Source organism: Ochotona curzoniae, unplaced genomic scaffold, assembly GCF_017591425.1.
Source record: "Ochotona curzoniae isolate NIBS_2020 unplaced genomic scaffold, NIBS_Ocur_1.0 contig_908, whole genome shotgun sequence".
Lineage (NCBI taxonomy): Eukaryota > Metazoa > Chordata > Mammalia > Lagomorpha > Ochotonidae > Ochotona > Ochotona curzoniae.
Genome location: NW_024466607.1, coordinates 19614562 through 20656173, shown reverse-complemented (window position 1 = coordinate 20656173; position 1041612 = coordinate 19614562). Strand labels below are relative to the sequence as shown.

At 43.2% G+C, this 1041612-nt stretch overlaps 4 protein-coding genes, 1 long non-coding RNA gene and 3 other non-coding genes across 32 annotated transcripts; 6 read left to right on the top strand and 2 right to left on the bottom strand.

Moving 5' to 3' along the window:
• The first annotated feature begins 24048 nt into the window (after nt 1-24048).
• On the top strand, nt 24049-70666 carry TASOR (transcription activation suppressor). Of its 8 annotated transcripts, none has more exons than XM_040994654.1 (25): nt 24049-24527; nt 33043-33188; nt 34613-34705; nt 35851-35923; nt 36343-36434; nt 37185-37346; nt 38760-38881; nt 41209-41240; nt 42409-42514; nt 43242-43345; nt 43423-43526; nt 47577-47649; nt 47735-47806; nt 49886-50584; nt 53730-54085; nt 54669-54683; nt 55196-55340; nt 57749-57808; nt 60479-61398; nt 65078-65200; nt 65897-66056; nt 66755-66863; nt 68334-68512; nt 68679-68843; nt 69695-70666. In XM_040994654.1, exons 1-25 carry the CDS (start codon nt 24191-24193, stop codon nt 70222-70224), a joined length of 4977 nt encoding a protein of 1658 aa, XP_040850588.1. In that variant the 5' UTR covers nt 24049-24190; the 3' UTR covers nt 70225-70666. The 8 variants fall into 8 exon arrangements, with proteins under 8 accessions (XP_040850588.1, XP_040850592.1, XP_040850589.1 ...); XM_040994658.1 differs by having other exon boundaries at nt 69418-69787; XM_040994655.1 differs by lacking the exon at nt 54669-54683 and having other exon boundaries at nt 53730-54133; nt 60587-61398.
• CCDC66 (coiled-coil domain containing 66) lies at nt 70109-105919 on the bottom strand. Of its 15 annotated transcripts, none has more exons than XM_040994663.1 (19): nt 105851-105919; nt 104312-104376; nt 103609-103634; nt 95433-95880; nt 93706-93856; nt 93454-93557; nt 88657-88778; nt 87936-88037; nt 83400-83528; nt 82899-83149; nt 82609-82693; nt 80216-80377; nt 77030-77174; nt 76236-76376; nt 73721-74199; nt 73419-73459; nt 72491-72744; nt 72231-72355; nt 70109-70178 (listed from the first exon to the last, which is right to left on the bottom strand). In XM_040994663.1, the coding sequence occupies exons 1-19, from the start codon at nt 105859-105861 to the stop codon at nt 70140-70142; spliced, it is 2880 nt and encodes a 959-aa protein (XP_040850597.1). In that variant the 5' UTR covers nt 105862-105919; the 3' UTR covers nt 70109-70139. The 15 variants fall into 15 exon arrangements, 13 of the variants coding, with proteins under 13 accessions (XP_040850597.1, XP_040850596.1, XP_040850602.1 ...); XM_040994662.1 differs by lacking the exon at nt 70109-70178 and adding an exon at nt 70893-71282; XM_040994668.1 differs by lacking the exons at nt 70109-70178; nt 87936-88037 and adding exons at nt 70893-71282; nt 82015 and having other exon boundaries at nt 80216-80358.
• Nucleotides 105920-193355: 87436 nt separating this feature from the next.
• On the top strand, nt 193356-821685 carry ERC2 (ELKS/RAB6-interacting/CAST family member 2). Of its 3 annotated transcripts, XM_040994650.1 has the most exons (17): nt 193356-194012; nt 307779-308195; nt 402638-402712; nt 422770-422925; nt 431428-431595; nt 481586-481753; nt 526927-527064; nt 534694-534834; nt 538051-538191; nt 541859-541894; nt 549896-550089; nt 555828-555839; nt 584985-585120; nt 647031-647191; nt 772048-772195; nt 806510-806641; nt 821659-821685. In XM_040994650.1, the coding sequence occupies exons 1-17, from the start codon at nt 193356-193358 to the stop codon at nt 821683-821685; spliced, it is 2907 nt and encodes a 968-aa protein (XP_040850584.1). The 3 variants fall into 3 exon arrangements, with proteins under 3 accessions (XP_040850584.1, XP_040850585.1, XP_040850586.1); XM_040994651.1 differs by lacking the exon at nt 541859-541894; XM_040994652.1 differs by lacking the exons at nt 541859-541894; nt 555828-555839.
• On the top strand, nt 406675-406783 carry LOC121166196. Its single transcript, XR_005885359.1, has one exon. It is a non-coding gene; the product is annotated as a U6 spliceosomal RNA (small nuclear RNA).
• LOC121166187 lies at nt 441371-441477 on the top strand. The gene has a single exon (XR_005885351.1). It is a non-coding gene; the product is annotated as a U6 spliceosomal RNA (small nuclear RNA).
• A 150596-nt stretch (nt 821686-972281) lies between the features above and the next one.
• LOC121165792 lies at nt 972282-995399 on the top strand. The gene is made up of 4 exons (XR_005885312.1): nt 972282-972292; nt 975282-975285; nt 979840-979847; nt 995105-995399. It is a non-coding gene; the product is annotated as an uncharacterized LOC121165792 (long non-coding RNA).
• On the bottom strand, nt 994632-994738 carry LOC121166198. The gene has a single exon (XR_005885360.1). It is a non-coding gene; the product is annotated as a U6 spliceosomal RNA (small nuclear RNA).
• An 18389-nt stretch (nt 995400-1013788) lies between the features above and the next one.
• On the top strand, nt 1013789-1030839 carry WNT5A (Wnt family member 5A). Of its 2 annotated transcripts, none has more exons than XM_040995050.1 (5): nt 1013789-1014346; nt 1020214-1020347; nt 1021602-1021852; nt 1026127-1026419; nt 1029844-1030839. In XM_040995050.1, the coding sequence occupies exons 1-5, from the start codon at nt 1014341-1014343 to the stop codon at nt 1030300-1030302; spliced, it is 1143 nt and encodes a 380-aa protein (XP_040850984.1). In that variant the 5' UTR covers nt 1013789-1014340; the 3' UTR covers nt 1030303-1030839. The 2 variants fall into 2 exon arrangements, with proteins under 2 accessions (XP_040850984.1, XP_040850983.1); XM_040995049.1 differs by lacking the exon at nt 1013789-1014346 and adding an exon at nt 1019813-1019851.
• Nucleotides 1030840-1041612: the final 10773 nt, after the last annotated feature.

The window sequence follows — 1041612 nt, the reverse complement described above, 5'->3', positions numbered from 1 at the left end:
AGCTGAGCTGATCCAAAGCTAGGAGCCAGGAGCTTTCTCCAGGTCTCTCATGCGAGTGCAAGGTTCCGAGTGTTTGGGGTATCCTCTGTTGCTTTCCAGACCACAAGCAGGGAGCTCAAAAGGAAGTGGAACAGCCAGGACACGAGCCAGCACCCATATTGGATGTCAAAGCTGCAGGTGGAAGACGAAAGCACAATGAATAGTTCTGGCTCTTTTTCTTGCCCATGACTTTTCATTTAGATTGCAAGGCTTATATCATACTATGTGTAAAAATAAGATTTTGGAAATAGATTGAAGGGCAGCCTAAACAATAGCTCAATTGGCTCTTCCTCTGCCTGAAACACACACACACACAAACCGACTATAGTACCTAATAAAACGTAAGAACACCAAATTAACCAATTGTGCTGTCACCTGGCCCCTCTTCAGTCTATTTTCGAGATGTTACTTAAAAAAAAAAAAAAAACATGGCATTTTGCACACAGTACAATATAACCCTGCAATCTAAATGAAAAGTCATAAGCAACAGAAAGAGCCGGAACTAGCCATTGTGTTCATAATTAGAGATGCAGAGTGTGGTTTCAGCTTCTGGGTTGTGGTCATCACCACCAACTGCCTTAGTTTCCATCCCCAGCCTGGTCTCCAGGACTCTCACAACCTCAGTTATATTTGACAGTGACCATGACTTAGAAGAAAGTACAGTCCATCCCCGTCTTGCCAAAGTTCAACTTGGCATTGACATTCTGGTTACATTCATGATTGACTAATTCTTCAAAAGCCTGAGGGCCACCTGGAGACCTTGATGAAGAGACTGACCACTCCTTTGCACCCAAGTTAGTTTGCCTGTCTGGCTCTTCTGGCCTTGTGAAAATGGATACTGAACACACAGCTCATAGATGTGTCTCATGGATGCAATTTAACTCACACCATCTTGTTTTTTGACAGAACTCTAAAATCACCGAATTACAAGGCAGTTGGAAGTGTGTTTCCCAAGCCCAGATCTATCAGGGGCAATTGGAAGATCATGAAGATTGGAAACCTTGCCCACAGGAGCGTAGAATGAGAGAAACTCAGCCACCATTATGACACAGCAGGTTAAGATGCTGTTTGAGATGACTTAATCCCATATGGGAGGGCTGGTTTGAGTCATGTTGTTGTTGTTCTGATCCAGCTCCCTATAAATGTGCTTGGGAAAGCAGCTTATGATGGCCCAAGTACTTGGGTTCCTGCCACCCATGTGGGAGACCAGGATTATATTCCAAATTTCAGCCTGGCCTAAGCCTGACTGTTGCTTTTATTGGGATAGTTAACCTGCAGCTGGAAAATATCTCTGTCTCTCCTCTCTCCTCGTGTCTCCTTTTTTTAAAAAGAAACTTGTTTTTTTTCTTTTCTTTTTTTTAGAAAGAACAGAGAAAGAGATGAGAGATCTATCCATTGGTTCTCCAGTGACTAGCAGTATCCAGGGCTAGGTCAGTTGAAAGCCAGGAGCCAGGCACCTAAATCATCATGTGGTGCCTTGCAGGGTGCACACTGGCAGACAGCTGGCGTTGAAAGTAGAGCAGGGCCCGGCCTAGCAGCTAAAGTCCTCACCTTGAACGCGCCGGGATCCCATATGGGCACCGGTTCTAATCCCGGCAGCTCCGCTTCCCATCCAGCTCCCTGCCTGTGGCCTGGGAAAGCAGTCGAGGACGGCCCAAAGCCTTGGGACCCTGTACCCATGTGGGAGACCTGGAGGAGGTTCCTGGCTCCTGGCTTCGGATCGGCATAGCATCAGCCATTGCGCATACCTGGGGAGTGAATCATTGGACAGAAGATCTTCCTCTCTGTCTCTCCTCCTCTCTGTATATCTGACTTTGTAATAAAAATGAATAAATCTTAAAAAAAAAAAAAAGTAGAGCAGAGATTTAAACCCAGACACTGTGCTAGGGGTGCTGGTGTTCCAAGCAGTGCCTTACCCACTGTGCCTAACACCCAGCTCTTTATTTTCCCTTTCATTTTCTTCCCTTTTCAGGAAGGTTTCCTCCTCTTTGTAACTTGCCTGTTAATTTGAAGAGCAGTTGCCATTCCAGTTTTACTGCTGAAAGTTTTCTCTTCCTCCATCTCTTTCCTGTACTTAAAGAATATCCTTATGCTTAATAAGTGAAGACACTGTCTTCTCTCAGTTCTCCCCGGGTGGTTTGCTGCTTCCTCCTCTGACCCTGTTTTTTCGGGGAGCCATCACAGTCACTGGTAAGACTGTTAAGGAGATTCAGTGTACATGAATCTAAAGGACGTACAGGACGCTGTGCCAGTTGTTGTCATTGCCTCTCCAAGGTCACCGTCCAGTCACCTGTCCATCCGAGTGTGATCTCCTGATGCTTCCTGCAGGGGCTGTCTCGCCTGTGGCTGCTGGCTGCACGTAACAGCAGGAGTCCCCCAGTGGGATCCCTGGGAGAGAGAAGAGCGTGCTTGGAACCCCCTGCTGAAGGACTGCTGGGCCACAGCTCCTCTCAAGGAGCATTCTCTATGTTCCTGCAACCGCTGCACTCCCAGTCATTCACCTCGACACTGCATGGCGCTTCCCCTACCTCCTGCCCAGAGCGCTGCGAACGGTTCCTTTCCTAGATTCTCCTGATCCGAATGTCTTTTGCTGTTTGCATATGCTGTTGACTCTGCCGAATGCCTGATGGGCCCCAGGACCTGGCATTGCAGTATCTGTAGGCTATCATCATGAATGCTCTCAGTCCACCATGTGCTTGTAGTTTCATGAGTGTGGTTCAAGGACACCAAGGTTATGGGAATCATCAAAGACGGATTTTGTGATTCTGGTTCGCGTTATTGTTGCGATGGATTATTTTGTTGAGAAGACAAATGGAAGCATCTCTGAAAAACAAAGGCAATACTTCCTCTTCAAGCATATGGAAGTTAAAAGAGTCTATCACTAACCCAGCCCCCCTGGAAGAAATGTGAAAAGAACTCCCTGCCTTTTTTTATATGTATATACGGAAAGAAAAGAATGCCCTTTGTAAAGATAGGTGCCCCCATTAGATTAGAGAGTACTCAAAATGCAGCTGTGTGGGAGACTAGGAAAGATTGTACTTATTACTTACATCTATGTCCGAGTAATTGGTTCCAGTCGTATGCATTGGATTTACCTTTTCTACAAGAAGAAGAGATGGAATATGTAAAACCACGGCTTTGGAGGGCATTGGACGTGGACAGGAGGTCAGAGACGAATCAGCCTGAAGCAGGGACACACGTGCGGCGAGTTCTGCCGCTGGAGACAGCTCAGGGAGGAGAACCCAGGCTGAGGTACCACAGGGCAACAGTCAGCCCTGGGAGTTCACAGAGACCAAAGCAGCTACAGGTCATTATGATTTTAGCTCTTAAAAAAATCTGCTGGTTCACTCCCCAGGTGGCCACAACTGCCAGAGCTGAGCTGATCAGAAGTCAGGACCCAGAAACTTCTTCCAGGTCTCCCAGGCTGGTGCAGGGTCCCAAGGCTTTGGGCCGTCTTCCGCTGCTTTCTCAGGCCACAAGTAAGGAGCTGGATGGGCAGCAGGGCCACCGGGATTAGAACCTGCGCCCATATGGAATCCCAGCGCATGCAAGGCGAGGACTTTAGCCACTAGGTCACCACACAGGGCCTGAGAAATAAGATTTTTAAAAGTGCCAAGGGGACAAGCATTCAGCACAGCTATTAAATGCCATTAACAATGCCACAATCCTTATCAGAGTGCCTAGGTTTGAGTTCTGATGCTACTTCTAATCCCAACTTTCTTTAACCCACACTCTGGAAAGTAGCAGGTGATGGCTTAAGTGCCTGACCCTTCCTACCCTCTTGGGAATTTCAGATTGAGTTTCAAGCTGCTGACTTCAGCCTGGCCCAGCTCCAGCTATTGCAGAACTGAACCATACAAATGCATACAAATTAATAAAAGGTTTTTAAAAATGAAGAGCATCAGTAAACCTCTGAACAACTTCATGCACTCTAATTTACACATATTTGGAGTCTTTAAAAGAATGAAGTAGGGGAGTGAAACAAAGTATTTGAAATAAACACAAAATTTTCCAAACTTAAACGCTTTCAAATCAAGAAGCCCAGTAAGCTCCAAACTAAATAAAATTCATCAAGGTGTATCGTAACCAAACTGCTCAAAACAGGAGATAAAGAGGAGAATCTTAGCAGCCAAAGGAAAAAGACGTGCTACATTCAGAGGAACAAAGATCAGGATAACAAATTAATTCTCACTGGCAACAAGACCAACAAGAAAATGATGAGTAGCATTTTTACTGAATAACTGAACCTGAGATTCTAGATTCAGTGAAAATATAAAGACAGCGGCAAAATAAAGACTCCACACATTTGAAAGAAAGGAAGGAACGGTGGGAGGGATGGAGAGAAGAAAAGAAAGAATTTACTTCCAGGAAACCATGAGAAATATTAGGCAAAGTCTCTGAAGCAAAATGAAAGTTATGTCAAATGCTTAACATTAGAAATTTTATTGTTATTCACCAAGGTAAGGAAACAGAAAGAATCTATGATTATCTCAACAAATGGAGAAAAAGCATTGATAAAGTGTAGTAGACTCCCCTGATAAAACACTTCCAGCTAGTTAGGAATCCAAAGAAACATTACCAACGTGGTAAAGGCTACCCATAGCAGATTATGACCTGCACCATCTGCTCTCCCTCAGGATCAGGAACAATACAGTGTTCCCCTTACAGCACTTCTCTTTGACATTCTGCTGGAGGTCATGTCCACTGTGGCCGGTGAGACAAGGAAGACACACTGAGGGCATCCCCCTTGGAAAAGTCAAACTGTCCTAGCACAGCATGACCATTTACTGTAGAGCATTTCATGGACTATGCAAAGAGCTTTCAAAATTAATAAGTTTAGTTAAATTCATAAAATACCAATAAATTCTTATCCTCGTCATAAACAATGAGACATTAGAACTTGAAACACAATGCCATTGATACCAAATGTAAAAATAGGAATAGCATAGAGAGTAAGATGTGCAGAACCTGTATACTGAAAACTTTAAAACAGTGATGAAAATTGTTAACATCCAAGGAAAAGGAAAAACGGAATGTACTTGGATTGGAATAAGCAGTGTTGGGAAGTTGTCAGCTCTTCCCTAAAATAATGCATGATCAAAATGGACTGTTTTATAGAAACTGACAGCCTGTCCTAAAACATCTGTGGAAACCTAAGAGACATGAGACATGGAGTAAAGTAAAAACTACTGAAAAGAAATAGCAAAATTGAAAGATTTACCCAAAACTCTCTACAATAATCAAGATAGTATAGTACTGGTACGGAGACAGCCATTGACCCAAAAAGTGCACGTTTAGCATCCCTACGTGCTAAGTGTATATGCTCAACTGATTTTCTGTAAAGACAAAGTGATCTGTAATTTGGTGAAAGAGGATAATACATTTTTTGAAGAGCAGTTTTATTTTTTTAAGATTATTTATTGGAAAAGCATATTTATAGAAAGAGAGACAGAGAGAGAGAACTCTTCCACCCACTGGGGAGCCAACTGGCTGCAGTAGCTGAGCCAATCTGGAACCAGGAGCCCGAAGCCTCCTCCCTGTGGACGCAGGAGCTCAAGGACTTGTGTCATCCTCTGCTACTTTCTCAGAGCACAAGCAGAGAGCTGAATTGGAAGGGGAGAAGCTGGAACACGAACCAGTGCCCATATGGGATGCCGGTGTATTAGCCTGTTGGACCACCATGCCAGCCCTGAGGATAGTATTTTCAGTACATATTGCTTGAATGACAGAATATCAATACACAACAAAAACAGCAGCAAAGGACTCTTACATGTTAAGCAAAAATTAAATATGTTATACATATAAACACTAAACTAGCGGCTGGTGTTGTGATGCAGTAGGCTAAGTAGCCACCTGTGAAGCTGGCATCCCGTTCGGTCATTGGTTCAAGTCCCATTTGTTCCACTTTCCCTCCAGTTCTTTGCTAATGTGCCTCAGAAGGCAGAAGAACATGGCACAAGTAGTTGGGACCCTGCCACTCCCATGAGATACCTGCAAGAAACTCTTGGCTCCTGCCTGTGGCCTGACTCAGATCTAACTGTGTGGCCATCTGGGGAGTGAATCAGCTGATAAAAGATCTGTCTCTCCCTCTTTTTTTTTTTTACATTGACTTTTTAAAAATATTTATTTTTATTGCAAACTTAGATATACAGAGAGGAGGAGAGACAGAGAAGAAGATCTTCTGTCTGATGACTTACTCCCTAGGTAGCCATAATGGCTGGAACCAAGCCAATCCAAAGCCAGGAACCTGGAAACTCCTCCATGTCTCCCACATGGGTGCAGAGTCCCAAGGCTTTGGGCCGTCCTCAACTGCTTTCCCAGGCCACAAGCTGGGAGCTGAATGGGGAAACTGGGCTGCCAGGATTAGAACCAGTGCCCATATGGGATCCCGGCTTGTACAAGGCAAGGACTTTATCCACTAGGCTACTGTGCTGGGGCCCTCTCTCTTTATAACCCTGCATTTCAAAACAATATGTTTAAAATACAGATCTTACATTTAAAGGTACTCGGTAAAAATAGAACTTAAAAATATAGTCATTAAAAAACCCTCTTTGGACTAAGTAATAAAGTGAGAGAACTTGACAGCCTAGCAGTAGAATTTATCTGAACCACAAAGATGAAATCTGCAGATTAAAAAGGTGGTGGGGGAATAAATGAACAGAAATTCCAGGGAAACTGTATAGCAATTTTTGAAGAGATCCACCATCAGTATCTCAACACAGAAATGTGTGCAGGGTAAGATTGAAAAATCTGGGCCCAGCGCAGTGCCCTAGCAGCTAAAGTCCTCACCTTGAATGCACCGGGATCCCCTGTGGTCACTGGTTCTAATCCTGGCGGCCCCGCTTCCCATCCAGCTCCCTGCTTGTGGCCTGGGAAAGCAGTCGAGGACGGCCCAAAGCCTTGGGACCCTGCACCCTTGTGAGAGTCCTGGAACCAGTTCCTGGCTCCTGGCTTCAGAATGGCTCAGCTCAAGCCATTACGGTCACTTGGAGAGTGAATCAATGGATAGAAGATCTTCCTGTTTTTCCTTCTCTCTGTATATCTGACCTTGCAATAAAAATAAATCTTTTGTAAAAAAAAAAAAAAAAGATTGATAAATATGAATAAGATGGACAGACTAAATTAATGGCAATGTGCTGATGGTGATACGCTATAATTTTACAAACTGTCTCCCTGGCAGGGGAGGGGAGCAGGTGAAGAGTTAATAGGATCTTTTCATCATATTTATGTTTGTGAGCCTACAGTGGTCTCAATAAAATTCCAATTAAAAGTTGGCCAGGTGCAGTTACAGAGGCATAGCAGGTTGACCCCCTGCTCTATGCTTCCCAACCAGCTTCGTACTAATGTGACTGGGAGGCAGTGGATGATGGCCCAAGTACCTGTGTCCCTTTAACGAGGTGGGAGATGGGAGTGGACTTCCTGGACCTTGGCCTGGCCTAGCCCCAGGCACTTGGGGAGTAAACCAATGGGAAAAAGATTTTCTCTTTCCCCGCCACTTCCTCTCTCCTTCCGTCCCTCTGCTTTTCGTGTGTGTGTGTGTGACTCTGCATTTCTAATAAATGAGTAAATGTTGAAAAGATCCAGCTGCAACAAGAACAAGTAGCATGTGCTGGAGTCCAGCAGGTGTGGGGAAGCTGGCACATGCCAAGCTGTGGACTCCCACAAGACACACATGCCAATTCTGACTTCAGGATGTCCATATTTGGTGTGTAATGCACTAGAGCAAAGGAAGATTTTTCGGTTAAAAAATGTTTTGAAATTTATTTGAAATGCAAAGAGACTGGGCTTTCCTATTGATTGCTTCACTCCTCAAAATGTCCACAACAACCAAGGCTGGGCTAGGTCAAAGTCGGCTCCCATGGGGATGGCACAGAGCCATGATGATTCTGGTTAAGTGTTTAGACTCAGGAAACTAGAGCCACTGTAAAGATACTGTTCCACCAACATTTCAAAAGGTTCTTTTCTGTCTCTTCTAGTCAATGACCCCACGTACTCTCCACTTCTGTCCTTGGCACCAGGCGACTATGAGGAGTCTTCTGCTAGGCTATGTTTTACTTTCCTGGAGTTTCCTGTAACTGAAGCAATGTGGTATGCATTTGTTGGTGTTTGGCTTCTTTCCCTATCACAATATTTTTAATATCCATCCAGGTGGTTATATGTATCAGTAGTACCTCCTTTTTTTTTTTATCTCAAGAAGAGTCTGTTGCAGGAATATACAGTTTATTTTTCTGTTTACCATTGATGAACGTAAAGCTAACACAGCATTAAACAGTGATGTATAAGTCTTACTGTAAAAATATATTTTTTTCATTTCTCTAGGGTAAATACTTAGGAATCATGTTGACTGGTTATGTATTAAGTGTATGCTTAGCTTTATAGGGAATGTCTAAACCATTTTCCATATGTTTGTATCATTTTACAGTCCTGGCAGGAAGTCTCAGCTACTTCACATCCTTCAGATGCTCACAACTGCATATTCTCATTCGTCCACTCCCTCTCTCCCCGCTTTTCCTTTCCCAATTGTGGCATGTGTGAAATATCTCATTGTGGTTTGAACTGCTTCCCCAGTTATAATAATACTGAGTACGTCTGTGTGTCTTACTGGCCGTTCCTGCAGCTACTTTTCTGCAGTGTGTTTTCAGATATTTGACTCATTTTTGCAGGATGATGAAGTTCTGAGATGTCACTACACATTCTGGAGGCAAGTCCTCTATCCAGTGTTGGCTTGGCAGGAAACTCATTTTTCCCGTTGTGTAACTGGTCTTGTTACTCACTTCACAATGCTTCCAAATAGTCGAATCTTTGATATTGATAATATCCAACCCTTAAGGATGTTTTTTTATGTTCCATCCTTTGGCATACTGTGTCAGGAATTTTTAACTACCCCCAGGTGATGAAAATTCCTGTGAATGGTGTGTGTTAAAAGCCAAAGTTCATTTTTTTTTTCCATATGGAATTTTTGCAAGACCATTCATTATAACAAATACTCCACTCCTCAAAGAATTACTGTCAGATCAGGTGACCATCCACCCATCCATCCATCCGTCCAGGTATTTCTCATCTATTTTGTTTCCTTGATCTGCATGTCCGTTGTTACACCAATACTCGACAATCTTGGTTACTATAGCTTTATAGCACTTTTTCTTTCAAATTCAAGGACATATTGCTTTTAAATTTTCATTGTTATTAAGAAATAAAAGAAGATACATGGTTACAAATATGTAGCATAACTGAAATTCTAAAAAATATGGAATGCATAATGAAATATTATCACCTTAGTGATACTAGTCTATATTGTTCCAATTTTAGTACCTTTGTGCTGCCAAAGCAAATACTTCATGAATTTAGCTAATGTAAACATTACTTTTCTTGTTTTTTTATATAGCTTTGGCTACTTTTATGTCATTTGATTCCTCCAAATGAATTTTTTAAAGATTTATTTTTACTGTAAAGAGCCATATGGGATGCGTAAGCACTTGCAAGGGCAAGGTTAGCAAATTGAACCTTCATGCTGGGGACTCTCCAAATGAATTTTTAAATAAGTTATGTAAATTTTTATCCAGAAAAGTCAGCCATAATTTTGAGCAGTATTGCATTGATTATATGAATCAATTTGGAAAAAAACTTAGTATTTTTATGTCTTTCAAACCACAGACCTGCTATTTCTCATTACACAGTTAGATCTTTGTAAAGGCCCTTATTGAAAGTTATTTTTATTTTTATTCTTTTAAATATTTGTCTTTTTTTTTCTTGGAAAGGCAGATTTACAGAGAAGCAGAGAAAGCTCTTCTGTCCACTGGTTCACTTCACAAACGGTCACAATGGTGGGAGCTAAGCCAATCCGAAACCAGGAACCAGGAACCAAGAGCTTCTTCCAGGGCTCCCATATAGGTGCAGGGGCCCAGGCACTTGCTTTCCTAGGTCTTAATGCAGCAGTAGTCATTGCATTGATTTGGGGAGTAAACCAACAGATAAAAGATCTCTCTCTCTCTGGCTTTCCCCCTCTAACTCTTTTTTAAGTAAACAAAATTAAGCTTTATACAAAATAAAATCATTCTCTGATATTAACAAAATATTTCAGCTATTATTTATTTATTTACTGTTGAAAGGCAGAGTTAGAGAAAGAAAGAGACAGAAATATCTTCCAGTCACTGATTTACTCCCAAATGGGATGCAATGGTCAGAACTGGGCCAGTCTGAAGCCAGGAGCCAGGAACCTCTTTTGGGTCTCTCCTGAGTGCAGGAGCCCGAAGACCTGGGCCATCTTGTGCTGCTTTCCCAGGCCACTAGCAGGGAGCTGGAATGGAAACAGAGCTCCTGGGGCTCAAAACAGTGCCCGTATGCGATGCTGGTGCCACAGGCGGAAGTTTAGCCAGCTGTGCCATGGCACCAGCTCCTCAGGCTTTCCTTTGATTGGTAGCATATTGGCATGTCTTATCATCATGTATCTTTTCTAAGTGTCATGATGTTTTTTTGAAAGCAAGATACTACCATATTTTAATTTTTTAAAAAAAAAAAAAACATGTTTGTTTAAAAAGCAGAAAAACAGAATGTACTTACATTCACTAGTTCGCCTCCCTACCCCCAAATGCCCACAGCAGTCAGGGCTGGGCCAAGCCAAGGCTGCATCCTTGTTCTCCAGCTGGGCCACCTACGTTGTGAGAGACGGAAGTACTGAAGACATCATGACATGCTGCCTCCCACAGGTGCACAGCGAAAGGTAGGTAGGACTGGAGGTGAGCATCCTTCAAGCCTAGGCACTTGGATGAGGCACGTGGGCAGACTTGGGTGTCATCTTAATCATTGCACCAAGTGCCCACCTCTCCCTGTGCCTTTGTATTTAAATAGGCTTCTTATCAGTCACGTATCTGTGTATACTCGCACACAGCGCTCACTGCTACCACCACCATTTTTTTTAAGTGAAACACTCACATAACATTGCAGTCACTTTATAGTTCACCTATCCAACCATTCCTGGCGATATCAGTGCTATTATTACCTTAATCTTACAGACAAGGAAATACAGGCTTATAATAACAACAAAAAAAGTATTTTTCTTTTTAAAAAAGATCACTGACAAAGATCAACCTGGTTCTTTGTCAAAGAGTTGGCAAACCAAGGGTTGGTTTGGACATTGTGGCTTTGTTTCCTTTTGTAGCGGTCCCAGGTCCCATCCATCCCAAAGCCTTCAGCCCTCTCACAGCTCTGTGAAGAACTCTGCCTCATCCACATGGAGCTGTCGTTCAGCTCCTGTCTGAACACATTAGTTTAGTGAAGGTTTGCTGCCCTCTGCTGGCTAGTTTGTATATATGCTCCTGAGAGTCTGTTTTCAGCCTAAGATTACAAAGCTTTATTTTAAATATATATAACGTATGTATATACTAATTATATTCATATATATACAATATAGTTTGCAAAGCTGAGAAGAATGCACACAATGTGGGCCTCTGATTAGGATGGGGAGGATCAGAGTGAATGGGACAAATGTTTCAATTCTTTTTTTCTCCTGTGTCTGCAGCAGGGTAAGATAAAGGGCTACTTCTTGCTGCCAGATAATATCAGCACCTGAGGATGAGGACAGTCATTCGATGACACCTTAGAGACTGCGACTTGGGGAACAGTGTTCCGAAGGTGTTAAGGTGAGGAGTTTTGATAGTTCTGGGACACGGTCAGCTTCATTTCCTCAGGTTGAGGAAATCTTTCCAAGGACAAAGTCTTGGGTGTATTTCCACAGGCCCAGGAACATGTGGCAAAGCTTGACCAGGAGAGTGGTCTAACCTCTTACACTTTGCATCCTCTGATGAGGCACTTGACATCCTTTGCTGGCCTGGACGGGCTGGCTGTCATGTCCCCCGTCTACCTCTGGGCATGTTGTTCCACTGCACAGTCCTGACACATACACTCAAGCGTTGGACCACATAGATTGTAATTTTCCCTGTGGCTGGGGTTTGAGTCCAGCCATCTAGTTGGGGAATCCCCCAAAAAACCTTGACTTGGCCATTGTGTGCGCCAGCCAGTGCAGGGTCAGGTTCAGTCTGTCACCCTCACCAGCCAATGCGCACACCGGTAGATGCAGCTGCCCGGTCAGTTCCAGTGGTGCAGCCTAGCCCAGCCCAGCCTACCACAGGCCTGGTCCTTACATGCATCAACAGGTGCTGCAGCCTAGTTAGGGCAACCCCCAATTACTCTCACCAGGCCTGCCCCCAGCCCTGGTTTTTGCACATGTCGTCATCATGTGCTGTAGCCTGGCCCACGCTGTCCAGCATCCCATCTGGCTCTTGTGGATACCATGGGTGCTGCAGTTTAGCTCAGCCCACATGTATGCCAATCAGTGCTGCCGCCTTGTCTGGTTCTCATACTCACTAGCAGGAGCTGCTACCCAGCAGAGTGCCCACAGTTCCCCCTAACAGGCCCACTCCCAGCCCCAGATCTTGCACCTGCCAGTGGGTAGTGTGGTCCAGCCTCACATGACTCACACCTAGTCCCAGCACTTGCCAGTAGGTGCTGGGGCCTGGCCTGGCCGCCCGTGTTCATCCTGGCTCTTGTGCATGCCCGCAGAAGTCACTCCACCCCTGTGAGACATGCCCTTAGCCTCTCCCACTCCAGCACATCTCCAGATCCCATTTCCCAGGCAATCTACAGCACGTGCACCCCAGCCTACCCCACCAGTCCCCTCCTGGGAGCCAGGGTGGTATGTTCCAGCCCAGCATTCTCCACCTTTCCCACCTTTGGTTTGTTTGTTTGTTTTTCCTCATCCTTGGATCTTCCTGTCCATTTGAACAGAACCTGCAGGGCATGCTCCACATCAGAGACCTTGGGGTGACATTGGGCGGCTGTTCTGCATCCCTGGGTACTGAAACAGTTGGGAAGCTGGTTGTGGCTTCTCCCCTTGTCTCTTCCCTCCCCCCAGATATGAGAAGATAAGGAAGGTGCAGAAATTCTGCTCCAGCCATTTCTCCCTAGTCCTCGATCCTTCCTACCCTAATCAACCGTGTAAACATCATCAAAAAGAAAATGAAAAACATAAAATAATTGTAACTTAAAAAAGATTTTTCTTGGAAAGGCAGTTTTACAGATAGAAGGAGAGACAGAGAGAAAAATGTCAGTCCACTGGCTTACTCCTCAAGTGGTTGCGATGGCCAGAGCTGAGCTGATCTGAAGTCAGGAGCCTCCTCTAGGTCTCTCCTTCACTCTGTAAATCTGATTTTCCAATAAAAATAAAGAAAAAGAAAACAAAAAGACAATTATAAACTATTACAAAATCTCCCTCATCCAAGCTGTGACTTGAAAGTGGTTTTCTCCTTTGGCTCGTCTTAAAACGCGAGGCAACAGCACTTGTGGTTGACTCTTGGTCATCTCAACAAGTTTCTACGTCAAACAGAGGAGTGCGGTGGAGGGAGCACGATGGCTTCCTGCAGGAACTGACACGGAGTCTCCCACCTGCCGACTTCTTCCTGCCCACTGTGAAAGGTGATGAGGTGCTAAGCCTCCCCACCCCGACTTTTGCAACAGTCTCCTCGGTCTCTTAACCATTGCAAAAGACTGCCTAACTGGTCACCTCTAGTCCACCCCTGCGACAAGAACCAGAATGACCTGTCCACATGCCAGTCTCTGGGGTGGATACTCAGCCACTTGGAATGCCCGCTTGGAGACAGGTTCCCGCTTTCTTTCTGTTGCAGAACCTGGCAGGCGGCTGGTGCTGATGTGGCAGACCCAGATGGAGATTCAGGCTTCTGGCTTCCGCCTAGTGCAGCCCTGGCTGGTGGGGGCATTTGAGGCGTGAACCAGAGATAAAAGGTCTCTCTGTTTCTCTGCCTTTCAAATCAATGAAAATGTGCCAGCCTCCAGCTAAAATGCTTAAGCTCTTACTGTTTGCTAGGGAAATTGAGCCAGGAGAAGGCAGTCAGCTCACTTCCTGCCTCCCTGAGTCCCCAGAACAAGGCTGACTATGCTTCCCTGAGGCAGAACTGTTTTTTGTTTCTCACAGTTGCACCTTTGTTCCCTTCCACACACACACACACACACACATCCCAACTGTCCTTGCTATCTGGAATTCCCTCCACAGCTCTGGGCAGCCTCACTTCCCCCGCATCCCTGCTGTGTGCTGCTGTCCCAGCTCTGCGCACACCACAGCCCTTGGGGCTTCCTTTGGTCTGCAGGTTTCATGTGACTTAACAGGGACCAGGTGCCTGGGCGGGGAGGCAGGGCCAGGGAAGGGAGGCGCTCTGCCCTAAGACTGTTTAGGTTTGGGAGGCTGCCAAGTCCCCAGATCGACATGGCGGCAGACTCGGACGTCGAGGGAGGGCCTGGTTTCTGATCCAGAAAGAAATGGACATTTCTGACATTTTCACATGGCGAGGTGGACGACGGCGATCTGTGGGGTCTCTCCTGTAAGGGCTTGGACCCCACTCATGAAGGTTCCATCCATCACTCCTAGAGTTCCTGCTTCCTAACACCATTGCTGTGGGGATTAAGTACCAACACGGGAATTTGGGACAGACACATTTGATCTACAGCAATACGGAAAGCTATTTTTGTTTTATTTTGTTAGAAGAGGATTTGGGATATAGATGGGTTTTTTAAAAAATGATTTTGAGGGCCCAGGGGCGTGGCCTAGCAGCTAAAGTCCTCGCCTTGAACACACCGGTTCTAATCCCGGCAGCTCCACTTACCAGCCAGCTCCCTACTTGTGGCCTGGGAAAGCAGTCAAGGATGCCCCAAGGCTTTGGGACCCTGCACCCATGTGGGAGACCTGGAGGAAGTTCCTGGCTCCTGGCTTCGGACCGGCATAGCACAGGCCGTTGTGATCACTTGGGAAGTGAATCAGCGAATGGAGGATCTTCCTCTCTGTCTTTCCTCCTCTATATCTGACTTCCCAATAAAAATAAATAAATCTTAACAAAAAAAATTGACTAACTTGAAGATGCAGAATTTTACTAAAGTATTTCTAAAGATGAAATGTTTAAATTATCTTATGTACAATTTTGCAAGAATCTCGGGGTTGTCTAACATACTTAATGGACGTAGCATCTGCAGGAGCTGATGTGGTGACTCAACAGGTTCAGTTACCAGGCACTCCATATCAAAGGGCCAGTTTGAGTCCCACCTGCTCTGTTTCTAGTGTAACTCCCAGCTAACGTGACTGGAAGGCAGCAGAAGCTGGTCCAAGTGCTCGGGGCTCTGCACCCTGTAGGACAGGAGCCAGGAGTTTCATCAAGTCTCCTACATGGGTACAAGGGCTCAAATATTTGGCACATCTTCTGATGCTTTCTCAGGACGTTCGCAGGAAGCTGGAAGTAAGGCACCAGTCCCTGGTTTCAGTTCCGATTTAGCTTCCTGCTAACGCACACTCTTGGAAACAGCAGGTGATTGACTTTAGTACCTCCCACCCCTGCGGGAGACCTGGGCCGAGTCTCTGGCTCCTGGTTTCAGATTTGCGCAGGCCCTACTGTTGTGGGCATTCTGGAAACAATGAACTAGTAGGTGGAACATCTCACTTGTCTATCTTTATTCCTTCCTCCCTCCTCTTCTGTGTTTCCATCTTCCAAGTAAATAAAAAAAAAAAGAATGGATTTTTAAAATTTTTATTTTTAGATTTATTTATTTTTCCTGGAAAGTCAGATTTACAGAGAGAAGAGACAGGTTCACTTCCCAAGTGGCCGCAATGGCCAAAGCCAGGAGTTTATTCCTGGTCTCCATGCAGTTGCACGGTCCCAAGGCGTTAGGCCATCCTCTCCTGCTTTCCCAGGCCAAAAGCAGAGAGCTGGATGGGATGCGGAGCAGCTGGGACTTAAACCAGTGCCCATATGGGATCCTGGTGCCCATACGGGATCCCGGTTCATGCAAGGACTTCAGCCCCAGGCTATTGTCTGGGCCACTGTTTTTGTTTTTGTTTTTAAGAAAGGCAGAGCATCCTAGTGTTACTAATAACAGCTTTAACAGGAATGCAGAAAAATGCCTTCTAAAGGAAATTATTTTAATATTTTTAATTAAAGAAATGGATACAAATAGTACCTTGTATTTAATATATATTTTGAGTTTGTGTTAAGTAAAGCAAAACTGATGTTTGAAGCATTCTTATCCAATATTTTGTCTCCAAGGAAACTTGGTCTCAGGAGAACAGACCAATCACCAAATGGTCCAAAACCACAAGCAGAATTCTTGTGGATAAGTAACCAAACACCACATTCTCTTCAATTAGATAAATGTCTGAGGTTATGTTTCTATAATGTACATAAATTGCAACCTAGCAATTATCCCATTTGGATTTGGTCAGTTCCCCAAAGACTTCTTAAAAAAAAAAAAAAAAAACTTAGAATAATTGGTTGCCTATCATGACGGAGTCACTGGAGAGTACTAAAGTGAGGTTGTTTTGTTTGTCTCGGTAAAGCTTTATTTTTCTTTAAAGCTCTATTTTTTCAAATCTCTTTTAACCAGTATTTTTGTTTGCTTTTCAAATAATTAAATCACCTTAAACAGAGTTACAGAGAGGAAAGGAGATTTCTATCCACTGGTTCACTCCCCAGATGGCCACATTGGCCAGCACTGGACCAAGCCAAAGCCAGGAGCCAGGGGCTTCTTCCAAGTCTCCTATGTGGGTGCAGGGGCCCGGTTGTGCGCCATCCTCGATTGCTTTCCCAAGTGCGTTAGGAGGGAACTGGTTTAGAAGTAGAGCAGCTGGGATAGCCAGGATTTGAACTGGTGCCCACAGTTAATACAAACTTACAATTACAGTTCAAATAACTTACATGTCAAATACTTGAAAAATATTTCCTGGAAGTTATTATTGGAACATGGTTGCACTGATCTTTGTTTTTTGTTTTGTTTTGTTTTTGTTTTTTAAGATTTTGTTTTTATTGGAAAGTCAGATTTACAGAGAGGAGAGACTGTCCAATGACTTATTCCCCAAGTGGCCGCAAAGGCTGGAGCTGAGCTGATCTGAAGCCAGGAGCCAGAGCTTCCTCCAGGTCTCCCACGCGGGTGCAGGGTGCAGGGCTTTGGGCTGTCCCCCACTGCTTTCCCAGACCACAAGCAGGGAGCTGGATGGTAAATGGAGCAGCAAAGATATGAACCAGCGCCCATATGGGATTCCAGAGGATGCAAGGTGAGGATGTAGCCACTAGGCTATTACGCCGGGCCCTGATGTTTGTGGAGTTTGTTTTGTTTTTGTTTTGCTTTACTTTTAAATAGTTTTACTGTGGCATAGCAAATTAAGCTACTGCCGGAACAGTGACATCCCATATGGGTGCAGATTCATGTCCTTGCTGCTCCGCTGCTTACCCAGCTCCCTGCTAATGCGCCTAGGAAAGCATGGGGATAGCTCAGTGCTTGGGGCCCTGTCACCCATGTGGGAGAGGAGACATTTCCTGGTTCTTCCCTTTCGCTTGGCCCTGCCCAGGATGTGGTGGCCATTTGGATGGAAGATTTTTCATTTCTCTCCTTCTGTTTCTGTGACTACATTTCAAGTAAATAAATCCTTGAAAAAGGGGTGAGGAAAACATAAATTGGGAAGTTACTGAAACTCAGATGATTCTAACTTCATAATTTTCTTTTTGTTTCCTTGTCTCACCTGGAGAGCTGGGAGGCCTGGGAATGCGGTGTAGTTGTAACAGCCTGCCACTGGAGGGCGCGGAGATGCAGGCGTAGTCCTGCTTCATCGCCCTTTGGGGGTGGTACCAGCCCTGCAAGGCTGTGAAGTCCCTGCATCCTTGTCTTCTCAGGGTTCGCTGGCATCTGGTATGAAGATTCAACGAGGTACTGGGCATGGAAGCACCAGACAAGAAACCCAGGCTCAGTACCCATCAGCTCCACTCCCAGCTGTGTCCACAGAAGCCCAGTGAGAACCTGGCACCAAGATGGGGTGCCAAGATGTAGGCCGAGCAGGATGAGCCAAATATTCAGTAAGTTGTAAAGCCCTGTTCAAATATTACTTCTATGTAATTATCTCTTCTCCTCCAACATAATCACATTTAAAAAAAATGTTTATTTGAAAGGCAGAATTATTAGAGAGCGAGATAATTTACCATCAACTGGTGTTTCAGGGTGGCTTGGTGATAACAGGGCCCACTAGAAATAGCAGATCACAAGTCCATGTAGCAATCCGGTCAGTTGAAACCCCAAGGGGAACAAATGGTCAATACTCTTAAGTCCCCCATCTGTTAAGCTAAAGACCTAGTCCCAGCTTCCCCAATAATGCAAGTTATCCTGAGACACGCAACAAATAACCTGGGCACACTTACAAAGCTGCAGACACTCACCTTTCCTGACTTCTCTGCCCACATTCCACTCTTGCTAGGCCTCACCTCTCCTGGAACTCTTTGAAAGTTCACACATTAGAAATACAAAGCATTGGGCCCGGCGCAGTGGCCTAGCAGCTAAAGTCCTCACCTTGAACGCACCGGGATCCCATATGGGCGCTGGTTCTAATCCCGGCAGCTCCACTTCCACTTCCCATCCAGCTCCCTGCTTGTGGCCTGGGAAAGCAGTGGAGAACGGTCCAATACTTTGGGACCCTGCACCCGTGGTGGGAGACCCGGAAGAGGTTCCTGACTCCTGGCTTCAGATAGGCACAGCACTGGCCGTTGTGCTCACTTGGGGAGTGAATCATTGGACAGAAGATCTTCCTCTCTGTCTATCCTCCTCTCTATATATCTGACTTTGCAATAAATGAATAAATCTTAAAAAAAAAAAAAAGAAATACAAAGCATCTTAGCATTGCTATATTCATTGTCCCGCCCAAGCAGTGAACAGAGAGTGAGGAATGCAGACACACAGGGCCATGCTCAGGGGACACCTGTCCTCATAGATCCTGGGGAGGCCAAATGTCAGAGTGCCAGAACAACGGAAACAGACAACCAAGAGAGCGAGCCCCTCCCTGTCATGAGCCTTTATGGGGGCTTGTGAGGAGAGTGGCTACACAACAATGCAGGACCGCCCCCTGTCAGGTGACAGGTGAGTCACAGGTGGGCAGGAGGGATCCCCTAGGTGGTGGTAGGGGTGTGGCTTCCAAGCTCGTGACCCTGAACTAGCTGCCTACCTCACCACACTGGTTCACTTTCAAATGGCTGTTATGAACCAAAACCGAGAGCCAGGACTTTCATCCGGTGGTCTCTTGGGCCATTTTTCTCTGCTTTCCCAGGTGCATTAGCAGCGAACTAGATCAGAAGTAGAGCAGCCACATCTAGAAACAGTGCTCATGTCGAAGCGAACCCCACACACTAGCTTTTAAGCTGAGCACAGAGACCCAGACAACTTTCTTTTGCCCTTTTAAATTACAAAAGCGTAAAATCAGAGGTTATTAATTTGTATAACTAACACCTGCCACAAAAGTTTGCACTTTTGCAGAGTATTGCTTCATAACTCTTCTTTATATGTTTTTTTTGTAAAGGTAGATATGTTTATTTGAAAGGAGGAAGGGGAGCCCCCCAGCACGATAGTCTAGTGGCTAAAGTCCTTGCCTTGCATGCACCAGGATCCCATATGGAAAAGTTCGTATCCTGGCCGCACCAATTCCCTTCTAACTCCCTGCTTGTGGCCTGGGAAAGCAGTCTAGGATGCCCCAAAGCCTTGGGACTCTGCACCCACATGGGAAACCTGGAGGAATCTCCTGGCTCCTGGTTTCAAATCAGCTCAGATCTGACAATTATAGCCACCCAGATGGAAGACCTTTTTCTGTAAGTTTGACTTTGTAATAAAAATAAATAAATCTTTAAAAAAAAAAAGAAAGAAAAGATAAAGAGGGAGGGGATGGTAGATAGGGGGAAGGGAGAGAAATCTTGCATCTGGTAATCCACTCCCCAGATGGCTCCAACTGCTAAGGTTGGGCCAAGCCAAAGCCGGTGGCCAGGAACCCTGTCCAAGTTCCCCATGTTTGCAGGGGCCAAGTGCTTGGGTTGTGAGTTACTGCTTCCCTAAGTGCAATAGCAGGGAGCCCAAAGGGAAGTGGAGCAAGCAGGACGTGACCTGGTGCTCCGACACAGTGCCACAAGCAGTGGCTCAATCCTGCTGCCCGAAGGCCAGTACCTATACCACTCCTCCTGAACTTGTTGTTCCTGTTCGTGTAACTTGTGCCTTTGGCACCAGCCTCCATTTTCAAACTCAAACCAACAGGAGTGGTGCGAAAAACTTTATACCTGTGGCAGCCTAGACAATAGAAAATAGCAACGGTAAAGTCTTGTGAAACGCCTCTGGGACATGTCCATAACCTGACCTTTGCCCATGACCTTGGGTTCTTGGAATGAAGAACCCAAGAAGAGCATGCTTATCTCATTCCAGGATGGGATCTTGCTTTTTCTTTTATAGCGCAGTCAGCTGAGCTATGAAACAATTGAAAACAATTGTCCCAAATTGCTTTCTTTAAATGGAGAACCTGTTTGCTGGGTTCTGTTATTCACTGATAGGTGGGTTGTGACTCTTACTGATTGGATAGTTTAAAGTGCAGTTTAAAAGGCTTAAATTGGGTATTTGTGTTCCGTGCCACTACGGTTGATTGGATAATTTGTGTTGTGCATTGATGTAAGCTTGGTCAAATGAATGATTTGCATTATGTGCCAGTGATGTCTTAGTTGTTTGGATGACTATCGTTTAAGACCCCCTGGACGCTGCTGACCGGGGCTGCTCCCCTTCCACGTGCGGTGGAATAAATGTGACGTCACACTGGTCAGTGCCAGCTGGTAAATAAAGACTCATGAGCTTCTAAAAGTCAGCTTCCAACTCATATCTGGGATATATTTGGTCAACTCGGAAATTTACTGGTCAGTCGGCTGGTACTGCACACCAGTCACTCCCCATGATTAAATTCTGTTGGTTTCCATAGGCCTTAGTTTTGGCAAACAAAAGTTCATCTATCTTCTCAATTTTATAAGTCACAGAAAGAACATGTGAATTGACACACCCTAATTTATATTTTGGTAAATACGGGGGATGAACCCAATCGTGGTGAGGTGAGATCATCACACATTTCCTGCCAGAGAAGGGCAGATAGCCACACTGGCCTCACGAATCAAAACATTTATGCACCACCTACTATGCCCAGGTTCATCCCCCAAATGACTCCACGGCTGGAAACGGGCCCGTTGGAAGCCAGGAGCATGCAGCGTCTCCCGGGTCTCCTATGTGGGTGAAGGGGTTCAAGAACTTGAGTCTTTTTTTTTTTTTTTTTTTGCTGTTTTCTCGGGCACATCAGCAGGGAGATGAATCAGCTGAGATTCAGACCGCACCCTTACGGGACGCTGGCACTGCACTATGCGGTGGCGCAGGCCCCATGCCCAGCTCCTGTCTCCAGCATCCTGTTAACGCACACTCGGGGATACAGCAGTGGTGGTTCAGGTCATGGACTTCCTGCCACCTGGACTGCGTTCCCAGCACAGTCACAGCTGTTGAGGGCATTTGGGGAATGACGCTGTGGATGAGAACACATGCTCTCTCTCTTCCTGCCTCTCAGATAAATTATTAATTTTATTAACTAATTAATTAAAAATCTTTAATCTGAAAAGGGCACATGAAATTGCTACAAAAATAACAAAGGATTGCTATTACACTCCAGTCTTAGTAGTGATTTCACTTCCTTAAATGGATCTGTAGTTGGCTCCAGTCTGGGTGAATCCTAAAACTCTGACTCTATATTTAAGTTTTGCTTTGATCAGCACGTACAAATCTGTAATTTCCTTTGCATCTGAACAAAGGAAGTCTTTTAAAAGTTCTTCCCTGGCCTTTTGCAGGATTAAGATACTTTGTTTCATGCAGCCATGTAGGACGAGATCATGATAAGACCCTCTCAGCACGCCCCCATTTCCTGTGGCTGCACCTTGAGTAATTTTCCAGTGAGTGGCTGGAGCTTCTAGGCAGGCACTGGCTCCCGGTTCACGCAGGGCTGAGGCCTGGGTCCAGCTGGGTTCCGCACTGAAGTCATGGCATCAGCTGGTTTGAGTTCTTACCTGGAGACAAAACTAAGTTTTTGGCAGCTGTCGAAGCCAGGGCAGGTGTTCCATTAAGGCCTCTGCTATTTGGAGTCTCTGTTTTCAGGGAACACCAAGCCCTTTCCCCCGCTCTGGAACATGATTTATAGCTCATGCAATTCATGGTCCTGAAGTGTGTAACACAAATTTATTTTGGTGTATTCATAGTTTTAACTAACACCACCAATTCTGGAGTATTTTCATTATCCAAAGGAAAAACCCTTTATTCATGAGTCATCTCCCATTCTCTCTAACCCTAAACCCTGATAGCTGCCAATTTTCTATGAGTGTTTCTTTTGCATTTGCCTGCTTTGGACTTGAGTATGAAAAAAGTTGTGCAATATATTGACATTTGTATCTGGCATCTTTCAGTTAGCACCGTTTCTGAGGTTCACCCATATAGCATATGCCAGTCCTTCACTCCCCTTAGTGCTTGCGTGGTATTCCATTGTATGGCTAGCTATAACCTAGTGAGAGCTCTCGCGACTGCTGACCCTTTGCTGTTGCAGACAGTATTGTAATTGATATCCCGAATGTGAATGAGTATCTGAACTAGCAGTTTCTGGCACTGGAGTTGCTAGGGCACGTGTGTATGCTTCAGTAATGATGACAGATGTGACCAACTTACAGCATTCACATTCTGCTTTTTCAAGTGTGAGGGGCTGTGTGTTGTGGCTAAGTGAAATAAGCAGCCACCTGGGATGCCCCCATCACATAATGGAGTGCTTGGGAGGAAGTCGGCTTCCGTGTCTGACCCTGGGAGGCAGCAGATGTTGGCTCCGAGTACCTGCATCCTTGCCTCCTGTGTGGGAGGCCTGGCTGGAGTTCCTGGCTCCCACTTGGCCCAGCCCCAGGGATGCAGGCATTTGGGGAAGTGAATCAGAGGTTGGAACGTCTCCGTCTTTTCAACACGTAAAAAGGAATAAACATTTTTTTAAAAAAATCTTCAAATAACTTAAACACTGTTATGGGGGCTGGTGCCCACCTGTGAATACAGGCAACGGTTCAAGTTCTGGCTGCTTCACTTAGGGTCCTGCACCCACGTGGAAGACCGGGAAGAAATTCATGGCTCCTGGCTTCAGATTGGCCTAGTTTCTACCTAGTGTTGTAGTCATTTGGGGAGTGAACCAGCAGATGGAAGAGCTCTCTGCTCTTTGCAGCTTAAAAAAAAGTGAATCTTTAAAAAAAAAAAAGACCACAAAATTTTCTTTTTTTTCTGTAATATACATTTAAGAAAAACTGGGGAAGTAAATTTCTAAAAGCCAGTATTAGCTTGCCTCTCAATCTCTCCAGGGCCAGTCCAGCTGATATTAGCTCATGAGGCTCCTTGAAAAGCTTCTGAATGCTTGATGGAATTTTAACAGCGGGGCAGGTGGGGGGTATTCTATTGTAAAAAGGCAAAAGCTGGTGAGAATGATAGGCAGTGCAACTCGCCTTGGCTCTCAGGTTCTAACCACTAACACCCCGCCCTCGCTCCATCTGCATGTCAACAGAGCACAAAACCATCATCATCATCATCATCATCCAGCATGCGCGGCTCCGAAGCTTCTTGCTCCATGGGAGGAGGGGAAGGTCTTGTGCACCTTCCAGCTTTCCCTGAGGACCGGGCCGCGGGCCAGCCTTCTCCTGGATGGCCCGCCTTCTCCAGGGGGGCCGGCCCGGTGGCTCGCCCAGCGCCGCGGGGGCAGCTGCAGCCTCGCAGGCCCCGGCGGGCGTCGAGGCAGCGGCCGGGCGTTGCCTTCACCCCTTTTGGCGGGCTCGGGCGCCTCGAGGTTCCGCCCCCCGGCACGGCGTCTCCGCACCGGCGGAGGCGGGCCCCGCGGTCCCATTGGCCCAGCCAGGCCGCGAACGGATCCGCCCCTCCTCGGGCCCGACGCGAGCACGTTGAGTGGCGGGGGGCCTGCAGAAGAACCGCCCGAGCGAGCGAGCGAGCGAGCGAGCAGCGGCTCCTGGGGCCGGCCAGCACGTTCGGGGGCGCCCCCCGGAAAGCTGCTGGGTTTTTTTTGTTGTTGTTTTTTTGGGGGGGGTGGCGGAGGGAGGGGCGGGGAACACGGCCCCAGGGAGGAAGAGGGTGGGTGGGCTGAGAGCAACTACGGCGGCGAGGCCGGCCTTTCCCCACAACACCCTCCACCACACGCGCCCGACGACCTTGTGTGTGGGTTAGAAGCTTCCCCGGAGCTCCTCGGACCGGCGCCATGGCGACTGCTGCGGAGATGGAGTCTCCTACGCCGACGGACACAAGCAGGGAAAGCGGCGGCGGAGACGAAGAGATGAAGCAGGCGCTTCCGGAGCTGGAGTCTGCCCCACAAAATGGCGGCGCTGACGACCTCCTCATCGCCGAGCCCGGCGGCGGAGGCGGCGGCCTCGGGCCTGAAGAGACGGCGGGCACCGAAGGCCCCCAGAGCGTCGGCCACGAGCGGCCTCAGGACTCCTCAGAGACGGGCGCGGCCGCTCTACCCAAAGGCCCCGGAGAGCCCGAAAGGCCAAGTAGGAGGAGTTTTCAGATCCCCAGGAAGAGCAGAGAAAAGAAAGGTGGTGCCTCCCCTTCTCCCCGACCCTCCTTTTTTTTTTTTTTTTTAAAAAACCTCCCCATCTCTCTCTCTTTTTCTCCCTTCCATCTTTTTCATTTGAATCTCTGTCTCCCTCTTCTCACACCCATCCGAGACACGCAAAGGCGCCCGCAGCGCCCGCTGCCACGGCGGTCCAGCTGCTGCTGCGCTCCGGGCGAGCGGGAAGCGGGGCAAGCACGCTCTGCTGCTCACCGTGTCCCCGTGCAAGTTTGCAAGTAGCTCAGGTTGGAAAAACCTGAGCCTCAGGAAAGACGGGGCGCGGCGCCCCTCCCCTCCCGGTCCCCGAAGGCAGAGAAGCTGACGGGCTAGTCTCCTAAGGATGTTTCTGAGAAGTTCTCCCGGTGGAAATGTAGCCCCGTGGCCATGGATTCTGGGGCTTTCTCCAAGCTCATGGCGTTCTGAGGATCACAAGTGCCGCTGCTCCCCGTGGAAAATTCTTCGGCTCTCTGTTGTCTACTTGATGTCAGCGTCTGCCCCCTTTAGTGCTCCCCATCAGTAGATGTGATCCATGCACACTGCTGGCTTTTTTTTCCCCCCCATCACACTCCATTTCCATGTAGACCTTTTCTGGTTGTGTTTGAAGACTTAGATTAAATAGGTCTCTCTTTTTAAATCCATACTTTTAGTGTGTGTTTTCTTGTATTTCAAGAGACCGGAAAGGTAGGTTCTTGGCGCAGTAATTTCCCTACTGGGGGGCAAAAAAGACGCTAGCTCATGCCCAAGAACCTCCAGCCTGGTCTCGCAGATGGCAGGACTCCAAATGGAAAAATTCAGTCTTAAGTGTTTGGAACCCATGAGAAACACATTAACTGTGTTTACCTGTCTCAACCTTGATGCCAATAAGTAGTCCATCGGCTGTCTTCTCTTGGGACAGTTTTGTTTATTCTGAATTTAGACAACTTTTTTTGCCCCACTGCATAGCTCGGTTTCTTTCGGCCTATGTTGGAAACTTGATTTGCAGATATTTTTGCTTGCTTGTTTACTGAGCAGCTCCTTTTTTACGCAGCTGTAGCCCTTAATGCCTTTTTATCAGCAATACAGAAGTGAAGTTTTTATTTGAATGACAAAGCAAAGGAAATACTTGCTTGGAGGAAACCCCCTTGACAGAACCTTTGTCCATGAACATAAGCAATGTTTGTAGAAATAAAGGAGTTAAATGTAAAGTCTTTCTGAACCCTCAGAAAGTTAGTTTTCAAAGGATTGTCAGTTGCTAAAGTATGAGGGAAATCCGACCTAAATTACTGAATACGCTGGAAGCAAGTTCAAATGGACTCGTAGGAGATTGAACACTTCTTTTAACTAGATCCAAAGCTTTGAAGTATTTTCAGGATTTCAGTGCCTAGGAATATGAGCAAGCCACAGTATACCTAAACTTTTTATTAGGAAGACAATTTTGCCTAAAAATCTTTTGGTTTGAGATGTGGGGCACCAGTAGGGCATGATTGCTGTTTCAGGTGAACCTAATTCCGAAAGTTGCCGTAACATAGGAATCAGATGAAAACACTGAATGGAGAAATGGTTGAGGATTTAGAAAATATAAGCACTAATCTCCCCGTAAAACCAATAATCCTTGGGAAAAAGTTGTTTTCAATTTTCACTTAGAAGGAAAAGATTGTAAACAGTAGAACAGTGGACACCCCCGTTTAAATTTTTTTTTTTTGGCTATATCCCTGGAGTTTATCCTCTCCAAATTACGAGAAGTTAGTCACTAAGTAGGATTTCAAGTCTTCCTTTCAAAAGGTGCTTCATCAGAAGCTGTTTTGCATTGCATTCCAACATCTTTAAGAAGGTCCAAAAGGTTATGGTATTCCTTTATGTATAGTATTTAACTGCATGTTACTGGTTTAGTCATGAGTCTCTTGCTGAAATGAGCACATGATTTTCAGCAGATTTTGCTCCAACGTTTTCATGTATCGTTGCTTCTTCAGTGAAATTTAAGAAAAGGATTTAATGTTAACGCTTTAAATTTAATGTTAACGCTTTAAAGAGTTACTTGAGCCACAAGATCCTTTTCTTGGTCTTGACAGTAGTGGAACATATCAGTACCGCTCTTCTAATTGAGTAGAGATGTTGACAAACTCCCAGTGAGATAGTAGGTATGTTGTTCTAAGAATTTTACGTATGTTAACTGAAATCTTAAAATTCTGTGTAATGGATACCGTTTCCATTTTATAGATGAGGAAACTGCAGTTCTGAGGAGTAACTACTTGGTCAGAAATCAGACAGGTAGTAAATGATAGAGATAGCATTTAAACTTTGGTGTAGAGTACTTTTATCCCTACTTGATTGTGTAGAAATTTATTTGGTAAGGATTTAGTTTTATCTTTTTGGTTGAAAAAGGAAAAACATTTGGGATTTTGTCTTTGGAGAATCTTAAGATGGGTTGTGTTCAGTATATCTGCATTTAATCATTATTGAAAGATTAAGTGACGTAATGCCTGGCAGGGTATACCTTTCACTGGTGTGATTATGATGTGTTACTCATTGGTTGGGCTATTTTCTGTCGTGTGAAGAGGCTCTCACAATTACCTAGATCAGTTGTGTCTTATGTTATTGTCATTACTATAAATCTAGCAAATGTCAGATATAGTCATCAGTCATAATTTTGAATTTTCCCTCCAGAGTTCTCTAGAAATGGAGTAATGATGATGATTTGTCTCCTGGGGAACGTTTATTGGTTAATGTTTTCTCTAGAGCACAAGGGAGTGTGAAAAATGAACTGCTCTTACACATGGATTCCATACTGGTTTAATCCATGAGAATGGCTAATTATCTTCCTCAAGCTCCATCTTTTTTCATTTTTTTTTCCTCCTGTGGAAGGCAGAGTTAGATTTATTGAGCGATCTTCCATCTTCTGGTTCACTCCCCAAATGGCTATGGTGACAGGGGTGTGGCCAGGCCTCAGCCTGGAGCCAGGAGCTCCCACGGGGTTGTAAGGACCCAAATATTGGGCCATATTCTGCTGCTTTCCTAGGCACATCCGCCAGGAGCTGGATCAGAAGTGGAGGAGCTAGGACTTGAATTGAGGCAGGGATGCTGCTCTGTCACAACACCACCCATAACCTTTTCCCACAAAATTTTCAGTTGCTTTTTTAAAAATCCAGTTGGATCAAGTCTCATTGTGAAGGAAGTGTTCATGATCTTTGGATAGTTGTGGATGGATGTCTGATCTTCCCACATAGAAGTGAATTCAGGAAGAACTTAGTGATACACATGAAACATTTAATGGTGCTTGTAAATTCTGAGAAATGAAGTAGAATTTTCTTTGACCTGTCCTTGGTCTGAAAAGTCAGGTTTCGTATTTCTCCTGCTTTCCTCTTGATTTGGTTCTTTCCTCTCAGGCCTGTTGATAGGGAAATCCTGATTCCCAAAATGTAAGACCTGAACATTTTCTTACATTGAAGAAAGTTTCTTTTCATATCTTATTTTAAACATGTGGATAGTGGTTATATTATAATAATTGTTAACCAGTAGCCATCAGTTTTGGTTTCAGACTTGTATAAATTACTTTAAATCAGAAAACCATTTATGCTTCATAGTACCAACTTCATATATATATATATATATGTATTTGATAGAAATGGCTTTTTAGTTTTAAAGATCTGAGTCTTTATTTTAAAGCCAGAGTTAGCTCTTCCATCTGCTGTTTCACTCCCCAAATGGCTGCTGTGGCCAGGGCTTAGCTAGGCTGAAGCCAAGAGCCAGAGCTTCTAGCTAGGTCTTCCTCTTGGGGTGTAGCGGCCCAAGCACGTAGGTTATTTTGCTGACTGCCTAGGCACATTGACAGAGGGCTAGATTGGAAATGGAGCAGCCAGGACTTGAACTGAATCTAGTCACTGCTCAGGCCCCCATCTTTTCAAATTTAGTATAGGTGTGTATGTGACAACTTTTTCACATATATGCATACTATACAAAGGTCTGTATTTACACTAAATTTGTAAAACGAATTGAGAGAACTGCTTTGATGAAAAACAATTTGCTGACCGGTTAGATCTGTTCCAACTGCTTAAATGTGACCTTCAGTTCTTGAGTTTCAGTGCTACCAACAATTTTAAAAGAATTCATAATATAGTTGGAAATCGGGAGATTTGAATTCTGTTTCCTATGCTATGAAACTATTGGTTTCCTTACCTGAATTAGATATTCCTAAGTACCCTTCTAGTTCTGTGTATTTAAGTCTCATAAATACTTCTGTAATCGCTTTGTCATTAGGAAAACGTTCGTTGATCAGAAATCAGCTATCTCTGACATGCATTTAATGGAAATCCTTCAGATAAGCAGCACTAGATTCCTTAATGTGTGAAGAGAACTTATGTTGCTATTGCTGCTAACATCTGTAAACCAAAATAAGGTGAAGGATTATGTGCAGGAAAATTAATTAAAAGCTTTGGTACTTTAAAGAAAGTTATTTCCCATGTCTTTTTAAAAAAGATTTATTATTGGAGAGGCAAATTTATATAAAGAAGGTGAAAGATCTTCCATCCACTGGTTCACTCCTCAAATGGCCACTCCGGCTGGAGCTGAGGTGATCCAAAACCAGGAGCCAGCTGCTTCCTCTGGGTCTCCCGTGTGGTCCCAAGGCTTTGAGCAATCCTCTCTTGTTTTCCCAGGGCACAAGTAGAAAGCTGAATGGGAAGTGGAGCAGCTGGGACATGAACCAAGACCCATGTGGGATGCTGGTGCTTAAAGGGGGAGAATTAGTCAATTGGGCCATCACACCAGACCCCTGAAGGCTGAATCTTAAGAGGATGTTGAAGAAATTAAAATCTAAAAATACTAAGGATCCGAACATGTTGGTTTTTGTATCTTTGAGATTTGAAAATTTTTTAATACTAGTTTTATGCAGTGTAACCTTACCAAACAGCTTACTACAGTTGTAAGTCCTACAACTCAGTGGTTTTAAATATATCTGTTAATCAATTTTGGAATTTTTTTTAAGCTGGGAAAGAATCTCATACCCATTTTTATTTAAACCCCTTGCTCCTAAATCCTCTTGTTTGTTCCTATTATCTCTGTAGAAAAATGATTAAAAGATTTGATGGTTGAAAGAGCATAGGCTGAGGAGTCAAAGCGTTTGTGTTTCACAGAAAATAGTTTCCCTATTTTTTTTTTAAAGATTTATTTATTGTTTTTTGGAAAGACAGATTCACAGAAAGGAGGAGAAATAGAAGTTCTTCTATCTGCTGGTTCACTCTCCACTTGGCCGTAATGGCCAAAGCTGTACCAATCCAAAGGTGGGAGCTGGGAACTTCTGGATCACCCATGCTGGTGCAGGGTTCCAAGGCTATGGGCCATTCTCTACTGGTTTCTTAGGGCATAGGCAGGGAGCTAGATGGGAAGTGGAGCAGTTGGGACATGAACCGGCACCTAAATGGGACCCTAGGAGTGCAAAGTGAAGATTTAGCCAATTGAGCCATTGCACCGGCCCCTCCTATGTCTTAAATTGTGTAAATGACTTTCTGACCTACAGAATACCCACATTTTCCCATCTGTTTGCATGGCTGGGGATTCCAACTCCATTTTACTTGAAGAGATTTGGAGCCAAACTCCCTGAACTTGAGTCTCAGTTGCCTTCTCATTTAGTAGTGGTATAGCCTTAGAATAGGGTGTTTAACCTGTCAATTTTGAGAAGTGAGCGTACTGAACTTGACAGTATGGTTTTGATGATCAGCTGAGGTAGTTCATAGAAAGTTCTGGGCATCTGTGGTGACTCACTGGTAGTTAGATGTAATGATTCCAGAGTAGAGAAAGTTGCATGATACATATGTGAAATGATTCATGTATAAAATCATCTTCCCATTTAGAGAACTTTGGTTTTTACTGTCTCAAATAATTGAGAATGTGGTATAGATATGTGTTCTTTAATAGGAGTGACAGATGTACTGATTAGCATATGTTCAGTATTGAGGCAGACCTCACATGAAAGATCACCAAGGAATATCTACTCAGAATGTGAACTTCATTTCTAACAGTGTGTTGACATGAAATCCTAAAAAAGTAGCTGTATACTTTTATTTTTGTAGAAAAGCTCATTGAAAGAAGATGAGAAATTCTAACTGGATTAGTAAAGGCACTGAAACATAGGAAACACAAAATACCTAGGGTGCAGGTATTTATTGTTAGACTAAAAGCTTCTTTCTCTGTCTTTTTTTTTTTTTTAAAGATTTATTTTTATTGGAAAGCCAGATATACAGAGAGAAAGATCTTCAATCTGCTGGTTCACTCCCCAGATGGCACAATGGCCAGAGTTGAACCAATTCAAAGCCAGGAGTCGAGTTTCTGGGTCTGCCACGTGGGTGCAGGGTCCCAAGGTTTTGAGCTGTCCTCGATGCTTTCCCAGGCCACAAGCAGGGAGCTGGGGGGTATACGGGGCCCGTATGGGATCCCCGCGTGTGCAAGGTGAGGATTTGTACCACTAGCCTACCATGCCGGGTCCTGTATTTTCATCCTGATGACAGTTTTTTGGGTACATTGACATGACTATAGGACATGGCTTTGCAATGAGATGAAAATATTATGTGCTGTTTTGGGAATAGCTAAACTTACCGTTCATAAAAATTTGTTTGACCAATTTTACGATTATCTTGATGGATGTGGTGTGGAGACAGCTTAACAATGTATGTAGACTAGTAAATTTTCATAGCAGTTTGAAGTTATGTGCTTGGTACATTTTAGATACCTGAGGATGGAACATTTTATTAACGTCTTGATATTTGAGTGTTGTTCCCCCTCCCCCGCCCAGCCGACTTGAAATCTTCCGATATCTTAATTGCATTACTATTATTGGCTTTTTAGAAAATTTGCAATCTGATCAATTATGTTTTACACAGTTTGTAACAGAAGACATGTTTTACTGACATTTCTGCAATGTTTGATTTTATCAGTGAATGGATCTCATTTGATGTTGTATCCTGTAAAGTCTACTATCGAAAATATAGGAAAAATAAGTTGCTAGCTGCTATATATTCCCTTTAAGAGTGTGTAAGAGTAGACTACCATTGCTTTAGTGGCTCCAGAGCATTTTGACCATGATATTTGTTGATTGTATATGTGACAGTGTTTAAAGCCATTAAGGTAATGAGTGCAATATGAACAGTTTCTATCTCCAGTGAACCAGAGCAACTTCTTTTTGATTTTGAGGAAATTTGTATGCCTATGGAGTTACGTTTGGAGTAAATTATTTTTATGCGTGAAGTGGAAAGTTGAAGTTACTGATGAGTTGTCTCAAAGAGCAAATTGGATTGACAGTTTTTAATTTGAAGCCCAAGAGAAACACGGAGCGATCAGGAATGTTTTACACTAGCTCCCTCCCCGAACACCTGCCACAGCGTCAGAAACCTAAGTACCCGAGTCAGCACTCCGTGATCCATTAGCTGGAAGCTGGGATCGGGAACAGAGCTGGGAGTCACACCCAGGCCTTCTGACAGGGCATGCAGGCACTTAACTGGCAGGCCGATGCCTGTCCCCTGTTGGATATTTGACTTAGCATCTTTTAAAAATAAATAGTATAGAAAATGAATGCGGCCATGGGGAGTAAAAGCTGCTAGTGACTCTGCCAGATGTGCTTGGAGCTTTTCCCCACTTTTTGTCATGGATGGCGTGGGGCGTGTAGTGGTAACCAGAATAGTGGGAGTTGTGCATTGTACACTCCAGAGAACTGAACTGTTTGGCTATGCAACCTGTGCGGCAATTTCCACAGTTAGTAAATGCTAGGCTTAGTATTTGTATTCAGATTTAACCCCAGAGCCCCACATAATTTACATTTTAGTGAGTTGTCATAATTATTTTGGCAATAAAGAAACAATTTGAGTATACTGCATTTTATTATTTCCAACTTTAGTAGCAAAAGTTTTGTACACAGTTGTCTAAAGTTTTTCTACTTTCATTTACGATGTAAGCATTTGGTGGAAATACCCGATCCTAGGTGTACTTTGCAAGTGTTAACAAAATGGCAGCTGAGATAAACCTAGTATTCAACCTAAGCCTTTTGGGTTGCCTAATGTAGTGTCCAAAAGGTTTTGCAAAATTTCAGCTACCTTGTATTTGTGTCATGTTCTCATGGTTGATGGAACTGGTCCATGTAGACAGCTGGTCTTGAATTTGTAAAAGGTTGATCTATTTATTTTAACGACAGAGTAACAAGGACAAATAATTCCCATCTGCCTGTTCACTCGAAAATGGCCACAACAGCCGGGCTTGCCCATCATGTCTGCGTGTGAGTGGCAGAGGCACAAGTGGGCCGTCTCTCTGGGTCAGATGGGGAACCTGTGCCCATGAGGAATGTGGTGACTTATGGGTTGTGCCACAAGGCTTGCCGCTTAATTTTCTTCAGTGAATTGATTAGTAGTTCTTTGTATGCCACCAAAGATATACTTGATGTCTTAATTTTCACTTACCGTTAGATTAGCCCACAAAAATAAGAAAGGCTGCCTTTATGATGGAATAATCCTAAAATTACTAATGTTTTTTTATTTTAGCACTTTTCCAGCCATTAACTCCAGGTTCTCGAGAATTTGAAGATGTTTTAAATATTCTCCATTCATCTTACCTTGAACCAGCTTCAGTGGCAAATTTTACCTACAAACGTGCTTGCTTGATACATAATGAGCTCTTGGAAAAGGAGGTATGTTTTTAATTCTATTTATTGTAAGATAACAGCAGAGGACTAAAACTTTAGTAAAGCCAATTTAGGAATGGGAAAACATTTTTGGAGGGCATCTTTTTTCTTTTTTTTATTTTTTATTGTAAAGTCAGATATACAGAGAGGAGGGGAGGCGAAGATTTTCTGTCTGTAGATCCACTCCCCAAGTGGCCGCAAGGGCCAGAGCTGTACTCATCCAAACCCAGGAGCCAGGAGCTCCTTTCTGTCTCCCACACCTGTGCAGGATCCCAAGGCTTTGGGCTGTCTACTGCTTTTTCAGGCCACAAGCAAGGAGCTGGATGGGAAGGTGGGGTGGCCAGGATTAGAACTGTCGCCCACTTGGGATCCTGGCGTATGCAACGTGAGGACTTTAGCCGCAAGGCTGTTGTGCTGGGCCCCCTGAAAGTAAATCTTAAGCTAAAAATACTTTAGTACATAAGTTTAATTGCAAGTTCAAAATTAAGCTTTTTATTCTTTGGTTTATTTTGAGCAAGTAGTAATCTGTTTGAAGGTGGTTGACGAAATCAAATGTGTGTGTGTTTGGGGTGTCCTTATGTTTTCTATAGTTATTTCTTAATGACTGGAATATGTTAATATAATTAATGGAAATCTTAAAAACTAGAAAGGGGAATAGTTGAACATGTTAGCTTAGCTTTTCATGTATTAATTAGAATATTCTCTGAGCTTTGAATGAATAAGAGCCATCCTGTGTAATTTGAAGTCATACAATTGAAATACTTAGAAATAATGTGTGTGTGTAGTGGATGTGAAATACTATTAAATTTGTACTTTTACAAGTTGAACCAGTTAGTAAAAAAGTTAATTTTGAAAAGATTCTTCAAGGGCATTAATGTTATTCCCACACAACATTAAAACCTTGATAAAACATTAAAATCCTGATAAAAATGATATTTTATATTTGATTTGTATTTATTTGTATCTGAAAGTGAAAACCAGCATTTTAGAGGGTGATTGACAGGTAATAAGTCGCTCTTCAGTATTATTTATATGTGTGGAGGACGTTTACATGCTTGGCATGGAGATGCCAGTTCAACGAAAGTTTTCCTGTTCCTGATTGAGTTTGTAATCTAGAAGCTGGTGGTTTAATTCAGAGTCATCAAACCCCGTGCTGTAGGCTGTACATGACATGAAGGAAAATGGGGGATACAGAGATAAGTAATTCTTGATTTGTGGCATAATTGAGTGATACTTTTTTAGTCAGAAATTAAAATCCAGAAACATGAAGTGCTCACTGAGCCCCGGGCTTGTACAGGGAAGAGCCGTTGGAAATGGAGAAGAGGGATAACTTGTTCTTGAGTAGCAGGAACTGTCCTCGAATACTCTTTTAGCCCTTAGATTTAAAATGTAATTAACAATTAAGTTGTTATAGATCGAGTTTTCTTTAGTTTACAGAAAAGCGAAAAGAATTGAAGTCTGATGGTCGTGTAGATAAGGAACTTTCCGAATCCTACGCGTTTCTCATGGTTGATCGATACCAGGTGAGTTAACTCTGCAGAGTCGCTTGAGAATGCTTCCAGTGTAAGGTACTAATTATGCATTCATTCAGCAATATATTTGTCATAGTATAAATTAATATTGCTTGGCTATGTAAGTGGAAAAATTTAGTTGATTGTTTCATAGTTTTAGATATACTAATTCTTTTTTTTTTTTACTAATCCTGTTTTCATTCTCTAGAATTGGGCTGATAATTAATTCATCTCTGTTTATTAAAAAAAAATTGTTTTCTGGTGGGTGTTTGGCCTGGTTGGTGACACCAGTTTACTTACTTTGCTGGAGTGCCTGATTTGAATCTTGGCTTTGGCTCTGGATTCCGGCTTCTTGCTGGGTGCAGACCCTGGTAGGCTCAGGCGATGGGTCAGCCACACAGACTTAGGTCAAATTGGGCTGTTGATGGCATTTGGGGGTAAGCTAGCCAAGGGGGGCTGTTTGCATCCCTCCCCACAATTCCCCAGTCTGTTTCATGATGTAAAAAAATTATACCTGCTTATAATCGTTCAACTGAAAGGTTGCAGATTTTCAGTGAACTTTAGAACAAAATAATGCAGATTCTTGATCTCTTTGAAAGAGAATGAGTGTGTGTGAGTGGCTGGAATTCCCAGAGTGTCACAGCTTGCATCAATATAAGTGAAATCCACAGATGGTTTTCACATTGATTTTTTTTTTTTTTAAGATTTATTTTCCTTGCAAAGTTAGATATACAGAGAGGAAGATCTTCTGTCCAATGATTCACTCCCCAAGTGACCACAATGGCCCCTGCTGAGGCGATCTAAAGCCAAGAGCCAGGAGCTTCCTCCAGCTCTTCCACACGGGTGCAGGGTCCCAACATACCGGGCCATCCTCGACTGCTTTCCCAGGCCACAAGCAGGGAGCTGGATGGGAAGTGGAGCTGCCGGGATTAGAACCAGCGTCCATATGGGATCCTGGGGTGTTTAAGGCGAGGACTTTAGCCACTAGGCTATGGTGTCGGGCCCTTCACATTTATTTTTTTTAAACTTAAACTGGTATATAACATTTCAGTAATGTAGAAAATACACACACATAATTGAGAATCTTAGGTTTTATTTAGAACATAAGTTCATAAATTTTCATCATGTCAGTGTTATGACCTCCTTTGTTTATTTAGGTTCAAGGCATTTGTGAAAAAGGATTGGAGGTTGGACAGTCCAAAATAACAATTCTTGGCAGTCCTTCCATGGGTAATGATTCTTTTTTATTTATATTTACTTAATGTTAAGTCGATGATTAATGTATTATATTGGGTAATTATTCTGCAGTCCTTATAATTCATGCTTATTTTGTCATTTTCTCAGAAAAAGACTTGGGTTCTGAAAGCTAAAACCGGTTTTCATATTTCTGATTTTTCATTCTTCTGATAAAAGGTCATTACACTTAATAATTTTTTTAATGCCTAATTCTAGCCCTAGTGGGTTTGAAAAACATAATTTCATGTTTTTTCTGGCTTTACTATTGCATTTATTTGATACCTGCTATATTTACTAGCCTTACTTTTTTTTTTTTTGAAAAGGTGTTATAGCTTTTATCTCTTATTTGGGTAAATATAATTTTTTTAATGTTCGGTCTTATTAAAATTCTTTAATTTTCCCCTCTTTATTAGGTATCTATCTTTGTAGGTATGCTGATTTATTGCAAGCTAATCCTTTGGAAGCTGGGGCAGTGGGTGATGTTGTTATTTTTAAAATAATGAAGGTAATGTTAAATTTTATGTTCTATATAGAAAAGATAGCATTTAATTGGATTTTAGTTTTCACTTAATTGTTACAGATTTCTTGTTTCTTTAAGATTTATTTTATTTTTATTGGAAAGTCAGATTTAAGGAAAGGAGAGACAGAAAGATCTTCCATCTGCTGGTTCATCTCCAAGTGGCCACAAGGGCCGGAGCTGAGCTGATCCAAAGCCAGGATCTGGATCTCCCATGTGGGCACAGGGTCCCAAGGCGTTAGGCTGTCCTTGACTGCTTTCCCAGGCCACAGGGAAGGGAAGTGGATCAGTCAGGATGCCAACTGGCACCTATGTGAGATCCTGGCACATGCAAAGCGAGGACTTTAGCCACTAGGCTAACACGCCTGGCCCAAGTTTTAGAGTTCATGTTTTCTGGTGTTAAGTGTTTGAAGATACTTTTGAGAGATAATTTGTTTGCTGTCTTTGATCAATGCTAATTATGTTAAGTTTTCTTTCTTTCATAAGAAAGAATGAGAAAGAGGAGGATAAATTGTTAACTGTAGTTTATGGTAGTGAAGAATGTCTCTTGCGGAAATTCTGTTGTTGTTAAATAACCCCATACAACTCTTATGGTTTTTTCCTTATATCTTCAGTATGTAATAAGTGTTTGATACTGATCAGGGATTCAAGGGGAAGGATGTAAAACAGTATTCTATCATGTAAATACAATATATTTAATATGGCTAGGTGAATACTTAACAGGTTTGTCTATTTTAGGGCAAAATCAAGAGTATATTTGATCCCATGGCTGTTAAAAGTTTGGAATCCATGTTGAATAAAAGTGCCTTGGATCCAACACCAAAGCATGAATGTCATGTGTCTAAGAATGCTTGTAGAATTACGTCACTTTTGGCATACAGAGCCTATGAGCTTACTCAGGTAGGTTCCTGGATCTCTTGTTGTTAAAACCTCGTATTTGTTTATCACAAGATCCTTAAATGCTTCCTTTTCCATTCCCTCTGCTACCACACTGCGGTTTCTATAGATTAGCCTCCAGTGTCTCTTACTACTGCTTCATGAGTTTTTCCAAATCAGCTGAGTGGCTGGTCCTCAGACCTACAGGCTCGTTTCCAGTCCCTGGATCTAACTTGAAAAACCCTGCCTATATTCTGTGGTCTTTGGCTAGACATTCGTCTGACCACTGATCCCAAAACTTCTCATTTCATTCCATTTTGAAACCTTGACTTTTCTGAGCCTGTAAAATCTGCTTTGTAAGATAGTACTTCTTGTTCAAGATAAAGTTGATACCTCTTGAAACAGTACATACACTGTACTATTGTGTTGACATTTTATTTTTGTTAGCTCCTTTCAGATGCAAAGTTAGAATTAATTGATGTAAAGTTTTATTTACACTGTAAAGAACTCATTTAAAGATGTCACATTTAATGCATTTTACTCAAAGCTTATGAGGTTTGTCTTGTAGTGTTAGTGTTTTTAAAAACATAAGAATGTGTGTACTCAAATGGATTTTGGGTGGAAAATAGTGATGTTAACCTTTCTGGAAATGTTCTTTAATTTTTACTTTGTGTAAAATAAAATGTATTCCTGTCCTGTCTCAAAGAATCTTAGTAGTAACCACCTACTATTGATTATTATCAGTCATCTGGAGTTGACTCATTGATAAGCTTCTGGGCAGTAGTAGTTCTATAAATATAACAAAAGCATTACTATTTTCATAGTCAACAAAACCATTGTTGGGAGTCATTTCCTAGGAGAATGGACTTAGTAGGATAATACTGTATTGTTTATAAATTCAAGTAGTTTTTTTAAAAGTGAAATTTAATAGCTTGAAAGTTACAGAAACTCTTACATAATAAATTTGGTGAGAAGGTGAAGGATTATGGGAAGAGGATCTGTTTCCTTTGTCACTGATGTTTTTATTGTTTTCCATTTTGCCTGTGCTGCTTTACTTGCAGTTGGAGCTTCATACATTTTTCTTTTGAAGTAATAAAAATGGTGGTAGTATGTAATGGGGATTGTGTGTTTAGTATTTTGCTTTTTGTGTCAAGTTGACTTCTAGCTTTACGTGGGAGTTTACGCTCCACTTGTACTGTTTTTATTTGGAAAGAAGTTGGCATATTGCAGGGGGAAATTCTTGAGAAATAAACGCTCGGATAGTTTGGAGTACCCTGGGATCTGACACATAGGAGCAGAATAGTTTATACCTTCTTTCAAGTGACAAAACTTAAACATACTTGTCAGAAGTGCCTAATGATCTTAAATTTCTCAAAAATCAGAGGTAAATACATGAATTGAGTCTAATTCTCACTTTCTGCATTTTTAAATTTTTAGTATTATTTTTATGAGTATGGCTTTGATGAGCTAAGGCGAAGACCAAGACATGTATGTCCGTATGCGGTGGTGTCCTTTACGTACAAGGATGAAATACCGCCTCCCAAGTTTGCAACTTCACGGTAAGACGTTTTAGATATGATGAATGGTATAGTACAGATCCTGTGTTGCTGAGTTACAATCGCTTTCTTTCCTTCTCTCTTTTTTTTTTTATTTCTCTTTAGAAATTAGATACCCAAGAGTTTATGGTGACTTTAGGGTGAAAATGCAAACTGAAATGTGTTCAAACCTCAGTTTATTAACCTCTTTTTTTGTTTTTTAAAAGACACAGTTAGAGGGACAGATGCCTGCAATGGTAGGGCTGGCCATCATCTGAGTCTACTGTGTGCATTTGGGTCATCTTCCTCTGCATTTTCAGACCATTGGCAGGGAGCTGGATCAGAAGTAGAACAATTGGGACTTGAACCAGCACCCACGTGGAATTCTGGCATCGCAGGCAGTAGCTTAACCTACCACATCACCCTGCTACCGTTAACCACCTTTTTTTTTTTTAACGCGGAATGAATTTATTTTTTTCTTAAGATTTTAGGATCAAACTTTTTTTGTTTTAAAGATTTATTTCTGTTTTAAAGATTTAGAGAGGAGAGAGACAGAGAGATCTTCCCATCCGCTAGTTTACTCCCCAAATGGCTGGAACTGACTGGGCTGGTCCAAAGCCTGGAGCTGGTGCTTTTTCCGGATCTCGCACATGAGTGCAGGGACCCAAGCACTGAGGCCACCTTCTGCACATTGGCAGGGAGCTGAGTTGGACATGGAACAGCCAGAACTCCCAACCAGCAGATATATAGGATGCTGGCACTCCAGATGGAGGCTTAGCAGGCTATGCCGTGGTGCTGGTCCCAATAATCTCTTGATATTGAAGGTTTGTGTAGTAGCATAAATGGCACAGTTACTTTTTTCTCATTTGAACATTCATTTCATCAGGAAGGCAAATTTAGACAGGGAAGGAGAAAAAGATCTTTTATCCCTACTTCACTTCTCAAATGATCTGAAATGGTCAGCTGAGCTGATTCAAAGCCGGGAGCTGGGAGCCTCTTCTGAGGTGTCTCACAAGGGTGCCGGGTCCCAAGACTTTGGCCATCCTCTACTGTCTTCCCGTTCAACAGCAGCGAGTTGGATGGGATGTGCTAAATGGCAGGGTTTTTTTTTTAAGATTTATTTATTTTTATTGGAAAGTCAGATATACAGAGAGGAGAGACGGAGAGAAAGATCTTCCATCTGATGGTTCACTCCCCAAGCTGCCGCAATGGCTGAAGCTGAGACAATCCGGAAACAGGAGCTCTTCCGGGTCTCTCATGCGAGTGCAGGGTCCCAAGGCTTTGAGCCTACCTTGACTGCTTTCCCAGGCCACAAGCAGGGAGCTTGATGGGCAGCAGGTTATAATCCAAATCATTGATATATAATTTTTTTTTATTGGAAAGTCAGATATACAGAGAGGAGGAGAGGCAGAGAGGAAGCTCTTTTGTCCAGTGATTCATTTCCCAAGGGCTGCAACAGCTGGTACTGCATCAATCTGAAGCTAGGAGCCTCCTTCAGGTCTCCCACATGGGTGCAGGATCTCAAGGCTTTCGGCCATCCTCATTTGCTTTCCCAGTGCACAAGCAGGGAGCTGGATTTGAAGCGGTGCTGCCAGGGTTAGAACCGGGGCCCTTATGGGATCCCTGTGTGTTTAAGGTGAGGACTCGTAGCCACTAGGCCACCACGTTGGGCCCTATAATTACTATTTTTCATAAGTAATCTTTGAAAGATGCATAGCACATATGTGATTACACCCCTATGACGTAGCAGGTGAAGCTGTGGCTGTAATGCAGTCTCCCATGTGAGCACCAGTTTGAGTCCCACCTGCTCCACCTCAGTTGTCACTACTGATGTGGCTGGGAAAGCAGTGGAGAATGCGTCAAGTACTCAGGTGTCTGCTTCTGCATAGGAGATCCAGAAGAAGCTCCTGGCTCGTGCCTTTGGCCTGGCTTAGCCCTGGCTGTTGTGGCCATCTGGGGAATGAACCAGCAGATGAAGGATCTCTTGTTTTTCCCTGCCCCTCTCTGTGTAATGTTACTTTTGAAGTAAATCATTAAAAATTCCATGTTTACCTACATACCATTTCAGGCAAGCACTGAATAGAGGCATTAAGGCCATGCCTCTAGTGCACTACTGCATTTGCTGTTTCCTCTCTGCTTGTATCTGCATGGTTCACTCCTACACTCCTTTCATTAAGCTTTCCTTAATTTTTTTTAAATCCCTATGCAAATTACAGTGACGTTTATTTTCCTATTTGAAAGAAGAGTTTAATTATGCAGTGTGCTTTTTTAAGTGGTAATTATATCAAGATCCTAAATGTTAACTTTCATGTTTTCAATCAGTAATGATTTCTCTTTTTAAAAATTTATAGATCTAACAGCTTTAATGCGGACAGAAACGTAGGTAAGATTTTTATGTTTCTTTGATTTTTTTTTTATTGAAAGATGAGTAAATGTAAAAAAAAAAGTGATTAATGTGAGGTGGTTCCTTTTTGTATTTCTTAGAGAAGAAGATTCCTTCTCGCTTCCTTTCCCCCTGTTAAGAGAAGCAGAGCTCAGGTCATACGTGAGAGTGACAGGGCTGGGTCAGGAAGCTTGGAGGTAGACACAGTATAGGTCTCCCACGCGGGTGGCAGGGATCCAGTTACCTGAGCCGGCCACTGCTGCCTCCCAGGGCCTGCGTCAGCAGGAGGCTGGAGTTGGGAGTATGAGCCAGGGCTTGCATCCATGTGACAAGGCATCTAATCAGTAGGTCACGTGCCTGTCACTGACAGATAAGTTTATTGATTTAAAGATTTATTTATTTATTTATTTATTTTTAAAGATTTATTTATTTTTATTACAAAGTCAGATACACAGAGAGGAGGAGAGAGAGAGAGGAAGATCTTCCGTCCCATGATTCACTTCCCAAGTGAGTGCAATGGCCAGTACTGTGCCTATCCGAAGCCGGGAACCGGGAACCTCTTCCAGGTCTCCCACATGGGTGCAGGGTCCAAAGACTTTGGGCCATCCTCAACTGCTTTCCCAGGCCACAAGCAGGGAGCTGGATGGGAAGTGGGGCTGCCAGGATTAGAACTGGCGCTCATGTGGGATCCTGGGCGCATTCAAGGCGAGGACTTTTAGCCGCTAGGCCACGCTGCCAGGCCCAAATTGATTTATTTTTATTGGAAAGGCAGATTTACAGAGAGAAGGGGAGACGGAAAGCAATAGTTTTCATCGTCTGGTTCTCTCCCCAGAGCTAAGCTGATTGGAAACCCAGGAGCCAGCAGCCTCCATGTGGGTGCAGGGGCCGAAGGTTTTGGGCCATCCTCTACTGCTTTTCAAGGCCACAAGCAGGGAGCTAGATGGGAAATGGGAGCAAGCGAGACACAAACTGGCACCCTGTGCTTGCAGACAGAGGATAAGTCAGTTTAGCCTCACACCAGCTACTTTGTTTGAATTTCCTTATGAATAAACATATATCCTTTTATACTTGAAAACCTTGTTTTTAAATACTTTCCCTCATTTCTAGTCAACCTGAATTTACTTCTCTGGCTTGTCAAGAGACTGAGTTATGTCATTTTTTTATTTAGATAAATTTAACTACACTCTGTGGAAAGGACAACTTTTAAATAAAGGAAAACTTCTGTGTTACATTTCTTTGAGATCACCTACTCGAGCTTTTTTGCCTGTCAAGCTGTAAGTATGTTATATTTTAAGAGAATAGTAGTTGGTAGTTGCTAATTATTTGTTTTTTCGGTTCTTATTTTATATTTAAATTTCGCTTTGGTTCTTAAGAACCTTGATATATTTGTTATTAACAAGAACTTTGGAGTTGATTGGCACAATGAGCCTTTGTCATAAATTTTGTCATGCATTCATGTGTATGATGTACAACTTTAGTGATTTTAAATCTGGAAAATAATTTCTCTAAAGTTTCATCCTAGCTGGATGCGTTTCTTATTTAAAATTCGACTGTAAGAGTTAAACATGAACAGTTTCTTTTTGGAAAGCACTTTTAAGTGGTGAATTTGGTTAAAACATAGATAGTTCTCAGTTTTATGCAATATGTATTAAAATAAATTTTTTTGTGTGACTGCCACTCTAAACTCCTTCCTATATGTTCAGAGACCAACAGGTCATATTTTTACTTATCTTTAATGAACTGATAAGCTTTTAATACTTGGCTGGTAAAATTGGTACACAGGATTAACTTCTGGCTGATGCTGCTAGACTTGTCTTTCTGTGTGGGTATTGACTTAATATACCAAATGTATCAAACTCCCGTGTAAAATAAAACAGGATGTTAATTCTTATATCTTGTTTTCCATTTTGTGTGTGTGTGTGTGTGTAAGAGAAAGAAAAGGACAACATTGCTAGAGATAAAAGTAGGAACGGCAAACATGCTCTTCTGATTTTCTTTCAGTCCTGAGAAGTTAGATGTTGAAACAGTTATGAGTATTGATCATCTGAAACAGAAAATCCCTCCAGCACTGTTTTATAAGGAAACATACTTAGGCCCGAGTGAAGGTAATGTAATTTGCTTCTATTAAAAGATTTAAAAAGCAGACTTCAGTTGGATATTTATTCTTTTTTTCTCCTATCAGTTTTGAAGAATGGGATGTACTGCAGCGTTTATGAAGTTGTAGAGAAGACAAGGATTGGCAGTAACATGGAGAGTTTACTGCAAAAACTGGAGAAAGAAAAACTGGTGAGTAAAAGGCTTTAAAGTCTTCTTCGTTTTCTTTCCAGAATGTGCCTATTAGTAAGTGGCCATATTAATATTTTTATTTTGCTTCTCAGAGTAGCAGGGAGTCTCTTTGTTGCTAATCAGTTAACAGTGTTTTACTATGGCTTCTAGGACTCTTTTTGCCCGTGTCCAAGACCTATAGACTAATTTTCTCTGTTAAAGTGTCTGCTTTGTTGATGATAAAATTCATAGTAATAAATACATTCACTATCACTTTCTTAAGCAGGGAATATCATTTGGTAATGAATAAGGGAAAGATACTCTGTCCCCTGGTTTGTGTTAAGATTGCAAAACAGGGCCTAGCAGTAGCCTAGTGGCTAAATCCTTACCTTCCATGCGCTGGGATACCATATGGGTGTCAGACAGTTCATATCCCAGCTGCTCCACTTCCCATCCAGCCCTCTGCTTGTGGCCTGGGAAAGCAGTCAAGGGCAGCTCAAGGCCTTGGACCCTGTATACCCTCATGCGACACCCTGAAGAGGCTTTTGGCTCCTGCCTTTGGTTCAGCTTAGCTCCAGCCATTGCAGCCACTTGGGGAGTGAACCAGTGTTTGAAAGATCTTTCCCTATCTCCTCCTCTCTCTATATCTGGCTTTCCAGTAAAAATAAAATAAATCTTTAAAAATAAAAGTGAGAAACAGTTCAGGTAGATAGCGTTTTGTTCCAGTATAGACAGCAGCTAGTATGATTTCCAAAAGCAAAAGAAACCTGGAGAATTTGAAGAGGGAAAAGTACACTAGAGTAGTTGAAGGGAGTCGAAGATGAGGTGACCATGTTAACACAGCCTCCTTCAGGCCGTGTTCAGATGTGTGGGGGTTTGGAGTTGTTTGTATGAGCATCGGATTTGAAGAGTCCAAAGGAGTGGAATGGGATAGATATGCAGCTAAATCAGATTTGTGTTTTGACATCTTGCTCTAGTTACTGTAGAAAATAAATTCAGCTGGGTAGATGAGGTGAAATACTTATTAGTGTGTCACATTGGGGTGATGAGAAAGGCAAGAATAATAATAAGAGTCTGATTTAAGGGATATTTACTAAGTAGAATCCAGTTTAGTAGGTATTGAGTATAACTTGTTCAGGGAGAGTGATTGAGTGAGATACCAGATTGTGATGGGCTGGAGTGAATGGAAAATGAATATATGATACCAGTTATCTATGGTTTAATTGAAGGAGAGATGGTTGCTGGGAAGGGAAGTAGCTATACCAAGTTTTACATTTTGAAAAATCACAATATATTTAATATATTTAAATTCAGAGTTCAAAGGGTTTAGATTTGGAGAGAGATTGAATTAGCTCTAAATCTGGTTCTTGTGTTTCAGAGAATGGTATTGAAAATGTAGGAAGTAGGGAATCCCCTATTGTCAGAAAAATTCCATGTCTTCAGTTCCTTGAGTTGGTGTAGTGATATTTCTGGCTAAGCCTCAGCCTGCAGTGCTGACATCCTGTAAGGGCACTGGTTCAGTTCCTGGATGCTCCACTTCTAATCCAGCTCCATACAGGATTGCAGCAGAGGATGACCCAAATCCTTGGGCCCCTGCACCCACGTGGGAGACCCAGACAAAGTATATGGGTTTGGGCTGGCCCATTTTCAGGTATTGCAGCCATTTGGAAGTGAACCAGTGGATCTTTTCTTGTCTTTGCTTTCTGTAATACTGCCTCTCTGAGAAACAGAAAAATATTTATTTAGTTGAAAGATTTACAGAGAGACGGGGGAACAGATCTTCCAACTGCTGATCCTCTCCCTCAAATGGCTGCTGGAGTTGCTCCAGGGTGAAGCCAGGGGTCCAGCCTATCCTCTTGGCTGATTTCTGCTGCTGTGCCAGGGCACTGTTAGGCAGCTGGATCAAAGTGCAGCAGCCGGGAATTAAACCTTGTGTTGATGTTGGCGTCGCGGGAGCAGTTTTGTATGCTGTGCCACGACAGCAGCTCATGAAGTGGAATCATTAAATCATACGTATACTTGACTGGCATTTCAAATAATGCCTCTTTTTTTTTTTAAAAAAAAAAGATTTATTTATTTTTATTGGAAAGTCAGATATATAGAGAGGAGGAGAGACAGGATCTTCCTTCCACTGGTTCACTCCCCAAACAGCCGCAACAGTTGGAGCTAGGCTGATCCGAAGCCAGGACGCAGGGAGCTGGATGGGATGTGGCGCAGCCGGGATTAGAACTGACACTCATATGGGATCCTGGTGCGTGCAAGGCAAAGAGTTCAGCCATTAGGAACCGTGCTGGGCCCAATGACAATCTTTTAAAAGTTAATTATACTAGATTATATTCCTATCCTTCAGCAGCAGATTAATTTGTGTACTCAAAAGTAGTTTTGTGTATATAAGACTTTGGCAAAAACTTACAAATCTAGTAAGTATAAAGAGCTGTCTGAAGTGTAATTAGCTTACATTTTTTCAGATTTGCTTTATTTGAAAGAGTTGCAGAGGAGGAGAGAGAGAGGCAGTTCATCCACTTCCAGAACGGCTGCAGTGGCTTGGGCTAGGCTAGCCAGGCGCTTCTTCCTGGGTCTGGTCTTTTATGTAATCATGAGACTGGCTAGTTGTGCAAATACTTCATTCTAGTGGATCCAGCATTATCTTGAAATGTGGCAAATGCATTTTGCTATTTGAAATTTTTTAGGTGTTTTTGCTAAAATTTTCACTCTAGGTTGAATGAAGTTGTGACTACGGAACTTGGATACAGAGGGAAGAAAGCTTAATTGCAAAGCTTTTGTTTGCAAGTGTTTTAAGTATATTAATTTCATTAATAGTTAAAGTTTTCTTTTTTCCTCTTGAGTCAGTTTATATTATGATTTTGCTCATATCTTTGAAACTCATTTACTGGGATAAAATATTTTTTACAGTTTATTTAATACCTACAGCTACACTGTTTCTCGTTTTGTTTTGCCTTGTCTCACCAGTCACTTTAACCAGGAGTTTGTCAATGGTATTAGTGTTGTAAGCCAGATTCTTACTTTTATTCTGCTGTATGTGTTACTGTTTGGTAGTTTTATTCTACTTTATTTTGTTGTTTAAAAATATTTTCAAGTTGGAAAAAAGGTCAGTGAGTATTCAACTTAAATATTGTGCTAGTAGCATTCTGCATCTCATTATGTATTTTTCTTATTATTCAGTTGTTAGTAGTTTTTCCACATAGTTTCTACTTTGACATGTGATTAGAAATCGGTACCTGAGATGTTGTTTTTGGGTTTCTCTGTTACGTTTATCCTCATCTCTTGCTCTTTTGCCAGTCATACAAATACTGTGATGCCTGTAAACTCTTCATTGTAACTGCCCGATGTAATTTGCCTTTGCTCATGACGCTCTCTCTTTTGAAATGGTCTTGCCGTAACTTCAGACTGTCTGGTCAGCGTGTCAGAAGCTACCTTCAAGTACCCTCTCATGAAATCCTTTACCTGTTGTACTGCCATAAACATTCGTGTGTCTTCTTTCAATGTCTTAGGGTAATATTTTCAATCTTGGTATTACTTGTGTTATAAACTTCCCATGGTTAGACCTTGTCCTGTTTGTCTTTAAAGTTATCTCTGGCAGGGACACTCGTCTGCCCTGTGAGAGGTGTTCCTTTAATATGTGTGGAATTAGAGCATGGCAACACATTTCATTCTAAATCGGCCTCCACTCTACAAAGGTAGAATTACAAAGCGTGTTTTGTTTGTAGCACTTCGTACGCTGCTTTGGCATTAATAACATCCTTTGAATTGATGAGAGAAATGTTTGACGTTTCAGATTGGTTGTCTTGTTGTAACCTCAGAGTAAGCTGAACACACAGGCTTTATAGTTCATTAGGGTCATTGCTTCAGTGACGTTTTTTAACTCTATTATGAAAACAGGGAGTTTTCGATTGAAAAATAGGTAAAAATTTTTTTTAAGTAGGTAACATTTTCCTCTAAAAAAGATGAACAAATTTTTTTCCTTTTGTAGGAAGTACTTTTTTTTTTTTTTTACCATATGTGTATTCATAATAAAGCAGATAAAACTTCTTCCTTCTCCCCAAAACACAGGTTCTTGTTAAACCTTTGCAAGACCGTGGATTTCTTTTCTTACTTTCTTCACATCAGATGGTTTCTCCCTACGGTAGGTGATCTCAGTTGACCTTTAACAGTTCTGTAACTTTTTCATTAAAAACACATTACTAATGAGTTTGACTTCTGTTTTGTAGAACATCAAACTGTCAAGTCTCGATGTCTGCATGCTTTGTTTCTATTTCAAGAACCTAGAGGCATACTTACCTGTAAGTTCTTTAAATATGCAGTTCTAATTATTCATGGATATCTACATTTTACTGAAAATGTTTAGATACTGCATTAAGCATTTTATCCAGTAATAGTAATATAAAGCACTAGTATGTGACTTAATTTTGTATTTTTTGTAAATAATTTTTTTTTTTAGATTTATTTATCTTTTATTACAAAGTCAGATATACAGAGAGGAGAGACAGAGAGGAAGATCTTCAGTCCGATGATTCACTCCCCAAGTGACCGCAACGGCTGGTGCTGTGCCGATCCGAAGCCGGGAACCAGGAACTTCTTTCAGGTCTCCCACGCGGGTGCAGGGTCCCAAAGCTTTGGACTGTCCTCGACTGCTTTCCCAGGCCACAGCTGGATGGGAAGTGGAGCTGCTGGGATTAGAACTGGCGCCCATATGGGATCCTGGTGCATTCAAGGCGAGGACTTTTAGCCGCTAGGCCATGGTGCCGGGCCCAATTTTGTCTTTCAGTTATGAAAATTATTTTTATTATGTCAGTGGTGCTTCTAGTAAGTTTTTTTTAAAAAAGGTTTATTTGAAAGAGCAAGAGGGAGATTGATGAGTTGATCGATCCTATTTGCTAATTGACTTCCCAAATGGCTATGATACCTGGAACTGGATTGGGTGGAAGCCAAGAACTGGAATTTGAATCCAGGTCTCCCACATAGGTGATATGAACTCAATTTCTTGAGCCATCACTATTGTCTCCTGGGGTTTATATTAACAATAAATTGTGGTCAGGAAACAAATCAGGGTGTTGAACCCAGGTACTCTGAAATGGGATCATGGACATTTTAACCACTAGGCTATATGTGCATATCTTTGCTAATAAAATTTGATTGTAGGGCCTGGCATGGTAGCCTAGCAGCTCAAGTCTGTGCCTTGCATGCACTGGGATCCCATATGGGCGCCATTTCTAATCCTGGCAGCCCTGCTTCCCATCTAGCTCCCTGCTTGTGGCCTGGGAAACCAGTTGAGGACGGCCCAAAAACTTGCCCGCGTGGGAGACCCGAAGAGGCTCTGGGCTCCTGGCTTCAGTTCAGCACAGCTCAAGCCATTGTGGCTGCTTGGAGAGTGAACCAGCGGAAGGAAGATCCTTTCTGTGTTTCCTCCTCTTTGTATATCTGCCTTTCCAAGAGAGGTAAATCTTTAAAAAAAAAATACTATACTGTACTTTAGTGTTAGTGAGTTTTATATGATTATTATTGTAGGTCAGGTCATTTTTCATTCAGATTTTATTGATAACCAGATCTGGTGTTGTGAATGACAGCTGATATTTGAGATGCCTGTATTGTGTATTATGCCTCATTCTGTGCTGGATGTTTGAGTCCTGGCTCTGCTCTTCTGGTCAGATTTCTGTGAATGCGTACTTCATGGGAGATGCAGGTGACAGCTCAAGTTGAGAGCCTGTCACTCAGTGGGAGACCCGGAGCCCAGCTCTGTGTGTTGTGGGCACCTGGGGTGTGAGCCAAAGGATCAGAGCTCGTTTTACGTCTCTGCATTTCAAATCAGTTAAAAATTATTTTTGATGACCATGATGCATCATATGGTAAGCAAAATATTAGGGCTTGTGATGGTGATATTAGGGAAAAATTGCTATCTTGAATATTACAAATGTATTAAGTTTCCTCTGTTGAATTTCACTCCTTGGCTAAGTGTGAGTTTTATAGCGGTTGCCTTTCACATGCTTGCATATTTGCTAAAGAAGAGAGTTCACGTGAAGTTAGTAACTGCTTTATATGAAGCGGCAGCATTTCCATTTTCAGGATTGTGTTGTAGGAGGCCTTAGATCTTGCCTTGTCTATTTTTCTTTTCCATTTTCTTTGCCATCATTTGAAAGAAGTGAAAATCTTTCCAGCCTCTCCCCCAACACTTCCTGTGTCAAATGTTGGTAGTTTCTCATGAGCCTCTCTTCAGGTGATAGACTTGACGAAGGTGCTGTTCATATCTGTGCTGTGTACGCAGTTGTTAGTATTAATGGGTAAAATGTCACACTTGGGCAATGTGTAGATCTATAGTTGATTAGTCTGATTGCTAACATGGTTTGCTTTTCTTTTACTCACAGCACAAAAGATTTCAACCAGTGCTCCACCACAAGAGAAGCATGAGAACATGCCAGCTGTATTAAAAATAACTCAGTTTTTACAGTTTTCTTTGATTCAGTGTCGAAAGGAATTCAAAAGTATAAATACTATAAATTTTCATTCTGTTGTTGAGAAGTATGTAAGTGAATTTTTTAAGCGAGGTTTTGGTTCAGGTAAACGACAGTTTATCATGTTTTCGTATGATTCAAAATTAGATAGTAGAAAGTTCTTATTCTCAGCTCCAAAAAATAAAGCCCATATCGATACTTGCTTGCATACTTACATTTATCAACCTGAAATGTATCAGTTACCCATTTGTAAATTAAAAGACTTATTTGAAGAAAATAGGAAACTTCAACAGTTCAGTCCACTTTCAGATTATGAAGGTCAAGAAGAAATGAACGGTACAAGAATGAAATTTAGGAAACGAAATAACTCAAGAGGTGAAACTGTTGTACCTGGGAAGCAAAAGTCATCTCATTCTTTGGATTATGATAAAGATAAAGTCAAAGAACTAATTGATCTGATTCAGTGCACGAAAAAAAATGTGGGTGGGGACTCAGACATAGAAGATAACAGGAGCAAAGCTGTCTTGAAGAGGAAGCATGAAGATCTGCCTGAACACAAGAGGAAACTTTCCAAAACCAGTAATTTATCTGAGAATTACCATCTGTATGAAGGTAAAATATCAAGATTGATTTTAATACAGCCACCAGAAATACAGTAAGATACGTGTTAGCTTTTCTCGTGGTGCAGGAGTTTGCAGATAGAAGTGCGTTGAGCCAAATGTGCAAGGCAGACACGCACTTGATGTGTGTATTCTCACATAGCAACAGCTGGCCTGGGACCAAGGCTGGGCGGCTCACAAAAGGCTGGAGGTACCATGTGACTCAGTTACAGAAAACATTGGCCAGCTCCTGCCCTGATACGTCAGATTCCAAAATTTCTTTGGGTGTAAATTTGACGGAGGGCCCACACAGTCACTGTTCTGTGTTTTCCTTTATGTAACCATAATATGACAGATGTACCAGTAGAGTTCTTTGAGACTGTTGTTGAATGAAAAGAACCTGAGCCTTGAAGTTCATGTCTCAGAGACATACACATAATCTTTATCCTAGGAATCTGGTACTGCCGTTCCTTGTTCTGTTTTACTCAACAAGAAGGCAAAAATGGGAGATGTCAGTTTTAAGTGTTTGCTTGTGTTTTTGAGCGATTTGTATGTCAGTCCATAGGTTCTTTTGCATTCAAGGAGTGTTGCTAGGAGATTTACTCATTTGGAAGTCAGGGAACAAGAGAGAGCACGAGGGAGCAAGTGTGCTTCCATTCACTAGTTCACTCGTGAAATGACTTCAGTAGCCAGGGGTGGCTAGAAGCCTCGCTCGGATCTCCCAGTAGGTCGCAGGACCCCATAATCTTAGGCCGTTCTCTGCTGGTTTCCCAGGCACATTGGCATGGTGCTGGATCAGAAGCCGAGCAGCCAGGCCTTTGATGCTGACATCCCAGGGAGTGACTTAACCTGTTGCGCTCCAGTGCTGGCTCCTGCTGCCGCGATTGATCGATTATGGCCGATCTGAGTGTTTTATTTCTTACTGAAATTTTACTTGCCTTTTCAAATTCATCGTCTCTGACTAGCTTAGATCTATGTCCTTACCACAGTTTTGTTAGAAGAAATCCGTATCCTTGCTGCTGCTTTTCTGCTCTTCACCACACCCAGCTGTGGATTGTTACTTAAATAAAAGATATTTTTCAACAGCCACATGACTGTGTTGGACAGAACAAGTATTGCTTACATGGAAGCAAGTTTTTGTAACAGTGCTGGCTGTTCTCTGCAGTGATTTCTGGATTTTGTTTTCAATGTTACTGTCTTCATCTATGTTCTTTTAGTGACCTTGGTGGCTTACTGAATTTCACACATTTCAGTATTGTGTTAATCTCAGAGTCAGTTTGCTAATGTTCTACCAATTTCATCTTCTGAATTTGGCATTTTAAAGGTTTTGTTACAGACTGTCCAGCTGTGCTTTCCACAATTTTTTTTTGAAGATTTATTTATTTTTATTGGAAAGGCAGATATACAGAGAGGAGGAGAGTCAGAGAAGAGGATCCTCCTTCCGATGGTTCACTCCCCAAGTAGCCACAATGGCCAGAGCTGCACCAATCTGAAGCCAGGAGCCTCTTCCAGGTCTCCCACACGGGTGCAGGGTCTCAAGACTTTGGGCCGTTCTCCACTGCTTTCCTAGGCCACAAGAAGGGAGCTGGATGGGAAGTGGGGCACCCAGTGGGATTAGAACCGGTGCCCATATGGATCCCAGCATGTTCAAGCCTAGGGCTTTAGCCTCTAGACCACCATGCCAGGCCCCACAATTCTTTTACATGCTCTTTAACTAAGGCTCATGTTTCCCTCTAGCATATATTGTGGTCAGTTCCTTTCTTCATTTTTCTCTCAAATTAGATTTTCGTAGGTCATATTCGTCAGCTTTCTGACTGTTGTGTTTCTCAGTGGTCTTGTCTCTTTCCACACATGCTAGAGCTAGATTGAAGTTACTAAATGTTTACTTTGTTTTAGAGTTCTAGCATACTGGAAGGAGACACAAACTAGTGCCCATATGTGATGCTTGCAGAAGGAAGATCAGCCTGTTGAGCCACCATGCCAGTCTCATCACTACTGTCTTTTGTAGCTTTGTATTTATTTATTTCTATTGCCTTTTAAAATTGGTAACCTTAGTTGCTCAGAGTTCGGCCTAGTTCAGTTTTTTCCTGAGCTTTAAGGACCAAGACTTGCCTGAATGCTTACTTCTTATAAGACAAAGCGTATGGATTATACAAGCTATCCAGATTTAAAGCTGCTTGGAGCCATATCTTAATGTGTTTTCTGTTTCAGTTTCTTGGCGTAATGGGAGAGGCAGGTAGATTTTCATTGACTTTTGCTCTCAGATAGTCCTGTGTTTAATATTGTGTAGCAAGCTCAGGGGAGATGTCTCCAATATCCCTATCATGCCAGGTTCTTTATGAATTAAACAAAATAGAATCATTCAAGATAAGAATTAAATTTTAAGAATAACCTTAAGGACAAAATGTAAGTGTGGAAATGACAGAGATCAAATTAAATTATACTGTTTTAGTGAATTAAGTGTAATTTGCAAACATTCCTAAAAATTGGCAGACAGCAAATACAAATCTTTCATTTGTTGGAAGACTTCTGGTTGATGTTGCATTGTGGCAGTACAATTTCCAGTAACTATAGCATGGTTATTAATGTGTGTTATGTGTTTTTACATATTCACAAATTCGTTTGTCTATTAATAAGATGCTCCAGTTGTGCAAAAATTAACTTTAGAAATTTCAGCCTGGGTGCAGAATTTTATATCTTTTGATTGAAAAGCATAGAGAGAAACAGGGATATCCCATCCCTTCCTTGGTTCATTCCCAAGCAGCCACAGCTTGGCGTGGCCAGGGTGACGTCAGAAGCCAGAAACTCAGTCTGATTCTCCCACGTGGGTGTTAGCTGGGACCTAAGTACTCAAGACATCACCTGCCTCCCACCGTATAGGTGAGCCGGAAGCTGGAATGGAGAGCAGAACCAGGACTCAAGCCCAGGCACTTCAGTGTGGCATAGCACTCCAAGTACCTGCACCGTGTGCGGAATTGTCTAACAGGTTACACTTGTGCAGGAAGGGGAGTGTTTATTTGTAAAATGTAAGCCCGCTGCTGGAGTTCCTGTCTGTGCGTGTTACAGTAATTAAGCTCTAAGGTATATCTAGTAACTTTTTATGTTGGCCTTCACATTTAACTCCAAGAGATGACTTTTCTCTGGTTTTTTTTCCTCAGAGTCTTCACAGCCTGTTGGTTCCCTTGGACATGATGCTGACTTGAGACAGCAGCAGCAAGACACCCGGAACTGTGGCACTGACGTCCACAGGCTGTTCACTTGGCTGTCAGAAACATTAGCAAATGCGCGGCACTCGGATGCCTCCTTGACGGACACGGTTAACAAGGCCTTAGGACTGAGCACTGATGTCTCCTATGAAGAGCCGAGGCAGAAGCCGGAGTATGAGGTAAACACTACCCCAGATAAGAAAGAGCACGAGCAGCTTCCATGCCCCAAGATGGAAAACACCCATTTTAAGGGCACTCGGAGTTCTGTGCTGGAAGTTGATACAGCATCTTTAAAGTATCCCCGTGCCGCTGTTTGTTCCAGTGAAGACACGGAGCATAAGCTACGTGTGAAAGAAGTAAGCTTCTGTCTCTTGCTTTTCTTTCTTCTTTCGAATGTGTGTGAAAGAGAGGATGTGGGAGTAGTTTTTCTTTTCCAGAAACAAACAAAACTTGAGTTAAAGATGTCTGCCTGAAAAGGTACTTTTATGTTATACATTTATTACAAAGAGAAAAAAAAAATTAGCCAAGTTTTATCAGTTGGAGTAATGTCAAGGCTGGGCAATTTATTTATTTTTTTTGTCAAGGATTATTGGGAGACTTAGGGTTTGAAAAAGGGGAGGAAATAGCCATTTAAAAGCAGAAATGACAGTAAAGATTGAACAGTGTGGTGGTTGCAAAAACTGGAAACCTTCATATTTCCCAGTGTATTTAATACCCTTAAATTGGGTTTTTAGATGTGAGGGCCAAATCCATCCTGCTGCCTGTTTTTTGTTTGTTTTTGTTTGTTTGTTCTCTTCATGTTTATTAATTTTTATTTGAAAGGGAGATTTACAATGACAGATGAAAACAGAGATCTTTCCATGCACTGGTCCACTGCAACAGGGGCTCAAGCTCAACCAGTCCGAAGTTGGGAGCCCAGAACTACTACTTCTCTGTCTTTCATGTGGGAATAGTGGTCCAAAGGCGTGAGCCATCCTTTGCTCTTTTCCCTGTCATGTCAGCATGGAGCTCGATCACAAATGAGACAGACAGATTTTGCCCGTTATAGATACAAGGTATAGGGACCACAGGAGAAGGCTTAACCAACTATGCGATGGTGCTGGTCCTCGCCTATTTTTATGACCAGAGTTTCATCGGAACACAGCTCTTCCAATTCTTTAGATATTGCCTAGGCCCTGCAATGGCAGAGTGGTACTGACTAAGTGTTTACTGATACTTGCTGTAAATCAACATTACATTATGTTTTCAAGGGCGACATTGCATTTAAATTGATGCTTTTAATGTTACTGTACTGGTTTTACTCATTTGAAATGCTTAAGAGAGAAATGTGTACATTTGCTGTGAAAAAATAATTGTTTCTTCTTGGTGCTGAAATTAATTGGAAATAAAATCATTAAATGGTGTGCTTTAATTTTTAGGATCCTAACTTTATTAACGTGAATAATTTTGAAGATTGCAGTTTGTGTCCCACTGTTTCTTTTGAACATGGATTCTGCAAACACCAATCAAAGTCAAATGATGTTGAAGAGACTGAAATACATTGGAAACTGATCCCAATTACAGGTAAGAATCAGTACACCAGGCCTTAGGCTTACTGTATTTTACTTGGGGAATAGGTTCCTTCAGATTTCATCTTTTCTAGATTCTGTGCATGGATCAGTAGATCTGAGCTGGTTTTAGTATCTTCATTACCTTATTTGCAGTGATAGGATCTTCATCGCTGAATGTTGCTTTTTTTTTTTTTAAAGATTTATTTATTTATTGGAAAGTCAGATATACAGAGAGGAGGAGAGACAGAGAGGAAGATCTTCTGTCCAATGATTCACTTCCCAAGTGAGCGCAACGGCCGATGCTATGCCGATCCAAAGCCAGGATCCAGGAACTTCTGGGTCTCCCGCGCGGGTGCAGGGTCCCAAAGCTTTGGGCCGTCCTCGACTGCTTTCCCAGGCCTCAAGCAGGGAGCTGGATGGGAAGTGGAGTTGCCGGGATTAAAACTGGCGCCCATCTGGGATCCTGGTATATTCAAGGCGAGGAATTTAGCTGCTTGGCCATGCTGCCAGGCCCTGAATGTTGCTTTTTAAAAAAAAAAAATTTTATTAGAAAGTGAGATATAGCAAGAAGGAGAGCCAGGGAGGAAGACCCTCCTTCCAATGGTTCACTCCCCAGGCACCTGCAACAGCTGGAGCTGAACCAATCTGAAGCCAGGAGCCCGGAGCCTCTTCCAGGTCTCCCATACGAGTGCAGGGTCCCAAGGCTTTGGGCCATCCTCATCTGGCTTCCCAGGCCATAGGCAGGGAGCTGGATGGGAAATGGAGCAGCTGGGATTAGAACTGGCACCCATATGGGATCCCGGCGTGTTCAAGGCAAGGACTTTAGCTGCTAAGCTAGCACTCCAGGCCCTGAATGTTGCTGTTATTAGTGTCAGTGAGAATCGGCTTGTGTGGACCTGCTTGTACAGATGCTCAAGATGTACCTATTCTACATATGGAACTTAGCGTTCACGTGGCCAGAAATTTGTTAGAACAGAGTTTCCAATGGAAGGGGAGGTGGCTGCAGAGAAGTGTTGCTGTCTGAACAGCCAGTTAAATATTATCTTTTCAGCTTGATAAATTTCATGGTAATAAGCAATCATCTATTAAGTAGCTATGTCAAAGTCATCTGTTTGAAAGAAATTGAGTTGCTGAATTGGCTTATCTGTAAAGGATCATCTGAGAGCGTGTCCTGAAGTTACAAAATACTACTATCCCAAAAATAGTTGTATAGATGCTGAGAGAGATCATTCTGGGATATTCTCATTTCCTGTGAAAACACATGGACATATGCTCTTAATATTCTAAGTTCTGGGCCTGAAACAGTAGCCTAGTGGCTAAAGTCCTCACCCTGCACACACCAGGATCCCACATGTACGCTGGGATTAATCCTGGCAGCACCACTTCCCATCCAGCTCCCTACTTGTGGCGTGGGAAAGCCATTGAGGATGGCCCAAAGCCTTGGGACCCTGCACCTTCGTGGCAGACCTGAAGGAGGCTCCTGGTTCCTGGCTTCGGATCTGCACAGCTCCTGCTGTTGCAGCCTCTAGGGGAGTGAAGCATCAAATGGAAGATCTACCTCCCTGTCTCTCCTTCTCTTTGTATATCTGACTTTGCAATTAAAAAAAAAATTCTAAGTTGTTAAGCATCTTTGTTTATCAGCTAACCATTTTTGGGGATATTTCTAGAACAAATCCTTGGCATTTCTAGATATTTTTCTAATTTTTGAAAAGGAAAGATACTCTGCTGTTATTCTTGTTGAGAAGTAGACTGAGGCTACCAAAGACCGAGAAGAATTTCTAAGCTTTCATGAGTTTCCGCGGGATTTGAGCAGGAGACCCCGAGGGAGCAGGTGCTTTCTGAGAATCTGCCTTCAGCGGAACAGGGTAGGGAAGTGCTGCTGAGAAGGCTCGTCTCCCTTCCTCGTCCAGACGCCTTCCTAGTTGGCTTTGAAGAGATATCTAGTGTATGATGCTCCATCTTCACCTGCGTTAGAGAAGCCAGCTTTGCACTTTTTAATTTTTATTGGAAAGTCAAATTTACAGAGAAGGAGAGACAGAAAGATAGATCTTCCGTCCATTGATTCATTCTCGAAAAGGCTGCAATGGCCAGAGCTGCGCCAATGCAAAGCCAGGAGCAAGGAGCCTTTTCCAGGTCTCCCACGTGGGTATGGGGTCCCAAGGCTTTGGGCCGTCCTCGACGGCTTTCCCAGGCCACAGGCCAGGAGCTGGATGGGAAGTGGAGCAGCCAGCATATAAAGCGGCGCTCATGGTATCCTGGCACTAGCTGCCTGACGGACCCCAGCATTTCAATTTGGAATGACCTTTTTGAATTACTCCAGGGAAGAGGAGGGATGTTTGCATTTGTTAGCATTTGAGGTTGCTTAATATCTGTCACTGCTGTCTGGGGAGAATCTACAAATCTAATGGTACTTTCCCTCAGGAGGGGACGCAAGAAGCCCTGAAGACCAGCTAGGGAAGCAGTGTGAGAAACCAGCATCAGGTGAGAAGGCTCCCTTTGCTCATCTCCCAATGCGCGTTGCAAAACTACTACTGGAATTTCTTTTTCTTTCTTTTCTTTTCTTTTTTTTTTTATATGAGGCTAATATTTTTTGAATATTTCTTTTTATTGATGAAAATCATATTTACAGAGAGAAGGAGAGACAAAGAGAAAGATCTTCCATGCATTGGTTACTTCCCAAGTGGCCGCAATGGCCAGAGCCAACCTGAAGCCAGGTTTCTTGGTTTCCCACCAGGTGCTGAGTCCCAAGGCTTTGGGCCAGCCTCTGCTGCTTTCCCCTGTGCATTAGCAGGGACCTGGATGGGAAGTGGAACAGCCGAGACAAGGACCAGCGCCCATATGGGATCCTGGTGCATGCAAGGCGAGGAGTTGTACTGATAAGCTACTGTACTGGGCCCCTACTTGAATTTTGTTGTTCTGTATCAATAGGGCATTGACTTAATTTGTGTTAATTTCACAGAATTTACTTATTTATTTTTAATTTCACAGAATTTTGAAAATACCATTTTTATATTGAAATCTTGTATCAAATATTCTTACCACAGGAGTCATGAGGTGTTCATAAAGATTAAGTGTTCTTTACCGATAGCAGACTATCAGCAGAGATGATTTGAAAACCTAGAAAGATTATACTGATGCTTTTTGCAGGCTGTCCTAGCAGAAATAGTCTTCAACTTTTTTTTTGTTTTAAAATTTATTTGCTTTTATTGAAAAGTCAGATATACAGAGAGGAGGAGAGACAAAGAGGAAGATCTTCCGTCTGATGATTCACTCCCCTAGCGGCTGCAATGGCCGCTACTACGCTGATCTGAAGCCAGGAGCCAGGAACTTCCTCCAGGTTTCCCTTGTGGGTGCAGCGTCCCAAGGCTTTGGGCTGTCCTCCACTGCTTTCCCAGGCCACAAGCAGGGAGCTGGATGGGAAGCAGAATTGTTTAATAAGTCAGACATTTGGCATGACACATGACTCAAGATTGTAAACGTACTGTGGAAGCTCAGCTGTCTGCCCCTGTACTGCAGATGTTCAGTTGCACCCTCACCCTAGAGATGGCAGTTACCAATCCACCGGAATCTAACACTGTTGTATTGGACCTAACCCCATTTTATAAAAGCATTATTTGTTTATGGGACATAGTTTTCATTTGCTGGTTCAGTCTTCAAATGGACCTGGGAGCCAGGATCCTAATCCAGGTTCCCACATGGCTGGCAGGGATTCAGTGCCTCAGGCGTCACCTGCTGCCTCCCAGGGCGTGCCTTGTCAGGAAGCTGGAATAGGAAACAAAGCCCAGGCGGCCACCCAGGAACTTCAGTCTGGGATGTAGGCATTCTTAAGAGGTATTGTGCCACATGGGTTAAAATCCCAACTTCCCAATTTGGTGTCAACCACTAGGCCAAGATGTCCACTCCTAAATTTCATGTTAGTCTTGCTGGCTTAAAACAGGCATTCAGGGTATTATGTGCCTCTGTCCTTGTACGGAGCCCAGAATTTTGGGGTTGTCATTTGTCATTGCTTTCTCCTTGCTCACTTCCCCTCACCAACTTAACTATGGCCTTTTAAATGTACTCACAAGCTCCTTGGCAGCAGTTAGTTAATGCAGTAACTGCTGTGATTGGAAGATAATGTCCTAGGCTAACTGCTGCTAGGCAGTTTATAACTGCACAAATGTGAGTGTGGGGAAGCCAAACTGGGTATCACATAGAGAGGGCAAGTACATGTACTCAGAACGAGTAGAGAGTCCACCATACTGTTCCCAGACTTTTGCTTTGCAAGCACCGCTTTCTCCGCTGTAGCAGCAGCTTGTTCAGTGAGTTAGTGATTTGAATCTCTGTTGGGGAAAAAACAGATGAAAGGTCATTGCAGGGTGGGTGAGTATTAGGCACAGCAATGAAGTGATTCTTTGGGATGCCTACATTGTAGCTCAAGGTGCTTGGTTTGCATCCCAGTTCATTTTACTGTTAATGCGCACCGTGGTAGGCAGCATCCGAGGTCCTCGCCAACCACATGGGACACTCAGATACGTATCTGGCCTCCTAACTTCATCTTGGCCTAGCGCTCACTGTCATGGGCATTTGGTGCATTCGCCACAGCTGGAAGATATCTGCATCTGTCTGCTTGTCAAATAACAGTGAATTTAAGAAACATTTTTAAAAATTCAGTTACTCTCACCTATGGAACTCTGAACACCAATCCGAGAGCAGGGCACTTTTAGAAGTAGAAATTGGGCCCAGCAAGGTGGCCTAGGGGCTTAAGTCCTCACCTTGAATGCACTAGGATACTGTATGGGTGCCGGTTCTGATCCTGGCAGCCCCACTTCCCATCCAGCTCCCTGCTTGTGACCTGGGAAAGCAGTTGAGGACGGCCCAGTAGCTTGGAAATCTGCACCTGTGTGGGAGACCTGGAGGAGGCTCCTGGCCTCAGATTGGCTCAGCTCCAGCCATTGCGGCCACCCGGGGAGTGAACCATCGGACAGAAGATCTTCCTCTCTGTATATCTGATTTTGCAATAAAAATACCAAATAGCAGTTGAGATTTATCTTCCTTGTGTAATTTGTTGTAAGTACATTTTTTATCAGACTTTTGAGTGGTTTAAGGGTGTGTGTTTTTAGATGGTATCTTTTTGTATTGTTCTTACTCTGTTGAACTCTCCTTGCGTAGGTATGAAATCACCAGAACAACCAGCGCAGGAGACCTTTCCTGATGACCCTCGGGTAGTAAGCAGACAGAGAAGTTCTGATGACCAGTTTTCATCCTCTGCATTCACAGACACGCGTAAGAGTACCACTGAGGATGACCCCCTGACAGGGCAGGTGCCGCCCATGGAGGAGCAGTGTGTGCCAGCAGCAGAGCTGCCTAATGTGAGCGAACCCACAGAAAGAACAGTGTTAGGAGAGTACAGTGTCTTTTCTAGGAAGATAGAAGAGATTTTGAAGCAAAAGAACGTTTCGTATGTTAGTAAAGGTTCCACACCAATGTTTTCAACGCAAGAGAAGATGAAACGGCTTTCTGAGTTCATATATTCTAAGACTTCCAAAGCCGGTGTGCAGGAGTTTGTAGATGGCTTGCATGAGAAGCTAAATACTGTTATTATTAAAGCATCAGGCAAAGGAGGGAGTCGGCCACCAGTCAGTCCTCATGATTCTGGTGCTAAGGTCGCACTGACTCCTCTGGGAAGGCCTGGCGTACCAGGACCCTCGGGTGACTGCCACAGCACACAGCCTCTCGACCCACTTCCTAGTGACGCCTCGAAAGACACCAGCTCTGGTGAGCAGCATTCCTCTTTGACTTTGGGTCAGCCTGAAGCACAAGTGAACCAGCCACTCCACGCCACAGAATCAGCGGTGACTTCTGACCATAATGTACTTGGTGATCCTGCCCAGGAACCAGTAGAAAAAGAAACCGTAAAGTCTCCTGATGATGTTAACATTTCTGCCCAACCATCTCTTTCAAATTTTATAAGCCAGTTAGAACCTGAAGTATTTAATAGTTTGGTTAAGATCATGAAAGATGTCCAGAAAAATACTGTGAAATTTTATATTCATCAAGAAGAAAACAGTGTGCTCTGTAAAGAAATAAAGGTAATTGAGAATGTTATAACAGTGCACTATAATCTTGTTGGTCTGGCCTGCATAAAGTTTTGTTTTCTGATACTGATAATGTATTTTCATAATTCAGTCTTAGAGAATAGAAGTCTAGTCAAATTAGAACCTGTGATATAGATATTTCAGCCCACTAAGTCCCAAGTTTAATTTGTGAATATTTCAACAACAATATTTATTTCAAAGTTACTGTAAGAGGCTTTGTGTTACGTATATAGATACCCGTGTGTAGGATGAGACATTTATGTACATACTACAAATTAGTTTAAACTGTTGAACACAGGTTTTATTCATTTTTGTAAGATTTATTTTTATTGGAAAGGCAGATACAGAGAAGGAGATACAGAAAAAAAGATCTTCCGTCGCTGGTTTGCTTCCCTAGCTCATGCAGTGGCTTGAGCTGAGCCGATCTGAAGCCAGGAGCCAGGAGCGGCTTCTGGGTCTCCCATGCGGTTGCAGGGTCCCAAGGCTTTGGACTGTCCTCCACTGCTTTTCCCAGGCCACAAGCAGGGAGCTGGATAGGAAGTGGAGCAGCCAGGATTAGAACTAGCATCCATATGGGATTCCAGCATGTGCAAGGCGAGGACTTCAGCCATTAGGCTATCGCATTGGACCTGATTATAATTTTTAAATTTTACCTCCCCCCAATTTGCCCTGTGACCTAACTTGTGGCAGAGACCCAGGTATTCAGCTAAACTACCAGGGAGTGAATCGGCAAGAAGCTGGGTGGAATGTAGAGCTGGGACTCAGCCAAGTACTTCAATTGAAAAGCAGGTGTCAGGCCCGGCGCGGTGGTGTAAGTGGTTAAAGATCCTCGCCTTGCACGCCTGGGATCCCATATGGGCACCGGTTCTAATCCCGGCAGCCCCGCTTCCCTTCCAGCTCCCTGCCTGTGGCCCGGGAAAGCAGGCGAGGACGGCCCAAAGCTTTGGGACCCTGCACCCGCGTGGGAGACCCGGAAGAGGCTCCTGGCTTCGGATCGGCATAGCATTGACCGTTGCGCTCACTTGGGGAGTGAATCATCGGACGGAAGATCTTGCTCTCTGTCTCTCCTCCTCTCTGTATATCTGCCTTTCCAATAGATAAATAATAAATCTTTAAAAAAAAAAAAAAAAGGTGTCCTGAGCAGTCGCCTACCTGCTGTCCCAAACTACACCCCCTCCCTGTCCTCACCCCATAGTGGGAAAGGAAAAAAAAGCAGAGGAATAAATTAAGTTGCTAGTATTTATCTTAGAAGAAATTTTGTCAAATAGAAGTGGTTCACAGATAATCTAATCGTACCCTTGACATTTCTTGATACCTAAATTCCTTGATACCTAAATTCCTTGATACCTAATTCCTAAAGCCTTTATTGATCAATAATCTGTAGTGTTTCCAATCATGAAAAATTCTCTTGCTGTAAAGATGTAATTTTTAAAAAAAGAGTTGTTTGTTTCCTTCAAAGGCAGAATTACAGAGAGGAATGCACAGGTTTCCATCCGCTAGTCTGTTCCTCAGATCGCTGCAATAGCCAGAGCTGGGCTGGTCGCGAGCCAGGAGCTTCCGGGTTCCAACATGGGTGTAGGAGCCCAGGCACTCGGACCATCCTCCGCTGTCTTCCCAGGCGTATGGGCATGGGCTGGATCAGAAGAGGAGAGCCAGGACTTGAACCAGTCACCACATGGGATGCCAGTGGGACCCACTGTGTACAGTGTATGGGACAAGATGTATTTTAAAAATTGAAGCCATACACTGATATATTAGGTATTTGTTCTGTGAAACAAATATGCTTGTGTGTGCTTATAAATGTGTAAATTTAAAAAAGCTTATAAATGATAATATTCCAGCAATTTTATTAGCGATTTAATAGTAGTGGTCATTAAACTGCTGGACTTTAGTTTCTTAAAGGAATGCCTAATTGTGAAGTAAATACCTGCTCTCATTTACAGAATTTACTGACAGTGACTCAGTTTCTGCCTGTTACTGTTTGATGAAGCAGGCCCCTCGTGACGTTGCACCGTGAGCCGAGGGCGGCCCAGAGCCGCGGGCTCCCGGACATGCTCTTAAGGCTTCTCGATATGGGCGTGTTTAATGTGATGTGTCCGTGAAGAGCAGGAAAATGAAAGAATATGAGGACTCTGTTTTTTTTCTCCGTGATTGCTTACTGGTTTCTGTGGTTGCATGTTTGTGCTGTGTGACCGACTGTAGAGCCTCTCCCGTTGCGCTGCAGTCCCAGTGACGCGTCCCCATGCACCTGCCTGTCAGTGCATAGCTGCCTGTGGCGTGTGCTAGGTGGGAGTAAGTGGGGCAGATTGCCCAGGCTACTCACCTTCCTGTCTGGGTTTTTTTTTTTTTTCTTAGCAAATTTATGTCACAATCATATTAAGGGAACAGTAAATGTATTTTATTTTTATTGGAAAGTCAGATATACAGAGAGGAAGATCCTCCATCTGATGATTCACTCCCCAGGCAGCTGCTATGGCTGGAGCTAAGTCAATCTGAAGCCAGGAGCCCGGTACCTCCTCCGAGTCTCCCACACGGGTACAGGGTTCCAAGGCTTTGCGCCGTCCTCGACGGCTTTCCCAGGCCACAAGCAGGGAGCTGGATGGGAAGCGGGGCTGCCGGGATTAGAACCAGTCCATGTAAGGGGAGGACTTTAGCCACTAGGCTACCACGCTGGATCCTGTTAACCTACTTTTGTGTTGGCTAGACTGTTTATTTTCTTACATATCTGATAGGAAATTGGTTTTAAACATGGGACTATAAATAAAAGCATGAACTTTCTAAGTATTTCTGAAGAGAAATTGATGTATTAGGTGAGGTGGTTATTTAAAAGTTGCATTTAAAGCTGCTTAATACAGCAAGCTTGTTAGTAACTGAACATTTTGATTAATTCTGAGTCAGGCGCAGAAATTCCAGAGCTTAGAGTGTCAGTGTGGAAGATCTTGAGTGCCTTTTCTCCAGGCCTCACAGCACTGCCTTGGCTGTGGCATACCAGGTGGCCCTGGGAGGTATTGTAGGCTGTGGCCAGGCAAGCTAAGTTTTGATTAATGCTGATGACTTTCATTGAGCCTGAAAAATAATCTGTGAAATGAGTGTGACTTTTTGCTTCAGGGTTCTGAATTCTGTTGACAAGCAAAGGCAGCTGGGGTAACTATTACCATGCCAGCACAAAAGGAACTATTAAGATGCAAGAACCTACTTAGCATAGAGTTGTAAACTTGGCAGAAAAATGGCTAGTGTGCAAATACCATTGTGCGTAGTTAAGTTGTGTATGATTGCTTCTTTGAGATATTGTGCGTTAAATGAGCTCACAGTGGTTTTCCAGTGCTTTGTAACTCTGGCTAAGCATCGCAGTGATCTGCCCCAGGTAGCCAAGGACACACTTCAGAAGGAGAGTCTGGGTAATGACTGCGCTTTGGCTTTCCCATAGGGACTCCTGTACGAAACCATCGTCACGGTTTTATCCTGGCATGGAGTTGGTATTCAACGCTGTGCTTTTGTAACTGGTTTCTAGACAATTCTTCTGTAAGAGTAGGTGTGTTGATCCCCAGTCTTCTAGAATGCTGAGTTCATTGTGAACAATGTCGTAGAAGCAGTTTAGCCTGTATTTCTGGGGTTAGATTCATGCTTGCCAAGAAAATTTTTTTGTGCTGATTTAGCTATTTTTGTTCAACAGGAATATCTTACCAAATTAGGCAACACTGAATGTCATCCGGAACAGTTTTTGGAAAAAAGATCACAGTTAGATAAACTGTTGATTATTATTCAAAATGAAGATATCGCAGACTTCATTCATAAGGTGAGTCTTAAAAGTCACATTTTGGCTCTTTAAAATGCTTAAGATAAGCTTAAAGAGGATAAAGTGGCAGGAAGCTTTGCATGAATCAGCTATGTTGGCTAAATTTATTTTTATTTTTTAAGATTTTATTTATTGGAAAGTCAGATATACAGAGAGGAAGATCTTCCATCCTATGATTCACTCCCCAAGTGAACGCAACGGCCGATGCTATGCCGATCCAAAGCCAGAATCTAGGAACTTCTTCTGGGTCTCCCACACGGGTGCAGGGTCCCTGCTTGTGGCCTGGGAAGGCAGTTGCGGACAGCCCAAAGCCTTGGGTCCCTGCACCCACGTGGGAGACCTTGAAGCAGCTCCTGGCTCCTGGCTTCAGATTGGCTCAGCCCTTGGCATTGTAGCCACTTGGGGAATGAACCACTGGATGGAAGGTCTTTCTGTCTATTCTTCTCTCTAAATCTGCCTTTCCGGTGAAAATCTTTTAAAAACAAATTGTCCATTTTGTATTTTAATGTCTGTTGAAGGGTCCTTTTATTGTGTGTGGAAGGTGCCAATGAATGGATGTTGTCTGTGTTGTGGGAAATGTTGGGAATGTTTTTGTGTTTGGCTTTCCAGATGTAATGGCCAAACATAAATGAGCCATGTTTGTTTAGTTAGGCTTTTTTTGTTTTTTTTTTTTTTTTTTTTTTGTCGTTCCCACAGGTACCTGGCCTGGTGACTTTAAAGAAGCTGCCCTGTGTTAGTTTTGCTGGTGTTGACAGCCTAGACGATGTAAAGAATCACACGTACAATGAACTATTTGTATCTGGAGGTTTTATTGTGTCTGATGACTCAATTCTAAATCCAGAAGCTGTCACAATTGGTAAGGTTTATGCATTGTTGGGAACATATAACTTCCATTCTGCACTCCCACCCCAGGTTTTTAGGAAAAAGCTAGAAAAATGTCAGTAACTCACTTATTTGGATGTATTATCCTGGTTTTTTTTCTGCGACTTGTAGGTAACAGTTCATTCCCATCTTCTCCTGAGTTTTTATTAATCTTACATTTCTTTCCCATTTCTTACATTGTACAAATAATTCCCACGGAGTCTCTGCCTGCTACACGTTGGGCATTTCATTGTTTCAAAATGCTTGCTTGTTTCTTTCCATCAACTTGAAAGGCAAAAAGATAGAGATCGCAATTGCTTGTAAGAGTCTAGTATTGGGCTAAGCGCAAGCCCAGAATCCAGAGCTTCATCTGGGCCTACCGTGTGGGTATCAAAGGCCCAAGCATTTGAGCTCTGATCTGCTTCAAAGGTGCTAGCCCGGAGCTGGACATCAAGTGGAACAGGTGGGATGTGATTCTCACTGTCGTGGGACGCAGGTGTCTCCAGCAGTGGTTTAACTAGCTGCCGCACAGCGCCCGCTCCTCAAATGTGCTGTGATGTGTACTCTGTCCTTCAGGAGAAGGAAGTAGTATACGGCAGTCTGTGTTTATACTGAGTATGGGAAAAATGTGCTCCCTCCATTTTCAAGAGTGCCTGGGTTTACTGTGTTAAAATGAACTTTTTTGTCTAACAGAGAGCCTTAAGAATTTCCTGACATTCCTTGAAGAACTTAGTACTCCAGAAGGAAAATGGCAATGGAAAATCCACTGTAAATTTCAGAAAAAACTAAAGGAACTGGGCAGGTAAAATTTGGAAAAGAGGTATATCATGATTATTTATTTCAAGTTTTGCTATGGAAAAATTTTTCTCCATATCCGACAGATCTTGTTCAGTTCTCATCTAGGCCTATAAATACTGTGCAGCTGTCTAGATACTGACGTATTCTAGCCTTTTGAGGAGGAAAGTGGTTTTCTTGCTTAAGTGGAAGCTTGCTGATGTTCTGATTCAATATGCTGTTTGAATGAATTAATCTTTGAAAGGCAGTTTTGTCTCCCCCTTTCACTGGCTTGCTTCCCAAATGGCCAGCGTCGCCAGGGTGGGAGTCCAAGACTCCAGCACGAATGCAGGGTTACCACCTGCCAGGTGCCTCCCAGGGCGCGCCGCAGGAGAGCGGAGGGACAGTGGAGCTGGGATTAGAACTCAGGGACTTCGAGGTACAAGTGTTAGGGCCAGATTTGCTGTGACACAGACAGCCACTGTGACAGTGACTGATAGCTGTTGACAGCCGCCATAACAGCTGCTGCTGTTCAGGTCCCCACTTCCCCAAATGAGTCACTGGGAGTCTGGCACCGATGCACGCTCACAAGGGCAGTTCTTTCAAGCCTGAGCTCAGGTCTCAAGTGTCAGTGTCGCAGCAGCTCCAGGTTGAGACCCTGAGACTGGGTGGCATGGGCTACTTATCACAGTCTAGGGGATTTCACATGGTTACACTCATGGTTGGTTAACTTAAAACTATACACAGTTGTACTCATGATTTCCTAATCATTCAAAAAAATGCAAGTTGGCAGGTTTCTGTTAGTGAAGCAGACAAGTTTCAAATAGCGCGAAGTGGCGGGCTGTGGAGCCAAAGCCTTCTCTCTCTGAGGCTCACTAGGGGACCTTGCCACATTTGCTAGAAACCCATTTCCCAGAAACAAAACTTGTGCAACTTCAGATTAGGCTAAGGCGTGAGTCATCTAGGCAACTTCAGATTAGGCCGAAGCTGATCGTTGGAATTCTGAGGGCCCTCATAAGTTCTCAGAGGCTTAATGTGGTGTGGGGCAAGCACTGTAGTACAGACCCAAAGGTGAGTCTGGAGTTCCTGGTGCTTTTAGAATAACCACTGTTGGTTTATACCTTGACATAAAGTAAGTAGCTGAGAGCCATGCATTGTTTTTTAAAGATTCTGTGTGTGTGTGTGTGTGTGTGTGTGTGTGTGTGTGTGTGTGTGTGTGTGTGTGTGTGTGTGTGTGCGCGCAAAATCCTAGGTCCCTCACTGAAATTTGAGCAGTAGTAAAGGTAGTAATTATAACTGGTTGAAATTTTAGCCTGCTGTGAAACTGGCCTGTCAGGCAGTGTACCAAGAAACTTCTGGACTTGTAAGTGGATCTCAGAATTCCTGCTCTCCATGACAGCACTGCTGCATCAAGCTGAGAAACTGTGGTTTTAATGTAAAGCCAAAACTTCCATACTAATAAGTATGCATCCAGATACTAAACTGCTTAATTTCACAGATTGAATACTAAAGCTCTGAGTCTGCTGACGCTTCTGAATGTCTATCAGAAGAGACATCTGGTTGAAATTTTGTCCTACCATAATTGTGATTCACAAACTCGAAATGCTCCAGAACTGGACTGCCTTATCAGACTTCAGGCTCAAAACATCCAGCAGCGACACGTCATCTTTTTAACAGGTGAAGAGACCACTTAGAACTTTCCAGTTACGTATGGGAATGTGGTATAAGGACCTCTGTAGTACTGTGGTGGATGTTGAAAATGAGGAAGGACTTTGAGGGCTCAACGGGCATCACTTGTCGATGCTGCTTTTAACAGTTCTGTATGTGAAACTCTTTTCCTTAGATAAGCACATCAAGATGCCTTCAAGTTACACAGATAATGGAATAGTGGTTGCATCTACTGAAGTGTTTATGCAAAACTTTAAAAATCTTGTGGGCTATCATAACTCAGTCACAGAAGAAAACTTCCCACTGCTTGGTGCTAATGAAAACCTTGAGTCACAGTCAGGTAACTTTTCATCAGTTTTCATTTTCTTTCAGGCAGACAGGAAAAGAGGAATGACTTTGCTGGGATTGTAGTCAGCTGAAACAACTCACCTCTAAGTAATCTCAGGGGGAGCGTTTCAAGACGTGTATCTGTAACACACAGCATGAACAAAATCTCATTTAACGGTTGTGGCCAGCATGAGTTCTTGAGTTTTATCATAGCCTTGCCTGTGATGGCTTATGCAGTCGTCTCTGAGGGTATATAAACTGTACTTAGACTGCTGTTGTCAGGAAAGGGGATGGATTAGGAAAACAGATCCGGGAATTTAGTATTGGGCCACAAAATCTCCCCAGAGGTAAGAGGCAATTTAATTACAAGATAGTAGGAATTCTCACAGCTTTAGTCTTTTGTGAGATGGCCTCTGCTTTGATTTCAGTTCTGTGAAAAGCGAAAGATATATTTTTGTTCTTAATGAAAAGCAGAGATGATGAAGCATTTGATTGAGCTAGCCAGTGTAGTAATCCAGTGAAGCTAGATGTCAAAAATTTTATTTTGTATTTGTCTTGTCAAATACTGAATTACCGTATAACTTTAGATGCTGTTTTGACATTAACCCCTTTGGAGCTTGGAGTTGGGATTTCCCAACATTAAACGTGAACACATTTCGCAGAAGCTTTTAGCATCGGATTATCTGGACATTCACACCTAGTGTGAGTGTTGTGAATAAATGAACTTGTGGCAGAAGACCAAGCTTTAAGGGATTGTGGACTTGCAGACCCTGACGCATTATATTGTGTGAGTAATGTATAATTTTAAAACTTAAACAAATTGTGTATTTCAATAGAGGAGGACTTTTTGTTTTTTAAATGTAGCTCTTTTAGAAAACGATGAAAAGGATGAAGAGGATATGTCTCTGGATTCAGGGGATGAAATCTCACAAATAGAAGTATGCAGCAATTTTCATTCAGAAATATTGACAGAAGAAACCAAAGGATCATGTGGAACAAATCAAAAACAGAACTTTCAAGCTGAATTGCAGTTGTCTCTTGACATGCAAAAGAGGTCACCAGAAGATAAGCCCTGTCACACTGACTCTGAAGATGCAGCGTCTGTTGATATGGCATGCTCAGAAGACGGGGACGGGGACTCAGCAGGGCAGGACTCATCCAGCAACGTTCAGGTCTATGACAGTCAATTCAGTATGTGCCATCAGGTTAGCCATTTTAATGTTGTCACTCATCAAACATTTCTGGGCATACCGTATGTCCTTTCGTCAACCCAGTCTCCAGAAACTGATCACTCTTTATCTGCTTATGCTCAAAGCGTGGAGGGAGACAAAGCTGAGTCTCCACTGAGCTGGGGGAAAAATGATTTTTCCCAGCCGTACTCAAAAGAGAAATAATTATAGTAACTTTTTTTATATATACAAAGTAGGTTGTTTTGGATTTTTTTCTGTTTCTTAAAGGTGATTAACAATTTATATTTCATTCTCAACACATTTCCTGTCCTTTTTCAATTTTTTTGGTCTTATTTAAATCATGAATGCCCTGTAACAGTTGTGAAAATTTAAATAAATCTATTTTTTAAAGTTTACTGTACTTGAATTATCTCATGTTGGCACTTTTAAGTTTTACATTTGTATGTCATGAATATTTGGGCTTCAAATTGAAGCATATTTTGTATGTAAAATTAGATGTCCTTTAGGATGGTAAACAGGAGTGGCTTTACTTTTCATGTCAAATGATAAAAAGTATGTTTTTGCTGAAATGATCAACTATTTTGATTTGAGCTTTTGTACAGTGCTTTTATACAGTTGTAAGGCAGTGACAGACGATTTTGACTGATACCTCAACAAGATGTATCTGGCAATGTAGTTTCATTTAGATGATTAACTTTGGGCTTAAGCTAACTTTCTCAGATTTTGTTACTTAGAGAAATGCAAGTATTTCTGAAGTAGTCTTGATTTCAAACCTGTTGTCTGTTGCTAACAACTGCCTCTGTTACGCCTCCCAAGAGTTTTGCAGACTGCAGTAAGTCACAGTGCTGAGCATACAAAGCCTGCGCTAAATCTGGGTTGTGTTAATGAGCTGGTACACCTTAGGCAAATCCAAGCTAGAGTGCAGAGTGGTCAGGAATTCCCAACTAAGGTAAGTGGTTTGGCAACATTTTAGGATCTGAATGCCCAGATTATGATAGAAGAAAAACTAGGTTTTTAGTACCTTTTATGAAGTGTCTGTTTTATTGTTTTATACAAAAAGACATTTTGCTACATAATGTACAAATTTTTAACAGCTTAGAGTTTTCAAATGTTTATCTGAGAAGTACAGTTAAGCACTGAGCATATTTTCTAAATCCAAGACATTAGTTTTCTATATTTAAACTGAAGAATTAAAATTCTTCTGGATTTGAAGCTGAAGGCAGGAGATTACTTTCCAACTCCTTTTGTTTTTGCAGAAGGCCCTGAAATCGAGGCATACAGGCAACTTAACAACTTCATCTCTTTCATTTCCATTAGTTTTTCAGAAAACATTTATGCATTAACACCTCAGGATAGAATCAGGTTACTTGGCCATAGCTTATGGTTTATCAGTCTAGTTATTGTTATAATAATGGCAAAATCTTTCTTCTTCCCCAAAGTGCGCTAAAGATGGTATGGCATCTAGTGCTTGTCCTAAACAGAGTAATCTTAGTGGATACCAGGACTCACTAAACCAGGAGTCATTGAACACTAAACCCTTAGCAATGCCGGGGGTTTCTCCTGGGGCTTACAGCCGCATGCGAGCCTATGATACAGTGCACAAAGTCACTGGTGCTAATTGGTTAAAAAGTAAGATACCTTTTACCTTGTCCAAATATAAAAACTGGGCAATAGTCAGTACCAGTTATAGAACCAATTTTCTACAACCATTTCCAAAAAGAGCTCAGAATAAATACATTCAGAGAAGTCAGACCCAGTTTCATTTGCATTGGTTTAATGAGAAGTCAGTATAATTGGTCTGGGAGAAACAATGCTGTGGTAAGTTTACCAGTGTAATTTTGTGCTGAATTATGTTCTTTGGGATAACGTTCTAAACACTGCCAACACGTATGTAAGAAGTATGGGGTTGCACTGTTAAGATTACTAAAGCTTAACTGTGTGTTTGTCTTTAGGGCCTTATTTGTCTTACAGTTAATGTATCCATTTTTTATTCAATAAAAGTCACTCAGATTACAATAGTCTCATGATTTTATACTGGGGAAAAATAACAATTACAGATGGTAGTGAAATTCAAGGGAAGCCCTAATTTCATTTCCATTGAAAATTTTTTTTACCTTCAAGATTGGGCTGCAGAGAGGGCATAGGAATCAACTACACCTTTATACCAGCTCAGTTCCCTTAACCCCACAGCAGAATCACATTAGCCTTACCTGTCTTAGTTCTGAAAGTCCCTTAAGGATTGCTTGTTGTCGATCTCTGTGTTTTACCAAGTTAGGATTGAGAAGTGGATCTCTAACGTCACAGTCAAATAGCTGCTGCTGATCTTGATCAGAGCCTGGAGCCAGAACAAATTCACACATCAAAAAGGATTCATTTAATTGTATCCTAGGAAAGCATCCTCAAATCTTTCTAATATACTGTGAAATTCTTTCCACCTCTCTTGGGTAAGATGTCAACAATACGTACGTACTTTTTGCACTTTCGTACTGAAGGTCCTGAGTTGAGGGCCTAGACAGTGGTGCATCTGGATCAAGGTAATAGACTTCATTTGTTCGAACATAAGGAATAAAATGGGATGGCTCAGAAACTCGAGATGAGGCTCCTGTTTGACTTCCTGAGATGACATTCTCTCTCTCATAGCTGCTGCTGCTCGCTAAGTGCAAGGTGCCAGTCTGAGTGTGCTGGGATCCGTCTCTCACTGCTGGAACTGGTGATGGCACAGATCTGTTCATGACAAAAGAAGCAGTTACAGGCTCCAAAATATAGGATACAAAATTATGTATTTTATGGAAGTCTGAGTTCTGTCCTAATTTTTCATGAAACTGGGAATGCAACAGAATGGGATAATTTGAGCTTTTACTGCTTGGAGTTATTGCAGCTTCATTTCTGTAAAGTAACCACAAAATGGTGTACACTCACCCTCTGACCCACCCTTCCCTTTAAGAGACAACTCTCAAACCAAACGGTCTGTGCACAGTGGCAATAAGAATATTCAAGGTTTCAGGGTGTGCAGTTGGTCTGACAAAGATGCATGCTGTGTTGGATTATGTTGGCTGGAGTCCCCACGATGCTCAGTCACAAATTGTTTCCTGGTAATGCACACACTGGAGGCAGCAAGGAAGGGTTCTAGTGCTTGGGTTTCCCTGCCACCCACGATTCCCAGTCTGACCTGGCTCTTAGGGCATCTGGGATTAGCAGATGAATGTGCTCTCTGCTGTTTGCTATAACAACTATAGCCACCTTGCCTAGCTAGCCCCAGTTCAGTCCAACTTGGGCCTTCAACTCCAGCTAAAATGAAAACCTTTTTGTTTCTTCCTATGCATTTGCATCTTACCCAGATTTTGAGTAAATGCTTTCTACCACACAGGAAACATGGAATTAATGTATATATAACAAACCTTTCTTTGATGAACGCATCCATATTCAGAGGCTCTGCTTCCTACAAGATGGAGAAAATGTACAAATAAATATACAGAGCATTTCCACAAATTCTAGGGTTTAGTCGTAGAATTACTAGGATCTGATGCCAGGGACACCAATCGTGTAGTTTTCTGGAGTATAATAAGCATTTTTGCTCTGGAAGCAGTGTGATTCTCTGGTGTAACTCCTGAGCCAGCTCTGCCACAGTGTAGACGGCCATGGACAATCTGACCTGTCTCTGCACAGGCGCGCATCACTGCTGCACTACCAGGACACTCACCTTTCTGCCTAGATGCCGCCTGCTCCTCGGCTGTCTCTCTCGATGAAGTTCATGAGCTGGGGAGCCGCCCTGACTTTGAGAGAGGTGTCCAGGATTATTTCTTTCTACCAAATGAAGTAGTTCCATCTGTCGTCTTACTTTTTTTTCTTCTCTCTGCTTTTGAAGCTGTTTGGGGTACTTTTCTGATGCTGGAATATATCTTCTGAGTGGTTTATTAATATTCCATTCAGGCCTCTTGGCGCATTTGTTCGTGTATTTTAGCTTCTCTGTTCTTGTCAACTGATTACACTCGTCCTTATGCCAACTGTTTTCTTTTTCTAAATTAGGTCCTTTATGCTGACTTAATTCTTGCTTGTTTTTCTTCAACTGTCCGTTAAATCCTGTAGAAATTTCGGGCGATAAACAAATACTAACTTCCCTCTCTGTTACCGATTCGCAATATGATTCTGCTTTGGTGAATATTCTTGTAGTTAAGTCCTCTGCAAAAAAATTCAAGATTAACAAGTTGATGTATCATTTTAATTAAAAACTAATTTTCCTCAGATACTAAATAGTTTTGTTACTGTCCTCTAAGATTTTTAGCTTTCAAAATAGAAAACTCTGTATGAACAGCTAACTCTCCATTCCCCCTCTACCTTTTTTTTTTTATTGCTTTTTTTTTTTTTTTTTTTAAAGATTTATTTTATTATTTTTTCATTGGAAAGGCAGATATACAGAGAGGAGAGACAGAGAGGAAGATCTTCCGTCCGATGATTCACTCCCCAAGTGAGCGCAACGGGCCGATACTATGCCGATCCGAAGCCAGGAGCCTCTTCCGGGTCTCCCACGCGGGTGCAGGTTCCCAAAGCCTTGGGCCGTCCTCGACTGCTTTCCCAGGCCACAGGCAGGGAGCTGGAAGGGAAGCGGGGCCGCCGGGATTAGAACCGGTGCCCATTTGGGATCCCGGGCGTGCAAGGCGAGGACCTTTAACCACTTGCGCCACCGCGCCGGGCCCGGTGATTTCCCCCTCTACCTTAACCACCAACGTGCCATCATTTCCTCAGATCTCATCTGTGCTGTGGCTTATGTCAGAATCTGCTGTTTCCACATGGAATCATAATTCTGTTGCATATATCATCTACCACTTTGTTTATCCATGTCTATAGAGCTGCTTCCACTTTTCACCTATTAGAAATACCGTTGTCAACACAAGTACACAAGTATACATCTGAGACTTGCTAGATTCACTAATTCTAATTTCTGAAAATGGGTACAACCTCTGCCTATGGCTAGTCTCCCACGTGGGCACGGATTGGAGTCCCTGCTGGTTCCACTTGCCAGTTCCGCTCCATGCTAGCGGCCTAGGAAAGCAGTAAAAGATGACCCACGTGGTGCTTGGGCCCCCTGCACCCATGTGGAGAACCAGAAGATGACCCAACTCCTGGACATCAGCAGAGTGACCCAGCAGAGGTGAGAATTACTCTGTCCTTCCCTTCCTCTCCAACTGTGGCTTTAGTCATGTAGGTTCCTAACTGCACAATGGTTCCAGTCTCCAAAGCTGTCTCTCTATGCTAGTGGGCAGGCTGTCCACCCACTGGTTTACTCGCCCAGATGGCCTCAATGGCCAGGGCTGAATCGGGCCAACACCAAGAAGTTCCTGCAGGTCTTTCCATAACACATCACTGCTTTCCCAGGCACATTAGCAGAGTACTGGGGACTTGAATGGGAACCCATATGGGTTGCTGACAAGGACAGAGAAATCAGAACGCTCACGCTGGTGACAGGAGTATGAAACAATACAGCTGTTGTGGAAATGTTAGCCGTGGAGCTAGCATATGACTCGAGTCTACTTCTCTCTCCCAAGAGAACTTATGAGTATACGTACACAGACTTTAAAGTATAAGCAACACAAATGTCCGTCTACTCAGAACAACAGCATTTCTACATAAGTCTTTCACATAACAATAGGGACGAAGCAGACCCTAAAATAACACAACCTTCCAGCGCATTAGTAAGAAGCCAGGCATAAAAGCCTACAGAAATGGGCCCGACGGCGTGGCCTAGCAGCTAAACTGCTCACCTTGAACGCCCCGCGATCCCATATGGGGGCCAGTTCTAATCCCGGCAGTTCTACTTCCCATCCAGCTCCCTGCTCGTGGCCTGGGAAAGCAGTCAAGGACAGCCCAAAGCTTTGGGACCCTGCACCCGCGTGGGAGACCTGGAAGAGGCTCCTGGCTTCGGACCGACATAGCATCGGCCGTTGCAGCTCACTTGGGGAGTGAATCATCGGACAGAAGATCTTCCTCTCTGTCTCTCCTCCTCTCTGTATATCTGCCTTTCCAATAGATAAATAAATCTTTAAAAAAAAAAACAATACATAAAAGTTATATAACTACTAACAACACTTATGTATTAAACCTTATGTAATAACCCAGATGCTTCAACCCCTATTTTTAAACTTTGGATATAATTTTAATTGCTTTCATTGTGAATGCGACTTTACTTTTGAACAAACATGAAATCAAATCACAGATACCCGTCTGCACTGCAGTATCCTTCTTGGGAGAAGTGGCAGGACTGACGCCAGTGTTCGCTGTTGCACCGACTCCATCCAGGTTATGTCTTAAATTTGAAATGCTGCTAGTGGCCGTATTACATTCCAACTGTTTTGTATCAACTGGCAATGAGAAAAATTCCATGTAATATAGAAATGCTAAAGGGAATATCAACAATTGAAGCTGTACAGCAGTAGTGTAAGATCATGGGCTTGATTAAACAAGCTTGCCTGGTATTTCCTTTAACAATTACCTTAATCCTTATCTGTTGAATTCAGTGAAATTATTTTTTTCTTATAGAAGTGAGTTTAAAAAGCATATAAAAGTAATGTAATTAATGTGATCAACACTTGGACAAATTTATGTGAAAAATAATACACAAGGCAATTTCTAAAACATGTAAAATAAGCATTATTTTAAGCTCTACGCTTTATTTTAAAGTATTTTATGTATTTACTCAAGATTTTTAGGGGCTAACACCATAGCAGGGTAGGTAAAACTTCCTGAGGCAAGAAAATTCCACATGGGCACCAGGTTTGAGCCTTGGCTGTTCCAGCTGTAATCCAGCACCATGCTCATGTGCCAGGGAAAGCAGCAGAGGACAGCGCCAGCAACAACCTGGGAGAGCCAGAGTTCCTGGCCCCTGAGCAGCCCAGCTCTGCTTTTCCAGCCACTGAATGCAGCAGGGTGTGGAGATTTCTGCCTTTAAGATGACCAAAACAGGAATTACTTAAAATTTTAAAAACAAAAAACATTACTCTGGTTCAGCTCTTACCACCAAGATTTTTAGTCAATCTAGATGTGTCATGTCCTTTTTGAGCCAATTCCCGGATTTTCTGTTCTTGCTTCAGTCTCTGTGCCAGCTCCTGTGCTCTCTGCATTGTCTGGAATAATGCATTTGTCTTGAGAGTCATTATTTCCTGTTAAGATTGAAAAGTACAACGTTGTTAAGCCATCGGACATGTACATGCTTCCCTGTGTCGGCGGATGGCCTGGTCACAGGGATGGAACGCGTCCAGGAGCTCTAAGTGTCTGAGCTTCTACAGTCTACATTTACTGTCTTTCTCTACCAACTGCATTAAAAATTACAAATTTTAGAAACACTTACCCATTTGAAGGTGCTTAAAAATTTTTTTAATTCAGATCACTCATTAAAGATAAACATTACAGGGTGAAACAAAGCTTACGGACACATGCGCTGAGGATACCTGGCTTGTGTTTACGGCACACACCAACGGCAGGCTCAACGCGTCGTATTTTGGGGAAAGAGGGAAAGCTGCTAAATGGGAAGAGGCCTTGAAACCTCTAATCAGCAGACGGAAGATCTTCCTCTCCATCTCTCTTCCTCTCTGTATAACTGACTTCGCAATTAAAAACAAAAAAAGTATCCTGATCTCATTTTCAGTTTGTCTTTTCTCTTAAAAATTTGAAAGGCGGAATTAGAAGATGCAACAGAAATCTCCCATGCACTGGTTCACACCGCAGCTGGCTGTGACCGGTCTCAGCTACACAGAGGTCAGAAGCCAACATCTCTGACCTGGGTCTCCATGTGGGTGGCAGGGCCCAGGAACTGGGCTGTCTTCCTTTGCTCTCAGGCCCCATTAGTATGGAGCCGGATTGGCAGGAGAGCAACCAAGGCCAGAGCTCTGATGAGGGAACTGGCATCACAGACAGTAACTTAACCTATTTCACATATGCCAGCCCTCTCCTCCTTTCCTTCAAAATATTTATTAATGCCCAGAACATCTCTAATAAATTATTTGCCGACGAAGTTCAAGACATGCTGATCAGCTATGGCTACCTATGTCTTTTTTTTTTTTTTTTTAAAGATTTATTTTTATTATTTTTTCATTGGAAAGGCGGATATACAGAGAGGAGAGACAGAGAGGAAGATCTTCCGTCCGATGATTCACTCCCCAAGTGAGCGCAACGGGCCGATACTATGCCGATCCGAAGCCAGGAGCCTCTTCCGGGTCTCTCACGCGGGTGCAGGTTCCCAAAGGTTTGGGCCGTCCTCGACTGCTTTCCCAGGCCACAGGCAGGGAGCTGGAAGGGAAGCGGGGCTGCCGGGATTAGAACCGGCGCCCATATGGGATCCCGGGCGTGCTAGGCGAGGACTTAACCACTTGCGCCACCGCTCCGGGCCCCTACCTATGTCTTTTAAAATCCTCTGTCTCCACCTGGTACTGTAGCGATAGACTCATGTCAACAGAGACCATCATTCTATTAAGTCCTTAATATTCACCTTCTGTATTTGGTAGTTCTCAAACACTGGCTTATTATTTATTTATTTATTTATTTTCAGAGCAACTGGTGGAACAACAAGGTGACTTAGGAACAGATCCAAGAGAAGATAACAGCCGTGAGGAAATGACAGGCTGGCCGTCTACCTCCATGTAGGCAGAGATGGCCAGATGTGAGACCCTGGGCTCAGTGTATGAGAACTAGCGTGTCCTACCAGACAGCTGGGTTTTGTGCAATGTGCTACCTTAGTGGGATGGCTGGTGAGGCTGCTGAGGTGGCCACCAATACACAGATGATGCAACAGCTAAAAGGGAAAGACGATGTCAGGTGACTGCAAGAGATGACCTTCCAGTCTATGAATGACCACGTGGACACCGACAGGCTGGCTGGAGCACCCCGTGCATGACCATGGAAGCCCGATTCTCTGGAAATGAGGCAACTGTGTTCAGAGTTCTGAGGACTCAGTAAGGCAGGCTTTTTTTTAACCACTAATTTATATTTTAAAAGTCATTAATCAATCTAATAACAACATGGCCTACTTCTCAAATATGATATATGATGTTGCAGAAGCTACTGCCAATTTGAGAAATTGAATGCTGCCATGACAGAGTTTGTGTGGTTGTCCTTGAATAGGGTAAGAAAGGAGAACAACAAACTGCGCCTGGTGCAGCAGCCTAGTTGGCTAATCTTTGCCTTGCATACACTGGGATCCAACATGGGTGGTGGTTCTAATCCTGGCGACCCTGCTTCCTTCCAGCTCCCTGTTGTGGCCTGGGAAAGCAGTCAAGGATGGCCCAAAGCCTTGGAACCCTGCACCCGCATGGGAGACCCAGAGGAAGCTAATGACTTTGGATTGGCTCAGATCTGACCATTGCAGCCACTTGCGAAGTGACATAGTGGTTGGAAGATCTTTCTGTCTCTCCTCCCTCTATCTGCATTTCCAACAAAAATAAGTATTTAAAAATAAAACAAACAAAAAACAGAAATGTTAATATTTTCTGGAGCAGTCCAGGTAAGTCTTTATATCCTAGGGCTCCTGGCTTCGGATCGGCTCAGCTCCAGCCACTGCGGTCACTTGGGGAGTGAATCAGTAGAAGATCTTCCTCTGTCTTTCCTACTCTGTATATTTGACTTTCTAATAATAAATAAATAAATACACAAATCTTAAAAAAAACAAACAAACCCTCTTTATCTCCTCCTTGTGGTGTGGCAACATCTTTGTCTCTCATCCAATGCAAAACCACAATTCTGTCCCTTAATTCCTCCAAATAAATCACAACTTGAGTTATTCCTGAATTCCCACCTCCCTTTTGGGTCTCGCATCTTCTGTCCTTAGCAGACAGTTCTTGTATAGCATTTTTCAAAAACACATGCAAATGTTCAACTTCTTGTCATTTTTGTTTTAAAGATGCACACTTATTTTACAATGATGCAGTTTAAATACCTACTTTTGAGTCCACTGGTGTAGCCATCACCTGTGATGCTGGCATATTGGACACTGTATCAAATCTCAGCCCCTCCACTTTGGAGCTAAGGTACCTGAAAGGCACTGGGATGGCTTGTATCCCTACCATGTGGGAAGCTCTGAGTTCTAGCCTCCTGCTTTGGTCCGGCCCGGGTCTGGCTGTTGAGATCATTCAAGGAGTTCACCAGTTGATGGAAGATCTGCCTCTCCTCCTCTCTTTCTTCAAAATAAATAATAAATGTGAGTACCTACTTCCTTTTGTTTCTGTCTCAGTACATCTTCTTCATACTGTTTCTGCATCTCTTCCCGCTCCCGTGCTAGGCGAAGCTCCTCTAGCAGTTCTTCCTTCTTTCTCTGCTCTTCTTCGAGCTGCTTTTTCCGACGCCTTTCTTCTACTTGAGCAGTGATGGCTTTCTAGTCACAGGCAATCACATGGATCATTGTTGATCAAATTGAGCAAGATAAACATTAAACATATCAAGCACTTCACATATCACAGAGCTTAAACAACTGTATTTGGGGCCTAGCACAACAGTTCAATTGGATAATCCTTCTCTTGCAAGCACTGGGATCCCACATGGGTGTCAGTTTGTATCCTGGCTGCTCTGCTTCCCACCCAGCTCCCTGCTGTGGCCTAAGAAGGCAGTTGAGGATGGCCCAAATCCTTGGGACTCTGCACCCCCGAAAGACAGTGAAAGAAGCACCAGGTTTTTGGCTTCAGATCAGCTCAGCTCTGGCTGTTGTGGCCACTTGGGCAATGAACTACCAGACAGAGGATCTTTCTGTCTGTCCTTCTTTCTTGTAAATCTGCCTTTTCAATAAAAATAAATCTTGGGGAAAAAAAGAGGGGGGGCGGGCTCAATGGAGTAGCCTATCAGTTAAAGTCCTCTCCTTCACATATGAGTGCAATCCCAGCAGCCCCACTTCCCATCCAGCTCCCTGCCTGTGGCCCGGGAAAGCAGTCGAGGACGGCCCAAAGCTTAGGGACCCTGCACCCGTGTGGGAGACCCGGAAGAGGCTCCTGGCTTTCGGATCGGCATAGCATCGGCCGTTGCAGCTCACTTGGGGAGTGAATCATCGGACGGAAGATCTTCCTCTCTGTCTCTCCTCTCTGTATATCCGCCTTTCCAATAAAAATAAAAATCTTAAATAAAATAAATCTTTAAAAACAAAAATAAAAAATTATACTGAATACCAGAAAGGATCACCAATCTGTCCACAGCCACTTGTCTTCCAACAGAGAAATAAGTTGTACATACCAATTTGAATTCTCTTAAGTTAATGTTAAGAGTCTCATCAGTTTTTCTTCTGAGTTTTGTTCAAAATGAAAATCAGTTCTCTGAAGGGAAATACATTGGGGAGAGATCTTCCATCCACTGGTTCAACCTTAAATGAGCAGTGTGCAGAGCTGGGCTGGCCGGAAGCTGCTGCTTCTTCCAGGTCTCCCACAGATTAAGGGACCTAAACACTTGCACCATCCTCTACTACTTTCCAAGGCACTCTGACAGGGAGCCGGCTCAAGCAAGCACTGCCGCACACAGCTGGGTGGATGGAGACTCTAAGGTGGACTGTGTCAGCCCAAGGACCTTGCGGGGAGGTCCTCTTCCTTGGCTTGGCAACACTGACAACGCTTCAGAACTTGCAGAACCTTCCACACATGTTCCGCATCGGAGAGCTGAGCTGATATTGGGTGGCCGTTCCCCATCCCCAGGTGCTGAGGTGGTAGGGAGGCTGGGTGTTGCTTCTCTCCTTATCTCCCCTCTCCCCCCAGATACAGGAGAAAGAAAAAGACAATTTGAAAATAATTTCCCACTTTTCCCTAATCCCTGATTCTTGCCACCCTGATTAACTATGTAAACATCATCAAAAATAAAAACTAAAAAAAAAAGCAAAACAGGGCCTGGAGCAGTAGCTTAGCAGCTAAAGTCTTTGTCTTGCACATACTAGAATTCAATTTGGGTGCCAATTCTAATCCCGGCAGCTCCATTTCCCATCCAGCTCCCTGCTTGTGGCCTGGGAAAGCAGTTGAGGATGGCCCAGAGCCTCAGGACCCTGCACACATGTGGGAGACTCGGAAGAAGTTCCTGGCTCCTGGCTTCGGATTGGCTTATTTATTTATTTATTTATTTATTTATTTATTTCCATTTGAAAGGGACCATCACAGAGAGGAGAGAAAGATCATCCATCCACTGGCTCACTCCCCAAGTGGATGCAACAGCCAGAGCTGAGTCAATCCGGAGCCAGGAGCCAGGAGCCCCCTTGGGGTCTCCCACATGGGTGCAGGGGCCTAAGGCTTTGGGCTGTCCTCGACTGCTTTCCCAGGCCACAAGCAGGGAGCTGGATGGGAATTGGGAGCACCTGGGACACGAACTGACACCCACATGGGATCCTGGATCTTACAAGCTGAGGATTCAGCCACTGAGCCATCACACCAGGCCCACAAAATTCTTATATTATGCCACAGGGATTAGTTTCAACACTGGATAGGATTAAAATTTCCTACCGGGTTTTTAATTTCCATTTACTCTATGGAAATATTAGCAAGGATTATTATCCAATAATACAAATAAAAATATTTCTCAATACTACACCTGATAAAAAATAATAGCAATAAAAAAATAAACTAAAGGAAGAAAATACTACACCTGATGTTCTAACTGCTTCTGTCGTCGCCGGTCTCGTTCCTCAATCTCAGCTGGGTCCAGGAGCGCAGTCATAGAACGGAGAAAGCTGCAAGAGACACACACACCAGTTCTTCAAACCCCAGCAAGGCAGGTTCAACAGACTTAGTAATATCTGCCTGGGATCCAACTGCTAAGTTTTCTATTTCAAAAAACAATGCCGATATGAAACCAGCTAGATATAGTACAGTCCTACTAAAAAATAGATTCTCTTAAAAAAAAAAAAAAAAACAAGCAATAAGTAACAAACTTACTTTGTTTTTTGTGTGTTTCTCATAGCCACATCCCTATGAGGCTTTTCTACATGTGCCTCCTTGGAAGGGTCAGCCTGACTCCCCGTCACAGGGGTACACACACTGTTGACATCGGCCAGCTCCGGAGTGCCAGGCGAGACGCTCAAGTACTCAGGTGGTCTGTGTGTTGACCGAGAGGACAGGCGAGACTGAGAACCAGGGTAACTCTTTAACGAATCAAAATGCATTGCCCATCTGTCATGCTCCTCACCCTAATCATAACAAATAAGAACTGCTAAGAATTTCTCCAATTATTCCCACAGAAAATCCAAAATGACAAACATGATTTCTCAAAGTGATAACCATGCAGAGTAAGCATCATAAAAAATTAAACATTAAAATTTTGTTTTCATCACATTTAGTTAGCTGAGAAATAAACAGAACTGAAAATGCTTCCAAGTTTATGATTAAAGATTTTGAAGGTAGTTTTTCTTTATAACTATAAAACCTCTATGATTTTACCTTTGAGGATATCATCTTTTCCTCTATTTTTCTTTGCTGATCACCTTCTATTTGCTTATTCAATTCCTCAAGCCATTTTTTCTGCTGTTGTTGCATAGCACAGAAAGGGTGTTTGGGCAGTGCTGCTTCCTAAAGAACAGTCACCAAAACCAGCTGAGACACAGTTCGTTTGGTAACTAGTTTATTAGAGCATCTGCAAATCTTCCCAAAGAAACAAAAACTCAGACCAGGAAGGCACTTAGGAGCATTAACTTCAAACCAAGAATGTGAAAATGCAAGAATTAAACACACATTTGACTCTAAGGATTATATTTTAAACATGTTAGCAGTGGGACATAATAAGCTGTCAGGAGGAGGACAAGAAGAGTTTAATTATCTCCTTGAAGCAGTCTACAGACAACACAGTTGGGGGAAAGCATGCGGTGGGGACTCTGCCGTCCAGGAAGGCCCTACTTGTCACTTCCTCACTCCCAGGCTGAAACCCCGACAGCCTTCTTGTGCGTCGCCCACCCTTGCACAAGCACACAAGGCATTCATGTGTATGCTGCAGCTGTCAGGACACATGCATCACAAAGGACAGGCTCTCAACAACTGCAAAACCAAGTGCGGAAATCACCATTTCAAAAGAATATAGTAATTTATTTGCAAGAGGTACAGATAGACAAAGACACTCTTCCATCCATTGGTTCACTCCATAGATGGTTGCCAATAGCCAGGGCTGGGCCAGGCTGAAGCCAGGAGCTTCATTCAGCTCACCCACATGAGTGGCAAGGACCCAAATATTTGAGCCATCTTCCACTGTTTTTCAGAGACCATTTGCAGACAGCTGTGTTGGAAGTGGGGTGACTGGGACTTGAATCAGTGCCCATATGGGATGACAGTGTCACAGGAGGCAGCTACACCCATTATGCCACAACACTGACACCCTCAGTAACTTTTTAAATATTTGAATGAAGACTTCTGCTATTTCAAACTCAAAAAGCCACCAACAGCCCCGGCTGGGCCAGGCTGAAGCCAGAAGCTTGGAACCTACATCTGAGTCTCCCACTTGAGGGACATGGTCGCACGCCCTTGGGACATCTGCTGTCTCCAGGAACAATAACCTACTGTACCACAATGCCAGTGCCCTTTCTTTCCTCACGATTTACTTATTGATTTGAAAGAGTCAGATCTTATACCTACTGAGTCAGTCTGCAAACAGCTACAATGGTCAAAGCTGAGCTAGGCCAAGGCCAGTTGCCTGGAACTTCATCTAGGTTTCCCATGTGGATGGCAGGGGCCCAAGTAGCTGGCACTTACTCTGCTGCCTTCCAAAGCATAGAGACCCGGATCAGAAACAGAACTGGTTCAAATCCCAGCTGTGGACCTACCACCATTCTCCCTCGTGGTGGGTAGCTCATGGGGGCCTGAGGATGCAGGTGTGGGTGGTGGGAGGGCTAGGGGCATAGCACTGGTGGGCATGTGTGGATCTGGGAGCTCCCTCTAGGCAGTTGGAGCAAACCTAGTTATTTCCCCATGTGCTTGGTCCTGGGCGAGGTGAGGAGAGGGGAGGGGAAGAGTCCCAGGTCGGCACGCTGCTCTGGTGTGCTGGTGGACTAGAACAAGAGAACTTCAATAGGCCTTGATATGGGATGTGTAGAGGGGTAAGGCACCAGGCCAGCACATGTTCCAGGAGCTAAGGATGCTGGTGGTCAGGCAGAGCTCCAGATCAGAACACTACCCACTGGAATTCCGAAAGCTGGGCTGGAGAACCCATGCACTCCTGTGGATTGATTAGGGAAAGGAGCAAGGGGAGATGGGGTAGGAAGGACCACCATGGGAGTATCTAGCAGGTTAGGAATGACTCCTGAGGGATTCCCAATGACAAGGCCACTGTACTTGGCAGGTAAATGAGGGGACTGAGACATGGTTTGGAGGGGAGACACCGGAAGACCTTTATGGGTTAAACCAACACATCAGCACACATGGGAGACCTGAGCTGGGCTTGTTGGCATGAAACATTGCTGACCGCCACACATCAGCCCACAGGGCTAGATACCAGTACCTAACTGTGTGTCAGAGAAGGGGATGGGTCACATTAGGCTGGGCCATGACACTAACCAGCATGCAAGAGAACCAGGTACAGAGGTAGACTCTGTGGGGGATATGTGGGCCTGACCCTGTGGAATTACAAGTCCCACTCATTAGCTTAAGAGTTGGGGTGGGGATGGGCTGAGCTAGGGTGTGACCATGGAACCCGCTAACACTCACAGGTACTGGGACTTGGGAACAGGCTGGCCAGGTCCAGGCTGCAGCAACCACATCAGCAAGCCAAAACAAGGTGTGGAGCAGGCCAGGCCATAACATCCAACAGCTTATACAAAGATCGGGAATGAATGGGGCAGGTTATGCTGGGTAACGGCCTAGCACCCACTGGCATGCGTGAAATCTGAGTCTGAGAGTGGGTCAAGTGGGGGAACTTGGAAAACTCCCCTAGTGAGTCATAGCTACCACTAGTGAGCATGTGGTCCAGGCCTGGGTGTTGGGCAGGCTGAACAAAGTAGTTCCAACTGTTGGCAAATGTGCGGGTTGGTTTTGGAACGGGGCAGACTGGGCAGGGCCAAGCAAACCTTAGCCCACTAGCAAGTCCAGAAAACAGGATGGAATACAAGTTATTCCGGGCTAAACTTTCATGCCTACTACTTTGTATGAGCCAGGGATAGGAGTAGACTGAGCACCTGCCAGCAAGAGTTGAGACCCTGCAATCATATGGGAGATCAGAAAGCAAAAGCTCATGGCCTAAGTTTGGGGCCGCTCTGTCCACCATAGCCACTTTGAGTGAGCCAGCAGATGGAAGGTCTTCTCTTTTTGTCTCTCCTTTTCTCTGTAAATCTATCTTTCAAATAAAAATAAGTAAATGTTTGAAATAACAAGCAGTGGTATGACTGGGATTTACTTTGGTGCCCTGCTACAGCATGCCAGCCTCTGAGGGAAAGGAGAGATTGTTCATCTGGTGTTACTGTCCCCAAATGGCTGCACTGGCTAGAGTTGGGCCATCTGAAGCAAGCACCCAAGAGGTTCTTCTGAGTCTCTCTTGTGGGTACAGCTTGTGCCATCTTTTGTTGCCTTCCCAGGAACACCAGCAAAGCACTGGAATACTAATGGAGCAGTTGGGCCCGGTGCAGTATCCTGCTGCTAAAGCCTTTGCCTTGCATGCACTGGATTCCATATGGGGACCGGTTCTAATCCCGGTAGCCCTGCTTCCCATCCAGCTCCCTGTTTGTGACCTGGGAAAGCAGTCGAGGATGGCCCAAAGCTTTGGGACCCTGCAACCGCGTGGGAGACCAGAAAGAATTCTAGGCTCCTGGTTCAGATCAGATCAGCTCAGCTCCAGCTGTAGCGGCCACTTGGGGAGTGAACCAGCAGATGGAGATTCTTTGTGTGTATCAGCCTTTCCAATAAAAATAAATAAGAAAGACAGGAAGGAAGAAAGTAAGGAAGGGACGGAGGTAGGGGGGGAGAGAGAGCGAGCGAGAGAGAGAAGAAGAGAAAGGGAGGGAGGGAAGGAGGGAGGGAGGGAGGGAAAGAGAGAAAGAAAAAGAGAGAAAGGAAGGAAGGAAGGAAGGGAAAAAAGAAGAGAAAAGAAAAGAAAAGAAGAGAAAAGAGAAGAAAAGAAAAGGGAGGGAGGGAAGGAAGGAAGGGAGTCGCAACTTGAATGGGCACACATGAGGAAGATGATGGTGCTCCAGGAAGCCGCCTTCTTTGCTACACCACATCATGGGCACTTTATACACATAGCTTAAACTTAAGTTCCTACAATATTCATTATTAATTCTATTACTTATTTTGAGAGACAGGTAGGAGACAAAAGCCTCCCATCTGTGAGTTCATTCTGCATATACCTTCAGTAGACAGGTCCAGGAAGGAGCCAGATGCAAGGAACTCTAATCACATGTGACTGGCTGAGACCCAGGCACTTGAGCCATCCCAGGGTATGCAATGGCAGGACTCTGGATCAGAAGCGAAGCTGGGATTCCACCACAGCATATGGGAATCCCCAAAAAAGATTTTAACCACTGGACCAAGTGCCTCTGAAGGTAGTTTTATATGGAATTTAGTGGATCCAGAAGTATAGATTCTTCTAAAATGAGCTGTCGGGTCTACTTTCTTGCCTTTCAATAAAGTGCTTTTTAGATCATAGAGAAATATAATTCAGATTTAATTCTTTTATTCATGGAAAATTAGCAATAGACAACAAATTAATGTAGCACAGTCAGTTCTACATGGAACACAGCAGACAGCTATACAGTGTACCTCAGACATTAGGACAGAGTGCTGAAAACTTCTATTTTCATAATCAGCTCTTCAGGTTTAATGTACTATTTTCAGAATATATTTGTTCACAAGAAAAGCATTACACAGTAAAAAAGTAAACAGATTTTTTTTAAAGCAATGAAACACTCAAGAAAGTTAACTAGTAATTTTAAAAATAAAGACTTACATTCATTCTTACAAGGAACATAAGAATATACATAAACGTTCTTAAGTGTAACTTACCTCTACATTCTGACCATCTCTAAGCAGCGAGTGCGTGTCAGCTTGGACCACTGTCACCTGATTAGGAGATGGTGACAGAATATTGGAAGAGTCCGCAGACACCTAAAACCAAACAGGAAGACAAGAGTACATTTTCTTTATCTACAACTAAATACTGAGAAAAAGCACTACATGACAGATACCTGGTCCTATATTTATACTTATATCAATTTTCATTTGCTTTAACAATCTTGTTACATCATTTGGTTAGTGGTAGCATTTTATGGTCTTTTGAAAAATTGCAGTTCCTTTATAAGAGAGGTCCTTAACCGCTCCGGAACGGCTCACTAAGCCGCAGCTCACTGCTGCTGTCCCAGGGAGGCCAGTTCCTGGATCCCCTGCTCCCCACACGGGAGATGTAGAGAACTCCCTGGCCTTGGCCTAGCCCAGCCACAGCCATTGCAGGGATTTGGGGACTGACGAGCAGATAGGAAATACCTGTCTACACCTCTGCTTTCACACAAATCCATATTCTTTAAAAGGCTGTGCCTGAGGTGTCCATCACTCACTAAGTGAGCAAGACAACAGAGACTAGTTGAGATCATAACTGTGCAAAATAATATTTTAAATGCCTATGAAAACAAGATCTAAATATAAATTTAATATAAACACTGGTTATCATTTTTAAAATTGTAATTAACAAGCCCCAAATTCTGCAAATGTTTGATTTTGTTACTCTTACCCTAGATTTGTCAAAATCTTGACATTTTTCCCACAGTGCTTCATTACTATCAGATTTTTTCCACTGATTATTCCATTTTTCAGAAGCTTCTTTTTCTTTCTTCTTTAAAGCAACCTGTTCATCTGCAAATAATGTCCTTTTTAAAAAAATGTACAAAAATTGTAAAGAAAGAATCATGTAAACAAATCATCACCTTCTTAAAGAATGCACATTCTGAAACAATCAGTGTATTTTAATAGGGAGAAAATTAACTCACAAGGCAGAAAGGAATATTGGGGAACATAAAACAAAAGGCTTAACAGGACCCAACTTAAGAATGGCATAGAAGGATGTGAAAATGTCTGCTTTAAATAAAAAAAAAAAAAAAAAGAAAGAAAATGTCTGCTTTACGATAATTATCAATAAGGAACAATTTTATTAGAATAACTTATGCTAATTATTTCAAGTCTCTACTCCAATATAATACTCATTCAGTTTCTACAAAAAGAATTAAATGGTAGAACACTATGAAGTCAGAAATCTAGCATCAAGTTCAACCACTTTCCAGCTGCCATTAACCTTTCTATGCCTTGATTACTTTTGTAACACATTTAATAAGTGATTTTTTTTTTCAAAATAGGTCCCAACACAAAGAAAATATTCAATAAATGCTAAATACCTTATAACAACTTATGAAAATTTAAAAAAACAAAATCCTGTATCTAACAGATAGCTATAGTCAAGACTAAGCCTGAAACTGCTAACTGTTCTTTAATTCCAAGGAAACAGATATCCTATTTCCACTGTTGCTGGGCATGTAGACCACAGCACCACTGTATAAGTCAGTACACAGAGTGTGCTCAGACAATGCAAACTTGATCGATCGTATGACCCTGCTATCCCACTCCTTGGAATGTGTCAAGGAAGTGAAGTCTGCGTATGAGAAAGCACCCTGCAACCCTACATTTATAGTGGCACAATCCTACACTAGCAAAAACATGAAAATAATTCAGATATTTATCCAAAGACGAATGAGTATGAAGCTGTGGTACATCTATTCCATAGAATACCATTAAAAAGAATGAAAATCTACCATTTGCAACAAAATGGTCCCAATTACAGACCATTATTGCTCAGCAAAATAAGCTAATCCCAAAAGGACAGATTTCATTATGTTCTTATAAAAATACAGAATAAACAGATATACAGGTGAACAAGCCTATGCAAACAGTGCCATAGATGAACTGTATGATGGAGACTAACATACCGGGAAGTGAAGACACACTGCAGCAGGCAACTCGACTCTTAAAAACTCTCCCAGTGAAACAGTTAAATACACCTCGCCAATGTGATATTAGATTTTCTACCTTTGTCTATGTCTACAATGCCATGACACACTTAGATAGCAGAATAGCAAACTTATAACTATTACTAAAGGACTATACTACCATAATAATATGGGATGGGGAGAGCAGGAGGGGAAAATGAAGAGGGAGAAGGAATTCCTACAAAACTGTGCCATGAAAAATAAAAAAATGTAAGAATGAAACACAAAGACATGCTTTGCTAACAGTATCAAGTTTTGAAAAGTAAATTAAAACAAAAATTTACTTGACAGGCAGTGAGAATAAGCCAAAAAAAATCTCCCAATCTCTGCTTCACTTCACAAATGGCTGCTTAAATCGCTGGGGTGGGGCTGAGCAGGCTAAGTAGAAGATGGGAGCTGGGTTACCAATCTGGGTCTCCACAGTAGATGTGAGCAATCTAATCACACTGGAGCAGTCACTGCTGCCTCCTAAGTCTATATTAGCAGGAAGCTAGAGTCAGGAAAACAGTCAGGTAGGGAACCCACTTACTCTGATATGAGCTATGAGTAACTTAACTGCCAGGCCAAATGCCTATTTCAGGAAACTGTTTATTAAAACTGCAAATAAAGAATGAAATATTTTAGTTTTTCCAAGAAATTCCACTGAAAATGTGGAAATCTGGTATTTTATTTGTAATGTACATTAAAAGAAAAACTGTTATTTAAACATACAACAGAGCTCCAAGCTTTCTAATACTACAATGAATTTAATTTCTTCATTCTTCTGCAACCTGGACTTCCAACATCACTCATGCCCTATTTCTTTTTCAAAATTACACATCCTAACAAGGTTACTGATCGTCTTATACGGTTTTCTGCTAGACTGGAGGGTAAAGCCAATCCTAATGCCTTTACTAAACATTACACAGAAGTACAAGAATTAAGCTGTTCATGCTCCCCGGTATCTAAGGCATAATGGAGAAAGACCAGTGTTAAACCGCCAAGTTGCAATGCTACTATCCCATGTTGGAGTGCTAGTTTAAGTTCCTGTTGCTCTACTGATGCCAATAATGTGCCTGGGGAAGCAGCGGAAACTCCAAGCACCTAATGCCTGCCACTCTTACAGGAGAGGCAGATGGAAGCTCCACCCCCTTCACTTCAGCCTGGCACAGCCCTGGACACTGCACCTATTTGGAAAACAAACTAGTGAATTGTTCTCTATTTTCCCCATGTCCCAACTCCAGCACCTTGCTTTTCAAAAAAAATAAATTAAAAAAATTGGGGGAGTTGTGGAAGAAATCAGTGTTTTATTTGTTATTAATGAAATTTCAAGACTAACAGAAATCACAAACTTTTCTGCGTTAGGTCCCTCCCTAGGTGACAGAAAGCAATAACTTGTTTCTGTCTATAAATATCAACTGATATTGTAAATAGCATATTCAGTGATTATTCTTGATTAGAATTTTTTTAAAAAGTTATTTTTGTTGGAAAGTCAGATATTCATAGAGAAGGAGACAAAGAGGAAGATTCACTCAAGTGGCTGCAACAGCCAGAGCTGGGCTGATCTGAACCCAGGAGCCTGGAGGCTCTTCCAGGTCTCCCATGCAGGTGTAGGGTCCCAAGGCTTCAGGCCATCCTCAACTGCTTTCCCAGGCTATAAGCAGGGAGCAGGATGGAAACTGGGGCAGCTGGGATCAGAACCGGCGCCCATGTAGAATCCTGGTGCATGCAAAGTGAGGATTTTAGCTGCTAGGCTACTGTGCCAGGCCCAAACTTATTGCTCAGATGAAAGCTTTACTGAGTTAGTGACAAGGGAAGGAATAGAATATTTTAATAAGGAATACATCAATTTTTAGCAATATCATTCTTAAATTCATAGGATTTCTGTAACAAAAATATGAAAATGCATTCGATAAAAGACCTAAACCTACATCCAGAAACCTTCAAACTCTTGCAAGAAAATGTAGGAAATACCCTGCAAGACCTAGGAGTAGGTCCTGACTTTCTAAGGACACCAAAAGCAATAGCAGTTGAGAACAGAATAAACAAATGGGACCTCATCAAACTAAGAAGCTTCTGTACAGCAAGGGAAACAATCAGCAAAGTAAAAAAGCAACCCAAAGAGTGGGAGATCTTTGAACACTACATAGGTGATAGGGGGCTAATCTCCAGGATATACAAAGAACTTCAAAACAACCAAAACACCAAAACAAACAAACCACTCAAGAAATGGGCACGGGAAATGGGCAAACATTTCACAAAGGAACAAGCCCAAATGGCAAACAAACATATGAAAAAATGCTCCAGTTCCCTGGCAATAAGGGAAATCCAAATTAAGACATCGATGAGGTACCACCTAACACCACTAAGATTGTCCCACCTAAAAAAGAACACCAACGACACTTGTTGGCAAGGCTGTGGGGAAAAGGGAACCCTACTCCACTGCTGGTAGGGCTGCAGGTTAGTACAGCCTTTATGGAAATCAGTATGGAGAACACTTAAACAACTCAAAATCTGCATACCATATGATCCAGCAATAGCACTCCTAGGAATATATCCAAAACACCTGTTTCATGACAAACCAACACGTTTGTTCACGACAAGCCAACATAGGTGTTTGTCAACAAACCCCTATGTTCATAGCAGCACAATCAGTAATTGCAAAAACATGGAAGCAAATGAAATGCCCATCAGCAGAAGATTGGATAAGAACGCTTTGGTTCATCTACTCCATGGAATACTACTCAGCTATTAAAAAAAACAAAATGCAGTTCTTTGTGGCTAAATGGGCCCAACTGGAAACTATAATGCTAAGGGAAATGAGCGAATCCCAAAAGGTTAGATACCACATGTTTGCCTTAATTTAACTTGTATTTTTTTGATCCTGTCATTGACACTGTCTCAACACATGTGTTTTGAAAAACTGAACTTGCATTATTTTTAACATATTATTTACTCAATACTATGTCAATCAATTCCATAACACTATATATTGTTGCTGATGTTTTGTTGGGGCTTTTAACTGACCAGGATTTTACTCTGTTAGCTTTGCCTTCAAACCAGGGAAGGCCTCCCCAAGAAGCCGTTAAAGTTATCAGGACAATAAGATGCTGGACTCAATGCTGGGTATGTGCTTGCAATGAAAGAATCTCAACTGAATTTGAACTGTGGTTATGCAGCATGGGGAGAGGGCTGTGGGAGGAGCGGGGGAAGTCCAAGCACCTATAAAACTGTATCACATAATACAATGTTATTAACAATAATAAAAAAAAAAAAGAAAAGCTTAAGAATCTGAACTACAGAGGCTTCAGAATACCAGTGCATACCACAGAGTATCAAATAAAGACACAACCTACAGCAATGTGGAACCACAATGTTTCTTATGCATTCAAAGACTGCTCTGGTTGTCAAACAATACAAGACTTTGGAAATAATCACACTGAAAGACATAATTCCTCAATACATATTTCACAAACCAAAAAAACTTAGTAGTGGAAATAAAATTTACCCACCCAGTTCTTTCCTCCATTGGGCTTTTTTTGCCTCCAACAAACTTCTATCACGTTCCCTTTCCCCCAGAGTACTGAATATGCCAGCTGGTTTCCATTCATTCTCTCTGAATAAAACACACAAAAAAACTTTATTATGCATGAGCATTAACAAACCTTAAAAGCACCAAGTCGTCAACAACTTTCACATGAAGTAAACGTAAAGCAAAATACATTCCCAAGATGATTTCCCAACAGCAAGTGTGAGCTACATACACGTCAAGTTTCTGCTCAGACTGCTTGCAGGCCTCCTGGTTTCCATTCCCGTGCAGAATGGCTGACACCCCCTCAACCTTTTGGAGTAATCCTACAGTGTTTTCGTCCTTTGCCTCATTAGGAATATTGCTTATGTTAAGACTATATTGATCTAGGAGATAAAACACAGGTTTTACAATTACTGCTGAATTATACTTTTTATCAACAACTTATGGTCTATTGCTATCCAATTTTTAAAGTGTTACACATTGCTCAACTTTCACAATAATCCTAGAGGTAGGTATCTGTCACGCAACACAAACTGAGTCCCAGAGACCAAAAGAACTGCTCATGATCATAGCCATGTAGCTTCTTCTACCAAACAAAAATAAGTAAACAGGAAAAAGCCTTCTATTAGTTCTGGCTGACATATTTTTACAATTAACACAAAACACAACAAAGGGAAATGAAAATAACTCATCAACTTGTAAAATCATTGAAAAACTTTTTTTTTTGGACAAACTGCATGTTCTAGTTATAGTCGCATGTTGTTTATGAGAAGGTACATATATGTTGCCCCAAAAACTTGTAATTCCTCCAAAGTGCCAGATCTCCCAATGAAGATAAAGCACATCTAACGTGTACCTTAGTACATGATTGTGATATTATTTCTCATCATGCCTAATAAGTTGTTACTTACTGTTCTCTGAACTAGAATTTCAGACTCAAGAGAAATTCTAGTTTCCTCATTTTACAAAGAATAATATGGACCAAAAGAGTAATGGCTCCATCTTGAGCATCTTTGGAGAATGAGTTATCTAATCACCATTATCAACTGTGAGGCCTCTCCATGGGAATGTCAATTTCATTTTATTTCACTATTCTATAATTTTAATGCTTCCATTATCATCATATTCATAATTCTTTGGCTCAAAGTTGCAACGAGAAAACCTTTAAAACATAATAAAATGCTCTAACTTGTGAAACAGCACAGATTTTTATACTCCCCTACTCCTGAGTCTGAGGGATAGGAAGAGCAAATGCAAGCAGCAAGAAACCAATGCTTTATCGCAATTCCAAAGTTTCATGCTGAAGTTCCTTATCCTCGGCCTTAAAAAACACAGGCAATTTTCCAGATAAAGCTTAACTAGCATGATTTTTACACTATCATCTTTTGAGAGTCCACAGATTTTAATTCCTTAAGGCTATGATATGTAAGAATTATGTCCTGAGCACTGACATTAAAATATAGCATATTAAAACTGTAAAAGAAGAGGCCAATAAATGAATATTTTAAAAGATATTTACAATGTTAAACTAGAACTTATGAGGTTTACATAAAATCCAACAGATCTGAAATTCTGCAGCATGTTGAAAAAACAAACGTATTAAAACTTGAGGGGCCCGGCGCGGTGGCACAGTGGTTAAGGTCCTCGCCTTGCATGCCCGGGATCCCATATGGCTGCCGGTTCTAATCCTGGCAGCCCCACTTCCCATCCAGCTCCCTGCCTGTGGCCTGGGAAAGCAGTCGAGGATGGCCCAAAGCTTTGGGGCCCTGCACCTGTGTGGGGGACCTGGAAGAGGCTCCTGGCTTCGGATCGGCATAGCATCGGCCGTTGCGCTCACTTGGGGAATGAATCATTGGACGAAAGATCTTCCTCTCTGTCTCTCCTCTCTGTATATCCGCCTTTCCAATGAAAATAAAAAATAAATCTTTAAAAAAAAAAAAAACTTGAGCAATACCTTACCTGTTTCCTCCTCTCTCACATCCCCAGGCTGGGAAACAGGCCGGTTTCCTTGGGTAACCGACATCAAAATCTGTTGCAGCTGGTCTTGTGTCAGACACACCAAGCCACCCTTCATATTTTCAGCTGTCATGGGCTTCTTGCAAGACTGCGGTTTAGCCACTAGAGATGTATTTGCAGTATTTCTAGTCCTTTGTATGTTAAGGGTGGCAGGTGAAATCTTATCCTGGATATGAAGATAGTCTTTATCTAAATACAGCTTACATAAATCCTTAGCAGGTGAAAAAGTCAGTCTATGTTTTTCACCTTTTGCCTGTGATGTTTCTGGGTCAATTGTCTTATTTTGTGCAAGTTTTCCACTCCTGATGTAAGAATTTTGTGTTGATTTTATAAAGTGTCCACTTTGTTTTGTTCTTAAAGCACATTTTACAATCTTGGTCTTACTTCCCATCTGTTAAAACATGAGAAACTTATTTTTAACAGTTCAAGAAAAATCTAGCTAAATTTATATAATCTGTGTTGAATCAGTCCTATAAACTTTTCTACACTTTGGCATTTAGATATTACAGCTATGACAATCTAATACTTCATCTTTGCAAATCTTCAAAACTTCGTCAACAACCACAAATCATTTTACTTAAGGACAACAAGGAACACAGAAGAATTTTTATTCTAGTCATTAAAGGACATCCGTATTTCACTTCACTCTCATCTTATTATTATACTACTGACACTACTTCTTTTCTTTACACACATTTACAGAATCACACCAGTGCTGATTGCTTGAACATCTTTTGTGTATTACCCTTAAACATGACTCCTGTCTTAATTTCTGGTGCTTTGACATCCACATACTCATTACTCATTCATCCAACACTGTGGCTTCTTATGCCCTACAATTCTACTCCTGTGCTTCCATGTTGTCTTATGTACTTTTGCCAGAGTAGTAGCTTAACTGTATAACAGTGTAACACTCATAACTGCAATCTCTCTATAACCTCATTTTTTAAGGTTTATTTTTTATTGGAATGGCAGATTTACAGAGAGAAAAGCAAGAAAGATTTTCCATCAGCTGGTTTACTCCCCAAGTGGCCGCAAAGGTTGGCACTTGGCCCATCTGAAGCCAGGACCCTTCCTCAGATCTCTGGTGCAGGTGCAGGGTCCCACATCTTTGGGCCACCTTCTGCTAATTTTCCTGGCATAAGCAGGGAACTGAATGGGAAATGGAGACAGAAAGAGCTTCCATCTGCTGGTTCACTCCCCAAATGGCTGCAACAACTTAACTGAGCTTATGTGCCGAGCCAGGAGTCTCTTCCAGGTCTCCCATGAGGGTACTTGCAGGCTCAGGATTAGCCATTCAAGTCATCCTGCAGGCACCATCCCTTAAGAATCTTAAACTCTAGGGCCCGGCGCGATGGCACAGTGGTTAAGGTCCTCGCCTTGCACGCTCGAGATCCCATATGGGTGCCGGTTCTAATCCTGGTGGCCCCGCTTCCCATCCAGCTCCCTGCTTGTGGCCTGGGAAAGCAGTGGAAGATGGCCCAAAGCTTTGGGGACCTGCACCCGCGTGGGATACCCGGAGGAAGTTCCTGGATCCTGGCTTCAGATTGGCTCAGCTCCAGCCGTTGTGGCCACCTGGGGAGTGAATCATAGGACGGAAGATCTTCCTCTCTGTATATCCGCCTTTCCAATAAAAATAAAATATATCTTAAAAAGAAAAAAAGAATCTTAAACTCTATAGTTAACCAGATTCCTTTTTCCCTCTGCTGTTTGCTCTGCTCTTGGTCATGCAGATTTGACAAATCCCAAATCCAAAGAGAAAACAAAACACAACCACGTGCACTGGTTTCACCTTGAACTTAAAACCAAGGTCATCAAATGGGCTGCTAATGCTATTTTCTAGTTGTACACTGCCCAGTTCAGTCAGGGCTGAGCCAGGACAAAGCTGAGAGCTTAGAATTCTTTCTGGGGATTTAACATGAGTGGTAGGGCCTACTTGAGCTAACACATTACCACCTTTTGACTGTGTGAATTAATTAGCAGGACACTGGATCACAAGCAGAGTTTGGGACTTTAAACTAGGTACTGTGCAAGGCAACAAGGCCTCCTAAGCAGTATCTTAACCGTTCCATCAAATATTCATCTCTAGGTTTTGGGTAACACCAGTAATTCAATTTTAAAATGGCCTTTTTTAGGGTAGGCATTTAGTGAGACACTGAAGACACCACCTCCCATACAGGAGTTCAGTTCGTGGTTCTGCTCCAATTCCACCTTTCTACTAATACATGTCCTGAAAGACAACTGGTGTGTCTCCAGTAACTGTGTCCCTGCCACCGAAGTGCAAGACTAGGATTGCGTTCCTGTTTTCTGGGCATTTGAGGCATTTCAGCCTACAGGCAGGAGCTCTTACTACCCATCAAATAAATGAAATAAAATGTCTCCTTATCTTTTAACCTTTCAACTATTTGAATTTAATCAGCTGAAGAATGGAAAACTCCAATACCCACCATGATCTAGCTGGTTAATGGCATAAGATGAAGAACTCACTTTCCAACTAAAGAAATCAGAACAAGCCTAACCTGATTGACAAGCAGAAAGCCAAGCCCAGCTGCTAAAATACCCACTATGTTAGACTGCTAGAGTTTACATTTTTAAATTATTTTAAGCATCAGTAAAAACTTATTCAACATTTTGAATGTTTTGTGGATTATCAGCCTCTACACATGGCTTACACAGCTGACCCCAACCACAGCTTCCATTGGACTTGCCTGCTCTGATTCCTGTAGTCCTTTTCTGGGTAGTATGTTAAGTACCACCCTCAAATTGCTAAGAAGTACACTGCACTCCCTTAAGCTGTCTTGAAAATATCTCCATTTCTATTCCTCTAGCTACCATAAATTCAAAGCTTTCTAAGACCCCTTACACTTCTGCAATCACAACTTCTCTGGCCATCCTGTCACAACTGTCTGTCCTTCACACAACTATCCTGAAGCCCTTTTCCCAAAAACATAAGATTACGTCAGTTTCCAAGTCCTCATGCACAGATCCCTCCCAACAGTTAACTCTCCGACATTCTATGTTCCACTCCTTCCCCCGAGGCACACACTACTGCCTATATTCAGTTCATGCTATATATCTTATTAATTTGCTCATTGTTTTCTTAATGTACTCCCTTGACCACAAATTATCTCAAGCTCTAGTAAAATCCCACCTTACTCATGAAGCTAGTACAGCATTCACTATTTGTGCCACAGTTATGTACCTGACATCCAGCTTTTAGAATATAAGGACTGGGATTTACTCTACTCACTCTCTACCCTCACAACCCAAATTGGAGATGGAATAAAACCAAGAATGCAGCCTTATACACATACCAAAATTATATAACCAAAATAAATTTTTGTTAAACAAATCTAATAACTGGAGTTCTAATTTACCTGAGTTATTACATCAGAAATAATACACAGAAACCCAAGTAATTTTTGAAGAGTAATGAACTGGGCCCAGCGCAGTAGTCTTTGCCTTGCATGCATTGAGATCCCACTTGGGCACTAGTTCGTATCCCAGTTGCTCCACTTCCAACCAGCTCCCGGCTTGTGCCCTGGCAAAGCAGTTGAGGAATGCCCAAAGTCTTGGGACTCTGCACCCCTGTGGGAGACCCGGAAGAAGCTCCTAGCTTTGGATCAACTCAGCTCTGGCTGTTGCAGCCACTTGGAAAGTAAACCAGAGGACGAATCTTTCTGTTTCTCCATCTCTTTGTAAATCTAACTTTTCAATAAAAAGAAATTAACCTTAAAAAAAAGTAATGAACTGACATGAAGTCAGTACACATCCATTCAAACACAAACACAAGTACTTGTATTATAAAACCAGAACGGAAAATTAAATGAAGGCAGCAAAAATAATAAATTATCAGAGTCAATCAAGTTCAGGTTACTAAATTACAAAGAGCACAACTGGGGTCAACTTTGTGACACAGATTATTAAAATTCATGCACTACTGGGCCCGGCGCGGTGGTGCAAGTGGTTAAGGTCCTCGCCTTGCACGCCCGGGATCCCATATGGCTGCCGGTTCTAATCCCGGCAGCCCCACTTCCCATCCAGCTCCCTGCCTGTGGCCTGGGAAAGCAGGCGAGGACGGCCCAAAGCTTTGGGACCCTGCACCCGCGTGGGAGACCCGGAAGAGGCTCCTGGCTTCGGATCGGCATAGCATCGGCTGTTGCAGCTCACTTGGGGAGTGAATCATCGGACGGAAGATCTTCCTCTCTGTCTCTCCTCTCTGTATATCTGCCTCTCCAATAAAAAAAATAATAAAAATAAATCTTTTAAAAAAAAATTCATGCACTATTAGCAAACCACGTCAGTGCATGGTTTGAGTCCCAGCTGCTCCTAAATCTAGTTCCCTGACTAACTTACCTGGGAAAGCAGTGGAAGATGGCCTGAATCCCTGGGTTTTTACCACCCACACAGGACACCTGGAGGGCGTTTTTGGCTTAGTTTTAGCCTAGCCCAATCCCACCTGTCTGTCATGTGGGGAATGCACCAGCAGATGGAAGCTGTCTCTCCCCTCCATGCCTTCTAGATAAATTCATCTTTACACACACATACACGTACGTTTCCCAAATGTTTTCTGGATTAGATGACTTCTTATAAGACAAGGCTTTCATGTAATAAAACCAGTAATATTCCAAAATACTATACAGCCAATGTTTAATGTATTTACTTAATACTGGCTAACTCAACAATTTATGTAGTGCCAGGATCCCAAGGCCAAACGAATCAAAGAAGCATTTTAAAATACAAATGTGGAGCCCGGTGCGATAGTCTAGCACCTAAAGTCCTCGCCTTGCAAACACCGGGATCCCATATGGTCGCCGGTTCCCACCCAGCTCCTTGCTTGTGGCCTCAGAAAGCAATGGAGGAAGGCCCAAGGCCTCGGGACCCTGCACCTGCATGGGAGACTCGGAGGCGGCTCCTGGCTTCGGATCGGATCGACTCAGCTCCAGCCACTGCCAGCTCCTGACTTCTGATCAGCTCGGTTCCAGCTGTTGCGGCCACTTGGGAAATGAACCAGGGAATGGAAGCTCTTTCTCTCTTTATTTCTTCTCTGTGTATCTGACTTTCCAATAAAAATAAATGAATCTTTAAAAAAAAATACAAAATGTGTGATTCTGCCTTTCAAATAAGTAAAATAACTATTAAAAAAGAAAAAGTTTGACAGAAACACAGCCAGGTTACACCTATGTTAACCTGATGATCTATGGGGTTCAGCTGTGTTTAAAATAACACTGGGGGAACTCGTCAATCTATGAAAAATGGGAGGCCAGTCTGTAGATGGCACAGTCATTCAGCTCCCCCCAGGACGAGGTAAAAAGCAAAACGAGAAAAAATTCATTACGTCTTACAGAAAAGAGATTTTAACACAACTATGAAAATAGGAGATTAAAGAAAAAAAGACTAAAACCGATTTGTTATTTATCTTCTATAAAGAAAAAAATTATGGAATGAGGTCTCTAACTTCTTTTTTTTTTTTTTAAAAAAAGATTTATCTATTGGAAAGTCAGATATACAGAGGAGGAGAGACAGAGAGGAAGGTCTTCCGTCTGATGATTCACTCCCCAAGTGAGCGCAATGGCCAATGCTATGCTGATCCGAAGCCAAGATCCAGGAACTTCCTCGGGGTAATCCACACAGGTGCAAGGTCCCAAAGCTTTGGGCCGTCCTCGACTGCTTTCCCAGGCCACGAGCAGGAAGCTGGATGGGAAGTAGAGCTGCCGGGATTAGAACCGGCGCCCAAATGGGATCGCGGGGCATGCAAGGTGAGGACTAGGCCGCTAGGCCACCGCGCCAGGCCCTCTAACTTCTATAATTACGAGAAAAGGAAGTTTCTTACTAAGAATACAGAATTCCTTATAAGAACATAAAATTCCTGATAAGAATACAGCCTTAGGTTACATCAGTATTTCTGAGTTCCAAATCCAATAGATGAACTTCAATGATCTGCTTTAAGGCAGTACATAAGATTACCATCTTCTAAGAACACTCTAATTCCTCAGGAGGGGGGAAATTCTAAAACACTCTTAGGCAGCTGGTAGAATTTTCTAATAGTTACAACGAAAGTGCGATGCCATTAACTTTATTGAGAACGGCTCTGAATTCATGAACAAACCAATCAAATGGGGACTGGGGTGTAGCACAGCCATTAAACTCCTCTGGGAACAAGTGCATCTCATTAGAGTGACTGAGTTTGTGCCTGGCTTCTTTTTAGATTCCAGCTTCCTGTTAATACCAACTTGGAAGGCAGCAAGCAAAGGCTTGCTGAAAAAGGGCACCAGATTAACGTGACCCAAATAAAAGTATTTATTTTAAATACATGAATAGGAAAAGGACAGAAATAATACACAATGTTATTTTTTGATTAAGGACACACATACCAGCTTTTTAACTCTGTACTATAGAGTATAGAATACTACACAGTAAAAAATACTAATGGGAGAAATATTCCAAAATCTCCAGTGGATATCCAAAATGATGGAGAGTACTGAACCCTCTAAACAAGTACTGCAATATCACAATGGACAGCCAAGCAACCACTATGGCTACCAGGTGAAAAGGCAAGCAGGGTAATATTCAGCTTGGATTGCTGCATCAAAGAGGGATGCACATTCCAGGCAGAGTGGAACAAGACTTTATCACGCTAGTAAGAATGATGCACAATCTAGACACATCAATCTTAAGCATACGAAGTGTTGAATTCTGGAATTCTCCATTTAACATTTTCAGAACAAAGTTGACGCTGGGTTACCTTAAACCTTGAAAATCAAACCATAGATGGGTAGGGGGTAACTACTGTACAGAAATACAGAGAGGGGCCCGGCGCGGTGGCGCAAGTGGTTAAAGGTCCTCGCCTTTCACGCCCGGGATCCCATATGGGCGCCGGTTCTAATCCCGGCAGCCCCGCTTCCCTTCCAGCTCCCTGCCTGTGGCCTGGGAAAGCAGTCGAGGACGGCCCAAAGCTTTGGGACCCTGCACCCGCGTGGGAGACCCGGAAGAGGCTCCTGGCTTCAGATCGGCATAGTATCGGCCCGTTGCGCTCACTTGGGGAGTGAATCATCGGATGGAAGATCTTCCTCTCCGTCTCTTCTCCTCTCCGTATATCCGCCTTTCCAATGAAAAAATAATAAAAATAAATCTTTTAAAAAAAAAAAGAAATACAGAGAGGAGTAAATATAGGGATCTCGTGGAAGTGCTCTAACCACCATCACCCATTTACTAAGTGCTTACTCGTCCAATTTCACCACCTTGATTAAACCTGGAAGAAATAACAAAGCCTTCACGGCTCACAGCTGAAGGGGAAAGCGCCCTATCACCCAAATTGGGTTCCATCTGCAAAGATTTTAAGATACTATAAAGATGAGAATTAAAGTAACTTACAGAAAAGGAGAAATTTCTGCAAATGTTAATTGAAAGTAGAAAAAATAGGGAACAAATAGCTAAAACAAACAAGCAAAATGGTAGAAACAGGAATGGGTTAAGCCACCATCTGTGATAACATCCCAAGTTCAAATGCTCACAACGGCCCAGCAGGGTCAGGCCAAATCCAAGCAGTCCATCCAGGTCTCCCACCTTGGTTGAGGAACCCAAGCACATCAGCAATCTCTGCTGTTTAGCAGGAGCATGAACAGGAAACTGGATCCAAAGTGGAGCTGAGACTCAAACCAAGGTGCTCTGACACAAGAGGCAGGTGTTCCAAGCTACAGCATAACCTGCCGTGTAACAACACTCGCTCCCTGAACATCTGCTTGCAAAGATCTCTGGATCCACCCTGTCCAAGATGGAGATACTAAGCTTAAATCAGTTAAAATTCAACGAAAAGGGGAATTCAGTACATTAGTCACACCAGCCACACTGAAGTGCTCAGTAACTACACACGGCTACCATAGCAGACAGCACTGACATTAGAACACTGCCCTCACACAGACTCACTAGGACTGAGTAAGAGAAAGGGACTCCACAGAGCTTCTTAAACTGAACAATTATGTCTCCATTTCTGTGAGGCAGCGCTAACTTCTCATTACTCCAAACCCCTTAGAATAACTGTACACTTCCCCGAAATCATATTAAAGCACTGCAAGAAAAACTGCACAAAACAGGTCAGGTTGAAAATCAATTGGCTTACCTTCTGAGAAATTTTTGATTTACGTTCTACAAAAGAAACAAAAATTACTAAACTATCAACCAAAAACATAAGGCAGTTATGAAAGAAAATTTTAGTACCAGTTAAGATGTGAAACAGAAATATTATTTATGAAAGCATTAACTTTAGACGCTGAGTCCTCTTTCACTAAGAGCTTCCAGGATTTATTTCTGTTTGGTTTATTTTGGCTATCTTTTTAAGGCAACACTATAAAAAGATATATGGGGGACAATAAGCTGAATGATGAAACTACCAAAGGATAAAACAATTACTACACTGAATTTTAAAACAAACATTAAAAATGTCTTGAGCAACTGTGGTCTTACTGTTGATTTAACTTTCTCAAGCACTACAGTATTTACATGGAAAAAAATTACATAAATTTCAGCTGTACTGCTTACTAGGCAAGAAGAACACCTGTCTTACAAATATAACATATTACACAAAATATACTGCGATGTTCAATTTTATGATTCTGGATACTGAAAATAAAGTATCTGTATATTGAAAATAAAAAAAGTAAAGCAGTGACATAATCTAACTTTACCTAAAAGTAAATTTTAAAACAATTGGGGAAGCAGTTTCCAAAATATCACTTGGATGTAATTTTTACATGTAAAACATATTAAATTAACAATCTTATATAGGAATGTTAACATTCTAGAGTTCCAGTAATACAACATACCAAATGGAGACAATATTAGCTTGGTTTTTCCATCCAGTAGCTCAGTTTCAAGCTTTAAACCATCTCTGTAACACAAAGAAAGGCATTTGTCATTGTAAGGAAAAAGCAACATTTCAATTACTCAAAAATGTTCGTTTAAACCTTAGGTATAAATGTTTAGTTTATACATCAATTTAGAAAAAAATAACAACCAAATCTTTTAATCAAAAATGGTTTCCAACCCAAGGTAAAAAAGTTAAGAGGTACAGTGTGAAAATTCTTGAAAGTTTCATGTATTTATCCCTAACCTGAAAACATTTGTGTTGTTAATAAGCAGTAGTGAATTCAGCTGCTATTGCACTTTAATTTTTTTTTAACTCTAGGAAAAACCACACTGTTACCAAAGACCTCAGCGGAGAAGCAAGACATCTACAACTCTAGTTTGAGGATCTGCTCAGAACTAACGCACAGCACGCAAGAGCCGGCACATCTGGCCAGAGCTCCAGTTACTTTGAATATTTCCAATAAAAACATATTCACACTGAATGACTCCTGTCACTACCATGATGCTCCATTTAGCATATGTCAAAAGTATGGGCATGAAGTCACAGCAGACTTAATTAGGACTTAGGTCCTAATTAAAAAACCCCAGATAACAAAAAGGATGGCCCCTACCATACCGTAAATCATCATCTAAGATGGAAGGAGTGTCTGAGAGACAAAATTAACTCAAGCCGTCAAGGGGGGAGAAACGTAAAAACCTGTGGACTGGCTCAGGTGGAGGGGAAAAAGCAAATTACCTCACTTTGTTTATTAAAGGTAAAACGCCACAAGGCTAGGGTTTGGAAGCTTTCTCTTCTGCACGGTCCTCAATAGTTCATCGCCTCTGCTGATGAAACACCACCCAACTTTACCCATCCCACCCACTCACCTCCCCAAAATAAAAATAAAACACCCGGCAACCGTAAACAACCTGAGTTTTTTCCCTCAGCCCCACCTTGCGGAACGTTTCCTTCATTTGCTGCACGACGTGCAATTAAGCCTGCGCTCCGTGACTTTGCCCGTTTTCCTATCGTGAATAAACCTCGGTGGGATGAAAATCCACCCAGCAGCCCTCATTATTTATTCACAACACTACTTGGCGAGTCGCCGAGGACACCGCTTCCTCGCCTCCCCCAAGAAGCCCCCCGTTCCCGGCCGGGTTCGCTGGCGGCCCAGGTGGGCGCGCCGACATTTCCCAAGACCCCAAGGCTGGATACGCGGACCCCGCGCCCCAGCACGCCAAGCCGCCAAGCTTTTGCTCGCCAAGCCTTTTCTCCCTCCCCATCCTAAACTCGGGAGATGGAAAAGAGGTCGAGTGGTTTTAAGCGAGTTAGGAAATCACTGAGTTGTTGGCGGGGTCCGCCAAGGCCGCTCCCAGCCCCGAATCTATCTCGGGGAGCTAAGCTCCGCCACCTCACGCGGCGACCGTCTGGAAGGTTCTCCGACAGACTCCGCGGGGAAGCCCAGCCGCTCTGCCCTCTCGGCTGATGACTATCTCCCTTAACCGCGCCGGCTTACCCCAGGTTCATGGCCTGCCGTCCTCCACCTTCCACAAGCCGCTCAGTCTTCTAGAGTACGCCGGTTACTACGGCCGCTCAATAAGCTCTACGTCCATTGGATACCATGAGACCGGCGAGCCGCAGGCTGAACCAATCGTAGCGGGCTGTGTTGGAGCCTGCTGGGGTTACCGGGGCAACCGGCCTCGCCGACCCAGCCGGGACTCGAGCGCCGGACGCTGCGTTCCTCGCTGTGGTAAACCGCAACGTTCCCAGAACTATGTCTCGCTTCAGTTGGAGGAGGCAAAACAGGAACAAAACATGTAAATATTTTCAGGAAATTCGTGTTTTCCATACTGTTTATACCTGGAGAGAAGGTTGGTCTCGCTACACTAATGGGAAAACCAGGGACCGATATCCAGTTTCTTACCCAGGCTCCTCATGTGAAACCAAGAACATTGTAGTTCTAAGTGGCAAAAATAAGTGTCCGGTACACTCAGCTATCACGTGCCAGGCAGGGATTTAAGCCCCAGTGTTCTAATTCAAGACTTGAGTCCTGAGAGGATAAGAGGTTGGCTTAAAGGTGACTAACCAATGTAATGCCCACCTCGTGCTGCAGGAGCATCCCGCACGCCTCGGTTTAAACCTCACTTGCTCCGCCAAGCCTTCCCGGCATGCAGCGGGCAGGTGGCCAGGGCACCTGAGGCAAGAAAATTATCGCGCCAAAAGTGAGCGTCGGAGAGGAGGACGCCCAGCACCCAACCGCACAGTGTAGACAAGGAATATTTGGAAAATGACTTAACAGCCAAGTTTCTCGATACCCACAACTTAAATGTGACTGATTAATGTAACGAGGTCCTTAAAAGATAGGACAATTGGCAACATGCTTATAAACTTCTTGATCTGCTCCTACCTGATTTTTGCGGATTAAAGTTAACTTACAAAATGAGATGCATGAAGTAGCATGGCACAATTAGGAAAAATGCGAATAAATCGTTTTAGTTTTAACTTTTTGATTTTGGTTTGGTCGGGATATGCTTAAACATTTGTGGACTTCCTCAACTGAGTGAATGAGGATACCTCTATACATTTGATTAGGGATTATTTTTAAATGAACTTTTTTTGTGTGTTGTTAGAGTCCGGGCTAAAGCCCCCCGGACGTCAGGGTGCGAGCTAGTCAACCCAGAGAACGACGAAGAGTCTCCCTGGTAATGCAAACAGCAAACAGAGTTTATTGGGCCAGCATGCTGGGGCCAGACCGCACTTGGGGCACACAGGCCAGCCAAGCAGGGCGGTCGGACCCTGAACAGCCCAAGACAGAAGCTTATATAGGCCCTTTTGGGCTGGGAAATACATCAGAAGTAACAACCTCAGACATGTTCATTTTTATGGCCTTCAGGCACAGGCAGCCTGTTCTGTTCCCATACCCATTATCTGTATGGCTCATCCCATTCTCACACCCTTACCTTCCTCCTGTTCCTGGGACCGGAGAAGAATTGTGCCCTTGCCCCCCTGCACCTGGGCTCACAAAGTTGCAGGTCAGCAAAGAACAGATTTATCACTAAAGCAGAGTCCTCCCAAGCCCCAGGCGCCTCCTGGCCTAGCAAAGTAGCAGTTTTCTCTACACAAAGGAGCTTCACACTGCCCAACAATAGCATTTTACCCACACTCTAACAGTGCATATAAAAAAATGTCCAAAGAGTTGATGCCAACATGTTGCAGGGAATTTTTTCACCTGTAGGTAGAGTGATGTAGCTTTAAAAATACAACTTATCTCACTTTTATGAAAAGAGAAATCCTAATAATAGTTGTCCTTTTGTTGGTCTGGCTTCTCGGCAGGTTTTCAAGGTTCACTTATGTGGTAGTATGTAGAATTCAGTTTCTTATGACTGAATAATATTCCACGGAATGCACATACTACAACTTACGTATCCTTCAATCGTTCATGTGCATTATCGCTGTGTATCATTTGTTGTGGCTGCACGGTTGGCTGCCTCCGTCTTTGGATTATTGTGGATAATGTTACAGCACACATTGGTGTTTAAGTAGCTGGTTGAATCCCTGCTTGTTTGCTAGATGCCTGGGAGTGAAATTGTTGGCTCATAGGACAATTCTGTGGTTAGCTTCTTCAGAAACAGACAGAATGCAGCTACGTCATTTTCTGTTCCCACCAGCAGTACACAAGTGTTTCATTTGTCTACATCTTCACCAATATTGTTTTGCCTTAAAAAAAATCATGGGGCCCAGCGCTGTGGCGCAGTGGTTAAGGTCCTAGCCTTGCACGCCCGGGATCCCATATGGGCACCGGTTCTATCCTGGTAGCCCCACTTCCCATCCAGCTCCAGCCTGTGGCCTGGGAAAGCAGTCAAGGACGGCCCAAAGCTTTGGGACCCTGCACCCATGTGGGAGACCCGGAAGAGGCTCCTGGCTTCGGATCGGCATAGTATCGACCCGTTGTGCTCACTTGGGGAGTGAATCATTGGACGGAAGATCTTGCTCTCTGTCTTTCCTCTCTGTATATCCGCCTTTCCGATAAAAAAAAAAAAAAATAAATCTTAAAAACAAAAGAAAAAAAAATCATGGATGTCTGTTTCCATGGAGCCTCTTCCGGGTCTCCCACGCGGGTGCAGGTTCCCAAAGCTTTGGGCTGTCCTCGACTGCTTTCCCAGGCCACAAGCAGGGAGCTGGAAGGGAAGCGGGGCTGCCGGGATTAGAACCGGCGCCCATATGGGATCCCGGGTGTGCAAGGCGAGGACCTTAACCATTGCACCACCGCGCCGGGCCCCCCCTTTTTTTTTTTAGGATTTATTTATTTTATTGGAAAGGCAGATTTACAGAGAGGTAAGAGAGAGAATGATCTTCCATCTGCTGGTTCACTCCCCAAGGGGCCATAAAGGCCATTCCCCAAGTGGCCATAAAGGCTGCATGGAGCCAGAAGTCAGGAGCCAGGGACTTCCTCTAGGTCTCCCACATTGGTACAGGGTACCAAGGGTCTGGGCCATCCTCAACTGCTTTCCTAGGCCACAGGCAGGGAGCTGGATAGAAAGTGGAGCAGCCAGGACACGGTGCCCATGTGGGATGTTCATGCCTGCAAGCCAAGGACTTTAGCCACTAGGCTGCTGCACAGGGCCCCTCTTTTTCTTTTTTCAGTGTATCCTAGATGGGGAACTAAAGGTTAGAGAGACCCCTCTATCATTTTTGTTGATATTGTCCCTCTTTACTCTCTCTTTTTTTTTCTTAAGATTTATTTATTTATTGGAAAGTCAGATATACAGAGAGGAGAGACAGAAAGGAAGATCTTCCGTCTGATGATTCGCTCCCCAAGTGAGCGCAACGGCCGATGCTATGCCGATCCGAAGCCAGGAGCCTCTTCCAGGTCTCCCACGCGGGTGCAGGGTCCCAAAGCCTTGGGCCGTCCTCGACTGCTTTCCCGGGCCACAGGCAGGGAGCTGGATGGGAAGTGGGGCTGCCGGGATTAGAACTGGCGCCCGTAGGGGGTCCTGGGGCGTTCAAGGCGAGGACTTTTAGCTGCTAGGCCATGCTGCCGGGCCCAACACTAAACATATTCTTACTGTATGACCTAGTGATGCAATCCTTGGTATTTACCCAAAAGAGTTGCAAAATTACTTCGACACATAATGGATGTTTACTTTATCCGTAATTGTCAAAACTTGGATGCAGTCAAGATGCCCTTCAGGAGGTGAACAAATAAACTGATTTGCTGAGACAATGAAATGTTACTCAGAGCTAACAACAAAAAAAAAATAATGAAAGATATGAAAAGATATGGAGAAAATGTAAATGCATATTACTAAGTGAAAGAAACCAATCTGAAGAGCCTAAGAACTGGATGATTCCAGCCACAGCTATATGACAATCTGCAAAAGGCAAAACTATGGAGACAGCGGAAAGATCACTGGTTGCCAGGTGATGGCAGGGACAGGGGTCAGAAGATAGAATATGAGGTATTTACGACAGTGAGACCATTCTGTATGTTACTATACTGGAGGATCATGTCCTTGTACCTCTGTCTAATCCCATCAAATGTAAAGCATCAAGCTAGTTAAGGGGTGTTATGGTCTCTGGGTGATAATAATATATCAAAGCATATTCAGTAATTTTAATAAATGTTACCAGTCTGTTGGCACATATTGATAACGGAGAAGGCTTTGCCTGTGTGGGTAGTAGAGTTTATGTTACCTTGCCGTACTTACCAGTTTGGCTGTGAACCTAAAACTGCTTTAAAGATTATCTATTATAAGAAAAACTCAAAACCCTATTGCCTCAATATAAAGCCCAAAAGACTTCATGTGCTCATGAGCTCAGCTCTGTCTTTAAGATGTATTTATTTTCTATATTTTCTTACTGGAAAGCCAGATATACAGAGAGGAGAAGAGACAGAGAAGAAGATCTTCTGTCCGATGATTCACCCCGTAAGTGGCCACAATGGCCAGAGCTGAGCTGATCTGAAGCTAGGAGCCAGGAGCCTCTTCCAGGTCTCCCATGTGGTTGCAGAGTCCCAAGGCATTGGGCTGTGTTCAACTGCTTTCCCATGCTGCAAGCAGGGAGCTGCATGGGAAGCAGGTTGGCCAGGATTAGAACCAGCACCCATATGGGATCCCAGTGCGTGCAAGGTAGAACTTTAGCTGTTAGGCTACCATGCCAGGCCTCCACCTTCACCTTTTAAATGTCACCTATAGCTGCTGCTGTCACAACACACTAATCTCCTCAACTACAGTCTCCTTTGCTTCAGCTGTGCAGTTTTTCAGCCTACAGATTTCCATTAAGTGCTTATTGTAAGAATTATTTTAGCATAAGGGAGAAAGCAATAAGTAAAATGAACAAAATGCCCGGCCCCCTGGAGCTATTTGTACTTGTTGGAAGACTATCATGACACACCGTTATCAGCATGACTCGTCCTTCAGGTCCTGGCTGGGATGTCACATCCTCCTGGGAGCCTCTTTTGGCTGCTGCATCTCTTGCTTTGCTACATTAAACCCTCTAGCATATATATACTCTGTACCTCAACCCGGAAAGCGTTCGTTGCATGGTATGATTGTCCCTGAAACCCCAGTGAAGTATGAATGAATTGCTGGAAAGAAGATACATTAAAACCACCATAGACTAATGACTGCTTGCTAGAAAAAGCAATCATATAAAATGAAAAAGCATTACTTCTGAACTGGTAACAGGGCAACAGAGGCCTAAAATTTACAAAGAAAAATGAATGCAATGATATAAGATTTAGTAGCAAGAGAAATTAGCTGAGCAGCTATATGATTCTAAAATTGTGGGAAAGTCCTCACCGAAACAACGGTTACTAAATAGCACTCTCTCAGTTAACTCCCCAGAGTAAATTTTTTTTCCATGGAAAAAATTATTTAAATTACTTAAATTATTAAATTAAATTAAATTTATTAAATTAAATTATTAAAATTATTTAAATTATTTCACATGGAAATTTCTTCACTCATCAACCTTAATCAATCCTATGGAAATAAAACCCTATTGAGGGCCCTTGAGGGCCCTGCGCGGTGGCGCAAGTGGTTAAGGTCCTCGCCTTGCACACCCGGGATCCCATATGGGCGCCGGTTCTAATCCCGGCAGCCCCGCTTCCCTTCCAGCTCCCTGCCTGTGGCCCGGGAAAGCAGTCAAGGACGGCCCAAAGCTTTGGGAACCTGCACCCGTGTGGGAGACCCGGAAGAGGCTCCTGGCTTCAGATCGGCATAGTATCGGCCGTTGCGCTCACTTGGGGAGTGAATCATCGGACGGAAGATCTTCCTCTCTGTATCTCCTCTCTGTATATCTGCCTTTCCAATAAAAATAAAATAAATCTTTAAAAAAAAAAACCCTATTGAACTATGTGCCATTTGTATTTATGTGCCATTTGTATTTATGACAGTTGATACGTAGGAACACATCGCAATAGGCTGGATAACGGTTCCCTCAAAGATGCGCACACTGGAATCCTTAGATCTCATGAATTTGCTACATTACAAAGGCCAAGGAGGAGTCACATTTCAGAAGAGTGAAAAATTGCTAATCAATTCGCCTCAAACTAAGAGATTATCACAGAAAGTCTGGGTGAGCCCAACGTGAACAAGACAGAAGAAATTCAACGAAGATGTGACCATAGAGGGCCAAGGAACATGCTTTGCAAGCAGAGAAGGGATCTCTAAGATAAAGAATATGGGTGGTAGTTGGGAGTTGGAAAAAGCAAGGACATGGATTCTCTCCTGGGCTCCCCAGAAGAATTACAGCACCTCAGTTTTGACATCAGACTTGAGAGCTCTGGAGCCATCAGTTTGTATCATTTGTCAATAACTCTTTGGTCATTTATTAAAGCAATAATAAAACTAATACACATACGTGTTCCAAAAAGAACCCCTTCTGTCCAGGACAACGCTTTTTTTTTTTTTTTTTTTTAGGAGATGGGGAAGAGGATTGGAGATGTTGTAATGTCTTTCCTCAGGGGAGTGTCTGTGTTCAGGTTCATTTCTAGAAGGTCACTTAGAAGATGAGACTGAAAGAGGCAGAAGTTACCTTCAGAAAGAGCGGCCATGTGCTGGGCAGAGCTGCACTAAGGTACTGTTACTGCTATCATTTGTAGAGTGGTGTACTGACACGTCTCCTGTTTGACTCTCCAGGTTTGTTTTCTGGCCCCCGTGGCCCCTGGTTCTTTGCTGGATTCTTCTAACTGTTCAGCCTTTCTTCTCCCTCTTGAACTCTTAACCTCTGCACAGAGTTGCTCTGAAACACTCTGATTCTACTTCTGCCCTTCAAAAAAAAAGAAAAAATTACAAAATCTCCAGGTGTGGGCTCTTGTCCTCTTTTGCCTGCGTGCTTACACCTCAAATGCAGCAGAGGAAATGCCAAATGTATCAATTTTACCAGTGTGACTCTAAAGGTCTGGGTCTGCATGCTGCTGGCGCAGTGGCTTTTCCAGCCCCTGGTGGTGGGTGTGCCAGTGTAGGACATGTCTATCTTATTTCCCCCCTCCCAGCAGTGTATCCCTGCTGTGGCAGGCTGCTTAATTTTCCTCCAAATGTCTTTTTGTTGTTGTTGTTCTCTCATTTCTCTCTTCTTTCACTCTCCCTCTATCTCTAGAATGTCCTTCACCCACATGAACCTGTAATGGGACAACAGGGCCTCATAATTTACAACATTATCTTAGGCATGCCAAAGAAAGGAACACCGTGATTGATAGAAGGCTTAGCTGCAACCAAGGAGAGATTAGCAGGGCAGATCTGAATGTTCCGTTTGGGGAAAATTCGCTTGGGGAAAAAGGGCACAGGAACAGAGCTGTCATCACTAACTCCCCTCAGATAAGGTGGTGGCATGGAGACTTCTTCTCTGGTCAGTTCTCACAAAACACACAGAAGTAAAAGGGGAAAAGGCCTATCATCTCTATTTTGTGTGCACATGTGTCATATTAAAACCCTTTCCAGCGCCAAACATGACATTTAGGAGGGTAGTCTCCTTGAGGTAGGTACAGGGGTAGCAGGGATGGGACCCAGGAGATAAACTCAGACAATCTCAATGCCATTGGTAATATTATTTTTAAAATAAAGGGGGGAAAAGGAAGGAGGTATACATTTTGTTTTGCTGTTCTTTCTGTGTTTTTGCAATATGTAATATTAAAAAAATTTCCTCCCCATCCTTCTAATGCAAACTGAAATGCATAACTTCAAATGTTTGTTTTTTTTCTGCCTGCATTTTTTTTTTACAAAATGCGAAGCAACACTAGCATTATTTATTGCCTATGTATATTATATGGTATATATTTTGCATTAATCAAGCCAAGTTTATTTAGCTGATTTTAACCTAATATTGGCACAGCAGATGGCAGTGTAGAATTAGCTTCATATATGGTAATAGCATATGCATATGTTCACAGATGACAAAATTGTGATTTTTAAAAAATATTCCTTTATTTTTATTGGAAAGGTGGATATACAGAGAGAAGGAGAGACAGAGAGGAAGGTCTCCCGTCCTCTGATTCACTCCCCAAGTGGCCAGAACAGCCAGAGCTGAGCTAATCCAAAGCTAGAAACCCAGAGCTTTTTCCGGGTTTCCAATGCAAGTGCAGAGTCCCAAGTCTTTGGGCCATCCTGTACTGCTAGGCTATCACACTGGGGCCCAAAATTGTGATTTTAAATGGTTGACAGGAAACCATAAAATTGAAGAAAACCACAACTCTTGGGGACTTAAAAATATGTATTTTCAGGTGTGGCGTGGTAGCCTAGTGTTAAAGTCCTCACCTTGTATCCCATATGGCTGCCGGTTCATATACCAGCTATTCCACTTCTCTTCCAGTTCCCTGCTTGTGACCTGGGAAATCAGTAGAGGACAGCTTAAAGCCTTGGGACCCTGCACCCACATGGGAGACCCGGAAGAGGCTCCTGGCTCCTGGTTTCAGATCAGCTCAGCTCTGGCTATTGTGGCCACTTGGGGAGTAAAGCAGTGGATGGAAGATCTTTCTCTCTATATCTCCTTTCTGTAAATCTTACTTTCCAATAAAAGTAAATAAATCTTTCAAAAAGATATATATTTTAAAATTATATTATGCTCATTTAAAAAATCATTAATAAAATAAAAGGTGAATCTGAAGCAGAAATGGAACTCATTAGCTTCAAAATATTGATAAGTAACCCCCATTATCACAAAACTTGAGCAATTGAACTAGAACTTGGAACCTCTTATGTAAAAATATTTTAAGTGTCTTCATCTTTTGTTATGATGGTATAAGATCATTTTTGGCAAGACATTAAAAAAATCAAACAGACAAATTTAAAACAATATTTTACCTAAGGACTTAGTGTTTGAGAGTTTGCTTCTTTCTTTGTGCTAACAAGAACTAGAAAGAGAGCTGGGCCCGGCGTGATAGCGTAAATGGCTAAGGTCCTCACCTTGAACACGCCTTGGGATTGCATATGGGTGCCGGTTCTAATCCCGGCAGCCCCACTTCCCATCCAGCTCCCTGCTTGTGGCCCGGGAAAGCAGTCGAGGACGGTCCAAAGCGTTGGGACCCTGCACCCATGTGGGAGACCTGAAAGAAGTTCCTGGCTCCTGGCTTCGGATTGGTACAGCAACGGCCGTTGCACTCAGTTGAGGAGTGAATCATCAGACGGAAGATCTTCCTCTCTACCTCTCATCCTCTGTGTATATCTGACTTTCCAATAAAAATGAATAAATCTTTTTAAAAAAATAACAATACTTAGTGCGTAGGGTTTGGAAGGTTTCCATTGTCCTCTTAGTTGTATTTTCTCTCTTGCCCTGCCCTTCCACAGAATGTAGAACTACCTCAGCTGACAACTTAGAACTGGCACCCGTATGGGATGCTGGCGAAAACAAGGCACGACTTTAGCCACTAGGCTACCACACAGGGCCCACTGCTCTGATTCTTATGCAGTTTCCTGAGATATTCTCTATGTCTTGTAAAAATATCTATTGCTATATTTGAGAGGTGGGAAAAGAGAGAGAGCGATTGTGCTTCACTGGTTCACTCCTCACATGCTTGCAGTGGCTGGCAGGAATGCCCACTGAAGCTGGGCACTGAGAACTCAGTCCTGGTCTGCCTCTTCCATGTGAGCTGAGTCATCGTCACTGCCTCCCTGGATCCGCATTACAGGAATTAGAATCAGGAGCTGCAGCCAGCAGTCAAAGACAGGCATTCTGAAAAGGAACATGGGTATCCTAACCCAACTTGTAGGCCAAATTCACTTTGATGCTTGATAAGATAACAATTTGATACATTAATTTATCAAATACTTTTTAAAAATTTACTGGATCTATTATTATTTTTTTACTTTCTTAGTCTTTAAATGTCATAACTGACTAATATTTTTAATGCTAAGCTGATATTACATTTCTTGGATAAGCTTACTTTGGTCATGATATATAGTATATGATATGATTTATCAATGTTTGTGATTATTGTTTTGGTCTACATAAGAGTAATTGACATAACATTTTCTTTTTTTGTATATTCCTTTTCTTTTTTTTTTTTTTAAGATTTATTTTACTTTTATTGGAAAGCCAGATATACAGAGAGAAGGAGAGACAGAGAGGAAGATCTTCCATCTGATGATTCATTCCCCAAGTGGCCGCAATGGCCAGAGCTGAGCTGATCTGAAGCTAGGTGCAGGGTCCCAAGGCTTTGGGCCGTCCTTGACTGCTCCTCCCAGACCACAAGCAAGGAGCTGGGTAGAACCAGTGCCCACATGGGATTCTGGCATATGCAAAGCGAGGACTTTAGCCGTTACGCTACTGTGCTGGACCCCCTTCTCTTGTTTTGATAGCAAGATTATGTTGAATTTATAAAATGATTGGAAACATTCCTCCTTTGAAAAATTTATCTGTACAAGTTGGAATTATTATTTTGCCAAACATGTCTATCTATCTGTCTGGATAGATATCTTATCTGCAACATTTTCTTTTTAAGACTTAATGTATTTTTATTGGAAAAGCAGATTTACAGAGAGAAAAGAGAGAAAGATTTTCCATCCACTGGTTTTTGTCCCCAAATGGTCACAATGGCTGGAGCTGAGCTGATTCAGAGCCAGGAGTCTGGAGTTTTTTCTGGGTCTCTCATACAGGGGTAGGTTTCAAGGATTTGGGACATCATCTACTGCTTTTCCAGGCCACAAGCAGGGAGCTGGAGGGGAAGTGGAGCAGCCAGGACACAAACTGGCACTCTTTTGGGAGGCCACACTTGCAGGCGGAGGATTAGTCACCTGAGCCATTGCACCTCTTACCTATAACCTTTAAAGTGAAGTGTAGGAGCATACACACATGGGAATTGACATTTGCAAAGCTGAATAATAAATCAGAACCACAATAATGAGTGTTAACCACTCTGTCTTCCTACAGTCCTCGCATCACGTAGCTAACAGCAGAGAGAAGAGAAAGCAATTACGGATTGTGAGAATCCTCTTAGTCAAATGCTTCCTCATGAGCATTTATGCAGATAGGGAAGACAAAAATGAAAAGCTTTAAACTTCCATTGAAAGAAGCAGAATCCTCATTTGCAGAAGACAAAGCACAGCTGATGGCCACCTTGCTGCAGCACGCCTCGAGCTCCTCTCATTGGCTGTCAGACCAATGCCGGGCGCTGTCCTTCTCACAACCTTGTGTTGCTATAGATATTTGCCCCATTCTCAAATCCTCTTCCTTTCACACAGTTCCTTCACAAAATGAGTGCTGATGAATTCAAATAAATTCATGCAAATTTTTTTTTACACAAAAGGGAAAACAAAATTAGCATATGACTGCATGTCTCTGCTTCCTCAACTGCCACCTCCAGATTCTTTTCTTAGCTAATAAAGAGCAACTTGCTTAATGGCATATATACATTTCACTACTCCTAAACTCATTCAGTAACCCCAGAAATAAAACCAAGCTGAAAAATCAAAAGCTTCATAAAAATAGAAACATTTTCTATTGCAAATTTTTTCTTACATAGTTATATCATTCTCCATTTGTTGATTGGCAATATTAATCATTTTTGGTTTATAATGTTGCACATTACATAGCTTAGAATCACTGTTATTATATATTATTCCTGTTTCCCAGTGACAGACAATGGTTATAATTTCTATCTCATAAATGAGAATCACTTCAAAACAGTCATGGATTTCCTACTGTGAATAAGAGCCATGTCTTCTAATACTCATGTGGTTAAATTTATAACAACACGCCATGCTTTTTTAAAAGAATATTGAAGTTATTGAGAAGTTGATTAACATTCTTTCATAGCTAGGTCTTTGATAGCTAGATCTTGCTTAGGAAAAATGACAAATTAGACCCTTGGAAAGCATCTTTATCCAATTTAAAATCTCCTTTCCTCTGGGTTATAGAAGGAAAATGAAAAAATTACGTGAAACCATCCGTTTTTGTCAATGATGAGGGTTAATCTAATATTGCACTATTATTTGAAATGTTTGTAGTATTTGGATCAATTTTTTAAAAAAAAATTTTATTTATTTTATTTGAAAGACAAAGAGACAGAGTTCCCAGCTGCTGATTCACACCACAAATGAGTGAAATGGCAGGAGCCCCAAACCAGGAGTTTAGCGGTCAGTCCAGGTCTTCCACCTGGGTGTCAAGGACCCGTTAGGTGATCAGCGGCTGCTTCTCATCAGCTGAGAGCTGGATTTGGAAGAGGAGCCATGACTCAGTGGAGGCACTCCTGTATGGAATGTAGTCCTCTCAGGAAATGTCTTAAAGGCTCAAACAACCATCCTCTTAGGTCACTTTGACTTCTGCTTCATGAGCTGTGTTGTATTCCTTCAGAATCTGTGTGTGAGACTCTAACATCCAGTATTTCAAAATGTGACCATGTTTGGAGTTAAGACCTTGAAAGTGGCGATGAAGTGTTGGGTGTTATCCTAGCAATTAAGGTTCCACTTGGGATGCCTGCATCCCATACTGGAATGCCCACGTTGAGTACTGGCTTCACTCCTGATTCCAACTTCTGCTAATATACACCCTGGGAGGCAGCAAGGGATGCTTCCTGCTGCCCAGGTATCAGGCCTGCCACCCAAATGGGTGCTCTTCCCACCCATGAGGGTTACCTGAACGAAGTTCCTGGCCTCACCCTAACGCAGCCCTAGCTGAAGCAGGCAGTAACAGAGTGAACCACCGGTGACCCTTAAGGGAGAGCCTTCACTAATGTGCCCAGTGGTCTGGTAAGGAGGTTAGGACAGGAGGACAGATACTGGGAGTGAACAGAGACAGTCATATGAGGACACAGAGAGATGGCAGTCACCCTGCAAGTCCAGGACTTCCATTTTTCAGAACTGTGGGAAAATAAATTCCTGATGTTTAACTTCTCTGGTCTGTGGCAAAGTATTACATTGTTGTAAAAACACTGCATTTGAGGAGGAAGAGTGATGAGCCGTCAATGAGAAGTGTCCTTGGACTTCTAAAGTTTCTTGAGTCATAAACTGGGGCTTTCAGAAAGGGATCTGTTCATAAACTAAAAACAAAGACTGGCATTTAACTGCAAGTACTCAAAGAATCACTGCATGAATAGCAACTTCTATTTTAGAAAAATGGCTCCAAATGAACTGCTCATTACCAAACACTTGATTGAACTACATTATACGGAAGCATGGCAAGGATCCAGCAACATTTGCAAGTTAACAATGAGTTACAAACAGCTCCATATTCTTTTCCTGGGCCTTTCTCCAGAAGGAATTATTTAATTTAGAATTCATTTTTGTATTCAAATAAATGTTTAATAAAGTGGGGTGTTTTTTATTGAAGCAGCAAATTCACAGGAAAATATATTTTATGGACAGTTTTTTATTTTTAATAATTTATTGAGGTGAAGTTCATATAACATAAAATTAACCAGTTTAAAGTGAATGTTTAGTGGCATTAATTATATTCACAGTGTTGTGCAACTAATGCCTGTGTCTATGTATAAAATATATTTCTGCTACTGCAAAGTAAAACCTCTTAACCTTTAGACAGTTTCTCCCTACTACCCCCAGCGCCTGCAACAATGGGTGTTCTGCCTGTGGATTTATCTGTTCTGGACACTGTTTATAAATGAAATCATATGATTTATGTCCTTTGGTATCTGGCTTTTTTATTTAACATTACATTTTCTGCATTAGCCCACATTGCAACAGGTTACCAGTACATCATTCCTTTTATGGTTGAATAATATTCCATTTTCTGTGCATACCACATTATGTGTTTCCATTTATTTGTTCATGAACATGTGTACCAATTTCATTTCTTAGCTACTATTAAGAATGCTACTGAGAACATGTTTTTACATGTGCTTATTTGAGTCTCTATCTTAAATTCTTTTGGTATATGCTAGGAGTGGCATTTTGGGGTTATATGGTAATTCTATCCATTTTTTTTAAAAGATTTATTATTTCTTATTGGAAAGGCAGAGAGAAGGAGACATAGAAAGATCTCCTGGCCACTTGGTTCACTCCCCAAGTGGGCGCAATGGCTAGAGTTGTACCAATCTGAAGCTAGGAGTCAAGACCCTCCTCCGGGTCTCCCACTCAAGTGCAGGATCCCAAGGCTCTGGGCCAGCCTCGACTGCTTTCCCAGGCCACAAGTAGGAAGCTGGATGGGAAGCAGAGTGGCCAGGATTAGAACCAGTGGCCATACGAGGACTTTAGCACTAGGCTACCATGCTGCCCTGGTAATCCTATCCTTAGTTGTGCTTTACATTTGAGAGGGAGAGAGAGACAGAGTTTCCATTTTCTGGCCGACTCCCCAGATGCACAACAGTAGTGGTTGAGACGGGTTGAAGCCAGGAGCTGTGAGCTCAGCCCAGGTCTCACCTGAATGTCATGAATCCAAGGATGTGAACCTTCACTGCCTGCTGCCCAGGGCAGGCAATAGGAGAAGCAGGTACTGGGAGCAGGCCCAGAACTTGGATGCAGACTCTCTGACATGGGGGTGTGGGTCTCCCAAACAGTATCTTAAACACTAACTGAACACCATCCCTAAGTTTTACTTAGTAAGGAACCATAAAACTGTTTTCTGTAGCAGCCGCAATATTTTATATTCCGCCAACAATCTGTAACAATTTTAGTTTATCCACATCTTTTACAACCAAGATTGATTCTTTTCTGTTTTTATTATTACCTTAACTGTCTTGGTGTGCAGGGATGTGTCATTGTGCTTTTGAGTTTTATTTTTCTAACGAACCGATTCTTGTGCTTATTGGCCATTTGTGTGTTTTCTTTGGAAATATGTTTACTTAAGCCTCATTTTAAAAGATTTATTTTATGTATTTTAAAGGCAAAGTTGCAGAGAGAGGGAAACACACAGAGATTTTCCATGTGTTGGTTTACTCCCCAAACAACCTCAGTGGCTATGGCTGGGCCAAGCTGAGGCCAGAGGTCAGGAGCTTCATCCGGGTCTCTCCCATGTAACAGTGGGTCAGACACTTAGACCATCTTCCACTGCTCTGCGCGGCACCTTGGCTGGGGACTTGTTAGGAAATAGAACACTTGAAACACAAATCTACTCCTGTATGGTCTGACTTCTTGCAGGCAGTGGCTTAACCTTAACAAAACACTGGCCCTTGCTCATTTTTAATTGGGTTTTATTTATTTGTTGCTGTAAGAATTCTTCATATATAGAGCTGCGGTACAGTGGCTCAGTAGGCTAATCCTGCACCTGCAAGCACCAGCATCCCAGATGGGCACGAGTTAGTGTCCTGGCTGCTCCACACTTTATCTGTTTTTGGCTAGGACAAAGAAAAAGAGGAAGAAGAAGAAGGTGAAAGAAGAGGAGCCAGGACTCGAATCAATGCTCTGATATGGATGACAGTGTCTTTTTTTTTTTTTAAGATTTCTTTTTTTTTTTTTTTTAATTGGAAAGTCAGATTCACAGAGAGAGAGAGACAAAGTGAAAGATCTCTGTCTGCTGGTTCACTCCCTAAGTGGCCACAATCTGAGACCAAGAGCCAGGAGCTTCTTCCAGGTCTCCCACATGGGTGCAGGGTCCCAAGTCTCTGCGCCATCCTCGACTGCTTTCCCAGGCTACAAGCAGGAAGCTGGAAGGGAAGTAGAGCAACCAGGACATGGACCAGCACTGATATGGGATCCCTGTAGATGCAAAGCGAGGAGTTTAGCAACTAGGCTAGCACGCCAGGCCTCTGCTGGCAGTATCTTAAGTGATGACTGCCTCAGTGTACCACAGTTCTGGATCCTGATCAGTTTCTTTGTCTGCTACATGGGTCTCCTGTGTAGAATTGCCTAAGGGTCCTCTTTCTTCTGATGAATCTTTCTGGAATATGCCATGATTTCAACTCATATTTTGACTCAGGTCTGTAGCTCTGACCTTCCTTTTGAATATCAACTGATTATACAAATGCAAAATAGATATTTCTTTTTCTATATCCTACAGACACAGCAAACTGAACAGTGTACAAAGCTGATCGTTTTCTCACATATATTTTCTTTTTTGTAGAGTTTTATCTGTCTATCTTTATCTATCTATTCGCCTATCTACCCATTTATCTGTCATTCTGACGGAGACTTTCTGCAAGGTAAAAACAGAGAGAGAGAGAGAGCCAGGGTTCCCATCTGCTGGGCTTACTCCCCAAAGGCCCACAATGGCTTGAGCTGGCAAAGACAAAACTGGGGGTTGGAATCCAGGTGTTTCATATGGGTTCCAAGGACCCAACCACTTCAGCCATCACTGCTACCTCACAGGGTCTGTATTTGGAAACCGAAGTCAGGAAATGGAGTCAGGGATCCAATGTCCAATTCTCTGCTCTAGGATGCCAGGTCACACATCTGCCCCTAGACTTTCTCTCCCTGGTGTTTCCAGCATCTCCAAAGTTGATTCTTAGAGCTCTGACCTCATATTTGGAATTCAATTGTGTGCCTCTTGGAGCTTAAGGATCCCCAAGCCGCTGCTTATGATGCTGTCTGCTTCAGAATTTGCTCCTTCTGTCAGAGCCACAGACATGGACAGCATCAGCTAATGAATCCTGACAATGAAAAACAAACATCTGAGTGCTCTGTGTATTGGTCTCTTCGATGCTGCTGCTGCTGCTGCTGCTGTGCCAGACTGTTTATGCTTCTCTGTAGTTGGAAGAGATGTGGCATGGGTTGAGATCTGTGTTTGGTAGTTATTGTTGTTGCTCTAGATTCCAACTCAAGCCTCATTGATTCCTAAGGGGGAAAGTGTCCCTTCTCTGAGTTACGCTTAGGGAAGGATGTTCTTTGCAGGGCCGTTTGATTGGCTCTATCTTTCTATGTTCTCTTATACTGCTGGTTGCCATGGCTGAAGCCCTCGGTGGGAAGCATGAGATATCTCCTGGACCTAAAGTGAAGGTTTCCTAACAACTGACTCCTGGTGCAGAGGCCAGCACTCATGGCTCTACCCATTTGCAGGATAGTCCTTCAGGGCACCTCATTTTCCTTTCTTCCTGTCTCTGTGACTTCGACCCGAATTGAGTCAGCACACCAAAATGCAGACTGAACTTGGATCCCAGAGAAAAGAAGGACTTCAATTTGGTTTAAAATTGTCTCCTATTAAGGCTAAAATCTACATCATAGAGAGTAACAAATGTTGGTGAGGAATTGTTTTATTTCTTATTGTGACATTGGGTGCAAAGTCAGTCTATAAACATACTCTGAAACTGAACTTAAAAAGCATAGTGACTTTAGGGTTCGTTTGAGCATGAGTTTTTAGCTGCAAGCAGCAAATAGAGAGGCACTCGGACTAATCTAATCAAAACACAGAAACGATGCCAGGATCTAATGGAAAGATAGGGATGAAGGATTTAAATCCAGACAGGTCCTGCAAACCAGGACCAGCAACCAATAGTACCCCCTGATGTCTGAATGATTATTTTTTAACTTCCTTTGTGCTTTGTATTTTATTATTCAGTTTCTGAGGCAATAATATTCATTGGGTCTTGTTTACTGCATGTGACCAGCACGGGGTAAGGTGAGACTATGATTGACCTTATTTGAATGTGAGCACATTCAAAGGCTAATTGGAGTGCCTTTTTTTTTTCTTGTGTATAAACTGTTTATTAATTTTAAGGACCTGCAGATTCATAGTAAGGCCCAGGGGCCGGTGGTCTTGGTGTGCTGACCTCAGAAATGGCGCAGTGCTCCATGATCCTGGATCCTCAGTCACTCCGAGTCCTCACGGAGCTTGTTATCCAGCCTGTTGGGCAGAAACTGACTGCATTTCCCATCCTCTACATGGTTCTCTCTGTGCAAGAACCAGCCGGAGGTCTTGTACTGTTGCATAACGGTGATCACCCAGCCCACCTTATCCTCAGTGAAGTCTCCTGCCCTGTTGGTGAAGACAGCACCTGCTTTCCTCAGCACCACATGGGCGTATCTTCCCCTCACACTTCCCATGGCAATAATGGTGAAGGCTAATTGGCCACTGCCTGTTGTTGCTGCTGTTGAGTACCCACAAACTGCTGGAACTTCTGAGGGATAGTAGAAACATGGCATTGGCAAAAGCAGCGGCGTATAGGTCTCTTGTGGAAGAGAAATTTGGGTGCTTTCACCCGGCGAAGCAAGAATGTAGGGAGCAAGAGCAGGTGTTTATTTACTCTCTGTCTAAGGCAGTTAAGGATGCAGTGACGAAGTACCATAGATTATGCAGCTTAGAAACAACAGATGTTTACTTTTCATAATTTTGGAGGTTGAAAGTTCAAGATCAGTTTGTCTTCAAGATCAGAGACTGGTAAGGGCTCCTGTTCGGATTGTGGGTTGTAGATTTCTCACTGTAGTCTCATAGTGTAGATAGAGATCTAGCAAACTCTGCTCTCTTTTAATACAGGTACAAATCACATCCAAAAATCTCCACCTCCAAATGCATCACTTTGTGAGTAAGAATTTCAGCTTACACATTCCAGCAGAACACTATCATTCTGTCCAGTTTCTGTTCTTCTCATGCGATTGTGGATTCTAATGGGTGGCCAGGCCAAGGAGCTTGTTGTAATTCTTTCCCCAACAGCACTTTGCTCTGAAAAAACAATACATTAGGAGAGTTGTGGATGGAATTCTTCTGTTTCTAGACCTGGAACCTCGCTTTAGTCAAAACATCTTCTTCCATTATATTCTTCTAGAATAGGAGATTGTATTTTGAAAATTTGTTATAGGCCTGACATATGAAGCCAATATGTTCCAGTAAGTTTTTAGGATTTCAGCATCTGTCAAAGATTCAGATAAGCTTTTTTCTTTTCTTTTTTTCCAAATCTGAGCACCAGAATGTCAAGGGGGAAATCACCGAAGCTTAGTAATGCCCAGGGAAATAATTCTGCACATTGAAGTTGCTAGAGAAAGCACTGGAGCAAATCAGATGCAAAGGTGGAATGGAAATGATCAATATAGAAAAGCAGATTTAGTAATCACAGTTCCATAGTCTTCTGATCAGTTGTTTGCTTATTCATTTATTTATTCCTTAGATATTTATTAAGTGCCCATTTTGTGTCAGGAATTATGCTGGGTGTGAGGTAGAAGTTGGGGTTCGGGGAATGGACAGAATCCCTACCCATATGTAGTTTGGTAGGGGTTGCATTCTAACGTTATTTTCACTTGGAATGTAGCTTGTAGCTGGGATATTCAGATGCTTCCAATACCCATATCGTAATGATGTCAGAGTCCACTGGAGAACCCATTTAAAAAATTCACTCTATACATTTAGTAATGAAAACAGAGCGTTTCTCTAACTTCTTCCCACACTTTAACACATACTTCCATATCCTTTAATTTGTTTCTTTTTCTTTTAAATTAAAGAGACAGAATTTTTCTGAACATTTGGGATGGTTCTGTTACCCTCAACTTGTAGTATATTTAATGCTCTCAAGGAATTGCCATGGGGTTTTCCATGAAACAATGCAGCTATTCCTAAAGCGTGAAGGGTCATATTTATGCAGAGGTTGTTGTTTGTCCTTAGATATGTCAGATTAGCTTGTAAATGCCCCATATGGTTCAAACAGAGGCAGCAGGAAGCTTCTGGAGTAATAAATATAACACATCAGATGAAAAGTTGGTAGGCCTGCTTCCTTCACCCCTGGCTGAACTGCCCTACAGATGGCTGCTGGGCAGGGGACCACAAGTGAGTAGCAAGTGCTGAACCGAGTGCTCTGTGAGGATGGAGATCGTCCTTGCCATGGTCACTGTGGCCAGCAGAAAATTGGCTCTCTGTAAGAATTTGTTACTTGAATGAGTAGACACAAAAGAGATCTTTTGAATAAGAGGAGTTGTGAACTTCTGCATTGGTTTATTAATTTAATATATTTTTGTTTTAAAAACTTAAACAGACATATAAGATTATATTTATTTCTGGAGTACTATGTAAGATATTCTTTTTTGCTTAATGATACATTTATTTTGTCTTATGATTTTTTTTAAGATTTATTTTTATTGGAAAGTCAGATATACAGAGAGGAGGAGAGACAGAGAGGAAGATCTTCCATCTGATGATTCACTCCCCAAGTGGCCACATGGCCAGAGCTGAGCTGATCTGAAGCTAGGAGCTCAGGGCCTCCTTCAGGTCTCCCATGTGGGTGCAGAGTCCCAAGGCTTTGGGCCATCCTCGACTGCTTTTCCAGGCCACAAGCAGGGAGCTGGATGGAGGCGGGGCCTGGATTAGAACTGGCGACCATATGGGATCACAGCACATTCAAGGCGAGGACTTGAGCCACTAGGCTACTGTGCTGGGCATAAGTTTATTTTATTTTTGATGATGTCTACATAGTTTAGAAGGCTACATGGCCATGTGGACCACTCATTAAGGTGCAGAGGGTAGAGGAATTGGGGAAAGTGGATGAAACAATTGTTTCCAATCTTCTTTTTTCTTCCTGCCAGTGCAGTAGCCTGGTTGGTGGAAGTCCCCCAGAAGTTATTCCTCATCTGTTGCATTCTCCTTCAGCAGTCCTCCTTTCTACGCATCCCAGATCCCCTCCCCTGAGCAATCCATAGTCCCTCAAGCCTGTGAGCATGCACATCCCCACATGGCCACAATGGCCAAAGCTGAGCTGACTTGATCTGGAGGAAGGAGCCAGGAGCTTCCACCAGGTTTCCCACAGAACTACAGGGTCCCAAGGCTTTGGGCCATCTTCTTTTTTTGTTTTTTAGCCTTTGGCCAGTCCAGTGACTTAAAGAAAGTTCACTAGATTGCAATAAGATAATGTTTGATCAATTTGTGGGTTCTGAACTGTATTTGATATACTCAAAACCCAAGTTCCAATAAAAGTAGATCAAGAATTTCTCAGAGGTAGCACTGGATATATATAATGCTCTCATATTCAAAAAAGAGTCGATGCCTACTTAATCAGCGCTCTGATAATTAAACATTATAGCTGATAATGTGTTAAATTTTTACTTACATAAGATTATTTAAGCTTCATTTATATATAGTTAGACCTTATTATTTTTGGATAACTTTTGATATTTCATCATTTTTCTGCAGTGGTAAGCTTTAAGTAGTTTTTCTAGTCAGTAATGGTTGGGTTTCATGTCACTTGTCAACTTTAGTTGATTGGTTTGCCTGCAATGCCAGGCTAAAACAGATTCTGAGGACCTGCCTGAACTTGAGACAGTGAAGGTTACCACATGTGATAGCTTATTGGTTTCTTTTGCCTGGTAGATGTGAAGGATAGCACTTGTCTTATAATTTTTATTTCTGCATTACACACACAGAGCAATGTCCACACTCCTTACTCGAGTGTCTGGGTTTGGTATATGTGCCACCGAAGCGAGCACTCGAGTGTCTGGGTTTGAATGCTGGCTCTGCTGATTCCATGAAAGACAGTGGTGGTGCCTCAAGAGGCTGAGTATCTGGTCCCTTACACTGGAGACCTGGATGAAATTCCCCACTGCTGGCTTCCACTTGGCTCAGGCCCTGCTGAGCACTCGAATTTCTTACTCAAACGAGTAAGAAATCAATAAAAATCAGGAATAATTCCGAAGATGAAAAGATGATTATCAAAATACTATGTCTCCCCAGAGATTTTAATTTTCTTTACTTGAGTGTGGGAAAGCAACCCAAATATGTACATTGGCTGCACACTGGGGAGAGAGTTGGGCAGCAGGTGAAGCTATCATTATGGTTTTTTTTTTAAAGATTTATTTTTATTATTTTTTATTGGAAAGGCGGATATACAGAGAGGAGAGACAGAGAGGAAGATCTTCTGTCCGATGATTCATTCCCCAAATGAGCGCAACGGCCGATGCTATGCCGATCTGAAGCCAGGAGCCTCTTCCGGGTCTCCCACGCGGGTGCAGGGTCCCAAAGCTTTGGGCCGTCCTCGACTGCTTTCCCGGATCATTATGGTTTTAATACATGAAAAGATTTCCCACTGAGCTAGAGTAAAGGCTGATTATTTTTTAAAATCCATTTGGACACAGGAAAATCTTTTCAAAAGATATGACACTCATTGCTTGAATTATTTGGACAACCTGAAAAGATTGATTATGGAGAAAGTAAAAGGATGAGGCTATGGACACACACACACACACACACACACACTGCTGATTTTAAGGAGAAATGGCATACATGAACACCTGGGAAATGAAAATTACCTAGAAATGTGATATTTAAAATTTTTGAGAAATATTGTGTAACATTCACATGCTTGGGAGGCAGTCATTGGAGTTTGCAGAACAAGGGACCTTGATATAAATCCTAGGAATATGAATTGTATCTTATTACGGTGACAATTATAGAGGGACACTTCAAAAAGTTCGTGGAAGATGCACGCAATGAAAAAAAAAACTATGCATGGATGTCATCATTTTCTGCTCCTAAACCAATATCTTTTCGTCAAATATCCCATGAACCTTTGCAAGTGCCTCATATACACCCCAGGTGTATAGTGCATTTCATAACTTCTTCTGTTAGGTTTTTTTTTCTGCTTTTAATTTTTTCTAACTTGTTTTGCTTTTTAAAATGTTTAAAAAGTTGTTTACATAGTTGAGAGGAATGCATGCCCAGGAGGGTCTCCTGTTAGGTTGGGCAGGATCAGGAGTGGAGGAAGGTGAATGGGACATATGTTTTAATTTCATTTTTTCCCTGTGTCCACAGAGAAGGAAGGGCAGGGTGTCACTCTTTGCTGGCAGGTGCTACAGCTCAGCCTGCCCCTAGCCCTGGCTCTTGCACTCACCAGCAGGAGCTACAAGCTAGTAGGGAAGCTCCCCAAGTTCCCCTATTAGTCCTGCTCCAAGCCCCAGATCTCATGTGTACTGGTGGATGCTGTAGTCCAGCCTGACAAGACCATCACCCAGTCCTGGCACTCACCAGTAGGTACTGTAGTCTAGCCCAACTGGCCTGCACCCATCTGGCTCTTCCTGGTGGGTGCTATAGCCTAGTCCAGCCTCACCCACCCTCTCACCCAGTTCTCATGTGAACCAGCAGTGCCACAGCCTCGCCCAGTCTGTTCTACACTCCTACTGGCTCTCGTGAACACCAGTAGGTGCTGGGGCCTAGCCCAGTCTGGTCCACCTCTAAACCTAACCCACACACATGCCGATGGGTGTCGCAGCCTTTCCCAGCCCAGTCTGCCCCCAGCTCTGGCTCTTGCACTTTTCGTTGTGAGCTGCAGCCTAGCAGGGGAGTCCCCACAGTTTTCCTGTCAGCGCTGTTCCTAGCCCTGGATCTTGCATTTGCTGGCAGGTACTTCCAGCCTGGCATGGCCTTCCTGCAGTCTCAGTTCTCACTGGCAGGTGTTGCACAGGGCCCAGGTGTGCATTGTGCACAACCTGTGCTGGATCTTGTGCACTCATGGTCTTCTCCTAGAACCAGTCCATACAAATGCTGAGCCAGTGCTGCGGCCTTTTTGGGGCCTGACCTGCCCCCAGCCCCAGCTGTTGTGCTCCCCAGCAGGAGGTGCAGCTTAGCAGGGGGCATGCCCCAAGTCCCTGTCCCAGTCTTGCTCCCAGCATGCCTCAACCTTGCTTGGCATGGTCTACGCTTAGTCTTGGTCTTTGTGCCAGAAGGTGCTACAACCTGGCCTCTCTGGCCTCTAGCCAGCCGCAGCTCCTCAAGTGTCAGGTGGGTTCCTATCAAGTGATTTTTGTGATCCAGGCTGGCAGGAGCTGCAGTCCTACAAAGACGAGCTCACACGTCTCCTGCGGAATCTTACCCCAGATCTGGTTCTGTTTTTTTCTGGTGGGTGCTGTGGCCCAGCCTGATGTGGCTCACCCCCTGCTCTCACACGTGTGGGTGGGTCCTGCAGCCTAGCTCCATCAGGCATGCCCCCCCAACCCCAGCTTTTGTGTGTGCTAGCATGTGTCAGGCTATGCTATTTGCCCTAGTTCAGGTCTCCCATGAGGGTGACTGCCTTGGCTTGACCCAGACATGTCCCTCAGTTCCCTCCTGTAAACCACTCAGCCTAAGCTCTCTTGGCTACTTGCGAGGGCAGTGGGTAGATCTGTAGAAGCCCCCGGAAGTCACTCGTCCCCTGTCAAATATGCCCTCAGCTTCTCCCACTCTATTACATCCCCAGATGCTCTTCCCTGGGCAATTGGCAATCTCCCATCCAGCCTAGTGGGTAGGGTGACAAGTCTCTAACCCTGGCATTCCCTGCCTTCCTCACATATCTTTTATTTTTGTTTTTATGAATAGACCAGACTAGACTAGAATATAATGGAATAGAATAGGCAACTGTTCTGGCACACTGGTGTAGTTAATACAAATTTGGCTTTAGCCAGGCCCAGAATGTCTGTCAGCTACTGACTGGTTTTCTCCCAGCAATGTAACGCTTGCCTAGGTTCAAGGCAACCTAGGCAGTTTATACATGGGATTAAAATTTTTTTTCTTAAGATTTATGTTTGGTTATTTTGAGAGTCAGCGTTATACATAGAAAGGGAGAGACAGACAAGGAGTACCTATCATCTGGTTCACTCCCTAAATGATTGCCATGTCCAGCGGGGTCAGGCTGAAACTAGGAGGCAGGAGACTAATCTGGGTCTCTTGCAAGGGTGTCAGGGACCCCGAATGGGTCATCAGAACCAGAGTGGCTGGGACACAGATCCATGCCCATATGGGATGCCATTATTGCAGGTGGTAGCTTTTCCTGGTATCCCACAATACTAATTCTAAGCAAAATGGGTATCTTAACTGTGTAACTTAACCTCTAGGCTAAACACTTGGTCTTAATTGTATTTTTGGTTTAATTTTGGAATCTTTTTACCATCAGCACATGTTCACATGTGACTTTTCCAATTTTAAGAAGTGACATTTGTAAATCCCAATAAAATCCTGATTTTTGTTAATAATGAAAAAATTCCAAGTATATATAAAGTACAGAAAGTAATGTAATAGACACTTGTGTGCCCACCATCCAAACTTAACAGATGTTAACATTTTGCCAAATTTATTTCCCATTCTGTTTTTAGAAAGAGGAAAGCAAATGTTACTGCTGTAATTTAAAACTTTGTGTCCTATACCCTCAAGGTGGCAGTTTTCGTGGAGTTATGTATTATTTAAACTTTTTTAGATCACAAAGTAAGAAAGCTCTTAGATTATTTAAAAGAAAACAGTTTAGCTTTTCCACATGTTACAGAAAATGTCCTGTGAAAGGTTTATAACTTGCTTGCACATCTTTTTAAGAAGTCCTAGGATGGTTTTTCATTTCCTATTCATTAATTGTTTTCTGAACACTCTTCTCATTCCTGTCTCCCTAAATGAGTGTTTCCCCTGGGATTCTGTTCCCATCCTTTCTTTATCCCATTTGACAATCACTGCCAGACACTCTTCTTACATTGAGTTTCCCACACTGTCACTACTCTTGCCGGTGCTTCTGGGTATTGTTTGATGTTTAGCAGCCTCCCGCACCTCTAACCACTAGATGCCAGTGTCATCTTCCCTGAGTGACAACCAAATGTCACAACCAAACATGTTTCCAGATGGTGCTACACATCCCTTGGGAGGTAAAAATCCCTATTTGAGAACTGTTCTCTTCAACCTGAGCTTTCAACATCCCTTCCATGCTCGCAAGCCTCCCAGAGCTCCCTGCTGCCTAGCACTTCATGTTCAAGCTTTTCCTGTCTTCCATTTGATTTCAAGGCCGTCACTAGCCTCCATTTCTCCCCTCATTTCTCACTTCTTCCTGTCTTCACTCCCCCAATGTGTTAGGCTAATTCTTACGCTTGGGTCTTTGTGCCTGCCGTCATGGGTCTTACGAGTATTATTTGCTCCTTTCTGTCTGTCCATCTTCTGTTTGCTCTTCAATCAGGCTCAAGTCACAGTTTTTCTGTCCCTTGTTTCCTGATTGTCTTTAGCTGATTATTCCTGATCTGGAAGCAGCCAAATCTGATCATTTGGTGAATGGGTATTAGAGTTAGATGAATATAGGCAAAGCTATGACACTCCTACATATGAGCCATGGGACATGGGCACATAGTTTAGGACTTTTGTGCTTAGTCTCCTCAAGGGTGTAATAGGAACAACAGTCTTGACATCAATTAAGAGAATTAAATCATATTGTGTGGACTTCACCTAGCGCCTGGATGTATATATTGTTTTATAACTTTGAGGTTTTTTTTCATATATTTAACTCTTCAAGCAGAATGAAGTTCTTTGAAGGAGATGGTGTGTTAAACTTCTGTTTCTTTGCCTATGACTAATCTTTTGTAAATATCCAGTAGACACAGCTGATTGAATAGAAAAACAAATGTGACTGTGCATATCTACAAAACGGTATACTGACACTGAACTGACTTACAGCTTTTCTTTCCTAAATTTTCCAAAGGCAATCAGAGGGTTAGGCTTCCTTCTGGATTACTTTTAAAGGAATGTCCAGTGCCAATCAATTGATGTGACAGAAAGAATGAATCGTTCCACTGATCAGTGAGAACAATTATTCCACCTGGAAATAAAGATGGAAATCATGGCACAAGACAACATGGAGTACATTGGGCTAGAAGCAACTGGGGATCCCAAATGAAGAGACAGATGGAAGATTGCTCACTCTTCAGAAATTTAGCGAGTTCCTTAGAGCAGTGGAGGGAGGGCTCCTTGGATTTTTTTTTTTTACCTGCCTTCCTTTCCTTAACTTCCTTTAAAATTAATTGGATTCATTTGAATGGGAGAGAGATAGAGATAGATAGATAGAGAGAGAGAGAGAGAGAGAGAGAGAGAGAGAGAGAATGTCCTATCTGCTGTTTGACTTCCCAGATGCCTGCAACAGTCAAGACTAAGGTAGGTTGAAGCCAGGAGATAGGAACTCAGTCTGACCCTCCCTTGTGGGTGCAGAGACCCACCGAGTTGAGCCCACGAGGTTTGCCATTAGCAGGAATCTGGACTCAAGAACAGAGCTGTGACTTTAACCCAGGCTTACAGACTTCTGAAGAGAATTCTTAACTCTTGGTGCTCCAAACCCACTCCTGTGAGCTGTCTTTCTATTCCATGACAAGTTGACTTGTGGTGACAGTCCTGGGTTTCCTGACTTAGCATTTTAGAAAAGCTGAGAAATTCCATCTTTAAGAATTGATTATATAGGAGTGATCCTGACAACCTCTTAACAGAAGGTCATATGCATAGAGCAGGGGGGACCCCAGAGTGGAGCAGGCAGACAGGAGGAGGCTTGTAACCCAACTCTGAAGACTCCCAGATCCTCATCAAGGATTATCAGTACGAGCACTGAGGACTACATCCCAACTGCCAAGGAGACTATGGGGAAATGGAGTGCCTTCAGAGGCCAAGAACTCTGAGGTCACCCACCCCCATTTGGATCTACCATATGGGATGGAAGAAGCCCAAATCCTGCCTTGCAGGATCCAAGGTCATCGGAACGACAGCCAGAAGCACTGAGCGGTTCGCAGAAACAGAACAGTAAACTTCCTTCAGAACTAGGGAGAGGAGTTTTCTCTGGTCCTTGCCTGGTTCTGACTTTGGGTCCCCACCCTCACTGGCAATGACCATCAGGATCGCTCCGGAAGCCCCTCAAAACAAGCAAACAAACAAACAAACAAACTAGAATGGATAGACAGAGAACAATAAGGAAAGCTTAGACAGGAAATGGTCAGTGGGGATGCACTTATAACTCACTGGGTGAGACACAAAGATTAGTTACTCCTAACAAGATTTCTGTGCACACCCCTCCTAAAACTGTTCACCTAAACTGTTGACATATGTCTTGTTAGAGTTATAGAGTTAGACTACTCGAAAAACAGCCAGGTTCAGCAAAATCATGCTTCAAGGCTATAAACTGCTAAATACTAAAATTAAAATAAACATGAGACAGCTGAATAGTAATCTGTAGCCATTTTAAGGTGTATAGAAACAAGTTGTATATAAACTAATAATTGAAATGTCAATGTAGAAGTCACAGGATGTGGTTCAGAACTTGCATTCTTTTTTTTTTTTCTCTCTTTTAACATATTGGTTACTCAATACCATGTCAACTAATTCCATAACATTATAAACTGTTACTGATGTAATGTCGGGGCTTTTAATTGATCGGGATGATACTCTGCCGGCTCTATCTTCAGACCAGAGATGGTCTCCCCAAGAAACCGTTGAACTTATCTGAACAATAAGACGCTGGACTTTATACTTGGTAGATGCTTGCAATGAAAGAATCTCAACTGAATTTGAACTGTGGTGATGCAACAAGGTGGAGGAATCCACCATGGGGGGTGGTTTGGGGAGGGGGAGAATCCCAGTGCCTATAAAACTGTCACATAATGCAATGTAATCAATAAAAAAAGAATTGATTATAAAGACATAACTTTAGAGATGCAAAGTGAATTAGCTGTAGGAATATTCGTTGTAGTGTGAATTCCATTAACAAGGAGAAACTCCCTCAGTAACTAAAAATACAAAATTAGCAAAGAAAACAACAGTGAATCCATATGGCATAATATTCTGCAGCTGTTCTGAGATAGAACTGAAACAGAGAAAGGAATGTATGAAGCATCCATGCTGTGTGTAGTGGCTATGTTACAGATATAGCGGCCTAAAAGACATTGATTTTTCATAGTTCTGGAAGCTGAGATGTTAAAGAGGAAAGGCTCAGCAGACTGATGGCTGGTGGAGGTTCAGATAACCACCGATTACCATCTTCTTGTTTCATGCTTGGTTTTCTCATCCAAGAGAACTAAGCCCATTCATAAGAGTTCCATCCTCATGATCTAATCACATACCTAAATCCTCGCCTAATAAAACCCTCACCTTGGAGCATTGGATTTCAGCATAAGGATTTAGGGGAAGGGAAACACAAAATAGAGATCTGTGCACTGTGAAATGCTGCAGATAACGTGTAACTAATAGTAATGATAATGATATCATAATCTAAGAAATACTACTTTCCTGTATTTTATCATTCCTTTTTAAAAGATTTATTTATTTTTATTGGAAAGTCAGATATATCAGAGAGGAGGAGAGACAATGAGGGGAATCTTCCATCCACTGATTCATTCCCCAAGTGGCCATAACAGCCGGAGCTGAGCCGATCCGAAGGCAGGGGCCCAGAGCCTCTTTTAGGTCTCCCACACGGGTGCAGGGTCCCAAGGCTTTGGGCCGTCCTTAGCTGCTTTTTCAGACCACAGGCAGGGAGCTGGCTGGGAAGTCGGGCCACCAGGATTAGAACCAGCATCCATATGGGATCCTGGCGCATGCAAGGGAAGGAGTTGAGCCACTAGGTTACCGCACTGAGCCCTTATTCCTTTTTGCTCAGAGCCAGAGATATTGTTAAGTAAATATATGTACGTGTTATATATAATCAGTACTTTTGTCTGAGGATGGGAGTAGGTGTAGAGGGTAATGAGAGCTTGCACATTTACTGTCTATATTCTTAGGTTTCTTGTATTTCTAACGTTTTTATGTATTATCTGAATAATCCAAAAGCAGTTGTGCAACAACTAGAGCTACCACTAGAGGGCTCAACTAGCTGCTCATGCCAATGGCCCTACAGTCAGTGGGAAGAGAGCTGTCCAAGTGCTGAAATAGGAAGGCTGGGAAGCTCACCAGAGTGACATTGGGGGAATGGAAAAAGTCTGATGGAGCTTGCAATGGTGAGCTCTGTGGTCCGGAATCAGCCAGTATTAGTTGTTAGCCTGAAGTGTGGGACTGAAGCCTTTGGTCCTCTCTTATCCCAGCCTGTGTCAGCTGTCTCATGCCAGGGAGAGATAGGGAAAGTGATAGCATTTCACCCGAGAAAAGATAGGACATTGTGCCACAAAACTTCTGGTGGGATTAGCAATCCAGAAACATTGGTGAAAACTCCAGCTATTGATAGAGACCAGAAATTTCTACTTCATTCTCAAACACTTTGGAAAGCATCTGTCTTAGGAAAAGAAAAGAAAGATGCTTTTTGTTTGCTTGTTTGTTTTAAATATATTGGTATTTGAATTAACCTTAGAGAACATACACTCTGAAATCTATGGTCACACATCTTGTAAACAATATCCATACCTTTTATTTTGCTATTTTATGAGATTGTAAATGCAAGTGTGAAAAGTAAGAAACTTGTAAAAATGAGAACTGTTGACAATGCTCAAAGCTGGTGAATGATTGAGCAAATAAGCATGGGTACACCTGGCTCCTGAGAGTTTAAATACTGCTTATTTGCAGTATTTTACAGGGAAGTTTGAAAGAATCTACGAAAGTATCAATGAGCATTCTTTTGGACCCAGCAATAGTGTATTAGGAAACCAACCTGGAGAAATATCAACTAGTAGGTGTTAACTTTGTATTGTAATCATGCAAACATTAAACCATTAATGTTGTGGTTAGAAAAAATTGGGGCCAACCTAAAGGTAAGAGATAAGTTAAATTATGATTCGGTGATTTCTACCTAGTCATCAAGAAGATTGATTCATGTGAATCAATCTGTCTGTGCTCATCCACTGAATTGAAAAGTTTGAAGCAGCATGGGTTTGTGCTAATCTGAAAGAGCCATCTTTAGATCATTTTATAAAGCACTCAAGTAGTACTAATTCTCTTTATAAATGTATTTATTTATTTTAAAAGTGAAATTAGAAAGAGAGAGTTCTTTCATCCGTTCATTCCTCAAAGAATCACAACAGATGGGCCTAGGTCAGGCCAGACCAAGAGCCTGGAATTCCATCCGGGTCTTCTGTCAGTGCGGGAGGGGCCCAAGCACTGGGGTTTTCTGCCACTGCTCTCCTGGGCACATTAGCAGGGAAACAGATTGGAAGAGAAGCAGCTGGGACTCAAACTGGCACTCTTATGGGATGTCAGTGTTATAGGTAGCAGTTTAATCTGTGGTGCTGCAATGCCATGTCCTGATTAAATCCTTGACTTTGCAAGGAGCCATGAAGTTTTGGGAAATGGGAAAACTGTTTAGTACTGGAAAGATTTCTGGACAAATTGCAAAAGCAATCCACTGTGAAGAGTTTAAATTAAAGGATGGATGTCATAATGGGTTCTTCCTAAAGATGATATGAGCTAAGCCACTAGATTTATCAATGTTTGCAAATTGAACCATCAGTAGATAATGCCCTTGGCTTATGTCAGAAGGAATGACTCACCACAAAGGCTGAAAATCTGTAACACTTTCCACACACGCCTCCATCTTCATGTGGGTAATTGGAGGTTTTCTAACAAGTTGTTAACACGATTGTCTCTCCGTACAGTCTGTCCAGAATCAGGTTTGGCCCATAGGTGGTTTCTTTGTAAGGTAGAACAAAGAAAAAGCGATCAGGGCCTTCACATCCTGGAATTGGCAAGTATGTCCTTTACCCTGTCTTCATCCTACATTGAATGTGCTCAGAATACTGTGTTGTGGTTGATGTTTTATATACATCAACTTAACGTAACAGCTAATGAGACTAGAAAACATGACTGAGGCGAGGAGCTTTCTGTTCTGGGTGCCAGTGACCGGGGGTGGGGAACCAGAACTCTTATGTCTTCTAGCTGTTCTGGTTCTGTTTGGCTCATCTCAAAACAGAAGAAAAGGCATGAGACGTAAAGGCTTTGTCTGCTGAAGAATACACCCTGCAGGGATTCTTTGGCTCATCTGTGGGATCGTTCCCCCTTTTGCAGATATGGCTTTAGAACCAACGTAATGATGACAGTAATTCTCTTTTAATGGAAGCCTAACTATGTGTGAGGCAGCTTTTATCTCATTTACTACTCGCTATCGCCTTATCACATACATTCTGCTCAGGAGACAGATTTTTTTCCTCATTCACAGATGTGCAAGGTGAGGTTTAATCTAATGAATGGTTACACAACTGGTAATTAGCAGTAGTGGTTTTGTTAGCCCAGGATCTAACCTCTTCCTAGGTATTTTAGAATAAACCAGGTTTACATGACCTTGTTTTCGCTGTAACTTTGAAGCAATGTGTGAACCAGGGATCATTAAATAGAATAGACTTAAAGCTGATATAAAGGCTAAAAACAGAATTTTGTAAATATTAAATAAAAATGTATTTATTATTAAATAATAAAACAGGAGTTTGTAAATCATTAAATAGAATAGACTTAAAGCTGATGTAAAGACTAAAACCAAAAATTTTGTAAAAAAAAAAAAAATAAAGAAGCAGGCTGGGCAGATTTATATAAATTCTAGAAGGAGGCATGTTGGCTAACTTGAGCTGCTACCATAAAATCTCAAAGTTGGATGGCTTAGCCAACAGGGAAACCTATTTTCTTACAATAGCGGGGTTGGAAATCCAGCATGAAAGTATTAGTGGATTTGATTTCTCCTAAATGTTTCGTAGATGGTGACCTTGTCCTTGTGTCCTTACATGACCTCTCTTCTGTGCACATCTCTGCGTTCCTTCCTTTGCCTACGGGGACATCAGTCAGACGGAATAGCGGGCCCCACATTACGAACACACTTAAACGTATCCACCTCTCTGAAGGGCCTATGTGCAGATGCAGTCACATTACGAGTGAGGGTTTCAGCATGTGAATTTGCAAGGCTCATGATTCAGTACGTGTTACAGACTTGGTGAGGTGGCATGAATTCTGGTCAGGGTCAGGGAGATGGTACCGGCGTAGTGGCTAAATGTGCAAACCATCTGTCAGAACATCAGGGAGGGAACCCTGAAGCGGGAAAGTGTTTGAGGAGATGACCTCAATAAGCCTGCTCAAGTACAAGATTCCAGGAATTATAGGTCACAGAATTCTCCAGCTGGCAAAGACTTTTTTTTTTCCTGATAAACCTTCAAACAATGTGGAATGAATTGTTGATGATCAATGAATTCTCAGAGTGCATAAGCAATTCCTTTTCTCTCTTTTATGTGTGTAGTGTAAGCTTTGATCACTTTCTAGGATTTCTATTATGCAGAAGGCTAAGGGTTTGTTTTCTTGGATTAGCACATTTTTACCTTCTTCGAAAGGGCAGCTATTTTCAAGTGGCTCTGATTTTAAAAATTTATTTACTTTTATTGGGAAGTCAAGAGAAGGGGAGACACTGGTTCACTCCCCAAGTTGCTGCAACAGCTGGAGCTGAGCTGGTCCAAAGCCAGGAGTTAGGAGCTTCTTCTGGGTCTCCCATGCAGGTGCAGGATCCCAAGACTTTGGGACATCTTTGACTGCTTTCCCGGGTTACAAGCAGGGAGCAGGAAAGGAAATGGAGCAGCTGGGGTAAGAACCAGAGCCCATATTTGATCCCGGAGCATGCAAGGCGAGGAATTTAGCTACTAGACTATTGCACTGGGTCCAACTGGCTGTGATTTTAAAAGACTGGAAACTTTGGAACACAAGGCAAACGCTGAGTGTGTAGCCATCTCATATGGGCTTGTAATGAATGCTAAGAACCTGTAGTAAGACGGGTGACTCATCCTCCCAAGCGGCCTCTTGTTTCATTAAATATACAGAACAAAAATGTGTACTGCACCCTCTTAGTGGTAATCATTGTATTTTGAAAGTAAAGCAGCCAGCTGTTTTGGGTCATGCTGAGTCTCTTCATTTCAAGAGTAAGGAAGCTGGATTCATGGGGACAAATGTAGCCCTCATTTAACTTTTTCTATTTCTCCGTCTATCCCAGTTCCTATAAACCCGTGGAATGTTTTTCTTTAGCTTTGAATTTCTTGAGATAGTGTGCAGTAAAGTGAAAAGTCAATATCTGTAGTTCAAGGGCAAAAGAGACCATAAGGTATTGAAAAAAAAAATGAGAGTCTTGCAACCCAAGAAGACTGCCCTGTTGTGCTGGCATATCAGGCCAGGGCAGTGGAGTAAGCCAATTCTTGTGGTGAAAGCCACAGGGAGGGAATTAAAGCAACTCCAGACCTCTTACTCAGCACCTGCTGTTATTCATGCAGAAGTGGGGATACCAGTAAAGACTCAAAGTGCTGACTCAGTGTCAGCCTATAATTCAGATTATTAATAGAGAAATCCTTGAAAGGACTAAGTCCTAAGGGTTGAAACACTTGTAATGCGTTTGAGCGAGCACACCTAGATGCAATTTTTGCTGTGGGCAATGAAAAAGTGATTTATCCTATTAAGCACGCAAACCGTGTGTGCACTGTGAAGCTCTTGCCTTTCACCTGTGCTCCGGGGGAAAGTGCTGATTTTCACGCTTAGCCGCCCTAAGTTTCCTTATTTATAAAGTGGGAAATAATTGGATGGATGAAGGATGCTTGCTCTGTAGGTGGCCTGGAGGATCCGTGTCTTGACATGTATGATTGCTTGCCCCAGAGCCATACTCAGTAAATGTTAATAGCAAGTAATGTAGTAATTACTCTAGAAATTATCCTTCACATTTCAACGTATGCCCATATAGATGACAAAAAACAAAGTAGAAATGTAGAGAGAAACAGAAATTAAAAAAAATTGTTTAAGAAATAGAATAGGAAGTTCTGCCTTGTAGTCTCGAAAAAATCAATATTAGGGCTAAACCAAAATGCTTGTGACCAAGAGTTCTCTGAAGCAGAAAGTGTCTGCTGATCAAGAAAAGGACCTGGTCCTGGGGTAAGTTTCTGCAACGGTGAGCAATAAAGCCGGATAGCAGTTGGGAAAATGTCCACTAGGGGACAGGTAATTAACCCAGTGACTAAGAGACCCCTCGGAACAACCCATTTCTTTGTCAGAGTGCCTGGTTTTCAGACCTGGCTCTGCTCCCGACTCCAGCCTTCTGCTTGCAATGTAAATCCTGGGAGGCAGCAATGAAGACACAAGTATTTGGGCTCCTGCCACCCCTGTGGGAAATGTGGATAAGGTTCCCAGGCTCCTAGCTTCAGCCTGGCTCAGATCCATCTTTTGTGAGCCTTTGGAGAAGGAAACAGTAGATGAGAAAGCTCTGTCGGTCTGTCTTTCTCTAGATCTCAAAATATATATTTTTAAATGTCTGCTGCACTTAGAACTAAAAGTATTTTTAGTAAGGAAAATCTGGGGAAGGAAAGCATGCATTCTTTGTACTGAGTCTGCAATGGCTATAGATAACAGGGGAAGGAGAGTATCAAGGGCATGGAGAAGCTTGGGAGTGGAGATCTCCCCGTCAGAAGCTGTCAGTAGTAGATAGACTGGAGCTAACATCCCATGAAGTTCATATGTAAATATGGCTTGGGGGCACTGGTGGTCAGCTGTGATGGGATATATCAAGGTTTCCATCTACACTCTGGAATGTTAGTTTTTTTTTTTTGTTGTTTTGCTGGTTGTATGCATGACTCTTAATTGGTTGGCTTCTTTTATTTTTTTATCCTTCCATTTCTGGCCCCTATAATTACATTGAAGGTATCTCAGAATTTATATATGTAGCAAACTATCCCAACACTTAATGTCTTAAAACAATGATTTTTTTTCAGAGCCAGAACTAGGGATGAGACAAGTGATCAGATATAAGCCTCCAGTGAAAGTTTAAGGGGATGCCTAAGAATAAAGCAATGGAGATAAACATTTTAGAAACTCAAGCATAGTGCAAAAACATGGTGAATAAAGTGCTAATATTTTAAATAAAGATGTGATCAGTATTGCTGATTTTTCCTTTTGCCTTTGGCTCTAGCAGATGGCTTGGCACAGCACTGGTAGCTGTCCTAGTCTGCTTCTTATTTTCCCATATTTTAATTAACCATATATTCTGTAAACTCTACTTCCTAATCTGGAATTTAGCAGTTTTCCCCCCACCAAACTACTCTGCTAGTCTGAATTATCTTCTTTCACTTGTGCTGCTGGAATATCCCTCCCAATGTCTTCCTCGCATATATTCTGGCTTCCCCAGGGAGCAGACAGAAAAGGAAATTTACATGGAGGAAAGAAAGCTGGAAGTGCAGAGAATCCATTTAGAAGGGGAGTGAGGAACACAGGACTGGGCAGATGGAGAAGTAGAGTTTGGATGAAATCACAGCAAATGCTGATCTTAGTGGAAACTCGAGTTCTCTCCCCACGAGGCAGCAGCCAGAGGTTTTGTTTGTTTGTTTGTTTGTTTGACCAACACCTTTCTCCTTTCCTTCTTTCCTCATTCCCTCCCTTCCTTCCCTCCTAAAGTAGACCTGTCATTGGATGGCACTGGCCCAAGGACGGCCCTATACCCTGAGGCTAGGCAGCTGTCTTTGGGCAAAGTGAATTCCCAGAGAGGGATCAGCTAGTACTGTCAATCATCCTTGCCAGGAGAGGCCATGGGATCAGAAGCTTGGTCTTGAAGGTGGTGATAGTGGGTGGGTGGGTGGGTGGGTGGGGTGTATGGATGGCTGATCACAGTGTCCACTACCATCTTCAATCTGTTGGGCAAGCTGGGAGCTGCTCATTCCTGAGCCATCACACAACTCTGTCATTTTCAGTCTAGAATGTTCTTCCACTCTGTTCTTTGCCTTCTCAGTGTTGTTCAGTCTTCAGCCTAGATAACCTAATGTTAATAGAGACCTTGGGAGGCAGCTTGATGGCTTAAGTGATCCATGTGCGAGACCTGGCTTGAGTTCCCACCCCCTGGCTCCACCTCTGCAGCCCCAGCTGTTACATGCATTTTGGGGGAGAGAACCATTAGATGGGAGTGAGTTCTCCTTCTCTCCTTCTGCCTTTCATATTAATATATGTGTTTTTGTGTCTATATATACTTACTTTTGGAAATGTTCATTTTCTGTTATTATCCCCAATTTGATAGACTAGGAAACCAAGGCTCAAAGGGGCCAGGAACTTGCCCCAGCACACAGAGATAATGGATGTGAAAATGGAATCTCAAGCCTACTTAAACTATGAGGCTTATGTGTGACTACAGATGAGTCACCACTGACAGTGCATCTGTGTGGGCCTGGAGGGCTTTTCTGTCTGGCTTCCCAATGGGTTTCAGTAAGCCCTGGAGAACCAGGACATTTTCAGCTCTGACTGTACAGTAGGGGTTCTGAGAAAGTCAGGGTCCTCCTGGGTCTGCCTGTTATTGTCATTCCTTACCTTAAGCAAGAAAGGTCATTGCTTAGGAGTACTTGAAGGCCATTTGGTGGATGCTAATTTTCTGGAAGGAAGAAAAGCTGGCATCTCCTACCCAGTGTATTTGATTCCCCAGGCTCATTTTGCAATTGGAAAAGAGCTAATAAATCCTATCTTCCTGCTTCACTGTTGATGCTATTCTGGCTTTCTGTTTATCAAGCAGAAGCAACCATTCCTTTGTAGCAACTCCACAACCTTCTCGACCAAGCAGTTATGAATCTAAGCCTTTAAGAAAAATCACCGGGCCCGGCGCGGTGGCGCAGTGGTTAAGGTCCTCGCCTTGCACGCCCGGGATCCCATATGGGTGCCGGTTCTATCCCGGCAGCCCCGCTTCCCTTCCAGCTCCCTGCGTGTGGTCCGAGAAAGCAGTCGAGGATGGCCCAGAGCTTTGGGACCCTGCACCTGCGTGAGAGACCCGGAAGAGGCTCCTGGCTTCGGATCGGCATAGCATCGGCCGTTGCACTCACTTGGGGAGTGAATCATCGGACGGAAGATCTTCCTCTCTGTCTCTCCTCTCTGTATATCCGCCTTTCCAATAAAAACATAATAAAATAAATCTTTTTTTAAAAAAAAGAAAAATCACCAACAAAATACCCATCAATGGGAAATGTTACTAGTGCAGCAAAGACCAAAAAGTTATAATTTAAATATAGAAAACGTTGCTTCTTATAGTGTCTTTCCTATTTATTATCAGTAATATCTTTGTTACTATGATATGTCACTAGCTATCTTTCATTGAAGTAACAAGAAATGTGTTAAATGCTTTATATAATTGCATTCATATAGCACAGAATGTAATACACTGTACCCATTTTGCTGATGAGGAAGCTGAGGTTTAGAAGTACTTTTTTTTTTTTTTTTTTTTTTTTTTTTAGAAGTACTCTTGCTGGGCTTGGTGCAATGGTCAATTAGCTAGTCCTCCACCTCTAAGATCCACCTCCTCGGATCCCACATGGGAGCTGAATTGGTTGTTCCATTTCCCATCCAGCTCTCTGTTTATGGCCTGGGAAAGCAGTGGAGGATGGCCCAAAGCCTTGGGACCTTGCACCCATGAGGGAGACCCCAAAGAAGTTCCTGGATTGGCTTACTCTGACCATTGCAATCATTTGAGGAATAAACCAGCAAATGAAAGATCTTTCTTTCTGTAAATCTGGCTTTCTGTAAATAAAAATGAATAAAATTTTGAAAGAAGTATTCTTGCTTTAAAACCAGACAGTTTGTTGAACCACTCCATAATGCCATATATTCAAATAAGGATAGGAAATGCAAAAAATTCAGATGTTCTTTAACATAACTTGCTTGATTTTTATTTTTAATATGGACATCTTGAAACAATGCATTTCAAAAGGACTTATTTATGAATTTGAAAGGCAGAGTTATGGGGTTGGGGGAGATCTTCCCCAAATAGCCCCCAACAGCTGGGATGGGACCAGGAACCTTGCACTCCTGGAACTCCATTCAGGTTTCCCATTTAGATGACAGAGACCTTAGAACTTGGTTCACTTGCATTCTGCTTTTGCTGGCATATTATCAGGGAGTTTGGAAGGAAATGGAACAACTGGGACCCTTGACAGGCACCTATGTGAGATGTTGGAGTTACATGTGGCAGCTTAACTCACTGTGCCACCATGCTCCTCCCTATAACTTACTTATAAGGTTCAGACTTTGAATTACTTTCTTATTTGTTTGAAAAGGAGACAGAGAGAGAGAGAGAAAGAGAGAGAGATTTCTTCCATCCACTGGTTCACTCCCCAAGTGCCCGCAGTCACCAAGGTTGGATCAGCTAAAAGCAGGTGCATGGAGCTCCATCCAGCCTTCCCACAGGTTGGACAGTGATCCAAGTACCTGGGACACCATCTCTTACCTTTTCAGGTACATTATCAGGGAATTGTCAGAAATGAAATAGCTGGAACTTGAAAGGTTACTCTTATATGGGATGCAGGCATCCCAAGCAGCAGTCTAAGCCACCATGTCTCAACACCCACTTGTGAATTCCCTTTTAGAAATGTTTTTTTCCTTTCCCTAGGAGGTATCATGGTGTTCTGTTGAGTCAAAAACAGATTGATTGGGGGAAATTACTTAGAAGAATATAGTTCTGCATCTTGAGAATTGCAAATTTCACATCTCAGAATTTTAGTTTCCATTAATCTGTTATTATGGAAATCATCCATATCCAACTCAGTTCTTTTGTGTTGAGTCTTTGCTGTCTGGGACTCCATGGTTTTCATATGGAACTTTCATTTATTTATGGCTTATGACACATATACTTCTAAAAAGGGTTTCAGGATAGGAACCCTAAGTCAATCTCTGTACCAGCTTGATTAAGTATGCATTTGTTGAAGAGTTTAGAGGTCAAAAATTCTAGTTCCGACCATATAAACTTGGGAAGTCCCGAGCTCCAGTTTCCTTATTTGTTAGTTGAGGATAAACCCAGTACTCAGTTTCTCAGGTGATTGTCAGGAGGATGAAATTCATTAAAGGACCCGCACTGTTTAATGTCAGTCTACAGTGGGCTTGTCAATGCTACAAGGATGTGTTCTAAACTGGAAACAGTTTCAGAGCACGATGAAATCCAGTAACAGAAGAAGATCTGTTTGCTTTTGGATCTTCTCATGTGGACTGCCAATGTGAAAGGGTCAGCCATTCTGTTTTCTGCTTGCTCCGATGAACTCCCTGTGGTATAATTACTTCTCTCAGGTCAAAAGGCAAGTCTTAAAGGCAGAGACCAACAAGAATTCCCAGTGTCCCCTCTGGCTTACTTATGACATGGAAGCACTTCCGCCTCTTTGGGTAACACTACAAATAGGGCTACTTTCAATTATGTACTTTTTCAAATTAATTGAGGCAAGGAAGAAGCATGTAGTCATGTACTCCAAAAAAAGTTGGCGGGAAATGGAACGAATAGATAAGTTTATTTGGATGTACAAGAAATTTGGAATGCATGCATAGCTTTTCCCTAGCACACATCTTCCACAAACTTTTCTGAAGCACCCTCACATCGATACTGAAAAGCATATTAAATATATTGCAATTATTGCTGATAACCTGGATAAAGTTTCCACTATTCAAAAGCTGAGGTTTGTTTCTCATTTTAGTTTTCAAAGCTGGTCTCGTGGAAGAAGTGTGTACTTTAACCTTTATCACCAGCAGAGATTACATCTGCTCCCCATTCCCTGCCTTTATGCTTTCTGCAGAATTTGTTTTGACCGACTGCCAGCTGCCTTTTCTCCAACAAAATGGATTGAATGGCCAGGACTACTTGGGCGCTGCTGTTGACAATTAAAATTGGAACACCCAACCACAGCCCACTCTGAGTAGGTTGGTACAAATTTCTATCCTGTGGCTATGTGGGCAGCACCTTCTGAAGAGACAGCTGGCTTTTTTGAAAGCTGGAGTGGGTATTTTGGAGGTGCCTCGAATGTGTCAGATAGTGGGAGGCTCAGCCGTCTAGCAGTTGGTCAAGAGCTTGGATTTCGGATGCAGAGGACCCAGTGAGAATCTGAGTTTAGCAGCTGTGTGGGCTTGGGCAAGTTGCCTCAGGTCTCTAAGCATGGTTTTTCTCTTAGAAATTGACTAGATGGTGGCTGTTTCAGAGGGTTGCTCTGAAGATACAGTGAGATACAAACCTATTGAGCATGTAGTGTCTGATAGGTAGTAGACGCTCAGCAAATAGCAACTCTTGCTGTTGTTGTTTTTACTATTATCTTAGCATTTATTTATTTGAAAGGTAGAGTGACAGGGGGAAGGGAAAGAGCTTCTATCTGCTAATGGCCACAACTGCCAGGGTTGATTCAGGTTAAAGCCAGGAATCTGAAGCTCTGTCCATGTCTCCCATGTGGCAGGAGCCCAAGCAGTTGGGCTATCCTCTACTGCCTTCCCGGGCACATTAGCAAGATCAGAAGTAGAGTAGTTGGGCCTTGGATCCAGACGCTAGAACAGAAGCAGAACGGTTGGACTTTGAGTGGGTGCTCTGACATGGGATGCCAGCGTTGCAAACAGTGGCTTACCTTGCTGGACCAAAACACTTGTTTCAGCTCTCGTTAATATTGTTGCATGTGCAGTGCTAGGTACAACTATGAATATGCCTCTCTGTGTGCATGTGTAAAGGGCCTCCAGGCACCCTGATATTAATGGGTGCCTGATTTCAGCCATCAGGTCAGAGGTGGTGGTAGTGTTGAGACGATATCCACCATTTTCACACCTTCGCCCACGCATCATTTGCAGTCATCCTGAGGTGAGGCAAGTGTTAGTCATGTTCCCGGAGACCCAGGATACAGTGGGCATTTATTCCAATTAGAAGCAATTAAAGAATGACTCCTTATGGTGTGAGTATTTCCTTTTCCAAATAAGAAGGGTTTTACTTTTTGGCAAAACAGACAAAACATTTGACTTTTTTGTCTCTCATATTAAAAAACAAGGTGGTTTTGCGAGTGCAGTCCATTATTAAGTTGATTTTATGTAAATGTTTTTCTTTTTAAAAATTATTTATCCGTTTATTTGAAAGGCAGGATGACAGAGACATAAAGGAGAGGGAGAGGGAATGGGGAGAGAGGAAGGGAGGGAAGAAGACAGGGAGAAACGGAAGGAGAGAGAAAGATATCTTTCATTCTCTGGTTTACTCCTACACTAGCCAGAGCAAGGACAAACCAAAGTCAGGACCCTGGAACTCCTTTCGGGTCTCCCACAAGGGCGGCATGGAGCCCAGCACTTGAGCCATCGTCTGCTGCCTCCCAAGATGCATATCTGCAGGAAACTGAATCAGAAGTAGAGTAGGGACTCAAAGCTCCCGTGTGGAATATAGCCCTAGTTGTTGGGTCTCTGCATCCACATGGGAGATGCAGATGAGCTTCCATCTGTTGGTTCATTCCCCAAATGGCTGCGATAGTTATTTGCAGTCGTTCCAGGTCAAAGCTATAATCTTGGAACGCCATTTGAGATGCCCACGTGAGTGATAGCTTCCCAAGCACTTGGGCCATCATTGGGCGCTTTCCCAGGCACATTAACAGGGAGCTGGATTGAAAGAAACTATATTCCACAGCTTTCCTTGCTGCTGGAGATGACATTAGTGAGCCAGTCAGATGCAAATGGAAGGTGTTAGAGGTCAACCTGGTTATATATTAAAAATGTAAGGAAACACACAAAGACCCGTGGTGATTTTTCTCTGGATGGTAGGATAAAGAAAAAATTTCTGCTTTTTAAAGATTTATTTATTTATTGGAAAGTCAGATATACAGAGAGGAGGAGAGACAGAGAGGAAGATCTTCCGTCCGATGATTCACTCCCCAAGTGAGTGCAACGGCCGCTACTATGCCGATCCGAAGCCAGGATCCAGGAACTTCTTCCAGGTCTCCCACATGGGTGCAGGGTGCTAAAGCCTTGGGCCATCCTCGACTGCTTTCCCAGGCCATAAGCAGGGAGCTGGATGGGAAGTAGAGCCACCAGGATTAGAACCGGCACCCATATGGGATCCCGGCGCGTTCAAGGCGAGGACTTTAGCTGCTAGACCACGCCGCCGGGCCCCCAAATTTCTGCTTTTCAAGATTTTGCAAATTTCTTTATGATTTCTTTCTGCTTTTCAAGATTTTACAAATTTCCTGTATTGGAAAAATACTACTTTTAGAACTAGAACACAAGAACAATAGAAACTATCATTACAAGTAACAATTTCAGTCGAACTTCGTTTCTAACATAGATGAAACTGTTCACTTGTATATGTGTAATTTTAGGGAGAATATATGATAAAGTTAGGCGTCTTGAGTACCTGCACAGAATGAGATGCTTTTCCTGTGATGCCCATGATAGCTCCCCAAGTAGCTCAGTGAGAATTATCATCTCATGCAGAACCTGAATCAACTCTGGCATTCCCTTGTGACATTGACAAGTCACAATGAGTCAGATGCCACAGGAATGTCAAGTCTTTCTTGTAGAATAAATGGCTGAGGAGTCTGGGGTCCTGTTCAAGAAAGGCCAAATGGGGTGATTGCCTTCTGATTGTCTTCACGTCCCAGCTGCTCCACTTCCCTTCCTGCTCGCTGCTTGTGGCCTGGGAAGGCAGTACAGGATGGCCCAAAGCCATCTGTAACGTGGGAGACCTGGAAGACGCTCCTGACTCCTGGTTTCAGATTGGCTCAGCTCCAGCCATTGCAGCCACTTGGGAGTGAATCAGCACATGGAAGGTCTTTATCTCTTCTTTTCTCTGTAAATCTTTCAATAAAAATAAATCTTTGAAGAAAAAAAAGAAAGAAGGAATAAGAAGAGTTCATGTCCATTTATTTTTAGGAGTCAGATGTGGAGGTTGAGCATTTGACATGCTTGAACAAGTCTTTAAATCTTAGAAACAAGTTAAAATTAAGTGTTCAGCTGAGGAACTGAGACCCAAAGGGGTGAAGCAATTTGCCCAAGATCACACAACTAATCAAATATGGGTTTTTCTTACCCCAAAACTCAAACTGATGACCTTGGTGTAGCCATCAGGGAACAAGAAGGTTTTCATGGGTGGAATGAGTCATACATCATTTGGTTTTCATATAGGAAGCAGTACCTGATCTCTAGAACCATTCAATATAGAATATATTACCTTGTGGTGTGAGTTGAGTTGTCTTCTGCAGAAGGGATACAAGCAGAGGCTAGCTGGCTCTGAAGGGGGTTGTCTCAGAAATTCCTGCCTGCTGTCATTGTGCTGAAATCTAATGTTGTAACTGCTACAGGAAGGCAAACTGCATCTCCAGCAGCCCTCTGGTATACTCCAGCCTCTGCCTGGAATTCTTACTCTCAGGGACGACTGTGGAGGTAGACAAGGTACAGCTCTCAACCTCTCTCCTCCTTTAAAAAATTATTTATCTTTATTGTGAAGGAAGAGTTGCAAAGAGAGGAGAGACAGAGAGGATCTTCCATCCTCTGGTTTACTCCCCAAATGGCTGCAACACCTGGAGCTGGGCCAATCTGTACCCAGGACCCAGGAGCTTCTTCTTCTCCTGCGTGAGTATAGGGACCCAAGGATTTGAGCCAGCATCTGCTGCTTTCCCAGGCCACAAGCAGGGGTTGGAAGTGGAGCAGCCTGGACTAGAACCAGTGCCCATATGGGATGCCAGCACGTTAGTGGGGAAGCTAAGGATTCTAGGCTACCATGCCAGCCCCATCAAGCCCCTTTTACCTTCATCTCTTTCAATTCCTTTGTGGGTCTAAGCAGTTACACATCCAATGAGTGATAATTATAATACTTATCACTTTCTTTCCTGAACCCGATAGCCAATTAATTTCATGAAATGTAGGTGAAATGACATCAAATACAGGAAATAAAGACATTATTATGATGCTCATAAGAAAAGCTCCTTAAAAAATTGACTTCTTGTTAAATTTGCAATGCTCATACTAAAAATGAGTTGATTAAGACAGACTTGTTTTCAAATTCTCCAGCTATTTGTTCTCGAATTCTGCCAGATCCAGTGGATTTGGCACTGGGACCAGCATGAGTCTATTTGTTCAACAGTCATTCCTGTATGGTCTCCATAAGAGCTGTGAAAGAGAAGTGCAGTGAGCAGTGAGATATGATAGCCTTGGACACATTGCAGAGGGCTCAGCACAAGCTTCTGGAAACAGTACCCGAGACTAGGCTGAAGGGTGAGTAGAAGTCAGCTAGCCAAGTAGAGGGATAAGAGGTTACTGAGCCAGGGAGAAGAAAAGAAGGAGCTTATTTCTTGGAAGGTGGTAAGCCAGATCCAAAGCCAGGTTGCATTCCCCTGGTGGATTTTCCAGGAATAATTAGCCTGATTTCCTGAGGCCTCAACATCAGTAGGAGAAGGGCCTTGGAATTTTAACTTACCCTACTTGTCTAAGGAGCTAGAACACTTTCCTTACTGTACCTGTTTTGTCTTTGTAGAACATCATGTAGGGGTGAGCTGAGCGATGTGTTTCTAGTCTATTGTAGAATCCATGTTCCCATTTCAACCCTGAAATACTGGCTAGGAAACCTCTAGATGTGTACCGTATGTTCAACGTGTCCTGAGAAGGGCATATGCCTAGCAAAACAGCATCTGACATGCCTCATGCTCCAATAAGCTCCACTGTGGAACGAGGTCATATTAAGTATGAAATATTGGTCTTTACTAACAGTGTAATTTTTGCTCTAAAAGTGAAACTCAACATTTAAAAAGTCAGGCATCCTTTCCTTATTTTTAGGAGTGTTTAGCTTTCCAAATGTTTCCTGGCTAGCACCCAGCACTTTGTGCGTGTTCCTGAAACTTTAGAAAGAACAGTTTCTGAAAGTCACATTGGCAGTTGAGAAGCCTGGAAAATGAAAGAAGAACATAGCCCTGAAAAGTGAATTTGCTGTATATTATGAATAAGTTGATTTATTGAGCATTTAATATGGGCTCAGCACAGTTATAGGAACTTTCTGTTATAATTATTTCTTCTTTAATCCTCTTATAATATCTTGAGGGCAAGTACTATTATCTTCTCTCGTTTTGGTTTTTAATGAGGAAACAGGCCTAGAGGTGTTAAGTAAATCACCCAAGATCATATAGCTAATTAGGAGAGGAACTAGAACCTGACCCCACTCAGTAGTGACCATGAAGACCAAGACTAATCTTTCATTATAATAGCTGTGCTATGTTTTGATATCTGCATGGTGAAAACATTGAGTATCAGATCTTGAGGCAGATTTGAACTTGGTACCCATTGTGCCTATGGTTCTAATAGCAATATGTATGATGTAGCTTCCTCTCCACTTTACTCAGAACATCCAAAAGCACTGAAAGATCATTCCAAAGACAGATGAGGAATCAATGTTGTGTCAAAGCAGACGAAATGGATGCCTGTGACTCTGGCCAGTTCTAATCTTTCCAACTCCACTTCTGATCCAGCTCCCTGCCAAAGTGCCTTGTGAAGGTAGCAGAAGGTGGCCCAAAAATACTGGGGGCCCTGCCACTGATGTGGGAGACCATGATGGAGTTTCTGCCTCCTAGTTTCAGCCTGGTCCAGAATTCACTGTTGGTGGTCATTTGGGGGGTGAACCAGAAAAACTTGGCTTTCTATCTCTCCCTCTCTGTCACACTACCTTTTAAACAAATAAATAAATCTTCCCCAAAAATCCACAAAGATGTGGATGGGTCCAAAGTTACCTCTGTGTGGAAGGGAAGCTGGTGATGTAAAAGGCCTAGTCATGTGCACTGGGGATATGATGATGAATCCTGAAAATTACTCTTGCAAGACTTGATGAGTACTGCCTGGGTAATTGGGAAATAAGTGCTACTTGAACTTCATCAATACTGGCCTCTCATTTACATAACAATCATCTCTGCTAGTGTGGCAGCAGCTCTTCAGGCTGAATTTAATTTTCTGTATTTAGCACTTTTAAAACCTTGTATTGCTGGTTCTAAGAAAAGTTTATCATTTTCATCCACATCATGGACTAGTATTCAATCATTAAGGGAAGTAGGTGACATGCACTCACATGCAAATTATCCACGACATACAGGGAGATTTTAACAGAGGAAAAGCAAATCATGGTAGAGTCTGTGAGTTAGGTCTTATTGCTTGATTGCAAGGTGATGGACAATCTGAGAAACAGCTTGAGTGAGAAGTGGACTTACTAAGGCTCTAGTGTAGTTGTGAGAGCTGCGACGGTACCAGAGTACCCCCAGAGAACTGAAGAAGAGATATATGAAAGAGCTTTGGCAGTGACAGGAAGCTTTAGGGTCCTCAGCAATGAAATAAGGGTCGTGAAGGCTCTTAGGGACAAGACTTTCTGCCTCTTCTCTATTTCTCACTGTTTGCAGCTTTTCCATAAGTATAGAGTCATGGATGCTGGCAGCCCTCTGATCATATTCCTTGACCTCCATCACTAGGGAGAGGACAGAGCTCTATTAGCTGAGAAATCCCCAGGAAGGATTCTGGTGGGCCTTGCTGGGTGGGGACATGTGTCTGTCCTTGGGGCTATTGTTATGGTGAAAGAGGAGAAGGATGTGACAACTTGTGAAGCCAGATGGGCAAGTTCTAAGGCAAGAAGAAGATAAAGAATATTGACAGGCAAAACCTCGAATTGGATCAAGTTGAAAGGACTTGTACACTCCACCAGTGGACCCAGCATTGCTTATGGCTGCTGGTTTCCTGCCAGGTGGCTCCACTTCTGATTCTGCTAATGGCCTGGAAAGGCAGTGGAGGATGGCCCAAGTCCCTGGGCCCCTGCATCCGTGTGGTAGACCTGGAAGAAGCTCCAGGCTTCTGGCTTTGGACTGGCACAACTCTGGCCTTGTGGTCATTTGGGGAGTGAATCAGTGGATGAAAGATCTCTCTCTGCCTCTCTTCTCTGTGTAACTGCCTTTCATAAAAATAAAATAAACATGTAAAGAAAAAGATGACACTTAACCATGTAAAGGTTAAGATGACACTTGGGATGGTCCCATCCCAGAACAAGAGAGCCTGGATTTGATATCCAGCTCCAACTCCTGACTCCAATTTTCTGCTAATGCAGAGCCTGGAAAATAAAGATGGCTCTTGTCATTGGTTCCTGTCACCCACAAGACTCAGACTGAGTTCCAATCTCCCTGCCTTGATCTGGCACTGTCCTGGCTGTTGTGGGCATCGGGGGAGTGAATTAGGGTATGGGAGCTCTCTTTCTTTCTCTCTGTGTGCTCTTCTTCCATATACATGTTTAAAAAATCCAAGGAAGTATACACTAGGCTATTAAAAATGGTCAGTAATCTCAGAGGATAGATTTTTACTTTTTCTTGGAACACAGTCCTCCTATTTTTGTAAGCTGAAAGAAATGTTGAGATTTTTATTAAAAGGTTAGGTAAAAAAAAATGTCCTAAATTGATAGTTCTTTGTTTGTTCAGCTGATAATGTATCTCATTAATCAAATCCAGGAGCAATCATTCTAAAGCTACTGCCAGTGTGGTACATATTTTTATCATTTAAAATAACTTGTTTTCTTCCATTATTCTCCTCCAAGCAAATGAGTTTCCTTTCATTTAATTGTGTAGTTAAGGCTATTGTTTAGAAAAGAACTGCTTCTCAGAAACTGATCCAAAATCTGTTTCTAGAAATGGATAAATTTTTGGCAACATAAGTTATAAAGCCTTCTACTGTCTATAACAATTGCTTAGTGCTAGAACATTCAGTAATCTGAGTCACTCTTGGAGAGGGAAAACTATACATCTAGTGCTTACAAGCAAAACCAGCATCTGATCCTGTTTTCTGGGTCCATGCACCATCTACCCTTCTCTGGCACTGGCCCCTGTCCTGAGGCAGGCTGACTAATGGGCCCATCACTTCTATCTTTGCAGTACAACTGCGGATTCCTACTCTTTAAAATCTATTAACAGGGCTCCCATTTCTAAAAAAAAAGAACTTATATTTGTCAAGTATTCAGAGTGTTTATTCATACATTTATCTCATTTACTTTTTAAATATACAGATTAAATCAGTATCTTATGGACCTTAGGTCTGTGCTTTCCTGGGGGTTAAACATGCCTGTTTGGGTACCAAGCAACATTTCTAGGTAGTTCATTGCCCTTTTCTGCATAACAAGAATTGGGCAGGTATTTTCTCCCACCCAGAGAGATTCCAGCTGTAAATATAGTAGAGGAACGCAGGCATTCTAAGCAACACTGGAGCGCTAGCACCAGGAATCTGCCTGTTGGTTAAAAGACCTCAAGTATAAAAATCTTTGTTGGAACACCAGGCTTGTAAAATTCATATAATGGAAACTCCAGTCTTTCCCCACCCCTCTTATTATTTCCTTTGTTTCTCAGAATTTCCAATAAAACCTTGTTTACCAAAACAAGCTCATGGAAGTCAGCATTCTACCTAGTGGTAAGACCCCAGTTAGGTTGCGCACATCCTGTAACAGAGCAGCTAGGTCCTGTTCCTGGCCCTGGCTTCTGACTCCAGCTTTCTGCTAATGCAGACCATGAGAGGCAGTGGTTATGCTTCAAGTACCGGGGCTTCTACCACTCATGTGACAGATCTGAGGTCCTGTCTTTAGTCTTGGACTACTCCTGGCCCTTGTGGGCAACTGAGGCATGAACCAGCCTGTTTGTCTCTTACTATGTTTGTCTCTCAAATTAATAATAATAATAAAAAAGCCGTTTAGTAATTAGTAAAAAAAAAAAAAAACCATTGCTCTTGCTAGGACAGGAGATGAACTGAGTGGTGCTGGCCCATGGACCCACTGGTATGCGTGAAACCTGGCACCAGGAGGGGTTCTGAGGGAGGAGTCTGAACAACTCCTCTGACAGGACACAGATCCTTCAAATAAGCCAGGAAGCACGGAAGGAAACAGCCCGGAAAAAGTGCATCACTGGAATACATTTGGCATGGGTTGGGGGAGGACCAGGCTGAGTCAGTTCGCGTCGTCCCCTGGCAAATCCAAACGCCAGAACAGAGTGGGTCGAGCCAGGTTCGGTCGTGACAAAAGCAGGATACAACACAGAATACAAAGGTGAGGCTGCCTGTGCCAGATGAGACCGCAGCACCCAACCAACACACATGAGAATCAGGAAGGGGGAGCAGAGCCAACAGGGGAATAAAGGGTGGTTCCCGTGTTGGATAGCTACTCCCACTGGAAAGCATGAGCTGGGACCAGACTAGGCAGGACGGCAGCACCTGTGCGCCTCATATGGACCAGATCAGGGAAGAGCCAGGACTGGCAGACTATTCCTACTAGTGTTAACCAAACGGGAGGGGGTGAGAGCTGTCAGGGCTTAGCCGTAGCAGAAACTGGCACTGGGGGCCATTACTGTCAAGTCCAACCACAGGGCCACCTGGAGAGAGCACAACCGAGAGTGAGAGTGACCTGGGAGGGAAATAGTGGGCTCTCTCCTCTTGAGTTAACACTCCCATGGGAGGGCACAACAACAACTAGGACAGGGGCTGGGTTGGCTAGACAGAGAGGCACTCAACAACATCTGTGAGGGCTGGACAGTTGAGCTGGTTAGATGGAACTAAGCTCCAATACCCTTTGACATTTACGAGAGCCCAATGGGATATGGGGCAGACTGAACTAGGCTGCTACACATGCTGGCAAATCAGGGCAGGGGCTGGCCAGGTGGGAGTTATGGGGGATCGCTCCCACTAGGCTGCAGCTCCCAGTGGTTGGTGTGATGGCTGAGTACGTGACGAACAGAACCAGGACGGACTACAACACCCATTGATTCCAGTGGAATATTGTGTTATAAATATTGTGTTATATATAACCCAATAGTGTTTATATATGTTTATATATTTAATATGTTAAAATATATAAATAAAACACTATAATATATAATATGTATTTTATGTTTATGTATATAAACATATTAAATAAATAAAAATAAATAAATATAAATAAAACACTATTTATTGTAATAACAGTTAGAGAAAGCGGGATGGTGATCTTCCATCCCCTCATTCACTTCCTAAATGTCTGTGATGGCCAAGGTTGGTCCAGGCCGAAGTTAGCAGATCAGAACTCCATCTGGGTCTCCTATGTGGGTGGCAGGGTGGGTGGCCAAACACTCGGGCCATCTTCTGCTTCTTTCTCAACTAATTACCATGCATTAGAGAAGGAGCTGCTAGGATGAGAGCTGATGTTCTGAAATGGGATGCCAGTGCAGCAAGTGGTGGGTTCACCCATTGGGCCACAGTGCCAGCCCACACAGTGCCAGCCCTCCCTGTCTATACAGAGGTCCGCAGCTTCCCTGTTGCTTCTGGCTCTGATGTGGCTTGTTTCAGTCCTCTTTGGAGCTGTCAGAACTGGCTGATGGTATGGGATGCAGAGTAAACAAAAAAAGAGGAAATCAGTGAGGCTCGTAGGCTTGGACCTGTGCTAGTGGATGAATGGTGATCTCAGGGGCGAAGGGGATTGTTTAGGGCTCACCAAACTTGAGAAGCTAGTTTGAGAGCCATGTTTTGGATGCCATGGTACCAATTGGATCACCGAAACTTGTTAGGCCTTTGGGATTCTGGTTTCTGCCTATAGTGTCATCATCTGTTCTCTCTGCAGACCAGTTTCCTTGGCAAGTGTCAGAGTTACCGCTCAGTGATGTAGCTAGGATGGTTTTGGATCCCAGAGTTCTGATTCGAACCACGTGTAGAAGCACCCCAGTCAGTGCCAGCTGGGTGGCTCTTTCTAAGCTCAGTTTCAAACACTTGGAAAAGAGCTTGCTAAGCCCACCCAAGAGTACGAGTGTGCCACTGATCCCATCTTCCATGCCTGGTTTGCAGAGCACACAGCCTGCCACTCCAGGCCGAGCATAGGGTGAGGCAACAAAGATGGTTATAACAGGCAAATGGACATTTCCTTGGAAAATCTTTTGCTAAACCCTGGCCTGTCTTTCCTGCAGGCTCCCGCAGTTCCCAGAACATTCCATCTTTAAAGGTGGTGGTGTAATTCTTCGCTGCTTTGCTTGTTGGTCTCCCTGCCTCCATTGCGCAGTCCTTATGGGCAGTGGCTTTACAACCTCTGGACCTGGGAGAAAGCAGACAATCAGTAAATATATGTTGAATAGTTACTTGTTGAATAAATATGTGTTATCGGAATATTGGCAGTGAAAATGTGTTCTTGCTGGAGAAGGGATTGGTGTAAGAGGGAATGATAAGAAAAACCACTAATGCAAAACAAAAGAAAAAAAAAAAAACAGACCTGGAGCAACAGACCATTTTTATATAATACAGCATGTCTTGCATGTTTCTTCCCTGAGAGTTAAGCTCTCACAGCGGCTACTTGTTAGCATTTTGAAAGATGTGCATGTACAAGTACACATATGCACATAGTTGCACATTTCAACATAAAAGTCTGAGCATGTTGTAGTTGGGAGGCACTCTAACATCTTTCAGGTCAGGGCTAATGTTCCAGCAAGCAAGCCCCTGCTTGTGATGCTAGCGTCCTGTATGGGAGCACCGGTTCAAGTCCTGGCTGTTGACTTTTGATCCAATTTCCTGCTAATGTCCCTGGAAAAGCAGTGGGGGGTGGCTCAAGGACTTGGACCCCTGACATGCATGTGGAAGACCTGAATGGAGTTCCGGTTTCCTGGCTTTGTCTAGGCCCAGCCCTGGCTGTTGCAACCAACTAGGGAGTAAACTAGTAGATGAAGGTTTCTCTCCCTATTTTCCAATTCCGTCCCTCTCTGTCACTCTCTGCCTTTCAGATGAATAAAATGACTTCACTTTCCCCAAACAGCCATTTGTTGTCATACCACATAAAGGAACTTTCTATTTAGTGATTTACCCTGAACATTTCCTGGGTCAAGGGCTGGATATGAAACAAAGGTATGGAGAACTGTCAGTCTCCCTATAGTCAGTTGTCCCGCTCAAACCCAAGGACTCCTATCCAGATCATCAGTTCAAAGGCTAAGAGGGTAGGTGGCCAACAGCGAGCCCTGAGCATTAATGCAGTCACTGTGGCTAAGTCACCTGATGTTTCTGAAGACTGGGACGCATCTTCAGGGAGTTCTTGTGTGAGTGGCTGAGGAAGTCCAAGCGATGGCACAGAACAGACCCTCAAGAACGTGGCTCACATTTCAAAAGGCAGGAGGTTTTAGGGATTGTCAGAGGATTCCCAACAAGGCTCTCCAAGCAGCCTTCGGGGCCCTGAGGCTGTCAAGGATTTACGGGGGGGAATGAAAACACAGCAGGTGTAGCTGCGGTTTCCTTCAGAAGTGTCCATGTCAGGAGAACAAATGCTGACTTCCTGGTGATGGGTTAAAAGTACAGAGACCTCAGGAACCACTAATCTGAACACCAGAGATGTAAAAGGAAGGTGCTAAAATAAACAACAACAAAAACAAACAAAAGCAATGAGCACTTAGGCAGGAATAGGCAGGTATTTTTGTCTTTCGGAGTCCAATTTCCTAAGCAGGAACCATTTACTACTTGAATTCCCACCAGGACTAATTCCACACCTGAGCTCACTCTGCCTGCGTCCCATGGCTAGATTTGCTCCGTTTATTTGAGTTCCCCAGGAGGAGACCTTTGGCTGTAAGCACGGGACGCAGACTCATCAGGGCAGGAAAGCCACTGGCTCTTCTACCGGGCACTCGGGGAGAGCGCCCAAGTCTGGAGGTGCCCATGACATTTCCCAGTTTCCTCTCCAATGTGAAGTGGCAGCAGCTGGCATTTCTGACTTGTTGAGTGGAAGCGTTTTTTTTTTTTTTTCTAAAGAAAAGCTTGTCCAAACCGTCCTCCGCACTACCTGGAGGTGTGTGTGTGTGTGAGAGAGAATAAATTCAGACATCATTTTCTTGAATAAATGGGACAATCGCAGGGGCCAGAAAGAGGCACCCAGTGGATATGATGAATACAATCTTTTTCACTTGTTACACCTTTCATCTTCCATCCTCGCCTTCTTGGAGGAACAAGAAAGCCAAAAAAAAAAAAGAAAAAGAAAAAAAAATCTTTTGAAACCCATTCTACCTGCTTAACGAATCCTGAGCTGACAGGAGGGTGTCGGGATCCGGGGAGTCCCGCCCCCCCCAAAAGCTTAACTTGAAAGAGAAGTGTCACTCTTGCCCGCGCCTCTGTCACCCCAAAAAGCCACCCTTGGAGAAGTGGGGGTGTGCGGTCCCCAGGGAAAAGGACGTCCGGGGGCCAGACGCTTCGCGTCGGCAGCCAGCCAGGAGGAGGCGCTGCCCGGCCGACCTGGGGCGCTCTCTGCTGCCCCCCGCCGAGCGCCCGGCCCCGGCCCCCGGCAGCGGCTCCTCGGGAATGCTGGGAATGTGAGTCAGGGCCTGGGCGAGCGGCGAGCGAGGGCGCGAGGGAGCGAGGAGGGCGCGAGGAGCGGCGAGGGCGCGAGCGCGCCGGCCGGCCGGGTGGGGGCCCCAGCGGCGCAGCGCCCGGCAGCGAGGCGCGAGCGCGCGTCTGGAGACTGCGGCGGGTGCCGCCCCCTCGGCCGCCGGCCCCGCCCGGCCCCGGCCCTCCGCGCGGTGTCGTCCTCCGTCGCTCTCCCGTTCGCTCGTTCGTTCGCTCGCTTGGCTCGCTCCCTCCCTCCCTCACCCCCGACTTCCCCGCCCCGCTCCTCCTCCGCCTCCCGCTCCGGAACGCTCGGGCTCCGGCGCCGGCGCCGGCTCCGGCTCCTCCCGGCCGGCCGCCCGCCCGGGGCTGAGGCGACGTGAGGTTGTAAAAATCCATGTGGGACGGCCCCGGGGCGAGCGAGCTTCGCGGAAAGGTGAGACGCCGACGCCCGGGCCGCCGGGTGCTTGTCTCCCTCAGGGACGCCGGGGCGCGGGCATCCCTCCGTGCCGGGTGCCCCCTCGCTCGTGGGGGAGCTGCAATGCGTTATCGGGGAGCCGAGGGGGTGAGCCATCCGCCCCCACCTGGGCAGTCTCGGGCGGGGCGGCCTCGGGCGGATTTGCATGGGATGTGTAAAGCCCCCGGAGCAAGTGCACGACATTCTCCGGCGTGCCAGCCACCTCCTGCAGCCCCTCTCCCGCAGCCACCCTCACTGCCATCGCCTTTCTTCTCTCCGGATGCACCCTTGCGCCTGGCTTGCCCCTTAGCCTCGAGGGGTGGGGTGTCCACCGGGGCCGGGGGTCTTGAGGAAGCCTACTGTCCTTCCCTCCGCGGGAACGAGTAGAGAAAGGTGGCGGGGCCCAGCCCAGAGGGTGGGGGTGCCAGGCTGCCTTGGGTGGGCCAACGAGGGGAGCGTGTTTTTTTTTTTTTTTTAAATCCGTGTCAGTGAAAATGCAGCCGGATTTATCAGGGAGGGGGAGTGGGCTGGTGTGAGGAAACGGAGACGGTGTGCAACTGAAGGCACCGCTGCCCTCCCTCTGCACAGCTAATTTTACAAGAAAAGGGGGGGGGGTACTCACGAAGGTGCACCTGATTTTTCCTTAGAAAAATTCTATTCCGAGCCTTTGAAAGATCATCTCAGGACAGTGGGATTAAGGGCTGCCTCGGTGCGCGATCATAAAATTGCGCTTGTAAACTCTGGCCCTGTCTTATTTATTTCGCACTTAAGGGTCTCTGTTCTTGCCGGAGAGGGAGGGTCCGTGCGTTTCGGAGAGGATCGATTTTAGGCGGCTACCTGCTTTGGCTGGATGAAAGGCAATTTACTCCCTGAGCGGTGAATTGTCAGTTGCCTGTGTGATTGACAGCCACACCTGCCACTTATGTAGGTGGAACGGGGACCGGTGGAACCCCAAGAGCCAATCATTGCTTGGGAGAGGAGGGCAGCTCCCACTTGTCATGGTTAGTTTCCTGGTTGGCTCTTTACATCAGTGATTTTACTTAACCATTGGTTTCCACCAGGTATGGAGTTCCAGCTGTGAGAGACAGACAAGCGGGAAGAAAACTCTTGAAAATGGGCTTAGAAACAAGTATGTTTGATATGTTTCCTTGTCCTAATCCTTGTCCCCTGCCACGCTTTTTATTTCATTATCGCTTGTTGTAGGAGTTGGGGCCACTAAGGCTGTTGGCTTACAAGATGAAAACGATAGGTGTCTGGGTGGAGAATGAGATGGGAGGTGGTGGTAGCGGCAGTGATTTTGAGGGGAGAGAATTGAGGGCCACCCGTTCCTCCAGGCTTGCTGTCTTTCAGGGAGTCACCGTTTACTACTGAGCTGTCCGAGGGAAAAGGGTGTGGCAGTTTTTCTCCCACGGTCACTCTTGTCCTTGTCCTCACACTGCTTCTCTGGAAACCGACCTTGGCTCCTGGACTCTATGGGATGGATTGATGCGATATTTTTGAAGCAGGCAGGAATGCTGTGTACAGATTAATACGACTAGAAGGGATTCTTTGCCTTCTGACAGTGGAACTCAACTTCTGGAGGTGCAGCTGCCTCGTTCTCTTTTGCTGGATGTCAGATTGGAGGTGACGGCTGAGGTTAAGCCATATTCTTCCTTGAGGGAGTATGTGTGCCTTTTTCTAATGTGAGCCATCATGTTGGCTTGCTTCTTTTATAAAAGCTTCTGTCTGTCTCTCTCTGAGGAGAGAGGATGTGAATGGTGATGGAATGGTGACTTTCCCCAGGACTTCCACGAGTAGGTGCTTCAGGGATATAGGTCCAGCACCTTCTCCACTCTTCACTAGTGGAGGCAGGCTGCCTTTTTTTTTTCTAACACCCTCTCTGAATTCATTAGAAAAATTGCTGGTTGATCTAGAGAGTTTTTGCCTGAAAGAAGCTGTAGCTGGGTGGGGAGCCTTTACACGTCTCAGTGTTTCAGAAACAGCTTGTGAGCCAGAATACGCTCACATGAGGATGGTCTTCATGTAGAGGCCAGGTGTGTCAAGGTTGTTTTGTAGCGTTTGTCCTTAGTCTGCTGGTTATGTGTGCTAGCACTTTGCCAAGTATTTTACCTGCATCTTAGAACAAAGAAACAAAACCTTGTAGAATGCCTAGGAGGTATGTATACTACTGTCATCCCCAAATTATAGATGAGAGGACTAAAAGGAATCAAGAACCTTCTGTAGCTTAGGGTTGCAGCAAGCACTTTGGTTTGGATTTGTCTGACTCCGAGTCTGTGACCTTGGCCACGGGTTTGAATTCACATGTTGGTGGTGTGGTAGGGATATGCCCAGTCTGTGGTGGGTGGGTGCCAGCCTGGGCTGAGCTTGGAAGAATTTGTTCTTGTGGTAGTGGTGCTTACAGCAGCCTCTTTGGTTTTCTTTTTGGTGAGTCTGTTACATCTGCCACCAGGCAGACACGGTGACTTTGTGTATCATATACGCTTCTAGAAGATCACTTTTGGCCCAATGCCTAATGGCAGCGTAGTTGCAAACTTAATGCTAGTGACTTAAAATAAGATAAAAAAAAAAACCACCCAAATCCCAAATCTACACTCTTCCATTTTTCTTGATACCTTAAATTTTCATGTGGGTTTTTGATTATGTCTGGGTTAAGCGCTTTTAACATTATTGGATTATCTCTTTCCCTTGATAAGAGGAGTTGTATCTTCTCTTTCATTTCTAAAGACATAATTTCTCATTAGAGATGAAATATAATTATATTTAGAGTTATTTCTGTAAGAGCATGATCCTCTTATTTTATTTTGGAAAAACTACAAGAATTAAAGCTCGTCAGTACCTTCCCATTGCTGAAATAAATTTGTCAAAATAACGTAGATGCATTGTATTGGAATCCAGAAGTTCACCTGAACAGATTTTTAAAAATTTGGTTAACATTTGTACAATCTGTATTTTTGTTTGTTTTACTATGAGATCATTTATCCTTTATAATTTTTAAAAAGTTACTTGCTTTTTTAATATTGATTTATTTTCATTGGAAAGGAAGATATACAGAGAAAAGAGGTACAGAGAGAAAGATCTTCTGTCTGCTGGCTCACTCCCCAAGTGGCTGCAATGGCCAGAGGTGAACTGATCTGAAACCAGGAGCCAGGAGCTTCTCCTGGGCCTCCCACATGGATACAGGATCCCAAGGCTTTGGGCTGTTCTCTACTGCTTTCCCAGGCCACAAGTAGGTAGCTGTATGGGAGTGGTATACCCAAGATTAGAACCAGTGGCCTTTTGGGATCCTGGGTGTGCAAGAGAATTAGCTACTAGACTACTGCACCAGACCTAGGTTATTTGCTTTTTTTGAGAGGCACACACACACACACTCTCTCTCTCTCTCTCTCTCACTCTCACACACACAGATTGGGGAAGAGAGAGAGAAAGAGAACAATCTTGCCTCCATTTCAGTCTATAGGAAGGATTGGGCCAGGGCCAAGGTAGTTACACAATTGGGGTCTCTTACATGGGCGGCAGGGACCTCAAGTACTTGAGCCGTCACTTGCTGCCTTCCAAGTTGTGCATTAGCAGAAAGCTGGAATTGGTGGAGCTGTATGGGATGTGGGCATCTCAAGGTTGTCCATATACCTGCCCTGCCCCCTCACCCCAGCCTTTTAGAAAATATCAGCTAATAAGTTAGCATTTTGGCTGTTTTATGTGAGGTGTTTGTCAGCCAGAAATTCAGTTTCAGCCATGTTTGTAGAATTCCTTGAATTTTTTTTTTAATTTTAGTAAGACAAATGGAAATCAAAAACAAACAAAACCTCCAAAATATTGATACTGATAATGTGGATCTTATGAGTTTAAAACAGTTAATCCAAAGGCAGAAACCCCTGGGTGAAGCGAGAGAGGAGAGTCTGCTGCGTGTTCTTATGTGAAGAAAAACAGGAAAAAAAAAAACCCCGAATGAACATGTAAGAAATACTAGCATATATCAAGTGGTAAGGTTATGGTAATCAACTTGGGCAGGGAAACAACTCTCTGACTAATGTACCCAGCAGGTATTAATTTTTACCACCCAGGGTCCTTTGTTTTGACTGATTTAGCTGAGCTAGCGGGGCTTCTTGGGCTTGCTACAGTGGAAGCTCCATATTGGGTTCCGTTTCACTCATCTTCTGGGGCACAGGCTGAAGCGACAGCGTATTCTTTTGAACCCCAGAGTCAAGATAAACTGCACAAATGTCACTTCGCTGATAATTTTTTTGGGACCAAACAAGAGAGAGAGAGAGAAATAGATGAAAGAGTTGCCATCTGCTGGTTTACGGTTTACTCCTCCAGTGCACACAATGGCTGGAGCTAAGATGGGAGCAAGGTTGGGAGCCAGGAGCTTAACGAGGTGTCACCCTTGGGTGGCAAGAACCCAGCTACTTGGGTTCTTGGGTTCTTGCTACCTCCCAGAGTCTCCACTAGCAGGAAGTTGTAGTAAAAAACCAGAACCCCGAATCAAAGCTAGGCATTCTGATATGCAACTTGAGCACCTTAATTGGAGTCTTAATCATTAGGCTAAGCACTAGCCTCTAAATCTGGTGTTCAGTTTTTGCATTTCGGGTATATACTGTGTTTAATTCTTGAGGTCTGAGAGTAAAAGCAAGTATGTGAATATACGTGAGTTACTTAAGTTCTCAAAACTATTTAGTAGAAAGCATTCAGTTCCAGTAGACAACGTTCAATGCAGTGGTTAGCAGTTTTTACTGAATTTGCGTCCTGTGCCATGGTGCTTGCCAGCAGGAGGAAGGGAAGAAATTGGAAAATTCAAGGAGAGTAGTGAATACAATGACTATAAATTGTGAGGAGCACTTGTGAATGTAATGCATTGCTCTAGTTGGCTGGAGGGTCAGACAGGTCGATAATAACAATAATAATCATAATTCTAATAGTATGATAGGTCTGTGTAGTTTTCATAGAAAATACATATTGGGGAAAAACTATACAAGGAATTGAAATTTTTAGAAGATTTATTTATTTTTATTGGAAAGTCAGATTTACAGAGAGAAGGAGAGACAAAGATTTTCCATCTGCTGGCTCACTCCCCAAATGACCACAATGGCCAGAGCTCAGCCTGTTTGAAGCAAGGATCCAGGAACTTCTTCCAGGTGTCTCACATGGGTGCAGGATTCCAAGACTTTGGTCTGTCCTCGACTGCTTTCCCAGGTGCTAGGCAGGGAGATGGATGGGGAGTGGAGCAGCGGCGACATGAACTGGCATCCATATGTTATACTGGCTTTTGCAGGGTGAGGATTAGCTAGTTAAGCCACTGTACCAGGCCAGGATTTGAAAATTTTTTTAAAGTCAAAATAAGCTAATCTCATTTTTCATGAACTTTAAAACTATTCATTTGAAAGTACAATGAAAAGAGTGAGAGAGAGAGAGAGAAATCTTCCATTTGTTGGTCTATATTTCTTTTACTAAAATTAAAAATTTTTTTTTTTTTTACTGGAAAGGCATATTACAAAGAGAAAGAGAGACAGTGAGAAAGATCTTCCATCTGTTGGTTCACTCCCTAAATGGTCACAATTAGCTGAGCTAATCCAAAGCCAGGATCCAGGAGCTTCTTCCAGGTCTCCCACACGGGTGCAGGGTCCCAAGGCTTTGGGCCGTCCTCGACTGCTTTCCCAGGCCACAAGCAGGAAGCTGGATGGGAAGTGGAGCAGCCGGGACACACTGGGCCTTGTTTGTGTATTTTGAAAATGGCTGCAACATGGGCCTGACTCCATGACTCAGTGTCTAAATCTTGGTCTTGCAGTTGCAGGCATCCTGTATGGGATCCAGTTTGTGCATCAATGTCTGTACCTGTTGTAAGATTCACGGGGCTTCTGGATTCCAGGTAGAAGTTTAAGTTTGATTTCTTGGGCTAATGAGTAGACAGTGATTTGAAAACATCATGTATTGTAGGTTTGAAGATCTTTGATGCTTAAGGACCTGGTGTTAGTGTGAGTTATGGCGGAAGAAATCTGGATCTGAAACGGAGTGGATACCACGAGAAGGGAGCAGATCATAGTTAATTGTTAACCTGTAATATCCCTGAGAACCAAGTTTCCTCAAGGTCGGTATTAACTTCTACCGAGGCCTTTGCTTTTGTTGGGCAGTAGGGAATGAGTAATGTAGAGAATTGCTGATAGGATATGAATCATTGTTAGTGCTGTAGAGTAGGGGCCTCTGCTTGTTGTTGGTATCATTTGCTAAGCCCTCCAGGACCTTGATGGCATGTTTTTGGTCTGGGTCTGGCTTTGTTACTGTCGGTTAAAGGCAGCAGAGAGGTAGGATGAGGTCAGAGGGCACTCCAGTAATAATCAGTTAATGTACTTATTTGTAAAATATTCTGGAGCTTCCTTGATGGAATAACTTCAACTCACTGAGTCTTTTATTTTTCTTTCTAAATCTTAAAATAAAGGATTTGATTTTCAGACATGTTTATTAGTGTTTTTTTTTCACTTTAGTAAATAAAAATTTAATCATGATCCTCTGTGTCCCGACTGAAACCCTCAAGATCTTTCTGGAAATTCAGGATACTTGGTTTACGTAGTCTGTCCTTTTCATTGAGGCCACTGCTCTGAAGTGATCCCTACAAAGCCTTCCAGAGCCAAGATTGTGTGAACCTTCCAGCTGTCTGGGTGTTTTATCTGAGCATCCTCTTTGCTAAATCCCTTTGTTACTCCCCAGTTTGGTATGTTTTGATATAATCTGCAGCAGAGGGGTTCAGTGTTCCCCCACAGCCACTCTTTCTCTGGCCCCAGACCCGTGTTGGAAGTGACTGGTCTCACTTCCCCATCCCAGAGTTGAGTCTCCAGTGTGAGACCATCAGTGCTGCTGTCTGCTGCTGCTGTGATGATAACAGAAGCCCATTGAAACTGAGCCTCTATCTGCCTGGGTTGTTCAGGCCCTAAGTGAACAAGGCTTTTAGTCAGCTGGAGTTGGGCATACTATGTGATCCAGTGATAGATGGTCACTGTTTTAAGCCGTAAAGGTTTGTGATGGCCTCCTCAGCACTTTTTAGCTTATCCTTATTGCTGCATCATGTTTTACACATCTGCTGAACATTATTTAGTTTACTTTTTGGATGTCTTCTGGTCTAGTTGCCTTTATCTGGCATTTAGGAAAGCAGTTGAAAGGCCTCTACAACAGTTCTTCCCGCGGATCTCTGTACTCACAGTTTATTTTCTTGGAAACATGTGAACATAATTACATTGATGTTCCTTTTAAAAAAATATGAAGTACATCTTACTTACATTTTAGAAAATTCTTTAGTACCATTTTTAAGTGTTTTTTGAAAGATTTATTTTATTTATTGGAAAGTCAGAGATACAGAGAGGAGGAGAGACAGAGAGGAAGGTCTTCCTTCCGATGATTCACTCCCCAAGTGAGCGTAACGGCCGGTACTATGCTGATCTGAAGCCGGGATCCAGGAACTTCTTCCAGGTCTCCCACAGGGGTGCAGGGTCCCAAGGCTTTGGGCTGTCCTCAACTGCTTTCCCAGGCCACAAGCAGGGAGCTGGATGGGAAGTGGAGCCACCAGGATTAGAACCGGCACCCATATGGGATCCTGGCGTGTTCAAGGTGAGGACTTTCAGCCGCTAGGCCACGCCGCCGGGCCCTAGTGTTTTTTTTTTTTTCCTTCTTGACAACAGAGGTAGAGCTGCCTCCCATCTATTGGTTGATTCTTTGAATGTTTGCAACACAAGTCTGACAGGCTAAAGCTGGGAGCTGGGAGCTCCATGCAGCTCTTCCACACCAGTGGGAGAAACATTACTTGAGACATGACCACTGTCTCCAAGGACCTAAGTTAGCAGAAGGCTCCACTCAGGAGCCAGAGTTTGAAGTTGAACCCAGTATGATATCAGATGTAGAAAGTCTTAATTCCTAAATTAAAGGCCTGTCCTACTGCAGTTTTAAGTAATAGAATCCCTTAGGCTTGGAGAGGACTATTGATCACCAGTTACCATGATGATGATTGCCATTGCTAAGGTGCTTATTTATTGATTTGTGAAATATTTATTAGGTTTCTACTTTGTGGTAGATACAGACATGAAATCTAGACGATTCCTCACTTGGAACTTATACACCAGTTGGGAGTTGAGGATAAGCTTGTTGTTTTCTAGGAAGAACACCCTTTATTGAGCCTTTTACTATGTTCTAGGTGCTCTCTTTTGATCATTTTTTAAGATTTATTTATTTATTTTTTTCATTGGAAAGTCAGATTTACAGAGAGGATCTTCCATTTGGTTATTTACTCCCCAAGCGGCTGCTGTGGCCAGAGCTGAGCCACTTTGAAGCCAGGAGCCAGGGGCTTCTTCCAGGTCTCCCATGCAGGTGCAGGGACCCAAAGCTTTGGGCCGTCCTTGACTGTTTTTCCAGGCCACAAGCAGGGAGTTGGATGGGACGTGGGGCTGCCGGAATTATAACTAGCACCCATATGGGATCCCGGTGCGCGCAAAGTGAGAATTTGAGCTGCTAGGCCACTGCGCTGGGCCCTCTTTTGCTCATTTCATACTACTCTAAAGGTATCTTCATTTTACAGACGAGAAAGGCTCAAGGAATTTGATCTGCTCCATGGAAGCCATGGGCTTTTGCTTTTTGCTGTATCCATTGTCCCTAGAAAAATGTTTGACACATGATAGGTGGTCAAAAAATGTGTGTTGAATGGATGAAGGAAGAAGAGAAGAACTCCCTGAACATTGATGCTGAGAAAGACAGTTTGAACTTTTGTCTGCCTGACTCTCAAGGCTGCTGAATGATCATTGAGAAAAGTAGAAGCAGTGTGGAGCCTCATGGTTTTGGTTCTGCAACCACTGAGCCCCACCAATGTCAACATGAAAAACACCAGAAAGAGCCAGACCATTTCATTTTTAGGTTCAATAGCTCCTCTCTGGTTGTAGTTCAGCTTCTGTCCCATCCCTGGGCTGGTGGATTCCCTGAGCTGTGCCTCAAGTTCTGCTCTTAACCTCTCGGTTATTCCTTCGCCATGGTAGATCGTTCAGACTTGCTGTTTTGAAGTTCTATATCCTCTGTTCTTGGACTCATACTGACTCTGCCAAGCACAGTTCATATTGGTCAGAGCCCAGGAAATCTCAAGTTGTTGGCATCTATTGGGCACTCAACAAAATTAAAAAGAGAGTGTGAAAGGGTGAAAGGCAGTCTTCATTTTCAGGAAGCCAACACTGCTTCCTGGAAGTCGTTGGTCAGATTGCAGCTCCATTGAATGAGGAGTCTGGGTCAGAGGGCATCTCTGGAGACAACTGTAGGCAGAGACTGGTGATTATCCATCTTCATTGAGACGTGTTACTGGTGGGCTTATTTTGCCACAGTTTGTTGCTTGCAGTCTTCATTTTGCCCTTGTAATTCGTGCATGAGCGTGCGCGTGCATGTGTATATGGATGGTGTTCTGGTATCACCATCCTTTTTCCTGTCCTTTTGTTTCCCCACCTCTGAATGTAGTTGCCATTCTGTGACTTGAGGATGTGAATGAATTACAAGTTCCCTAAATGCATTAGAAGCCGACCACCAGTATTAATTTAAAGCAACTTCTGAGTCAGAAGATGAGGGCTTGAATGGGAATCGAGCAGCATGAATTTTTTTTAAGAATGCTCTCACTTCCTTATGCAAACCGTGAGAGACATTTCTGCTAAAAGATTATGACTAATGATAACAGGAAGCAACGGGGTTCCCTATAAGAACTCAAATGTTGTTACCAGTTCTTACACAGTATATTTCTCTAATCCATAAGGAGGTGGGTGCAGTCTGGGAGGATAGTTTAAAGGCCAGTTTAGGGGATTGGAGTTTGCTTGGAGGTGGAGAGTTGTGCAGCTCTGTTAGTGGTGAGGTTGGGTTGTTCCTGGGATCCCTGCTTATTTTCTTGAGGACACTGATGGGCGTTAGACTTCTATCAAGTGAACTTTGTTACGTCTGGTTTAAGGCAGGTTGGCCAGGCTGCTTTCCTGCTGGCCAGCCCCAGGCAACTGCCATCACCTCACAGGGAATGACTGTGGATCAAGGAGGATAGCTGTTGACGCATCTTTGCTTCTTAGGGGTGGATTTTGGTATCTTTTCTTTCCTTCTGGAATGTGTGTGTTTTTCCCCTTACAGGCTAAAATGTTCCCTCCTGCCTTTTGTCTTTCCCGTTTTGTCTCTTTATCTATCCTGAAGACTCTAATGTAGACGTGGGGCTGGTAATGGGAGGATGGCGACCTTCTCCTGGGCTCAGTGGAAATGGATCCTGTTTGATGTTAGGTGGTCCACAGACCACTGATTTCCAACAGTTGCTATTTGTCAGCCTGATGAGCATGGAACAGTTAACAAGGGAATTCTTTACCTTTTTTTTGGTGGTGGTGGGGAAGCTACCTTTTTATATATAGACTTCAAACATGTTGATGATGAACAACTGTGAATTCACAACCTGGATGGTTGCTTAGAATAACTTCAGAGCAGTTTCTGTTGCATGCAGAGATGGAGCACTGGCCTGGGGCCAGAAGCCTTGGTTGCCTTTCTCGGCTTTGCCAAAAGCTTTCTCCGTATTTGGAATCTTGGTGTCCCCCATTATATTAACAAAAGGCCCTTGTTCAGCTCTAGAATGATAGTTTTCACACCAGTTTCTTCATGCAGAGTTTTAATTAAATAATGTCATATTTGCACATTTTTAAATGGAATTTATTAACCAAGAGTTAGGTCAAAATGTTATATATTCATTGTATTTGTTTATGTTTGTTTGTGTTAGTTCTTGTCTGGCCACAAGGAAGGACTGCTGACTAAATAAGTAACTTGAGGGTTTAGGGATAATAGTGCCTGGTGGGACATAAGACAAAGTAGTAGACATTACTAACAGTTTTTTAAAAAATATTTATTTTGTTTTTGTTTGAAAGGCAGAGTTAAAGAGCAGAGAGACAGAGAGAGAGAGAGGGGTCTTCCATCTGCTGGTTCACTTCTCAAATGGCTGCAATGGCTGGAGTGGAGCTGATCCAAAGCCAGAAGGTCTCTCATGGGATTACAGGGGCCCAAGGACCTGAACCATCCTGCCCTGCTTTCCTAGGCCATAAGCAGGGAACTGAATTGGAAGTGGAGCAGCTGGGACATGAATTGTTACCCATATGGGATGCTGGTGTCACAGGCAGAGACTTAGCCAACTGTGTCATGGTGCTGGCCACAAACAGGTGCTCTTACAGGGTGGCATACAGACGATCTTGGAGGATTTTGGAGATTTGTAAGTGGGGGAAGTACTTATACAAACAGGGAGCAGCAGGTGCACAGTTAGCAAGGTGAGCAAGACAATGGAGGTTCAGAATCAGAAGAGATGACAGCAGAGTGACCTGTAGATCTGGGGTTTAGCTTTGTCCAAGGGAGGTGAATGATGAGGGAGACTGGAGAGAGTGACAGGGCTATTAAGGAAATGAGTGACCAAGTTTGACCTTGAAGAGGTTTCAAGTAGGGAACCGATGCAATCAGAGACTAAACTCTCCCATATCCTTTAGTTACATTTTTTTATGGCAATAATTACCTGCATTTGTTGCTTATGGGGCTTAAAATTGTGGTGGCAAGATGGCCTTGAGAGTAATAGAACAATTGAGTTGGACCTTGGAAATCCTAGCAGTAGCTATTCTGATTTCATTGTTCAAATGCAATTTATGTAGCTTTAATAACTTTCAAAGACCAATTTGCATCTTTATCTTTTAAGTATTTATTTGGCAGCAGGGAGAAGAGAGAAAGCAAGCAAGCTCCCATCGCTTCATTCACTCCCTAGATGCCTACAAAAGACAGGTTGATTCAAGTAAAATTGAGGAGCCAGGAATTCAATCCAGTTCTCCCACGTGGGTAGCCAGGGCTCATCTGCATGAACCACCACCTTCTGCCTTCCGGGGTCTGCATCAGCAGGAAACTGGAGTGGCAAGTGGAGTCAGGAGTCAGCCTCAGTTACTCTGATAAGGGATGCAGCAGCTTAAGCACTAGGGTGAACACCTACCCCTCAAAGACCATCTTCTAGATGAGGGTGTTCCTGATGAGGGGTGTGGCATGAGATTCCATACCACTTACAGGACTTGAGCAACTCTCCAAATGCCAACCAGGATGAAGCTCTTTTTAATGACTTTAGAGCACTGTGAATATGGATCTTAGTTAAAAATGTTGGCACATGGGTGCAGTTAGCAGACAGAATGAAGCTGACTTTGTTAAAATAATAGGGGGAAGTACTTGGAGTAATTCGTAGTGTACTGCTTTAGAAACCAGTATGAGAAAGTTCATGAATGGAAATGGTCTAATTATTCCCTGAAATGTACAAGATTGAGAGTTATGGGCCTAGAACACAAATCAATGAACCAAGCACACTGGCCGTGTCTGACTTCACTTTTGTATAATTTAAACTGTTGTGCCCTGGATGGCAACACTGCCAGATAACTTTTTTGTATGTTTGTCTTCACTTCTGTGCCTCAGTTTATGAACTGATATTTTCAGGTTTTGGGTTATGATCTTTGCCCATGAGTATTTTTATTACAATAGCATGCCACGTTTGTCTTGCAGAGTTTGTACAGTCACCTGATTATTTATTGAATTTTATCACTGTTTTATAAGTGGAAAACTAGGAAATTATAGACACTATTATAAAGTATAATTCTCATAATGTAATCGAGGCAAAGCTGAAAACCATTAGACATGATAGCTTTAGTCAAATGTTTGACTTCAAGTTGCCCGATTATATATAGTCACGAGGAATAAGAATTGAGTTAAAGGCTATGTGTATTTGAAATGTTGGAAATAAAGCTTTGGGGGTTAGGTTGAATGGCAAGTTATAATTTGGGTTTTTATCTGCTATTTGTTCTTGGGATCAGAGTTTCCCTTTTTAACATTTAAGTCTAATCAGCTTCTGTATGTTCAGCTTTTTTATGCATATTTTCTGGAAGGCTTTTTTTTTTTAATATAAAAATAAGGGGCAGGAATTGGCTTTCTCTCTAGTGTAATTTAAGGGAGTAGACCAGAGCTAATAACCTTTTCTGTTCATTTTTTTAGTTGACATTGGTCATCGTATGTGTATATGAGCAAACAAGAGAAAGCAAAGCAAGTAAAATAGCACTTGGCAAAGGATTCACCTCAAAGGAGTGTCATGATTCTGTGGTTCACTTGCTCAAATGGTGCCATGTTGGACTAATAAAAAGCCAGAAGATTCTAGTCTTCACGATTAAGCCTCGATAATGCTAGGATGGTATATTTGGAGCCAAAGACAGAAAGGCGTAAGAATTAAGGTTTGTGTGTAGTTAACCTCCCAACGCTCTGGGTCCCTGTGTCAGGAGGGTAGGGTGGCGATCTCTGTGCCCTGGAGGATCTGATCGATATTTGAGGAGCTTCTCTTATTTTCTTTGTGGACTTTGCCTACGTCTAGGCAAAGGATTCCAGTTGGGCACAAAATTCCAGTTTCTTTTGATACTTCTTGTTGTCAAAATCATGGATGCTAAATCTGGGAGATAGTAATCAGAAGCTGGGAAAAAAATTGGCTCTTGGATTTATAGTTCCTTCCTCAAATGGGGACACATAGATCAGCTTCTGTCAAAAATACACGTAACTATGAGGTCAGGAGTTCAAAAAGCTCAGACGGAGAACCTCCTGTGATCCGGGGACTGGGCTATGCACTTCCAAGTGATATTTCATTTGATCTTTACCACGCTTCCATGATCTAAGTATTGATGTGGAAATTAATGTTTAGGGAAGTTTGGAAACTTGCCTAGATGTCTGAGTTTCCTGCAGACACACTCCCTGAGATAAGTGTAAATAGTCGTTTGGGATTTACAGGGAACACTGGTAGGTGAATGAGGACAGGAGACAGGGAAGAGAAGGTAACCTATAGATGGGGCATTATTCGATCAGTAATTACCGTGGCAACTGGAGTTTAGTTGCTTAGGGATATAATGGGTCAGGATATAGGGATATGCAAACATCAGCTCATATCAGTTGTTTTTCTTTTATTTTTTAATGCGTAAAAATATATGTAACAAGATTTACTATTTTAACCATTATATAGCACAAACCATTCTATAGCATGCGGTTCTGAGACATTAAACACATTCAGTGGTATACAACCCTCACCATCATCACCTCCTGAAGTTTGTCACTGTTTCAAAATGAAACTCTATATTTGACACAAACTCCTATTCTCTTTCCCCCAACTGCTGGAACTCTAACTTCTGCTTCCTGTATCTAGGAATTTATTCCAAATACTTTGTAGATGAGGAATTACACAATATTAGTCCTTTTAGCACTCATCTATGTTGTTGTATGTATTAGAATCTTATTCCCTTTTAAAGCTGATGTGCCATTGGATGGAAATCATGTGTTTGGCCATTCAATGTCGGCAGATGTTTGAATCGCTTCTGCGTTTTGGTGCATGAAGTTTCTGTGATCATTGTTGTAAGTATCTGTTGCCTGTTCTCTGGTGAGATTAAATCACTTGCACTTTTGCACTCCCCAAGACTCAGGAGAAACCCCCAGGCTGCTTTTGGTAGTGGGAAATCCTTCGGGGGCACTAAAATATTTAAGTCAGATGCACGTGGCTTGCAAGGTCTTAACCCAAGTGGAGAAACTGAGGCTTAAGTCTCGGCTTCAAAGCTCATGCTCTCGGTTGCTTTCCACCGAGCTGCCTCTCTTTACAAGCGTCATAGTGCTGAGGTCTGAAGGTGAGTGAGACCTGACTTGCTTGCAGGAAGCAGTGCGGGTTGAATTCTGTGTGTTCCCAAAGGCTCAAGTGAAGACTAGCCATCTGGGACTCAGATAGTCACTGTAAGAAGGAATCACAGCTAGTGGGTATGAGGGTTCCCCGTTTTTTAGCCTACAAGATTGATGCCTGCTTGGACAGACACAGCTGCGTTCTTCCTGGGTCTGTACTGACTGTTGAAGTCTGGAGTTCCAGTCAACACCCATTGTTACTCACTGGCATTCATGATTTGTACTGTTATACAACTAGATCATCTCAGAGCAGGATTCATCTTCTCTGAACCCTGCCTTCGTCTTGATGTGTATGTGTGTTTTAAACATTTATTTTTATTGGAAAGTGAGATTTACAGAGAGAAGGAGAGACAGAGAGAAAGACCTTCCATCCACTGGTTCATTCCCCAAGTAGCCACAACAGGAGCCAGGAGCATCTTCTGGGTCTCCCACATGGGTGCAGGATCCCAAGGCTTTGGGCCATCTTCTAACACTTTCCCAGGCCACCACCAGGGAACTGGATGGGAAGTAGAATAGTTAGGATATGAACTGGTGCCCATATTGGATCCCAGTGTGTGCAAGGCGAGGACTAGAGACGCTAGGCTACCACACTGGGCCCTGTCTTGATGTCTTGACTCAGGAGCAGCTATTCCTCAGGAAAGAAATTGCAGTTCAGGAATGATACAGAGAAAGACACACACACACACACACACACACACACACACACACACACACCCTGGGAGGAAGGTGAAATGGTTCTGTGTATGAAAAGACATCATTTACAAGTGATTTGCATCTGTTTAGGGAGTTAACATTAACTATTCTGTCACTGGAAAAATGTTACCAACAATAGTAATGCGGTGGAAGGAGGAAGTCACAGAGGGATCAGTAGGAACACTCTTCTGTGCTTTAACCTGAATGTTAGCTTTTTGTTTGGCATCAATAAGATCTTGTTAGGATTTTGCTGACCTGAGCACCTGACACCTCATCTCAGGGGTCTGTTTATCTGTCACGGGTTGTGTCCAATTCTGCTCCATGTTGCCTTGATTCTGGGCCCTTCTGCTCTTGTGATAGGAAAGAGAGAACGAGGGTGAAGCCAGAGGTGGCCATAATAGTTTTTACTTGGATATGACACGTAGCACTTCTGACATTTTCTTGGCTAAAAGAAATGACATGGCCTAGTCAGAATCAGTGGGTTGGCAGTGATTCTCCTGACACAGGAGAGAGATGGTTAGGGTGGTCCAATTAGAGAAGGTGAGTATTATGAGCATGGTGCAATTTACTGCACTGGTTGAAATTTTACTTTCAAGTATATAGCTTTTTTTTTTTTTGGCAACTTTTATTTTGACAGGTTTATTTAGTTATTTGAAAGGCAAAGATTTTCAGTGAAGGGAAGATGCACAAAGACAGAGACAAGGAGAGAGAGTTTGTATGCACTGGTTCACTCTCCACGTGGCCAGGTTTCCCCAGTGGCTGGGAGAGGCCTGTCGTTGCGCCATTTTCTGCTGTTTTGCCAGGCACATTTAGTAGTGGAGTAGCTGGCACTCAAACCAGTGTTCTTGGGATGTTGCCTCACTGGCAGCAGCTTAACCTACCTTAGTAGCTATTTAGCCAGTTTTTCTTTTTAGATACGTTGTAGTGTGTTTAATATTGAAATTCTTACTTTACGGGGCCATGTGTGGTAGCCTAGTGGCTAAAGTCTTTGCCTTGTGTGTGCTGGAATCCTATATGGGCTCCAGTTCATATCCTGGGTGTTCCACTTCCCATCCGGCTCCCTGCTTGTGGCTTGGGAAAGCAGCAGAGCACAGTCCATGTGGGAGAACCATAAGAAGCTTCTGGCTCCCGACTTCGGATCGGCTCAGCTTCAGCCATTGTGGCCACTTTGGGAGTCAATCATCAGCCAGAAGATCTTCCTCTTTGTCTCTCCTCTCTATATATTTGACTTTCCAATAAAAATGTAATACATCTTTAAAAAAAATTTCTTATTTTACTTGTAAGGAGGAAATATATTCAAAGGTCTATTGAAGAAGACAGTCTGGTGTGCCTGTGGTCAGTGTTGATGAGTTACACCGAGTGCTGACCAAGCCCCAGGCACTGTGCTCAGCATTTCTGTTTTCTCCGATTTAGTCACTGCTTATCTTGTTCTTGTAAAACAGCCATTGTTGGACCTGAGGCTGTTGTTACAGAGATGCTGAGGCTCAGAGAGTTCATTGGCTTGCTCAAGGTGAGGAGGAAGATAAACGCGAGGGCCAGGTCAAATCCCATGTACACGTTACTGAACCAAAGTTTCTAAAACTTGGGAAAGAAGGAATTGGGTCCAAGGGTCAGCAGAAAATATTTTAAAGATACGTTTAATCATATATAAACATAAAGCTAGTGAAGTTATTTTTTTTAAATATACACCATTATAGAATGTAAATCAATTTAGAAATTGAGTACACTTCCTATTACTAATTCAAATGAACAGCATTAATTTAACTGCATTAGCTAAATTGCTGCTTGCAACTAGAATATGATACTGATTATTAGGGCAGGTTCTTGGCAGTCAGCTGGTTTACCCTGCTGTGTGCGTGCTGATTACCCAATTTTCCCACCATATCTGCAAGTTTGACTTCTGTGAAACTGATTCATGCCCAGGGACCTGACTTCCCTTGCCTCTCACTCGGGAGGGAGATGTTATTTAGATCCCAGATCTGATTTCTCACCCTTTTTATTGACCCACAGTAATTCATTAGCACAGGGCTTGCGACTCAGGCTCAGAGGTTATGACAGCCTTGAGGTTCAAGAATATTCTTATGTTGTTTTCATTTACCCAGATGTGAAACACCGTTATCGTAAGATTCGCAAATTGTTTTAATGCACATGACTTTCGATCTCACTCCTCCTACCCCTCTGTTCTCACGTGAGTTAAGAAACTAGATTTTGCCTCTCTAGTGTGATACTGTGTTAGGACTGCCTTGGTCCGAGACCACAGTTTATCACTCACAGAAGGGCCCTTCGTCTATTTCCAAGAGTCACAGCATCTGGCAACCTTGCACAATGAGGGTGTTTGATATCAACCAACCAGAATGCTGTGACCGCTTAGAAATGAAAGGGTTTGGATCTCTGATTTGTCAGAAACCAGAGGTAGATTTGTTCTTTAAAAATATCTGTTGGGGCCTGGCAAGGTAGCCTAATAGCTAAAGTTCTTGGCTTGAACCCGTTGGGAGTTGGTTCATGCCCTGCCTGCCCTCCTTTCCATCCAGCTCCCTGCTTGTGCCCTGGGAAAGCAGTGGTGGATGACCAAAAGCCTTGGGACCCTGCACCCATAGGAAGCCGGAGGAAGCTCCTGGCTTCATATTGTCTCAGCTTCAAGTATTACAGCCACTTGGGGAGTGAACCAGTGGATAGAATATCTTTGTCTCTCCTTCTTTCTATAAATCTCACTTTCCAATATAATAAATAAATCTTTAAAAAAATTGAAATATCTGTTGGGACCCAGTGTGATTGCCTGGTGGCTAAAGTCCTTACCTTACATGTGCCAGAATCCCATATGGGTGCCAGTTGTGTCCCGGCTGCTCTACTTCCCTTCTGGTTCCTGCCTGTGACCTGGGAAAGCGGTAGGGGATGGCCCAGAGCCTTGGGATCCTGCACCTGTGTGGGAGACCCTGAAGAGGCTTCTGGCTCCTGGCTTTGGCTCAGCTTGGGCTCTGGCCATTGTGGCCAACTGGGGAGTGAACCAGCAGACAGAGGATCTTTCTGTCTCTTCTCTCTGCAGATCTGACTTTCCAATATTAAAAAAAATCTTTTTTTAAAGATTTATTTTTAAATTTTCATTACAAAGTCAGATATACAGAGAGGCAGATATTCCATCCGATAATTTACTCCCCAAGTGAGCTCAACTGCCCATGCTGTGTTGATCCTGAGCCAGGAGCCAGGAACCTCCTCCAGGTCTCCCACATGGGTGCAGGGTCCCAACGCTTTGGGCTGTCCTCGACTGCCCTCCCAGGCCACAAGCAGGGAGCTGGATGGGAAGCAGGGCTGCTGGGATTAGAACCGGCGCCTATCTGGGATCCAGGCACGCTCAAGGCGAGGTCTTTAGCTGCTAGGCCATGGCGCCGGGCCCAAGGAAAAAAAATCTTAAAAAACGAAAAGAAATATCTGTTGAATAGGGTTGTAGCATGTTCTGTAATTTCCTTCTTTGTTTATTTCTGTGTTAGATAAACCTACCCTTGTGTATTCATGGATGAGAACACAGACTCAGTTTTCCATGAGTGAATGCTCTGAATGACTCTTCACTCACTATAATTTTAGCTTTTAGCGGCGGGGGAGTTTCTTTGTGTCTGTTAGCGACCTGAACTTGATCTTTGTCAGAGGTGCCAGTGTGTCTCCTCTATAGTTGTCATTCATGATTTTGAGAGAGTGCAGAGTTACAGCACAGCTACAGCATTTATTCTTATTCTCCAGATAATACAGGTGAATGCCTGCTTCTTAATTGGATACGTGGAAGCCGTTCTCCACCCCCTGTGTGCTTTTGTTATTTTTTTTTTAGTTTGCAGGATTTGCTAGTTTTCTTTTGTGTCTGTGATTATATGTGTGTTGTTTTCTACCTGAACACTATTTAGACAGAATTCTTATGTATTACTGAAAAAGTAGACAAATTCGGTGTGATTGGACTTTTACAGGCAAAGAAGTGGGGCTGCTATTCTTCTACCTGCATGTCATTTTCTCTGAAACATCTGTTAGCTGACAGATTGCAGGGGTTTTTTTTTAGCATGAGATTGAATAATTCCAGAAAGTTCTTTCTTTTTTTTTGTTTGTATACTAAGCTAAAACTTTGCAAATTGACATTTACGCTTGCAGATTAACGGACAAGCACAGATGTTTTTAAAAAAACTAATCTAAAAATGCAGCTAGTCATTGTAATTTGTTGCATTTAGAAGACTTTATGAGATAATAATATTGTAATCAGCATATTATATTAATACACTGTTATTTTAATGTTATCTAGCATCTAAATTTTGCTGTTAATTGGAGTTGTGCTATGCTTTCTTTTTAAAGATTTATTTATTTTTATTTATTTATTTTTATTTGAAAGGCAAAATTACAGAGAAGGATTGATAAAAATCTCCCGTACCCTGGTTCACTCCCCAAGTGGCTGCAGTGGCTGGAGCTAAGCCAAATCTGAAGCCAGGAGTCAGGAGCTTTCTCTGTGCCTTCCACGTGGGTGCAGGCTTTGGGCCATCTTTGACTACTTTCCCAGGCCACAGGAAGGGAGCTAGAAGGGAAATGGAGCATCTGGGACATGAACCGGCACCTATATGGGAATCCGGTGTGTGCAAGGCAAGGACTTTAGCCACTAGGCAACCGCACCAGGCCCAGATTAGAAGCCTTGTGGCTAGGACTCAAACCGGCACCCATCTGGGATGCCAGCATTGCAGGCAGTGGCTTTACCTGTTAACACTACTATGCTGGCCCTCCAGTCTGCTCAATTTTAACATCAACATTTATTGTTTGTGTGCTCTGCTTTGGTGAAAAGGCTACAAAATTAAACCCAATCCCTGGTGCCTATTTTGGTTTGTCCAAATTAAGTCCAAGATGCTGGAGCCCGTCTGCCAGGTAAGTTGGAATTTGTGGGATTGTCTATTGCCTCGATGTTCCTTGCCTTTCTTGCCTCTCCCTGTTAGCCTCACCTTTTTACGTTTCTGTGAAGTAAAGGAGTATTAAGTACCCCATTGAAGCCAGGAGCTGTGTCTGTCTGTGCTTCCGGTTCAGCCCATCATCGCATCTTTCTGCCACAAGGTGTCACTATGGAGGCCAATCGCCCTCAGGAAGAAAGTGATGGGAATGCCTTCTGGGGTGCCCACCCAAGCCCAGACTTGCTAGTGCCCAAGGCAGAGGCTGTCAGTGCCCAGTCCACGCCCTCTCAGCTCGCATGCCCTGTGTGCGGTGTTAGAGTTTTCTCCTGGTTTTCCTGTTAGCGTGGGTTGGAAGAATCAGGACAACCGTCGGAGTTCTTTGCTTTGCTGGCAGGTAAAACTGTCTAGGTCCATTCTATACCATCAGGACTGAGCGTGGGGACTGCACAGCGGAATCCTGGAAGATGCACCCTAGAGGCAGGAATTCAGGGTGGCTGCAGTTAAACTGCTGCTTGGGATACCTACACTGCATCGTGGAGTGCCTGGGTTTGAACCTCTGCTTCACTCCTGATTCTAGCTTCCTGCTGATGTGTCCCTCGGTGGGCAGAAGGTGATAGTTTAAGTGCCTGGACTCCTGTCTAGGCTCCTGACTTTGGACTGACTCAGTTCAGGCTGTTGTGTTTTTTTGGGGGTGGGGGGAGATTGGGGTGGGGTGGGGCATGAATCAGTGGTTGGAAGAGCTCTCTATTTCTCAGCCTTTCAAAACAAATAACAAATCATTCTTTTAAAAAATTCACCCTAAGTAGGCTGCTTTCTTTCGTCTCAGCACTTGTTGAGATTACCTTCTAAACCACCTGCCTCGGAACCCCTGCTGCCCTCGTGGGGAGCCCTGGTTAGGGTGCAGGACTTGCGCATGCGTTCCAGTCCCATGCGCAGTGCTATGGCGTAGCCCCGTACAGTATGGGCAGCCTTCCCCACGTGCTCCATTGTATGAACTTCACAGTGGCTCTTGAGTGCCTTGAGTTGCAGCCACCAGCATCATCTCCCTCTTTTTTTTTTTAAACTTTTGAAATGAATACTTATGTATATATACATGTATTGCATATGCATGCATGTGTTGATTGAGTGGTAGGCAAGGTAAGCGCAGTTTAATGAACAGCAATAATGAAGGAGGTACACCTGATAGACCAGGCTGGCATGTTGGGAAATGGGAAAGGTTGAGAGTTTGACCTGCACTCAGATCTTTTTTTATTTGAAAAGCAGAGAGATGGAGAGAGGAAGAGAAAGTGAAGAATCTTAGTATACGTGCTGCCGAAGCGAGCACGAGAAAGTGAAATCTTGTACATGGGTTTATTTCCTATATGCCTAAATAGCTAGGACTGGGCCAGGCGGAAGCTGGGAGCTGAGGACTCCATCTGGATTTCCTAAATGGGTGGGAGGGACCCGCGTACTTGCCATCACCTGCTACCTCCTGGGGTGTGCCTTAGCGGGAAGCCCAGTCACTCTGCCATGGAGGAGACATCCCAAGGCACATCTTAACTGTCGCATCCCTAATTGTTTCCTTTCTGAGGTCTCTAGGCCCTGCTTGCAACCGTCCTTCTTCCTTCTCCATAGATCTCACTCCCTGTAACCCCTGGGCAGCAGGGGCTTCCCTGCCAGAAAGCTCCAGGATCCCGTGCTTGTGGATTCCTACCCCTTCAGGGCTTCCCCAGGAGGGCTGGCTGACATCTTCACTGGACCCGGGCTGAACAGCAGATGACAGATGTCTATCAGGGCAGAGAAAGTCAGATTGTCTTAGGTAAAAATAAAACAGTATTATATCTTTCCTACCATGATTAAAAAAAATTTTTTTTTGAGAGAATTTGAGGGCATTTTAAAAAGTGTGTGGAAAAGCAGAGTTACAGTTATTTTGGTGTGAAAAATTTTTTGACATCTATGTGTGGCTTCTTCATAATATGCATTTTCATGAACTTTTTTGCAGACTATTCCTATGCACGAACTTCAGTTTTTTTGCACTAAAATAAATTGACTGCTTATCTTTTAATTCTGTTGTGCCCAAACTGTTGGGAGTTGATGGCGTGGCTGAGGGCTGTGATTCCGGTGGAATAGACCTGCTGGAGGATCTGCTGTCAGGTGCTGTGACCTAAGTGAGGAGTAGAAATGAGCTCCGCCTGTCACCTGTGATGGAGATGCCAAGACAGGAAGAGATGTGATTGAGCCACAGGAAGAAGATACAGTCAGAGTCGATGAAGGACAGAATGGTAGGGAAAGAGGCTGAGCATTTCCATAGCCGGCGATGTTCTGTAGGGCCTCTTGCCAATTACAATTGCATCTTTTTTTTTCTGACAAGAAGCAATACCAGACACTAATATTTACAAGGATTTACAGAGATAATTTAGAATTGAAAGTTAGTCTGGGCCAGGGGTTATTTTTCAAATAAAGAGGCCAGCATTGTGACATAGCTAGCTAAGCCTACAGTGATGGCATCCCACGTGGGCACTGGTTTAAACCCCAGTGGTTCCACTTCCAATCCAGCTGTCTGCTGATGTGCCTGAGAAAGCAACAGAGAATGGCCCAAGTCCTTGGGTCCTGCACCCATATGGGAGATCCAGAAGAAGCTCCTGGCTCTTGGCTACTGGCTTTGGCTTGTCCCAGCTGCGGCCATTGCAGCGATTTGGGGAGTGAACCAGAGGATGGAAGACGTCTGTTTCCCTGTCTCTAACTTTGCCTTTCAAATGGATAAAATAAATCTTTTAAAAAAAATTACTAATAAAGGAAAACTTAAAACGTTTGGAATTATTAATCACTGTTATGGGAGGGCCTCATTTGGATTGCCCAGATCGTAATGGAGTTGAAAGGGACAATTTTCAAAAACAGTACGCCAAAATTCACAGCAAGCAAGCAAACAAGCAGAGGACATTGTTGGCTAGAGTAAGAGTAAGCCCGTAGCATTAACTCTATAAGAAAATTAACTTCTGAAATCATTCTGGAGAAAGTTAGATCTTTGATCTTTTTGGCTGTTTTCTCTTTCAGAGACTTCCAAGTGACCCGTTAAATATGGAAATGTATATAGACCAGTGCCATTCAATCCTTACACTAAGGTGACTGTTTCAGGGTTAACTACTCTTGATCCCTTCCAGAAAAAGTTTAGATTTCATAGAAACAATGAGCCCTGCACAAATGGCTACATAAACTAGCATCATGCGAATTTGATGAAAGCTGCGGAGTGTGTCAGTCGGAAACATGATGGTGGTCAGCATCCCAGGCTGTTTTTCTCAGATAGAGCACAGTTGTGTGTTAAAACAGTTTGACCTCACAGAAATAGAGTAGAATGTGCTAAGAAAGCAGGTAAGATGCAAGGTTGATGTCGGTGCGATAGGGTGGTGCTAGTAGGAGTGGCTGGAAGATCCAGAGAGCGGTTGGAGTTATACTTGATAGGATTTAGTAAAGGTCTTGAAGTAGGTGATGAAGGAGAATGAATTCCTGCTTAAGATCTTTGGGGTTGGTGGAAGTGGATTTAAATACTCGGGGCCTGCACTAAAAGGAGAGGGGGTCATACCGAATGGAAGGTAGTAGAGAGTGCAGGAAACTGTGGCAAACTGACGGGCTCCTGCTGTTTCTGGAAGGGGCAGCTAGCTGCTGCTTGACTCCAAGTGAGCGTTGCCTCTCTCTCACCTGGAATCTGCTTCTGACCACACCTTCCTCGGCAAGGCTTTTATAGAATGGAATGTGGTCTGTAACACCATTTTTTGTTTTGTTTTAAAGCTAGAGGTGTTGATTAGAAAAAAGGTATTTTAAGTCAGCTAAATTTTGGGAGATACTGATGATCTCAGTTCACATGGTCTATCAGCAAGGCTCAGGTGATGGGCTGAGGTTCAGACCTGTGGAAATAAACATAACCTCATTTAGAGCAGATAGCAGGAAGTGCTTCAGTCTTAAAATAGACCGTTCCAGACCAAGATAGTCTGAGACACTTGAGGCAGGCAGAAATAAAGGCCCTCCCCAACTTTTCTCCCTCGAGCTTACAGTTCAAGAGTCCTGAAACCTTTTAAGACAGTGAGTGGATGAGTTATATTTTATTTATGAATCCATAGGCAATTAGGGAAAGCCTTCTTATACAGTCATAAAACCATCTCGTACACTGTTTTGCTTAGACCTTAAATGGAACTTCTTCTCACACTCTTGAGTTGGATGGCAATGCTTTTTAAGTGAAAGGTGTTTGACTAATTTCTTTGGTGTCAGCAACATTTACATGTTTATGTGCACAGTTTGATTAAAACCATGATTTAGCCTTCTTAAGATCATACATCCAGTGTATAAGATAAATTTTTTTGAAGAGTTTTACAAAAACAGCCCAATGACTGAACTTATCCTGACTTTTTAACAGTGTTTAAAACAATAATGGCTTAACTGCTGCCTTGTTGTCTAGAACACACATCTTTAGGTAAGTGTGAAAGCTTAAGTGGAATGGTATTTTAAAGTCAATAATGGAACATAGAAAGTGTTACTGTATTTACTAAGTGCTGAATAAAATTGATCTTTTTGATTTTTCTCAGAGACTCATGATCTAGAATTTAAAAAAAAAAATCAGGGCAGATGAGGAATTAGGAGACAACAACCAGAAATAGCCTGAGTGTCAAAACAAGTACCTTAAAATACATCAGGGAAGTTAAACACAGCTGGAGGCGGGGAGGAAGGAGAGACTGGGAGTGACTCAGTAGAGAAAGTAGGAGTCAGGAGTCTGGGGGAGACATGACGATGTGGGAACCTGCTTTGGGCTGAACTTTGTCAACCAAGTTGTGGCCTCTTTTGTGCCACCAACATCACTCTATGGCCTGCAACCTTAAGAGTGAAATGGCCCAGGAAGCCATCCTGCTTTTTGTATGCTTGGTAGAAGATACTCATTTGCAAGTAATTGTTATACCTGGGTTGCTAATTCAAATTAATCGTTAAGGTGCGACTGTATATGTAGAGGTCTTCAACAAGTTCATGGAATTGAGTATTATTACAAAAAAAAAAAAAAGAACAAAAACTATACATCGAGTCCAGAAAGTTTGTGCATACAAATAAACATCTTTTCATTCTATTTCCTGTGAATTTTGGAAGTATCCTTCTTACAGAGATTAAAAATCATTCCCATATTATTTTCACGGTCTCTGAATTCCCTATTCAACTTGCGAAGTTCTAAGCACGTCTCTGTAGCATCTCTTGTCTGATGTGATATCGGTGGTGGACACGTTCACTTGTGTCCTCTGCTGCTTAACGCAGACTGCCAAGGGCTGGCTAGTATTCCCTCTGACGTTCTGACCTGTTTACTGAAGCTTGAAAAATATGTTCAGATTATGTTCATTTCTTGGAGGGACAAACTCCAAACAGTCATTATTTTGATCTGTATTTCCGTAGTGAAGGTCAATTCAGATTCTTAAAAAAAAAAAAAAAGTAATGAAAAGCTTCTATTGAGAGACAAGAAGCAGAAAGAGAAGGAAGGAGAGAGAGTGAAAGGAAAGAGAGAGGCAGAAAATTATTTAGGTAGGTAGGTAGAGAGATAGGCAGTTATAACATCCACTGATGCATGCATGCATGCTATGGCAACTCATCCGGTTCTTCCAGGTAACAGGAAATCCTCCCAGGGTCTATACTAGCAAGGAGCTAAACCATGAGCAGAACCAGGATTCAAATCCAGGTGTTTTGATCTAGGACATAGGCACCTCCAACCAGGCGCCTGATCTCTAGCCTATATGCCTGAAGCAGTGTGTAGTTGCTGTAACCATCTTTTCTGCAAACTCTGCTAAATCAGAAATGAAGACAGTCTGTCTGTTCCGACATCTGTGTCTGTCTCGATAACTGTTTCCTCCCTCCAGTATCCAGCACTGGGAATTCAGCTGATGCTTAAAAAATATGAATAGATCTGAATGTGCAGTGAAATGTTTGCCAGGTCCTTTGAAGGGAAGAGTGTTCTTTTACCAAATACATTCAGAAGATTTATGTTCTATACTTGATTTTGGGATAGGCATACTACTCGTATGTACGAGTGTCTAAAAGTCCCCGAAACACCTTGATGTACAATTAAAACCCAATTAGTCTTGTTGCCAAACCTTGCCAAACTGTTCGGGGAGTGCTGGCCTAAAACAGAACTGGAGTAGTTCAATATTGAAAGTTAATCTTTTTAAACATTTAGTTGAAAAGCAGAGAGAGAGAGAGAGAGAGAGAAAGAGGAGAGAAAGACAGAGGGGGGATTGGCTGGTAGACAGATCTTCCATCTACTAATTCCTTAATTCACTCCCAAAGTGCCCACAACAGCTTAGGGCGGGGCCAGGTTGAAACCAGATGCTAGGGAGCTCAGTCTGAATTTCCCACAGAGTGGTAGGGACCTCACTGCGTGAGCCATCACAACTGCCTTCCAGGGTGCATTTGTTAGCAGGTAGCTGGAAGGGAGAGCAAAGCCAGGACTGGAACTCAGGCACTCAGTGTGGGTTGTGTTATTCTAAATGAGTCCCCAATTACTGCACCAGATGCTCACCCCAGTAATTGGGTTTTAAGAAAACAAAACCAGAAACTGCCAAGTCTCTGTAGGGATTTATCCAGAGCTGGAATGGTGTCACTCTGTATTGACTGGTCCAGCAGGTCACAAGGCCATTTCAGAATAAAGGAGATGAGAAATAGAATCCATTTTTTTTTTTTAATGGAAAGAGAGGAACATGTAAAGACAAGACACAAATTTAAGCAGGTAAATTTTGAGATCAGGGGCCATTCAACGTCATATTTTATGGAAATGTGGCATTTATATCACATGGAAAAGGGATAATATTGAGAAGAAAACATTGGTGACAGGTGCCATGGCATAGCATGCTAAGCTGCCTTTTGGAGACCCTCCATCCCATTCCTGCCCCTGCTTCCGATCCAACTTGCTGGAGGCAGCAATTGATGGCTCAAGTACTTTGATCTCTACAATGTATGTGAGAGGTCTGGATGCAGTTCCTAGCTCCAGCCTTTGAGCAGGCCTAATGCTGGCTGTGGAGGGCATTTAGCGGGTAAACCAATTGGTGGCAGCTTTGTCTCTCTGTATCTCTGTTGATCTTCTTTTCAAATAAAAATAGACTTAAAAAAAACATAAAAGATTGAGGAAAAAGGCAAAGATAAGGCATAGAGTGCTAGGCTAACTGTGTGTAAAATGATACATCTACACATGCATACTTACTAGGGGTCTTCAAAAAGCTCATGTGAAATAGGTTTTAAAATTTGATTGCACCAAAATAAACTTACTTTTTAATTTCATTTTTTCCATGAGCTCTTTGAAGTACCCTTGTTAAGGAATTGGAAGTAACAACAGCTACTTGTTACAGAAGTTGGCTGTGAGCTGTAGGATTACCAGTGCTTTTATTTTTTTTTCTTTATGTGTATCTGTATTTTACAGGTTTTCTGCAACTATCTATTAGTTGTTTTGATTAAGGAAGTTATTTGGTCAATTATGAAGATTTTATAGATTAGAAAAACCTACTCTGCTCATTTCAAGTTTTGAATTACAAAACTGTACCCCAGAATTTTTGATCGCCTTGATGTTTAAATATATCCTTCTAAATAATTCTGGGAAAAGAAAAAGCTCAAAAGAAAGCAGCAAGCTAGTTTTTGGTGACAATAAGAATATTATACAAGAAATCTTAGAAATGCAGCCATGTGTATAATCTTATATACATTTGTTAGAAAATGGGATTGAAGATGAACATTCAATGCAGAAAGGCAAAAAAATAACAAGCACAAAGGAAGTAGAAATGATCATTAAGGATAAAGAGATACCAATGAGATGGAAAACATAACATAGTGGAATATGACAGTTTATGAATGCTAAGAAAATAGACAAATATTTGCCATATCACCAGCAAGAGAAAAAGGAAAATAGAAACAACACTGCAATGAGATGGAGATGTTCCTAATCTTTTTTAAAAAAATGGTGTATTTATTTACCTGAAAGGCAGAGTTACAGAAATAGAGAGTTAATTTCCAAATGGCTGCAGTGGCTAGGGTTGGGTCGGGCTGAAATTGAAAGGCTGGAACTCCATCTGAGTCTGCCATGTTGGGTACAGGGGCCCAGGCAGTTGGGCCATCCTCTGCTGCTTTCCCAGGCACATTAGCCGGGAGCTGGATTGGGAATGGAACAGTTGGGATTCTATTGGTTATGGAATGCTTGTGTTGTAGGCAGTAGCTTTACTTGCTATGTCCAGAGCTGAACCCTAGATGGAATCTGAAGAAACCATTTAATGATAATCGACACAGAAAATTTAATAAGCCCAAACAGATCAGTTATCGATGGTAAAAAAAAATGCAAAGATAACAACCAAACCCATTCATGTTCTGTCAGACATGTCAGAACAGAGAGGACATGTATGTGCTAATTGTTCAGCGCCTGGGAAGAGGCCCTCATATCTTGCCAGAGACTTCAAAAGTGTCTAGATACCAAAGGAGAAGACAGGGAGGGAAAGTTGGATTTTATTATTCCTTCTCGGAAGACAAGTCTGTGTGTTGTCCTCACTGGGACATAGATTTCTAGATTCCAAGCATAGCAAAAGCAACAAATTCATTTACCTGTTGGAACTATAGTGAACAAACAAAGAAAAAAAAATCAGTTTATAGCAGTATATCTTGGAGCAGGGAAGTTTAATCAAATGGCTCCTGACTCCAGCTTTCTGTCACTGTGGATGCTGGGGGTCAGCATGGACTGTTGAAGTAACTGGGGTCTTGATCCCTGACTGGGAAACCTCAGCTGGGTTCCCGTCTTCTGACTCCAGCGTGAATTAGCCTCAGTCATGACCAGCATTTGGGGGAATGAACAAGCAGATAAGTACGATCCCTCTCATTCCCTCTCACATTAGTATATATGTGAAGCTTTATATATATATATATACACACACACATATATATAATTTGAACACTTTAAAATGAAACCAAACATTATTGGTTCTATTTATTTACTTATTTGAGACGTAGAGATCTCTCTTCTGGTAATTCAGTCCTTGAATGCCTGCAGTGTCTGGGGCTGGAACAGAATCCTAGGAGACGAGAACCCACTCACTTGATCTGTCTCCATTGCCTCCAAGGATCTGCATTGGCAGGAGTTTGGAGTCAAGAGCTGAACCCAGGAATTGAGCTCAGGTGTTCCAGTGTGAGATGAGGGTACTTCAGTAGTTCAGGTAAATGAAAACTTAGGGGATGAAAATAAAAGGGAAAAAATGAAAACCTCTTGGAATCCCACTGCTGGTCCCATTCTGCTGGTAACATTGAATGTTTTCTGAGAGTGACTGTGTGGTGTATGTATTTTTCCAAATCTGTGACTAAATCACAAACATGTTTGTAGCCTGTTTTCCGCTTCACTACCGAGATGCCTGAACGGCTTTGCATCTTGTTAGGTATTCATGAAGCCATCACATTTTTTCTGTCTCGTCATTTATGTAACTGAATTCTTTTTGTTAGAACTGTTGATTCCACTTTTTTAATAGAATGAATTATTCATGAAAAAAATCTGCAATACAAAGCGATTTATTATATATTTCCAAAGAAAATAAAATTAAACTGTGATTTCAAAGTTGTTTAGTCAGAATAAGTATATGATGCTTTTTTCAGGTCTTTTTAGGGAAAGGGGAAGATTTCCTAGCAAATATTTCTTCAAGGTTTATCTAAGGATTCTTTAGGATATATGTTGCAGAAACCCCAACAGAATGGAATGTAGCACAAAGGGAATCTATGGATAAATGTTTGAGTTTCCTGTTGCCCAAGGAAAAACATCAGTGACACACTAAGAAGTATCTGCCTAGTTCATGACTGTGTGGTCCTCAGCTAGGCTCATGGCTCTGTCCATACCAGCTGGTTGACTGGAAGATTTTGCTAATCTTGGCTGGACTTGCTCACCTGTCTTGGGATTTGTTGGTTATTGGCTGAAATGACTTAGATTGATTTTTAATTTTCCTTTTTATTATTTTTTTGTCTGTTTTCCAATGGGATAGGCTGGTCATGCTCTAAATGACTACAAAGGAGGAAAATGAGTAATAGAATAAATGCAGGTGCACTCCAGACCTCTGCTTTCTGCACATTTTGTGGCACTTGTTGGCTAGAGTTGGTCATATGACTCAACCTGGAATTGTGTTGGGAGAGCACTGCCATTAAAGCAGTGCACGTGCCTGGAATTAGGTGACCTGGGATTAGAGTGATTGCTGGATCCAGAGAATCCACTTGGTTTCAGAATTTAGCTCTGCTTCCCTTTGCCCCAGATTCACTCTTAAGGGGAGCCTGTCTTACATGGTAGTTCTCAGAACTGCATCTTCAAAGCAAGTAATTCCTGCTGCAATGGAGTTTAATATTTTATTATTTTTAATTTTTATAAAATTAGTAGATTCCATATTGTTCACAAAACAGATTTAGAAGCATGGGAGTTCTTCCCCTACCCCTTTCCTTATCTTCCCCTCTTATTTTTCCCCCAAATTATTATGATAGCATATTCATTCATTTCACTGTAACAAGCTTAACTTTCCCCTATGTAGAGGTATCATGACATAGCATGGAGAAGAGAAAGAAAGAAAAATTAAAATAACATAAAAATAAATAAAAATATAAATCTTACTGTTACTCGGGAGTACAGATAGATGCATGCTGTGGATAGCAATTAATTCCCAGGATGCTAATCTCACATTATAGACAGATTATATTTTTTGTGTTCTATGTGTTAATTGTCACAGATCAGAAAGAACAGTGCTTCTTTTTTTTTTTTTTTTTGGATGGGGGAACTGGCTTATTTCACTAAGCATAACAGTTTGAGCTGGATCCATTCTGTTGCAAATGATAATATTTCATTCTTATGACTGTATAGTATATATGTACCATATTTTTTTATGCAATCATCTTTTGATGGGCGTCTGGGTTGGTTCCATATCTTTCAGTCGTGAATTGTGCTGATGTAAACATGGGGTTACAGGTAACCCTTTCATATATAGATTTCATTTCTTTTGGATATATTCCCAGGACTGGGATGGCTAGATTGTATGATAGATCATTCAGATATCTGAGGAATCTCCATACTGTATCCCATAAGGAGTTTATCTTTCTTAGTGGCTCCAGCTAAAGTCATGGTGTGGAGTTAAGTCACATGCCAGCCCTAAAGCAGCCTCTGTATCTGGAGAATGGAGTGTGATGCCTGGAGGCATATTCTTGCTAACTGGCAGTATCCAGGATGGAGCCACAGGAATGACACTTCGTTAAAGCTTTTGAATTGCTAGGAAAGACTTGGGAGCAATTTCTCCAAGGAAAATAGAGATAATATTACCAGAAAGTGTGTGTGTGTGTGTGTGTGTGTGTGTGTGTGTGTGTGTGTGTGTGTGTGTGTGTGTGAGTATGTGAGTGAGTATGTGTCAGTGGCATGGGTGTTTGAGTGAGAGGAAGGATTAATGATAGGCAAGTCAAAATAAAAGGTGCCCGGTACTTTGATGTTAATGTATTTACATCATTGAGACGCTATCAGTGAAAACTAGTTTTTTTTGACTATTCTGTGCTAGATACCAAGCTCTATGTTTTATAGACATATCTTAGAATACTGTGGATTGGGTGGTATTGCTTCGCATTTTAACAATTTGGGAGCGGAATTTCCTGACACCTAAAGAATTATCTGAGATTGCTCAGCTTGTTAGTGGTAAGAGTGGATGCTTCAACTCCAGTTGTCCCTCTCAGTTTATTCTTTCATGGTCACAAAGATGAAGAGAATATACTAGAAACTCCAGAAGGAAAAGAACAGTAGGCAATATACAGCCAACTAAAGTCATTCAGATCCCAATATTTAAGGACTAATCCCAACCCTATAGCCCCAGATACACAAAATTCCCACTAATAAACTTGAATGATCATAAAAAGGACCTACTACTTTTCTGTGAGGGTTATGGGACAAGGAACTCTAAAATGGTATACTTTCCTTTATGCCATTTCTGTATAAATGTGAAGTGGTTAATATGAATATGTGTGTGTGTGTGTGTGTGTGTATATATATATATATATAAAGATTTTTTTATTTTTATTGGGAAGTCAGATATACAGAGAGTAGGAGAGACAGAGAGGAAATCTTTCATCTGCTGATTCACTCACTAAGTGGCTGCAATGACTAGAGCTGAGCCAATCCAAAGCCAGGAGCCAGGAGCTTCTTCCTGGTCTCCCACGTGGGCTCAGGCTCCCAAGTTTTTGGGCTGTCATTGACTGCTTTCCCAGGCCAAAGCAGGGAGCTGGATGGGAAGTGGGGTGACTGGGACATGAACTGCACCCATGTGAGATCCCAGTGCCTACAAGGTGAGGACTTTAGCCGCTGGGCTACTGTGCTAGGCCCAGCAAAAACATTCTTAAAAGTCCTGGAAAATGCGTGTGAATGTGAACGAAGACAAGGCTATTGTTTTCTCTAGTGACAGTATTGAGGATATGGCTGTATATGTTAGTGTCTCATTGACTGAGCCACCTCCTGTAGCTTCAACATAGCTAATAGGTTTCAACTCAAGTGACAGTGACAATTGATTAGCAGTAAAGCAGTTGTAGTGTTATTTGTACAACAGTTCTGTACCTACTGGGAAAGAACATTATGGTAGATTAGGGATGTTTATTACGGGTACTGGAGGGGAAGGTAATACAAGCTTTCCAAATACTTACATTCTACATCCTGGGAACAGCAACTTCTCAGAGTATCTGTCAGGCTATGTGTGTATGGGTTCATATACCTGATGATGGATTATTCTATTAAGATGTCCATGATGGGGAATCAGTGGTGAATTTTTTGGTGATCCAAACTGTAGCTTAGCACAATTCAAAATCAATAACTTTATTTTCCTGAAAGAAGAGCCTCTTTTTGTTCAGAAATTTTGACCTTGCTTAGGAGAACAGTGGAGGAATTTATAAAATTGTGCAAGTGGTAGGTAGAGTTTTGGGGTTATTTTTCCTTTTATGTGAATGTCATAGGTGGAACTATCCTTTGTCTATCATTATAATCATACATATATATCAGTTTTAAAATGTTATGCAATTGTAGTCAGAATTCTAAAGAAATTCATTTTTACTTACTTTTCTCGTTTGCAGATCTCTGATTGGAGTCACGTTCTGGTACAGACTACAAAAACGATGCATTGAAAATTCTGGCCAACAGTGAAAATATTGACTTAAACTCCAACTCAGTATAGCATTTCTTCTCTTGAGTAGTAACTTAAAATACAAGAAAAATGTATGGGAGTGCAAGAACAATCACCAACCTGGACGGTAGTCCTGCCAGGTCTCCTCGTTTGCCAAGGTCACCTCGTTTGGGTCATCGAAGAACAAGTAGTGGAGGAGGTGGAGGAACAGGCAAGACCCTGTCAATGGAAAACATCCAGTCACTTAACGCAGCCTATGCTACATCTGGACCGATGTATCTGAGCGATCATGAGGGAGTGGCGTCAACAACTTACCCAAAGGGCACCATGACTCTGGGCAGGGCCACCAATCGAGCTGTATATGGAGGTCGAGTCACAGCCATGGGGAGTAGCCCCAATATTGCTTCTGCGGGACTCTCCCACACTGATGTGCTTTCGTACACAGATCAACACGGTGGTCTGACCAGCTCATCCCATCATCACCACCACCAGGTCCCCTCTATGTTAAGGCAGGTAAGAGATAGCACAATGTTAGATCTTCAAGCCCAACTCAAGGAGCTCCAGAGAGAAAATGACCTCCTCCGGAAAGAGCTGGACATCAAGGACAGCAAGTTGGGATCATCCATGAACAGCATCAAGACTTTCTGGAGCCCTGAGCTGAAGAAAGAGCGAGTCTTGAGGAAAGAAGAGGCAGCTCGGATGTCTGTCCTCAAGGAGCAGATGAGGGTTTCCCATGAGGAAAATCAGGTAGGTTATGACTCACTCTCCATTTTTCAGCCTTGACTTCTGAGTAGTTGATGCCTTGCAGATGGTACTACGACCTGTGCGGAGAGAAAAAACAAACAAAACCAAAAAAAGCAACTTCGGCATCATCAAGAAGCTTAAGGTTTAGAATGTGGTTAACAAGAGAGCGTAAGAAATACAAGGTCACAGCTGATGATTTCCTCATTTTGTAATTGCAGAATTTGGGGAGGGTCACTCACTGTCTAACTTTTGAACTTGGTTAATCTTGTTTTCTTTTTCAGCAGTTGGAACAGCTCAGATGTACTTCCCTCTGAATAGAAGATGAAAATGTTAATCTCTGCAAGCATAAACCCTTTAGAGGGCCAACTTTGACTGCTGAGTTGATTTTTAAGAAAACACCAGTAGAATTCTTTCTTTCTGGAATGAGTAGGGTTTGTTCTTCAAGTACCAAATGAAATAATATGGAGTGGGACTAGGTACAGTGAATTTGATCTCATGCTGGTGACACACACTGCATATTAACTTTGTCTTTCTGCCTTTATCCGTTCAATATTAATTACCTATTTTGGATGCATGTTGCTTTCTTTCTTCCTGCTGACCCATCCTTCGTGTCACAGCAAGGTTAGTTTCTCGGTGTTCACCTGCAGTTATGCCATCACCACGCCTCAATGTCCTCTGCAATGACTCCTTACTTGCTTGACTGAGCCTGTGATACCTTCTGCTGGAAGGCCTGGGCTAACCTTTCCAGCCTTAGGTTGTACCACCTCTCTTCATGCCTGTGCTAACTGCACCAATACTTGGTACTTGCTGTACCTACTGCAGGTGTCCCACCTCAACACCTTTGCTTTTGCTGTTCCAGTGTCCAGGTCGGCTTTTTTGCATTTCCTCCTCTTGCCTCTCCCTGTCCTTCTACTCATTCTCAAGTTTTAAAGCCCATGTATCCTGGCAGGCCCTCTTATATGCTGCTGATTTCATAAAGACTTGGAAGTTTAAATCCAAGTCTCCCTTCTTAGTGATGCTGAGAGAGGAGCTAAGAGATGTAAAGGAGAGGAAGCAGTGTCATTTGGCTTATGAACCCCCAGATATCATTGGACTTTATGTGGAAATGTGACATGAACTCTACTTGGCTTAACTCACGATTCTGCAGTAATTGGCCTTGATGTTGGCTTAATGAGGAGACTTGAGCTTTCTTGGGGTCATGTGCTGACCCTCCTACGTGTTTCCCTGCCTAGGAAACGCCTTTGAGGACTTCTTTAGAGCCTGAGCACCATGGAAGCATTTTGTGATCTGAAAGAAAATCTGCCCCTTGTTCTCCTTTTATGTGCAGAAAGCAATCGCCTTATCCCTTTGCTTGTCTTTTAGAGCCATTGCTGATTTTTAGATGTGGAAATGAGATTTTTTTTTTTCTAAGTTGGAACAGAAAGCTTTGTTTTTCACTCATATATCCAATTTGTGCTCTTCCCAATTATTTCTACCTTTCTCTCTCTTTGCTGATTCATGAAGTCGGTTTGAAGCTTTTACTGCAATGTGCATTTACCTCCTGTTCTGTACTGATTCTTCCTCGTATTCTTTTTTCATGGGGCAGAGATGGTTAAAAACACTTTAGAAATGATGTCACACAAAATTTGGAAGCCAATCTCTATAAACTGTCAGCTCCAAAATGACTTTATCTTAGGCTTCTATTGTATTTATTGCTAAGCATGGACTCTTAATTGTGCATGTCTCTGTATTTATAAATGACACCAGATGCTACAGTGCTAATCTATGATGTGTCTTCTAGGATTTCATGAAGACTTAAATATGGATGGGGTACAGCAAAATGAATCATATCTAGGCAAATTTTAACGATTAAAAAAATCCATGTTTACTTTTACAAAAAAACCACTTTTCCATTTTGTCAGGGTTAGTTTGGTTTACTCTGGATAGTTTCTGTAATTCCACTTGACATTCCCATGTTGCCAGGAGGCAGGAGTGAGTGAATGCGTGTGGAGCTCCTGTTTCCTTCTCAGGTCGGATTCCTACTGTAATCAGGGATGCCTTGGGTATTATCAATGATGCGTGACTGTGTGATATGTGAAAACCTCAACTTTAATCTGTATATTGAATGTTATTAAATGTAATCATTTTTTCTTTTAGGAGAAAGCTGGTAAAAAGAGGAAGAAGCATAGCAAGTTTGTAAAGTTGATTTACTTTTTTTTAAAAAAATATTTTATTATTATTATTTTTTTATCAGAAAGTTAGATATACAGAGAAGAGAGACAGAGAGAAAGATCTTCTGTCTGCTGAATCACTCTCACAATGGCTGGAGCTGAGCTGATCTGAAGTCAGGAACCTGGAACTTCTTCTGAGTCTCCCATGGAGGTGCAGGGTCCCACAGCATTGGGCCTTCCCTAATTGCCTTCCCAGGCCACAAGCAGAGAGCTGGATGGGAAGCAGGGCACTGGGATTAGAACCAGTGTCCATAAGGGATACTGGCACATGCAAGGCAAGAACTTAGCCACTACACTACTGCGCCGGGCCCAAGTCAATTTATTTTTCATATGATATAATATTGTAAAGGATATAAAGATTCACAAGAGCCAAATTATTTTTAAAGAAAATTGATTCACTCTTTCTTCCCCTCTTGCTTTATATTAGGATCCTATTTAGAGATATCTGAATATCTAATGGTCAGAATAGGGTAAATTCTGATTCAGCAAACAACAGATCTCCATGGTCTAACATACCAGAGAGATATTTCTCTCCTTTCATTTTTAATTAAAGATGTCATTATTATTAATTTGAAAGGCAGAGAGGTCAGGACACACAGAGAGATCTGCCTTCTCCTGGTTCACTTTCCAAATGGCTGTACTGACAAGAGCTAGGTTAAGCTCAAGCCAGGAGCCTGGAGTTTCAACAGGTCTTTTGAATGAGCAGCAGAAGCCTAAGCACTTGGGCCCTCTTCTGCTGCTTTCCCAGGAGAGTGGAGTAACTGGTACTGAAGCTGGAACCCAGAAGGGATGGCAATACTGCGGGACTTCACCTGCTATGGTAAAGGGTGGGGCCCATGGATTTTTATTCCCTGGTAGCAGTTTATTTCTTTTCTCTAGATATGTCTCCTGTGCTCTGCGGAAATTCTACCACTTACCATAACTTGTTTTACCTTTAGGGAAAAAAAATCATGGAAAATGTCTCTGTAGAGAAGAGAGGAACACAAAAAAACTCAAAGAGATATTTGATTGTATTTCCTCTGCTACAGCAACCAAAGACCGCATCTACAATTGTAATTTTTCCATGATTGCTAGATAGATAGGCTTTTACCAACATAAATCCAGATGATTTTAAATAATGCAGAATATAAGGGGAGCAGGCCCGTTACAGGGTAGAGGTGAAGAAACTGTAGAGTTTATATTTGGGACTGGCTTTTGGTCTGGTGGATCAGAGCTCTCTATTTGTTTCTCTGTTTCTCAAATAAAGAGACAGAAGGAAAAACATCTTTCATCTGCTGGTTCACTCCCCAAATGGCCACAGTGGCTCGAGCTGGGCCAGTTCGGAATGAGGAGGCAGAATCTTCTTCTGGGTCTCACATATAGGTTCAGGAACCCAAGTACTTGAGCCTTTTTCTGTTGCTTTCCCAGACAGATTGGAAATGATGCAACTGGAACTCCAGTTTGTGCCCATATATGGCATGCTGGATGCCACAGCTTTTCTCACCAGTGTGATGGTCCCAGTAGTTCTATAAATTTAGTGCAAACTAGTGCACCCCTCTTTCCTTAGGCCCAGTGTTGTGGGGGTCCCTCGTTTGTCAGTTTCTTTGCAGTAGACTTTGAAGTCCTCATGGTTTTGAGGGAACTGAATCTAACTGCATGCCTAAGGCAGTGTACTCCACTCTTTTCATGTGTTACAGCTCTGTTAACAACCTTAGGGCCAGTAGGTATATTTTGTGTGTGTGTGAACAGTTGATGCTTGGGTCTTTCGGTAAAAATCTCTCTGCCTTTCCTTCATACACTCCCCAGCCCGCAGCCCAGCTGTCATCAAGACCATGCACCTCAGTGAATACATTGGATGTGAATACATTTGCAGCAGCTAAGGGTTGCAGTCCTGAAACTTGGAGTAATTGGCTTGCATTATGAACCAGAGTGCATGGACACAGACTTATGTTTGTGCCATCCCTTGTGCTTTTGCTTCATGGTATGCTTTTTAGAGGCAATAGAGCAAGGCCCAGTATTTTGGGAGTAACCTTCTGGAATGTCCTGGACTGTTCTATGTTCTCAGTGGCACACCTGTGACAGATGAGGGCTGTTGAGAAAATATTGAGAGAACCTATTTTGCAGCTACTTGAAGCTTCCTTGTTATTTTTAGCAGCCTGGAAGGTAGGGATAGATGTGGCAGAGGGCAGGATGGATGCAACTACAAGGAAATAAAGTGGCCTGATTCTCTGAAAGGATATTGCCGTGTCTTTTTCATTACAACTGCATTCTGTTTGCCTTTGTGATGGAGATCAGACAGATATGACATTTTTTTGAAAAAAATTTTGATCTGTCTTGCATTCTGATGCGTATTCCTAGATATTTTATACAATGATTAACTTTGTGTGGTTTTTTTTTTATGGATTCTTTCCCCCACCCCCAAATTAAGTATAGACAGAGCGATTTTCAGACATTTTTCCTGGGTTGTACATGGCTAGCCAAAGCTCCACATGAGTATAAATAGCATCACACACTAGGAGATTGTACTAGATCTAATATTTACCTGCCCTGTGTATGCAGAAGTGGGACAAGGTCATTGGGAAATGCAACACAAAAGTGTAAGTAAACTTGTCTGGGGGAATGTTATAACTTTTAAATCATGGCTATGTGATAATTTCTATTTCTGGCTTAACCCAATATGAAAGAGTCTGCCCCGACCAGCAGAGCCAGTAACGTGGACACGGAGAGGGTCTGGGGTTGAAGCACCGACAGGAGACCAGTGATGGGGGAAGTCTCTGCAAAGTCTCTCTCTATTGCCCCTTCACCTCTCCTTATATACTCTTCCCTCCCCCATCCTTATTTAGCAGCATATTGGCTACAGATGAGTCCAATTAGTTCCAGGTGTTTTTAGCCACAAGTCCCGTTCCTGTTCTTGCCCGGGCTAACGAGCACTAATCAACTCCTTAGCCCACAACAGGTCCCCCTTTTTTGTTTTAAAGCAGACTTGAATGCACCCGTCTTAGGTTGTGGACTGTCAGGTTATCAGCCTTGCCTATCATTGGGAATCTCCATAGCATGGCGGAGCCCCTGTCTTAGGTTCAATGCCTGGTCCATCTTATCCGTCACTGGCTGCCATTCAATGTGTTGCCTGCTGCAGCTTCACAAACCATTCTTGGGGAGGCTGGTAACCCTGTTCCATGGCTAGGAGTATCTTTAGCTCGGTAGCAATGAGCAGACAGCTGTTCCTGGGCTTGGGAAACAGTTTGCACTTGCATAGGTGTTACATACATAAAGACATATGATGGGGAACAAGAGGCCCTGACCATATCCCACAGCATCTGCTGCTCCTCTGCCAACAAATCAACCTGCTGTTACAACATAAGCATGCCCACCCACACGTGTTCATCTATACAGTTCTGTTGTTCCATAGCTCAGGCAGTCCCACAAGCTTATTCATGGGCTCAGCGGTATCTGTAGGGTGTCCTAGGGTCACTGCTGCTGTGGTGGTGGCTGCCGACGTACTGGCTACAATGGTCACTGTTATGCCAAAATCTCTTTTGTGCTTTATCAGGTCAACAGGGGCCTCTCCGTTAGCCCCGACAGGCACAGGCAGGATTCTGGGCAGCCGCATGACAACAGCGGTATCACCATTGCCATTTCAACATGCTTTTAGGGTGCCGCTGACCTCAGTGCAGTTCACCTCAGAGATGTTTTCTGTATGTAAGAGAAAAATGGGGATAACACAGGCAGACACGGGTTTAAAATTCAGGGAGCTAAGGTTCACCCATGAGAGCAAGTCCTCAAATCCAGAGGAATGATTGAACTAATAATTTCCATAGTAATAATTACCTCCCTTAATTTAAAAAAAGGGGGGGCATGCAGTGCATGCCCATACCCCACAAAGCTGCCACTTAGAAAAGGCGGGAAATATCGGGACCTCAGCGCTCACAGGAGAAAGAAAAGAGCGGGGTGCTTAACATACTAGTATATTTATATAATATATAAAGGCCTAATATACTTGCTTTTCCTGTCAATTTTCCGACTCAAATGCCATCAACCTGGCCAGTATCCAAGCTTTCACAAGACTCCGCAGCAGGAGCTTGCCGGACAAGGCTCTCAGGAATCCACTGTGGGCCATTTTCATTTTCTGTGAAAACAAACCGATCCTTGCCCCCATATGAGAATGGGATCCGGGCCTTCCCACTGACCACTCAAGGGATCCTCTCACATCATGTAACCATTCTGCTTCTGAGACGGATTCCAGTGATGATCTGCAGCAGACCATCCTTCAGCATCCAATGTTAGAAAATATAAGATAAATAATACAAGGTTCAAATGATCCCAGGGAGTGCTATACTCCCCCTTTTTTGTTTTAATAAGATAATCCTTAATAGTATGGTTGGCATGTTCCACAATACCTGGTCCTTGAGGATTATAAGGAATACCTGTAATTAATTGTATATGGTGGGAGGCAGCAAAATCACAAAACTTATTGCTAATATAGCAAGGGCCATTATCAGTTCTGATAACTTTGTTTTTCCATCTTGGGAACTCCCATAGTAATGGGCTAGAGCATGCCTGGCTTGTTCCCCTGTCTATCTGAAGAGTCTAGAATAAATCCAGAGCAAGTATTGACAGTAACATGTACATACTTTAGTGTCCCAAACTCTGGGATATGTGTCACGTCCATTTACAAATAATCTTAAATAATTAAATCAACCTGATTAACTGTCTCCAGAAAATGGGAGATTAAATCGTTGTCATTCTTGAGGCCTTGTAAGAATACCAAGGGAAGCCCTAGAATTTGAAACTTTTGAATTCTTGGATGCCTTTTTAAAGATGGCTAAAAACATCTGGGCTGTGGAAAATTTGGGAGGTTTAATACAATTCTGAAAAAGTTGAAATTCCAAATAATTAAATGGAGAAACAAGTTGTATTTTGTCTGGGGCTATAGCTAATCTTGCCTCAGCTGAAGAGAGAGACGCTGAAGTTGCTCCTGTAAATCTTTCACAGCTGTGCCCAGATTTAATGGCCCCAATGGCACAGGCAGCGCAGAGGGCTCCATGCCTGGCCAAAAGATTTTTGCTCAGGACATGCTCTATGGGCACATGCTCTACTGGTGGAGGATCCTTGGAAGACTCACTTCCATCCTCTTCCCCTTTCTGCTCCTCAAAAGAGAACCACGAATCTTCTTCACGTAGTTTCTCCAGACTTAGTCTGGTCTGGGGTTCCTTTCTTACCCTGGTTTGCAATTCCCTTCCCCTTCTTACGGATAATTTTTCAAGGAATGGTTGCTCCTCCTCTTGAGGGGATGACAAAGTATTTTTTACTAAGTACCAGAGGAAAAAGGAGGCTACTAGGAGAGCAAACCATGGGGATATGTCGCAGACAGCTTCAACGAACTTCTGCGAGGCCTTAAGCTTAGTGTTGGTGCCTTGTGACTGGAGCAGATCTCAGATTCCCTTGATCATCTGCACTTTCATGAGTTCTTGCCCCATGATAAATTTTACTTATGCCCCTGCAAAATTTTTAAACTTGCCTCCGAATTTCTAGGGTCCCTCAGATTGTCCCTCGTGCCCCAGGACGGGGAGTGGGTCTGGGGATGAAATCAGTTATGCCCCTTCAGAGTTTTTAAATTCTAAACTTGCCTCTGGATTTCCAGGGTCCCTCTGATTATCCCTCGTGCCCCAGGATGGGGAGAAGGTCTGGGGATGAAATTAATTAGGCCCCTCCAGAGTTCCAGGGGTCCCTCAGATTGTCCCTCATGCCCTAGGACAGGGAGAGGGTCTGGGGATGAAATCAATTAAGCCCCTGCAAAATTTTTAAGTTCTAAACTTACCTTCATTGGTCCAGGGTTCCCTCAGATTATCCCTCATGCCGTGCCCCACAGTGAGTGCCATTTTCCCTGACCAGCAGAGCCAGTAACGTGGACACAGAGAGGGTCTGGGGTTGAAGCACCGACAGGAGACCAGTGATGGGGGAAGTCTCTGCAAAGTCTCTCTATTGCCCCTTCACCTCTCCTTATATACTCTTCCCGCCCTCCATCCTTATTTAGCAGCATATTGGCTACAGATGAGTCCAATTAGTTCAGGTGTTTTTAGCCACAAGCCCGGTTCCTGTTCTTGCCCAGGTAAGAGTCTACTTTAAATCAATATTAATATGAGTTTTTGATCCAGATTCAAATGTAAGATTTGTTGATTCTTATTTTGAGTTTGGAATTTAAAAAGATTGAGAGGGAGCACATTTCTTTTCTTTTCTTTTCTTTTCTTTTCTTTTTTTTTCTTTTCTTTTCTTTTCTTTTCTTTTCTTTTCTTTTCTTTTCTTTTCTTTTCTCTTCTTTTCTTCATTGTATAACTGCAAAGCTATTTAAATAGGATTTATTTTATTCTGTTCCAAGATGGGAGTGTCATTGTGAGTATCCAGATATGATGAGTTATCCAATTGGAAGTGAATGCTAAGATTTTTTTTATCCCTGCTTGAGAAGGTGGGAGGCTTAACTGGCTGATAGTTCAATGACAACTGCAGCCATCTTCAGTCCTCAGAGATTGTGGAATCAAGAGTGGACTCAGGGGCCTGGTGCGGTGGCCTAGTGCCTAAAGTCCTCGCCTTGAACATGCTGGAATCCCATATGGATGCTAGTTCTAATCCCGGCTGCTCCACTTCCCATCCAGCTCCCTGCTTGTGGCCTGGGAAAGCAGTTGAGAATGGTCCAAAGCCTTGGGACCCTGCACCCGTGTGGGAGAGCTGCAGGAAGTTCCTTTGAATCAGCACAGCATCGGCCATTGCGCTCACTTGGGGAGTGAATCATCAGACGGAAGATCTTCCTCTCTGTCTCTCCTCTCTGTATATCTGACTTTTTAATAAAGGTAAATCCTTTTTTTTTTTTTTTTAAAAAGAGTAGACTCAGGAGTATTGTATCCCTTCAGGTTTCTGGGTAGGACTGAGGTATATTCACTACCCAGAGAGACTTGTCTTGCCTCCTGTGCCTTTTTGATTTTTTTTCCATGTTCCTTTATTTCTGCTCCTATAAATCTGAGAAAAGCTTGGATCCCTTTAAGACAATATTTCCAGAGTGTGACCAAGGCAATGACACCCTCCAAAAGGGAATTTTCTTGTCAAAGAAACTTAAAATACAGCATCCTGGAGATATCTATGCTGGAAATTCATTCTGCATAGGTTCTGAGTGGAAATTATATCTCTCCAAAAGGGTATATCAGAGTTCAAATTCTAGTGCATCAGAATGTGACTTTATTAGGAGATGGGTTTTGTCTAGAGGTAATAAATTTAGAATGAGGTCATTAGGGTTGGACCTAGTCTGATATGACTGATGTCCCTACAGGAAAAGAGAGACTCTGATACAGACACAAGCACCCATTGGAGGGAAGGTGATGTAATGACAGGCAGGGGGGAGGGTATCCTTGTGGTACAGCCAAGAAAAGATGCCTGGGATAGATTTTTCCCTCATGTCTGTCAGAAAGAGCCAGCTTTGCTGACGCCTAAATCTTGGCCTTTTAGACTCAGGCTGTGACACAATAAATGCCTGTAGTACTTTGTTATGATAGCTATAACACATGGACCCCCCCATATAATCACATGAAATGCTCTCACTCTTGGCAGCTAAAAAGCATTTATTGAATTTGCCTACCATAGCAGTTTCCCAATCTTAATTGACCATGAGATTTTATCTTAAACTAAGCGACAAGTGCATGTATTAGGCAACTATTGCTGCAATAATGTTAAGCAATGAGTCGTCTCCAAACTTTGAAAGGCAAGTATTCTCTCTCATATCTGTCAGTTAGCTACAGCTTCTTTCAACTGGGCAAGAGTCCTGGATAGCAGGCTCCCCCTGGCATGTTGGCTTTTAGCTATTATTTTCCTTGTCTCCACATTCACTTAGGAAGAGCAGGTGCTCAGGGCTTCATGGTGAATCTTGGAGGATAGATGTCCCGCCAGACCACACAAGCACCTTTAAAACCTGAGCTGTGTCATGACCACAAGTGTTCTCTTAGCCAAAGCATACCACATGCCCATGCCCAAAGTCAGATGTGGAGGAAATCTCCCTGTCAAGGCACAAGGGAGTTGAATGAATCTTTGTGTGTGTGTTTTAGAAACTTCTAATCAACGTTCTGAGAACTCTAGGTGGAAGGTGACCTCATGGGAGAGGCTGCTCTGCTTCAGTGGCAAAGGTATATGAGCACATTCAATGTAGTCAGTGTTTCCATCAGCAGCCTGGCCTTCCACAAAGTCTTGACGATGCCCAATGAGGCCAATGAAACCCAAGTGGAAATCTGGGATATTCTCTGATAGTTTTTGCTTTCCTGATGGAAGGATGTCATCAGCAATGCTTTTGACACATGGCTTCCTGTCTCAGATGTTGACGTGATATCTGGAGCAATGTCATTAATTTTATAACCATGAAAGAAAGGCTGAGTAAGGTACCAAGACATATGTCCTTGCTTCTCTGAGCAGTGGTACCAGCACCAGCAGATTGTGTGAGAAAATACATCTCTAGTAGTTTCATTCATTGTTGGTTGTCTGTTCTGTTAGTTGCAGCTCAACATCTTTCAAACTGATGGATTATAGGAAACTGTTCATTGATAACCATTATTCATAATAATTACCAATTTGATAGCCCCTCCAAAAAAGGTGTATTTTTATGAGTTTAAATGAGATTCCTAGGACCTTACACTAGAACCTACGTACTAATTAATTTGGCCAAGATTCCAAAGTGATAAAATAAATTCTGCTCAAAAACCAGGAGGAGTTAAAAAAAAAAAAGAATTAGTTTCTACAAAATTGCAAAAAAGGCTTCAGCAGTAGAGCTTTGGGGTTTGACTGAATCTAGGACCTCAGATTGCATAGGACTTTTTTTCCTCATTGCTTCATCTCCGATCCTCAATTTCTGCCTCTTTCTATCTGATCGGGTGGATAAATTTTGTGGACAATAGAATTAAAAAATAACTTTAAAAATTTTCATGAATTTTTAAAGTACTGTCATATACTTGCTCTTGTATTTTTTTTATTTTTATTTTTAATGTGGTCAGCAGTCCGGGTTGCAAGTACATTAGGGTCAAAGTGCAAGGGTAAGGAGAGCTGATTGTCTTCACCTGCTGCTTGGGAAATTCATAGAGGGACTTTCATTGTGATCTGGTCTTATCCTACCTCCAGGATTTGATATATGTGTGTGTTGGAGAAAGGATAGGTGTGAGACAAGGGGTAGCTTTGACTGCTCTATTAACAATTGCAGGCATTGGGAAAGAAACAGTTGCCTTAAAGGAACTGGAAAGGAGAATGAAAAGATGTGCTAGGATAGGAAAACACATCCATGGCATTGACTTGAGCTGTCCTTGGTCTCCTTTCCAAATGTTACAAAGCTTCTCAGGACTGGAGAATGAAGAATCCAGTCATATGGCTTCTGTGTGTACGTTTACTGAGGTGTGAATGTTTTCCCCAATGCTACATAGACACAAGCACTTAGAATTGGTTAGTATGCATAAAATAGTTTAGCAGCAGAATAGAGCTTGGAAGACTGAGTCTTAGTAGGACAACAAAAACAAAAATCCATCTTCATCTTAAATGTCTCCCTTAGCTCTTGGGAGAACTGTGGCATAATGTTGGGAAAATTTTGGTTCAATATTTAGGCGACGGCCAACTCAGACCAAAACTACAATTTTTATGGCTTTCTTAGATATGGACCTTGTTTGGTTCTGAAGTGAGGTGAGATGGCACAGAGCCACCAGTAACCGAGTGATATTATCAGCCAATGCAGATGGGGTGGATTCTGATCTTGGTCTCTGTTGGCTGGAGCCCAGTTTCAGTTTTATAATTAGTTGCAGCTGCAGCTCTTGTGCTGTTTTGGAGTTTGCTGACATCTGTGTGCAAATTCCCACTACTCCCTGTTGGCAGTTGGACCCAATAATGGTTTGGCCTTGTGGGAATATAGAATATGGTAAATCTGTTTCACACACACAGAGAGAAAGCTGCTCTAAAGGTCAGATTCTGAAAGCCATGGAAAGCATTTTCAAGAGTTTGGGAAGTGGTTTTGAGGCAGAGCGTGGGCATCTAGCCAAGAGCTGAGGCGGACTGACAAACAGAATTCTGACACGTGCAATTTCTTCTGTTTCTCTGGGAAGCCAGTTTTTGACTGCACTTAGAGGAAACATATGGCTATTTTGTTTTCCAGTAGGAAAGATCTGGAAACAAGAATAAAGATGAGGCAGCTACTTTCTATCCTATAAACCCATGGTTGGGCTTAACTTGTCTGGTAGGCTCATGTATATCAATCCAGTTAACTTAGTGGTTCTCAATTTGGGGTGATTTGGGCAGTGTCCACAGACATTTTTAGTTGTTTCAGCATGGGAGAAAGGTTCAATTTGCTACAAGATTCTGGTGCATAGAGACCACAAAATCTGCTAAAAACCCTGCAGTACCCCCAAACAACCTGCTACATTAACTGGCTGAGAATGTAAATTGATATGAGATTGAATTAACCATGTGGTTACTCTAAGCTCATTTTTTTTTTCACCAAATTTTGCCTTCATTCAATGCTTTGGCTTCATGTTGTATAATTGGTGATCAAAATGTGTGCATTTTTCTGTGAAGAGGATGATATGAAAGGCAACACTAAATTCATCATAGTGTTGGGAAGAATTGTCTTTTGATAATTTCTAGTCTTGTCCTGGAGTAGTAATTATGAATCTTCAAATATCCTTTTAGAAGTAGATTTTTGGCAAATTGTATCACTCTTGTTAAGGAAATGGTACCCTCCCTCCCTTCCTTCCTTCCTTCCTTCCTTCCTTCCTCCCTCCCTCCCTTCCTCCCTCCCTTCCTCCCTCCCTCCCTTCCTTCCTTCTTTCCTTCCTTCCTTCCTCCCTCCCTCCCTTCCTTCCTTCCTTCCTCCCTCCCTCCCTACCTTCCTTCCTTCCTCCCTCCCTCCCTCCCTTCCTTCCTTCCTTCCTTCCTCCCTCAGAGATAGAGTCTGAGAATCTAGTTGCTGCTTCACTGCTCAAATGTCCAAAATGGCCAGCAGCTGTGCCAGGCTAGAGTTGGGAGCTGGGAATGCAATGCAGGTTTCTCATGACACTGCTGCCTCCCAAGACCTGCATTAGCAGGGAGCCAGAGCCAGCAGCTGGGGCTGGATATTGAACCCAGGTTCTGGATTGTGGAGTGTGTCATTTTAACCGCTATAGCAAATGCCTGTCCAAATGACCTCTTTTAAAACTGTAATTTCTGGGGCCACTGCAGTGGTGTAGCAAGTTAACCTCCACCTGCAGCACTGGCATCCCAGTGTTGGTCCATGTAGTGGCTGCTCCTCTACTTATCCAGCTCCCTGCGTATGGCCTAGGAAAGTAGCAGAGGATGGCTCAAGTGTTTGGGCCCCTTTCCCCACATGGGAGACCTGGAAGAAACTCCTGTTGCTGGATTTGGATTGGCTCGGTTCTGGTATTGCTCCGTTTGGGGAATGAACCGGTAGATAGAAGATCTATTTGTCTTTCTGTCTCTGTAAAATCTTCCTTTAAATAACAATAAATAAATCTTAAAAAACCCTACTACAATTTCTATATATTTTGGTGTTTTGTGGTAGTCTGTGTTCAGACCTGATATCTGTAGAGAGATACGAGCATTTTGAACACTTTCTTGTGCTAGGAATGTACTAGTTCCCTGCCCCTGACCCCCCATGTGTGTGAGCTCTATGGACCTACAAGACATCTTTGTAGATAAGATGAAAGGCACAGAGGGATTAAGTCATCAGCCTGGAGCCTCACCATTAGGTAGAACTGGAATTTGATATCAAGTGTTTAACTGGCATTGTTTCCACTATTATGAAGGCAAAAACAGGAGTCATTTGAAATCAGGGAACTTGGTCCTGGAATTAAAGTTCTAATGTAGGGTGACAGTATTAATGTGCTGCTTAACAGCATACTTTTTAGATTTATTTATTATTGTTTTAAGATTTGTTTGAAAGGTAGAGTGATGGAGTTAAGGGTAGAAGAGAGAGGAAAAGAGAGAGAGCTCTTTCTTCCATTCACTGGTTTATTTGCCAAATAACCACAACAGCCAGGTCTGGGCCAGGCTGAAGCTCAGGGCCATCAGGATTTCCCATATGGGTTGCAGGTCTCCCACCTGCTGAATTAGCAGGAATCAGGCTGGATTGGGAATACAGAGTAGGTAGGACATGAATCAGCTACTTTCATATGGAGTACAGGCATCCTCACTGTCAGCTTAACTCTTCTGTTGCAATGCCAGCCTTCCATGTTTTAAGAGTTCTGATAAGGAAGGGCTCAGAAAGAGCAGCAGGCAGGAAGGACAGGCAGCTGGGATAGCATATGTGTTCTTGTCAGATGAGCAGAGAGCAGCACCAAAGGAGCGTCCCTCCCTGGAAAACCCATCCAGAGAGGTGGGAGGAAGCATCTCCAGGACTGGCTGGAAAATTAAAACCACAGGTGGCAGAGGAATAAGAGAGATTATCTCGCAGGTTTCTCATTAAATGTCTGGCAGATGCATTCAACTATTTATGACTTTGACAAATTTCTGGGATGCAGGAAGAGCAGAACTTCAGGTATGGAGGCCATTCTGTTTTGTATTGCTGAACTCCGAAGGTCCCTTTAACCCAGCTGGAATTCTTCCTGACCTGGCCCTCCCTCTGCAGGAGGTTGAAGGTTCCTTGCTGTCCTCATTCCACTGGCACCTCTGAGTTTCTTGTTTAGTTGATATGTGACCTCCCCTGGTGTGATCAATACATATTTAGGCTTTGCTTTTTAGATTGTGTTTTAAAATAAGATGGGACCCCTTTGGGTTCCAGCCTTCTTGGTTTCTGCCTTTCCTGGAAACTTTTTCCTGTAGACCTTCCTCCATTTTTGGTTCTCTTTCAGAACCCAGACCATTCATTTACTCAGTAAGTCACTTATTTATGGGGTAATGTGGTTGCAAGTAGCAGAACCCCATTCATGTTTCAGCAAAAATAGGGAGTTAACTGGGGATTTCTAGTAATTCCTCCCAGACCCTAAGGATAGATACGGAAGTAAAGCTATTGGGAGCTGGAATCAGGTAATTGAAAGATCAGGAATATGGACAACTAACTCTCAAGCTCCCCTGCCGCCACATCTGCACCCCAGCTCTCTCTTATCTTCTCTCTTGATATTTCTTGTCTACCACCTGTGAAAAAGTAACCAATACAGTTAACTGAAGTGTCCGTATGTATCTTCTCTATAGAGGTGCTCAAGACAAAGCATGCGGAGTTGCTCTATTGCAGTTTCAACTTCAGAGAATCAAAAGTCTGATTGGCTCCAGTTTGGGACTTCTTTAGGTCCAGTTAACTGTGGCCAAGTATGTGAGATCCTTACACCCTTTATTGGGGCTATGAAAATAGTATAAGGACTTGGTGTGATGGGTAGAGTGTGTGGATAAGATGGTAAGAAGCACTAGATAGTCATTGCTCAGAAACAATTAGCCTGTTAAATTATTGGAAGCTTTTTCCCCCTGTTATTAGGGAGCCAAGATCTATCAAGTAGGACTTTTATGGTCTGGAAAGGTGACTTCTGTTGCCTCTCTCAGTAAGTAGGTCTTTTAACAGCAAGCTCCTGAATTCTCTTGACCTTCTCATTTACCTTTTTCATTCCCTACCTCTCCTGTGTTCTCTAGAGGAATTATACAGGTTGTATTGCTAGATGCCAAGATCAATTCATGCTGCTTTGCCATAGTGAAGCCACATGGTTCTTTTTATGTGATGTCAGATTGCATTCTTAATGGAACTTGGAAAAATTACCTACTTTTCTCTAAGCTCGAATTTCAGTGGAGATTTGGCTCTCCAAAGGGAAAGAGACTATGATACTCCTTAGGATCTTCAAACCTTCTGAACTATGTAGATTCTAAGTTAATGTCATCTATTTTAAGATGTAAATGCTTGATTTCACAAACTGTTGGCTCCTGAGCACATGTTATTTGGGAAAGTATGCAAAAATTAAGTTCAGTGCTCTATTTTTAAAAAAAATATTGAAATATGCATGCAAATAACAAAAGTTTTCAGGGAATCCAAAGATCAGTAGAAACACAGAAGTATGTGAGATGGAAAGTTGGATAGTGCACATGGTAAGCAGATACAGAAATAGTTCAAATTTAGAAATAATAATGATAAAAAATTTGCCCTTTCAAGTAAAGAAATCCTATTATCCCCTGTGGCTTTTGATTTTGTTGAAAACTTAGATAAATGGACATACCCTGATCATGCATATTTCACTTCCTTATCCCTGTGCCAAACTCCCGAGGCATCTAACAATATGAAGGTCAAAAACTTCTGTCTAGATACTGCTATTTAATATTTTGTTCCTGTGTCAGAAGTAGGTAGGTCCTAGACATTCATGAAACGAATGAGCTTTTGGCAATGTGAGACTTGCCTTTAGCTCTCTGCTAATTCAATTTGTGCTTAGAAGTAGGGAACATGTGCCAAGATATTTGTGAAGATTGAATAGTGTGTACATTGGTAAGGTGGAAACTTATTGATGAGCTTCATTCTGTAAATGTATTTCGATGCATTATACTGGAGATAGTAGGTTTTAGCCCATCAGTAACGATAAATTATCTTGAAAGAATTTGTGTAGCATTTGATGTCATTGCAAAGTACGAGATAATTGCATTAAGGGCATTTGCTTCATTATATTTGTCTGGGGGGGGTGGATGTATGCTAAAATACCCAGTTCACCTCAGATCATGCTATTTCATTTCTTTGTAATTGCAAATCAAATCTGACACTGCAAATTCAATTATACTGCAGATGTTTGTTATAGAACCTGGGCAAGCAACTTGGGTGAATTATCAGGTAAGGGTTAATTGGGTCCCTACCATGTTCCCAGTTATAGGTTTTGGGCAAAGAAGGCTATAAAGATGTGTAAGAAGCTTTTGCTATAACCTTTATCTAATGAAAGTTACTTGAGATCCATTTCTTTTTTTTTCTGTATTATGAACCAAATACAGAGTACAGCAGTGATACACCTTGCTTTTGATGGATGGTTGACACTATCTTGGAACTTGACGTGAGCATGAAGATTAGTCTTGGGAAGGAAGCTTCTTGCTCAGTCTATTTATACTTCTGGAAGAACTGTTGATGTGACCTTTATTTTCTGTAGAATCCTAACCAGCATCCAAGAGAGTGGGTGCAGACTCCTTTCAAACACCCAGCTGGTGTAAGGCTTTTGGAAGGGTGGGGGTGTTGTATAAAGTCTGGGATCCTTCCTTTGTTGACCAAGAATGTAGCATCTGTGAAATACTTGCCTATTTAGCACACCTATTTAGCTACCAAAATGTCCGCTTCATGTGGAAGAATACAAGTGATCAGTATAGCTCACGTAAGTCCTTACATGTACCTTAAATGAAATAGTTAATAGCGTTTTTTTCTTTTTGGGTGGTGGGGAGGGGTATCATCCCAGGCTCAGGCATGAGGGTCCTTTGTCCAAAGTTACAGTTAACAAGAGACAAAGAAAAGATTGAATCCAGTAGACTAACTCCAGTTCCCAAAGTTAGGGTTGATTGTAATGTGCAGACTCCAGCCCTGTGTATGCATGGACTTTCAGGACAGGCGTCGGCTCTGCATGAAACAATTTCAAAGCCCGTGAATGAGGAAGCCATTTTCTTTGCTCAATCTCGTTCCATATTTCTGATGAACGTTAATGAAAATAAATGTCAACTTGGGGCAGATCTTGAACACTTCTTTAGCGCTTAGTCATCTCCTGCCCTCGTTGTGGGGTGTGCAGTGATAGTCCTATATGATGCTTACATTATAATTCTGATGGTCCTGGATTTTTCCTTTGCATCTGAAGTGCTGCCTGTTCAAAGAATTTCTCTGAGCTGAACAGACTGTGGTGTTAGGGAGGCTTGCCTTTTCAGTTACTGCTTGCTTGTCTGTTTCAAAGTTTATCTAAGAGACATAGAGAAAGAGCTGTCATCTATTGACTCATTTCCCAGATGCCTGAACCTATGGGGCTTGGCTGAGACCCAAGCCATGAGCCAGGAACTCAATCTAGGTATCTTATATGAATGGCCGGGACCCAGCTATTTGATCTGTCATCCACTGTCTCCCACATCTGCATGGGTAGAAGCTGAAATATGGAACTATACCTGGGAATAGATCCCAGCTGTTGCAATGTAGCATGTAGGCATTAACCATTAGAGAAAATGCCGCCCCCTTTTGGTTCTCTTCGGTAGTGGTTGAAAGTACCAGTATTGGAAATGGATTTCCTGGCTTCCATTTCCACCTGTGCATCCTTGGCCAACTTAATTTTTTTTTTTTTTTCTCAGAACCTATTTCTTTACCTGAAGGGGTGGCTAGTAGGGAGTCCAGGTACACAACAGAAGGAAAAGCTGTGGGCAAATTGATGGCTAAAAATTCCTTTTATGAAATATGGGGATGAAGGCAGTGCCAAATTAATGCCGCATTAAAGAGGAGAAATAGAAATAGGTGCCCAGAGTTTTCGTATTCTTAGAATTTCTCTGCCCACCCCTTTCTTTTTAAAAATGTGAATCAGGAAAAGTTAATATGGCTCTAAAGATTATGTCAGGGCAAATTGGGTTTTGTTTCCATGACTTTCTGTATGTGTTCCTAGCTCTGTGAACTTCTCTGAGCCAGCAGAAGGATGAGTGTAAAGAGCTTCTTGTCAATATGTTCATGGTCAAAAGTGAAAGCTGTTTGCAGATCCAACTGAACAGAAACTACATCTGTTGAATTTTTCTCGACTTAATTCTTTAATGTTCCTTTTCTGTTATTAGAAAAAGAGGGGTAGAGAAATCTTCAAAATGTCATTTTCAGATATACAGTTGTTACAGGCAAGAAGGTGCCTCCCCACAATCTTTTTTTTTAAATATTTATTTATTTTTTATTGGAAAGGCAGATATACAGAGAGGAGGAGAGACAAAGGAAGATCTTCCATCTGTCGATTCACTCCCCAAGTGGTTGCACTGGCCAGAGCTGAGCCAATCCAAAGCCAAGAGCTTCTTCTGGGTCTCCTTTGCAAGTGCAAGGTCTCAAGGCTTTAGGCTGTCCTCGACTGCTTTTCCAATCTCCCAGAAGCAGGGAGCTGGATGGGAAACGGGGCTATGGCCACATGGGATCCTGGCACATGTAAGATGAGGACTTTAGTTGCTAGGCTATCATGCCAGGCCCTATATAAGCTTGAGACCTTTTTTCCCCCCTTGCTGTCTTGTTCTCTTACATGGAGTTTGTAGAATTAAAACATCCTTCTGCTGAGATCAAGTTCAGATGAGTTGCTTAGGGATGACTGTGAGAGGAACAAAACCTGATTAGGTATTGACTCCCAAGTCTGAACCCAAGCCAGTTCGTGTTGATTTGCAGATGGCTACCCTGGACAGTTTTGGGCTGCAGCCAGACCTTTCTCATTCTGAAAATTAAAATGGGAGGGGAGATTCATATTGCTTTTTTTCTGGTAGGCCTCACTGAAATATTTCTTTCAGTGGGAAATAAAAATTGCAGATTTCTGTATCATTATTGAGAATTTTTTTAAAAAAGGAGAAAATGACTTCCAAGTGAACACTATTGACTGTATCTGTTACAATGGCAGCTCTTCCTTAAAGAAAGAACACGTGGCTTCAAGCCTCTTACTGATCCAACCAGCTAGCATGGTGAAAGCTCAGAGAGCATAGTTGGTTTGGTTTTGTAAACTATCACTTATGTTTCACATCTTTGTCCACTAAGCCCATCTATTGCATAATATCTGCCCATGTTGTTTGCTTCTCATGACGTTAATTGTTTTTACCAAAGAGCTCAAGTGAAGCTTTCTACTGGCCTTTGGATGTGTCTACTCATGTTCCAGTAGAGAATAGTTGTTCCCTAACTTCCCTTAAAAAAAAAAGCTCATAAAAGATGATGAATGATCAAACTGGTATAAATGAGCAAATTTGGAACTTCCACCACATACACGACAGTATAGTAACATATGAAACTTTCATTGTAGTTGGGATTGCAAAGTGAGTAGAAGTGGCTTTGCCACTGAAGAAGAACAAAGAAATTTTCGGGTAATGTTTTGTTGGCAAAGCCTCATTCATTCAAGTGGTGAGTAGGGAGACAAGCTTAGTGAAGTTTGTTTTCTTGTGGCCTCTGCCTAAATGTTGTAGAGATGGTTAGGGTGGTAGTTTGGACAGTAGTGGGTTGGACACAGTGATTTTTATTTTTGCATTCTTCTTGCATGGAGCTAGGCTTAGAAGGGTGGTGATGCAGAGGAGGCAGAGTTTAGGTACCATATCCCCTGATTTATATGTGTAACATACTTTACCGTATTTTTTTTTTTACCGTATTTTCTGCTTGTAGGAAATGAGTCAATTGAGAGGTTATTGGGGAGAACAAAGTCTGGAGTAAGAAGCAGAAAGAGATTTGCTTTGAGCAGGAGGTGAGGTTTTTTTTTTTTTTGTTTGTTTGTTTTTGTTTTTTCCTCAAACCCAGGGAAGTGGTCCAGTAAATTCACAACAAGGAGGTATTAGTAGGTTTAACCTAGAATTACCTTTTAATCTAAGGAGACAGCGTGGTTGAACAAAATGAGAAAGCCCCATGTTTCTAGGAATTAATGTAGATGTAGATTTGATGCCATACAGGATGCATATTGGCTAAATCCCCACTTTCTAGGACTCAGTTTCCAATGCTGTATTATCATATTGAATAGAATTGTCTCAGAGGCTCTTGCTGGTTGAGACAGGACTCTAAGCTACCACATTTTGTGTGTGTGTGTTGGGGGGGTGAATTCAACAGTGATTTGGAAGTGAAAATAAGGTCACTGCTGTTACAGCATGACTTGGGTAGTTTTATTGGAGCATGGGCGCTAGTGAGGTAGACTTTTTTACAGTCCTGTATTACATGCTGTGGTCTCATCTGGGTGCTGCTGATGGGACCGTTCTCTTAGGATGGGATGACACAGCAAGTTCATTAGCATGTTTGCTGGAGATAGGAGTCACTATCATTTCCCAGGAGAAATTTTACACGTAAAGGTTCATTTTATTTTTGCTGTTGGTGGCATTTCTCACCTGTACTAATTACCATCCCATTTGGAACATTGAAGAAATATACCCCCTGCTCTTTCTTATTTTAAAGATTTATTGTATTTTTATTGAAAGTCAGATATACAGAGAGGAGGAGAGACAGAGAGGAAGATCTTCGTCTGCTGATTCACTCCCCAAGTAGCCGTAACGGCCGGAGCTGAGCTTATCCAAAGCCAGGAGCCTGGAGTCTCTTCTGGGTCTCCCACGTGGGTGCAGGGTCCCAAGGCCTTGGGCCATCCTGGACTGCTTTCCCAGGCTATAAGAAGGGAGCTGGATGGGAAGCAGGGCTGCCAGGATTAGAATCGGCACCCATATGGGATCCCAGTGCCTGCAGGGCGAGGACTTTAGCTGCTAACCTACCGAGCTAGGCTCTATGTCCCCTGCTCTTAAGATTGCAGAGGGGAAAAGAGATTATTTTTTTTTTTAAGTTTTATCTGTTAATTCTAAAATCACGGTGCTTCCTTGGCTTTCTTAAGTGGCAGACACTTGGCTTAAATAGAATTTCTGTTTGTCTTACTCCCAATTTTCATCAGACTATGAATCTATTGCCTATTCAGTGTCAGTTGCAAATAACTTCATTTCAGGAAGGAAAATGAGAGTCATGGATGGAAGTTTGTGCTTTAATTTTTAAAAAAGATTTAATAATTTATTTTTGTTTGAAAGGCAGAGTTATAGAAAGAGATAGAGAAAGAGTTATAGAAAGAGAGAGAGACTGATCTTTCATCTGGTGATTCACTCCTGAAATGGCCACAATGGCTGGAGCTGGGTAGATCTGAAGCCAGAAGCTTCTTCTGGATTTCCCATGTGGGTGCAGGGGCCCAAGCAGTTGAGCCACCTTCTGCTACTTTCCAAGGTTTATTAACAGAGCTGGATTGGAAGTGGAACAGACAGGACTGGAACCAGTACCCATATGGGATGCCAGCACTGGAGGCAGAGGCTTAATTGATTATGCCATGACACTGGCTCCATAATTTAAAAAATCTTGACATATAAATTTCACACATAAATGGGCTACTATGTGATGTGTTGATTCTTGGTATATATTGTGTAATGTCCATTTAGGGTGCATTTATCGAATATCCTTAAGCATTTCTTTATGGTGATAATATCTATCTTTTAGTTTGTTTTTTAATAAATAGGTATATATGTTATATATTGTATCTATTAAAATCTTATTTAGTGTAGAAGATCAACATTATCTGTAGCCATCCTACTGTGAAATAAAATTCATAACTTCTTATTCCAGTCTAACTATAACTTAGTACCTGTCATTCAACATTGCCTTCCTTCTTTTTCCTCATTCCCCTCTCCAGCCTGTGGTAACCACTAGTATACTTTTAACTTCTATGAAACCACCCCCTGCCTTTCCTCCATGCTCCCCCTATAAGTGAGATCATGTAACATTTGTGTATTTTTCTTAAGGCAGTGGCCTCCAGTTCCATCCATGTTGTTGCAAATGAAGAGATGTGATCCTTCCTATGGTTTAGTAGTCTTTGCCATTTATCATTCTTTATCCATTCAACAACTAAAGTTGTTTTCATTTCTTGGCTATTGTGAGCAACACTGCAAATGCACACAGTAGTGCAACTGGCTCCTCGACAGCCTTTCATTCCCCTTGGATATATACTTGATAGTGAGATTACTGGATCATCTTTTGGTTATATTTTTATGTTTCCTTGGTGTTAAAAAAGTTATTTTTTTAAACTGGCGAAATAGATAGAAGGACACACAGGCAGACGAGAGAGCTGCCATCCAATGTTTTACCCCACAAATACCCTGCGTTGCCAGGACTAGCCCAGGGTCAGAGCCAGGAGCCAGGAACTCAGTCCAGGTCCCCATGTGGATGGTTGGAATCCATCTGCTCAAACTATTATGAGCATCTCCTAGAGTTTATACTGTAAGTAAGTTGGAATTGGGAACTGAAATGAGGAATTAAACCCAGGGATTCCAGTGTGGAACATGGGTATTTATACCACCAGGCCCAATGCCCACTCTTAAAAAACTGCATTTTGTAAATTTTAAGATTCGTGTTTTGCCTCTTCCTCAGTTCCTTAATAAATATTTGGATATCTACCCATCTGCCTATCTATCTATCCACCCATCTATTTATTAAAATAACATCCCTGACTATATCAGTTGGTTAGTAAATAACTGTCACATAAATCCACAACTGAATTCAGAGCCAAGGCCCTTTGAGTTTCATGAGGCCAGGAAGCCTGTATCTAATTTTGGTTCTGCTAGTAGTTGATGATATTGGAAAACTGAGACTTTATGTTCATGCCTTTATTTCTGGATTTTCTTGAATATGGGACAGTCCTGGCAATTGAGAAGTCAGGCAGCTGGAGCAAAACAGACATTGCTCCTGGGCAGGCAGTTGTCTGTCTAGATCCCTCTAATCCACCCTTTGGTGGACCGATGTACTCAGTGTAAAGGTGAAATAGAACATATTTTCATATTTAAGAAGTTGGTAAACTATGAGTGTCGTTGGGTCTTACAGTTCTGAGAACTCTGACTATGAAAAAACATCTTTATAACCTGGTATCAGAGTTTAAGAGCCACTGTGGAGGACTGGGAAGTGGGCAAGGGCATTTTGAGTTTTTGGGAAAGGAAGGTATGTCAAATATTGGTGAATTCTCAAGATTTAGAGGTGATTTCTCTGAGTATGGATGGTGAAGATCGGGTATACATCCTGGACTAAGTGGGCTAACTCTTCCCAAGTGAATGGAGTGAAGAGTAAAGGAGAACGGCTGAAAGTTCACCACGGGTGAAGGAGCTACCCACTTAGACTAAGAAGGCAGGTGCACAGACCCTTCTAGGGAATTCACTTTGCAGGCAAAGAGCTGCCTTTGCTTGCTTTTCTGATGACTTAGATTTCTACAGCTGCTCATGGTTCTTGAACTTCCTCGAAAAAGTATAGGCAGATAGAATTGTGATGAAATCAGCATTGCAGCCCTGCCTTTCCTAAGGACACTTGTTAAGTTAGCTTCATTCCAGCAGCTGCCTTGGATTTTCTATTGGGGTTGATGTGATCAGACAAGGGATGGTGTGTGTGTGTGTGTGTGTGTGTGTGTGTGTGTGTGTGTGTGTGTGTGTAGACTCAGGGCTATAATTAGAGCAGGGTAACCACTACAATAGATTATTTGGACTGGGGAGAACTTTCCCCAGGTGTTTTCATTTTCTTGGTATTCTTCAAGTCTGCAATATGATTCAGAGTCTGTTAGGAATCTCAGTACATCAGAGAACACTTTATAATGAGCATTGTGCTTTGAGAAAAAGGATAGTTTATTGTACATATTGCCTGATAGGCAGTAGTATGGACCCTTTAAAAGTTTAGATGGGATTTTGGTGTCTGAATGGTATTGTTCTGTCTTTCTTTCCTCGGGGTCTGTCTGACAAAGGTAGCTGTCCCCTGAGCATCAGCAGTCAAAAGAAAGGTGAAGTATGGACTTTTTGGTTGCTAAGATAGGTGCAGTATCCTCCAGGCAGGGCTTTGCTAATGATTAGCAGAATAAGTTGGTTCTGATGTCTTACCACAAGAAGGTCAGAAGATGAAGAGTTAAGGAGTATAGGATACTGGAAAGTTGAGTGGGGGTATTGTGGGGAGAGTGAGTGATGCCAGAGCAGGAAGAAGATGTGGGCTGAAGGCTGTCTTGCCTGGTTGGGGCTCCACAGAAAGAAGTGAAGCTGTGGAGCGGAACTGTAGACCCTTCTCATTACAGTTACCCTGGTCCTGCTACAACATGCCTCAGTGTCCGGATCCCTGGTGATGTTAGATACTCATTTTGGGTGCAGTTAAGACTGGCTAAGAGATAGACGTTGAATATGATGTGTTTTATCACTTAGTAATATTCAACTCTCTCAAAAGAAATTGGGAGGTGGAGGGATGGTTTTGACATTTGACATTTGACACTGGAATCCCATATTGAAGGGCCCATGTTTGTGTCTCAGTGCTGACTGTAATTTCAGCTCCCTGTTAATGTACTCTGCGAGGCAGCAGCTGATGGCTCAAGTACTTAGATCCCTACAACCCACGTGGGAGACTTGAATAAAGTTGCTGGTTCCTGGCTTCCACCTGGTTTACCTCCAGCTGCTGCAGGCATCTAAGGGAATAAACCACCAAAGGATAACTCTCTCTCTGCCATTTAAATAAAAGGAAAGAAAATGAATTTTAAACTGAGAAAAGAATTTGTCATAAATTTTATGCCATACAAATGTAAGTCCCTGTCAGTGTGTCTATCAGTGTTTTTCTAGGCATTGCCAACAGTTTATAAAGTACTCTCATAACAGACATTGGAAGGTAATGGCAATAGATAGCATTTACTGAGACTTTATACCAGGCACATTTCTCATAAGAACACTATCAGACAGGTGTCATATTTATTCCTATTTCACAGATGCGACAAGTTGGAGCCAGAGCCCTTAGTCTAGTGATGGGGTTCTAAAGTGCTTTTCTTTGCAAACACTTTTAGCTTCCCAAAGAAGTAAATGTAAGAACTCCTCACCCCGTGCCCAAATGAGCCAACCTAGAAGTCTGGAATCCAGTTATGGAGCTGAGATCCGCACTCGGCTCTGTCACAAACCTGTTGTGGGACCGACAGTGTGCTGTTGAAGTTCTCACTAACAGCCTCAGTCTCCTGGTTTATAAAGCTAGGATATGAATTTCAGGTCACAGGTTTTGGAGTCCTTGACTCACTGTGTCCAGTATAAATCTGGGGAAATCTTGGGATTTTTAAACTTAAGGTATATTGCAAAGATCTTTTTTTTTTTTCAAATAATATCACAATCAATGACTCAATGAGTTACAATTTGGACATATCTTTTTGGGGAGCAGTATTCAATCAACTGTGCTTACCCTACAATTTTTTTAAGCTTCAATATGCCAAAGACCATATATCTTGGGGAAGAAACAATTAAAAATAAATAGTGGTAGAAGCTTCTTGGACAATTTGGTATTGTGGTTAAATACACAAACTTTTGAGGAGAGGGTTTGGCGTAGTGGGTTAAACACTGCTTGGGGTGTCCAAGTCCTATATTGGATTGCTTAGATTTGAGTCCTGGTTCTTCTGCCCATCACAACTGCCTGCTCATGAACATCCTCAGAGGCAGGAGGGGATGGCTTAAGCAGTTGGATCCCTATCATGCATGTGGGAGACCTGGGTTGGTTTCCCAGTTCTTGAGAATTTAGAGAGTGAACGGATGACTGGTAAGTCTCTGTCTGCCTCTCAAACAAAAATAGACACAAATTTAAAAACAGCAGCAAAACAGAGCCTGGGTTTCAAAAACCCTAGTTTGGTGACTTTGGAAAAGTCTAAACTCTTTCAAATCTCAGTTTCCTAGCCTGTAAAATAGGCCTAATAATAATAATAATACCATCGGGTTATTGCATGAGCCGTTGTCCGTGTGTTGCTTAGAGCAGGGCTATGCATGTATGCGTGAGTTGCTATTATTGTTACTTCCATTTAGGAGCAAAATTCGTGCTTAGGATTTCAGTGGAGAAATAAGCTTTGTGAGGGCTGCATTTATAAAATGGCAAGGAACAGCCTACAAATGTTCTATTTCCCACCATATTTTAAATTAAGATGTCCAAGTACGTCTGAAATGTGAGGATTACACTTCCCAGCATGCTGCGGCATTTTTTCCCCACTCAGTCTTTTCAGACATCAGGAGGAGTGAAGAGCAGAGCGGGCTGTGCTCACGCTGGAAGAGGCGGGCAAGCAGATGGGAGGTGGCTGGGCCAGCCTTTTGGTGTGCTCGCAGAGGAGGCGTTAATATTTCAACATCTCTCTTGTTATTTACAGATAATTTTTATGAGAGATTTTCAGAGCTGCTCAATTATTTTTTTTTCCATTTCCTTTGAGTGGCACAGAATTGCCATAAATCAATCTGTTAATGAAAAACTAAAAAAAATTTTTTTTAGAAATCTGGTTGGGGATTGACTGTAGTTTGAGTTTTGGAACTGGCTTTCTGGATTCTGATTTTTTTTTTTTTGGATGAGATATTTCATCCTCTCACAAAATTCACTCAGTCACTAAGATTCAGCAAGAATTGATTACTGGGCTAGCTCAGGAAATAAACTGGGTGACTGATTTCTGCTACTATGGTGTTTCTATCATGTTCCGGGAAAGGAGACAGAGGTGAGTAGGAAGGGGTGTAAATTTTTTAAAGCAAGAACAGAGTTCAAGATAAACCCTCAAATAAGCCATCATAAGGCAGTATGATTGTCTTAACTGGGATGTTTGGAACACTGAAGTCAAACAAACCTGTATTTAAAAGGGGCCCAGCGCGATAGTGTAGCAGTTGAGGTCCTCCCCTTGAACGCACCTGGATCCCATATGGGTGCCAGTTCTAATACCAGCAGTCCCGCTTCCCATCCAACTCCCTGCTTGTGACCTGGGAAAGCAGTTGAGGACAGCCCAAAGCTTTGGGATCCTGTGCCTGCATGGGAAACCCAGAAGAAGCTCCTGGCTCTTGGCTTCGGATCAGCTCAGCTGCTCTCCAGCCATTGTGACCGCTTGGGGAGTGAATCATCAGATGGAAGATCTTCCTCTCTCTCTCTCCTCTCTGTATATCTGACTTTCTGTCTCTCCTCCTCTCTGTATATCTGACTTTCCAAAAAAATAAATATATCTTTTTAAAAAGAGAGATTTACTTGTTTGATTATTTATTTGAAAGGCAGGGTGATAGAGGGAGAGACATAGCAAATCTTCTGTTTGCTGATTCGTTCTCTGAATGGCCTCAACAGCCTGAGTTGAGCTAGCCTGAAGCTAGGAGAAAGGAGCCCCATCCAGGTCTCACATGTGCACGGCAGGGGCTCAAGGCGTTGGTTCATCATCTACTGCTTTCACTTGCACATTAGCAGTGAGCTGGATCCAAAGTTAGAGCAGACAAGTCTTGAACCAGAGTTCCAATATGGGATACTGGCTTTGTATGTGGTGGCTTAGCTTGCTCTGCCACAATGCCAGCTCCACATACTTGTGTTTAAACCGCTCCCCGAAAAACAAAGAAAAAACAAAACCCCAAATCCAAAGTACCTTCACATCCCTCCCTTCAGACCCTGTGTTTCTCTCCTCTCCTTGTCCTTTCCCTCCCTCTCCTCTTCTTGTCTCTCCTCTCCTCTTTTTTTTTTTCTGAAATATTAAATTATTTTTCTTGGAAAGGAAGAATCCTTCATCTGCTCATTCAGTGTGATGCCTAGCAGATAGTAAGTGCTCAATAGTGTTAGTCATTATTATTGCAGGAATAAAGTTTCATGGGAAGAGCTCTCTTTAGAGTAATTTTGTTAATTTATTCACATGGCTTGATATTTATGTATCCTACTGCGTGGAATGTGTAATGAGTACATGCTTTGTTACTTGCCTTAACGTCTTTCATCAAAGTTCACTTGCTAAATTTATATCCTGTATCACAGGGACATAAATTATGATCAGTTAGCTCTCTCTGTATATACCCTGAAATTTGACATTTTGGATCCAGCTTTGCATGTAATGTTTTTAAAAATCCATCACTCTGTAATTACAGGCTCTAATACTTAGAATTCCAAGTCTCAGGTTATGCAGGCTAATTCCAGCCAATAGGCTTCATCTCAAGGAAAGAATAAGCAGCTGATGGTGATGGCTGAAAGCACACCCCAGAGGAGCTCCCAGCACTTCCCAGTGGAGCTTGTATTAGTTTGGGTACCCCTGGTTTTAGAGATGCTTCTTCAAGATGTCAAAATGGGCAGAGTGATTCTTGCCTCAGTGCTTTCTGCACAAAACCATATGAGGTAACAGGTAATACCCATGCACAGCATGCCGAGTGAGCGTTCTGTAATTGCCATTATTACAGATGGTAGTGAGAGGACTGGAATCCTCCAGAAATCTGGTTTTGGAAACACAATATATAGGTGGAGCTCAAGCAGATGAGCATATGGGCTTCAAAAATTTTGTCAAAAGATTACATTAAAAGAGAAGGCAGATTCTTCATGAACTGTATAAAAAGTGTTAATGTTTTAAAATTGGTATTTTTTCTAAAGTGAGAAAAAGAGGAGAGGATAGAGGGGATGGAAAAGAGAGAGAGAGAACGCGAGAGAGAGAGAGAGAGAGAGAGAAAGAGAATGAATCTTATCTGCTAGTTCACCTGCTACATGCCAACAGGCAGGACTGGGTCAGGCTGAAGTCAGGAGGCAGAAATTCACTTCAAGCTTCCCGCGTGGGTGGCAGAGACCAACTGCCTCACAGAGTGCACCTTAGCAGGAAGCTGGAACAGAGAGCGGAGGCAATTAGAACCCAGCCCTTTCACATGGGATGCTGTGGTCTCAAGCAGAGGCCCAAGCCACTGCACTGGACCCAGTGCCTCTGCAAACTTTTTAAAGCCCCCAATGCATGGTATCCCTGGGCCCTGAGGTGGTAGGTTTGCTTATTTTCTCAAGTCCTGTTTATAACATGCCCTAGCTAGTATCCAGTGTACAGGCTTGGTACCAGTCGAAGTACCTGGCTGGCAGGTTAGGGGCGGGCCCCTGTGGGGTCAGTGTGCTTCTTCATGTTAAATGAGCGAGACGGATGGGGTCATGACGGATGGGGTCGTGCTTGTCCCTGCCTGCCTTCCCAGCAGGAGCTCCAGAAAGAGCAAGCAAGTCCTCTGCAAGGTATTTTGGTAATTGGGTTGGTGACAGCATGGAGAAAATTTGTTTCAATATGGAGGTGTTATTTGGGTCCTCATGGTTCGCAGCCACTGTAGCAGCCCCAGCCACTTGACTCACATCTCCCCTATACTCAGGCATGTGGGTGCAGTTGGGTTTTAGGGCCCTTGCATGGGAAGGATCCCAGCACTTCCAGTGCAGCAGACAACTGTCTAACCTTTCAGAAGATGGGAGGGAACTGAAGGAGCCAGCAGCCTAACCTTACCGTCCCAACCCATGTAGTTCTTTCATGTACTGATTGCAGTATCTTTGCTTACTCTTCTGTTACCTGCTGATAGATAAGCAAATGGCTATTACACAGGTATTTCTAGGGTGTTCCCATTAGGACAAAGACAAATACATTTTCAGTGAGTGAGCTGTGGCTCCTTTTAGCATTGTGACCATTATAGTGTGTGTGTGCACACGTGTGCGCGTGCGCCAGGAAATTAAGTCCCCAGGAAACCTCTGGGGACTGTTGTGTTTCTTTCCTTTTCTTTTCCTAGATGTGATGTACAGATCCTGATTCCTTTGCGAGCGATCTTCAGCTGTGTGTCTTTGGGCAGGCAGCTTAACCTCTCTGTTTTGATTCTTCTTCCATAAATTAGGAATAATAATTGTACCTACCTTCTAGGATTGTGTGAGAATTCAGTTAACCAAACCTTATAAGGTACTGATGGCAGAGCCTAGTGGCATCATTTAAGGCCACTGAACACATCCAGGTATATATTCCTACAAGGTGCTGGGAAGCTGCTAGGCCTGCAGTGGTGAACTGCGGACCGTCCCCTGCAGAGTGGTGGGAAAAGTGAATTTCGTTTGCTCACCCAAGAACACGTTATGAAATGCATGACTCTTGGAATGACATTCAGGATGCTATGAACAGTTTAGCCGCAGGGACCTTTGTTTGGATTTACACTGATCAGAAAAAGTTTCCCGTAGAGGTGGAGCAGTGGTGTGAAGATGGTAGGACTTGATATGACCCATAGTGAAGGAGAGGGTGGCTGCTGATGGAGAATGGTGAGGGCAGTCTGTTGGGCATACAGTGGAACTGGGGCTCCGGATCTGGCTTCCCACAACGGCATTCCAGCTGGTGCGTGGGCCCCCTCGCCAGTTCGATTCAGTTGTTGGGAAATGGCACAGGCATCAGGGTTTTCTAAAAGCTTCCCATGTGATTCTAATGTGCAGCCAGGCTGGAAACTACTGCTCTTGGCTTGTTAGAAAAGCAGATTCTCACTGCCCACACCCAGGGAACCCAAACTTGCATTTTTACAATATCCCCAGATGATCTGTGTGCACAGTAAAAATGAGAAGTTCTGCTTTGTGTCTAGACTCCTCCCCAGTTGCTCATGAGTAGAGTATTGAATCTTTTTCCTAGGAATGCTGATTGAAAAGATCCAGCCCAGTGGGACCCAGGAGTCAGAATTCTTACTCCTGTGGTTCTGAGGCAGTTGGTTGGAGATTAGGTTTAGAAATACGCGCACAAAGATTTCAGGAAGAAATGGTTTTGTCCTAATGAGGACTGAGGCCTCCGTTCCTAGGATCTATCTGTGGAATTCAAATACATTCTGCTATCCTAAGCTTTTAATAAAACTTGGAAAAGCACTGGTTTGCACTAGGAATGCTCATAGTCTGATATGTCTTGGGGTGTGTGGAAGTTGTTGGGGGTAGCAAGATGAGCGATGTGGGTTCCTCTGGAGCAATCTTTGTCAGCTCCTGATGCCAGTTGTTTTATGCAGCTCAGAATAATGAAAAGACGCTTACCCCGTCTGTCTGAGTTTTCCAGATGGCTTCCAGGAACATTTCCAAGCAGAAATCACATTTATTCAGTTCAAGAACCTACTGGGAAGATGAAACCTTCTTAGAAAAAAAGCCAAGTTCTTGTTGACTTTGAGCTTGGTGTTTTCTGAATTGCTGTCCCTCTAGGTTTTTAAAACTGTTTCCTTTTCTCTTTTTCATGACTTCTCTGCACCTCTGTGACTACCTTTTAATTTCATTGCCTCCAGTAAGTGGTAATTTGATAATGGCCTCTTTTTTTTTTTTTAAGAATGCATCCTCTTTAAACATGCATTTCTTAAGGAGTTAATGTAATTTTCCTCCTCCACTTTTCCTATAAACACTGTGATGCTGCTCTTGTTTGGGGGAAGTTGTAAGGATCTCTTATGTGCATGCTATTGGCCTAGCCACTGTGAGGTGTGAGCAGGACTAGCTACTCACTTTGCAGGTCTCAGTGCCAAATGAAAGTGCACGCTGTCATTCCAAAATGATTAAACATTTCAACATGGTGACTGCAGAGCGTTAACTGAAGCACCAGGCACTTCCAGGACTGGGCCTGTGCATCTCTCATGAAACCATGGGTAAGAGGTCTTGGGATGCTTAGTGAAGAATCATAGTAAAAGTAAGAGTGGGAAGTTTACTTTCACCTTCTGTGACACTTCTTTGGGGGCAATAGTTTCTTTCCTCTTTAGTCTGGCTGCTCACACCGTTGGGTGCCCGGAAGCCCATACAGATTCTTTTCATGAGGTAAACCCACTGAGTGCTGCTGGAGGTGTTTGTGGATACCTTCTTTTTGGAATGAAATTGGCAAATATATATTACGGCTCTTCAAAATGTTCATGTTCTCTAACCAATAATTACTCCTATAGAAAAATATATGCACACAAAGAAGAGAGATATAATCACAGTTGTTCTACATTAAATATTGATGAGCCATACTTTGTCATATTCATCCAGTAGTGGAGAATATCCATATTATCGTATTATGAAATACTTCTAAACACTTCAATTGAAGACTGTTTAATAGCATGGGAATTGTTTCTGAGTTACCCATGAATCTTTCAGTCTAGATGTCTAATGTTGGTTATTATTGATAAGCTATCATTGACTTTTTTCACTGAATCCCATTGATAGATTTCAGTATTGTGTGGACATTGATGTTGTTCATGGCCTCTGTCCTATTGAACCATCTGTTCTGGTCTTACTATTGTCAAACATGTCCTGCAATGCTCTGGACTTTACTTCTTGTTTTCCAACCATGCGTCTTTTGGCCAAAGTAAGTCTGTTTTGTTTGAACCTCCCTTGCTCTGCGTTTTTACCTGATGTGTCAGAATTAGTTTTCAAATCTTTTCCTATCCTTATATTGAAATCCTATCCAACTATTACTCAAATACAAAGGCTACCTCCTCTGGGAAAGTTTCCCCCACCCCACTTTCAGATTATCCCAATTAGAAATTAAGTGCTTCGAATTTTTTTATAGCATGTTGTTTGTAATACATACATAGTATGCTTTGCATATTGCTCTCAGTTGTAATTATTTGTGTGCAGCTCTTCTCTTTCCTACTGGATTATTAGCTCCTCAAGCAGGAGAAGTTATCTTGCGTATCATTGAATTACCTAAATTGCCTCTGTAGTAAGAGTCATTTGCTATGTGTTTACTTAGTTCATTCATGTACATAGTACAATAAGGGAATTTCCAAGGAAGAGAGAGAAAAGATAACACAAAATGATACAGGGATATGTGACTGTAAAATTTTGAATCTCTAGAATTAATTTACTGGAAAAATAACTTTAATATCAGCTATGAGACCATCTCGCAGGTGTTGTATCAGATAATTTTCTTCATTGTGTACATGTTATTCTTTAGTCTATGTGAAATGTATTTGGAAAATAATGAGAATGTGATGAGAAAGCAAGTTGTTGAATGTAAATTCTGTGGGTAAGCTGCCTTTCTTCATGAGAAAATTGATTCCCTTGCATATGTAGACACTGGTGGCATTGATGTAGACCACTTAATGTAGTTTGTTTCAATGTAGTTGAACATGTATTAGCACTCTGATTGATGCAGCTTAGATCCTGAATATAAATGAAAGAGTATTGTGCTTTTGTTACTATTGGTGGTGAGACAGGGTGTGGAAAAATTAGTTGGTTTTCAACGTTTGTGTCAATCAAGTTAGTCCCCAGATTTCTGCTAGAAAAATAACTGGCTTCCACTATTAATAGTGCATTTTGGATTTAGAAAGTGGTTTCAGATAGCATATCAGATAGCTCAGTGGTTGAGTTTTAAGTAAGTTGATTCATGTCATACAGGAGGAGGTGGACTGTGCATGGTTATAGGTCTCTCTCTCCAATTTTGTTGTGTTTGGAAGAAGACATAAGTAGGCTTGTCAAGGTTTCACACAGAGTTGGATGAGAGAAAGGATGCATCATGACCTCTATAGGTGAAATCACAAGAAAGAAGCTAAAAAGGTTAGATTTAATATAAACTAACCACACATAGGTTTAATTATCAACGAAGGTCTGAGGTACATACTGCTTAACTGCAGTGCCATCAAGAAGGCCCAAGCAACGTGTTAATCCTGTGTACTACATGCCTCTGAGGTGATGTGGCAGATGGAAAATGACTGAAGGAGGCAGAAGAACTGTAAGTAAAGGCTGCATTAAAAAGAACATGATAGGTAGCTCCAAGAAGATGATGGTCTTATTTTCAGACCTCTCCTGAAGCGTGGCCTGCCTTCTGTTCTTTACAGTGCAGGAGGTGAGAGGGGGCTGTGGTGAGCTTTGGAAGCTGTGTGGAAGGCTGTTCATTCAGTCTCAGTTTCTTCATTTCTACAGGGAGGGCAATTCTCGTGCAATCCACACATTGAGCAAGATGTCTAGAGCAAGCAATGGCTTGTCCGCCAAAAGCTACTGTAGTGTTAAAAAGAGTGGGACTCTTTAGTGTATGGGTTCAAATGGAACTAGAAATATTCACAGGCTGTTTCCTGAGGTATTGTTGCACTTGTATGATCTTGGACTTACCTTTTCATGTAGGTGTTAGAAGGTGAAAATAAACCACAAGAGAGTGTAAGATATTAATTGGGCTTTTTAGAGGGACAAAATTGTGCCTAATGTCAGATTACAGTTGTTTCTTAGTATGATTGTTGCAATTTCTCACTAGCAGTTTGTGAAAGAGATTTGTCTGGAAGGCAAAGAGAGAGCCAGAGCAAGCAGAAAAGCTGGAGCTGCCATGTGCTGGTTGGCTCAGTGAATGGCTGCAGCAACCTGGAATGCCGTCCTGGTCTCTCACTTTGTGGCAGGTACCCGGGTACTTGGACCTTCTGTTGTCTTCTCAGGCACAATACGAGGAATGCTGGGAAGTAGGGTAGCCAGGATTTGAACTGGCACTCTGATATGAGATGCTCATAGTATAAGTGGTAGTTCAACATGATGTGCAATGATGTGGGCTCCCCAAAAGATGGAAGCATAGTGGTCTTAGCTTCTATTTAAGCAGGACCACATTTAGATCTAGAGTATGTTATCTCGGAAGTTATTAAAGGGGACTGGGTAGGAAGAAGGTAGGCGGATGGGAGGGAAGAGGGGAATGTCATTGTGTTCTTAGAATTGAATCTCATCTGCTAAATATTAATTTAAAATTAAAATAAGAGCACAGTCATCTTCTCTTTTGACATTTGATTGATGTTCTAGTTATCAGACTGCAGGCTGGGCCACAGAGATTATAATAGTAAAATAGTAAAAGCAGGTTTTTCCTAAGTCTTTCATTAGAATTTTTGTCTGTAATTTATTGGTAGAAAAATAACTGTTGGTTTTTTTGAACTGAGGTCTTTTTTTTTTGTGATAGAAATGTTTTAATTGGATGGTGGTTATTAAGAGATAACACATGTAATAAGTCAGTGAGCTGCGTTTTTCACATTTTATCCTTCTTCAGACATAATTTAAAATGTTAAACTTGGGGGCTGGTGCAGTGGCATAGCAGTCTGATCCTCTGCCTGTGGTGCCAACATCCCATATGGGTGCTCATTTATGTTCTGGCAGCTCTACTACTACCACTACTGTTTCTTCTTCTTTTAAAGATTTACTTATCTTTATTGGAAAATCAGCTATATAAAGAGGAGAGACAGAGAGGAAGATGTTTTCTATAGAATCTGCACTTGAATTCCCAGCAGCAATTCTATGCAGAATTTTGAATATGCCAAAACATAAGCAGAATAGTCTATGATCTTCCCGCTCTACATAATCTTTGTGTTTCCCTAATCTATCAAATATGGTCACCTTAATTTATATCACCTTCTCCGTCTTTATTATTTTGAAGCAGACCCTATATATCCTATCTGGTCACCTGTAAGTATTTCACTCTATCTGTGAAAAATAAAACCTTTAAGAAAAGTTCTAAATGTAATACAATTACCAACTGTACTAGAAAATTAGCAATACTTCTTTAATACCATCATACATTCAGGTAGTATTCAACTGTCCAAAGTCTCCTAAAGGCCAGGTTTGTAAACAGTTTATTTGAATCAGAATTCAACCAAGTATTCTGCATTGCCTTTTCTTGCTGGTTTTAAAGTTTCATGTATTTTGACCCCCCGCTTCCTGCTTGGCTGATTGAAAAGACCAGGTTATTTGTTCTGGAGAGCTTACTGCTTCTTGAATATTGTTGATTTCTTTCCTGCAGAGACTAAAAGGTTGCTTAGTCCTTAGTGTTGCCACAAAGTGGTACCTGAATCTAGAGACTAGCAAGGAATTTTGTTGCTTAGTTTTCTGGAGGAAAGGCATTAGTGCTGAATTCTGGGAAGGTCATTCTTCAGGTAGTTGTTTTTCAGAGAAATAATGTGCATTACTTTGAAATAAATAGATGCATAGTGCTAAGTTTTTTTATTTGTTATAAAATGTGTAAATTCTGCAGCACTTCCTACCTAATTGGGAGTATATGTATAATCAGGAGGAAAGGATATGAAAAGATCCTAAATTGTTAGTAAGAATTTAATTTTTTGGGCCCGGCGCGGTGGCGCAAGTGGATAAGGTCCTCGCCTTGCACGCCCGGGATCCCATATGGGCGCCGGTTCTATCCTGGCAGCCCCGCTTCCCTTCCAGCTCCCTGTTTGGGGACTGGGAAAGCAGTCGAGGACAGCCCAAAGCCTTGGGACCCTGCACCCGTGTGGGAGACCCGGAAGAGGCTCCTGGCTTCGGATCGGCATAGCATCGGCCGTTGCGCTCACTTGGGGAGTGAGTCATTGGACGGAAGATCTTCCTCTCTGTCTCTCCTTTCTGTATATCCGCCTTTCCAATACAAAAAAAAAATAATAATAAAAATAAATCTTAAAAAAAAAGAATTTAATTTTTTGAAGTGGTGTGTAGGGAATGTAATGAGATAACTTGCTGTCATGATGGGGATTTTTCTGTTTGTTTCTGCATCCCCAGACACTACGGCTGCTGTGAACGCCTGCGAATCTCAGAGGGGTTCTGAATGCATGGAGAGTGTACCAGAGGGCTGGTAGGATTCACCTACCTTCCGCCTTTGTAACTTTGAGCTAATGCTGTTTTTGAATAGGACACATCCTCTATTGGCTTTGGATTTGAGCACTTGCTGCAGCCTCTTTGGTGTGGTTGATTGGTCACCCGTGCACCTGTGCCATACAACAGTTCAGTTGATTTAAGTGTGGCACGTGAGTGGTGTGGTGTCTGAGCCTTTGTAAAAACTGATCTGTGAGGGGAAGGTATTTGTTTGCCCATGGATCATGCTTTTGACTCTGCCTCGTTTATTAACGCAAATGCCATGTTCGTACGTTGCAAAAACCGGGCATCAAAAGTTGAGAGGTATAAATAAACTTGTGAGCCAGACTCAGCAAATGAAAATGCAGGACTGGAGCAGCAGGTGTTCAGCCTAGTGGTGAAGACACTAGTTAGCCTGATTTCATCCTGTGTCAGAGTACCCAAGTTTGATAGCCAGCTGTGGCCCTGGTTTCCACCTTGCGGCTTGTCATGACCTTGGCAAGCAGCAGCGAAGTCTTCAGAGATTCCTGCCACTCATGTGGGAGTTCTGGAATGAGTTCCAGGCTCGCAACCTTGGCCCCACCCAGTGTTGGCTCTTACTGGCATTTGGTGAGAGAACCTGTTGATGGGATCTCTCTATGATTACCCATCTGTCTTCCCCCATCCCCACCCACTGTTCTCCTTTAAAAACCATACAGCACATTTGAATTTGAATTTCCAATACATAAAGGGATAGTTTTTAAAAGTAAGCACAGTAGTCTCCCCTTATCCACAAACATTTTCTGCAGGTACAGAGATCAACTGTGGTCTGAAAATGTTATATGCAAAGTTCCAGAAATAATTGCTAAGTTGTAAATTGTGTACCATTCTGATGATCATGATAGATTCTTACCCTGTTTTGTCCATGCCACCTGGGACATGAATCTGACCCATTTTCAGCATACCCATCCTGTACATGCTACCTGCCTGTTAGTCACTTAGCAGGGGGATGCCAATCATGAGTATAATGCACAAGATCCAGTATTGTTTGTATTTCATGCATTCTCTAGGCAGTAATGAGGGGACTACTGTATGTCTCAGGTGTTACACATGGCACTTATATTAAAAGCTATCTGTTGCTTATGTGAAAATCAAAGTTTATTGGGTGTTTTGTGTTTTGTTTGGTAGCTATATTCTGCTGGGAGCTGTGACTTTTGACAAGTTAATTTCACCTGTTTGGATTTCAATTCTCAGATATAAGATGGGAAAATTGGAACAGGCTTTCTATCTAATGTTTTTCATATTCCTCTTGTAATTTATCTAAAGATACTGTCATGGTAGTGTACAATGGCAGGCACATAAATATGTTCTTTCTTTTCACAAGCAGTAGTTAGTAGAGACTGTTATTACTAACTCTGTTTTCTCCCTTATACTTCAGTAACACACATGTACTCTTAACTTATGGTGGGTATATAACAGTCTAGCATAGAGACTACATTTCCTAGTGTTCTTTGAGATAAAGTTTGGCTATACTACTTGGGTATGACAAATCGGATATGAGGCTAAGTAGTATGTCCCAACTTCTGGAAAATACACTTGAAGGAAAGGGCGGATCTTGGTTTCCTGCCCTGCTTCTGTTGTATGGAGTGTGGACACTGTGGCTTGGAGTTGAACTGTCTCACATCATGAGGGGAATTTGAGCTGAAAGCCATGCATTGTGGTACCGAAGAGGGCAGGACATGGCTGTCTGATGCCACAGAGTAACAGAACAACCTTGTCCCAGTAGGGGTGGGGAACGTCTGATAGGCAGGGCCTATAAAGCTTACGAAATCAGTTGGTATAGTTCTGCCAGCACAACCAGAGGCAGGATTTGAAATTCAATACATCTATAGCACGCAGATTTTGTTTTTAAAGATTTATTTTTAAAATTTTTATTGGAAAGGCGGATATACAGAGAGGAGAGACAGAGAGGAAGGTCTTCCGTCCGATGATTCACTCCCCAGGCGGCCGCAACGGCTGGAGCTGAGCCATTCCGAAGCCAGGAGCCTCTTCTGGGTCTTGCACTCGGGTGCAGGGTCCCAAAGCTTTGGGCTGTCCTCGACTGCTTTCCCAGGCCACAGGCAGGGAGCTGGAAGGGAAGCGGGGCTGCCGGGATAGAACCGGCGCCCATATGGGATCCCGGGCGTGCAAGGCGAGGACTTTAACCACTTGTGCCATGGCGCCAGGTCCTAGCACGCCGATTTTTAAACCTTGTTTATTTTGTGTGGCCTGTGAATGATGCTTTAAATATCCAAATGGGTCCCTAGGACAAAAAAAGTTCCCCACTTCTAATACTTGCACAGGTTTTTGTGACAAAAAGGGGCAATTGAACACTGTTTTAGTCTTGTTCTCCTGAGTACAGCTAGACCTTATCTGAAATAATATATAAACCAGGAACATATAGGGAACGACCAGCTAAGTAAATTTTGGTGCAACCATAAAATGTGATATCAGGAGGCCTTTGATGAATTAGTAAGATGTTGTTAATAAGTAGGTACACATATGAAATGATTACATAATTATCTGAATGAAAAGGCAAGAGAAAGAACTTTGCTACCAATTTTATAAGGAAAATGGGCTGTAGGAATATTTGTATATGAGTAAACTTACTTCTGGAAAGACCCAGTCATTGCAGGGCACTTTGAAACTGAGAATCCCAGTGATTTTCTTAAAACTATGTTTTCTAAAAATCAAAACCATTTTTAAAAATCTGGAAATAAATAAAAGCCCTGGCATGCTGCTGAAGCTGCGTAGCACATTGTGTGCCTACTGCACTGCCTTGTGCTGCAGAGATAAGCTGGATTGAGTCTTTAGTCATCCCAGAGCTCATGTCTCAAACAGGAGGGTCATACGAGGGGAACAGATCACCTGCAGCTGCAGCTGTGTGTGTGTGCGCACGCGCTTTGTAGATAATGCATTTTTAACAAATTGAAGATTTGTGACTGTCCTGCTTTGAGAAAGTCTGCTGTCAAACTTGACCCATCACTCAAATGATAGAGTTTTTAGCAATAAAGTACTTTTACGTTAAGGTATCTGTTCACTTTTTTAAACACATAGTGCTGGCACACTTAGTAGCATAATATAAACATACTTTCATATGCACTGGGGAGTCCAAGCATTTGTGATTTGCAGAATTGCAGTATTCATTTTTGTTGCAGAGTTCTAAAATTCAGCCTGTACGATCTGTGAGGTGTGCCTGTCACCTGAGGTAGGAAGTGGTTAAGTTTGAGGATGGGAGATGAGGGGTGAACTCTAACATCCTCTTCTGTCTCTGTGTCCTCCCTATTCTCTAGTGAGCCAAAGGGAAGGCACGGTTTTTCTTTCCTTTTTCTACTTGCCAAAGTGAACCATTCTGTTGTAAACAGTTGAACCTTGAAAGAAATGCTACTCATAGGAAATGGAAGTCTCTTAACTCAGAGGACTGCCGTTGAATTTGAAGTATGCTCTTCCTATTTTTCCTGTGAATGTTTCAAATGCATGGGTTATAAATGCATATTAAACCAATCTTGATTTTTTTTTTAACATCTTGGATATCTCTTTGAGAAAGTACATTATCAAAGCACTTCATTTTTTTAAACAGCTCTCAGTTTAACCAATCTTCCATCATAGACATCTGCTTTATTTCTGGTTTTTCAGTATTACAAATAATTACTCAATTGAGCAAGGGTTTTGGAAGAATAAATTCTTAGGAGATAATTGCTGTGTAAATGGTTGTGAATATGTAAGATTTTATTAGCTGTTTCCAAATTGCCCTCCAAATGGCTGTATAGATTTCTACTTCTACTAACAGTTAGTATGAACTCAACCTTAGCTACACATTTTTGAAACCTGGGCTTTTTATCAGGATTCTAAGAAGAAAAAAAAATAAATCTTATTTTGTATTTTCTTTGATTCATTAAGTTAGCATTCACTTGGACTTCCTCCAGGGTGAACTCTGTTTAAGGGACAGGAGAGATGCTGATTTGTTGGTGAAAAGTGTTTGCTTAAACATCTCATTCAAGGAACAGGAATCTCCAGTCAGATAATTAATTGAGCTGCAGAAGTTCCAATTTCCCCTTTAGCAATTGAAGGCTGCTTTTTTTTCAAAGATTATTCTTATCGGAAAGGAAGATTTACAGAGAGTGAGGGGAGAGAGAGAAAGATATTCTGGTTCACTTCTCAAATGGCCACAATGACTGGAGCTGAGATGATCTGAAGCCAGGAGCCAGAAGTTTCCTCCAGGTCTCCTTTTGCAGGTGCAGGGTCCCAAGGCTTTGGGCTGCCCTGGGATGCTTTCCCAGGCCACAAGCAGGGAGCTGGGTTGGAAGTGGCGTAGTTGGGACATGAACTGACACCCTTATGGAATGCTAGTGCTGCTGACTTTGGCCCTACCCTGTATGCCACAGTGCCAGCCCCGTACATGATGATTTTCACTTTAGTTTTGGTAAATAAGAAATCTTGCCCTGGGCATAGTGATGACTCGGAAAAGCAACTACACACCGTGAGAAATCCTCACCTATATTCTTTGACTCGTAGAAAGAAATTCTCTTCCTATCCAAGGCATTGTAGTACAGTACAGGTCAGAGGCCTGGATTGATGGAAATTGCAGGGGCACAAATGACAGTTGCTGAATTTTTTCCCCTTGTTATATCTAGTCTCTAAGAGACTTTTAGAAGCTCATGTCAGGAAATCTGGGGGTTGAGTGATTGTTGTCTAAGCTTTTTGCTGCTATGCATTTTTGGTCTTCATTGAAGCCTATAGTGGTGTTTTACTGATTATGGCTTTCAGACAAGTGGGTCATGTTTAATTTGGAAAAAAAGATGAGAAAAGTTCTTATTTGGCTAACTTTAGAGTTATGCAGATTATTCATTTCGTACATTAATTAAGTTTTCAGGTGTGCCAGAAACTTTCTTACTACAGTGATGTAGGGTGAACGTGATAGATTTAATCTTTAGTTTTAAGAGCAATAGTCTTGCTCAGTGTTAGTTCCTAAATAGTTGTGAATTCCTTGCAGTGCAAAAGTGTTGTTTGGGAATCTAGGATAGACCCTAACTGGGGAGCCTAAGTGGCGTCATGTGTATAGGATGCAGGGAACACTTCCCTAGCGGATTGCTCTAGCAGTGACACAAGAGGGGTGGTGATAAAGCATTCCAGGCCAGGGAAATAGCAGGAGTGAAGACACTAAGGGAGGCGGTGACAGGTGAGGGACCTTGGAAAGGAATTGTGAACACAAGAGCTGGAGGCAGGTCGATTTCAGGTGAGATCATGAATGGTGCTGGTGGCTCTTTCAGATCAAATTTCCTAGATTTTAGCAATGAGACTGGATTTTATTGCCCTGCTGGAGCCTTTTTAACAGAGCATGGAGGAAGGGATTAGAATTAGGAGGGCCCTGTTCACTGTCTTCCTTTGTTATTGTTCCTGTGTTACTGTTCAGGGAATCAATCTCTCTCCCTCTCTCTTAGAGCCATACTTCTTCTCTCTCTTGGTCCCTGCCTCTATCCTCATCCACCCTCCCTCCCCTTTTTTCATTCTGAAGATCACTTCCTATTGAACTTGGTACAAAGTGAAGACTCCAACTGACACTTTAAAAGATTCAGTGATATTTTTATTTACTTATCCCTGTGCAAAACTAGTTAATACTGGGGAAGGACCTGAGGTCACATTGTACTGTGAATTCAATACAATGATCAAAGGAGGCAACAGGCAGAAGTTGATGAATCTCAGTGCCTTTAAACCAAGGTGCATTTCCATCCAGGAGTCCATGTGCTTCCTCATGTCCCAGTAAAAGCAGAAATGTTTGCATCACTTGCAAGTGTCCTCCATGGCCTTTCTAAATTACCTTGCACAAAACCCCCAGAAGATAGAGGATGCTTTTATTGGTGTCAGATGTCAGAAGGAAATAAACATTGCATGAAGCTCACTTCATTCAGGGAACAGAGCTAAAGATATAAGTGAGCTATTTCTATTGCCACGGGCCAGAAAACATTACAAAGGAAACAAAACTGTTGTGTTGGCTTTGAATGTTCAAGGCCATTCATGAATAAAAATGTTTCCCTGCATAGACTCCCCTTACATTTTGATAATTTTGATATATGAAATATTTTATTAAAACTATGTAAAGTCACTTATTAGAGCAAACATTTGGCCAAGCAGTGAAGCCACACGCATTCCAAGTCCAAGTGCCTGGTCCGATACCAGTCTCCAGCTCCCGTCTCCAGCTTCTTGCTCATGCACGCTCTGGGAGGCAGCCAAGGTGGTGATGGCTTAAACAGTGGCATTCTTGCCACCCACACTGGAAACCTGCATTGAGCTCACAATGGCACATTTCAGTTCGAAGTGGAGAGGGAGGGCACTGTGGACTTTGGAAGAGTGAGCCAGCAGGCTAGAGCTTGTTCATTCTGTTTCACTCTCTCACACTTAGAAGTGTTCTTCACCTTTACCTAGCAGAGGTTAACACCTGCTGTTATTTATACTGCGGGAGTCTAATGTGTTTATGCTACCTTCTGAATTATGGTTTATATACAGTAGATGCATGGGAAGTATTTGATTTGATTGAAAGTGGAGTAGTGTCTGGAATGGAAAAGTTAATCTCTCAGATTTTATCTCGGATGTGCAGGAACAGAGAAGTTTATCTTCAAGTTTTCATTATAGCTCATAGTATTTTTGATTTGTTAAACAAACCTTTACCTGATTACAGGCACATATTTCTCCCCTTCCTGCCTGAAACATTGTGGATAATCTCATAAGCAACCCATTCCTGTGCATGGTGGTCTTATCAGTACATTCTTCCTTGTATGAAACCTTTTAAAAATTATTTATTTTTATTGGAAAGGCAGATTTACAAAGAGAAGGAGATACAGAAAGAGATCTTCTGCTGATTGGTTCATTTCCTAAATGGCTGCAATGGCTAGAACTGAGCTGATTCAAAGCCCGGAGCCAGGAGCCTCAAGCCTCCTCTGGGTCTCCCATGCAGGTGCAGTGTTCCAAGACTTTGGGCCATCTTCCACTGCTTTCCCAGACCTTAAACAGAGAGCTGAGTGTGAAGTGGAACAACTGGGACACAAACTTGTGCCCATCTGGGTTCCTGTTGCTTAGAGGTAGAGGAATATTCAATTGAACTATCATGCTGGGCCCTATGAAATCTTCATTTCTACCTTTGAAACTGCTTTTCTCTCTCTCCTTCCTAATGACAGAAAGCAAGGACCGTCATTCTGTTGTCATAGTTTACCTGCTCGCTGGAATAACAAATAGCTTAAACAGTAGATGTGACATTTCTTAGAATGAAGACTGCAACCTTTCTCCTGTCCCCCTACTTTCAATTCTTTTTATTCTCCCTTTCAGTGTTACATAGCTGATGTGAGGGTCTTCTCTCAGCGCAGTCCTAAACAGAAGTTAATCACCGCTGTCATTTTGTTCTTATCTCTTCACTGATGGGGGCTGGGTTGAAAACAGAGGTAGGTGATGAAGGTGGAGTGACACTGGCTGCCACCCAGGACACAGCAGGAAACAGCCTCCTTTGCCTTCTAACACTTAAAAATTATTTAATTTGAAAGGCAGAAAATAGAGATATCTCCTGTTCACCAATTCATTCCCCCAGATACGTGGAAAGGCTGTGGCTGGTCCAGGTTGAGGAGCCTGGGACTCCTGTCTGGGTGGCAGGGACCCTATTAGCTGAGTTGTCACCTGCTACCTATCAGAATGCACATTAGGAGGAAGTTAGGTTGAGACTGGAACCTGGACTTCCAAGACAGGTGTGCTGATACGGGATGCGGGCATCCCATGTGGCACCATAACCAATATGTTCAGTGTCTGCACAGTGGCAAGTTTTTAATGGAGAAGAATCTGCTCTGTTGGTATGAGGAGTTCAACTCGGAATTTCTAATTGGAACATTTCCCACGTGTAAGATTAAAGTTGTTCAAGAAACATACTAGTCTGAATGCTTCACTTAAGTTTTCATTGTGATCCCCAAAGCATGCTTTCAGAGCTGTGTAAAAGTCACTGTCCTCATTTCAGTGATGAGGAAACTAAAGCTCAGGGGTCAGACTGACGTGTGAGTCATACTTGGAAATGGAAGCAGGTGCTTTCGGTGCAGCTTCCCCCAGCTCATTACAGCTCCCGGAGGCTGTCAGAGCCCAGTCTCAAGTGAGTAGTCTCCTCCAGCTGGAAGGGGTGTTCTTCCTGCTAATCCTGGCTGTCTCCCAGGCCCAGAGTGTTAGTTAACATCCCCACGTCATAAGACCTCAGTCCTTTCATTAGGCCAGGTGGGTGAGTTCTTGATTATGTCACTGCAAGTGACTTGTGAAATTTAAATAAGAGTCTTCTTGCTAGTACAAAGGCATGTCACTTCTTTCCTCTTATTTCTAAATAGTGTGCTGATGGCCTTGGTGACATAAAGCAATGCTCTCTGTTTCGGCTCTGATGATAGATATAGCTCTTCTATCACCAGGCTTTCCCACACAACTTAGTTTTGGTCTTAGAATTTGTCCAAACCCTATGTGCCAGGCAGCCAGCTATCCTTTGTTGTTCTCCACTGTCAGAATATCCTTATCATCCTGCACTTAGAACATCATCATCACTCAATCACATAGATGGAAGGCAGGGGAGAATGTTCTAGAGTTAGTGTAGTGTAAAAAGCAAGCCATTTTTGGTATGTAAATAAGAACAGTATTAGAAATCGAATGTTGAGTTGGTTGTAATCTTTTTCCCTCAAACTTTAGTGGGAGGATTTCCAAGAAGTTGAGTGGCAGCTCTTTTGTGCAGGGGGAAAGTGTGCTTGATGGAAGGGCTAATTAACAAATGGTTACTAATCAGAGCACTTTAGCCTGTTGAGAGAGGTTTTGAGGAAAGGATTATTTTTTTCTTGCTAAGAACACATCATTCTATTCTCAAGTTCAACATGGTCATTTATTTTGTTGGCTGTCACTGGGTTAGCATGAAAAAGTAATTATGAACTGAGATAATTTTTCATTATGAAAACCTTAGCTTATTGTAGGCTCCCTTTGAGAGTCCGATGTGGAGTTAACCAGCAAACTTGAGCAGCCTTGGTGAAATGGCTTGTTTCTTGTCGGCCATCGGCCCTTGTCTGGGTGAGTCTGGCTTCTCAGGTCAAGGGGAGGTCAATTCCGGAAGGTGTCTTGAAAGCTGTGAACCTTTCTTAGCCTGGAGAAAGCCATGTGTGGGTCTTCAGTCTGGCTGCCTGACTTCTAGAAGGTTCTCCAAAGCAGCAGGCAGGTCCAACGGTGAGATCTTGAGACTAGGCAGGGACATGATTTCTTGTCTCTGCTGACTGCAGCTGGATCAGCCTGGGAAGCAACAGGCTAGCTCCCTCGACAACACAGCCCTGATCTGCCGTCTAGCCTTCTTCCCAGAACATTGTCCCCTCTGTGGCATTATCCCAGGCATGGCACTGACATGGCTTGTGGACCTTACATTGCTGCTGTGAGTGAACTGGTCTCATTTCATTGGCAGGTGGCTTTTCTCCATCTCATGTCATTGCCTTGAATTGGGGTACTGCTGCTGGGCACCTGGGTATTTTGTGTGTGGCTCTGGAGGTCAGGGTAACTACACAGTCCAGTCTGTCTGAGCCTTTGGTGTGTGTGGTTAAAAGGATACAGATCATGGTACAACGAGACCTGTTTTGTTTTTTGTTTTTCCCGCGTTTTGCTGTGCGTCTGAAGTCTGAGCTTTGCCTCCAGGTCTTGCTGACTAAAACTGTTTTCTGCTGCTTATATTGACTAAACTTGATGTCTCTCCTCCTTATGTAGGAGCTTCTCCCTGGGATCAATATGGTCCACCCAACACCAATTGCTTAACTGACTGAATAGGTTTTTTTGCCTTTTTAGATTTTTTTATGATGTGTTTTGGCCAGAAAGTGAGCTTTACTCCTTGTTCATCCTGACAAGAATTCTATAACATATATGTTGCACTTTTTTTCATTCTTTTGTCTCCTAAAATCCTAATGTTCCACTGTACCATAATTTTTAAAATTTATCTTCCTATCTATTATTTTAGATTTTGAAAATTTATTTAGTTTTAATTTTTAAGGTTAACCTGTTTCTGTTCCCCTGTTTTGTGTTTTTACTCATTTGATCTTTTTTTTTTCAGCAGTACCATCTGTAACCAAGGTATTAATTGCATAAGGTGATATTGGAATTCATAAATGAATTTTAAAGTTCCATATGTTTGTAAAAGGGAGAGTATATAAATACATGATTGACATGCAAACTATAAAATAATATAGGGATTGAGAACTGTGAAGGTGATTGTGGAAGGCTTCTGGGAAGAGGTGGCACTTGAAAAAGCCATGGAAAGTTGAGATTTGAAACTTTGTGTATGCAGCACCTGTGGGCTTCGTTGGACCACACTGTATGCTCAGTCTGCATGGTCCTCAGCCCACACTGATGCTCTAACGTATCTGTTATGAAAATGACACATTGGAATTTGGATGTGAGAAAAAGTCTTGCTTGAAGGGAATGGCATGAACCTGGAGACCATTACACTAGAAGGTGAAAACAGGAAGGCTTTGTGAGCATTTGTCTCTCTTCCAATTCTGGGTAGAGGATACTCACCTGTTAATTCCAACTTTCTCTACACAGCAAGTGATTTTAGTCCCAGGCGTTAAGGCTTTGTTGAAAATAAGAGTTGAAGATATTAACATGGGACTTGCTCTGTCCTCTTATCCAGTCATGTCTCTTCAGTGTTGAAGGCTAGGTTACTCTTGGAAAATAAAGAGGTGACAGAGGGCAATGATATTCTTTTTTTGAGATAGAATTTGATTACCCTCGCCACTGTTCAACCAGAGAGGTTATAAAATATCCTTGTCATTTTCAAAGACAGTCCAAGGGCTGGGATGTATTAGCAAAGGCGACAGTGTTGTCATGGTGAAATAGTATTATCTTGCACCTGCCTGACCTAATCGCAGGTTTCACAGACACAAACAGCACAGAATAGTCAAATAAACAAGGGAGGTTCCGCAGGGGGGGTCATCTTTATTATGGCCCATTGCCCATTTTATTGGCCTTAATTTTATATGCCTTGATTCTTGTTGTCTGTGGCCACATCTTATCTCCTTTGCTTGATGGTAACTTTTAGTTGGATAGAACCATTGTCCATTCCTGCTGTAGCCCCTGGTGTGTCTAGCATAATGCTTGGCTTGTCATTGGTCTTTGTAATGGAATTAAAGCAAAGAGCATCACCTCCTTTGTTGCTGTGAAGTATGTTTGTAGTCAAGGCAGGAACGTTGTGGGAAATGCTATTTTTTACTTAATGCTGGTACCAGTTCTTTGTTGATAGCTAGCTTTTACTTGGATCAGCAATATATCCAGGCCTGGGAGGTAAATCGAATCAATATTAGGTAGTCAGGACAATCCTATTTTCTTTGATAGTGTTTTAATTTCTCAGCAGCTCCTGTGGTAAGGGGCAGGCACATAACCCATTTACTATTGAGAAAAATTGACTGCAGGGCAAATTCTCAGAAAGCTTAGGATTCCTGCTTTCTGCTTCCTTTGTTTTAAATATGGACCTGATGCCTGGAACTGCAATGACCATTTTGCTATGGTGATAAATGTATGAAGATTAAAACTGAGAGGAGGCTGATTGTATCTTGGATGGAATCATTAAGCAACACAGCTAATGCCAGGAACCACCCACCCCCAGACTTCTCCTTTTGTGAAGAAAAACAAAGCCCTGTTGGTTGTAGCCTCTGTGGTCTCTGTTGCTCTTGAATTTAATAGAGAAGGCACAATGAGCATGGGAGAATGCCTGCGGGAGGTTTTTGTTTTTGTCTAAAGGACGCAAGAGAACAATCAGAAAGCCAGTTGAGTCTCTCACAGATAGTTCCAGGCCTTTAAGTTCTGTTGCAGCCACTTTTATACATTTGCTCATGGTTGAAGAAAGAGCTTCTGTTGTTCCTCTTATTAAACCTTTCCAATATCTTACCTGCAGTGGCATATTTGGCTTTATAATTAGCGTGATATTGTATATACTTACCCATGTTTCTGTGTGATCTGGCAGTTCATCATTTTTAAGTGTGTGTAGCTTTGTATCCTGTTCATTTGCATGCTGTCTCTCCAACATGCAAAAACCAGTAAAGGGCTGGTGGAAGCTGGGATGGGGTGGAGGGTAGGTTAAGCCTGGGGAATTCAGAAAACAGAAAAACCCCACCATACAAGGAAACAACCTCAAAACAAAACAAAGCCCCATAACCCACAATGCAATGTCTAGGGTGGAATGTGTATTTGCAGATATACTGCAGAGGGCCTGGAGAATCGCCAGGGTGGGGAAGCTCTGGGGATATTTCCATGATCCAGTTCTTTCTATCAGAATAAACTTAAGGAGAGGCATAATCAGAGTTGATTTCTGTAACCATCCTATTCGGAAATAAAAAATTCGAAGAAGTCGGGGATGCTTAAGGTGTGAAACTCTTGACTTCAATGTTATAAATGTTTAGTTTCATCTATAATATACTGAGTCAGCACCTGAATTTTTGTTGTTATTGGGCTTTGAGATTGTCTTGCCTTTTTTCCTGCCAAGTGGTCTATGGTTTCACAGTATGAATACAAACCTTTAAGTGTTTTCCTAATGATTTACACTGGCTCTCTCTCTTTTTTTTTTTTTTTTTATGGAGCTGAGTTCATTCTTGAGGGGTAGTGTCATCTGTGATATTCTTAAAAACGAATCTTTTCCATTCATTCTTTGCATCTCCAAAGCTTAGACACTTTTGAAGCTCTATATCTATTGTCGTTCATAATCCTTCACCCTTTGGGAGATATCCAAGTTTACGATGGATGCCCCAGGAACCGAGTTATATAGTTCAGGTTGATGAACTGCAGGGTTTAATTTGTTCTGCAGCTGTCTCTGGCATGCTAATTCCCTAGCCTTTGGGCCTTTGGACAGCCTTTCTAAAGATACCCAAATGAATATTAGTACACAAAGCCTAAGGTAGTAAACTATGCAAAAATATGACACATTTGTGAGTCATCCTAGCATCCAAAACCTTGAAAACATGAAATGCTGAAATTTCAATAATTATGTAAATGATTAGGCTATACAATCTTTCAAAGCTGTAAAAAGAGCACAGGTTGTGTTAAATTTTCAACCACTTGTTTTTCAAATATGTTGCATTTAGGTAGATGTGATGGTTCATTGCTTATGCTTAGGGTGATATACAGAAGCAAATCAGCTGTGTTTTTCTACCATAAATGGGCGAGTGGAATAGTGTTCAGCCCTAAAAGCATATTCTGACATGTGCTATTACATGGATGATTCTTGAAAACATGCTAAGGGCAATAGGCCAGTCACAGAAGGACAGACATTGTGTGATTTCATTTAAATGAAATCCTTACATTAGTCAACTTCACAAGGACAGAATGTGGAATGGGGGCTGCCAGGGCAGGGACTGGCGGGCAGGGAAGAATTGACAGTTGTTGTTTAATGGGTGTGGAGTTTCAGTTTGGGAAGATGAAAAATATTCTGGAAAGGGACAGTGATCATAGCTACATAATAATGTGAAATACTTAATACTAGTGAGCTATTCATGTTTAAGTGTATTACCCTTTTAAGGATAAATTTTATGTTGTACATTTTCTCATAGATTTCAAGTGATATTTTTATATTCAGAAAGTAATATGCAATTATATTTTTTAAAAAAAGATTTATTTATTTTTATTGCAAAGGCAGATTTATAGAGAGAAGAGACAGAGAGAAACATCTTCTATCTGCTGGTTCATGTCCTAGATGGCCACAATAAGCGGAGCCAATCCAAAGCCAGGAGCCAGGAGATTGCTCTGGGTCCACCCACGTGGGTACAGGGTGCCAAGGAGTTGGGCCATCCTCTACTACTCTCCCAGGCCACAGGCAGGGAGCTGAATGGAAAGGGGAGCATCCTGGACATGAACTGGTTCCCATAGGCTGTTCCAGCATTTACAAGGTGAGGATTTAACCACTGAACCATCATGCTAGGCCCTGCAATTAGATCTTTTATTCCTTTAATTTCTGAGCATAAAAGTTGGATATTTTATAAATATACTGTGTATGTTAAAGAAATAGGAGGAGGCATGTAATGAGATTAAATCTCTAGGCCTTTGATGTGATTTGATTCTTTTTTTACTTGCACACTTCCATACATTCATTTATATACATTCATTTATTTATTCATTACTTTGTGTTGAGAATTGACCATGTGCCAAGCACTTCAGTAAATGCTGGCAATATAGAGAGAAGATGCTTGCCTGTATGCTAGTGGAGCGGACAAGAAACAGCAAAATGAAGTGCAATATTTGGGCTATGTTGTTGGTGAGTAGTATGAAAGGAATAGATTAGAAGGAAAGGTCCTGGACCATTGAGGCTGTTTTGTTTGCACTATGTGACATGAAGAGAGATGGGAATTTTTTAAATAAAGATTTATTTATTTTTACAGAAACATCAGATACACAGAGAGGAGAGGCAGAGGGAATGATTTTCCATCCCCTGATTTACTCCCCAAGTGGCCACAATGGCCGGAGCTGAGCCAATCCAAAGCCAGGAGCTAGGAGCTTCCTCTTGGCCTTCCTCATGGGTACGAGGTCCCAAGGCTTTGGGCCGTCCTTGACTGCTTTCCCAGGCCATAAGCAGGGAGCTGAATGGGAAGTGGGTGGCTGGAATTAGAACCAGCACCCATATGGGATCCTGGTGTGTGCAAGGCAAGGACTTTAGCCACTAGGCTACTGCTCTGGGTCTAAGATGGTAACTAAAAAAAAAAGATTTATTTTTTTTGAAAGGCAAAGTTACAAAGTAGGAATGTGAATGAGACCCAGAGAGATCTTCCATGTGCTGGTTCACTCCCAAAATAACCACAGCAGCCAAGACTGGGCCAGACTGAAGCCAGGAGCCAGGAGCTTCATCTGGGTTTCCCAGGTAGGTGTGGGAGTCCAAGCTCTTGGGCCATGTTCTGCTGCTTCCCCAGCAGGGAGTTGGTTTGAAAGTGGAGCAGCTGGGACTTGAACTGGTACCCATACGGAATGCTGGCGCTGTATGCGGTAGTCTTAATGCATTGCACCATTGCATTGACCCTAGGGTTGGATATTTTATCAAGATTCTTCTGCCTGCTATGTTGAGTACAAACCACAGGTGAGTAAGGGCCAAAGAAGAAGAGGTAGCAGGTTGAGGACGTTTTGTTTAGTGACATCTTATTCTGGGTGAGGTGGCAAAGAAGCCTATGCTCACAGTGCGATGGGGAGCAGGAGATGCTAGAGCTTTGAAAAAGATGCAAAGGGTATGCCAATGAGGGTGGGAAGATGAGTAGATTAAATCAGTAAAGGGAAGCTTTACTCTTTCTCTCTCTCTCTTTTTTTTAAAGATTTATTTTTTATTACAAAGTCAGATGTATAGAGAGGAGGAGAGACAGAGAGGAAGATCTTCCATCCAATGATTCACTCCCCAAGTGAGCGCAACGACCGGTGCTGTGCTGATCCAAAGATGGAAACCAGGAACTTCTTCTGGGTCTGCCACACGGGTGCAGGATCCCAAAGCCTTGGGCCGTCCTCGACTGCTTTCCCAGGCCACAAGCAGGGAGCTGGATGGGAAGTGGAGCAGCTGGGATTAGAACCGCCGTCCGTAGGGGATCCCGGGGCGTTCAAGGTGAGGATTTTAGCCGCTAGGCCACAGGCTGCCGGGCTCTACTCTTTCTCTTTTATAAAGATTTATTTATTGGAAAGGCAGATCAGATTTATGGAAGAGAGAGACAGAAAGATCTTTCATCTGCTGGTTTACTCCCCAGTTGGCCACAGGAAGCGAAGCTGAGCTGAATCAAAGCCAGGAGTCAGGAGCCAGGAATGTGTTCTGGGTCCTCCCACACAGATGCAGGATTCCAAAGCATTGGGCCAACCTTCAGTGCTATCTCAGGCCATAAGCAGGGAGCTGGGTGGGAATTAGAGCAGCCAGGACATGAACTGGTGCCTATTGGGGACCCTTGCACTTGCAAGGTGAGGATTTAGCCATCGAAAAATTGTGCCAGACCTAGGAAGCTATTGCTCTTAAAGAAGTTGACTTTGTAGAGGCTCTATTTTCTTGAGGACCCTGACTTCCAAAATGCACAGTGAAAAGATTTTGGGGAGTGCAGGGAAGTAGGTTCAGACTAGGGGCATTGCCATGTTTTAGATGTAGTTTGTTCCCAAAGGATTCATGTATTAGAAGCTTGGTTCATGCGGCAGTGATGTGCAGAGGTGTTGGGATCATTAAGGCAGAGTCTGGGACCAGCACTGAGATTTAATGGGTAAAGCCATGGCCTGCAATGCCTGTATCACATATGGGCACTGATATGAGTCCTGGCTGCTTCAGTTCTGATCCAGCTCCTTGCTTATGGCTGGAAAATTAGCAGAAGATGGCTTAAGCTCTCGGGTACTCTGTTCCCACATAGGATACCCAAAAGAAGATCCTGAATCCTGGCTTCAGACTGGTTCAGCTCCGGCCCTTAAACTAATTTGGGGAGTGAACCAGAGGATGAAAGATATGCTCTCTCTCTCTGTCTCTCTGTCTGTCTCTCTTTATAACTTTGGCTTTCAGATGACTAAATACATTTTTTTCTTCTTTAAACAGTGGGGGCATCTTCATTGGTTTCCATTGTGTAATGGTGAACAATTTGGACTCTGTCATTAGTGGGGTCCTCCTGGTGGGTCAGTAGTGGTACTGCCCTCAGGACCTGCTGTTACTCTTTTGGGTTCCAGAGGTGAGCTGGTTCATTTCCAGGAGAGGTAGTCCTGACCACTCAGTTTCTTTGGCTTCCTAACAAACATTAAAGAACTTTCACCAGGATAAACTAATGCTGATGCCATGTCCTTAAATCTCCATCACTGAGATCTGAGTAAACCTCTTTTCTTTATGAAGTTAGGAATGCTTGGATATTTTGTTACTGTAACAGAAATCAGATCCATGCTGGGATGCACTGATATGTAGGGAGTTCAGAGTTCTACATAAGCCAACAGAGAGCATTTGGGGAGTGTTTTCTCTTCTCTATAATCTTTCCCTCATGTCCCCCCCCCCCCCGCCCATTTTACATTTTTCCCTTACCTTCTCTTGCATCGACCCCTGCCCTCTAGGCTCTTCCTCCGAATCCTGCTCATCTTGGTCCCTCCTTCACACTGTCTTCTGTTTTCCTTCTACTTCCATCCTTTACCTCTACCTTTCCTTTATTTTCTTCCTCTCTGTCCACTCTCTTCCTGTCTTTATTCCCTCCTAACTTTGTCACTGAGACACTAACAAGAATCTGTAATCAAATCTGTTCCCTGAAGTTCTCTGCAAAAACAAATTGTTTTTTGAGCAAGTAATTGTGATAGCCCATGTTCTTTCCTTGATTGGGGTGGGCTAAAGGAATTAAACAAATCATATGATATGTGAAGAATTTGGTAATGAAGTGGTTAGAAGAAACTCTCTCATCCTTTTTTCCTTAAAAAAAGAAAAAAATAACCATAAAATTTCCTTGAACAGGATTGGAATCATGATTCATTTTCAGTGTAAGAGTCATAGGGTTTTCCTTGGCATGAGTTATGAATACAATGCAAAACTTTCAGTGTTTGAAAAGTGTGTCTTTATTCATCACTGTGCCTTGACTTGACTGAGTTTCCCTGGTTTTGACCCTGGGAATTGAAAGCTGAGAAACAAAGACACTGACATGCGTGAAAGTGTTTTTCTTTTCTTCTGTGGTTGTCCCAGTTCCTAGGCAATTTTAATAGGATGGTAGGTGTAAATTGGCCTAGTTTGATAGTCAATTATCATTTAAGATAATTCTGAGTTGTTTAACAGGCAGATTATATGTAATTGTCACAGACTAAAATAGAACAAAATAATTAGCTTCTGTTTCCCCTGTGTTTAATATTTTAAGAAGAAAGTTATAACTTGTAGCAATTTCAACTCTTAGTTCCATTTGGGAAGTTTACATTTTTAGTCAGCTCATTTTATATCAAAGTGTTATATTGAGTGTTAATTTCCTTTCAAAAGCAATTTGTGGCTTTTGATTGCAGTACTTGGACACCTGTATTAAGATAATGAAAGCTTATTCTCTATGTATTCAGACTTTACGTGTATATTTCTTGTTTTATTATCTGTCCAGGTTCTAAAAATGATTAACTGAAAATCTGAGTACATATAGGGCCAAGTGAGGGCAACCGAGGAAGCAAAGCAGAAGGTGATTTTGGCAGAAGAACTGTTCTCAAGGCTCAACCCAGGGGTAGAAAAGCCTGCAGATCCCTGTAGGAATTGGAGATGAGATGGGGCCAGCAGTGAAAATGTGCTTTAGAATCACACCGACCTGGGTTCCAGTCCTACGTGACCTCGAGTCAGTTGCCTGACCAGATTTCCCATGTTCTCATCTGTAGAGTGAGGGTGGAGGCAGGGTCTCCTTGTATGGCTGCTTAGGTATGTCAAATACTCAGGGCACTGGTTGTCAATGGGCAGACATTTTACCTCTCAGGTACACTTATTTGAGAGAGAAATATAGAGAAAGAGAGAGAGAGAGAGAGAGAGAGAGAGAGAGAGAGAGAAACATTAAATATGTGCTCCTCTCTGCTGCCTTACTCCCTCAATGCCTCCAATAGCTGGGACTGGACCAGGCTGAAGCTAGGAGCCTGGAATGCATCATGGTCCTTCTGTGTGGGTGACAGGGACCCAGTTACTAGAGCCACAACTGCTTCCTCTTAGGGTGTACATGAGCAGAAACCTGGGGTCAGGAGCTGGACCTGAAAATTAAACTCATATACTCTCATGCGAGGCACAAGTGTTCTAAACAGCAAAATGTGTCAACGCCCACCACTGGGATAGACAGAGAGTTGGAGGGAGAGGGGGAAAACGTCATCTGTTTGCTCACTCCCTTGATGCCCACAGTAGCTGGGGTGGGTTCAGGCCAAGGCCAGGAGGCAGGAACTCCATCTCAGTCTCTCACATGTGTGATTTTGTCCTAAGCACGTAAATCATCATCTGCTGCCTCCTAGGCATGTTAGTAGGAAGCCAGATTAAATTCTGCTTGAAACATAGAATAATGAATCCTGGCCTTTTGTGTTTGGCATTCTATCACTCTCACTTTTGAAACTTCCCCTTTTAAAAAAATTGGTCTGGGTAAAATATGTTTTTGGTTTACTCTGTTTTAAATTCAGTGTTATAAATATTGATGATCCAAAGGTGTTGCTTCTCTTGTGGGCCTCGTTAGATCTCTTTCAGCAAGCAGCATCTTCTATGAGTTTCCTGTCAGCCTTTGACCTCCTGTCTCCCAGGACGTCCATACTCCATACATGTGTCTTTAGTTCATTTCTTTAACCGTTTACTTTATCCTCTTCAGTCTGGTGCGGTACACTCACTACTCACCAGTCTCTTTCCACCTATGGCTTATCCACAACATGACCAACAAGAGTTTTGCACACAGTCAGCTCCCACTCTTTGTCTGCAGCTCTGTTCCGTTTCTATCACAACTTCATCATACACTCTTCTTAACCATCTCTGATAGGCAGGGATCTTTACCATCTGTGTGCTTCTGTTTGCACAATCATCTCAGGCCTGGATTCCCATGTTTCTCTTTTCTATCTGGCAAAATCTTACTCATCCTTTAATATGCAACTCTTACATTGCCTCTGGTGTGAAACTTTTGTCACTCTCGGTTGAGTTCCTTATCCTTGGAGCTCCCATACACATTGTTTTTATTTACTTATTTTTTTAATCCTGAGAAAGCATCTTTTCACACCGTGTCACCCACATCTGTATTTCCTTCTCCTTAGATGTGTGTTCCTTGAGAGCGAGAACCAACCTTATTGTTCATATACTAGGTCCTGCACCTCTCATAGAGCCTATAGAAGTGGCAGGGACTATTAGAGTTTGTAAAAAAAAAAATGAATTTATTTGAAAGACAAAGTGACATAGGGATGGAAGAGAGAGAAAGGGGCAAGAGAAAGAAATGGAGGGAGAGAGCAAGAGAAAGCACAAGAGAGAAAGCAAAAGAGAGAATGGAGAGAGGAAGATGAAAGAGGAAGGGAGAGGAGAGAAGGGGAGAAGAGGAGAGGAGAGAGGAGGAGAGAAGACTGACATCTTTCATCTGCTAGCTCATTCTCCACATCCTGAAGTTGGGCTAGGCTTAAGCAAGGAGCCAAGACTCTATTTGAGCCTCCCATCTAAGTGACAGGGGCCCAAGTACCTGAGCCATTATCTGTTGCCATCAAGGCTCTTTAGCCAGGAGCTGGATCAGAAGTAGAGATGAAACTTCTCCCTAGGCTTTCCATCTTAGGTTAGAGTCCTGATTTACCATTGCACTTAGGTGGCCTTACATAAATCACTTTATCTGCAAAACTTTTTGTTTTCTGATCTGTAGTCTGAGAATAAGGGCATACTGGAATTTAATTGTGCTGTCTTTACAGGAAATTGGTTCCAATATCCCCCAGATCCCCAGATGCTCAAATCATTTACATGAAATGGCAGAGCATTTGCGTTTAACATATACACATCATCCTGTATAGTGGAAATAATATCTGGGTTACTTACAATACTGCAAACAATTGAAACCATTGTTACACTGTACTGTTTAGGGAACAAAGGCAAGAAAACAGTCTGTATGTGTTTAGTATAGATGCAACTTATGCTTTCAAATGTTTTGATCCATAATTGGGATCTGTAGATGGGAGACCGTAAGTACAGAGGGCCGACTTTCCTTGTCGTTTGCAGATTAGGGAGAATGCCTAGTGACATTAGAGTTAACGAAGTGTCTGATGGGAAACATCCCACAGAATTTGTTGTGTGAATTTCTGTCTGGCAAGTGGTGCTTTTCTTTGGTTATTTTCTCTGAAATCTCATTCTTCTATGTCTTTTTCGTTTTTCACTTTTTTTTTTTCCCAGAACTCTTTTCTGAGCTATATTTTCTTGGCATGTGTAAGCAAGTTCACTTGTGGGATGGTGACAAGAAAAAGGAAATTGAGAGAAAGCAGCTTCATTAGGCAGCAGAAATCCAATTTTAACCTGTCAGTTGTTCAGTGATAGACTCTGCTGTTGGCTATAAACGCACGAGGCATGGTGATCATGTGGTGGCATTTCCAGCAAGTGGGCCAGATTTTGCACATGTGTGCACCTTTGCAAATTCATGCACACATCTGGAAATAGATTTCTATCACCTAAGTTGCCTCTTATCACGGTGTCACCTTAGACAACACACCCTTCCTTGTAATTTTACAGCTCATTCATTTGTTCACCTCTTATTTTAGAACTGGCTGTTCTTCAGCATCATGTCAGTGATAAAAAGCCCACGTTAATAATAGCACAGTAGTAACTGATAGGCATGGAATCCTTACAAGGATTTAGGTAGCATGTTGAATGCTTTATGTGGATTATCTCACCTTGTTCTCAGAACAAATTCAATAGACAAATGCCAGCAACCCCATTATAGATGAGAATAGCAAAGCTTGGATCCACTGTTACTGAATAGCAGAGTTGAGATGTGAACCAACTTGAGTCCAAGGGCCTAAGCCATTAGACTCAACTGACATGTATTGTGCATTTTCATATATAGCTACCTTTTGAAAAGTGAATAATATGTGGTCACTTAGGTGATAGTTGTATTTGTTACACTGAATAAGTAAACTGTATTTTTAATGAATTAGCTAGTTTATATACTGGATTGTGATCCTTAATAAGCAAGGAAAATTATAACTTCAGATAATCCCAATATAATTGTATCCAGGTGTCTGTTTTAATTTCTGCTGGTAACTATTCAGAAATTTTGTGTAGTTTCAGTTTTTTGAAATTTTATTTTAAAATGGAAGAAGAGAGTGAGAGAGAGACAAATATTCCATCTGAAAATGCATTCCCCAAATATCTGTAGTGACTAAAGCTTGGCTTAGGCTGAAACTAGAAACCCAGAACTCAGTCCATGTCCCCTGTGTGTGTGAAAAGGGACAGAAGGATTTGAACCATCATCTGATTGGTAGGAAGCTAAAATCAAGTGTGGAGCCAGGACTTGATCCCAGGTTCTGATAGGAAATATAGGCATCACAAGAGGGCATGTGCCCTCTTTACCACTGGGCCATGTGCCCTCCCGCAGGCAGAAGTTGGAAGGAATGTGTGTGAAAAAATAAAACACCAGGCATTGTGACTGATTTTATTTGAAATAGTATTATTGTTATATTAAAAAAATACATATGAGGAAATAGAGGAAGATGAGGACTTGTGTTTATTTGAGCTGGTCACTTTAGAAATATTTTTCATTGAATCAAGAATGTGTGGTGGGGCTTGGTGTGATAGCTTGGTAGTTTAGTACCTAAAGTCCTCACATTGCACATGCCAGGATCCCACATAGGCACCGGTTCTATCCCGGTTGCTCCATTTCCCATCCAGCTCCCTGCTTGTGGCATAGGAAAGCAGTCGAGGATGGCCCAAAGCCTTGGGACCCTGCACCCACGTGGGAGATCTGAAAGAAGCTTCTGGCTCCTGGCTTCAGATTGCCTCAGCTCTGGCCCTAGCAGCGCTTAGGGAGTGAACCAGCAGATGGGAGATCTTTCTCTCTGTATATCTGTCTTTCCAATAAAAAATAGTCTTTTTAAAAAAAGAATATTTGTCATAGCCATTTTGATGCTTAGATTCTAGATGGTGAAGTTCACTTCAACCCTAAACTAATTATCTGGCTCTAAAACTCATGTGTGCTTTATTGGACAATTTATCTACCCATGAGGAGAACAAGGGTTTGTTTCTTTATTATCAGGACTGTTTTTTCTCCTGCCTGAAAGACAAGCTCGGCATACCTGGAGAGAAGGCCATCAATGGAAGAGGGCCCTATTAAGTGATTTTCTTGATGTTTGTAGTATTTATTTAGATTAAAAAAAATTCTTCATACTATACAATGCAATTTACCCCTTAGACTATTCATTGCATTGAATGTAGTAGCTCATTAAAGTTGTCATGATGGTCTATAAAATCAGGACTTCTGAAATCACCTTTGATCCACAGTTAGCTGACATGTGTTTATAGTGGTAGAAGGCATTGTCCATGTGGATGAGGTTTGGCTGTCAGCCCGTGAATCTGCCTTGGAATATCACCAACAACAGTGGGCAGTGAATACCTCCTATATACACATGGCTATAAGACCAGGGCTGCCTCCATTCTGGTTGCTGCTACTGAATAGATGCTGGGCCCACTTAAATCCACCTGCAGATATCCAGCCTGTGGAGGTCATAAATACAGATCTTAAGTCAGATTACTTGCGTTCAAGTTCCAACTCACACGTGACTGTTGAGGTAGTCTTGGGAAGTTCTTCATCTCTCTAAATGTGTCCACAGACTGGAGAATAAATGTGGCTTCTGTCTCAGGGGAGGGTTGTTGGGAAGTTGTTGGGAAACAGAGTCTGGTTTCTCTTTATTTAAAAAAAAATTTTTTTCCCCAAGGATTTATTCTTATTGGAAAGACAGAATTATAGGGAGAGAAGAAACAAAAAGGGAGTCAGATCTTCCATTGACTGGTTCACTTCTCAAATGGCTGCCCCTGCCAGAGCTGGACAGGTCCAAAGCTGGGAACCAGGAGCTTCTTCTGGGTCTCCCATGTGTGTGCAGGGATCCAAGGGTTTGGACCGTTCTCTGCTGTTTTCCCAGGCAATAAGCAGGGAGCTAATCGGAAATGGAACAGTCAGGATTTGAACTGGGCACTTATATAGAGTGCCAACACCACAGGTGGAAGCTTAGTGTGCCATGCCACCACATCATTACTGTGAGTGAGGCTAGAGCTGCATGAGCTGTGGTAGGAAATTCATGGCTAAGGGCTTTAGAGCCCATTGATTATTTACTACAGGACACGGATTTCCTTTTATCAAATGTGTCATCATGGCTACTTCCAATATTGCAATGATGAGCAGAATGAAGAGGCTGCAAGACAGAAGGAATGTGAAACCTGCAAAAAACCAACCAAACAAAAAACAAACCATTTGTTCTGTCTTCATTTATGTAAGTGTGCTGACACTGGTTTTATGTCCAAACTACTGGTAGCCACGTATGAATTTGAGTTCCAGCTCCACTATTTACTAGTGTGACCTCTCTGAGCCTGTCTTCCTTACCAATAAAATCAAGCTAATGTTATCTGCCCCCAGCATAAGAAAATCAAATCAGGTCAGTTACATAAAATTGTGGGTATGGTGTCGGGAACATGATAAGAGTTCAGTAAGGAGCTGGCCTGATGGTTGATATTCAGAGAATAATGTGAGATTTGTCAGCTGGCGTGGTTCAGAATTGGCTTCTTGGAAGAGGGGGCTTGGTTTGGGCAACTGAGTTGCAAAGAATATGTAGAAGCTGGGGAACAGACACCCATAAGTCAGGAAAGGTGAGTACACAGGCTCCCTGGTGAGAAGAATGAATGAATAGAAGGCTAGATCTTGGTAGGTATAGAGATCTGGGCTCAGTGTCAGGTGTGAATGAATGAATGAATGAGTGGAAAAATATACCAGCAGAAACCTGTGCTAGTGCTGTGGTTCTGCAGGTTAAACTGATGTGCCAGCATCCCAGATGGGTGCTTATTCCACGCCCAGCTGCTCCACTCTTGATCCAGCTCTCTGCTAATGCACTTGGGAAAGCAGCAGATGAGGGTACAAGTGCTTTGATCCCTGCCATCCATGTGGCAGACCAGGATGGAATTCCTGGTTCCTGGTTTTGACCTGGAGCAGACTGGGCTGTTGTGACCATTTGGGGAGTGAACCAACAGATGAGAGATCTCTCTCTGTGTCTCTGTCTCTCTGTTTTAGGTCAGTAAATCAATGTTACATGAGCTCACCAAGCCCTGTAGAACCAAGCTAATGCTCTAGTGAACTCTCTCCGGGCCCTGATCAAGACTTGCATTGTTATTTCCTGATGCTTTTTGTAATATACTCGGGCATCCCAGAAGAAATGTTCAAAATAATTCAGGAAAGTTGTATAGGAAAAGTTAGGTCTATTGTTTCAAGAAAAAAAAAAACCAACTTTCAGTGAGTTGTAAATGTGATTATGAGTGACTTTAGGGTTCCCTGCTGCTTTGAATCTCTCATACTCTTCTTTAAAAATAATCTGTGGCTGATTGTACAAAGAGGCCATTGTCTATCACAACCAGCTTGGATCCAACTCTCTGAGAGGTGGGAAACAGCAGGAGATAATGGCCTTGGCTTTCCAGCTCCTGCTGACTTGTGCTAGATTGTGAGACTGTCTGATTCACAGGGTTTCTGTGTGGGGCCTCACTAATTGGACATAATCAAGATGCTCCCGAGAAGTTTCAGGGACCATGTGGTTCTGTCCAGTCTGATTCATCAGCTCCCTGTGGAAAGTACTGCGCTGGAGCAGACAGAACCAATTTGGAGCTTTCTTGGCAGTGTGGGTGGAGACCCAAAGGTTTTAAGTTATTTTGGGATTCAATGGACTTTGTTTTGTTTTGTTTCATTTTATCTGAGGGTGGAGAGAGGACATAGATGATACCCTGAGATTGCATAACAGGAATGTGGAAATACATAAGATGTTTCCCTGCCGGACTTGGTACATAGATCATTAGAATTAGAGACTCATTTGACTCATTGGTTGGAATGTGCGTTTATATTTCTGTGGATCAAACAATGAAATAGTGCCTCCTTCTCTTCCCAACAGTATGATGTGTTCTTATCCTAACCTATACAGAGTTCTTACTTGTGCTGACGACAGAGACATCATCACGTGTATTTTTGATGAGCTTTGGAACAGTGTTCTCTTTTGTCACGGTGATTTGCAGTTATAAAAAAGGAAAAATAACTTTTGGTTCCTAGTCCATTTGCAGGTTCTTGCTTTTTCTGTGTCGAAAGGTGAGTGATTGCCTGAGGACACAGAAGCTTTCTCGTCCTCAGCATTTCCTGATGGATCTCTGCCTCTGTGTTGCCTGTTCTTTTTTTAATCTGATTTTCCTAAACCAGAGATGTATTTGATAACTCAGATACATAGGTGCTTTACAGCTCTAGAAGTAAATTAAGCTTTAAGTAGAAGGTCTTGGCAGGAAGGTGTTAATCATTTAGCGTGTGACCCTTGTGGAAGTCAAACTTACTCTGTCTTTGAAATCAGCCAAAAATATCTCTCAGTTCTTCAGCATGTCTGGGATCTAGGCTGTAGGTTGAGAAAGCCGAGATGATGATGATTATATGTGTCCCCTGTTCTCCAGGCATGTAGGTTTATCCTGGTGAGTTAGGACATGTATGGATGAAACAAGTTGAAAATTCTACAGTGTCATGAATCAGAATTTCTGAAGCTCAGCATTGATGATGTTTTGGTCCAGATTCTTGTGTGTTGTGGGGTTGGGGCTGATGCAGCTTCAGGAGCATCCCTGGCCTCTACTGATTGGATGCCTATCCAGCTTCCACTAGCCAAAATGTTGAGTTATTGCCAGATGTCCCCTCAGGAGTTAAAACACCTTTGGAGAAGAGCTTCTGCTGCAGATTATAATCTTAGTATCAAGACAGTGTGCTCACCAGGGAGCCTTGGAGACAGAGAGGCTGGGAGGATCTGAAAACAGTGGCCATCCTCATTGTCCATGGAGATAATACAGGTTTTGCCATTACTTATTCTTGCTAGTGTTGGTAGATGATAGTGTGATGAAAGAGCTAAAAATACAATCTGTAATGTTTCCAGAATAGGGGGCTGTATATAGTTAGCATTTAGTAAATGATAACTATCTTTCTTTCCTATGGGAGGGTGTAATTTTTGGGACTTTGAAATCCAGAAACCATTACTTTTTATTTTAAGTGCTATGAGATCAGAAAGATGTAATCCTCTTTGGGAGATTTCTCTTTCTCTCTTTTGAAAAGTGTGTTTCAGAGCTACAGAGAAAGAGAGAGAGATGAAGAGATTGTCCACCTTCTGGTTTGCTCCCCAAATGATCGCCGTAGGTAGGGTTGGAGCAGGCCAAAGCCAGATGGCAGGAGCTTCTTTAAGGACTCCCACGTTGGTGTCAGGGTGCAAGCACCTTGAACATCTTCTGCTCCTTTTCTAGGTGCATTAACATGGAGTTGGACTGAAAATGGGGCAGCTAGGAATTTAACTGGCCCTCATATGGATACCAGCAACACAGGTATCAGCTTAGCTTACTATGCCACAGTACTGGCCCAGGGAGATTTCAAAAAGAGAGACTGATTTGAGGGGGATGAATGGGTTGTGGACATTTATATCTGTGTTTATATACCGTTAAGTGTCTTGCTGGTTAAGTTATGGGATCACAGGATAAAAGAAAGCAGGTCTAACGATTTTTTACCTTGACTTCATGGGGGATGCTGGTTTAAGGCCTGGCTGCTCCACTTCCAATCCAGCTTCTTATCAGTGCATCCTGGGAAGTAGCAGATGATGGTTCAAATACCTGTGCCCTTGCCACCATTGTGGGAGACCTGGGGGTTACAGGCTCCTGCCATCAGTCAGGCCCAACACTACCTGTTGCAGGCATTTGGGAGGAAAGCTGACAAATGGGATGTCTGTCTCTCTACTTTGCAGATAGATGTAAAGTTCAAAATAAAATTAGATGCGTGTTGTTTTAAATTTGCTAAATTTGTGGTGTTCTCTAAAATGTGGTAGTATGTGACGTAGTGAGTATGGTGCAATGACTCAGAGAGGACGGTCCTGAATTTGTTACCTTCTCCCTATGGCCCCTCCATCCCCTTGTCATGTGCCTGCTTCCTAAAGAATGTTTCCAACATCTCAACCCTACCACTACCCAGATACATGCTTTTGAGGCCATCTTTGGTGCCTTTCTGATCTCAGATTTCATTTTATTCTCCTCTCAAGTTGTCTCTTTATTTTCTCCTTTTCACCCTTATTTTAATTTATGTGTTGATGTTTCTAGCTCAAACAGTTGGCAGTCGTTTCTTAACCTACCTCCTTGTTTCCAGGCCAAGCTTCTTTCCAATCTGTTCTTCACATTGTCTCCAGATTTCCATTTTTAAGTTCCAGTTTGGACATACAATCTTCCTAATAATGAGCCTTGCAGGGCTTTTTAATCCATTCCTTTCAAGATAAAATAGGAGGATTGCAAGCCAGGCCTTACCCCTAATAACTTCTCCAACCCCCTTTCCACTTCTTTCCTCCTAGTTAGCCTCTAGTTTATGACTCACGCACCACTTCCCAGAGTCCTTCCTCTACTCTGTGTCCTCCAGGATGAGCTCCCACGTTCCCCGAGGTAGATCGCATAATGAAGGGCATTGACCGACAGTTTCCCAGCATACTGTGGGTTTCCCAAAGGCAGGGTTTGTGAACGGCTCCCAATGGCTTCTCTACCTTCTGTGGATCTGTCCTGGCATGCATGTGTGCATGAATTAATGAATGGGTGAATGAGTGAATGGACGTACATGCTAGAACTACATCTCTGCACCAGTTTTCCAGGCCCTTTGCTGCATTCTCTAACAAATTCCCCCAAAATAGTTCTCTTGCTTTCCTGGGTGAGAACCTCCTTCCTCTTCACATCTGTCACTTTGGGTGTGATTCTGCAGCATTTGGAATAGAACCGGTAATGAACTGCCTAGCTTTCTGGGTTGTTCGTTTCTTTTTTTGTTTTTCTTTGTCTGTCACCAACACACATGCACACACACTGTGACACTGTCCAGGCATATCCTCTGTGAATGAAATTTTGTTGCAGAGAGCACTTTCCCCTTTTCTGATCTTAGGTTATCTCAAATGTTAAGGAAAGGAAAGTGGAATAGTGCAAATTGTTAGTTATTCTGGATCCATCCCCTGGTTGTTCTGCTTTATTCCTTCCTGGTTTTCTGTTAATTGACTCACCAAGTGCAGTCGTTTGGCCCATCACAATAATCCCTGATTTTATCTTTCACCAGGAAAGCTTTGTCCTGTAGCACAAGTCTTTAAACACTTCCCTATTTCTTCATTGGTTAAGTAGGGTAGGCTGGTTTGCTGAGCTTGCTGTCCCTGGTGGCAGGTTTGGATTCTGAAAAGGGCCATCTTGGAGAGGGCTGCCTTCTCACTTGGGAGGAAGGGTGGAAGGGAAAAAGAGAGAAAGAAGAGAGAAGAAAGGAGAGGAAGGGACAAAGAGAGAGATCTGAATGACTTCCTAAATCCTGACCTCCAAGTACTGTAACTTTGGGGATTCACGTTTCATTATGTGAATCTGGGGGAGGATACATCTACATTTAGTTCACAACACCAGAATAACACTACCTACAACGTATGCTTGTCTAAAGGAGGCAGTCATGGACTCTTCATCAGGCCATGTGCTAAATGCCATGCTGGAGAGATGCGGTCCCTGCCCACATGAAGTAACGATGGATTCAGAGTTCAGAGAGCCAGAAACATGATGGGTACCCTGTAACATTCAGCAGTTTGTTTCTTTTCTCCCTCTGCTGCTCACTGTCTGTCTTTCCAGGGTAGGGTGTGAAACTAGGTAAACTTGGAATTTAATTCTGGGGATGCCTCTTCCGGTCCAGGTGACCTTGGACTTGAACGCTATAAGCTTGTGTAGCCTTACCTGTAAAACTGACATAATTCCCACTGCACACCAATCCTGAGAGGGTTCAATAAAAGAAATCAGGCAAAGCACTGCTAAGTCCATATTAAACATCAGCAGCTGCTCTGACAGCTGTGAGGATCATATCTGTGGCACTGAGAGCTATTCCAATTGACCCAAGCATGATGCTGTTCCTGCCTTCTCTTTTACTGATGCAAGTCTCTTCTGGTCTGCCAGTAATTAGCATCATCTTCTATGGCTAGCTTTGAGCAGTGGACTCATGGACAATTCATTTCCTTCTTTTCTTGATAGATTGTTTGATTGATTGCAAGAGCTATAGCAAGAGAGGAGGGAGAGAGATCTTACATCTGCCAGTTTGTTCCCGAGATGGCCATAATGGCTTCACATAAACCAGGCCAAAGCCAGGGATTTCAATCAGGTTCCTTACCTGGATGCAGGGGCCCAAGCAGTTGGCTTATCATGTGCTGCGTTTCTCAGGTGCATTAGCAGGGAGCTGGATTGGAAGTGGATACCAGCTCTCTCCCAGATGGGATGCCGGTATTGCAGATAGCAGCTCAACTTGCCACACCACAGTGCTGGCCCAAACCCTTTATTTATTTAACATCTCCTTTTACTCTTCAGCATTCATGTTCCCATCATGGACTCTAACATTTGACCATATGAAGATAACTGAAAAAGTTTGTGGCAAGATGCGATTAAAGAGAAATTTGTTTTGGTGCAAAAAATTTTTTAAAATCAATGCAAACACAGGAACTTCAGTTAGTTCATGGAGAAAAATATATGAAATATTTTTTTCTTTTGCAAGTGTCTTTGATTTGTTGTACTCTGAAATTTCCAGAATTTGATCTGTGAACTTTAAGAATCAACCAAATTGATTGGAATTGATGTCAGGTTGGAGTCAAGAGATTGGAGCCAAAATAGGTCTCCAAGGAGCCTTTAGGATGTGGCCTTTGTAGCAATCATGTGAACTCTGCAGGGTGTTTTATTTTTTTTCCTCTTTTTTTACTATTCCTTTCTGGCTGTTGGAGAGTGAGGCTGTGGATCTTAGAGTCGTTCTTTCCACAGTTGACAATAAGCCTTTGTTGATATGAAGAAAAACATTTGATTGTGGGAATTTTTAATTTTTTTCCTTCTGTAGGAGTAATGGCACACAGGGGCTAGTTGAAATAAGAAAGTACATGACCTGTCCCGTCAAGACGCTAGTAGCACTGTGATGCTGCTTCGTGCCCCCAGCAGGCAGAGTCCGTGTGTTTTGGGCTGCGAGACATTCAATAAGGTCGGCTTCCTGCTGCTCTGGAGTTTCTTCCCAGGCTGAGAAAGTGTAGTTGGGAAATGTAGCTAAGCTTTTATAGGGCATGATTTTTCCAGCTCATGTCATATAATTACACAGCCAGTGTGTCTTTCTCTTGCAGACTGGATAATTTTATAGGGGGGAACTTGAGGGGTAAGTGGGTGTGTACCCTTCTACCTAAGGGTAGACTTGATCAAATGACGCCTTCCTCATTTCATAGCCTTAGGTGTTCGTGAGATGAGCAGAGGGTAATTTACCACTGGATCAAGCCTTAATTTCACTGTCACCATTTTGGAATGTGTGTACCGGGCCTACTCTATTTGTGTCATTTAGAACCCCAGAACAAACTGTTCTGTAAATATTGCCTAAAAAATAATGTAGTGCTACCACATTCTTCTAAAATAAACTTCCCAAAAGCTTTCTCTAGAGAGCTATTTTCATTTGTTAATTAAAAAAAAAAAACTTGAATTCTAAATTTTGAGTGTTTTAAAACAATTTTCAAGATTTATTTGAAATGAAAAGAGGCTTGCATAGACTGACACAGACAGAGCTTCTATCTTCCATTTTGTTTATACCTCAAATGCCTGTGGCTAAGGGACTAAGCCAGGTTGAAGCCAGGAACCCAGGATCTTAATGCAGGTCTCTCCTGTGAATGGCAGGCACTCAGTTGTTTGATCTGTCATCATCCTTGCCTGAATGTACATTAGTAAGAAGCTGGAATTGGAAGTGGAGCTGGAACTTGAAACCAGGTACTCTGATACTAGATGGCTGTTGTGCCAAACTGAGTCTGGGTTACTGTATCTCCTCACATTAAGGTCTCCCTTTCCTCTCGTTTTCCCTTTTGCTGTGTCTTGAAAAAGGAGTAGGGAAAACGGTCCTGTGTGCTTTGGGTGTGCTGTATTGCCCAGAGCTCTGTAGGTAAACACTTACAGTCCCAAACATCAAATCTTCCTAAGGAAAATGGACAGTTAATGGAGCCATTTGGGGTTGGGAGAGGGCAGTAGCAGCACATGGCGGTATATAGATAAGAGTGGCAAGTTTCATTTAGACCTGAACAAATTGTTAAGCTGAACAAAAGTGTAAAATCTTTGATTTCATATGAAATTTTGATTTTTTTTTCTTGTTTCTCTTAAACCGTCTGTGGCTTCTAGACAGACTGCAGTGCCTTTCAGCCACACCGTTCTTTCTCCACAACTCCCAAGCTGAATGAGGTTTACAGTCCTGCAGCCTGAACATGATGTTGTTGCAGTCCCAGAGTTCTTAGCCAGGCTTGGTTCTCTCCTGTGCTGCCTGCCTTTTCCTGCTGTGTCTTATAGTTCATAACCTCCAGCCCCGGCAGGAGGAAAGGAATTGAGGCTCTCCCAACACTCTTCCTTCTTGGCAGCCTGGTTGTTAGGCTACTGTGATGGAGAAATCTGAGCAAAGGAAGACAGCAGGAAGGCAGAAGAGACTGGAGGGACTCCTTGAGGATTCAGGCCTGGAAACAGTTGAAGTGTTTGTGAGCAGCAGATGGAATTTTAAGTCAAGTCGAGAATACTGTGTCCACTGTGTGATGTTTAGGAAACACAGATGAGGATCTGATTCATTTTGAAATTGCCAAGCTGTGTTTATATCAGATAGGGTTAAGTCAGGAGGCAGAAACAATCCTAGTTATTTCAAGAGAGAACTATTAATATTTAAAAATTATTAGCCCAAAGTGTTAAGTCAGCTTTTCATTCCCTTAGCTAGAGTACCTTTGAGGAGCTTCCTAAGAAGGGAAAGTTTTCTTTTGGCTTAGAATTTGGAGTTCATGGTTCAAGATTAGGTGATCCATTAGTTTAGCATCTGGCAGAGGTTGGGGATGAGGGAGTGTTGGTGCAGGACAACCAAGAGGTGAGCCAAGAAGCAGAGACAGTAGCTCAGCATCCCTCAGCTTGAATAGCCAACACTTTCCGAAGAGCCACCTTCTGAGAACAAGCCCCCAGTGACCCAAAGACCTCCCACTGGGCCCTCCTCTTGGATGCCACAATTAGGTTAAGTCTCCATCCAGTTCCATTAACTGTTAGCTTCAATCAGTTAACTATTAACATCAGACTTTGGGGTTTAAACATATGCAGGCTGTGGGAGTCAACTGTGTTCAATCATTAGCACCCAGTATTAAAGAACTGAGAAGGCAACACGAGAATACTGAAGTATGATGAAAATAACATTTGTAGGAGCCATTTGCCACCCCTGGGAGTAGGATATTAACGATTAGATGCTTGTAGGAGCGGCCACATGGAACTGAGCTCGTAGTGCATGTGGGGCTGAACTCTTGTGCACACGGTGGTGGCTGGGACTAAACCTCTAAGCTCAGTGGAGGAAACTGGAGGTCTTGTATCTAGACCTCTGGCTGCCTGTCTGGTGCTGGAGTCTCTGAAGTCAGATAAGTCCAAACCCGAGGACGAGGGATACAGGGGTCTCTGATGGGAGATGAAGTTGTTTCTGAATCCCTAATGTATTCAAGTAGTATTCAGTGGAAGGAAGTGGCGCTGCTGAATCATGGAAGCCTGGCTAAGTCATGTCTAAGGGCTCAGGAAGCCAATAGGAAGGAAGAAATGAGTCACACCTCTCTTCTGCAACCTAAAGCTCTTCAGATCTTCCTAAAATGCCCTCTATAACCAGAACTTATGGGAGCTGCCAATAAAGCAGAAATGGGAGTTAGAGGTGGAATGGAAGTGTGTTTTTGGAGTTGGGGGACTAGTTCAGTTACAGGCTTGGTGTCTTTGCAACTGTGGTGTTACTCTGATGCTGAGCTGTGGAAGACTTACAAACTCTAGATAGACATATCTGGTTCCAAACTCATTTATTTGTTTGGAAGGCAGAGACAGAGCGAGCATAATCTTTGATCCTCTGGTTCATTGCCCACATGGTTGCAGTAGCCAAAGCCAGGAACTTCATCTAGGCTTCCCAAGTTGAGTGGAGGGACCCAAGCACTTGGGACCAACTTGTTCTGCTTTTTCAGGTGTATTAGCAAGGAATGGGATGGGGAAAAATCAATCAGGACTCAAACCAGTGCTCCAATATGGGATGTCAGCATTATAGCTAATAGCTTAGCTTGCTGCAGTGCAACACTGGCTCCTGTGGTTTCAAGTTTATAAGTGTGTGTTATAGGAGTTGGCTATTTGTGTTGTCTCTAGGTTCCCATCATGTGCAGCACCGGTTTCCAACTGAAGATTCGATTTTTTATCTGTTCATAATATACCCAGTGGTATACTACTACTCTGAACTGATTTTGTCCTTTCCTGCAGGGACTGACAAACTATAGTCTGTGAACCAGCTAGTGGGCCACTGCCTATTTTTGTAAATAAAGTTTTGTTGAGATATAGCCACACTCATTCATTTACCAAGAAATGCTTACAGATTCTTTCAGTAGTATAAAATTTAGCTTGTTTTTTCTTTTGAAGTTCTGAGTTTAAACAGAGGACTGTGACATAAATTTAGAAAAGTAATTCTTATAACTGGAAAACCCAGACACGCTGGATCGGTGTTTATCTCTAAGAAAAAAAAAAAGCATTTTCCTTGTCTTTTCTTATGAGTACCATGGTTTTCTTTGAGAGAATAGAAGAATATGGAGAAATTCCTGGGCTTTCTGATCACACCAAGCTAAAGCTATCTTTCTTGAGGCCTGGTCCTGCCATACACATGCTGCTCTGTGATCATGGGCAGATCGGCTAGCTCCTGACAGCAGCTCTTCATTGCAGACACAGCAAGGGCGAGGACATCTACATTTTCCCTGGTAGCTTCTCTGTGTGTGTATGTCTCCCACTCTGGTACATTTTCCAGGGTCTGAGCCAGCACAAAGGATGATGATCTTCGAGAGATCATGCCTTGCTTGTCCTACAGGTACCGATGTGGGCAGAAGTTTCCTATTCAGGTTCCTATTTCTCACAGAGATGAAAATTCTAAGTGGAGACTGGTAACATGCACAAATAGGAACAGGATCAATCAAACAGTAAGGGAATGAACACTGACACATTTACATATGAGTGTGGGTGATCACCCCACATGGAGAATTATCCATATGGTTGCCCATAAAAGAGAGAAAATGGGAACAGAATTGCTAAACCTGGTCCATGGCTAAAAAAGATAGTTCCCCTGCTCTTTGCCTACTTTATGAGTAGGAAGTGATACCTTAAGACATATAAATGTGGTGGGGTCTTAGCATGACCTTGGTCCCAGATGAGACAAGGGCATCCTGAGAAGCTGGCCGGATCATACCAACAGGTGACGAGACATCAACTAACTGGCTGGTTACATCATATCAGTATCTTAGCCTTGCTGAGCCTCTGGTGGATAGTGCTGCTGACTGTTGGCTTCTAGTCCTCTCCTTCTGAGCTCCTGCTTCTAGAACTGAAGCTGCCTGTGTCCCTTTAACTTTTGTACAGTTGTCTGTGAATTCCTGGCCAGTGGATTGTGAGAGAAGCGTTAGGTGCTGCCTCTAGGTCAAAGAATTTCATGTGACTCCTTAGCAGTTCCGTCTGCTCTTGCCACCAGAGTGTATTGCGAATGAGAATCTATTCTGACTTGTTTAAATCACTGAGACTGGCAGTCAATCCTAAGTAGCCTGCCCAGTACAGTGTCCTTGCAGAATTTATTATTTCCTCCCATGTCTGTTTCCTCTTTGTTCGTAGGCCCACTGAATGGCACTGCTGTACATGGACTGGGCTCAAACCTGGGAATGATTGTCTTCCCTTGCTCTCAATGTCCTGTCAGTTCTTCTCTCAGCTTCTGCTTCCTTCATCCCATTTGGATTATGCTGTTCTGTTGTCGCCCGCTACTACTGACTTATCTGAGGATGTCTGCTGACCGACCTGCACTATTGTTTTCTAACTACTTGCTCTTTTGGTAATATTAACCCACTCCACACCATCCCCTATAGGACACCTAAACTGGATTGTGTCTCTTTGCTCACCAGTATTCTTGTGTTCTCTGCTTATCCCAGTGTGAACAGGAACTCTGCAGCATGGAAGTAAACCTTCCTCTGGCAGCTGAGGTTCAACAGGAGGTCTTCTGAGTCTTGGTTGCTTAAAGCACTATTATCTTACTGGGTTTCCCTAACCCAGCCTGACCAATAAGGTGTTCAGGCAGCATTGATTATCTTGTCTCTCACCATCACTCTCCCCAGTACAGCCTCTGGGTAAGCTCTCTGTACTGGTTGACCTGTAATACCCTCTGCTCAGAGGACCTTTTCTGTCTGCCTGTCAATCTGTCTTTGGGTCTAAGTTTTACATTCAGAGCACTCTCTTCTAGGAATTCATGCTCAGTTTCCCAGATGCATTCACTTGGGCCTTTTTGTTTCTCAGTATTCTCTTGGTCTGTTGGACAAACTCTTTTATTCACCTGTTAGAATCGCTTCTGGGCCAGATTCTTTTACTAGAATGTCATCTTCCAGAGGACAGTGTCTGAATTTTTTTTCTTTTTCCTCAAACTAATTCAGAGAACGGTAAGCACATAGGTCATTGGAACTGTTGAATGAATGATTTATATTGGTTCTAAATAAGGAGCAATTATTAAAATAATATTTGTTTTTATTTCCTTATTTGAAACATAGTAGAGCTGGGGTGAGATGAGAGAACATTTCCATCTGTTGTTTTACCCCTCAGATGTCCTCAGTCTTGGCCAGGCTGAAGCTAGGAATCAGAAACTCCCTTTTGGTCTCCCACATGAGTGGCAAGGGCTCAACCGCTTGGGCCATCCTCTGCTGCTTTCCCATGTGCATTGGCAGGGAGCTGGTTCAGAGGCAGAGAAGCTGAGACTTGAATTTGTGCTCTAGTATGGGATCCTGGCATTGCAAACAGCAGCTCCATCTACTGTGCCATGATGCAGACTCCACAAATGTTTTTATAAGCTGAAAATATATTAAGGATAGTTTTGTGTGAAAGAAGGGTACGATCTAGTGTGAGAATCAAAGGAATGTCTATTTCAGCATAACCATAGGGTGACTAAAATAATCAGTAGTTAAAGCTTTTTTTTTTGTTATCATGGTCTTATTTTGATTATCACATCACATTGACCAATATCACATTTTAAAATGTTAGCATTTGGCAAGTAGGATCTTCAAAAACACCATGTTTTTGTCATTTTAGTCTCAAAAAATACATTAGCAAATTCAAAGACCAGTGTGTTTAATATACAGAATGTGTCTTTTTTTTTTTCAATGATTGCACTGGATTCTGTTTCGTAGAGCTTTTTTTTTTTTTTTTTTTAACAATATAAGACTAAACAAGTAGATAAAATGTATCCAAAACTTAAAAATAAGCATATGACTTAGTGATTCCTTTTTTTTGGGGGGGGGATGGTGTCCATTTGAATGATTCTGACACCCCTGGGTAGGCCAAGCAGTGGATCTCCAATGCAGTAAATACAGTGAGATATTACAGTCATTGCTAGGTCACTTTCTTCTCCCCATGGCATGACACAGCCAAGAGGAGGCGTGGAAAGCAGTGCAGGTTGCTCAGGGCTCTTGAGCTATTAAATCCTCCACACTCTGTGATATCTGTGTATCAGTCATATCGCTGTGTTTGCTGAGAGGTGCAGTTCCTGTGAAGGTGTGTGTAGCAGGATGTCTACAAGACAATACTGTGCTGATGTCCTGTCTGTGACTCACACAAAAGCCCACTGCGGAACCTTGCAGCTGAGTGCTGCTGTGCACACACACACACACACACACACACACACACACACACACACACACACACACACACATGCACACACGCACACACACATACATACACACATGCACGCACACACAGACACACACAGACAGACACACACAGACACACACATATACACACACAGACACACATACACACACAGACACACACATATACACACACAGACACACACACACATATACACACACACACATACACACACAGACACACACAGACACACACATATACACACACAGACACACACACACACACTTTTATTTTTGTTACTGCTAGCATCACCCTCTCTCATTCTTTACCCCTCAGCCTGTAGTCTCTAGTTTTTGAACTAGGCGTCCTCATTTCACCTCTGAAGTCCCCCAGATCTGTGTTCTCTTGCACTATCAAATTATGGTCTTCATAAACCAACCATTTTCCAGTCTCAATTGTCCCAAGGGACAAATAGAACCATAGCATCGATGTTTTACTTTCATAGCCTCCACAACTTTGCTGGGTAATGTTTCACCAAATGCTTACCCTTCCGGGAATATCTGCACTCCTACATTTGTTGCAAGATTATTTACACTAGCTGAGATGTGGAACTAATCTAAGTATTCATGTACAAGTAGCTGGGCAAAGAAAATGTGGCATGCTCACACACAGACACACAGATACTATCCAGTTTTAAAACAGTGAAATTCTGTCATCTGAGACAGTGTCTGGGACAAATCAGACATACAGATAATGCATAGTCTCACATGTGGAATCCAACACAAGTCAGAGGCATGGAAGCAGAGTAGAGTAACAATTGCCAGGGTTTGGAAGGGAGGATGAAGGGGCAAGAAAATAGGAGTTACTGGGCAGACGGTACAACATTGTCAGGCATACAGGAGGAGTAAGTTTTGAGATCCATTACACAGCACATAAGTGGAACCAATAAGAATGCAGTGTATATTTCAGAATAACTATCAGACTGAATTCTAAGTGTTTTTCTAGAAAAAGAATCAAGTAAATGAGGTGATGACTATGCAAATTAGTTTGATGTGATCATTCCACAAGGAATACATGTATAAAAGCATCAGATTGTATCTCACCAATATAGTACAAATTATGGTTTGTGAATTGAAAATAATACAAATAAAGGCATGTTAATTGATTGAATACTTGTTGTTCTAGCTAGGCTGTAGAGCTGTAACTCTTTTTTGTGTGATTTTGTATCCAGCAGCTGACATTGGTTAGATATTCAGCAAAAGCTGTTGAATAAAGGATTGCTGAAAACATATTAAAGGTAGTCATCCTGTATTCTAGGAAAGTAAACTGGGTTTTTGCAGTGTGCCTTGGTGCTTCATGAATGTGAAAAAGCAAATTGGCAACTGGTTCATTTGCTTTTTGTCAACATACCCGACAAAGATTTGTTGCACATCTCTTGCACTTCTTAGTGGAGCTGGATGTGGAATTGGGAAACCTTATCCTTGTCCTCAAGACACCTGATGGATGAGTGGAGGCTTAAGTGGCATGACTTAATAACAGTGACCAAGTACCTGGTCATTGTTGAGTGGATGACAGACCATCACCAGGCACAGTGGAATCAGCTATTGTTCCATTGGAGGAAATGCTCCATTTTCTGCTTCTTAGTTGTTGGGGCTAATGGTGTGGAGGGTGTCTTGCTAAGAAAAGGTAATGGAGAGAGTACCTATATCTGTTGCTGTAGTCGATATGTTAAATACAGGGGGCAGGGCCTATCTTTTATTAAAGGAGGTGTGCTCCATGCTCTCCTCATCACTGCTTGAGGCTTTATAGTTGGGTGGGAGTGAGGTGTGGACGGCAAGGAGGGGAGCACCCTCAGCCACAGTGCAGGCATTTATTGGAGATGGATGTTAGGACATTCACTTATAGTAAGCTTTGGAATCAACCTGTCACACAAAGGTGTGTGGCTATCAAGCTTCCTCAGAGGGCTAATCAGGACAGTGGGGGCCTGATTGTGCTGCAGGGCAAGGGGTCTCAAGTAGGTTACTAGATGTGCTGGGAGGTCTCCAGTCTGTTTCTCACACTGTTTTCTTTGCTTTTCTTCTTCCCATTCTATCCAGGAAATATGAACAGTGAAATCTGATTTTTTTTTTACAAAGATAAAAGGCTATTTTATTAAGTGTGATATTTAAAGTATCCATCTGCTTCTCTCTGTTTGCTCTGGTAAGTCCAAGCAACACAGGTAGAGTAAGGTGGTGTGCTCTCTGGGGCAAAACAGATGCAAAATTTCAACGGCAAGGATTATTGAAACAAGTCAGCTTTTCTTTGTTGTTATTGAATTCTTTAGTCTGGTGTTATACTGGGTCTTCTGAATGCAAGCAGTAGAATTAGGAAGCAGATGAGGATAAGACTTTGTGAAGGGTGGAAATTCGTGATTAGGAAAACCCAACTGCACAGTAAGGACTAATTATTTCATGTGGACAACATACCTGTTTTGTCGCCCTATGAGTTTGCTTCTTGTTTACTCCCTCAATATTTCTGGTACACTTTCTGGAAGTCAGATGCATTTGGCCTCCTGTGAGTTTATGATCATTTGGAGGAGGAAGCTAAGTTATCCAAAAATGGAAATTCTGCAATTTTATAATTATTAAAGTGCTTATTATGTTGCAGGCCTGGGGGATAGAATGATTACCAGAACAAAGTCTCTGCCCTGTGGAGTGGGGAAGTGTTAGCTGTAGAGCTTTTAAAAGAGCCTGATTGTGTGTGTATGAGAGGGGGGTGGTGTTTTAGAAGGCTGCCTATATTAGTCCAATTTATCTTATTAGTCCATTTCATCTCCTGATATGCTAGTCTTCATTATATGGTTACCTGTGTATCTATTTATTCTGTATTTTGAACGAAGGTTGTTCTCTTGTAGCAGAGAACATATGATATTTGTCCTTTGGGGACTGGCTTATTTCACTGAGTATAATGGTCTCCAGTTGGGACCATTTTGTGCCAAGTAGTAGAATTTCAGTTGCAGTATGCACCTCTACCCTGAATAAAAGGAGGACTCACAGTGAAACAGTTAAATATACTTGGCCAGTATGACACTAAATTTTACACCTTTGGCTATACCTACAATGCCATTACACACTTAAATAGCAGGATGTTAAACTAGTAATTGTTACTAAAGGACTATACTACTGTAATAATATGAGAGAAAATGTTGGGAGGGGAAAGTAGGGAGGGGAAGAAAGGACTCTCTGTACTTACAAAACTGTATGATGGAAATAATAATAATAATAACAACAACAACAACAACAATAATTACCCAAGTGTTAACTTCTACATTAAAAAGGTCTACTTGGCTCATTATTATGATGGCTGGAATAACAGCATGGCTCTCATGGTTAGTGTGGGTCTCGCTGGCTTTGTCAGAACATGCCAGTTTGCATCTTGGTAGGAGTGCATCTGAAAGCCAACTTCACCAGGTCCACTCCTTGTGTAACTAAGTGGGGGAACTAACTAAGGTGCTGGAAAAATGACAGTAACCACCTCTGAGGGTGATGCCTCACCCTAGGCACTCAGCCTTCTTTGGATAGATTCCACAACCTGTCAGCATTGGTACCCTGGGGATTAAGGAGCTGACACAGGACCCTGCCAATGTCTCAAACCATTGTATAACCCAAAGGAGATGGTTCGTTAAGGACGAATCCAGATGGACGTGGTAGAGTGAGGCTGGACAGTTAGGGTGAAGGTGGGGGAGCTTGAGATGATCTGTTAATTCCTTAGATGTGTTCAAGTTCAAAAGGCAGGGCTGCGGTCAGCCATGGTTTGCATGAGAGTGGAGGAAAGATCATGCAGAGATAGGCCAAGGGGCTTGTGTTTCAGCAGAGTAAATGCTAGTTTCCTGGAGAACTTACTTTTCCTCCATGAGCTAGAATATAATCCTTGTCTGAAACATCAGTTTCTCAGCCCACAGATCATTTCCCAGATATGTTTAATGACTCCTGCTCTATTCAATTTTATATTTCATTGTACTCCTCTTTCTTCAATGAAAGGTTGATCTGCAGAGGGGGAGGCCTAGTTGCATGGGTGAATAATTCCTCCCTCCTGAGCTGTATGTGACACACACCTGGCGAAAGCCTGGGACAGTTCTCTGCTGTTCAAGTTGCAAATCTTCTGAGATCAGAGCCAAACTGTTGGACGTCCATCTTCATCCTGGTGTCATCTCAGTGTGGAGATAAATGAGGCCCCCTCAAGGATTTGCCCATTGGTTGTTTGGAAGTTCACAGTTATGGAATGATGATATGAGATGGGAGGGGAAACGGAATTCTTTACTGGTCTTCCAAGCGAATGAAAGGAACCCAATTATCCACTCTCCCAGGATCTACATTTGCAGGAAGCTGGAGCTGGGATTGAATCTAGTATGTGGGTATTCTGACTGCCAGTCCAAAGCCCACTCCATGGGAAAAAAAAGTTTTTTTTTTTTAAAGATCCATTTAATTTTTATTGGGAAGTCAGATATACAGAGAGGAGGAGAGGAAGAGAGGAAGATCTGTCTGATGATTCACTCCCCAAGTGGCTGCAATGGCTGGAGCTGCACTGATGTGAAGCCAGGACCCGGGAGTTCTTTCCTGGTCTCCCACATGGGTACAGGGTCCCAAGGTTTTGGGCTGTCCTTGACTGCTTTCCCAGGCTATAAGAAGGGAGCTGGATGGGAAGCAAGGCTGCCAGGATTAGAACTAGCACCATATGGAATCCCGGTGCCTACAAAGTGAGGACTTTTAGCTGCTAGGCCACCGCACTTGACCCCCTTTGTAGCTTCTTAAGAATGGTGTGGGACATCTGAGCTGAAATGTCAGCAGGGTTGCTCTGAGCTTTACTCTACTTGCAAGAGAATAGCGACTCCTCCTTGACTCGTCGCAGCTGGGTTCCTTGTTCTTTGCCTGGTGTGGCAGGAGAGACGAAGCGGCAGGGTCAGCTTTGCGGAGTGCAGAGTGACAAATGTGTGAATGTGACTGTATCGTGCCTGTGCAGCCAACCTGCTGTGGTGGGCAGATATAATCTCTGCCCTCCTCCCACCTTGCCCTCCCTGGTCACCCTGCACCCCCGAGCATCTTGTCCCTGAGATCATGAGCATCTGCATGTGTTTTATGGGTAAGTGATGACCTGCTTATGAAACAGGAATAGGTAAACTGGAACTTGACCCTGTGCTTTGGGAAATCACAAATAATGAGGAGCCGAGGGTCACCATCCGGGGGGTCTTCCTTAGTGCAATCATCTTCTGGAAACTGAACAAGGAAGTCAGGGCTGGCTAACAGAATTTGAGAACCTTCTTAGGTATGGTGAAGATGATGCTTGGTGAGAGATAGTTTGATGATCTCAGAATGGGACTCATTTTTTCCCCCCCGCCTGTATAAATGACTGGTGAGCCTAGGACACCAGCGCTTCACAGGCAATCATGCTGAGCTGGGTTTTGTGTTGCCAGTGGGCCAGCGTCCCATCCTAGCGAGTAATCCTCTCGTGCTAACAGGAAATTGGACCCTTAGAGGAAGGCTATTGCTCTGCATAGAAACCTTAGCTTTTTCACAATGAAAGGCCCGGTTCTCAGGGGGCTTGGGCTCAGTGCTCTCCGTTTTTAATTGGCAGAAACCTCACCTAAGCCTACAGCGAGGCATTGTGTCTGCTACCAGAATGTGACTGCCATTGTACGTTCCCAGCGCTCTGGGCCAACCTCGGGCTGCCTCGCCTGCTCACAGCCTTTGTGAAGTATAAGGCAGTGGAAGCGGGCAGGAAGGAGGAGGTCTCCAATAATAGATCTCATCCTTTTAAAATAACCATGACCTGTTCCCATTAAGTATTAATTGCAAATCTGTCTCAGTTCTTAAATAACATTCTGTTCTTTAAAGATTTACACCTGTTCATTTAAACTCAATCAAGCAAAAATGTAAAACCAAAGAAGAAATGATCAACTTCTGGGTGTGCTAAATTAGTCCCAGGACTTTTATTTTAAATTTTATGCCCCAAGAAGTGGGACATTTATTTTTAGGACTTCTATACTTTATTCTTTTAAAAACTGCGCTAAGAAGTAGCACAGGTCTATGTTGAGAGGAAGTCTCTCTTCTCTCGCAAGTGGCATTAAGTTTTCACTTTTGTATCAGAGTGAAGGAGATGGAGATGTATAAATCTGGCTCGTCGTTGGGGATAAGCCATAAAGAAAGCTGAAGCTGTCAGATTATTTGGAACCGCTGTTTTATGGTTTGAAAAAAAAAAAAAAGAAAATCCACCCTTGGTTGTCTTCGGGATATGAGTTTGGTGCCACCTTGTGGGCAATTGTCAGACTTATCCATGCCATTGGAAGAAAAACTTGCCCCAAAAGGCAATTAATAATGTTAAAAAATATGCTCTGTAAATTAGTTAGATAAAAAAAAATAATAATGCCCCAGTGGCTATTCCAGGGGTTTCATCTTCAAAATAACATTACTGCCTAATTTCCTGAAACTTCTGTGGTACCTTATGGGAATTTGAAGCCCTATTAAAGTGCCAACTGCTTTATTACCTGTGGATACCCCTGTTTCCAGGACCACCCTCACCCCTCCCTTTTCTCTGGATGAGTACAAAGAATAATAGGAAGTTCAGCTCACAGAAAACCTCTGAACCTCTTTGCTGCCCTTCTCTCTCCTCTAGTTTGGTTAAGGTATGACACCCCTGTATGCTCCCATAGTGCCATGCCACACCCTGTGGATGCTTGTTTTCCTGATTAAATCAACGTTGTCCTGAAAAGGGAGACCTGCACTGTATTTACCCTTCCATTACCAAAACTGAGGATATGACTTGACCCACATGTCTTGTTGCGGCCCAGCGGGACAGATTGGGGCTGAGCTGCAGAAATCGGGGTATCAGGGGTGAGCCCCCCGCTCTCTGCCTTCCCTGGCCTCTACTTCTATTGGTGTACAGCGCTGTCTCCAGGCCCTTGCCTGATCTCTCTCTGTGGCTTTCAGCCATCCTGCCCTTTCTGCCAGCCTTCTTTTATCTCTCTGAAGACTACAGGCTTCCTCCACGAGGCAGTGAACGTGGCTTCCTGAAGTCCCTAAGTCATTCTTGCAGCTTGGCAGACATTAGGGACAAAAATGCTTCTCCAACCCAATATCCCAGTGTGGATTTTAGGGCTTTGGCTCAAGCTTCTTGGCTTGCTGCCGGAGAAATCACTGTCTCCTGACACTTTGTAGTGAAGGTATGATCCATGTGGCATTCTCTTGCTGTCCTTCATTACTTGCTTGTGCTAGTACACGTCTTCTTCACTGCCTCTTCGTTTTCAACCCTCAAAAGTGACACAAAAGGAAGTGTCTCCTGAGGCAGCAATGGAGAATTTAGTCATTGGTAGCAGATCCACCTCTCCCTGCCTCTCAGTCCCTGCCAGAGTTGTGGCCCAAGCAGACCGTGCAGTACAGCAAAGCAGGTCTGTCTGCACAGAACACAGTCCTCTGGTTTTCCTGAGAAGGCTGAATTAGATGGTGCAGGCAATGAGTCCTTCTTCAGCAAGTTTATTGTGAAATCTCAAACAGGTGCAGGAAATGTTATAAAGCACAAATGTACAGCCAAATAATTCAGTGTAATGCACAGGCCATCTTCACCCACATCAGGAGACTGCCCTGGAAACCCCAAGTCTCCCTCTCAGTTACAGCCTCCTGGGTCCCACATAGGCAGCCATGACCCTGGCCTCCCGGAGGTCTGCATTGCTGTTCTCTTACCATCTGAGACTGCATTCTTAAACACTGGAGTAAATTTGCTTCTTTTTGGACCTCGTAAGATGGAATCATATAATCTTATTGTTTTGCATCTGGCAGGTTTTATTTATCACTGGGTTTCTGAAATCCATCCCTTTTGTTGATTTATCCATGATTTGCTCATTTTGGCCCCATGCTGTTTGTAACATCCTTGTATTTACAGAATAGAATACAAACAGTTTCTGAAAATTCGAATTAAAAGATGGGTTAATTTTTTTAATACGTGCATTGTTTTTTCTAAATATGTATTTTTCATGAACTTTTGGACGATCCCAGCATCCACATGTATTTCAAGTTTTTCTGCACCAAAACTTATTGTTATTTTCATTTTCCACAAACTTTTTGAAGTACCTTTGTATACTGTCGTTTCAGTGTTTGCTTTTCCATTCCAATGTTGATGGGCATTTGGGTAATTTCCAGGTTTGGGCTCCAATGAAAACTGTTCCCATGAGTTTTCCAGGTATTGTTTCTTGGTGCACATGGGATATACATTGGGTGTTCTACACTATATGGTGAAACTATTAGGAAACTGGGTAGGTTTATCTTCGTCATTTGTTACTATACTTCAAAATGTCCAAAACGGAAGACCAATTTATCAGCAGTGTGTTTTTTTTAAACACCTGTGTAATCTAATCTCCAATTCTTGGGGGCATCACACACAGGAACCACAGATGGATCATGATCAATGTCTGCCTGTCGCTTGTTAAATGCCTACTCTGTGAGTTGCTGTGCTAAGAGCTTTATAAATAGCACAGCAGGTTATCCTCAGAGCCACCCAGGAGACGGTGTAATCACTGCCCCTTCTGCAGATGAGAACCCCCAGAACTAAGGAGAGGTGAAGGAACTGACATGGGGTCACGTACCCAGGATGCATCAGGGCCAAGATCTAGATTTAGTTATGATCTCTTTGGCTCCAAAACCTGACTTTCTCATCTTTGTGCTGGAGGGGCAGGGTTTCTCACCTGGTGGTCAGACTGTGGGAAATCGTGCTTGCAAGGCAGACATCTTGCGTGCCTTCATATCCGCAAATGTGGGTCAAGCCTCTTGGCAGTCCTACCTTTAAAGAAACATCTTCGTCTCCAGAGGGGAAGAATCTGGATGAAAATGGAGTAGGAAAGCGGAATATCTTAGAGATTGCAATGTCTCTTAAGTCTCCTCTGGTGTGTGTGCCACTAGGACCCCAGCTCAGCTGATCCTATTTCCGAGACTCTGCCTGAAGTGCCGGTCCACGCAAAGCTGGCGTTTTCTGTGTCACAGACTATGCTTTGACCATACATCTTAAGCCCCTATTAAAATTCCGACTTTATAAGATAGCCCTCTGTTTTTCTAATAGGATGTAAGGGAGTAATTAATTGATGATTCAGAATTTGGGTTTTCTGTGGAGTTTTTAACATTCATGATAAGACCGGTATCTTAAACTTACAAAGGCATAAGTCCGTATCAACATTTCCCAAGGCCTTAGCATGAACTACATTGATCTCTTCCTTTTCAGCCAATCAGCATAGAAATGTTCCCACAACTGATCTGTCTGCATTCATCACCATACCCCCACCATTACACCTGCTCACACTACCAATAGGGCCTTTTTTTAAAAAAAGGATTTTATTTATTTTTATTTCAAAGGCAGATTTATAGAGAGAAAATGACACAGAGATATTCCTGATTCAGAGTAATCTGTTGACTCTCTCCCTTGATGGCCACAATGTCTAGAGCTGGGCCAGTTTAATTTGGAGCTGCTTCTTCCTGTTTTCCCATGTGAGTGCAGGTGCCCAGAATCTTCTACTGCTTTCCTAAGTACATCAGCAGGGAACTGGATCAGAAGTGGAGTAGCTAGGACTTGAACCATGCAGTATCCATGCAGGATGCTGGCACTGCAGGAGGAGGCTTAACCTACTGTGCCAGGCCACTGGTTCCTGAAGAGGTCCTTTATAAAGACTCAATCTATTCTGATATCTTTTCACTAAGGCCCTGCGGAATTTGACCATTGTAACCTTAGGTTACTCTCACTGGCATTTGTGCATTTTAACCATAATAGAAAATAAGCACTTTTCTACGTGCCAGACGCATTGTATGCAATGCTGATAATCCATTACCTAGAAAGGATTATACTGGAAGCACAGAGAGGTTTAGTAACCTGCTCAGGTTCCCATAGCTAATAAATGTCTAAAAGAACTGGAATTCAAACCCAGGTCACGGACACCGGCGTCCATGCTCCGCCTGTTTCCTTCCTAGACCTAACTATCTGTATTCCACTCCACTCCTTGCTCAGCAGTTTTGCACATGGTGTTCATTTTGTCTGGGTTGGTCTTTACCTCTCCCCATCCCCATCTAATTAGCATCTGCTTCCCTTAGGAGCTCAGCTTCCGGTGCACTTGAGCTGTTTGTGAGCAGAGACTTCTGTTCATTCTGTGCTATTAGAATTACTCACTGAACTCCTTTGCTCTCCCTTTTCTAGTAAGTTCCCTAAGGGCTGTGGCCCGCCTACCTGCTTTAGTCCTGAGTCCCCCATGCTCAGCACCTGAGTGCATACTTGTGGTATGTTTGTTCATCCAGAGAATGAGTAAATGGAAGGACAGCTAACACCAGAGTAGAAAGACTGTAGTTTTTCCATGTCCAGACAGTGTTCAAATAAACCCTAACTTAAGTGAACTCGCCTTCTGATCATTATTTTTAAATGGCTTTTTGGTCTGCTGCCTGATTGATTTGGATTTTTTCTATGTATTTTTAGTTCTCGGTTTATTTTCTGCTAGACTCTGCCTTGTAATGTACAAGGCTCCATTAACTGGACGTGTTCTGCCCATGGAATGGCATTTCATCTTATGGGTTAGGGTCACTGATAGCGCTCAGGCAGATTGTTTCAATCTGGAGATACTGCTCCTAAGAACAGCGCTCCCACTATTCTTTAAGAAATCATGGCTTTTGGAATTGGTGCCATGGTGTAGGCTACACCCATGCTTGTAGTGCTGGCATCTCACATGAGCACTGGCTCGTGTCCCAGCTGCTCCACTTCTGCTCAAGAGCCCTACTTATGGCCAGCAGATGGAATAGCCCTCTGTAACTCCTTCAAATAAAAATAAAGTAAATCTAAAAAAAAAAATCATACATTTTCTGCTAACTCCAAGAGATTCTTAGTCACATTTCTATGAAATTCATGATCTCTTTTTGGTTGAAATCATGGAAAAATAGCTGCTGATATCTGTGTTCCAGTATGGACCGTTAATGTGCTAAGAGAAGATGAGAAAGATGAAGTAAGTTTCTAGTTCATTCTTTAATTGTGCAGATGTTAAGTAGTTTGCTTATATTATCTGAAAAGCACAGAGAATTGGCCAATTTTCTGTAAGTCACATCTTAACATAATGCGCTAGTATAAATAGCACCCTTCAATAAATATGTTGATTTTTGTATTCCAGTATTAAAAGCTTTGCCTCATATTCATATTTTTATGAGAAATTTTGCTATCATTGACCTCATCATCAGTATCAATCATCCTAGCAACTTTTTTTTTAAAAAAAAGATTTATTTATTTATTATTGGAAAGGCAGATATACAGAGAGGAAAGACAGCGAGGAAGATCTTCCATTGGATGGTTCACTCCCCAAGCTGCTGCAATGGCTGGAGCTGAGGCAATCCAAAGCCAGGAGCCTCTTACGAGAGTCTCCCCTGCGGTGCAGGGTCCCGAAGTTTTGGACCATCCTGGACTGCTTTCCCAGGCCACAGGCAGGGAGCTGGATGGGAAGCAGGGCTGCCGGGATTAGAACTGGTGACCATATGGGATCCAGGCGCGTTCAACGGGAGGACCTTAACTGCTACGCTATCACGCTGAGCTCTTCTTAGCAACTTTTAAAACATCTTCTTCTGTTGTCTTCTTTGAAGGTAGAGTTAGGAGCTGGAATGGAGATTGGAGCCCAGGTACTCTGATATTGGAGGGAGAGGGAGATGAAGAAGGAGAGAGAGAGAGAGAGATTAATGTGTTGCAGCGAAAGGGGCTGAGCCAGGTTGAAGCCTGGAACTGTCCAGGTCTCCCACGTGAATGTCAGAGACTCAAGTATCTGCAGCCCCCCAAGCATGTGAGCAGAGAGCTGCCTGGGAAGTGGCATGGGGCTTCTTGCCAGGCACTCCCATCTAGGATGTGGACATCCCAAGCAGATGTGTCACTCCTTGAGTTGGAACACTTGTCCCTGCTTTTCTCGTCAGTTTATCAGTGCGGTTTTTCCCTAGTCTGTTGGAGCGGGGCGGTGTGTGGAGCAATGTTGTTTATCCCTTGTGACTTGTTTCTTAATGGTTCTAACTCGGTATTGTATGTTTATAGCTATTAGAAACACAAAGAGAATGTGTGTCAGGGTAGTTTTAGTTGCAAATGTAGATACTCAAATCAAATCAGCCGAAGCAAAATGGGAATTTAATGTCTCTCCCTAGCTGAAAAGGACAGATTTGAGGATCTGATGTTGGAATTAGGCCCTTAGGGCTGGATCCAAGGACTCAAAGCTGCAGAGCTCTGTCTTCATGGCTGATCTCTGTTGGTTGGGCCCTTGTCTGTCTGTGTCTTGCTGCTTTCCCGGCCTCTGGCAGTCAGCCCTGCCCATCCTTCTGCTGCAGTTACCTTGTTGCATCTTAGCACCTGAAGGAGCAGGGGCAGTGCTTCTCTGTCCCAAGAGTAATGGCGGATTCTTGCTAGGAAAGAGGGGCAGGATCATGACACCAAGGCTTCCGCAGTTCTTTGGGCATTTGCTCTTGAGATTCAACAAGCATCTGTTGAAAAATTACTCTGCATTACACACCATGCTAAGCCCTCTGGCTTCAAAGACTAGTAATGGGAATACATACCAACTTAAATGGGCATCTGTCGCAGTGGGAAGGGATAGGTTGAAAGTAAGGAAAAGCCTCCAGAGTGTGACTAAAGTTGCATTTTAGAGTGTGTGTCATCTGATTCTTTAGAATTTTCTGAGGTTGTGCTTTAATGATGGGACACTTTTCTGGGTTCGTTTGACTACTGTTATAGATACTGCAAATCAGTTTCCTGAAAAGTGAATCTGGATTTGCCAATCATTCATTGAAAAATTACCTTTTCTTTTGAGGGTGATAACGAGTGTGTGTTCATCTAGAAAAGATAGAGCGTATGAAGAAGAAAATGAAAAACAATTCAAGTAGAGAACATATCTTTAGTTGGTTAGTCTTTTGGAGTGATTCATTATAGTATTTTTTAAATCCATGCACCTAAAAGTAAAATAACTTATCTAATTTTTACTTTCCTAGACAAATTGGTTTAGTACTGTTTGTAAAATTTTGACTCCTGCTTTTCCAATGGAATGTTTCATTTTGAGCGTTTTCCCCTTGGTGTGAATATGTTAGAGACAAGAGTCATTGTTCTTCCAGCTTCACAGTTCACAAAACGGCAGAACTACAAATTCTAGAGTCATTGTTCCAGCATAGCACATTGAGGTTATCTGCTACATTTTTTTTTTCCAGCAGGAGAAACAAAAAGTGATCTGGCACTCAAATTCCCGCCTGCCTTTTCAATGATTTCCTTGGGTTTCCTTCCTCGGAGTGAACTTGCAAGATCAAAGGGAAGGCACAGGTGTAAGGCTCTTGCTCCAGATGGCTGCCCTGCTCTTTCAAGGGTTGTTTGGGTTTAAATTTCTACCAGCTGTAGTTGGGGGAGAGGAGAAGTGGGAGGAGCCTCAGGACCATCTCTGATGCTAGCCTGAGTGTCCACTGCGCTGACTTTATCCTGTCTGTGAGAAGCTGTTCTGTTAGAACCCAGTGTCACCTTGCATTGCATTCTAGAAAAGGCTCTGGCAGAATGTACTGAAAATTTCATTTTGAAGGCCAAATAAATGGAAAATACAGCATCCATGTTTTTAATCTTTCACCTCCCTCCTCCTCTCCTTTCTCCTCCTTCCTTCTCCCTCCTTTAGCCCTCCCACCTAGTCTATGTCTTTCTCTAAGAACTGAAATAACATAGATAATCTCCTTGAGTGTGACTGCCAGAAGTATAAAACAGGATCAAAGGGACACAACAGTTTTATTGTTTTCACTAAAGCAGGAAAGTCTGACTGGAAGGCTGTCCATGGGGATTGTCCCTGAAGCCTGGGACTCCAGCTTCCCCGTCTGAGTGCCTGTTCAAGTCAGCCTGCTCTACTTGTGTTCCTGCAAATGTTCCTGGGAAGGTAGCAGAAGAAGGCCCTACACTGTCCTACACTGACGGAGTTCTAGCCTCCTGCCTTTGGCCTGGCCCAGCCCCAGCCATTGTGGCCATTTTGGTTGTGAATCCACAGACAGAAGAGCCCTTTTTCTTGGTCTCTCCCCCTTCCATCTTCCTCCCCTTCTTCTTCCTCCCCTGTACCTCAGTCCCTCCTTTTCTCCCTTTCTGTAACTTTGCCTTTCAAATAAATACATAAAAATTTAAGGACCCTCAAGTGAAAGTTAAAGCTCTTGGTACACTAGAAATTTGGTTTAACAGCCTAAACAGATTAATTTATTCAGCAAATATTTCTTGTATACCTATTATGTGGCTGTAGGTTGTTATCATGGGAAACTAATTGATCCAGAAAGGGGTTTGAGATACATACACACACACGCACACACATACACACACATATTTATATATATATATATAGAGAGAGAGTCAAGGTCTGTAAGAGGACTTAGAGAAAGCTTGCTGAAATTTGGCCATGGAACATTCTTATTGCCTGCCACAAATAGAATGAAAAGAGCAAGTGGTTAAGGATTCGCCTGTAAAGTCACACTTGGTTTGATGTGAGACCTTGAGTGAGTTACCTGGGCTCTAGGATTCTGAGTCTTGCACCAGAAAATGGACCCAGTGGCAACTCGCTTGAACATCACAGTGAGCATCAAATGATATAATGTTCTGGAAGGACTTGTCGCAGTGTCTGTCCCATACTAAGAACCCTGGGGACTGCTATGCGCTTTATTGGCTGAGTGCTGCAACTGAGTGATGATCCTCTTGATTTGATTTTTAATCTAAAAGTAATATAGGAGAAGTGGTGGTTTAGGGAAAGCTGTTCTGGACTGTTTAAATAGCTGTATTTGAAATCTGGCCCCGTCAGTGTTTAGCATTCACCTGGAGCCTTAGTAGCTAATATACAAATAGGGATACATCATCTTTTCAGCCTGTCTCACAGGTTAGTGTGAAAATACATGTGGAAGTGCTTGGAACACTACAGAAGACTGTCATTAGCACCTAATCAAAACATGTCTAAAGTTGTTTCTTAATGGTTTCTATGAGGAGATCTGCGCTGTGACCTTCACAAGTGGTTCATAAGTGTTTTGTTTTTCCCACCTTAGGAGAGACAGAGAGGCTAATGGGACTCTGCAAGTGATTTTTTCTCCTCTCCCAAGTGATTAGGCTCTTTGAAGGTAGGCTTTGTTAAGATCAGTAGGTAGAAAATTAAAAAAAATAAAAAAAACTCATAATGGAGAATTTGGAACACAGAAAATAATAGTGTCTAGCATTCGAATAGGATTTGCTGAAATCATGTTACCGAAATTACTTGTAAGTAGGAGATCCAAGAAACTAGTAAGGTTTTGATTGCTGTCCTCCCTAACTTGGTTTTAGTCGTTTACAGATCCTGGGTGGTGGTGATGGGTCAAGTAATTGGCTTCATGTCACCCCTGTGAGAGATTGCTATTGCACACTTAGCTCCCTGGTTTCGGTTTGGTGCAGCCCTGGCCATTAACAGGCATTTGTGGGGTGAACTAGTAGTGAACTATCTCTCTAACTCTACCTCTGTCTCTATGTATCTATTTTTCAAACAAATGAAAACCTAAATAAACAAAAAACAACAACAAAAACTCAAGCCCTGCCCTCCAAATCCCAAAGAAGTCAATGTCCCACATTGTGATTTCAAAATTACTTTGTTCCTATTTGAGAATCCATAACATTACCTTTTATTTGGAAATAGACAAGGTGATGAGGAATAGTGGTGGGATGAAGTTTGAAGAAATGGCAAAGTATCTCAGCTTCGAATCCGTGTACCTGACACTTGTTCTGGTGATCGAACGCTTCTCCTTGAATTCTCTGTGGGTTGCCAGTGTTTGGGGCTGCATTCTCCCAGAAGCTGGCTCTCAGAGAATAGTCCTGTACTTTTCCAAACTCCAATATGTAGGCTTCTTTCTGTTCTTACCACTTAGTGTCAGGTGGTGGAGAAGAGCTCAGCTGAGGTCTGGCTCCCTGCGTTTCAGTCTGGCTCTTTGGTGTTTGACCTTGGGTGGCTCTCTGACCCCTTGGTACTGCAGTTTTCTTATCTATAGAGCAGCAGCACTGATGATGGTGTTGTGATGACGCCTCCATTTTATTGGTTGTGTGGATTAAATGGGAAAACCCATGCATTCACACCACTTCTTTTTAAAAAAGATTTCTTACTTATTTTTATCAGAAAGGCGGATTCACAGAAACACAGATCTTCCGTCTGCTGGGTCACTTTGCAAGTGGTCGCAACAGTTGGAGTTGAGCCAATTTGAAGCCAGGAACCAGGAGCTTCCTCCGGGTTTCCCACGTGACTGCAAGGTTCCAAGGCTGTTGGCCATCTTCTTAACTGCTTTTCAGGCCACAAGCAGGGAGCTGGATAGGAAGTGGAGCAGCCGGGAAGCAAATTGGCACCCTTATGGGATCCTGGTGTGTGCAAGGCAAAGATTTAGCTGCTGAGCCATTGTTCAGCAGCTTTTAAGAGAAATATGTTTGATTTATAAGAAGTGTTTTATTTGTTTGAAAGATAGGGTGACAAACAGAAGGGAGGTGGGAGAAAAGGAGGGAGAAGATATCTTCTCTCCACTGGTTTACTTCCCTAATGGCTGCATTGCTGCAAACCAAGGATGAAATCAGAGCCTGAAACTCCATCTAGGTCTCCTGTGTGAGAGGTACGGACCCAAGGACTTGGTCCATCCTTTGCTGCTTTCTCAGGTGCATTAGCAGGAGTTTGATCAGGTGCTGGGCAGCCTGAACTCAAACTGGCAGTCTGCAATGGGATGCTCGAATCCTAAGAGGCAACTTAACCTATTATGCCTCTCTCTTTCTCTCTATCTATCTGTCTAGGACCAGCTGCTGATTCAATCCCCATAGGCTTGCAACAGCTGGGGCTGGACGAGGCTCAAGTCAAGAGTCAGGAACTCAGTGTGAGTCTCCAACAGGCATAGTAAGAACCCAGATATTTGAGTCATCACCTACTATTTTCTGGAGTTTGCATTAGCAGTAAGTTGGATCGGAAGCAGAACTGAAACTCAAAGGTCAGCATTCCAACAGGAGAGGCTAGTGCCTGGTAGCATTTAACCGCGGCACCAAACATTCCTCTCCTTTCTCATTTTTCTATCTCTGCAATGACCATCCTAAAATCTCCATTTGCGTTTTATCCTTTTTCTAACTTAAATGTGGACTGTCCTCTTCATGTTTAGTATAATTCCCTTTAATGTACACATGCATTTCTTTCCTGAGCACCTGTAGTGTACGAAGCACGCTGGTAGATACTGAGAATACAAATCCTGGGCTTACAGAGTTTGCATCTAGTGAGAAAAACGTGGAAGACAATGAGTTAGATATGACTGTGCAAGAAAGGTCAGGGTGCTGTGGGTTACACAGCCAGGGACACACTCAGGCTGTGAGGTCACAGAAGCCTCCAGGAGGGCACACTCAACCTGAGACTGGAAGCATAAGTAGAACCTTCAAGAATGAACCATAGTTCTATATTTTCCACAGATACCTTTCTGGTTGTACTCTTTCTCTTCTACCCCATCTTGGGCTATGTTAGCAGTTTATTGCTGCTTCAGGGGTGGCATGTGTAGATGCTGTTCTTGTCTTGGAAATATGTGGATCTTTTTCTCTCCCACTGAGTTACAATGTCTCAAAGAAGAAACCTGGACCTTATCTCCCTTTGTATGGTCAAGCTTCCTGAATAACTGTGAAAATTGGCCCCGAGTTGGTGTTTTCTGAAAGGAACCACATGTGCTTTGCAGGGAGTAAATCTTACAAAGGCATTCTCTTACTCATGCTTGACTCATTTGGCCCTAGATTCCTCCTTGTTTTAAAATGACTCAGTTGCATTATATATGAATCGCAAGGGTTGAATTAGGGTCACTCTGGTAGGGTTTCTGTGTTTCCTTCCAGTTTGAATTATGTGGTTGCTTGTTGCAGCACCTGTTTTGTAATGGGGTTGCACATTTGTGTAAATCTGGGCTCATTATACTTCAGCAGGTTTCTAAGGGGATATTTTGGTGGGACTACGTTAAAACTGATCAACAGGTGGGGTCAGACAGCAGCTCCACCTTTGTGTGCTCCTTGGGTTCCTAGACAGGTGTCATGGATCATCTGTGGAAAATAACTTAATATATGTGAAATCTAAATATATGGTCTCAGTTTGATGGACCACAGAATGTGAAATTTCAGAGAAAGAGATCATGGGACCTTCAGAGCAGACATCATCACATGTAGAGGAGTTCATGGACAATAAAGAGGTAGCCCAGTGGTAGCAGCTGCCCGGCATGGCCTGATACAATGCCGTGATATGTAGCATCATGATACATGACACATGGCATGATACAATGCCTAGCCTATATAGCTTTATGATAGAATTTCTAAAAAAGTATTGTAATTGAAACTAACATTATTGGTTCTGATTTTAAAAATGCATTTGACTTGGGAGAGGGAGAGAGAAGGAGAAGGAGACATAGAGGAGCAGGGAGAGAGGTACAGGGTTAGGACAGGGCCTTCGAGTCAACCCAGTCACCATTGTCACAAGCATTTATTTGGGAAAGTGAACTAGCAGATGGGAGTTCTGTCTGTCCATTTCTTTCGGATGGGGATATTCAAATCATAGCAACCATCTGTTAAATGTCAGTACTGTTGTGAGTCCTAGGTATATAGTATATAAAAAGTAGTCAAATCCTTGCCTTCATGGAGCCTATGCTATAGCAGGAAGATAGGCACCTGATTTATAGAAAGATATAGTATCTTCATATGTTATGAACAGGGTACAGGAATAGAGAATTATAGGGTGTATGTGGGGTACCAATTTAGATGGAATGATTCCGGAAGAGTTCCCAGGGAGGGGACAAATGAGGAAAAGAGGAAAGGATGTACTAAAAACATTGGAGGGAGAAAATTCCAGGCAGGGAGTAGAGGCAACAGCAGCAATGTGCTAGAAATACTGGGAACAGCAAGGGAGCTGGGGCCCGGTGAGGAAAAGTAAGAGTCATGTGAAATGAGGACTCAGAGATAACCAGGGCCAGGGATAATTTTAACTTTTACCTTCCTACAGGTTCAGTTACATCTGGTGTCTATAGCTCATCTTGGCTTTTCCGTTTGGCACAGAATGATGGTTTGTCAGTTTCCACTGCGACCAAGGGCAGTGGACAGATGAGTGTTGTGAAGCAGCCTGGCTTCCAGAGATATAATGGCTTATTAGAGTTTTGGATTATATTGTTGTCTCCTGCCTCTTGAGACTTCACACAGTGTTTCTCCCCACAATCATAGGGTGAGTCATTGTAGGGGGGGGGGATGTTCTGATAAATTTAAAGCCAGCTCCCTCCATCAGCATTACCACAGAGCTGCTTTCTTAGTCATCCTTTAATCTTGTCTCTGTTTTATGACCTCTTTCTCCAGGATTAAAATAGCCCAGCATGCTGCTTCCAGTGTAGATACTGGTTAAGGACAGAAACTGTGCTAAGTGACTCACCACACTGAGGAGTGAAATGCATAGTCCTGTCTTGGATGGGCTGCTTCTGAAGACAGGAGACCCACAGAACACAATGTCCTTGGGGGGGCCAGGGTAATTAAAGCGATGCTCAGTGTTCCAAGAAGCCAAGAGGAATAAATGGTTCTTTCTGTCAGAAGCTTAGCAATGATTCCCAGCGGAGAGGATGTGCGAATCTTGACATAATAGAATTTTGTTATTCAAAACAACTGCCTCCCAGATCCTGTCATAATGGTTTTGACCTCTTACAAGTGAATAAGTCTCTGACTCTTGTTGCAGTTGAAGATAGCTGCCACTAGATATTGGCAGAAATCTGAGTGGCAGACATAAGTTGTTTGCCAGATGTTAAATGGCTTATTTTTCATGTATACAAAATTGCTTTAAACATCTGAGGTATCAGTTATCTATTGCAGTATAATAAAATAACTCAACAAATAAATAAAATGACCCCAAAACTTGATAAACTAAAAGAAAACAGTTGATTCATTGACTCATGATTCTGAGAAATTAGTTGTTAAGGCTGGGCTCGGCTAAGCTCAGTTGGATGGTTCTTCTGCTCATTTGTCCTAGGTCTCTCATGAGGCTCCAGTTACCTGGTGGCTTGTTAGGGGCTAGGTTTAAAGTAGCCTCCATCACTTGCCTGGTAGTTGGTATGGTTTTATTGTGGGATCCTTTTCCTCATGACTTCTTATTCTCCAAAAGGGTAGTGAGTGAGAGGGAGAGTGAGAGGGAGATGGAGAGAGAGAGAGAGAGAGAAAGAGAGAGAGAGGATGCCTTGATGGGAGTGGCGACAAAGTCACACTACCAAGGAGTGCTTGGGTAGGGAGAGTTTTTCAGCCCTGCTTTGTAAACATTCCATTGCATTGTATGAGATTAGGTAGGGTTAATTATAACTTGATTGGCGTATGCTCTTCACTCTGCCTGACATACCTTTCTCTTTGCCTCTGGAAGGATTCATCTTTGTGCAAGGCCCACAGAAAGTTGGATCCTCTCTGAAATCCTCCGTGGTGCCCAGGCCGGATGGCTAAATTCCCTCTCCTGTGCTACTTCAGCACTGTGCCTGTGTTCCTTTGTGCTCACAGGCTCTTCTGTTGTGAGTTTTGATATCCTCACTTGTCACTTCTTAGGAGTGTCTCAAGGCCAAGGACAATGTCTCGTGCTTTCTTTATAGTTGTATCTCCAGTGCCTTTAGCAGAGAGGTTAGCGCTATCAAATAAATCACTCAGCAGAAGTAAGTGAATGTCACCCATGAAGTCACAAGGCAGAAATGAATGAGCAGTTTACGCTTGGATATCCAAGTACTCTGAGTTGACTCCAACAAGGGAATAAGCTTGGTAGTATAGTGGCAGTTAACTACTAGTGGGTATGAAAAGAGATTGTGCCATATTCCTAAAATTGTTTCCTGGAAATGAACAGCGGGTAGCCTTCTGGCTAGGACAGAAGTCAATGTTACGTATTTTTGGAGTCATTGAACAAGTTGCTGAATGGCCTTGATAAGTATTTTCCAGTATAAGGATTGTTTTTTGTTACGAATTGTAATTATGATACTAAAGTTATTTACTGAACTGATAGATTGTGCTAACCTGTGTGTAAATTTATGTATCATTACACTTATTTTGCACTGAAAGAAACTGAGGGCAAGCAACTTTCCAAAGATTAAGCAGCACAAAGATAAATAGTGTTGGAACTCTGATTTCTAACTAGCGTTCCACATTGTAGCTCAGTAACTCCTACAACAGTGTTTTCTCTGCATCTCTTGAAACTTGATTAGAAGCATAGAGCAGGTGCTGTGGTAGAGTGAGCGAGCTTCTGCCTGTGCTGCTAGCATCCCATTTGGGCACTGGTTTGTGTCCCAGCTGCTTCTCTTCTGACCCAGCCCCCTGCTTGTGACTGTGAAAGCAGCAGAGGATGGCCCAAATCCAAGTCAACTGGGAGACTCTTCTAAATTCTTCACTCCTGGCTTTGGATCGGCTCAATTCTGGCCATTGCAGCCATTTGGGGAGCAAGCCAGCAGATAGAAGATCTGTCTCCCTCTCAGTCTCACCTTTTCTCTGTAAATCTGACTTCAAATAAAAATAAATAAATCTTAAAAAATAAGAAATAAATGTAGAGTCTTTTCGCAAACATTGTGAAATGTATGCTTATCTTCTATTTACTTTTTCTTTAAAGATTCATTTATTTTTATTGTAAAGGCAGATTTATAGAGAGAAAGAGAGACAGAAAGACCCCCTATTCTCTGATTTGCTCCCCAAGTGGTTGCAGTGGCCAGAGATGAGATGAGCTGATCTAAGGCCAGGAGCCAGGAACTTTTTCCTGGTCTCCATTCAGGTGCAGGGTTATGAACTGGCACCCATTTGGGATCTTGGTACATGCAAGGCAAGGACTTCAGCCACTGGGCTACTGCCTGGGCCTTGTTTACTTTCTTTGTAAAAGGCCTGTGCTTGTTGGGATTTTTTTTTTTCCTTAAGGTGTATTTGAGAAAGAGAACTTCTATCTGCTTGTTCACTTCCTAAATGACTGAAACAGCCAGGGTTGGGTCAAGGCGGAAAACAGGAGCCAGGAACTTCTTCCAAGTCTCCCATGTAGTTGCAGGGTCCCAAGTCCTTGGCCATGCTCTGCTGTTTTCCCAGGTGCATTATCAGGCAGCAGGTTTGGAAGTGGAGTGTCTGGGAATTGAACTGGTAGGATAAATGCATAATATATTTCATGTATTTTAATGTATTATATATTACTTAATATGTAATATATATTATAACTTTTGTGAAAAGAGAAAGAAGAATTTACCACTAGTTAACTGCCCAAAGACCTCCCACAGCCAGAGTCGGGTCAGGCCAAAGCCAGGAGCTTGGAGTTTGATCGACATCTCCATGTCTTTGTCAGGGACCTGAAAACCTGAGCCTTCCCTGTAACTCAGGCATTTTGTGTGAGTTCATAAGTTCGTCTGGCCGTCTTGTACCCTGATCTATTCTCCAATGTTCTTAAGTTCTTGTAGCTCATCAGAAAAAGACATGCCCTTAAGACCTAGAGTTAGCAAAGACTTGCTTCGATTTGAATCTCTCTTCCATTCGCTAATGCTTTTGTTCCAACCCCAGCAACGTCTGCACTGTTAGACACTTTCTTTATATCCCCGCTGGACTGGATAGGTAAGCCCGGCTCCGGAGTCAGACTTTAAAACCATTTTTTAAAAAACTTTTCTTACTTTCCAAGTCTCAAATGAATTGTAAAACAAAATAAATATGCCAGGATGAAAGAAGCACTTTGCAAGTTCTTTTTACTATGCTTTTGGGTAAGTGGGTGGGGTGGAGGGGGTGGAGAAAGTTACCTCTATTCTTTTGCAGTGATTTAAAGATTTGAAAAGAATCATATGGGATGGATCTCTCTGCTCCTGATTGCCTACATGGGTTTTGGAGTTTTCGCTAAGGAAAACTTTTGTTCATTATAAAAGAGAATGACCCAGATAAAATAAAAATAACCTCAAGTTGACAGTATTCAAGATTGGGATGGAGGGATTTTTACTTCCTAGAGATTTATCAGAGACCTTTAATGATGATATTTGCCAAAGCAGCATGACCTTTTCCTGATTTTTGTTTGGATTACCTGTGTGACTTCTACGACTTACCATTATCTCTTCCAGATTCCTGCATGGTCATTTATTCTTGACATTTATCTCATGTACGTTTGGGGTGGAAATTTCTCTAAATCATATTTAAAGTCCTTACGCTCCCACATGGGAGACGTTGAATCAGAAGAAGTTCCCTGAAGGTGTTCTGTAGGAAGTCGTTTCAGAGAGGAGAGTGGCTTCATTGTATTTGGAATGAATTTTCTGTTCCAATTCCCACAATCCTGGTGCGACTGGGATGTGGAGTGCGATTTTAGCAGCCGTCCCTTTGGTGAGATGAAGGAACGGACGCATTTAGGTCAAAGATGTCAGAATCAGAATGGAAATCTGCTTTGTGGCAGCTGTTGTTTGTCACCAGATGCTAATTAGGTGATTACAGGATCCCTGTGGAGTTCAGGGACCAAGTAAGAGTGGTGCTTGGGGTTGAGAGGAAGAGAGAGATGCCTCTGTGCCCTGGCACCTGCAATGCTCACATTCTTTACAGGTAGGAAGTGTTGCATGTCTTTCTACTGTTATTTCCATTTGGAATTTTCAGCTAAAGAAATAAATGTTCAAAAACACAGCACACACACACACACACACACACACACACACACACAAACAAACAACAACAAAAAACACAGATCCAAACAACAAGAGTCCGTTCATTTTATCGGCAATGGTTAACCTCACTGAACTTCAGTTCATCCTTCTGTGAAAAGGAGCAAAGGTCATCTTTCTGCTCAGTGCTGTCACTCATCAGTGATTGGCTCTGCCATTTTGTAGCGGAAACTAGGATTAGTATTCTTTCAAAATATTTTCTTTATTTGTTTCACCTTAGTATCTGAAGTGGTCAAGCTAAAAAATTAAGCTGGTTGAAAAATTGTAATTTGTATGTGACACAGTCAAGCAGGCATTATTTTGCTGCTCATACTTTTACCTCTTTCCATTCTGGGAAGGATTGAAAATTCAGTTGCCAAGCTCCTAATAATAGAAACTTAAAATGATGACTTCCTGGGGTTGGCGTGGTATTAGTTGAGATACATGCATCCCATATGTACCTGGGTTGTGCTAGTAGCTGGCTTTGATTCCTGAATATAATTTCCTGCAAATCCAGACTTTGGTCATGACTCAAGTAATTGGGTTTGTGCTGCCCATGTGGAAGACCTGGATTGAGTTCATGACTCTGGGTTTTGGCCTAGCCCAGCTCTGGCCATTGTACTCATCTTGGAAGTAAATCAAAGAATTAGAGTTCTGACTCTCTGCCTTCCAAATAAAGAAATAAAAATTTAAAAAGTAATAAATTCGTGGTTTCATGTGAGCTGGGGTGGGACTTATTAAGTATTTGACCTGTTAGCCATTTAACCTTAGATGTTTGCAAAGGGTTTCATATTAATGGTATATATTTTTTTAAGATTTATTTATTTTTATTTGAAAGGCAGATTTTATACACAGAGGAGAGATAGAGAGATCTTCCATCTGGTTCACTCACCAAATGGTTACGATGAGCAGAGCTGAACTGATCTGGAGCTGGGAGCCAGGAGCGTCTTCCCAATCTCCCATTCGAGTGCAGGGGCCCTGGGACTTGGGTCATCCTTCACCGCCTTCCAAGGCTATAATAAGCAGGGAGCTGTATCAGAAATGGAGCAGCCCATTTGGGATGGTGGTGATAGCAGGCAGAGGATTAGCTTCCTATGCCACCACACTGGCCCTTAGTGGCAGTTCTTAAGAGAGTTGAAAACTGACTTCTGGTGAAAAACAATGGGCCACAGTTCCACAGCTTCCCAAAAACCAACAAGTGTTGGAGTCCCAGCCAAGACTGTGTGACCCCCCACAGTGCTGGTGAGTGAATGGGCTTGTAGCTCTACTCAAGGCTATTTTATGTCAAAGTCAGAGTTCTTAATTTGGAATACTATTTCCAGACAGTTCTTTAAAAAGGTTCACTTTTGAATTATTTCTTCTATTTCTTCCCACAAGTCTGCAATTCTTTGGAAGTTTTTAGTCTCTTAAAGCTTATCATAGCCTATGCTAGATGTCAGAGGTTGAACTGAGATAATTACATCTTTATGAAAAATCGCTTGAGTTTTGTATGTATCACCCTTTAGCAATCTCCTGCCCCAAATCAACAATAATAACACTATTCATATTGGAAGGAAAAGTGACAGGAAGAGAGGGAAAGGAAGAAGAAGATGATGTTGGAGAGAGGGAGGGAGAGAAAGATAGGTGGAAATGGAGGGAGAGAGAATATGCTACATCTGTTAGTTCACGCCCCAAATGACCACCACAGTGAAATCCAGTGGCCAGCAACCCCATGCAGATCTCTCACCTGACTGCTAGGGGTCCAAGCATCTGAGCCATCTTCCCTAGCTTTTCTAGGTGCATTAATAGGGACCTGAGTCATAAGTGGAACAGCTAGGACTTGAACTGGTACTCTGATATGGAATGCTGGCATTGCAAGCAGCAATTGTATCTGCTGCTCCACATTGCTATCCCCATGTTGCTTCTCTTTCATCTTTAATTATAACACCAATTGTGATACATTCCTCTTTAGATATTTGCAAACATTTGTACAAATCTCTTCTAAGACTGATTGATTCATGGTGAACATCTGGCCCAAAGGAGACCCATTTTATTCTCTGTCTGTCCTAGAAATTTTCCATTTGGCTTATTGGAGCCAAGCAACATCTTTCTCATAGAAATACTCTCGGGTCATGAGTCTTTCTCTTATGAAGTCTTGTTTTTTATTTATTTATTTATTTTTATTTTATTATTGCTGTTTTGATTCAGAGAGATGCTTTCTCTTGCATTTCCTCCTTCATCTTAAGATAAACCAGATCAGTTTCTGTTGCTTGGAACAGAGAATATCAACTAACCTGGTACTAATGAGTTCCTGTGTTGTCCTTAGAAAAATATTTGCTTAATGGTAATGGGAAGTGGAAGACCTCCATGCTACTCTTACCTTCCCTGATTTTTAACAGGGTTATTGAGATATAGTTCATGTACTGTAAAGTTCATCCTTTTAAAGTGATACAATTCAGCACATGTTTACTCTGAAATTGTACACTTCACATTATGAAGGGATCTTGAGCTTACAATTTTCTTTTTATTAATAACATTGTATTATGTGACACAGTTCCATAGGTACTGGGATTCCTCCCACCCCTCCCATAACCCTTCCCCCAGTGGTGGGTTCCTCCACCTTGTTGCATAACCACAGTTTAAGTTCAGTTGAGATTCCTTCATTGTAAGCATATACCAAGCATAGAGTCTAACATCTTATCATCTCGATAAGTTGAACGGCTTCTTGAGGAGACCTTCTCTGGTCTGAAGGCAGAGCCAACAGAGTAAAATCCCGTTGATCATACAATTTTAACACATTTCATCGCCTCCTCCAATACCCCATACGCTTTGGTAGACATCAGATTCTTCTCATTCTGAATCAGGATGATTTTGGTGTCTGTTCTTCCATTTTCTGCCCCCTGCCATTTCTATTACGTTCCTATGGTATGTATCAACCACATTTTAAAAAATGTGGTTCAGGGCCCGGCGCGGTGGCACAAGTGGTTAAAGGTCCTTGCCTTGCATGCCCGGGATCCCATATGGGCGCCGGTTCTAATCCCGGCAGCCCCGCTTCCCTTCCAGCTCCCTGCCTGTGGCCTGGGAAAGCAGCCGAGGACGGCCCAAAGCTTTGGGAACCTGCACCCGCGTGGGAGACCCGGAAGAGGCTCCTGGCTTTGGATTGGCATAGTATTGGCCCATTGCGCTCACTTGGGGAGTGAATCATCGGACGGAAGATCTTCCTCTCTGTCTCTCCTCTCTGTATATCCGCCTTTCCAATGAAAAAATAATGAAAATAAATCTTTAAAAAAAAATGTGGTTCAGTGATACAAAAAGTTCACAGAAAACTGAAATGAAAAGACAAGTCATTTCTGAAGTAAAAACTTAAATTCACATGTGGTCTCTTCCCAACACGTTCTGTGAAGTTTTTGAGAACTTGTACATACACAAGTATGTGTCATGTATGAAATCCCCTCAAATATACGGAGACACAAGTACATAAACATGTATCTATATTCACCGAATGTTAAAGACCATGTGCATATGGAAATGCTGTTTAGAAGTGGAAATGAAAAAGCAATAGTTGACTGTAGAACCTAGTGGGTTTTTTTTTTTCCGTATGATTTTGTAAAGATCCCTTTGAATTGTGTTTTGAAAATACTGTAAAGGATCAAAATTCAGGTTTTTACATATCTCTAAAAAACAAGAAGAGAACATGTATACTTAAAAGTTCACAGGACATGTGTAGCATGGAAAAAACTCATGGATTTCAATATTTTGTGGCACCCACTATTATCTTTAAATCCCATCCCTATAAGCTTAAAATTGTTTATTTGTTTTTATTAATTTTAGAGGCAGACAGAGAGAGAGGAGAGGCAAAGGGATAGAGTTGGTGCTGGGCGGGGGAAAGACAGGTAAGTGAGTAAGTGAATGAACAAGCTTACATCTGCCGGTCTACTCCTCCCCAGGAGCCTTCACTGAATGTGGCTCGTGGCTGAGAACTCAGTTTGGGACCCCATTGCATGAGATAACACCTGTTGCCCTGCTGGGACGCGTTAAAAGGAAGCTGAATCTAAGAGCTCCGTTGTGGGGTGTGGGTGTCCTCCGCTGTATCTGCATTGCTCTGCCTTATGGTCTGCCCCGCACAAACATACGTAGTCTTTCCTGGCAGGATTTCTCTTTTCGGACTTAGGAATCTCTCAGATAGCTCTAACTCCTTGCTGACTGAATGAATGACACCACTGGATATGTAGTGTACTGTGTTGGGGGGGCCCTATTCATAGCTTATGCACACTTTATGAATGACACAAACTGGCTTTTCAGTCTGCTCCTTAGGACGAGGTGAATATTTGGTGCAAAGTGCTTGCTTTTTACCACCTTTCCATTGCCAGGTTGTTTTTCTTAAAGGACTACAAGGCTGACACCTTTTAAAATAAAGTAGGGAGGTCATTTCTCCAACCTCCATAAGGTCTAATTTCTTGGGGGAAGGTGTTAAGATGCATATGGTCAGAGCAGCTGAGGGAGACCTCAAGACCAACAGCCCACCCCTCCCAACCTTTCTAATGGATCCTGGATGATATTGCTGCTGTAAGACATGGGGTTTGTCAGCCCCTTTCCTGGAGGTGGGGTGACTCTGGAAATAGGAAGGTAAAAGTTTTCTTTCTAACTTGAGAGTTTGGCAGGGGAACTCATGCAGGTCAGAGTCAGGTGAAATGAGTAGTTGAGTGCCTGCCACTTAGCTATCTGAAAGGTCATTTGGTAAAATCTTGTTCTAAAAACAAATTAGATGACTAGTAATTGTATTAAATGAATGTGTTGGGGGAGGAGGGTAAAGATGAGGTAACAGAGTAAGAAACTGCAATAAAGATTTTTAGTGTCATTTACCCCAAAGATTTACTAAGTAATTAAAAGAGTGGTTTGAACCTGTGACAGTTAATATTGGAAAAACGTTTGAATTACAGCTGTTGTTTCAATGATTGTGTGTTTTGAATTCTTTAAACATGTGTTCAAAAAAGCAGTATTCCTTAAATTTTTAAAAAAGAGTTTGATACACAAAGTGACACAGAGAGAGAGAGAGGTCATCTAACTGCTGGTTTACTCCCCAAATGGCTGCAACAGAAAGCTGTGGGCCAGACTGAAGCCAGGAGCCTGGGACCCTATCCAGGTCTCCCATGTGGGTGGCAGAGTCCTATGCACTTAGGTTATCCTCCATGGCTTTCCCAGATGCAATAGCAGAGAGCTCAATTGGAAATGGAACAGGAGGCGCTCTGGCACTCTGCTATGCTATGCCAATGTCAGAAGTGGCTTTATCCATTGGCCCCAGATTTGTTTTTTTTTTTTAAACCTGTGTCAGGCAGACAAATATTGATAGAAGGGATCCCACTGCCCTTTAGTTGTTTGTTATGATCTAATAATAGAAATGGAACACTGACATTTTAAACAGAAATGATTGGTTTTCCCAACAAGAGCCCCTTTTAGAGTTATTTGTAGGTCGGTTAATGGAAAATCAATTAAGGCCTATCTTTGAGTTGTTCTGAAGACCACTGTTTCCTTTCCTATACACTTAAAACCATGCCAAAGTTCTCAGTGTTTTGTTTCCTGGTGATGTATTTGATGACAAATTTTATATTCACTATGCTTGCTTCTTTTCCTTGCCCACATGAGAGAAAGGAGAAGAAAAGCTTAAATTCTATGTTTGTCTCACAGTTATGGTAACAGCAGACAGAGCATCTTTTATGCTGCTGTGCCTCCTGAGAACTTGTTCACGGACTCCCATGAGCATACCGTGGAGGTGTTGGTATGAATTCCGAAAATTAGGTGCAAGCACGATTTTTCTGTTTGCAGTTAAATAGTTTTCCGCTCAGAGCGCTTCAGTAATATGTGTAAGGCAAAAGAGGCTGCTCTAGGTAGGTCCAGGATCCAAAACCCGGCTCTGCATCACAGTTCTTGGGATCCCAAACAAGGTTAGTGGTTTTTCCCCAGATCGTATAGCTAGCCAGTTGCAAAGCTAGAATTGGAACTGAAGTCCTTAAGTCTGAGCTCATGCAATATTCCAGTACGGTGCCACCTTGGAGTATTGGTCTATAATGAAAACCAGAACTCCTCCTTCCTGCTTAACAAAATAACTGCCTGGAGGGCTTTCCCACATCCACATTTACTCACATGTCTGGTCTATGTGAGAAAGACCTGGTGTTTTCATGCTTGAACAAATTTTTCCTTCTAATATTATCTACTGAGCCACGTGCACTTTTCTGATATTTTACCCTAAAGGAGGATGTCTTGGGACCGAATGTCTAAATTTTAATTTTCTTATACCTTTCTCCGCAGACACACTCTTCTGCCCTCACATCAGGGCTACATATTTCCACCTGGCCTGCTGTTTATCTTTTATACACGTAACATTGGCTCAACGAAGATTTGGAGCTGGAAGAGTGTTGTACATCCTGTACAGGCCTATGGAGAAAGGGATTAGAGAACCTGCCCTTAACATCTGATTAGAGACAAAGTGGAAAATGATTAATAAGAAAACAAAGTCACAGAAGAAGCAGAGCAGCCAAGTTGTCTGCAGAGAGATGCTGTTTTCTTTGAAAGAGTTATGTTAAGCTCTTGCTTGTGGAGGAGTCTGGATTTACTAAAAAAAAAAAAAAACAACTTCAAGGCTTTTGGGTATAAGCCAATTCATATTTTTATATAGCTTGGAGGCAGTTTTCATAGCAATGAAACCTTAAACTGCTCTACAGCGCAAAACTTTATCATTTTGTTTTTTCCCCATAGTGTGGTAAAGAGCTTAAGGTCACAATTTTTTTTTCAAACCTGCCAGGAACTCATATTTTCCATGTTTGGGGATAAAGACATAGTGGATTCTAAACATCTGGCTAGTCCCTATTTAAATAATTTTGTATTCCATGAATATTATACATAGATAATTACATTTTCACTTTACTTACCTTTTTTGTGTTTCAGACATTCTGAAATCCAGGTTGGATTCTGACTCCAGTAGCTCTTGAAAGTCATTTTTCTAAACGTTGGCTGAGGCAAAGTATATTTGCTTCTTTCCCATATAAATTCAAGCATGGCTTAGTTTTGTGTATTCTCATTGTTCTTCCTTTTTTTTCCCTCCCCAAATCGAGTGAATGTGGGATTTCACAGGAGTCATGGCAAACGAGATTGTGCAGTATTTTTAGAATAGGGGAGACTTTAGATTTGGCTGGAGGAAACCTCGGTTTTCCACACTGGCCAGTATCTACTCATGATGTGATTGCAGTCAAATCCTTTAAGCCACCCCAACTCATCCGCCTGTGAAGCGGACACAGTGCTGGCAGCTCCGGAGGCATGTTGTCAGATGGTGAGCTGTTGAGCGTGAGGTGTTTTGAATTCTAGGGGAGAGAAGTGGACAGAGTAACTTGAGGTCAAGGACAATCCCTTGCACGCAACCCCCACCTAACTACAGCCCAGCAGAGGGTAACGAAATCCTGTCCTCTGTTATATCATTCCTCTGTGCCGGCCAGCTGGTGAGACAATTTGCCTTCTGGTTTTCTCATCTTTTGTTATATTTTTCATTCACTGAGTATGTATGATGGCTATCTTTGGTATATAATGGCGATTCGAAGCTGTTCCTGAAAAAGTCATGTGTGTATGTGTGCATGCAAGTATGTGTAAAGCAAATAGATGGCAACCTGAACCCCCAGCAGAACACAGATTCACATCCTGTAGAATGTTTTTTAGGGAAAAATGACCACAAAACAATCTGGTAGGTATGAGGATGCTCAGAGTCCTGACTGGGTAAAGAAGACACTAGGTTTTTGCATTTTGGCCCAGATGTCACCTGAATCAGAAAGTGGAACTTGCTTTTAGAGAGGGTCTGTCTGAAGGAAAATGCAGCAGTTTTCTGAATCCTTTGACTAACAGCAGGAGGTGTATACTATTTTCCTCGTTTGATGGATGATCATGCTATGGTTTGGGGAAGTTCAATCACCGAGCCATAATAGCACTTGGCCACTTTCCCCTCAAAACCTGTATGTTCCTTCCTACGCTAGCTGTATGCAGTACATGAGAAAGTTATTGAGAGAAAAGAGAAGAGGTAAGGATTGAAGTTGCTTCTCTATGTTGAAAGTTCAAAAATGGATGCAGATTTCAGTTTGACCTGAAAGCTGATGATTTCAGGTGCTGCTTATGTGGAACCTGGTCTCCAGTTCTGGGTGAATTTCCTTCAAGAACAGTGTGCAGAGATTTGCTGGGGAAACATCATGACCACAACACCACATCCCATATCTCCATGTACTTTGTAGACCTGACTGATATCTGGGGTCTGTGATAAAGCCTCAGTGTGCTTTTACCGAAGGATCAAGATGTACGAGAGTGCCCTGGTTCTGCTCTGACTCAGTCGCAACAGGGGATGGCAAGGGATGGCTGTGGCCACAGCACTGCTTACACTTGGATGTAATGTCTAGCATATTCTGAAACCATGCTTGCCACTGAAGGGACGTTTTATGTGTCCTTAGTGCTATAGGGTAGTTCTCTTATTGCTACTTTACAGATGAGAACTCTGCAGTTCAAGAGGCTAAGAACTTTGGTGAAGACTATACAGTAAAAAAATGATAGGGCTGGGATTGGGACCATACAAGCAGGCTATAGTCTGGGCTGTTATATGTAATACAAGTATTTCTCCAGAGACTACCTAAGAGATTATTATATGCTGTTGGGCAGTTAAAAAAACATATAAATTATGAAGTATAATGCTAATGTGAACATCCAGGAAACTAACCTTGCTTTCCCAACCTGAGATCATTGTCAATCCTATTGATGTTACATCTTATATTAGCTCCTGTTACTTCTCTTCCAACAGTGACACCTTGAACCTTGTCTACCTCAGTGGAATGGTGTGTTGCACAGATGATATTTTGATGTTTTAGATCCAGTTTTTTTTTTATGATTAATCCCTGTTGCATGTAGCTGTCGTTTTTCTTTTGCACATTGTTATAATCTTTTATTACATACATGTATGTCCTTGTGTCTGTTGTGTTCAGGTACAATGATTTCTTCAGGCATTCTTTTTTCCATGAGATGCTAGATAAGTATTTTAGACTTTGTGGATTATGTAGTGCCTATTACTCTATTCTGCAACTGTATAAAAAAGTAGTTGTAGACCATAAATAAATGAATGAGCATTACCATGTTCCAGTAAAACTTTGTGTAAAAATATAGTCAGTAGACTAGCTTTGACTTACTGGCCGTAGTCATCCAGCCCCCTGGAATGCACTTAGGGTTAAGATCCTGCATGAGTATATGCATGGTAATTTCTTGCTAAATTATTTTTCCTAAGTGACTGTACTAATTTCTCCTCAAAGTCGCAATATTAGGAGTACCTGTTGATCCATTTCTTTGTCAACACTTGGTATTGTCAGATTTAGTGTTGTTACTGCCATTATTATAATGGTTATTACAATGTGTGTAAGACAGTAGGGTAAAAATACTTGTTATTTTCAAAAGTAGTTTTCTGGCTACTGATAGGGTTGAACCTCTTTCCACATGCTGTTTGGGTGATCATATTTCTTCTTTCATAAAATTCCTGTTCATTTCTTTTGTGCATTTCTCTATTAACTATTGATCCTGTCCATATGATTTGAAGGAACTGCATATATTCTGAATAACAATCATTTACCATTTTAGTGCATTTCAGATATTATTTCCCATTTATGGCTTGCTTTTTTTCTTCTTCATAGTGTCTTTTTTGAGCAGAAATTCTAATTTTCACATTGTTAGATATGTCACTCTTTATAGCGACTCTGTTAACAAGAAAATAACTTTCTTGTTATTCATAACAAGCAGCTTCATTTGGATTTTCTAAGTAGATACCACACAATGTGACTGATTAGAGTTTTTAAAATTATTTTTCTTCTTTGCTGTTATTTTTTGATCTTTGTGTTCTCAGGCCTCCAAGTAGATGGTGATTTTGGGCGTAATTATATACTTCATTTTAAAGGGAGTGCTTCTAACATGTGCCATTAAGAATGGTATTTCCTGTTAATTTCAGTGAATGTACTCTAAAAAAAGTTAGTTACTTCTCGAAAGGCAAGGGCAACTTCATATGTTAGCGCATCATGCAATTTTTCTTCTTCATTCATGTTTGTCTAATGCTGAGTTGTTCTTTAATTACTAGAGGAAACCGATTTAGCCATAATGTATTATCTTTATACTCACACATACACACTTCTGGATTCCATTTACTAATAACGCTGAGTGTCTGAGTGTGAAGTCTGGCCTGTAAGTTACCTTTCTCGTGCAGTTCATGTCTCACTCTGATGTCAAGATGATCATGGTTCCCAGCATGAACCGGGGGAGAGTTTCCTCTTCTCTCTGGAAGATTTTGTGTAAATTGAAAGCATCTGGGCTTTCTTTGCCAGAAGAAATCTAAACTATAAACTCAAGTTATTTCATAGCTGCAACACTCTCGGGCTTCCTATTTCTTCTAAAATCATACCATGAAAGATGGTCTTAAAATATTTTTCTAAAAGCTTATCTCTTGAAAAGTGCTGCTATTGCATTCTAAAACTGAAATTATGTAAGATATCTAACAGGAGGTGGAAATGTAAGAGTGATGTTTGGAACTTGGTTGATTTGGATCTAGTAAGAGAATAATGAGAGAGAAGGAGAGAGGGAGGGGAAAAGTGTGTGTGTGTGTGTGTGTGAGAGAGAGAGAGGTGAGAGAGAGAGAATGAGACAGGTATCAGTTTGTCTCAAATCCTCTCCCATCCTCAAGGATATGAAGCTGAAACATGATCACAATTTTTTTTTGTATAGTACACATATTTTGCTCAAGAATCCATTTTGTAGGAAAAGTATTTCCTGCTTAATTGATTAAAATTTAAAAGAATCAAAACCTGTAGAGCTTAGACTGATGATCAGATTGAATGTGATTATGTTGAAGTCATATAGTGAGTAGTAAATTGACTATGTGAAATAGTATTTGCTTCTTAATAAAAGTTAAATTTGGAGGCGTCTATCATAACTACTTCCGCAAGAAGCAATGATCTGGTTGGAATGGTAAATTCTCAATTTTGGGACTTGAGAGCACTGTTATCAACAGCCACCTGCCTTTATCCACCCCTTGTTCTTTGGCCATCCTGAGGTGTTTGAGTCAGTTCTAAGGCCAAATGGCACAGTGATCCAGGCAGAAACTCTCAAGTCACACTGCTTGGGTGAAGACCTGGTTGTGCCACTCACACAGGTGGGTCTTCATTTCCCTAATCTGTTAAGTAGAAACCAGAACAGTAGCAACCATTCAGGGCAAGTGTGAGGATTAAAAGAGCTTGAGAACATGGTTGGGGTGTGGGGGCTGTCATAGGAATGTTTGCCATTACCGATGGACTTTCACACTTTCACTTGTTTTTGGCTCATTCTCCAAGATGCTGACTCTCCTTTACCCTTCAAGACATAACTCAATAGTGGCCCTTTGGTCCAAGTCATACTCTTGCTGCTTTTCTAGCCACTTGGCTGTGACTTTTGTAGTAGCCTTTGTAACGTAATATTGCTGCTATTGATTTACTTGGCTGTGAAATTGTGGGCATGAATCTCTTCCCTTTCCACTGAGTAAATGTGTATTGAATGGAATAGTGGACCAGTTTTCCCTCATTCCTCTCTCCTTCTCTTCCTTCTTCCACACTTCCTTTGTATCTTTTATACTGACCTTCCTCCTTCCCTAACTTCCTGGTTTCTCTCGCTATAACTGATACACATTCCCATTTATTCCTCATAGGACCCCTGTGATGTACACAACAGGAGGTTCCTAATTTGTAGTGTGGGGACAGAGGGTCAGGGAAGTAGACAAGTTGCTGAGCCAAAGAAGCAGTCTCATTACAGAAGTGTTCTAGTGTTACTGCCTTTGTTCAACACACTTTGGTAATTTTTCTTTGGATTCCCTTCTGGCCAATCCATTAACCACATTGGAAAAAAAAATAATAAAGCAGTCTTACTTTTGATTATTCTCAGAAATGTTAATTTCCCTTCTGACTTTCTAATTGTCCTAATTCATCACATTTGTTTTCAAAGAGGCTTGGATGATCCCAGAAATACAAACCACTGTTCAGGACAAAAACCTACCACTATTAACGATGTTTAAGTGACTTGAAATCAGTTGCTAAAGAACACCCCTAGAAACCTCCATGGGAGACGTATTGCTGAACTGCAACCTGCGTTTGCTCCTGTAGACTTTGTTTCAAAGTGCTGTAGAGAAAGGCATTGGTGGAACATTATATTAATTTCTAATCCCATGTCATGCTTTTCAGTGACACCTTTATGGAGATATAATTTATATACTAAACAGTTCACTTAGAGTGTAAAATTCATTGTCTTTGGTGTATTCATCAAATTGTTCAAAGAATACCCCCATTTAATTTGAGAATATTTGCATCAGTCCCTCCCTCTAACCCCCGCCCCTACTTCCTCCCCGCCCACTTGGAAAGCCTTAAGTTATTTTTGTCTATGGATGTTCTTATTCTAGTCATTCTGTCAGTTTTATCATATACTATGTGATCTTTTGTGATTTATTTCATTCTTCTAGATCAATATTTTATGTATTTTTATTAAAAGTATTTAAAAATATTTATTTTATTTGAAAGATTTATGGGGGAGGGAGGGAGGAAAAGAGTGAGAGAGAGAAGAGGATTCAAAGATTGAGAAAGATATTGTCCATCTGCTGGTTTACTCCCCAAATGGCTGCAATGGCCAGGGCAGGATTATGCTGAAACCAGGTGCCAGGAGCTTAGTTTAGGTCTCCTGTATGGTTGCGGGGACCTAAGCACTTGCTCATTTTGGGCTGCTTTTCCAGGGGCGTTAGCAAGGAGATAGATGGGAAATGGAGCACCTGGAACTCAAAATAGTGTCCAAAATGGGATTCTGGTTCTGTGGACAGTGGCTTAACCAGCTGTGTTACCAACCACCCACAACATCATATTCTCAATACCCATCCGTATTGTGTAATGGGTGATGAATACCACAATAATTTTCATGGCAACAATGCATTTAGTGGATATACCACGTTTTATTGAACTATTCCTTGGTTGGTTGGCAAATTGGTAATTTCCACTATTTTGTTAATATAGATATTGTTGCTTTGAATATTTGTGTATAATTCAATGGCTGAATGGATGTACAATGTGGGGATAGATATTGTGATACAGTGCATTAAGCTGCTGCAAGCCATTCATAGTTCCTGAGTTTGAGCCTAGACTCTGCTTTAGATATAGCTTCATGCTAATGTGCACCCTGGGAGGCAGCGAATGATGGCTCAAAATGTTTGGGTCCCTATTGCTCATGTGGGAGACCCAGATGGAGTTCCAGGCTTCTGGCTTTGGCCTGGTCCCACCCTGGCTGATGTAGACATTTGAGGAATAAACCAGTAGATCAAAGTTCTCTCACTGTGGCTCTATCTTTCAAATAATAAACCTGAAACTCAACTATATCTCTATGATGGGATAATATGCAAGTATAAAACGAATGAAATACTGATATTTGCTCCTAGAAGTATAAACTTTGAAATATGGGCGAGATCTTTCATTGCATGAATCTGTTATGAAATGCTCAGAATAAGCATTTCCATACAAACAGGGAATAGATTAGTACTTAGCAATGCCTGGGGTTAAGGGATGGGAAATGACTGCTGAAGTGTGCACAGTTTCACTTTTTAAAAAATTAAGAGAAGAAGAGAGGAGAGGAGTTGGGAGGGGAGAGCAGAGGCAGGGAGAGTATAACGAAGAGGAAAGAGAAGAGAGCTGCCATCTGCTGGTGTACTCCTCAAATGCCTACAACAGTTAACGCAAAAACCAGGAACTTCAGCCATTACCGGTTGCTTCCCACGGTGTGAATTAGCAGGAAGCTGGGGTCAGGAGACAGAAACAGGCGCTGCAGTGTGAGACATGGACGTTAGGCTAAACGTTTGCCACTGGAGTTACTTTTTGAGGTAATTAAAATATGGAAACACTTACTATGTTGATGGCTGTACAGCTTTATGCTTTTATTGAAATTAGTGAGGTTTACATTTTACATGGGTGCACTGCATTACTAAAATTATTGATACTTTCCATCATTAACTATGCAACAGTGTCTTACCTGGTGAGACTGTTGCACACACATGCAAAGGACCTTCTGATTTCCCATGCTCTGGAATTTCTTAACGTAACGCACATACTAGAATGGATACCCATAAGGAATACAGTCAGGACGATCTATCACACAGTGCTTTCTGGGTATAGACCGCATTGAGAAATAGCTCAGCCCTCCTGAGTGTCAGCTGCGGCAATTCAGAAAGATTTCACAATGTTACACTCCAACCTCAGACGTTGTATTAGGCATGCTTTACAGCACCATAAGTTCCCTGTGTGCAGGAGCTGGGCCTTCTGTCTATGTAGATTCTTGTGCATAGGTGGGATTAGCTGCCTGGTCAATGAATGAGTTACTGATATCTTGGAAGCCACATGGTTGACAACAAAGATGAAATGCTTTGGTTACCTCCTGTGACCAGTTTGGGAGTGGTCTTGTGGGGAAGGTGTTGCTGCATCCATCAAGGGTGATGACTTCTTGATTTCTCTAATGCTTTTGCTCTGATTAAATGGTGACCTGAAAAGAAATAACAATTGGGTGCTTTTATAGAGCACAACACTTTTTTGTCTGGTAATGCATCTGAGACTTCGAGTTGCTGGAACACTAAGATTTCAGAAAAATCTAGAATAAATCTCATGTTAGTTTTTTTTTTTTTTTCCCTCTCTTTCCTTTTTGGTTTCCCAACCGTGTTTATAAAGCATCAATGCTATGCATTCTGTGTAGCTAACTGGGTCTTTGCTGTAATGAGAAATTGTTATTTTTTATTTTTTGTTTTTCTTCTGTGAAGGTACTTTATGTTGATTAAGTTCTTTCTGTTATATATCCTTGGCTTGCACTGGATTTTTCTTTGTGTTGATTTTTGCTTCATTTTTTTTTTTCATTTTCCATGCTGTGCAGTCACTGGATGCCAGAAGGACCAAGGTTTGTCTGCTCTCCGCGGCTTGTTTGTTTTGCCCGGCACAGCCTCACGTCCTCGTGTGTCTAAACGTGTCTGTGTCTGCATTTGTTCCCTTTTGCTTGCAGAGACAGTAATCCTGTTTACTAAACCCGTTCACAGCTTTATTTGTTAAAAAAAAAATTAAGTCCTTGTTTGTGTCTACATGTAATGGATGCTGTTATTTTCATTTTTTTAAAAATGGAAAATGCATTCATCATGGAAAATAATGGATTCTAGAGAAGTGCTTAGGAAACAAGGAATACTGAGTCTGGAGCACTGTGGGCGCACTGAAGGCGTGTTTGTGAGAGTTTCCCTCTAACCCTTTCCACTTCCTAAATGAAAAGTCTGTAGATGCGTAGCTTCCCTTGTGATTAATACTAATATGCCGTTCCTGTGTTTGTGTACATTTCTCTTCTCTTGAGACATTCAGAAAACATCACTGAATTAATATCCCCCTCTCCATGTGCTGTGCCATGCTTCTGAAGTCACCGTGGAGGACTTCATGGCTGGCCCTCGGGACTTCATGATTAGCATTTCATCTTCATGTGGGAGCCGCAAAATCATGCCTGGTGTTGCCATTAACTTTGTTCTCTTCTTTGTCCTCTCCTGTGCCCCTTTTCTCATTGCAGCACCTGCAGTTGACAATCCAGGCCCTCCAGGATGAGTTACGAACCCAGAGGGACCTCAATCACCTCCTGCAGCAAGAGAGCGGCAACCGGGGAGCCGAGCACTTCACCATTGAGCTGACCGAGGAGAACTTCAGGCGTCTGCAAGCAGAGCATGACCGACAGGCGAAGGAGCTGTTCCTTTTGAGGAAGACGTTAGAGGAGATGGAGCTGAGAATCGAAACACAGAAACAGACCTTAAATGCAAGAGATGAGTCCATTAAAAAGCTCCTGGAGATGCTGCAAAGCAAAGGTTTGCCATCCAAAAGCCTCGAGGATGACAATGAGCGAACGCGGAGGATGGCAGAGGCGGAATCTCAGGTCAGCCACTTGGAAGTGATTTTAGACCAGAAGGAGAAGGAGAACATACATCTGAGAGAGGTAAGAATATCCTCCTTGATATTCCTAGAGTGTTATTTTTACAAACTAAAGATGTGTCTTATCATGTTACTTTCCTAGGTAAGCCTTAACACAATGGCCTTTGCCACCTGCCCTCTAACTTCCTGTCTGCTTCTGATTGTTAGCTTGGAGTTCTGCGTTGGCTTTCTGCTTAGACCCGTATGTTCTGTTGCCCTTCAGCATGTCTTCAGCACATTTGAATTTGAAGGCGGTTTACAGTTGCTTTTCCTCAGATGGCCATGGGTTCAGGGTCTTTAAGTTTCACTGCTTATCAAGTGTCTCTGAAGGTAAAAACAGATTACAAGCAACACAAGAACCCAAGTATTTTTACAACTGGATTAGGGATTGGCCTGGAAATAAAAAGCAAAACCTATAGGTATCTTTGGCAAGCACAGTAAAAAGGTACAGTTTTGAATCTGTAGGTTGTTTTTTAAAGGATTCATTTATTTTTATTGGAAAGACAGTCACAGAGAGACAGAAAGCTCTTCTGTCCGCTGGTCTATTCCCCAAGTTACTACAATGGCCGGAGCTGTGCTGATCTGAAGCCAGGAGCTTCTTCTGTGTCTCCCATGTGGGCCCAGGGTCCAAAGGCTTTGGGCCATCCTCTAATTCTTATCCCAGGCCACAGGCAGGGAACCAGAGGGGAGCAACCAGAATATGAACTGGCACCTAGATGAGAGCCCAGCAGTTGATGGTGAGGATTTGGCCACTAGGCTATTGCACTGGGCCTGAATCTATAGGTTTAAGATAAGCCTTGTCTGCATACATTCATCTCAAAATATTCCAGGTTTTCTGAGTCCATGTTTTGCCCTTAGTGAATTGAATCCCTGGAAGTTCATCATAGATAACCACTCCTACATGCCACTATAGTTGGATGTTGGAATACTTAAATTTCTGAGGCCATGTGGTTGGGAGAGTTAGGAAAAATGTGTGTGATAGCCAGGGTGTGAGAGGTTTCCAGCTAAGGGTTTTTCTTGCCACTGTGGTGGATGCAGATCTTACAAGTATGATGCAGGCAAAACTGTTGTTCATACAGAAAGTAGCAGGCATCAAAATGGCATGCAATGTATTTTTAAAATATTCTGGAATCATTAACAAAATTTTTCAAGGATTATTTGATTTCCGACCAAACAATATTTCTTGGTTTTCAAGTCTGGACTGGCCTTCTTATGAATTTACTGATTAGGTTGTTTAGAAAACATGGCTTCCATGCTAGGACTTGCTAAAATTCAGATACTGCTGGGAGCTTTTCCTGATGTGGATGGTACTCATTTAGAACATTTGAGTAGGCTTTTGTGTCTTTAAGTTTGATTTCTTCTATTGTAGTCTCTGATTTTGTTTTCATGAAACCTTAGCAATTATGACTGGAGAATTCTATGTTGTGGTTGCATATGGAGGTGCTTAGGGGGATACTTGGTTGGGCATAGTCTTCCCATTCATACTTTAAGAGATTGAGTGTGATAGGCAGACTTGTGGGATGGTGGTCAGTGATTCCTACTCTTGGAATCCTCATCCTTCTATAGTCATTTTTCCTCGAGTCTCAGACAATCCTAGAGATTTACATCTAAATAATAGAATATGGGATAGGTAAAGGAATGTCAACATCATGTCCATGACTTGGTTATATATGACTGTGAGTTCCGTCTTGTTGGCTCTTTCCCTCTTACCTTTCATGTTATGATGGAACAAGCTACTTTATGGAGGACTCAAGTGGTTCAATACTGAGTAAAGCCAACAGTAAGGAACAGTAGCTCCCAGACCAGCAACCATATAGAACTGGTAAGTTGTAGCAACTACTTAGTAAGCCTGGAAGTGGATCCTTCCCCAGTTGAGCCTTCAGAGGAGATGACAGGGCCTGGAATGACACATGGAATGCAGCTTTGTGAAATCTTATGAGTGAGAGGACCCAACTAAAATATAATTGGCTTCCTGTCTCACGGATATCATGTGGCATAATCATGTACCATAGCATTAATGTGTTGTTTCACACTGCTAAGTTTTGGGGATAATTTGCTATGTGGAGATAGATAACTGATATGCTAGCCAAAAAAAATTAGCCTCCCTACTTTCCCTCCATTGACATCCTGCCTAATTTATGGAAGATGAACAGTTTCTGCCATGTTCTTACCTGCATGTAGACTGTGAATTGTGAAAATTTCCCTGTATTATCTTCAAATTTGGTTGGTAGAAAAATCACTGGAGGTAGACAAAACTACCATTTTACTCAGGGTACCAAGTGATGGTGTTGCCACTGTAGCAACTCTGGGATGCCATGTATACCTCCACCTGTAGCACCTTTTCTCACTCTGTATTGGGATCTTGTGCTCAGAGAGGGGCCACTCTCTGAGTGTACCATTAGATTCTGCTCCTTTGTAGGACAAATGGTGCCTTGATTTTGTTGTGTGACTGCCTTCATTTAAATGCATCAGTTGAGCTTTGTGAGATGTGTTAGTTCTTACAGTGATCTGGTGTGGAAAGAGATCATGTTTAGAGTCATGTACGTCAGTTTGAGAGTACACTGATAGTGGAACACAAAGCACACCCTAATACATCTGGCTAGTTTGCCAGAGTGTTGAACTGCAGTCAGTGCATAGCCTTTACCTGGCTCATCAAAAGGGAGAATATGGATGATGTATTTCTATTTTTAAAAGCCATTAAAAATTGAACATACAACAAGACTTGGTGGCCTAAAAGGACTCTGCTTCCCATGGAAAGGTTGTATTAACAAGTGAGAGCCACTCAAGATATCTTTTTAAAGATGTATTTTATTTATTTAAAAGGCAGAATTGGCTCGGTACGCTGGCCTAGCAATTAAAGTCCTTGCCTTGAATGCGCCTTGATCCCATACAGCTAATCCCAACAGCTACACTTTCCATCCAGCTCCCTGCTTGTGGCCTGGGAAAGCAGTCAAGCGTGGCCCAAAGCCTTGGAACCTTGCACTTGTGTGGGAAACCCAGAGGAAGTTCCTGGCTCCTGGCTTCAGATTGGTGCAGCACCAGCTGTTGTGGTCACTTGGGGAGTGAATTACTGATGGAAGATCTTCCTCTCTGTCTCTCCTTCTCTCTGTATATCTGATTTTGCAATAAAAATAAATCTTAAAAAAATATGGCAGAGGGCCCGGTGGCATGGCCTAGTCCTCGCCTTGAACATGCCGGGATCCCCTAAGGGCTCTGGTTCTAATCCCAACTGCTCTACTTCCCATCCAGCTCCCTGCTTGTGGCCTGGGAAAATAGTCGAGGATAGTCCAAAGTCTTGGGACCCTACACTCGTGTGGGAGACTCGGAAAAAGTTCCTGGATCCTGGCTTCAGATCGGCAAAGCATCGGTGCTCACTTGGGGAGTGAATCATTGGACGGAAGATCTTCCTCTCTGTCTCTCCTCCTCTCTGTATATCTGACTTTCCAATAAATAAATAAATCTTTAAAAAAATATGTGGCAGAATTGCAAAAAGAGAGAAAGAGAGGTAGTGAGAGAGAGTTTTCATCGGATGGTTCACTCCCAAATGACCACAATGATCCAACAGGGCCAGGCTAAAGCCGGGAACCAGTAGCTTCTGAGTGTCCCACATGGGTGCAGGGACCCAAGGATTTGGGTCATTTTGTACTGTTGCTCAGGTGCATTGGCAGGGAGCTGAATTGGAAGTGGAGCTGCTGGGACTTGAACCAACATCTGTATGGGATGGCAGCACTGCCGGTCATGTCTTAATCTGATATGCCACAGCACTGCCCTACCCCTCCCCCATCTCTGCGGTCATTACAGTTTTTAAGAATCTTGTGTGCCTATTGTTAAACTATTGAAAGACTGAAATTAGGTATGATTTGGAATATTGATACCATGGGAATGACAAATACTACTCTCAGGGCCTATTTTCACCTCTGCATTGCTTGATACTTGAAAGATTGTTACCTAAATAAATATGTGCCCATAGTGCAGCAAAAAGAAGCATTGTGGAGTCAAAAACTTAAATATTGGAAAACTTATAAAAGTATAAACCAATGATGGTTCATTGAAAGATTTTTTTTAAAGATTTATTTATTTTACTTGGGAAATCAGAGATACAGATAGAGATGGAGAAACAGAGAGAAATGCCTTCCATCCACTGGTTCACTCTCTAAATGACCACAATGGCCGGAGCTGACCTGATCCGAAGCTTGGAGGCAGGAGCTTCTTTTGGGTCTTCCACATGTGTGCAGTGGCCCAAGGACCTGGGCCATCATCTGCTACTTTCTCAAACCATAAGCAGGGAGCCTGGATCAGGAAGTGGAGCAGCTGGGATACAAACTGGTACCTCTAGGGGATACCAGTGCCAGCAGGTGGAGGATTAGCGTGTTATGTCACCGTGCTGGCCCCCATTAAAAGAGTTTTTAGTCAACAATGTATTGATGCTTCTATGTCTGGCTCTATGAAGAGTTCTTTACCTCGTTGATTCATTAATTCTTTTATTTATTGGATGGCTACTTACTGAAATTCTGCATTGTATTGTAGCAATGATTACCAAGTATAGCTTGACTTCTTGATAGTTAACATCCTGTTGTGGAGAAATACCTAACATTTTCACAGTTAAATAGAGAGGTATCATGAAGAAAAGCAGCAGCAGCAGCACTAGTGATGTGGGTGATTCCAGTTTCATGTTGAATGGTCACTGAAGGTGACGTGGAAGGGGATGATGATGGTAAGAATTGAGACTTGAGTGACCCTAAGGAGTCAGAAGATCTGAAATGAAAGTTCTGGTCAGATGCAGTGGTCCTCCTCGCCTTGGATGTAGGTGATATTTTGCCCATTTAACAAGGAAGAATGGAGGGGGAAATGGCATTAAGAAGCCTGCCCCATGTCACATGGCTAGCAACTGGTGACAGTAGCATTTGAATCAGTCTGATTCTAGAGTCTCAGCTCTTGAACCATTTCATCATATACCTTGCTTGGAAGCATCTGTCCCCATGTGCTGGGGAGAATGGTCCTTTTATGAGCTGAAGGGGCCACATGAACTTGGGGAAATTCTGGGTTCCATAATTTTCCTTCAGGATGCCCCAGACTCTTCAAGTGTGCAGATATATCACCCATCATTTCCTTGAAGAGGGCTTCTCACCCCTGTTTGACTTACTTTTCTCTTATTGCATTGGTGTTCTTTGTAAGACATTTTTGAAAAATGCGAGGCTTACCTTGTGACCTGCAAAGTATGTAATAATATATAAGTTGTTTCCCACTGCCAAAAAGCTAGGTAGTTTCTTTTATTACTTTTCTGTAAGGCAAAGTTTATTTTAACTTATTTTCCTGTTCTTTGCTCAGTTTTAGAGTGTACTTCTGTCCAGGCATTTAAAAATTGTTTAATAGAAAAATAGGTCTGGCTGTTTTAGTTATTATGCCAGTCAGAATAGTTCAGTTTAAATGAAGTTGGTTTGAACTCTGTTAATTTAAATGAATCCAAGCATTAAAATGTACTTGAGGTTTTTCATTCAGGGTGTTCCTGATTTCTTTTTCATTATGTATGGTTCAACTAGGTTGGCACTAAATGAAGTCAGGTCAGGGATTGGAGCGCTAGTGGTTTTATGATTCATTCCCAGGCAGAGGTGTTGGGCTTCCTATAAACCCCATCTCCTGCTATTGCTTAGCCTATTGTTTCAGTGGATTGGAGTTAGCAGGAGTTGCAGATGGTACAGGTTGGGTTGTTTTAGTGTCTCCTTGTCCTTCATTGGTCTGGGCCAGGCTGAAGGTGAAACCACTTCATTGTCTGGCAGGAAACAAAAAATTATTATGTCAACTTCTTTAGAAGACTCAAACCATTGCATTGGGACTATCAGTGACTGTTAATGCGAACCAAAATGTTGGTTATAACAGCATTCCTCACTGGTGTTGCCTCATGCCTTTGCCTGCAGGTTCATTTGATAAGACTGTATTTGACATAATGGTTTACTCTGTTTTGTAGTCTTTTCTTCAGGGAAAATACTGTTCTGTATAAAGGATTTAGTTTGATCAAGTATCTAAAATACTTGAAAATATTAAAAAAAAAAAGAAGAAGTGTATGTATCAGGAGGTTCTTGTGCTTACACTGCTTAATGTTTTCTTGACTGGCTCTTAGAAGAGTCAGGAGTTTTTGTTTTTATTGCTTATGAGGCTGAAGGGATGTAAGTTCTCCAGCTGTGCCTATGATCACCTCAATCCATGCTTTTGGGAGCTTGCCTTTCTTTTGTAGTAGGCTTAGAAGTGCGGCTGTAACTGGGGACCACGGTTGCTGATAACCCAGTCCAAGCAAAATCTCTGAGACCTGAGAACTCTGAGCCTCCCCCTTGCTGCGACTAGACAAAGAAGAGAAGCAGTGACACGAATTCTTATCCTTTGCTTACTTGTCTCAAGGCCTAGAAGTTCTTGAGATTTTAGATCTTTTCCTGTTAGCTCAAACCACTCCCCGTATAATCTTTGACCACATTTCTAAAAGCCACTCCTGTCCCCCCTCTCTCCAAGCCATATTTCCTCGCTCTCTTTGCCACATGCTTGTCAGCAGTTCTGTTGAGTCCTGGTTTTGCTGAGGCAGACCTTTCTAATTCTGACTCTATAGAATCACTACATTCTGTTTCTGCCAGCAAAGTTTATCGCAGAAAATGTTCTGAACACACAAACATAGCATTTTGTATACCAGAGCTCAGGATTGCTTCCAGTACTTATTAAAGAACTGAAAAATTGCTCCCTATTTTAATAGAGTAAATTTCTTACCAGATCAGTATATTTTATCATTATTCCCAGGCCTAGAATATTTTTAAAATTCAATCAGTAGGGACAAAAATTGTGACACAGCAGGTTAAGCTGTTGCCTGAGATGTTGGCTTCCCATATTGGAGTGCTAGTTTGAGTCTGGTTGCCCTATATTCAATCCCGATCCCTGCCAATGTATGTGGGAAAGCAGTGGAAGATGGCTAAAGTGTTCGGGTCCCAGCCATTCACATGAGGACCTAGTGGAGTTTGTGGCTCCTTTTTTTGGTCTGGCCCATACATGGCTGTTGCCCCCATTTGGGGAATGAACCAGAGGATGGTAGTTCCCATTCCTTGTTTCACTCTGCCTTTCAAAGAAATAAACAAATATGGGATTTAATCAACATATGCTTTATTTTTATTCCTACTCTATTTGGAAGGCAGAGAGAGAAAGAGAGGGAGAGACGAGGTCTTCTATTTGCTGGCTCACTTCCTGAATATTCAAAATATCCAGGACTGGACCAGGCTAATGCCAGGAGCTCAGAACCAAGCCAGGTCTTCCATCTGGGTATCGGGGACCCAAGTGCCCGAGCCATCACCTGCTATGTCCCAGGAGGTGCATTATCAGGGAGTTGGAATCGGAAGCAGAGCCAGAGCTCTAGTTCAGGCATTCTGTCTGGTATGGGATACAGACACCTTGGGCTGTGTGCTAAGAGCTTCTCCAAATGTCTGACTTCCAGGTCTCAGATACTGCCTGTGGATGTTTGGTAAATATTTCAATGAGTGAAAAGAAGGTAAAACTATCTAGAGAGCCACTGTCTGGGTTATTTTGTCAACCCAGTCTCCATGTTCTTCTGTGTTTTCTTTATCATTTGCTTCATGTTTGGAGTGGAGAGGGAGCTTTGACAGTGACTTCGAAAGTCCCTTTCATTGTGTATCAGAACTCACTAGGTATATGTCATACATTCATGTCCTAAGTGCTGTGGGATCATTTGTGACAATGTGGTACTCTTGCTCAGAGATTTAGGTGGGCAGTTGGAGAAAATGATATACCAAGTAAATATTGTTGCCATCATCCTCATTATACAAATGAAGAAACCAAGACACGAAGAGGTAAATAATTGTCTTCACACAGAACCAGTGCTGGAGCCAGCACTGGAACCCAAGCAGTCTGGCTGTAGAGTCTGTAACTCTGCTTCTTGAGACACACCAAGAGGCCCTTCAATGATACTTAATGCTTAGCAGCTTTAAGGTCAGAGAGTTGATGATTGGCTTCATTTATGACAAAGCTGGTCTTCAAGGGCAGGAAGTGCTGCAACGTAGAAGGGTGGTAGAGTCAGGAGAAAAGGTAATTGAGCCAAGCCACTGCAATGGTAACTAGTGGGTTTGGTGCACCATAAGTTTGGAGCATCTGAAACTCTGCTTATCAGGAGAGGAAGGAAATAAAACCAGACAGATGTTTTGGGTCCAGATCACTGAGGGTGAGCCGACATGGCATGAAGGACAATTCGCAGGACCAGAGATGGCGAGTTGACAGTGGGTTGGATGAGAAGAGATCAAAGGCATGGTGACATTAGGATACCGTGTTTGTCATATGGCAGAGTTTGATCTAAGTGTGGCTGTGGTGGTTATGAAACAAAGTGAAAGACCATCTCTGCCTATAGGCAGGACCTTAGAACTTAGGAACTTTGAGTGTTGGGGACTTTGCAGAAGCAGAGGCAAGCAAGGTGGGTCTGTGAGTGGATGGATAGTGTGACAGAGATCTGATGGGAGTTGGAGTTGGGGTTGAGGACTTCAGCTATACTAAGTTTAATGAAATCCTGGTGGAGCTTTCCAACCAAGACTGAGATGTGAATAAGGAAGTGATTGTAAAGTTCTTCCCAAGTGCATTAAGTATTTCTTAATCTATCTTCTATCCATTAGTTTAATCCCCAAGTGCCCACAATAGCCAGAAGCCAGGAGCCAGTAATTGTAACCTGATACCCCACATAGTGGCAGAGGCTCAAGAACGTAGGTCATCTTCCACTGTTTTTCCCAGTGCGTTTCCAAGGCACAGGGTCAGATTTAAAGAAGCCAGAACAGAACTCCGTGTGGAATGTCCATGTGGGAAGCAGAGGCTTAACCTTCTGTGTTAGAATGCTAGCCTCTGTAAGACATTGACTCTGACAATTGATCACTGTCTTTACTATTGTGTGTGACTTCTTGGATTGTTTGTGACCATCGGGCCTCTAGTTTGTGCAATTGCTATAATGCTGCCTTTTCATGTTCTCTTACCAGTCATTAACTGCTCTAACTGAATGCTTTCCTTCATTCTGATTTTCAAAATAGTGTTTAATATAAAGATATAATGATATATCTTTTGAGATTATGTAGAATTTTCTTTGATGCCAACAGGCTACAGATTTCTTTTGTTTTTACTGAGTTCATTTTTCACAAGCTCTTCATAAGGCATGGATGCCATTGAAGCATCTATAAAGAAATGCATTCTCTCTGCACCCTGATTGACAACACAGTCAGGAAGCAGGATTGCAGGGGTTGACATAGCATTTCAGTAGTCCATGCTACTCTGCGTCTGATCCAGCTCCTGGCTAATGCACCTGGGAAAGCAGTAAAAAATGACCCAAATACCTGTGCATTGGCACCCACATGGGAGATCCAGATGGTGTTCCAGGCTCTTGACTTTAGCTTGGCCCAGTCCTGGCTATTCCACTTATTAGGGATTAGGGGAGTGAGCCAGCAAATAGAAGATCTCTCTTTCTCTGTGTGTCATGCTGCCTTTAAAATGAATGAATAAATTAATGAATAAATAAGTACATTTTTTTAAAAGTTAGGATTTCATCAGTTCTACCCTGCCACTTGTGATAACATAGGGCACAAATTCTTTTGCATTTGGCTGATCTTTAAATTCTCATACTTTTTCTAAAAAAATGAAGAGTTTGAACACTGTGTACTGACTGAAAATAGTTCAGGTTTTACCCCATATTGATTTTAATGACTGCTTTTGTCTGCTTTTTAAAATAATAGAGACTGGTGAAACCCCGGGGAACCATGGGTTAAGAGGCATTCTGCAGCCTGCTGAGAAAAGACAGTGGCAGGTTTGGAGAGGGAGGCCCGTGGCAGATAGTAACAGTGAACCTCAGGAAGTTTTGCCAGGAGAGGCCATGATGACCAGACCCATCGCTTTCTTCTTCCTGCCCTGTCCTAGGTGTGGCATCTCTCCGCTGGATGTTCCTTTGGGAGCTGGCACCATTTATTACCATCATCATTTGATAAAGCAGTGCATCACAAATCAAACTTCAGTGGTGAAAAACGACTGCTAGCACTTGTGCTGTGGGCCCATTCATGTGCTTGACAGATTGCAGCAAAGGGAAGCTGATTCAGGATCAGCCCTGCTGGGTCCTGCCTGTGTTTAACATATATCTAATGTTCTGTTCTCATGCTTTCCTTGGATGCTCCTGGCAACCCTGTGGGACACTTGTGACTGGGAGGCATTAAGCAGTGATGACATGTGGCGTTTTAGAACACTCAGAGTAGCCCACGTCTTCCACGTTCCAGGGAGTGTAGCATTTAATCCTCCCTGGGGTGCCCTGAGGTTCATGCCTCCGTCAGCAGGATGATGCATCCTTCAGCAGGATGATGTGCCTGTGATACCAACATCCCAGTCTGAGTCCCGGCTGCTCCCCTTCCCATCCAGCTCCCTGCTAATGGCTTGGGAAGATGGTGGAGAGGCCGAGTTGTACCCACTTGGGAGACCAGAAGAAGCTCAGGCTCCTGGTTTCAGACTGGCTTGGCTCTAGCCATCGTGACCATTGGGAAGTGAACTAGTGGGAGAGTTTGTCATACAGGTTGAAGGTCCTCTGAAGTGTTTAGGATAGAGTGTCCAGTAAGACAGTGTCAACTGCTGCATGTTTCCCAGGAGTGAATGTGGTTACAGTAGCTGTAACTTATGTAAGGAGTTAACTCCTAATCCTGTTATGGAAAAATAGTTATATATGTGTAGCCTGAAAAAAGAAGGAAAATGAGAGAAGGGTGGATTGTAGTGACAGAGAAAACATGATAAAAATCATTCATTTAGATCCAAGGTTGGCAGGCTGTGGCGTATGGGCCACATGTGGCTGCCTGTTTTTAATGGCCTGGGACAGCTGAGAATGGTTTTCGCTTTTGTAATGGTTACATTTGGAATGATTAGATAACTACCTGTAAAATTCTCTGTTACCTCTGTCTATACGTGTATTTTGCCTCTTGGCCCATAGAATCTGCAATATTTACAACCAGACCATTTGAGAAGTGTGCTGATTCCTAAATAAGTAGGTTTCTGGACCAACATTTAGTAAAAAGTCCATCTGCTTTTAAAATTTTGCTTACTTTTGAATATTGCTTTTGAGATCTGTTATGAAACAGTATAGAAGACAGTACGTTTTTCTGTCATTACTGGTTTTTCTTAACATTTAAAAATTTGTTTTTTTTTTATTTATTTGAAAGCCAGGGCGGTATATAGAGTAGGAGAGACAGAGAGAGAAAAGGAGAGACAGAGAAAAGGATACACACACACACACAGCTCTTCCTTCCATGTGCTACTTCACTCTGCAAGTAGCCACAATGAACAGGGGGCCAGGTCAAAACCAGAAACCTGTTACTCCAGACGGGTCTCCCCCGTGGGTGGCAGGGACCTGAAAACTTGGGCCATCTTCTGCAGTTTTTCCAGGTCCATTAGCCAGGAGCTGGATGAGCTGTAGAGCAGCCAGGACTTGAGCTGGCACTCTGAGACGAGAAGCTAGCGATGGCAAGTGTTGGTTTTACCCTCAATGCTATAGCTTTAGCCCTTGGCTCTGTTTTTATTTCAAAATGGTGAAACCTGTGATTAGATTCTCAGCACAGTAGATATTGTCAGTGACCACAAAAGTCTGCCCTCCTAGGAGTTAGAAAAGTAACCCGTGTGGGATTCCATAGGGACTGTGTGGGAAGCAGTCTAGCTTTTCATAATACCTGAAAAATGGAAATTCTATCCCCCCCAGAATGAAGTCTTTTTGACTTAATAAAAAGAGAAGCTTCCTTTTCTTCCTCCCCCTGAATTTGCTGATGGTTTTTAGGCCTGTAATAAATACTGTAATAACCTGTGGCTGCTTTGCAGGAACTGATCAGACGCGCTATTTGTATATGAGCAGGTCATTTAAAAAGTAGCGGCACTGTGGATTGGGTAGCATGCCACAGAACTGCTATATTTTCTCATGGACAGTACGCTTAATTAGATAAGGCCAGAACCTACCTGGTCAGTTTGACGGCTGGAATTTCCCTCAGCACCTTGTTCCCGTCCTCTGCCACCACCCAATCTGTCAGATCTCACCCTGATGCTCTTGGGGGTGGTTTGCCAAGCATTTGAGCATGGTTAGTGGTAGGGAAGCCTCTGCCTCTTCCTAGGAATTTGCATCCTTGGTGTAGCCCAAGGTTTTTAGTGTGATCACTGTTGGCACCAGGGATAAGAGCACTCTTTGTTGTGGGACTGTGCTTTGTGCAATGTTTAGCAGCATGCCAGGGTTTTGCTTAACAGGGTTGGGTAGCACATTTCCCTGAATTGTGCCAAAAAAAACCATCTCCAGACCTTGCAAAATTGCTCCAGTTGTAGCTCGCTGGTACAGAGTGAGTGACATATGCTTTTGGAGGCTTGCCTGAGGCTGGCAAGTCTAGAAACTCTTAACTCACCTGCCTGAAACTCTTACTGAGGAGGGGCAGCTAGTTCACCTTTTCCTTCACTCAAAGACATTCTGCAGGGCAATGGACTGGAAAACAGATGTGGTCAGGGGAGATGGAGGAGGGAGTTTGATTCTGAAAAGAAGCAGAAGTGTGAGTGAGTGTGTGTGTGTATGTGAGAGAAAGAGAGAGAGAGACGGAGAGAGAGAGACGGAGAGAGAGAGGGAGAGAAAGAGAGAGAGAGCGAGCGAGTGAGCTAGCTCTTTTCTTTTCCCTTCCCTCCTTTTCTGTCAGGAAAAGTAAGGTTAGGAATGAGGCAAATCCTGGAGAATGAGTTCAAGGCTGGAATTGAGGCCTATTGTTCTCATTGAGCTACCGTGCTAGGAAGCTGAGACTTCACAAATAAAAGACATTTTCTTTTCAGGAGAAGTTGCAGAGTTAATAATTAGGGATCTGAGATGTTACAGACACCTCACTTGGAGACTACCGGGTTCTTCCTGTTAACTGGTGCTTCTTTTTACAGCCAAAATGGCGTTTGAGTGTCTCTTTCTGCTTTCCAAATAAACTGTTTTCTGTATGAACTGCTGCTCTACCCTCAGCACTAGCAAACTTCAGAATAATCATGGTGCACAGTGGTTTTATCAGGTGGAAATGTAGTACAGATGTTCAGAATTACCTTTGTTTCCCCTCTTTTAAACCTTGTGACTACACATACTTTGCACTAAGTACCATTAAGTATTTTTATTCTTGCCATTAAAAAATCTTGCCTTGGGCAGAGCCCTGCTGCATCTCAAGAAAAGGTAAATATTAAAATAGCAGCGAGTACTTATGCATATCACATTAAAAATATGAACTCATGGTTGGCTTTTTTTTTTTTGGCAATAGAAATCATTTTTTTGACCCACTTAACCAAACCCTCCAGTTTTAAACTCCCTTCCTGACTGTAAAACTTTCAGGGTTTTGTTCCACAACCTTCCCTCCCACCCTTTCGTCTTTACGCTTGAGTTTTGCTGTTTACCTTGCAGCTATCTTTGAAATCAACCTGATCACTTAACATAGTTAAATGGGAGGACTTGAATTGCCAGCATGAGTTAGTACACATCTTAAGAAGTTATTAATGGAGCAATGTGCTTTTTTTGGCGAAGAAACTCATGTCACGGCAGACTTTGTGTGTTCTTTCGATACTGCATCTTGGGCCAGTGGTCAATGACCATGGAAATGCTTTATCAACACCAAACATATTCCCGGGTCAGAAACCTGTTTGGGGAGATTAGTTGCCACTGGAAGCTTAACTTCTTTTAGGCTTTCTTTTCATCTCTCTTGGTCCACCTTAACATATTCCTCATAAAAAGCTGCATGAATAATAAAAGCATACACACATACCAGCAACTTTCTCTGATTTAATTACTTGCACTCTTGAGTGGTCCAGGCAGTGCACTGTTACTAGAATAAAGTAGCAACATCGTGCCTACCGTTGTTAAATGAGAAAATTCTCTAGGTGCAGCCATGGAGCTCAGGTCATGGTCCCAAATGTACTTGTTTGCTCATAAAACAGCTCAGGTGTAGATGCTGACATTGCCCCAAGATGTAACCTCATAAATGAACCTGTTACACATCTCCTGCTATGTAGAAAGCCAGGATAACTTTTAGTCATTTCTTCACACCTGCCTTCTTGTTTTCCCTGGTTTCTTTTCTTTGAAACTTTGCTATTTAGGTTTCTCATCTGGTTTCTATTATGATTTCATTTAAACATTCTCTTACTATGTTGATTTCTCTCTCATTTTAACTTCAGTCGTTTTCTTCCCTTTGTGCTTTCATCTGCCTTGTTTTATGGGGTTATTTGACTTTCTTGTCATTGTCCTGGTTGCTGTTCTGTACCCTTGCAAGAGATCTGGGAATGCTAGGGAAATTTACAGGACACTTCTGGTCTTTTGGAACTTTAATCAGCAGATCTCTCTACCTCCTCCAAAACCTTTGCATCCACCTGCACAAGTTTGCTCGCTGGTCCCAAGTGAGATGACCTATGCGTAACACTTTGCACAGAGTTTGGCTCCACAAATGTCATTTATGTTTCCTTGAAGAAGGGTGAGGAGCAGGTGAGCAACAGATGAGTGACCTTTTCACCAGCTGATCCTGTAAATTAGTAAGCCAATGGCTTCTCTCGTCAATGTTTCCTGGTAGCATTTTATAGGTCACTTGTTAGAGTACAGGTGTTTATGCTGAGCAGTACGAATGCAAGAGCAACCTCCTCTCTTAACATTGTAATTTCTTCAGACTATTATAGATCATATTATATTGTAAAAAACTTGATTCATGGAGCTTGAATAAGGTTACTTAGGTGCAGTACGAATTAAATACATATAAAACTAGGTATATAGTATATGATCAATGATGTTGGTGTACCATTACATTTATGTATGTATGTATACTCCCTTTCACAATTGTGTATCTCCTGAGAGTAAAGATGTTTTACTCATCTTTAATACACTAACACCTTGGACATTCTTGATCTGAATTGACTTGCAACTTCCAACCAAGACTGCACAATTTGTTAGTTGATGTTATCTCTTGTATATCTTTAATAAACGCCATATAGAAAGTGGACTAAGTATTTTGAATGTGTATACAAGATGACTGGGTAAAGAAGGCATGAAGCTGACTTTGGTATGGGATGTGGGTATCCCAAAAGTGGAAGCTTAAGCTATTGTGCCTCAATGCCCAACCCTGTAGTAGTTCCTTACTGCTGTTGTAACAAGTTATCTCAAACTTAGTGATTTAAGTAACATAACTGCATGCTTTTCTTACAGTTCTCTGTGTGTGTGTGTGTGTGTGTGTGTGTGTGTGTGTGTGTGTGTGAGTGTGTGTGTTGGGAATGGGGTTATAGATAAGAAGTCCTAGAATGGAGGCGGGTCTGCAGCCATCCTAATGGAGGCTTTCAAGGAGGATTTATTTCCTTGCTTTTCCTTTTTTCTAGAGAACAGATGGAATCATTGACTCATAGCTCCCTCTCCTGTCTTCAAACACTGAATTGTTTCCCCATCTTTTCCCATGTCCCTGCTTCTGTAGTTAAATTTCCTTCTCTCTTACACTGACCCTCCTGCTTCTCTCTTAGAAAAGCCCCTGTGATTGTGTTGGGTCCACCTTGGTCACCTAGGATGGTCTCCTCATTGCTTTATTTTTAGCTAAATCACTTTTGCAAAGTTCCTGAGTCATACAAGGTAACATATGTACAGGTTTTGGGGATTAGGATGTGGATCTCTTTAGGAGGGGTATTATTCAGTGTAGTACACCTTCCAGATTTTTGGGTCTGCCCATGGTTTTCATTCCATTGCTGTGACATCTAAGCTGAACCTTTTGGTTGATCTCCTGGCTTGGTACCTCCTGTAGTTCCTTCTTTAAGCCCTTGTGAGGATTGTCTTAGAAGAATATCTGTCTGCTCTTTCAGAACCATCATGGTCTGGAGGACAAGAAACCAACTCCTGAGCATGAACTCAAGGGCCCACCCACCCTGTCTCTCAACCCCATCTTCTATTTGCCCTTCAGCCTTTTCCCAGATTCCTCACTTTAATTTCCTTCTGACTTAGCTAGATTAGGGTCCCTGCCTGTGCATAAAATTTTTCCCCAAAAAAGTTCTTGGAAAATGCATAATATGTAAAGACTGTGGATTTCAAACATTTGGGAAGTACCAAATTAAACTTCTCTTTAAGTTGAATTTTTCCATAAACCATTGAAAGTACCTTTGTATATTGACCATAGCAATGAATAAATATCCGCTTTCTTGCTTTGCTGCCTTTTTCATTAGACTGTGAAATAGTCACAGGATGTTCGTTTCAAAGGTACTTCCATGGAACCTAGCACTGGTGTTGGCACGTGATAAGAACCCCATAAATATTTGTGGAATGATTCTGTAATGATTGATGTTGTTTTGTGGAGGATATTTTTTCTTTTGAACTATTTTTAGAATTACAGAAAATTTGCAGAAATAATGCAGAAGGTTTCCATATGTCCCTCCCCTAGGCTTCTCTAACAGTGTATCTTACATTATCTGAAAACCATTCTTAGAACGAAGAAATGGCCATTGCCAACTGATATGGTACAATACCCTTAACCAAATTAAGGGCACCGTTCAAACCTCACTAGTTTCTCTACCAATATCCTTTTTGTTGTTGTTCTAGGATCTTTTGTTACATTTGGTTGCTGTTTCTCCCCCAGTGCCCTGCCGTTTACAATAACTCCACAATAATTCCTTCTGTTTAATGACCTGGGAATCTTTGAACCAATTCTTTTACTGAATTTCCCTCATTTGAGACCTATTAGCTGTGTTTTTATGGTTGGACCAAGGTTGTGCATTCTTGGCAAGGGCTCTATAGGAAAACAACCCTGTCCCTCTCATAGAACCAGGCCATGACATCTATGATGTTGTTCTGTCTTCTTATTTTTTAAAAAAGAGTTACTTACTTATTTGAAAGTCTGTGTTATGCTGAGAGAGAGAGAAAAGGGGAGAGGGAGACAGGTAAAAGCAGAAAGATCATTTATCCTCTGGCTCATTCCCCAAAGGGCCACTTTGGCCAGAGCAGGGTTCGTCCAAAGCCAGGAGCTAAGATCTTTTTCCAGCTTTCCCACATGGGTTCAGGGGCTCAAGGACTTGGGTGAGGTTCCATTGCTTTCTCAGGTGCATCAACAGGGAGATGGGTTGGAAGTGTAGCAGTCAGGACTTGAACTGGCACCTCTATGGGATGCCGGCATTGCAGATAGTGGCTTTAACTATGTCATGGGACTAGCCCCTCTGTCTTCTTGTTGATGATGATCCCACCTGTCTGCACTGTGCTTTGGGACATTAGCTGTGAAGTGAATTGTCAACACCATCATCACCATGGCTAAAACTGGTCATTTATCTGTGGTGAATTCTTGTTGCAACAACCCTAATCAATTTGAACGTTCTCATCTCCCTGTATTACATGTGAAGCAATGAATCACAGAAAAGGGATTGATCCTGCCTAGAGCAATACAGGGAGTCACAGTAAGGCAAACCTGTGTTCTTAAATGTTAGGCCACACTACTTCTTTGTGTGAGGGGAGAGGGTCAGGAGCAGGCTAGTACAGCATTCTGGGTCACTAGCCTTTCTCATGAGACAGTCACAACACTGGTCTCTCCACAGCTGGCTTTTACATCAGTCCCTTTAATCCAGGACCTACTAGTTAGAAGTTTGCTTTGAGTCTAGGAAATGTTCACAAAGTATAATTAAAATGATGATAGTGCAAGCAATCAGGAGAAGGAACATCTTGCAGTAGGGACTACAGCTAGAAATGTAATGAATGAGGAGTGCAGAGATGGCAGAGAGAAGCTGGGATTTTCCATCTTGGTGACCGGGTCAGTATGAATATCTGTGACAGTCATGGAGGAAGCAAGGTTTGAGGAGGGGAAGATGAACTTGGTATTTTAAGTAGGTTTTTGTATTTTGAAGTAGAAACCTAGGCCAGGGATTTAGGTCTGGGCCCCATTTGTGAGAGGTAGGATTTAGTACCCACCTCATCTTCCAAAGAAAATGGATCCAAAGATAGATTGGGGTCATGGCAGTATTTAGGGCAAAGGAGAAGGAATGGAGGGAGCAAAACACACACACACACACACACACACACACACACACACACACTGAGAAGGACATGCTTAGCCGTGAGGGAGACTCTAGGAAGTGGATTAATAAAGGACAGCAGAGTTTAATTTATGTATTCACTCTTCGTTGCACTGGTTTATGGAGAGAGCCTTTACGTCTAAGTTGTGTCTCAAGGGGGTACTGAGATGACCGAGACTCTGTCATGGGTTGTTTTCAGATGGGATCTAGTGGTGGTTCCATAGGGATGAGAAGTTTGTTGATAAGTTGGAACGATCAAGGCATATCTGAAGCCTCAGAACTTGGTACACGGGTATACATGAGATTCTTAGAGTCCTCCTCCTACCGTCATGGGTTTTGATATTTTTGTTTTTATTTTCATCTCTTCAAAATAGTTTTTTTTCTCTTATTAATTTCTTCACTGACTCAGATCATACAGTAACATCATTTTCTTCAAGAACATTTTTTTTTCTTTTTCATTTCTTCATTGGCACATTGGTCATTCAGCAACATATTATTTAACTTCATGTTGTTGTAAATTTTCTATTTTTCTTCCTGTTGTTGATTTTTTTTTGGCTTTTCATTTAAGGGGATGTATAATAACTGTAGTAACTATCATGTCCAGATGTCAGGATATGGATGTATCCATGTATATATGTGGATATATATATATTATATATGTGTATGATATATTTGTTATATATATATAATAGTAACTATCATATCCAGATGTCAAAGATGGATTCCCAATGAAACTGTTAGATATATATTGATAGTAGTTTGTTGGACTCTGTAATTGTTCATACCCACAATGTCAGTATACTCTTAAATAGCGGAATGATGGGCTTATGACTATTTATGAAGGACTGTACTATTGTAATAATATAGGGGAAATCAGTGAGTAGGAGGGGTCTTAAAGAGGGAGCAAGGGAAATCTCAAAGCCTATGGAACTGTGTCATAAAATAAAATTTAAAAATTAAAGAAGAAAAAGGCAGGATTTGTTCACAAAGTCTGATATAGTAGGGAGTAAATTATAAAATATAACCTCAGGGTCTCTGGAGGAAAATTATAGCTGATAAGATTTTGTAGGATTGAGTCTATTAAAATATTTGTATTTAAAACATATCAGGTAATTTGATGGAAAAATATTCCAATTCTAAAAAAAAGGCAATAAAAGAAACTCTGTCCAGATCTTCCATATGAGTGCAGGGCTCAAAGAACTTCCACTGCTTTCCTGGGTGTATTAGGAGGGAACTAGGTCAAAAGTGGGGTAGCTGGATATGTAATTAGTACCCTGATATGGGCTCTGATGCAGCAGGCTAAGGGTTAACTCCACGCACCCACAACACTGGGCTCCAATGGCATTTAAAAATTCTCTTAGCACCACCATAAAGCCTGATTGTGTTGGTCAAAAATATTAAATGTGAACGAATTTTTTTGTGAGTATAACTGTTAGTATGATAGTTTAATGATAATCTCATCATTTAATTAGATAGAAAACACTGCCAGTATCATAGTGTAATGCTGATGGTGGGTGGCAGGCAGGAAGGCTGAATAATAAAGGATAGTTTCACGTGGTTCTTTAAACGGGATGATGCTTGGGCTACTAAACAGGAAATTGTAAAACTTGCATCTAAAAACAATCTTCTTTCTTTTCAACTGTGTATGAGCTCTAGTGATAAGAAGCAAAGACCTTTCAGGAACTCTGGCCTGTCCCTGGAATCCTTATATTGGCGGCCGCTTTGATTTTCTTCCATACGGCGAAACAATATGTGTGAGGAAATTAAACTTCATTGCATTTTCACCATTGGTTATAGGGACATCCACATTCTTATCAGGCTTGAAGGGGACATTTAGAAGGAAGCGAGTTACTTTAGATTCCAGTGCAACTTTAGAACACTTCAGCAGTTTTGGAAGAAGCTAAATCAAATTTGGAAGATCTCATGCAAGGCTTCTCAGCTACAGTGCTGTGGATATTCTGAATTGGATAGGTTTTCTTTTTAAGATTTATTATTTGAGAGACAGAAGTACAGAGTGTGATGGAGAGAGAGAGATTTTCCTTCTGCTATTTCCCAAACTACCACAACAGTGTAAGCTGGCCCAAGCCAAAGCAAGAGCCTGCAACTTTATCTGCATCTTTCACATGGGTAGCAGGGACCCAAGTACTTGAGCCATCACCTGATGGTCTTCCAAGCACATTAGCAGGGAGCAAGATGGGAAGAAGAGCAGCTGGGGTTCCAACCCTGGTTCCAAAATGGGATGCCAACCATGCAAGTGGTAACTTAAGATGCTGCACCACAATGTCAGTCCTAGAATACTTCTATGCTGGTGATGAGAGCTGTTCTGTACAAGTTAGGATGCTTAGCAAGATTCTTCCCTCACACCTCTCCTTGGAAGATATCTAGAGACCAACTCCCCTCCCACGCAGCTCTAATTGTATCAAACAAAAATGTCTCCAGATATTATCTGATGTCTTCTGGGATCCCAAATCATTTCCCACTGAGAAATTATGACTTATCACCTTGTTTCTCCAAGTGTGGGCCAGCAACCAGCAGATGGTCAGCATCTCCTGAGCACCTGGCAAGGAATGCATCAGCTCAGGCTGTGTCCGGACCCATGGAATCACAGGCTGTGCTGTAACCATGTCTATGTAGACCTGTGGACACTTGAAGGTTCGAGATGCGCTGACTCAAGCTGTTGGGGGCAGTGTGGCATAGCAGAAGGGTGAGAGTTTTGGAGCTAGATGTGAACTTATTAATAACTGATTATGAGGAACTTATTTAACCTCTTTGAGACTCGGGTTTTTTTTTTCTCTGAAAAATGGTATTGAAAGAAACATGTGTTGTGACAATCCAAGGAGTGCATCCAGCTGTTACAATGGAGCATGCATCTCACTCAGAATCTCAACTGGACTTGCTTCCTTCCTTCCCTTTATCAAACTGCTTTCTTTGGTCATGCTGCATTCAGTGTTAGTTGTGGTGATAATAGGAAGGACTGAGGAGAGAAGGAGCATGTCTGGGTTAGTGCTTTCCCAAGAAGAGCAAGTGGTTAAGAATCTGCTTATTTACAGGTTTCTATTTTTTGCATTATCTGTTTTCTTTTCATGTTGTCTGGCCCTCCTGTTGCTTGGGAAGCTGGGATTTTGTTTCTGGAAAATGCATTGTGCTGGGCTTTGTGAACTCTTAATGGTCTCATTTAAAGGCCAGATTGTAAAGGTGGGAAAGGTGGAGCTGATGGCAGCTGAATGTGAAACCATTTAAGGAAGAAACTCATGAGGTAAACTTTATTCTTGTGCTATAGCAACTGGATTTGAAAGGGGGCAATTATTTTTATGACTGATAATAAAGTTTTTGGTCATGTAAGATACAGATAAATGTTTTTGCTTTGGGAATGAAATGATTGCTCCAAAGCTGCAGATTCCCTTACCCCTGGGCCCCTTTCTTCTCCTTCTTGCCATGTCATTGCCTTAGTGTAGCATGTCTTTAAATTTCTCTTCCTGCTGACCTAAGAATGGCTGTTCTTAGAGCTTTGGGCCAGTAATCAAATCCAACACTGACAATTCATTCTGGGAAAATTCATTTAAAAGCTAATGTGTAATGTGTATACACACACACACATGTAATCACATACCTATAGAAAATGGTGTTTGAATCTGTCTTTTCAGGACAATTTGTAGGAAAACCTTGGATCCTGAGTTAACACGATGGGCTGTGACGCAACAAAAATGAAGGGCTGCCATTGAGAGCTGGTGTGCAGAGTTTGGTAGCTTGGGCCATATATGACTCCGAGGAGTGCTTTTTATATCATGGACATCATGATCCATATACACATATAAATTTTAAATAATGCCAACACAGTCTCTTATTCTCACAAAATCATTGTATGTACTGCAGCAGTAGCCTGGCAGGTTGAGATGAAGCATCTTGAGGAAGGGATTTCCTTTTTCATTTTGCATAAAGGGACCACATGAGCTAGCACCGTATCTGCTGTGCTGCCTTTCCTGGGGAGTTTCTGTTCTGGTGTGCAAAATAATACAAATCATTATCCCAGAAGAAAGAACATGGTCTAGAGGTATAAGAGCAAATTTTGCACATTTAATGAATGTGAGAAAAATATTTTTTGTAATGCTAGAAATTTGCACTGGAGCAGTTAGGCAAGAGAAGGAAATAAAAGGCACACAGATAGGAAAGGAGGAAGTCTACTGTCCTCTATTTGCAGGTCATGTGAGTCTGTATTTTCAGAAAAATAAAGACTCCTCCAAGAGACTATTAGAACCTATAAACAAATTCAGCCTAGTAACAGGATACAAAATCAACCAGTGGCAAACTTGCTGAGAAATAAATGATAGGAGCAGTCTCCTTCACAATTGCTACCAGAGGAAAAAGACAATAAAAACCTTAGAATAAATTTAACCAACAATATGACATACCTTTGCAGTGAAAACTGAGGAAAAAGGGGGGTGGGGAGGATGGAAGAAGACACGCACAAGAAGAGAAAGATCTTGCATGTTCATACCTGGATGTATCAATACTGTTAATATTTACATGTTATGTGAAGTGGTTTATAATTTCAATGTAAAATACCAATGACAGGGACTGGCATTATGGCAGAGCAGCACTAACAATCCCTCATGGGCACCAGTTTGTGTCCTTGCTGCTTTCCTTCCAATAAAGCTCTCAACTAATGGCCTGGGAAAAGCAGTAGAAGATTGCTCAAGTGTTTGGGCTCCTACCATTTACATGGAGACCTGGGTGAAAATCCTGGCTCCTGGTGTTGACATGGTCAGGCACTGGCCACAGCAGCTATCAGGGAGTCAATCGGTGGATTTAAGATTCTCTCTCTCTTCTATTGCCCTTTCCTGCTCTGTCTCTTTGTCTCTCCATCTTTCTGTCACTCTGACTTTCAAAATAAATCTTTAAAAAATAATCAGTGACTTTCCTCACTGATTGTTAAAAAGCAACTCCAAAATTCGCAGGGAATATAGCATATCTTAGGTAGCAAAGGCCGTCTTGACCAAAGAGAACAAAGCTAAAAGCATTGCAATACCAGATTTGAAGATAATCTACAGAGCTATTTTAAATAAAGCAGTATAGTACTAGTATAACAAGGGATGCATTGGAGCAGAGAGACCCCAGAAATAAAGCCATGTATCAACAGTCAACTAATCTTGAATAAGGTACCAAAAACATACATCAGAGAAAAAAAATATTATCTTCAATAGTAGTACTTGGAAGACTGAATATCCATATGTAGAGAATAAAAACTTGATCCACACCATCTAAAAAAAACAACTCAAAATTACTTGAAGACCTGAAACTACCAAATGACTAGCTAGAGAAAATGTAGAGGACACTCTCCAGGGGAATGGCATAGGCTGTGATTTTTTACATAAGGCCTCTAAAGCAAAACCATACAAATGATATTATAACGAGCTAAGAAGCTTTTGCACAGCAGATGAAATCATCAACCGAGTGAAGAGATAGCCCAGAGAGCAGGAGAAAATGTTGGTGAACTCCTCGTCTGACAAAGTGTTAATGTTCAGAATATAGAAGAAATTCCGAACATTCCACAAAACAAAATTCAGTGAAGAACTTTGCGACAGATGTGAGTGAGCATTTATCAAAAAAGAAATATAGATAACAAGTAATTATGTGAAAAATATTTAATATTACTAGCCATAGGGAATGTGCCAAAGAGAGCAGCAATAGGGTGTTGTCTCACCCAGGATGGAATGCTAGTATCAAAAAAAGGAACAAAATGACAACTACTGGGTGTGTTTGAAGAAATGCACATTAATATACCCATTATAGACATCATTGTGGATGTTTCTCAAAAACTAAAAACAGATGTACTGTGGGAACTAGTTACCAAGAAATCGTAGGGAAATGGCAAGGTGTAGTGAAAGTGCATGGTTGGATGGTTTATCCTGTATATATGTGTTAAAATATTACACTTTACTTCATCTATAAGTGTTACATGGTAATCAAAAATAAAAAAAAATACATATTCTTTAAAGAATCCACAAGAATCCTTCATCAAAGAGACATCTTTGAGAGTCACTTTCATCTCAAATATCCCTAATGTGTGTGTATCTATTGCCATGCTTCACAAGTGAAGGAGGGACACTTGTAAGGAGACTTGCTGCCTCAAGTCTAGTATGCAGTATCAAGGATAAACCAGAGTGGCATCAGCTCAGACTGTCTGCAGGACAGCTGGGGTTGTGAAAGGGCCTGGTGCTGGGCTGTTCACATCACTTAGTGCTCACTACACAAGTGTTTTTTGGTTAGGTGTCAGGCTGACACAGTTGATACACATTCTTGCAGTTCTTCCCTTTCAGAAGGATTGCCTCTTTCCCTTTCATGTCCTTTCTTTTTCTAGAAGGATTCTGCAGTCTCAAAAGGAATTATAGCTACACAGTCACAGAAGACAGGAAAAATGGTGATTCCCGTTTGGCCTATTGATCTGCAGCAGGATTGGTGATGTGTTCTTTTAGATGGGCAGAGTAAGAAAAAGACGGTTTGCTTACTGATGAAAAGGAGGCAGAGAGCAGTTTCCTTTTGTTTAAGTGCAAACTTTTGTGATTTCTTTGATGGGCTGCGGGGGAAACCAGGTGTTCCTAAACTAGTTATTTTGATTGGAGTGAAAATAATTATCTCTGTCAGGTTTTTTTGTGTGTGGTTATGTCATTAAAGAAGATTTATTTGTTTATGTATCTGAAAGGCAGAGTCACAGAGAGAGAGAGTTGGAGAGATAGAAAGTTTCCATTTGCTACTTCACTCCCCAAATGGCTACAACAGCCAATCTTGTGCCAGACTGATGCCCGGAGCCTGGAACCCTAGCCTAGTCTTCCACATGGATGCCTGAGGCCCTAATACTTGGGCTGTCTTCCATGTTTTTCCAAGCTCATTAGCAGGGATCTGCATAGAAAGTGGGGCAGCCAGAACTCAAAGCACAAATGATCACATAAGGCGCTGCACTATAATATGGGCCCTGGTGATGTCATTTTTATGGCTGTTAACTAATAGCAGACGTCTCAGCTCTAAGTGCAAGGTCTGAGGTGTGGGAAAAAACAGTTCATTCTGAGTAATAGTGAAGATCATGAAATTTGTAAATAAATTATAATATAGAATAATTACAATGGAAATAGCAGGTTAGGTACGATGTTATCTTACATACTGGAAGATAAGTTTGGGCCCATGATCACATTAATTCTCATAGGAAGTTTCTATTGTCATGTCTGTTGTACACACGGGGTCCTCATAAAGTACATGGAAAATTCACATGGTATTTTAATTCTGTTTTTTTTTAATGAATTTTTTTCAAGCCTTCTTATAGATACAGAAGCTGTGGTTAGAGAGGTTGAATGCACGCTGCTGGGAAGCAGAAGGGATGGGATTAAAACCCAGATCAGACCAACAAGTTCTCCCTTGAATCCAGTTATGCTTCCTGAGAAGGAACCACATGTCCATGTGCTGACCTGGGGGATGTGTGAACGTCATTTGCTCTGAGTAAGCCAGCCAGCCAGTCAGGTTTAATCCCTGCAAGTGGTGGGTTTCCTATGACATGGGACTATTCTTAAAACCGGGGCAATCCTAGGGAAATAGAGAGGAGTTAGTCACCCTGCATTTTGTAATAGGGACATGGCTTAGATGGAAGCCTCTGGATTGCTCCCATGCCTTGGTCATTGTTGTGTGTACTCTGCACAGGTGAGATGAGAGTGTTGAACTTTCCCAGAATGTCAAAGAACATGTGGGGAGCCAGTACCTTCCTCAGTCAGTCATGGGCCTTCCTCAGAATCTTTCCCGAAGAAGTGAAGAAGAAATTAAAAAGCAATACCCAGATAAGTTGCTGGCCATGCTGGTGGGAAACGTACCCTCCACAGCTCAAGTTTGGTTGCCGTAGTTGCATTTTGGCCTGATGTCTCCATTGTCACCTTTGCCGAGTTGACAGTTTTGAATAATTGGGGAGAGTTCATGCTTCCCATGACTAGCCCTGAAATGGCCTATGCTTCCATCATTACAGTTTAGAAATTTAGAATTGAATGGTTACTAACTATTCACAATTCTCAACATGGAAAAAAATAGGAATAAGTGTGTTTATTTTAAAATTTGAAATTTGCTACTTGGAAGTATCTGCTCCTTGGGGGGAATTCTTCAGGTCTGATTTTTCTCATGTTGGAAAATCTGCCTGTGTGCCTGGCAGTTGTTCAAGGGGAAACATACTTGATTCCTTTTTTTGTTTTTTCTTCCAAAATTAGATTAATTTGTATTTCTTTTTAATTCGTATTTTGTTTTAATTTTTTTAATGTGCTCTTTGCTGTCATTGAGCACTTGGAAATTTGGTTTTCAATAAATTGATGATCTTTATCTGGACACTCTTTGTGGTTGCTCATTCCTCCCCTCCTTGGGGCGCAGGGAGGGGTTAGCTGTGTCTCTTTGGGACATCTGCTGTTTGTTGTTGTAGCGGACACTGGAATGCTGTCCTTGGAGCGGCTTCCAAAGTGGACAGTCCACATGCAGCACTTCATTAACTGATGGACTGAGCCAAAGGAGCTTTTCTTGTAAGGCAAGGCCCCAAGTGGCCGGCGCCTCGCCCTTTCACTGTTAACACTTTCAAAAATGATTAGCCCCTCTGAGGGAAATCTTTATAAATTACAGCAATTTGAATTCTTTCTGGCTTTCCTACACAGAGAATATCGTGAGCAGATTAGGACCTTTTCGTCATAGCTTGGGGTCAAGATAAGCAGTGTCTAAATTAGTCTTTCCATGAAGGGCTGGGTGCCTTCTAGAGGGTCTTGGGAATACAGTTATTTGCCTCTCTCCCAAGTAGCTTCAGATTATCTCCATTTGCTGTCTTTTCCCCCTCTTAGTTCCTCCTTTGCGGCTAGGGTTCACCCTTCACTGATGACAGTATCTGTATCTTTAGCACTTCTCTCACAGTTCGACTTTTGACTGTTAACCTGCTATAAGCTAAGGAACAGATGGCCCAGCTTGCTAAAATTGGATTTAGTCACAAGGGTCTTGGCGGACTCACCCCTGAATAAATCTTCACATGTTGAACTTGAATCAGCTAAGGTAGAACCTCAAGATATTTGTGGTGCCAGTGTGTTGCGCTAGCTCCTTGAGAATTACAGCAGTGATGAGATAAACCCTGTGAGAAGTTGAATTCGAGATCAGAACCAGGAAGGATCCAGTTCCACAGAATGTTAACCTGACCTCACTTCTTGTTAGCCAAGCTGGTTCTTGGAACTCTAGATTCTTTCCACATACACTTTGTTATATCTGGGTGTGTAACAGAATTTTATTCAAGCTGTATAACTATTGCATCTTTGTAGTGTTAGCCAAAGTACTAGTGCTCACAAAATTTCTTTTATTGGACCCGCGTGGTGGCCTAGCGGCTAAAGTCCTCTCAAAGAATGAGAACGTTGGAAGCAACGTCACTCATTTCACCATTTCTGTTAGGTTGGAGAGTAAACTTCACCAAATTGCCAGCCACAGTCGCTTCTTCTGGTGTCAGTATTGGAAATGTAAAAAATCACTAGGTTCCTTTAAATAATAATGGGATGGTCACATACTTAGGCTGGTTAGAGAGAGACCATGAGAATGAACAAGTTCCCATCTGCTGGTTCATTCTTCAGGGTTAGGCCAAGCCAAAGCCAGAAGCTGGGAACTCTGGAAGTTGGCAGGGACCCAGGTATTTGAGTCATCACTGCTCCTTCCTTGGGTGTCCATTAGCAGCACACAGGGAGAGGGAAGCTGAGTCTGAACTTGAACCAGCCCTGTCAAAATGGGATAGGGCATCCCAAGTGTGTGTTAACTGCCGTGTCCAATTCAAATTTGACACCTCTATTCTAATTCTTAAAGCATCAACGCATTTATTTGGCCTTGAACTAGATGCCTTAGAAAATGATATTTTTCTTGTTTAATTTCCTTGAGCATCTCTATTTTGTAATGTAAATGAAAATGTAATTGCAAACTTCAGGAGTTACTCAGGGTTATTCCCTGGGGATTTCAGACATATGAATGTGGCTGGATGGTTTAGTTTAGGTTAAGTTAGCTAAACTATAGGTGGTTGTCAATTTTCTCATTTATTTTTGCAGATTAAAAAAAAAAGATTTATTTGAGAGGCAGAGATAGAGATAGAGAGAGAGAGAGAAAGCAAATGTGAGTTTCTTTCCATTGGTTCCCTCCCAAAATGGCTACAATGGCTAGAGTTGGGGCTGTGGAAGCCAGGAGTTTCTTCTGGTTCTCCCACATGGACTCCCACACGACTCCAAGCACTGACACCAATTTCCTCTGCCTTCACAGACCCATGACCAGGATGCTGGAGCACAAATGGAGCAGCCAGGTCTCAAACCATTCCTCATGTAGGATGCCAGCAGCACTGGCCCCAAAGATTACTAGCCATAATATAATGTATGTTATTGTTAAAAGAGTTAGAAGATTTTAGCAGTTTATGTGGGTAGAAATTTGAGCATGTCTGGGAATGCATTTTTCAGACGTTATACCAGGAAGGATGGAATTTATTATTGGACCAGGCACAAATGATGCTTGTGGATACAATGTCCAGAAGGTCATCTAGAAGAAAAAATCTATAAGTGTGTTAGGGGTGGGTAGTGCTTGCTTCATTTCCAGATGTGTCACATATGTTATCTCACTTACTTGTCATAGTGACTCCCTGGAGTGGCCGTCATTATCCCCATTTTGCAGCTTTGGAAACTGCTTAAAAACTTGTCAAGGTCAAACAACAACTAAGTACTTAGACATATGATCCAGTGTTTTCTATGATGTTAAGTTGTGTCCCTTTAAAAGTAATTTCCTAGAAATTAAGTTCCTAGCTACAATAAGCAACAGCAAAAGAAGATAAAAGTAGGAAATTTTCCTGGATATGAAGAGCAATCTTTCCACATATGAAGAGCAGGCTTTCCACATTTCTAAAAAGATGTATTTATTTGAAAGGCAGATGAGAGAGAGAAACAGAGAGAGAGAGGGCAATCTTTTGTTCACTGGTTCACTCCACATGTCCTCAGTGGTCAGAGCCAGGAACTTCGTTCATGTATCACACATTTGGTGCAGGGGCCCGAGGACTTGGGCCATCTTTCTCTGGGTTCCCCCAGTGCACTAGTAGGGAGCTCGATTGTTAGTGGAACAGTGGGGTCTAGAACCAATGCCTGTATTACAGTGCCAGTGTCCTAGGTAGAGGCTTTTACCCACTATGCCAAAATGCTGACACAAGCTTCCTACATTTTAGTGGGAGAAAATACATTGGTCTCCATGATCAGGGTTATTGGGATCCTCTTTAGGAGTTATTAACCTCAAAGCTGCAGTCAGCTTGTATTAATTTAATTTTGTGTTCGATTCTCTGTTACGCAGCATCGACTTAATATCCAGTTGATGTAATCACCCAGTGGGACTCAGCATGCAGCAGCCTGTTTCTGATTGTAAGCAGTATGATTTCCATTCATGGTGAATGTTACTTGCTCTGTACTTTCATCCAGGCAATTTGCAGAGCATCCCATTCTCTTCGTGGAAGGGGACCATGGCCTACTCTTGAACTGTCTCAGAGTTTATAAGAGGCAGGGGTGTAAAGTTACAATGCAGGGCTACCTAGTCAATGTGACCCAGACAACATTTGCTTCCAGCTTTTTTATTGCTCCCTAACCTCCTGCCTAGTCCCCCTCCCCCCCAACAAGGTGAAGAAATCAAGCTGAGTCAGAGGTGGAATCCTCATCTCATTGACTCAATCTCCGAAAGCAAGTGGGCATTGGAGCTGAGCCTTGGAAATACCGCTAGGTTCTGTTGGACGATAACATGAAAAGCAGAGCATAAGAATTCCTGAGGAAGGTTGTTAAGCTTGGCGTGGAGAGGGGTATGAGCTATGGCACGAGGGAAGGTCACTTCATGTTCTCAGGAGTCACTTTAGAACACTCCGCGGTGCTCCTGTACACCATGTGCAGAAGAAAAGAGGGTGTCTTCCTCGGGCAGGGCATCAGGAATTACAACCAGTCTTCTTGGGGGGAAAGTTGTGCCCATTTCAAAACTATGTGCCAAGCTTCTCTTGTCTTGGCTAACCAGTCAGTACCTTTTTTTTTTTTTTCCTGGTTACCGCTTTGCCATTTGAGTCCCTCTTAATCCGATTAAAACACAAATCTTATACATAGGCACTTAATCTCTTGTTAAGACCTTGAAGTTGCATTCCTAATTAGGCGCATTTCTTCGCCTCCCTGAGTACAAGTCCTATTGAAAACTTAGGGTTTTAGAACTACGGTAATCTTTAGAATCTATCTCAAACACAAATTCTTTACATTAAGTCTTAAGTTTGTATATACATAAGTAAGTGTTTCCAGAGCTTTCCAGTTGCTGAGTGTGTTTGACCAGAACTGAACATCTGTGGTTGGCGCTTATCTCCCAAGCCATCTATTAACACTAGGGGTCTACGAGATCCTAAGTGTTGGGAAAAGCTTGCCCATATGAATAGTCTATTATCTATCTTCTGATTCTGTCACTCTATTTTGGGGAAAAAATTATTTATGTATTTGAAAGGCAGATTTATAAGGAGAGAGGGAGACAGACAGACAGACACACACACACCTCTATCCTTTGCTTCTCTCACTTCACTGAGTGACTGCATGGCAGGGGCTGGGCCAGGATGAAAGTCTACAGTCTGAAACTCAGTCCAGTCCCCCACGTGGGCGCCAGAGGCCCAGGCATTTGGGTTACCTTACACTGCTTTGCCAGGTGCGTTAGCAGAGAGGTGGATCGGAAGTGGAACAGCTGACGCTTGAATCGATTCTCATGTGGGGCACTGGCTTAAGCCACTGTTCCATAATCCTAGTTCCATTTCCCTGCAAGAGAAAAAGTAATCTTCTTATTTTCTTTTTCAATGAGAAGAGGCTTAAAATGGAACAATTAGGATCCTAGCAGTGACAGCATATTATAGAGCTATCAAAACGGTTAAAACAGTACCAGGTAAGATACTTTATTCCTTGCATTTATTTTGGAATCTTCAGTCCAGTTTTTATTATCCAGTGTTCCAGTCTTGAGACCTCCAAGTGGACTTTGGAGCCAGAATTCTTAGGACAACCAGCTTGTCATACCATTTTACCGTCAGGTAAGATGAAACATGTGTCAGACTTGGACACTACACTGTGCCTAGGTGATGGGAACCCCTCTGCTAACGCCACCTGAATAAAAGATTTCTATGTGATTGACGTCTTTGGATGCCCGTGTATACAATGTCCAGAATTGTTTCTTCTTATTCCGTTTTAAACATTTTACACTTATTTCCAAACGCAAATGCATTTTAACCTTTAAGGGTAGTTTGTAATGATAGTGTTGGAGGATCATTTTGTAGTCTCAGTGTTATCATCCTGTGTAATGTTTGTCTTTCTTGGGATAATGTAAGGCCTGCCCCTCCGAGAGCACATCATTTTAGGTTATAATGTTTTGGTTTTGTGTCCACAGCAACGATAAGGTATTATGGTTGTCTTTCGGGGGTCTGCTCTAAGGGAACATGCGTGGGAGATGTCGGATAACTTTTACATACTCTTAAATTTGTCTCTGTAAAAATATACTGACAAAAATAACAGTTGCTAGAGATACATTGCCACTAGAGATGTTGATATATGACACTAATGCCATGTTTTAAAGACAGATTAAAGATATAAAAACCGTCAGAACTTGGAAGGAAAGTCTTCAGTTTTAAAAATAAGCATTTGAAGTAACCGCATCAGGAGATCCTTTTAACCTAACAATAAATAAATATTCATCTATTATATATTTGAAAGAATAGCCCTGGGCAGGGGGAAGATCGTCCGTCTGTTCCTTTACTCTCCTGATGGCCACAGCAGCCAAACCAGGCCCAAGGCAGGAACCAGGAGCTTTGTCCAGATCTCCCACGTGGGTGGCAGGGGCCCAAACCACCGCCATCTCCTGCTGTTTTTGCCGGGCCAACAGGCATGCAACGTGAAACCACATTAGAATTTTAGTGGTGGAGGAGAGGAGTGATGAGCAGTGTCTCCTAACCCCCCTTCCACTTCCACCTACCCCTGGCTGGGCAGAAACACAGTCAGGGCCGTAGGGTCTGCCAGGCCACAGGGCATCCCCACAACAGGCTGCAGCCCCGGCCTGTGTAAGTAGGAGACAGGGCTGGATCAGGTCAGCATTCCTCTGGACACGGTGTAGAAGAGCTGTTGTGGCTCTTTGAGGAGTTCATAGGCGTCTGCCAAGGAAAGCGCTTCCATGATCAAGTGCAAGTGTGAAGTGCCTCCTCTGCCTTTAGAGATTGCCGGTGTTCGTGTGTGTGTGTGTGTGTGTGTGTGTGTGTGTGTGTGTGTGTGTAGGCATGCTAGGGCTGTGAGATATCCTGCTGTCAGGACATCTTCTCCACAGGATTTAACCCAGCGTGTCTGAAATGTGTTTGACGACAGAATCCTGTTATCAAGGAGCGTGTTTGGGGAAACACCGAACAGAGTTTCTTTCCAAGATTTCTGGGGATTTTAAACGGGGCCATCAAGAGTGCTGCTTAGCAACAGGCAAGCTCCTACTTTTGGCCACTAGATGGCACCCTTGAATGAGCTTTCTTTTCTCTTTGTCACTGATTTCTCCATGGATATGGCCTTTCCCACGGACCCGGATAATGTTGGAGATCAGTTATTAAACTGATGGTAAGGTCATTCTGGTAACATTCTAGAAGCCGTTTAAACGGTTGTGTCAACTGTAGGTATAAACACTAACCACAACAGGAAATAGCGTATGAGATTTTTTTTTTTTTTGCCCTGGAATGCACATTTTTGAAACATTATTTGAAAAACACCCGTATGTTTTTCTAATTAAAGTGTATTTATGGAAAGGGACACGAGGAGAAGATGGGAGGGAAGAAGAGAGCGAGCGAGCATGATGCAGAGCGAACACATGTCCCTATCCTCAGTCACCGCAGGCATTAGACCAGAAGGTGGGAGCTGGGAAATCAATCGCACGTGGGAGCCAGGGACCTGACTGCTGGAGCTCTCACCTGCTGGCTCCTGGGGTCTGCATCAGCAGCCCTGCATCCAGCTCCAGGGCTTGAACTCAGGCCCTGTGATGTGTAGACCCAATACCACTCGTGTTTGCACGTTCAGACATAAACCAGGCAAAATTTAATTGAACGTTGGGGTCCCTATATCGATCAGCTACAAACCCTGACTTGTAAGTTGGGGGAATGTTGTTGACTTTCTGTGCTGGAGGAGAAGTCTCTTTAGCCATCCCTCTGTGTACCTTTGTTTAGTTAGGATCACTGAAATATTTTACCCTGTTACTCTGGCAGCGCGCTTTCAGGTCTCACTGTCCAAGCAGCTTGTGTTAAGTGGTCTCTTAAAATCTCCTTCATGTTCTAGTAAATGTTTAATTAGCTCTTTATTAAACCTAATTTGCTATTAGACATTGAGATTTGGCCAGTCTGCGGTCCTTCACTGGGTCTTACTGTTGTGAGTTTAAGCACTTCAGCAACCCGCCTGCCACTACCGCCCCCTCAATGCCAGCTCTCACCCCCTGCTTGGAGTTCATGGAATTTCACACGTTGGTTTAAGTGTGCCCAGGAGTTTTGGAAAAAGAAGCCAACTTCACTTAGAAATAGTCATGCTTGAAGTTTGTTCAACTGAAGGATGTTTACCTATTAGAAAAAGTGTGCCTTTTTAATGATGGAAAGGGAGTTTTAAAAAATATAATGAGAAGGCTTCCTGCACTGCTTCCTGAACTACCTGAACTACATGTACAGTGAGTGGGGGTGCTGAGAAGCCAAACTCCATTAAAGAGCCTCACCTTGTTCTTTCTCTGCTATCTTCTGAGGGAGAGATCGCTCAAAGGGCTGTTAGAGCCCTTCCAGTTCTCCCTGAACCACAAAGGGCATCCCAGGACCAAGTTACCACGTATACGCAAGGTAAGTGTTCTGCCCTGCTCTTCTCCTGGCTGTCAGGTCCCTTGCTTCACACTGTAGTTTTGCTCTGAGCTTTTTTCCCTCCAGTAGGTGTTCAGCGTGGCACATGCTTGTGGCTCATCTCTGAGATTTAGATTTGTGGGTGATCGCATGCACAACCATTTTGTATTGCGTGCTTATTTAGTGAGACTGTGCATTTGAGGAGTTTGATACAGTTTTTTTGTTTTTTTTTTTGGGGGGGGGCATTTGGTTTCTAATTGCCATGTTGGGCTCAATGACAAATCATCTTAGTTCCTACATATTGAGCACTTGTTGTTCCAGGTAATATGCCAAGCACTTCCTGAGTACTGGTTTGTTTAGTCCTCACAGCAGCCCCGCAGCAGATGCTGTTTCTGTGGCATTTGTTGATGAAAAGACTGAGGGTGAGAAAAGTGCAGTGCCTTGCAGCAGGTCACAGTGCTTGTGAGAGGCCCTGCACGGACGGCAGAGCCGGTCCTCCGCGCCTGGGGCTTTGCCTGCCTGGTCAGTGCTAGGATAGGCATGTGTCCTGTTAGATGAAACCTGCATATGGATCTGCATAAGGTTGAGGTAGGCTAGACCGACTGACCACAAGGTAGCCAGAAATCTCCTGATCATGAGAACCCAGCTGCCAATTTTGCCTTCAGCACTAGACATTAAGATTTCTTGGCCTGATGGTTTCATATCCAAATCTGTTTGGCCGCATTTCCCAAAACACTGAGTTACTATACTTTGCATTAACAGTGCTTAGCTTTGTCTTTTATGCAGAAAGCCCCTCCAGGCCTCTGTAATGTGCTAAAAAAGATCTTGTCTCAAACTCATGAAAATAAATAACATAAAACTGTTCTGAATAAATTTGAGTTAAGTGAACAGAACCCTTTTCTGTGTACGTGGATCACATGCATACACTGCTGTGCGCCCATGAACACGTGTTCTGTCGCTGGGCTTAGGACCAATATCCTCTGTTGTGAAGGATCTCAGAATTTCCATTATAAATTATTTTAGGAGGTTATAACTAATGCCATAAAAAAAAAAAAAGAAATTCAGCCCCGCCTGGAATTTACCTCATTGTATTGACAGGATTCCTTGTGGCAGGGAAGTCTGGATGGAAATGCTTCTTTGCCTGTGCTCTGGAAGGGGGTGAATGCATTTGCATCATTGTTGGCAGGAGGGCCAGAGCTGTGGGAAGCAGGGAGGAGAGAGGGGGACCTGAAAGATTCAGGTGGCAAAGAGGAACGCATCTGTTGGATGTGCGATGATTCCTAGGGGGCAAGTGCAAAGTTTAAACTAGCGTGTGGCTGGTAAAGAGGAAGTTCACAAGCAGACCTGTGAACTTGGCATTCCTTGGGACGGTCCCTCCATTGCATCCCAATCTCTCCCCTCTTTTATTTAGAAATATACATAGGAATGGAAAAAAATTCTTTTGAATTACTAGAAACATTTTTACCATCAAAGACTCAAGTCACCTCATCTGGAAAGCCTGCTATGACTGCTAAAATGCATTGAGCATGTGCTGGATGGCAGACAGCACGCTAAGGTCTTCCCAGGAGATTTCTCATTTGTTCCGCTGAACACTTCCATTTTACAGATGAAGAATCCAGAGAGCTGAGGCAGGAAGTAGGCTTCCCCAGGTCACCCCGGGAGAGGAGGGTGGCGTGGGGAGTGGGAATGGAGGTAGGGGGAGGGGCAGGGAGAAGTGCTAGAAAGAACTGATTTACCCCCTAGGATGCAAGAGCTGCTGTTGGAAATGTTGCCAGGTCTAGCTGTTCCTGACTGTTCCCGTGCACGGATGTGCCTGCAGCCCAGTGCTCCTCAGTTCTGGGGCCTTTAGAAGGCACCGCAGGGGCTTCCCAGCCTGCACTTGATTCCCAGCCAGCCCTGACAGATAGGAGACTGCTTCTATGTCCCTCATGAAAGCCTAATTCATCACCCACTCAGCTAAAATTTACATCAGTTTGTATGGACTGAATGAAAGTTTGTTTTTAAAGAAAAATAGTAGACAATTTAACTTCTGATGTCATTAAATTAGGTTCTCTGCACTTTTAATTGGAATGGTTTGCTGTGTGTATCTGCCCATTTTTTGATTGTTAGTAATACAATACTAAAGTCTGTGTAATATATCCTGGAAAGAGGGTGAGAGTACGAGGGATCCAGGCCCCATCAGGTCTGCTGACACAGTCTGAAAAGGTGCGGAACCTCACATGGCAAGAAGCAGCATGCTTGTGTTTGTGGGAGTGTGTGTGTATGTGTGCATATGTGAGTGTGCTCTGGTCTCTTCCTCTTCTTATTTAGCTGCCGGAAGTCAGTCGTGGGGCTCCATCCTCATACTCTTATCTGATGCTAGTCACTTTCCAAAGGCCACCCCTCTAAACACAACATGCGGATTAATCCATCCTCTTCATACCTCCCAGTGGCATGTAAGTGTCAACACGTGCAGCCTTGTGGGATACTCAAACCACATCCGAACCACAGCACTGTGCAATGCACTGCTAAGTCTTCTTAATGTCATTTTGTAGCAGGATGGCTTGTCCTACCCTTGGAATATCAGATTTTATAAAAGCCAAAGTATATCACTTCTTACCTTTTTTTTTCTGTTTATGTCCATCCATGATTTTAGTTCTTTGTACTCTGAAGATGCTCTATGAATGCATACTTTTGGCCAAGTCAGTGTCTGCTTGGACAAAATAAAATTTCATTCGAGAAATGCAGAGCTCCATTTCGCCAGAAAGGCACCAGGTGGCTAGTCATACTCCTGTGGGTTGCTGATGGTCCACATTTGTGGGATCCATCCATGTAGAGCTGTGCTAGTTGTTAAGTGTGTGTACTTGAATGTTTCCCTAGGGGAGATTCAAGAGTTCCTGCTGTATAAATGATATATTGTTGAGTCTCCAGGATGGATCCCAGTCACAAAGTTGGAAAGACCAGAGGAAACACTGAAACTGTTCTACTGTTGTCAGTTTTGTACATTTCTAGGAAAGATGAAATAGTTGGGGAGTTAAGACCTAATAATTTGATAACAGGGGAATCCTGTTATCTAAGTTGTTTTGTCACTGAGCTGCAGGTAGGCCAAAGACAGGGTGCTCATCTTCTTTGTATTGCCTCAGCTTTAAAATGGAAGAATGAGAGAAGTGAATTAGCATGTAAGCATGGCTAGAGAAGTGGATGACTAATTACACACCTAAACACATGTGACATGATGTTGGAGCACTGGTTATCAAGAGGAAGAGGGAAATGCTGCCTGTTAGGGGATATTTGGCAATGGCAACAGATACATTTGAATGGGCACACATTTTAGCGTATTGGGGGAATGTTGCAGGGCTAGGGGTAGGGAGTAGGGTGGGATGGGGAGGCACCAAGGTGCTGGTAAGCATTTTGCAGAGAACAAGATGTCTCCACAATGAGAAACTACATGGCCTCCAGTGCCCATGGCCTACGACAGGCCCTTACTTAGACATGAATAAATACAGGCAAGTGTAGATTAGCCAAGAAAAAACTGAAATGATGACATACCTTAGTTTAATGCAGAAAGAGAATCCATCAAGTTAATATGGGGGGTAGGTAGGGTAGGAGAGATGTGGAATAATAGATCATTATGCTATTTAGTATGCCTACACCTGCCTGGTTGGAGTTCTGGCTAGTCCACTTCTGGTTCACCTTCCTGCTAGTGCACCCTGGAGGCAGCCTGGCTCAAGTGCTTGAGTCTCAGCCACCCACATAGGAGATGTGGATGGAATTCCTGGTTCCTGGCTTTAGTCTGGCCCAGTTCAGTTGCTGTCATCGGGGGAAGAGAACCAGCAAATGAAAGCTATGTCTGTCTCTCCTCTCACTCTGCCTTTCAAACAAATAAATAAATCTTAAAGAGAAAAGAACATGTGGAAAAGATAGTGGAAATTAGGTAATAACCCACATCAGAGCATAGGAGTTGGTTCAACCAACTGGAAAAAACCATGGGCTGCTACTTAGGAATTATGGTGCTAAGAAACATAAGTTACTCTTGCAAAAACATTCAGGTAATAGAGGAACTCTGGCCTCATCTTAAATACAGTCAAAGGTATGTGTTCACTAATACCCAGACTTAGATACCCATCCCCCAAAATAAGTTTGGGAAATTGTGTAGAGTTTTTAGGTTTGGGTCATTTGTAAATAATCTTTAGTCCATTCCATTTCTGTAGTTTTCAAAATGATCAAGTTTGTAGATTTGAGAACGAGTAGTGTATTTTCATGCCGAGTTGAATGATGTCTTGCTCTGTAGTTAGCTGAAAATGCTGCTGGTTCTGATGGCAGTGTTAGAATAATCTCTTCAATAATTTAAGCAGAAGTTGTGCTATTGTGTGTTAAATGTCTGTTCATTTAGTATGTAATATATAAAAATATCATGTGTATTTTTAGAGGAGCATTCAATCTCTTTGGCCCAGCATCTCAGGCGTTTCACAGTTGGGTGCTCAGCTGCCTGTCAAGCCTTGTCTCCCACTGCATTCCTCATTTCCACCAGATTGAGAATAGTACAAAGTCAGCGTCAGCAGTCGCTTTTCTGCCTGGAAAGGAGATTTGTCTTCTGCACAGATATGTCACGTGGCATGGAATAGGCACTCCGTGGCCATTGAGTGAATGCATTCTAATAGCACCATTCAAAGAGCTCATACAGATAGACCAAGCTCTGGGGGCCCCCAGTCTTTGCATCTTTGTTACTAACTTGCTCCAAAAGATTTTCCTATTGAAGTTTTTTTTTTTTTTAATTTAAAGAATCAACCTGAAGTTAGATCTTTCTTTATTTGCTTTTCAACCCCCTAGTCCAGTCAAAATGAGTCAGTCCCCTCTTTTTCAAGAGCTAAAAGGACTGCATTATTCTTCCCAAGTAATACCAAAATCTTTGTTTTGTGTATGGATCCAAGTAAGAAGGATGTGTACCCTTCAATTGCCCCAGGACCTTTGCAGATAGGAAGTGTTTAGGGTCAGATGAAATCATTCACAATCCTCATTTCATCAGGCTGATATCTAGTCATGGATATTTGCTGTTGTGTTATCTGCTGTGTGTTCACTTTGGAATGAGTCTCCAGAGATTAGACCCAACAGACTCAGCTCCTTGAGGATGCAAACTGTTTCTAATTGTGTTTGTGAGGATGTTGAGAAAGAATGCTTAACCTGAAATTGCTGTTAGTTGGTAAATGCTTCTTGCTTTATGTTACCTGGATGTTAAAGGCTTTCAGTGGCCCTCAAAGTGTTTATCCAATGAACTTGACCAGGAAGCTAGCTGTGCTGGCCATACAGTCAGTGTGAGTAGTATTTATATAACAAATCCTGTGAAAATAATAGTAAAATGGAGGATGAAGAACTCTTCTTTAGAATTTGAAATTTATCCAGATAAGAACAAGTGTGAAAAGGTACATGACATGTATCTGAAGCTTTTTCAGCTTGGTTGAGAATGTATTACTCTTCAGTGGATAAAAATCTACCACTAAGCATGCAATAGCTGCTTTCTGCTTGGTATCACATGTGTCTGATATGGCCTCTGCCATCTAGAGCTCAGCAACAGTTTTCTTAAAGGGTCAGATGGCAGACATTTCAGGTTTTTCTGGCCATTTGGTGTCTTGTAATTATTTACCTCTGCCATTATAGCATGGAAGCAGCAGCCACAGATAATGCACAGACCAACGAATGTGGCTGTGTCCAAATAAAGCTTTATATGTACAACTAGGAGCTAGGGTCTAACCCACATGCTATCATATATTGATTTGGTTATATAGTGTGGATAAGTGTGCTTGTGTGTATGTGTGCATATGCACATAAAGCTAATGTCGACGTGTGTTTGAAGAAATTCTCAGGTGGCAAAGAAAAGTGACTCAGAGTACTAAGGAAGACACTTGGTACTTGTATTTGTAGTTGTATTATTTGTCTTTGTGACCATGTATAGAGCTATTTTCTTTGTTCCATTTTCCCATCAAGAGAATTATTTGAAAAATCATTTTTTGTTTATTCTATAGTTATTTGCTAACTGGTCGCTATATGAAATGTGTATTCTAGCTATTTGATGTTTAATAGCTGGTTGCATTTTCCATATGCTAATGATTCATTTTACACATTTGAGTATTTCTGAAATTAGACTGCATCTGAGAGTTGATAGTGGCATTGCAAGCTTTTTCTTAATCTATGGATGTAAATTAAATTGTTTCTTAGGATTGCTAGTGAATTCAGCAGAAATGTGGTAGATGTTTTAGCACTGCCTTAAGTAATTCTAAACAGGGTCATTAACTTTAGATTTTTAGTTGTTACATTTACATTTATTCAGCAACTTAATGTGAGAATTGTGAGAACATTTCATGCAAAGATTAAAAATTCCTTATTAAAAAAAAATCAACACCTTCGGTCTTAACAGAGATTAGTTTCTTTGTACATCTCAGTTAATGTGTGAAATCAGCTGCTCACATTAAGCATTGCCTTTCCTATACTCCTTTGATGATTTTGGCTGGTTACACAGATTTTCTTTAGAAAAGTAAAATATGGGCTGAAATTTCAGAGATAGGCTTGTGTGGCCCACTGAAGACCTTGGTCCCAATCTTTATCCCGTGTATATGCCCTTCCCTTTGCTGGGAGCACAGGATCTGAGAATAGTGTTGGCATATGTATGCTTCATACCATTTATCTCGTTTTTATTTCATGGCTCTCAGATCTTCTAAAACTCTGAAGTTCTTGAAGCAGGACTGACCTAATTAGGTGAGCTTGGGGAAGTTGGTATAAGGTCTGTTATTCCTCCCCTTTTCCTGTCTGTGCAAGTCAGTTAAAATGGATGATAAAGAAACTCTCATTCAAAAACGGTGTGACCCCTAGATTTCATAGCTCTGCATTTGTTTTCTTCATTCCGAGGGGAGGGTCTGATGAGCTGTTTTTATGATTTACAGTAGCCAGAGATACATTCCACCCTGTTCTGTGATATATGGGAAAAAGACATCATATATAAACATTATTTATGCCTCCTATCTGAGGGGAAGGCTGTGCCTTACATTGTACTTACCGTTGTAGAGCAGCTTGCTTACTAAGCACATCTGTCTTTGTAATTAGTATAGAAAAAGAATCAGAGAAATTAGAACGCAGATGAGTATCTCACAAGTGGCATCTCAGAGGTTGTTTTCTGCAGATGCCCTTAATAATAGTATATACGCCTCAGCGTTCACAGTCGTTGGCACAACTTTCCCTTACTCTTGTTTGAGTTATTGTTTGGATCCTGTGTTTTGAAGTCATTTCTCTCCCTTATCCCTCCACATGCCCCCCCAACCCCCCACACTTTGTATGTTTTAGTAAAGGTCTAAAGTACAAGAAGATGGTTTGATATTAGTTGCCAGCCAATCATTAGAGAGCAGGAAACTGACCATCATATCACATGCAGAATTTTAGAGTGTGGTGTCTGTGTGGTTCCATGCATGTGGATCGTAAGTATTTTAAGCCATGATTTTATGTTGAGGCAATCTTGTCCTAGCCCTTGCAACTGGCCAGCTAGGAAAGGGTAAGTCAGAAGCAACAATTCCTTTAAGCTTCCTTCTTGAAATAGCTTTGGAAAAGTACCTTTTTGGAGGCTGGCATTGTGGCACAGAAGATGAAGCTAGCACTTGTGACACTGGCATCTCATATTGGAGTGCTGATTTGCATCCCAGCTGCTCCATTTCTCAGCAAGCTGATAATGCACGTGAGTAGGCCATGGATAATGGCCCGAGTACTTGGGCCCTTACACACACATGGGAAAGCTAGTTGGAATTCTAGCCTCCTGACTTCAGCCTGGCCCAAGGCTGCCTGTTGCAGCCATCGTGGAATGAGCCAGCAGAAGAACAGCCTCTCCCTCTCTCTCTTTCTACCTACCTTTCAAATAAATGAATAATTTTAAAAATGATTTTTTTATGTCTTACATTGTTATGTTTATGTTACTTTGTTTTAAGACGTGTAAGTGAAAACATAATGATTATTTTTAGAGCAGGTACAAATTGCAAAGCAATTAAATTCTCCTGTTTTTAGACAAGGAACTAGAGGCAGACCACCTCTTACATGGATGGAGCTCTAGCAAGTTCTAATGGAGCGCCACAGAACAACCATCTCTATACATTTGGTTTAACCTCTCCTGAGCCTGCAGGAGCTTCAGTTTCTCTCCACATTTGGCCCTGTGGCTCCTGGTCTGTGTGGTAGCAAGGGTTTGCTGCATCCAGGTGCCCCAAATCCCTTCTTCCTTAGGCCCTGAGTGGGAAAGAGCTGCTCAGACTCCCCAGGGAGGCAGGCCAGGCAAGTTCTTCACCTCCAGGCTCCTCTTGTCTGAATCCTGTCTCCAGGAGGGCGGGGAGATCCTAGGTGTCTCTGAAACCACTTCTCCTGAACCAAAAGGGGAGGGAGGCAGCTGGCTTGTCTATAGAATCCCCGTTTCTTAGACACCCGTCTGTCTTTGACTTTCAAGAGGGAAATTTGAGTGCCTTCTCTTCTAGGGTCTCTGTTTAGCATCCTCAGGCCTGCGGTCCAAGTTCAGCTTCCTTGTTGTTTACTCAGTCTGTTCCCCAATTAAGAGAAACTTCCTTACATGAATGAAAAAAAATTTTTTTTAAAGAATACATTTTGGAACTTGACCTAAGGACCTCTAGAATGTATGACCCAGGTCTTTTGTCCTTCCAGCTTAGGTCTGAGAGAATGGGACTTGAGTAGTTTACACAGATTCGTAGTGGTGCAGGCCAAACCCTCTTTGGAAACCACTTTGTCATTTATAAACATACTTGCTCCTGATAATGTACCAAAAAATAAACCTCTGAAAAGCAGAAATCACTTCAATTGTGTATTAATCACATTGTCATCATCTTCTCTTAGGCTGTACCTTTCCCTGCTGGATAAGGAGTCCTTAAAACTCACATGTACATCCTAACTTCCAAAAAAAAAAAAGGAAAAAGAAAGGAAGAGAAAATAAAAGCTATCAAAACACCCTCCTGGGTGAAATTTTCCATTTCTCAGGAAATTCAGGTGTGTGGATCGCTTCTTTTTGTCCTGTCATAGAAAAAAGAGAGAGAGAGAGATGGACGTGACTTTATAGTTCAGCCGTCTCGTGCAAGAAAACTATGTTCTTCAACAGGTTTCTGCGTAGAACTTTACAGGAACAGTTTACAGATGTGAACAGAATTCCCTGGGAGAGATTGTTACAGTGACTGACATCTCCAAAACCTTCCCAGAAAGAGGAAAACGTTCCTTGCTCAATTTCACATATGTTTTCTCCCTGATCAAAAGATGTGTTTATCCGTGGTGGCACCTGAAAAATAAAATTTTTGAGCAGAGTTGCTTCACAGTAGAGATGAAAGTACGTGCAAGTATTTAGATGGGCCAACTGGAAGGGCTCGATGGTGGAGAATTTTATGTTTCTTGTTGCGATCAGCACATGTGAAGTCCAGGAAGGGTTGATGCTGTCATCCAGGGATGTGATAGGGATCCCCATTGACACTGGAAAAACAACAGGTTAATGAAGTATAAAATGCCTCCTCAGGTACAAATTGGGGAGTCTGATGATGGAAATAGGGTCTTAAATCTTGTTGGTCTCAAGGATCTGAAAGAAGTGGGTGGACAGAAGGGCTTAGGGCTGAAAGTGAGAAGTTGACTTTGTTTTTGCTTCAGATATCACACCTGGATGTCCTGTGCAAGGTCCAAGGGAGGAGTAGGTGAGAGATGGTCCCCCGTAGGTTTCGTATGACTGGCCCTGATGTTTTACCAACATGTGTGCTGGTTGTTCACTTAACACTTGTCCCATATGTCTATTTTACATTGATTGGAGGAGCTATGCTTGTTTTTGTTGGCTTTGGCTTTAGGCTATGAACTGTTTAGGATGATGTTCAGGCATCTATTTCTGTTTGCATTCCCAATAGAAGCAACAAAACTTCGGAAATAGTTGTCCCTTAGTAGAGATGTTGGTTACATGAAACAGAAAGCTGAGATGCCCCTCAGTGGAAAGATAAGACCTGCTTTCATGGACCTTCCAGATGTCCAGAAATACTTCAAATGAGAAATATACCTGAGCAGGTGGGGAGCTATTAACAAACACTCTGCTGTAGCAGCTCCCAACCCAACTCCCAAATTATACCATTTTCACTGAAAGTACACATTCTTAGAGAAAACAATCACCAAGGAAGCCTTCCTTCACTGAGATGTTATTGTCCTTTAAAAAGGAAGAAGTTGATAGTGACAGCCACCCCAGAAGAGCCTTGGCTGTTCCCAGGAGATAGTCTGTTGTGCATATGGTCTTCACATTCAGGGCCTCAATAGGCTCAGTGATCTATTGTCTTCAAGTGCACAGAGGAAAAATTGATTCTCTGAGTCTGCATTCTTCAAAATAGAGATGGCTTGTCAATTGATACCTGAATCCAAAGATGCATGGGAGTATTATTCGATGCTGCAATTTTTTATGTAGCTTTTTCCTGGTTGGCTATGTTATTAATCAAGGTTTTTATTTTATTTATTTTTCAGTGAGGAGACATGATGTGAGCTAAAATTATCAGGAGAGAGTTCTGTCAGCAAAATTCTCACTTTGAATTTCCTAACACATTGTTCTCTTTAGTTTATTTTTCCTACAACTATTTTCAGTCAAAGATGTTGGCACATCTTCCAGATCCCAGATTCAGGGTTACTTCCACCAGGGGTCTTCTCTGGATTCACAGACCTACATTTAAAATTTTTTTGCATTGTTCCTACCAGTGCTTACACACCTGTACCTCTACAGGAGCAAAATGGATGAGATAAGCAGTGAACTACTGAGGTTAGAACCTTTAGAACCTTTTGAATCATAGAAATGTTAAGTATCTGCCTGATCCTTTATGGGAACCATTGGCCTATGCAGCTGTTGAGCACTTGACATGTGATCAGTGCAACTAAGGACCACATTTTTCATCTGTATTTTACTTTTTATCTATTTGGGAGGCATTGATACTGAGAGATACAGATACTCAAAGAGAGGCAGAATTCCCATGCTTGGGTTCACTTTCCAGATGCTTGCAACAGGAGCGGGTTTCATCCCAGGTCTCCCATGTGAATCTCTCAATTAGCTGTACCACCTGTCGCCTCCCAGGAATGAGGAGCCAAAGATGGGTATGAACCCTGAGACTCACATATAGGTTGTGGATCTTGGCCACACCTTCTAATTTTTAACTGATTAAATAACCACATGTGACTGGTACCTACTGAATTGGACTTTACAGTTCTATAGGAAAAAAAATAAACATCAGCAGCACCAGTGTAATGATGGATGATGACTAGAATTTGAACTGACAGGGAGATAGAAGAGAGCGGTAAGGACTGTGGAAAATTTTAAACCAATGTCTTGTCAAAAGGGGCGACTGCTACTCAATTTTTGCCAGAATGTGAAGAGATTTATTGTGTAGTATTCTTGTTTTTTAAAGTCTTGGTGCTCATACAGGATTCTAGGCTGGATATTGCTCTTGGGTAGCCAGTTTTTTTCCCCACTTTGGCCATGAGTGGGAATAAAAATCCTTCTGGATATAACTCAGTACACAGCAGTGGGTTCAAGATTGTGCTTTTTTAGTAGAACTCAGTTTGTGCAGGAACTTGGTCATAAAGTTAGGGCCTTGGATTCAGTACTATTCAGTCTCAGGGGACTGCATTGCAAAACTTAGGAAACGTAATAGGACTAGATTCCTCACTCTCCGAACAAGCCCACTCCAAGGAGGAGGTCTCCTTTGCTGCTGGGTGTGCCTTTTCACTTGCTTCCACGGACTGAAGAGCAGTGGCCTTGAGCTGAACAAATCATCTGAGTTGGTGAAATTCATGAGAAGCTGTTTGGAGAGAATAGTGAATTGCATTTAGTTTACATTCATGGTGTTGCTGTCTGCCTTGCCTTTAGTTGAGTTTTCACCTGTTCCTGTTATTGTGGTGGTTGGTAGCATTCTTGAAAGGAAAAGGGTACACTACAAACATTTAATGCGTGATACTGGTCCCCAGAGATGAAGATAATGTAGAAACCAGTGATTACACCACCTGACCTGGCAAAAGGCTCTTGAGATGGGAATGTTATCAACCTGAGCTTGGTTGACTTACTCGCAATAGAAATTGACAAGAGGCCAAATAAGTTTATTAGGGGCTGATTATCAAGCCCTTAGGAGAGTCAGTGGGAAGAGGTTCTTCTGCTTGGCTTTCAGAAAAGAGCTGAGCAGGGAATGTTGCTGTGTTGGGGATGCATGGCTGTGCCTTGTTGGTCCCTGGTTCATTCTTCTCAGCATACAGCATTTGGTTTGTACCTGGTTGGTGTTCTGCACAGATGGTGTTGCTCTTTTTGCACACAGTACACTCACGGTGGCAGCATTGCTTACTACTGCCTTTCCAGTGGTGCTGGCATATTTTGGGTTTGAGCATGGCTTGGACAATTATTTGACAGTGCTGCAGGAGACATTTTGCAGTGGGAGTTTAGAAACGTCTTGCTCTCATGGCTGGAAATTGAGAAGGACATCAAGTGCTTGGAGTAAAACAAATGGATATTTGCCCTGGAATGAGGTGGGAGTTGGATTATAATCAGGTTATAAGATAGATACGTGGTCAGTGTGGTAAATTGAGCCCTGTTTCTATTGTGTCTCAAGAAGACTGTTCCACTTGATCCAGATGAATGCACTGTAGTCACAAGGATCCTTGGTTGTGAAAAAGGGAGCCAAGAGCATCAGAGACAGGAAAGGAGGTGTGATGATGGAGGCAAAAATTGGAGTGACGTGATTGTTACCTTGGAAGATGGAAGGTCGTCCGTAAGCCAAGGAGCGCAGGCTGCTCAAAACTGGAGGAGTTGGGGGGGCGGTGTTCATCCTTAGAGCCTCTACCAGGAGTACTGCCCTGCTCACACCTGGCGCAGTACTCAAGAGATCTCATTTTGTACTTCCTGACCCCGGAACTGAACTCAACAGTAACATTATTTGAGCAGCTCCTGTTGCCGGTTGTGTTCTAGGCATTGGGTGTTCAGTGGTGCTCAGTCCCCACTGTAGTCTATACCATTAGAGAGCTCTACTCCATGGAGTTTTACACAGCTGGACAAATGAGGATTCAGTTACATCCGTGGCGTTACAAGTAGAAGTAAAAATGCATAGTCTGCAGGAGAGGTCAGGGAGGGCTCTCTGGAGAAAGTGATTTTTGTGCTGACCTCTGAATGCCAAGGAAGAGCATTCCAGGCAGCAGGAACAGCGTGTGTGAGGGGCAGAGGCAAAACAGCTGCTGCTCCTAAGCACCTAAACAATTGTAGGGTGGGTAGAAGGAGAGGTTCAGGAAGGGATCTGGCAAAGTGGGCCTTAGGTGCCAGTGCCATGGGAGGTCGTGGGCAGATGGAAATATTTTAAGTTGGGAGGGAAATCAAGACTGCAGTATTGGTTCAGCTGTGCCGCAGAGAAAGGCTTGAAGTAGAGCAAGAGTAAATGTAGGTGGTAATGTATTATCCAAACTGGGACATTTCTGCTCATTCATTCATTTGCTAATTTATTTATTCACTTATTTGAAAGCCTGAGTTAGGGAGGGCGAGGTATCTTCCATTTGCTCATTTCCTCCCCAGATGGCTGGGTCTGGTCCAAGACTCCATCAGCATCTCCTATGTGGGTAGTAGGGCCCCAAGAACTTGGGCCTTCTTCTCGTGCTTTCCCAGCTGTGATAGCAGGAAACTGAATGGGAAGTGGAACAGCTAGGACTTCACTAGAGCTCATATGGGATGCTGATGTCATAGGTAACGGCTTAATATTTCATGCCACTGTGTTGGCCCTAACTGGGACATATCTGAGAGCAAGAGGAGGTTCTGCCAATACTTGTAGAGGGAACATTTCCTCTGACTACTTTGGTCAAGCTGGATACGAGGAGGCCTTTGTAGTTCCAAGGAGATGAAGGGAGGTGGTAGCCTGGACCATGAAGATGCTCCTTTAAAAATCTCTTTAGAATACACTGCTTCCTTTGGCCTCATTTTACACTAAGAAAAAAAAGGGGGGGGGAAATTATTCATTTCATACGGGTCCAGTTACTTCATAGTTTGGCATTTATAAATGGCTCTGTGGTTTCCACCATGTCTTCATACTTTGTCTTGCTGGCTTAGAATCCTCGAGTCTTAGGCTTGAAGAGGTACATTGTGTAAGTAGACTACACTCATGACAACAAAGGCACAGGCCTTGCAGCTGACACTCTGGTTTGCCTGGTATTGAACTGTGGTTTTGTCAGTGTTTTCATTGCCATGCCTACCGAAATGCTCCCCTCTCAGGGTCCTGGTATGGTGATATCTACTGTGATTTCCACTCAGGGGCATGTGTTAGAGCCCTCCACCCAGGATCTTTCCTCTCTCATCACCTGGCCTTTAGTAATACTGTTTTTACTCCATTTATGCCCTGAATCTACAGTATGCAGATTTATTTCTATATAGATAAAGCTTTACCCGTTTAATTTAAAAAAATCTAAACAAATTATGTGGTCTCTAAGATGTGACATGAGCTAGATATAGATAACAAAATGTTAATGAAACAGATGAATGTTTCTTTCAGCTCACAGTTACTCCTTTTTTTTGTGACAAAGAGTAGCTAAAATCTTATTTATCAGAATTCCCTAATGTGATTTTATTGAAGTTAACCTTCATGATGTTTATTCTATATATAAACGTGCTCATCCTTCATATCTATTTTGTATCCTTTGAGCTCCATCTCCCGTTTTCTTCTCAACTCCCACCCTTGTTGATCAGTTTGATTTTCTATCTCTGTGTTTCTTCGAATCTTAACATGATGCAAAAGGCCAAACTCTTTATTTCTTTTTGTTCGTGTGTGTGTGTGTGTGTGTGTGTGTGTGTGTGTGTGTGTGACACCACCTCTCACTTCCAGAGCCTCCTGCTTCCCTGTCCTCCTAAGGACAGCATCTTCTTCTGCTGCACTCCACAGCCTGTTCCCAGGATGCTCTGGGCTGCATCCTTCTCTAGCCCTCGTGGTTTCCTGTGCTCCCACCTGGCATGCCCTTGCATCCTTGAAGGCCTGTCTCAGGACTGATTTCCCAGCGGGGGTGCTCTGTTTTTCCTCTGTGTCTGAACCTCTGTTTGGTTTCCTATTGAGTCACTCATCAGCTCCTGCCTCTGAGGAGTTGTTGGCTCCATAGCTGTACATCTAAAAAATCCATGAGGTAGAGAAGGATAAAAAAAAAACAAAAAAAAAACAAAAAAAACCCTATGTTCCAGTGTCTGGCACAGGGCTTTATTTTCAATCAGTATTTACTTTGCTGAATTGTGAATGTAAATCTTATTGAGTAGTCTGAATTTCTTTTGTATTTTATTACATAGATCTTAAATGAGTTTCTCTCATTTTTCTTAGTAGACTTCAATTGTGTTATAATAAAAAAAAACAATTAAAATACTAATCTTCCATGGACTGGCTTTTCTTCTGAGTTTTGTAGGTTTCACTGTGTGGTCAACTTCCAGTATTTTTCATAAGGCCTTTGGTTATGCTGGAGCTTGACAATGCCTCTATGAAGTAATTATTGCATTTATTTATGAATGCTTTTACTTCATATCCTCTGGGCTTCTCTTAAGCTTTCCTTATAGGGATGGTTTTCAAAACTGTGTGGTTTGGTGTCCCCGAATTCCTGGAACTTTGGATGGTTGCAAAATGTTTCATGCAGCAAACATCTGACATGGCATTTGCAAATCCAATGGTAAAATCTTGCTGGCATCATTTGCTCATCAATCACTACCTTGCTGTAAATAAACGAAAGGGATTAGTGTCCCCGAGAATCTTCTTAACTTGGATTTAACACAAGAAACACCTTTTACAGCAGTGGTTATCAAAGTGTGGCCCTTTAGACAAACAAGATTAGCATTGCTGGGAGACTTGTCAGAAACCCAGGGTCTCAGAGTCCACCCCAGATCTATTGAGTCAGAAACTTTGCAACTGTGACCAGCAGTCTCTGTTGAAGAAAATCCTGCAGGTGATTGTGACACATGTTCATTTGATCATTACTGCCTAAAAAGATAGGGAAGTAACCAAGAGTGACTATTGCCTTGTCTTTTGTGTGTGCTTGACATGCAAGACATGAAATAAGCCATTTTGTTTTCTCCCTAGAAGGTCATCATCTTGGGATTTAATTAATTAACTAGTTGGTTTTGAAACCGAGAATTGCAAGCTTCAGTTCTCTATCTGTAGGAAAGATCTTCTCCCTTATTAGGAAGGCAGCTCAGAGAAACATGGGCTTGGATAAATTGCTATAAATTGTTTCTTCTGCGTGACATTAATTAGTTCTCCCCTGCCTCCTTCCCTAATTGAAAAGAGATTTTTTTTTTTGCTTGTAGGCAGATTTATTTCTGTTTTGTCTTGGACTGCATTGTACCAGAACTGCCAGCTGACCAAGAATTTTGGGGCACGGCACCATGCTTCGAGCTTTAGCACAGAAGAATCCCGTTTAGCTAAGATGCAAGCAGAGGCACAGGGAGAAAACAGCCCTCATTTGAAGTCCTGCAGCTAGTAAGTGGCCCAGCTGCCACTAACCCTCATGCTGTATTAAGTCTCTGCTCTTGAGCACACCTATTCGGCCTTGCCAGTGCCCTGGGGCTTGGAGACAGCATCCTAAAGTTGCCACTCTGGATTTCTCCACTCTCAGAGGATCCATGTCCTGGAGACCCTTCAAATCATGCCTCTTGGGATTGGCTTATTTCACTGAGCATAATGGTCTCCAGTTGAAAGTTAGTCTTCTTTTCAGTGGCTGATAAGTATTCCAGCCATTTGTTAATCCACTCCTCTTTTGATGGGCATCTGGGTTGTTTCCTTGACTTTGCTCTTGTAGATTTTGCTGCTGTAAATATAGGATTACAGGTCACTTTTTCTTATGCAGATTTCATTTCCTTTGGATATATTTCCAAAAGATATGGACGGGGCTTCCTTGACAATCCCTTCACCTACTCTGTATTGCCTTACCCTGTTTTACTTCTATCTGAAGATAAATGACTGGCTGACTCTGTGTGTATGTGTGTGTTTCTTTATTGTCTTTGTCTCTCCCCTAAAATGTAAGCTGTATGAAGCAAAGCTTTGTTTATTCTATATCTGTATGGTAATTCCTGCCATGTGAGAATAGAGGGGTCTTCCAATAAACATTGAATGAATGACTAGATTTCATACAAATTTGGAATGACTATATAGTCTCATAGGAGTATTAGTCATTTAAAATGGAAGGCATTTAATTTTATGAAAAATTCATGAGATTAAACTTTGTTATAGTCTAGTGAAAACTTGATAGCAGATTGGTACCGGCCTACCAACTGGGATTTTATAGATATTATGTTCAATCATTCTCCTTTTAAGGAAAAGTGGCATTTTGCTTTTCTTAAACCCGTGCTATCTAATATGGTAGTCTTGAACTCTTCAGAACCATCCACATTTAAATTAATGAAAGTAGACTTAAAAATCTATTTCTTCCACCACACTAGCCATTTTTATTTTCTTTTTAGCCAGAGCTCCCATCTACTGGTTTACTCCCCTGATGCCTACAGTGATTGGGATTGTACAGGCATAAATTCCAGAACTGGACATTCAGTTCAGATCTTCCATCGACTGCCTTTTCGGGTCTGTGTCAGCAGAAGCTGCAGTCAGGAGCTGGAGTCTGATGTCAGACCCAGGAACTTGGTTAGGGGATGCAGGTGTCTTAATCGGGGTCTTAGCCACTAGAGCAAGTAACTGCCCTGAGCTAGTTACATTGCAGGTGTTCAATTAGTCATGTATGGGACTGGTGCTATGGTGCATTGCGTTAAGCTGCTGCATTGATGCCAGTATCCCATATTAAAGTGCCCGTTTGAGTCCTGGCTGCTGTGCTTCCAATCCAGCTCCCTGCTAATGGCATCTAGAGAGGCAGCAGAAGATGGCCCCAGTACTTAGGAGACCAGGATAGTATTCTTAGCTTTGTCTGGCCCAGGCATGGGTGTTGCACTGGGGAGTGAACCAGCAGTTGGGAGATAGCCCCTTCTCTCTCTTTCCCCACCACCTACCACTTACTCTCTCTCTTACTCTTTCAAATACATAAATATAAAATCTGAAAATTGACATTTAGTTAATGACTACCAAGCCAGAGAGAACATATATAGAACATTTCCATTGTTGCAAAAATATTCTTTTGGCACCATCATGTTAGACATGCATTAACTTCTTAATGCCCTCAGTGAATAAAAACCAGTATAGCATCATAGCTATAATTTATTATTATGCTGAGTGTGACACTGTGGTGTCTGCTTTGCAAGGATTTTGCCAATCTCCAGATCATCCAGAGAAGAATTATTTTGTTTTTCAGGTGAAGAAACTGAAGGTCAAGCAGAGTAAGTTTCCCAAGGCTACATAACTGATTAGAAGGGTTTCAAATTCTTAGACTCCATCAGCGTCAGATCTGTAAGCACCGTGTTTCTCAATAGCAGGATTCATAGCCTTGAGTTACTACTGGGTTTGGTGTATTATTGGATCACTAGCTTTCACATTAAGTAGCAGGATACATGTTTCTCTTCTTTAGAGTTATACCAGTAAATCCCAGATTTATCCTCTGATGTAAGTTTTACACTTAAATGATGTATCACCGTTCTTATTTGGCAAGTGTCTATTTAAGCGTGAATACCAATGTAGTATATGTGTATGTACATATACAGTTATATATATTCAAAAGAGCTGATGGTGATGTTTGGTTTTGAAATTTCAGTCTGTTGAGCATGATCTTGTTCCTTGTGACTGAAACAAGATAGAGGGTTATGCTTAATGGAGGAAAATGCATCATACTTTAATTCCTATATTGTTTTTCTCAGGTTATACTGCTATACTTCGTAATACATTGCACATGTTTATAGTACATATATGATTAGAATGTTCAAATTTAAGGGAGCTGATTATGCTATACTGTATGATTATTTGGTTGAGAAAATATTGTGGCTTTTGATCTTGGATAATGGATTTAGGTTTGCCTGGAAGAGGTAAATCGTTATGGCGTTCCTGAGAGATGAATGAATACACAGGTGAAGGGCTCTCGAGGTGTATTAAATCTTGAGGGAAGAATGCTCACTTTGGTGGTTAAAGTATGAGAAAGCAGTCTTAAAAAGACATATTTGGGTTCAGGGCAGGGAGAGCTTGAATGCCCAGTAGACTATATCTTTTGTCTAATATGAAATAAATCTTTCAGAGTATTGGAGCACCACTTCATGGTCAATATTTCTTATGTTACATGAGCAATGATGTAAGGTCTGTCAGTTGTGATAATTGAGTAAATTGATGCTACATTGGCATGAGGTACTTGTTCTGATTTTTATAAATGTTTGTGTTAGTGGAGGCAGCTTGTTATACCTGAGGAAGGAAAGTTTTAGCCAGAGCTCTGTGAGTTGGGGGGTCAAAGTGGATATCTGCCATGTCATTGAGGGCCTGGAATAATTCATAGAATAACATTCTTGTTTTAGATCATGTGGCTTCCATTCCCTTGGTCAGTGCCATTCATTCAGGGACGTATTGGGTTTATTCCTTGTTGCAGTGGGAAGAACATGCACGTTGGGATATCGTGAATTGTTTCAACAAGAAGGTGTTAGGAAAAAAAGCTTCTGAAAATTTGGGCTTGAGTGAAGTGTTAAAGGCAAGAGGAGAAGTGGTTTTTCTATGTCTGGGATACCATCAGAATGTGGGTGCAATATGACTGAGTGTCTCAATAGATCTTACCTAGGAAGTACAAATTAAAGCAAAGATCAAATTATCATTGGTTAGTAAATAATAGTTACTCTTTTTAGCCAACTAAAGAGGATGTTTGATGTTCTGTGGTGGCACAGTGATCTTATTGCTGTCTTTGCTTGAAGAAAACCATGTGGTGGCCTGATTCTGCCTTATGTTATCATGGTCTAAATGTAGAGCCCTTTTCTGAAGTCATTGTTGTATGGAATCACTCATATCTGACTGTAGAGTAACGTGGTCTGATGAGAGTGTCCAGTCTGTGCTTCTTTTTTCTTAGACATGTGCTGACAGGTTCAAGGTCACACTCGGGGCAGTCAACACACGCGTCAAAAGGAGGGCATGCAGAAGGAGGAAACCAAACTTTGAGGGCCAGATTTCAATGATTAAAAACTCAAGGAAGAGATGGAAGACTGGAGGGAGGGCAGAGGAATGGGAAGAGAGCTGGTGTTCATGGGAAAAGACTTGTGTTGGACAGAGGGGGATAGACAGGGCCTGTCAATGTGAGGGAGCAGCTGTCCTCCTACCTGAGAAAAGAGGCAATAGGAAATACAGGCCGTGTGGGACTTTGTTCCCTGCCATTGTGTTTGTAGCTATGTAAATAAACCCCTCATCATGTGTCTGTGTTACAGTGGCTGTTCAATTCCGATACTTCTGATTTTTATTATTAACTGTAAGAGTCTTCTTGAAAGTAGAAAATAGTATGTGATATGCAATGGGGTGTTCATGATTGCATGTAGAATACAAGCACGTGTGTGTTTGGGGAGGAAGAATGTGTAACTGTGAGTATACTTGCATATTAAATCAGGTGGGTGTTTGTATCTTTTTTTTTTTTTTTGGTAAGAAAGCCTTGATTCAATCATTGTGTGGGGTTTCCCAATGACAACAATATTTTCAAAATAGCTCTTAGACTATAGCACTGCTTCCTCACAAAAATAAATATACTGCTGGCCTGTTCTGTTTTTCAGTCTACCATCCCTATTCCCATTACCACGGAAAACCCCTCATCTCCACTGAAGCTGGATATAGGTATAGCTATAGCTGTAGACATATTTATTTATTAAAGAGTTATTTATTATTTTTATTGGAAAGTCAGATTTACAGAGAGAAGATAAGACAGAGAAAATAATCTTCCATCTGCTGGTTTACTCTCAAAGGGGTCACAATTGCCAGAACGGAGTCAATCTGAAGCAGGATCCAGGAGCCTCCTCCAGGTCTTCCGTGCAGGTATTGGGTCCCAAGGCTTTGGGCTGTTCTCTATTGCTTTTCCAGGCCATAAGCAAGGAGCTGAAAGGGAAATGGAGCAGCCAGGACATGAGCTGGCACCCATATGGGATCCTGACAAATGCAAGGTGAGGATTTTGGCCACTAGGCTACTGTGCCAGGCCCCTATATGTATTTTTTAATTGGAAAGTAAAATTTTACAGAGAGAAGGAGAGACAGAAAGGAAAATCTATCTGTTGATTACTTTCCATGCAGCTGCGATGGCTGTAGCTGAGCTGAGCTGAAGCCAGGAACCAGGAGCTTCTTCCAGGTCTCCCAGACAAGTGCAGGGTCCCAAGGCTTTGGACCACCCTCCACTGACTTCCTAGGCCACAACCAGGGAGCTGCAAGGGAAGCAGAGTAGCCAGGACATGAACAAGTGCCCATATGGAACCCATTGCGTGTAGGATAAGGATTTAGCCATTAGGCTATCGTGCTAGGCCCCGTATATAGATTTAAAAACCATTCTCCTTCCACCCCAACTCCCATCCTGGCTCCTTTATTCTGGATGTGGACATTTGATGGGATTGTTGGTGGTGGTGACGGTGGTTGTGATAAGTAATGTTACTGTAGACATTCTTTTACATAAACCATGAAGTTCTTGTCTTACTAAATCGATTAGAAAATACTCACTGAGCAATGGGAGTGATACAACAGTCAGTCAAGGTGTTGCCAGTACAGGCTTTGGGTTAAAAACTGGTTGTGCTAGCGTAGATGTGCACCATCTACATAGATTTGTTGGAGATTTGTTCTGCCACACTGTGGCCGGGCTTGGCTGTGATGAACTTGAGTATTCTGCTGAACTGAATCTAAAACCATCATTGTGCATGAACTCTTAGTGTGCACATGTACTTATCAATAAATTTATTGGGCACATGGTAATATAGCAAAAATCTTTAATTTTCTTTTCCCCCCATTTTCCATATCCTAAACTGCTGTAGATACATCTTATATACTACAGTTTTCTGAGAATATATTATAGAAGGGAAGATATATACATTTGGGGAACTTTTAGTCTGTAGAGGTATTTTGTAACATTTTTAAAAATGTGTTTTGTGGAACAAGAATGTGGCAAATAATGCTTATCAGAGAATGGTGTCTAGGGGGTAAGAATCTTTCAGTGAGGGGTGACCTTTGCTTGCCACTGGGGCTGGGATATAGCTAGTTTCTACAGAGAGATGGCTCAGGCAATACCACTAGCTCAGGTAGAGTGAATGAAAGGGGAGTCAGGTCTTTGGCAGCAGTAGTGTGGCTTTCCTGCCCCATCAACTGTTGGTTATCAGGTTTGCCACTCTTTTCCTTTGATAGTGCTTGAGTTTTTTTGTCATTTTATTGATTTGTCCCTCTCCATTTTACCAACATTCTAGCATGCTACATTCTAGCATGCATTGCATTCAGTCTACTGCCATCTGGCTTTGGACATGCTGCTGGTTTCTTTCCAGCTAAGAGGCGTAAGCATGGTGTGAGATGGGGACAGTGCTTACCAAGGGGTCCCACCACAGTGCCACCATCCCTGCCCTCCCAGTAGAGGAATCTCCTCAAATAGGAGCATTCATCCTAACCCACTTGGATGCTCTATTTCTGGCCTTCAAAAATGTTCATTTTAGGTACAAAGATGCCTTTGAAAAATGAAATGTAAAGAGGTGAGAACAGTCCACACTCCACAGAGCTCCATTTATCAACAGACACGGTTGGCTGCCTTGTGTGTGGGAGGGAACCAGTTAAATTCCTCTTTCTGAGCTTGCTTGGTCTGTGGTAGCGCAGTATGTGTCTTCATTCCTGGCATGGCAGGAGGCACCCAGGTGGGAGCTAGTTGCTCCCTGGGAAGATATGTAGGAGATTAGAAGGGTGATGGGCCAGTCAGACACCAGTGTGTTCTGGGAACTGACTATTTGCAGAATGAAGGGAGGATACAGGCATTGCCTTAAGCTTGACAAGACTATCCAGATGGTTCCTTTTTCTTCCCCCATCTGACATTTTGTGGCTTTTGGGTGGTTGTGTGAACCATAGAAACAACGTGGCTGTCATGTGTTCAGTGTCCAGCTATAGCAGCCACATAACATTCATTTGGCATTCAGTGTGTGTTAAGCATTTACTAAGAAGTGGAGAACATTTATTGCTGAATGTCAATGTAGTGACTGTTCCCTGACTTTCTTTTCCAGAGGTACCCAAAAAGCTAGAGAAGGAGTCTAAGATTTGGTGATGTTTCAGAAAAGGGATGGACAGCACATAATGGGAGAAGTTCTGCAAAGGCACCTGGGCTTGTGTTAAATGATCAAGCAAGGCCTCCCCTAGCGAAGGATGTTGCAGATAAGAACTGGAAGAAGAATACCAATTGGATAGCGGAAGAGGAAGAGGGGGAAGGTGCTGGTGAAGTGTGTGTGTGCGTGTTTGTGTGTATGGTGTTTGATACAGAAAAGCATCATTTTAAAAAACTCAGAGCAATACAAGGAAATAATTTATGTGGCCAGCCTAGACGGATGTGGTAAGACTTGAGCTGAGAGAACTCTAGTGCTTGACTTCCTACTATATTCTGTGCACACTTCCTAAAGGATGTAACCTGTGACCAGTCAGCATACCTTTTGTGTTATGTGCTGTTCTCAGAACCAAGATTTTCCGTATTGGATCCCGGTACCTTCAGTAATTTTTATTATTCAAATCCAGTGGCGGCTTACGAGTGACATTGTCTTTGATTACTCAATGCATTTTAATAGACTTTTGACAGTGAAGGAGAGTGAGATAGGATTTCTCCTTATAGTAGTAAGTGCATAATCTGATTTTTCAACCTTGTATGTCCTGAATTTTTATTCTTTAAGCAGAAGATAACAGAGTTTTTCATTGTATTGTTGTAGATTGTTTCAGAAATTTTAATGCCTCTTAGATTTTGTACAGAAATGATAGGATATTCCTGTGGAGGTGAATAGTATGCCTTGAAATTGAGTGTGGCTGTGAGTGAATCTGTAACTTGTTTGACTTTCAGTTTTCTTTTACATGGGTGATTGCAAAGCAGCTTTTCAGAACTCTGTAAAGCACCTACTATTACTATAAATGATCTGCTACTTAAACTCTGAAAATAGAAAATTGGTTTTTAATATGGTGATAATATTTTTTAAGTTACTGGAGAGAGGGAAAAGAGAGAGAGAAACAAGTAGACAGAAGAGACTATCCATCCACTGCCAGATGCCCACAGCAGCCAGGAGTGGGTCATACACATACCCAGATGTGAGGTAGGGACCTAACTATGTGAATCCTCATCTACTGACTTGTAGAGTACACATTACTAACAGGATGCTGGAATAGGGACCAGAGCCAGGCACTCTAATGTGTGACGCAGGTGTCCCAAGGGGGATCTGAACTACTAGGCCAAACATCCATCCCAGTTAAAAAATTGATAATTTTTGGAGACTCTGAAATAACAGTCTCACTTGCGCACTTTCTTTCTCTCTTCTCTCTTTTAAGATTTATTTATTTTTATTGGAAAGGCAGATACACAGAGAGGAGAGACAGAGAAAGATCTTCCATCCACTGATTCACTCCTCAAGTTGCTGCAGTGCCTGGAGATGAGCCAGTCCAAAATCAGCAGCCAGGAGCTTCTTCTGGGTCTCCCACATGGGTGCAGGATCCCAAGGCTTTGGGTCGTCCTCTACTGCTTTCCCAGACCACAAGAAGAGAATTGGATGGAAAATGGAGTATTTGGGACAAGAACTGGCACATATGGGGTCCCTGCATATGCAAGGAGAGAATTTAGCCACTAGGCTATCATGCCAAGCCCTGAAATAACATCTCTTGACTTCTGTAAGCAAAGCCAGCAGGGTAACATTATTTAAATTCAGTTTCTGGCTTTGCAGTAGATAACTTTTGTGTTACCGAGAATTGCTTGCTAATGCTTTAGTCAGTGCCTAATGTCAACCTGACAAAAATAAAAAATAGAGAATCTTAATAGCAGCTGCCAAATTTTCAAATTAAATTATGTATCTTTGAAGTTCCTGAACTTGTTTTGTGTCTCTAACACATATTTGTTATTATGTGTGATTTCTAACAGGTTGCTCTGCCTAACATAGTATTAAGCTATTATATGTATTTAATTTATATATACATGTATGTGTATTAAGACTAAATGCCTTATTATTTGTATTGATGAGAATATCTAGTTAAAACATAGGAAACTCTGGCCCGGCGTGGTAGCCTAGCAGCTAATGTCCTCACCTTGAACACGCTGGGATCCCATATGGGCGCTGGTTCTAATCCTGGCGGCGCTGCTTCCCATCCAGCTCCCTGCCTAGTGGCCTGGGAAAGCAGTCGAGGACAGCCCAAAGCCTTGGGACCCTGCACTCACGTGGGAGACCAGGAAGAAGCTCCTGCCTCCCCATGACTGTCATCTGAGCAGGTGACCTTGGCTCTGCCAGTCAGAGGCATTTGTCTCGGAACTTGGACAGCAGCTGGTGGTAGAGTCCTAAGCACAGAGGCTTGCTACAGTAGAGTCATGTGTGGTGATGGTTAGGCCAGGTGTGCTGAATGCAACAGTGTGGGGTGATAATTCAGTTCTGTAGCTGGGATTCCTTAATACTATGTTAGGCAGGCATCTCATCCTAGGTCACCGTCCTGCCAACTGAGTGTGTGAGCTCTCCCATGACCTTCTAATACATTTATGCATAAGTCAATCTGTTTTTGGCTTGTACTGAAGATGCTGTGTGATATGATTCATATAATAACTAGTGTTTCTGAAAACACTGAGTGTTCCTGCTGTTCATGGAGCACTTTATGTTGGGGAACCTGTTGGGAAGTACAGAAGATCATGAAGTAACAGAACCTGTGGGTAATGCTGAATTACAGTACATGGAAATGACTATGATTTGAGAGTGTCTGTGTATGGCTGCTGATCTGATCGCCATAAAGCCTCATAATCGCAGTCTAAGACATTGTGAAGAATAACAGGCAAGCAGTTGCTGTACTGGTTTAAGTCCAGACCCAGCTTTGTTCTTTGTGTCATTCAGAGGAGTCTGTTTTTGTGTGCTATATTTATCTACTTACACTAATGATAAACAGTCACTCTAAACCACTGATTTTTGTTATGTTCTTGCCATTGACGAGGCACTTCTGTAATTTTCATTTTATGTTTGAAAACTGTCCTATGCTGGCAGGTTATTTTTATTTTGAAATTGTCACACTGGAGGCTCAGCAAGATGAAATAAGTTGCCTAAGATGACTTCCCAGGAGCCCTGGTGTCAGTAGTCTGTGGCCTAAGCCAGGGAAGCAATGGTGTCGTTGAAATCAGGAAGCAGCAATGTTCTTTGTCTCCTGATTTTCAGGCATCTTGGACTTTCCTGATTCTGTGCAACCAACACTCTTCCTTGTGACTTGTCTGATTTGAGTCTTCCTATCCTGTAGATCTCAACCCAGAGGCACTTTCAGAAGTCTGTGACTCTCAGCACCCTATTTTTCGATCTAAGCACTCATTGTGATTTGCATTGATAGCTTTACTGATGTGCTGGTTTAGGTTACACTCATATCTTCCTGGGAGCTATACACTGAGGAAGCTGCGGTGTCTCCTACAATGCACAGGGCTCAGCTTACAGGCATTCCTTCAATATTTAGGTGTTTATTAAACAGATGAATGACTTCATCATTACTAAACATTTAATGACAGAATTCTCGTACCCAGGGAAGAACAATTCAGTTCTCCCCGAGAGAAGTTAAATACTAAGGGATTATGTCTTAGGAACTTGTGTTTAGCTTCAGAAGACCATTAGCCACTGTACTGTATGATTTTGTCACCTCTTTTGGATGACCACCTTGGTGGTGACGTCACCTCTGTTGAGAAACGCATGGAGTAAGTTTTCAGTTTCTCTTTGTCAACTTTGGTAAGAGAGAGGAACGTCTAATTTGGAGGGCTGCTGTGAAGATCAAAGTGTCAGTACATGTAGCCACCTTTTCATGTTGTAGATGCTTAAATATGGGTGCAGGGTGTTCTCTCTTAAGTGTTAATCGAACATCAGGTTCACTTCAGCTGGCCCAATAGTGTTCATGTTGTTGTTACTGTTTTTATAACATGCAAATCCGAAAGAGGAGACGTAAACAAAATAACGCTGACTGAAAAGGCACAGAGGTTTTTTTCAAGAGTTCTGCATTTAACAGAAAATTTTGGTTTTGACAGTTTATTTAGCTTAATTTAATTTTGAGCATTCCGTCTTGGAATTTCCTAAGGAATGCCCGATAGTGTAACATAAGCACAAAATAAAGCCCACACCTACAGTGTGGATGCATTATACATTTTTTAACACAAAATATAATCTTAGGACAAAGTACACCTAGATAGATTCTCCCAAGAATATGCCACCAGGCAGTAATTAAGTTATGTAAGAATAGCTCATTCCTATTATATATGCATTTCCCAGGTTTTGAAACAGATTATGAGTCATAAATCTGAAAATGTGTCATTTTTTGCTTGTTCCCTTCTTTTCAATTAGGCTCAACAAATTGTTTTTCCTGTGGACAATAATTTTTATTAAGGGAAACACCACAAATGCACATTTCCATAGCAACTGACTAGAATCCCTCACCAAGTCCTCTTCTTCTGTGTCTGATTTATCAGCACCCAGTTAGTTCACTCTTGCAGAAAAGAGACCTATTGTCAATTAATTAGAAGGGAGAAATAAGATCAGACCTTTAGCTTGCGGTTCAGTGTACTCTTGTGTGTGCACATATGTTCCATTGATGAGATTCGTGAAATGCCTTTTGGTCATCACAGTGCTCTTTAGGTTTGTGTTTAAGAATGGTTTGTGTCTAAAGGAAGCATTTTCCTGCAGATTTTAGCAGAAATAACTGCCCTGTTTGACTCCCCAAAGCAGTGCTCCTCAACCCACTGGACTGAATTTCATACCTTTATGAAAGTTTGAGTTGTATTTTTGCTAGAAAACTTGCTTGAGAATTCTCTGAAGTCTGGAATGGGTGCTTGTCTGGTGATCAAAAAAGAATGATGGTATTCAGTCTCACTGATACACACACCTGGGGGAGGCTTAGCAGCAAAGGTTAGCTTGAACACACCTTTCTTTTAACTACCTACAAAAAGACTTGACATGACCCAGAAGTGTTTTTCCCAATCCCAAGTAAAAGAGGAACAAGGAAGCTTATTTGCTCACTTATTTAGGACATATTTACTGAGCATCAACTATATGCTCCAGAACCTGCAACACACTGAAAATAAAGCAATGAATTGAGAGAAATGGTCATATATAACTCAGTCTTGCTAGGTCAAGCAAAGTGTTTTGGAGACCCGAATAGATATCAGAAGAAGACCTTGTAGAGAGGCAAGCAGGTAGAAGATGTATCAAGGACAAAGACTCTGGACAGGGTGGAGACCAGAGAAGCTGAAGTCAGTGGAAATTTGCAGTGAGTGAGATGAAGGGAAGGGTATGAAAGTGGGGTGGGCAGGATGGAAAAATGTCTCCAGTGTTGCCTTGACATCCTTGAACTTGATCTGTTGGGTAGAAGCCCTCCTAAGGGTTTAAGCACAGGAAGGTATATTGACTGCCTGCTACACTATGAAAATGACTTGAGGACAGGTGGGGGAATGGACTCAGCAGTCCTACTTATTCACAGAAACCTCCCTTGGTCTTGGTGTTGCTCCTTTCACCCTCTGAACATTGGAGATTTACAGCATCTTGGCACAGTATTTGCTGTTAGATCTTCAGAATGATAAACTGCAAAAAAGCAGGGCTCTCAAATGATCCTTCCAGACAAGTACAGATAAAATAAAGCAGGTGTCCTAAATTCCTCACTTGTTGACTAAAGCAAAACTTAACTGAAAACAAAGCTATGACAAAGCTAGAACAATCTTTGTCTAAATGAAAGGGTATAAGCTTATCTTTAAATATTTATTCAGAATCTCTTTCGTGAATTCTGGCATACTCTTTTTTGTTAGTCAGAGAGAACGAACTTAATATTCCTGGCAACAATTAATGGTTCATTTGTGGCAGTCCCTGTGACATCTTTATGATTCGATAGGATGAATCATGGAAATTCCACCCTGCCCAAGCTTATATCCCAGCAGAGATTGAATGGAAAATCTGCTAGATGATGCGTCAGTTTATTCCCACATTGTCTGGATCTGATAAACCCTGCATGCATTTTGTGGATCAAATTACCACAATTGACTTTGCTGTGTTGCCAGCTAGTTTGTTTGCTACAAAATGGAAGCAGTTTGCACTTGGTAAAAATGCCTTCTATGAAGCAGTAAAACATAATCATTGTATGCAAGCCTTTGTTTCTTCATCTTCATCTCATCTAGTGGTAGCTCCTAAAATGCAGCTCTCTAAAAATAACCTCCAGAGTCCGATGTATAACTACCTGCTCTTTCCTCCCTTTAAATTGTTGGTAGTGGGCCTAGCTTGATGGCACAGAGGCTAAATTCTCACCTTGCACATGCCAGGATACCATGTGTGCACCAGTTTATGTCCTAGTTGCTCTACTTCCTATCCATCTCCAGCTTGTGGCCTGGAAAAGCAGTTGAGGATGGTCCAAAGCCTTGGAATCCTGCACCCGTGTGGGAGGCCTGGAAGAAGCTCCTGGCTCCTGGCTTTGGAGCAGCTTGGTTCTGGCCTTTGCAGCAATTTGGTGATTGAACCAGTGGACAGAAGAACTTTCCTTTCTTCTTCTCTGTAAATGTACCTTTCCAATAAAAATAAATAAATCTTAAAAAAACTATTGGTAATATCATAGACTTTTGTAGTCTCCTAAGAAGAGGTGGTGGTAGGTAAGGCAGAAGTGGTCCCTAGATGTCAGAAAGTATCCTTTTGTTTGATGCTTAATGGAGGATGTTTGATGTTTAATGTTTCACACCATAAAATCATTTTTCACACCATGAAATTATTTTTCACACCATAAAATTATTTTTAAAAAGATATTCTTTTCCTCTCTAGAAAGGTTATCTTCTCCCTACCCTACATTCATGTTTTCAAATGGTAATAGAAGGTAATTGCATTAAGTGCCTTAATTTTTAAAATTTTCGTTTAGTCCAAAAGGCAGAGAGAGAGAGAGAGAGAGAGAGAGAGAGAGAGACAGACAGACAGACAGACAGAGACAGAGACAGAGACAGAGACAGACAGACAGACAGAGGGAGAGAGCTGTCCCATCCTCTGGTTTGCTCTCCAGATGTCTGTAACAGCCTGGACCAGGCCAGGCCGAAGCAGAGCTGGGGACTCAGTTTGAGTCTGTCAGGTCTGCCTCCCAGGAAGCAAGTTAGCAGGAAGCTGAATCTGAGGTGGATTAGCAGAGATTTGAAACACACACTGATTTGTTTTTGTTTATTTGTTTGTTTGTTATTTTTCGTGTTTTTTTTAACTTTCTTTTTTAAATATATATATATTTTATTAATTACATTGCATTATGTGACACAGTTTCATAGGCTCTGGGAATCCCCAACCCCTCCCTGTTCCCTCCCCCCATGGTGGATTCCTCCACCTTGTTGCTGTTTTACATTTCAAATTCAGTCAAGATTCTTTCATTGCAAGAGTATACCAAGTATAGATAGAGTCCAGCATCTCATTGTCTAGGTAAATTCAACAGCTTCATTGGGAGACCAACTCTGGTCTGAAGGGAGAGCTGGCAGAATATCATCCCAATCAATTTAAAGCCACAACATAACATCAACGACAATTTACAACATTATGGAATTAATTGACATGGTATTGAGTAACCAATATGTTAAAAAAAAAATGCAAGTTCTTAACTATATCCTGTGACTACTTCATTAACATTTCAATTTTTATACACAGAACCGGTTGCTATACACCTTAAAATAGCTATAGGGTACTATTCAGCTATCTTATGTCTATTTTCATTTTAGTATTTAGCAGTTTATAGTGTTGAAGCATAATTTTGCTGAACCTGGCAGATTTTAGGATAGTCTAAACTGGGTTATAACTCTAACAAGGCATATGTCAATAAGTGAGGTGCAGAACAGTTTTAGGCAGGGTGTGCAGAGAAATCTTCAATACCTTAGTGAGGAGTAATTAATCTTTGTTTCCTACCTAGTAAGGTATGTGTGAGTCCATGCTGACCACTTCCTGTCTGGTTCTAAGCTTTCCTTGTTGTTCTCTGCTTATCTATTCTAATTTGGAAACACTCTGATTTGTGATGCAGACATCCCAAGCTGTGGCTTCAGTTGTAGCACTGAATGCTTAACCCCCTTTGTTTCCTAAAATGTACATGAGATAGAATATTTTCAAACTATTCCACAGTAATATCTTTAAAGAATAGTTGAAAAGCTGGGCATGGCGCAGTAGCCTAGCAGCTAAAGTCCTTGCCTTGCATGTGCCGGGAACCCATATGGGCACTGGTTCTACTCCCAATGGCCCTGCTTCCCATCCAGCTCCCTGCTTGTGGCCTGGGAAAGCAATAGAGGCCAGCCCAGAGACTTGGGACCCTGCACCCACATGGGAGATCTAGAAGCTCCTAGCTCCTGGCTCCTGACTTTGGATCAGCTCAACTCTGGCCATCGTGGCCACTTAGGGAGTTAGTCATTGGGTGGAAGATCTTCCTCTCTGTCTTTCCTCCTCTCTGTATATCTGACTTTCCAATAATAAAAAAAATCTTAAAAAGAATGTTTACAAGGAAAATCTGTAGTAAATTATATTAAACGGGAAAGGAAGAATACCAATTTGATATATCATATGATCTTAGTTTTAATTTGTCAGTACTACAGAAATATGAAAAGATCATTTTAAACTTTTTAAAATGAATAAATATATAAATAGAAAAGTAAGCAAGTAAAGGCTCAGTGGATGGACTTGAAAATACTGATAGTAATGATGCATTGAGTCTTGTGGTGATGTTTTTCCATATTTGGCTCATTTTAACAAGTAGCCATTTATTGCCTTAAAAGCATCTGAAAATGTTGTTAAAATAATCCTTAGTATTGAATTGAATTAAATCACATTATCATAAAGGTTCCCAGAGAGGCCAGTGTTGAAGCAAAATAGGTTTAGTTGTCACCTGCCACACTGACATATCATACAAGCACTGGGATACTCTGCTTTCCTTCCAGTTGCTTGCCGATACACCTGGTAAATTAGTCAGAGGATGGTACAAGTGCCTGGACCATGACAGCCACATGGGAAACTCAAATGGAGCTTGTGCCCCCAGGCTTTGCTTCTACCTGGCCTGCCCTGGCCATTGTAGTTACTTGGGGAGTGGATCAGCAGATGAAAGATCTCTCTCTCTCTCCTGCATTCCTTCTTCTCTTTTATCTCTCCCTCTCCATCTTTCAAATAAATAAGTGTTAGAAACAAGGCACCCACACAGATATTTTGGGGTGTTTTATAACAGGAGGGGTAGCTACTAAGGACCATGTTCTTGTCTCCTACTTAGTAAATTTCAGATGTGTACCTCCCTCCAGGAGGTCATTCTTTGTTTTGCTTATATCCATCCTATTCTGATGAATCTTTTGGAGGCCTGAGCATCTTACTGAGTATTATTGTAGACTTCTCCACTCTCCAGCAACCCCAATCTGTATGTGTGTGTGTGTGTGTGTTGTGTGATGGGGCCTGCAATATGTACTTTTTGTACTTAATAGTTCATTTCTATTTATGTAGTACTATTGGATAGATTTATACAGTTCTTTTTCTTCAGGTCACACTTAAAAGTTCTAAACCCTCTCCAATATAAAGGTAAGTTTTAGGAAAAGAAATAAAATTAAGAATATGGGTAAGGAGTATGGGTGCTGCTGTTTATTGAGGTGCCAAGATACTGTAGATTTGAGGGTAACACTGTCTGTTTGGAGTGCTGTGGTAACTCTCGAATCTGCCTGGTAGGCTGCTATGGGAACATGGACCATGAGTCTTCTGACTTGGGTGTTTCATCTGCCTTTAAGTCTTATGCCTGGTGTCTGTATATCTTGCCTTGTGACCTGGTGGTAGTTTGTGTGGCTGTGACTACTGTTGTTGTCCAGGCAGTTGCTATTGTAACATCTTTAAGTGGTCTGTCTGAACCACAGCCCTCACAAACCATGAATCATCGTTGCAAAGGATATCATGTCTCCTAATGATGAAGGTTGAGAGGAGGTGAGCTGAGTTGCAGAGCATCTTGTTGGGGGCATTGCTTAGATGCTGGCATGATTCCCACCTGGTTAAAATGCAGTGTATCTCAGATTGTTGAAAGAAAGCACCTGGGACTGCTGGATGAAAATTTGCACACAGACTTAATGAGGAAACTTTCCATAGCAGTTGTTAGTATTGTCATACCCAGTTATCAGACAGGCACCGAGAGTTTGCTTGTCTGTGATAAAATCCAATGACAGATGAAAGCTGGTTACCGCATTCCTTGCTAATTTATTTGATGAAGTAGATGCGATGCCTGGGTGACAGATATTGAGGCCAGGCACTGCCTTTTGTCCTGAGAAGTGGAGTTTTGACATGAGGTGGGCTCTTGGGGGGGGGCAGAGTTTTATGGAGTGTTAAAAAAATGTTTGTATGAAAATATTCAAACTTTTGGAAGAAACAGAATTCAAAGATAGCTTGAGTCCAGCCTGTGACATCATAATCACACATACACACAGAAGCAGACAAACACACACAGACACACACACCAGCATTTTTCAAGAAAAATTCCTTTTTGCTGAGTCCAAGTGGCTCTGTTGGGGGCACTGCTATGTCTTATGGATCTGACTGATGATAATATGTAATCTAATTATATGTCACATTAAAAACTTCAGAGAGTCCAGTTACCAATGTTTGCGTGTCTGTTGGTTAAAAAAAGGAGAGAGAACGAGAGCTCATTTATAGAGCTAACAGTGCAAAAGTAAAACTAAGTCAGGTGTGCAGTGTGTGCACATGTTTTTGGACTGCTTACATGGGCCCAGAAGCGATGTTGGTAGATAGGTGAAGGTTTTCTGGGGTGAATGGACACACAGAAAATTCTTTCATGGACCTCAGAGCAACCTAAGATACAATTGTTCTGTGCATGCTTCCTCAAAGCTCCAAGAATTGTCTTCTGTCAGGAAGTCTGCATCACATTGTTCTTTGGACTGGTTCATAAACTTTTAAAAAAGTTTTGTTTACATCTGATGGTTCACACCCCACGTTTACTGTGATACCTGGGACTGGCCAAAGTCTGGAGACTGAAACTCCATCTGGGTTTCCCACTTGAGTGCTAGGAACCCAAGCACCCAGTCCATTAACTGCTGCCTTCTAGGCGTATCTGCGGGAGGCTGAATCACAAATTACTGTAGAACTGGGTCCAGGTACTCTGGGCGGGGATGCACACATTCCAAGTGAACGCTTCATCTTGTCCTTAAGTATATTTTGAAATAACATGTAGTTAACATTTTAAAAATACTTTCCTTCTTGACTCATAGAATTCCTCACCATTTTCCACTGTAAATAAGTATTACAATTTCTGTCCCCAGAGTTTCAATTTGACTGTCTTCCATTTCTAGTATGTATTTCCCCCCTGAAGAATAGTCATGAAATAATTGTGATAGCTCAGGGTGTATTTAATCCCTGATCAATCATAAAAAAAATAATATAGGTAAGAGAACATGTGCTTTCATCATATCTGGAACATTTCACTTGGATTGTTACTAAATTAATAAAAAATTAAGGGGAAGATATAAGATATTTGGCTAAATGATAGTGCTAAATTAGTGCTCTGCATTGCACTGCTTGGATTTGAGTTCTGGTTCTGGCTCTGAATCCTGCGTCCTGCTAATGTAGACCGGAGGTGATGGCTCAAGGACTTGGTTTCCTGTCACCCCTGAGGGAGAGCTGGGTTGAATTCTCCCAGTTTCTTTGTTGCCTCGTCACAGTTTTTGAGGTATTTATTGAGCACATCATTAGATGAAAACTTTCTGAGGCTATTTGCCTGTTTCTCTGTCTTTTTGTTGCCTGTCAAATTAAAAAAAAAATACATTGGAAGATTTTAATACAGATTTTGATGAAATTGCTATCAAATCAAATACAATTTAAGAGTATAACAAAGGTGCAAAATTGACTTATTTTCAAGTAAGAAATAATGCTTTTAGCCTTAATTAGGTAAGATTCAGTTAAACCCTTAGAACTAAAGGTCAGGAGCTACAAATGTGGTCAAAAGAATTCAGCTACTTCCAATGTGCACAAACAACTCTTAGAACTTCTGTAAGGCCAGAAGAGTGTCAGACCACTGTCTCTCTCAGGCACTAAAATGGTAGTTTAATCCAATTAAGATGGAACTATGTGATCTCTCTCTCTCTTTCTCTCTCTCTCTTTTTAAGATTTACTTATTTTTGTTGTAAAGTCAGATATACAGAGAGTAAAAGAGACAGAGAGGAACATCTTCCGTCCGATGATTCACTCCCCAAGTAGCTGCAATGGCTGGAGCTGCACTGATCCGAAGCCAGGAGTCTAGGAGCCAGAAACTTCCTCCACGTCTCCCATGTGGGTGCAGGGCCCCAAAACTTTGGGCCATGCAGTACTGTTTTCCCAGGCCACAAGCAGGACGCTGGATAGGAAGTGGGGCTGCCGGGATTAGAACCGGAGCCCGTGTGGGATTCTAGTGCAGTACAAGGCGAGGACTTTTAGCTGCTAGGTTACTGCACTGGGCCTGAGATCTCATTCTTGATGAGCTCAGGTAAGTTAGAGAGCAGCAGGCAATGTTTCCTGAAGAGGTTTCCGTTTCAGCTACTCAAAGAAGCTTATACGTTGTCTTTCAGGAAACACAAGCCCAGGTCCAGAGCCAATTTGACTTTTGCCTCAGCTCAATTTCATCTTGAAGGCCCACAGTTCTTTGGAGCTAAGACTTGTCTTATTTTACTGTCAGTGCTTGTGGATTGCATTAGTTTTTTCTTTTTTTCCCAAAGCAATGAGAGCATAGAACGTCTCTTAAAAGCTTATTCTTACTGTATCTACTCAGGCTTTCATGGTGTGTGTGTGTTAAGAACACTTAAGATCTACTAGCAGTAGATTTCAAGCAGACAATGTTACTATTAACTCTATTAGGATGTGGTTATAAGATCCCCAGAACATACTCATCTTATAGCTGAAAGTTGTAACTCTTTGGCAGAAATCCCCTATTCCCTCTTCCTGCTCCTAGCATTTGGCAACCGCTATTCTATTTTCTGCTTCAATGAATTTGGCTTCTTTGATTCTACGTATGAGGGATTGCACAGTATTTGTTGTCCTGTGTCTGGCTTGTTTTACTTACTATAATGTCTTCTAGGTTTATCTGTATTGTTTCCAGTGACATAATTTCCTTGATTGTGGTAATGCATAATTATCATGTTATATACCTTAAATATATACAATTTTGTCAACTGTACTGCAGTAAAGCTAGTAATTGATACATTCATAAACAAATAAGCAAAAATTTTATTTAGAAATACAAAGGATTTTTTATTATGGTTGTCAGGTGCCTGTTGCTATAACATTAAAATATAAATGCATATGAATGCCTCATTTAAGATGTATCCAGAGACTTTTTTAAAAAGAATATTTTATTTTTATTGAAAAGTCAGATCTATAGAAGAGAGACAGAAAGATCTTCCATTTGCTAGTTCACTCCACAAATGGCCACAATGGCCAGAGCTGAGCTGACCTGAAGTCGGAGCCAGGATCTGCTTCCAGGTCTCCCACATGGGTGCAGGGTCCCAAGGCTTTGGGCCATGCGGTACTGTTATCCCAGGGAGGTGAATGGGAAGTAGAGCAGCCAGGACACGTACCAATGCCCATATGAAATCCGAGTGCATAGAAGGTGAGGATTTAGCCACTTAGCCGTCACACTGGGTCCTCCAGAGACTTTTTACAGGCATAAATCACAATCACCTTTTAGAATTTTAATTTATTCTTACAGCTCCTTTTAAGCGTATGTAATATGTTTTGGGTAATTGAGAAAAACTAGTTTTTCATTCTTAATGTGAAATATTTTTATGTCCTGCTAGGATGAGTTGTAAATAAGACTGCTTAGAACTTTCAAAGCTCAAAAGGAGGGCTTTGTCTGAAGATATTCTTGGTTACAGGTAATTTTTAGGGGAAATGATTGCAGGCTTTGAAGGTTCCAGTTAAGCTGAACCTTCCTATTCCTTTTCAGTGGCCCATGATAACCTTCCTGAGGGTGGGATGCAACGATAGCAAAGCTGGCAATGGGTGGCAAAGTGATGGAGGCACTGAAAGAAGTTATGACTTTGATATTTGACTCAGTGAATGGCAGTATTTGTTCTCTGTGACCAAGCATTCTAATGAAGGATCCCTCCTGAAAGGGATCCAGAAAACAGGATTTGGGAAGCAAGAAAGAATTCTCTAGAACGTTAGTAAGACTTGGCGTTCCTACCATTGTAATGGAGACATTATTCCATGGGAGCAAATTTGCTGTAAATAAGAGCAGTTTCTTAATGATTTTTTTTTTTCTGATGATAGAATATGTGTGTGTCTGATAGTCATGTGTTATTCTCAGTGGTATTTTTTTTTAAGAAGCCAGTTAGGAAACTGAATTTTGCTGAGAGCATGGCCTGTTGCTCTGTGAAGGAGATCATCAGTGACTGGGATGTATATACTTAGACAATTATAGGGAATTGGAACGGATACTTCACTATCTTCTTTTTATCTTTGCTATATGTATTTTAATGAGATTCTTGATATCACTTCAACTATCTTTGGCTAATTATACTCCTAGTTCCTTAGAAAAGAAAATGAAGGGAAGATGACTTGGCTGGTGTTGATTTCTCATGCTCCTGGTTTCAATACAGTTTTCCCCAGAAGAGTTTACTGACCTCATAGTGTCTGCATCTCATGTGTTAGAAGTAGGAGCAAAAGGGAAATGAACATTTTCATAGGGTGGAAACCAACTAAGAGGCTTCTCAGTGAGCGACGCTGCCATCACAGAAGGGAGTCAGAGGAAATGGGGGTTTCATGTTCTGAGGACACAGCAGATGGTTTGACAGATGTCATTCTGGAGGAATCTCAAAGAAGGTTTCGTACGGAGAACTGGGTCAGATGTGAGGGTAGATGTTAGGGAAAGGGAAGGGTGGGAAGAGAGAGAAAAGCCAGGCAGAGAGTAAGGGGTAGGGCTCACTGGTGAGGAGGAATGAAACGGCAAGATCACTGATAAGGAGCTTTCACCAGTTCAGTGTCCTGTCTGGGCATTCAGCATAGCACCCGGTGCACAGTTAAGTGTCCGTCAGATGAAAGCTTATAAATAAAAGTTGCTTGTTTGTACATGTTTGTATGATCCTGGGTGCATTAGCCTCTGTTGCCAGGTTCTTGCCCCAACCCCATAGAGTTAAGAATTTAAAGCAGAGGCAGGGTTTACTGCACACCTGACAAACAGGATTTATTTAGGAGAAAGCAAAACTAAGTGAACATATATTCATGTGTGAGTATGGCTGCCCCACATGGAAGGCTACCTGTGTTGTGTGGGCCAGAGGATCACCTATGAAGAGAGACAAAGGTACACTAAATGAGAACAAGGGTAAAAGAGGGCTATGTAACTTTCCATCCTGTATTCTCTTCCTCTTTTATGAGGTAGGAATATAGCTTCATGGAATAAACAAATGGGTTGGGATCCTAGGAGGTGTGAAGACGTCTGGGCTTTTTATGGCCCCCTCATGTGGAGTTGATTATCCATATGGCCAACATGATATCTCCTTTTTCCTGGGCTTGGATGAGACGCAGGTACGTAATGGGAATATGGGCATTTTAGACTCTCAGGGGAAGAGAGAAAATGACCGTACAGGGCTGGCAGGAATTCCAGCTCACCTAGCCCTAACTCACTCCCTGCCAGTTTCCTTCATGTCAGCGTACTGGCCAGTGTTCACCAACTGGCTCATAGGAGGAGGGGAGTGGGAAATGGTTTGACTGATGCAGTTGCAGATTTCTCAGCTGTCATGACTTCCACCCTTGTTGATTTCATGCCACCTCCGTGATGTGTTGGAACACGGTTGTCTATACGCCCTGGTCCCAGCAATTACAGACCTGCTTTTCTCTTGTGTGTAATGCTGGAGTCTCTGCCATCCCTCTGTTAGATCTGCCATGTGCTTTCAAGGTCCCTTGGCAAAGGAATATTCTTGGGAATAATTGCCAGGCTCTGGGATATGAATTTTGCTTGGAGAATTTCTAGACTCACTTCCTTAGCAAGAGCCATTTGAAAGTACAGGCATGTGAATAGGGATGCATTTTGGATTCACGGCTGGGTGGGAGGAACTGACTAATGTGAGTACCATGGTAGAACGTGGAGGAACAATGTTTTTGTTAGTAAAATAGTGCTAGGTTCCCTCCCCCACCCCCCTGAGGTTTTCAGTAGGTAATGTGTGTTGGGGATTTAAAAAAAAAAAAACATAACGAGAATAGTCCTGGCTTTTGTGACGTGGAAGAGAGTTGAAAATGAGGCCAGAGCAATGATTGAACCTGCCCTGTGTGTGTGGGTTTTGTGGGAGAAGAGTAATAATGATGAAGCAGCATCCTCTCTGCAGCCACGGACTCAGTGTTCCGGACTCAGTGTTCCGCCCTCAGTGCTGGGCTGTGGGCACACACTGTCACCTTCATCCCTTCCAGTAACCTCGGATTGTATGTGTTCAATCCACTTGGCCTCTCAAGCTGGAAATGTAGCATTCATTCTTGATTGCTCACCTGCATTACATTCTGTATACAATCATTTCTAATGATGTTGTCTGCAGTCATCTTTCAAAACCATTGGGCTCCTCTGCACCTCCCCAGAAACCCCCTTCTGTAGACCAGTCATCATTTCTTTTGTAACTTATGGCCCCAAGTTCACAGTTCTTTCATCCATCTTTAGGAGGCACTCCAAGTCATACTCATTTTAAAAATATGTATTTGAAAGTCAGAGATAAATTGTTTGCACATAGAAGAGGGAGACAGAGAGAGAGAGAGAGAGACTGGGATTGATTTCTCTTCATTGGTTCACTTCCCTAATGACTTGAATGGCCATGTCTGGGCCTGACCTAAGCCAGGGGCCTGCAACTCTTTCCAGTCCTCCTGTGGGTGGCAGGGGACCAAGCTTTGGTCCATTTGCTGCAGCTTTCCCAGGTAACAGCATCCAAAAGTGCAGCATCTGGATCTCAAATTGGTATACATATAGGCTGCTTAACGTGCTGTGCCATGAGGCTCACCTCCAGAGTGATGCTCTTTCAATGTGTTTGACTGAGAAGTGAATATATTTTGCAGTTGCATATTTACTCCTGAATAAAAGGGGGACTCTCAAGAAAACTGTTAAATATGTCTTGCCAATAGAATGCTGGACTTTCTACCTGTGTCTATATTTACACTGTCATGATAAACTTAAATAGCAGAATAATGGATTTGGGACTGTTGCCGAAGCATTATGGTATTATAATAAAATGGATGAAATAAGTAAGGGAGATGGGGAAGTGCAAGGGGAAATCCCCCAGCCTGTGGACCCACATCATGCAGACAAACAAACAAGAGGTGTATATGGCCTAGAGGTGGAGATACTGCTTGGGACAGCCTCATTCCAGACATGAATGCCTGGATTCAGATGATGACTGGATTCTAACTGCCTGACTGAGGTCCCTTCTTCTCATCTTGCCATCTCTGCCTTAGCGCAGGCCTTCTGAACTGAAACACCCTGCAGCAGCTTTCTCACCTGTCTGTCTTCTTTAGGTCAAGTTAGCTCAAGCAATGTGCTGCTGCCCTTCCTGTCTTCAGCCCTTACACACCCTTGCCATGACGATGCAGAAGTTCAGGGAAGAAAGGGGAGCTCACCTGTGCATAGATTGTGAGGAACTCTTTTTTTTTTTTAAAGATCTATTTTACTTGACATTCAGTTAGAGAGAGAGGGAAAGCTGGAGAAAGATTTCCCATCCACTGGTTCACTCCCCACATGGCTGCAAAGATCAGAGCTAGGCTGCTCTGAAGCTGGGAGCCAGGGTGCAAGGACCTAAGGCCCTGGACCATCCTTTGTGTTTTTCTCAGGCCATTGACAGGGAGCTGGATTAGCAGTAAGCTAGTTGGGGGCCTGGCGTGGTAGCCTTGCGGCTTAAGTCCTCACCTTGCACAAACTGGAATTCTATATGGGTGCTGGTTCTAATCCCTGCAGCCCCACTTCTCATCCAGCTCCCTGCTTGTGTCCTGGGAAAACAGTGGAGGACAGCCCAAAGCTTTGGGACCCTGAACCCACGTGGGAGACCTGAAAGAAGCTCCAGGCTCCTGGCTCCTGGCTTTGTATCAGCTCAGCTCTTGCCATTGCAGCCGCTTGGGGAGTGAATCAGTGGATGGAAGATCTTCCTCACTGTCTCTCCTCCTCTCTGTATATTTGACTTTTCAATAGAAATACAATAAATCTCTTTAAAGAAAAACCGAAGTGGGTTAGCTGGAATATGAACCAGTGCTCAGCTAGGATGCTGACACTGCAGGTGGAACATTAGACAGCTATGCTGCCGACACAGGCCTCTGTGAGGGATTTCTGAAACCAAGGATGGAGATTAAGACATGGATCACTTATATTTCCCACATGAAGAAAGCTGCTTCTGCTGTTTCCTCAGTCCAGGCTCTGAATCCAGTGTGGACAGATCTCAGTTTTTCATAAAAGAGGAAAGTCTCCTTTAAGGCTTCTTTGCCCACCTTTCAGTGACTGTTGATTGATTATGTGCGTACATTGCTGCCTTGTCCGAATGCATGTTGATCCCTTGCTGTTCTGATAAATGTGAATTACATAATTACATGTTACAAGCAGCCTGAGTTCCAGCAGTGGCGTGCATTTCTGATTCTAATCTCCACAGTAAGAACTGAACATTCTATCAGCCACAAGTTTTGAGAACCTAAATGTGAAGTATATTTGGGGAGAAATTGGAACTATCTTGTTTATTTTTTTGCTTGCTGCCACTGGAATTACTATGCCAACAACAATGTCTAACGCTTGCTGAGCAAATGATGAACTGAAAATTAGTAGGGAGTTGTTAAAACCAACTGTTAGGTCATGGCCAACATTGTTTAAGTGAAATAGATGGGAATAGCTTGGAATGGAGTGGAACAGAATATCAAGTTGGTTATGTGTAGTAACTGGACAAACTACATCATGGGACACTCATGTTTTTATAACCCTATGTGTAGACTAGTGGTGCTTACTAGGACTTTTCCCATTCATCTTCCTGTGTACCCCATTTGGCACTGCATTTTCCAAATACTCTTGCATTTGTGGTCTGTGTCTAAATTCTTGACCATGGGATATGAGAGAAAGTGAAAGTGAATACTCCATTCCCAAATCTGGCTTATAAAATCCTTGCCTTTACCTCGTCAACTTAATTATGTGCTGTGTTTGGCCTTTTCTAGAGAATTCAGAAAATGGTGATTAAAAAGTTTAGAAGCCTTTGTATTCACAAAAAGCAATTTCCTGTGAATCCAAAAAGCAAGTATTGTCGGCATCTTCACTGAACAGACACAGAAGCCGAGGTACATAGAGACGCTAAGTTACCTACTCAAGGCAGCACAGCTAGGAATGGACAGAAGCCAGGATTGCAATTCAGGCCCTTGGGCCACAGAGTCCAGGCTCTGCCTCCCAGTGTTCTGCTGTTCTGCATGAGGATACCCAGATCTTGGGCACATTCACAGCCAGCACCAAGACCTTTGCTCGCCCTTGGGGTGGCTGGAGCTCACTTTCCAGTTATCTTTTTCCCTTGTTTAGAATCTCGCTTTATAAACATGGCTTCTACAGACATTGTGAAAATACTATTGTGAAATATGACTCTGAAGGCTTCAAAGTGTCATGTTGGGGATTAGCAGTGTTATTCCCGGGGATTCTAATGGGAGTCTGGCTGCCAAAAATCCCTTCCACTGTTTTGGAAAGGACAAAGGGGGGAGGTAGGGTCCCCTTGTAGGGCGGAAGGGTAATTTCTAACATATGGCTCGTGATTTACTATCTTGAAGAAACGTTTATCTGTGGCTCAGTAGCTAGGCTTCGTCAAGCCAAAGATGATGAAAGTGTTTATGAGCAATGGACTTGCCAGTTCAATTATTATTTCAAGAGGATGGCCAACAGGAAAATTATACCACTGTAGTTGCTAGAAGCTGACCTCTAACAGTGTCTTTGAAGACAGCTTGATTGTTTTTAGAGCAGTTTATTCACTTTCCCTTATATATTCCCAATAACTCATCTCAAGAAGTTTTGTGTTTGATATTTAAAAAAAAAAGGAAGGAAGAAAGTCATCTGTCTTGTGTAGTGGGTAAGAGGGGAACCACCTGGCTATAGATGCAGCTGCTGTACTCCGTGGGGAATGGTCCATCTCTTAATATCCTTTCAATGACCTACTCTGGTGCTTTTCTATTGGGAGCATAGGGGATAGCGTGGGGAAGAACATGTGGCCCTTCAGGCTAAGCTGCCTCCTGCAGGGCTGGCATCCGTTGTGAGTGCTGCTTCAGGTCCTAGCTGCTCCATTTCCAATTCAGCTCCCTGATAATGGTTTGGGAAAAGATGGTCCAAATGCTTGGGCCCCTGCCATGCTTTGAGGGACCTAGATGAAACTCCTCATTCCTTACTTCAACCAGGCCTTTGCAGCCATTTGGGGGAGTGAGCCAGCAGATGGAAGATGTCTCTGCCTCTCCTTCTCTAACTGTAATTCAGTCTTTTAAATAAAAAGCTAAATAAATCTTTTTTTTTTTTTTTTTAAGGAACACAAGGGATGTAGTGAGTATTGTCATATGTGTTTTCTAAAGATCTTTCTGAGGACGGAGTGTTCAGAGTTTTTTTGTTTTGTTTTAGGGAGAGTGTGATGTTTACTCTCTGCTGTTTGGCCTAGCACTCCAAGCCCCAGAGTCACCCTGTCTCCCAAATCACCTCCATCCTCCGCCTCTATCTTCCTTGGAACAATACCTTGTCACCAAAGAGACAGTTGAAGCAACCATTTGCTTAGCTGTTAACATATATGTTGAGATCCTCATGTCTTACAAAGGAATGCCTTGGTTCAGTACCTGATCTTGACTCCTGGCCTCAGCTTCCTGCCAGTGCAGATCCTGGGAGGCAGCCTTGATGACACACAATTAGTTTCTTGCTGCTCATTTTGAAGACCTGGCTCTTGACTTTGGCCTAGTCCAGTCCTGGCCATTACATGCATTTGTGGAGTGAATTAGTGGATGGGGCCTCTGTCTGCCTTTCTGTTTCTTTATATCTCTCAAATAAATAAATAAATAGTTGTAAAAGGTGGGAAGACAGTGGATACAGCCCTTCACAGTCTCTGTGAGAATTGTCTCTGACAATTAATCAACAATAATAAACTGAATATAGCACAGTTGTATGGTCACAGTGCTCTGGCTTTTCTAAATTTGCCAGTGATAAAATACCTTCCCCCAGGGTCAGCCTCTTCTGCTCCTCCTTGGCCCCTACATCCCACCACTGTCTTGCTGTCATATTTGTACAAAGGATAGGCTATTAGAATTTAATGTTGGGACCAGAGTTGTGGTAATAGCAGAGTAAACCACTGCTCAGAGTATACCACCAGTGCCAGCATCCACTATCATGCACCTGTTTGTACCTCAGCTACACTATTAGTGTATAGTAGACTTGTCCACACAGTGTATGGCATTGTCCTATTTTAATTAAAGAGAATGAACAAATAGTTACAACCCCTACAGCATATATATACATCCTAAGCCTATGTGTATGTGCACACTCATGGATTAATGATCTGGAAGGCATGACTATATTAGATGGTTGACAGCAGTTATCTCAGAAAGTGTAACTACAGGTAAATTTCACCTTTTTCTAAGCATTGTTTGAAAAAAGAAAGAGATAATTTCACCATCTTTTCTTCCTAAACATAAGTCGCTTTTTTGGTCATCATTGGGTTGAACTGTGTTTCCTGTCCCCAGCAGCAGCTTACAATCAGTGGACTGTGTAGTCACAACTTCTAAGTGCACAAGTCGGTGCCTGGGTCAGGGGCCAGGTCAAAGCCAGCCCCAGCTGGCTGACCTCAGCAACCTTCTTAATCTCGAATTGCATGTGGACATGTGAATGGCAGTGGTTACCTTGTGAGGATCACACATCCTCAGCCAGGAGACTGTCAGTGCTTGGTACCCACCCTGGCCCAAAGTAGGGGTTCTTTGCACAGCAGTTGTTGTTTTTTCTGGGAACCTCTGCACGCTCCCTGCATCCCTTTTGTGCAGGGCCCCATTCTCTCTGTTGTTGAAATAGCCTCTGTCTACCTTCTTTCACCTCCCCAGACCCCTGTTGTCTGATTCAGCTTTACTGAGCATACTCAGGATCTGATGAGTCCTTAAGCCCTTGAATTTGTCCAAGTGATTTGGTCTCCTTAAGGCTGATGTGAAATAGCTGCCCCAATCTTCCTATGCTGTCTCTTGTCTGAACCATTTTCTGTTTATTGCACTGATCTGAAAGTTGGATCAAGCATCCTTCTATTTCCCCAAGGCTGTTGAGAGGGCCAGAGGTGGTCACTTGTGAAACCGCCATTAGCAGTAAGTGTTCTAGCATTGCTCTACAATGACTTTTTATGGCTTTTGTTCATGCTTGTGGAGGGCAGAATTCTGAAGCCAGGGTGCCAGCAAGGCTGTGCTCATTCTTGAGGCTCAGAGTAGAACCTTTTGCTTCCCTCTCACTGTGTCCAGCAACTGTTAGCATTGCTTGGGGTCCTTTGCTGGTGGCTGTACATCTTCCAATCTCTGCTTTGTTCCCATATAGTCTTCTCTGTTTTGCTGATTTGTGGTCACATACTCCCTACTTCTGCCTCTACCTCCACCATGCCTGATTGTCTATGTCCATGTGTGTCTTCTCTGCTATCTGTCTCAGGTCTCCCTCTGTCTTTCTCTTACTAAGATGACTGGAATCACTGGATTTGGATCCTATCTGTGTGATCCAGGGTGATCTCATCTTGGCAGTCTTTTACTCTAAAGATTTGTTTTATGTATTTGAAAGGCCAAATGACAGAGGGAGATGGACAGAGAACCAGATTGCCATTTGATGATTCACTCCCCCAAGTAGCTACATCAGCTGAGGCTGGGTTAGGCTAAAGCCAGGAGCCAGAAACTCCATGTGAGTCTCCCATATGGGTAGCAGGGGTCCAAATATTTGGGTCATGATCTGCTGCCACCTAAGCACATTGTCAGGGAACTGAGCTGAACATCTGAGGCTCCAACAAAGCACTCTGATATGGGATGCTAGTGTCACAGGCTGCAGCTTAAGTTGCTGTGCCACACGGCCAAACTCAAGAACATTAATTTATCATGTATCAGAGACTTTTTCCAAATGAAGTCATATTCTTTTTTTAAATATTTATTTTTCTTTGAAAGAGATTTCACAGAGAGAGAAGGAGAGATTCAGAGAGAGGTCATCCATTCACTGCTTCACTCCTCAAATGATGACAATGGTTGAAGCTGAGTTGATCCAAAGCCAGGAGCTAGGAGCTTCTTTCTAGGTCTCCCACATAGGTGTAGAAGGCAAAGGATTTGGACTATCCTCTGCTGACGTCTCAGGTCATAAGCAGGAAGCTGGAATGGAGGTGGAGCAGCCAGGACATGAGCCAGAATAAAGGATGCTGGTACTAAAGGTGGAAGATCAGCCTGTTATGCCATCACACTGGCCCAATGATATCTTATTCTTAGATTCCAAATATGAATATCTTTTTATGTTTAATCTGCCATTCATGGTGTTGATAGAAGGTTTAGGCAGTGGTTTAAATTTCTTCTGGAACAACATGGAGCAGAAAAAAGTCAATAAAGTATAAATGAAATAAGTAACAATGTGAGAAATACTGTACATTCTTTTCCTTATTTGGTAAGTAGCATACTTACCATGGCCCATGTTTAGAGCTGTAAACCTCATTTTAAACATGCATTAAGTGATGAAAGCCCAGTAAATTCAGCCCACAGTAAGGTATCTGTCATGGACAGGACGCTAGGGTCAGGTTAAGGATTGGGACACCATATTCTTCCTCACCCAGGGCTCCCATGGAAGCCATTAGTAAATTGGCACGTATATACTATTGGAAGGAGCAACAGTGGTAAATAATGCAGTTGGGAGATTGGATCAAGTATGTTACAGGTTTTTCACTCAGTATTCTTGCCTGGAGTTTGCTTTCTGTCTTTCTGCAATGTATTAAGGGAATGTGGCAGAGGGACATCCTGGAGCAGGGGCACTATGGGGACGTGTTAGGGGAGTGTGGGTGCATGAGTTTGGCTGCAGTCGGGGGCCCCAGGGGCAGTTATGGTTGGTAGAGGAGGTTGGAGAGTGATGCGCTAATTTCTTCCTAGGATGTTGTTTCTATTTGGTTTCAGACAGTGCCACCATCTTCACTCCTTCTATTTATCCATTTGTCTATCCACTTGCCTGCATTTAGGCAGATCACCTTATTTCCTGGTCCTTGGCCCCATTATCTCTCCTGGGCAATCCCAGGACTGCATGGAGCTGTGGGTGAAGGTTGTGTGAGAGAGCATAAAGAGGCTGGAGCCTGGTCCAGGCATACAGAGAACACTAGGAACAAGAGTTAGGTGCCATTGTTTCTGCTGTATGCCAGGTACTGGGGACTCGACTCATGGCTCTGAGAGGTTGACCTCAGATGGTTAGCATTGTGTAGTCCTTGTATTCTAGGTGTAGCCCTTGTCTTAATACCCATTTCTTTTGCTCCTTTACAGTGGCCTGGCATGTCTCCCCATTGCTTTTCCATGGCCTTTCCTCCTATCACCTGTCTACTTGTCTCTGGATGTCAGTTCATCCAACAGGGACTCTGCCAGGGTCTTCTGTTGACCACCTGTACTTGTACCTCAACTCCACCTGTGACCTTGTAGTGCCCTCTGCCTAAGCTTCCTCTTAGCTATTAGATTTTGTCAAGGGGGCACCTGCCATTCTGGTGTGTGGGGAATCCTCAGTTGGTGAGTATTCCAGGTTCCTTCTCAGGGGCACACTCCTTCTTCAGCTCCTTGTTCTTCTTACATTGACCTTTCTCAACACTTCCCAACCTCCAGATTGTCATGAGGATATTAGCTTTTCACTTTTGATAAGCAAACTTAAAGTAGCTGATATTTATTGAACTATGTTCTAGGTACTCTTGTAAAACCATTTCCAGCTGGCTTTACATCTGGTAGCCATTTCATCCTCAGCCCGCTGTGACTGGCATAGTTATTATTCCATTTACAGATGAAGCTGTGAGTCATAGAAAGGACTAGCACTCTGCCCAGGGTTTCACAGGTTGTGAGTGACAGAACCACATGGAGTTTGCTAATCAGTAATTATGCTGTTGTTTCTAGAGAAGAAACTTATCACTATTGCCAGAGATATAAAAAAATTCATAAAAGCCCAAATTATATTTCATCTTTAGGCATAGTCTTTAAGGGTCTTTTTAACAGTCTTACTCATTTCGTTGTTTAGTTTCATACTGTTTGCTGCCTGGTGAAAGTGTCATGTTCCTGCTAAAGATGAGTCATTTGAGCCACAGAATTCTCTAATGCCACCTGCCTCAGTCCTTTTGTGTGTGCTTGTCATTTATATCAATGCATCTATTTCAGTTTTCCACCAGTTTTAATAAATCAGTAAGGGTAAATACAACCAAGGTTTGCACAGTGGTACAAAACTGGCTGCAGAGTCTAGATGGTGAGGTTTCTGAGCAGGTGTAATCTTGGATTGCAAGCAGCACTAACAGGTTTTGTTTACCATGACACCCTAAAACTCCAATTCAGTGCATGAATAATAGTTTTAAGGGCTCCATCTGTGGTTTCCATGAGCCACATGTTTGAAAGTTTTACAGGGGATCCCAGGGGCCACTGTTGGCAAGGCACTTCTCTATGGCTCATTCATGTGAGGTGCTACACAGAACAAAATGCACCTTGTTCCACACAGTTATGCACACAACGTGTCTGGTTCAGCAACACCTTAGTTAATGCAGAACTGCCTTTGTTCTCAGTTACTGAAATGCCTGGTACATTTTTTGGCTACCTGAGTAAACATGGACAGAAGGACTCAGTGGACTAATCCATTGTCAGGCTGTGCACTTTAGGGGAGAGCTTAAAAGCTGCAGATTTTCCAAGGATGAGTCATCCAAGGGAGTTTGTACTTGGGCTTTTGTATTGAATCTCAAGAGTGAGGATGCACTGGCTTCCCCTACCAGGAGAACTGTTGCACAAAAAGAGTATGTTGGTACTGTGGAGGCTGCAACACGTAGACATCAAGAGGCCAGCTGAGCTTTGGAGAATTAGAAATGAGGCTCCAGGTCTCATCTTTGCTTTTCAGTGCTGTGGTCTTAGTCTGTTCCATTATCTTCTTTGAGGCTGTGGTTTCCCTCCTGAAGACCAAGGATCTAAAAGTAATATTGACTTCCTAAGTTGGAGGTATGGGACAGGTTAGATATTTCTCTTAGTACTTAGCACACAGCTTAGGATCTGAGAATGTCGGGTCAGTTTTATTGTTATTAAATTCTGTTTAATGAGCAACTGGAAAGTCAACATGAGCTAGGAAGATCATGCTATGGAGTTGTGACTGCTCCAACACGGAATCTGGAAACCTTCAGTTCTGGGGTTCACATGAGGGATTTGAAAGGATCCTACTGAAAGTGAGAAGTTGGCCCCACTAGTTTGTTCCTGCCATGCATTCCGCTTCTGTGGATGCTTGGTATTTTGTACTGTAGAACTTTTATTTCAGCTGAGTGTTGGAAGTGAAAAGTCTACAGCAAATGAAAGACCATGGCCTTTTCAGTCTAAATGCTATAGCCACCACCACCACCGCTTTCCCTCATGGTCTGATGTGTGGTGTGTGTCTCCACCCAGGGAAGTCTTGTGTGTGGGTGCCGCCCTCTGCTCCTGCAGCCTGCAGCCATCTGGACCCTGGGGGTGTGTGGGGAACGCAGTGTTGATTCATATGCCACCCCCTGCTGGCATCTCTAAAATGGGCCCTCTGGCTGGAGCTATGAAACAACCAGCACTCCCCCCTCTCCCATGCTTGCTCCAAGTACTTGAGAGAGAAAGGAACACTAGGGAAAATGTGTAAAGATACAGAAACTTTGGAGGTGAGGTTGAGTGGTCCATAAGGATAACTGGACACCGTTGACTTTCTTCAATCTAGTTTTAGAATCTGTGACTCAAAGTGTGATGCCCCAAAAGGTGGTTCTCCAATGGTGCTCTGAGAAGTTCTAGAAATGTGCTGCAGATTGATTGGGCGGGCTCCAGGTTCCTGCCCTCTTTATCACTCTTTTAATTACAACAGATTTAATTTTCCTCCTGTTATTGTTCTTCTGCCTGTACCATGCTCACATAGGTGTTTTCATGGCAGCTCTGATTCATCAAAAAAGAATTGGGTTTGAATCTTCTCTAGGATCTCTGATCTCTCCTGCCCTCCAATTTAAGTTAGAGAGGGATGATAATAGATTGGAAATAAAATATCTTAATTGGCAGTCATTCATAGCTGTAAAGTTGGCCATTTTGCTGCATGTCCAGGAGGCCAACTGTATCTGAATCCTATAGTTTCCTCACTCTTTTCATTGCTGTCTCAGCATTGTCATTGTGATGTTCATATAGCATTATTACCCCTATACATTTGCAAGTTTGATCCTGCTTCTTTACCTAATATGCCTGCCTTCTCTACTGGGTAATAGACTCATGGTGACAGGGGTCATTTCTTCCCTATCTTTAGAACACATCACAGTGTCTAGTAGATGCCAAATTTATGTGTTGTGTGTACATGTACATGCATTTGTGATGTGTGTGTGTGATATTAGATTGCGTTTGAGAAAAGTAAAAACACAATGGCAACACAACTTCTGCCATTACTATTATTCTTGTCTAGTCTGCTCTTTGACTGCACTCAGTAGCCTTTGCTTTGATCATGGTTGGTCTTCAGGATCATATCTGTAAAGTCTTGTCTCATCTCGTGCTACAGTTCTTCAAAAGACATGCATTAGGATCTTGATCTACTTGTGTAAAGTATCCATGAAGGGCTCTGCTCTTGTCTGTAGATGATAAAACACAATAGTTTTGTAACACATGGAGCAGAAAGGTGGCTCCACTGTAATTTTAAAGTCAGAATGGTGTCAGCTGAGCCAATGAGATAACCACAGTTTTATCCATTGTTTCTGTCATTTATCTTTGGTCTTTGCGGATTAGAGCATGAACAAGATTACTTTTTCCTCACAGATTGTTGTAGATAGTGTGTTGCTATAAACCCCATCTTCAGCATCATCTTATCCCTTCTCAAAATAAGCAGTCTATTTGCAAACTGCTCATTTTTCATTGTGGAAATTTTCCCCATAAATGTTTTCATACAACATCATTAATTTCACCCTTCTTGCACCTAAACTTTGCTGTGAACTGGATATTTGTTCTGTTTCAATTTTAGCAGAATTTGTGTTGCTCTAATAGTTTTTTTTTTTTTCCAAACTGATCTTTCTTTTTAGTATATCAAACTAAATCCTGTCCAGACCTGTTATATAAAGTAGTATGAGTTCATTTTGGTGCAAAAAAGTTTGAAATCTATGCATAGTTATCTCAAAACCCACACATAGTTTTTATATATTTTTAATAAAGCTTGTGAAAATTTCTCACATAATGTGATCTATTTGTAGGTTGTGGAAATAAAAGTTGGGCATATTTGGTTGGGACATTATTCTGCTTACTGCAGTCTAACCTTTGGATCTCAAAGACTTACATACCCCCTAAATAAAGAATTATTTCCCTATATCTCATTGTCTCCTTGTGTTTTGGCATCTGTTCATCAACTCAAAACCCAAAATTTTCTTAAATCTCATCTGGTCAAAAATCTGGCCCCAAATCCCCAATTCTAAGATGATTATGTGTATATGCATGATGCTGTAGGTACATCCCATTAAGCAGAACTCCTTGGGATATAATTCTGTTGTATCAGTGACTTTGTTAAAGTAAAGAAACAATCTGCTCCCAGTGGGTAATGGTGGGGCTAGTGTAGGATTATAGTCAGATGCTTCATTTCAAACAGGAGCGTTACAAATGGCATCATTGGCTCAATACCGTTTTGACATCCACTTGGAAAGCAGCCACCATCGATATGTAAACGAATGAGCACTGCAATGTTCCTTTAATTTCCCAAACACTGGATGGGCAGAATATGGCCTACGAATTATAGTTTGGGAATTCCTGAAGACAGAATGAGTGATGGAAAATTATCCCAGACAGAAAGAACAGCCTGCTTCAGAATGAAGAGTGTTGTTGTGCATTTAAGACCCTTAAAGTAGAGTTGCCTTCACCATCCTCCAACGCTGTGTGCAGGGAGACTTATTGAAACATTGTGATTAAAAACAAAAGTAGGTCATTTTTATCACACATACAAATTTTAAAAACATAAGTGTTGTTGAGCTAAAAATAAAAATGTAAAAAAAAAAAAAGACATTTGTGTCATATGGATAGGTAGTTTCTCTCTAAATTAAAAGATAGTGCACCGAGCCCTGTGCAGTAGCCTGGCGGCTAGAGTTCTAGCCTCACATGTGCTAGGATCCCATATATGTGCTGGTTCTAATCCTGGCAGCCCCGCTTCCTATCTGGCTTCCTGCTTGTAGCCTGGGAAAGGGGTAAGAGATGGCCCAAAGCCTTGGGATCCTGCACTCACATGGTGGATCGGAAAGAGACTCCAGATTCCTTGCTTCACATTGGCTCCGCTATGGCCTTTGCGTCCGCTTAGGGAGTGAATCAGTGGATAGATGATCTTCCTTTCTGTCTTACCTCCTCTCTATATATCTGACTGTCCAGTTAAAAAAAAATTTAAAGGTAGTGCATGGGCAGGGCTGGAGTGTCCCATCGTAGATTGCCTGGGTTCAATGCTTGCCTTTGGCTCCAGACTCCAGCTTCCTGCTGCTGGAGCCCCTCGGTGACAGTGGGGATGGTACGATGGACTGAGTCTCTGCTGCCTGGATTCAGCCTCAATTCCCAGGCTTCTGCAGAATGAACCAGTGGATGGGAGTGCACACACACACTCTCTCTCTCCTTTCTTTCTGTCAGGTTGTCTTCAAGCTGCCTCCACAGTGAAGAAATGTTAAAAATGAAGTACTGTTTGTTCTTGGCTTTCTACTAGTTATGTGGGTGCACATATGCAACAGAGATAAAATCTCTGTGAGAAAGGTAGTCAGTCATCCCCTTTAAGATGATGGTTGCTGAGTCTGGAGCTGTGGCAGAGTTGTCTCCTGCAGCGTTGGCATTCCATATGGATGCCGATTCAAATCCTGGCTGCTCTACTTTCAGTCCAGCTCCCTTTGAGTCTGCCTCGGAAAGCAGTGGAGGATGGCACAAGTGCTTGTGTCCCTGTATCCGATGTGAGACGCCATGAAGAAGCGCTGTGCTCCAGACTACAGCCTGGATCTTTGTGTCCATTTGGGGAGTGAACCAGTGGATGGAAGACCTTTCCCTCTGTCTCTGTTTCTTTTGTCTTCCCAGTACCTCTATCTCAAATAAATGAATGAATATCTTTTAAAAAGAAGAAAAAAAAAAGAGGTGGTGATGGTCACTCCTTAAACAAGAAGGGAGAGAGGGCATGGTTGTGGGGGCTTCAGCAATCTCTACTATGTTTGTGTCTTAAAATTACATAGTTGTCATAACACGCACATGGCAGGAAATGTATCATCTTTGCCATTTTTAAGCACACAGTTGAGAAGTGTTACTTGTCTTCACGTCGTTTGCAGCTGTTCCCTAGATCATTTTCATTTAGAGAACTGAAGCTCAATACTCACTAAACCGCCACTGCCCATTTCTCTCTGTTCCCTCTCTCTTAGAAGCTACCATTCCAATTCCTGTTTCTATGAGTTTGATCATTTTAGAGTATTGATATCAGTGGTGTCACCCAGGTTTGGGTTTTGTTCGACTTAACCATCTCGCCCACATCCTAGCAAGTGCTGAAATGTTCTGAATTAAAGTTGGATGCTACACTTAAATAGGAGAATGTTGGACTTGTTGAAGGATTATGCTGTTGTAATAATATGTGGGAAAATAGTTGGGTGGAGAAGTGGAGGGGGGAATCCTTACACCTACAAAACTGTATCATGGAAAATAATAAAAAAAACAACATTTTCTCAAAAAGGCTGAATTATTGGTTGTTGAATAAAATGTGCAGCATTTTATTCATGTATTCATCTGCAGATGAATATATGGGATACCTCTGCTGTTGTGAAAATGCTGCAAATGCTGGTACAAAGTTGTATGTGCAGATCTAAAGCAGAGATTTTGCTCCCTCCGCCAAAAAAAAGGCCAGTTAAATAGCACACTGTGCCATTATAGCAGCCTGAGCATCTCATCTCCTGTGTTCAGACAGCATTTTCCACTCAGGCTTCCGTGCATACTTTCCAGCAAAACAGTTCTCATTAAGATTTTCAATGACTGCCTGCAGCTAAGTCTGGCAGCCAGTTCCCTGGCCTCATGCTGCTGGCTTCTGAGCAGTGACTGACACTGGCCACCGTCTTTCCTGGGTATCCAGGAGATCACATTCTCCATTCTCTTCCTGTCTTGTTGGTTGCTCCTTCTCAGCTGTCTTTACTGCTTCCTCTTAAAGTCTGAGATTCTTTAACATTGGAGTACCTTGGGATCAGTTCTCTCTCTTCCTCTCTCTCTGCTCAGTCTCTGCTGGCTGACCTCTTGGGTCATGGATTTACTGTTTGTAAATGTGGTTCTTCTTGCTTTCAAATCTGGGCATATCCACTTGGCTGCCTACTCAACATCTCCACTTGCATGTCTAATAGCACCAAAAAGTTAACATCTGTGAAGCCACATTCTTGATTCCCTAACTCCCACCTTTCCTCCCAGGCTTGATTATCCACCTACATGCTTTTTCTTATTTAGGCTGCAAGTCTTAGAGTAGTCCTTTTCTTCTCTCTGTAGTTCTCAGGCAGTCTGTCAGGAGCATATTCAGACTGACATCCTTCTCGTTGCCTCCTCTCTGCCTCCCTGGTTTAAGGCTCTGGCATTCCTTGCTCAGGTTATTCCAGGTACCTCCAGTGAGTTGCTGTCTTTCTGTCCTCACTGCCAACACTCTGCAACCATACTCTACAACATGCTTTGCTTTCGATCAAACCTTCCAGTGGCTTGACGTGCTCCCAAGAGTAAAGCCAGCATTTTCACAGTGAACTGCAATCACAGGGCCCAGGCTTCTGTCCTGCCTCACACCTGGATTCCTTTAACCCCTGTGGTTTCCCCACATTCCTGCTTGCAACCCCAGTCACAGACTTTGCATTTTCTGTTCCCTTTCCCTGGAATGTATACATGATATGTTCCCTAATCCCATTTAGACTTTCATTCAACACTGGACTTTCCATGAAGCTTTCCTGAATATCCAGCTTAAAAATCACAATTAATTGCCTCCTCCTTACTATATTGTCTTCCAACTTGGTGATTTTCCTTTAGAACATTTATACCCAACTACAGTTCACCCTATTTGAATCTTCGAAGAAAACAGACAGTAAGGGATGGTATATTTATCTATTTAGATAGCTGCCTTATCTCCTCTGTCCCCTCTGCCAAATATTTGAATATCTAAATCTACCATACCTTAAGACTGATGAGAGTTGAGATTATGGTGTTACTTCCCTGTTGGTCTCTGCAATTCATTTTGCTCCATTAGAGTGGCAATTTCAAAACATGGTTTTGGGGCTGGCAGGTTAAGCTACCACCTGCGGTAATATCCCATAGATGAGTGCCATTTCAAGTCCTGTCAGCCCCATTTCCTGGCGAATGCCTGGGAAGGCAGCAGAAGATAGCCCAAGTGCTTGGACTGCTGCACCCATGTGGGAGACCTAAAAGATGCTCTTTGGTCCTGCCTCATGCCTGGCCCAGCCCTGTTCCTGGTGACCATTTGGGGAGTGAACCAGCACAGGGAAGGCTTCTCTCTCTCTCTTTGCCTCTGACTCTCCTTCTCCCGCTCCCTCTCTGTACCTCAGCCTTTCAAGTAAAAATAAAATAATATTACAAAAAAAAAAACCCCACTGGCTTCAAGTTTGGTACTCTTTGCTTCAGTCAATGAAACATGGCAGATATGATGGTGTGTGGCTATCAAAGTTAGGTGATGAAAGCTCATTCTGTCTGCTCTTCTGCTAGTGACCTTGATCTTAGAGTTTTTGCAAAATGTGAGAGATTGGGATACTCTGAGACCGGCTTTGAGGAATCTCAAGCCACATGGAGAAGCCACATGAAGAGGTTGTCTAACCTTAGTGCTCATCTGGCCAAAACATAAGACATAGGCGTAAAAGTGCCATCCTGACAGTAGATCCAGCAGTACCCAGGGTTGAAGTTTCCATTCCATAGATATGAGCCATCTCTATCTGTTATGAATTCCTGAGATAGAATACACAAGGGTGTTGAAGTGATTTCTCATGACAAAGTTTGGGGGTGATTTGTTACACAAAAACAAACTTGCAGAACTATGATGTGAAGACATCAGATAAAAATAGTAATCACCTTTGGAAAAAAAATTTTTGAGGCAAGTTTTTAAAAAATTCTTTTTGTCTGTTGAAGAAAGAATGTGTTATATGTGAATTTTATTCAGACATACTCTCCTTGCAAAATGGTATTCAAGCAGATTATTTGAATAGAGACTGTAGACTCTCATAAATTGCCAAAAAATATCATCCTGATGAACCTCTTGAGATTTCATGCTCAAAAAACCTTCCTTTTTGCTAGTTTTCTATGATGACCACCTGAAGGAACTGGTGATTTTAGACCAACTGTGGTCAACTAAGTCATGAAACTATAGGACAATAGCCTAGAGCTCAAGGACTGTTGATGATACTAGTTTTTTTTTTTTTTAATTTGTTTCCTCTCTTATTTTAAAAACTGATAGTGGGGATAACTAAAAATACCACCCAGGACCAGCTTCTCAGAGTCAGCTACCTATTGGAAGTCTGAATAGTTTCCTAGCTGAAACGGCATTGGAAACCTGGAGTTCTTCCTTCTGCACATCCTGGAGGGGAAGGAACGTGCCCAAGGCCTCTGGCCGGGACTGAAAGCTTCTGACCTCTGTCAGTGCAGTGAGGCTGAGTCAAAGGCAAGCTTCTGAGGGTGCTGAGCCAGGCCCTGAGACAGCTGAACTGGGTTGTGCTACTTGGAGTGTGTCTTTGTGTCCATTTCCAGAGGAAATCCACATTTTCAATTAGGTTCTTACAGAGATTTGTGATGCTGAAAAGTTTCAGTTCTATCACAGTGGACGATTTAGTTCTGTTACTTAAAAGCCATCAGAGGAAGTTACAGCTTGTCTCCACTCATACCCCTAGAAATACCAAAAGTTGCTGGATAGATTCATTTGTTGCATAATTAGTACAACTCTCCTATGGTCACTCACTGTACTCTCATTAGAAAACTTTGGCAAATAACCATACGTTAATATCACTTGTGTGATCCCAAATTACCAAACAACACAAGACTCATTTGGTGTAATTTTCCCTTGCAGCCAATGCAGTAAAGTAGGCATAGCTGGGGTCTTGGTCTATCTGACAGCTTAAAAATGGACTCCATTTTAGCCAATCAGAGGCCTTTCAAATGGTGTTTGCAGAGCTCAGGCTCCTTTATTGCCCATTAGAGATGTTTTCTTGGGACTTGGAGTCCTTCCCTTGTAGCCAACAGGTAGAAAAAGAGGGAAAGTTGATGGCTATAAGGATTTTTTGTTTTTGGTGGAAGTTGAGCATGTCCATTTTTATCTACATTTTACTGGTGGGTCTTCTTTCCAACAACTTTGCACCATGGAAGAAGAAGAGCACCGATTTTCACTGGATCCCTGCTCTTCTGCCACAATCAGAGCAAGCATTTTGTTTTAAAAGAATTTTAAGAATTTTTTTTTTTTGCTCAGAGATAGCTGCAGGACCTTGAGATGGTGCAGGTAGTATGGATACATACTACAGCACTTTAGTACTTATGGTGAATCTCAGAAACCATAAAGTTAATATTGAAAAATAGTTAGAATAAGAAAACTGTGGTTACTGGGTAACTGGGGATTTTGTTGTTGTTGTTGTTAAGGAGTGATACTTATGACAAGGGCCCACTGTGAATTTTGAAATGGTTTATATTGTAATAAGAGAATTTGTATAATTATAACAATGAGAAACTCTGTTTCCACTTTTGCAAAACTATTGCTACAAGTTTGGCTTTTTAATTGCACATTTGCTCTTAATAGTATTTCCTTATTTGGCAAAAATTACAACAGCACATGCTTCTACTCTGTGGCTTTTATTTTCACTGTCTTGCTTAGCTGATTCTTGATTATTTTTATTCTTTTATACACACCTAATCTCTCTCCTTAAAGCCTTTTATGCATTTATTCTAGATTGGGAATTAGCTGTAGTATGAAATTATTATAAGGTCTATGGCCAGATTTTTAAAGATGAATCTTGTATGCACTTAGCATCAGAACTCCCAGTCTGTGAAATGTATCTCTTCAGGTGGTTACTACAGAGAAACCCTCAGTGGGCATACTTTCCATTTCTTGGTCTATGAGATTTCATTGCTCCAGTGAACACCACTAATCCTCAAAGTAACATTGGAATCTAAGTTGACCCATCCAGACCTAACACACACACTTTTTCTGAGTTTGGAGTCCTGGTAAGACTTCGTGTGGTGGAGAACTGGCATTAGATTATACCAACCCGTGAAACTGGGGCATATTGGAAACTTATTCTAAGAATCAGTGTTACACATTAGCTATGCATGGTCACAATTAAGTCCATAAAAAACTGATGTCTTAAATTTTGAATGACATTTCAGTGTTATCTAGGATCTTTATGTTATTAGATCCATTGAATACTTGAAACAGGGTGCCGCTGCTCCTGTCTTCCAGCTGTGCATTCAGTGACATCTCATAGGTGGTTTAGGGTTGATCATGGCGGGTGCTGACCACTACAGGTCACCAGCAGCCCGTTGGGCTCACCATAGAGGTTGTGCTGAGGTTCAAAGGAAACAGATGTTGCCAGGGCTGTCACAGCTGCTTGCAAAAGTACCATTGTTTGCCTTCAGGGTTCCAGTGTTGGCAGTTCATGGCTGTCAGGGGCTTTCACGGGACTATAGTATCTCTTTCTATTGCTCTGCTCCTAAAATCACATCAGTAATGCTTGGCTGCATCCCTTCTGACATGTGTGAGAGGGAGAAGATGTCCTAACTGATGGGAGAATATTTTAAATACTGCCGAACCACAGATCTCAAGTTGTAGGTGGAGAAGTAGGTTTACATAGGATTATAGATTTGTTCCACTGATGCTTTTGAGGAGAAAAATATATTCCGTAGAGACCCTAACCTTACCCCTAGCCACCCCAGTCCAAATAGCCATGGTTCTCCAAATGCTGCACCTGGGATATGTGCTCTGAGATCTACAACCTGTGACCTAGAAGAAGTATGTAATATGGTACAAGCAAAAGTTTATCAGCTCCTTGTCCTGGGTAGACATGAATTTTATTGTGGGATTTAAGACTTCTGACAATTTTTACATTAATATACCCTGTGTTTGTGAAATGATGATAGTAGGCGATGAGATAGGCATAGAGCTAAATTATAAGTGCTCTTGCTTAGAAAAAGCTGGACACTTTTTGGTCTTCTTTTTCTAAGTATTTTGTTGGGAGGTCTGTTTAGGTTTATTTGTTTAAATATTTGTGGTCCAGTGATTCTAAAAGTCTAGAACTAACTACTCCATGTTGGCTCTAAATTCATTTTACTTGAAACGGTAATAAGCCTTTGTGGAATTACCCCGTGGATGACTTGTACCAGAGTACCAGCAGCCTGTACCAGCAGCAAAGTACCAGCAGCCTGGATATGTGTGAGCCCTCTGGCTTACTCCTGCCTATGCCTGCTCTCATAAAACAGTTGATAGTTATTAAGAAAATCTGTGCCTGAAAGGAATAAGCCCATCTTTCTCTTTTGGTCCAGCACAACTTTCCAAAATCTTACTAGAACTGTTTTTCTGAGAAGAGGCATAAAAAAAATGAGCCTTCAAGCTTAAAATTGTAATTAGAGAATTCACTTTTTATCTGAAGAAATGTTCATCATTATTCCAGGAGTTCTTGGGGCCACATCTGGTTTCAGCCACATTCGTCTCTTTTCTAACGTTGCTGATATTAATGCCAGTTTTAATATCTTGGCACCATAAATGCATAAATGTATCATCCACAGATGTGTTTTTAGGACTGAAACTGTAAATTTGCAAGCAAGAGATTCACAGGATTTTATCATATCATCTCAAAAAGTGTCACAGTTGTGCTAAAATGGTTTTAAATTGCTCATTTCAAACCTGCCTCGGTAGCAAAGTGCCATGCGTGCAGCAGCTTTGCAACCACGTTAGTCATTTTCTCTGCTCCGTTTCCTGGCTGTGTTTGTATTGGGAGCACAGAGTAATGTAATTTAGTAAATTATGATTTGATGGCTGGGCATCAGCCCCAGTGTTGAACAGTATTTGGACTATGATTACTTGCTGGCTTTGTCACAGTTGACATTAATTATTGATGGAAGTTTCAGAAATAGCGCATGTGCCAAGAGCTTTTCACCGTAACGCAGGCTCCAGGCAGGAGGGATGCTAAAGAGTGTGGGGGCAGAGGCACCTGTGGCTTGTTTATGTCTGTGCACAGGGAACCTGGACGCGGTGGGCTGTGTGGTACCCGCGTGAAGGGAATGGTGTAGCGGAAGGATGAACCGTCAGGCTTATTTCTATCGTGTTCCTCCCCAGGAATTGCACCGAAGAAGCCAACTCCAGCCGGAGCCAGCCAAGACGAAGGCTCTCCAGACTGTCATTGAGATGAAGGTAGGAGCTGTACACATTTGTCCAAACAGCTGTGTCCTCGAGTTTGCTCTAACTTGAGGGTGCCTAGCATAAACATGTGAAAGGAAGCTTGTTTTTCCTCTGGGTTCCCTGGTGGGTGCTTTGTGCTGGGTCTTTTTGCCTTCCTGGGTGCGATTTATTGGCCCTTTAATTAGGCTCCCTTTCCTGGGCAGTTAGAAAACAGGGCTCAAGTAGTTGGACTCGGAAAAGAGCTGGGTTCATTTCCAGAGCAGGGCCAGTACCTTTAACCCTCTGGGAGGTTTTTGTGTGTGCTTGAAAAGTAGATTTCTAAAGCTGGAATATTTTGTTTTTTGTTTTCTATTTACATGATATTGAAAAGACAGCTAGAATTTGACAAAGGGACATTATTTTATATGCAGGGAAGTTGTTAAAGAATTAAAAGTATGTTATTAGCAAAATCTACTTTTTAAAGAGTAATACTTTGTGTTGTCTTCCTGTGTTTGCTTGTAATCAAGTCTGGAAGGAATAATCATTTATTTACAGCAGCTCACGAACTATCCTATTTAGTTGTGGAGGTATACAGACACACTATTTAAAGGAATACAAAAGTCCTTCTGGGTGGGCTTAGGGCATTTAAAGAGGATGGCCAAGACATGACCTCTGATTGAAAAAAAAAATGGATCTAAATGAAATTCAATTGTTTTGGCAGTATCTGGAAGTATTATTATTTCTAGTTTTTGCCTGAAGGAAGTAAATCATAAAGTATGTCTTAGGGATAAATAATTCTAGGTTTGAATTGTTTCAGTGAGGAAAAAAAAAATCATAATGAAGATGTTTGCGGTCTGCAGATTTCACACTTGAGCCGAACACTGGGAGAGTTTTCTGGTCACCATCAGCCTACAAAAGGATTCTGAGGCTTGCTGATAGGATAATGATTTTTCTGTTTTTCTCGCTGCACAGGATTTTGAATTGTCTGCCAAAATAGTCCCAACTCCTAGGGAAAAAGAAACTAATATGAGCTATTGAGTTTTTTGGCATACACAATTCTGGCTCGGAATTCTTTCTCTCTTTTTTTTTTTTTTTCCTTAGTCAATGACAGTGTCCTCATCCAAGTGGATTTTTGTGGAAGTAATGCAGAACATCGGCTTTAAAATGATATGTCCCTTCTTGCTGCCCTCCCCCGCCGCCAACAAGATTGCAGGAGTCAAGCTACTGATAATGTATTTGCAGTACATTGGTTTGAAAAATACTGCAGAAAGGAAAAAAATGCCTATCAGTTGTTTGGAAACTGTGTAACCTGAACTTATTTTGAAAAGAAACGTAACATTCTACACATGGGCAGTAATGATTCATAATTAAGCTTTTATTCTCATTTCACATTTTAAGCTTCACATGAAAGCTTTCAAAAAGAGAAAAAGAACAGAAGACCAAAATACTTGCGTTAGTATCATTATTATGATTGCTACTATTATTATTATTTTGCAAAAAGTGGTTCAGTCCCCCTTCGGTCCTCTTTCATGCCCACCTTGCTAGCCCTCTGTCAACACAAACAGAAATGGAGAGAATACACACACACATACACTCCATTTCCAAGTGATTAGAAAAAGAAAAAAGAGTGACTGTGTTTTGAAAATGTTTGGGGAAGCTAGAAGAGACATGTTTCTTAGTATGGTGGCTTTTGTCTTGATAAACATATTTATTCCAAGACAATTGGTGCTTTTTGGTGACTTGTTAAAGTATATATATATATATATATGTATATTTTTTTCTACTGGTTTACTGTTGTTGCCATTGTGTTTTATAAAATAAATGAAAAACAAAACACTCAGGTTAAGAATGTGGGAAAGCATAAAACATGATTTTGAAGAGCTAATTCATCTATGTAAATGAAAGTATTTAAAGTTTGTGGAAAATGGAATTAAAAGGTAAATTTTAGAACAGAATGTTTTTGGAATCCATGCACAATATGGGTATTCAAAAAGTTCATGGGAAATCTGTGTTGTGGATTTTAAAAAGCCTTTGGGTATCAAAATAATCATCTTTTAATTTCCCCTTTATGTGAGCTTTTAGAAGCCTTGTCCTACTGTCAGTAAAGTAAGCCTGGAGCTTTTCTTTTACTAGTGCGAAAATATCATTGGAGGCCGACCTGCAGATGTCAGAACATATTTGAAGAGCACATTAAATCAATATATTTGTTTAGGGAACTGAGCCTGAATTTTTTTGTTATTGTTTTAGGAGATGTCTGTTCATTGGTGAAATCACTGCCTTCTGTTTTGTCAGTGGGGAAGTCTGAGTTCCCTTAGCTTCTGTGCTCAGCACACCTAAATTAAGTTACAGAGGCAGCTGGTCGAGGTTCACGTACTCAGCCCTGGGTGTTGCTTGTGGCAGAGATTGTGATCTCATCCAGTTCTGTTCATGCATTATATGCCTGTGAAACTGGAGGGCACATTGGAAACTCCCATTGTACAAGCTTCAGAGCTGACTACCAAATGAAAATGACCCTTCACCTGGCAGGTGAAACTTGAGGCCATGTCTCAGCTTTGGGTACACAATAGTGTCATCCAGGGCCCTGGCAAGATCTGGAGTTAAGCAAACTTCATTAGAATAAATTGGCCCTAAAGTTTCAGGAACTGACATGAAGTCAGACTTGGAAGTGACCCTTGCTGGTCTCCCCTTCCTTAGAGAAACCTAGGTTGGATTTCTGCACTACCCTCCTCCTCCCTGCCCATACACACGTTGCATTCACTTGAGAGGTGAAAAGTATAGACTGGGAGTTCTACATTTCTATGTATGCCCAGACTTCTTGGGACAATACTGTCCCAGTGGGATGAGGGTTGGGAAAAGTCCAGGTGCGTGGCAGCTCTTCTGAAAATATCACCCACAAGGCCGGCCAGTTGAGCCAGGGGATGAAGAAGTCGCCTGGATAACCACAAAAGGAAGCCAAGTGTATCAAGTCATTTGTGCTTTATCTTCTTGCAGGAAGCTTCAGGTTTTAATTTTGGTCCTGATTTGGTCTGGCAGGTATGTTCCAAGTTTGCGTTCAGAACATGGCGTGGTTTCTTGAAAAAATGAGCTTCTTGTAGATAGCACGAAACTTCCTCCTTTCTGCTTTCACATCTGAAAATTCTAAGCTGTTTTCTGCTCTGAGAACTGTCAATAGAATGGCATGCAAGAGATCTGACTTCTCTTTGTTTCTTAACTTTATTATAAATTTGTTGTGACATAATGTCCAAAAATTTCACTTTCTTGGATTCATTCATAAATGCTACCCATTTTTTTTTATCAGGAAAATGGATTATAGCAATACAGTAATTGTCAGACAGTCAGAACCATTTTTCTTTGTTAGTTATGATGTCCCAGTTCTAGAATCTAATCCAAAGTGGCCAAAGCCAAGAGGAAATTTATTGGCTCACTTAACTGGAAAAAGAAGAAGGGGTTTTACTTCAGTCACAGCTTGATCCAGGGGCTCAGGAAATATTAGCAGATCCCATTTTCTCTCCTTCTATCACTTATCTTGGCTTCCTTTGCTTGAGCTCCATTTCAAGACAGATTGTTTTTTGCCTGTCTGAAAAAGATGGCTATGGTAGTTCCAATGATCATAGAAGAAAGGGCTATGCTGTTCTTTTTTTTGAAAAAAAAAAATATAAAATCCCAATCAATTCTAGAGCCATGATATATTTATTGAGAAAGAGCAGAGAACTTCAGTCCAAATGTTACAGCCCAGGTTGCCAAGACAGCGTGCTGAACTCCCCAGTTCTTATGTGCTCCATGTGTTACATGATACCCATTCTTGGAGAAAAGCAACTATCTGTGAATACAGCAAAAGCGGTCAGATTTTTGGGAAAATTGATCAGGTAGGGTAACTGTGGGGGAGCTAATGTTTCTGTGAACAATGCAAAAAATAAACTTCTGTGATGAGCTGAAGTGAATGAAGCAGCCAGGGGCATAATGTTCTGTTGCACATTGAAGTAAGGATTGTGCTAGCTTCAGCAGCACGTATGCTAAAAGCATATGCTAAAATACAGTACAGAGAAGATTAGCATGGCCCCTGTACATGGATGGCAAATTGAAATGAGGATTGTCGATATTTAACTTTCTAATCACATGACTTGCCATGTTACTTTTATGCTATGAATGGTTTGTCTCTTTTTCTTTTTTTTTAAGATTGATTTGTTTGTTTGAAAGTCAGAGAGAGGGACAGAGACAGAGGCCTTCTATCTACTGGTACACTTCCCTAATTACTGTGATGCCTGGGACTGGGCCTGGCTAAAATCAGGAACCTGGAGCTTCTGCCAGGTTTCCCACAATTTGTTCCATCTTTTGCTACTTTCCCAGATGTATTAGCAGAGAGCTGTGTTAGAAATGGAGCAGCCAGGGTATAAACCAGCACTTATATGGAATTTCTGGACAGTGGCCTAGTATACTATGCCACAGTGCTGGCCTTGAGTTTTTTTCATTGGAATTCATTTATAAGGAATGCATACTGGTCTTGGTTAAGTTGCTGAAGCCTGGTCATATGCAAGAATATGGCTTTGCATTCAGGTGAAACTTCAATGGGGAGGTTGATTTTTGTTATTAAAGTTAAAGGCTACACCTTATTTTGTGCGTAGGCCGATGCCTACTCTTTTGTATGGAGTTGCCCTGCAGTTGCTTTGTTTACCATAAGAAGTATCTTGATGTTTGGTCACATTCACCCCATTGCATTTCACTAGATATACAAGGAATGCACTAGAACTTTGTGAAGTCAAGTTGCTGCCTGGGGCTAGCACTGTGATGTAGTGGGGATGGTGCTGGCATCTCATTTGGGCACCCATTCAAGTCCTGGTTGCTCCATTTCTGATCCAGCTTCCCACTTTGGCACCTGTGAAGACAGCAGAGGATGACCCAAGTGCTTGGGACCCTGAACCCTAGGGGAGACCTACCAAGAAACTTCTTGTTTCTGGTTTTGCGCTGGCTCAGTGCCAACCGTTGCACCCACTTGATGAATTAATCAGTAGATGGGAAATCTATGTCTGTCTGTCTCTCACTCTCTGCCTTTCAAATAAAATAAATCCATCTTAAAAAAAAAAAAACACAAGACAGCAACAACAACAAAACGGGTTACTATGTGGCAACTTCTCCAAGGTCACATAGCTAGGAAAGGCGGGAATTCAGATCCAAATTGTGGGTATTGAACACAGCCCAGGATTCCTCATGAATTTACTGGAAGTCCTCTCAACTATGTAAACAAAATTAAAAAGAAAATAAAAAATGTTTTAAGGAGTCTTACCCTGAATGTTTTGTTGTTGTTGTTAACAGTGTGGAGTAATAACTTATTTGAATTTGCAAAGTCTTAGATTTTTCATGTTCAGTATCTATTTATGAGACCAAAGTTATCCTTTAGCTTACTGTTTTCTTGGAAAATTTGTTAATCTTCCCATCTTTCAACTTGAAAAACATTTTTTTAACTTTTTTTTTTTGTTTTCCTCAAATGGGGAGTGGTAGTGAGGCAGTTGATTTTAAGTGATGCCCAGAAAATGCAAAATGTTGAGTTACATGTTATTTCTAGAATATATAGGTTTGTCATTTAGAAGCGAGTAAGATGTTTTTTTAAAAATGAAATTTATGCACTTGATCTTAGTCAAAAGGCTGGGAAATGATTAAAAAAAAAAAGAAAGAAAGAAAAGAAAAGAAAGAGATTTCTTGTAACATTTTTGCCCAAATTCTTGTTACAAAATGTTTAACTCTAAATGTCAGTTAGTTGCTAATTGATTCTTCCTGCTCTTAACTGGGTTAGTTTGTATGAATATGACTTCTGTGATCACAAACACCATTGTTTTCTTAGCAGCTATTTTGTTATTTTTTTTTTTTTTGCGAAGCACTGTGGTATGCCTTTTAGAATAATGAGGTTCTCTGCTGCAAGGAGCTGCTAGAAGGGAGTGTGCAAGACAGGTTGAAACAGTGATGTAAAAATGGCTGCAGAGTCCCTGGCTACAAGGACTCAAAGGATAGCAGATAAGAGAAAGGCAAGGAAGTTGGAAGAGAGGTAGCATTTAAAAAGGAACTTGAAAGCCTTGTATGATTTTGGTTAGAGGAAATGTGGTTTACAAACAGTGGGTACTTGAGCAGCCAAACAAGGAAGCTGGACAATATAAAGAGGGCCTGGGAAGGAACAACTGGTTCCATTTAGTTACAAAGAGATGTCTGTAAGTTTAAAAGGAAAAAAAAAATCAAATTAAACCTTCAGAAAGTACGAGGAAAGAAAGAGTAAGAATGAAAGCTTAAAGTAATGAAATAAAAAAAAAACAAACATATACCAGATAGTAACACCGAGGTTAAATGCTGACTTTCAGAAGATATTAATAAACATGAAAATCTTAGAATCATGAAGAAAAATAGACAGCACAAATAACGAATATTGGGAATGAAAGGACTGCATCTCTGTAAGTCTTATTAACATTACCAGTGTGAGAGAGAGGCAAGCCTCCATCTGGTTGAGTCTCTATTTGGGATGTCTGTATTTGGTATTGGAATGCTGGTTTGAGGCCTGCTAGTTCATTTTCAATCCAGGTTCCTGCTAATACTCTTGGAAGGCAAGAATAACGGTCCCTGTCACCTGTGTGGGAGACCTAAAGGAGTTCTGAGTGTTTGGCTTCAGTCTGGCCCAGCTCTCCCTGGCTGTTTGTAGATAGTTAAAAAGAGTGAACCAGTGGATGGCAAAATCAGTCTGTCAGTTCTCTGCCTTTCTCCTTCTCTTCTCCTCTTGTCCTCTTTCTTCCCCATTTTCCTCCTTCTCTGTTACTCTGCCTTTCAAAGAAATAATAAATTTATCATCTTTTAAATGAGAGGGTTTTTATCAACATTTTTATGATACAGTTGAAATTTCTGACAGCTTGATAAATTCTTTTAAAAGTACAGTTTGCCAAAATTGTATGAAAATAAATAGAATTTCTGACTCATATTTTATGTTTTAAAATGGGTTATATAACTGAAAATTTTACCACTTAACCCAAATCTCTAAAACTTAGACCTATCAAAAAACGCCGGCAAATTCGGATGGGTTCTTCAGTGAATCCTAGCAAATACTGGAGGAAGAAATTAAATGACTTGTATAGAAACTCTATCAGAATCAATTAAAGAGGGGGCTCATCCCATGTTACTTTGTTAAGACAGTAAATCCATGATATTAATACCTAGCAGAGATATAAGAAGAAGAGAGTACTTCAAGAAGTTTTTTGGTAGACACTGATGTAAAATAGCCTAGCTGAATCCATGAACAAATAAATGATATAACCAAGTTGTGCTTATCCTAGGAATGTGAAGTTGAGTTAATATTTGGATAGCAATCAATTTAGTTGACCAATAGGCTAAAGCGTTACTTTAACTTGAATATATGTAGAGAAAGCTATTTAATAACTGAAGTATTAATGTGACATAAATATATGTAGAAAAGCTATTTGATACATGCTACATCTATGCATTTCTGTCTACCAGTGGCTCCCTGCTCCAGTAAAACAAAGTTTTAATAAACTCAAATTAGAAATGAAAGTTTTCTTAATCTAATATGAGATGACCATGAGAACTCTCCAGCAAATATCATAATCAGTGGTAAGTGGTAAATGCTTTTCAGTATGATGCTAGAAATAAGACAAAATGCCCTTTACCACCACTTATATTTAACAGTTTTTAAGAACATCATAGGTATAAGAACTAAAAAGGAAGAAATTAAACCATTCTTATGTACCATAATTATGTGTTTAGGAAATCTCAGTGAATTTATACATAAGTCATCAGATGCGTATGTGAATTCAGCCAGATGGCTGGTCAGAATTTAAGAATGTGCCTGTGGAAGTTGGCATTCAGTCTAGCAATTAGATGCTACTTAAATTGCCCAGTTTACATGTTGGAGTACCTGGATTTGATACTCAGTGCAACTCCGGATTCTAGCTTCCTGTCAGTGCACACCCAGGATGGCAATGAGGAAAGTTCAAGTAATTGGGATCTTGTCACTCATGTAAGAGACTGGACTGTATTCTGGGTCTGTGTTTCTGTACAGTCCAGTCCTAGTGGTTGCATGCATTTAGAGAATGAGTCAACATATGGAAGCACTCTCTCTTGCTCCCTCTCTAACTCTCAAATAAATGAATAACTTTTAAAAAGTTAACTCTTATTAAAGAGGGAATCCATCCTGTATGTCAGTTATAAACAATGATAAAACTGAAATTTAGAAAACACATCACATAATAATGATACGAAAAACCCAAATATATAGTAGTAACTCTTCCATTTACATTATACCCAGTTAAAGTACAAAGGTACAAAGTATTCACTCAATATACAATAAGTAAAAGCAAAGCAAATACCCGTCATAAAGAAGACAAATAGTGGAATATTCATGTAATAAGTTGTTCTATGGTAATGAAAAAGACAAAGTCATTGCTATTTATAACAGCATGGTTGAATGTCACTTCCAAAATAACCTCGGAACAAGACAGCCTCATAGGTGTCTGATCCTGTTTATTTGTTATCTCCAAAACAGGTAGAAATAGCTACCTGACATAACTCTCCAGACCGTGGTTAATTACAGGAGGAAGGAGTGTAGCAGTGAGAAGAGCAGGAAGGGAACAACTGGAATGCAGGTCACAGCTTTATTTTGTGATCTTGTTAGCAAGTGCCTAAGTGTGTGCACTTTATCATGAATCATCCTGCTGATGAAAACCTATGATTTGGGTTTCATTATGTTGTACTTTCATTAAAATGTTTGCTTAAAGATAAAGTTAGGTAGACTCGAAAGAAAAAAAAAATCACCCAGTTAAAAATTCAGTAGGGGCTATTCTTGTGGTGTAATGTGATAAACTGCCACCTGTTTGGTCTGCTTCTGATACAGCTCTTGCTAATATGTCTGGGAAGGTAGTAGAAGATGACTCAAATATTTGAGTTCTGCTCCTCATTTGAGAGATCACAGTGGGGTTCCTGGCTTCTGACGTTCGTCTCCCTCAGTTTTGGGTGTTGTAACCATTTGGAAAGTGAGCTGGCATGTGAAATCAGTCTCTCTCTCTCTGCCTTTCAAACAAATAAACATTTTTTTTTTTTTAGTATGATGGGCAAAGGATTTGAGTACACAATTTTCCATAGAAGATATATAAACGGCTGGTGAGGGCATAAAAAGACTCGCAATGTTATTTGTCATTGAGAAAACACAAATCAAAACCACAAATTAGAAGCAGTTTCTACCCAGTTAGCGCAACAAAAGTAAAAAAAAAAAAAAAAAAAAAAAGACATCCAATAACAGATGTGGAAAAGTATTGGAAAACTTGAACTTCATCTTTTTTTGGCAGGAATATATTAAGATGTAGTTCGAGTTTTAAAACTGGCTGGTAGTTCTGCAAAATGTGATCCATATACCATGTAACTTAATAGTTCCACTCCTAGGTACATACTCAACAGAACTGAAAACGTGTTCACACCAAAACATACACAGAACTCCTATAACCTTTCTAGTAGCCAAAATCAAGGAAACAACATATGATATATCCAGACTCTGGAATGTTATTCAGCAATAAAAAGTAATTTGAGTCCTGATATATGTGACATAAGGGTGAATCTTGAACATGTACTTAGTGGATGAGGCCAGGCATAAAAGGTCCATTACTGTATGATTTTATTTATATGAAATGTCCCAAATCAGCAATTAGAGACAAAAGAGTTTAGTGATTGCCAGGCACAACAGAAGGAGAAGCAAGAGGAGTACCTGCTAAAAGGTGCAGAACTTTGGGGTGATGTACCTATTCTAGGAAGTGGGTGTTTAGCCCAGTGACTGAGATGCTCATATCCCACATAGGAGAGCTTCAGTTTATTTCTGGCTCTTCTGCTCACTCAGGCTTCCCTGGGAGGCAGCAGCAATACTTGATACTGATTGGATTCCTGCCATCCTTGCAGAGGTCTGTATTGAGTTTTTGGATCCTGGTCCTTACTCCAATTCCATGTTCTGGAATTTAGCAGTGTGATGCTCTTACAGATAATTAAATTGTATACTTTAGGAGATTGACTTTTATGATCTGTATATTATAATCAATAAATACATTGTTAAAAACTGAAGAGGGGCTGGCATTTTGGCTTAGTGAGTTAAGCTGCTGCTTGAGAATCTAACATTTCATACTGGAGCACAAGTTCGTGTCCCAGCTGCTCTGCTTCTGACCCAGCTCCCTGCTAACACGCCTGTGAAAGCAGCAGAAGATGGCTCAAGTGTTTGGGCCCCTGCAATCACCTGGGGGACCCAGATGGAATTCTGTGTTCCTAGCTTCAGCATGGCCCATCCCTGTCTATGTTAACCACTTGAGGGTTGAACCAGCAGATGGAAGATCTCTGTCTATCTCTACCACCACAAAATGCTAAACAAAACGTTAAAATGGAGGTGATTAATAGCTTTGGTTGCTATAAATAAAAGCGAGCTATTAAATCACTAAAAAGTATACTTCTTAGGTTTATACAAGAGACTTAATGCTATAAATATAAAAAGAGGTTATGTTTATCAGTGTGGAATTAATTTTTGGAGGGAAAGAGTACTTAAAATTTCATATATATTCAAAGTAGGAAGATCATGAAGACTTTTTGTCCCGTTTTCATTGTTCCTACATTTTCATATCTTTAGTAATTGATTTTCCCTATATGAGAACAATAAATTATTATGTAGGAAAAACAAGAGTAAGTTGATTAAAATGAAATCCATCACGAAAAAGCTTAAGGTTGCATTTAGTGTAATCATCGCCTTTTCCTGCTGGACTGAGAAGTTTCCCAAGGGGAGTGGATTTGAGTCTCTGTGGTGACTGAGGAGCTGGCTGTGCTGTGTAGTGCTGTCCTGTGGCACCCCCTCCCACCTGTGAAATGGGGTCCTTGACACTTGCACATCTCAAGTTGAGGTGGGGATTGAAATGAACTAAGGTGTGGGAAAAAAAGTCCTGAGACACCACAGATCTTTAAGGATGCCTTGGCTCCTCCACCGCTTCCCCATTTCGTCTGGATGTTGACTTTCACCTATCAAAACGAGGTAACACCTGTGACCAAGAACTTCCCCCTCCCCAAAGAAGAGGTGCTAGATAAGCTTACCCAAGACAAAATCTAAACTGGGTTAAGTACAGAGCTTCTAAAAGGCTTGTGAAAGTAGAAACCAGTAGAGAAGAGATTCCTAGCGGGCATAATAAATGACCTAGGGAATTAGCTTTCTGGCTAACCAGCCTCTGGCAAGGTGCATGAGCCTGTTTGTTCTTACTGTTCTCCGGCAAATGAAGGGATTGGGCTAAGTATCCTGATTTAAGAATTATCCCAAGTCTGCCAGATTCGTGACTGGCAATTTGGACCCTCAAAGGGCCCTCCTGGGGACTCAGAACTGACATGACATTCTTGCAAAGTTTAAATCAGCTTTGCTCCATTCCTTGTCCGCCCAGCCCAGACCAGCAGTCATGGCCCTCTCCCTTGCTGGTGCTGGGTTCCCAGCCTATTGTTTATTTAGGGCTTGTAATTTCCTTACTGGCGTGCGCCCCTGCCAGCAGGGTTGAGAAGTCAACCACAGGCCTCAAGTGAACTTCCCCTTTCAAGTTTCAGTAATGACAGTGTACCGACCATCACATGCCTCATCCCTGAGGCATGGTCCAGTTTCCACATCCATCAGGCCGCGCTGGGTGACTTGGGGTGGCCTGAATTCCATTGCCGCTTGTTGCTTTTTCCATGAGACAAACTGGTTGAGCACAGATGGATTTGTGGTATGTGTTGGAGATCCTAAGAAGGAGGCCTCAAAACCTACCAGGAGGTGGATTAAAAGAAATGAATAGAGAAAGTGTAAATTTTTAAAAGGATGGTAAAGACAGATTCTTCTCCCAGTCTTTTTCTGCACAGCACTGAAAGAAAAGCAGAGGAGGCTACCAGATACCCATCTTTCGGAGCTCCCTGAAATAGATTTGGTGTGTTGCACAGTAGTGTGATGCTGAATTCCTGATGTTTTCAGAGGTAGACAGCTAGCATTCATACCCACTTTGTAGCCAGATGCCATGGAAGATGACATCCAATTATCCTTAGGGCAGCACTGCACACAGCACACACGCACACACACACACTGAGAGAAACAGAGAGAGAAAGCGTGCGAGAGCGAGCAGACTCATCTGGAAGCATTTTCTGAAACTTTTCTCTCCCTAAACTCTTTGGCTAATCTCTTTACTATTTTCTTTTGACCTTGCTTCGTGGTCTTTAGAGGAAAAATACTGTGCAGAAGAAAAAAATCAGAATAGCTCAGCTCCTAGGTGGCGCACTTTTCTAAAGCCAGTCTTTCCTGAGGTTGACCTGCAGATGGCAAGGCCACAATCTCTAGGTTCCTCTCTCCTAGTCCAGGGAGGCTTGTCTGTCAGAGAAACCATTGTAAAAATTAAACAGGTTATTCACTATCTGTGGGTCTTCTGACCTGTTTGTGGGGAAGTCGGTCCTCAATTCATATGATAATGAGTGAGATTAAATGAGATTTTGGTAGTACAGTGCTTGCGTAAGTGAACATGACACAACAGCTGATTTTACTGATTGCAATTGAAAGAGTTACAGAGAGAAGGAGAGAGCACTTGATCTTCCATCTTCTGGTTCACTCCGCAGATGTCCTCAATAGCTGTTGCTGGGCTGGCCCAAAGCCAGGAGCCAGGAGCTTCTTCATCCAAATTTCCCAAGTGGGAGAAAGGGCCCAAACATTTGAGCCATCTTCCACTGCTTTCCTAGGCACATTAATAGGGAGCTGGGTTGGATGTAGAGCAGCTGGGACTTGAACCGAAGCCCATATGGGATGGTGGTGTTTTAAGGGACATCTTTACTTGCTAAGCCACAGTGTACAGCATCTATTGATTGTATTTTAATTTCCTAATAAAGAAACATTGATTTGATCCTGTTTCATTCCTTTTTATATAGTCCATATATGAGAATTTGTACATTAGACATTCTTTTAGATGAGATGTAAGTGGGGAAGAAAACAGGTATTAAAATAGAATCTTTGTCTTTCCCCAACCCCTGAGCTAAGGAGTCTACAAGTAAGTAAAGATTTTTCTGTCTGTTTCCACCTGAAAGCAATTGTTCTTTTAGAGATACTAGGGTAGCTCATCTTCGTGTAGACATTTGGGAGCTTTTGCTTTAGTCTCTTTCCCAGGCAAATGTGCTGGCAATGGAACTGATCAGAGTTAGCCAGTGTTTCCTCCCAGGCTTTGGGGATATAGAAGAGCCCTCAGCATTTATTGAAGCAGCTTTTCATGTAGGGCTGATCCTCAGTGGTGAGGCACAGGCTTTGCTACATATGGTGTTAAAATCTTCAGAAACTCCAGAATGCCAGACCTTGCTGCCCTCCATCCATCCATCCATCTCCTGGAACTCTCCACATCCAGGAAGTTAACTCCTTTCTTTGAGGGGCAGGGATTTCACGGACCTGGCTCCAGTGTTCTGGGTAGTGCCTGTTCTGGTGGCTTCTTGTCCTGTTGCACACTGGTTTTTGAGTGACTTGGCATCACCCTTAACTCTGTGGGATTTAGAACACAGGGGTTCAGTTGCCAGTCATGACATTCCAGTCATCATACCTGTCCCCGCTGGTTCTTTCCTTTCACTTCCCTTCCTTCTTGACTCTGTTCCTGCCCTTGTTTTCTGCTACTTTCCTGTGACTCCCGTCAATTCTTCTTCCTTCCTTTGGGCGACACTGTCATTGTTTTTCTTATCCCAACTCCAGACCATGTCTGAGAAATTCCCTTATCACTGAGCTGGTGAATCTGTCATCTGTGGCTTCTGTTTTTATCATTCATTTCCCAAAGGCTGAGTTATTGCCTGTTTTCTTGTTTACCGGTATATAGATGACTGCCATTCAGATTCACATAAGAACTTCTAACTTGATTCTAAAGATGAGTTAGCCTTCCCCCTCTTTTATTTCTAACTCCACCTCTGGTGATCCTACACATTGCCAGCTTCCCTATAGGTTTCACAATATTTTGTCTAACTGAATTTTAGTATTATATTTCACACTACCACATATGTATTATATTCTCCCATTATGAGTGACAGAAACCTTGCTCTTATATTTTCTGATATTCTGAGTTCTAATGCATGGTTTCATAGAAGGCCATATCCACCCTCAGTTTTTATTTAACTTCCAGAACAGATAGAAGAGCTTTGCTGGAGAGCAGAGCTCACCTTGGGAACAGTTGTCATGTCAATATGATGTATGGTGCTTGCATCTGGGCATGGCTACATGGTTGGAAAACCCTACTAAAACCATAGAGACTTGGGAAACTGCAGTTCCTCAAAAAAAAAAAAAAAGAAGCTGAGAATACAAAATAATTGATCCATGTTATGGCTAGAAGCCAGACAAGTAATATTCATTGAGCACCTGTTGTATGTCAGCTATTATGTTTGGCGTTTCATATGTTGCTCTCATTTAGTTTTCCTGTCCATCTTGGCTCATAGGGTAGACAAGCTTAGATACATGTTCAACAACACTCAACAGGATGGATGATAAAGAAAGCTGCTGCCTTCTACAGGTGTACTGAACAGAAGAGAGAAATTGTTGGGGACTCATTACATTGTTGTTGGCCTATGTCATGGTTCCATGATAGGTATTTTGCATATATATATCACTTCATTTGTATTTATGGGTGCTTAAAGCCTGGCGTTATTTCAGAGAGGCTGAGTTCTCACCTAAATACACTTGCATCCTAGTTTGTTTCATTCTAGGAGTAAGACTTCACCTTACCAAGTGATCTGTCTGGATTATTTTGCCTTTAGCTGTTTTTTGTTGTTCAAATTGAGTCTGTTAACCACTCAGTGGGTAACAGATTGGTACGTGGAGACCAAAGCTTCGTAAGTCAGCTCTTGTCCAACAAGAGCCACTAGAGTCACATCTTCTGCCAGGGGTCGTTGCCAAGGTGCACAGAAACAGTAAGGATGCAACTCCAGAGAGTGGGCTTCCTGAGGAAAGAATCAAAAGTAGGTAAATGAGAAACAAAGATGTAATTGCTTTCAGTTTGGCTTTAGAGTCTGTGCTTCTACAGTTACTGCCTAAAGCTAAATCCCATCTGAAAAAACAAACAAACAAACAAACTAGGCAGGTCCAGAAACAGTAACATCACTGACGGACAGCATTGCCCCCATCTTCTATTCAGGGCATTGCCTTTTTGATAGCTTGCAGGTAAGGTGTGGTGCATGCAAAGCACGTGTCACGGCCCCACCCCCAGCCTAGTAAAGCATTGTCATTGTTAACATAAGTCAGCAATGACAAGGCCCATTCCTGTTTGTTCCCCAGTTCCATGAGGTACACAAAGGGAACACAATAACCTCCGATTTTATTCCATGCTGTTTAATTCTGAAAGTCTACTCCCAAAGTCACTGATCCTATATCCTGAGAATGCTGCAAGAATGAAATGAGTGCAGTATGTAAAAATCCCAGAAAAATGACTGACACATAGCAGGTGTTTCATAAAGAAGAATTTTGATATTTATTTTCCTTTCTGGTCTGTCTTTGGTGTAAGAGTTCTTCTTCCTGGAATGCTTCACTTGACCTCTGAGGACAGCACTTACCCTCCACAGTACATCCTTTCAAAGGCAGGGCATGACTCAGTTTAAGTCAAAGTGCTGTTTGTAGATACAGCTAGATGATTTTTTTCAAAGTTAAGCCTTTAAGAGACTCTGTGGTCTCCAATAATAATAGCTTAGAGCTTTGTTCTAAATAAAGTGGAACATAATTATGCAGGGATCTTACTGAATATTAGATCATGTCTTCTTCAAACCAAATTGGCCCTAAGTGTGTTGATCTGTGTCACATAGTCCCATATATGATCATGGACAGTTCCTGCTCTGTAAAAACTGCTTATATTTCCTTTCTTGGCCTGATATTAAAATGAACCAGTAATTCTTACTGTATTTGAAAGGAAAGCACATTGTGACACTCAGCAATAGCATAATTGGTATTTTTTGTGACTAAATGATATTGCTTTTTTTTTTTTTTGGATGTTCCTCCCACTCACCACTTTAGCATTCGGAGTTCCTGGAGAGGAACTGAAACCTGTTTCTTGCAGTTTAAGGGGAACACAATGTTTGACAAACACAAAGAATAACAGTGGCATCCTTCCTGACACGGAGGCTCCAGAAAGTTTACTCCCAGGATTGCTGTGTACGTGTGCCAAATCGGAGAGCTCCTGGAAGTAGCTGCATGTCTTTCTAAACGTACTTAACCTGTAAAACTGCCTTGGTCCCACTGCCCTGGTCAGACACAAGACTTGTGACCCCTGTCTCTTGTGGACATCAGCAGTCATTTAGAACTTTTGCTTCACCTCAGGACTTGTGAAGATGCCAGCACAGATTTGGGAATGCCTGTTGGAGCTTGAATTGTGCATGTCTGAGAAATCTCTCCAGGAGGTTGGAGTTGTGGCATTACAGGTTAAACTATCACCGAAGTGGTCCCAGGTTACTTAACTTCCAATCCAGCTCCATGCTAATGTGTGTAATAAAGCAGCAAACAATAGCTCAAGTGCTTGGATGCCTGCCACCCATATGGAAGAACCAAGCAGAAATTCTACCAGATACCTGGCTTGACCCTGACCCAGCTGTTGTAGCTATGTAGGCAATGAACCAACAGGCAGAAAATCTCTTTCTCTACCTTCCTTTCACTTTGCGACTCTCCCTGTCAAATAAATACAATCCATATTTAAAAAGCAAAAAAGCTCTCAAATTAATGTCAGTGCAACTAGTTTGTGAACCACCATTTGAATAGCAGGGATCTGGACTGTAATCCATGTTAAAACTGTAGAAGCTTGCTCATGAGTCTTGTTGAGGTCCAGCTGGCTTCTGACAAAGTATCATATCTAGCAGGTACACATTTTATATTTGTTAAATGAACGAGAGAATTCCTTATGTCTAAAGTTGTGAATGATAGCCTACTTGTCCTAGAAAAATTAAGACATTTATTTAAAAATAGAGAGAAGGAACATGTGGCTTGTTTTAATTTCCCACTCAAATGTTTTCCTCGTTGGTATGATCACTGTGGTTATATGATAGTGCTAATATTTATGTAAGGCTTAAGATCAACTGAATGGGGTCAGGTGCCACCTGTGGTACTAGCATCTTTTATGGGTGTACATTTGAACTCCTGCTGCTCTTCTTCCAACCCAACACTCTGCTAATGTGCCTGGGAAAACAATGGAGGATGACCCAAGTGCCCTCTGGATCCGTGCGAGGCACCCAGAAGAAGCTCCTGGTTGCTGGTTTTGGCCTGGAGCAGAGTTAAGCATTTGGGGGAGTGAACCAGTCGATGGAAGCTCTTTCTCTCTCTGTAACTGTCTTTCAATGAAATAAATAATAGTGGGTGAGCACATTGGGTTAGTGACTACTAAGGATTTGGTTCTAGTGTTGTATTTATTACTTGCCCACCCAAACTTCATCTGGATGGTAAATGTAAAAGAAATAGTTCCAGTTATGAATCTTTAAGTAGCAGTTGCGATCCACAATTTATGTATAAAATTTTTACAAACACCATTTTGCAAAGGTTTGGAAGGAAATGATTTGAAAGAAATAATCAGTGCAGGTCCCTGGCCCCCCTCCCGCAAATGCATAGAAAGTGAAATAAGCATATTTTAGCTGTTTTCTTCCATATTTTTGCAGCCCATAGCCAAACTATAGCATGGCAGTAGTATCATTGGATGGTTTTCCTGTCTTAAGACTATTTGAAAACTATCAGCTAACATGTGAGGTGGTACATTCTGGGGACTCACCTGTGAACTTTGATTGTTGCTGTAGTCAAAGCAATTCTATGTAAGCCATTTTTAGGTGATGGAAGCCAATGAGGTGATCTTTAAGCTCCCATTTATCTTTTTATTTGAAAGGCAAAATTACAGAGAGGAGAGACATAGGAAGAGGCTTTCCTCCTGCTGGTTCACTCCTCAAATGGTCATAGTGGCCAGAGCTGGGCCAACCCAAGCCAGGAACTTTTTTTTGGGTTTCCCACATGGATGCAGGGGCCCAAGGAATTGAGCAATCTGCTGGTGGCTTCCCTGACCATATGCAGGAGGCTGGATTGGAAGAGAAGCTGCTGGGACACAAACTGGTGCCTCTGTGGGATGCCAGTGCCGCAGACAAAGGTTTAACCTTTCAGACAAAGGCGCTGGCCCCCACACTTATTTAAATTGAGGTAATCATGCCATATTTTTCTTTGAAGAGTTCAAATCACTGAACTCTTCAGTTTAGTAGTGTATTTTGAATTTGAATTCAGTTTAGTAATGTAATTTGAAGAGTTCTTACTCTTTGGTTTAGTAATGCATCCCATAAGTTTACACTATCCTAGTTTTTTTTTTAAGAGTTTCATTTTGGAGATAATAATATTGGGATGAATATACCTAAATAAAATATTTTGCTGCAGAGACTTACCATAGCTAGGTATCCATCTGTGTATAGAGAATCCCCAGTAAGCTTTTAAAGTTTTTTTTTTTTTACCCTTCACAGAACAGTTGGATCTTATGGGTCCAAATAGTTTCTGAGTATAGCGTCTCAACAAACTACTTTATATTGTCTTTTACCTTCTAATCACTGAATGCCAAAATTACCGACTCCTAGAGTTTATTGGTGAAACAGAATCAAGGTGTCAGTTTGAAACAACCACTGTGTAAATGGCTTTAAAATACCATTTATAAATAATATGTAAAGGTGTTCAGTCATAAAAAAAATTGTTTTCATGAATGGGGATCAAAAAGTTACTCTATTGTGGAAAATTGTACTTTTCATGCCAACTCAGAGAGCCACAATCAGTCCCCAGCAGCGCCCTCACTCAAATGGGCGGTGTACAAGGTTTTTCTACATTGATGTACACTAGAACACTAATGTGTGTCAAAGCATTCATAGTGGTTATCTCTGGAGAAGTGGGAATAGAAGAGATGCTCTTTTATATGATTTTAAACTATATTACTGTTATAACCAAAAGCCACAGTAGGTATTATCTTTAAAGGCAAATTAAATGCTATAGGTTGTATTTCATTATAATTTGAAATGTTCAGAATCTTTTTATTTTACTTTCTTGGAGAATTAAAAAATATGTCTGTAGCAGCTCAGGCACTGAGCTTAAAAAGTCGTGGCTTATTTTTTTATTAATGTTCATAATATTAGCTCGTAGAATCTTTACAGGTAAATGGTGACAGTGGGAAAGAACTTCGAAATCAAACTTTTCATTTGCTTCGTTCTAAAGACTGATTTGAATTCAGTACCAAGGTTGGGGGACTGTTTTTCAATTTTGTTTGCTTCTTTGTTTTCCTAAAAGAACTCTTTTTTTTTCTCTACTTCCTACTGCATTTTTTTTGATTATGTGCAATCTTATGTCTTGACCCGTCATTGGTGTTTTTTTTTTCCCCCCTCAATTCATCCCACATCTGAGTGCAATATTTCTAGTTTTTTTGGCCCGGTAAATCTGTAGGTTAGAAATATCCTGCCACGTAGTCATGTTTTTTGTCACGTAGGGACCTGACTGCTCGCCAAATAAATCATGACATTGTGATATATTATTTCCAGTTGTTATAAATTTTCAGTATTTAGGGTATCAGCCATAGTAAGGCCAGGCTCAGTTATTTAATTTCACTTATGTCTATATTTTAGATGAGATTGTGTTTCCCCATTAGTAAGTATGAATTTCGCTTTCTGAGTCAAATAACAACCATGCCTTATAAACCAGCCATAGAATATACACATGAAAAATTGTTTTTTGTGTTTACAAGTAGACTTAAAATATACATTGTTAGACCTTATTTTAAATTACAAATATGTTTAGTTAGAGGATATATTGTATTACTTTTTTGATATTTTAGGTGCCTTTTATCTGTATTTTTGATAATTTCAGTCTTAGGTATTAAAAACAAATCTAAGAAACTGCACTATATCCATTGCATGATCTTGTTTGGGAATTTAAACAATAATCTCATAAATGATCCTAGGAAGTGAAAAAATGGTGTTCTTAATTAGTTTATGTCTAGATCACAGTTAATGTACTACTACCAAAAATTGCTTTCTTAAGTTCTGTTTTGTTGATGTACAATTTTTTTTCTCATTTTTATCAACAGGACACAAAAATCGCTTCATTGGAGCGAAACATAAGGGATCTTGAAGATGAGATCCAGATGTTAAAAGCCAGTGGTGTGCTGAACACTGAGGACCGTGAGGAAGAGATCAAACAAATAGAAGTTTACAAAAGCCACTCCAAGTTTATGAAGACCAAGGTATGGTCCAGAGTTAGAAACTTTTATAATCTTGGTGTGACCAGAAAGTTGGGGTTTACATGCATGTTTTTACCCCCAAATAACCCACATAATCTGCTTTATGTAATATCATGAGATATAAAGAAGAATGTGCAAAACTTTTTAGTGCCAACATGTAGATTCTGAAAGGAAAGCTGAGCAAATCTTTGGTGGGTTTCCTCCTTGCTGCCAGCTCAGGCTTTTCTGCTGAGCTCCTCTGTCTTTCCTCTGTCTTGGGTGTTGTCTACTGTCCTCTCTTTCAAACTTCCAAGATTGTCATCTATTTGTTGTTTTATAAAGTTACTACCATTGTCGTATCTCGTTTCCATCCCTAGTACAAGATTGTCTCCTTAAGTGTTGCCGTTCTGTACAAGCTGATAGGACTCAAGTCGATTGATGCCACTAAGACATTCTGATTTTGGTGGAGTGGCCAAGGTATTAACTAATTTCAGGCCTCGATGCTGTTATTACTGTGGTTATTCAATCATTCTAAGCCTCAGCTTCACTAAACAGGAATGAGAAAAGCACCTGCCTCAATGGGTTGCCCTGACAGTTCTAAGAGATCAGACCTTTAAAGTACTCTATCCCTTATTTGGTCTCAAGAAAACATTCAAGAGCTTTTCAACATTGTTGTTGGTTGTTTATTCTCCAATGTTGGGTAACCTGTTCCATTAATTATTAATCTGTATTCCTATAGACAGTTTTAAAGAATTGGATTCACATTTTCCAAAACTCAAACTTTGGCTAAATACCTGAATATTGTACTTACATGTACATTATTTAATTTATAAGTAGTCACAAATAGGCCTTCCGAGAATTTGATATGCTTTGTTCTATTCCATTGAAACTATTTTGCTTCTGAATATACAAGCACACAAATTAAAACTTTTTTTTTCTACTGCTTGCGCTTAAATGTCACTGCTCTCATACCAGGTTTCAATCTTCTTTGTTACCTTATAAAATGCAGCAGAGTTAGCATAATGCAGCCTTCTGCGAGAAGGCAGTGGGAGGAGGGGAACGAATGTTTAAGTGATATCTGTTGTGAAATATGTGTGTAGTCCTTGCAGAGTTTGCAAATTGTAGAGAGGAAATGTTGATATCCAGCGTTTAGTGCACCACGTGTGTATGTCTGTGCGTGCGCTCGTGTGTATATTTCTTCAAAGGGAAAAAGCAAGTTGTGCTTATGCTTGCTGACTTTCCATCTATAAAGTAAAAGACATTGTGATTCTGACTGAAAACATGGATGAAGAATGGAGGGAGGAGGAGGAAGATGTCCAGTGGACTTGAACATAACCACTGCTTCTTAGGGAGTGCCACAAAAATGCAGAATCGGTTTCATTACTCAGCCCTCCCTTCTGTTCGCTGCAGAGATTCCAGTACAAGGTGACCCTGAGACAGTGCCCAAATCTCGCTGAGAGCAAAGGCCATAGGCACAGATACAAGCAAACTCAAGAAGCTGATGGGAAATTACTGTTTTGGCTTAAATTTATCCTCCCCATCCCAGCACTCAACAATGAGAGATTGTTCAAGCTACTCCTACAGCTGAAAATGCCATGAAATTTATAAACTCTGCCCTGTATCATGGACTCTGTCCAGGTGAATAAAACATTTATATGATCTTCAGCAAGCAAGTCATGGCCTCTGTTAGCCCACATAGATCTGAGAGACCATCCATCCTTGCTTGAGATTTCGCTTTTTGTGATTAGTTACTTCTAAGAATTCCAAAAGGGACAGATAAGAAGAATGAAGAAAGTCATGGAGTGAGGTGGAAAGAGTTCAGCCCGCAGACTGAGGAGTCTCTGGCACGTCTTTAGCCTTGCCATTCCTACCTGCGTGATCCCCTGGGGAGTCATTGAATTCTCCTCTAATGTAAGACTAGGACAGTGTTTCTCACCCCAGAGCACTCTCTATATCCATGATTCTCATGGACAAAATGAGGATCCAATGAAATAATGTAACCAACATACCTAGCTCAAACTAATCGCATGTAATTTAAACCTTATTCTTAAAAAAACTATATTGGGGAGGTTAAGAAACAGATCAAGTTCCCATCCACAGATTCTTTGTCCAAATGCCTATAATAGCCAGGACTGGGCCATGCCAGGGATGGGAAATCAATCCAGGTTTGCTACTTGAGTGGCAGGGGAACTCAGTTAGCTGAGGCATCACTGCTGACTTCCACGGTGTGCCTTAGCAGCAAGCTGGAGCAAGGAGTTGGAACTGGCTTTTGAAACCAGGTACTCTGACATGGGAACGGGATATGGTTGTTTTCACTGCCAGACCGAATGTCTGACCTATAAATATTCTTATTGAAAAAGTATAAGCAAATATAATAATAATAGTAATAATATGCTATATTTAACCTATTAAGGAAAATGGATTTCCTTAAAATCCATTTTAAGGAAAACTACTTCTAATGTCACCCAGATCTCTTGTTACAGACTGATGCTCATTAGCTAAAAAAATTAATCAATTTATTCTATGCTTCCATTGAAGAATCATCTTTCAGTACGTTAATTCACTGTATTTGTTGTTCATAGCCTATTTTTTTCAAATTTTCCTAGTTTGAGAGGTGAGCATGGTTCACTATGTAAGCTTAAGAATGTTGCATTTCTTGTTGAAGTGTGTTGAGCATGTGGTTTGGAGAGAAAGGAGATATTTTCAGTAGTCCTGTGCAAGGGCACATAGTCCCATTTGGATCCCAGAGATGATCAGATCTGGGACCAGGTGGAGGTGGGAGAGGCACTTGAAAGCTCTGTAATGAAGTTAAGTAGCAGAAAAAGTCTAGATGGCCTTTGTACATAGGACATCATAGAAAAGCCAGGACTCCCCAGCTTGGGAAAAGAAAAAAACAGGCTGCAGATATGTAAATCTTGGCATCTTAGAATCTCAGCCTGTGGGCAAGCAGGGACCTCCTACAAAATAAGCCAAATTAGAAATCCTGGCATCTTTAACACACGGACATGATCCGTGAGACCCTGGGAAGCCTCCCGATCAGCAGAGCACTTGGCTGTGCGCAACTCCAGGTCCTGCTGTGACTCTGAAGGCCTAGAGGACTCGGACTGTAAGAACTGAAGCAAAGAGGACGTGGAAAGTGAGTTCCTTTCAGGAGCACGGGTAAACCTTGGAGAACGGAATGTGCCATATAAATAGCTGTTTTCCTGGTGCGGAAAGAATGATGGCATCTCCTTTCTGTCCGGGGCTTTGTTCTTAACCTAACACATTTTTCATCTACTGATCCCAGTATTTCTACATCAGCCGCTCACTCTGTTTTCAGGGTCTGCCAAAGACGCCTTGCTGCCGTCTTAGATCTCCGTCTTTATTCTGAATTTGTAACACATTTTCCTGTGGACCTCTGAAGGATTACAACCCTCATAACCAAAACTGCATGACAATAAGCATATCAGTTTCTAGACTTGAGGGCTGTATCTGTAGTGAAAAAAAAAAAAAAGCTGTTTGCCTTGGCAGAGTGGGTTTTCAAGGGTGTTGGTTGTGTCACAGGCGTCAGTGGGGGAAGGATTTTCAGACAAAATGAAGTGTGCCTGATGTCCACATGGACTTCATAGAAAGCCTGTGATGTCATTCCGCTGGGCTTTTCTTTTGGCCATCCCAGAGACAGATCTTCCCAGCCTCAGTTCTCATGTATGTTCGATTGCATCACTCTCCATTTTTATTGAGTTTATTGCTTTCAAAGAAGCAAGAAGTATATTTTTTTATGGAACAATAATTTTTTTCTACCCTGTAACTGTATTCCGCTTAGAAAAGCATTTTTCTGTTATTGACTGCATACATATGTATTCAGAATTAATCTGATGACAGTGATAATATGAATGCTATTTAAAGCAACTATTTATAGACTGAAATTGTTGTGTGATTATCAGTCTGTTTTTATTGAATAAAGCCTGTGGCAGTAGAACCTGCCATGCCTTTCTTTCCTACTAAACCATTATGTTGATCAAGTTGATTCCACTTAAACCTCTCAGGACGCCAACCTCCATGCTAGTTCTCTACTCCGGTATTTGTGGGAGTTAGCATAAAATTGTTTTTTTTTTCCCCCCTTTTGTTCACCAAAGACATCGTCTTTGCTTAGGCATATGGAGTTGAAAGGTTTTTGAGCTTTAAGTTTCTATGAATCAGTTACATATGTGGAGTCAACTATGCACTGTGCTGTTGGCTACACTTGACTGCTGTGTGGAAGCTATAACTCCCCAAAAGAGAGCTGATCATAATGGGTTTAATTTTTTTTTACCTTTTAGGTCATTCTAACACTGATCCCCCCCACCTTTTGATTTTAGTTATATTCTATTCTTGTCAGCTTCCTGCTAGCATGGATCCTAGGAGGGAGCAGGTGATGGCTCCTCTCATGGGGTTCCTGCTACCCGTGTGGGAGACCCAGATTGGATTCTGGTTTTGGCCTCACCTGCACTGGGGAGAGTGAAAACAAATAAACTAAATAATTAAATGATTTTTTAAAAAAATTGTTTCATTTTTCCAGATGGAATAAAATCATGAGAGGATGTATGCTATTTCCACAAGATATCTCCAGCCTAGGGTTCAGAAATCATTGAATGTCTCAAAATGCACAAATACTAATCATACGAAGATGATGTAGACTTTAGGCAGAGAAACTATTTTTAGAGCTAAGAAAAAATTGGCAGAGGTGCAAGGAGACAGATTATTTCACCATCTAATGCATGATTTTAAACCACATTCTAAGTAATTATCAGATGAAGCAGATGGAAATATTGAAATATGAAAGACTAAAAGTTCCCGTTGTAAAATGATCTCTAATACCACACATATTATGCAATGTTACACTCAACAGTTGTTGGAAAAACGTACATGATAACTGTCCATATGCCTTATCATCAAGCAAGATGCAACAGATTTCAAATGATTACTGTAAAACAGACCATGTTCTATATCTACAAAGAAAGTGATCTGTGAGAACCTCAAATAAAAGTAGAAAACATGCTTGATTTTGGAAATTAAGAAATATACTTATGGGTTACTTGTAGATTAAATAAGAAAAAGTAATGGAGACTAAAAGTATTTAGGACTAGACAATAGTGTCAGTACTGCATCTGAAGTTGGTGACATCAAGGTAAAATAGTACTTTGGGAAAATCATAGACTTAAACCTTATTTAAGGAATGAAAACATTAAGGAAGGAAATAGAATAAACTCAAGGTAAAAGGAAGGAAGTGAAAAATTAATGAAATAGAAAATAAGAATCTGTGTGATCAATACAGCAATAATCAGCTTTTTCATTAAGTTAGGTAACTAGATAGGACTCTGTTGAAGTTCCCCAAGAACAAAAGACGGGGCGGGGACAGCATTGTGCACAGCAGGTTAAGCTGCTGCTCTCGTATCAGAACGATTGTTTCTGTCTAGGCTGCTCTCCTACTGACTCAGGTTTCTGCCAGTGTGCCTAGGCTGGCAGCAAGGGATGACCCACAGTGCATGGAGCCCTCCTGCTCATGTGGGAGATCTAGTTGAAGTTCCAGAATCTTGGTTTACACCACCTAGACCTGGCTGTTGCAAACCAGCAGATGAAAGATGTTTTCTCATTGTTCTTCTCTCTCATTCTTGCTTTCTCCAGCCTTCTCTTCCTCCTATTGCTCTTCAAATAAAAAATAAAATCTTTTTTTATAAAGAGAGATTAAATGAAAAGTATTAGAAAGGAAAAAAGATATTATCATAGATGCTATTAATAAAAAAAAGTATCTGCAAATTGAAAATCTATGTGGAAGGATTAATTAGGAGTTAAAGTTACAGAATTGCTTCAACTAATCAAAAATATTAATATGAATGTCAAAATGGATATAATGAATGATGTTCTTTGTTCTTTATGGTGATTTCCAATGAGCAAAAATGGGAAAATATTCCAATTTTATACAAAGCATTTTTGAACATTATAAGGACACTCACTACTTCATTGATAAGACTAAATTGATACTAAAAGTCAATAAATATAGCACAAGCTGTGAAAAGTTATAAACAAGCCTTACTCATAGGGATACATGAAACATGTTGGCAAAATAATATCCACTTGAATCCAATAATATAAGAACAGGATTACAAGGTTGTGTGAGGCTTTTCAAAGCAATGCAAAGAGTCTAATGTTAATAATTTCGTTATTGGGCCTGGCATGGTAGACTAGTGGCTAAAGTTCTCATCTTGCAAGTGCTAGGATCCCATATGGGCAATGGTGCTAATCCCGGCAGCTCCACTTCCCATCAGCTCCCTGCTTGTGGCCTGGGAAAGCAGTAGCAGATGACCCAAAGCCTTGGGACCCTGTACCGGTGTGGGAGACTGGTTTCAGATCAGCACAGCTCTGGCCATTGTGGCCGCTAGGGGAGTGAATCAGTGGACAGAAGATCTTCCTTCCTCTCTCGCTCTCCTCCTCTCTGTATATATGACTTCCTAATAAAAATAAAATACATATTTTTAAAAAATTCCACTAATGTTATTCAATACAGTAACATTGAAGGGGAAAAATAAATCATGATATGTATAAAAATGTTTGATAATATTAAGCATTCATTAATGATTAAAAACACTCTCAGCACAGTTGTAATAAAAGGTAAATCTAAAAGCTAAAGCAAATATCAGATTTAATGATGAGACATTGAAACCCTGTGTATCAGAGCTGGAACAAGACGAAAGGATAGCAATTACCCCTAGGGCCTCTGTGTCCTTCCAGATGGCCTTTATACATGGATGGCATAGGTTCCCTCACAGTATGGCAGGCCCTGGATGATAGGACTTCCAACTTGGGACTGGTGGCACTGGGGGGGGGGGCAGGAGGCAGAAGCTGCCAGCTCTCCAAACAGGCTGCGGGTAGAACAGGTTCCTGATTCTTCTGCTGTATTCAGTTGGTTTGGACCTACTGCAGTTCAGCCCAAGTTCACGAGAAGGGTAAATGGACCACTCCTCTAGTGGTTTGAAGTAACATTTGTGTACTAGTAGTAAGGAATTAATGGAAAATGTCTCTGCTGTAACTCATCGCACACTGACAAAAATGAAAACCGCTGGTGGTATACAATTTTGGGGTTGATGCAGAATAGTCAGCATACAGTTTACAAGCTGCTTCTGACTGTGCAAATGAACATAACTGCTTTGGAGAAGATTTTGATTTTGTCTGGTGAGTATGTGCGTGGTATGTGGTCCAGCAGTTTAACTGTAGAGAGGGATTCAGGAAAATCCCTGCTATCTGCACTGAGTGATGTACAAGAATATTCAGAATAGTTCTGTTTATAATAGCAAAAGAACTTAGGAATTAAGACCAAACTCAAATGCCTATCAACAGTAAATTGGACAAGTAAATGGTGATGAAATGTTACAGTGGAATACTTCAGTGAAAATGGATGAGTTCCATGTACAATAGCATAATGTAATCCCTAGGATAACAAATTGAGTCGAAAAGAAAAAGTGAAGTGCTAAACCACAGAGTGCAAGTGTAGTTTAAATTATGCAAAACCAAATAGCAAATTATTTACAGATGCAAAAATATATGATAAGCCTGAAAGACAAGCAAGGGAATGAGAGACACACAATTTGGGTTGTTGATGATTTCCACAGAGGGAGGAGAGGAGCTGGAAATAGGCCAGGACACAGGTGATTCTACTGCTCTTCATTGTTGAATTGAACGATGTGCATTTCTTGTATTGAATTTCCTTATACCTCATGTGTATTTTATGTTCTTTTCTCCCCTGTCAATATTTAACATAAGCAAATTGCCTTACTTACTTCTTTGAGGATTAGCTCTTTAAGTAATGCCCTGAAAATCGTTTTGACTATACAGTTAGGACACCCATGAATGCCTTTGCTTGCTCCCTGTTGGCCCTGCTGAGTAAGGACTATGCTTGAACAGCCCTGGCTATTGTGTGGGTTGGTCCTTATTGCTGGTAGGATGAAAAGCAACATGGTGACCTTAGTGTGTCCACTTGCTGTACTCTCAGTGACCTTTCCACAACTTCCTGCAGACCTCTAGGATGGTGTGATCCCTATTTTCTCTTCTAAAAAAAGATTTTTAAAGTTTGAATTTCTTTGAAAAGCAGATGATCAAACAAAGAGATTCAGAAAGTGTCCTTCCATCCATTGCTTCACTTCCCACATGGCAGCAATGGTGCGAAAGCCAGGCTTGAAAGCAGGAGGTTAGGACTCCCTCTGGGTCTTCTGCGTAGGTGGCAGGGGCCCAAGCATTGGGTTTATCTTCTGCTTTCCCAAGTGCATCAGGAGGAAGCAGGACCAGTTGAGCAGCAGTTGGCATTAGCAATGAAGATAAGGGATGCAGACCTGGCAGGCTTAACTTACTGTGCCACAATGCTTGTCTTGGCTATTTGCTTTTTGAGTATATTTGTCGTCCATCCTGTTGGATCCCTGATCTCTGATTCTCGAAGATTAGGTTGATTTTGTAGTACTGAAATAGAAAAGCTAGGAGGTGTGGTTTCTAATTTCTTGCAATTGTGTTGTCTCACAGATTGATCAACTGAAGCAGGAACTTTCAAAGAAGGAGTCGGAACTTCTTGCCTTACAAACAAAGCTTGAAACCCTTAGCAATCAAAATTCAGATTGCAAGCAACACATTGAAGTGCTTAAAGAGTCGCTTACTGCCAAAGAACAGAGGGCTGCCATTCTGCAAACCGAGGTAAGGCACCGTGTTGGCATTGGCCACACAGAGCGGGAGTTAATAGAAAATATTCTCTTGGAGTAGCTTTGCCTCTAGGACCTCTTATTCAAACCAGATCGATTGTATGCATCATATGTTGTAAAACTCTCAATTCATGTCAGATTGTGTCGCCCAAAGATTTTGCTTCAACTTGGAAGGATTTTTTTATTCCCTTTTTTGAACTTTTTGGATTAAAAAAAAAAGTTTTATTTATTTTTGTTAAGTCAGATATACAGAGAGGAGGAGAGAAAGAGAGGAAGATCTTTCATCTGTTGATTCACTCCCCAAGTGGCTGCAATGGTTGGACCTGCACTGATCTGAAGCCAGGAGTCCAGAGCCTCTTCTGGGTCTCCCACACAGGTGCAGGGTCCCAAGGCTTTGGGCCGTCCTCGACTGCTTTCCCAGGCCACAAGCAGGGAGCTGGCTGAGAAGCGGGGTAGCTGGGATTATCACCAGTGCATGCAAGGCGAGGACTTTAGCCACTAGGCTACTGCACTTGGCCCAACATTTTGGATTTGAGAACCCCAGATCAGAATTTGAATCTGGAAATATTTCATTTTATCAAGTCATAAAATAATTAGAACATCATCCTACCCTGCTTTGAGGTACATTGCCTGCACACGTTGCCTTCCTGGCACATGCAGTTTCAGGGTCTCTTTCTTATTAAGGAGCTCCTTGTGATTTAAATATTCTTTTTATCAATGAAGGACATTGACATTGTACAAGTTTCTTAAAGGAAGCATTGATTTATTTCTTGTTCATATTTAGAAATATAACAAACGTATGAGATGTTTCATAAAGTTTATGGAAATATACATCACTGAAAGAAACCCATCCTTTTTGAAGTCTGTTTCACTCAAATAAAGTTATCTTTTTACTCAATTTCCCACAAACCTTCTCAGGTTTTGTCATCTGATACTTTTCGATTTTGAAGCTTTCTCCTCATAGGATTACCTCCTTGGGTCTGAAAAGAAATTGAAAACACATAGTTACTATGCAAATAAAATGATTGTCATGGACAGTAAGACAGCAAAAGAGGTTATGGCAAATCTCCCTGGTTTTTGCGTTGAGGCTACATCTTTCAAACTCACTTTGGGAGAAGGCCAGCCAAGCTAACCTGTACTCTCTGGGTCTCCAGGAATCATGTCTTTGCATGGCTATGTTTTAGGGCCAGAGGAGAGGTTTGGGTTTGCTGTGGCAGTAATGGGGCCACTGAGTAAGTCTTCAGTCAAGTTACAGAAGAGTGTCAGAGGAGAAAGGATGCAGATTTGGAATTGTGTTGGTTTTCGCACAGAGCTGTATCAGCTGCCGGGCACTTGACCCTTGGCTAATAGCTAATGGATCGTAACAAGCCATAATGATTGCCTTGGCCTCGATGTGGGCACTTCATATTAAAAAACCCACGGTTTTCAGTTGTATATGTTTCCATTTTGAGTATGATGTAATGGATGTAATTGAGAAGAAAAATATGCGCCTTCAGTGAGAAGGTGCTTGTGTCTCACATGCGTAAGCATCAGCGCGTCTCTAAAGGTGTTAACGGTGTAACCGTTAGTCATTGTCAGTGAAGTACAGGCGGTGACTTCAGTTAAAATCAATTAAAATCGAGCGGTATTTTTCTATATTATTATAATGACTGATGACTGTGCAGTTGTGTTGCTGTGTTGCTGGTGGGGGTAACTTGAGTAGGAAAAACAACCTGCTTGCCCCAGAAGGCCGCCGAGTTTCCCCTGGCTTCCTCCCTGGAAGGAAGGAATCGACAACACTAGCTTACAAAGACCTTTCCTCTCTTCACCTTACACACAGATTTCTCTTTTCTTTTTGCCCATCCTGTATTTTGCCTCTCACAAATCGTGTAATCCAAATTACATCTGTACATATTTCATGAAAAAAAACCAGTGACGACATTATGCAGATGGCTTCCGTCCCACATTCAGTCATCCAAATGACCCAATAAAGACGTGATGCTTTGAAGTAGGAAAAAAAAGGTCCCCATGTGCAGAGAAAGTAAGGTGATTGCTGAGGCTTCCGCTTGCACGTTGAGAGGGCGAGATTAATGATGTTATCAGCTGGAGACATCCGAGCAATTTTCTCTTGCCTTTTTTCTTCTTTTAAGATCTCTTGGGATATGGAAACAGAAGACAAAGTTACTTAATAATGTCCATCTCCTAGAGGAAACAGTTTAGGATGAAATGAGCTCTAATTGTCGGATCACAGGCAAAGTGATTTTGGCAGCAGGGGTAGAACACTGGAAAGTGACTTCCCTGCCCCCTGAGAGGAATAGAAGGGAATGAGAGTGCATCTGCCTAATGTGTAGTGGCTTAGTGGGTGAATATTCAGGGGATCAGATAGGTTCCATTATGTCCTATAATGGAAGACCTGAGTTATATTCTTAGGAAGAATATGATGCTCATCCTCAGATGAGATTCTATATGATCCTGCCTTGCGGTTTGGCTCCTGAGTCATTCTGGAAAGAAAGCTCTTGCCCAAATAGAAGAGGACACTCTAGAATGGCAGGAGTCTTGCTGGATTTTTCTGGAATATATGTACCGTCCACTGGCTGAGGCTACTCTTATAACATGGTTTAAATGACATGTGTCGTTGACTTAACAATGCATCACCGTAAGGAAGATTACTCCTCCTAGACAGTTTGTTTTAGGGAGATGGTAGCTTGAAGGGTGAGGCTGGGGTGGGAGGCAAGTTGTCTGGGTTTGCGGCTGTGTGGCTTGGCTTTTTGGTTGGTTTGATTTAACTTGTAAAAATGCCCAGATACTCTTTGACATGTGTGCAATAAATCAATGGAATAATAATTACACCCACACAGAGATACACCACATAACTCTTAACATAACATTTTACTTTTTAAAATAGCTTCAAAGAACCTCAAGACCACGTTTCTTATTTTGCTTCTTTCCTGAAAGTTTCCTATGTGCCAGCTTAGCCCATCTGCCAACATGTGGATTCCACAACAGTGGGGGGTAGAAATGGATTGGGTTTCCTTGGTACTTGGATTTTTTTTTTCTTTTTAGGATTTCAATGAATAACAACTTATTAACACATCCAGAAATCAGGAAAGATAAAGGTCCAGCATTTATTCTGTGATCCAAAGTAACATTGCACAAAGAACACAAATCTTGAGAAGTGAGAGATATATGAATATGCCCTAGCTTCCCTCCTCAATAACTTTATGATGAAGATGAGATTTTAACCTCTGTGAGCTTCCATGGCTCAATCTATAAAGGAACAGTCCCTGTGCCATCTTGGCCTGCCCTTGTGAAAAGTTCTTTGAGGGGTGGGCATTTGGAGTAGCAACTGAAACATTGGTTGTAGTGCCTGCAACTCTTATTGGATTGTCAAGGTTCAGGTTGTAGTTGTGCTCCCTGCTCCACCTTTCTGACTTGCACAGTGCGCAGCAGCCAATGATCGCTCAAGTAGTTAGGTCCCTGCTACTCACAAGGAGTCTCTGGATCTAATTTCTAGCTCTGGCTTCCTTCTGGCTCTTGGCAGGCACTTGGGGAGTGAGCAGGTACATAGATAGGTGCTCTCGGTATGTCTTTTTCTCTGTCTTCTGCTTCTCAAATAAATAAAATAAAAGTTTAAAAAGTGCTTTGATTACAACGTGAGTTATAGCTGTAAGTTATTTTTGTCATTGCCATAATATATTATTTACCAGCAATCATTGGTTGAGTTGAATCCAAGTACCTTATCATCTTATCTCCAAGTCAACTCTGTGAGTCTCCTCAGAATTTTTAGGTCATACACTCACACTCCACAAGCTTTCATACTCAACTCAGTCACTTTCTTATATCTCTCAACAGTGGATGGAAATAAAGATGCCTTGATGTTTTGTTCTATCCCCAAATTAAAAGATGTGTCTGGTTGCTAGCAAGTGCACGCTCCGCAGGGCAGCATGATTTCCAAACTCCCAGGCATTCAGAGTCTTTCAAATTCTTTGGAGAATCCTTTATATGACAGTGTTTTATCACACTCACAGCATGCCCCTTTTTATTCCACATAGGTCAGGGTTCTGCTTGTCTGAAAATAAATGTTGGAGGACTTGTGAATCAACAAAGAATGTAGGGATACAGTGTCCTGGTGAATCAAATGCAATGGACAGTTGAGGGTCACACTGCTGCACAGCTGGAATCTGTGTACCTTTTCTATTTTGTATAACTGATACTGGTATGACTCTTTCTCAACCTCTAGGCCCTCTTCCAGGAACACACACACACACAGACACACACACACACACACACACACACACACACACACACACACACACTCAAATGTGTGTGCTACCTTGTATACAATCTCATGTTGTCATAGATGCCTGAATCAAGTCTAAGGATTTCACATTCACTTTATTTATTCTATAAACTCAATGCTTTTCCTCTCATTTAAAATGTCTTTTTTGAAAGCCTACTATGCGCGAATGCCCTTGTCAAGAGAATAAATGCTGAACATATTCATGTATCATAGAGAATAAATTGATAGGACCATAAACCCTGGTTGATTTCTCAATATTGGTTACTAATTGTTTTACACAAACCCTTAAATGGACTTCATCTGCTTTCTGTTGTTGAAGAGCAGATAAGTAAGGGAAGAAACACAGCAGGAAATAAGTGTCCAACTTCTTTGAATTCTAAACTGAGCAAACTGTTTGGGATGTCTAGTTCTATTTCTTGTCATTGAAAGCTCATTTGTCAAGGTGGTGACTTTGACAACAGTGAAGCTTTAATCTCTTGATTCAGGGTGAGCTGCTTTTGAGACTACACTCAGGCAGCTTGGTTTTCCTCCTTGAGAAAAGAAATCATATTTCTGTTGATTTGGTTTCTTCCAGGAGTTGCTGCCGATACATGTCGTTGTATTTCACTCTTGTCTCCTTTCAGGTTGGGTAAATCAGTGAGGCATCACTGATAACTATTTTATTGTACTTCTGTGCTATGCACTGTACTAGGCATAGTAAGGAACCATGGTTTCAGATGCTAATGGTCTTATCCCTTATAATTTACTTTTATTGCCCAAATGTCTCCCAGATATCTCATGGCTGCTCTACTGAGTTCTGGGATCTGTGCCTTCATGTTTTCCATGTGCTATTTAATTTTAAACCTGATTACCCCATCATTGGAGTTGGATGGTTGCCTCCGTTTTTAAGATGAAGAAATGTGTGTTCACAGGGAATGTGTGACATGTTCAAGACCTGACAGTGGTCAGTGAGAGTGCTTCCATTCTCAAAGTCTGAACTCTTCCATCCAGGACTCTAGTGTTTCCCATAGCAGCTCCAGTGAGCAGGGCACTTCCTTTTATCAAGCCTCTGAGGCACATTGCTTTTTAATGGCAAAAATCCACGGCAAATTGTCGAACAGACGAATGTAGTGCAATTTTGAGAATGCTTACTAATCGTAAGCCTGCACCTGATAAGAAAGACAATAGGAATGGAGAAGGCTGGCATTAAAGTTTACATAGTAACATTATGTTTATAATAGTAGCACTGTAGCCATAATGATAGATTTTGTCCAGACACTATTTTTCATACATTTTAGAATCCCGTGGGGCAGCTGTTTTTGGTTGTTTGTGATTCCCGGATCTCATGTCAGAATGCATCAGTTAAATCCTGGGTACTCTACTCCAGATCTGGCTTCCTGCTGATGTGTCCTAAGGGGCAGCAGAGAATGGCTATAGTATTTGAGTCCTTGTAACACAAATGGAAGACTTGGATGGAGTCCTGGGCTCCTGGCTTTTCTATGGCTCAGTCTTGGTTGTTACAGGTATTTGAGAATAAAATCTCTCTCTCTCTTTCTCTCTCTGTGTCTCTCTCTGTGTAATATGTGTCATTCTTTATTGTTGATAAAAAAAAACACACTTTTTTTTTTTACAAGTTTGGGATCCTAGTCTGTGAAGAATTTAATACTTCATTTTTGTTTTTGATTATACATACACATACTCATAAGATGTATACACAAGGTAATGGACGAACAATGGTACATTGTACAGTGCTGTCTCTGAGTGTTGGAGACCCACATGATTTTACATTTTTTTCTGATTACATGTGTTATGCATTTGTTATGAAATAAATTGAACGAATTCTTAGTTGAAGAGGCGATAATCATTTCTTTGGGGAGGTTGTGTAAGGTGCAGTAGAGAGGAAGAGATGTTTTCTGAGTCCCTGGCAGTTTTTGGTCTGAGTCACAGATGAGTCAGTCTGACAGTACAACCAGAGAGAGGATTCTGGCTGTTGTTGGGAGGATGAAGCATGAAGCCAGGAATTTGACGATGAAAATGCTAAATGGGGAAAAGAACAAATTTTTTTGCCTATTCTTATTTTTCAGTTTATCTGCATTGAAATGGGCCTTCTGCTCAGGATGTATTATGGTCTGCAGAAATCATGTAACTTGGTGCATTCCCATAAGGCTTTGCAAACTGTTCTAGATATTTAAGGTCCGCTCATTCTTTGAGATGCTCAGATTTGAAGCAAAGTGTTTTTCTTTGGATGTGTGGTAATATTTGTAAGCATATAGCAGACAGGGTTTACAAAGAGTGATGCTTTACATTTAAGCAAAAACTTTAGCTTTACTTTTCTTCACCTGACTTGCAAGCAGTAAAGTCCTTTTTTGATCACTTTAGCCTTCAAAGGATAATATTTCAATGTGTCCTGTCTGCATCTCAAGACTTGCAAAGAATATCTTGAAAATTAATAAGTTTAAGAAGTTGATGAGAAAACACACTCCCAAAAAAGTTCCTAGAGTAATTTTTGTTTTTCTATGCTAATCTCATTATTGGCTTCACATTTATGAAATATTTGTATTTGATGAGGAAAGGTATCGCTTGAAGTTTTTATTGATAACATGCTTAACTGTGAGAAAAAGACATAAAGCTGCAAAGCAGTAACTATCATGGTGGCCACAATTGGGAGGTCTGCAAAAATAGTTTATTACCAGCGGGGAAAAGAAATGTTGGGAACCACAGTTGTTATAGGGGTCACCACCTCTGCTATGTGCATTTTATTTTTTCCCCCTTTCCATTTTGAGAGCATGGGTGATGGCAGTGCCAAACTATACACTCTCCCCCTCCCTGAATGTCTGTGGGCTTTGTTTTGATTCTCTCTTTATTAATGATGTGAAAACCTTGGGGTCACATAAAAATGAAGCAAGGTCAGACTTTGTAAGCCTCAACATGCTAAAAATGCTTCTGAATCTAGCTATGAAGGAATTGTCCAGGGAGACACTCTTGACTTCCTAGACTTGTGAGCGCTTGTGCTATTTTTTACCCATCAGGGTGAACTCTGCAACAAGGCAGCCTCATGGTCTTCCTTCCTTAATGTAAAACCCAAAACACTCATAGTAGAAAAATTAAAATGTGGTTGAAGAAAACATCATGGGTTTGGAATAAAAGCTTTTTAATGGGTATTCCATGGCATTTTCTGGATTATTAAGGATGTTCCAGGGAGCCACAAACATCATCAAGAGTTTAGTACCTTTGTTGGTGTTCAGGCTTTCAGAGAATACCTTATTTAACACCTTGTTAGGATAAAATTGCTTTTGACTTCACAAACACAGGTGTTCGGCGTGAATCTTAATGAACTGTGAAATAGGTAGATGTCTAAAAGGAAATTCTATAAATTGTGAGTGCGGCTCTGTCAACACACTAAACGGATTAGGAAAATTCATCGTCTGCCCTGTAACCGGGTTCCAATGTGATGCATGTATGGGAATTAATCCTGAAAAGCCAATAAAGGAGAGGAAGAAAGTAGAGCCTTGGAGAGGTGGGTTGTGTGGGCTGCTCCACCACAAATGAGTGCTGGTGCAGTGAGTGGTGCTGGGGAACCAGAATGGCCACTCTGTGGAGGGCCAAGAAGGAGCACATATGAGCAGACAACACAGAATTTATAGAGCAAAACCACAAACACCTTATTTTCCATTGTACTAAAATAATGATATTTTACAGTATTCTTTGTGTATGTAGCTCTGCTTTCAATTTTATATTGTTACTGCAACTCAAATCTCATTAGAAGTGTTCCAACAAAAATCCTTTTTTAATCAAATCCTTTCCAAGCCCCAGCCCACTGTCAACATATTTTGAGAAACTTCTTTTTCTAGAAGAAAAAGAACTTGGGACTTTTTTTTTTTAAGCTCATAGTGGCATTATTTGACCTGTGTGGTCCAACCTTTAATGAAGATAACTGAATCATTTGCATTTCTGTAGTTGATCCCTTCATCTTCTGTGGTTTTGGGAGATAGATGAAATCAAATCTCTTTACTGTTCTCTTTTTTGAGAGAAGACAAATGGATTGTGAATGTTTCTTTGCTCTTGCACTTCTGTTTGAACAATACCTTGTCTCTAATGTAGTAAGCTGTGACTGCAAGTGACAGTATCCAACTGGTCCATCATCTATGAGAAATCGCACATGTGCAGCTAGGTGTCACTGGTACATGGTTTTGAGGAAACAAGGCAGATACGCAAGTCTGCCCATGTTCATGGGAAGCTGGTTTGCCCCTCTAAACTGGAGATAATATTATTGTGGAGGAGGGAAATCCAACAAAACTCTCACTGACCCCCAATCTCACATTCTTTCATTTTTTAAAAAATGATTTTTATGGAAAACAGAATTTATTAAGTACTTCCATTCTGGTTTTTTCTTGTTCTTTTTGGAGGGTACCATTTGGAAACAACCAGTTGACACAGTTGATTATGTTCTCCTGATGCTGGATCCACATGTGCAATGCTTGCTTCAGTCTCTCTGGAAATAGGCTAGCATTTGCTGTCATTGGGTTTCTCCTTGTAGATTTACACAGCAAACCAACATGTAGAAAGTAAAGTTAAATAACAGGGCTTCTGCAGGGATATTTTGCCCACTTTCATAGGGACTTTTTTTTTCCTTTTTAAATTAAATACAGATATTTGTCCTTTACAGGCATATATTTCCCTCCTCTTGTTTTATTAAAGAAAAAGGTGGGGGGAGGTTGGTGGGATACAGCTTGAGTTAATAAGCTGTGTAGATGAGGAGCATTTTAACCCTAAGAGTTTAGTTTTATTGCAAGCATGTCTATCTTGAAGACTGTGAAATTTATTTTATTGCATTTCTTTTTTATTTTTAAATGTAGGCAATTTCTTGAATCCTTATGACTATAACAGAACAATGTTTGGCCTATAAAATACTTCTTGTGTCCTTAAGATCAGGCCAAATGTGAAGGAAAAGGAGAAGATCCAACTCCTCATTTACTGAGTGTGAGTCCTTAGCCTGGTGCCAGCAACGCTGAGTGTCAAAGTGTCAGTGCTCTGCACAGTAGTGGCCCACCTTTGATAGCTCTTCTGAGGGTAACACAGGAAGAAGGAGAAGGTGTGACCGGGATGGGACACGGAGCTGCTCAGGGCTGCCCGAGACCTCACTGTCACTGAGGGAGTGGCTAGACCATTTGTCAACTCTTCAACCTCACTCCCATCCAAAGTCAAAAAGCACACTTGGATAAAGTGATGCATTTACTTTAAAGGTTTAATTTGGAAAAACTTTGACATGTGTACTTTGTCCTGTGTGTGTGTGTGTGTGTAAGAAAGAGACCCAGCACGCAGACATGGATATTTGTCACCAAGCATCATCATAGTAGTTTTTTTGTTGAACTTCTGTAAGATTATTTCTAAAATATCTACTGTTAGGTGTGGTTCCAAATGCTCGGGATACTGAACTAAAATGAGAATTAAATGATACCAACATTTTCATGGCTTATATTAAAATAAAGGCTCAAGAATTATTTGTAATTCTGTGTTCGCGTCGGCAGCACATATACTAAAATTGGAACAATACAGAGAAGATTAGTATGGCCCCTGCGCAAGGATGACACGCAAATTCGTGAAGCGTTCCATATTTTTAAAGATTGTCAAAATAAAAATAATAATTTAAAAAAATTAAAAAAAAAGAATTATTTGTAGTTCTTATCTGTGAGTCTCTGCTGAGGTTGTTAACATAGCATTCAATGCAATGAACTGTTGATTGCTTTACAGAACAGGCCCCATTAAGATTTTGGGCCTCTAACAGGACCCCGGAACAAGGCCATGAGAACGCTTAAAAAAGAGCTTTTTTTTGGTAGTTAGTATCCCTTTCTACTTATCAGTCTGAATTTTTCAAGAGAAGTTTCCAAGGCAGAGTCTCTCTAATATGGATTATATTCAGCACCAAAATTTAATTTAATTCTTTAGGACATTGTAATTGAGCATATGATTTCATGTCTGTACTACACTTGATTATTTTAACATTTTATTGACTTTTTATATAGAAGTAGAATGTCATGACATGTAAACGTTATGAAGACAAAAACACTGGCATTTTTATCCAAGTTCTGAGAAAGGTACCTGACAGCATGTGAAAGCTCCAAAAATACTTGTTAGATCGATTAATGACTTGTTGCTTTGTTTGTATCACTGGAGATATGCTGTCTTCAGCAGGACTTTAATGTTTTAAAACATATTTATTTATTTGCAAGGTGCAGGAAAAGAGAGAAAGAAGGGAGAGTTAAAGAGATCATCCACCTGCTGGTTCATTCCCCAAATGGCTTCAAAGGTCAGGGCTGGGCCAGGACAAAATCAACCTGGGACTGCCTTCAGTGTAGTTGTCAGGGAATCAAGTATTTGAGCCATCATCTGCTACTTTCTCAGACTCAGTAGGGAGCTGAGTTTGAAGAGGAGCAGCTTGGACTAGTTGCCCCATTTGGAATGCTAGTTTTTCAGGCACTAGTGCAACCCATTGACCCACAGTGCCAGACCCAACAATGCTTTAATTTTAGAATGAAGTGAGAACATTGATCAGCTCCTGTGTAGATTTCAGTGTGGGGAAGAATTCCTTTAAACATGACTCAATAGCTAGTACTGATAGTACATAAGGTTGATATACTTCATAATGTGTAAGATTGATTAAATTTGATGATGTAAGATTTTGCATGGTAGAAATTACCAAAGTAAAATACAAATAACGACTTGGGTGATATGCTTGTGAGTTATGCTGCAGATGAAGTATTCCTTTCTCTAAAAGTGAAATTGTAAGCGTAGAGAACCAAGGGATCAACAATCTAATGGGATAATGGACTAGATATAGGGACAATGCACAGAAAAATTAATTGTAAATTATACCTAACTTGTGATGCATAACCTCACAGATGATCAGAAAAATGCATATTCAATACATTAAAGAACTGCTGGTGGACATAGTGATTAAATTAAGCTGCTAGTTCTTAGACATGTGTGCCTTGTTGGAGTACCAGAGATCTTGCCCAACTTCTGCTTCTGACTCCTGCCTCCTGCTACTGTTCACCCTGAGAGTCAGCAAGTGATTGCTCAAGTAGTTGGGTCTTTTCCACTCATGTGGGAGACCTGGATTGAGTTTTAGGATCTTGGCTTGGGTTTGGCAAGCACTGGCTGTTGTCGGTGTTTGGGGAGGGCAACAGTTTATGGAACATCTCTCTCCCTCCCTTTCTTCCTCATTCCCACCCTCCCCCTTCTCTCTCTCACCTCCCCCCTTCCTCTCTTCTGTCTTCTTTCTCCTCTCTGTCTCTAATGCTGTCTGTCTGCCTTTTGAGAAAGAAAATAAACCTATGTTGAAAAACAGATTTCCCCTTATTGGATTGGCAAAAACCCAAAAGCTTGAAACATCCTCTATTGGCAAGAGTGTGGAGGAAACCAGCCCTTCAATAATGCTTCTAGAGTGCAAGTGGTATATTCCTTGCCAGAGGAGAACTTGGCAATATATAGTGTATTCTATGAGTGTTTACCTTTTACTTGCCATTGTAGAAATTGATGCTAAAGATACACAGACAAAAATATAATAAACCAAGACTGCTCATTAGAATACTGCTTATAACAGCACAGGACTGGAAACAAGCAAGGCATCTCCAGGATGGGACTGAGTGAAAAAATTACTGTGATTGACAAAATGGGATCTTAGGGAGTAGCTGTTTGCTCTACTGTTTAACACACATGCGAGACACATGTACTATATAGAAGTGCCTGGGTTCAAGTTCTGTTTCTGTTCCCCTGTTTCCTGTTAATGTGTAATCTGGGAAACAACAGGTTCAGATAGGTTGGCACCTGTCACCTATATGGGAGACTAAGGTTGAATTCAAGAGTTTGAGCATCAGTAATGTAAAATAAAATCAGCAACAATAAAATAAGCCTAAAAGGCTTGACTTGAGAATGGTAACTCTATGTATTTTTTTTTAACTTTTTGGTGAATTTTAGGAAACTAATTCACTACTTTGAAACTGACAAATAAAGGGAAAGTACTGAGCATGCATCATAGCTCTTTCCTAGAAACTATACTTCAGCATAATCAGAAGGGCGATGAGGTAAAGAATATGGAAATATTTCAGCTAGTAAATGAAGAAGGCATGATAGGCTAGCATCATTTTATTACCCCCTAATGATTTTATCAGATCTCAGGGATTGGGCTTCGATGGATTTTATGTCCCCTATAACATGCTTTCTGATAGAAGCATATTCTAATGCCAGTGAAGTGGTCTTGCCAGTAAAACAAACATGAATCTTGCTGGGAATATGGAGGGCAGAGAATTTGGCAAAAGGAAATCCCCCTAGGGATGCAATGAACAAGCTTCTGATCGTGGGAAATTGTGTTAAGAGAAATGACTTTACTTTCATTGTTGTTGTTTTTAAAAGAGAGAGGTAGTGAGGGAAGCTGTGGATTGAAAAGTCTGAAAGAAAAATACCAACCCATCATCATGTACAAATGATATTACTTGGATTCAGATCCAAATGAACAAAATGGGAAAACTGTGAGCCAGTTTGGGGTAAGGAGACTGTTAAACTAATGCTATTAAGGAATCACCGGTAAATTTTTCTAAGATTTGATGGTAGAGTTGTTTAATTTTTTGTTTTTAATAAGGAGTTGTTTTAATTAATTACAGTTGGAAAGAGAGAAAAAACACTCCCATCTCCTGGCTGATTTCTCATATGACCACACCAGTCAGGGCTTGTCCAAGATGAAGCTAGGAATTGAGACCTCAGTTCAGGTCTCTCATATTCCTGGCAGGAACTCAACTTCTTGAACCGTCACTCCTGCCCCCTCCAAGGTCTACTGAGTAGGGAGCTAAGAACCGGTCAGCAACCAGAGCCAGTGATCTCAGCCAGAGCCAGGGATTTCGATATGGATTGCCATGCCTGAACTAACTAGATCAATGCCCAACTTGGAAGTTCTTGTCTCTTAAAGATACATGCTGAAATATCTATTAAAGAAATGACGTAATTCCTAGGGTTGATTTAAAACAATCACCGGAAAGGTAAAATACGATCTTAGATGAAACAAGAGTAGCCCTAAGCAGATCCTTGTTGAAGCTGGAAGATGGTTATATGAAGTTAATGATCTTTCCTTTGTCTTTTATCTTTTTACTTTTGTTCATGATACTTATGCAATAAAAAGTTTATTGAAATAAAAATAAAGCGACTCAGTTATCTGCAAGGAGTCTAACTTTCATTGCTGGCGACACGGCTAAGCCACAAGAAGTCTCTCTCCTACCTTGGGACTTTATGTCCTCATAAATGAGGACAAATGTAATTGCTGCTAAGTTAGTCCAAAGATGACTGGGACCATAAAGATGATTTCAGACCTTTTATTGAATCAACTAAATAAACTTTCAGAAGGAAAATACCTTATTTTAACTTTTTGGAATTTTTTCTAAGTCTTTGTTTTTATGAGAGAGTAATTTGAATGTGAGGACTTACGAAAGCAATGAGAAATCTGATAGCGAAGCCGAATCAGCTGGGCTTTTTAGGTTTGAAGCTTTTGGAAATCTTTTCTCCATCTCTCCAAGTCACTGTAAGACTTTGCAGCTGGTGGATGTCAGGGACCTGCTGATGACTCAGTCCATTAACTCAAGGTCACTTTCCTGGAAGTAGCTTGAGCTGTAAAGCACAGATGATGGCCACACGAGTTTTACTTGACATCATTTCTTGTACTCACATTGATGTGGTCTCTGTCATATCTGTCACTGCAGGATCTAATTTCTGTGTTACCCTCAGTTCAGCAGGTTAAGAAATTTTATTTTACCTCTTGGATTCTTCCACTAATCTTACGATCTATGTGTTGTCTGATGAGTAAAACGTAAGTCTGACTCAAGGATTCCTAAATATTTATCTCACATATTTTAGAAGGAGGGAAAGTACATAAAAGATGAAACAAAGATAATAAGTCCTTGTTGATTTCCTTTTATTTGTTCTCTGATATGAAGCACATTCGGTATGAACTTGTTGAAAGTGTGCCAGCATGTGTTTTGTAAATTGAGTTTTTCTAAATCCCAGTCTAGAAAAGGAAAGCTAGTTAAAAAAATTTTTTTTCTCAAGAAAGTAGATTTCAAAGTAATACCATATGTTGGGGGAAATACAATAGGCAGTTAAGATCATGATCAAGATATCTTAATGCATCATGGAGTAGATCTGCAAACAAAAAAGGGGATGTCCCTAAATCTATATAAGATTTATATAATAATTAAGACATAGGTGATCTTAAAAAATTATTTTGTTGAATTATTGAGTTTGTATATCTAATTGACTTAGCAAGCAGATTTCCCATATTTCCTTTATTTTGGGGCATATTTCTCTTGGCCGTTTCTCCAGATCTTTTTAAGTGATCGCAGACGTCTGTTGGTGCTTATAATCCTGGGACGATGTGGCCCCTATCACATTTTGAGCTTTTACAACGCATGAGGCTTAACACTGCATTCTTAGAATTGCCCTCTCTCCTGGCTCAGTGCTTCTTGAGGGTAAAACTTGACTTATGTTCTCTCCTTCTTTTTCCTTATTTCTCTGTCTTTAGCTGTTGTGTGAATGTGTATTAAAGATTTTTAAATTTTCTTTTTATTGAAATTGATATACAGAGAGTAGGAGAGAAAGATCTTCCATCCAGTAATTAACTCCCCAAGTGGCCACAACAACGAGCTGAGCCAATTTGAAAACAGGAGTCAGAAGCCAAAGCCAGAAGTCTCCTCCAGGTCTCCAGGTGCAGGGTCCCAAAGCTTTGGGCCTTCCTCTTACTACTTTGCTAGGCCACAAGCAGGGAGCTGGATGGGATGAAGGGCTGCTGGGATTAGAATTGACGCCTATATGGGATCCCAGAGCATGCAAGGCGAGGACCTTAGCTGCTAGGCTACCACGCCAGGCCCATAATATTTTATATATATGTTTATTTCAGTAGCAGTAAGAGAGAGAAAGGGAATATACTTCCATTTAGTGGTTCTCTCACTAGGTATGTGGAAGCCTGGAACTCAGTGTAAGTTTTCAGTGTAGGTGGCAGGGACCAAGATACTTAAGATATCACCTGCTGATTCCCTGGGTGTGAGTTGGTTAGGTAGAATTGGGAACAGATCCAGGACTTAAACCCAGGTACTCCAGTATGACATGCAAGCATGCCAATTGCTCTGCCAAATACTTGTCCCTGTATTAAACAATATTTACAAGGTTTGGGAATGATTCCAAGAACAGGAGGATGTTGCATTGAGTGACCTCCTTGGAAAAGTGGATGTAGTTTTGTGATGTATTTCTTTTCATCTATATAATACTTTGTTATAATGCCAGTCTTTTAGAGAAAATTTATTATTTTTAATACATTTATTATTATTATTATTATTATCATTTTATGATACAGTTCCATAGGCCTTGGGATTTCCCTTATTTCTTCCCCAAGTTCCCTCCCCTCCACCCATTGAGTTCCCCTATATTGTTACTATAATTTAGTTCTTCATACAGTCATATGTCCATCATTGCAGGCATGGACAATGGCATAGAGTCCAGCATCCTATTGTCAAGATATAGTTAACAATTTCACTGGCATCCCATCTTTGATCTGGAAGTAGAGATGCATATTGCATTGTGTCCTCACATCTGGATACAATAGTCTCCATTACACAATTACTATATATCCCCTTAAATGAAAAGCCATGATACAAAGTCAACAACATGAAGAAAAATAGACATTTATAATGCTATGAAGTTAAATAACATGCTACTTATGTGTTGCTAAAGATATGAAAAGTAAAATCAAGAATCCTCTTGAAGAAAATGATGCTGCTTTATGATCTAATTGTCAGTGAAGAATTTAATGAGCAAGAAAGTGTTTTGAAGAGATGAAACTAAATTTAAAAAAACCAAATCCATGAGATATAGTTTCTGCTGATCTTTGTTGGTGAAATGTTTCTCCTGTAGGCAACAAATAGATGAGTTTTGTTTTTTCTTTAATCTAGCCTACTAATTTATGGCATTTGATTGATGAGCTTAAGCCATTTGCATTCAAGGTTAATATGAATGGGTGGTGATTTGTTTCATTATTTTAGCAATGGGCTGTTCATTGATTTAGTCTTCCGTTGTTATTTTACTGGAATGTTCTTCACATTTGTCTTTGCTTTTGGTGGATACTATTCCTCTTTTTCCAGAGAACATTTTTAAGTATCTTTGTAGGGCAGGTTTGGAAGAGGCATATTTTTTTAACTTTACTGTGGAAGAATTTTATCTCATTTTCAAAGACAAAGAAAACTTTTGTTGGATATGGTATCCTGGGCTGACAATTTTTTTATTTTAGAATCTGGAATATGTTCCTCCGTTCTCGTCTGGCCTATAGAGTTTCCTGTGAGAGGTCTCCTGTGAATTTAATTGGCATTCCTTTATATGTCAATTGATTTTGTTCACATGTACATTTAAGAATCTTTTCCTTATGTTCGATTGAAGAGAGCTTAATTATCATGTGTCTTGGTGAAGATCGCTTTTGGTCAACCCTGTTGGGAGTTCTATGCCCCTCCTGGATGTAGTTTTCCAATTGTTCTTTAGATTAGAGAAATTTTCCCTTATTATTTCATGAATACACCTTTAATCCCAGTTTCTCTTTCTGCACCTTCTCAGACTTCCATAACTCTTATGTTTGACCTTTTAATAGTGTTTTTCAATTCTTGAATACTTTTTTTTTTTTATCTTGATCCAGCTTTTTGTTTGCTTCCCCCAGTGACAGGAAATATCTTCTAATTCTGAGATTCTTTCTTCTGCTTCCTTAATTTTGTTTTGGAGACTCTCCACTGTACTTTTCATTTGTTCTACTATATTCTTCATTTCTGATATATCAGCTTTCATTTGATTCTTCTCCAGTGTGACATATTCTTGAATTGCTTGAATTCCTGTATTACGTGGTTTTCATTGTTGATTAGAAGCTGTATTATAAGTGTTTTGCATTCTGTGTCCCCCATTTTCTCAATGTCTTCCTCAGTGAACAAAGGTTAGCAAAGGCTTTTGCTCCTTTGTAGGGGAGTCTTCAGTAATATTCATTGTGCCTTTGTCTCATCTTTTGCTCTTAATCATTGTACCCCTGGTTATCAGGTTCTTCTCCTCGGGGCAGGTTTCTAAGCTGTGTCACCCACAGATCTACAATTCAATTTTATTTATTTTGGTTGGTACCTGGCCCTTTGTTTGCAGTTACTTGTGCCTCCCTCCAGTGACTTACTCCCTCCAGTGAGTTCCAAGTCTGAGTTCTTATGTAAGATTTCCACCATGATCTCCAGAGCCCCAGCTCTCCACCTCCTGTGATACTGTGCTGAGGCTGTACAATGTTTTTCCCACTTCCTGTTAGAGCAGTCCCCAGGATTAGGGAAACACCAGGTGTCCTATATAACTGGATTGTTGTTGGTAATCTTGCTGGAACCTCTTAGTTGTTAGGTCTGTGGGCCACATGGTCCTATTTTGACCTGTATGAAGCCAAAGTCAGTATTGTTTTCCCTGTGGGACCAGTGCAATGCACTGAGATGAAAGGGAGTTTGCTCCCAACTCAGGGCATGTGCATCTCACTGTTGTCCTTGAAGTCTTAAAGTTTTTCCATACTGTAATAAATGACTTCTGATGTGCTATTACTACTAGAGTTCTTGATCTTCTGACCATCAGATCTGAGGGCTACTTGGACCTATCTTGGGTGGTACCTGTAGGATTCCATGTTGTTGCAGTTCACTGAGCCAGAAATGAGTTCACTCCCTGCTATGTTCATGTGCAGTACTGTCTATAGCCTTTGCCTTCTGATACAGAATGGAGCCCAATTCGGCTCTAAAGGGTGGCCTGGGCTGTGAAATCCACCCTGTTACCGCACTGCCTGTCTGGGACCTGCCAGTCTGTCTCTGCTCCTGATCAAATCAAACAGACCAGCAGGATGGGCAGTTCTTTGTCTTGGTTCACCTCCTGAGCTCCCGGTGAATGCCACTTCCCACCTTGTTCTGGTGGAGTTCTGGCTGCTAGTGCCATTCAGATCACTGCTCACCGAATGATTCTGGGGTATTGGTCATTGCAACATCACAATGTTGTGTCCTTTGCTTTCCTGTGTCTGTCAGTCTGCAGGTGCCCCTCTGCTGTCGTTTTGTCCTCTCCTACTTTCTGAAATGTGCCCTCTCTGCTTTACGCTGGCTATTTTTTCTCCATCTGTTTAAATGTGTCCTTACCCTATTCCACCATCTTTATTCCTAGAGAGAAATTTATATATAAATCCCTTATACTTGCAAACTGAAATGTGTAATTCAAGTTAGGAACTTTTCTAAAGTTCATAGTTTTTATTTTTATTGGCGAACTCATGCTTTATACTGCTGACTAACACAATTAAAGTGATTGCAATTAGAAAAATCAGTAGAATGAGGTCATTAATGACATTAATGCAATTTAGCACATTTTGCTAACAGGAAATCTTATCTATCATTAACACTAAAATAGTAGTAGCATATCATAGCTATTAGACATTTCCAGGTGCCAAACCAATTCATGGTGTCAAATAATGCCTAACTCAATCCTTTGAGGTTGCTAGTACTTGACCGTAGTGGATTTTCTTATTTTGTGAAATGTTGTATGTACAGAGCAGCCAAAATTAGAATAGATGTTAGCAATCATTAGTAATGTGTCTTGACTGAGAAACCCTAGGGTAAACCAGAAAATTCACACTTACTGTTAGCCTCTCCTCAGTTGTAGATCCAGGATCAAAATCAACATGTTAGAGTAAGTTCCAGAATAGAGGCAGAGGTAAAGAACTACTGCAAGCTTTGGGAACCTGCACCCGCGTGGGAGACCCAGAAGAGGCTCCTGGCTTCGGATCGGCATAGTATCGGCCCGTTGCGCTCACTTGGGGAGTGAATCATCGGACGGAAGATCTTTCTCTCTGTCTCTCCTCTCTCTGTATATCCGCCTTTCCAATGAAAAAAATAATAAAAATAAATCTTAAAAAAAAAAAAATAAAAAAAAATAAAAAAAAAAAGAACTACTGCAACCCTGGGGGTACATGTACCTGTAGGAGAAGGAATTAAGACAGAGCATGACAAAGGGAAATGTGTTTTTCATAAATAGAGGTTCCCATAGTGAATAGTCTGCCCCATCCAGGGAGTGAGGAGTATAATACATGCTTGGAGCACCGTGTGTGTGTGTGTGTGTGTGTGTGTGTGTGTGTGTACGCACTTCTGTTAGTGTACTGTGTGTAAACATGCATGTAAATCAAGCAAGATGAACGGATGGTGATACAGAAGCACATGAAACATCATGTGCATCAGAAACAAGCATGTTGTGGAGGAGTCCAGACATGAGTTCTGGAGTGCAGAAGAGCAGTGATTGGGAACAGCAACAGAAGAGCATGCCACTGTTAAGACTGCTGGGCATCCTGGCATTGCCCCTGAGCCACCTGATTCCCTTGGCAATCGGAAAGGGGCTCTAGGTTCTCCCCCAGGACTTGGCTGAACTGTGGTCAATAGTTGTCTGTGCCTTCCACCATCCCCACACCCCCATAAGCCCTGTTTACCTCTTTACTTAGCAAAATGTGAATTTGTTTACAATCACCATTACTTGGACGTGCCAAAAAAATACACCAGATTGCTTTCTTTAGAGAATGCATCTTTTGAATCACAAATGGACTTTATTTTTAGCTTACCAAGTCATGCAAAAAGACGTCTGTATTGTCAAAAAGAATTTTAGAGTAGATTTTTTTTTAACATGCAGGGTAAATTTCTCTTGAATATTTGTAAACACTGGCAGTTATGTTCGTTCCCTGAGGTTTATCACCCTTATCATCTGGAAGTATATTTTTCCAGATTAGTTTCAAACTGTGTATATTTCTATTTATATTGTGGGGATTTCCCCAATGTCATGAGGTCATATTGGATTTGAAATACCGTAACATGCTATTTTCCCTTGCTGCATGAGGCAGGCCCTTCTGAGTCAGTATACAGTGACCTGCCTTGGCCACTTGTTACACCATATACTACCCTGTAGGCAGTCATTCTCTTGCCAGGGAGCAGTTAACATATTTCTGATGCTTCTGCCATGGGTAATGACTGTACAATCTTCTCTGCCATTTTTTTTGGCAAAATCAAAGGAGTCTTTCTGAAGTTCTTTGTCACTTGAGTATGTGCCATGGTATCTTGCCTTGGTATAAGGCTCACATGCAGCTGGAGTTTATGGAGCTGGTGAGCATGTCACGTTAGACCGGTGTGGCAGGACATTTTCTCATTTTCTCTGGCTGTTGGGAAGAATGAGAACTTTTGGACAGAGGGAGCCTCAACCATTGCATTTTCCAGAAGAAAAGCTCCAAGCAATCCTCCCTATTTATATTAACATCTAGTGTTTTATGTGTGTGTGTGTGTGTGTTTGTGTGTACTTTATGTATAAGTGTGTGTGTATATATATATATATATATATATATATAATTTGCTAAAATAATCTAAAGAGATGGCTTTAATGAGAATTTTAAATCAAAATTTTCTTTAGTGGCCAGCCTTAGATGTAATAACTTCCTTAGAAAAAATATCAAACTATATGCAGTGCCTGGACTTTTGATCTTTGTAAGTTTGTGCTTTTCCAAATTAATACCAAAAAACTATAGTCCTTCAGTTACAAAGGGTCCTCAGGATTTGCCTGTGCTCAAGTTCAGGTAAGCCATGTCTCTGAAGTTACATATCTCAGTCTTACAGACAGACGATGGTACTTGCTAGAAATCGGGGAGAGTACAAATTGCTGGCATCATACGACAATTGTGTATTTTGCTCCTGTTGTCAAAAGTAAAGGCCAGAAAACAATCAATTAACCCTTCTCTGCATGTTTCAGGGAGATGGGAGGCTGGGGAGGAGAGACTGTATGTGCTGCAGATTTTTCACCCCTGCCTTAGTAAACTTGTCAAGCGTTCCTGCAATATAGATGATCCTGTCCCCATTTTAGAGGTGGGAAAGCATAACTCCTGAGAAACTGAGTAAATATTCCAAAGCCCCATTGCTCACTTCAGCTGGCCACACTTCACTGCTCTTTCTGCTGTGTCGTTGCAGGTTTGCTTTTTATTTGTTGATTTTTGCTCATTTTTGGCTTTATCAGTACCTTTACTACCAGAAACCAAAATGACCTTGCCTCCCTCTGGTGTATCAAGGATCTCAAGCGTTCAAATCACTGGTTCTCAAAGGGCCTGGCAAGTGACAGGAAAGATGCCTGAAGATTAGGTAGTCTGCTGGTTCCTCCTCCTGATCTCGGCTTCCGGATGCAGAAACTCTCCCTGGCATAGTTGCTGAGCCATTTGCAGCTGTGTGACTCTGGCGTGCCTGATAATCCCCGCATCATCTGATCCTCAGCCCATGCATTGCAACAAACCATTCTGTGGATGCTCGCTCCATCAGCTCCACGTGTGCCAGGGACTGATTCACAGACTCCAGATCTTTTTATTTCTCCTGCCTCTGTTTCTTCTGATGCTTACAAAATGATAACCATAGGGGAAAATCCCCTTCCTCCTTGGTATTTTCATTTCAGTTTCCAATTTCTACCTTGTGGTCTCGTCTTCATTCTTCTGCTCTCCCTGCCACTTGTCTCTTCATGTGTCTTTGGGAGGAAGTGAAACTTTCACTCTGTTCCATCTTCTACCCTGCTTGTGGCTGCCTTCCCCATCTATCCTGAGTGTCCACGTCACCCAGGGAAATCAGAGCAACAGAAGAGCAGAGACCCCCAACTCACGCTGACTCCCTCCTGGAGAACTAGAAACCCAGGGCGATCAGACTTCCTGAATTTGAAAACATGAAATCTAGATTTTTTAGATGGGCTCATTTTAGTATCGGCAACTAAGAAATTGTTTTGGGGGCCAGTTTTGTGACTCAGTGGGCTAAACCACTGCTTACAGCACCTCCATCCCCCATCAGACTGCTGGTTCAAATCCAACTTCTCTGTTCCTCACTGAATTCTTGAAGGGCTGTACTATTACTATAACATTGTGGAGAAGTGTGGGGGGAGGGGGAAGGAGTGTGAGAGGCGAAATTCCTGCACCTAAGGAATGTTCCATGAAAAATTTAAAAAAAAATTTAAAAAGAGAATATACCCAGAAACAACAACAATAAAAATAATAATGCTTGTGAGAAGATAGCAGAGCATGCCATTCTTGTGGGAGTTCTGAATAGAGTGCCTGGCCCCTGGCCTCGGCTTGGTCTAGCTCTTTTTTTTGTGGGCATTTGGGGGATGAACTTGTGGACGGAAGATCTCTCTCTCTCTCTCTCTGTTATTCTGTCTTTCAAAAAAAAAGTTTAAACATTATGTTCTTGTAGTTGGAGCTCAAATCAAAGACATCTGTTAAGCATCACCTGAAATCTCACGGTAAAGCAAGAACACTCTGGAGATCCCTTATTTTAAAGGTAACTGTTCAACTCCTTCAATGCCCCTCTACCTTTTGGCTTAAGTAGATCTTTATTTCAGCACTTTTGCTTCCCACAAATGTCATTGCCAGGGTCCTGACAGGTAGGGTGGTTATCCTGCTTAAGAGCAAGGCTTGAGTATTGTACAAAGCGGAGTCGAGTCACTTCTCTATTACTTTGTGTCATTCACCTGTTGTGGCACTATGGGTCAGCAGTAAAGGTGAGTGCTCATGATCTCTCTGAATAGCTTTGTGATACAGCAAATATTTGCTGAGTGCCAACTGCTTATCTGTATTCCAGATGCTGGGATAGGCATTGAGGATGCTGCAGTAAGCAAAGCAGAGAGCTCTGCCATTCCTGGAGCTGATCAGACAGTGGAAGAGAAAGATATCAAGTAATGAGTACACTATCTTTATAAAGGGGTGGGAGATGGGTGCAAACTCTCTGTAAGATGAAAGGTGGTTGTGGACTGGGCTTCCTGAAAGAAGAGATACATGACCTGGTATCTGGAAGATGAGCTGCGGCCAACCAGATGAGAAGGCGATGGAGCAGCATTGCAGGCCAAAGTGTCCGTGTGTGCTGCCTTGCTGAAAGCATTGAAATCACATAGATATGTCTCAGCCAGATTAAATAACAGATCCACGTCAGTTTTTCAGGGTCCCATTTTTGCAGTTGTTCTCAGAGAGAAGCATAGAAGGGCCATGGCTTCCCATCAGTCTAACAGTGATTCCGCTGCTCAAACACGGACGGTGCCTCAAAGATACCGGTGTGCCTTGTGCTTCTGTCACCACTTCTTAATTCTTTGTGATATAAAGAAGTCAGCACATTATCAACTGCGTGCCACATCTTGTTGTGTTTACTTATGTAAATAAAGTTTGAATGGCATATGGTCTGATCCATTCATTGCCTTTAGTCTATGGAAATGTTCACCTTACCATACCAGGGCTCTTAATTGTAACATAGATAATGCAGACCACATTGCTTAAAAAAAAATTTACTGCTTGGTTCTTTATCAGTTTATTTTGCCAAGTTACTGATGGGAAGACCCACAGAACACTGGGAATTCTATTGCCTATGTGAGGGGTTTTGAAAAAACTAGCTTGGTGGCTGACACATAAAAAAAGTTTCTGCTACTGTTTATTATGAGTCTTAGTATTACCTTGTATCTGCTTATTCCATTCCTGGAAGTCCCTGGTCTAATGGAAGCTGTGGGCATGTTACATCTGTCCCTGCTAACAACAACAGCTTGCATTGGTTGCTCACCTGTTGTCTTTTAAAGCACTGTGCTGGGAGCTTTGTGTGCCCTCTCCTTGAGTGCTGTAACAGTCCTAGGCAGCATAGCTATCCTGGTGCTATGAACCCTGCTCAGGGTAATAACATACTACCATTAACTGAGCTTTTGTTCCTTACTCAGCATGGTGCTCATTGAAGTAATAGGTCTTTTTTATTTTGTTTTGTTTTGCTGGGAGGGAGACAAATTTTTTTGTTAATTATTTATTTCTGTTTGAAAAGCAGATTTCACAAAGAAGGAGAGACAGAGATAGAGATCTTCCATCTGCCGGTTTACTCCCCCAAATGGCCACAGTGGCTGTAGCTGAGCTGGTCTGAAGCCAAGGGGCGGGAGCTTCCCCTGGGTCTCCCATGTGAGTGCAGGGACCCAAGGACTTGTGCCATCCTCTGCAGCTTTCCCAGGGAGTAGGATCAGAAATAGAGCAGCTGGGACATGAACCAGCATCCCGATGGGATGCCAGTGCTGCAGGTGGACAGTTAGTTTGCTACGCCACAATGCTGGTCTCAGAGTCGTCTTGATTTACAGGTCCACAGAGATAGATAACTTACTCTGAACTCTGAGCTCTAAGGGAGCAGTGTTTGGAATCTAGTCTCAGCCCATGTAACACTGAAGCCCTTGCACATGCTCCCTGTCCCTGTGCTGGTTATTAGAGAGGAGCAGTTAAAAGGACTTCTTCAGCAATCCCTGTGGTCAGGCTGGTCCATTCACTGTCCCCAGAATGCTGCTCCATTGTATTGCCTGTGCTCAAAGCTGCCTTGGCACTGTCTATGTACTCTGCTCATCTCTAAACCCCTGTGTCACCAAGAAGCTGGAGCTCATAGCAGTGATGCTGTCTCCTCCCTGCAGCCTGATCTGAACCCCTGGAGTGCACATTGTTTGCTGTGCTAAGGACAGAACACGGGTGAGGATGAGGTCCTTATGCAGGGGGGCTATCGCTGAGTCAGCTCTTTCCTGTGTGTTCAGCAAACTGCAACTATTGTTATTTCTGCTCCTTTCTTTTGAGCAGCTTACTGCACATCCTGCATGTGCCAGGCCTCATGCCACGTGCTCAACCGGAATTATGTCATGTCATTTCCACAGCATCCTTCGAAGTGATCTCTTGCTAACCTGATTTATAGGCACAAGAGCATTTTACTAAGAAGGAGTGAAGTGTGAAGTACAGGAGCCCGAGTACAGACTTTGGGACCAAGCTTTTCATTGGGCAGCTCCTAAGGAGGCTATGGGCTGATCCCTGTGTGCATGCTGGTCGCGCTTGATGCTGTGGTGTGATCCACATCTCCTGTGGGTAGGTAGGAAGGCAGGAAGGTTGACATGAGTGCTTTTTCTCTCTGTTGTCTGTAAGGTGCATTTCACCCTGCTGAATTCTGTACCAAGGATGCATCTGCCCTGAATGTTGTGGCAGAAAGCAGCCCCTGATCACAGAAATTCCTGAAACGAGGGACTTCCGGGCCACAAAATAGAGTGAAATGTGGCTTTCTTGTGGCTTTAAAATACACATTTTATGTTTTATTTAGGTATGGTGGAGCCATCAGATCAGGAACAACCAGTGAGAAATGGGAGAGCACAGTATACCATGTGGAACTATGCAAGGAGCCTCATGAGTCTAGCGGATGTGGAGTCCAGCGGTCCACAGCTGGGCTTATTCTATTAGCATGAGAGAATTTGGAGTAGAGACATAGACAAAGTGAGGTAGGAAAAGAGGATTTAAGGTTAGCGAGACAATGAGTATTTAGCAGTGGGTGAAGATAGCCTCTCTCCATGAGAGGAGAAGGAGCATTGTCCCCATCCAAGTGCAGGGCATATCTTTATTGGGTAGTGGGTTATGCCCTAATTGGATGCCAAAATGGGGTATAGTTTGAGCTGGGTTCAATGTCTGTGTGATCTTTGGAAATGTTTCATGGCATCTCTGTGTGTACTTTATCATATACCAGGCCATCATGGCTTCTTGTACATGATGGAGAAAGTGAATCAGAAATGCATCCTGGAAAGTGGATGTGCTGAGCCTGTAGTGTATTGACGCTCATGGTGGGGCGTAGCTGCAGCGAAGAGGCACTTAGCAGGCCCTCAACTCCTTTGTTCACCAACTGGCTCTTCTATCTAACTCATCCCATGAGAGCAGACCCGAAAGCAGAGAAATCTAGAGGAAGATGATGTCAGAACCTTCACTGCGTTTTCCCAGGGGAGGAAGGTAAAAGCCAGGTTAAACAGGTTCACCATAAGTCAACTTGAGCAATCTCAGCCGACTGTGGGTGGGACACGGGAGTTGTATTCAGTTGTTCGGTAATTACCCCTGGATGACTAGAACAGAGGGAAGGAGACCTGATTTTTGAGCCCCTGTGTTGAGGCTGCACGCTCCGATTTGCATATAAAAGCCATGTGTGACAGATGAGTCTTTTCCTGTCTCTGTACTAGTTTATCTTGGGAAGGGCAGTCTCTTCGAGGTCAGCAACACGCTAGATGTCAGGGCATCAGAAATACTGAAAATAAAATATCAAGAGGATTATGTTTTTGATAATGTAAAGGAGATTGTGTCTTTAGGAACCTTAAGAAACTGTAATATACATTTGCAGCACTGTTTTTCTAGTAAGACGTAGAGAAAGGTATGTGGTTCTTGTCATGGATTCTTGGTACAGACCTTGGAAAACTCTGGCAATTTCTGAGCTGTAGGGGTGAGGGAAGCCTCTTTTTGTTGCCCTTTCAATGGCACCTGAGTTTGTGCTACTGAGGTGACTCTGAGGATGGGGGCTGGTGGCAGAGCAATCACTCATGTGATTAGAGGGTTGGAACTCCCAGCTTTCGCCTTTTTACCTCCATGGAGGGCAGGGGCTTTGAATCACTGTGGCCATTGGCTGAGTCGGTCACACCTGTCTTGTGGAAGCTCTGTAACATCCCTGGACAGAAAGGGTTCAGAAAGCTTCCACGTTGGTTGTCACCCTGAAGGAAACAAAGGGTCTTTTCCTGCAGTAGGTGTGAAAGTTCCCTGAGGCTTTCCCCAGTCTTAGCTCTCTGCAGCTTTTCTGGAAGTCTGCTCCAGATTGGTGTCCTGGACCATGAACTATTAACTGGAAGTCAGGTGTTTGAGTTTTGGGAGCTCTTCTAGCCGTTATTGAATCCAAGGAGTTACAGGAAGCCCCTGTTCGTAGTAAACTTAAATGGACAGACGTGTAGGTAATCGGACCAATTCCTGACGTGAGGCCAATCCCTTAAGCCAAAAGATCTGTGCTAACTCCAGGTAGGGAGTCACCCTTGAGTTAAATCTCAGAATGCCAGTGGGTCTCTACGGAGAACCTAGAGAACTGCTTGGTGTGGAAAGTCTGCGCTCCACGTCAGAGGTGAGGATACAGTCCTTTTGTTGACACAACATTCTGCGTTTCTGGAGGACACACACACACATCACAGGTAAGTGTGCAGTTTCAGTCTGATGGCACTGAATCACCAAGGGCTACTGTAAGCAGGCATCTGCATACCTTCTTGCTCATTAGCAAACCTGAGACATCTTTGTGGTCAGAGGGGACCTAGGCTTCTGTGTGCTATCTTCTGCTCTGAAACAAAGCATTCATGTTTTCATTTACCTGGCTTTAAATTTTATAGGAACTTTTCAGAGTGCTGTTTTCAGCCTGTTTCCTGTATTATCGCATCCATTTTGTATGTGTGAATTTAAGAAATTAAGGAAAAATACCCTCATGTTTGTATAGGGTTCCAGTAGTATCTGTTCACTTGTGGACAACTAGCACTGGTGTGCTTTTAAGATTTACTTATTTTTATTGGAAAGGCAGATTTACAGAGAGACAAAGAAACAAAGATCTTCCACCCACTGGCTTGCTCCCCAGGTAGCTGCTGGAGCTGAGCTGATCCAAAGCCAGGAGTTGGGAGTTTCTTGTGGGGCTGCCACATGGCTCCCAGGGCCTTGAGCCATCAGGTACTGCTTTTTCCAGGCTGGATGGCAAGTGGAGCAGCCAGGACAAGAACCAGCACCCATATGGGAGACTGCAAGGTGAGGATTTAGTTATGAGCTATTGCGCTGGACTCTCCTGTGACTTTTTGTATTGCCTTACTGCAATCAATTTGGCTGTTTTTTTCTACCCAGGTAGCTGATAGCTATGACCATGAGACTTTCTCAGACACTGCTCGGAATCTGTCAGGCTATGTTTGCGATCATCAGAGTATAGTATAGTCTTGAACTGCTGGTGAAGATGGGAAACTTAGACTCTCCCCTCCCCTCCCTCCTCCTTCCCTGTCCCAAATCACCAACATGTATTTTCTGAATCCTGGTGAAGTACTTTGTAGCCATCCCCTACTGGTTTTCTCATAATGTATGAAGTTAGCTACATGTATGACCTCTACTTGCCAGTTTATTCCTGAACTTACATATCAGATAGTGATTTTAAAAACTCAGGATCATTTTTTTTTTTTAAATAATGACATCCAGCCAGAACTAAATCGGTTAACATGATATGCTCCTTAGAGACCCTGGAGTACCTGATAGCCTCTGTAACAGCAGTTTTGTGCCCTTAAAGAGTGTGTGCGTGAGAGAGAGCGGGCGAGCGAGCGAGCAAGATTCTCCTACTCAAGGTTCATTACTCTGAGCTAATGTGCCATTGCCCAGGATTACTTAATTAAGCACGACTTAAAAGTTTGCATTAAACTAGTGACAGAAATTGTTTAACATGATTTCTTGGTTATATGCTGCCTTTGTAATGGCAGGAAAGCAGAGTCAAGGAAATACAGTCACTCTGTTAAATCTTTATTTATTTTCTAAGGAGTGAGAGAGCGTTTTTATCCAAGTGATGAGAACCTCCTGGAGTTGATTGACTTAAATTAGCTTGATTGCTTTTTATCAATCGCAGCTGCACTGTTTAGCATAAAAATGCAAAACATCTAAAAAGCATTTGCCTTGCAGCATACTAGAAAGATGTTTTTAGTTAGTTTTAAGATGTTTCAAATTTTTATTCTGCACAGATTCTCTGAGAATGTATCCAGAACATATCTAGTTACAGAGAATTAGTACAGATATTGTAAACTTCGAGAAAATGAATTAAAGAAAATATGCTGTTTTATGAATTACATATTTAGAATTTGGGCCTTTTAGCTTTTAAATGTCTCTTGTAAGTTAAACAGTTCAGCAATATTTGTTGCAGTGGCCCAGCCAAGCAACTGCTGCTAAACATTAAAAAACAGTCGTTGGAACTTTTCACATAATGAGCCATTTGGCCTTCCTTGTGCAGCCGTGATATGGTTCAGTGGAAGCTGGCTGTTGTAAAGTTAGATAAAACCAGCTTTCTCTTAAAATCCTATGAATGAATTTCAGTCGATTATCTGCGTGTTCTCCCTAGCCAGGACGGTTTCATACAGGAGCTTGTGTGTCTCTCTTACTGAGCCGTCTTGTGTGGGTGCAGCTGGGCCTGTTTTTTTTTTTTTTTTTAAAGATTTATTTTATTTTTCATTACTAAGTCAGATATACAGAGAGGAGGAGAGACAGAGAGGAAGATCTTCCGTCCGATGATTCATTCCCCAAGTGAGCGCAAAGGCCAGTGCTGCACCGATCTGAAGCCAGGATCCAGGAACTTCTTCCAGGTCTCCCATACGGGTGCAGAGTCCCAAGGTTTTGGGCCGTCCTCGACTGCTTTCCCAGGCCACAAGCAGAGAGCTAGAGTAGAACTGGTGTTCATATGGGATCCTGGTGTGTGCAAGGCAAGGACTTTAGCCGCTAGGCCATGGTGCCGGGCCCATGGGCCTGGTTCTCTTTGTAAGGTACCTCCTTGCGCTCTTTGCTAAACCAGTTACTTTTTTCCTAATTTCTCTTCCCATGGAAGATTTTGGCCCGTGGGTACTTTTGGACATTATCAACACCCAAATCAGAAGAAGTTATTCATCTTAGAGTTGGTGAGAGAGAAGTCGGGGGACAAGAGACCCCCGAGTACAAGCTGGTTGATTGTCTTTGTCTATGCATCGGTGTCTGTTGGCAGGAGGGGAATTTCTTGTGCGCCCCAGGACCACAACACAGAACTCTGGCTCAACACGGAGGTTCAAGGACACAGCAGGTGGTAGTGTGTGCCTGAAAAACTGATTTTGCCTCAAGCTTGTTTTTCAAGTGGAGAGCCAGCAACATGGCTTTGTTGGTTGTATTTGTAAGTCATGTGTGTGAGAATGGCACTTTGCCTGCCTTTTCTCAGCTGATGGTTCTTCCGCTTGAAAGGAAGTGAAGGGTTCTGCTCCTGTACCTGTAATGGGATTGCAGAGGTCACATGCCCTCACTCGGAGAGGGACCCGAGTGCCCTGAGCTGCTGCTTTCTTGTGTCCGTGTGATGGTGTCTAGGGGATTGTGTTCAGTTCAGCATTTAAAAGAAGCAGGGGTGTTCCACGTGAACAGGTGTGAGTCCTAACAAGCACACAGATGTGTGTCCTGAGCTCTAGAGGTAACTTTGCTTAGAAGAGATTCATATATTTAAAGCCTTTTCCCACTAGCTTTTCATTCTGGATAAGTCTCTGAGTATCCACTTAGGCTTATGAACCGAAATAAGTTAGTATTTGATGTATCATTCCTTCTAGAAAATTTTTGAAAAATACCTGTTTCAATTCTGCTACAGGCTGCTTTCCAAAAATAATTCTTCCTCCCACTTTTAATGTATTACTAATATGTTCCAATGATATTATTAACGCTTAAGCCAATCAGTTTTAACATTGTGACAGAATGCTAAAAATTGTTTCCATATTCTTTTTTGATATGTTTTGTTGTATGTACATTACTTCTGATACAGTTGCTTCTGTTCAGGGTTTTAAGTTTTCTGGTTTGTAAAGAAAAAGAGGGACAAAGAAACATATCTTAGTGTCATTTAAAATGTGCCCATAGAGTTAATACGTCTCCTGATTTTTGTTGTTGATCACCTTGTATCTAGAATTTTCCTGGACACATTCCTGTATTTTGGCCATTGCTGTTTTTAAAGTTTTTCTCTGATAGTAATAATGTCGACTACAATATTACTCTAATTCCAGTTTGTCTGACATTTAAATTGCTGAATACGAGGGTGTCTAATGTGCACTACTAAATTACATTTTAAAATGCTCATGTACCTTGACATGGGTATGCTTAAAACTTCATAGAAAGTGGAATTAAAAGGTCAGCTTATTTTGGTACAAAAGGTTTTTTTTTTTTAATTTATGCACAGTTGTTTCATAACACACATTTTCTATCAACTAGTTGAAATTCCTTCATGTAATACCTAGACAAAAAGACTGATACTCAACTCCACAGACTACTGGCACTGCATTTTTTTTTTCAAGATTGATTTATTTTTATTTGAAATGCAGATTTATAGAAAGAGAGACAGAGAACTATCTTCCATTCGCTGGTTCACTCCTCTAATGCCTGCAATAGCTAGAGCTTAATCAGTCTGTATCCAGGAGCCAAGATCTCCTTTTGAGCCTCCCAAATGGGTCCAGGGTTCCAAGGATTTAGGCCATCCTCCACTATTTTCCCAGCCCATAAGCAGGGAGCTGGATGGGAAGTGGAACAACTGGGGTAGAAACTAGTCCCCATATGGCTATGGGATGCCATCACTTGCAGATGGAGGGTTGTCCAATTGAGCCATCATGCTGGTCCCAGCACCGGCACCCATTTGGGATCCTGGTGCGTGCAGAGCAAGGATATAGGTACTAGGCTATCACACCAGGCCCAGCACCGCCTCTTTTAAAGTTAAAATGTCCAACAATAGTTTTATGGTTTGTTGCAACTCCAGTTATGGTATAGGGTTGACTATATTTCCGTGCTTTGTTTTCTTTGTATGCTTGCTCTGTGCCCAGTCTATTTTGATGGATTCATATTTAGTATTATCTTAAATATAATATTCACTTGTCTTCTTGAATGCAAATATTTACCCCCATTTTATTGTTTGCCTGTAAGTTTTTTTTCTTTTTGTTTTTGTTTTTGAGCTTTCTCTAGTTTTAGGCAACACAGGTAGTTGAATATGTCCATCATCTCTGTCACCACTTCTTTAGGCCTTCCAGAAATCAGAGATACATTCTGTTTTTTAATTCTGATTGTTCCCTGCCTTGGTGTTTGTTGTTGTATTACATGTTTGTTTATTGTTTGTCCCTTTAGGAAAGGCAAAGTGGGGGGACTTCCCAGTGTGTTTCTTCCAGAATGAGCCCTTTCAGAGACAAGCCCCAGTTAAAGGGTCCTCACCCCAAATCCACTTCAGTGGCTGGGGCACATAGAGAAGAAGTACATGAATAAACACATTTATTACTTTTTCCCTGTTGATAGTTTTCAAAATTCCAAACCAATTTATTTACTTGAGATGAAGAGAGACAGCAAGAGAGAGCCAAACACAGAACAATCTCTAACTTGTCAGTTTGTTCATTAAATTCCTGTAAAAGCCAGGGCTGGGCTGCAGCCAAAGCTGGGGGTTGGGAACATGCTCTGCCACGTGGGAGGCGGAAACCCAGTCCCTTGAATTATCACTGCTGTCTCCGAAACAGGAAGCCGGGGTCAGGAGCTGGTGCTGGGCCTTGAGCTCAAGTACTCTGATACGACATGTGAGCATCTTAACTGTCATCTTTAATGCCTTCCTTTATTTTCGCATTTTTTTTTCACTCAGCTATGCTTAGCAGACATTTTCTAAGATGGAAACCCGAAGGATGAATGTAGTCCACAGAATATTGTGAACTCACCCAATGTCGTGTGTGTGTGTGTGTGTGTGTGTGTGTGTGTGTGTGTGGTGTTTTTCAAAGAAACCAAAATAAGTTACCAGAAATGAAAAACTCCTGTTGTTTCACAGAATTATGTGGACTCCTGTTTCCCTTGAGCTCTGTGAACCTCTGCAGCCCTGCCTGAATCTCCTCCCGGCAACCTGGAGCAGGAGCTGAGTGGGTGGCTGGCTGCCCCTCAGGGGGGTGGTGTGTGCTCCCCAGGCCACCCAGACCCCACCCGGTTGGAGTTACTCATTAGCATTGCCGGCCTGACCTCTGTAGGCATGTAATTGGCAACTGCAGTGTTTAGTCTGTGTCCTAAGTGAGGTAAGGGAGGGAAGGTTAGCCAGTGAGCCTCTGAATAAAATATGAGTGTAAGAACATCCAGGTGACGAGGCTCTGCCAACTGTGGGTGAACCTGCCCCTATTTTATTCCATTCAGAGTTTAATTTGCAAAGGAAGTCCACTAGAAATCCCTTCTTTTGCTTCCAACACCAGCATCAGGGGTCAGAGGCCGAGGAGGACATTTCTTGACCCCCACACGTTGTGCCCTGCTTCTGACCACTGCAGCTCTGAATGCCGTGTCCTCGACGTGCTTTCTAGGCTCTCAGCAGCCCTGTTTTCTCTTGCTGGATGCAGTTTCCAACCTAGTACTTTCTCTATCTCATGAGTGACTTCCTGTGTTTCTAGGGTCCTAAAACTGTAATGGCTCCTCTGGGTTCTGATTTGGGAGGCTGAGAAGCAGAGTCCCTGGAATGTTTTGGTCGATCATGTAAGTGGTCCAGATACCCTGGCTTCCTGGAGATCCCGTTGAGCACAGTTGAAGGACTCTGTTGACGTGGGCATCAAGGGGCCAAGGTTCCTGGGGCTCGACTGCCTTCTCTGAAAGCAGGAGGGCTGTGCTCTCTAGTTCACTGTTGGCAATGGCCTTGGCTCCCCGTGGAGTACTTCAGGCTATCAATAAATAATAGCAGGTTTTAGTGTTATTATTACATTGCTGTTACTATTTTAAAGAAGGACTAACATGAATACCCTCTCAAAAAAAAAAACCCTTCTATTTGAATGGTGAATAATATGAGCTGTCCTTGTCTTTCCTTTCTTGCAATGTTGCTTTGTTGTCCTGTAGCAGTTGGTCTCATCTTCACTGATGGTGGAAAGAAACCCCAGGCTGTCTGTTTTACTGATGAGCAATAAGGACTAGGAAGGTGTGGGAGGCACATGTTCTCATGGCTCCCAGAAGGCAGGTCTTGCCTGTCCATCTCTAATCACCTCTGAACATGACGCGCCAACCTGTCCGGTGAGAGGTGACTTTTCTTTTCAACAATATTTAGCAGGAATTGGAGCTACACTGCATTCATCTGTGCTTGAAAAACCACTTTGCATTCAGGAAAGGCATCAGGAAGAGAAACACAGGGAGAAGAATGCTTTTTTTTTTTTCCGTAAGTTGTTTACGTTCCAGCTTTCTGTGTTGGGAGCAGTTGTCTTAGGTCAAGGAGTGAGCTTTTAGGTTCCTTTCCTTTTCATCTCTTCATCTGACTGATGTTTATAGCAGGCATAGATGTGAAATAACGGACTATTTTTATGGCTTTTGCCATACCACGGTACAAGTATAAATACATTACAACCTAATCACATCAATGAAAGTATCAACAGAGAATGTATAGGAATAAATGACAGGGGAATATCCTAGCCCCGGTCTTTTGAAGAGAAATATTTCAGAAAGCTTTCAAGTTCAGAGATTCTGAGTATGACAAAACATTGGTTTTTGGAAAGGACAATTCTATAGAAATACTTTGCCCTTACTGTGTAAACAATATTTACATTTATTGGCAGTCAAAATGAACTGTTTCCAGCAGGGTTCCTCTAACATGCTTTTAATACAGTGGCCCTGTTTTCATAGGTAAAGATGTTAAGGTATGAAAGTGGGCGTGTCATCTTCTAAAGATTCTGCCACCCGGGCCCACCACTGTGCCGTGAACTTGAGTGATGAGTCCATGCTTGCTCCGCAGTCACAGGAGGGGGTGTGCTTTCTGATCAAGGTGTTAGATGGGGGGTAGCAAAGAGAAGGCTGATGAGCTCAGCGTAGTGCTTGTACCAAGAGCCTGTTTCTGAAAAAGTAACAACACGACTCCATTGCAGCCTTTTCCGCTGCTCGTTCCCCAGGATATTAATAGGAGGCACAAAAAGGAGAACGTTGGTGTTAAGAATGTTTGAGGAATACTGATTAGCCAAAGTCGGGCCTGGACTCCTCAAGACATTCTGCACATTCCCGAAAGAGCATTTGCTAAATTTGTTTTCCTGTGGAATTTCCCCTCCCCAACTCCACCTCCCCAAGTCCTTCCCCTCTCCTTACCTTCTCCCTCGACCCCAAGAAAACTTGCTTATAGAAGTATTTTTGTTGTTGTTGTTGCTCCTCTGGAAAGATTTCTGGGCATGCTGAAATTATACAGAGCAGAAATTGTGCAAGGAGGACTTTTCTGGCAACAGTGGCTAGTGAGGTGGAATGGCAAGGTCTAGAATCAATAAGGGCAAGCCCCTGTCTACAAGGGACAAAGCTTAGAACCTTGGAATTTCTGAGCATGATGGAAATGGCAAAAGTAGTCTTTATATGTCTTTCACTTCACCAGCAATGATGGTTTCTACAGAGTGCCTGTCTTTCCCTATGGGAAGAAGTCTTGGCCAAGCTCCGTGTTGTGGTACACATCATTTTACGACCTGAAATCTCACTTCATGGCCACTCTCAGACACCCATGAAACGCCAAGTCCTCTATCAAGGATATATTCCACACTTTTCCAGGAGAGTCCAATGATCCCTTCATAGCTTTTTTTTTTCATAGCTTTTTAAAAAAACATTTTATGTATTTATTTGTTTATTTATTTATATTGGAAAGTCAGACTCACCACAAAGGAGAGACTTTGTGGAGCTGAGCTAATCCAAAGCTAGGAGCCAGGAGCCTCCTCCAGGTCTTCCACATGAGTGCAGGGTCCCAAGGCTTTGTGCCTTCCTCCACTGCCTCTCCAGGCCACAAACAGGGAGCTGGAAGGGAAGTGGAGCAGCCAGAACATGAACTGGCACCCATATGGGATCCTGGTGCATGCAAGGCGAGGACTTTATCCACTAGGCTACCATGCTGGGCCCCATTTTCATAGCTTTTGGTTTATGTATTGCTCCCTGTAGAATATGGACCTGTAGAGGACTAGGATGTCTTTAATATACGGGATCTGGAGAAAATGATGACTATTAGTTATTGGTGATGTGTAAAAGTGGATACTGTATTCTGTAAGTTTGCCATTACAAATTATCTTAAGCTTAAAACAACAAATTCATTCTCTGACCACTGTGGAGTCAAAAAGCAAGGTACTTGTAGGGGGTGTGATCCTCTGGGGTAGGAGTGGGGGGTCTTTGGCAAGATTCTCACCTGTTTTCCAGCCCTGGTGGATCCTGATGTTCCTTGACTTGGTCTGTGTGAGCAAGTCTCTTCCACTGTCTTCACTAGCTCTTCTGTGTAAGTCTCTGCTCTCTCTCTCTTCTGTGCCACTCTGTGTGTGTGTGCTTTATGAGGTACTAATTGACTTTAGAATCCTCTGTATAATCTAGAAGGAGTGCATCTGGAGATGAGCACATCTTTTTTGGGTGTTGGGAGCAGTATTCAACCCACCACATTTACTAAGTAAATTTTCCAAAATTGGAGGATGTTGAGAAAATGCTTCATCTAAGAGGAGAGAGTCAGCTGACCATGTAGAAGTGTGAAGATTCAGAATTGAGGGTCCTCCATCCAAGGAGTCGCTATAGATATATCATTACTCACCTGATCTCTGTGTAGAAGGCATCAACCACCAGCCCGTTTTCTCACCATGACTGCATATGACGCCAGGATTCTTCTAAACATCAAACTCCTTTTCCATAGGGAAACATTTCCGTAAGAGGTCGAGGAATTACAGTGAAATGGAGACAGGCCACAAACTTCTTATCCTGCAAGATGTGTCCCTCAAATGGAATACTTTAGGGATGGGATGGGAGTGGTTGCTTATCTCCCTGCTCCCTTCTCTGCTTCCTGGCAGGACTCACAGTACCTGTTAGTAAGAGTCTTGGGAAGGAAGAAATGTCCTCCTCCTCCACACTTCACTTCTGCATCTGTAGTAAACATTGAACCATTTTGGTTAGTAGTGCCTCAGTGACACAAATTCTGCTGCCTAGAAGAGTGTGAATGAATCTGGCTGTGCTTGTTTGCCCTCACAGCATCCTGCCGCATCTAGTCCATGTAAACTCGCTTGCATTTGGCAACTGGCAAGCTCAGCTTGGTGCATTTGATTTATCCATCACCAGAGGATTGGAGTTCTTAGACGTATTTCCCCCCTTTGGCTCAGACAGCACTTCCGTTAGATTACAGTTCTCATTTTTGGGTGTTTCTTGTGTTTCGGCTAGATAGGATGCTGTCAGCACATTTCCCCACTCTCTGTTAAACTGGTAATTGTTAAAGGTCGGTGCATGGTTATTACTTGTTTTCTGTCTGAGATACTGTGTTTGCAAGGCTAAGCGTGATGCTAATTACTGTGTCTGTCCCCTTTTAGATTTTACTGAAAATGCTTACTGTTGAAGTAGCTAAATGCTTAGTGGCCAGATTTGCTGATAGGAATCAGGATGTGGATGAAAAAACAGTTCCTTGGTTTGTGGGTGGTTTAATGGGTCTCACCATGGTAAAATATGAACAACATGGAGTCGTAAAATCACAGAATGTCTGAGTTGGAACTGGATCAATAAATTCCACCTCCTCATTTTACAGATGCGAAGATGATGGGAACCCTCCATGACCAATTGTAACCCTCAGAATAACTTAGCTGTGATACTTTCATAAAATTGTAGGCCAATAAACAAACTACAGCTGCAAGGATAAAACAGTAGGATATTGTTGACTCAATGCTAACATAGTAAATTTATTTCCAGATACACACGCACACATACACATATACACAGAGAATTTGCAGGATGAAACATTTTTCCTACTAAAATATTCTCTGCCTTAGTATGCTGTGGTCTGATAAATATTTTCAGGAGCAATGATGGTTCAAGCTTAGACAGGGATCACTGCTGTTTTCGCTATAAGAAAACAAAAAATGTTTTGGGGTATTTACTTGTTGTGCAATCACGTTGTCACTGGGGTGCTCGCAGCCAGAATGGGACTTCATGGTTCAAGTCCTTGCTGTTGTGTTTCTGATCCCACTTCCTGCTGATGTGCTTCCTGGGAAGCAGCACCTTACGGCTCAGGCGATTTGAGTCTCTGCCACCTCCAGGGAAGATCTTGATCGAGCTCCCAGTTCCTGGCTTGAACTGGCTCAGCCTTTGCCATCGTGGATTTCTGGGAGAGAACCAGCAGATGAAGGCTGTCTCCCATTTTTCTCTCTCTGTCTCTGCCTTTCCAATACAATTAAAGTTTTTTTTTTTTTAAGACTTCCTACAGAAAGAAAAATGAGCAAAGACTGTGCGTGTCAGAGAAGTTCATGCTTCTGGTTTTCTTTGTTTTTTTGTGGTGGTTGTCTTCTTCATTCCTGAACAGTTTTTCTTCATCCTCTTCTCCCTTAGAAAGTTGGAAAAGGCTGTAACAGATCCCGTGAGAGTAAAGCTTTGCTTGATCTGGTCAGGGTAAACTTGCACAGGCTTTGCCTTTATTTCTGTTTGATGTCACATTCAGATGTTGACTCTACCTGTCTTAAAAATGCTGATGGGCCACATGAAACTTGACAGGTGTGTGGCTAATGTTAGCTTTGTCAGTGTGATTAGCCTTGGTGGTATCTGCCCAAACATTAAAACATAATTCTTTAATAACTAATTTTAATCCTATCTGGATGATTGGATAAATAGAATAATAAATTGGTGCCATTCACTTTTAAATGGAAGATGCTGTTTATTGAATGTCCCAATGTTGATGAAGCTAGCTCAGTGGACCCTGCTTGTAGCTGCTACTTTTTCCTGCCCTCTGATGTATTAATATACTAGATAAGTTGGCAGGTATGGTGTAGACTCCACTAAATCATGCTTTCCAGATGTATTATGTCCTTGGCCTCTCCTCCATGTGCAGCCTTTCTACCCTAAGAGGGGTTATTTGGAAATAGAGCGATCAATTGCTTTTCTAGAAACTCTGGACCTAAATTGGATTTATTGTACTCTGAATTTCTTTAGCAGCTGGTGGGTTCCTTAGTTAATAAGTGTGATTGGCTAATGTGATCATTTAATCCTTGTTCTTATCACTCATATTTCTGAGCAGAAAGTAGTTACTCAGTAGGCTTATATGCGTTTGTGTCTTTCCAGAAGCAGTCTGTGTACACAGGCAACTGTTTCTGCTACTGCTCTTACTCCAGTTGAAAACCTGTTATTCATACTGGAACGCATGTTGCATCTGGCACTTGACTTTCTCCAAGTTTTCTCCCATTTACTTTTTCCTGTGAAGATCTTTAAAATTTTAAGTTTCATCTTGTTTGTCTATCCTTTTCCTTCATGATGTCTTAGCATTTTTTGGAGGGAGGTGCTTATAAAGGATTTAGAAACCCAAAAAGTGTTCCTATTGTTTCTTCCAACATTTTTGTGCTTAACGTGTTCACATCTAACTCTTTACTATCAATTTATCATTTGTCGTAGTCAGTAATTCACTTTTATTATCATTTTCCTAAATGAATATTCTCTTTTAGTCAGTATGACATGGCTTAACTCACTAAATCTAAACACCACCTTTTTTCTAAAAAAAAATCTTATTTTCCATTTTACAATTTTGCAAGAATAGGGCTTTCCCTCTCTCTTCCTCCCCCACCCTCTTGTCTCCCCACATGTCCTCTGTGTTTTATACTAAAATAGTCTATCAGGTACAGTCTTGACACCAACTTTCTGCTCTTTACTTGGGTCATGACACTATTGATATTGGCAATGGTAGAAATTTTAATATTTTAATATTAATATCATGTTATTTTAATATTATGTTGGAACCCATCTCTATTGAAATCTCCTAGCATTGCTTGGTTGATAAATTATTCACATGATCCAGAATCAATTCATTTTACCTTTTGAAATCATCACAGAACACAAAAGATGACATTAAAATGAACAGAAAAAGACAATATTAAATAGTCTCTTGTCTGTTACTCATGGGACCTTGAATTCAGGTCCCTATTTTCCAGGACTATTCTAGAGTTGTGAAGTTAAAACATAGTTTTAAGTTAAACATATTCTGCCTACAATGTGTTAGTCTTCATAAATACTTCAAGGGAGCAAGGGTGGAGGTTGCTTCTTTGGATTTACTAAAATCACTGACTTTGATATGATGAAATTATCATTTAATCTCAGTACTAAATTACTCGTGATTTAAATTCTTTGGGATTCATGCTAGTCTTGAGAGTTCTTGAAATATCTAAGTAGGATTAGTATTTTAAATTTTTATGTTAAAGCATAATTTCATGTGCCTACTTTAAGGGAAAGTATAGTATTAATGATACATGGTATTTTCTTAAGGTTTTTTTGGGTAATGGTAAATATTTTGAAGATGGGCTTTTCAAATGTTAAGAGGTACTAAGATTGATAGCTTTGCAAATTGGTTTTAAGTATTTTGAATTTATAACTATCATCATGTTGCAAAATAACATTGACTTTGGAATGGCTGACTTCCTTTTGTAGTAATTCAAAAATATTATGACAGCTATAGTTTTATAGTGAGCATAAAAACCAGTGAGGTAAGTTCAATGAGGTAAGGTTAGTGTTGGAAGTTTTATTAACAAAAACTTTAAGTATTAACACATGAGTTACAATTCCCATGTGTTTTCAGAAATTTGCTGGAACTGAACCGAACATTAAATTTTGAACTTTGGACTAGTCACTTAAAACCACCTAATTTTAGTGTAAGAAGTAGCCAAAAGCTTAAGTATGAAAACAGGCTTTATAAACTTGGCTGGGTTATTAACCCACACATGATATGAATTCCTCCATGTAGGTGATATGAAGCAATCTTAAACCACCATTGTTTTCCTCAAGTAGGTGGCATGTGGAAGTTGGGTATAGTTTTTTGACAGGTAGGTAAGACAAACGCATCTTTACAACCTGAAAGTCTCAACTGTGTTATTAACATGCTAGTGACTGTAACTTAACTTTTATAAGCATAGCATATGGTTCTACAATACTAACAATATCTCCGAACTTTATTTGTCTGTATTGAAGTTGTATACAAGAACAGATATCATCGAATAGAAAAGTGTTCTGCAAATTATGAAGTGCTCTATAATACAGTCATTTTTGTTTCTCTTTGTGCTAACTTTCCCACTCCTCTAATGCATAAGCCTTTGATTGCTAGCTGACAGCCAGCACACGTAAGTAGGATCAAAGAGTTCTGATTTTCATGTTCCATGTCTCCACTAGATGCTGTGATCAATAATAGGCTATGGAGAGCCGTGACATGAACTAGCCACCTTGAAAGACCAAAAAATGTATTGAAATGACCAATTGTTGTTTTTCATGCCTGTAAGAGAGTGAGCCTTTTATCCCAAAGCCCTGGAAGCCAGAAACTTTTTGATGAAAGGGCCTTCTCTCAGTTTTTAAATTGGTGCATATCGTCTCCCTCCAATTTTTTCTTAGTTTGATCTAAAAGTATGTGACAGCTAACATGTGACAGCTAACATTGGTTCTATCATCAGGAGAGGTGTGGATACAGTCACAGAGCTGCTTATCCATGCGTAGTTCCGACTCCAGTCCAGGAGCATCTGAATCTCGTCGCCTCCTGCTTTGGGGCTGTAGCCCGGCACCTCACACTGTACAGATCTCATTGAGAACTCCTGATCTTCTTTCCTCACATCTGAGACTGCCCTCATCTTTCTGAGCACAGGCAGTCATTCTATTTTCTTTTGAGCTGTTTCAGCAAAAAAACAAAAAAGCAGCATGCTTCCTTTTCTAGTCACACATACTGATCCTTGGTTTTATCAGCTATCGCCTGATCCCATTTCAGAATGCATCGCTCACTCCTCTATCCTAGTGAGGCAGCAGTACACCCCTTCTGGTCCTCCATAGCCACCCCCAGTCTGGCCCCTAGCCTCCCCGCCCCACCGCCCCGTCTCCTGGTGGCTGCTTTCTCTAGAACAAACTGATTTTTTAGAACAAACGTATCAGCTGTTCTATCCTCAACATCGCAAGATTTCATTGATCTGCATTAGCTTCTTTGCTACCCTTGCAACTCTACATCAAGCTTGTCTCTATGATGAAGTGTGTTTCTTTTAGGGAGAAATTTTTTTAGAGACCACATAGTGGGCACTGGGGATGGGTGCTCATCACTGATGAGGTAGTTGATTTTTCTAAGCTTTTCTTAAAGTGAACAAAGCTAGACAGTAATTGTTTTTCATCTTGGTATTTTGTTATTTTATGAGAAATTTAAGATTTACCTTGTAGTTAAAGGTTTAATGATTCTACCAAATAGAGTTCAACAAATGAAATGTAAAAACATCTTAATCTAACAGAAAAATAGGTAAGGTGTATAACCAGTAATCAAGAGGAAAGGTTTTCAGCTTCACTTATAAATTGAAAATTGTCACAAAATCATTAAGACCACAGCAAATAATTATAAAATTTATATAAATTTCATTGAAAAAGGAAAGTAATTTTTAAAACAGGAAAGATATCATGTGTTTAATATTTGCAATTTGAAGTTAGTCTTAACAGGCTTTCATGTCTTCTTACACCTATATTTCTCCCTTCTTACCATAAAACTTAACATTTATTAATGACAGGGACATAATACATATGTGTTCTCCTCCTACTCCTGAACTCCACAAATATATATATGGTTCAAGAAACCATATTTTGACTGTCTTATTAAGACCATAAAGGCTGCATCCCGACACCTGGAACAATGCCAGGCACAAATTTGATTCTTCCTGTTTGCTGAGTGAATGGGTAAACGGTCCTAGTTACTGGATGTGTAAAAGACACCTACAGAGAAGAGACCGCTGAAATGGAACTGGCTACAAAGTGCAAGAGCAGAGGACATAACCAAACCAAGAGGAAGAGGTGGGCATGCCTCACCAGCGAGAGTATGGTCCTGCAGGCACTGAGGGACATTTTCTTCAGAGGGCAACTTTTATTGTCATTGGAGATTGGTGCAAAAAAAAAAAAATTGGAAGTAGTGATTATTCTGAGTTCTTCTTAAGAGTCCAAAAAGAGTCATTGTAACCTAATCGCCATGCCAGCTAGGTGATTGACAATTACTTGATTTTCTATTGTGGAGTGTGGTTGTCTGTCTTGGTTAGAGAGGAAAGGGCTGAGGGGCTTCTGTTGCATTACCCTCCTCTAGGTACAATAATGTGTTAGTCACTGCAACCTCTCTGGGTACTCCTGAAAGTTCTAGCTGTCTTCTCAAGTCTTCTCTGTGGCAGACAACAGTCAAGCTTGTGTTTGCCATGTGGCTCAGTGCCTCTTGAGCCAGCTGTAGAAAGGGAGAGCAAGACTCCAAGCCTAGGACTCCATTACAGGGGTTGAAACTGAGTTCACTGGATTCATAGCTGTGTGCTGACAGTATAGCAATCCTAAGTCACATGTGATGATAGAGCCCCTGACATGTGGCTAGTCTTGACTGAGGTGTCCTGCAAGTGTTAAATAAATGCCCGATGCTGATTCAGATTGTGAAAATTGTTTACTCGTGATATTTTTTGCATTGTTATAATTACATGTTTATTCATACTGTTTTAGATTTGATAAATTGTGTACTATTAAAATTTCACCTCTTGTAACTTTGGCTATTAAATGAAAACATTTAAAATTACCTTTTATTTCTTTTAGCCATTCACCAGTTCAAGAACTGCTCCTGGATAATGCATTCTCTGTTGGGACACCCATGTACTAGCTCTCTCTGCATCAGTACACACACATAGTAACGTATGTGAAAGTCCGTATCAGGTGGTATAATGCTTGCATGCGTGTTAGCACACAAAACCTTATTTGCTACCTTGAGTATGGTTGATCAGTCACCTTTATTACTTTTCTACAGCTTATAAATCACTGGGTTAGAGGTTGTGGACAGCAGAATAACAAAATATAATAACAATAGCAAGAATTTATGGAGTGTTTCTAGGTGCCAGGCATGGTGCTAAGAGCATTACCTGTTATTTAATCCTCAAAATAACTGGTTGAAGGAAGCATGATTATGATCTCCACTTGGTTGGTAACACCTTGGTTATGTTCCCCACATTTGGAAAGGAGACATAACTAAGTCCACGTAGGTAAGCCCCAAGGTTAGTGTCTTAAATTGGTTGAACATATTTGTAATATGGAAAATGTCAAAACAGAGCCGTCCCATTGGGCCACTTATACAGTCAAACTTAACCTTATGTGGCAACTTCAAGGGTTTCTTTCCCTTCTGTCTTTTTTTCTCTCTGCCCTAAGGTCTTGGGCTTTAACTCCTGAGTCCACTCTCCGGGATTCTGCTTAGCTCTATTCACAACCCTCTGCCACATCCTCCATTTTTGAATTTGGAATGAAAGGGAACAAGTGGATTTTTAAGTCTGACACAAAGAATAAAGGGAGGTGCAATGCTTCTGTTTCTTTTTTAGGTTCATGGTAATTTCTAAGACAAACCTTTCTAGTATTTTTAATAATAATTTATTCGTTTTCATTAGAAAGTCAGATTTTACAGAGAGGAGAGAAAGAAAGATCTTTCATCCCCGGGTTCACTCCCCAAGTGGCTGCAACAGCCAGAGCTAACCTGACCTGAAGCCAGGAACTGCTTCTGGGTCTCCCACACAGGCACATGGGACTGCAAGATCTGGAATGTGGTGTTGCCCAGATCTCAGAGACAGGTGCAGAGTGGGGAGGGAGCACTCCCAGGAAGTGATGTGCCTTGCTCCTGAGGACAGTTCTCCAATGAAGCCTAACTCTTCCCTCTTCCCCACAAGGGAGCTTGAGGTCCAGGTGCTTAGAGAGTTGGATGTGATTGAGAACCATTCTTGGTTGCTACCATAAGTTTTGGATTATGGCTTATTTTTAGATTTTGTGTCTTTGGAGGCTGTGTATATCATATGTATGTCCAACATTGAGACTGTTTCCTCATGTGAATGTTTGCGACTTGAATCAAATCCAAATATCCTCTTATTCCAGGTCTACTATTAGGGACTACTAACAGGGAAAACTTTGAATGTGAAAGAGAACTGTATCAGAGCTCTAATGAGTATTCCTGTTTCATTTTCCTGGAAGGTTGTTTGTTTTCTTTTGAAGTTCTTTATGATGGGATGTTCATTCAATCCTTGAAGTGTTGTCAAGGAAGTAGTTTTTAATCTGTGAAAATTTTCAAATGGCCCCTTTTTTTGCTCTCCCATGCTATGTGCTCAAGTGTGGCTGTAGTAATTTTAAAATTGAAATGAACCATTTGAGTTTTGAAAATTATTTATGGCATATCAAGTAGCACTTAGTGTTTTGTCACAACACTGTAACCATTTTTGAAGGCACACATAAAATATGGCAGTAAGGTCAGAAGCCCTGTTGGGTAGAACTTCGGGAAACATACCTCACCCTTGGAACTGACTATAATTCCTGGGTGCTGACATGAAGATTAATAATGCTTAACTCTGATTTTGGCAATTTTTGCCAATTTCATTGCTAGGGTCCTTTTCTTTCAAGTTATTACCTAGAATTGAAGTGATAACAAATGTTTTATGTTTTATACAGCATGATAAAAGATTTTACACACTGTTAAACACATACACACACAAAACTGTATCAAAAGGAAATGAGTAATTATGCTAAATCAAAAGATTGTCCTGATTTTAACATGAAGTGGCTAGTTGCCATGTAGTTAAATCATAGATAAAAATGGGAAATTCAACCGTATGAGTTTTTATACATTGATTCTATGATGCAGTTCAAATTTTCTTTTGTTTTTCCGGGAAATGGTGGTGCTCTTTGCTTTGCCAAATATTACTATTGAGCCAACTGCCAAAGTTTAAGAGAGAGTCAAGGGCCCTTAAAATTATTTGGTGTTGAGTGAAGAGGCAGAGAAAGGTATTCCATATACCCCCCAATTCTAATTGTTATATCTCTGCCTGATGTTGGAGTATAAGCTAGGCTTCAAGGTTGGCATGATTTCTTCTTAAAATGATATGCACTATTGAGTGAAGTTGGAATAGGAGCAAGCACAACTTTAATCATGTTCATTGATACCCAGTTTTTAGCTACATATTCTAATCTTTAATAGCATGCATTTTTTTTTTTTTGGCTTGGTCTTTCCTGTATTTAAACTGCTGTGCATCAGAGGCCTGTGGATCTGCTTGTGGTTTTGCACCATCTGGAAGTTCAAATTCGATTTCAGAAATGATGTCATCCTTGCTTACTGCAAACTGGGCTAATGTTGGTTGAGAATTGGATATGGTTCAGGTCAAAGTTTTGTATTAAAACACACACACACACACACACACACACTCAAAGACCATCAAGCTTCATTTCTCAGTTCTTAGAGACTGCACAAGTCTCTAAAGATAGAATGGAGGTGATTGAAGGACACAATTCAAATTCCTTTGAAGTTAAAAGCGTGCTTTCTGGCGCATGCTGAATAAGCTCCCTAAAAGACCCTGGCTGGCACTGCCTCCCTCCTGCCACGTTGAGTTTGAGTGTTGTGAATAGTGCGCTGTTCACAAACATCCTTGCTCTATTTTTTTTTTATTACTGCAGGAATATTCTCATGGCCAGGGTTGCTTTTCATCTGTTCTGGGCTCCAGAAGATGTAGCAGGGCCCTGATAGATCACACATGGCCAAAAGGTGCTACAAATGGAAGTGTATTATTCATCATTATAGAGTTTCTTTCTTATTATATTATATCCAGCAGCACTCACTCTCTCCTTAATTGTAATTTATTTATGCTGCAGTGTGAACTGTGGGCATTCCTTTTTCATTCACATAGAGACCGTTTAGCTTTAGATAGTAAGAAATGTGGAGCTAGTGGGACCACGGAGTCACTGATTTCTTTTCTCCCACCAAGTTCTGGCAAGACCATGTTCCAGTATGTATAATTGACTGTAACCCCTGATAGCCACTGTCATCATCTGGGAGCCTCAGCATGCCCTGGCATTTCCAAGGAACTTATTAAATGTACAGGATTTGTGCATAAGTTGTGGTGCCATTCCAGGTGGGTAGACAAGCCACTTGAGAAAAATCTCCCATGCTTCTGTGTTGGCATGGCTGGCACGCATTTTCGTTTAGGAAAGTGAGGATCCCCAAGATGTGAGGCTTCTCTCTGCTTCCCTGTTCTGTATCTCTACTAGATCCAGTGAGGAGTACAGCCATCAGATACCTGGTGGAACTGCATTTCTCAGCTTCTCTGGTCACAGAATGGCCACCTTCTCTTTACTAAGGTCAGAGCCACCCTGGAACTCTAAGCATGTCCCTGTCATCACCCTTTCTCTTCCTGGGATGTCACAAGTTCATCATCTTCTTGTGACCAGAAAAAAATCTACTCCCCTATATCCCTATCACCTTTAACTTTGAGAAACACAACGTTCGTGCATCCTTGTTGCAAAGGATAAGAAAAGAAAATTTTACTGCAGTAACTATTCCTTAACATTAATTTCATGCTGCTTGGGAACATTCTACCAAAGATGGATTGCTGCAGTTAAAAGCCTAGAATATCCCAGCACCTAGAGAGTATCTGTTATGAACATTTGGTTTTATGTGTAAGATGGAGACACTGTTTGCTGAGTGCTGGGAGAGGAGCATTCAGTGACTTGTCCTGAAGCTTGCAGATAGACAGCAGCAGAACCAGGCCTAAAACCTGTCTCCTCTTTCCATTGTTCCAAGTTGCTTTTGGACTGTGGATTCTCATCATATTTACATATCTTTTTTTTTTTAAATCTATGATTGCATTCTTTAATTCTTTTTAAAGATACATTTTTTTCTTTTTTATCCAAATTTTATCCAAAATTTATCCAAATTTTGAACGAAAATGTTCAAAATTTAGTATGAGATACAACACACCCTTGTGCCATTTCTTCTTTTTGCCTGGTTATTTGGATGTCTTTAAATAACATGCCTGCACTTCTGTTTCCTGATTGTTGATACAGCCTTGCTCTGTTGATTTCATGGTGTGAAGGCTGGGAATTTACCTCTTCTATCACCTCAACGACCTGTTCAATATCTATGTATACTCAGTGTCCCCTGACCTGTCATTCTACTGGGGTTATGCAGTAATTTGATTCTCAGGATGAAATGATATGTTATATATTATTCTCTTCCTTTCATGAGATTCTGATAAACTGTCTATTAATCCTGACTGTGCAATCATGTATTTTCTATTGGACTATCAGTTATTAAACTGCACGTTCACTGAGTCTTGACAAATCCGTATACCATATAACCACCATCACAAACAATTTAGAGGAAAAAAATCCTTTTTGGCTTTGTAATCATTCCTTTGCACTTCACACCTCTGAAGGTCATTGCTGCCATTTTTGTAACCCTATGTTAGTTGTATGTTAGTTGAAAAAGCAATCATCCAGCAGAGTGGATGTCTGTGGAGTCTTTCCACTTGACATGTTTTTAATATATATCTGTGTTCTTGTACATATTTCTAGTTATAACCTTGTATGGCAAGATACTATCCTATGGAAATATACCTCAGTTTATTTACTTGCTGTTGGATGTGTGGGTTGAGTCTAGGATGAGCTATTATAAACAATATTGCTGTGGACATTTTTGTAATCTTTTAGACTGGTTGAATGATCTTACACAATATGGATTTGTTCCAGTAAGCATACTGTATTCCTTTCGCACACCAAGTGTGCTAACTATGAGCACTTTCACATACTTCTTGCCAGAAGGATGAGCACATGTCATTGAAGACATAATTCCTGGAGCCCATGGCTGGGTCCAACCCTGACCTTTACATGTGATCAAATATTTAGATATCTTTAAAGATATCCAACAAAAATAAGTTGGTGGTTGCGTTAGTCCATTCAAGGAGCTATAACAACATACTGCATTGAGTAGCTCATCAATAAAGAACAAAATAGCTTAACAACAGAAATGGATTTTTTTTTTTTACAGCTCCAGTGGTAGGGAAATCCAAGATGAGGGCTCCTGCTCTGCTTCATAGATGGCCCTTCATGTGGTGGAAGAGGTGAATAAACCCTCTTGGGTTTCTTTTAGAACACAGTATGGGTGCTTCACCCTCATGAGTGAATCACCCCTTAAGGCCTACCTGTTGAGACTGTTACTTTGGAGATTTAATTCTAACATGAGAATTTTGGAGTGTACAAACACTCAGAAAATAGCTTTGATATCTGCTAAAATGGCAGCACAGTAATTTTGACAAGGGATCCTACTCTTTACTCTTTAGAATCAATGAAAAGAAATTGTCTTGGGAGTAATATATTAAATGTTGCTTGTCAGCTGAGAACAATTTTCTTGGAAATTTCATAGCCTGTTATTGATAATCAGCCATTAAATAAAGTATTTGTTGCAGTGACTTTTTAAGACCAAAATAGTGTACATTTTTAAACACAGATACAAATATAGTATATTTCAATTAAGTAGAATTTAAAAGGCTATAGAAGATTAACTTTAAAATGATCTTTTGATTGTTTTCATATGTTTTGGATTGCATAATTTTTCTGCTACCCCTGTGATTTTTTTTCCATATGATTTAGTCTGTGTAGTCTAGAAATAGAAGTTTTTTCACACATGGTCTTCAGAACGTTACGTTTAAAAAATAAGCTAATGTTTTCTCTTTCTAATATTGATATTTGAAAAGCAGGAAGGGTAATTTTTTCAGTTTTTGAGCTACAGTAGAATTAGTGAGTTTGGAGTTGGGTCTGCCTGCCTTCCTTCCTTCCTTCATTTCTTTCCTTCTTTCTTTCTTTCTCCCTTTCTTTCTCTTTGTTTTAGGTATGTGGAAAGCAGTCTTTCTACAGCTGGAGAATGGGTGTTTTGTTCCACATCATTTTCTTCCTCCAGCAGCCTTCACTTCCTCCTGGCAACATGTCTTTTTCTAATTTAGAAGTGTTTCTCTATGTGTCAATCTTTTTCTTCCAGATGTTCATTGCCTTCTCCATATTCTGGAAGGAGAGTATGACCAGTGCTTCCCTGGGCTCTCAGAGACCTGGAATATCTATGTGCTTTGCTTCCTGTAAGCAGGAACACCAACATTGAAATACACTATTTCATAATGTTTTAGTTAAAACATTGCTCAGAAAGTTGCACGATTGGACTCACATTTAGACATTGTACAAGCACGTGTCACTGGAGGGCCCAGGTCCTGCCCCTAGCCTCTCTGTAGACAGCTCCGATGGCGCCCAATGACATGTTTGCAAAAACCATAGCTTTCTCTTTTTTTCTGGTTTCAGGTAGATGCACTGAGATTACGACTGGAAGAGAAAGAATCTTTTCTCAATAAGAAGACGAAGCAGCTGCAGGACCTCACGGAAGAGAAGGGGACTCTGGCTGGAGAGATCCGTGACATGAAGGACATGTTGGAAGTGAAGGAAAGAAAAATCAATGTGCTGCAGAAGAAGGTGAGTAGCCGAGCTAAGCCTTTACAACAGGGAGTTGAGAGCATCCATGTTTGGTTCTTTCCGCAAACAGTTGGAGTGTGTGGACAATCAATCATCTTGTAAGAATCAGGATTAGAAAGTGCAAGGTTCTTCCTTACCTGGAATTTGCCTTCCTGTCCGTGACATAGTGTCACTTGTATACTGGCTTCCTAGATTTTTCTACTTGACAACCTACGATCTAAATATGGATAATTGACCTTCTCATTTGCCAGCTTACACATGAAGATAACAGTGCGTATTTAAATATAAATCTAAAATAATTGCCTTGGTTTGTTCCTGCTGTTATAGCAAACTTCGTGTAACTGGGTAGTTTGTAAAGATCAGCTCCAGAGACCAGAAAGGAACGAGGTTCTGGAAAGGTTGGGGTTCTATTGAGGCCCTGAACTCTGTTGCTATGATTCTATAATTGTGCCTGTGGTTGTGTCCTATGCGAGGGACGAACACTGCTTCTTCACCTTGTGAACAGACAGAAGGGTACAAAGGCCTAGCTGGTTCTTTCCAGCCTTCACTAGGTGGCTGTTCTACTTGAGGAAGGCTCTGTTTCATTGTCTTGAAAGTCGCCTATCTTAAGGTTACTCCATTGGAGATTGAGTTCGAACTATGTACTTTGGGCATCACATTCTGACTATAGCACCTGCCAAATCCATGTGGATTAAAAAAAAATAAAGTTTATTTTTATTGGAAAGGCAGATTTTTAGAAGGAGAGGCACAGAAATATCTTCCCTCTGTTGATCCATTCCCCAAATGGTTTCAATGGCCAGAGCTGAGCCATTTCAAAGCTAGGAGCCAGGAGCTTCTTCTGGGTCTCTCATGTGGATGCAGGGCCCCAAAGCTTTGAGTCATCCTCAGCTACTTTCCTAGGCCATAAGCAAGGAGTTGGATGCGAAGTGGGGCAGTGCCCATATGGGTTGCTAGTGCTCATAGGCAGTGCTCATATGGCAGTTCCCATATGGGTTGCTGGCATTTGTAGTTGGAGGATTAGCCAGTTGAGCCATCATGCTGGTCCCCTTCATGTGACTTTTTTGAGGCTGGAAGAAATAACATTTCCACTCACTACTTAATTAGAACCACTCAAGGGGGAGTTTGAAAACTTCCAGCCACAGTGATCCAACATGGGAAGGTATTCCATAGCCCATCCCGCTCCTCCTTTTTTTCCCCCCAGCAGCTCCTGTTTAACATTAGAGGGGACCCTAGTTTGGGGAAGTCACCTGGATTCTTGTTTTCAAGAATTCCCCTGTACACGGTCTTGGTGGGTCCACAAAATGCCCGGCCTTCTCCTAGAAAAAAATGCAGGCAAGAAAAGGGTGCAATGGCTGCTCTTTTGCAAAAAAGAAAAAAGCAAACATGTTGCAAAGATTTAAGGCTCTCAGGTTCACAGGTGTCCATCAATGAAACAGGGCAGAAATCTGCAGAAGTGGCCTTGCAGGACACGGCATTACACTGATATGCTGCTGGGCACACCACTGCACCTGCAGGTCCGTGGAACTAATGGACCCCTCCTCTTGGTGTCACTTGCCGCCACCATTTCTCACTTGGCTTGTATCAATAGCATCCTGACTGTTTCCCCCGCTACTTCTACCCTTATGTTGGCTGCAAGCTGTCCTTCATTCAGAAGTTGTGATAATCCTTCTAAAGCATAAAACAATTCTCGTCACTCTGATCAAAACTCTCCAGTTATAACCAGCTGCATAATTGGTGGGGCCTCTTGCAAAATAAAAATGCGCAGGCTCTTGTTCAGACACTTGAGACGTTTAGGTTAGTAAGAACAGAGCCCTAAACCAAGCATGGGGTGCAGAGTAACCTCAGAGGTCTCGGAAACAGGAGGCTCTCCCCATCATTGACCGCTTCTATCTTCACTCCAACGGTGGAAACCCTCACATGGGCCTGCCTTCGTCCACACTCCTTCGCCCCTTCCCGCCCGTCAGGCTTCCTGTATGGCTGCTCTCTCTTTTTGCTCCTCTCACATCAGTCAGCACAGCGTGGCGTCTGTGCTCTGCTGTGAGCATGTGAGACCCACTGTTTCAGGGCTCATATGTTTACAGGAGGTTCCACGGAGACCTTCTCTTCCTGGACCCGTGCGGGTAGCCGTGAGCTGTAGGTGGCTGGGAAGCTCTTGAATTGTGATGTGCTGTAAGTGTGAAATGCATATCTGGTTCTGAAGATTTATTACAAGAAAAAGAATGTAAGAGCTCTCATTAATCATTTCTTCTCCATTGTATGTTGAAATGAAAGCATTTTGATCGTATCAGTTAAAATAAAAGATCTTATTAAATTAATCTCATCTCACCTGTTTTTACTTTTGTACTGTGACTACTAGAAAGTTTAGAATTACCTTTGTGGTCTCCATTATGTTTCTGTTGGACAGGGCTGCTCTGGATATCCACATGCTTCGTTCCTTGGCTTCTTTGAGGTCTCTGCTCCCAGCGGTTGTACTTAGTCGTGGCCACTCTTTGTCCCTCTGACATAAAATAGCATAGCCACCCATGTTTCTACCCTCTGTATTCCCTCATCCAGTTTTATTTTTGTAAGTAGAACTTCTCACCCTCTGACAAATGTATATATTTTAAAATTTGTCCTTTTATATTACTGGGGTGTAAATTCTAGGAGGGCTGATTTTATTCTTTTTCCGCTGTTACATCTTTACCACCCAGAAGGTATACATGGTCATTAAATATTTGTTGAATGAATGAATGTGCTCCATAAACTCTTGAGAAGGAGTATTTGATTGGCCAGAGTCAAGTCACATGCCTACCCCCTTGAGATGAGGAAATTCTTTCCTGGGAATTTGCAAAACAGTTACGCCAAAATGTCCACGACAGGTGGCACTCCTTTGTGTCTTTGGAGAGGCTGTGGTAAAATAATCACAGAATTCCTGAGAACTAGACCACAACCTCCCCATGTTTCTGCCTTTTCCTAAGGACATTTTCTGGTCTTTTCTAAACTCTGAGAGCTGGTCTCCTCCCAGTTCACTCCTGTTCTATCACGATCAGCAGGAAACCTGAATGGGACACTCATGTATAGCATAATGTGATTATCACTTTACAAAATGCATTAAAGTTAGATTTCAGTTGAACTTTAGAGACTTTCTCTCACAAGAATAAGAAGCAGGGACACTGCATTTGCTTGGATTTCTCAGAGTACTGGTGACGTGACAGATCGTGTTATTAGTTCATTTCTGTCAAGATCTTAATGGACAGGGTCCTACTTGTTGGATCTCTCTGTTGCCTTACAAGCTAATTAATACAGATAATCAGAAGATAGCAGAGATAGTGAAGGACTCTCGACTGCGGGGACTAAACTAGGTGGAACTAACAGTGTTAATGGCAGGGTATCTTGGAGCATTTCTGAGGATTCTGTAGAACACTTTTCATTTAGAATTTCTAGGAGCACAGGCTAACACTGACGTTCATTGAACTTGTTTATATTGGACATGCTGTGTTGAATACTCTCCTATGCCTGTTGCTCACAGTGTTTGCTTATTCTTGACTATAACCCTGTGAGACAAATACAATGAATAATGTACGAAACAGGGAAATACTGAGGCTATATTAAGCTTGCCCAATGTCACATAGCTTAGATATAAGATTTGTTTTGCCTTTGGGAAAGTAGGATGAAATGGTGAATGCAAATTAAAACAATAAGCTTCGTTTTCCTCTGGGTCTTCGTTTGTAAGATTACAACACGAGGTATGATAGTGTCATAGTTGTTTGTTTTTTTTTTTCTAGGAGATGGGCCTAAACACTCTCATATTTTTTAGAGATATATTTGTTTATTTGAAATGCAGGCTTAGGAAGAGATAGAGAAAGAGGTCTTCCATTTTCTAGCTTACTTTGCAAATGGCCACAATTCCTGGGGATGAGCCAGGCCAAAACCAGGAGCCATGAACTCCATCCTGGTCTTCCATGTGGGTTTAGGGGCACAAGGACTTGAGCTATTTTCCTGCTGTTTTCCCAGGAACATAAGCAGGGAACCGGATGGCAAGAAGAGCAGCTGTTACTTGAACTGGCCCCCTTATGGGATGCGGATGCTGCAAACAGTGGCTAAACTTGTTATGCCAAAGCACCAACTCCAGCATTCTCATCCTAGAGGAATACATGTCAACAGTTTTCTCAGTGAAGATTTTAGGATGGCACCTTCAGTGCATAGATGACAAAGGAGAGTTTTGTGAAATGTTAAACTTGACCTTTAAGCCAGACTCGAAGGTGTGAGATACAGTCTGCAAACACTTGAATGAAATCGGTTGTAAGTGATGATTCCCTTGGGCGGCAGCATCACCATCTCTATGTGTTTAAGTCCTGTAGATCCTGGATCTAGAAATGCTTCAGCTATATTTGGAGAGGTGGCTCATTGAGTGTTGCTAATCTGCTTGGGAAGGCAATGATACCACTAGGAACATGATAATGGGTGGGAGCTCTGTTATACTCTCCATAGAGGAGGCATAATCCCCCCAAGAAGTAATAACACATGATTCAGAAACTGCCTCAAAATGTGGAAAGCATACAGAAGCTAAGGGACCAGTGAAACGGTTATCTTTGAGGGTTGGAGACTCCTTGGAGTGCAACCACATTGAGTGTAAATTGACTGTTACAGGGCAGGCCTGGAAGGGAACAGCATAAGCTTTGGATTAGGGTGTGCTGGCGTGGAAGAATAATAAACTCATGTCAACGTCAGAGTTTACTCAGTTTGCAGTATTACTTAGTACTTCTTTCTCATAGATTTGTTGGCAACTCACACTGCATTTTGATGCCAACAGAACTGCGTATGTACCTTTGCTAACCACGTTTAACCAGACCAGGTGAGGCTTGTGCCTCTACCCACCCATGAGCGTTGCCTTCAGAGCTCTGGATCTCAGCACTGTGCAGTTCTGCATAAGCCCTGAGGCTGAGCGTGGAAACAGTGCTCTAGTGTCACATGAGGAAGGAGCTCAAGCTGAATAAACAGGAACTCCAGATGGAAGACCATCTCTGAACAAGTTTTTTTTTTTTTCTAAGAAGACAGAATTCATCTTCCATGGGCTTTACCGCCATATTTGTGACTCTGCTTTATAGTTCTAAGATATGACGTTCTGTCAGTAGGGTGAAAAAAGCATACATGGATGGGAATTACACCGCAGGATATCCTCCTGTGTCTGTGATCATGGAGTCACAAGAATACTGCACTTTTCATGCTGAAGTTGTAGTGTTCTGTTCTCATGTGGAACTTCAAACTTCAACTGATGAAGTGCAACCCGATGGTTGAGTTTTTGTAGGAAATGTCGTAAAACCTCGATGACATTGTGCATTTGTAAAGTGCATGGTGGCCAGGACTTGAGGACATGGTAGCACTGCTTGAACCAGATCTAATTCAGTGTTATGCAGCTTATAGAATCTTACAGTACAAACAAGCTCCCCAAGAAAAGTTTTTAAAAGTCATTATAATTGGACTCAAATTCTATCCTCACTTCCATGCTGAGTCTGCATCCCTTGAGCAATGTGAATTTATACAGCAGAGGTACTTTATTAGGGAAAGAAAAAACAGATGGTGATCTTGGTGGAAACTAAGTTCGCTGGCTGCCTACAGAACTTGGGGGCTTGTGAGTGGAGCTGGCTCCTGGGAGTGGTGTATAATGGACCTACCCACATGAGCAACTTTTTGTTATCTTTCTGGAAGTGTCGTGTTGAAAGTTCTGAGTGCTGATAAGCTGAGGTTCATGATACTATGGGAATTCTGTTATTAGAATACTGAATTTGTTCCTAAGATTTATTATAAGGACAAGTGAGAAGATGGGTATAGAATATAGAGGTTTCTACCTTAATATAAAACTGGAATAAGGTGAGGCAGATTTTGTGACTGAGGCAAGCTCTTTCTTGATATTTAGACATCTAGCTGAACTGTTAGCCTTGTTATTGGCAAACATCCTAATTTTTTTGGGCTATGTCTATCTATCCACTGTTACATTTACTGAGTGCTTTCTGGATGTCACTCAATCAGTATTCTGTGTCCTGAAGGTTCAAAGGGAAATAAGACCTCTCTAGCCTTGAAGAAACTGACAGACTGACAGGGGAAGGTAGACAGGCATCATCATTCCAAATACATTGCAGTGGAGAGTTACACATGGTTTGTTACCAGAGGCAAACCACTTGATAGATGCAAATCAGAAGCCTCCTCTATGCTATCTTAAGCAAAAGGAAATATGCAGTATCTAATCTGTTGAGCCAAATCAGGGCTACCATGGGACCAGGACAGCTGTCAAGGACCAAAGCAAGGCATATCCCATTGTGATCTCATAACCAAGAATGTCTGTCTGGCTTAGTGTCATCTTTAAGAGGTGGCCACTGTTTCTCCTTCCTCCCTCTCCCCTGACATGATGTTATGAGTCAAGATTCACAGTTTCAAATCTCATGCAAGTGCCTTTCTTCAGAGGATTATGGGAAAGATGGTTGCAGAATTTACTGTTGAACTCTCCTCTCACTCCTGTAGCACTCACTCAGGAAGATCTGTGTTGACCCTGCAGTTGGAGCAAGGTTTTACATTGGTCAGGAGGCATCCTTGGCTCAGTTTGGATTTGTGCACCTGTTTGGTGACTGTTGGTTTCCTTCAGAGGGATCCAGTACCATTGTTTACCCCCACCATGGTCCCTAAGATACCTCAGTTCCTTGCAAAATTCTTGGCATATAATGGCCTTCAATCAAACTAAGCTCAGCCAGTTCTTAAAAGAGTAAGAACTTGCTTTGAGCACTACTTCTGGTCCAAGAATATTGTTAGCTCTAAAGGGAGTCATTTGCCCCTGTGAAATGTCAGTCCCCTCCCTGTTCCCTGTACAGCATGTTCTGTGTAGGCTGCAGGGTGGAACAAGCCCATGAATAATACAGCACGGAGGAGGGAATGACTGTTGCTCTGCCCACACCTAACACCTCCAGCCTTGGTTCCATTATCTGGGTAAGGTAAAAAGGACTGAAGGGTTGAGTAAGGGAGCTGAACCACTCTCTTCATTTTCCATTTTAGTAAAGCAGGCCCTGATAGAGATTGTGGGGCTCTTCTGAAAGGAGAATGCTTCCTTTTCTGGTTCTCACTTCTGACCTACTGGATTGTGAGATGTGTTGACATTAATGGGAGCATTAGGATGGTATTGCTGATTATGTGTTGTCCTATCCAATTATGATAATGCCAATGATGGTGATTATAATTAAATGTGTGTTTGCTGCGAGTAATAAACATCTGTGTGATGACACAAGGCGGCATTTTGCATCCTTGAAGGTTCTCAGAGCAAACCTTAAGGCCCACAGGTACTATTCTAATCACTACTTTCAAAGGGAGAGACTAGTTGAGTGATGTGCTCAGGATCACACGACAGAACAGGAATGGAGCTATTCTTCACCCACATATTCTTTTGGTATTTTTTGTTTTGTTTTTGCCTCCCCCATGAGACAACTGGGGTCAGTATTTTAAGAGATATGCTCAATTACAATTTAAACCACTTCCCCAGGACTGATCCATTAAGGGTGCCTATTTTTAATGAGATGAGAGATGCAGCCGCTACATGATGTGATTAAAATTGCAAAAAAATTGAATTAGTAAAACATAATACCACATCTGGAGTTTTCAAAACAATGCATTGCACGAAGGAAAATGAACCACCGTGGTGGACTTTGATTCTGGTTATGTTTTTCTTCCCTTATGACTGTGGTCATGCACTACCCTACGCCAGAGAGTTATTCTTGCTCTGGTCTCCATTTTGCACTCTTCTGGATGTTGTCTCAAAGGAGTGATGCTTCCAAAGATGATTTGAGATAACCCCCTGGACCAATCATGGATGAAGGCATGAAACGTGAGCGCCCTTGCTGAGTGCTGGGAGGAGCAGTGTCACGTGAAGCAGCGATCTCTGCAGGGAGTCTGTTCTCCAAGGACAGAGGTTGTAGACACCGTTCTCTGCCTCTGGAGCCAGGAGCTAGGTTGGCATTCCAGGGTTTAATCTGCAGCCAGGGTGGCTGTGGGTTCTAAGGCACTGCTGTTCAAGGAGAGGCCTCCTACGTACATTTGGCAAATGTCTGGAGACATCTGTGGTTGTCCTAGCTGAAGGATTGCTGCGAACATGTGATGGGTAGTGTCCAGTTTTCTGTATACCTCCTAATTACAGATTCCTTTTCTTGCTGTGTATGAATCACCTTACTTCTCCTGGTTCCCTAGAGATACCATTTAAATGCTTTTGACTTAATATAACAAATATCTGCTTCCTCCAGAAGAGTATTTTCATGGGTAGAGAAAATATAAGAAAGAGCTAATGTTACGTGCTAGTATTACGTAAGTTCTTAGTGTTTGTAGAGTAGCATTGGGTCATTGGACCAAAGACAAATTATCTTTGCCTATGCATTGTTTGGTATATTATTTTATATGGCACACAGGAGGAGCTTTGATGGGTTTTAGCACTAATTACATGTCACAGGACAAATAATCCCTGATAGGACATGGCCACCAGTTTTGGCTGAAATTACTGGTGATGTGATGTCCTAGAGATAAGACAGGTTGGTGATTTAACCAGTCAGTCCTGTTCACCAGATGTCCGTCTTGCCTGGCTGGAGTAATTCATCAGCAGTCACTTTGTATGTGCCATGTGAAGCTTCCTGGGTCAATATAAGCTTCTCTGTGAAGCAGCAAACTCACCAGCTTCCTCCTTCACGTGTGTTGCTTTTAATATTGGAGGGGTGAGAAAATCTGTAAAATCATTGTATCTGGCTTGCCATGCAACTGCACATTGATTTGTAGATTGATAATTTTGTATGGCTCACAAGTGATATGGTTATATGTAAATGGCACTTGGCCGATAAAAATTTCCTTGACCCTGTTGGTATTTGAAATTGTCTTTCTTATAGAGACAGCTTTAATAACAGTAAATTTTATTATCAGAAAAACAGAAGCTAGACAAAAACAGAAGCTAGTCCTACCTTCTGAAGGACCAGTTAAAGAGGTGTTAGGGAAACCCACTCATTCACTGATGTGTTCATTTAGCTTTTCCAGTCCCTGTCTTCTGTTACCTGCATCTTCCTCTTGCCCTACCCTGCCACCTTGTCTTCCTGTCTTCCTGCCGTTAAACCCTCCAACAATGGATATCTTATATCTATAAGGAGCTGGGGGGCTACATCACTATTGAAGGAGGTATAATATCTATCTTATGGTTGGCCATACTCATCACAAAAACACAAGAATACTTGATGCATGAAATGCAGGATTGATGGACACTTCAGCCAACTCACAGGGAGGGATGAACAAGAAGCACTTCTTGGAAAAGTTGATTACGTGGAGAGCTGAGGGAATTAGGGGTTGTCCAGTTGAAGTGAATGGAGCAGCATTTGCAAAGGTTTGGCAGGAAGAGGAGGTACAGTACATTTGCTTGACTTAGGAATAATTTATTGTAACTGGACTGCATTTCCTACCGCATTCAATAAGAAACAAATTTTTATACTTACAAGTTTTTCTGTTTTCTATGTCTTCCCGTAGTCAAGTATATCATTAAAATTTGAGAGTCATTTTGATTTCCATATTGTAAAAGTTCTTGCTGGTCCCTTGTGACCTGCAAGTGGCAGTAATAATTATCTGTGAGATTTCAAAATTCAGTTCAGGGTCAGATCATGCTGAGAATTGGTTCTTGTTCAAGGAGAGACCTGACCCCAAGACACAGGAGGAGGCAAGTTGCCCTCTAAATAAATATCGGCTTCTGTGTTAAGACCTTAAATTCTATACTCAAGTTCAGCATAATGATTTTTTTTTAAAGTTTGTTTATAATCACATGTGAAATCCCTTGAAGAGTTAAAGTTAAAAATGCCCAAAGTACCCTGATGGTTATTGCTCCCTTAATGGGTACAGGCTGCTTGGCACATCTGTCAACCTCTACTGCCAGATGTTGCATCTAGTTTTGTGATGCAGGATTAGAAATGGTTGTATCTTTCCATCGTTCAGTCTGGAGACCATTCCACTTTTCTTTGCACACACTCACCAGGCCATTTGTTTTAAATCAACCTTATTTATGTGGGAAGGGGGAATTTTCCCTCTTTTTTTTTTTAACTTATCCTGTGTTTGGCAATAGATTCTACTTTGCTGTGAAGAGTTTATGTATGTCTGTATTAGCATTTATCATGCTGGATTGTGAGGGAGGACTGTAATTCAAAAGGTTGATAATGCATGTTCTGGTTTTCTAGAAGAGTAAATGTAAAGTAGGAGTAATGTATTCGTAAAGGGTAGAACTTGCAATTACTGTTGGTAACAGGTATTTTGTATCAGTTCTGATATTGATATCTCATTGGCAGTATTTTTCCTTGATACTTACATGATTATGCTATGATTCTCGCAAACTGTGAAACATGATTGCTTCAGATAAACTAATTCTTTTAGAGGAAGCTGGATTTGAGATTAATGGCGCGGCATGTGTTACGATGTGGGACCTGACATTGTGGCGCACGTCTTTATACACTGATGCCTTTGATTTTTGGTTGATATAATTATAGTTTGTGAAAGTAATTTACAGTTCTAAGAAAAGTGGAGTGATGAGTAGCATCCTGAGATGGAGTCTGAGATTGTCCAGCCCTCTGGTGAACACGCCTTGAGTAATGATAGGGGCCGTGAAGGCAGTGGATTTTTCTATCCGTCACTCATTTATGTTCTGTGGAGCAGTTCCTTTAAGAAAGGAAGAGTATCTGAGGGAGCCCCTTAAATCTGGGGTTTTAACATCCAAAGCTCAAAATATGAAGACCGTTGAAAGCATGGAAATTTCTCTACTTTGAATGTTAGGATGGAGGAGGCTACATAGCAAGGACTGTGGGCAATCCCTGGGGCTGAGCGTGGATCCTGGCTGATTATCCAGAGGAAGCAAGGAATTCTATCCTGTAATGACCAGAAACTGAATTTTACCCACTGTAATAATAAGCCTGTGAGTGAATTTTCCCCCTAGAACCTCCAGACAAATTGTTATCCTGACTCACACCTTGATTCCACTTAGGTCATATCCTGAACAAAGTTCCCAGCCCCACCTCCTGTGCTGGAATTCTGACCACACAACAGTGAAAAATGCATGATGCTTTAGGACACTAAGTTGGTGGCATTTTTGTTTTTACACAGTAATGGAATAACAGCCAGATGGTTCAAGTACAGATTAAAATACCTGCTCACTAGTGGCCAAACCTTTCACACAGGTTCAGAGGCTAAAAAAGGGCAGTGGAGTTCACAGGCTACTGAGAAAGAATGTGGTACCAGTATAGGAAGGCAGCACTTGTACCAGGAGTCAATGCCAATTTCCAGTGCTACACTTACTCAGCTTAGAAATCATGAGAAGTTTGATGAAGTTTTTATTGTTGAAGAGGATTTTCATTCCTTCAAAAATTTTTGCATAACAATGAGCCCTGATTTCTTTTCAGATTATATCACTTCATATGTACTGAAATGAGATGTTAAATGTTTGATATGAAATATTTGCTCACTAAACCCTGACTTGAATAAAGGAAGTAGCTGGATCTTACTTTTTTGAGGTTGGTATGTTACAGGTGCTCAGTAATATATGAGGTGAATGATTGAAATGTAATAAAATGCGTAAGCAGTTCTATCCAAAACTTCTGATTACGTTCAGCATGAGTACACAAACAGCGGTGGCTATGTTCCAATACTTTATTTGCCAAAACGGGCAGTGAGCCAGATTGGCCCATGAACTTGTACTTTGCTGGACTCTGCTATTAGATCTCAAGTTATTGAAGCCTCTGGGCAATTCTAACATAAAGCAACTTTCATGGTAAGTTTTTAAAAATAGATTCTAATATTTAATAAGTTGAACAAGACGTGATGTTTCTCCAGCCCATGTTTACTGTTTACCTCTAACTTACCTCCTGATACAAAGTGATGTCAGAGATCCAGTTCCAAAGATTCTGCTCTGTCTTGGGTTCTGGTACATTCTGCAGCTTTTTCCTGAGTGGAGGCTGGGTGAAGCAAACTAATAAGCAGGATGTACTAGACTGAATAGCACTAATTGACATGGGACAGAGATTTCTTTTTCTTTTTTAGGGGTATATGAGAGTTGAATTTTTTTTTGATTTATTTTTTACTTTATTGGAAAGTCAGATAGGAAGATTTTCCATCCACCAAGTCTCTCCTCAAGTGGTTGTAACAGCTGGCACGAAACCAAAGCCAGGAGCCTGAAGCCTCTTCTGGGTCTCCCTCGCAGGTGCAGGGTCCCAAGGCTTTGGGCCATCCTCAGCTGCTTTCCCAGGCCACAAACAGGGAGCTGGATGGGAAGTGGGGCTGCTGGGATTAGAACTGGCGCCCATATGGGGTCCCAAAGCGTGTGCCAGGGGAGGGGGAGACTTTAGCCACTAGGCTGCCACACCGAGCTATATATTTCTTTATCTTAAGCTACAAAGTTAAGCAGTTTAGGTCACATGTGATACTCTCACTTATAAAAATTTGTGAAGAGTAGTATGCACACACACACAAAACTGATGCTGTCTCCATATTGTGAGTATATGTGACTTTGTGTGTAGCTGGAGTCTAGACAAGGGTGGCCAGGTGGGAACTGAGGCCGTGATTTCATGCCATCTGTCTGTCTTTACAACCCCTTTCATAAAACATTCAAGGACAGGTAGATGTCAGGTATAAAATCCCAGGCAAGCTGAAGGAAAATAAATGTGGGACAGTTGACCCGCTTGCTTCTCTTAGGAAAGGTCTTTACCCAGGTATTCAGCCAAATGAAGATTTAGCATGCAGACACTGACTTAGTGATGGGCTTGTTCATTGAATGGTTCTTTTTATTCATTTATTTTTTTAAAGATTTATTTGTTTTTATTAGAATGTCAGATATACAGAGAGGAGAGACAGAGGAAGATATTCTGTCCGATGATTCACTCCCCAGTGACCGCAGTGGCCGAAACTGTGCCAGTCCAAAGCCAGGAGCCAGGAGCCAGGAGCCAGGAACTTCCTCTGAGTCTCCAACATGAGTGCAGGGTCCCAAGGCTTTGGGCCACCCTTGACTGCTTTCCCAGGCCATAAACAGGGAGCTGAGTGGAAAGTGGGGCTGCCGGGATTAGAACCAGCACCCATATGGGATCCTGATGTGTGTTGGAGGTAAGGACTTTAGCCCTTAGGCCACCTCACTGGGCCCCAGCATGGTTCTTTTTAATCAGTGAAAATGTTCCAAGTAGCAGAGTAGCTAAACAAATGATGACATATTACTGTATGAATGCTCAGCCAAAAGAAACGATGTTATGGAAGATCTAAGGACAGAGATATTATTTTGTTAATTGAAACAAAGTGGTCACAGTGGATGTGCACCTAAAGGTATCTGAGAATGCCTGTGCTTTCCCACATCCTCTTCATCAGTCCACTGCAGAGACTAATTTTTGTTTGAAGGAGCTTATACACATGCATGTGTAAGATGCATGCATGCATCAGCATAATTCGTTAAGAGCATGGACTGTGACAGCTGGCTTCAAACACCTGCCATCACTTAGGAGCTTTTTAATCTCAGGCAAGTTACTGTCATCCTCAGCCTGAGTTTCTCTGTCCTTACACTGAACAGAAACTCCCAGCTCAGTTTCAGACTTTGCTTCCCAACATAGTAGAGGCTCAAGAGGTATTTGTTACATGCACAAAATGTCCACCACTGTCAGTATTCAGCAAATTATCATTGAAGGTCTAACGTTTAGTATAAAATAATAAATGCACCAACTCAAAGGTTTGGAGAGAAAATGGAATTACTTTGTAAAGATCAATTTAAATTGATTTTGCTTACATTCGTGTGCAATTAAATCCCTTATGCTAGGCATTTGGGTTTTAACAAACACTTGGTGTACCTTCACATTCATAATTTCGGCAAGCTCTGTAACCTCCCAAACCTGCATGCTGCTCTCTTTAAGGTCAGCCTTTCTCTGCAGTCCCCATTCCCTAGCAGCTACCCATTTGTTCCCTGTATTTTCCAGAATGTCATGGGGATTGGGTCATTCAGGACATGTATACAGGCTTTTGTATTTCGGTTCTTTCACTTAGGCTAATGCATTTGAAATTCATCCATAGTGTAACCTTTACCAATAGTTCATTTTAAAGATAATACTTTTAAAGGTAACTGTGATTTATGAAGATGTCCATGTCACAGCCACATGGTCTTTTTATCCCTAAAGTTGTCCTGCAGCCAGAATTGTGACAGCACAGAACCTTCACACCAAAACCTAATCCCACGCCTCAGGTGGAGAAGTTGAGGGGTTTGAAAACCAGAAATCAGAGGTAATACCTAGCAGAAATTAACTCAGAGAGGCCCCAGCACATCCAGAGACCTTGGTGCTGAGCCTGCAACGTTACCTTGGAAGTTAGATGGTGTGTGCAGTCCTGAAGGGGGATCAATGAAGAAGTCTCTAAAGGGCTGAGAGGGGTATTTGTGTGCGCATGTGTGTGTGTTGTGTTGAAATGAAAACACCGAAGTATTTTTAGAAGAAAAACCACACAGTTTTGTATATAAAATGAGAACTCTATTCATATCATTTTTGTTTCCTAATGTGGGTGATTTTTTTTTTTTTTTTTGTCAATCCATTACCCTTCATTTTTGAGATTTCAAAGTAAATGACCCACAGTTTGGGGAGTGGCCAGAGGTATCATAGATGGCATTTTCATCTCTTGAGCAGATAAAGAGTATTAGCCAAGCTTTTATTTATGTTGTTACGCATTTGAGAGGGTGCGAGAGAGAGAGAGAGAGAGGAGAGAGAAAGACCTACAGAGACACTAGAGTCTGCAGCTCTACTCCCCAGTTTGGCTCCAGTGATCAAATCAGGGCCAAGAGCCAGTAACTCCATCCAGGCCTCCCACTTGGATGATAGGAACCCAAAACTGAGCCATCTTCCACTGCCCGCCAGGGAGGTTAGCAGAGCTCTGTAGCATATGGAGTAGCCAGGACTTGAACCAATACTGTCATATGGGATGCTGGCTTCAAACCGGTGGGCTTTGCCCACTAGGCCACAGTACTAGCCCCTGGCCAAGCCTTTTAAAAATGTATTGTGTTTGTCATGCTGAATGCCACATGCTGGAGAGTGGTGCCGAGGTATGCAGTTTTGCCCTGAAGCCTGAACCAGAAGTCCTTTAAATGATTATTTAGCCTGTTTACCTTTTACTTTTTTTTTTTTTTTACACGATTTAGTTTTTAAAATAATTAGCTTACATCTGAGGTACACATCATTACTTTTTGTTAAAAAACAACAGTGTAGCTTTTTTTTGTTTGTTTGTTAAAGTCAAATTAGGATTTGGAAAATGAATTGTGGACTTTCTCGAATTTCTGTGGACTATTTAGCCATTTTCTTATTTTAAAGGAATGGACAGAGTAGATCTCCTTGACAAGGAAAATTCAGATATGTAATTTATATTGTGAAAATAGAAACAAATTCTGCAAAGAGCATTAAACATCTTTTTTATTTAAATGGGTTAGGGTAATGCATGTTGCTACCCCATGTATGTTATCAGGTGATTTTCATCTGCATTATTTTAAACCTCCACTTAAAAGTATTTTAACAAAATATAGAGATTGGCTGAATTTTAACAAAATAGAGATTGGCTGAATTTTACAAATACAGAAGTTAGTTCAGTTACTTAGGTACTGAATTGGGATAGAGACCAAACTTACTTAAGCAACCAAGGAAATTTAGATACTTTGCTCTGCTTACAGTAACTTCAAGTTAAATCTCTGGTAAGTATGGAAATTGTCATGAGGAGATATATGTTATTTGCCATGTTCAAATCTAAACTGTTGGAAACTGTTCTTGAACTGTAATTGTGTCTTTGGTTTGGTATTTCATTTCCGTTCAAAGTTCAGACATTTGTTGTGTATTTCCGTGTGGTTTATATGTTTTTTTCACATCAGTGCCACAAGATCTTTATTTAGAATTCTAAACTAAATATTTTTTCTTTGAATAATTCATCCTCTAAAGTCCCTTTCCTCCTTTTGTGGAGTCTGTACAGATCAAAGATTTGGAAATGAAGTGGAGGCTGTGCTAAATGTTATGGCAGTTGACAAACTAGTTTGGTTAGATAAGTCTCCCAATTAGAGTGTCAGCACTGATTAGTCTAGCCCATGGAGAGAAGAAAAAGGTAGAAAATAATGTCCAAAATGCTTACAGAATCAGTGCCCTGTGATAGGAAAAGAGCCTGAGACACCATCCCTGTGTTGAATTGAAGGAAAATTAGGAATGTCAATTGTAGCTACGGAAATTGCCTGGCAGTGTGTGGGAGGTGCTAATTTGCCCAGACATCTTTTGGCAAACTTGCTTGTAGAATCTGCTCCATCCTGTTGTTATTTATGTGCAGGGTGCCTCTAGCCAGAGAGCTAGCTTTCTGAACTTGCCCCTTTCTAACTGAGAATAAAGGTTTGAGGCATATAGGAGATGTCAGTAGCAGCAAGCAACTTGAATTCCCCAAGATAAAGACCATGGCTGGAAAGGATTGAGCAGGCAAGTGAAGGTTACTGACTCTGCATTAATAATACATTTACAAGTGCGTAGAACAGATCATGGCAGGCCATCTTTATCGTTTTCTAGGTGGACGTGCAGGATTAAAGAAAGGAATTCAATCGCGGCAATATCTGGAATTGAGTAAATCATCTAATTCAATGTCTCCACAAATCTTTGGGGGCAGTGGGGGTGGGGGGCAGGGGAGGGGGAAGAACCTCAATGAGAATTGGCTCCAAGCACTGTCATGTGGATTCAATTTGGCTGTTGTAATAAATTACAATGGAACAAGGTCCATTGGGACGATGTTGGGATCAATAGAAGGTCAGGCTGTAACATCTCCAGCAGTGGTCTGGAAGAATGGATAACACACTTTATTAAGTTTGGCAGGCCAGGAGGGTTTGGAACTGTTGTGGTCATCACCATTGTCATTAGGGTTTATGAAGCACCTGTTGGGTATGGGGCACTCTAGGGGCCATTAGATGAAAGATAAAATGCATATAATTGTCCAAATGACCAAACTGTTTTGGAAAACATAAAAATCGGGATATTTTTTAAATTAAAAAAAAATGTTTACAAGGTTACCAGGCATAGTACTAATACTTTTTCATGGAATCTTACATTAAAAAATTAATAATATAATGATACCCTTTGAAGAAAGCTTTTCTTCCCATTTGGTAGGAAGGGAGAAGGAGGGGTAGAGAATTACCATAAGCATCACAGCCAAAAAGCAGCAAAGATGGCTAGTGAACTGAGGCAGTCTGGATTTTACTTAACCACTATCCTATGTGTATAAATATCTTTATGTGCATATAGACGAAAACTGTGTTCCGTTTTTGGTTCATTCATTCATTTGTTCATCATTCAGCAAACATTTTAAGTGGATTCTTTAGATGGTCCTCGAGTAATAGAGAGGAAGGAACCCATTCAAAGATAACTGTCAAAAAAAAGAGAGGTAAAAGCATGACTCTGATATAGTTATAAGATGAACACATGTTAGAGATTTTGGTTAACTCATTAATCAACAGGGGAACAAGGCAGATGTTAGAGCAGGGAAGAGAATCTGGAGAACAGATACATTTATAGATCAGAAATAATGAAATGAGTGTGAGGACAGATGCAAAGCTGGGTTTTTCTCTATTGTGGAGGCACGGCCAATGAATCTGCATACTTGGTTTTATTCACTTGTTTACAGACCGATTTATTTATTTGAAAGGCAGAGTGACAGAAGGAATGGGAGAGTGAAGGAGAGAGAGCGGCAGAAAGGGAGTGTTTGTTCTTTTACTGTCTCACTCTGATCGGCTGCAGCAGCCTTGGTTAGGCCAGCCTTAAACAAGGAGCCAGCAGCTCCATCAGCTCTCACATAAGAATGGTGTGAACCAAAGTACTTCGACCACTGTCTGTTGCCTCTCAGGCACTTGAACAGGAAGCTGCATCAGAAGTGGAGTAACCTAGTTTCAACCAAGGCAATCAGATATGAGATATGGGGCACCCTAAAGCAACAGCTTGAACTGTGGTGCCACAACATCAACCTCCAAATCTACATGTTTGCAGGCCACTTTCTTTGCTGTCATTCTGTACAGTTTATAAAGTTGTATGCTCACCCAGTGATGATGGAAGACTACAACTCAGGTCATCTGAAAGGGTGCGAGCTGAACAATAATTCTCTGTGAAAGTGCAGTTTTTTCCTAAACACTAAAAAAAAAGTGTTGTGATATGGCATAAGACGTTATGATTTGAGAGCTAAAAAAAAAGCTCTTAAACATGATGTGGTAGTAGTGTATAGGTTAAACATCCCATATGGGTGCTGGGTTGACGCCCAGCTGTTACACTTCTCATCCTGCTTCCTACTGATGTGCTTGGGAAAGTAATGGAAGATGGCCAAAGGACTTTGACTCCTTCATCCCTTTGGGAAACTAGAATTAGGCTCCAGCTTTCTTGTTTGTACCTGGCACAGCTGTGGCTCTTGCTGCCATTTGGGGAGTGCAGCAGTGGATGGAAGTTCTGTTTCTTACTCATTTTCTCCCTCCCTTCCACTCTAACTCTGACTTTCAAATAAATAAGTAAATGTTTTCCAAAAAAGAATATTCAATTCTGAAGGTGTTTGAGTTTTCAGGGAGGGAGAACCAAGACTCGCAGATTTAAAGACACTGCCAAAGATCTGTTCCCTCCTCAGTCACAAAAAGCCTTGTAACTTCTCCGTTTCCATGAGCTCCCCTCTTGTCCTTGCCACAGAAGGAAAGCCCAGGACTCATGCGTCTGCAGAAGGTAAGGAAAAACCCAAAGCCAGTCAGGGTGCTCTGGAGACACAAAACCAGTGGGATGTACTTTTATTATTATTATTTTTAAAGCTATTGATTTGTGATTGTGGAGTCTTTGGGAATCCCAAATCATCCAAGAGGGCTTAGCCAGCTGGAGGCCCTAGAAAGACATGGTGTTTGGGTAGACTACCACTTATCCAGGAAGAGGTGATGTGCCTGTTTGAGTCGGATGCCATCTGCTGGGGAATTGCTTCTTGCTTGGAGGAGGATCAACCATTTGTTCTGTCTAGGCCTTTACCTGATTGGAAAGGGCCATCTCCTCATTGACAGACACCCGGCTTTACTCAGCGACCACTAACTTTAGTATTGATCTCATCCAAAAACACTGTCATGGAAAGATCCTAAATTAACATTTGATGAAATACCTGGAAAGGGTGATCTGGCCAAGTCGGCACATGCAATAAGCCAGCACACCACGTCAGAGAACTGGGGCGTGGGCGAACTTTGCCCTGCCAAAGAGGTGATTTGAGGTGGGGATAGAGTGGGTAGGAAGGCTCAGGCTTCCTCCTGGGGAGTGCTAAGGCAAACACTGGGAAGATTCTGAGTCTGAAAGCAAAATGGTTCCAACTTGGGAGCTGTTCCAGGAGTCCGTGGAGCACCACAGTCCCCAGTACCAGCAGTTTCCCATGTGTGCACCTGCCTGCTTTGAGTAGATGTCTCCCTGACCTTCGAAAGTAGAAATGGGTTCAGGAGGGGTTTCCAAATAACAACAACTGATTGTCAAGTCTAAGATATGTTGTTGTTGTTCAATTGTTGATTTGTTTGAAAGGCAGCAACACAAAGACATCTGCCATCAGCTGATTCACTCCCCAGCTGCCAAAAAGAGCGGAATCTGAGCGGGGCTGAGCCTGGAACTGGGGACTTGAACAGGCTTTCAGTTGGGGGACAGGGATTCAGTTCTTGAGCCGTTACTTGTTGCCTGCCAGAGTGTACAGTAGCGGGAAGCTGAAATTGAGAGGAACAGAGTGAGGATGTGAACTTGGTGCTCCCACATGTGAGACAGACATCCTGAGCAAGGTTTAACCACTAGGCCAAGTGTATGTACCCCTGGAATAACTTCATATAGATGTTTGTGATCTGAGTCATAATTTCTTTTGGAAATGCATCACGATGAATTTACCAGAAAGTAGAAATCAGCTATTTGGAGACTTAGGGTAGGACATTTGTAAAGGATTGTGCTTTTTGTTTAAATCCCTAATGCCAATATTTATACCAAGCTAGGATAGTTCATGGTGGTTTTGGCAGACTTCTGTTTTCATTTCGTTCCCCATCACTTTTATGCAGCACCTGCTATTCTAGCTGCATGCACTCAGACCCATATACTCTCACGCTCCTCCTTGTTCTGTGTTGGCCCTGGATCCAGATATTTATCTTCCCAAGCATCCATGTTGAAAAGTCACTCAGTGGTACAGGTCAGTGGACCCACCAGGGCCTCTCCAGATGCAGAAATTTCCAAAACTGGCCCTTGGCATTCCACCTCTGTGCTCACTTGCATATTCTACAAATCAGACAATGTTCGTGCTTTCCACCCTGCTCTGCTCTCTGCTTGGTCAAATACTTGACATAGCAGGTACATCAATCAGTGTTTATTGGACAAATCAGTAAACATGAGTTTTGTATGTTCAGATCATCATTGTGATGTTTATGTGATCCTCAAATAGCAGCTAATATTTATTGAGTAGTTCCTCTGTACCAGGTATTGCATTAGGATTTTTCATGCTCTGTAATTTTCACAGCAACTCCTTGGCTTCCTCTTCTGCCACCACCTTCTCAATGCAACTCACCCAAACTACTTTAGTTATAGTGGAGTCTGTTTGTCCCCTTCCCAGCAGTCCTTATTGTTTGTGTCTTGCTCTACTTGTCCTAAGTTTCATTTTCAATATACTGTCATTGGCTATTAATATTACTGACCTTCGTCTGCCTCATTAAATCAGCATCTAAGTTCCACCAGGATGAATTTCATTGTCTATTTGCATATTGGTGAATTCCCCAAATGTCCTGATGAGTCTCTGCCATACAGCAAGGAACATAACAGGGAATGTAGTGATGGGTATCTCTTTATTATCTCAACACCCTCCTATCAGTGAGATAAATACTCTCCTTATCTCACTTTAACAGAAGAAGACAAGGTTTGGAAAACTTTAGTACTGAAGTTCAGGTGCATCTTAGAGAAGCAGAAGAACCATGCAATTAAGTCAGAGCCCTACCTACCCACTTTTTGAGGTTTCTGCAGGAATTTTTGCTGAGTGAGAACTATCTAACAGCTCTGAAGGTTCCAAGGACTCACATTGGCACTTACATGTACTGAACCAATACAGGGCCTGATGCTGACAAAAGAAAGACAAAGAGGCAAAAGTATTGAGATGAGCAATTTTTATTTAGTAGGTATAGAGTATTTGTTTTGCTGGATGACAACAGTTTATGTGGATGGGTGCAGGTGACTGCAAAGCCATGTTAATATACTGAATGCCTCTGTGGTGGACACCTGAAATGATGGAGATGATAAATTTGGTATGTGTATTTTACCACAATTCAAATATAGAAGGGACATATATTGCAGGATTAAGAGCTCCAGGAGAACAAATCCCAGTGGAAACATGTGTGCAACCCAGTTCTCTCCAGTATCTACTCACACTTATCAATGCTAAATATTGATTTGTCACATTACTAAATGTTGACTTATCCCAGTCACTGAGTTCTCATCAGAAGTGCTGTAGCTGGAACTTGAACCTGTGCTTATAAGGGTTGACTGTGTCACAAGCAGCAGCCTTAACCCACTGTGACACAATGTGGGCTCTGCATTGTCAGTTCTTGAAGCTTGACACTCCTTTGTATGACTTTTCTTTCTCTGTCCAGGTAGTGATAGAAGGACCCAACCCTTTTCCATTGCCTGGACTAGAAATAGCTTTCTTCCACTTCAAGGACACAGCCCAGTGTTGCTGATAGTTACCTTTTTTCTTTTCTACTGGGGATGTTTGATGATGGGGGCTGCTGGGTTCTGAGTATTCCTTTCTGTACTTGGAACATTGAGAAATTTCCCAGTAGAAAGATCATTGCTATAGTCTGCAAACCTCCTGATGCTGTTGTAGGAACTCTAATGATCCAAGGCATTTCATAACTCACTTTCTTGCCCTTATGGAAATCTAAGTAAATGATTTCTTATCAGACAGGCAAGAACTTGTGCTCCTTAGGGACAGGTACTCAGAAGCATTTGTCTGCAGGTGAAGGATGCTCACAAGGCAGAGGTTTAAGGTCTAGGCCTGGTGTAAGGCAGGGTGGCCTGAACACCTTGTGGACATCACATATCACTGGCTTTTCCATTGCAGAGGTGAGTTGGCTTCCCAAGTTCCCTCCCTTGCACAGGTACTTTCCAGAGCTCTGGCTCTGTGTTCTCATATTTGTTTTTCTCAGTTTTGTAAATGTAAAATATTCCTGTAGTTCTCTGAATAGTCTACTTGTCCACCAGTACAGATACTACCCAATCCAGAGCTACTGCTGCTGGTATCCTTGTTAAGAGGTAAACAGACAGAATTAATCTAGGCAGGGCAACTCAGCACAAGGGGATGCAAATATAGGCAGGGAGTAGGAAAAGGGCAAGAAGTGAGGTGGAATGAATGTGCCCAAAACAAGAAGTTCTCCTGCAACTAGATTGTGCTATTGAAGGGGCCTCTAGGCTCCTGGAGAGTAGCAGATTTGGAAGCTAGCCTTGCTTACCACTGTGGTTTGTCTGTTTTGACTTTTATGCAGGACATTCTAGTAGGGGAAGTATTGCTTGAATTCCATGGGGCAGACTTGATGACTTAACTTGTTTAAAGTCAAATTTCCTCCGAATAATAGAGGCCCAGGTTGTAGATCAGAACCAGACATAAATATATTTGGCCATGGATTACAATAAAATTTACCAGTGCTAAAGATAACCAAACCATTTCATTTTCCACGCATTTTACAGCCTAAAGAAAGTGACATCATTCTTTGGAAGGGAGGACAATGGCCTGCTTCATTTGCCATTCTGTTGGGAGAGAGAAACTTTGAGATTATGAAGGCAACTAATGACAGCCTTTTCTCCCCAACCCCGCCCTTCTCCATCAAGGAACACTGCCATCCCACGGAGAAGGCACCAGCTTGGGGTGTTCCTATGCCCTCCCAAGCTTTGCAGCATGGCAGCTGGATTGCATTCCCTTTGCTGGCTGGTGAAGTGAGGCTAACTGTGGAGCAGATGTCAGTTAACAGCGCCCAGATTGCTGTGTTTGGCACTGTAGTGTAAGTGTAGTGGTGCTCTGCTAGTTTGTACACAGAGAGCCTGTGTCTCACCCCGGGGTAACACGAGCTGCGACCCAACAGGAGCATTGTCTTTCAGAATCTCTGTGTTGCAGAATCGAGCTCATGGCCACAAACACTCCCAGGACCAACATTTGGCCTACATAAATCTTTACTGCTTTTCGATATTAAAGTGCACAGATGGAGCATGAGAGCAGCTTTGAGCAATGATGGAAATAGCGTCTTGAAAACTAACCTTTCGATACTGCAGCAGTTTTTTCCCAGCCTGTTTACTTGACTGTAACTGCTCTTCTGAAAGCAATGGCTCGTGTTTTAGCAACAGACTTGGTGTGTTGAGAATGTCGCAGTGGTAGAGAGGGACTCAGGTTTTCATGGAACTTTTTTCAGCCTCAGTTTCCTCATGGATAAAATAAGAACATAGAAGATGAGTATCTTTTCCATGGGGTTGAAATGAGATAATAGGCATTAAGTGATTCATCATGGGGCAGGAGAGAAGTACCCAGCAAAGAGTATGAAACATAATGAGCATTCAGTCCTTAGTAGCTAACCATATGTAAAGCCAGCAGTGCATACACAGATGGCACAGTATAGGCATATAATTGTGTGCCTCCTGTGTTCTACACCTGGGCTTCATTCACATGTTATCTCAAAATAAGATCGGATGCCATGATTGGGAAAGGAATTGTCATCTTAACAACCCTGGCCTTGATTTGCCCTTGTTCAGTGATGTTTGTTTCTTCCTTATTCCTTACTAAAGCATGGTCATCTGGGCCATGTGTGGGCACAGACCTGCTGTTTATTTTTAAAGATTATCTGATGTTCCCCACACCAAAAATGCCTAGGATGCTGATACTATACAGAATTTTACTTAAAGATCAGTTTTAAGTGACTGTTATCTGTTTTCCCAAAGAGTCTAGCTTTAACCCTCAAAGTGAGTGCATATTGTGATTGTCACAGGATTGGTAGCTGTTAGCAAAGGTTTTATAGTTGATTTAGAGGCACACGTTGTAACTCATGTTCTCCACCCATTGGAAAGATGACCATGAGTTGCAATCGGTCTGTCGCTGCATTTCCTACCATGTCCTTGAGGAAGTTATCAGTTTTATTGTCTGGAATCAAGAGAGATTTGTAAACTGTGTCAAGATCTTTGAAGCTTTTATGGAGTTAGCCTGGTTGATGTTTTACTTTTAAGAAAAATAGTCAACTTCTTCATAATGTTCCTTGAGATAGGGATGGGGCTCTATAATTTCCCCAGGGCACATGTTTTCCTATTTGGTCCCCTGCACAACCCTAAGAGGCTGTGGTCAAAGTAGCTATTGTTGTGCAAATTTGAGCAAAGGAGGAACTAAGTCCCAGAACTAGCTGAATGGCTTGAAAAAAATCATGAGCTAGAAAAAAAATGGAATCAAATTTTCTGACTTTGGGTTGATAATGAGAAGGAAAGAGAGAAAGCATTTCATGTCCAGCTCTTAAACTACGTATTTCGGCCCAGCTGAGGTCACCTTGACCTTTGAGTTGTAAGCATAGCTTCCAAGAAGTCACTTCCAAGAAGCCTGTCAATGCCAGGATCCATTCCCATCCTCCTGAATTTCCTTCTCCTCCTCTTTTTTAAAAGATTCATTTAGTTATCTAGAGACAGAGAGAGAGAGACATCTTCCATCTGCTGGCTGACTTCCCGCATGACCACAATGACCAGAGCTGGCTCAGGCTGAAGCCAGGCACCAAGAGCTTACTCTGCATCTTCCACATGGGGTGAGGGACCCCAGGACTTGGGCCATTTTCTGCTGCTGTCCTAGGCACAATAGCAAAGAGTGGAATCAGAAGTGGAGCAGCCAGCTGCTCACGTGAGGAGACTATGTTGTAGGGCCCACGTGCTTTGCCAGAATGATGGCCTCTAGAGCCTCATCTTCTTTGGATGCTGTACAAGTGTGTTTCCATCTCTTGATACACTGTGAAGCTTGCACCTCCCTCCCACAGTGAGTCTGCTTGTTTTGGTCAGTCATGGAACTCATAGCTCCCTCAAATCCCGCTTTTGTCATTCAACACAAAGGCATCTGAAACAGTGACTTTTCTAAAACTTTGGGATGGGAGAACACAGCTTCTGTGATTGCAGGGCAAACTGGAGAAAGTGGACCAATAGCTTTCCCTGATGCTGGCCAACCTGGCGAACTGCATGCAGCCGCCTTAGAGCATGGAGTTTCCCAACCTCACCTTGTTCGGTTCCGCAGCACCTGGACCTTGCTCGGCCTCCTTTCTTACCTAGTTCTTCACCTGCCCACCTGAGCATCATGAAGTTCAGGTCTCCTTGTGCTTCCCTGCCTCCGTAAGGATGGTATCTGCTTCTTACCACTCATCTTTCTTCCATAAAAATTGTGGGGTAACTAACGGTTCCTATTTTCCCGAGCAAGGACAGTGTTCCCCAAATGAAATTCTGGCTTTATCTCCTAAATGTGCAACTTTCTGGTTATCTACTGATGTGTTCACTCCTGTAGCTGCCAGATGACCTTAAGGCATAGGTGTGATTGTGATCCCATTTTGCAGTTGCTGAACCTGAAGTATAAAGAGATGATGATGAACTCATCCTAGACTTAATCTGCTCATATCTACCACATAGGGATTAGCACTTGTCTTCTTAAAGGGCCAGATGATCTCTACTGCGGATAATCAACTCTGCCTTAGCTATGGCAGGTATAGACATTAGGTCTACAAACAGATATGGCTGCGAGTCAACAGATTTTGTGTACAAAAACAGACTGGAAATGGCCTGTAGGCCAGAGGTTGATGGCCCTGGTTTAACTGTATTGCTGCCTTTCCTCAAAATGCTGGCTGTCTAATATCTCTAAGCTAAGCTCAAAGTGGCTGGAGAGCAGAATCCAGAATCCACACGGCTGCATCACTTGAAGCCCCTTGGCCTTTTCTGGCTGAATTGGTAGCTTTGCCTGAAACGAACAAGTCTGATTGTTTAACCATCCATCAGGAATCCATGGCAGTGCTGCCTCTAAACTCGGTTGGAGACATGCTGGGATTTTACAGCACATAACTAGAACTTTCTTTTAAGCAAAATCGTGTGCAATGCACTGCTACATTTCTCAAAAGCCTGGTTTTCTCTCTGGAGCCGTATGGGAACTGAGAGAGCATAATTTATGCTCAATTTATTGTGTCTAAAGAACAGCAGGAGTTGCTGTTTCCTACGTCTTGGCACACCAACTCTGACAAATATATGTGATCAGGTTAAATTTGTGTGTTTTTTTTTATATGGCTATCCAGTGCCTCTCCATGTTGCCTCTCCATGTTGAGGCAAGTCAACATCCCATTTGTCCTGAGTCAACTTTTCTGTGGTGTGTTGTTTGTGTGACAGTATTATCTTTGTTCTCTTATCCTCAAAATTAATGTTGAAGACAGAGATACTTTATCTCTGCAAAAAGAATTCAAAGAAATACTGAAAATGATGCCTCAGTTTTTCATTTTTTTTTTTTTTAGAATTCAGTCACTCAGAAGTGACCAAAGGTTGACTCTTTTTCTCTCCTTTATTCTGTATCTCTAATTTTTTTCTCTTTCCCTCCTTCCTTCCCTCCCTCTCATAAATACTTGTGAAGATAGCCCATTATTATTTGCCAACTTTCAGTTTTTGAATTCAGTTTTAGGAATGATCTATCATGCAAGCCCCTGAAATTAGGAGTTTATGATGAAGATGTTGAAACTACCTTAATCTGTTGGTAAATGTTTTCATTCTAGTACATATCTGAATTCCAAGAGGGCTTTGGAACACACAAATCCTAAGTGGAATTCCTTTCAGAAAACGCAAAGTTCTGTGAGCCTAGAGCCCGGGGTAGCACCCCATCCTGACCTGTAAATGGGCACCAGCTACCTGTGTCTCCCTGGAGCTGGAGAAGCCCTCTCCAGCACTTAGGAGTAGGTCGGGAGCTTTCTTCTTCCTTTTTTTAAATTCTTTTTTTGTAAGAGCCTGATGAAAGTTTCTTGCCTGCTTTCTCTAAGAACTACTACTTTCAGAAATTTAAAAAGACATTTCCAGAGCATCTTGCACAGACTAACATTTTCCAACAAAGCCACATACTGAAATTTCACTTGGTGTGTAAATACTGAAGGCCGACTGTGCTTTGAATGTTAGGCATTTGATCAAGGTTGAGAGAGCTCAAGTCAAAGCCCTGTGGAGCACTGGCTTAGTGGAAAATGACAGTCAGGGCACATAAATCCAAGATTCCAGAGTGGACAACCCAAACACAGTGGCAGGGAGTGTCTTGAAGCTGTGCAGGTCTGAGAGCATATGGGGAAGCACTCTTTACAGGGATGACAAAATTTCTGTGAGGATGTAGCATTTCAAGGGAAGGAGGAAGGAGCACAATTGCCAGGCCAGAGAGTAGGAGTCAGGGGAACTCGCCAGTTCAAGGACTTTGATCAGGGTTTGGTAGGGGTATATTTGCTAGGAGGCTGGGTCAGGAGTCAGCCTTCTGAGACAGGCACAAATTTCGCACTTGACTCCAACACTTGCCTTCCCACACTCCCCTCCATCCCCATTTTTACATGTGAAGCTGAGATAGGAAGTCTTAATAGTCCACCAGCTGGCTTCTCTCCCAGTCCTCCACAAATCCCAGATCCAACTGGAGAGGGTCCCAGACTAAGAGGGTTGTGCAGTAATATGAAGCTTCCCACAGCTCTGCCTCTCTGTTCAGTCTTAGTGTCGTCATGGTAGAACCTTTGGGCACATCAGCACTTTTTATTAGACTAGTCATTTAAAAAATTGAAATAGTACGGATAGCAAATGTCACCCTTTTAGTATATAATCTATGTATTTTATTTTTAAATGATTATTTACTTATTTGAAAGGAGAGAGAGAGAGAGAGAATGAGAGTCTTTTATCTGCTGATTCACTCCCTAAAAGGCTACAGTGGCCAGGCTGAGTGAGGCTGAGGCTAGGATTTGGAACTCCATCCAGGTCTCCAACATGAGTGCAAGGGCCCACATACTTGGGCCATCTTCTGTTGCTTTCCTAGGTGCACGAGCAGGGAGCTGGATCAGAAGTGAAGCAGCCAAGACTTGAACCAGTGGTCATATGGGTTGCTGGTGTTGCAGGCAGGTGGCTTAAGCTGTTGTACCACAGCACTGGCCTTCTAATATGTAGATTTTGCACTGTGTTGGGGGAATCCCAGAGCCTATGAGACAGTGTCACATAATGAAATGTAATCAATAAAATGATAATAAATATTTTGCACTGTGCATACACACATATATCCATAACTACAATCAAGACACATAGTAGTGTTGTCATCTTCTAAGATTCTCTTATGCCATTTGTGTTTATTCCTGCTAGCCCCCTGTAGCCTCTGACCTATGGTTTTGTCTCTGTAGATCTGTAGGCAGTAGTTTAATGCACTGCACCATCATACCTGTTCTTATTGATGAGAGATTTTCCTTGTGCCATCTTATAACTGTTTGATCATAGGTGTTGTTTCAGGAAGAGGGCCAGCAGGAAATATCATTAGGATGGGTTCAGGCCAAATTGGGACAGGTGCTTATAGCATATATGTTGTTGAGCAAGCTGTGGCCAATCCACAATCGATATTGAGAATTGGGTATGAAAACATGATTGCTTGACCATGGTTTTTGTAAAATGAAGGTATTGCTTAGCATCTGACAGGCTCGAGTTTGTCTCCTTTTCCATCTGGTATAAAATGGAAGTGAAGATCCTTGTCACCATATATCTTAGGGTTGTCAGAAAAATTCAGTAAGTGGGGCAGGCATTAGGGCATAGAGGACTAAGTCTGGGATGCCAGTGCACGTTCAGGCTACCCCACTTCTGATCCAGCTGCTTTCTAATGTGCCTGGGAAAGCAGCAGAAAATGGGCCAATTGCTTGGGCCTTTGCACCGACATAGGAGACCCGGTTAAAGGTCGTGGATCTAGTTTCAGCCTGGCTCAGTCCTGCTTGTTGCAACCATTGAGAAGTGAGCCAGTGGTTGGGAAATTTTCTCTATTTCTCTCTCTGTGTTGATCATACCTTTCAAATAAATGAATAATTCTTTAGCTAAAAAACAGATTCAAACAGTAAACACTGTGGCTAGCCCTGGGAGTCCTTTCTCTGGGCAAATATCCCCTGCCCCTCACCTGTACTTCCTATTCCCTCTTCCTGAATTAAAAGAAGACTGAAGCCGAATTAGGTAAAACATTGAAGGAACTTAAACCTTCCTATGTAGATCAAGATGATTATTGAAAACATATTTTCACTTGCTCATCTGAATAGTTCCTTACTTTCGGGTTGCTTTTATTTAAATGTTTAAAAGGAAATCACCAAGGCAAGCCATTGGGGCACTAACTAGGGGTACACCCCTCAATTCCAGCAGCACTGGGCTGCTCCTGTCTTGGTATCGCGCTGCATGTAGGGTTCTGTGGTATAGATGCAGTTGCTCTTTTGCGGGTACAATTCTACATCTGCAACTGATTGAGTCTGCAGATGGGCTCCTCCAGAAATAATTAGCCACTTGCCCCTGATTTTGAGGGTGCAAGTGGCCCCACTTGCTAGCAATTACTAAACCACGGAAAAGAGGAAAACTAGAGAGCTGGTGGAAATTTAAACCTGAGAGCCAATTACTTTTGTGTTTTCTTTTAAGGTTACAGCTATCTTTTACTTTCAAAAAGAGGGGTGGGGGAGGAAAAAAAGCACTGTGCTTGAAAGTGTGTAGACTGCTTTGGGAGAGACCTGCCGGCAGTTCCACATCACTTCCCTAGGGTTTTAAAGCTACAGGTATTTCCCATCATTTTATTCTAAGGGAATATGTAAACATGCTGTGCGGTTTCAGTGCTGTGTTTGGTTTCGCAGTTGGCTCATGGCTCCACATTTGCTGAATCTTGGTGAATTTTCTGGCTTTTGATGGCTGATCCATTTTGCTGTGGAAGAATCTCTTTCAGCTTTTGATGGAGCCCCTCCCCCCGCCTTGCGCATTAGCATATTTTTCAAGGGAATCTTTGCAGTGACCTGCTGTGTGGCATCTGTGTGCATCTGGATTAAGACCAGCCGACCCCGAGTATGTCCTGTGATTAAGGAGAGCACCTAATGGCATTAAGAGTCCAGAGGAGTTTGTTACCAAACCACAGATGATGTCGATGGCCATCTTGAAACTTCCCTGAGATTCAGGAATTCTTCATGGGGAAGTTGCCTCACACAGTGAAAAAGAACAAAACACATTCAGGACCTTCATAGGAAACACACGTGCATAAACAAAAGCAGACTGTAGCTTTAAATATCCAGTCTCACTCAGAACAAGAAGGTCTCCCCGGAAAGTGTGAGAATGCGGAATTTAATTGGGACAAGAAACTTCGTTTATCTTTTCTTGACCGTAAGGCCAGTAGAGAAGATTGCATTTTTGACACTTCCCGGGGGGACAGATTCTTTCCCATTAACCAAGTGACTTCGAGACCCATGCCATTATTTTACAGTGCAGATTCTTCCTCTGCCGTAATCAGACCTCTGCTGTGCAGGTAGTTACTGCTGGAAGACATGAGCGACATTAAACTTAGAAAGGAAGAAAATGAAAGGCTGCGTTAACCATTTCAGCTCAACTAGCCAACCCCAAGGTTTAAATCACAGCTCTTTGGGGTGATGATCTTTTTGGTGCTTCTTTATGTACAGTTCTCATAAAGTTGCTTTACTAAGAGTTTGAAAGGCTGAGAAAAAAAGGAATCTGTCTTTATTTATGTTGAAGATTTCTCCATTGGGATTTACCAGATCCTGTTAGTTTTAATAGGCATTTGCAATATCCTCAGTTCTAAGTGAAGACAGACTGTGGGTGGACTATTGCGTGTTCCTGGTGACTTAACATTGAGATAGGGTCTTTGCCAGGTCCTTTGCTGTCTCATAAAAGTCCCTATGGAGGGCAAACCCCATGGCTATCTGTGACATTTCCAAGAAGGAAGGTGCTGGGGAAGTGAAATCCCTTCCCCTCTCCCACCCTTACCAATATTTGAATCTGTATTCTAGGGGTATCTCCTCAACGTCAGCTAAATAATATATTTTTGAGTTCTGAGTTCTTTAAAATCTAAGTTCAGTTTCTACAGACCACGTGAGGATATTGGCATTTTCTCCCCAGTTGAAGAAGATGATATTTAGGGGAAAAACAAGGTGGGTTTTTTTGGTTTGTTTGTTTATTTTTTACTATTTCTGGTGTCAGTGGTAGCAAAATGTGTTGATCCCAATGTTTCTAAAACTCTGGGCCATTTCGTGCCACAGTTACACAGATTACCATGTTTTTCTCCGGTGCTTCTGGTCAGCACTTCTGGTTTGGGAACTAAAGAATCTTATCAAGTGTTCACAATAATTCTTATATGCATTCAGATTGGAAGCCACACTATTTGGGGCTAATGATAATGATGGTGATGATTTTAATCATCGAATCCACAGCAGGCTAGGAATAGGTGATCCCTTTGGGCACCCTGTTTGTGCTTAGTTGTGCAAATTATTTGTCTGCTGGTATGTCTCCCGAGGTTAGCAGGTTGGCCTGTTATGGTCTTATGGGCTTTTTGTTCTCTCAGCCCTTTAATCTAAGGAAGAACAGAACTGATGGTGGTACAGAAGAAATTCTTGATGTGATCTTATCTTCATAGTCAACCTTCAGTTCCAGGGATCCTGTCTTGCTTAGTCTCCAACATTTTCCAGATAAGCACTAAAGATGCTCGCAGCTACTATGTGACATTGTGAAACTCAAACAAAAACAGAAGACTACATGCAACCGTGGGTCAGAAGGACAGGGCGGGTAAGGCTGTCCGTGTCTAAAGATGGCTGTCTAAAGTGAAGAGAAAGGATAGAAGGAGGGATGCATCTTAGAGATCCTCCCAGGGTCACTCCAAACTGCATTCTGGAAGGTTGATGCTAGGATGGATTTTTCGAAAAAGCATGTTGGTTAAAGAATCAAACGTGCAAAGCAAGGAAAAATGACGAAGACAGAAATCTTTGGCAGGTCTTATCCATATTCCTAACTAAGAAAGCGTTACTATCCTTTCACTTTTTTAAAAAGTTATTTATTTTTATTGCAAAGTCAGATATAAAGAGAAGATGAGAGAGAGATCTTCTGTCCTCTGATGCACTCCCCAAGCGGCCACAACAGCTGGAGCTGAGCCAATCCAAAGCTAGGAGCCTAGAGCCTCTTCTGGGTCTCCCACGCAGGTTCAGGGTCCCAAGGCTTTGGGCCATCCTCAACTGCTTTCCCAGGCCACAAGAAGGGAGCTGGATGGGAAGCAGGGATGCTGGGATTAGAACCAGCGCCCATATGGTTTCCCGGCATGTGCAAAATATGAGGACTTGAGCTGCTAGGCTACCGTGCTGGGTCCTCCTTTCATTTTTTGTTGTTTCTAAGGTAGCAGTAAAAGGGAAATTTGCAAGTGTTGCTAAACTCTTGCATGTTAACCAAACCCTCTTTTAGCAATAGCCTGATGATGGTGAAATGTGCCTTGTATCCCAAACTAGAAAAGAATTCTAATATATATTTTACACATTATATTAATAGTGGAATTCACACATACTGAACTTCAGTAACAATGTGTACTTTTTGTAAACCACCACAGAGTACATTCTGTGGCCACCGGGACTGTTGCTTTGGTGTGCCCTGTCTCCAGCACGTTGCTGTGTTTTTGAAATGGAACATTTGCTGTAGGGGACAGAACATTTAGCATGAAGGATACCAACCAATAACACAATAAATTGTCTGCAAATAATGATGTAAGGGACTTTGACATAATGTTCCTATTTTTCAGTCGAGGAATTCATCTCTCTGTCCTTCCTCTGGGTTTGTATCTGATTTGGGGAGAGACAGTCCGAATTTGTTTATTTAGGAAGCAGATGCAAAAGTCCAAACATGAGCCACGTCCTAACCCTGCCCCCAGTGACTCTTAGAACAACATGTCAGGGGGACTTTGTGAAACGCTATCTGTTCTTGGGAGGAAATTTGCTGCAAAGTGAGTATTTTATCCTATTAAGTATTTCTCAAATTAAATTAAGGAGCATACAGTGTGTTTAAGTTGGAAAATAGTTTCCTGAGTATAGTAAAGTGCTGTCACTTTTTTCCAAACGCATTCATATTTTTATTCTCAAATTCAGTTTCTCCTGTTATTTCATTGTTGAGCTCAAAGGAGATAAAGCTCTTATTTTTATTCCCTCTGTGGGTTTTAAAATGTTTAGCTCATAAAATTATATAATCTCTTAAAAAAGCAAAAGACCAATGCCAAATTTAGGATTCAAAACAAGGAGTATACATAAAATAATTCTTAAAAAAAAAAGCTTCTTAAAATCCCAAGAACACAGTCAAAATTGTAAAAAGACACCAACTTGAAGTAATTTAAATGACACAGTTTTATAGCTGTCTTAGAATGACCTTGAGAAAATATTTCCCCAAACGAACTCTCCCTTAAATAATTCTTTTAGACAGGATCTTGAAGAGCAGACTCTCTTGAAGTGAATTGTTTGCTTTGATGCTGCTCTTTTCTTGCAAATTCCGTGGGATAGAATATTGAGTTTTAACTTAAGATAATGAAAGTAATTTTCCTTTGAAAATTACATTTTTGGCCTAATTGTCAAGCCTGTCTGCAGGTGAGATTTAATTTAATCCTTTGAGTACTTAAGAAGCATTCCTGAGCCAGTGGCCAAAAAAGTGACAACATTAGCACATTATTTATTGACAGTGCATGGACAAGAAAAGACTTTTATCCTGATGAGTATAATGATTTTTTCTTAGCGACCTTAATGGCAATTTTTAATTACTAAAATATTCATTTTTTTAAGTAGCCAAAAATCACAGGATGTACTTCTATTTTCATGTTATTGCAATTGAAGTGTAGTCTAGGGATTAAGTAGAAATAAAGCAGAAATGAAGGGCAGGTAGTATCCTGTCAGCCAAATTTCACATTTGGAGTGAAGTTGAACATAGATGTTTATAATTACACACCTGTTATTATTAAAAGAAAACACATCAACAGAATTCCACAGGTCAGTTGCATCTGGTTATCTTCCAGGACTTTCTGAAGATCTCGTATGTCTCTGTTTGTCCCATTATTTCCTTTTTAATCCCTCTTTTTCTTCTGAATGTCTTGTGTCTTCCAATAAGCAGACCAATTTTCCTCATGTCAGATACTATTTGAATAAATAAAGAAACCCATAAAAATGAAAGGTGGACGCGGACGCATGGCTGAAACTTGATCCTAAAGCAATATAACATATATAGCTATAACTTGCAGATAAAATTAGTGTCATAAAAAACTTAATCATTTCCTGTTCAGTATGTGTGCAAATCTACTTTTGCTTCATACAATGATCTTCTTGTGTAATTACTGTGCTTTTTCTTTTTCATTCGGGGGTCTTTGGTGCGGGAGGGGGGAGCATCTATGAAAGAAATTGGGATTTTTGCATACTGTGTTTGATGGGATTTTCGGTTTTTGGATGGAAAACAAACAAAAGTAAATCTGGCTTTCTGACCTGTCATCTAGCAGAAATGATTTTACATGATAGTAGAAGGGGTTTTTTTTTTTGGTTTGTTTCTGTAGAAGGCTCTAGATCACTTAACTATGCTGCCATCTTCTCTGTGAGGTTATCCATGGTGAGCAAACCAGGAAGCTTCTTTCTGGTCTATGGCATCCGTTTACTAATATTTTTACGTCATGGATAGTTCTAGAAACCCCCTGGGACTTTGTTATTTTATCAGTGGACTTTCTCATGATGTTCCGTTTTAGAACAATTTGGGGGATGTTTTAAATTTGCTGCGTATTCATTTTGTATCTAAAGGAGAAATTACAGAAAATTCCATACGATTTGGGAACATGCTGTCTTGGTTAGGGCTTTGGATCACATTTTTAGAATGAATTTTAAGAGGAGGAAAATCATATAAATGCTCTGGAATTTGACAGGCACCCAGCCTGGGAAGCATGCACTTTTATTTCCGAGTCCCTTCTCCATTGGGGTTGGACAGCTGCTGAGAAAAGAGCATTCTAGGCCTTTGCACGTTGATTGTGCATGGGGGGCAGGCAGGGCTACAGTTGGTTTTCCACTGTCCCCTCCGCCCGCCCCCTGTCTGTCTGAACTTGATCTTTGGCAGAACGGGTACAGTGCAGTGTCACAGATATTCCACAGGGTGTCATCGCGGCGTTACCTCTCCTAAGGAGCACTGTCTGGCTGAGGTAACTTGAGGCAGGTCCCATCTGCTATTGAAGGTGTCTGGTTCCAGCCATGGAACATTTACTGAGGGCCTACTATGTGCCAGCTCCAGGACAGGAAAAGCGGAGCCTTCAGCCCCATGCAGGTCTGCTTCTTCATCGAATGTTTGACATTTTGACTGGCAGCCTGTGAACCAGCACCTGTGTATGCATGTGAATTTGTATTTCCCATGTGGCTTCATGCCATGAAGGAGGGAATGTCAAATGAAAGACCTGGTTCTGTGAAGGACTTGGTTACCTTCCGTCCATCTCCTGGTGAGAATGGATCCCTAGCTGTATTGGAGCAGAAGGGGACTGAGGGTTCCTGCTCCAAACTGCTCTACCAGAAGGCTGAGGCGGGAGCTGGGGCTTCTGGAATCAGTCCGAAGGAGAAGCCAGCTTTGCCCCTGATTTTTTGGGTCACCTAAACAAGTTACTTCATTTGTTTTCATTTGGAATCCCGAATGGGATGTTAAGGAATTAACAAAGCAATCCATTTGATGAAAGCATGTCGTGGCTCCAGGTCTGAAATGACATGACGTAAACTTACTTTTCCTTGCTCCTTCCCTCCAAGTGCGATTAAATACCTGAAAATAATTCCACTCCCAATCACAACAGGACCTTGAGTAGTAGGAACCAAGAAGGCAGTTTTCCTTAGGGCCTCGGGACTTTTACAACACCACCAATAAGGAATTCCCTGGCTTTTCTTTCCCAAGAGCTAGGACAAGGGCAGGGCACTGGGTGGCTCTGTATCCTGAACTGCCAACAGGAATGGGTGGGGATAAAGAAAGGAAAGCGAAAAGGAAGAGAAGGAAGGAGAGGAAAGAAGGGAACACTTCTTTGGCTGAAGGAGTTAAGAGAGGCGCTCTACTGAGATTTACTGGTGGCTGTGTCTGTCCATATGAATGCTGCTGGCAGAGACCCAGCAAGCCAGCCCATCTCCTGTCTCCTGCTGCAAGGGCTGGGCTCATCCTGTCTATCACAGCTTCATCAGGAGATCCAGGATGGACCAACTTGTCCTCAGCATCCAAAATCCAGTAGCACAGCAGAGACTCTTCCCACCTTCAGCAGTGATGGTAGCAACTCAGGAGAGATTAGCCAGAACCCAAATGTTAAACTCAATCTGATGACTGGCAGGGCCAATGCAGTGACATAATGGGCTAATCCTCTGACCAGGACCACCATCCCATCTGCACATGGACTTATATCCCGGCTGCTCCATTTCCAATCCAGCTCTCTGCTTGTGGCCTGGGAAAGCAGAAGAGGATGGCTCAAGGCCTTGGGACCCTGCACCCATCGAGGAGATTTAAAAGAAGCTCCCAGTTTCAGATCAGCTCAGCTCTTAGCCGTTGAAGCCATTTGCGGAGGGAACCTCTCCTCTCTCTGTTTCTCATTTTCTTTGTGTAAAATCTGCCTTTCAAACAAAAATATCTTTTAAAAAGAAGATATAAGCAGGGGCAAATCACCTCTTAATATACATTCAAACTTTCTACCATACAATGGAAAACCATCTCTTATACTGAGAAAAATTACTCTTCATAAAAATCTGTAGGAATGAGAAAAAACAATTAATACCAGCACTAAGATGAATCAGATGCTAAAATTAATCTTTTAAATGTGTTAGTTAATTAAAAAACTGGTTAAGTATTTACAAATTTTCTTGAAGAGAATGGAAAACTTCCCTGGAAGCGCTCCTTGTTAGGTGAAAATGACAGAAGATAGAATCAATAAACGTGAGAACACATCAACAACAGCATGAACTGCACCTGAATGATGGGGAGAAAACAGACTAGAAATCAGATGCTTAGAACTCCTAACCTGAGGAAATAATAACAAATATCTCATCTTCAGATCCTCAAACCCAAGCGGTAGAGGAAAAAGAATATATGACTGAAAATGTATTTGAAGTATGTATTTGAAAATGTATTTGAAGTTATGGCTGAAAACTTAAAAATTTGGCAAATGATGAAAGTCTATGCACTTGAAGGGTTGAGTAAACCCCAAATGGGCTAAAGGCAAAGGTCCTTGTACAAGATGTATTATTAAATCCCTGAAAACTAAACATAAATAAGTCTTGAAGCAATGCTAGAACAACTCAATATTAAGAAGGGACCATCATTCAAATGATGGTCGATTTCTCACCTGGAACCACTAAATCCAGAAAAAAATAGGCCTAGTGTTCTGTGCAGTGAAACTGTCCTTCAGAAATGAAGGGAAATTAAGCGTTCTTGGATATGGGCCAGTGTTGTGGTATAGCTCGTTAAGCTACATTTGCTAGGCGGGTGTCATATACTAGCACCAGCTCGAGTCCTGGCTGCCCTAGTTCAATCTAACTCCTTGCCAATGGCCTGGAAAAGGCAGAGAAAGAAGACCCAAGTGTTTTGACCCCTAACTCCCACATGGGAGACTAGGACGAGGCTCCTGTCTTCTGCCTAGACTATTTCCCAAGGTCTGCATTAGTGCATATCTAGATTTAAGTCCAGAGCTGGGAACTGAGCAGCTCAACTTATCCATCTGGAGCATGGATAAGTTAAGCGCTAGGCCAACTGGTTGCTCCCACATGGTCATTTTGAGTCAATTTTGAGATTGAGGATGGTTCCTGTAGCTCTGTCTAAACAGCCATGTCATCCAAAGCAGGTACCCTGAACCTGCATCCTAGATCCTGCTACTGGAAAGGAATTAGAGCTAGGTTTATGAAATGGAATGAGTATGTCCATTGTACAGATTGTTTGCTAACATTTTTTATAAACTGAAAGTTTGTGTCTTTTTTTTTTTTTTTTTTGGTCTGGTTAAAACTGGCTGCATTGAAAGTTCTTTGTTAAAATGTCACTTATCCTGTTAGAATTGCTCCACATGGGATAAATATCACTCTCAGAATCCTTTATAGAGATGGGTAATGCCTGATCCATGGTCCAATGAAGGCCCAAGAAAATGTTCTTGCCCTACTAAAGCAACCACAGGTAGGAATCACAAATAAATAAATCCATGGTAGGCTTTTTTAAAAAAAGATTCATTTATTTATTTGAAAGGCAGAGTTAGAGAAGCAGATACATATAGACATTTTCTTTCTGTTGATTCATTCCCCAAATGGCCACAATGGCTGCAACTGGGCCAGTCCAAAGCCAGGAGCCAGGGCTGCTTCTAGGTCCCCCATGTGGGTACCAGGGCCTCTAACATCTTTCATTGCTTTCTGAGGCAGATTAACAGAGAGCTGGAATGGAAGTGAAGCAGTTGGGATCCAAATGCACACCCACATGGATAGGAATGTCACAGGCTGTGACTTTACTCACTATGCCACAACACAACTTTTAAGTGGATTTTGTATAGCCCATTAATGGTGTTAAAAACATCCAAATGGCCATTGGTAGAAAAAAGTTTCTCCGTGCCTGATTTAAAGCATAAAAAGAATAACCTATTTTTATTCCAGAATTTTAAAAATAATGTGAGAATAGCAAGCAGACATTTGTAATGTGCCCCTCCCACCACCACCGTGCTCTGTGCCCTACTAGTGCTTTGTCTGTGTTTAGGTTAGATTTTATTCAAAGGAAATTTGCAAATAGCTAACGCTGCAACTCAGTTGAACTTGAATTAATACAGAGAGAGATTTCCAGGAGTGGGGGCTTGATCTTATCCCATGGATATGGGAAATTGGAGTCTAAAGCCAGAGGGATTCCAAGCAGGGGGGAACATTTGCTGACTTTGAACATGGAGGGAAGAGGCCTGTGGCAAGAACCCGTGAGTAACCTGCAGCGGCTGACAACCTGATGCCAAGGACCTGAAGGAGCTTGCGAGGACACTCAGCGTTGCAGATGAGAATTCAACCCAACCGACCCTGGGATAGAAGTTTTAAGGGATTTTAAGCAGAACATCAAACCTGAAAACAATTTTGCAATGCCCAGACTTCTGATCTATAACTTGTGAAAAAAAAAAGTATGTATCGTTTTGAGCTGCCAAGAGTGTGGTAGCTTGTGATGCAGCAATAGAGCAGGTTTATTTACATCTTCATGTTCAAGTTTGTGGTTTATTGGGCCCTCTGTAGGAGTCAGCTCTGCCTGTTCCAGTCAATGACATCTCTGGCTATTTCTGAAGGACTGTGAGAGATTAGAAAACTAAAATCATGCCTCCAAAGCCTGCTTTTCCTTTCTTAAAGAACTTCTGATCTGTCATGGAAAATGCTTGTACTTCAAAAAGTCTGTGGATGGGGCCTGGCACAATAGCCTAGTGACTGAAGTCCTCATCTTGCATGTGCCAGAATCCCATCTGGATTTATTTCCTGGCTGCTCCACTTCTTTTCCAGCTTCCTGCCTGTGGCCTGGGAAAGCAGTGGAGGATGGCCCCAAGCCACTGGGACCTTGCACCTGTGTGGGAAACCCACAGGAAGCTCCTGGTTCCTGGCTTTGTATCGGCTCAGCTAGAGCCATTGCGGCCACTTGGGGAGTGAACCGGCAGATGGAAGATCTTTCTGTCCTTCCTTCTCTCTGTAAATCTGACTTTCCAAGAAAAATTAATCTTTTTTTTAAATAAAAAATTCTATGGATAATAGTTATTTGGTGCATGAAAATCTTTAGTCTACACATAGTTCGACCACATATGCATTTTACCTGAACTTAAAAGCAATGCATTTGATTTATTTGGAAAGGCAGGGGTGGTCTTGGAGGGAGGGAGGATGAAAGATAACTAGAGCCAGTGAGAGAGAGCTCACACTCAGATAGCTCACTCACTCTCCCAATGCCTTAGACGGTTAAGACTGCAGCTGGAGGATGCCAGGATCTGAGAACTCAACCCAGCTCTCCCCAGGTCGGTTATAGTGGCATAAATATTTGAGTTGTCACCAATTATCTTGTTGTGCAGATAGCTGCAGAAAGCTGGAATTTGAAATGGACCTGGGACTGGAATTCAGATACTCTGGGATCTAGGCATACCACAATGTCTGACCAATTTAGCCAGACAGCAGTCATTCCATGAAGTTTTCGATGACTTATGAATGACCGATGCGCAGTGCTGGCCACACCCGACATGGGAATTCAACAGCACCCACACTTGCCTAACATGCTGCTGACAAGGTTGTCCACTATGTCCTTTTATGTTGGGGTGATGTACAAGTACTCATGGTTTGTGTAGATATCTCACTCAGTGTTGGTAGCAAAGACTTGCATGGACTGTATCAGAAGTGTCTGAATCATGTCTTTTGAGTCCCACAGGAGCTTGGGAAAAGAATTTCAGAGTAATTGTCTCAGGAACCTACCATTTGCTGCTTTGGGAGTGAATGCCAGCCTTCTCCTTTATTGTTGTGCACATAATCATTTGCAGTTGTTTGGCCATCCAGCTATAACCTTTCTTCTGGTTTTAGGAAGGCTGTTACGGAAAGTGAAAGTACCAACAGTTGTTTGCATATCTTCCCTTGCACTTAGGGTATGTTCCTTGACTGTTTCATTGGCTGTGCCCATTACTGTGCCTATCCCACTACCGCCATGACTCCAAGGCCAAGGCCACGGGACTTTGTGATGGTAGTCCTGTTGGCAGTGTTCAGTGGTCCATGGTAGCCTCAACCTGCTCGGTGAGCCTCGGTGTGTTTAATAGTCAGCAGCTGGTCAACAGCATTTTTGTAGTCAACCCTTGCATCAACTCTTTGGGCATCATTCCAGAAGCTCTTCCCAGAACCTTTCGGGTGGTTTTATGCACTCTCAGCTTTCCTGCTGAACTTAGATTGAGCTGTTTCTCTTGCTTTTAGCTGTTAACTTTGATAATTTATGTGTGGGTAACAAAAACTCTGGGGAAGAAAAATATCTTGTCAAGAACAAAATGCTAATAACCAAATTTCAGAGTTGCATAAAAGAAGTCAGATTATATTTGGAGATATAAAGATGCTTAAGCATTTTAGATCCCCTGAGGCTGTATGTATACTGCCAGAGCCGAAGGAACTCAGCCATCTTTTTTTTTTTTTTTTTTTTTGTAGTGTCTTCGTTGCAGCCATTCTCTTCAAGGTTCCTTCCTTCTTTCATCAGTTCAGTAAGTCAGTGAGTGGTACTCTTAACACAGGTGGGTGCCACAGCCAGAGAGCTAACAGGGAGTATAAGATAGCTGTTGACCTGATTGAATTCACTGAAAGGTTATGGAGATAGGAACAGAGGCAGTCTTTGCTTTTCTTTTATGGTTTGTTTATTTGAAAGTCAAAATTACAGAGAGAGAGAGCATAGACACAGCGATCCTCCATCGTGTGGTTCACTCCCTTGATGGCCTGTACGGCTTGCACTTGACCAGACCCAAGGAACTTCATCTGGGTCTTGTGGGTAGCAGCTGCCTAAATGCTTCAGCCATCCATCCGTTCCTTTTTCAGTCCCTTAGCAGGATGCTGGATGGGAAGTGATGCAGCCAGAGCATGCATGATCTGGTGCCCATATAGGATGCCAGTGTCTTAGGTGGCAACTTTACTTGCTGTGTCACAGTGCAGGCCCCAAGGAGGCAGTGTGTGAGGTATATGTAGGATCCGGAGAAACTTTGGGAATAGCTAGGGAAAGTGCTCATGTGTAAAAGTTTGAGTAGCATTTAAACGCATGAAAAGTGGAGTTAGGAAAAGCTAGGAGTTAGGATGGGGAAAGATAAGGAGGGCCTTTTCCTGGAAGGAAGTAGGAGTTGTTTGGCAGAGCTGGGCTGGCCTTGTGGATGGTGAACGATTAAGCAGACCATCTCCAAGAGGGCCTCATGTGTAATATCAGGAAGATTGGCTCTTCTCAACATCTGAGATTTCTCAAGAAATCCACCCTTTCTACTCTAAACCTCCTGCTCTCTGATTTGCAATTTGCTTATTTCCTATTTCCTGCTCTTTGAACCCTGTGCAACCTCAGCCCTTGAAGAAATGGATTCCAAACGTTTTTCTTGCAATTGTCATAACAATGTGTGAACATGAGAAAGCTGTAGAATTTTTTTTTGAAACATCCCAAATTTTACATTTCACTAATGTACTGAAATTTAAATTTTCAGAATTTCAATCATTTTTTTCCCCAGGGGTAATAAAGGAACATTTTCTCTTACAACTAGCCCTTTGAAAAAATAAGCACTTGAATGTTTAAAACTCATTGAAAGAACTCATCTGAAATATTGTAGTTGATTTCAAGATGAAGCCTTGTTGGCCATCTTAAAAAAAAAAAGCATGAGCAAAAGTTAAATCATTTGTCATCTGCTTGCTAAATAAAATGTGTGAGTGGATTCCTTTTATATGTATGTCTTAGTTTCTATACAAGAATATTTGTTTTTAATAAAATGGTTGATAAATTATTTTACAGTGTGCTTTTTTTTTTTTTATCATCTCTGAGGATTCTGCTTCCAGAGTTAGCTGCACACAGGTTGCTGCTATATGTAAGCATCATTTTAAAGCATTGACATGACAGCCGTGGTATAAAGGAACCAATCGTTTGTAATTGGTTGTTCTTTGATATCTTAGTCCCTTTTATTTTGCTACAACAAAATACCTGAGGCTGCGTACTTTAGAAAGAAGTTTGTTTAGCTCTGGAAGCTCTGGAGTACGGCCCTAGCATCAGCGTGTATGGTGAGAGCCTTCTGGCAGTGTTACTGCATGGGAATAAAGCCCATGTAGTTAGAAAATTCACGCAGAAAACCACAAAAATGTGTAAAAGTGAAAAACAGACGCTTCCGTCTGGCCCTACCATCGACAACCTTCTTCCAAGCGGTTAAAGTTTCTTGGGATTCCCTCACCCAACCACTGGATGTATGTATTGATTTATAGATTGATTTTTATAAATTTATGCAAGAAACTGTATCTTCTATACCATTTTCCACCCTATGTGTCTCTCTTAAGAATCCTTTGTGCTCCATTTCTTAAAATGGGGCAGCCCTGCCTGTGTCGGGGTACGTTAAGGTGTGGGTCTGGTTATCCTGTGTGCATTGTCTGTGGGTCTACTGGGACCCGAGGTGAATAGGCGTGTCCTTCAGCTGGCCCCAGGGTCATCATCTCCTGTTCCCACAGCTGTTAGGCCCTACCTGCCTGCTGGGAGGAGCACTGATTCTCAGTTTCCTTTGTCATCTTTATCGTTGTTTGCAGAGGTCCCAGGGAATTCCATCTAAACTCACAGCTGGTTTTCTTTGTCTTCTCTTTCTCAGATGCCCAACATCAGGTGAATTGGTTACCTACCCCCGCCATAGGGCTAATGTCCTCAGAGGAAGTCACTTCTGCCCGCTACCCAGGCCGTGGTCTGCTAGGAAAGGCAGGGGAATCCTAATGGGTTTGCTTGGAGTCACTGTGTGTTTGCAGTGTGTATCCATGGGTATGGGTAAACTCAGCTGTGATGGACGCTCTCCTTAGGAGTCCGTTCTCTCAGCTGCCAGCTTCTTCTATGCCATGATTGTTGTGACTCATGGCCATCCACATTCATGCACACATACATTTGCTTAAGATGTTGTGGAGCCATGTGAACTCCTGTCTGGAGTGGAGGAAGTCTTAGTTTTGACTGAAGATGATTGTGCCTTTTTGAGTTCCTGTGTTCCTCATGGAGGAACTGTAAATTTTAACAGTGGAACACACTGTGTTTTAGTGAAGGAGAAAGTTAACTATTTGACATAGATGCTGAGTTTCCAGTATGTCAATGTTAAGGCAGACCAAAAAAAAAAAAAAAAAAGGAAAGATAGATAGATAGATAGGAGGGAGGGATACAGGAATGAAGGGAGGAATAGAAGTAGAGAGGTAATGGGGCGGGGAGGGAAGAAGCCATCACTGCTACTTTCCACTGTAACCGCTGGAAAAATGAACCGAGCCCATGTCCCACCCTTGGACAGTTGGCAAAATCATAGTCTTTGCCTTCAGAGCCCTGTTGGTGCTGTTACTGCTGCACTTTCATTGTGGCTGTCCCTGTCTCCTCCTGCAGCTACCAGCACTATTTGTATTGTCATTCCAGGTTCATGCTGGAGGACTCAAGTGATCCCAATTTGAGTCATACATTGTGAAACATGCAGTTGGAATGATTCCCTGAGAAAGCTGGGTGCAGAATACAAATATTTTGAATGGACTTATCTGAGAGTTGTACTGCTTTTTTTTCCTTGTCATTTTAAAACCCTTAATATGAATAAATTGTTTGTACAGTGGGGCTCTATTTAATCCATAGATAAGAAATACAGGGTTTGAAAGCAGAGAATAAAAACATGAATGATAATGTACGCAATGCCCAAGAGAAGGTCCTTGCTGCTGCCGCTGCCGCTGCTGCCGGGCAGGCGTTATAATCGACTGTTTGGTGTGTTTATTTCAGGCTGCAGATAGGAGATAAAAGTGGCTGGTTGGTTGCCAGCACATGACTTAGTTGCCAAATGGAGTGTTTAGTACTTGTTACATTTGACTTCTATCGCAAGCTCTTCCCATTAACAGTCTGCTGGTGATAACCTCTTTGGCTTTTCATGTGGTTACTTTGAAACAGCCACTTGACAACATTTGACATATCGCAAAGTTGAATATTGAATCAAGGGGTGAGTGAATGAGTACATGGGTTCTGCCATATACTGATACAGCGTGTGGTGCAAAACGGCCACCCAATAAATGGCTGTCCAATGAATGAGTTAATCTTGTGTAAACATTTTTCCGGTTCACTGTTCCAGCGTTAGGTCCCTGGACTTGAGACTTAACAATCTGGGACAAGGGATAGACACAGATAGGGATAATAGTGATTACATGTGAGAAGGCTTGCACAGTCCTTCCTCTCATGGGGATTACTGTTTACATACAAAGTTGAATGAAATGGAAGCTCTCCCGAACTTGGCCTTGGAGTGTAAGTCAAAGTGAAGCATCCTCCTGCCAAAGGTTTCCATAATCTGATGTCTGTTTTCTGTTTTGACAGAAAGGACGTGAAGATTCTTGGCTCTGGATAGGGAATAACATGTGCATTAAAAACGGTGATCTTTATTTTTAGATTGAGAACTTGCAAGAACAACTTAGGGATAAAGACAAGCAACTGACCAACCTGAAAGACAGAGTGAAGTCCTTGCAGACGGATTCCAGCAACACGGACACTGCGCTGGCCACGCTAGAGGAGGCCCTGTCAGAGAAGGTGAGCTCACGCTCAGCAGTGGGGGATTGGCCAGTAGGGAAGCATTAGGGGGAGGAGGTGGTTCCAGTGCATTTGAACACACCTGCCTGTAGTCCCGTTCAAGCCTCACATTCCCATGCCAACCCTGTTCAGTAGACCTAGCCCGCTGTGGCTAGGGCTGTCTTTTTGAAATGCCCCTCTCATCACATCACCCTTGGACCTCCTGGAAATCCTCACTTAGCTTGTTCTTGCCTAGAGGATGCTAACAAGTGTAATTCCCATCACCTGGCTCTCCGGGTCTGTCCGTCCATCTGCTCTGCTTCGTGCTTCAGCACCTCTCTGCCTGCCTGCCTGCCTTCCTGCCTGCCTCCTGTGCTTTCTGTGCCTTTCTTCCCTGCCTTGTCCTCCATCTCTGTTCCCTTCTTTTCTGTGCACTGTGCTCGGCTTCTCAGTTTCCAGGTGTACCACATTCCCTCCTCTTTCTGACTCTGTGTACGGTGTTGTGCAGCCCGGGTTGTGAGTTCCTGTCTGTAGGCGTAACCACCCTGCTTTTGAGAAGCCAGCTTCCTGAGGAGGTGCAGCACTTGTCTGTCAGCCATGGGGACTTGGGAGCTGGACCGGCTGGGTCTAGAACATACACCCATTTGGACAAGTTACATCAGCTGTCAGTTCCTTAGTTGCTGCTTCTGTGGAAGAGAATTGTGATAATAGCACATATTCCAACACTTGAAGAACAGATGCATTGAGATACAGGATGTGTTTAGAACAGGGAATATAAATTATAGTTGTCATTGTTGTTATTAATCATTCCCTTAGGAGCACAGCCTAGATACCCTCAGTTATTCTCCTGGATGTCAACAAGGGCTGAGCCCTAGGTCCTTGAAGAGGTTGTGTCAGGCATAGGAGAGGTCTGGCACTAGGAGGATGAACAAGTGAAGGGGCAATGGAGCTGCTAAGAGAAAATACATTTTTTTTTAAATATTTATGTGTTTTTATTGGAAAGTCAGATATACAGAGAGGAGAGACAGAGAGGAAGGATTGCAAAGGCCGGAGCTAAGCTGATCTGAACCCAGGATCCAGGAGTTTCTTCCAGGTCTCCTACATGGTTGCAGGGTCCCAAGCCTATGTGCCATCCTTGACTGCTTTCCCAGGCCACAAGCAGGGAGGTAGATGGCAACAGGGCCACTGCGATTAGAACCGATGCCTATATGGGATTCCAGTAAATGCAAGGCAAGGACTTTAGCCAGAAGACTACCATGCCAGGACCAAGAAAAAAAAAATTTTTTTTCAATTTGGCTTTTATTTTGAAGCAAATAGGAAGCCATTCTGAAAGTTACCTTCTTACAACTTACTTAGAGTAAAATTATGAATGGATTAATGATATCTATTGGACAAGTTTTGATGCTTACTGACTTAGAAAATTGTTTATAATACATCTTGTTCTTGTTAAATGGATCCATTCATTCTCTGGGCATTTATTGCAGGTTGATTTTGTGTATCTCGTATCCTTGCCCTTGTAAGTGTTCAAGGACAGTACCTGGAGCAATGACTGGAGTGCTGGTCAAGTTCTCTAGTATGTTCTACTATGTTCTAGTCAAGTTCTCAAAATAGCATCTAGGCCCTTTGATATTGATTATTTTCAGAATCAGAATGCAACAAAAATCTCATTTTTCTTTGTTTGTCCTTTTTTTTTTTTTTTGAGAGAGAGAGCTTTTATTCACCTGTTCACTCCTCAAATGCCTTCAATGGCTGGGATGGTAGAAAATCCAAAAGTTGAGATATAGGAACTCAATCTAAGGTCCTTTGAGTGGCAGAGACCTAACCACTTGAGACATCACCACTGCTGCTGAGGGTTTCATTCACAGGAAGCTGGAACCAGAAGCCAGAGACATGTCTCAAGCCCAGGCACTGCAAGATAGAACACAGGCATCTTAATAGGCCTCTAAAGTGCTAGTCTACACACCTGTTTCCTCACTTTCCAAATGTCCCCCACAGAGCCTGCTGTGTTCTCTTAGTGTTTCTCATGACTGTGGATTCTGCAGCAGTTGGTAGCAGAAGGACAGGCGGCAATGTGAGATTTCCATTCTGGATGGCATGCCATTATCAAGGTCCAGGGGAACGAGACTGTGGTGCTGGTCTTGCTCTTCTGCTAAGTAGCTGAGTGAGTCTGCCATGGAGTTCTCCCTCCCAGGGCCTCCCATTTCCCATAAGCTGAGAGGAGGAATTAAATTCAAGTGCCCATGGTTCCCTAAGGCTGTATTTCTAAAAGAAGATTTCTCTGCTGCTACTGTAGAACCAACCCCCTGCCCCCCGCCGAGAAGTCCCTATTGAAAAATCTAAACTATTGGGCCCAGCAGTATCTTACCCATTCAGAACCTTGCATAGGACCTGCAAATCTGCACTTTAAAAATATCCCTAGTTCATGTTGGTACACACCCTAGTCTGAGAATCACTGCTGTATAATTAAAAAAAAAATTCTTTTTTGAAGCTAAGAAAAGAGACATAATTTTAAGGCTATATAGTTTTTATGCTTTTACTAAAACTTTAGGTATAGGATAAAATAATAATTGTAAGATTTTATTGAAAGGCATGTCAAACTATTTCAAAAGATAACTTTTAGGGGAAAAGCATTCTTTTGTCAACTTTTAAGAATGCATTTCCAGAATATGTCATAATGCATTTATTTGTCAAATCTGAATGGAGGGAATGTTGGTTCAAAAACTATTAAAGATTATGTGTCCCTTTTGCATTTTTGGGTGATTTGGTGTCAGTCCATTCTACCTCTCAATTTCTTTCTTTTGCAGAAGCACATATATACCATGTAATTTTCCATGTCATGGATTTTTGGCAGGATCTTATCTTTTCTTCCCCCTCCAAGTCCAATTAAGATTTGATTTATTCTGGTTCAAATCCCAGAGCTAGTCCCAAATCTGAAACTACTCCCCCTTGTTGAAGTGTTTTCTTTGGGGCTGAGGAGGTTTCCTGGAAAGAAAGCTCAGGTCTGCAGGAGTCCGTTCTTCTCAGAGTGGCTTCACCGCTGGAGAGTGGCATCATCAGAGGACAAGGCCTCTGCTCCAGGAACCTGTCAGTGTCTCATCTTCAACAGGCCATTTGAATTGGCTGACCTCTATGTTCCATTCTCTTCTGGAACCACCATGATGAGGAATTATGCAGCTTGCTGCTGGGCAGTATCTGGGCCCATCACATCCTAATTGGACCATAGGTGACGTGCTGGAGTCTTAGATGACTAGAAGAAATATCAGGCAGGGATAAAAAAAAAAAAAAAGGAAAAAACAAAACAAACAAAAGGGAACATGAGCTTGGTGGAAGACAGGATGGGCTGCTGGTAAGTGTGTATGACCTGTCTCAAAAGGTTTGAGTTAAAGATTTAACAAATTAGGATGCTTGGGTCCAGCATGATAGCATAGTGGTTAAAGGTCCTCACCTTGCATGTGCTGGGATCCCATATGGGCGCCAATTATGATCTTGGGGGCCCTGCTTCCTATCTGGCTCCATGCTTGTGGCCTGGGAAAGCAGACAAGGACGGCCCAAGGCCTTGGAATCCTGCACCCACATGGGAGACCTGGAAGAATTCCTGGCTTCAGATTGACTCAGCTCCAGCTGTTGTGGTCACCGGGGGAGTGAATCAGTAGATGGAAGATCTTCCTCTGTCTCTCCTCTCTGTAAATCTGCCTTTCCAATAAAAATAAAATAAATCTTTAAAAAAAATTATGATGCTCAAAGCACACCAAAATGTGTCTGAGGGTTAGTATTGGCCTATGGGGTGTTTGTTTCCAAACCTTTTTGCATCTCAGTTTCAGTCTTTCAGAGAGATGAAGGATCAAAATAAACAGCAATTTATTTGGAGGAAGTTTTTCAAAGTGTGCCCAAAGTGGAATTCTCATTTGGAGAAAATAATGAGCTGGAACTGACAAGTTTATCGCAGAATAAAAAGGACTTATTTATTTATGAGTATTAAACCTTTATAGGTAGCCAGCTGGTCTTCCCACCTGTTTTTGTTGTTGTTGTTGTATCTGGAAGGCTTGGCACAAAGGAAAAGGAGAAAGAAAGAGAAAAATCTCTATCCACATGGCTGCAACTGTTAGTGCTAGGGCATACCAATGCCAGGAACCTAGAACACAACTTATGCCTCCTCTGTGGGTGCAGCAACCCAACCCTGACCCTAACCCGGAGCCATGACCCTGCCTCCCAGAAGTTTGAGTAGTTACAGTGCATGTTAGCAAGAAACTTGAGTTAAGAGAATTGTGGTTCAAATCCAAGCATTTCCAATGTGAGGTCTGAGCATCCTGGGCTGCATTTTAACCATTCACACAAACGTTAGTGCCCCTGCTCCCAAAGAGGGTCTTACAATCGTTTCCTAGGTCCCTTTTCTTATAGCTGCTCTCCTATTGGGCCTAGGAGCTCTTGGTTTTTTTCTTACAGATGCTCCTGTATGGGACCCAGGAGCATTTGGTTTTTAAGCATGCCCAGGATTCTCATGCCTGAGATTGGAAGACCGCTTTTCCATGTTCTTCTGTTTTGAAGATGAGAAATGGACTCAATGAAGTGAGATGAGTTGCTCAGGAATGAAAATTCTGGAGACGTGCATCAGCATTCCTTGTTTCTAGGTAGAGACAGACATCATCAATCAATCATGACACATGCTATCCTGTCAAGATGGAATGCCTCAAAGCCATTTTCACTCTAAATAGTCACTTGGTGGGGATTTTGTTGCCTCCCTTGGATGATCTCAAGGCCATTGGGCTCATGGAGGATGCAGTACAACTGTAATTCAAACCCTCAGGCTCTTAAGTTTTTGACAGTATCACAGTGTACTGTAAATGGCTTCTATCACACAAATTCCATTTTATCCACATTTAATTGAACAGATCCCCTGAAACAAGGTATGATGTGAAAAAATAAAATGATTAATAGATACTCATGAATTCATAAGTACATTTAAGTATTTGCTGTCTTCTTGGCCAGTAACTAGAATTCATCAGGCATTCTTCACTATTTCCCTGGGATTATGACATCCCAGGGAGTTTGTTATTCCTTTTGATTTCCAGGGATTTACTCAGCTGTTGAGAGTGTGCAGAAAAAAAAAAAAAAAACACGACTCAGTGAATTAAGATGGAATTGGACTTAGTTATAGGATTGACACACAGAAGCGCAAGAGACGGAACCCACTGTATTTACAAAGCCAGTCTCGCCAAGCTAGCCACACAGTAGATAAGCAGTGGAAAAAGCCAGATAGCAGAGCTGGAAGCCACTACAATCCAGTTCCCGCCTGGTGATAAAGTACAAATAGATTAGACCTGTACAGAGCCAGAGGAGTGCCTAAGGAGCGCTTGCCAATGCAAATAAGACTAAAACAAGAACACATTGTTGGAATTTCTACAAGTTAGTTGTTAATCAAGTAGATCATGGCATATTAGAGCCTTTTAACACATGTTTTTGACATTTGGCTCTGTGTAGCTGACAGGCAAATTAGTTTTGTGATTGACGAAGAAATATTTTATAGTATTGAATCATCAATAACACTTAAAAATATTATAGTAATTCCTGATTTTTTGGGGGGTTCATCAATGCTCAAACAATAGTACAGGTGCTTGGAGCAGAGTAACCGACTTTCCCAATGACTCTGACACCTTCTAAATGTTAACACGCTGGCTTTATTTTATTATCCTTATTCTGAAGCCAAGATGATCCCTGATTTGAATTGTGGTTCCTTCCATCAGGTTTTTTAATTCCTGTTGTATGCCACTCAGTTGGCATGGCCGTGGGTTAAAATGAGGCATAGGATTTGAGTGTTGGCCTCTAGAAAGGTAGGCTTGGAGAGGAGACTTGGCAGAGAGACCTGAAAAGGGTGTTGAGTGGAAATAAATGCTGTACAGTCTTGGCAGAGGGATTCTTGCTGAGGGGAAGGTCAAAATAGTAAGGTGACATGATCAGTTTGAGGCTTAGGAAATGTCACTCCACAGCCACATGGTGTAGAAATGAAGGGATGGAGAGGGCCCAGTGTCTGGGTAACCCATGGTTGCCAAGGCATCAGGCATCAAGGGCTCAATTGCTGAAGTCTTAGGAAGCCCCTAAGAGAGACATACCACACACTCTGGTTATTTTCTTCTTTTACAGATCGCATAGCCATCCATTCACCATTGTCATGAGCTGAGCCACTAGAATCACAAACTCAGAGGCAATTAATAGACTCATTTTTCTGTTTCTACCCCCACTGTTGTAATAATATACTTTATTTAAAGTGTCTTTAAATATTTGCAAAACAGCAATGGTACTACATTTCCCCCCTTGAAAGCACTAATGCATAAATTATTATCATTGGGGAGAACAGTTTCTTCCTTGGGGCATTCTAAATCACAGGCTAAGTTTTCAAGCTGACTCTCCTCTGCATTAAACACTCTTTTATAGTTGCCTTACATATGAGACCTTGTCTTCCACTGTGCTCATAAGAATGTAAAGGATTCTCAGGCTTAATTATTGCATCAATATATATTTTTAAAGATTATTTGTTCATTTGAATGACAGAGGGAGAGAGGTAGGGACAGATCTTCCATTCACTGGCTCACTCCACAGATGGGAGAAATAGCTAGACTCAAGTCAGTAATAACGTGGGTGGCAGGTGCCAAGTGCTTGGTCTGTATTCTGCTGCCCTTCCAGGTGCTTCAGTGGGAGGTCTGGGTTAGAAGTGCAGCATCTGTTCTGATACAGGATGCCTGACATATACTAGTGTTCTGATATAGGATGCTGGCTAGCATTGTAAGTGTTGAGTAACACTGCACCACAGTGCCATCCTCACACAGTTTTTCATGTGGCCATCCAAAACGAATCTCGGCTATGTGTTGTGTAATTTGAAAATAAGTTAAAAAATCCAATTCAAGCTTTATCCAAACACGATTTTCCTCTTTTTTAAGGCTTAAAAAAAATTTTTTTTTGAAGAACAGAGAGACAGATGCAGAAAAAGATACTCTGTCTACTGGTTCACTCCCTACATGCCTCCAACAGTCAGTGCTTGGCCAGAGTGAGAAACCAGGAACCTGAAACTCAGTGTTGCCCAAGTACTTTATCTTCTGTTGCCTCAATGGTTACACAGCCGCAGGAAGCTGAACAGAAAGTAGAGTAGCAAGAACTTGAGCTGCTACACCAAAGACCTGTTCCTAAAGATTCTTCTTGGGGTCTGCCCTCTCTTGATCCCCTGACTACCCAGAGAAGAGTCTCTAGAAACTGAAGGAAGGTTTTTCAATGGCAAACCAGGAAGCAAAGCAAAGAGGGCTGAGCCGAGCCATCAGTCTGCTGTGTCACTTCTGTGAGTCTTGTATCCTGGTACCTGCACTTTTCTTCTAGAACTGGTCTCTAGGAATTTGCTGGGTACTACCTTGAATCAAGAACAGCCTCAGAGCTTGAGCATTAAGATACCTTGCACTCTGATGCTAACTTTGGTTAATAAGTCAAAATCTGTTGAGTGTCTTTCCAAACGGTGTTAATGCCTCTTTGCACACACATAGAACCGCAGCTCTTGGTTCTTTTGATTCTCCTAGGGCATTGCTTGACTATATTTCCTTTAATTTTATCTTTTAATACATTGTGTTGTTGATGGGTTCTCATGTCTTTTTCTGGACGATTGCTTACCAGGAGAGAATCATTGAGCGCCTGAAAGAACAGCGGGAGAGAGATGATCGAGAAAGACTAGAAGAGATAGAATCCTTCCGGAAAGAGAACAAGGACCTGAAGGAGAAAGTCAATGCTTTACAGGCCGAGCTGACTGAGAAAGAGGTGAGTGTGCAAGAGACAGCAGACTACCCCAACAGCCACTGCCACAAGCTGGAACTCAGTCCAGGTCTCCCACATGGGTGGCACAGAACCAAGTTCTTGAACTATTACCTGCTACCTTCCACTGTAAACACCAACAGGAAGCTGGAATTGGAAGGAAAGCGGGGACTCTAACCCACGCACTGGGATATAGGATGCAGGCATTCCAAGTAGTGTTTTGGAAAGGTGGAGTGAATAGCTGCCGTAAGCCTTCCAACTTTGGGGTGTGTGAGAGGTGGTGGTACATTGTCTGTTCTCTACAGCTCTGAGATATGTGTCATTGTCTACAGTAGACCCCTTCACTCTTATTTTTGCCTGGAGAAGATGTGCATCTCCCTTAGGACTATGCAGTCCTTTTCTCCCCACTGGACTGCACACTGCGCACCTGTTTCCCAGCACCCCTTGCTCCCTACTCCTCAAATAGTGATAATCCTGTTCTGGTTAAAAGCTCTTGTCTTCATTAAGCATCCAGGCAAAGGAGAACATGAATAAGGGAAGTCTGGAGGAAAGACAAAGCAAAGTCTGTCAAGCCTATAACTGAAGGAAAATGCTTTTTTTAAAACAGTGGATCATTTCAAAAGAAATTTAAGCCCTCTACCAACTATCTCGCTGCCAATTCCATCCTCAAGAAATCACTATGGTCTGAGTGACAGGAGTCACAGAAGCTCTGAACTCACTTGTAACCTTCTCATGTGGGAGGAAGTAGTCTTTTTGTACCTGTCACTTTGAAACCAGTGTGGAGACTTTTCATTGCAGAGACCATTAAACATGCTTGAGTCCTCCATGAATAGAAGCTTTCTAAAAAGATTCATTTTATCACTGGAGTGACAGATTTAGGCAAATAGAGATCTCCCATCTGCTTGTTCACCCCCCAAATGGCAGCAATAGTCAAGGCTGTGAGGCCAGGAGCCAGCAACTCCATCTAAGTCTCCCACAGGGGTGACATGAATCCAAATACAAATGGACCCATCGTGCTCTGCCTTCCCAGGCACATTAGCAAGCAGCTGGATCAGAAGTGGAACAGTTGGGACTCAAACCAGTGCTCATGATGGGATACTATGGGTGCAGTAGGCAATTTAACCCATGTGTCACAATGCTGCCCTGCAAAATAAGCTGTAAATGTAACTGGTTTTGTCAACAGTGCAAGTATTGGATGAAGTTCAGATACCATGTCAGGAAACGTTGTTCCTGTAGGAATGTGCTTGGCATTGTGCTAGATGTATTAGTCAGATTCTACCAGGAAAGCAGAACCATACTAGAAACAGGTTGATGGACTCATTCTGCACTGCCGTGCAGGCATAGTTGTATGTCATTCACAGGGTGGGCTATAAGAAAGAACGGGTGACAGGTGACACTGTGCTCCAAGATGTAATTTCTTCTTCTGCAGGGAGATCTCATTATGCTTCAGGTGCTTCCTTGATAGGAGTAGGCCCACCCAGAGTTCTGGAGATAAAGTCTTGTACTTAAAGTCAAGTGTAGATGTTGGTCGTGACAACACAATACCTTCACAGAGATGCATTGATTAACAGCTGGGGCAGTAGTTCCACCATGATGGCTGAAACTGATCCTCACACAAGGCTAATTTAAAAGATTCTGGTAGAGTTGATATTAATTAATAGGGAGCTTATATTTCATTGGAGTTGTAATAATTCTTCACTATTGACAGAATAGCTGGACAAAGAGAATTGAAATCAGACTTGTGGGCCTGCATTTGAAACCCGTTTCTGCCTTTAATCACTATGTGGCTTTTTGATAAGGGAGTTAATGTGAACTTCAGTGTCCCGAAGTAAAAGAAGTCATTGGCTAACCAATCCCACAGAGAAGAATTAAGAACACCTTGCTGAATGATGGTGACTGTCATTGTCAAGGTCATTCAAGTATCTATGAAGCAACCTAGTATAAAGTTTTAGGCAATATTAATTACTGAGTGATCACTGTGTGCGCAGTACCTTCCTAGATGCTGTAAATAGCTAAAAGAGAGAAAGACTCTGTGCCTGGTTTGGAATTAAGCTGAAACATTTTGAGAGAGAGAGAAGAGAGGTCTCCTCATCCACTTGTTCACTCCCTAGATATCCCTAATAGGCAGGACTGGGGCAGGCTCACACCAAGAGCTGGGAACTTAATCCAGGTTTCCCGTAGAGATGGCAGGAGTCCAGTTCCTTGAGGTGCCAGCAGCTGCCTCCTGTGGTCTGCACTGTTAGGTGAAGCTACTTATATATAGACAGAAAATTGAACCTAGGCAGACCAGTGTGGGTGGTGGGCATTACAGCCAGTGGCTTGACCACCAGGCCAGATGCTTGCCCTCAAACCTGAACATCTGAGGCATAGGGATGCTGTGCTAACCCTTTTATATTTGCTGATGGCAATACCTTTTGAGATATTAACTTAGGTTCACACCTTCCCAGATATGAAACGTTGATATTTATTTCTTTAATTTGGAATTAAGAGTGTAACAGAAAGGCACACAGACATGATTGATGACCGGTAACTATTTAGGCAGAGTCCGTGTTAGAGCTGGGGAAATCCACTGTCTCTGCTGAGTTTGAATTACAGAGGACTAGACCATGAAGTCCACTTGACTCCAAATTTTAAAATACTTTTTAACTTTTCAACTGATGTTTGAAAAATCAGTGATCTCTTTTGGTTAAAGAAAAAGAATCTGATAAAATAGGATGGTTTGTGTATACGTGTATATGCATATACACACACATACATATATACATATACACATGAATATATACATATGCACACACAGGCATACATACGTTTCTGAGTTGGAGAGAAGGCATTCGAGCTGGTATTTTCTTTTCTATTGACTTAGGGTTTGTTAGGCTTGGCAGTGATACATGAAAATGGCAAATCTGGGACCTTTCTTTGCCATGGTGTATGAAGACCACCATGAGGTTTATATCATTAGCATGACTCAGAGACTTGAGATGTGCCTGTTCTGATTACACCATTTGGTCCCATTTGATTCTGCTGCCATTAGATCCCATTTCAGTCTGTAAGTTGGCCAACTGTAACTTTCTGGTCAGAGCTAACTGTTGCTACTTTAGTATGACTATATTTACCTCTCCTTTCTAGTGCATACTCTATTGCTGTATGTCGAATCAGTATGTTCCAATTGAAGACACTGTAGAAACTGCAACATTTCACTGACCAGCCTTGTCTTCCTTTCAGTCTAGTTTAATTGATCTCAAAGAACATGCGTCTTCATTAGCCTCTGCTGGGCTGAAAAGAGACTCCAAATTAAAATCTTTAGAAATAGCCATTGAGCAAAAGAAAGAAGAATGCAGCAAACTGGAAGCACAGTTAAAAAAGGTAAGTGAAATTCCAGAAAACAACGTGCTCATCTTAAAATGAATTCATAAGACAGGAGAGGAAGAGACATCTTTCCAAAATTATAAATTTCTTATCTTGCAGTCTGCTGATTAAAAAAAAAAAATTGAAACACTGTTTATCGCCATCATACCTGTCTGTGAATCTGAAAAAATTGTCTTAGATTTCTTGTCTAAAGAAAACTTGAAGAGTAGAAGAAAAATAGTAGCAGAAGTAGAAATTACAAAAACACAGCCATTATTCTCCAGGCAAATCTCAACTATCAAAAAAAAAATAAATAAAAAAGATAATGGAAATGTTTGTAACCAAAGCTTTCAGGGGCCCCATTAGAGCTAAACTTTTATGACTTTGGAAGAAGGTTGGTTTTTATGTTAGAACTTGGCCAATTTTTTGTTTTTCTGATGGTGTTACATTTCTGGAAGTTCATTAAAGCAGTGAAGTCCTTAGCCTCTCTGTGGAATGGCTAAAATTGACCCAATGTGGCTTTCTGTCTAAATGCTTATTATATATAGAAGGCTTTTAGAAAACACCCTGGGATCTTTCCATCGTGGCATCAACGTGTTTTCTCTGACCTGGGCATTTTTGTGGAGTGCATTTTCAGTCATGCATTGTTCCTTTGATTTTTTTTTCCCCTCCCACCCCTGTGTTGTTTGGTACGTCTGCACTCATTGTTCACATAAAACTCATAACATTATGAGTTTAAGCGTTTTGTTTCCCTTCAACAAGTTATAAACCTATTCAAAGGAGATGATAAAAATCTAAGCAATGAAGTCTATAATAAAATGTGACTGTGTATAATTCATAGCACACAGGCCTGGGGATTTGTTCGCTATGAAGGTATGAAAATATTTGATATGGATAATGAGGGATCTGGAGGAATCACTGATCTGTGGAAGGATGATTCTGAAAACTTTAAAATTTACTAGACCATTCTGTATGATGTAATGTATAATGAGATGTGACTAGAGCTTGCTCAATTGATGGGACACTTCAGGAAATCGTCAGGGGAAGTTTTACATTAAAGTCTGCTTATCAATACAAAGGTGAGCATGCTGAACAAATTTCTTTGTAAGAAAAGAGCGAGAAAAGCCTCTCTCTTGCAAAACCTATTTCCCAGGCCACTCAACATCTCACTTAGTTCAGACAATATTTAGTTCAGTGGAAGTATGGAGCAACAAAGTTGCCCATCCGAGACTGGTTCCATGGAGCCTGGCTAGTGTATCTGTGCAGTGCTGTTGTGGACTCTGTTTCTGACATGCCAGTGTGCCCTGTGCTGTGTTACGCATGCACATGCCTGTCAAGAAGTGAACTCCTCCAGATACTTTCTCTTTAATGAAAGGAGCTGGATTGGTCCTTATAGTTTCCATGTACATGACTTGACTAGTTTAATATATCGACATTTACGCAATTCAGTATAGTTTCTTTCAACGTAGCTGTGATTTGCCCAGGAAATCACTTAGAGTAAGTGTCATGTACTGAAATTTGCACACTAGATGCTGGGACCCTAATTAGTTTTGTTCCCGTAGCATTTTAACATTCTAATACTTCACCAGGCTTAAAGTAACAAACATGGTTGTGTTGCTGCGAAGGGCCTAGTTAATTTATGAAAAGATAACTTATTTCTCCGTATTTACATAGTCTACCTCCTAAACGCATAGTGCAGTGAGTTTAAATAAGGTAATGATCATTTAAATGTTTTTATATCTAACCTGCAGATGCTATTTTTGTTGTTTTTGGCTCTCTAGTGTTAACTAACTTCAAAAGTTTAAAATATTTTTTTTCTGTAGTCTTTAATTTGTGCTAATACCCAGTTCCATAAAAACCTCAAGTGCCCATCATCTTAAAAAGAATTGAGATCTACATGAAATATTTCAAAACATAAGGCTACAGTATGTGAACATACATATAAACACATCATTTACTCCTGGAAAAATAAGCAGCTATAAAAGCTCAAGGAGTGTCTGGGCCTCCTTTTAAATAAAAGGGTATGTGACTTGTGAACAAAATATAAAGGTTTACAAAATGAAAGCTGAAAAACATAATAGTTTTATTATGTCATAAATATACTATGAAGTCCCAGTGGGAGTTGGCTCCGCATTTGTAAGTATCCAGGTATTCTGCCTGTAAAATCTACAGAATATTGTAGGTGAATTTAGTTGAACAGAAACTTTGTCTGCCAATGACAATTGGAAATTGAAATTTCCTTTTATGATTGAAAAATTTCTTTGTCTATGAGCAATGATTGCCTTTGGTAAAGTGAGTTTCTGTACATGTTTGTGGAGAACATTTGCACGCATTATTGCTTTTAACCCTTTATTCTGTGAATTAAATTTCTTCAACTACTTGGTGACGAAAAAAGGTTGTAGGCAGAAAAGGAATTATTCCTTACGCGCTCTATCCCACCTCTATAAAAACAATAAAAATGTGGGAAAATCCTTAGGATATTAATGAGGCTGATGAAACAATACTAACCAGAGAATGTGAAACTATTAGTTGTTAAGTGAACCTACAAGTAGATGCATTTACCAGTCAAATGAGAAATATTGAATTATTGAAGTGCAGATCATATTATCTTTTAAAGCAGTATTTGAAGTTCAGTTTCAATCCATGGACCCATGTGACTGGAAATTAATTAAAAAGGCATAACGAATCAGATTGTTTTGATTTACACTCATAGTAATTTCTCAATTAAAGTCACGCTTGAGGTGGGTGTTTTTAAACAATGATAAGATATTGTTTCGTTCATTGACTTGACAACTAGAAATCCCAACTTTTAAAAGGCATGTCTCAGCATAAAGCACAGTAACAGTTCCTATAATATTTTATTTCCTATACCTTGACATTAAGTTTCAAATTAATGATACAGGCATTTAAACAATGTAACCTGAGAGTACTGTTTCAAATAATAGTACCTTTAAACATTTAAAACTTCCACAAAAAGTAGATAGGGTGTGAATTGTATATAGTAGGATATCTTTGAAAATGAAATTTTAAGCTAATTTTGAGGTAATACAGCTAATTAATTGTAAAAACATAACTAACAGATAAGATTGTATTTTCTTTCTGTATTCTTCCTACTGACATTTTTTTCCTCCCTCGTATAAGTTAATCCAATGATATCATACATACTGATAGTTTACTATCTCTAACTTGCCATTTGATAATCTATATTTCTCAGATGTTAGACTGCAAAATTCAGGTTTGCATTCATATGAAAGAAGTGCTATACATATAACGATAAAATTTAATTAATCTTTTATTATTACCATCTTTGAAGTTCTGGTCATAAATTGTAACCCTGGCCAAAAGTAGTTCTGATTCATGGCTGGAGGCCGGCACTTCATGTATCATCAAAAGTGGACAGCTTTCTTTATTTCATGGGTTATTTAACTTGAGAAAGGGAAAGTAACACAAACCTTCAATTTCTTATTCCAGCTATTCTTTTGTAGGAGCCAAAGTCAACATTTTATTTCCCTAGAGCCTCTCACTTTCACTGTGGAATGTTTAGAAACTAAAATTTCTTTTTCTTTTTTTTAATGACCAGTTCGTCTGTGCGGATGCACTGGATTTGTTGAGCTAATGCTGTTTTTCTGGATCTTTCCTTCTTTCCCTGTCTGTGCTCCAATGCCTCCCCAACTTTGCAATGTAGCAAGCTGAGCAGTTGTTCAATCAGATGTACAACCCAGTAAGTCATTTCTGAAAGTTCCCGCTGTAACATATCAAAGCATGAGGATCCATTGGGCACTTGTCACTGGCAACCATCCTGGGGAGGTTTTGAAAATATTTGCAAGTCTCTTCTCATTTCCGTTCTGTCTTAAGAAATGGCCTGTGCAGAGGTCTCTGCATTTTTTTTGAATAAGAAATTTAAAAGTTAAGAACTCAAGGGAATATTGCCAGCTCTGATACTACCTGATTTTTTAATCTCAGGTCTAATGCTACTGGAAAATGTGAGGCAACCAAAGACCTGGGTTCGTAGAGTTCTCCCTCAGGTCCTTCAAACCCAGACTTCTCGGCCACAGGGGATAGCATTTGTAAAACAACAAACAGTTCAGTGTGTGCTGAATTCAAGAAATAGACACTAAACTAGGCATAGGTTCTAAAATAGGGCTATACTCTGAGACTGATAAATGCCTAACATTATTGTGGGTCTTGTACTAGTTAAAATGGGCCATTTGGCTGAGAACAAACTGTAATAGTCTCCTACTAGCAGATAATAACAATTCCTGTTAATAGCTTTGATGGAGTACAAAATATAGGGAACTGGTTAAAAAAAAAAAAAACTTTGTAAAATAGCTCAGAGGTCACCTCCAATTGTTTCTTTTGTTCCAATGACACATGTTCACTTATGTGAAGCAATGTCTTTGTCTTTTTGACTTAAACAAGGAGGGCTTTAAAAACCATTCTGTTCACTCACTGGCTTACTGGTCAAAGATGTTGCATAAAGGCGATTGTACCTTTATCCTTTGGCCAATGCCATCATGCTGGCATGCATTCTGGTTATCTCCTACTTACCAATTCCCATTATGGAAAAAAAAAAAGGGACCGTGTGACTCAAAGGAAAGAATACAACCACTGGTTCTCCACTAGGCTGTACTCCAGGGTACTTGGCTCGAACCCCATCAACCCCTACTCTTCGTTCTTCACAGCAACCTCTCTGAAAGCATTACTGCTCTTTTTCTTGAACTATGGATTTTAGCAGAGCAGCAAAAATAATCACATTTCCTCTCCCATCACATTCAAATGGAAATGGTACTAAGCAGGCTTAAAACAGTAGAGAGGTGAAGAGAGACAAATAATATCGGCTTATCCTCGAGCATGGGAACTCACCCTGGGAAGCATAAGTGTTTGTTTCTGTTTTTTACTTTCAGTTGTTTTCAAAAAGGTGCAATGTGTCAATCCTGTGGATACATTCCCTGCTGGCTAGTGAGGGATAGGGAGAAAATCTGTGTGTGTCCTGTGTTTGGGTTTCAGCCCCAATGGGGAACAAAGATCTGTTCCTGCAGCAAAAATCTCCCAGGAAGCATGATAGGAGTTCACTCTCCCTGGCAGGACAGGGTCTAGGGAAATCATCCACATTCCCCTTTCTTTGTACCCGTGATAGTTCTCCTGTCTGTGAAGGCAAACTTCCAGCCTTTTCTTGACTAATTCAAAAGACATCAACTTATTTTACTCCCAAAGTTAATGAAGCTGGCCCGTGGGTTTGGCATCCTAGGAATATGGCCAGATCTCATTATTTTAACTCATCTGCAGATATTCTCAGGGTCCAACTGTGTGTGTGTGTGTGTGTACTGATAGGGATGCAGTGTGATGGATTTTTCTATCCTTAATAGATTTTTTACAAATGACTTGTTTTTCCCAGTTATGAAAGTAATATATGGTCACAGTAGAGAATTTGTATAAGTATAGAAGGATCTAGGGGGAAAACGACAGGAGGTTTCATTGTGGGAGAAAAGCAGCACTGTGCTGCTGCTTGCCCAGGGATCTTCCTGTTGCTGCTGTTTCCTCTGTCTCCCTCCCTCCTTCCATCTTCCTTTCTCCACCTTCCTTCTCCCTTTTACCTTCCCTTCCTACTTTTCCACTTTTTTCCTCTCCAATACTATTTCTTTTTATGCAATTGTATCAAAGTGTTTAATTGTACAGCTTTTTTTTCCCCTTTTTTTTAAATCTGGGAGGCACAGGGTGGAGTGAAGACAGAGAAAAGAGGGAGAGAGGAAAGAGTAGGGGACAGGTAGGCAGGCAGGCAGGCAGGTAGAGTTCCTGTGCATGGCTGAACTCTCCAGACACAGATGCATCCTTCATCCTTTAGACTGTTTCATTTTGTCTTGTAATGTGCTTGGAAAAGTGGCAAAGGAGAGCTCCAGCGCTTAAGCCCCTCAATCCACGGGGGAAGACCCCCAGGACACTCCAGGATCCTGCCTTCAACCTGACCTAGTTCCGGGTCCTTTTAACCATTTGGGAAGTAAACCAGCAGGTGGAATGGTTCTCTATGTAAACATTATTGATAACTGTGCTTTTTAATTGACTGTGATCCTGAAGTTCAAATGGAATGATAAAGTTTAAGAATCTGATAACAAAACAATACAGAATGAAAGAGTCCAAAGAATTAAGGTGGAATCTGTTTCTCTAGATGTAAGATTGGAAAAGCCGGAATCAATGGATCTCTGTCATCCACGTGGAGATCTAGATTGACTTTCCAACTCTGAGCTTCAACCTGGCCATGCCCTGGTTGTTGTGGGTGTCTAGATTGGAAGTGGAGCTGCTGGATCTGGAACCTACGCTTAGAAGGGATAACAGTGCCGCAGGAAGTAGCTTTACCTGCTAGGGATGGTGCTAGCCCCAATAAATTTAATTTGGATTCTGTTCTACCAAAAAATAATTTTACAATGATGGCTACATTTCCAATGTCATTACTTCTCATTCTTGCAGTCAATCCAACATTTAGGTATTTGGGTTTTTGTTGTTGCAACAGTAACATTTTGACATTTTCTTATTTTAGGTCTCTGATGTTTCTTTTTAGTGCTGGTCTTAAGAATTTCTACACATACATTTTTAGGTTCCTATTATAAATGATGGATTTCATCTTTTATTTTATAACCAGTTATTGGTACTCATGGGATTTATTTCATTCTTATATGTTTATTTTGAATATAGCTCCCCTCCTGATTTTTGGTGAAGTATACCACAGTTATTTTTTGTTAAATAATTTTACAGTTAGTTCCCATGTCCATCTGTCCTCACTAAATCAAAGTAAAGTCAAATTAAATTTTGAAGTCCTCATATGAGTATTTTTTTCCTAGAGTAGAAACAAATCCTTTATTTTTCTTCTTTTTTATTACTTCATTGTACTAGGTGATACTGGAATGCCATTTCTTAGGAAGCTTAAATGTTGTCTTCTTATCCTTATTGTTTCTTATAATAATAGCCTTTCAGCTGTTCAGCTCCCAGGCTCCTGGGACGGGTTCTTTCATTGTAAAAGCCATGCAGGTTATCTTCAATTGGATTCTTTTTATTCCCCGAATTCTTAATTCTAGACCAATAACATGGCTTTCTCATCAGGCTCAAATGCCTTCTTTGTTGGAGCCCTAGTGGTTACTGTGCCAGGAGAGAGTATCCAGAGGTCTTAGACCTCGTGGATCCCTCCATTGTGTGCTTTCATGTAATACTTGGATTTTTACAAGGAACATGGCTGATTTGGAGGCACTAGGGGCAGCCTTGCTACCAGTCAGAGCATCCTAAAGACCCTCCGATGTCTACCCCCATCTAGTCGCTATTCTTTTGAAACTCATCTGTTATGAACACTTTTTTTTTTTTGCAGGGATCACATTTTACATAAGGGATTATGAGAAGGAAAAAAGTACAAACATTTTTCCATTCCAGAGATAGAAAAAAGACCTTGTTAATGTTCAGTGGGGGATTCCTGATTTATAGGTCACCATAAGACTCTGTACTCCTAGGGACGTGGTGGGCTGAAATACAAATGCTTTCACAGTCACTGTTTAGATATAGTGGTTTCTTTTTATGATTTTTTTTTTAGTCTTTCTCAAAATTATTTGATTCTTCTTGGACTAGTATTTTCTCACACAGTGGAAAATTACAACTATTTAAAAGAGAATTCAGGGCAGATACTTTGTACATGCAAACACATTCACCCATGTAAACACACACACTCCGATTGATCCAAGCTTTCAGTGGGTGAAGACTAAAGAAATATTTGCAGTGATATTTAAGAGTTGAAGTTATACACTTTGTTTTAAAACATCTGAGTAATTGCCTCCATTTTCTACGTTGCTAATTTTAGGTAATTTTATACTGAAATGTGGTTACATTCATCCATTTTTATTCATTGACATGGTTATCTTTATCTTTGTGCTGTGTGACATTCAAAAATTATTTTGGGTATTTATTTTATTTATTTGTACATATCCTGTTGGTTCCATGTCTGAAAAGAAATCCCCTGTTGGTATGATTGTTTTAATATGAAAATTTTGGATATTCTAGAATTAGCTTAATTTTGGAAAAGAATGGTATCTTTAAAACTAGTGTGTTGATCAGCTCTTCTTCACTGTATGTGAAATACTTAAGATGGGCTGCTTTTGAATCAAGATTTACCTTAGTCCATGATCTTGGAAGTTCATTGTTCAAATTCTGGCAGCCCCATTACTTCAGGCTCTGCAGGGGGAGCAAGAAGAGGGAAGATGATAGGGTGAATTAGGGCTCTCTTAGCTCTCTTGCAAGACAGCCTTAGGAGGGGACACCTCCCTCCCCTCCTGGTGACCTAAAGACCTCCCACTCAACTCACCTCTTAGCATAATTAGATCAAGTCTCCACCCTTGATCCATTAACCATTAACATTAATCCATTAACTATCAGCATAATCCTCCTTGGTTGAAATGTCTGTAGGAGTTGGGGAACTACACCTTGAAACTGGGAAATGTAAGATTTCAAGCTACTTTCCCAATGTATTATCTAAGCTCAGCTGTTATGCCTGGTATCAATTCATGGTATTCAAAATGAAATTTGAATTTTGTTCCAAGTTATAGTCCCATACTCACACTTTGAAACCACATTTTCATAAATAATATTTGGATCATAGCTTAAAAAGTGAAGACTGCTCATCTTTTTTTTTTTTTGGCAGAGTAAAATCAAGCAGAATATTTCAAAAAGCTTATAGGTCCTGTTCTGTTGCTAAGATATAAAATGTATGTTAAAGCACCAACCATAGACATTACAAGGGTACAATATTTCAAGTAAGACTTTTGCTATTATTTTTGGAATGCACAAATTTTGCAAATTATTGACCAAATCCAGAAGCAAGAGGAAGGACAAATCATCAGATTCATTAGTTTAACATTCTCCATGTCCTTTATGGTTATGAATAACCATTTGTTATTTTGAGAGAAGTGATTTTTTTTATTAAAAATTGCTAAAGCCCTTTTCAAAGGGAAAGTATTATGAAATGTTACAATTGAATATTTTCCTGCTTTGTTTCACAGCAGGTTTCTGCACCAAAGTTAATACTTTGCTTTCTAGGAATGGTGAACCTGCATATGACTGAAAATAATCAGTGTCTAGCCTTTAGAAGAGTAACTGTAAATAAGTTTGTGCTGTGTCATTTTGATACCTGTGAACCCTCCTCTTTGGTGCTAGCCGCTTTTTGTTTCCTAACTTTGATTTAGATCTAGTGTTAATCTGAAGTTTTGCCTTATTTCCTAAGTCACTAGCAGGCTCCTTTTTCTGTAAATCCAGCAGGGAGCCTTTTTAAAGGAGTGTGTTGGATTTTGTTGATGAAAATTGATTAAACCAATTGACTTGGCTATATGACCAGTCCCATTTCAGGAGTGCAAATTTATAAAACAGTCACAATAAATAAATTGGGTAATATCCTCATGCTGTAGTTTTCACTGTCCTTACAGAGATGAATTCACTTGCTTGTAGACTAAGACACAGTGCTAGATTTAGGATCCAGATCTGACATCTAGTAAACTCATCCTCCCCTTATTAAAAATCATGATGGTAATAATAATCGTTAAATATATAATCAACAAAAATAAACCGTAACAGCTAACTTCTAGCTCTTCTTCCAATTTTTAAAAGTCAGATTTAGGAAAGAAATTTAATTCTAGTTAGAAGCAGACAGTTAGGATATATTGATTCATCTTCAGTATTTCTAGCTGTTCATTTTTTTTTTTTTTTAAGAAAAGATCTTAGTGTCATTGGCTGGGCAGTTGGAGAACTGACATGGAAATGTTTTAAAATGTTGAATAAATATGATAATATAGTAGAAGTGTGGCAGAGAGGTTAATGTGAACATTTTTTAGGTAGTTGTTTAAAAGCTATATTTTAGATGCTTTTCTGAGGAAAAGTAATAAGATGATTTTTCTTTCAAATACAAATGGGGATCTGGAGCAGTTATTTTAAATTGAAAGATCTGCTCTTCATTTTAAAAATGGAGATTAGAAAACATAAATATTTGTTTAGTTTAAAATTAAATGATTAGAGTAATAAATTCCTAAAAGCATATTTACAGGAGTAGCTTTCAAATTATTTAAATTATGCTGAGAAAAGCTCAATAATTATTATACTGAGACCCAGAATGCATACTAAGTAGATACATAATTTCTGAGAAATTTTGGTAAAAGGGAGTAACCTGTACTTGATCATATGTTGAAGTGATATGCTTTTTCCAAGTTTTTGTACACAGATGTGCTTATTCTTTGAAATAGTATATTAAAAAAACCAAGAAAGTAAATTATTCCCCTCTTATCCTCATGCTTAAATAATATGTTACATGCAAAAAATATTCTTTTCAAAGTGATTATTTTAAAATATTTTATTTGTGCTAATCGTTTAAACTTTTTTTTCTACTAAATCATTGCAAAGACTGTCAACCTTCTACCAGTAGTATTAGTATTAATTTCTCTAACCATGCATGACTCATTTGAACTCCACTTTCCCTCCCTCCCCCTCCGTGACCTCCCCTAGGAGCTATAGCTTGCTTGCCTTGTTTTTTCCCTGAACTTAAAAAAAAAAGTGTATAAAATGCAATGAACATCTGTTCTGCATAGCAAGGAAGCAGAACAACTCAAGTCCTAAAAACTTATTGTCATTTTATGATTTCACACGTGGATCTTGGAGATACATACATCCATGACTTCTGTGAACTTTCTGTGTTGAATGTGCACCGTCTTTAAATGACTTGTTTTCTCCCTGCCTGCTCTTTGAAGAAGTCGATTAGGAATAATGGGAAACAAGGGGTAGGCACACCATTGCAGTGCAGTGTTGTTTCCATCTGTCTGGGAATATTTCAGCCAAAAGTTTATTTTGGGGAAAAAAAAAATCTCTGTCTCACACACACACACACACACACCACAATTACTTTGGCTGCAAATAATTCTGCAGTGTTGTTGCTGTGTTGTTGCTTGTGTCTGTTCTCGTGCGTAAAGCCGCCACCCACCCATGCATGTGTTTGCAGATTCTTGTTTGTGTGCTTGTTCGTGAAGTAGCACATCCTCCTCCTGATTTAGGTCAACCTTACGCCAAAAGACAAGAATGTATGGGTGTGACTGTTAGCCGGGAAGCCCTTGCTCACTTCTGAGTTTTCTTTTGCGGCTGCAACTGGTGCTGAAACTGCTCCATAGAGGGAAGCACCCAGGGAGTCCATCAGCCAGTCTCTGTGTGCTTAGGGACCCTGGCTCTATCTACACCCCGGATTGTTTTTTTGGAAAATAGTTAACTATGACACTGTTTCCATTTCTCTGCATTGGAAATGGAAGCGTTTGGCACGAATCACTCTCTGAGTGGTGAGGAATTGTTTTTATTTTGCTTTGCAAGGGACCCGGAATAAAGACATCACATCTTTATTCATCCTAAAGTCCTCTCAGCCCTCATTTTTTTTTAATAGAAGCAAAAGCCAAAAGATTTAACAGAACAAAATAACAACAATAAAAGATACTTCTCTATAAACCTGACATGTAATTAAAAATCAGCAGTTTCTAAGATACCTGAAGTGTATGCTTTTTTTCTTTTTTTTTTTTTTCCTTCCTTTTTTCCTTCCCACTAACAGTATACCCATCATTCTTGGTGATCATATTCTCTCCAGAGTTAATTGCTGGGCCATGGGTTATTGTACTTTCTATAGTTGTAAATCATTGTCTGAACTAAATTTTCTACAAATGTAATGTTAAAGGCACATAATGTTGAAGATGACTCCAGGATGAATCCTGAGTATGCAGACCGGCTGAAACAGCTGGATAAGGAGGCATCTTACTACCGGGACGAGTGTGGCAAGGCCCAAGCAGAAGTTGATCGGCTGCTGGAGATCCTCAAGGAGGTAGAGAACGAAAAGAATGATAAGGACAAGAAGATTGCAGAACTTGAGAGGTTAGTCTTACAGCAATGGGAATTGTCTCTGGTAAATCTCTGTGGCTTGGCGCCCCATGGCAGTCACGGTTGATCTGAAATGCATGTTTGTGTTACAAGTCATGTATGCATCATATGCCCTAGTAAGGGGTGATGCTGTGTGTTTCTAAGGTACTAAGAAGGCACCTGGCTGATCTTTTGAGGAATTACGGACGTCGTGGATGTTTATATTAAAATGATGGCCTACTTTTGTTGAGTGATTGCCATGGTCTAGCAGTTAGGCCAGCAAAGTGAACACACAGATGTGATTTGGGCATTTTGAAATCTTTGTTCTTTTCCGTCACAGATAAACACTTATGGTTTAAGTTTGTCTTAGGGGAAGGAGTTTGGGGAAATATGATTAGGAATTCTTCACTGAAGGTAGGGGAAGGGAGTAGGAGCTCATGCCCTTTGGCCATCTTTTGGTATGCCATGAGGGTCATCTTTTAAGAGGAATTTCTAGCGTCTGTCATATAAATATCCTTGAACAGGACCTATATGATGGCAAATTCTGTTGCAAAGCAGGTTCCTGAGCATCTAGATTTTGAGATCATTCATGCCTGTATCATATTTATGTTAGATATGGATTCTACATATAAGCTTGCTATCAGTGCTTGTCCTATCTCTTATGTCAAGAGAGAACTTTCTGAAGAATTTTGTGCAACTTCATAACCTCTGAGGATTTCCTATTGGTTCAGCAATAAGGCAGAATTTGTGTTTTCTAGATTCATTCCATATGGAAGAGATCAGCAGATTTTGAATAAATCAGTAAATGTTTGCCAGCCCTGACGGAGATGCCTGTGAACCCTAACAGACATCAAGATGTATGCAAAGTAGCTCTCTGTAGTCTTAAAGGAAGATAATGGGCTTCAAAAGATGGTGGACTTTAGGGACAAAAAGACATGGGTTCAAATTTAACTTGTGCTTTTTTTTTTTTTTTTTTTTTTTTTTTTTTTTTTTAAAGATTTATTTTTATTATTTTTTCATTGGAAAGGCAGATATACAGAGAGGAGAGACAGAGAGGAAGATCTTCCGTCCGATGATTCACTCCCCAAGTGAGCGCAACGGGCCGATACTATGCCGATCCGAAGCCAGGAGCCTCTTCCGGGTCTCCCACGCGGGTGCAGGTTCCCAAAGCGTTGGGCCGTCCTCGACTGCTTTCCCAGGCCACAGGCAGGGAGCTGGAAGGGAAGCGGGGCTGCCGGGATTAGAACCGGCGCCCATATGGGATCCCGGGCGTGCAAGGCGAGGACCTTTAACCACTTGCGCCACCGCGCCGGGCCCAGCTTGTGCTTTTTGTAAGTTAGTTGTGTGTCCTTGACTCTTGTTAGACATGAGTCCCCAAGAAACAGAAACTTTTAAAAAATGAAGCTCTAATAACTTACTAAAATGTATCATGCTGTGAGAGTAGGCAGTCCCCATGGAAGGTGGGATGTTTCACTATGAACAATTGAATATGAATGCTCAATACTAATGACTGTGTTAAATCTGTAGGTTCATTCTTTACAGAGTTACAGCAACATTTTCAAATGTAGTGTTCAATATATCAAAATTATAAACCCACAAAATTTAAAAACAATCATAGCATTAATTTAATAATCTGATTTCTTTTCACTGTGATCAATTATAGCAATTAAGTCTAGATCTCTTTTATTTTCTTGAGATAACTATACAAATTAAAATTCTTAAGGGTTTTGTCTCAGTTTTAAAATATGAGAATGTTCTGTCTGTCTACTCATTCTTAAAAAGTTGGAAATGCTATTGATTTTATATGCATCTCTTATGGTTATGGAGGAATTATGTTTTATAACCAAAACATTTAGGTGGAAGTTATAATTGTGCCTGGAGTATTGGAGAACAAACTGAGACCTGGAGAAGATGAATGACCTTCTAGAGCTTGATTCAATGGTCAGAAAGGTGTGAAACTGAAGTATAGGTTTGCTGCCTACTAGTTCACTACTCTCAAAACCCTGAAGAATAGTACTGATAATATCAATAATAGCAGTTGCATCGACAGTATGATCATGTGTATGTCTGTCGTGTGCAGTCTGCCTCTTGATATGTGAGGCACTTGACCTGTAATACTCTATCTGCCTTTTCATCTCACCCACAGCAGAGGAGTAACCAGGTCAACATTTTATAGATGAGAAATTATGACTTAGAAAGATTAATCAACTGCTTCAAGCTTTAATGTCAGAATTTGAATTCAGGACTGGCCAATGCGCCGATGAGAGCAGTCATGATAGCTGGACCACAAGAGATCAGCCTCTTCTTTGACAAGAAAAAGCAATGTGCCCACGTTTAGAAGGCATTTTTTTCTGTACTGCACCAGCTCCCCAGAACTATAAGCGAAAATCGGGATCAAGTACCAAAAACATTTACATATAAATAGCTTAATTGTCTGGTTGGGCAAATAAGTCTTGGCTGGACACTGTTGCTATTAAATCATCAAGAATATTCACAGTTTTATTTCTTCAATATGGAATGCATTAAAGCGGCAGTGATTTTACAGGCATTTATCTTTATGTACTTTCTGCACATTTTCTTTATCTCTGCCTTTGCCTCCCCTTAAAGCTGATGCCTCCCAGGCACTGTAATTCATAAAACGTGTGGTGGGACTTGATTCTGTCCCAGGTCTCTGCCTGCCTCTGTCTTGGGTCCAGGAGCAGAACAAAGTCTGGGAAATGTCTCAGCCTCAGCTTCAGCCAGAGCCCCTGAGGAGGGCGGGGGTTGCAGACCAGAGGGGAAATTTCTTGGGAAAAGAAGGACCAGCCTTGGTTAGCCTTTCTGGAGCATTATCTACTGGGCTACATGTGTCTTCCCACCAAAACATCTACCCAGAATGGTCAGGCAGCCTTTTACTACCTGGACGATACCTCTACTTGCTGGCTTTAAACTGCAAACTTCTCATCCCTCCGTAGTGTTGCAAACCAACGATCTCTTAGGACTGTGACATGTCTCTCCGTGTTAGACTCATGGAGAAGTGTTTGCAATTAAGTCTGTGATTTCGAAAACCAAAACTGTGAACTTGAAATAAATTTTGTGGTCTCTGGCTTGTAATGTCACATACCAGAGTGGAAAGGCCTCTTTCTACAGCAGCTAGCGTTTTGAAAATATTCCAGAACTTCGGCCATATACAACCAAACGTCCTGGGTCAGGGATCTCTGAAGATCCTGATGTCAGCCTGCCCCTCTGTTACAGGGAGCTTTGTATTTGCATGCTCTTCTGCCCATTTTCCCGTGGTTGCATTTCTCAAAAATAGATGTGGTCCAAGGAGCACATGGCTGGCATTTTCACAGTGCGCTGTCCCCTTCAACTTCACATGGTCAATGTCTGTCATCCACCACTGAAGATTTTGCATCTTCCAGTGCATATTGCTCCAGTGTGGTCCCCACATGCAGGCCTGCCTAACAGCTTCAAGCAATCCCCTGAGAGTTGGTCCAAGTCAGCCAGAGGTCTTTATTTCATGGATGAAGTCAGTGATCACATTTGCTTCACATCCAAGTAGCTAATGAAACATTAGAGGCAGTGAGATATGTGGTGCTGCTGTGTTGGAGCCCGTCAAAGTCTATGAGAATTATTTAGAATTTCAGAATTAATCCTTTGGTGCCTTAGGGAAAGAGTTGAGGTTAATAGAGCCTGTCAAACAAGACCCGCTGCCCCTGGATTTCTTGCATCCCACCCATGGGAAGGAATCCATCGGGTGACCTTTCATGTAATTATCTTAAGTACGTTAGGGGTTTTGTTGATATTTGTCTAGAGAATGGGGAATGCCCAAATGGAGCTCTCAATCACATCCTTCCCTGGCTGTGGGGAAAAGGCTGGATCCCCAGGGCGTCTGCACTTAACACATATCATCAGAATGGAAAACAAGGTACCATTTAGTTTCACTGGGTCCAGGACTAACACCAGCACATATTGAGAGACTGAGACATCATAGTAGATGCCTTAAAATTAGCCTTATCTAAAGTTGAGAGAGAGGCTATCATTTTTCCTTCTGATTTGCTCCATAAGCTGTGACGTAATTTCCTTGACGCTTGTCAGAACTCTTTTCAAAACATGAACTTAAGCATTATTATTATTTTTTAAACATGATAATGTGTTCTAAAAGTTTCATGGTGCTTGAAAGAAACTCGATACCATTTTTATTTGGGTTGATATGTATACTCTCCTTGCTGAGCAAGTGTCACTCTGGGTTTGTTAATGTATTTGAAGGCATTTCTTTCCATTAAGTAACAGGTGGTAACACAACATCCCTGGCAACCTTTTGAGGTGGGACACAAACCTTATGGATACCTCTGAGAATTTGGTGGACACTGTGAACCCTTAAAAGAGACAACTAAATCTGAAATATGTTCTTACTTGTACTTCAGCCTAGGAATCTCTGCATCTTGGCTAGGACACTCAGTGGATTGCTTCTGATCCAGAAGGATTTGAAATGGTAGCTGGGGCCAGCGTTGCCCAAGTCCCCACAGTGACCATGACTGGCCCGACTCATTTTTCACTGCTTTTGCAATTTATGATCACCAAATGCTTCTGAAAGGAAATTTCCAATGTGAGGGATTAGCAAATCAACACTTGTATTCTGTGTTTAATTCTTAAATTTCTCTTTAATTTTTTCGTTATTATCATCTATATTGTTTCTATTCGAGATATTCCAGTTTAAGCTTTATACTGAAGAATTATTTTGTTGTGTTGTCTCCTCTGGTGTAAAATGCTTAACATGGCTTCTCCCTAGCATGGGAGGGCGGGTTCCCACTGAGAAGTTATCTGATACGGAATTCGTTTATGCAGTTTGTTTTTTGCAAAGAACATTTGAAAGATGAACAAAAGCAGTGTCCACTTAGTGGAAACCAGGAAGATGATCATAATTTTTATGACTTCTTTATTTTTGGCTTGATTTTAGAAACTACTGTTTTGAATGGTTAGAAGGGTATGTTAGACATGTTTGTACAAATAAGTTACCGAGCATCTGGCCGTTTTCAGCGATGAAGTCGGAACTTCACTGTCACAACTGAAAAAAATTGCTGTCAGCTTGGGAAGCTCCCCTGTCCCCTCTTGGGAGACTGACAGGCAGGTGGCTCCACACCAAAGCACTCTTCATGAGATCTTTGACCATTGCTAGGTACAGCCCTCTGTGAGAATCTGGAATGGACATCTTTGAACCTCAAGCCAAATTGTTCAGCTCCTTTTGGTTTTCAGGACTGAAAAAAATATATAATCATCCAACTCGCTGCTTTCAAATAATAATTTTCTTGACATCAATACTAACTTATAGGCCGCGTATCGTGGTAATTTCCACTTTAGTTTATTAAATAGTAAAATTTTTATATGTGTACAGATAAGAACTTTCTATTCCTCCTGGAAAGGGCCACTGCAGTCACTATGCTGTGGGAATCTTGTACCTCTGAATCACATTGATGCCTGTTAGGGTTATGTGCATGAGAGAAGAGACTGGTTTCTTATGTATGCTATTTAACAAAACAGCTTACAGTTCGTTCCCTGGGTTTCTGCCCCCCTCTCCCTTCCTTGGTGGTGGTGGGGTAATATCAGATAAATGTTGCTTTATTGTCCTTCATTTGGTTATAAAACCTGCTGATGTAACATCTGCTGGCTTTATGTTTAACACTAATGTGTTTCCTTCCTTTTATTCTCTTTCGCTATGCCTTTTCCTTTCTGCTTATCCTCCACATTGCCGCTTTCACCCTTGCTCCAATCAGCTTGACTCTCAGGTCAGTACTTTGAGTTTTTCTTCTAACTGCCTTTCCCTTCTAAGCTCAATTTATTGCTTGCACTTGTTTAACAAACACATTTCTGAAATGGTTTTCCTCTGGCCATCACATTCCCTTCCCCCAGATCCCCTAATATCCCCGCCCCGCCACCTTGTCCATTTCATTGCATGCCTAGGGAAGTTTGGTTTTATGAGAATGCTGTATAGGTGGGAAAAGGCAAAGAAGATGGAAATAAGTCACTGTTAAATTATTTGATAAACTTTATTCCTGGCTTGCAAACTCATGCTAATTCCCAAATGCATTTGTCCTGAACAGCTCAGAAAGTTGACTGCATACAACATGGAGTTTTAGAAAAACAAAATGCAAGATGCTAAATTTAACCTGCGGGAACAAAAGATCCCCTCATGACACAACAGCTTAAAAGCTAAATTTAATAGTCCAAACAATTCAGAGTTTTCGCTTAATAAATCACTGTGTTTTGAAAGATTTATAATACTTCTTCTAAAGTGACTTTTGAAAATTATCAGTGTGTTAGTAACATATTGTACACACATGTTATTTCCTGTCATTGTTTTGGCTTTAACTTTTTATCTTCATTTTTATTAGCCATAAGACATACTTTAATTACCTAGGGCCTAGCATATGGAACCAAGTGTAAACTAGATCTGTTGTTGACTATGTATACCCTGACACTAAGAAGTGAAATGTGAATGTTTAAAAGGTTTATTTATATATTTGAAAGGCAGAGTTACAGAGCGGGAGAGGCAGAGACAGAAAGAAAGACGTGTTCCATCCACTGGCTCAGACCTTGGGTGACTGAATTGTCTCTCTCAGTCCATTCAATGGCATGACTTCAGGTCCCCTGGATTCCAAAGGAGAAAGTCTGAAATCACATTGGTAGTCAGTACATTCGCTCTTTTGAGGAGCTAACTATATTATTTTCTTCTCTGTGTGTAGGAGCTGCACCCCTTACTCTGTCCGCTAAGCTATCCAACCATGGCATTCACGCTAGCAACAGTTTCAAGTCAGGGCTTTCTATCTTATTGCCGGTCGCTAGCCCAGTGGCTCATGGGACCTGATTACTTCTCCACTGTCCCTACATATCAACTGGGGTTCCCACAGGAACAGCCTGAACTGCTGCTGGGAGAAGCCCCAAACTTTGTCGCAGTACAAGTATAATCAGAGATTAAAAGAACAGCCCAACAGAGCTGCTCTCATGAGAACCTAATGGCTATTGATTTACTGTCTGCAACAGAACAAATCTGGGGCACCTACATGTGAAACACAGAAATTACTGTGGTGGGAGGGGCAGTTTGGCCAGCCTAGTGAAGCCCAAACCTTTGCTCCAAGGTTTGGATCCACTCATTCATTGAAGCTTGAAGCTTTAGTTCTTGCCTGCTTTTTTATTTTTCTCTTTTGCTGCTCCTAATTAAGACTTATTGATAAAGAAGACCAGGACCCCTTTTACTCTCACTGCCCTCCCAACTCCCAGTCCGAAAGTTCAGGTCTTTGTATGCTGTCTGCTGTGCTATGTGCCAAGAAACTTTATTGAGCAGTAGCTGGTTGATTCCAATTTTATGGTAAATAAACACTGCGTGTGAACTCTCAGAGGACAAGGTGCAGTGTGAGGGGTTGGGTTTTGAGGGTAACCCGTGGTTCCATGGACGAGACATACTGATGGGATTTGGAAAATGCACTCAAAAATCTAGCTGGATGAATCATCAGGTTGAATCAAGTTTGAGCTAATTCCATGATTACTAAACCAAATGGGCATGATAAATAAGATGTACAATCACAGTTAATGATCTCTGGTTGGAGTTTTAGTTTAGGGGGAGTTGGGCAGCCTTGTTCTTTGGAAACAGAATTCTTTAGAATTCTGGAAGCCAGCCTTGACAAGTTTCCAGTCAATTCTGCTTTCTATTCCAACCATTTCCAGGTTTACCAATTGAAATAAAATGAAATGTAACACTTGATTTGGTGTAGGATCTCTGGGCCATGCACTTGCTTTTTGTGGCTTACAGTTGAAATGTGTGTGTATGTGAGTGTGTACATGTATGAAAATGCATACACACATTTTGGGTCTGGTCTTTGTTCCTTAGAAATCTGATGTCTTCCCTCCTTATCCCTGTATTCCTTTTGTGAGATTTTAAAAAATTTGACCGTTGGGCCTCTTTTATGTGCTTCTGACTACGCGGAAAGTTCTCTCCCCGCCACCTTTTTTATAATGTGAAATCATTTCCTTTTCAAGCTCTATGTAGATGCTCATGCTTAATTATAGGTAGGGATGTTCAGTGCTGGGTTGGGTGAAACACAGATGTCGTGTTCTTAGCCTTCTCAGATCTAAATAAACTCTGTATAGCATGGTGAGAAATGGGGGAGGCATCACAGGTTTCTTGCGCTGCCCTCAGGGGGCAGGGTTTCTGTGTGCAACTTGCTCATTTCTAGAAACTGGGTGTGAGATAAGCCTGTGACTTATGACAGATGAGCTTATCTAAATAAATTCAGGAATTAAAAAATTAAAAAAAATGATCATATGAGGTTCAGTTCACAAGCCTGCCGGACAATCAGCTGAGTGCAGCCAGAAAACGTGGGCTTCCTAATCACCCCAGCTTCCAGCTTCATTTGGGTCCTAAGTCAGCTGTTGCATCACCTGGGCCTCGTGTCTCCTCCTGGAGAAGCGGTAGCCATCTCTGGGTTACATGTGGACATCACATGTCTGACATTAGTGATGCCGAGCCGGGTGCCTCCCCCTACAGACAGGCTGTGGCTGGTGGCTGTGGCTGGGCATTAGGCATGAACTCATTATTCCAGTCACTTTAAACACTCCCACCAAAATAAGTTCTTTGTGATGCTTCTTCTTTCAAGCTGAAACATTCTGCTCTCAATTCTTTATCCTTCTAGTGAAAAATGAAGTCACTCCTCCCAGACCTCAGAAGCCTACTGCCCAAGAAAATAATAAAAACCACCTTGCGCCAAGCATCCTCTGACCGTCCTGCCCTTGACTCTCTGTAATCATTTCTTTGTCTTGTTCCCTGGATAGACACAGAGTGAACTCCCACTCGGTACCAGGCTGGCTGCAGCATATGATACTAGCGTTTCCAAAGAGTAGCCGGTGGGAGGTAGACCAAACTGTTTAATAAATGCTGCATATTGCATTTTTCATTTTTGTTTTTCTGATCCTGGCTGAGAATAACAGAAATAATGGGAATGATAGAAACAACGATAAATTAAATAGAAGTTAAGTGCCAGTGCTGAAGTGATCATAGTTTTTAATGTACAATTGATGTTTCCTAACAAATGTAGGAGGTTGGCACAGTCATTCTTTCATATGAGAAAAGAGGAAACTAAATTTCATAAAAGTTGGATATTTTGCTCAAGTTAATGCAGCTAATAAGTAAAGTGCTTTTCCCTTCCCTGAAGTCAATGATTTTTGAATTGCAAATTGGAGCTTTTATCACTTTTGCTCCAGTTGCTGAGTAAAAACTGTGAGAATGTTTGTAGTGAGGAAAATGGTACACTTTGGTTCAATTAACAGTTTCCAAAATATGGTGTGCCAAGGGTGTATTTGCGATTTGGGAAGATAGGAAAAAAAAAAAAAACTGCCTTATGTGCTGTGTAGCCAGCTTCTCCCTTCATTCCAAGATTAACTTCCCACCTCTGGCTCTTCCTTGTGGAAATCCTGCCTAGCTGGGACTCACTCAGGTGTCATCTTTGCCCAAACCGTTCCGGAGTCTGCTGGCTTGGTGTCTGGCTCCATGGAATGTGTGGTGTCACACACTGGAGACAGGAGTCATGCTCTTGACTGCCATTGAATAAATGACCACTGAAGAAAGGACCTTTCACTAGCTTTCTCTCACTCCCTCCACCATTTTCTTGGGCTCCAAGGGTAGTTTCTAATGAGCTTTTTCTAGCGATTGAATTGATTATACTGAATGACACATTTGGCTGCAGACAGAAAGTCCTAAGCAAAATATGATTGTTTTTCTGTCAAGTTGCATTCTTTTTTTTTAAATTTTTTTAAAAGATTTATTTTTATTATTATTATTATTTTTTTTTATTGTTGCTTACACTGTATTATGAATCTCAACTGAACCTGAACTATGGTTATTTTTATTATTATTTTTTTTATTGGAAGGCGGATATACAGAGAGGAGAGACAGAGAGGAAGATCTTCCGCAACGCGCCGATGCTATGCCGGTCTGAAGCCAGGAGCCTCTTCTGGGTCTCCCACGCGGGTGCAGGTTCCCAAAGCCTTAGGCCGTCCTCCACTGCTTTCCCAGGCCACAGGCAGGGAGCTGGAAGGGAAGTGGGGCTGCTAAGATTAGAACCGGCGCCCATATGGGATCCCGGGCGTGCAAGGCAAGGACCTTAACCACTGCGCCACCTCGCCGGGCTTAAAAGCACAGGAAAGAAACAAAACACATGAGTAAAAGAAGAGGAGGTATCACCATCTGAACTTATCCCCCTCTTCCTTTCTCCTTCCCTCCTCCTTTCCTCTGTCACTCTTCCTTCCTTTTCCCCTCCTTCCTTAACACCTTCTCCATGGGAGGATCTGTGCTGAATGTTGTGGATACAACACTAAAACAGGCACGATTCCTCTTCTCAGTGAGTTCAAAGCACAGTACTTACTAGAAGGAAGGATTTGGCCACTAAGAAAAATAATTTGTCCTGTTTATACTAATATTTATAAAAACTGGTTTTCAGGTGTGTTTCCCTCCACACACACACACACACACACACACACATCTTTCCTTTAGAGTTGCAGGGGATAACCATAGTTCAGAAACTCATTTCCCTCTTAAAGCTATTCCCTCTTATACTAATGCTGACATTCCTGGTGAAGTGTCAGAAGATTTTATGGCCAAGCCAAATTGGTAGGTAGCCAAAAATTGGTTGATTTTGCTTTGGGTGCAACTATTTTATTGGGGAGGGAAAAATTGTTTTGCCTGATTTACAGCTTCTGCAAACATAAAGTGGAGGTTATATTTAGAAATGGTTTGAGCCATTGATATGTAGCCAGACTTGATACTTGCACATTTCTGATACTGACCTGGGTGGGGCTTGCCATAGCTAATGGTTAGCTGAGCTGGTTGTGATTTATGGAATTAAGCCTTTGGGCTCCATATTGTTTTCATTTCTTGACTTGTTCTTGAGCTTATGTACTGGTGCTCCATCTCTAGCCTCATGGATTGTGAAAACCGGAGTGATACAGTTAGCCTTGCAATTGTAATGTCTTGTTATGCAGTGTGTGTTCAAGTTTCCTGGGAGACCATAAAATTGTTCTTAACTTGTCTGTTTGTCGTAACAACAGCAGTAAAATCAAGAAATGGTTTCCAGTAGGCCTAAGAACTCCTGACACATAGGAAGAGATGCCAACTTGGTAGAGTTAGCTATTCATTCATATTTTACCCCCAAAAGTTTTCTTTTCTTCATTCCTTCCCTTTCTGGGCTTTCGGTTGATACTACCATATGGATGAATATCAGCAAATAGTAAATCTCTCAAGATATGTTAGCCTTTTCAGTAAATGTTGAGAAAGGGAAAGAATTTTTTTAAAAAAATAGTTTTTCGGTATTATTATAAATCACTTTCTAGCAAAAATAATATCTTATTTCCTTTATATGACTTTTCTTATGAAATGTGAATTCTATCACTTCATTATCCACAATACTAGCTCAAGTTGTAGGGAAACCTAACCATCCAGTGACTGGGACTGTCCAGTGACTGGATCAAGGTGCTGGGAATTTCCACACTGAGTAATATCACATTTTGGGAAAGCCCACCTTCTGGGTAAAACTTACTTAAAAATGAGTAGGTCTTGTGAGTTTTTCTGTGGAAAAAGAAATACAGTGCTCAAAGCTTTAGAGATTTTCTTTGGGGAGGGGAGATTCTGATTTTGTTAATATTTGCCTCTCTTTCATTTTACTGTAAATGCAGTGATGAATAGGTAGGTAGAAATTAGTTATAATGTTAAACTAAATAATATGAGAAATAATAGAAGAAAAGGCCATAAATGGACTGACTTTGCTTTGGATGCAACTGCTAGGAGTAGAAATAAAAAAATGTTTTCTGTATTTTATGAGTCCTACGAACATAAATTGACATTCGCTGAATACTTTTAATAGGACTTTATTTCTAGAAACTATAGTGTAAGTCTTATAAAGGAAATAATTGAACTTGAAGAGCCTCTGCAATTTTCTCTTTCAGTCCAGAGACTCTTGTTCCAGTGCCAGCTTGTAGATCCCCGCTCTTGCAGTTTTTTTTTAAATTGGTAATATTGTTATATAAAATCTACTCATATATAGATATGTATGTACAGTAAGTTATGCTTTACATTTTTGATGAAATATGAAAAGTTTGTGGCTCTTGCAGTGATTTAAAGAATTGTTCTATTTCTTATCAGACACCCAGCCTTAATTAGGAGGGCAACACTTGGGGCCATCTAATGTGTTGGGAGGACAGAATTTCCTCCAGAGAACTGCTTTGCATATTTCTGCTTCAGGTCCTGGGAAGAAAATCCCTTTCTGAAGCTGTAAGAACATAACCACCACCTTCCCCAGATAGGAACATGAAGTAATGGAATAGACTCTTACTGGCCTTTGGTGTTGGTCAACTGGAATATTCCATTGGCTGAATAGATCTTGATGTGATGTGTGAGTTGAAGTGTAAAAGAGTGGTTTTAAATTTAACTTCAGAGCCCTCTGCTATGTAATTCTATGTCAGTTTGATGGTTCCAAGGACAGCATGATATGTTGCTCTCAGATAATTACTAGGGAGAGAATGAGTTGGTCATAGTAATGAAGAGCTCCAAGAATTTTCTGATAACCTGCAATGAATGGGCCTTGGTGAGAAACACTCACAGCATAATTGGCAGATAGGTGTCCTATCGCTTTGCTGAGTGTGGGTGCTCTTCCGCCACCTAAGCATGCAATACAAGGGCTTTCTAGGGATTCCTGAGCCGATAAAGAAGCACTGCTCTTGGATTTCCTATGAGTTGCCTAATACTGTCATTAATATTTCACTCATTAGCCAAGTTGTTCGACCTGTCATCTATCATGAGAATATCAGATGTAGGAAACCGAAGAAGCTGCTAACAGTGTCTTCATGGCTATAGCGCTGGGCAAAGTACTTGATGTGTTTTTATCCCTGTGTCTGTAAGCTATGGTTGTATTACAATTCATTGCTCAGGGCTTGTGATCACAATGCATACAGAACATGAAGCACTGTCCCAGTGTGGAGGCTCAGCAAGCCATGTGGGGTGCAGGTTTTTCATGCCAGCTGATGCAAGAGTGAAGTGGGAGATGGTGCCATCGAGGCAGCCTCCATTGTTTTTCTAGCTGCCAAAGTAAAGATTTTAAATCCCTTTAACTCATTGAGAGATTGTGAAGGAAAGCTTGGAAGCTTTATCCTACTGAAAACTTTTTTTTAAAATCAAGGATATCAACAAGCAAACATAGGAAACCCATCTTAAGCTTATTGAAAAGGAATCTGCTTGTATAATTTTGTTAGTTCGTTAAGTATTTATTTGTGTTATATAAGGACACACTGAAGATTTTTCTAGAATAAGGTACATAAGAATGAAACACTGCCTTTTTGTATTCTTTTCTTTTTTAGAGATATATTTATTTTTATTAGAAATTCAGGTTTACAGAGAGAAGGAGAGAGACAGAAAGAGCTTCTGTCCACTGGTTCACTACCCAAGTGACTGTAATAGCCAGTGCTGAGACAGTCTGAAGCCAGGAACCAGGAGCTTCTTCCAGGTTTCCCATGTGGGTGCAGGGTCCCAAGACTTCAGACTGTCTTCTGTTGCCTTCCCAGTCCACAAGCAGAGAATTGATGGGAAAAAGAGCAGCCAGGACATAAACTATGCCCATATGGTATCTCAGCACTTTCAAGGCGAGGACTTTAGACACTAAGCTACCACACTGGGCCCCTTTTTGTATTCGTGTGTTTAGAGACCTGAAACTGAGTTTAAAGGATGGGCCAAGTATGTTCTTTCATCTGCTTGTTTCCTTTGTCCATTAACTTTTGCTTTTTCATTAAATAATAATTTGTTATTATAATAATAATCTGATACTACCTGTAGCTCAGAACACTTCCCACCAGCAACATTCTGAGGAATAGAAGCTGATCAGTCACTGATCAGTCACGTTTTTATCATGGCATTTTATGTGACAGATGTAATGCTATAATAAACACTGTTCTGTGTTGAGATTTTTTAATCTTAACAAGGTACTAAGGTATTTGTGATTTTTCCCATAGCCATCCAAACATTACCTCTTACGCCTGCACACTATCCGTTATGCCAGTCTCCTGCTGAAGAACTCTCAGGTTATTTCATGTCTTTTGCTCCTACACAGACTGCTAGGAGAGGGACTTTGAAAGTTCATGAAAAATGGAATTAAAAATAGGTTTATTTTGGCATGAGAATTTTTTTGAAATCCTTGCATAGCTTTTCATAATGTGCATTTTCCAAGAATCTTTGAAAACCCTTCATATAATTAATAACACACTGCGAATTGCATCCTCAATGTGCGTCTTTCAGGCTAGGATGGAACTTCTATCTGGAAAGAACCAGTCGAATTCAAATAGTGCTTGAAACATAGCAGGCACTTAATAAATTTGTATAGAATAAAGAAATACTATGAATATGAATAATATGAACTGGAAAGAAATAGAGTTATGAGGAGGTAAAAAGTATGAGTTATTGGAAGCTATGGAAAGGCATGTGGAGTGGAATTTTACGCACTGGGGCAATGATGGAAGGGAATCAAGTCCACAGCGAGGAGGCTCTTGGGGTACAAGATAGTGAACAACACCGTATCTAACATCACCACGCACGCGGGACAGCTGTTCCACGTTCTCTTTGTGAGACCCAGAAGGAGCATCTTTTTCTTGGATTGCCTCGTTTGTAAACTTTCAGTACAAGCTTACCTGCCCAGTTGAAGTCCTTGCCTAAATGTCACAGGTGTAAGAACAGGTGTGGAAACACCAAGTTGTTTGAACTATGCTTGCTTTAGATGTTTAGCAATAACAAGGTAGCCCTGCCCATTATATAGACTGGCAGCAACATCTGAAACTAGACAGAGAGGTATTGCCCATGGCAGAAGGTGGCAGACTGTATATGAGTGTCATGGGCATTCAGAGGAGAGAGCAGTTGGGGGAGGTTTCTACAACTGTGCTGGTGTTTATACTGGACCAGGAACATGGAAAAGATTTTACCAGATGTAGAAGTTTCTGAAGAACCTGAGCAAAGGCAGCAGAGGTGGGACGATGCAAATCATGCTTAAAACAATGAATGTAGTTGTGTAGCTTAGGACATGGAGCAGGGAGGAAGAGCAAGCCAAAAAAATAAACAATAAGATCAGCTAGTATAGGGGAAAGCCTTGAGTACTGAGCTAAATGATTTGGAGGTTTTTGAGCTTAGAAAGAACATGAGCAGGACTATCTTTGTGGGGAATCCACTGTGCTACAAGGAGCAGGCAGCAGCCCAAGCTGGACGGACTAATGATACTGAAACGGAGCAGTCGTGTGAGAGGTGCTGAAGAAGAGGCAGGTTTTAAAAATGTAGGGCTGACGGATGAATGAAAACAAAATTTAAGTCAAAAACACAAAAAATCAGCCTGTATCTCTATCTTCCTTTGGTTTCCAGAAAAACAAGGTATGTGTCCACAAGGGTCAGCAAAGCAGGAACAACGAACCCCAAAGCAGAAAATGTAGTGACTGTAAGTAAGAACAGGAAGAGAACAAAGGGGCCAGGGCAGATTCAGTGAAGGGGCCTGTGGGTGTTGCTGCGGTGGCAGCAAGGGTAAGAGCAGACCATGCTGAGAACTTAGTGCCAGGCCCGGTGCTGTTTGTCTGATGCTTCTTTGCAGCAGCTCTATGGCCAAAGTGCTACTGTTAAGTCCATTTTTGAGTCGAGGAAAGCGAGGCTCAGGGAAGTTAGGCAACTCGTTCCCCCATCACACAGATGCTGAAGAAAAGAGACAGGCCATCTTCACCGCAGAGCCAGAATCTTAACCATTGCATTGTATTCCAAGGCAAGAGTTTCTGTGTTAATATAAATGGGTTTGGCCCCCAGCACTCCTGGGACCGTAGGGACCACTCTTTAATGGGCTGCTTTTGGGGGTGGAAAGCCATTTCTAGAATACAAAGGATTCTGAGTGTTGATGAAAAGCTCTTACAATGGAAGTTGAGAAGCTGTTTGTGTTGGCAGTTCCTATAGCCTCTTTTTTTTTTTTTTCAGCTGCTGGTCTGAATGTTCAGCCTCTCTTGAGCAGGAATGTGTAATTCTTCTTTTTGAAGTGAGTCTGAGTGGGCCCAGTGCGTGGGCCTCCGTGGAGGCAGTGGCTTTGTAGACTGGAGGAGACAGTCCAAAGCTCTGGACAGACTTCAAGAAACATGGACGGCAGAAATGGGGGAAGACCCTATGGCCATCCATCCTCCTGCCTGCTCACCACGGTTCCCGGCGGGGAATTCTGGGGAAGCAGCCAAGAGAAAAGATGTATTTCTAGCGGGGGTTTTCTGCTTCTTCCAGAAATCATTTTTGGGACAGTTTTTCATGGCCCCACACAGTGTGATCGTAGAGTCCCAGCCGCATAAAAGCCAAAAAAAAAAAAAAATGAAGGTCTTTGTTGTGATATATGATGATTTTCCTTTTTGGGGGAAAAAAAAAGCCCAAACAAGACAAACCAATTTTCTGAAAGAGAGCTTAGCCTCTTGGAGACGTAGGTATTGCATCTGCATCTACACGAGGTGGCCAAGGTTGAGAATTCAAACCACATACAAGTGCCCCCAGGCCGGCAAGAATCCGGCTGTAGGGTAATTCCCTCTTCATGGTCATGTCCGAGGATGGGTATCCTGCCTCCGATGTGGAGGGTTTTCTGTTACAGAACCCTGGGGTGACTTTTTGTTTTTAATTTTGAAACATGCAAGTTTTAAAGCATTAATGACCTTGTCCATATGCCTCCTAGAATGGATCTCTGTTGCCTTCTTGGCTATTATAACTGCTGGGATTATGGGCTGACTGTGTGTCGTTGGTCCCTTTGTTTGGTTTGCATTCTCAACTCTGTTGGACATTTTGCTTTTGTCCTGTCCTCTAACATGTACAAGTTTTGGGCAGAGTAGTGCAGTTTTTCTCAATCTTTTCATGTTTTTAAGTGCTATTTGTAGGCTATTGTTTTCAAATCATACAATGAAGTAAGTCTTGTAAAATTTGAAAACTTACAAGCCTTGCCATAAAAGCTTGTATCTTATGCATAATTTGGTGGAAAGATAATTCCATGTGCCTTCCATAAAGATCTTCCATTGACCAAGTTCTGAGTAAAGTACTGATGTTAAATATTTTGTCTAACATAGTCCCACAAGGAAGGGCATATTAATTGGCCACGGATAAATGCGTAAACTGAGGCTTAGTGAGGTTGTTTGCACTCACTGTCTCTCAAGGTCAAGAGGAGTGCACATATGGGCATACATATATACTTCCTTACACGTTCTCCTTGAAACAATTTAAAATTTAATTGTGAAGGTACTGGAGAATAGGATTATGTTTTAGGAAGAAGTGTTTAAAACAAAAGTCATGTTTAACTCAGATTTCCTATACGACTACAGTTTGGACTCATGGCCATTTCCTTTACCCATCCACCTGTGACTCCCTGTACTTGACAATTTGGGCATTGTTCAGGCATCCACTTTTTTAGCACCTGAGATTCATCTCTTACTGTCCCTGACCCAACAGGTGTCATTTCTCTCATTTCCTTCCCTCATTCTCTCTCCTGTCCCCGTTTACTGTCAATGCTATTGCAGAACCTCCAGAACATCATGATCTATCCTGATCTACTCTGGCTAACATGAGTGAGATAGGGATGGTGCCTAGAAGCTCCTGTGACCTCCTTCTCTTCCTTGGTTGGGTGGAAGATCAGGCTGTTGTCACTCCTGAAGCCCCAGTGTGCAAAGATCCTTTACCACTTTGTTTTCCCTTCAGGGTTTCCCTTTACTGCAGTTTTCCCTCGCTTCTGCATTTGTTAGGGCTTTCCTATTGCCCTACATTGGAGTATGCTTTTTCCATGGCATACTTTCTTTATTGTTAAAACTCCCCCTCATCCTTGAAGTCCCATTTCACCTGCGACCTTCTAATGAATCTCCAAAGTAGCTCCCTTTTGTGTCCTGGCATTACAGAGTTAATGTTGCTGTAAAGAAGTGTGATAGGGAGTGGTAACTTTATTTCTTAATTTTTTTTTTCATTCATTTGAGAGGGAGGGAGGAAAGAAGGAAGGGAAGCAGTGAGAGATTGAGTCCCTAGATGCCCATAGGGGCTGAGTCTGGGACAGGTTGGGAACTCAGTCTGTGACTTCCACATGGGTGTAAGAGTTTCAACTACTTGATTTGTTACCTGCTGTTTCTCCAAGGTGTTCCTTGGCAGAAAACTGCATCAAGAACTGTGTCTAGCCATGTTATAAATATTTTCAGGTCTTGCTGACCATTGCTGTATCTATCTGGAGAAATGTCTATTGAAATTCTTTGCCCAGGCTTAATTGGGCTATTTGTATTTTCAGTGTTGAATTGTTGAGTAGATATTAGACCTATACAAAATATATGCCTTATTTTGCATAAGATAATAAGCTTACACTTATATCTTATGTTTTCTATTACAAATCTTGCCCAATACACAGAATTTGAAAAGCAGTTTTCCTATAAGTGATAACTTTGAAATAGTATGCTATAAGTTACAGGGTGGTTAATGTGTGACATACAGGCCATAATAGACCCACAGAATCATTTGATCTGGCTCTGCCAAGGCAATTGTAGGTGTGACTCAAAATTTAATAAATCTATAACAGGCTCATTTTTAAATGGATAATTTTGTATGGCTCACAAAGTTTAGATATCCAAATGGCCTTTGGCAGAATAAATATTTCTCATTCCTGCAAGAGAAAACAAGTGGATTTGTACTATTATAATTAAATGTGTTGCTTATAAATAAGTGATCAGATGATGGTTTTATATTAGCAGTACCTTTTCAGGATATGATGAAGCGCATCTAGGAACAGGTAAATACATACCAGGACTCTTCAAAGCTTGATCTGGACCTCAAACATATATATACTCTGGAAACACACATGGTCACTCATATGAAATATGTTTTTATCCTTGCTGTCTGATGTCTTAGCTATCTTTGAAGCAGACTCTGTTACCTTGGGTATTCACTTAGCTTTTATGTCTTCTGATGCAACTGAACTTCAAAATTTGAGTCACTTCCAGCCAAATAATTTGCCTATTTAAATACTCAGGGTATGGCCTCACTTTATAGTGCCATAAAATGCAATTTAAAAAGCCTCTCCAGAGAGCTGTGATTGCTAATTTTTTTCTTTAGTTCTTAGCCAAGCTAATAAATACTCTTAGCAGTTCTGTCATCATATGTCATATAAAGCCAGATCTAATGATCAAACCTAAGAGTAGATCCTGAGCTCCACAGATTTCTATATAGCTGTAGAAGATAGATAATTAGAGCCTCAGGTCTGGAAGCAGGACTTCACACCCTCAGCAAGGATGGGTGAGGGGCACTTGGAAAGATTTTCTTACTGCAGATCAAGGGACGAGGAGGGTGCAGAGGTAGCCCTCTGGTGCCTTCTGTTCCCAGTTCTCATTGTAGAGACACTTAACTATGATTGAAGATAGCCACATTAGTCTGTGTCTTCATTTATATTCACTGGATGTGTGCGCACACACACACACACACACACACACACACACACACAAATGCTTAGGGGCTTCAAAAAGGTAATGGGAAACTGATGATTTTTAAATTCACAGTTTTCATTTTTTCTGTTGCAGTCAACGTACAATATAATTCCATTTTCTGTGACCCTTTGAGACCCCACCCCCACCCAGTGTGTGTGGGTGTGTGTGTGTGAGAGAGAGAGAGACACCAGTAGCTTTCCAATCCTCCAGCTTTTCTGGCTCCGTATCATATCATCTTGGGCTCTCCAGCACATGGTCTTTCTTTGCAAAGGTCTCCATTAAAGCCTGGGACCTTTTACCAGTTTTTGACAGCTAGTAATTCATAAAGGAAAAAATGAATTAACTCCATTTTAGCATAGTTGTAAGGCAAGAAAGTTGTTTGGAAGTGATGGCTGCAGGCTGTTAAGACAGCTACTTAGCTTTCAGAGCTGGCAAGAGAAGGATGAAAAGTAATGAGTTAACCTGCTAAGAATTTGGCCATTTTAATCATTCGAGTCTGGGTATACTTTGTCTCCATTTATTCCAAGTGGGGAAACAGTTATCTTGATAAGCGGGATTTATCTCACCCCCTACCACCCTAACCCCCACCTCTCAGTGCCTGCCTGCGTTCAGAGTAGAATAGACCCCTTTATGTAGCAAAAGGAATGGGTATGCTTTGTATGAGTAAGAAAAAGGAAAAAGCCATTGGTATTTTTTCAAAGTTCTTATCAGCAAAGAGCATTACCAAGAAACCCAATAGGGTAGCGATGACATTCAGTTTTATTTGCGCCAGGAACGCACAGATGGCTGGAGTTAGCAGCTATTCATTTTTAGCACATATCTCTCATTATTGCGAGTGGGAATTACACAGCCCCATCAAAGGGGGAAATAGAGGAGTCTGTAGTATCAAATCAACGTGCATGATTTTTTTGTGCAAAGGTCACATACTCTGAATAATTGCTTTCTGTGATCATAACATCCCGTAGTTCATTTATTCTTCTTGCTGAATTTGTACATTGTCAAGGTATTTTTAATGACCTGCAGAAAAGCATTTCAGCAAACTGCAGAGGTCTCAGACTTATAATTAGTCATTGCAATGTGCGGGCTCCTTTGTGAAGAGCTCAATCAAGATGTGTTTTTTCATAAAACTTCTCCTTGATTAATGGCCCAGGAAATGCTTCCAGTTTATAGAGGTTTGCAAATCTGTATCGTAAAATATTCCACTCCCAATAGTTTGGTCAGAGAAAAATTTGTGATTTTTTTTTTACATTTTCAGGTTTTACCATGATTGGAAAAATTTTTTTTTCAAACACCAGATACCAACATTCAGGAAACCTACAGTTCTTGGGCTTTTTCTTGTAAGTTCAGATTGTAAAGAAAATATATATCTGATTATTCTAGAAGGATCGTTAAAAACCTCTAATGGAAAGAAAATCAATTTCGTTTAAAAATGTAAGCCATATAGATGTTGAGTTTATTATTGTTCCAAACGTTATTAAGGCTTTGACAGATTATTTTTGAATAGCAAATTAGTTTTAGTTTGGTGCTGTTGTCAAAGAATCCCACAGAGTGGGTGATTGGTCGTGAGGAGACCTTGCTTCCTCACAGTCTGGGAAACTGGGAGGTCCAGGCTTCAAGGCATCAGCATCTGGTGAGGGGCACTCTTGCTGCTGCATCATCTGATGAGGGTGGCAGCAAGAGGAGACCAGCCTTCTCCTTTTATAATGAACCCCATCTCAAGCAGTAACATCAATACATTCATGAGAGAAGTTGTCTCCAGGAACACTTTTTAGGATCCTTTTAGGATCCAGATCTTCCCCACGCTGCCACATTAGGGATCCCATTGCCAACGTGAACTTTGGGCAACATTCAATTTATAGCAAGTAAAATGTTGCTTCCCTCAGGAGCTGGATGGGGGGCACAAAGTGATTTGTTTAGTTGTCTCAACTTCTTTGAGAAGAGAAAAAAAAATGCTTTCTTGTATCAGATTTGTCCTTTGAAGGAATAATTCTGATTGCATAAAGAGGTTGCATCAGACAGACAAACCAAAACCAAAACAAAAAACTTAGGATTTGTACCAGTGAGTCTAGTAACAATCAGAATCATTGCATGGACTAAGAAATATGAGCTTGTGATTCTAAAAGTAGAGCGAAACAACCTTTTATTTTTTGCCCAGGAGTTCCCTTTTTTCCGTTTTATCTTGAATCTTACTTAAATGTTTTCATATTCATTTTATAATTAATATTAATGGTATTTTTCTTGTAAGAGTGAAGCGAACTCAAGCATGACTTATAGCTGACTGGTTTGGGGAACACAGTCTCAACCATATAACTAACCTATTTCTAAATTATGCTGTAGCTACGTTTAATAAAGGGTCATTCATATGTTATCCTAGAGGAACTTTGTAAGTATTCAGCTATTTCTCAATCCTTTATCATCATTCACTGGGCAAATAGTTACCTTGTATTGTATAAGGATGATGTTACAGCGCTCTTCTGTCTGTCTGCAGAGTCTCAAGTGGGTTTTAGTGCACATGTAGAGTGTTGTATGGACAGAGCCTTTGGCTAAAGGAGAGCTGTACTCCCAGGCACTGCTTATGATGTATGCATGAAATAAATCCAAATCTGTGTGTGTTGTGTATGGTTGTGTGTGTTTGGGCATTCTCCGACGCGGGAAAGGGATAGGTACTGAGTTTCTGTGGTGAAAAAAAAAAGTTGTTTGTATCAGCTGATGGAGTTATAGCAATACAGCTCTGCAGAAACAGCCTTCTAGTTGAGAAGTGTATGTTCTTCTTCTCAGTGGAAGCATTGCTGTGGTTGGGTTTGATCATGATTAGCCAGAGCTGGTGCTGTGGTGCAGCTTGTAGGCAGCTGCCTGCATTGCAAGGATCTCCTATCAGAGTGCTGATTCAAGTGCCAACAGCTCCACGTCTGATCTGGTCACGTGCCTCGGAAAGCTGTTGTCTATGCTGTCTCTAGCCTTTCTGGTTGGCGATTTAGGAACAGTGAATCTTCATTGGTGGAGATTATAGGTTTAAAAATTAGTATGTGTCTAGATGGACAAAATGAGCATTTATGTGTTTTGTTATATCTCTTTTTACTCTACAATCTGTAGTTTTGAGATAGCAGATATGATTCACTGATTATTGCTTCAAAAAAATCTAATGTTGGAAATATATATAACTGTGTCTCCCTTATTGGAAATTTGCCCATTTTTTTTTTAAGATTTATTTATTTGAAAGGCAAAGTTAGAAAAACAGAGGGAAGGAGGGATGGAGAGAGAGGGAGGGAGACTGATATTTCATCCTCTGGTTCACAACCCCAGTGGCCACAATGGCTAGAGCTAGGCTGATTCAGAGCTAGGAGCCAAGAATCACTTCTGCTCTCCCATGTGGGCACAGGAGCCAAGCACTTGGGCCATCCTCTGCTGCTTGCCCAGACCCATTAGCAGGGAGCCAGCTTGGAAGTAGAATAATTGGGTATGAACTGGCCCATATGCAATGCTGCCAACACAGGTGGTGGCTTTACCAGTCATTCCACCGGCATTGGCCCCTGCTGGATTTTTTTTTTTTGTCATATATGTGAGTCTGCTGTAGTGAAAGAAATGTTTACATTTTATCTGTGCTCTCAAGACTTACTTGACCCTACCCCTTTCAGTTTTTTGCTTTTGTTTTTATTTTTTTTTAATTTTTGATAAGTTATTAAACAGCTCTAGAACCAGTACTGTTAGAACACTGTTTTGAAATTAGGAAAATTATGTCATCAAGTGAAACTGAAACAGGTGGCATTGCAGTTCTGAATTTTGGAAGTGATTCCTTGTGATGAAGCAATTGTGTGAGGAAGTGGTTTATTCTTTCTCCTCATATAATTGGGGAGGAGGGAGGGAAGTGGTTTATAGCCTCTTTGCTGATAATTCTGCCAGTTATTTATCCTTCACTGATTTTCATTTCATCTACCGCCCACCACTGATTCTGTTTTACTCATTCATATCAGGCTAACAAAAGAGTTTTGAGTTATGAGAAAAAGAGGGAAAGGACAGGCATTTATTTTTTGCAGTTGTCGTCATGGGGATAAATACTTGGGAAAATACAAGGATGCATAAATTACTGTAACCCCTTGTTGGCTATAAGTTAGGCCTTCCACATATCTTGGTTTACATTGGTGAAAATGATTTGGAAGAAGTTTAGGACAATAGAAGAGTTAAGTCTGTAAGGTCGATATAGTGGCAAATAGCTCCTAAGAAGTGTTACAAATTGACAATGAAAAGATAACAATACATCCAGAAAAAAAGAAGCTAGCATGAACAAACAAACCTTTAAGAAAATAAGTAACAGGTGCTAGATTCTTGCCTTGCAACAGTCAGGATCTCATGTGGGTGCCGGTTCGTGTCCAGGCTGCTGCATTTTCTACTCAGCTCCCTGCTTATGGCCTGGGAAAGCAGTACGAGATAGTCCAAAGGCTTGGGACCTTGTGCCCATGTGGGAAACCTGGAAGGAGCTCCTGGCTGCAGATGGGCTTAGCTCTGACCATTGTGGTCGCTTGGGGAGTTACCATGTGGATGAAAGATCTTTTTTTCCTTCTTTCTGTAAACCTGTCTTCCCAATAAAAATAAATAAATCGTTTAAAAAAATAAGAACTGCCACTTTAAAAACAAAATGTGTAACAGATAATGTCCAAATCTGGGCTGTCCAGTATAGTAGTCACTGGCCACACTTAACTATTCAAGTGAATTGCATTTGAAGGATTAAAAATCAGTTACAATGACTGAATTTCAGGGGTTCAGTAGGCACATCTGCCTGGCAGCTACCTAGTTGCAGCAACATAGAAATAGAATATTGCCGTGATTACAGACAGTTCCATTGACTAATGTATTTCAGAAGCAAGATTTTCTGAGTGGCTCCATGACCTCTGTCTCCTATTTTTGACATACTTTTAAAATCTTGTGCACTTAGTGTGTGAGCAGGACCTGTAGCTTACATATGTAGCAAAAATAGTGATGCCACTTCTTTGAAAATGCTGTGTTATGTGGCAGAGCTGCTGGGATAACCATTCCGTTGATGGATGATGTTCCCTTATATCAGAGTCCAAAAAGCCAACATTGTAGCATGCAGATGCTTCTTGGGATACCTGGAATTTTATATAAACTTAGATCCATATCTATATCTGTATCTATATGTATGTATTGAGAAAGGTCTTTCATCTGGTAGTTCATCCCCTAAATGGATGCAACAGCTAGTTCTGAGCCAGGCTGACGCCAGTAACCAAGAATTTCACCCAAGCCTCCCACACGGGTGGCAGAGCCCAAACACTTGTGTCAACCTCCACTGCCTTTTACAGGCCCTTAGCAGGGAGGTAGATGGGAAACAGAGTAGCCAGGATGTGAATCAGCACCCTTACGGGATGCTAGGTGTCGCAGACAGCAGCTTAATCCTCTGTGCTGCAAACATGGGTTCCCTGAATGCTAATTTGAATTGTAGCTACTTTGTTTCCTATCCAGCTCCCTGCTCATGTTTTTGGTAGTCAGTAGATAATGGCTCAAATACTTGAGTTCTTGCCACCCACGTAGAAAACCTGTAAGGACCTCATGGCTCCTGATTTCGGCCTGGCTCAACCCTGGCCCTAGTGATATTTGGAAGAAGAACCAGACTCACTCATATTCTCTCTCTCTCTCTCAATGTGTGCCCTTTTTTATCACTCTGACTTATAAATAAACAAATGAATACATTAGAATGAATATTTTAACTTATGAGACTAGAGAGAGATTTTTTTTACCGTCCTCAAAGAACCAAAGCAGTCATGTTGTGAAGTACCTGGATAGAAGACCACATGACAAAGAACTAAAGGTGGACTGGAGGACTTGAGGGCAGCTTCTAGCCAAGCTGGAAGCTTGGGAACCTCAGCAGTTCAGCTGAGCTGCAAGGAAAGGCATCCTGCCAACAAGCTAGATGAGCTTGGAAGCACAGTCTTCCCAGTTAAACCCGCAGATGAGAAATGCAGCCTGGCTGACACCTTGCTTTCAGCCTGGGGAGATCATGTGCATTGGGACTGGTGAGGCTGTGCCTGGATGTCTGACCCACAGAAGCTGTGAGATAATATATGAGAGCTGCTTCAGACTGCTAAGTGTGTGGTAATTTGTCAGGCAGCAAGGGAAACAGTGCTGGTCCAGATTATCTCTGGGAATTTCTGATAAGCCATGTCAAGGATGGACCAGATCCTAAATAACTTGCTTTATCAACATTAGTTCTCTCTGTATCTCATAGAGAGAGAGAGAAAAAAGATTGTGACTTTCAGAAAGAAGTAGATAGGTCTATTTAATGTGTCCCATTGTGTGTGCAGGATCTCCCAGAAGACCGCAGTCTTCAGCATCATCTAAACAATGACTCAAATCCTGCATCTCCTTAGATGTGCGATGTTGGAAAAATTCTCAAAGTCTGTTTCTCCACAGGGATGAAGCATATTTCACATGTGGACATTATTTCATTTAACTGAGATTATATATTTTTTTACATTATGTAGCACAGTCCTTGGTGTGGAACCTGACTCTTGAAAACACAAGGTGCTTTAAACCTGATTTCTGATGTCAGGTAGGAAAAATATGGTGCATTATTACTGTAACCTCCTTTGGAAAACCATCAGATGAAATTTGCGTATTCTTACACCTTTGTTTTATATCCTGGTTGCTACATCCAGTTTAAGATTGGATGCTGTAAAAATAGGTCTTGCACACACGAATTGCCATTTTTACTCCTAAGTTTCTTTGGCTGTGTATTGTCTGGGCAAATCGCCCCCAACCTCTGGCCAGACTGCGGAATGTTGGTTTCCTCCAACATTAGCCCCCTGGGGGTCAATTTTCACAGTTTCCATATGTTTTTATATTACCCCAAACTGTAAATACAGCTGACACCCTACTCAATTGGCCCTAATGTGCCTATGTAGAGCAGGGGAGCTCTAGGCTTTTAGAAGGATATGATACTCTGTGGAATTGGGGCAATTATACAAATGTTTTATTTTCACAGTTTTCAGATTCCCCCCCCCCTTTTTATTTGAAAATAGGTTGAGTGATGTGCAAAGAGCAGATAGAAGATGGCAGTGGTGCAGTTTTTATTGTTTACTTTGCCCCATTTTGAATTAGTCCCAACTGTCCCAGAAGTTGTTTCTTGAGATCAGTTTTCCAAGATTGGTGTTGCTCGTGCCACTTTGTCTTTCTGTTTTTGTTGAGCTTCAACAAAAACTCCAAAACCCTTGTCTCGATTCACTCCATTTTCACAGGAAGGCGGAACTCACTCAGTATAACACAATGATGAGCCAGGATGTGAGATCCAATAAATGCTTTTTCCTTAGAGAGTTGATTTTTTTCCTTCAGACTTAATGATTTGTTCAAAAGGCAGTCACGTTGAGGTTAATGGAGTCAGAGGACAGAAATTAACGGGGAAATTGCATGTCACCCTGGCTGATTTTGTGTTCTACTTCCTAGCTGAGTCCTACATGCAGTAATTGTTAAACCTACCTTCCGTCCCAGAGCTGGTGGAAAGCTGACATTCTCTAATGATGACCTCATTCATGTGGAGCTCTCTGGTTGTCAGCTGGGTTGCTGCTTAGGGACATCCCAGAGGTCTGGAATGGCAGGGCCACAGAACACAGATTGTTCCAGAAATTGTCTAGAAAGTGTTCATTTGTACTCTGTACACGGAGCTTGCACGCATTGCTTGGGAGAAGAGAAAGCAAGACAGTGGTAGGATGGAGCTCTGTGATATTCTGCATGGTGGGTTGGATACTGAAGGATGGAAATCAGCCTTGGGAGCTGCGACCACCCTGGAAAGGCATACCAGATAGAAGGAATAGTGTGTGATTGTGTCCTTTAATATGAAGTAGTGTCTTGATTCTAAGGGGCCACGGGGAGACTGGATTCTGGATGCTGAGGCTAAAAGTGAGAATAGAGTGAGTCAAGACTGGCTGCTATGGTTCAAGTGCACAGCTTGTTTTTTGTTTTGTTTTGGTTTTTTTTTTTTTGGAAATGGGAAACCACTGGAGGACTGCATACTGACAAGTCCATGATCTGATTGATATTGAGGTACTCGCTCTTGCTGCCACGTGGAGAATGCTAAAAGAGGAGCAAGAGTAGAAGTGGGGAGATCAGGGAGAAGAAAAGAACATCATGATCCAGGCAAGGAGTGATGATGGCTTGAGCTTGCCTGGCAGCAGGGGGATGGAGAGAAAGAGTCTGCCCGTTCCCTGTCCCTGTCCTGGAGTCCCCAGGGAATATGTGGAATCATGGTGTACTGAAACAGAGAGATTGGCTGGGCAGGCAGAGATGGCAGAGAATTTCCTCCTGTGGTGAATTTGCCAGCAGCTCTGACCGTGCGAGCTGAGAAGCCCAAGCACCTAGTGCAGTAGGAGAGGCATATAACAGTTCAGTGCTTGGTGGTGAGAGCAGTAACCATCCCAGAGCTCTAGGATGAAAATGACCACCCTGTGCTCCCTGCGTCACCAGAACTAGGTGGGAGGCCAAGTGATAAGAAATTTATTTGGTAAATAGTGAGTCAGAGCCAGGCTTGTTAGTCAGTCCTGTGACTCTTACAACTGTGTGTGGTCTGCTTGCTAGCAGGGGTATCTCATTGTTGAGATGTCACGGGTAGAATATTCAAACGTTCCCCATTCATCTGGATGGGGAAGGGTGCATCTGTGGTCTCCTCTGCTCTCCATCCCTGTTGCCTTTCCTAAACACTGTCCTCCTCCCACCACCCTGTCTGCCACCCTGACCTCACCACCTCCTCTCTTGCATTGAGTCTCAGCTTGTCAGTCCGTTTCAAACGTGGGGCAGGGGATTCTCCAGGATCAGGATGGAGGGAAAGCATTTGAAGGAAGACAGTCCTTCAGAGCCTCCCCAGAGTGAAGTGTGTGCAAGGAAAACAAACCTTTCTCTTGCTCACAGTGACTGTTGCTTTCTGTGTCACCTGGTGAGTTTGCACCGTAGGTCTCCTTGCTTGGGTGGAACGATCAAGGGTGAGGGAAGAGGAGAGGGGTGTCGGGGGGCGGGGGAAGGGTGCAGGTTTGTAAAGCATTCACTGTGTGTCAGATCGTGTTTGCTAAATCAGTCCGTGCCCTCATGCTGCGTTGAGTTAACTTGGCCAGAGTTCCAGCATCATAAGGGATCATGCTTCATTTTCAATGCAGTCAACCTGACAACAAAACTGTGATTCGTGAGTAGTTTACTGCTGTTTGACCCCCTTGGTCACGAACAGCTTGAGAGGATTGTCTGTACCAAGGAAAGCTGCAATGCTTTCTGCTCCTAGGAAACACTACCTTTAAAGTTTCAAATCTGAACACTTAAGATATTCTTTATTTGATGCTGTGTATTATCTCACATGCAGGGTAAGAGAAATGATATCTTTCTAGGATGCACTGGTCTTGCGTGCTCCATCTGAGGGTGTCCTTGCCTCTGTGTCTTGTCTGGACCCTAGGACCACAGAGGAGGTGGAAGACAGAATGCTACTGACCTCCAGTGAGCAGGAACTGTAGGGAGAGCATAGAGGAGGAAGAAAGTGAGCAGAGCAACCAGGCAAGAAAGCATGGAGAAGGGCAGGTTTTTCTTGTACCCTTCAGAATGCTGTTTGAGATTGCCTGGACCTTGTATTGGGGGTGCCTCTCTGTACCCTGATGACAATTCCATCTTCCTGCTAATGATTACACTAAGAAGCAGTAGATAACTCAAATACTTAGGTTCCTGCTGCACACATTGACAGATCTGGGTTGATTCCTAGGCTCCTGACTCCAGCATTGGCCCATCCATGCTGTTACAGGAATTTGTATCGAAGAATTAACATAGGCAGAGAAATTCTCTCTCTCTCTTCCTCCCCTTCTGTCCCTTCCTCCCCTCCATCCCACCTTCTTCCCTACCTTCCTCCCTTCTTTCTTCCCTCCCTTCCTCCCTCCTCTCCAGCCCACCTTTTTTCCTTCCTCCTTCCCTGTCTCCTTTTTTCCTAATATTCAAAAGAATGTAAAATCTGCAAGTCAAAACATGTTTTATTTATTTCTATTGGAAAGGCAGACTTGTAGAAAAAGGAGGCACACAGACAGAAAGATCTTTCATCCACTGGTTCACTCTCCAAATGGCCCCATCAGCCAGAGCTGAACTCATCTGAAAACAGGATCCAGAAGCTCCTTGCAGGTGTCTCATGTGCGAGTAGGGTCCTAAGGCTTTGAGCCATCCTCCACTGCTTTCCCAGGTCATAAGCAGGAAGTTGAAAGGGAAAGGAACAGATGGGATACAACACAGTGCCCATATGAAATGCTGATCTTGCAGGCAGAGGATTAGCCAATAGAGTCATTGAGCCAGCCCCAATCAAAAATGTGTTTAAAAGGTGTGTGGGAGGGGGGAGGAACTGGGCATGATTTGCAGGATTTTGATAAGAATTTAAGTAGCGAGCCACTGTTGAACAAGTGGCTCAAAAGTTGCTTTTGAGAGATTGTCACAGGATTGAGCATTCAAGATATCAGGCTGTTTCTCAGCCTGCCCCAGTTCTGGCTTTTTGCTGGGAAGAGAGCTGCATTCAAATAGCCACTACAGGACAGACTTGTTGTTGTTGTTGTTTTTCTCCAGGGAGATGTATCATGCTTCTATGTCATTTCTACTTGCTATAAGAATATGTTTAGGATAATTGTAGCTTTCTAAAATTTGTAGCTATGCTGAATAGGATTTACAAACTTAAAAACAATGGGATGCTCTGAGTAGTTAAAAGATTTTATGATTGGACTTTCTGCTTGCAATATGCCTTGTCTGCTTCCATTGTGTGAATGTGTGTGGCCCATCTGCTTATGTCGTCACTGTAGGCGCTCAGCTCACTTCCCCTTGCTCGTTATGGCTCTCCTATAATATATCCATTAGGAGCAAGTGCCAGGAATGTAACTCATCTTATTATTAAGGAATAACACAAGTGGAAGCTAAGCATGTGACAGAAAGTATCAAATAATACATTCCAAAGCCCATTGTTTGAGGCATTGGGAATACTTGTCCTCATGATGTGGGAAACAAGAAAATATATGTACATGGCATTACATAAGACTTCAGTACATTATTGTTATTAGTGAGGGGTGAGACAAAGTGCGTCTACTTGAGTCTGTTCTAAGCATTTCACTGGTTAACTCATTAGTCCTTCACAATAACTCTGTATGTTAGATACAATAATTATTCCCATTTTTGTATGAGAGGATACTAGGGTGGGGATGCGCCATTGCAGCAGTGGTGGGTTAAGCCAAGACCTGTGATGCCAGCATCCCACACACACACAATGCAAGTCTCATGTTGCAGCTATTCTGCTTCTGCTCCAACTTCTTGCCAATGTTCCAGGGATGGCAGCAGAAAAATAATCCAACTTCTTGGGGCTCTAACCCACATGGGAGACTAAGAGACAGTTTCTGGCTCCTGGATTTGACCAGGCTCAGCCCTGGCTATTGCGGTCATTTGAGGAGTGAACCAACAGGTAGAAGACATCTCTCTTGTTTTCTGTCTCATTCACTGTACCTTTCAAATAAGTAAGTAAATAAATATTTAAATAGAGGAAACTGGGGCACAAGGAGGTAAGGAATTTGCCCATAGTTACACAGGCAGAAAGTGGTAGACTTCCAATAGCAACCAAGGCAGTCTGGCTCCAAAGTTGATAGTACTAGTTAGTGTGCAATACTAGTTAGTGTGCAATTGCTACTGCAGGAGGAATCTCGAGCTATTCATAAAAGAGTCACTGACTGCTCCAGGAGCCCAGGAGCAATAGCTGCCTGACTCTTTGCCCTTGGCTTTGCAATAAAAACCTGCTTTTTTCCTTCACCAACCTGATATCAGTGGTTGGCTTTTTGCACTTCAAGCAAGTGGATCCAGTTTGGGGATTCTACAACAATGCCTCCAAATGTGGCAGCCATTGTTGGCCTTGGTATCTGATCCCAATTTGTTCATGAGGGCTGCATTTTGACAAGTGGTATGACTTGATTGATGAATCTGATCACTCCCCCGCCCCTCATACTTTATTTTATTATCATTATTTTTTTCTATCTTGCCTATATTTTTAAAGGCATTTCCTTAGAGAAAATGTCCCCTCCAAATAAACTTTTTTTTTTTTGAACATAGAATAGGTCAGTCTGTGGCAGAGCCTTGGGACCACCTGAATTGTCACACTGGGTAGGTCTTTGGAAGGTTTTGCTTTCTTCTGGGGAATATAGCAAGAAGATATTGCAGTGTGCATTCCAGAGGTCCCGCCTTCAAATCTCAGACACATAAAGAGTTTTGTTGATGTTAGCACACTGATTTATTGAGTGCAAGTTGCCCATCAGTCCCTTACACATTTCTTCCTAAAAAAATGCTGAGTTTTGGCTACCCAATACCACTGACTTGCGTCTGAATGGTGCAGCCCCAGCCTTGCTGGGGTGTTTTTGTGTTCTCCAAGGGAAGTCCTGGTGTTACTTTTCCTGACTCACCTGCCTCTATGTCCCATAAATTGCCCTTTCCAGCTGTGTTTCAGCCAGCCCTGGGTCCTCTCTGCAGGACATCTCTGAGCTGAATCTTGTAGTGTCTGGAGTCCTGCTTCACCTGTGCCCCAACCCACTCTGCTCTTTGCCTCTCTCCTACCTCTTCCACAGCAATTCTTTTCCCTTTTGGATTCCCAGGGGCCTTACATATATATATATATATTTTTTTTTTCAAGAGAAGGTTTGACTTACAGAAATATTGGAAAGCCATTACTTTATGGCAGGGATATATTCATACTTTCCATGCTGCCATTGATAATTATGTGCACAGATGATCTTTTACAAAATTTTATTTCTTGGACCCAATGCAGTAGCCTAGTGGCTAAAGTCCTCACCTTGTGCATGCCAGGATCCCATATGGGCACCAGTTCTAATTCCGGTGGCCCGACTTCCCATCCATCTCTCTGCTTGTGACCTGGGAAAGCAATCAAGGACAGCCCAAAGCCTTAGAATCCTGCACCCGCATGGGAGACCTGGAAGAGGCTCCTGGCTCCTGGTTTCAGATTGGCTCAGCCCTGGCCTTTGTGGCCGCTTGGGGAGTAAATCAATAGATCAAGGATCTTTCTCTCTGTCTCCTCTTCTCTGTGTATCTGACTTTACAATGAAAGTCAAATAAATCTTTTTTTTTAATTAATTTCTTTTGTTTCTTTGAAAGGCAGAGAGAGAAAGATTGATTTGCCCTAAGCTAGATTACTTCTCCAATGCCTACAATAGCCGTCGCTGAGCAGGTTGAAGCCAGGAGCCTGGAACTCAATCTGGACCTCCCACATGGATAACAGGAATCCAAACACTTAAGCCATCTTCCACAGCCTTCCAAGATGTGCAATAGCGTGAAGATAAAGTAAGAATCAGAGCCGGGACTCAAACCCAGGACTCCAGTGTCAGGTGCCAGAGTCTGAAATGGCATTGTGCCTGCCACAGTGATTGTTTCAATGCCTTGCTCTGCGTCGCTCTAATTGGGCCATATCCTAGGAAGTACCACTGGAAACCCGGCTATTCTTCCTCAGCCACTGGAGTCTTAAATAAGGCAGCGTTACAGCAATGGTTGAAGAAAGCTGAAGACAGGACGCTCCACAGTATCAGGGCATCAATCCCTGGTTTTCTGAGCTGCTGATTGTTAATTCAGGAAAGCTTTATGGAACATACATATTTGGAATTTGTTTTTTCGATTTGGAAAAACATTGCAGTATCCCTGAAAGTAAGGTCTGTATGTCCAGAGGGCATAAAGAACTTTGTGAGTGTTCCTTATGTAAATTATATTTATAATAATTGTTTTGTGGCATTGGTACTTTTGGGGAAAAGATTTAACAGTTGGCTCAATTTGATGGTATGCTTCAAAGTAATAAGAAATGTTTATTTATCAACAGGTCCTGTAATTAAGCAATCTCACTCGTCATGCTGACTTCTCCGTTGAGACCTATTACAGGGCCAAGAAACTTAAAAATGTGCATACCCCCCAAGTTTGTAGGAGTTTTGGAAATACTATCTCCTCATTCTATTAGAAGCCAAGAGGTCATTTTTAATGTCTTTATAGCCACCAAGAGGTACTTTTCTGAAAGCGCCCATAGGAGTATTTTATCAGCAGGATTCCTGATAGAAGATTATTTGGATTCATAATCAAGTCTCTGGAACTTGATTTTATGGAGGTGGGAAGGAGTGGAGGTGTGCATCATTTTATGCAAAACACACAGAAGTGTTTCTTACAAGGTGCTGGTTTCTTTTGATTTTTCGTTGTTTGAATTCGATATTCTTGGCACTTAACCTATAGTTCTTCGTGTGTTTGTTCTGGGGGTTAAGCCTCACTCAGCAGTGCTGGGGAGAACGGACTCAAGGGCTTAGCAAGGATCCGCAGTGATTCTGCCCCTAGCCCTTCTCTTTTGGAGTCACTGCTCCCTCTGGCCAGCCCTCCTGCCTCCTTGCGTGTTGGATTAGATTTACAACAGCTGCTGTGGACATGGTTGCCTAAACCTCTGGAATGTTTAGCTGAATGCTTCTGGTGAAGTAGTTCACACCAAGTCTGTACCTCCTGTTTTTTTTTTTTTTTTTAATTTCAAATGCCCTTTAATCATAGTCTTTTATGCACTTGATCACTCTATCATTTTGTACTTCGACATCCTCATAGATCCGTTAAGAAATTTTACTTCAAGCACCAGGACTTACTTAACATTTTGATTAACCAAGCTGTTATTCTGTTTGAGCTAAGCGATGACAGTGTATTTGATTGGAGCCCTGGAATTGTTATTTTAAAATCAAAGTAATGGATTATGATCTCAGAATAAGGACATGATCCCAAAGAATAATAATAATTAGAACATCAACCAATTAGAAGAAAAGAAGCACCCCACTGTAGAACACTGGACTCTGTATCCAGATCCTGAGGACCTCTGCAGGTCATCTCCTGCTGTTCCCACCCTGGGGGAGCCTCACTCCACCTTCTAGTTCTTTGAAGTAGGCACTTTGTGGGAGTTGGGTGCTTTGTTCTCTCTGCCTCTGCTGCCCTTGCTCTTGTTGACTGTTTCCAGCCTCAGCATGGCCACCACATCTAAGCCATTTCCTCTCACCCAACTCTTGTTCACATATATACACATCACTATCTTTAGCCACTTGATATTTCCTTTTGCATCAGAAAATCTAACTTGTATCTCTTTGCTACCTCTGTGTCTTGCCCACTGTACTCCAAACTCCAGATCAGGTACAGATTACACTTAACACTGTTCTCACTGTAGCCTCACTGCATCCTGGCAGCTGACATGAAGTAGGTACCTAGACCCTGATTTCAGTGGGACATTCAGAGGTCTCAGCCTTTTCTAGAGCTCACAGCAGGATGTTCTGTGCTTGGCGCTTCCTGAATCTAGTGCAGTAGCGTGATCTTCTGGAGGCTGAATGTAACCAAGCTGTGCTGATTTTTCTCAGGCATATGAAGGATCAGAATAAGAAGGTGGCCAACCTCAAGCACAACCAACAGTTGGAAAAGAAGAAGAATGCCCAGTTATTAGAAGAGGTCCGCAGACGAGAGGATAGCATGGCCGACAACTCGCAGCATTTGCAGGTGAGCTCGGGGCTTCTCTTCCTATAATTGGAGATGGACTCTCTCTGCCATGGAGCCATTGCTCTGGGAAAATGGGCATGACTCGGGTGAACTTGCCTCTGCCTTGAGCCTGGCACTCACAATGTACTTCCAAGGAACCCGATGCATCTTCCCAACTGTGGAACATCATTTCCAAAATGGTACCCAAGAAAAATCAACTTGGGTGGAGCACTAAGAGATACTGCTCACTCGGAGTTTCTTGGTACCTGTACCTCACCTTAAAAGGTAAGAGCTGCGTTGGTATAGTTGATAAGAAGCATAAAACTCCTCATACATCGTCTTTATCTTTTTTTTAAAAGTTGTCTTAGGGTTGATGGAAGGAAAATATGTGTTGTCACAGAAGATGTTTGAAAATGGTTATGGCTAGCAGATCTCAGACAGTTTACAAACTGGTGTTGTTTTGTTGGAAACATTGAGGCTCTGTCCTGGATCATTGCTCTGTTTTCTCCATGAATTAGTTATCTCTATTTGACCAGCCCTTTCTTGGAAAACAAATGACCTACTGAAAAACACCAATTTTTCCTCATTAACCATCCCCATTTTTGGCAAAGGATCTTCCCCCGTGTGCTCAATAAAACATTCAAACTAAAACAGGGCATTTGCTTTGAAGTTTCTTTATTCCAGTGTGCCTTTAAATGAAACAGTTCAAGTTCTCCTTGGCTGGATTTCATGTTACATTTACTTATTAATTAGCGTCTTTCTCCAGTTATATATGAGGTTTCCTCCTTGGAGATGGAAGAACTTAGATAATTTCAATATGTACTTACAGTTCATCTTCTTAATTGACTGAAGGAGAAATAAATAAATATTCCAGAATAGCAAACACCTTGCTCAATGTGGAGTCCGTGAGGGATACTTGATCAGTATTAGTTTCACTGAATCTTCTTTTTCATTGGTGCTTCATCTGGAGTATTCACTGAATAATACAATGGCAGCATGAAGTCCACTATTCAAATGTGGTCCCTCTTTAGCAAGGACCAATAAGTTACTTGAATCCCCAGCTTCCCATGACCAAGGGTTTCATGTTTCAGTGCCCCTCCACCACTTCTCTCACTATCATAGAATGTGTTAGATTGGTGATTAAGGACTGAGACTATAATAAGTTAATACAGAACATTTTAATGGTGCTTCCAACCATTTTATTCCTCTCGGTAGTATTGGTGATTTTGCATATGAAGAAATTAGAGTCTCAGAAAAGTTATGAAACACCGTTTCAGTAAAGAATGGCCATGGACCTGACTGCAGGTTTGCTTGCCTTTGGGAACTGATGTAAAAGGAACAGTAACAGTGGTAGGTACCATTTATTGAGTGTTTCAATATGCTGGGCACTGTGCTATGTAAAGTGACTGCTATTTAATTCTGTGTCTGCTGGGTTAAACAGGACTCTGCTGTGTGACAGGGACACAGCTCAAGCTCCATTATGAGGGAAAATGGAGAATTTGATTCAATTCACTGAAAAGGCCAGGAGTGGGTGTCTGGCCCTGACCACAGGTGTTCCACCAGTGGCAGCAGGTTATGCCTCCTAGTGGCTGCTCGCAGGGATGCTGTGCTCTTTGGCCTGGAAAGCAGAAAGCCCAGGGGAAGGAGAGTGCCTCTGGCTGGTAGACTAAGCATTCAGTGATAGAACGTGCACAATCACCAGGCTGGGGCTGGGCTGTGTGGTCCCATGGAGCCTGAGGAAGGGATCAACTTCACTTAAACCCTGAGGGGCCAGATGCTGTCCCACCAGAAAGAAGTGATTTTCATTACTGAGAGGAGTTCTGGGCAGATGATGCCACAGCCATATGTTGCATCCCACAAGAGTAGATTATGTTATCCCATTTGCTATGTGAGGAAAAGAAGGTGCTCAGAGATGGACTAACCTGTACAATAGGGCCTAGCTAGTAAGCGGCAGAGTTGGGACTTAATCCTAGATCGAAGAATGTGGGTCCTGAAAAATTAGAAAAGCAAGGAAACCGTAGTGTGACAAAGGGAATTTTTGTGGATCAGGTGGGATTTGAGCTAAATGTGCATTGCTTGTGTCAGAGGTGGAACAATATGGGAAGCCTTCCTTTCAAAGCAATTGTCAGGAAAGGTACAGGAGTTGGATAGAGCAAGATACAGTCAGGACAAAAACAAAAGCATTTTGTGGCAATTTTCAGTGAATGAGTGTTATATTCTTTAACTACTCTGGGGCTGGAACATCCAAGTTTCATTCCAGACTTGAAAGTTTACCAACTGAATGTTTGAGAGAAGGTTATGTAACCGCCAGAAACCTCAATTTATTAATCTGTAAGAGGGGGATAATAGGGCCTGGCGCAATAGCATAGTGGCTAACGTCCTCACCTTGAATGCACCAGGATCCCATGTGGGTGCCAGTTCTAATCCCAGCAGCTCCACTTCCCATCCAGCTCCCTGCTTGTGGCCCAGGTGGGGGAGGGGGGCAGTCTAGGACAGCCCAAAGCTTTGGGACCCTGCACCCGCATGGGAGACCTGGAGGAAGCTCCTGGCTCCTGGCTTTGGATTGGCTCAGCACTGGCCATTGCGGCCACTTGAGGAGTGAACCGTCGGATGGAAGATCTTCCTCTCTGTCTCCTCCTCTCTGTGTATCTGCCTTTCCAATAAAAAGAAATAAATCTTTAAAAAAAAGGGGGACTAATACATGTATCTACTTCAGAGTTGTTGTGAAGGCCACAGAGCCGATGCGTGTGAAGAATTGATGACTATAAGTGACGTAGTCCATGCTCAAAATAGGTGTTACTGATGAACTGTCGGAGCAATAAGGAAAAAGTGAATGAAATGTTTAAAAAGAGAGAGGTCTGTTAGATTCATGGACAGTAACACGGTTTTGCCCTGATGTGCATTGAACATCAAAGTTTACTTTTCTATATATAGCAATTTCTTCTTTTCTAAGAACACATCTAGTTATGGAAATTAATGTCTTGTTTTGGCCCATGAACTTTTGTATAGCAATATTTTCATAAAGGGCCTCGCCTTGATAGCTACCTCACAGACCTATTTATAAAAGATAACATGGTCTGGAATTGCTTTAGTTGCATTCCTGACCACCCCAAATAAAGGATAGCATTTGAAATGCAATAAAAGTGATCACGATTAATTTTGATGAAAATGTCTCTGGTTAAGGTTAATAGAGAGTGAACCTCCCACTGTCCTGGCTTCTTGAGCAGATGGATTCAGATGCAGTAATTACTGCCTTCTAAATAGAGCTTTCTGCAAGCACTTGCGTTTTTAATATGAATGTTGGTTAAGTGCTGTAAATATAAGTCAACCAGGATTTGAGTTGGTTGATTGGTTGATTAAACTGGGGTTATACAATTTGCACTGGTATATTCACTGTATTCTATGCTAGTGTTTTGTAATGATTGGATGCCCTGGTTTCATCATTTCAACCAATGACTTAGGAATTCCGAATGTATCCAGTGGCACACTGTTTGCAGTAGTAAATGTTGGGTTACCATTCCAAGGAAAATTTGAAGAGATTCATCTATTTGGCACAGAAACCAGAGATAGAATTGATTAAATGCTATTTGTTGTTCAAACCAGGATACAACTGAAAAAGGTAAAACCTGGGCCACCTCATCCAAACCTGGACATATTGTCATGATACAAAACCTTTCACAAACATGACCATCCTTAGATTTTATGTTTATGATTTTGTGGGAAAAAATTGTAAACACCTGCCTTCAGGGTCTAAAAAGACTAGTGTTATGAGTTATAGGTTGTTATGTAAGAGGAATGTTGATGTTTGAGTCTCTCAGCTTTTATTTTCTAATTTTATTAGGCATGTATCAACCAGCAATTACTAAAGTTAAGAGTGTGTAACACAAGATTCCAAATCCTAGTGGGTTCAAGACATCAGGCTTTTATTATCACAGGTTTGCACATTGACTGAATGGCTCAGTGGCTCCAGGATGGGCTTGGCTGGGGACCTCTGCTATTCCCTGATGTCTGGGACTAAGTGGGAAAACTCTATTCCATGTGTATTCATTCTAAGGCTCAGGCTGAAGAAGCATCAACAACCCAAGAAAACTTCTAATGACAGTCATTCTGGCACCAAAAAACAAGTAAAAATCAGGAAAGGACTCCTAAGGCCTCATTTTGAATTGACACTGTGATTTTTACTCTACCCACTGGGCAAAACACGGCCTGTGGCATAGTGTGTTCTACCCAGAAAGAGAACATTGCAAAGGGAAAGACAGGAGGAGGGGTGAAAATTGAGTCCAATCTATCAAAACAGACAAGGTTCAGAGAACTATTTCTCGATCATTAGGGAAACAATAGCATGAACATTAGGGAGTTTGAGTGGATGTAATTGCTAGTGATGAGGACTCCAGGAAACTTATGAGTCAAAGAAGGCCCACTAAGCTGTGGTTGAACATTGCTTTTAAAAAGTGGGCCTGGAGTTATATAACTACTTGGTTATCTGAGACAAGTGATAATATATGAATTTTTATGGGAAATTTATGGATTTTTTTAAAAAGATTTATTTATTTATTGGAAAGTCAGATATACAGAGAGGAGGAGAGACAGAGAGGAAGATCTTCTGTCCAATGATTCACTCCCCAAGTGAGTGCAACGGCCGATGCTATGCCGATGCGAAGCCAGGATCCAGGAACTTATTCCGAGTATCCACATCGGTACAGGGTCCCAAAGCTTTAGGCCTCCACTGCTTTCCCAGGCCACAAGCAGGGAGCTGGATGGGAAGTGGAGCTGCTGGGATTAGAACCAGCACCCATATGGGATCCTGGTGCGTTACAAGGCGAGGACTTTAGCCGCTAGGCCACACTGCTGGGGCCCATTTTTATGGATTTTTTTGAAAGTTGGTTCAACATTGTAGATTCTCTGAGGGTTTTAATGGAGCCTATCTGCATGTGAATTATCCACTGGGTTGTGGATGTCATGGCGTAATCTGGCACTCTGAGCCCACAGGGGTGATATAATGAAGAAGATAAAGACACCGAGAATGCGCTCCTTGCTACTCAAGGAGGGGAGGGAGGTGGAGGATTAATATGAGTCCCCTTTATGTCTGAAAATACCTTAAACTTTTGCTTCTCAGAAGAGCCCATCCATGTGCTATAGAATTTTTTTAAAGAATTATTTTTAAAATGAATATGTTTAAAAATTTTTGTTTAATCTAATGATGGAGAGTGAGAAAGAGAATTCATCCACTGCTCTACTGCCCAATTGCCCGCAGTGGTCAGAGATAGGCCAGTGCCAAATCTGGGAGCTGGAAACTCAATCTGGATCCCTCATAAACCTGATCATCTGAGCCTTTACCACTGCCTTGGAGGGCACACACTTGCAGGAAGTTGGAATCAGGAACACAGTTGGGTATCCGACCTGAATACTGCAACATGGGGTACGAGCATCTTAACAGGGAAGCCAAATGCCTGCGTCAAGAGCGTTGTTGATTTAATTAGCTAGACCTTTTTGTTTGTTTGTTGGCAAAGAGAACAGGCAGAGAAGGATACTGTACGATGAAATTTAACTGTCCAGTGTTCAAATCCTGGCTGTTTTTATCATTAGGTCAAGGCCTTGAGTAAGACAGAAAACCTCTTTCTGGCCCTAACGTTTTCATTGTTAAGTGGAGAGTACAGTGTTACGTTCTTGGGTACGTAAATGAAAGTGAGGTTTGTCCAAGAGTCTAGCGCAGCACCTGACCTAAATTCAGCTACCAGAGCTTTTTTTTTTTTTTTTTGTCCTGTGGAGCTTTTAAACATAGAAGGCAGTGACTGCTGGGAGATCACCCTGCACATCCTCTGAAACTGTTTTAGATTGGTGAATAATACAATTGGAGAACATACACTAGTAAATAGAAGTTTCCAATAAATGATTTAAAAAAAAAAAAACCTTTTGAGCAGTAAGGAGAAACAATTAAAACAGATTTTCAGGCTAATGTGGAATTAAGTGTGAAAGATCATGAATTTCTTGTGTAATTCCATAGAACTTTTCCCCCAGGACTCAGATTATAGCACGTGCTATTTATGTCTGGCCTTGGGACTTTGGGCTTCTGTGTGTCCCGTTAGAGCCTGCTTGGAGAGTTTTCAACAAGGTATCTTTCTGGAGATTCACACAAAATTGTCATTACCAGCATGGGATGCATTTGTTTTTCAACTTCCAACTTTTTCCTGCTGAGTAAATATGCCAATTGGAAATCCCAAAGGACCTCTTTGTAGCTGTTGGCTACATTTTTCCCTGTGCAGCTTATAGAACTAATGAACTAACATTGTAAGAAATGCACGGGCCAATATTTTATGCTCCTTTTCTGTTGTATGTCTGCAGAATTCTCTTCAATTTATTGCCTAAAAACTAAAGTCTGTTCTTGTGTGCTTCCGTTTCCAAATTATAGGTTCCCAGGGAACTGTAAACTTTCTTCTCTGCCAGTGGTTAGACTCAAGTGTGATCAGTATAAAAAGCAAATGAATGTTCCCATTTATTCTTGTCCTTTTAGTAGAATTCTTAAAAAAAAAATAAAGCTAGAAGCAATTTTATTTTTCAGTTGGTGCAACTTTGTACATCCGTATCTTTTTTGTTTCCCCCCTGAGGGAACTTGCTTTCCTCTGCTCCTCCAGTTAGAGTTGGAATCAGCAAACAGAGGAAGTGCAACAAACAACACAGACCTCAAAAATGCACAGCTTTCAGCAAAACATATAGTTCATGATGGAGTTCCCAAGGCCTGATTTGTTGTTTGTTTTGTCGATGGAGATGTACATTCTAAGCAGCAATTATAAGTCTTCTTTCTATCTATGTGTTCATCTCTCCAACTCGATATATTCATGGCTTTTTGCAGCTCTTAAGGTTAAAATGGTTACTGTAATGGTGCTGTGCATTCGTGTATGGTGGTACCTTTGCTTGGGAACAGCCAATGAGCAAGCCTGACCAGCACAGCCCAAGGATTCCTCACTGTTGCAATGCAGTGACTGAGTTCCAAGTTTTTCACAGCTCTTGGATGGGCATGGTGTGAAGTGATTTAGGGAGTCTCTATCTTGGCTCTCTTTTTCCAGTGCGTGTAACCACAAGCAAGGTGTGCATGCTACAAACTGAAATGAAAATCCACATGGGTTCTGATGTATGTTGGAATTTAGCATTGTTTGAAAAAAAAAGTGCCTGAAGAAAAATTAAGTACTTAATTTTTTGGACAATTTCCTACCTGGATGGGTAGCGATGGGGATTGGGGGTGCTCCACTAAGTTGTGGATAAATCCTGCTGAGATACCATGGGCTGAACGGAGCCTCACCCAGCCATTCCAGACTCCATGAATAGTTTCTGACCAAGAGAACTACTCAAGTTTTGTGAATTTGCAGAGGACCATGGTACACTGATGAGTGGGACTGATGGTTAGCACAAAAGTGCTCTCTCTCCCCAGGGATTTATTTCAACATTTGTTTTTCTTTCATGTTGTAATCCCCCCACGAGCCAAAAACGACTCTTGCTGTAGCAGGTCCCCTAAGGCAGTGTCGGAAAATCTTATTTGACAATCGGTTTCTGGTAGCCTTGAGTTGAAGTCGTTACTCTTTGTAGTAACTCATAGTGTGTCAGAGGTGACAAGCCGTCCTCCTGTGCAGTGTTATTTAGGAACTAACCATTTGTTAGAAACATTCCAAGAAGCCAAACGAAATCATGTAAATAAAACTCTTGTACGTGGAGTTTTTCAGTTTTTCTTCTTTCTTCCCGGTAAAGTATGTCTTGTTTTTCTGAATGTGCAGTAACTTGCATATTTCTTCTGAGAAACGTCTTCTGCTTTTTCCTGCGGATTTGTGACCTAATCCTCCACTTCATACAGCCCCTCTGTACAAACACAATATATTTCTATGGAAAAGAGAGGTTTACCCTTAATCAAGTGTTGCCTAATCTACCTACTAAATTACCCCCTGGAGACGGAGTGGGGTTCATTATTCTTTTCTGAAGGGTCTGCAGGTTTTACTCCACTAGGGGCTCACCAGCAGTCCTTGGCAAAGTGAATGTTTGTTTGCCAAGGCTGAAGATCTCACAGGATGAAATGCAACATATTTGTGACATGAAATCATCATCATTATAAGATAGAGTCTGGAGAGACAAGGTTGGGAGGGGCCTGGGTTGGAGACTGGAGTCTTGCTAGAATTGTATGGGAATCTCACATTCATTTCCAGAGGGGGCTGAGAGGGAAGATCTCGTTTTGTGATTAGTATATCCTGAAGTAGAAAAGTGTAAGGGAAAGACCATGTCTGCCCTCCTGTGAATGCCAGTGAGAACTGGAACTAGATGTTGTCCTAAAGAAACTAGCACACTGAGCACTCAGGGGAGGAGCGAGGGCTGGCATTGTAGGCTGTCTGTCTTCTGTTCACTTTGGCCTCTAGTCTTCCTTTTGGGTGAAACTTGGCTACAAACTGGAGACACCATAATTTTATAAGAGTCAGCACTGATCATCAATGTAGTCACTAACAATTGATACACTAATACAATACATAATAAAATGCTACAAAAATAATAGTTCAATAAATAGCATAGCCCACTTACACTAGAGCCCCATGTTTTTTTTTTTTCCATAGCACCTTCTACTGCTATTGGGAATTGGTTGGCAAGTGTGACTTGTCTCCATGCTATAGATAAGGAAACTGAAACTTAAAGACTGTTGGTCAGTAACTCATGGGTCTTCCTGAAGGCAAAGCCTTGAGAAAGGGGCCAAAGTTAAGGCTCAACCTTTGAACATTGAGGAAAAGGCAAACCATTCTCCATCAGTTTCATGGAAGTGAGAACTTGATCATGCGTTTTTGGGAGCATCTGTGTGTTTTTCTGCTTAAGTCCATAGCTTGTGTAGTTTTAATTTTCAAAGTAGTCACAATGAAAGCCTTGCTAAGGGACTTTCAAGGCAAGAGGGCTGAAAGAAAAAAAATAATCCTGACAGCACACCTTATTTATTTTTTTCCAAGATAGAATTTATGTAATAACTCACTCACGGGACTAGTGTGATCCCTAGGGGGCAATCATGTTCAACATGCATCAAAAGAATCCAGTCCAGTGTAACCAACTCTTCCCAGCCAGGGTAATTACCACAGGTTTACCCTGAGATATCACTACCCAGAGGTTAGGCAGTGGGGCACCTGCAAATCACAGTGTGTGTCATTCTGACATCAATAACCTCTTTCTAATAGATGCTAGTATTTCAGCACATTGCTGCCCAAGGCAGAGATCTGGGTATGGTTAATTTTTAAGAAATGTTAACTTTGACTTATGACTTGTCCAAAGCATTGCTAAGTTGTATATTCAAACACTCAAGATTAAGGAAGTGACAATCAATGACATAGGCAATGATTTAGATAGAAATCTTGCAAAAGGAAAATACAACGATAAAATCTGTTCCTATTCACTTAATAGTCTCTCCTGTAATACATGTTTGGGAAGTGGGTGACTTGAATTTATGGCACTTTTAATTTCTTTTCTGCTATTACGTTTTCCCTCTACATCTTATTTATGTTGCCTGGGAGAAGCCCTGCAAGGCTGGGCAATTTTAAGTTTTTCTTACTCGAAAGGACTTTAGAATTTATTTAATACAAGCTCTTTGTTTTGCTGTTGAGGGAAAAGGGGCCAGGCAAAGGCAAGACAACTATTCATGATTCTAGAGGTAGTTGGTGGTAGAGCAGAGGCCAGACTCCAGCCTTTTCCCTCCTTGTCTAATGTCATGTGTGCAGCCCTCTGGTTCCTGCAGTAAGATTAGAATGGTCAGAATCCCCTACCTGAAAGATTAAGTCTCTGTCCTTCAGCACTGGATTTAGAATACTTATCTAAAATGACATAAGATTACCTTTCACGCTAAACTAAGATTTACACATATTTTCTACTTACACATATTCTATAATTTTCTGTGCTCCACTTGTATTTAAAACTATATGACTGAAGAAGTGGCTAAGTCAGCAGTGGAGAAAATTGCAATGACATCATCGTACAGACTTAGCACTCCTTGTATTATAAATAAAAGTTAGTTTAAGCGATCTATATCTTGTCCTCATTGATAAAAATACATTGCTCATGCAGAGACTCAGGAAGTCTCTTGTTAGGGAAAGCAATTGTAGATTGCTTGAAAAATTCAACAATACTGATAACTGCTATTCTTACTGAGCAATGAAGGAAGGCTAGGATGATGTCTTTGTTAAGCTCTCCAGGACAGCTCAGACGCCAAGAGAGTCTGAGGTTAGCATGCATGAGGGTTATCAGGGATGCTCCCAGGAGGTGAGGGAAGCAGGATGTGAATAATGTAGTTGTAATGAAGGTGACAGCACCTCTCATCAGTTGCTCTAGGGTTGGGGTAGCCATTTGGAGGGTGCATTGATCCTAATCAGTAATGAAGGGCAGGGCTCTTGTACCATTTTTCCTAAATCAGTGGATGGGAGCAACCATTAGGGAGGGGTGTAAACTTGGCAGTGCAGCTCTCAAGAAAGCACAACCCTGGAAGCTGGGGGTGAGCACCTTAGACCTGAAGGGGCCTCTGGACAGTGCCTTGCCTCATTCACAACGTGTGTTACACACTTTTCCTCTGCCAACATGGATACAAGCAGCTGATACCAGAAGTCTTGTCCACCCAGTGTCACAACTCTCAATACAAGTCATTAAAAACAATCATGGTTGACCAATTTGCTTTGTGCAAACACTGGGTTGTTGAATCATCAACAAACTAATGAAATTGCTGCTGTCATTGAGTTCATTTTACAGACGGCATGATTGAGACCTGGTGATGTTAAAGGAAGAAAGAGCCAGCATTCTTCTTTTCCAGGTCTCGGTCAAAGCCAGGTAGTTCTCTGTCCTCTGGATGGAACTGTTTTTGGTTTTTTTTAAGTTTTATTTATTTGTTTTATTTGTTATTAACATTGTATTATGTGATACAGTTTTATAGGCACTGGGATTCCCCCCACCCCTCCTACAACCCTCCCCCACATTGTGGATTCCTCCACCTTGCTGCATAACCACAGTTCAAGTTCAGTTGAGATTCCTTCATTGCAAGCATATACCTAGCATACTGTTGTTTTTATGCTTTGCATGTAAAGCAGTTGTTACAGCAGCAACAAAGATGATAGACAGGCTACTCCAAAGACAGAAAGCCAGTAACATAAAGCCTTCTCTTAACTGAATTCTTAAATATGTGAGGGGCTCTGCCTTCAGCTCAGCAGGCTGACTTCTCAAGTCTCTAGAAAACTTTTTGTGCTGCAGGCATGGTGCTGCCTTCTGGGATTTAACAATGTGTGAAACAGATTGTTTACCCTTGAATATCTCCAGCTTTTTTCTCTTGGTTAGGGTCCCCTTTCCTCAGCCTTCGATACACAGTAAGTTCTGAATGTAAGCCAGCACCCACATCTCTGGGCTGCTTCCTGCTCAAGGATGACAGATCATTTGAAAGGAATAGCAATGAAGGTGTACTTGCAGCTAGAGCCTTGGCTGTGGTGAGCCAGAGCAGAGGCCTTCTGCCCACAGCTCTGTACAGGTTACCAGTGTGCGAGTGGGCAAGGAATAAGCACAGCAGGCAGAAATCTAATTTCTAGTCAAATCACTGATGAACTGTGAGACTTCAAACAAGTGACTTGCTGTTCTCCCTGGACCTCCATTTTCTTATTTTCTTATCTTCCAAAGCAAGAAACTTTCACTGGGGCAAGCTCCCCTCCAGGTGTGAAATTCAGGGTATCCAAAGATACTGAGAGATGCATATACTTGACGATTTAAAGATGCCTTCCAGCACCATGAATGACTGGAGCTGCTGCTTTCAAAGCAGAGTATACGCATCAGGGGTAAGGTTATCCTTCTGTTGGGTATCTGGGCAAACAAGTATTCTAATAGCATAGTTGATATCTTGCCTTAAGAGAAAGTTAGTCAAATACTTTGCTTCCCATTTGGATTACAGGGTGGCCACTTTGAGAATTTTTTATATAGGGTGTGCTAACACAGGCTGTTTTCTTTCTGAAGAGCAATCGGTTATAATAACACATCCAACAATTGTTACTTTTTTTGGTATGAGATAGATCAGAACTGTGGCAGTCTGGACACAAGGCAGGAACTCCTCAGAATCAAGCCACCAAGGACAGGAACTATGTGGCTTTTTAACGTCATTGTTTGTGAAGTAGACCATTATTTTAATAAGTCACTGTATCAATAGGGACATTTTCTCCACCACCACCCCCTCTCTGTGGGGCTTTAGCAAGCTGTGGGAAAATAGAATACAGACTAATTTGACAAAAAGCGGATTGATGCTATCTAAGTTCACATTTCCCAAAACATGTTTATCAAAGTGATAGTTCTATGCGACACCGTAAAGAAAAAGAGTTTCATTTATCAAATGCCTTTGGAAAACAGTATTACAGAACTTCAAGTAGTTTATGGAAAATGAAATTCAAAGATTAGTTCATTTGGGTGTAAAAAATGTTGAAGTCCATGCAGTCAGTGCGTCATCAGTATGTTGAAGGAAAATGTGTGTTATGCACAAGTTATATAAGGGTTTGAAATCCTTTTTATCCAAAAAAAGTTACAGTTGATTCTATTTTTCTGTGAACTTTTTGAAGTTCCTCCTTGCATATTTTGTCTTGCATATTAGTGTATTAAAGGTTTTGGAAAGTCTGCCTGTCAATGGAACCATTTAATATTTTCTAATCCCAGTTGTTTCCCAAACACTTGAAAGAAGCAGACTTTTGTTTTCTCCCCAGAGTATCTTTTAACGTGATAAAGAATTCATAGTATTTGGAACTTGGATAATTGCTGATCTAGGCAATTCACATGCCGATCACTGAGATGTGCAATTAGTTCTTTGATTACAGTCTCAAGTTGCACCAACTATGCTATGGTACTTTATTAAGCACGGTACTGTCTTTGCATAGTCAGAATCTAGTGGGTTGGAGTTGCTCCCGCTGCATAGTTAAAGAATAGTTCTCGTTACAATGATTGGCCAAGAAAATTCTGCTTCTATTGTACCTCTAAGCCATTGAATAAAGCTGGTGTGAAGCAAATGTGACAAATGTCCCTGACAGGCCAAGTAGTAGTTCTGAGATTTTCCTTCTCACTACAATCCACACTGCCTCGTGCTTGTAAGACCCCATTATTCTACATCCCAAATTTGAATTTGAGGGAGAGTGTTTTGGAAATTATTCCAGTTTTGAATAATGAAAAATCACATTTCTTCAGATAGCCATTGGGTTGGAGGCAATTTTGCCTTCTTTTTCCTAAGACAGTCCATGGGCAGCATGGAATACTGAGCTCGAAGTTCCTGTTAAACTGTCAGGGTCGATTATATGGGCTGAAAATGAAGCACAGAGCGTCCCTGTGTCACTACCAGCAGACTTGTTTTTACTTTAGTTGCACTTTCTTGGCTGTGAAAGGATCCTTATGAGAAATTAGAAAACCGCAAATTTGAACATGTTAACAGTTAAACAATATAACCTTAATGTATGTCTCCCAGATGTCTGAGTCGCTTCATAAATGGGCCTGCAATTTCTGAATGAACTGCACCTCTCTAACCCTGGCTTAAGGACACCTTTCCCTGGTACTCATCTTACAAGGTTATTTTCTTCCGGACTCTACATGGCGGATTAGGTCCTGTTATTCACTGTGGCTTGGTTCATCCAAATAAAGTTTCACTTCATAGGAATTACCATGCCATTCCTAGAGCCCAATGTCTGAGAGCAGGGTTGATGTGAGAATTGCATCTTTAGGGGAGGTGAAATCAGAGAGAGAGATATGACAATCATGATAGATTCTTCAATGTTTGTAATTCTCAAAGTTTATTTTTTTGTGTGTAAAATTAAGACTGGTTCTGTATTTTAAGTGCTTATGAGATGCAAGTTTTGTTTCTATATTCATTCATTGCAGTCATCTTTACTCACCTTTGGGGTAATTGAGACAAGGTTCTTGTGTTCTCTCACACACGTTCTTTTATTTAGAGTTACAGAGGATGAGGGCTGGGCAGAGGGAGAGTAAGACATTTTTTCCATCTTCTGGTTCACTCTCCAGTTGACTGCAATGGCTAATTCAAAGCCAGGAACCAGGAGTTTCATCTGCATCTTCTGCTGCTTTTCCCGGGCCATTAATGGGGAGCTGAATTGAAAGTGGAGCAGCCAGCATATGAAACTTGTGCTCCTGTGAGATGCCAGCATTGCAAGTGGCAGGCTTGCCTCCTACATCACCATGCCAGCCCTTCTCTCATCCTTTCTAATGAGTATGTGACGACATATCTATAAGACATGGAGGAGATTGGGCAGTAAAACCTACTGGATTTTTTTGGTAGGTTGCACTAAGCTGAAGTTTAAAAGATGATTATTCGAAGCAAAGAAAATATGAGTTTTTCCACCCACATGGAAAGACCTTATCATAGCCTGTAGTGCCCTCTATAATGGCCCCTGGCTGTTTTTGGAATCCCCTGACCTCCAGTGTCCCCCTTATTGAGTGCTACAGCACATCAGCCTCCAAGTCTGCTCTGAGTCTTAGAATATGCTGTTATTCTGGAGTGTTCTTTCTTCAGACATGTGTGTAACTGTTTCAGCTTTCAGAGATCTCTTTATGCAGCATCTTCTCAAAGAGTTTCTCTGAAAGTTTTTTTTTAGTTGTTGTTACTCTTCTTGCTCCTCTTTTTATCCCCCTGATGCCCATCACAGCTGGAAAAGCTCATGTGCAGGCATTTGTGGACTTGGTTATTGGCTAGCTGCCCCATGAGTACGTAGGTGCGTCATCTTGTCCTTCTTTCATTCAAAAGGCAGGACATTGGTTTATCCAGAACAGAGTCGGCCCATGGCAGGCATCCAGTACATGTGTTTTTGGATGAGTGAATTATTGCAAAGAACATTGCAAATAAGCTCCTACAGCAGTTGTGTGGATAGTTAGTTGGCTGCCTGGCATGGGGTAGAGAAGAACTGAGCAGCTTTGTCAGGGGAAGCAGGGAGGAACATTACTGTTAATCATTCCTGTATGCCAGCGGCTCAGGAAGAGTTGGGGTGTGCATTGTGACTCAGATCTGATGGTGACCTTGTTGGAAATGAGCACCTGTGTCTTATGCCACTGTGTCTTTTAGGAGCATGATAGATAATAAAAGTTATTAAAAGTTCATAAACATGGGATGAATGAATATCTGAATGATCACCAGGCTAACCACAAATTATGACCAACCATCTAGATTTGGTTATGGAGTTTGTTCTTGGTACTTGAAGACAGAGACGCGTAGAGATCTACCCTTATTTCCCACTTAAGCTGTAGAGGGCACTGTCTGCATTGAGAGCTGCTTGAAGTTGCCATCAGGAGAGCAGAGAGGCAACACAGCAAGGGAGGCAGAGGAACCCAGGGTCCCAGCCTGCCCTGGGAAGAGCTGCCTTGTGTGGCTGGCCTGCTGCACATGCATGTTTAGGGTATGCATATTTAAGGTGGCAAAATATGGCAGGTTCCCAGACTGCACTTTTTTTCCTATCTTACTTTCCCAATAAAGGTGTATTTGTCTATGAGTATTTCGGTTTTTGGTTGATAAGTATTGTGGAAGCAAAAGATTTTTTCTCCCTGGTCAAGAGTCTGATCACTATGTTATTGAAAGATCTTGTTGAGTCATCGGACAAATGTACAGTGGCCACCTGCTGTGTGCTGAGCACTCACTGTACAGGGGCTGCTTGATTTGTATAAACATGGAGGCTGCACCATGGCCAGCTCCTTCAATTGTCTGGTGGCTGGTACTCACACTTACAAATGACTGTTCCCCCTCCTAGCCATCACCCAGGTTAACTGGCACTCATTGTTCACAATGGTGGTTTTTACTTGGAAGCTTTCTGGAACCCCTCTGTGACTGTCTTAGAGGCTGTGCTAGAAAGACCTTCCTATTTAATATTCACAGCATGTTCCTCCTAAAAGCCTCAGACTTGATTCTAGAAACCATGGGGCTGTTAAGCTGCTGCCATCCTACTTGTTACACAATGTGCTAGACAAAGGATAGTTCTGAAGGCAGCCTTCCCAAAATGTGGAGCAAAGGTTGTGTCTTTGGAGTAGCTAATGATGTGCAAGAAGATGGAAATGTTCTGGCACATTCTGTAACTTGATTTCTTTTTTCTGTCTTCCAGACCACATGATTTTATTTTGAAATGAAGCAATCTAGCGTTTAAGTATCATGTAAATACTAGACTGTAGTACTAATACTGTAAAAAAAAAATCCAAGGTCATTTGTAAACATACCAAAGCCCAATGTTACCAAAGTATTGTATAGGGCCATTTTTGTATAGGGCCTTGACTCCCTGGGGGTCCTGGTTTCCCAGAAATTCTCTCTGTCCTTCTCAGTGTTCTCCCACCTAGATCCGGGTTTGGCTTCTGTCTCATTTTTCCATGTCACTGTGGGAGGCTGTTTTTTGCACATCTATCCATTTTTATTCTTTCATTTGGGACAACATGCACCTGGAATCCACCCGCATTTCTACGACTTCACTGGTGGAGTGATGCCAGGGTTCCCGAATCACGCTGTGACTCGGTTTGCTTGTCTTTAAAATGGGGATAAGAAGTCCAGTTCCTTTCTTAGTGCAGATGAAGCCATTGACCTCTCAGTGTCAAGTCATTAGGACATTTCTCTGCGGAAGAATGTGCTCAGGCGATGATCTGTACATGTATTTGTCATCAATATCATTACTGCAGACAGCATTGAGCGAACTTCAAATTATTTCCTGAAACATTTTGTGGGAGCCCTTGCTAAAGTTAGGTTTTCGGTTAAACTAACTCTCAATTCCTAAGGTGATACTGCACTAAAGATTTGTGTGCCTGTTCAAGTGGCTTAACATTGATTGAGAGGGAAAAAATACACTAAGATTTATGTCTTCATATATTTTTTTCCCAGCATCATAAATTTTTAAAACTTTTTCTTAATGTTTGGCAGTAAGCCATACCCTCATTGTTTGAGCACACATGCACATATGGAATATATACATGTGTATAGATACACACATAGACATCTATTCTTAAGTGGTTTTCTTGGCCAGAAACATCATAGCCTCCTTCATTTCACTTGCTAGCATTAGATGGCTATAGTTTCCAAGTCTAAATTAAACGCCCAAAGAAGTTGACACTTAGGCACCAAAGTGGTCACTTTTGGAAAAGTCACTGACTCTGTCCAGACAGATACTTGAGACAGAAAGTCCTTTCTTCTTGCTGTGCTGTCTGACTTCACCTGGTTTGGATGAAGGGAACCATAGGCAGGTTGAGCTAAATATGGCTTTGGATGCCCACACTCCAGAGAGGCAGGCGAGGGGTTCCCGTAAATCGAGAGGCTGGACACAAACTCCGGGCTAGTGGCCACGGGAGCAAGGAGACTAAAGAGGAAATGGCCAAGTGGTTTGCCTGCCATTGGTTTGGCCCAGAGAGGGCCCTCCGATGGACTCTGACGGCTACTTGGTTAACTTGATTGATGCCATGCGGCGTGGGAGGGCGGCAAGACCCCTGAAGAGTATTTATAACACCCTGTACACACCGGCTGCAGCGGCAGCCACAAAACCAAGCTAAACACAAAGTTCAGCTCTGAAATAAATTTCAGAAACTCTCTGTATGTGCCTTTCCACCAGGCTAAGTGCATGCAGCCATTGTTGCTGTTTCTCTGTGTGACTGAAAGACTGTTGTTTGCTTGCTTTGTTGTTGCTTAATGTTTGCAGTTCAAACTTGACCTAACCAAGCTGCATGTACACAGATGTTTCACCAAGAAACTAAGATTCTTTCATCAACATTCATCTTTGCATGCGGAGTGGGATTCTTTTCTTCCCAGCCTGAAGGGTTGATATTAGAAACTGGGCAATATTAACTTTATTCTTCGTATTCATTAAGAAGAGTCTTTTTGCTGGCTGGATCCCTGTGTTATTGCTTGCCTGCCTTTCTTTTTTTTCCTCCTCCTCCTTCCTTTTTTTTTTTTTTTTTGTGGTTCCTTGTCCAAAGGTATGTGTGCGTCAAGACAGATCACCTCATTCCAGATGGGCATTTCCTGAAAAGAATTCCAGGATGGCTCAGTCATCAGGGTCATTTGTTAGTTTGGGAAGATTTTGACCACAGTTGTAAGTTGGAATGAGGAATCCGGCTGGACAGTTGCTTTTGTGAGTGCTGAGTGTGTTGGGGAATATATTTTAAAGGCTGCCAGACGAGAGAAGAAGGCTGGTTTTGAAATGAGGGAGCATGTGACGTTTAAGAGCTCAAGGAGGAACAGGAGCTAGAGCCATTCTTGCAAATAGCTTGAAGGAAGAGCACTGCATGTGGAGACCACAGCTTACTTAAAGGTTCAAAGGTGAGCATGAGCTTGGCCTGTTTAAGGAATAATAATACACACTGTGCAAAAGGACTAAGAAAAACAGTATCTGTTTCTCAGGGTGGAGCTAAGTTCCTGGGAATGGGTGTTAGGAAAATATGATGCATGGATTGCAAAAATATTGGAACCAATATAACTCTGTCTTTTCAGTCCCCCTTTTTTTTTCCATGAACTTATTGAAGGACACTTTCTCTTAAGCCTTAGGCAAGCAACAGCACTAAACATCATCGTGATAGCATCATTCTTTCCTTCATCTGCTTCAAAGGTCTCCTCTGCACGTAGCAATTCTTAAAAGCATTTCCATGGAGGAAAAAGGAAAGGGGCTTTAACTTTTTCGTGACCCCCTTGGCCTTTGTCTATCATGCAGTTTTCACTGGCCTGGCTCTCCATAGATACACGTACCCTGTCTGTGTCTTCAGGCCAATCTACTTTGATTCATGCCCAGAGACAGCACACACAAGCTGGACATGAAGTATTTACTGTGTGATGAGAACGTGAACACATGTGGGAACAGACTTGTTAATTTTTCTATTTACAGAACTAATTTTACACAAATCTGGTTGGGCTTTGTTCCCTAGCTAAGCTGTAGGGCTAAAGAAAAGAGCTTTTTATTTTTTAGTATAAGAAAAATAAGCATAAAATACAAAAAATAGCTATAAACACAATTATAGCTAATAATTTAAAAGACAAACATCTTTGAAACATTGCTTATATAAGGACTTAGAATTTTCTAGTCAGCCTAAGAACTGTGTAGGAAGATCCACTGCTTTCCTCTTGTGAAGAATAAGTACTTTTCTCACTTTTTTGGTAATCATTGCCTTACTTTTCCTTTATCATTTTATTTTTTAAAGATTTATCTATTTTTATTGGAAAGGCAGATATGCAGAGAGGAGGAGAGACAGAGAGGAAGATCTTCCGTTCGATAGTTCATTTCCCAAGTGGCCACACCGGCTAGTGCTGCACCAATCCAAAGCCAGGAGCCAGGAACTTCCTCTGGGTCTCCCACGTGGGTGCAGGGTGCCAAGGCTTTGGGCTGTCCTCCACTGCCCTCCCAGGCCACAAGCAGGGAGCTGGATGGGAAGTAGGGTGGCTGAGACACAAATGAGTGCTTATATGGGATCCCAGCTTGTGCAAGACGAGGACTTTAGCTGCTAGGCTACGATACCAGGCCATCTTTGTGATTTTATTATCAATTTTATATTCCTATATGCTATAGCTTAGTTATATCCATCTTTTGGTTTGGAAAGCAAGCTTTCAACATTTTCTCCTGCAAGAGCTAGATTGCAACTAAAGTATCCATGTATCCATATATGCAAAGCTTGAGCTCAGTTAGGGTTAACTGCAAGAGAAATATTTGGGGGAAAACTGTAGCTCCATCAGTGTTAACTACAAGAGAGAGATCTGGGAGAAACTGCGGCTCATATGGAGGTGCTGGGTGGAGCGTTGCTGGCTGGAAGCCCATTCCCCAACAGAGTCCTTTTTGCTCTGCTAAGGAGTGTCCCCTAGAAGCTCTGGAGATGCTGTGCTACAGGGGGGCAGCTCTGAGAAGGCAGCCAGCCCATGATGAGTTATCCGTTCACAGCACCCTGGGGCTCCTTCATTGGAGAAGTCAAGGGCGTTTCCCCTGGGTCTGGAGCTCACATGAGCAAATTCGGTAGTTATGAGAATAATGAGAGGAAGTTGCAAGTCGAAGCTTCCTTCTGACTGGCTGAGGTTAGGAACTCTAGACAAGGAGATGGGAAGGGACTTGTCATGGGAGAGAATGACTTCCCAGCAGCGGGAAGAAAGTGATGGTGGCCCTCAGTGGGATAGACCATTGCCTAGCAAAGTTTAAGAAAGGGAAGGAATTGGAAGGGGCAAGGCCTACTTCTGATGTGACTTGATTTTACTACTATTTTTTTTTAATTTTTAAGATTTATTTAAATTTGGAAAACAGCAGCAGAACAACCAACAGAAACAGAGCCTTCTCATCCACCAGTTCACTTCACAGATGCCCACACCAGCCAGGGTTGGCTGGGCATGAAGTAGGGAGCTGGGAACTCAGTTACATGAGCCATCACCACTTCCCAGAATCTCCATTAGCAAGAAGCTGGAGTGAGGAACCCAAGCCAGGTATCACACCGAGGCACTCCAGTGTGGGACATGAGCTTATTTTTAAATTTCCCTACAGTGGACATTTATAAAAACCAAGGCTTGCCCCCTCTGTTGTTCTTCATATAAATGCTGGGATAAATCTAAATGGTGTTTCTTTTTGCTTTTGAAGAGCTGGACAGTTCTGGAGAACTGTCTAGAAAATACAGCCCTTCAAGGCCTGTTGGGAATAAAGCATCTCGTGCGCTGGGTCCTCAATGGGTCTGAAGGAGAGAAAGAACAGACGGGATCCAACTTGGAGCTGAGTTGCCTTTTGCTCCCAGGGAGGCATGTGAGGATCTGAATTTCAGTTCTACTAATTGCATAAGAATTTTTAAACAGAGAAAGTTTGAAAGTTCTTTGCAGTCAGTTATTTGAAAAATACTTACTGAATTCTCCCATATGATGGGTAATAGAAGATTCCTTATTCTAAACACTGTCCTCAGGGAGCAGAAGAGCTGGGGTTCATACTCAAGTTTGACTCATGTATTCAGCTATTCCATCATCAGCAGAACACAGGCACACTTTGCCGTGTCAGACTGGAAGATGGGGAGCCTGCTTGTGAATATGCTTTATTGCAGTTCTTGAAAAACTGAATGAAATTCTTGCACGTCCTCCAATCCATAGGGCTTTTGCTTCTTGGTTTTTTTTTTTTTTAATCTTCTGATTGCACAGCAATTGACACAGGGAAACCAGCTTGCTGGTTCTTGGTTTAAAACTATGCAAAACTTGAAGTCCTTGAATTACCCTGAAAGAGATAATTTTCTGGGCCCCTTGGCTTTTTACAGCCCCCCTTTTTCATATCCTACATGTCTTTTATTTTTACATGTCTTTTTGAATTTAGTTACCCAAGACTTGTGGCACTTTAAGTGTTTGGCAATTCCAGGTCATTTTTTTCCCATAATAATTTGGCATCTATTTAATGATGTGTACGCTATTTAAGACAACCTGAAAATATTTAAAAAGTTATAGGAATAACAATAATTTGGAAACCTAAACAGTTAAGGGATGCTCACCCACTCCAGCCTTTTTTTTTTCTGAGTGCGTAATTTGAAATACATACTTACTGAAATTTTCTCCATTGTTTAAAAATGCTGTGTCTAATGAAATACTACCGGACAGAAAGTGTTCATCTGAGGTATGGTATGGTTGTAAAACACACAGACACACATGTGATATACATTTTATAGCTTTGTGTATTTTATAGGCAAAACATTGCAACCCCTTAGAAATACTACCGTGTACAGTGAAACTGGCTTTAATAGTAACATCAGACAGCCGTTTGTCTCTGCTGGTCTTTTATTTATATGTGTGTAATTATGATTTTCAGTACTTGTTACCAGGTATTTCCAAAGTTGGTTTTTGTCTTTACATTGCCCCCGTTGGAACTCTTACCACATTGCCTGTTGGCTGTGTGAGAGTTGCCCTTTGTAGATGGGAAAGTCCTCTCAAGTCTGCTGATTTGAGCCTCTTAAGTATTTCTTCAATCTACACCGTCCTCCCATCCCTCCCACCCTGTGCCTTTGTTCTGATCTTTTCTTTCTCTTCCCTGGATTATGCAGTGGCTTCCCAAGGGACACGAAGCCCCCCTCCACCCACCCGTTACAACCTCCCACCCTCAACTGGTACCCCGTCAAGTGTTCTGAATTTGTTCTGTACATTTCCTCATCATTACCCTCCCTTGTCTCTTCAATATCTCTGTCACTGAATGCAGGAAAAATTGAGATCTTTCCTGGGACATCCAGGGATGTCTTGTCTTACCTTGGCTCGATTGCTCAGCTTCCTTTTGCATCCGAACCTGCCCGCAGCTTTAGGCTCTGGTGACACTGAACAGATCCATCCTGAGCAAGTTCATGTGCTCCACTCCTTTTCTCTCCTGGCTCCAGCCTGCTCTCTGCTTGCCTCCCATGCTTGTTTCTGCATGAGCAGCATCTATTACAAGTGGCAGTGGATGATGCCACCTTATCATAGAAGTGAACATACTTCACTGATTACTTTCCCTACTGTCCTTAGCATGGGAGTACATCAACCACTAGTCACAACAGGCCCACATATGGAATATAAAAGCATATCCAGACATCTTCACGGTGGATGGATTTCATTGCCATATTTCAAAGGATCCAGCTTTCATAAGACCAGAGACATTGAAGAGTGGCTCTTCTGCTTGACTGGTCTGTTTGTGTCTCCCATGATGTTTAGTTCTCGTCTGTGTGTCCCTGCCAACCTCTCTGACAACACATACTTTTGTATTTATTGCCATTCACAGTGGCCAGGAAATGGAAAGAAGCCAAGTATTCATCAAGTGATGGATACAGAAAATGTGGCACAGGACACCCAAGGAAGGAATATTACACAGCCACAAAAAGCATGAGGTGTTATCTTCAACAGCTTGGATGATGCAAAGTGAAACAGACTAGGTATCGGAACAAAATATCATGTTTGTGGATACATGGAGTCTCAAAACGTAGGTGGTCTCATAGAAATTTAAAAGAATTGTGCTTACCAGAGACCAAAGAGGGAAGTAGGAAAGGAGGCAGCCAGAGGGTTGACTGACTGGCACAAGGTTGTAACGAGATATAAATAAATTCTGGACGTTGAATGCACAGTAATGTGAAGGTTGATAATGTCAATTCACTGCATATTTCTAGCTGATAGATGTTTAGATGTTGTCACGACCAAGATATGTCAAATGTTGAACGGATAGAAGTATTTATCCTGATTAGACGCTGTGAAGCATCACATAGCTGCCTGTAGGATATGCCCAATTTTATATATGTTAAAATGTCATATGTGTATGTATACTGAACGTTTAAAGTAAAATTCTAAAACTACCATCCGAAAGGTTAAACACACTTTTGCTGTTTTAAAATGTAGGGTTCAGTGGCAGTAAGCGTTAGTGTGCCTTACAAGTTCATAGAAAATAGGATTAAATGATAAGTTCTTTTGGTGCAAACATTTTAAAATTTATGCATATGAGGGGCCTTTAAAACACTTGGAGAAAAAAAAAGTGTTGTGAAGAATTATGCATAGATTTCAAAAAGGTTTTGCACCAGAATAAATCTATCTGTGAAGTCCGTTGTCTACACATTTTGTGGAGTGCCTTTGGACATTCGCTTTGCTATGCAGCTTTCACCACTATCCATCTGCACAGCGTTTCCATCTTCTGAAGTTTTAAAGCCGTTAAATAAGAGCTCGCCACTCCCCCACCAATCCGCCACCAATCCCTGTCCACTGACAACCAATGCTGTGCATTGCCTATCTACCAGCTTCACTACCTGAAGCACCCCGGGTGGATGTAACCATGGCTTATTGTTTTTAAGTTTGGATTATTTCAGTTTAGCCCATTGTCTTTAGGGTTCGTTCTTATTGTAGCATGTGTCAGAATTTCCTTGCTTTGTATGGATGAGTAAGTTTCCGCTGCATGATTTACCAGATTTTGTGTTTCCATTCTTCTGTCCATGAGTTATTGCCACTCCTGGATCATTATGACTAATACTGATCAGCGTATCTCTTAAAATCCCTGCTTTTCATTTTCTTACACATACACTCAGGAGTGGAACTCTGTGCTTAATTAAAAAAACAACCCAAGAACTCCAGTAATGTTGTCCATGGTAGCTGTACTGTTCTACATTCCCACCATCAGTGCACAAAACTACAGCTCCTGCACCTGCTGCCAACACTGTCAGTGACGGCCATCCCTGCGGGTACAGCAGGTTCTCTCCTTCTGGTTTTGTGATGTCAGTATCTTTTCATGCTTCTTGTATGTCTTTTTAGAGAGTTGTCTAGTCGAATCAACTATTAGAATTAGTTAGCCAGTCAGTTTCTTTTTATTTTGAAGATTTGTGTATTAATGCGTTGGAACGTTGCAAGTTGCTCCTTGAGATTGTAATTACAAACCTGAGTCGTGTTGAGGGCAAGGAAATACTGAGTATCACAGGGGTGCTGAGAAGCAACTATGGAAATGAAGACAGAGAAAAAATTGGGTGCAGGGAGAAGGCCTGCTTAATGTTTTCATTTGGTGTCTTCTCTCTCCTAAGAGCGAGTCAGAGGGGAGAGGAGAAAGATTTCAAAGCATGTTGCTTCAGCTTTGACTTCTGTTTAAAATAGGCCCATCTCAACGCCCAAAGCCTCAAAACCCACAAGTGACATTTTTAGGACAATATTTTTCTTCAGTGTGGAGGCCTTTGATTATCTCACCATAATTACTATGTTTACACCCCACCCCCACCCCAGCTACATTTTAATAAAGCAGGGTTGTAGTTGATTTTGTTAGAAACATCACTCCTGGGAGCATTCAATTTGTTGAGCTTCCATTAATAAAAATAAGCTTTCCTGTGCTTTCCTGTAGCTTATTTGAAGCTGTATGAATCAGAAACAACTCTGGGGCAGTTGGTAAAAATATCTACTTTACTTATTTGCTTTAGAAATAAAGTGATTGGAGGAAATATGTTTGGGAAGGCTTTTGAATAAGGTTGTTCGTGTAAGCTAACATACAGAGTATGTCAGTACCCCTGGGCTGATACTCAAGATTGTTAGAAGTTAGCAAAATCAAGAGGCTGGAAAGATGTGTGATTTATTTTGGACATAGCTTTTCATAAATGAGAAAAAATGTCAGTTATGTTAATATAGATTATGTAAAAGAAGTGATCACTCACCACTAGATTTTTTTTTTGCATTTCTCATTAAATATCCATATTCCCTATTACACATAATTACTAGCAACCGTGATTTCAAAGTTATAAAGACTACTCGTTTCTATATATGTGTGTATAGTCTGTTAATTAAAATATAGTAGAGAACTGAAGTGCTAGTCCTTTTTCATTTTGTGGCTAAAAATGCAATGATTTAGCTCCTTTGTTTTAGTGATTTTAAGTGCTTTTGCATTATATTCACTCCGCCTAAGCATTTGTGTTCCCTCCCTCTCTTTTGCCAAAGGTAGGTGTGATTGCTGGGTTTATAAGGACAGAATGCTGGAGAATTCCCTTTTGAGAAGCAGTCTCCAAGCCTTGACCCGTAGAACTTTGTAGGGCTGGTGCATGTGGAAACACAGCCCTCAGGGAAATGAGTCCAGGAGGCACCACTCAGGGCTAAACGGGGCCCTGACCTTTCCTCTCCCCAAGCACCAACGCTGTCATAAAGATAATAGTGCTTGTAAGAGTCTAACGGGTCATAACCATCTTGGATACAATTTTATTGATATATTTTTATTTGTAAGGATCTGCAAGATGGCTGATTCGTATTTTTGGGCAATTAAGGTTCACATTGATGCAACTAAAGTCTCTAATCCCATCCATTGAAGCAAATGTGAACCACGTAGTTAATAATTTATTGCTCAGTTGCACAAACACACCCGCAGTTTGGTTTTAACTTTAGTATACAAGCAGCAAATTGTGGGGGCAGTTATAGTGTGTGCTCTGAGGTGTTTGCTTTCCCAGAGGAGCTTTGTGGTTAAAGTTCAGCCTTTGCCTGCTGGGCTGAACCAGCCTCTCCTCCGCCCAGTCATGCATCCCTGAGTCCCTGACTCATCTGTTCATCAGGAGTTACATGGATGCGAGGATGATTAGGTATGCTAATACGAGATGAGGATTTAGAAAGGAGGGATGATGGACATTGAGAGCTTAACAAATATCAGTGCTACCGATGTCATTATTACTCAACTCCTTCCTTCCAGTGCAGTTTTACTGAAGTATGGGATGGTTTAGTGTGAAGGTCATTTTGCATCCACCTGTTAACTGGAAATTATATTAAGAGCAAATAAAGAGGCACTAAGATGTTGCTGTTTGCCATCATCAAAACAGAAGTAAGCAATTGATATGGATTAATCCTGTATTATATCAGGGTGAAATGTGGTGACTGTGAATTTCAGGGGTAGAGGGTATTTTTTTCCAGTGAGGCACATCCCTAGCTGCCTGGTGAGTTTTTGGAAAGTTAGAAGACACACTTTTAACGTGTCTGAGTGTGTTTGTGGGTCCATGTCAAATAATTTTCTTATTTACGCATCTGTTGCTGATTACTGGTGGAATACATGTTACTTCATTTATTTTAAAACCAATTTATGATGTGTTCCAACCTAGTAGAGAATTGAGTATCATTATGAAAATCCACTTACCCAGCCACTGTATTAAATGAATTGTCCTTAATAAGTGAAAGTAATTAAGTCTGTTGATGTTTACCTGATATATTTAAAAAGATAACATTATATCCCATCTTTTCTATAGTTAAAAAATATTCATAATTTATTTATGTGAAAGGCAGAGTTAGAGAGGGATGCAAATGTACACGCTTACACACACACACCCCCCACACACACACAGTTCTACTTTACTTCCCCAAAAGGCCTCCATGGCCAGTGCGGGGTTCAACAAAAGCCAGGCATCTAGAACTGCATCCTATTCTCTCATTTGCAGGGACACTTAAACCTGATCCATCTTCTGTTATTTTTTCCCCAGGAACTTTAGTAGGAAGCTGGATTGGAAGTTGAGTAGCTGGTACTTGAACCAGCATCCATCTGTGCTTCCAACTCTGTGGGTGGTAGCTTAGCCTGGTATGCTACAATGCTGTTTGCTTATACACCTTCCTGATCCATTTATGTCCATTTTGCCAAATGCAAAGTATGAGTTTTATTCCATACTTATTTTTATGCTTACTTGACATATTGAAGCATAACTAATAGTCATTATTTTGCACATTCTTCAATGAAACATTCTTTCCTCTGTGTATAAACTCTACTTACTAAGGCAATAACTTGTTGGCCTCCTCTGTTCCTTGGACCTTGGGGTCTGTGAGCTTTCAGACTCTGTTCCCTAACATGTCTTTCTGATTCCTCCATGACTGGTCCCCCCCATCTTCAAGTCTTTATTTAAATGACTTAGTGTTGGGCTTTCATGGGTATGTCATCTGACATTTCAAAGTATTCCTTGCTTTTTAATACCTTAGTAATTTTTATGTCAGATATGCCTTAGTAATATATCCTGATTATGTGCACTATTGGGTAATTCACTTGCATAACTTAGTAGTATATTTCTGAAGTTTGTCCAAGTTAATACTGTTATTTTGTTTTTATTTGAAAGGTAGATTTACAGAGAGAAGGCAAGACACAGAGAGAAATATTTTCTATCACCTGGTTCACTCCCTAAATGGCTGCAGTGACTGGAGCTGAGCTGATCCAGAGCCAGCACCCCAGAGCTTGCTTTGGACCTCCCTCTTGGGTTCATGGTCCCAAGGACTTGGGTCATCCTCTAATGCTTTCCCAGGGCATAAGCAGGGAGCTGGGTTGGCAGTGGAGCAGCTGGGACATGAACTGGCACCCATATGGGATGACACTGAATGAAGATGGAGGATTAGACTGTTGAGCCATGGCACTGACTCTTTCTGTTTCATTCTTATTGTTACATAACACTCCATTGCATGTCAGCATTACATTCTAAATATCTTTTTTTTGTAGTCATTGACATAGTGGTTATTTGCATGTTGTTTTTTACATACAGTGCGCTGTACTAAACTTCTTGGACATTTCTCTCTGAGTAGAAAGTGTGAGAATTTACCTTTATTATATACTCAGAGAGAAATTTCTGTTTGTATCAGATATCAATTATTGCATAACAAAGTAGCACAAACTTAGTGGCTTAAAATAATGGTTTCATAATTCCTTCTGTTAGCACAGTGTTTTTTCTCCCGGTCCTACTCAAATGATTGTAGTAAGATGATACCTGGAAAGAGCAGCTTGTCCCATAGGGCCTTCCAGATGTGTGTGGTTGATGCTGCTGTCGATCGGGTAGATTTTCCCAATATGGTTTCTCATCTTCCAACAAGGTACAAGTGCCCTCTAATAGAGTGGCATTCTTGAGATAACATTCCAAGAACATGCTGCAAGACCATGCCAGGCCTGGGCTCTGGAGTGCACAGCTCCACTCCATCCATTCTGTTGTTCCACACAAGTGCAAAGGGCAACCCAGATTTAGAGCATGAGAGAACCTGAACAGCACTGTGTGACCCTTTTCTAACCCAACATGTCGTGTCATCGTTTTCACACATCTTCAACTTTAATCAATGTTATCAAGTTTCTTTCTTATCATTTTCTAATTTGAACCATTGACTTTTTTAGAGATAATGCGTTTGGAACAAGGGTGTGATGTAAGGGATTTTCAGAGGCCACTTTCATATCCTAAACTGTCTGTTTCTTTAGTAAACCATGAAGAAATCTCTGGGTGTTCAGCGAAACTGATTCCTCACCCTTGTGGGAAAATAGAAAAGTGATGTGTCCCAGATTGGTAGCTAAGGGTGTTCATGTAACTAAGTTTTGGTCAGTGGAAATGATTTTTTTTTTCATTTTTAGACCTGACATAGAACTCCCTTGGGGATGACCTGCCCTCTTGCACTCTGTCTGATTCTAGGTAGAGAAGAGCTGCTGGGATTCAGAAGCCCAGACTGAAAGGTGGTAGAGCCATTAAACAGAAAGGACCTAAATGATTGCTCAGAGCCACCACCACCCCATTCCAACTCCTGCTGTTGATCGAACTTTGAGCTAGAAATAAACTTATGATAAACCACTGGGTTTGTCTGTTAGAACACTTAGCAGTTCCTTAAGTAATACAACCCTCAGGGAGCAGATGGAGTCTTTATTTGTAGACATAGAGCTGAATGGGAATCATCCAGTGTAATCTTCAAAGATATAACTGATATCCACATGCCATTTAAAAACATACAGCAGCTTTATTGAGATGTAATTTATAGACCATACAGTTCACCTATTGAAAGCATATCATTAAATAATTTTTATATAGTCTGAGTTGGTAACACAATGAATTTTAGAATGTTTTAATTACTCCAGAATGAAATCCTGTACTATTTAAGTAATTGACCCACATTCCTGTTGGCCCCTCAACCCCCTCAGTCCCCAGCCTCCAGTAACCACTAATCTCCCTTCTGTGTCTATGGAATTGTCTGCCCTGAAAATTTCATATAGGTGGACTCAAAGGATATATGGCCCTTTGTGTCTGATTTCTTCTCCTTAGGATTATGTCTTCAAGGCTTCTCTGTGACATGGCTGAAGTTAGCATTTCATTTGTTTTTATGATTAAGATTCCATCATATGAGCATAGCACATTTTATTTATCCACTCATTAGTTGATGGCATCTTTTTGTTTCCGCTTCTCTAGTCTTATAGCAATGTTGCTATGAAAATTCATGTACACTTTTTCTCACTTTCAAACCTGATCAAAAAGTATTTAACTATATATGACCCTACGAAGCAGGAGCAGGTTGATTGTTTTTAAAGACATTGATTGATTGAGCTGAATTAGAAAGGGGAGGGGAGAGAAAGAGGGAAGGAGGAAGAACGAGAGAGTGAGAAAGCAACAGAGAGATCTTCCATCCTCTGTTTCATTCTCTAAACAGCCACAATGGCTGGGCTGAGTTCTGTCAAAGCCAGGTCCTAGAGTTCCACACAGCCTAGACCTATACAAAGGTTCAAGTTCCTGGGCCATCTTCCAGTGTTTTTTCTAGGCACATTAGCGGTGAGTTGTATTGAAAGTGGAGCAGCCGGGACTCGATGTGGTACTCGTAGGAGATGTCAGTACTGCAGACAGCTGCTTATCATGCTGTGTAACAACACTGACCCTAAGACAAATTGGTGTAAAAGCTGTTTCAAAACGTTGATATCATGGGCGGGGGGAACACACTGCCAAGCATCATGATGATTTGGGGGAACTGCTAAAGTAATGGATTCCCTTTCATTCTGCGGAGCATAAGCTGCTTGCAGGGTTTCCTCTTAAATATCTTTTATAATAATGAGAAAGTCAGAATACATTTCAAATGATACCTTAAACTTTCCACTATAGCTTAATGTCAATAAAAAAGAAAATTCTAATACCTTGCTTTAAAGTATTTAATCATTTATTTATAAAACATTTATTGCGTACAGACCCCACCCTGGATATTGCTGTAGGTACTAGGAATAAAACTTGGGAAAAGAAGCAGGAGTAGTGATTATATTTTTAAATAAATGAAAGTAGATGGAAGTCGTATTCTGTGCTGTGGAGGCGATCCCCCAGGCCGTGTTATATATATGTAGCTGCAGGAGTGTGGCTGAGCAGCAGGAGCCAACTTGCACGGCTGTATCATGAGAGAAATCCAGGTGGCAGAACAACAAGTACAAGCTCCCTGAGGTGGGCACATGCCAAGTGTAATCTGAGAAATTTAGAAAGTCTTGGTAGGTATGTTTTCAAAATGAAAGGTGAGTGGAGGATACAGTGGATGTCCCTTTTGTTGATGTTGTACTAACTCACATATGTATTAACTGAGATGCATTTTTACTTCTTACACAGATTCTAGAATTTGTGTAACTTTATAGTAACTGGAATCTTAGTGATGATTTTTTTTTTTTTGTCCCATGTTCTGGAATCACATTCTAGATTCCTGTTGGTGTGAAAAATCACCTGTTATAAGCACCAGTCTAAAAATCTGTCAGCGAGGCAATAAAAATTTGGAAACCCTAGAGCAAATCTTTCCAAAAACCTGGATTTTTGTGTAAAATGAGCCTAAAGTCAGTTGGCATGCCAAGCATTTTATGGGAATAAATTGGGTGGTTTGTGAAGTATACTCATTCTTCCTGGCCCCTGGGACTGAAATACTCTTACCACATTGTTGCCACAGAGAGCTGAATGGGTCTACAGAATCACTGGCTTGACCTCACAGTGAAGGTCAGGCCCTGGGACTCTGGGTCCACATCTGTGTGTGGGTTGGGACTCCCTTCTACAAACACTACAGATGGGTGTGTGTGTCTTATTTAGAAAACAGTTATTATAAGGGAAGTTCCTAGTGACATTTTATTTTTCTTCTATAATGTAAAATGTCATGATTTTTAAAAATATTAATTGTCGGAATTATCTGTAGCCCTCACCTTCCAAGAGCTTAGGTAGCTAACATCTTCATTATCTGTAATGCAGTAGTGAATTAGGAAGTAAGAACAAAACTCTGGACAGATCTAACACATTTAAAATCAAGGGCAGGGGTCCAGCGTGATAGTCCAATGGCTAAGGTCCTTGCCTTGCACATGCCAAGATCCCATATGGGTGCTGGTTCTAATCCTGGCAGCCCTGTTTCCCATCCAGTTCCCTGCTTGTGACCTGGGAAAGCACTGGAGGATGGCCCAAAGCTTTGGGATCCTGCACCTGCCTGAAAGACCCAGAAGAGGTTCCTGGCTCTTGTCTTCAGATTGGCTCAACTCCAGCCTCAGTGGCCACTTGGGGAATGAATCTCTGGATAGAAGATCTTCCTCTCTGTGTCTCCTCCTCTGTGTATATCTGATTTTCCAAGTAAAAAAAGAAACGTGTTTTTTTTTTTTTTGGTTTGTTTTTTTTTTAATCAAGGGCAAGCTTTTTGGCTGGTGATTACAGTGCTGGTTTGGACACCCGTATCCCACATGAAGTACTTCAGTTCCAGCTCTGGCTGCACTCCGAATTCCAGTTTTATATTAATGGGCACCCAGGGAGGCAACAGGTGATGTCTGTCATGCAGTTGGTCCCTGCCACCCAGTTAGGAAACCTGGATTGAGTTCTTGGCTGTCAGCATCTGCCTGGCTCCCCCTGCCACCCCAGCTATCATAAGCATTTGGAGAGTGAATCAGCAGGAAGCAGCTCACTCTGCCTGCCTCTCTGTCTCATTTACATCTGTCTGTTAAGCAAATAAATGAACATTTTAAAAAAAACGAAACTCAGTTTCCCTCAGCGAATTCGTTAGAGCCTGTTATCTTTCTACAGACACATATTTCTTCTAACGAACTTGGTTATCTTCCTCCTGACCCCAACATAGTCTCTCTTCAGAAGGCATATTGACACCAATGGGGGATACACAAAAATGCACAGTGCATCCCCCATTATCTTAAATCTTGTGTCCTTCTAAGTAATGCAAACTAATTCTACCTACTCTTCTCACAGTCGAAACCATGATAATTTTTTGGAAAGTTTTAAAATACTAAAAAGATAGCCATTTGTTTCGCCAAACCAAGACATGTAAATAGAGTAGGTTTTTTGTTTGTTTGTTTGTTTGTTTTTGTGAACTGGATTGTACCTACTCCATCCCTGAACCTTTTCTTCTTCAATCAGCTACAGTGTCTCTCTGTCTCTTCTATGGGAATGTCTTCTGCAAGCCACTAGCAGTGTCATGATCTTGGTTTGCACAGTAGTGATTGTGTAATTATGTGAACTTTAAAATATCATTGTGATCTATTCAAAAAGGAGGGGAAATAATAGTAAAGAGGATAAAGTTTGTGTGTTTGATACAGCCGGGGTGTACATGAGAATGTATGTCTAATTGCTAATGTCTTGGCAAATGCCCATTGTGAGACCTAAAAAGGCACACTAGAGACGCAAGCTTTTAATCTATGAAGGTGGACTGAATGCAAATATATATTTGGAATATAGTGCAACTCTGTTTCTTCTAGAGAGCAAGATATAATAGAAAGTTTTAAAAAGCTTTGGTATCATCCTAGCGGGTTGCTTTTTGTATGTGTTTTGGAGAATGAGTCAGGGATTCACATAGAAAACTGAGGTATAGCAGATGCCTGAAAAGAAGTATCACTAGCAAGGAAACATGTGTAAGTTTCCTCTCCTTCGCACTTCCCATGTGGGTCATCTGGTTTGATGTTCAAGAGATCCTCAAAATCAGGTTACCAAGGAGCTGTTTCCTTTGAGGGTTTGTACATCTACTGGTTGATAAATGCATCGGTGCAGAGTTGGTCATCTCTCCTGGCCTCACATGAAACTTAGCCAACTCACTTGCAGTGGAGGAATTCATGAGTTTCTGAGACCTTCTGTTAAAGTAGAGGAAGGACCATCCACTCTGTAGAAGCAATAGGAACAGAATTGCGAATGTACCAACAGAAAAAAAAATTGGGGCTGGAATGGTTTCCATGCACAAGGGAAAACCTAGCCGTCTTCAATGTGAAAGGTGGCCTCTGAAAGCAACACAATCATTGTTGGAGCAACTTTTCCATTCTTGGCCAACAGATGGGGTTTACAATATTCCAGACTTTACAAGAAGGGACCCAATTTCCAGCTCTCAGGGTAGCCAGGTTCGGCCAGAGAAAGAGTGAGACCAAGAGCAGAAGATTCCAGAAGCCCAATGCTTTAGCCTGTTTTCCTTTTAAAGATTAGTCATTGACTAATTCCTGCCTATCACCTTGTCTGCATTTCTTCTCCTGCTGCCATCCTCTCTCCCTCATTGGCTTAGACAAGCTTCCCCCATTTAACACTCATCAAACATGTTTTTTTTCCTATTAAACAAATCACTTTTAGAAACCCTAATTAAGATGAGCATTCAGTCCTCCTCACTCCTCATTCCCCCGGCTCCCTGGGCTGTGTGGTCTTTAAACAACAACAGCAAAGCAAAGCAAAACTCTTTGTGGTCAGAGAAAAAAAGGGAATAAGAACATTTTATTGGTTTCAGTCTCAAACAAGCTGAAAATTCCTGATTCGATGTAAGGGGGAATTCTTCAGCATCTCCATCTTGAAGGGAATTGTATGTCTAGAAGGCAAAGCCAGTAGCTTTTGTTTTGTGGAAGTCCAGAACGATCTTTTACTGATAGAGTCATGACTAGGACTGTTTAAGGTTATGGATACTCAGGCTTCCTGGTTCCTGCATGTGGTGCTTGTTATGACTGTGTATCGCAAGCCTGAGGAATGACTGTGAGCCACTAATCCAGTGACCATGATACCCTGCAGCCTCAAGTTAGAGTCCTGAGTCTTTCTGGGTAAGACCTACCCTATATATCAGAGTTCTCATTGTCTCTTTTCTTTTTATTTACATCATTTATTATAGTTTACCTTTTGTGCAATTAACATTTAGAAACATCCTGTTGGGGTTTGTTGAAGATTTATTTTTATTTATCTGAAAGGCAGAGTGACAGAGAGAGGGACAGAAAGGAAGAGACTTTGATCCATTGGTTCACGTCCCAAATGGCTACAATGGCCAGGATGAGCCAAGCCAAGGTAAGGAACCTGGATCTCTGTCCAGGTCTTTCGTGTAGCTAGCAGAGACCCAAGGATATTGTGGGCCATCTTCCGCTGCTCTCCAAGGAACATCAGCAGGGAGCTGGTTCAAAAGTAGTAGAGCTCAGACTCAAACTGGTGTTCTGATGTGGAATGCTGGCACCACAGGCAGCAGCTTAACCCAGTGTACTATGTAAAAGCAGATTTGAACAAAATGTCAGCCGAAGAGAAACAAAAAAGAATAAAATGAAATAGACTACTCATTGTGGGTATGGATATTTGTCAGGAAACTGGCCTATCGATCTGTATTCTAAACTTGTCCCAGCAGGTACCTTTCTAATATAAGTTGTAAATGGATGATTAGCAGAGAAATGTTCAGAAATGACTTCTATCATTTAAGCCTTCGAAAGACCCTCAAGGCCTACCAGCCCGGGTTGTTATAGATTGGACTGTGATCAATGCAGTAATGAATTATGTGAATATTTATTGATAGGAAATATACCCATACTATTTTGTTAAAAGGAAATCCACAAATCACTATAATTATTGTAACTGAGTTCTGCTGCAACATTGGACTCAAATAGAAAGAAGTTCTCCTCTAGGCTCTGGGTTTAAGTTTTTGTCCTTACCCCTTCCTGGATCTCTCCACCTATGTCTCCTACCATTAATCTCTCCGTTTCTTCCTCCTTCCCTATCTCTTTTCTTCCTTCCCTCTCTCAGTTTATCCTTCCATTCCTTCTTTCACATATTTTTCCAAAGTAAAAGTATGTAAGTGTATGTTATTTTTATACTTGGGCTTGAAGTGTCAATAATGCTACTTTGAGTTTGGAGTAATGGAAAATATAGGTGTGGATCATGGAATATCCATAATCAAGGAAAACCACTTTTAATTCTGTTATATTTCTGTCCAAACAGCTTCTTCTGCCATGCACACATGTGTCTGTCTGTCTGGCCTTGTTCTAGAAAACTCAGTGACTGTTTAAAGCAATAGCTGTGACCATCAATAGCATTGATCAGCTGAAATACACACACACTATTGTATTAATAGTATAGCAGTGATGTGATAGGCCATTTGTTCATCAATTTAAATGCTTTCTCATTTTTTAGATCATATTCTATTTAAGAATTTTAATTTACAAATTTATAAAAATTTTTTTCATTTCTGAATTTTGTTCAGTGTGGTAATGCCATCAAATGTTTGGTTCTATGCCTCCTATAAAATAATCCAGTAATAATGTTGTCTGTCGATGACCTGTGTACTCATTGTCTTTATTTAAAATTTATTTATTTTTTATTGGAAAGGTAGATTTTTATAGAGAAAAGGACAGACAGACAAATCTCCCACCTGCTGGTTCACTCCACAAATGGCCACAATGGCTGGAGTTGAGCCAATGGAAGCCAGGAGGCAGGAGCTTCTTCCTGGTCTCCTGTGTGGGTGCTGAGCCCTGAAGCTTTGGGTCATCCTCAGCTGTTCTTCCAAACCAAAAGCAGGGAGCTGGATAGAAAGTGGAGCAGCCAGGAGAGAACTAGTACCCAGTTAGGATCTAGATGCTTGCAAGGTCAAGGATCAACCAATTGAACCATTATGCTAGGCACACTCATTGTCTGTCTTAGTGGCATAAACAGTCTTAAAAAGATAATATTACAAGAGAAAAGTATTTAGTTCTGGGTTTACTTCTCTGAGATTTCTTACCACCCCTGCTCACCAGGGCATACTGTCACATTTCAAAACACATACTATGGTGGCTACAGTCTAGTCCAGAGGAGTGTATGCCAGTTCTTGAAAAATGACAAACCTGACACTGCTAATAAAGAACTTGGTGCACCTGCTGGATGAAGCAGGATCCCTCCAGTAGCTCACTTCAGCATGTGTGTGTATGTGTGTGTGTTGGGGGGGCGGCTTGTGTAGGGGAGGTGATATGGACTCTTGCTTGGCATATTTATGTGCCCCTTTAAGCTGTGTCCTCTGGATATCCGCATGCTCATTTTCCCCCATCTGCAGCCCACATAGAGTACCCACAATCAAATTGCTCCTTTGACCTTTCCCGTTCGAAGGGAACAAGGGAGACCATTCAGCTGGAAATACCTGAAAATTTGGTTGCATCTACATGAATGTTCCATTATGACTTATGGTACTTTCTGCTTTCGGTCCCCAGTGGTGACTTTGTTTTGCAGAGGTGTTCGCAAAGAAATTCACTTCATTGAAGAAAAGGAATTTTAGTGTCTTAAATTTTCTCCCTTGCTTATGGGAACCTGAAATCTCATTCATGCTCTGTGAAATTGAAGAAATTGGATATTTGGGAATGGAAATTGGTGGTCCTCCAAGCAATATGGGATCTAAAAGTGTTAAATCCTTTCATAAATAAACCTTGATTCAGACTGGAATGTCTTGGCTTGATCTTAAAGGTGATATTATAGGAGACATATAGCCGTTGACTGGCCTTACAGATAATTATCTGCACATTCCAGCCTTAGTCAGCCATCAGCAGAGCCTGGCCCACAACGAAGTCCGTGCTCTTTCCCTTACAAGAATATTGCATTTACTCAGGGCTCCCACCCCAGGATGTTTATGAACTACACTCAACTCATGGTCTCTGAAGGCAGAAAAAAAATCTCTCAGAGCTGGAGGCCTTATCTTCCAGGCGTTCTAAATTTCTGTATTGTACATGTCTCCACAACTTGAGTTGATTTCTGAATGGGCTGTGTCCTGTATATCTTTAGGTGGTAATTTGCTTTTTTCAGATGTAAAAATTCAGTTTTCTGTTGGGCCTGCTACGTTACATCATTAGTACATGTGAGTTACTGGGCGAGGTTGTGAAATGAGGTTGGCCAACATCAGTACAGTGATTTCCTTAGGATGGAGGGAAAAGGAGAAGGCAGGATGGAAGGACAGCAGGGAGTTAAGAGCAAGTTCCTTGCTAGACTGTGAGCACCCAGGGTGCTGAGAGTGCGTCCTCTCATAACTGCTGTAGTGTCGCAGCTAAGTTTTGTTTGTGAATATTGAGATGATAAATTTCTAAAGACCCCGAAGCGTGACAAATGACTGTGCCTTCAAAACAAAGGACTCTGGTGATTATTGGACCCTGGGGGCTGATAACCACTTAGTAGCTTTGTGACTATAGACAAGCTGCTCAAAGTTTCTCTGTCTCAAGTTTCATATATATATATATATATATGACGGGAATTGCAATGTATAAGACACGGTTAAAATGAATAGAGGCATAAAAAGTTTTATATTCACAAGGTTGAAGCCAATGCCAACCACATAATTAATACGAATACTTATTAATTAGTTTTTGGGTGTGGATAAGTACAGTTTAGGAAAACTTTTCTTTTAAAAAGGATTTATTTTTTATTGGAAAGTCAGATATACAGAGAGGAGGAGAGACAGAGAGAAAGATCCCCCATCCGATGATTCACTCCCAAAGTGAGCACAAAGGCCGGTGCTATGCTGATCCGAAGCCAGGATCCAGGAACCTCTTCCAGGTCTCCCACACGGATGCAGGGTCCCAAGGCTTTGGGCCATCCTCGACTGCTTTCCCTAGGCCACAAGCAGGGAAAGAAGTGGATGAGAAATGGAGCCACCGGGACCAGAACCGGTGCCCATATGGGATCCTGGCACAACCAAGGCAAGGACCTTAGCCGCTAGGCCATGCTGCCGGGCCCAAGTTTAGGAAAACTTCTAGAATTTGGGTCTGCCACACATTTCAAGCAGTGATAGAAATGAATAATTCTGTGTGTAGATGATGCATTAGTTTTATTACAAATCAAATTTTGCCTTTATTTTGCAAGCTAGTGAGATATTCAACTTACATATTAAATATTTAAAGGAAAACATAAAAGAGTGTATAATACACATGGAAGAGAGGGAAAACATTCTATGTTTAGTTGAACATGTGAAGCTTCATCACTGTAAGGATTTTTCTAGGTAAATAATCAGATTTGGCCAAATTTATGCCAAAGTGCTTGGATGCAAAACCATGACTTTGTATTTTCTAATTGAAATTAAATGGCAGCTCCCAACGTCTTCTCCACCTGCCATGCTGGATGGAAAATCAGACAGACCGCATGTGGGTCCCTGAATGTCCCTCTAGACTCTAGTTCTCAGAGGGCCTGAGGGAAGTCCAGTGATGTTTGGTCTCCCCTTCCCTTTCTTCCCCTTTCCCTCTTCTTCCCCTGCCCCCCACTAAGGTGACTGCCTCAGGGAGGTTCAGGGTCCCATCTGTGCCAGGCACATTTCCTCGTGTCACTCCCTCCGTGGCCATGGGACCTTTCGGTGCTATCCCAGATTCCTTGCCTCTGCCCTCTGGGACTCACTCAGAGTCCAGCGAAGGCCCTGTCATCTGCTCACCTGCTTCTCAGCCACTGGAGCTGGAATCCAAGTCAGTCCAGGCCCAGCTCTCTCCACTCCTGGAAGCTCTGCTCCCCGAAGCTCCGCTCCCCAAAGCTCCACTCCCCAAAGCTCCACTCCCTGAAGCTCCACTCCCCGAAAGCTCCCTGAACTGCTAGGCCCAAGAACCCACGTTCTGGAAACAAGGAAGTATAACACTGCCCGGGAAGCAAACCTTTAGCCATCTTCTGGAACAGGAGAGAGGGAGCCCTTGTTGTTTGACTTCATGTACCCACAGCCAAGGAATGCTCCCAGTGGGATGATCTTGGCACAGAGGGGGCACAGAGCCCAAGTACAGAGTTGGTCAAATCTATGAGGGAGGCCATTTGACAATGGGATTAAACTGCCTTTCTGCTTCATGGTTGCTTCCAACAGCTAGTGGGCATTGTAATATTTTACCACCCTGTACTAATTCTGTAACATGGAACTAATAGTTGGTGAGTGTGTTAGCATTTGAGCTACCACTTTGTCTAAGGATCAACCCTGTTCCTGAGGCTTTGAATTTGCTCTAGGTCAGCTGTCTGTGGCTCCAAGGGGTAGCCTTTGGGGAAGGCAAATGAGCCTTTTCTTCGTCGTGGGGGTACTGCAGCTGTGTCTCCAGGACTTAGCACCTAGAAACTGTTTATAACCCAAGATGGGAAAACCACAGTGGCATCCCTGAGACAAATAGATGGGGATGGAAGAGAGCTTACAGTCTGTCTTATTTGTTAACTCATTTCACAGATGGAAAAACTGGGGCCAGAAGAGAGCTCTCACACTGTGGACTCACACTTGTGTCAGTCCCAGAGCTCCATTCTGAGCCAGGCCATGCCTCTGCTCCGAAAGCTGCTGCAGTTCCTCTTTGTTCCAAGCCCCATCCTCTCTTCCTTTTTTCCCATCTAGACCTCTAGGCCAACGAGCTGCCTGAGCAGTCCCTAGCCTTTTCTGCCTGGCAGTCCCAGCCCACACTCTTTTATCAATGGAACATTGGCTCCACCCTCCCAGCACAGCCACGTTCTATCCATTCTGTGCAAAGAAATGATGGCTTAGCTTCCAATGTGGCTCGTTAGCTGTGTTCTGTTGAATTCATTCTCTCTTTCCCTATGCCATTGAAACACTGCTAAACTTGAGATTTCATGGGAAAACAGACAGTTGTGCTGCGTTTGGATAAATCAGAGCATCTGGGCACAGAGTTTTAGGAATTAGCAGCAGCAGTTAAGTGGCATTTTCCTGCCGGGCCAGGATCACCCATGGCAGCATCTAGTTTGTGTCCCCTGCTTTAAAACATCCTTTAAATGCCGTCTCCTCCAGGAAGCCTCCTCTCCCTTTGTCTCACTTTTCTGAACCTGTCATCCCCTCCCCATTTCTGCCACTAACACTCTGCTTCTGCTTGTGTTACATATGGCCAGTTTCAGTAAATAATACTTATCATCTATCAAGTGCTTACTAAGGGCAGGGCATAGGGCTGAGTGTTTCATGGATATTTTAATCTCCAGGCCTCCCTGTGACCCGGAGAAAAGTGTATTATTATCTCCAACTCAAAGATGCAGAAGCCCAGAGAGTGTAAGTAGCTTGCTCGAGGTCACACAGTTGGTAGAGGGCAGAGAAGGGATCTGAAGCCTCATCACTCCCACCTCAGCACCTGTTACTTCTCATGTTTTAGCCCAGTGAGTCTTTGCCTCTCAGTGAAAGCCACAGGACGGGCAGGAATGTGCTTCTCCAATTCTGTTACGTTAAACATTGCCAGAACACATAGTCCCTCAGAGCCATTTTCCCTAATGAGACAATGATGTATAGGGGCCATTCCGTTGCCCTGAGCACTCACTAGATGCCTGATGCTGTGTCACTTTATGTTGCCAGCTCTTACAGTCCAAAGCTGGGTACCTTGGCCAGAGACACAGTGGCAAGTGGCTGGGATTGAAATTGTAATATCTGTTAACTCAATCTTATACTTTTTCACTACCCAGCCCTGGTTCATTAATGTGTTTTGAATGCCTTTTCTCATTTAAAAGCTATTACAATAATCCAACAAGCGAAGTCCTGTTGGGTGATTTTCACTAGCCATACAAATAGCAGTCCCTTCAGTCTCCAGTTCTTCCAAATGGCTTCTATGTGCTAGGTGTAAGGTCAAAGCCAAGATACAAAGATGTCATTGCCAAAGGACTTGTCCTCATGAAACCTTGCCCCAAGGTGACAAGGAGGAGCAGTGGTCCCTACAAGCCAGGCCATCACCATGAGTACAGTTAATGGCTCATAGCAGCATCATGGTATTTGGCCTGATCAGCCATCCGCTCTAATAGAAATGAGCTAAGAAATCCTTTACAAGTGCTGGTTTACTTTTCACGGACCTTTCCCCACCCAACACAGGAGTACTTGCAAACGTGGAATCATTTCTGGGCTGAAGGACCACAGTCCCATTGCTTGTAAAAAAAAAAAAAAAATCACTCACCAACACAGGCTAGCTCTTCCCTTCCCAAACAGAGGCAAATCAGCGACATGTCTGTATGTCGTCTGGGAAGTAAGTCATGCTGTGTGAACTAGTGCCAATCAAGCTTGGACTTGCATTAACATCAGAATCAGTCTCAAGGGTCTGAAAACAGATTGCTGGGCCACGCCCCCCAAATCAACTGACCAATAGGGAAAGGCATGGATGGGATAGGGGAGGGCCTGGGATACTGAGAATATGCATTGTCACCAATCCCAATCCCCAGGTGGATGCCATTGCTGCTGGTTGGTAGCTGCTTCCCTTTAGAAGGCCAGCTGCAACAACAAGGGGTGTTGTGATTCTTGCTCTTTCTAGTTGCAAGTTGAGGTAAACATGGATTGTCAGCAGATAGCAGGCCTCAGGGTGGATGCTACAGGGATTAGGGTGCATTCTTTAGAAACAGGGCAAAGCAAATCAAGAGCCTAATAAGTATAAGTTCAGGGATCCACCTAAAAAGGAGTTCCTAGTCATTGCAAATTGGAACACATGCTATGGAAAAGGCAAACTTCGAGTGGAGATGAATTCCAGGGACAGAGGAAGGCAGCAGCTTTTATCTAAAGGGACTCCAAGTGGCCTTTTGGAAGTGGTGGCATTGACACCAGGAGCTGACACCTGAGTTAATGTCTGCTACTGGAAGGGTTTGGCACAGGGGTTGGAAACAAGACACAGTAAGAAAGAGTAGATTCTTGGAGGCTCTGGGAGCAAGGTTTGGGAGGGGTGGTGGGCAATATGTTTGAGTAGGCAGACTCCTTGAGTAGGCTCCTCCATCAGGGGACCCTGATCTGCCACAGGAAGGTGCCAGGCTTATATTTGCAAAGCAGTACATATAATGCTTCTGTATGCAAATCACATTTCAGTTTTTGGAAGTCAGTGCGTATAGGTGTGAAAACTCCTTGGTCTGTTCCCTTGCAGGATTCAGTTCCCTCCATCCATTAATGCCTGAAGCGTGCAGGTGGTGCTTCATATTCAATTATTGCTGAGTGGTTGGGGCGTGAGGTAGGACTTATGTTGGTAGAGATACCACGTGCATGCACACACACACACACTGTGAGCCCCATAAAACTGTACAAAAGCAGACTGTGCAGCATATCAAACTGTGCACGCTTCCTTGGTGATTTGCATTCCTATTTTCCCCCCTTTAGTTGGAAGGTGGGGCTGCTTTTGTTCAACTTGCGGGCTTACCTCTGAGTGGAAAATACCCTTGCTGTGCTCACCTTTGCCTTTGGAAAGGTCAGCCATGGGGCCAAACCCAATGTCGCTGTCAACACAGGCCGAGTCACCCAGCCAAAGGGAACACGGCTGCCGAGCTCTGGTGCGTTGAAGCATAAGACGTCACTGGGCCCACCAGTTGTGTCCACACTTCTGCACTCGCAGGGGCCTACAGTTCACACGCTGTCCCATTCAGAAACACGTTCTCTCTACCAGACGTCCTCTTTCTCCACGAGAGAGTGGAGTGTTAGACTTTATTGGAATCAGCCAGATGAGAACATGTTCGTTCGTGATGATTTCTACAGCATTGGGAATTCCTGCTTTTTCTGGTTGGGTCTGTTAGAGCTGTAAAAGGAAGCTTTCTGGACATTAACTTTGTAGCAAAAAGGGGTAGAATGAGGTTGGCAAGGGAAGAAACAGTCTTGATGTAATAAAATTCAGATTGTTCAGAGCTGAGATGAGAGCTTTCCTACTATTTGGTATTCTGAGGAAATTTAGTTTGGAAGTCCCATCAGCGCATATTAGGTTTCTTCTGATCCTCAGCTGTGTTTTCCATCAGCGGGCATCCTAACTTCCCCCAAATTGTACAGCCACTAGAAAAACCATCGATGGTTTCAAGTCATGGGATGCTTCTTCTTTTATTTTGTTTATTATTATTATTATTATTTTAATTTAACCTACACATACTGCAGTGTTCACATATGATTTTAAGATCTATTTTGGGAGCTGAAAGACATGACTTTGGATCAGGGCAAATGTTGGTGCCACTTCTTTTCAGTACCTACTTGGCTCGGCACTTCATTTGTTACTATTCATTAAAACATGTCCCCGTCGCCTCTGAAGCTGTCTCATAGGCAAGGCTTTTAGAACCTGAATTTTTTTTTTTTCTTAAACACGAAACAGGATTATGGATTAATCTCGGGCGTGCAAGTCCCCTAGGGCTACGGAACCTCACAAGTAAAACTTACTCTTGGCAGGTCCCTCCCCGACCTACCCTCTGTTCCTGCCATTGACCTAGTGGACGAAAGAGTGGATGTGTGTGTGAGTCTAGGCATGACTTCTCTAAAGATCAACATTTGTACACACTGGAGTCACCTTTTATACATAGTGCTACTGACATTAACCAGAGGAATGGGCCTGACAGCCCCGCCTCCACGTCAGCCAGAGAGTGGCCCGCTGTGTGAGCATGGTTTATCTGAAGGGGTTCAGCACAAAATTACACAGCCTAATTATTGTTAGTCCAAAAGGAACGACTGCCCAGATTCAGGCGCCGTTCAGGTTACTGAATGTGACCCATCCAGTGGGGGATTCATTTCAATATATGCATAGTTGTTCATGATTTGGAAAATAGAGACTGTTGCACTTGAACTCTGAATGTCCTGGGTTTGTTTCCACTTGTTAGGGCCTCGTTATGGCAGGATACATTCCTGAGCAAAAGAGAGAAAACATAATCCAGAGTCTTTTTAAACAAAATGACTTAAATATTGGAAAAGGCGTAAAGGACAAAACAAAAACAACAACAACAAAAAAACAGATAAGGCAATCAATATTTGGCACTCAAATAAGGAATCTAACATTTTTCACTTATGCTCTGTTTTCAGACTGTTCAACAGGAAGCTTATGTTAGAATCAGAGTTATAGCTAATAGTTTTATATGGAACTAGAGTATAATCTCCCATTGATGAGAAAAAGAAAGTATATTTTTCTAATCTGAAAAATAAAAACAGCTGGGGGAAAAATCACTTATTTTGAAAATGTAGCTTAGAAGAATAAATCATAGAAAATATCCTTTGGGGAAACCATAGAGATATCTACTTCCAAAGCATGATACAAGTATTTGGTGAAGCCAAAAGTTTAACATGCAAGTATAAGTTGGACAGTCAGACAGAGAGCTTGCATCACAGTTGTGGATTTTGGAAGAGCCAAGCTTTTCACACAGTTAAGATTTGAGTAGTCTGTTTCTGCCCATGTGAGCAGTGAATGGGCTCATATGTGAGAATAACCAAAGGAAAAAGAAAGTTAATGGTTTTTTTAAAAAAATTTATTTATTTTTATTGGAAAGTTAGATACACAGACAGGAGGAGAGACAGAGAGGAAGATCTTGCATCCATTGATTCACTTCAAATGGCCAAAATGGCTGGAGTGAGCCAATCCAAAACCAGGAGCCCTGAGCCTCTTCAGGGTCTCCCACATGGGTGCAGGATCCCAAGGCTTTGGGCCATTAATGCCTTCCCAGGCCACAAGCAGGGAGCTGGATAGGAAGTGGGGCCACCTGAATTAGAACCAATGCCCATATGAGAACCCTGGGTGTTTAAGGCGAGGACTTTAGCCACTAGGCTACCATGCCAGACCTGAAAGTTAATGCTTTTAAACTTAAAAATTATGCATGGCAGGATGAGTCCTGGGGGTGGTTTTTATAGGACTGGGCCACAGTGACCCCTGCCATCCACCTATTCAACCAGGCTCCCTTGGGACCAATATTCAGCCCTTACGACAGTCTCTGGGACAGCACAACGTGACACACAGAGCCAAATGTCAAAATCCCACTCTTCTTCAATTTAGCTGGATGGCCAGAAAGAAAAGTCTCATAGTAGAATGCAGAGAGGATGTGAAGGAGCCCACTAGTAAGATGGGAAGAGAGGCAAGGGTGTGTCCGTGGTCATGTCCCATGGATATGTATGGAAGGACTACAGATAGCTTCAAAATGCACTTGGGGCTGTCCGCCTCTCTTGCTTGCATGGCATACCCATTACTGCTTTGTGTGCGGGGAGCCCTGCCTGTTTGGGTGGGCATTGTGGTTATGAGTCTTCCCTTTACAAAGTTAGCTTTTCCCTGAACTGAACCAATTAAGAATTGGAGGTTGTTCCCCACTCCCACCCCTCATCCTCCATGTAACAGAAGTGGCTTTGAGCAGACAGAGCCAAGTCACTGTGGGGCATGTTGTGCCCTAGGGACGGGTTTGGGAGCATTTCCTTCTCCTGAACAGCAGGGTCAACATAAAACCCCTATAAAATGTTCTAAGTAAAGCAGAAATGGAAGCGGGAGATTTCGTTCTGGCACTTCCCGTCTGGTTTTTGCTTCCCCCCCACTGAGGAGCTCACCACTCCAGCAGTCTGGAGGATATATTTCGTTTGAGCGTAATGAAGTTTTACTGTGATTTTTACTTACCTGGATTATAATGATAAAGAAGCCAGCATCTGCTGGTGGCATTTATGGCTTAGCATGGGATGTGCTAGAAGCTGTTGTTGAATAGGGCGCTTAAAAATATGTGTGGGGCAAGGAGCCTAGTGGTTCAAATGTCTATTTCCCACATCAATGTGTCTGGATTTGATTCCCAGCCCTGGTTCATGGCTCCAGCTTCCAGCTAATATAGACCCTGGAAGGCAGCAAGGATGACTTAAGTCACATGGGCCATATGGGCGGAGTTCTAGGGCACCCTGTTTTGATAAAATAGGTCCAGCACTCACTCAGATCAAGCTTGGCCCAGTTGTGGCTTAGCTCCAGTTCTATGGGGCATTTGAGGAGTGAACCAGCAAATAACTGTTCTCTATCTGCCTTTCTGTCTACCAAATAAATACCTAAGCAATGTGAATAATGGTTTATTATATAAAAATTGGACATACACTGTTTTCAGCACATGGTTCTTTTTTAAAAATGATTTATTTATTTTTATTAGAAAGGAAGATCAGATTTACGGAGAGAAGAAGAGATAGGGAGAAAGAGCATTTGTCTGCTGGTTCGCTCCCTAAATAGCCCCAACAGCCAGAGCTGGGCCAGAGCGTGAACTGATGCAAAGCCATGAACCAGGAGCTTCTTCCAAGTCTCTCCTGTGGTACAGGGATCAAGGCTTTGGGCTGTCCTCTACTACTATCCCAGGCCACAAACAGGGAGCAGGATGGGAAATATAGTAGCTGGGGCATGAACTGGCACCTATATGGAATTTTGGCATTTGCAAGGTAAGGATTTAGCCATTGAGTCATCATGCCAGGCCCAGCACATGATTCTTAAAAAGTTAATTTTGCAACCTAATATAGTCGGTGATTGAATGCTACCTATTTACCTGGAAAGTTGTCCTCGGGCATGGAAATGTCCTTACAACACGAAAATGCTTTGTGGCAACCATCATAACTATGATGTTTTGGCTTCTGCCTTAAGAATGTGAAAATGTTGTCTTTGGTCTTGGGTGTGTGTCTGCCTTCCTTCTTCATCCCCAGCATTTGACCTAGATGTTTTCTGCAAAAGTAGATGGATCCTTAACCTTTGGCATATATATATATATATTTTAAACATCCAAACCTTTATTTTAGGGAATCATAAATTCATATGCAATTTGAAAAAACAATTAAATTGAGCCTGGCATGATAGCCTTAGTGGCTAAAATCTTCGCCCTGCACATGCCGAGATCCCATATGGGCACTGGTTCTAATCCCTGTGGCCCCACTTCCCATCCAATTCCCTGCATGTGGCCTGGGAAAGCAGTCCAGGACAGCCCAAAGCCTTGGGACTCTGCACCCACATTGGAGACCTGAAGAAACTCCTGGCTCCTGGCTTTGGATCGGCTCAACTCCAGCTGTTGCAGCCACTTGGGGAGTGAATCATCAGACAGATCTTCCTCTCTTTGTTTCTCCTCTTCTCTGTAACTCTGACTTTCCAATAAAAATAAATAAATATTTAACGAAAAACAATTAAATCAATCTTATATGCTATTTTCCCAGTTCCTTCCAGTGATAACAGCTTGCAAGACTGTAGTGCAAAATTACAAGCAGGGCATCAATGTGAATAAGGTCAGATGGGAACAAGTACATCAACACTTGTATCGCTTGGCCCTCATTCACAGCAATTGCTCCTCTCTTTTCTATTTTTTGGTAACATATGGCCCTCTGGGATTGACTTTTTCAACTGAAAACATGTTCTGGAACTTTCCACACAGATGGTGTGTCTATGTTTTTTCCTCATTTGTTATGATGGTTGATTAGAGCTTCATGGTATGGATAACTCCAAGTAGATCATGTGGTTCTTTCTAGTTTTTAGCCATTAGAAATAAAACTACTTTGGTTTGAGGTGAACAGACGTTTTCATTTCTCTTAGATAAATGACAAGAGTGCAATTATTAGGTTATTTGGTATTGCGTGTCAGTTTATTGAAGGTTTATTTACCTATTTGAAAGGCTGACAATGAGAGAGGAAGGGGAAGACACACACACACAGAATCAGGGTCTCCCCCACAGATTCCTCTATTACCCCGTTGCCAGAGGGGGTGAGCTTGCTGCCCACCAACCAGCCTCCCGGTGCGCAAGAGACACACAGATGTGACAGGGGTTCTGTCCAAGCAGTTCTAGTTTATTTGGGAAATACAAATTCTCATATAGAGCAGCAAACAGCCTCAAGCCAGGAATTCCAGGAGGGGAGAATAGGAGCCAGTTGTCATCAGCAGGACTGAGGAAGCCACCTCCCACAGGCCAGGGGCAGGTGAGCGAAGTGGCCCTGGCCAGTCTTGCTTTGAAACAACTTGACCCCCGCCTTGGTTCACACCCAGGGCTCTACCCTTGGCTGCCATCTTGTTCACCACAGTGACCTTGACTGTTACTCATCATTTTGTTGATTCTGTGACCCATTCGCCCTTGAGCCCCATAGAGAGAGATTAATTGAAATCTTCATTTGCTGGTTCACTCCCCAAATGGCCACAACAGCTGGAGCTGGGACAGGTTGAAGCTGCCAAGAGCCAAAAATCATATCTTGGTCTCCCACATAAGCAACAGGGTGCAAGTACTTGAGTTATTTTTTGCTGCTTTCCCAGGTTCATCAGGAAGTAACCAGATCAGAAGTGAAGCAATCTGGATTTGAACTGTAACTTCAGGATGGAGGGTCTGTGTAGCAAGCTGGGGCTCAGCCTGCTGCACCATAATGCTGGAACCACAATGTTAATTTTTTTGAGGAACTGTCTGCCAAATGATTTTCCAGAATGGTGGCACCATTTAGTATTCCAATCTGCCAAATTTACTCTCATCCTTAATTGTATTTATTATTTCACTTTTATTTTTTGTCATTCTGACAGGTGTGTGTTGATTCTTCACTGTAGCTTTGATTTGTATTTTTTATCTGAAGTTGTGTAACATTTTTATAAGTTTTTTGTATGTCTGTTTTGGCAAAATATTTTTTGCCTGTTTCCTACTTGTAGTAGAGATTTTGCTGTTGAGTGTTGAGAGTTCATTGCATAGTCTCATACTAGTTCTTTGTCAGATGTGTATTTTATGAATATTTTCTTTCAAACTAATGCTTGTGCATTTATTCTCCAAACCATTTCTTCCACAGGCAACCATGTTTAGGTTCAGTGAGGTCAAGTTTACTGATCTTTACTGTCAAGTCAAAGACCTCATTGATTAACCTAAAATATTTTATTCCATTTTTTCCTAAAATGTTTCTGGTCTCATATTTTACACTTATGCTCATGATGCATTTTGAGAATTTTGTGCAAGACCTAAATTTTACATTTTTGATGGCTTGTTTTGCCGACAAAGCCCTTATTTGTTGAAAGGACTTCTTCCTTCCATGGTTTGTGTTTGGTCCTTTGACCAGCATCACGGGAGCATGCCTATTTCTACATTCTCTGTTCTGTTGTGCTGATTGACAGTTCTATCCTTTTGTAATGTCACACGTTCCTGACTACTGGAGCTACCCAGAAGTGTTAATGACAGTGGAAGGATTCCTTCTACCTTACACGGTTAAGTATATAATTCAGCACGGTTGACTTTAAAGAAAGAGCAATTGTTCTTTTGGACCAAATATAATCATGTGAACCTTTAAGAGGAACCGGGCTTTTCCTGGGCAGAATGTGAAAGTGTGAGGTAGTTTGGTATAAAGGAAAGCTCTCCATCACTGAGTTTCATGGTTTCAGGGAGCCTAATGGAAATGCAGTCAGGTAGCCTGTGTAAGCTGGCTTTTTTTTTTTTTTTTTTACTTTAGGTGATGTTGTTTACATAGTTGATTGGGGTGGGACGGGTCTAGAGAAGTGGGTGGGATAATTGTTTCTAAACTTTCTATTTCTTCCTCCCATTTCTGGGGGAAGGGGAGAAATAAGGCTAGAAGCCATGCTCACCCTTCCAACCATCCCAGTAAGGATAGGAAATGGCCACCCAATATCAACCCAGGATCGCAATGCGGCACACACTTTGAGGGTTCTGCCCAAGTGGTTTGGATAGTTCCAAAATGCTGTCGATCACACCAATCTGTGGATGAGGAATTCCTTCCAATGTCCATTGGCTGACACAGTTGACTTCAGAGTCTACACTCACCCAGATATTTGCTGTCATCATTTGGTTTGGGTAGTTATCTATGTATGTTGTTCTCCTAAAACACAGTGATAACAACAAATCAGCCAGAAAAATAAAACACAACAAAACAAGCAAGTGAATGACCAAACCAGTCTTCTTAAACCCCTAGAACTTTATTAGGGAATTCAGTGGAATGAGCAATATGCGTTGTGGGAGAGGGTGGAGGTGGCAGGAATTACTATTGACAGCTCCAGACTCACTAACACATGGGCACTTCCTGGTGAACTTGGATTATAATCAGTATAAATATAAGGGCTGTCAGAGCCGCAGCACCACACCCATGCCTACAAGAGTAGTCTGTCGTAAGGCCATTTTGGCGGAGGGCAGCTGCTATGACTGCTGCCAGCGGGCCCCATCCTGTTCTACAGCCCTGCATTTTTCCTTTCCTTTGGAGGCTTCAGTCTACTAGCAACTGATTTTTTTCCTGGGAAACTATAAGAAATCATTTCTTAGCAGACTTTCCTTGGTTGAAGTTTTTAACGAGCTACTCTTCACAGTAATCATGAATATAAAAGTATATTCATAAGTAATAGTATTTGATGGTTATCATTTATTCTTCTCTTTTTAAAAATATCTGTATTTGAAAGGCAGACTCAGAGAGTAGAGGAGAAGCAGAGAGGAAGTTACTCTTCATCCACTGATTCCACTCCCCAGATCGCTGCCAACAGCCAGGCACAGCCAATAGCCAGGAACTCCATCTTGGTTTCCCACAATGCAGTATGTATCTCTGCTTCCAAATCAAAAATGGACTTCCAATGAAGCTGTTGGATATATCTTGACAATAGGATGTTGAATTGTTTACCATTGTCCATTCCTACAATGTCAGATAACACTTAAAAAGCAGAATGATGGGCTTAGGACTGCTTATGAATGTTTATACCAGTGTAATAATAAAGGAGAACCAGTGAGGGGGAGGGAGTAAGGGAAATCCCAGAGCCTATGGAGCTATGTCCTAAAATTTAAAAAAAAAAATAAAAAGTTAAAAAGTTTTATGTTTGTATACATATATATAATGTGTGTATACAAATGTATATGTATATGTTTATATACATCCATGCATGATTTTATTGATTTTATAATCATGCTTATAATCACATTTATTATATCCTAAAAATAAACCCCAAAAGTGGTATCTAAGTGAAATACATAATTTACAAATTGTGCTGAATTTAACGGAACTAAAATGTTTTTCTCCTATGATCAAAATTATTCTGAACACCATCATTAGATCACAAAGTTGTGCAGATAAAGATATTTCTTTCTGAAAATGTATGGCAAACAAACAAGCAAAAAAACTTGGAAACCCAACCTGTTCTATTTTTATTCTTATATAGGCTGAAAACTAAATGCTAGCACTTTACCACCACTAATAGCTACCACAGGACCCTACATATTTGTTGCGTGCCAAACCTGTAGCTGTTGTAGTGGAAGGATCCAGGAAGGTGTAATAATGATCCACATTTTGCAGAGAAGACTGACGTGTGTGTGTGTGTGTGTGTGTGTGGTAGGGGGGGGAAGAGGGGATTGATTAAACAGCTTCACCTGAATCAGCCAGCTCATGGATGATAACTTACTTACTGAATTCACAGCGCTTGTGCCTTTCTGGTCCCTATACAACTTCTCAAGGATGTCCAAGACTGCTGTGGAATAAAAGCAGTGCTATAGCGCTGTGACTGACACACATAAAATATAGCAGTCTTCTTCTCCAAACCTAACTAGAAACAGCCTTTTAATTTTTTATTGAAGGTTTATTTTTATCTATTTGAAAGAGCACACAGAGAGAAGTTGAGGTTTTCCATCCACTTGTTCACTTCTCAGATGATTGTGGCTGTCAGGGGTTCTATCCTGGTCTCCCACTTGAGGGACAGGGAACTTCAGCCCTTGGGTTCACCATTTGCTGCCTTCCCAAGCACAACAGCAGAGTGCTAGATTTGGAAGGAAGGTAGCCAGGAATCAAACTGGCACTCTATCATGGGATACCCTCTCCACAAGTGACAGCTTCACTTGTTTTCCTGCAATATTTAAGCATTTATGTCAGAGGCAAAAGGACAGTAAGGTGCCAACTTTTGGTTTGATCTCCGGGTAACTGCAACAGCTAGGATTGGGCTGGGCCAAAAGAAGCAGCTAGAATTCACTGCCAGTATATCACATGAATGTCAAGAGCTCATCCACCAGAGCCACCACTGTTGCCTCCCATGGAACTGCAGTTCATAGCCAGAGGTGAAAATTGAACCCAGATACTGAATGTGGGACACAGGCACCCTGACAAGAAATGCTGGGTCAGACACCCGCCTTCATACGCAACCTCTTTCTCATTGAGGTTCTGATGAGCCAAAAACACTTGGAATGAAGAATCCTGAAGACCCCTTTAGAAAGGATTGTTACTCATTTGCATCCTCTAACACAGTTCAACAGGATCTGATAAGTTAGAGTATCAATATAGGTGGGAGAAATTATAACACAGTCCTAGGGAGCAACTGGGTCCAGGCAGGACACAGCCAGAGGATTTCCAGTTTGGGGAAGTGGAAGGCAGAAGAGACAGACACATCAGAGAAGAGGAATGGGAAGAGCAGGGTTAGTAGTCTAAGTCATCTTCTGGCTGTACTGTCCCTGTCTGTCCCTCCTCTTGCTAGGACCCAGGAAAGGGCCATGTGCTTTTTGTTACCATCAGTTCCAGGGTGGCCATTATTTTATAAAAGATTTATTGGGTGGGGCTTGCATTGTGAGGTAAGAAATCAAAATACTGTCTGCAGTGGCAGCATCCCATAGGGGCACCTGTTCAAGTCCCGGCTGTTCCACTTCCAATCTAATTTGCCTACGAAAGCAGCAGCAGATCTCCTCTGTACTTATGTGGGAGACCATAACCTGTTTGGGACACGAGCAGTAAGTCAATGACTGAACCTCCTATACCACAGTGCTGGCCCCTCAAGTTTCCTCTCAATGTACAGAGTCAAGCTGAGCCAAATCCAGCTGTTCCTACAGGTGCTGTAATCTGGGGTATGCAGATTGCATTGGTTCTGGGTTCCAATCCAAAGTGAAAACTAGCATCCTCTTGCCCACGGTTAGGGGTGAAGACAGGAATCCAAGATGGGTGGAGAAGCATAAGGCATCTGTCTTTAAAATATGGCTTTACAAATGTCAGTAACTGATTCAAAATCCACACCAACTCCATGCTACACTATATAGCTTATTGGTGTTGAGGTGTTTTATGAAAATATTGGAAGATCTGTTTGTGCCCGGGAAGCCTCTTTTTGCATAATAGGGAGGAAACAGAATTGTGCATGAACCAGGAATGGAACAGAACCACGGCAGTGGAATCACTGACAAAGGAGCTAGCTCATGGGTACACATTTGTGTATTTAAAGTGGCATGTGTTAATGATTTGAGGTCTTCAACGGGTGTTTTTTTTTTCTTGTGTTGCTTAAAAAATGTTGCTTAAGAAATTGTTCACATTAAGAGCTGTGACACTTCCAGTAGGGCCATGGCTAAGCTCCTGACCCTAGAAAAGCCACACAACAGCTTCATAAAGCTTACAGAGGTACGAATTGTGCAAACACAGCTCAATAGTCCTGGTACCGTTTTCCAAAGAGTTTTTATGCTCTATAGCATGGAGTGATTAACACACTTAGGAACGTTGTGCAAGTATTCAGGGTTTTCTTTGGTGTTTTTTAATTGGTGAGTCCAAATTGACATCTTATTTAAAGAAACCTGACATGATTTTTTTCCCCTAGATATGTAACACCAAGCCAACATATTGTAAAATGTGATCTCTGCTTCCCAGTTCCAGGATCAGACTCCAAGTCTTGACATATTTGAGGACCATTTAGGAAATTATCTTCAATACAACACATCTTGAGTATTCTGGAAGTCTTCTGAGGTGGCTAGGAATCTTTGTTTTCCCGACATCTTAGGAATTTAACACCTTCCCTAAAACAGTTTTATTTTTAACCCCAGGAAATACTGTCTGGTGAATTGCCAGTGGATGAGCTTCTGAAAGAAACACATGCTGTGTGAAATGGAGACAAATGGGTTACCTTTCCCTGGACCTCCCCAAAGCTTTATTGGCTCATAACCATTGTGATTCTCCAAGCAGCACTTCCATGGAGAACAGGATTCCTCTAGCCTGGGCCTGAGCTTCTCCCCTCAGAAGTATTGCTCAGTGCTTTCATAGATTTTTTTTAAAAATTATAGTTGTGATTAGATAATTGTGTGATTCCAAGCTTCCTTGCACAACCAGCTTGTTTCTGAGCTGAACCTGCTGTGGCCACTGTTCAGCAAGGTGACCGTTACAGGAGTGTTACCCAGTGAGGTGGGGGGAAATTAAATGAGAAAGGAGCAAGGGAGCTTGCGGAATGCCATGCGGAAGTCAAAGCTGCTTGCTTCTGTCGCGGCTCAGAACCTGGGATGCAGTCAGCAGTTCCTGGGTATTCTAGGCAGCTGCTGGGGTGGCCACAAGCATAGGGTCCCCATCCTTTCAGGAGCCCAGGAACTGGTTGCTTCAACTCCTGAACAACGAGACGAGTGCTGAAGGTAAACAGAGCAAGAACTCCAAGGGCATTTGGTGAGGACCATGAGCACTAGGAAAGTATCAGATTGGGTCTTGTACTTGGTCCATTATTGCGCTAAGTTGGCTGGAAGAGGCTGTTTCGGGTGATGGTGCCCTGGCCATGTTTTCCAGTGGGTTCAGTCCAGAGACAGTGGCTAAAACATTTTATGCAAAAAGGGTGCCAGCAGTGTAAATGGAAGGCCCTCCCCAGGTAGGGGGAGTATGGGGCTGGACATGCCGGATGTTTCCAGATGTTAGCTGGAGGGCTCAGTACTTGATGTGTAGTTTCTCGCTTGTCCTGCGTCATCCCTGCGTGGGAGCTTTGATTTGCTCTGCACTCTCTATGGAAGGATGTGAAGGCTTAGAGAAGTGAGTCCTGTCCAGGCTTCCCAGATTTGCCTTTACTCTGGAGTCACCTGGATTCTTAATAGAATACAGATGCCTGGCTCCCCACCTTCCAGTGTTTTGATTTAATTCAGAAAAGTGTGGCTGTGGCATTAGGATTTTCTTTTTTAAGCTTTCCAGAGGATTCCAGTGTGCAGCAAAGTTTAGGAAATTTGGGGGGTTAAAATGGATGTTAAGTAAGATCATAGAGATTCTTTAGGTAGAAGTAAAACTTGACCTAGATCTGACTGCTTCCCAAGCTGCATCTGCTGAGAAGGAGGCCAGCTGTGGGCAGAGCCTTGAAAGATGGGCAGTTTTGATAAGTAGAGGAGCATGTATGGGGCTGTCCTAAGGGATGTGTGTGAGGATCAGACGATCTGGGGGATAGATAATAATAAGTGAAAAAATCTGGAATTCAGGAATAAGCAAGAGCAAAGCGAGTTGAATATTGACCAGGTACTAGGAAATGGTAGGCTCACTGCTGACTTAATTTCCTAACTACAGAACTGAGCTGCCTCCGTATGAAGAATGCACTACATATTTTCATACTTGCCAATCCCTGAGCTCAGAGCTTTTATTTTCTTTTTATTTTCTTTATTTTACATTTGTTAACAACTTGTCACATTCTCTCCAAATGTAGAGATATGCATACACATCTCTGCTGGTTTTTTTTTCCTTGAAAACATATTAGTATGATGGAGTGAGGAATTCATAACAGTGATGGTAACATGGGAAAGAAGAGTATACTGTCATTTATATGTCATGATTGAGTTAGGCCATGTTTGTATAACTGATTACCAAATGATGGACATCCATACAACTTTTGTATTTGTGAATTTCCACAAATAAGAGAAAATGAGATATTTGTGTTCCTGGGTCTGACTTATTTCACTTAGCATAATGATTTCCACTTCCATCCACGTTGCTTCAGATGTCAGGATTCCAGTTCTTTTATGGCTGTATAATATTCCATCACATTCTCTTTATCCAGGCACCTACTGATGGACATGTAAGTTGATCTCCTAAGGTTCCTGTTATGAATTGAGCTGATAAACACAGAAGTGCAGGTCAATCTTTCATACAGTGATTTTATCTCTTGTGGATGTATTCCCCACAGTGGGATAATTGTGTCAAACGGCAGATCTAATTTTAGTTTTCTGAGAAGTCTCCATACTGTTCTCCATAGCAGTAGTACCCACTTACGTTCTCACCGGCCATGTATTAGGATGCATTTTTCTCCCCAACCTCACCAACATTTGTTATTTCTTGATTTTTGAATAATACTCAGGCTGACTAGAATGAGGGGATGTCTCATTATGCTTTTCATTTATATTTTCCTGATGATCAGTGACCTTGAGAAGTTTTTCTTGCATCAATCATTTTTCATTCATTGCGAAAAGAGCTTTATATTATTCCTTGTTTTGTGTAATATTTAGAATTGCTAAACTAATGGAGGGGAAACTCAGAAACCTTTCCTATTTCCTGTAGTTAAAGGGTTGTGAAGATAAAGGGTGCTGCTTTTTCATCATTCTCAGTGCTAAACATATATTTTCAGATTTTAAATGGCCAACTGCCTCCGAGGTGGAGAGCCTCATATGAAACGGGTGGATGTCCTGTATGTCCTTTGAGCATGGCACTGCACTCAGACTTCTGCTGATTCACATGGCCGACTCCCCTCAACTGTTTATCATCCCCCAGGCTTCCTGGTGGCCTAGAACCCCTGGAGGCCTTGGGGCAACAGAGTTTAAAACCACAGCTGTGGATACCCGGAATCCCTGAGATACTGGAGTTAGGCCAGTGATATTTCTGACAAGTACTGATGGCTTAGGCATGTTTTCCTGACCATGGGGGGACATGTTGTGACAATGATTCCTGTGGAAGCTCTTTGAATCTCAGGCCTTCAAAGACACAGTCAAAACAACTGAAAAAAAACTCAAAAGGGATGTCCAACCTTTAACTTAGGTCTTTAGAAAAAAAAATTGAAGGAGCCCCAGGAATAACCCCTATCAACTTTTAACTTTTTCTCTTTCCCAATCTTCTTTTTTTTTTTTTTTTTTGAGCATGGTCTAGCACAGTCATGTGTTTAGCTTTTTTTATGTTACAGTTCCATAGGCTCATGGATTTCCTCTTATTCTCTTAAAACAAAACTTCTCTCTATCCCCAGCTCACAGCTCTTTCCTCCTCTTCGTCCCATTCCTTCTTTCTCCTACTTTGTTGTAGAGATCACTTCAGCCTGATCTGCAGTGCCCATCATTTTGCACCCAGAGGGCTAGCTCCATGTTGCTGACTACTTGCTAGTTATGATTCATAAAATCCCAAAGTAAACAGGAGCAAACTTGGCTGGAAGAAAAAAGAAGTGCTCTGTAGGGAAGAAGCTGAGAAGTGACAACTATGATCTCTCTTGAGGTAGGTGCAGGGATAGAGGTTGGGAGCACATACACATATCACACAGGTTTTCACGCATGCATGTATGCATATACTCATGTATGTTTTTGTAGAATTAGTTACAGACTTGTCATACGTGCTAGAGGTGAAGAGAGACCTGAGCTTGAAGTGCTGAAGGAAAGGAAGAATGATAGGCCCAACGATGTTTTTCAATAGAGTGGTGACTCGATGATGAATGGAAATCAAAATAGAAGAAGATGACAAAGGTGACTTGGATGTCTTACACATAAGTGACTGAGGAAAGGTTGTGGCGCTAGACCCAAGTGGCAGCAGTTTAGGAGTGGCAGGTTGGTGATGCTATTGGTGCTACAGATTTGGTTTAAGCAAGTGTGCATGGACCAAGTGTTGGCCTTTGGTCATCCCCAATGGAAGTGACGTTGGGACATCCAAGTGGAAGTAATTGGCAGGTGCTTAGGAAACCATGAACAGGGCCAAGTGAGCAAAAGGAGATAAATGCTAGTGAGGCAGCTGCATAGAGGTGAGAGCTGGCAAGACAGATCTCAATCTGTCACCTGAATGTCTGCATGGGTGAGGAGAATCTCTATGACAGAGTCACACAGGAGGAAGGACCCAGCTGCAAGCTAAAGGGAGCAGATGCATTTGCAAAAGAAACAGGGCAGCAAGGTTTCTTGCATGTTGCTCTAGACTGAATTACGCGTGGCTAGCACTTCTCTCTTGTTGTTCTGGAGGCTGCAAAGTCTGAAGCTCCTGAGGCCAGCTGGAGTAGTGGTGGGGACGCCCTTCTGAGTTACAGAGTGCTGACTTGTTGCTGTGTCCTCACCTTCCAGGAGGGGCATGAAAAATGTGATTATTTACAAATTTATATATTTGCTTTGCTTTATATAAAATCTCAGTTGGATAAATATACAAACATGGAGATAGTATAAGAAAGAATTTATAATGTTTTTCTGTAGGCAGTAGGAATTAGGAGTTCTTTACTAAAAATATTATTTAATCTTTAGTAAAAGAAAAAGCCTTAGTCAATTTCAAGAAACCCATATTCTTTATCTTATTCCTATCAGAAAAAAGTAGGTTCTTGATATCAGTGGGAACAGTATTTGTCTTATGGCCTATATCGTCTTACTTAATGTGCTCACTAAATGTGTACCCACAGAACTCTGAAAGGTGAACTGCATTGTGTGCCATTTACAGATGAGAAAACTAAAGCAGAGAGAAGGGACTTATCTCCATTGCACAGTAGGTGATGCCACGACTCTCGCTCGATGAATTTTAAGACACACACTGCTGTATATAGATTCCGTTAAAATTTCCATCAATGAAAAAAACAGATAAAGTTTGGGGTGATGGTTAAGACTCTGATGGGTGGTACTGATATTGTGGCACAATAGGCTAATCCCTGGCTGGCAGTGCTGACATCCCATGCAGATTGCTGATTGAAGTCCCAATTATTCCACTTCACATCCAAGTACAAATTTTACTAAAATTTCTGGGAGAGTAGCAGAAGATGGCCTAAGGAGTTGGGCCAATGCCACGCATGTGGGAGGCCCACATGGATTTCTTGGCTCCTGGCTTCATCCTGGCCCAGCCCTGACTGCTGTGGGCATTGGATTTGCAGAGTAAACCAGTGGATGTAAGAGGGGTGTGTGTGTGTGTGTGTGTGTGTGTGTGTGTGTGTGTATATGTCTGCATGTTCTGTCTTTTAAAAGAAGAGAATAATTTATTTGGAAGTTTTTTTTTTTATTGTAAAGGCAGATAAACATAGAAAAGGAGAGACAGAGAGAAAGCTCTTCCATCTACTGGATCTCTCCCCAAGTGGCCACAATGACTGGAGCTGAAGGCAGTACTCAGAATCTTCTTCCAGGTCTCCCACATGGGTGCAGGCTTCCAAGACTTTGGGCCATCCTCTACTGCTTTCCCAAGCCTCAAGTATGCAGTTGGATGGGAAGCAGCCAGGGTACAACCCGGTGCCCATATGGAATCCTGATAGATGCAAGGCAAGGATTTAGCCACTAGGCTATCTCACCAGGCCCCCAAATTGTTCTTTTTTTAAAAATCATGCAATTGGTAGCTACACACTAAGAAAAGACAGCAAGGTGGAAGTGGCCAGAAAGAGTATAACTCCCAAGGAAAAGCAAAACTACCAATCAATTTCCTTTTGAAAGGAGGGGATATATGGTGGGAAGAGAGCAAAGAATCCAAAGCACTCTATAATAAATTGGATAGTTTGAGAGACCAAGGTGGGCCTGGCCATGCTGGAAGTAACAGACAGATTCCAGTCTTTGGTGTTGCATAGTAATGGTCTGTGTTTTGCTTATGTGATGTGGCTTGGTCATGGGCTTCATTGTGTTCACTCAGGGACTCTGGCTTAGGGTGGGAGGGACATTAACTGAACACGCGTCCACAGTCACCACAGCATGGAAAAGGAAAAGATGAAGTTGAAGGCTAGCATTAAAATGCTGCTGTCTGGAAGTAATAATTGTTTTAGTGGCAAAAGTCATACCTGACTTAAAGGGAGAAGAAAGTATGATCCCTGTCATGTGCGTCTAGAGAAAAGAACTGAAGTATTTGAATCGCCCCAGTCACCATCACAACCAGGAAACCATGTCTGCCCTGCAATGCCCTCTTCATCTGGGCAGCATAGTAATTAGCCCAGTGTGGTCTTCAGTGTGCTGCACTCACTGTTCAGGGCCCCAGGAATTGGTGTGCATTGGGAAGCCTTGGCCTGGAAACCACTTTCAAAACTTGGCTACAGAGGTGTTGAGCATCACAATCGTAGCTGATACTGCCAGCTATTTGTGGAAGCCAAAATGACATTTCCATGAGGGAAAATTCTTGGTTCTATCTCTTGGGTGCTCAACTTTTCCCACGTGGGTATTGTCACAATCGCTGAAACAGCCTGCACGCTATATACATCAGAGTGTAAACTGTTGAAAGTAGAGTTGGTATAAAACTAGTTGGTGTCTGCCCCCAGCCAGTCTGGTGGGTGTGCTGCACACATGAAAAGCCTAGGGATTAGATCTTTGCCTGTGGATCGCAGATAAGTGAGTCTCCAGTCACAAGACAGATTCAGCAACTGAGACTTGCTCCCTCTTTGGTGAATGGTTTGTGACAGCACAGGATGTCATGAGAACACAGGCCATCTCATTTGGAGGGTCAGGTACTCAGGCTGGACTAGCTCTGGTGTGTGTGTGTGTGTGTGTGTGTGTGTGTGTGTGTGTGTGTGTGTGTGTGTGTGTGTGTGTGTGTTTGGCACCAGTTACTGAGCAGATTGAAATAAAAATAAATAAATAAATAAATAAATAGATAGATAGATAGATAAGGCAGAAAACAAAAAATTGTTCTTTGGCATCAACATGGATTCTTGGTAGGGGACTGTTAGTCCTCATGCGTGAGGTTCTATGAACTTACATAAACTACTGAAGTGTTCATGATCAGCTCTTTTAAACTGTGTGTTTATTCTGCTGTTCGGTAGGTGTGTTTCTGTGACTTTCACAGGTTATCTTTTATATTCCTCACTTTCAAAACTGTTTTTGGTTTTGGCTTTCAATTTCATAGTCATTAAGTTTCCTCTTTTTATCAGGGCAAGAAGGATGGTTTGTCTGAGTCTTAAAAGCATAGGATTTACCTTAGATGTGGGCAGTAATGCTTATTCTGAATAAATTCCATGTAAAACTGCAGAAATTGCGTAGAAAATCTTTATGAATTGGAACTTAACATGTCATTGACACATTATGAAGGGTGCTGTGTTGACTTTAGTGATAGATGAGTCCATTGTGCCAAGTTCAGCTACAAGGGGTGACTTAGAAACCCAAATATCAGCCCTGGAATCTAGAAACTTCCTGGAACCACAATTTTGACTTGGCAGGGTGGATTAGTCCTGCATGTGCAAGGGATGGCATTTCACCAGCTTGCTCCATGGAAGGCTCTGGAACATAATCATGAGAACCAACCCTCTTTGTTGTGTGTTAGGTTTTTCTAAAGTCCCCAATGGCTTTAGGAAGGAGAAGCCTTGCTTTAAGACTCCTAGTCCCATTTTTATTTTTTGGAGGGGAACCTGGCTGAAAATCATGGATATCTGATAGTCTGGCTTATTTCTATGGTGTATTAGCACTCTATAAAAGTTACATGTCATTTATTTCAAGTTTAGAACCCTCTCAAACTTCGGGAGCAGACCGAAGTTGAACCTTTTGTGGCTGGCTTTCTGTTTACCTTTGGCCAGACCTTGCCTCCTGTATGGAAGGCGGCAAGGTGAGGTAAGAAGGACTCCTGAGGCCTCTTGGACATCAAACAGCTTGTGCCAAACCAAAACTTGATAGTTAAAAAACATGAATGACTCTAAAACACGTGGATTAACTTCCTGTCAAGCTACTCTGGGCCCAACACACAAAAGTGTATTGTCTTGTGCAAAAATGCACTCAAAGTGTTGCCTTCCTCCCAACTGTGAGGAAGTGATGTGAGATTTTCACCAAATACAGGTTGATGTCAGTCAAGTCACTACCCCCTACTTCTAATAAATACATTAGACAGTTTTTACAAAGGTTTGTGGGCACTCCAACTGAGTATGTGTCTCAGAGAAATTTGGACTGGTGTGTGTATGTCCATTTGGAACATTTATTTTTAATCAGTGGCAAAGAAGGCCCTCCAAGACACTGTGCCTAATTCAAAGACTACTATCGTTTCTTTGTATGAATCATCAGAACACAGGTTAGCAAGGAATGCCTTGCGGTTGAATGAAGGGACTTTAACACCCAGGTTTCCGCGTGCCTTTCAGATAGAGGAACTGATGAATACGCTGGAGAAGACCAGGCAAGAACTGGATGCCACCAAAGCCCGCCTCGCCTCCACCCAGCAGTCCCTGGCTGAGAAAGAAGCCCACTTGGCCAACCTTCGGATAGAGCGGAGGAAACAGCTGGAAGAGATCCTGGAGATGAAGTGAGTACCAGTCTTTGCTTTTGTCATCTTGCTCTTCTGACCACTCTTTGAGGGTGGGGAAGGTAAGAGCTAGGGAAGATGGGGGGGGGGGAGAAAAGGAGCCCAGAGAATGAGTAATTTAACTAACACCCTACTAGTCATTGCTGAGACAATATTTCTTTTTTTTTTTTTCAACTCTAACTTTGGTATCTCCATCTGAATGTATTCCACATCTGTTATTAAAAAAAAAAGTCAATGTAGCAGGAGAGGTTTTACATCTGTGTTTTATGGGCCACACTAGATATCCATGAATGTGTTGCAGAAGTCTGAGGCAGCCACAAGGCAGAGGTCTCATTAAGCACAATGGTAATTTGAACACTGCTGGGTTGGGAGGAAACATTTCTTAAGGAGGCATTCCCTAATTGTGAATGTAACTTTGCTGATTATGTTTGTTGTTGCTTGTGGACAATACCTGATTTGTGTCGGCTCTCGGAATCTCAAGGTTAGCACGTTTTAGTTTGCAGAGAAGTCTGATTTGCTGGACTGAGAAATAAGTTGAGATTTTTCCTGCTTCCCGGCTCCACACACCCCTTCATGGCAAGTTAGCATGGGTAAAGGAAGGCGGGATCAGAATTGATTGCTTTCTTCAGTTGAATAAACTGCAGAGCAGTGCTGGGTTTGGTCATTCCTGGGGTCCTGTGGCACAAGCACTGATACCCAACTTTCATTTCCCCCCTCACAATGAATAGTAACATCCTAGAATAACAGTGGGTGGGTGGAGGGAAACCACTGCGAAGGTTTTTCTTGTTGGCTGCTGCTGTTTTAACAGGAATCAGTTACAATGAGTGTGTTTCTAAAGAAATAGCATCTCTGTAAATTTTGCAATGAAATGACCAATATAAGATAGCCCTTTAAGTCCAACTTCCTTCCACAGTAAAGGGAAATGTACATAATTGTGGCATCTTAAGCCTATATAACAGGCTTTAAAATTGGTGGCTAGGTATGGAAGAGTGACCTTATCACGACCCAGCGAGCCTTACACATGGTTAACATTAAACCAGAAAGCTTAGATCATGGAAAATATGGACTGAAGTATTTTGAAGGTTTCATTAATGAGGACAAACCTTTTATGCCTCATCAACTACCTTACTTTCTTCAAGACCAAAGGATAAGTTACTTTTTTTCACATATAAACTAGCATTTTTTCCTAGTAAAAACTGATATAATGAAAACTGATATTATATTCCATGCAGAGGTAAGGGAACTGAGTGAGACTCGGAGAGATTAAATACATTTGCTTAAAGCCATCTGGCCAGGATTAAAATCGAAGTCGTCTACCTCAAGCTCTCTTTCTCCTACCTCATTTTCCTGTTGGGTTTATGTGACTTTCATCAATTCTGGAACTTTTGTGAATTTGAGTCACTGCAGAATAATTATGCTTCCTAGAGTAGTGCCAGGCATAGGACAGGAGGTCAGCAGCTGTTGAATGAGTCAATAGGTAGAGTATTTGCAGATTGAATATTGTATAACTAGGAAGAAGCATTTCAAGTGTCTGCGACACCTAGGTACACTGATTTCCTCAGTCATTCTTTAGTTAATCCCTGCTTTCATCTCATTGTATGTGCTGTCAAGTCCCACCGAGTTTCTGTTTTTTTTTTTTTTCAGCTATTCCCAAGTGAACTCTACATTTTCCAAAGTAACCTTATTATGTCATTAGAAGATAGCATCCATTCCCTCCTTCCTTTGTTTTTAAAGTTTTATTTGTTGGAAATGCAGGGTGACAGAGAAAGAGAGAAATTGTGTGTCCGTTGCTTCACTTTCCAGATGGCCTCCCTAGGTAGGGCTGGGTCAGGCAGGAGGAACTCCATCTGGGTCTTCTCTATGAGTGACAGAGGGTCAAGTCATTGGGCAATCTTGTACTGCCTTTCTAGACACAGTAGCGGGGAACTGGATTAGAAGAGGAGCAGGCAGGAATTAAACCAGTGCTCCAGCATGAGATGCTAGTGGTGGTATTGTAGGTTGCCATTTATCCCACAGCATCACAATGCCACTCTCCCCAAAAGATAGTATGTTTTTAAAATTTAGGGAAAATTCGACATCATGAACTGTGTTGTTTCTTCTTGGGGGCTCTCTGGCTTGCTGGAGATGCCAATGGCCTCTTTGACCTTCCTGTTTCCTCCTGTAACAGCTTGTAGTAAATTGAGGTGGGGGGAAGGTCACTGGGCAGAGAGGTTGGCACAAAAAATGATGTATGGGTGTAAATGGCACCATTGGCCAATGAAAATATGTTGTGTGCTTAACATACTTAGTGAAGAGTATCATTTATCTAAAATTTGGATTTATTTTTATAAAACATATAAACCTTTTCCTTGTGTTTGTTTTCCCACTTAATTTCATGATTTCAGATAGCACCTAAGTAAGACCTTTTTTGGTGAATTGCCACATTATTGCTCAAGTGCTTAATCTGCTGCCCACTGCAAAATAAATACAAAAGTCCTCTGCTAATTCCCTTGGTTTGAGTAACAAAGGCGTGCTTCATTAAGCCCAGGGTGAGCCCCATTCACTATTTAACTGGCCTGCAAGCCTAACTCTTGGGTTTCTTGACTGGAACAAGGCAAATGAACTGATTGAGCCCCTGAGCAAGACCCATCAGCCTCTGGGTCTGTTTGAGCCCAAGCTGAATGAACCAGCAGTGACTTGACCTTGAGTTAGTAGATATTCACAGTCGCAGTTACATGGATGTTACACTTGCTGGTGCATATCCACCTGTGTCTTGCATTCAACTGGTACCCGTCATGCAAGCATCTTCAGGACAGATCTACACAATATCCAAATCCTTGCAACAAGAGAGGTGGTTGTTGTTAAAGGGAAGAAAGATGGAACTCCGAATCAAGAGAGAGGAACCACAATCTCATCATTAATCATTGTCTTCCCTTCAGATTAAGGATTATTCTGGTTACTTCAGATTTCTCTTCAGTAAAATGGAGGTAATGATGCCTGCCTTGCCTAACCCAGAGAGAAATGTTACAGGGACAGGGTTTTTTTTTCTTAAGGACAATGCTTAAATTAATATAAGCCTGCACTTGTGAAAGTGCTTTAAAACCTGAAAAGGGTTTTTAAAATGAGAGGTAGAATCTGTTAAATTCATTGCAAAATCAAACAGCATTCAAGAACTAGAAGACAGCTGGCAGTGCAACCTCCCAGCCTGCCTAAGCCAGACTGGTCCTTGTAATTATTAAAAATGCATTTGCCAGGCCTTGGTGAACTCCATTCGCGTTAGAGGCTGTGGGCTTTATAAGGTGGCAGTTGATGTTCTCTGCACCCCTACAGGTGGTTCATTCATCCTTATATGGAATTGCCATGTCTTTCCATGTAGTTGTCCCATTTGTCCCATTTTTTCCCCACCAGTGCTGTGTAGAATTCACCAGAGCTCCATCCACAGGACACTTGAATTTTTTTTGAATATTTATTATGCAGCACTGCTCATTTTAGAGAAAAAAAGGTTCAAATGTGGAAGTGCAATATGGGAAACACCAGACCAGCCGTGGTGCTAACAGGCAGAGGTAGACAGCGATGGTGCTTTGATATATACTTTGTGCATCATTCTCATTTTTAAAAGGAAATGAGCTTGTGATTGTGTATTTTATAAATCCCACTTCTTTTGCTTGCTGAATGTCAACACTCTCGCATGTCACCAGCAGGCTTGTGTTATTTCTAATTGTCCTATACAAACTGAGTGTGCTTTGCGACTGAGATTCTATCTTGATTTCAATGTTTTGCTAACATGAAGATGTTTTGATAAGCATCCTACTGCCTTATTCTATTTTAGATGATTGTTGATTGATCTGAAGTTGCAAGACATAGTACAGAGAGGTTTCTGGTACCCATCATTGATTTCCATAAGGTCATGTTACAAAATTAGGGTGCAGTAACACACCAGAAAATTTATACTGGTACACTTCCCTAACCTGGTGCAGATTACCTCAGTATTATGTGTGTGTGTGTGTTGTGCTGCAGTTTTATTACATGCAGAAATCTTTGTATCCTCAACGGTCAGGATACAGTACTTTTGCACCGTCATAGGGGTTGTAAGTACTAACTTTGATAATGATAACTGTTGCCCAGCCATTTCATTTCTCACCTGACACCTACATTTCCCCTGCCCCGTCCTTGTAGGCAAAGCACTAAACCATCTTTTCGTTTTAGATTTAGACCAAACCTAGAGCAGGAAAGCGTTGCCTGACTCTTTTAACTTCAGGGTTTCTCACAACGTGCTTCTATCTTTATTTGCAATGGAATTTCCTCCCAGTGTGAGCCACTGGGAAGCTGTCTTAGAATAGGCGTTCAGCAAGCACGTGAGAAAAGAGAGGATGAGTTAGTTCAAATATCGTCCACATTCATTGGGCATCCATCATGTGGCAGGCACTTTTCTAGTGGACAAACAAAAATAATCTTTGTCAAACATGCATTGTAAGCAAAATGAGGGAAGGAAATGAATGAACAAATCAACAGGCATATAAATGAATGCATGGATGAATAAGGTAGTTTAGTGGTTTCTTATGTAGCAGAAGAGATTTGGAATTCCAGTTAGAAAGCCATTTGCAATGACCAAAACCCTCTTGGTTTGGGGAGTTAGGAGGGAGTACCTTCACACGTAGTGGGGATCCTTTCAAGGACTGAGGCTGAGTACATTCAAATAAGAGCTTTTGAATTCTTTCCTGCAGTAAGCTCTTTTGCAGTTTGATCTTTATTCATTGGTTTCTAAACTGCCAGCCATCAGTCGTACATTTGAAGGACCTAATAATTTCCATGTATTTTTGTATTATGTATAAGGAAAGATGGACAATTTCCATCTTTCCTTATACATAAGATTATCCATTTTCTTGAAAAATATAAAGCCTCTTGCTACTCATTTTGTAATCCTTGTCTCCATTGCATTAACTCTTATTTAAAAGATATTTTATTAAAAGAACATTAAGAACATCATTCTATGTTTTGTTTTATTAATGCCAGTTAATAAGCTTACGTTCCAGTAACCAGAGCTCAATATTTAATTTGTGATAGGTGAATTTGATATCTGTGGCTAAAGGAAATTGTAGGCTGTGATATACAGTACTTTAAAAAAAATCTATGCGTGCATTTGCCCAGAAAATTAAACTACCATAGTAATTTAACAGGCAGACACACAGCCTAACTGGTATTTTCCATGTAGTATAAAAATGCTAAGTTGAATGAAGGTTTGATAGTCAGCTAATAGATAACTCAAAGTATATATTTTAGACATTCTATGTAATTCCCTTACATTAATGTAATAATTTTAAATGTAATGTAATAATTTTAAATGGCCTCTCCCTGTCTTTTAACTCTTCAAATGATGTAATGGATACAGTTGAATTTACTGAAAATTGTTGGATTTTGGGCTTCTTCTCCAGATAACCTCACAAGCCTATGTATACACTGGGTTATTGTAGGACATTTGCAGGGAAGTAAGACAGCAGCTCATTCAAGGGCATTTCCCTGTTTAATTCTTCAATCCAGATCCTTTCTGAGAGAGCCCTCAGAAGGTAAGTACCCTTCAAAGAAGAAACCATGTGCAGAAAATGATTTAAAAATTTTCTTTATTCGTTACCATGTGCCAGCATGAGATGAGACAAATCACATATCTTTATGAAGGAACTCAAGTGCCTGGGAATTTGGACAGGATGAATGGAACCTGGGATAGTTTGGAAGAGAACCATTCCTTACAACTGATAAACTCAGTTGCGAGGAAATTATACTGTTTCATGGAAATGCCGGGAAGATTGACTGAAATGCATTTATGAGGCAGTAATTTTAGGCCATAAGAAATGATATATTGTAAATATTGTGTAATGTGCTATGTATTAATATGCTAGGCATGCCCATCATACCAACATACTCAAATCCTGTCTTCAAATTCCAGTTTGGCCTTAAGCGTTCAACAGTGTCCTTCTTTGTCACCATCTAACAGTTTCTCTTCAATGTAGACAATGATGTATGTTGTAGAACGTTTGCATGCCCAGTTTTAAAAAAAACTGAAATACTATAGTAATGTGCCATAGCATGTTCTTCTCTGTCAGTGTCTGTCTAACACCGAGACAGTTCTAAGAGGTGTTTGAGTATTCTGGAGCAGGGATGAAGGCTGTTGCAGACTTTTAAGTTACCTGTGGTGATGGAGGACATGTGACAAAGATGTCATGATGACTCATTCAACGTCGATTGGGTTTGACCTGAAGGCAGTGACTTAAGTGCACAACTAGCTCCCATTTGTGGTTTATCTCCTTCTTTTCACCATGATGTTAGCGGCATTAAAAACACAGGAGAAGACACAAGCCCACTGTCTACAAAACTTACAATGAATAAGTAAAGTTTAACTATAAAGTATAAAAAGCTCACTTCAGAATAGTGAAATGTTCCAGTTAGCTACAACTGCAAGGAGCATAAAACCTCACCTTCCAGAAGTCCCTATATACAAGTCAGTCTGTAGTCACTGGGGACTGCTATCTTTCTGTCTTAATATTTTGTCACTCTTGGCTTCCACCTGATGATGCAAGACTTTTGCCACCATTCTGACTGTCCAGTACTTTTTCCAGCCAGAGTAAAGAAGGGGAAGAAGAAAAGTGACCTCCTTGACCTATAAATTATGCCTGCCATCCATTGATGTCGGAGTCACTTAACGTCGTTTCACAGATTGTTGGTCAGCATCTGCTCTGCACAGGGGCTGTTATAAATCCTAGGCACTAATCAGAATCAATTCTTGGTCATAGGCACTTGCTAAGTGCTGACCTAAGTGAACAAAAAGGACTGTTAACAAAAAATCCTTTCATTTTTGCAGTTTTGGTTTTTTTTGTTTTTTGTCTACAGGCTGTGAGAACTCATGTCAGGCTTTTTAAGTCACATTTAGCTTCAAGACCAGCAAGAAAACAAAACCTTTAGGTGGACGACTCTGCCCAGCTAACAGTCTGGGAGCTGAGTGCCAAAGAAAGAAAGGAAAGAATGTGTAGTGTGGGCAATTGGCAGTCTCTGCAGAAATGAAAAAAGTATGCAAAAAAAAAAAAATAGGTCAACTGAACTGTCATCCCATTGGGCATGAAACAACAACTTTGTAACTGTACTTTTAGAATATACCTAGCAGACCTTTATCTGGATGCATATGTGTCTCCTGTCTATCTGAGTTCGTTTCTGCCATATCTGAATTTATTTTATTTGCCGTGCTTAGCTAATCTGGGGCTGTCATGTGGTGAGTGAACAAGTAAGGGGACGCCTTAGAGTTTTGCCTTGCTGGTAGGGATAGCTGGCCAATGAGGAGCATCAGATTTGAGAAGGTTAAAACAATGAATGCTTTTGTGAAGTATTAAAGGTATGACAAGTAAGAAAAGAAGTGGGTAGAATTTATGGTGCTGCCTCAGGGACATTTAAATACACTGGAGATGTAGAGCTTAAGAAGTAAAAAGATCTTCGTGTAGCCTGAACAAATGTTAAAGATATAGAGGCTGTATCACGTGTTCCAGATGCTAGACAGAGAAATACATAGCAAGGAGGGGGCCAACGTATTCTCTGACTTATTATGATATAGACACTTGCCCATAATTTCACTAAATGATGCATCTCAAAAGATACTGGGAACTTTGTTTTCTTTCTTAACTCCACAAAAGCAAAGCAAAACAAACAAAAAATACTGCTTGGTTTAAAACTCTACCCTCTCTGATAGGACCATGATAATATATCTTTGGTTTTGCTTAGCATTTATTTTTCATAGAACACTTTGGATGTGAAATAGACATAGTAGCTGGGCAGGGATGTATTTCAGACAATATTAAAGGGAAATAACTGAAATGTATTAAAGTGCAGGTGAGACAAAATCAACAGCGCTTTCCTCTTCCCTGCCTTAAGGAATGTAGTACCTGTAGTTTAAAATGCCTTCAGGAAATTAAACCAAGCCCATCATAAATTCTGTTCAGTCCATGCAGACTTTGGACATGGGGATTAATATTATCAGTGAACATTTATTGAGTGCTTAATTACATGGGCTGTGCACTTCACCGGCACAGTGCTGCTGCCTCTTAGGAGGTAGGGAACAATACTGCTCCCCATTCTGCAGATTATATACCGTGATGTGTCAGATGCCAGGATCTCAAGTGCAAGTCTGTCTGAGGCTGCAGGCCACCATCTTAACCATGAGTAATAACCCTCTTAGTGGAGCACTTGAGTTACCGTTTTAACAATTTTGAGTATGACAGTGGTGAGACCAATTCTAATTGAACAGTAAATGACAATGGGCAGAGAGAGCCATCTGCCAGCTTGCTTCCGGGGAGCAGGACAGCAGGCTAAGGTGATGACGGAAGAGAGGAGCCAGGAAGGGCACTCGTTGGAGGAAACCTCTGGAGTCAGCTTCATCTTAAAACAAAATCAGAGACACACTGTCTGTGCCATGTATGTGTAGTTTTACTAGCAAACACTGTCAGTCAAGAGGACCCTTGACTTGGTGGTTTTTAATGGAAATACAAACATTTTCTGAGCTAGAGAGGTATAGTCTTTCAGCTTAAATAATCATAATCCACAGTTAAATAATCTAAATGCTTGTGAATCATAGAGCTTAAATAATTCCAGGCATCGTACTTCTTGTTATCTCCATCCTCATCATGGCGTTTTGGAGGCTGGGCAAGGTTTCTCATGAAAGTAGGGGAAAGAAAAATGTATGGACCCTTCACCTTTCTAAAACAGGGCAAGTTCAGGGGACTAAGCTTGGATTAGAAGACAGAACATCTTGTTGGGTGAACTCTGAGAAGTGCTTGACCCAATCCATTGCCAGATTAACCTACTGAGGCAGGAAATGGGGCAGCTCCATCACACAGCCAGACACGCAAGGGGCAGATGAAACAGCAAGATCACATGTCAAGTCCTAAAATAAGAATTATGTGGTGCAATCAGCAGGGCTGACAGTACTGGCATTGGCAGCTGGAATCTGTCCATTGAATTGGATGAATCCAGACAGTTCTGATTTCAGCTCCCCATCTGTGAAATGGGATCTAGACCCCACTAAAGATGCTCATACTCTGTGCTTTCTGGAAACTATGCTTTTCAATGGAGGAGTGATTTTTGCCCTTCAGGAACAATCATCAAGGTCTGGAGACTCTTGTCACAGCTGGAGAATCAGTGTTATTGGATTGGATGGAACAAGAGACCCTGCTCAACATCTTGCAACAACAACAGTCCCCAATAACAGGTGATTGTTTTACCCCAAATTCCAATAGTGCCAAACTTGGAAACACACACACACACACACACACACACTACTAACCTCCCTCTTTTAGACTGAATTTTCTTTCATGAGAGAAGAGACAAATGCGGTGTAGGATCTCATCTCTGGTTTAACCTCTAAGGGGGGTCTCATGGCAGGAAGTGCTTTTCCCAGTTGGGATGGTGATGAGGCCTAGAGGAAACAGTGGGACATTCCTAGTCCACATATGTGATTTGGACCTCTCCACTCTGGGTTGCTTTCATGAGACTACAGAGCAGCCCACCAGCCACTTCTCTGGCAGAATTGGCACAGGGCTCAGATCCAAAGCCTCCTTCCCTGCACGAGCTATGAACTCTGGCTGGGCTCCCAGAGACCTACATCCTCAACGCGTGCTGCTCTACAGCCTGCAACTGGCTCAGGAATTCGGTCATTCTCCAACCTGCAGCTTTCTCTCTGGTCCTAAGTCTACCCACCTATGAATTAAGAATATGAAGTCTGGCTGTTCTCCAGGGGGAGGCAGTCATGAAGGTGCATGAATGATAGCACTTCTCCAGCTCAGCCTCTGCCTTACACATGTTCCATCCCTCCTTACATCTCCCTTGGTACCCAGGTCTTCTACCCCCGGGCTGCGACCCAGATGTTAGCATCTTCTTCAGCTTATGAAGGCTATAACTTAGGACAAATCCCAAATGTGTGGGTTTCTCTTCCCACGTGTTAATGTCTTCTTTGAGCAGTAAAATTTAGTCCAGCTATGAAAAGGAGAAATCTCAACCCTATGAGAAGAAAACATCACAAATGGGTTACTTGTCAATGAAGATGAAAAGACAGAGAGAGGAGGATGGCAGGGAGGAGGGGAAGGCTTTGTATATTCTTGGCCCTTGGTAAGCATTTAATGTAAATTTGTAGAAATAATACATGAATGTGATAAAAATGATAACTTGCTGCTCACTGGCTGCTGCTTCTGCCATTCCTCCTTCCTTGTCCATTCCTCCCTTCCCTACCAGCCCAACCTTTTCCTCTTTCTCCATTTCTCCAGTTTCCCTGTCCTCTCCTTTTCTCCCCGTTCGTGTTGGCAACCAAAATGATTTCTGAATTTTTTTCAATATGCATGTCTGGCTCTATTCTAATTTTGACTTATGCATAGAAGGCAGATCATATATATAAAAAGAGATAGAAAGAGAGTGAAAGTGAATGATAGCAAGTGAGCCTGGAGGCAGAGTTGGGGCTGGCTCTGGCCATTGTGCCGGGAGGGCGGCGGGTATAAGGTATATTAAGTGGAGACTACTTGAGTTCCCTTGAGAACTACGGTTTGGAGCCAAGCCATCATCAAGTATGGCCAAAATCTTTTGTTTTCCAGTCACAAAACTTAGGAACCAACAGATTGAAACTTGAAATGTAGCGTTTGACTTGATTTCTAAGTTAAACCAATATCCCTTGGATCTCAATTTAGACCTGCAAGATACCAAAACCAACATTGTGGATTAGCTCACCTGATGCATCATTTCCACGAAGAGATTTACAGAGCGCTCTGGAGCTGGTGCCAGCATGCAGTTACAATAACAATTACAGTGCTTTCCGTTCCATTCTGAAGCCAGTGCTTGTGTGTTCCCATCACTGAGCCTGAAGCCTGGAGTGTCTTTCTCCCTCTGGCTCTGGATCTGCCTCTGAAAATTTTCTTGGAAGACATTCCCTTCAATGTATTTCCAAGGCTGTTTTCAGCTAATGCCTTATGATAAAGCAATGGAGGATCGGGTAGGCCCAGTAGTTGTTCTTGCCCACGGTTCATCTCTGGCATGCTGGCCCATATGGGTTACATCGCTGAAGCTTCCTTCATAGCTGACTCCTGGTTGGGCCTGGGGCCAATAGACGGCACTGCTCAAGTTGGGAGGAAAAAAAGACTAACACATTTCCTTCCTGCTCCTTTCTGTCTTGGAGACACATGTCTGATATGGCAGCGTCTCTTTTACTGTAGCTTAGCTGTGTGTCTATTGGATGGCTTCAACTGTCACTGGGATGAACCCATTTCTCCTTCTACTCTTCAGCCTTATATGTGGCAAGGGTTGCATGTTTCGCCTGGTTTCTGGATACCTCAACATCTCATTTGTTTCAGTAACCCTGGCCAGTCCTCCTGCTGAAACACTTTCTGGCCATCTCCTCATTGGAACCATCTGTGGTCAGTTTTTTGTCCTTTGCAATTACTGTGATGTCCTAGTCAAATATAAGATTTGGGAGAATGATTTCAGAGAGTGTTGTTAGAAGATGTTTATATTGCCCATATTAAATCATTTTGAAAATAGGAACAGATTGCTTGATGCTAAAGTCAAAAGAATACAGCAAGGGTCAGGCCAGGCCACAGCCAGAATCCAGAAGCTCCTACTTGTGTGCTGGAGTCAAAGGACTTGGGCTATCTTCTGCTGTTTTCCTATGAATATCAGCAGGGAACTTTATGGGAAGTAGAGTAGCTGGAACTCAAACTGGACCCCCTGTGGAATACTGTTGTGGCAGGCCGCAGTTTAAACCACCATGCCACAACACCAACTCTGAGAAGAAAATGTTGTAATGACTACTGCCCTAGCCATCCTGGGCCATCCTCTGCTGATTTCCCAGGCCATAGGCAGGGAACTGGATGGGAAGTGGAGCAGCTGGTACATGAACTGACATTTACATATGATTCTGGCACTTGCAAAGTGAGGATTTAGCCATTGAAGCTTACTTAAATTAAAGGCAGAGTTACATAGGGAAAGGGAGAGAGAGATCTTCCATCTGTTGGTTCACTCTGCAAGTGGCTACAACATCTAGCGTGCATGTGTTTTAAAGAAATGTCACAAAGAACCAAAGGGCCACCCCACCCCACCCTGGTTCGGCTGCTATATGGGGCAAACGCCCAAGCACCAAGTCTCATAGCAATGGGTGGTAGTTTCTTTTCTCCAAAGGAAAATGATTTGATGGGACTACTCCCCTGTGAATCATCTTTTTCCTAATTGGTGGCCCAGTGGGCTTGGTTAAATTATGGTTAGATCTTTTTTTTTTTAAAGAAATGTCAATTACAATATACAAAAGTAAAATACACCCACACATACCCTTCGTTGAACTTCAGTCATTTAATATATTACCAATCCTGTTTCCTTTCTATCCCACACTCTCCCACCCCATCCCTGGATTATTTTGAAGAAAATCCCAGACACTATATAATTTCATCCATAAATATTTCAGTATAAACATTATTTTTTCATATAAACATTTTGACACCAAATTACAAACACTTTAAGGTGGAGGAGAATTCTAATGATAGCTTTTCCCCATAAAGCTGAAATCCCTGGGATTCAAATGTAAAAGGCTTAGATTTTAATTTTTTTAAAGAAATGCTATTAAACAGAAAAATGGATCATTTGGTGGTATATGGTGGGGGAAATCAGGAGAATTTACACCACTTGACACATTCCTTAAGTTTCAGCTCTATTCTCCCTGGCTTAAGCGTAAGTCTCAGTGTTCCCAGGGTTGAAATAAATATATATTTGGGTAGAACTTTGTTACTGCTTAATGATCAGCAGCATTTCTGCACAAAACTGGAAGGCAATGCTTTTTCTCTTATTGGTTTCTTAAGTGAAAGGCAACTTATAAGGGTTTTGAGAAACAAACCACTTTTGAGATGCACACTTGAACTAGTGTTTGGCATCAGGTTCTGCATCCTGGGTCATGGTTCATGGTACCTTTTCTGGGGATAAAGCTGAAACTAAGTTCCCTCTGTAATGAGATTAGGCTTTTGAATCTCCAGTAAGGTCTGGACATAAGTTCTCACTGTCTTATACTATTTTTGTTTATGTCCACATCACATTGGCTCACTGAAAGAATTTCTTTTTTTTTTTTTAAGATTTATTTTATTTTTATTGGAAAGGCAGATATACAGAGAGGAGAGACAGAGAGGAAGATCTTCCATCCAATGATTCACTCCCCAAGTGAGTGCAATGGCCGATGATATACCGATCCAAAGCCAGGAGCCTCTTCTGGGTCTCCCATGCGGGTGCAGGGTCCCAAAGCTTTGGGCCGTCCTTGACTGCTTTCCTGGGCCATAGGCAGGGAGCTGGATGGGAAGTGGGGCCGCTGGGATAGAACCGGCGCCCATATGGGATCCCGGGCATGAAAGGTGAGGACCTTAACCACTGCGCCACCATGCCGGGCCCTTGAAGAATTTCATTTTACCAGAAAAAAAAATGTTTTCTGCCAAGTTGTTCTTGAGTAAGAATCCATTTTACTCTCATTTAGGAACAGGAAAGCTCACATTTCACTAGATACTAGTGCAGCAAAGACTTGAACTTATGCCCCACTTTCTGGAGATTTACTCTGATCTTGATTATTTTGACGTCTTCTACCCATTCAAGCTTGGCACCACCTTAGTGATCTGCGAGTGTAGTGAGATGGTTTCCACACCCCACAATATTCTTTAGTTAGGTGACCATGGGGGAATTATTGAGTTAAGCTTGATTTTTGTATTGACCCCATAGGAGAACAGCTCAGGAAGGCATAACAGATGGATCAGGAATCCAAGCAGCATTCTTGGCCTGGCTGCAGTAGAAACTAGAAAGAAACAGGTGCTCCTAAAGGAATGGGAAGTGGGAAAGCCAAGTCCCAAACCCAAACAGACTGCTAGCCAGTTAGCCCTGAGCCAGGCAGGACTCAGGGGTAATGATTAAGGGGTATGATGATTGTATCATCATACGAAGTTAGTGTTGAGAACATGTAGCCTATGATCTCACCCCAGCATCTCTGGGAAGTGACTGTTCAATTGCCTTCCGACCCCTGAGCTGATAAGGACTGTATTAGCACAGGGTAAAGATCTTTGACTTTGGGTCCGGTTCAGATGACTTGGGTTTGAATCACAGCCCTTCAACTTGTTCTGTCCATGATCCTGACCAAGTGCGTCAATGGCGTTATCTTTACAGTGGGGGTTCTTCTGAGCATTCAGTGAGTTACTGAATTTACAACACTTAGCCCACATCTGCTTCTTGGGAAGTCTTAACAAATGGAATCATGTGTGTTCTGAAAAAAAAAAAAAAAACTTGTTGCCTCTTCAGAGAACCCAGTCTCATTTGTGGTACAGTCCCTTGTGCTCCTTTCTTCTTTGATTCTTTAGTTCTTTGTATTCTGCTCTTTGTGGCCACAGAAACAGTGCGCTCTTCACAACCCTGGGGTAGTTAAGGCAGCACTCCTCCAGTCCTTCCCCGTGTCCTCCCGCTGTCCCAGCTTCTTGCCTCCACATCAAGTGCATGCTTCCTGCTGCTCTTCTCATCACAGGGTCTGAAGTCCCAGCTCTTCTGAATGTTCTATATATTCCTTCTCTTTGCATCCCACAGCTCCCAATACCTTCTAAGGCAGTAGCATTGTGCTTGGTCCTGTGGTCCTGGTAACATACATGACCGCTGCCTTGTGGAATTTGTGCTCTAATGAGGGAAGGTGGTAGAGTAAGCTAATAAAAACTGTGCAGGGTGGGGTGTTCTCTGATAATCAGACTCTGGATTCTATTAAAAGTAGTTCAAAAAGCATGTGGAAAATGACATTAGAATGTAAGTTTAGGTTAGTGAAAAAAAATTGTAATCCCTGTATTCCAGGAGAATTCAAAAATTCATGGAAAATATGTATTATAAATACTAGATATGTATTTCAAGAAGTTTTTTGCACTGTAACAGACTTGTTGGCTTTTAGATACCACTTCTTTTTCTATATGAAATTGTTTATTCTTGACAATGTGTTGATTTGGAAGGCAGAAAGAGAGACAGTAAGTTAGATGGATGGACAGACAGACTGAGCCCCTATCTTCTGATTCACTAATTAAATGCCTGTGATGGTAAAGGCTGGGCCACGTCAGCACATGGAAGCTACAAGCTCAGTACAGACTTCCGATGGGAGTGGAAGGGACTAGACCACTTGAGCCGTTCTTTGATGCCTCGCAGGGTGCATTAGCAGGAAACTGAAATCCAGGATGGAGCCAGGTCTTGAACTCAGGTACTATGTTATGGAATGAGGAATATCCCAACTGGTGTCTTAACCACTGCAGCGAACACTCACTTTATATGCATCTCTCAGCTCCATTTCCACATGGTCTTTTGGAAATATCCGCATATGGAGTATCTATTCCAAATTGGAGGGAAATTTGCAGAAGGCAGGGACAGTTGTGACCCAAGAGGTGAACACAACGGCTGAGGTAAACTAGGAGCGGGTGAAGAGAGTGCTTCCCATGGGACACACAATCACACATACTGTGAGAATGTCCAAACACACACACAAAGTTCAGTGAGTGAACAGATGCAGTCTTGCTCAAAGTTTCGAACAACTCTGAAGGATTCTGTTGAAAGTGGCCATTTATTAGGGGGCTTCTGAAATGTCACCCCCCTAAGTATGCAATAATAAATTATGTTCTACCACAACATCCTTGGCTGCTTAAGCTTTTCATTGCCTTGAAACAAATAGGTCCCCCACCCCCGCCAAGCCAGCCAAGAACACCCTTCCCTCTCCCTTCTCACATTCTTCTTGACATGTGGCCATTGAAGTTGGCGACTAACCCAAGTCGTTTTTCTCAGGCTGCCATTAGAGATGCTATCTCCACAATGTATAGCAACACTGTTTATACTCACATTGGTCAACTGTAACAGGATATCAAATTTTTGGCATTACCTTTCCCTCATGATGGTATTAGAAATAATTTATATGTTTATAATAAGAAAGGATTATTTTTAAAAAATAAAATACACAATGAAAGAGTCTCCCAGAACTGGTCTGGAATTTTTCAGGGGAGATATTGAGCTTGGAAAATATTATTTAAAACTCCAGCTTGGAGTTAAGCTTTTTAATGCAACTCAAAGTGTGTATGTGAAAATCTGTGGCAGCACATTGGAAGCACTTCCCATTGCATTACATAATGTTTCATATTTGCAATATTTGAAGTAATACAATGTCTTAAATTTTATATATATATATATATATATATATATATATATATATATAATTTATATTTAAAGCCTTAGGAAGGGAAGAGTTGGCTCCTGCTGAGGCTGACCTCAGCCGAATGGACCTCGGTCCCTCTGAATCTCTGATATGTTTTCTTTAAGTTTTACTAAATGAGGACATAATGTGATTGAAAGTGTGGAATTGATTGGTACTTTTATTGAGCAGAGGGCAGTGGAGGACCAGGAGTGTCTTAGCCTGTTATGCCAAAGTCTGTAGAACCAGGGTCTCTCCAAAGCCTTCTGGGATGGAAGGAGAGCTGTCTTCCATTGCCAAGGATTCGGTTTTTCCGTTTTCCTGAGCTGGCTGAATTACACTCCTGTCTCCTGAAACGCTCTTAGCACCATGCATTTGGCATGGTACCCGCACTTCTTAAATCCAGCCAACAAAGATTGCAGGAATTCAGCCAGTGTTCCTGAGCCTTAGACAAAGGATGTTGATGACCAGTGGGCCCCACTCTGGTGAAACCAGCCAGTTGGAGAGGTGCAGCTTCAGCGCGCATGGCTGTGATTGTATACAGCCACTCATACCCACTAGCTGCTGCCTGATGAACCCCATAGGTGCAGCAGTCACCTCCTTTAAAGGTTAAGGAATATGTACATTTAGCTTAATATGTACAAATGGATGATGTGTTATAACAGTAGTAAATCACATTTGTATAGGACTCCTTAATTATAAAAATAATTCATCTTGTATGGTTTAATTTTTAAATATCTATATGCTATTTTTAAAGGTATTTATATATCACAGTGAGATAGTAGCTCACACCTTATCTATGAAAAATCACAGATACTAGCAAGTTTTTGTGAAGGTTAGGCATAGCTGGAACTTCATATATTTGCCAGTGGAGTTGTAAAATTGTGTAGGTACTTGTTGAAAGAGTGTGGTAGTTCCTCAAAATGTTACACGTAGAGTTCCTTTAGGACATAACAGCTCTATTCATCAGTATTTCCCTAAGAGAAATTAAAGCATTCAACCATGTAAATATTCATATTAGCATGATGCAAAAAACTGAAAACAGCCCCAAAAGGATCAACCAGTGTTGAGTGAATAAATAAAATGTGCTACATCCATACAATGGATTATTAAAGAACGAAGGACTGGTAAAAGTTACAAATGTGGAAGAACCTTGAAAACATGGTGCTATGTCAAAACCAGCATGGAGAATGTACGTGTTATAATCTAATTCACATGGCAAATAGATAAATCCAAAGAGATATAAAATAGATTAGTGATTTGTCTAAGGCTGGTTGAAGTGGAATGGAGAGTGACTTGGTAATGGGTATGAGGTTTGCTATAGACTACTGAAAATTTTCTAAAATTTGATTGTAGTGATGGTTTATCAGCTCTTTGAATATACAGAAATCACTGGATTCAGCATTCATCAAATTCATTCATTTTAAATGGATGAATTTCTCACAGGGTTGAGACATCTGCCAAGAAACTTAAGGTATGATCTATGCCCATGCTTACTGATAATGTTTGAATGATTGCATGTAATTAAATCATAGTTTCTAGATCTTTTTTTTTTTAATCTAGTATCTAAGGAACACACTCCCTAGCAAAAGGCATTGACACTGAAGGGAAACCTCTTCGTTTGAACACAATCAAATGATATTTATATTGAGTCCTATGGTAGATGCTAGGCCTTTTGCTAGGAGCTGAAAGAGCGGGGGGATGTATAATTGAGTTATTCTATTGTAACTTAGATATATACATAGAGATTTTTCAGCAAATTCTCAGAAATGAGAGAGAAATTTATTTCGCCTGTGAGGGAGGAAGTTCTTTGATGGGGTGGTGTCACATTTACATTAGATCTTCGGATCAACCTGGGATCCTGACAGAAAGGTGAAAATGTCTTTGGGAATTAAAAGGAACTAAGTGAAACACTTGTGAAGATTGGTGACAGTGGTGATAACATGTTGGTAGAGGTGGTGAACAATGATGATGGTGGTGGTGATGGCAATAACAGTGATGGTGCTGGGAGTGGCAGTATTGGCAATGGTATGGAAGGTGGTAACGGTGGTGGCACTCATGATGATATTGATGATAATGGCACAGAAGGTAGTGGTGTGATTTTGACACTGATGGAGGCAATCAGGCGGTACTGAAGTGATGGTGATAATGGTGAGCACGTGATGAGGCCGTTGTGGTGCTGTTGCTAATGGTGGTGGCAATATTGATGGTGGTTTCTGAGGCGATGGTTTGTCTTCCAGGGCATCAGAGTGATGTACTACTGGGTACCTGCAGCCATAACCCTGAAGCTGAATGTGCTGGCTAGGAGCATAGAGATTAGCCAGGACTGTTTGGGGTTGGTTGGTTTGGTTTGGCTCTTTCCTATATACTATGTTTCACTTAGGTTGATAAATATTTTGTATTGACCTACACCAAAGGGCCCAAGGAAATTGGCAGTTCATGAGTTACTACATTTAGATCTGATATACAGTTGTTCTTAGTTTTGGAATCAGCAACCATTCACTGGTTTTATGGGTTGGGAAGAACAAGGGAGAGGTCTATCATATGTCTAGTTCTGATTCTCAAAGTGACCCCTCTGGCACAATCCCTGGATTAACATACTAATGGAATCATCATTTTCACAGATCACAAATTAGAGACTATCAGCCATTTTACTGGGATTAATTTACAATCTTCCCGAGACTGATTTACATCTCCTGTCCCCTGCACTGAGTGCATCAAAGGAGTAGGGGAGCAAAAAGCAACATTTATTCTTCTGCCATTATGGCAATACTGTGACTTTTAACTGTGTGTGTGTTTCTGGCTAAAATAGGGAACTGCGGACGCGAGCTACCTAGAAGGTACACGTCTTCTGTGGCTGTGGAACATTTGAAATGTGGCTAGTCTGAACTGAGGTGTGCTATGACCACACCTTAGTTCCTTAAACAAAAGAGAAATGATTTCATATCAAAACTATGTTCAAATATTTTGGAGCTGATGGACTAAATAAAGACTTTTCACTTGTTTGCTTTTACATGTTTTAAGGTGGTTGCTAGGAGATTTGATTTGAGTGGCAGGTCTGTCTGACAGTACTGCAGATAGGGAAGTTTCCTTAGTTCTTTCCCATGAACTCTTCTGGCCGATTCAGGAGGAAGACAATCCAAAGTGGCTTGTAGAAACTGACACTTGAAACGCCCTAAATCCAGATCTGGGGAACAAGAACTCATTTTAACTTCTAAAATCTGTATTTTTAAAAAGTGCACTATAGACATATATTCCCTCTCTTAATATACATCTAACAGCTCATCATTTCCCATGTTACTTATAGTATCTTTGTTGCTTTTTTTGTCCTCTGCTCATCCTGTCATCACCTTATCAAGATATGATTCGCTGGCGTTGAGCAAGTAGAGATTGTCAGATACAAAATGCTCCATTTATTCAGTACTCAGTCTATCTGAATCGCTTGGGGATTGGCTAAGTGTAGAAGCATTCAAATTTCTCTGAAATTGAGACCATGCCACGCAGTGGAGGATTCGTGGGGAGAAAGGCGTGTCAGTCTCCTGGCGCTGACAATTTGAACTGTCAGGGTCAGGACCCTGTGGTCTCCTTTTGCTCCCCTAATCCTGACTAAGGAGGTAATTTAATAGAATCCTGGGGTGCCAAATTAAGGAGGCTCTAATGGGAAAATGGGAAGTGGAGGGTTTAAAGGACAGCCATTAGTGCGCTCATTTCGAGATGTACTCTGGTCAGTGCTACTTAGGGAACACATGCTCTCCAATAATGTCTTTTCTTTTTGGAACACAACCAAGGGCAAGTATGGAGATTTTTAAACATAATATTTTGGGACCCCAGGGGAAGCTGGAATATCACAGACAGTGATAAAACCACAATTCAGCACTTGTGCTGTACGTTCCTGCAGCACATGGTGGAGCTGCTGAACGGGGCAGCACGGAGAGGCTGGACAAGCAGATATTCTGCTTGTGAATTCTCCTTCTTATCCTCTCTTAAGTACAACCATGGAAATCTGCAATGTCACCAGAAATCTTTGCTCTGCCATGACATCTCCTGGGACGTTGAGAAATAAGGGTCAGTAGTCTTATCCAAAATGTGTGATGATGCCCTGTTTTATCCTCCACGATGGCTAAGATTTGTCTGCATGTTGCAAAATTGCTGCTCCTGTTGGATCATCACATCTGTGTTCCAGCAGAAAGAAGAGTGAATGCCAAATGTCTTGACCTGCAGGAAGGGACATCCCCTTCCAAGGCCCTTTGCTTATGTTACTGGCCTGAAGTGAATCACAAGGCCTGTCTCAGAGTTCAGGGCAAAAAGCTTCTCATTTGGTCCGTGGCACATAGTATTTAATAAATTGGGGCATAAAACAACCCTCACCCCCTATATTAAAAAGACTAAACCCTAAATACTACAACCATATCCTGTGGAAGTCTAGAGTCTAGCAATGACCGAGCATGCTCTGTAGACATTCGTGGCCTGTAGAACCCAGGTGCAGAGCCTGGTGCAATGACTCAACTGGTTAATTCTCCACCTTCCAGTGCTGGGATCCCATATGGGTGACAGTTCATGTCCTGGCTGCTCCACTTCCCTTCCCGTCCTCTACTTGTGGCCTAGGAAAGCAATGGAGCGTAGCCCAAAGGTTTAGGACCCTGCACCTGTGTGGGAGATCAAGAAGTTCTTGGCTTCCAGATGGCTCAGCGTCAGCCATTAACAGACATTTGGGAGTGAACCAGCAGATGGAAGATCTTTCTGTTTCTCTTCCTCTCTGTAAATGCACGTGTGTGTGTGTGTGTGTGTGTGTGTGTGTGTGTGTGTGTGTATGAACCAGGTGCAGGGCTTTACATTCTCCTTGCAACAGTCTGACGAAGGGTGAGGGAGATGTCTTGTCTCCAGGTTACAAAAATGGAAACTGTGACCCAGGTACATCACTAACAGAGGGGAGGCCTGGGATATGAACCCTTGCCTTCTACCTCCAAGATTTAGGCCCCTATAATCTCTTCAGTTCTCTTGTGGACTCTAGATGAGTAGCTCAGTTGCATATTAATTCACTAACCCAACACAAAGCTTAGAACCAAGAAGTAGGCATTTTGCTTAGCGATTAGGGTGTCCATGCCTCTTGTCAGAACACCTGGGTATGATACCTGCCTCTGGTCCTGTCTTTAGCTTTCTGCACTTGAAGATCTTGGGCTGCATGGGTTGGTAATGGCTCCAGTCATTAGGTGGTAACAAGCTACATGAAGGACCTGGATTGAGTTTTCAACTTGAGGCAGTGCAGCCTTTGGATATTATAGGCATTTGCAGAGTGAACCACTAGATGAGGACACCTGCTCTTGTTCTCTCTGCCTCTTAATTCTAAGTAGTTTAGAACTAAAAAGATTACAGAAAATAGCAAAAAGAAAAAAGTAAAAGACCATGAGGAAAATTTTGGAGTATTTAAAATGAGCTGCATCTGCATGAGTTGCTAAAGGCCAGCATGGTGCTGGACAACAGATCAGACTGTTTATCATGGGTGGACTGCTGTGGATTTGTCGTTTCCACAAGTGAGTGTTGCTGGAGGTTGTCGAGGGTCATTCTCAGGAGTGATTAGGCCACATACTGCTGGCTGCACCCCAGGACAAGTCAGGTACTTTATCTTTAGATACCACCAACTCCCCAAGCAACCCCAAGTGCCCATCATGGGGAAGAAGCCATGGATCAGAATTGCCTCCTGGGACTGGAGGCTCCCCAACAGTGATGGAACTGCCTTTGATGTCTCACAGCTTCTAAAGACCCAAAAATGATACAGATACAGGCGCGGGGGGGTGGAGGGCTTTTGATCTAGTTAGAACCAATTAAACTTCCAGTGTGCACGAAAGAAACTTGAGCGCCAGCCAGTTGTTTTGCTCTGGATGGATTTTGTCAAGGAGCACAGTTGAAAATAATGTCACTGGAACAACAACATCCCACCTCCTCACCGCTCCCTTCCCCCCACCTCGTGCCTGCCTGGTTCTTTACTTGGGACCACTCCCTTTTCTAAGTTTTGCTTCTGAAATATTAGGGATCGCCCCTCAACCAGGCCAAAATTACCTACAGGACCCCTTTTTCTTCCCGTCTTTACCGGTAACATTAAGGAGGGCTACTTTTCTTTTAGGCCTTCTCGAAGGCACGCCCTTCAGCTGCTTCCTTGTTGTCATGCAGTGTTTAGTCTAATGTATGCTTTCTGTGAGTGTGTGGACTCGGAAAAAGGTAATCTAATTAACAGTAGAAGGTAGGAGGCCCGGCAGGATTTTGGCAACAGAGGAAAACGTGGGCTTAGGGATTTCATCCTGGACAACTCCCACTTCAAGCTCAGGACTCTGATTTTGTTAGCAGGGGGAGGGTCTTTTGAACTTGATAAGCAGGCTGCAGCAAGAGTATAAAGCCTGCATGTGACAGGACAACAGCCAGCACCAGGAGGGGGTTTGGGGAAGTGCCGGCTGCTTTTATTCGCAGCAACCGGCTTGGTAAATGTTTAAAGGGCCCTTATTACGCTTTTGGGCGATTACAACGTTGTGGATTTATGCTGTTACACTAAGGAGGAGGGCCCACTCCACATACCAAAAGAGAAAAGCACTAAAAGGGAGGAAAGCAAAGAAAAAAAGGGAAGGCGAATGGGGAGGGCACACACACACTCCCCCGGCCTGGAGAGGCGGCCCCTTGGTGGAGCAGAGGCGAGCATATGAATCCACTTACATGTAAATTGCTTGTCGCTATGAATTAAGGCAAGGCTATGAAAGAGCTGCTTTGCTGTGTTTACTATAGGATTTTTGACAGACTCTTTCCTCTTTCAAGTAAATTTGGCTTAAGTCCATAGTCAGTCCAGTTTTAAGTAAACTCCTCTTTTGTTACATTAACAAGGTTATAACATCACTGGGGCAGATTTCCAGCTGCAGGGACCCAGGCCTAAGTATGGGGCTGAGGGTATAATTAAAACCTTCGGGTGGGAGAGTTAAACTCTCAAGTAAAATTGGATAAAAGGCTAATTGTCCATAGCAACATAATACATGCTTTAAATATCTGTGAAATGAAGATGAATAGTAGGAGACTTGGAAAAAAAGGAAAAAAAAAAACCTTTTACTCTGTGATTTGAGATGGGATTTTAAAGTATAGGACAAAGGGCCCTTTTGCCCCCCAAAATCAATTCTACAGCTCCCAAGGCTTGACTTCTATCTGCAGCAAAGATCTTCATCTTACAAAATCAGGAGTGATTACAGCTGTTCGCCAGATCGATTGCAGGGTCCTAGAGTTGGTGGTTGCATCCCTGCAGGCAGCAGTGTCCGGCACCCAGAAGGGGTGGTGTTGGGGGTGTGGGCAGTGGGAAGGGAGTGTAAGGGAAGGAACACATACCCTTGGTGACCTTCTCAAAGATGACATCCCGCCAAGCAAGATGATACATGACCGCGATGCTAGGAAAACAAAAGGCAGCCAGCAATGGCAACCAGTCCCCAGTTGACTGTATCACGGAGGCCCATTTGTTACTCATTAGGAGCAGCCTAGCCCTGCTGGTGTGGCAGGGAGCCTGGAGACTTAAGGTCACTCTACACCCCTGCCCCAGTGGCACAGACAACCGTGAAGACAGCTTTTGCAGCCCCTACACTCACGGGCTTTGTCACGTTCTGCTGGAAAGATACAGGAATGAATGTCTTGGGGAAAGCAGTTTAGAGTTACACCAGGAGGCTGACATGGGCTGGGGAAGAAGGGAAGATGGAGGAAGACATTTTTAAAATTTTGTGGGGTAAGCCTACTGAACCCCCCCCCCATAGTTGAGGAGTCCCCTTTGGAAAGTGTAATCCCCAAAGATGCAAATGTCTTTGTTTAGGGTAGGAATAAGCAAAAGACAGGGGAGCTGTTGGAGATAGGTCAGTTTTGAGGGCTTGCCGGAAGAAGTCCACGGCCATGTCTAGACAGCAGGATGGCTGGGGGCAGTGTGGTAAGGCATGGAGGTTGTGCCAGGGCTGCAAGAAGCACAGGCCAGTTCTTTGCAGCGCTCAAGGACAGAGCACAAGCAGGAGAGGTGGAATGGAGCAGTGGGAGTAGAAAGGCAGAGGGGAGAGTAGCAGCTTGGGACCTCAGCAAGTGAGTAATTTCAGAAGAGAAGTTAGGCATGCCAGGGAGAGAGCATGGAAGAATTACATTTCAACCTAGCTGTGTTGTAGGGTTTATTTGTCTTGTCGCATCATTTGGAGGTTTGTGCTTTGAATCCAAATGTGCCTTCCCACTTTGCAAATCAGAATACTTTACAAGAAGATGTGTCTACTATGGGGCCTTGAAGGCTTCACAACAGGACCTGTCACTCACCATGCACAGCAACATGCTTAAATGACGGGCAGTGGAGTCCTCTCTACCTGTTTTTGGTCTGGAGTCATTTAGTCAATAGATATTTGCCTCATGGCAGCTTGCTATCAATAGTGCTTAAGTATGTTTAAATATGTTAAATAAGAGCTTATACTTTAAAATTTATAAGTCCATGTCTTCTATAAGCATTGTAAACTTAAATTCCTTCTCATATGTACCAAAGACATGTAATATATAAACCAGGTTATAGCCCAGAGGAAGAATGACATTATGAGAAAATTAAGCTAAAAATTCTGTGTCTAATAAGAACCAACTCTTACTAGTTTGAGCTAATAAAATATTTGCCATCTTTATGTTCTTATGAATATCAGAAGTTTGTTCTGGTGAAGAAAAAAAAAAACTGCTGTTTCTGCCAATTATTTAGGTTAGATGACACATGACATTTTGTTGTCATTGTTAAGGTTGTTCACAATTTTAAGTGTGGAGGAAGGGGCTGATAGAATTTTTAAGCCTGGTTCTGTGGGACATGCTTCAGAGGTAGGCCTCAGGGGCTCATCTGGGAAGCCCTGGGCGGTGCAGTTTCCCAGCAAGGAAAAGTCCTTCCCAGAAAAAGGTGGGCATCATTTGCTCAGGTCATCATGCTGTCCTCCCCTCAACAAGGAGGCTGAGCATCTTATGTAACAAACGCGTCATCAGTATCATCATCATTGGTAGCCCTCTATTGGACATAAGAATAACATGATAACGATGCCGCCAGCTCATTTTTTCTCCCGTCAGTGATTTGTCAGTTTTTGCTTTGCTTTCTGTATTCATGGCTTAACTATGGAATAGCAGTTTTCTGTGTAGGCAAAGGTATTGGTGATGGTTGCACATTGTAATGTAACTGTGTGACTGAACTCTACACTCAAGATGGTTAAGAAGGCTGTTGAAAAAGAGAAACAACAAGGACAAACAAAGCAGGAATCGATCTGGCTTTGACCTTACTGCCTTCAGGTCTCTTCTTTCATATCAGTGTATCCAAGAGGACTTTTATGCTAAAATCATCCCATTTCTGGCATCCCATTTCCTCTTAACCTGCTCTATTTTTGCCTCTTCCTTGCTAACATCTTAAAAAATGAAAATAAGATTTACATAATGTGTGTTTACCGTTTGAACCAAGTTAAAGTGCACAATGCAATGGTTTTTGTAGATGGTGTCCTGCAGCATTCACCACTGTCACATTTCGGAACATTTTCGCCACAACTCTAAAAACATCATCCTCATTAAGCAGTCACTTAGTGTTCCCTCTTTCTCCCACCCTCTGGTAAACACTAATCTATTTTCAGCCTCTATGGATTTACCTATCTTGAATAGTTTCTATAAATGGAACCATGCAACATGAGGTCGTTTGTGTTCGACCTCGTTCCTGTAGCATAATGTTTTCTAGGCTCGTGTGTAATATAGCATGCGTTACTACTTCATTATTTGAATTGCCAAGTGTTCATGTGAATAGGTAGACCACATTTTGTTTATTCTTTCATTGGCTAATGGGAGTAATAAACCAGTATTCTTTAAGGTTTCTTTTCTTTAGTTGATAGTCAGAATGGCAAAGACAGAGAGCATAGAGAGAAATCTTTCATCTGCTGGATCATTCTCCAGTTAGCCCCAGCAGCAGCAGGGACTGGGACAGATTGAAGCCAAGAGCCATGAACCCCATGAGGGTCTTCAAAGTGGAAGAATGGAACCCAAACACCACCAGCAGCATCTGGTGCCTTCCCGGTACCTGAGCTGAGAGCAGAACTGAAAATAGAAGCAGAACATGATCCCAGACACTCTGATATAGGATCCAGGCATCTCAGGTGGTGGCTTACTCTGCTGTACAACCACACTCCCTACCATGTGCAAGTTTTCATCTGGATATATCTTTTCATTTCTTTTTAGTATCAATATTTTTTTCTTTTTTTCCACCATTATAATTGTATTGTGTGTGTACCTACATATTCAAATATGTTTGCAGCATATATGTTAATGTGTATATACTCAGGTTGAACATTCATGGGTGTCTCTTCATATATACATTTAAAAAAAATATTTGTTTAATTTTTGTTGGAAAGGCAGACCGGATTTATGGAGAGACAGAGAGAAAGGTCTTCAATCCGCTGGTTCACTCCCCAGATAGCACAGTGGTCAGAGTTGAACCAATTCAAAGCCAGGAGCCAGAAGCTTCTTCTGGATCGCTCATGTGGGTACAGGGTCTCAAGGCTTTGGCCCATCCTCAACTACTTTTCCAGGCCACGAATAAGGAGCTGGATGGGAAGTAGCACAGCCAGGACACAAACTGGTGCCCACATAAAGTCCTAACACTTACAGAGTAAGGATTTAGCCAGTTGAGCCATCATGCCAGGCCCTATACATACATTTTTATGTGTCCATTCACTGTAGTCTACTCTTTGGAATGAAGGCTCTGAAATAGTCTGGACTTCATCTTACTCTCTGTTTTTGTCCCCAGTGCTTAGGATAGAAGCAGTGGGGTAAATTAGTTGATAAAAAACAAATGATGTTTTGTACTAAATGAACCATAGATGCCTGCTGAGATCAGAGTTTGCATATTTCATCCTTCTCCCTTGTAACCATTCTTTGAGCAGAATATGCCACAGGTCTGGCTCCAACAGCTGTTTGTTAATTGAATATCACTGGAGCACTGGTAAACTCCCCCAAAGTTTGCTGCCAGGTGAATGTTTGGAAGACACAAAACTGGGACATCTTAACCAAGGTTTGTTTTGATGTTTAGTTTTTTGGTATCAAGAGGATCAGTTTTGCCTATGGCTGACATCCTCCTGCGTTTGTGTTAAAGGCAAAGATAAAGTTCTTTATAGTAGTGCCAAAAGGGAGCTTGACCTGCCTCTTTCAGAGAGGAGTGATGTCCATCTCTCTTCTGATACGCCTGAAAAGAGAGAATAGGATATTGCCAACTAAAGGGAGATGGTTAAATGTGTTACTCACCAGGCCAGAACTTCTGCCTACATGAAGCCAAAGTAAAATTTCAGTTGCCACAGATCTTTTGCATATTTCAGTGAGGAGAGTATCCAGGGAAATCAGGCATTTTAGCATTTGCTTTTCCAACAAGGCCTGGCACGTATTATTTTGGCTTTTAAGAAATCTGCTAGCTCTGCCTTTGTTCTAATGAACTGTAGTTAGTGTGGTGATGGGGGTTAGAGATGGTAAGGATGCAACTTCAGAAAGTCCATGGAAAATATACATTTTAAAGAAACTCCACAGAGGTTTTAAGAATTTTTTTTTCGCACCCAAATAAGCATCTTTTAGTTCTAGTTCTCTCTGATTTTTTTTGTGGGTTTTAAAGAAACTCCACAGAGGTTGTAAAAAAAAAATTTTTTTTACACAAAAATATGAGCATCTTTTAATTTTAGTTCTCTCTGATTTTTTGTGGAGTCTTCATTTGGTTTGATTCTGCTTTTTTTCATTGTTAATCTGCCTTTAAGCATTTGGAGGAAACAATTCAATTTTTTAAAAACATCCACAGGATATAATATGTATGGTTTAAATAATGATATATCTCTCCCCCCCCCCAAAGAAATGTCATAGTGTGAAGGCAGACATAGTTATCACACTGTTTATTATTGGACTTGGCCAAAGGCCCAGATTTGGGCTTTCATTTTAATATACTAGAATGTACTTTTCTTGGAGGTTTGAATATTATAAATACTATGTTTGGTAAGTGAGGCACACAATAAATTCCTACTAAATGTGTTTCTCCATGTTTGTTAGTTATGTCTTTCCTCAGTGATTGAGGAATTTCTTGTCTTGTGTGTTAATAGGGAAGTGTAGCCCCATCCAAGGTACCCCTGTAACCAGGTGGCTCAAGATAGCAGATTTCACTTTGAGTTGGTTGGTTTACATCTCCACGATGCCTCTGAGCCATGGATGGATCATCTGCTACTGCAGTCATGGTGGAAACAGGGCAGCTGTGTCCCTCTGGGGAATTTCCTTAGCTGAGCTTTTCTTTTTAAAATGGAATAAAAATTGGTAGGCAAGACTCCTAACAGAGTTCCTAGGGTCCATCATGTTTGGGGCACATAACAACTGTTAGACCTACAGTCAACAAGGAGGAGAAGACACCCCCCACCCACCCCCTTGTAAGCTGGGCTTCGCAGAGGATGAGCCATCCCACCTCCCCCCGCAGCCTCCCACGCAGTTTACAGTACGCCAGCCCGTAGGAATGTGAATCCCACTTCAGAGCCCATCGTGGATGTGTTTCTGAGTTGTTTAACGTGTTTCTCACAAACAGGACATGACATGTATGGTTTAAATGAAAATAATGGCCTTGCTGTTCAATGCCAGACCGTCTTTTGTCAAGAGCATCCTGGCAATCGGAAGGGCTCTGGGCTGACACGGCCCACAGGCCAGGTCCTTAGGGATCTGTTTCTGATGTGTTTCACACAAGGAGCCTCTTAAATCAGGGGCCTCTTGGGGGGCTGGGGGCTGGGGCAAGGGAGGGGGCTGGATGTGTGTGCCCAAACCGGCGCATGCGTGCAATGGTCCTGCCGTGGCCTCCAAGGGCTGGGTGGCGGCTTCCGCTGCTGCTGCTGCCCATGGTGGTCCCCGGTCATGAACGAAGAGGAAGGTTTTCTTCATCTTTGGATTCCTTAGCTAGTGTCAAAATAAAATATACAAAAATCTCCCAAGAACAACAAAAACCCAGGTTAGAAGATTCCAGGGGTTTTAAAGTTTGTCCGTGTGTTTTTTAATTTGTGGAATGAGGCCTTGTCCTGGCTTGTTTAAAGATTGCGGTAAAATATATATGACATAAAATTAGCTGTGTTAACCAAGCTTCCCTGTCAGTTGCATCTTGTGCATTTGCATTGCTACAACTGTGTGCACATTCACCTTCTGTTACTGATCTTCCCAGACTGACCTATGTCTCCATTCTTCTCCCTTCGGCCCCTGGTAACCACCATTCTCTCTTCTATCCATGAACTTGACGACTCCCTAAGTACCTCACATAAGTGGGAATTATACAATATTTGACCTTTTGTGACTGGCTTATTTCACTTAGCATAAAGTATTCGAGGGTGATGATGTTTGATATAAACAGATTAGACTATATCTAATTCCATTCATATTTATATTTCTTGAGTCATTTCCATGTATGTGTGTGTTTTTTAATTAGCAGCTAGTTGATTCATCACGCTTTTGTGTCCCTGAATGGCATGGTGTGGCATGGCGTGACAGGGTGGGGTCATGTCCTTCTGTCCTACATCAGTGGTTTTCAACCGGGGGCATTAATACACCCGAGGAACATCTGACAATGGAGACATTACCTGCTTGTCACAGCTGTGGAAGGAGAGGCTGGGTGGGAGGAGAGCAGAGGCCAGGGGTACAACTTCATATCTGTTTTCCATGGCTGTAACAGAATTATTGGAAACTGGATCATTTATAAAAGAAAAGGGACTTACTTTGACATGGCGATCTAGAAGCTGCAAATCCAAGATCATGACCAGGACTGGTCTCCTGGTAAGATCCTGTGCTGTGTTGTATACATGGCGTACAGGGGAAGAGCAAGCAAGCATGTGTAGGTTCGGGGCGGGGAAAGGTGGAGAATGTTTTCTGAGTAGTTTTGAAGCAATTCTTACATTGTATTGTCTGTGTAGTAAAGTGATTAAATTTCTGGGCAATCAATGATGAACAAATGCAGATTGAGGCTTTACCCTCAGGGGGTGACATTAGCCAGAAAGATGGGAAGATGAAAAAGAACTCATGAGCCTGTAACATAGTTCTGGTTGGATAATTTTTTTGCTTTACAAATCTTGTTTTTAAGAATGTGTGTGTTTCTGTCTGTACAGATAATCTGGTTCTGAGGTTGAGTGTCTCTGCAGAAGTGGTTCAGAGCTGACGTTACAGCCATGTTACAGTAATTCTGTTACAGCCATGGAAAACAGATATGAAGTTGTACCCCTGGCCACCTGTTCTGGGTCCAAGTGTGACATTTAGTAGTTCACAAATCTCCCTGAGCCATCATCTTTTCTATGAATAAGGGAACCATATCCCCAATAAGACTCTATGTCCTTGGTATGAGTAAAATGAAGCTATAAATTGTAGCAAATGATTTGTTCTGGTGTAATTACTACAGAGCACACATACTATGCCAGTTAGTTTCATGAGAAGACTAAGCATTGCTTCAATTAATAAATGAGCATATTAAGCGAACTTCCCTCTAGGGTGTCAGTTTCTCTGTAAAGGACCTGAAAAACCTGCGCTCTTGTCTTCTCCTTATTTGGACAACTCCACAAAGGACTTTCTTTCTTTCTCTTTCTCTCTCGTAATTAATAACAAATGCATTTATTTGAGAATCAGAGAAAAAGGAACAGATAGGCACAGAGAGAGAGCGAGCATGCTCCCATCTGCTGCTCCTCTCCCTGAATGTCTGCAGTGACCCCTGGCTGGGATGCAGCCAGGAACCAGCAGCTCAATCCAGATCTCCCATGTGGGTGGCAGGAACCTAAGTGTTTGAACCATTGCTACTGCCTCCCAATGACTGCAATACCACAAAGCTAGAATCAGGAGGCACTGCCAGGTGTTGAACCCAGACACCCCAACAAGGGACCCAAAGGACACTAGGCTAAATGTCCTCCCCTTTCTTTTTCTTCTAAGTGTAGTTTTGTTGAGATCCACTTTAATAAACGCAGATAGTGTATATGGAGTTTTTTTATTTTAAGTTAAGTGAGAAGGCAAAACAAAGATATATACATGAAGATAGATAAAATGGCATTTATTCATTAGCACCCTGGAGAGAAAAAGTGAGGGGGTAGATATCTTAAAACCAAACCTCTGCAGTTCAGTTATTAACATACTTCCCGTAAGGATAGTATGACCCAAACTAATTTTGTAGCTCATGCATACAACACAGGGAGATTTTGTTATGTCCTTGTAATGTATTGTGTACCCTTTTCCACTGCTCTCCCTCTAGCCCTGTGTGTATTTAAGTAAAGGAAAAGGAAAAATAGCAGCTCATAAAAAGAGTGGTGGCAAATGCCATTATCTTCAGGGAAGTTTGTGGGAGAGGGCCTGGACCACAGAGAATGCTGAGAATGAGGCCTGGCCTCTGGGAAGCCATGTAGGGGACTGCTCCCAGCCAGTACCACCTGCTGTCCTGGTACCAATGTGCCTTCTCATCCCACCAGCAGCCCCCCATCATTACTTTAAAGAAATCATTAGTATATATTTTTTTTTTGCTGTAGATGGGAGGTTTCTTCTGAAGGCCAGAACTTTTCCAAGAATGTGCCAGCAGCCCCAGCAGTCTCTGAATTTCAAACAAAGTCTGTTGGGGTCTGGATATTGAAACCTGCGCTTCTGTCTGCCTCTCGATGCTGTTTGATGTGATCCAGTCTTGCTCTTGTCAGTCAGGGTTGGAAGGCAGATACAAGTCCTGAGGGAAGAAGGACTACAAGACAGGATGGGGATTTTTCCATCTAGCAGGAGTTAGGGGAAGTCAAGCCTAGGGTTGTGTGTGTGTGTGTGTGTGTGTGTGTGTGTGTGTGTGTGTGTGTATAAAATGAAAAAAGAAATACTAGAACCAGGAAAGAGGTGTCATTCCGAGTGCCACCTTGAAGTGAATGCTAATGAGTATATGGAACATCTGAAGTTTTATTCTGTTTCTATAGGAAAGAATTCTGTAAGCAATCAGGAATGTCTGATATGGTTGGGTGAAAATGCAGTGGCGTGTATGTTACCCACCCAAATATTGCCTCATTTGTTAAGACACTTTGACTCTGGCAATTGCATCTGAAGCAGTTGACCCTGGTGTGAAGAGGATGGAATTCCTGAATCAGAATACCTGAGTTTGGCGCACACACTGTCTTTACCACTTCGGAGTTCTTGGGGGGGGCGGGGAAATATTTCTTAATCTTACTCATCTACAAAATGATGGCGAGGTTTTATTTTCCAGGTTCTGTGAAGATAAAATTAATACCACTGATGTGAGCCAACACCTTATGTATTGGTTTTTTACCATTGTTAGCATATAGGTCAAAGAGTGGCACCCAAAAGAGAGAACCTAGGGTCTACTTAGAACCTCAGGATGTGCCCTTATTTGAAATAAGAATCTTTGCAGATGTAATTAAAATAGTTCTCTCAAGATGAGCTCATCCTGCACTTGGGTGGGCCCTTCAGCCATTAATAGGTATTTGTAGAGAAGAGGATACAGAGAAGGACAGGGGAGAAGGTCTGTTAAGATGGAGTGAGAGTTCACAGTGAGGACTGTTAGTGACTGGAAGCCAATGCTGGAAACCTGAAGAGAGCCACCAGTGGATGCTTCTTCCTCAGACCCTCCAAAAGGAAGCAAGTCCATAGATGCCTTGATTTTGACCTTCTGGCCTCTAGTATGATGAAGGGATAAGTTACAATTTGTTTAAACTACCACAGTGGTAACTGGTTAGGACAGCTCTATGAAACTGATAGAATCAGTTATTGGTGTTGTCTTCAAGGTCAAGAGCAAGTCCTTGGTTATCTCTTCATATGGGTGGTGCTGGAATTGCTGGGCTTTGATTAAGTCCATCGGAATCTGAGGCTACCCGGAGACGCTGTCACCACTGGGAGCCATAACTTGTGCAGCAGACTAGTTGAAATCATCAGAATCTGTACAACAAAGAAGAAAACCATAGACAGTGCAGTCAGGAAGAGTGATTGGCAGTAGAACCTGTCAGCTGTTGCATCAGAACTGGAGAGCAGGAAAGCAGTGAATTCTAAGCAAAGTGAGCTCTGGGATAGTATAAAATGTGCAAAGAGGAAGCAAATCCCAATGCAGTTGGATGCACAGGAGCTGAAAGGGAGCACAGATCCAGGAGGTGAGGGACATATGGCTAAAAAGCAACACATACAGGTAGACTGGGGGGAGTCTTCCATCTGCTAGTTCATGGTTCCAAGACTAAGAGTCATTATGGCTTGAATAAAGTAACGCCAGGAGCTGGAACTCCATCCAGATTTCCCATAAAGGTGATGGGACCTCAAATATTTGAGTTATCATCTCCCACCTCCCAGGATGCAATTGTAAGAAATTGGATGGAAAGTGGAGCAGCTGGAATTCAAACCAGTCCTCCGACGTGGAATGCAGCTATACCAAGCAGCAGTTTAATGTGCTCTACATTAACACTTGTCTCATCAGACCATATTTTAAGAACAGCTTAATATGGATTGGCCTGTCACAGAGCCTGGTAGGTAGCAGATACTTCATCACATTTTTTCCCCCAAAATTCTATTTAACAGAGTGATATGTGACCGACCTTCATCCTGGCCCACATGGATAACAGAGCCCCAAATACCTAGGCTATCTTTCACTGATTTCCCAAGGATGTTAGTAAGGAACTGGGTTGGAAAAGAGACAGCTGAAACTCACACCAGTTTTCCTACATAGAATGCTAGCAACGCAGCTGGCAGCTTAACTAACTGCCACAATGCCATCCCCCATTACCTCTCTCCTTTTCTAAGGCAAATATTCCTTTTCTTAGCACCTTACCTGGGGAAAATCTTGTGCTAGGCGTTTTAGGAGATTTAAAAGATAACCAAAAAATTGTATCCACTCACACAAACTCCATATTGTGATAGGCATAGGCACATTTAGGGACCTGAAATGTTGACTAATATAGACCATTGTTTTTGTTCTTAATTTGATCTCCCTAACTGGCAATAGAACAAAGACTTAATAAAAGAGATTCCATTTGATCTAAGTCTTAAAGATTAGAAGAGTTTGCATAACCAAATACACTTATTTTCCATGCTCAGAGAAATCAGGTGTTTGCTGCTTCAGGGACAACAGGTCTGATGGCACAGAGAGAGAATATATGTGGTGAGTGCAGGATACGAGTGGCAAACCATTCCAGGAGCAAGCGTCTGGAGTTCAGAATGGAGAGGATTTGAAAGGAGTTGAGGCTTATCAAGCGAAATTAGGTCAGTGAATTTGAATGCTATTGTTGAAAGCATCCCAGGAAGTTGAGTTTGTGGTGTGTAGGCAAAAATGGGACACAGGGACAAGTTGCAAGGAAGGTTGATAGGTGACAGAAAGAATTAACAGAGGTTGGCATGGTAGCCTAATGGCTAAAATCCTCACCTTGCACGCACAGGAATCCCATATTGGCTCCAGTTTGTGTCCTGGCTGCTCCACCTCCCATCCAGCTTCCAGTTTATGGCCTGGGAAAGCAGTAGAGGGTGGCCCAAAGCCTTGGGATCCTGGAAAGAAGTGCCTGGCTCCTGGCTTCAGATCAGCTCAGTTCTGGCTATTGCAGCTACCTGGGGAGTGAACCAGCAGATGGAAGGGCTTTCTGTCCCTCTTCTCTGTAAATCTGACTTTCCAATAAAAATAAATAAATCTTAAAAAAAATTAGCAGACACAGAGTAGGATCATCATAAAGGTTTCTCAAGTGTTGAGGATAAGTGGATTAAATAGCAGTTGGCTTTGGTGGAGAAAATTGAAGGCCGAGAAGATGGCTTGCAGTTTGTAAACTAAGTGAAATACAGTGTCCAAAAGATGTGTCCCAGGTACATCTTAATTTTGTTTCCAGTTAACTCAGACTTATTGTTTTGTGTTATATTTTTATTTTTTTCAAAGTGAAAATATCTTTTCTGAGAGTTACAAAAATAAAGCATTTTACTTACCATAGCATCAGTCATTCACAAATAGGTAAGCAATGAAGATGCCCACATCCCCTCCAGAGAAAACCAGTGCTTAACATTTTAGTACCTGAAACTGAAACTTCCTCTCTTGTCTTTATTCTTTTTGCTCATCATTTCCCTCACTCCATGATTCTCTCACTAATCTGAGATGAAAGTAGTGAAGTAGGGACAGAGTCCTTATTGCTACATGGAGTCGATTTGATTGCCTAGGAGCGTGGTGAGTCTTACTGTCCATGAGTGAGCACAGATAATACCCCCGCCGTTATTAGTACTGTGGAGCATTCTGCTTTATCCGTGGTGCTGTGGTGGATAGGGGTCCCTCCTGTGAATGAAGTCTGAGTCGGCCTCCAGGTCTTGCTGTTAGAGATCACACATCATGAATCGGGCATAGAACTGTGCACTCATATAAGACATTCTATTTCTAAACACGTTGGCAGTAAGTTTTGGCAGATTCAAAGCCTTTCTGGTTGGGAAGCCCCCTTCACTACCAACTAAAAAAAAAAAAAGGTGGGAAGGGAGAGAAATAGTAAATGAGGGGAAATAACTTTGTAGGTTTATTGTTCATTTATACTTTTGTCCCCTAGCATAGTGCCTCATTTTCCATTTTGTTCTTTTTGCCTACTTGGGGGTATTTGATACTTTTCTCTGGAAAGGTTTAAGACCTTTGTTATAAATACCATATTTTTAGGTGAACATTTGTGCGTCTGCCATTCATCACAGTTTTTGGTTTTTAAGTTAAGCCCAGGAAGACCTTAGTTGTGGCCTGGAACTTGCCGCCCTACAGAGAATACAAGCTTCCTGCTGCAAGTCTTCCTAGTAGCAGGGCAGGTGAGAATGTCCTAAGAGCTTTGTCTTGAAGTGGAAGTGGTCCTGTCACTGAACTCTTTTCTGTCAGGGCAGACCTGAACTTAGAAAATGAAAGCCAAGACTAAAAGTTTGAGAGAATGAGAATAAGAATGAGTCAGACCTATAGGAAGTCACTTCAAGTTCAAAGGCCACCCTTCCCCCTGAGGTCTTGCTCACTTCATTGCACCCACAGTGGGAGGGTTAACTGACGTTTTGTTTGTATTTTACCCTAAGGAGGCAGACTGAACTTCTGCTGCTGCTTGCTTTATTTGCACAAACTTTGGTGCAGGTGGCTGCTCTATTGAGAAATTAAGTTGGACTCTGGTGAATAGAGTCACTTTCACCCCTCTACGTACAATAATGGTTTTAAATACAGTGTTCTAGGAATTATAAATCCAATGGGTCTGGTTTTTCCTGGATGGTCTAGGAGAGAAAAACAACACATTCTTACTTTGAGATCTATGGTGAAAAAATATGGATTCTAAGTGATTGAAATAGTGGAGTGTAAGAAAGAATTCCTACTTGTAAGTTAAACAATTGGTGTTAAAGTTTTATGTTGTTAAATTTAATCCCAAATATTTTTGGACAGACCTTCCTAAAATTCAGCCCTTCTTTTCCATGCTTGCCAGTTCGCCAGAGTGCTTGCTTTTTGTTCTCTTGCTCATTTTTACGGATACGCCACATATTCATTTTTATAGCTATGTCCATAGTAATCATTAGCATAAATGTATTAAATGAAGGTTTGCAACAAATTTTCACGCTCTCATTTAAATTTGGTATTGTAAAAGCTGTATGTAGTTTTCATAAATTGTTTGAAAATATCTTGTTGTTTTATGTATGCATGTAGTCAAGCTATTCTCATTGCTGTGGAGTATTTTGCTAAGTATACCATATTTATTTTTATCCATTCTATTTTTCATGCATGTTTCAGCAGTTTCTAGTTCAAGACTTTCATGAAATAGTGCTCCTATGCTGTTCTACTAATTGTGTTCTAATGAGAATTTGCACACACACACACACACACACACACACACACACACACACCCAGGAGCAGGCAGGTCTGTGTAGAATGTGAATTAGGGTATACTACATGTTGCATCAAAGTAGATTTCACTACTATCCATTTTTATATTTTTGTGGGAAAATATCTGTATTAAATACTTGAAAGGAGTTGAAAAATGTTCATTTGCTTTGGCATGGTTTCCATTATTTGCTCTTTATCTGAGAACTCACAAGTTATTCAATAGGTAATACAGTCTCAAGTAAATTGTGTGTAAATGCACAATCCTTGCTTCATTCCAATTTCCCAAGCTCAACAGAAAACATTTGTTACCCTATGTTTTTATAATACTTCATTGTGATATGATGAGGCTCCAACTTTAAGAAAAGGAAATTGCAAGGAGAGAACTAATATGATCCAGTATGATTTTAGTGTAACAACTGGAGCCTTTGCAAAGGAAGGAGCCAGCAGGTCTGACATTAAGCATTGGGGCCACACATTCTTGCAGTGGGATTAAGGGAATTGGAAGAACTGGTGCTTTTCATCAAAAAGTCCTCCCCACAAACATTCCACATTCAACGTGAGATATTTCAAATCCTCAGAAAGAAGCTGCAAGGGAAAATTGAACTGGCTCAACAACTTGACTATATATTTTCTAGACTTTGAGTTTATGACAATCAGTTACACTCTGATCTCTTCTTGAACCTATACCATCTGGCAGTGGAAAAATATTCCAAAAGAGATTCTAGCAAAGAAATAGAATTCTGTTCTCTGTCAAGATAATTCAGTACTATCATATTAATTATCAATGGCATATGATATATTATTTTGGGATCCTTTATTTAGATTTATTTTTATTGGAAAGGCAGGTTTACAGAGAGAAGAAGAGACAGAGAAAGATCTTTCATCTACTGATAAACTCCCCAAATGACCACAATGGGCAGAGCTGAGCTGATTAGGAGCCAGCAACCAAGAGCTTCTTCCAGATCTCCCACGTGGGTGTGGGATCCAAGGACTTGGGTCATCCTTCACTGCTTTCCCAGGCCATACGGCAGGGAGTGGAAGAGGGAGGGTGTTGATTGTACGTGCTGCAGCCAAAACACAAATGGCACCCATTTGGGATGCCAGCACTTGCTACTGGAGGTGTGAGCCCCTATTTGGGATCCTAGTCAGGTTGCTGTGACAAAGACATTATCAAATCTGATGGGTTTACATGAAGTAGATGTTTGTTTATTTCTTCCTTACATCAAAGTCTGTATAGGCTTCTGGGAGTTTATTTGTTGGCTTATCAAGCACTGGGACTCATTCTATCTTATCAATCTGTCATCCTCAGCACATGACTGCTTCTAGCTCCTGGTCCAAGATAGTTGCTTCAGCTATGTGCACGTTCCACACACCAGAACAGAAACAAGGGATTGCAGGGAACATATTTCTTTCCTTTTAGAATCCTGTCTAGACAGTGTCTGTGTTAACATTGTGCTCATCCTTTGGCCAGCATGAAACACTTGGCCATATCCAATGTAGGAAAGCTAAAAACATTAGGTTCCTAAGCTTGTGTGCCACAGGCCAGCTAAATTTCCATAATTATAAAAGGAAACAATGGATATGGCAGTACTATGGGAGTATCTATCTCAATTATTCTTCTAACTCCTTGTTCCCACAGATGTAAAAACTCAAAGCAGAGTTATAAGTAAGGTTTACACATGAGGATAGGATTTCATTACTAGTGAAAAAAATCTTTACAAATTCACTCTTGAAGGTAGGCAACCCCTTGCAGAGACAGCCATCGTGACTGGGCCAGAGAGCTTCTTTGAGGAGCGAACATAGGGGAAAGCCGGAGAAGGGCCAAAAGGACAGGAAACCAAAGGACTAAAAAGGGTTGCTCTCACATGTACCAGTCCCCTTCATGGGGTAGGAGGTGGAGCCCTCATTGAATATAGAAATAGGGTGGAGTTTGCATGGGGTTTAGTGTGCATGGGGGTTTCTGGAACTTTTATATTGACTCCATGTGGAGCTTAAGATCCATGTGGTCATTTTGGTATCTCTTTCTTCCTGGTACAGAGAAACAAGTGCATCATGGGAAAGTGGGTATGTGGTATTGATAGGTACGGGATGCAGTTGTAGTGCAGGACTAGAGACAGAAATATTGAGAAATTGCTTGCTCAGCTACTGTTACTTAATCTTCCTGATTCAGCCATATCAAAAGAACAATGATAAATCCTTTCATTGGACATTTTAATTCACGGACTTTGACCTCTTCCTTCATTTCTCTGTACTTCTTGCATACAATTCATCTCTTAAAGTGCCACAGTTCACTGCCAAGCCCTGGAGGTAAAGAAAGAGGACAGTGAATCCTTCAGTCATCCTTTTTTTTTTTTTTCATTCCTCTCCAGTCTGCATATTAATTTCTCAGAGATAATTGGGGGTGGTCCTGGAATCCTGAATCCACACACCCTTGATAAAGTTGAGCTAAAAAAAAAAATTTCCACCCCAATTTAAACCGACCTATATTTAACCGGAGCACTTGTCAGTATGTGTTGGACAGGAAAATAATAGCTATCAGTCTCCGGTGAATTATAAGGGAAAATCATTAGTTAACCTTGAGATAGCAGGGGTGCCAGACAAGTGAATAGCTGAGCCCCTCCACTTTTCAATAGAGCTGGGAGCTTGGAATGCATTGTCTCTAGACAGGCGGAAAGCTGGGCATTCAGTGTGTGTCCCTGGAACTGGACACCCACATTCCTTTGTAAGCTTGTCTCCGCTCATCTGCAGCCCTTCAACACTTCTGAGCCCCCCGTGGCTGTCTTAAAGGCTGTAATTTTCTGGCAGGCAGGGTGTGAGCCCCTTTTCAGAGACAGGTCAATAGGCCCTGGGGTTGGCCAACCTGAGTCACCAGTACATGCTAATGTTAGTGGAATTTCTTCACCTCCTTCCAAGCTTACATTTTCCCCATTTTTTTTTAACATGAAGAAATTTTGTGTGTCATCTTGAGTTAATTCACTCTATCCATTAGTGTGACAGCCGCCGGCTACATGAAAACTGAGGAAGAATGATTGTGGATCCAGAATAGACACTGAATTAGCAAAGGTGTGCTCCATTTGGAGTGGTTTCTTGAAGAAGGTTTCCAAGGGGTGATGTAGGAAAATAAGTGGTCAGGTGCTTGGGCTCATATGTAAGATGAGTTGAGGACCCCAAGCTCCATAGGCCTTTTTTGGGGTTCGGGTTCCCCATGTGAATGGGAAGTTCATTGAAATCAAATCCCAACGCTACCCCTTTGTAATGGATGGTCTTGAGTAAGTCATTTAACCTGTTCCTCCGTCTTCTCTTTAGATGTAGCAATAATTATGGTCTATTCCATTTGTTTTTGGAAAGAATCACGGGCTTTAAAGCATAGAAAGCATTCAGTTTAACACCTGGAACACAGCAAAATTCTAGCAAAATGTATGTGATGTATCATTTTAGTGGCTGCTAGATTTTCACTTTTTTTAAGTTTATTCAATGAAGTTTCAATAAACTTATGTAGATGTCCTAAACATGCAACAAACCACACTTCTCTAATGTATAGCTGATACATTTTAACATGAATCACATGAAAAATAGTTGAGAAAATGAATACAGCATTACTCTCCGAAATTTCCCAGGGCCTCTGTAACCCATGGCTCTTGGTTTTCCTTAGTGCCTCCATCCAACATGCCCCAGGTAATCCATGATCTGTATGTCTAATGTTGTTAGGTTATAGATTGGAATGCAATTTCTAGAGTGTTGTATGAATTGAATCATTAAATAGGTAATTCTCTTTTAAAGTTGTTTTCTGTCAACTATAATGTATGAATCAATAGATCATTCCTTTTATTGTGTACTAGTGTGCCTGCAGTTTTGGAGTATTATTTATCTGTTTGTTCTTAGACATGTGAATTATTTCCACTTTGCTAATCGTAACAAAAATGACTATTAGCAGAACAGGCATTTGACAAGATGGTTAACATGCTGGTTGGGATGCATGCATCTCGTACCTGGAGAGCCTGGTGCAAGTTCCAGCTCTGCTTCCAGTTGAGACCTATTGACAATGAATATTCTGGTAGGAAGCAGATGATGGCTCAGTTATTTTGGCCCCTGCAACTCACAAGGGAGACCAAGGTGGAATTCCGCTCCCCAGACATTCCTGTGACCCGACCTGGCTATTACAGGGAATAAGCCAGCGGATGGAACATCTGTTTGTCTGTTTCTCTCTCTCTCTCTCTGCCTTTCAAATAAAGGTAAATAAATTTTAAAATTACTGTCATTGCTCATATACGTTTTGAACAATGTAAACAGTTCCTCCTTTTTCTTGACAAAGCATTTAAGAGTATGGTACCATATCCTTGAATTTGTAGGAGTTATTGGTAGCTTTCTGAAGTAGTCAGCTCATTTTTACTCTCTTGCATCACTATGTGTGAAAATTCAAATTTCTCCACTTTTTTTAAACCAACAATTGGGATGGCCAATATTCTTTATTTAGCCACTCTAAAAGGTGGGTTATCTCAATAAGGCTTTGACTCTTCCTAGTTATTAATAAAATTAATGAGCTTTTCATGAGCTTATTTGCTGCCTGCATAGAGTTTTTTTATGAAATGTTTATTTAGATATTTTCCATTTTGCATTAGGCTGTTTATATTCATATTTTTGAGAGTTCTTGAAATACTCTGTTTGCCTTGTGATTTATTTGTAATTCACAAATATTTTCTTCTGGTGTGGGATTGTATCCAAACCCCTGGAAATAGAAACATAGACATCTGAGGGTGCTACATATGTATTTTTTTAAAAGATTTATTTATTTTTCACTTGAAAATCAGCCTTATGGAGAGAGGAGAAAGAGAGGGAGATCTTCCATGTGCTTGTTTACTCCCCAAATGGCTGTGATGGCCTGAGCTGAGCTGGTCCAAAATTAGGGTCTGGAAGCTTCTTCCAGTGGCCCTAATGTGGATGCAGAGGCCCAAGGCCATAGGCCGTCCTCCACTGCTTTTAAAGGTCACCAGTAAGGGAGCTGGATCACAGTGGAGCAGCCTGGACTAAAACTGGTGCCCATATGGGATTCCAGTTCTGCAGGTAGAGGATGAAACTGCTATGCCACTTTGCTGGCCTCAGTTGCTATATATTCTTGATAAAAGAGCGCTTTTTTCATCATAAAATGACCATTTCTATCCGTACTAATTTTTGTTCTGAAATCAACTGAGATGTTAACATGGTAACACCGATTTTCTTTTTATTTATGTTAATATATCTTTCCCCAAATTTTACCTTTTTTTAAAAAAAAAAAATGTTTTTGTCTTTTTATGCATGGTAGATTGCTTGTAGGAGGCAGCATGCATTTGAGTCTTGAATTTTTTTTAATTCAATGTAAATATCTCAGCATTTTAATTTGCTGTATTTGTAACAAGCCTATTTAGTATGATTCTTTCTTAGGGCGAAGTTTAAATGAATCATTTTTCTATTTGTTATATATTTGTCCCATCTTTCTTTTTAATCCCTATTCTCGCTGCCATACACTGGCTGAGAATTTGAAGTGACTACTACCTTCCTTGTCAGTATATTCACAATAGTTAGTTATTCTCTTAGACTGGTATTTACTTTGGAATTTGCCGGATTTGGCTTTAACTTACCAAAGACTGTAATCAATGATTTTTTCCATGTATACTGTAAGAACCTTACAGCAGGGCCCGGCATGGTGGCGCAGTGGTTAAGGTCCTCACCTTGCATGCCCGGGATCCCATATGGGTGCCGGTTCTAATCCTGGCAGCTCCACTTCCCATCCAGCTCCCTGCCTGTGGCCCGGGAAAGCAGTCGAGGACAGCCCAAAGCTTTGGGACCTTGCATCCGTGTGGGAGACCCAGAAGAGTCTCCTGGCTTCGGATTGGCATAGTATCGGCCCGTTGCGCTCACTTGGGGAGTGAATCATTGGACGGAAGATCTTCCTCTCTGTCTCTCCTCTCTGCATATCTGCCTTTCCAATAAAAAATAATAAAAATAAATGTTTAAAAAAAAAAAAAGAACCGTACAGCAGCGTGGTTCTCCCCCCGCCTTTTTTTTTTAATTCCATTTCAGGCTTTTGTACTTTTGCTATAATATATTTTGCTTTATTTTTGTTATAAACTATACAGTACAGTTTGATTATGTCTTTGTTAAGCAGCTAGTTATGTCTCCCAGAGATTTAAATAATAAAAAAGCCATGTCTGCCTATATAGTTCATCTTTTCTGTGTTCTTTATTTCTTCTAATACATTAACATATCCGTCTCTCCTTGCGCTCAAAAACATTAACATTTTTCTATAATGGGGCCTGATTGTGATGAATTCTAAGTGTTGTTTATCTGAACAACTGTTGACTTAGCATTCATTTGGAAGGTGTTGTTCCTAGGTACAGAATTTTAGGCTGTTTACTTTTCCCCCGCTGCCTTTCTGGTCCTTCAAGGACATTGCTCCACTGTATTCTAACTTATATTGTTTCTGATGAGAAATCTGCTGTCATCCTTATCTTTGTTTCTGTGTAAGTAACATATCTCTATTTTCTTCTGAGTGCTTTTAAGAGTTCTCTTTATCATTTGTTTGAAGTCGTTTGATGATGGTGTACTTTGCTTCAGTTTTTTTTTTTTTTCCCTTATGTTTCTGGTACTTGGTGTCTATTGTACTTCACCGACCTGAGGGAGGGTTCTTGTTTTTGTGGTTGACATTTGTAACTACCTTCATGACTGATACAATATTATTGAGTAGATGTTTCACTTTCTGTGTGTGTGAGCCAGCTTTCTTTGCTTCAAGAAGTTAGTCCATTTCAAAGTTTTAGCAGACTTCTGTACAGAAAATTGCAGTATTGCCTCATTTATAGTTTAGGATTTCTATTCAAAAATGCTTTCTTTACATTCCTGAGTTAGTAAATATCGATCTTCTCTCTTTCTCTTGATCTGTATTCCTGAGGGTTATTAGCATCGGTGTTTGTTTTTTTTTTCCTCCCATGGGTCAAATGTGTTTCCTTGTTCTGTGTTCCTCATTTCAATGTGATTGATCTGAGAACTTTCTTATTTCCCAGGAAAGCCCTAATACAGTGACTGTCCCCATCACTGTTTTACCTGCCTCCCATAGAGTTTGATATGTTATATTTCTATTTTCACTCAATTTAGAATACTGTCTTAATTTCCCCTGTGCCAATCTGTTTAGCCCATGGGTTATATAAGTATGTGTTTATTTAATTTCCAACTATTTGGGAATTTAAATATGAACATTTTTTTCATAGATGCCTAGCTTTGTAGTAAGATGGTCAGAGAAGATATTTGTTTCTTTTTTAGTCACTGTTCTTCAGAATTTGTTAAGATCTGTCCCGTGGTGCAGAGTACATCTACTTTGTTGAATCTCCATGGGCATTTGAGTGGCGTGTTTTATAAATATCAGTCGAAGCAATTCTTGATGTACAGATAAAAATGTACAGACTTTCTAGCCCAATATTGATTTACTTTATACTTTTTCTATTGAGTACTTAGAAGTGTTAAGGCACAAAGTACAATCATTTGTATGTTCATTTCAGTCTGTCCGTTTCTGCTTGGTATATTTTTAAACTCTGTTATTAAGTATGTTCATGCTTACTGTCACTATAACTCCAAAAAGTCTTTTATTTTTTTTTCTAAAAGATTTATTTGAAAAGAGAAAAAAACAAAATCAAAGACACAGATAGACATCTTCTGTCTGTTGCTTTATTCCCCAAATCATGGTGACAGTTGGGGCTAGGCCAGTCTGAAGCCAGAATCCAGGAACCTCACCTTGGTCTCCTATAGGACTGGCAGGAGCCTCAGCTCTTGCTTTCCTGGGCACAGTGGCAGGGAACTGGATTGGAAGCAAAGTAGCTGGGAGTTGAACCAGCACTATGAAATACTATGTTAGAGCTAAAAACAGCAGCCTAACCCACTCCACCACAGTGTTGGCCCCTCCAGGCTCCTTTTTTTTTTTTTTTTTTTTGTTAATCTCTGACAGTTTCCTCCACCCCTTTTTAAAATGTAATTGACTTTTAAATTAATATAACCACTTGAAGCTTTTCCTTTAGTTTTTAGGGGTGGTATGTTTTTCTCATTTTAAACTATCCTTAGCCTGTATCCATCTTAATATTTAAAGTATTTTTTTTTTACACAATGTACCACAAACTCTTACTGTTTAACCCTGTCAATTTCTATCTTTAAATGGAAGTAGTTATTTATTATACTCACTGGTAATATTTGATTTTAGTTTACCTTTTTTTTTTTTCTGTTTCCGTCTCTGTGTTTTTCTTGTGTTCTCTCTTTAGGTTTTCATATTATGTGAATTTTGTAGTCGGCCATTGTTATATCTTGACTTTTTAGCTGAATTTCTTTGTATTGTGTATGATTGCCCTAGCGATTACAATATATCTAAAAGAGTCCTTAGACTTAACATTTTACTTCTGCAAGAAAAAGAGACACTTCACAGCCGTACTATCCTCTTTATTTTCCATGTTCATATTTGTCATCTTTTATATGTGCACATTGAGACTCCACCAGACAACATGAAAATGTTTGCATTTAACAGTCATGCCTATTTGAAAGCCCCACGAGGAAAAAGGGTAGCCTGTGCAATTTCTCAGATATTTACCCTTGGTATTAGACGGTCTCCATTTCTGAACTTCTGCTGCCGCTCTGATAGCTTTCTCCTTAGCCTGAACAACTTTTACAGTCATGGCTTTCAAAGCAGGTGCGCTGTTGGCAAATTCTCTGGGCTTTTCTTTATGTTCGTCTTCATTCTTGCTACATATTTTTGCTGCTTTGGAATTGTACATTGCTGGTTCTTTCATATCAAGATTGGAAGAAACTGTTTCACAGCCTTTGGTCTGTGTCATTTCTGGCGAGGAACACAGTTGTCTCCTTTTTTGTTCTGCATGGCTCAGCTCATTTTTGCCCTAGCCGCCTTCACGTCTTTGCTTAATCTTCCTTTTTTAATTTTTTTAGCAGTTTGGTTCTGATATAGATGCAAGTGGCTTATTTTGTTTATCCTGTTTGAAATTTACTCTTTTCAGTTTTAGACTTGTGTCTTTTACTAGACTTCAAAAGTTTTCTATCATTAAAAAAAATTGTTTTTCAGCACTCATTTTCTCCTATTTTTGGAGTTATGGTAGCATGGATGTTCAATATTTTGATATTGACTTACAGGTCTCTGAGATTCTGTTTGTATTTTGTTAAATTTCTTCTTTTTCTTTGAAGTGAATGAATTCTATGTATCTGTCTTCAGATTTTCTAACTCCTTGGTTAGTCGCTGTTCTGTGGACACGTGCATGTATTTTCTTCAAATTTCAACTATTTCACTTTAAAATTTCCATTTCTCTCCTGAGCGTGTCTATCTTGAAATTATTTTGAGTTGCATCAACCTGTATCTTAATATCATGTTTATAACACTTGTTTTAAATATCTGAGTAATTTGGTGGTTGGCATCTAATTATTGTCTGTCCCTTTGAAAACCAATCACATTTCCCGGTTTTTATGGTAAGTACCCTGAAAAATTTGAATATTTTATAATTTAGACTGTGGGTCTTGCTAAAATCTGTCATAGAATATTGATGTGTCTTTTCGGTCTTAATAAGCAGTCCACCTAATTAGCTTCATCCCACAGGTTTCATCTCAGCTTCTGATTCCTGTGTCAGCTGCGATCCAGTGCCTTAGGTTCGGTCAAGCACATGTACATCTTAGGCATGAGGCTCAGAGTTTGTAGGGATTTTTTGTTTTAGATTTTTTTTTCCATTGGAAAAGCAGATCTACAGAGAGGAGAGACAAAGAAAAATTTTCCATCCATTGATTCACTCCCCAAGTGACCACAATGACCACAGCTGAGCCAGTCTGAAGCCAGGAACCTGGAGTTTCTTCTCCAACATGGGTCCAGGGTCCAAAAAGTTTGAGCCATCCTCAACTGTTTCCCAGGCCACAAGCAGGGAGCTGGATGGGAAGTGGAGCAGCCAGAACATGAACTGGTGCGAATATGGGATGCCAGTGCTTGAAGGGGATAATCAATCAAGTCATTGCATTGTGCCCATGAGTTTGTAGGTTTGCACACTACAGCCCTCTCCTCTCTAGGATTCACTCCCTATTTTTGTATTCACAGAGCTTGCTTTCTCAATGCGCCAGTCAGAAAGATGGCATTCTCCAGAAGTTTAATTTCCCTCTGTCCTGGCTGTGGCAGCAGAACTCATCAAGTCAGGACTGCCTTATGACCAAGCTGGAAGAGAAAAATACAAATGCGGGAAAATGATGCTCTGTATTACACTCTGGTTTTCAGCGGGTTCTTTCCCCAGTTCAGTGGCCAGGAAGATGAGATTTTTCTAGGAATTTTAGCTGCATGAGTCACTTCTGGCAACTTTTTCAAAGTCCTCAGGAAGCTGCTTTTGTATTTTGTCCAGAGCTTTCAATTGATATCAGTAGTACGGGAGATATATTAGCTGTTTCTTCTTGGCCAGCAATTGAAGTTTCAAGAGGAGTCATTTAAGGAGTTAAACGTTGCCTACCATGTTGCAGCTTTCCTTGTGCCCTTTAAAAATCCAGCCCAGAATTGATTATTTCATGCCCCTCACTGCTTAAGCGAATTTTCTAAACAGTCACAGTTGGTAGCACAACAGTGACCCTTGCCGAGTGTTTAAAATGGCTGACAGCTCTCCAGCTGGTTTCAATCGAGTTGGCCACAGTGATGGATGCCCTGCACATAGGCCTTGCTGTACGGCCTCTTAGCATTGCTTCTGAGTGGAACAGGTCTGTCACCAACCCAAATGACTGTCCCACATAAGAGACATTTAACCTGGATGCTAGAACATTCTGCCTGTGGAAGTGCTTATCCATGGTCCTTAGTCATGGAGTTGTGATTCCTTGTAATTTCAAAAGGCTTAAGTCCAGCCTTGGTCAGTGTACAAGATAAAGTGATATAGAATTTGTGCAGACCGACCAGGTACGATGGAAAGCTAAGATCATGGGGGCAGGAAGGATATCTGCTCATTATATGGGAAATACACACAGTAAAACATGATTTACATCATATCCACGTTTTTTTTTTCTGTGACAAATTGACTGATTAAATGTGTATCCAAATTATTCCATCACTGTCTTTACCCACATGTGAGGTGGCATTAATGAATGCTCAGGTATTGCATTTGTGGAAGCCAGATCGGAATTATGACTGTGTGACTGTTCTGTGTCTGTCTCTCTTTGTCTCTCTGTATGTCCTTGAACTCTGCCTTGCTGTCTCTGGGTAAATCTGCTGGAATGAGTCCAGGAATCCCAGGCAGGGAGCTTACAGCAAGAATGTTTCTGACTCAGGAGGGAATTGTTGCCCAGCAATCCAGAACAATTAGATCGTGTTACTTCTTTTTGTTAAGGCACTCATCTGGGGTCATAGCTAATGCAAAGGAAGGCTTTGTCAGGAACAAGTAAAGTGGGGCTGCTGTTAAAATGAAACAGGCTGTGCTCTGCTCTGTGGCCTCTCTCTCAGCCAGTTCTTCAGTGATAGCCACTGGCCCTGTGGAGGACAGGGCAGAAGAGTTGGAGCCCTTCCCAGACCTGAATAGGCCTCACCAGCCCTTCTACTTCATGTCCCCAGAAGTTATAGATATAGTAAGGAAGTAAATACATTGCTCAGTAGTTGTTAAAGTTTAATGAAGAATTGAAAGTGAAGCCGTAAGTCTGGTCCAATAGCCTCGTGAATAAATCTTCGCCTAATATGTGCTGGGATCCTATACGGACAACAGTTCATGTCCCGGCTGCTCCACTTCCCATCCAGCTCCCTCCTTGTGGTCTGGGAAAAGCAGTGGAGGACAACTCAAAGCATTGAGACTCTGTATCTGCCTGGGAAACCCAGAAGAAGCTGCTGGCTCCTGGGTTTGGATGGGCTCAGCTGTGGTTTGCAGCCACTTGGGGGAGTGAATCAGCAGATGGAGGATCTTTCTCTGTGATTCTCCTTCTCTCTGTAAATTTGATTTTCCTATAAAAACAAATTCAGGGATCTTGGACTCATTACCTTGACACAGCTCAAGATACTTCCTAGGTCTCAGTCTTGGCCTTTTATAAAATCAGGAGTGCAGTGTAACTGATAGAGCTACATATGAGTGGAAATCGTGAAACAGTGGTAACTGTCAGGCTTTCTGTTATGTATATGATAGAAACTGTCTCACTGAACCTGGCTAGAAGCTATGATACACATTGCTCTTCTTACTCCCATTTACTCGATGAGGAGGAGCAAGGAGGCAGGTAGGTCTGATGGCTTCTTATTAGACCAAAGCCAAGTAACAGGGGTTTATATGAATGTGTTCCTACATCAGTTGGCTGGAAGTTGTCATGACTTGGTGACAGCTCTAACTCCAAATAGTTTTCTAGTGGCTTTTTAAACCCCATGTTCACGGTCAGTGTTGAAGAACATCCTGACGAAGTGCACTGGCTCAGCCCAACATGGAGGAGTATGGGCTGTAATAGCAATGGGAGGGTGACACACAGGTACCTGCATCAGTGTTTGCCACCTGTCCCGGTCCCCGAGAGCCCTTCTAACTTTGAAGTGAGCATGCATTGCTTCAGTGAAATTGCTTACAAGGCTGCTGACAGCCACCTTGGCCCTTCTGACTTGCTGGCTTGGAACTTTCTAAAGCTTGATGCCTTCTCTGGCAAGTTTTCTTTCTTTCTTCCATCCTCCCTTATTTGTTTTGCTTTCATTGATTTTTACTGCAACTCTCCCAGAAAGGGAAATGCTTCACAACCTGAGGAACCAGGGATAGCAGTGAGATGTATAATAATAATGATAATGAAAGTAAAACAACAAACCAAGCAGTAACATCCACACTAGCAAATATGACAGTTTATATTTTCTTTTTTAACTTAACTTTGGAACCTCGTGATATCACAGACAAAATGCTAGTTTCTGAGAGGAGAATGAATTATCTTTTGAGAGATGACTGAACTGACAACAACAGAACAAACTGCTAGACATGGATATTGTACTTCATATAAGAAAAAAAAATTCAAGGTCTAATAATGGAACAGTGCTGGAAACCCTTGTCGGAGTCCCAGACCCGGCTGCTTTCTGCTCATCCGGCTCCATGTTAATATACCTGGGATGCCTACCGACAGTGGCCCAAATACTTGGAGCCCTGGATAGAGTCCCAAGCCCCTGGATTCTGCCTGGCCTTGCCCCAGCAATGAAGGCCATTTGGAGAATGAACCAGTAAATTGAAGATCAATCTCTCACACACCCTTTGTATCTTTCTTTTTTTTTCCCTCCTCCTCCCTGGTTCCCTTCCTCTCTCTGTGTTTCTCTTTGTCTTTATCGCTTTGCCTTAAATACATTCACGAGTAATTTAAAGTCAGAATAATAAAACACGCACACATAATACAACTTCAAATAAGAATTGTTGTGACAAATAAGGAAGATTCTTCTATTCTGCTTTTGGAGATTCAAAATACAGCGGCTAGATAAGAAAATCTGGTAACATTTATGTTGTGTTTCCTGATAACTGACCATAGAAGCATTTTGTTCATGATTAAAATCCCAAGGAACTGAACCATTGTCACCTATTAAGAAATGCCAACTCAAGACCCACATCTAAGTTTTGTTTTGTTTTTTAATTATCTCCTTCTGCTTTGCCTCAGTGTGAGTTTGGCAGTTGTGATGCTGAGCAGTAAGTAGTCCTGCTCATGGCTTATAATGAGGAAGCAAGGAGGAACTCCAGGCTATCACCCCTTGATGCTCTCTTGGGTGAATTTCTTTGTGAAACATAAATCTAGTTTTAATTAAAAGTTACTAAAATAAGTCATGATTTAAAAAATGGTGGTTCAACCCAAGACCTTGGTCTGGTGGTAAATCACCATAAAATAGTGATGATTAAAGGGAAGAAAGAATTATTTGGCTTATCTAGAACAGAAAGGAAATAAAAATGAATGAGCATGTTCTGTGACTCCACGGAGAGAATCTAAACAATAATCTCAACAACCACATTTAGGCAAGAACAGCTTTGCTGCATCTACTCAGAGTTCATTTAAAATCAGAAAGAGACCCACTGGAAAAACCAGTTGTTCTTAAATTTTAGTGTGCATCTGAGTGACATATAGGCTTATTAAAAATGCAAGGCCCCCAAATGCACTGAAATTTTGATTAGCAGGTGTGGGTTGATTCCCAGGAATTCATAGTTTTACAACCCTTTGAGAAACGCTGATGTAAACCATGTGATAACATGAGATGTGATAAAGCATTGTGCGAGCCCTCAGAACCCTCGGCATAAATAATCATTCTATTCAGGCTGAGTTTTTGGCAAAATACCAAAGAAAAAAGCTCTGTCCTTGATATTACTGGGAGTGAGCTAACTGCTTTAGCACATTGATCCAAAAAAGTATGAATGCTGAAACATAAATGTGTGCTTTTGCTTGCATGAACAGTCCAAGGAGTTTCCAAATTGATAGGGTCTCAGTTCCCATGTGATCATCATGGAATATGGGATGATGGGACTTTGGTCCCTTGACTCCTGAAACTATGCAGCCTGCCTAGTTGGGGTTCCTCACTGAAATCTCTTCTGTGCCCCTCCCGCCCACTAACATTGCCTGTGATTTGTCTTAATCACTTAGATCCTTTTTTCACTTTAAATGGACTCAATTCCAGGGTCTGGTCTTGGAGAATTGCAGGTTAACCACTGCTTGTAATGCTGGCATCCCATATCAGAGTGCTGGTTTGCATTCTGGCTACTCTGCTTCCAACCCAGCTTCTTGCTAAGGCATCTGGGAAGGTGATGGCTAACAGCTCAACTGGTATTGCTGAGACTCCTGCCATCTGTGTGCAAGATCCAGATGAAATTCCTGTCTCCTGGCTTCATTCTGGCACAGCCCTGGCTGTTATAGCCATTTGGAGAGTTCCTCCATGGATGGAAGATATCTCTCTGTCTTTCAAATATGTAAATGAATGAATCTTTTTTAAAAAAATCAATTTCTGGGCCTGGTGTTGCAGAATTATCAGGTTAAGCTGCAGCCTGTGATACCAGCATCCCACATGGTTACCAGTTTGACTCTTGGCTGTTCCACGTCTGATCCAGATCGCTGTTAATTCACTAGAAAAGCACAATAGATGACCCAAGTCCTTTGGTCGCTGCCCTACGTGTGAGATTTTCATGAAGTGCCAGGTTCTTGGCTTAGCCCTCACCTAGCCCTGCTGTTTGGCCATTTACAGAGTAAACCAGTCAGTGGAATCTTTTTGTCTTGTCTCTTTTTTCTCTCCCTTTCAAATAAATCTTCAAAGAAAGAACTGAACTGGTTATGAAGACTTCTACTATTCGGTACACTTGAGTTGGCAGGAACCTAGTATAAGATAACTTCAGATCAAAAGAGAAATAACCAGTCTTCATAACTGAGATAAACTGGGAGATGAGCACACACAGTTGTTAGGATGCTGTCCCTCCTGTTGTCCTTCAGCCATGCTCCCATGCTCTTGTAGCTGCTGCCTTCTCTTCTTATCTATCAGAAAACAGGGGTTTTTTTCCTCCACGAAGTTATATCACAGCTCTAAATTCCGGTATCTCCAAGTGGGCACAACTTGGGCTACAGACAACAGCTGTGAGCCAATCATTTGTTGTGAGGGGTGAGAAGAAGGAGGAGGAGCATGCCCTATGAGTGACCCAAGCTGTGTAAAATGTCCACCTGAGGTGGGGAGGAGGAGTGGGGCCCATGTTAAGATGTTTACTGAGCCAACAGGGCAGGCTATGAAGACCGTTTGCCAAAGAATAAAGGGTGCTGGGCCAACAAAGTCAAGGGTTGTGCACTAGGAAGACAGACAACGTCCTCCCTTTAAGAGGATATTGGGACTTCCAAAGAACATTGCCTGTGGTCCAACTTGAATGATGGGAATTCAAGGCCCTGGGGCAGGTGAACTCTCTGAGGTCACTTCAAATCACTCAGATGGGTGACTGCCCATGACCAGCTTTCTCATGAGGCCAGCTCAATTACAATGGGCATAAAATGTCTCATTAAAATGGACCTAGTTTTGGTCCAGTAACTCAGCACAAAGAGGCCAAATAACTCCTTCTCGTCTTTTACAATGGAAATGAAAGGCACTGCACAGCACCTGACCTTGTCAGTTAAGCCAGGGTGATACTGCAAAGAGATGTGTCTGGCTGGTGAATAAAGGAAGGAAGAAAGGGGCTTGCCATGACAGTTCTGGGCAGTGTGATAAATATTAAAAATTCTGCCTGGCGTTAAGAGCCAGAGATGAGGGTGGGAGAGAGCAGTTCAGCCTGCTCACAGAGAGGGGCGCTGAGCCTGTACTTTGACTGCCATTCCTAGTTGAGACACTAAGTAGTATAACAGATCTCGGCTCTAAAAGACAGGTTTGAAGATTATGTTGTAATAGCATGCATTTCAGGAATAGGCCGCAAGTGTTGGTTGATCTTAAGTTCTTTGTGGAGTTAAGTGAGGATCTTAAAAGGAAATTATTTTGGACGGCCATCACAGTGCCAAGTTCAAACTCTCGTGGAAGACTGCACTTTGCCAAGTTCAAATCTCAGGGCATTTAAAAATCTGTGCTTGCAAGACTTTCATAAGCCAGTAGAATAAATGTGCAGCCATTTAATGAAACCAGTAAAGCAAAGGGAACTTTTACAGTGGAAATATGCTTAAGACCCTCACAGAAAACGAAAATATGTTTGAACTTTTAAGTGAGGTCCCAGGAAACATCAAAGGTAAGATCAGTTTCAAACCAGCTCCATGTGCATGCTGGAGGCATGGTGTCTACACAACCCGCGCATGTTTTCTCTGTGTTGCCACATGCCAGCTGCATGACCTCAGGCAAGGCTCAAGACTTCTCTAAGCCTGAGGGCGTTGTTATCTGATTATTGTGCAGTATTCTGCATCATCAGCTTATCTCCAATATGAACTCTTCATGGAGAGGGTGGGTGTCACAGCAATTCTGATTATGTGGTAGCATGGTAGGTCATAGAGTCATAGCTGTTAGTTCGTGAGGACTTAATGATGGGTCCTGTGGAAAGTGTACCATGTTACAAATTTCAGTTCTCCTATCAACCGACCATCTGCCTCATCAGGAAAGGGTAGTTGGATGTCCAGTTTCCTAGAACTGTTACAAATTGTACACATCCTTTAGGAAACATTGCCAGTCCTCTCTTTTAGCCTTAAAAGGTTCATCCCAATGAGTTAATATGTCTTTGTGCTGTGAAAAAAAATCTGCTTCAAGAAAGGCCTTCTTGGGGTTCTCTCCCAGGCCTTTGCCGTGCATTGAAAGCACGATGCACAACTCAAGCACTCAGGATGAGGCACACGTAAGCCAGGCAGTCAAGATCCAGGTTTTCAGATTTCAACATGGGGCAGTTTTGGCAGCCACATGACAACGCCTTGGTCCTGTTGCCCAAGCAAGATGAGCACCTGGAGGTCTTCTTGGGGTCCTCTTCAACATCCCCCAATTTTATCTCTTTAGTTGCTTGGTGTGACTTCTCCCCTCTTCCTTAAGAAGGGGTTCATTTTCAGAGGGCAAATAATGCCCGAGGACTCTTTTTTTCCCCTTTTCTTGCCTCGCCCCAGCTGCTTCTCTTACTCCTCTTCATACCTCTCTCCTTTGCTCCCTCCTTCTTTCCTTTTCTGTTCTCTTCTTTCCTTTCTCCCATTAAACAGCCAAGGAAACTTCTGGGCTATAAAGCCTTTGTCCCTGACATTTGGCCAAGAAAACTGTTTTCGTCTCCTTTAGGTTTGTGCTTAGAAGAGTAGCTATACCACAGCACTCAGTGAATGCTTCTTGATTTACTGAATGGGAGAACAAATGAACAAATGAGTTGCATAGATTGCTCCTGCAGAACAGACAGTATCCATCTTTTTATTTGACAATGTTTTCATCTTGAGCACCACATCAGCTAATGCCCTGGAGCCTGTGTGCTTGGCTCGGATATCTGACTTACAAGCCATGACACCTACGGCCTCCATTTCTCTTCTTCAGAATGGGTATAAGCCCTCGAAGTGTGGTCTGGTAACTGAACATGCATACACTCATGTAGGATCATGTCAGACACAATAAGCATTCAGTAAGTGTTAAGAAAATTTTGAAAATTATAACTTATGATGTGAACATGCAGTGAGATAACTTATAAGAAGCTGCTGTAAGTATAAAATTGCTGTAAAGTTGAAAATGAATGATTTTCTCACTAAGCTGCCTTTTGGATTCTGTAGGATGTGAGTGTACTCCTGGTCGACTCCCACCTCAGGGCTACTTTTTCTTGAATTATTCAATGGCTCTTGCTCCTTGATGCTGCTTTGTGTTCCATACTTTTTATTGAATGCAGAGAACCAGTGATAACCTGGAACCCCATCCTCCAAGTGGACCTATCCTTCTACATCCCAAATGCCCAAATAACATTTCTCAACTGCCAGCTTTGCATTTCATGAAATGCAAGTCCCAGCCAATGCCTGGCCATAGGTATCCTGCTCGATCCATCCAGAACCATTACCACCTCATGGGCACAATTATCCACTTGCCCCCTCAAAGTGAGGTGGAAACTGCTAATTACACCTGCACGAGGTTAATTGGGAGCCCATGAAGCTGAAATCCACCTGCAAATAATTAACTTCAGACACCCAAATTGTGCCCACAAGACAGGAAGGGAAGCCCAGGGCAAGACCCCAGCCTTTTGAAAAATGGCTCAAGTTCCCCAGATTTGCAGTTGAACCCTTCAGACATTCAAAGGAGCAGATTCTGCATTTCTCAGCACAGTGACAGCATCTGGCGAAGCATTCCAAAGTGGCACGTGTCTTTGTAGTCCGAAAAGTGTTATGATCCAATAGAGGCTATCCCACATGTGGGAAAACCAAAACAGCCTCCAGAACCCACCCTCTCTCTCTCTCTCTCTCTCTCTCTCTCTCTCTGTGTGTGTGCACGGTAGAGAATTCCCACTCACCGCATGCCCCTCTATTCTATCTATATGGGACCTGCCAAGATAAATATTATAGTCCCTTTATTTTTAGTTGGTATTGCACTGGGCTTTCTCAGATAGATTAAATAGTCCAAGGTCAGGGAAGTGGAGATGAACCTTAGTGTTAAAACCATTGTACTGCATGGGGTTACTTATGTAGAGGTTTATCCTATATAGACTTGATTAAAAGCTGAGGATATTTTCTCAGCAGAGAAGAGAAAAACTGTCATTATCTGATTTTACATGGAATTCGGTGGCTGCTAATCAAACCCGGGTCTGTGTCTGGTTAAAGCATACTTGGCCCTGGCTTGTCACAAGCAGAGGTTTTGCCGTGTCAAAGGGATCTTTCACTCAAAGCGGTGACCCATATTGGATTGAACAAACACATGAGTTTTTAATTGAGAACAATAGTTTAACCAACCACTTCCCAGGACCATTGGAAGGAAAGTATGTGCCCATGGCAGATCTGGCACCAAATAATGTTTATTTGAATGCATTTACTTTAAACCATAGCCCTGGATGCCCAGCAGACAAACTAATGCAGAAAACTGAATATCCAAGGGGTGTCCCACATTTGCTGACAAGAGTTGAACTCTTCCTGTGGAGTTGAACCCTTCCTGTATACCCAAGTAGATGGGGAGATACTGATGGGCTCGCAAAAAAAAGTTGTGTCCATGAACTCTGAGATGCTTCCCATTAGAAGATATTTTTTGAAAAATTTGTGGTTTTCTTTTTTTTCTTTTTTTCTTTTTTTTTTTTTTTTTTTTTTTTTTTTTGCTTAAGAGGAAGATTTACAGAGACAAAGGGAGACAGATCTTACATCAGCTTGTTCAGTGCTCAGAAGGCCGCAACAGCTGGAGCTGAGCCAATCTGAAGCCAGAAGCCAGGAGCTTCTTCTGTGTCTCTCACATGGGTGCAGGGGCCCAAAGACTCGAGCCATTTTCTGTTGCTTTCCCAGGCCACAGGCAGGGAGCTGGATGGGAAGTAGAGCAGCCAGCACACTAATTGGCACCCATATGGAACATTGTTGATTGCAGGCAGAGGATTAGCCTGCTGCAACACAGTACCAACCTCAGAAAATACTATATAAAAAATTCTATTTACATTTTTTATTCCTATAAGGAGAACAGGTTTGCTATAGGTCATAGATAAAGCTCTAAAAATATAACCATACTCCGTTGGCTTCATCACTCATTTTTCTTTCCTGCTTAAAAAGTCTTAGAGATAGTGCTCACTTCGGCAGCACATATACTAAATAATCTTTGAGATAACATTTTTAATTTACTTTACAGTCCAAAGCCTGATTCTGCACTAAAGAGTCAACAAGGAAAAAGGAAGGGAAATAGACAAGGAATTCATTCATTAATGAATTCAAAAGATGTTAGTTTCACTCAACAGAAATTTTTTGTATTCTCAATATTAACTCAAATTAGAAAAAATTTGTGATACTTTCCTTTTTGTGGGGCTGGCTTATGATGAATGAAATAACCCATTAGAAAATTTAAACTTATTCTCTGACTACATTAGAAGTTTCTTGGCTGAACTGTGAGACTACATAGTGAGTTTTGAGGTCCTTTAAACCTAAGTAGCTTTTCTAGCAAACTTTGAACACCAAGTGCTGTGCCTGGTGCTTTAGCTGCTTTGTCTCACTCAGCACACACAGCAGTCCCCTAATCTCAGTGGTCTGAAAAGTCTGCCTTGCTGGTGAGGAGGATGCAAGCAGGATGCCCAAGTCACCTGCTCAAGTAGCTAACATAGCAAGCAGCAAGCCAGGATTTGAACCTAGATCCCTCTTTGCTTTCTGAGCCAAAGTGTAGCTTCTGTGTTGCTGTCTTTCCTTTGAAAGAAGAAAGATGGCTGTGCCATAGCGCTGTGTGGAAATCTTATCTGTGTCTTAACTCTTTTTTTTTAAACATTTATTTATTATTATTATTTTTTTTTCATTGGAAAGGCGGATACACAGAGAGGAGAGACAGAGAGGAAGATCTTCCATCCGATGATTCACTCCCCAAGTGAGCGCAACGGGCCGATACTATGCCGGTCCAAAGCCAGGAGCCTCTTCCAGGTCTCCCACACGGGTGCAGGTTCCCAAAGCTTTGGGCCGTCCTCGACTGCTTTCCCAGGCCACAGGCAGGGAGCTGGAAGGGAAGCGGGGCTGCCGGGATTAGAACCGGCGCCCATATGGGATCCCGGGCGTGCAAGGCGAGGACCTTTAACCACTTGCGCCACCGCGCCAGGCCCATGTGTCTTAACTCTTGACAAGCAGTCAATATTTAATCCAGAATGCGACTTTGGTTGACACCATTCGTCTGGACATTGCGGTTGAGAGTATTGCCTTCTCATTCTGAATTGTAGAATTCATTTATTCTTTCAGGGTCTTGTTCTAGTCTAACATCATGAAAGGCACTTCACTGTGTTTTGCCCTGAGGCATGGATCTGGTTGTTTCAGCTGTGTGTGTGGAGCGTGGCGTACAGAATACGTATTTCATGAATGTCACTGGAATGAATCGAAACATTCAGGGAATGATCAACTTCCAGGGCAGCTTGTGAAGGTCTTGGCAGTTTTGCCTGAAAGAATCAAGGAATTCCACTCAACAGTCCCATCACACAGACTTTAAATCTTACTTATAATCCCCTGGAAGTATGGTACTCCAAGAAAGAGGTGGTGACAGATGATCTGATGGCTGGCTCAGCAGGTCAGTGGGAGAGAGCAAGGCTAAGCCTGATTCAGCTGGAAGCCTGGAAGGCAATTCCTTGGACTTGGTCAGAGCCTCATCAGCCAGAGGTTTGCCCTAAATGACAAAGACCTGGAGAAGCATGTGACAGTGCTGATCAGAAGAATAACGTTTATTGAAGCCTTGCCATGAGCTAGGTATAGTTGGGAGTTGCTTATATGCATTGATTTCCATTTGATCCTCACAACAACTCCAGGAGCAGGTGCTAACAAATGGTACCCTTGATGGATGTAGACACTGGAACTCAGGGAACTTAATTACTGTGCTCCATAAGCTGTGTGGCACGTTTATTTTGTTCCTATAATGAAATACCACATACTGGACAACTCATAAGTATTAGAGATTTCTTCCTTTAAAAAATATCAGTACTTAATTATTTCTTCTACTTTTTTTAACCTGAAACGCAGAGGCACTTAGATGAAGATATGGAGACAGATAAATTGTTTCATATGCTAGTTCATTTCCCAAGTGTCCACAGTAGCTGGGGCTGGGCCAGGCGCAAACTGGGAATCTTGAATTTAATCTGGATTGTCCATCTCAGTGGTTGGAACTAAATGCTTAAGCCATCACCTACTGCCTCCTAGAGTGCTCATGATCAGGAAGCTACAGTCAGAGGCCACACCAGCCCAGCCATTCTGATATAGGGTGGTGTTGTCCAAAGTTATATTCTATCTCATGAACCACACGGCTGCCTTCCCCCGCCAGAGATTTATTTTGTATCCTTCGGGAGGCTGAGACTGCAAGGTAGGGATGTCTGGTAGGGACCATTGAGCTGTGTACTACCATAGCTGAAGGTGATAGAATGATAGGTGAAGGAGTGAGAGGGGGCTGGTCTCCTCCTTTTATAAGGAACGCATTCCTTTGCCATTTGCATGAATCATTCATGAGGATAGAACCTGACCACCTCCCGTTGGGTCTCACCTCCCAACAGTGTTACATGAAGGATGAAATTTGCAGCAGATATATTTCAGGAGATACATTTAACCTATTACACCATTGGTGAATAAAGTTAAGTTCTCAGTTAAATAGGTGACCTTTTCATTCCAGAACCTTAAGAAAAGGCCTCTCCACAGTAGCACCTAAACTGAATTTGAGGAAAGCTTGTTGTCTTTGTACGTGTAGGAGAATGGGTTCCAAGTTCTTTTCCCAACCCAAGTTCACTTTTCCCAAACCAAAGGCCCTGTAGAACAAGTGCAGTAAGATTGGGCTTGGCAAGCCCAGGGCTGCCCTTTCCTTGGGTGAGCTCTCAAGTGTTCATTTGTGGATACTGGGGCTCAAGTCGGGGTTGAGAGGTGGCATAGGGCTACTCATCTCACTGCTGGAGAAGCAGGAGAGTTGGTCCCCCACACAGTTCACTTCTGGGTATGAAATGCTAGAAGCTGAGTGATGTTTGCTGCAGAGACTATTAGAACCGGTCACACATGGGTTCATGTCTTAGCACTTGTTGACCATGGTCCAGGAACTTGACCTCTCAGAGCCCCACTTAGAAGATAGTATGGGAAACCAATGGCAGTAGAACGCCTGTGAGCCTTAGGCAGACGATGCTCAGCCCAGGGCCCGGAAAATAAACAGCACACATTATTGGGCAGGAGTAAAACCTGTTGTGCCTTACAAGCTTTACCTTTAAGTATCAGGGCTTGAAGCCATCAGTGCTCAGTAGGTAGGAGGCTAACCTCTGAGATGGATCAAGATCCTCTGATGGATCTACGAAGGAGACAATTCATGACTGACTTTGTTCTGCCACAAGCACCAAATGCTAGAAAATCTTTTTATTTTCTCTCAAGTCCCTTTCACAGTTTTCATAAGGAATTTCCACCTGGCCAGCCGTTCTTGTCCATGGCAACCTCTAGGCACCTTCTTTAGTCTCTCTCTGCTTGCATGAAGTGCTTGCATTTCAGATAAAATAATTCTACCAAAATGTTCAAATTGTCCTTCCTATAAAATATTCCTTGCTTTGCGATCACAGCATTCTTCCAAGCAAAGGTAAAACTCGAATTGTCTTGAAACAATGGGAATTCTATGAAAATAGCATGGTGCAGGAATGACGGCCTCCCTGCTAAGAAACCAGTCTCCTGGTTCCTCAGAATGTCCCTCAGCACATAGTCTTCTGCTGCTAAGCCATGACGTGGCAGTTTAGAACACATTTGCTCTCTCCATTGATATATAGGCTAGAATTGGAACTTAATTTTCTGCTCAGAGTCTTACCAGGCCAAAACTCATCATCACTCAGAGCTGCAGTCCTCACCCAGACTCCTCCAAGATTATTGGTTATTGGTAGAATTAATTCCTCTCTCATGCTTTTCACATGTCTGCATGTATCTTCAGCTCAGCCTGGGCTGCATGAGTTCTTAGGCTTCCATTTTTGGCTTCCTCTGACCCTACCATATCTCTCTGATTTCCTCTTCCATTTTGAAGGGCTCAGATGACTGTCCTGGGCCCAGCGGAATTATATGCCTGTTTTTTAAATCCACTCCTCAGTGATCCAACTTACATCTGCAAAGTCCATTTTTCTATATAATGCAACATATTCATGGGTATAACCCCCCAGGGAACACAAGCACAATAGCTAACATACCACCTACACATCCCATTGAAAAGGCAGAGATCTAATTAAATTTGTAAGTGGGCATCTTTGCCCTTCTGGTAGTTGGGGACCACTTTTAGAATTCCTTTAGTTCATGTGTCCATTCATTTGATAAATAATCCTTCAACCAATATTGTTGGTGCCTGTTCTCTTAGGCCTGGTTTCAGTGTTCAAGGAGTCTGCCTTCTAGGAGCTCATAGTCCAGTGGTGATGGAGATAGACTGAACAAGGATGACTACAGAATGTGCTATCCCAGTGAGAAACTTGGGCAGCTGTTGTTTAAGAATCAGCAATCTAGAGTGCCAAAGAAGGCTTGTGGATGGAGCATCTAATGGCTTCACAAAAAGAGTGAAGGGAAGGCAGAGAAAAGTGCTTGGCAAATACATGTAATTCAAATATTATGAAAGATGACTTAAAAGATGTTGAGAGAAAGAGATGGGCATCCTGTGTACAGATTCGCTCCCCAAATGCCCAAAATGAACCAAAAGTGAATCTGGCTGAACTCCGTGCATGTGTCCATGTGTGTGGCAGGAACACGACTACATGCCTCCCAGTGCTTGTTAGCAGGAAATAGGAATCCGGAGCAGAGACATCTCAATGGGCATCAAGGGACATCTTAATCCCTTCACCACATGCCCACCTCCACACCTAATATATGTAATTTTGCTCTCCCTTGAGTTCCAACTTGAACTATAAGATGGCCAGGTAAAGTACTCTTTTATGAAACATGAGAAGAATGATTAGAACCACATATTCTTCTAGATTTCAGGCAAGTGTTTGAGTGAGTAGTCTCCATTTGACCACCTGAATGTATCTTATAATTTGCCATTTGATACATCATTGCTTTTATAGAAAGATTGACTACATCATCCAACTCTTCTATTCTCTCAATTATTTCATGTGCTAACTATGGATATCAGAGGCTTTCTTTACAAAATCCCTACCAGTACAGATGTAAATGGGAAGGGAGAAATGGAGGATGTGATTCATACTTCCAAATGCAAAACTAAGGTAAAAAAATCAGTGTGACAAGACAGTAAGACATCTTGGTTTGGTCCTAGATCATTCATGAATTCTCAGACAACTTGCAAGTTTCAGTTACCTTGGTTCTCTTACCTGCACATTAAGATAACTGCTACTTGCTTTGTGTACCTTATAGAATTGTCATCAGAATCAAAGGGAGTATAAAAAAAAGTGTTCATGAAATGATTCTGAGGGTTTTATGATGTGTGTCTAAGGGCATTTTTCTGAGTTACATCTTTTTGCCTTTCTGGAAAGGCTTTTTGGTTGGGATGCCATAGATACATTTTAACTTTTGTTTTCCATTCTGTCTCATCTATAATTTGTTGTTACTGATTCATTTGCAAAGATGTCCATCAACACTTTCATCGTCTTCTCCAAATTTTTTATCTTATCCCATTCCTGGACTCCTTTCTTCTTGGTCTTGTAGAGCCTGTTCCCACTTCTCACAGGCTTTGAAGTGGGTTTTGTAGCAGTCACAGTAGCCAAGAGGGTTACATGAGAAGAAGTGGAAAAGCATGTGCTGCCCAAGGCTAGGAGAGTGGTTGACTAAACGAGCAAATGTGGCTTTGATGGAGGGGCTCAGATTTTAATAGGAGAAATAATTTCGAAGGAATGATAAAAATTTGGCGTTTCCATTAAGGCTGGCTCTTTGAAGGTGTTGTGGCAAGCCTTTTATTTTTTCTTATGTAACTATTTACACATGCTGAACATTTCTGTGTTCCATAATTCTCTGGCCTCTTATTTGTTAAGAAAAATGGCCAGTGTGGAGCAGGAGGTTGGCATGGAGATCTCGTCCCACAGTTGGGCAATCCCAGGTTGACTCTGCCTTTTCAGCTCTATTCGGGGCAGGTAGCCTAGGGAACTGCCTGAGCAGGGCTTTTGAAAAGGGAAAAATCAACATAAGCAACTCGTGGTTATAAAGCAGCATGGCATAGCAGAAAAAGCACAGAACCAAGGAGAGGTCCACTAGAACTATATAATGTTGCAACCTTCTAAGCTGTCTACTTTGCGTAGTAAAAGAATTCTCTGTCCCACTCTCCAGGAAGATAGCCATAAAAACCCTACATGGTTGTTGAATGTGTGAAAGATAGCTGGTGAAACTATGAAGCTAGACTATATTTTTTTATTTAATTGTGAACAGTTTTAGTATCGACAGTGGGCAGCCACCAGGAGCCATAGAGGGGTAGCACAGTACAGCCTGGAGTTTGGGGAGCATTACTGGTATAGAAGACTGTGTGTCTGGAATCAAATTGCCTCACAACTCATGACACTTGTTTGCCATTCACCTTTGGCAAGGTGTGTGTTTTTTCTGTGCTTTAATTCTCTAGCACATAAAATGGAGAATAATGACAGATCTTACCTTATTAGATGGCAGTGAGAATTTGAATAAGGATGTGTAAGACACTTAATATACTTCCTGGCTCTCATTCTTTTCTTTGTTAACAGACTTAAGGTTATAGAATTGGTTTAGCTGTAATATTTGACTCATGACATAATGTCATCGTTGGTGTCCAGGCAGCATGCAAGAGGCTGCCTGTGCACACATGCAGAAACTAACTTATCATGTACAGTAAGAACCTATTAGTCCTAACTTTATGTCTGCATGGGTTTTCCCCCTCCACGAACATGTGCCTTGCCTTGAGGCATACTTAAGACTCTGAGTTTGTGTTTATTATTATGGAACATTTTATAAAATAGCCTTTATGCTGGGAATGAGTTTCTTCACCCCTTTTAAGTAGGTCCTTCATACAGCTCTCTTTGTCTCGCTATCTGTTTCTTCATACATTTTCTACCCTTGAAATAGGGTGTGTGTTGATTGTCTTTTTCATCAAATTGTAGCAGTGATCACATCACTTGGATACGCTACTGAAACATCAAAATCTGGAATGCTCTGTTGTTCCTTAGGGGACTCATGTGTTAGTAATTGGTGGTATATTCTTTTTGAAAAATCTATATATATATTCCAGAGGTAAAGAGGGAAGGAAAGAAAGGCAACAGACAAACAGAACTTCTGTCTGTTGGTTCACTCTCTAAAAAGTTCCAGAGAACAGGGCTGGGCAGGGTGAAATCACAAGCCTGGAATTCGATCCAGGTTTCCCAGGTAAGTGGCAGAAGTTTACACACTTAAGCCACCATCTGCTGCGTCCCAGATACATTAGTTAGATGTTGGGTAAGAAGTACCACATATCCAGGACTTGAAAGCGATGCTCCACGTGGGATCTGGGTATCCCAAACAGCTGTGCTATTATGCCACACATGAATATGGAGCCTTTTAATATCACATTAGTAGACTACGTGAAGTTATTTTTGCAAAGTTCAGGACACTTGGATTTCTTCTTTTATTAGGATTTTACTTACTGAATTAGAGTTACCATGCTAGCTGCTGAATTCCTTGAGGCCTTTTAGTGAGGTCCCTGCTTGGACAGAGCTTCCAGTTTCAGGTAAGGCAGTTGGCTTCATTGATACATGAAGTGTTATGCCTGGGGTGAGAACAAAATGCTGTAGAACCTGTTGATGGGGCACAGAACCCACACCTTGAGGGTACAGAGCCAGGGAAAGGTTTCTAGAGGGAATAAGGTACCATCTAAATTGATCTCTGAAAGAGGAAGTGTAAGTGGACAAAGAAATAGGAATGCAGTTGTGTCCCAGGCACATAAGAAACATAGAAGGTAAGAAATCTGAGGCTGCATTTTAGGAAGAATTCCCTTTGTGTCTGGCTCAGTTCACACCCATCAGTTTTGTAAGCAAAGAGCAGCAGAAGAGGAGCAGAAAACACAGATTATGTGTCATTTGCCTCTCCTGACTTATGTGACTGAATTTTCTCACTTCTCCAAATGCTACTTTTCATCATGAATGTCATGGAAAAAAGGAGTCCATAACCTTGTTTTCTCAGATGATATTGTAAAGACTATTGCAGGGATGGTGCATACAGCTCTTTATAGGAAAGACACTGTTCTTTCTAGTCAAGGTCAGTGTTCATGAAGAAGAGATATGATGACATGGAATCTGTATTCATACTGTAATAACCTGTAGCCAAATGTTTGTTTAAGGATTTACTTTATTTGAATGGCAGAGTTATATAGAAAAGGAGAGAGAGAAGGGAGGGAGGGGAAGAGAAAAGAGAGGGAGAAAGGGAGAGAGGGAGCTGGGAGAAGGGAGGGAGAGAATATCTCCCACCACTTATTCACTTTCCACATGGCTGCAAGGGCAAGAGCTAGGCTAGTCCGAAGCCAGATCCAGGATCTGGATCTCCCACATGGGTAGAGGGGCCCAAGTACTTGGGTCATCTTCCACTGCTTTCCCAGGAGCAGTAGCAGGGAGCTGGATCAGAATTGGAGCAACTTGAATTGGCACCATGTGGTGCAACATGTACCCACTCACTACAGTGCTAGTTGTAGAATATTTTAAAAAAAAAAAAAAATTCGTAAGGAAAAAGTAAAAATCAGTTCCTTGGTTAACCCAATCACAGTTTTGGTGCTCAGTAACTACATGTCCATGACCATGAAGTGGTGCAGGTACAGAACATTTGTATATCACTGAGTTCTGTCGTACAGCTGATACACTCAGCCTATTGTGGGAATTACAGACTTCTGAATAACTGAGATATTGCTACTTTTTGGAGTGACTATTTTATTAGGAATCTAGTTCACTGAAACAGCCAGACAGATACAGAGAGAGCTAGATATATGGATAGCCACATCTAGTAAAGAATCATTTCTGAGAGTGAGAGGCAGTAATTTCTTACTTGTTCAACAATGGGGAATAAGAAAATGAAAAATGATGGGGCTTATGGGGTTTTGTGTATACATTCGTTCAAAAATACTCATTACGATATGCAATGTAACCATTGAAAAGACAGCACAGGTATATACTTGTTTTCTTTACAAAATATTTACACACATACACAGTAGAAAAAACTCAGGTTAAGTACATATGTGTGTGTATTCATTTTGAGATGTATGTGTCTGCATGTTGTATATGTGGAGGAGAAGGGGAATGGTATACATGATAAAGACAGGCATTTGGAAGGTTATTTACCAAGGTTGGACTTTTTTTTTGCTTTTGGTTAATAAGACTGTAGTACCTTGTTTTTATTTTTCTTGATTTCTATCTCCTGAATTCTTTTCCTGTGGTGTGAATTGTGTATGTAATAAAAAAAATCTAGGAGGAGTAGAAATGTTTGCACGTGTCAGAATGTGAAAATACTCAATTGCATGAACAGCAGACCCAAGATAGATTTTTAAAACATACAGTAGTTGGCTGATGATTTGCAGACGTGCAAGTGGGCTACACGTATCTTGCAGAGGAAAGGATTTATCTCCTTAGAATCTTGTCATCGTGGATTATTCAGTGTGAAATACATCTTAGCTTCTTCTATGGAAACCTTCCCAGCCCCTTGACACTAGGCTCAAAAGTAAGCAGAAGGGTTTTCCTCTACCTGAGATGCTCTTTACTGTAAAGGATTTGGTATGTCTGAAAATGTGTTGAAAGGGTCTGAGACGCGCCTTTTCCCTACAGTTTGAAGGATCAGAAATGTGGCCAGCAGTTGTTCCAGCTCCTTCATGACCACAAAGCCTTTGTGAGTTGAAACATGGATGCCAACCGGCTTGTAGGAAAGCTCGGTGGGGACTTTCATACTCGGTTGTGTCGATAGACAAATGGCTCTTCTGTGATCTCCCTGAGATTAGATTGCGACCCCAGGATTTGCTAGCCAACTTGGTCTTTTGAATTCAGGCTAGGGGATTTGTACATACAGATGGTGCCCCACTTAACCATGGCTCGGCTTGGGATATTTCAGCTTTATACTGATGCAAAAGCACGTCTATACAAATGTCCTGCTTTTCAACTTCAGTCCAGTATTTAAAAATTTATAGGAGAGATCCAAGACTTGATTATGAAACAGGCTTTGGGTTAGGTGATTTTTGTCCAAGTGTTAGGCAAGTATTCTGAACATGTTTCAAGCATGGTAAACTAAGGTTTGATGTTCAGTGGATTGGCTGAGTTAAATACTGTTTTGGCCTAACCATATTTCCAACTTACTATGGACTTCCCTAGATGTAACCTAACATAATCCAAGGAACATCTCCTTTTTTCACAAAGTGTTGTAAAATATATGGCTTATATGAATAGTACCAAATTCAGATCCCAAATGTTTTTCTATCTTAGCTCTGACTGTTCAAGGAGGTAATGTTTTGCTGCTGAAAAAGGCCAGTTTCTTTTTAATTTACTGAGTGTCTACCACTGGGGAATGTCCAGGAACAATTTCTCCAAGTCTTGGAACTCGATGAAGAGAGGCAGCCTGGTTCAGGAGCAATGTTGTAGGTCAAGTCCAGACTTCTGATTATTTTATTTTTGCTTAAAAAATGAAGCTAGGCTCATGTGTGTATTATGGCTATTTGTGCACTATCTTGGCAGAACTGAATAAAAGCAACAGAGATCATCTGACTCACAAAGCTTAAAAATACATATATACTGTCTAACCCTTTCTGGAAAAGCTCTGGCTGTGACTTCTACTGTGCAGCTAAACTTAGTTCTGGGCCATACCATCTGTAACATTGAAGAAGGAGCAAAAAGAAGCCATTGAAGAATCAATGCCTGAATCAGCTGGGCTAGACACTGATCCGTCATTCCTCTTGAGTTCTATTGGCAATAGTCGCATGGGCATCTCAAACTGAATCCCTCTCTGTTTCCTGTTACTCAACCAGCATTTGTTGTGCCTCTGCTATGCTACACGTTGTAAGAAATACAGCAGTGCAGGAAACAGGCCAAACTCTGCATCACTTATGTAATAAAGTCTAATGGGGGGGGGGCAGCACACAGATAATAAACAAATGAAAGCAAATAAAGCATATAGTAGTAAAAATTAATCAGAAGGAAATAAAACCACTTGGTAGTGATTGTTACAATTAAATGGGCTCAAGCATGGACAGAGCATCAAACTTTCTTCTTAACTTAGTTACAATTTAGCACCTGCTAATCAAACCAGCTCCATCTTTCCTCTCCCTTACTCTTCCCAGCCTCTTATAACAACCATTTTACTCTCAGCTTCTCTAGGAGGTGCCAGAACCTGGTCATTCCATCCTACCCTCATTTACCAAAATAAAGGCAAAATGGAAGCATCTCACCCCATTGTTTTGATAGTGGACTCCACTAGTCCACTCTCCTAAACGTGTAACCAGCAGGGCCTCAAGGAGCTAAGCTTCTAAAGTGTCCAGGAGAACTTTTGTTCTGCAGGTTTTTGGCCAAAGATGTCAACTGTTACCCTCCAAAGGTTACCTGGATACACAATGAATATGGTAAGCATGGATGCTTTACAAGAAGCCAAGAAGTAATTGTGATTGGGATTCCATTATTGGTGTGAACTTTGTTATTGTTGTCAATATTTGAGTTCCTCTGAAGGAACTCAATCATGTGCTACACATAAAAACTTCAAGAACCACTGTGGGTTACAAGAGCTAAATGCAGAGAGAACAGTTTAGATCTGTACAGTTTTAGTTAATAAAAATGATTGCCAAAGTATATATTGACCACTCCAAGGCTACTATGAACAACGAAAACGTTCTGGGAGTAATTAGTGATGTCTGCTTTTGTGGCAGGGATTGAGGACAGACTCAAGTGTCATATTTTGCTCTTCCTAGATTTACCTGTGTGTCTTAAGCTTTGCTAATAAGAGACTAAACCTTTTCTGTGTCTCTTATAATCAGTCTTATCATGGATGGCCCAACATCTGTTCTCAGAATGAACTGAGAGTCTATGACCATGTTTACAGTTTGACACACCATCACAGCCCACAGTTGTTAACTTTATACATAAATACTTATAAGCTGAGCTCTGTGCAGTTTCATTGCAAATTGATATATATTGACAGCTAACCTGATTCAGATCAGCAGAGGAACGGATGAAAATACTCTTTGACCTTTGTTCAAAAAAAAGGATGACTTTGCCTCTTTCTCTATATATGTATATATACATATACACACACATATATATATACATAGGACTACACATATATTATATATATAAAACCAGAATCTCATAGTAAATAGTCCTGATCCGAAGTGCCTTTGGTTAGAGAATATTCTGTGGAAGTTGAAGTTCCCTTAAGTATTTTTGATATTTTTGAAATTTTTAATTATTTAATTATTTAATTCCACTTAGAGCAATAGGTAGTAAATTATCAACACTCAGGGGTTAGAGAGAACATACTGGAAATTGCAGGCCATTGTGTAAGTGGCTACTAGTCTTTCTTTGAAGCCAGACATGACCTTATCAGATTTGTTTAATATCACCACAGCTCTCATATTTTCCCTTGGCTTTGGAACAATGGAGTCCAAAGGTCAAGAATACCTACATTCCACATGAGTGAACTGTGCATCCTTTGAAATCATAATGATGGATGGCCAGTACCACATATTTAAGAAGAAAAACCAGAACACTGAAGTTGGAGTGACTGTGATGCAGCAAATGTTTGTGAAAATAAATTGTTCATTGGTTTGTAAAACTTTGTGACAAAGGAGGGATTTCATTTTCTTCACAGAAATTAATCAGGAAAAAAAATTATGCCGAAGTGCTGATGTTTCTGAACTAGTGGAGTCTTTGAAAACATCTAAAGGTTTTGTATCTGTATTTATAGACTATTTCAGTGCAGAAGAGAAGTAAATAATTATCTGTAAAACTTTCATATGACGCCATGAAAACCTTATGTATAACCCTCCTTTGAAATGAGTTCTTTAATATTCAACAAGTGCCTAGATAGGATTCTTTTGTTGTTGTTGTAGCTTCAGGTACTAATCAAATCGAAATAGTAGAGCGTGTTTGGCCAACACTTTACCAACATCTTATAACAGTGTGCCTGGGTTTGGGTAACAAGTCCTGCCTGTGGTTCCTCTGGCTTCCGGTTAAGGTATGCCCTGGGACACCACACATAATGCTCAAGTGCTCTTTGCCACCATTGGGAGTTCTGGGTCAAGTCAGGTTCCTAGATCTGCCCTGCCTGGCTCAGCTGTGGCTGTTTAGGGATCTGGGAAATGGACCAGCAGATGCAAAGGTATCTGTCTCTCTGCCTTTCTAATAAACAATGTTAAAAAGTAGGTTTGTTAAAATATATATTCTCAATAGACCTGTAATAGTCATGTACTTATAAAAATTATTTATTTCCCGCATTGTCTCCCCTACCTGAGAGTTATCAATATGCTCTCTATATATCTCCTCTACACTTTCGGGCACTATTCTAAATAGTATCTTCAATCAAGTATGTCTCACTCATTCATAATGTGCTTAATAAACATTTACTGGGGGAGAAAGGAGTATGTAAATGTGAGCTAGGCAGTTAATATTAAAAATATTAAATTTTTATCCATAAATTTATGAACAAGTTTATGCATATACATACCTATGTATGTGTGGATATATTTATATACTGTGATATTGGATATATAATTCATTCAGATTTTCAGTTTGGGCTCTAAACTTATTGCTTGTAGGTTCGCTTTATTCTGAGACTTTTACCCCTATCTTTGAAACTCTATAAGGCAATGGTTTTCTTAAGTGTGTTCCCAAGACAAGCAGCAATAGGAATTTGATGGAAGAGCAGATTCTTAGGGCTTGCCCACACCCTCAGAATCAAAGGCTCACAGAGTGGGGCACAGCAGAGTGAGCCACCCGTTCAGATCTGCCTTTATGCGTGGGTGGCTTGTGTGGTCACATGGGACTTTACACGTAGAAGAGCCTTGTAGATGGTTTAATGGTTCTGCTCTCACCCTTTTGGCATTGTTAATCAGTTCTTAATGATGAGCTCTACATTTTCACTTTTCCCTGGGCGCTACAAAATGTGCTCAGTCCTATCTCCAGGTAAATGTTCATGGTAGCTGGCGCATTGGTCATTTTATTATAACCCTATTCGGATATAAACCTGTTCAGATTATTCTAAGGAGACTGCTTCTCAAAGAAGGTTATTTTAAGTTGTGTTGATATATTTTTTGAACTCAGTTACCTGATTTTTTTTTTTTAGAATAACCATGGACTCTTGTTTGCTTCTATGTGGAAACTACCCATGAGTTACAACCAGACTAGTTGTCACCTAACTTTTCACATTCATTTTTTATCTGCTTTTTCCCAGTTATCCAGAAAGCCTTCTTGCAATATCTGTGTGAACCACAAAGGTTCTGCCTGAAAAACAGTCAAATAGTTTTATTTCCATAGATAATTACCTGGGTCCCTAGATATTCATGAAAAAAAAACAAAAGTCTCCATGTAAGTGTCGGTTCATAGGTGTTGAATGAAATACCATGTAATCATAGTGATTGAGCATATCACACAGGACCCCAGTAGAAATAGATATTTCACACTGAGATAATTCAAGAGGCATTTATTTAGAAAGAGGTTGATTCCAAAGGTGTTGTACGATACATCGGGATCCTTAGGGCTTGTGCAAGAAGCCAGGGCTACAACAGTAGAGATGTCACCATGTCTGGGCCCAAGGGACCCAAGAAGGCAGAGGTTTCCACAACCTGGAAGAAGAGTGAGTCACAACTAGCTACCTCCCTAGGCATCAGAGCCTGCTGTGCGGGGACAGAGCATGGTATAAAGTAGGGACCAAAGAATACGTACGCTGACCTCACATTTTACCTTTCTTTTGCCTCCTGCCATTAACTCATCCATCCTGGGAGTTGGTGGGCACGTGGAACACTGAGGCCACTTGTGTATGTTAATATGAGGGGAAGAAAACAAGAGGGAAAAAGTCCAGATGAATCTGAAAAGGACAAATGGACAGCAACTGGCACAGGTCCCTCCACTTACCTCCTGGTCTGCACTCCTGTCCTTCACATAGGTGGAAAGTCCATGTCCCAAATGAGAAATAGGAAGTCACCTCATTCAGGTCCTCTGAGATAAGATCAGTTTGGTTCTCCTTGTGTCTAACACAAGAGGTACCAAACATGTTATCTTTTCTTTTGGCAAGGATGGAGGATGATAAGGTAGAAGGGGAAAGAGAGGAAGGAAAAAATAAAGTGACTCAGACATAGCTGCTGTATTGTTCATCCCCATAGACAGCCACCAGACCGTTGGGGCCAAGGGTTTCCTTCTCCTGTCTCCTCTCAGTGATGGGAGTCATTTTAGTCCTTGATGGCCTTGACTGCATTGGGCTATCTCTGTTTTCACTAACCATGGGCTTTCCTGTAACATTGCCTTCCTTATTTATATTGCCTAAGCATCCGTGGATATTCCACTTCTGACTCTTTGATCAGTATGGAGTGAGGGGCCCCACGTGACCAAAGGAAGAGTCTCCAATTCTACTTCACTGCATAAAGTTCACATGGGAGCACACGTTATTCTGGAGCATTATTATGTGTGATAGTGTTTCCTGCAGCCATTCTCACATCCTCCTCCTGGGTTCCTGACCCCTGTATCCATACTGTCGAGGAGGAGGCACCAAATATTGGCCTCTAATTCAGGGCCTATGCTTCATTCCTATAGGACATAAGCTCTGAATATATCACCCAGCTGGTACTAAACCAGGGCCCATTGATGCACTACCTTTGCTGAAATGTTTCCTGAAGTTCAAAGTGGTGTACAGAATACCATGTACGAGATTAGGTGTTTCATGTGTCCAAGAATTGTCATCCTGGCAGAAATACTAGGAAGAAAGAAGGGAAATCCATGAGCACAGTATTTCTATCCTATCTAATCTAGGCGCTGCCCTCCCCAGTGTCAGAGAATTCTAGTGTTACCAATGTGTCATGAAGTAGCTAGCTAGTTCACTTATGGATGAAGTCTGGACCTGTATTACTGAAGATTCACTACTCAGCGCTTGCTATTATTGGATCAGCCTTGGTGAGAAAAAGACATTGTATGATTGAGCTGTGCCTGACCCCTACTATCCTTGCTGCCATGATTAATGTATCCCTCTCCCAAATAATATGAATGTAAAGAGCAGTTCACCACTTTATATGTTTCTAGTCTAGTTAACCCATAGATTAAGGGCAACACTGAACCTTCATATAAAATTGTTTTATAAAAAGCAATATTGTTTGCTCAACATTTCTTTATAGTCCAAACTACTCTTTAGGGCTTATAATCCTTTATACTTTTATAAATCCCTTAGTGCTAAATATCTAAATGTCTTTATTTTACTGTCATTCCTGAATCCCTCAATTTTAAGTTGACAGGTATTTTCTCTCAGACTTATTAAAATAATTCTGGCATTCACTGATGCTATGAAAAGATATTCTGTGAGATTAATATGAGTAGTATTCCTCTGTGATTTTTCTTGACTTCTTTTTTTTAAATGTTCAGTAATCTATTTATTGGAAAATCTGAAAGAGTTATAGAAATAGAGACTCCCATTTACAGTTCATGCCTCGTAAGCCCACAGACAGCTAGGAATAGGCTAGGCCAAAAATAGGAGTCCGGAACTTGATAGGTCTCCCAGGCAGATTGCAGGATCCCAACTACTCAATCCTCCACCCATTGCCCTCCCACAGGAACCTGGAATCTGGTAAAGAGCTAGAACCCTGATACTCCAATATAAGACACAGGCATCTCAACTGGTGTTCTTAGTGTTAGATCAAACACTCACTCAGATCTTGCTAGAGTGTGTCAATATTAATTTTATTTTTTGTATCCTATTTTCTCTATGTATGAATTCATATCTTTTGCCAATTCTGCTTAATCCTCAGCCATTGTCTTTTTTTTCATATATCTGTCATTTGCGCTGTGTGTCTTTACTCTTTTTAAGACTTTAATTACATGTGTGCTAGAGTTCTCTTTTCTTTCCTCTATATTGTCTCATCCCCCCGTTCTCATTCTCTCCCTCCTATTCTCTCTGAAATGCATTGAATATTTTCTCTCCTCTGTCTTCCATTCCATTCATTCGCTCTTCAGCTGTTTCTAATATATCACTCAATCTCTTCATTGACTTTTTTTACTTAATAATGTTTTCAACTGCCTGAAGTTTAATTTGGATTTTCCTATCTATCTAGTCATTTTTGAAAGTTTCTTATTTCTTTATTCAGTCATTTTTATTTCTAATTGTTTTGTGTATGTGAAAAGAGAAACTAAAAATCTATTCTCCTAATAAGTTGTCAGTACACAATACACACATCTCTTTATGCTATCTATAACCTTTTATATTCTATAATTAATAATTTCCAAAAGGAGATGGTATTATGGATATGCATTAAAAGTTACACTTATTCTACCCATCAAGATTGATTTCCTTATATGCTTGGTGACCTCCATCTAATTATATCCTGAAGAACTAAAATGGAGATGCTTTTCTCAGGAGAAAATTAACTTCTGTTTTTTTGGAGCGGGGGTGGGTGGAATAAAAGACTGCCATCAACTTAACTACTTTAAGAATCTTTGTTTATCATGGTGTTTATTGAAGCTCTTCTAACTTGCCACTGGTTTAGTTGCCCGGTTATACATGACCTTAGTGTTTGCTAGCAGAGCAACCCCTGCCATTTCAGTGTTCTCCTTTAGTCCTCCCAAGGGCTCCTTTTCTTCCTACCAGCCCCACAATGCGACCAAAGTCATGTCTTGAGAGCAGCCATTATAGCTTCTGTTCAGCCATGCTCCAGAAGCAGACATACTACATTTTACATACGAAACGTGTGCACACTATTAACAGAATATTTTCTGCCAAATCCTAAAATACTTTGCGCATCTTATATTTTGCCATTTTCCATTTTTTTTTTCTGTTTAAATCACTACTTGTTAAATTTTGTGAACTGTTATCCCCACGGATGTGGAAAATGGCTTGCTTTTTTGTTTTCATTGTGGCTTTATTTAAACATGTATTAGGGGTTGCTCTGTTTCAGTGTTGATAAACCTTTTGCTTAAGCACCTGATAGTGAATATTTTAGGCATTTGGTTTCTTTGAGCTAATCAGCTCTGCTGGTGTGTGAAAGCAGCCTCAGGCAATGGATAAACAGATGAGTGTGTGGCTGTATTCCAATAAAACTTGTATTACAGAAGCAGACCATGGGCCCATGAGATGTACTATGTTGACCTCTGATCTGTTCTGAACGTCTGGATCAAGTCTTCCTCTGTATTGAATCTCTACTGTCCTCACCAACTTCACTTTGGCAGTTTCTTCTCACCCTGGAGGTACTGTGTCCACTCTCAAGAAAGGCAAACTTTGCCTGCTTAGGGCCTTTGCACTGGTTGTTCCCCCTTTCTCAAATGCTTTTCCATCTTTCTTGTATCTGATTTCCTCTGCTACCATTTTCCAAACACAGCTGAAATGCTTGGGACAGCTTACTTGATTACGAAGTCATTCCCCACCTCCACTTGGCATTGTTTCCCATCCATGAATCCCATTTAAAATTGATACATTTGTGTTTTAATTAATTCTTTTAGTATCTGACTCCCCAGTTAGACTGAGAGAAAGTTCCATGAGGCCAGGAGCTAAGTATATTCTGGTTGTATATCCTATCCCTGACACGATTCCTGGCTAATAATGATTAGCTGAATAAATGAAGCAGCCAAATGAAGCTCAACCAAGCGAAGCGGATGTTATAATTATATCCATGTCTTACAACTGAATAGACCAAGAATTTAGTAGCTTCCCCAAGGCCAGGTTGCTAAGTATGGAATAGATCCCAGATTCAGCCTGAAGTTGTTCTGATTCCAGCCCCTGAGCTAGTGTCCAGCCCCTCTGTGGCCCTCCAGTTTCTTAGGTATGTGTAGAACTGCCGAACAAAGCCACCCAGCTATTCTTGAACACTCTCAGGCTGGTGAATGGTGGTGGGGGGCGGAGGTGGAGCTCCAGAAGCTTGAGGTTAGTGTTGAATGAACTGACTCAAGTGGGAAAAGGATCAGTTACCTAATTGCAAACAATCCCGCAGTGTTAAGGTATGGCATTCTGATTCCAAGGTCAAAACAGCCTTATGCCAGCAGGGTCTCTGTGCTCTTGTGGTGGTGAAGGAAAGTTAAGTAGGAAGGTTCCATTCTCAGTGGAGATCTGGGGCAAAGCCGCATGCCCTAGCATATCCAGGAGGTCTGGCAACCATTAAAGAGAAATGACTTCCTAAATTCTAACTGACAGGGGGACTGAATGCCTCGTACCATCCGGGATACAGAGACCCCATGCTCAGGGAAATGAATATGATTTAAAAACTCATGGGATCTTTCCGGTTTGTCCCAAGTTTGGGAATTCAATGTGGAACATTTGAAAAAGAAAAAACAATTTGAAAGAAAGTTAGCATACTTTTTCTTAAGACTTTGGAAAGCTATGTTTTGCTTATTAGTCAATGGAAAATCTATATGACTAAAATATGTTTGAATGTAAGCTGGCTAGTATAACAGGCTCAGGGCAGGAAAATAGACCATTTGAAGCAAATCAACCATTAATTTCATATGTATTACTTAAGAAAAAGGAAAACATTGAAGCAAAGTGAAAATGACATGATGGTCCATTTCAAACATTTGGTAAATGTAATGTAAATGAATTCTCTACAGTGATTTTGCGAGTTCAGCCAAACCCTCAGAGCCAACTTTAAGAACTTCACGAAAACTGTGAGCTTAACAAAGTTTTGCAGAATTATGGTGTTAATTTTCTGGAAGGCTTCAGCTATAAATAAGGGTGCATTATTTTTTCAAAGAAATAATCCGTAAGCAGCATAAAACTTGTCTGGGTATAATGTTGACTAGCACATTACTTACAGAGAAGCGATTATCCCCAAAGAGAAAGACAAGATACGTATGCTCAAACACACATGTGTATGAAAGCTATTTGTAAAAAGAAAATGTGTATTTTGACATCTTCCTGGATCTTTAAGTTCTATGCAGTAAACACAATTTATCATTTTCTACGAGAAGTCTCGAAGTAAGTTACAATTAAACCCACGTCTTCATATGTGTACACACGCATGTGCACATAGATAGCGATACTGAACATGATTAATAAAACTAAAACTGGAATGTAAAAACAATGAAGACCTGAGGGAAGTAACTCCTGTAGCCACAAAGTCCGTTATAACTACTGTGATTTATCATCAGGTTTGGCCCTGAACTCCCTGGCAGCCAGGACGAAAAGGGAAATAGGATAAATTGTACCACTCTTGTTATGAGAAAAGAGAAAACAGACAAGTTTCTGGAGATAGAGATTTTCCTGGCACCATTGAGTCAAAGGAGCTTCTTATGTGTGATTTTTCTAGAGGACTATTGGACCACATAACGGATAAAGCCCTCGGCAGCCCTTTCCAGCAAATGCAGATGTGGTTTCCATAGATTTGTCTCCTGCAACAACTCCCAATAAAAGCTGGTGCCTTGACATTAAAGGGCGACACAGACAAGGCACATTCTGTGAGAGCTACTGGCTTTTATTTCCACATTGCCAAAGGCATGTGGTTTTGCTTTTTCAAGCAGGAAGGTCCAGAATCCTAAATCTTTACCTGGGCTGGGGGAGATCTGGCACAAGTTTTATATCTAAGCAGTTCCCCCTGGGTTTCTACTTGAACGTATCACACATTCGATATTTTCTCTTTACTGTCATCATCCAAGTTTTGAGGTAGCACTCAAGTCCGTCCCCTCACCCTGCCACTGGCATCTCTTTTTACTCTGAGGATGAACAAAGGTTTCCATAACATGGTTAAAGGGAGAGAGAGACCCTAAATAACAGAATCATTCATCAGAAGGAAAATGTTCTATAACCACATCAGTGTAAATTATCTCTGTTTCATTTAGGCTTCTTGGGTTGGTTTGTGGTTGGTTGGTTGGTTGGTTGGTCAGATTTTTTGTGTTTTTTTAATGCTTTTAGTGTTTTCCACAGTATATTAGTGTAGATATAGGGATTCAATGCTCCCTTCCCCTTCCTTTATTCCTTCCTATTTTCCCCTCTTGCCATTTTCTCATCAACACTGTCTATGTCAAACTTAGTGGAGTTATGTAATAATCAAAACACAGTCCTTTTGCATCTCTGCTTAGCCCCTTTGAATATTGGAGAAAAGCTTCCCCAGACATCGTTTCAGGTCAAGAGTCTTTTCTACTCTCTCTTTTTTAAAAGTTAGACTTAGAAAGATCTCTCATCCACTGGTTCACTTCCCAAATAAACTCACCAGCAGGAGCCAGGAGCCAGAAGCCTCATCTCATTCTCCCTGAGGGTGGTAGATCGTCAGACCTTCAAGTCATCTTGTGTTGCTTTTTTACAGACAGGGAAGTGGAGCAGAAGTAGGGCAGCTCTCTACTCTCCACTCTTTGTTAGAAACAGTCCTGGAGGAACAGAGTCCCAAACATCCTATAATCAGAATATTATCAGGCATTGCACATTTACCTGTACATTTCATTGCTGCATGCAGCAGAAAATAAATGGAAATTGAAAGGAAGTTCCTTCAGCAAATGTTTTGGGAGGCCTACTGTGAACTTGGTGTGTGATGGGATGCGAGGAAGGAGGTCAGTCAGCTGTCTTAATCTGTGGCACCATTGCCTAAAGAAGACATAATGCTTATCCACAATAAAATGATCTATTCATAAGACAGTAGATAGCTTACCATGCAATGATTTTATACATGTCTAGCTTCAAGATCTAAACTGCAGCCTTTCCACCACATGCCTTCCTGCTTACTTCCACTATTGAAAAGATTGGGGGTTTCTTCTTAATTGTCCAGAGTTTTGCTGAGTTAGCAAAGGCAGTGTAATTTACCCATTTTTTAACCTCAAAGACTGCAAAGGGGGAGCTGTGAAATATTGCACAAGCCCAGCCTTGGTTTAGCCATGAATTATGCATTGTGTATTTAGACTATTCTACTGTTATAGTCTGTTTATCTGTTGACTTCCACCAAGATTTAGGGTTTTGTTGTACTTAATAACTTGCTTTATTTTGTTTGACATGTATTTTATGTCCTCCATGTGCGTGGATACATAAGATACACAGTCGTGGGTGAGGGTCTGGAGAGAAAGCCCAGCCCTATAAGCATGAACTTGGAGAACTTGGGGGTAAGAATTAGCTCTCTTATAGAGAGCTAATCAATGAAATGGTGGACCCAGTGTTTTACGTTCCCCTCGCCCCTTCGGCCCCTGGAACACCAAAGACTTAAGCCGAGAGGAAGGAAAATGGATCCAAAATCTCTTAGGTCTGAAATCTAGATCTTAAGCTTAAAAGATATAACTTGAGCAGCAGCTGCCACTAAACAATTCACAGTTTTAGACCATGTTCTGTGCTTTCATTCTTTGTCTTTTATTAACTGCTATCTTCAAAATTTTTGTCTGCTAGGCCAATAGAGGTTGCTGGATGTCTTGAAGATCAAAACAGTGTTCCAAAGATGCCAGCGTGACACGTGGTTTTAGCTTGACTTCAAAACACTCAGACATTCCTCAGCACACTTGGGTCTGTGTTTTGGAATTCTGAAGTTGTTAAGGAATAAAAACAAAGTAAAATTCATACTGAGATTGATATTTAATTTGATTTATTACATGTCTGCTTCGTATATATGAAAGACAGACAAATACATATCTTTTATGTCTATTTATATTTTGCAATTACGTCCGGGCTTTTGAAAACTTACTTTACTGCCTTATTTCCATGCTGGGTTTTGTGAATTTAAATGGTCTTTATCAAAACAAGGCTGTCAGCCCCTAAGGACTCTCCACAAGGAAGTTTCTATTTAACCCTGTTCCCGTCAAGGTGCTCTTCCCACCATAAGCATGTATGAACTCCTGAATGGAATAAATGACACAGAGGCCTAAAATGAGGACTATTTGCATTTGTGAGCCTCCTGAAGACTCCATTTGAGTCAAAGAGAAAGTTGAGGCTCACGTGGGTTTTCCTACAATCTCCCTTTTTCCTACCCTATGCAAGGTCAACACCAATCGGAAGTGGAAGATTCTGCTTTTTGATTGGGACTCAGGACTTTGAACTCCAGAGCCTGTACTCCTTACTGGGTTCCCAAAATGACTTTAAATAGACGAACAGCAGTGAAGTAAGTGTTCTTTGAGTATCGTACTCCATTTATTGAGTGAACTTTTGTCTCTTCCTGTCTAACCCTAACCCAGCTGCGATGGATGCTGGAGCTAGCCACTAACAAGTGGCTCCTTTCTTGTGTTGCTGAGCTCATAGTCTGGCTGCACTATGTTCCAGTGTCTGTGTTGAGTTTTCTCTGCAGCAAACCTTCAGGCAAGACTTTGAATGCAGGGAGCTCATCTGCAGAGGGAACATTAACCTATGGTGCTTTTGGCCTGTGCATTCAGGGCAGGCCAGGTGGAGTTGCATGTGTCCACAGTAAGACTGTCTTCAGTTCTTTCAGTTCTGTGCTTGGGACCAGGATGAAGATGAAGCACTGACAAGGGAAGAACATCAGGTAGCAATCTGGGATTGTTGTGTTGTGTGGGGCTACAGAAACTTAAAGGGGCCCTCAGGGAAGCCTTTCTGGAGAAATTGATAGCCCCCTGGGGTGTGTGAGACAAGTAGTTGTAGCCCGAGGAAGGCTGGCAGGGAGCTGGCTGCTTGCTAGGCAGAAGGAATCGTAAGAAGTTCCATATGACTGGAGTGTGATGTGAGATAAGCAAGGCGAGGTAATCAGAGGTCAGAATCCAAGAGTCCTGCTAGTCATAACGGAGAATTCGGACTTCATCGTGCAGGCACTTAGGAGCATAGTAAAGGTTTTTAAGTGGATATGTGTCGTGGTCAAATTTGCCTTTTGGATAGATTCTTTGGGTTTCAGTTCAGAGAATGAATGGAAGGACTCTCAGAGACCAGAAGCCCAGTTAAAAGTATTTTTGCAGTAATCCAGGCCAGTGAGGCTAAGTCATTGCCTTCCATCTGGCCAATAGAGCAGCGTGTTTGCATGCTGACACTTCCCCACAGTGCCTCTCTTGGCTGCCAAATCACATCATATTAATGCCAAAAGATCTTCTGGTCCTGTCAAGAGATGAGGAGAATGGTTCTGGAACTCTTCTCTTCCCTTTCTGCATTACCAGTAAGCTTGCGACTCCCTACGTATATTTAAATAAGTTGAGTTTTATTTCATCTTTAGTAAATGTGACTATTTTTTTTTAACTCTATTGAGTTTATTACCTCCAGATTACAACACCGAGCCTTTCTCTTCAAGTGTTCCTTCTGAATTCTACTTAGGCTCAGTGTTTGGAACAGATGATAGTTTTATCCCTGTATAATGCCTTTATCACTTTTCTTTCACATCAACTGTTTCCTTTCATTTGTGTTTAGTGTATTGTCTTTAAGTTAGATTATGTATTCGTTTCTCTTGGTGTCTGTTACCTCCCTTCCAATGAGTGTTGTCTTTCTAGCTCAGAAACTTATAAGGAACTTGGAATCTTACTTCTCTAAATCCTGTGGAATAGTAGCAAGTGCAAGAAGATACATTGTGAATCTGATTGTGTATATACTTTGGGCATCTTTCCTAAGGCCTTAGAAAGAACGTGGTATCCCTGGATTTGAGGAGTAGTAGGCAAAGTCTCTCTTGGACTACTCCATGCAGGTCTTTGTGTTTTCTGCCTTTTGCAGAAGCATCACAGTAGGTGATCAGTTTTAAGATAAAACTGGGGACATCTGGTAATAGCTGCAAATGCGAAACCTTATGTTACAGTGTATATGCTTACAGTGGAAAACTCTAAAGCCATGAGAATGAAGCACTGTAACATGCTACCAGGAAGATTAACCTTAACATGTGGAGTCAAAGAAAAAAAGACACATACTCCATAAAAATCCAAAAAGGCAACATTGATCTAGGATGTTAGAACCCAGAACAGTGGTTACCTCTGTGGAGGGTAGGGTGGGGAGCAAACTGGGAAAGTACTCAGGAAGGTTCTGGAGTAATGATTGGCACTGGTTACACACGTATGAGCATGTGGTGAACATGCATGGAGGAGTTATACACCTTCCAGTGTATGAAATTTCTTTATATGCCTCAATAGAAACGTTTATTTAAAAGCAAAACAAAAATAAAAATGAAATGTTTAGGCTACCAGGAAAGAAAACATAGAGGATGTTACTAGTCATCTGCTATTCCATATTGGCCTTTAATGTCTGGGAAACCAAGGCCAAGGGAGGAAATGAAAATGTCATAGGAATTAGCCCCTGTGTTTCAGAAACTGCTACTAAAGTTCAGTGGGCTTGGGATGTGGTCGCTGCAGAGTATTTGATCCTGAAAATTCTTTTCAGGCTACAGGAGATGTGTTATCAGGTGTAGAATGATAAATATTCTCCAGGAGGTTCTGATGGGTTGATCGGGCTGTGGCTTTGAGTCTTTGAAGATTTATTGGATGGAAAAATGCTGCTTATTTCCCTTGTTCTTATTCCTCATTGAAAATACAACGAAGTGATAGGAATCAAAAGACCGTACATGACTCAAAAAATGCATGAAAAGTTTCCAGTTAAGTATTCTGAGCTTAAGAAATAGTTGAGATGTCAAGTTCTGTGCATGAGTTGTGGTTGCTGAATGTGGCTACAACAATTTTTAAAAAATCAGTTTTTAACAACAAGACACTTGTCTATATTTTTTTCTTCCTGTTTTTCTTTCTTCCTAGCTTTCTGTTTTTCTTTGAATGTCAGCATTACAAGAATGAGAAAAAGGGAGAAGAGAGAGAGAGATTGAGATTTACTCCCCAAATGGCTGCAACAGAGCTTTCTCCGGGTCTCCCATGTGGGTACAGGGGCCCAAGCACTTGGTCCATTTTACATTGCCCCCCAGGCACATTAGAAGGCAGCTGGGTCAGAAGTGGAGAAACCAGGACATGAACTGGTGCCCAATTGGGATGCTGGAGTTTCAGTCACCAGCTTAACTTGCTGTATCACTGTGCCAGCTCCATCAGCTCTTTTGATAGATACATACTATTGTTGACCCAACTTTACAGATGAAGACTACTCAATGATACTGAACATCTGAACATGCAGATAGTAATTATGGGAGCTGTTTTGTTTGTCTGTTTGTTTTTTTTTTTTAATCAGGACCTGCACACTGCTATTTCTCTTTCTCTCTTTCTCTCTTTCCCTCCCCACCCCCGCCTTAACATATTTATTTAGTTAGTTACAAGGCAGAGCCAGAGAAAAGGGGGAGAGAGAAAGAGAGAGAGAAATACAGTTTTCATCTGCTGGTTTACTACCCAATAGCCACAATGGCCAGGGTGGGGCAGGCCAAAAGCCAGGAACCAGGAAGTCCTTTTAGTCACTACTTTGCAGTGCGTTCGCAGGGAGCTGGATCAGATGTGAAGCAGCTGGGACTTGAAGCTGCACTCATTCAAGATAGCACAACGCCGGCCCCAGGGGGGAGCTGGTATTAAAACATAGGGTCTGTGTGCCCCACGGTGCATGTTGTGTTTTACAATTCCAGGGAAGCAGCGCTGTTTTTCTCTCTGCGTAGTTCTGGGAGTGACCTTTCTAGGGTCACTGAGAGCGTCATGGGTAAACCTCCCCTATACGGTGTGGTAAAAGCAACATGTCTTTATTCACCACCTTGACGAAAATACAATCATTCTTCTTTGGCTAGGGCTCATTTCACTCACTCTGTATTCCAATCACAAACAAAACCCAAAGCCCCCAGCCTGGTGGATTTTGATTCAGCTTATATATTCGTGATGGCCAGATATTCATCAAGAATTCAAACATTGGAACAAATTTTGATTCTTGTGATGTTTAACTCCTCAGGTCTGTAAAATAGGGGAAATGAAGATTGAATTAGTACTTACCCAACACAGCAAGTTTATTGTGAAGGCTAAGAGAGACATTTATGTAACATATCTGGCACAGCGCTCAGTTCATAGTCAGCATCAAAAGATGATAGATATGATTTATGCGATCAGTGGCAACAGGCAAGCCTCATTAGCCTGTGTACATGTGTGTGTACATGCACACACACACATACATACACACATACACACATGGAATGAATTCTAAGACTTGACTGTAGTATAAAGAGCCAGGGGCCAGAGTGTCTTGTCCCTCTTGAATGGGTTAAATGGACACAGGCTTTGGCACCAAGTACACATTTAAATAATTTCCCTAGCATTAACTTGAAAGTACTGAGGGCTCTGAAATCCCTTCTGAAATATATGGATAGCCGGACCATGGCTTTCTCTAAAAAGAAAATCCCCACCTCTCTGCCCATCACCATGCATGTACATTCCTCAGAAGAACAGGACTTGGCTCATTTTTTAAAATCAGAATTACAAAGGAAAAGAGACTTGTTTTACTGTGTGTTGGCATAATTCAAGCTATGTGTGACATACTGCGGAGAGTTTAACTCGAATGATGAAGGAATTTTTTTTAAATCCCACATCTAAAACAGATGTATAGGCAGGATCTCTAAGTGGTAGTCAATTCACAAATTAAGGAAATCAGTGAAAGGATAAATGCACATTTCAAGATCTAAGTCTTTGTTCAATATTTTAAACACATGGCTGAATTCAAAGTCCCTGTAACCACCAACTTGGAACGCAACCCACTCAGAAGTAGCTGGCACCTTGCAGTAAAGGATTAGAATTCCTTGTGACCTTGATATGTTAAAGAAGTGTTCAGAAACAATCAGCCTGAACCCAGGGGGACAAGGGGGAAAATAAGCTCGTGAGCAGAAGGCAGTGCAGAGCTGGCTTTGTACAGACCCAAGCAAGAGTGCGAACACCAACTAGAGGCACTGCTGGAAGTCCAGTGCACTCCCTAAGCATCGGTAATCCGATGAGGACTGGGCATGCCTCAGGAGGCCTCTGGCACTGGCTTTTCTTTGGCACAAGGCAGAGGATTCTTCTTTGCCATTTGAGGTCCACAGAGGACATAAGAGTTGAGGGAAGGGTTCTGAGGGGTAGAGGGACATTGGGTCAGGAAGAAAAAAAAAATGCAGTTAGGACCACAGAAATCAGCTGCTGCTCCTGCAAGTGGAAAGAGACATAGGCTCAAAAAAAATCACAGGCTGGGGACCAAGGTTAGCAAAGAGAAGGAAATGAGAAAAGTGGTGGTGGAATCCTTGAAGTTCTGTAAGTGCAGTAGCATCTCTTTTCTAAAATAATTTGAAGTGGAGTTTGGTGAGAAATCAAAGGGAAGCGCTGGTTAATTTGCAAAGCCCACTGTTGTCATCCCTCAAAACACACAGGCTAAGCAGAGAAGATGAAGGGAGACTTCTGCTCAGGACCTGTCTGGGAGGTTCACTTTAGGTTCCCTGCGTCATCTCAGCTCTAAGTAGTTCTTCCAGGCCTTCCTTTTGGTTCAGATACTCTTTTGTTCAACACCAAGGAAGGTCTAGCCCTGTTAATGCATTTTGTAAGACTTCCTTGGAGCTACAAGCCACCTTTGCTCTGTCCTAGTTCCCTACCACAATAGGAAGCTCAGACACAAAGAATTTTGCCTCCTTTTGTATAACCATTAAGAAGCTATTCCAGATTGCTTCTCGGCCTTTTGGCTAAGATCAAGTGTAGAAGTTATTCCTGGGCCCAGTGCAATAGCTCAGTGGTTAAATCCTCACATTGTGAGCATTGGGATCCCATATGGGTGCCAGTTCAGGTCCTGACTGCTCCACTTCCCTTCCAGCTCCCGACATAAGGCCTGGGAAAGCAGTGGAGGATGGCCAAAGACCTTGGGACTATGCACCTGCGTGGGAGATCTGGAATAAGCTCTTGGCTTCAGATTGGCTCAGCTCCAGCCATTGAAGCTACTTGGAGAGTGAACCAGCAAATGGAAGATCTTTCTCTCTGTCTCTTTTTCTCTATGAATCTGGCTTTCCAACAAAAATAAGTGAATCTTTTTAAAAAAAAAAAAAAAAAAAGAACTTAATGCTAAAAGTTCTAGCCCATTTCTGGGTGCTCACCATGAATTTTGTCCACAATGCCATGACCACATATTTCTTCTTCCCTCTAGAATGGATTACTTCATTCATTCCCACCTTACCCTATCATTTTGTTGCCATAAATATTTATTCTACTTCATCCATGGGGAAGCTGCGGCCCAGGCAGTTGCTGGGCCAGCATGGGACTGAAGTGGCATCTGAGCGCATGTAGTTGGCCTGAAAAGCCAATATTCTTGGTACTGAGTGCACGTCTCCCGTGTGCAATCCAGGAATTTGTAAAATACATTAATCCTTGCTTCAGGTCTTAGTGTACATATATCACATCCCTCTCAGTGCCATTTGGCTGGAAGATGTGGTCCCCTATGTGGGATGCTTCGGGACCCAACTACAAGGAAAATGCCACATTTCTGGGTCTCTGCTATAGCTGGCCACACATGTTGTTCCTGACCTTGCAGTCCAAGGGATGTGAATTCTGGCTCTATCATTTACTATCTGCTGCCTCTCACACTACTATTGCATGAGAATGGAGATCACAATAGCCTCCTCTTCACCGAGGTGGAGCTGATTAGCCACAGAACCAGGGTATGGCAAATGGTAATGTTTATTTTTGATCCTACTGTCATGGTGATAAAAGGTTTTGATGCCTGGGCAGCATCGTCCTATGAGTTAACACACATGATAGACCATTCATTAAGTTTACTGGGTACTGCTGTTGACAAACAGCCCTGAGAATAACTGTGGAAAGATAAGGAAGCCTGGAGACAAGGGGTGTAGGCAAGTCAGAGAACGCAAGTCAGCCATGACATGCAGTGTCACTTGCATCTTCAAGGATTGGATGTTAAAACATGTGCCTTACAGATTCCATTCTTTTTTCAGTCACACTACCAGGAGACATAGGCACCAAACAAATAGTCCCTGTGACAGTAAAGCCACTGACTTTGTCAAATGCTCATTTGGAAAGAGTCATGAGTGTTGTTCAAACTGTTAGTAGATGTTTCTGTCTTGGGAGGTGACTTGATTTTATTTGCACCCTACAAAGATGGCTCTGGCTGCATTGCAGAGCTTTTGGACAGCCCTGTCTTAGTCCACTGGGAGTTGCCAAAACAGGATACCAAAGACTGGGTCATTTATAGAGAAAGTAAGTTTATTTAGCCCCAGTGCTGGAAGCTTAGAGACCAAGATGAGGTAGTAGCATTTGGTTTCTTAGGGAAGGGCCTTGTGCTGCTACAGTACATCGCGGAGAACCAGAAGGCGAGCAGGTGCATCCCAAGGAAGAGCCTGTGTGTGAGGGAGGAAAGGTGCCACGCTCTCGGTCTCACAGCCACTCTTGCAATAACCAGAGAACTACCCTCAGGAGCAACAGAGAGAAGCTCCCCTGGACCCCAGCCACCCCTTACAGATACTGCCATCTCTCAACTCTATTGCTTTGAGGAATTGTACCTCAGTGTAAGCTTTAGTGGGAGTAAGCCATAGCCAGTGCACATGAAAACTGCTGTCACTGAACTCTCCAGGCCTTTCCTAACGCACCATCCATTCGTAACAGCAATACCGTGTTCCTTGTTCTACATTTCATTCTCCCTGATGTCTTTGCTAGCTTTTTTTTTCTTCCCCCACCCCACTGCTGTATTCCCAGCACCTAGAATAGTTCTTGTAATATATTTATGATTCAGTATTTGTTGAATAAAAAGATAAAAGTAGGGGCACCATTAGGGAACTTATTGAGATTATTGTGATATTTAGGGTAGTGGCAGTCTGCTCTACAGAAATGAAGAGATTGCTCATTCAGAGTGGAAGGCTCAAGTCTTCTGGGTAAGAAAGACAAATCAGGTGTCTAGTTGTATTAAGTTGCCGGATGGTGCCATGCCGAAGGAGGAAAAGGAAGGAGAGAGGGAGTTGAGAATGTGTTGAGAAACACTAGTAACCCAAGGCATCCAGGGAGATACCAGCATGGACTTTAGGTACGCTCGTCGTCAGGGCTGTCTGTCCTGGGGATGCAGAGGAGAGGAGCGTTGCAACCTAGTTGTGAGAGAAGCTTCCTCTGTTGGAGGACCTGAGGAGCTTATGGCCTGGCCCTCCCAGGGATCTGTATAGTACAACCTCGGGGGAGAGGAGCAATGAGAGTCTCCTGGGGCGGCTGCCATCTTTCTCACTCCCACTTTATGGCAGAGACGTTTTCTGAAAAATAAAGTAATTGTGTAATATGAACTTATGACTGCACAGACAACAGTCTTTCTTACTCCCACCTCTGTGAGGATCATGGAGAAGTGGCCGCAAATGCTGATGGAGCACCCACCCTGAAGAACAGGGCAGGCGGGAAGGTCCTGTGGTTGGAGGTGGTAGGGTCTCATTCCCATCCCAGTGCTGCTGCTGCTGCTGCTGCTGCTGCTGCTGCTACTGCTACTGCTGACAGTTCAAGTGTTGCTTCCAGCTTCACATGAAGCACTCAACCGAGTCCCCAGTGTGATGAATAGAGGGTGTCCTCCGCACGATGTCATGGCTCTGGACATGGCTTTCTGGACTTGGCTGTGCCTGGCTCAGCATTAGTGTGAGTGTTGACAGAGCACTCAATACAGCAAAGACAGATTTCATTGCCCAAGGTCTCACACAGAGTCTTGGGCAAGAGCCCAAAACAACAGCCATGACAGAGTGTCCAGATGTATTTGGGTGGCACGTCACCAGCAGAGGCCCTGCGGGTCACTGGTAGCTTCCTTCCAAGCCTTTGGTTACTGTTCCCCATTTAAGATGCTCTAGCAAGCAGTGATGTGCAAAGGTTTTGACCCTGAGGACAGCAAGCCGTTGTTAGCAGGCCAAATCTGGACTCCCAACACAAGACTACATAGCAACATCCTCCAGTGGCATGGTGGATGGGGCGGATATGTACTGAAACAGGTTGTGGTCAGGAGCATGGCACATCTGATTGTATTTGAATCCAGGATTTACTGTGTCCCCATTCTGTGACCTTGGCCATAATGTGCATCTGTAAAATGGGTACGATGTTGGCATACGCTGGATAGGCGTGGTTTTTCACAATGGGAAATAAAATATGTGCCTGCCTTAAAAAAAAAAAATTTATCTCCCTACAGACTGGCACATGTTACACAGAAAGAAAAGAATAGTCATTCTCACTGAAATACTCTTATATTTTGTCATGTTATTTGTCCCCACTTATGCAATTTTAATTCTAAGGTGCAACTTTTTTGCATTTTGATATTTGTAAAATTGGAAACAACAATCGACATTTCATTGTGGTTATTCTGTTGGGTTTTTGAGTACACGGCTTGTCTATTAGGAGTGGAAAGTTTTATTGTTTCCTTTTTCAACTCACACCACAAGTGAAGGACAAGCTTAATGGATTTTTTTTTTGACCTGTCAGCTTCCTGAATTATTTCTTTATTTTAAGTAGACCTTTACTTATACCATCTGAATAAATTATCAGATAATCTGTAGATAATCACAGTTATGGTTCTCCTTTAGGATAGCTGTATTTCAGTACTTTTTCTTATCTTATTGCTTTTGTTGGAGTGTACTGAACAATATGAGATACAGTAGACATCTTTACCCTGCACCTGTTTTTCATGGTGATGCTCCTTGTAGTCTATCACTGTTCCTAGGCTTAATGTTCAGGTGTTCTTTATCACAGAAATATGTCCTTATTTCTAGGTTCCTATTATTTTACATCAGGAATGACCAAGTTTTCCTCAAAGGCCTCATTAACATTGTTTTAAATCAGTGATTGTCAAACTAAGGTATGCATGGCAGTTCACAAAGAACACTTAAAGACCAAAACTTTCTCCACATGTACACTGAAGAGTCATTTGCCTCAGTAGGAATCAGACACATGATTCTGGTGCATGCCACTGATAAAGAAGTATTTATTTGGCAGCCTGGGTTGTGGCACAGCCGATGATTCTGCCACCTGAGATGCTAGCATTATATCAGGGCGCTGATTCAAGACCAGGTTGATCCACTTCTGAACTAGCTCCCTGAAAATGCTCCTGGGAGAGTAACAGAAGATGGCCAGAGTGCATGGGCCCCTGTCACTCCCAGGAGAAACCTGGATGCATTTCCAAGCTCCAGGCTACAGCCTGGGCCAACCCTGACTATGAACCAATGAAATGTAAAATCTCTTTCTGTCTCCTCTTTATCATTCTGCATCTCAAATAATGTCTTTAAAAAAAAACTTAGGTATTTGGCTGCTCACATATATATTTGCCTCCATCCTTATTGTCCTTGAATAACTTGTCCAGCTTAAAATATTCCTTTAATGAGATGTTGGGCATTATTCATTAAGTGTTATCATTTTTGTATTGCTAAAGGTAGAAGTAATTGATCCTCTTTAATATGACCAAGCTGTAGCAGCTTTTGAAAATGAAGTTGAAGGATAGTCTGTGTTTCTTGTACTTTATAGACAGCCCAAAACATTTGTCTGCCTTTTATTTTAAGATTTATTTATTTGAGAGGCAGGGTGATGGAATGGAGGATAAGGAGGAGGGTGAGGGTGACTGGCACTATGGCATCATGGGTAAAACCAACACCTGTTATACTGGCATCCCCTGTGAGCGCCAGTTTGAATGCTGGCTACTCCACTTCCCATCCAGCTACCTGCCAATGGCCTGTGAAAAGCAGTGGAAGCATTCCATACCACCAATGTGGGAAACCTGGATGATGTTCCTAGCTCCTGTCTTCAACCTGACCCAGCACCAGCCACTGTGGCTACCTGGAAGTGAACCAACAGATGAAAGATCTCTGTATCTCTGTCTGTCCCCCAACCCACTCGGTAACTACAACTTTCAAATGAATGAATGAGTCTTTTTTGTTTTAAGAGAGAAGAGAGAGACAGGTATTACATAAGCTGATTGATTCTTCAAATGGCTGCAATGAGCAGGACTTGGCCAGGTTGAAGTCAGGAGCCACAATTCCATTCTGATTTTGCATATAGGAAGTCACACCCTCACCTGGTACTCTCCCAGGTGTATTAGCAGGCAGCTGGATCAGAAGTGGAACCTCTAGGACTTAAACTAGCTCTCCGATATGGGTGTTGAAAGCAGTGATGTAACCCTCTGTGCTGCAGCCCGCTTCTGCTCTTGAAAGTTCAAACATACTCTCCTTTAAATAGCTCAAACTTGGGGCCAATTTTAGAACTGGTTACTTGGTAACATTTTCCATTTATTTCATGATTATTAGGTTATTAGCCCGCTTAGGTTATCTGCCTCTTTCTCAATGAGTTTTATATTTTTATTTTCTCGCAAACGATCTCATCCACATATGAATCTATTGTATTTATCCCATTCTTATCCTTTGTTTGCCGTATGAAGGTACTTCCAAAAATTAGGATTATTAGGAAACTGTGCTTTGCATAAATTTCCCATAAGCATTTTTCAGCACCCTTGCACTGACTTGCCTTCTGTCGTTTGTCATTGAATTTTCCTTCCAGCCTTTATGTTTTGATGATATCTTTTGTGGCTTTACCTTTCATTTATAAGTCATTATTGTGTTCAGTTATTTGGCTAATCATATCCTCCTAATGGGTGGTTGAATGTTTCTTAGCGTTCCACAGTTTAAAGGAAAATTCATCATCTGACATTTGCCTGTGTCCTTGTTATCACATTTTGGCTCATGTGGAGTTTTTGCTCCTGTGTGTTTCAGGCTGTGGTTGTGGTTGGTTGTTTTGGTCACAATTGGTTAACAATGATTTTGAATGTCAGTCTTTTTTTATAAGTGTTTTTTCATGTCTTTTTAAAAAAATCCTCCCAATGTCAGGGTTTTGAAAGTAAAATTGGGAAACAGAATGACTGAGCAGAATGTCTGTTCAGTGCAGGAAAGCGAGTAGGCAATCAACAAACATTCCTTCTCTCAAACTTTCATTCTTTTCCTGCTCCTCCGTATCATCTCCTTCAGAATGTAAGATTTTGACTTGGAGGGGATGGAGGATATGTGGCAGTGATCTACACGTTAAGCTACTGCCTGCAGTGCTGCCCAACCCATATAAGCGTTGATTCCTGGCTGATTCACGGCTGATCCAGCCCCCTGCCAATGCCCTTTGGGTCTGGCATAACCCTAGCTACTGCAGCCATTTGGGAAATAAACCAAAGATGGAAAATCTCTCTCTTTCTCTTTCTCTTTCTCTTTCTTTCTCTCTCTTTCTTTTTCTCTCATCTCTCTGTGTTTGTGTATATGTCTTCCTCTCGCTCAGTAACGCTGCCTTCCAAATAAAATAACTGCATCTCTAAAAAAAGAGAACAAGACTTCCCCAAAGCAGACTTCTAGAATTCCTCAGTTTTCACTATCGCTGGTCTTCTGAGAATTTAAGGAACACTGCAGTTTGTTAACCACACACACACACACACTCATTTGGTTATGAACAATCATTTGCATTTGCACATACAGGTACAGATGCCAGTTTAGCAATAGCCTTCTTGTGAAATTTTTAAATCTGTATTTCCCTGTTTGGTGTTTGAATTATTGCATTGAAGAGGAGCTCTGTCAACCATCAGTGTTAATAAACTTACACATCCTTAATGAAACGTCACGAAGGAAATGGCTCGTGCCCTACAACTTTTGTTTCTCACCAAACTGATTTTTCTTTAAATTGTCTCATTGAGGAAATAGTCAATTATGTCATCTTTCACCATGATAAACAGCACACTAAATGAGCATGGTATTCAGCAGTTCACATGTAGAAGAGAACCACACAGTGTGAAGAGTAAAATTTATATACAGGATTAAGGGTAAAAGTGTATGTTACAGCATGTTTGTCTGATAGTGTATAATTGCTGAGCATTATTTGTCGGTTAGAGGGATCAGCTAAAGCCTGGTGTATAAAAATTCATGCCAGTAGGAAATTTACTATAAATCAAAGTCTAGATTACTCCATAACATTATGTCTTCAAGTTGTAAATTAACTCGCACAAATTTGGCTCTGTGGGTAATGAGCAACATTTTGAATAGTGCAGGGCCTACCAGAAATCAGTGCAGATCAGAGACAAGGTCTGCCTTTCTCTTCCCTCACTGGGCAGGGTGGGTGTCAGTGGGCCTCCTTCTGCCACTGGACTTTGCTCCCGAACACAGCATGGCGGGTATATCCTTGGAAACAGATGAAGGACATCCCCTTGAGCCCTGTGCAAAGAAAACACATGGAGTTGCATTTTCAGGCTAACACAGTCACAGCTGTTTCCTGCTTTGGCTGAGGACTGTTCTGACTTTCAACAGCGTGTCATCCCAGAACCTGGTGCTACACAGGCCTTCATAGGCCACACTGAAGCCCCAAACCCCTGGCACCCATTGGCAAATCCCTTTGATATCACCAAGGGACACCAGGTAGAACCTGTACAAGCCCCATGCATCTCCCAGCAAGGCTGTTTGTCCCTGGATGGACATCCAAGCTTCAGAAATGTAGCCTGGGACCAAAGCCAATCATCTCAGTTCAGCAGAGGAAGGCTGGTCCATGCTCCTAAGTGTCAGGGGAAGAGGGAGATGAGGCTGTGACCATCACACCTTAGGCAGGGTAGGCATTAATTTTCCTGTTGGGTTTTCCTCATCAAGCACAGGGAAGGCATTTTCAGTGTCTGTGGATCTGTCCTGTCCTCTCCCATCTATTTGCATTCTCTGTCTTTCTTCTTTTTCTGTCAGCCTCTCTCGCCTTCATCATCAGCAAGCAAGCAAGGAAGGAAGGAAGGAAATGGTAAATTAAAGACAGAGAAGGCCTTTCTCCTGCAGTTCGGTAGTTTGCAAGCTGAGTAAGGAGATTAAAGGCTGGAACGCGTATGTGAGCCCTTTTGAAGCAAACTAGGCTCTTATATCTACAGTGCAGAGACACCTGCAAGGCTGCTGATGGTTCTTGAGTGGCAATGAATTGAAATTTGTTCTCCTATTAGACCTGGGAGTGAAAAAGCAGTGTTGGTGTAAGCAATGACCGATAACAATTGAAAATTTAATGAGGCAAGAATCAAATTGGGCTTGTGTTTTATGTCTCTCAGACTTGTTACCATGCCATTCCTTTAACCATGTTAAAATAAATATTAGTAATTAGTTAATATTAAGGGATCATTATGTTTTGATGAAGGCCTTTCTTTTTAAAACGGAAAATAAAGCAAATAGACCGGAAAGGCATATTCTGTTCCTCATGGCTGGCCAAAGGGCTAAGGCTAAACCTGCCTGGGCCATCCAATTCAGATCAGACTGTGAAGGTCTGGGCTAGCCCAGCTGGACCCGCCCAGTGGCTCCACCTGTCACCACCTGTGTACCACAGGAGCACCTGGGGAAGCAGAATGTAGAGAACTAAATAGCAATGCAGGAGAACTGAGCACAAGAGGGGTGACTTAACTTCATCCCAGTAGGGGAAGACCACAGGGCCAAGGAGTTCCTGAGCGGTTTTTTCTCTTTTGTTTTTTTGTTTTGTTTTGCTTTGCTTTGTTTTTTTGTTTTTTTGCCCCCTTGCTCCAGACCACATCTCCAGCAAGTTCATTTCCCCTTGTCTCCATGCACGCTCCGCCCTGAGCGTGGGCTGAGGAATTCAGCTTAAGTTTCCCAGTAGAACCCTTGTTGACATGATGTCTCCCTGCATGAGATTCCCATGGGCTTTCTTCCCAGCCCAGCTAAAGGATTCTTGGACTAGTGAGGGTTGTGCGGCTCTGTCCCATCATCTCCCCATTCCCCAAAGTAAGGACCGTGTTTCAGCAGCCCTGTTGGAGTCTGAATGTTGCCTATGAAAAGCATGTGTTAAATGAGGGGCTCCAGGTCCCAGAAGGCAGTGGGGTTAATTACTGCTCTGAACATAAGCCGGGCAACTGGAGGATTTTTTTTTAAAGATTATGATTATGGGGCTTCTGGTTAGGGTAGTTTGGGCATCAGGCAGAAGTAGCAGCCCAAATTTGGGGGAGAGAAGGATAAAATGACAAGAATCTCAAATTGGATAAGTATATACACAAAGGCTGCCTCCTTTCCCTCTGTAATCGCTGCTCCTTTCAGTATATCCTTGGTGTTCAGTGAACCAAAAAATGTACTTAAACTTTTTTCCTCTGCACTCTCAAGAAGCCCTGGATATTTTTAGCTGAAATTGCCTTTCCCAGGAGCACCTGTCAACAGGTTTTTTTTTTTCAACTGGACACTGAAGCACTGAGCTACATTTTTTATTTCATTGAACAGTTATAGGTTGGGGACTACTTTTTGCCAAACACCATGCCAGATACTGGAAACACAGTGAACAAAACCAATACCCCTCCCCTCTTGGAGCTGATGTTCTGGAGGAAATCAGGAGGGTAAGGAAGACGGCTATCAGAATGGCCTATACCAAGTTGACATATGTAGAGGTCAAAGGAGTTTGAAAGTAGACAAATTTGGAGGGGGGGGGGGCTGGCGGCATGACCTAGTGGCTAAAGTCCTCGCCTTGAACGCGCCAGGATCCCATATGGGTGCCAGTTCTAATCCCGGCAGCTCTATTTCCCATCCAGCTCCCTGCTTGTGGCCTGGGAAGCAGTCGAGGACGGCCCAAAGCTTTGGGACCCTGTACCGATGTGGGATACCCAAAAGAAGTTCCTGGATCCTGGCTTTAGATCAGCATAGCATCAGCCATTGCGCTCACTTGGGGTGTGAATCATTGGAAGGAAGATCTTCCTCTCTGTCTCTCCTCCTCTCTGTATATCTGACTTTCCAATAAATAAATAAATCTTTTTAAAAAAAAGACATAGACAAATTTTTGTAGCATGTATTTTGATAGTAATAAGAATGAAGGAGAAAGAATTAATAAGGTGTAATATGAAACATGACTGTTAGAGATCTTTCAACAAAGGCAAGGCCTCATGGAGAAGGCAGGGTTTGAACACAGGTTGAGGGCATTAAGTGAACCCTGAGGCACATAGTTGGAGAAGAAGAGCTTCTCTTGTAGAGGCAATGGCCAGTGCATGGACTGCGAGCTGGGAGCAGCAAAAAAGTCTCCATTGCAAGAGAATGAGTGCGAGGGGGATTGGAATGGTAACCAGGGCAGGCGGCCGTGGCGGCCATCAGGATGACTTTGGCTCGGCTCTGAGGAAAGCAGAGAGACCCTTGGGAAGGTTCTGAGCTTGAGCATCGCTTGCTGTAGTTTTTGGCTTCAACAAGGCCTCTGCTCCTACTAGTCTAACAAAATGGCAGGTGGGAGAACCAGCTGGGAGGCCATCACAGTAACCTAGATGAGAGAGGATGGTGAGCCAGAAAAGATATTAGTAGCAGAGTGATGTGCTTCTGGTTTGAAGATGGAGCTGAAAAATACTAAGGGACTTGGTGTGGATTCTAAGAGTTGGAGTTGGGGGGACGGTTCATGGCATTAAAGTTCACACCAAGATTTTGGATCTAGGCAACAGAAAAAAATGGAGTTACCCTTGACTGAGAAGAGATGACTACAGCAGGGACTGGCTGAGCCCAAGGAACTCTATTTCCATCTTGGTAAATTTTACAACTCTAGTGTACTGATCTCAATTGTAATGAGTGAAAAGTGCATTGGAAGGCCTGGTGCAATTACTCACTGGCTAAATCCTCACCTTGCATCCCTCTTGGGTGCCAGTTCATGTTCTGGCTGTTCTACCTCCCATCCAGCTCTCTGCTTATGACCTGGAAAATTAGTAGAGGATGGCCCAAAGCACTGGGACCCTGCACCCGTGTGGCAGACACAGAAGAGGTTCCTGGCTCCTGGCTTTGGGTCAGCTTATCTCTGACCATTGCGGCCGTTTGGGGAGTGAGCCCGTGGATGGAAGAACTTCTGTCTCCTTTTCTCCATAAATCTGATCTTCTTTTCTAATAAAAATAATTTTTTAAATAAAAAAAGCATAGGAGAGGAAATGGAAGAGTGAAACCCTGATATAATCCCTTCAAAAAAATTAAATTCTGAAAGTGGATATAAGCATCCTCAGTGTTAGCCTAGAGAGCCTGGCTAAGCCATGGATGTGGGTCTTCTTATTCCGTACCATACCTTATGTGGGTAGAGGAGCCCATGTGCATGTGGACTGAGAACCTAGACCCCTTGGGATTGATGCTAAGGTTGCTGATGGCTTCTTTACATGCCATGTGCTAAGTGGGAGGCTGTTTATGAAGCTCCTGACAGGGTAGGAGGGAAAGAATGCCCTCGGTTAGGATTTCTGAGATATTTGGTAAGCGCAGGCATGCAGCATGCTTTGCTCAAAGGTTTGTTCTCAACACAGGTGGAAATCCAATTGTGAAATAAAGCATCCAGTGGAAGTTTTACATTTTAGCAATTAACAGAAAGCAAAAGTTTTTAAATTCCCAAGAAAGCCAGACTAGATGTTCCTATGTGTTAGTCCTGCAACTACTGTGCATCACATCTTATTGACCCTAGTAGATTGCACAGTCATACCTGAAATTGAGGCAAGAAAGTATTTCTACAGGAAGGCCTCACAAATCACCAGGCACAGGATTAGGATATTGATGGTTAGTGCAAGAAAATTGAGCACAAATGTTTGGGAACCTTCTGCCCCATCTTCCTCCTTGAATGTACACACCTTTGCAGTTTTGTTGCCTGTATAAGCTTCTAACCTAGAGCCCAAGGAGCAGAGAGAATGCACCAAAACCAAGAGCCTACATCAGAACCCAGGTTTGCAAGGTGGATGGTAGAGACCCAGTTATCTAAACTTTCACCTGCTGACTCCCAGGGTCTGCACAGAACGGAGGCTGGAATTAATAGCCAGAACTGGATATTAAAACATAAAAATACAGCACCACCCAACTCCCCAGCTGGGTGAGTAACCTGCCTCTGCCTGTTCCCTAGCCACCAAGCTCCTCCAGTGTCCTTCTCCACCCTACCTCTCTTCCTCAGTTCCAACCCTGCTGATTTCTTTCTCCTAACTTCATTCTTGCACCATGGCTGTTACGTTGCCATTTCCCCTGTCTAGTGTGCACTCTCTTATGTGATCTGTCCACTGGTGACTCTGTCTGCTCCATACCCTGGGGTTCAGTCCAAATACCCCTTTAACAGAGGAGGTTGTAGCTACTGATCACCCTGCCTCCTATAATTCCTCCTCAGTGTGTTTCTATAGATGATCATCACCTAAAATTGGATTTTCTGTATGTATTTTTTAATAGTTTTTCTACCCAATGAGAGTTTGAATTGCAGGAAGGCAGAACCTAGTCTTTGTATTCCCTATTGTATACCTAGCACAGCGCCTGTGACAGAGTTGGTATCCACTCAGCTGCTGCTGAATGAATGAATGAATGAATGAATGAATGTAAAGAAAATAACTTAAAATACACAGATGGTGTTTTATTCTAGGATAACTTTCTCCTTTGTAAGTCGACCTTCTTTCCATCTTCATACATTTGGTATGAATAGGCACATTGATATTGGTATTGAGTATGTTCCCAGCTTGAGTTAAACATAAGGATCCTTCATTATCTTATGTCTAGAACTTACTGTTTATCTAACCAAGTCTTACTTCACTAATCACTCACAGCAATCATTTCTTGCCTCATCCTCGGAACTGCTCAATTTAGCCATCCCTGGCAGACACCATCCATGTGTCAGAGCCTCTCAGATGCCTTGAGCATCCTGGTTGGAGCTGGGTCTGAATGTGTCTGGATAGGTCTCTCTGGACAATGCCTTTAGTGATTCACACACAGGAAGGATCACCTTATCTTCTTAGCATTAAAGCGTCTTAAGTGAAGCTGAGTTGGACAAAAAGAAGTGGCTTTGATGGGAGCTGACATACACGCAAGAGGTTTTCGGTTTTCCTTGCCTTGGTGTTTGTACCTGGAGCAAGTGCGTGAGTTAGGAGCGCCTGTGGAGAGTGAATAGACTGCCTTGCAGAATATGTGAGATCTTGGACAGCTCCTAAAATCAGCCACTGGGGAGCCTGCAAATACATAAACGATAAATAGGTGGTCGTGACTTAGAAGCTGACAACCTTAGTTAAAAAAAAAAAAGGTTTCTGAGTGTTTTACATCCTCTAAGTACTGCATGCTAATTATTTATGCCACTGAAACTCTAAAGTTTACATTTTCTCCCCAGACATTGGGCTTTCAGAGAAAGCAAGTTCTGAGCTATAGCCCCAGGGTTGTGTTTTTAATCAATTGCCAGTGTGCCTGTGTTACCGGAAGAATTGCCGACCCTTCCCAACCTGTTCCCCATCTAAGAGGTGTAGCCATTGCTGTACACCATTCAATTTGGGTTCTCCGCTCATCGCCATCTCTCACATCATTGTCTCTGGGGTGGACATTCTCTCCATGCCCAACTACAGTGCCACTCCTGCCCCGCCTCCTGGAATTATTTCCAAGACTAAGCAGGAAAGCTTTCATGCCATCATATGATTCAGTTAAAATGATCTGCCTGCAAGCTCTTAGTAGCCATCCCTCTTATAATTAGTTTGGAGTTTTGTGTCTTTCCTTGTGGAGAGAACTGAGAGCAATGTTCTTGCCTTCAAGTGGGACATAAGCTTTCCCCTGCAATCCAAACCAGTAACTTTCTTTGTACCTCCAGCTTTTGGCCATAGCTGTGCTCTGCAGAGAATCTATGCTGCTGTGTACGGGCTGAGCTTTGAAATCAGTCACTCCTCTTGGCAATTTGGATGGTAGATTTAGTTTCTTGAATGTTCCAGAACTTACAGTATAGCTATTCCCCTTGCTGAGGGGTCTGAGTCCCTCAGTGGATTCATCTTCCGGTTTGAAATAAGGCCGTAAGTCAGCTTTTGGAAAGACTGTCCTGGGAATAGTGTTAGGAAAGATTGCATCGCTTATCAGGTGCCTAGGATCAAGTCCCAGCTCTGCTTCCAACTTCAACTTCCTGTTAATGTGCAACCTGGGAGATAGTGTTTGGAAGGCGAAACAGAAGATAGAATGTCTGTCTCTGCCTTTCTGTTTTTATCTATCTCTTTTAAGTAAAATGTTACAACAAATACATTTATTTAAAAGATATCTTTCTCAAACCTCTCAGTCTTTCAGAAGTTTTCTTGTTTTCTGAGATTAATGAAGAATAAAACCGAGTGGGGTCAGTGGATCATTTTATTTAGCAAAATATGTTAAAGCAAAGATCACCTGAGCAGATAGAGAACAAGACACAACAAGGACCAGATTAAACCGCTGTGTAAATGCTGGCATCTTGTACTAAAGTACTGGTTCAAATCCCAGCAACACTGCTTCCAATCCAGCTCCCTGCTAATGCATCTGGGAAAGCAGCAGAGAATGGTCCAAGTGTTTGAGCCCCTGCCACTCACACTCGAGACCCAGATGGAATTCCTGGATCCTGGCTTTAAGCTGGCCAGATCTGGCTGTGCAGGCATTTGGAGAGTGCTAGCAGATGGAAGAGTCATATCCATTATTATTTATTCGTTTGTTCTCTCTCTGAGGCTGTGTGTGTGTGTGTGTGTGTGTGTGTGTGTGTGTGTGTGTGTGTGTATGTGTGTGATTCCCTCCCCCTTTTCCTCTCTTCCAGGCTTAATGCCTCCCTCCCCTACCCTTTCTCTCTCTGTGTATCCGAGTGATTCCTCTTCTGTATGTGTTTCATTCTCCTCCCCTCTATGTCATTCTGCTTTCAAATAAATAAAGCTTTCTAAAGCAAGGGTATGCGACAGATGCAAGCGATATTTCCTCGGGCTTTGTGTCTGGTCTAGAGCTCCTGCTGTTAAAGATAGCCTTTACTGCGTTTTGTATTCATACGCAATCTGCATGAGGTAATAGCCCTGCTGACAGCTGCTGCCTCAACCTCAGAAAACAAACTCCAGTATTCCCTCTGATGAGCATGCCTCTACCACTTTAGAGTGTCTGAAAATGTTCATTTTGAGTCATTAGGGCAGAAAGCCATAACAATAGTTGCACGTGCTACGTCATCCAGTGGAATACAATAGCCCTCTTAGACTCTGAGAAAGATTGATTGCTGCACTTATCTCTAGATTAAATGTGAACTTGGGGACCCTCTAGGATCCGTCTTTGCAAAACCATTACACTCGTTTGAACAAGTACTGATGGCTGGAGATGGATGAGCAACTTAATCTGCCAAGAAAAGCAGATTTCAGATCATTCTTGTGTCTTGGAAGCAAAAAAAAATAAATAAATAAAATAAAGGTCTCCTTTAATGTAGTTGGTAGGTAATGTGGGTAATTGTCTGTGTTTTGTATAGTGTGATTTATGAGGATACTGGCATCACATGTGTGCCAAGGTTTGCATTCTGTATCTTAGGAATTCCAGCTCCATTCAGTGAAACAGAAAGATGAGAGAAGCAGAGAAAGAGACAGCTCGTGAGGACTTGGAGAGGACTCACTCAGTGGTGATTTAATTTTCTGACCAGTGGAGGAGCTGAGAGTCCACAGGCACTGCTAATAGGCTATCTTGAGTTGGATGAAAACCCATCCCTTAGAAATTATTATGATAGGTAATTCTTGAAATTGACCAAGTTTGGCATGGAGTTGAAGGGCTGCAGAATCTTGGCAGCTATATTCCAATCCTCCACGTTGCCAAGAAGAAAAGCCCCACCATCGAGCCTCACTGGCATATGTTCCATTGTTTGTAGTCACATCAATTCTACACAGTTGGAATGCATTCCTCTTATTTAACAGACAGAGAACAGGAGCTTTCATGTCTCTACCTCTAAATTGCACCGGATAGCAACTGATTTGAAGATGAATTTTGCGAAATCTTTGAACAGAATGCAAATAGGGAATCATTCCAGCCGTTGCCAAAACATGCTAAGGTATATAAGCCACTACCAGGAAACCTTCATTGTTTAGAATCAGTCAATTCTGACTGCTTTACACATGATTTTCACAGGACTTTGCTTTTGCTCACTCTAGCAAAGGAAGGTTTTATTAGAACAATGTTAGCATGACTGGAAGTGTAAGGCATCTCTTTTATTCATGCTATCTTTCAACCAACACCTACTAGGAGCTTAACATGTGCCAGGCTTCAGGCTGGGTGTTGGAGACTGCGATGAACTGAGTATTAGATAGTGTGCAAACTATAGGAGGAAAATCCAAGAATGGGAAAGTGCAATGCCAAGTGTCACAGCAGGTGTAACAAAAGTCAGCTCTTGAGACAAAGGCAAAGTGGTCTAGACTCACCTGCAAGTGAAAATTACCATTGAAGAAAATAAAATTGGCTCATGAATGGGGCTGGTAATTACAGATGAGCTTCTCATCTGTCATTGGCTGTTGCAGGCACGTAATTTGAGTTGAAGTTATCTGTCTTCAGAAAGGTAAACAGTTTTCTAAATTTGGAGAACATTGCAGGGCTCTTGTGGCAGAATGGTACTTTCATTCCATTCTTTACATGCCCAGAACTGTAAGAACTCTAAAACCTGATTGTGAAACAGTGGAATAGGTCTGAGGCTGTTAGCATAGGACAATCTACTTGGGAGATTTAGGGAACTACAGAAGAAGAAGTCAGCACATGATTGGGTAAATATAATGACACAACATTTGTAGAATTGTTCCCCCAAACCCAACTTTAAAAGAGAGACTTAAAATTTCTGTAATGTTATCCTTTATTTAATTAAGTGCTATTATACAGAAGAAGTTCTTAAGTTTTGGAAATACAGACTGGCGTTTTTAAGAATGGAAAGAATCGATGTCCTACTTTAAAATATTTCAGAAATAAAGAATAAGAAAAAATGTGACACATTTCCGTTGTGATAATGGATTTGAGAGTTTTCATGAAGCTGGTAGCTTTTTTGATTTACTTGAAAATATTTGTTATTTAAAATCATAAAATCTGTATGACTACTGAATCCTGCAGTCTTTCAGCCCTGGTTTTGCAGACATTTGAGGTGTGAATCAACTGATGGGAGAGCACTCTGTGTGTGTGTGTGTTTCAAACAATATAAATGAGTAAATAAATATGTAAACATGGCAGAACTGGATCTCAGCCATCAGTGATAGGCAGGAGGCAGAGTCTTTCTCTGACCTTGGATTTTTAATGCCAGACATTTACCCGTTCATTTTTTCTCATAAATGTGATCTGTTCTCCAGAGCAGAAACTCTCTCCACAGCCTCCTTCAAGATGTCCATCCCTCTCCTCTTAGAGGACTAAAGAAAAAAGCAGCATTGCCACAGTGCTTACCTCCTCCTGAGTTGAACCGCTTACCTACTGGCTTCTGCCTTCACAGTCTCCCCAGGGTCAGTATGTCTAAGATGAATTTCATTCTCCCACTGCTTCCTTGGCTCTCTAAGCTTCTTCCGCAGTCCTAGTTCTCTCTACAGGTTAGTCATTTGAGAAAGCTTTGTCTGCCAGCACACTGCCTTCCATCTATTTTTATTTATTTTTTTTTTCTGGCCAGATCCTAGTTATTCCTTAAGCCCTTGACAGTGGTCTTTTCTTGGAAATCCCTTCCCTGGGGACTAGCATGATGACTCAGCAAACTAATCCTCTACCTGCAAACTAATCTTCTATCTTTTATGGATGTCAGTTCTAGTCCCGGCTGCCTCACTTATGATCTGGCTCCCTGCTTAGGGACTGGGAAAGCAGAGGAGGATAGGTCAAGACCCTGGGTTCATGAGTATGTGGGAGATCCAGAAGAAGCTCCTGGTTCATGGCTTCAGATCAGCTCAGCTCCAGTCCTTGCAGCCATTTGGGGAGTGAAAGAGCAAATGGAAGATCTCCTTCTCTCTGTCTCTCTCCTCCTCTCTACAAATCTGCCTTTCAAATGAAAATGAATACATCTTTAAAAAGGAAAGAAAGGAAGGAATTTTTTCCTTAAATCTCTATGTAACTATGTACTTACCTCTGTCTTCTAGGCTATGCTATAATCAACCATGCGGCCAGAATCTGACTGATCTATTCAATATGTATTCTAAAAGAAGTGTTCAAGGGTTGGTGTTGCCTCTGTCTGTAGTGTTCACATATGGGTGCTGGTTCAAGTCCTGACTGCTCCACTTCCAATCCAACTTCCTGCTAATGTGGCTGAGAAAGCAGCAGAGAACGACCCATGTGTGTGGGTCCCTGCACCCATGTGAGAGACCTGGATGAAGCTCCTTGCTCCCAACTTCAGACCAGCCCAGATCTGACCATTGCACATGGGAGAAATTCTCTCTCACTACGCTATCGCTTGCTCTCTCCAGCTCGCTTGCTCTCTCTCTTTCACACACACACACACACACACACACACACACACACAGCTTCTCTCTCTGTGTAAATCTGTGTTTTTAATAAAATTAAATCCTTTTTGAAAAAATAATTTTTCAGTTGAACTGAAACCTGATGTCCAGTTCTGCGATCTGAAGCTACATGAAATAATTCAGATCTATTCTAAGCCACCTGGAATTAGCCTCTCCCCCCCATACAATAACTGTAATCCATCCCCATGTCTCAGCGTCCCTCTTTAATAGCCTTTTCTGTTTTGCTTCCACACCCTTACTTTGGTTATGTATCATCTGTCGCTGAGATGGAGCCACACTGCATTCTCAGGTCCAACTGAACAGAAATCAAATTCATCTTAGTTTCTTCTCTCTGTCTTCATCTTGAGTTTGCTTGGCCTGATTGGTTTACAATATTGATTGTTTTACTGTTACTTTAGAATGAGCCCTGCTGATTTGGGTGGAAGGCAGTGAGGGATCTCATTTATTTGTGTATCAGTTGGAGTTATCAGATGTTGATTTCCAGTGGTTTCAATAGGAAGAGCCTTGCGATCTTTTCAGAAATGTTTTCTAAGAGAGTAACAGATGGTAAGACCCAGGGATTGTGTCCAGGGTGTGGTGTTGATTTACCCTCTTCATACAAATGAAAGAAATTACTCCATCATATTTAGAATAGTCCATCTTTTCATTAAGTCTCATTTCATTCGTTGAAGGCTCAACTTTGAATGTTGGCTTGAGTTGGTAATCAAACAGCAACCTATGGACAAGCTCTTACTGCTTTGTGTTACCTATTTCTGTAAATAAGGTTTTATTTGAACATAGCTATATCTATTTGTGTATTATCACAGCTGTTTTCACATCACAATGACAAATAATTGCAATGGAGAGTCATGGCTTGATAAAATATAGAAAGTGTAAGTTAAAAGATCGGAGGAGTGATGAATAAATATGAATGCATTTTAATGTAAGGGTATGTCAGCTATTGAGTAAGAATACTTAAACACACACATGCCTATGCACTATGTTTTTGAAGTTCAAATTTAACTAGATAACTGAGCAAGTATTTTTATTCACCAGCTCTAGGAGCAGTATGTGTAAATCCTAAAATATCTACTATGGGATGCCTTTAAGTTTCTGACACCTGAGCCGCAGTCACAGTAACAATGATGATAGAAGCAGCAGGAGCAAGAATAACAACAATGGCAGGAGCAGCTTCTGTCCTTCATCAGTGTCGGTGCTTGACCTCTTAGAGACTCAAAGCATTGTGTGAACACTGGCACTGGCTCTGCATCACACAGTGAGCAAGTGGTGATGTTGGCCCCAAGCCACCCTGGACCTACCTTACCATTCATGGACGCAGGTTTTGTGTGTTATCATTGCCCTTTTCTATGGCTTCTTTTAGGCTTTCCCATTGCAGAAACACATCAAGGCACTCCCGAACCACTACCATTTGCTGAACTTCATTCCTTGGTTAACTAACTCCATATGCTTATTTTACATGTCAAATAATTGTATTTCTGGATTATTTTATCTGAAGATTATTTTTACACGTCGCAGTCATGTGTTCTGACCCATCCCCGTGCAGACCCACAGAGACCCTGGGTGGAAAGCCAGATTCTGTGATAAATGAGCATTTAATAGGGATGTTCTCATGATGTCTTCCAACTTGGCTATTTTATTCCAGTCATTTCTTATCAAAGCAGTGAACTCATATGCATTATAGTTAATTCATCTTTTTTCCCCAATGCATATGTGAAAATACTCTAATACACCTGGTTTGTGTGAATAACTTTTGCTGCTTCCTTATTTCAAGTGCTTCTGCGCTAAATTAAAATAATAACATTGTCTATACAGTGAATATCAAAGAGCTGACCCACATAACTATTATGAAAACCACCAGGCCGGGATCTTCGGAGTGCTGCCCCCAGTCCATTTTTCACTGCCTCACTGGGATATTTGCTTACACTGTGGACAGTAGACAATTGCCTTTAAGGAAGAAGGTGATCGATCAGGAAACAGAGCAGCTTCAGAATGTGTTTCTGAAGAATCCAGTCTGCTCCTTGCCCGGGGACAGTGGGAGGCACATTAATTTACCTGGAATATTGCAGGCTCTCAGATGTCAGCATTGCTGTCAGTCCTTGGCACAAACATGCCTCTTTCAGCCATTAGAAAAGGATGAGACCAAAGCCTCCAGTGTGCTTTCATGTGATAACCTTGAGATTCAACTACCGTTGGGTAAGGGGTTTATCCGTGGAGGAGAGGGAGGAAGGCTAAGCGCAACAGAAAGGTTTGTGTTCATCAAAAGTCAGTGTTGAAACTTGCTTTTTAAGAACCTTCCACCAAAATGCTAAAATGTCAGTTACGAAAGATGAGCTCATTAAAATAAAACACAATTTAATGTCCACTTTTTCTTTTGTATAAATATATACTCCAGGAGAACGTAAGGACACCGCTCCTCAAAGTCAACCATAAAAGTTGAAGGAGTCAGTCACTCAAATAATTGGAAACATAGAAATTGAAGGAATGTGTACTTAGAAAATTAACTACTGAATTCATGTCAGAGACTTACTAAATTAAGAGGAATCTGCTACTTTCCCAACTAGCCCCTTTTTTGCTTCATGATGATGTTGCAAGAGAAGATAAAATAGTCTTCAGCATACTTTCACAAATTTTAATATTAGGTTTTTGTTGTTGTTTAGTCTCTTGTCTTGGATATTGAGAATAGAAACTACCATGTTTACCATACTTATTGCGACCTTAACCTTTTTTCTTTGTTTCTTTCGAATGAAAGAGTCTTAAAATGGCCCAGCTGGTCTGGCTCTCAGTGAAGGGGTGGAGCCAGTGAGAAAGCTTCTTCCTGTGCAAATGTGGAAAAGGAAGGAGGCCTGAGTGATTTAAATGAACTGCGGAAGTGGTCATCTTACATTTGTGAAGAATTTAGAAATCTACTTCTTAAACGTAAAATGTGATTGTGATTTCCCAGATGGCAAGAAGAAGTGGCACAATGACACAAGTTCCAAATGTCTATTTTCTTTAGAGTGTTGTTTACAACATGCTTTAATTTACGCTCTGTTGGACTGGCACAAAAGGAGGAATTTTATAGATAGGTAAACCAGGGGAACCTCCAGTATCTTTCAAAGGAGTTGCTTTTTAGATTTAGCTTAAAGTGTTAGGGAGTAAAATTTTATTCCAAATTAAAATTCCACTGCAAAGAACTAAAAATACCAAGAATTAGAGCCTGTAATCTAAAAAGAAAAAGGAAAAACCACCTTATCTGGTGGAATTTGGTGGTTAGCCCTCACCTTGGCAAGCCCAGTGTTTTGAATTCCCAAAAATGGACTCTCTTTTAATACGCTTAAGCCTTATTTATTGGTAGAGGCCTTGCTGAAGAATATCTTTGATCTATTCACCTTCATTGACATAAACCCACTATAACCTTGGAAAATGTATGAGCTTTTTGCAGGAGAGTCGGTTTGGCTTCTAATGTATTGTAAGAAGAGTGGAAAGATCCAATATCCAGAATCCCTCATATTAAATGGCTGGATTTCTTTTGGCTGTAGACCTGACCCACCTTGTCTGACTGCCAGCCCTCAGTGCAGGCTAGTAGTGTCCCAAGAGACAAGGAACTCTAACTCAGAATGTCGCAAAACAGGAGCAGGGTTCTTCAAAGTGAGGATCGCCAAAGTGCTGTATAAGGTTGACAGGTGGCCTTTGTCCTCAATAGTGGGCCCTCACATTTCACAGCACCAGTCAGAGAAACTTCTGGAAAAAGCGCAGAATGAGAAGGGGCAGAGGTCTTGGAGATTTCCTCAGAAGAGAGTGGAGTGACTAACACCGTGCAGAACTTAGAGCAAGAGTACCCAGTTTGCTGAGGACTCAGCGGATTGCAGAGTCCAGATTCCAATTCTTTCGTCCTTTAGAGGTAGGCAGTGAATTGTGATAGAACTTTTTGTGTGAAAAAATTTTAGGCAAAATTTGAACCATGTCTCTTCTTCACGGACTTGAAACAATTCACATTATTTTTGGAAAGAATAAGACTCTGGGCAATCACCTATCACAGACAGAACATTTCTAGGATGTATTATGAAAGCTGAGAAATTAGAAAACAGAGTCAATCAATATTCTCATCACTCCAGAAGCCATCAAAAGTAATTCTCTCCAGATGAGAGAAGGCTCTATGTTGTCATTGGAATACGTAAAAATTCAAAGGCACAAATAATTGTGTGTAAACATGAGCTTTATGTTGAGCTATTAGCCTTGTCTCTGACCAGGAGAAAGCATTGAGGTTTAGTGACTAAGCTCACATCAGATTGCTTGGGTTCTGTTCCCAGCTTCGCTTTCTTATAGTACAGACCCCAGAAGGCAGTTCTGGCTTCCTGTCACCTATGTGGCAAATTTCCCATCTCCTGTCTTTGGGCTCAGCCTGGCCCCAGCATTTGTGGGCATTTGGGAAGTGAATGACGTTAGCAGCATTCTTTATCTCAAATAAATTTTAGAAAGAATTGCCTTTCTACAAAAGAAAAGTATACCTTGAACCTAAAATAAAATTGGTATTATTAGAAATACTACATCAATATAGACTAAAAGTTGAATTACATTTCGTAAATCATAAGCTATTTAATAACTTTTTTATATGTCTGGAAAAAGCTTGCATTATCAGAATGTTCAAATGGATCATATTTAAAGGTTTATAACTCCTCTTCCCACTACGTTAATTTCCTGAATGTCTACCAAGAGCCAGATATTATATTGAGTCCTATACCTACAACAGCTCATTGATTGTTCATATCCACTGTGAAGTAATTATTGTTAGTCTCATTCATAAATGAAGAAAGTGAGGCATATTGTTATCAGACTGTCATTTTTGTTGATTGAATATATCTGGACCCTGGCCATTTCCTAGTGTGCTTTTATTAGAATGTTCTCTTTATTATGTAAATTTGAATTTAACGCTGATCAAACTCTGCCAGAATGAGCTACCTCACCTCACAGCCTGAGATTGGTCTGGAAAATAAGTCCTTGACATCCCCCAAATGTTCTTAAAAGTTTATATCTTCATGACGTTCGGTGGCACTGTGTTCCAGAACGAACTGCGGTATCGTTAGAATTGCTCAGTAAAGCTGGGAAACACATCACAGAGGAAGGAGACACTGTCGTTGGCTGGAAATGGCAGCTCTTCAGTGTGCGTGCACCCTAATGTAATCGGTTATTCTCACTGCACTTCAGTAAGAGAAGGTTATCATTCAGGGCCAAAAATGTATTAAAAAGTGTATTGAATTTGCTACGTCAGCATAGGAACAAATTGTATTTTAAGGTAAGCATTACAAAGATGGAAGCATATCTTAAGACAGATTGGGGTATGCATTTTTTCTTTCTCTTCCTGACCTCATCTTTTAAGGTCAGAACTAAGAGTTCAGTTCCTTTCTCTGTCCTTGAAGGAGTCCCAAGGCTCCGGTCAGGAGATGAAGGGAGTCGAGGGAGAAGGGTGGTGAGCGACAGATTTTAAAAGGAAGGAAGAACAGATTTGCTTTCCACAAGGAATGATCCTCCTGCCATTTTAATGGCTTAAAGACATACAGTTGCTGGTGCCACCTCGTTTTCAAGCTCATTTGATTTTTTGTGGCTCTAGCCAGTGTTTGGAAATAATACATCAGATGTCAAGATGAACAAGAGACCCCTTGGGGACCAAGAGCCTCAGACATATCAGACCTCTGCTGCTCTGAGCAGACTTTTCATAATGGAATTTTGGAAAGATAAACTCACCGGAAAAACAACCATCCACAGCCTCAAAAATACTTAGTGTCACGTCCAATTTCCCGTTGCGTCTCCCATTGGGTACCTGTGGGAAGCCCCCATCGTACCTTTTTGCCAGTGAGACCAGCCTTGAATATTTGAAGGTCAATGGTATAAACCGAGTTCAGCCATAGTACAGTCATTTAAGGCCACGTCTGCCTCCAGAAGCTACCTGGTGCCCCTCACTTCAATAATTATCCCTACCCTCTCTTGTGTAACTGCAAAATAAACACACAAAATAGCAAAACCTTCAAAGATAGTGAGAGTACATCTCAGAGTCTGCGCATCTCTCGGGGTCGTGTTTTAGCTTGGTGATTGCGTTTCAATTTGCAAATGTTGTAACTGTTTTAATTTTTTTTTCTCAAACAAGCTGCAAACTTTTAAAGACATTAAGCCTGCCAAATTATAGCCATTTATTGCTGCCTGACGTATTTTTCAGCTTAGAACCACAGAGGGACTGCCAAGCCTGCTCCTTCTCATTACCTGTTCTGCGTCTGGCCCAGAGTTTAGATTTTCGAAAATGGAAAAAAGCTGTTTGTGAAATCACTAGGCTCTCGGGCTCTTAGTTTCTTCTTAGTATCAACGTTTATTTATTTAGGCTCGGGCTGGGTTTCAAAAGATTGAAATTGGAAGCAGAGAAGGTGACTGCGGACACCATTTATCTGTATATAAGCGAACGTTCCGATGTACGTTTAATTTAAAAAATTGCTGTTTCCTACAAGAGGGAGCTATTTTTCACATTGTTACAACATTTTTAGAGGTCACTAGGTGGTCATGTCACCAGCAGGGAGTTTTTGTTTGGCGGGCGGCATTGGCAGTTGGTTACAAGTGCCTCCCAGGATTCAGCCTTCAAAGGGGGCTGCTTTGCACGAAACCAATACTTACAACCTGAGAAGTGAAGGATAAAAAGTAGTGACAGGGGAAAATGTTGGGAAATGTAAAACAGCATCTTTAGTGGCCAAATTGGGGTGTTCGGGGAGTGGAAGATTACATGTCCACTTTAGGTTCAAGTTTAGCACTTACAGAAGCAATAACGTCTTAACTACTGGAGTCGGCTGTCACCTGGCTTTGAGTTAGCAAGCATTCTTAATTTGTGGCATTTTGGTTCTCATGGTTGGGAATATACTGGGGACTCCTGAGAAGAATCTGCACTACCCTCATCCCCTGCCCGTTTGCCATCGCCATGGTTACTCAACCTGTGCCTCACAGTCATCCCTCATTCTGAGCACTGGTAATTTAAGCAAGATTAAGTGGGCGGCTAAAAGCCCCAATTACCGGCACTTCTTCTAGGCGACCGTATTTGCAGACAAATCAGTATTTCAAATTTGGGATCAGCGAATCATAAGTCCTCTTTATGGGAAATAAATAAATGAAATACAGATGGATCTTTGAGGAAATGGATGAGATTTTTTTTAAAGTAAGATGAATGGCCAGTCATTACTACTATGAGCATTTGATTTGCAATTAGCTTTTAAAATGTACTAAAGTGAAGATTAATTTTTATCTTCATATTAGAATAACTGTTGTATCTCTTTTCCCTTGCACTTTTGGTTGACCAAGAAATGGCTTAAAGATTGTTGCTGTCCCTTGAGAATACAATACAGTGATTTTATTTAGTATTATTCCTTGTGAGTTATAGATACTTCTTTATTCGTTTTAAGCCAAAATGTAAATAAATTCAACTTGAGGAAAGAGTTGTAATGGCTCATGTTGGTTGTTTAAAGAAAAGATAGTCTAAGAATTTCAGACCTCGATGAATGATAGCAGAGTATAAAAGGTAACTGACACCTGAGTCTGTGTTCAAAGAGAAACCGAAAATATATTGAAGAGACTTTTGTTTATTTGACCATAGTAACACTGTTGATATTTTTGCTGATACGATTTTGTGATCCAAAAATTATAAACTATTATTTAAAAATAGGCAGGTGTCACACTCAGTTATTTTTTCAGTTTTTTTTTTTTACATTTATCAGAAAAATGAAGTTCCCATTTGCAGTTTACTTTTATGTAAGTGAGCGGATATGGAATTGTTGTACTAGGAATCTGTAGATAGAAATGCAAAAAAAAAAGCAAAACCAATCTTGTCCTCTCCCTTGGTATTTTTCAGAAGTCTCCAGAGGTTGTGATATTCCACAAGAATAAATATTAGCGTTCACGGCTATCAGGGAGAGCAACTAGGATTCATGGAATTTGTCTTCCCAAATTCAAAGTTGATAGTGGGGCAGAACAATAACCTCATTCACCAATGCAACATAGAACTTTCTTGAATGCTTGGTGAGTTTAAAAACGTTAACTCTATTTATGTGCAGGCATCTTTCCTGCCATTGGATTATGGTCACGTCTTCCCAAGAACTGTTGGAAAAGATTGCAGTAAAGTTCAGTGTAACCTCCAGAAGGCCATTTCCCCTTTATGGATTTACTTTCATTGCAGATAAAACTCCCGTCAGCCATTTGAGCTGATGTTTCAATAGTGGCTGTTTAAGTTTGGGACAGGTGGTACTTCACACGCCATGTGTCCCTACCAGGTGTGAGGTTAGACAAATCAAATCGTATTATCAGTGTCACACAGTGTTACCCCCTCATGGGGGGGGGGCCACAGCTTTGTAGGGAGAGATACTAGCCTCAGTAATGCTCACCCCCTTTATGGAATTTTCTAGCTTCCCAGATGTTTTCCTATAAACCATCTCAGATAAATTTTCCAATGATCTGGGGGCTTGGTAACAGCATTTTAATTTTATAGACTCCACAGTTGAGATGCATAAAGTCCAGGAAATGGTCTAGGATACTTATCCAAATTCAGGTGACCTGTGTTTCTATCCTATCTTTGCTTTCTGCTTGTCACATCTATGTCCTGGTGGCACTAATAGGGGAACTAGGCTAAAGGTTCAGGCTTCCCTCCCACACTCTTTTCTCACTGGCATTGAGCCATCATGGCCCTTCAGGAATACCCAAGAAATATGCTTTGTCCCTTGAGTCTTCAAATGCTGTCATCGGGAGCTTAATAGAGTTCTGTGCATTATAATACATTGTAAATCTCCTCTCTGAGAACATGGTTAGCAACGTTTTAGATTTGACTTTGTTCTTTGGGGTGTGTAAGTAAGCATCTGGGCTTTGGGCCCCTCTCCTGACGGTGGGGTAAACCAGCAGCGTGAACCAGCCATACCCTCCCAAGATACAGAGTAAATGCACTGTCTATTTTTTTTTTTCTCTGTCAAGGGCATCACAACTCAGAACAATAGCTATAAATTATCTATTTATTTTCAGGAATTATAACATTATAGATTTCCTAGGTACAAATCTCCTCTTTGCCTTTTATGAGCCATGAAAACCTGGGGAAATTAAGTTGCCCCCTCTCTGCCTCTTTTTGCTTATCTGTCAAATAAAGACAATGTAATACCTACCTTGATGGATTGAAATATAGATTGACTAAGCTGAAATTCAAGGATGTATAGTATTCACAGAAAAAAGTGTGGGTTATGTTAGCTATGTATTCCTCATTGTGGAACCTGTGTCCCGTCCCCTGAGTGGTCAGCGTTTTTTTTTTTTTTTTTTTGGCAAGCCTATGAAGTAATCTTGAAGCAGAATGCTTATGAGCCAGATCAATAAGGGAGGAAAGTCGGTTTCTATGGTCTAAATACTCCTACCATGACCAAGATACAGACTGACCTGTGGAACTCCAAGGGATGCATGTAACTGACTCTCACTAACCCATTGCCTTCAACTCTAGCGCCCTATACAGATTCTTGAAACTGTAAGGCATTGTAGTAACTGCCTGTAAGAATTGCCTTCAGCTCATAGCTACTCCATTTCTCTTCCCCTTACTACAGACGTAGTATGTAGGTGTGTTCCTCATGACGGAAACACTAGACTGGTTGATCTGGATGAGATGGAATGGTTTCCTTTACAGAGCAATCAGACACAACTTTTTCCATTAACCTTGGAGTTCAGTTGTGGTAAAGTTAGTGTATAAATGTAAATGTTTCCAAGAGAAGCTTAGGGTTTCCTGCTTCTAAGGGTCCTGGAGCCACTTTGTACTGGTTAGCTGTTCTCCTTGACTTACCCAGGCTTCCTTCTACCACTTCCTCTCTTGGCTAAATTAGAATCCATTTCTTCAGCTTGCATTTCTGAGAAATTTAACCAAAACATGTGTCCAGTCATACCGCACCTCGATTACTAGACTTCTTTCTTGGGAAGTTGCTCAACTTGTCCTTCTGTTGTTTGACACATCTGACTTGGTCAGAGGCCCTCCTGTATTTGAATCGGCATCAGCCTCACCAACTTGCAGCTTCCATCCTTCAGTCGTAGTTCAAATTGGTGGTCCCTGGGAGCAAACCTCATCTCCATTCACTGTAACACTTGGTTGAAGGCATATCCGCAGTATCCCCTGGTTTTCTCTGAGATTGAATCATTGAAAGTGCTGGTGTTAGGCTGTTTCTGACCCACAAGTGAGTCAGCCTACTCGCCGTGAATATGAGGCTTCATGTCTGCCTTTGTTTTTGAGCTTCTAGATTCAACTGGACATTTAAAATGAAGAGGGGAGGGAGCTTGGGAATCAGTTGTCCTAGTATTTCAGACATGGAGGTGGAGACACTGTATGTATTCGTTACCCAGGCTTTAGATTGGGAAGCAAGAGTCACAGATAACTTCTTTGCATAATGCTGCCACTTTGGTGGGTTTGCTCCTGATCATAGCAGAAGGTGTTTCTTTGTGTTCTGTTGTCTGATCAGAGACTCTGCCTGTGTGGAGACAGCCTGAAGGGTCTATCCATCACACATGCAGGGATGACACCTCTCTCAACTGTCCACCCCTGGTACATGGTATGTGCTCGATGTGTGTGTGAGAGAGAGAGAGAGAAAGAGAGAGGGATGACTTGATGGAATTGGACACTGGCTTTGGTCACCCAAGTGATCTGTTCTTGCTTGTGTGGCCAGTGAACAGCCAGTGCGAAGGAAGATGTTCCGTTCATGCATGTCAAGTTGGGCCTCATCATTTCACAATAGCAATATTCCTGCTCCCAGCATTTGCTCCTCCCGGGGTGGAAATTTTGCTTCCATGAGCCACAAGGCCACCCATACTGTAAATCTGAGACTGCTTTCTGTACCATTGTGTCTTGGGCTGGTTCCCTCACGATTCTTTCCAGATGTGGAGCACTTGCAGGTCGTTCACTAGGCTTTCTCATTCAGCATCCAGTCTCCGGTTTTGTTCCCCCTTGCCCTCTGAGTGCTCCGATAGTGCCCCTATGTGATGCATTCACGAAGTGAGAAATTTCAGGTAACAAGCATATACAATTTGACATTATTTCTGGGTTCACTAGCTGAGTTTTGCAGCTGTATATGCTGCTTGACTTTTGAAACAGAGGTATATGATGAGGTATAACCTCACACTTCAGTAATCCATACTCAAATTCATTCATGATCATTGGCTGTGATCCTCACCTCCTCCCAGTTGAGAGCTGCTGTCCGTTGGTGAACGCTGGGCGAGAAGGGAAGGAGCGAGTGCATGTCCCTTCTCTTCCCACTGACACCTTCAGCAAGTGGTTTAAAAAAAAATGTATGCCTTTGAGAGGCTCCAGGTGTTTTCATGGTGGTGTTCTAAACATTTCTTCCCATTTCAGAACTGTGATGAATGTAGTCTCAGTTCTTTCATTTATAATGTTGTAGCGTATGGTTCTAATCTCAGCCATTAGTATTTTATTTCCAGAAAGCCATGCCCCACCTCCATCCCATGTTCAGCTGTGAGGACCCTCTGGATTTACCACGTGTTGTGTTCCGGGTGTTCCCTAGCACATCTAAAGCTCGTTCAGCAACGCTGTAACTTTCATTCATTGGCTCTTGTATCCATTAAGTGATCTCTTTTATAAAACAACAAAAACCAGGCAGCAGGCCCAGTCTTGTATATTAAGTGATAATTTGATATATGATTATTTGAATTGAGACCTTCATCAAAGAATGAAAAAATGTCAACAGAAAGGGAAAAAGAATGTGAAAATGCCCTGGCTCACTCTCCATCGCATATCTCTCCTAGGGCTCTTTTTCTTTCTTTTTTTTTTTTTTTTAGCACGTTACCACACTTTCTGGTACCTCCTTAGAATTTAGATTATAGAAAAGTAAGGACAGTCAGGAGTCACATAAGGATTCTGCTCTACACTGGACTGTACACATGATGGTCATCCCACAAGGTTATGTCAGCTGGTGACATTGTGATGGACTCAGTACGCACAACCACAGAAGTTGCTAAGCATCTCTGTCTCAGAATGTGTCTTCTAATGCGAAGGTATTTGTGCTTTGGGGGAAAAAAAAAAAAAGAAAATGAAAAGAGCCAGTATTAATTGCAATGGCCACAAGATGGCAGACCTCAAATCTAGACTTCCCACAGTAGCAAACAATTTCAAGAAGAGTGGCATCTTGGAGGATGCCTGAAGCCATCAGTTTCCCATCGGTAAACTGCTCTGCTTCTTCCTGCATTGGTGTGTGGGTTAGGCACAGCCTGGGAGAGCAGCCTTGCGTGTAACTACCGGAAACCCATGCTTGCAAGGCCTGTCCACAGCCATCACCCCAGCACACATGGGCACACCAGTGTGTTTCTCTCCTCAATGCCAAAGCTCTACTGCCTTTTTCTTTCTCGAGAACAGAAAGTCTCTCAAAGGAGCTTCTTCCAGCAAGCTGCATTCTTCATATTTCTCTCTGTGCTCATCTGTTCCTTTAAACCTTAATTTGATTTTCTTTGAATGCTGCGCTCACAAAATCCTGGAATGTGCCCCCTTCTGCCTCTCACAGAGCATGACAATCTGTTTCGCTTTTCCTGACAATTTAGCCCATGGGACTGTTCTTATTTCATGTAAACATAAACAAATGGAGATTTGATTTCACACAAAATATTCAAATTAGGAAGAAAAATATCTAGTTCAAGATACAGGAGAGCAGTTTGCTGCTCTGTGCCAATGTAAGGAGAAGGAAAATGAAAATATGTGTCTTTGAGGCAGCTTACATACTCATGTGCTTGCATACATGTGAATATACCTCACTTACTAATAAGAAAACAATCACTGATTCCTTGTCCTGGGGACTGGGCCTTGCTGTCGATAGCCACCTTCTGGCAATTTGTTTCCCAATTGATCAATATGATGAGACCTGTCTCTTGGCATTGAGTGACCACTCACTGATGACAGGTTTAGTTTAGATGAACATTGAGAAAAGCTCTGCCTCACAGTGGAGCCCAGATTTATAGAGTAAGTATTTGGTTTTCTCATTATCAATCTTTGATAGCCTTCCAAGGACTCTGGTTGGGTACTATATTTCACATAGAATGCTATCTTGGCAGAGCTGAACAGCCAACAGAGAAAGCTCTCTCATCACAGAATGGAAATAACGAAAATGGCCATGTGTCATCTTGTAGCACTAGACGCTTATACAGAAGATTGTGGTGGACCCTACAAGTCCTTTGATTTCTCTTGCTTTTCCTCCCTCCCTCTCTTCCAAACTTACCAATTAAAAAAAAAATTGAATGGAAGAATTGTGTCTGTGTGCTCTAAAGGGTATTTTTTGATGTTGTTTAGATTTTTGCACTTGACCTTGGCTTTTTAAGAGTTCACCTTTCAAAACAAGTTTCCATTTCTCAACTTCTCATACTGTATGAAATCCATAATCTTGTCTCTTCTGTTTGGATTTTTTTCTATCAGTTCAGACAGAATGATATTGAACAGGTATTGATCAAGTTGGGCCAGACTTCTCTGAGATGCAGGTCTTCTATGGTCAACAGACTCTTCTCCACACTTAAGATCTGTTTTCTCCATTAAGTTTGTTTGCAAAACAGATGTCAGCTCGTGAAAGTCCAATCTGCAGCCTCATAGAAGCCAACCTTAGAGGCATTTCAAAAAGGCTGTCTCGAAACTGAGAGTATTAGCATGTTTAGATATATGTATTACCAAGGGAAGTCCAGTGGAAAAGAATGCAATGCCTTCAGATCTTTCCATCTGATGGTGTCCACGCTGAATAATGTAATTGGTAACATTGCTTTTATTATGTGCATTAACACACGATCCAAAAAGTGAACCTGGAGAGGGTTGCTTCGATACTCTCCAGCTCATTTAGGAGGAAATCTACATTTCAGACACAATTAAGTAACTGGCCCAGCTTCATAGAAGCAAAAGGTATTGCTGAAATTCAAAAATTGAAATCCAAGCATATTTGCTTGCAGACTACAGACATTGGAAGATCAGTACTGTCTCTTCTTAAAGGCTTGAGTGATACTTTGTGTGAGTCATAGAAAGCCATACGAGGGTAGGATGCTCAAAGGAAGTATTTCTTTCTCACCCTCTCTCTCTTTCCCTCCTCCCTATATCGAACAGTCTTCAATATTGCCTCGTATCTTCAACTTCCAAGGTCTAGACCGTTTTTCATTTTTATTACTCCTGCAAAGGAATGGGAATTGTGTGTGAGCATTTGAGGATGAGAACAGTAGTTCCTGGCAAGCCTCTTATTTTGTCCTTGGGCTCTTCCATATGAGGAAATCAGCTGGGTTAATTTCCCCAATCCCTGGAAAGCAGAATGTGTGCTGTGGCTGACACTGCCATCTGAATGTCCTGTTGCACATAACATTGACCCTGGAAAGAATGCTTGCCCAGCCAGCCTTGGATGAACTTTTGGATGGACCAGCCACTTCCCAGGATGATACAATGAACAAGGAATGGGATAGAAGCTGGTATATAGAGCAAAGAACCCCCACAAGACTGCATGGCCCCTGGAAGGAAATACCAGTTGTGTGCTATTTGGTTTCAAAGGCAAAACTCTCCCTAATTGGAGTAAATTTTTTTTTGAGGTCAGTTTTAGGTGGGCGACAGAGTGCTAACCACATGAAGGAGTCTGGGCGGCCAAAGCCTGGCCTTTGTGCATCTGGTCTGTTCTTTGTCCTTGCCCAAACTCGTGCTTGTTCAAATAGCTCTCACCCTGTGGGCCCCACCTCGTGCAAGCTGCTTTGCAGTCTGCGTGCCCTTCTGCCTTATCCCATCCATCATTCCAATGGTGGGGAGGTTTGATATTAATGGATATCAAAGACCTTTTCTTTCTCAAGACGCCATTGGAAAATCTAGCTTTGAAAATGTAGGTAAATGAGGGTCCATCTCCAGAGCTGATCCGAGCAGACCTCCACCCAACCCTTACGGCAGGGATGAAAGAGTCGCTGTTGTGAATAGAATCTTTCGTCACCGTCTGTCTTAAGTCACCTCCCACTGAACTTAACGGTGGAAGATTCACGGTCATGAGGGAAAGAAAACAGTAATTAACTGGCAAACGTTGATTGAGCAGCTTTTTTCTCCTCCACAGTCTGATTGGAACATGACTGCCTGTGGCTGAGCATCATACATAATATCAGTTCTCCCTCCAAGGTCATTATCTAAACATTTCTTAATGGAATGCATTTTTTTTTCAAGCATCTGCTTGTGTAATTGAAAGTGTTACTAAAGATGGGTCAGGCTAAGTAAAACAAGGGCCCACAAGAGAATATATATATATTTTTTTCATGCTTCTCCCCCAGTTCAGTTTATAACAGTGCCTAATTGGTGTGCCTCAATTGCCATTCCAAAAATTAATTTGAGATCCCTTATTAGAGCTCAGATCATTAATAGAACGACAGCATCAGGGAGTGAAATAAAGCTTTACAAAGTTTACAAAGCTTCCTCTTAAATGGACTGTGGTAAGTGACACAGCGATGTGTTACTATCAGCGGATGCTGGAGCTGGCCTTGTGAGAGTTAACCACAAACAACACGCTCAAGAAGACATTCCTCTTGGTGGCATATGCCCTCGGTCGTCTTTTGTCTTATTCCACAGAGGCTTTTTTTTTTTTTCCTTTCAGGTTGGCTAAGACCATTTTTTGAGGGCATTTTATTAGCTAGGTCTTGACTGCCTCCCGAAACTGAATGACAAGCGAGGGTTATTAGATCTGTTCGTGCACATAGTCTTATCCATTGTTAACCTTGACGAAATGCACAGGAGGGCACGGCATTCCCCTCGTTGTTCCTCCATTGTTGCCCATATTTGTTAAAGAAATGATTCCCTTTGACGTTTGTTTAGGCTGCACATTGATAAAATGCTGTCCGTCGTGCACTTGCTTAGCTTGGCATTCAGCAGGCTCTGTACAGATTGATTCCTCTTTGCATTATCTTATCTGCCTTCCTGGCATATTTAGGCTTCCTTTTCATATTTTAAGCTGCATTTGGGGGCATAGACATATGGTCTCAGTCACTGTGTACGAGAGTATGGCAGCATTCTGCAGATAAATTTGCAAGTCTCTGGCATATACTTAACCCCACTCACTGTGCCTAGGTTGCATGTGTATACATACGTGTACTGCATGTGTACATATATGTGTGTATACATGTGTGTGTACTTTTCATGTTGTCTGTGAATAAGCACATAACAGAGTGAGTACCAGAAGTGGCTTCAGTCTTGGAGAACTTTCTCCAAACTGATGGGACAATAGTAATTTCTGCAACAATATAAACTGGGCCTTGAATCTGCAAGGTAATGCCTTTATGATTTTTCTTTGTGTCTTCCAATTTACATTTGGGTGTCTTGTCATTTTCCATCTGAGTCTGTTCTAAAAATGGCATGGAGAGGGTGTTGTGGCACAACAGGATAAATCAGTGTGAGATGTTGACATTTTAAATTGAAGTGCCTGGATTGAGTCTTAGCTAATCTGCTTCTAATTCACCTTCCTGCTAATGCATCCTTGGAAGCGGTAGATGAGATGAAGTTTATGCTCTTAGAACATGCCTTTAGCCTGGGCCAGCCCGGTCTGTAGTGGATATTTGAGGAATAAAGCAACAGATCAAAGATCTCTTTCTCTCTCTCTTTCTCGTTCCCTCTTTCTCTCCCTCTCTCCCTTCCTCCCCGTTTCTCTCCCTTGCCTTCCAAATAAATATTTTTTTCAAAAGAAAACAAGTATTATGGCTATGAAGAGTCTGCTTCACCTAGCATCCCTGTCTATTGAAATAGGCAGTGGACTTAAAATATATTGAAAAAAAAAAAACTTTCAAATGTCCTGATGTGTACAATTTTCATATTCTGTAGTTATTTTCTACTAGTCATTCTGTATTTTTTCAGATGTATTTTTGTTGGAAAGGCAGAGTTATGGAGAAAAGGAAAGAAAAAGAAAATGATTTTCCATCCTCTGGTGCACTCCCCAAGTGGCCACAAAGGCCAGAGCTAAACTGATCCAAAGCCAGGAGCTTCTTCAGGGTCTCCAACATGGATGCAGTGTCCCAAGGCTTTGAACCATCCTCTACTGCTTTCCCAGGCCACAAGCAGGGAGCTGGATGGGAAGTGGAACAGCTGGGACATGAACTGGCACCCATATGGGATCCTGGCACTTGGAGGTGGAGGATTAGCCAGTTGAGCCATGGCTCTGGGCCCTAATCACTCTTTAAGTAGACTAGAATTAATGAATGTTGATCTCAAGCAAGATATCTTAGAGTAAACCATCATTAGTTTCTGCCTAGCATTTCAATAAAGATTTCAATATATATATAACTTTGTTATGATAGTTTCTTTATAGTGTTCTATATTGTATTGCATTTATATAACATAAGGCACATTTGTTAGCCAACAGCAAAAGCAAACAATACAAAAAATTTAAATGACAATATGAAGGTCAAAATAGATTATTTTAAATGGATATTCATGGTGATGAGAGACTTTAAGCAAAAATTTTTAATTTGACTATATTTTAGAGTTAATAATTAAGAGTACTTTTAGCTGGGGCTGCATTTAATGGTAAGTTTTTTAATATTTATGTATTTGAAAAGCAAAATGAAAAAGAGAGAGGTCTTTTATCTGCTAGTTCAGTCTCCAAATGCTGGCAACAGATGTGGCAGGGACAGGTTGAAGGCAACAATTAGAAGCTTCAGTGCAGGGGTTAGCTTCAGTATGTTTTTAAATCAACTCACCTTGCTCCCAATCCCATCTTTTAAAAAAAGATTTCTTTATTTTTATTAGAGAGGCAGATTTTACAGAAAAATGGAGAATTAGAAAGAACTTCTATCTGCTGGTTCCCATCTTTTAAAAAAAATTATTTTTATTAGAGAGGCAAATGTTGTAGAAAGAAGGAGAGTTAGAGACAAAGACCTTCTATCTGCTGATTCGTTCTTCACATAATGGCCTCCATAACAGCCACAGCTGAGTTTATCCAAAGCCGGAAGCCAGGAGTCTCTTCTGGGTCTCCTACATGAGTGAAGGGTTCCAAGAACTAGAGCCTTGCTCTGATGCTTTCCCAGTCCCTAAGCAGGGAACTGTATTGGAAATGGAACAGCCTGGACATGAACCTGTACCCATACAGGATGCTGGCTCTTGAAGTTGGAGGTTTAGCCCGTTGAGCCACTGCGCCAGACCTTCCCAGTCCCATCTTGGCAGGCAGATGTGTAGGTAGACATATAAATGCATTTGCTTGCATTATAGGCAAGCAACTCATAACTTACAGAACCTGAATATTTTATGATGGGCAGTAACATTTTTTCATCATACAAGGGAGTAAGCAGGTCTGTCCTTTAATCCAAAGTGAAATATCACATCTACTTTTCAAGGCTATTCGTTTTAGAAAACATCCTTGAAAGACTGTCACAGAGAAGATGGTGTTGATGTTTGTGAGATGTACAGAAATACAAGGAGCTGATAGAGAGCCGCTTGTCAGTGAGCACAAATGCCTGTGTGTGTCATGAAGATTCCTCACCAGCATTTTAATGACAACACAGGGTTGTCAAAAGTCCATTGTAGCATAATTTGCCATCAACTCCTGACTTTCATAATATTTATCTTACACGATGTTGTTTGGCTAAGCATTGTGGCATAGCAGGCTAAATTGTGGCCCTTATTGGAGTGCCAGTTCAAATCCTGGCTACTCCACCTCCTGTGAAGCTTCCTGCTAGTGAGCCTAGGAGGTCGCAGATTCTGACTCAAGTCATTTGGGTCCCTGTCACTGTCATGGAACTCCTTGGATGGAGTTTGGTTTTCTGTCCTCAGCCTTGCCCAGCCCTGACTCTTGTGTGGACATTTGCGGAGTGAACCAATGGGTATCCAGGTCCATGAATTCTCATTCTCCATCTTTGTCCCTCTACCTTTCAAGTGAATGAAAATAAATAAACAAACACTACCAAAAATATTTTCTATTTTTTTTTCTTTTTTGGAATAAACTCCAGCTAGACACTTCAGTCTGGGATGGGGGTGAACCTAGCCATTGCCTTGTGTATTGTAGCTGAATTTGGAGTAGACAGCAAATAGGCTCTCCTGGATTGAAAGTCCGTAGCGCTGCTTCAGTTGGCTTTCTGTGTAAATGTGTGCTGGCTATGAGCATTGAGTGTGTCTGTTGACTTCAAGATGTTTTCCAGAAGAGGACAGGTTCTGTGAAGCTGGATATTAACGCTGCTGCTGGCAGTCCAGGCAGCACTGGTTTTCTTCTGCAAAGTGGAGATATTTCTTGACAAGTTCTGCTGCTCACACGTCTGCCTGAACCTCTGACAGAAGCTCCTACCGCCTGGCATTAATGGGGCCCAGAACAAGTCCATATAAATCCCTGTAGTGAAAAGGGGGTAAAATCTGAGATCCAAATAATGACCCTCTTGTCCAAACATCTGGAGGGGGCCTGGTCTAGGGATTAAAGAAAGGCAAAACAGGATCATGCTCAGGTTTTAGTACTGGGTCTTGTGTGTCAGAAAGTACTTGGTGTGGGGCCTGCCTGGTAACTCTGGGGTCTCCTAAATATCGAGAATGTCTCAAAAGTGACACCGTATGGACAAGATTTCCTCTGCGGAAAGGAGCCGATGCAACACACCAAAGAGAGGCATTTTCTAATTGCAGCTTGTCCCTGTGAAGTCCAGCCTAGAATTTCTGATAGACGTGAGCTTAGACACTGGAGATGGACAGAGCAATATTAGACCGGCAGTGGTTGCAGATGAAACAGGAACCGCTCATTCTAATTTATAAAAAGTGAGAGGAAGGGGCAGCCTCAGATATCCTCAAATATTCCTAAAAAGTAAAACTTGAATCTCTCTATCGCTTGAGGCAACATATTTGAGAGTTTACTATATGCTCAGGAGAACTGGCGTAACAAAGGTGAGGTACCAGTTTTTGTGGAACATCAAGTCTAGAAAATAAATGACTAAAAGTAGCTATGGTCCTTTGAAACAGTGATTTCTGCTATGAAACTACTTCAGTGGGATCATGTGGCAGACCCCTGACTTGAACAGGTATAAAGACACTGTTAGATGCAGTGGCTGGCCAGGCTCTCTATGCAGAAGATACATTTGGTCTGAGGCCTGAGGAGCTGTTTGAGGTGAAGACATGGCTAAGGCACAGTTCTTATGTGGAAAAGAGGGTAATATTTTTGAAATGACTTAAAAATGAAAAGAGGACCCTCGTAGGTCACAGGGCATTCTGCATGCCTTCAAGAGGAAATAAAGTATGAAAAATACATTTAATTTTTTAATTGCTGCCTCTTCTTGTTGGTTTATCCTGGAGTGCCATAGCTATACTTGACTGGAATCTTAGCTGTATATGGACGGATAGATCAATGGATAAGTGGGTGGGTGGGTGGATGGATGAATGGATGAACGGATGGATGAATGGATGGTTGGACAGATGGATGGATGGTTGGATGGATTTATGAATTTATGGGCAGACAGTTGGACAACTGGCTGGCTTCCTAACTGGGTGGGTTAGTGGTAAATGAATGGGTGGAAGTCTTGAATTCTCATAATCTCTGATATGCAATGTCTATGAAGTTATTGAAAGGCAACCCTCTCAGAGAACACATTATGCAAGTCTCAGAGAGTCTGATCTAAAGTCCTTTGTCCCTTCTGAGAACCAATGAGGTAGCCTGACTCAAGCATGTTCTGGAAGTCCTTCCCATGTTGCTAGTACTCTGTGGCTCATTTCAAATATCAATCCTGTTGGGGATTTTACCAACTGTATAGAAATGATCACAATGATTTTTATTTTACCAGACAGGAAGCATTACTTGCGGCTATCAGTGAAAAAGATGCAAACATTGCCTTGTTGGAGTTGTCTGCCTCCAAAAAGAAAAAGACGCAAGAAGAAGTCATGGCCCTCAAGCGGGAGAAAGACCGACTGGTGCATCAGTTAAAGCAGCAGGTGGGGCCTCCTGAATGAAAGGTGTGTTTTGTTGGGGTTGGGACCTTGAGTTCTTTTCCTGGGTTTAGGCAGTCTTCATTTTCCCATGTCCATGTTGCAAGCTCGAGCACCTGAAACCAGGTAGGAACAAACTAGCAAAACGGTTGCTGGAACACAATTTACTGCTTGTCTGTGTTTATGTGCATGTGGCTGGGTCTGTGTGGTTTGCAACCCGTACTGTTTTTCTTTCTTTTATATTAATATCATCTCCGCTGAAATATCTCTTGGCTCTGTTTCCTTCCAGTGGAGTTGGATTCTAATTAGATTCTGAAAACTCCTAGTTGAATTCTGGGCATCATCTTTCCGGTTGAACTCATTACCATCTGTTTTGCTTGCTCTCTGGACCTCACAAGTAGCTCTCCTCATCCAGTTCTTTAGGATTCTTTCTGTATATACTTCCAACTCTGGTTCTTCAGCCATTACCTATGGAAACTCTCAGTCAAGGAACATCTCCCAGCCATGGCCTTACTAGGCTTCGCTGAGGAGACCTTCCCAGACATTATCCACTGTTTTCTAATATCACCTGTTTACCCCCTCACCCTGTGTTTCCTTCTCTCTAAGATATTATATTTGTATCAGGGAACTAGAAAGAAGGGCATAGTCCTAACTTGTACAGGGTGTCCTTCACTTTCTTTTCTTTCTTTCTTTTTTTTTTTGATCGTGGAAGGTTGTTTTTCTAGAAATAACTTAAATGGCCATAATTGCACCTGAAGCATTTTTGGAAACTCATCCCAGAAGTCATCAAATGGTCTCTGTGTTTCTCCTCCGTATGTAACTTGGGAAGCCATACTTAAAAGATGTTCACTGGGCTATCAGCTTCATTGGGAAACCGACACAGCTCAGTGATCCATCGCCTCCCAAGGTGGCTGTCCCATCTTAGGTTTGGCGCATGCGTACTGGTAAAGCTCTCTAAGTGCCACATGGTTGCCAAGCTGAATGTCCCACACAGATTTCCAACCCCATGACTGCCTCTCTGCCTGTTAGGGTAGTCTCTGCTAAAAGTAGGTTAGAGAGAGAATAGCCGGGAAGTGCAAAAATGACAAGGCCATCTCGTGATGAGGAGACCCAACCATCCCTTCTCGGGAAGGAAAAGGCATCCATGGGCCTGCCTTGTGGAAAGACAGAGACCACTGCCATGCCTGGGACCCCCACCCCATCCTTGCAAAGGGATGTTCTCAGTTACTGCCAGACATTGAGGTCATTCCATGGAGCAGCGTGACTCCTTGGCACTGGCCCCTGTAGGTGGGGGGCTGCTTACATATGTCCTCTCCATTGGGGGCTGTGCATCTTCTAGGTTTTTCATCCCTGTGGACACACAAAGTTGAGATGAACCACCCTCTTTACTTTCCCCTAACGCCTTCCCTGTACGCCCTGCACCCTCTCCTCCTGCACCTAACCATTGTAGCTTTTTCCCACAGGTATATAAACCTAAGAAACATCCCCCGACCTCGAATATACCATGCACATGTGATGCTGGCTACAGCCCAGATATTACAGCCAAGTACTACGGGTCCAACTACGATGCATACATGAGCCCAAGGTCTCAGGTCAGTCAGCTGCTAAGAAGACACCCACCCACCCACCACGGGGGGATGGAGGGGTGCATAGGAGCTACATCCTGTTTTGACCTTCACTTCTTATGATTTCTAGCACTCAGTAGCCATATGGTCTGAGACCCTAGATGGTGGTAATCTCAATGTAATCTCATTAATTCTGTATTTGCCAATGGCTGCAGACTTCATGGCCACCATTATAGGGTCTGTTACTCTACCCTGGCCCAATGGAACAGCAAAGCCAGGGCTGCCAGCAGCTATGCTGTCAAGCATAGTAGATTGATCTGATTGTGATTCTCTCTCTCTTCTCTCTCTCTCTCTCTCTCTCTCTGATCCTTTACTCCTCACATCTATCTCTACTTTTCTTGAGAGGGTTTTTTTAAAGCTACCTTTTTTTCTTTCTCAGAATCATGAAAATGTGCTCCTAGATTCCAGTAGGGATTGAGTGTAGCCTTCAGTTTGCTCTGGAAAAGTACACAAAGCCTTCATTCTTTGCAATAGGTTCAGTTTTGGGTATCATGGGGGCACATTTGGGAAACCCCAGCCTCACAGAGTTAGGTTCCTGCCTGGGGAAAAGGCAAGGTCTAGAGGGCTATTGTGGAGAAAGAGCCAGTGAAGGGGCTACATGGGCTCCTTGATAATTCAGCTGGGAAATCACCCTAAAGTGATTTTTTTTACCTCCAAAGTACAAAAAAAAAAAAAAAAGTTACATAAGTTTACAGATTCTTGTTGCAAATGATCACCATCCTAAGAATCATAGTTAACTTGCTTTTACTGAGTGTTACTCTCTGTTAGATCCCATATCCAGTGTCCTTTGTAGGTTTTGTTCCTCAGTTCTCACAGCATCCCTGCAAGTGACAACTAGACTGACTTACCTCTTCTAGGGAGCATACCTGAAGCTCCGACTGTGAAGTAACTAGTTCAGACTCACCCAGCTCGTGAGCAGTTGTCTTTGAGCTTTACGTAGTCTACCTGACTCTGCCCATCTCATGCTAGGATAGGAACTCTAAACATGAACTAAAACCATTGTACTTTCCCAACTTGCCTATAGTAGTCCCTCTTCCCGGAACATGGCTTCCTCTTTTCGTCACCAGTTCATGCCTACTCATCCCTTCAATCATTGCCCAATATCACTTCTTCAGGGTAGCCTTCAGGACTTTCTTGCTTGGTCCAAATCCTCCAACGTGGCAAGTAAAAGCACCTATAGGTTATAGCGCTCGTAACAGATACAGCTTGCACTTGTTTCTGGAGGAGTCGCTATCAGCCCTGCTAGTTGATGATTTCCATGAGGACTGAAGTGTATGGCCTCATGACTTTAGTTGCTTCCCATTAACCTGCAAGCTCTGCACAATTACCAGCATAGAGGCTTTCAGCAACAATTTGTCTGTGTGCCAATGAAGATGTGAATCACCAGGCAGCTTCTTAGGCATCCACTGATCAGTCCTGAATTCTTATCGCTCTTGGCTGAGACCTGACCTCCTAATGCTTGTCTCAGCGTTCTAGGCATCCATCCGCCTTCAGTCTGTAGGAGCTGACGGAACAGATGAGGATCTGTACCGGTTGATGACCCTCCCCCCCAAAAAATGGCCCCACACCCTTTCTTGCCACATTGCTCTTTCCATGCTTGAATTATGTGAGACGACGACTTTTTCAACTGTGTTTCAACCTATGAAAGATCTCTTGACTTTTTTCCAGTTCTGATGCCCTCCGATCCTGAGTGTGTTCGGAATAAGATGTCGTTGAGTAAGGGAGCTGTTTCATTCAATCCCTGAAAACTCAGAGTATCTCATAAATCAGTTGGCCTAGAAATGCCCTTAACTCCTGTTAAACATGTGTCAAGAAAGGCAGAGGTGATAGGAAATGAGTTCAGGAATTCCAGCACTGCTTAACAACCAGAGAATCCTTAGGAGCCTCTTCAGGTGTTGACATTTGGGCTGGTTCTAGGCTGAGCAGAGTGAAAAAGGCAAGAGAGCAGTGCAAATGAACTTTCTGTTACTTGTTGCATTAAAAAAGATAAAGGATGAATCACAGCTTGGTCGAGTAGACATCTGATTTCCATTTTTTCCCTTCTTCTTCCTAGTCTTCTCATTTCCCTTTCTCCACGAGCACACACCTCTGACAACTTGTGCTCCATTTCTTTTTGAAAAAATCTGGCTTCCAGATTTGTGCTGCATTTGGGGAGAGGGTCTCAACTGGGAGTAAGTTCTGATTCTGTTCTTTCTCTAGAAGGATAGGTGAAAAAAAATGTTTAAAATTGCCATCGTTTCCTTCTTGATGATTTGGATTCAAGTTTCCCTCCACCCCCAACCCTTTTCCTCCAGTCTTGAAGAAGGAACTGACATCAAAATAATTAATTCTGAAATCATTGGATTTGCCTTCGCTAAAGGGTTTTTGAAGAAAGCTTAAAACTAAATCTTACCCCCTAAGTTTTATTCCCAAATGCTGCCTGTGTGCTGAAGCAGTGATATGCACATCCTTGATGAAAATGCTTTTTTTCAAATGAGGGCCAGACACTATTGTTTAGTTAAAATTAAAACCAGCTTATTTCTCAAAACCAGTTAGAAATGCTTTTGAGATCAGAGATACCTTAAATTTGGTTGTTTGTTGTTTTTGTTTTTTTTTTCCTCTTTCTTTCCAGTGGTGGGCATTATTTTTCGCCACCAGAAAGCATACAAGTCCGTTGGAAGCAGGCAAGTGTTAAGACCATGGGTCCAGGCTTGCTTTTCTCCAGAGCTTGCAAAGAAAAATTGTGTGTCAGGTCAACCTGCTGGAAAGCGCCCCTCACTGCACACAAAGTAATCTGTCTTTGTATAGCCTGTCCACCCCGTGTTGTCTGAAAGCCACAGGGCAGTCTTCTAGGATGAGGCCAACAGATTTGGTCAAAATCGGGCAAAAGCAAAGGTTGTATCTTGGGATGTGTTCAGGAGTCACCCGTGGAGACAGGATTCTGGACAAAATGGGATCTCTGCAGTAGACTCAATGATTAGGAGGGTGGGAAGGCCGTGAGTGGGGTGGTTCCCTGGTCACTTCTTTCTGCCTTCACTTGAGGCCACACAGTTGTGCCTTCTATTTACATTTCCACTGCACTATATGCAGATAACTTTTAATTACTCTTTATGGTTCAGGAGGTGAGTGCAATTAAACAGCAGGAGAGGAACTCCATGCAGTAGGGTTCCCATAGCCTCCTGTTGTGTTTGGATGAGCTCCAAAAAAGCTTGATTTGATCCCAGCATTGTAATGCATCACAGACTTGCTCCAGATCCAATTGCTGAAATGCAAATGCAGGGGGTTTTATAGCAGACTCACTGTAGGTTAATCTGCTCACATCCCCCTGGTAGAATCTAACCACATCTCTATTTGTCTTTGATGCCATTTGTAAAGAGTCTTTGGAGCTTGCTCTAGACAACATACTTAAAAAATAATAATAAAATAAAAAGACTTCGATCCTGCTATTACAGACTGAGTGTAGGTCAGTTCCAGGAAGGTAAAACTGAAATGACATGGTAGTACTGAAACTTTCTTCTTTTGATGTCCACGTAATTTGGACAGGATGCTAGTCCATTCCCTTAGCCTGGAAACATTCCTGACCCTAGACAGCTGGGGTCTCAACTCCAATACTCAGAGAATCTGTTCAGTTTGCCAATTGCAAACACACAACATCAAACATTGTGATGGCCAAGTGTTTTCCCTGCTTCATCCATACATTTCTCAAGTCCCATTTCTAGGTTTCTCTTACAGAGCATCGAGTTAATTAAGGGTTCTGGGATCTTCTTGGTCTCTTAATTGAACATCTTACTTTGGTGAATGCCAACACCACTTACGTTCTGTCCCTAAAACAGGTTTGGAACACTTTTGTGTGTATTCAGCTGTCAGAGATGTTGACTTTAAACTCAGGGTGGAGTTTGGGGATGTTTAATTTTTTTAATCATTTCTACCATCTAGCTCATGAAAGAGATTGTAGGACAAATTATTACTTTCCGGTGCGGGGCTGTTACCAAAGTTGTAAAGATCTTTGGAAAGGTAGAATTATTGAAAGCAAAAGAGTGACTGACAGGCAGGGACAAAGAACTTCCAAGGTGCTGCTTCAGTTCCCAAATGGCCTCAACAGCCCAGAACTTCTTCCAGATCTCACTTGGCCCATCTTTCACTCACTGCTCTTCCAAGCGCATTAGCAGGAATCTGGGTTGAAAGTGAAACACCTTGGAATGAACCGGTGCCTTTATGGAATGTTGGCATGTCATGAGTGGTGGTTTAATCCACTATGCCATAACACCAGCCTCTGAGCATCCTTTTCATGCCTGTCCAACCATGAGGCTTTCTGGAATCATACTGCTAAGTATTGGCAAGTTGTTTTATTTTGTTTTGTTTTGCTTTGCTTTGTTTGGGGGGGGAGGGCTGTCTCATCCTACATTTTAATATGGCTTGTGAAGTTTATTTTCTTAAGTAGAAAAACTTGAAAAGACCAACTACACCATCACGTTCTGCTACTTTTAGAAATATGTAAGAGAGAGATGAGTCTGCCTTTCAAGTTTCAGCTTTGCCAGCTGGGCTTCAGTAACGTGATGCCATCCGCCCTGCTCCGCTCAGAGTCCAGCAGTTGGCACAGCCCAGCGCAACAGGCTTAGCTGAAGGTGACCCAACAGAGACCAGCATACAGACGCCAAGATCTCTCATGTGCTGTCTCTCACTTTTTTTTTTAAATTCAGATTTCACATCTGTGCTCTATTTTTAAACAGTTATTCTTTAAGTGATAACGCATGTTTTACCAAACCTCTTATTGGATTAGACATGTTTGAAATCCCCGCGACTTTAACCTGTTCTTTGCCATGTCCAAGAGAATTCAGAGCTACTCCTGGGGGATAGGCGTTGTCGGGCAGAGGGCACGGAGGGAGCCATCCTACTTTGGGGAGGGCAACCCAGCTGCTCTGCTGTGGCTTTGGGAATCACTGGCACTCACACTCCAGAGTGGGCGAAACAGGCTCTTTTTGTCGTTGTAGCTCTGGGGTTGTGATTGTATATCCCGCAAGGACTTTAAGGTAACATCTCATGTAATCCTGATCCTAGCCCTAGAGGCCAGGTGCTAATCATCCTACTGCAGGGAAGAGGAAATGAGGGTTCAGGAACAGCTGGTGAGGACCGGAAGCAGCGGGAGTCCAAGTAGGTCTTCCTGATCTCCCAGGAGCTGTCCTGGGTTGGTTAAAGCCCTTGGAGATGGGGATCTGGGAGGACCAGAAGAGAAGCATACAAAGAGGCCTTCTCCTCGGACCCTGAGCACACCCTCCCGCCCCTCTCCCGTGAGCCCCAGTCACCCTGACCTGACCTGGGCCCCTCCCGTACCATTGGGGCAGTGGCCATAGATGCACTTGCTGCCCACAGCCTCCCAGTTGGGGCTCACACCCCAAAACCTATTTTTTTTTCCTTTTTTCCCCTCTCAGTTTACTATTTTCTTTTTCATCATTTAACCACTAAAACCAGGTTCCTCTTATTCCTCCTACCTCACCCCGCTTCTCTGTTCTCCTCCCTTCTTCCCTCCCCCTCCTTTCCTTCCTCTCATCATGTAATTAGAAGTCCTTTCAGGCTGTCTTCACCTTATCATTTCAACTGAGCACAGAAATGTCCCAGCTTCCTGCCCTGGTGTCCTCCTCAGGCTGCATTTTGCAATGAAAGAAACCCCCCTGCTTCTGGCTGTTTGCTTCCCATTGCATTGCCCCTAAAGGAACTGCTGGAGAGTCCTGAGGCCACGGGGCTGGGCTGTGAAGCCAGGTGTGTCCTTTTCTCTCCCAGGTTTCTAACTTTTTCAAATGGGAGTTTCACAAGACAAGAATTTTTTTCAGCACCCTCTCTCCTGGTTACAGAAAGACAAGGGTCAGCCACAGAATGTAAGAGTTCTGGCCCTTGCTATGTGTTCTTGCTCCACTCTGTTTCTTTTGGGGACAATGCCACTTTGTTTCATTTTGTTTTTTTGCATTCCTGACAACACACTTAAGTCAGAATTAAACGTTCCAGAATCACTCTCTCTTGTTTATTTTTTTTTTAAATTTTACCCCACAATAATGTATTATAATAAAGATGAGGATTTTCTTTTGTAACCATCCTATTATACTAATGAACTTTTCCATATTTAAAAACATGTAAGTTGATCTTTTATCATAAAAGTAATATAAGCTTGTTATAGAAACTTACAAAGTCGAAGTGAAAAACTAAAATCACCCATAACTCTAACACTCAGAAGTAACTGTCATTAAGATTTATAGTTTCCTACATTCCGTTGTCTACATACATATTTGAACAAAATTTAACATACTACATAATAAACTTTTTCTTTTTACATATTTAATCTTGCATGAATTTTCCCATGTCCTTAGATGCCTTCAAAAACATATCTTTTGTTTTATGATTTCTATCACTGCCATAACTAATTTAATCATTCTCCTATGGTTGGAATTCCAATGTGTTTTATAGTGTTTCGTTTTCTTAAAAATCACTTTCTGTTGAACATCTTAGTATGTAAGTCTTTTTTCTTTCCCTGCTGTATTCTTTATGATTAATGCCCTAAAGTTGAAATCCTAGAGTTAGGGATGTTTGTAAGTATTTTAGAAAGTTAAGAAATAGTCATGCCTGCGATGTTTTTGACATCTGTAAATTTTAAATAAATGTCAACTTGCAGGTCAGTTTGTCAGACTGCACTGTGTAAGTGTGTCCCTTACAGAGGTAGGTCGTAATTCCAATAGTGTTCAGTCTGAGTGAGCAAGAGGCTGGGGGAGAGTTTTAAAACTTGCTAGGGGGAACACATGGCAGAAGTAAGTGGGCAGTTTAGACAGCATTTTATTGAGCATGTTCTAGGTTCCAGCTGGTATTTTAAACACTGTGCAGAAGAGTGGGATAAGGGTTAGGAAATGGTACAGTAAACATACAAAAATTTATGTCCCAAAGGAATTTGGTTTATATTTCTAGTGGAGGTGACAAGTAAGAAAAAAAAAGTCAAATATATGGCACATGAACTGACAATAAATATATCATGGGAAAGAACAACGGTAATGTTCCCTGAGGAATGTGGAGGTGGTTTTGAATGGGAACCTGTGGGCATCTCCTTGAAAAAGAGACATTTGAACCAACACTTAGAGGACGTGAGAGGTGAGTCAGGACCTGCATTGTGCAAGAGTGGCGTCCTTCGTGTGCGAGTCAGATGCTGTTGTGTGCAGGTCTGCGCCCCAAGTGCAGTTGCTGAGCTGACAAGGTGGGGGAGCCAGAACCCCACAACACCAATGTTTAGATGACATTAATGTAAAGAAACAAAAAAAGTACACAGGACAACCAAAATCCCTGCTCTCTTATCTCTGCCCTGATAGGGCCATTGAGAAATGCCCCTTGGACACAGCCAGCAAATCTTTATTCAGATGATCTTTGATGCACTCCAGGGGGGATTGTGCACAAAAGGTTACAAGTTCAGATTGTACAGAGAGGCGGTCTTCCCAGGAAGCAATGAGAATCTAAAAGAATGGCCACTTAGGAGTTCTAAATCCAGGGCTGTTCTTCTGCCCCAGAAATTAGCGGTTAACTCCTCATCTTGCAACTGGCTTATTTCCCCTTTCACATGGCCTTAGTGTTCCTGAATAACAAACACCCTCTCAGGAGCCAACCAGGAAACACCTACTGCTTTGGGCTACCTAGGTTGTGCTGAACGCATTTTCAGTGCTGGAGTGGGAGGAATGGGGTGTGGATCACAAGGGCAGACAAAGTTTCTGATGCGGGTCTGGTTTTCGGCAATGTCTGATGCAAAAGTTATACTGAAAATGTGATGCTAAGTGCCTAGACAAAGCAGGATATCCCTGGCCAGTAGAAGATTTAAGGTCAAAGTATACCTGGGAATCAGAATTTAGCCCAGCTCTAGCCCTACAACATTGAACTTATAGACCTCTAGGCTCTTCATAGTTGTAACTGAGCATCCCATCGCATTCACACACACAGGACATCCGCTGGTTGATCTCTGACAAGAACTTGCGGGGTACACAGGCAGATGACAGCCAACAGTTGGGAAGGAATGAGCATTGCGTAGTAGAATATTAACACAGTTATCAGTTCTTTAAGAAGTTATGTGACAGACATGGTACTATGCTTTGCTGCCATTTTGCCAAACTCACCAAAACTCAGGAAGGTTGTACCATCACTATCACTAGTTTGCAGATGGGAAACCAAGTCACAGAACTGTTAACTCCTATGGAGCAGTTCCCATCACCCATCAGGGAATATGTGAAGATTCTAGATTTCAAAAACACTTGGAAAGATGGAAGGCCCTGAAGCTTACTCACCCGGCAGCTGAAACCCGACCTCATCTCCACTTGCTGTGTGGCTAGTGGGCAGGTCAGCTTGCTTTCCTGTCAAGTAGGTCCTTCATGTCCTACCCAACTCACAGAGAGGAGAGTTACCATCTTTCCAGGGACAAGATCGCTAAAACAGCTGAGGACTACGGAAGGATTCCTGATGTTGGCTTCAATTCTGAAGTGCAAAGATCAACTGTCTCAACCTTCCCCCACAGAGTAGCACTGTGCCTTAAGCAATGAGGTCCCAAACTGTCTCTGGTGGCCATCTGCCACATCACCTCTGGTTCACATGACCTGTTCCCTCAACAAGGAAGAAAGAACTTGAGTCGCAGAGCTCGCAACATGCCCTCCCCTTGTCTGTTCTCAGAGCCAAAATTTGATTTATTCTTGTAGAAGAAGAAATAGTGTAGAATATACCAGCACCGACTTGAGAGAACCACTTTTTACTATGCAGGGCTCCTGCATCCGAGCCATCATCTTGCGTGTCTAGTTTTCATGGGGGATCTGCTTGGGCAGGGGTCAACAGAGGCTTCTAAAAATGAGGATTAGCTTCCAGGAAGATCCTGTGTGTTCCTGAGCCTTCCAGTGACGCAATCCTCCTTGAGGCAGTATAACAAAAAGTTTTGTAGCTGGAAGCGCCATCTCTGGAGGATATTTTATTTTATTCCACAAACCAAAGACACTGAAGTGTTGCTGATTTATCTTAATAGCGGATACAATGAGCAAATGTCCCAATTGCCTCTTTGTGCTTTTGGCAAGTGTGGAAGAGAGATGGAATGGAGCAGACCTAACCAGAGCTGGCCAGCCTTAAGTTGGGGAGTTTTAATCTTCCTCCCTCCAAATATGTAATTTAGGATTGTTTCCAGTGCTTTTCAGGTTGCAGGTGGACACCTAGATTTGAACACAGAGGCAAACCAGGCTCAATCAGTCGATTCTCTGTTTCCAGAACTATTTTCTTGAGTTTAAGAGGGAAAGCCCTGCACCTCCTATCTCACTGCATTCATTTACCACATCCTGATTGTGCAGGTACCCTTCCTGTGTAAAGAAACCCCATCTTGTAATGTAACTAACCCTCCTGCTTGCCATACTTGTGATAAGAATTCTCAGAGGATACAGCATGATCACTCCATGTATCCTGCTAAGTCAGGGCTGGAATGAAACCCCTCTAAACCCAGTGCCTTCTACATTGGAATATAAATTATGTCAAAGCCATGTTCAGTGCTCTAACATTTGCTAATCCTTATTAGAGATGGATAAATTCTCATGGCTTAATTTGGCATGTTGAATCAGTTCTTCAGATTGTCTTCGGGGACTGGAAAGGAAATGCACAACTTTGCTACAATTTTTCTTTTGTGTCTTTAGAATGGAACATCATTTTTTATCGTTAGCTGGTGGAAATTTTGGTGAATCGGGGCCAACTGTGGCTCACCCCCACAGGAAGAAAATATCAGGATTGAGCTGAGAACATATTCTTTGAAACAAACCAGAATATTTGATTTTTGAAATAGCATCTAACTTTGCAAAACATGCTGTCCAACAAAGATGCATGTTCTGTCCGAGACCCAGAGAACTGGGGAAGTAGCAAGCTCAGAGTATTAGAATAGTGTGTTGTGCTAGGTTTGGTGTTATGACTCCACTGAACGTGGATTCTATCCATTTGGTGTAGGCATAACATCCTTTCAACTGTGATCTTCCCTTGCTGCCAAGTGGCAGGATCTAGGTATTGGCTAGAAATCAGGCCTTCTACATTCATGTTCCTGAGCACCCACATCGTTGGTAATCTTGGATGCATTTTGTCTGTTGTCTTCCATTTCCGTCATTGAGACCAGGATGTGAACCCGAAAATTGGTTCTCCCCTTCTGCCCCACAACAGTTTCATATTGAAGATCCTTGTTGCATGTTTTGGACTTCTTAAGTTGAAAGCTGGTGTCTTGTTTGTTGTTCCTTTATCAGCATTTCAGATAGTCTGGTGGGTCAGCCAGGCTCGCTAAGTAATAGTCACTTTAATGGTCTTGAATTTTGTCAAGTATCATGGTAATAAGCTGGTTTGGCGGTTACTGAATCGATGTTATAACTGCAGAATTATTTAGGTGGAATTCTTGTTCTGTTCATAATTACATAGCTTGTTTTTTAACAGATCTGTTTTGCCAACTTTTGCGAGCTGAAATCCTCTTGGGTAAATTCTTCATAACTTCTTTGTGCGGAGAATGTGGGCAGTTTTTCATCTCGTGGGTGTTTTGTCAGAAGCATGTTCACATAAAAAAGGCCTAATTCTGTCCTCTTGGTCACACCTCACTTTCAGCTTCTGCTCCATCTAGGACCCAGAATTATCCCTACATCTCCTTATGAGATTTTGTTGAAAAACATTAGTCCCCATACACCATGCACAAAGCCAAATTACTTTTGGAATGTTTCATGGAACTCTGGGAGTCCAGATAGGGATCAAGGAAACAACACAACATCTCTCCCATCTGCAAAATCCGTTGATTGATTTATAGATTATTCTCCCTACCTTGAACTATTAGAAAAATCATGGGTCTAACTTCTATTGTTTGTTTGTTTGTATTTTATTCTCAGTCAAATTCAGAAAATATGAAGAATAGGTCTGGGAAAATCAAGGCCCATTTTTCAGCAGAATTCAACATACTCCTGACTGTTTGCCAGTATCTTTGTATATGTCTCAGATCTTTTACACTGGTGAAATACAAATGCAAAAAAAAAAAAAAAAACTTCTAGAACAGACCCGACAGAAACCATACGCTTAATTCTGAGGCCAAGTGGCTATATGCTCACACTGGCTTTCATACTCAACACCGAATTCTTTGTAGGCATGAAAGCTTTCTCTGGACCTCTGAGAGCCACCCCTGAATAAGAAGTGAGAAAACCTGGAGGGAGAAGGAAGCAATCTTTGTTGATTATTCCTCAGCAGAGGCACAGTGAGAAGAGATAGTGAGAAGCATCAGGCCTTTGTTGAGTACACGGGGATCCCCAGCTGGCAACTTCCTGAAGGCTTTGTGGTATACCCCCCATAGACCGATAGATAAAGGACAGTCACAAATTAGAATCAGAAATAAAAACAAAGAACTTTAAAAAAAATGATACAGATGATTATTTTAACTTCCAGTTCTCTGCAGTATTTCTGGCTATCTCAAGGCAAACTCCTCACCAGGAATGTTTATGTATCTCAACGTTAATATCCTAAACTCAACGATAGTATCTATATCCTAAGATCCAACGCTGTTTTGACTTCACCTGGTGAGCTCCTCACCCCTTCGCTAAATATCAACTCCAGGGTCAACCTTCAGACTTACACATCATCCAAATGGCAGGAAAGAGTCACTGAGATGCTGATACACGTGGTTGACAGACCAGCATTTGGGAGATATGTATCTAATGAAGTGGGTTGGCAATCCCTGAACTTGGAGCTCCATGTACCCCCAAACGTTGGTCTCTATATACTGCTTACCATTGCAAATTTGGGTGACTCTAAATGTTAAATAGTAAGAAGTGGGGAGGAAACTTTTGACATTCCTTGGAACCAGAAAAGCTGTCACTGGTAGTTGTTGGTACACAACTGTGTCACAGGTACTAGAGTGGGCACAGGGATTTGCCAATGGCCCAGGACACACAGTGGTCACAGGCACACCAGACATGGAGCTGTTTGCTGAGCACCGGAGAGGCCTGGCAGAAGAAGGAGAGCAGAGCAAAGGAATCAGGAAGCCACAGACAGAGCTCAGCTTCCTAGGACAACCCTGAGAGATCACACGGGCTCTTAGTGCCATTTACCCAGAATCAGAGAATGCAGAGAGCATGCTGGTAGTTTCACAGTTATTAAGTGATTTGGCTGTGACCATTTGGCCCCAACTTGCTGACTCTATTTCAGGTCTTCTGTGCTCTCCAGGACCTGACATTTATAGCCGTTTTCTTTATGGGGCACATGTTGAGCCCCACTGTAATTGGGGCTTAAAATCTGCTTTTGTAAGATGGAGTCGTCCCCTACCTGAGAAGCACCACCGTAGAGATGGATCTGGGTGTCCTTGGAATGGGAGACAAGCTATCTTTGGTAGAGCTCCTGTAGAGGGAGCTGAGAGGAGGTGGATTGTTCGGGAAGAATGGGAGAGTTTGACCTTGTCCAGTGACTGAACTGCTTCTATCTGATGTGCAAGACAATAGGGAGCCACTCTGTTTTCTTTAAGCAAGAATGTGATATGAAACCTGTCAACACGAGGCAAACTTGGAGCCAGAGTTCTCACTGAATGCTCAAATGTCTCCTGAGATTCAGTTGCAGGGTCATTTCTGCTCATGGGAGCTTTGCCCTGGATTGCATGGAGCTTCAGTGTCTTACAGCATGTTCTTGTTTTCTGCCTAGAAGAGGCATATTAGGATTAAAAAGGAGCGTGGGAGATATAAAAAGTTGTTACCCCCAAATAAATTTTTTTGTTTATTTGTGTTTTTTTAAAGATTTATTTATTTTGAAAGCAGAGTAACATAAAAAGAGAGAGGTGAACTAGCAGGGAACTGGATCAGAAGTCGAGCAGCCAGGACTCAAACTGATACCCCATTATAGGATGCTGGCATTATAGGCAATGACTTAACACACTGTGCCACAACACCAGTCTCTCAACTTAAGCTTTTAATTTCATTTCCCACGAACGTTTTTTTAAAAAAACATTTACTTATTTCTATTTTGAAAGTCAGATTTTTTTTTCAGAGAGAGAAGGCCTTCCATCCACTGCTTCATTCCTCAGATGGTCACAATGAACAGAGCTGAGCAGATCTGAAGCTAGGTGCTCCTTCTAGGTCAGCCACATGGGTACAGGGTCCCAAAGCATTGAGCCATCCTCCACTGCTCTCCCCAGCCATAAGCAGAAAGTTGGCTTGGAAATGGAACAGCTGGGACACAAACTGGCACCCAACACCATAGGGCAGAGGATTAGCCGGGTGTGCAACTGCACGGCACAGCCTCCTACTTTTTGATGTATTCTCATTACCTAACAGAGGTTATGGTTTACTTCTTTCGTTAATGTATCAACCCCTTCCACCATCCAAAGTGTAAACTAACAGGCTCCTCAGTTGTACCTCTGATGATGCATCACTGCTCAGCAACACCCATTCCTAATAGAGCATTCTATAAAGCTGCTGTGAGTGAAAGATCCTTGGACCATTAACTTGGAAATTCCAACACTAAAAAGCTATTTTGCTACCAGTTTCCAGCCAAATTGTGTTTGATCCTAAATACTCCTTATGTCACAATATTCTTTTAATGGGTTATTTCCCAAATCAGTATAAGAAGGGGAAGAAAAAAAACAGCATCCCAGCTAATTTGGGTTGCTCTTGTTTTGTTGTTGTTTTGTTTTGTTTTGTAGGATATGTCCCCAGGCATATGCTGTTTCTGAGCCATAATTATGCTTTTAACCCACTCCTTTATGTCTGGGACCCTAATGTTCAAAATCCTATATAATTACTAAGTTGAGTGTGTGGGAATGAGAAAAATATTTTTTGCATGACTTTAGCCTATACATTACTGTAGTGCTGTATTATTACAAGATATTTCCTGAACTTGGAACTGTACCATTAACTCTCTCAACTTGAAAAGACCCAGTAAAGAGATACTCCCAATCTTTGGCCCATGATGCAAAATTCAGATGGCCAGTGACTTGATCCAGCTGAGGTCTCCTGGGTTCCCTGGGGGAGGATCTGAATTTGGCACCAGTGTCTTGGTTCTGAGCCTGACAGGGACTTGGGAACCTTTCCTTATCCACCCAGCTGTTTGTGCACAGCTCCAGCCATCCTTCTCTTTGTGATTGGGAAGGATGTGTTTTCCCTCTGTATTTGAAAAAAGATCGGGTCTGTTAACTGAGCCCTCCAGGAGGAAGTTCCTATATCAGCTTGTTGAGCCAGAGAAAGATACTTGGTGCTTGTTGTGAAGAGAAACCAGGATTTGAGAAGATCAGGCTGGAAGAGGGGAAACGGGTCCATAGGTTAGGGGCTCCCTGAATCCCAGATGATCACAGCAGAAGTCTCTTTCATACAACTAAATTGACTTCAGGGGTGAGTGTTGAGCCCCACATGGAAAACACCGAGATCCTCTATCAGAGTACCTGAGTTTCAGTCCCACCTCTGCTCCTGGTTCCAGCTCCCTGATAATGTTCACCTTGGAAGGTTAGAGTATTTGCATGCATGCCACACACACGGCAGACTTGGATTGATGTGGCCCAACTCCTGCGTTTGGTAACATTTGAAGAGTGAGTATTATCAGAAAGCTGGACTTGGTGATGGAGCTGGGATTTGAACCTGTGTCCTCCTTTGTGGGGATTTGGTCATGCAAGTGACAACTGCTGCACCACATGCCTGCTCCAATCATTGTGAATATTGAAACAGAGAACTCTTTTCTGTTGTTTTGTTTTTTTTTTTATTAATTACATTGCATTATGTGACAGTTTTATAAGCACTGGGAGTCCCCCTCCCCATCCCTCCCCAAACCCTTTCCCCATGGTGGATTCCTCCACCTTGTTGCATTATCACAGTTCAAGTTCAGTTGAGATTCTTTCATTGCAAGCATATACCAAGCATAGAGTCCAGCATCTTATTGTCCAGATATGTTCAACGGCTTCTTGGGAAGACCATCTCTGGTCTGAAGATAGAGCCGGCAAAGTATCATCCTGATCAATTAAAAGCCCCAGCATAACATCAGCAACAATTTATAATGTTATAGAATTAATTGACATAGTATTGAGTAACCAATATGTTTAAAAAAATGCAAGTTCCTAACCACACCCTGTGAACTTTTTCATTGACATTTCAATTTTAGTTTATATATAACCGGGTTCTATACACCTTAAAATAGCTCTAGATTACTGTTCAGCTGTCTTGTGTCTATTTTCATTACAGTATTTAGCATTTTATAGCGTTGAAGCATAATTTTGCTAAACCTGGCTGTTTGTCGGGCAGCCTAGACTGGCTTATAACTCTAACAAGACATGTGTCAACAGTTTAGGTACTGAACAGTTTTAGGAGGGGTGTGCAGAGAAATCTTCAATACCCTAGTGAGGAGTAACTAATCTTTGTGTCCCACTTAGTGAGGTATAAGTGAATCCATGCTGACCATTTCCTGATTCTAAGCATTCCTTGTTGTTCTCTGTCTATTCTAGATTTGTTTGTTTGTTTGTTTGTTTTGAGGGGTTTCTGGAACGATCCTAATGGTCATTGCTAGAGAGGTTGGGGACCCAAAAGTTGGAACCAAGCGGGGACCAAAGAGAGCTCCTCTCCCTATTCCAGAAGGAAGTTTACTGTTCTTCTGTTTCTGCAGACTGCTTAGGGCTCTTGGCTGTTGTTCTGATTCCCTTGGATCCTGCGAGGAAGGATTTGGACTTCTTCCATCCCATGTGGTAGATCCATGTGGGAGTGCATGACCTCAGAGTTCCTAGCCTCCGAAGGCACTCCAATTCCCCATAGTCTCCTTGGAAGTTGGGATGTAGTCCTTGGTACTCATACTGATAGTCCTTGGTGAGGATCTGGGAGTCTTCAGGATTGGGATACAAGCCTCCTCCTGTCCCCCTGCTCCGCTCTGGGGTCCCCCTGCTCTGTGCATATGACCTTCTGTTAAGAGGTTGTCAGGATCGCTCTTGATCCCCCCTGTATGTCTTTGTAGTTTAACTAGTGTCTAATGCTGATTCGAGTCTGTTGTCTATAAGTTACCATTCATGATCCCGGTAGGTTGTATTTCACGTCTTCCTCACACATTCTAGGGAGATGGAAGATTTCTCTGCTCTCCCGCTCCATTACAGAATAATATAGTGTATTAAAAGTATATTAGGTTTGGGCCCGGCGCGGTGGCGCAAGTGGTTAAAAGGTCCTCGCCTTGCACGCCCGGGATCCCATGTGGGCGCCGGTTCTAATCCCGGCAGCCCCGCTTCCCTTCCAGCTCCCTGCCTGTGGCCTGGGAAAGCAGTCGAGGACGGCCCAAAGCTTTGGGACCCTGCACCTGCGTGGGAGACCCGGAAGAGGCTCCTGGCTTCGGATCGGCATAGTATCGGCCCGTTGCGCTCACTTGGGGAGTGAATCATCGGACGGAAGATCTTCCTCTCTGTCTCTCCTCTCTGTATATCCACCTTTCCAATAAAAAAAATAATAAAAATAAATCTTTAAAAAAAAAAAAGTATATTAGGTTTTACAGTTCTATGATGTAGATCATTAGCAGTCTGACTCACATTGATTGTTGGTTTATTGGTTACTTCACAATATCTTATTGCATGTGGGATAGGTTGTTTGAGGTTGAGATATTATTACATTTTACAGGTACTGTTTTTTCATATTGACATCATTTCATCTTAAATTAAGGCAAACATGTGGTATCTAACTTTTTGGGATTGGCTCATTTCTCTTAACATTATGGTTTCCAGTTGGGCCCATGTGGCCACGAAGAACTGCATTTTGTTTTTTTTTTTTAATAGCTGAGTAGTATTCCATGGAGTAGATGAACCATAGCTTTCTTATCCAGTCTTCTGCCGATGGGCATTTCAGTTGCTGCCATGTTTTTGCAATTACTGACTGTGCTGCTGTGAACATAGGGGTGCATATTGTTTTCTGTTGTTTAGTTCTTCTTTCCTCATTAGTTGGAGAATATTCAGGATAGCATAGGATAAAGGAGAGAACACCAACTCTAAAATCTAAGCCTCTGCTTAAGCGTTCATGTGGATAGCCCATCATTCAGTTCTTTTGTGCACCTTTAACACATTGTGTGTAAACCCACAAGCGTGTGTGTGTGTGTATATATACACGCATATATATATACACATATACATATATATACTGGACACCCTGCCTTTCTTTCTGTTGAACCATATGTGATAATATGCTTTCCTTCTGTGGAATACAGATGTGTGTCATTCTCTTAAATGGCTTCAGAGGACTCCCTAGCTGTAGGAATAATGGATATTCAATAATTGTTCATCGTGATATTTGGTTTATATCTCATGAATTACCACCATGATTGACATCCTGGTGATACCCTTTTATATCCATCTCTGTGTACCTGCAGACCTCTGTGTGTTATATTCTGATACATGGTGCCAGATCATCCTTGAGAAAGTTTCTAGCAGTCTACAAAACATCAACAGTGGAGGAATACACCTAAAGAAGAAAGAAACCAACTTACTGTTTTCTTAGGCATTTCTGAATCATAACTGCTTCAAAAATGTGTAAAAGGCATATGTCACCTTTATGAAGTGCTGTAGCTGATCCTTGCCCTGGTTCCAGTGCACATTATGAAACTAATGGTTTCTGGAGCAGCTTGGATTAAGACCTCAACAGTCATTAAGATATTTGGTTCTCCAAGAGGAAGGCATATTAAACTCAACATTATGTATTTATTTAATCAGAATAAAAGAAAGGCAGATAGATCAGAGGCACAGTTGAGATCAAAAGTACCAGGAGTCTAAAACAATATCAAATATTTTTCTTATGTTAATATGTTAGCCAGTTAGAGAAATGAGGATTGATTGAGTGCATTTGCAATAGATTTAATAACTCCACCCTGAGCACATTTGGTATGAAATTCTGTCACTTTCTCAGGAAAGCCCTCCTGGCTTGTACCTGGGACCAAATCCATGGACCCTTTGAACGTTTTTTTGGAAAGTGACAAGCATCCAAGCTGGAATTGTTCATGCCAACAGAAGCACACATCATCAGACTTAAGAAGCATCTCAGCAGGATGGAACTGTAAACCTGAGTTTAGTTAGGATGCGTCTGTGGAAAGCACTCAGTAAGGAAAAGAACGAAATCTGTGCTAAGAACTAAATCTGGTGGCGGGGGTAGCCCTGGGGTTATGCACATGTATAAGAACAACAAGGAAATGTGTTAAATACATTGCAAATTATTAGTTAACATTTCAACAGATGCTAAAAAAAAAAAGATCAATGCGTTTGAGGGAATATTATTGAGTTTGTAAAAATAATTACTGCCCATAGGGACACGTGTGAAGACTCAGATCTAGGCCCTGTTCAAACAAGGATTCTCTAAACGCTGGACTCATCCAGGTGACTCCCGGTATTGTAGCCTCTATAAGCAGAAAATGCCTAGTTTGTAGGACAAAGAATGAAAAGCCTGGATAAGCTAAAACGAATAGCTGTAGTCAAAGATCAGAAGACTTAAGCACACTAAAAAGCCAGAATTAGGACAAGCGACTAAAACTGTAGCTGCAGATCTTAAAATATGCATGCGAGCAAGCAGGGGATAGCCTATGGATGCTATTTGAGACCAAGAGGCTTCAAGTTTGTAGATACTGCACATAATTGAAAACACTATACATGAACTTAAGAGAAAAAAAATTTTACGTCAAAATTTTTAGTTCTACTTTTTGAAGTCCTCTTGAACATTGTCTCCTAAGGGTGTGATTTCTCATCTGTGTAAGTAATAGAGAAGTCTGGATCACCATTCACCAGGACTATTATTGTATGGGGAAATTGGTCTATCAGGTTCTTCCTACAAACACACACACACTAGGAGCGGCATTTATGTGTCCTGCACTCACCTACGGATACTCCCTTCTTTGGCCAAACCCAAAAGGGCTTTTGTTTTGTTTTGTTTTTGGTTGGTTGGTAGGTTTTGTTCCTTTGAAAAGAAGTAGTTTATTATTACCTGCTAACACTGCAACTCCTGCTCAGGTTCTACTGATCACCACCACCTGGCCTGGCTGCTGGCAGAGGGAAAGGAGTTCATCTCTGCATCACAGCAACTGGTGAATGCATCCCCCTTTACTCTGCTCAAGTGAACAGCCTAGGTGTTAACATGTTCCAATGAGAGGTTCCCAGCACCCTCAAATCTCACCTGTCTGTACACATTTCCACCCTCCACCCTTCATGTGGTTTGAAGACTTCTTTCTACTTTATGTGTCTGTGTTCCTGAGATCAGCACCCATTAACATTTTTAAATCACTGTTATCAGAAGAAAAAAAAATAAAAAGGAAGTCCTCAAATAACCCTCCCCCACCAAAAAAAAAAAGTAGGAAAGGGATATGAACCAGTTGTTGACCTTGTTTCATGACTTCTCAATTATGAAAATGTATAATGATGATGCGTCCTGGGGTCCACCTTATCCAAGTGTGGGGATATAATGCAACATGCATCCCTACTTTCAGACAAAAGATGGATTCCCAGTGAAACTGTTGGACATGTATGGACAATGGGATGCTGGACTGTCTGACACTGTCTGTACCAGCAGTGTCGGGATACACTTAAATAAGAGACTGATGGAATTATGATTCCTTATGAAGGTCTATACCATTGTAGTAAAATGGGGAAAATCTGTCAGGGGGTGGGAGTTTGGGGGGAAATCCCAGTCTATACGAAATTACACCACGTAATTCAAAAATTTATATATGTAGAAAATAAATTTTAAAAATGATCAGCAAAGGAATGTAAAAAACTGTTCAACACCAAATTGTACCTACGGAAATCTACACGGGATCCATCTGTCAGGTTTTTGAAGATGGACGTGTGTGAAATAGGTCCATGATAATAGAATATAAGGAAAGAGGTGCAGATTAGATGTTGAGCAACGCTTTTGAAGGGCATTTGGTGAAATCTTTTGAAATGTCACATATTTATACTCTACTCCAGGGATTTCTCTGGATTCTGTGTTCTCTAGCACATTTCAAAAGCAGCCCTTGCATGAGTGAGGCTCCATTCTTATTGAGAACAAATCCACGAGGACAGACCAAGCTGTTTCCTTTGTAAAAGTATCCTTTAGGCCATTGTTGGACAGATGAAAACCTGGAAATGACCCAAATGTCTATCGTTTATTCATTCAGCCAATATTTATGATATAACCACTAAGGACTAGGCAATGCTTGAAATGTTTGGGAGACGTATCGGAACACAGCAAACGAAGATCCCTACCACTCTAGAGCCTCTCATCTTTCTTTTTAACTTAGGGATCACTTTTATTTGAGAGCGAGCGAGAGACAGAACAATGTGGAGAAATCCCATCCATTGGTTCAAGTTCCAGATGCCCACAAAGGCTCGGGCTGGGTCAGGGTTGAAGTTGGGATCCAAGGAGGAAACCCAGGTCTCACACACAGGTGACAGGAGCCCATGTACTTGCTACTTACTGCTCTCCTCTGACTGCACTGGAAGGCAGCTCAAGTCGGGAGTCAGGAGTTGATGCCAGACACTCTGATGACGGATGCAGGTGTCTTCCCTTCCAGGCCTGCCCTGGAGGCTCTTCTCTAACGTATCGATAGAGGAATGGTAAATGCAGGCGTGACCAGAGAGTGGAATAATATGTAACCATTAGGAATGTGAGAACTGTATATGTTCATTAAAATGATTTATTTATTTGAAAAAAAATAGAGCAACAGAGAAAGGGAGAGACAGGGAAAGAGGTCTTCCATTTGCTGGTTCACTCCCCAAATGGCCACAACTGCCAGATCTGGGCTAAGCAGAAGCCAGAAACCTGATTTGAATCCCCAGTGTGGGTGGCGAGGGATTCCTTTGCAGGATTGCTTGCAGGAAGCTGGCACACAGGAAGAGCAGCTGGGCCCAAAACAAGCACTGTGCCATAGGATGCTGGCGTCCCAAGCTGTGACTAGCCTGCCGTTCCACAACACCAGCCCCTGTCCAGGTTATTGCCATGCAACAATGGCCAGGACAGGTTGGACATTCTGTCTTCAAATAGTATGTGTGTATGCTGCAATGATGTATCAAAGTTTTTGAAAAAAAATTGGCAGAAAAACTTTGACAACAGGAGTGATTATTAGGGGAGGGAAAGCGAATGTTCCTTTTGTAAACTTTTAAAGATTCATTTTATTTTTATTGGAAAGTCAGATATTCAGAAGGAGGAGAGACAGAGATCTTTGGTCCATTGATTCACTCCCCAAGTGGCTGCAGTGGGCTGGAACTGTGCCAAACTGAAGCCAGGAGCCCAGAGTCTCTTCCAGGTCTCCCACGTGGGTGCAGGGACCCAAGGTTTTGGGCCATCCCTGACTGCTTTCCCAGGCCGCAAGCAGGGAGCTGAATAGGAAGCAGGACGCCAGAATTAGAACCAGCACCCGTATGGGATCCTGGCGCATCCAAGTTGAGGACTCTGGCCACTAGGCTACCATGCCAGGCCCCTTTTTGTAAACTCTTATACCTATTTTTTCATGGCTAGCATGCATAATTTATACAATATATTTTCAGATGTTATTAAAAAATGAAGAAAACTAAGATTAAATCAGTAGTTCTGCTTGTATCCTGAAGAAAAATAGAACATTTTTCAAACTATCTACAGTCAACGAGACCAAAATCAGGGGGTGTTTGATGCTGTTCAGACTGTAGGATGAGAAGTCACTACCACATTAGCTCACTGCACACAGCCCGTGGTGTGAGGTGGCCTGTCGTTTTGCAGGTTCAAGGATTGTGGGCTCCTCTTTGCATTAAAATCAATGGGAACATGACTGGAGCCAGGAACAGTTCTTGGGAATAGCTACAAAGGGTTCTGGAACTTATCTACCAGCAACTAACCCATACCCTCTTTGTAACTCAGTCCCCACCCTGTCAGCGTTGCCAACTTGGATTCAGTGACCTACAGCCTGTCTCTAATGTTTCATGCGCGTGCGTAAGGGAAAGGTTGGAGGCAGCTCCTAGAACTCACTAGCATCTTCAGGAAGATCCGCTCCACTTTCAGTTACCCACCTTTTTCTAATGGCTGTGAAGAAACATCAGTCATGTACTTTAATGGTTGTTTGTGTTTCAGTTCAAGTTTACATAGATTTGGATGTTGTGCCCTTCTGCCCTTACAAAGGCACAGGTGCAGAAAAGCTGTGTATTTTTAATTCTACCTTAAATACATCACCTAAATACATTGTCTTGAAAGTGAAATGTGGATACATGGAAGGAGGGAAGGAAGGAAAAAGAAATGGAAGTAAGGGGAGAAGGAAGAAAAGAGGGAAAAAAAGGAAAAAATAAAAACTATTTAGCAGCAGGACGCAGCACACCAGCCACTTTCAGATGGAATTAGAGCGAGATGTCAGCCTGTTTGGAAGTTGGATTTCTGTCCGCTACTTGGACCTTGATGGTCCCTGTTGCTTCCCTGGGCGTGAGTTGTGGCGAGGGAAGAACTGGAAGGTACGTAGTTTTGGGTAAACTTTCTTGTTTGGGTGCTGGAGAAGAATTGCTTTCCAGGAGCCCGAGCAGGACCTGCAAGTGTCTTGTGTGTGCGTCTCGGGGCGGGGGAGGCCATGGAGATCTCCTGTCCTGCATGGAATCTGTGACTCAGGCTCGCCTTTGGACCTAAATCTGTCCTGCTCAGGGAGCGCTGGGAGCAAGCCATATAAAGCCGGCCAGGCTCCTGGAATCCAAACACACAGGAAGGGTCCCTAGACAGGCAACCCTAGGGGCAGAGGAAGACCCCAGGGCATGCGTCAGAGATTTGGTATCTGGAACGCTCACTGCCCATTTGCTTTTTGACTGATTGGAAGGCGCCTTCACAAGCCTGTTTACGTCTCCTCTCGTTGTTTTACCACGTGCAAGACCAGCTGAGGAGAGTATGTTCCTGGTCTCTGTCTCCCTCTTGGTCTCCAGGCCCCAGGCCCCCTTTCGCCTGCCAAGCCTGTCCTGGCTGACTTGCTACTCCTCTCCTGGGGCCCAAGCCCTGTTCAGCAGCAGCCAGCAGCCCCCATCACATGCTCTGCATTGCTCACACCACTCCCTTCTGTCCCACTCCCGCTGCCATTTGTTTCATTTGGGGATGGGCATTGGCCTTCAGCTTCCGCGGAGCTCAGAGCCCCCTGGAAGAGGCTGTGTCCGTCTGTCTGTCCCCTGAGGCTACCTCGTGATGCATGCCTGCTCTCTGTGAAGCTCCCCGTGTCTGGGCTCTACTGTCCACACCCAGTTCATCCACCCTGGCTCTTTCCTTCTAAAGATGGTGTCTTAAAAGCTTCAGGCATTTGGAAGGGAAGTCCCACCATGTTTCACGGGTCCAAAGACATCATCTCTCCGAGTCCTCTCTTGGAAGCACTTGTTACAATTCATTCTAATCTGTTTTTCAAGTGAGCATGTAACCACTGGCAAGTCCCTGTGTTCCCTGTGGATTATCTGGCTTCTGAGGTTGTTCAGATGACTCCTCTTTCTGGCCCTGAGTGTCTAGGCTTCCCTTGATCCTTGCCCCAGGATGCTGCTGGGTCAAATGCAGACCTTGACCTTCTTTGTCAGCCTAGTTTTAGAGTCTGCATCCCAAACCTGCAAGTAGCATGCTCTGTCTCTCCTCTCCCACTGTCTTCCAGCCTCAGTCTCCCTCCGTCCTGCTGTTCCTTCTTCCCTTTCTTTCCTTCTGCCCCCTTTCCTACCCATCTCTTTTCCTCCCTTTCTCTTTTCCTCCTTCCCTTCCTTCCTCTTCTTTTTCTTCCATTTCTTCCTTCCTTCCTCCCTCCCTCCCATTTTATCTCCCTCCTTTCCTTCCTCCTCTCTTTTCTTCTTTCTTCCCTCCCTCTCTGCTTCCCTCCAAGGTCTCCTTTATTCTTTTTGTGTCTTTTCCCTACTCTGGCTTGAAAGAGTGGCATTTCAAGTTGGTGCAAAGAATGCTTCCCCGTTCAGTGCAAGAGTCTGGGCCTTTTTCAGGGACCCTCTATTGACTCTAAGTTGAAACAGTTTAGACTCCACATAAAATATGCGTTGTTTACGCAGGCTCTTCATGCTCTGCATACTGTTACAGTCCTTGAGGAGCTTGTCAGTGACAAGTAAGATAAATGAATGAAGAGGACTTTACAAGTGTTTAAAAGCTAAGTATAGCATGTGCTGCCCACTACTTAATTAAACAGACCTACGTTTAACTCAGTAACTTAGCTGTGGAAACTTCTAGGGCCTCCCCTCCCCCAGACTCCAGCACCTCAGTGGTGCTCAGGATGATAGAAATTCCTTGGTTGTCTGCAGTTGCTGATGCACTAGCCTGCATTCAAGACCAGCGTGTTGGTTGGATTCTTGAAGGCCAGTGTGGATGTGGACTTTTGAATTCATATTAGGGTTGTTTCATTGTTTTCACAGAAAACTAGAAATTCAAAAATGGAAGTATTTCTTTTTAAAGTTCTGATTAGAGATTTGCTTTTTTTGGAGAATCAGACCCTGTTTCCACATCAGTGTTAGTTTTTGCACCAAGGGGGCTGGTCCTTATAAATGTAACAAGATGCAGTGGTTACTTAGAAGGAGTCAGAGTCCTGGATCAGAGTCCCGGATCCACCTGTCCTTGAATTTGGGTGAGCCTCAGTCTTTCTAAGCCTCCATTTCTTCACCTGTTAAGTGGGATAACTGTCCTAACTGGGACTGATATTTGAGACTAATTCATGTGTGCAGCAAGAACTCTGGGCTGAGGTTGATTTCTGCTGTGGTCAAGGTTGCTATTAAAGATTGTGAACACAGTGGCTCACTGTAGCCTACACAGAAGGGTTGATGGGCCTGGCAGTCTGAGAACATCTCCAATAGTATACTCTTGTTAGGGCTAGCTAGGCAGTGGTTGTCATCATCCATGATAGCAGGTGGCTGCATCTCACAGCGCAATTAAGGATCCTTACTCCCATATTGTGAGGAGAGGAAGCAGAACTGTCTCCCTAAACCATCTGCCCCACATGGCTGCAGTGGCCATCTGGGGACAGAAGAGAGTGATGTCCCTGGCTTCAGTCACGGGCCACACCCTTCAGGGAGTCCCTTGGGATCCAAGGTAAGAGCAGGAAGTAAGTTAACAAAATCATCTCCCACCTCCATCCTCACCCCACCCCCTGCTTCAGCAAGAAGCGACAAAACCAAAGAAAACCCATGGAATTATGTGCCATGACCAAGGACAGTAGATCAGCACCTGCCCGTGTGGTTTTGGTTGGTATTCAAGGCAGTTTTCCTTTACGTGCCCATTTGACAATACAGTTGCTGAGGGTTCAGAGTCTCTGAGTGAATATTTGACAGAGACAGATTTCATCCTTAGGGTGTTACTTCCCCTGGGAAAGTGAGTCTGTCACCTGGGCTGATGTGGAATGCCAAGAACTGTGCACGGGAAGCAACCTGACAGTCACAGGTGTGTCCGTCCTGTGCAGAAGTTAGATCCTGGCTTGTGAATCATTCCACAAGGGTTCTAGCTGAGATTTTGGAAGGAATAGATCCCATAACCATGGTTATTTGAGTAGCAGTCTGAAGAAACATGATGTAATAATGGAAAAGTGAAATGGGGAAGAAAAAAAAGGCAATAAAAGATGCATTCAGTGAGAGCGTCCCAGTAGAATCAGTGAGGCTTCCTACTTAGGGCTTGGGACCTACTGGGAAGTTTTGGAGCATAAAGTAGCATTGTCCCAGTAAGGGCCAGGATACTGTCCATGTACCTGACTTGCAGGCTAAGGGGATTATTCTAGGAGCATGAGTTTGCCAGCATTTATTATCTGACCAAGTCTGCATTCAGGACCAAGGGACAAATTCTGGCAGAGACTCATGCTGGGATTTTAGGTAGGAAGACAGCCACATAGCAGCACTGTGCATACAAGTTCTTGGTGGCATCCAGGGTGAAGCATTAGGCTACACAACACCTTCATATCATAAAGTCAAATAAAGGTAGTGAGTGAGTAACCCCCATGGGAGTCTACCAAGTGTCTACTAATATTAGTAAGGAGGAAAGGAGGCACTTTTGTTGTTGGGAGGGGGAGTCTCATCGATGATCCGATATGGATCTACTGTGGAAGGAAGGAAAGATAAACAAAAGGAGATCAGACTGATTTTCAAGGTGGGATTAATGCAGTGACCATGGATCGTGAAGATATATCCAGATGCATGGCTGCAAAGAACCTGGCACATTTTCCCAGAGCTACCACGGTTTGGCAGATTTGGTTCTATCTTAAGTTCCCTGCAGAATGCCCCAAGTTGATAGGTTCTTAGAAGAAATATGATCAATTATCATCTCAAATACACTTCCTGGTCTCCCTACTTCCAATGGAGCAATGAAGAAAGTCCCATGTGCACACACAATGCCGTCCTGTGTCTTGGGTTCAGGTTCTCTCGTTCACCTGTTTTTTTCTCTCAAGCTGATTTAAATGAGCTAGTATACCATGGACTGTCCCCAAACTACTCTTCCTAATTTTCACATCTTAGTTCAAAGAGCATCTGGCCCATTTTATGTTTTATGTGGTGCCCTGGTCCTCAGCTGTAGGGGACTCTCTCCTGCCTCTGGGTATCTTCTCTCTCATCCTCTCCCTGTGTTTTATCTCAGTCAGCCCTGTGCGTTGGGGCTCAGCTTTATACCACTACCCTAGGGTTCTAGAGTCAGAGACCCGTGTTTGGTGATGGTTTTCTGCACCTGTCAAGAGAGCTTCTAATCCTGATCCTCTCGAAGAGTCATCATTGTCACAGATACTCAGTAAGTGCAGAATGAATTTCAGTGCAGCATCTACAGTAGAAGCTTGGACAATACTGATTCCTATTTATTGTCATAAGTTTCCTCAGTTCACCTCATTCCTCTAAAAGCTCCTTCATCCCCCCGCTTCTCTTGATTCTTCAGTTGTGAACCAAGCATTGGGACACAGATGCTACTCCATTTAGGATTCGTTGCCAATGTGGTGAGCCTTGTAGATGTTTGGAAAATCCCTTTCCTCTTCTCTGCCCAATTGTCTGATTTCCTCATCTTCTACTTGGGGACAAAAGCTGCTCACTTTGCACTGATTAAGAAGAGACAAGACCAGTGAAATCGTTCTGAATGTTTGGGATTTCCCTAGTGGGAAAGAAACGAAATAGAAAACCTGAGAGAAGACGGTAATTGCTATTGTACAGTATTATCTCCATATCCCATGGCAACAAATTGCATTATATATTTTTTTATTTAAACCATATTCATGCAGGTTTTATTGTTAACCTGATCCAGATGACTGATCAAAGCATAGTTTCTTATTGCCACCTTGCTAAAATATTTTAAAGGCAGTTTTAATATTACACTTTTATAGCTACATATTGCCATTAAGCTATTGAGTCTATTACTAGTCAATCAAGGATTTTCATTTTGTTTCAAGAGCTCCTTGGATAAACTCTTCAGAAATGTCAAAAAGAGATGAAATATCTAGCACTTTCTCACAGATGGTGTTCATCAGGGATTTTAGTTAATGGATAAAGTTTCTGTTTTCCGTGGTTGACTTTTGGCACTAACTAATGTCTTCCAAAGGCCCCTGCTCTTCCAAAGGTTAGGGGATAGTGAGGAAATGAACCCAATAATATCCCCCAAACCCCTTAGTTTTAATGAGGTGAGTAATCGAGGAGTTGGTTTTCACTGGGTCTAATTTACGCAGGAACAAAATATTTCTCAAAAAAGTCAAGTTTCGCCTTTTCCAATTGTTCCCAAACTGTACATTTATGCTGCTTACCCTACTCCCCCAAAAAATAACAACAATAAACAAATGGAAACAGAGACATGTAGAGTAACTCACCTGAATGTGGTGGACTCTGTGTATCTGCCCCTCCCGTCTGTTCTAAAGAAGCCTGTGCCCTCTCCATTTATTCGTTTGTGAGTAAATGAATAAATTCACCTGGCACATATGTAGTGTTTATGTGCTGGGCTCTGCAAGGTATGAGAACAAAGGTAGTGCAGACACAGTGCTTCCCTTGAGGCAACTTCAGTGCTGTGGTGCTGAAGGCCGAGTGCACACGCAATTATTTAGCATGCTTTCAGAGAAATGCTGAGACAGAAGGAGGTCAGAGGCAGATATAGGTCTGTGGAAACCAGTGGACGAGGTGCATTGGGAAGCGTGTGTGCGGGCAGTGGTGTTGACGCTAAGAGCACATCTAATGTGTATAACTTAGGTTTAAAGGATAGAGAATTCAGTGCATGACAGAAACAGAGAACTGCATGTCCCGAGATGGGAGGAGGAGCAGAATAGAATGGGAGCCAAGGCCAGAGAGATAAGCAGGCAATGGTCCAGTGGCAAAGGGCTGACAGCCATATTGTGGGGCAGGGCTGTTTTCCTGAAGGCAGTTAGAACTTCACAAGAATTTGAAACCAGGGAACACAGGTGCCTCACATGATTCTAGATGCAGAGTGCGTTTAGTGAGAGACAAGGGGGCAAGAAGCGGGCTATTAGGAGGCAATAGCTCTGCAGACACCAAGTAATAAACAGGAGGCAGAAAATGAAATCTGATTAGACTTATCTTGGTGGCCATGACAGCACAGAGGAAAAAGGACTATGACGCGATTAGTCAAAGGCCTCAGTCACCATTGATATTGCAAAGGGAATAAAATAGAGCTTCAGTAAATCATTGAAGGAGTCCCAGGTCCTGACTGCTGTGCTGTGTGGAATAGCTGTCTTTCCAGTTCTCTTGTTACTTTTCCTGGGATTTTCGTTATGACTGCCCAGGATATCTGCTGTAAGACCTTGGGCATTTGTAATGGCTGCATGGATATGTACTGTTACATGGGGGATCACCTGCAAGCGTGTTTGAGAGTTACTTGAACAAGTGGCATCCTTATCCCAATCCTGGCAAACCACTCCTGCAGTTTTTCTGCACTTGACCATTGGAAAGTGTTATTTTTATCCTTTCAGATCATTTACTGTTAGAAATTAAACCATTGATTACAATTGAGTGGAAATGAGGATAGGTAGGGCAGACTTTAAAAAAATAATAATAACCAAAAAGCGATCCATTTTCAACAACAGTTAAAGGAACAGGACTGGTTGACCGAACTGTTTTGTAGGCATGGACACCAGCAACCAGCCTGCTGGAGATCGGTCACAGCTTAAGGGATACGTTACACTCAAGATAAATAAAAATGGTCTAGAGTATCAGACCAAACTCTCATTTTTCATCTCTGCTTCACACTCTTCTCTTTGCAGCCCAGACTAATCAAAAGAAGCCTCTTCCGTTCACAATTGCTCTGTGTACATTTCCCCCAGATCTGGTATTCACATGAACAACGTGGTTTATTTATATTTCAGCACCAAATTGGAAAGATGACATCATTCATTTACAGTCTTTATCCCATGACATGCCTACTCTCTAACACCTCATTTCAGCAGACACATTTAGGGCTGCATATAGCATCTTGTTTAGCTTGTACATTCTTTTATGGGATACAGTTCAAAGGTAGGGAACTCTGGGCTTGTCACTGGTAAGAAAGTAATCTTATGAAATCACAGGAGCTTCCCCAAAGGATAAGGACATTATGATGTTTATAATAGCAGAGTTATTATTTGTTCATTTAGTCTCCATCGTTCATTCCCGCACGAGTCCCTTCGTCCTTGTCCACAGCAGATCTCACAGCTCCCTTTAGGCACTCATAATTCTTTTTTAGAAGAAACAACTCCAGACTTACTAGTTCACAGGTTCAAAAGTACAGGCTCCTGTTACCATACTGGAATGTTAGGTGTGAACGCTGAATTTCACGTCCAAGGGCAGACTGACTGAAGGGAATCTCCATGCTTGCTCTGCAGCAGTCCTACTGACCTGCTCTTTCTCACAAGGCATAACTTGTCCATTGGGTCTTCTGACACATTAAGTGGACAAGTGAAAGATGGAAATGCTATCAGCTGCCAAAGGTTGCCTGGGATTTTTTTTTTAATATTTAAGTGGACCTTTTCCCTCTGCTTTTAGTGTCTTTTTTATCATATGCATGCATTTTTTATGTCTACTCTGGGATCTTTCAAATATTGTACACATTTTAAAAGATGGGCTGAGTAAATCATGAGACATCCTTTGGCAGGTAGAGCTAGGATGTGAAGTGTCTCCAAAACTTAACAGAACCAAAGCTTTATGGGAAAGCAATTTCTACCTGTGCAGTTGTTTTCTGCTAACAGCAAGGCAAAGAGCATACCCTAGAGATTGGGAATTAGAAGAACCAGAAAACCTCCTTATTCAATGTCACAAAGGGAACTCTGGGGCCTAAAATCTATCCACGACTCTTCCTGGTGCCAAATGAAGATAGGAACAATTCCTCCCAGGAAAGTTTTCAGAACAACTTAGATTGTATGTGAAAAATACGACAAGCATGCATGCTTTTTCTCCAGCATTGCCTTTATTATCAGAGTGTTACTGATGATTATGTAATCAAATTTCAGCTGGTCAGAGCTCCCACAAGGCCCTGACTTCTCTGTCTCTTTAGGTCTCGATGACTTATTGTTATCTTGAGCCACCAATGGGATTATCATGGCAATTCATGAGGTGTCCTCAAACCTCAGCAACCATCTTAATGAAAACAAATGTGCAGCTTTGAGATTAGAGGCCCGGTCACATTCATGGCTCTCTTCGTCCCTTCCGTTGCTCATTATGGGAGCAAGTGTTGTGTGTCCACACCTTCAAGACTCTGTACTAGATTCTGGGAAGGGAAAGCTGATGAAAGAAATAGGCCATAGGCACTCTGCAATGTCATGATACACTGAAACAGCAGAATGATGGACTTGTGACTATTGCTGGAGTACTATACTATTGTAATAATGTAGGAGGAATGAGTTGGTGGGGAGCGGATAAGACATGGAGAAGGTGGAAGGGGAGGACTCTGAGCCAATGCAACTGTATCATGAAACATAAATTAAAAAAAAAAAAAAAGTAGGCCAAAATCTACCGACAAACAAGTCTGGTTATAGAACCCTGTTGGCAGGAGGCAGGCGCCACTTAGCCTCAAGGGAGAAGTCAGGCAAAGGAGCCTAGAGAAACCTGAGTTAGGCAGAGTGTGTATTAAGAAGTGAGGAAGGGGACCAGAGAAAGCGTTGCTGACAAACAAAATGGCACATACCAAGGAGACGCTTCTCACAGGAAGCAGCAGATTCAGTAGTAATAATGATGCCAAGTGATGCTTTCTAGCAATTCATTACTTACTGGGTACCAGACTGAAATCCACCCTATCATTTGCTCCCCACGTGAAACCCAGAAATGAAGATATTATGACTCCCATTGAGGAAATAGAGGTTCATTAACAGTCAACTCTCATTAGACCACATAAACTGCCAAGAGGTGGAATAGGACCTGAAACCAACTGTCCTATCCACAAAACCTTTTTGTTGTTGTTGTTGTTTGTTTTGGGAAGGGGCCGAGACAGAGACAAAGAGAGAGACAGACAGATGGAAAGAGCTCCCTTCCAATGACTGACTCCCCAAATGTCATAGGAGCTAGGGTTGAGCCAGGGTCAAAGCTAGGAGGCCAGACATTTATCTAGCTCTCCCATTGGGCAGCAGCAACTCAACTAATTGAAGCATTATCACTGCCTCCCAGGATTGGCCTTAGCAAGGGTGCTGGAGTCGAGCAGGAGGCAGGAATCCAACCCAGATATTCCAATGTGGCTTGTGGATATCTTAACAGATGTCTTAACTCCTAAATAAAATGTCCACCCCTCAAACTCACACTTGCTGTCTTTCTCAGCAAGATGATTTTAAGTATTTTTATTTATTTATTTATTTTTTTTTTAAAGATTTGTTTTTATTTTTATTGGAAAGGCGGATATACAGAGAGGAGAGACAGAGAGGAAGATCTTCCGTCTGATGATTCACTCCCCAAGAGGCTATAACGGCTGGAGCTGAGTCAATCCGAAGCCAGGAGCCTCCTCGGGGTCTCCCACGAGGGTGCAGGGTCCCAAAACTTTAGGCCGTCCTTGACTGCTTTCCCGGGCCACAGGCAGGGAGCTGAATGGGAAGCGGGGCTGCCGGGATTAGAACCGGCGCCCATATGGGATCCTGGGAGTGCAAGGCGAGGACCTTAACCACTACACCATCTCGCCAGGCCCTATTTTTTTTTTTTTAAGAAGTATTTTTCTAAGTCTGTGAACCTATTCTGGTCAATTCATCACTGTGACACCAAGTAGCTTTATATGACAGAAATCACAGGACATAAATTAGAGTCATCAGCTCTTGTGCCTTGAACTTGGATCCTGTTATTCACTCCCCACAAGGAATATTATCAGGTTAAACATCTGCGGAGAGCTCTTTCCCAAGACGTCATCATAGCAATCAGCCATGCCCATCAGTATTGTTGCTTTTCAAAAAGGACTTGCTATGCCTTGTCTTGTGAAACCATTATTTGTGCTTCTGTGTCTCCACCCAATCCCTCCCCACCTTTTCTTCCAGGGTTTCATTCCCTGGCTTGCTCTAGAGTGTACCATGTGACCCTTAGCACGTTGCGGCTGCAGCCTTACTCTGGAGTTCCCATGCATGCTTGATAACATGCAAAGCAAAGCACCCTAGAAGACATCCCATTTTCTTTCCTCCTTTGGGAGTCCAAGGAACAAATATGTTGACACCTTCAGATGTAATGGAATAGCTAGAACAATGTTACAGTGCCTCTTTAAGTTTCTATGTGACTAAAAATGACACATTCTGGATTGGGGGGCCAAAGGAGAGACCCACAGGTGCTGTAATGATGCCCCAAGTCTCACCGGCTGGATTTCTAGCTCCTGATGGGCCATTCTCTGGCTTTTGTTCCACTCAGACCCAGAACCGAATGAAGCTGATGGCAGACAACTACAGCGAAGACCACCACCACTACCACCACCACCACCACCACCACCATCGATCTCCTGGGAGGTCGCAGCATTCCAATCACAGGCCCTCTCCGGACCAGGTCAGTTTCAATGCCGCATACCTCCAAGACCCTTTTTACCCTTTGGATAGTTTAAGATAAAATAAATAATCCTCAAGAAATAATAAACAGCATAAAGTGATATGTTCTTTGAACTGAAACTAATAGCTTTGGTATTTATTTCCATCACTCAAGGAATCTAAATGTTTTCCTTTCTCCTTCCTCTCTTAAGGTTTTGTCTTTTATTGTTTATGTTATGCATTTTCTTTCCTCCCCTTCTTTCTTCTTTCATAGATAGGTAGTGTATTGCTGGCTCGGTTTCTAATGCTGGGTTACTCTGGAATGTCTCTTTGGAGTTTCAAAAGGCAGTACTTTGTTTCTATATGCTTGGCAACCAGTGCAGCCTTGTTTGTTGAGCGTTTTCCTAGAAAATTCCTTAGTGATGCAAATTAATGGTGGAGAGAAACAACAGGAAGAGAAACGCTTTCTGTTGGCATTTCAACCAGTAAGTCAAAAAAAAAATGTGGTTTATTTGCTTTGGACTGTGTCTTCTACCTCAATGAAGGAAAGCAAATGGAAAGATGAATCGACCCAAGCACAGACCGCCTGTGGATTTCTGTGAAACTCACACTCACCCATCAACGCAAAAACCATTTACACTTTCTGGTATTAAGACCCTCGAGTGTGAATTGTGTACAAACTCTCCGGCTAACATAGTCAACATTAACCGTATGTCTTCCTTTGTTGCGCTATGATGTCTCTGTCAGGTAGTCCTGCTGTAATGTAGGCTGGAAGTTTCAGAGGGTGTGAGAGATAGATAGAGGAATAGGACCACGGAGATAGAGGAAAGACCTTTGGATTTAGGATGGGAAGGGCTTGTTGGAATCACCCTGTGTGGAAAAGAAGCCTAACTATTTCCTGGGGGAAAAGGAATTTATTCAATTCCTTAAAATGTTATGGATTTTTTTTTCACATAACTGTATTTCCGTTTTATAACTCATGTCACGAGCATCCCAGGGGAGAAGTGCAAAGTGCTTCTTTAAGATCCTTTGCTGGGAGTGCAGCTCGAGAGAGACCTGTGACAGAACACAGCATTGGAAGCCCTCCCTGGATGTGTAAGGCCGCTTCCACCAGACATCCTCCCTAGCTTTGGCCAGTCCTCACACCCAGACACGTTTGCCCTCAGAGACCCCATCACTGCACATGGTGTTCACACAGGACAGCAGATTTCTCAGGCCAAGTGCAGAATGGCAGCAGCCTGGGCTTTTAGCTCTCAAAACAGGGCTGTTTGGAGATCTGGAAAGTGGAGAGAGAGATTAACTTTATGACATCTTATATGTCTGTGTTTTTGCTTGGACTTGGTTTGATTTATTCAGTTTTTACTCCTTCTCCCCACACCACCACCAATGTACTTGCCAGTTTAGTGTCTTTACCCTTATTCTTGGTCCCTGCCCTTGGCATATTGCCCTTTATTCCTTGCCATTCTTCTGTGCCAAGTCCATGTGAATATTGGTCATGGTAAGGGGTGGCTGCCAATTCTCCCCGCCTCCCCCCCCTCCCCGGGCTGTTCCTTTGAGCCATGCATACTAGAAGACCACTGGGGATTCTTCTCACCCCTAGCCCCCACCCCAGGGAGACAGAAGCAGAGAACTCTGTAAGGAACAAAAGAAGGATTTGGATCAAAGAGCGGGTGCCCCTAAGACCTGCTGAGATAGCAGGCTGTTTTATCCCATCCTAGAGACAGGAATACCAATGCACCTGCTGACAGTGGGTCACCAGATCAGATTTACCTGCCCTGCAATTAGTACTGCTTTCCAAAAAATGATCTCATTCTACTTTTCCAGAAATCTGTAGTCACAAACAAGAGTGTCACACCTCCTGGGCTGACCCTCTTCTCTGTGTGCATAGACACTAGAGCTTGTGATTACGAAGGGGTGGGTCCCTCCCTGCAAGGGTTAGCATTTCTTGAAGAGTGTCTGGCCAAGGCATGGTTTAAAGGCTTTTCGTGTATTTCTGTCACTGGTGCTGTTAGCGGAGGGTGATAGTTTTTAACTTTCACATCCTCCATCCCACGGAGTATTGTAACTGATGCACAGCAATGAAGGAAGGTGGCCCCTTCCTCTTCTGCAGATGGGAAACCCAGACCCTTAGAGGGAGATGAACTCACTGCAGCTCCTAATCTCATTCAGCTCATTTATTCCATGCCAGCCACTCTGTGGAGCTAGGGGAAGAGTGTGATGGACCACACAGAGCATTTACCTCCAAGAAGTTTGTTATTTGGTCCTAGGACAAGAATTGAGATCCTGGGATGTCTGGTTCAATTCTTTCCTGACTCATGTCAATCAGAACAAGATAAATAAAGGGTAATTATTAGTAAGTTAAGGGCCCATGACCGAGGAACTTACTCTGCAGTAGGTTTGACGGTGAGGGCGAAATGCCATTGTGGATGTCAGTTGAAGTCAACAAGGTCATGAGGCTCCTTTCCTTGAATCCTTGCAACTGGGTGAGAGTTAAGAACCCTGAATAAGATTAGTTTGGCTTCAGTGATAAAGATAGATATATCTTGTGGATAATATGTTCTTTTTAATTAAGTGCCCCAAGACTTGGACAAAGGATTTTGAAAATCAGTCATCAACAAGATGTATGCCATTATATGAACTGTTGTACATTTCAATCCTAGAATGAAACAGTTTTGAAGTGCTAAGAAGTTGATTTCCCAGTTGATTACAAACCCTACCTATTGCTGTGAGAGGCCACATTTACTAAACCGTATGGAGCCAAGCTACTTAGGAGAAAATGACTGCCTTATATCATTATCTGACAACGTGAGAGTCTTAGTAATGGGTTGATTTGGATGAGATTTAAACGAGCTGTCCAAAATGTATCCATGTTAGCTTAAGCTGACTTAAAGGTGAAAAACCTCTTAGAGGGATTTCTGATTCTTTTCCCATGAATCTTCCGACCCTGGTCTTCCTGTAGTCAAAAGGATTGACCAGTAACTCTTTTGGACAATGGACTTCCACAGTGCTGACACTGCCTCTTGGGCTGGGTTAAGAGATCAGAACACATAGAAACAAAGAAATATGAAAAATCAGTCACTTGCTCCTTTTGCAGAGCAATTCATTCTCCTTAGGAAATTCAAGTATTGCCACATATTTGCAGAATTATGTTCTTTTTCCGTTTTTTTCCCCCTGTCTCTTTCTCCTTTACTACAATTTTGTGTTCTCCTTGACAGAAATTGAAACCAAATATTATAAGTCTAGACTAGCATTTCCCAAAGTAACTTTTAGGACATTAGTCCCGTGAGAAAAGTCTTGAAAGAAAGATTCAGTGGGTGAAGAATTTTGGGAAAATGCTGCATATTTAAACTCTATCTTCAAGCATCCTGGTGCAATTAGCAGATCAAAGGATCTAAAAAGTCTTATAAGAAAGAAAGCTCTCCAATTTTATTTAATCCAGCATTTCCCAGACTTATTTGATCATGGGCATTTTTTTTTCTTTTCTAGTAACATCTGTGCTCTGAGAAATATTGTTTTCTGAGTATCAGGTGAAAAGAGAGACTACCCAATTTGAAACATGACTGACCTGGTTTCTAGCAGTGGTTTTCATCAGAATGTGGAGTTTTTATTCAGTTCCCTTTTATATGCTTTACATGGCAGGAAGTGAATATGCCTCTTCTGTTCATTTCTGGAATCCCTTCCTAAAAGCTGTAGCACCTGACAGTGAGTTATCCCTGCCCCCCGAGAACTCAATAGATCTCAACCAAGGGAATCCACTAAGGATGAGGTCCCAAAGGATTAAGGATAGTGATCAATACTCAGCCTCTCCAAGATTGCAGGTGACTGTAATGAGTGAATGAGAAGTGCAAAGTGACATTTGATAATCTATTGCCTTACTGGAGCAAGGGGCAATTAGTAGCTGGTGCCCTAACTCTCAGGGATGGCCCCAGTCATTAAATACATCCATGTAGAGAAATCCCAGTAATGACCAAGGAAATTCTTCACAACAAGAAGTGGTCACAAGGGCAGACAACAAACATTTCCCAGGAAACAATAAAGGCCAAGGAGTAAGGGGAACGTATCATAGGCACAGTCATGGTTCATGATACAAAGCCAGGAGAGGCTCAGCTTCTGCTACATGATCTCTGTAACGGTCCCCAGCAGCAGCATCTGTTATTTCCTGTAAACATTGGCCTTCCCTGCTTGAAAGCACATCAGTAATGCCATGCCTTCCTGCTTGCATCTGTAGCAATGTCATTATAATTTTGACTGCCCCAGGGAAAGTCAAATTTTATTCATTTCCTTGCAGTGTTTCTGGATGTGGACTAACCCCATCATCAGGAAAAGCAGAGTCTGTGACTGGACAGACACACCAGCTGAACATGCCTAGTACTGTTCAGGCTATCCTTTTTGCATCTAGGACCCACACTGCTTCAATACTGGATTGGGTGTTGGGTCTTTAAAGATCTCATTGCTTATATCTTGTGAAAGATGCAGTTCTATTTGTTAAAGCATCTACCATACTGATTCTAGTTTGGAGGGGCAGGAATGACAAAGGCCCCAGAATAAGGGAGTACTTCCAAATGTCAATGGAAAATAAAGGAAGTATAAAATAAGTTTATTTGGGTGCAAACATTTTTTTGAAATCTGTGCCTAGGAAGGTCTTTAAAAACATCCACAGAAAATACAGATTATAAAAGCACTAGGTATGGATTTCAAATGTTTTAAGCATGAAATTAAACTTACCTTTGAACTTCATTTTCTTTTTTTTTTTTTGTTACAATCTTCTGGAAGTACTTTCAAATGTGGCCATTTTTGAAGATGAATAGAAAATGTTTTTCCTTCATCCCATTTCATTGAATGGAAGTGCTCACTCTCAGAAGCTGGGGATCCCAAGAGATATTTCCACCTTGCAGATGTTCCTAACCTATTTAGAATTCAAATTTCCTATGTACCTTATAGAACTCCTACTTCTAAAGGAGGGCTTCAGAGTCCCAGAGTATGAAGCCACATTCTTACTAAAATGATTGCAGAACAAGTTGGTAGAATTCTAGTTTATATTTCTATTCTTTGTCCTGGGTTACAACACACAGTCACAAGTGCCTGGCCCATAGCAAGCACTCAGTGAAAATCTATTCAACTGTTTGCATAATACCTTTGGGAAATACAAATGGTGGATGGAGACATCTCCATTCCACAGATGCAAAAGCTGGAACCTAGAGAGGTCATTCATGACCCAAACTCACAAACCCAAAAGTCAGCAGGCTCAAAATGAAAGCCCAAGTCTTGAGTTCTGTATATGAATGTCAAACCTCTTTGGATGTTGGCATGGCTATGTCTTTGTAACCACTTATGTTTGATTTACATAAACAGATCACATGCGCTTTCTGTTCATCTCACTTTTTCTTGATTACTCGTGTGCTTTTATTTTTCCACTGAATTGTGAACTGTTTCCTATTTTGGTTTATTTTCAAAGGTTTGGTTAAAATGTCATCTCATCATTTCTGTTATTTGCCTACTTTTTTGTAACTTTATTGCTAGTTTTGTGACTTTATGCCTCTCATTTCCCCCCTGCCTCCAGGCCCCCATTTCACCTGCTTCTCTGCTATCCTTGTGCCAATGAAAACAAGGCTGCCTGTATGTAAACTCTGCCACCACTGTTCAATCATTGGGGAGATCCCAGAGCAGGGAAGAGGCTGGTGTGCAGCAGGAAAAAAATTGTTCTGGATCACAGGGAGCTCTTGGCAGGAACTTAGCAGGACCCATATTCCCTTGCTCACTCACCCATGACCCTTTGCACACAGAAGGGCCTGGAACAAGCCAGGTCCCTAGAGCAGTAAGTACAAGAAGATGCTTCACCCAGCCAAGGGCTTGTCGTAGGCTCAGCCAGGCTGTCCTATGTTCTTTCAGGGAGTGACCTTCCTCCGTCAGAGGCTTGGTTTTCCTTTTCGTACTCTTAACTTGAGGGTGTCTGCTCAACTGATCTCGCCCAAGAAAATTGATTGCCCTAATCCTAAATAATACCCACTCCACTTGGCAATTTCCAGAATCTGTCTGCAGATATAAATAGTGATCGTTGGTTCTTTCCCTGCCGCTCCTGGTTGCTGTGTGGTCCCTCCATGTGTTGGCTTTCTGCCGAAATGTTAGCTTGCACCACTCAATACATTTCAGAGCACTGAACGTATATGTCCATTTTCTGCTGAAAAGCTTCCATAGTGTTCTGCCTGTGATACAAGCTCTTTTGTCATAAGCCATGAAATAAATTGTTTGATAAGGCACCTAGGCCTCAGTTTGGCCCTCTTTTCCAACTGATACTCATGGGTTTGTATCTGATAACAAAATAAAATGATCCCAGTGACCCAACTCACAATGGAGCGTGCCAATCTATATGTCAATTCTGCATATGGATGCTGGGCTACTACCCAGAGAACTGTACCTGTGCGCTGCACCGGAGGAAGCCAGCATCCACAGTCTTGAGATTGCTCATCTTAAACCTTGCCTTCTCTTCCCTACAAGTTGAACAGGAAATAAAGAAAATAAAGGCAGGTAGGTGTCTTCTCCTCTCACCCTCCCACTCCCACCCATGCTATACATACCAGTCTTATATACCTATTGTATACCTATGTATACCTATTACTAGACAGATCTAGTCTGTCCCATAGAGCCACCCAATAGGAGAAGTGTTCCCAGCCACCTTTACAGAAAACGGATCCTGATTGAAATTGTGCCTGAAGACAGGTGACACCTCCTTGTGTTTCTTGCCCCTTGTCTCTCTGGTTAGGCGCTCCTGTTCTTTGCCATTCTTTCCCCTCCTCTTTTCTGGTCCCTGGATTTTCTGTTTAGCCAACAAGGAGTTGGTGGAGTCTTGCTGCCCATGTGCAAAAAGCAGCAGTCGTAGCAGCCCAGCCCCGGGCCCTAGGACTTGTCAGACAGCCAACCCAGGCCCTGTAGGCTCCCCCAGTCATCCCAGCCATCTCTCTGAGATGCTGGACAGGGGCTGGAGATTGATGTCTGGCTCTCCTTGCTCTTTCACCAACAGATTAGCCCCAGTGCAGCCCTTTGAATTCTAACACACAAGACGAGGGGTTTAACTTGCTCCATTGCCCCTAGAAGATGGATTCTGTATATAGAGTTGTTATTCCTAGCTTTTGCTTAGGGAGGAAAAAAAGAATTTATTTTATGTTTTGAGGTTAAATGAATGTGGGATAAATGTATACACAGCGTCCTGTGTGTATATACGCATGTACCGCTGTATGTCAGATGATCTCAGGACTTTTCCACATATGGAAGAATTTCGCAAGATCATGTTTAACTAGAAATTTCTCTCCTAACTTCCCCCTGAGTGCATGTTTGAATATGTATTATATATACAGTACATATATATGTGTATGTGCATGTAAATACATTTTCATGTTCCCTACATAAAAGCAAAAGCAGCCACCATATATCAAACCTCAGAAATGTAAAGTTATGGAACATCCAAAGAAAGTCAAGGAAGAAAGAAAGAAAATAGAAACTTTTTAAATAAGAATAATCGTATGCCTTAGTTTTTAATGCCAGTTTTCCATCCAAGTTAGTGTGTTCAAAGCTTGCCTTGGTAGGTTTTTTTTGCCTTTTTTGTTTGTTTGTTTTTAGTATTGTTTTGTTTGTTTTGCATTGTTAGTCTAATTTCATGGCCCACTTCGCATAAGAACCCTTGAGTTTTGGCCCCATCATAGCAATGGAGCCTTCAAATTAAGCAACCCATGAAGCAAACTCTTGCTGATACTGAAGTTTATTTGTTAGGAGAAAGGTCCAGAAATTTCCATCACTGCCACTCCCAAGTAATAGAACCCACGATTTCCAAACAGTTGATGTCGTGAGCCACTTGCTGTGCCACTTTTCCCGTGCCTCTTTTAACTAGAATACATTGGAAGACCTGCGTTTTATAAATTACACAAGATGGGAATAGAGCATTGATGTCACCTTTCCTTTCGCCCCCAAAGACTCCTGGGAAAGCTCTAAAGCCACAAAAAGAGAAACAAGATGGCATTCAGAAGCAGGAGGAGCGAGTTGACCTGTTCGGTTTTTCTTTTTCATTTTTCTTTTTTCAGAACAAAAGCTCAGGAATGACCCTGTTGTGGCTCTCTGTGAGGCCACAGGTGGAGATGGAAATAAGGGCGAATGTCTGCAATGCTGTTGTGGTGGATATTTAACTGCCTCCTCCCCCCACAGCCGTCACAGGCGCACTCAGCCATGAAGGCGGCGGCAGAGGCAGGGGGCAGTGGCACACAGCAGTGGGGTGGCTGTGTGTGCAGACGCGCAGGTTCTGATCAAAACTTAATCTGGGCATGATGTTCATTGCTTGCATCTAAACACAGGAAGACACACTCCGAGAAACCCTGCCAGGGAAAATCTTTATGTCTGGGAAGAAGACAAAGCTGCCCCCCCCCCCCCCCGTTAGAAACACATCTCTCCTTCAAGGAGGTCTGAGGCCGTTCGAAACGCCAGGCTTACTCTGTTTGGGGGTAAAGTGTGTATGTGTGTGTGTGTTCTAATACTGATTTGGCTACGTTTTACACCTTGTTCATGGTGTTAGCCTCTCATTAGGAGATTTGTTGCACTAGCATTTTGAGGCAGCAGTGGTTTCTGCGCACTGCCTGCCCTGCACTGCCTGGAGCTGTAACCTATCCGGGTAGCATCCATGCTTGAGTCTTTTTTTAGCGTGCTGCTTTAATCCAGTCACGTTTGTCGAAGAGGCATCACTTCAGCTCCCCCATTGAAAGGAGGTGGCCAACCTTGAAATGTTGGGAAGCAGACACATCCCTTTTCTATTGCTAAACGCCATTGCCCCCTCTCTCCCTCTCTCTCTCTCTCTTTTTTTTCTTTGCACGGATGTAGTAAGGATCATGTTTGACTTATACACTCCAGGCACTTGCAGCTCTCTAAAGATAAAGGGACAGCAGGGGAAAGGGATTGGAAATATCTTTTAAACATAGACTGCACGCATTCTCAATTCTGTGAGCCGTTGCAAAAAGCCACGTCACTTATGAAATAATTGTGTTTTAAATCTCATTTTTGGCTTCTGTATACTAATGATCTGAATAAACTCTAGCTTTGAACAGGCCAGCAATGCTAAAATATTTACAAACAGTTTTATGTACTCTTCGATCCTTTCCATACACACCATTTAACCACTGGCATTAGTGCTGTGTCAAGTCCAGTGTTGCAACAGTAACAAATACTTCAGTTCTATCCGCAGGAATGATCACCCTGGTTATATTCCTAAAAATCTGCGGCATCTACAATATAATTTAATTTACATTCTCTAGCCTAATATTCATAGCAACCATACAAAGGAGTGAAGCCACCCTGAGACCCCATTTTCTTTCTTTCTTTTTTTTTTTAACAACCAAGGAAACGAAGAAAGAAAAAGCTTAGGAGATTCAGTGGCCTACCAGCCAGGAAATGGCAAAACCAGAATTCTACTAAAAACACAGTTTTCACTGTGCTTAACAAAGCTAAGTGTTAATGACCGACGGATGAGAGAGCAAAGTGAAGCTTGTCTTCACTCCCACCCTCTCTTTTATGGTTATCTGGCAGAGCCTCAGCTTTGAGCAGATGTTGACTTTGAACTCCCAAACAATGTAAGCGGCTAAGGTATAGCCTTCCAGCGTTTGCATCCTCAGTCAGGGCTCTTGTATCCCACACCTAGAGGACTAGTGTTCTCTCCCAAGGAGTGATTTACCAGAATTGGTCTTGCCCCGAGAATGTTGAATGTCAGTTTCTTCAAGTCTCCCTCCATTTCCAAATGATGATGCTAAAAAAAAAAAAAAAAAGAGCAAGGACCTAACGGTGTCACCTGAGAAGGGAAGCAACCATCTTTCAGAACTCCTAAAATGTTCTCAAAGGCATCACAGGAGATCCCGAGCGGCTCCCCTGCCATTGTGGGATCTTGACTAGGTGAACAGGTGCCCCAGTGTGGACATCTCCTGTCATGCCAATCAACCCAGTGAAGGCCAGCTGTCACCAAATGGCAGTGGAGCAATGATCCCAGGGTGTGGCTGATGCAGGCGAAGGGAGCTGTCATCCCGAGCAAACCTTAGTCAGCTTAGTCACATTTCAAATCTTGAAACGTGCCGGACTCACTAAGGAGTCCAGTGATTCAACAAAGCAAGAGCCTCACCTGGTTACTCAAGTTCGCATCTTGAAGACCTTGTGAGGCACTCTGCAGGTTAAGAAAGTGCTGCCTTGAACCTGGGGAATCTTAAAATCTGCTGACAGGTCTTTGGAAGCAGCTTCCATTTGCAGGTGAAGACTGCTTTCTTCCAAGAGCCAGAGGGACACAGCCTTTCAACCAGGACTTTGAACAGCTTGGCAAGAGGGAAGTACCGAGCTGAAACTATTGCAGAATTGAGCTAAGCAGAACCGATGAATTAATGCCTTTTGGGATGAGGACGAGCTCGTCTCTCTGGGGCTTCCCAACTCAAGTGGTAGGGTGAGACAGGTGTATTTCTGGAGTTAAACAGACTGGCATGTGACCCTGGCGCCACAGCTCCTGGCCAGGTGTCCTTGGATGAACTGCCTGACCTCTTTCCCCTCGCTGGGTTTTCACACATCTGCATAGAAAGCCTTCTGGCACCTGTGTCTTCAGGACTGTTGGGAGACGAGGAAACGCCAAAAGCACTCTGTCCAACCTGGTGAAGGTGCTAATATGTGCTGGCTCTTTTCTAAACCAGATCAGAAATAAGTTAAACTTATATTTAAACAGAGCAGGAAGCAGGTACCTGAACCTGGCTAGAACTTTTCTTGTTCTCTGGGGGAAACGTGACTGCAGATGTGTCCCACAGGCTGTAACAGATACCAGTCACGTGAGCCTTTACAGCCACACTGGACCCCCTCACTTTCAACAGAGACAGCTGTCCATGAGCTCAGCATCCCAGCAGGCAGGAGACATTAAATGAGCAGTCTCTGGAAGGAAAATTTCCACTTGACCAAAGGAGGGAAACATGCTCTTGCCCTCCAAGGCTCAGTATAGTCCTTAGGCTCGCACCTTAATCTGCTGTTGCCATTTACACACACGAATGTCTTTCCTGGGTCTGGCCAACTTGCAGTTAGAAATGCCAGGGACATCTGCCCTGGTCGCACCCAGGTTCTGGGCATGTTGTTGATCCTACCCTGTGATACCACCTTCATGACTTGTGCTGCCAAAGTTTGTAGAGACCTAGGGCTCTGAACTTCAGAGGATCTGGTATGTCCTGGAACAGCAGTGGAGGTAGGTCCAAAGACTGGCCATATCAGACCAAAATCTAACCAAGATAATCCTGTGTGCCCCTTCGGGTGAGGAAGCCAGGCTGGACATTCTGGCAGAGACCAGGGCTGGGTTCGCAAAAGGCAAGGGGCTCTTGGCAAGAGCTCCTCTCCATAAGACAGGTGTGACAGTAAGGTTCCCATAAGGAACCTAGTCTTCCAACTTTAAGAAAAAGCCAGTTATCAACTCAAAAGAGAATTGCATAAAGAAAAGGGGGAAAAAAAGGAATAGCAAGAACAAATAACAACACAGAAATGGGCTCATGTTGCCTGCTGGCTGGACTTGACTGTTCCCAATAGAGACCAATGGAAGACTTCACACTGGGTTGTTTCTCACATCAGCTGGTGGCATCCCTCCTCAGAGCATCATTGCTCAGGCTCATAAATGTCCCTCGCAGTAACAAGTCTCTTGTCTCAGCAACAATGACACATCCCCCTTGGTTTGGGATCTTGTCCTCAACCTAGTTGCAGTGAATAGCTCATGCTCAAAGGAATTTTGTTTCTTTTTCAATATTTAGAGCACCCAGCAGGGCCCCCCATATGTGTGACTCCAGGACTTTGTATCAAGGCCTCATGTCCTTTCCCTTACCCTTGGAGCTACGGAGAGATGTAGTAGCCACAGTTGCATCATTCAGTCTTCCTCCCCCTCTATTCAGATTTTTTTTTTTTTTTTGCATTTTGTGGCCGTTCTGCCATGGGCTTCCATTCTTCTTGGAGGTTCCATCCTCAAACACTGTGCACCAAAGCACTTGGATGACTGCTGGGCCAGAGACTTACTTCCTGCACAGACATTTTGGCAACTTGTGGCAGAACATTCACTCAGAAAGGACACACAAGGACTCAGACACCAGGCAACATCCACGGAAGTCACAAGAGCCTGTCTGAAAACAGAAAAACAAGGAAAGGAAATAGACTCTCCCGGCCCCCACAGATGCATTTTAAAACTCCTGTGTACTTTAAAGTAACTTGGCATACAGTTTGGGATGAAATGATGCTTATCTTTTTATTTTTTAAATCCTTGGTTCCTCAATTTACATTTCTGTGTGGGAAGGTTGCAGAACAAATGAGTATTTGCTGACCCAGATATGGGCAGGGGCATAGAGTAACAGCTGCCGAGGTTGGAAAGACTTAGAGCTGCCTCTCTGATCAGCTCCTGTGTTTTTGGCTTTCATTCCCCAAACGGACACCCACCCTGGCCCAAATCACTGGGTGATGAGGGTCAATTCATGTTTAAGCTTTGAAGATTAGAGAGACCAGAAATGGCCACCACTTCCCTTTCTTTTTTCTTGGAGAAAGTTTTAAAAAGCAAAAACTTTTAAAAATGCATAATATTTTGAGTTCACGAAAGGAATTTATCCACATTTCTGCCATGTGAAATGTTAGCAAAGTTTATGTTGGACTGTCATATTTCTTTACTTTTTTCACCAGCATACAAGACGTCGATCTCAACATCTGGTTTTTAATAACCCTCGACATCTGGGAGCTCCTTTTTATTCCTATGGTGGACGAGGAACAGTAGTGATATTGGCAGTGTATATTTTCAAGCTAAAACTCCTGTCTGTTTCAATCATAATTAATTGCCACTTTTTAATATATTTAATTTGCTAAAAGCGATTTGCATTAGACCACATTTTGCTGTTAAGAAAACAGCAGCAGATTTGGGCAGCAGTGGCTTGTCTGTCTTCTAATTTTTGAAAAGTTAAAACCCTGTGTGAGTGGATTTGGAACACACTGAATGTATACATGCTATTGAGTGTAAAATGCAAGATGAAGTCAACCGCTCAGCAAGGAAAGTTCCTTTATAGCCCATTTTGGAAGCCTTCAACAGGAGCTGGGCAATAACTTGAAGAGAAAGCCTCTGGGTTTTTTGTGACTTTGGCAAATCCTGACATCTCTCTATGCCTCGAGTATTCCTACCACAGCAACGTTGGAGGCTCAAGAACCTTGTGATGAAAGCTCAGGCCTCCATCCAGGCAATTATATTTACACACATAACCTACCATGTTCTGCACTGTATTTCAAGAACTTGCAAGACCCCTGGACACCCATTTGTGGGTGCCCCAGGGTCCCCTGATGTAGACTTCCATCTTCATTAACATGAAAAGCAACATCAACTTTGCTTTTCTCCCGGGATGAGGAGGAAGTACAGTGGATGTGAAAATGCATTTTTCCCAGGTCATATAGGGAAAAAGAACATCAATTGCCAGGAGCAGTTACAAGATTGTTGAGTAATAAATAAGCCCAGATAATTTTCCCAGAAGAAGACCCAGCTAAAATGAGCCAATGTACCTTCTTTTTCTGCCAGAATATTTCTACCTAAACTACCAAGTGAAAATTCATGCTGGGTTGTCCAAGTCAGAGTCCGTACCAGTAATTGGATTGACTCAAGTCAATGTGGGACCCTGTAACTATGAAGCCCAGGTCCCTCCTGCCGTCTGGTGAACTCTCTGCACCACTCCTCAGAGTCAGGTTTTGAAACACTGACAATAAAAGACAGAGACATACAAAGGAAAGAAATTACAGTGAATGTCAGCTCAGAGACCACACATGTAAATCCTTGAGTAGATAAAAATTACCTTGGCAGGATTTGCACTGTGTTGAGATGGCTGTTGTTTCCAGGTCAAAAAAAAAAAAAAAAAACCATGATCAAATAGCAGCGTTTTCATATGATTCCACCTGGTATTCTAACAACTTAAGCAATAACGATGCAAATAGTGAGAAAGCGTTCCAAGTTGTTATTTCTTGTCCCTGGTTTTCAAAACAGAGAAAGAAATCATGGCAAAAATGCGGTTCTATTGGGGATTTGTGAAAAGTCGCAGGATAGGGATCAGCCTTACCCACTTGCTCCCATCATTGCCGTCACCAGGGCCTTGTGATAATAGATATGCTTCTATTGCCAAGATTTGATTTGCCTGCCTTACTACCCACTTCACCAAGGGGAAAAGTGACCAGAGCCATTTTGGAAACATTTTTCAACAAGAATTCAGACCAAATAAGTTTCAGTTTATCCACAGTTGAACACAATGTTAAGTTAAACAAAACTTCCTTTCTACAAGCACTCTACTGAATTGGAAGTTTACTCTCGTTTCTTTTAAACTTATTTGATTGCAAATGTATAATCATTTCCTGCAAATGTGTAATCATTCCATGGCATGCACATCCTCTTCTCTGTGGAGAGCAAAATAGAACCTGACAAAAGTCAAAAGAACACAGCGTGTTTGATCCTTTGTAATTCACCACCATGAATTACCGCATGCTAAAAATGTTTGCTCCACCCAGGCCGATAGAGTGGGACGTGTGTGTGTTTTAATTCTCCTTCAACCTTTATTGATACTTTAAACGTCAAGAAAAATTAAGGATATTTGATTACTATAATTACTTCTTTGCTTACTTAAAAGGTTTAATCTACTCCTTAGGCATAATGCAGTTCAGATCGCATGCTTTCCAAAAAAAAAAAATAATAATAATAATCTTAATATGGACTAATTTGAATCTTGTAGTCCCACCTGACACAGAGGCAGACCTGGGTGGGTGGAATGTTTTTGTGTGGGGTTGCCATGGATACAAAACTGGGTGATGTATTTGACAAGCTGGTGATGTGAAACTTAAGGTACTGGAGATTTGTTTTTCCTTGTTCTTTTAAGATTGAAAAGCAAAGTGTCAATGAGTGTGCCTGTACAGTGCATCATGGTGTAACTAACCTTCTCTTCTCTCGTTCTGGTGCTCTCCTCCTCTCTCTGCACCCCACCCCCGACCCCGGGCCGGCCACAGGATGACGAGGAGGGCATATGGGCATAGCCGGGCCTGTAAACCAAAGTTCCAGTTTTGTTTTGAGGGGTGAGAAATCATCTTTTATATCATTTTTTTCTAAAACAAAAACAAAAATGCATTCTAGTGTTGTGTGCGTGTTCAGTTGTGCTCGCTGATGTCTGTGACTGTGCCATGTGTCTGCTGCCGTGTTCTGTGAGTGCGGAATGCCCTCATGCCCTGACCATTCCCAAGAGCCTCCTCCATCTACCCTCACTTCCCTGCCACCCCACCCCCCAGCCACATGACTGCTCTGCCTTGTTGGGGCTGGGTTTAACACGATGAGAATGTTTCTGTGCTATTGAAGATATTCACTGCGCCCTTTCTAGGATTTATACACTCTTCTTAAGACATGGTTGTAGACTCAGACCTTGTCACAGTTTTGCAGTCATAGTTTTCAGCCGACTGCTTGCTGTTGCCAGAGCTGCCAGTGTTGGGTGACTCTGATGTCCTTCTGGTTGTGTCAAAAGTTTTGGCAAGGAACAAGGAAAATAAAACTGTGTATTCATGAAGCTGTCATTTCTCAGAAGTCCATTTAATGGATGATGAGATCTCCTCTATGGCATTTTGGAAGAAACACTAGGCTCAAGGCATAGTGATGGTGGATGGGTAAAGAACTATTTAAATGAATGAGGAGAGAAATGTCACTACCAGCAGGTCAGATTGGTAGCCTCATATCTGTTGTCTTACCAAATATTGTGCTTCTGTGAAACTTTGTGTTATAAATTACGTACACTGCTTTGCATTTTCCAGGACTTTGAAAACCTGATTTTTAGGTACTAAAAGCCTGTCCTTTACTTCCATCTTCATTATAATTGAATAGTGGGGCACATAATCACCATGTGCTTATAAATGGACCGTTGAGCTCTAGCAACTTGTGCTGCTGGGAAATGCCCTGTCCTGTGTGCCACAGACCGGCTAACACCAAGATGCACGCTCCCTGGAATTGAACATACATATAGTCACCCAGAATATAACCTTGCGCTTTGTAACATTGCTTGTGGCATTTTATTTGGAACAAGGAATGCCATAGATTGTGTATGTCATGGTGATTAGACAGTGTTCAACATGCAGTTCTTTTTTTCATGGGTTAAATCTGAAAAATCACAGTACTGGGGAATCAGTAGAGTTGGTACAGTTTAGCATGTGCGTCCTTACCCCCGCCCCCAAGTCTTGCCTTCCTATGTAACGTGATAGAGTACATCACACAAACCTTAACCAAGAATCATGTGTTTGGCCCATAGGCGGCAGTTTGTACCTTATCCCATCATACTTCCAGTTAATCCTCTTGTTACCCTTGTGGGAAGGACATGGGGGGCCAGTTTTCAAATAGAACGTCTTTGTAGAGTGAAGATATATAATGCCTGCTGGGTCTGCTTGCTGCCAGTATAACCTGCTTCGTGTTCGTATTAGAATATCGTGTCTCTTCTCCTTTGCATGGGTAAAGGAACAAGAACTAATGCTGTCTACTGCAAAGTGATTCCAAAGGTGAATCAGTCAGTGTAAGGAGGTGGGGAAACCTGAGACACCATCTATTAACTGGCATCCAAAGGAAGAAAAGGGAAAGTGTAAATTAAGGGAAGAAGCCATTTATCACAGACATGCAGGAGTGGGCATGCGGTCTAGTGGATGATACTCGTGACAGTGCTTCTGTCCAACATCAGAGTACCTGAGTTCAAGTCTTGGTGTTAGCTCGAGTCCCGCTCGTTGTGAACACAGACCCTGGAAGAACTGCATTGAGTTGTTGGCTGCAGCCTTCAGCTCCGCCAGGCGTTGTGGGCCTTTGAGGGAGCACGCTCATGGCTTGGAACTAGCTGTCTGCTGACTCATGCTCTCTCCCTTCCTCTCTCCCTCCCTCCTTCTCTCCTCTTTTCATTCCCCTCCATTCTTTCTACCTCTAGCCCTCTGCCTCTCAAGGAAATAATTTAAAAACAACAACAACAACAAATTCTAAAAATCAACGTGACTTTTACCCAAAACAGGAATGGGTTGGTGAAGGACTGCTTTGAGTTTGGGAGTTACCTCCACAAGTGCAGTTTCTGCTCTGGCTTCTCCTTCCCAGCAGCTTCTTGCGCCATCATCACTGTGTTAGGCCTGCGTTTGTGTCTCCTCCTAAATAATAAAGATTTTTATTGCTCTTTCACAAGACATCCATTGTGCCATTCCCTGAGCTATGAGCATCGTTGTCATCTTTAGCAGGAAATTGGCTCTATTACCCATAGAAAATCTTGCCTTGCTCAAGGCAAATGCAGTCAGCTGACATCCAGCCCTATATCCCCTTTATTTCCTTATAAATTTCCCCCAAGTACCATGCACCCCAGAAAACAAAAGTCTTCAGAAAATTAGTCAATGCATAATCCAACTTTAATATGTTGTAATAAATTTTATAGGCTTCTGAGGAAAACTACTTATCTTTCTTTATGACTCCTTTAAACAAGTTTGCTCAGATAGCCTCAGGCTTTTAAAACCATATCTTTAAGGATTTCAGTAATGAAATTCTGAGGGAACCTTCCATTTCAAAACAGCCACTACATGTTTTGAATCACATTACAATCTGTGAGACCTAAGGAGACATTCAATTTATAACTGAAGATGGATAATAGCAATGCATTAAAAATTAACTGTTTTCAATGTTTTGACTTATGGCACTTATAAAAGGAGCATTACAAGATGTTATTTTACTAGGCATCAGTAATATGCTCATAATAGCATCAGAAGGTCCTGACTTGACTCCACAGTTTTGATACTGAGCTATATTGTAATTTAGGAATAATCACCCTATACTTGATAAACAAATTGGAGTTCGTATAACACCTCCAACAACTCCTCCCTCTTCTGCCACTTCCAGACGCTTGCTCCCTGGCATCACTGATTTGTATCTCTGTGATCGCACACGAGTGGTATTTTTCTGCGGAAAATGTGCTTTCCCAACGGTTTTGACAGCCCTTAAAGCTAGCCAGCGTCCACCATCCAAACCTCACCCTCAGGCCTGGGTTTATCGGAGGTAAACTGTGGAATCCACTCTTCATGGAAAACTCTGCTGGTTTGTTCTCTTAGGATTCTTCAAGTTTTCAAGCAAAGGGGCTAATGCGTGAGTCCCACACATTACCCAGCGCTGCTAGAATTCTTTCTTTCTTGAACTTGTCTCTGCTCCCCCTTCCTGCTTGACTCATCCACAGCCCAATTTCCTACAGCCGCAGATTCACCAGTGGCTTGTCTTCTCTTCCTCCAGGAGACTCCATAGGATCCTATGTGCAGCAACTTGTCACCATCCCGGGCATCTCTGTAGCTGTATATTGGACCCTTGTCTTTTTCCCCCACACTCACTTTTCATTGTGAAAATGTGTTTGTGAAGCCCTAGTGATGATTTGTATCTTGTTTTACATGATATAGGAAAAGCACCTGCTGAAGTCTCTCTCACCTTCCTTTGGGAAGATCTGCTTGATAAGGCAATTGTTTGTATCAGCAGGTAATTCATTTCCATCAGAGAAGGTGCTTTCCTGCCTCAAACAGGAGCTGTTTGTCCCCCTCCCCGACCCCTGAAACAACTCCCAGGCTCTTAGAACCTTCATTCCCCCACCTACTCATGCATCTTTTGGGTCAGGTCTCATACTTTCCTTGTTTTGGTTTTTTTTTTTTTTTTGTATTTTTGTTTTTGCAGGCAGTCAGTGAGATAGGGCAGTAGCAACTAAATCAAGACACCTCATGAGATTTAATGTCACACCTGCCTTGACATTTGAATGTGTCAGTTCTCACTGTGAACTTGTGTGATTATATAAACCTAGAACATAAGACCATTTCTTTTTTAATTTCTTAAACTGCTAGAAAAGAATATGCCTTTTTGATGGGAAACATATGCAAATTTTTTAGGACTCACTTCATAAAATTACAGATGTGGCATTAGCAAGTTTGGGCACACAGCTTGATACTAGGGATGGATGGTGTGGGAAATGAAGAAACACCAGCATGTGCAGAGTGAGCACAAGCCTGAATTCCAGAACGTTTAGCCATGAGGTGGGGGATTTGTTACCCATAGAAGCAGTGTTGGAAGAGCCAAAGGAATTCCCTGGCTGGCTTCTCCCCAGGAAGAATGAGGAAGGAGAGGTTTTACTGGGGTTGAGAACTTTCTATCTCCTTTGCTTTCTCCTACCAGACTGGGTCTGGAAACCAGGCCTGTGCTTGTGCTGGGGTAAGAGGAATCTGGTAGCTGGCAAAGAAATCTTAGAAGGAGACTTGGACTCGATGCAGTGTGGAGGTTTTGGTGCCAAGTGGAAGCTATTTTTTTAAACGTCGTATATAGCAAAGACTATTAGCAGTTTGATTCAACATAGATTGTGAGTAATTGAGGATTTGCTACATCTCCTTCTTGTGCCATTGACTCCTCATCACTCATCTGTTTGTTCACTAGTCACTAGTCACTCCTTGATCCATTCTTTCATCAAGCGGTTAAGTTCTTGGTTAGATGTTGGGAGAACAATAGGGAGTAAGATAGACATGGTTTCTATCCTGTGAATCTTACCATCTAGTTGAGGGAAACAGATTATAAATAAACATGAATAGAAATCTTATATATTTAGATCAGTGCCTTGATGGAAGCCAGAAAGATGTTTTGAGATTAACAAGAGGAACCTCCCTGAGAAAGGATGTTCATTGAACCTTTCTCTGAGGAAGTATACTTGAAGCCCAAGTCTTTGAAGGGGGAGAGACAGGCAGAAAAGGGACCATAGCGGGGAAGTTTTATGAGCTGAGGGAGGCTTGACTCCGGGTAGAGTACATGAGGATGGGAAACAAGGGGTAGGGCTAGGTTTTTGTGGGGCCTTCTGGGAGTTTAAACGACAACTAAGGAACGTGAACAGACTGCAAAACCACACACAGGGACGTGACATGACCTGATGTGATTTATCTTGTGGAACAGCTCCGGCTGCTGTGTAGAAGGGGAAATGCCATCACAAGAGGAACAGAAGGAGAGGCTGTTCTGCCCTGTGGGAGAGAACTGTTGGTGCTGACCCAGGGCAGCAGTAGTAGACTTACAGACAGGTGGCTCAGCTGGAGGTGAGACCAAGAAGGGAAGCCAGTAGGACGTAGTTAGGGAGGTAAGATGAAGAATGAGATTGAGAAGACCTTTGAATTTCAGCCTTGGGTGCCAAAGCTACAACAGGGCGGGTGGGGGTTGAAGAGGACTCCAGAGTTCTGTCTTCCCCAGATGTCCGGTAGGGCCGGCCAAGAGAAAGGCAGACTTTTGACCCATGCTCCTTCCCGTTTGCCAGGAGATCATCAAGGGAGTCGTTGGCCTCTTGTTGCAGTACTGTGTAGGCTGACAAGTTGAAAGTTTGGCTAAAGACTAACATCAAGAGTATGTGACTTTTCTGACTCAAAAGGGAAGCCAACTTGAACAGCAACGATGGGAAAGAGGCATCAGTACTCCCTGAATTGGAGGAGATGTGGGTGGGGGTATTCCTCAGAGAAACCCAGCCCTCACCAAGAGATAGGAGGCTGCAAAGGACCTGGAGAGAGAAGAGAGCTGCAGGTTTTGCCTGTAAATCCCTGAGACTTCCAGGCATCAAGCTCTCTGTCAGATGTGGCTTTTCATGATGCTTGGCTTCCCATCTTGAACTAACATCTGCATGTATCCTTTTCTGCATTTAGTAATCTGTTTTCAGGAGGTTGGGTGAGAAGTCAGAAGAAGCTGTAAGGTGGTTCAGAACCACCAAGGCAAAGATGGCCCACTTTCATTGGGGGCTATTTCTTCATGTAAGTACTAGAGCTGAAGCAGGGAGCAGAATACATTCCCTACATTCAGAACACAATTTCTGAAGCTGGTATCCATGACCCCTAGAGGGACTACAAATCCCCCGACAGTGCAAGCAGACACAAGTTCCTGCAGATATATACACAGCGCTCTATGTCCAGGATCCAGAACAGATCTTCAAAGGGGCAAGTGACTCCAAGAAGCTCTTATCTCTTGGAACCCTGGTGAATTGACTAGTGGTGTGGTCTCCAGATTCTGGTGGTCTCCTTTGGATCTTAAATCCAGCACTTGTTGGCCAGATGACGTTGGGAAAGTGGTTCATGCTCCCAGACTCTCCATTACACACACACACACAGTTGTCATGAACATCAGATGTGATGAGCCATGTTGTCGTAACTTCTGGGTTTGACGGAACATAGGTTTTCTGCCCACTGGGAAAAAAGAATGAGCAGTTGACTCTGTGGGGCTGGTGACTTTGGGAGGTGAGGAAAAAGGCAGAAGAAAGGAAAAAATCACAGGAAAATGTATCTCCATGACCACAGCCAGACCCCAAGCCAACTGTATGTTTTCTTTCAGGCCTCATGGTTCTTGTACCTGAAGATCACATATTCTGGTATCTTGATTTGGGGAGGAAGAATACCTGAGGATCCCAAAGGACGGTCTGATTGCTGGAATATATGACTTAGGCCCTGTCTGTTGCAGAGGAGTGCTATCAGCTGGAAAAAAAAAAAATCTAATGAGATATATGAAACTCCAGCAAGTATTTAACCAATAGTTGTGAAGTGATAAATTGTGCAAGAAGAAAGGGCTAGAAGGTCTTGGTTCACCTCTTTCTTCTGTCAAGTGTGGTGGACTTCAGGGATGAGATAGAAGCTTTTAAGCATTCTGAAGTGCAGGCGATCAGTTTGTGTGGGTTTCCTGGCGCTCATGAGGGATACCTGGCAAAGCAGTGTGTGTTGGCTTGAACACGACCATACTCTCAGACCTGAAATCTGGCTGAGAACCCATAAACAAACAGTGGTGATAGATGACCGTGGGCCAGAGGCGGGAGGCAGCTAGCAGAGTGTTGTTGCATGACAGTACATACTTGCTGTGCCAGGGCTGGCGCGGAGGGAGTTTGGCCCTCCCGCCCCCTTGTCATTTGCTCCAGAGGGCGGTGCCGGTCTGGTCTTGTTTAACCACTTTATTAATGATCTGTAAAGGAGGAGGAAGAGCATGTGAATGAGAGTCGCAGATGCCACCGATTTGGGGAGTGTTGGAGATACCGGCAAAGTCAGAGAGATTGCACAACTGGCCTGAAGAAGGTTAGGAACATGCAGGGAATAGAACACATCTTGGATAAGTCCAGACACTCACATCTGGCACAAATTAATCTGAAACTCAGCTATCAATGGGTGGGAAGGATAGGAAAAACAAAATATTAAAAGATAAATATACTGAGCAGACTTTGGAAACATCAACCTGAAATTCTGCCATGGATTGGAAAAGGAGAAAGGTACATTTAATGTTTTTTTGGATGTTAACAAGTGGCACAGACATATGTTCCCTTGTGTCACGGTCCCGCCACGTAGTATGTCATAGGCTTGGAGTATCACAATGACATTTGTACTCTTTCTATGAAGATCCCCCTCATTACCAGAATGATGAAAATGGCTCTGAACAAGCACAGCCACTGCGTGAGGACAGAGCATCATTTAATATTGGGCATTGATCCAGAACGTAAGAGCCAGCCTTGGAACAGAAGGCTAGAATGACATTTTTAGGGAAAGCATGAGGGATTTTTGTTGACATGAATCAGTGTGGACTTGAGAAGGCTCATTCTTCTTATGGTGAGATTAGTAAACTGGGAATAGATATTCTCAGAGGCCTGCAATGGGGAGCTATCCAACTAGTTGAAAATATTATGCCCCAAGCCAGAATCTTATAGTTGGTTTGAGGAAAGAAAACTCAGCCCCATCTCTTTAGAACATCTCTATAACACCAACACATGAAAAACCCAGACAGCATCTGTCAAACCATAAGATTTGTTGATGATCCACTCCGGGCATTTTGATCAGAATGGCTGTCTTCCTCTCTGCCATGGAACATCTGTCATCTGCCATTATTCACACAAAGAAGTCCCTTCACTCTGTCCTGAGGCCATGGTCCCTGCAGGACAATTGCTGGCCTATCTGGTCACTCCCAAATATTCCTACAAAGCAGATACTGCACTTCCCATCATACCTTTCCTGTGAACATGCTTCTTGGAGACTTAGGTAATTGAAAATGTAGTTCTCTGTAGCCTTGTTTTTCAGAAAATATAAGGTGCGTGCTAAGAATAACAGTACACATCAACAGACAGCTTCTACTGTGCCAGTTCCTCATTTGAACTGTTCATGGGCAAGGTCTTCAATAGTGCAAGGTCTGGGTGTCAGGTCTCAGCCATTCAAAGCAGATCCTGCTCTGTGAACACTGGGTCTTGCTTGCCTTGCTGCTCACAGTCCTGGGCCCAAGGTGATAAAATTTACTGGAATGACAAGTTCGCCTAGGGAGATGCCCTGCCATTGCATTCAGACTTTGTGAACTTTCCCACAGCTAGAGGACCGCCTCACCCCTCTGTGACCCCCAGCAGATTGGACTTCTCTTGTTAGGTCTATGTTGGTGGCTGCAAGATGGGGAGAATGATGGATTCTTCCTGTCCCCAAGTGCTTGGTTTGGGCCTAAATCACTGTGCACAGTATATAGGAAGCATACTTGGAGAATGTAAGAGAAAGGTTGTTATCATGTCTTTCTGAGAAATCATGTCTCAAGTGAATTTGTTAGACCCAGAATTGAAAGAAAACATCTCACATGTGGCTAAAGACTCCCGCCCAACATGTACAACACAAAACTCTGGAATGAGGGGCTGGTGCTGTGACGTGCCAGTTAAGTCATCATCTATGATGTTGGTATCTCAACTGGATGCCCATTCAAATCCCAAGTGCTCCATGTCCAGTTCAGTCCCTGTTGATAATGGACCTGGGAGAGCAACAGAAGGTGGCCCAAGTAATTGGGGTCCTGTGCGCACATGAGAGACCTGAATGTTCCAGGCTGCCACCTGGCCCAGCCGCACCTATTGCAGCCATTTGGAGAGTGACCCAGTGGATAGGAGAACTCTGTCCCTTTGCCCCTCCTACTTTCTCTGTTATTCTACCTTTCTAGTAAATAAAAGATATTTTCTTAAGATTTTTTTTTTAATTGGAATGGCTGATTTACAGAGAGAAGGAAAGACAGAGAAAAAAAACCTTCTATCTGCTGGTTCTCTCCCCAAAGGGCCATAACAGCCACAGCTGAGCTGATCCAAAGCCAGGAGCCAGGAACTTCTTCCAGATCTCCCACACAAGTACATGGGCCCAAGTACTTGGGCCATCCTCTACTGAAGACTGTAGAGATAGCTTTTACTGGGAACCTGAGCTTCCTGCAGCCACTGTTTGGTTTCTCCCAGTTATCACTTTCATGTTTGTTGTGGAAAACCTAGACAGTTTAATGAGGAATGTAGCAAACATTCTCCCCTCCCCCCGCCTTAAATTCCTTCTTCAGAGAAAATGCCATTTGCTACCTTTTAATGTGAATCCTACCATCTTTTTCCTATACAAATGCATTCTGGTAAACTTACCTAGATGGAGCCCCCAAGTCCTGTTTTGGCATAATCTTGGGGAGCACCCAGGCTCTGAAACATCAAAGGTCAAGTTCAAATACTGGTTTCACTACCCTTACCTGCTGGCTTAAGCTCTTCAAGGTAGCTAAGGCTGTTATTGTGGATGTGTTATGTGTTCAGTGTCACGTGATTCTCCATGTAGATACTGGCACCTGTTTGTCATTTTGCTATCTGCCAAGCATCACGAAGGCTGGGGTCCATTGGAGCCTGGGATGGTGGGGGGTGAGGGAGCGGGAGGGCTGAAGAGGGTTGTGCTGTCTGATTGGCTGACTCCTGATAGTGATGGGGGAGAGACTTGTTTATTCTCCACTCATGTGTCAGGAAGGATACCTGAGGCATGATCCATTATCCTTTCAACTCCCCTTGTTCTCTGTTGTAACTACATTATCTAACAGGTGTACAAATCCTTCTACCAAAAGAAAAATACTCAGTGATGAAAAAGGAAGTCCCCTCGCTGCCCTGTGGTGTTGGTTTGTGTGAAGATTGGGGTCATGGGTTCTGGGTGTTGTTGTTTTGGGTTGCTTTTGTTTGGTTTTGTGGTTTGGTTTGGTTTCTTTTGAGGGAAGAGGCAGAGGGGGAATCATGTGCCCAGGCACCAGGGCACTGGCTTGGAAGCACAAATGAAGTCATGTTCTGGAAAATCCTAGCTGCTTGTCATTGTCTAGAAGCAGGTGGCACACCAGGAAACTGGAGACCAGCAAGTGTGCCTTTCAGAGAGAGGCCCACCGTTGGCCCCTAAACAGCAGTTTCTCTAGCCAGGGTGCAACATTGTTCAGGTTCAGTATAATCAGCCACAGAAAGGAATAGACCTTCCCTCTTGCAGAACGTGCAAAGGAGAAAGGGAGAATGAGGAAGTGCTGCAGAACCAAGCAACAGTCTTTGTCCCTTCTTAGACAACAGGCTTGGGACTCTGTGCAATCCGATCTGTCAGATAAGGAGGTGACTGTGTGTGAGGGTGCAAGCTGAGACACGCCAGATGAATTGTCTCAATGTGATTATTTTTAAAAATTATGAATGCACTAACAGGTTGATGGAGGCCAGACTCTTGAGTCCTTTCCACGCTTCCAGGGTGAGTGTGAGTACTTAGTTCAAGCTCAGGTTTCCTATCCATGAAAGCCTGCTGGGACTGAGAGTGTCCATGGCAAGCTTCTCACCTGGGGCAGGTGCCGGGGAGAAGAGGGATGGAGTCTTTCCTGTCTTAAAGTCGGGAGAACTGACATTGCCACTTGTCCCACTTTGACCTCACATACCTCCCTTGTTGGTTTAGAGAAAATGTCCCATGTCCCCAATTCTCTTCTAATCTCCCATGGAATCGGCTCTATGGATATGTTAGAGAGATAGCATCATGCCCATTTAAAGGAGTAAGAAAATGGGGCTCAGACTGTTGAGGTTTGTCCAGGGCTATAGAGAAATGACGTGGGAGAGCTAGGGTGTGAATTTCCATCATCTTACTCTTGGTCACCCACTCATTCCACTGTGATATTAATTCCCTAAGGACATTCCTCAAATAACAGATAATGGTGGATATTAAGAGATACTGATGAGTTTTTTTTTCTTTTTAAATAATCATAAAGGGTATTGTGTTTAAATAAGTTTGAGAAAAACTAGACAGAGCAGAAGTCAGTAGACTTCTTCCCTTTGCATCTTCTCAGAGCTTTTCTTAGATTGACACCCTTGGTCGGGGTGTCACGTTCAAAGAAAAAGAGAAGGTCCTGCATGCCGATTGCTCACAGACCCTTGACTTCCCAGAGCCTCATGTAGAATCTTCAGGAGAAAGCTTTGCTACAATCTGCCTTCTCTCTGCTCTTGGGAATGATTCATTTCCCAAGCAGGAGGAGCTGCCACCTGCATCTGAGGTAGTTGCCTCAAAGACCAGAAAACACTATCCCCCCCAAAAAAATGAGTGGGCCTGAGCAGGAAGCAGGTAGCCCAGCATCACCATTAGGCTTTTCTTTGCCTCCGTGTGTTCTGAGACTGTGTTTTGTTCGGTCATGCTTGGGTGGAGTTTGAAGGACATTGACAAAGCCATGAGACTGAGACATAGCAAGGGAAATGTGGGATCTTTCCCAAAGTTGCCTTCATGGTTGACCTGGTGCAGGGGGCTGCGAAAGCAGCAAAAGTGAGAGGTAGCATCTTTTTTTAAATGGGTGTCATCAAATGAGAGGAATGATCCAAATCCTTGGGGTCAAGTTCATATTTTTTTTTATCATTGGAAATAGATTGCAAATGCCAATCTGTTAAGGCTGCCCTGTGATGATCCTTTATGTATTTCACCTTTAGAAATGTCTAGCCTTACAGTTAGGTGGTACATTTGGCAATCGAGTTGCTGTCAGGTTGTAACAGCCTTGAGATGAATAGCAGTGTAAAGCCCAAGCCATGTGAGTGCCACATGTGAGCTTGGGTACGACTGCTTGAGTCAACCACTGCATTGCCAAAGCAGTCAGAGACACTGCGGGCATGCATAGGCATAGCTAATGCCAATATATTCATGAACAATGAAATTTGAATTCCCTATGATTTTCATGTGCCACAAAATACTTACCTTCTGATCTTTTTTTCTCCCTGTTAGAAGGTAAAAACCCATTTTTAGCTTGTAGCCCTTACAAGCATCTATGGTGAGGCTGAACCTCACCCCATGAGCTAGCTAGTTTGCCACTTCCTCCTACGTGCCTTCACACTGACCATCCTGCTGCGTTGTTACATCTTCCCATGGGACAGGCGGTACTGTGATCCTGTTTCCAGAGAAGACAGAGGACGGATTCCTCACCCAGTCACGCCGCTCTGGAACCTCAGAGCTGGGATTTGAACCCAAGTGTGTCCACGTCTGAAGCTGCTTGCTTGCCTCTACTGATTCGCGCAGTGTTCTCTGGGAGAACCCTGTCACATCCCTGCTTTTGTCTCAGAGTCCTACCTCCCACCCCTCCAAGCCAGGTGCCTCTCAAGAGACAAGGGAGATGGGTCCAGAGTCAGGAAGACGCCCACAGGGAACTCTTTCTCTTCCCCCGCCCGGTCCTCTGAATATTCCTCCACCAAGTATTTCTCTGCTTCCTTCTCATGCCTTCTTTCATCACCTCTTCCTGGTATTATCCCTGTCATTTGCATGGATAACATGTCCTGATGCATCAAAGAGTGTTCAGGATGGGGTGGAAACCCTTCCATCTGGACCTGCCCCTTAACAGCCTATGGTCTAATCTGAACTTCCATTGTCTCATCTGGAAAATGGGAGAAATTGCTTTTTTTTTTCTTCCTCCTGGAGTTCTTTGACAAGCAGATAGAATAATAATATGAAATAGTAGGCCAGTACTGGGCCTTAATAAGGACTCAGCAGATCCTCGTGGCTATCACTTCATTATTTTTCCCACTGCCACCTCCTCTGATAACCTCCTCTGTGTTAATAACCCCTCACAATCTTACAGTGTCCACTTCTACAGTTGTCTCTCAGTATCTATTAAATGTTACGAATATCGGAAGGCTTCCTCCTTCCCTGTCTCCTGGCTCAGAGTGAACATTGACCAGTGGACCCAGTCTACCCAGTGGATGACACATCCCCAAAGGAGCCGGTGTCCTTGGGGTCTCCATGCTTTATACCAGCCGCCTGCTTCCTGGAATGAGCAAAAGATTCCCACAATCTAAGCAACAACAACAAAAAAAAATGCAGGCCTGTGACTCCAAAAGCCCCCAGTATGCAGCCCCAATACATTGGCACAGTTAGTAGCCTGGTTGGAATGAGGTACAGCAAGACATGGAAAGCTTTTTAGCTATTAAAAGCATCAACATCAGCCCTTAAAATCAGGAGAACGTTGGTCAGAGATTGTCACCTGCAGAATTACAAAGGAAATGAGAAAATTTCCTTCTTTCTAGATGTTTATACTCTGTGGGGCTGGGCTAATCCAGAATAGACACAGGTGCTTTGGTTTTTGTTTTTTGTTTTTAAGCATCCTGCAGAGAAAACAGGGCTACATCTTCACAGTCTGTAGAACAGCATGTACGCACTTGCAGGCTTTGGCGTATTCTTAAAGAGGCTTCAAGGAATTGTGCAAGCAGGATATGTTCCAGGAGATTACGGGTCCTTTTGTGTTTCATGTTTCATGGCTGCCAACAGCTGGCATCTTTCAGAAATCACTTGAAAAGTGGGCAGAGCTCCTTGTACAAAAGTCTTGAGTTAAGGACACTGTGTGTGTAATTCTTAATCGTGTTGGGAAATTTTAGGATGAAAAATGTAATTATCTCTGAAATGCCAGCAATCAAGGCCAGAGGAATGTCCCTCTTCGGAAAGTTCTTTGTTGATGGGATTAAAAACTAAGCCCCTGTGCTGCTGCCTACAAATTATTCAGACTATTTGAAAAGAAATGAAAGATGACACTGGGAGGGGGGGAAATCACATGCCATGCTGGGTAGCACTCAAGTGATACTCACCTTTAGCAGTTAGTTCAACAGTTGCTTATTGAGACTCTACTATGTGCAATTCCACAGAAGCTAGGCAGACAAGACCCTGTTCTCCTGGTGTACTTTTGCCAAAGTAAGGTGCTTTCTTAATTATTTGTGAGCATAAGATGCTGGAAATCAGAAGATTCCAAGTCCTCTGCAACTGAGCACAGAGCAACTTCACATTGCACAATCTCTAGTGCCATCAATTGCGAAGTCTAACGAAGGCAATTTGATTGGCTGCTTAGATAAGTGTGATGTGTCCTGAACACCAGGGATGGAGGTGGAGAGGGTTAATATACGAGAAAGCTGAAGGGAAGCCAGGGAAGTGGTACAATCAGATTGGTTTGTGGGGTTGTGGCCTGGTAACAGACCCCTGTGCACTGTTGAGAGCCTTATGGCTGTTCAGTCCACATCTTGACAATGAGTTTACTTTTCATGGTGAACAACTATTACCAGGGCCCTCTTTCATTGACAAGTACTGTAGCTAGTCATCTTATAACCAGAGCACATTAAGCTTACATTGCCCCATTTCACAGATACAAGATTCAGCATGCCTCTGCCAACCAGACTGGAACCTAGCTCTGTCAATCACCATCATATTCCAGGCTCGCTCTTCCGTGATATGTGGCCAGCCCCAGCCAGCTGATCACAGGAGTGTTCTGAAGACCCAGTTCCTGACACCACACATCCAGATCTCTCCCCAGATAGATGATGTTTCAAGAACTGTGAGTCAGTTGAATCATAGGAAAGCAAATAATACTTTATAAGACATATAAAGTAGTATATATCTTAACACAGACTGTGTAGATGTTTAAAACATTGTATGTGATGCCCAGCTAACCTGGAAAAGCCTCTGGTCGCTGCAATGTAGAGGCTTGGGGTGATAATGGGACATAATAACTCGAGTGCCATAAGACAAACAATAACATTGATTGAGAAGGTGATAAGGCATTCGTTTATCTTGGTCCCACATGCTTCAAGAGAAGTAGTCTTGTTTAACAACAACAAGGGAAGGCAGTGCCCATCTTATGGGACTGTCCTGAGATTCAAATCCATTAAATCGTGATCTGGCACATATGTAAAAGCAGTGTCAATGTCCGTCCCGTAGATGAATAGAGACCTCTGAATATTTTCCAAAGGGAATTGTGATGCCTTGAAAGCCTTTCAAAAGGGACTGCCTAAAGGATTTGCTCTGCTTAATTTTGCATTTAAAGCAAGCATTTCCTTCTTGCAATTGCACCTTGCTCTTTTGTGCACACGGTCAGTGCCTTATGTCAGCCATTCATGCTTCTAAGAAGACTTGCTGCAGCGAAAATTGCCCGGGAACAGCAAGCAAGCAGCAGTAGCTGCTGGGCCCCATCAGCATACTTGACTCCCCAGCCCTTGCTCAGCAGCTGTGCTGTGTACAAACTCCGTTTCCTCACTCCCTACCACCTAACCAAACCCAAGTGGCAGCTACTCTGATGAGACCCACTCTGAAGATAAGACAACTGGACAGTAGGGAGTTTAGGAAATTGTCTCAGGATGCAGACAGTATGCAGGGGAAGTGGAGTTTGTAGGTGAGCATTTTGTCCCAGGAGGGCACACTCTATTGCGATCCCTCTGCTTTAGTGCTTGGACTGGGTACTTGTTTGTCTTGCCTCCTGTGTGCCTCAAGCTATTGAGCAGCATCCCGATGGCCTCTGCCGATTAGATGCCAGCAGTACCCATGCCCTCTATTTCAAGACATCCACAAATTGAATCTAGAGATTGTTCAAAATCCCCTCGGGACAGTCACCCTGGTTGGGAACCGTGCCTTTGTACTGTAGACTCAAAAGCATTCCTGGACTCAAGAACATCCACAGTTTGAGCCCCAGAGCATACTAACGTCACAGCGCCACAGCTGAGGGGTCTCCTTCATTATTGAGGGGAAGCAGAGTTTCCTTGTAGAATAAGGGAAGGGGAATGAGACTGGATCAAACGTCGCTGTAGACATCAGGATGTGGAAAAAAGGAAACAACATTCAGGGCGAGCCTGGCAGGTGGAGGTGCAGGAGGTACCCAGAGAGGGATGCCGATCTGGAAGAGGACACGTGCTTGTCATAGGGAATCAGCAAATCGGGGGTCTCTGGGCTCCTGCTCGGGTCCATAGAGTGGATGCAAAGCTTAGCTCCATCACTAATACACTCTGTGACTTGAGCTGGTTATTTACATGCCTCTAATTTCCCCTCTACAAAATACAGGCAGCGCTAGTTTCTGCATCAGGGTGGTGCTCTGAACCCCCAAATGTACCACCCGCTTACCATGGGGCCTTCACAGAGGCTTACACATTGGTCACTGCTTTGAGACTGTGAAGTTCAGTAGTTAGAGAATAGGATCTGGACTCAGACTGCCCAAGTGTCACTCCAGCTCAACCGTGGTCCTATCTGTGGGATCTTAGCTGAGCTGCTTAACCTCCAGGATTCCCAGCATCTTCGCTCCTAGTCCCTACCTCATAGAGGTGATGCATGAGCCCTCTTCCTAGTGCCTGGTACACACTTCTCAATGTTACCATCAAGATGATGCTTCCTGCCTCAGTTTCCTAAGGCTGATCCAGCAGAGCCCCACAGATGTAAGTAGGCCTAGATGTGGGTGTAGGTATGGGTTAGTATAAATGAGCTTCCAAAGCAGTGAAGGAGTGAGCCTATCCCTTGCTCTGACCCAGCATCAGGTGCTTTGCTGGCTAGGTTTGACACCTGCTCGCCTTGTAGATGCACCTGCTGAGCTGGGCTTCATCTTCACTTGACCTTCTGTTGTGTGTTCTCACTTCCTCTTTGTAGAAGGACACAATGTGTCTGCTTGGATTAGGGTTCCTATGACCTCATCTTAACCAACTACATTGGCAACACTCTCTTTCCTGGTTCCTCTGCACTCCGGAGGGGAGCTTTTGCAGGAGGACAGTTCAACCCATGTCAGTCTCCTATGAATCTTTGCAAGGTTTCTTCATGCTCAGAAATTCCATGAAGGACTGTTGAGTTCTGAATAGTGTGAGGCAACCAGAGAGTGCAAATCCCCCGGCAGTGGGAAGAGCACTGTTGGAGGAGTTTGGGCAAGCGGCATGCAAGGGAAGTGTCTCAACATTTGGATTACCAGAACAACATTGTTCTATTAGTGTTCACCTTATTGTCATATGTGGTGAAAGACCACCTTCTACAGCCGCATCCCATCAAGTTATGCTGCAGGTGGGAGCAGAATGTGGCTGCATAGACACCTTGAAACTTGTGAGCCACTTTCTAGGTGTGTCATTGTCCCCATCCTGCATAAGGAATACTGCGAAATGCCAGCTCCCACCTAAGGACTTGGCATCCATTACCAGGGACCTCGTTTCTCCATCACTACTCGCCTCTCCCCATCCAGCACTGACCTGCTGCTGAAGTTTTCAAAGGCTCCCTGTGTTGCGAGAATTGAACAAACTTGATCTTCCAGGTTCAACTTAAATATTGTTTCCATTTTGAAGCCTGTCATGTGGGTGTACCACAAAGAGCGTTTGGTTTCCCCCCCACCTCCTGAAGCCCTGGGCCGTGGTATGTAGGCAGTAACAGAATACTAGGAAGAAAGAGAGAGCTTGAAATAGATCCCCAGCCCTCGGCCTGTGCAAAGACAAAGCAGGATGTAAGTAAAACCATTACTTCTCCCTCCTGATCAAAGGCAAGATGGGAGCCCCGCCCCTCCTCCCCACCACCCAGCAAGCAATTAACACAGCCTGGCGTCTCCTCTGCGGCGATGCAGATTGGCCGCCCAGGGCCAGCTCTGGCTGCTCAGCAGTGGGGGTATCCCAGGTGCCCAGGTTAAAAAAAAAAAAATGTGCGCATTTGCGAGCAAAAAAACAGTGCAAAACCCTCCCATGGAAGAATCCCATCCACCAAACTTGCCAATAGATTTCTTCCTTTAGTTAGTTTCTTACCTTGGGGCACAGGGTTGTCTGAATATGCCAGCAGAATCCTATAATTGGAAAAAATATCTCAGGAGTTAAATAAATGTAAGTAGATTTTTATAGTCACGAATAATCTTGTTGAAGGTAGATTCGGATTGTGCAGGTCTGGGTGGAGTCTGAGGTCATGCCTTTCTAGCCAACTCCCAGGTAGGGTTGCCAGATTCCCAAAGAGAAGAAGAGACATGGCTGCACACCCAGTGGCATGCGAATTTCCTATATTTGATCTGGCAACCCTACTCCCAGGCCTGTTGGTGTGTAGACCACACTTTGAGTGGCAAGGATGTACATCATAAAAACATAAAAATCTGATGAAAACATGAGGCTGTGTTCATGGAGGAGCATCTGGTACAATTTAGAAACAAGCTTGCGGTTTACAGGATAGTTGCACTGCAAAATGTTAACTCGGCTATGGGCGGAAACAAAGCACCAGCGGCAGAGAGCGCATCCATCTTTAGAATACACCACGCATTCCTGGGCTTAGCAAGAGTCCTGGGGGCCAGTGTGGTCCTCATGTTTGCTTTAAGTATGTATTTGCTTAGCCACTTGCTGGCTATGGCTAAGTCCAAAGTGAAGTAAGGACTTCAGAAGTAAAGACATTTTATAAAGAGCTAAAAAATAATGCAATGTATTATCTGTGGCCTTGAGGGTGGCATTTTATGAAGGCTGCCTTTCCAACCTGCCTTTCCAAACAAAGTGGCCACCATGAGCCTCCGAATGTCCAGCCCCTGACAGGTGCTTCGCAGAGGTGGAGGGGGGATTGAGGACAGCTAAACCCCGATTTGCACTGACATTTGACATGCAAACCCCCAAGGCTCTGCTCCTTTTGAAGCTAAAGAATCCATTGCAGTTCCTTTGAGGATCCCAGGCCACCAGAGCAGCCACTTAGAGATGGCTGGAAGGTTAGCACCGCAATGGAACCTAGCCAGCATTTATCCCTGTTGAATTCCACAGGCCGCAGGAGCAGCACTGCAGAGAGCCGCTTCCTCCTCGGGAGGCCTTTTCTCTTTTCCTGGCTACCCTGGCATAGGAACTGTAATAAGGGTTTTGTCCCAAGGGGGCCGCACTGGCATAGGACCAGCCTTTTAGAAAAATCTGGTCCTTCTGGAGTTTCTTTGTTTTGCTGTTTTGAAGTACGGCAAATTGCCTGCATTGCAGTTCTTTCTTGCCTGTATTCCATCACAGAAACCATGCCCACTCTTCCCATTCATGGCTTGAGACTGGGCTGAATGTTGTCTATCTGCCCACCATGATTGTTGCAGCTTTGACTTAATTAATCAAAGGCAGGCCCGATACTTTTCCACATGGAGCAGTGTTGTGCATTTCATTCTTAAAGTATTATCGAATACTTCTGTGTGCATTGCCTGTGGAAGGCCAGAAACCGGAGGACAAACAGCCCCCTCTTCTCCAGCAGGATTTCCTGGGACTTGGCTCCACTACAGCAGTGAACCAGCATGGGGTTTTCAGCTGAAACGCTCCCAAGTGACTTATTCTAGCTCCGTGGCAGGCTTTTAATTCCTGAAACATTGTCACACACCATCAGCATCTTTCGAGTCCTATTTGTCAAAATCCTGCATGCTACCTACCCTTTGTGATAAATCCAACGTAATATTTTTTTTCACCCATTGGTTTTTAGTCTGCAGTAAATCTATAGTGGTAAGACTGAGCCGTACTGAAGGAACTGGCTTTAAGCTTAAATGTGTTTTTTTACTACGTCCTCTGACTCCACCCTTGTCCCCAGAAGTATGATACCTCATTTAATGGAGACACGCATGTACACATTTGTACCAAGAGGATTATAAGATACTAATTCTCGTGCGGTTTGCATTTTTCATCTAACAATATGTCCTAGTAAAGTTTCCACTTTAGTACTTACAGATCCACCTCACTATTTTCTGATAGTCTCAGAAGTGTTCCATAGCATTCCCCTGCTGGGTTTGTTAAATATTTACAGTGTTTGGATATTTAGCCATTTGGTCATTTGTTGTTGTTGTTGTTTTGTTTTGCTGTGACAAGACTGCAAGTAGATGATCTGTATATGTCACTGGGCATGTGTGCAAGTATTTCTAGAAAATACGCCTAGAATCTTAATTTTTTGCAGGAACTGGATCTGGTAAGCGGATGAGAAAGGGCTCAGTTGCCAACTGGCTGGTTTATTCTGACCTTCAGTGTTGAGTTTCCTAGCTTTGGCTGTCCTGTTTGAATTAACTCAGAATTACCCCAAGGGTCCTCCATACCCAAACCCTACTGGCTGACATTGTGAGATCTGGAGTTCTGGAGTCCAGTTTCATGGCTTAAAACCTTCGATTTACAATATGTAAATGCATTTAATGGTACGGACTTTATTGAGCAGAAAGTGAAAAGGAGAAATAAAACAGGGAATTTCCCCCAATGAAAGGAGTAAAAATTCATATTGAACAAAGTCTGAGTCCCCCAGGAAAGGAATGGCTCCATTCTTTTAGAAAAGAACTTTTTCATGCTCTTTTTTTCCCTATCTAAGCCAACTCCACAAGTAGCCAAAACTAAATGCTGAATGAGTGTGCTGTGTTGACATGGGTTTTGTTTTTATTTTCAAAAAATGTAAATAACAAGGTATGGTAAGCTATATTCCAAAGATGTCGATGCCAAATTCCCATCATGTGCCTAGTCAATAACATGCTAATCCAGGCATTTGGCTGAGGGAACTTTGCAAATGGAATTAAGATTCCTATTCAGCCAATCATAAAAATAGAAAGAATATCCCAGATTATTCAGGTTAGTCTCAGAGTGCCCTTGAAAATGAAGAGTCAGGTACGAGGAGAGAGAAGGCAGGAGAAGAGATCAGAGATCCCCCAGTAAGGAAAGACTTTGAAGATGGGGGTAAGGCCCACCAACCAGAGAATGTGATGCCTCTGGAAGCTGAGATGACTCCCAGCCAACAATGACAGTCCTACAGCCAGATGAAACGGAATTCTACAAATGACCAGATTGAGCTCAAAAGTAGATCAACACCCCGAGCCCCAGTGCAGAGTACAACTCTGATGACACCTTGGTCTGGGGCTTGTGAAACCCAAAGGGTAAACTGGGTAATGTTGCCTTGGGTTTCTGCTGGACAAAACCATAAGATGATAAGTTTTTATGTGAATATATACATATATACATATACATACACACTATTTATTTGAAAGGTAGAGTTACAGGGAGAGACAGGGCGAAAGAACTTCCATCTACTGTTTCACTCTCCGAATGGCTACAATGGCTAGGCCTGGGCCTGGCTGAAGCCAGGAACCTGGAACTCCATCTGAGTTTCCCATGTGGGTGGCAGGGACCCAAGTGCTTGGGTCATTGTCAACTGTTTTTCCCGGCACATCAGCGGGGAGCTGGATTAGAGACCAGACATTGAGTCTTGATCCAACACTCCAATATAGGATGTCGGCATTGCAAGCTGCAACGCCAGCCCTGCTAAATTGCACCACCATTGCCACCCCTAATTAAATCTGAGGCTACTGTATTTCCATTCTCAAAATTGCAGATACATACACTTTTGCTAAATAGTCACAGCCAAGAATCCTTTTCATCACATAAAGCCCCTTGACCTTGTTTTAATGCCCTTGGAATACTACACCAGCAGATGCTAAACAGGGAGGAAAAAAAGTTGAAAGTTGGACGGTGGAAGAAATAAGAGACTCAGCAACCCCTTCCCAGGCTCTCCAAGCCAAAGCACAGTGCACACTCATATTTCCCTTCAAATCCTCAGAGGGCCCCTGACTCTAGATTGTGTCAAAGATTGTACCCTCTTCCCTGCACTAGACACTCAGTTCCAGAGGTGAAAGTTGTGATGGAGACACTTTTATATCTGGGACATAAATGCCAGGAGCCAAAAGGAATATAAGAACAATAAATGCCGTGCGAAGCTGACATTTCATCCAGGGGTATGGGTAGATGTTGTGTGTACTGATGCAGTCCCATTTGTCTGCAACTACAGCGCTGCATCCTCAACTTCAAGTCAGCCAATGGAAAGCCTGAATGTGTATCACATGCCTTCTTGTGTCACATGTACCAATAGTTAGCAAATGTGAGCTAAGCTTCTGTAAATAACCAGCACTTGCCTGGAAGGAAACTGAGATAAACAAGCAATTATAGGGTAGAATAAGACATGCTCTGATAGAGAAGGCAATAGATGCCATGAGAATATGTGAGAGAAATGGCCAGAACCACGTTCAGAAGCCAGAAACAGTGACCCCTGATATGAAGCCTATGGGAAAAATAGGAGGTGGCCTAGCACAAAGGAGAAGGAATGTCCCAACCCCAGGGTATGTCCTGATGAAAGTCTAATCTGGAAATGTACATCCGTCTGTGAATACATCTCAAGTAGATAAGGCCAGGAGGCAGAATGGCAAAGGTTAAATGAAGCAAAAGAGATGAGTAGGCCCTGGGGTTGAGAGAACTGAACTGTGTTCTAAGGCAGCTTGGAAACCTTGCAAATAGAAGGCCAAGTGATGACAGCAAGAGGAGTAGGTGCTTTCACAACATCCCTCTGGTGGAGGAGTCAAGAATTGATGAAAGGGAAAGAGAACAGACAGGGAGACCAGAGCCAGCCTAGAGAGGCGATGGCTTGTGTGATGGGAGGATGGCATTTGGATCAGAGAAAGGTGGCTGGATTCCAGAGGTGTCTGGGAAGGAGACTGCTGGGGAATGGCTGTAGGGTGGTTGGAGGAGAAGGAACCCAGGATGACAGCCAGGCCCCCAACTTGGCCAAATTGTCATCTGAGTATCAATGTGGGCTGACAGGCCAAGTTGTGGTGAACAGAGGCAGGGTGAGATTGTAATTTGTGAAAAGCTGGAGGAGTAGGGGATCAGCCAAGGGGAGAATTTTCCCTTCTGCTGCATCAGGCCACCCAAAGCATCACTGTGCATGAGCACCCTCTGGGTTGTTTTGAATGTGCTGATAGAAAAACAAAAGCTTTGAAGCCCAGCTCCTTCACAAATCAGGAAATGATGTGCAGCTTCAAACGCTGGCTTGTTTTCCCATGGAGAAGGATGTCTGGACTGTTGAAGGCAGCAGGTGCAGGTTGCTCTGGGGGGCCCGGGGAAGGGTCAGTGCAGCTGTAACCTGTCCACCCCATATTCTCTGAGGTGCAGTGACATCTTGACAGGTGTTCTGACTGTTGGTCTTGACATGTCACATCAAGGCTGCCAGTCAGCTGGAGCCTCTGGGGCTCGGGCTTGGTAGCACTTGCTTGGTCAGACACCTGTGGTTATTATGAGCCCTTGGCTAAGCCTACCTCATTGCAGGCTGACAGGTCAGGGCTGCTCGGATCCACTTACAGGGTAACTTCCCTTCTTGTTTCTATGGCTTTGCTGCAGGGTGAGGGAGATTTTTCATGAGCAACTGTACAAATGAGACCCAGTGTCTGGCAGACGCACGCAAAGATCTATTGCTTTGGTACATCCATTATCTCTCTCATTCACTCTCAGACTTCCTTTTTTTCAGTTTCTCAATTTCTAGGGCAGTTACCCTTTGCCAAGCACTGTGTCAGCTATGAACACTCAAGTCAGACAATCACAATTTGCTTTTCCCCATACTTTAGTATGAATCCTGGAGCCACAGTGATAGGTTTGTGACCGAGTTAGACCAGCAAGTCCTATTTCTGAAGCTTTGGGTTAGGACTATTTGGGAAAAGAAGTATTCATTCTGTGGAATTGGGAGCCGCAAGGGTGAGGTTTCAGGTACCATCAGTCACAGAGGAGAGACTGAGAATGAAATAAAAAAAGATGTGAGTGATAACAAGAAAGACAGGTGGAGCCCTGGGGATGTCATTAGAGAGCCCAAATTCAGCTGTGCCCAAAGCCATCCTAGTCATGGATGATTTGCTTACAAGAGAAAATAAATACCTTTTAGAATCCAGATGATTGGAAATTGCATTTATTATTGAGTTCTGGTTCAAGTCATTTTAGTAATGTTCATTGAGATCTGTGTAGGACCAAAGACCATTCCAGCAAATCTTTGAACTAGAAATAATTATCAGGGCAGATGTTCGGCCTAACAGTGAAGCCGCTGGTCAGGACATCTGCATCCCACATTAGAGTGCCTTTGGAGCAATACCTGACTCTAGCTTGTGATTCCGGCTTCCTGCTAATAGAGTCTATGGAAGACCCCTGAGACAGCAGTGATGGTTCAAGTAACTGGGTACTTGCTACATATTTGAGAGAACCTGGGTTGATTTCCTGGATCCTGGTTTCAACTCTAGCTCAGCTCTGGATGTTGTGGCCATTTGAAGAGTAAACCAGTGGCTAGGAGCTCGCTCGCTCTCAAATAAATAATAATTAAGAAAATAATTATTTGCATTTTACAGAGACAGAAACCCAGACCTGGAAGATTAAGAAATGCCCAATGTAGTAATCGTGAATGGTAATGGTGAGATAGGAACTGTGGTCCACATGTTCTCACATCTCTACTTCTTTCTTGGATGGCCACCCTCTGCTGAGGGAGAAATCAAAGCAACACATTCGTTATAGCAGGATAGATGAGGTTTCTGCCTTCCACTGCAAGGAATGCGAAGGATTCCTTTAGCATTCTCCATGAACTAAAAAGAAACAATGATGTACCCTAATGAAAGCCAAATGAATGGATCCGAGTAAGGATTTGCCAAGTTGCCCTAAAGAGCAAGCATGGCTTCCAACCACCCAAGCTAGGTCATGCTGCCCGTGTGTATCACAGCTAAGAAGAAATAGTTATATCCCAAGACATCCAGTCCTGGAAGCAAAGGGCAAAGGGGGTCAGAGAGAAGAACCTTGGGGATGCACACTCTGGCACCATCCAGAAAGCATCCAGGAACCATAACTGTGGGGATTCCCAATGGCCACAACATCCCTAAGGGGAAAGAGGGATGAGATGGTGGCTCCAGAACCCAGCAGCCATGGTTCCCATGAAAGCCACCATACCCACTGGGGATTAGCACATGGGAGTTTGTATCCCAGTGCCCTTAAATGCCTGTTTTGGCCAACACCCCCTAGTTTGAGGGATGCCACTATTCATTATGTTTTTAAAATGTTGCTAAACCTCTGCTTCCCTAAAGGATGTGTTTCCAAGGAGACAACTGTGCTTTCCACACACGGATGTCCCAGATTTAGTGTCAGTCATTATCAGTTATGTCGACCTTCAGAGTCTTAACTGGATTTCTTTCAGGAAACTCTCCCTTTACTCTTTGCAAGCAAAGACTGGGTTGGGCCAGAAGCCGGTTATTGTTTGATCCTATGCTTCCCTTAGCAGTCTCCATGAAGCAAGCACAAGGAGTGCTGGCTTGCAGTATGACTTGTATAGGAGAGGGCCTTGGGGGGTTGGATGTGCCATGTGTGTGGACAAGGCAGGTTTCAGAATGCACCTCCCGCCCCACCACTGCTCATGTTCAAGGCCAGGCTTAGATCATGGCATAATAGCACTTCTGCCCCCTGGATATGAAGGGCTGAGTGCCTTGGCAGATGCAAAGAACGGCATGCACTGTGGTATTAAGTGGTCTTGAACTTTTGTTCCGGTCTCACCATTCCTAGCTACCTGGACGTGTTTTTCCCACTGTCCACAGCATAGCTTTCTCGGGTAGAAGATGAGGATAGTAATAACAGAGCCTATGTTGTAGGGTGCTTATCAGGACTAAAATGGACTAAAATTTAAAAAGAGAAAAAGCAATGCAAAGGATTTAGCAGGGTACCTACATAGTTTGTAAAAATAATCTTTATTATTTTCCATGCAACACTTTTGGAAGAATAGAGATGTCTCCCTTTGTCTCACCCCTCTCCCTTTTCACCTCCCCCTCCCACTATTCCTTCTTATTATTGCAGCAGCATTGTCCTCCAGCAGCATTCAATGTTCTTCTACTCACATGCACCATGGCATTGTGGGTATAGACAAAGGAAGAAACTCTAGCATCATATTATTGAGTACCTATACACTTGTTAGCTGTGAGCAACTCTTTTGTTGCCTTCTCTGTCCACATATTTTTCTCTGTATGATGTCTTTCTCTTTAGCCTTCTGCATGGTAAACACATCCTCAGGAAATCAGGGGATCCTTAAAGGAAGCACTTGGTCATGTAGATAGGTGGCCAGACCCATTTGGCCATGTGTTGTAGACTTAAAAATATCAATGAGGGCAGTGACTCAGATGGGGTGGGTTGGACCACATTCTCAGATTTAGAAGTCAGCTCCTGCCCTGCCTGCTGTAGCAAGTGAAAACCCAATACAGCCACGTCTGTGTGCTTTTCAGTATAAATCAAACATCGAGATTTTGTCTTGGAATCTCTCAATTTTGATGATAGAAGCTAATTTGAATTTTTGCAGTATCAAACTGATCTAGGTGCCAGATACAATCTTGAGGCTTTAAATTTTTAAAGACTGATTTTTTTTTTAAAGGCAGAGAAAGAAAGGAGACATTTTCCACCTGCTCACTTACCACCCCCAAAATTCCGATAATGGTCGGAAACCAGGAAATCCATCCAGTTCTCCCATGTGGATTTTAAGAACCCAAGTACTTGAGCCATCATCTGTTGCCTTCTGGGTACATTAGCAGAAAAATAGATCAGAAGTAGAAAAGCTGGGACTCCCAAGTGGCAGCTTATCATGCTGCACTACAAACCCTGCATGGGTCCTTGATTTATGATCTCTACCTTCAAAGTTGGATGGCATTGGAATAGGAGGTATTTGAGGTTGGTTACCCCAGAAGCAGATTCTATGGCAAGAATGCAGTACAAGCAGTGTTTGAGGTGGTGTGATCCCGGGGAATATCAGTGGAGAGAGAATGGCATCAGAATGAGAAGGGAGCCAATAAAGAGGGAGATACCAGGTTATCATCACAGCTGGCTTGTAACTGCAACTAGAATCTGTGGGGATTTTGGGAGCTCATGTAGATTGCCAAACCCAGTCATCCCATCTGAGAGGAGAAGGAGTGGCAGTATATCCTGTCAGTCATTGGTGATGGGCTGCTGCCAGGGGCATCTGTGCCCACACACTCACCTGTCATAAGCCTGAGCCATGTGTGCTTGGGAAACCAGAGGCAGCTGTGGAAAGGCATGCAAGAATTGGAGACTGGAGAATGTGCTGTGTGTGCTGCAATGGTCAGGGATACCCACAGTGCCACAGGGAGAGAGCACACACCAGCAGAGCCAGCAGCAGCCACTTCAGTAATAAGAGTGGTGGCTAAAGGTGATGGGCAACTCATTTCTTCCGTCAGAGGAGCCTTCCAGCACATGCCTTGTGTCTCCTTCTGGTCCCATTGTAGGAGATGAGGGTTGAAAGAGATGTGACTCCCTAACAGGAATGACCACTATGCACACTTGCCTGTCAATCATGGAAAGGTCTAGAAGATTCCATTCCCCACCATTATCTTCCACCAGGGTTTTCAGTGGCAACCCTGCAACCATTTTCTGCAGTCACAGGAATTGTTTTCTATCTCCTTAACTGCCAAGTGCAACACCATAAGCAATGAATAAATAAAGTGTTGGCCTGTATTGAAAAGCATATTTTGTCCAGATGCCTACTTGAAACTTGAGCCCTGAAACATGAAAGTCAAATTGGGAAATCACTCCCTCAAAGCTCAAGTGAAGTAGGTGCACATGGAAAAGCCATTCTGATTGACAGGTGCTGCCACCCAGCACAGGATTTGTATTCTGCTGATGAGTCTGGCAGCGCTTCTTCTAAAATACCAAACATGCAAGGTGGTGCAGGCATGCCAGGGTGGCCCAACTGCACAAAGCTGTGTTAAAGGGCAGCATGTTGGGGGGAGGGAATCAAGCTCTGAGGGTTACTGAACCCTGAGTATTTGTTGCCTGTGATGTCTCCCTCCCCAGCCATGTTGGAGTTTGTTTTCCTTATCCAGGAGGTTGAGTCCAACACCATGATCTTGGTTACAAATCCAATCATCTTCATGAGGCTGGGTATGGAGGACAAGGCCGTGGAGTCAAGTGGTAAAGAATGTGGAGGAAGAAATGGGAGCACTGGCTGCTTCAAAAACCACAAAGAAAGATGCAAAGTATGTTTTAGCTGATCTAACCCTCCCCAAGATAGTCTGAGCATTCCAAGACAGCAAGGTCTGCAAGGCAACATTCCATGAGGCCAGAGATGGCCTGGAGTGCAGGCATCACCATGTAGAGCTTGCCAGTGGTGATTTGGACTGTCTGTACCAACTGGCTGGGAACACATGGAAATGTTACTTTTACTGCATTTTAAGTTAAAAATACTCATTCATAAAATTTTAAATAGACTAGGGAGGTAAGAATGGAAAAGTGTAAGTTTCCCTTGCAGTAATATCCTCATATCCATGTCCTCTATGTCCATCCCTTTCTCTTTTTCTTTGTCTCTCTCTCTTTCTCTCTCTCTCTGGCTTCTCCTCCCCTCCCATAAGCACAACCATTCATATAAGAATTGACCTACACTATGCAAATTATTGTTATTCTGTCACCTGATGCTATTGTCATATGTTGGTAGAGTGATTTTGTCAAAATTTTTTTACCTGATGCATTCAACAAAATTACAATGAACTATGGATGAATTAATGAGAAAACAACCACACAGTGTGATTTTAAATAGATTACACACATGTGAAGTATACAAGGGTTTTTCAGAAAATATATGTTATAAAGAACATAGATTTCCAAAAGTCTTGCACCAATATAAATGTGGCCTCATTCAATTTTTCATGAGCTGTTTGCAGCCCTCCTCATCTTTATGTATTGTGTAATGACATCCAGCAGAGACCACAGGCCCTCCAAATATGTCACTTCCATAACCGAGTTGTGTTCCTTAAATGGATTCCTTTGCCTATTGTGAAGATTCAGTTCTAGGCTTGTGTGTGTGTGTTGAGTGACACCGGCGTGATAGCCCAGTGTGAGGCCATGGCCTACACTAGAGATAGTTAACAGTACGGATCAGGGATTCCAGTACCAACTCTGGTATTTGCCAGTCTGTGCTCTTAGTCACTGCATAGCACAGTTTTGACCTCGGTTTCCTCATTTCTCAAAGCAAGGTGATGGTTCATACTTCCTGAAGTGGGTGAGGATGCCAGAGAAGAGAGTGCCCCTGAGGCAGTTGCCTGATGAAGTACCTACCTTTCCTAGGTAGGAAAGGGAGGAAGGGATGGGCGGCTGACCTCCCACGGTGGGTGAGCCTTGAGCACATAGACTGAGGATGCACTTTTCCAGGTGTTCCCTCTCTTCTCCCAGCCAGGTACTTGGGCGAGGGGGTGGGCGGGGTGGAATGGAAAATAAAATGAGTGTAGAGTATTTTTTTTCAAAGCAACAGTCTACTTAAGCGTCAGAGGTTGTCACAAGGCATCAGCTGATCTGGACAGAAACAGAACCTGATTTCCAGTTGTAGATGATAAATAAACACGGTGCACTGCCCTTTACCACGAGTGGCAACTTTTTTTTTTCAACTCCATGCAGATGTGTCTTATTTACATTGAAGCTGTCATACAAATTAGCAAAGGCCTCAGCATCTGAAAGAAGGCAGGCTTCAGGCCCCCAAACGTTCCCAGAAATGGAAAACGCCTTATCCCTGCCCCCATGCTCAGGGCCATGGTGCCGCCGTCCTGGTAGGGGCTGGGAAGAACACACAAGCTTTTCCAGGCTGACGGAAATGTTTGCTGACCAAGCCGGCTTTGAAACTAATCTACAGGGCTGTGTAACGTGCAGCGTCACTGGGTTCGGAGCTGCTGTGATTTCAACTTTTTTTTTTTTTTGCAACCTACAAAAAAGTCCTGAGTCTTTAACAGCTGTCAGCACACCCTCATTAGCCACAAGCTCTCACCCAGCATCTTCTCTGAAGGTGAAAATTTTTTTCCCCTGGCAGAATGTTTGTTGGGCATTTTTATCTGAATCGCTCTTTAGCAGACCACAAACATGGACTGCCAGAGGTAGAAGAAGGGAGACTGAGTCACAGACCCTAAGGAAGCCGTAGGAGGGTATTCGGATCATGAGTTGTCTAACCTTTGCCATATACTAACAGGAGATCAAATTCAGAAAAGCCCCGAGACCAGAATGCAGGGTGGAGGGCTGCTTCTACTCAGTGTGCCTTCCGCCAGATCAGGTGGCTTCCAGGTGATGTTTCTTTCTTTTCTTTTTCCCCATGACTTTTTTTTTCATTGCATTTCGTTCTGTTACACGGTTTTATAGGCTCTAGGATTCTCCTAACCCCTCCCTGTTCCCTCCCCCCATGGTGGATTCCTCCACCTTGTTGCAATATTACAGTTCAAATCCAGTCAAGAGATTCTTTCATTGTAGGCATATACCAAGCATAGAGTGCAGCATCTTGTTGTCCAGATACATCCAACGGTTTCCCAGGTGATGTTTCTCTCAAGGGGGATACATGTGGACAGCAAGATAGAAACAATCTAAATATGAGCTTTTAAATTCAGGGTGGGTCTTTCCTGGAGAGGAAGCAAATCCTTGGTTGTGGGAAGACAGAGATAGTTTGGTTGCAGAAGGACATTTCCTGAAGTCTCTAAACATCATGGAAGATCCACGGAGGGCCAGCCTCAGCCAAGGCCTGGACTGTGCACAGCGGCCCACGCAGGACCCTGTCCTCAATGGCAGGTGGAAAGAGCCTTGCACAACAAAGAGGGTGGCCTTTCCATCCTGCCCTGCTGATTCTGTGAAGACCTGGTTTGACTTGGGTCTTGAGGCTAGGCAAGCTTTTTTCCTAGAAGGACATTCTTTCATTCACCCTTTCAGCTGACATGCAGAGAGCATCTGCTTGGATTTACATAGACCAATTAGCATCCCTCTGCCCTCATCAATTTTGTATTCTGCCGGAGAGAGCGAGAAGGTGAGCCAGTGAAGGAACCAATACCTAAGATGATGTTAGAGGATGGGAAGTACCAAGAAGGAAGCGACCTCAGTGGGTCCAGAGGCACAGGTGCTGCGCCAGATATGACATTCTATAAGGCTGATGAGAAAAGCAGACGCCTGGGTTGAGGACTTTGCAGCCCAGGGAGTCCCCTGAGGTTGTGGCAAGGGGAGGTGATAGACAAGGATGCTAGATCAGTGATGGCCAATTGGCACAGGGCCTGTCAACTACAATAGGCAAAATGTGTTCCTGAAGACTTTCGGGTGACTTTAGTGCAGGGGACCAAGGTGCTGTAGGAAGGTCAAGGTGAGAGTGCAGGTGTCAGTGGTGGGCCCGTGCCTCCCCACCATGACAGAGAGTCACCTTGGGCTCCGCCAAGTCTTTCTTCTTGTTTAGCATCAGAAGCAGAGAGCGCAGAGAAGATAAGGCAGCCCTTTGGCTTTTACTGTGAGGAAACCGAGGTTTGGTGCCTCTGCGGTGGAAGTCTGGTTTAGGTGGTGGAAGGGCTGGCCCCAGGCCTGGGATGCTGAGCCCAGTGCTTCTCCCTGGCTGCTCCCCCCACCCCGCCTCTTTACCCACCTGCCTGCCTGCCAGTGCCTTGGACTTGAAATCTGTTCCCCATCAGACATTTCAGAGAGGGCTTTTATGATTTGTTTTCAGTAGTGTGTTAAAAGGCAGTCACCTTGAATGACTTCTGCTTGACAGAAGTGTCAGCATTGTCACCACCTCTTCCAGGGAGCAGTGGCACATGACAGGAGTGCCCTGGCTGCACGGGGAAGCGAGGGAGAAGGCAGAGAGCCCTTCTACAGAACAGAGATTCTGAATCTGCTTTGCTGCTCTCGGCAGTTTGCATTGGAGCAAGTTCTGTCATCTCTCTGGACCTGCCTTTCTTTCCAGTTACAAAGCAAGGACCAGAGGATCAGCATGATCTGAAAAACCATTCCATGATTTTTGGGGGAAAAAAAAAAAACTATTTTGGACTCTGCAAGTTAAACTGCAGAGTCCAAACTGCTCTGCAAGTTCTCAGAGCATTAAAAAAATTCATTTCTGGCTACTTGAAAGGCAGAGTTACAGAGACAAAGGGAGAGATGTCTGTCTGCCGGTTCACGTTCCAAATGGCCAGAGCTGCCAGGACTGAGCCAGGGTGAAAGCAGAGCCCTGGCACTCCATATCCTGGTCTCCTGCTGCATTCCCGGAGGCATTAGTAGGGAACTCGATCAGAAGCGGAACACCCAGCGCCTGTAAAGACCGTGCCACATTGAAAGCCCCAAGAGGCTTTAACATGTCCCTGAGCACTGTGATGCTGCAGGAGGGAAATGCTAGCTGGTGCGTGTCACAGGGGTAACTGGTGCACTTGGGCCTGGAACGCCTTAGGGGAGGACACGTCCGCGATACTCCCTGGGAGCCAGCACAAGCTCCGTCTGATGTGCTGAGAAAGAGATGAAAGGGAGTATTCATTGAGAGTCATGTCTGACCAGCAGTGTCCCCGTGCTGTGCGTGCCCTCCCCCACCTCACTTTGACCTCTCTCTGTCACCTGCCCTCCAGCCACCCACAAAAGGCTGCTGTTTACAGGAGCTTGGTGACATCTATAGCCTCTGCCCTGCCCACAGTTCCCTGCATGCTCCAGCCCCCGTTGCCTGATGTCCGTTGCCTGATACACAGACCTCAGAGACCACATCTCTGGCCCTGGGCAAGGTGGCACTGTGCCAGGAGGGCAGCTCTAGATCCAGCGATCTCGCTGTCACCGGGGTGCTTTCCTCTGCACCTGTTCCTAAGGATATTTCCACTTTCTGTCTTTTCTCTTGATGCTCTTATGTAGGACGTTTAGTTCACTGACAGCCTCGTGGATTTGGGAGGAGACGGGTTTCTCAAGTGACCCTCGACCACGGCCGCTTGGAGAAACAGCTCTGTGCCCCGCCCCCCGAAGTTCAGCACTCATACTAATAGCAACTGTTTGTTGAACACTTACTATGGGTCAGGTGCTTCGCAAAGTGCTTGCGTCCACTAACTCAGTCTCCTGGTCATGGCCCTGTTGTGATCCTCCTGTATAGAAGTGGACACTGGAGCTGGGTCCCAGTGGTGTCTGAGGAAGGCTGGACGTCCCACCCAAGCCAGTGGCCAGACCCCATGCATTTAGCATTGGTTCCATTCATTGGAGAGAATGGATGGTACATGAATGAATGCAAGAGGGAAGAAAGGATAGCTTACACCTGACTCCCCTACACCACCGCGCACTTCAGGCAGCTTGCCTGGCCCAAGGGGAAAATGTAGGTGCCCCTTTCAAGCCTTTGCCTGCTGCAGCCCACGTGGACTCCACCTGCCACTGCACACATGTGCACTGCAGGGCAAGACGGCCTCAGCCAGAGTACACTCTGCTGGGTTCTTTGCTGGCGCTGCTGACTTTCTCACTAAGAGGCGGGCAGCTGTTCGGGGATTGAAACATGAAGAAAGATGGGCTGAGATCAGATAAGCATCCCTTCCCCGGTGGACGAACCTCCCAATTTGCCGGCCTTTGTTACATTACCAGCAGTTGAGGAATGTTGAAATGGAGCTCTAGCCTTGATCTGAATTATAATCTCTGAAACTATATTTAAGTCTACCTAAAGATATTTCAATTTGCTATCTCTCTCACTCTCGCTTGCCTGCTTGCTCGCTCGCTTACTCGCTCTTTTTTCTTTTAACTCTCCTTGGCTCAGAGCAGGCTTCCATCCATGTAACATGCAGAAAGCCAGGACATATTTCTTAATGTTGTACATTACAGTTGTAAGTCCTTCTTATCCTTTGATAATCATATTTTAACTTTTAGTCACTGTACTGGTGGGTATGCCTCTGTGTGTGTGTGTGTGTGTGTGTGTGTGTGTGTAATACGCAAGTTCACATTTATAACAACAGCTTGAGCTCCTTTTATCTTTTTTCCCCCCAAAGCCGTACTTGTAAGACTACATTCAGCAACGGATTAATCCCCAAATAACTTAGTTCAGCTTTCACAGCTGCTGCCAAGCAGCCTCTTGTGGACGGGTGTAGACTTTGCCGCAGTGGTTATAATTAACAGTGTGTCGGGGGCGGGACTGGAGCTCGGGGAGCAGAACAGGACTGTGGTGGTCACAAAGTAAGAGTAGAAATGCCAAGCCAAGGACCCAGGGGGTATTCCTGTTGGAAGTGTCCAGGTCGGGGAAAGGGGACAGGCGGGGATAGCAACTGTGAGTCCCCCAGCAACTGTGAGATAAGGAGGCAGAAGAATCAGGGGTGTGTGTGTGTGTGTGTGTGTGTGTGTGTGCGTGCCTGCATATCTATGTAAGGCTGTAACGTACGTGTGTCTTTGTGTGATTGTGTGTGTGAGTCTGTGGATGTATGGGCGTATATGTGTAATTTTATGTGTATGTGTATGTATGATTCTGTGAGTGTGTGCATCTGGTTATATATGTCTATGCGTACATATGGCCATGTTTAACTATGTGTATGGTTGTATGTGTATATGTTGTATGTGTGTGAGTGTGTGTGTATTGTGTGTATCTGTATGGCATTGTGTGAGTATGTGTTTTGGATGGAAGGAAGAGTCCATCTTTTAAGGCTGGAGATTTTGATACAAGAGCTTGCTTGAAATATGATTTTTCCCCCTTTATCCTCTGCAATCTTAGACAAGGTGCTTGCAGCTCACTCCTCTGGGCCTTAATTGCTTCTCCGCCAAATGGGAATTCATCCATTATTGAAATTACTTTTGGGGGTCTCTACCCTATTCCAGGCACTGTTCTTAGCACTAAGGCTACAACCATAAACAAAACCACAGTCCACTGTTCTCACGGAGCACCTATTCCTCTGGGGAGAGAAATCCATCCAGGGATATTATCCTATGGACGGGAAGAGACTGGGCAGAAAATAACTGGCACTCTGCCCAACGTATAACGTGATTTTGGTACCAAGAAACAAATTCTTATGCTTTAGATTGTATTTACAATGTTACACCCCTCCTTCACTCAAACACACACACACACACACACAAGACAAGCAGTCTTGTGTCTCCATTCCATCATTTTCTTGTACAGGTTTTTTTCTTAGAATGTAAGAGCAGAGTCCACGGGAGGAAGGAACACTGACTTTGGCTGGCTCGGTGCACACGGCCTGGCTTTGCCGCAGACCTCTTAGGGATTGGGGAAGAGATGCTTCTCGAACAGATCCCAGCAAAGGAACATCAGCTCCCAGGTGACAGCTCAGACATGACAGACTGGAACAATACGGACAGGAATGCGTGAACCGGGGGTGGGGATTAAGAACTGCAGGGCAATTACTCGCTGCAAACTGATACGCAAGAAAGAAACACAGGCACACCTTGTTATCCAGAAACACAATAAGAAAAAAAATCACTATTGCAGAATTGGGGACTGGGCAGCCCCCTACGTAAAAATGGGTTGTGATTAAAGGGGGGGTCATGGGGGAGAGTTGTGAAATTGGTTTGGAATGCAGGCCTCATTTTCCACTAGAGTGGAGTTCACGGACCAATCCTCAAGGGCTTCTTTAACCTACACTCCCTGAAATGTATTGTTTCCCACTTACCAAGCACCATGCAACGCGGCTTCTATGGGAGAATGCATTGTGAGGGCCCCCCGGTACCAGTTGGTATTAACCAATCTAGGGCACCCCCTTGGGTTTTTCCTGCAAACTTCAGTACACAGGGCGGGGGGTGGAAAGGTTGCGGGAAAGCCAGAACTGTGCTAACACTAAAACATTCATGGATTAGTCGACCATTCATAAAATTAACCTCGTTCAGACCTTCTTCCCCCCACTTCACGCCGAGCCTCCCACTCTGAGAGTCAAGTCTTTCTTCCCCTGAATTTCCTAAGTGTGGGTGGTGGTCACAAACAGAGGGAACACAGCTTGCACAACGCTTGCAAAATGAAGTGGCAAATGTTCTTGGCAAAGCAAGGTTCTATCAAGTTGATGAAAGGAGTATGGGGAAGTGGGTTCATGGCACATGCAGATTCGTGAACGCGTGAGGATAACATGTTAGGCATTAAGAAGAGAAGGGTTAATGAGCATTTTGACAGCTCAGGGTCTTCCTAGCAAGTGCTGGATGTTTAAGGCTTACGGCAGCTTCCTGGGACTGTGGTGGAAGTCTGCAAAAGTCACCTTAGTGAATGCACTGGTGCTTGTAAGGTTGTCATGCCACACCCTCATATAACCTGGTGAGTGAGAAATAGGCCCCCAAAATCAATATTTATTTGATTGTTTATTTTTTAGAAAACTTGTGAGTTATCAGAAGTCATATTTGTATACTCATTTCCAAAATTATACTCTTTTTTTTTTCTAAGTAAGCTCTCCAATCTCTTTCTCACTATGTTAAGACATGTTGATCCCTGTCAAAGTGTGTGCCCTCTTCCAGGTCCCGATTTTCCTCTCATAAGGAGAACCCTGTATGTTTGAATCAAGGAGATCTCACTTGACAACCACTGTTTAGATTCTCCAGTGGGTATCACTGCTCGGCCTTCTGGCTAAGATTAAGTGTAGATTCTCGAAGTGTGGACAGACAGTAGTACAAGGTGGGATGAGGTATCTATCCATCATTCTAACAATATCTCTGTCTGTGAGTATGAATGATGCTTACTCTTTTCAAGGTCATGGACTCCCTTGATAGAAACTGAGAAACTCTCCCAAAGAAATGCATAAACACAAAGTAAATCACATGTATTCACACCCCATCTTCATATCTACGTTAGTCACAGACACCAGATCCTGAACAGAAATGGCTCCTGATCTCTTTCGCCTCTTCTCTCCTCCCCTCTCCTCCCCTCCTGTCTTCTCCCCTCCTCTCTCTGTTTCTCTCTCTCTCGCTCGCTCTCTCTCTCACACACACATACACACAGATACATACCAGCATGCTTCATGGAGCTCATGGGAGGTGCTGGAACCATGTAGTGAATTAAGCTGCTGCCTGCAGTGCAGCATCCTGAATGGATGCTGGCGTGAGTCCCAGATGCTCCACTTCTGATCCAGATTTCTACTAGCACATCTGGAAAAAACCAGGTACCTGGGCTTCCGTTCCCATGGGAGAGACTGGGAAGAAGTTCCTGAATCCTGGCTTTTGTCTGGCCCGTGTTGCCATCTGGGAAGTGAACCAGCAGGGAACTTCATACATTTGCAAGGTTTTGTCATTGTTGTTCCTGTCAGTGAAGCAATGGCATATATAACATTATCCTGATTTTACAGATGGAAAAATTGAATTTTGAATAATTTTTGGGTTAATGTGCCCAAGGTTAGTGACTATTTGGTCTTACATTTGAAATATGTGGATTTTGTAAGGCCTGAGATTACACTATTTCTAGAACCAAAAATCCACTGTGTGTGTTCAAAGACCATATTGACATTTTCCTTAAATAACTTTTCTTTTTTAAATAAAAAAAAATTTATCTTACTTTTTTGGAAAGTCGGACTTACAGAGAGGAGGAGAGACAGAGAGGAAGAGGTTCCATCTCCTGATTCACCCCCAAGTGGCCGCAATGGCTGGAGCTCAGCCAATCCGAAGCCAGGAGCCAGGAGCTCTTCCAGGTCTCCCACATGGGTGCAGGATCCCAAGGCTTTAGGCTGTCCTCGACTGCTTTCCCAGGCCACAAGCAGAGAGCTGGAAGGGAAGCAGGGCAGCCGAGATTAGAACCGGTGCCCATATGGGATCCCGGTGTGTTCAAGGTGAGGACTTTAACCACTATGCTATCGTGCCGGACCCAGCCAGGCCCTCCTTAATAACTTTGACATTTTTTTTTCCTTAGGAGGACCAAAAGCACATGCATGTTCTGGAACAATGACACAGTCTAACTCGTATTTCCCAAACCACCCTCCATTCGTTCTCTCTGTCTCCCACTTGGTGTTAAATCTAGGAAAGAATAACCAGCACCATCCTCATGTTTCTGATGTAAACATGGATATTCTGGGATTTGCATGACTTGCCAAGATGAACCAGCCAGTCAGCATCTCACAGACTCTCTTGCTGCCTGGCCAGGCCTTGGGACCTGCACATTGCACTACACCGTCCCTTCACTTGCTCCTCAGCAACTCCCTGACCTCTTCATCCTGTCCACAAAGACCTCTTTAATCATCACACATCCACTGCCATGGCCGCATGTTTATTCGTTCACTGGAGAGAATTACAGGGAGAGAGAAAGAGAGACACACATCTTCCCACACAGAGACCCACCTGGAGTGCAGGTAGAAAAGAAAGTCGCACACAAAGATTCTCAAGGTCAAGGGGACGCTCTCTAAAGCTTGCAAGAGTAAATTTCTGTGCCATGTTTTCACAGGAAAGCAGAAACCCAGATAAAGAAATTAACAAGATTTTGTTTCCTCTTGGCACAGATAGAAACACGCATGCACCAACTGGGATATGACTTTCAATCTAAAACTCATTATTTTTCCTAGTCAAGCAAAATATTGCCCTTCATCTTTCTCTCAGTCACTTGATCTTGAGACTAGCTCCTTTTTAAATTTTGTTAACAGAAAGAGAATGGATTTCATGGATTTCCTAGGTATAATTCTAAGAATAATGTGTTTCTGCCCCAAATGTAATGGGATATAGAGTTAACAAATAATTCCCTCTTCTCTTTTCCCTCCTTCACCCCACCTGATGGAATATGTGGCACACTCAGAGGTGCCGTAGAAATGGCACAATGTAATTATGTGAAAAAAAAATCAGTGTAGAAAGAAAATTGACCTGTTAAACCTATGATCTGTAGAAGACTTAGGAGCTAGAGGGAAATCTTTTGTTGAATGCAGGGAGTTGCTGAACGTAGTGTGTCCCTCTATGAGAAGGAGAGCACTCTTTGAGGACTAATGATGGAACACAGCTTTTGCATTTCACGCAGAGGACTCTCTGAATAAGCCATAATGCCTGGCTCCATGTGTTGGTGCAGCGGTAGGTATCCACTCACCGGTTCCTGGGTAAGGTTATCTCTCTCCACCATGAGACTGGGCTCTGGCCAATGGGATCTCAGCAGATGTGACAGATCCCACTTCTGTTCCTTCCTGTGCATCACCCTTCATGATCCATCTCGTGCTGTCAGAAGACATTCAGGACTACCCGCATCACACTTGATGGGCCAGTAAGGTGACAGGGAAAAGAAAGCCAGATAGATGATGTGTGTGACATTCACAAAGGCACCGGAGTCGCTCACGGTGTGCATTTCTGCTCTTCTTTTCCTGTTTTTCATAGAAGTAGTGGAAGCAAAAGACAGGCTGGATGGAAACGGATGTTTCTGAATCCAAAGGGATATGTAGTTGTCAGGATGCTTGCATCAAGTCGACCTGCTTTTAAAAGGGAGGCAGGAACGTGGATTTTTCTAAATGTGAAGTCAAGGTGTGGTAGCTTCAGATACAGCTGGATCCAGAGGTTTCAGAAAAAGTCACCAGGATTCCTGTGTCACCATCTTCTGGCTTTGCTCTTAGCAAAGAGGATTTTACTCTGTAGCAGACTTCCACTCTAAAATTCACCACAAGCTTGAGAAGCAACCGTTGACAGCCCCAGATGTGTACAGAGCAGTGTGGGTGCCCCAGCAATCTGGAAGCCTCTGTCTCCCAATAGCTCTAGTACAAGCCCCCTAGATGTCACATCGCTATCTCTGAACCAATCATTGTGTAGCTAAGAAATTGGATATTTTAATTGAATGCACCTGTGTCATGTTCCCTCCCCAGAGTCTGAGAATGGGGGAAGGATGACTCTCCACAAGAGGGGAAAGAGAAGATACTGCTGCAAAAATCATACAGAATGATGAGCAGGGAAAAACCTGGGCTGCAGGGGGTTTGTTGCAGACTTTCAGGACAACATCCTTGAGTTAAAGGACTAATCATGTAGCTGAGCTGCTCTGGGCTGCATCTCCAGTGGTGGCGCATCAACATGTCTGCCCTCAGTTTCCTCATGTGCGCTTCGTCTCCTATGCCAAGTGCTTCACCTTCATCATGCTCTCGCTGTAGCCATCATGTCCCCTCAGTTTTATGGTGGAGTGGCTCCATCTCTTGAAAACTCTCTTGCTAAGTACCTCAGGGAGCTGGCCCATGGTTCCCTCTCAGAATCATTCCAGCAGCCACAGGTCACTGGCTAACACTGCAGATGCATTTGCCTGAAACAGAAATCTTAACTCAGTAAAACCAGCTACAGGTTAGGACCCATCAAGCTGTTGGTGGGGTTTCTCCCTAGAGGGCTCTGGCCAACAGGGGGCGAGGGGTGTTTAGAGATTGCTGTAACATGTGTCAATAGCATGCAGAAACTTGGGCAGAATCGGGCTGCAAAGCCATTCACTGTGTTGTGCGTGCACCTTACTGAGCAATCTGGAATATTGTTTCTGCACCAAGACAGACCAAGGAAGCAGGAAGGTCAAGTTAGCTAGTAAGGAGTTGGGAGCCTAAAGACACAGGCTGGGCTACTCCCACACAGCCACAGATTTCTCCTCCTGGGGAAGCGAAATGCAGCCCTCATGGGGGGCTTTGAATTGTGGTGGATTTTAGGACCAGGCAGCGCTGGGTTCCCCAGGCATCATGCGTCAAGTTGCATCCTGCAAATCTGACAGGACTCTCCTGGCACTGGACTCTGCTGTGATCCAGTGACACTCGAAGGGTGCACCCACCACCTCTTCCCTTTGACACTGGCCCGAGTGTGAACACATCTGCTTCCTGCCCTTGATAACTGCATTAACACCCCCAGGGGCTTAAGTAAGTAAGTTAATTAGAAGCAAAAACTTAAAAATATGCACGAATGCCTTGGAGTATTCATGTGTGTGTGTACACGAAGAAAAGTGTAAAGTCAGGGCAGCAGAGTTAGGCTTGATTGGGTTAAAAGCAAGGTGGAGTTTTGCCAAATGGAAGTGTCAGGATAGACTCTGTGCTACACAGTCAGTCTGGGCTGATGTGGACGTAAGTTGATAGAGCTCTCAGGCCAAGCAGGGTGATGGGTCTCTCCCGATCAGGGATTCATTTGTTCACTGATTCAGCAAAGTGTTAGCACGTCCTTGATGTTCCAAATGGTGTCCCAGCCTCCCTGCTTTTTGGCTCCAGCTCCTCCTTTCCCTCTTCTAATGCGCCTGGGCTTTTCTAGGACACAGTGCTATGCCCTGTCCTCAGTTTCCTGCTCAAAAGTTCTATACGTTGGACCCCAAAGATTTGTCCCCTCAGCCTTGAGATCTCTTTGGTTCTGGGGACATGCTCACCCTGCCTCTCCCTCTGGATAAAGGTAATGTTCCTCCAGCAGTCTTCTGAGAGCTGGGTGACCTGTTTCCATGCTGTCTGCACGTCAGAGTCTAGGTCTAGCTAGAGTCCTCTTTTGGCTCTGCTTGTCCCTGTGTTCTCCGTCCCCACCACCACCCCAAGAACTACTCCCAATTCTAATGCGTGTGCCGAGTCAGATGGTTCACTGACCTTGAATTCAATGAGCCATTCAACTGGCTTTCAAGGTGCTTCTCAGGTCTTATCCTGGGAGATGTAGTGAGCAAGGCTTTTGCTAGGACTCATCATCATATTGTCTTTGAAGCCAGCCCCTCTGCTGCCCACTGTCTCCAACAAGGGAAGAAGGGCCATCCTGTGAAGGTTGCAGCTGTACTGTTGGTATTGTCCTAGTATGACTTGGTAAGTAAAAAATGAAGAAAAATGTTGAGTGTTTTCCTGATTTCCTTTTAGGTTTTAGAACAAAGTGGTAGTGATTAGCCAGCCCTGTCCACCCTTAAGGAAGTCAATTTAAAACCTGGTAACCAGCCAACAACATAAAAGTATTTGAATGCTGTGTATTTATTAATTAATGTATCTACTTGGGGGATGGGCAAGGACTCTGGTTCCTGTTCTTATGGTGCCCTTGGGTGAAAAGACTGCGAAGTCTAACATGGACTCTTTGGGGAATCTCTCTGAAGTAGTAAGTCATTCATGACCAACCTTTTAATTGAAGGTAATAATAATTCCAATAATATTATTAAGAACCGCCATTAGCTCAGGAAGGACTGGATTCACTGACGTAACGCCAAAGCTATGCCCAGTGATGACTGTTTTGCCGAGCCCCTGGGGGAATAAGTTTCATAATCCATTGAAAAGTTATGAGCTCCTTGTGCTTGCACCGAGAAAGAACTCAGCATTCACCATTTGGGAAGCCATGTAAAAATGGAGAAAAACCTACTTGTACTTTTTTAACAACTTAATTAATGGCCGCAAATGGAGTCGGTTCTCACAAAACCGTGTGGAGGAGGTTGGGATGTGTGTTGACAATGGAAAATTATCCTGACTTTATAGGTGAGGGTAATTTCCAGACACTAGGAACAAATATAGTCAAGGAGAAAGAGAAAAGATGACTTTTGTTGTGGAACGAAAGAGGCCTGAGCCAATGGCCTGGCTGTCTGGACTGGGACAAGGGAGATCATTGTATGTGGGGAGACTGAATGGAATAAGAGGAATCTGGCTTGTGTGCCTAACAGAAATGGGGTTCAAGGTTTGATTTTGCTTTCTGACCTTAGAGGCTGCAACCTTTTAGCATCTTAGTTTTATCATCAATAAAATGGGGAAAATAGTCACAACCAACTTGTGGAGCAAAAGGGGTAAGTGAGATAATATATATCGAATTCTTAGGCCAGTGATAGGCCCACAGGGAGTTGCTCTCATCTGATAGCTTCACAATTGCCCTTCATCCACTGTTTCTACCAAGATATCGTAAACACCTAGAACATAGCGGGAGTCGGGGGCAAGGCTGGGTAGTGAGATCAGTTTGTTCTGAATCCAGGCTCCAGGAAGAGAGTTGGCAAAACAAAACAGAACGAAAACCAAGTGCATAAGTAAAAAGCTTGCAAACTGTACAAACTCAAAAGTCCAACCCCTAGGGAATGCTCAAAGTGGCAGGGCTACCGTTTGCACCGAGGAACATGTTTTTTTAATGACTTGGAGAATTGCTAGAGCTGGGGTCGACCAGCTTTGGGTGCCTGTCCGTGTTGCAGGTATTTGTGACTAAGTCCCCCAGGCTAACTGCGATCTGCTGCTCCAAGGGCATGCTAGTGTCACTGCTGACAGTGCCTGCCACGTGGGCATGGCGTCGCCACAAAACCCCAAAGCATTCTCAGGCAGCTCTGCTGTGAGTGTTCCCATCTTCGTTGCTGAGACTCTGTATTCCTCCATGTAAGAAGGAGCAGGAGAAGGAATGGTCTCTCCCTCTCTCTGCTTTGTTATGGAGAAGAAAGCTTCGGTCTCCAGGGCTGAGGATTTAGACCAAGAAGGACTGCCCGTGGTGTGAGGAGGAGAAGGGGAACGTTCCAGGTGACCCTTTGGACTACCGGGACCTCCCACTTCCAGCCTTAGACCTAGCCTGGAAAGAGGAGCAGGGTACCACAGAGTGAGGGGTAGGCCGGGCAGGTGCCCAGGCTAGGAGGCAGCGAGGACTTGTGCCTTAGCAGGACATGGCATGGTGAGTGACGGCAGCACAGTGGGAAACGCTGACTTCTCGTCAATTCTTAGGCTCCCTTGGCTCCGTGTGGTTAGACACTGAAGTCGAGGCTGAGCACTGAGTCAGGTCTGGATTGTCATCAGCAAGGGGTCTGCCTACCCATGCCTGCTTTTGTCAATAAAGTTTTATTGTAGCACTGCCACACCCATTCATTTCTTTTCCATGACTACTGAGCTTCATACTTCAACACACAGTTAGGTAGTTGTGACAAGAGCCACATGGCCTGCAAAGCTTCAGACTTTTCCTTGCTGGCCCCTTACAGGAAATGCCTGCTGACCTCTGATGTGGAACATTACGGTTTTGGCAGGAACAGATTCATTCATGAATCCGTTCCTTCATTCATGGGACAGATGATTATTGATCGTCTAAGATTCTCTATTCCCTGAGCAAGACCTGCAGTATGTCCCAGGTGCTGTGCTCAACTCTTGTAAGAGCTGTGTGAGGCAGTGACACGATCATTCCATTATACAGGTGGTGAAATGGAGGCTGAGGGTTTGCCCAGAGACATCAGCCAGCAAGGGCCAGAGCCAGGACAGGAGCCAGGCCTGTGAGTCTCCAAGTCCCATGGTGTCAACCTTATTCTCCGGCAATGGGAACACTTTTATGGTTACTCAAACCCGTTAGTGTGGATTACAGTTTGAAGGGAAGTACGAGAGTCATTTTTTTTTTTAAGACAGTGGTGGGCAAGTCAAGTTGCCTCTCATCTGGCAGTGCTTCTAATGAGAGGCTTCTTCCCTGTGAGTGATCTTGAACTTGCACTCTAATTGCTTTATGCAATGCATTAAAAAAAAAAAATCCCCTGAAAATATTTTTCCTCCTAATGATATGATTTCACCACTAAATGTTGATAAACATTAAAATGACATAAGGCATTTGCTGTTCCAACCTGACAGAGATCTTGGAGGATTTGTCTAAATATTAGCAAACCTTTACAATAATCGGTGGGTGATTATCTCTGGATAGGAGGTCGAAAAGGATGTCTAGAAAAGTGAAATACCAAAATAAGGCAGGGTTTGAGGAGGCGCCCCGCGGCTATAGGAGATGGGAGCTCTTTAACAGGTTCCAAAAAAAAAAAAAAAAAGCCGCTATTAGTGAACAAAAGTGAGATTTCATTAGTCTTTTAATGCTTGTTCTAGACAGGGCCTTTGCCAGTGTCTCCTTGCAATAAATGCAAACCAGAGTTTCTAAGTGGAAATAGGATAAGACCATCTCGGCCAAATAGAGCACGCTTCCTTCCAATGACAATTTATGAAGATGGTTTAATCTTAAGGTCCGACCAGAGGTTCTACTGACAAGTTCTCATATGAAGTGATTAGCCTTCCCCTGTAGACATTTTTATCAGACTGATTCATTCCGCTGCAAGAATGCTGGCTTTACGTTTTTTTCAGAAGAGATTCCAAATGGCTTGTCAAGATTACATCTTGCATGTGAATCTCAGCCAGGATTATGTTACAGCCGAGACTGACAATATTTAGTAGGTAGAATTCAGGCCGAACTGTAGAGAAGGAGCGAGCTGATCTCAATGAATGGAAGGAGCACAGATGTGTGGGATGCATACAACCAAAGCAGCTTCACAGCAGTCTGGATTGGGCATCCTGAGGGATGGGCAGATAGGATCAGCCTCATAGCCAAAGACATGAATCGCTTGGACTTTGGTCTGTTACGGTGTAAGCGGATCCTGATAAGCCGTCTTCCTGTCTGAGACATTCTCTGCTCAGAATCCTTAACCACTGCTTCAGATCCATTGTGAAAACCACACACTTGAGGAGAGACCCCAAGCCGTCTGTGCTAAGCTGACCTAATACAGAGAGCTCAGTTGCATTTGATAAGCGCTGACAAGCTCCCCACATCTGAGGGACACCCTTCAGAACAACAAGTCCCCTGGTCTTGAAACACAAATGAGAGCTTTAGCAGGCTCCATGGGAAGCAGGCAGAGCAAGTGTCCAGGGCCGTGGGCTCCCAGGCTTGGTGTACTCTGTGATGAAGAAGGAAGTGGGGCTGGGAACATGTGCGTCGGAGTCACCCTTGTTGATGCAAACAAATCCAGCACAAAATCCTCGAAGGCTTAGTTTTGTTGCTGATTGAAATTCAAGAGGAGAAGTGTTTGATTTCTTCCTGGTCTTAATTGATTGCTTTGTAAGGGGAGATACTTGTCCCATTTTCTTCACTCCAACAGCTCTAGAGTCTAGACCAGTCTGGCACATAGTACACGTAGTAGCAGCCCCATAAATAGCCGCTGAGCAAGTGAAAAGCTACAGAGGGCTTGTGCATGCACCTCAGTGCATGTTAGATTATATCTATCTTATACAAGCTGAAATACATGAAATATTTCATATGAAAATAAGGAGCAGCCCCTACAGAGCTCACAGTTCAATACAGATGATAGATCAATAGACAGGCCTGTCAGCCAGTCATTTCCACATTTTTCAGAATTTTCACGTGGAAAGAATGTAGTTTATAAAATCCCCACTTATGCCCATCTGTCCAACGTAACGCTAAGTTAATACTATAGTTCAGTTGGCTTCTTTTCAAATACATGTAGATTTTGGTATAGCTGATAAAATGCAAAACAATTTGAAAGGGCCAATATATTCCTGATAGCGTTTGTCATCATGCAGTTTCTCACTTAGAGATGGTAAGGTCGTCATCTATACAAAAGGCAGACAGAATGCCACGGTGGGAGCGTGTCCCACTCCCCCGCAGACTTGCTGGGTAGCTGAAGGCAAGGCAGGGATGGGTCTCATGATCTTGGAAACTTACTCTTCCGCTTGCCTGGAGCATCCCGTGCAGACAGCCACAGCCCCCATCTACTTCCCCTTGGCTTAGTGAGTTCCAACTCATGCCAACTTTCTGCTCATTTCAGGACACTCTCCCTATACCCATGTTGGGGAGGCCACCTCACTGCATGTCGCTATCACACTCTGGGCTCTCCTTCCAAGTTTTGTGTCCTTTGCCATGTTGCCAACCCTCTGTGGAATTTAGTTGAGTAATTTCCATGGGCTCACAGGCCATATTGGTTTTCCCCTGTTCCTGGCACAGGTCTAGTACACCACGGGCTAAGCAGATGGCTAGATAGAGGAATAAAGGAAAGTGTCTATCCACTTTTTTGAAAATATGGACAGCAACAACACCTGAATTATGGTTGTTGCAAGGACAAATCAGGTAGCACACAAGTACATAAAGTTTCTGGCTGTAGTACTAAGTGAAAAGTAGTGTTTTTGGTGTTTCTGTAAATGGGATTATGATTGTCAATCATTAAAGTATGTAGGATAACTTTCAGACAACTTTGAGCATGACAGTTCAGGTACCAGTTGGGATATCCATATCCCATTTCAGAATGCCTGGGTTCGTGTCCTCACCCCTTGTCCAATTCTAGCCTCTTGCTAATGTGCGCCCTGAGAAGCGGCAGGTGATGGCCCAAGAACTTGGGTCCCTGCTATCCATGTAGGAAATCTAGGCTGAGTTCTGGGCTTGTAACTTTGGTCTGGCCCAGCCCCAACCGTTACATGCATTTGAAAAAGAAACCCAAAACATAGGAGCTTGCTCTTTCTCAATTACTTTAAAAGATGATATATGAGGCATTCACCAAATCTTCCAAGGCACAAAATGACCCGAGTTGTGTGGAAATCTGGGCCCTCCCCAGAAGCTAAGCGAGGCTACAGATTCATCCAACTGTGTCATGGATGGAGAAACCTGATACCATGGCAAGTGCTGCTGGTAGCACGTGCCTGATGTTATTTTCTTGGGCGAGTCACATCTCTTCTCTGATCCTAAGCGTCCTCCTCTGCCAGCCTGATTTGGAGTTATGCTTTGCCAGCCTGACATGATGGTTTTTTACAGTCACTTTGTTGTAAGTTGTTATCTTATGGAAATTACTGTCTCTGAGTTTTGAAACCCTGTAGGAACAGTAGTAAAAAGATCATTCATGTCCTGGAGAGGTACAAGTAAACCCCCCGTCTACTGCTGGCAGGCATCACAGCATACACTGGGACCAGGTTGTCTGGGAACCTCGCTCATTCATCCAACAAATAGTATGAAGTGCCTTCTGTGCATTGGGTACTCTTCCGGCTATTGGAATGTCCCCATCTCCTTAGCGTCTGTCCCAGACTCTTCTCTGGGTGCTGTCACTAATCTCCTTAGCAAACACATATTGCATGTCTGTGAACTAGGCAAGGAACTAGATATTGTTTGCTAGTCATTGGTGTTGTTGCCAATCTAGGTCCCCTCATAAACCATGTAACTTCTTGGAAACTGACCTTCTTAGGGCTTCATAAACCATGTAACTTCTAAAGTTTATGATGAAATGACTGTTTAGATGGGTCACATCTTCTGTTGTTTGTCTTTTAAGTGCTGGGTTAGGACTGTAATCATTTCAAACTTCTAATGATCCTATAGGTTGGGCTGAAGTTGAGGAATTATTGATGTAGCCAGGTGTCTTTGAGCTATCCCCTGGGCTTCTGCTGAAACAGAGTAGGAAGAAGGGAGTTTGGCCCCCTAGTCCTTGCTTTCATATCCCCTTTCTCACCTGATCTCCAAAACAGAGCCTGATGGCTGTCCAGCAGTAGATTCATACCAGATTTCAGAAACAAAAATTGGCTTGAACCTCACAGTCATCCGCACTCTGGAACTCTTTCTTTCTACAAGAAACTTGTTCTCAGGTCCATTTTGACCGGAACGGGAAGCCAACATTCAGTAGAGCCACTGGTGCTTGTCGCTGCTGGTCAGCAACGCAGATTGGTATGTAAATGGGCACCCAGCACACATTTCTTCTTTGCTTGAGAGATCATCAAGCCTTCCTGCACTGGTGTTCATAGAGAGAACCAGCTGTTTGGCAACCCCTCTAACTCATGCACCCAATGGGAGTTCATTTAGAGAGTAATCTAACATAGTATCAGGTGTAAGCAAGAGTTAGCGCAGATCCCAGGGTCATGAATCCTTGGTTGCAATCCCAGTCTCTCCACTTACTAGCTATGAGACCCTGGACAATGGACTTAATATCACAAAGCTTTTATCTTCCGAATATATCCCATAAGGGATGATAAGAATGCTGGCTGTTCAATGTTGTTGTGAAAGTTGAATGAGGTATTTTAAGTAGAGCACCACATAAAAGGCTGTCACACAGTAAACAGAAGCACTCTTCATTGTTATTCTTTGTGAAATCCTACAGGAGCCAGTAGTGTGGATGTGACGGATAAAAATCCCTGCATCCCTGTCCAGCTGCCTGTCAGGAGGCAGTTGGTGGCTGCCCCAGAGCTGTCCATTTAGTCAAGGACTCTAGAAAGGTCATTCCAGCTACCCTTCCCACCTCCTGAATTTCCTCCTGCTTATTTTTGCCACTGAGAACTCCTGATTGAAAAATAGGAAGAAGGCAAGTGAGAGTTTAGTTGAGCATAGCCTGTTAAGATGGTCCATTTAGTTGGCAGAGCTCAAGTTTCGAAGGGGGAGTTTGAAAGACTGGCTTGTAACTTTCTGTGCCAACCTGGAGGCGTGAGGCAATATTTTTCCTTTCCTCCTGGAAGGTCTGCAGCCTCCTTCAAGGGCAATCTCTTGGCTTTCCCTGAACTGGTTGCTACGTTTGGAAACCACCTTGTGCATCTGAGCGTTTGGGGAAAAGCTATTGACTAACCCCTTGCTCTTTTTCAGCCTTTCTCCCTTTTTTCCCAATATTTGGGAGCCTTGGCCAAAACAAAGAGCCCATTGTGTCCCTGGTACAAGCACCAGAACTAAATTAAACATTCATTGAGTCCTAATTAATTGTATTAAACTTGAGCAATTCCCATCGCTTGGGAAAAAAAAAAAAAAGAAAAACCCAACTACTTAATTTACTCGCGATGTGGTGTGTGTCCCCTAGTATTGAACTAAACCACCATGAGACAATCACTCACTTAACAGAAACTGGGGCCTCGGCCCAGGAACTAATTAGCCCCTCTTTCTCTATATATAGCTATCTTCACCACCAGGACCATCTGGAAGTTGTTACCTTCCAAATTCTTTCCATCTATTTTTTTTTCCCAAACCAATCATTACTGCCATGATTCTTTCTTTCTTATTTTTATGTTACGTGACTTCCCACTCTTAGATTCGCCGGCATTATCTACATCACAGTCCAACTGCCTTCAATATTTACTCACTATTTAATTTTCAAGTGGCACGCCTATTTTTATGTACTTTTCCCAGTGTCAAGGAGGAAAAAAAAAAAAGATTTTTTGTAAAACCCAAAGATGGAAGCAGGGATGATTGCCAACGGGTTTGAGGCCTACTTGAGGTGACTGTGCCTACTGGGGAGGCCCCAGAGCTCTAGGAAGCCCCACTTGATGGTTAGGGACACATGGGGACTTATTGAAGAACTTGGTTCCTTGCCCAACTAATTGAGCAGAAAGTGCCGACTTACTCTGCCCTCTCTTTTCAGGAAAACTCACCCTGATCAGGGTCTGTGTTGCTTTGAGAGTCAGTAAGGAAGTAGGAAAAAAACCTTTCTCTGACTTAAGGAGAATGACCTCACTTCATGAAATTTTAGTGAATCCAAAATCTTAACCCCAGCCCAGGGGCCCCACACGTATGGTCCCTGTATCCCTACTCCTGGCTTCTAACAGGTATTGCTTCACCACATTTCTATAACTTACTCTCTTTGTCTCAATCTCTCTCTCACTCTCTCCCCTCCCTTCATGGCCTGCCAGCATAGCTGGTTACCACCTCGGGACCTCTAAATCTGCTGTCCCCTGTGCTTGGAACTCACTTCCAGCATGATGGCTCTTACTCTTTATGGAGTGGGTAGGGGAGATTGAGCTTAGCTGTTAGCTTCCAGACGACACCCCCCCCCCAAAGCCTGTCTCCCCTTCTTTATCACATGGCCAGTTTGTCCTCTGGGTAACCCTTGTCACCACTTGACACTATTTGTTAACATGCCTGTGTGTCTTAGGTAGAATGTCCATCCAAAGGAGCCCTTCATATTCCATCATGAGTCCAGCCACTGGCCAACATCAAAATTGATTAATTAATTTTGAAATACATGATTATGGAACAGCTGTTGGGTTTGGGGTACAATCATATCATGTAGACATTTAGGATTTTGGGGTCATCTATATATAATCCCAAAGTAGCAAGATGGCAAGGAATGTTACAAGAGCCATGAACTTTGAATCAGAAGCTAACTTTGTCTAGAATGTTGTCCATGTCACAGTCAGTTTCAGGTTCTTTCTTTCACTTGTGGTGTTTTCGGCTCACCATGGGGTAAGCCTTATGCCTTCCTCCCATCCACAGGCATTGAGACAGAGACAGCCTGAGCCTTCCAGAGTACCATGGCTGCCTCTGGAAGCCGTGGCCTCCCCTGTCCCGCTACTGCCCTTGCACCCCTTCTAAGGTTGGCCTTCACAATATCTATTGCACATTGGCTCGAAGTGAGCAACAAGGCCCAGGAGGGCTGGAAGTACAATGCATTGTTGTTTTGTGGAGGGTTGTTCTTATCATCAGTCCCAAAGGCTAACTCCCTCCCGGCAGAGGGAGCTTGCCTTTTGTCCCTGTACAATAGTTCTTCTTCGGCAGCTTTTCCACCTCCTTGTTGCTTCTGTGTCTACTTCTTAGTCCCAAATGTCAGAAATCCCTGAAGAGCTAAACTCTTCGTTCTCAACTCCATTTATATTAAAAATTCCTCACATAAAAAAGACCCATAGAGTCCAGATTTCAGCAGGACTGGCAGGACACTCTCTATATAGTATCATGTGTCGGAGCCTTAAGTCCCAAGGAGGCATCCAGTTACAGGGGAGTTCAAGTCCACAACCTATTCCTTTAGCATTTTGATTTCCCTTTCAGTGTCACATTGGATTCAACTAATTCATTTTGGAAGGAGAGAAAATATTCTTAACAGTCAAGTTCTTGGCTTAGCTTTCATCTGGGAACCTTCAGCTTTTCATCTTCTCTTTTCAATCACCTTTTCACAGCCCTTTTCCTACTGGGAATAGAATCCAAGGAAGGAGAGATTTAGACCTTGATAGACTTCTGATTCAATCCTTTTTTTTTTTTTTTGCCAGTGGTTGGTCTTCATAAAAACAGGCAGAATAAACATAAAGATGTAGAAGGAAGGATTCTAATTTTTAAAAAAGCATAAGTAAATGAGCTAGAAAATATCAGTGACAATAATAAAAATATGATCCACAAAAATAAAAGCTGATTTGTTGAAAGGAGTGTATTTAGGAGGAGACATCAGGATTCTGGAAAGTGCAATTACAAGCTTTTGATTTTAGTGCAAAAACCATGTAAGTCCATACATAAGAGACATTTTCAAAAAATGAATGGAAAATGTGTATTTGTGGGGGGAAAAAAAAGACATGGATTTCAAAATTTGTTGACAGCAACATAAGCTTATCTTTTATTCCCAATAGCTTTTTTAAAAAAGATTTATTTATTTTTTTTAAAGATTTATTTTTATTATTTTTTCATTGGAAAGGCGGATATACAGAGAGGAGAGACAGAGAGGAAGATCTTTCATCCGATGATTCACTCCCCAAGTGAGCGCAACGGGCCGATACTATGCCAATCCGAAGCCAGGAGCCTCCTCAGGGTCTCCCACGCGGGTGCAGGGTCCCAAAGCTTTGGGCCGTCCTCGACTGCTTTCCCAGGCCACAGGCAGGGAGCTGGAAGGGAAGCGGGGCTGCCGGGATTAGAACCAGCGCCCATATGGGATCCCGGGCGTGCAAGGCGAGGACCTTTAACCACTTGCGCCACCGCGCCGGGCCCGATTTATTTATTTTTATTGGAAAGGCAGATATGCAGAGAGGAGGAGAGACAAAGAGGAAGATCTTCCGTCCAATGGTTCACTCCCCAAGTGGCCGCAATGGCTGGAGCTCAGCCAATCCAAAGCCGGGAACCAGGAGCTTCTTTTGGGTCTCCCACGTGGATGCAGGGTCCCAAGGCTTTGGGCCGTCCTTGACTGCTTTCCCAGGTCACAAGCAGGGAGCTGGAAGGGAAGTGGCGCCCATATGGGATCCTGGTACATGGAAGGTGAGGACTTTAACCACTGCGCTATCACGCCCTATCACACCAGGCCATCCAATAACTTTTTTGAAGTGTCCTTATATATCTAGACTTGTATTATCCAGTAATGTGTAAAAATTTAATGCAGTTCCTTAGTCACCCTAGTCACATTTCAAGAAATTCAGTCAGTGCGTTGTGCCTGTGGTTAGTGCAGCCATTTAAACCACACAGAGCTGTACATATCATGTAATGAAGACAATAAAAGATTTTGATTGTCCCCAAAAGTTCTACTGGATACTCCTCCATCAGTCTACAGTTTGTCCAGGTTAAAGAAAAGGAAGGAAGTTGACAACATATGAAATGCTTCATTAGAAAGAAAAATAGAGATATAACATCAGGGATATAGCAATAGGGACTTCTTATTGCTAAAAAAAAAAAATGTGAATAAATCTGTCCTTTGAAAATAGATAATGGACAGTGAACTTAAAGCATTTTTCCAAAATTGATTCAAACTAAGATAGCAAGCCTGATTACATCATTAACCACTGAAATAACTGGGTGATAATCTAAAATGTGACCCCCCCCAACTCTTCCATCAGAAAATGACATCAAGTACTGATGATTTTATATCAATTTCTACTAAAATTTCTAGGAACAGCTCATCTCTTTCATTAAACAATGAAATGACCAGAAGATGCCCTGGGTTGAAGATTTCAGTCCTGCCTTTGTCACATTCATAAACCCGCGGCCCATGGGAGACAGTTCCTTCTTGTTGACTATCATGAAGTCGTTCTGAGACCTGCGCTGCTGCGTGACCCTGTGGTTCCATGTCTTTAAGACCGTTAGGAATCTTGTCTAGACAAGTCACAGCTTTCAATTATTAATTAGACAACATTAGGTCACCCACATGACCAATTGGATCTGCTGTACTAAAGATGAGTGCTAAATAGAACCAAAGAACAGGGGATTTTCTAGAGAAACACTTGGCCCAGCAGTATTTTGGATCTGAGGCCAAATTTCAATTTGTTCCTATCCGATTAAGTGAGGATTTCTTCATTGAAAAGAGATTGTACATAGTTCTAAAAAATAACATTAATCATGGAGTAAAGGTGGTGTCTTAAAATTATTTTTATATCAATAGCAAAGTTTTAATTTTTTTAAACTTTGCTTAGTAGCTTACACTAAACCTCCTTAACCTGTAGATAGTGCCTCCATTTTATTTATTCTCTTGAATATGTGTTTATTTCTGAGGTAGAGGACTGGAGCAAGAGGGATGGCCATTGCTGATTCAGTCCCCAGATGGCTGAACAACCAGGGCTGGGCCAGGCCCAAGCCAGAAGGCAGGAACTTTATACAGATCATTCACATGGATGGCAGGAACCCAGAGGGCCCTCATCTCCTGATTCCCAGTTGCATTAGCAGGAAACTGCGTCTGAAACGGTGGAATCTGAACACCAGCTGGTGTTGGGCATGGGATATGGCCATCCAAACAGGAGCTTAACAGGCTAGGCCACAAAGGTCACAACGCCCTTTCCAGCTCTGGGTACAAGCTGAGATTTGGTGGTGGTATTTGCCCAAGGTCATGTAACATGATGTATTGAAGGAGGACTCTAGGTCTGAGAGACCCTACAACCTGAGCGTAGATTGTTTTCTCTCTCCATACACACACACACACACACACGAAGACAGAGGCAGACAGAGTACCTAATCCACTAGTTAATTGCACAAATAGACACAATAACTAGGGCAGGAGCAAGACTAAAACTATAAACTGGGAACTAGTTCAGGTCTCCCAAGTAGGTAACAGCAAACCAACTACTCTGCCTTCCAGAGTCAACCCTTGATCTTATTATGCATGGATGACAAATTATTATTGAGTGGCTAGTGGACTTTTTCTAGTAGCTCAGGGCATTTCTCTCTGATAGAGCAGAGAATTCTTCTGAACCATGCATCTGTTGGAGGTGACTGTTCCAATGCCATTCACCCAGAGGACCCTGGGAAGCCATTTATTTACTTCTGTAATCAGAACAATCACTGGCTTGGGCTTTATTTAACAGGAAGCAGGGCTGGCTAGGGGAAGCTCATTTGCATTGTAATCTGTCCATTGCATGTATAAATGATGGAAAAAAAAATGATAATTGCCCCAGCAGCACAATCTAGGTAGATGGAAGGGCCCTCAGTAAACAGGCTTGAGCAGATGGAGGAAGCTTTCCTCAGCAGTTCCCTCCTGCTGGTTTCTGGTAGGGCCTGAAGTCTTTGTATCAATGCCCACCAGGGCTGATCCTCTTCATCAGCGGCAACTCATTTGCATGATCTCCTTTGATGCTGTGGCTTTTCTCAAAATGTTGTTTCCAAATACCTTGAGCCTAAATGGGGAGGCAAAGGCTTGCCCGCTCAGGGCCATCCAGGATCAAACAAGGAAGAATTTTCCTGCTACCCACTTCCTTGGCTGTTCATTCCAGACTTAACTAGGCCAAACGTAACTCATCTCTACCATTCGTGTTGTGCAAGCTACACTTCAGGAAAATTAGGTCACTGGGAAGCAATTTTTCCCCCCAAGAACCAGCACAGAAATGTGTTTAGAGCCTTTGAAACGCGCTACCTGTGATAATAAGGTCATTCTGTAACAGTTTTCTGAACCCACCATGAACCTCCTATAGAAAGGCAGCATGCTTTGCAGTCCCCTAGACTTACCCACAGGGGCTTAACCGGGTAATGCGCCCTGGGTTTAAGTCTTTGTGTTGCTGACAGGGCTTAAAACGGGCAGGTAACCACTAGTACAATGTGTTATCCTTTTCTTCCCTCCTCTTATGAAATCAAGTGCCAAGTACTTAACTTTTTTTTTTTATTAACTCATTTCTTTTAAATAACACAAAGTTAGCATCATTTTTCCGTGGTCAATATTTTTGGGAAGACTTGATTTCCCTATAGAGATGGAAGTGGGTTGGGAATGCTGTAAAACAGAAGCAACGATCAAGCGTGTGCTTGTGCTGCTGCCGCCTAGGTTGATTTAGTAAATGGCTGACATTGAATGTTGAAGAGGTCTCCGAGGAGGCAACCAGGGACTGGCAGACTGGCCAGCTCTGTGTCTTGGGCCCCTCCCTCTGCTTGATTCTACCAGCAGCTGTGTTGTGGTTCCTATGTTTTGACCTCTTTGGAATGAGTCAGGCCTTGTGCTGTTTTTCGTTCATGCAAAGGAGACTCCACTTCACCGACTGTCTGCCTCCCAGTTTGCATAGGAGGTAAATGAGTTGAGAGTGCCCTGAGCCAAGGTCTTTGCACAGGATTTCAGACCCTGTCTGTTGAGACCAATCTTGCCGCAGGGTGCCTCTCTCTGTCACGTCCTCTCTCAACCCTGAGCAGCTGTCTAGGGTGAGCCACCTCACTACCCTTTCACAGGCTCCCTTGGTCATGTCCCTGACTCACATCTTCCCCAGCCCATCCATGCTTTCATGCCTCAGCAGGCTCGCCTTCCTTGAAACTTAGATGCTCTGTGTCCCTCCCCTGATGACAGCTTGCTAGTTCCTCCCTTTTTCCAGCCATATTAGGTCTAACTACTTCTGCCTGGCCTTCAAATTCCTCCCAAATGGGTCCTCTGAAGTCATTTTTATGAATTTTCCACCATTCCCAGGTAATGGAATGGGTTGTTCTTTCTTTTTCCTCCTCTAAAAATACCATTTTCTTTTTCCACGGCGTTGTGATTATCACCTACCATTATCCAAAATGGCCCTGTTATCTGCCTAAATCCTACCTATAGGTTTCAACCTAGAAATCTTTTAGGAAAGACTCAATAAAAAATTGTGAACCTTCATCGTCCCCCTCTCTGGTGACCTCTGGAAACTCTGACCGCCACAGGCCAGCTTTCCTTGGAGTTTTGTTCTGTGCACCTCCCCCTCCCTCACTGTGCTTTCCCTCTGTGGCCAACCCGGCTCCAGACAGACTGCATGAAGTTCTTACAAGAAAGAACGGTCTTTCCGCCTTCAGTTTCCAGTGCTTTATAGGGCACTAGAAAATAATCATTATAGCTAGCATTCACGGGCCCTTGCTGTGCTTGATGTACTGATTACAGCTGTTAATTCTTGTCCTTTTCACCACAACCCCAAGAATGATAGACCAGTGTTAGCTGCACTTTTAGACAAGGCAACTGAGGCACAGAAAGCCTCTATAGATTGCCCAAGTGTCCAGATCCAAAAGGCAAAACAAAACAGCGGGCTCTGTGTCTCCTCCCATGATTGGGCAGGGCCCCTCATGCTGTCCTTGGGACATCATCCTCAGGTCACTATTGTCCTCAGGCTAGACACAGGTGAGGGCGCACCTCAGCATGGAAGACAAATGAGAGGACTTCGATTCTTGATGTGGAAATCTGCTCAGCTGATAAAGTGCATCCATTACCAGACTTCCGCCGGAAATGGATGCTAAGCACCTCTCTTGCCCCGCAGTTGGATATCTGTGCATCGAGCCAGAATATTATGTTTTAGGAAAGCTTTGCAAGTTTGAATTCACACTGTCCATGATGACCCATAAGGACCCAACTTGACATCTACATCGTGGATGCGTGTAATGTGAGCCCTTATTCCTTCCCTCTCCAGTAATGTGAGCTGTTTCTATTTGGTATTAGATGTTTTCATCCTTTTTGGACCAAGGCATAGTAGAAACAGAGTGGAATATTTAAAATTTCTAGCAGCAGCATAAACTTCTGCAGAGCTCTTGAAAATGAACTGCAGTGTAATCAGGTTGGGAAACTTGTGACTGCATGGGCCAGCAGTGTCACTTTCCAAACCTGGATCTTCATACACATCTCACTTCCATGTCTTCACACTTGGCTCTTCCAAAAACGCTCTTTCCAGGAAGATTTTTTTTATTCTCCCTCAGTTGGCCTATCTACTTGCTTCAGACAAGGAATGCCTTTTCCCTAGGAGACCTCCCCCAACTACCTCCCCTCCAAAAGTAGAAATGTCACTTTGTGGTGCTTCCAGAGTTTGCTATGCATGACTCTTCTTGTTGCCTGTTGATAGTTTGCATTGTAATTATTCATGAATCCAGGTCTCTAGCAGGTTAGGACCTCCATGAGCTTAGACTGGGCGCCCAGCACAGTGCCTGGCATACAATAGGGGCCTAAGACTCTTGTTGAAATAAGAAACATCAGGAGGGAATGGAGTGGTAGATGAAGGTTATTCCATGAGAGGGAAGAACTTAATACAGTTTGCTCCCATGTAGATGGAAAACCCACTTGTCTCCCAGTGTTTGATATGCGTGTGTAAGTCTGTCATTTCCTCCAGGGAGTGCTGGACCAGCCCAGCACTTGAGTGTTTTATGAAGATTGTCTCAAAAGGTGTTATCTGCCCCCCTGAAGTCTTTGGAGGAGAAAGGCAGTCAAAGAAATCAACTCTAGGGGAGGTCTTAAAGAGTCAGACTGAGGATTTTATGGGTGCGCAAGGGGATAGCTGGAAATGGGGTATGGATGGTCTTAGCATAGGGAAAATGCTCCTAAGGTCTCCTGGCCATTCTCCCATGTAACCATCTTTCATATCCCTATAAGATAAAATCACCCGTCAAGGGTCATAAACCACTGTCAAAGTATTTGACAAGCCCCATAGGTAGTTGTTCCAAGCCAGTAAAAGCATCTTAATTGACCTAAATGACAACAGTTATGTTATAAATATCTAGAATTTATGACCTGAGAAGGTATAATCACATCTTCCATCAGTTAAGTTTGCATAGGAGAAGCTTGAGGGTTTAAGAAGGGGCTGCAAGTTGGGGGAAATCTGATTAGCCTTAACTTTATGACAAACACAGAGCTAAGTGAATCCCAGCGCTTTCAAGTTCCTGATCCCTGGGAGTTAAAGGCAGGGGTGTTTCAGAGCCGGTAAAAGCCACCCAGTCCCCTCTGTGCAGCTGTCATTTTATTGGCCTTGTAAAATCTCGCATTCACCGTGACAAATCCAAGACCATATACCTGTGAAGAAGAAGAGATGTTTTAGATTACGGGATGCAGAGGAAACAGCCAGTGCAGTTGGAGGGTGAAAGCTTCCGTGTTTATGCAGAGCCCCTGTGGAATGTGCAGAGTCACTGTGAAAAGCACGGAGATACCGCTCCAAGGAGCACTTGGAGTCGGACGTGGAGCTCTGTTCTCACCAACACGGAGGAGGTGAAATTCAAGGCAAGTTGTTAGAACAAGTGTGTGCATCTCTCTGTAAACTCCACCTGTCTATCCAAGTTAGTTAAAAATTACATTTGGGTTTTTTTTTTTAACACTTATTCATTTCCTGAATAGTTTTATTGGGAATGGAAGATGTTACTAGCAAGCAACATGATATCTGAGGCAAAAATTCCAACAAAGCCAGTCCATGAAAGGATATGTGTTTTTTTTTTTCAATATAATAAGACAGTATAAATTTGATACCATTGAATGACCAGGTGATTGCCCAGGGACTCAGTGATCAGTGCAGTCATCTTTGAGGTAAAAGGCAAACAGCCAAGCTAATCCCAATTTGCAGAGCTTCAAAGGTGAGCAGTCATTTCGTGGGGCAATGAAGAGCTCAGGTTATCTCTCTAATGCCAAAGTCTGTGAAGTCCCTGAAATTTCTTTAATGAATCTGAGAGCAGTCCTTCAAAGAAACCTCCAATTGAAACCCATAGGGAGGCCAGTTGCCTTTGAACTCCAGAAATGAAGTTGATCCGAGATTAACCCAGTCTTTCCGTTGACTTGTTTTGTGACGTAGGGACAGAGTTCCAAATTGGAAAAGCAGCAAGATGGTGCTTTGGCAGGCGCACCTAAAACAGGGCTGTATTATGGAACGTAGGGACACTTTTAACTTCTTGTGGCTCTATCGGATGCTAAGGAAATCTCCCCCACCAAAGGCCCATTCAGCACAAAATCCTGCACATGTTTCTGTTCTACACATTTCTGAGAGCCAAATGGTTCCCATGGTGTGTGCTCAGTTTGCTTATTTCTCAGGGGGCCGGGGGTTGGGGGGGGGGGGAACAAAACTATCAATGTTATTTTATCATTCTTGCCATTATACTTCTATACCCTTAAACTGTGCATCTCCCAAACCCGGAACCCTGTGCCTTACGATAAAGGGGGGAAAATGGAAAATCTGGAACTGATTATGAAATTATGAAACAGAGATGCAGCATTGTGCAGGGATCAGTGTACAAATGCATAAGGCCTGGTGCACACGGAGCCTGGTGTGAAGGACACATCGCTTTGGGTTTGAAATCTGCTTTTCTATTTCAACCTAATGCAACCTAGCATTTACTTCGTGTAGTGCTCGGGGAGCTTTTGGTGTTAACAGAATTCTTTTCTAAAGAAATTCCTTTGGATTCCTTCAGAATTTGTCCAGTTTCCAGGTTCCAATAGGAAAAACATGGACAAGATTTTAATAGAAAAATAGTACTCCAGATTTTTTTAGTTGGCAAGCACCCTACTCTAGAGCTGCTCTTGTTTTATTAAGTGGAACAGGTCTGCTTAAGAGAGGCGCTCTCGGCATGCGTACCCTGATTTAGGGGAAGAGAGAAACATGGCCACCTGGGAAACACACCCACTGGGGTTCTGTGGCCACTTACAGTTTTTCCATTCAATTCTCGTCTCATTGGAGAATACATTTGAATAGTAGTTACATGCTGTGCAACACCAAATCCATTCGGCTTTTTATTCATGTCTCCTTGAGAAAGGAAAGCTGTGGCTTTCTAGAACATGATTTCAGATGTGACTCTTCCTGTTGGGCAAGGGAGTCACGGTGCTGTTGAGATGCTTTTATTTTATTTTATTTTATTTTATTTTCCTTCAGTATTTTATCTGATTGATGAAGGTAGTATAGTTGTGTTATGGTTAAAATGTCAAATAATTTTAAAAGCCTTTGTGAAAAAAAAAAAAGGGCTCACATTCTGGCTCAGTGGGTTAACCAGCTATCCGTGATAGAGGCATCCCATATCAGAACACTGGTTTGGGCATTAGATGCTCCACTTTGGAGCCAGCTTCTTGCCACTGCTCCTGGGAAAGCGGAAGATGATGGGCCAAGTGCTACTCAGGTGGGAGATTGGGATGGAGCACCTAGCTTCAGCAAGACCCAGTCCTGACTCTTGTGGCTGCTTAGAGGATGAACTAATGCACGGGAGACCTCTACCTCTGCCTTTCAAATAAATCTTAGAGAGAAGATCAATTTCCACTTAAGTTCACCATCCAGAAATGCTTGTACTACATTTTGGTGAATGATAAATCTCCTAGTTTTTCTATATATAAAGAAGCTTTTTACCAGTGGGATCATAGTAGGTTTTTATACTCAGCTTCATGGAGTTCATACTGCATATTGAACACCTTTCCATGTCAATAAATGTCATTTCTATAGCTGCAGAGTAGAGAATTGTACAGTTTAGCCAGTTGCTAAAGATAAACAGAGTTCCCCATTAGAATGCTACAGTTCCTTCTGCCAAAACTTTATTCACTTATCCAGTAATTTCTTTAGAATAGACTCCTAAAAAGGAAGTTGCCAACTGATACCAAAATAAATATTGTGAAAGGGCCCTCCCAAGGTAGTGATACCCATTTACCCCATTTTCATCTCTTGAATGGTCCCATCTCTCTGTACGTACCTTTGAGTCTTGTTTTGCTTTGCCTTTCTAGTTTCACTTCAATAGGTACAGAGCTCTCTGAGTTCTTCTCCGGGTGGAGAGGGGGTTGATGAGGTAGGGGTGGTGGGGGAATGAGCAAAAACCAAGAATAACAGCAACCACCGAACTTGAAAGGCAGTTGAGGGGATGGAGTCTGCAGTTTTGGTAGTCAACACCACACTCATGACTGCATGACCCAACTCCTTTCCCACCCCCTCACCCCCAACAACAGCAAGTACAGCTTTTTCTCCTTCCATTTCGGAGGAGTCAGGATGAATCGCCTTTCCCAGTTTCCTCGCATGAACCCTTTTCTTTATGGTGGGTGGAGATTTGTGGCACTTGGTCAACAATAAAAGGGAAATGACCAGTAGTAGAAATGGGCAAGAGGCTGCCTTTTCCTCGCCCCAGACCTCACCAACAACCAACACCAAACTGGGTTTGCAAGTTGACTTTTGCTGCTCAGACGTTTTAAATCTGGAACTTCTGGGCCGTGAAGGGGTGTGAGAGGCTCTGGGCCCTGGGCCCTTTCATCCTTTTATTGGTGAATTCACTGAAGTGTAGGCAGACAGAAAATGTTCAAGTGGCAGGCAGATAAACTTGTTAAATCCCTGGGAGTCTTTCCGTCCTTACTCTGAGAGTTTATCATCTTGGCGGAGTTAAAAGGCAATTAGGCCTCTAGGTCTTTGCTGGCTTGCTTACTGGTGTTTTACACATGGGTGTTGAAGAGACAGGGCCGTATTAAACATTCCAGTCGTGCTGGCCGGAGGGGAATGAGACCTCAGCCCAACTTTCTTTGACAGACAGCCTTGCCAAAAAGGCTAGAGGAAAATCATTTAAATCTAGTACCTGTGCCCCACGATGCTCATTGTTGGTGGAAAATTGCAGTTGCTAGCGCCATGCTGTGTTCCATTTCCTGGGAAAATGGTTTTATGGAAGGGCATTTGATGAAAAAGTTCATTCCTCCTGTAATTGTGAGCTGCCCTCCCAGCATTAGTAGAGGCCCATTGGAAAGATTTCTTGTCCCAAATCCCTAGGGCAGACCCACTCACAAGAAGGGAAAGCTATTTGGAAGTGAATAGGAGACAGACTGCCACTTAGCTCCCTGGTCCCCCCTTGATTCTGAATATTCTTAGCCATGCTGGCTCTGAGCAAAATGTGTGAAAGAGGTAGGTCCTGGCTTTGTGAGACAGTTTCTGCCCAAAGCCTTTTTTTGGGCTGCCCTCCTGGGAGGAAGGATCAGGGTTGGACTAAGGCCCAACTCCTTCACACTCTTGTGTTAGGGGGCAATACTGCTTCTCATGCCCACCCACCCCGGAAATTTGCATTTTTTTAAAGAGTCAACTTGGGTACTCAATTCAAAAGAACTGAAGAGAGAATTTCCAGGGTTCACCATTGCAGTCATTAAAAACCCCAGGCCCTTCTCACTGCAACTTCAGATTCTTTGTTTTTGTGGCTTGAGTCTCCTCTCTAATCTCAGGATTTGTTTTTGTTTTTGTTGTTGTTTGTTTGCATCTGTAGAATAGAGAAGATAGTCTCAACCATGCAAGCCTGTTAAGAGACTAAATAATACATGGAAAGAGCTTAGCATGGTAGCTGGCTTATGGGAGGAACACAGTACACAGTAGCTGCTATGTATGCATTCAACATCCAGTTGAATGGTAATTTTTAACACAACAACAACAAAAAGCTCTTCTTATTTTACCAATCTGAAAGATGAATTAAGTTATAAAAACCTGGGATAGTATTGTGGCACAATGGATTAAGCCACTGCTTATGCCATGGGCATTTTATATCTGAGTGCTGGTTGGGGTTCCAGCTGCTCTGCTTCTGATCCTACTCCCCGCTAATGCACCTGGAAAGGCATTCTAAAGTGGTCCTGGGTACCCTCGTGCAAAAGCTGAGTGAAGGTCGGGGCTTTGGCCTGGCTCAGAACTGGTCATGCAGCCTTCTGGGGAGTAAACCTCGTGGCTGGAAAAATTTCTGTCTTCTCCCTCTCTCTCTACCACTTTGCCTTTTAACCGAGTAAGTAACAACTACAAAAACCTATCTGTACAAAATGAGAACATCCTTCATCCTGGAAAGCAAGGATTTTCATTTCCACAACTGCCTGTTGTGCTCAGCAGTTAACAGAACTCTTTCCTAAGTGGCTGCTGCTTACCCAAATCTTGGTTTCTTCAGAATTAGGCAGCTAAAGACAACACACAAGATAACTGCAGTTTTTGGTCCCCATTCTGACCTTCCGTGTTCTGAAACTAATTCGCCCTAGTGTCTTGCCAGCGTCTGTGCAGGGACTTCCTCTCGCTGAGTAATATGGTTCTGATTAAGGACATCCTATAAGACCCAGGAGGACGTCCCAAGAAGAGGCTGAGAGGAGAGTGAATTTCCATCCTCCGGTCAGATATATGATATTGAAGACCAGAAGGTATGGGGAGAGTTTATCCTTACGAAGACTCAGAACGAGAATTAAAGCAAATGGCTGACAAATTGGCTGTCTTTTATGCAAAGCTGACAGGCAAGCCGGGCCCCTTAGCAGAAAGAGGATATGCAGAGCCTGGGGCCAAATGGCTCAGCAGGCTTTTTGAAGTCCCTGCTCCTTGCCACTTCTCTTAACAACAAAGCCTCTGCCGAATTGCCTCCTCCTTCCTCCCTTCTCTCCCCATCCACCCCAAAATATCATCCTTCCAGAAATGACAATGCATCCCTCTCCTCCGTAATGCAGGCAAGGCTAAGGTGAAATACCGACTTTGCACACAGACAAGGGTGTAGCTTGCTCTTGCCCTTGGTTTTTCTTTTCTCCCTCTGGTTTTCTGAGTTAGGTGAGAAGTTCTAGATCTCACTCAGTGGCCCACAGAGTGCTGGCTCATCCCCGAGACTGTGATGGTGAGGAACTTGGATGATGCCCCTTGCTCTCCCCCAGTTTCTAGAAGCTCCACAGCCAAGGGACTGAAAACCAAAGCACGGTGTCATTGGTGTCACTGGGCAATGGAGTTTGGAAAACTTGAAGTTTCTTTCCCAAATATCTCAGAATCTACTAATACTTGTAGCTCTAATATGATTTTCTTGTTAATCTCTGTCAAACCATGAAATCTGATATGTGAACCATGACTAAGCCGTGAAATTTGTCAACTGTGTCTGTGATTTACACAAATTCTGCTTTTTTTTTTTTAAAAAAGCCTTAATGCAAAGTACAGAATATTGCTTCCCAGCATGCATTTCCCAGCAGGCTGCTAGTATCCTATGCCAACAAGTGAGAACAGAGAATATGAGGCACTGCTCATGCTGTTTCAAGGCCCACGGACAGATAAGATAAAAACAGGAAAAAAAAAACCAACAAAATAACACATTTTCCTCTGGGGTGAGAACCAGGGACGTGGTAGATCTACTTGGATGTCTTGAAGTATAAATAAATAGTCAAGAGAGTTTATGGTTCATGTCCTTGAGTATGAGCATAAACGACATTAAAGTGAGTCTTGTTGAGAACAAATGAATAAAACCTGTAAGTTCAGGAGTTATGAATTTTATGATTCTTCTCTTTAACACAATCTGAATGTAGACTCCTACTTGAAATCTTGCCACTGGCCAAGTGGGTGAATCTGTGTAACTCACCAAACACCCCCCACACACCTGATAATACCAGGATGTACTTTCAGGCACAAAAGAAATCCTATTTAGGAGAGTCAGGCCTGGGCACACCTTTTATTCTGTGACTATAGAATGATCCAGTAAATCACCCAGCGTCTTTGTTACTCAAAACAAAGTTTGATTCCTGTGATTGGAAAATTTCTTTTCTTTTGTCAGAGAAAAGTAGGCAGTTTTTAGCCAAGCATTCCCTGATCTACAGTTTTCTCTGTGAAAGGAGAGAGAATAACTCATAGGCAAAAAAGACAAGATGCACAGCTAGAGAGTGGGAAGGGCTGAGACGTCCTTCTTAGTCCTGCCATTGCTTTGCCTTGTACTCAGCTGCAAATACCCGGTCCTCCTCCCCCTCTGAAATCTACCCTGCACAGTCCAAGATCAGATCATCAGAACACAGAGTGCTTGGGTGACTTGGGCGATCACATAGTCTGATGGGCTTGGGCAGTGCTGCAAGACCTAAGGAACTTCTCAAATACCTTCCTCTAAGTCCGTGGGGCACACGACCTATGAAAACACACTCAAGTGCAACTTGACTTCAGAAGGGGGCTAGCTTCAAGTCTCACCAGTGATGGCCAACAGCATCCTGCTCATGGCTTCTGGCTTTACCCAAGATGTGTGCGCTTTTCCCAACTTCTCTTTTCTGCAGAAACAAGAGGAAAAGAATAAAACAAAGCTAAGACTTCAGGGTGGCTCAGTGGTTCACGAACACTATCATGGATTCAATGAGATCTGTCCCTGATTTCAGAAAGCGATTCTCTACACATTCAGGTGAATGTGTTTGCTTGCATTTTTTTCTGTAACTTCTCTCAAATTTTCCCAAAGGAGTTTGTGACTCCCAGAAAGGTTTAAGAACGATCTCCCTATAATTCATGCCCCTCCAAGTCACATTTCCAGTTCTCATTGTGAGTTGCAAGGTTAACAATTACATCCACTTTAACCTTTCAAGACAAATGTAGCATATAATCCTGTGAGTGCCTGAGGTCCCAGGCTTGCTTGTAAAACAGCCATTGGGTCATGAATTCTTCAGGTGGTTGCCACAACTTCAGCTCTCCCCTTGGGTTCGAACTGAAACTCAGGCTCAGTCATTTCAGAACCCAGATGGTCCAAATTTGATCAAATAACCCTGGTTTATTTACAGTGCTGTGGATCAGTACATTTATTTATTTCTAAATATGAACATTCATTTATTTGCTTAAATCTACTTTGGTTCTGAATTAGAGTTGCCAGATGTAACAAATATACTGTTATATATAACACATTAATTTATAAATTTATAATTATTATATATAACATTATATATATTAATTTTACATAAACAAGTCATTTTAGTAATGCACTTGCTTGGGAAAGGAGAAAATGAATTTCCTTTGTAGATGTGCAAACAACCTATCTTTTAACCTGGAACCTCGTTTACTCTAGACAATCCCAGGCTCATTGGGGGTGTACTGGAATATTCTAAAACTTTTGTAGTGATGACTGCACAAGTCTAGAAATCCACTTAAAAATTGTGGGACTTTATATGTAAAACAGATGCATTGACTCTAGGGAAAAAAAAAAACTTTTCAAATTCAGGGGCAGCTTTTTACTAATTCTTGCTTAATATTTTCTTCTTTTAGACCCATTTGAAAGCACAATGAAAGAGCAGAAAGCTGCTCCCCAGAATGAAGCAGGTCAAGTACTTAGACCCACAAAGGCCTGCCTGCCCATGCAAACCCACCTGGTTCTTCTGACTCACTTGACCAGGACTTTGTGCTCAGAGGCCCATGTCTTAAAGCAGAGCCTCCCTGGGGCCCCCAGATTCTGGAACTCTTGGGCTAGCCTCAGCTACTTGTTCCAGAATACAATTAGCTCATGAAGAGGCCAAACTACAGTTGACCCTTGAAATCACACAGTCTTACATTATGCGGGTCCACGTATATAAAGAATTTCTGATTCGGAGGGGGTGGGGAGACGTGGAAAGATTTTTAAGAACCTGAAATCAAATAGCCTAGACATTTCAGAAAATTACAAGTATGTCAGAAATGCATCAAGTATATAGGAAAAGTCCATTGTATCATCTACTCATTAAATACACACAAATCTGTATTAAAAATATCAAACCGTTCACACACACACACACACATTACAGATTGTATGTGATGCCTTTCCAAGTGCAGAGAAATGTAAATATAAAGATGTGCAACTGCATGAGTGAACTGCCCTCCGTACCATGCGGCTGCAGCCGTTCATAAGCTCTCCTGATGCTGTTGTATGACACTCTGGCACTGTGAGGATCTCCTTAACAGGCTGCGTGAGCTTGACCACCTCTGCTTGAGCAGTCGGTCTCGCCAGTAAACCGCACTTCACAATCGAAAGTCATTTCCTCTGAGGTGTGTTAACTGACCTGCGCTTGTCAGCCAGTCCATGACAGGCTACTAACAGTCACATTTTAGGGAAACCAAGGTATTTTTTGTACAGGTATTTCAGGGGCCTTTTGACAGTGGGGAAAACGCTGGCAGGTGTCAAAAAGAGCCCCCTCCCAATTTGTTAACTTGTCGAATTCTAGCTTAGCTTCTCCTTCTAGTCCACCCTGCCACAGGGAGCCCCTGCCAGCCCAAGTCACTCGTGGCACTCAGGGGCAAAGAAACATATTCCCTTGAAGAATATTTTATACATCCATCAATTGTGCTGAGTTTCAATGTCTTCACCAATTTATCCAAATAAGCGAAGTTTTAAAATTCTTTGAGCTTTGTTTTCTGTTTCCCACTTAAAAATAAGTGAATTTTAGTTCTTTATGAAAGAGACCATTTGTGTGGCATCCAGCCTCTTCCCCAGTTTGGCAGAACTTGACTCTAGGAAACACAACCGTGATCTTAAGGTGCCATTCTCTTTCCTGGAGATGTGGGAAGCCAAAACCCTGCTTCGCAACTGATTCAATGGTTGCCCTTTCTCTACTTCTAATTTCCTCTCTCTCTCTCTCTTTCCTCTTGCTGATCTTTACGTAAATTTTTTCTACTTGTCACATTTTTCTCCCATCAGGGCCCTTAACAGGTTGAGCAAGTTTTATGTGGCTTTTTAGCCACAACAGACAAACGCTTTGCTATCTTTGGGATTTTTTTTAAGGCCTTCCTCCCGAGGAACTCTTGATGTTGATTCCCTCATTCTCACACTGGTTGAGTAGCAGATGAATATCACAAGAAATCCATCACACTTGAAAAATAATGCTGCTGGGAAAGCCCAATAAATACCTGAAATGTTCCGTTAAAACACTGGGTCTCAACCGGGAGTGGGATGGGATTCTTGGGAGTTTGGGGAGTGCCCGCAGATGGTTCTGATGAGGCCTAAGTGCGAGACAAGAGGTGCCACTGACATCTAGAGGGTGGAAACCAGGGACATGCCGAACAGCCCGCGAGGCACAGGGCGGTGCTGACAGCAGACTTCACCTGGCCCTGAATGTCTTACAGCACCAAGGCTGAAAACGCAGCCATTGGCGACATTTTTGCTCTTTCTTCAGCAAGGTTCCATTTTAACGAATACCCAGTGACCCGAGTTCTGGCACCCACTGTGAATCCAGGGGACAGAGGGCACACAGGTACCACAAGAGTAAGGCCAAGGGAGGTCTCTGAGCCTCGAGGAAAAGCAGAGGGAACCCAAAGCAACAGGGATGTTTAGTTTGTGATAAAAATCATTTTTTGCAGATTAAAAGGCTTCCTCGTGCCGGTAAAATGACATCTTCCTTAAACTGCTGAAACACTGGCGTTTAACTGTGTTGCCAGAAGGAGCCTTGGGTTCAGTCAACATGGTTGTCATTATGTACACACATCCAAGTTAGACGTGGGGACGCGCCTACTATCTTTTCTAGGGTGTTTTTGGACTAACCTGTGTCCCAGGGTCCCACTTTTTGTTTCCTGAAACCTGCTCTGACACCCTGGTTTCTTGGCCCAATTCTCCTACAGTCCCTCAATGATGGCAAGAGAGGGGCAAACCACCCACTCGCGCCTCTGCTCACAGGCAAGCTCCATTAGGAAGCGCGGGGCTGAACTCTCCCAAGAGCGTCTTACAGAAGGCTCTGCTTGATTGGCTGTGATTGGGTCGGGTGCTCCTCTTGATTGGCTGTGATTGGGTCGGGTGCTTCTCTTGATTGGCTGTGACTGGGTCGGGTGCTCCTCTTGATTGGCTATGATTGGGTCGGGTGCTCCTCCCCGGAACTAGTGCAGCCGAAGGGACTATCAGGTGCTGATTGGCTGTGCCTAGATTATGATGTCATAACCTTGCGCGCTGGCGGGGAAGTTCAAATGCTGCCGGTGGTCTAAAGGTGAGCTGTTGTGTTGCCTCAAATGAAAATTGAAGTAAATCCTCAAACTAAGGGAAATGGAAACCAATGGGAGTAAGAATTCTCACTCTTTCTCCACCTGCCCTGTCTCCCTGTCTCTCAAACAGGCAACAGCACACACATTACTTGTTGTGCAGGAGACGAGACACAGGTTAATACGCTGGCTTTGCCCTTAACCACTTTACGAAAGATAACCTTACTAACTTCCTAAGACACTTCTTCCTCCTCGTCTGCAACGTGGATGTTAGTATAAGGGTGGGAATGAAAAAGAAACCAAGCACCCTTTACTATGGACCGGATTGTTCAAACAGGGAACAGTGGTGGTGTCAGGTGCAAATCTGGGGTCTAGAAGAATCTAGACTAGCTGTAACCCACTCAGCTAGGCCATGCCAGCCTTTCAAAGCCAGTGTCTAAATTTATCCCCATCCTCATTGTCGCGGGTCAGTGTGGGAAATCTTCTGAGGTCAATGATTGAAGTAATTGGCTTGAAAAAGTCTCTGTTAAATGACATAATTGGTTTTAATTACATAATTACGACACTTAAAGTGTGGAGGTGAAAGGTTACTATTATATTTAGAAGTGAGATCCCGAAATGGAGCAGGGGTGGTTAAGTTAGCATGTCTTGGAATTCTTTCCTTTTTTTTTTTTTTCAGAGGGCAATCGGAGTAGGCTGTCCTTGGCCCTGCTGATTGTAGCATGATTATCCTGCATGAGCTAGTCCCAGGGCTGCTCCCAGTATCATAGGGACCTTTGTAAGGAGACGGAAAGGGCTTCCGTAAAGACCTCATTGGGATGTGAAGTTAATGAGCAGTGGGAACTCAATTGAATCTGATTGGGCAGGGTAATTATATGATTGCCCCTGGTGTTTGCACATACATGGGGATATTTTTATTGGAAAAAAAAAAAAACTAATTGCTTACTTACTTAGCGGAGGGAAAACCCAAACAAATTTGTGTTGTCATAGGCTAAAAAGACATCCTTTCTTTGTCTTTAAAGAAGTTATGTGCTCTGCTTCTTGGAAAGGTCTGTTTCATCCTGCGTTCTTTCAGGGATGTTGTTTGCAGGTCTTGAGTTACATAATCATATTAAGATATAAATGAAAGTTACTCGGGACTGTGCGTTTGTGGGTAAAAATGACCATGTACTTACTGCCCTTCCTTTAGCCATCCTGCACAATGGTCTCTTTCATAATGAGAAGGCAACTAGAATCCTGGACAACTCTCAGGCTACTGAGACTTTCACAGACTTTTTGTTTTGTTTCTCCCACAAGGAGGCCCCCTGACAAGATTGGCTTCATAAGCTTTTTTTTTTTTTTTTTTTTTTTGGTTTCTCTGAACTGCATAAGGCAAGTGAGAGATAGCTTTTCAGACATCAAAAATGCCGAGGACAGGAAGGCCGATGTACTTTCTGTGCAATTTTCCAGACCCATGGGAGAGAAGCTGGGATAAAGGGAGAGAGCCCAAGGGAAGAAGGGGCGATGCCAGCTCTCAGGCCAGCATCTTCTGTGCTCCAACAGCCCTCAGTGAGGATGGCATCTCGCCTACCCGAAAGGCTGATTTGCAGGAAACACATCTCTGCGATTGCATTTGGTCCCCAGGGGAAGTTCCAGCTCCACGCTGTTGTTTGGCTTTTCCTCTCCTCTCATAGAAATCATTTCTGTATCGTCTGAGTTCTTTCCTTTTGTGAGATTCTGTGTAAGTACCTTGTGACGGATGGCACAGATCTGATTGGATGTAGCCAGAATAAAGAGCTTCCAGCCCTTCAGACCTGCCATGCACTCTTACCTTAAGACATGGGCGAATCCACCCTGGTCTCATCCAGCTAACTCTGTGGGTCCTCCAGGCTCAGTGCTAAATGTCACTTCTAGGAAGCCTTCCCTAACTGCTGGGTCCTGGTCTGAGTGGGCTGCCTTTGTCTTGTGCCTCACAGCACCTTGTAGGTTCCCATACGCGGTATCCTGTGATCGTTGGTCTCCCGGTCGTTCCCCTGCTCATCCTTACGCTCCATGAGGGCAAGGCCTGCGTTCACATTTGCTACCAATCTATCTTCAGAACCTGGCACAGTACTGAGTGGATGTTGCACGGAACGATTGAATGAGCAAAGGAATGGATGCTGGTGTCCTAGAGAATTGTATGTGCTGCCCGGGTCTCCCCACCCTCGCTGTTAATACACCTTTCTTGTTGCTTATAATTTTCATTGCCCCAGATGATCCAGCTCTGTCGGAGGCACGTAGGCACAGCCAAATCTCATGCTGTACATTGATCACCTGTCCAACCTTTGCCTAGAGTGGGAACCCCCAGTTCCTGCAAGAGATCCAACTTTACCTGTCTGTAAAGAAGAAGAGGAGGGAAACAGCAGGGAGGATCCAGTGGCGGTTTAACACCCGTGCAGGTCCAGTGTTTACGTCTACCCTTTTGGAGGTGGGTAACTGCAAATGCCACGGGGTGCTGGGTTTCCCATGACCTTGAACGTGGGGGCTCTCGTACGTTGACTCTTTGCTGGAGTCTAGGCATTCCTATTTTTATATTGAATTGATAGGCTGGTCCATGATTCCCACCGGCATAGAACAAGAATCCGAGTTGATCCTCCTGCCCCCACCCCATGTTAATTGTCCCCTCTGCCTCACCAGTGGCCGCACACAGTGTTGTTTGTTTCCTGTTACGTGAGTGGGGAGGAGGGTCATGCGTTGGCTGCTATTTAATGCCAATTATATTTTGTATTTGCTTTGCGAGGCCAATGATTGTCCACAGGCTTTCTTGTTTTGATTCTGTGGCTTTGATGTTTAGAGTCTCCGTTTCCCCAGTCAACCTCACAGGCCCTGAGATCCTAAAAAACTACCGTAGATGGAGGAGATTTCAGTCGGTGCCACCCCTGTGTGCTCAGGCACAGCCCCAGGCAGTGAGCCCATGTTCAGCAGCTCCTTCTCCACGCTGAACGTGAACCCTGCCCCTGCCCCCCGGAGAAACTTTCCTGCTGAACCCCTAAACCCCAAGTCATCCCAGAGTTTGAACTGCCTGTTGTTGATTGACCTGCCATAATGATTTCCGGGTGGATGGGCATTTGCATCTGGAAACCACAGCCTCACATGTGGCAGAACAGAGTAAACCCGCAGAGACTAAGGAGCAGTGGCCTCGTGCTTCTTGCTTGGCCGCCTGTACCCAGCTCTCCTCCGTCTAAAATGTATTCTTGTGTCAGTGCCCGGGCTCCATTTACTTTGCATCCTTAAATTGCATTTCTGCTTTGGCATCAAAAGCCCCTGAACTGGAATCTTTAAGGCTTCCTTCTAGGAAAGTGTTTGAATCAAGTTCATTTCATCATGTGTGTGTACTTAAATGTTGCGTGCTTTGAAACTGAACAGCCATGGGCTATGGTGAACTTTATTCCTGAGTTCTAAGAAGTTTGGTTTAACTTTCAGTTTTGGAACAGCATCAAGGGATAACTCACCACCTCATCTCTTTTCTGGGTCGAGGCAGGTAGTAACTGCCTACACAAATAAATCACATAGTTTGAAAAAAAAGCTTTGGATGACGTTTAATTTATAATTAAACTTGGCAATGTAGTCTCTTAAGTGTCTCATCTTGTCTAATGATCTGCTTCCTCTCACAGTACTTTTGCATACAGTAGCTTAGTCCTTTGGTTAGTACACAATGTGATAAACAGAATGATTTTTTTCTTGTGGTTCATTCATTTTTATTGGAAAGGCAGATCAGATTTACACAGAGAAGGAGAGACAGAAAGATCTTCCATCTACTGGTTCATTCCCCAAATGGCCACAACGTTTGAGCTGAGCCAATCCGAAGCTAGGAACCAGAAGCTTCTTCCAAGCCTCCCGCACAGATGTAGGGTACCAAGGTTCTAGGCCATTCTGCGCTGCTCTCCCAGGCCATCGGCAGGGAGGTAAATGGACAGTGAAGCAAACGGGACATGAATTGGTAGCCATGTAGGTTTCCATCACTTGCAAGGTGAGAACTTAGCCATTGAGCCATTTGCACTGTGCCCCAGAATAATTTTTAAATTAAAATTAGAATTAAGTGATTACCAGTGAGACCAAACCCAAATTGAATTAAATTGAATAGATGATTGCTGAATGAGGCGACACCAAAGTCATCGGACTCACTATGTATTCTTCTGAAAGCAAGTTCCCATGCTTTCAGCGACGTGCCAAAGCAGGAGCACTCACTGCAGTGCCTGACGCAGCAGCTCCATCCCCAACATCACCTGTCACCTTCTTAGCCGTGTAAATTCTCAGGCCTCACTCAGAGCTGCTGGAGCTCTATGAGTGGGGCACAACCAGCTGTGCTTACGTAAACATGCGTGGAATCCCTTAGCTCGCTGATGTGGAGAGCCATTGGTTTAAAATTCTGCCAAGGTGTAATGTGGGGCATCAAAGGGGTGTGGCTATAGCCCTGCCATCCAGGAGCCTCTGATCTGATCCAGGACAGAAAGCATACATTCATCAGACAGTTAAGCAGAGCAATCTTTCTAAATGCACATGACATCATAGTCTCACTTCCTAACAGCCCCCACCCCCTAGGCAGTTCCCTTTGTACCTGTAATAAATATAAACGCTTGCCTAGGGCCTACAAGGCCTGGCATGCTCTGGCCCCTGCCTACCTTATAAGCCTCCTTTAGTGCTCCTCCCTCCTTCCTCCAGGACTGGGCCCCCCTGCCCTGGCTTGCTTTGCCATCCTCAAACCTGCCGGCTGAGTGTGGTGTCAGCACAAAAGTCTAACGAAAGGAAAGGAGAAAAAGAGAGAGTCGTGGGAGCTCGGCAGTAGCCTTGGTCACTGAAGTAAATGTTTATAAACCCCTCTCCCGCTGCTTTGTGTATTGCCATGTTAATGTGTGGATCACATCAGTTGATATTAGTGTCGGTCAATATTAGCAGCCTTATCATAGCCAAGGACTTGACAAGTTACTAAAGAGTCAAGGGAGAGAATTTAGTTCCATCTCAGTGTCATGCGTTTGTGTTGTCTCCCTGTCCTCTAGAGTTGCCTAGGCGAGAGTGGTGCTCCGTCGTATGGTGGGAACTGAGTACACGTGGCCTTGCAAGAGTGAGGTGCTGAGTGTGGAGTCCTCGGTGTGGGTGGGACCCTAGAAGGATTCTTATTGCCTGTGGTTAGCTTTAGGAAAGACATGTCCCACCTTGGGTTTTGTCTTTTTAAAAAGTTACCTGTGAATATCAATTTTGTTCTTTGGGGTGTTTAACATACTGTGTGATTTGAGAATAAGATAGCTGGTGTCATTTTTATGGAATGGGAGAAATCCTGTATTTCAAAGATAGTCTTAATGATGAGAGAGGGAGAAACACAGTTTAATTATGGGGTTTTTTTTTTTTGAAAGATGAATTGGATTTGAGGCAAAGAGATTCTTAAAGATCTAGGACTTCTGGGTCCAAGAACAAGGATTATTTGTTTGTTTGTTTGTGTTTTGGTTTATTTTTTACTTTTGGCCTTTTTAGTGTTTTCACTATCCCCAGCTCTAACTTTGACAGTAATGGAAAAATAAATTAGGATTCCAGTTTTGGGGTGTTCCTTGCTCATAAAGAAGGTCCTCGTTTGAAATTTTCTCCAGAGGGGTAAATGGTCGGCTTGGAGGCGCCCACAAGGCCAGTAGGGGATTGTGGGGGAGGGGTAGGTATTCCTGTATTCTCTCACTGCCCCCTTAGCTTATAAGGATGTCCCAGGGCAGAGAATTCCCTTGGTCCCTGGGGTTGCACAGTACAGGACAGAGTCCTTCCTGTAACTAAGGGGAAGCCAGCCTGCCCTCCTGGGTGGGGACACTCAAATAAACAGTGCAGACACTCCCTGTCCCCACCCTCTGCGAAGGTACAGCTCAGAGGCTGGGCAGGTTTTAGCAAACAACCACATGTTCACACACAGGAAGACTCTCTGGAGGATGAGTAAAGGCACTACAGAAGGGCAGAGAACAGAAGAGCAGGCTCCCTCTGGAGCAAGCCTTGAGTGGTGGGGATGTGGGAGAGCCTGCTGGGATACAGACTGAGCTCAGGTATGCCTCCAGGGAGAGGCAAGGTTGGTGGTGTGGAAGGGGGACCAGGGATGTGTCTCTGGGGCGCTGTCATCACCTCCTGCTGCAACATGAATTCTGCTTGCAGAGGCTGCCACAGCAAAGAGCCTTCTGCGTAACTAGGGAAACGGCAGAGGAGGGACCCCACTGCAGGGTAAACATGGGGCGCAGTGCTGTGCCTCCAGGAGACATTCCCAGCAAATCCCAGCAGTAGGTGCACTGGGACTGTGTGTCCAGGACCTTTCTTTGGCTCCTCCACCTCTCCCAGTGCCTCCCGCTGGCACACGTCTGTTTGGTTTTCCTCTGGAGAGCAAAGGGCCTTCACCAGCTCCTGGAGGTTGCCTGTCTACATAGGGGAGAGGGGAGAGGTGGCAGAAATGTTTGGACATAGCCAGCAGCTGTAGGGACGAAGGGCCGTCTTCCCCCACGGTCTTCCTGTCGCAGAAGCGTCTCTGCCCAGGACGTTCCTTCCAGCCAGGATGCAGTTGTAAGGCAGGTTTTCCATCTCTTTATTTCTTGGTTCAGGAATACACTGACCAAGATCTGGCACAGTGACATCATTTACAAAAAGCAAGAGAAGATTCTACAAATTGCAGAGTCCTTGCCATAGAGGGTGCTCCGTTTCAGGGCTAAGAGATAGAAGTGACGTCTCATGCCTTCTTTATCCATCCAGCCACCTAAACGCATTTAGTGAGGCTGTGCTGCTTGACTTCACAGCGACAGCACCAAGAATGGCATAAGGGAGGTGCAGATTCGGTGCTGGTTGTCACAGAGGAAGCGGAACACTGGCTCTGTCTTCGAATCCCCTTGTGTTCCTGACCCACTGACTTTTCCATAAGCCCCTATTTTCGTTGCTCTCCAGTTGCTCAGGAGCGATAGTCCAGGGTACCAGGCTCTGCATGTCTCTGCTTCTTTTCAGAGCGGCAGAACTCTCCCATAGGCAGGAGGCACTCATTTCCTGCACTCGTGACATGAGCTCTGACACTTTTAGAGTGTCTCAAGACTGCTCACTGGTTGTCTGCATATAGCCACAGCAGCACACCGCAACACGGGGAGGGGTTAAGCTTTGGGGCAGTCTCAGTAGCTTTAAAAATAGCTAACAAATGAACGAAGATAGTCACTCAAGATACACAGGTTTCTGTTTGCTAGAAAAACCCTCGCCTGTCTCTGAGAAGGGAGCAGTGCCTACAGCGCAGCCCCAGCAGAACCTGCATGCCAGTTCTGCCTGGATTGTGTCTGTCAGGTCCACGCAAGTTTCCGAAACCCTGAGCATGAAGCTGTAATTCCAGGATTTTGGATTTTCAGGAAAAAGCAGGTGATCCTGTTTCACCAGACCACGTTGCCACGAGAGACCCCCAGCAAGCTCCTTGGCCGCCTGTCCAGTGTTGGCCTTGCTGACAGCTAGCTTACTTCTCTCGTTCAAATTACCTGCTTGGGGTCTATCGGCATTGTGATTGGCCCTGAAATGAGCCAGTGGAAGTGGACTGTGTCATGGGCTTGCCGTGGTCAGAAGCAAGCATGAATTATGCCCAGATTTGTCCATCCAGCTTCCTGTCCAGACACTACTTGGCAGGGCCTGTAGGGGCGTCTCTGATGGCCTACCACCCAGCCCGTGCAGAGGGGCCTCATGGGCACTCTCTTGGGTTCTGCCTGGGGGGCTCTGACTTCAGAGCTCTGATGCATATCCACATGGGCAGCTTTGGAAAGGATCGGTGTGGTTATGTATGGCTCACCTGCTCCCCAGAGCACATGCTTTGCCTTCTCCCCGAGTTGGCACTGACCATTCTAAATCGCTGTCATAAGCATGGATTCAAAGATGAGCTTGCACGCCGAAAGAGACTCTTCAACGAAGTATAAAACAAAGAAAATAGTCACACTATCTTGATTTGAAATCCTATCTCTATATAAACTACACATATATGCACATCTATATAAACTACAGCTGTGGCTTACGGAGGTGAGAGGTCATGCTTGCCTCATCTTCTGGGTGAGGGTGAAGAGACTCGTTGCACCTGCTGTGCTGACCAAGCCTGCCTGATGTGCAGTCCTGGAAGACAGCCTGTTGCCTTCCTCCCCAGACCCTTGGGCACTGCTTTCCTTTACATTGACAAGTGAATCCTTTTGCCAGACCCTTTCTGGTATTTGCTTCCATCCCATTGTCCTGGGATTCGCTAAGCCCTTTGAACCTGCTTTGTATATTTTCTGGAATGATTGATCTCTTCCTTCTTCGGGGGCCCTTTCTGCAGGAGGATCAGGCATCCTCAGTTCCTGCACCTCTGTGATCCTGTCCCCCTCCCTCCCCCCCGCGGGTGGCAGTTCTCCATTCTGGGAGCAGCTCACAACTTCAGAGTTGTTCTCCTCCTAGCTAACATCTTCTGCGGTGGTGGTTCAGCTCTCCGCCTCATCGAATGCCAGTTGGAATCCCAGGACTGCATTTTGAGTGGGTAGTGAGTGGGGGAAATCCCCTTCCATGCCCTATCCTGGTTCTACTTCTCTGCTTTGTGTTCCGTATGAGGTGGGTAAACTGAGCCCCAGAGAAGGATATGCCTTGGCTAATTTCACATTATTGGTTCCCAGAAGAGCCAGGAGTAGAACCTGATTCTACCCATCTAAGGCTCTTCTCTCCCCCCCCCCCCCGCAAGATACCACTTTAGAAATTAACCCTGAAGTGTAAAAATAAAGGGTTAGATGAAGAAAATCTTCATTTTTAAGGATCTTATCAGAATCTGCCAACTTGATGTGTGAGCATTCCAGCTGAGAACTTCTTGCTCAGTATTCACTTTTTTCCAGCCCATCTTGCCTCACTAAGAGCTCTCATGAAATATCTGTAACCCCAAGAAAGTTTAAAACAGTGATTTTTCACTGCTTCTTGGCCTTTGGGACAAGATTAGACATATAAGAGTGAATTTCAATGGGAACACCACGGCATGTATGCTCTACACATTACCTGTAGACAAGTCTGGAGACATTTTTGGTCATCACACCTCAAGTTTGTGTGTGGGAGTGGGAAGAGGGAGAGATGCTATTGATATCTAGTGAGTAGAGGCCGGGAGTCTTGTGAAAACAGTGTTTGATGCTGAGGACAATGCCCTGTAACAAAGAATAATCCAACCCAAAATCTCAGTACTGCTGATGTTGAAAACCCTGGCTTGACAGAGATAAATTCTGTTTTCCGCACCAATAGCTCCTTACCTGTGGACTGCAGAAGGCACAATCAAACCCAGCCTGGAATAGTATGCCCTATGGGACTTGTTCTCTGAAAAGTTTATAGACCATGTTTTGACTTCTAAAAGTTAAAAAACAGTATTGAGTTTTTAAATATTAGCTTTTAAGTATTTTCTTGAATTCCTAGGAGCTTTTGGTCAGCAGATATCACCCCCTGCACCCCCCCCCAAAATAAGGAAAAGTGGCATTGCACTTGGGCAGAGTATGCAGTCCCCATCAAAACTGCACAGCTCCCGTCTTCTACAAGGAATTTGATGTTTTAGTTGTGCCCTTCTTTGAGTAGCTGCCAGTCCCAAGACAAGTCGATGTTGCCTGCTGGCTCTCACCAGTGGCTCCAGTGTTGGGGCAGATCTGGCAAGCAGATGTTTGTGGTGGAAACTTTCCATTCTAGAATAATTCCTTCTACTGGAGGAGGGTAAGGTCAAAGAATGTCCCCAGACAATCTGCCCCTTTGTTAATCAATGCTGTCATCTTGGCTGCCCCTCTAGCAGCCCCATCTTCCTGAAATCTTCAGTAGAAAGATCATTCAGCAGATACATCTGGCATCGGCCAGGGCTTTTCAAACTCCACTCCAGCAACAAGGGATGGATTTAATCAGACTCAGAGTCGTTCTGTATCAGTGCTACATCTCTGAAAAGGCTCTGGAAGCCAGTTTATCAGAAACCAGTTTCTTTGGCTGGGCTTTGGGTACAATGGCTGAGATGCCCCTTGGGTTGCCTACATTCTATGTTGGAGGCCCTAGCTTGAGTCCCAGGTTCTTGATGGTGCTCACTCTGGGAAGCAATAGGTGATGGCTTACTGCCACCCACACGAGGAACTTCAGATTGAGTCCTGGGCACCTAACTTAAGCCTGGCCCATCCCTGCATTGTGGGCATTTGGAGAGTAAACCAATGGATGAAAATTCCCTGTCTCTTTATCAGTCTCTCTGCTTTTAAAATAAAATGAAATGAAATAAAGCTCTTTTTGAAAAAATAAACTATGCTGATTTCTTGAGCCAGACTTGTAACTCAGTGCATAGTCAGTAACAGAATTGAACTTGGCAATATTCGTCAGCTCACTGGGACACACACTATTATTGATTGTTTTTATTGAATAATTTCATTAGTATCCATAGCATCCTATGAAGTACTAATATTATGACTGTTTCATAGATGTGGAAGCTGAAGCTTAGGTCACTGAGTGATATGTCCAAGGTCAAATGGTGATAACTTCTTTAAGCATCGGACTGATAATACAACTGCTAATGTTGAATCAATGAGCTATTATTTTAACCTCTGTGTCTAATTTCTTTTAATGCAGTCCTTGTTTGTCCATGTAGTTTTTTCTTTTTATAACAAATCAGTTGAGTCAGTGAGCTCTGGCAAAGCTATCTGTGTGGTAAGTAACAGAAGGGCTGAATGTGGTAAAGATGATTTTTTCAGGTTGCTTTTTTTTGTACTCATTCACAGCTTTCACACCTCACAGATGCGAGGTGGACAATGTACAAGTCCCATGGAAGGGAGCAGAGTCATGGCTGTCAGGAACCAGGCTGCTGCATGAACAGGAAATGGCTTTAAAAATGGCAGCTTCTCCTGGTGTCAGGCCTCTTCTAGTGCAGGGAGATGGCCATAGTTTAATCATTAATACATAGCCATTTATTTGGTTATCACCTGCAGCAAATATGATGACCAAAAACTCACCGTGTCTCTCTGAAATGATAATAAATAATCCAAATGTATTGTGATTTGTCCTGAGAGAGAAGTCTGTCTCCATAAAGGCTCTGACCAGGGCATCCTACCCAGCCTGGCTGACATCAGCAGGTGTTTATTGAGTGCAGGCAGCGTGACAGACTCCATCCCAGGAATTAGATGTTGCAAACACATTATGCTATCAGAGAGCTGGAGTTGGCAGGGTGGGAGAGGGGATAGAGGCAGGAAACCAGTAAACAAATGTAGGATGACTTTGGAGGCTGGTAATTTACCTAAAGTAAATGCAGTAGAGTTTTATAAGAAGGAAAGAGATTTGGCATGGGAGGAGCTGGTGGACCCAGGCTGACTGGAGAATGTTTTCTGGGAAGGTCACATGAAGACAGGCCTTGGAAAGTCAAGCCTAGTTTTAGGGCAGAGTTGGGTGAACTGACCTTGTTATATGAGGTTTTGGAATTTCGTTATTCTTTTAGCAAAAAAGTTCAGATGTCAAGTGTATATTTCTCGTGATGCGTTGAGACGTTTTGCACAGCCAGCCACATGCTCGGCGATTTTGTAGAAGTATTCCATGTATGCCAGAGGAGAGCTCAATGGATGCGTGTTCTTTTTATGTTCTTTAGAAGAAGTTTATAGATTATGTAACTGAAATATTCTAAATCTTTATAATGATTAATTCTCAGAAATATACTGTTATTAATTCCCAGAAATATTTTTTTGTGAGTTTGGTCAATTTTCAGTGATTCTACTTTCACTTTTTTGGTTTTTTTTTTAAAAGAATTTTTGACTTTATGAAATATCATTGTCTAATGTCACCTGACAAGTTGTACTTGTCTTTCAGAGCAGTCTTTTTGCTGTATTAATGCTTTTGCTTTAAAATTATATATTTTCTGAAAATTTTACTGTAGAACTATTGTTTTGATTAGTATGAGGGTGTTTTTCCCCCTTTTTAAAAAAAATATACACTTTTTAATTTGTTTTATTGGAAAGTCAGATATACAGAGAGGAAAAGAGATGAGAGGAAGATCTAGATTCACCCCCCAAGTGGCCACAACGTCTGGACCTGCGCTGATCTGAAGCCAGGAGCCCAGAGCCTCTTCTAGGTCTCCCACCTGGGTTTAGGGTCCCAAGGCTTTGGGCCGTCCTTGACTGCTTTCCCAGGCCACAAGCAGGGTGCTGGATGGGAAGCAGGGCTGCCGGGATTAGAGCCGGCTCCCATATGGGATCCCGGTGCATTGAAGGTGAGGACTTTAACCACTAGGCTACTGCAAAGGGCCCCTTCCCATTATTTTACTTGTAGACTTTGTATCTTGTTCGTCCACTTTTACAAGCAGCATAACACTGGATTGCTATAGAAAAAGAAAAAAAAATCTGATTTCTCATTCTTTTAGTGGGTGAATTTAAGCTATTTGTATTTATTGTTGCTAGTGTATGTGAAATTAACTCTCCTTTTTTTTTCCATGTCTTAATATCACAAATTTTTTTTTTCTCTTATTTTCTTTCCTCTTCCAATTTATTTGAATTGACTCTATGCCTTCTGACTTCTCCTCTGCTTGTTTGGGAGATACAGATTTCTCTTATCTAATGGTTCTCTTATCTAATGGTTTAGATAGTATCTAAGGCTGAATTTGGCAAACACTCAGAAGCTCTTAATGCTTCAGTTGGTTTAAGGGCTTTCTCTAGTATCCTGGTTCCCCACGAGTTGGATCTTTAATAAGGTGAGCTGTAAATGAAGGCAGAGAATGTGGTCGCCATGATTATTTTATCTGAGGATATGGACTTCCAACTTGCCTTTGTCAAGACCTGCACCCTGTTGCCTGAGAGGGCCTGGTAACTGACAAACTGCAAACCCTTCATAGCTTAAGGTTAACATGGCCGCTTCTTAGCAAAAGAGTTACTTGTTTTGTGTTGGGTTTTTTTTTTTTTTTTCCATCGCCCTTGCTTTTGTCTGCTTTTGAGCTCTCGTAAGTGATGATAAACGTTAAATAGCTCCTGTAAAACTGTTGAATTGTCAGTTTTTAAACTGCATAAAACACTGACGTTTTCATTAGATCCCGGCCCCGAGGAATGTCCGGCTTTCATCATAACAGATTTGTTTACTTCTGCAGAGAGTCCTAATGCGCTGCCTATGGGACAAATCTTTCTGTCACCTGCTCTTAAAGGAGAAAGTCTTTGTTCAGCCAAAGGTTTTTGGAAAAGGATTTACAAGAGGGCTTTCTCACATCCCTTCTCTCCTCCACCATCTCCCAGAGGGGTGAGAGATGGAGAGAGAGAGAGTCTTTGAAGAGGTTTGGTATGGGACAGAAAAATTTCAACTTAAAATAATACTGCAAAGCCCATTAGAGGTCAAAACGTTGAAGAGATGCTATTAAAACACTATTTAGTTTCAGTGCATCCTGTTGAAGCTAAGCAAGCCGAATCTATGCCTTTTTGACCTTATTTTGGTTGACACTTAAACGGCTGTCTTGATTTTGGATTAATAAACTCTCTTGTGTGTATGACTAGAGAGAACGTTGTAAACCACTCAGTCCTTCTAAACAAATAAGGAAAGAGAGGATTTTTATCTTCTGACCATCACATTGGATTTTCAGCATTTTTCCAGAAGATGCCAAATATTTTCTCGAGTGAATGTAAAGTCATCTCAATTTAACAAGCTGGGAAATGTGCGTGCTGAAAGACAAACTTGTCTCAGTATGACCCGGCCTGGGATGTTAACTGTTCTGGCATCAACATGTTTGCAATTTATGGGAAGATTTCTTGCTTGTGTTTCAAAGATCCTCTCTCCGCTATAGTAGTTTGCTGACTATGTCGTTGGCACGTTCACCTTTCCAGAAAGGCAACCCAGGCATCAGGAAGCCAAGTGTCCCAGTCCAGCACATGGGCATTTGAATGTCAGTTCTAAGACAAAGCCACTGTGTCATGTGAATGAGTCTGTGAACACTGAAATGATAGATTGACTTCTCCGAGTTGATATGAGCACTAACTTGAAGGTTGCAGCGCACAGCCTGGTCCACAGTGCAGGGCCATTCAGTGATGTTGACAGGTGATGGTGATGGTTAGAAATGTGATGAAGGTGAGGATGTTGGCAGTGCCGGTGGTAGTGATAGGAATGACGATCATGTTGATACAGATGATGATAGTCGTTATAGCTGTGTGTTTGAGAAAAGCTTAGAGAAGTTATATAATTCAAGAACTTGAGATAAAACAGAACTATCTGTTATAACTTCCTATACATTTCTCCTCCCCTTCCTGTGATTGGTAGTTCTAGTCATTAGGGGACCCTTTCTTAGCAAAGTTCTGTTACAAAACAGCAAGATACAAAAAGCCTATTCATTCCTGCAATTGTGTTTTCAGGCTTGGATTTAGCTCAGAAAAAGCAAAAAGGGTGTTATTCTAAATCATTGAATCCTGTTGACATTGATCTTAAAACATGTTCATTCCTTGATGTCTGTGATACTGGGCATTTTTGAGTTCCTCCAATTCCTTCAGTGTTTTGATCATCTCTTTGCCAGCCTCTCTTCCGAATTCTTTTACGTGTGTCAATATGAAACTCAGAAGACAGCGCAGGGAGAAAAGAAGAGGCAGCAGCAAGACTGGGGCGGAATCCGAATGTCTTATCCAAGGTGGACAAAGGAGACAGACACAGCGAAAGGAGAAAGGTTGCCTGTTTGGAGTGTTCCGTGTGAAGTGGGGACAGGAAAAGGTGCGCAAGGTTATTCCTTTGGCATAGGAACTTCCGCCTTGGCACATGATCCCAGATTGCCAGGATAGTAGGAGGAGGTAGGATGAAGAGTAAGAAGTACAGGGGTAGATGTCCTAGGCACTGGAGAAAGGGAAGATTACGGAGTAGATGATCTTTCTTGGAGACAGGAGATAATTGAGTGCCTTATGGACTGAGAGGGAGCCCGATGAAGCTGAGCAGGAGGATATAAAAGCAAGATGATTCCAGTAATTGGTCCTGGAGGAGAGGTGGGGGAGAGTTCATTTGCCCATAAAATCATCTGCCACATCCCCAACTGGAAAAGTGAGGAAAGAGCGAGAAATTACTAGGTGAGGAAAAGTATAATCAGTGAGGCTCCAGCTGGATGCCCTTGACTCTCTCTTAAAAAGCAAAGTCTCAGAAGAAAACTAAAACATGTTTTGGAGGCATGAAGAACCTGGGGGAGGGGTTAGCAAGAACCGCTATCTGAGACGGGAGCGGGAGTCGACTTACCAAGGTGTGTGTCTGTGTCTTCCCGTGCTGTTTTTGTTCTGGTCCTTCCCCTAGATTCATGCGTGCACATACTGCATGCAACCTGGAATTCCTCAGGTGGCACTGCAGTGTACTCGCATCCCTTGTGGGGTCCTATCTCCCCATGTTTCCCATGTCCAACCCTACTTGCCAATGATGATCACACAGAAGTAAATCCGATGCACTGATGTGCGCCAAGGTCTCATCCAAACTCGACCTTTATGTGTGGGATGATGAAGTGGAAGGAGCACAGGACCAGAGTCAAGGGCATTGTGTCTAACCCCAGGTTGAGTTGTTTTTAGCTGGCCATTATGTCCTTTCTGTGGCATAGAATGTCATGGCCTTGCTGCCACTGCGTCTCCGGGATGTTATCCAGAATCTGATAATATAATAGACACTCATAGAATCTGGCTTAAATGAGTAAATGGAGTTAGAAGAACACTTCACGCGCCCCATCAGTCCACACAAGTGTGAGGGGAAGATTGCTTCTGTACGCAGCTGGGCAGGCACAGTTATCAGTGCAAGCAATGACTCTGTAAGAGCAGCGTGACAGCTCCTGGTGGTGGGCAGGCGAAAGGAGATCGTTTTAGCAGGTCTGAGTCGGGGCTTTCCAGAGCTGCTCTAACTACCTCGGTGTCTTCACTTATTGGCTTGCCTTTTAGATAAATGAGCTCCAGTGCCTTCAGTAATCTGATCCAAAGTGACTTTGTCATTTCTTACTCTAAGTTGTTGAAAAAGTATACTTCGTCATTGTGTGAAAAAAAAAAAAAACCTGCAGTCCCAGTGAGGGAAAGAGGAGGTGAAAATGAATTCCTGATAAAGAAGCAAAGCCTCCTTCTTACCCAATTTTTTTTCCTACCTTCTCCACTTTCCCCTCCTAAATAAGATATTTCTTTACCTATCCCCACACTGCCCTCAGCTCTCCCAGAGAAGTCCCCAGAGGGTGAAAGAAACCAATCTTCTCAGAAGGAGAGGGCAGAGGGGAGAGAAGGAAGCATCAATAAAGGCTGAAGGGATTGGCCCAGAATGTGCAGGATCCAAGAGGGTGTTTATTTTCAAAACAAAGACTTACTGCTCGGGCACCTTTCAGCAGAAGAGAAAAATGGAATGAACGGAGTTTGTGCCCAGACATGGGGCACGCCCACAGTGGCTAAGCCACCAAGTCAGCAAGACCAGCTTTTGTTTCCTTTGCTGCAGCAGCAGCCGTTGAGTAAGCAGGACTCATTGACAAGCTCCCCAGAGCCCCACAAAGGGTGGCTCTGACCATGTCCCCTGCCAGTTCTGCCAGGTGCCCTTCTATCCCCAAGTTTCTCCCCTATCCCACAATAGGACATCTCAAGGCACCAACCTCTCCTTGGCAGACAGGCTGAAGTGGTCAGAGTATTATCACTCACAAAGCGTGGCCTGGTATTTTCAAGCACTGCTTTATATATATATACATATACATACACACACACACATACACACACACACACACATGCCCACAAAAAGACCTGAGAGAACAGTGGAATTGCCTTGTGCTGTTTGTTTTCCTGAAGCTATGTGTCATAACATTAGATAGGCACAACTGGATTGGAATTCTACATCCATCACCTCTGTGCTATCTGACCTTCTCCAAGTGGATTCCCTACTCCAGGCCTCCGTTTTCTCACTGGCAGGATAAGTAGACTCTCCCAGGGTGAGGTCAGAATGAGAACGATGGGGGAGAGGTGCCTGAGAGAAAGCTCAACAAAGACAAGGAGTTTGGGAGTTGGCAGTGACCCTGGCTTGGAAGACCTGTCCCCAGCAAGACCCGCTCTGGACTTGCACTTGTTTATCTGCATGGCGGATGTTTGCTTTGGGCCTCAGTCGACTCCTGCTTTGGTCAGAACCACACGCATCCTTGTGTTTTGAGCAGGCACTCTCCTTGTAAATAGCTCCTGGCCTGCGTGAGTCACAGCATCTGCCAAGCCCTGCCTGCTCTCCGGGTAGCAGTGTCAGATGTCGAAAACACAACGCAGCACTCACTTTCATTCATCTCAACTAGCACAGGGCTTCCATTCTAGCCTTGAAGTCCATGGACTCTTCCCTGTGCTGTGTGTCTGTCTCCCAAATCTTGTTTCCTGATCGTAGAGCTGGGACCCACAAGGGGGGAAACATGAAGTCAAGGGTGGCAGAATGCATTGCTAAGTAAGAGAAGATGTGCACTCGGGATTTCCCTGTCGAGCTGTTGTGAGCATGTGCCTTCAAAATATACTCAGAAAAAAAAAAAGTACCAAGAGACACAAATCAGAATCAACCACAAACCTCTCCTTTAAAGTTATGTAGAGATTATAAAATAGGAAGTTCATGGCTGCAGAATCATCACAACCCCAGATGTTATGGTTGTTGGTGGTTTGGTGTTAATCCATCCCAGTTTTGTTCTTGAGTCTGAAACAAGTATCCACATTTACATATATACATGCATATGTATATAATTTTTATATAGTTGTGGCCTGCCATTTGCATTTTGGGATCAGTATAGCTCACTTGATTCTATATGAAATGTATGCTTTCTGTGTCTCCTGTGTTGAATGGAGTCTGTTGATCCATCCCATGGAAGAAGCCCGTGGACTCTGGTACTTTTTAGTGGCCATTCTGTTGTTGGCAGGTTTCCCTGTTGCTGTGCAGTGTGGTGCAGGGGCCGTCGCTTATGATTCACTAGATGGCCCAGTGCTTTGTTTATTTCCTGTGTATTTAAACTGCTGGAATTATGGTTTGTGAGTCAGGTGATACTCACTTTTGATTTCAATAGTCTTCCAAGATGGATTTTGCAATATATAAAAACGTTTCAAACATCTATCAAGAAGATAGGATAATTCATCTTTCCCCATAACCTTCCCAACTTCTGTTGTCATCAATCTAAATAGTTTCTCTATCTATTCCATATATTTACATCTTATATTTTCAATCTAAATATGTAGCCTAGAAAAGTCCTTCATTATCATTCTGTTAATCTATTATTGAAATTTAGTGTATTTTCATTAACCCATTGGCCATTTTTGTTCTAAGAATTGCCCACTTGTGTCTTTGGCCCATTGGTTGAGTGAAATTCTCTTTAAAAAAAAAAAGTCTTGATTTTGTTGTTCAGTAAAAACAGAAGGCAGTGATGTTTCTGGAAAGTTTCTGTGCGAATGCAGGACTTCCCTGGGCTGTTGGGAGGACCAGGGGTTGGCAGAGCACGGGCTGGGGAGCAAAGTGTAGTGCTGACGTGTCCCCATGCTGTTGCTTCACTGGGATGACTGCCCCCATATGCTGCGCTGTGCAGGCCTGGGAAGGATGCTGAGCTCCCAGTGACCTCCTGCCTGTCAGACCTTCAACTTGCCCCTGACGGATGAGCCTTGCCTCTTGGGCTTGACCTGAGCATCCTGAACCCTCCATGGGCCTGTTTCCTGCTGTGACCATTGCCTGACAACTTGCCCTGCCCTCGTCCTGCCTCCCCTGCCCCCATGGACTCGGCAGACATGGTGAAGGCCTGGAAAGTCATTTTCTAGCTCCTTCAGGAATGCAGTGTGGAGGCCCCAAGTGGATGGGGTGGATTTTGCTCTGACTGAAAAACTGTTGCTAGCTGTGGAACATTTGCCACGTGCAAGGCCAGGGTTTGAGTTTGTGTGAGTTGTCAATTGTATGACCTCAGGGGACACAGTCTGTGGGTGTGCATGGTTGTTCTTGTCCGGTGGGAGCCATGTGTCTTTTCCTGATCCTCACAGGATCAGCCTGATACAAGCAGTGGGTTAACTGTGCACCAGTCATGGAGCTGGGTGTGCTCTATAAACACAATTTTTTTTCATCTTTAGCATGGCGTACTGCAGTTGTTGCGGTTTCCTTGCCTCTGCTGCAATGGAAGAGTCTCAGAGAGGTTAAAGGTCATTTACCCGGGGCCCACAGTGAAGTCACACTCAGGTGCAGCTGACCCCAAGGCCTATGCTTAATGATTTCTGTGCCATTCCTCTCCGCTGAAAGGGCACTCCGAAACATCCATACTAGCCGTCACAGTGTGAGCCTGGGTTCATTTGCCCTGCCCACCACGCTCCTCCTACCATTTTTGAAGGGATGAGCTTGAACTAAAACTGAAACACGGAGCCTGGCACCTGCCCAGCAGCCTCTCCCTTGTTCCTCGAGGTCAGCCTCTTGCAGTCCTCTTGCCCGAGTCAGGACTGTGTGCTGAGCCAGGAGCAGACAGTTTGCTGGTCGCTGTCTCCAAATCAGTTCTATTGGGCCACGTTCGTAGTACAGGTGACTCCGCCTAAGAGGTGCTGAGAGCGAGGGGCAGCCTTGCCCACCTCTGACTCCAGTGCTGATGGATGGGGACTGGGTGAGAGAGTTTTTCTGGAACAAATTCAGCCAAGGCTGGGGGATCATTTCCCTCTTGCTCTCTGCTTTCACTTGTGAGGTTCGTGTGTCTTTTTTTTTCACATTCCACTGGCTTATTGAGGCCTAAGTTGAAAGTCATCTTTAGGAACCGTTTGTTCTGTTTCAGTTGCCAAGTCTTTATGATGTTCTCACTCTTGGAAAAATGCTCCAAATGGTTCCGCATGATTGATGTACTCCACAGCTCCCTGATGGATGGCAGGGAGGCCCTGGCTGCGAGGTGGCGGGGTCAGAGTCTGTGAACACCATTACACCAGGCTCCTGAAGCCTGCAGAGCTGCCCTTGACACCACCTAGCCTGCAGCCTTCTGCTTTCCTGGGGGAGAACCAGCAGGGAAAGAACCTTAACATTTACACTGCCCTCAAGTTGGGAATAAGGAAGCCAGCGCTCTGGGCGCAGCCTGCGTCCCCATGGTTTTAATCACTTGGGTATCGTTGTTGTACCCATGGCTTCAAAACATGTGTCTAACCAATTAAAAAAGAAGAAGATGTTTCTGTATTTTGGAAGACAATGCTATTCACAATTTAAGACCTCTGCTGCTAGATACTGCTGGTCCCTCTTACCATCCCCCTGTTCGCCACTTTGACCCTATGCGATTTATTTTTTCTTTTCTATACATCTTCCTTTTATCTGTGAAATGGGATTGATAAAACCTGCTTTCTAAGGTCATTGCCAGGATTATATGGGATAGTACACGTGAATAGCCTAAGCTTAAGTCCCAGCACATAGAAACTGCTGAATAGTGTTATCGGCCAGTCAGCAGACAAGATTAAAAAAATCCCATCACATCGAAAGTGCATTCCTCAAACACTACTGGGCTAGCTGGTATATCTACTTTTGGAGTTCATTTTTGTAGTATGTTTTAACAGTAGTCAAGCTTAAGTTAGTCAATTATTGTGACATACAGAGCAGTGGGACATTTAAGTGTATACCTCTAGGAAAATGCTATGACGTGTGGAGTTAGGCTCATTGAAACTTTACAATGGCAGGGAAAAAAAAGTGGGAACAGGGTGATTATCAGTAGCAGCAATGGAATATTTATGCAATGGGATGTTTCACAAAAATGTAATCTTTATTGAAATAACTGCATTAGCATGAATAGATTTTATAATCGTGTTGAGTGAAAGAAACAAACATGTAGTGGTACATTAAGCATGATAACTGTTGTCTTACAGTTTTAAACTTGTGACTTGTACTACACTGATCCAGAAGTAATACATTGACTACAATTAGTAATAAACGTCCAACAGAGGGCCAGCATTGTGGCATGGTACTTTAAGCCTCTGCCTGTGACACCAGCATTCCTTATGGGCACCTGTTGGATTCCCAAGTGCTCCACTTCTAATCCAACTCCCTGAGAAAAGCAGCAGTACCACATGGATACCTGGATGTGGCTCTGGGATCCTGGCCGCAGCCATCGGGGGAGTGAACCAGTGGGTGGAAGATTCTGTCTCCATCTTTCCTCCTACTCTCTGTATCTCTTCCTTTCTGCTAGAAAAAAAGTAAACACATATACATTTTTTAAATGTGCAGGAAACGTGCTTAGAAATCATATACCCCAGATTCCACCGAATGTTTTCTTGTGGGTTAGAGGAGCAAATGAATGAGAGCAAGTAAGAGAAGAAGGAAAGCTTACGTCTATTTTTTGTTCCTAGAAAAAGAATTTGAATGGAATATGGCAAAATGGTCAGGCTTACTCCACAACATAGCAGGTGCCTAAGTGTTTCACTATTTTCATTTTTATTCTGCATATTTCAAATATTTCACAATAAAAAACATTTTTAATAAAGTTGTGTTATGCACAGAAGGAGTGATAAAATGATTTTTTGAAAATACTGCTTTCGGGAAGTTTGGATCTTCTGTTCCTGTAATAAGAGGAGAGAGGATTAAGGAACTTCCTGCTATGTCACCAATATAAAAAAAAATAGATCATTAAAAAACAAGCACTGAGAAAATATTTAGCTTTTAAAACATGCAAACTTTTTTTTTGAGAGAACGGGTTGGAATGCACTCCATCTAAATAAATCAATAAAGTCCAAATAAGGCACCAACTTAATCATCAACTCAGATTGTGCATCTGCATTTAGCCATTCAGATTGCAGCAATTTCCCCGAAAGGTGCTTGTGGTAACAGTTGCTGCGATGGCCAATTATGGTGCTCTAAAACTCCAGGCTGAATCTGAAATCGCTTACTGGGGGAACAAGAGAATCTGGGTTTTTCTAAGTGTCTTGGTGGCTAGCTGCCTCTCTGCTGGCCTGCGGCCGACGGTGGGCCGCCCCAGGGCCTCTCCATGCACATCTCCCCAGGGCTGCCCTGTGACACAGCCAGCATCCCAGCGTAGCTCTGGCTTCCCTCCTCCCTGGTCTCCTCACCCAGTCTTATTATCTCTTTGGGGAAACTATCGATGTGCCCCGCCCCCCAGCATGTCTTTTCTGATTCTCCACCAATCCTCCGTGATGTTATGGTCCGGCTCAGGCTGCCCTTGGGGACACCCATGTCACTGGGCATCAGGCTTGCAGCCAGCCCCTCCCGCCTGACCCCAGGACAGCGCCTGGGGCCCCAATACCTCTCTCCAGGAAGCCCTGCTCTCAGCCACTGCCCTTCTCAGTGCTTCTTGGAGCCTTCCCTCCTGAGGCTGCAGGCTGAGGAGGGAGAGAGAAAGGATTTTCTGGTGTCCTTTTCAGTCTGGTTTTCTGATTTTTGTTCTGCGGTTCTGCTCTGCCTCGCTTTGTTTATCGGCATCAAAGCTGAAACCAGCTGTGTTTGTTTGTGGATCATTCATTTCCATGAAACCTGCAGATTTTTCTAGGTCACTCTGTGTTCCTAATAATCAAGAAGGTGGTCACTCACATGACCACAAAGGAAGGGGGTGGTCATAAAAAAAAACCCTCAAATCCACAAAGCCCCTTCAGTAGCCTTACCCTCCTTGACCTGCAGGACTGGAGAAAAAAATTACATGGCTTTATTACTGTCCAGGGTGAAGTCCCCAAAGAGCTCTTGCTAAGCAGGGAATTCCAATAAAAATATTGCTTACTTTTGAGCAACCCACTGGGCTAAGGATCTTATATTTTTAAAGTCTAGAACTGCAGCAGTTGTAGAGGTTGGGGGAGACTAGGATTTCTTTTCATGGTTTAATGACCAGACCTTCAGTTGTTATTATGAGCCTAACAATCATTTGAGGTCACAGTGGTCACGCTGCCTGCAGGAAGAGCATTGGGGTGAATGAAGCCCCCCATGGAGCAGTGGTAAGCCTAGCCACTCAGTGAGTTACTTGATGTCCAAGGTCACTTCCTAATGCAGAAACCAGGACCCCCAAAACATGAGAGAAGAGAGACTGATAGGCCTAAAGCTATCAACCCATCTAACAAAGCACTAACCAGGCACAGCATAAATAGCTTGGAGACAGTCCTACCCACTGCTTCTATGAGAACAGGCCAGAGAATCTGGCTGGCGTGGGTGATACTGTTTGAATTCTCTAGAAAACCAAGGAGTTTGAATCATTGACTCCGGCAGGCCACAGCGGAAGCAGCTGCCACCTGACAGAGCCCAGTTTCTGGCCTGAGTGCCTTCCCACTCAATGGACTGACATACATCAAGCTCCTGAAATGGCAAAGACAAGACCGTATTTGGATTTGTAACTCCCCGGGTATTTTGCAAGCAGGCCTGGTTCTTGTTGTCCACTGACTCCGTGATAAAATCAGGGCCCCTGCTTAACTTGAGACAAGCCATTCCTTCGGCTACCCTCTCTCTTCAGAACCGGAATGCCCTAGTGCTCCATGGGTGATTCCAATTTGCTGGTGAGGCTCGCCTGTCAATCTTCCTGGTTCTGCAAGGAATTGCCTCGCTGTCTTCTGTTAAGCTTCCCATTCATGTCCTTCTATTTCCACCCTACCTTGGTGGGTCTCTAGCACAGAGCAGGCCTAGCAAAGTGGTGTGGGCCTAAGTGACATATGCCAAGCGTGAGGTGGGGGAGGGACACTGGCCACGCCAAACAGCAGTCTTCCTCATGCCTCAAGCTTCTGCAGTAAATGAAGTGAGTGGGAAGTTTGGGCACATGTGGTTACACAATCTTACACAAAGGAAGGTTCTCTTCCAAGCTATAGCAAGTCAGGGGCAGAGCCCAGAATACCTACCCCGTGCAGCTAGAAGGAGTCACAACCACAGTCGTTGAGTCAGCGTTGGGCCAACAGGTGTGGCTCTGGGTGCTACTTGCCCCTAGAGCCCCAGGGGTAGGCCCGAAGAAGCCGAGTGGGCGAGGGGGTCAGGTGCCTTGCCCCAGGTGTCTCACAGCTAGGAATTGGCAGGTCCAGGCTTCCACCCCAGGTCCTCTGGCACCGGAGCTTGAGGTGTTAACCTCCAGGCTGTCCGGCGGGGTCTCTGAGGCTCTCATTCCTGTCGGTGAGAAGCGGCATCTGCCCAGTGCTTTGCCCATGCTGAATGCTAAAGGAAGCCCTTTCTGTGCCTACAGCCATGCTCTGGGGTTGCCATGGTGCTGGTTCGTGTTTTCCAGTAGGAACACTAAGGCTTCAGGGACTTACCCAGATCCTCATCACCAAGCCTGGAAAAGCCAAGAAACTCACCCAGGATTCATGGGAACTCGGTTCTCATCTTGTGTGCTTGCCAAGAGCTGGGCTTTTCCTGCCTAAAAGTTGGTGGGTTCCTCATGTGAGCCCATCTCTCAGTTCTCCGTTAGCCTACATCTTCTGCTTCATTTCACCTTGACATCATGACCTTTAGTTTCATCCATGTTGTTGCAAAGTTGCAGCATCCCATCTGCATGGTCAAATGGTATTCCACTGTGTATGTCTATATCACACTTTCTTTATCCAATCATCAACAGCTGGTCACTTTGGTGTTTCAGAACTTCGGTAATCATGAACAGTGGTGTAATAAATGCAAGAGTGCAGATCTCTCTTTTAAATGATTTATTTATTTTTATTAGAAAGGCAGATTTACTGAGAGGAGGAGAGACAGAGAGAAAGATCTTCCATCTGCTGGTTCACTCCCCAGGTGGCTACAACAGCCAGAGCTGAGCTGCTCTGAAGCCAGGAGCCAGGATCTTCTTCCAGGTCTCCCACACAGGTGCAGGTTCCCAAGGCTTTGGGCTGTCCTCGACTGCTTTCTCAGGCCACAAGCAGGAAGCTAGATGGGAAGTGAAGCATCCGCGACACAAACCAGCACTCGTATGGGATCCTGGCAATGAAAGGGCAGGACTTTAACCACTAGGCTACTGCACTGGGCCCACAGATGTCTCTTAAATATATAAACTAATGATAGGATTTCTGGGTCATATAATGCTTCTATTTTACATTTTTTAAGGAATCTCGCACTATGTTCCATAACTGCTACACTAATTTATATTCCCAGCAGCAGTGCTTAATGGTTTCCGTTTCTTCACCTCCTGTACAGCACTCACTTGTTAGCATCTTCCCTTTAATGCCAGCTGTTCTAACTGGACTGTTTCCACAGTGATTAGCGATGTGGAGCATTTTTGCGTATAGACATTGCCCACTGCCCACTTGTGTGTCTTCTCTTGAAACAGGGTCCCCACCCTCTTAAGCAGCCTGTGGTACGCTGACCTGATCACGAGCTGGGAAGCTGAGGTTCAGAGGTGCCAGGCAGCTTTTCTGGGTCTCTTGGCTGTTTGTAATAAAGTCAAACTCAGGCTACATCATCCTGTCCGTTTGGACAAACCCATTCAAAGTCAGGCTCTGCAACTGATCCTTCCGGCAAGGAAAGAGGCGCACAGAGCCCTGCAGGAGGGTGTGCAAAATCGTCACCTCTGATGCAGTAGGAACAGTTGTGCGGGCCTGCTGAAAACCTCACTTGTAATAATTATCGATCAGCTGTGCAGGTTCCAGTCTTGAACTAGATCAATCACTTTTAAAGAAGGTTCCAAGTTGACAAAATTGGTAGCCGCCTTTGGGCGTCATTACCCAGACCCATGAGAGTAGGCTGTAGTCAGCTACTTCATGGATCTGGCTGGCTAGCTGAGGGAAGAGGGAATTGGTGTCCACAAGAACGTGCCTTCGAGAAGGGTTCTGATCAGCATTCCCCCATCTACAAACACTGGGTCCCGGCAGAGCTCAGTCTCCTGTTGCCTGCACTCACAGAGCTTGCCATCTGGCCGAGAAGGTTTCTATAAAGCCAGAGGGCATGCATGGTAGAGTCCTGGGTTCTGGTCAAGTCCATGCGGGGTGCTTTGGGGACCCTTAGTCTCTCCCAGCCATTGGAAACTGCCTTATAGAGAAGATGCTCGCTCTTTCAACTGAGCCCTAATCCACGTGCGAGAGTCAGCTTTGTGAAAATGGGGGAGAGTGTTGCAGACAGAGGAAATGGCATGTGTGGAGTCCAGGAGATGACCGAGAGAGCCTGGGCCCAAGTGCAGGCTGGGACTGGACCGTGACCAGTTGGACTTTGGACAGTGAGCGTGAGTCTGCCCACGTTCTTGGGGCCTGGGTTATCGATGATCTGACTCTGGATGAAGGCTTATGTAATAAAAATGGTTTATGATCTCCCTGTTGGCAGAGTCTCCCCCAGGGCAGGGATGGGTGTCTTCTAAGCTACCTGTCCTGCAAGCGAAGTGAGAGCAGAGGTTGGTCCATGTGAAGTCAGTCATTTGGGGGGAGGTCATGATGATTTTTTGAAAACTCTAGACCCTTTTCCCAGGACCAAGCACATGACACATGCAATGTGTGACACAGCCTTTCAGGGGGTTCCTGGGTACCTCATATCCATGACCCAGGGAAGCAAGAATAACTGGTGAGGAACTCCAGTTCCTTTGGTTCTCACCTTGACTCCCACTTGGAAGGGTGCTGGTCACAATCAGTGGTTCTCTTCGCACCCTGCCACTGTCTCCTCACATGCAGGCTTCTGACTCCCACACACACTCCTCCAACGTCATCATCTCTATGTAACTCTCCTGAGCCAGTCAATCACCATTGCGATTGTTACAGTCATTACACAGCTCCATGAACTCATCTTGATAGTCGGCCCCCAGACATGGAACCTTTTCTTACCATGGCAGGACTAAATGGTATTAGTCCATCTGGACTAATTTATATAATACTAATATGTATGTGTGTATATGCATATATATATGCATGCTTAGTTACATGGCTTTCTTTCCCTCTTTCCCTTTAAAGGAAATGACAGTGCCATTTCAGCCAGTTAGGTTCACATGTTGATGGCGAAAGAGAAGCACTGGGCGTCCTGTCATGCCTCCGTTCCCCGCCCCCGTGCTGTTCATCCTAAAATGAATGATTTGAGGTCCAGGACGTGGGCCTCACAGAGGAGCACAGCACTAAGTTCCCTGTGTGCTGTGGCCTCTCCCCCTCATCCGCCACAGCTCTGGCACCGCAACCTTATGGACACACATCTGACTCCAGGGTCTTTGCATCCGCTTTTCTCTCTGCCTGAACTTGTCTTCCCCACGTCACACAAGCTCTTGTTCACATGTCACTTGCTCGGTGAGGCAAGTTTTAAAAAAAAAACTGTTTAACGTAAAAAAACTGTCTGTTCCCTTTCTGGCTTATTAGGCATCTACCGTGGTCTAGCACACGGTGTATTTCCTGATTAATTTTGTTGGTAAGCCCCACATAAGAAATCATATAGACTGGTGTATTGAGTGGACCTCAAGGAGTACTTGGCACATATTAGGGGAATTCGGTTCTTACTGAATAAGGAGGGAGATCAGTATGTTCCTAGGTGGCTTTCAAGAAACCAAATAACCTCTGGGATTCGATGGATGTTGATAGTCAATCAAGAGACTTCTTTCCAAAACCCCAGTGTGCTCAGGCCCAAAGAAATGAGAACGTCGCACTTGCCAAGCTCATGGGTGAAGCCTCGCCAGCGCCCTTATGAAAGCAATTAGCACTTTGGACTTGGAGAAACTATTTCAAGGCTCTGTGGGGGTTGTTAACAATCAGAGGACCCAGGAATCAGACAGTGAGTTCCCAAAGAACTGAATTTGGTCTCCCTCGGTCTTTGGCCTCTCGTCTTTCAGAGCTCGCTGATGTCAAAAAAAGCCATGGCCGTTTTCGTGGCTGAACTAAATTCGTTGCCCCCTGATTTTTGACAAATGGCAAGCCTTAGTTCTTGGCCTCCGGTGGCTTTGTCCCCTTCCCGGATGGAATCCTGTGAGGCTGCAGAGTCATCCAGGAAGGGAAAACGTCCTTGCTGCTGCCATCGATTGTGCGTGCCATTCACATTCATGTTGGCAATGGTGGCAGAGCCCTTTCTGGTTTTTGGTGTCTTTAACTCCATCTCAAATGCACATTTATCTTCAGACTATTATATATACATATATATCTCTTTTTTTTTCTTTTAATTCTCTTCCTAGGTCCCTGAATCTGTAGATCTCTGTTGTTTGAAACCTTTAGCACTGCCATGGAGATATTAAATTAAGCATTGAAGCTTAGCCTGGAATGCATAGATACTTGAAGCAGGATTTAAAAGACATTCTGATTTCCTAGAAATGTAACAGTATATTGCCTCGGAGCAGAGAGCGGTGCAGGAAAGAGCGCCCCTTTCCAGGCCGAGCCTGCCGCTCTTCAACGCAGAGGAGGTTAAATCATGAGCCGAATGCAGAGCATGTGAAAGGTTGAGGATGTGTTCTGTTTAGGAGCCCCTGTAAACGGACTTGTTTTGCTGGGTGGAGGAATGAATCATTTCAGCCCTGCACACCAGCTGCAGCCTGTGGAAGTAAACCGAGGGCTTTCCCACAGCATGCGCTGTATATTTCATTGTTAGGGCTTTGCATTCTGACAGGTAGTTCTTATCCTTCTGGAAAGAGGGGTCTGAAGCCAGCAGCTGGAGGAAGACCTGGCAGGGCCTGCTGTCTAAATTGAGAGCAAGCATGTGCAGCGAAGCCTCATTATAACATGACCTGTTATTACGTGGATTTTGATATCCCATGGGGCAAATATGTCTCCTAGCATAGAACAGCTCCACACAGCAGATGCCTGTTGTAACTTGTCCAACCCCGAATCCAGTGTTATCAAGGAGTGTATGCCAGCTTTTTGTTTGGTTTTGTTTTCAAATTGAAAAATACACTGGACTCAGATTGTAAACTTTGTATCTTGGGGAAGGAGGGGATGCTTAAAGCTGTGTGTAGGGCTTGGCAAGTGCTCATGTGGGGGACAGATTACAAAAATGTCATCAGTTCTTCTGGATCCCTAGGACCCATGTCCTTCGTGATAAGATGTCTACAGCTACTTCCATGAACAAGTAGAATTAGGTATCTCTCCTACTTGAATCCTCACAGGGCTTGAGACTTTTCTTTGGACCACAGAGTGCAGTGGAAATTCCAGAATGCCAGTCACAAGCCTGAGCCGTCGCAGTCTTCTTTGAGAACTCACACGTGTGCCGCAGGCCTAGCTTGCTGGGAGATGAGAGGCCACCTACACTAGAGCCTGCTCATCCCAGCCAATGCCCTCCAACCCAGATCACAGGCAGCCACCCTCCAAAGCTGTGCAGAGAGCCCAGCCAAGCTGCAAAGAGCCACCTAGTCACCCTGTGCCAAAACAGGTGTGTGCCCAACCATGACCACAGGAATCACCCCGTGCTGATCTGGCACTGCTAAGGCTGGCCCTTCCAAGCCAGTGAGGGCAGGATGGTTTGTTACATGAAAGTAGTTACCTGATACAGGAGACTGGAAATATTTAAGTGAGTGAATGCATCAGGGATAAGAGGTTCAGATAGGGACAACAGCCCTGTAGGAAAGCAGGCAGCCCCCTTGGACAAGCTGTTCTCTGTAGGCTTTTCTGAAGGCCTCCAAGGAGAAGACAAGTGAGCTCCCACCCAGGTGGTCAGTGGATGCTGGCCGGGGTGTCCAGGAGCAGAGGTGACAGCTTTCTTAGAGCCAAGAGGAACTCAGAGGTTATGGTGGGAAGTGGATGTCCTGGGGAACCCTGCAGGTGCAGTGAGGAGTCGGGGCTCTGGTCCAGGTGCTGGGAGAAGCCACTAAGACTCTGATACAGGGCAGTAACATCCATTTCTAACATTCTTGGGAAGTTGTGAGGTGACAGGAGTGGATTCAGGAAGCACAGCTGATGGAACACTGCGCAAGTCAGGTGGCAGACTCTGGGAAGTTAGACAAGGGGATTTTCTAATAAGGAAGACCCCACTCTGTATTCACGACAGTGTCATCCTCTCATTAGAGCCTTTAGATTGCCCAGCCATGCCCTCTGTGGGATGGGGGACTGCCTACTGTGGGGGGACCAGCAGGGCTCCTCTCTGTCTCCATGCCAACACCGTGCAGTAGACCTCTGCCTCACTCATGCTTTCCTCTGAATTTTGAAACCCCGATCACCTTGTCATAGCCCATCCGATCTCTTCCCTTTCCTTTCACTCCAGTGTCTCCAGAGGGGCTTTCTCCCCTTCCACCGCACAGTGAATGCCTCGGGAAGCACACAGGATAAGGTCTTCATTATCACTAAGCATTTCTTAACAGCCTGTGGCCACCATCCAGTGGGTTGCTCTCCAAGGCCCGGAGTGCAGTGCGTGCCTGGGCCCTGTTGGGGTTCAGCCTGACTCATCTGGTGACTGGGGTCTAGAGGCTTCTTGGCTCCCCTTCCTCCTGCTATAAAACTCCACTGGTTTGTGCTTCCCGCCAACCTACCTGGAAGGCCTGTGACTGCCGTGCCCCAGTGTTTATGGGGCACCCGGAGCGATGTGGGCGGCTGTGGGGAGCAGATGCTGCATTTGGGCTCCTGCCCTGCTGATCTAACGTTCCCTGCGTGCCTTCTGGATCACAAATAAGGAGCTTTATGAGGATATAACCTTATTATTTTTACCCCATCCCTCACTGCCCCTTTTATTAGTAGAATTATTCAGAGTTAACTTTCGCCTTTCAACTGGCATAAATTTTCTTTGACTCAGCTTGGATTTTTTTCTCTCTCCCTCTCTCTCTCTCTCTCTCTTTTTTATTTTTGCTAGGGAGGAATTCAGAATTAAAAAGTAGCAATGCAATGGGAATGCAGACCTGTCTTAAATTTCACAGCAGTTCATGAACTTCAGGAAATCTGAACACACAGCATGCAATTAAGAGTGGGAGGGGCTTTTTTTTTCTTTAATCAATTGTGAAAGAGAATGTGATTGGATAAAAAGGGCCTAGGCGAGCAGGCCTTGGGGCCTGAGAGGTAGCTCTGGGGACTGGGCAGACAATGGCCTGTTGGGAATCCAGGAGCCTCTGTCTTTTGATCTTTTATCACCTCAGCTAAGCCCAAGCGTGGCAAGAAACACCAAGCCTCAGGGAGGACTCTCCCCTGCGTGACTAGCCCTTGTGGCCATGTCAGAGCTGCAGCTCTCTGATACAGTGCAGTAGGGCTGAAAACTGGGCAGGGGTCGGCAGCAGAGGCCTTCACAGACGGGGAGGGCTGTAAGCCCTTGCAGGAAGGGCCGCAAGGCCAGAGGCCTCCCTCGCAGCTCTCGGCAATCCTTGCTTCCCAGTTACCTTGGCTCAGAGTTGAAGAGGAAAAGCCTTGCTCCTTTCTGTTTGTGCCCTGGAGCCAGGGGCACAGCCCTGGGGAGCAGGCACACATAGGCATAGGGCCAGTGCCCTAAGTCCAGCAAACCTGGGTCCAATTCCTGCTGCGTCATCGCTCACTTCTGAGCGTCCGTTTCCCTATGTGGACCATGCCATTGTAAACTTCCTCTGCAGGGTTATCTGGGCACCTATAAAAACTCAAATTCAGCATGAAATGTGATCACTTGGGACTTAATGGGTTAAGTGTGCTGCTAGGTATAAACTACCCGTTATTCCTGGTGCCCGGAAGAGCCTCAGTAAACGTTTTTAGTTCAGAGCAGAATTTTACAGAATTGAGTAGGCGAAGGATATGGATGTTTAGAATCCCAACACTTGAGTTTGAATTCTAGCTTAGTTATAACTAACTCTGTGACCTTTCCCTTGGAACTAACTTTAACCAAATCACTGCGTAGTCCCTCTGGGTGTCGATCCATTCTGCTGTCTACAGCAGGTGGCGGACGTTACCAATGTGAATGGCAAAGGTACAGGTGAAAGCCACCGGATGGATCCGATGCGTAGCTGACTGGGAGATGAAAAGTTCCATGTTTCTTTGGCAAAAAAAGGTCCTGTCCAAGATCTCACTGAGGACAGGGAGAGAGAGAGAGAGAAAGAGAGAATGAAAATGACAATATCCCAAATGGTGTGGGCAGAATGGGAAGAATACAGAAGGCAGGAAGGCAGGCCTGGGTTTAATCCCAGACCTTTGGCCGTGAGCTATGTAATCTTGGACAAGTCACTTCACTGTTACCATAATTCTCTCACTGATCGGACGACAGTGACTGAGCCTATTCCTCAGGATTCTTCTAGGAATTAAAAATATGAGTACAAAGTCATGGGCCTTTAACTCAACACAGAGTAGCTATAAATAATAGAAGAGGCTACTATTGTTACTGTCACTCATCCTGGAGAGAACACTTAATCCCTTTACAAATGCAAGGACAATGGAGCATATCCCCCCCGGCCCCCAAGTTCTGAACTGTCCCTTGCAGTTATTCACAGCACTTTGATAAGGAGGAAAAACATGACATCAAGTTCACACGTCAAATATAAGCTATAATCCTATTTTAGAAAAGCCTAAAGGTAGTAAAGTTACTCTCTCGAGTCCAGGAATTTATGACTCTTAGAGCTTGTTCCCCAAAAAAGTTGGTTGACAAATTCACTCTTAGAGCGGTGATGTGACACAGGCAGCATTGCCACAGGAATTGTGTGTGACCAGGTTGAGGAGGAAGCCTCAGGAAGGACCCGGAAGCTGACCCTGGCGGGCACACAGCCGAGGAGGAAGACAGGCCTTGGCCGTGCGAATGGAAGGAGAAATACTAAAAATTGTGACCACGAAGCAAGGGATGGCCCAGCGGTTCATCCACCCGCCCCAGCCTTTCCTCCCCTCGCCTTCCCTCCCTTCCCCAACCCCCAGCTGGCTGGGACATCGCCTATAGATGCTGCCGTCCGGAACCCCATGATTCTGACTCCTAGATTATCTGTTCCTCTTTACATTTAAGAACAGAGTCAATCGTAAAGTTCAACAACCATCTTAATGACTAACATTTATTGGATGTGCTTCCTGTTGTTCCACTCCCCCAAAATGCATCTTCTCTGACAATTCTCAGATAACCCTGGGCAACCGTCACCTGTCTGTGCCCATTTTATAGGTGCAGGAACTGAGATACCCAGAAAAAGATACTTACCTAGTAGGTATCTTACTAGTTAATAGTGGAAGAACTATTGAGTCTGTCCGTCTGCAAAGTCCATTGCTTATCAAGCCTGTGCGTATCGTATCTTGTAATTGCATCATGTGCCAGAAATGCTTACTCGGAGCGGTGAGCGCTGGGGGGGCAGGAGGTGGTGCGAGAGGGGAATTCTTGCAAGAGAGCCTGGAATGTCAGGACTTATACTTGCTCGGGACTAATTTTCTAATTTTTTTTCCATTTTCCGAGGCTCAGAAAAATTAAGCAGCTTGTTCAGAGTCACACGGCCTGACATGCCTTGAAGGGGTCTCCCATGCCCCGTGGTTTCTCAGAAAAAGCCCATTAGGGGAGTCACCTGGGACACGGGGGAGAGAGAAACGGAGGCCAGGAAGAGAATACCCAGGCAACTTTTTTTTTTTAAAGATTTATTTACTGGTTCTTTGTTGTTGTTGTTGTTGTTGTTGTTGTTAATTGGAATGTCAGATTTACAGAGAGGAGGAGAATCAGAGGGGAAGCTCTTCCATCCACTGGTTCACTCCCCAAGTAGCCACAATGGTCAGAGCTGAGCCAATCAGAAGCCAGGAGCTTTTACCAGGTCTCCCACGTGGCTTTGGACCGTCCTCTACTGCTTTCCCAGGCCACAAGCACGGAGCTGGGTGGGAAGCAGAGCATCCAGGGCACAAACCGGCACTCATATGAGATCTTGGCACATGTAAGGTGAGGACCTTAGCCACTAGGCTACTGCGCTGGGCCCAGATTTTAAATCCTTACTAGAACTTATCTGAAGTAGACCTGTGGAGCAACGGAAAGACTTGAAAGCTGGAAAGCACACTGTTTGTTCACTATGTGGGCTTGAGCAAGCCACTTTTCCCCAGTCAGACTCCATATTCCCATCTGAAGATCGGCCAGTGACACCACCTGTGTAGAGTGATTGTGAAACCTGGCCCTCATGCACCCTAAGTGCTTGGTGTGACACCTGATATGGAGTAATATTAACTAATTATTTTTAAGTAAATACAATTTGAAAGTGTGTGTGTGTAAAAGAGAGAGAGCTCTTCCTTCTACTGGTTCTTTCCCCAAAATGCCCACAAACTGCCAGGGCTAAGCTAAGACAGAGCTAGGAACCAGGAACTCCACCAAAGTCTAAAGTTGGAGTGGCAGGGATTTAAATATTTGGGCCATCACATGTTGCCTCCCAAACACGTTAACAGACAGCTTAGCAGAAGTGTGGAGCGCCCCAGCTCGAACTGGCACTCTGACGCAGAAGATACCCCAAGAGGCATCTCAACACACTGCGCCACAAAGCCTAGCCCATTAACTGATATTTTCTAGAAGATTCCAAATATCCATCACAAGTGAAATTGAAAAGGAAAGGGCCACTGGCATCATTCAAGCTTGCTGTTGCCTCGGCTCGCTCTGTCTGATGCCCACGTGGGTATAACACATGGAAAATGATTGAGGACAGCTAGGAACGGCGTCATTCAATCAGCAGACTCTCACCGCCCGGTGTTGAGCCTTCCTCCGTCCCCTAACCCGGTGGCCGAGGTGTTCCTAAAGGGTTGACAGAGACTGCCCGGTCCCTGGTCCACAGGCTGGGCTTTCCTGAAGCGCTGCCAAGAGGGAGCCATAAAAGGCGATCATCTTTGTTCTTGGTGCTTGCTGGAATGTCTCAGGATGACAGGCAGGCAGGAAAGCCCCGCGGTGTCCCCATACCACGGTCAGTCTCGCCTGTCCTGAGCCACACACCCCCTGTGGGTGGCGGGAAGAACAGTTCTGCTGGGTCTGGAGGGCCTGCCTGAACTCCCGCCAGGTGGGTGGCCTCGTGAGCAAGGTCCAGGGCTTAAGGAAACAGGAGCCAGGAAGTTCTGTTGGACTTTTAAGTTGAAAGGAAGGGCCCATTTAGTTTGTCAGCTCCCTGTACTTACTCACTGAGCACCTACTATGCCCTAACATTTTTAAAAGACAGTTTTATTTTTGTATATTTATTTGAAGGAGACAGAGAACAGTGTTTCTTTTCACTGGTTCACTCCCCAAAACAAATGGAACAACTGGAGCTGGTCACAGCTGAAGCCGGGAGCTCTGGGTCTCCCACATGGGTGACAGGACCCAGCAACTTGGGTCCTCCTCTACCGCCTTCCCAATTGGCGTTTGTAAAAGAGTCAGCTGAGAAATAGAGCAACAGGGCTCACGCTGGCAATCCAGTATGAGATATCTGCATTTTAAGGGGCAGCCTAGCTTGGCATGCCACAACATGGGCCCTTGTGCTGGCATTTTCAAATGCAAATTCCATGATTATTCCAGTGTGGGAAGACTAACCCATCAAGAGACAACCACTACTGAAAAAGTCGTGCGTTGGTTACAAGTTCCCAGGAGGGGGAGAAGGCAGTCACGCTATCGTGTGGGGAGTTCATACTGGCCTAAGGAAGCAAGTCAGAATCTTGGCCAGGGCTTTTGTTGTGGTCCCTGTGGGAAAGGCAAGCAGAATGGGGAGAGGAGGCCTGGGACTAGCTGCTTGGAGTCCCCACATACTGGGCTGCAGGTGCTGTTGTTGTGTCTGGTGCTTGGCCATGGGGTCACTGCTGCTGGAGAATGTGTGTCTGGAAGAAGTTGTTGTTTATCTGTGTTTGGGATTGGTTGATTTGCATTGAAATGGTGAGCCCTGGGACCCTATGCCTGCTATCTCCAGGGACCTGGCTAGCCATAGGCTTGGGGGCAGCCAGCGAGGTCCCAGAGGTCAAAAGCTGGTCATGAAAAGGTCCATTCCTTACAGCAGGGCCCTGGAAGTATAGTGGTGTCCCAGCCAGACCTGAGCCCTGTCCTCACTGAGTTTTTCCATTGGACAAGCAAGAAGACACAGAATTACTGACCACTTTAAAGTATGCTATGGCTCAGGAAGGGTCTTTGGCACAGCATTTAATATGTTCCTTGGGATGCCTGCCTCCCAGGTCAGAGTGCTTAGTTGAAGCCTCTCATCCAGATGTGTGCCCCGAGAGGCAGCAAACGATCGCTCAAGTCTCTGCGTCCTTGCTCTACTCACATGAGTGACCCAGATTGAGTTCCAGTCTAGCGGCATCTTCCTGGATCGGCCCTGGATCTTGTCAGCATTTGGATGGTGAACTAGCTGTTAGAAAATCTGTTTTCCCACAGCCCCTCCTTCAAATAAAAAAAAAAGTCAAAATTTAAAATGTTTAGTGTGGAAGGAGCAAAATTTGGAAAGACAAACCCAACGAGGCATCTTCCTAAGTCTGTGTCATTAATGGCCACAAAAAGGCCCTCTTTACCGAGAGTAGACGTGGAGAAGGGAACAACACGTCTCATTCCTGATATTGGTCAAGCTTGACTAAACTGATCTAAGGTGGGTTTGTATCAGGGTCGAGGAAAACAAAAAGCAAAACTGCACTTGGAAGATAGACAAGAAAAGGAGAAGCTGCATGTTTTGGGATTTCCCCCAAACATCCTCCTCACATCCCGGTCTTAGTGGTTTATCTGGCTGAGGACCATCTCTCCCCTGTCTGCGTGGAGAGTGAGTGAGAAAAGAGCTGTGTCAAAGCCCTTCGAACCCCGGGGCGAGATGTCCCCTGGCTTAGCAGCCTGTTCCAATCCATTGCATCATCTGGCTGCTGCTGCTTCTCCTGGTCCCCTGCCACACTCACCTTCCGATCCCAGACCGGATGGATCCAACCTGGGGATCATTATCTCTTCAAGTTAGGCTGTTTCATCAGCGAGCAGGAAATGATAGCCTTAGAGATAAGACATGGACTGCCGCTCTAGGTGAGGGTCTTACTCTGGCCCCCCTGTGTCTGACCCGCCCCCCCCATCCTCCAGCAGAGCCTTCGTCTTCCTCCCCCATCCTGCCTGTGACCCAGCCAGTGCCAGGACACCAGTGCCAGAACCACTCTGGAGCGTGGAGTCACCCGAGGGTGACTCAAGACACACCCTTACTCCTTGAGGGGAAAGAAGCCACTTAATGCAAGAAACCATCTTGGCATCTTGGCAGGCATCATCTAAAAATAGAAATTTATTGAGTGGTGTTTCTTTTTTTAATCCCCAAATGGTAGGCACCGCAAAATGATAATCAAGCCCAATTAATTACTTACCATGTCATTTTCAGAAAAGATGAAGAGTGAAATGTTTTTAAATTCCTGACTTAATTGAAATCAGTGTTTATACGACTTGCCAGAGTTTTAAAAATGTATGTGACGGGCTGAAAATGTTAGCTTAAGGAGAGTTTCAGGCACATCAAATGCAAAAACATTGAAAACCATTCGTCTAATTTAATTGTCAAGTTGTGCCAAAAACGCTAATGCGATATCTTTGAAGAGTAATTGGTACAAAGAATATCCTCAAAGAGAAATATTTCCACACGTCTGGCTCTTATCTTGCCCTCATTAAATTTTTTTTTCCTCAGTTGGCAGAGGACTGTGTATTCCTTTCCTCTCCCTACTGTGCAAGGATCCAATTTGTTCTGTGGGTATTTTAGCCACTAAACTTGAGCATGTTATCAGAATAAGTGCGCCATCCTTTAGATCTGACCTAAGATAATAATGGAGCAGGATTAATCCTTTCTTGCTACAGATGTGGTCTTCCTATGTATTTGTTTGACCAGATTGGTTGGGAGCCTGTGGTTTGTGTCCCACCTTGGAGGCACAAGTACCTGCTTACCGAAGTGTGCTGAATCCGGGTATGCTGAGTATAAGTAGCTGAAGGGCGTGGGCAGGGTTTTCTTGAAGTGGGTGCACAGGCAACTTTGAACCCCTCCCCTTCAACCACGTTACCTGCCGTTCCTGGAATAAACCCAAGGAGAGATGAATGAACCGTGAGGAACATGGATAACCCATTTCATTTTTGTGCTTCCAAAGGGAAGGGAATAAAACGAGACTGGTCCCCATGCATGGGAATGCTGCGAGCCACCTGCTGTGCTCCTGGGGCAACTGTGCCTTGCTTCCCGGGCCACTTTGCTGCCGCTCACCGTCATCTTTCCCATGTCCCCTGCATGGTGACCGGGTCTGCAGGTCGGTCCTTTAACAGCAGACCCAGCTCCAGCACATTCCAGAGTCCCTCTCCTCTTGTCACTTAGCACCTTCTGACATCAGAGACTGCTCATTTATCTTGTTCACTGCCTGTCACTTCTGAGAGCATTCAGTCTCCCAGAGGCCACAGGCCCTCGTTTGGTTCACTAGGTCCCTCGTGTGTGATAGGCACCCCAGCAGTCATGCATGGAAATGATGAGTGGAGATTCACATATTCATCAAATAACTGATGCAATGGCAACTTGATGGAGATCCAGGGAAGTGTTTCTGGCAGGGCAGGTAGTCTAGCTAATCATGCTAGCCTCCATCTGTTTTTAAATATTGTGTAAAGTAGAGGTTGTTTCGTATGGTACGGAAGGCCAAAGGGTTGGATCTTCCTCTCGTCACTTTGACATCATGGCATCCATGATGAACTCTTGCTGGAATCCAGGATGCTGTGCACTGGTGCCACTGCACAGAGCATGGTGACTTGGAAGCTCTCCCAGCCTGGCTTCTGCTGACAACACCCTGCCATTGCCAGCCCAGCCGGCCTATGGCACCAAGCATTCAGCTTTCAGGTACGGAGTCTGGAGAAGTGTGTGTGTGTGGGGGGGTGTTGCAAGGAAGACGTAGGGCTGAGTCATACCTTAGGCGGAAAAATAAAAGTTGTGTTCTTTTGGAGGATAAAAAAAAAAGAGGTTTAAGGCACAGGGGCTGGGGAAGAACTGGCAAGACTGCAGGGATGTAGAAGAGGATCATCCTGCATTCCTCTGGGCAGGACTGGTCCTTTGGGTGCTTCGCCAGTGTTGGTGTGGGCACAGGCACCTCCGCTCCTCGTGGAGTTGGGCTTGAGCTTGCCTCTTACTCTGGCTAAGAAGGGATCCATGCAGGTGAATGCTTGTCGTTTGCATCTGCAAACAGAAGCTTCCCGATTGTCTTGCTTGGCTGTCTGCTCAGTGATTTTGTGATGCCAGCAGCAGGGGGTGCTGAGGGGACCACAGATAATGACAGCTACCAAGACCCCTTACTGATCCACCTGGGGACATGTCACTTGAGCAAAGTGGAACACACATAAAGCCGTGGAAATTTGTTTATTTGTTTCTGTAGCATAATTTGGCAGATTCTGACTAATGCGCTTTTGACAATCAAGTTGCAAAGGTGAGTTTTTTTAAAGGGAGTCTTCATTTCCTTCTCTTTTTTAATGTTTATTGAGCACCTGCTGTATGACAGTCTGTGGATATAAAGCATGGGAGTTACTATAACGGACAATCCAAACAAAAATCCCTTCCCTGAAAAAAGTGGCTTGCCATTTGGAAGAGACAGTTGCTGGTCTCTGCTGTGAGTGAGAGGAGGAGACCTTCAGAAAAGTGGGTAGATGTCTGTCGGATCTGATTTCTTCTAGATGACCTTTCTCTACCTAACTTGAAAGAATCGGCAGGAAGAGAACAAAGGCAGGGAGGCTATTAAAATAATCGATATAGAACTGGGGCTAGTATTGTGATGCAACAAGTTAAGCTATGGCTTGTGACGCCGGCATCTCTCATGTGAGCACTGGTTCAAATTCTGGTTGCCCTGTTCCCAGTCCAGTTCTCTGCTAATATACCTGAGAGGGCAATGGAAGATGGCCCAAGTGATTGGTCTTCTCTTTCTGTCACTTTGCTTCTCAATTAAAAAAAAAAATCATTCTGGGCCCAACAGTAGCTTACCAGCTCTAGTCCTTGCCTTTCACACACTGGGATTCTTAGCACCAGTTCTAATCCCAGCAGCCCTACTTCTCATCCACCTCCCTGCTTGTGTCCTGGGAAAGCAGTCAAGGATGGCCCAAAGCCTTGGGACCCTACACTCACATGGGAGATCCAGAGGAGGCTCCTGCCTCATGGCTTCAGATTGACTCAGCTCTGGCCATTGTGGCCACTTGGGGAGTGAGTCAGTGGCTGGAAGATTGTCTTCTCTGTCTCTCCCCCTCTCTGTATATCTGACTTTCCCAATAAAAATAAAATTAAATTTTAAAAAAGATCATGAAACAGACATTTGACTGTCTGAAGGCATAGCAATAGAAGGAATTAGATTTTCAATAGTTTTGAGAGCAGAGGTGTTCATATTCCCTGAAATACTGCATGTGGATTATGACAGAGAAGCCAAAGATGGCTTCAAAGTTCAGTGGAGCCGCTGTAAGAGGGGAATCGCCAGCCTCTGGACCGAGGAAGACTGTAAGAGGAGCTGAAGTGGCGGTGGAAGGGAGCTCTGTTTTTTGTGTGTATTTCTTTTAACACAGAGAGAGACAGAGAAGCTCCCTAAAGCCTGGTGATAGCTGCCAGCAGAGGCTGAAGCTGAGAGCTAGAAAGTCATTCTGGGTCTCCAACATGGGTGGCAGAAACCCAGTCGCATGAACCATCACTACTACTGTCGGCATTAGGAAATTGAAGGAGCTAGAGCTGGGTGTGGAACTTAGCTAATCTTATATGGGACATGGTCTGACCTGCTGAGTCAAACATCTACCCCTTAGCTTTGAAGCTAATAATTTGAGATACCATCAGTTCTGGGTTGCTGGGACACCCTTCTTCTACCACCTCTGTGAACTTGGACCGCAGGTGCACCATGCTATGGCCAAGTTGAACCAAGACAATGGCTCAACCAGCACTGATCCAAGCTCAAGGGTCTCCTGTGCCTGCGCACACTTCGTCATCATTCCTGGGACAGCTTTCTGGGATGTGCGGAGAGAATACAGAGTCTCTGCCTCAATAAGCATTCACCATTATGAAATGGACTTGGCTAGCGCAGCCCCAACACTTGTAATGAGCTGAATATGGATTCGCCTGAGCCATAAAATAATATAATAACCATTTTAATATACAGCATCTCCCTGCCAAGGCAGCTGAGGAGTAGACTATGAGCAATAAAATTAGCTGAGAGAAAGAAATGAAAAAGCACTGAAGGCAGCCACCTTTGAAAAGGAATCCGACGGGAAGAGCCCAAAGAGAGAAGCTATCCGCAGGAGGGAAATTCACCAGGTGGTGATGAAACAGTTGTGAAGGCGAGGCCGGAAGGCTGCTGTCCATTGTTCCACTCGTCACCCGGCCAGCTCATTCCTCTCCTCGGCTTCATCCTCCACCTGTGGGAGATGATTCAAAAGGCGTGACCAGGGCTTCCATCACCAATGGGGACATCTCCCCTTCCGTGGCTTCTCACCCTCATTCCAGATGTAGACCTCGGAATCTTCGTGCCTCTTCCATCTCTCTCACCCCTGGGATGGTCACCATCCATTTCTTCCCATCCCACCATTTCTTGCCCCTCCAGCTTGGTAGCAGACCCTTTGCCTACCTAGTCCCCATCCATTCAGAAGGAATGGGTTTGAAGATGAAAACAAAATCAGATTTTCCCTTAAGACCCTTTAGTGGAGTCTCATGCCATTCAAATCACGTCCAAGAGTCATATCGGGGCTTTTGAGAGGGCCACTTTGTTCACCTTCTTGCCTTCATCTAACCAGTCTTCTGTCTGACCCCCAACATCCCCAAGTCCTCTTGGGCCTCAGGGCCTTTACACAGGCCTGTTCCACTACTTGGAATGCTGTCCCCCAGATCTGCTCATGTTGATTTCGATAATCTTGCAATACCCATGCTTACTCCACCATGGAAACTGGGGTAATGTTCTATGGCTGACTAAACCGTATGTTCAGATAGCATTTATGGTCATTTGTTGTTGCCTAGCCCAAGCCATGCCAAATGCTGTGAGAATATGGGCTTGTTTCACTCTGAATGCCCACTACCCAGAATATGGTCTAGTAAGTGAAAGTACTTCACAAAGTGTGTGAAAACATGCAATTAAAGTATGTGTTTATTTTAGTACAACAGTTTGAAGTTTATACCAAGGGGTTTTGGGGGAGAGGGGGATGAGGTGAGGGATTAATACCAATTTTCTACATAGTTTAAATTAAAAATTTTTGCACCATAAAATTTTTCCAGAGCAGAATCATATTTTAAACTCGGCTATCTATAAACTTTTTGAAGTACCCTCATCCATGCATCTTTCCAAAATGCACTGGCAGCAGAACAGGGCAAGCATCATTTGAGGAGTTACTCTCCCCCAGTCCTGTTTCCTTCAGGATACTTGCCTGTTTTATTTTCTGCACATCAGACAATACTGGACACATAGTAGGACCTCAGAAGAATTTTTTTGTGATGAGTGAATGAATTGACTTTTCCACGTAACCCATTTTGCAAATGAGAACTTACAGGTTTGCCCAAAGTCCCCCAGTTGAGAATAGCCAGGCCAGTGTGTGAGCGCACGTGTTCGGAGGAGAGTCAACGCTCTTGACACACAGTAGGAAATCCAGTGAAGGGACATCACAGCATAAAAGTCAAGTCTACTGAAATGGAAAGCCAGGAAACTCAGTTGCCAGGCTGTTTCCCCTCAAGCTTTGAGAACTCTGCCTTTTCCTCCACTGGATGCAATCATTGCAGCTGAGACCTAAGAAAGAAGAAATCTGGAGTCTGAGAAAAGCATAGTTTTGGATTTGCTAAGTGGACAGCCACAGGCTGGGGACACGGCCCTGATCTCAGTTGCTGTTCCCTGGGCTTGTACAACAGCATACTCCCAATCCAGCGCTGCACGGGCCTCCACACCGAGCCCGAAATCAAATGATTATTTCTGAAAGTATTTTATTTTAAAAGCCTTTGAGTGACAAATGATTTAGCAAGTTTTCAACACTGTGCTTCATGTGGTTTCAGTTGCCAAAGTGTGACTTACGGCCGAGCCTGGGAGCTCTAACCCAAGTGAGTCTGTGTGGATCTAGGCAGTCACATCTTCTTTATGATGTTTAATAAAGGTTAGCACTTTTTCTTTCCTGAGTGGTTTATGATCGTCCTGATGGCAGCATCCCCGCAGTCTGGGAACAAACACCAGCCCCTCGGAGCAGAGGGCAGGGCGGGGACGAGAGGGCATGTCCCTGGCCCCCTACAGACCAGGGCTGCACAGCCAAGGGCAGGGAGGGGATTCCTGTAGGACTCTGCCCATGGCCCACTCCTCATTCCCTTCTTCACGGCAGGTGTCAGATACCAGTTGTCCTCTCAGTTCCCAAAGTTTATATGAATACAACTGTCTAGTTATTATCAAATAGCCCCTTTATTCAGTGATTTGCTTGCTTCTCATAGTTATACTGGGTATTTTATACATAGCAGTTGTTCATTCCTTACTCAACTACTGAAGCTAAATTAGGTTCAGCATAGAGTGGCAAGCAGTCGGAAATGACTGTGAAACTGCTTTCTTTTGTGAGAGCTTGTGTTGGTCGGGGTGGACTCATGGAGGACACAGGTTCCTTTAACTTGCTGCCTTCCCATGCTAAGAAGGTAGAAAGCAAACCGTGGCCCGGAGCTTGTTTCTGCAAGTGAAGCGTTACTGGAGCACAGCATGTTCATGTCCATGTGTTGTTTGTGACCGCCGTCACCCCGCAGCAACCACCTGATGCCCTCGGCAGAGAGCAAACACAAACCCACAGAGCCAAAAATACTGATGGATAAAATACCCTTTACGGAAGATGACTTCTATTATTGTTTATTTGAGCCAAAAGTGGGAAGGAAAGAGAGAGAAAGAGAGAACAATATCTCTCATCCACTGATTTTACCCCCTCAATGCCCACAGCAGCCAGGGCTGGACCAAAGGTGAAGCTAAAAGATGGAAACTCTAATCCCTCTCTCAGGACGTGGGTTCTGCCTTGTGATTCAAAACAGCTGCATAGGCTCCAGACCTTGTAGCTATATTCTAAGCCACAGAAATAAAGAAGGGTAAATGAAGGAGGGCCCCTTTATAGACACAGCTTAGGAATGGTATATAATTCATCTTACATTTCATTACTCAAAACCAGACAGTGGTCATACACAGCTGCAAGGGAGGCTGAGATATGCTCTTAGTGTGACAGCCATGTGTCTAACTAGAAAGCCAACATCCCGTATCTAAGAAGAGAAATGAACAAATAGCAGGTGGGCAACCTGCAATGTTATGTGTCACACAAATCCTGCGGCAGGAATATTAGTGCTTCCATGTTACAGGTAGGGTAGCCAAACCTCTGGTGTGTAAGCAGCCGCCTGCAAACCATACCCCACTTCCATAGTTAAAATAGGAATCCCACAAAAGGACACTTAGAATTTGGAGAGAGGTACAAAATGTAAAAGACACTATAGAACAACACTAGATGTCCACATTCCCCTCCCCCAATCTTCCTCTTGCCCCTGAATTCACTCACTTTGTTCAAGAGCAGTGGTGCCTTCCAACTTGCAAAACTGGCCAGCTTTGGGATATCCAAGAGAAAGCCAGCCACCTCCTTGCTCTCTAGAGAGATTCACACTGGAGGAAGTCTGTGTCATGTCCATTGTAGAATTGCCTGGAACCTTCCACTGGCCTTGGAAGAGGACCGATGCTTAGCCTGAATTGAACCATCCCTGAACTGAACACAAGCAAACTGTGAGTCCCTTTGAAGTAAGAACTGCATCACCCCTCTCCTTTGTCCAGCTTTTTTATAGTCTTGGTCCTGTTACAAATACTGTGGGTAACCCCAGATCAGTGAAAATTAATTCAGGCCCAAGTGGCAAAAACCCAGCTTAAACTGGTCAAAGCTGTAAAGAGAAGATGTCGGCCAACATTACTGAGAAGTCTCATTGTGGATGGCTGTGTGAGCAGGCACAGCTGCATCTCAGCTCTGTCGGCCTCCATCTCTCTCTCTCCTACCACTCTTGGCACTGATATCTTGTCTCTGCTTTTCTCTGCCTGTTGACTTCATTCCCTCCTTCTACAGTAAGCTTCCTCCGTATGGTTGGACGGAAGGAAGCAATCTCCACATTCCATGGCCATTCCTGCTCAGGATGAGGGAGGAAAAGTTTTCACGTCTGTTACAGGTTCTGTCTCTGTCTCAGTGTGCACCTGTCAGATATCATAGAAGGTTAGGATTGGTACTTGGCCATCCTTGAGTCAATCACTGTAACCAGGACTTGATCCCCAGCAGGTGCCCACCCTGGGGCTGGAGAGATGTGAGTCAGCTCCTCCAACTCTTGCCCGAGAGGGAGAGGGTCTTGATACCCACTATGCCAGAATGACTGACTGAACTTGCTTTATTCCTTTTATAAATAAAGTTCCTTGCTGTAGAAAGTATAGAATCGCACAACGGGTCCTCATCAGTGTTAGCAGAATTCTCGAGGAGCAGAATTCAGATCTGAGGGCAACAGTGGATCTTGCCTGTTGCTGCAAAACAGTTACTGTTTTCAAATGCTAGTGAAGGTTTTAGGAGTTCAGCCTTCCAAACAACTATGCCATCTTCTTCACATGTGTGCTTTCTCTCTGCTATCCTGAGCTGATATTCGGGCCTTTTCCAACGTGCATCAGTTACTGTTTATTTGGGATTCATGGGTTTCTTTGACCTTCTGTGCAAGGTTGATGGATGGATTTTTAAGCATCTTTAAATGAATTACAATATATGCCAAACTTATATTTTTGTAATATTTCTGCCAAACTGGACTACAGTGGATGGCTTATTTCCACATTCCTTTGGAATGTGCATGTTCATAAAATTTTACGCCTGTCAGTTGGTCATTTGCCAACATTCATTTGCTATCACATCATGATCTTTTCTTTTTTTACACAACAACAAAATTTTTAAACACAGGTATTAGCATGGACAGAAATGTCTTCCAATAGCGTGTCATGTTGGACATCTCAGCTGGAGAAAGATGAGCTCCATAAAAGAAGGTGCAGCTGGAAAGAAGTTTTAAAAAAGAGATGGAAGGGCAACCAGGCTGGGTAAGCTTGGTGTTTTTTGGTGGTGCACAAATTCCCAGGCCACCAACCTGGGAGGCTATTTTCACTCCAGGCAAAGTATGCAAAGCACTTGAACTTTTTTATATGACATCTCCAGACTCAACTAAGTTGTATTTATTTATTCTAAGTGGCATCATTGGAAGAGAGGGAGAGAGACCTTTTCAGCTTAAATAACTAGAAGGAGCCCATTGTTCCAGGTATAGCTGGATCCAACAGTTCATGTAATGTCATCAAGATGCTGTCTGTCTTCACCTCTTTTACCTCTTGACTCTTAAGGCTAGGTTCGTTCTCAGGCTGGCTTTCTACCACTGAGGTGACAAGATGGCACGCCCATTCGTTTACCTGTCGTTGCCATGGTACAAAGGCAGAGATAAGTGTTCAAGGCCAACCACGGTGTCCTGCCCAAGAAGAGCTAGACTGCTAAGGGTTTGCCTGGCACTAAGGAGGGGTGAGCTCCTGGTACTGTGCTACCCGGAGAAGCACCTAACCCCGGGGCCAAAGTGCCCTTAGCAGCACAGCCAAGATAAGGCTCCATGCCCCCACATTGCTCCCAGGGTGGGGATGGATGAGATAATGTCTGAGCAGCCGCCCTGGGCTCCTTCGAGATAGGATGGCCATCCGTACCCTGTGGGGTGGTGCTCAGTTCCCCTAGAAACTGACGATCCCCATGAAATATGACCTTGCCTAGGGAGAAGCTAAAACAGGCCGAAGCCCAGGGTCAGGCCCTTGCTGGAAAGGAAGGATTAAAAAGAAATTAATCTCTCTTGTTCTTTCTTTGTTCACCATCTCCAGTGGATAGAGGCCAAAGGCAAGGAGGACGTTGATGGATAGGCTGAGGGTGTTGTCCTCCAAGGCCTCAGGGATGCATCTCTGTGGGGAGCTGGGTTGAGCCCCTGAAGCCCAACCCACCACAGTGCAATGAGACTCCTAGCTTCGGTTCACTAGACCGGGTCTCCTGGGGACACATATGTTTTCTGGTGTCACTAATTTGACTTCCAGCATGTTGGAAACCAACAACTCAGCTGCTAAATGGATAGATACTGAGACCTAATACAATGTAATGAAGTAGGAAGGGGGGAAGCGGTTTAAGGTTAATGAGACTGTGGAAACCATCTTATATTCCGTATCTGGAGCTGTGGTTTCAGCCTTGAGAGGAGTGGGTGGGCAATGAGTACTAAAGAGCCCTTCTCTTTGCTCCTTTGTAAGAAACTGTTATGAGGATTGGGTGGTGAGTCAGCCTTCCGCTCTGTAAGAGTCAGAACCTCAGAGTTGGAGAACCCCGTTTTCTAGGAAGGCGAAAGGATAGAGGAAACCTTGAGAAGTCTGGGTGATTGAGGGGAGGCAAGTCTGTGGCTTAGAACAATGTAAGCATGATGGACCTTCTCAGATGATCAAGAGAAGGAGGGACCAGGGAAAGGAGCTGCATCCTGCCCCAGGGATGACTCATGTCCGACTGGAGCTGCGTGGCTGGACACATCCCCGGGGCAGGGGGAGCACTTTCATCTCGCTGTCTCACTCTGTGCACATCAACCTGCCCAGCTAAGTCTCCATAGCCTGCTACAATCTTGGACATGCCACTTAGAGAGATGCCAATGACATCTTCCTGAAGTCTGGCCAGATTAGTCTCTCACCCCCAGGTACTCCTTTCTGGAGGACCAGGGAGGAATGAAAGATCAAGAGAAACTACTGTTTACCCCTGGATCTCAGGGTGGATCTTGGATTTGAACATGACCTGTGATGCAGTATGTGGAATATACTGTAGGCATACCCCAAACGTGCAAACTGTCAGACAATAGCTAAATAGAACTAAGCAAGAAATATTCTTGAAACTAAGAGCCAACATCATAAACACAGAAACTTCTCTGGAACTTTTAGGGATGCTGGAAATAGATTCTAATCGTGATATGAATCAGATTGACCTGTGTAAGCTTTCACTCTTGCATCTGGTTGGCTGGCCCTGATTCCTTGGAGCCTTGGATCCATTTTGAAGGAGGAAATGAATGGCTAAAGGGGAATTCAGTGGCTGGAGCATCTTTTGGAACTGATTTTATTCATATTTGAAACCACAGATGTTGGCCACTTCTGATATCTTACTCCTGGCTAACTTGATGGGAGTAGGGCATTTCAAGGTCAGGGTTTGTGCAAATTATGATATTTGGAATTTCATGTCTTCCCCCCCACCCAGTCTGGATTCTGTTACTCATACTCCTTAGATGTTTATTACACAACTCCTCTGCTCCCGGTGTAAGTGCCTAGGGTTACAGCAGTGGGTAGAACCAAACCTTGATCATCCTACTTGTTGGCACTGTCAACTGGCAAAGACAGATGTTCGGCCAAGGATCATATATGTGCATTAAATGGCAGCTGGGAGGAGGCAGGACAGAGCTGCTCTACACACCTGTGCTATTCTGTTTGCTTTGTGTTTCTGCCTTTTAGTGCTATTGCCACTCTGGAGCAATAGCTTAATCACTAAGGCCATGCTTCAGATGAGAAGACAAAAGCATCAAAAGGTCACGCACTCAGTAAGCTCTGAAGCCTGAATGAAAATTCTAACATTCTGACCATGAAGCACTGGCCCTGAACTCCTGAACTAGCCAGGGAGGCCCCAGAGGGTTTCCATGATGAAATAGTCATTGAGTTGTGATCTCAAAGACGCATTAGAATGGATTATGTATATGGGTGGTGTTGCACACAGAGAGAGCAACGTATGCAAAGGCCCAGTGACTAGAGGTCCTAAAGAATGCAGGAAGTAGATGGAGCTGTGTTAGTTGGGGGGTGTTAGCTGTGAAGTTGAGGGGTGGGGTGGGCAGACCGTGCCAAGGTCCTTCCCACTGTTCTCTCACATGGGCTTCCTGTTCCTATTGCATGGCTTCATGGAAGTGCCAGCTGAACTGTTAACTTTTTTTGTTTGGTAGCTGAGCCCACATGGCACTGTTTTTTACAAAAAGGATTCATCAGGAGTAGCCATGAGAAGCCCGATCAGCAATACATAAATCTTCCATCCAGTGGTTGTCTCCTCAAATGGCCATGATGGCCAAGGGTGGTCCAGATGAAAGCCAGGAACCCAGAGATCCATGTAAACCTCTCAAAAGGGTGACAGGAGCCCAAGCACTTGGGCTGTCATCTGCTGCCTTGCTAGTGGGGAACTAGGTCAGAAGTAGAGCCGCCAGGACTTGAACCAGTGGCCCCATATAGGATGCTGGCCTCATAGGCAGCAGCTTAACTCACTATGCTACAATGCTAGCTACAATTTGAGAATCCACAGAACCTTTTATTCCCTCTTTTATGGCATTTGTTGTGCGTTTCTGGTACAGCAAGTCAGGTGTGTTTCTCATCTAAGTGACTGCAAATTCTGTCTACATGTGTGCATTTGAGTCCCTGATGTACCTCACGTGGACCAGCGAAATGGCAGACCTCCAGCAAACACTTGTTGTGTTTTGCTAATAAACCTTTAACGTCCCCTTCCTCACAAATTCTCCTTTCATCTTCAACTCATTTGCTGGCAAATGTAAGAAAAATCAGCTCAAAGTTTCTTAAGCAAAGGAAAGGTTTATTGGCTTGGGAATGTGAAGATGAAGGCCTTACCTTCAGGCACAGTGGGCTCCAGGAGCTCAGACGATGTGATCAGACCTGGTTTCTTTGGATCCTGGGCCTGCACTTGCGTGTGTGTGTATGTGTGTGTGTGTGTTAGTTGCCTCCTCAGCTCTAATCAGTTCTATCTGGTAGCAAAATGGCTGCCCGCCATCCTCATTCTGGGCTCTAGTCCATGAGCAAAGGGCAGGTGCTTGTCTTCTAGTTGTTCAGCAAAACCTTGAACTCCGTGGAACTGATAGAACCACTGTGGGCTGAAATATATGATCTTGTAATTGGCCAAACTGTGTCACATGTTCTTTGCCCACAATTAGGGCCAGGGTTTGTACACAGGAAATAAAAGAGGTGGGAGTTGGGCCAAACTCCACTCCTCCTCCTCGTCTAGCAGGCAGGAATGAGACTTCTTACTTTGGATGCTAAGAGGTCAGACCTTCTTGCTTTTGAAAGTTCATTTGATGTTAAAGTGGGACTACCCAGGGAGTAAGAGAAAGAATGATTCACAAGCTGAAAAGAAGGCCTAGCCCTCCTCCCCAAAGACCTATGGAGGAAATTCCCCCAATTTTTAAGACTGGCTGAAGAGTTAGGAAATGGGAACAGGTCCCCAAGGCTTCTTTCCTACTCTGTCCCTCAGCCAAAATGAAACATTTGTCCCCACGGGGGACCATTCGTCCTCTGATGAAGGAGGTCTCTTCCTGTTCTGAAAGTGTCTGCAGCCCATGTTGTGATCGGCGAGATGGTCTCTGGGTGCTGTGCGGTTGGGAAGAGGGGCTTTGGAGATTTCTTGGGGCCCGAGGCACAAGTCACACTGGAATTAGAGAGGGGGCCACTGTCTCCTGCTGAGACCTTTGTTAGGTGCTGGGGAGAGGGGCGGCTCTCTTTAATGGAATTTGTTGGTAAAGGCATTGAAAGGACTTGGAGCAGAGCCCTGGATGTTAAGAGCTTATGCGCCCACCGCTCTGCCTGGCCCACCAGCTGCGTGGTGGCAGGGACTGTGCTGGGTCCCCTTGCCACTGCACTCTGGGGCTTGCTCTGACATCGTTGTCCCAGGACTCTTGTAGAGCCTGTCTCAGGAGCTTTGGTTTCCGTTCCTCATCATCCTGCCGGGGAGCCTAATCCTCCGCTGGGCTGCGTGTGTGCCTCTCCTCTGAAATAGTAACACCCACTGGCAACGCTTCCTTTCCCTGGAAGAAGCTTTGGCTGGGCTTTCTTGCTGAGAGCCAGCCAGGATGAGGAGACTCCGTTTCCTCGCCCAGCTCTGGCCCAGGCCTCGGCTTCACTTGCGGTCCTGTTGCCTCTCTCAGCGGAAGTCTCAGATGTGTGCAAGCTGCGGCCGATAGGGTTTCTCCACCGGTGGAGACAACAAAAAAACGCATTTCTGGCATGGTTTGAATTAAACGAGAATTTCCCGTTTTTTTCATAAACATTTACAGTAGTTGTGGATGCAGAGTTGAAAGGTTTAGGGTTTGGGGGTTTAATTAGAAACAAATGCCCTTTCTGGTCCCGTGAGCGAGGGCGGCAGGCCTCAGATTATTAGGATTACTCCTGCTCTTGGTGCCTGCATCTTGTTTTTCTGGCCATGACGCCTGGTGCTGACTTCTCCCAAGGTGGCTGGGTGTGGTGGTGGGAAACGGGATCACAGAATCCCGGTCTCGGGTGACACTGCTGTCTGGGAGCCAGGGCTCCGGGCCTGCTCGGGCTGCAGCCCAAGGCTTCCTTCCTGCCTTTCCAGAGGCAGGGGGTGAGCCGAAAAAGCTCGGGAGGCAGAGCAGCTGCAACCTGTCTTGGGGCCTGAGCAGAAAGAGATCTGCCGGGCTCAAGGGAGCGTCTCTCTGAGATGGGGCTGGCGGTACCCCAGCCTCCGCACAAGGTGGCCTGGCAGCAGCACAGGGAATGGAGGGGTGCGCGTTTCCCAACCTCGGCCCCTGGGAAGCTGCAGAGGAGAATTGCAACCATGCAATTTGCAAGTAATGGCGCTGCAGAGGTCCCCTCACCGAGGAGGAGACCAAAGGGGCCCAGCAGGGCAGTTAGAGACCCTGCAGACCACCCCACCACCACCACCTCCACCACAAGGGTGCCACCCATTTGGTGTCTCCTGAGAACAGGCCTGTGTCTCTAGTCACAGTTCTTAAAGGTCAAGGCTCCGGCTGGCTGTGACCCATTTGCTGCCTCTTTGCATCTCCACCTCAAAAGGAGGGATAGAAAGATTGAGAAGGCTTCAGTGTCCTTCCTATAAGGAGTGTCAGCATGCTCCCATCGAGACCCTGGTCTTTGGAATGGTTTGGTTACCAAAGTCTGTTTGGCCTCAGAAGGTGTTTTTCATAAACACTTAGGCAGGTTGTGGAAGCAGATAATGAGAGGGATCCTGGAAACTTGTTGCCATCTGCCGGACTCATTTTACAGGTGGGAAACTGAGGCTAGGAAAGGAGGAGCTTGCCTCTGTGGACTGCAAGGCTGTCCGGGTCTTCCACACCGAACCCCCTGCACTTGACTTCTATGCATGCGAAGGAGCCTGCACAGTTCCACCCTCGTAGATACACTGTGATGCTGACACCTAACCTGCCCTACGGGAGCCTCGTGCTGGATTACTTGGATGGAAATCTTAACATTTTCCTAAATAAAACTATTCGGCACCCAGCTTCCCACTTGCTAAACGACACAAGCTCCATGCGATGTACATAGGTTTTGGTCTCTAGTGCCCTTTTCTTACTTATAAATATGAGACTCCAAACACTGCAGAGCTGTGGCTGTGAGGTCTGTAGCTGGGCGCTGCCATTTGTAGCTGGAACCTACGGCCAGTTGCTTAACCCTGAAAAGCCCCACAGTCCTCACGGGGCTCCTGTGAGGATTAAACAGAATTATTAATGTAGGGCGTTCGGCACAGTGTCAGTGCATTTTAATAACTCGTTGTTGTTATGCTCACAAGAAAAATAGAAAAATCTGGAAGCTCCGCAGTAATAACAACACAAAATTATTAAGTTACAGAAGCCAAATATAATGACGCTGAAGTGGAAGAATGATGACAAATGATCCAACCACTCAAGAAAAAGAATTAATTCGACTGGCCAGTGTTTAACCCAAGTTCTTAAATCCATTCGGAGTGTTCAAAAGCTGATAGGTAGTTTCAAAGAGGAAGCTTTTTAGCACGTGACCTTTCCCCTTCCTGGGCAAAATATTCCATCCCAGTGTTCTGAAATGAGAAGAAATGCTGTGATGTGTGGAATTATGGGATATACCGGTCTGTTTGACCAACACGGCATTTTGGGGAGTCCCTTTCTTTTGTCATTTGTTGGAATCCACTGAGCCGGGTGGGTTTGATCAAGCTGTTTTAATAGAACACAGTCCCATAATGAACTTTTTCACATAAAGTGCCTTTTTTTCCATGATTCACTCCCCATAGCTTATTTACTCAGCTTGTAAACGCAACAGATTAAATAAGTCCCTTTCTCTGGTGTGCAAAAGCCCAGACCCCTCAAAGTCAGAGAAGAAGAATGAAGGGGTAGAGGGAGGGAGGAAGCCATAAACCTATGGGGAGCGGGCAAGCACAGCATGAAAATGGAAACAGACTGATTTGCCGGAGTGAAAGGTGCAAGGCTTGCTACCTGCCCCCTCCCCGGGCTCTGCTCCCACCTGCAGCCGAGGTCCAGTGGCCTGCAGGCCTGCTGGGGAAGAGCCTTCCTACTGGGCTAGTGGCCGCTGTCCTGCCCATATGACCTCACCTCTGGGCAGCGCAGCCCGGGCTCCAGGTTCCAAGGCCCCGTGCCCCAGAGGGCAGGATTCCTGGGGCATGCACCATAGTTGTTTCAGAAAGCAGGTTGAGCCATAAAATACACGAGCCCCGGGACAGATTTCAAAGCCTTTCACCAACAGAAGAATAGGGTGGGAGGAAATCAAGGGGGCTGCCAGAACAAACGCCACAACTTCTCGCTTGCTGCTTTATCTAAGTGACTGGAACTTACAGAAGCCAGGCCTTTCTTCTGACATTATTCTAGATGTCTCGGTGAAGGTGTTTGTGTTTATTTGTTTGGGGGAATTTCTCTTTGCTTATTTGCTTTTATTTGGGGTTTTGGAGGGGGAAGGAAAAGGAGTTTGCATGAGGTTAAACTTGAGCTTGGTGACTGACTAGAGCAAATCAGCCCTTCATGATGAATGGGCGGAATGTGGTTGGGGAAGGTAAGAAGGGCACAGAGGTGGGTCTAGGAGCAAGAGGGTGTTCACCCGCTGGCTGCTTTGGCTCTGAATTCTTCCCCGAGTCTCCAAGGTTTTCCCTCCAGATCGCATAAGCAGGTTAGTTAAGTTCCTGCTTGGTACATAGATTGGACAGATGCATGGACAGATGGATGGATGGATGGATGGATGGATGGATGGATGGATGGAAGGACGAACAGAGATGAAAGAAAAGAAAGATGGTAGATATATAGGAAGATAGATACAGACATACTTACATACGACACTTGGATACATACGTGTATACACGTATGTAGAGACAAACAAGCCATTCTTTTTTTCTGGAGAACTCTAACATGGAGGCTCATCATATTATTTCTTAAATCACGCAGGTTTAAAAATATGGAAATGAGGCAAAAACCTGTGGGTAAACCAACTCCAATTTCTAACTGTGTGACCGAGTTGCCCTGGACTTGTTTATCCCTGCAAGGAACAATTCATAACATTTACCGAAGATCACGGATGTAACCTAATGTGCATATTTATTTGTATATTGACTCAGCAAATATTTACCAGGTACCACCCCTGGTGCTGGAGCTGTGGTATCGCTTACAAAGTGGAACAGGGGAAAAGGGAAAGAGATGGAGCTTAATGAGCCCATCCAACTCCCCTGAGCATGCGTTCCCAACACGGGATAAGGGGTCTGAAGGATAGGACCCAGATTCTGCGGGAAGACAAGTATACGTGGGATTGGGGGCCTGGAGGAGGGCTTCCTGGAGGTGGTGACACATAAACCAAGGGGAAATAGGTAAAGAAAAGCCCTGAGAGAGGGGGGGAGGCATAAGGCAAGTATTGCTCTGGGGAGAGGGAGGGAGCCTGAAATGAAGGAAGATTGCAGAGGTCCGAGGCCCAGGGGTCCTGGCGAGGTCAGACCCCCAAATCTAAAAACAGGCCAGAAGTCACATGATCCAGACCAGGACAGACTGTATGGGAGCCAGAGGAAGGCGGGGCGGGGCGGGGGGCTAGGAGCAGTGGCTGCCTTGGTCCTTACGCCTGCTACCACAGAGGTGAGTCTTTAGCGAGAGTTCCCATGGACCTCAAAGCTCGCGAAGGCCGGGGTGCCTGAAGCCATGAGCAGAAGGCGTTTCCAGGCACCTGGGCCGCACACGTCTTATCCCTGAGCCCCGGTTTTCCCATCTAGAGCATCATAGTACCTGATCTAACAGTGCTCACAGGGCAGCTGTGAGTTTAGTGATATCAGAGCTCATGAATGTGGACCCGGCTTTGAAACATTACAAAAGCACAGTGGGGGAAAAAAAATGGGTAAGGCGGCATTTGCTCGCATCTGGTTTCCATATTGTCTCAGGCATTTTGCTTCGGGAGAGCTGCCTGGGAGAAGGCTGTTCAGCTCCAGCGTTAGGCCTCGGGGTCCCCAGCGGTGGAGGGAAGAATTTTTAGATAATGAGAATAACCAGGACATGGTGCTCTCTCTACCTTTCAGCGAGTTCCCATACAAAGCGAAACGCACGCTGTGTCTGGGGTACCCCAGCCCCAACACTGAGGCAAAGCGCTCAGATGCCAGACTTTTCCACTGTAAGTGCCTGGTGAATCCAGGACTCCGGCCCCGGCCTCGGGCAATGAAATCTAGTCTTCTGTTTTACATCCACTCCCTGTCCACTGCCTGGTGTGCATGGCTCATGGAATCTGCAAACGGGAGTTGCTTTAGAGACCAGCCAGTGTGTTTTGTCGGCCCTCCGTGTGTGGTATCTTACGCATCCGGTCTTGATGCCAAGGTGTAAGAATATGGTAATCCCGCCCCCCCCGCCCCGCCCCCAGAAAGCCAGGTTTGGGAGGTTTCTCTTTGAGAAATGGAAAAGCTGGCTGCTGAAGACCTCACTTTCTGAAAAACAGGTTTGGCTTAAGGGAGAGATGGCTACCTGTCAGCTAGCACAGGAAGTTGCGCGGTTTGCCACAGTCCATTGGATTCCTAGGCTAGGACTGTGGCTTGCCCATCCGGTGCCCCAGTAAACAGTGCCCATTTGAGGCTCCCTGATCTAAACTGGCCACCTTGGCGAGAGTGAGAAGGCTAAATTCCAGAGAGGCTAAGTGATTCAAGCAAGGACACACAGGGTATAGATGTCAGAATAGGGGCAGGGGGAAAAGAGGATTTGGGTGCAGCTCAGCTCTTGGCCACTCCCCACTGCCCACACCCCCAGCTCCTGACTCCCTCAAGCAGATGCTCGAATGTCAGGTTCACAAGGAAGGTGGCTCTGGGACCCCTTCTCTTCAGCCTTCGTTTTCCAGCTCAAAAGAGAGGGGCTTCAGTGAGAGAAAGGGTGACAGGCAAAGGAAGAAGGAGCGTGTCAGACCTGTGTCGGTTTACAAAGAGCTGAAACCATTCCACCGTATTTAACTCCTTCCTCTCCTACAATGGCCAGCAAAATGGCTCATCCGTAGAGTCGTTCTGGGGTGATGTGTGACCTCCTGTGCAATCTGAAATGAGAATAAATGAGACCCCCAGGAGAAGAGCCCTGGCGTTTTCTCCAGCAGCTCTCCTCCTGTGGCTTTGGAGGAGCCCCCAAACTTGCCCAGAGGCACTCAAGTCAGCTGACCACCAAGCCGCACCAGCGGGGCAGGAGCCCCGGGCTTCCAACCTGGCAGCCAGGCTGACAGGCCTTGCTGCATGTTCTCCTCCGGTCGCTGAAGCTTCCCGGTGACTGCACGCAGCTGTCCTGAGCGCTGCCCCACGGCAGGAGCGTTTCGTCTCAGTTATTCCTAAAGAGGAGCTGCGGAGCAACAATGAGACATTTTATGAGAAAGAAGACCTTACGCTGGTTTTCATTAAACGTGGCTTGATGGAGGCGAACCGGAAACATCCACTGGAGCAATGGCAGCCTTTCAAAGCCCCCCTGCAGCAATGATAAGCTATAAAAACAAATGGCCCAGCAACAGAACAAAAAACAAGGCTTCGGGAGCTAGCTTCAGGAGCACTGGGCTGCAAACACGGCCACTGGACCCTGCCCCGCCTCTCTTTGAGACTGACCATTGCCACTGGGCCTAGCTCACAGAGGGGGTGGACAGGAGCAAGGGGCCCCTGCAGCCCAGGAGAGGCAGCAGCGCTGGCAACGGGGGCAGCCAGGCACTCTAGCAAACCCCTTCCAGGCGTCCCCTGCTGTCTCACTAAGGCCTCCTGGAACCATGCCATTGCTGTCCTCATCTTGCAACCTGTGGAGGCTCTGAGATGCTGAGAAACATCCCCAGACCTCCAGGCTGAGTGAGGAGTGTGGGGGGATTTGGGGGAAGGGACAGGACCCTAACTCTTTATGGAAAAAGAAAGTGCCCACGCCAACCTGCATGGGCCTTCACCACCTAGGAGGAAATGGTCATGGACTTGAACTGCCTTTCAGACCCCAGGAGCCAGAGCACTGGAAGCAAATCAGCAAGCTCAGACTCCTCATTTTGTACCTGATGATGATGCTGGCCAAGTAAGAGGCAAGAGAGACCTGGGAGTGCACACAACTTCCTTCTCTCTGCTTTCTGGTTCCTTGTCCTGAGGCAGTTCCCCTCACTCCCTGAGCCTTGGTTTCCTCATCTGTGAAATGGAAAGAGCTACAATGTCTGGTTGAGATGGTTCAGTAAGATTCCTTTAACATGTGTTCGTCCAACACCATCAGTGTACAGGAGGCCATGCTTAGCCATAAAGAGAGAGCCGTGAACAGAACACACAGCAATCTGCTGTTGCAGGCCTGGGCTGCAGGCAAGCAGCCGCACAATCCATCCAGCATGTGAGGAAAGCAGTCCTGCTTATCCAGAAATGGGGGTGCGTGTGCCATGAGTACAATTAGGCCCAGTGCAGCTGGGGGGCCACCCCTGAGGGGCTCACTGGGCAATGAGGGAGAACCAAACCTGGTAGTGATATCCCTAAAGTGCTGTGCACAGTAGCTAGCTCCTTGTTAACGCTCATTTTCATTTCTGGACCCTCGCTCCCCACCACATCCCCCTGAGCTCACGTAGTGATGGTGTTGTTGGCTTGCTGGCCATAGGATCCTCATTTCCTGCTCTGCTTCTCTTCTCGCTATTCAATTGCGGCAGAATTACTGAACGCCCTTGTGGGAGCTCAAGAGACCCAAGAAGCCAGTTGAGAGGACCCAGGACTCACGAATGGGCTTCTCTGACTGCCCTGTTTCTTGGGTTCCTCTCATGAGAACGAAGGCTCCTGGCTCCCCAGCTCAGCCCTGCCCTGAACTGTGACTCCGGTGGAGTGGGCCACTCGTGGCCCTGCAGTTGCTTTTGACCCCTCCAGCCCAGCCCTTCTCTTGCAGCCTTTGTGGGCCATCTCTGCTCCCAGCAACACCTAAAAGGCAGCAATAACTGACCCTGTGTATTGCTGGGGATACGCAGTTCCCAGGGAAACCAGATTATTCCCAGGAATGCCATTGGGAGGATGACCCACTCCTCTTATGCTCAGCTCGACCCCAGGTGCAAGGCCTAATGTGTTCCTGTGACCTGTTCACCTAACCAGGGCCCTGCCACCCAAGTCTTCCACAGCTCTGCAGAAACACAGTGGGACATCAGTGTGTCCTCGCGGCATGCCCCTGGGGCTCTGTGTTTCTGACACTTCCTCTGGTCACTCCCTGGTAGAATCCCATCATGGGCTTGGCCTCCTTGGTAGGAGCTCATGGATTGGAGTTTGGAGGACAGATGGGAAGATGGCAGCACTGAAATTCCTGCTAGGAAACCATAGCAGGCAACCAGGAGAGAGCTGTGGTATTTGTGGGGAGCAGTGAGGGTGGAGGACAGCCTTTGTGGAGACTAGGCTGCAGGGCCGGAGACTGAATCGTTGGGATGGGAGAAATCCTCTGGGAAGGTATCTCCTAAGCCAGAGAAACAACATCTGGCCTGTCAGGTGGAGGTACAGTTGGGTGGATCCGCAGAGCAGGAGGTACCACACGTTACGTGTGTGTCACCGAGCAGCGGCCATCACTGAAGGCTATGCCCAAAGTGAAGATGCAAGTAAAGGCTCTAGCTCACACCTAACTTGAGTGACCAGGCCTTGGACAAGGGATTGAGATGTTTTCTTTCACACACTTGGGTAGCCTGTGTTTGATGAGCTGATGATGAATCCTGTCTTTGGACTGTTGGTGGGCGCAGTTGACTGTTAGGTGCCACTACCTGGTACCTAACAGGCAACGTCTGTTACTGTGATGATTCGTGTATTGCTGTGCTGAATGACAGACAGGGTTTCAGAAGGGATTCCTTGAGTTTGAGCTGTTCCGCATAGCACCAGCTTCATGGAGGACTCAGTCTGAGCAGTCTCAAGCAAACAGCCAGCATTTGGCAAACAGTTCAGAATTCAGATTTGTCCCCAGATGACTCTGGGAGGAAAAGGGAGAAGGAGTGTCCATTACATCCCGCCCCATGCTTCCCTTGACACTGGGCCATCATAGGCCATCATAGGGTGGGACCAGGATATGACAGATTAAGCACAAGAGTTAGGCAGGGATGGACAAAAGGCACATCGGTACCTAACAGGAGGCTGTTGTGGAAGCATAACAAACCCTGTGGCTGTGGCCAGTCACTGGGTCACGTGTGGGTGGGAAGGTTACCTTTTCCCCCGCATCTGTCAAGCATTGGCCCAACCCAAGCACCAATGCCTTGAGCCTCTGGAGGGAGCAGAGGTGTAATGGAGAGACCAAGACATGGAGCTCAAGGACTAGGAGCTCTGTGCTTGAAAGGAGGGCACAGAGAAAGAAAAGGCCCAGTGCCACCCGAGGGCCCACATCACTTTCCCAAGAGACCTCCCCATTCACAACTTGTACCTCGCATGTTAAGTGCCACACATGACCCTGTTTCAACCATCATGACTTGGTATGAGTTGAGTACCTGAACCAATAGCAGAGAACACTCCCCAGTGGGACAGTGACCTTGAGCCAGCCCACCAGGAAAGGTGACATGAATCTATCAAGTTCTTGCTCCTGAGATGCTAAGTAGGAGAGTGTGGAGAGAAGATATGGACTGGCCAGGAGAGGTAAGGCTGCAGGGGAGGACAAGGTGGAGTTTCTGGGAAGCAGAAAGAACCGCACAAAGAGGATCTGTGGAGAGAAGCAGATGGCACAGAGATGGCACAAGCAGGGGTGAGAAGTGTCTCCACCCCCGTTACAGACGCTTCTCCAGTTTCTCCAGCCTGGCTGAATCCTTGCCCAAACGCCCATGTCCTTGATTTAGCTCCAGCAACTTCCCGTTTCTTAAAACCAGGAGAGCTTGCAGAGTGAAGCTAACCGCACACTGCCCCATCTACAGGATCCTTACTTCTTGGGGTCTTTTCCGTGGGAAAGGAGACTGGAAGGATGCCAGTCCCCAGCCCACCCGAGGCAGCCAGGCAGCCAGTCCTGATTTGTAACGGCCCTCAGGGCCAGGCCGGGGGAGAGTCTGCCGGTGACCTGGCCACTCACTCGGCTTTATGAGAACATCCCCCACGTGGGAGCCTTCTCTTTTCATCAGGATGTTTTTCTTGATGTCCAGCCGAAATGTTCCCATTTTTTATCTCTTCCTATTAGTCTAAGCTCCGGCCCTCGATGTTACTGGCTGATAGAAAGCCCGTCTCCCCGCAGCTCTCCCTCTGAGTTGGGATATTTGACTGCTTACGCGTGGACAGTTGCTGCTGCTCCCCTCCCAAACGACTCTTCCACAGTCCTTGTTATTTTTTCAGCCTGACTCTCCACTCCCCCCTGAGACGAGGTCTGGTGGAGGTCAGGGACAGATGGAAAGACAGATGAAGCCCAGCAGGGGCCCGAAGGCAGGACGGCACACCAGGAGAAGGATGGGGAGGAGTAGAGACTAGCGGAGAAGCAGGGACACAGCAATTCTGAGCTGACCTGGGTCCTATAAAACCATGCCAGTGGCCACAGCCCAGGGAAGGTTCTTGTGGAGCAGTGATGAGGAAGCTTTTTACTGTTGAGGGCCATTTGGATATTTCTTTCTTATCATTATTTTTAAAAATATTTTGAAAAGGTCTGAGTTGCAGAAAGACACAAATATCTTCTGTTCGCTGATCTTCTCTCTCTACATGGCTGCAACAACAGAGGCTGACTAAGCCAAACCCAAGAGCCAGGAGTTTCATGTGGGTCTCTTGCATGGATGGCAGGGACCCAAACACCTAGGCCATCTCCCACTGCTTTTCCAAGATCATTAGCAGGGAGCTGGATTGGAAGTGGAGCAATCAGGACTCGAACTGGCATCCATATGGGATGCTGCCATCATAGATGGTGGGTTTACTTGCTGTGCCACAGCACCAGATCCCATTTGGATATTTACAACATCATTTGGTGGCCATACAAAGTTATCAGCTTAAAAATTGGCTTGCTGGAGAGGTTTCTGAATTTTGGCACCCGCCCGCGGTGGCCTTGGTGGCGTCAGCTGGAATGACTTCAGGGGCCGGACATTCCCCACCCCTCCTCTAGAGGATTTCCTGGCCTAAGGTGCAGACTGAGAGTGACTGTTTATGACTATGCAAGAAGACCAGAAGCCACTGTAGGTGAATGTGAGGAGCCAGAGGAAGATACGGTTGGCCAAGAAGAATCCATTAAAAGGCTTAGAGGAGTCTTTGAACATCCCGTTTGATGTCAGGCAAGAGATAGCTGGTCTGCTCTTTAGCAGGCTGTGGGTTACCCTGAAGTAGGCGAAAGTTTGGATGCGAAAGGTGCCTCAGAGCGGCTGTCAATGAGAAGGGGAAAGTAACAGGGCAGGGGGAGGGAGGGCACTCAGGGCCCTGCATCCCCCCCGCAGGGATGCTTGCACAACCTTTCCTTGCTCTGTTCAGGCGTATGTCCCTGCTGAGATCAGTCCTTGGAGGGAGTGAATTTTGGTGCCATCTGTTATATTGTTTTTTCAAGGCATGCACATGCATGAGAGAGAGAGATTGAGAGATGTCTGGTCCCAAAAGCGTTGATATCCTGTCATGTGGAAGCAGAAAACACGTGATCAGGATGCCATGGCCCTCCAGGCCCGTGCCTGATTTCTGCAGAGCCTCCCATTTTCCATTCCCAGAGCCGTGGTGATTCCTGCCCAGACATCCAGGGGCAGCCCATCTCACTAAGCACCCCAGGTAAGGTGAATGTGCCATCTCAGACCACACTGTTTTTAATATGAGGTCTCAGGTTGGGGAACATTGACCTCTGCTGTCATTATAACCAACGGAATGAGAACTGGCAGCCATGTTGTGTGTGGAGGAAAGGATCTAGGTTTGCAGACTTGGATTCAAATCTTGGCTTCATCAGCTACAAGCCCTAAGGTCTTGGATAAGCGCTGAGATTCTCCAAGTCAAAAACTTCCCCATCCATATCATAGGTTTTAAAACATCAATTCTGCAGGGTGACTTTAAGGATTAACAATATGCTATCACTTTCCCCCAGTGCCTGCCACATAGATGCTCAATAAAACATAGTTTGGCAAACACCATAAAAGTCCTTAAGACTCTTTTCAAGTCTGGCCATTCAGAGTGTTTTGGGGCTGACTCGGTTCAAACCACATGGGCTTGGCACATTAGCACGTTGACTTATCTATTTTCAATGTCTGTGAGACTAACCAGGGCAAAAACATTCCCTCTTGGATTACTATCTGGGATCTAATGAAGTCTTTGTCTGGCTTTTTAGACAAGCCATTCCGCATAGATAGTCAGCCTCACGACTTTTGGATTCTGTGGATGGTATGTGCTGAGGAATGGCCAATTTTTATGTTGGAAAAGGCAACATAAAGATTGTGAAAGCTGTTCTTGATGAATCGTTAAACTGTCCCATGAACTTTCCTTACCAGAGATAACCAGATGCACAAGCCAGATAAGAGCCAAGAGAGGGAATGGCCATTCCTGACTTTTATTTACAATGGAAGTCGATGGCTTTTCCTCTTGTATCCCCTCCACTTGGGCTGTTGTCATGCAAGATGCAGGGTTCAAACCCCAGCAAAGCACCACTGTGACTGGAACAGACCAAAGGCTTCTCATCAAAGCTGTGGTTTTGTGGGGACCTAATAGGGAGCCCGGACTGTGTTTGGCTGGCTCAGGGTCTTTGTAAAAGTAAGCTATTTGTCATTTTAATTTTGAAAAGTATGGAATTTGAAGTTCTGGCCAAAAAAATTAGCAACCTTGTACATTGCATGTAGCTTGCATAACAGATGGTGGTCTGGGAGGCTAATGTTTTTCAAAACTTGATGACTTCACAGCTTGATGTCCTGAATGAAAGTGTTTTCTCTCAGATAGCATTTCAGGAATGGGAACTTGTGTTAAGGAGAAAGACCTGAGCTGAACCCAGACTTTGGACCTAACTTTCCTGAGTTTTTGAAATTCTCTTCCAAGGAAAGTGTGTGTGTGTGTGTGTGTGTGTGTGTGTGTGTGTGTGTGTGTGTGTGTGTGTGTGTGTGTGTGTGTTGGCTCCAGCACATCTGTACTGCTCACTTTCTTCTCGGGGAGCAGGAGCCGGGCTATAACAAGAGAAGCTGTTATCTGAGGGTCCTGCAAGTCTCTGGTGGAGGGAGTAAGGTGTCTCCCAGAAATGGCATTTGCTTTGCATAAGCATTTGGTCTGTGGGGTGCTGGTCCAGAGTGACCTTGCTCTTTAAAGGAACAAAGACAGTCCTTTCCCAGGGAAAAGGATTTTGACTTTAAAAGAAGCCATTCATGGAACAGTCATTGTGTGAATGTGGCTTTGAGTGTCACTCCCAGGAGAGTAGAATAAAGAATGTTAAAGCTTAGAGGAGTTTTCAAGATACTCCAGTTCACCTCTCCTATTTTACATAAGCGGAAACCAAGACTCCTGATAAGAAGGCCTAACCGTGGTGGTGCAGCAGCTTGCAGTGCCAGCATCCCATATCAGAGCCCTAGTTTAAGTCTTGTCTGCTTCGCTTCTGAGCCAGCTTCCTGCTAATGCACCTAGGAAGGTGATAAAAGATGGACAAACTTCTGGCCCCTATCGTCCATGTGGGAGACCCTAATAGAGTTTCTGGCTCCTGCCTTTGATCTGACTAAGCCCAAGCTGTTACAGGCATTTGGAGGGTGAACCAGCAGACAGAAGTTCTCTACCTCTAGCCACCTTTTCTCCTTCTCCCAACCCCTGCTCTTTCTTCCAAATGAATAAGTAAATCTTTTCAAACAGGGATCACATCAGCCTTGCTGGGCTGGATCCAAGAGGCTAAGAAAGAGGATTAGGGATTGTCAAGACAGCTTTTAAAAAACAGAAAAAAAGAAAAAATAAATTTTAAAAGAAGGCACGCCCTGAGTTGAAACAGCTAGTTAGTGGTGAGCTTTCATTATCTCAATTTTTCTTCTCCCAAATGAGTACAGGCTCTTGTCTCTATATTCCAGCCACCTCCAAGTGTTTTGTAGCAAAGAAGGCCTCAAAGGGCCCCCAGCCTGGTCCCTTCCCTCTCAGTCGGGCACATTTCTGAGTAGGCTGTGAAATGATTCACGCAAGTGCTCATTGGGCACCCAGATGACCTGGCGTATGGCCTAGCCTGTATTTTGAACAGCACGGCCTTCAGAAGGTGGCGTGGAAGGGTTCACTGGCTAGCTGTCCTTGTGTACTGGAAGAATATTCAGTTTGATGCCTAACGGTTCAGGGGTACGTGAGTCTTTCCATCTTGGCATTGGCTGGCAGAGTCTGTCACTACACAGCCTTTGGGTGCAGAGGGAGCGCTTTTCAAAGGAGGCTGAGCTGGAACTAGCACTCCAGATGTGTGTGCAGCCTGGGCTGGAGCCTTGGCCTTGCCCTTGATCTGAGGCTCAGTCTTGGCCTTTGCCTTGGTCTTTGATCGGGCCAGCCTGAGACCCTAGGCAATGTGGGCTCGAGCACACTTTCTGAGCTTGGGTTGGGCAATGTAGCAGGTCAATCAGGCTTGCAGCTGATACCCTTGGGGATCTTGGGCTTTGCTTCCTTGTACTTGACCATGGCTTTGATCGCTTCACATGTGTACGCTAAAAGCCTTGGCCTTTTGCTGCGTCTCCTGCAGGCTTTTCTTGTGCTTCTTGGCAAAAATGCACGTTCCTCAGGTTCATGTCTTTAGGGCTGGGGTTTCTTGATGTCATTTCAGTGCCATTTTCGGGACTGGTTATGCCTGCTGCGGTTCTTGGTCTTGACCGTGGCTACAGTATAACCCATGGCTGTCAAAGCCCCTGAGACCAGAGAAGGACAGGAGACCACAGTGTGACAGGGGAAATAGCTCACCTGGAGTTTAGCCTTGGGTAAAGAGTAATGCATTGCAAAGCATGGACCACTAGCCTAGAAATGAAGCAGGTGCACCATGTTCCTCCTAACTGAGGCTTTTTTTTTGAACCCTGAGAAAATCCTGTCCCCTCTCTGCACCTCTGTATCTTTGTCCCTAAGGAATGGTATCTTGATCAGAATTTCCCAACATGCATTATGTTGTGTTTTTTTTTTTTTTTAAGATTTGTTTTGTTTGAAAAGTAGAGTGACCGAGAAGAGAAAGAGTAAAGACATTTTCTATCCACTTTTTTCTGCCAGATGACTATGGTGGCTGGGGCTGGGGCAGGCAAAAAGCCAGAAAGCTGGAACCCCAGTAGAGCCTCCGTATGAGTGGCAAGGGCCCAAGTACTTGGGCCATCCCCTGCTGCCCTTCCAAAGACGTTAGCAGGGAGCTGGATGTGAAGTAGAGCAGCCAGAACTCAAGTATCTCTCCATTTTGGAATGCCAGCATTGTAGGTATCAGCTTTACCGACTCTGCCACAGCACATGTTCCTCCCAAAGTGTGTCTGAGAACTATAGCTTGCCTAGGACTCTGTAAAAAGTTTTAAAGCAAACATTCCCCCCAAAGAGATATGACATCAATGTTTGTCACAGTCATTTTTCATGATCTCAGGTTTATACTCTCAATAAGCCTTGCTTATGTGAGAATCCTCTTTACGTAAATAAATAAAATCACAAACATTTGATCCCTTCTGGACTAAACCAAGGTAATGACATTGTTTCATTGCAGGACTTAGCAGAGCCTTCAGTGTGGAAAATGTGCCTTCAGTACTCTCTGGGCAGGAGTGAAATACTCTTTCTCAAATGTTTTTGACCCCAGCGGTCTTGTTTAATCAGGCACCCTGCTTCCATTTCGCAAACATGGCACGGGCGATGGCTCCGACGGTGCGGTTTTGTGCTTCTTTCTTATTTTCTTTTGCGCTCGTATTGTACCTCTTTTATATGTCTAGTAGCTTTATTTTCTAAAATAATACACGGACCCACTTCCAGCTTTTCTCTCTCATTATCAGTGTGATTCTGTTTGCATTTTCTCAGCTTATGTTTTTTCAGATGCAGAAAATTATGTAATTAGCTGTGAGGTCTCAGGCCATAATTTGGGAAACATTTCCCACTTAAATTAAAGGCTCTGCACGCCCACCCAATCCGTAATTGTGTGGATCTTTCAAAACTCTCTGTTGGCTTCATTTAATTGTTAAACATTAATTTAGCGGGGGGGAAATCTTCAAAGAAGGAGTAAAGGGATAGAGGAAGCATGGCTGGTAGGACAAAATATTAATAGGTGGTTAAAGGCAAAACAGTAATTCTTCCCGTCTAAGCCTGCAGCCTTTGGGCGGGGGTGGGGGCGGCAGGAGAGACAATCGGTTATTCTGGGATTACCTCAGTTTCATTGACTCAAAATGACCTAAGAGCCGCCAGAGGTGGATTTACCTTGTCTTTATTTTTCGCCCGAGGAGATAAAAAAGAAAAACCCGGCTTTGTTTTTTCTGAATCCGAAAATGCCCCTTTTCCACGATGGTTTCCAAATGCGTTCATTGAAGAGCGCAACACTGCTCGACAAAAGGACCTAAAGATTAAAACAGAAAAATCCGATTCTGCCAGCGCCGTTGCTCATGGAGTGTTTTGTAGCTCAGCAAACGCCAGTGCAGTCCCCAGTGTGGTGCAGGGCAGGGTGCGGTACCTTTGTGGGCATCTGAATGGAGGCTGGAGATGTGTGGGGTTGTCATGGTGACCGCTGTCAACAGAGGTTACCCTGGTGGACCCTCCGTGGCCCATGACCCACACACGGAGTTGGAATAATAGACCCTGTGCGTGGCTCCTGCTCTGCAAATAGAGACAGGGCTGGAAATCAATTATTAATGAGCTGAATGACATTGACATTCATCCACGTTTAATAAGCACAGCCCAGCAACCGGAGGAGGAGGCCTGGGTGTTGGCTTGCACTGTCTCGTGGGTTAGCACAGGAATTCAGAGAAAAAGAACAAGCCAGGGACCCAAATTCAAAGAGGAAGAGATGCTAAAACTACAGCCCCTATGCAGGCTTTAGTTCTTTAGACTTCTCTGCTGGACATTTTTTTTAATAGCAATTTTTGTCCTAAATGATCTTGAGGGACTTGACACACCGATTCTACAGAGCATCTCACACCCCGTGTCCACCCCCTCCCACTGCCTCCCACTTGCCTGCCAAGGAGACAAATGGAGTTTCGGGAGCAGGTGCACATTTGGGGTCCCCGTGCAGTGTTCAGCTAGGGTGACAGTCCCAACCTTCTTGGGTGATACAAAAGCCCTTCGGCCTGCTTTTGGATATCTTTGGTCAGAAATAAAATGTTAATGAAACTTTGAGAAAATGAGAAAGTTGTTGAAACCCAAGGCAGCCCATGTTCACCATGCACAACCAGCAGGATTTGGGGTTCTAAGGTTTCCAGCGGGACTGACTCTCGCTTGTCTTTCTCATTGCCTTCCCAGCTAGCCTGTACATTCTTTCTGTCAGAACCGGCGCAAAGCTGCATCCAGGCTGAGCGAGGGGCTGCGCCCAGCTCTGCAGCCTTTGCAGGAAGCTAAAGGCACTCTGTGCCCTGATGTGGGCACCATTCATCTGCTAGAAACACTTTGCAGATTGGTCAACCTAAGACCCAAAGAAACAAGCTGGGTATGACCTGAGCTCAGCTGACCTGTGAGTTTCAGAAAGGCCAGGCCACTCTCGCTTTGGTCCAGATGCTTTGATATCCTAGATGTGTTTTTGGAGTCTACCACTTCAGGGGGCAGCCAGCCCCCTCCCACCTTCGTGTTTCATGCCCGTTCCGGCTTCAAGGCTGTGCTTTCGACAGAGCTGTCATTTCCAAGTGTTGATTGCTTGTGGCACCCCTCATGGCAGCGGGGAGAGATTTCTTGGGGAAATGTGGCCAACCACTTGGGACGGCAGCAAGTGTACCATGTCAGCGGAGCCCCCCTGCCTCCCAGGAGGCTGACAAAGGAGGCCAAGGTGCTGGGCAGAGGCTGGAGTCAATTAGAGGCTTGCACTTGGGGAAAAGCTCTCCTCGCATCTCCCTTTTGCATCTGGACGCCCTTACCTTTTTATATTCTAGCCGCTTTACTTTTGCCCTCTGTCAGCGTGGAGTTTTTTTGCAGGTGACTGATGTCTCAGGTCTATAATTATATATGTGGCAAAAGTTCTTAAGCTGCAGGTTTATCCACCTCTGATTTCAAGGCATGAGCTTAAGGATTCTCAGGGCCTTCCTAGCAGGCAGGGCTGAGGCAGTGGGCAGAGGGGGCTGGGGACCATCAGTGCACACAGAGCCGTCTAGAGCTTGTTTGCCCTTCTGAAGGCCCTGGGTAGCGTGTGAGTGGGTTCCCATCCTTCAGCTTTGGTGTGACCTCTCAGGGAGTGGCCGGAAGCTCAGTGTCATTGCCATGTAGCTCTAAGTAAGTTCCCTTCATCACATCTCAGCATTTCTCCATCATGTATAACCTCAACTCCTTTGACGGAGACTGGTGAGTTTGAGTTCTCTAAGAACTTAGCCCAAGGCCTAGATCAAGTCAGCTCAGTGGGTCAGTGTGAATGATTTGAGCCTGTGCCTGGGGCTCAATGCTGGGCAAAGAGGGGACTCAACAACCAGCATCCCTAGCTGCATGGTGCTGTCAGTCTAGTTGGGAAGAACAGGCCACTGACAGTGGGTAGTGCTAGGATGAGGGAGGTATGGGGCTTTGAGAACAAGGGAGAAGTCCATCTAACCCAGACCAGGGCCTCGGGGAGGGCCCCCCAGAGCAGATGCTCCCTAACCTGAGCTCTGAAACGGAGTTTGAATTGGTTTGCTGGGGAAGGAAAGGAGAGAGCCAGACCAGGGAGCAAAGGCAGCTGGGAGGGCAAGAGGAACCGGAAGAGATGGGCTGGCCTTTTGGCTTTCTCGGGGGAGCAAGAGGGAGCTGGCAGAGATCTGCCAGGCAGAAGTGCCCAATCACTTTTCTGCAGAATTTTTCCCTCTGTCCTCACTGCAAACAGTGGGTTAGAATTTGGGACTTAGAGATATTGTTTCGGTTTAGTAAGAAGGAATGAAAGGGGTTCCACATACGGAGGGAGGAGGTAGTATTACCTGCTTTCCCCAGGTCATCAGGCAGAGGCCACCGAGGCCCCCAGGGACCCACGGGTGTCTTATTCTGTTGCCTGCCACTGATGGCTCGCACCAGGCAGCAAAACCTCAGTTTCCCCAAACTTAGTTCTCCTGGGTGCAGGTCTTTGGCTCAAGTGACACCTCTTTCTTTGGCTCATTGTTTTCATCTTCTCTGTTCCCAGCATTGCTGTCTAAAAATCGCATCCCTAGGCCTCCCACGCATTCCCCTGTGTCTTTGGTGGTGGTTGAATTGAAAAGGTGGCTGTGCCATAGAGTTCCAGCAGGGTGGCTTATGGTGCACAATTACTTGTGCCAGGCAGTTTTCAAGGAATGTTCTTCTGACACTTAGAGGAGGAGCCTGGTGAAATAACAAGCTAGTTAAGACAGGGGAGAAGCACTGGCACAGTGGCTCAATTGGCTCATCCTCCCCTTGCAAGCACCGGCATCCCATATGGGTGCCAGTTTGTGTCCTAGCAGTTCTACTTCTTGCCCAGCTCCCTGATTGTGGCCTGGCAAGGCAGTGGAAGATGGCCCAAAGCCATCTGACCCTGCACCCACAAATTAAGACCTGGAAGAGGCTCCTGGCTCCTGGCTTTAGCTCCACTTAGGGAATGAACCAACAGACAAAAAATCATTCTCTCTGTAAATCTGATTTTCCAATTTTATATATATATATATATATATATACATACACATACATACATGTACAGGTCACCTGGCCACGTCTGGCCACATGCTGAACTTCACACACAGTGAAGCAGGATCCCAGGGAGGAGTGAGAGGCAGTGCAGGAGCCCTTGGTGAAGCGGTTGCAGTAGGTTCATGTCCCCCATCCCTGACCATTTCTCCTGCTGTCATGAGTGACCAGGTTCTGGCTTTGAGATGACTAGGGAACCTCGTGTCCTATCCTCACGCACCTTCCATTTGCAGCCTGACTCTCGGGGGTGTAACAGTTTGACTAAGACTTCAGGAAATACTCACTCAGTACTGAGCCATTGCTTGATGCCAGGCTCTAGTCCGGGTTCTTTCCAACACCGTCTCATCACCTCCCTGCATCCTTCCATCCAGTGTGCATTTCCTGTTATCCTTGCACTGAGGAGGAAGCTGCATTTAAGAGAGGATGTGACCTGTCCAAAACAAATGACCAGTAAGCAGCCGAGCCAGAAGTCCCAAGCTCCCCAGGCATGTTGTGCCACCACTGTTTGCTGAGTGACTTGTGCCTCTGTGCGCTTAACCTTGTCTGCGTCATCCTAATGACACGGAACCTCTAATTCAAAGGGTCTCTCCCCCAGCGCAGAGGAGAGAAAGCATAACGTGTCCTGGGAGAAAGGCGGCTCTGTGAGAGCCACCCCCGCTGAGCCACTGTCCGCAGGAGTGTACATGTATGGCTGTCCTGTAGGCTGCCACTCTGCTCTCTGTGCCCGAGCTCCCCATGCACTGCTTCTGCGGCCACTGTCCACTCCCCACATTTCTCTGCCCTTCTTTGCTAGCTTCTGCCCTTCATCTTCCCTTGTGTGAGGCAACCAAAGCCAGAATGGAGGATCAGAACAGGGACAGGAGCATGTTGGCTCAGCACAGAGGGTGGTGGCGAAGATAAAGTACCACAATTCACCTCGCGTTCTTAGCATTCAATGAATTGCAGCCCCTAACATGAGGAATGTGGACAAGTCATTGTCATGCAAGACACAGAGAGCCCTGGCTGGAAAACTCAGCATCTTCTCACCCTCTGCCCCACTGCTCCCTTAAGCCTCTACAATCATGCAAGTGCCATGAGCCCTTCTTGGACTCTGTTCCTCTTGCCCATCTGGCCCCTCCTGTCCCCAAAGCCCCTGGCAGGTGCCACTGAGTCCCCTGCTAGTCACTTGTGATCTGCTGACTGTGGAAACTCCGCTCTAGGGTGAGGGGAATGAAACTTTGGTATAACTCAGCTCAACCCAGTGATCCTTCCAACATTGACCTTGGCTAGCTGGCCACAGAGAGCCTCTGACTCCTAGCTCCTGTAGTCTGAAGGCCAAGGGTCTTTGCTGGTGAAGAGGGTTTTAGGCAGTTCCTAATCCACTGCAGGTCGTGTGGGAACAGAAATCCCATCTTGCTCAGCCGCTACCATCTAGCACCTATCCCTGGATCAGGGCTTCTATCAGGAGCTCCTTAAAGTATTTTGGAACAAATGGAGAAAGGGAACTGAAGAACTGAGAACACAGCACAAGCGCAAAAGGAGCCAAACTCTACTTTTGTGTCCCTGAGACTGACGTGTCCCTCCTGAGGGCTCTGCAGCTGCCTCGAGAGGAGCCTGGCTCCATCGCCTACCACTCGAAGCCCTCAGACAATAGTGCAAGGACGTGGGGAGAATTGCTGAGTGTCTGTAGTCAGCCTTGGGAAATGAAGGACCCCAAGGTTGTGCTGCATCAGTACCGTTCTCTGCACTCTGGACACTGTCGCGTACGCTTGCTCGTTTGAAGGCAGGATGGGTCTTCCCGAGTCTTCTATCCCAGAGCTAGCCAGTACCTAATGCAGAACAGGAGTCTCCTAATGTTTGCAAAGAGAAAGGAGAAAGGGGAAGCCATCACCACACCTTGTTCTTTAGATTTAGGAGGAGGGACCCCAGAGTCAAAGCACTGAAACATTGAGCAGCTTAACCCACATTCCACGGTCTCCACCCCTACCCATCCTCCCCTGACCACTGCATACAGATGTCACCCACTCAGTAGGGGTTTTCTCTTAATCACAGTCACTCTGAAAGGGTCCTTGTTATGTTGGGGCCACGGAAGAGATCTGGGTGTCCTGTGGAAGGGACAGTGTGGCTCAGGCCAAAGATGCCACATGGCCTCGGGGACTTGGCACAAAGCAGGCCTGCACCTGGGATATCCACATGGAAAAGCTGAAGCTGAGGACACACTTCCCTGGTGTTTATTTGCCCCCCTCTTTTTTTCTCCCAATCATGATTAACGACTGTGCGGTTTCCAAGTCTTTCAAACAAGTGAGAAGAGCTCCCTCCCCAGGTCTGCTTTGTGCCTTTGAACTTGAGATGTGTTGAAGCTAGAACCAGAGAAGATGATCTTATCCCGAAATGCCAGTGGGAGCCCAGGGAAAGCCAGAAGGTAGCCAGGCAGGAGAGTTCCTTTCTGTGCTGGAGCTGGAATCTGGGCCTGGCTGAAAGCTCCCGGCAGCAGGTTGAAATCAGGGGGAGACGGTGCTGCTTTCCCGCCGAGAGCACTAGCATCTGTGATTTGTACATGTGGTTATCCACCGGGCCACCCTTTATCATCTTTTGCAAGGGAGCCGAGCATCTTCAGGGACCTCTCCATGTTCTGACATTCTGCTAGCAGGAAGTTGGTAGTCATTAGTATGAAAAATGGCACCAAGACACAAATGCATGTCAGGGGCAGACAGTGGGCTGAGCAAACACATCAGTGTTTGGGGGGCAGGGGAGGGGTGGCTTGTCACGGGGAAGGATCAGCTTCCTTTCTCTACAAGTCACTCCCAATGACTGCTTTACAAGATGGGAAACTGTGTGCTTGTTTTGGCAAGGGTTCTTGCTTGCAACACGAGGGTTGCATCAATTCATTCCGAATCATGTTGGTAACCGATGGGAGTCTTGCTGTCTGGAGAGGGACTGCTCCTTGCAGACCCTGTAGCCAGCAAGCCCAGCCCAAGGAGTAGCCGGCCAAGGCCCCCAGAGTGAATTATTCACTTAATAATCAGGTCTTTCCTCCCAGTTCCCTCTGTTGCCCTCCCTTCCCTTAGCCTGTGCCTCTCTATCGAGTCAAAAATCTAACCATCAAAGGAATGCAGGGGCAAAGAGACTTGGAAAAAATCAGAGAAAAGATCGACTCAGAAATGCAACATAATGAGGTTCCCCGAGCAGACTTCAAAAGGTCAGTGGGGCTCTGGAGTCCCGTGCGATGACCTCACGATCAAACTATTCCTCCATAGTTCTGTTAGAATCCAAATTGTGCTCATGTGTGAGCCGGAAAGGTGTTCTGGTGGGAGAAAAAAAAAAAAAAAAACTACCATCCCCACCTCCTGCAGTAATTGGGCTTCGTAACTCTGTTAACACTTGGATTTGATTTTCCAGGGAAGACGAGCCAAGTTCCTGTGCATGGGTGCTCCGTTTCCAACCATCCCTTCCGTCTGATTTCCCTGCTCCGCAGGCCCCAGCCTAATGCAAGCAGACAGGGTGGCTTTTGATGCCAGTAATCTCAGAGATCTTTGCTCCTCAGCTGAAACCTGGGCTCTGGCAGGCAGAGTTCTGTAGGCTCCAACCACGGGGAGATGAGCTGAGAGAGAGATGGGGCTGTTGCTGCTGCTGCTGCTGCCGCTGCCACCGACAATGTCTTCTAAGCCCAGGGCCACAGGGCCTGCTCAAGATGGAGAGGACACACGTCACATGCTCCAGCCACACCAGGGGCCAGGCCATTACAGGCCACAGCCAAACCCAGCTGGCCAACTGGTTCTGCCTTGTTGGATCACAGCCACACCCATTCATGGGCTTATCATCTGGGGACTGCTTTTCTGCCACAGTTACAGAATGCAGTGTCACAAAACCTGGTGTATTTACTCCTTGCCCTTAGGTGTTTGTGTTATCTTGCCAAGCCCTGGCCCGCAGCAAGGTTTTGTAAACCTGTGAATGGCTTGTGTCTGGTTTTGGATGGAATGCCTCTGCAGAAGCTGTGCATTCTTCATTTATCCATTCATTCTTGGAAGGCCAGCTGAGATATCTGTGTTCTCTTTGCCCTCCTCTGCATAGTCACTTGGCTCCAGGGGACTGATGCTCACAGTCCAGGACTGCTACAGAGATGGCGACCCACCTGAAAAAGCCACCCACCATGACAGCAAGTGAAAGTCAGTGTGTTCATCTCTGGTCCAGTGAGCTCATCTTAGGAATGGAAAAAATGAGGCCTGGTGAAGACAGAGATCTTGCTCCAGGTCACACAATGATTGCATGTCAGTATTGGGACTAGAACCCAGGTCCCACAGACCAGGCTGCTGGGAGTCACACCACAAGACCGTTTTGCTTCTCCTTGTCTTTTGCATCCAATCCGTAGCAGCCAGTGGCTTTGGCACCATTTAGAAGAAGCAAGAGTCAACCACGTGACTCAGCAGTTTCTGCTCCTGAAGAGCATGTCCCTGGTTGGGTCTCAAGTGCAGCTGATTGTGGTGATTATTCACGTAAATTGCACCTGTCACTCCTCTGCACAGTGCCAGACCATGGGTAATGTGAGCTCCTTGAAAGAGGAACCCTTTTTCTCTAGGGTGATTATAAATTAGATATGAATGTAGGCTTAGGATCCTGGCAGCCATTCGCTAAGGGATTTCTTTATCTTGCATACATTTGCAGAGTAACCTTTGCAAAGGTTAGGCTACTCTTGGAACCGAAATATAACTTTGAAGTTTCAAAAATCTCAGGAGATTTTGGGAAATGGAATCACCTCAAGTCTCTTTCCTCTAAGACTTTCTGTATCAGTGCCACTGAATTACTGCTTAAGGAGTCAAAAAAAACATGAACCCCACTCCAAAGGGCGATTTAGGAGCCCCCTGGGGAAGGGACACTCATCCATAGCATTTACACAGGATTTGGGTTCAGAAGATGGGTTAACCAACTTTGATGAATTAAAGGTTTGTGAGTGATGTGATGTGACAGACACAGGGAGGGAAAAAGGAATCCTAGCATGCAAAGGTAGACGGGAAGGAATAGATCGATTTGGGGAGTGAGACAAGGTCCCAGGGGCTCCGATCTGGGAACTCCTCTCTCTCCCCAGTCTGAATCCACAGTCACAAAGCCATGCTGACTTCAAAGATGGACTCTGGCATTGGCGTCTTAGGGTACAACCTTGGACTTAGCATGTCTGATAGTCATGTCCACCATCACTGCAGGCAGCAGTTCTCAAAGGGGAGTGGTCATATGTGCATCTCCCCTCCCCCCATTCCAGGGACCAGTTTGAGAAGGTCTGGGGATATTCTTGCTTGTCAAATGAAGGCGCTCCTGGCACCAACATGTGTAGAGGGGCCAGGGTTGCTGCCAAGGAACAGAACCCCCTTCCACAGTAAAGAATTGTCAACCAAGAATTCTTGTTCCCAAAAGTCAGACGGGGTGAGGTTGGGACATCTTGTCTTACAGAGAAGAGCTCAGCCTGGGTCCCCATGGCATCTGTACCAGACAGCACCAGCCCAGCATATAGTGGGCATTCAAGAGACATTGACCAAATAATTATTAAGCTTTATAAATACTAGAGTGGATCAAATAGGACATGCATGCCTGACAGGAGTACTGAAAACCTTTTTGCCAGATAAGGTGTCTATGTGCAGCTCTTTGCATGGGGCCTGGCGCATAGTAGGTATTCAATAGATGGTAGCGCCTGGTGATGCTGATAACATTCACCTGAGTGTGCTTCATGCTCATTTTAAGTAGGAATTCACTGGTTTTCATCCCTTGCCAAGATAATAGGCAGTCTGTGCAGGCAGAAAGCCCAGTGGGGCTTTTACAAATATTGGTTTACAAAGAATCTTTTTCATCTCGTGTTTTCCAGATAGGTAAGCCAAGGGCCACTTGGTTGTGCCTTCATTTCCGCTCCCTCTGGCAGACTTCTCCTAGGGAGGGTTTTGTTGCTCTAAAATTGTTTCATAGCTTTGTTGTTCTGAAGGAACCTGTTGGTTAATATTAATGCATTTTTATCTTGGACCATTTCCTCCTGGTTTGCTTTTCGAATCTGCCATCGTATTTGGCTTCATCCTTTTCTTATTCGCCCTGCTTTGCTGAGGCCTGTCGTGGACATATTGCTGCTGAGGCACAGAGTCAGCCTTGAGGCTCATATCGTCTCCATTGGACAGATGAAGAAGCTGAGGTCCCAGGACCATCTTTTAGTGTCTCGTCAGTAGCTTCTGGCTCTGCAGCTTGCAAACTGGAGGAGATTCAGGGCCAGAGGTAGAGAGAGGGATGGAGCTGCCAAAGCCTGTGCAGGAAGTGGCTCCCAGGTTTCCAGATGCTTCTTCCCAGTCTGTTTCAGCCCTCTTTTTCCCACCTCCACCTGAGAATCCTTTAGCAGTTGGATCTCTCACTTAGTCCTTGAGGGAGCAGTCACCAAGAGCTGCTGCTCTCTGTTGTGTAATGTCACAGGCAGACCCCAGGGACGGGCACCTGCTCTGCTCTTTGTCACTGGAAAGCAGTTGCCTGGGCTCCTTCACTGCCTGCACCGCAGCTGTTCTTAACCGAAGGGGAGAACCCTCAGCCCATGGCACAGAGTGGTCACCAAGGCCAGTTTAGATCAAGGCAATAGAAGAGGATTTGTGAACTGAATTCTTAGGAGGATTCCTCGCCTGCCTGTCTCTTCTCCTCTTCTCTCAATACTAGAGCTAGCAATCATGAACACATTTGTTCTGTTGGCACATGATAGAAATGATAATCATATTGGCTAATATCAATTGAGCCTTCTGAACTGGGATATGATCTATTCTAATTCTCTCTCCTTCTCTGAGGTCTTACTTTTTATTAATATAAGACACAAAGGAAACAGGGCTCTCCTATTTGCTGATTCATTCCCCAGTGCCTACAATAGCCAAGGACTGGACCAGACTGAAACTGAGGACCAAGAACTCGATCTGGGTTTTCACATGGTTGGCAAACACTCAAGTAGTTGAACTCTTGATCAGAAGAGAAACAGAAACCCAGGCCTAAGCATCGCAGAAAGCCTCTCGATTCCTGTATCACACGCCCACCCCCACTTGTGCTTTTATTGGTTCTATGTGCTGTCTGCGCTTTTACTGCTCCTATTTCACAAACGAGGCAGTTAAGGCCTAGAAAAGTGCAGCTTCTTATTCCAGGTCACAACCAACCTTGAGCTACCTAGAGGCTGAATTTGCATTGAGTTGCATTAAAGAGCCCAAAGTCTTCATTCACTCATGATTTGACCCATCCCAGGCACGGTGTTAGGTGCTGCAGTGTTAATGCTTTCTGACATCCTCCCGCCCTGCCCAGCCAGCACCAACACGCTTGCAGCATCTCTTCTTCCTTCTGAAGGAAGCACAGGGACGTTAGTGCTCCTGCCGACCAGAGCCCATCAGCTGTGTCAGCTGGTGTCCCTGGAAAGAGGATGACATTACTGCTTCCAGCTGGGAGCAGCTGATCCAAGCTGAGGGAGGGCTGGGAGCCTCCGGCGGAGCCCACAGTAGCACAAGCATAGCAATTGTGCACCGAGCCCCCCTCAAAACCCTGACCCAGCAACCAGTCCCCTCGAGCTTCCGGAGCCGCCTCCTGCCAGAGCCTACTGTTTGGGGCTTTTGTCCCTGCTGGCTCATCTTCAAGGGTTTCCTCAGGACGAGGTTAATTCATGGCCTGAAGACCACACGGGCTGAAATCTCTGTGAAAAACCTGTTGGAGCTTTCCTAGCACAAACACAAGTGGTCTGTGGACAAATATTGACTTGTAGTGCTAACTCTCATGCGTGGCCACCCTTGGGAGTGCCCCAAGTTGGGCATCTGAGCACAGGTTGTTCAACCAGGTCAAAGGGATCCAGATGACCCTTTCCACCAGTGGCCCCTAAGTGCCTGCACTGCTTGGATGTTCAACTTTTGGGAGCAGTAGATCAAGGCTCCACCATGGCTCCTGGATTACTGTCCGAAGGATGCTGACATTCAGAGCCACACTCCAGGTGACCTCACACAGCACACACACACTCTCTCAGTCCTGCAGTCCGGGAGCCTGAAGGCAAGGTGTTTGGCAGGGCCATGCTGTCTTGGATGGCACTAGGAGGGCATTAGTCCTTGCCTCTCCCTGGTGACTGGTGGCTGTTGGGAACCCTTGGTGGCTCTTGGCCTGCAGATCCGTCTCTGTAGTCTCTGCCTCTACCATCACCTGGCATTCTCTCCTTGGGTCTGCTCTGTGACTTCATGTTCACATTTTTCTCCTCTTCTGGGGAGGCCAGCCTAAACCCAGTCCAGTCTCATCTCATCTGAATTTGATTCCATTTACAAAAGGAAATACCCCCCTTTCCAAGTAAGCCACACACACAGGTGCCAGGATTAGGGATTGTGTGTGTCTTTGCAGAGAGGGGACACAGAGCAACCCAAGATACCAGAGGGGTTTTCTATCCTCAGGGCAAAGTTACATAGACTTCAGTCTCCCCACTCTGCTCCCACACTGCCTCAGTGACCTGCTCCTAAAATCACCCATCTGGACACATCACCCCCTTTGGGTGTCCTGCTGCCCTCATACACCCAAAGTCCTACACGGCCTGGCCTCACTGCCCCTCAAAACTCAATCTGGAAGTCAGCTGCAGCTGACCTGCCCTGACGCCTTTCCAGATGCCTTCCCCGGTCCTGCAGCATCATGTCCTCCCCTGCCCATGGCCATCCCTGCTGGCTCACACATCACCCGATAGTGCACCTGCTGCTTCTCCCTCCTACCCACTCCCCCCTACCCCCGACTCAGCAGCAAGTCTCCAAGATCAGGTTCCTTTGTCTTATTTCCATCCAATTTCCAGGTTTAGCTCAGTGGCTGGCAAAAGCATATATTCCATTGAATGGATACATGAGAAAGTGTACAGAAAGCAAAACCAGTTAACATGGCCCAGCTGCCTTTCTAACTGTCTTGACAATCACAGGAGACTTTTCTGCATTTTGGCTAATAACTATTTACCACCAAATAGAACCTGATACAAACGCTCAGAGAAATGAGGTTTTAGAAATCATTGGTGTGCCCAGGTTTGGGCAGGACTGAAGACAAACCAGGGGGCAGTCTCTGCAGGGGTCTTGTTCTGACTCTGGGAATGACCAGCCTTGGGCCATACTGGAAATGACTACCGCAGTGCCTTCCTCAAGAAAGGTCAAAGGCCACCGAAAAAGTGGGCAAACCTGGCTACATTTCTTCTGCTTTGGCACACATGTGCTGTAACTCTTTCAGATGACTGAATGCCTCAGCCCACGAAAGAGTAAAAACTGTAATTCCTCTCCTCTCTCTCTCTCTTTTTCTCTCTCCATTGTGTTTAGCCAAAACAAGCTGTGAAAGAATGTAAAATATATCATTTTGTTGGCACTTGTTCACAAGTGAGTCAGTGAGCTTGCTTGCATTTACAACTAAAATTGGATTCTAACCTTCCAAAAATTTATGACAACTGCTCCTTCTTGTGGCTTCAATGTTGACATATAATTAATTTAGGATTTCTTCCCAAGGCTTCCTGTCCAGGTTTGTACCTGCCACAGAAATATTCTTGAGAGTCTATCTAACAGCTGGAGCCCTGAAAAAAAAAAGAAAAGAACCACTGAAGCTTTGTAAAGTGTTATGGGCTGTGCCAACAGGAAGAGCCCAAGAGAAAGTGTGAGGCTGCCAACATGGCTGGCTGCCGGAGGTGCCCCAGGTTGGAGACTTGGAATTCACAGCTGCAAGGAAGCTTGGGTGTTCTTTCTGCCACTGTTGCTTCCTGACCCCCTGAGATGAACTCCCTCCCTAGCGTGCATGCCAGCCGGGAGAGTAAGCTGGGCACAAGCACCCCAGCCTGGGTCACTTGGTCATCATACCCCCGCTCTTTGCTCTACAGCCCATCCTGGGGAGGGAAGTGAGGAGAACCACTGCTCACCAGATGCCAGTTATGTGCCGGGTGATGTATTAGACGGGCGGGGGCAGGGCAGGCTTTACAAGCAGGGTTCATGCCATTTTACTTCCTCAACCACCAGAGAAGGTTGGAGTTAACTATCTTCCCTTTGGAGATGAGAAAATGGAGACGTAGAGAGATTCATTGATAACTTGGGTGCGCCTAACCTAGAAACGGGAAGAAGAAAGAGGTGGCTCCCCTGTAGCGAGCTCCTCCTGTTAGTCCTCATCTCGTGCTCTTTCAAATACATCAGTCCAAAATGTGCTGAGTGCTGAGGCTGAAACACACCTCTGCACAGCAGCCAGGACAATTCCTGACACAGCAGGCATCCGACAAAGCTTGTGAGGCACAGGTGCAGCTCTGTCCTCAATCCCCAAGGGAGTAGACCATGTGCTCACCAGGTCATGCACACTTAGGAAACCGCACAGAGAGCCTGTCCTCCCGAAGGGCAGCCTAGCGAATGATCAGATGTGCACCCGGTAGGCACATAAAGGTGTTGAAGTTCTCAAAAACAGGTGCACTGGAGGGCAGAGATAGGGATGGCCGTCAAGGCATCTGTCTGGAAACAGTGGCTGAGAAAGGACACCCTGAAGAAGTGGCCTGCAAGCTGGCATCTAAGGATATGCAGAAGCTAGCCAGGGAGTAGGGCAGGGAGAGGGTGCTCACAGTAGAAGGAGTTGCATGTGCAAAGGCCCTGCAGCAGAACTCACAGTATCCCCATCCTAAGGCAGGAAACTTGGTGCATGGCAAGGAGCCATCTCTGCAGTTCCTCAGGGCTCACAGTACCCGCTTCGACAGAACCCCAAGGAAGTTTTCTACAGGAAAGCTGAGGCCTCTCTGGTATATTCAGGGGTCACACGGGGGCTGCCAGAGGACCGTTGGGGTCCTGCTGCGATGACACGGCGCTGACTTTACATGCCCACTTTGTCACGTCTCAGCCTCTTGATCTCCATCCCTCTCCTACCCAAAGATAATTCCCAGCCCTCCGTCATGGATGCCTGTCTTAGAAAAGTTAAGCCAAGTCTCTGCCTGCCAGGGCCTTGGGATTTGGTAGGGAAACTTCCAGCCAGGTCATATATTACATAAATGCATGTTCCTCTCTTTCATCTTCTGAATGACTGGTGACATTGGTCAGGGTACCTGCACCTGTGTAATAGCTGGAACCGCCATACCAGATGAGATAATGAGTCCATGTGAGAGGCCCACAGTTAATGCTCTCTCAGTCCTGTACCATTGTACAGTCCTTCAAGGTCAGACATTATCATGGGGTTTAAATGTAAATTCAAACCAGAGAGTGTGTCTGCCTTTTGGCACCATGCAAATGGAGCTGGTGTTAGTTTCTCCCTGAAATCACTTCTGCTGTTCTCAAAATCCTTATTGCTTAAGTGGAAGATGCCTCTGTTTCCCCTTGAAGTTATCCATTGGGCAGTGGGCTCACTAAATGGGCTCTGTGCGAGTGTGTTTGCATGGATGGATTGAACTTTTCCTCTGTGTATTTCTTAAAATCTGCACCATGGAAAACAGCTAGTAGGTACTTGCTGGGGATCTGCCATTATAGAATTCATACTTGAAGACCATAGTTTTGGTTACTTTGTTACCCTGCTCCCACTCTCACGTGCAGCACGAGATCAGTGATAGTGTAGACGCTCCAAAAGTCTTGTTTTGATAACGTCCTGGTCAAATCTCCTGACCAAGTAGCCCTACCCAACAGAACGACATTATGTGGCGGTTCTGTGTAGGAACTGGAAAAGCAGCTACAATGACAATGACCTGAGCCAGTTGTCCTGGGTGCCATTTTGTTTATACACCAGTAAAAAAAAAAAAAAAAAAATGCCTTTGGATAAAGAAGCTCTTTAGCCTGAGAAGTCAAGTTCTACCAGAGGCAGTGGATTTCATGTCAGATATTCCCCAGGCATTGCAAGATTACGTTTGTAAGGATAAGGGCCAGAAAGGCAGGATTCCTCATGGTGGATGGGGGATGGGAGTACCTCCACAGTAGATATCTTGGCCATTGCTGGGGGAGGCGCTCATTTGGAGCAAGTCCATCTTTGCAAGTCCATCTTTTCTTCCTGTAAAGACCGACCCTCCCTCAATAATCTTTTTAGCATCCCACTCCCTCAAAGACAGCTTGGACCCCAAAGCCCTTGTGTAGCCAGAAGACATGTGAATATCCCATCAGTTTCATAGAAGCAATAGATTGGAATCCTCCAGATAGTTCCCTCAATCTCAGGGATGAAAAATGATCAATCATTGCATTCCTCGTAAATGAAATTAAGATGTTAAGATATATTGCTTGGGGCTTCTGAATGGAAATTCTGCCATTGAATCCTCAGTAGAAAACATATTGCTTTGGAATCACTGGGAAAAGGGGAGATGTTCTGGATCTATGTTAAGGCAAAACATGCGATGGAGAAGAATGCTTCAGACATGCATTTTTTTTCATATTTAAAAAGTGATTAATCTTCCCAAATATCAAAAATCCAGGGGACTCCAGTGCAGACTGGAATGGGAAGAAGGATGCATGGGCTTTAATCTTCTAGAGTGAAGACTTTGAAAGGACATGGTAGAAGGGTTTACACTGGGAGACAAAAATTCCTGATCATCTATTTGAAAGCACGGAGAGACTGGGCAAAACTCTAAGAAGTCATTCCTTTCCCAAATGTCTCCTTACATCCCTGGAGGTGTTACTTCCTCGGAAAATCTTTCCAGTCCTCCTGAAAAATCAACTCAGAGTCTTGTGTGTTCCTGGAAGCTGGGGTTATGACATGTCCTACCTGCTCCACCGTGCGGCTTGGACTGTGTCGCTTCACTGCCCTGCACCTGTTCCCAAAGCAGTTCAGTTCATTCATGGTTTAGCAACCTCTCTGGGTGTGTGAGGACTGTTAAACCAGAATTCTGTGTTCAGTGAGTATTGGCAGGTCATTCTTGTTCCTGTTCCTGAGCGTGGTTTTCATTCATTCATAATCCCGTACTCAATTTTTAATCGCTTGTCGAACATAATGTCTGGCATGCTTATGGGATTGGCATTCTGTAGGAGTCAGAGCTGTTGGCTGGCTTGTTGGGCCACCCATCCTTAGTACTTATGTGTGATTTCTGGTAGATGCTTTAAAAAATGTGAGAAGGAAGAACAGATCAAGAGAGGAAGGAGAGATGGGGAGGTACAGTGCAGAGATGGAGGGAGGGGAGATTCTTAGAGCTTCCTAAGCACAGCTTGGAGACACTCTGACATTCTATCTGAATTGCTTATATTTCCTTCAAGACCCAGTTTTACTTGCAGCTCCACACAGCAAAACCAAGTAGCATTTCTTCTGTTCTTTTATGTATGGAGGGTGAGCATGAGGGCTCAGAGGTCCTGAATGTCATTCAAGGTCAACTTCTCATCCTCTGGGCTGGTTCCATTCGCCTTTTCCCTTTCCACCAATGCCAGGTTCTGTACCCCTCCGGAAATTCCTGTGTTAGGTTCAGGGAAACTGTGATCTGGTGGTTGCTGGGAAAATGCAAAGATGTTTTCTGCAAGTTCAAATTAAAATACGGTTCATCAAGTCCAAAACTCCTGTCAGCTGATATCTGTCCAAAATAGTTCTTTTTTCTTAAAAAAAAAAATTTTTTTTTGTATTTTTTATGAAAAAGGCAGATTTAAAGAGAAGGAGAGACAAAGATTTTTTTTTATCTGCTGGTTCACTCCCCTGGTGGCCACAATGGCCACAGTTGCGCTAATCTGAAACCAAGAGTCAGTGGCCTCTTCCAGGTCTCCCATGTGGTTCCAATTCTTTGGGTCATCTTCCACTGCTTTCCCAGGTTATAAACAGGGAACTGGATGGGAAGTAGAGCATTCAGGACCTGAACTGGCAGCCATGGGGTATCCCAGCACTTGCAAGGCAAAGGATTAGCCATTCGAGCTATAGCTCTAGGCCTCCAAAATCTTTTTTTTTTTTTTTAATTGGATTTCAGATTGCTGACAAGGATAACTGTGTTTATGGCCACAAAGTTGCCTACTTTTAGCTGGTCATCCTTGCTGTGTGCATACAATCTTTAGATATTAAATAAAAACAGACTGACTGGGCTATTTTAGCTGTTGCCACATCATAATGCTAATGGGTTTAGCGAACACAACCAACTCAGACCAGGGTGTCTTAGCAGCCAAAGGACCAACTCCCAGCACAGTTTTTCTGCCCAAGTTGTTAGAGGCTTAATTCTTTGCAACTCATTTTGCCAACTGTCTTGGCCTCTGTTCCTAACCTTGTCTCTAACCTGATACAACAAGTCCACATCCCCCACCATTCCCTGCTCCAGGAGGTCCGCAGCCACTGGGGGTCTCCAGGTGGGTTAGATTGGGGCACAACCTTCTTCCTTCTTCAGCTAGTCACGGCTAATACGCATTCTGGAAATGGCCCAACCTGAGGCAAAAGCAAAGAGCCTCTTGACTCACCATTCATCTGGAAAAGTGGAGTGTTTCCTGTCTCTCTTCCCTTTCAAGAAAGCTGGCTGCCAAGGCGTTTGCACCTTAAAGGCGGGTTCCTTACATCCCAACCAAGCCATCAGACCTGCCCCAGATACAAGGTCAAATAGCTCCATTTCTGAGCAGCCAAATCAAGCCCTAGGTTGCAGGACCTTGGTGATGAAAAGGTTAAATTGCTCAAAAGGCTAGATCCTTGGTTTCCTGCCCACACTTGCTGGGGCCTAAGGCACTTCTTGCTGTTGGGGTTGGGGGCGGTGGGGGGGGGGGAGGTCTCGCCTGGACCCAGGTGGCCGACAGGCAAACCATGTTATTAAGAAACAGGGATCGCAAAACCTTGATCTTCAAACGAGACCCCTAATTAGTCACCAGCCCCAGAGTAAATGGCATTCCACCTCAGCTAGGCGGGAAGGGCGCCTTCAAATCCTGCAGACTAATTGCCATTATTGGCTCGATGAAGATCCTGTTGTAAACACTTGTCATCCGAGCCACTTCTGGTCGGTAAACTTGAGATATCAAACTGTTCCTTCATGTTTCAAATTCTCCAAAATGCCTCTCCGGGGGGGGGGGCCCTTTTAAGGAGGGGGCATCTCTTTCCTGAATGGGACAGCCCTCTTAGCGCCCAGTGCAGAGGCGATGTCTCTCTGGAGCTCATAAAACTGAACCCTTTTTAGTAAAGAGGTTTTAAAAATGTTTTCACTTTGATTCTCGTTTAGACTTCAAAAAGGCCTTCATGGAAGGGTGGGGAGTGTTTATCATGAGGATAAGGGGCTTACACTCAGAGCCCCTCTAGTTCACAGACCTTTGGCAAGACCCCGGAAGGCACCCCCTGTTCATGTGTTCATGAGCCCAGACCTTTTTTTTTTTGCCAAGGTTGAATCAGCCAGTTATTTGAATATTCTTTTTTTTTTTAAGAGTGATTTTATTTGAAAGGCAAAGTGAGAGAGAGAGAGAGAAGAGAGAGAGAGAGTCAGACATACTCTGTTGGTTCACTCCCAAATTGCCAAAAAAGTTAAGTGTTTGCCAAGAACCATGAAATTCGTCCGGTCTTTCGCTGTCGGTGGCAGGGGACTCCATCCTTTCCCAGTGCATTAGCTGGAAGCTGGATTGGAAACGAAGCAGCTGAAACAAAGTGGCCTTCCTGAGGGGTGCTAGCATTGCAGCTGAAGATCTAACTTGCTGACCTACAAGACCAGCCCCTATTCCTTCCCTTAAAGAGGGCTGGCTTCTCACATGGTAAAAACATTAGGAAGCCCCAAATCAAGGTACGTTCCACAATACGCGCTGTGTTTCTCAACTTCTGCATTACATAGCTCCTGTTGGTTCAAAAGATAAATACATTCTCCCCACTCTTTGACTTGTTGTGTCTTGACCCTGTTGGCAGTTCGGGCGGAGGGAAGGTTAAACTTCTGCGGGTTCTATCCAGAGTGCCAGGCTTGGTCTCAAGTTGCTCTTGACCCAGGAAAATGTTTTAGGAGCTTGGCGCAAAGAGATCCTGGGTCCATCTCCTTCAAGGGAAGTCTGAATACTGTCCACCTCACATGGCAGGGAGTGGGGCAGGTGGTTGGGAGCTGTCCCACTGTCCCAGGATTGCTGGATTTCCGTCATCTGGACACTTGCACGGCAGTCAGTGTGTCAAAGTGCAAGAGTGGGGGAAAGAAAGTCATAAGTAATTGCTGAAGATTCCTGGGACAATGGGAGTTTTCCATTCAATGTTCAGACTGATTTTTGGCAAGCGTAAGCAGGCTCTGAGCTGACATAACCCACGTGAACCTCCACAGGCGAGGTGTGCGACGAGCCTGAAAGGCATATGAGGCAGCTTCCAAAAGGTCCCGGAAAACTAGAATTGAAAGGTCATGTACTTTTCCCAATAAACTTTTCAGAAACCCCTTGCATGATGTCCACCAGCTCTTGTCTCCCAAAGCTAAGCTTCAGAACTGTTTATTCAGCCAGCTAAGGAGTCAGCATTACTCAGCAATAATTCCTTTGTGTGGCGAATAGTTGCGGGTGGGCCAGAAGGTAAGCTTGCACTAGCCAAGGCTTAAGGTGTTTGCGCATCGGCTCCCTTTTTCTCTGGAGGCAAGCCCATGGCTCTCCCTCTGCAGGTAGCCTCAGAACTTCAGGCAGCCAGGAGAGCACACAGGTCCTGACCCTTCCAGAAGCTTCTCAGCTTCCTCACCTTCCCCTTTGTCCTGAACTTCTGTTTGTGGGATCTGCCCTCATCTCTGGGTTGTAAAGCGGCACTCTACTCCCCAAGCCCCAAAGATTCCCAAATTACCATTTTAACCCATTTGTCTCCCTGATTTGAGATGGTAGAAAAATGGATGCCAAATTTTTGGGGGTCTTTAACTAGTTCAGAAAAGAAGGCCTAACATCGGTTTTGACAACAAACAAAACCAGTTTTTGTTCTATCAGTTATGTTTAAAAGATTCCAATTTCAAACTAAACACAATGTGTGGTTATTCTGTCAGCGATTTATATAGCCACCAGGGCGCCACATTTACACACTGCATACATCATTGTATTTTTTAAATGTACTTAATGAACTTTTTTTTTCTTTTCTAGTAACTACTTCATTGCCTTAAATGAATGCATTCCAATAGAATTTGTAACAAATGACCACTTTGTGTTTGCATTAATGCCAAACACGTTTAACAAATTTTTAACAAGGAACCCTGGCAAAATGCCAAACTCCTAGAAGGACACTGAAGGAATGCTATAAATTTAAACTAGATTTTACCTTTTCACTGAGCTCAGCAAGTGTCTTAGGTGTCTCACTGTCACCATTGCAGCATTTCTATTTTATGCCAGATAAGCTGTACATTTCCATTAGTTTTATTACTTTGGTGGTACTTCTTTCTAGAGGACTTTTCTGTCTGTGCAGCTAGGTCTGAAATCATGTGGAAGCAGCTTAGAAACTGGTCTTTACATCTACAGAACCGTTTGTGTCTTCCATGACTGTTAGACGCATGGGTTCATATTCTTACTGACAAACATGTCACTGTTTAAAACTACACCATCAACAATTGACTGAATAATCAATTAGACCAAGAGTTGTCAAGTGGGGACAATTGTTGCCCCAGCCCTATAGGGATATTGGGTGCTATCTCAGGACTTGGTGGCAGCCAGGTTGGGAGAAAGTAGTGCTGCCAGCATGTACTGGGGACCAGTCAGGGATGCTGTACACAGAGCAAAGAACTCTCTGGACCCCAGCTGTCCATGCGCCAAAGACCGAAATCTTGCAGTAGAGTCACAGAAGGCTTTGGCTTTGATCAGTCCCTCAGGTTCAAGGAAATATTTTCTTGTTGTTGTTCTTGTTGAAGGCAAAGAAAAAGAGAGGGAGATCTTCCATCTGCTGGTCATGCCCAAATGTCCATGCCAGCTGGGGCTGAGCCAGGCCAAAGCTAAGCGCTCAGAACTCAGTTGAACCTCTCGTGTGGAAACCCGAGGCCTTGAGCCATCCCATGTTGCTCTCTAGGGTGCACACTAGCAGGAAGCTGGTCTGGAAGTCAGACCCAGAGCACTCTGAAACACAACACGGGCATCCCAAGGGGTTACTTTAATGAACTGCACCTCACAACACCCAACCCAGAGGGCATGCTTTGGAGGAAAAATTATAAACAAACACACTTCTGTTCAATTGGTGCATTAAAAATAACACAGAATACCTAATATTAGTGTAGAGAAGATTTCTGATTTTTCTGTCTTGTGTTCTGCCCTTAAGATAGGAAAAAAAAAAAAAAATCCAGTCCATGACACTTTGACTCACAAAGTAGACTGTAGCGGTGCTGGAGCTGACGGGCGGCCAGAGAATGTGCCTAACCAGCCAACCATGCCCATGCCTGCCTGCTGGGAGGAGGCCATTGCTGACCATTGGAAATGATCTCTGAGTCAAGGCCAGCAGGAGGCAGGGCTACATATTCATGAGATCATTTTCTGTGTGTTACAGACAAGCACTTTTCATAGTTACACAATTGTGCAGTGAATAGGATACAGGGACTCTGGTATAACATTAAAAGAAATCATCTAGTTTACTCTCCCAGGGACCACCAAGGCCAGCTCTGGGCTAGGCTGAAGCCAGGAGCCTGGAGCAGCTTCCGGGCTCCCATGCGGGTGGCAGGAGCCCAGGTGCTGGCACCATGCTCTGCTGCTGCTAACGGGTACGTTAATAGGGAGCTGAATCGGAAGTGGAGCAGCCAGGACTCAAACTTGCACCCCATTTGGGATGCCGGCCTCCTGTTGGCCCCTTAGGAGAATTTTTAAGATAAAAATACTAACCACATCTTACAGGTACTGTGAAGAAACTGTAATGACTGGAAAGGCGGCAGACAAAAGACTGAGATGCGGGGAACCTTGGCCTCCAGGTCTGCGCACTGAAAAAGAGCTGAGTTCAAGTGAGGGGCCCCGGGAGGCTGGGGAATTTGACCCAGAGCACCCAGGACCCCTGGGCCGCAGCTCTCTCAGCCCCACAGAGGGCCGTGAACCTAGTGGGTCGGTACCTTGGTGCTGTCAGGCTTGTTTAAGATAACTCAGGCGCAAGCTCAGAGGGCGGTAGCAGACAGCGTGCACCAAACATTCGCTATTAATAATTCTGACCACTATAATAATGACAAAAATAAATCCTGAGGAGACAAAGCAGTAGAGGCTGCCATTTTGTTGTACACATCACATATCAATCTGAATCCCTTCATTTAAAATATTATGGGTGAGTCACACCCAGCGCACGGGAACAGAAGATGAAATACAGACTCCCTTAGCTGCTGCCGCTGCGCTGTGAGCAATGCTGTCCCTAACAGCAAGCCTGCATAGAGCTGGCTGGGCCAAACCCGGCCCCCAGCCCCAGCCCTAGCCAAAACCCTGGCCCCCAGCCCCAGCCCTAGCCACAATCCCAACCCCTAGCCCCAGCCCTAGCCACAACCCCGGCCCCCAGCCCCAGCCACAATCCTAGCCACAACCCCATCCCCCAGCCCCAGCCCTAGCCACAACCCTGGCCCCCAGTCCCCAGCCCTCGGCCCTTTGGGCTCTGAAGTGTTACATTTTATTGCCCCATGGAGCTGCAGGAGGCCACTCTCAAGGTAAAATGTTGCTCTCCAGTCATATTTTTGAATTACGGCTTCAAGGTGGTTGCTCCTATCAGGAAAATTAAATGATTTAACATAATTTGTTGCCACTTTGATCACAACAATAATAAATAAATCTTCATGAGGAAAATGGGAAGTCCATTCCACCTCATTTTAAAAGATGCTAAGTAATAACACAGATGTAGTTATGGACTTTTTTTTTTTTTTTTGTAAGCAGAAACCAACCACTCTATGCAGCTTTCCTTGGGTTTCTTGGTGGAGCTGTCCTGCCCGCCACCCCACCGCCCCCAGAAGGAGCAGCTCTTCCCCGACCCAGGCTAATTAGTCTATGGGGCTGGCCTGTTGTGTGGGGCACCATGTGCAATGTGTTAGGGGCATCCCCGGCCGCCGTGAATGGGTGTCTGTTCCTGTACCTGGGGGCACGCTGCACACATTTGGAAAGCACATGGAGCATAATGGACATTAACGCAGATGTCAGAAATAGCCTGCGTTTTACTACTGTTATTAAACAGTTTCCCCTTTAACCCCTCCGTGTTTACCAAAGACCCCGTTCTCCCAGCCTGTTTCTGCAAATCACTACTGAAGGGGCAGGAGAAGAAAGCCATAAGCGGGCAGGTGTCTTTATTCCAAAGAAAAACAGTCTGAAGGAATATTTGTGAGACACTGCACATTTATAGGCTGCCCTTGCGGACGCACGGCTCACTGGGGTGCAGAGCTGCCCACCACCCCCACCTGAGCCAAGGCGGGAGTGTCAGCTCCACCCCGCCTCGGTCAGATGGCTCCCCACAATGGAAATCACTTTGTGTTATAGTATCATCCTAGTTACACAGTGTTTGGTCCAACTAAAAAAATGCAAACAAAGCAGAACAAATCCTAGAGAGGCTCTAAAACCCTACCCTGGGAGAGGTGAGAGTGATGTTCTCGTATAGAGAGTTGCAAACAAGTTTGCATGTGAGTGCATGTCCACCATCAATAGCATCAGGCTGTTATTAAGCCTTGCAAAGCTCCCTTGAAGCCGGAAATTGTAATCTCCACATCCGCCTATTGACTTGTGTTGTCTGTCTGTCTCCTGTCCCAGACCAGCACCAAGCACATTGCCTGGCACAAGATTGGTGCTAGACGAACCTCCTCTTGCTGCATCGCAGCGTAAAACAAATGTAGAAGAGAATGTCCACGGATCCCCCCCTTCACAGTTCGGCTGAACTTCCAGCCAGAGTTCTGGGGAAGCACGCCCCTCCGAGCTCTTTCAGGTTTTGCTAAAATCCAGTTCTTTGCAGCCATGGGACTAAAGTTTCCTGTTGCTGGTTGTCAGCTAGGGGGCGTTTCTCCGCCCCTGACCCCCATCCAGCATGCTGAAGGAAGCTCTCAAACCTTCCTGCACCCCCCGCCTCTCTACCTCCAACTTCACCTCGTCACAGGGGGGTCCTTATCACATTTCAGAGTCCCTGACTTTCCTCTCCGGCTCCAGCAGAAGCAAGGCCTGCTATGAGAGAGCTCCTACCAGGAAATTAGGTACCTTTAGATCCATGTCCCTTCAGATTCAAGTCAAATGATGAGTAACTTTCATTACAGGCACAAAGTCGCAGAATCTTGGCCATCAGATAGGTTGTCTCAGCATCTGACATTAGAGTAGGAAATCCGAAAGGACCCTAGGTTTTAGGATGCAGCCTCTGCATTAAGGTTCTGTGTAATGTGAATGTAAGTGAATGTGCCTGAAACCATACAAGGCACAGGAATCCTAAGCAAGCGAGCCCACCCGCTTCCTGCCCTCATACAGCTTATTGTCAAGACCCAACTGTTCAGTAGAATTACTCTGTAAGCCGCAGCTGTAATTTTTAGTTTACTAGTGACCATGTTTTGATTCAGAGCAACAAACAGATGACAATAATGGAAATATATGCTACTTGATCCCTTGTCTCAAAAATGTAATTTAAATAAGCGCACATAAATGTCACGGAGATAATTCATCTTTCTTTTTCTCGTATGAAGTCTGTAGATTTTATGCATTGGAGTAGCACACAGTTCTAGTGCTCGGTGGCCCCAGGTGGCCTGTGGCTTCCAACTGGACAGTGACGTTTAGACAGCTCCCCTGCTGTGTGCGTGAGGCTCTGGGGAGACAGGCTGAAGGAGGAACGGAAGGGTCTGCTGTGTCAGGGCCTGCCTGCCCTGTCTGTGAGACGAGGAAGGAAGAAGGCTTTCAGATGACAAGAGGCAGTTGAGCGCAGGCGGAGCCTGTGCAGTGTACAGAAGAACGTGGGAGTCAGAGAGGACTAGAGAGAGAAAGAGTGAGGGGGGCCAGATGGGGCCCAGCCCACAGGGCCCAGAGACCCTCCGTCCTCCATGGCAGAGTGTGGGCAGCGGGATTGTAAACAGGGTTGTAAACAGGCGCTATAAAGCGGGTAAGTGAGGAATGCAGGATGCAGTGGCTGTCACTGTTGAAATAGCGCTGGTGGCGGCTGCTCCGGGAGTTGGGTGCTGGGAGAGCAGGCAGCAGGGAATTGGGGCCCCTGTAGCTCCCCAGGTGAGGGAGGACTGGCTGGGGGTGGGGAAATAGTCTCACAGTGGGGGGCAGCTCTGATTGCCTCCTGGCTGGAGGTCAGGATTCCTTTTGCTGTTTTATTTAAGCCTATGTTTCTTTGCTCCTCAACGAGGAGGTGGCGTCTGTGTTTCCAATGGCTGGCAAGGCAGTCCTTCTCCATCCCTTCCCCTCCACCACCACCACCAGCAGCCCCTTACCCAAGCCCTTTGAGGGCTGCTAGTGAATGGATTGTTTGATTGAAGAAGTGGCCAGACTTTCTGAGAGTTCTCTTGCCTACAGCATAAACCTCGCCAGCAAGCAATGCAATTGAGAGGTGCTGCGTTCTGCCTGGTGACCTGTTACCCAGCTGGAAACCTTTCTTGCGACTGAATAAATTATTGTTCTTTGCTATTTTATCTTGGAAAAACATCAAGCACATTGGACATTCACTGTAATTATTTTTTGCTCACTTCCCATGTGTTAGAAAAAAAATGCCAATCGTTACATTTTAATACTGCTTTGGGTTTCTCTTTACCTTTTAATCATGTGGCCTTTTAATGTATTGGTCACCCTTTAAAAGGATGATTAAGAAATGCTTAATGCACAAAAGAATTAGAGCTATGCATAGCACATGAAACAGAAAGCGTGCTCTGACTTAGATTTCTCATACAAAATTTGCAGAGATTCGATGTGCCAGAATGGTAATATGATCTCTTCTAGGAACTCCCTAACTTTCTGCCTCTGCAAAAGTCATATTTTTGTTGTTGTTATTGTAGTTGCCCCGATTCAAGTTTCTTACTCAGAAGGGTTACACCAAACCCCTCAGTATGAATTTGCAGAGTTCATCCGAGCTTCATATTTTGTTTGCACTGCTTAGTGATGGCCTGAAATAGCTGCCTACCTGTGCAGCTACTGGTGGTGTCCTCGTTGTTAGTCGGTGTTTCAGCCACTGGATCAGGCAGCTCAGGCTGCTGTGTCTACAGATGTGCCTTTTCCCCCTCCCTCCCCTGCTCCCCAGGCAGCCGCGCTGTGGGCACTGCCATGTGCTGCAGTCCCTCATACTCAGAGCCCTTCACTGGGCCAGCGAGGAAAACTTAAGGTCCTTCTGGATAGCTCCTCCCCAGGGTCTGAAATAGGAAATAGCTGACCTTCCTCTGTATGTTTGTTAAGCATGAACACAGGTTAGTGAGTGTGGAGATGAAATCTGCACTGTTCAAAGAGATGCTAGCATTCTTTTATGTTTTTTTATGGTGAACAAAATGCATATAATATAAATCATATCAGCGTAGACATTTTAAGGGGATATTTCAGTGGTATTTGTAACTTCACAGGGTTGTGACTCTTCACTACTGTTTGTTCCACCCTAAGCAGAAATTCTGTCTCCAGAGACAAAAATCTGCTCCCCTCCTCTGCCCCCATCAACTCAGGCATGGTAACCTCCAATCCATTTTTCTCATCCCCATGTTGGCTGTTTTAGTAAATGGAACCACGTTTCTACAGAATTTGTCTTTTTGTGTCTGATCTCTTTCACTGCCATGATGTATTCAAAATTTATCTATGGTGTAGCATGTTTCAGAACTTCCTCACTTTTATAGCTGAATCATAATTCAATCAATATCTACACATTGTCCATTGTCCATTCATTTGTTGGTGAACATTTGACTATTGTGAATAATGAGGCTGTGACAGCCCAGTAATAAAAAAAAAATGACAGCAGTAAGGCTGGAACTTCTGATATATTCCTGGGACATGTCCATAACCTCATGTTCTTAGAAAGTCCCAAAAGGGGAGTGAGAGCACTTAGTGCAAGAGAATATCTCAGTCCAGGTTGAGATCTTGCTTTTCTTTTACAGCTCATGTGGTAAGCTGATTGCCCTAAAGTGGCTTCTGTACATGAAACTAGAAGTATCTGTTTTCCTGGTTCAGCTGTTCGCTACTAGATGGATGCAGCTCTTATTGATTGGATAGCTTAAAACTGTACAATGCTTAAGCAGCTTGGGTGTCTGTGTTTCACACCACTACAGTTGGTTGGATAATTTGTATTGTGCACTGATGTAAGCTTGGTTGATTGATTCATAACATTTATCATTGCTCTCTTATTTGATTGGATGATCAGTGCTTTAAAACCCCTTAAACCAGCTGGTTGGTGCTGGTCCCCTCTTCCACTTCAATGGTACTAGACAACCCACTGGTCAGTACCCGCCAATGAATAAAAACTCCTGAGCTTCAAAAGTGTGCCTTCAGCTCATTTCTGGGATTTATTTGGTCAACTTGCAACAGTGCTACAAATAATTGTGTATGGCATGTGTTTAAGTTACTTTGGGTCTATATCCAGGAATGGAAAGGCTGAGTCCAGTTTCCTTTTAAATTGTTCTTGTTAGGTGGTTATTAAGTCAATGTTAAGTGTTTGGTGCTTTAGCTATCTTTAGGTCTGTCATCTTAAAAATCAATTTTAGAGGTCAGCATTGTGGTGCACTAGGTTAAACTGTTGCCAGTGACATTGGGCATATCATACTGGAACACTAGTCTGTGCCTTGGCTGTACCACTTCTGATCCAGCCCCCTGCCAAAGTGCCAAGAAAAGTGCAGATAATGGTCCAATTAGTTGGTTCCCTGCTACCCTCACGGTTGACCCAAATGGAGATCCAACATCCTGGGTTTAACCTTGCCAGTCCAAGCTATTGCAAACCAGATTGGAGAGTGAACCAGATCTCTGTTGATGACTCTTCTCTCTCTGCCTCTCAAAAAAAAAAAAAAATTTTCAAAAAATGTAAAAGCCTTGGTTCCAGCGTGGTGGCCTAGTGGCTAAAGTCCTCACCTTGCACGTGCCAGGATGCCATTTGGGCACCAGTTGTGTCCCGGTGGGCCTACTTCCCATTCAGCTCCCTGCTTGTGGCGTGGGAAGCAGTCGAGGATGCCCCAAAACCTTGAGACCCTGCATCCGCATGGGAAACCAAGAAGCTCCTGGCTCCTGGCTTTGGTTGGGCTCAGCTCTGGTTGCTGCAGCCACGTGAAATGAATCAACAGATGGAAGATCTTCCTCTCTGGGTGTTTGCCTTTCCAATAAAAATAAATAAATCTTAAAAAAAAATTTTTTTTTAAATCCTCAATCATTGTACTGAAATGTGGAGAACAAAACACCAACCCCATGATCTGATAGTTCAGACATCATCATTAGAACATTCTGGCACATTTTCGTTTCTTTGTGTATGGCAAGAAACATTAGCACATTGTTGTGACTTCTTTCGAAAGCGCTTTCTGCTCAGACACATCTGCAGGTCATGCTATCACTTGCTGTTGGTTTTGTGCTTCCTCTGTGCTTCTTCCCCTAAGCTCCCCCCTGCCCCACCTCCACCCAACCCCAACCAAGGAGAGAGTTGGAGAGGAGGGTGCAGGGGAGGGAGGAGGACAGCTCTGTCTGGGTGATCTCAGGGAGTGGGGCCAGTTGCTTTCTCTGCTAAATGATGTGCTTTCTTGTTGCAGCTATCAGAAGGGCTGAATCAAAGGAAAAGGCAGCTCTGCAGCAATATTCTGATAATCTATTGCAGTGCAGCTCTCATCACTGTCCACCACCATCTGGAGCGGCTCACCAGGACCGAAGGGGAGTTTTCACTGTCAGTACTGAATGTGATTCTGTTCAGCTTAATATTTCCTGCGCCATCTCATGTCACTTCTCATGGATTGGGATGTGTTGGAAAGGAAGAAGGCAGAGGAGGAGGAGGAGGAGAAGGACAGGCCCCTCTGCTTTTGGGGGTTGGGATGTGGGCTTTGGAGATGTGATCATCTCTTTCCGAATGTCATTATTGGGTAGCATTTTTATTTGTGTTCCTTAACCATCGTTGGATAATTTGAACTCCATGGAATTTTAAAGTCTGGCTTCAGTTTCTCTTGAACCACTTGCTTCGTCTCCCATGATGCTGCTGGTTCAGTCTCAGTGGTCATTCCTAACGCATTAGATTATCAAACAGTGGTTCTTCACTGCGAGTGAGTGGTGTTGGAAGTGTCTGGGTACCGCAGTGTGTGGAATGATTGACAAAGCAACAAAAACACCAAAAATTGTGAGCCTTTACCCTCCTCTGTTTCTTTAATCTGCTGTTCGAAGAGCCACCTTTTGATGGCATAACCAGTAGTTACCTCTGGGCCAGGTTGGAAATGAAATCAATTTTTAACCACTACTACTTGCCAAGAAATCGCCTTATGAGAACATGGTGTGTGTCTCTGACAATGCATGGCACATCTAAATTGGTCATTCTTAATTTTTTTCTCCCTGCTGATGTACTGGAGTGTGGTGAAAGCCCAAGGCACCTGCATCTACACTGCGCAGGTTCCACGTGTCTCCACAGCTGGACCTGACGCAGCCTCAGGCTCTTACCACTCCAGCACGTGCAGGTTCTCCATGAAGAAGCTGGGACTCATTCGCATTTCGATGCTGTGCAAACAGTGTAAACTTTGATCTTCTGTAAACAGTGGGTCATTTTTCGTGTGTGTGTGTGTATGTGTGTGTGTGTGTGTATGTGTGTGTGTGTTTGTTTTTAACGTCTCCAACATGGATTCCAAAGCATTTTCAGCATCCGACATGAACACGTTGCTGAATGAGGAATAACCACCCAAGCTGTGTTTCTGTATATAGCACTACACAATATGTATGTGGATACAGAGTCATTCTTCAAAGCACACGCCAGGGAAGGGGACCGCATTTTGAGGTCTTTTACATACATTGACATGGTACTAAGGAGAATTAAACTCCTAATGCTTCCACTGAAGATTACTAAAAACATTAATGTTGTGATAACTTCTTACTACTCATGACCAAACCTGGCAAACAGGTACAACTCTTGTATTGATCCATTTTCCTGTCAATGGAAGCAACCCTTCCACGTGTATGCAAGTGGGAGATGAAACCCTGCTTTCTCTCTTTCTTTTTTAAAGGAAAAACAGTGAATTTAAGCATGAGTGGCCTTAATCAATAGAGTTGTCTTTCTTTGCTGCTGTGGAAAGGATTCTAAACAGGTGTCCCTGAAGTCTTGCATTGAATTTAGTCGTTCCTATTACTTTTTAAAATGCTGGTGCAATTAACTCTGAGCCTCTCTTGTGAGCCATAGAGATATTTCAAAAGACAAACACCTTATTTGTTGGAGAAGAGGAAACCAACTCTGACTTGCGCTCTCCGCTTGTTGGTGCATTCGGAGTAACAAATTCACGCAGGTTTCTTGCTTCTGGCTTTGTTCTCGTCCGTAAGTAAAGCAAATATGTAAAGCTTATGTGTCGCACAAACAGTCCAGGTATGTTCATGTTTAAACTGTTTGTCCTTTAACTATCAAAGAGATCCAGGTCTTGGTCGAAGAAGTGAGCAGAGTTCTTTGCAAGCCCATAGTGTGACACAATGTCACACTAAAAACCCAGGCCACAGACCAGTCCCCCTCGACAGTTTGGGTGTCTTCAAAGGGGTGGTCCTCACTGCCTCCCAGAACCAGGTCCTGACCTGAACTCTGCAGCTGAACACTTGAAGTAGAAACCCAACAGGGAAAAATAGAGTCCTCGAAATGAATACAAAACAACCAACCATGTATTGTTATATATTTCTACCTATGTGCCAATTTTGTCACAGCTATTATTTGGGGGATCATCTTTGGCCCCTCTGATTGATTAAAAGTATTATTGATCTTACCTTTAAGGGGGTGGGTCTATCCCTTAGTCCCCGAAAAATTGAAATTCTGTTCAAAGTAACATCATTCTTCACTTCATATACTTTGATGTTCGGGGTTACCCTCTCCAAAAATCCCTTTTCACACCCTATTAAAAGAATCTCTGGGTTTACAGCAAACACTGTGATGCTGGGGAAGATATCTCCTTTGTGCAAACTTCGGCAGGCTCCCTTCTAATTTTAAGTAGTTGGAGAAGAAGTTGGGGCTAACCTTTAAGAGAAGTTGATCTTACTTTGTGCAGAGGTAGGCTTGTACTTTATACCCCATTTGATTTCCATGTACAGTCTCAATTTTGTATTTAATGATTTTTTTGTGTATATCCAGTATGCACGTGAACAGCGTGTCAAACCTTTATTTGAAAAGAGGGTTTTCAATTTACTCTCTCAACAGTTTATGACGAGGCCGCAAACGTATTGACATAAGCTCTATCTGCGATGTTTTTGTGTAGAGTGGTCTTTGAATGCTGCCAGGGGTCGATGTATCTAATTTTCCCTGAGACCCTTGTTTGGTAGTGCTTCTTGTAATATTTCTTCAAGTGATTGGCATGTGGGTTGTGATATTGACCATGTGACCATGGGCATCGATATGACAAAAATAAATACAACTAAGGAATCCTCAAAACTTTCAGTGGGCATGTATCAGCCAGTCATTGTAACCTCGTGTCTAGTAGAAATACAACGTGAGCAATGTGTACAGTTCATGACCTTGTTCCCATGTGTATGAGAAGTACTTTGTGCAGATCGCCTTATTTATATTCATCAAATAAACCTTGTTTCTTTCTGATGTGAGTCCAATCCCTCTTTAGTGCTCCAGTTTGGGAAGGTCCTTGACTGAAGAAGCTAATGAACTTGATATAAAAGGGACCCCCAAAAAAGCAAAAGCATTGGCCCACAGAGATCTTTATGTCTGGCTGGAACTAGAGCTTCAAGTTAAGAAACCAACTCACTAGCACTATTGCCTTTCCTCCTTTCCTCCTGCTTTTCCTTATTTTTCTTTCTCCCTTCTCCAGTGTCCTGCTAATGTGCTGTGAAAGTGACAGCAGATGGCCTGAATGCCTGGGCAGGAGGCTTGGATGGAGTTAGAGCTTCCTGAATTCAGCCTGCCCAACCACAGCTTTTGGCGCCACTTAGGGAATGAAATCAATGGATGGAAGATCTCTGTCTGTCTGTCTCTCTCTCTCTTTATCACTGTACAGGTCAAACAAATCTTTTTTTTTTTTTAAGCCATCTTCTGTCTGCTGGTTCTCTTCACAAATGCCCAGAGGTTAAGTCAGGCCAAAACTGGGAGTCAGGAACAGGTCTCCTGCATTGATGAAAAGAACTAAGATACCCAAGCCACTGTGTGCTACTTCCCAGGCGCATTGGCAGGGAGCTGAGCATGCTCTGCCGTGTATGACACAGGTCTCCCAAGCACCTGGGCCACCTGCTCCAAAACCCTCTCTCTTCTTACCCTCCCCTTCCTTTGCCCCCACTCCCTTCCTCTTCTCTCTCTGGTTTCCTCTATATTTTTGGTTGGGTTGCCTTAGCCCCTGCTTAGCTGTCTTCACTTTGTGGCAAAAGTCATTGCCAACAGCTTTTGTGTTTTAGGGAGAAGCTTTCTCTTCAAGTACGCATGTCTATTCTCCTAAGAGGAGCTTCACTGGTTCTTTTTGAATCCTGAATGCAATTGCCTTTCTCAAAGGTGTTGAGAGGGTGAGGCCACGTGATTGACTGGCAGTTCCCAATCTATTCTAGAGGAGTAGGTCAGGAAAGCTGGGCAAGCAAAGCTGTAGCCCTGCTGCTACTTGTATGCTGGTTCTCATGCATGTACTTAAACACACACACACACACACACACACACACACATCCATGCAAGGGCTCCCCAGCCTTCAGAGCCTACCTACGGACCAACTGGAGAACCTCTTGGCCAGATGTCCCTATCAAGCCTGCAGAGCTAGCTCCTGGTTCCTTTACAGGTTGGAATTACATTCCAGGGAGTGAATGTCCACCTCGTAACAGGATTGACCTCCATGAGCTGTTGATTATAGAGCTAGGAAGATCATTGATGTCATGGAATCCAACATCTTCCTTTGGCCAGACGGTGAGAATGGGACCCAGTTGGAAGTGATGCATGGTAAGTTCATTACAACCCAAAACTGTCCCCGGTGCTCCGGAAATGGGAATATACATCCTCAAAGACTGTCTAGGAAGGAGAGGAAGGGACAAAATCTCCTTCCAGTTGGCCCTTGACAACTTGGGGGAAATCTCATTTAGTTGCTGTACTTTATGGGCTTAAAGCTACCAGGTGTGAAATTCCCGCAGTCAGGTACATTTTGGAGGACTTGCAAAGTTGTTTACCCTTTTCATTCCATGCACTTTTCATAGAAAGAGAACTTTTGTTGGACAAGAATTTCTTACCTCATAGTACTTCCTGAAGCTGCCAGCTTGCAGTCAGGCCTGGTTATGTAAACCCAGCTGGCCAGATGGGACTTTGGTTTCTTTACCCATAAACCAGTCCTTTCTGTACCTAGGGTACCAGCCCACACATCGGAGAACTCAAATCGCAGACTAACGTATGCCTTGAGTTTCATCAAAGTGTATAGACTTAATTGCCATATTCCTAAGACTTTCCTAGGATCTGTTTACTGCTATTACAAAAGACTGGAGAGATTTTTAATTCTTGGAATTGCTGATCTTACTTCTACTACTAATAAGTAAACAGGAGTGATATATGATTACATGTTATCGAGTGTTTGTGAGGAATCAGGTCTTGATGCAAAGGGCTTACGTGCATAGAGTCTTTAGTCCTGGCTACAGTCCCATGAGGCAGATACTATCACGCTGCTGCTTTGGCAGTGAAGGGTGTGGGAGCCCAGAGACAGGGCTAGAAGCAGCATACAATTCTGGAGGTCAATGCTCCAGGCTGTGCTCACACGATCTCCTTCATCCTCACAGTAATCCAATGAGCCACGCACTCGTCTGCACTTGGGAATGGCAAGAGGAAGTACGGAGAGCTGGCATGCCCTGATCTGAGTCCACCAGGTGGTAAGTAGTGGACCCGGGATTTGAACCCCATGCTCAGGAAGCCTGCCTGCTTAGGGGATGTATTGGGTTCGAGGTCAAGTGGGTGTAATGTGAGGTTAGGATGCCAACCCCTTCTGTAGTCATCCTCTAGTGCTTTCTGGTGATACCTGGTATCCAGCAAAGCGACACAGCTCACAGCCCCCAAAGAACTGGCTGCTTCACCTCTGTCTGCCACAGCTGCTCTGTAGGGCAAGGTGAGGCTGTGGATTCCAGAGAGGATCAAACCACTCGTCAGATGGGAGCCCAGACAAAGCATAACGTGGTGGGGTGGGATGGGGAGGGAGGCTCTAGCTACACATCCCACATCCTCAGACTTAAGCCACAGTGGATCAGAAAAGTATTCCAAAAACCAAAAATGTTTGCTGAACATGGCTAGATTTTTTTCCCTTGTCATTATATGGTATAACAACTATTTATCCAGCATTGACGTTGTGTGAGGTAACATGAGTAACCCAGAGATAATTCAGAGTGTGCAAGAGCATGTGGGTAGATTACAAGCAGACTGCATATGGAACTTGAGCATCTGTAGGTTTTGATATACCCAGGAGCCCTGGGACCCTGCTGTGACTGAGGAGGACCATGCTTGGGACTCAGATTTTACCTTGCTACCCTTGGACTTCTCGTGTTTCTTCGAAGCTCCCAAGCTCTAGGCATCAGCGCTTTTGACCTTCCAGACATCCTTGGTGACCCAAGAGTTGCAGACAGTGCATCTGGTGATGGGACCGAACAGGTGTCTCCAGGTCAAGGAGGGCCTTGGCTGCCATGCTAAAAGGTATGGGAATAAAGCCATGGGCCACTGGTTGTCAATTTCAGTCATTGCATGCCTCTCTTCTAGTGTGTGCTGTATCTGAAACCAGTATATAGCTTTGGCTTTAAGTTGAACAGATTCCCTTTTTATGTAGATAAATTTGATTTACCCCCAAGACATCACCCCCTTCATTAAAATTAAGAAAGTAGAGTCATTTGCTCTATGTAAATAGATACCCTAAAATAAAAGAATAACAAAAAACAAAAGATGAGCTCTGAGCCCCCAGAGCTTTCTCCTTCTTGGTTGAAGGGGAGATTGGCAAAGATGGCGGAGGGCCCTGTTACAGAATCAGGAGGACTGGAAGAGGACCACTGAGGGATATTTAACCAGGTGGTTCCAGGCCATTGATTTATGGGGCTGGCAGTGTGGCCTAGCACCTTAAGTCACTGCCCACTCTGGACACTGATTCAAGTCCCAGCTGCTCTGTTTCCAATGTACTTTGGAAAGCAGCAACGTATGGCCCACGTAGGTGGGAGCCCTGGAAGAAACTCCTGGCTCCTGCCTTTAGCCTGGCTTTGGCCTGGCTGTTGCAGCCACCTGGGACGTGAATCAGCAGTTGGAAGATCACTCTTTGTTGTTCCTTTTCTGTAACTCTGCCTTATGAATCAATCGATCGATCGATCTTACCTGAAAAAATTTCATCTCCTGCTCCACTGTGTCTGTTCCCTCCCCCCTAGTGCCTGCCGTAGCAGACACTGGACCAGGCTGAAGTCAGCAACTGAGTACTCAGTTCAGGTCTCCCTTGGGACAGGCAAGAGTCTGATTACTTGAGCTAGCATCACCTCCTGCACTGCCTTCCAGGATGGGCACTGGCAGGAAGCTGACCTGGGAGTGCAGGCCGTACTCAGATGCAAGCATTCTGACATTGGACGTGTGCTTCCCAAGTGGCGGCTTTTGCCCTGTCCCGCACACCAGTCTCCTGTCGCGTGAGTTCACATACCATATCAAACCGCATTTCACTGCCACATCTCCTTCGGTTGCTCTTGTCAATGTGAGCTTCTCAGACTGATTTTGTCTTTGATGACCTTGGTGCTTTTGAGCTATACTAGTGAGCCTGACTCTGTAGGATGCCCTTCTTCTGGGGTTTATCTGAGGGGTGTGTGTGTGTGTGTTTCCCTATGAAGAGACTGGCATGAGTTATTAGAAGGAAGCCCACAGATGCTCAGTGTCGTTCCTACAACATCCCATCAAGAGTACGTACTGTCAGCGTGCCTTACCACCATGGATGCTGGCTGCAATTATTTGGGTGTTGTAGGGTTTGCCTGGTTCTGTACCTATAGATATGTCAGGGCTACAGCATGATAAGCTGATACTCGTGTTTATTCCTCCTACCTGACTGTAATTGGCTAGCCCTTGTTCATCCTCCCTTCATTCCTCCATCCCCCTGCTCTTCATAACCCGCAGTGAACTCTGCTGTGGCCTTTAAGTGTATGAAGGCAACTCTTTAAGATTTCAGTCATTTCTGTCCCTGGCTTATTACACTAAACGTAATATCCTCTGGTTCCCTCTATAGGATTTCAATTTTCACGGCAGAATGGCACTCCACGTATACCACGTGTTCTTCCCAGGATGGTTATTTAAAACACAGAGAGAAATGTTTGGCTTCCATTTTAGAAAAATAAAATATTCTAGTGACATTGTATAGAATGTTCAGACTAGAGAAACAGATCCCAAAGGCCATTTTAACAAAGCTTGCTTGGGTTAACTATGTCATAGTTTGAATCAACTTTGCCCTTCTATTTGAAAATACATGGCAGCCTCTGGTCTTTGCCGCCCCCTGAGCATCTGCTGGCAGAAACAGTCCTAGTTAACGTGCATAGAGTGGATCCTTTTCCAAGTATATGGTAAAGCCAGCAATGTGGGAGCTTAAAACCAGATGTACTTGGAGTCATCGTTCTTTCCTCCTAGGTGTGGGGATCCGCTCACAGTGACTTTGTGGATTGACAGAGGGAAAAGGGAGAGTCCATGTTGAGCAGGCTCGCAGCAAGGTGCACACATCATTTACTTTGGGGGGGCGTGTTGACCTAGAAAGGGGCAACAAGAATAGATGTTCAAATAAAAACATCATCAGATTTATTGGTCCTGAAGACACCTGTATTAAAATCTAAGCATTTAAATTATTTAGCCACACTTGTTCTTGGAGAAGCATGTATTCTTATCAGAGTATTGAAAACAATTGTGGAAAAGTGGAAGATAATCTTATTTAGGGCCAATTAACTTGAAATCTATGTGTTGGTGGTTTTTTTTTTTTTTCGTAATATGCATTGTCTGTGAACTTTTCAAAGACCCTTGTGTGGAAGGGTGTGTGTGGAGTTCTGTTTCTGAATATAGCCAGTGCAACTAATACAGCCATTGACCTCCCGATACAAAATATTAGAACATAAAATGAGACAATGCTTGAGGAAACGGTTAGAAAAAATATTGTTAACAGCATAAGCCATCTGGTAACTTGAACAAAGTCCCTGTTTGAGTTTGTAGAGGCTATTCAGGGAAGGAAGGCTACCTCCCTAATTGCTCAGGTATAAGGGATTCAGGTGAAGGTATCAAGTGGTAGGTTTGTCAATGAAAGCTCTTCCAAAGGAAGGAACTCTTGTGAGGAGCTGCCTGATCAGGGAAGGCAGCAGAAGGCAGCAGCTTATGCAATGCTGTGAGAGTTAAAGCTAAGAGGATGACAAATTCAACTGTGGAGTTGGAAGTCAGAATTCTTGATCTAGAAGAGTTACTTGGTTTGACCATGTGTGTGTATGTACAGGTGTATTTATTTTAAAGAATTATCTTGCAGAGTGAGAAGAGACAGAGAGAAGAGATCATCCATCCATTGATTCACCCTCCCAAATGCCCAAAAGAGCCAGGGTTGGGCCAAGCCAAAACCAGGAGCCGGTAACTCCCTCTGAGTTTCCCACGTGGGTGACAGAGCACCATGGACTTGGGCCATCTGCTGCTGCCTTCCCCAGCATCTTAGCAGGGAACTGAATCAAAAGTGGGGCAGCTGGGACTAGAACCGGCGCTCATGGGGGATACCTATGTTACGGCATCAATGCGCTGTGGCACAGTGTCATCCCCCATCCTTTTGGTTTTTTTTTTTAGTTTGTAAAAATTCATTGAGCAAAATAATTCATGTAGTTTTCTGTCTGTACCTTATATCTCATTTTAAAGGTTCACCCTAAAAATGTAAATACCAGTAAACATTCATTAAGTTTTTGAGGTTGTGGGAAATGAAGCACTCACTGGATGGGATTCTTTCTCTCTCTCTCCATATCTTTGTCTGTGTCTCTTTTTTTTTTTAGCAGAGCAGTAGTAGCTAGCTGGGAGTCTAGAGCTTATGGAAGTCTTAGATGCACCAGAATATTTTAAGAAATCTGGAAAATATACTGCACGTATACAGGGCTTCTTCAAAAAGCTCATAAATTTGTTATTTGTAGGAAAGTTATTCTATTACTATAGAAATACGGAGCACCTTGTGGATTTGGATGTCACCCTTCCACAAGGGCTGTGCTAATCTCCTCCAGATCATTCTAGCTTTAGTCTTTGTGCTGTGGAAGTTAGCACAGAAAAGTACCTGTTATTTGAAACAGACAAAAATACAAAAAACTAGGTAAGGATTGCAAAATGTTTTGGCATCAAAATAAAGTTTTTGAAAGACCTCTTTTTTTCCATGAACTTTTTTTTTAAAGATTTATTTTATTTTTATTGGAAAGGCAGATATACAGAGAGGAGAGACAGAGAGGAAGATCTTCCGTCCGATGATTCACTCCCCAAGTGAGCGCAATGGCCGATGCTATGCCGACCCGAAGCCAGGAGCCTCTTCCAAGTCTCCCACAAGGATGCAGGGTCCCAAAGCTTTGGACCGTCCTCGACTGCTTACCCAAGCCACAAGCAAGAAGCTGGATAGGAAGTGGAGCATCCAGGACACAGACCAGCACCCACATGGAATCCTGTTGCCTGCAAGGGGTGCATTATAGCCACAGGGCCATTGCACTAGGCCCTCCATGAACATTTTGAAGTATCCTCATACTAATTGCTTCTCCATTGTCTTCATGGCTACAGCTATTCGGCTTCACCCCAGGAGGTTCCCTCCCTGACCCCTGAATGCGTCTGAGTTTTCAGCCTTTGTGAAAATTCTCTCTCCACCATGTGCCAAACAAGGCACCTTGGGCTGCTTCCCCAACTTGTGCAGTTTCCTCACCCTAAATGTGTTCCTTCAGCTCCTGAAGTTGTCTTTTGCTTTTTCCTTAACAAGGATCCAATGGGCACAAAGCACAATGCCAGCTACATGATAGATTCTGACAAATGGAAGTGATGCTGTGATTAGCAGGAATAATCGTCTAAAAAAAAAAAAAAAAGAAAGATTTGATGGCCCAAAACTAATGGTCACTTGCTGGCTCCCAAGCCATTCTCCCACGAGAAATGCAGCCAAGCTGGGCCTTGTTCACATCCCATTTGCCACGTCAGGCTTCTGCTCGACCACGTTTAATAACCAGTTTCCAGATCTGGATATTGGGGGCTGTAAATTTCCCTGGTGACTGTTGCCAATGACAGGGAAGGAAAGACTTGTGTAATTACCACTTGTACTTCCACAAAACACATGAACTCAAGTCAAGAGCAAGGGTTTTAGACGATAAAACACCAGGTTTTTCAAAGGCAGGAAAGACCTGCCCTACTTGAATGATAAGAACTGTATGCCTGGTTAGAAAAAGAGAAGCAGGAATGGCACTGGCATGGCCTAGCACCTGGGATGCCTTTATTTTGGAAGGTACCATTCTCCTCCTCATCCCCCCGCCCCAAGTGCCTGCACACTGACAAGTTTGTCAGAAGAGTGAAGGCTTTAGGATTAGCCGTGTGTTGATTGGGAATCAGTAACTTTGCTTGTGGCCCAAAACCACAACATTTCTTTTTCTATATTCCTTTGGTGATGCAGGTACCCTTTTTACTTGATTTTACAGCATGATTTTGGGGGACATTCTGCCGTGTCATCCTTCAGATACGATAATGTGACCAGTTGTATGGAAATATGCCACGACAGCAACATACCAAGAATTGGGGAACCGTGGAGACATTTGGAATTGGTTTCCAAATTAGGTGACGATGTCCAGGTTTCAGATGGAGGTGAGTCACAAGGAAGAAATTGTCTCGAGCTCAGATTCCCAAAAAGGATTTCATTTTAAAAAATAGGAAACTGAATAATCCCTACCTTCCCTTGCAACATCTTACATTGGCAAGACAGTGTTTCTACAGTAGGGTTAGATCACATTAGCTGTTCCTGGAAGGTACTGAGCAGAAACACAGGACTTAGAGGACTGAGCAGAGATTGAGCAGGTTCAATAGTAAAAAGGTACTGGAATTTTAAAGAGAATATGTATATATATGATATCATATACATATGATATATATACATATGTATGTAATATATGATATATATATATATATTCATTTCAATTCTTTGAAAGACAAAGAGACATCTTCCATCTTGTAGTTCGTTACCTCAAAGTCCTGTGACAGCCAGGCCTGGGCCAGGCTGATGGCAGGTCTCTACATGGGCAGCAGGGACGCCAACACTGAAGCCTTCTCCACTGCCTCTCTCAGTGCACAATAGCAGGAGGCTGGAAACAGAAGCAGGCCCAGACTTGAACCAGACACTCCATTACAGGATGTGGGTGTCCCAAGTGGTGACTTGCCCACCATGCCCAACATCCATCTCCATAACTAGAACTACGTACGGATCAATGCTCAGTCCCAAATTTCCTGAATTTCCAGCAAGCATAAAGTCAAAGGAGAGGGATTCCTGTAAGGGTCAGATTTGGCTACTCCAAGAGACAAATTCAACAAACCCAAAAGTGACCACTGTGAATTCTTAAACCATAAGCTCAGAGCATAGCATGCGGTCACTCGTGAAAGGGTCAGTGTCTGCTGCTTTTTTTTTTTTTTTTAATCTCCTGGTGATAATAGTTTCCCTGAAATGTCACTTTGCCCCAAATCAGTCAAAAGGGATAACAGCCCACTTGATTTTAAATCACCAAAGACCTAGGCCGGGAAAAGGAATAAAAGTTTGCTGTAAATATTTGGGGGAGCAGATCATTCTGCAAAGTTGCACAAGAGAGATCATTAAGAGCGCTTTCCACAGTGAGACAGTTGCCCATGTGTGCTCGGAGGGTATTATCAGTGCAGAAACCCCTCGTGGAGTCCTCCTGGCTCACCCCCAAGCCTTCTCTTTCCCCAGCCCACAACTTCAGCTTACACAGTTTGACCTACTGTGCTTGCTAAGCATGTGCAGCTGAAGAGGCATGGTTGTTTGAAGATAAACTCGCAAGTGAGTAATTGCATTCCAGATTCTCTTAAAAACGGCTCATGTTCATCTTTTTCACACTGTCAACATCAGTGACACTGCAAGCCGCCCCCTCAATCTTTTCACGTACTACGGATCATTTCAAAAGAACATGTTAGCAAGACTTGTCTGTAGAGCAACGCTCCTGCTACCCTCTCAAATGTTGCATCAGAGCTTGGTAGGCTAGATGGATAGTAAGCTTAGAGCAAGATGTTTGTTTCAGTTGCTACTTTGAAAAAACCAAAATGATACGCATTTTGACATCCTTGGTATTAAGCCAAACTATGCAAATCCAGTCAGATATGGCTCAGAGGTATTGTTTAAAAGACAATTGCTTTATGTCAGGGGCAGCTAACTGGCCATCAGCACCTGGTGGTGGATAGCCGCTCAGTTTGTGTATTTGATTAGAATTTCAGGAGCAAATTATTTGATTCCTAGGCCTGTCTCTGATTCAACATTTGACGTTGGAGCCATCACCATCCCCTTCAGGCTTTTCTGTCTTAAGAATGAGACTGATAACTTCCGATTACCCATCTCACCCGGGTATTAGGTGGATTAACGGGGTGGTATTTGTGAACGCTTGGAAAAGACTCAAGAAAGAAAAAGTTCTACATCTTTTGTAATTGGCTGGGAATATTGTGGGGCCATGGACAGGCAGGGACTCCGTTGATGGAAGACTATCACAGAAGGAACTCTCCATATAACTAAGGAATACCCCCTTTGGAAAGCAGGACTTTCCATCCCTCTAAAGTCTCTGCTTCTCTTTGTGGGCACAAAACACTGGACCTCCCCTGGTAAATCAAGCCTTTTCCTCTGTCTAAACAGAACCCAGAGTTCTGAAAAAAGGAACTACCATGCGATGTGATGGAGAGTTACTCAGGAGAGTGTTTCTGTTTCTATAACGCAAAGACTGACCTTAGGTCAACTAGACCTGGGTCGAGCCTGGTCTGCCATTGTCCTTCAGGGTAACCCCAGTTGAATCACTCAGCCTTTCTGCATTGATTTCAACCTGAGTATGAGCCGTTAGGAACCGTGGCCCACATCAGTGGCAACTATCCACGTCTGTAGAGCATAAACAATTGAACTGAATAGTGCTTTATCGATCAAAACCCAACACATCAGAGCTTGTGTGTCCTGGGACCAGGCTATCCACAGCCAATCATTCATAAAAGCCTTGCCATGTGAGCCACTTTGGGTTTAGAGATGGCAGATCCTTAGGAAACAACTTTGTGTCAGCAGTGTATGCAACGTTCCGTAGCGCTTGGTTCTGTCAGCGCTAATTGGGCCTGATTTCCTTGTTTTCCAGGTATAACACCATGAAGAAGCTCTGGTGAGTTGACATTACCAGGGATGAGCTATGTGCACGCCAAGCACTGTGTGCATGTATTCATTCATCATTAATAACAAATACTGTGAATCTGTTTTCGATGGTCATGACGGCCCCAAAGAGGTGGGTACTGATGATCAGCTATTTCACAAAAGGGAAAACAAGCTCTGATGAGATCTAGGAATCTAGTGCAGGCCACACACTTCCTTACTCGAGAAGCCAGAGTCCAATACTCACTCTGACTCCCGAATTCTGTTTTGTCCAATAGAAACTATGTGTGAGACAGGGAGCACTTGCCAGTGGAGACGAGCATGTTCCGCATGGCTGTGCCCGGGCTCACTCTGGCTCCAGCTCCTGATGCCAGCTCCCTGCTGTTGGGATGCCGGGAGGTAACGAGGAACAGTAATGGCTAAAATAAGAGAGACCTAGATTGCGATGGCGGCTCCCAGCTCCAGTCCCAATCTGGCATTTGGGAAATGAATCCATGGACAGGAGATGGCTCTGTGTCTTGTCTCTCTTCCTCTCAAATAAATTTGCAAGATTTTAAGTGAAAATCAGTGCTACCTATTGAGGGTACTTCACAACGTTTATGGAAAATTTAATGAAAATGTGGGATTCTGTTCATACAAGTATATATATATATATAAAGATTATTTATATCTATTGGGAAGCCAGATATACAGAGAGGAGGAGAGACAGAGAGGAAGATCTTCCGTCCGATGATTCACTCCCCAAAAGTGCGCAATGGCTGGTGTTGCGCCAATCTGAAGCCAGGAGCCAAAAACCTCTTCCAGGTCTCCCACGTGGGTGCAGGGTCCCCAGGCTTTGGGCCGTCCTCGACTGCTTTCCCAGACTACAAGCAGGGAGCTGGATGGGAAGTGGGGCTGCCGGGTGCTTAGAACCAGTGCTCATATGGGATCCCGGTGTGTGCAAGGGAAGGACTTTCGCTGCTAGGCTATCAAGCTGGGACCTGTTTTGGTTTTTTGTTTGTTTGTTTGATAGATTTTTTTTTTTTACTGAAAAGGCAGAGAAACTGACAAGAGGAGAGACAGAGAGGAAGAGGAAGAGCTTGTGTTCACCAATTCACTCGCCAAGTGGCTGCAACAACCAGATCTGAGCTGATATGCAGCCAGGAGCCAGGAGCCTCTTCTGGGTCTCCCACACAGGTGCAAGGTCCTAAGGCTTTGGCCTGTCCTTGACTGCTTTCCCAGGGCACACACAGGGTGCTGGATGGAAAGCGGGGCCACCAGGACACAAACTGGCTTCCATATGGGATCCATGGCACGTACAAAGCAAGGACTTTAGCCACCAGGCTACCGCAAGAGACTCTCTTTCCACAAATTTGTATAAATATGTTTATCATATGCAACAAAGTAGGACCTCAGACAGAAGAATGTTCCAGAAAGAATTCTTCTATAAGGATAAATTGGTCAATCAACAATGCAAACTTTAACACGTTAATTGCCCGCTAAACATGGAAAACATCTTTTTGTCACTACTGAATGTTCAAAATGAAGAATCTTGGTACCCTGCACCCACGTGGGAGATCTGGAAGAGGTTCTTGGCTCCTGGCTTCAGATTGGCGCAGCGCCAGCCATTGCGCACTTTTGGGGAGTGAATCATCGGACGGAAGATCTTCCTCTCTGTCTCTCCTCTCTGTATATCTGGGCTTCCCAATAGAAATAAATAAATCTTTAAAAAAAAACCCCAAATTTGTAGAAATAGCAAACTATGCAATGATGAATGATAATACAAAGGACTGTTCATTACTGCAGGGAGGAAGCAAAAAGGAAGGGTGAGGGATATGATATGGTTTCTGCCTGCCACTGTAAGTCCTGCCCGGCACACAGGAGGCTTGCAATAAATATTTTTTCGTGGAACAAGCTGATGGGTTCATAAGGAGAAAGTAGTTATTTTAAGTTTTACTCCTAACGGGCAGAAGGGCATCTGAGGTCCCACAAGCTGCCCTCAGAGAATTTGGATTTTAAGACCCAATGTCAACCCCTGCCGGAGTTCGTTTGCTTTATACCATTTAATTTATGTTTCCAAATGAAATAGCATCGCAGAAACCACAGAAATTGAGTCTACTTTTAAAGACAGTTTTTGACTTCCCCACTGATCGTCTCCAAGGCGTGCACTCCAGCTGTGCTTTCGAGCTAGGTGTGGGTCCCAGGCTGCTCTGGCCAGCCCGCACACACAGCGCCCAGGGCTCTGTCTCCAAGAGGAGGTCCTCACATTGCCGTCTTCCCAGCTCAGACCTCACTGGCCTGTTCTCAAAGCGCCTCCAAGCCCCCTGCCTGACTCACATCTGGATTCTCTTCCCGCTCTGCACCATTTGGACTCTAGCGTTCACTTGCCATGCTTTCCTCCCGCTCTGACAAGAAGTGAATCGAGGATGGGCTGGGATCAAATCCTCTTTAGTCTCTGTGGGGTTGGTCCCAACCCCAGCGGGGAACAGGTATCTGCCATTTAACCCTAAATCCAACTTGCCTTTTGGACTGAAACTTTAATTTCCCTAAAACAACCAAACATTGTTGTATTGTCAGAACTCTTTGAACTGCAAATGATAAAATCCCAAGTCAAATTGATTTTACCAAAGACAGAAAGGCAAGTGATGGCCTTGGGCACAGGTCAGAAGGTCAGGGTCTCATTTTGTTCTGCATTTCTGGGCTCTTTTTTTCCCCCCTCCATTTGTTTATTTTCAAAACCACTTTTATCATGTGGCATTCCCAATTCCCTATCCAGAAACTCCACATTTACAGCAAATCAGTTTAGAAACTTCAAAAGGAAGATGGTCCCCAGATCCCTTTATTGGAAAAAAGGAAGAATTAGAAAGATGTAAAAGAAAGAAAAAGGAACGAAAAGAGTATAAAGAAAGGAAAAAGAAAAATCTTGAGTCTATTCCTGTTAGACTAATCTGTGTTACCTGGCTCTCTTCTGATTGGCCAAGCCTGTGTGACACATCATACCTGAAGCCACGGGAGTGAACCAGTTACACCCAATGCCCTGGCCTGCAGAGAGTCTGCGTACATCCTGTAGGCAAAGCAGTTAAGCACTCTTACAGAAAAAGAATAATTCTGTGCCAGACAGGCATCCAGGGAGGGTATGTCTCCATAGCTGACATAGTCCCGTAACTACTTTTTTTTTTTTAAGATTTATTTATTTTTATCAGAATGTCAGATATACAGAGAAGAGTAAGATACAGAGAGGAAGATCTTCCATTCAATAATTCACTCTCCAAGTGATCAGAATGGCTGTAGCTGAGCCAACGTGAAGCCAGGAGTCAGGAGCCTCTTCCAGGACTCCCATGTGGGTGCAGGGTCCCAAGGCTTTGAGCTGTCCTCAACTGCTTTCCCAGGCCACAAGCAGGGAGCTGGATGGGAATCAGTGCTTCGGGATTAGAACCAGTGCTCATATGGGATCTCAGTGCATGCAAGGAAAGGACTTTAGCCACTGGGCTACCATGCTGCGCCAAGTCCTATAACTTCTTTCTTTGCTTGTGGCTCTGTTTTTCCTCTTTGCTATGTCTCCCACCTACCATCCTGTGTAGCATTAGTAAATATCTTATCATCATAATTGCACATGTCCAGATAGCTCTGTGTCTTCAATGCTTATTCTGCTCTTGATCTTAGCCAAAGGCCGAGAAGCGATCTATAATGCTTAGTCTAATTCCTTGCATACAGTAGATTAATCAGGGGTGGGGAGGGTTTTTTGTTTTGTTTTTTTGTATTTTGAGGAGGGGATAGGGATAGAGGGCAGAAGGACAGCTTTCCAAATGAGGAAGAGATACATGAACAAACTGAAAATGGAGCCCCTAACAGGGGTACCCCTGTTGAAAGGTGTTAGGACCCACGGGAAAGCTCTCTGTCATCAACCAATGACATGTAAGGAAGATGTGCAAAAGCAGACAAAGGACGTGTCCTTATGACTTACACAATTGGATTTAAAGCACAACAAACCAAAAGAAGCAATCTAGTTTGCCCCAGTTTATTCTCTGTAGGGCGACAAGCACTTGTCTACCATTTTGATTTAATCATTAGTGTTTCATATCCTGCAGGCTCCTCTTCTAGAATCAGAGAGCAGAGAGCCAGCATCACCGTCCGCCATGACTCTGCGCTGTGCTTCTCCTCTATGAGGCTGTCTCCATCCTCCCAGCCTCTCCACCTGTTGAGATTTTTAGCTTCTGTCTCTTTCTTATTATGCCTTCCTCCCCGTATCTCTCCATTCTCCCTGCTGCTTCTCTCTCCTTTTGCCCTTAAGAATCGGGTCTGCCACTTTCCAGGATTGGCTCAGGTTCCACCTATGTGACCTTGGGCTAGTTGCTTCATTTCTTGGAGCTTATTTTCCCTTTGATGTAACCTTGGAATAATAATAGCTGTTACTAACATTCAAGTCAGGTTCATTTATGGCTATAAAATACTGAGCACAGACTTAAACAAGCACTCAGAGAAGGGTGAGGAATGATCCCCCTTTTTTTTAATGAAATAGTCAAAATGATAAAATAAAGGGGGAGAGGAACTGTTTTTGTTTATAACCTCTCCATGTCTTAATCCACTAACAGAGCCCAAAGTTTGTCTGTCCTCTGAGTCTTCTTTCAGATGGCAGTGCTCTGCAGCCCAGGCAATAAAATGGCCATCGCTGAGTGTTGGTCTTATAATATTGACTGACCTCCTCTCCTGCTGGACCCCCTTGGGTAGATTTCCAGGATTAGCCAGCCAGCGCAATGAGGGAATCTAATGTTGAACTTGGGTCTTGAATCCTTTGGGCCCTTTGCCAGATCGACTGGGGTAAGAGCCCATAGGCTAAAGACCTTGCCCAGGCATCACTGATATCCACCACATGCTCACAAATAGGCTTTGAGGGCTCTCATCTCACCTTTGCGTTTAGGACTTGGTTCTAGAGTCTGTACACGTGGCATTTGCTAAGTGTGCAGTAATTTTCTGTTGCTTAAAATGGACAAGTCAGCGTGGTCTGGCATAAACAATACCAATTCAATGAATGAACGAGTGAGGGAGTGAGTAAATACGGTATACCATAAATACTTCTAAAGTGAATGGTTCATGGTCCACACTACATGATCCATAAATATTTATTGAATGAGCAAATGATGGAATGAATGAATGCATGCATAGCCTATCAGTTGTGTCTGTAGCTGTTACTTTCCATATGTTTTAAACAATTCTTTGATTTATTTTTCGTAGTTGTAATTTAGCCCCAACAAAAGCTGACTAGCTAAATTTATGATTTGCTTTACTGTTGGTGAATTTGGAAGTAGATGTTGATAATCTATGTATTGAGTCCCATTTTCAAACATCCAAGAGATGTTTTCCAACCTCCCGGAACTGAGCGTGCGGCCCAAGGGAGGCATGGCGCTTACATACCACCTAATCTCTGTTATGACATATCTCCATGACGAAGGACTGAGGGCCACGGGGGAGGCTCATGCCCCTGGGTTGAGCAGAAGAGCGTTGTCCACAAATGACGCGTGAGTGGAGCCATCGTGCTCCTGTATACACTCAGTAGATATATGTACCCGCCGGAATAGGTAAATTTAATCCTTGGCCATTATTCATTTCACTTTCCCGAATTCTGGGGTATTTCCACAGAGTGACTGCTTTTCTTCTGGGTTAAGTAGAAATCTTTGCTTAAGTCAAAACCACTTACTTTAAATACGTTCAGCGACATTGGGCTCTTCGGCCCTGGCAGAGTTCCTCGGGTTTTCAAACTCAATGAATTGTCATCTGACCTCATGGACGCTTCCAGATGATTGCATCAAGGATTATGCCGAGCAAGGAAAAGAACCTTTTCTCCGCAGTTCAATGAATTATGGAGACATATTTGAGATCCGTAGCAGAGACATTTTATTTAACATTGATTATAGCAGTATATATATACAATTTAAAAGGCTTTAGAATTTAATTCTGCTCTGTAGGATTGCTTGAGGTCCTGTTCAAGGAGGCTGAGGAAATAAGCCCAGTTAGAGTAGTTCCAGTTAGCATTGTGTCACACGTGAAATCGCTCCAGTGAGTGACAACATTCTTGAAACACTGGAAATTGCAGGCAGCTTTATATATCGTTCAGACACAGGTTTCCATCAGGTCGAACAGGTAACTGGTCTCAGTGGCTCATCTCTGTCATTTTTAGTTGCAAAAATGACTCTTACCATTTTTCTCCATCACTGATTCAATATTACAAATGATGCATGATATCTATTAATATGGATACAAATTAGTATAGCCTTGATGGAAGACAAGAGGCTGTTCAAAAAGACAGAAATAAAACCATCATATGAGGGCCCAGCATGGTAGCCTAGCAGCTAAAGTCCTTGCCTTGAACACACCAGGATTCCCACATGGGCATTAGTTTGTGTCCCGGGGGAACCGCTTCTCATCCAGCTCCTTGCCTGTGGCCCGGGAGAGCAGTAGAGGGCAGCCCGAAGCCTTGGGACCCTGCACCCATGTGGGAGACGCAGAAGAGGCTCCTGGCTCTTGACTTCAGATCAGCTCTGGCTATGGTGACCACTTGGAGAGTGAATCATTGGAAGGAAGATCTTCCTCTCTGTTTCTCCTCCTCTCTGTGTATATTTCAAAAAAAAAAAAAAAACCATTATATGATCCAGCAATTCTAAGGGATGAGAATGCTTTAAAAAGTTCATAGAAAATGGAATTAGAAGATAAGTTTGATGAAAGACAGTAAATGGAATTAAAAGACAAGTTTGATGAAAGAATGAAAGTGTGAGAAAGGGAGCAGGAGGAAAGGGAAAATCATTATATTGTTAGGATTGTATGTAAAAATGTGATGAGATCTGTTAAAAACTAATTAACAGTTAAGATAAAATTTTAAAAAGCTATTGGAAAACAAAGTTTTTAAAGCAATGAGAAGCATCATGAATGCACAGTTATATAAGTCACGGTAGAAACAGAATTCATATTGTGCCCTTCCTGAAAATATAACAAAGATAAGTGTCTTGGTGTAAAAATATTTTTAAATCCTTCAAAAATCTTAAAAATTCATGGAAAACAGCTATGAGGAGAGAACTATGCGTAGATTCTAAAAAGATGCAACTATAAAGTGTTAGTATACATTTCTTTTTTAAAGATTTATTTTTATTTGAAAGGCAGTTAGAGAGAGAAGGACATGCACACAGAAGAGAGAGAAACTGAGACTCCATTCATTGGGTCACTCCCAAATAGCTGCAATGGACAGAGCTTGGCTGGTCCGCAGCCGGGAGCCAGGAGCTTCTTCCAGGTCTCCTACATGAGTGCAGAGCTCCAAGCACTTGAGCCATCCTCCGCTGCTCTCCCAGGACATAAGCAGGGAGCTGGATGAAAGTGCAGCAGCCAGTACTTGAACCAGTGTCCATATAGGGTGCCAGCATTGCAGGCAGCAGCTTAGGCTATTATGCCACAGCACCAGCCCCAAGTTCATCTTTTAATATCTTCGTCCATGAACTTTGAAAGTAATCTTTATGTCCAGTAGCAATTAAATCAGTATAACCAAAAGATGGCTGTGTTTGCATATTCACCGTGGCATTATCCACAATAGCTGAGACCTGGTGTCAGCCTAAAGGTGAATAACTGAGAGATGGATGAGGGAGATGAATACACACCTGCAGTGGAATACTGACCAACCTTAAATAAAAAGACAGCTTGTCAACTGGGAACACGGGCATGAAACTAAAGGTTGTTAGGCTAAGAGAAATAGGCAAGGTATGCAGAAAGATACTGCATGATGTCAGTTACTTTCAGAAGGAAAAAAGTCAAACTTGCCAACCTGAAGAGTAGAATGATGGTTAGCAAGTGGGGAGGCATGTCAGGTTGGGTATGTGGTGGGAGTTGAACTTTGTTCCAAGGATAAATCATTTCGGGTGGGAAGAGTGAGGTCAAGAGCGCTGTTGTACAATATGATGACTAGCGAGTGGCAAAATCCTAAACACTTGGAAAAACATCTTAGAAGTCATCACCACAGTAAAATTAATATTCACACAAATAGAGTTGCTAATTAGTTCAACTTACCCATTCTGCAATGTAAACATATACATCAAAACATCATGTTATATGCCATAAAGAAGTATGTACTGTTAATTTTAAAATGATTTAAATATATAGATGCACATGTTTACATTGCAGAATGTATATGTATGTACATTGTTGAATATATATATATATACACACACATACACGTTGTTGAAATTGACCAAAGTAAATTTTCAATTTTCAGATGCTAGGGAAGATTCTTCTTCAAGCAGAGTGTATTTTAAGTTTCACCCAAATGTGTCCCCAGGTAAGCTTTTGTTACTTTTTCTCTGGAAGGGATATATCTGATTTGTATTAGAATCTAGTTAGAACCATATGTGAGCGTTTTCCAGCTGTCTTCTAATGAGCCCTTACACCTCTAGCAGCTAATTTCATAGCAAGCATGCTTATGCCTGAAACATTTGGGAAGTTGTCCATTTTTCAAAATTGCCCTTTCAGAGTGCGGAACTTAGATGACCAGAAACCTGCTGTTACACACCTAGGGTGTAACCACGTAGTGGGGTGTGTAGGGACTGGAGTAATTATTGAGAATAGCTCAGTTGGAATTCCACAACTTAGATATCCAGATCAAGACACAGGATATTGACAAATGCAAAAACTACCTGGTAATAATGAAATTAAATAAAGTTCCAGTGGTTAGTTGGTTCTTTTTTTTAAAAAGCTCCTTGTGAGTAAGTGGAATAGTGTTCCCTGGAAATGTTTTCTCTGGGTTCGAATCCCAACCTGGGACTTCCCAGTGACCGTTTTGGAACAAGGAGAGGACAGTACTGGACTGCCTGCCAGGCCTTGCCATGCCCAACTGGCTGTCCTAAGCAAATGCCAGCTCAGGGGGTAATGTCAACTGAATACTGCCCATCTTCACAGTCTGCTATGAAAGCCTTTCACTTAGACAAGTCCCGTGTTGGAAAGTGCAAGGGGAACAAAGGGTGCTCCTGGGAGGAAGCTGCCGGGGGACACTCTCAAAGAGCTCTTTCTCTCTTGATCGGAAGGTCACGTGGGATGATTAAGTCCCTGATGTTTAGGGGTCGGATCACCAAGGCTGAAACTTGCCTAGCAGTGAGGTGGCCATGGGTAAGATCATTCCATCGTTCATGGAAGCATGTTTTCCTGTGCAGGGGCTGAGGGTACAGTCACAGCTTGGGACGGGCTACACCAGAGCCCTCCTAAGGAGCTACCTGCTGTTAGTGAGATACAGCAAATTGGACAAGTAAGCAGGTGTCCATGCAAATCAGGGTGAAAGGAGATCACTGGGGATAGAAAAGAGGGTTGCATCTGCTTTTAAGACACACCTACACATTGGGGACCTCAGCTGGAGGGAGTAGGGGCGCCCAAGATTTGGCATTTGAGTAGGGATGAGCAGACACCCAGGGTGCATTCCTTTGAACCTCACGCGCCAGGGAAACTTGTTAAGGGCTTATCTGATAACCTTCCCCGTGCCTGAAGGACTTTAAGCAGAGCAGTAACAGCAGTGAGCCAAGCTGCACCGAGGACAGAGAGCCCTCATTCCTTCCTGTGTGGCTTCCAGAATAACCCAGCAGTAGTAGCAGTCCCTCAGCACAGGGTGAGGATCGGAGGTGAACCGTGGAGAAGGGATGCTTTTCCTACAGGTGTGTGTGTGTGTGTGTGTGTGTGTGTGTGTGTGTGTGTGTGTGTGTGGCAGAGAGTGAATGGAAGTGGGGGAGAGGCGTGGTGAGGCCAGGGAAGTCAAGAGTTCAAAAGGAACCGACACATGGCGTATAAGACTACTTCTTGGACCACTCTGTTGAGCTAAACTTGGCTCAGGTATTTCTGCTGTGGCTGCTTCTCAGAGTACCTGAGTCTGTTGCTTAGTGCAGTTGATGGATTCCTAACTTCTGCCCCGGTAACAAAGAGCTTGGATTGGGTAGAAAGGGCGGCCTCTTGGAGCTTTCTTCCTCTGTGTAGTGCAGGAGCAACTTTCATGAAGTAGTGAGATGATGTGAGGCTAACAAATGTGTGGGGTTTGGGTAGGGCTGGCAACGGATGCACAAGGACTCAGTATTAACAAGCACTGTTCACTCGTTCTTAGCCTTCACTCACCTGCCTCATCCTCACTGAAGTCCATCTCATGCACAGGGCAGATAATTGTATGATGATTGTCTATCACGTTCCTTCTCTCTTCCCTTAACCCAATGCTGGATTTCACTTGGAACTGGGGACAGACAGTACTGGAAGAGACAGGATCACGGTGGCTGCCATTCTCTGTGACCGTGGGCGGAGGCTGCACCAAGGGCTCCTGTTCAGTCTCAATTCTTACAGTGTCCCTACTACTTCGGTCGCTTACTTTCACCTTCAGGTCAGGACACTGAGTGAGGCTCAGGAGTTAGGCATTGCTGTACAGACACACTCCGCAAGAGGCAGGGCTGGGATTCCAACCGTCATCTGACCCCGGTGTCCCTTAAAAGGAGACAAAAACAAAGTCAAAAGCAGCCACCCAAGTTCCCTCCAAAGGCACCAGTGACTTGAAAACCCAGGGGCTTCTAAGTTCGCAGGGCACGGCAATCAGACCCCATGCAAGGAGCTTGCTGGAGCCTGCTAGAGTCCCAGAATGGGGGCTGACCTCAAGGAAGAGCCCCCTTTGTTTCCCAGTCCTCGGCCCCCAGCACAATGCAAGGGGCTTACTTTGACTGTGGCCATGTGGTAGTGAGGAAACACCACCCCCCTCTTCCGGCCTCTTTGTCCCGTTTAGTGCTCCAAATGGGGGCCCCTCTCACACAGCCCCACTGGTCTTGACTCTGAGGGAGTAAACATCTTGGGGCTCTTTATTAGTTTATTTCAGAAGATGGAGCCTGTTTGTCCCTGGGGCCCCGGCCCTCTTTTATGACCCGCAACCCTTCTTGACAAATTCTAGTGACTGGGGAGAAACTGGCTTTCTACAGCAGATCATTAAAACACCACCATAAACCCGGGGCCATAAAATATTATTTGCCGGGCATAAAGCAGGGTGGGGGTGGGGTAGATTTTCCCCAGAATGGCAACCCAGGTCGTGCTTTCTCCCACTGGGGAAGGCAGCACAGTGATGCCATGGTTTCCAAATTCCTTATCTCATGCTCCACTTTGTGAAAATGACCTGTTGCAGGAACAGCCAAGAATATTGATGTATTTATTCCATGGACTCCAAAATCTTGTTTTTTTTTGGTTTTTTAAAAACAAGTTAAAGTTGGGTGATGATGCCTTGCCAGTGTGCCTTTACATAATTCAGTCTGAGCTCTGAGGCCCCAAGGCAGAGTCTTGCAAGGGGAAACAAGGCATTTCACGTCCCAGCAGGTTGTTGTGGGCCTGTAGCCACCATCAGATCATTTCCCAGCCAACCCAGGCAACACCCACCTTAGGACTGGTTCTTAAGACTGAGCCTAGGTCCTCACCCCTATAGTCCATCCAGTGGACTCCTCCTGGGCATCTTTAGCCATTCATCTGCTCAGGACTCTTCATGGCCGGCCTATTCTGGGATGGCAGCCAGTCAAGAAGCATGGGTGAGGCCCCGGTAGCAATGAAACTGACCACAGAGAAGCTGCCCAAGTTCATATCTATAGATCAAATCCACAGCCCTTTATTAGAAGTCCTTTGACACAGGTTTTTTTTTGAAATTTTAGAAATTTTCTGCAAGAGAAAATTGGGGCGGTTCACTTACTGGTTTTCTAGCAGTACCAGTGAGATCTGGGAAAGTACCTCCAAATGAGATGGTGCTTGTGTGCCTTCCGTGAGCAGTAGAATAAATCAAGACTACACATGGCCCTGCCCCTGAGGTCCAGGGTTACTACCAAAGGAATTGGAGGACCCCCTGTTTTCCAGGTAGTTGTTGTTGTAGTTGTTGTTCTGGAAGATCAAGTATCGGATGCTAGCTAAGCACCTGACCCACGTGCAGTGTGGCCCTGGAAATCATGGCTCACATGGTTCATCATCACCATCCCCCAGCCTGGGCCTCAAGGTCATCTCCCATCACTTTCAGGACACTTCTGCGATGGAGATCATGCTGTTTCTGTTGTTGTTGTTGTTGTTGTTAAAGGCTTGGCCCAAGGTTTTGCAGTTGAAAAATGGCAGAGTGGGGACTCCAATCCCAGACTGCAGAGTGGGTGCCCTCACCAAGACCCAGTGCCTCCTCCACAAAGACTGGGAACAAACACATCAGAGGATGGGACAGTTGGCGCTGTTGTCTACACAAGCAGAGACCACTGGAAAGAGGCAGATAATTAACCAGGTAACTGAGGCAAGAGGAGCTAGTTTTAAAAAAAAAAGTCTGTAGTTGGGTAGACAGTGGCTGGTGTTCTAGGACTGATGGCATACACAGGTCCTCTCTGGGCATGCATGCCAACTGCTGCTGGGCCCCAGGTGGCTTCTGTGCCCTTTGGCAGCCCCATTCAAAGGCAAAGACAGTGATCTCCCTGTCAGCTTTCAGTGCCATTGCACATGCCTGGGTGGGAGGGTGGGGTAGGGATCCAAGCTGCACTCCTGGGTCCTCTGCATCCTTTTCAGTGGCTTAGGGAATCTCCGGGCAGCCACTTGGCAGAAAACCCAGAGAGAAGGTGAGGGGAGGGTGAAGGTGCCAGGTGCAGAGACACACACATACCCCTCCTCATTTTTAGCATCTCGCCTGTCTTCTGTGGCTACGGGAAAACTATGATAATGGATTGCTAAGCGGTCAAGGCCTGGGACGGTCAGAGGAAAGAGCACCTGGAAAGTGGAAAGGAGGATGTATAAGGAGAGCTTTGTGGAGCCCTGAGCTCCTCTTCCTCCTCCTCCTTTCTACTGCTTGCCTCTGACAAAAGAAGCAAGGCCGCTCCACTGAGCTGGAGGACCAGACTCTTGCAGTCTGTAGGGAGCCAGGCTGTAGTCAGCTGAGCTCTGTAAGGACCAGGACTGGGAGGGGGCTACCGAGGACAGGGCAGCGCACCCAGGGGTGGTCAGTGGGCAAGAGATGGGAGGAACAAAATATCTACCCGTCACAAGTATCCAGGCCACAAAGCTGGCTCTCAAGGTCAAGGATATGCAGATGGATGGCGGAAATTGGTTCCGGAGAGTGTGTGTGTGTGTGTGAGTGTGTGTGTGTGTGTGTGTGTGTGTGTGTGTGTGTGTGTGTGTGTGTGTGTGTGTTCCACCTTCCACAACTGGAAGATGGAGCTGATGGCAAACAGGAATTGCGCTCCAGTGTGAGGCACTGTTTGGGGGGGGGGGGTGGCGTCCCTGGTGTGCTGGCAGGCCGGTGTCTATACACCCAGAAATCCCCGCCTGCTAGAGCCAAAGCGACATCGGGAGTCTGGAAGGGTCTAGATGTTCCGGTGTGCTTGGAACCTAATTTTGCCGTCTTGCATTCTTCCCAGCGAAAGGCATCCTCTGAGTTCTCCGCGTCACACCTGGATGCACTGGGTCGCTAGGAGCGCTAGCATGCCGCCCGGTACCCAGACCTTGGCTACACGGGGGGCCTGTGCCAGATGCGCGCCCACTCTCCTCCAGCCCCGAGGCTTAGGTGCCCTCCCCTAGGAGAGTGAGAGAGGAGCAGACTCCCCCTTCCCTGCCACGAAGTTCCAAGTCGGCCCATCTTTCCGTGAGCTCGCATCTGGGATAAAGGAACTGAGGGGACCAGCCCGGGGAGTTGGGGTTCATTCAGCCTCCCGTGCGTCGCGTCGGGGCCTGCGAAGGGGCGCAGTCAGGCAGGCAGCTGCAGGCTGCGGCTGCGGAGTGTACCTCTCCCTCTCCTAGCAGATGCCTGGGGGATGGGGAGCCTAGAGAAGGGGGCACCCGGGAGGGGGGTGCTCCCCGCCTCCTGCACCCCAGCCCGTAGTACGGCTTTAAAATCCTGCGGAGTTTGTCATAGGCCGGCCTCACCACGCATGCGCATAGGCAAAGTTGAGTTTTTCCTTTCTGCCCCCCCCCCTTCCCTCTCTCTTTCCAGCTGCCTTTGGTTCTGCAACTTAAAAAAAATTTTTTTTTTTTTTTCCTTGAGAACACCAAGAGCAGAGGAGTCCGGAGAGGGAGGGAGAGAAGGAGGGAGGCAGTTAGCCAGGAGGGTCGGGGGGTGGGTGGGGGGGACACGGTCCCCGTGGCCGGTCAGTCTGTTTGGGGGCGCGGGATCGCGTGGAAAGCTGCTCCGAGCTCCCAGGCACCGCCTCCGCCGCCAGGAGTCCGGTTCCGCGCGGCCGTAGCCCAGCGAGCTCCTTCCGCCGCCGCCGCCGCCACCACCACCAGCGCCGCGTCCCGGACCGCCCGCCTGCCGGCTCTCCCGCCCCTCGGACCCGGGCGCCCGACGAGGAGCTGGGCTTCCCTGCCGGCCATGGACCGCTGGAATTGAATCGCCGCCACCGCCGCCGCTGCAGAACCCCGAAAGTTCTCTCCCCCTCCTCAGCCCCGCGCCCTCGCTCCTCTTCGCCCGGCAGAGGCTTGAGGGGGGGCGGACCGAGAGATTAACCCGAAGAGAGAAAGAAAGGGTTGAGGGGGAGCCAGCGTCTCCCCCCCCCCCACGGGCAGTCGCCCATTGGCCCACCTCGCGGACTCGGAGCGCGGCAGAAAATTCCAGGTGGGGAGGGAGTGAGGCTCGGGGGGGGGGGCGGAGAGGCATCTTGCATTTCTTTGGCTCCCCCCCGGTTTTTGCCGGACCCTAACATGAAAGGACAGACTTGGGCTCTGACTCTGGCAACTCATTTGGCGACTGTTGCGTTTTCGGCGGCATCTCCTGGAGAACCAGCTGTGCGCGCCTGATTGTTCGGCGGCGAAGCTGCAGTGGGTGTGTGAGTGTGGGTGTCTCTGTGTTGTGTAGGTGTGTGTGCGCGCACAGACGTCCACGCTCCCAACTCGAGACCGTAGGATCAACCCCCCTGGAAAGCAGACGTTCCGGCCACAGACCCGGAGAGGAGGAGCCCGACCTCAGGGAGGCGTGAGCCGCGGCGAGTTTTGCCGAAGCGGTAGTGTGAATGAACTGGGGGCACCTGGGCGCAAGGATCGCCCTCCCTCCCCCAACCCCGCCCCGGGCCAGAGTTGAGTAGTAGGGCATTTTTTTTCACTCTTGTGAAGATTTTTTTTTTATTATTTGTTGTAAAGTCTTTTGCACAATCACGCCCACATTTGGGGTTGGAAAGCCCTAATTACCGCCGTCGCTGATGGACGTTGGAGAGGGAGCGCCTCGTTGCGGAACAGTCGCCTGCGCGCCCTCGCCGGACCCGCGGCTCCCTCGTTGTGCCCCGGCCGGGCCCTGCCCTCGTTGCCGGCCTGCCAGCTTCTACGTCTCGCCGGTTCCAGGGTGCATCTCAGCGCTGCTCCGGCTCGGGAGCCCAGGGCCGGGCAGCAGAGCCCGCTTCGGCTCCGGTTCACTGCGTCCACCAGACGAGCCCCGGAGGACTCCGCAACCTTGTTCCTAGTTCGCTCCCGTAGGCTGAGCCCCGCCGCTGCGCCCGGAATCCTCGGCTGCCCTCCCTCGGGTGGCGAGTGCACCCTCGCGGCACCCCCTCCCCCTCGCCATGAAGGTAGGTGTTCTCTACGCCGTGGACTCTCGCTCGACTTTCAAACTTTTTCCCCCTTTTGGAAGTTAACTGGCTTTCCCCCACCTCTTCCTATCCCTCCATTTCTCCAGCCGCCTCGAGAGGTTGCAACCGCCAGCGCCGCTGGCAGGGACCCCCCCTACTCCAGGACAGCCTAAATCCCCCCTGCTACGCACTGCCTCGCCGTCCCCGGAGACCTCTTCCTGTCGCACCAACCTTTTGGACTGGAGAGGGAAAAGTTGGGAAAGCGCTGGGCAGAGAATTTTGCAAGAGAGTGCAGTTCACGCACGACTCTGCTTTTGCCCTGAGAACCTGGAGTGTAATTTACTATGTATATTTCAGTAACGGGATAATGATTCAATTCAACAAATATTTACCAAGCGCCCACCGCCGGAGCTCCACGAGGGTGTGTGGCCCTGGCTTGGGAAGGGGAAGGGAGCTCTTCAGTTTGGGAGAACCGGCGGCGGAACGGTAGAGCCCACCACCTCGGAGCAACGCGTTCCCCGCATCCCTCCGGCGAAGAACGGGTTGCAGGCTCACCCTGGCAAGCGGAGGGGGGGGGGGAACCGGAGCGTAGCAGGCCCTGCGCCTTTAAGAACGCCTGGCCGGGGGCCAGTGCGCACCCGGGCGCGGGGAGCGGGGTGGCGATATTAGCATTATTAGCCGCCACCGGGTGAGCCCAGGCACTTTGCAGCGCTGGTGGGGGCGGGGAGTAGTGGTCGCAATGGCTCTAATCCGGTCGGGCCGGGAGAGCTAGCCCCGACCCCCTGAGTGGAGTCGGCCTGGTCCTTTAGAAAACTCTGTCGAGAGCCTTCTTCGCGCTAGGAGAGCGGGCGGGGACCAGTTTGTGAACTCGTGTTTGTTTTAATTGTCAGTTGTATGTTAAAGCCGAGTCACACACTCCGAGGGTCACCGAGAGTTCACTTTTCCGAAAAGTTAGCGTTTCTTCCTGTAGTATAACTTGCTTGTTTCCCAAATAACTTTTCCCCCTTAGTCTCCAAGCTTCGACCCTTCCTTTTTTTCCACCCCCTGGGTCTTTCCCACTTTTAGTTTCCTTAAGAATAAGGTTAAAGTTGGAATTAAGATGTTTCCTAAAAGCAAATGACTCCTAATCCCCACCCAAAGGTTAAAAAAGAAAGAAAAAAAACCACACACGCAGAACTGGAGCCCCCAGGCCCTGCTGTACCGAATCCATCTCCGGCATAAGTGGGGGGACAGAGGCTGGCCATGGGTTCGCACCTCCTTAGCCCCTGCCGTCCCGCCAGTCCCAGCACTTTCACCGAGGACCAGCCGGATGGGCAAGGTTTGGTTTCTAGAAATCTGCCAGGGAGTCTTTTCCAGAGGCCTGGCCAAGAGCACACGACGGTGGCTTGGGAGGGAGTGGCAGTCGGAAGCATTGTGTGTGTGTGTGTGTGTGTCCAGTTGTGTGGATTTTTGTGCTGCAGGGATGTGCGCGGAAAGGATTGGCTGTTCTCGGGTCCCGGACACGCTGGCCTTGCTCTCCCTGCCCCTGACTCCTTCACCAGGAGACTGTCCCAGTAGGCCAGGCCCCAGAGCCCCTTGTCTTCCCCCTGCCATGCCCGGCCCGCCGGCCGGAGCGCACCGGTCGGTAAGGGGTTAGCGCTGCAGTGCGCGCAGCGCCCAGAGCTGTCCTGCTGCCTTTCTTCCCCCGCCGTGCGGTGCCGGCTGCCCCCTGTTGGCCGCCTTGTAGTAGGGCGCCTCTGCGTTCCGTTCCTCGGGCCGTCCTGAGGCTGCTCCCTCTTCCTCTGCCTCGTTCTCTTCATCCGTCCCAATCACCAGGCCCTGTTTCCCAGAAGTGCCCTTTGGGGACGCCCCAAGCAGTGCAAGCAGTGCAAGCTGCACTGCCTGGCCGCTGCGTTACCTTGCGGACAGGGACTTGAGTCCAAAGCAGTGGGAGGCGTGGCTGCCACAACTGGTGGAGCTTTGGGACTGGGCAGTAGGTAGGTGTCCCCCTAGGAGGCCGACAGTCTGGCTTTCCTTGTCTCACCAAATTTCGGCTGTGTTCAAGAGCAATCCTGGCTAGCCTCCCTTCTCTTCGGTTAGAAAGCTGGGGTGGTGGAGCTGTTTCATTTTCTTTTTTCGGTCAGTGGGCAGTGCTCCAGCTCTGGCGGAGTTTTAGCTTGTGGGGACAGCCTGCTTGCCAAGGTCTACGTGATGTGAGAGTGAGTAGGTTGGTTTCTGAAGAGCCACCGGAGGAGACGAAGCAGCCAGGCAGAGCACTCCTCCCTCTCAGAGTCTCCCAGCCGTGGCGCTCACCGCGGGTTTTGGCTGCTCCGCTGGCTGGTCCATTGCACCCACTTGGACTCAGGCATCGACCTCAGTCTTTATTAGGCTCTCCCGCTGCTCCTCCGATCCCTACTCTTGCTGGGCCCTATGTACACAGCACCGGGAATATGCACCCCTCTGGGGCGATCCTGGCAGGAGCCTAGACGAACAGTGAGGCCCCTTTGTATGTATCTGTCAGGACGGACACACACACACACACACACACACACACACACACACACACACACACACGGCTAGCCCCTTCCGTCCCATCTCTCCAGTCCCCAGGACAGGACAGCTCAAGTTCAGACCTTTTCCCTCAGAGTTTTTAACTAACAGTATCCTTCTTGACTCTTGCAAGAGACAGACGGAAACGCCAGACTGGGGAAAACTTTTATTTTCTAAGATTCTTCCTGGAGTTTCCCCTTCTCCCCTTCATCTTCATCAGCCCCAGGATCAAGCTCACTCCTGCCATCCACCTGACTCCCTCATTGTTTCCACTCCCAAGTCTTGGACTGCGGACAAGGAGTCGGCCAGAAGAGGTTCCTGGGCCCAGTGAGGGATGGTGAGGGGCCCCAGGGGCTAGGGACAGTGCATCTTTGCTGGCTCTTTCAGCACTGTTAACAGAGGGCTGTGGGGATTTTGTGCATGTGTCCTCCTTATTTCCTGGGGTCCCCTGAACCTCTTGTTTCCTCATTACTCCCCCCACCACCCCATACTGCAGTTGATACCTTTGATCCAATGCAAGGCTAGGAGCAAGTGTTTGGTGGTAAAATGGCCCCTCGAGAACGGGCGAGTGAAACCCCTCCCTTTCACTTCACCGCACTCCACTCCGCTCCTGCACCAACATGTGCAGCGTGCCCTGGCCCCCTCTCCCTGGCACTCAGCAGATTTCCAGGGTGTACTTCCCTGAGTCCCTGCCCGTTCCTTGAGACACTGTACTCTATCCAAAAAAGTTTTGGGTTGGTCCCAGTGTGAAGGGTCCACGGGAGGTCTCATTCTGTAACGGTCTTTTTGGATCAGATCTTGGTAAACAAACGGGAACCTACCCTGCGGAGGTGACTTATTTATTATTAGCGAGTGCGCTCTGGGTTCTGTCAGTCTCTGAAAACTGGTGGGGCCTTTCCTGGGTTGCACCAGGATAGGCGCGGAAAGAGAGCCAAGGTGTTTCCGGGCAAGCGAGTCAAGGTTAAGTGGAGACCCGTTGTGTGCACAGGGGCCAGCCTGTCTCGTCGCCCGTGGGACATGCTCACCTACCTCTCGCCCCCCCAGCTGGGGAGACCGGAGTGGATGGCCCCAGCCCCACTCTTAACTGGACCCAGTTCTGGGAATTAGTGGCCTTGCCCGGAGGGGGAGGCGGTATCGGGCTGAGAGTGGGTTCTGTTTGTGTGGCTTCGGCTCTAACAAAGAGATCCGCTGTAATCCGCTGAATCTGTTATCAATTTCTCTGCTGCCCGCGCTGCGCCCCGCCCCACGAGCCCCGCCCGCCGCGAAGCTCGGGAAGTGTGTGCGCGGTCAGCTGCAGTGATCCCAGCCGCCGACTCGGAAGCACGGCGGGACGTGTCTGCACGTGTGTGTGTGTGTAAATGTGCACGCGTGTGAGTGTGTATGTGCTTGCTCCTCAGCTGGTTGCCGTTGCGTTGGGGGAGAGTTGGCTTGGCTCTCTGCGCTTTGCAGAGCAGGAAGGCCAACATTGTAGCCCACCCCCTCCCAGGGAGGAAACTTGACACTTCCAGCTGGGGGTGGGGAAGGAGACTGAGCCTTCTCTCTCCAAGTTCGGGGAAACCCCAGGTTTCCATTCTCCAGGATGCTCCCCCCAACTTTGCTGTGCTGTGGGGAAGGGCTGGGCCGTGGCTGCTGAGCCCTGGTTAGCCGGCATCGGGGACCCCCAGGAAGCATTCCGCTCTGAGAAGTGCAGAGGTGTCCTCGCCAAAGAGGCGTCTTGGAGACGGAAAAGTGCGGCGCTCTCCTGAGCCCTGCAGTGTCTCCACGGCTGCCCGTGTCCCCTCTGTCCCTTTATAGTGCGGGTCCCGGGCTTGGCCTGCCGCCTGGAGGCGGCTCAGCTTTCTGTCCTTTTCAGAGGAAGGGACACCCTTCGGGCTGCCGGCTGTCCAGCGCGGCAGGGTTACTAAAGTCGTGGAAAGGGACTTGGGGGAAACCCCGCGCCTCCCAGCCGCCTACAGGTGGAGGAATCGCCCGTGTGGACAAACAGGCGTGGGAGTTTCCAGGGCCGCCTCCTGTCCTGGAAATTCTTCAGAAAGTGTACTTTCACCGTCGGCTTCCAAGTGCCCTGAAAACCAGGGGTCCCACTGTGGTTCCGGATCCAGTACACTTCTGGGCCGGCGGGAGACTCCTCTGCAGCGGTTCTGGCCTCGTCCTGCACCCCGCTCCTTTCTTTTTGGAACTGACTGAGCTGAGCCTAAATTGGGCTGGAGGCGAGGCAGGGTGGCGGTGTTCCACGGTCAGGCTCCCGGTGGTGCCGCGATGGCCAAGTGACCGGCAACCCCAGACCGGGACCAAGGGAGACTCCAGACCTCAGGCGCTCCCCGTCTTCTTTATTTGGCGGCAGGACTGAGGGTGAAAACACAGAATTTGGGGGCGGGATGGGGGCAAGGAAGAGATCCTCTTCCAGGAAAGCGGGAGACCCAGACCCCCTTCTTCCCTCTGGACTTGTTTCCCTCTATCAGTTGTGGGCGAGGCCTCAGGCGGGAGGGGGCCCCCCTTTTCCGGTTTCCTGGGGCTGGTGGGTCCTTTGGTCGCAATCTCTCCAGCTATTATGCCTTGGGCCCCCCAGCTCCTTCTCCCCGCCCCAGTCTGGCTCAAGAGAGTCCGCAAGGAAACCCACGCGCGCCCTCCGCATCTGGAAGTGGCTCTCTCCAGATCGTCCCGTCCCGTAAACTGATTATGAAACATACGATGTTAATTCGGAGCTGCATTTCCCAGCTGGGCACTCTCGGCGCGCACTGGTCCCCGGGGCCTCGCCCCCCACCCCCTGCCCTTCCCTCCCGCGTCCTGCCCCCACCCCCCACCCCCGCGCTGGCCACCCCGCCTCCTCCTCCTCTGCAGCCGCTGCGGCTGCTGCTGCTGCTGCTGCTGCCGCCGCCGTCAACGCCGCCACCGCCCGCCAGCGCGCTCCACTCGCCTTTGGGCTCCTCTCCTCTGGCCCCTGGAATGAACTCTGGTTCCATTTGTTCCTCAGTCCAGGTCGGGGGAGAGGACTAGGGTGGCAGTGGGGGGCACGGGGACCGAAGCAAGGCAGGAAGGAGGCAGCGCCTGGCACCGGGGACGTGGACGGCAGTTTTCAGACATGTAATCGCTGGCGTGCCCCGCGCGCAGGATCCTAGTGAAATCAGATTTCCTGGTGAGGTTGCGTGGGCGGATTCATTTGGAAAAAAGAAACTGCCTATATCTTGGCCATCCAAAAAAAAAAAAAAAACCTCACCCAGGAGAAGCGCAGTCAATCAACAGTAAACTTAAGAGACCCCAGATGCTTCCGTTGTTTAAACTGGTATGCTTGAAAATTATCTGAGAGGCAATAAACATATGCTCCTTTCTTCCCTCTCCAGAAGTCGATTGGTATATTAAGCCCAGGCGTTGCTTTGGGGACGGCTGCAAGCGCGATGTCTTCCAAGTCCTTCGTAATGGCCTTGGCCGTATTTTTTTCCTTCGCCCAGGTTGTAATAGAAGCCAATTCTTGGTGGTAAGTTCATTCTGTGTGCATACACTGTCTTGTCTGGTTTTAAAGATTGGTGTGTGTGATGCTGCGGTATTTAAAATGGGATGGCGAACATCGATGCATGAATCCAATGCTTCTGTGTGGGCTATCTTTTATTTGCATTTACCTTTGCAACCAGAATTTTCTTTTTGGCTTGCTAATATCGTGAAGCTTATCTGGAGCTCCACGAGGAGTCAGAATTTATAAATCTTGGCCCTTTGCATAGAGGTGCCTCTTGGTATGTGTGCATCATGCGATGAAAGAGAGTTGAAACTTCTCCGAAAATTATAAGTCTATCCATGAAAATTTCCTTTTTTTTTTTTTTGTGCCACTTCTGGGAGGTAAATGTGAGCTTCAGTTTTTATTTTCTGTCACCTGATGTTGCTCATGCACAGATCCTGAAGTAGGCAGGGATGTGGGAAGACGGCTGAGCTGCGGGCGGAGAAGTGTTTGACCCTGGCATGTGATGCCAAGGAGGTGGACTTGAAGCAGTCCAGTGGCCTACGTGGGGGTTTCCTTCTGGAAGGGGCTCACAGATAGCCCGCAGACTGTCCTGCAGGATTCTCCCGACGGAATGGCGGGCTGCCTTTTCCTGCCAGAGGTGACTTCAGTGCGCCCCACGGGTCCCTCGTAAGCACAAGAGGAGCCCTTTGCAAACGTGCAGCGGGGTGCTGGATTCCCTTCCATGTGTACACGTATTCTTTCTGCTCTTCCCTTAGTCGGAAGGGATAGCTGTTTCCTACCCGTGTCTGTGTCTGCTTTCGGCACTCGTGTGCTCGCGAGGCAGAGTGATCCAATATGTAGGGCAAAGTGACTCACCCTCCAGTGCCACAGGCCAGTTTGGCAGAAGCTGCCATCTTTCTCCCCAACCCCTGCCGCCCCGCTTTCCGGGGTGGATTTTGGGAAATATGGGTGCAGGTATATGGCAGGAGGGGCCAGCAGGGAAGGAAGGGAGGGAGAGAGGGGGCTCACCAAGGAGCCAGATGGTGAGATGGGGACTACACAATACCTCTGTTTTCTGAGTGCGATTCAAACAGAAGAGTTTTATGCAGCCCTTCCCATACTTTGTCATGAGGACAAGCAGGAGAGAAAAAGCAGCTGTGTGTTCTCACCAACATGCTTCAGGGGCCCACGTCGAGAGGAACAGAGAGAGAGAGAGAGAGAGAGCGAGCGAGCATGTGTTCACAGAAACCTTGAATGCACATCTCCCCCTTCCCCTCCCCTGCACCCCCTTTGCAGGTCGCTAGGTATGAATAACCCTGTTCAGATGTCAGAAGTATACATCATTGGAGCACAGCCCCTCTGCAGCCAACTGGCAGGGCTTTCCCAAGGACAGAAGAAGCTGTGCCACTTGTATCAGGACCACATGCAGTATATCGGGGAAGGCGCCAAGACGGGCATCAAAGAGTGCCAGTATCAGTTCCGACACCGGCGCTGGAACTGCAGCACAGTGGACAACACCTCCGTCTTTGGCAGAGTGATGCAGATCGGTAAGACACTGTTTGATCTCTTCTTAATACAGTTCTCTGTTTTCCTAGAGGAGGAGGGGAAAAAAGACACCGCATCCTTAGGGTTTACCTGCATGCTTGCGGAGGAGGGCACCTTCCAGCTTGGGGGCTTCAGTCGTGAGAGAGAAGGACCCTCACTGTCCACTGCCCACACCCGATTTGAAGTTTAGGACTTGAAAGCAGATCAGGAGGCTGGCACATGCTTCCCTGGGAGCAGCACTTTGCTTTCCAGGGCATCTTGTCTCAGTTCGAGGCGGGATACTTCACTTTGGTCTCTCCAAAGCTGATGGGGGAAGACGAGTGTTTGGGTTTCTAGCAGAAGCTGACGTTCCAGTGGCCCAAACCCATCACCCTAAACTCTGCCCGCCTTCAGAATGCTGCGCGTATTGGAAGGCAAGAGGGTTGTAACTTTCTTCATGGCGGGGCTGTGAGGCTGTGGCAATAGAGATGCTACAACGTGCTTTAGTTTTAGTCTCAGAATTTTAATCCCAAGTGATCCAATTTATGCTTATGATTTTGAGAGGTGGTATAAAAACACATAATTTAGATCTCAACCCACGGACTTAAGAAAACCTATTTCGTGGTATTGTTCACTATCCAGTGCTTAATGTTGAATGTGCCGGTTAATGTGCTGTTTAGGGAAGAACTGGGCTCATGATAAAACTTTTGAAAAACCCAGTTTGCCTCTTTGATTTGATGTACCAGGAGAAGCTCCCCCTGACAGAAATGGTCCTATGTGTGTTTTCCAGTGTGAATATTTTGGGTCTCTTTTACGCAAACAAGTCCTTATAATTAATATGACTGCACTGACTCCTAAAATAAGAAGCAATCCATCAAAGGAATTAGCTGTTTATACTCACCGAAGATTTAAAAAAAAAAGTTGGCTTAATATCCATCACAGATGGATAAAATGCTTAAAAAAAAAAAAACCCTGAAGAGTGTATTCATTGAGAACAAAAGAAGAGTTGTCAGTGGATGTTTGAGCCAAGCAGCTTCATAAACTAAAATAATACAGGACTGCCAGCCATTCCTTCCAGTGAATGGGAGAAAGGCCTGTAGCTCCAGCCTGGGTGCTTCCTACAGCTTTGTCTCCTCTGTCAATGATTAAAACGTGCCCATGTGTGTGCTGGGGCTCGGAATCTGGAAGCGAAGCTGCAGGGACACAGGAGCTTTCCTTGAAAAGCGGGCTGCCTCGTGCAGTTAACTGGAGGTGTGGAAGAGATGGGATTTTTCCTGTATTTTGGTATCACAAGCCAGCCAGGAACAAATGTGTCCGAATGGCATTCTGTCTGTCCTCCCTGCTGTTCTTCTGTCCTTGCTAAGCTGCTCGCCTCTTGCCCATCCCTCTCCCCCCCCCCCCCGCCTTTTTATCATGTGCCTGCAAGTGAGCCCAACTCACACACCTCAGAAAGTTAAACCAGAAGGGGGAAAACAGCACAGTGGCTCCAACACTGCTGTTTAAGAGCCTCTTCTCACTCTTATATACGCATAGCCCGTTTGGGGCCAGAATGGTTTCAGTGTAAGCTATCATTTGCTAAGTGAATTTGAGTCCTGCTAAAGATCTTATTTTCAATGCGGTCCCAGATTCAGAGGGCCTGCTTCCTTGGGGAGCCAGCCAGAACCCTAGCTACAAAGGCCTCCAGTTAATTTGCCCCTCGCTCATGCACTCTCTGGCCCTCAGCTGTGTGTGGTGCCACCGTCTGGGCTAATGGGAAGTGGTTGGGGCAGATACTTCCTGATGGCCTGTTAAGGAGCTCTCCTCGCTGTTCCGTCAGCTGACGGGAGGAGGCCGGCTGCATCCTGGGCCACAGTCCACGCCTGTGTTCTGAGAGCCAAAGGCTTGTGGGGTGCTGATGGGGCCTGTTCTTGCTCTCTCCTTACTTTTCTTTTTTTGAAGGAGCTGGAGAGGAGATGAAAGCAGGTGGGCTTTCTGGGAGAGGAAGACAGTCCCTAGCCCCAGGAGTAGGGAAGCCACTTGGCTGTCACTCTGCCATGGGAGGGAGGGTGGGTTTGGAAAACGTCAATGGCTTGGGTGCCCAAAGGTGCGTGTTGTGTGTCCACCGCAAAGCATGTAGTCTACGGGGGCCATGGCGAGTCCTCCCATCTGTGGGAACCTGACCCCGGGATGGGGGCCCGTGTCTGAGAAATGTGGGCTGCCCCCTCCGGCCCCCTGCACGACTCATTTTTCTAGGGTGCACAATTGCTGGCTTGAAGGGGCCCACTCTTCTTGTTGGAAACTTGCTCATTTTTCATCATGCTCCTTTTTTCCTTCCAGCTTTTGTCCCCATCTCTTCTTTGTCTCCATGCTGTGAAAAGATTTGTCAGGAGAGCACCAGTTTTAAGGGGATGGCGGGGGTGTGGGGTAGGAAGGAGGAGGTGGTGCGAGGGTCCCAGGAGATGCAACTTTGACCCAGGGAAGCTTGCGAAATGAGCAGTGTTCCCACCATGAGGATGATATCCACCAGCCGGTAGCACTTTTGAAACTTAGTTCCCCGTTCGGTGATCAGGCGACTTTAGGGGTTTCCACCAGGTTTGTCTGCTTTGCAGTGGGCCAGGGGATAGCTCAAGTTAAACCTATAAGGCTTTTTATACTCTGTACAAAAAGCACAGCGTTCTCTTCTAGAGTGCTCCCAGGATTGTTTCAACTAGCCACACTCTCATTCTCCCAGCCCTCCCATCAAGGGCTGCAGCATTTGCTGTTGTGTCCGTGTTAATTGTCAAAGAAGACTCTGCTCTGCCCATTCTCTCTCATTCACACACTTGGATGCAACACCCTGGATGCTTCCCGAGTTGTGCATGTTTCAAATATGGGAGGTTGTAATTGCAGTGTGGGGGCAGGGAGGCCCAAGAAACGCTGGGTGGTTTGAACCGGTATAGCCATGCCCCGCAGACTGGGCCTTCCATTGTCAGCTGTTTTTGAACTTTTCCCAACTGCCACCTCCCTCCCACCCCCCACCCCCGCCATCTTTCCACCCCGCCCCCCCCCCCAAAGGTGCTTAGCAAACTCCCAGAGTACGTGGAGGAGACACAGATTCTGGTTCAGGGATTGCAATGTGAGAAGAGACCTACGGCCTTCCCTCCCGCCCAGTACCTTTATTTTACAGTTAGGGAGAGTGAGACCCAGGCCTGGCCCCAGCAGCATGAAGATCCTTTGCTTCCCTCACGCTGCAACGTTTTTAGAAAGTGGCATCTGGTTCCGGTAGCCATGTCCCCACGTGTAAGCAGAGTAACTGAAGGCAGTCTGTGATCCCCTCCATTTTTTCCTTCTTGCTCTGCATGCAGATACTTTTTTTTTTTTTTTACAAGTTTAGATGCAGGAAAGACTCGTTCTTCCCTCTCGCTCCCCTGCTAGCTTTTGTTAGGATGCCGGAGTGGGTGTGGGAAATGATGGCTTTAAACACAGACACCCGTGTTCTTGATGGAGAAGTGTCCCGCCTAGGAGCTAGGGATGTCATAGGAGGTTAGTGTCGCTTAGGACGCAGTTAGAGACAGCTAGAACAAGGCTGTGTGTGCATGTGGAGACCCTGGGCCCCTGATGAGGCTTCAGGCCCTGGGGGAAGGAGTGCAAGGCTGACTCTAGTGTGTCTCTAACTCGTGTAGTCACTGGCAGTGCCTGGCTCAGAGCTGAGGGGCTGGGACTTGCAGGGGCTCAGCCTACCCTGGTGGATGCCCTGTTCGAGCAACAAGGGAAGTAAGGAGCCAGTGCTGAAGTTCAGTTTGGAGAGATCTACCCCACTTCTGAGTTTTCCCTCAATGGCTTCTTTCATGTACATTTCTGGGAAGTGAGTTTTGAATGTCTTCAAACCATTGGGCAAGAAAATCAATCCGGTTTTGCTTAGAATCCTGCCTTGGGCTCTGGAATGTTCGAGCCTCGCTCTCCAGTCTGCCACTCTTTTGTCATTTGTGGCTGCGGTATGTGTTGTGGGGGATCTCTCTGGGCTTCCCCCCCCCCCCCCATAGCGGGCCTGGGACCTGGCGGTAGGCTATGGATGGGTGCCCCACTCCCCCTTCAGGTCTCCAACAAGCAGGGACCAGCTAGAAGTGGCTGTGGGCTGGCCCCTCATTTGGTGGGCTGCAGGGAGTTGGGTTTCTGTCTGCCTGCTCCACTGGGGACCAGAGCCGGTCTGTTGGGAGCTTATCCTGAGCAGGTGCTTGCCTGGTCCAGGGTGGGTGTGTGTGAGAATCCCAGCGCCAGAGCCCAGGCCTTCCTGCAGGATTGAGCCAGGCTCCCGGTGACCCTGCATCTTTGCCCACAGGCAGCCGCGAGACGGCCTTCACCTACGCAGTGAGCGCGGCGGGGGTGGTGAACGCCATGAGCCGCGCGTGCCGGGAAGGCGAGCTGTCCACCTGCGGCTGCAGCCGCGCCGCGCGCCCCAAGGACCTGCCGCGGGACTGGCTCTGGGGCGGCTGCGGCGACAACATCGACTATGGCTACCGCTTTGCCAAGGAGTTCGTGGACGCGCGCGAGCGGGAGCGCATCCACGCCAAGGGCTCCTACGAGAGCGCACGCATCCTCATGAACCTGCACAACAATGAGGCCGGCCGCAGGGTGAGTGCGCGCCCAGGGCCCTGTCTCCTAACCCCTCTCCCCCTCCCAGTGGTCTCTAGCCACAGCAGTCCTCTGGTGCCGCCACAGCTGTGGTCTGACTTCCTTCTCTATCTCCTTACCTCATTCCATGCCTGTCTGTTTCCTTCAAACAGCCCCTCCCCAACATGGGCCTCTTTGAGGAAGAGTGCACAGCCCAGGGACGGGTGTTGGGGGAGGAGGGGAGAGGGCGGCGGGGAAGGGGGTGGCGAGGGAGGGGGCACCCCAGTAAGGTGCTCCAGTGGTCAAGGGCCATGTTCAATCCCTGCCTTTGTAGGGAGTCAGTACCAACACCAGTGGCTAGCAGAACTCAGAAAGGAGCCTGCTGTCACCTGCTGCCCCTGGAGACCTGCTAGGGGCTGGCTGTGTGGATCTGGGGGAGAGGCCTGCTTCCTAGCGGCCGAGAACCCTTCCTCCCCGCCTCCCAGGCCTTGTGGCTCGTCCCCTTTGCCTTGTCCCTCTTGTGTCAGGACACACAGGCCTGATGGATTGAGAGGGTTTTTTGTTTTTTTTTTTTTTTTTTTCCTTCTAAAGGGTTTTTTCTAAGAAAATGACAGCACTTTTAGCAATGTGGCATTTGCTGGGTCTGCTCCTCGGGCTGAGAAGAGCGAGAGCGAGCTCTGAGCTGTTCCTGGGACGATCAGACTTGTCTTTTCCCCTGGTGGGGCTAGGAACAAAGCCACCCTTCCAGCGGTTAGAGAGTCCCCTTTCTCCTGCGGTTAAACACGCAGCGCTTCATGGCTGCTTTAAAATGAAGGGGTGAAAATGTTTCTTAGCTTTGGCAGCGCTGGAAACCAGGGCCATTATTTTATTTTATTTTTTTCGCAGAACACACAAGGTAGGTGCCAGGAACTTTCTGGGCAGAGATTTGCCTGTTCTGTGTTTGAGGAGGAAGAGAGCTAATCCTAGAGGAGACCACGAAGGGCTGGAAGGAACTGTGGACCCCTCCGGCCCCACCCTCTCATCTTAAAGCAGGGGAAACTGAGGCCGCGAGAACACAGGGAGGAAGAGATAAACCTTATTTTGGAGGGAGAGTGTGCACTGCAGTTTTGGGGGGCAGGGAGTGGAAGGAGCTAGGGCTTTTGGGGATCAGAGACATATCCAGGTTCTGGGCCAGCTGTGCCTCCACCTGGCCCTCAGCTTCCACATCTGCCCATCTGTGAAGGGCCAAGGCAGCGCCTCCCCTGGGGCTGTTGGGACAGTGACATGAGACCCGGTAATGCGTTGAAGCCTGTGAAATGCCCAATTCTTGGCTATTTTTTTTTTTTTTGGACCTACAATAGACTAGATTTGGTTCAGCCTGAGGTTTAAGTGTTGTGTCGGGAAGTGACAGGTGGATCACGACACCGCAAGGGAGCAAAGCAAAGGATGGAGGGCTGTGCGCTTCTACCTGATGTGTCATTCGCTCTGCCTTGCTGGGAGGAAGGGCCGACCTCAGCAGAGTGCGGCCCGTGGTGCCCTGGAGGGGAGAGGGGATGAGGCCTCCGCCCATTGCCTGTGCACTCTCACAGTGTGGGCCTCTCCCCTGACCGCAGTTGACCTCGGGGCCTCCTCGCGGGGCGCCCATGCTGCAGCCACCTTTCACAGGGAACCCCTTGAGTGTGTGTCCAGCTCCTCCCAGCATCTGTGCCCCCCATGCTGGAGGTGTGGGTGGGCTTTCTGAGCCCCATTCAGAGGTCCACCCCACGTGGGGTGCCCTCAGCCAGCTGGCACCTTCTAGGACTATCTTCCTGAAGAGCAGCCAGCAGGGGCTTGAGGTCAAGGACTAGTCTGGGTGGCAAGGGCAGATTCTGATGGGCTTGTTTCAAGCAGTGACGTTTCCGGGGAAGGGGCTCATCTGACCATCGGAGCAGGGCTCTGAGTTTGGATCACAGTGGACAGAGTCTCTACAGCAGACAGCATTGTCCTGGGATAGTGGGGGCACAGGCTGGAACGTGGGCTCTGGGCCAGGAATGTTCCATTAAAATTTCTGGAGGGCATTAGCGCTTTTTCTTTTCCTCCAAGGGGAGCGAAGATGAGACATGTTAGGAAAACCCATCCTCAGATGAGCTGAGGGCCTGCCACCCTTGTGCCAAGGAAGTACACTTAGGCACCTCCCACCCCAGCCCACCTTTAACACAAAGACCCCTTTCTGCTGCCTGCACGGGGATGGTAGTTGTTCCTGGAGGGAGTGTGGAGGAGAGGTGTGTGTGGGAGAATGGCCCCGGGTTCCCGATGGGCTCCTGTAGCCGGGCCACACCACACGGATGCTAGAAGGTCGCTGGCGTGAGGAGCTGCGGGCAGTGGGCACTATAAATAGACAACCACCACCTCCCAGACTGCTGGGCACAGTGCTGTGGGGGGCCAGACCCATGGGCACTGCTCCTGGGAGGCCTGAGGTGACTGGGCAAGGGCCCAGCCACCATTCCCTCATCATCCTGGAGAGAGACCAGATTTTGTACACTGTGGCCTGGGAGCCAAGTGCTTCCTCTGCCTCCCCTCTTTATACCCGTCCAAGAGTGTTGGAACTTGGTCCCCTCGCAGACCCCATTCTCAGAGGGACAGGTGTGTTGGAAGGCAGTCAGGAAGCTGAGTCCGCGGCTGGCTTGCTGTCAGTCTGGGGGTGGTCAGGTGATGGGGGTGCAGGGAGCTGGAGCAGGGGCACCTGCTGTCTGGACCCAGGTCCTCTGCCTGCAGGCTGGCTGTATGACCTGCACATAGCCTCTGCATCACTGTGCCATCACCTAACCCTGCCCAGCGAGAGCGGGAGTGTCAGGGCCTTCATGGTGACATTGCCTGGCACACAGCCGTTGTGGTTCGTACTGAGCCAAGCTTTAAGCTCTCACGATCAGGGCAGGATGCTTTTTCCCATGTTCAGTCCGGTTGCCTGAATTTGGTCATGGCACTCCCTACTTCTCAGTAAGCTGCATGGGGACTCATCTTCCTGGGCCTCACTTTCCTTTTCTGTGGAATGGGAATGGCGGCAGTGAGCTCACAGCCCAGCTGTGGGGGGTCCCTGCGGGTGATGCGGGTGATGCGGGTGATGCGGGTGGGGGGAGAGTTCGGGAGAGATCTGTATGCTTGTGCTCCTGTGGCTGCGTCTTTCTCCCTGCAAGCAAAGGAGCAGCTGGCGGTGACTTTCTGTGCGCCCCATACCCATTCAGAAGCTGGTGGTGCTGGTGGTGGTTGAAGATGATGCACTGATGAGGGGATAAAAACAGATGCATGTTGTAGTTTCCAAGATTTCTGGTGGAGGAGAATGAAGGGGAGCTGGGGAACCCGGCTCCCACCAGAGGAGGGGCGGAGAGAGAGAGCTTTGCTAACACAGCCCCTTCCCGCCTCCTCTGTGAACTTGAACGCTGACTTGTCCTCTTATTATCTTCTCTCAACCCAACCGGTATTCCTCCAGACGGTGTACAACCTGGCCGACGTGGCCTGCAAGTGCCATGGGGTCTCCGGTTCCTGTAGCCTCAAGACTTGCTGGCTGCAGCTGGCGGACTTCCGCAAGGTGGGCGATGCGCTCAAGGAGAAGTACGACAGCGCGGCCGCCATGCGGCTCAACAGCCGGGGCAAACTGGTGCAGGTCAACAGCCGCTTCAACTCGCCCACCACACAGGACCTAGTCTACATCGACCCCAGCCCTGACTACTGTGTGCGCAACGAGAGCACAGGCTCGCTGGGGACCCAGGGCCGCCTGTGCAACAAGACGTCAGAGGGCATGGACGGCTGCGAGCTCATGTGCTGCGGCCGGGGCTACGACCAGTTCAAGACAGTCCAGACGGAGCGCTGCCACTGCAAGTTCCACTGGTGCTGCTACGTCAAGTGCAAGAAGTGCACGGAGATCGTGGACCAGTTCGTGTGCAAGTAGTGGGTGCCCACCCATCACCCAGCCCCGCTCCCAGGACCCACTTATTTATAGAAAGTACAGTGATTCTGTTTTGTGTTGTTTTTTTTAAAGTATTTTTTTTAATTGTTCCCCAAGAATTACAACCGGAATCATATTTTTTCCCCGTTCCATCTAAGAACTCTGTGGTTTGTTATTAATATTATAATTATTTTTGGCGATTACGAGGGAGGGATGGGAACTAGGAAAAAATATTTATTTTGTGGATCTTTGGAAAGGTAAAGCAAGACTTCTTCGGGTAGTTTAAAGAGGAGATCTCTCGTGCCCTAACCTACCTGTGTGGGCAGAGAACACACCCGGCAGGCCAAGGAAATAACATTGTCTCTTTCTCAAACAGGGGGGTGTCCCCTGGGGTTGGGAGGATCCTTTGGGTCAGGTCAGAATCAGTGCACAATTCAACATTTGTGACCAAAATGAATCCTGACTGCTGTGGGACAAGATCAAAGGCCCTGGGGAGGGGAGAGGGGAAGGCCCCTTTAAAATGTATGACTCTCGTATTCTCAAAGCAAAAAAAAAAGAAAAGGAAAAGAAAAAAGCCTCTCACGTGTCTCATTCTTCTCGAACATTCCACTTATCTTAATTCTATTTCTAATGGCTTGTGGAAGTTGGAGAGCAAGGAGGGAAGTCGCCAAAAAAAAAAAAAAAAAGGCAAGAAGAAATAAAAACTTTTACAATTCCTGGAAGCCAGTATGAGAATTAGGCTTTCCCGTTGAGCGTGGATACCCCCAAAAGACTTTGTGTTTGAGGAAGGATACTGGCTTCAATATAAAGGGAACTCTCTTAACCTTTTTCTTGGGGGTACCTGATTTAAAAAAAATAACAGTGGAAGTAGCACATGGATTCCATTCAGACCTCAGCGCTAGAGTCCCGCACGAGAGTAAAAAGCCTGTTAGACAAAAAGCGAGACTCCCACCTCCCTCCTTGACCTTGGACCCTTGCTCGTTCCTTCCAGCCCTGATGTGATGCTGGCCGCCATTTCCAAACAGCAGCTCTCCACCAGGTCTCCCTTGATTATAGGACAGGAAATGAAACATTAGGGGCTCCACTTGGCAAACAGTTGGCCACTTAGGGATTCTTGCTTTCCTGAACACGTTGAGCAGAGGCAGTGTGGGTTTTCAGGACGTGGCTTGGCTGCCGCAGCTCACAGAGTTCTCTGGGCGTCTCACTGCTAACGATCCTGTGTTTTTATCCACTCAAGGTTTTCCTATTATACTGCAGGTGTACCCTAAAACTGTTCCTACTGTACTTGAACAGTTGCATTTATAAGGGGGGGGGGTGTGGTTTCATGGTGCCTGATATCTCAAAGTCTTGTACATAGCATATATATATATATATATAAATATATATGTATACATATATAAATATAAATAGAATTATATCTCAGTGCAGCCAGTGGTTTAGACTTACATTGTACTCTGGGGTGATTTCTTGAGCGTTATTGCCCCTCACTGCAACATCATTGGGCTTTTTCTAAATGTTTCTGACCGTTGACCTTAGGGGTTGGTCCCACCACGAACAGCACAGAGCAACCTTTTCCTGCGGGAAGCTTAGGGATCTTCCTGTGGACCTGACGGCCTTTTGTCTCTGTCCTGACCCCCACACCTTCCTCTCCAACCTCTTCCTGTTCATCTTGTAGAGAGCGCATGACTTGTTGGTCACAGACACGGACACCGAGAGAGACTCCAAAATCAGAAGCAGCCTCGGCATCTCTCTTTGCTCAGTTCTTTCTGAAAAAAATGGGAGCCAGGACCCACTGGGTGTGGTGGGGTACTTGGCAGTTACTTATTTGAGACCCTAAGGAAAATCTAGCCCACTACATACGTAATGAGTTTAATTGAAAAAAAAAAAATACAAGAATAGCTACCCCCTCTTCCCTCCCCCAAAATGCCTTGAACCATATTCTTATGTCAGACCTCCCTTGTTTAAAAGTTTGGGAAGATGTGCCTCTCCGGGATAGGCCTGGTGGCCCTCGTGTTACATCTCAGCCAACTGTAGCTCTTAATTTATTGCACAAGGCTATTCATGTCCCCTCTGCTGCAGCGAATTGCAAGCAAAAGATCTTGACATTAAAAAGCACTAATTAGTTTAAAATGTCACTTTGTTGGTTTTTATTATACAAAAACCATGAAGTACTTTTTATTTGCTGAATCAGATTTGTTCTTTTTTTTTTTTTTTTTTAGTGATTCATGTTTATGAAGAGAGTTGAGTTTAACAGTCCTAGCTTTTAAAAGAAACTATTTAATGTAAAATATTCTACGTGTCATTCAGATATTATGTATATCTTCTATGGCCTTTATTCTGTACTTTGAATGTACATATTTCCTGTCTTGCGTGATTGTATATTTCACTGGCTTAAAAAAAAACAAGTATCAAAAGGCTTACGCCAAATGGAAGATAGAATATAAAATAAAATGTTACTTGTATATTGGTCAGTGGTTTTAGTTGTCCTTTAGATAATTCTTGTAAAGATTTTTTTTTTTTTTAGAATCCATGAGGGATAGTTTAGGAGTATTCCATGTCAAAATAATACAAGATTGAAGAATTACCAAAACCAAACTATTTAGGAGCTTCAAACAGTTTCTGTATGTAATGGAACAAAAGGGGAATTCTCTTTTCCTATATATGTTCCTCAAAAAAAAAAAAAAGAGCAGATGGCTTAAAGCTGGTTATAGGATTGCTCAGTCTTTTAACATTATGCAAGTAACTTAATTGTTTTAGAGTGTGTTGTTGTTCTGACAGCTCAGAGAAGAACCCAAAAAGGCACATATTGTTTTATCTGTGACCATATTTTTTAGTCTCTCCCCTCTCCCTCCCCGCCAGCCCACAAACAATGCACAAATATCTTTTGTGCATTTACCACTGCAGTGGTTACACGTCTGAAGGCAACTCTCCATCTGCAGAGAACAGAAACTCGTTGGAAGCTGAAGGTTTGTTGTGTGACGTGCAGTTCATACAAGCGCTTGTGCCTGATGAAAGTGTGTGCCCAAACTGCCATTGCTATGCAGGTTGATATGTTAGTCCTTTGCCTTTTTTTTCCTCCCCCTTTCCGGATAACCTTGCAACGTATTGAAGCCTTTGAAGGATGCCAAGAATGCATTATTCCACAGAAAACCAAGAGACCAACGTATAGAGGGTTTAAAATAGCATTTCTGGGCATACTCAAACACTTGTGGTTCTAGAACTCACATCTGTTTCCGTTTTCCTCAGTTGTATATTGACCAGTGTTCTTTATTGCAAAAACATAACAATTTAGCAGTGTCAGCATTTTTCTTTTTTTCTTCTCATTCTGGAGTGCATTTAAGATCTTCCCCAATACAGGAAGATTAACAACAAACAAAATGTTTAGGCAGTGGCAAACAGAGCCACATTCAAAATAGTCTTGCTGGGCCGCCTGTCAAAGGCAGATGTGTTGAGCTTCAGGTCAGCTACCGACCTCCTATGACTGGCACTGCCCATGTGTTAGCAAGCCTACCTGGGCTCTTTCTTGAGTATGCCAGTGCCAATTTTCAGTTTGCTTTAATGCTGCTCAGGTCATTGGAATGATCAATTACAGTGCTTTAACAAAGTAAGTACTCCTGATAAAAGATTGGTACTAGCTGAACAGAAGAAACCATGAGCAAACACAATCGCTGAAGTGGACTAGAATAGAATTATGTAGAGACAAGTGGAAAAAGTGCTTACAAATAGGCAAATAGAATAAGTACGAGGGTCTAAAATACTGCGCTATCACTGTAAAATAGACTTGTAAAATATTTATTTTTAAGAAATTACATTCCGGTCTTCTCTCTGTGGAGTCGTGGGAAGATAATGTGTTTAGAAAGATGAAATGCTTCATCTGGAAAGCAGTCAGAAGCGTGAAAACTCAAAAAAAGGGATCTTCTAATTTACCCGGTCATGCAAATGAAATCTCATATTTGGATAATATTTTGCTGTAGCATCCTCTTGTCAGGCAACTTGAAGAAATGGATGTACAATTAAAAGTTGCTGTGATATATATATATATTTTTTTAACTTTATCACTTGGAAACTAGAAGTTTGAACTAAGATGCTGTCTTGGTATTTCCAAAGAAAGAAGTAAATGGAGAAAAATTACATCTTAAATCACTTTTATATGCAGTGTATAATTTGCTGGGCTACAAATGAGATAAAGATTATTTATTTTTGTTCATATCTTGTACTTTTCTATTAAAATCATTTTATGAAATCCCAGTGCAGTTACGCGTATGTGTGTTTAGCAGAGAAGTTGGATGCGGGTGCAGATTATGGTAGGGTACCAGAAAGGATGCTAACATTGCAGGCATGTGTAGATAATGCTATGGTTGACTTGCAGGAACTTACTTTGTGCTTTAATGCTCATTTTTTTCTTTTGCCTCTTGCTAATTATTTTTAAAAATTTGCTATGCTACAGCTAATTCTTAAAAATGTTTCCAGGCGATTATTCTTCAGTGTGAGCAGTGGAAGTGACCAGAGGAGAAAGACAACATGCTGTGAGGAGAGAACCACAGTGGTGTTTGAGAACAGACTGAGCTACCTGGAAGCATCGTGGTGGTTGTTCATTGCCTCTTGCCATCCATGCTTACAGGTTGAGATTGCCAGAATTCTTTGTCACAAGAATCTGTCCTGTGCGCTCTCCAACAGGTCCCTGGTCCCTACCTGTGAATGTCAGCAGCCCCTCACCTTTTCTGTTGTGGATAACAAGCATGTTGCCAGACATAGCCAAGTCACCTCCATTGACAGCTCTGGCCCTTGGTGGAGGAATTCAGGATTCAAAACACTTGGGGAACCCCTGCTGACCACAGTAAAAGGCCGGTGAGCAGAGTGAGCGTTATGCTAAAGAGTAGGAGACACACATCATCTTCTCCAGGGCAGCTTGACTTAGCAGTTAAGAACTCAGACTGCCTGGGTTCAAATCCCAGGACTGCCATTTGGGAATGTCATGTTGGAAAAGTTGCATAGCTTCTGTCTCTGAACGCTCTGTCTTAATGATGGAAATGGGAACTTGAGCTTCCTCTTGGGGTTCTTATAAAGATAAAAGGGCTTAACATGAATGGAGTGCTTAGAACAGGCTCTACTGCCTAGCACAGTAAGAGGTCAATTAAATGAAAGCCAGAAGGAGGAGGTGACAAGGCCTGGAATGTCTGAGGGTTAAATAAGGGAGTGTGGGTCCTGTGCTGCTAACCATTCCTCCCATTGGCTCCTTGCTGGGGAGATGACCCCAGCCAGGGTTTTGGGAAAGCTACACAAAGGTACTGTTTACATCATGCCTCCAGAGGTGTTTTGTTTGACCTATCATTAAAAAAAAAAGTTACTCAAATGAGTTGTCAACATTTAAAAGGTGAATACTTCACATTAAAATTGGGATTTCTGGCTTAAAAACTGGGCTGAGCCAGCCATCTGGGTGCATGTGTGACAGGTCCCAAGAAGCAACAATTGGTGGAGTCCTCTACTACTGTTGCTTCCTGTTCAACAGGGTTGTGCATACTTGCTTGGCCAGTCATTGATGTCTCTGAGCTGGTCCCTGATGCCTTTTGCATACTGATGGTTTATAAAAGTGATTTCCCTCTAAGTGAGGGTTCCCAGCCTCACTACACTTGATGTCTGGAGCAGGATCATTTTTAGGTCATTGTTCTAGGGGTCTGTGCTGTGCGATGCAAGATGTTTGGATGCATCCCCAGTTTCTCGCCACTAGATGCCAACAGCACCTTCCCACTGTGACAACTCAGAAAGTGTCTCCAGATGCTGCTGAATGTGCTCTGGGAGGCAAATTCTCCTGGGTGAAAACCACTGCTCTCAATCAAGCAGGTCTGCATTTATGAGCTAGTCAATGGAGTTGAAGAAAATAAAGCAGAAGGGCCTATCACTTGGTATGCACAGGCCCTGCATACTGAATGACTACATGAAAAGCACAGCCTCCCCTGGCCCCAGGTTTTGGCCCTGCTGCTCACCACCAGCAAGAGTTTGAAGAGATGCTTGAATTTTTCTTAGTTTAGTCTCCTGAGTTTGGACTTGAGGACAAAAGCCATCAGGCACTTGGACTTGAAATTTCTATGAATAACCTGCTAGTAGGATCTCAGTAAGAAGCAATTCTTAAAATCAAAGGCAATATGGACCTGAAGTTGTTAATATAGCCAAGAAAGCCATTGCTTACAACACTGGCATCCCCCATATCTCAGCTCTGACTTTGCTCCACTTCCAATCCAGAGCCTTGCTCATGTAACTTGGAAAGCAACAGAAGATGACTCAGCACTTAGGCCTCTGCCACTCATGTAGGAGATCTAGATGAAGCTTCTAGCTCCTGGCTTTGGCCTGGAACAGACCCAGCCATTGTAGACATTTGAGGAAAGCACTGATGGATGGAAGATTGATCTCTGCATTTCAAATAAATGAATAAATCTTAAAAAAGGAGACAATAAGTCATCAGTTAAATTTTCCTAACCACACACATAAACAAGAACTCGGATGTTGATTTGTGCCATAAGCTATGATTTATACCACATTCCTCACTAACCCACGGGGTGCTCCACAGGCAGAATGTCACAGCCACTCACATTTTGGAAAAGACTTTCTAGACTCGGGAGCATTTGCACTGCTCCCAGAGCAACAGGAGGGGCAGCATTGTGGCATAGCACATTAAATCATCACCTGCAACACTGGCATCCCATAGGACTGTCAGTCCCAGCGGCTCCACTTCTGATCTAGCTCCCCGTTCATGCACTTGGGAAAGCAGCAGATGAGCCAAATCCTTGGGCCCCTGAACCCACCTGGGGGTCCCAGATGAAGTTCCTGGCTTCTGGCTTTGGTCTACCCCAGCTTGGGTCATTGTAGTTATTTGAGGAGTAACCAGTACCTTTAAGATAAGTAAAATAAACTTGTTTTTTTTTTTTTTCAAATAAAAAAGAGCAACAGGAGGAAAGAAACTTTCTGTGAACTCCAAGTAAGTTCAATATATTTGATTTCTGTTCACCGTAACACCTGCTGCCATCCCCTGGGTAAGTTGGGAAGAGGTGGTGTGGAGTGCCCCTCCCTTTGGCTGGTTTGGTGGGAACCATTCCCTTTCCTGAGGTCAAGAGCTTGACAATTGTGGACACAAAGGGAGGGAGAGCAAGCTGGTGATGGGCGCTGGTGGCTGTCCCTCTTACAGGAGCCTTGCCTTTGAGGGGGATGGGGAACAATGCTCTCTGAGAGTCCCCAGGGGAGTCCAAAACGAGGCAAGAGGAAGAATGATAGGGGAAAAGAAAAAAGAGGCTAAATGAATGGTGGAAAGTGCAGAGGCAGCAAGCAAGGGAAGGTTCAGGTGTCTTCTCACATCACCTTGGGACAAGTTCCTTTGCTGCTAATTTACACTCACAAAAAGCATAGGGCTGACACTTAGATCTGGGTTTGAGCTTTCCCCGTCTCCTGTTGCAATGTTACAATGACAGTAACTTGTGGTTGCTGTCTCCACTTTCCTGCTTGTGCACATCCTGGCAGCAGAAATGGCCCAAGGAGTGAGGTCCCTGGCAGCCATGTGGAAGACCTCGGTTGAATTCAACCCGGATCTAAATGTCAAAGGCACACGGAGTCCCCTAGGAGTCTAGTCACTGGGCGTCTCCTAGTCAAAGCACTTCCAGTGGTCATTTTATCTGAAGAACCCCACCCCCTGAGGAACTGAGATACGTCGGTGGCATGGTGGGGTCCTGTAACTTTCTTGGAAAATGGGACTTCTTCAGTCAAGACAAGCCCTAGTCCTGATTTGGATTCTGATTTCCTGTTTACCGTTGTCATCTCTATCATTCATTTATCATTTACACAGAAGGAAGGAGTATTTAATGTGCATCTACTAGATGTTGAGGCGACATAGGTGAGTGGAGAGCATGTCGTCCCTCTCAGAGCACACATCCCAGAGACCAGCAGTCACAATGACTGACCATCAAGGTAGGACAGGGTGCCACTGACGAGGCCCGAGAGGAGAGACAAACCCAGACGTGTGTAAACAAGGGTAATCCCTGGGGAAAGGGATGTCTTGGTTGAGCTTTTAAAGATACCTAGAGGTTATCCAAGTTAAGCAGGGTCAGGGTAGGGCAGGGTGGGGAAGGGCATTCAAGAAAGATGCCACCATTGTGGCAAAGGTGCAGAGATAGGAAAAGAGATAGTCTCTCCCAGGAGCTGTGAGTCTGGGGTATCCTGTCAGATGAAGGCCAGGGGCAGTGGGATAAGGAGTCTGGAGTTCCCTGGCACTGAGGGCACTGGGGAGCTATGGAAAGGGATTTAGCAGAGGTGGGCCATGTTCCTGGCTGACCCTGAAAGACGCTACAGACACACTTGGGTTTCAATTCCTTAGTTCCTAGATCCTCATTTTGGTCATGGAACCTCCACGATCTTGGGGGACATTTTGCTGTTCCATTAGCTTGGCTCAAACCTCCACAATCCTGGGCTTGCAGCCAAGCTCAGGGTGGCCAAATATTTCCGTAACGAAGACAACTCTGGCCAGATGCTTGCTATCGCTCATCAGTGTGACGTACTGTGAGTTCTATCTCACTCTAACCCCTGGGCTGCTGTCTTCATACGTGCTCCGTCCACACACGGAGGGGCTCGCCTCCTGCCTCCTGCCTTGGGAGCCCTAAGCAGAAGGACTCTCACCGTGGCTCACCCCTTCAGGGTAGAGGAGGCTCACTGTGCCAGACTCCGTTCTCTCAGGCTTCAACTGGGCTCACTGTCATAAGTTGGTCAAGTATGGGTGTGAACATTAGCCCAGCTTTATAGATGAGAAATTCAGTCCATTTCTTTATCAATAATCATTCGCCAAAGAACACAGCACACCCCTACCAAACACGTAGTGGCTGAAAACCGTAATCATTGCATTTGCCTAGGAGTGTGTGGGTTGACAGTTCACCTGGCCAAGAGCTGAGTGATAAAAGTAACCTCACTCACCTGTCAACAAGTGACGCCCTCAGTAGGCGGGCTCTGTCTCTATAGGTGTGACTTTGCATCTTTAGGGAAGGCCATCTTGAGCTCCTTCACTTTCTGGAGAAGGTGAAATTGGAAGCTTTTGGTTTTTGTGAGGTTTCAAAGTTCTACTATGCCATTTCCATGGCATTCTGGTCCAAGCAAACCTTGATTCAAAGAGATGGAGAGATACCTCCCCTCTCGATGGAAGGAATGGCCAGGTCTCATTGCTCAGGGGACATCTTTGCAGACATTCTTGGCCGCTGTACTAAGACCGTGCAGCCAAGGAATAGTATCCTACCTTCCCCCTCTCCTAGAACAGCAGCCACAGCAAGACATCCTATTCTCACTTCCTCAAACCCAGCACAACCATAGTAAGAGAGACCATGACACCATAGCTGTTGGCCCTCTGGCTGGTGGCCTCACTGCCCGGAGCTCCCCAGTCTCCTGTCAGCAGGTGACTGTGAGAGTGGTGGTGAAGATTCCTCACCGGGTGAGTGAAGGGCCCTTCCCAGGGAAGGGACGCAGGCGGCAGTAGGGGTGCCCTGGCACCAGGGAGGAGCCAGCTGCGTTCCCATCACTGCCTTTTAATGACTCATGAGCCTCCCTGACTCAGCAAACTGCAGGGTGCTCCCTTCAAGGCACTGGGAGGGGGCTCCTAGAAGTTCTTGCTGAGGTTCAAGGCTGGAGAAGCATAGGGTGGGGAGGTGGAGGGTGGGCTTGGCGTCAGCTCGGGCTTGCCAGTTCCTCCCCCACGCATGGGAAAGGCTACCCAACATTTTCATGCCTTAGGAGACACCCATGATAAGGGTGGGGTGGGGCTCGTCTCTGCTTTGCAGAGCCTGACTTTGGGATTCAGCAAGAAATGATGTGGCAAAGATGGGGACTGAGGCTTTGGGTTCATGAGTGTGAGCCCCAATCATCACCGGACCCCACCTCACTTCCTGTGGGTGGCGAGCTGTGCTGCTGTGGCCATCCACGCAGCTTCCCCAGAGCCTCAGTTTTCTCATCTATAAAATGGAAATAATGAGGTCTGTGCAACCACAGCACACGGTTGTAATTCCCCTGTTGACCAAGCACTTCCCCTTGGCTGGGCTCACTGCTGGGTATTTTTACCCACTTTGTTTGATCTTGTGGCATCTGATAACAGGAAACATTACTTTGCTTATTTTACAGATAAGGAAAAAGATCCCTCTGAAGATTAAATATCTTCCCCTGAACTACAGAGCTAGAACCAAGCCAGGTCTCCCTGATGATATGAGTACAAGCCTGGATTTCATCCATGCCTCGGGGGTGTTGGGAGGAGAGGGATGGAGGGTTGGCATAGTAGAAGCCAAGCACCCGAGTCCTAGTTCAGAATCACTTAGCCTCTTTTTCCGGTAGAGGCCATCTCAGAGTCCTTCTCGTAAGTTCTCACTGCGATGCCGTTGGAGACTCTGGGTAAAAGCTGGGTAAGAAAGTTTCTGTTTATGAACAAGGCTGAACGTTCCCTCCATCCAAACTCCACCACTGGCCCCAGAGTCCTTTTAGTCTCTGGATTCCAGGCCCTCTCTGGCTACCAGTTTGCTGTGTGACTTCGGGTAAATGTTTCTCCTTCTCTGGGCCCCGTGCCATGTGAACGAGTTTGGGTGGCCCACATGTATGAGTTTGATTTCACCAGTGATGTTAAGACCCTGGAAATGGAGACTCCATTGAGGTGGAAAATAGGACCTCAACACCTTATGTTTGGGGACAGACAGGATGCCCCTGATCCCTGGCATTCCTGGGTATCATCAGGTCCACCTACATGGACCACGAGCTTTGGAATCAAAACGACCTACAGACCCTTGGGCAAACTCCCCGACTTCTCTGGTCAAGGCTAGCTTTCCTGCAGGACTTCCATGAGGATTCTGGGTGTCAGGGTTTGGGCCGTGACGGCTTACATCATCACTTACTAAAGGGTAGCTATTATTTTATGATCTTAATTTGCAAGCGTTCCCTTCTGCCAAGACTTCTTAGGCCCTGGAGAGAACAAACAGCCTGTGAACGATATTTGACGGCAGATGGTAATGCGTTAGTCCAACACGTCGCAGGGCGCACAGGGTTGGCTGGGAGGATAGGCCGGAAGGGGGAGGAGCCTTCTTCGTCCCACCCTTCCGGCCTCCCAGGTCTTGGGCGGAAGTCTTCTCCGGCTTTGGGTGGGCAGAGGTGTTGTGTAGCGCCTGTGGATGTCGTGCGGCGGGTGCAGAGCTGGGTAAGGCCCTGTCCCCTCCCCGGAGGACGCCCTTCCTGGGGGGAAGGCGCAGCCGTGCATCCCCGGGGTAGCCTCCAGACGCTGGCAGAAAAACCGCACGCCGAGCACAGATGAAA

Excerpts from the sequence above, each read along its gene's own strand:
- TASOR (XM_040994653.1), top strand. The coding sequence starts at position 24,191 with ATGGCGACTGCTGCGGAGATGGAGTCTCCTACGCCGACGGACACAAGC. Across the intron at positions 36,435-37,184 it reads TTATTTTTAAAATAATGAAG|GGCAAAATCAAGAGTATATT; the intron begins GTAATGTTAAAT and ends TGTCTATTTTAG. Across the intron at positions 47,650-47,734 it reads TCAGATGGTTTCTCCCTACG|AACATCAAACTGTCAAGTCT; the intron begins GTAGGTGATCTC and ends TCTGTTTTGTAG.
- CCDC66 (XM_040994662.1), bottom strand. Across the intron at positions 83,529-87,935 it reads GAGATGGTCAGAATGTAGAG|GAAGCAGCACTGCCCAAACA; the intron begins GTAAGTTACACT and ends ACTGTTCTTTAG. Across the intron at positions 80,378-82,608 it reads AGAAGCAGTTAGAACATCAG|AAAGCCATCACTGCTCAAGT; the intron begins GTGTAGTATTTT and ends GCCTGTGACTAG.
- ERC2 (XM_040994650.1), top strand. The coding sequence starts at position 193,356 with ATGTATGGGAGTGCAAGAACAATCACCAACCTGGACGGTAGTCCTGCC. Across the intron at positions 194,013-307,778 it reads TTTCCCATGAGGAAAATCAG|CACCTGCAGTTGACAATCCA; the intron begins GTAGGTTATGAC and ends TTCTCATTGCAG. Across the intron at positions 647,192-772,047 it reads GAAGAGATCCTGGAGATGAA|ACAGGAAGCATTACTTGCGG; the intron begins GTGAGTACCAGT and ends TTATTTTACCAG.
- WNT5A (XM_040995049.1), top strand. The coding sequence starts at position 1,019,819 with ATGAACTCTGGTTCCATTTGTTCCTCAGTCCAG. Across the intron at positions 1,019,852-1,020,213 it reads CCATTTGTTCCTCAGTCCAG|AAGTCGATTGGTATATTAAG; the intron begins GTCGGGGGAGAG and ends TTCCCTCTCCAG. Across the intron at positions 1,020,348-1,021,601 it reads ATAGAAGCCAATTCTTGGTG|GTCGCTAGGTATGAATAACC; the intron begins GTAAGTTCATTC and ends CCCCCTTTGCAG.